The sequence below is a fragment of the Sorex fumeus genome, unplaced genomic scaffold, assembly GCF_029834395.1.
Source record: "Sorex fumeus unplaced genomic scaffold, SorFum_2.1 ptg000034l, whole genome shotgun sequence".
Taxonomy (NCBI): Eukaryota; Metazoa; Chordata; class Mammalia; order Eulipotyphla; family Soricidae; genus Sorex; species Sorex fumeus.
The window spans coordinates 44,579,123-45,732,555 of record NW_026606091.1 but is presented as its reverse complement, the minus strand read 5'-3'; the positions used below and the strand labels follow the sequence as shown (position 1 = coordinate 45,732,555).

Genomic DNA, 1,153,433 nt, shown 5'->3' with positions numbered 1-1,153,433 from the left:
AAACTCAGGTCGGCCAGGCAAACGCCCTATCCACTGTGCTGTCTCTCCAGCCCAGATATTATCATTCTATTTTATGTTATGTTTGTTTTTTGGGGGGGCGTCATACCCAGTAATGTTCAGGGCTTTCTTCTGGATCTACACTCAGCCAACACCTTTGTAAGTGCTCAATGGGCCATAAAAACAAGAAATCAAAAGCAAGAAATTGAGTGCTTTCATTCATATGTGAACTGTGCAAACTAAGCAAACTAAAATAAATCCAAACTAACTTCTTGACTTGGTGAAAACAATAGTAGTTACAGGAGTAAGAGGGAATGGGATTGAGAGAAAGGGGGAGTGGGCTCCTCTGGAGTTGGATGGCCTTGTGTGATGAGTCATGCACACATGTAGAGTCCATTACTGAAATCCTGTAGTTGTTAGCCAATGAAAATATAATACAAATACACATATTTTAATTACATACAAAATGAAGAATATGGTCTAAACGGTAGAGTGCCTAGATTTAGATCTAGTACACTGCTTGTGAGCTTCAAGATCTTGGACAAATTGTATAACTTCCTACATATAGTGGTAAAAGGTAAAGGCTCTCCCGTTGTTCATCGATTTGCTCTTGCGGGCCCAGTAACGTCTCCATTGGAGACTTTGTTGTTACTGTGTTTGGCATATCGAATACTCTCGGTAGCTTGCTGGGCTCTCCGAGAGGGGCGGAGGAATCGAACTCGGGTCGGCCATGTTGGCTGCGTGCAAGGCAAATGCCCTACCGCTGTGCTATTGCTCCAGCGATATTTATAAATATTTATAAATATAAATATATAAAAATATATATATAAATATAAAAATTTATAAATATAAATTTATATTTAATATAATTATTAAATTAATATTTCACATGTAGTGAAATATTAATTTAACTATCTTAATTTCACTATTTTAATAAATATTAATCTTTCATTTGTGTAGTGAAATATTAATCTCCTCAACTCTCTACATAGGGCTAGTGCTGTGATATAAATACAGATTTTTTTCTTCTTGATTGTTCATATGTAAATTTTTGAAGCCCATTTTGGTTTGAGTCGTATCTGCTCACCATCTGTCTTCTTCATGCTTTGTACAGGTTTATGTACTTAATTGAAACACATACAGTTTTCACAAATCTGTGCAACTAGTGTTTATGATGTGATTTGGGTTTGAAAAATGAATGTACTTTGCAAGTTAGCTGTTTTTCACTTGTACTTATACTTTGCAAGTAAGTCCTTTTTAATTTAGGAAGTTATACCGTGCAAGTATATTGAACGGGGAGAAAGGTGAAGTATTTGCCCTCCATTTCACACATAAAGAAACCAAAAGAGGAAGCATGGCTCCACATCTTCCCTTTGTAGAAACAATTTAGTGATTTGGCACTAACCCTCTTAGCTCAAAACTGCCATGTGGCTATGAAAGTTGTTCCTGGAAATATAGCGGAAGGCCTTTATTTTTTGTCAGTGTTCTTAATGATTCTGCAAGGCAGTTAGTACCATGTTATATTTTCCTGCTTAAATCAGCAGACAAAATACCATGTGTTTTTTGTTTTTTTGCAACTGAATATATTAGATACATAATGTGCAATATTTTCCCTAAATATTATTAACCAATCTATTCTCACTGTTTGAAATGTAGCCTCAATCATATGCCAAATACATCCACACAGATCAATCCATTCTTTTTCAAAATAAAAATATTTCCTGTTTATTCTGTTCTTCTGTTACCAATACCACACTTCTCTGGCTATGGTAATATTTAATATGTGTGGATAAATGCTCTCTTTTAACCCAACATTTTATAAACCTCATGGATATTTCTTCCAGATGAATAGTTTTGTCCAGTTCTAAAAATAGCTTCACTGAATTTTAATTCAGGAGATAACTTATATCTTGTATATTAAAGAGTCCCATTTCAAAACATATGTCTCTCTATGTAAGTAGTCTTTATTTCCATAAATAGAATTTAGGAATTTGTTATTTTGCATAATTGTTCAGATTTATTTTTATGCCAGTTCCCAGATGTTTCATACTTTTTATAATTAAGAGTGACATAATATGTGTTGCATATTTTAAATTCTTACATAGAGTAAGTCACGCAGTCAGCCCGGCCGAGCCAGGTTTGATTCCTCCGCCCCTGCACGTAGCCAGCCTGGCCGAGCCGGATTCGATTCCTCTGCCCCTCTTGGAGAGCCCGGCAAGCTACCGAGAGTATCTCGCCTGCACAGCAAAGCCGTATGTATTCGATATGCCAAACATAGTAAAAACAAGTCTCAAAATGGAGACGTTACTGGGCCTGCTTGAGCAAATTGATGAACAACGGGAGGACAGTTGTACAGTTGTACATAGAGTATATTTACTTGTAAATTTTTTTAAACTCTCATCTCCCTGAACCCTCTCATTAGGTCTCATGATTTCCAGTTACTTGTGGGATATAAGTGCTGTCACTTTTGTCTATAAAGATGACAAATGTGGGTCCAGAGCAATAATATAGGAGTTGGAGCATTTGCCTTGAACACAGCCAACCTAGGTTCAAGCCCCAGCACTACATAAGGTCCCTGAGCCTTCCAGGAGTGATCCCTGAGTGCAGACTCCTGAATAAATCTGCCAGGAGTGACCCAAAAAACAAACAGAAGGACAAGTATTTTCTTTTCTAATGTTTGCATCTCTTGTTTTTTGTGTAGTTATAATTAGTATAATGTGGTGGATTAGGTATCCTTTTAGTGGAATCTTTTTGGATGTCAGTGGGAGCGTGAGAAGAATAAATCCTATGGGTTGGGTGGATCCTTGTAGACTCAAGAGGTTCCTAATGATTTTCATCCCTCCTAGACTATAATGGAGTAGACAACTGGCTCACCCTCTGTCCATTCATTTAACAATTTCCTTGCTCAGCCTGATCTTACTAGCCCACATTTAGCCGCAAATGACTTCATCATTTCCCCAATGGGTGATAAGACAAATTTATATCAATAGGAGCCCCTGTTCTCTGAGTCTTGAAGCTCTTCGTGGTATTCATTCCTTCTGTATCTCTGTGGCAAAGACAGCGTCTGCAAAGCTATTTCTGAGTATGTCACCCATTAGAATATAAAAGAGAAGTTGTAATGATTTGCAAGAAAGGAAATATCCAGAGCTCATAAGAATAGAGAAAAACAAGACCTTGTTGTTGGATAAGTGAATCCCTATGAGCTTTCTGGAGAGCAACTTGGCCATGTGCTTCAAGATCTTCATAATGCGTGTATGCTACGTTAATTAAAATTCTTTGGTTACAAATAACAGGAAACAACTTGAGTTGACTGAAACAAAGAAACGGAGCCAAGGAGTTTAATTTAAGAATACAGAAGTACCACAGGCAATTTTAGGCCAGATTTGCAGTTGACCTTAAAAAGTATTAGAACCAGGATATGAAAGGTGTCAAGAGCTCAGTTCTTGAATTTCAGGTTGCTGGCTCTGCACATCTGTTTTTTTAATCTGTACTTGTCTGTTACTCTTGTTTGTTCTTGCTATAAAGCTTGGTTGTCAGAGATGCTGTGCCTGATTTCTGGCACCTGGTTCTCATGCCTCTAAAATCTGTGTTCTTGATTGTGATGTGTGTCTGTCTTTGATCAAGGCATCTGGCTTCCCTATTAGGGCAACTTGGTATTTATTTTGGGGGAGTGGGGGCCACTCACCTGTTGGTGTTCAGAGTTTACTCCTGACTCTGTGCTCAGGGATCATTTCTGGTGGTGCTAGGGTGAGGGGGGGGGGGGGGGAGTCACAGCATATGTGATTCCTGGGATTGAACCCAGGTAGGCCAAGTGCCAGGTAAGATAGCTCTGCTATCTGGTTTCAGAGCCACTCAATGTTCTGTCGTCTTAATTTCTGATTTCAGTGTGTCCTCAGCTTTTACTCAACATTTTCATCTTGTCATACCATCCGTTGACCTTGATTGCAAACTCTTTTCCAGCAATCATGGCAATAAACTGACATTTTATCATAAACATCTATAATGTAAAGATAAGCAATATTTATCTTTTTTAAATTCTATAGCACACTGATTCTCAAATTACTGGCACTCTCTGTAATTAGAGTAAGTGTTGTAGCAGAGATTTTCGTGCTGGTTTTGATTTAAAGTCTATTTAAAAGACCTGTTCAGGCACCAACATCTAATCATCGTTCTGGTTTAGGACTTCCAGTTTTGCCTCAGGCTAGTAAGAAACCAAGCCAGCTGGGTCTCTAATTTCATCTTTGCTGACATAATAATGAAGTGACTCAGCTTAGGATTTTATAAAATAGTGAGTCAATCTCAAGCCATGCAACGAGATAAAATACTTTAGTAGCCATCATGAGGACAGCCTGTGCCCCCAAATCCCCCTTATTCCTCTTAAGCACATCTATGATATGTTTCCATTGTTACCAGTGATGATTATTGGGTTATTAGTTAAACCCTGAGCCTGGAATGGTCTCTGTTAATCTGTTCTTACCTAGATGCCATGTAACATGGGATCTACCTTGTTAGTAACCTTTTGATTTTAAACATAACAAAATGATTTCACAGAACACAGTTTGTAACAGAAAACAGACCAATGTGCAGGAACAAATCAAAGCATATTCTTGAGGGAATCTTGTGCTGTGTCTAGGCGGCTTCATCGATTTTTCCATTACTCTGGTTCTTTTGGGTTTCTTTTTCACTATCTGTAAAATTAAGGTAGAAATGAAGGGATTCTCTCTTTTATAATGATAATTGTCATAAAAATAAAACCAAAGAAGTTCTTAAAGCTTTGGTGGGAGATGGTTTGGAGTCTTCTTTGACTGTAAACCAAAAAAAAAAAAGAAAAGAAAGGAAAAAGAAAGGTATTTTTCAAGTTGACTATTTCCTGAAAGTCTTATCCCCTTTAATCAGAATGCCTTTTTTCTATGGTTACTTTGTACTTACAAATATTTAACAGCCTCTTGGCAGCAGGAAGAAGGGTTAAGAGCTATGTACTTGCAGCCTTTGGGGATAATGCTGTTGATTTTTTTAAAAAAATGAACAGCTTTATCAATTAACATCCAGTGTATTTGTGGTTTTAGTCTTTTGATCATTGCATGGACTATTTTAAAAGTTAATATGAAAAAGGAAGGACATCTCTAAGAAAACAAAATAGAAGTAATAAAAATCTATTTTTATGCAATCTAGAAGCAACTAGATCTAACAATTTGAGTGAAAAAAAATTTTCTCATTCATTCTTGCTTGGTTTCCCAAAGGGCTGTTCATAGTTACCCTTGTTTGTTTACTAACAGGACATTTAAAGGAATAAATCATTCTCCTCTTTTAAAATTGGCTTTGAATAACAAGCTTTCTCTGTTTTTTTGACCAACAAGTGACATTTTATAATGCCCATTATTTTTCTTAGTAGCTAACTTGTCATTTGAGGTCAACAGATATTTTGTACAGAAAATTAATTACTCTGTTCTTTTAACTAGCATTTTCCTCTACAGTCTGATATTTTTAAATTCTTTTCTCTTTCTTTCTTTCTTTCTTTCTTTCTTTCTTTCTTTCTTTCTTTCTTTCTTTCTTTTTGCTTTGGGTGAAGTATTCAGTACACATTCTCTTCTAATCTCATGTGTATGTCAGCTGCTGGTTCTTATCCAAATGTGGAATTCATTTAACTAAGTGAAGCCAGGGCCTTTTTCTATGGGATTTCCCCTGTTACAAGCCCCCCACCCCCAATATACACCCCTCCTCCTATTTCTGGAGACTTCTATTTCTCCTAAATGCCCTGGTCTGGGAAGGATTATCTTGGCAGAGAGTGGGGAGATGGAGAAATAAGAGAGAAGGTAACTCTTTGTTGACAAGCAGAAGTAGAACCTCACTGACTTCAGGGAACGGGGAGTGGGAGACAGGGGAAGCTTGGAGTCTCTCCACTTTTCAGAGATGAAAGTGATCGCCTTCCTTTCCTTAAATGACCTCAGTAAAGCCGATAAGGGTGCTTGCAAATTTGTCATTTGTCTCTTCAGTCCTCTCTTTATACAGTCATGCCTATACTGTTATGACATCTGACAGTAGTAATGTGTGATGGGTACTCTAGAAGGACAGGCCCAAACACTCAAAAAACAGTCATGTAACGTAGCTGTCCTATTTTCAGGACTCCATTACTATTGCACAGGACAAACCTGTGTTAGCCAGCAGAGTCCTCTTTAGATGCATGGCCTGTCTTGTACTGGTTAAACTTCTGCAACATGCCAGGGATCCTCCAGATTGATTCCTGGGTACACTAAAATGTTCGTTTGGCAAGAAAAGTTTCTTCTGACCCATGAAGGGACTTTCCTAATCTATTGATGCCTGACTAGAATAGATCAGATAGTAAACATTTTAACCATTACTTCTAATACCCAATGTTCTTTCTAGTTCTTTATTGAAACCCATTTATTATTTTATTTTATTTAATTTTTTAATTTTTTAAAATTTACTGCTTACTGATATAACTGTAAGGGATTGTAGTAGATGTGAGAAAAACTAGCAAATTAGATGGATAAGATCCCTGATCTGGTAGCATTTTCATTCTAACAGAGCAAATAGTACATATTGAATACAGAGATATAAACCAAATCATTTCAGCATTGACGGACATTCCAAAGACAGCATGTAGCTAATATGATCATTGCCAAAGGAAGGTTTGCTTGGTCAGAAAACGTCTCCCTCCAGGGGAATAGTTTTCTTCTGAGATTGAATGGGAGTTTCTGATCTCTCTTGGACTAAGTTCAAGAGAGATCATGTCTGAGTTGACATGTTCCTTTTGTCACACATATATCCAGAAGCATACCAGAAGAATTTCTAAGACACTTTCATTTTTTACGTGCCATTTTTCAATGGAAGTGACAGAAGTCTGGAAATACGTTTCCCCATATTCTACTTATATCCCACTCAATAATCATCATTAGCTAAAGGAATTTTCATGGATAAACCCAAAAACAAATCAAGAAGGCATCATAAAATTAAATAGTGAAGAATGTGGATAAATTCAAGGGTGAAGACATGGATTCATTAATGCAATGAATCAACTATCAATATACTTTTCTCTTTTAGCTAAAAGATTAAAATTGAAAAAAATTTTTCTTTTTTATATGTCAGTCTATTCCTATATAACTTTTAGAAGTTTTAATATCTTCTTTTGGTCCCTTTCAGGTGGTTCCTATTGTTTGCTCCAAATATCTACCAATGTCTATATATATCTATCATTTGGCTTGATTTTTATCATGTTAATTTGTTGTAAATTTTTTCTGTTGGTCTTCTTTTCAATATATGATGAATGAAAGAGATGGTGATGTACTTGGTAAGTTTTAATTTACAAGGTAAAAGTGCCAGCAGGCAGGTATCAAACTTTTACTCTACATGGTCAACTTGATTCCATCCACATTTAGATGCTTATTTTGTAGATTAGTATCATATTTTTAAAAGGCAATTTAAAATGCATTGTAATGTCTAAGTCAAAACATATAGTATATTATGTATCACAGGTCTTTTTTTCAGTATTTAATTATTAATGTGATTAGTACTCAATATGGTCATATCTCTTACACCACATTTCATCTAGATCTTGTCTATGTATTGGGATTTGAACCAAAGTTTGCAATCAGAAACCTTAGTTCTGGTTTCCAAATTACATGGATTTTCATCTATGAATCTTTATTCTTCTAAGTCTATTTTTTTTCTTTTTGGGGGGTCACACCTGGCGATGCACAGGAGTTACTCCTGGCTCTGCACTCAGGAATTACTTCTGGCGGTGCTCAGGGGACCATATGGGATGCTGAGAACTGAACCCAGCTCAGCTGCATGCAAGGCAAACGCCCTACCTGTTGTGATATCACCCCAGCCCCCAGTCTATTTGTTTTTAAATATATATGTATCATCAAAATATCACCAAAATAATTTAAAGACTAAATGAGCTTTGAGTTGGTATATCAGTATATATACATATATGTACATAAACACATTTAATTTATCTTTGACTAGTGATACTATATAATTACAGAGTTATTGTTTCATACCTCTATCTCTAAAACTCACCACACCCACGACCAAAGTTGCTGCTCTGGTCTTTGTTGGGGGTTATATGCTGATGTCAGCCATCACTCTACATGGCCAGGGGCCGAGGAAAAGAGTCCGTGGCACAGAACAGCAGCTGTTCCATTGGGAAAAAGGATTTCTGTTTTTCCTTCCCATCCCAATTTGTATACCTTGCCTCTTCCTTTTCTACTCTCAGTGCATTGTTCTCTAGTTTCCTGTGCTCCGTTATCTGTCAGCAAGACCCATCTGCTTTCTATCTTCTATAAATTTACTAAATCTGTAGTTTATCAAGGCCCCAGAAGGTGAGACAAGCACATGTGTTTCCTCTTCCATCTTGAACTGGAAGTTCATCTAAATATTTAAGATCCCCTTCAGCAATCCCTTCCTAAATTAAAATGATCAAATATTAAATCCTTCAATTAACATAAGTACTTTGACCTCTACCCACATTGGCCATTTTATACCACTGATAAAACATCATTGTTTAATATTCCCTTTGTAACTTGTAATTTGTAAACAATATTAAAAATTTCTTTTCAAAAGACACACACCGTAAAATCCACTCTTAGTTGTCATTATGTGCTAGCTGTTCCAGGAGCAGAGTAGCCACAGCATTTAGTTTCCACTTAACTTTTAGTATTCTTTCCTTTAAAACTCTTCTACATCTCTTAGAAGTCTTACCCCAAGTAAGACAGATTTAGATATAAGTCAGGATGTTTTTGAAAAATCTTCTGGAAAAAATATCAAGTAGTCCCTCTGCTCCCCAAGTCTCTCCATCTCCCATCCTCCATTCACAAATACTCTCCAAAGAGGATTCCTGGAGATAAACTATTTTCTAACCAATGAGTCTACCCAAGAGACTCTGGACTCAAGTGCCTCAAACAAATTGTCCACACGGCACTGCTGGTCAGCAGCCAGGGGTTGTTCAATAACACAGAACTCCAGTTCATTTGCCCCTGTCTTTGAGGTTTATGATTTAAGGAGGGTGAACAATTCTTTTATCCCTTTCACTTTGATGTAGGGTGGAGCTTCTCCACTTCCTCTGGAGAAACTAAAAGAAAATCTTGCCTGTATAAGACACAGTGTCATTGTAAATGTATTTTTTAAACATGCTCCTATTAGCATGCCCTTTCTGCAGGGAAACTGGGAAACTTATCTGTGGCCGAATTTTTCTTTGACCATAGTATCATAAAACATGCATGATTATAATTCCTGGAATTTAAACAAAATGTTTTGGCTTGTTTTGGAATATGTTAATGTCAATGAACCAGAACATACCGAGAACAGGAAAGCATGTATATTAAACCAGTTAGGGCTTTGGATGCACACTGTAGCACACTGCTGTGTCTCAGTCCTGTGCCCTAAGTCTGTCAACATTTGAGCTTCTCCAACCGAACAATTGAATTTTGATTGAACTTTTTGTTTGTTTTCAATAGCTCTGAGGCAGAAACAGTGATGGGACCCAATAGCTTGAATGATGGGGTCTTATAAACTCATCCTATATAAAGGCATAGGATGAGTTTGTGCCTCTGTGATTACTAGGACACACATGAAAAAAACTTTCTTCTGTAGAGACAGCTAGAGTCCAGGGGGACTATCTCTAATCCTGTACCCCTTTGTCTTGCTTTCATAAGATAAGGCAATTCCTCTTCTCCTTGCTCAGATTCCTCATCTGAAAACTAGAGAATTTCATCTGAGATGAGTAAGTTCCCAAAGGAATATTTAAGCTCTTAGTAGACCAATTTTACCATTGTTTGCTAAAAGATGCGTTTCCTTTCCAGGTAAGAATAGTCAAGGAAACAGAAAGACACTTCATTTTTTTATAGTTTCTCTATCCTGTTGTGTGAGTGTATCTGTAGCTCTGATAGGATATATATTTAATGATCTATTTCTCCAGTGCGGAGCATAAATATGTTACAGCTTATTTTTCCAATTACTAATTTAAACACCAAGCCGTTCTTCTGCTTGAATCCTCTTCTCTATTCTCAGTTAAGGACCCAGTCAAAGGAAACCTACATTTCAGAGACAGGGCTAGAGTGTATCAGTCCATCAATTCTCGTGCTACCGTGGCTTCTGTGAGAGTTTATTATGTTTGTCTGTGATTATAGCAATATATTTGCTAGTCCAACCCATCGCAGTGATTCGGAAGGCTTTGGACTAGTAATGATTTGTGTGGGTCACAGTTTCAGAAATGCTTACTACTCTAGCCTCACGCTGTCACAGAGTCTGCTTTGCAGAACAAATTTTATTCTAATGAGCTGAACTCCAATACCATCCAAATCTTCATTAACTTTGTCATAAATATTTTTGGTGGTGTTATTAATTTTTTCCTTGAGGGAAAGTCACACCTGCTAATGCTTGAACGATACTCACAGCATGGTGCTTGGGAATGGTTTAGCAATGTTCAGGGGGCCCTGTGATATTAGGGATTAAACCTGACCTTCCACATGCAAATCATGTGCTTACCTCATAACTTAGCTCTCTGGTGTTGTTACTTGTTTCTTCTATAAGAATTTGGTCATATCATTACAATTTTTTCTCCTCCTTCTCTTCCACCTTCTTCTCTTCCTCTTCCTCACTCTTGTTTTTGGACCATGCTGGGCTATGCTCAGGGCTTACTCTTAAATCTGTGCTCAGGGATAACTTTTGTATCTGTGTTCACTCTGCCACTTCTCAAGGGAAACGATGTGGCATTGGGAGTTGAACCAGGGTTGGCTACGTGCAAGTCAAGCCCTTTATCCACTATACTATGTAGTTCCCACAATCCATTCTGACAATTCTTCTAAATGAGTATCAGCATACAATGTAGCCTAGGAAATCATTGCCCTGAGCTCCCTTTGCTATGTACTCCTTTAGCAAACTGCTCCATAGCACCTGATTGTTATCATTAAGTCAGCTATTGTCATGTATACTATCCTGATTTTTTAAGCCCCAATTTCACGGAATGTTCTGATGCATGCCAAATTTATTCAAGCTGTAACTCCTAAGAGAGCTGAAAATAATTGGAAATGAATGATGAAATGGGTAGGAGCACAGATTTGGAACCAGGTTATATGGAATCAATCTCTATGCCACCTGGTACAGGTTATTTTAGCTCCCCGTAAACCAGCTTTGAATTGTGAGGATTAAGTTATGGATGTAAACTCAGTGATGGCCACCTCGTAACTCTGTTATTATCTGATTTTGACTCCCTCATCTATACAAGCAGATCAGGATTTTAGCACTCCAGAATTTTCTGCTTGGAACGTGATGGTTTGGGAAGAACTGGATCCTGCTCTTTCTCTTTTCTTTTCCCATCTCTGAGCTTGTCCAACATATGAAGGAATTTGTGCACATTTTTATTCATTCATCTCCAAATATCTGCCTCTTGGTCAAGTCTATCCCCTAAATAGAACTTTCCAGTCAGTGCTGTCAACTGCACACCAGAAGAACTATTTGGGTGAAGGAAATCACCCAAACTGTCTATTTGGGTGAAGGAATCAGCAAAGAGCCTGAACTAAAACTCAGGGGTCTCTGTCAACTGGAACTTTTCCCCTCCAGTTTTTGGGCCATCTCAGTAGTTTTCATGGCTCACTCTTGGCTCTGCGCTCAGGAATCACTCCTGGCAGGGCTCAGGGACCTATATGTGTGACTGGAGATTGAACCTGGTTCAGGCACATACAAGGCAAGGACCCTACCCACTGCACTACTGCTCTGGCTCCTGGATTATGTTTGAAATGGATAAATAGGTTCTAGGTAGGCATGGGACCTTGGCTCCATATCCCCTTACCCCCCTTCCCCCTGCTCCAGCACACAGACACACAGACATGCAGACACATATAGACACAGACACACATACACATTCCCATGAAAAAGCTCTGGGCTGAGAAGGACAGTAATGGGTCTCTCTTCTTGTAGGATGCAAGTCAGCACCCCCTTATGCTCAGATGTAAGCATTGTTAATTATTCAGTGAGGGTCACAGGTGCCGATTGAGAGATTACATTGTTTAGTTACAAGCTTGGAAATTTTCTTACTGAGCAAGTCTCTTTGTGACATTTATGAAATATTGTCAAATTTGCTTTGAGAAGTTTCCCAAGTACAAGCAATAATGTGAAAATCTTGACAGCAGGAAGAGTTATAATATACCAAACTTAAACTGGACACTTCCCCTTTCTCATTTCCAGCACACAGATGCACAGACCTCCAGGAATATTCTTTATCAGATTTTTACTGAATAAAACAAAACAAAACAAAAACTCACTTTCTATTTTAAAATGCTGAGAACCAGATTGCATCCATGATAGAAATCAGGGATGCATGGTCATTTGTTAAAAAAAAAATAGCAGAGTCCCTCTCTGTTTCTTCTCTTTCCTTGCCTTCTCTAGGCATTTGTGACACTTTGAGACCTCTGAAAGCAAGAGAGGTTGCCTGTCTCGCAGGATTAATCATCAGTGGTAACTATCTCGCAGGGAAGAAGACTCAACTAATGGGCTAAATGTGTCTAACAGTGTTGCATAGAGAAAAGGGAGAAACAATATTTTTTATCTTATTCCTTAAGTATGAAGGCAGCTAAGAGTATCTGTTCTTTCTTTTAAAATCCAGCTGCTGCTTGTTAGAAAAGATGAAGTCATGAAATTGCATATAGGTATTAATATGGAAATATTAACATGGAAAATATCATGGTAAGTGAAATAAGTCAGAAAGAGAGGGATAGACATAGAAAGGTTGCACTCATTTGTGGAATATAAAGTAACAGAATGGGAGGCTAACACCCAAGAATAGTAGAGATAAGTACTAAGAGGATTACTCCACACATGCTGGAGGGGAAAGGCAGCTCAGATAGAGAAGGGACCACCAAGTAAAGGGTGCTAGGAGGGCCTGATTGGGACAGGAGATGCAGGCTGAAAGTAGACTATAGACTGAACATGATGGCCACTTATTAACTCTATTGCAAACCACGACACCCAAAAGGAGAGAGAGAGAGCAAAGGGAATGCCCTGCAACACAGGCGGGGTAGGGTGGAGGGGATGGAGTAGGGGTGGTGGGAGGAATTCTGGGACCATTGGTGGTGGAAAATGGGCACTGGTGGAGGGATGGGTACTTGATCATTGTATGACTGAAACGCAAGCACAAAAGTTTGTAAGACTGTATCTCACAGTGATTCACTAATAAAAATTTTTTAAAAATTCAGCTGCTGCTTCAAAATAAAGGCAGACATGATTCTGGGCCACCATAGGATACTGATTTTTTTTAACCAGGATTTAAACTGCATCTGTTAGCATCTTTAATGGAGGTATTCAATATAAAAGGAATTGTATTTCCACTTTTGTTTATCCATCCCTAGGGATTGAACCTCATACATGTGAGGCTTGCGTATGTCCACTGAGTCACATAGCTGGCCCCTGATTCATGATTCCTTAACAAGAGTATTGCATCCATAATATAAACCCAATAATAAGTATTTCCAAATTGAAAATTTAGTTTGAGTTGAAAATAGTCATTTCTGCCTACCATGTAGCACCTTAAATCCATCCACTGACCCCAGTTTTGATTGTTAATAAAAAACAAAGCAAAATAACTAGAGGGAACATTCTAGGGAAGAATGCCATGTACAAGTTAGAAACGGAATTTTTTTGCAAGATAGAAGCAAGTACATTTGGACTGATGGCTCACTAAAGAAGATGGTCTAGAGAATGGATGGGAAAACTCTTCTTCATCCAACAGAAATCTCTGGATTCCTTTATCTCAGAACAGCAGAACTGATGACAATAGTAGTACTTTAAAGTTCCACTCAGCTCCCATCGTCCATTCTGAAACCTATTCTTTCTTAATCCCTACCTCCTGACTTCCTGAAACAACTTCTTTCTCTTTCCAAGGTAGTTGCATCTCCAAACTGACGAAAACATGGACCTACGAGGTCAGAGTCCTTTGCCTCTGAGTAGGACAACTTCTGTAGTCTGAGTCAACTACAGAGTTCCCTGTGAGGTCAAGCTGAGCTACACTTCAGCTGAAACCACCCCTTTGTCCAGCTTCTACACCCAACCCTTCTTCCCTTCCTTGTTCCCTAAAAGTTTCCTCGATGAATCATTGATGCAGCAATTTTTATCTCAGCAATGGCTTCCAGAACAGCTGCATCTAGGACAGGAAACTAGGAGTGGTCTCAGGAAGTGCACACTAATGGGATTGCGAAGTTTAATTGCTGATGTGGAGAACCCTGTTCCTGTGGAAGGTGTAGACTTCACAGTCCTTGGGATACCCTTGCAGTGCAGTTGCCAACGTGTAGTAAGCAGAGAGACAGAGACACAATGTCTGTGCCATCACAGAACTCATTGGTCTTTGAAATTCTTTTCTCGATGTCTTTGTTTCTATGCTTTATGTTTGTTCTCCACTAGAATAGAATACCCACTAGGTCAGAGGCCTTGTTCATCTAGTTCACTTATGTTTCCCTGGCACTTTCAACGGCATCTTTAATTTAGTATCCACTCAGTGACTATTGGTTCAATGAATGAGTAAAAAATTAGTGGATGGACTGGAAATAACAATGACTATGAAGAAGATGGTTTGCTGTATGTGATGGTTAAAATATTTACTAACATGACCTGGGTATGGACTATAGAAAGATAAGGAAGATCATAACACTAGTACTTGGAAGGGCTCTCTTACCAGGTGCTAACAATGCAGTTAGTAGATAAAAGGAAATAGGCTCTTATTAGCCTTTCAAAGGTTTAGCTAACAGGTATTTTCTACCCCCATTGCATCATTCTTTCCTTTGTGTTCTGTTTCCTTCTCACCTCTTAAAGCCCAAACACACACATAGAATCCCATAGCACGATCATCTATATAATGTTTTTAAGTTTCTCCCTTCATAAAGTTTGCTATGATTGCTCTAGATTGTGTTATATACTGCCCCTCTTGGAGAGTCTGGCAAGCCACCGAGAGTATCTCACCCGCACAGCAAAGCCTGGCAAGCTACCCGTGACGTAATCGATATGCCAAACACAGTAACAACAAGTCTACGATGGAGACGTTACTGGGCCCGCTCGAGCAAATCGATCAACAAGATGAACAAGGGAAGACAGTGCTACAGTGCAGTGCTACTGACAATTTAGAATCTGTGTTCTTTTCAATCTTACCAGTTGAAAGGAAATGTAGATACTTTGCCTTTTTTTCACATCTCTTCAGTCTCATCTGTTTACAGTATAATTATCTTAAATCCTTCCTCTGCATACAGTTAGAACGCAGCAGGGATAAAAGTTTTGGCTCCCATTCAACTGAGATTCAGATGTTCCTAAGACCAGTTATGTGGGGTGTGAAAGCCTCAATTGAGCTAGAGAAGGAAGACTGTAGTCAGTCTAGGTCACTTGACCTTTGCTGGTCTGGGTGGGGATGGGATTTTGTCTGTGCTATTTGGCTGGAATAATTATTGCCTCAATGTGTTCTATCTTGCTACAGGGACTTTTTCTGCTCCTCTGGTTAATAAGCAGGCTTTGGTTTTTGGTTAAGGCTGCTGCTGCTGCTTCTTCTTCTTCTTCTTCTTCTTCTTCTTCTTCTTCTTCTTCTTCTTCTTCTTCTTCTTCTTCTTCTTCTTCTTCTTCTTCTTCTTTCTTCTTCTCCTTCTTCTCCTCCTTCTTCTTCTCCTTCTCCTTCTTCTTCCTCCTTCTTCCTCCTCCTCCTCCTCCTCCTCCTCCTCCTCCTTCTTCTTCTTCTTCTTCTTCTTCTTCTTCTTCTTCTTCTTCTTCTTCTTCTTCTTCTTCTTCTTCTTCTTCTTCTTCTTCTCCTTCTCCTTCTCCTTCTTCTTCCTCCTTCTTCCTTCTTCTTCTTCTTCTTCTTCTTCTTCTTCTTCTTCTTCTTCTTCTTCTTCTTCTTCTTCTTCTTCTTCTTCTTCTTCTTCCTCCTCCTCCTTCTCCCCCCTCCTCCTCCTTTTCCTCCTCCTCCTCCTCCTCCTCCTCCTCCTCCTCCTCCTCCTCCTCCTCCTCCTCCTCCTCCTCCTCCTTTTCCTCCTTGTCTATGTCATGGGTATTTCCGGGTTAACAACTTCTTCAGCTCCAAGTCTGTGATATTTGAAGTAAGAGGAAAATCTGGGGAGGGGCTAGAGAGATAGTACAGCAGGTTGGGCACTTGCCTTGCACATGCCCGACTTGAGTTCAATTCTTAACACCCCCATATGAGACCCTCCAGGAGTGCTCCCTGAACACAGAGCCAGGAGGAAGTCCTGAGCACACCTGGGTGTGATCCAAAACAAACAAACAACAACAAAAAAGAAAAATCTAGGGAACTCACCATTATGTCAATCCCTGGGTTAGTCTTCTTCCTAGACCATCTTCCCTTTTCTTTCCACATTTCATTATCATGTGTGATATTTTATATGTATATTCAGGACTTTCAGTTGTGTTTTATGGAAGAAAAAGAGAAAAGCACATCCACTTCATTTTCCTAGAAGCAAAAGTCTGTGTATAGGTTTTTATAACCATTTCCCTCCTGCCTTTTTGGGCCACATCATGCAGGGCCTTGGGAGTTACTCCTGGCTCTGTCCGCAGGAATTTCTTTTGTTGATGCTTTGGGGACCATATGGGATGCTGGGATCAAGTCCCAGTCAGCCGCCCTACCACTGCCCTGCCACTGTATCTCTAGCCCTGAGATCAAGTCTTAATCCAATTTTCTAAGTCTTTCTGTTATTTGGCTAAGAATCCAATCCACATTTTTCTGCTCTGTGGAAGTATTTTATAGAAACCATACCCAGCAGAGCCAGGGCCACCAAAGCTACCCTGGAGCTGCTAAGCGGGTCATACAGTGTGGATGGTTATACTCTGGGCCTTATACAGCCTACACACATGCTCTTCCAGCTCCTATGTTGCATTATTTTACATTAATTTTAAATTATTTTTAATAGGCAACATGCATCATCTAAAGGTTATAAAAATCTGGGGCTGAAATAATAATACAGTGGTAAGACACTTGCCTTGAATGTGTGAGACTCAGCACCCAATATGGGTCCCTGAGTACCACCCGGAGTGATTCCTGAATGCAGAGCCAGGAGCAACCCCTGAGCATTGCTGGGAGTGGCCCCTAAACAAAAACAAATAAAAAAGACTTTATCCAGAGGATAATTGTATAAAAGTTACTACACTCTGAAGGGAAAAAATGAATTTATGCAAAGCAGTCAGAGAACATGCATTCTAATAGGGATTCTAAAACACTAGAGCTGAACAGATGGAGGATAGTTAGTAGAAAAGAAGTAAAACACATTTAATAATTTGCAAAATATCAGACAAATATATATATGAAGGCTGGCAAGCTACCGAGAGTATGTGATATGCCAAACACAGTAACAACACGTTACTGGGCCCGCTCGAGCAAATCGACGATCAACGGGAGGGCCTTTACCTTTACCTTTACCTTTACCTTTACCTTTACCACATAAAAGGTCCACAGTGTTGGTCTCGAGAGAGACAGAGGTTAAGACACTTACCTTGCATGTGACTGACGCTGGTTCTATCCCCACCACTACCAAGAATGATCCCTGAGCACAGAACCAGAAGTAAGCCCTGAGCATGGACTGGTCTGGTCCAAAAGTGAAAAAGACAAAATAAAAATTCACAATGTCTCCAAGAATTAAAAACAAACAAACAGGAAAAAACCTTGCTTATAAAAGGAGATACATTTTTCTCACCAAACTGACAAAAAGATAAAATTGAATGGCATACTAAGTTAACTGGACTCTTAGACTTGGTTATTTTCATGTATTACTCTTGCTTGTGAATATTGTTAGGTTTGGGGATGGTAATTTTATAACATTAAAATTCTTAAGCCATGCATACTGAGTGTAACACAGTATCTTAGATTTTATGATTGCATGTATCCTTAGGAAAAAATGAAAAAGATATGTGCAATGATTTAGCCATAGTATGATTTATGCCAGCTTATATTTATATAATATTAGAACTATGAGTAGCATACATTATGTATATGGTACTTTTCAGAACATTTCTTTTTTATATTGACCCATTAAACTCTTCTCCAAACCTAAGAACTAGCTGTTACCTTTTGATCAATCAGAAAAATTATTAAATAACAGATTAAATATTGTTGAAATTTGAGTTATTACTTGGGTCCATGTCTTTCATTATTCTAGCTGCTGCCCATCTAGATAGCTGTTATGTAGGTTTTACGACAGTTTCTTTTTTTCTCTTTGGGTCACACCCAGCGATGATCAGGGGATACTCCTGGCTCAGGAGTTACTCCTGGCGATGCTCGGGGAACCATATGGGATGCTTGGAATCGAACCTGGGTTGGCCACATGCAAGGCAAATGCCCTTCCCGCTGTGCTATTGCTCCAGCCCTGATAATTTCTTATATGGTCATTAAAATAACATTGAAAATGTAGTTAAAATATTAATATATATCCCAATTTAATTTTAATGGAAAGTTAGTGTTTAGTGAACAATATAAGCTATCTTGGAAAAAGTATAGGCATAAATTTTTAAAGTGAAGAATATATGTACCCTATCAAAGGGTTCTAGCAGGGGAGTGCCGCTACTCAGCTACTCATATACCCTCAACCAAAGACTCATTTGTCTCTATTCCAGGACGGTCATCCTCTTTGACTAAGCGTGAAACTTCGGGAGGGATGCACATGGAGCAGTGAGGGAGGAAGGGGACACCCGCCTAGCCAGCCAGATGAGCTGAATCAGCTCTGGCGATCAGTGGGGTGACAGATGTCACAGCCAGATCGCCCTCACACCTGGGACTCTGCGCCAGGCTGTTTTCACTTGAGGCACCCCAGTCCCAGCAGCCGACCTTCACTACCCAACTGCCACCAAGCTCCAGGCCACTTTCCCAACACATCATAAGATACTTCCTACCAATTTTCCATAATTACCACACCATGTTTCATGGAGTTCAGACAGCAGGCAACAAATTAGAGAAAGAAATATCTATATATGCCTCTTGGAGAGCCCGGCAAGCTACTGAGAGTATCCCGCCCACACAGGTAGAGCCTGGTAAGCTCCCCGTGGTGTATTCATATGCCAAAACTAGTAACTATAACAGGTCTCATTCCCCTGATCTTGAAAAAGCCTCCAATCATGAGAAAGATGCTACTAAGATCTCAGGGCTGGGACAAATAGAGCTATTACTCGTACCTGCTCAAGTAAATCGATGAACAACAGGACAACAGTGATGCGGTGATCAAAGGATTACTGGTATTTCCTTTAGAACTATTGTGTCTTGAAATCATCTTGTTGATTGGACTGTAGATCTAACTAATGATTTTCCTGGTAACAATAATTATCAGACAACTGCCAGAAAAATTCATATTTACTATAATAAGGCAAGGGATCTTTTCAAGAAAAACTGGACTTTCCCTAAAATTCTTGTAAACTGGAGGAACAGATGCTTTCTCCTTCCAAAACTGTCTTGTACTTAACAACTTTAAACTATGTTTTTCTGCAGCTTTGTAAAACTGATATTCTAATTTAAAACTGAGTTTGTTAGCCATAAAGTCCGAGATAAAGATAAATGATATTATTGTTAAAATAAATCTTGCCTACTTCGAAATTGAATTTACATGTAGATCTTTGCTCGTTGGTGTGAATCCTTTGGAGGGTTTCCTCCCTTCTTCAGTAGTTTGAGATCTCATTATCTGCCACTTCTCAGAGTACTTTGGGAAATAACTTAAATCAGAGCCAGACATTTCTCAGATTGCCATAAACAAAGCTACCTGAATGAATAAAGTGGGACAGGGATGATGAACGTTTCCTGAGAAGGTGATCTCTGAATCTGAAGGGATTTAAGTAAAGATTAAATAAATTCATAACACCCAATGAAGTTTCCTATGGCCTTATATATAATACACCCCGGTAATTAAAAAAATAAAACATAAGTGAAGTCCACATTAAATTGCATGTATAGCCCATACTCAAGCAAAGCATGATTTGAAACCAGAAGGAGCATCACACAAACACCATGATGTCAACATTGAAAAAGAGAGAGAGAGAGAGAGAAAGCAAGCATTGTCAGGCCAGCCTCTCTAATTTTGATCACAGCTTTAAATAGTGAAGAGCACACCCAGAAAATGATAGTGTCTATCTGAGTCTGGTGCATTTTTTGGTGGTCAGCATTTCTCTGACATAACCTTCCCATAGTCCAGGAAGTTTCTCTTCTGAGGGGTGAAATTCTAAATATGGTCCATACTTTCTGGAGGCTGTGGTTTGAGAGGAAAGTAATGATGACTCCTTGGGCAATTACAGGTATGATGACAAACTTTATAAGATAAAATACCTCTTTTGAGTCTCTTAGAAGCTTGTAATCAAGAGAATCCCAGTAAAGAAGGCATGTCAAAGTTTAGAACTCATGCCATTATTTTTGTTCACCTTTACTTTGCTTTGTACTCAGATGACATGATCTTTTCATAGGTAAGGCAAACCTCTAGTCACAAACACACATCTTTGTTTATAAGATACATACTTATATATGTATTTGTTATCACTATAAGAATGCAATAGGAAAAACTTTGAGGTTTTCGTTTTGGGGGTCAAGGCACGTCCAGTGGTGCAAGGGGCTAGTGGTACTTAGGGGATCATGAATACCAGGATCAAGCCACACAATGCTAATGATCAAACCCAGGCTTATCACATACAATGCATATGTCCAGCCCTTAAAGGTATATCCCAGCCCAAACTTGATTTTTAGTCAGATTCGCATGCCTGTGAGTCTTTCCTGCCTATGTGACTTCTGACCCTTCAGTATATGTGATGACTCATATACTGAATCACTGAATAAGTGGTGCTGTGGTTTCTATGTGCAATGTCAAAGCTTACAAGTGAAGATGACTGTGCTTCTCAAAACAGACCTATGAAACAAAATGGCACCCAAGAAATATTCCCTATAAGAATTTGAATCCACAAGGGCCAGGACACAGCCTACTGATAAGGAAGTTTAGTTCAAATGCCACAATGACCAGGACATCAAGTTTTTTCCCCTTCCCGAGTTGACACAGAGTGACAGAGAATTTTGTTCAATAGGAAATGTCCATCTCAGTACTGCAAATTAGGAATAAGTAACAGGTGAATTTCTTCCAGCTCTAATAGAAATAGGCAAGGGTACTGAAAGCTATTAAAATAGACCCAATCTGCCCTCTTGTGAGTGAGCACTTAGGTCAGTAACATAAAGACATTAAGTGAAAGTCTGACATGAAAGGCCACGCTAAATAACCAAGATCAAATACCAAAGACAGAAGCAGTTCACTGCTCTGCTGCTAGATCAAGCAGAAGGATAGAACCTATGAAGCTGAAAGAAAAGTACAGCAGGTAGGGCACTTGCCTTTCATGCAGTTTTGATTCTCAGCATCCCTTACGGTCTCCCAAGCCCACCAGGAGTGGTCCCTGAGCTCAGAGCTAAGAGTACTGGTGGGTATGGTCAAACGACAAAACAAAACAAAACAAAACAAAACAAACAAAGAAAAAACCGAGAAAGAAATAGAACCTAAAGCCGGCTTTGGGGAGTAGAATTGGAAATTCTCACCTTTATTAGGAAGTGATAAATATAAGTATGAATCTGGGCATAAAGGTTTGAGCTAAACATTTCAGCATATAGTTGGTGTCTGGAGCCACATAACTGAATGACCTCATAAAGGGAAAATTTTAAATCAAAGAAAGATGTTGCCCAAGGACTGAGTTGTGACTTGTTCTGAAATTAAAAATTGGGAGAAAGGAGGAAAGAAAAGAAGCAACAATGATTAAGAAAGAAATAAGCAGGTTAATTCCTGAGATATTTCAATATTCCAAATAAGACTGCGTGGTCAAATAGTAGAGTTAGTCCTTTCCTTTCCCTTGAGGATTTCATTGATGTGACAGCAAATATGTATGAATTAGAATAAATCTATGTACACACTGAAGCCAATCTGAGTGCACCACTTTGACAAATATTTGGAAAGCGGAAAGTATCTTAATGTTCTTATTTCGCTGGGCACAGGAAATGTAAACTGCAGCCTGCAGTACACATGAGCCAGCTGTCAGGGAAGTGGGAAGTGATTTTACTTGAATAAAGACTCTGCTTTGAGTCAGCAGATAAAGAGAGCAGAGTGATCTGGAGGTTGTCAACCCAGGATGATGAGTGAGAGGCTTGTATATCAGTGAATGAAAAGGCTTTACCAGTTGGAGCCCTACAAAATGCTTTCTCAGTAGACTGGAAGATTCACCTTAGGGGTTCTTGGTGGAGTTGGAGGAAGGTCCTTGAAATAAGTTGAATCTAGATAGGGATATAGAGTAGAACTTGGGGAGAATGGTAGACTGTCCTCAGGAAATAAATGAGATAGATGAGTTTGGCCCAGAGAAATAGTACAGCAGGTAGGATGTGTAGGATGCTTACTGTGTACACGGCTCTTCTGGGTTCTAACCCAGCATCCTATATGGTCCCCAGAGCACCACTAGGAGTAATTCCTAAGTGAAGAACCAGGAATAATCCCTGATAATTGCCAGTTTTGGCCCCAAAAACCAAACAAAAGCAAAAAAGAAAGAAAGGAAGAAATCAAGACAGACGAAAGAAAGAAAGAGAGAAAGAAAGAAAGAGAGAGAGAGAGAGAGAGAGAGAAAGAAAGAAAGAAAGAAAGAAAGAAAGAAAGAGAAAGAAAGGAGGGAGGGAGGGAGGAAAGAAAGAAAGAGAGAGAGAGAGAAAGAAAGAAAGAAAGAAAGAAAGAAAGAAAGAAAGAAAGAAAGAAAGAAAGAAAGCGATGAGTTAAAGACTACTTTTGTCAGGAGGGAAAATATTAAATATAATACCTTGAACAGTCTTTCATCACTTTGGAAATTATAGGAGTTTTAATTTAACCTGTCTATACTCTATCCAGAAACCACATATGTGATTCCCAGAGGTGCTATTCCATTTCAAAAAAGGTCCTATGTAGAAACATTTCAGCATTATTGCAGAGGATCCCACTCCTGCAACTCAAAGGATTGCAAAAAAATTCTTCAGTTTATATAGCGCAGTGGTAAGGCACTTGTCTTGCACCCGGCCGACCCGGGTTCGATTCCTCTGGCCCTCTCAGAGAGCACGGCAAGCTACTGAGAGTATCTTGCCCACACGGCAAAGCCTGGCAAGCTACCCATGATGTATTCGATATGCCAAACACAGTAACAACAAGTCTCACAATGGAGATGTTACTGGGCCCGCTCAAGCAAATCGATGAACAATGGGAGGACAGTGCTACAGTGCTCCAGTATGATGATAGATTACAGATCCACAGACACTGTTAGAAAACAGGAGCATGATAGATAGAAGGTAGATAGATGAAAAAGGAAGAAAAATACTATTAAGAATATAAGACAATGTTAAAATGCATATGTATGTGTGTGTATATATGTGTGTATATATCTATGTGCATCTCTCCCTCTCTATCTATCTTATATTTCGCACTCACCCAACTTTGGGGTCATTCCTGGCAATACTTGGCCAGTGATGACAATCTGATGGTTCAGCATTTGCCCCAGAGGTGCACACTCCTGCTATCACACCCAGTAGTGCTTGGTGGATATGTGGTGTGGTACTGAACTCAAGACTTTGCACACCCTACGATTATGTTCCAGAAATTTAAACCGGATCCTGAGCTCCTGTAATATTTTATATGACAATTCACCTATAAAACAGAAAATATAATTAATGACTATGAAAGCATTGTCAAAATAATTGCCATTATTTTACTGGTAATGCATAGATATTTGCATAATAATATTAATCATCAATGTTTCATTATTTGAATTACCCTATGACCAATACTTAATCTGAATCAGCTCGAGAGCTAAATATAAACATTATAGACCCTCACAGCTTTGAAATGGGTGATTAATTAGGACTTTGGTGTGGGGAGAGAAAAGTGTTCAAAAGATCTGTGGGGCCTCTAATTGAATTGTACGTAAGAATACTTTTTTAGAGTTATAATGATAAATAATATAACTCATAACAATTCTACATTCTTAGGAAATAAAGAGGTTTAAGTAAAATCATACTAACTGTCCATCTTCTAGGAGAGGAGATATTGAATATCTTTCAAAATGAATCAGTTCTGGAAGAAAGTTTCGAGTATTTGTTAGAATTCCAGCAGAAAGTGAAAAAGAACTACAACCAGAAATGGGTAAAATAATTTGTTCTAACTTAGGTTAGAACTGAAAATTAAAGAGGAAGTTTTTACTTGCCTTCTTCTTGGGATTTCTTTTAAAAAATTATTCATATGTATTGCTTTTATTAATAGTAACAATAGCTAAAAATAAATTAACCAAGATAATAGAAGAAGCTTCTGTTTGAAGGCATCAAATACTGATAGTAAATTCTAGCATATATTTAATTTCATGCACTCATAAATATTGATGCTAATATTTATTATTAAGACAAATTTGGTAGTAAATTAAAAGATTAAGTGATACAGCCAAAGAGAGTTTATTCCCAGAATATAAGGATATTTTAACAGTAAATTCAACACATTTTTACATTTTAACAAAGTAAGGAGAAAAAAATCATCTCAATGTTGAAATTTTAACAGTATCTGCTGCTTATAAAAATCTTTAAAACACAGATAGAAGTTTATATTTAACATAATAAAAGTGGTTGAAACACGTGTAACAAAATTAAACTCTTTATATCTTAGATCTTGTTGTTTCCACAAAGCAACAAGAAAAGTACAAACCTGGTAGAAAACTAACAGTACAAAGCAAATAACAGAGTAAATCAATTGTCTCCAAAACCTTGGGAGTCATTGTCTTATTTAAATAAATGTAAGCATTAACTACAAAATTAAAAACTACAGGAAATGATTAAAATGCTAATACTATTGAGATTTTAAAAAGCTGAAATATGTTGATAAAATGAGTAAATTAATTTGCAAATTGTTAATGGCGAGTACATTAAAAAGCATTAATTAAAAGCACCTTTGGTCTGATTTCCTTCTCATAGAAGTCACAAAATTTAGTAAGAGATTAATTATTATCAAATGTATTTTATGATGAAAATGTAAATAAAATCAAATGTTCAACAAAATCATAATATTTAAATAGAAGATAGCCCCACATACAAGACTATTATTCAACCATTTAAAGTCATATTATACATGAATATTTATTGATATGTTACATTTTTATTATAAATCCAGTAAAATAAAGCAAAGCTTAAAAAATAATATAGTGGTAGGAGCTTGTTCTCACTTAAAAATATATCTATATTTTTGCTTACCTAAGTGAAAACATGTTATTTACAAACTTTGTTGATTTTTTTCATTTTCATTATTGTTCATTATATATTATTGTTTTATTAAAAAACAAGCATTGCTTAAAAAAAAAAGCATTGCTTTTACAGTGAAAATTAGGTGTCACTTTAAGGTATAAAAGGTATCTTACATCTTCAATTTCATGTAAGATATATCGAAAGTTTAATATTCTTTTTAGAAAATGAGTACTACATATTACAAATAAAAAAACACAATGAAAAAATGGGCTGTAGATTTCCAAAATAAAATCGCAAATGAGCTAGGAACAAGAAAATTCAACCTCACTGATTAAAAGAGTAAAAAAAAAAAATTTTGTACTATAACTTAATAGACAAAAATATCTAAGAAATAGAGAATTCTTTATGGTGACAAATTTTACTGCTATGAGATCCCTATACAGTGCACAAATGGTAACAATATTTCTAGAGTAATATGACAATTCATAATGTAGCATACCATGTGCCCCCAAATTCCCCTTGTTAAAATTTATATGAAATAGAAATAAACAAATACATAAAAATGATAAAAATGCACAAATCTGGATAATCATTATAGGATTGTAATAATAAAAATTAGACAAGAACTCGTTTTCCAAGGTAAGAGATAAAAGTATGGTATATCTACAAAACATATTATTCAAGTGTTAAGTTGCATTTTTGGAAGAGTATTTAATGACATGGAGCAGATTTCTAACATACCGTGGAGTGAAAAGCATGTTCTTTTCCTTCCCCAAGAACAGGGAATGTAGTTTTTAGTGCTGAGTATGTTACCATGGTATTCTTTACATGCTTGGTATTTGTGTATGTAAAATTTGTTATCTCACTTATATCTCTATACTAGAAAGCAACTGTATTATAAGGGGCTTCCTCTGATTCCTCTCCTTAAATTTATAGAATGAGCCTACAACAAGGAGAACAAAATCCTTATTTAAATAAAGTAAACAATAATGTGTCCACATTCTTGATACCCAGAACCATGGGATAAACACTAAGGATAAGACAGATCTTAACATGACTTGAGAATGAATTCTGAACAAACAAAAATGTAGGCATCCCTTCTATTGGACTTGTGCATACCATCTGTCAGACTTGTACATTAAATTGACAATACTGAAATATCATTTTCTGCAAGTCAGTCAAAGAGTTGGATATTTTTTAATAGCGGAGATTAGTAGGATGAGGAATATGTATAGTATGAGTTTGGAAGCCATACAGAATTACAAATAGTTTCTAAGGAAGCTGCATCCTATGGTGGCTTCAGTCAGCTTCTTTTAATCACAGACTGAACACTGTTGCTCTGTGTATCTGGGCCAGTTGCAGAATCCCTCACTGCCTGCTTCCTCATCTATAAAATAAGGCCCAGGGAGTTGATCAAGTGATAAAGCACATGAGCCTTGCCTGTGCCAGATTCGGAGTTTATCCTAGCACTGCACAAATCCCAGACCACCCCTGAGGTATTTAACCCTAGCGGTACTTGAATGCCCTTAAACAAACCACTGAATCTGGACATTATTAATACTTGTTTCACAGGGATGTTGTATGGTTTATGTGAATGTATTTAGCAGTTTTAGAATATTATCTATGATTTTTTTTTACTCTAATGCAATTTCTACTTTTTAGTTTGCAGTCACTTACATAGTCAATAGAACCAAAAGGTTTCCCTATTACTTACCTACTTGCTTGCTTAATTACTATTTACTTTTTTTACTTTTTGGGTCACACCCAGCGATGCACAGGGGTTACTCCTGGCTCTCCACTCAGGAATTACTCCTGGTGGTGCTCAGGGAACCATGTGGGATGCTGGGAATTGAACCCAGGCTGGCCGCATGCAAGGCAAATGCCCTACCTGCTTTGTTATCACTCCAGTCCTACTATTTACTTTTTTTCTATTCTTCTTTAGGGCCCTTCCCAGATATGCTGGTGTCCAGGGGTCCTGGGGTCACTCCCCATGGTGTTTAGCCCAGAGGCACAGACTTGATAGCCCTCAGGCTGACGTGGCATTGCTTAGCTAGGTAGTTGTTGGAGCCAATAGGGACATTCCCACAGAGTTTAGGGCTACTAGGGCAGTCCCAAAAGTGCTCGGGGGAAGCACCCAGTCCATATCTGACAGTGCCAATGTGGGACACCTATAAGTGTCAGAGATCAAACTCAGTGATGTGAATATTCCAGGCAAGCCTTTCACCCCTTTGAACTAGCTCCCTGACCTAAACCATATTGCAATCTTTTGTTTTTGCCTTGGGAGCTTTGATTACCAGAGCTGAAGATTTTAAAAAACACAACCATACAACACAGGAAAATCAGGAGCCAGAAAATTTTTAGTCAGGGAAGGAAGCAGGAACTGGGGAGCACAGAACATAGACAAGATAATTCAGGCAACTGCCTCAGCCTTTCTTTTATGTGGTGTCACTTTTCTGATTGGCCTGACTTCCATGTCTTTCTTTAGTAATAAAAATCTGTCCACGGAGGAAATCTGAAGCCATCTGTGGAGTTTCCAGAGCTCATGTCACACATCTCTGCGAGCCATTTAAAGTATCATGGAAGGCCCAAGCAGTGGTACAGAGGATAGAGTGCTTGCCTTGCATGTGACCAATCCAGGGATTTCATCCTCAGAAGCCTAAGCCCTGTCCAAATTGATCCCTGAGCAAAGAGCCAGGAATAAGCCCTGAGTTCCACTGGGTGTGCCCTTCTCTCCCTGCCCCCCCCCCAAAAAAAATCAAGAAAAAAAATAAAATAACAAATTGTTATGGTACCAAAAGTTAGAGACTTGCTGATGTCTCTTCTATTTTTCTGCTCTCATGGCCTCATAACTTTTTGCTTTGAACTCGATCCAATTACTCTTCACCTAGTCCTTTGGATGATTTTTAATTTTGGATTTAAGATTATGGCTTTAAAGCACCTATCTTGGTCTTGATCCTAGACTCTGACTTTCCTAAGTGTGAGCAAAACTGTCCTCACACTGCCACCGACCAGAGGATCTGCTCAGGCCTGACAAGGCAGGAAGTTTAGATGGTAAGCAGAGATAGCGTTTGAGTAATGAGTAGCCAGATAGAAGGGGAAGGATGTAAGCAGGAAGCACACAGAAAGTAAAACCAAAGAGGACAACCTTTAGAATAATTTTTATGTTTTCGTCTTGTTTGCCTGGGGAATTACAAATAAGAAGCAGCAGGTTCCCAACATAGACAAGGTTACACGAGGTAGATTTGGAGATTTCAGGTGGGGTCTCCCAACAGACAATGGAAAATCTGCTTTTAAGAATTCAGGCCATTCCTTGTATTGCCCTAACCACCAATTCATTTGAATGAAAGAAAATTGACACAGAGTAGATTGCTATTTTCTTTTCCCTGTTTATTTGATTTTTGGGAAAATTTCTATTTATACTCTATCAGGAATAAATTTACGTCATTCAAGTTGGAAAAAGACAATGTGCATTGGGTGAGATGTCACTAAGAAATCTTCTGTATTTGGAATCTTAGTTTCAGAAGCTTTTTAAAAGAATCGTAAAGGGAGAACAAATCAGGTTAATAGTCATATCAGAAGTTGGTAAGCAAAACATTAATACTGTCAGAGTTTGGGGCCCAGGATGTAACTCATTGGTGGCTTACATGCTTTGTTTGTATGAGGTCCTGGGTTTGATCCCAAGCACCTTCTCCCCCCAAACAGATGGTCAAATTGAACAAAAACATTCACTTTGAAATTATTTGCAGTGCTAAGAGCATTTTGTGAGATTCCTTAATATAACTGTGGTTTAAGAAATAAGCTGTGGTAGTAAAATTAATGGATGACAAATTTGAAATGTGAGACTTCAAAGTCAAATACAGAAGAAAATGATAAAGGATATATGCATATTACTCCATTATTTTGTTTTTGAAATTCTTTTTTCTGCCAGTGTTTATTGTCTATCATTTTACAGCTGAATAACTGAAAAGGTCAGAAAGTCCTGAAGAAAGGAAGAGGTAAGGATTATAGCAAAAAAAAAGAAAAAGGCACCAATAAACTTTTCAGAGACAAGTCAAAATTAATAAAACCATTTCCCCCCTCCCCCCAGAAAAAATTGTAGGAATAAAATGAGCAATGAAATTAGTAAGTTTTCATGATGGAAAAACTTCTAAAGAGAAAGAAAGAAAACAAAGACAAGAAACTAAATTCACGACAAAATCTACCCTTGCTGATCTCTCATTTTATTCCTTTTATTCCTTGTCAATCAAGAGGAACCACAACTCGCTGAATACAAACAAATAAAAAATTTGCCTTCAATCAGTAAAGTCCATAAAAACAACAACACAAACACTCGTCTTTGGGTGGGGAGACAAGGAGTGGTCTTGCTTTTCAATTTTCTATACATGGATTATTTTTTTTTTTTTGCAGAAGATAAGGTACTTTCCTCACAAAGAGGAATCAACTTTTCCGCCAATCTCCAAATCACATTTGATATTGAAACTCAACAGAGCCGCAGTCTTCAACTCGGCTGCCAGCTGATTCAGGGACTGACCAGGATGATGGCCTTTCTGGAACCCTCTGTAATAGAAACCTGCCCCCCCGAGGAAGAATGCAGAAGCATTCTGGGCATGGGACAAAGTTTCTGAGCATTGCCTTGGCAACCGTGGACTTGCAGCAGGTCAGCCTCCCAGATGGCCTTTTGCAGGCTTGGCTTTGTCTCAACCTCCTTGCGACTCCAGGTTCGTGAGGATGCTGGTCCCACCTGGGTCCCTCGGGCTCAGGGGTGCAGCCTCTCAGACACCCACGGCGCCCTCGGCCCGCTGGCACATGCGTTCCAGGATTCGGTGGATGCTGGCGAAGCTGGGTCGGTCCGAGGGCAGCTTGCTCCAGCACAGGCGCATGAGGTTGTAGAGCTCCAGGGGGCAGTTCTCGGGGCAGGAGAGGATGTTGCCGTCTCGCACGTAGAAGATGACCTCCTCGTGTGCCATCCCGTAGTAGGGCTGCAGCCCATAGGAGAAGATCTCCCAGAGGACCACCCCGTAGGCCCACACGTCCGACTCGGTGGTGTAGCGGTTGTAGAAAATGGACTCGGGGGGCATCCAGCGGATGGGGATGGCATCGTTCTCGTTGGCCTTGTAGTAGTCGGCGGAGTAAATGTTCCTGGAGAGGCCAAAGTCGGCGATTTTCACCACCATGTTCTCCCCCACCAGGCAGTTCCTGGTGGCCAGATCCCGGTGCACGAACTTGCGCTCGGACAGGTAGGCCATGCCCGCGGCCACCTGCCTGGCGATGCCCAGCTGCTCGGCACAGGACAGCGGCGGCGGCGCGGGGCTGGAGGGCTGCGTGCCCACCGACAGGTCGCTGTGGCTGAGGGTGCAGGCGCTCTGCTGAGGGTCCATGCTGCGCAGGAACTCGTTGAGGTCCCCGTAGGCCATGTACTCGAAGAGCAGGCACATGGGTTTCCCAACCGCGCACACGCCTGGGAGCAAACGGATCCACAGCCCTGGTTAGGTGGGGTTGTTTCTTTCTCTTTTCAAAATTTATTTTTATTTTTTTTTTAAATTGAATCATCATGAGAGACACTTACAAAACTTTCATGTTTGAGTTTCAGTCGTATAATGATCCAACACCCATCTCTCCACCAGTGCAAGTTCTCCATCACCAATGTCTCCAGTATATCCCCCCCTTTTCCATCCCTTCCCATCTCTATGGCAGACAGTTTCCCCCATACTCTCTCTCCACTTTGGGGCATTATGGTTTGCAATATAGGTACTAAGAGGCTATCACGTTTGGGCCTTTATGTGCTTTCAGCACAGATCTCCCATCCCGAATGATTCCTCTAAACGTCAATGACTTAGTAATCCCTTCTCTGTCACCGCTGCCTTCTCCCCCCAGCAAACGAGACAGGCTTCCAACTATGGGGCAATATTCCTGGCCCTTGTGTCTACTTGTCCTTGGGTGTCAGTTTTATATTATTTTATATTCCACAAATGAATGCAGTCCTTCTATGCCCGTCCTTCTCTTTCTGACTCATTTCACTTAGCATGATACTCTCCAGGACCATCTACTTATAAGCAAATTTCATGACTTTATCTCTCCTAACAGCTGCATAGTTTTCCATTTTGTAGATGTATCAAAGTGTCTTGTTTCTTAGTATTGTTCAGTGACCTGGAGCCCCTGAAAGGAGTGCTCCCCAAATCCGGGGACTAGATCATCACATTATTTTTTCTGTCTCGGAAGGTCTCCTTGCAAGCATTTTAGTCCTTGAGGAGAGATGGTTCTTGTTCAAGCCCCAGTTTTTCCTCCCTGTTTTTGTTGTTTGTTTCGGGGACCATAGTCCTCAGTTCTACTTCTGGCTCTGTGCTCAGGGATCACTCCTGCCAGAGCTGGGGTGAAGGTTCTTGTTTAAATTCTGCACAGCTGAACCTAGTCCTATGCTAAGGTCCTTCCCTCCTTGGGAGGATATTTTCCTTTCCCTTCTACTTTCCAATAAACTTTTCTTTTTTCAAAAAAAAAACCAAAAACCTGGGCTGAAGCGATAGCACAGCCAGTAGGGCATTTCCCTTGCATGCAGCAGAACTGGGTTTGATTCCCAGCATTCCATATGGTCTACCAAGTACCGCCAGGAGTAATTCCTGAGTGCAGAGCCAGGAGTAACCACCATGCATCGCTGGGTGTGACCCAAACAGCAAAAAAAAAAAAAAAAAAAAAAAAAAAAAAAAAAAAAAAAAACCAACAACAACAACAACAAAACCCTGCATAACTGTCCCATGCATACTCAATGAATGTTTGGTGAATGGATTAAAGAATGGGTGTTTGCGCTGAGTGTGTTCAGTATTTCTCTTCCTCTAAAGCAGGAGAAGAAGGAATAAATCATATGGAATTTGGGAAGCAATGCAAGATGATAGGTGATTTACTCAGGATGTTGCAGGGAAACATTTTAAAATCTAGGTTTATGTTTGTTCTAGAATAGGGAATGTCAGAGTCTGAAAGTTGGAGTTGCATGCGCCCTGCCTAGATTCAATTCCTGGTACCACATATGACCCTCAGAGCACTGCCAGGTGTGACCAGCAAACAAAAAAGCAAGCAAACAAAAAGAAATGCTTTTGTTTGTTGGAAGAACATTTTCTATCTTAGGGTCTTGGAACATGTAGGAAGCTGAATAGGGACATCTTGCAATAGCAGGTCTGATGAGCATAATTTCACATCTCATACAATTGAATATTACATCTGGGATGGATATTGTTTTAGGCAAAATGTAGAAGTCTGTTCAAAAGGAACTCAAGAATGTGATTATCTTAACTTTTTTGTTTGGGATACAAGGTTCTTTTATTTCCAATGACTTGAGTAATTCATATATTTGTACTAGAGAGAAAAATTAAATGGCTATACATTTCTCTGAGAGATAAAACTAATTTTGATCATTTCATAAAATGTTGTATTCTAAAATATAGTAGATGGAAAGGAACAGAGACATATCACTAGGACCAACTAAGTAGAAGAGAGAACTTAAGTGAAAAATAAATGACGGCAAAATAATAAAAAATACTTAGGAAGGTCTTTTTTTTTAATGCAATGCATTTCGTATAGCTGCATACCTAAGAGTTTCACAATATTCGGGTTATCAAATTCTGCCATCAGGGCTGCCTCCCTCTGAAAGTCAGCTTGCATGTCTGCAGAGGCTTCTTCTTTGAGCATTTTCACTGCCACCATAGTGAAAGGTTCATAGGGCAGCAACCCAGGAGCCCTGAGAGAGAAATTTGTTTAGAAAGAAATCAAAGAGCAGGAACATTTTTGTATATTCCAAGGTTGCCTACCCACATTCACATACAATCTATCCCCCTTGCCACTTCAATGCAGACTTTCACAGAGTCACAGAATCCAAAAGATGCCAATAGAAGACCATACTTAAAACTCTTGATTCAAGGTAATAAAAACTAATGGGGTTACTGTAAACATAAATTAAGTGTGAAAATGAAATTATTTAGAAATTACGAAGATTCAGGGACTGGAGCAATGGTACAGTAGGTAGGGCATATGCCTTATATGCAACTGACCCAGGCTTGATCTTGGGCATCTTATATGGCCCCTCCAGTACCACCAGGATTGATTCCTGGGTGCAGGGCCATGAGTAACACCTGAGTACCACTGGGTATGCTCCCAACTCCCACCCCAAGAAGAAATTATTAAGATTTAAAAGTGCACAGATACAACAGTTTTCTTATTATCATTCTAAAGTACTCCTTAATTTCTGGCCAGAATTTAAATTTATTGAGAGTAAGGAAGATGTTTATTCATCTTTATATTCCCAGAGACACATAAAATGATGCCTTGGAGATTGTTAATTGCCAGTAAGGATTTGTGTGAGACTTTAATTAATCATATTATCTCCATAACTGTAAGTAGAGGGTACATTGTATCCTACCCAAGCACACCAGACTAAAGTGACAAGTTCACACTCTTGGACCCAGCTATACATCTATTGAACAGTGTTCATGAAAAAAATAGTATTTTATTCCCACTTACATAATGACACTAAATATGCAAGCCTTGGCTCTACTACATATTCCTTTCTTGAGCTCATTGTCATTTGATATTTTGATGTTATTTTCTTTTTCTGTTTTGTAATTCCATGAGCATCTATGTAACATCTACATATATTAGGCTTTGAGGTCCTAAATGGACACAATGTTACTTCAAGTGTTCAATGTAAACTTCAACTGAATTGAAAAGAGCATCAATAGAAAAGAGAAGAAAATTTAAAATTGATTGAAAACTGTGCATGAAATTATGATTTAAAATGTATGAAAAAGATACATAACTTAAACAGTAATTTTTTATAATCTGAACACTGCAAGTAGAATTCTAAATATATTTAGAGTTGATTTAAATTACTTTTTAAAAGCAAATAATATATATTTTCTCTATACTATTTCCCAGCAAAGAGGGGTTTTTATAAATATTAAAAATATAATGCTAATACAAGTAAGGCTAATACTGTGGTGATTTAACTAATCTGATGGCAACTGTAATTCATACATATACATATTAAGGAAATGTTCTAGTGAGTTTAGACATATTTCAAAGGAGACATTTTTTAGACAGGTCTCATTACCTTGCTTGAAAGACTCTTCCAAATGCGCCCTCTCCAATGTCCCTCACATATTCAATGTTATTCCTCGGATACTCCAGGGTGATCAGCTTGGGATTCAGAAGGAGCGGCATCCTCTGGTACATGGGGTTGGGATGAAGTCTGTCTAGCAAGAGCTCGGAAGGAAGTGTAGTGAGGGTTACAGCTGCTGATTCTCTGCAGGTCACACAGGGAATGCCAGTGATGAGTTCAGACTCAGGTGAGCTTGTTGTATTTACAAACTCTAAAGCGTGAGGGTGTTAAGCGTATGAGCTGCTTACGGAGTGGGTTTGTTCCCTGCACCTCATTTGGTTTCTTGAGGACTACGAGGAGCAAGCACCTATCCCCACACCCCAGCACGGATCTTTACCTGTTGTAGCTTTGTCCACTCCCCACACCCCCCCCTTCCCCCTCACTCCCTGCCACCTCCTGAAAAGAATTTTAAAAGAGACATGACATTTAGAAAGAAACAACACAAGTTACAATTACACAACGGCAGACAATTTCAATTTCAGAGCGAGGAATTATTTTTGTTGAGTCTGGGGTCAAATGGCAGGTTTTCTCTGAAATTTTTGTTATTATTCAATCTAACAGTAGTAATAGCCCCAGGGGGGATGTGGGGAACATATATATCCATATTCTTCCAAATTTTTATTTAGATGATCTCTGTTGTGAAAAATTAACCTTTGGACAGGGGCCTGAGCATGTCAGGCACTTGCCTTGCATGCGGCCAACCTGGTTTGATCCCTGGCACCCTATATGGTTCCCAGAGCCCTGCCAGGAATGATCCCTGAGTACAGAGCCAGGAGTAAGTCCTTGAGCATTGATGGGTGTGACCCAAAAACAAACAAAAAGAATTAACTTAGGACAATTAATAAGCTTTACAAAAACTTGTTTGTAAATTATTTCACAAATTTTAAAAAGGTTTTATAATGTTTTTTTACAGACTTTACAAGAATTTACTGGTATCTTAATGAATAATGTTAGAGGTAGTTAATGTTATTTGATCTGGGGACTATACTTGAGGATGCTCAGGTTTTATTCCTGGGTCTGTGCTCAGAGATCTCTCCTGCCATTATTAAAGAGACTATCTACTGGGCCGGGGATTGAACCCAGGGTCAGCTGCATACGAGACAAAGTGCTTTAACTCTGATCTTATTTCTCCAGCCCCAAGGTACTTAATTTTAAAGCACAGTAGTGGATGTCATAAAGCTATTGGCAATATTATGCATATGCCAACTCCTTTTCCAAATTCGAATGCTAAAGTCGGAATCTCACCTTTTCTTATTTTTCCATTGCTTTCGTCTTCGACAGCAATAAAGTGTAGTTATGGTCAGAAGCACAAATATTGCAAAGCTGGACATGATGGAGATGATTACAGTCATGGAGTATGTCGGTGAGACTGAAAAGGAGGAGGTGGAGGAAGAAGGCATATTTGGAATGTCCACTCCTGGCTTTGAGGATGTCATTGGTGGGAATGCTGCAAGTAAACAATAATATTTTTCATTCATTCTTAAACTTTGAAGAACCAATTTTTTTCACTTATGCAATCAGTAAAGTTAATTTTAAGGATGTGTTTTGCCATGGTTTCATATCTATAAATTCCAATTTTAAGAATTTAGTGAGTGCTAGTTGTAATTAAATCTGGCTTCTAAGATTATAGTTTTAAAGATGGATTTCAGAGAAAAAATATTTTTCTAGGACAAATGCAGATCTTGGGATAGTGTCCCTTATACTATATCATGCTGATTATGATCTGACATACAACTATTATGAAAACAATCACAGAAATTATTAAATACAATTTTTATAAAATTATAATGGAAATCAGAATTTCTTTAAAGCTAAGCATTTCTACAAATTGATTGTTGATTTACAAATAGAGTTAAAGTAATATAAAAAGTGACAGTGGAAAGATCAGGAGACAAATGAGAAGTAATTCACTTGAAGATTGAATGCTAGTCAAATTACTATTAAAATGATCAATGTACTATAAAAACAAAGTAAAATCTGTTTACTGCTAGAATCCAAATGCTGCAATATATCATTCTCTTTGCAGAGTGTAATACAGTGTACATTGTATATCTATTAAAATGATTTTAATATATTAACTAAGATTGTATTTTTTATTTGTTTTTTGGGTCACACTTGGCTGTGCTCAGGGCTTACTCATGGCTCTGTGCTCAGGAATCACTCCTGACAGGTTCAGGCAACCACATGGGGTGCTGGGGATTGAATCTGGGTAAGCCATGTGCAAGGCAAGTGCCTTATCCACTGTACTCTCTCTGGTTCCTAATATAGAATTTATTTTTACTCCAGAATATTTCTAACACTTGTGGACAGACAAGTTCTTTTTTTTTCAGGTCATCAAGGTAAATGCATAAACTGTGCAGACTTATTGTTTGAGCACTATGTAATTAACAATGGATTAAATAAAATCCAATAAGTAGCTAAAAACTATGGAAAAATTCAATCAAGGAATAAAATGTAGTCATAGTTACAGATGAGAAATCACTTCCAAATAATGTGTGTGTGATTTGGCCAAAGCTGTGCCGAGTGATAAAATCATAGCATTAGATAAGAAGAATGAAAGTGAGTGAACTAAAATTTAATTCAAGATTTTGGATAAGAAACAAACCTATAAGGAACAAAAAGTAGTAGGTAACAAAATAATAGTCATTTACAAGCAGAAATTAAGTTAGAATACATATACTACAAATGATAGAATTTTAAAAAGTCTTACAAATATAGAAAGTAATCAGTGAAAATTTTAATTTTAGAAAGAAAAGGCACAAATGTACAAAAATAGGAAAGATAAAGTATCTGTGACAATAGAGTCAGAGATCAGTAAAATATCTATAATATGTATACTTGTATAATTGCAATTTTTACAACTTATAGAAAATGATATGAACATATTGAATATGAAATTTGATAATAGGAAAATCTGAATACTGCCATAACTGGGATATTTAAAAGTCATCACAGAATTATGAATATATCCCTTGGATCTTAGGAGAGAGAAAATTTCCACATAGTTCCAGTAAGAGAAAGAAATTCAAATTAGTTAGAAAGTTATTTTAATACTAATAGCACATACTGACAGTGTTAGCACAAAAGAGAAGTGCATACATAGACATTAAAACATAGATTTTAAAGATTTTAAATGAAATATTAGCAACTGACTTCAATATAGTAAGAGAATTCTAATATAAGGAAATGTGTTAAAACAGCACATCACCCAATCAACAGTAAGCTTTTACTTTGGTAGAGGCCTAAAAGCATTTGAAACAGCATATGAACACAGCTTATGAACATCTAGAACTTATGGTCAGTGACTTAAAGCACATTTACTCATTCCCCATCAAATGATCAGATGAAATGATCAACTTATGAAAGGTCATAAAGCTTATTTTCTTCCAAGAAAGAGATTATAAAGTATAAAGAATTTATAGAACTGCTTTATTTTTAGGTTAGAAAATCCATTTTTGGAGTTTATTTATGTGGCCATTCCTGAGCATACCATAGTGCAGGAGATTACTCCGGCTACCTTTTGGCATTGTTGGTGCTTGGGTCTGCAAAGGAATTTCCAGAGCTGCACCCCGCTTCACCCTGCTTAACTCAAGGGATCACGTGGTACAGCAGATGGAACCAGGGTCAGCCACATGCAGGACAAACACTTTAACCCCTGTCATATCTCTCTCATCCCACTCACAAGTTTTTATCAGTGTAAAAAGCAAATACATAGATGCATGTTTGTTTATGTGTGTGTTTTCTGTGGAATCTAGGAATAACTTCCACACAGTAAACCCCCACCTAAATCTTAAATGCTTACATAGATGAAAAAAAAAAAAGACCACAATTACCAAATAAAAGTTCAATGAAAGTAAACTATGGCTACTTCTACAGCAAAGAAATTAAAATTTCTTTATCATTGCTCCAGTTTGGAAGAAATAACTTGACAAATGTCCAAATTAAAGCATTTTCAGAGTTTCCCCTAACTGCCCTTGTTTGTTAATTTCATAGACTCAGTTGGTACCAGTGACTTTTGTTCCCTTGTTAGTTTAGTCGTTGTCTTTTAAGTTGGTAAATCAGACTTGCACTTGGCCAAGAGCAGAGGTGACTGGGAACATGTTACAGGAAATGAATCTGATTGGAGGCTTAGAACATTCAAGTCAGAGGAAGTTAATTTATATTAAAACTAATTTCATTCTGAAGAGCTTTGCATTCTGGGTGGTTAAAGCACCATCTGATACATTAGTGGTGAGGCATCTCCTTTCAAGCAACATTTTAGAACATTTTAGAAAATCTAGGGATTTTCAGATGACCCCTTTAAAAACATTTTATTTGACTCTGCAAATTTCAAAGGGAAATTGGCTGTCTTAAAAACACACCTCTACTTGGAAGGAAGGATCTGTTGTCACAAATGAAGGTCATGAATCAAATCATTAGAGAAATAAGATTGAGCTTCATCGAACATTTTAGATAATGCGAAAATTGGGAGCATAAACTCATATGGTGAGAGTTTCAGTTGGTTTCTTTTACATCCATCTAGAGAATTTAAAAAATTCATAATTTTAGGAAGGAAATCTACTAGTATCATTCCCTAAATACAGTGTCCTTCATAACCCAATTAAGAGCAGTATATTTTGATCTCCACTGTTTTCCACTCTTATTCTACCCTGTATGTAAGAACAGTGAAAAGTCTTTTAGGTGATGTAAATTCTGTTCCTGACATCATGAAGTATAAGTGTAAATACGCATGCATAAATCCAATTACATACACATAAGGTTTCAAGGGCACAAACAAAATTACTTACTTGTTAGGTTTTCTTTTTTATAATCTGAGGGGGAAAGGATAAAAATTTGGTTTAAATGAGCATCCAGATATCTCACGGAATTGGGGTGAGAGAATGCTAAGAAATGCAAGTTCCCTTTCAGCTTTTAAGACACAACTGAAAACATTCTTTGCATTCGAATGTGAAAGGATGGCATCTTTGAAATTAAACCAGCTGTTAGGGCTAATAATGTAGTTCTTTACACAAGGAGTTCACAAGAGCAGCATGCAGCTATCCAGCTTGCTTTTGTGAGGTCAGCATTTTCAAACATGTGGCTTGTTTTTTGCATGCTTAAAAATCTGCTACACTGACTAAGGGGGACTTTTTTTTATGCGCCTTTGACAAAGCTTGATTTTTTTTGAGCTATTTCACTGCACATTTCAGTAGATGTTAGAAGCTCTCTGACAAGATCTTTGGTAAAGTAATCAAGCAGTAGTTAGAAAGTCCTGCTAACTTTGTTTTAGAAAAAATGAAGCAAGTCCTTATGCTAACCTTTGCAATGATTAGGATAGCATTAGGAGTCTATGATTAAGTACTGAAGGAAGGCAGAACTGAAAATAATTAGAAATGCCTAGAAATATTAGGAGATTTATGCTCACATTTTAATTTCTTAAAAACAGCAAGTTTCTCTTAACCTCAAGAGAACTCTATTACCTAAATAAGGCAGTCTGGTACAGGCCAGGGGTTCCCAGTGCATGCTGGGAAGCTTGTTGCATTCTGGCAGGGAGAAGGGATTTATTCCGGATCTGTAGAGTCCTCGGTGGCTTTTATCTTCCATCGCCAGCCATTCTTTTGCACAGAAAAGCTCCTTGACTGCCAAGCAATATTCTCTAAAATGTTTCAGAGGAGAACAAAACTTGATGAATTATAATCATCTTAAATACAAACTTGTGCCAGATCCTGGAGTTGGTATTTTTAAAATATTATTATAGAATATTTTAATTGTAAATAATGTAAGATTTTATAAAGGTAACATGTCATCCTGTGAGATGAAATATTGTGTTATTTTGATTTTTAAAAAAAAATGGTGCTGGGGCCAGAGGGATAATATAATACGTAGGACACTTGCCTTGCATGTGGCAGACCCGAGTTTGATCCTGGCATCACATATGGTCCCCAAGCATCGCCAGGAGTAATTCCTGAGTGCAGAGCCAGGAGTAACCCCTTAGTATGACCCCAAAACCAAAAATAAATAAAAATATAAAAATTAAAAATTGATACTATTGGGGAAAAGAGCTTAGGTTAGGAATCTAACTAATCTGATCTCATTTAGGTTAGTCTCGAAAGGTTAGGAATCCCTAACAAGACTTCTTTCAATAATATCATTGTAATTAACTACACGGTACAGAAACAAGATACAGAGAATAGTACATGGAATGCATTTAAAAATAATATTCCCAAATGCTCACCAGGATTTTCTATTTATTGGTAAATAATACTCAGACACTTTAAACGGTCTTTGTTCTCTCTTTTTTGCTTTACTAATGATGTCTGTGTTGCTTTAGGATGTTGTTTTCTTATTTCATAAAAAAAAACAGGGATGAATGTGACTAAAATGCAAATAATAGAAGGGGTATTGGAATATTATACCTTTGATGACATTTTCTAGAAACTCAGAGTCCTTGTGTTAGAGGGTGGCAGCAGTGATTTCTGTGATAGGAATGGTGTCCCTCTATTTTCAAAAGCTAGTTTTTGCCTTTACAATTGCACATGACAGCTTCCCTCTTTGAGAACTTTCTGTTTGCGGTCAGATGGAATTTCCCACTGTCTTTCTATCACCTCTCTTACCTGAAAATGATCTTACCTGCAAACGGGGGTAGGAGTAGGCATTTCTTCAGGGTTGCAATCTTGGAAGATGTGATGACACAGCAAAGCCTCAGCAGCTGGCCGGCAAAATGGACTCACTGCTTTCAACTCATTCCAGGCAGTGTGAACCAGTAATTCCTGGGCCTCCTCAGGTTCCCCATAGGAGTTGTTGTAGAAAACAAGAGCATCTTTTGCCAGGACGGCATTACACACCTCCCCTCTGTACTGGGCACAGTAGCCTTTGGTATCTCTCTGCGGTTTGCTGAAAGAAGCAATGAACAGATTTCCCAATCATAGGCTATTTCTTTGTGTATGTGTGTGTGTGTGTGGAGGGGAGGGGGGTTGCAGAGGGGTGAGGGGGAGGACCAGGGTGTCAGTTTCTATGCATGAATCACAGAAATAGGAACTTGCGCTTAAAAGCCTTAATGCAAACATTCATTTCCAGCTGCAGTTAAATTACCCTCAGCTACTCCACGACTGTTATGAGCATGAGGGCATGAGGGGATGATCTTAGATGTGAAAAGCTTAAGAAACTATTAAAATCTGAATGGCTCTGGGTAATTTTATTATTGACATTATAAATAGAATTTTTACTGTTCTTATTCAAGCAACTTTATATGATTCTTACAAATAAGCAGAATTTAAAATTTAAATTTAAAATTTAGAATTTAAATTTTTTTTTAAAAAGTTCATCATTGGGCCAGAGCAATAATACAGTTGGTCGGGCATTTGCCTTGCCTGTGGCCAACCCGAGTTCAATCCCCAGCATTTCATGTGGTCCCCCAAGCACCCCCAGGAGTAAATTCCTGAGTGCAGAGCCAGGAGTAACCCCTGAGCATAGCTAGGTGTGACCCAAAAAGCAAAAAAATATAAATAAAAAGTTCATTATGATGATTAACAAATAATTGAGCATAATTGAATCCATAAAAAGATTGTATCTTTACATGCACAGTTTATATGTGCATTATGACAATTAAATAGCTGACTTTTTTAGTACATGCTTATCTTTGTGGTACCTTCAACTCATGTTCTCTTACACCTCTTCCTAGAATTTGATTAAAAAAGAAAACCAAATAAGAAGAAAGTCAAAGGTTGTAGGTCTTTGAAAGGAGCAAAGAGTTTTGTGAGCTCTGCTATTTCTCTCATCAGTGTCTGTGAGAAATTAATCTGGTCATCCCATTATCATAATCTGTTGACGTGATTATTTATACTGAACTCATATTTGGCGGTAAAATATAGAAAAATGTAAATTATAATATGCTAGAACAAAAATAATATGAAAATCTTATCTTCTATAACAGAAAGGCAATAAAAATGAGAAGTATAACTTGTACTCCCTTAATAAAATGAGGAATTTGTAATAACTTTCATACTCAACTGTCCCATGTAGTGAGCACTTCTACGTGGGTTTCAATATGTCCTTCTGTCTTCAATCAGATCTATCTAGTACTGACACAAAAGCTTTACTTGTCTGTTAAAATTTAACTTATCTTTAACTGATAATTTAAAGGAAAAATTAAAGAAAGTAGAATTTGTAGAACATTTAGAAGTTTTTCCCATTTGATATTGAACAAAAATATACTTTAATTCAAAACTACTCTTGGATAATCTTTAAAGCAAATCTATGAATGACATGTAACTGATTTAGGTAAAATGGTGAACTTTTAGGAAACTCAATAATTTAAAATTATGTTTTGTGCTACAGATTTCTTTCACAACAGTCATTTTTGATTTGTTTTTTGAGCAACTCATAGTAGTGCTCAAAGTTTAGCTCTGTGCTCAGTGATAACTCCTGGCTGGTCTCCGGAGGTCATATCAGGTGCTGGGGTCAAACCTGGGTCAGCCACCATCTGCAAGACAATCTCTCTCTCACTTTACTGACTCTCTGTCCCCTCACACTATTTTATTTTTACTAACTTAGCAATATAAATACTATGGCATTACTTGTAGTTCAAAATAATTTGAATTAGGGATTTAAAAAAATTAATTAAAAATTTTTTAATAAAGTTCTTGAGTAAGAAAAAAACAGAAAAACTACATTGAGGAAACCTGGCTTATGATGACACCAAGAAAGGTTGAGAGAAACAAGGATGCTCTAAGGAAGTAACACAGAGTAACCAAAGTTATCACGAACTGATTTACAGAGTCGGTTCCCACCTTAGTGTAATAGCTTGGCCTAAGAAAAGGAGAATGTGTAGAAACAGGTGGAACTCTTCACGTAACTGAAAATAAAACCTGTATCTAGAAAAGGTAAGTATTTCCATAACGTCTCCAAGCTGAAAATTACTCAACAGTTTTTACTGTCATGTGTTAACAATACTTTTTGTTTTTCCCTTAGTGTCTTGAAAATTAAGACACTCATGATTTTTCTTTTAAGTAAACAAACATCAGACATTTTTTAAAAAAACAGCAGAAACTAAGAAAAAACTACTCTAAAGGAAAATGAATGGAAACAGCTTTAGAGCTAAGCTTTTTTAACCATTTAATAATCTCTCTCTAGATTTTTGCTATCGCATTTAATAAAAGTTCCAGAAACATCTTTAGGACAACCTCAGCATGTCTTAATGGTAGTGAGTCTTTGTTCATTTTTTAAGCAGCTACATAAGACAAAATCACAAGAGAAAGGAGGAATAGATTTGAGAAGTTTTTTTGGGTTGTAATTTCGGTTTTACCCCCCACCCATCTTTCTCCCGTGATGAGAGCCTTCCCCATCCACCCAGAATCGTATTTCTCTGTGTGCAGTCCTTGGCACTAAAATGGAGCAACACCAGAAGCAGCTGGTCCTGTTGCTCCTTTGAACAGTGGGGCAGGGGTCACAGAGATCTGTTCACAGAATGGTTACTTTGGAATGATCTTCCAGACTATCTCCAAAAATGCTAGTTAATGTTGCACATGGAGCCAATCCCTCCCTTGCCTCCTGACTATTCAAACAAACCTGGCTGACCTCCCCTTCTGTAAAGTTTTCTCTTTTTAGAAGCAACAATGGATATTTGATCCCTAGTCCTCCTTTGAACTTCTTTCATAAGGCAATTCTTTTTTGGTCAAATAGAATATTCTCACTACAGATTTTCTTTTATTTCTGTTTTAATATGTATGAATGCCATTCAAAGAATATTTTAGAATGTCATCTTGCCATTTCTGTCCTGGAGATCTCCACTCCTTTGAATTCATAATACTTGTTTCCAGGATACATTCAGATGATCAACTGTGGATTCTTTTGGGTTATGACAATCCCATTACCCTTATGGAAAATCAATAGTTTGTTAGGGCAATAATAGGCACCTAAGTCTTAACAAAAATTATCAGGTAAATGAATGTATTGAAGCTACATGAATCTGGACAGCATTGGTGGTAAACTACATTTTTCTATTTTAATTCCATGGAATTAGAATAAACAATCAGGATTCCTATTTGTGTAGCTGTGCTACCTGGATTAATGAGATTTACAAATTAATGAATTTGATTAAAAGATTAATGAAACTTACAAATCTGAGTTCTTGGGTCTGATACCTGAGTTCTGATTAAGGTTTTGTAGCTATAAAGTCTGTGCAATTTTGCTATATTAGGCTCAATATATAAAAATAAAGAAATAGTAATGTTTCTTACTTCATTGAAATAACTAAAATATTTGGACTAGAGAGATAGTGCAGTAAAGCACTGGCCTTGCATGTGTCTGACATGGGTTCAAGCCCTGTCATCCCATATGGTCTCCAATCTTTGCCAAGAGTAATCCCTGAGCGTAGAGCCAGGGATAATCCCTCAGTATTGCTGGGTTTGGCCCCAAAACCACAATAAGATAGCTGAAATATTGCATTGTAGGACTGTCCTCCCATTGTTCATTGATTTGCTCGAGCAGGCCCAGTAACGTCTCTATTGTGAGACTTCTTGTTACTGTTTTTGGCATACATCACAGGTAGCTTGCCAGGCTTTGCTGTGAGGGTGAGATACTCTTGGTAGCTTGCCAGCTCTCTGAGATGGGCAAAGGAATCAAACCTGGGTCGGCCAGGCCAGCCACATGCAAGGAAGCACCCTACCACTGTGCAATCGCTCCAGCCCAGAACTAGCTGCCATTATATCATTATTCTTATTAATAAGAATTTATTTGTGAAGTAATAAAAAGTTACCATACTTCATAATGGTTTTTATGAAGGTCATGTCTTGTCATTAAAACATCTGAAATTTGGTGGGGGGTGATAGATCACACCTAGTTATATTCAGAGTCTACTTCTGGTTCTGTATCCAGGGATCACTCTCGATGGGGTTCAGAGGATAGAGAATGAACCTGGCCTGGCAGTGTGCAATCAAGTGCCTTATCCTTTGGGTTATCTCTTCAGTTTTGAAACATTTGGATGTTTAAGTTGTGAAATATTATAAGGTTACTGTTATCTGCAGGTTAAAGGTATGAGAGTCAGTATAGGTTCTGTTTTCAAGGCTATGAGCTAGTAGTATCTGTCAGTCACTGAAACTCTCCAGTTCAAAGAAACTCTTAGTTTCTTTCTTGTACAATAAGAATAATGATATTATTCATTTCACATTTATAGGCATGTTCTGAGAATGTTCATATTTTTCTGAATTTTGTTTATTTTTATAGAAGTAACGTAAGTATACAAGAGTATAGATGTTTCTAAGTGTAAGGGGTAAATTGTTACCAAACAACCAAAGTTAAAATATGCTAAGGATAAATTTAAATAATGCTTTCAAAGCTCTTAGTACAGAGTTTGAAGCCTAATAGATATTAGTGGGCATTACACAGTTTCATATTTATAATCATCTTATAAGAGTACTAAAGGATTATAATTTGTAAAAGTTTATGAAATATGACAGTACTCAGGAAATAGAAGACAAAAGTGGCACATCAAACACAAGGCACTAATAATATCTTACCTCCATTCTATGAGCAGGAAAGGAATATTTTCCACAGGAAACCAAATTAAGGGAGAAAAGAAATAAAAGTTAGCAAATTTCATCTACTGATTTGTCAGAGAAAATTTTGATAATCTCTAATTATTAATTTCTGAAAAATTATCTGCTTCTCCTAGGAAATAAGGTGCAGTGTTAGCAAGCACATTTGGAGGCTAAGAAAGTATTGAATGTCCCCAGGAACTGAAATCTTTTCAAGCTGAGTTTACCACAGGCATCATCAACCGAGAAAGCGTCATAGCTCTAAATTTCACTCCATTACCCTCCAGAGGATTTTGGATCATGAAAGGAAGATATGGAGATTAAGCAGGAAAATTCTAGAAGGGGGGCAAAGACCAGAGAGTTGTTCCTACACACTGGTCTCATGGCTGGTTGACTTGTGCAGTCTCAAAGAATTCTCATTGAGATAGATCCCAGATTTAGTTTAATGCTCTGATTACCATCTGTCATCAACATGAAATTCTTAACATTAATTTTAACAAGACCATGTACATATTATTTTTCACTAAGACTCACAAATTATGCCCACGTTGTTAAAATCTCTCAGGGCTTTAGAAGGATTTCACAGCTCTCCTGAGGTGAGCATGGGATTTCTAGTTTATGTCCGTAATCTGTTTTCCCCAAAAATGTGTGATTCCTAAGAAGGTGTAATATAAGAGCTCTTCTGAATGACTTCACTTTTTTAGGGAAATCTAAAGGTTCACACTTTTTTACCAGCAAGTTGAGGTTTACCTCTTCCTGTTTCCTAGACCCCATTATGAAACTGAGAGCAAAAATTTTGCTTTACCTAAAACCTATTTGCCTTATTGGAACTTTTCCTAATGTTGTGGTCCAATTCTTTTGAAAGGATTTATGTTCTTGCTATTCTTTTGGCATTTTAAAGGATTCTAAAATAAATTTCTCAAAGAGGTCAATCTTCTTGGAAAACATTGTAAACCTAGAGTTCATTTTTCTAATTATCCCCTTTTATAGTAGCAGGGGTTGGTGACTGAGAGTCCTGAGTCTGACTTTTTATTTTGTCTTCATGGACTTTTATTTCAGTGAACCTGAAGATGGCATTCAAAAAAATCAACCTAAACTTAATTCAGAACTGTGCAATTCTTCATGGTGCAGGTAGAGCCGACAGAGACAAGAACAAGAAATTTCTATAGAGAAAGTGGTATATAATTCTGAGGGATAAAGATAGGTTCTAACAGCAATTGGAAACTTATGGGATCTCAAAAAGGACAAGGCTATGTACACAAAATAAGTCTTGATTTTAAGATATGGAAGAACAATTCCATACCATGAAGATGAATCAATGCCAAAAAGAATCCAACCACAATACTTGAGAGGAGACAATAAGTTTGGGTAAAACTCTATCTCAAATATAAGTAAGCAAAAAAAAAAGTTAATTTATGGGTACTGGTTCACCTCAAAAGTATTCAGTATCAGATGATGCCCTCATTCATTGGACTTCTTTTTGTTTTCTAATAGAAATTTCTTCCATCATCTTTACTTTGTCTCAGATGGGGTTGGGCAAGTAGGGAAGGGAACTGAAAACTCTGGAATTATAAATAAATGCATTTAGCTCAAAACTAGATTTCTCTTAAATTCCTACAGTCATCAGTATTTCTGGTATTGTTAAAATTATCTGAAAAAAAAAATAAGTAAACTTCTGACTTCCTTCTAAGACATACAGTTATTCTAATATAAGAAAGCTGCCTGATGTGAAGAGAATGCTGGCCTCGTGGGCCTAACTGCCCATGAACAGATGTTAGCAATTTAGTGTGGCTACTGGCTGTTACTCATTTATTCTTTTTCCCTTTTATCGGAAACAAAAACAAAACATCTTTAACCAATTTGAAACCAGATAAAGCTACCTTGGAATGCAGGGGCTGGTGTCAGTGTTGTTGATACAAACACTCTCCACCTCTCCTGCCTGAAGCACTGAATGCTTAACTGAGTTCCATGCCCTGGCTACGTGGCCATGTCTCAGAACAGGGGAGAACGGCAGGGGCACAGAAGACTAACTGTGATGATAATATCCGAGGGAGACCATGTGAGACATGGTAGTAACTTCAATCATCTGTATTATGAAATATAATTGAAATTTAATTGTTTTCAGTAATAGTGTGAGATAACAATGTCTTTTTTTTAAATATTTTGGGTCACACCCGACGATGCACAGGGTAACTTCTGGCTCTGCACTCAGGAATTACTCCTGGCGTTGCTCAGGGGACCATATGGGATGCTGGGAATCGAACCCAGGTAGGCTCCCTGCAAGGCAAACGCCCTAGCTGCTGTGCTATTGCTCCAGCCCGAGATAACAGTGTCTTAAAAAATATGGAAAATAAAATTGTGGTTCACTGGGAGAAGGGAAAACTCTAATACTAGCTAGTACATCAGGTTTCTCACCTACAGCCCATTTTTTGTCTATGCTACATGTACTAGTTTGATTTTTAAGTTTAGTGATTAAAACTCCTACCCTGAAATCTGGCCAATAAAGGGGTACTGCAAAGTTAGGACTTTTGTTATAATAGGGAGTGGCGTTGATTAGAATAGATGTGGTCACAGACTTATTTCTGTCCCTTACTTCCGTCCCTCGGGGCTGGAGGGATAACATAGAGGATAGGACATTTGCCTTGCACGTGGCAACAGGTTCGTTACTCTGCCCCTCTGGGACAGCCCCGCAAGCTACTGAGAGTTTTCAGCCCACAGAGCAAAGCCTGGCAAGCTATTCATGACGTATTCGATATGCCAAACACAGTTTAACAACAACTCTCACAATGGAGACGTTACTGGTGCCCGCTGGAGCAAATCGATGAACAGCAGGAGGACAGTGCTACTCCTGTCCCTCGAGATTATATAAGCATAGACAAAGTGTTGGATCTTATTCTATTAAGAGGAACCTATTAAAGGCATTCAGAATAGAAAATATTAACATGTATTTTCCTTGACTAAATCATTGCATCTATTTTGTCATCAGCTTTTTAAAGATACAATTGATATAAAAACATTGTATAAGTGGGTGTGCAATGTGTTGCCTTGCTACACTTATATTTTCAAAACGATTACCACCATTGCTTGCACTATTGCTCCAGCACTAAAATTTGATTTCTTTTTGTTGGTTTTATATGCAAAATTTGTTATTAGCTTGGACAGATTTTGTATGTGCAGTCTTTAGCATTATATCTAAGGACATAAACAACGTTATTTTTTAATTTCTATGTCTAAATATTTTTTTCTTACCTGCTCACTTTCAATATTAGGAAGTGATGTTAGTAAACATCCTATCTTCTTTCTCTTATCATTGGGGAAACCTCAGCCTTTCACCACTGGGTATGATGCAAATTTATCCTATGTTGTAGGATAACACTGGTTTGTCCTTTCCACCTTGCCACAGGGAGCTTAGGTTTATTGGGTTACTGCCATCACAGTGCTCCCATTCCTCTGTGTTTATTTGTTGTAACCTCTTTCTTTGTGCTCTGTTGACTTGTAAGTATTGTTTTTTTTTCTTCTCCTTAAGTCCTCTGCATAGTTAATTCAGAGCAATGTCCTTTTTGTATGGACACAGGAAGACAGTTAATGCTATGCTTTTGTAACTTGGGAGTTAATTGACTCCTAATGATATTCACTCCGGGCATCTGTTCTCTTGACTTAAGCCTCAGTTTCCCTTACTTCCTAGATCCCCCAAAGCAGGGTCCCAACGAGGTACTGGATGGACCCAGGGCAAGCAGTGAGCTACCCTGGCATGGAAATGGGGCTGGCCAAAGTGCCATAGTACTTAACATTAAGTTAAGAGCATGGTCATGGACAAATTCTGTTATGATCCAAAAAGTAATAACTGGTTTCAGACCCTGCTAGCGTTAGGAAAGATTAATCTGGCCTGAGCACTGTAATCTGAGTCTGTGGCAATGCATTCCCAGGAGAACCACCCTACAAGCTCAATGTATCTCTTACTGTGTCCATACAAAATTACAAATGTTAAGAAGTAGAATTAAGATGTTAATTAAGATGTTAATTAAGTTACTGGACTAAGGAGAGGAGAAATACCTCGAGGAGGTATTTCCACCCTTGAGCCTCATCTGCGATCAAGAAGGGTTTTCTTTAATCCACTTTGATCTGACTTTTGTGCCTGGCATTAGACAGAGATCAGAGTTCATTATTTTTTCAGGTAGTTATCCAGTTTTCCCAGCACCACTTGTTGAAGAGGCTTTCCTTGTTCCACTTCACATTTCTTGCTCCTTTGTCAAAGATTAAGTGGTCAAATATTTGGGGGTCTGTGACGGAATATTTGACTCTGTTCCATTTGTCTGTAGGTCTGTTTCTAGCCCAGTACCATGCTGTCTTTATTACTACTGCTTTGTAGTACAGTTTGAAGTTGGGGAGGGTGATGCCACCCATCTTTTTCCCAAGAATTGTTTTAGCTATCCGTGGGGGCTTATTGTTCCATATGAATTTCAGGAGTATTTTGTCTATTTCTTTGAAAAATGTCATGGGTATCCTGATAGGGACTGCATTGAATTTGTATAGTGCTTTGGGCAGTAATGCCATTTTGATAATGTTAATCCTCCCCATCCATGGGCAGGGGATGTGTCTCCATTTCCTAGTGTCCTCTTTTATTTCTTGAAGTAGTGTTTTGTAATTTTCCTTGTATAGGGCCTTTACCTCTTTAGTTAAGCTGATTCCGAGGTACTTGATTTTCTGAGGTACTATTGTGAACAAGATTGTTTTTTTTAATGTCTATTTCTTCTCTTTCATTATTTGTATATAAGAAAGCCATGAACTTTTGGGTGTTGATTTTGTAGCCTGCCACTTTACTAAACCGACCTATTGTTTCTAGGACCTTTTCTATAGAATCTTTAGGGTTTTCTAAGTATAGTATCATATCATCTGCAAATAGTGATAGCTTGACCTCTTCCTTTCTTATCTGTATTCCCTTGATACCTTTCTCTTGCCTAATTGCAATAACCAGAACTTCCAGTATTATATTGAATAGGAGTGGCGAAAGTGGGCAACCTTGTCTCGTGCCCGATCTTAGAGGGAAGGCTTTTAGTTTTTCCCCATTAAGAATGATACTTGCCATGGGTTTGTAGTAGATGGCTTTGACTATATTGAGTAAAGTTCCTTCAATGCCTATTTTGCTGAGAGCTTTCATCATAAGTGGGTGCTGGATCTTGTCAAATGCTTTCTCTGCGTCTATTGATATGATCATATGATTTTATCTTTTCTTTTGTTGATATGATGGATTATGTTGATTGATTTCTGAATGTTAAACCATCCTTGCATCCCTGGGATGAATCCTACTTGGTCATGATGTATGATATTTTTGATGAGTCGTTGTATTCTATTTGCTAATAGTTTGTTGAGGATCTTTGCATCTGTGTTCATCAGGGATATTGGCCTGTAATTCTCTTTCTTTGTGGTATCTCTGTCTGCTTTTGGTATCAGGGTGATATCTGCTTCATAAAAACTGCTCGGAAGTGTTTTTGATATTTCAATTTCGTGGAAAAGCTTAAAGAGGATTGGGAGTAAGTCCTCTTTAAAGATTTAGAAGAATTCCCTAGTGAATCCATTGGGGCCAGGACTTTTGTGCTTGGGGAGACTGTATTGCAAACCATAATGCCCCAAAGTAGAAAGAGATTATGGGGAATCCTATCTGACATGGAGGCAGAGGGAAGATGGGAAAGGGGGGTTATACCGGGGATACTGGTGGTAGGGAATGTGCACTGGTGGAGGGATGGGTGTTTGATCATTGTGTGATTGTAACCCAAACATTAAAGCTTATAACTATCTCATGGTTATTCAATAAAATTTTTTTTAAAAAGAAGGGTTTTCTTATGTTGATTTTGCTAACGGACAGGGTATGGAGGATACCCCAGATTTGTGGAGTTGGGGAGAGAAGAAGCAGGGCTGCAACATGGAGCACAGAGAGATTGATGTCACATGCTGGGGATCAGTTCTGGGTCAACATCATGCAAGGCAAACACTCTACCAACTCTACTATCTCTCTAGCTCCTGAAGTGTATGATTCTCTGAATGAGCTACCGAATTCAGCTTCCTGATATTTTGCTAAGAATTTCTGCATCTCAATTGCATCTTGCAATTATTAGAGAGATTGACCTTTAGTCTTAGAATGTGCTCATTTGGCTTTGGGTAATGCTGACCTTGCAAAATGAGATTTGAAGTGTTTCCTTCTTTCAGTTTTTCAGAAGACTTTGACAAGTAAGGCATACATTCTGTTAATGTTTAATAGATTCAATTCTTGTTCTACTTTGATGGCCTCTGGATCCAGTTATTAAGGGATCATGAATTCTCTTGCAGGTCTCTGCCACAGGGCCAAGAATTCTGGTGACAAAGAAAAAGCGTTTTGCCAAATACCTGGCATCCTGGTGAGCTTAAATTGCAACTTGAATCTTATAGGGTTGTGACTGGGAGGGAAATACAACTTTCCGGTTTATAGGGAAGAGTTCCAGAACTTTGTCTGATTGCTTTTGATGACTAAGAGCAAATGCAAATGAGTCTGAAAGAGTCATATCCCATTTCTCAAACAATGCATAAAGATATGGACATACACATGGAAGAGTTTTGAGAAAATGGGGCATGTTTTTACTTTTTTGTTGTTGTGGCCCTTAAAACACTAGATGCATCATTAAATATAATCCTAAACACTGGACCAGATTTTTCCATTTCCAGTTTTCCTGCTGGGATGAGTAAATAAACAGATGGAGCAAAGACTTCAAAGAGAAGCACGAAGAATGTGACAAAGGGAGCTGAGAGAGAATAGTGATTGCTCAAATGTGGAAAAGGGGCTTTTGGGATATTTTTTTTCGATATTTTGAATAAGAAAGTATTGCCAGAATGACCACTGAAGGCATCATGTCTGAGTCAGATGAGGTGAATCCCTCAGAAGCCAAAACAGAGAAGGGCTAAAAGCAGGAATGGAAATAAAGGTACCATATCCAAACTCTCAGCTATATAGAGATCATGAGAATTTGAAATGATTCTGAATTAATGTGACTACAAAAATCCCCTTTTCACCAGAGTGTCCTAACTTCCCTTTAGAGATGTTCTAATATTGGTTCAGATATTCTAGTTGTGAATTGGGAGTTCATTTCTATTAATTATGGCCAATAAATCTTCATAAAATCTAACAGGTTTAATTGAAAAACAAGAAAGAATGAAGAAGAGGATATGGATGGCTCATGAAGTTCAGAGATCTTATTCCATTGTATTCATGAGATAATTTTATTAGATATGCTAGGGAAACATTTAAGGTAAAGTAGGAATGCTTCAAGATTTCTAGTAAGTCTGTGAAAGAAAGAAAAAGATGATCAAAATGGTCTTTTGGGTTTTTGTTTGTTTTTGTCTTATAATATTATTATTCCTTCTAAGATTGTTGCTTCTTTGGTGCATTTAACTAAATTGCTACAGATTTCAAGCCATCTCTGAGGCGACATGCTGACTCATGTATTGTTGCCATGTTCTTCATGCTTTTTCTTTGGGCTACTATTAACTAATCCTATCCTACTTCTGCTATGTTTTCAACAGAATAAATTAGGATTGGAAACGAATTAAATTAGTCTTAATCTAATTAATTAGGTAGTCTTGATTAAGACTGCTTCTCCATGCATCTTAGGACATTGCATTTCTTTGTACCTATCATGTCTTTAAGTTCCTCATGCCATCAAAAGGTACTATTATTATATTATGGTTATAGTTGCCTCATTGGTGTGTTGCATATGTTAATAGAATTGGAATAGACTCTCATTTAAGTTAGAATAGGGATTAAGAACTGATATTGCTATATACAGAATGGTGGTAATCACACATGTTAGTTACTTCAGTTTTTTAAAAATTACGTCCATGTGAGAAATATGTTTTTGTGGGAGGAAAAATATAAACATTTTATTAGGGTTTCCTTTGGTCATAGTGCTACTGTCCTTCCATTCATCCCTGTACTTAAAATGTGGATAGCCGGAAAGCATAAGAATTTAAAAAATCAGATAGATTCCTTTCTATGTACCAAAACTCTAGACGAAAAAACTCTTGAGAAATTCAGGAAGAAGTCAAAAGAAAAGGGAGTTTTTCTTCTTTTCTGGTAGCCTTGAAATAGAAAATCGTAGAGCAGGCTTTCTCTGACATGGATGGCCACATTAGAATAAAATGGTACCATGACATGATGAATAGACATCTGAACTGACGTAGAGATGTGAATGGTTCTTGAATTTTGTATAATTTTAAAATGATTCACAAATTGCTTTAAGCCTCAGGAGATAAGAAAGAGGCTGTTGGAAATCGATAAACGCTTCTTGGTAGACAGAAATAGTGACTTAACTCTATGCGACTGGAGGTGACTCCAGAGGGGTTTGTAAAAGAAATTGGCTAAGATAAAGAAGTCTGCACTGTTATAGAATTATTGCTGGTGGTGGTGGTGGTTGGATGGTGGGGGGTGGGGGTGGTTGCAGTCAGAGACATTTATTGTGTCTTAACAGGACAGGAGATGAGATTACAATTTCAGCTTCACCAGAGACAGACCAGATGGTGTCAGGAATAATACTGCATGTAATTATATCCTGAAAGTTCTCATCTTATAATTTTGCACCTCTCCCCCCATCCTACAATCCCTTCTCAGAACTCAATTCTTCTACCACACTGTTACATTCAAGCAATTTAAAATCTTATCATTTCTATCCTGTTATATCCCATGAATCATTTGTTTTCCCATTATATGAATTGCTGGAATTGTTGTTCAGACCTTCATTGCTTTATAGACTTTTGAAATAACCTCCCAACTGTTTTCCATGGCTCCTCACCTTTTGACACCAAACTTCTATTCATTTGATAATTGATATATCTGACCTCTATATATCTTTTAGCGGATATATGAATCCTCTAAAGGAGTTAAATGATTTCCTTTTTATTGAAAACTACAACCTATTCTGGGGTTCTCCATAACCAGATCACATTTCTGATCTTTCTTTCTGCTTTCCTTTTCCAGTACCACCATGTTCTAGCCTTACTTTTAGCCTTCTGTTTTCCGAATACACTTCAAAATTTTAATCTCATATTTATGTCTCCTGTTCAAAATGTGCCTCTTTTCCAAGGTTTCCCTTAAACTCTTCCTCTTTGTTTCTCCTATTGTGCTATATCAATGCTTTTGCACAAAAACACCCCATACGCCATGAAATAAGGCAGACAATTCATTGCTTATTATATCATTTATTAATTAATTTCTATCCTTTACCTAATACCAGGCCTTATATACAGTGTATTTAATAAATCATGTCAGAGTACTTTATAAATAACAGAGGCTATATAAATGGTAATAATTTCATTATTGCTTTTTAAATCAGTTTGTATTTATTTTTGGAATTCTTGCCATTCTCTGGAAGAAATTATTTTCCATCAGTGGAAATTCTAGAATAACTTGTGTTTCAAGATACTGTAAAGAAATATTTATGGAGAAAATGCCAAGAAGAGATCCTTAATTTTGGAATCTATTTTATTTTAATTCATCGCTGTGCCTTTCATTCATTGCTCAGGCCTTCCTCTATATTTCTCTGTGGTTTCATTAATCTCCTATTAAAAATAACAACCTCTCCTAGAAAATTTCCTGTTGGGATATATCAAAGAAGTTTCCGCAAAACAACAGGTTCTGGGGAACTAGCCATCGGCATAGGTTCTCCCAGTGCGTGTCCTTAAAAGTGAGGCCAAGCATGTCTCTGCTGACTGTTCAGTGATAGGCACACCATGAATATAACATGCTTGGCATTTCCTGATACAGGGTTGATTTCCATCTCTAGGAATTCCATAAATGTTCTCAGAAGCTACTGGAACATTCACATCTTAAAAATAAACCCTTAACCTTTATAAATCAACACAGATATCCTAGAAATCCATGTGTCAGCTCTTTTCCTTGAGAACACCTTACATGCTGCAGTCACTTATATGAAACAGAGAAAAAGGACCACAAGGGGGGTATATATATTAAAATGCACTTAAGAATAAGAAACAGCCAGATAGAGATTGGCACAAACATGTTTTAAACATCTGCCTTGTTTCCTTAAAGAGTTTTGTAAAGTTTTAACTCAAAAAAGGAAAGTGAGTAGAAGAATGAGAGGGAGGTGGATGAAGAGAAAATTGAAAGAAAAAGAAGGAATGGAAAAGAGAAAACAACGAAGGAGGAAAGAAAGGAGGAAAGGGAGAAGAAAAGAAGAAAAAGAGATAAAATGGCCTCCTTGAACATTTGGGCAGAGCCTTGAGGATTGATTCATTTTTAGACAACAAGTTAAGCAAAATCAATACCTAGGTCAACCTCTGGATTATGCCCATGGAGAAGGAATTAGACTAAGGGACCTGAAATAAGATATCATCACCATTCCCAGCGCAAAACATTATAACAATCAATGCAACTCTTTACTAGAACAACATAAACATCAAAATCCATCTTACCTGCTATACTTATGGTGGCTGCTGCCTTTGCAGTAGTGAATTTTTCTCCATGCTTATTAGTAGCTATACATGTGTATAGTCCTGGCTTGGTGATAAAGAGCTGTAGCCTTGAGTCAATCACTCGGTCTTTTACGCTTTCTTGAATGGACCCAGAAGAAACCTAGTGGAAGAAAGGAGAACAATATAGGACAACAATATAGGATTAGGTCAAGTATTTCCTAATATGCTGTATCAGTAGACCTGAAAGAAAAAAGAATTAAGATTATATATATGTATATATTTTCTATTATAGTTAGTATATCACAAAAAATACAGACTAACATATGCCTCAGAGACCTAGGCCCTATAAAAACAGGACAAGAACGCTATTTGGGTCTCCCTAAAAGGAATCGAAAGAGCTATGCTTAGAATATCACATTTCACTCAAGTGAGAGAAGGAATCCAGAGTTTCAACCCCTCCGTACCATCAAGAATCAGGGACACTGTCTTGTTTGCCAAAGCAGTGAAAATCAGATGGGCTGGACACGTAATGTGATTTAGAGACGACCACTGGACTAGAGCTGTTACTGACTGGATTCCATGGGACATCAAAAGGACATGTGGCCACTCCCTCCGAGATGGTCAGACTTCTTCGTCAAAACCCTGAACAAATGGTTTGAGGCTCGTCGTGTTCCTGGAGTGAGCAGATGTCATTGGGCTACACTAGCACTTGACAGGAACAAATGAAGACATTATTGGTGCTCACTCGAGCAAATCGAAGACCAGCGGGATGACAAGTGATGCAAGTGATATCACAAAAAATAGCCCTAATCATGGGGCTGGAGAGATAGTACAGTGGGTAGGGTGCTTACCTTGAATGTGCCTAATCTAAGTTTGATCCCCATTATTGCATACGGTCGCCTTAGAACCACCAATTGTGATTCCTGAGCCAGAGACAGAATGAAGCCCTGAACACAGCTGGGCGTGGGGGTATAAAATAAATAAAAAACACCCCCACCTTCAAAAAATGGCCCAAATGTTTCCTGCTCTATGTGTAAGATTGTGCCTAGGACTTTGTAGCTCTTCCTTCAAGAATTTAGATAGAATTTATAATGTTTTAGAAAAGCAGAGACATGGAAGATTCTTAAAAACATGACCTTGGCTAAGCCAGAACTATCATACTAGAGGCTGATACACCATAGTTCAGTTTTTCAACTGTACTCTGTTGAAATGAGACATTTTAATATTTTGTCCAGTTAGCTTATTAGTCTTTTTATTTTGTACATATCCTACTACTTTCCATTCATAAGATAAAAACTGACTTTTGTGAGCATCTACTTTAACTGGAAAAAATTCCCAGATCAGATTAAATATTGTGGTATTTCCCCCTGATAAACAGCCTAGGAGAAATTGACAAGGTCAAGAGAAAAATATCTTGAAAAGGCATGTGCTCCATTGGGGATTTAAATTGATTATATCATATTTGCCCAGAAGTGCAAGTTGTTATGAATTTATGTGTTCAAGTTAGATCAGAAGGACTGCATAATTTGAAACACATTTTCGGCTCTCACTGACTTTTAATAGCAAGTAAGAGTGAGAAAAGAAAAAGGCTATAGATCTTCAGTCTCCATGCTTCGTCAACATACTTTATACTGCATGGATACTTTGCTTATAAGTATAATCCCTTTCCAGTTTGCTTAAAAGTATCGGTAGACCAGTTGTCCTCCATTCCAAAGTAGTTCCCTCCTTGAAGAAACAGATTCCTACAATCCTTGGAGACAACTTAGAAATGAGTAATCCCACAAATGCTAATTGGACTCACACCAGTTTCATGTTCACACCTAAGTTACTTCTAAACACCTCCTCAAGGTCACTGAAAACATTCTTGGTAAGAAGAGAAGCAAACTTTAAACTGTACGATCATTCTTTTCTCGGACTTCATCCAGGTGTTGAAATAGTTTATCCAAAAATCCAAGAAGTGAGGAGGCGCATTGCCTGGTTCCAGTGTGGTTCCTTGATGCTTTTCTTTTTTGCTTCTGAAGGCTTTGCTTGATTCAACTTGTGACTCATGCACAGCAGGTCTTGTTAGTCATAGCTTGAATTTGTTTTTCTTTCTTCATGGATCATCCTCAACCAACAGTTTAGTATTTTGGATGATCTAAAATAAAACAACTCTTTGCCCTTCACTGTGATCTTTTTGCTTCTCAGATTTAAAATATTAAAGGATTTCAGGATATTTCAGATTATTACTGTGACCTTTAACCACGGTTTTTATAGGCAAAATTGAATAATTACTTGAGTTGATTATACCTGGTACTATACCATATTTTCTTGGACTGGGGATATGACTCATATGGCAAAGCACAGGCCTTGCATGTGCAAGGTCCAGAGTTCAATCCCTAGCACTCTATGTCTTTTTTTTTGGGTACATGTCCTACTAGTTTCCATCCATAAGATGGAAACTTGCTCTTAAGCACTGCTAGTAGCCCTCACCACAACAAAATGTTATTATGCCCAAGTAACACAGGCATACTAAACTAAGGACAAGCTACTCTCTACTCTGTGGGTTATATTATTTTGGAGATAATGGCCTCAAAAAAAGAAAGGAATAGACTCGCAGTTCTTCAAATGGGCATCATAATTATTATCTAAGATACAGTGTATATCAAAACTTTTGAAAATGGCAAAATAGAATAGACCTATGAAACATGTTACTAATACATCAAGACTGTAATCTTGAGAGACTTAGTCCCAATTGTGGATAACCTAATAATTATAATTCCAATAATGTTTGACCTTAACACAGGAAAACTTCTCAGCATTATTCATGTGTATCATAGAAAAATGAATAATAGATTAAAATTGTTCATATTGCTTTTTATCAATATAATAATATATTTGACCTCTCTCAATATGGTTACTAAAATATTCCACATAAAACTTAATATATGTTATTATTTTAGCTTCTCTAACTAGAAAGACAAGATAACTCAAAAGATTATGTATTTCAAACCAAGACTACTATCTCCTAAAAGCATGCATAAAATATAGTAATTCTCCCTTTAAGAAACTATGACGTAGGTATTTGTTTTATAAAATTTTTCTTAAAATAATTCAACTAACACATTTTATAAACAATGTTTATTGGACAAAAAAAGTATGATTTTCTAAACTTTTAAATGAAAGCCAAAGTTGTGATAGAATTAGTATAACTTTAAGCAAATCCAATGACATTAATATAAGAATATTCTATCTCGGGGGCTGGAGCAATAGCACAGTGGGTAGGGCGTTTGCCTTGTACGCGGCAAACCTGGCTTCGATTCCCAGCATCTCATATGGTCCCCTGAGCACCACCAGGGGTAATTCCTGAGTGCAGAGCTAGGAGTAACCACTCTGCATCGCCAGGTGTGATCCAAAAAGCAAAACAAAACAAAACAAAAAAAAAACGAAGAATATTCTATCTTAACTCTTTCGATGCAAAAGAAATGCCTTTCACTCTGAAGTTCATCTAAGTTTATACATTCTCATAAACAAATGAAACAACCTTTACATAAAAGAAAGCAAAATATTTCTTAATCACTTTGGTACTATTGCTTGTTATTTTTCCATTCTTCCGCTCTGTTTAAGGCTGCAGTTCACTGTCCTGTTCACAGACAAGGAGAAAAGGAAAATACACTCTTTTCAGGGAACTGGTTGTATTTAGCAATAAATTTGTGAAATTAGTCCACTAACTTGTAGTGAGTGAAGAGTCAGAGTTTGAACTGTTTCAGTTTGTGCCAACCAGTTTCCAGCTCTGCATTCATCTCCGCTTTGTCTTTCCAAATGGAGATCAGAGCCTGTCCCTGTTCTCCTCAATAGACTTTTCTGGTTTGCTGCTTACAACATGAAATGCCCGAAATTGCCTTCATTTCCTGTGATTTGCGTCAGCGTGGGCGAACTCATCTTGATTTGGACCTTGGCAGTTTTATCAAGAACAGAACTTGGCTGTAAGAGCTACACTCTCTCTGACCATAAGAACTGGATGCCCACTTCTGTTTTCTTCTTTGAGGAAAGTTTCTGTTGCTTTATTTCATTTCTGTTTTAGAATCTAAGGCAATGGATCCATTTGCCTTCTATTTTTCTGTTTTTGTTCCTTTTTTTTTTGAGACTCACAGCTCGAATAACCGAGTTGGGGTCTCAGTAGGCCTAAATTAACACAAACTATCTGATTTATTACTGTTGAACTGAACATACTTATGTACTTTCCAGTTCTAGCTCACACGAGCATTTTGAAGACACAATTTTTAAAGCATTTATTTTTCCATTTTCTTCATTACTGTTTATACTGAGTAATAAAATTAGTGAAGTCATATCATCAGGCTCTAGTTTTCTTGGGACATATCTTTCCATTACATTGAGAAGCTAAAAAAGTCATAGATTCTACAAAATGGTCACTAAAGATGTTGCCAAATAAGATTCAAATTTTAAATGACTCTTGAAATTTAGAGAGCTCAAGAATGGAGACTACAATTTACTTTATTAGGACATAATAAAATTAAAGAATTGTTGTAATCCTGATGTCATGTAAGAGGTCATTTCCTACAGCCTTTTGATAACTCTGCCATTATAGACTTGGGAATCAGCTTCTGAAAGGTAAATAAACTACCCCCAACTCACATCTGTTGATCAGGGTCATTTGCATCATAATTCTCCTCACTTCCTATGCAGGTCTTACTTTATGAAGTACAATTGTACAAATTTGTACAAATTTGACTTTAATTAATTAATTTACTGTATTTAAGGGGGTTAATGGTAGATAATTAGATAACAATTCTAATAACGAATTATTAAAAATTTGGTTTTGCACAAATATCAAAAAAGAAACAAAACTTTTCTGTGGGACGCGAAGCAATAGTACAGGAGGTGGGGCATTTGCCTTGCATATAGTTAACCCAGGCTCTATCCCCAGTATCCCATATGGTCCCCAGAGCACTGCCAAGAGTAATTCTTGACTGAAAGTCAAAAGTAACTTTAACATTGCCGGGTGTGACCCCAAAAGAAAAAAAAACATAACAAAACAAAACAAAAAACAACCTTCCAGGAAGGGGGAAATAGTGAAAACAAAACTAGTAGTTACAAATGTTTTATGGGACTATTGGATTCAATGTCAATAGTAAGGGAAATGGGAGATTTTAGAAGACTTTCTAAATGTACTTAGCAGAAGATAGGGGTATCTGTCTGTGGACTAGAACTTATGAGACTTCCTGTAGTGAGTTCCTTTGGTGGACATTTATGCTAATATTTAGAGCTTGAGTAAAAATTATTAAATTAAGTAGACCCTCTTCTGTCCCATTACATAGAAATATGATATAGCATACAGATTAAAATTACTGTGGTTTTAGAGATGACTTTATTTAACAAAAATCTAGTAGAGATGCAGTAATTAATAATACAGTAGAGGAAATATGCCTAAGTTTAAAAGAGATTTGCATCTTATCTTCAGTTCTGTGTTTTTAAAATTTATTTATCAGTTCTATATTTTTAATGCAAACATGTCAACTAATTTTGTAAGACTAACATAATATTGTTAACTAAATCTTACAATTAAACCTTATGAAAAATAATAGCCCATTAAAATCATAGACAAATTACATTTTAAAGTAAATGCAATAATCTTAAAAGTAAGTTGAAACACAAAAAGCAATACCTTTAAAGAATGAAAACATGATTCAACATAAAGAGAAGCCTTGTTTTAAAAACTTGGCCACATGGATAGTACAACGGGGTAGGGCACTTGTCTTGCACACAGCCAAGCAAAGATCAATCTGTGGCACCCCAGGTGGTATCCTGAGCCTGCCAGGAGTGATCCATGAACACAGAGCCAGAAGTAAACCTTGAGCTTGCTAAATATGACCCAAAAATCAAAAGAGAAAAAAGAAAAAGGAAAAAGGTAAAAATCTACAGGACCAGGGAGGTGACTTGGTGGTAAATTCATGCCTTGCATGCAGTATGCACAAGGCCCTAGGTTTGATCTTTGGTGCAAAGACTTAGCAAAACGGAGGTGCAATAGAGAACCAATGAATGAAACCAACGTAACTCTATAATTCTATGCTCTATCTTGAATTTCAACAATAGAGGGTCTTCCCCAGATGTGGCCTGATACAGATGGCACTCACAGCAATTCCATTTTCAATCCAGGTGACGGTGGGGACAGGGATGCCTGTGGCTGTACAGCGTAGGGTCACAAAGGAGCCAAAGGTGACGTTGTGGGATTCAGGAGCTCGCAGGATTCTTGCAAAAACTGTTAGGAAAACAGAAAGTAGTAAGTGACTCTTTCTACTGGAGGGGAAGGAAGGAAGGAAGGAAGGAAGGAAGGAAGGAAGGAAGGAAGGAAGGAAGGAAGGAAGGAAGGAAGGAAGGAAGGAAGGAAAGAAGGAAGGGAGGAAGGGAGGGAGGGAGGGAGGGAGGAGGGAGGGAGGAAGGGGAGAAAGAAAAAGAAAAGAAAAGAAAGAAACAGAAAGAAAGAAAGAAAGAAAGAAAGAAAGAAAGAAAGAAAGAAAGAAAGGAGAAAGAAAATCAAGTTATGTTCTCTTATATAAAACCTTTCAAATATTCCCTTTGTCTTAAGTACAACACCCTACACCATGCCCTGACCTTGCAGCCACTAACCACTAAGCCTGTGACCTTCACCACTGCAGGAAAAGCCAAGTTTGTTTTCATCCCTATGGGATGAGAGTTTGACTGTGCTTAAAGCATTAATCCCCTAGTTCTTCAAACATCAAGTTCAGGTGTCTTCGAACTATTTAAATGGCTTTTTCTCAGAGTGGTCCTCCTTAATAAACAAACTTTTATTATCTTCCATATCTTTACAGATCTTACTTGTTGAAATTATCACATTTTTGGCCTACTGTCTGCTTTCCCGAGTAACTATAAATCCTCGGCAACCTAAATATGTGTCTGTACTGTCCAATACCAAGAAGTGGGGACCCTATCCTGTTATTTGCACCTGATCCTCAAATTATGGAGACCAACTTGGTCAGGACAAAGGAGAGAGTGAGGGGCTGGAGTGATTGTACAGCTTTGCATATGGTCAGCCTGGGTTCAATTCCCACCATCCCATATGGTCCCTTGAGCACCACCAGGAGTAATTCCTGAGTGCAGAGCCGGGAGTAACCCCTGAGCATCATCGGGTGTGGCCCAAAAACAAAAACATAAAGAGATCAAACAGAAGAAGAGAATTTGAGTTCCTGATAAACAAGGTTCAAAGGTGAAATGGAAAATAAAAAGTTGCAAATACGTTGGTTGGGATGGAAGCAAGAGTTCTAGACTTGATGACACCTGCTGTCCCTAGTGGAAATTCTACATTTTTCAAGTAGACAAGTTGCATTTTGGCACATTGTAGCACTCTGATGATTCAGAGTGTACAACCTGGCTAATTATACTATCAGATGGAAAATAAAATAATCATTCTAGAATTCTATATCTTAAATTTATTTCATAATATACTGCTTCATTTTATATTTCATAATATACTAATTCATTTTAGAGCCTTTTGATTGGAGGGCAAAGGAAGGTACATAAAGAAGTAGCTTTATGAATATGAGAGTTTGCTGGCAAATGGCTGGCTTTCTCCAAGAGGTCAAATGTACCTGTGGTTGACTATGGTTTCCATTAAGTTTAGTGACTTTAAGAGAAAAAAAGTCAGAAAGCTGACCTCTCCTGAGCACCTATAGTCTTGTCAAAAGATAAACCTGCCCCTTTTATCAAAATTGAAAGATAGTTTCTAGCCAGTCTTACTCCTTCAAGGAAGTCTGCAAATATCTTGTGGGTTTCCACTCAGATTTTTAAAAATTATAATACAGTTGCCATTCTTAGTTTTGTTTATGATTCTTTATAGCACTTAGCATGATGTCATTATAATTACTTTTTAAACATCTTTCCTCCTGGAATATCAGTAACTCAGAGGCAGTTTTTACATGGTATATGTTGGAAACTTCATAAATATTTGTTGAGTGAATGAATGAGTTTTCTCTGCTTGTTGAAATTAGGGAGAGACATATGTATGTCTTGAGTATCCCAGACTCTCTGAGTCATCATTTTTTAGTTACCCTGCAAACAAGGGTTTGGGTTAATTTACAGTAATTATATTACCCAGGTCAGGTTTCTTCTTCCTATAATTTTGGGTGAAAGACAAAGAGTGGGAAGGGCTGGGGTGGGGGAGAGTAAATGAAACAGAAGTTATGTTAGTCCAGATCTTAGATGAAGGAATAGAAAACATTACTTTTAATTCACCTTGTGAGCAATAAGTCACGTATTTTTATACTCGTAATTATTTGTTACTTATTCCATGCATGAGAGGTAAAGAGATGATGAAAGAAACTAAAACATGTTTATCAAACGTTGAAAACAATAGAACCAGTTGCAATTTGGAAAATAGCTCTTAGACTAATCTTCATGGATAATAGCGTATCTGTAATTATAAGCTTAGGCATAATTCAATACTAAATTCCATTTAGCACTAGTCACAAATGGAAAATATGTTCTAGATCTAGAAAATGTATTCTATGTCATCAATTTAAGAATAATGTATTTTCATGTCGAGTATACATTTAACATCCCTATTTTGCCTTTTATTTTCATGAAAGAAAATATAAAAAATGTTTTGTCACATAAACAACCAAGTTATTTAATGGGACACCAAGCTACTTAGCAATTTGGAAAATATTTACAATTATTTTGATGTAAACTTTTAAAAAGGAAAGATGATCTAACTCTGCTTTCTGCATGAAGTATTATCCATAGTCTTTCATTTACTGTGGGCTCTGTCCCCTTACTTTCTTTTGGTCAGGTAAGTTATTGTTCATCTGTAAAACCAGAAATAAACACAGGTGTTATATTTATCTGGTTTTCTGTCAGAGGACCTATTCATGGGTTTGGGGCTTTCATTTATTTGGGGCATAGTTGCAGTACTAAGTGCAGATTGAGAACTTTATATTTGTGATTAGGTTTAAGTAAGTAGTGATTCCAAAACCCTTAGTAACATAACCATGTCAAAACACCCTGACTCTTTCCTCCCTTCTGTTTTTCAAAGCACTTTCAGATACATAATCAACTTATTGTTTGGCATTTTAATGAAGGACCTAATTAGTAATAAAGAGATTTATTTCACATTTAAATTGCACTGGTGATATAATGAAAAGTCTAGCGGGCAGGGAGTCCATATTGAACCAAAATTAATGAGCAGTTTGGCTTAAGATGAATTGGCTTTCTTTTCTTGGTAAGGAAACAGGGCCAGAGGAACACTTGAGTCCCTTATAAATTCTCTCCCTGAGCAATTATGTCAATGCATACAATCAGCTCACATGGATTTTATTTTCTTTTGTTTCCTTTAAAACTTCCTACTTTCCCTTTCTTGAAAGTTACTTCACTCAAACCAGCAATGACCAACAGGAGTGAATTAAAAATAATTAATAAAATTTTTAGATATTAGAAGCAGGTGAAATGATTTATCTAAATTTAGTTATAGCCTCCTGATGTTTAGAAACAGAAAAGTTTCACATAAGTTATTTGAAATACTAAGATAAGGAGGTGCTGTTACAAGTAATGCCAGCCTGAAGTTTTCTGCTAGAGACAAGCAGTATTATATTAGAATGTGTGGATTTTATCCAAAAATATCAAAATGTTGCTAGAAACACACCATATTTCTTGTTAATGAGAATGGAATGTGCTTTGTTTGAGGGAAAACTGTCTTGGTCTAGTAGAATTTTTCCCAAACATATTTGATCTGTAGTCATTTTTTGCTAGGCACATGCCTCTAAATAGGTATTTCTGTGAACAATTAAGATTAACCTAATTTTTATGGATTGGTGTGATTTAGATCTCTGGTATAATTCTCCTTGTACTCATGAAGTAATAACAATTAAAAACAAACCTAAACTGGCACCTTGACATCTTTTGCCTATCTGAAATTTCTAATTTCCCCTACTTTTTCATGCAAGTATAAGTTTCCATTCCAATATGCCTGTGATTTATATTCTCATGTTTATTTGTGTAATTTTATTTTGTATGTATGTTTGAAGTTTGGGTACTATGTAAGGCCAAACTTTGTCTGTTGACCCTATCTTAAAAGAAAATTGTCAATAAATATGTCATATAACTGAATGATTGTTGATCTATTGACACTTCTAAATGCCATGACAATATCCCCCGTATGTTTTTTTGTTACTCCTTCACAAAATAATGACACTTTTCTGGTAAGATCAGTAAAGAAAAACAATGAAGCGGAACCATACATAAATAAAGAGAAAAAATACCTTTAGTATCTTGCTCAGGTTCACTCTCTTCTATTAACAGAAACAAGACAAACCAAATGAACAAACCCAATAAACATACAAACTAAAACAAGCATCATAAAAAGGAAAATTTCAACCGGAAAGCATCAACTGTGCAAGATTAATTCAACTATGTTTCTTATTTTAGTAAGAAACCAACACACTCAAAAGAAACATTCGACTTTTGCAAAGCAGATTATCAAATGACACAAGAAATGTAAATTTTTACTTTTAGTCAGGCAGTATTACATAGAAAATAAATCAGGGCATACAGCAGACCATAGCTCATTCATGCATTTTTATCTTAATTTGACAATCACTCTTTCTTTAAGGACCACAGACTGCCCACTATTCCAATAAATTAAGTCTGCCCTTGTAGCTTGCCTCAGGATGCCCTGTTGTGAAGTCAGTGATGTTGAATCTGGGATCTCAGCTATCATTTCTATGGCAATAGACTCCTGTTGTGGTAAACAGAGGATTAGGGGTTTTCTGTAGAACAGAGCCTACCACCAACAGAGCGTCCTTTGCATCAACATATTCAGTAAGCAGAAAGAAGCAAAGCATTTTCTTTTCAGAAGCTGTCAGTGAAGCAGGCAACCAAGAAAAAAGGAAGAATGTCTAAATTGGACAGAATTAAGAATATAGATCACTGTCACTGTCCTCCCGTTGTTCATCGATTTGCTCGAGCGGGCCCAGTAACGTCTCCATTGGAGACTTTGTTGTCACTGTGTTTGGCATATCGAAGAATATAGATATTTTTCAAAAATTCTAGAAATTAAACAGTGATCAGGTTAATTATTCTAAAATGTCTAATATAACACAGAGATTCTGCCCAGAGTTCCTTTTCTTTCTTGAAGGTTGGTTGGTTTGTGTCAGTTTAGCTTTTTTTTTTTTTTTGCTTAATTTGATAAGCCAACCACTACAAAATTGGTTTATAGTATAAAATAGCAATGTTGTTGTTTATGACCTTTAATGATGAGATGACGTTTGCAAAGTTCATTCCAGCTTATGGATATTTTCACATCCACTGTTCATGATCTTATTTAACCTTTACTATCCCTGTGATTGAACAGAATTTGATGTTTTCAGCCCATTCCAGACAGTGAATCAGAGAATCAGATTTACATCAAGTGTAGAGAAAGAAATGTTCAGGTCTTCTGTTCTAATCTAGCAAAGAAGTGAGAGGTTCTTATTTTTTTATTTTTTTATTTTTTATTATTTTTTTTATTAGTGAAAAACCATGAGGTACAGTTCTTATTTTTAAAAGGAACACCTGGTCCTTTTAAATTAAAGTGAATTTATACCTTGTGATTTAAATTTTACTCTAAATTTTGCCTTTCAGAACTTGTCAGTGGCTCGAGCGGGCCCAGTAACGTCTCCATTGGAGACTTTGTTGTTACTGTGTCTGGCATATCGAATACTCTCGGTAGCTTGCCGGGCTCTCCGAGAGGGGCGGAGGAATCGAACTCGGGTCGGCCATGTGGGCCGCTTGTAAGGCGAACGCCCTACCCGCTGTGCTATTGCTCCAGCCCTGTCAGTGGCACCCTAGTCATTTTTGTTTGATTAATATCCAAGTCAAAGATGACCGAGAATTTTTAAATTGAATGCATTTAAATTGAATTTATTAAAAATGAATTTTGGGGTTGTCTCTTGAACATAATTCTATAAAAAGAAGAAATCATGTCATCTAACATTCCTAACAGTAAAGCATGAGTTATAATGCAAGTTTGTCCATCTACAGTTATTATTTATCTAGATACTTGAAAATTCCATAGATTCTCTGTAACACAAACCTCTATCAAAAGATAGAAATGAAGTTTCATTGTTGGGTCAGATTAGATCTGGAAAAACTGTTTTTGAGACCTTTTGGGTTCTAACTAATATTTTAAGTTTCTTAGCACAATTGTGCTTGTTAGAACTTGAAATACACATAAATGAGTGGCTGAGATCAGTATGGGAGGTTTCTTAAAAATGTTATATATCTATAGCCTCCAAAAATGCTCTACTTCCAAAATTTTGTTTCACGAAAACAGAAAGATTGAGTTTTGAGACTCTTATATTTTTTTCTGTTATGCTTTGTTACGCTTTAGGGTTCTGGAGCAAGTGCAGGTAAATTCTGTGTCTTCTTTCAATTTCACTCCCTGATTTTTTATAAGATTGAATTTTAAAGTGTGTTTTGTGAACAATGCTGATTTTCCTTTGCTATCCCTTACTTTATTGTGATTGTTAAAATTGCTTGTTTTGTTCTAGAATAGGAAGCAGTGCAATGTTTCAAAAGATTACAACAATTTCTTCTACTGTAGATAAAGAAAAGCAACTCAAGAGATGAAAGACTGTCTAGAATTGCTATTTTACTAAAAGGAGGTTTAGAAGTTCTGTCAGAAACTGCATTTTCATATGGGGATGATCAAAATTTTGATGTGCTCATTATACAAATATATCAATACATGCTTATGTATTAATATACACACATTTAGACACATGCACACACAATTGCGGTTATGGTAAATTAGAAAAGATTATGAAGACACCTGAAAGATTATTTAAATCTTGAATACATATATTCAGTGTATGAGATTTTTATTTCAAGTTCAAACTGTTGTTTTAGTTTTCTTGTTTCCTATAGAAATATACTACATATAGCCTTTAACTTCTAAACTTACTTTTTAAAAAAATATTTAACCTCATGGTTTTCATTTTCATTTAATTGCTAAAATATCATTTAAATGCTCTGTTAAAATGTATTTGTCTTATCTTCAAAAGTTGATTTGTAATCTTCTTGGGAGGTAAGAAGGTGAAGTAAGTCACATTCTTTGTTTTTTTTTTTCCCCTTAAGGTTCAGCTCAATTTCTTATGAAAAAAGAAAATGCTTTAAAAATAGCTGAATTAATATTGCATTTTCCCTCTCAGTTTTCTTGGGATTGCTTAGTAGACTGTAAGAATGAAAAATAGGAGACTCCTCTTCTTGGAATTCTTCTAATTAGAATATTTGAGATATAATTAGTCTCAAAGGTACATAGTATAGCTATCATTTTCTTTAATACCATTTTAATATCATTTTCTTTAATTGAATTTGAAAATAACTCAGTACTATCATATCAACCAATCTAAAATCTGAAACCACTCTGAAACTCTGATTTGTAAATGCTTATATATTTTAGGGGTCCTATGTTATCACACGAGATCACTGAGGTTATTGTAAGTACCCAGTATTCATTTTTATATATGCTCTTATTAAAATATATCTACCCTTCAGGCCAGAAAGTTAGCACAGGGGTTAAAGCACTTGCCTTGCATTCAACCCACCCCAATTCAATCCCTGAGCAGCAGGGCCCCTAAACACTGCTGGCTGTGACCCAAACCACTTTCCCTAAAAAAAAAAAAAAAAAAGAAAGAAAAAGAAAAAAAAGATCTGGCGCTGGAGTGGTAGCACAGTGGGTAGGGTGTTTGCCTTGCACATGGCTGACCTGGGTTTGATTCCCAACATCCCGTATGGTCCCCCAAGCACTGCCAGGAGTAATTCCTGAGTGCATGAGCCACAAGTAACCCCTGTGCATCGCCAGGTGTGATAAGATAAGATAAAGATAAAGGCCCTCCCGTTGATTTGCTCGAGCAGGCCCAGTAACGTCTCCATTGGAGACTTTGTTGTTACTGTGTCTGGCATATCGAATACTCTCGGTAGCTTGCCGGGCTCTCCGAGAGGGGCGGAGGAATCGAACTCGGGTCGGCTATGTTGGCCGCTTGTAAGGCGAACGCCCTACCCGCTGTGCTATCGCTCCAGCAAAAAATAAATGAATAAATAAAAATAAAAATGACCTGTCTTCCCAGTTTTGATCACTTATGTGTATGAATGAGTTGATATTAAAAAATAAAATAAGGTTTTTCTGTTCAATTCACTTGATTTGTTCATTGGAGAAGTAAATTTAGGAGAAAATCTCCTGTTTCGTGAGTAGAAGGAAAGACAGAGTTTCCTCGTAGAAATGAACTGAATGCTTTTTATAAAATTATAAGGCTGTGGAGGCTGTCTGGACAGAAAACAACAAAATTATACAGAAAATATAACAGTGGCATCGCTTCCATTCTTTTTTGTGCATGTGTGATGGTGAGGGGAGGTAGGTAAGTAAAGGGGATTTTAGATTAAATTCTCAGTGAGACAGAAAGTTGCTTGCCTTTTTAGGATATCACTGGGACTTTCTTTTAATGGAATTATTATGAAAAAGAAAGAAAAAATAAAGCAAATAGAAGTTGGTGGTGAAGTCAAATATCATCTTGCCAACTCTACCTTGGGCAAGTACTGGAGAAGTTTGATAGTAATCTAATACTGAAAACATGGAAGGAAGAATTTCAGATACATATGAAAGGACTTCTTTTATAAGGGCATTCCAGAAAACTTTCAGGTACTAATCTCTCAATGATTAGGATCAAGTCAGCATAAGTAATAAATAATGGAGTTGTATGTAGTATAAATATTGTAGTTGGGGTTAAGAGAAATTCTGGATTTAGGGTGCCTAATTAGAAATCTTGCTATAGAATTAATTTCTAATAAATTCTTTATTTTTGTAAAATAGAAAATTATTAAGCTGTGTACTCTGTGGATGTATGTTTTATGGGTAAAATAGTAGTTGATAATCATGTTACTTAAAATAGCTTTGGAGTTGATGACTTGTTTCTAGGTGGGTAAAAATATCACCTTTAAAAAGCAATGCTACTGACTTCTCTCAGATAAAAATAAATATATTAATTTTATTACCTATTCGACTAGTTGAATTTTCATGGTAAGGTATACTAAATAGAGTATGACGAAATAGAATTCAAAAGTACATATCCAGGAAAAGTGCATAACAATAGTAGATAACATACAATATTTTTATCTCAAAAGACAAAGCCATGTTAAAGATTAAGATAAGCAGTTCAGTACAAGTGACAGTGGATAGAAACACACAAGACAGAGAAGAGATGTTATTGTTTTTTTGAATAGGGGAAAGAGAATTGACGTTTGGTTTCATAAAAATGAACCACCTGACGTAGGGCGATTGGAAGCTTACTACTTAGAAACAAATGGCATAGGATGGAACGTTCTTGCTTGAAAAAGGGTATTAAGGAGGTAGTCATGATATTGTAGCCAGAATATATGCTATATTTTCACCTGGATAGCACAGTGGAAAGGCATTTGCCTTGCACGCAGCCTACATGGCTGACTTGAGTTCGATTCCTCCGCTCCTGTCGGAGAGCCCGGCAAGCTACTGAGAGTGTCAATATGCCAAACACAGTAACAACAAGTCTCATGATGGAGACATTACTGGGCCCGCTCGAGCAAATCGATGAACAACGGGAGGACTGTGACCGTGATCATTGGTGACTTGAGGTGAATAAAGGGCCATAACTTCTATTTTCAAACTTCTTGTTTAAAATAAGGTGACTGAAATACCACCAAAAATCACTGGAAAGGAAATCATTTCAGAGAGTAAATAGTAACATTTTCTCCAGTAAATCATAATTTCAAAGCACAGTAGGAAAATGAATGTTAAGAAAGAGTGTCATTAGCTTAGTGATTGAGAGATAAATCTGGGAGAAAATTAAGCAATGCAAAAAGAAATTTTAGGATCCTCAAAAATTATCTGAGGGGCAGTAAGGTTATAACCTATATGGTAATGAGTGCATATTAGAGGGAAAAGAAATCAAAACTCATGATTTAAAAGTATGTTCCCAAATCCTCCCTTAGAAGAGAGGAGTCTGATTCCTCTCCGTGGTTAGAGACTGGATGTAGTGACTCACTTCTAGCAAATAGAATGTGCCAGAACAACTGGGTCAGCTTTCAAGTGTAGGTCATAAAAAAGCTTGCCCAGTCTTCATCCTCTGTTAAGTCATCCATTCTAGGGCAAGCAAGACACTGTGTTCTGAGGACACTCAAGAATTTTGTGGAGAGATTCTATAGAGAGAAATGAAGTCTTTTTACAAGACAGCATCAATTCATATTAACGTTTGAGTAAGCTACTTTTAAAAGATTAGGATTATTACCTTAAGAAGACTAGAGAAGATGCTGCTCAAATTTAAACTTTGTTAGAATTTAGTATTGTACATATGTATAAAGGATAAAAGGAAATTTTATACTTTATACATATACAATTTATGGAAATTTTATCAAATATTTAAAATTGAGAATATGTTAAATATTAACATTTCAAAATCAATAGTGTTTTGAGGCTGAAACAAAATGGAGAATAAAACATATCATTAACCCATTATATGGAAAATATTTATAAAAGAAGCAGAGAGAAGAAACAGTTATAAACATAACATATGATCATAGAAATAAGTACAAAGGATAATAGGAATTAGTTGTGATAAAAAAATATAAAGAACTAAAAACATAGACTTTAGAACTATATAATAACCAATCTAACTATATCCTCAAGAAATAGCAGAATGGTTATGAAATAGCAGAGAGGCATAGGAAAAGAACCAAAAGACATGGAAAATAGTGAACAAAAGAAGAACGTGGTAACAACATTGGAATATCAGATAAAACATAATTTATGGTAAAATACATTAATAGAAATAAAGTGAACATTACTCAAAGATAAGCACACAACCCATAAACAGACTACAATAATTAACATGTATACACAACAATCCGATTTTAAACTACGTCAATCCTAAATTGATAATATCAAGGACATATTGTAAGAAAAGTTTCTGATACCATAATGCTTATTTTTTTCTAAACAGAAACCTATTGAGGGTTTACTCTCATTGTTTACCAAGAATGGTTTACTGTGGAAGACAAAGTTAACTTTCAAGAGGTCACATTTTTTCTTCCTACATAACCAGTGGAGAAAAATAATTGTTTTACCCTTGCCCATATGTCTAAATAGCTTCATTTTCTGGCACAGTATGCATTTCTTGAAATAAAGAAGAAAACCAGAAATTTCTTAAGTTCTACAAAGTAATTACTCAATAAAGTAGTAAATGCTCCTCCATTTGAGTTATGTTTGCTTCTAAATTAGCTTTTTAAATATAAGCTGTGACTTTTCCAATACATCACAAGAATTCAATTAGAAACAGCACTAACAATTAAGATGATGTGTGCAAATTTAAGAAAGTGTAACATGTATCTTAAGAAGCAAATATAAAAATTATTACCATGACATAAACAGCCTGTGCTTTTTGCCTTTTAAAAAATATTCTATTTCCTGAAGACTGTTTCTTTTCTTAGTGCCATACATTAAATTGTATATCATTTTTTGGAGGAAATCCCTGAGCATCTAAGAAATCATGATTCTAAGAAAACCATTATTGAATATTTTCAAGAACATCCTCAGAAACTGGGAAATAAAATTGCATTGGGGTCAGAAAGATAGTAGGTAAGGTGGTTACTCTGTACGGGTGAACCCAGGTTTCATCCCTAGCATGCCTTATGATACCCTGAACACATCCAGGAATTATCCCTGAACGCAGAACCAGTAAGAAGCTCTGAGTACAGCCAGGTGTGGCCCCCAAATCAAACGAACCAAACCAAACCAAACAAAAACCCCCAAACAAATTGTATCAATAGGATAATTGTCTTACACTTACTTTTAACAGCCAAATAACAATCCAGTCAGGCAGACCTGGGTTTGAATCTTCACTCTACTTTGAATTTCAGTTTCTTTGAAGCATAAAATGTAAATATCAATTCCTCTCTCATAGAATTATTGGGAAAAAGAAATTAAATACTCGCCTAAAAGCAGATAATATAAAACCACAAATATAGCTAGATATTGGTGACTAATTTTGAAGACAGTTCTTCTAGATTTTTTTCTTTGCAAAGCTATCTATCTATCTTTTCTTCTTTTTTTTTTGTTTTCTGTATTTTTGTTTGGGGGCCACACCCAGCAATGCTCAAATGTCACTTCTGGCTCAGGAATTACTCCTGGTGGTACTCAGGGGATCATCTGGGACACCGGGGATCAAACCCAGATGGATCACGGGCAAGGCAAACACTCTATCCACTGTACTATTGCGCTGGCCCCTGTATAGCTACTTCTATCTCCAAATATCTCCCTGGCTCAGCAATGCTGCCTCTCCAACTTCGAAGAGAGGTTTTAAATATTTATCTTTATTTTATTTTTTAATTTCAACCTCTCTTAGTTAACTGCATCCCAGATTGATCAGTTTGAATACATTTCCACCCCCTTCCCCCATGTGTTAAAATCATGCGTGCACTTGAAACGACTCCTCACTTTAGTTATCTGAGAAGAATCATTCTCATCAAAACAATTTTTTAAATGCTCATCAACGTTAGATTTTTGAATCTGGTTTTTCTAAATAGTCTACCTTTGTCTCGTGGAGCACTCTATTTGAAAATGATTGGCCCTGCGATGCCTGTGAGAAGATAAGAACTGCGAAGGGTCATTTCAATGGTCTTTTCTAGAAAAATGCTGGCTCCAGTGTGGCTGAACAGTAATCATATTAGGTCTCCATAGAACTTTGTTTCCAAACAGATTCCTCTCTGGTTTTCCAATCATTAGAAGAAAACCTGACGATAACAATTTTACCCAAAGTAAATACTGGTTTTTCCTTCCTGACTTGGTAGCTAAAGCAAGGAAACCTGATGCTGGGGTGCTGTCACTGTTTACATTTCTGTCCCCTTTGAAGCAGAGTGATGCCCACAGAGGTTTATCCACTGTGGCGCCCTCTTGGAAGGAAGCGGAATGCAAACTCCTTTCTAAAACATACATGGCCCCTCCCGTCCCTCCCCGCAGCCCTGTTCTCTTCTCTGAGTCTTCAAGGGAGGTTTGCCCGTCCCTTGTACCTAAAGTGGCTTGCACGGGGACATTTCTGTGGTCTTGAAGAATGCAACATTCTCCTAGTTTGTAAATACGGACGGTGAATAGTGATCGTGAACAAGAGTGTTTACTGCATAAATCAGGCAAGGGCCCCGGGAAGTTCATTTGTTTTTAGTTCAACCCTAGATTTTAGAGAAAAACTGCATTTTCCCTCCATAGGAACCACACCCCGTGGCACTCAGGGGCTACGCCTGGCATCATGCTTGGAGAAACATGTGGTGCCCCAAATTGAGCTGGGCCTTCCTCCAATCCTTTGAACTATCTCTCCACCCCATCATGTTTTTATTCTTTTTTTCTTTTTAAAGAAAAGAATTTCATTTTGTGATTGGGAAATAGTACAGAAACCCCGTACCTTGCATATGCCGATCTAGTTTAATCTCCACCATCAGATGATCTTACGTGTAACACCCAATCAGGTATTGACCTGGAGTGGCCCAGAGGTTCCATACGCTGCTGGACTCAAGCAGCAGCTAAATCTTAAGTGACAGCATAACATCCTTATTGTCTAAAGTGGATTAAGTTGGGTAAAGGTCTGTGGATAAAGTTCATCTCATCTTTGAGATGAGATTTTTGGATGCCCAAAAAGGACAAAATCCTCCAAACTATAAAGGTGGTAATAGCCATTAAAAATTATGTCCAGAGAAGGATATCACGGAATATAATTTAATGTTAGTCTGTGAGTTAAATTATAACTCATTCTGATTTTAATAGCACCTCTAGTAATTCCTGCTCCAAACTGTATAGTCTGTCTTTCCTGGTTATGAGTCAGTGCAGGCTCCAACTTACATGATAAACACATCTTACCTCCTCTTTACTTTTTCTTTGCTTTCTTTGATAGGAACTATACCACGAGTTGCCATTCAACAATGGAAGTTCTATTGGCCCTCATGCTCTGAGGTTATTCTTAGCTCTGTCCTTGAGAAACACTCCTGGTGATTCTGGGACCACATGCAGTGCCTGGGATCAAACCCAAGCCTTCTGTATGCAAAAGCGTCAAGCTATCTCTTCAACCCCATTAGCTATCTTCATTAAGATATGTCTCTGACCTGATTACCACAAACTTTTGCCACTTCAAATATATTGAACTTCAATTATTATGATTATTTGCTTATACGTCTTCTTCACTAAAGTTGAAAAAATGGTCTAGAAATGAATTATGTCTACCTCTGTATCCTTAAGAGTTAACCATTCCACAGACTATAGCAGCATTCAATAAATTTAAAGGCATGCCAATATTTATCCTATGAACTGTGGCCAAGTCAGTTTTCTTCTTAACTTTAATGCTTCATCTGGATTTAGGATATACGAAATAGAAATTCTTAAGTCACTATTTCTCAGAGTGGCTCAGAGACTACCTAGTAAGTTTCCTTTGGGAAGTTGTTAGAAGACTAAGAGAGATCTAGCAAATCCAGATCTCTGGAACTATATCGTGAGGCTCTCCTTTTCACAAGATCTGCAGATTCTTTTCATGTGCAGTGATGTTTAAGAGTTCCATTAATCTATGGGTTGGAAGGACAGAATATTGTAGTTAATAAGTTGCTTGCCTTGAATGCAACTGACCCTGATTTTATCTCCTGAGGGTGATCAGGTGTGACTCTTGAACCTCATTGATCATGGCCCAAACATCCCCTCTGCCCTGCAACCCTCCACCTCCTGCTGCCGCCAAATGAGTTCATTAACTCATCAGCTTAGTTTTTATCTCTTCCTATATAGACTTTGAAGTGAATATTACCAATGATATGACCATAAATTAAGCAAAACAACAGCACATTAATGCTGAAAAGGAAACTTCTGGTCAGTCTATTTTTACAGATACTATGACTAAACTTCAAATTGGCTTCTGAGAAACATTCCAGATAGGAAAAATAGCAAGGTAAAAGAAAACAAATTATATAGTTCGCACTAGAGAAAGGAAAAAATGAGTTTCTCAAGAAAGACCAACTTTTCCTTCAGGCACTATAATTTTAAAGTAATTTCACACTTGAGGTTTGCTTTAGATCTGAGTGATGAAACAATCAATAAGTTCAATAATATTTTTGGCAAACAACTTATAACGAGTAACATATGATGTAAGTTCAGGATAGAGTTCCAAGTTGCCAGAGCTTTCATATTATCATACTTTATTTATTATTTTAGTTAGACAGATTGAATCTAAATAAACTTTTTTTCTGATAAAAACTCATCTTCATAGATTTCCTTAGATAAACCTCACAGTGAGGCCAAACCAAATTTACAAGTACCAATAATGCAGGTACAAAGCATTGCTGATAGGGTGTAGATTTATCTTCTTTGGAAACCACATGAGCAGTTGGTAATGTTGACATTCTATTTATGAAATTTGAGAAGCCTCACCAGTAGTATTCTCTGGGGAGAAGTCATCCAGCTTTTTACCAATCCAAACAACTGAAAAATATCAGCCAAGAACCAATATTTACCTAAGAGTCACCATGTTAGACACTGGACAGATGCTACCTTAGTCCATTTAAAGAACTCTGACGCGAGTCATAGTGTTCCCTTTCACAAAAAAAAGGAAATAGACTTGCAAAGGTTAAGTAAACTATCTGCTTCTATCACTGGTAAGAGATAGGGTCAGGATTGACACTCGGTCTTTGTCTGATGCTGAAACATGGGAATGCTCCAGAGTACAGATCTACATATTGTGGAGAAAGGAGAGGTATGAAAATGAGAAGTGGAAGATGTTCTCAGTTAGGAACCAAGACATCTAAATACCTTGTGAAATTCAGCAAAACACTGATTTTGCTGGTCTCATTTCCTTCTCTGCAACATGAGGGGTTGAGTTATTTAATGTTTAAGGACCACTCCAGATTTAAAGTTTCTGATAGGATCAAAAGTCAACATTGTTTCTGATAAAAATTCAGTTTTTCCTATTGGAATTTTTCCCTTCTATCTGAAATATAAATAACATAGTAGACCCATAATTGTCCTTTATGTAAGTGCTTAAATCATAGTTTCTGTTGCTCAAAAGTGATATTATTTGTAGAACTAGTATTAATTAATTAATTAATTAAGAGTTCCATTAATCTATGGGTTGGAAGGACAGTATTGTAGTTAATAAGGTACTTGCCTTGAATGCAGCTGACCCTAATTTTATCTCCTGAGGATGATCATCAGGAGTGACTCTTGAGCCTCACTGGTCATGGCCCAAACTTCCCCTCTGCCCTGCAACCCTCCACCTCCTGCTGCTGCCAAATGAGTTCCATTAACTCATCTGCTTAGCTTTTATCTCTTTCTATATAGACTTTGGGACTCACACATGAAGGAACTGGCAGAGGAACCCAGGTATTCAGGACCTAGGGCTGAGATCTCTGTTCTGGATTGGGCCTGTTCTGTTCGGGACTGGGCCTCCTCCATCCAGATCTCCCATCTTCCAGTAGATAGACAGTTACACCCACCAACTGCCATGTAACCCCATCAATGACCAAGATCCAGAGACTATAAAACCAAACTCCCAGAAGCTACTGTCTAGTTCTCACCACTCTCAGAGAGCCTGGCAGGCTACCGAGAGTATCCTGCCCGCATATATGCCTCACTAGGAACACCTGTAAAGGTGATTAGAAGCTTCCCCCGAAGCCTCCATCCCTCTCGAAGAGCCCCGCAAGCTACCAAGAGTATCCCGCCTACATGAAAGAACCTAGCAAGCTACCCATGGACTACTTGATATGCCAAAAACAGTAACAATGATGATTCTCATTCCCCTGACCCTGAAAGAGCCCCCAATATGCCATCAGGCTACATCAGCACGTGACAGGGATAGATCGAGACGTTATTGGCGCCCACTCCAGCAAATCAATGAACAATGGGGTGATAGTGATAGTGGTAGTATTAATCCTTGAATGATGACTATGTGCCAAGTATTTTTATTAAGAACTATAAATATATCATTTTATTTTGTCCTTTCATAATGTACAGGATAGAAAATACTATTACCCTTATTTTAGAGGCAGAGAAATGAGGCAAAAAAGAAACTAAGCAACTACCTTAAGTTCTACAATTTTTAAGTGAGCAAGCCAGGATTTGAACCAGGAAGATTTTTCTAGTCTCTGGAGCCCAGCAGTTTTTTCAGGAGTCTAGGGTCCTTGTTATTATCTGGTACATTAAATTCCCTCTAAAAATCATGGTATAGTTCATAATTCATAAAACTGAAGATTCTAATTTAAATTTGAAAGTCATATATCTGATTCCTGAAGAAAATAACTAAATGTAATATTATTTGAAAATTCCACAGAATTCTATGATCCTTTTGCAGGATTCAAAATTGTTCCATTTTGAAATTAAGTCCAGTGAAGACATCCCCATCTCTGTCTCACATCGTATCTGGAAAATCATGAGATAACTGTTGAATGAATTAATGCATTCTAGACAAAGAAACATCTTTTTTCACGTATGACTCTACGTTTGAACTTGTGCCTCTCATTTTTATGCCTTAAAATTAAAGTGAAAAGATTCCTTAGCAAGAATATACATATTCCTCTCATGATAATTTTTATTTCAAATAATATAGTTCAACATTATAGTAATAATTCGATGGTCTTAGAGAATTTCAGACCAATCTTTGAAGTACATTTTTCTTCAGATTTTCAATGAGAAAGACCTACCTATTGCTATTTAGTGTTATTTCCTTAATGAAATAATCGTATACCCTTTTCCTTTTAGAGAAGTTTACTGACAGTTCTTCAACTAAAGGACTAGATTACCATTGTGTTTTCTAAAGCACTACAGAAACTTGTAGATAAGAATGCAACATAATATCCCATGGAATAAAAAATCAATGGGGTCAAAGTCTTCTTTTAGAACATGCATTATATTAATCATGCAATTTAAATTTCCCCTTGTTAGCCTCCAGGGCTAGCAAATGTTCATGGGCTCTCATTTATTTTTAAAATACACATTGGATTCATGACAACAAATCAAACCTGTTAGTGGCATCAAACAAGTAGAATTGATGCCGGGAACAGGGACCACTGCAAATTTTATCAAAACTGCAATCACTGACAACACAGCACACATGGGGTTTTAAATACCTCTCTCTGTGACATTTGTCATATTAAGAGCTGCAGCATAAACAAAGGAAAAAGCAAATCAAATGTTGTGTAAACATTCCATGATCACTTCTACTCTGTCCTAGATGCAATAAGGAAATCTGATCACTAGTAAAGAAGGCAACCAGATGTCGACATTTTACAAACGGTGTTGATTTCTTGTAGTTGTTTCTATTGACATTTGCCTCTGGAAGCACCACAAATATGTGATGGAGTACACATAAATTATATCTTTGGGTTTTAAGTTGTTTTCTAACTATCTTAGACACTGCATATGTCTTCAAAAACTCATTACAAGCCTCCAAAGACCTGGGAAGTCTAAGGGTGCATGGTGAGCTTTTCAAACATCAGAGAAATGGACTAACGTTACTCAAGTGCTCTGACAGGCGATGGAGAATTATTTACTGAAACCATGTAAATTTGCCAAATGCCTTTTCTTCTGTCCTCACTCCCTAAAAAAATCCTCTCTGAAGTGGGGAGACAGGATTCTGCTTTTGAGGCCTTGCGGAAATGAAGAGTCATTTAAATACTGGGGAAGCCTACAGTAGGCCTCCTCTATGTAAAAGGATTCTGTTCTTGTTCCCGTATTGCTTCCAGAGCCCTTGTATTAATGCCAAGGCATGTCTTCCACCTAGTGGTTACCTGCTCTTGTTTCTAGTTTGACCATTGCTCAATTTTCCCTTAAAAGCTTAAAACTCCATGACAACAAGATAATCAGAGAGAATGTAATCAAAAAGGAGCTGATAAAGCCCAATATCCGTCTATTTTAATTTGAATCTCAAGTAGTCGCCACTCAATCAGATTCTAAACACAAAATAGAGTTCATTTTAATGTGATATTTACAGTCTATAATAGTCAGTTCCAAATAAGTAATTTCATAATATATTTTAGTCAGGCAATATAAGAGGGAATTTATGAGGACTATGTAAGAATATTAGATATTTTTACATTAAGTGGATCTTGTCTAATGAACAGACATGATGAACTCTTAAGCTATTAAAACAAGAAGTACTGTCTATTAAGCACAAAGTTTAAGAGGAAAGATATCTCTCTGGTCAAGAGCAGGAAAATAAGACCAGAGTTTTATTCAAAGGTCATCCAAAGTTTTCATGAAGTATCTCTCCTCAAAATCTTTAGCCCTACCCTCAAATCATCATACTGTCATAGAGCCCTGCCACTGGGTGTCTTCCTGGCCATTAGACATACTCAGGAGAAAAATGCTTCAGGAAAGATAGGAGGAATAGCGTGGGTCATTATTTGGATGTACACTAGACCTAAAGTAGCACATGAAGAAGATTAAAGAATTATAAGACCACTTCCCTTCCTTAAGATATATTTCCCTCTCTGTGACACTGAAAAGCCTGAATGTAATTTCTGATCTCAGCTTAACAAATGTAATATGCATCAAATATAATTATTTGGGAAGAGAGAGGCTGCATGAAATAAAACCGCTAACAGTGATGCTTCATCTCTGAATGAAGAAGAACATATTTTTAATAATGACCTAAATTGAAAGGAATATTTCAAATAGGCAGGCAGGGAATCAGTATTCATCAATTTATTAATTGTCTTTGTTTTAGTATTGCATATTTCTTCTCATATATTGAGTAAGCAGAGGAAAGTTCAAGTGCAGGAGCTACAAGCCAGGGGAAGACAAATCTTAATTTCAAATATATTAAGATATATAACAAAGGAAACAAAAATTATCCAGTGATGATTATAAGAAACTGATAACTCTGAGACGCAGTCCACAGTTGGTAAAATATTTTTAAAAACAGGCATCTAGGAGTCTACAAAGTAGCACGTGTAATTTTTCTGACACTCATCACAGCTTATCCTGAAGTTCACTCTTTCAGAAGTAGGTATCTGAGACAGAGATCAGCATTTCTAAAGAGCCTTCATGGTTGTTATTGACAACTTTCATGCATTCCAAGTGTCTGTGAACTTTGAGAAGCTAGACCTTGCCAGTTGACATCAGTACACTTATGTAGTTCTCACCTAGCACTGCTTCACTTTCTATGGGTACTTACCTTTATTTTACTTTATGCATCAATGAAATCCTTGCAGGTGAAGAAAATGTTCATTGAGAAATCAGAACCAAATCAAACTTTGTAGCCTCTAAGTTACCATAGGATCCAAACTTTCAGATTTCTTCCAAAAACTAAGAATCACGGGGGATAGAGCAATAGTACAAGTGGGTAGGGTGCTTACCTAGCCCACTGACAACCTACGTTTGATCCCAAGCATCCCATATGGTCCCCTGAGCACTGACAGGAGTAATTTCTAAATGCAGAGCCAGGAGTAAGCCCTGAGCATTGCCAGATGTGGACACAAAACAAACAAAAGTAAAAAAGAATCAAATGGTAGAAAATTCATCAGCAGCTGGATTGAGCTGGCTCTTTCACTTCTACGAGCCTCGGGTTTATTATTTTTATGGATTAAGTCCTTCCTTAAGAAAATAGCATGTTCCAGAAGAGCAGAATGGAGCAAAGAAACTGCAAAAATAATATAGCAAACTAATGAACACAGGGTTGATGCCATCTTATCAAAATAGTGTACTTGGAAGAAATACTTTTCCCAAAGCACAAACACATATACAATTTAATATTCCTAATTATAAAGGTCTTATTCTGAAAATTCAAGAAGTTGATCACTACATAAAGTACATGAAAAGTTACCTTCTATTCTATGTGCATAGATTATTACTTAAAGTTTTGTATATGTTATATTCTAATAAGTAGTATTTAATATGATATTCTTTAATTTCATTTTTATTTATAAATACAGTAACAGTAGTAATGAGTTAATATCGCAAAAGAAATAAAAAGTACTTTACACATAGTAAACACTGTATTAATGGGCCATAGAGGTTGCCTTGCATTTGGCCATGCCTAGTTTGATCCCTAACACCATGTATGGCTCCGTGAGCACTGCCAGGATTGACTCCTGAGCAGAAAGTCAGATATAAGCCCTAAGCACCATCAGTTATAGACTCAAAGCCAAAAAATAAAAAATAACCTCACAATGTAAATGCCTTATAAATTTTAAAAATAAGAATTAAAAACAGCAAATAATAGTGTTATGTCTGCATATATTAATTTATCTGATCACGATAGCAAACTTGAGATCTAGGAAATGGTTTTGTTTCTATTTTAGAGATAAGGAAACTAAGATTCAAAGTCAATCAACAAACTCAAATCAGATACATGATTAATATTTTTAGACTTCTATTTTTTGTTTTTGGGTTACAACCGGTTGTGCTCAAAGCTTATTCCTGGCTCTGCACTCAGGAATGTGCTCAGAGGACCATATCTGATGCCAAGGATTGAACCCAGGTCAGCCATGTGAAAGGCAAGCACTCCCTGTTCTACTATCACTCTGGCCCCTGTTCATCAATGTTTCAAGATTATTGTGAAAAAGTTCATTGAGCTTCCCTTTACTTTCACCCATTGGGGTTCGTATGTTTCTTCTTAACTTTTTATCTAAGTTTTTCCAATTTTGTTAAGTTCCCATTTATTATGCTGTTGAGTTCAGATTGCCATAATTTTTTAAATAGTTACTTATTCAATTTTACATTTCCCACTTCTCTGCACTAAATTCTAAATTTTGTCAAGGTGACTTCATGCTCGACTTAGCGAAATTCTGTCAAGCTGATGTTGTGCTTAACTTCACTACTTCACTCTGTATCTTAAATATGCAATTTATATCATCCATTTATTCCTTTCTAATCATTATATTTTCACTTGAAAAAATTACATTTAGTTTCTTATCGGAATTATTTCTTATTAATGTATTTATCTCTTCTTTTGTTTCTTCTCTTGTGACTTTAATTAAACATGCTCACTTAAAATTCATACCATGCTATTTTATTAACTGAATTTCCTGGAACTTTAATCCCTTTGAAAATTGTGTCAGGTAACTCACTCAAGGCAGATTGTTTCCTATGAATACTATCATTCTTATTATGAATTCACCTCAGTGTTGCTTTATCTATTAAAAATATATATATAATCTGGGTAAGGCATTTTTTTGTTAAATTTTTTTTTAAATTTTCAGTTATACCCAGCAATGCTCAGGGGTCATACCTAGCTCTGTACTCAGAAATCACTCCTGGTGATTTACAGGGTAACCATATAGAATGATAGGGGTTGAATCCAAGTCAGCTGCATGCAAGAAAAGTGCCCTACCCAGTTTACTCTCTCTCTAGCCTCTCTTTCTTTCTTTTTTTATTTGAATGTGGTTAAATTTTGGTTGTAGAACAAATTTTCCAGCTGGTGACTGTACCCACAAAATGGCTTTAGCATCAATATCAAACACCCAGAATAGAGTTCTGTGGGTTGATTATTCATTCATAATGAAACTTGACTTTTTTCTCCCTCATATCTAGAATTGAGGTAAAGACAGAAACAATCTGTTATTTATCAGTACCAGTGAGTGGAATTTTCCCAACTCATCTTTTTATTTTTATTATTCTCTTCCTTATATGAGAATTTCAGTGTTACATGGCACTTATATGGAGAGCAAGACCTTGTCTCCTCTCCCGTAAGGGGTATGAATACCAAGCTTCTAGAATATAGAGATGGGTAGCTCTTTCAGTTCCTCAGAATGAGGCAAAACTAATTCAAGAACTCCCAGCTGTGTTTTTTGTTTCCCACAGTTTGGGGATATTTATATTTTATTATTATGGGCTGGAGCGATAGCACAGCGGATAGGGGGTTTGCCTTGCACTCAATCCATGTGGCCGACCTGAGTTTGATTCCTCTGCCCCTCTCAGAGAGCTGGGCAAGCTACTGAGAGTATCTCGCCCTCACCGCAAAGCCTGGCAAGCTACCCGTGTGTATTTGACATGCCAAACACAGTAACAAGAAGTCTCACGATGGAGACATTACTGGACCCGCTTGAGAAAATCGATGAACAATGGGAGGACAGTGCTACAGTGCTATTATGGTTATACTACTATTCTAGTGTTTCTTGGTGTTTGTGGCACTGTAGTACTGTCCTCCCATTGTTCATCAATTTGCTCGAGAAGGCACCATAACGTCTCTATTGTCAGACTTGTTGTTACGGCTTTTGGCATATTGAATATGCCACAGGGAGCTTGCCAGGCTCTGCTGAGCGGGCGGGATACTCTCAGTAACTTGCTGGGCTCATGAGAGGGGGCAAGGAATCAAACCGGGGTTGGCCACATGCAAGGCAAATGCCCTACTCGCTGTGCTATCGATCTAGCCCGGTGTTTGTAGTAGGACAATTTTCATTATCTTGTCTATCATATTACTGGAGCTGTCAGTGTTTAATACTCACTTTGTGTGTTTGATACATAAATTATCATGATCCATCATGTCTACTATATTCTTTTGGAATATTCTCAAATCCTTTGCCCTATTTTCCTTCCTGGCAAAATGCCAATGCTTGCTTCTTGGCCTTGGATTTCGCTTTCTCCTCTTTCTGAATGTATACCTATTGTAGTGAGCAACTGGGGAGTTTCTGCAACTCTGAAAATTAATATCAGTATATATTCATGACCCCATTTATTACTAAAATCTTAATGTTGTCCAGGAATTCTGGATTCCCTTGTGAGTCACCTCTCCCATTCCCCATAGCTATTTAAAAGTCTGCTCTCTTCTTCTCTCAGTCCAACTTTACAAAAGTATTTCAGATGATAACCTTATCGTTACCTCTTAGAGAAAATAGAGATCATCAGAATAGAGTGTTCTCAAATTTCACTCACCAAACTTACTTATTTAAAATAGAAGACAACTATTTCCTCCTTCCTTGCTATTACGAGAACTAGTTTCCTGATTCCTAAGTAGGGTGATCATTTGATTCATCATCAAAGACTGTGTACTTTTGGAAGTAAGTGTCAGTCTATTAATAATTATTCCAGGAAAACAGGTGTAAACCAGAACTACCCTGGACAACCTGGGACATTGTGGGTCCCCACTGTAGAAAGATTTTCTCCCACTGTAGAAAGATTTTTTCCCCCTTTTCCCATGAATATGTCTCTTTGCCTTCTTAACCAGCAAAGTTCCCTTAGCTATTGTCTCTTGCTGTTATGTTGACATTTTCCTTTTCTCTGGGGTTCTTCTAATTGGTATTTGAACATTTTGAAAACAATTTTTTAGCATTTCAAATTTTAAAAGATAAATATTACAAGAATAACACCTGTATAGCATAAGTGTTATCCGTATTATACTTTTTTCACTTTCGCTCCTTGTCAAATTTGTTGGAAATATGCTTACACTATCTTAATTCAGTTCCTTTTCCTTCATTTACAGAATTCTGACTTCTGTCATCTCTATTTTGACACTGCTCTTAACAATATCATATATAATGATTTTGTTCTTGAGTAGAACAGTGTTGAATATTATTAAACTTCTTGAACACGTCTCTGTAGGCTTAACTTTATTATCCTCTCTGTTCTTCAGTTTTCTGAAGTAGCACAGTTGATGAGAACTTCCTCTCAGACTACCAGTGAGGATTAAATAAGATATTCCACGCCAAGAATTTACAATTTTAAAATGTGAGCCATCTCATTTCTCATTCTTTTAGGAAGATGAATTAAAAGTTTCTAACAGTAATTTTGTATATTGCTATTTGAAGCTTTAAAGACAAGAAGGGATATAATATCTTTTGGTTGCTATTCTAGTGATCCAGCAGCTGGAAGATGGCCGTGTACAAGGAAGCTTTACTTCTGTATTGGAGTGTTGCTTTTATGTTGTTATGACAAATAAGATTTAGTGAATGCATTATACAAATCCATGGCCTGGCATGCTTATCCTCAGCAGAAGCTTGCAATCTCTCTTTTTCTGGCATGCCCTTTTGTGATGAGTTCCCCAGCATCAAATGGCACCATAGAGTTCTTTTTCTAATTTGCTCGAGCTAATTCACAGTTACTTATACAAAATATAACAAATGTTCAGCTCCCAACTGCACATACCTAATTTCATTTTTAGCCCTCCCTATTTCTAAGTTAGCACACATTCACAGGCATTTTGGAGGTTTGTGTAGTTGTCTCTCTGTTCAGTTGGTCCTGCTTTTAAATAGATCATGTCTAAATTATATCTTTTGATAATACCTCAACTATTTCTTTATAGTGAACCTTTTAGAGCTTCAAACACTAAATCAGATTTATTTTAATTTTATTTTATAATATAATAATTATAGTTGGTGCCATTTATTAAATAGCTATTCTGTAGTGTTAAAGATGTGACACGTTTTCAGTATATTGACAGCTTTTTGGGAACTTTAATGAAACAGAAATAGATGTGAGTGTTAGAGTAATTTTATTGTCAGAGTACTTTCACTTATTGTCAGAGTAATTTTAAACTATATGATGACTCTCAATATTAGCAAATTTAATAAAATTTCTAGCACTTATTAATGTTAAAGCAATGAACATCAGCATTTAAATATTAGGTAAAATGAAGATAGTAGTCTTTCTTAGATATGATACAAATTTAAAAAGCAAGGAAAAGACAGATTATAATTGTATTCCAATGATAATAATTTCCTCTAAACCAACACTAAAGCAAGCTATATAAATATCTATGTAAATATGTCCTAAATAATCACTGTTGTATATTGAAATGCGGAGGGCCCCCATTTGCTATTTTGAAAAGTAAAATCTTTATGATATTGTGTACAAATGGATAATATTAAGGATTAGAGAGGTACTATAACACTAATGCTTACACTATCTTAATTCAGTTCCTTTTCCTTCATTTACAGAATTCTGACTTCTGTCATCTCTATTTTGACACTGCTCTTAACAATATCATATATAATGATATTAACTCCTCCTGGGCACTTGCCCTGCATGTGATCAACTTTTTTTTTGATCCCTGGCACCACGTATGGCCCCTAGGAGTGATCCATGAGAACCAGGAATAAGTAAGACCTGAGCACTGCCAGGTAAGGCCCCCAAACAAAAACCAAAGGATAGCCCTAATTCTGTTTCACACCACTTATAGTTTAAGGACACTGAGCTAGGCAGAGATTCAACGTATTTAAAGGCATAATTGGGTGTGGTCGTGTGTTTGTTAATTCTTTGCTGAATAATTTATATCAGCTTGTTGGCATACTGAACAATAGATAGTATTAAAAAGATACTAAATTAATTATAGCAATTATGTTGTAAATGCATGTTTCTTTTCTTTACATCTGTCATTTTAGTTTCACGGCAACTTAATATTTTTTCCAGGAGGAGTTAATAGAAATGTTATAAGCAATTGACGTAATGTCATAATAAAAGTGTTCTATCAATAAAAATATGAGAAATGAGAACATTAAAACTAAGAGGAAGTTCTAGATGGCAAATTAAATAATCTTAAAGGACCTCATAGAAAACTGTATAATTGAGAAGGAAGATATGTTTGAAAGGACAGATTTTGGTCTAACAGATACAATCAAAGTAAACTAAGGAACTCAGAAGTCTTCCTATGTGAAATTATAACTTTTGACAACATATAATAATCTAAAATTTCATCAATTACATGAGATAAAAGGGAATAGATAGATGGTTCTCAAGGTCAACATTTCTTTATAGTTTTCAAAGGGCAAGATACTCTGCTGAGTGCTGTACATACCTTACCTCATTGAGTACTCATAACAAATGTGTCTTAGATGAGGAAATTGAGAGCCCAAGAGCCTAATTTTATAGCTTGTAACAGGAAGAACTGGAAATAGTTTTGTAGTCATTTTACTCACCCAGCACAGGAGTACTGATGTTTTTTATTGTTAAACAAAATTTGATATTAGGGCAAGAAGGATCCAATGGAGCTGGAGCAATAGTACAGCGAGTAGGGTGCTTTCTTTGTAACTGTCCAACCTGGATTTGACCTTGGCACCCGAAATGACCCTTGAGCCCCACCACATGTGTGATCCCTGAGCTCAGAGTGAGAAGTAAGCTCTGAGCACTGCCAGGTGTGGTCCCCCAAAACCGAAACAAAAATAAGAATCCAACAAACTAACGTGAAAAGATACTTAGGCCTTCTGGATCAGGTTTCTTAGTGAAAGCTTTTTCTTTCCACAGCTATTGGGTGAACTTGCTGATTTTAAATAAATATTTAAAAACTGAAAATAATTTTGACAATGTAACAGAACTAAGACTATCCTTGGTTATACATTTTGAGCCAGTGTTTTATTTTTTTCAATATTTTGACAGAATATAATCTGAAAATGGTTTTCCCTTTGTTCAATTTCAGGGGGTAAAGTTTGGACCACACCTGGTGGTGCAGTGACAGGAATTAAACAGTGAGATGCATACAAGTAAGTGTTTTAACTCCTGTCCAAGATCTCTGGCCTCTATTGTTGATATTTGTAAGTCATGTGTTCATGAAGAAAAGAAAACAATGAATATTTTAAAATTTGGGAAGAAAGGCGAATTATCCAAGTCAGACATCAATATAAATGGAGTGCCATTTTTTCATATTACAATAAATTTAGTCAGTTTTTGCCCAATATACCAGTTATGCTGGGTAACCGAAACATTGCATTTATTGTAATATGATAAAATGTCATTTCTGTGTTCAGAGACTTAATCTAATCAGTTGACGGAACTAGAGAATCTGTATCTATGATTTTGCAACTTAAAACACAGCCTTCCCGGAAGAATCTAGTAACATTTAATGCCCCTGTAACAGAAAGATAAAAGTTCCTTACCCTCAACTTCCAGTTTGACCACTTTGGAATATGCTGTACCCAGGCTGTTTTTGGCCACACATCTATAATGTCCTGCATCTTCCTTTTGCACATTATGAATCCTTAAACTCCCAGATTCAAGAACTGCAATTCGAGAATTTTCCTGACAGGGATAGAAACATGACTTTTAAAACATCATGGTTATATCAAGGACATATTTCCTCTACTTCACCAAGTCATTTTGATCACTGTTATTACCAAAAATAGCATTGTAATATTTATTTGGCATGTATTATGTATAACATACAAAACTAAATGAGATAGTATAATATTACCTAAAGTAATTTTTAAAAAGAAACATAACATGTAGTTTATTTTATTTTCTTTCGTCACTGAAGATACAAAATATTTTATTTCCTAAAATTTACGTCGAAGCCTGCATGACTAATAGCATTGGTTTTATCTAACCACATTTAGTGCATATCTTATGTAGTATCATATAAAACATATATTATGTGATATTGCATAAGATATATATTCCCAAAGGGAATATATACTATTTGAAAAAATGTAAAATTCTACAAATAATATAAAATTGATTTTTAAAGTTAAACTATACATTTATCACTGGGCTGGAGCGACAGTACAGTGGGTAGGGCATTTTCCTTGCACATGGCCAACATGGCTGACCTGGGTTCGATTCCTCCGCCCCTCTCAGACAGCCCATCAAGCTACCGAGAGTATCTCTCCTGCAGAAGCAAAACCTGGCAAGCTACTCGTGGCGTATTGGATATGCCAAGTCTCACAAAGAAGACGTAACTGGTGCCCACTTGAGCAAATCGATGAACAATGGGAGGACTGTGCTACCATGCTACATTTTTCACCTTATCTTTTTGAGTGGGGTCTTTAAAAGATACCTTGGTTTATTTAAAGATTCTCTAATTTACTAAAATAATTTTCTAAAACACTAAAATTTAAAGATACTTTAAATTTTATTGAATGACTATAGTTTTATAACATGATATAGACTTAAGATGTGCAGCATTTATATATATATATACTCTACATTATTATCTCTCAATAAAAATTTCATTTTTCATCCTCACAACTTTATCAATCCATCTTTATCCCATCTCTTCCACTAAACACTATTTTGTTCTTATTTTTTCACTATTTTGTTCTTATAGTTATGTTTCTGTTACAGAAAATGCACCAATATTTATAACAAAAAGAATTATATAGGTTATAAGAAAATTTTGATATTGTTTTATTACAAGAAACAAAATTTTAAATTGATGAAATTGATATATCAATTTTATGCTCTAATTTAATACATTCTTTTTAAATGGGCTGGAGCCATAGCAGAGCGGGTAGGGCATTTGCCTTGCACGCGGCCAACCTGCCGACCCAGATTCAATTCTTCTGCCCTTCTCGGAGAGCCTGGCAAGCTACTAAGAGTATTTCGCCCGCATGGCAAAGCCTGGCAAGCTCCCTGTGATGTATTCTATATGCCAAACACAGTAACAAGTGTCACAATGGAGACGTTACTGGGCCCGCTCGAGCAAACCAATGAACAAGGGAGGACAGTGACAGTGACAGTTTTTAAATATGTTATGTCCGTGTGTTTTACAATCACTTACCCTGAGAGTGCTCTCCCCCTTAATCCATGAAACTGAAGGCTTGGGATTGCCCATTGTTGTACATGGTAGAACTGCTTTTAATCCTTCTATTATTTTTACGTTTATGGGAGGACGAGTTATTCTAGGTTCTAAGGAAAATCAAAGTTCAAAATTAAAAAAAAATCTGACTTTACTGAACTTAGAATTTCTAACTTTCTATTTAATTCTAAATACCCAGTTTCAGAATAAATTTAGGCATAGACATAATATGTTTCAAAACGTACCAAGAACATCCACAGTTTTTTAGCAAATATAAAGCAAATTATGTTTATCTCTTTTATTAGTGTCTAAATTGAAAAACAAATTAACAAACTTAATAGGGATTCAGAATTATCATAACCTTTAAAAAAGAAATTGTCGATCAATATAGTTTTGATTTAATAATTCAATGTAATTTCATTTATATTAATAGACACAAAACCATTTGAAAATCATTTTTAAATTTAAGTTCATCAAATAAATATAATTCTGATTGATGACCTACTTTTTCTTTAGTTTCCATCTTTATTACATTTTATGGCTTAAAATTAGGTATATCTTATCCTATAGAAAGGAAATCATCAAGAGGCCAGAGTGATTTGGTTACAGGCAGCCAACCTGTATTTGATCCCTAGTAACCCAGTGATTATCCCAAGCCTGACAAGAGTGATCTCTGAGCACAAAGCCAGGAGTAACCCCTGCTCACCCTTAGGTATGACCCAATCCCCTTTCCCCTCCAAAAAATGTTAACTAGTGAACCAGATGTTACTATATTAGCAATCAGAGAAATTCTAGGAAGCCATTTAGATTACTCTGTAAACTAGACCGCATAATTTACTGTTTCATAAAACACTGTTAAGCCAATTCTTTTAGAACAGAGTATATGAGCTAGTGTTTATTCTTCAATACTAAACTTCAGAGAAGTCCATGTATAGAAAAACCAAGGAGTTCAGGAATCTGGTTCTTTTACTGTGTATCATTGATAAAATAGTGAATATTGAATTTTCTTGGCAAGAATACAAAGATACTAATGCTAAATGATATATGTGCATCTATATTCATTGCAGTGCTATTTACAATAACCTATATCATTCTGGCTTGGGCATATGGGCACTTATAACCCAAGTGCCTGATGACAGATGGTTGGATAAAGAAGTTGTACACACATACACACACACACACGGAAACTATTTAGCTCTAAGAAAAGATGAATGCTTGTCTTTGGCTACGACCTAGATGGAACTAAGTTGATCATGCTGAATCTTCTAAGAGGTCATGCTGAGTAAAATTAGAAGGAAAAAGACAAATGCTAGCTCTTCTAACTCTCAGTGGTATATAAAGATACAAAACAAGGAAACAGTGCCCAGTAAAAATAATTTCTAAGATTTTGGTGAAAAAACTGAGGTTAACAATTTAGGGGCAGGTCTGGATTAGAAAAAAAAATTTTTTATGGACTATTGATGAAGGTTATTTGCACTTTGGGGATGGATGTGTTATGATGGTTTATTGTATTCCTAAAGTATATAAATGTTTGAACTTGTGCAAACTATATTTGAAAATTTTTAATATGCGTTGTATTTCCTAGGGGTAATAGGTCATTTAATATGTAGACTGAAAAAGAATTTAGGGCTTGTGGAGTTACAATACTTGCCACTTGTAACTCCACAACAACAAAGTAGCTAATAGTTTGGTTTCATGGATTTTTTTCCTTTGGGATAAAAACAGAATTGGAGATAGAAGTAAAATGAGTTTATAGTCAAGGGTTTTAATAAATATGAAAAAATGCAATTTTTGTTATATGTGTTAGATGACTTAACCAATTGAGTCAGAGGAGCTACGAGTCAGATTGGCACAAGACCTCAAGAGAGGAAAGGTTTTGCATAGTAATACAAGGTACTGGGCTTTAAAACAGGAAGGAGGAAAAGATTAGCCACAAGTGTTGATAGTGAAGTGGACTTAAACTGGGACAAAATAAACATGTCTATTTTTTTTAAATGTCCACTTGAGAAAAAAATCATCTATTTTAAAAAGTACTCAAGAAAATAAATTTTCAAATAAGGCAAAAGCGTATAGACATGCCTGCAAGGAGGTTAGAATAAGGGAAAAAAGCAGACACAATGAAGTAAAAGGAACGGGCTGGAGCAATAGCACAGTGGGTAGTGCGTTTGCCTTGCACGTGGCAGACCCAGGTTCAATTCTGAGGGTCCCATATGGTCCCCCAAGCACCGCCAGGAGTAACCCCTGTGCATCGCTGGGTGTGACCCAAAAGGCAAAAAATTTTTAAAAAATGGTTATCCTAAAACTGTTTTAAGGGGACCGAGTTTAAAAAAAAAATTAGAGGGAAGTTCCCACGTAAAAGATTTCGCAGTGGATCAAATATGCTCTGTGACAGGCAAGAAACATGTAGAGGATAAGGAACCAAGAAGCTTCACGGATGGTGATGAGCCGTGAGAATAAGGTGTGAAATTAACTGCATCAAGACTGAGTTTTGAACTTGAGCTTGTCTGGCTATTGAACTTGAGCTTGCCTGGCCTATTACGAGAGAAGCTCTGTTCACTGCCTGCTTTAACTTTACGTCAACTTTAAAATCAAGGGATGATTGATCTTCTTTTCCACTCACTCATTTTCACTTGCAGAGCTCCACAACTCTCAACAGCTCCTCCAACACCGTTGTTCGCTATGCAGCAGTAAATGCCGTCATCGCTGTCTTCCACGCTCAGGATGGTGAGGAGCTGCCCATTCTCCCGAATGCTGTACCGGGTATCAAAGAGCCTGGGGGGGGTCACAGAGAAAAAATGGTAGGTGAGGGCCTTTTCTGTGATTTATGATTAAGTGCTCAAACACGACTGGTCAAATAAGGCAATTAAAGGTAAGAGGAAACCCCAATGAGTTTCTAATAACAAATAATTTTACTAGCTCACTGTCACTGTCACTGTCCTCCCCTTGTTCATTGATTTGCTCGAGTGGGCCCAGGAACACTGTGAAACTTGTTACTGTGTTTGGCATATTGAATATGTCACGGGTAGCTTGCCAGGCTTTGCTATGCGGACGAGATACTCTCAGTAGCTTGCCAGGCTCTCCGAGAGGGGCGGAAGAATCAAATTTGAGTTGGTCGTGTTGGCCGCATGCAAGGCAAATGCTCTACCAGCTGTGCTATCACTCCTTAATTCTAATAATCAGAGCTAATAATCATTCTTAATTTTTAAACACCATGCTTAATTTTATTAATTAATTAATTTTGGGCTTTTTGTGTCACAAACAGTGATTACTTCTGGCTCTGCACTCAGGAATTACTCCTGGCAGTGCTTGGGGGACCATGTGGGATGCTGGGAATCGAACCCCAGTCAGCTGTGTGCAAGGCAAACACCTTTCCTGCTGTCCTATCGCTCTAGCCCCTATGCTTAATTTTAATAGTCAGACCATCACTGGGTACTTCATAAATGGTTGTGATATGATGTTTAATGGTAAGATCAAATGTAAAGTAGAGCTCAACAACAACAAAATTAAAAAAAAATAAAAAACAACCAAACTGATCAAAAAATTGGGGAGAGATGAACAGAAACCTACTTAAAGAAGACAAGAAAACTTACCGATGAACAAAAGATATATAGAAAATGCTCTACATTACTTATCATCATAAAATGCAAATCAAACTAACAGTGATACTTGCAACCATCACAAAGAACTAAAACAACCTGTGTGGCATGTATGTGGAGAACAAAGGAACCTCATTCACTGCTGGTGGGAATGTCTACTGGTCCAACCTATTTAGAAAACAATATGGATACTTCTCAAAAACTAGGAATTGAACTTCCAGATAATTCAGCAATTGTACTTCTTGTAATTTACCCCAATGGCCCAAAAGTTCTGTTCAGAAAAGATATCTGCACTCCTCTGTTCATTGCAACATTATTCACAAGAGCCCAGATCTAGAAACAACACTAGTTTCCAAAAACAGATGACTGGATAAAAACATATGGCAAGTATACACAATGAAACACTACTTGGCTATAAAAAAAAATAAAATTTGCTGTTACATGGATGAGACCAGTTGCAGTTACTGGTTTTGGCATATCGAATACACAACAGATAGCTTGCCAGGCTCTTCCGTGCGTGCGGAATACTCTCGGTAGCTTGCCAGTCTTTCCGAGAGGGATAGAGATAGATCTTCGTGAAGATCATGAACGATCGGTTTGAAGCTCTTCATGTTTCCAGAGCAAACAGATGCCGTCAGGCTACACTAGCACACGACAGGGACAAATGGAGACGTTACTGGCGCCCGCTCGAGCAAATCGACGACTAACGGGAAGTTAAGTGATTAAGTTATATGGATGGATCTGGAGGGTATTATGCTGAGTAAAGTTAGGAGAGGGAAATGGTGGAGGGCAGAGTGCTAGAATATTTCCTGTTTGAAGCCCAAATCATAACAGTTAATGGACATGATGCCTAAAATCAAACTAAAACTTTTTAGAAGATTGAATGTAAACTTTACATTATCCAGAAAAGTGTATCATTACTACAATATGTGAGGCTTCTGCCCATAATTCTAAGTAGAAGCTAGATAATGAGTACATATACATAAAGATGAAGTGCAGAAAGGGTTAAATATTTATAGATGTGATGAACAATGAGATGTGTGTTGATCCATTAAAACAACTTTTTGTTTAGTACTTAGCAAATGCCAAGCACAGATAGAGTTCCGCAGGATAAAATAACTTTAAACAAAATGATTTACAGAGGGACTGGAAAGAAAGTACAAGCAGTGAGGCATTTGCTTTGCATGCAGGCAACCCAGGTTCTATCCCTGGATCCCTGGTATCCTGTTAAGGTTCCCTGAGCCCACCAGGTGTGATCCCTGAACTCAGAGCCATGAGTAAGCTCTGAGCACCACCAGGGGTGGCCCCCAAACAAAACAAAACAAAACAAACAAACAAACAAACAAAAGGATAGTTCTCTGACTTTTTTCCATGCCAGAGAAGCGCATGTTCTTTCTTGAACATATATTCCTTTTTTCTCTGTCCTCATGTCTACATAAATTTTGTTCAGTAAAAACCCTTGCTTCACTAAAAAAATGTTTTATAGAGGATAAATTATGTTAAAATGTTTGTTGAGAGGGGGATTAAAGCAAGAGAAGAAAGCCAAGAAGTAATAGTAACTTAAAAGTAGGTTTGACAACCAAATAAAAATTATTTTCCCTTTTTTGGGAGATGATGCATCCAAAACAGTGCTCAGGGAGACCTGAGGCTATTCCTGGCAACTCTTGGCCAACCAGATGCTGGGGTCCTAGGATACAGGGATACTCAGGCTCTGAGTACTATAGACCATCAGGGCCAGCCCAGGAATGCTACAAGACCATTAGTGCCACACATTGAGGTCCTCAAGGGACCATATGGTACAAGGCATGCACCTTAATCCCTATACTGACTCCCCAGCCTTAAAGGAAAATTTGGAGAATCTTCCAAATAGTGCTTAGGACACCTGGGGAGCCCTCCTGGAGATTCTCAGTCATTCAGACTGACATTTCAATGTAGGGACCCAAAGCTGTGTTGATGCTCCAGCCCTGCACATTCTGGGAGTGCTCAGAAATCTTCAGGTGCTATACTTGGCGATGCAGTGCTGGGTTACAAAGCAGGTCTACTTTGTGTGAATCATGCATTTCAACCCCTGTATTATCTCTCTACTTTCTTTAAACGAAGCTTCTTTATGTAAAATTAATACAGTAGACCAAAGTATCTTACACTCTGTGTTGTGACCCCAAATGGGGTCATGTAACTGAATATGATGGTTGTGAAAAAGTTGGCAATGGTAAAAAGATTCTGAATGTACAATGACCAAAATTAAGTTGAGTTCATAAACCATATTCAACTGAGATTTTAACAAAATGTCAGCCACCTGACATTAAAAGTTCAAGAACTTGCCTAGTTATGAAGCAACGTAACTTGAAAACTTGAATTTCTTAATTCTGAAATAAATTTTAGGTTAAATTAGGATAGAATTTCCAGTAATTTCTGAAATGGCCTTTAAACGTACTACCACTCTTTCACTATATATATAAAGTGAAGCTCTCAGCGTTGACAATTAAAAAATCAAAATATCATTCATCTTTGAAAAATGTTGAATATGTTCTCCATCCTACAGTATCGAGTATTTAGCCAATATTTATTTATGTAAAAATAAAGAAGCATATTTTTCTCAAAATGAAAATTTGCTTTTGACTTTACTACATGATAGGTAAAGTATATGTACACATAATAATTATTTTAAAATAAATTTTATTTACAATTATGAGTAAATGTTTAATTTTTATACAAAACAGTAACAAGTCTCATCGTGGAGACGTTACTGGTGCCCACTCGAGCAAATCGGCGAACAACGGGATGACAGTGCTACAGTGTAATTCATATACTGATATACCTGGGACAGCAAGAATATTTCTTGGGCGAAAAGGGGTCACGAGTGGGAAAAGTTTAAGCTGTGGCTTAGACAGAATAATGATCTCCAAAAGATTCATACTCTACTCTCCAGAAATCATAAGTGTGCTGCTACCTTACATGGCAAAAGAGATTTTGCAAATGTCGATGATTTTAAATGGTTTCTCTTGTATTATCTGGATGGATATGATGCAATCATGAGTGTACTTAAATGATGGGAGAGGAAGCTGGTGAGTCAGAGGAGATGTGGCAATGAGGGGAGAGGAAGAAATGCTGAGATGCAGAACTTCGAAAATTAAGGCAGAGACCCAGGAATTCAGGCAGCCTCTAGAAGCTGGAGAAAGAAAGAAATATGATTCTCCCCTGAAGTCTCCAGGAAAAATTCAGTCCTGCCAACACCACAAATCTCTCTTGATTTTTCATCAGAGTGATCTATTTCAGACTTCTGACCCTAATATAATATGTTTATATTGTTTCAAGCCACTAAATATGTGTTAATTTGCTACAGTAGAAGTAGGAAATTCATACAATGTGAAAATAAAAAAATGGAAAGAAAATGTTTCTTAATGTTTAATCTTAATTATACACTAGCTCATGTGCTTGGCATAAGCACTGGTTACTTAATCAAGTCACGTAAAATACTGAGAATGCTCAGTCTCATGTCGTTTTTGTTTTGCTTACATTTTATGTTTCAGCTTTCATGAAAATTACTGATACTGGGCAATTTTAAAGACACAATTTTGGACCACTGAAATGAACGCTTCACCAAGAATACTCTATCCAGCTACAAAACTACAAAATGCTACTTCAGGAAATAAAAAAGGACATGAGAAAATGGAAAGATATCCCCTGCTCATGGATCGGGAGAATTAACATTGTTAAAATGGCAATACTTCCCAAAGCATTGTACAAATTCAATGTGATCCCTATAACGATACCCATGACATTCTTCAAAGAAACAGAGCAAACCTCCTGAAATTCATATGGAATAATAAGCCCCCATGGATAGCTAAAGCAATTCTTGGGAAAAAGAGAATGGGAGGAATCAACCTCCCTAACTTCAAACTCTACTACAAAGCAGTAATAGTTAAAACAGCATGGTACTGGAACAAAGGCAGAGCTTCAGACCAATGGAACAGGGTTGAATATACTGACATCTCTCCTAAACATATGATCATCTAATCTTTGACAAGGGAGCAAGAAATGTGAAGTAGAGCAAGGAAAGCATCTTTAACAAATTGTGCTGGCAAAACTGGATGGCTACATGCAAAAAAAAATGGGCTCAGATCTCTGCCTAACAAACACCATGGACAAAAGTAAGATCAAAATGGATTAAAGACCTCAACATCAGGCCAGAATCCATTAGGTACATTGAAGACAAAGTTGGCAAAACCCTCCATGATATTGAAGCTAATGGTATCTTCAAAGATCCCATGCCACTGGTCAAGAAGTGAAAACAGAGATAGACAAATGGGACTATCTTAAACTAAGAAGTTTCTGCACCTTAAAAGAAAAAGTGACCAAAATACAAAGACAGTCTACAGAATGGGAAAGAATATTCGCCCAATACACATCTGACAAGGGGTTGATATCAAGGATATACAAAAAACTGGTTGAACTCCACAAGAAGAAAATATCCAACCCCATCAAAAAATAGGGTGACAAAATGAACAGAAACTTTCTCAAAGAAGAAATCTGAATGGCAAAAAGGCACATGAGAAAATGCTCTATATCATTAATCATCGATGCAGATCAAAACAATAGAGATATCACCTCACACTACAGAGACTGGCCCACATCCAAAAGAACAAAAGAAACTGGTGTCGGCACGGATGTGGTGAGAAAGGGACCCTCCTTTGCTGCTGGTGGGAATGCTGACTGGTTAAGCCCTTTTGGAAAACAGTATGGACGATTCTCAAAAAATTAGAAATTGAGCTCCCATTTGACCAAGTAATACCACTCCTGGGAATATGTCCCAGAGGGGCAAAAAAGTATAGTCAAAGTGACATCTGCACTTGTTTGTTCATTGCAGCACTCTTTACAATAGCCAGAATCTGGAAAAAACCTGAGTGCCCGAGAACAGATGACTAGTTAAAGAAACTCTGGTACATCTACATAATGGAGTACTATGCAGCTGTTAGAAAAGATAAAGTCATAAAATTTACATACAAGTGGTACTACATGGAAAGTATCATGCTAAGTGAAATGAGTCAGAAAGAGAGGGATAGACATAGAAAGATTGCATTCATCTGGGGAACATAAAGTAACAAAATAGGAGACTAACACCCAAGAATAGTTGAGACAAGTACCAGGTGGTTCACTCCATGTCTTGGAGGTCAGCCGCACATGGTAGCTCAGATAGAGAAGGGAGCACCAAATAAAGGGTATTGGAAGTATCCTCCCAGGATGGGAGATGCATGCTGAAAGTAGAGTATAGACCCAAAATGATTGCCACTCAATGCCTCTTTTGCAAACCACAGCACCCAAAAAGAGAGAGAGAACAAAAGGGAATGCCCTGCCACAGAGGCAGGGTGGGATGGGGCGACGGAGGGTGGGAGGGATACTGGGATCATTGGTGGTGGAGAATGTGCACTGGTGGAGGGATGGGTACTCGATCATTGTATAGCTGAAACCCAGGCACAAAAATTGTAAGTCTACAACTGTACCTCATGGCGTCTCACTAATTAAAAAAAAAAATTATGGATGAAAAGTCCAGACAATGACATACAAAATTTTCAAGATTAATAATTTGTTAGATTATTATTTTATAACAAGAAAAAAAGCTTTTATACTGTGAAGGGTATTATAAAATATCTATAAGCTTAAAATAGGCATTTTTACAACAATTTTATACTTATAGTAAACAGAAATGGCAGTTACAGTGTCCCATTAATGGACACCTTATATTTGGTTTCTCCTATAATTGACAGACTAGTGTGGTGATTTGTTATAATTAACAATTTATTATAATTAATAAAATCACTATTGGTACTTTATTAACTAGAGTCACAGTTGATTGTTGTTTTTCTTAATTTTTTTTGTCTTTTTCTATTTTGTGATCTCAATCAGAACACCACATTTGATATATTTGATATTTCTCCTTGGTATCTTTTTGACTGTGACAACTTTTAGGACATTTTTCTTTTTTTACTTTAAATATTTTGAGGATTACTAGCTAAGTATTTTGCTGGATGCTCCTAACTTGGATTTTTTTTGTATATTTATCATAATTAAATTAGTCTCATGGATTAGAAGAGGATGAATATCATTGTAAAATATCATTTTTTCATGTTATAATGAGGGTTAGAGTTTAGTGAAACTAAAAACATTGTAAAATTGTAATTTTTGTTCATCCAAGTTCATGAACTTCATCTTTGGTTACCAACTCAGCTGACCAATGTCAGCTGTATTATCTGCTAGGAAACCAAGGTGCCATTGGTTACACATTTTTTAGTTTTACTTTTATCAAATAACAATGAAAGGGTAGCAAAATCTTTATATGCCAGGTGGAAGTTTTCTCTCTTTGCAGGCCTGACTTATTACAGAATCAATAGGTTCTTCTGATTTTCTAAAGAAAAAGTCGTCATGGTTACCTGAGGTCAGTCAGACTCAAACAATCTTCTTTGTATTTCTGGGATATTAAAAATTTAGATGATGAGTTATCCTATAAATTCACCCACCAATATTCTAGAAAATGTGTCCCAAGACCTAACATAATTTTTCTTAATTACTATGAAATTTCCTATTGGTCATAATCTAGGGACCATGTCTGCTCCATGTTAATTCAATTAATCACTGTTTCGCTTTGAAAAGTTCTTCAAACTCAAGTCCAGATCTTACATTAATAAAATAAGAAAAGATGCATTTCACATATTCTAGCACTGCCAAAAGCTGTGGGTTCATTTTTGTCAAAGATAAACTGTAAGACAATTATGGGCATTTTTTTTATCAGGTAAAGGCAGAATACTCACTTAATGAGAATTTTATTTCGAGTCCAGGAAATTTCAGGCTGGGGATAGGATTCCACTGCACACATGAAAGTAGCCACTTCTTCAACTAGAGCGTCCACTGTTTCAAGAGGAGTGGTGATGACAGGGGCTGGAAGGAGAGAGGATATCAGATGAGAACATGCTACAGTGTTATTTACTAAACCCTCTGCATGTAGTCGGAGGCCCCCACATACCTGAATGAGAATTATGTTTCCCCAAAGCAGAAATTTGCTGAAAGGAAGGATATGTTTATGCAGATAATTTTGACTCTACTTCCAAATCAGAATTTGAGACTCAAGAGAAGCCTCTTTGGAAAGTAGAACTCATAATTTGTTATTTATACATAGAAGTAGATCTAGATTTTATGAGGTCCAGTTACATAATGTGGGCATCTTTTTCAAACAGTATAAATGTGAATTTTTGTAAGGTTTCTAAATTCGTCAATGCTTAAAGGAAAGGTAGACTGGAAAGAGAAATATTAATAATAGTTGTCTAGAGACAATTTTTTGAAACTTCACATATATCTGTTCTATAAACATATTGCATGAACCCAATGAGGGTTTTAGAAAGGGTTCCTGCAAATGAAACAAAATATTATGAAATAAGTCAAATTTCAAATAGGCAAAGATGTTCTGGATAGACAGTATAGGGGTTAAAGTGTACATCTGTCGTGCAGCAAATCCTGGTTTAATACCCAGGCATCATCTGATCTTTCGAGCACTGTCAGGTGCAGCCTTGGTGGTCCCCAAGCACCACTGAGTATGTGTGAGGCAGGAAGAATGTTAACGTAGTACCCAATGCTGTGGGGCCTGAGAAGCATCACATTCTTTGGGCCTCACATTTAACCACCTGCCTGTTTGGCCAAGAATCTCCCAGATGGGACTCTGACCCCACTAAACACCCCTTTTATGACCCTCCACCCCAAATGGGAAAATATCTTGATAGATGTATCTTCAATGAAGGTGTACAAATTGCAAACAAAGATATAAAAAGATGCTCAATATCATTAGCTATTAAGACAGACAAAAGTCACAATTAGGTACTACTTAAAAACCAACAAATGGCTTTAATCAAAAAGGAACTACAAACAAAAAAATGTGGCAAAGAGAATGGTAGTTCCTCAAAAACTTAAGCAACTATCAGACGATATTCCAGAAATTATTCTTGTAGATATACATCCCCAAAATATTCAAAGCAAAGACTCAAATATTTGTCCATATAGAAGCATTATTGTAGTCACTGTCACTGTCCCTGTCCCTGTCCTCCCATTGTTCATCGATTTGCTCGAGCGGGCCCAGTAACGTCTCCATTTTGAGACTTGTTGTTACTGTGTTTGGCATATTGAATATGTCATGGGTAGCTTGCCAGGCTTTGTTGTGCCGGTGAGATACTCTTAGTAGCTTGCCGAGCTCTCCGAGACGGGAGGAGGAATTGAACCAGGCATGGCCAGGCTGGCTGCGTGCAAGGCAAATGCCCTACCGCTGTGCTATCACTCCAGCCCCAAAGTATTATTATTGAAAGCAAAAAGTAAAAGCAAGCCGTGTTTGCCAACAGATTAATTAATAAACAAAATGTAGGATATCCAAATGATAGATGATTATTTAATAATAACAATAATGGAAGCACTGATAAATGCTATGACACTGATGAGCATTGAAAATATGATTTCTGTGAGTTAAAGCATAGTCACAAAGGACAATTTATTGTGATTGCATTTATATGAGATGTCTAGATACTACATTAGTGATTGCTCAGAACTGGGAAAGAGGAGAGAGGGATTAAGTGCGGATGTACTGAGAGGTACAGGAATTTGTTTAGGGATAATAAAATTCTTTTGAAATTGGTTATAATGATGGATGCACAACTTTTGTTATATGCCTTAAATGAGTAAAATGCCAAGTATGGGATATGCCTCAACAAGCTGAGGTTGGGGAATTGTGTGTATGCGTTTGATAAACTAGACAAGAAAGTTATAATAATACTTAACAATTATTACTTACTTAAAATGTAATTTTTTCTACATTTACTATTACCTGTATCCTTGAGTTTATTTAGATATAATATATCTGTACGGTAGAACTCTGCCCAGAAAAATCTTTGCTGGTGTTTTGAAATTGACAGTGATTGAAATACTTATATTCTCCACTGTCTACTGTCCTCCCGTTGTTCATCGATTTGCTCAAGTGGGCCCTGTAACGTCTCCATTGTGAGACTTATTGTTACCGTGTTTGGCATATCCAATACGTCATGGGTAGCTTTACTCAGTTGGGAGGGTATTAAATATATCAGCAATAGCCATATAAGAGGAAATTAGTTATACATCTCTGGAAATAGTATTCTGATGACTATCAATAAAACAAAATATGCCCATGCTTAGTGTTGAGTAAAACAGCTGGCAACAGAACAGTATAAATAATTTTATTATGATATATTGTATTCAGATACTTTAGGAAAAAATAGAAGAAAATATACCAGCATATTAATAGCATAAATGACTTTCTATTTTGGTAGTATGGTGGTACGGGTCACATTATGGGTAGTATGGGTGACTTTCTATTTTAAATTTGTGTATTTTGTATTTTCAAAATAACCCCAAATTTTCTGGGAGATAATTTTAGAGAGTTGGATCACATGCCCGGTATGCATGAGGTCCTAAATTCAATCCCCAGCACTGCATGGCCTTCCAAGTTCTGCCAGTTGTGGCCCCCTAGCACTATTGTGATACCCCTTATGGCAACCTGCACTGCAGGGACAGAGCAGCATCACCTTACAGGGCCCCAGCACTGGGGCACTGAGGCTCACTCTGGGACCAGGTTTTCCTAAAAGTGATCACCAGACATCTGGTTCCCAGTTCCCTAAGCACCACTGTGAAGTTCCCCCAGATAAATAAACTTTATCCTTGAATTTCTTCTTATTCAATACATAGAGGTAAGATGTAATAAGCATATTATTTTATTATTATTTGCAGCAAAGTGACACAAATTTTGTTGAGATCAATTAAGGTAAAAAACAAACAATTGTTAAAGTAGTTTGTTAAACTTGGGGATGCAGAATTACTTGAGGTGTTACTAAGAAGTTTATAAATACCTTTCCATAATTTTCAGTAGCATAACACATGTGGAGTTTGAATCTGCTTTTTAAAAGTAATTTATATAAAATCAAGAACATGATGCGTGAAGTTCATTTATGTCATTGGCATTTCACATAAGAATAAATATTGTTAATAATAATAATTCCATTGGCAGATGAGGAATTGTAACTAAAAATCGTTCATTGGCTCAGCCTCACAGCTGACATTCAAGATTAAGTTTGATTTCAAGTTCCTATGTTATAACTCTAGACTTCACCATGTCTTTAGTATTGTAATGATTATAGAAATATTAAAGAATGGAGAAGTACATTTAAATGAATATTGATTTCTATAAGCATAAGAGGTCTTAAATGTAGTTCGCCCATATTCCAACGTCACCCAAACAAATTCACTCTCAAATTTTTACTGACATAATCACAGAGTTGTTCTGAACGAGATTTGTTGATACAGCAGACTGTCTCTTATTTACTTTTATCCAGCTTTCATCTCAGCCAGAGCCTGTTTAAACTAGGGCATTATTTCTTCTCAATACAAGAATCACTTGAATAACAAATACATGAAAATGAACACAACAGTTTTTTGAGCCCAAAGAGTAGCAAAACTTGAACAATTGCTGCTTGAAGAAAAGAACATGATATTACCCCAATTTTGTGTTTTATAGGCTCTTGCCCATGGCCATTGACAAACAAACACTTGGTTGAAATAGTTGCTGATTAACATAATAGAATAATTTTATAAACAAAGAAGTTAGGTGTACCACCTCTTTTCTATCCATAAAATCCAAGCTCAGACTCTAAATATATCCATGCCTCTTTAAAACCATGAATATATTCTTGCCTTTGTTGTTGTTTTTTATTTTATCTCCCAAGCAAGCTCATGGGGGCCAGGGGACACTCTCAGCAAAACTCAGGCATCGAAACTGGACAATTCCATCATTATGAGGGCCCAAGGCTGCAATGCTGAAGGGGTCCTGTGTGGAGTAGTTTTTTCAGTATGAGAAAACATGTGTGTTAGAGAAATTTCAAGTCCTCAAAGAAAGAAGGTATTCAGTATTGCTTATCACTTGGCGTAAGTTAAGAACTGGCGTGTTTTTTTCTATTTTTAATGTAATATGATTTAAAAGTTTTATTTATTATTATGTTCTTGTAACTTGTAAATTTCATTGAGAAACACTTATTAATACTAAATCACTAATTGCTAATGAACGCACTCCTAGGTTTTGCATTTAGAAATGGTATTGTGAACATACAAGCAGGAATTCTGGCTGTCTCTTACAATTTCGGAAATCATCTCTCCTGAAGGCAATTCTTTTAGTTAAGACAGAGTTTCATGGGAACCATGTAAAATATTATTTTCATGTTACACAGAAGTTTTGTTACCCCACTGCTGATCATCCTTAGTCCACAGCATTCTGCATTGAGCACTTCTTCGGTTTATGAGGACATGAATAACCACAGTGACTATGTATTTTCCCTCAGACATACAGAAGGACATTGGAAAGTAGGAAAAAGAACTTGATGCTAACAATCTCTTCCTGGTCGTCAAAATCCTTGTTTCACTTTCTTCATTATTTAATAGAGACTTCATGGTATGTTGCTGTATCATTTCAACTTTTTTTTACTAAGGCTCTAGTAAAGCTAGAGGTCTTTCTAGCTGCACCAAACCTGTATAGCAACAATTGTGAACTAACTGAATCACCTGTCATTTATCCTCAGTTTATATAGTATTGTTGGATAAAGAGAAACAATGACACAGATAAGGTTCACCGTAAATGTGCAGTCCCCAGCTCCAGCTGGATTCTGAGCATGGCCCCAGAATCTCTATATTATCTGATCCACTGACTCTAACATCTTCCGATCACGACCACTCTTCTCAGCAACTCTACTCATCCCTCATTTGTGCCTTCCCCAGTGATCTCAAGTTCTATTTCATTGTGAAGTTGCCTCCTTTGCCTTTAAAATTATGATAGAAATCCTGATGTTTCTCCTTTCTTTCTATTCTTGAAGGTCAATGATATTTTGAGCCAAAATGTTAGTATAGGGATATTAGAGATAGTATAGGGGTTCACTTGATCACTTGTCGTCCCATTGTTCATCGATTTGCTCAAGCAGGCACCAGTAACATCTCCATTTGCCGCTGTCATGTGACAGTGTAGCCCAATGGCATATTGGGGGCTCCTTCAGAGTCAGGGGAATGAGACCTGTTATTTTCACTGTTTTTGGCATATCGAATACACCACGGGTATCTTGCCAGGCTCTGCTGTGTGGGCTGGATACTCTCAGTAGCTTGCCGGGCTCTCTGAGAGGGCCAGAAAATACTGCATTGCTCTCTTTCGGGAGCTTTATTTTATAGTCTCTGGATCTTGGCCGTTGATGAGATTGCATGGCGCCGGGGATGGTTTGTGGGTATGGCTGCCAAGCGAACTGTAAAACGGGGGATCTGGGTGGAGGAGGCTTGTAGATCTCAGTCACAGGTCTTACATACCTGGATTCCTCTGCCGGTTCTTTCATGCGAGGCAAGTGAAGATGCTTAATTTGCTTACAACCGACCCTGGTTTGATCCCCTGCACTGAGTATGGTCTCCTGAGTATCTCCAGAAATGATCTTTAGGCACAGAGCCAGGAGTAATCTTGGAGCACTGCCGCGTGTGCTCCCCAAACAAATAAACAAATTAAGTCAGTAATAGTAAAAGCAACTGTTCCCTGAACACCGAGTTACTCTTTCATATGTACGTCAATATAAAACTTTCATCCGGGACTTGGTGCCCTGGATTGACAGCTGTGCCTGTTATGACTCAGTCATATGTCAAATCTGTGACTCTCATGCCTGGATATGTAGAAAAGAAACCTTAGAAAACAAATGTACCCTCTACATATGTGATGTATGCTAATGATAAATCATTGAGACTCAAAATTACTTTTGATATGTTAGTAAATCTGAAAAGTGGGGTTTGTGCAGGAGTTTTTAGTGCAGAAATTCATGATGCTTACTGGAATTCTATAAACTCTTAGAGAATTTATATCTCACCATATACTTAATACTCCCTGATAAAGCAATAAATATTATTAAACATGGTGAAGGCTACTAGTCAATTAGACATTGGTTACTACGCTACATGATTTGCAAAACCTTTCTACATGTGGGTTATAATATTGAGTTCACCAAAGAAAGATGATTCTGGTTAAAATGATTCAGAAAGGGACGGACTTTTCTCTTTGTCTTTGAACACAATGAATCATGATTATACTAAAACTAAAACCATAAACTATTGATTCTACAAGGTGGGTTGTTAATTTCATTGAGGAAATGGTATACTAACAAATGGAAAATAAGATGGAACACTCAAATATTTCAGTTTATTTTTTAAGATATTATACATATTCCTAAATCCATAAAGAACTTAGATAAAGGTATACTGTCTAAAAGTTCATTTTATGATTGTTCTCTGCCAATAATAGAGAAAATAACTATGAAATAGTGTGAAACATTTTTATTACTTTAAAATAAAGTAATTAAAATAATAGTATAACAGTATTAAAATAATAGTATAACATTGCAACTTTTGGATCACCATATTTAATGCAATTTAAACATTTAAAGACTGTGCTTTCATATTTATTTTCAGAACGGGTCCATGTTGCTAATAGATATTTGTTATGATATTTGTTTTAATGTTTTGGCTAATTCTATAAAAATTAATATTTCACAGAAATACCAGGTAAAAATAATATTTTAAATTTTAGATGGTAATTATATCAGTAGGTAAGTTGTAAATAGTTGGATTAATAATATGATGATTTTGTTTAAAAATGAAGTTTATTGACTTTTCGTTGCTTGCATGTCAACATTGAATCTTAACAGAGTGTGTTTAGGAATTAAAATGTGAAATCTGAAAATAATTTCTAAACTACAGATTAGGAGTTGTTTGTACAAAGGGGTTGTTTCTCCTTTTGTGTACCAAATTCTAAGTTGGACCATCAAAATCAATTGTCTTGCTCCTTATTAGACTGAATTTTAATAAATGGTAAATATTTATTCAACTCATTTTTATGTAACAATTATTTAAAATATTATAAATAAGATATAACTTCTTTTATGTTAATATTCATTTGTTGTATGACCGGACATTCATTGTATGATCAGGAAGTATTAAAATAATCGGAAGCCAAAGTCTTTCTGGCTATTATTAGCTGTTTGAAAAGATCCAGAATTTCTTTTATCTGGAGATACCTAATACCTGCTAATTGGCAACTAAACATTTGAATACATTTGAAGATAAAACTCTGCTTACGTAAGCTGGAAAAACAGGCCAAAACACAACTTAAGACTATGAGATCATATTATGAAGGAAACTGATTTTATTAACATATAAATCCTGCCTTGTGGCTCCAGAAATTTTATTAAACCACAAAACCTAAACTATATTTCCTGTCTACATACAGATATTGCCTGCATTTATCTACATAATATAAATGTAGCGAGCTCTTTGATAAAGTGCCATACAAAGAAAATTTTCTGAGTGTCTTATAAAAACTTCTTTTACTCTACTATGTTTAATTTGGGAACTCTTGAAGGATAGTATTCAACCTTATTTCTCATATATTTTTAATTATTTCATTGAAGTCACTTGCAATCACATATTTTCCAGTCTTCCTGATTTGTAATACACTCATCTCAGTTTCATAGTACACTGGCCAGGAACATATCACTGTGGTCATTCTTGCTACTACAACAGGTGTTTGTCAGTTTCTTAAGTTGCTTTCCTTTCCCCTGAGGTGGTGTTATTTCCGGTACATTCCAAAGGCTTTGGAAAAAAACTTTAACAATCTCTTGCCAAGTCAAACCATCTCTCTCTTCTAAAAGTTATTTAAAACTATTGTCTTCAGGTTTTGACTTATGTGGGTTAATTGTGTGTATCTTTCTCTAACTGTGATGTTTTAGGAGCTAAAATCTCTAGCGTTTTGTAAAACTAAATCTGATAATGGAAATGATTTTTTGCTCAGAAGCAAACACTCTTATGTCTAAGAGCAGGGTTGATTTCATTCATTGTAAATCTGATGTGAAAAGGATTTTATCACCCATTAAGACCACCCTGAAGTTTGACGTATACATAAACAAAACAGATCTTGATAACTTGCAGTCTACCTATTAATGTTTTCCTTAGAAGCCAGAGCTCTGCACTTTCCTTATGTCTAAACTTTTTATTGAAAAATTAATAGAAGTAGAAAGGAGACCATCAATCAATTCATTATATGTATAGTTTTTTCTCCCTCTTCATACAATCTACCCCTACTTTTCCAAGTAAAACGAGTCCATTATACTATGAATTGACTGATCAAAGCATGTACACATGCGAACACACACACACACACACACACACACACACACACACACACACACACACCCGCGTATGCGCTGCACACTCTCGCGCACACTTTCATTTACTTTATAACTATGAAAAGGTAACAAGAAGTCAAGATTGCTCAGACTAACCTTTTGGAAGTTTCTCAGTCCCGCTGAAGGCAACCAGAGTAAGAATATGTACCAGTGGAATGTTGACGAACTCTCTCATGATTAATCCAAGCTCAGGCAGGAGAAAGTTCTTTCTGGACAATGCAAGGAAAATTCCCACACAGTTTACATTTTAAAGCATGGTTGGTTACAAAAGGGTCGTCTGCTAATGACTGTTTGTGTCAGCAGCTCCGCAGGCTCTAAGTATAATCAGGAATTCTCAGACTTAACTGGAATGATGGACATGGCCAGCTGGTGAGTATGCACTTAGGCCAGTAATGCAAGTGGAGGACTGGAGGAACAAGGGAAAGAAAATCCCTTTAGAATCCCTTTAAAGACAGTGGCAGAAGGACAATACCAGATGCCTTTTTCAACCATCACTGTACTCCCCTGGGCATAGATTCCCTGATCTAATTCAACTCACCACTTTCCTGCATTCATACCAGAACCCTGAGTGTATCTAACTGTGACTCTTCCCTCGTGTCTTACCCATTGCCATTTCCTACTAATTGTACTGATTCATTATTCCTTGATTTCTTCCCCTCCTTTGATTCTAAATGATCATATGATCCTAACCCCTTTTTCAGACTCTCATCTCCTGTGGATAACAGTCTGTTATAGTGTGTATGTTATCTTCCTTTGTGTCTTTTCATCTTTAAATATTTGTTTTCAGGTAGTGTATCTTTCTCACAAGTCTTCTGTGTATCTCCCTATCCCCATCACGTAAACTTATGTTCAGACCTCTCTAATTTGTTGTCGGAGCCTTTGCTGGACGGGGTCTGCCTTGTAAACCATATCATTTGCAATCTGTGCCTCTCTATTATTATATTGAAATGGTTCTCTGAATAGTTTCCTTGACTTGTTCCTGTTGTTCCACCTTCCTGGAATGTTGTTCCTTCACTCAGTTAAAATCTATCCCAATACTATTACCATCTCCTCCTTGGTGCTATCCCAGACCTCAAATCCCCTTTGAAATTTGCACTAGATGAAAGCCTTCCCTGGCTTTCATCATATAGGGGAACCTCTCTGTCATTGCACCTATCACTTTGTTCAAATGTTTTTTTCTCCTTTGTTGCTATTGGTTCTCTCATCTTGGACTTTATGGGTTTATTATAGGGATTAAGCTATTAAGTGTACTGTTAATCTTTACAAAAAATATCAGAAGTGTAAATATTAAACAATACAGGTAGATTAAATCCAGGTAATGGAACATTAAAATATCTAAAATGATGATTCATAAAAAAATTAATAGCATTAAAACATTTACACTAAGATGGTAAATAAAAATGAAGTAGGTAATTATTTCTAGAAAGGGCCACAAAAGATGTGTTTTTGACTGTTTTCCTGAAATTCTACCAAATTTCCTGAAGCTTTACCAAAACTATATAAATACTTTACCCTTGAGTCATAAATCCACCAAGAAATAAAAATAGTAGAGGAGATATTAGCAACTAAGTTAAAGTTAAAAAGACCATGACTAACTGGCAAAGTACTCATCAGAACTGATAATGCTGAGACCTGAGCTAACATCAAAGAGTAAAAGTCACCCACCTTATATTAAAACTTTCAAAGAGCTCAGAAATTAGTAACTATTAAGTGCCTCTGTAAGTGGTGTAAGGAAAAAACTGAAAACAGAAATTTTACTCTAAAGTATATGCCATTGTACAAACCAGTTCCCTTAGTGTAGCACCGTAGCACTGTCTTCCCATTGTTCATCAATTTGCTCGAGCGGGCACCAGTAACGTCTCCACTGTGAGACTTGTTACTGTTTTTAGTATATCGTATACACCACGTGGAGCTTGCCAGGCTCTGCCGTGCAGGCAGGATACTCTTGGTAGCTTGCTGGGCTCTGCTTTCTGAGAGGGAAAGAGGAATCGAACCCTGGTCGGCCATGTGCAAGGGAACTGCCCTACCTGCTGTGCTATTGCTCAAGTCCTCAATAGAAAATTGAACAATTTTTAGCATTTCCTTTAGAATGTCATATATGAACTAAAAATAAAAGTAGGCGAAGCCTTACAGGAAAACGCATTAGTTCTTTTTAGCTCTTTCTCTATTTTCTTAACAATATGCTTATTTTCTTAGTTTTCTTAATAATATGCTTCTTTTTGTTTCTGGTTTTTTCCTTTTTCTTTTTTTGCTTTAGGTGTTTTCTCTTAACTTCTATGGAAAAAAAGAATTACCTTTTCTCGGATTCCCTCAGATCTCTCCATACACAAGCACCCATCTTCCCCCCATCCCCAACATCCTAATAACAGCAATTTATTATTTCAGGACATGTTTTGTCATTAAAAATAAAGGATCGATGGGACTGGAGTGATAGTACAGAGAGTAGAGCAATTGCCTTGCACACGGCTAGTCTGGGTTCAACCCCTGGCACCTCACAGGCACCTGAACCTGCCAGGAGTGATCCTGAGCACAGGTCCAGGAGTAAGCACTGAGCATCACTGGGTGTTACTGTTAAGCCTGGGATTTTGGGTTCTCAATCGATGAGACAGACAGAAACACTAACTCGATAATACAAAAGCAGTAGAAGTTTTATTCCAGCATACTGGGATCAACTATCTCACCCACAGAGTGGTCTCTTGATAGCAACTCCACTTCAGGCAGCAAAGCAATTTATATAGGGTTTGATTACATAAGCAGTACATGCCTAATTGTTTCAGAAAAGAATCTTACTTAGTTACCAAACAAAGGTGTTTGGCAAGTGTCTAGGGTAACAGAGGCTAGGCAACAATTAAAACAATAATTTCCAGTATCAGTACCAATTTTATGATTACATAGACTTCTCATTCTTTTAGCGTTAACAAAAAGCAACTTCTGGAGCATTGTGAGAATTGATTAATTGAGCCCACTTCCTTAGCCCAGAAACTTTCCCAGGTGGGTTCAGGTTGGCTAGTTACGCATTGTTTTATTGCTGGGAAACTGAATCTGTTTCAGTTCCAGGAACTGAACCTGAGGCCTACCTGATTTTTCTCATTTCTTCCACCTGTCACAGCATCAATTTCGCCCTTACATTACCCCAAAGCCAAAATAAACAAAAATAAGTGATTAGCAATCTACATGTTTTGCAGGGGTAGATAAAAAAGTGAAGTATTTAAAAGTGATTCCACTAAAAAGCAGGAAGCAAAGGAGAGATATGGGAGAACTGTTTTTTTTTTCCCCATATATATTCACTTGGCTAAAACTTATTCTTCAAAATTTGTGGTTATATAATTTTTATATGTAAAGAGACCTTTAAAAGAACTTCATTAAAGTTCACTTAATCACTTAACTTCCCGTTAGTCGTCGATTTGCTCGAGTGGGCGCCAGTAACGTCTCCATTTGTCCCTGTCGTGTGCTAGTGTAGCCCAATGGCATCTGTTCGCTCCGGGAACATGGAGAGCCTCAAACCGATTGTTCATGATCTTCACGAAGAAGTCTGACCATCTGGAAGGTGGGAGGCCACGCGGTCTTTTGACATCCCGTGGAATCCAGTCGGTAACAGCTCTAGTCCAGCGGTCGTCTTTAAATCTCATTACGTGACCAGCCCATCTGATTTTCGACACCTTGGCAAATGAGACAGCGTCCCTGATTCTTGATCGTTGACGGATGTCAGAACTCCGGATTCGTTCTCTCATTTGAGTGAAACGTGATATTCCCAGCATAGCTCTTTCTATTCTTCTTTGGGAGACCTGAATAGCGTTCTCATCTTGTTAAAGTTTACAGTACAAAAACAAATTTAAGGGACTGGAGAGATAGTATAGAGATTAAGGCTCTTGTGTTCCATGTGACCAACCACAGTTTGATCTCCAGCACAGCAGATTGTCCTCTGAGCCCTCTGAGCCCTCTGAGCTAAGATGCCCCCTGAGCACCTCCCGGTATGGCCTAAACCCCTCCTATGCCCCAAGATAAAATGAAAATACAGTTATTTATTTAAAAATTCTCAGGAACCAAGAATAATTCCAGGGCACTAGAACCAATACAGTCCTTTAGAATGTCTTTTATTGATTGACAGACTTTGCAGGAGGAAATAGATGGAACAAGCATCTTCCAGCACTCCTCTATATTCTGTCCAAATTCAGAATAGAGATTAAGTATCTTCTCACTTACCGATGGACTCCATGACCCTACAGCCATCTGCTCTTCTAACTGTACAAGAATTGGATCCATTGAATCTTCTAGTAGACAATGATCTTAGGAAGTGCATAACAATCCAATGAGAACAATGTATGTGCCACAGTGATGTGTGCAAGACAGTATTCCTAATGCTTCTTCAACACCATAACAAAAAATCAGACACATGGGACTAGAGCGATAGCACAGCGGGTAGGGTGTTTGCCTTGCACATCGCTGACCTGGATTCGATTCCCAGCATCCCATATGGTCTCCTGAGCACCGCCAGGGGTGATTTCTAAGTGCAAAGCCAGGAGTGACCCCTGTGCATCACCGGGTATGACCCAAAAAACAAAAAAGAAAAAAACAGATATGTGGTTTCCAAACAAAATAGGAAATTGTAAAATAACGTATGGTAAAAAATTAATTATGTTCTCACCTAAGAAAACTGAGTATCCCTGAGGCAGACAGATAGTACAGTGGGTAAGATGTTTACTTTGCACATGACTGATGTGGTTTCATCCTCTACACTCCAAATGGTCCCCCAAGCCTCCCAGGAGTGATCACTGAGTACAGAGCCAGGAGTAAGCCCTGAGTGCGGCTGGCTGTGGCCCTAAACAAACCAAGAAAAACTCTAGTTTTCCTTCCCCAAGGAACCAATTATTTACTCATTTGTGTTGTTTTTGTTATTTAACCTCCCAGAAATAATTTGTTATGCAAACATACATATGAATAAATCAGTTAATTTTACTTAAGTGACCACATCACTGTCCAAATCCACATTTCCTGTCTAGAAATAATCGCAATTTTAAATTTGTTGGCTATCCCCTCAGATCTTTTCATAGACATTTGCAGACACATATATTTGGGAAGTTTATGATACATTTTTGCAACCACACTGTTATGAGTCTTCTGTTTAAACTGTGCTGTTTCAGGTCCTTAGAGTAGCAAAAACCATGATAGAATTATATAGCCTGGAGATTTTCAGGGGACAGTCATGTGAAGAATAAAGGGGGGGGGGAGTGCAGTAAAGAAGGAAGACCATTCAGCATACAAAATAGGTCTGACACTTGTGAAATAGAAAAATAGAAATATATATGTGTGTACATATAATATATATATATGTCATGATATCATGACTGGGCAGAAGATAGACTGCAGAGTAGCTCCAAGAAAGTTTCAGCCAGGCACACAGGGAGTGAGCAAAGGTTTCCCTTAGAGGAGTCCTGCATAATTAGAAATAGTGGATGTCTCATCCTTTCCACCATGCTCAGGGGTTGGCCCAAGGAGTGTGAGAGTGACTTTGGTGTGAACAGAGGCAGATATCAGTTGTCTACAGCTGCTGATTGTCAGTCAGTATATTATATTCCTTGCTGCAGAATTTCCTAAGGCCGTACTCCATGGCTCCCCAAATCTTTAACCATGTATATTACCCTTTCCTACTGAACAATGTCTTGGAGACTTTTCTGTGTTCATATACTCAATCCTATCTCGATATTCCTCTTGGCTATATTGTCTTCTAAGTCAGGAGTGCATAATGATGGTAGTAGTCCTCTTTGTAAGAGCATGCCCGCATTCCTTCATTTTGATGGAAATTTCCTTCAGTTCTTTCCAATTTAACACTGGTGTTGAAGAGATGAGGTAAGTACGCATTAAGACCATAAATGTCAACAACATTGGGAATATATTATCTTAACTATAATAACTTGTATTAAAAAACAAAACTATGCAAACAGAGCCACCAAGATGCTTCTTTTTGTTCATATACAAATGTTTCTGTCAGAGACATGATGACAGATACAGTAATGAAGGTTGGAAAATTTTAAGTTGTAATAGGTGGGGCCAAATCAATGCTACACCATTCTCAATAGCAGTGTGTGAGAAAATCCATTTCCTAATATTCTCATTAGTAGTTATCTCTGGATTTTTGTATCTAAATAGGATCAAATGGTGTTTTCTGTTAGTTTACATTTCACTAGTATTGTTGATTAAAACTTTAAATATAAGTTTGTATTACTCATTTTTCTCTTGTGGATTTCTTCTTTTGGCTCTTTTTCTGATTAATTTATTAAATTTGTAATACCCTGCCTATAGGTAATTTAACTCATCTGTCATAAGTTTCTAATATACTTGTTAGGTTGAATTTCTCTGCAACTTAGTCTTATTTATGGGTTCAGAGACAGACTTACGGTCACCCTGGTACTTTACTGGACTTGAAGAAAAACAAACTCTTCCTATTAGATCACCACCTCTGAGAAATAAGTGAGCCAGAGCTCATTGTTGGAGTTAAAAATGAACCAGACATTGGGGGAAAGAACTCTGAGAGTACGGTTTAGGCATGGACGTTGCAACAATTCTAAAGTTTTCAGCTGGAGACTGCCAATTAGTTGTGCTCCTTCATTGCAGTTGTTTCTGAGACAAAATGACCCTCCATTCTACAGTTCAAGCAAATACATCCCAGCCAATAGCAAGCTCTTTCAACCAGAATGGAGACTAACATCCAACCAGTTTCTTGGCTTCTCTCTGGATATATGAAGAGTTCATGGGACTTATGTCTAGCCTTTCTTTTAAACAAATTACTGAATCACTAACTGAACTTGTCTTCCCATCTCTGTTATCTCAGAACTGACAGAGACTCCCGGAACATAGTTACAAAACAGCATATTGCACCATTCTTAGTCTCATCTTCAACAAGACTCTGGAATTCAGATGCACAGCAGCTGATTAAATCAGCCCCGTTCCTACTGGAGTGAACACATCATCGAATAAGTTCTGCTGGTCTGCTCCATGCTCTCATACATCTGTGAGATTTGGCAAAGAGCCCCTTCGAATTATCACAAGGGTAATGACCTTACACCATTTCACTGAGCAACAGACAGTGGGTCAGAAAGGCCACATGGATTGACTTTTCCAGAAAACTCTTAAGAATTCAAAAAGATTTTCTGGAATTGCCTTTTACAAAGCTGAAGGACATCTTCCATTAAATATTGAGATAGTGATTAGAAGTGTATAAATTGTGTGAAGCTGCTACTTATAAATGTAAGGAGGGAATATTAAATAATTACAGAAATAGTTAAGTAAATTACATTCTGGAGAAATACATTGTACCATGAAAATATGTGAAAAATAAACTTAGCCTCAACTGAAGACTCAAGAAATGCTTCTTTGAGAAAGCGACATTGAAACTTTGCCCTGAGGTATAAATAAAATTCCAGCAGACAAGGATAGTCTGGGGGTGGGTAGACAAAGGTGGAAATAGTAACCTAGGACGTGAAGGAATGTGATCATGTAAATTTAAAAAGGCCAATGTATTTAGAGTATGGAAAGGCAGGGTAAAAGTCATAGAGGTTGGAGTTGTAGAAATAGCACAGCAGGTAGGATGGTGCCTTGCACAGTGCCAACCCAAGTGTTATCCAGGGCATCCCATATAGTTCCCTGAATTATCCCTGAATTCAGATCCAGGAATAAGTTCTGGGCACCACCAGGTGTGACCCCAAAACCAAAAAATACAAAAAGTTAAAGAGGTTGGTAAGAGAGGCCATTCAAATTTTCTGTGTCTTATAAGAATTTCATTCTAAGGGCTATGAAAACCCACAGGAATGTACATTGCAACAAAAACTTATAAAACATAAATCATTAAAAGGAGGATGTCAAAAAAGAGGAAGTCCTAAAACTAAATTATGAAACACACCAATATCAAACAGTAAATGATAATGAGTCAGAAAAATCAGTTTGGAAAGGAACAACTAGTGAAATAGAAAGAAAATTAAATAGAGTGTCATACAAGTTAAAGGAAGATAAAGCATTTCCAGAAGGGCAGCATGCTTTCCAGAAATATGTTGAATGTTATCAAGAGGCCAAATAAGAAGGAACTAAAAGTAACAGAGAAATAAATTATGGTTTTACCCACTGTTCCCTATAATGGAATCTGGGGAAGGAGATGAGAAACCAGAGTGGTGTACATCACCACCTTCTACAGACAATCAGAAAAATTACAATACTGAATTTTTTAAGAGTTTTTTGCATAAGCTATTGTGCAAAATTACAATACTGAATTCTTTGAAGGTTTTTTGCATAAGCTATTAGTTTTTAAATTAATTTTATTTTCGTCACTGTGATTTACAATACTGTTAATGTTAGGATTTCATGCATATAATATTCCAACCCCATATTCCCCAACAGTGTGCACTTCCCTCCACCACTATCTCAGAGACCTCCTCTGTTATTCCCTTACTATACTTCTCTGTTTTACATTTAAGAAGGATCATTCTGCATCTGTCCCTCTCCTTTTGTCTTTCTTCACTTAGCATGACACCTTTCAAATCTGTTCATATCAAGTGACCAATTGCATGATTTCATCATTTTATCTTTTCTTACAGTAAAGGAGAATTCCATGTTTGATTCTTTAAACTTCACAGTTTGTTCAAAATATTATTAAACATAGCTAAAGGATTTTTAAAAATTAATTAAAAAAAGAAACGATGGGGGGATATAGTGCCGCCAGCAGGTCAATCTGTACCTGTGAAGCGAGTGCATCAGCAGCCTGATGGCACAGTCAGACTTTCAGATACCTCTAAATTACTGCTGTGCTTTTGGCCAGACCCCAAAGACTTGGGGCAAAGTTTACCAAGAAAGTAAACGGCCAAAAGTTAGGTATGTGGGAGACACACCCACAAACCACCTCTGGCCCAGCTATATAATTGGAGGCATGGCTTCTCTGGTTCCTGATTGAACTGCTTAATAGCATGATCCAAGAGATTCAGAAGGGTATCTCAGAACCCGAAGGCTTTTGGCAGAAAGCATTCTGTTCCTGCAGTAGGTTAGTGGCGCTGGACCACTCCAGGTGGGAATAGGTTTCGTGCCTTGGCCTGTTCCCCCTGGTGGCCCGGTGACCGCCATCCTCCAGAATCCACTGGATAGTCAGGTTTGGGCCTGAAGTGATGAGACACACGGGGCCTCACCAGATGGGGGTGGAACTGGCCCTTTCCTCCCCATCCCAATGAGACCCCGAGTCGCCACCTATAAACACCCTCTCTGGCTCCTGATCAAGCTGCTTAACGGCCATGATCCCAGACACTCAGAAACAAATCTCGAAACCCAGCAGCTTTTCGCAGAAATGCATCCGGACCACATACATGGTGGCTGCCACCTCAGAGCTTATTGGAAAACCTGGTATGGCCAGTGGTGATGGGACAACTGCAGTCTCATGGGAAGTGGGGCAGTACTGGCTCGTCCTTCATGCCCTACCGAGGTCATGAGTTGCCCCCCACGAGCAGCTCTCTGGCACGGCCATGGCTCCAGAGACAAAAGGACCTAATCCAGAGCCCAGCGGCTTGCAGCAGAAAAGTGAATAGACCATGTGTTAAACTATGGCGCCATGCCTCCCTGGGAGGGAAAGGGTATTGCTCCCTTCCACCTTTCCCCTCCTCTCCCTGGCAGCAATATAGCCACCACCTCAAAGCTTATTGGAAAGCCAGGTATGAGTCAGCGGTGATGGGGCAACTGCAGTCTCATGGGAAGGGGGGTGGCACCGGCTTGTCCTTCATGCCCTACTGAGGCTACGAGTTGCCCCCCATGAGCATTTCTCCAGCACGGTCATGGCTCCAGAGGCAAAAGGACTTAGTCCAGAGCCCAGCAGCTTGTGGCAGAAAACTGAATGGACCATGCATTAAACTACAGTGCCATGCCTCCCCAGGAGAGAAAGGGTGTTGCTCCCTTCTGCCTCCCCCTCACCCCCAGCAGCAAGATGGCCACCACCTCAAAGCTTATTGGAAAGCCAGGTATGAGTCAGAGGTGACGGGGAAACTGCAGTCTCACGGGAAGGGGAGCGGTACCAGCTTGTCCTTCATGCCCTACCAAGGTCACAAGTTGACCCCCATGAGCGGCTCTCTGGCATGGCCATGGCTCCAGAGGCAAAAGAAGTCCAGAGCCTGGCAGCTTGCAGCAGAAAAGTGAATGGACCATGCATTAAACTACGGTGTCATGCCTTCCCAGGAGGGAAAGGGTGTTGCTCTCTTCTTTCTTCCCCCCCCCCCCCCCGCCCCTGCAGCAAGGTAGCCACCACCTCAGAGTTTATTGGAAAGCCAGGTATGAGCCGGTGGTGATGGGTCAACTGCAGTCTCATAGGAAGGGGGGCGGTACCAGCTCGTCCTTCATGCCCTACCGAGGTCACAATTTGTCCCCCATGAGCGGCTCTCTGGCACAGCCATGGCTCCAGAGGCAAAAGGACTTAATCCAGAGCCCAGCAGTTTGTGGCAGAAAACTGAATGGACCATGCATTAAACTATGGCATCATGCCTCCCCGGGAAGGAAAGAGTGTTGCTCCCTTCCGCCTTTTCCCCCCTGGCAGCAAGGTGGCCGCCACCTCAGAGCTCATTGGAAAGCCAGGTATGAGCCGGCAGTGATGGGGCAACTGCAGTCTCATGGGAAGGGGGGCAGTACCGGCTCATCCTTCATGCCCTACGGAGGTCACGAGTTGCCCCCCACAAGCAACTCTCTGGCACAGTCATAACAAGAGATGCACAGAAACCAATCTCGTAATTATCTGGCTCTTTGCAGAAATCTAAAATCATTATATGATTCTCATAACCAGCTATAGAAAACAAAGTATTTCACAATGACTTTTCAGCAATTCTGATTGTTGGGGGGGATATTCTGAACAATAATGGTGTATCTTTTGTTGATATAAAGAATGTAGTCAATGTAAAGAAGAGTTAAGTAGAAATCATCTGCCTCACAGTCATTGGGAGGGGTGGGAGGTGGGTATATTGGTGTACTTGGTGGTGAAAAATGAATACTGGTGAAGGGAAAGGTGTTTGATCATTGTATGATTGAGACTTAAACCTGGAAGCTTTGTAACTTTTCCCACAGTCATTCAATTGATAAACACAAGAAGAAAAAAAATAAAATTATGAAAAGAAAAAAAAGTAAGGTGGAGTTCATGCCCAACTCAATCAGCTAATCAGTTGCTGAATCAGCAGTACTCTTACATTTAAAAAAGAAAAAGAAAAAGGAACAATGGGGCTGGAGTGAGAGAGAGTACAGTCAGTAGCAATTTGCATTGCATGAGGACAACCCGGGTTCAATCACCAAATCACTGCTTGAAGCAACTCCTGAGCACAGGACCTTGAATAATCCCTGAGCACTGCTGGGTGTGACAACCCCTTCCCCAAATAAAATAAAATAAAATAATCAAGAATGATGTAGATAGACTGAGGATTCAAACAAGGTGCACAAATGAAGATGATATGAAACTATGATTCTCTTAAGAGTCTCTTGGAAGTAAGAGGAAAGTTTAGTAGGATTGCAAGGAAAAGGTTGAATGGAGACAGAATTTATCCTTCATTTGTTTTTAAGATGTGCTGTGAAGTACCCTGTATAGAGAATAAAGTTGAAAACACAAGATAGAAAAAGAAGAACCAATTTAAGATTTTAAGAAAGTTTGGAGCCCTGAGTCCCAACATAGGGTATTATAATAGAAAATGAGGTTAGTGAGCCCTCATCTGACAACTTTTCTATTTCTGTAATGTAAAGGGGGTGGTAGAAGATTTAGAACCATTATTCTGAAGACTAAGAAAACATACTGTTGAAGTTATTTGCTATAAAATTGTACAGATTCTCATTTGTCCTGGTGCATGGCTTTCTCTTCAGTGCTTCTCAGTATCCCCAAATGTCAGTCAGCTGTTGAATGGCAGCGTTTATTTTGAGGCCAGAGGAGGAAAGATATTTGTTAGCAATTTATTGGTTCAAGGAAGCAGCATCCCAGAAGAGAAAATGTGATGGAATGTGAATATGCGAAGTACTTCTATTGAGAACAGAAACTCAGTTAATAGGTGATGAAACTGAAATGACAAAGAAAGAGTGGAAATAGACAAAGGGAGCAAGGATAACAAGGGAAAGGATTCCGCTTTGGTAGTTAAGCCGGTTTTTACCAGGCAAACACAGAAGGCGGTCTTTTGCTAATGTGTAGTTAAGCTTCTTTCTCAGAGCTGAGACCACTTCTAGGGCCATAAATGGTATCATATTTAGGAGACAATGATGTTGTAATAGAGTGCACAGAAAGGAAAGGATAGATTTGAAAACTATGGGAAAGTGCATCAAAAGGATTTGTTCGTGAAATTTAAGATGAATACCAAATTCCCAACTTCAAGTACTAAATTAATATAGAAAATATAGTATTTAGTTATATTCTAGCAGGAATTATCAAAAAGAAATGTGTTTGCTGAAATGGTCATTTTATTCTATATATCTTGGTCTGATGTATGGGCCCCTATAGAAGAGAGATGACCCACACAATGGGATATTTACCTGGGTGTGAGGAAACCACAAGAATTACTGAAGAAACTGTGACCTTCTGACAGTTGCTTCTTGGCATCTATCGTCCATGTGAGGGTCAAAAGGGTAAAAAATCCAGTTACTTGAAGCTAGAGGCAGAAATAACTATTGAGAAATAACTTCCTATGAAGAACTAAGACAATTGGAGAAGGATTATGCCCATTTATGAGGGTGTCTTTAATTCTAGAATTGACCAAACTCAAAGGCAGAGAATCCTTTCTAACCATTCCAACTGGTACAAGAAGGCAAGAGAGTCCATTAATGGAGTTAATGGTAGTTTTAAGGCACAGAGCAGATAACCATGGATCTTACAAATGTAAGAATCTTACACTTCAATTAAATACTTTAAGGTGTTCCATCTTTCCCTGGAGCACAAATAATACACCAGATAGGAGAAATAGGCCACGATCACTTGGATACTTTTTGGATCACTCATTGGGCTTGTCATACTTTCACCATTTTCCTATTTGCTCCGCAGATTTATTTTACTGCTTCTCCATCATACACCCTTGCCTCTTAGAATATATCTTTGATACTCCAATGTTCCAGGAACTTTTTCAGACTATGGGTCTACTTCTTGGCTTTTCCTAACAATGGAACAAAATTATTTTCTGAGATCTCTACCCTGCTGCTCATTTCCCCAAATACAGCATTTCTTCCTGATTTATGCAACCCCCCCCCCCCCCCACTGACAGCATCAAGACATCAATCTGAAAATCTATGGAAAGTTCTAATATAGTTCAAAGATCCCTACATCTGGGGCTGGAGAGATAGTCCACCAGGTAGGGTGCTTGCTTTGCATGCAGCCTACCCGGGTTCAATCCCTGGCCAAATGGTCCCCTGAGCACTACCAGAAGTAATTCCTAAGTGCAGAGCCAGGAATAATTCCTGAGCATCGCCAGTTATGGCCCCAAAACTAAAACCCCCAAACAAAAAAACCTCAAAGAAATATTCTTAAATCTGGCTTAAATGGTACTGAGGAAATTCTCCTATCTCTCCATAGGAGATGCTTATTTTATTTAGCTTTCTTCTAGAAAAATCCATGGATATACTTTTATTCTTGTAGGCTTTCTCTACCTCAGGTCAATCTGCTGCACTGATTGTTCAGACTCTTAATGCAGAGGGATATTTCTTTAATATATATATTATATATATATATATATATATCCATCACACTGGTGGGTATATTGATTAACTTAGGAGTAAAGAAATTTATTAGAAGGTTTTCAGGTAGTCAGCTTATGGAAAGACAGTCAGATAACAAGTAGTATACAGAGGAACAGCCTGGTCAGGGTGACACAGTGCTTTTGGACACTGGGAACTGCCACTGGCACAACTATCATCAGATACTGGATACATCTGAGTCACCGCCATGACTACATCCTATTCTTGGTATCATTGCCACCAAACACTTGATGGCACCACCACTAAGGAGTAAATTCTTTTTTGTTTTTTGGGGTTTATTTTATTCTTTGCTCTTTGGGTCACACCTGGCAATGCGCAGGGGTTACTCCTGGCTCTGCACTCAGGAATTACCCCTGGCAATGTTCGAGGGACCATACGGGATGCTTGGAATTGAACTCGGGTTGGCCGTGTGTGAGGCAAGCACCCTACCTGCTGTGCTATCTATCACTCCAGTCCATAGGGAGTGACTTTTAACCTCCTTTTTGCTCCTACATTTTCTGCATATCTCAACAATAAATATATCTTTTCCAGACAAGTTATGAAAGATTAAGCAATATGTCCAACATCTTGTAAGTCTTAAATGATGGAGGCAGAAATTTAATTCAGGTCTGACTTCTGATTAGTAATTTTCCACCAAACAATTTTATATACATTTTAGAGGTATTCTATTATACCAAGATGTTTCTATGGACAACAAGTCTTAGAAGCAAAGTAGTCATGGTCAGTGGTGATTTTTTTCTTCTCTGGTGAATATATCGAAAAGCAAGGGACATAGCAAATAAGATTACTCAGAGACACAGGAAATGTAATGGGGATAGAAAATTCTATCCCAAGATCACACTGGGTATGTCCTTTGGTGGACAGGTTATTCAGGCTTCTTTGAAAATTGGTGTAAGTAATCTTGGCAAGCTTCCTAGCTTAGATGGTTTACTGGATATGTAGGTGTATCTACTGAGGAGATCAGTCAAAATTCTTGTGGAACACAGTCTTATAAACATGGGAAAATTAGTAAGTGCATGTTTTCTTCTCTCTGGGGCCAAAGTAACCTATCCAGCAGGCAATGCTTGGGTATTTCTGGGAGACCAGAAAATTCATACAGACAATTTCATCCAAGTCATCGTAATCATCTACTTTCTGGATGTCTAGTGAAAGAAAACCCTCAGGACCTACTGCCATCAAACTTAACCTCCCTCTCCATCAAATATTCTAGCTGTCTATGGAGATGTGAGAGCTAATGACTTCCTTCCCTGATAGGATATGAGATGACAGCATGAGGAACTACTGACTTCGGAATTCTAACATTCCACCACTGGAATAGCGTTCTCTATTGCTCTTGTGACTCGGATGACTGTGAATGAGAGACTTGATAATTGGATATTATCTATTTAGCCTACTGTCACAAATGGATTATGGAGTTAGAAAGAAATCTGTATATCTATATACCTTCATATGTTAGTCTTTAAAATGTTGAATAAGTATGCAGATAATGGAGAGGTTTGAGGGTTTGCTTCTCTAAAAGAGGAAACGTTTTCCCCTTCCCGTCCCTTGGAACTTCATTCTTATAACAACTCTGTGCTTATAGTCAGTTCCTATTATCTAATACACTTAATTATCATCTTTCTCAAAGCTACAGATCTAACACTAAAGGAAAGGTACTTGTAGTATCAGAGTTTTATTTATACTTCAGGTTCCTCAGCCAGGACCTTATTTTTGTTTGTGAAGGGAAAATATGGCAAATCACTTTTAGTGAAACTTTCCCCTGAGAAATTGCAGTCTTAAGGTAAACCAAATAAAATTCTGATAAAATGCTTTTAATAAGAACAACTGACTTTAGAATGCAGATGCAAAAACTAAGAAAGCAAAAATAATCAGACAAAATTATCAGGAAAAAGTAACAAGGACTGATTTGCCTATAAAATATTAATATACATTAATGTTGATATATATTGTAAATCTGTAATAATGAATTTGGCATTAAACTATAAATGGAAACTGCATAAATGATAAGAATGACATTTTAAACAATTGAGAAAATATGCCATAAATAAAATATCTATACATTTTAATATGAGTCACATATAGTACTGTAGCACTGTCCTCCCACTATTCATGGATTTGCTGAAGTGGGCACCAGTAACGTCTCCATTGTGAGACTTGTTGTTACTATTTTTAGCATATTGAATATGCCACAGGGAACTTTCCACTTTTACATGTGGGCGTTATACTCTTAGTAGCTTGCCGGATTCTCCAAGAGGGACGAAGAAATCAAACCCATGTTGGCCACAGGCAAGGCAAACGCCCTACTTGCTGATTGATAGCACAGGTTATATAAATTTATATCACAAATCACAAATCACAAATCATCCTGTTAATCGTCGATTGCCTCGAGCAGGCCCCAGTAACATCTCCTTCATCCTAGCCCTGAGATTATATTCAAGGCTCTTTAGGAGAATGAGACCCCTCATTGTTACTGGTATTTGGCATATTGAGTATGCCACAGGGAGTTTGCCAGACTCTACCGTGTGGGCAGGCTACATTCGGTAGCCTGCCGGTTTGTCCAAAGTAGGAATGAGATAATAAGATGGTTGAGATAATGAGATAATAGGATGGTTCCAGGAGCTGGTTTTTATAGTTTCTGAGTCTTGGCCGTTGATGGGATTACACGGCGCCAGGGGGCCAGTTGGTGGGTGTGACCCCTGCCTACTGGAATTTAGAGAATCTGGGTGGAGGATGCTCGGCCCAAATCCAAGTAGGCTTGGAGATCTCGGCCCCGGGACCCGCGTGACTTTGTCCATCTGCCAGTACCTTCATGTGTGCGGAGAGTGGTCTCAGCATGGTGGTGGCTGATCCTGGAGGTCTTTGGCTGCCGGAGCCCTGGTCAGGGTGGGGAGGAAAGCTCAACCCGCTCCCCTCCAAGGGGCCCTGGCGGCGAGGACAGTCAGGCGCCAGGGCAGGAGACTGCGCTGTTCTCTTCCGAGAGCTGGTTTTTGTAGTCTCTGAGTCTTGGCCGTTGATGGGATTACACGATACTCAACTATAAGTTGAGGGCATGATCATGGACAAATGCTGTCATAATCCATATATATATATATACATATATATATATATATATATAGTGGAGTATATAGTGAGATGTCCTCAGTAAGAACCAAACTGTTAAGTTTATCTCTTACTGTGCTCATACAGAATGACATTGCTAGAAATATTAGAAGTAGACTTACTACAACTATTTAAGTACATTACTAGCTGAGGAAAGAATACACCCTTGTTGGGATCCCACCCTTGAGCAGATCTCCTAGTAATCTGGAATAAATATCTTTAGATGAGATTTAATCCTTGAGCTAATCTCCTCGAGGAGCGGTTTTACCTCTCTTTGCTGATTTGTTAATGTTCAACCCATATTTGTCACCACCCTACGTGATTGCTATATAAACTAAGACTGTAAGCTCAAAGGGGGCTTGGGGCTCGAGACTGCAGAGACTGAGGCTCAGGCTGAGGCTCAAGACTGGAATAAACTACAACTGATACTGACCAGCCTGGCCCTCGTTCGTTCCTTCGCCTGTCCATCGCCATCGACCTCCCTGGGGTGGGGGAAACGGCTCGAGACTACCAAATGCAGGCGGTGGGAGAGATAGAGCACCGCCAGATCCTTCAGAAAACACACACACACACACACACACACACATATATATGTCATATATATGACATATAAATATAAATTGTATATTTATATTTTATAAATATTTTGTCATCGTATTGTTATAAAATATATTATTATATTTATATTTTATATTATTCACTAAATTATTTATATTATTTTAAATATTATATGTTATAAATCACGGATCACAGTCCTCCCGTTGTTCATCAATTTGCTCGAGCAGGCCCAGTAATGTCTCCACCATGAGACTTGTTGTTACTGTGTTTGGCATATCGAATACGTCACAGGTAGCTTGCCAGGCTCTGCCGTGCGGGCGAGATACTCTCAGTAGCTTGCCGGGCTCTCCGAGAGGGGCGGAGGAATCGAACTCGGGTCGGCCATGTTGGCCGCTTGTAAGGCAAACGCCTTACCGCTGTGCTATCGCTCCAGCCCCATATTACAAATATATTATTATAATATATCTATAACTTATATATATTTGTGTGTATATATATATATCTTGCTGGAGCAATAACACAGCAGGTAGGACAGTTGCCTTGCACACGACTGACCTGGGTTCGATTCCTCTGTCCCTCTTGGAGAGCCTGGCAAGTTGCTGAGAGTATCCTGTCTACACAGCAGAGCCTGGCAAGGGAGCTTGGTTTTATAGTCTCTGGATCTTGGCCGGTGGGGAGATTACACGGCAGTTGGTGGGTGTAACTCTCTAGCTACTGGAGGATGGGGGATCTGGGTGGAGGAGGCCCAGTCCCGATCCGAGCCTTTTTGGAGATCTCAACCCCAAGTCCCACACGCCTGGGTTCCTCTGCCGGTTCCTTCATGCCTGAGGCTCATCCGAGTGCATATATATATGCATATTTTATCCAGTTGACATGGCTCTCAGTTGACCTATAAAACATGATTTCTCATGTTAAAGTTCCCATAAGGATTAGATAGTGTGAGATGAAGAGCTAATTCTATATAGCTAGATCTTTTCAATGTTTTCAATGTTTCAATGTTTGTTCCCCTATCTGTGCCATTCCTACATGGAAATGGGATGTTATGGAGAGTTGCAGAAGAAATTTGGAGTCACCTTAGTAACTAGAGCGGATAAACTCTAATTTAAAACTTTTTCTCGAAGGCTCTCATGATTGGGAGTCTAAATTTCTACCTATAAAAGAGCATCTTAATATAAATTAACTGTCTAATTCCAGAAGAAAGAATTGATCCTAAACTCCAGAAGAAAGAATTGATCCTAAATTCCTATCACATCAATTTGTCATGCAATAGATTCATTACTTCTGCTGAAACCTGGAAATTCCTTTATGTTTCATTTCAATGACAATACTCATCTACTCAACTTCCCAAGGCATTTAACTAAGTCTACAAGCTCCTATTTACTTAACTCTGTATTTAATCCAAGTTCTGCTGAGGATATACATTCTAAAGGCCTTGATGATTTGTCTCTTTCTCCCTTCCTTACTTTAAGAGCTCATTAATCTATTGCCTGTTTACTATAGCAGCTTGCTAGAGGATCTTCCTGCCAATCATTTCCCCATACTTCTATTAGGATGCTCCTTCTACTATATAAACATGACCATGTCATTCTGCCTGCAATGTCTTATGGCTTCCTACTACTCCTTGGATAAAATCCACATTCTTGGAACGAGAATCCTCTATTCACCTTTTCTTCCTCCTATCTTCCCTTCCTCTCCTTCTTTTTTCCGCAGCATATTTGTAAGGCCTTGAAACCTTCATGCTCTGATCTGTGTGTCTTTCAATATGTTTTCCTTTCTGTTGGAATGCTATTCCTCTGTTTATTTTCAGTAACTGATGGATGCTCCCTTGGTTCTTACTTCCTTGAGAAGTCTCCTTTGATGTCCCAGGTCAGGTAGGATATTTACTCTGCTATCTTCAGATGTCCTATTCTGTACACATTTCTCTTACATCACCACACATTGTTATGATAGAATTCTTGCTACTCATGAGTCTCATGACAAGAGTGTGAGCATATTTAAGACTGCTTTTTGAGTGTCTTTTATGTCTGTGACTCTTATTCCCAGCAGAGTACCTAGTCTGTAACATTTGATGCAGGTATTTCCAGTTTTCAGAAGTTTGCATTAACCCATTTTGCTTTTTATGAAGAACCTGCATTGGGGCATGGTTTCTCTAAGAGAAAGAAATCTTAAGATTTCTGCTTTGTGATAAAAGGCAAAACATGAAAAAGAACATAGAGTTTGTGTTTGTTCTACAGTTGCTGGTGTTCAACATGAGTAGTTGGCAGTATGTTCCTTCTTTCTTGGTAGCTGGTTCATAGAGGCTCGTGGATCATGGAATCTCAAGGTTTATGTTATTTATATATTCGATGGGTTATTTTTTATGAAGGTCAGGTAGGACATTTACTCCTCTCTATTCAGATGTCCAAGGATCCAAGTGCTAGATCCTTGAAGCCTCTGCTTTTGTTAAGGAAGGGACATAATCTACATCAGTGTTTCTCAGCCTTTCTTCTGACTATGCCCACTTCCAGCCTAGTTTCTTTCCTGTACCCAACCTCCATTCCAACAATTATTTCAACATCACGTGGCTCTCTACTTATGCAGTTTTCACTTGTGCCCCCTCCGAGTGGCCTCCAAGTGAAGAACACTGATATGCTATTTACCAAGGTCAATGGGGGAAAATGGCAGGCAGGAATTCTGGGCATAATGTGCATACAGACATGATTGAATTTTATTTGACCTTTCTCTGCCTTTGTTGCTTAGGGTCTCCTGAGGATGATGGTAAGCAAATTTCATTCCTTGGTTGTATTCCTTGCTAATACAGCTAGCAATTGAATACCTTCTGTATCTGCATTCCTCTGCCTCCCTCAATGGCAGAGCATCCTGAAATTATGGAGAGACATGGAGAAGATTGAAAACTATCATTTAATTCTCTTCTAGGATAAAAAATGCATCCCTGTTTCCCACTGCCTTTCTTCTTCACCCTTCTTTATTATAACTACTCGTCCAGACTTCTGCCACATGTTCCTCAGAAATTACAAATATGTTTTTAGGGCACTGTGGAAAAGATATAAAAACACTGGACAAGATCACCTCCAAAGGAAACATCCTGTTCTGTGAGCTTTATTTCACAGTGTAGTCCCAAATATCAACACTGTTTATATATCCTGACCATGGCTTAGAGACATACAATTTAATGCAGTTCAGCAGGTCATTGCTAGGCTCTATGCCAGGTGCTGGAATCCAAAAGAAACATCAACAACTGCTTCCACTAGGACATGTGGCAATGTAAGGAGAGAAGTTCTTGGCAAGGCTTGGAGCACTACAGAAGGATCAGAGCAATCCTGGCCAAGTCTACTCTAGTAGTGATGATATTGTAGATAGCTTCTAGGATGGGCCCTCAGCGTGGAATCCCATTTCCTTGAGCGTGGTATGAAAGAACTGACTCACTTCTAATGAATAGAACAACGGGGTGGTGGCATGTCACTTCTGAGATTAGGTTGTAAAAATCCTGGTGCTTCCATCTCCAGTAGCAGAGGATGGGACTGGATAGTAAGGAGGAAAAGAAGTAATGTCCAGGTTTTTTAAAAATTTTTAACTGATTCACTATGAGGTACACAGTCAAAAACTTGTTCATGATTGGGTTTTAGTCATGTAATGTCCCAATACCTCCCATCCATTCACCAGCATACATTTCCTTCCACCAATGTTCCCAATTTTCTTCCTATCCCCCAGTCAGCCTCTATGGCAATCACTTTCCTTCTCTCTCTCTCTCTCTCTCTCTCTCTCTCCCCCCCTTTGATTACTCCCCTCTCTTTTCTTTCAGACACTGTGTCTTCCAATACAGTTACTGAAAACTCATCATGTATATCCCTTTACCTCCTTTCAGCACTCAGTTCTTGTCAAGTGATCATTTGCAGTTATCATTGTCATAGTAGTCCCTTTTCTGTCCTAATTGCACATTCCACCCACTTCGCTGGGGGCAAGATTCCAACTGTGGACCAGTCCCCCCAGCCCTCATTTCTACTGTCTTTGGGTATTATTCTCATACTATATATTTTTTACAATCCAAAATGAGTGTGATCATTTTGTTTGTCTCTCTCCCTCTGACTCACTTTGCTCAGCATGATACTCTCCATGACTTCATTTTTCTTAATGGCTCCATAGTATGCCAGTGTGTAGATGTACCATCCATGCATCTATTCTCAGGTACGTAGGTTGTTTTCAGATTTTGGCTATAGTAAATAGTGCAATGAGGAGAGCCAAGATGGCAGTGGTATGGATACAAATGGTAGGAGGGGTGGAGGAGTCACAGCTCTTGAAACTCAACTGCTGTGTGCAATGGCACAGAGACTCTCCATAATTTCATGAGAATGAATTGAATTGCTTGAGCGGGCCCAGTAATGTCTCCATTGGAGACTTTGTTGTTACTGTGTTTGGCATATCGAATACGTCACGGGGAGCTTGCCAGGCTCTACCGCGCGGGCGAGATACTCTCGGTAGCTTGCCAGGCTCTCCGAGAGGGGCAGAGGAATCGAACTCGGGTTGGCCATGTTGGCTGCGTGCATGGCAAACACCCTACCGCTGTGCTATCGCTCCAGCCCGAATTGAATTGACAAAAACTGACAAACAAACTTTAAGAAGGCACTTTTCAAGTCCATTCTGGTGCCTGAAACTGCAGTGGTTCTCCAGGTTTCTGCCATGAGCAACTGACTTGGGCAGCTGAGAAGCTCCAGAAACTTGCAGAAGAAAGTCAAGTCCCCACTCTGGGCCTAGAAGCCACACCAAGACTAAAAACCTGCCCATCTCATGGCTCAAGTCGCTGACTCTGGCGCTGTTGTGGGATCCCAAATAGCCACCATGAGCGGTGGATTGACTCAGGAACTCATGGCTGGCTAGGCACCTACTCTGGGCACAGAACCACACCAAGACTAAAACCCGCCACTGCTCTGGGGACTCAGCTGGTGGGTGGCCCCACTTCCATTTCTTCCCCAGACTAGCCCGTACCACATGCAGCATATTATGGAGGAAAACCTCCCTGAGAGCCAACCATGTGGAAATTGAGGCTGGGTGTGTGTGGCCCTTGGTTTAGGCTCTGCTGGACTGGTGACTGAAGCCAGCCCGAAGTGCCAAGACTGCAAATGGTGGCTTCCGTGGCCCTGGTCCTGGTCCCTGCCAGGACTGCTGCTTCTGTCACCATGAAGCACCACCAGCAGGTCAACCTGGACCTGTGGGGTGAGTGCATCAACAGCCTGATGGTGCCTTCAGGCTTTCTGACACCCCAAATTCACCGCTGTGCCTCTGACCAGACTCCAACAACTTAGGATCAAGTTTCCCAAGAAATTAATAATCCCAAAGTTAGATGTGTGGGAGCCACACCCACAATCCACCCACAATCCAGCTCAGCTCATTTATGGGTCTTACTTCAGAAACCCTAAATAAATTTTGAAAGAGATCAAAAGCCACAATTAATCTCAGACCCCTGCAAGACTGAGCAGAAGAAAGTAGATCAAGAGGGGGGTTGGTAGGCTGGTGCCCACCTGAGCAGAGGCCTTGGCAGTTGCTTGCTCCTACAATCCAAAATCTCCACCATGCCCCCACCAGATTCCACTGTCTTGGAATGGACCTCATTGAGATATTAACCTGCTGAAAATTCAGGTATGCAGGTTTTGTGTCTGAAATCTCCAGGTTTTCTTAGTGTTGGGATGAGCTACCTCCCCCATGCCCCCACCTCCCTGTGACCCTAGAAGCCCTGGCAGTCACAACCACATCCCAAAGTCTCCACTGAGTTAAAAAAAAAAAGCTACTCCAGCTATGACTTCTTGAACACCCTGAAAAAGCATGATGGCCTATTGCAGACACACACACAGAGGTGAAACAGAGAGAGAGAGAGAGAGAGAGAGAGAGAACCTGTCATAGAACTAGGCAGGGAGGGGGGTGAAAGGGGGAATGGGAGGGAAACTGGGGGCAATGGTGGTGGAAAATACACCTGATGAAGGAGTGGGTGTTGGAACATTGTATGGCTGAAGCCCAATCATGAATAGCTTTGTAATGGTCTATCTCATGGTGATGCAATTTTAAAAATAGTGCTGCAATGAAGTAGGAGTGTAGATGGTTTTTGTATATTGTGCTTTTGGGTCTCTAGGGCATATCCCCAGGAGCAGTATGACTGGGAGCAATTGAATGCATGGAAGTTCAATTTCTAGATTTAAAAGGAATGTCCATATTGTTTTCTAGAAAAGTTGAATCCATTGACACTCCCACCAGCAGTGAATGACAGTCTCTCTCTCCCAGTTGTTCTTGTTTGTTTGGTATGTCCCGGTTTTTGTGGCATGAGATTATATCTTATTGTTGTTTTGATTTACATCTTCCTGATGATTAGTGATGTATAGCATTATTTCATGTGCCTTTTGGCCACTTGTATTTTTTCTTTGAGGAAGTTTCTGTTCATCTATTCTCCCCATTTTTTTCTTGGGTTGGTTATTCTTTCCTTGTTAAGTTCTAACAATGGCTTATATATTTCTTTAATGTTAACTCTGTATCAGATGGGTATTGGGTAAATATTTTTCCCCATTTTGTAGACTGTCTTTGTATCTGGTCATAGTTTTCTTTGAGGTGCAAAAGCTTCTTAGTTTAATGTAGTCCCATTTGTTTATCTTTGTCTCTACTTGCTTTGTGAGCGGTGTTTCATCCTTGAAGATGCCTCTAACTTCAATATCATGGAGAGTTCTACCTATATTTTCCTTTATATAGCTCCTGGACTCAGGTTGATATCAAGATCTTTAATCCGTTTTTACTTGACTTTTGTGCATGGTGTTAGAAAGAGGACTGAGATCTTTTTTTTTTCCATATAACTGACCAGTTTTCCCAATAGACTTACTGAAGAGACTTTTCTTGTTCCACTTTATATTTTTTTCTCCTTTATTGAAGAGTAACTGATAATATACCTGAGCATCTATCACATGATATTCAAGTCTATTTCATTGATCTGAGGGACTGTCTTTATTCCAATACCATGCTGTTTTAATTACTACCACTTTGTAGTTCAGTTTGAAGTTGGAGAAAATGATGCCTCCCATCTACTTTTTCCCAAGAATTGTTTTAACTACTTGGGGGTGGGGGTGGGGAGGAGAGGTGTGTATTATTCCATATGAATTTCAGGGGTGTTTGATCTATTTCTTTGATAAATGACATGGGTACCCTTAGAGTGAATGCATTTAATAATTTCAGGTTTTTGGTTGTATGGAATTTCTGCATGGACATGATATTTATTGAGATTATTAAGATTGAATTGGGGGTCAGTTTATGAAGGAAATTGATCTTAATAATAATTTCAGCTTGGAAATTATGTTTGAGATGTACAGTCACATTCAAATACGAAATATCTACAAAGCAGGTGAGATTTGGGTCTAGAACCAAGATAAGTTTGGACTTGAGCATAAATTTCACACTTTTCAACTTGTGATGTTTTGTCATTACAAGACAAATATTTCATGGGTGAATATAGATTGAGAAAAAATGAAGGCGCAGGATTGAGTGTTTAGTAATATCAACTTTTAGAGACTCAACTGAGGAAGAAAATCAAATTAATAAGTTAATACAGAAAAAGAGAATAGAAAAAACTTTCCAGAGAACTTGAAACACACCCTACATGGTTTTGTACACATTACTGAGTATTGCTAATTTTATTTTATATAAAAATACATAATTGTGTAATCATTTATTCACATTAGTTGTTTCCAATTTCTAATGATTAAAAGTACAATCTTACTATCTCACTTATAGAGAAATGCAATTATTGACTCAGTACCACTGATTGAATACATTTTCTAAAATCTAATCTTTTTATCATTCTAATCTTTAGAATAAGAATGTAGAGCAGGTCTCTTATAGAAGGGCTTAATGGCCCCTGGGTGAAATACAATAATCTACACACTCTTTCTTCTAAGGAAACTTTATTGTAGCATTTTCAGCAGTTTTTCATGACAAACAATACAAAATAAATTATTTTGGTTGTTCTTTGGAGCAGGGATTGTGGTTCAGGTTGGAAACATCCGAAACACAGTGGTGGAAAGGTGCAATGGTGGTGGGATTGGTGTTCGAACATTAAATGCAACCATATACTTTGTTCTAGTTTATAAAGTAAAAAAAATTTTAAAAACATTTAAAAAAAAGTAACAGGTCAAAAAAAAGTCAAGGACCAGAGAGATAGTACAGTGGAAAAGGCCTTTCCTTGCACCCATCTGACCTGGGTTTAATTTTCAGCACTGCATACCTACAGTGAGCACGACCAGGAGTAATCCCTGAGCACAGAAACAGTAAATCCTGAGCACTGAAAGTTGTGATTCCCCAAAAGAAAGGCAGTATGAGACACCTTGAATGACAACTAAGGTGGCAACATAGAGCATGATGTGAAAACATATTCTGGAGCAAGTGTAAGATTAGAATATCGAGCCATGATTGATGACTGGCTCCTCACATGAACATCAAGAGAAAGGATAGTAAAGATGATGCTTTATATTAATACACTGTGTCCATTAATGGCTATCTCTTCTTGACCTAGTATGATCTATTTCAGATTTATGTTCCTAATAATATAGCTCCCAAATATATAAGGAAAAATTTTCATAATTATTATGATAAATTGGCAACTCTTTAACCATTGTGGAAGATTTTAACTCCCCCTTTTAGAATTGTTTATTCAAGTGGAAATTTGTAGCTTTTCTCTGGTTTCATTGAGGAATAACTGAAAAGCAAATTATAAGATATTTATATGTTTGACTAGGATAACTTGATATATCTATGTTGTGCTTTGAAGTAGTTCCCTGTAGGATATCATTGGTTTGTCCTTTCTGCCTTGCCACAGGGAGTTTACATTTATTGGGTTACTCCCATCACAGTGCTCCCATTCCATTCTGTTTATTTGTAATCTCTTTCTTTGTGCTCTGCTTCCCTAACCAGTCAATTCACCTTTATCTCCTAATCAGGCTCTGTTAACTTGTAAATATTGCTTTTCTCTTCTCCTAAAGTTCTTTGTATTGTTAATTCAGAGCAACAGACACACCATTAATGATATGCTTTTGTAACTTGGGAGTTAATTGACTCCAAATGATATTCACTCCTGGGCATCTGTTCTCTCAACTTAAGCTTCAGTTGCCCTTACTTCTAGATCCCCAAAAGTGGGGTCCAGAAGAGGGACTGGATGAACCCAGGGCAAGCTGTGAACTTCCCTGGCATCAAAATGGGCCAGGCCAAAGTGCCATAATACTTAACTGTAAGTTAAGAGCATGGTCATGGACAAATTCTGTCATGATCTAACTGAATTAGAACCCTGCTAGGGTTAGGAAAGACTAATCTGGCCTGAGCACTATAGTCTGAGATCTACAGTGAGATGTCTGCAGGAGAGCCACCCTACAAGCTTAAGGTATCTCTTACTGTGTCCATACAAAATAACTGATATTAAGAAGTAGAAAAGATGTTTATTAAGATGTTAATTAAGTTATTAGACTAAGGAGAAGAGAAACACCCCTGAGTAGTATTTGCCCTTGAGCACAAGAAGGCCTTTCACATGTTAATGGTGCTACTGGATGGGATGTGGTGGCTACTCCCAAAACGGGGAGTTGGTGAGAGACTAGAGAGAAACCAGGCTGCGAGATGGAGCATGGAGAGACTAGCATGGGGGACAGAGGAGACAGGAATGAGGAGCAGTGTGAGACTAGAATGGGGAGCTTCTGAGACTGGACCAGGCGCTTGGGGAGAAGGGAATAAAAGGCAACTGATCGCCAACAAGACTGGCCCTCCTTCATCCTTCGTCCACCCTTGGCATTGGCTGTCCCAGCTGGGGAAGAGGCCCGAGACAGGCGGGGAGAGAGAGCCGCAGGGTTCCCAAGCTGCCTGGTGATTACATAGTTCCCCAAAGCAAGTTAATCACAATATTATGTAGTTTCCTCTTTTTTTTTTAATGTAAAAGTATTGTGAGTCAATGCACTTGTTTAATCTGCAGACAATTCATGTAGGTAAAGGTTAAAATATTACTTTACAAAACAAAAACAGAAGGCAATGAAATAATAAGCAGTTGGGGATTACAAGCATGAAGATGATCTCAGAAAAAACACGGCAGAAAGGTGTGACTTGTCTTTTATTATTGCAACAGCCTTCAGGGTTAAAAAGGAGTAGATTTCAGTTTAAATATAGTTTATTTTCAAGTAAAAAGTTTTCATTTTGCATGAAAATTGATAATATGAATAGCACAGCTAATATTCAAAGAATACTCTTCACATGTATATAGAATGAGAGAAAAATGTTTGCCCTTTAGTCGTTTCAGCAATGCATCCTGACATATTATTATTATCTGCATTTTATCACTGAATATAGCATTGCAATAAAATAAAAAAGCATTTGCTGTTAAAAAATCAGCTCACCACATAATATAATTGCATCATATCATTCTTCAGTTTAAGCCTAAAATGTCACATATCTTACCTGGTTTAATGCCTAGCCCATGTCAAATATTTAATAAATACATGTGGGATGAATGAACAGGAACCAAAACTCTTAACAACCATGCTTTATAATGTTCTATATACATTATATAACACTAATGTTATTGCTTTATGACGTTAAAATATACAATTACTAAATACAAATCTTTGCCTTAAAGAATTTATCAGCAACTACTTTAAAACAAGCAAAACAAGCAGCATTCAACTATGTTTTTATAGAATAGTGTATATGTATTATGTTTCTACCTTTCTAATTTTTATATAATTTCCACCTTGAGTATTATTGTTCATTGTTATAAAATGTCTTTTGCAAGAACTTGGAATAAAGATAACACACTTGCTCTTAGAGTTAAGCTCTGATACCTATGAACAATGTTCATAGTACATAGTTATAAAACATTCATAACAGAAGAATGATTTGTAATCATTCAAATTGATTACAGTCTGAAAGGATTTGGATATAATCTGTTTAATGTATTTGCATGTCTATTTAAAGAAATTTAGGTGTCTTGGAGGGGGCTATAACCCAGTGGTGCTTAGGGATTACTCCTGGCACTGTGCCCAGGAGACACTCGCGGAGTGCTTAGGGGACTATATGTGATGTTAAGAAATGAACCAACCAGTTTGACTGTGTCCAAAACAAGTTCCTTGACCCCTTTACTCTCTCCCAAGATAAAGAATTTCTTATTAAACAGATATTTATGCTAAATGACAAAAATTATCCTTTATAGTGAACTGACACACAGTTGGCCTAGAATCACCAGGAAGGGCCCCTTCTCCCAAATACATCAGTTTCTTCTTAGCCCCTTGTTCTTGTTTTATAGTCATTAAATCTGTTATAATTTGACTGCCTATGTAGTTTGCCAGTAAGAATGAAATGCATTCATTAGGTAATTGTTCACTTTGTATTATTATATCAGACCTTTCTCCCACATTTAAAACTATCTCCATTCTGTGTCTCTTCTTCTAAGTTTATCAACCTCCAACACTGAGGGTTTTTCTTTCCAAAAAGATCAAATCTTCAAGTGGATGACCTGGAATACACATTGAGTCCCAGATCCAACCTGTCTTTCCTTTGACTATCCATATTCCTATATCTTCTTTCTCTCTTTGTGAAATGTTATTAAATATGCAGCGCTTGAGAAAGTAAAAGAAATACATTAAGAAGGAAAATAGATACAGCGAGTATAAAAATCTATGATTATTCTAATTAATTTTACAGAAATAAAAGTCCATCTGGTAAAGAGCCTGAGTGAAATCATATTTTGAATATTTAGGGGCCAAAACAGACACAGTTTTGTCTTAGCAGTCATGTGCTGAGTGACTAATGCTGGTATTCTTTTACAAGATTGTTTTAGTATAAAACTGTAGTAAATTGTGCTAGTAAGTGTTTCCCCACTACAAGTATGGAAACGAGACTTACTCATAATATTTATTTCTTCTCTAGAGTGTCTTTGCAGACCCGAAACATCTGAACTAACAAAAGGCCTCCAACTTATAATATAACACAGCTGCTCAGAGGGTTGCGTGCATGCATATGTGTGCGCACGATGGAAGGGGATTTTCTTGTATTTATTCATTTATGTGCCCTCTGGAGAAGGGGCAAGTTCAGTCCAACTGGAATTCAAAGTGTCTTTTACTGGACATTTGTTAGATGTAAAGTATTGGTTCATGTCTAAAGTATCTTCCAGGCACTTTGCAGCTGAGAACCGTGAAAGACAAAGCTGTATTGTTTAGGAGCAGTGACGCTAATGGGTCAGGCTTTCACAGTGGACAATCTGTGTTTCTACCAATGCGGAATAGTACATTTATTACAAAGACATAGAAATCATAGAGAAGCACTTATCAAGAGATGTCTTTATAGTTATTGACTATTACAAATTATTTGCCTTCTGGAAATTGCCCTCTAATAGACGCACTCTGCTTTTAACAGAACGTAAACAAAAATAGTGATCAGTTCTATAATCCGGCTCTTTATTTGTTGCATCAGGCCTCCCAAATTGGTTGAATAAGGCATCCGCTCTTAGATAATAGCCACTTACAGGCAATCTCGGAATTCTTATGAAATGTTGAGAATTGTTTTCCTTGTCTTTTCTTTCTTTTTTTTTTGTATTTTATGTTTAATTTTCTTTTTTTTTCTTTTTTTCCCTTTATTTTATTTTATTTTTTTTTAAAGTTGTAGATTTACAATTTTTTGTGCTTGGGTTTCAATTATACAATGATCAGATACCCATCCCTCCACCAGTGCCCATTTTCAACCACCATGGATAATATCCCCCCCACCCCCATCCCCCTATCCCCCCCTGCCTCTGTGGCAGGGCAATCCCCTGTGTTCTCTCTCTCCTTTTGGGTGTTGTGGTCTGCAAAAGAGGCATTGAGTGGCAAACATGTTCAGTCCATAGTCTACTTTCGACATGCATCTCCCCTCCTGGGAGGATCCTCCAAACATCCTTTATTTGGTGCTCCCTTCTCTATCTGAACTGCCCTTTCCTCTAGGATACCCGGCTGGCCTCTAAGTTATGGAGTAATCCTCCTGGTGCTGATCTCAGCTATTCTTGGGTATTAATCTCATACTTTGTTACTTTATATCCCCCAGATGAATGCAATCTTTCTATGTCTATCCCTCTCTTTCTGACTCATTTCGCTTAGCATGTATCTTTTCTTTCATAACTTACTGATGGTGATTATGGGAATACTGTGATGAGAGAGTGTCTATAAGGGAACTCACAGTCTGGCTAGAGATGGGTGGAAACATCAACATTATGATAGAGTATAGTTAAGTGTTGAAGAGGCATGTTTACAGCACTCTTCGGAAACAGGCACTGGTGGTGGTCAGGTATGGTGAGAACAGACTGAACCACTCCCTACAGAACATTTGAGTTGAGTAGCTGTTAACTAAATAGATGTGAGAGCTAGGAGAAAAGGGAAATCATTGGAAATCGTCTATAAGTTGTGTGGGTATGAGAGAAATCTGCTACTTGTTTGCTTGCCTGTTCCATTTTGTGTCTTTCTATGAATGCTAAGAAAAACTCAAGGAGCAAGAATCCACAGAAGAGATGAGATAAAATAGAGAACAAATCCAGTACATAATGCTGTCTGTGGAAAGCTGACTGAGTCTTTAGTTTTCACTAGACTAAAGACGATAGCATTTGCCTTCCAGTTATTAGTGAAATCCACCGAGAAATGAAGAAACAGTGTTCATACAGAAATAAGAAGAGGACACTGTCTCAAACCTAAAAACTGTGTTATCACAGTACATATGAATGCTGTTTAAGAAAGTTAATCAGTTAGCAGGGAAGACGGTGCAATCATTGGAACACATTTCCTTCAAGTGTGTGTTCCTGAGTTTTATTCCCAGCATGGTATGACCCCGTGGGCACCTACCCAGATATATCCCTGGTGGCTCAAAGTGCCACAGGGCCAGAAAGTTATTCTTATTTTAAGATATTATAGAACATTTCTCAGAGTTGAAATCACTTGTCGTAGGAATGGCATCTTTCAAAAATTAAGAAATCCTGAATGACATAAACATGCATTTGATCTTATGGTATAGACTAGAACTTGTGTAGGAAAGGGCAATTAGATCATAAGCAAACCTTCCTCCTGGAAGCCTTTTGCCAGCTGCTGCCTCCAAACCTTGGTGTAGTAGCACTGTACTGTAAAACACTGTCCTCCTGTTGTTATCGATTTGCTCAAGCGGGCCCAGTAACGTCTCCATTGTGAGACTTGTTGTTACTGTGCTTGGCATATCAAATGCGTCACCTGGAACTTGTCAGGCTTTGCCATGTGGGTGGGATACTATCGGTAGCCTGCCGGGCTCTCCAAGAGAGGAGGAGGTATTGAACTTGGCTGCGCGCAGGGCAAACGCTACCAAGAGTATCCTGCCCGCACGGCAGAGCCTGGCAAGCTCCCTGTGGCATATTTCATATGCCAAACACAGTAACAACAAGTCTCACAATAGAGACATGACTGGTGCCCTCTTGAGCAAATTGATGAACAACGGGAGGACGGTGCAACAGTGCAGTGCTACCTTGGTATAGTATCTGTGTGAAAATACTGTTACTTATCTTTTTTGTTGCTAACACCTCAACTCTCTCCCTCCCACTCTTTTTATTTTTTTATTTTAAATTTAAAAAAATATTTTACTAAAGAGCCATGAATTACAAAGTTACTGATATTTGAGTTTTAGGCATATACTAATTTGAAACCAATTCCTCTACTACTGTCAACTTCCCTCCACCAGTGTTCCCAGATTCCCTCCCCATCCTGTCCCTCACTCCACACCCATCAGTCCACTTAATAGGCACGTTACAAAGTTCCAGTAGCTGCCCCTTAGAGCTCATGTTTTCAGTTTTGTTGAATCTGTGTTTGGGATATATGGCTATATCCCTCACTCATATTGCTGGTGTAAATGAAGTCCGGATGCCTGTTAACCCATTGCTTCTCATTCTCTTCCCTGCCCTCCCGCCTTGATTTCTTTCCTTCTCTGTTTGTCTCCTTTCCAAACACTGGGGTCAAGGATGATCTAAGCGTCCCCCTATTACTGCAATCCAGTTCTTCAACCAGTGAGATCATCCTGTGATTGTCTTTCTTATCCTGGTTTTCTTCGCTCAACATGGTATCTTCCAGTTCCAACCATGTTGCAGTGAACTGCATGATTTCATTGTTCCTTGCAGCTGCATAGAATTACATTGTGTATATATATATATGCTACATCTTCCTAATCCATTCTTCTGTCATTGGACACCGTATCTTAGCTATTGTACTGAGTGCAGTAATGAATAATGGTATACATATATCATTTTGAAAGAGTGCTTTAAGTCCTTCTTTCTCCCACTCTTTGCTGTCTTGCTAAGGTGTCCAGGTAGGCAGTGCATTGTATTAAAGCCCAAGGTTTCAGATTTTTACTGCTTGACTCCAAATCCCAAAAGCCCATAACAAGAATCAGCCAATCAGATGCTCTGACCTGACTTTGACTCTATGGGAATTGGTATAAGCATGAGGCACCTGAGAATTCATTCAGCGTCGTGACAGAAGCATAGGTACCAAGAGCTTTTCCTGCCTAATGTTCCTTGTTTTTCACCCATTTTTCAAGCTTGATTCTCTAGATTTGTTAGTTATAAATTTTATAATCTTTTAATAGTTACTCTTCAGCCTAAATTAGGCAGAGCTGGTATTAGTTAGTGACAAGTAATACAACAGAATAGAAAAAACTTTTTTGAAAATCTGTCTTCTAAAGAGGTATATTTACATGGATATAAAAGTTTGAAAATATATTATTATAATCCCTAAGATTTGGGGATGATTTCATTCCCTAGCTGATATCTTATTGTTTGGTGCTCAGTTACTCTGGTTAAGAACAATGAGTTAGTCATTGTTCATGACATTCCTGCTACCATAAATAGGTCTTCTACACTACAACTGTTCTCCTAGCATGGTCCTTATTGAGAGATCTACCTCCTGCATTCTTAGTTGATGCAGTATATCTCTTACCTGATTAAAATCCAAGTTCTAACAGTTTTTATCACCATGACTTATATACTTGGTCCTGTATAAGTTTTACAACTCAATCAGGTTTTAAATGTTGCTTAATTGAGTGGAACAAGAAGTTCAAATTCATTTTTTTAATGTGGGCCAATTTTATCTTTTACAAATTGGGTGTCATAAAAGCTCTAGCAAGACATTCTCATAGCTCAAAGAGAGACATCCCTGATTTATGATTTCTTGATAGCACTTAACATTTTACTTGGACTTAGAGATAACTTGAGAGACATCAATCAAGCAAGCTGTTTTCAAATCTTTCTTCTCAGCTGTTCCTGGTGCCAGATTGTCTAACAAATAGGGGAATAAACAGATGTAGTTTGTGACTGGTGGGAACCATTCTCGGTCATGCAACAGGCCAGCTGGTGAAGAATCCACAACACAGTTCATGGCCTAACTCATAGGTTTCCTTCTCCTCATACACACAAACAGTGTTTAAATGTCATACTTAGAAAAATAGCAAGAGTTTATTCAAGAACTTATTTCAACAGTTGCTTCAAAAGTGATATTTGAAAAATGCTATTTTAACATAATCATGTCATGCAAAGTTCAATTTTCCTTATTGAAAAGATTATGGCACTATGGTGGTAATTGAAAAAATAGAACTTTGGCAAAATAGGGAATATAATTGACAACATAAGAAATATTGCTTATACTAAAGTATATATGTAATTTCTTCACTTGTTTTCTAACACATAAATATCACCACCCAGAAGTTGCAGTTTCAAACATAAGGACAGTGGTGGAAGGTTTTTGGGCACTATGGTGGTGATAAAGGTGCTGTAACTTTGTACATCACAAACATAAAAGTTAAACCAGAGAGATAGCACAGGGGGCTATGTCTACATCATCACATATGGTCACCTGAACATTGTCAGGGGTGACCCCTGAGCACAGCATCAGGATTAGCCCCTGAACACTCAGAGGGGTGAACCAATTCCCGTGCCCAAAAATAAATAAATAAATATATATATATAAATGATTTTTGAAGAAGAAACTAATCTAGTAACCATGGTCTTCATTCACTGTTCACTTTGGCAGTTCCCTTCTTATTTTTTTGGGGGGGGGAAGAACACTAAGTTTGTCATGTAGGGCAAAACTTCCTGTATCTGATCTGGTGATTCTTGGATCTCAAGAATGTCAGGTGGTTGTTAGGGGAGACTGTACATAATGGAGGAGGCTTTGGAAATCTGAAATACTGTGGTCCCAGGCATGCTGTAAACACTGCCATTCATCCCAATACTTACCTTCCATTGCTCAACTGGGAAGAACTTGAGACAGAGGATGATGCTGTCTTTAATTCCACAAGGTGCTTCTGATTGCCATACGTGTGCTGCAGCTACTGCTAATCATTGGCTATTTCCACTAGCACCCAGTCTTCTCTGGGCGGACACTTTCATTACTTGAGACTCAAATTTGGCATTCCTGAGATTCTCCAGCTATCCTCAAATCTCAGTCTCATGGCCAGCATCCAAACTCCCATTCAGGTGTTCTGTTCTTTGACAATAATGCTCTGGCCCCACTGGCGTGGCCTGCAGGTTTCTGACTATACCCTGATCCTACAAGGGCCCGGATTCTAATGGTACCATCAGTTGAAACACAAAGACAGGCATTTGGTATGTGATAAGGTTATTGGAATCTTGTAAGTAAAAAATTATAGCCAAGTGCTCAACAATATATGAATGTATAAATAATATATATAGGGTTTTATATATATATGCATAAAATGAAAAATAAAAACCATATTATATTCATATGTGCAGAGAAAGTATTTGACAAGATCCGCCACCCATTGTTGATAAAAACTCTCAGTTAAGGCCATCTTTCAAGCGTTCAGCATAAGAGAAGGAACACATGGAGGGTGCGGGATCCCGGAGGAAAAAAAAAAGAAAAAACAGGTTCCAAAAAGAGCCGAGATCACCGGCAAGTTCCAGATGGAGTAGGTGCCGCATCCCGCCTCCCCCAGATGGAACCCCGGTGACCAGAAGCCTCTACAAACACAGCTCGAGTATGCGGGAACGAGGACTTTTTCTCAAAACCGCACGGCCGCATAAGCAGCCGCGCGACATCTCTCTATATGCAAAGTGATCAATGAGAAGTAAACCACCCAATCTTTCTCCCTGAAAATCAGAGTTAAGTTTGGAGCACGGCCACAGCCCCAGAAACACAAGGACTTAATGCAGAACCCAGCAGCTTAGAGCAGAAAAGTGAATGGACGATGAGTTAACTAGGCCATCATTTCTGCCCAGAGGGGAAAGGGTGTTGCCCCATTCGCCCTCTCCTCTCTGGAAAGAAAGATGGCGGCCACATGGGAGCCTTGTGGACAGCAGGTATGAGCCGGGAGTGTGGGGGCGACTAAAACCTCATGGGAAGGGGGGCGTTCCGGTCCGTCCTTCACGCCCTACCGAGGTCACCAGTTGCCCCCCACGAGGGCTCTCCAGCACAGCCACGGCCCCAGAAGCACAAGGACTTAATGCAGAACCCAGCAGCTTGGAGCAGAAAAGTGAACGGACTATGCATTGATCCAGGCCATCAAGTCTGCCGGAGGGGAAAGGGTGTTGCCCCATTCGCCCTCTCCTCTCTGGAAAGAAAGATGGCGGCCACATGGGAGCCTTGTGGACAGCAGGTATGAGCCGGGAGTGTGGGGGCGACTAAAACCTCATGGGAAGGGGGGCGTTCCGGTCCGTCCTTCACGCCCTACCGAGGTCACCAGTTGCCCCCCACGAGCGGCTCTCCAGCACAGCCACGGCCCCAGAAGCACAAGGACTTAATGCAGAACCCAGCAGCTTGGAGCAGAAAAGTGAACGGACTATGCATTGATCCAGGCCATCAAGTCTGCCGGAGGGGAAAGGGTGTTGCCCCATTCGCCCTCTCCTCTCTGGAAAGAAAGATGGCGGCCACATGGGAGCCTTGTGGACAGCAGGTATGAGCCGGGAGTGTGGGGGCGACTAAAACCTCATGGGAAGGGGGGCGTTCCGGTCCGTCCTTCACGCCCTACCGAGGTCACCAGTTGCCCCCCACGAGCGGCTCTCCAGCACGGCCACAGCCCCAGAAGCACAAGGGCTTAATGCAGAACCCAGCAGCTTGGAGCAGAAAAGTGAAAGGACTATGCGTTAATCCAGGCAATCATTTCTGCCCAGAGGGGAAAGGGTGTTGCTCCCTTCCGCCCTCCTCCCTCTGGAAAGAAAGATGGCGGCCACATGGGAGCCTTGTGGACAACAGGTATGAGCCGGGGGTGTGGGGGCAACTAAAACCTCATGGGAAGGGGGGCGTTCCGGTCCGTCCTTCACGCCCTACCGAGGTCACCAGTCGCCCCCCGCGAGCGGCTCTCCAGCACGGCCATGGCCCCAGAAGCACAAGGACTTAATGCAGAACCCAGCAGCTTGGAGCAGAAAAGTGAACGGACTATGCGTTGATCCAGCCCATCAAGTCTGCTGGAGGGGAAAGGGTGTTGCCCCATTCGCCCTCTCCTCTCTGGAAAGAAAGATGGCGGCCACATGGGAGCCTTGTGGACAGCAGGTATGAGCCGGGAGTGTGGGGGCGACTAAAACCTCATGGGAAGGGGGGCGTTTCGCTCCACCCTTCACGCCCTACCGAGGCCACCAGTTGCCCCCCGCGAGCGGCTCTCCAGCACGGCCACGACTCCAGAACACAGAAACCAATTTCTTAACTATCTGACTTTCAGTAGAAATACTTCCAGGGTCAATAGGTAAAATAGCAGAAATCCAAAACCAACATTTAATTCTTGAACCCAGCTGTAGAAAGCAAATCACTTCACAATGCTTTTTCAGCATGTCTGATTTGGGGGGGGGGGGGTAAACTCTAAATAATAGTGGTGAATCTTTTATTGAAACAATGAATCTAATCAAAGCAGATAGAGTGTTAACTAGAATTCATCTGCCTCACAGGGACGGGGAGGGGTGGGGGGTGGGGTCTTATTGGGGTTCTTCATGGTAAAAAATAAGTATTGGTAAAGGGAAGTGTGTTTGATATTTGCATGACTGAGACATAAACCTGAAAGCTTTGTAACCTTTCCCACAGTGATTCAATAAATAAATAAAAAAAAACTCTCAGTTAAATGGAGGATTGAAATAAATTTCTGTAACACAGTTAAAACCATTTACAAAGCTCATAACAAACATCACACTCTATGGTGAAAACTGAAAACTTTTCCCTCTAAGATCAGGCAGAAGACAAGATTGCCCACTCTCATCAATACTATTTAATACAGCATTGGAAGACCTTGCCATAGCAATTAGACAAGAAAGATTATTAAAGGTATCCAGATTGGAAAAGAAAAATCCAAACTCTTACTGTATGCGAATGATACAATATTATATGAGATCATCCTAAATCCTCCACCAAAAGAGAGATCCTAGAAACAATAGACTTATACAGTCTATTGTTGTACATTAAAGTAGCAGGCTAAAGAATCGATATGAAGAAATCCATGGTTTTTCTATTTGCAAATAATGAAATAAAAAAGAGAGAAATTAGAAAATAAACAGTACTGTTCACAGTTGTGTTTCAAAAAAGTATCTGGGAATTGGTTTAACTAAAGAGGTGAAAAGTTTATGCAAAGAAAACTATAATATATTGAAATGACTTTGTTTTTTTTGGTTTTGGTTTTTTGGGGTCACACCCACAATGCTTAGGTGCTGCTCCTGGCTCTGCACTCAGGAATTATTCCTCAAAGTGCTCCAGGACCATATGAGATGCCAAGAACCAGACCTGGATTGGCCACATGCAAGGCAAGCATCCTATCTGTTGTACAATTACCCTGGCACTGATTCTGAATTGTTATGTGCATGAAACCCTACTATTAACAGTTCGCAAAATACACAAAATGCCTAAAATAAATTTTTTATAAATTAATTTTTCTGTTTCTAATTAGCGGATTTTAGGAGAATGTTATTGAGAAATATGAATTCACATATACACATACATACTTACACTTGCAAAGGCATAAACATACATACACACAGGGATGAACTGCTACTAACTCTAACGCTAATTCGCTTGGGTCCAGTTGATATGTAGATGCATGACAAAATCACAAGCATTAGGGCTATAAAGATTAGAGTAGTTGATGGTTATGTGTAGTGAGGATGTAATGTAGTCTATTAGGATGACGTATTGAACTAACACATAAATCTTTTTCTTCTTTACCAGGTACATTTATTCCAGGGGGAATGCCTCAGTTTGAATTTCTGTAGATAATAAAAGACCTAAATGGAATAAATTATTACATCACTTGCCTTTGAAACTGTAAAATTACATATTCTAGGGATGACTGCTATTATTGGCACACTGAGGCTGACACTCTTATACACAGATGGTAACTAAATAAATTAATTGAAAATATTTGTCAAGAGCTTCATAAAGGCATTTTATTTTTTCCATGTTTGGGACTCTATCCAATGTTAACATACAAAAAACATTTATTCTCTGTTTTATATCACAGTCCTCCCGTTATTCATCGATTTGCTCAAGCGGGCCCAGTAACGACTCCATTGGAGACCTTTTTTTTGTTACTGTTTTTGGCATATGAATACATCACGGGTAGCTTGCCAGGCTCTGCCGTGCGGGCAAGATACTCTCGGTAGCTTGCCGGGCTCTCCGAGAGGGGCGGAGGAATCGAACTCAGGTCGGCCACGTTGGCTGCGTGCAAAGCAAACGCCCTACCGCTGTGCTATGGCTCCAGCCCCTGTTTTATATAATAGTTCAAAAAAGAAGTAATCTAAAGTATAATTATTACTATCATCTAATAATCTAAAATAACTTAGGTTATTTAAATAATCTAATAATTTAATTATTTAAATTATCAAAAGGTGATTCAAAGGAAATATTTTAAAAGAATGTCTATAGTATATAATGTTGGGCATATATATTTAAATTAAGGTTTTTAGAAATCAAAATATTAGGCATTTTCATTATCAAAAGTTTTCAAAAATAAACATAAAATGTGTTTGTAAAATATGATTGTAGCAGGAGGAAATCCATTAAAATCTTAAAAAAACTACTAATAAAATTATCAAAAATAATTTTAATACTTTTTTCACTCCCCAGATTATTCAATATAATTTGATATTAGCACTGTAGCACTGTCCTCCCATTGTTCATCGATTTGCTCAAGCGGGCCCAGTAACGTCTCCATTGTGAGACTTGTTGTTATGGTGTTTGGCAGGCGAAATACTCTCAGTAGGTTGCCGGGCTCTCTGAGAGGGGTGGAGAAATTGAACTGGGCTCCGCTGGGCAGGCGGCTTGCAAGGCAAATGCCCTACCGCTGTGCTATCATTCCAAACTGATGAACAACGGGAGGACAGTGTTTGTGTTTGTTTGTTCCTAAGATTTTCTTTCCCATTTGATATTACTTTTAACAATATCCATATTCATGCATAATCTTACAAAAAAATTTTATATACAATTTCATATGTATGTCCAATTTTCTAACAATGTTTACGTTCTGACCAGATGAGGTCAGACCCAAACACCTGAAGAACCTTCCATCAGTACTCATCAATACACTGGGTGGCTCTTCACATGCTACCTGTCTGAATGCAAGGTTCCAGCCCAATGGAAAAACAGTAGGACTGTACTACTGTACAAGAAGAGAGGCATCCAGACATTGGCAACTATCGCCCGATCTGCCTATTGTCTGTCATCTACAAGGTGTTCACTTGAGTCATCCTGAATAGGATTGGCAGAACACTAGATAAAGGACAACCATGTGAGCAAGCCGGGTTCCGAAAAGGATTCAGCACTATTGACCATAGCCACACGATAACCAAGCTCATTGAGGTTTCTTGGGAGTTCAAGATGCCGCTCTGTTTAACGTTCATTGATTTAAAGAAGGCCTTTGATTCTCTTGAGACTGAAGCGGTTATCGATGCTCTAACCAAACAGTGCGTTCAAACTCAATACATTAGGATCTTTTGTGAGCTGTATTTGACGGATTAACTACCAGGATCTCACCATTCTACTAGAAAGTGATCATCCATGTCAAGAGAAGGGTTCATCAGAGTGATATCATTTCACCAAAACTCTTCAATGCCACCCTCGAGAACGTCATGCAACAACTGGAATGGAAAGGAATGGGAGTGAAGATAGACGGTCGGCAATTATACCACCTCTGCTTTGCTGATGACATCGTTCTAATAACACCAAACATTAGCCAAGTGGCACAAATCCTGGCTGACTTCAACCATGAGTGTGGAAAGGTCGTAGTACAGCTGAATCTCACCAAGACAATGTTTTTGAGAAACAGTCTCGTTCCTGATGTTCCATTCGCTCTCAATGGAATGACAATCTCCGAATACAACAGTTATGTGTACCTACGACGAGAAGTCAACATGACGAATGACCTGGCACCTGAGTTGCTCAGGAGGAAGAAAATGGCTTGGAACGCATTGAAACATTGAAGAAATAGCTAAGAGAATGAAGAACTTCCAGCTCTGGGCACATCTCTTCAATTCCACTCTTCTTCCTGCATTATCATACGCCTCAGAGACCTGGACCCTACGAAAACAGGATAAGAACACTATTTGAGTCTCCCTTAAAAGGAATCAAAAGAGCTATTCTTGGAGTATCACGCTTCGGTCAAGAAAGAATCTGGAATTCCGACCTCCATCGACAATCAAGAATCAGGCATGCTTTCTCGTTTGTCAAGGCATGGAAAATCAGATGGGTTGGACACATAATGATATTTGGAGACTACTGCTGGACTAGAGCCATTACCAACTGGATTCCACGGGAGGTCAAAAGATTGCATGGCCGTCCACCACGAGATGATCAGACTTCTTTGTCAAGACTCTGAATGATGGGGTTGAGGCTTTTCGTGTTCCTACAACGAGCAGAAGCCATTGGGCTACAGTAGCATGCGACAGGGATGAATGGAGATGTTACTGCCACTCACTTGAGCAAATCAATGAGTAAGGGGACGTCAAGTGATCAAGTGATCAAGTCTTACAACCTCATGAGACTGATTTATGAGAAAAAAAAACTTGCATAGGCCTATCCTGTCAAGAAAGTCAAGATATGTGAAGTATGGCAACAGGTGCCAAAGCAGATGAGATATGTCCCTGAAAAGCAGGTAATACCTTTTTCAGCGACCCAGTAGGGAGTGTCTGGGCACATTTTACAAGCACCAAGTCTTTAGTCTTGAATCTCACTCTCCAAGAAGAATTGTCTTCAACTGCATCCCTAACTGCAGCATTCAGCCTTAATAGGGATTGGGCCTGGGCAAAGTAGAGTTGGAAAGGTGATAGATAAGTATTGCTAAATTTTATGTGATTGGATCATCCTCTTAAGTTGAGACCCTCTATAAAATATGTGTGTATATGGCAATAAAGAACCAGCCACAGCCATGCTGAAACCACTCTCCACACGTCCGAACAAGCCTCATGCATGAAGGAACTGGCAGAGGAACCTAGTCATGTGGATCCCGGAGCTGAGATCTCCAAGCCTGCTTGGATTGGGACTGGGCCTTCTCCACTCAGGTCCCCCATCTTCCAGTAGGTAGGCGTCACACCCACCAGATGCCACTGGTGCCAGGTTGGTCCCATCAACGGCCAAGACGCAAAGACTATAAAACCCAGCTCCCGGAAGCACATGGCCGCATTTGTGGCTGTGAGACATCTTATTATCTCATTTTTCCTTTGGAGAACCCAGCAGGATACCGAAAGTATCCTGTCCGCATGGCAGAGTCTGGAAAACTTCCCCTGTCGTACTCAATATGCCAAATACTAGTAACAATGATGGGTCTCATTCTCATAACCCTGAAAGAGCATTGAATACGACTCTTTTAAAATCTCAGGGCTAGGAAGAGGGAGATGTTACTCGTGCCTGCTCAAGGCAATCTACGAACAACAGGATGATCGTGATCGTGATCGTTCTTTATTAATTTTTTGTTTGTTTCGGGGGCACTACAACCCGTGATGTTCAGGGCTTACTCCAAGCTTTGTATTTAGGGATCACTTGAGGCAGGGCTTAGGGTCAGAGGATCAAACCCAGGTTCATCACATGGAAGGCAAGCCCATAACCTCTGTACTATCACTCCAGTCCTGTGTTGACATTCTTTAAAATAACTAAAAACTTTTTCTTGTGTTCATAAGTTCATGTGTGTCTTGACATGAATATTGATTCATTTTTCTATAGAGCAAATTTTTCTTCTTTCAAGAGGAGCACATAGTAGTAATGATTTCTGAGGATCTGTGTAATCAAAGAGTATCTACTCAAGGACAATACATTGAGCATAGATTTAGCTGGGACTTGGCGCCAGGCTGTTTTCACTGGGGTTACCCCAGAGTGGGGCGGACAAGAGCCCTCCCCACCCCAAGGGACTGGCAGCCGACCTCCACTACCCAACCACCACCATGCTCCAGGCTGCTACACTTTCTACCCATTTTTCATAATTACCACACCATGTTTGATGGAGTTCAGACAGTAGGCAACAAAACATAGGGAGAAAAATATACATATTATATATATATATATATATAGAGAGAGAGAGAGAGAGAGAGAGAGAGAGCACTGTAGCACTGTCCTCCCGTTGTTCATCGATTTGTTCGAGTGGGCCCAGTAACATCTCCATTTTGAGACTTGTTGTTACTATGCTTGGCATATCGAATATGTCACGGGTAGCTTGCCAGGCTTTGCCGTGTGGGCGAGATACTCTCGGTAGCTTGCCGGGCTCCCTGGGAGGGGCGGAAGAATCGAACCTGGCCTGGCCAGGCTGGCCGTGTGCAAGGCAAACATCCTACCACTGTGCTATCGCTCCAGCCCTTGAGCACTACCACGAATAATTTCTAAGTCCAGAGCCAGGAGTAACTCCTGAGCATCACTGGATGTGCCCAAACCCTCTGCAAAAAAAAAAAAAAAAGAAAAGTATCAACATAGTTCCCAGCTCTAGGATGGTTGGGAAGTTTACAAAATGATACATGCAATGTACTGGGTTTGGTGCACTATCATCCTTTGCTAAAGGTGGTCCTTCATGATGGGTCCATTCCAAAGACTATGGCAGGGACTGGAGAGATAGCACAGCAGGTAGGGCACGTGCTTTGCACACAGCCAACCTGGGTTTGATCCCAGAGCCCCTTATGATCCTCTGAGCCCAGAGTTAGGAGTAAGCCCTAAGTACCACAAGGTTGGCCGCCCACCTCACACACACACAAAGACCGTGCCAATTCTGACTTTAAGAACACATCTTCGGCGATCAAGTACATCAAGTAGGGCACTTCCTTATATGTGGCCAGCTGGGTTTTATCTCTGGCATCCTATATGGTCCCCCAACCTCCACTAGAAATAATCCCTGAATGCACAGCTAGGAGTAAGTCCTGAGCACCACCACATGTAGCCCAGGAACCAAATAAATTAATTTTTTAATTAAAAAAATTTAAACAACAAAAATATCCTTGGCAGACATTACACAGTACCCTCCAGTCTTTGGCCTGTTAGTAATGGATCCCACTGTTACCCCATGATTGTGATTTTTAAAAGGAATGAAAATCCCTGAGAATGTGGCTGTCAAATCTAGCGTGGATTAAAGGGGCACCACTAGGATACTAGCCCCCCACGTGGGTCTTACACTCAAAAGCCTCAGTTTCATTTTCAGATCCTTGACCGAGGTGGGGCCTAATCACAATGGCTGGTGTGGAAGGTGGAAGTTAACCTGAGGTCTACTTTTCCTTCCCAGCCTGAGATAGTTCATGGCTCAAGAGACCGGGGCATCAGGGTCGTGCAAGAGCAAACTCCCAGATGGCTGAGCGGCCCCTCCCACAAAACAAAGATGACACCCGATTCTTCTAATATATATTCTAATATATATAATCTATTCTAATATATATATTAGAGAACCCGGCAAGCTACCGAGAGTATCCCTTCCACTGGAGCAGAGCCTGGCAAGCTCCCCGTGGCATATTCGATATGACAAAACCAGTAACTATAACAGGACTCAACACCCTGACCCTGGAAAAGTCTCCAGTCATTGGGAAAGATGAGTAAGGAGAGACTGCTAAATCTCAGGGCTGGGATGAAGAGAAATATTACTGGCGCCCACTTGAGTAAATTGACGAACAATGAGACGACAGTGATGACAGATTTAGCTCTATTGCTCTCTGACATTCAATATTACATGTAAATGTGTATCAAATCTAATTTTTGTGCCACAGTCACATGTTTTGTTTTATTGTGTTTTGTCTAGTTCCTCTTTACAAAATTGTAAAAAGGTAAAGGTAAAGGCCCTCCCGTTGTTCATCAATCTGCTCGAGCGGGCCCAGTAACGTCTCCATTGGAGACTTTGTTGTTACTGTGTTTGGCATATCGAATACGTCACGGGTAGCTTGCCAGGCTTTGCCATGTGGGCGAGATACTCTCGGTAGCTTGCCGGGCTCTCCGAGAGGGGCGGAGGAATCGAACTCGGGTCGGCCATGTTGGCTGCATGCAAGGCAAATGCCCTGCCGCTGTGCTATAGCTCCAGTCCTACAAAATTGTATTGTCATTAAAATACAATGAACTTTGGAGCCACTTCACACTAATTTACCTTTAAGATTCAATTTGCTTTAATTTGAAGGCTAGTGTTTCCTGAACTATAGGAAGTTCTGTGGTCAGCCTTAGAGGCTGTACCAAGACTATCAAGAATCTATTTTCCCTAAGATCACACAAAACTCCAGGAGATGTATGGACTTAGGGCTTTGATCCTGCAGGTGAAATTTTCGATAGTAAACAAACTCAGGAATCATCCACAAAAAGCTATAATGTGTAATTCAGGAGTAATCAAGATCCAGCATTAGCCATGGCAGCCCTCCCAGCCTTGTTTGATATTTTGCATTTTTTTAAATGGAAAAACTCAGATTCTGGATAACTGGATCTAAGCTGAAAAATGCGTGGCAGGTCATGAACTCTGGCTGTGCAAACCAACCAATTTTTGATTTTAGCAAAATCACTTTTTGCTAACTGCCAAGAAGGTAACCGTGCCTTTGCCTTCTCAAGACTGCATCCCTTTGTAGAATAAAATCCCATGTCTGTCTTTAAGTCATACTTCCAGTGCAAGGAAATGGAACTATACCTCAAAAAGTAAGCCAAAATTCTACTTTAAGCTCCATTTCTTATAATTCTTTTCCAGAATCTCCCACTGAAAGACCCCAAGGGTAGTTGTGTGGCTTCTACTTGAATTCAATAGGTAGTCTTTTTGACTCTTATCTGCAATCATCTTCCTCCTTGAAATATTCTCTCTCTCTCTCTCTCTCTCTCTCTCTCTCTCTCTCTCTCTCTCTCTCTCTGTCTGTTTAGGGATTTTTTTTCCACACCTCAGTTATAAGAGCTTCTCATCACTATCATACTTCCACTACTTTCTTATTACTTTCTGTAATAATGGCGCCAGCCCCACTAAAGCTCTGTTCCTCAAGATTCCCTTTGTTGCCAGAACAATCCCTGAACTTACCTAAGTGCTGCAATAGGACACTCCAGTTCTGTGGGACATTCCAGTTCACAACACCAAGTGTCACTCACCATCATCTTACAGTTTGAAGAAACATCAGCACTTTCTGTTTGCATTTATGGGCATCTTTCAGGCATGACTGTGAAAATAAAACCTCAAATAATTTTGGATCAAGGCTAGGCAAGTAGCCAGGATCCAAAGTAACCAAAGCTCCCTATTTCCTCATTTATAAAAGACTATAACAGTTATAGTCACTGTCACTGTCATCCCGTTGTTCGTCAATTTACTTGAGCAGGTGCCAGTAACATCTCAATTTGTCCCAGCCCTGAGATTTTAGTAGCCTCTCCTTACTCATCTTTCCCAAAGATTGGAGGCTCTTTCGGTGTCAGAGGAATAAGACCTGTTGACCTGCTATAGTTATTGGTATTGGTATATTGAATACGCCACGGGGAGCTTGCCAGGCTCTGCCCGTGGGGGTGGGATACTCTTGGTAGCTTGTCAGGCTAATATATATATATTAGTCTCCTGCCCCCACGCCTGGCTATTCCTCGCCGGGGCCCTTGGAGGGGAGCGGGTTGAGCTTTCCTCCCCGCCCTGGCCAGGGCCCCGGCAGCCGAAGACCTCCAGGACCAGCCGCCACCATGCTGAGACCACTCTCCGCACACCTGAAGGTACCGGCGGCAGAGGGACAAAGCCACGTGGGTTCCGGGGCCAAGATCCCCAAGCCTACTCGGATTGGAGTCGAGCATCCTCCACCCAGATCCTCCAAATTCCAGTAGGCGGGGGTCACACCCACCAAATGGCCCCCTGGCACCGTGTAATCGCATCAGCGGCCAAGACTCAGAGACTATAAAAACCAGCTCCCAGAACCACGCGGCTGCATTCGCGACTGCGCAACATCTTATTATGACATCTCATTCCTACTTTGACAAACTGGCAGGCTACCGAATGTAGCCTGCCCACACAGCAGAGTCTGGCAAATTCCCTGGGGTGTACCCACTATGCCAAATACCAGTAACAATGATGGGTCTCATTCTCCTAAAGAGCCTTGAATATAATCTCAGGGCTAGGATGAAGGAGACGTTAGTGGGGCCTGCTTGAGGCAATCGACGAATAACAGGATGATCTGTGATGTGTGATATATATATATATCTACATATATATGTGGATATATATATATATATATATATATATATATATGTGTGTGTGTGTGTGGCTGGAGCGATAGCACAGCGGGTAGGGCGTTCGCCTTACTCGCGGCCAACATGGCCGACCCGAGTTCGATTCCTCCGCCCCTCTCGGAGAGCCCGGCAAGCTACCGAGAGTATTCGATATGCCAGACACAGTAACAACAAAGTCTCCAATGGAGACATTACTGGGCCCGCTCGAGCAAATCGACGATCAATGGGAGGGCCTTTACCTTTTACCTTATATAAATATATAAACACATATATATCCATGTTGTTGCTTACTATCTGAACTCTATCAAACATGGTGTGGCAATTATGTAAAATGGGTAGGAAATGTCCTATGCTGTGTCACGTGGTGGTGGTTGGGTAGTGGAGGTCAGCTGCCAGGGCTGGATCCCCTGGGTTGGGGAGGGCTCCCTCCTGCCCCACCCCCTGGGGCACCTTGAGTGAGAACAGCCTTGCGCTGAGTTCGGTGGCATGGTCATGGTGGCCTCATTTTATACTCCCGTTTGGGAGGAGCAGCTGTGAATTCTGGAGGGTGGTCAATGAGGAGATTATCTGGTGCTGGCAGGCTGTGACTTGTGGGTGTGACCCCGGGGTCACAGGAGACTGGGGTAAGCAGGCAGAGGATCTCTGATCCTGGGTCCTGTTGAGTTCAGAGTTCAAGGTCACAGAGTTCCGCATTGCCTGGGTTCCGTGGGACTTACTCCTGAGTGAGGCTTGGCCAGAGTGTCCAGAAAGTGGCCTGGAGCGAGGCAACGGTTGAGTAGCGGAGGTTGGCTGCTACAGTTATAGTAGCAACAATAATACTTACCTTGTTTGGGTTCTTTAATGAGTGAAATATTTGGATTAAATATTTTGAATTTTTCCTGAAAACCCTGTCATTAAGCAAGTGGTCATTATATAACAAGAAACTGATTAAGTCAGAAATTTGAACCAAATTATTTTCATATAGTATTTAGTGTTTATAAATCAAAGGAAAAAGGGAGAGTGTAAATGATTACATTCTTTCTTGGGACCAATTTTTTAAATACTTTAAAATAGATTTATTCAGCAGCTTTACCTCTAGAAATTTATTCTACGGAAGCAGTTTAGCAGTTGACCCCAATGAGTAAAGAGTTGTGACCTAGGATGTCCATTGCAATATTATTTATAAGAACAAGAAATTGGAAATAACCTAAATTTCATATTATTAGCCAAGCATTGGTCTGGAGCGATAGCACAGTGAGTAGGGCATTTGCCTTGCACGCAGCCAATATGGCCAACCCGAGTTCGATTCCTCTGCCCCTCTTGGAGAGCCTGGCAAGCTACCGAGAATATCTCGCTCGCATGGCAAAGCCTAGCAAGCTACCCATGACGTATTCTATATGCCAAGCATAGTAACAACAAAGTCTCACAATGGAGACATTACTGGGCCCGGTCGAGAAAATCAATGAACAACGGAATGATAGTGACAGTGACAGTAGCCAAGCATTACAAAATAATTTTACAATCTCACACACACACGCACACACACACACACACAGGTTGTTGAGAAAGATAAGATGAAAATTTGTTTATAAGCATTGTTCATTTTACAAACTAGCTATCAGTCCTTGAGGATAGATTAATTTTCTGTTAAGCATTTCATTTCATTTTCATTCATTTCATCATCCTGTTATTCGTCGATTGCTTCGAGCAGGCCCCAGTAACTTCTCTTTCATCCTAGCCCTGAGATTATATTCACGGCTCTTTAGGAGAATGAGACCCATCATTGTTACTGGTATTTGGCATATTTGGTACGCCACTGGGAGTTTGCCAGACTCTGCCCTGTGGGCAGGCTATATTTGATAGCCTGCAAGTTTGTCCAAAGTAGGAATGAGGTAATAAGATGTCATAAAAAAGATATCCTGATAAAATGTCGCGCAGCCGCGAATGCGGTTCTGTTAAGCATGTAGTTATAAAACAAGGCTACACACTAAAATACTCATAGTGATTTTATCTGAAACTACAGATGATTTTGTATATATATTCTGTCTGCTTAACTGTATTTTCCACTAATCTATAAAACTCACATGTAATCAAAACTAGTAACTGCTAGTAATTTCCGTAAGTCATGTTTCCAAGTGTAATGCATCTAGAAATTGGTTCTTCAGGTTAGTGGTGCCATCTGCTGATTGTCATGAGAGCATTCCTTACACAACTACAAAAATGTTTGAAATGTAGGGAAGTGAATGATTATAACAATTAAGCCAATAATTTCTTCTTTATAAAAGAGAAATGTATAAAAATACTTTGTATTTTAAATTAACTTCTACGTCTTTTGCCATTTAAACATTCTAAAATCTGAACATGAGCCCAACCATCATTTAATCCTGTCATTTTACAGAATGGTCTTAGCATCTTCAAGTTAGAGTCATCCCTTCTCAAATGTCTTCCTAACCCCCAGATGATAAAAGATAGCCCTGGTAGCCCCCCAAGAACCAACTGATATGGTTCCTATAAGAAAATTAAAAAAATACCAGCAAGACGTCTCTCATACTCCTGACAGCAATGTTCATTAAATATTTCATGGAAGTGCCAGAAAGATAGCACAGTAGTTGGGATTCTTGTCTTATAGACCAGTTTGATCTTTAGTATGGTCCCCTAAGAATCACTAGATGCAGTCCTGGAGGATCCTAAGCATCACCAAGATGGTCTGAGTATTCTTGGTACTGCAGCACCTGAGTAGCAATGCGTCCATGGGTCCTTGAACCATTAACCCAATTTCCTAAGAATAACTGGAGGGGCCCTGGACCTCCTGAGCACTGCTTGGGAGATTCCACACCCCCCCCAAAAAAACTCCTACATAGAAGAGAGGAAAGGGCCCTGGCAGTGAACATGAGATTGATCTGAAAATCACATCAAGAGAGGAAATTCACCCTAAGTGTAAAACTAGTTAAAAAATAGTACTGATCTCATGGAATGGACAAAGAGTTACCTGGGCAATTCCTATAGAACACTGAGAAGAAGCCAATTAGGGGAGTGAGTAGCAAAGATTAAAGAAATTTTTACAAAAAGCCTTTCTTAGAAAATTCACAGTGAATGAGAAAAAGAAGCAAGAGAGGGGAATTTAAGATTCTAGAAGAGAAATAAATATAACATAGAATACACAATCATTCTCCCACCCCCTACAGGAAAACAAAGGCCATCTGAAAGAATTATACTTTGCTATACTGAGAGAAAGCTCTTTTGAATTGCGAATCTCATAAACTACCCCAAGCAGAGATACAAACAGTCTTTGTTTGTACGAATTATTATCAAAAGAAAACAGAAATGAAAATCAAAACAGTTTATCTGGTGAACTTTTCTCCAAACAGAGCAAAAACAAAGCCAAAAGAAACTGTAGCACAATGTTCCAACTGAATTAAACATTCTCAAACAGACATATAGGAATTTTATGAAAGCACTGTGCTTCAAAAATTCAAAAGTTGAGAAAAAATTAATAACAGGAAGAGATGAAGTAGGATTTTATTAAATTTCTACAAGTGGAGTGAGAGAAGAATATTAAAAATAACAATAATAAAGGCACTTGCTTTGCCTATGGCTTCTTAAGCAATGATCCTGGTTTAATCCCTGACTGCATATGTTACCCTGAGCACCGCCAGGGGTCACTCTTGAACACAGAACTAGAAGTAGCTCCTGAGCACTGCCAAGTGTGCCCCCAATAATAAATAAGCAAAGGCTAAATTATGGGGAACCAAAGGGAGATAAAATATGAGTGAAGAAAATAATAAGTACAATGGATAGATATAGGAAAACAACCAAGAAAATAAAAAAGTAAACAGTGGACCAGAATAAATATTTTAAATTATAACCTAAATAAACTTTTTATAAATAAGAAAGACATATTTATAAGTTGAAAACATCCAGCAATTGTTTGCAAAAATTGACCCACAGAGATTGTTGTGGCATATCCTTGCAAAACTATTATATCTGTATTATAAAGAAAAGGAATTCTCAAGGCTGCCAGGTTTAAACATAATATCAAATAAGCAATGAGGACATGATAATTAGAGTACTATTTATATTCTGTATTCTGGATTTTTATATATATATTCTGCATTTATATTCTGGAGCAATAGCACAGCGTGTAGGGTGTTTGCCTTGCACACGGCCAACCTGGCTAACCCGAGTTCAACTCCTCCGCCCCTCTCAGAGAGCCCGGCAAGCTACCAAGAGTATCTCGCCCACACAGCGAAGCCTGACAAGCTACCTGTGACGTATTCGATATGCCAAACACAGTAACAAGTGTCAGAATGGAGACGTTACTGGGCCCGCTCGAGCAAATCGATGAACAATGGGAGGACAGTGACAGTGACAGTTATTTATTGTATGTGCTGCAATTTATTGCACTTCACAGAGCGTATTTTTCACTAATTGAAGGTTTATGTCAGCTCTTCATGGAACTAATGCTAAGATACCACTTTCTTTTTTTCTATTCTTTTTCACTCTTTTGGAGCAGGGTGGTTTGGGCCACTCCGATGCTCAGTGGCTTCTTCTGGCTCTGAACTCAGGAATTACTGCTAGTGAAGCTCAGGAGACCATATGAGATGCTGGGGATCAAGCCCCTGTCAGCTGCATACAAGTAAAGTGTCCTACTTGCTGTACTATCACTCCAGCCCTGGGACAATACTTTCTTAAATTTTTAATACTTCTAAAATTCATGTATAAATGTAAATCAATGTCAAATCAATAAAAATTTAATTTAAACAGAGGTGGATAACAAGTCATTAAAATACCGTATGTTATAATTTTCCACCAACTGACTATGCCCTCATCTTTCTCCCTATCCTCAAGTTACACTATTCCCAGCAACACAATAATGTTAAAATACTAGATTCATTAATTACCCTGCAATGACCTCTAAGTCTTTAAGAGAAAGGGAGAATCATACATCTCTGACTTTTCAGTTAAAAGCTAGAAACTATTAAGTTGAGTGAGAAAAGCGTGTCAAATGCTGAAAGAGGCCAAAAGTTAGGCCTCTTGTACCCTTAACCAAGCTGTGAACACAAAGAAAAAGTTATTTAAGAAAATTAAAAGTGCTACACTTTTTTAAAAATTCTGGTGTACACTTGGATGATAAGGAGATGCCATATTGCTAGTAATGGAACAAGTTCCAGTGATTTTCATAGATGTTTAAACCATCCACAGAATTCCCTTAAGCTAAGACATAATCCAGAGCAAGACCTTAACTCTGATTCTCTGAAATCTAAGAGACAGGTGAAGACTAATGAAGAAAACTCTGAAATGAGCAGAGGGAGGTTCATGAGAGGAAAAGCTGTCTCTAGAATCTCAAAGTATAAAATAAGTCAGCAAGTGCTGCCAGAAGACGCTGCAGCCAAGTTTTCTAGAAGATCTAGTTAAGTCCTGATGCAAGTGGTTACACTAAATGACAGATTTGCAATGTATTTTTCAAATACGTAATTCTATTATTGCACGCTTACTAGACTAGAGTGTAATATAATTTCCTTATGCACCAGGAAACAAAGCAAAATCCATGGTTCAGTGTTTCAGTGCTAAGGAACTAAACCAGCACCCCTTCGACCCCTGAGGAAAGCAAGGGAAGATAAACATGACAGGCTTTTTAGCAAGTTCAAGGAGAGGATTTAGAGAACCAGAATTTGATAAATCTGAGTCATTTTTCAAGTATCAATGCTTGGTTGCGCAAAATATTTGAGCATTCTGTGTTTATCATCTTTCTTGAAGCACCCTCTAGAGAAAATGCTTCTAACCAAGACACAACTAGAGAAAATATATACAATTGCAGAGCTAAGCAAGAAAGAGAAGATGATAAGTAGGAGACACTCCTACATTACATAGACCAATGTTTTTCATCCAATGTTTTTCATGACCCTCTTCCAACCTTGTTTCTTTTCATTTCTGTGGACCCCTGTCCTACGAGTCTCCATGCTATGACCCCTTACTTACATGATTTTCACCTTGGGAAATCCTGGGCACCCACAGGGGAGGCCATATTACCCCCCAGTTGAAAAACAGTAATGCAAACTACTATGCTATAGACTCTTGCCATGTTATGGATTATATGTCTTTGAAAAATATAAGCAACAAAACTAAAATATGGGAGAAGGAAGAGCCAAGTTTAATGAAAGAGAATAATTTTCTTAACAGGGATTGATTACTGAGCTAATGAAGACCAGGAAAAAAAACCAAACAGAATATTGAACAAACAGTCAAATACAGAATCAAAAGCTATAAGGCATAAAGCATTCCCACTGGAACTTTCTAAATAGGAAAAAATGATTTAAAAGAGAATAGAAAGCAATAATAGAGAATTTGGAAATATGGCTTTATTACCAAAGCTCTGGCTTTGGTAATAGCATAGAGACCAAACTGTTCACAGGAAGTAAGATGATCTCAGAAAGCCAACAAAGAGAAAATTGTGTTATTCACAAGGTTCCAGACTACTTCCGTGGAAACATATGGAGTTCTTTTGAGGGGCAGATGTCCCAGAATACTTTGGGAAATTCAATCAGAGAAGAATTCACCCCAAACAGCCGTGTTACACAGTATAAAGGTGACAGTGTGGATGGCTGTTGGGCTACTAGGGCCAATGGGAGCACAAAATGCAACTCCTTAGGACAAGGTTAAGGCAAAGCAAATTAAAGGAGCATATTGGATTATCCTGATTTTCAACATGCATATATACAAACAACTTATGAAGTTCATTGGCACCAGATCTAATTTGCAAATAAGTTAATTTTGTTATGACGATTTGGAAGAGTTGGGGTGAAGGTAGGAAGAAAATTGCTTCAGTAACATGCAGTTTACTGGTCTGGTCTTCCTAATAGTTTTCAAGATTCTGGTCTTCCTGGTAATTTTTAAGATTTGGCTTTTTACTTGTGAGATGGACTGAATCCTGAGTATTTGCAATATCTGATTCTGACTTTTCAAAGTACCATATCAGATATTTTAGTTGTATTCATAACAAACTGAGACTGCCCTATTTTTTGTTCTGAAACTACACAACCCAGAAATGGAGAAATGAATAAAACTTAGAAATAGTACCAAATTAACTGTGCATAGTTCTCATTAGTGAGTGCTTTTTCCTGGTTATCTGATTATATCAAAAACATTGCATCCAAGGGGAGCCGGTCATTTGAAGGTACCTAGAAATCTTTCACTGGTTCCAACCTCCAACCTTGCAACTATATTTCAGTTGCTTCCATCTTTAACCTCTTTTTATTTAATCTCTGTAGAAATAAAATGTGCCTTATTATATATATGCTAGAGACTTAACTTTCCAGTCATGTTTCAAGGACTTAGAAATTGTATATTTTTAATTGTATAATTGGAAGAATTCATTCTCAGAACTGACAGACTGGTTCTATCAAATTGAACAAATGAAATTCTGAATTGGAACTTCTTGAGATATTGAGACACAGGAAGAAGGGAGGGAGGGAAGGAAGGAAGGAAGGAAGGAAGGAAGGAAGGAAGGAAGGAAGGAAGGAAGGAAGGAAAGAAAGAAGGAAAGAAGCTTGCTCTTCAAATGATGAAAATGGTGGAAATAATTACACTACCATCAAACTGTAATGAATTAAAAAGTCCTTTTAAAATTAAAAGGGTCTTCCATAAGGAGTGAAAGTTTAAGAAATCATATAGAAAATAATTGAATTGAGACTATTAACTAAAACAACAGGATAAATCTGTGACATAGATCTAAAATATATTATAATCAGGGTTAAAATGTCCCCTTCCCTGGGAAGCAAAAGGTTTCTTCCTACTCTTACTCTAACTGTCAACTGAATTTAGGATATAATTCTTATAAAACCAAGCTATGAAAGAATATAGTTCTGGTGCTCACTAGATTGCGGAATTCATATTTACTGGTGATACTTGCTGCTAAGTCAATATCTTGTAAAGCACTTTATTTAGATTATATATAAGTTCAGTGTGCTAAGCAGCTCATCCAGTATATAATTTAAGAGAACATTTTTGCCTAGTACATGGGTAACACATTGTCAGCTTATTTGTGTACTAACAGGGTACCAAAGATATTTCTAACAAAATCAATATAAATAAATTATTGTCCCAATTATCACTATGATTTCTTAGCAGGAGTTCTAAATATACAAATGAAAATATTTTACAAGCTGTGAATGCATGAATCTTAGTGTCTGTTATAACCATCTTTATGGCCCCAATTTAACCTTGATGGAAGGATATATAAATTCACTTGTTTTTGATGTAGCACCTCCACAAAAAAATACAAGGCTCAAACACTCATACACCTGCTAAAATAAGAATCTGGAAATGGAAGACTTGATTTTTTCATTTGAAATATTTCAGAATTCATACTATGAGACACTAGAGGGCGGCAAAGACAGGATTTTAAAATCCCAGTTTAATATAGATATATTTACCCAATACTTACTTGGCGTGTGATAGCACAGCGGGTACGGCATTTTCCTTGCACTCCGCAGACCCTGGTTCAATTCCTCCGTCCCTCTAGGATAGCCCGGCAAGCTACCGAGAGTATTTCGTCCGCTCAGCAAAGCCTGGCAAGCTCCCCGTTATGTATTCGATATGCCCAAAACAGTAACAAGTTGTCTCACAATGGAGATGTTACTGGTGCCCGCTCGAGCAATTTGATGAACAACAGAAGGACAGTGCTACAGTGTGGTGCTATACTTACTCAATACAGAGTAAGTGCTTATTATGTGTAATGCATTTACTTTTTGTTGTAACAAAGTTCTATGTAAATGTTTTCATTAATTATAACGTAAAATAATATTTTAAATTTTATTTTAATCCCTAATGTATCTAGTTTGAATTGAAATCTACACATTTTTGTGTAGTCCAAATTGGGAGTTATAGAATGATAGAATTTCAAAGCTAGTAAAATACTTAATGAATATGTCTATTGATTACTCTCTCTCATGAACAATGCCATTATTATTTTTTGGTTTTTTGTCTGTATAAAAGTGTATATTGGTTTTTTTCTGATCTGCTAATTGCTAAAGTTTAGGAACACATGGAATACCATAAAAAATGAAAACAAATTTTAACCATAGATTTCTTTTATTTGCATTTTTGTGAAATTCCTCCTTGTCAAATATCCATATATATATTTATTTATTACATCTGATCTTAGAATCTATATATTTAGCTTAAATTATACTATTGTATGATACCATGAAATTCATGTCCCATACCAATAAACATTTTCAAAGGTACAAATGAAATAAAATGAGTTAAAAGAAAAAATAATACGTTTTTAAGTTATATTACAGTATAATGAACTGCCTATGCAAACACAGTCTCTACCAAGAGCACATTTATTTCTTTAAATCAGGTCAATTTTATTCCCTATCCTGCTTTCATAAAACGAAAAAGAATACAAATATTCAAGTTAATTTTGAAGTTTACTTCTATTTTGAGCCATTGTGTTACTACGTTAAAGCTAGAATAAGCCACTTAGTAGTCACTGATATCAGCACAAAACATTTTAATGATAAATTAGATTCAAAACATGAGCAGGCAATAGAGAACGTACGTATGTGCATTTACCATAAACTATATCATTGTGTAGTCAAGTAATGAGACTAAAGATAATTACCTTTACCTTAGGCACAAAAAGATTACCTCACCGAAATAAAGCGTGAAGAAAGCCAGGTTCATTGCCCACTTAGTCATTCAGCAAATTATCAAAAACATGTGTCAAGGCACAGTTCATGCGAGATGTCTCAGGCAACGAAGTCAGAGCTTGCCCTCCAGATGTATGTTGTCTAATTGAAGAAGCAAGATTAGTCAGTCACTTGCTGCTGAGTCTTACCAGGTGGAAACCACAAATGTTAAGAGGTTCACAAGAGACTTCCCTGACCAGCTTTCATTCCTCAGAAAGGATTTCACCGAGAGGTTGTGTAAGTCTGATATTAAAGGGTAAGAAAGAGTCAGACAAGAAGAGGAGGAAAAACATTTGGGCAGTGGAAGCAGCATTTAGCAGCCTGACTTCTATCGTGGATGCTTCGTGATTCGGATGGGTGGAACAGGAAGGCCAGAGAAAGAAGTGTGGGGAGATCCTGAAGGTGTCTGTTAATCCCACTGAGAACTCTGAGATTTATCATCCAATATGTTAAATTTATAAAAATAATTCTGCCTGGTATGTGGAGAATACATTAGTATAAAATACAGGAAGGAGTCAAGTTTCATCTGAGATGAATCATAAGTTGTATTTTAAAAGTATTAAGGAGGAGCTGGAGCGATAGCACAGCAGGCAGGGCATTTGCCTTGCATGCGGCCCACCTGGGTTCAATCTCCAGCAACCCATATGGTCCCCCAAGCCCCCAAGCACCACCAGGAATAATTCCTGGGCACAGAGCCAGGAGTAAAGGAGTAATCCCTGAGCATCGCTGGGTGTGGACCAAAAGCAAAAAAAAAAAAAAAGAAAAGTATTAAGGAAATGATTTATTAAAAAAATACAATATATACATAGAAGTGTTTGATACATTTTAGATCATGAATGAAAGGATGATTATTACTTAAAGATATTTTAATACCAATAATTGGACTTTCCTGAGGACATCATTGACCTTTTATTATTCCTTCCAGTACAATTTCAGTTTCCTAATACTATTTATTCTTATTCTAAGCCAATACCAATGACTTGTGCACATTGGAAAAATAAGACACTTAAAATCCCCCATTTACTATAAAAAACGTGAGAATCCTGGTTTTTTGTTGAAGTGTTTACTTCAGTTTCACAGAAAATAGTCTATATTGTTAGGTTTCTTCTACTGCTATTACTGCATCAGTCTATCAACATTCCTTGGCGAATTAATTTTTGTAATCAAGGTATTTGCTGGAATATTTATACACACAACAGATGACAATGGAAATTTGTCATATTTTTGTAATTTAGATTATAAAAGGAGATTGATACACATTAGAAGAACAAACTGTGATCATAGCATATAAAATATTGTTTCCTCAGGCATAATATAGTCATAGGGTCAAAGGGAAAATCAAAAGGGAAATGTTTGATTGTAAGAAAACATCCATGCGGCTTTGTGTTTCTTGAGTAACTTGCTGTTAAGAAACAAGCTGGGGGCAATGGAAATTCTTTTTCTAATTTATTGTCTTTAAGAAACATCCATGGTGGTATGTCAAAACTGCAGAGTCTGGAAATATAATTTTTAAGCATGCCAAAGTATTAAAGGAGCAGATGGTGCTAAAGGATTTTTTTTAATGTGAAAGAAAATCTTATCAAAACAAAAGATTCTAAGTCAAATTTAATCTTGACTATTGGAGCTATTAATGTTTAGTTTGATTATTTCTTTTTTTTTAATGTATTTATTGAATCACCGTGAGAACAGTTACAAAGCTTTCAGGTTTAAGTCTCGGTCATACAATGATCAAACACCCATCCCTTCACCAGTGCGTATTTTCCACCACCAAGAACCCCCAATCTACCCCCCCATGCCACCCTCCCTGTGCTTGTGAGGCAGATGATTTCCACTTAACTCTCTCTCTACTTTGATTATATTCATTATTTAAAGAAAAGATGCACCATTATTATTTGGAATTTTCCCCCAACAATCAAACCTGTTGAAAAGGCATCATGAAATAATTTGTTTTCTATTGCTGGTTATGAAGACCATATGATGTCGTGTGACCATGGTAGTGGCCAAGTGATTTTGGATTTCTGATATTTTACTAATTAAGTCTGGAGGGATTTATGCCAAAAGTCAAATAGTTATGAGATTTGTTTGTGTGCCTCTGGGGCCATGGACGTGCTGGAGAGCCACTCGTGGGGGGCAACTCTTGGCCTCGGTGGGGGGGACATGCCGATTCCACCCCCCATCCCATGATACCATAGTTGCCCCGTCACTGCCGGCTCATACCTGGCTGTCGAATAAGCTCTGAGTCAGTGGCCACCATGCTGTGTGTGTGGGGGGGGGGGGGGAATAGCTTCTGGGTTCTGAATTAGGTCTGTGTGTCTCTGGGGCCATGGCTCTGCCGAAGAGTCACTCGTGGGGGGCAACTCGTGGTCTCGGCAGGGCAAGAAGGCTAGTTTGAATATTTCATATCTCTGACTTTTACTTGGAGCTTCTTAAATATAGACCTTTACATTTTCTATTTTGAATTGCAAGTTATGTTAGAAAATAGAAAAACAAATTTGTTTTGTTTGTTTGTTTTAATGCCTGCCACATTTGGCAGTTCTCAGGACTCACTCCTGGCTCTGCACTCAGGGATCAGTCCTGGCAGGCTTGGGTAACCATACTGGGGTACAGGGGTTTACTGCATGCAAGACAAATACCCTACGTGTTGTACTATCACTCAGACTCAGAAAAAACTAATTTAATAAACAGTATTCTCTTTAGTAATTTTTAAGATTAAAAATAGCTTTCACATAAAATTAGCAAAGCCACATGATATCTTTTGGATTCAAATAGTTTGGGCAAAGTATTGGTATTGTCTAAGTCAAAAATTAAAAAAGTGATGGAGTATTTTGCATTTTATACCTAAACTTATTCAAATATTGTCTATTATTTTACTCATACAAAAATATTTTTAAGAGCTATTTAAATAAATAACAAACCTCTATTATCATAAACGGATGTTATTCTTTCCAGGTCACACAATAAAGGAGGTGATTAAGAAGTCAAAAAATGACTCATGAATTAATGAAAGCGTGTGATTCTGAACTTTACATAGGTTAGTGAAAGCAAGTGATTCTTCTGGGCCAATGAAAAACATCAGAAGTTAATTTATTATGGGGTGGTGGTGAGAGAGATATGGATAGGAGAGGAGGTTAAAACAATGTTAGGATGGTAAGATCATATTACACATACTGAATCTAAAATGTCTGAGAAAAACTGAGTGGTTGACCCAGGTTGCAATGACTTTAAAGTTTGAGAGTATGGAAATGTACGTTGCATGTCCCACCAGTCTCCTTGTTGACAGACTCTCAGAATAATGATAGCTCACTGGTTCCTTTGGTTTGGTCCAGTAGCTCCTGTGGTGCTCGGGGCTCAGCAGGCGAGGTGGCTAAGAGGAGGCGGGGCTCAGATTCAAAGCCAGCCCACCTCGAAACATTCTTTGCAAGTCTACGTGCATGTTAGGTCACTACCTTGCTGTTTTCTGAAACCCCTGCCTCTCACCACCATTCTGGTGTCGCTTTACAACAAGTTGACTCTAGCCTGGCTGGACTTAAAGAAAAAGAGGGTCATCATGAGAGTGGACTTCAATGTCCTTCTCAAGAACAAGATCAACAAACAACCAGAGAATCAAGGCAGCCATGCCAAGCACTGAATTCTGCTTGGATACAAATTTGGGTTGGCCTGATGATGTCCCCAGGTTGCATGGAACTGAAGAACTCAGATCTGTGCTGGGCAAGGATATTTTGTTTTTGAAAGACTGTGTTGGCCCAGAAGAGGAGAAAGTTTGTGCTGACCCTGATGCTGGGCCATGTCATCCTGTTAGAGAACCTCTGCTTCCATGTGGAGGAAGATGGAAAATGAAAAGATGCTTCTAGGAACAAGATTAAAGTCAAGACAGCCAAAGCAGAACCTTCTGAGAGTCACTTTCCAAGCTAGGACTTGTCTATGTCAATAATACTTTTGGTACTGCTCACTGAGCCCACAGTTCTGTTCGTGCTGGGACTCATCTGTCACAGAAGGCTGGAGGTTTTCTGAGGTAGAGATTGCTGAGCTACTTTGCCAAGACCCTGGAGAGCCCAGAGAAACACTTTCTGGCTATCTTGGGCAGAGCTAAAGATGCAGAAAAGATCCAGCTCATCAATAATATGCAGAGCAAAGTCAACGAGATGATTATTGGTGATAGAATGTCGAATAATTTTCGCCTTTCTTAAGGTGCTGAACCACAGAGAGATAGGCACTTCTCTGTTTGATGAAGAGGGAGCCAAGGTTGTCAAAGACCTGATGTCCAATGCTGAGAATAATGTGGTGTAAAGATTACCTTGCCTGTTGACTTTGTCATTGCTGAAAATGCCAAGACTGGACAAGCTGTTGTAGCCTCTGGTCTACCTACTAACTGGATGGCCCAGGACTGTGATTCTGAGAGAAGTAAGAAGTACTCTGAGGCTGTCTCTCAGGCTAAGCAGATCGTGTGGAATGGACCTGTGGGTGTATTTGAGTGGGAAGCTTTTGCCCAAGGAACCAAAGTCCTCTTGGATGAGGTGGTGAAAGCTACTTCCACAGGCTGCATCACCATCATAGGTGGTGGAGACACTGACACTTGCTGTGCCAAATGGAAATCAGAGGATAAAGTCAGCCATGTGAGTACTGGGGATGGAGCCAGTTTAGAGCTCCTGGAAGGTAAAGTCCTTAGTAAAGTGGATGCTCTCAGCAATGTTTAGTATTTTTCCAAGCACAACCCCTGAGTCAACTTAAGTGTTTTCTTCATCTCCACTTGACAATAGCTAAAATCTTTCCATATGTCAAGATTCAGTTAGCACCCAATAGATCAAGCATCAGGAACCCTTAAACAGTTGTACAGTATCTCAGCTTATCTTTTTACTGCACCCTGAATTTGCCTATATTCTGCAAGATCCTATTTGAATTTCTTAGTGACTAAACCACTGTGCATTTTAGAGTTTGTGTATTTATAGTTTATTGCCTGTTTTTTATAGTTTATTGAATACATCACAGGTAGTTTTCCAGGCTTTGCCGTGGGGGCAGGATACTCTTGGTAGCTTTCCGGGCTCTCCCAGAGGAGAGAGGGAATCGAACCTGGGTTGGCCACATGCAAGGCAAACGCCCTACCACCTGTGCTATCACTCCAGTCCAAGGTAGATAGGTATATTTAGAGTTTGTGTATTTATAGTTTATTGCCTGTTTTTTATAGTTTATTGAATACATCACAGGTAGTTTTCCAGGCTTTGCCGTGGTGGCAGGATACTCTTGGTGGCTTGCCAGGCTCTCCCAGAGGAGAGAGGGAATCGAACCTGGGTTTGCCACATGCAAGGCAAACGTCCTACCACCTGTGCTATCACTCCAGTCCAAAGTAGATAGGTATAGAACATAAAATTATGCTCAGTTTATAATACAGGAGGTAGATTCTTGGAGGAATCAAATGGTGATTATGAAACCAAATGGCAATGTTGGAACAATTCCATGGGTATGACAATTCTGGTCAGAATGGTGGGTGGAGAGCTGCAATCGTCTCTGGATCACAGTTTCAAGTTTATTCAGTACGGCCAGAGTTCCCATTACAATACCGATGAAAGCCAGAGAATAACGACAATTCAAAATAACAAATAGTGAAAATTAATACTAACAAACTCTTGCTAAATCTGGAAGAAATTTTCAAAAATTATTGGGCCAATGGATTTCTTTTAAAAATGATTTGTGTTCTGCACATTCTTCACTTCATGAAACAAAGCTGTTCCTGCCGCAGCATAGTCTGGAACTATCAGGAGTTACTCAAGTCTCAACTTCTTTGTTAGTACAACCTATTTTTTGGATTTATGTGGATTAAATTAACTAATGCAGAGTAATTTCTATCAGAATGCTTGGTAAATAGCAGTTCTTAAATAGATCCTTCCCAAATTGGAGGTAAAAAAGCTTGATTATAAAGCTTGATTAGAAACAGAAAATAATGAGCACACAAAATAACAAACGTTGATAATGAATGTTGACAGATAGACTGTTGGAAAAATATGGAATGAATTTTCACTAATCACTAATCTGAATGAAACTCCATTTATAAAACAATTTTTTCTCGTTCTTTATCTTCTGAAACAAAGCTATTTATCATCATCACCATGCTATATAATTTATTACATGCTAAGTACTGTGTGAAGTCTATAACCCATCGAGGTTCTAGGGATCTTCATCCATCATTGGTTGTAGGGACATCTGTAAACTGTAGAAAACATCCACAAAATTCTGAATTTTTCTGGATAGGAAACCACAGCTTCCATAAACTTTGCCACGCATTTTGTACTTTGACACACAAAATAAACTAACAGAACCTTTTCATTTTACTACAGAGATCTAGATAGAGAGTCACCCTACAATGTCATGTTTATCTGCATTGTTCACCCATGGACTCTATTCTTTTAAACACAAACTCTCAAGATAATGGAAGCAATCTGAATTTGAAAGAAAACAATCCTTTGTACACCATTTTGATTTTTTCCCAAATCTGATCTTTTCCCTGTTTTTAAGGTAATTTTGAAATTCTTTGACATTAAGATGTTTCTCATTTTTGCCTTTTCTATTCTTTAAAACACAAGCTCTCAATATAATGGGAGCAATCTGAATTTGAAAGAAAACAACCATTTGTATAAACATTTTGATTTTTTCCCCCAATCTGATCTCTTATTCCCTGTTTTGAAGATAATTTTGAAATTCTTTGACATGATGTTTTTGACAATTCTTTAACAAGATGTTTCGCTTTTTTGCCTTTTCCATATATCATTTTCTTTGAGATCTAAAATCTAAAATTCTAAATCCAAATTTCATATTATAATGCTATTTTATTTATTTGCATACTATTTTAGAATTTGGAAATATCACATCAGGTGTCTCCAAAATTTCAGGAGTTCCTAACATTAAAGTCATTACTTTAAAATGTATTAGAATTTGCTCTTCAAGCCCGTGTTCTCCTTTAAATGCATATCTCACCTGTCTCTTTCCTTTTGTTTTGCTTACCTATTCACACTCTGGAGAAGCCTGTGTTCTGTCTTGAACACAAAGTTTATTACTTTCTCTCCCCTAACATTTTTTCTAAGTAAGTTTTTAAAAAACCTGTTTTGTTTCACCAATAAAATAAAATATCACGACCATCCTGTTATTCATCGATTGCCTCGAGCAGGCCCCAGTAACCTCTCCTTCGTCCTAGCCCTGAGATTTTTAAAAAAGTGCCATATTCAAGGCTCTTTCAGAGTTAGGAGAATGAGACCCATCATTTCAGAGTTAGGAGAATGAGACCCATCATCGTTACTGGTATTTGGCATATTGGGTACATCATGGGGAGTTTGCCAGACTCTGCTGTTTCTCAAATAAAATATATGAGAAGCAATTCCACTTTTAAAATAGGCAGAAGATTTAAATAGGCACTTCTCCAAAAACATCAATGACCAACAAGAATATGAAAAGATTTTCCTCATCACTGATTATCAAGGAAATGCATGTTAAAACCACTATGAGATACCACCTCACAACTGTGATAATGGTGCATATCAAAGGGACTATAGTGTGTAAACTATACTTTTGCAGTTTTGATTTAGTTAAGTTGAACTTATGACCTAACTTAACTGAGAAATGTATTACTTTAGAGTTATTAATAAGCACATGATATCCTGGTAACACAGACCATCTTTTTACTGTAAACACCTTGAACTTCTTGTAACCTCCTCACCCTATTCTGACTGACTTTGTAACCTCTATGTGATAGCCTTGTAACCTACCATTTTCTAACACGTGATAGAAAAGAATGAATCAGAGGGCCAGAGCAACAATAGTACAGTGGGTAGTGCATTTGCCTTGCACGTGACTGACCCAAGTTCCATCCTCAGCATCCCAAATGGTCCACGGAGCAATGCCAGGAGTAGTTCATGAGTGCAGAGCCAGGAGTAACCTCTGAGCATTGCTGGGTGTGAACCCCCCACCCAAGAAATGAATGAATCAGAATGATCAGTTAGCACAGATGCCCTATAAAAATGGTTCTTCAAGTTCCTGAGTTTTGCCTAAGGTTTCAGGTGTTTTGCCTAATCTAGACCCATCAGTGTTACCAACCTACTTATGTCAAATAAAATCTTATTCTCCCACCATAAGACTTTGTCTCAGTGTGCTAGATTAAGTTAACTCTGGTATAATAAGAATGACTGTATATGTTAAAAGAACCCTTTTACACTCAGTGGGAATGTAAGTTAAATTTCCAATACTTTAGAAAATGGGATGAAACTTCCTCAAGTAGCTAAAATGGAATGAGTCACCATATGACCTAGCTATTTCATTTCTGGGTAACTATCGAACAAATACTAAAACAACACCACACAAATGTTTATTGCAGTATTTATTTATAATAGCGAATATATGGAAGCAACCAAAGTGCTTGTAGATCAATGATTAAAGAAGAGGTAGTACAATTATACAATTGCATATTATTCAACTTAAAAAAGATTAAGTATCTTCTGCTTGTTCCTCCATCATCCTAAATGAGGCTTGCCTTCTTCTAATATCACTGGGCCTATTTTGGAATGGGAAACAGATCTCCTCCCTACCAAGTGCGGTTCCAGAAGCTTCCATACCCAACCTACACCATATTAAGGGCTCACACCACAGTTCCTGAAGCACGCATCCACATAAGTGGCCTCACGACATAGCTACGCAACAGATTGCGTACTGCTCATAGTTATTCTTTCTGTTGTTCTATAAGGATGGTTAAAGACGACAGAGCGTAATCTCAGATTAGTTTGGTCCTGCCTACCTCCAGTCCAGGACACTGAGGCAAAAACAGCAGCAGCCACTGGTTTTGGGGAGTCAATTTATTACTCAGGGTCACTATCTAGTACCCAGGTTAGGATTATCCCCACCTGCTTTTAGAAAAGACGGGGGAAGGCTGCTATGCTATACTACACAGCCATGCATTTTTTCATCTCTCCACAACTCACTGTAAGCATACAAAGACATCCTAACTATAGTCACCTAACCACACAAAATCACACAAAAAACAACTCTTATCTGAAAATGGGAGTTTCCACAATGGAAAAGTAATGCAAAATTCTACCATGGTTGGTGATTGAAGATGGGAGCTGGGAATACTTGGCCAGCAAGCTATTAAAAATCTCTGATAAGGAATTTAGAGAGGAATTGTTGAGGATGTTTAAGGAACTCAAAGAAACAACGAAACAGACTGACAATTAAATACAAGAGGACAAGAGAGCAGAGCTGAGGAAACTATAAACAGAAATGACAGAATTGAAAAACTTGATAGGTGAAATAAAAAAAAAACTCACTGGAAGGCCTCAGCAGTCAAGTAACAGCTACTGACAACAGAATCAGTGAGCTCCAAGATTTCATTTCATTTCATTTCATCATCCTGTTATTCGTCGATTGCCTCGAGCAGGCCCCAGTAACGTCTCTTTCATCCTAGCCCTGAGATTATATTCAAGGCTCTTTAGGAGAATGAGACCCATCATTGTTACTGGTATTTGACATATTTGGTACGCCACAGGGAGTTTGCCATACTCTGCCCTGTGGGCAGGCTCATTCAATAGCCTGCAAGTTTGTCCAAAGTAGGGATGAGATAATAAGATGTCCTGATAAGATGTCCCGCAGCTGCGCGGTTCCAGGAGCTGGATTTTATAGTCTGGATAAAATGGATTATAATTATAATTTTATATCTATATTATAAATATAACTTATATTATAAATGGATTATAATTATAATTTTATATGGATTTTATTTTAAACTCAACCCGCTCCCCTCCAAGGGGCCCCGGTGAGGAACAGCCAGGCGCGGGAGCAGGAGACTGCACTGTTCTCGTCCGGGAGCTGGATTTTATAGTCTCTGAGTCTTGGCCGCTGATGGGATTACACGGCGCCAGGGGGCCAGGTGGTGGGTGTGACCCCCGCCTACTGGAATTTGGAGGATCTGGGTGGAGGATGCTCGACTCCAATCCGAGTAGGCTTGGAGATCTCGGTCCCGGAACCCGCGTGGATTTGTTCCTCTGCCAGTACCTTCATATGTGCGGAGAGTGGTCTCAGCATGGTGGTGGCTGGCCCTGGAGGTCTTCGGCTTCCGGAGCCCTGGTCAGGGCGGGGAGGAAAGCTCACCCGCTCCCCTCCAAGGGGCCCCGGTGAGGAACAGCCAGGCACGGGGGCAGGAGACTGCACTGTTCTCGTCCGGGAGCTCCAAGATAAAGTGTAGAAAACCTCCAGATAACAACAGAAGATGGAAGAAAAGTCCTCACAATAAACTAACATCTGAAAAGAGAACTTTGGGATGAATTCAAGAGGAACTACCACATGATGTCTCACTAATAATAAAAAAAATCATTTTGCTCCATGGCCTGGAGGCCAACCACACATGCTAGGGGAAAATGGAGCTCAGATAGAGAAGGGAGCACCAAATAAAGGGTGTTGGGAGGATCCTCCCGGGATGGGAGAAGCATGCTGAAAGTAAACTATAGACCAAACATGATTGCCACTCAATGCTTCTCTTGCAAACCACAGGACCCAAAAGGATAGAGAGAATAAAAGGTAATGCCCTGCCACAGAGGCAGGGTGGGATGGGGGGAAGGGGAGTGGGAGGGCTACTGGGACCCGTGGTAGTGGAAAATGAGCACTGGTGGAGGGATGGGTACTTGGTCATTTTATAACTGAAACCCAAGCACAAAAATTTGTAAGTCTACAGCTGTACCTCATGGTGTTTCACTAATAAAAATTAAAAAATGAATAAATAAAATGCACTGCACTGTAAAAAAAAATTCGAAGATTAAAAAAAAATCATTGGTGTCCCAGCAGCCATGAAATAACGCTATGAAGAAACAACAAAGACTTCATTACTGTGAAGTTCCCAAATCTGAAGAGAACATGCACCCAGATCCAGGAAGCCTGCAGAGTACCAGCTAAAAGAAATTCAAATGAAAATACTACAGCGACACATCCTAGTCAGAATGATGAAAACCACAGATAGAGACAGGATACTAAAAGCAGCAAGATCAAAGAAGGAAATTACATAAAAAGGAATATGAGATTTACTGCAGATTTATCAAATGAAACCCAACGGGCTTGTAGACAGTGCTTCGATATACTGGAAAAACTCAATGAAATGAATGGCTCACCAAGAATACTTTACAAAGCTAGAATGAAAAGGAAAATACCTGTCTATGTCATGGGTACAACATAAAGCAATAATAATATGAATAAGGGGATGTCAGGCAGTACTTTCTAGCCATTGAAAGAAGGGAGTAGAACTTCTATTTTTTTTATAGAAATATATGCCAGATACTTGTTTATAAAAAAAAAAGACGGGACTCAGTTCAAAGTGTTGAAGTGGAAAGGGGTCTTGTCAGAATTCAGGTGTATCTAAAAGGTGATCAACGTGTGAATAACAAACAGTCAACATACAACTAAAAAGTTTAGCTCAAGAAATACCATAAAGATTATGTTCTCTTCATTTTCAACAACTGGGAAGGACTTGGATGGAAGTCAGAATTTCCAGGAAGTGTGGGAGAGAAATGAAGCCCAGCTCTAGTGGTTTAAAGAAATCCATATTCAATATGGGGGTTGTTCTTGGGAGGTTCAAGTATTATAATTTTTTGGCTAAACTAGTGAATTTCCTGTATACTTCCTTGCTTTTGTATTCTCTCAAAATAATCCCAAGAACACACCAGTATCAAGATACTAGCTAAATTTTGGATAGAGTATTTGTCTCCTATAAGCAGCATTAATTTAGGAATATCAACCCAAAATAATTAGGAATTATTAAAACTGCTTACTGTCCGATAAAGGTGAGAGCTATGCATTTGTTATATGTGTTTTACATCTTGCAAATGCACACAAACTAGCTGGAAAATCGCCAAGAGAAGATGAATCTTATATGTAAATATATAAACCAGAGTCTACAGACTTACACTATATTAAACACATTGAATTTTTCTTTTAAGTAAGAAGGAAGAATAAGAAGATCTTTGAAACAATAAAAATTGAAAGTGTCCATTTATTGTTCTAAACTTGACACATTTATTTGTGCAAGGAACATAGTTCCTCTGAGTACTTCATTGGTCCTTTTTAAGCAGGAAATTTATAAAGCTCATGAGACAGTCCATACACTCCTGAAAAATACTTGATCTGGGGGGTTAATAGTTTAATACCCATGGGAGGAGAATGCTGTGATCTGACTATGACCACACAACAGAATGGGTTGGCAAAACAGTAAAATTCTGAGTCAGAAAGAAAAACCACAGAAGTCAGAGGGGACACAAAAGCACAAATTGGAATGCATCTTAAACACAACTGGCATGATGCTGGATAAAGAAAGACCCTTGATTGAGGGTTTGACTAAACTGAGAGCCAGTCTATTATGCACTAAACAAATTGCACAAGTTTCTATTGACTTTTTGAAGAGACCAGTGGAGATGTGGACTCCTCAAAGGAGACTAATTAGATACTCATTGAAATGTTTCTGTAGAATCCTGAGCTGTCTAATTCTCTCTCAATAAAATTAATGTGGGATATAAAGAGATGGAATTACAGGTTCACAAGAAAGTGGTTCAACCAAAGAATTAATGGTCAAAATTTGGGACTGAGCTTTGATGGTAGCTGGAGCTGGAATTACAGGAATTCATCTTGAAGCTAGATAAACAACACATGAGAAAAGGTAATGGTTCTGAAGAAAAGGAGAGTGTCTTGGAATAAATCCTCCTTAGTTACAAAAATTGGGAGTATTACTTTATAGTTTTCAAGGAATTGGTCTATCTAATTTCACTTGTATCACTTGGCATCCCATTAATCTTCCATTTGCTCGAGCAGGTGCCTGTAATGTTTCCATTTGTCCCTGTCGCGTGCTAGTGTAGCCCAGTAGTATCTGCTCGCTCCAGGAACACAGAGCCTCAAATCATTTATTCAGGGTTTTGATGAAGAAGTCTGACCATCTTGTAGGTGGGCAGCCACCCACACGTCCTTTTGACGTCCCCGTGGAATCCAGTTGGTAACAGCTCTAGTCCAGCCGTCATCTCTAAATCGCATTACATGTCTGGCCTGTCTGATTTTTGATACCTTGGCAAATGAGACAGCATCCCTGATTCTTGATCATCAATGGAGGTCAGAACTCGGGATTTTTTCTCTCACTTGAGTGAAGTGTGTTACTCCAGCATAACTCTTTCGTGGGATACCTGAATAGCGTTCTCATCCTGTTTTTGTAGGGCCCAGGTCTCTGAGATGTATGTTACTGCAGGGAGAACGGTGGATCGAAAAGATGTGCCCTGAGCTGGAGGTTCTTCATTCTCTTAACAACTTCTTTGATGCTCTTGAAGGCGTTCCACACCACTCTCTTCCTCCTGCACAGTTCTGGCGCCAAGTCGTTCCTCATGTTGAGTTCTCGACCCAGGTACACATTGCTGCTGCATTCAGAGATGTTCGTTCCATTGAGAGCAAATGGAACGTCAGGGACTAGTTTGTTTTTCATGAACATAGTCTTAGTGAGATTCAGCTGCAGTCCAATCTTTCCACACTCACGGTCGAAGTCAGCCAGCATTTGTGCCGCTTGGCTAATGTTTAGTGTTATTAGAACGATGTCATCAGCGAAGCGGAGATGGTGTAGTTGCCTACCATCTACCTTCACTCCCATTCCTTCCCATTCCATTCATTGCATGATGTTCTCGAGGGTGGCACTGAAGAGTTTCGGTGAAATGGTGTCACCCTTCTGAACCCCTCTCTTAACATTGATGATCACTTCCTTGAAGAATGGTGAGATCCTGGTGGTGAATCTGCTCATGGAGGATCCTGACGTATGGAGTTTGAACACCCTGTTTGGCTAGGGCTTCGATGACTGCTTCAGTCTCAACAGAATCTAAGGCCTTCTTTAAGTCAATGAATATTAGACAGAGTGGTATCTTGAACTCCTGAGAAACCTCAATGAACTTGGTGACCGTGCGGATATGGTCGATCATGCTGAATCCTTTTCAGAACCCCGCTTGCTCGCATGGTTGTCCTTTGTCTAGTGTTCTGCCAATCCTATTCAGGATAACTCAAGTCACTTGTAGATGATGGACAACAGGCAGATTGGGCGACAGTTGCCGAACTGTGGATGTCTCCCTTCTTGTACAACAGAACAGTCTTGTAAGTTTTCCATTGAGACAGAAACTTGCATTCAGCCAGGGAGCATGCGAAGATCCAAAACCAGTGTATCTCAATTACTTCATTGAATTTATGTGATCAAGTTTGTAGTTTTTCTTTACTCTCCTTGTAATATTGGTGGGATTTGAAGTGATATCTTGCTTTTCAATCCTGTCATGAGTGATTTTTATCTTCTCCCCCATAATGTGACTTACTATTATTTTAAACATCAGATAACACTTTGCTTTAATTGCTATTATTTTCTGTTTTTCCAAATCATGTTTTTCTATTTATTGGGTAGTGTTATTCCCTTAATAATGTATACATTGTTTTCTTCTTCCTACTTATTTTGAGTTTTATTTGACCCTCACAAATTTTTTACTATGAGAGCTAGAATCAATTTAATATCTCTTTTTAAATTAAAATATTTTTTTATCTCTTTTTGGTGCTGTGGACTATCTAGTCCTCATGCACGTGAATCATATACTCTAGTTCTAAACTATAACCCTAGTTCACTTTTCTTCTCTTTTAAAGTAAGCATTTAATGTTATACATTTAACTCTTAACTGTTAAGAGTTAGTTCTTTTAGTTGTGTTACATATATTGTGCTATATTTGTAATGTTACGTATATTATACACATGTTGTATTCTCATTTTTACTTGCTTAAAATATTTTCTAGCTTTACCATGAGAATTTTTCTTTGGCACATCACTGTATCACTGTACCACTGTCATCCTGTTGTTTGTTGATTTGCTCAAATGGGCACCAGTAACGTCTTGATTCCTCCCAGCCCTGAGATTTTAGCAGCCTCTTCTTACTCGTCTTTTCCCAATGATTGGAGGCTCTTTCAGGATCAGGGGAATAATATCTGTTGTCATTACTGTTTTTGGCATATCAAATACGCCACGAGGAGTTTGTCAGCCTCTGCCCATGCAGGCGGGATACTCTTGGTAGCTTGCCGGGCTCTCCAAGAGGCATAGGCACATAGGTTATCTAATTTCCAAAAGTTTTTGGATTTGTCAAATAAGTTTTTGTTATTTATTTGTATTACATGTATATTCACATAATAATTCTAATATAATCCCATTATAGACAGCATATACATTGCATGATTTAAATATTTATAAATTGATTAAGGTTTGTTGTATGACTAAGGATGTGATCTATCTTGGTAAATGGTCTATGAATACTTGAAAAGAATGTACATTTTCATTGTTAAATGATGCGTTCTTTATATGGCAATTAATGTTTTTTAATTTTTAGATGTCCTCTGTCAACTTCTTCTGTTTATTATCTACACTAGATATCTGAAACTACTTTGTTGATTTACTTATTTCTTATTTTTTTATCCCTTTTTAATTTGCTTTATGTTGTTTGGCTGGAGTGATAGCACAGCGGTAGGGCGTCTGCCTTGCACGCAGCCAACATGGCCGAGCCGAGTTCGATTCCTCCGCCCCTCTCGAAGAGCCCGGCAAGCTACCAAGAGTATCTCGCCTGCACGGCAGAGCCTGGCAAGCTCCCCGTGACGTATTCGATATGCCAAACACAGTAACAACAAAATCTCCAATGGAGGTGTTACTGGGCCCGCTCGAGCAAATCGATGAACAACGGGAGGGCCTTTACCTTTACCTTTACCTTTTTATGTTGTTTGATGCCTGTTATTAGAAGCATACACATTTAAATTGTTATTCTTCTTAAAAATCACTCCTTCATCATGATTAGTATCCTTTAATATCCCTCTTTTATCTCTTATTGAATTCCTAGTTCTGTAGTTCTCATTGGTATTAATGTAGCCATTGTAGAGTTATTTTAATCAGTGTTTTTATATAACTTCCCTCTTACTTTAGTTTATCTACATATTTATACTTAAAATTGGCTTCTTGTAGCCAGTATAGAGTTAGTTGAGCCTTTTGGAAAATCTAACCCAACAACGTTTGACTTTTTTTTTGTTTTTTGGGTCACACCCAGCAATGCACAGGGGTTACTCCTGGCTCTGCGCTCAGGAATTACCCCTGGCAGTGCTCAGGGGACCATATGGGATGCTGGAAATCGAGCCCGGGTTGGCCGCGTGCAAGGCAAATGCCCTACCTGCTGTGCTATTGCTCCAGCCCCCAACAACGTTTGATTTTAAATACACTCTTATTATATGTTCATCCTATCTAATAAATTAGGTCTGGAGCAATAGCACAGCGGTAGGGCCTTTGCCTTGCACGCAGCCAGCCCGACCGAGCTGGGTTCAATTTCTCTGCCCCTCTTGGAGAGCCTGGCAAGCTACCGAGAGTATCTCGCCTGCTCGGCAAAGCCTGGCAAGCTACCTGTGACGTATTCAATATGCCAAACACAGTAACAACAACTCTCAAAATGGAGACTTTACTGAGCCCGCTCGAGCAAAAATCGATGAACACTGGGAGGACAGTGTGTGTGTGTGTATCTAATAAATTAGCATTAACTGGAAACATAACAAGAGAGGGGGACCATAGGTGTTTAAATTAGAATCTATGAACATCAGTTAATAAACTGCCTTAAATTCTTCCTTCAATTAGAAGAAAGATCTCTATCAGATACCTTACATTGTTTTAACCTTGCCATAGTTATTTGGACAAGGAATTTAGGTCTTCTGAGTATTACATTGGTCCTATAAATCAGGAAATAAAGCTTCTGAGGAGTCTTACAATCATATAGTTTCTTACAATGACTTTATAATAAAATGTAAATCTATCTGTGTGCACATATTGAAAAGCCCTATCACGTACTGTTAAAATCTTTGAGTTTGATCATTGCTAACACGTAAAAAAATACTTAAAGGGAGGAAAGTAGACTATTTTGTTTACCTTGCTGTTTATTCAATTTGTGACATTTCTTTCATTTCTTTTTCTCCAGTATTTTTTTCCATCTTTTAGAAACTTTTCACACTTTCTTTAGAGTAGATATGCTAGCTACTAATTCTGGTTTTCCATCAGTTGACTTTCTTTTTCTTGGGAGGTGGGGTGGGGTGGGGTGGAGGGAATAGGGGGTGTTATCATTACTGAAGGATATTATATTGGCTACTGAATTTGGGGTTGATAATTCCTTTCATTCAGTACTTGCAAGTTGTCACTTCATGTGTGTACTGCACAGAGGTTAGGCTGGGATAATTGTCTAGGTGCCTATATCACTGCTGCTAAGGCAAATTACTCTAAAACTTAGTTTATGACACGACAATTGAAATTTTCTATGCTTCAGGATTCCAGGAATCGTGAAGCTAGGTTTTCTGGCTTAGGAGGCTATAATAATGGTTGATGCTTGGGACTATCATCATCTCAATGTTCAACAGTGGGAGGAGAGTCAGCTTCCAACTCCACTGAGTTTTGACAGATTTAAGAAGTTCTACTTCAAATCTTACTACACAACTGTTGAGAGATCCTTATTGACTGTTGGGCAGATAGATCAGCTCCTTGCCTGGTGGATCTCCATAGGTCATCTCATGTCATGGCAACTGAGATTCCTCAGAACTCTTTTTAAAATGTAAGTCTTTTCTTACCAACACTGTAGCCTTATTTTCTTTGAAGTGAATCTTTGAAGTCATTTCACACTCTGGGGTAAAGAATTATAAAATGACATTAATATCTTGAGTTCAGGATCATTAGGAACCATTTCAGGGACTATCTACTACACTTTTGTATGGCAAATGGACAGTGTGCATGATTTGTAGAATATTATGTCTTCAGACCTTTTCCATATAACATAGAAGAATATAAAATACTGTCACATGTTTGTGTTTTCTTTGTTTCCTAACAGATTCCATCTGGGTTCAATAGAAATTAAGGATGTTGAAAAAATGCAAGGCAGATCTAGAAAGAGCCAAGGATATGAAAAATAAACGTGGGTATGTTTGTTGCATTATTTTACTGCTAGAACAGTTTCCCAGTCTGAATATTGTTAGGCAAATTAAGTATACGAAACATCTGGTTAGAGGAAAACAAGGCACAAATTAACAGCACGAACATAAGTTAGTAGAGTATGTTACTTCATTTGATACCGCTCAAGTTTGCAAACCTTCTAAGTGAGATAAAATCACATTCCATAAGAAATAAATTAAGCTACTGCAAAAATGATTCTTCTAGAGACTCTTGTGAAATAAGAGATAATTTCCTATTTTTTGAGACTCTACATTAGCTTAAGACTGGTACAGGTAAGATCTTTGAAAAAAACTGAATCCTTGGGTATGAGGCTGGCAGGCTGAAGAACAGAGAGTAGATTCTGTTTGGCTAAGTATCAGATATGCTTATAATAGTAAGCAAGGGAGTTTGTTTTCTAGAGGTTCATAATAACATTTTTTAGTTCATAAGATATTCTGCCATGTAATCAGGCTACTTCCGTATCAAAAGGTAGAGTCTTTCTATCCTCCTCAAATCTACTATATTAACTTTGATCACTGGAATACAGAAGAGATGGTGCTTGACTATATCCAGTTACCACTGTAAACAGATCCAGGAATTCTGCTTTCTGCCTCTTGGAATTGTAAGTCATCATATAATAAATTTGGGCTATTAGAGAGAAAAGCCATATGGAGACTCAGGAAAGTTTGTACATGGAAGTAAAAAAAAAATCTGGAATATCCTGGTTGCTTGAACCTGTAGGTGGCTTGAGCCATATCTCTGTCTATTTGCGGTCACATGTAAAACCAAATGGTTGATGCTGGAGAAATAGTACAGAGGTTAAGATGCTTGTCTTATACACAACAGACCATGGTTTGACCCTCCGCACAGCATATGCCCCCCCCCAGGCACTTTCAGGAGTTATTCCTGGATACAGAAGTAGGAGTAAGCCCTGACATTCCCAGATATGGCCCCAATATTGAAAAATAGAAGAGAAAAACCAAATGGGACCTAGTCAATTGGTTTTTTAGTCTGTGGAATCAAGAGAGATAATAGCAAATGACTTTAAAAGTTTTTTTTATTTTTAGTTACTTTGGGCCACACATGACAGTGCTGAGGGCTTATTTTTGGCTGTGTACTCAGGGATCACTCAGGCAGGGCTGGAGGGATCACATCCTTCCAGGAATCTCACATGGTCTGCCACATGGAGGCAAACATCTTAAACCCTGTACTATTCTTCTAGCCCTTGAGTATAGAGTGACTGAAATACAATAGATCATAGAAACCATGTTTTATGTAGTAATTATATGCAATTTAAAAATCACCTTTATGATATATACATATACACACACACACACTGAGAGAGAGATTTCAGGAATATGTGATTGATTATTTAACAAAGAAAATCACTGATATATATTTTGTAATATCTAGATATAATTAAAATGGTATATTGTTTAACCGTATTCTGTAACTTAAAATATAATGAATAAAATAACAACTGCTCTACCCTAATATAAACATTATTAGATATATTTTGTTTCCTTTGATCCTTTTTTCATGTGCATGTATATATTTAATTTAAATTATATTAGCATGTTTCGCACCTTCTCCACTCAATTCAAGTGACAATATTGAGCATTTTTATGACATCAGTGTTTGAAAAAACATAAGGATTGAGGCCAGAGGAATAGTACAGAGGATAAGACACTTACCTTGCATAAAGCTTACTGGAATTCAATCCCTGGCAATGTATATGGTCTCACAAGTATTGGCAGGAGTGATCCTATACCACAGTACCAGGAGGAAGCCCTAAACACATCTGGGTATAGCTACCAAACCGAACAAAACAAAACATAAACATCATTACTGTGTAAGTTTTCTTTGCATTAATTCAATAGCTTCACCTAAATACTCTTATTAATATTAGTGCTATAAGTTCTATTTTTCTACATAAGGTGTACTCATCTCTGATTATCTCCTTAGATAAAATCCCTACCTAAAGAAAAAGATCATTATTATCCTTTTCTTTAAAATTCATTGTATGAGGGTATGGTGCTGCCAGCAGGTCAATCTGTACCTGTGAGGCGAGTGCATCAGCAGCCTGATGGCACCTTCAGACTTCCAGATACCCCAAAATTGCTGCTGTGCCTTTAGCCAGATCCCAAAAACTTGGGGCAAAGTTTACCAAGAAAGTAAATGGCCAAAAGTTAGGTATGTGGGAGACACACCCACAAACCACCTCCGGCTCAGCTATATACTTGGAGGCATGGCCTCTCTGGTTCCTGATCAAACTGCTTAACAGCCATGATCCCAGAGACTCAGAATCCAATCTCAAAACCCAACGACTTTTGGCAGAAATGCGTCCAGTCCCTGCAGTAGGTTACCGGCGCTGGGCCACCCCAGGTGGGAATAGGTTTCATGCCTTGGCCTGTTCCCCCGGCAGCCCAAGAGGCCACTGGACAGTCAGGTTTGGGCCCACAGTGACGAGACACGTGGGGCCTCACAGGATGAGGGTGGAGACAGCTCTTTCCTCCCTGTCCCAACGAGACCTCAAGTCGCTGACCATGAAAGGCCTCTCTGGCTCCTGATCAAGCTGCTTAATGGCCATGATCCCAGAGACTCAGGAACAAATCTCGAAACCCAGTAGCTTTTGGCAGAAATGCGTCGGGACCATGCAATAGGTTACTGTCGCTGGGCCACCCCAGGGAGGAAAGGGTGCTGTCCCTCCACCTGTCCCCCCTTGGTGGCATGGTGGCTGCCATCTGCCAGAGGCCATTGGACAGTCAGGTTTGGGCCCGCAGTGACAAGACACGGGGGGACCTCATGGGATGGGGGAGGAGCTGGCCTTTTCCTCCCCATCTCAACGAAACCCCAAGTTGCCGCCCACGAACAGCCTCTCTGGCTCCTAATCAAGCTGCTTAATGGCCATGATCCCAGAGACCCAGAAACAAATTTTGGAACCCAGTGACTTTTGGCAGAAATGCGTCGGGACCCCGCAGTAGGTTACTGTCACTGGGCCATTCCAGGGGGGAAAGGGTGCTGTCCTTCCACTCTTCTCCCTAAGAGGCTCGGTGGCCACCATCCTCCAGAGGCCATTGGACAGTCAGGTTTGGGCCTTCAGTGGTGATGCAGAGCCTCATGGGATGGGGGTGGAGCTGGCCCTTTCCTCCCCATCCCAACAAGACCAAGAGTCTCCACTCACAAATGACCTTCCAGGCTCCTGATCAAGCTGCTTAATGGCCATGATCCAAGAGACTCAGGAACAAATCTCGGAACCCAGCAGGTTTTGGCAGAAATTCCTCCAGATTTAACTGTTAAAATTTTGAAATTTCAAAATTGCATGGCCTCTACTGCAGCCATGCGACATCATATGTTATTCATAACCAGCAGTAGAAAACAAATTGTCTACTGTTGCCTTTTCAGCAGATCTGAGTGTTTAGGTAAAATCCCAAATAATAATGGTGGGCATGGTGCCAAAATATTGAATATAATCAAAGTAGAGAGAGCGTAATGTGGAAATCATCTACCCCACAGGTAGGTGGAGGGTGTGGGATGGTGGTATACTGGAGTTTTGGGGGGTGGAGAATGGGCACTGTTGAAGGTATGGGTGTTTCATTGTATGACTGAGACTTAAACCTGAAAGCTTTGTAACTGCTCTCATGGTGATTCAATAAATAAAATTATAAAAAAATTTTAAAAAGTAAGGTGGAGTTCAGGCCCAATTCAATCAGCTAATCAGTGGCTGAATAATAGCAGTACTCCTACATTAAAAAAATTAAAAATAATAAAATTTATTGTAGGCTTGCTCTTCGAGCCAGTGTTCTCCCTTGAACATGTATTTCACTTGCTATGTCTCTGTGTCTCTTTGGTGCCTCGGTTTTCCACTCTGGAGAAGCCTATGTTCCCTCTTGAACATGTACATCCTCTCATTCTCTCCCCTCATCTTTATAAATAAGTTTTGATCAATAAAAAATATCTTGCTTCACTGTCACTGTCACTGTCCTCCCTTTGTTCATCAATTTGCTGGAGCGGGCCCAGTAAAGTCTCCACTGTGACAATTGTTACTGTGTTTGGCATATCAAATACATCATGGGTAGCTTGTCAGGCTTTGCCGTGCAGTAGAGATACTCCACGTAGCTTGCCGGGCTCTCTGAGAGGGGCAGAGGAATCGAACTCGGGTCAGCCATTTGGCCGCTTGCAAAACAAACGCCCTACCCAGTGTGCTATAGCACAGTGGTAGGTTCACTAAAAAATTTAATTTAATTGTATTGCCAAAGGCTAATCATGTAAAAATAGCTCAACTTTCATCAGCTTTAGGTTGTCAAATAGATTCCACTTGGAGTACTAACATTGATTAATTGGCGTTTGTGACTTCATGTTCCTTGTTGAGGTCTCCAAAACCACAACCAGGTCCAGCTTCAAAGAACGCTAGGATAAATTAACTCCATTCAACTTAAATGAAGATAAAATTAAAAGATAAATCGCCCATTTTAATAATTTCTTGAACAGAAGGACATAAAAGTCGAATTGTAAGTTGCTTAAAAAGTAATCATGGCACTACACAGGACATTTAGCTAATGCTAAAGTCAGTAGAAAATTTTACCCGTAAAATCTCTTTCTAAAAATCAATATAGATGTGATCCATCAAACCCTACTAGCCAAGTATCATTGGGAGTGACCCCATGCCCTCTGAGCATTGCTTGGGATCACCTCCATCCATACAGAACTGACATAAATGAAAATAAACTAACAACGAGTTCAAGTAAAGGGCAATATTCATTATTCATAATAAAAAATTAATTTGTATCAATAAAACAGAGCACAAGACCTGGATCTCATAAAAACACAAAATTGAGTGTTTACAAGAGTAATCAAAAGAAAAGTTACCAATTTTTAACAGTGGGAAAAAATGAGTGAGCATAACACATATAGAGAAGAAAACAACAACTGGATATGTATACTACTTAAGTCTTTGTGGTAATAAATTTTAAAATCTTTTTAAACTCAAGATGTCTTCTTCAGAAAATGTAGCTTATTACAAGTTCCTTTAAAAAAAGTATCAAAAGTTAAATGAATAGAAGACATTGGAAGAATAATGGACAAAAATAAAATGGTTGGCCAAATGTAACCATTCTTCTCTTAGTAAGATGGAATAAGTATATTCCTCCCTGACCCTCCCACCTCATACAACCATATGTATATGGTGCATGGAACCTCTGTCTGAGAACTCAGGAAAGTTAATAGTAGTAGGATGTTTGAGGACGACAACAAGAACTCAAAATACCACAGAACTAGAAGGGCATTTTCATTTTTACCCCTCCAAGGACCCTCTTGGGTAAATGCAACATACAAATAAATCCCAAGGTAGATTTTGGTGCAAACACAGTTTCAAAGAGGCATTTATTCAATTTCAAAGAACGGGGAAAAAGGTGTTTCTTTTATTTACTTTTTCTTTCTGTTTCTCAAACCTTAGGCAAACTTTGCAGTAGCAGTGAAGGCATAGGCTGTGTGGCAAGGAATGTTTAGTAACTAAAAGACCCTTCCTCTCTCATCAGCAGAGTTGTAAATTCAGGAATGTGGAGCAAAACCTTCCTGTTCTCCAGTCATTGGGCCTGATTTGTAAACACAGTTACAGAGATGCAGAACACAGAGGTAATTAAAGTCTCAACTTTGGGAGTGGAGGATGAAGGAACCCCAATCAGGATAAAATGGAGAGATTGGGGATCAAGCTGGGAATTTCTGAGCTGCACCTGCAAACATCTGATATGAGTAACTAGCAGGGACAATACCATTCGGGATCTTATTCAGAAACTGGCAAAATTCTGACAGTACTGAAAAAATCCAAAACTTTGACTAACATCGCCACAAATGTCTACAGAAAGCTGGTTGGATCTTGTGAGCTGGACTTTCCCAGGTGAACTGTCAGCAGAAACCAAACCAAACCAAAACAAAACAAAATCCCCAAACTCTTTTATGCAATTTTAATAAAACCCAGAATCTCAGCACATGAAAATCAGTCAGTATTGATCCAAAACTACTTGTCATACCCATTTCTGATATCACTTAATCACTTAATCACTTAACTTCCCGTTAGTCGTCGATTTGCTCGAGCGGGCGCCAGTAACGGCTCCATTTGTCCCTGTCGCGTGCTAGTGTAGCCCAATGGCATCTGTTCGCTCCGGGAACATGAAGGGCCTCAAACCAATCGTTCATGATCTTGACGAAGAAGTCTGACCATCTGGAAGGTGGGCGGCCACGCGGTCTTTTGACATCCCGTGGAATCCAGTCGGTAACAGCTCTAGTCCAGCGGTCGTCTTTAAATCTCATTACGTGACCAGCCCATCTGATTTTCGACACCTTGGCAAATGAGACAGCGTCCCTGATTCTTGATCGTCGACGGATTGTCAGAACTCTGGATTCTTTCTCTCATTTGAGTGAAACGTGATATTCCAAGCATAGCTCTTTCTATTCTTCTTTGGGAGACCTGAATAGCGTAACTACAATTGGTCTCATTCATTCATTTCTGATATCACAACGTATAAAGAATTCTAAGACAATGTTTTAAACTTTTATCACAAAGGCTTCAAAGCAGTTGTACAGAATGCTTCAATAGCAATTGTAAATATGCTTGAAACATCCTGACCTTACCACAATGAATAAGAGACACTGGAATATAAATATAAACATTAAAATTGAGAAGAAACCTAAAGATAATTTGATGACAAGGAAATGATTATTTTAAAACTACTCTTGTGGGCCAGAGCAACAGTACAGATGAGAGGGTGTTTGCCTTGCATGCAGCTGACTGCGGTTCAATCCCTGGCATCCTAAATGGTGCCCGGAGCACTACTAAGAGCAATTCCTAAGTACAGAGACTGGAGTAACCCCTGAGCATCTCTGTGTGTGACTCAAAAAGCTGAAAGCAAAGCAAACAAACAAAAACTACCCTTTATATCAGGAAAGAAAGAGTTTTATGGAAAAGTGTATATATGGGAAGGGAAGTGTTATATTTAACATATTTTTAACTCACCTGTACCCTGCAGAACCCCATGATTTGATCAAATTTGTTAGAGGGTGCCTTTTTTACCTAGCCCATTTCTTGGATCCTTCTTTCTAAAGTAAAAAAGATTCCACTTTAAAAAAAAAAGAAAGACAAATTTGTATTTTGACCAAAGAAATGAGGACAGTACAAGAGAACAGACAGTAGTATTGGAAAATATCCTTCTATTAGGTTGCTTCTCAGAATTAGTATTTAGTAGAAGGCACAGTAGTTATTCCTATGTGTCTTTTTTATTGTGGCATAGGGTAGGTTGTCTAAAACTTGGCATCCTGGACATGTTTGATTGACTGTTTCCTTGTACTAAAGACTATCCAGTGCATTATAGGATGCTTAGTTGCATTCCTGACCCTTATACAAGATGACAGTAAAACTGCTCCCCCAGAATATTCCCAAAAATTGCCCAATGTTCCCTGAGGGAATCTGTGTACACAAAACCACCATATCATTTAGAATGCTGCTTTAGAGAGTATGAAACATTGGAGATTTGTGGAGCAGGGTTAATACTAGGGCAGCACTGTTATGAGCATCAGTGTCACTCATATTCAGGCAAGATGTCTCTATGATTCCATTTTCTTTCCATAAATAAAATGAACATTAGTTTGACTCTCAAGCCAATTATAAATATGTAATGTTAGAGTATGTTGGTCATGTTGTTTCACCCCTAGGATATGTGTCAGAATTATCTTGAGTGCTTTACATTTTCCAAAAAATATTACAATGGAATACCCTGTGATTCCACAATACCACTCCTAGACATTTAAAGGACATGAAAACACTGACTCCAAAAGATATTTGTAACTCTCGGTTCATAGCGGCACTATTTGTGCTAGCAAAAACATGGTATCAACCTGAATTTCCATTAGCATTTAATTAAAGAATTTGTTCCATTTACTCAATGGAATACTACTTTGTGACTTAGAACAATGAAATCATACTATCTGGAATAAAATGGGTGGAACTCAAGGAGATTATGTTAAATTGAATAAGTAAAGAAGTGAAAGACAATTACCAGGTGCTTTCATTCATGCGGGTTGGAGCACAGCGCAACCAGTAGGGTGTTTGCCTTGAACGCAGCCAACTCGGGTTCAATTCCTCTGCCCCTCTTGGAGAGTCCAGCAAGCTGCCGAGAGTATCCCGCCCGCACAGCAGAGCCTGGCAAGCTCCTCATGGCGTATTTGCTATGCCAAAAACAGTAACAACAAGTCTCACAATGGAGAAATTACCGGTGCCCACTCGAGCAAATTGATGAACAACAGGATGACAGTGCTTTTTCATTCATGTGGCAATAAATATTTAAAGAAAATTAATTGGAAAAAAAGTCATTCCTAGACTTGGTGAAAAGTTGGTTACGGGACAGAATGGGGGAGACGGGATGGGTAGAGACTGGTGGAGGGATAGCACTGGAATTTTGATGATGGGTTCACTCTGTACACATATACCGAATGTAGCCTGCCCACATGGCAGAGTCTGGCAAACTCCCCGTGGCGTACCCAATATGCCAAATACCAGTAACAATGACGGGTCTCATTCTCCTAAAGAGCCTTGAATATAATCTCAGGGCTAGGATGAAGGAGACGTTACTGGGGCCTGCTCGAGGCAATAGACGAAAAGATAATAAGCTAAACCCTTGAAATTCTATAATATTGTAAACTAGTGAAAATCAGTATAAAGGGTTATGTATCTAAACTAATGGTAGATATCTTAAAATGTCAATTTTAAGGGGCAGAGAAATAGTAAAAAGGTTAAATCACACACCATGTACAGAGCCAACCTTATTTCAATTCCTAGTTCAATTCCCTGTACAACGTGGTCCACCAAGCAACCCTGGGTACTCCTGAAGCCTCTGAGCATCATCCCAAGTGGTCCAGGTACTCCCTGGCACATAGTGCTTGAGCTGCACTACATCCTTGGGCCCTCCCAATGAGTCACTGGCCTAGCTGGAGGAAGGATCTCAGGATGGAGGGGCTTCTAAGCACTGCTTGGGATCCCCCCACCCCCAAAATAGTTCACCACTATTTCTTTTAAAATAAGAAGTTCACTGGAACAGTTGGCAGGTGACATTATTCATTGTGATTATGAAGAAGTACACGAACCACTATATGATAAATTTAGCTTAAAATGTTTGGTAACTATATTTTATTATAATAAAAACATTTTTGCGCCAATAAAAATTGTGATTATTCTGGCACTGGAGTGATAGTCCAGGGCACTTGCTTTGCATACAGCCAATCCAAATTCTATCCTGGGCATTCCTATGCACTGTCAGGAGTAATTCACAAGTGTAGAGCCAGGAGTAACCCCTGAGCATCATCAGGTGTGATCCAGGAAGAAAAATAAAAGATAATTATTCTGAGAAGGATCAGGATGAAAAACATAGAAAGTAAGAACTTAATTAGAACCTCAACAGTTATTAATCACTCCTTGTTAGAACTGGACACTTTCAGAAAGTCCTTGCAGAAACTGGTTTATAACATATTCCTATAGGAACCTCATAAATCTTCTGACTTCTCAGTCATCTTTCCATTGTCATTCAACTCAATATGGTAATTATTCATGCTCTTCACGGTTTGTAGCTCTCTAGCACTGTAGCACTGTCCTCTTGTGGTTAATTGATTTGCTCGAGCTGGTACTAGCAACGTCTCCACTGTGAGACTTCTTGTTATTGTTTTTGGCATATCGAATATGCCACGGGGAGCTTCCAGGCTCTGCTGTGCACCCAGGATACTCTTGGTAGCTTTCTGGGCTCTCTGAGAGGGATGGAGAATCGAACCTGGGTTGGCTGCGTGCAAGGCAAACGCCCTACCCACTGTGCTATTACTCCAGCTCAGTAGCTCTCTACTTTCTTGAAATATGGTAGGATTGTTCTTTCCTCCTTTCTTATATGGGGTTGTATATTTAACTTTGGCCAATGAGATGGAGAATCACTGTGCTTCTTTCCAGGGGAATAATTTAAGATCCAGTAAGCAATTCACAATATTCTCTTTTCTCTGGCACAGCATTCATAACATTTATAAAAGCATGTATTGAAAGCATAGCCCCCATGGTCACAGGTTTATCATTCAGGATCAAGTTCAACTGAATGCCACAGAAATCTCAATATTAAAGCAGCAGAGGGGCCATCTGAGGTGAGTTACAGTGATTCTGCTTCAGAAACTGAAGTCTACAGGAATCCAGACTCCATCCAGTTTTATTAAAGTCTCATTGTGAGAATGTGGCCATCATTTTAATGACCCAGGTTGGCTGCTACATTTCTGCCTCCAATCATGCTTGATGCAGAAGTGTGGAATCAGGGATCAAAGGAAGAGATAAGACAAGAAAGACTGCAATTTCCTTTTAAAGAGGTTTTCTGTAAGCTGTCACACAAGCCCCACACTTAAATTTCATTACTCAGAACCTAGATTCATAGCCATATTCAGCTGCAAAGCTGGGTTATGTGGTACTTATTTCAGGAAACTTTATGCACAATTAAAACTGACCTTTATTGCTATTCAAGAGAAGACCAGATGTGGGAAATAGGTGAATCTCTGCCAGTGAGTGTCTGACTAGAGAAAATAAGTATAATGGTCTAATCCCTAAGGTCCCAATGCTGGGTTACTGGATGGGCACATAAACTATTCAGCTCTGGCAAAGAACTACTTGCATATTTGTGTTAAGACCTAGTGGTAGTTTGTGTTGTTTCTTTAACTTGAGCTTGTCAGGGAAGAGTCTTGTCTTTTCAGAAGATGAATCTGCAATACGCAAGGAGACTAAATCTAGCTGAAGAGAGAGAGAATTAAAGAACTAGATAGTCCTTGATTTCCTTTTCTAAGCTTTTTGAAACCAGTTCCACTCTGGTTCTCTTTCCACTTTAGTTACAAAAGCCAAGAAACCTCATTTTGCCTTTGATTTAAATGAGAAGTTGAATGTCTATTCTTTATAGTCAATCATTCCAAAAACAATGGTCTAACCCACCTTAGGCTTTTGTGGGGAGCAGAGGAGCAAGTATACATAGTAGCTGTCCTAGGGCTTCTCACATAAAGATCCTGACATTAGTTTTAATGGTGTGTTTGAAATTACTGAGTAGCTGGAATTTGTAGAAATGTTCTCTGTTTTCAAAGTCTCAATTCAAATGAGGTCTTGATCCCTCTCCAGGAAGCTTTAACTCTCTCCCTCTTGGCCCCTCTTTTCTATTTTTGCAACTAGTCTGTTTCTTTGCAATTGTTTGAAAATCACGATCGATTGATTGATGGATGTAAGTTTCTAGACCATGTCCACCTGTAATTGTTTACTCCTGTCTCATGCTCAGGGATCACTCCTGGCCAGGCTCCAGGGACCACATGGGATGCTGAGTATTGAAATAAGTGGACTGTATACAGGGCAAGTGCCCTACCTACTACAGTATCTCTTTAGCCCCAACTAATTATGTTCTCTTCTGATAGCTTTTGAACTTCTGGAGAACTGAAATGAGTCTATTCATCTCTCTGACTCTAGTATCTAACATTCTGGCATTTGGTCGGAAGTCAATAACTCTTGTTCCAGAAATAAGGATGTGAAGTGTGATCATCAATAAAGGTAGAAATAATAGGTAAAAGGTAAAAGGTAAAGGTCCTTCCGTTGTTCGTCGATTTGCTCGAGTGGGCCCAGTAACGTCTCCACTGGAGACTTTGTGATTACTGTGTTTGGCATATTGAATACGTCACGGGGAGCTTGCCAGGCTCTGCCGCGCGGGCGAGATACTCTCGGTAGCTTACCGGGCTCTCCGAGAGGGGCAGAGGAATCGAACTCGGGTTGGCCATGTTGGCTGCGTGCAAGGCAAATGTCCTACCGCTGTGCTATAGAATTTATCAAGCATATACTAAGCACTAAAACCTTACCTTATTATAATTAAATTTTCAGACTAACCCTTAACGGGCTATGATTTCATTTTTAAAGATGAGTGCAGGATGTCAAATTGAAACATCTAGCAGACGCAAACTCAAGATTTCATCCTGAACAAAATGACTCAAATATTAGGTATCTAATATTTTGAACAATGCACTGCAATAGCTCTCATAGAAGGCATTTCATTAAGTATAGCTATAATTAAATCATCTGATATTAGAGATGAGGAAACTTAGAGATCACTGAATTCTATCAAGAAATAGTTGAAGTCAAAGGTCAGAAGTGATTCTGTTCTCTGGTTTATAGAATAGCATATTTATACAGGCCTTTGACTCAGACTTTCTAAACCAAGGACCCCACCTCTTAAGCAAAGTGGATATTCCTTTGGACAAACCACAGTCCCTTCTTTCCAGGTGTAACTTGTGTTTGGAAGCCAAGAAAGCAAACCTCTGTGGTTCTCACCTGTTAAAATAGCCCATGAAAACATGCAAAGAACTCTGGGTCCCTCTCATTCTGCAGAGTACAGTGCAAACGTCACTTGCTCCAAGAAGTCGTTTCTGGTCTCTCCAAGGTCAAGTCTGTCTACCACAGTTCTCGATCATGACACTTCGCACTGCCAATGATCTGCGTGAAAACCTGGAGAGTGGGCAGTTAACTTGCTTCTCTGTAAGTTGCATGGGGACAGGATTCTAGTCAGTTTTGTTTTCCCATGTATTCGATAGATCCCAGCACACAAGGAGCACGCGAAAATATTTGTTGAATCATGGAAAGAATGAACTACATTAATGAATCAATGGTGCCAAGTCATCCCAGCAGGGTGCAACCTCTTTATGGTATGATCAGAGGTAGGAGGGCGAGCTTTCAAGAGTGCACGTGCGCGCGCGCACCCACACCCACCCACCCACCCACACACACACACACACACGTCCCTCGTCACCCCACCTCGCCCCCCGTAAAGTCAAATAAACATTTACACTTTGATTTCTACAGCGTTCTAGTTGGTGAGGAGGTCGGGAAGAAGTGGGCTGGGGAGGACCGAAGCAGGGAGGGGAAAGAGACCAGCAAGTGAGCTAGCAGTTAGCAGTTTTCAAAGGATGCTTTCAACTCCCTGGCCAGTCCCTGCGTGCTTTCCCCCTCCAAAGTGTTTCCAATTACTGTGGCACTCTCGGTATCTGGATCCATCTCCAGTGAATTCCTCTGCAGCTCCTGCCAGACATATGGGATCAATCAGGGCTCGGGCGCTGTTCGCTTGCTGCGGGAATGTTGACAGCCTGACAGACGCGGGGCTCTGGTGTCTTGGAATCTCCTAGCCTTTGGCTTGATCCGGGGAGAGCAGGAGAGGGGGGAGGAGAGAGATAGAGGCCGAGATAGAGGAAGGCGTGGAGAGAGGAGGGAGCGAGCGAGCGAGCGGGAAGCTGCAGATCTTGCTCGACTGCCCCCTTCCCTTCCAACGTTTTATAGGCTTCGGGGAGCGAGGGGAGGAGAGAGGGGGGAAAAGGGCCGGCTCGAGAAGGGTCAGAGAGTGAGTCCTCGGGCTGCCCACTGCAGCCGCGGTCCCGGAGCCGGATCAGAGGGTGCGAGCCCGGCCCCCGACGCGCGCCCCTCTCCGCCCGCCGCGCCACCGCGCGCACCGCTGCGCGCCCGGGATCTCCCCCGACGCGCCGGGCGCCCCGGGCCGCTCTGTGTCCGGCGCGATGTGGCCGCGCCTGGCCCTTTGTTGCTGGGCTCTGGCGCTCGTCTCGGGCTGGGCCACCTTCCCTCAGCTGCCCCCGTCGCGCAATTTCACTTTCCGCTTCTTCCCGGAGGCCGCGGCCGGGGCCCCGGGGCGGCTGCTGGCCGCGGCGCCCGAGCCCGGCGAGGACGCGGCGGCCGCCGGGAGCAAAGTGGAGCGGCTGGGCCAGGCGTTCCGGCGCCGCGTGCGGCGCTTGCGGGAGCTCAGCGAGCGCCTGGAGCTGGTGTTCCTGGTGGACGAGTCGTCGAGCGTGGGCCAAGCCAACTTCCGCAGCGAGCTCCGGTTCGTGCGCAAGCTGCTCTCCGACTTCCCCGTGGTGCCCAGCGCCACGCGCGTGGCCATCGTGACCTTCTCGTCCAAGAACAACGTGGTGCCGCGCGTCGACTACATCTCCGCGCGCCGCGCCCACCAGCACAAGTGCGCGCTGCTCGGCCGCGAGATCCCGGGCATCACCTACCGCGGCGGCGGCACCTATACCAAGGGCGCTTTCCAGCAAGCCGCGGTAAGGCACCCACCGCGGGTCCCCACTCCACCCCACACCCTCTATCCCCTGGGTCCTGTCCTCACGCCCCCACTGACTGCCCGGATCTGTCTCGGGGTTCAGGCTTGGGCAGACCCGAGTCTTCCCCAGGCAAACGTCCCTCTCCAGAAATCCGTACCTACTACCCCTCTAGGACTGGGGAGTGCCGGGGGGCTGATGGATTTTGAAGGGTGGGTGAGCTGTCAAGCTCCCTAAGTGGTCCTTGAGGACCCTTTTAAGGATGCTGGCGTACTGCAACGTGTCCAGACTGGAACAGGTGAGATTGTTTTAGGAAGAGGCTCTAAAGATGTGATGTAGAAATGGCCTGGGTATTTCTCCCAATGCTTAATTGTTGCGTGCTTTCCGTATACAGTTCAGCACGGGCCCTTCTGATTTTTTTGATCCGAGTCCCTTATAAGAAATTTTTTTCATGCAGTACCTGCTAGAGAGGCAGGCTGGAGGTGGGGGTAGCAGGAGGTATACCAGGGATTTGGGTGGTGGGACATGTACACTGGAGGGATGGGTGTTGGAGCATTGCACGGCTGAAACTCAATCATGAAAGCTTTGTAACTATCTCATGGTGACACGGTGATTCAAGTAAAGTGGAAGAGAAGGTCTATTTTAGGTGATGGATTGTTGCAAAAGTTAATTTTTTGGATTATGGAGTTATATATATATATATATATGTACATATATATATATTAGGCTAAAGAAAATCCGGAACGTGTAGAAATGTCAGGCACAAGCTGGTGTTTGTGGAATGAATGAAACGAAGTTGGAGGGGAAAGCATTAATCTCACTATTCTTACAAAGCCACTCTGCATGCTATTGAACGTTCACCTAGGGTGCAAACTGCTGTACAGACTTTTAACCAAATTGATGTCTCGCTGTTTTATGGTCTATATTTTCCATTTGTTATATCTTGATTTCATTTGTTGTTTCTTAGCATAGTGCTGTACATTAGCTGCATACCACTGAATGCTAATGCTGTGACTTTTACCAGTGAAATATTGTTGGACATACTGGTTTTATTAACCAAATTACAGTAGACACAAATATTCATGAACTCTTTTATTTACTTCTTTAGGGAGAATTTCTGTAAATTTTCTGCAAAGCTAGGAGCATTTGGAAGTGTGTGTACTGTATTGTTTACTTCATGGGGTTAGAGAAAAAATACAGCCAATAGGGTGCTTGCCTTGTAATGCTGCTATCCTGGAATCAATCAATGGCACCCATATGGTCCTCTGAGCTCTGCCAGGAGTGAACCCTGAGTGTTCAGAGTGTTAGTTACCCTAAGCTATGAGTAAGAGCTGAACTCTTGTGGGTGTGGCCCCCAAACAAAGCATATTGTCTAATTCTATATTTAGGGCTGTATAGTATACCACTGACGGAGTCTCATAGAAGTAAGTTGCCAGAGACTCACCAATAGCATATGCTATTATTTTTCACATTTTGCCAATTTAAGAAAAGAGGTATCATTTTAGTGGTTCATTAAAAAATACAATCAAGGATGAACATTTTCCAATTTGTTTTCTGGGTGTGCTATTTTTTTTTTTTACTGATAATTGCTGAGTCATTATTTTTTCCTCATTTTGCGTTTATGAATGTTACCTCCCTTAATGAATTGTAAAGGTTCTTTCTTTTTTTTTTATAATTTATTTATTTATTGAATCACTGTGGGAAAAGTTACAGAGCTTTCGGGTTTAGGTCTCAGTCATGTAAGTATCAAACACATTTCCCTTTACCAATACTTATTTTTAACCCCGAACCCCAATAGACCCCCACCTCCCACCCCTCCCAATTCTTGTGAGGCAGATGAGTTCTAGTTAATACTCTATCTACTTTGACTAGATAGATTGTTTCGATAGAAGATGCACAATTATTGTTTAGAGTTTACGACCCAGCCCCCACAATTAGACATGCTGAAACAGCGTTGTGAAATGATTTGCTTTCTACAACTTGGTTTAAGAATAAAATGATGTCACGCGGCCGCTATTGCGGCTGCACGGTTTTGAATTTCTGCTATTTTACTTATTGACCCTGGAAGAATTTCTATTAAAAGTTAGATAGTTAAGAGATTGGTTTCTGTGCCCTGGAGTCGTGGCCGTGCCGGAGAGCCGCTCGTGGGGGGCAGCCGGCGACCTCGGTGGGGCGTGGGGGACAGCCCAGAACGCCCCCCTTCCCATGAGGTCCCTGCCGCTCCCTCCGAGCCGGGCTCAAACCTGCTGTCCACAAGGCTCCCGTGCGGCCGCCATCTTTCTTTCCAGAGAGGAGCGGGCGAGGTTCTTTCTTTATAGAGTAAAGCCTGCTAGTCATTATTATATCTTGCAATCATTTCCCCCATTTCTTTTCCCTTTACTTTTGTTTATTAGAGCATTGTTATGCAATTTAAATATTTTTCTTTTTGGGTCACACCCAGCGATGTACAGGGGTTACTCCTGGCTCATGAATTACTTCTGGCAGTGCTCGGGGGACCATATAGGATGCTGGGATTCAAACCCAGTCGGCCGCATGCAAGGCAAACAAACGCCCTACCTGCTGTGCCCCACAATTAAAATTTTTATATACTCACATATATTAGATTTTGTGCTTAACTCTATTTGTTTTTAATTTTATTTCATTTTATTACTTATTTTGGGACTTTCGAGTCACACCTGGCGATGCTCAGGGGTTACTCCTGACTCTGCACTCAGGAATTACTCCTGGTGGTGCTCAGGGGACCATATGGGATGCTGGGAATCGAACCCGGGTTGGCCGCGTGGATGGCAAATGCCCTACCCGCTGTGCTATCGCTCCAGCCCCTATATTTGTTTGTAATTTTAAAAGCAAATCACTCCCCAAATTAGAGGCATGGTTTTCCATTTAACAATTTAAGCATTCTGTGCATATAGTATGACAAAGATCTCTAATTTTCTTTTGGGAGGAGGGGAAAGTTGTAAATAGTCAACCAGCTAGTTGTTCCAGCACCATTTCCTTAATAGCCACCCAGCTCTTTCCATGTAATCGAATGCGCTTTTACTTTTTTTCCCTTTTGCAGTGTCAGGAATTGAACCCATGCTTTTCATGTTCAGAGCATGTGTTCTGTCACTGGGACACAAACCTGGCCTTGAATGCACTTTTATTATGTACTAAATGCTTATAGAATTTTATCTCCTCATGACTTTCTAGTCAACCCTATTAACTATTAATCTTAAGCTTTGCCAAAATGATGTAATTATTATAGTTTTATAATATTATGATATTATCTTAGAAGTCAAATACTTTATAAAAACCAGTTTGTGTGACCACACCTGGCTGTGCTCAGGGATCCTCCTTGCAGGCCTCAGGGGACTATAAATGGTGTCAGGGATTGAGGCCAGGTCAGCAGCATGCAAAGCAAGTGCCCTACCTACAGTATTATTGCTTCAGCCCCATAAAATTCTATTCTTTTTAAATTAGGTCCTTGTATATTTATTACTTCATATGAAATAATCTTAACGTATTCTGAAAGAGAAACATTAAATACATTTTATTGGAGGGATAACAAGAGTTTGTTGTATAAGATAAAACACCAGGGTCTGAGAGAGAGTACAATGGGTAGGGAGTTTGCGTTGCATGCGGCTAACTTGGGTTTGATTCCTGACATCCCGTTTGGTCCCTGAGACCTGCCAGGTGTGATCCCTGAGCCTAGAGCCAGGAGTAAGCCCTGAGCAGCACCATGTGAAGCCCCCCCCCAAAAAAAAATTAATAAAATAATTTAAAACTTCCTGTAAATGGCACCAGTGTTTTGATATGTAGTTCCTTGACATTTTTGCAGTTGTCTGTTGACATATGTTTACACACATGTGTGTATATAATAGCTTTTACCATTAAGGGATGATATCCTAATTCTCTTCTATACATAGATTTTTATTCTATCTTATTTTCATATTTCTCTACATAATAAGAAATATGTCTCTGCATTGGTCTTTTCTTATAACCACATGGCATTGCATTTATTTCCATCATGTAATTATTCCCAAATTTTCAAGTTGTGGCTATACGCAACAACAGAGTTATGATTTTTGCCCATAACTTTAATAATTTTCTCAATGTAAATTCCTAAAGTGGCGAGTATTATTTCGTTGAAGAATATGCTCATTTTTACAGCAAGGCCTTTGATATGTTCTAAGTTCCTTGCCTTTTGTTCCAAGCAGTAATTGCACATAAATTCATGGTTAATACCTAGGATACAGATTGGTATAATTTGAATGACCTGGGTTCGATTCCACTGCCCTTCTCAGAGAACCTGGCAAGCTACCAAGAGTGTCTTGCTCACACGGCAGAGCCTGGCAAGCTCCCCATGGCGTATTCGTATGCCAAAAACAGTAACAACAGGTCTCACAATGGAGACGTTACTGGTGCCCGCTCAAGCAAATCAATGAACAACGGGAAGACAGTACTACAGTGCTACAGTGCTACTCTAATTTTATATACAAAAATGGAGCTTTAACAATAAAAGTGAACAGTTTTTAAAAATTGATGTTGGTCACATATAGTGCGTCTTTTTCAATATCCACTAATATATTTTGGGATTCTCTTTTTGTCATTTGAGCATGGTTCTTATTCGTGTTACTTTGTTTTGCCCTTTCACGTTCATAGTAAACCTGCCTCTGTCAAGTAAGTGGTGAAGATTTTTTTTGTCCCTGTTTCATTTGCCTTTTAATCTTGCTTTGATGACAGCTTATATCAAGTCATCAGTCAATTGAATCCCTGTTTCTTTTCATTTGTGCTTTTAAAAGTTAACTTTCTATGAACATTGTAAGGAATCTGCCTGTAAGTCATGAAATGACTCCATAAAGGTGCTTAGTATGTCATTGCTCCAGGGACCATGATGGTCTGACCCAGCTTTCTTTGGTCTCCACTCTAAGTGCTCTTGAGGTTCTAATGACTGGCTTTTCATCAAGTCAGTGCCCGTTCCATCAGCCAAGAACCCCCCCCCCCCTGGTGTCAAGGAAAAACTTGCCATATGTTTGGTTTGGACAGGTTTCGCCAAGATCCTCTGAATTCTGTTGATCCACAGTAGTTCATGAGTCAAGTACACATTGATTGCCCCGAGAACTACACTGTCATCTGCCTTTTTCCAAATTCTACATCCTGTCTTATACAGTGTAAATGCCAACTCAGTTCCCAGTGCCTTTTATCAGCCTAGGTCCATTTGTGATTCCTCTGTAATAGGTAGAGATTTCTCAGAAGTTTGTAATTGAACTTACCCTGCATTTTATTTTTCTTTTCTTATTTTGCTTGGGTTATAAGAAGGTGCAGGAGAGGGTCATCTGGATTCAGTCCCTAACTAACTCAGAAGCCTACTTTATTGTGACATGTCTTTATTGGAACATATCCAACCCTCTGAAAACATTCTCAGATCTAAATAAAATATGGAATTTAGAGAAAGTTCATAGATGATCAGTGTATAGACATGGCTCTAGCAGAGACTAGACTTTGTTTTTTGTTTAGAGTTCAGTAGGTACGTTTCATAGCAGACTCAATTTGAAAATGTTAATGTGAGTAGTTTGGGTTTTGATATAACACTTATTATACATTTTCTCATGGAAATGATGCAGGTTGTTAGATTCCTAGGGGTATGTGAATGATAAACTTAATAAAACAGTGCCATCTGACCCAGAAGTGAAATTAAAAATCACTATACACACACACACACACACACACTTTTTTGCTTTTGCACAGGGGTTACTTCTGGCTCTGCACTCAGGAATTACTCCTGGTGGTGCTCAGGAGACCATATGGGATGCTGGGAATTGAACCCGGGTCAACCGCATGCAAGGCAATTGCCCTATCTGCTGTACCATCAGTCCAGCCCCCCCCCAATCACTGGATATCTTTGAGGTATTAATTACTTTCCTCAGAAAGCATAAGTCTTTCCAACATTTTCTGTTTGAAGCTGAATTCCTATCAACTAAATGCAGAGATAAACACAGCATATGAATATATGTAACTGTAGCACACTGTTGCACTGTCCTCCCATTGTTCATCAATTTGCTCGAGCGGGCACCAGTAATGTCTCACAACAAATTGTGAGACTTGTGGTTACTGTTTTTGGCATATCGAATACGTCATGGGTAGCTTGCCAGGCTTGCCATGTGGGTGAGATACTCTCAGTAGCTTGCCAGGCTCTCCAAGAGGGTCGGAGGAATCGAACCCAGGTTGGCCACGTGCAAGGCCTACCACTGTGCTATCACTCCAGCGCAGTATATGTAACATAGTTGCATAAATACAAGTACAGGGCTGGAGAGATAGTACTGTAAATAGGGTGCTTGCCTTGCAAGTGCCTGGCCTAGAATAGATCCCTGGCACTCCATATGCCCTTTGAGTACCACCAGGAGTGATTCCCAAGCACAGCTGGGCATGGCCCCAAAACAAAAATAAATTAAATTCTTAACTTCCCTTTATAATTTGTACACACTGCACTCCTATGTAAAACATACAGATACAGAAGTTCCTTTATCATTGTGGTACTTGCCGTTATCTTTAGCACATTGGATTGACTGAAATCAAATCAAAAGAAAAGGATTACCATCCCTCCATGTTTGGATTTGGTATCAGACTTGCACAACTTGCCGGGGATTATATATGCTGATCAATAACGTGTTCTGTTGGAATAGATTAACTGTAGCGTTAAGTCTTTTATTTTTCCTTTTAGATATCACAGCCTAGCAATCATCAAAGTGTACAAACACTAAAGAAGTGAAATATGTAGTAGGATCAAGTTCTTTCAGAGACACGATTGATAGAATGGATCAGAGCCCCTCAGAAGTATCTGACTAAACGAGCATCATTATCTTCCATTAGCTAGATATCTGTTAAACAAACAGATGCTATGAAGTTCCTTTGGAAAAAGAAGTCTGCTTTCTTCATGGTCCTAGAGTTCCAGAAATATGATCTTCTGGTGGGGAATGTGCTGTTTTGCCAAAAAACTGGCTTTAGCTGGCTAGAGTGCTGGGGCTCAAAAGAAAAGCTTGCCTACAGCCGCAGGGAAGGAGCCCAGACATATGACCAGATTCACACACATTCACACCTTTACCTAGAAAGTAATCTGCTCTCTTAGCCTCATGGGAATGAACAGCCACATTTGCTTTCTAAGTTTTATAATAAAATCCAGACATGTTGGGTGCCACTAGATTAAAATCTTCATTTATAATATTAGGACACTCATTTGGTTTCTTATACAGTAAACCTGTAATAATCTTTTCAGTGATGCTTCTGATGATCCAGATGCTGAAGAAAGAAGGAAGGTTTAGTTTTTCCTCTTTAGTAGGGACACTGAGTTGCACTGTGCTGTAGCACTGTCCTCCACTTGTTCATCGATTTGCTCGAGTGGGCACCAGTAACGTCTCCATTGTGTTTGGCATATCGAATACATCACGGGTAGCTTGCCAGGCTTTGCCGTGTGAACAGAATGCTCCCTGTAGCTAGCTGAGCTCTCCCAGAGGGGCGGAGGAATAGAACCCGGGTCGGCCTCGTGTAAGGCAAACGACACTGAGTAGTTGTGGATTATTGTGTAGTACAGTGGATTCAGCTATCCCAGACTTTCAAATAATCATTAATTAAGTTTTTGCAGGAGGAGTTTCCCCCAGGGCAATCATTATCCCTGCTGGGGTGGGAGGGGGCGTGGGGGGGGGGCAATCAGTGCTTTGCCTGGTAGTTATGTGGGTCGCACAACTCAGAGCCTTTCCATGCCAAGCAAGCACTTCAACTGTTTGAACCCATTCTTTAGTCCTTACAATGTAATTTAGATTTTAAAACTTTGCTCATTACTGTAGAAACTAAGTTGGTTTTTGATGCCAAAACAATATATTTATCAATGTATATCTGAAAATCATCTCACTTTTGTGTTCCATTAACTTTTAAATAATTTCATACTACCATGATTTCTCCCAGAACACCTTTCCTAATCTCATAAGTAAGTATAAATGAATAAATGTATCTTCAGGACATAACGTATATCCAGATCTTGTATATTTTCCAGGCAAAACAGCAGTGAAGTTCTTCTTTTGAAAAGAAAAAGCAAATAATTCTCAAGTGACTGGATCTTGAGTTCAAAAATTGGATTTAGATTTGAATTCAGAAATCAATGAAAAATTGAACTTTTGCATGCCTTTCATTTATTAGCCTTGTTTTTCCTTGATTGTTCTTCTGTGTTCTAGCATGGCCCTCTCAGTGACAACGTGAGATTCACAATTCCTCCAGGTTTGCCTTTAGCCTTTGTTTTTTTTTCTTTTTTTTATTAGTGAAACACCATGAAGTACAGTTGTAGATTTACAATTTTTTGTGCTTGGGTTTGATAGCCTTTGTTTTTAACCCAATGAATTAGCCAGGAGTAAATTTAACTGGATGTAATGAAAACTTCTCACATTTTACTGGTTTTAGCATAAGCATAAGAAGCATTTATTTCTTAAATTTTCTTAAGTAGAAAATTTCTGAACCAGCGTGACTGTTCTATGTCTTCCGGGATCAAGAATCTCATTCAGCTGTCCATCAGTTTCAGAATACTTCAGTATGGGACATCTGTTAGAACTCCTACAGCAAGCAACTTGTTCCAGACACCAGAAAGGTGAAAGGGCAAATGAAGGCACATCACTTGTTAAGGAAACGCTGTGGCAATTGACACAATACTTCCAAGTGTGTTTTGCTGGTGAAAACTTGCTTCCATTCCCATTCTTAATTTTCACAGAGCTTTTAAAGAGGCAGGAGAGGATGGATTCTGAGAAGGTAATGAGTGATGATAATTTGACCCAATTCAGAATGGAAGAGTGAGGACTCAACTTACTAAAAAAAGGGGGGAGGGGGGCTCTTAGTCCTTAGCTAGAAATGTTTTGTTTAGTAAAGATCTGTTGGAGTTCCTGACTAATCTCTTTAATCTTTGGCAACAGAAACTTCCTATGGTAAGTTTCTCAGAGGCCAGAAGCTCCCAAACTGCGTTGTTTGGAAGCTTATACAAAGAACAATTATATGAATAGTGGCAGGGGAAACACTGCACAGTAAAGCTAGTATCTTAGTATTAATTGAGTAAATCTAAATTAATAGAAAAATGTGATCCTCTTTGGCTTTTATAGAAAAGCAGCCAGGATAGGAAACCTCTATATTAAAATAATTTACAAGGTGGGAATATTGCTCAAAGGTAGCAAATATGTTTTGTCTGTGTGAGACAAGGTTTGATTCCTGATATCAGAAGAATCATTCATTAAAATTAAAATCCTTTTATTGCATTGTATCTGCCCTTCCCAGAGTCATATGAGGAGTTGATTTCTGGCATAAAATCTGCTTGCAATGCAGTAATCTACTCTAGTTTGGAGAACGACTTTGAGTGAGAAAAATGTCAGATACTTATGTAGGATGCCGTTAGGTTGCTTCCTTTGAAAAGAATGATAGAAAATAAAACGTGGGACATGTTTTTTATCAGTCTCTATGAGAATATCTTTAAAGTACTTACTTTATGCTAACGTGTCTCTCCCAAAAGGTCATTACAGTGGTTGTTATTTTATTTATACAGAGAGTTAAGCAACAAAGATGCTTCTAATTAAGAGCTTATATTTCATTATATTTCACATCTGTAGTAGGTCAATTTGAGCTTAGATTTTAATTATTACATATGTTGAACTAATGGTAGCTACCTTGTTTCAGATGAAATAATGTAATTCAAATTTTTAAAAAAGTGTCTACGCATGACTAATGAGAAACATCTTAATTGAAGTTCTTAGTGCTAATTGCACATCTGAAGCATTTACTGAGAAACATTAATTAATATGTTTAGCCATTTACTCAATAAAATATACTTTGTATTTTTTACTGTTGTAAGTTACTGCTGGAGTGTAAATACATATATATGCATATATATCATGAATTTTATACTTAAAAAAATTCCTGCTGAAAAGCTCCCATTAACCTTGATTCTCTGATTTTTGATGGTGGGGGTGGGGTAGGGCAGAAGGGAGGTTAAGTCTACACCCAGCTGTACTCACAAATTATTTTGGACTGTGCTTAAGGAGTCACGACTGTCTGGGTTTGGGGGACCATATGCAGTGCCAGGAATCAAACCCAGGTAGACCATAGTTCACGGCAAGCAGTTTATCTACTGTACTATTTTCTCTCTGGCCCCGTTGCTTTAGTTCTTTAATGTCTATTGGTACCAACTCAATAAAGAATATACTAATTTATATTTTGCTAGTGCAAAATATAATTTTTAATTGCAAAGATGATGCTCAAGATTTTAACCCTTGAGAACGTTAGAGTCTTTTCTGTAGTATAGCTTTGCTTTAAGAAAGAAAATGATGCTTTGGAACTAATCAGCAAGGAATTGAAGTAAACACTTAATAATTTTTTTCCTGTCCAATGTAAAGTACTGCAGCAGTGAATCCACCAGGATTGGAAAATTGTGCTGGGTTAAGCATGCACCCTAGAGACCCTGTTACTCATTGCTCAGCCATCCCTCTCCTCTCTTGGTGACACGGTGAACCTTGAGAAGCCAAATCACGTAGAAATCAGCATATTTCTATGCCAAGGAGTGTGATTGCATCACTGCTTAGCAAACCACCTGGAGATTTTGACATAGAACAGAGAGTTGAGGTCACTGAGAGTTGAATAATGGGTTTCATCACCTTTCCAGGCTGGCAAACAACATATATGAGAGATGCTGACTTCTGTTTTTTTTTATTCTTACTGGTAATCATTATCAAACAACATTCACAGGTCCCTGAGTACTGAGCCAGAAGTAAACTGGCGGAGCACAGCTGGGTGTAGCCCTCTCCAAAAGCAAAGACAAAAAAAAAAAAACCCAAAAAACAGATAGAACTGACAGGCAGATGACCCCATGCAAATAAAATCAGTCCTGCAAAGAACCCATCTCACAATCAATTCTTCTCTTGCCATCAGGCATTATTGTTACTGTGATTTTTGTTCTGTTCATTAAATCAGCATCCATCTGCTTGATATTGCTGATGGCTCGGAGGGCTCAGGCACAGATAAATGTGGTGTTTGATAACGTGTTTGATTTGACTTACACATTTTGACCTGCACCAATGGAGTCCCCATCTGCAAATAAATCCTTCTCTCCCTCTCACACACACATACACTCTCTCTGTCTCTCTGTCTCTCTCTCTCTCTCTCAAGGGGGGAGGATACCTACCTGTGCTCAGAGTATACTCCTGACTCTTGTTCAGAGATCACCCCTATCAGGGCTCAGGGGTGACCATAGGTGGTGCTTGTGATTGAACCTGGGTTGGCTGCATGAAAGGAAAGTGCTCTACCTGCTACATTATCTCTCCCATCTTTGACTTTTTAAATTTTATTTATTTATTGAATCATCGTGAGACAGTTACAAAGCTTTCGTGATTGAGTTTCAGTCATACAATGATCGAACATCCCTCCCTCCACCAGTTTACATTTCCCACCATCATTGTCCCCAGTATTTTCCCCCTCCATGCCACCCCTACCCCACCTATCCTCCTGCCTCTATGGCAAGCATTTTCCTTCTTACTCTCTCTCTAATTTGGGGCATTAAGGTTTGCAATACAGATACTGAGAGGCCATCGTGTTTGGTCCTTTATCTACTTTCAGCAAACATCTCCCATCCCAAATGATCCCTCCAACCATCATTGACTTAATGGTCCCTTCTCTATCCCAACTGCCTTCTCCCCCAGCACTTGAGACAGGCTTCCAACCATAGAGCAATCCTTGTGGCCTTCCTCTCTACTGTTCTTGGGTTTTAGTCTCATACTATGTTATTTTATATCCCACAAATGAGTGCAGTCATTCTATGTCTCTCTCCTTCTGACTCATTTCACTTAGCGTGATACTCTCTGTGTCCATCCACTTATAAGTTAATTGCATGACTTCATTTTTTCTAACAACTGCATAGTACTCCATTGTGTAGATGTACCAAGGTTTCTTTAACCAGTCATCTATTTTCAAAACTCAGGTTGTTTCCAGGTTCTGGTTATTGTGAACAGTGCTGCAATGAACATACAAGTGCAGATGTCATTTTTATTGTGCTTTTTTTTTTTCTTCCCAGAGGTACATTCTCAGAAGTAGTATTGTTGGGTCATATGGAAGCTCAATTTCTAGTTTTTTGAGGAATGCCCATATTTTTTTCCATAAAGGCTGGGCCAGTTGGCATTCCTACCAACAATGAACGAGAGTCACTTTCTCCCCGCATCCATGCCACCCCTGGCTATTCTTGTTCTTTTTGGTGTGTACCAGTCCCTGTGGTGTAAGATGATATTTCACTGATGTTTTGATTTGAGTCTCTTTGATATTTAGCAATGTAGACCATTTTTTTCAGGAAGTTTCTGTTTAATTCTCATTTTTTTATGGGTTGGAGTTTTTTTTCTTGTAAAATTCTACCAGTGTCTTATATATTCTGGATATTAACTTCTCATCTGATGGGTATTGGGTAACTAATTTTTCCCATTCTATGGGCTGTCTCTATATTTTGGTAACCTTTTATTTTGCAGTGCAGAAGCATCTTAGTTAATGTAGTCCCATCTGTTTTTCTTTTTTCCAATTGCTTGGTCAGTGGTGTTTCATCTTTAAAGATGCCGTTAGCCTCAATGTCTTGAAAGGTTCTGCCTACATTTACATCCATGTACCTTATGAATTCAGGTTTGATATTGAGGTATTTGATTCATTTTGATCTGAGTTTTGTGTCTGGCTTGAGACAGAGGTCTGAGTTCATTTTCTTTGCATGTAACTGTCCAGTTTTCCCAGCACCACTTGTTTAAGAGGTGTCCCTTGCTCCACTTCACAATTCTTGCTCCTTTATGAAAGATTAAGTGATCATATATTTGAAGATCTGTGTCAGGATATTCAACTATATTTCACTGGTTTGCAGGTCTGTTTCTAATCTAATACCATGCTGTTTTAATTACCACTGCTTTATAGTACAGTTGGAACTTGGGGAAAGTGATATCACCTTTCTTTTTCCCAAGAATTGCTTTAGCTATTTGAGTCTCTCCCACCTTTAAATTCTTCTAATTTAATTCCCATACTATAGACTCTACCTTTCCAAATGAATCTAAAATTGATTTTGAAGGAAATTAAGCAGTGCTTGTTTTTTAAGGTACTACTTCTTGCCAAGATTTCTCTTTCTTTTCACAATTTCTTACTTGGCTTTTAATGTTTAATCAAAAACAAATATTTCAGGTGATTATTATTCTAGCTATCAAGAAAGATGCAAAAAGGTGTCATTTATGTGTAAACAATATGAAGACCTGTATTTGAAGTATTTGCATCAGGGTGTTATGTTAAGTCTCTTGTCCAAGATTTGTCACCATGATCCATGACTTAAACTAAAGAAAACAATCTTTTCATATTTTAAAAAGAGCCACCAACAATAGAAGATTGTACATACCCCTGGTATAATTCCCTTGGGAAACAATGGGACCCAGAATAAAATTCAAGCCCTAAAATAATTTTGACAGAGAAGAATCCATGGGCACTTTTAGACCTAGTTTCATAAGTCACTGATAAGGGTTGCTTCCTGGAGAGTGTTAATTCACTGTCTTTCTCTCCTGCCTTCCAAAAAGGCAAAAAAAAATCTCCCAGCACCAAAGAAAACCCTGAAATAGATACAGGCACTATCAATCAGAGTAGGAACTTGAGACCAGGGAGACTAAGACAAAGTCAATGGAAAGAGCACTCAAGGAACAACCTATCTATATTGGGCAAAGCAAAAGGCTTCCCTGTATGAAGGGGAGTCATGAAAAATAACTGGACTTGTGGACCAAGAAAGATAATGCCAGAAATAGAGAATTACTTGGTGGTTCTCGAAATGGGATCTGAGAAAAGATGGAGAGTTCTCCAAAGAGGGCCCACAGTGGTAGTTCATAAACACAGAAAATACTGGTGATTTAGTGTTTCTTTTCACTTTTTCTCTTTCAGAGTTTTCTCTTTCTCACAGAGTTTCAAGCCAAAGACCCAACACCTGAATATAATTGGCCAGGTCCTTTCAGAAATTTTTGAAGAGACATTTATATTAACCTATTTGATATTTTCCCCAAATGTGGGTAAACTAGGATAAATATCAAATTATATAAAGAAGTAGGTGAATATGGTACTTAACTCTTACACAGAAACTGTTATCTAAGGTACAGTGTCTCTCTCTGCTTGGTCACAGAAGCCACATCTTATTTGAGCTTATACCTGCTATTCCAAAATGGTATTCATTGAGGTGTTAGAATTTTTGAAAAGGCATATCTTTGTATTTTTTTTTATTAGTGAAATACCATGAGGTACAGTTGTAGATTTACAAATTTTTGTGCTTGGATCTCGGTCATACCACGATCAAATACCCATCCCTCCACCAGTGCCCATTTTCCACCACCAGGATAATATCCCTCCCCCCATCCCCCCATCCCCCCATCCCCCCCACCACTGTGGCAGGGCATTCCCTTTTGTTCTCTCTCTCCTTTTGGGTGTTGTGATCAGCAAAAGAGGCATTGAGTGGCTAACATGTTCAGTCCAGTCTACTTTCAACCTGCATCTCCCCTCCTGGGGTATTCTAGGGGAAAGGACAATTCAGATAGAAAGGGGAACACCAAGTGGAGGATCTTTGTATTTTTAATGTTAGTAATCAGGAATAATAATGTACTGCTGGGTTAGTTTCCAATTAAACCTAAGAGATAGATATGGCATCTTCTCCAAGAAATAGCCAGTGGATTCTTGTCTTTTTAAATTCTTGATTATAGTCATTTTAGCCAACATGTCCCTCAGCTCATTTTCCCTGGGGATCATGGTCAAGTGTTGAGTAGCTCTCAGACATGCCTGAATCCCTGTCTTCGTATCCCCCTCCTAAAACTGGTCCAGGAGGCAAACCGCACTGCTCTCTACCCATTAACTTTTGGGACAGTCTGCAGGCCTCTGAGGTTCTATTTTGGTTCCTCTCTCCACATCCTGTGAACATGGCCCTTTGACCACACCCATAATGTCATTCTTATGACACCACTGATTCAAGTGGGTCCTTTCCCCCCCCTTTGGTTTGGGGCCATGCCATGTGGTGCTCATCGATGACTCCTGATAGAGCTTGGAGGGGACCATAGGTGGTATCAGGGAATGAACTTGGGTCAACCATGTGCAAGGCAAGTTCCCTATCTGCTTTACCATCTCTCCAGCCCTCTGCTTGGAGCTGGTTACCATCTTGACTCAGGTAGAGTTGTATGGTTATTGGTTAGAGACTCACAATTTTCCCTGGTCTTCCATACTACCTTGTCAGTTATGACAAATATGATTGCTTGTCATCATTCATGCTCCAAATGAAATGTTGGTTTTATGGTAATTGGTTTATTTACTTGACAGAGCCATTAAGTCAGTCATATTAGCAATAATGAGTAATGACTGCCGCTAGATAACAGTCCAAGCAGTTTCCTTAGCTGAACTCATTGATCTTTGTATTAGAAAAACCTCTTCAGTTAGATTATTGTTATTGTTATTCTTGTTTATTGTTCTTGTTGTTGCTGTTGCAATTCCCCAAAGTAGAGATGAAGAAACTGAGGCAGAGAAAATGTAAGTAACTGACCTCCCAACTAGTGCTCAGAGTACCCAGAGTCAACTGAAAAATACTCAGCGTAATGGGCTGCATGGTTTGATGTTGGGATGCTGAAATGTCCAGGACTTGACAGGGATCTCATGCACACAAAATATGTACCCTTGCCTTTCCTCTGTACTATCTGGGCAGAGCACTTAGGAGGTGAAAGAGCACCGATATCTACTCACCAGCTGCAAAAGCATGGAACAAAGCTAACTATAAGGTGGACTTGGGTATGTCAGTGACCATGCTAAAAACCAAGTTCTGAGTAGCCCCAGAACTATAAGGAGAAAATATTTGGAGACTGTCCTTAGAACAAAGACTATCTACCCCTAGTGATAACCCCCAGTGATCACTCTTAACTCACTCCCATCCATCACCCCTGTTTAGTCTAGGGAATTGTTTCCCATGCCTTTATATGTACTTCAATCACATTGACTAACATCACCTATCTTAAGGACCATAGTTTGTTTGTACCAATCATTGCAGAGACCAAACCATGTCGCCAGTGAAAGATTCACCAAGTCTTCTATTTGCAATTATCTTGGTTTTATTTTTTTAATTCTTAGGTTCCTTTAATCTAAGATCTGTATTTAACTGCATGTCCTTCATTAAAATAAAAATGTAATTCAGTAAAATACCTCTCAAAATAATCATAAAAGGTAAAGGTAAAGGTAAAGGCCCTCCCGTTGATCGTCGATTTGCTCGAGCGGGCCCAGTAATGTCTCCATTGGAGACTTTGTTGTTACTGTGTCTGGCATATCGAATACTCTCGGTAGCTTGCCGGGCTCTCCGAGAGGGGCGGAGGAATCGAACTCGGGTCGGCCATGTTGGCCGCGAGTAAGGCGAACGCCCTACCACTGTGCTTTTAAAGTTCTGTTTTAAAAAATATGGGGAGTTGCTCACATGTCTGTTTCCAGGGCTTACTCCTGGCTATGTGCTCAGGGATCACTTTTGGTGGTGTTTAGGGAAGAGATGTTCAATCCCTGAGCCTGGTATTGAACCCAGGTTGGCTGACAAGTGCCTTACCCACTGCACTGCTTCAGGGGCCCTTAAGTTTTTAAGTTTGTAGATGAACTTGGTTTATGCTAAACCTCAGGATGAAGCAGATTTTTTCCAACTAAATTCAATTTAATACAAGCTGGGAGTAATTGAATAATTTTCTTATGCTTCATCATTTTTCTGTGTTTTTTCATGGGCCACACAATTTCAAATATACACAAAATCCACTTCATGACCATTTTAGTAATATTTTATTTTATATTTTAAATTTTATTAAGACCCTGTGATTTACTAAGTTGTTCATAATAGAGTTGTTTCAGGCATATAATTTTCCAACACAGTCCTATCACCATTGTCCCTTTTCCTCCACCAGTATCCACAGGTTCCCTGCCACCCCTCAGTATGCTCCTCTGAAGGAATTAAACAAATTTATTTTATATTTCTTACTCCAAGAAAACTTACAGAAATTCCAGTGGAATTATCATAACATAAATCTATGGAACTCAATTTGTAGTGATTGATTACTATATGATTTTAACCTTTGTAAATAAATGAATTTGAATCATTTAATACAATATAGTATACAGACTATTCTCATTTTATAATTTTTCAATTCTTGAATCTTAAAATATTGCCTTAAATTTTATTTTGTATTTGTATCTTATTATGGTAATCACATCTTTTTTGTCATAAATAAAGCTTTACTCCCCCCACCCCACCTTGACAGACATATAACATTTCATATTACTTGGTCCAAAAAAAAACCTTCAAAGAATGACAAGAATTAAAAAATTAACCTTAAAAGAATCAAGGAACTATCATAAAACAATGAAAGTAAATTTGTGATAATAAATTTTTATGTTTTTAAACTTTCTTAATCTAGTAGAGGACAGCCATATATGCCAACAGTGAGTGCCATATTCATTGCCACATGATGGGAAGTTTATCCTGTCCTTTACAAGAGCTCTTTTAATGCTTTTTGAAAAACTTGTTTCAAGGCAGTGAATTCCCTAAGCTGTTGCCTCTCCATAAAGTTCTGTATAGTGACTTCAAACCTGAATGATAATCTAGCTGGTTGGAGTATTCTAAGTGAGGCGTCTCATTTTGTTGACTTTCTGTACTGTATCCTTCCATATTCTTAAGGCTTGTAGAGTCTCATTTGATAGATCCATTGTATATTTAATGGGCTTTCCCTTGTATATATGTTCCCATTATATAAAAAAATCTTGCTGTGTTCAGTATTCTGTATCTATCTTTGAATTTTATCATTTTGAGTATAATGTCTTGCATTTTTTCGGATTGGGTCATTTTTCACTGGGACACTTCTGGATTTTTGGATCTTGGTGTCTATAATCTTCAGCTCTGGGAAGTTCTTATTAATAATTTCTTTAACTATTGCTTTATTATTACATTTACCTTCCTGTTTTTCAAGGACTCCATTCATTATTGTCACTCCTGAACTATTTTAGTAATATTTTTGATTAATAAAATTTCATATCACTCTCACTTTTTATATCACCTCCCTACTTGTCAATTGTTAGACAATGTTTTCCTCCAAATATTTTAAGCAATGAACTAGATTCTTTCATATTTAAGGAATGTTATCACTGTCCTAAGTGTATAATTAAATTATAAAAATTGTTAAAACCACAAGACCATACTTCATTGAAAGTGATTTTTAAAGTCATGTTCTTTGCCTGAGTCATTTGTATAATCATAAGCTTGTATCCAAGTATCATTTGAAATGGGCTTACTTTTTTCTTTGACTGCCTGATATGAGGCACATGAATAAGTTCTCTAGTATCTTTTACTTTCTTGACTGTCACTTGGTTATATTTTATAGGCACTTAATATGTCAACTAAAATACTTTTATAGATTTATTCACAACAATGATAATAACAGACAAATCTGATTTTATTATCTTCTAATAAATTATGAGTGATGTCATGAATCCATTCATTTTCATTTGGATCCTGATGACTATTTTTTACTCTGCTGATTTTATTTATTCCCAGTACATTTATAGAATGGATGGTGGAATTTGGCATATTAGAATTTTATTTAGTCTTGTGAGTGCTTTTTCTGTTTTTTGAATAATGTGAGTCAAGTCTACTGCTCATCAACTTCTGTGAACACTATTTCCCAATTTGGTGTATGGTCCCTATGGGTTCATATCAAAACGATTTGTGTAATGTTTAGTTACTGGAGCATGTGTGTGGGTGGAATAACCCTATGACCATTAAACTGAGATCAAGTTCTTTTTTGACCCTCTGCTTCTCCTGTGATTTGGCTAGACTAGAATAAATAGTCTAAATGTTACTTGAGCCAACATTTTTTTCTTTCTGAAACTTCAGTCTAAGAAAACTGAATGCCAAAAACAAATGAGATTTGCTAAATATGATTAGAATCTAGATATTATGTGATACTTTTGTTATGGTTTTACTTTTTGTTTCCAGTTAATGGTTTTATCATAAAATTTTGTAACTAAAAATCCCTGCCACAGTACTACTTTAAATAGAGGTTAATAGCAGATTCAGTGAAATAAGCTGAACTATAATATTTATATGAGTTTTTATTTCACAATTTCAAAATGGTATTTACTGTTTCAATTATGTATTTTAACTGTTATAATAAGTATGGATGTATTAATTTAATATGCATGTTGAAAATATAGCTAGTGAAAATTAACTAAATTTAGTAGAATTATTACTTCTCTCACTTATTTTATCATTTAAAATTTTTTGTTGAGGTCACATTGGTTTACAAGAATACAAATAGTGAGGCAGGCATGGAGTGGGGGGATGATGGAGGGAACTGGGGACACTGGTCCTAGGAAATGTACACTGGTGGAGGGATGGGTATATTTCAGTCATACAGGTATACTGTATGACTGAAATCCAATCATGGACATGAACCCTTTGTAAGGGTACATCTCACAGTGATTCAATTAAAAAGTTTCAAAAAAAAGAATACAAATAGTCTTTAATCATTATTAGAATTAGAATTATCAATCCTTGCCATTGTATATCTTGTAATCTAACTTTGTTTTTGTAATCTATCTTTGGATATATACACATATACTGATGCACTAAGTATACTATGATTGAGTTAATGTAATAAAATGTGGTGGAGTCATTGACATAGATTTATATTCTCTGAAAAACTTTATAATTCAAGAATCTTTTAAAGGGAAGATGAACTTTCTTCTAAATTTTGAATAACTGGCAAACGTGGAGGTAGATATATTGGCAAATGAGAAAGAGCTGATAAGAATTTCCAGGTATAGGGCCAGGTAAATGACACAAAGGGCTGGAGTGCATGCTTTTGCATGTAGGAACCTCTCGTTTGATCCCTGGCACCATATGATCCCCTGGTGCCACATAGTCACCAGAGCATCATTCAAAGGGGATCCTGAGCACTACTGGATTATCATCCCCCCATTTTTTTCTGGTATAACAAACACAAGAGTGTGGTCTACATTTTCCAAATAAACTGGCATATTGGGAATATAGTGTAGGAGGCAGATTGGGAAGTGGGCAGTAGACTGCATTGTGATAAGACTGGAAATATTATTTAGGACTGTAGTTAAAAATTTAGGTTTCAAAATGGGACAATCTTTAAGAAGCTTCTGCACCTCAAAAGATATAGTGACCATAATACAAAGACAGTCTACAGAATGGGAAAGGATATTCACCCAATACCCATCGGATAATGGGTTGATATCAAGGATATACAAAGCACTGGTTGAATTCCACAAGAAGAAAACATCCAACCCCATCAGAAAATGGGGTAATGAAATGAACAGAAACTTTCTCAAAGAAGAAATCCAAATGGCTAAAAGGTATATGAGAAAATGCTTTACATCACTAATCATCAGGGAGATGCAGATCAAAACAACAATGAGATATCACCTCACACCACAGAGACTGGCCCACATCCAAAAGAACAGAGGCAACCGGTGTTGGTGTGGATGTGGCGAGAAAGGGACTCTCCTTCACTGCTGGTGGGAATGCCGACTGGTTCAGCCCTTTGGGAAAACAGTATGGACGATTCTCAAAATATTAGAAACCGAGCTCCCATTTGATCCAGCAATACCACTCCTGGGAATATATCCTGGAGAGGAAAAGAAAGTATAGCTGAAATGACATCTGCACTTCTATGTTTATTGTTGCACTGTTCACAATAGCCAAAATCTGGAACAAACCCGAGTGCCCGAGAACAGATGACTGGTTAAAGAAACTTTGGTACATCTATGCAATGGAGTACTATGCAGCTGTTAGAAAAGACAAAGTCATGAAATTTACATACAAGTGGTACTACATGGAAAGTATCATGCTAAGTGAAATGAGTCAGAAAGAGAGGGACAGACATAGAAAGATTTTATTCATCTGGGGAATATAAAGTAGCAAAATAGGAGACGAACATCCAAGAATAGTCGAGATAAGTACCAGGAGGTTCACCCCATGGCTTGAAGGCCAGCCGCACATGCTAGGGGAAAGGGAAGCTCAGACAGAGAAGGGAACACCAAGTAAAGGGTGTTGGGAGGATCCTCCCAGGATGGGAGAAGCATGCTGAAAGTAGACTATAGACAAAACATGATTGGCACTCAATGCCTTTTTTGGTAGCACATGCTTTTCCTTCAGTCCTTGGCACTGCACTGCATAGTCCCCCAACACCACCATGGATAATTCTGGAGGCCCATAAGCACTGCCAGATATGGCCATCATGATTCCTAAGCATCACTGGGGTTCCTTGTGTGGTCTCTGGTACTGCAGGGTCCAAGCAGTGCAGTATCCTCGGGTCCTCGCATCAAACCTTTGAGCCCAGTTGGCCAAGTGCCACTGACAGTGGTCCTGACTTGCCCCGTCTCCAATCAAAAACCTGATTGGATCACTATTTCATAATAACTCTTATGATACATTGGGCATTGAATATAAAATAACAACTTAAGCTAGAGGTGCTTTAAGCAATGCTTGTTTTCTGACAATTCACAGAAGTACCTGAACCAAGGGTGAGACATACGGCTGTGAGGTGGACAGATGGAATGTACAGCTCTGGATGGATACCAAGGGTGACAGACCAGAAAGAAAGCATTGTAGATTGCCTCTGTGTTTCAAACCAATAAAATAGTTGGTTCATGATGCTAGATTTAATGTATCTTGAAAGCAAGAGAATGAGACCCTTATTGGCACCTACTGAGAATATGTGGAGTGTGAGAGGTGTATGGTACACTCAGGTTGAGGTGTCCACTGGGCAACAGGAAGGCCATATTGGGAATCTGAGTCTAATTTGGAAGTATTTAGAACTCATTAATGTGTGAGACTCAGCGTTTTGATTCTTATGACATTCCTCAGGTAAAGAATAGAAGGAGGAAAGAGAAAACTGTAAATGATATAAATGTGACATAGAAATAAAATAATATAAAATAAAATTTGACTCTTCTGGTTAATCATATAACCAGAAGAGTCAAATTTTATTTATCTATATATATACATATATATGTGTGTTTACATATTATGTGCTGCCAATTGGTCATACAAACATGCACACATGAATATGATTGCATACTTACTGTACATTCACGCAATGCACTCTGATATAATAAAATCATTGTTACTTAGTGCCCACTTTATTATCATTATTATTATTTTACCATTTTCCTTGTTCATATGTTCAGGTGGTTTAGTTGCAGTGCACTGGAGGCCATACTTGTGATGTTCTCACCCCCATACAAACTCATTTCTTCAGTTACATTAACATCCTTTCAAATATTTAATAGGCACATGTACTGGGGGCTTCTACACTGAACAAAATAGGTAGCATGTCAGTGATTGCAGAAGACTCACCCTGGGCTTTTGTTTAGGGCAGGGTTCATCCTAAACCTTTATTTCCTTTTTATTTGTTTGCTTGGCTTTGGTGCCATACCCAGCTGTGCTCGGGGCTTACTCTTGACTCTATCTCAGGGATCATTCCTGGCAGTGCTTCAGGTACCATATCAAATGCCAGTGATTGAACCTGGGTCAACCACGTGCAAGGCAAGCACCCTATTTGCTGTGCTGTCTCTCCATCTGCGTGAGTCTTTGTTTTCTAACCCAGTGTGTGATTTATTTTTAACTCTCTTCATCAATTACTAAAGTAGATTACTAGTTTGTTTTAATAACGGTAGTAAAGAGTAGTAAATACTATAGCCATGTAACCCAACTCTCATTTTATCTAACACTTATTTATTCATTATTTATTGTTTGTTAAAAATACTGTGACAGGGTCTGGAGAGATGGTGAAGTGGGTACGGTGCTTGTCTTGCCCCTGGATAACTCCAGTTTGAACCCAGTATTACAAATGGTACATTCAGCACAGCCAGGATTGATCCCTGTGCACAGATCCAGGAGTAAGCCCAACCACAGCTGTTATGACCCCCAAACAAAACAAAACAAAACAAAACCCACCACTAGGACAGATTGTGGCTGCTCATTCATGGACAAGGATAAAACTCTTCTATCTTCTTTGAAAACTATTCTGATATATAAAATAAAGGTAGAATATATGGCACAGAGAAAGCACAAGAACTTGTGATTCAAAATAGAACTGAGTCCTAGAAAGCATTTGTTATGCGTACTTCACAGAAGTTAATAAAACACCGAACTGGAAATGAGAAATAACAGGGTAAACTACAAACTGAAGTGAAAATAAAGTGGGCTGAGCAGCTGTAAGAGAGAGAACCTTGTAAAATAAAGAGCTATTGTTAACAAGGGACACAGAGTGAGATGCCAGGATTAATTCTTAATTAGGAATTGAAGGAAAGAGAACAACACTGCATAGAACCCAAACAGTGATATGGATCGGGGGGTGGGGGGGCGGAATACTGGAAATATTTTCACCAAATTCAGCTGGAAGGGGGATAAGATAAAAATGAAAAGAGAATAGAATTTAGGAAACACAGAAAGTTATGAACCAACAAACTACTTATTGTCCTAGAATTAGTATTCAAAAATATAAAGCAGTGAACTTAAAGTATTCAAATTGAACATATTCACTAAATCAAGTTTGGTAAATATGTTAGAACATGAAGAATGGAGGAAATATTTTTAATTGCTTATGATATCATTTGCACGCAACATTTCCTAACCAGGAAAAAAAAACAATATATGTGGAAATAAGTTGAAACATGTAATTTACTAGCTTGATGCTCCCTGAGAATGACACATATATTCACAACAGGAATTTGTTCATCAAATCTCATTCTTTAAAAGATGATTTATGAGTGTCTATTGTTTTTTATTCATAATCAAGGGAAGCTGCCATGGGTAAGTGCACATGTAATTTAATGAATGGAGCTCAAGGACAAATATTGTCCCCACATAAGATTTATTGTGACCTCTTCTTTTCTTTTAAGATCACTTTTCAAAACAGTTCTCTTATGGCCTTACTAGGGGAGGGGGGTTGCCTTCTTGTGTAATGGTGATGGATCTCAGCTTTTAGAACAGTGTTGCACAATACTGCATTTTTATCATTCTAATGACTATTGCTGGACAAGGGAATCTTGCTTCCCGGCCAGATATTTATACAAGCTAATCAGAAGCTTGATATGATACAGATGCTGATAACCTTTCGCCATAAGAAGTCTATGTTGAGTCTTGCTTTGACAGCAGAGCCCTGGTCTCATTCAGTATTCTAGAACAACAAATTCTATTTCTTAAATGCCATAGGAGGACAGCAGATGATGTAAATTCTTTCAGAACATTAAAATGAACCAAGTGCTGGGCCTCTATCACATTCCCTAAAATGTTACCCCAGATCTTTTTATATCTTAGATCTATGGGATGAAAAATATTTTGATTGAGTCATGTTCTCATTTAAGTACAATGAAGTGAAAGGATTAAAGAAACACAGGAGTAAATAATTTTCAGTAAGTCTGTTACTCTTCTGTCTTTAAAGTGCATTCCAAGCCCAGTTGCTGTTTAATTCTTTGCTTGGACTACTAATCCTGCTGTTCTTACTATTTTAAGCTTAATATTTTGTCTTGCAACAGATGAAATGTTTCCTGTAAATGTTCATCTGTTCACTGAAAGCAGAAAAAGAGCAATAAAATCACTGCTTAAAGATGTGTTTTGTGTGTATTGAGTAGAGCAGCAGGGTATCTCTGCCAGTTCATAACCTGAATATTAAAGGAGTGAAATTGATATGCTGCTAAAGTTAATAGGATGTTATTTGCATTTCGGGGGGGGGAGTAAATCACAAAAATAAACTTTTTGGTACAAAACTGTACAAAATGCATTCTCCACATGCCTGCACAATATTCTCCACATTCCTACTCCTCACTCAAGACCGAGTCACTCAAGTGATTTTTCCTTTATCTACTCCACTCATTCTTTAATTCACTCATTGAATAAATATTTATGAACACATCCTCTCTGTCAAGAACTGTCAAGAATGCATTACTGAAAAAAAAACCTGTTACTTCTTTTGCCCCTCTGTCCTTTCTGTGATAGTTTTCTCTCTCATTTTTTAAACTATTTCTTTCTTATCATTAACTTCCACGGTCTTGCTGAAGACAGAGTAACCCAAACAAAAGTTTAGGGAAGTATCTATGACGGTTGGCTTGTCATTTCAAAGTGGAATGACTCAGAAACATTTGTCACTTAAAGAGAAGGCAGAAAGCCAGGTGTCACATCTTTCTGAGTTATTCTACTTTGAAATCACATGCTAACCTTCATAGATACTGCCTTAAACTATTTGGTTTACTCTGCCTTCAGCAAGGCCACAGAAGTTAATGATAAGAAAGGAACAGAAAAAAAAGACAGGATGTTGTAAGCTCAAGCTAGATATTACTTGTGCTAAGCCTGAAATTGATGATGTCTATATGAAGCCCTGCCTCTTTTTAGTGGAATGGTTTGATTTGGGGAAGTTTATGTCAGGGTTTTAGCAGGAATTATTATTTCTGTTGGGTTTGGTCCTTTATTTTCTATTAAACAACAACAACAACAAAAACCAAAACCAGTGTATCTTAGGGCTAGATTAGTAAGAATGGGATTTTTGGATTAAATGATTTTAATAAAGAATCTGATAAGCTCTAAATGTCAATTGAATTTTTCAAGGTTAAAAAAAGAAATTTTCAAGGTTACCACGAACATTTTGAAAGGGGTAAAATGGGCTATATTTTCCTTCCCAGATGGAAAAAATATATAATAAAGATATAATAGGCAGGGGGGGATGGTGCCGCCAGCAGGTCAATCTGTACCTGTAAGGCGAGTGCATCAGCAGTCTGATGGCGCCTTCAGACTTCCAGATACCCCAAAATTGCTGCTGTGCCTTTGGCCAGATCCCAAAAACTTGGGGCAAAGTTTACCAAGAAAGTAAACGGCCAAAAGTTAGGTATGTGGGAAACACATCCACAAACCACCTCCGGCTCAGCTGTATAATTGGAGGCATGGCCTCTCTGGTTCCTGATCGAACTGCTTAACGGCCATGATCCCAGAGACTCAGAAACAAATCTCGAAAACCAGCGGCTTTTGGCAGAAATGCATCTGGTCCCTGCAGTAGGTTACCGGTGCTGGGCCAACTCAGATGGGAATAGGTTTCGTGCCTTGGCCTGTTCCCCCTGGCACCCCGGTGGCCGCCATCCTCCAGAGGCCACTGGACAGTCAGGTTTGGGCCCGCAGTGACGAGACACACAGGGCCTCACGGGATGGAGGTGGAGCCGGTCCTGTCCTCCCCACCCCAACGAGACCCCAAGTCATTGCCCACAAACGGTCTCTCTGGCTGCTGATCAAGCTGCTTAACAGCCATGTTCTCAGAGACTCAGAAACAAATCCAAAACCCAGTGACTTTTGGCAGAAATGCGTCGAACCCCACAGTAGGTTACTGTTGCCGGACCAGCCCAGGGGGGAAAGGATGTTGTCACTCTGCCTGCTCTCTCTTGGTGGCTTGGTGACCATCATCCTCCAGAGGCCATTGGACAGTTAGATTTGGGCCTACAGTGACGAGACACGCAGGGCCTCATGGGATGGGAGTGGAGCCGGTCCTGTCCTCCCCACCCCAATAAGATCCCAAGTCATTGCCCACGAACGGCCTCTCTGGCTCCTGATCAAGCTGCTTAACGGCCATGATCCCAGAGACTCAGAAACAAATCTCAAAATCCAGTGGCTATTGGCAGAAATGTGTCTGGACCCCACAGTAGGTTACTGTCTCCGGGCCACCCCAGTGGGGAAAGGGTGCTGTCCCTCCGCCTGCTTCCCTTTGGTGGCTTGGTGGGTGCCATCCTCTAGAGGCCACTGGACAGTCAGGCTTGGGCCCGCAGTGACGAAACTTGTTGGGCCTCATGGGATGGGGGTGGAGCCGGATCTGTCCTCTCCACCCCAACGAGACCCCAAGTCATCACTCACAAATGGCCTTTCTGGCTCCTGATCAAGCTGCTTAATGGCCATGATCCCAGAGACTCAGGAATAAACCTTGGAACCCAGTAGGTTTTGGCAGAAATCCCTCCAAATTTAAGTGTTACAATTTTGGAATTTCAAAATCACATGGCCACTACTGCAGCCACGTGACATCATATGTTATTCATAACCAACAATAGAAAACAAATTGTCTACTGTTGCCTTTTCAGCAGATCTGGGTGTTGGGGTAAAATCTCAAATAATAATGGTGGGTCTGGTATCAAAGTATTGAATGTGATCAAAGTAGAGAGAGAGTAATGTGGAAATCATCTGCCCCACAGGTAGGGGGAGGATGTGGGATAGGGATATACAGGGGTTGTTGGGGGTGGAGAATGGGCACTGGTGAATGTATAGGTGTTTCATTGTATGACCGAGACTTAGACCTGAAAGCTTTGTAACTGCTCTCATGGTGATTCAATAAATAAAATTATAAAAAAATTTTTAAAAAAGTAAGGTGGAGTTCATGCACAATTTAATCAGCTAACCAGTGGCTGAATAAATAGCAGTACTCCTACATTAGAAAATAACAAAAAAAGATATATAATAGGCAAATAAGTTTGGTAATGACCAAGAAGGGACATGTAAATCAATAAAGCAGGAGAGATTGTAATTAGGGAAAGAATCACTAAATTATTTTTGGAAATTTTCTGACAAATTTGGACAAAAAATTAGGGTAGTCTCTATCTCACATAGTGACAAAATACTGATTTAATAATTTAAAGTATGAAGCAGTATACAAAAGTACAGGATAAGTACGGATAATGTTTTAATAGGCTTGGATGGGAAACACTACAATATGCAAAACCTAGGCAATTAAGGACAACTCCAAGTTTCTTGGCTCGAGTACTAGGAAGATATATGATAAAGGCTGTGATAAAGGCTGGTACTCTATGAAAGACATTTACTGAATATGTTCTATATACTAGGCACTATTGTGGATTTAGGAATTGAGAAATTGACAAAATAAGATACTTGCTTTCCGGAAAGTTCCATGTTCAAACTAAGTTACTGTTTGAAGTTGTCCTTGTCGCTCACATCCGAATGTCTCTGAACTGTGTTGTATAGAGTTATTCCATTCCTGGTGTTCAGTTGAGTCTTTGCATCTCCCTCTAAGTAAGGCAGGGAAGGTACGGTTCCACAGTATATTTTCTATATGTTTCTAAGGTGGGCAGGAGTGATAGCACAGCGGTAGGGCATTTGCCTTGTACGCAGCCAGCCCGGCAGAGCCGATTCGATTCCTCCACCCCTCTCAGACAGCTTGGCAAGCTACTGAGAATATCTCACCCACACAGCAAAGCCTGGCAAGCTACCTGTGACGTATTTGATAGGCCAAACATAGTAACAACAAGTTTCACAATGGAGACATTACTGGGCCCGCTCGAGCAAAATCAATGAATAATGTGAGGACAGTGACAGTGACAGTTTCTAAGGTGCTATAAGAGTCCATCCAGAAGGCAAACTATGTATGTAAAAGAATGGTTCATGATTTGACTATTAGAAATGTTTAAGTAATCATTTTTCTAATATTAAGTGTGATTTCTATTTTTAAGTTCCAGTCCACCTAATGATAGAAAGCCCCATCTAGTTACTTATTAGCGAACATAAAATAAAAAATTCTCGAGTGCTTCATGTTCAAAAACTGAGTCACAATCTGGATTCTTTCCCTTTGCCTTTCCTCCCTATAGTTGAGTCTAAGCCCTGGGAGTTCTGTAATGTTACAGAAATGGAGGGAATAGTCTACCCTTCACTTCCAATGTGTGTATGATTCTGACCTCTGAAATTGTTTGTCTGTGGTCACGATGGTGATGACTGGTCATCTTGTATGTAGGGTCATTGCTCATTGTTCCTCCTGCTGTCTCTTTCCCCTGATGCTTCTGGGATTTCTTCCTTTCAGTATTGACTAAAAAAGGGACATCTCTCTTTCTGACTTTTTACTTCCACTTTTGCACCCATAACATGGCACCAACCCTCTCCTAAACCTCTCTGGGATATACATTGGTTCTTCTTTGTTCAATATGCACAGAGTTGTTCTCTGCTGTTTCATTTTATTATGACTAAGGAAACTTCCATGGAACATGTCAACATTCAAGTATCCATCTGAAAAGAGGACCCATAAATCACTCTGCCTAATCACCTCTGTGACTGGTTTGCAAGATACAGATCCTCAGAGCAACATCTAAAATGTCTAATTCTTCCTCAATGTTGTATCTTTTTTTCCTCAGAGACTCTTGTCTGGAGTGAGGAAATATCTCATAACCGAGTATTCATCCCTGCCTTCCTGTCATTCAAGAAGGCAGCTTTTTAAACTCCAGGAGACAAGAATTTGACACTGTTGAGACAACCCTTGTATGAGTATTTGGGGAATGTTGCTATTAATATCTCAGTATCGCACATGTTATTCTACTACATAAACCTGCCCTCTGTGCTTGTCTTTGGTTTAGGATCTTTATTACCATTTCGCTTTATTTCACTTGGCTTTTGAGAAGGAGAAGTCGTGAAGTGTTTGAATACCTTTTAATGCTGACTTTCCAGATATTTTCCTGAGTCTATTTAATTTAATTCTCTCTCTCTCCCTCTCTCTCTCTTGCTGCCTCCCATGTGTGTGTGTGAGTGTGTGTGTGTGTGTGTGAGAGAGAGAGAGAGAGAGAGAGAGAGAGAGAGAGAGAGATATTCATACCTACTGATTCTCAGGGGTTATTCCTAGATCTGTAGTCATGACCCCTGGCAGTGCTTGGGAAACCATACAGGATCTTGGTGATTGAGCTGGGGTCAGCAGGATGCAAGGCAAGTGCCTTAAATATTGTATTATTTCTCCAGCCCCGGTTAATTTACCTTAAATTCAGATTTAACAGCTTCATTTTGAGCTTTGAAGCACTGAACTTGATAAGAATTTTTAAATAATAACCAATACCTACTGATTAAATGCTAATGAAGAATACTTTCTCTAGACACAAATCAGAATTTGAGGGAATCTGGAACTTATTACAGATTGTTCGCTAAACTGAATTGAAAATTTTTATTTTTAAAATTATACTGTCTTCTTTTAAAACATTACAAAATGTAAGATATTATTACCAGTCTTTTAGACTACCTTTTGAATGTAGTATTGCCTAATAGTAAATTCCTTATTAGAACTTGGAACAAAATAAGCCCTTTCTCTGTTTTGCCTCCCAATCTACTTCTCATGAAAGACAGCAACAATAAACTTTACTACAAGACAAGATCCATTACAGAATTTTTTGTCCTCTACAGTTGGATATTACAAAATGTCAATGACAATAAATAGATGCCTTTGATTTTCCCCCCCTGGGGCTGGAGAGATAGTACAGCGGGTAGGGCGCATGCCTTGCACATGGCTGACCTGAGTTTGATCCCTGGCATCTCATAGGGTTCCACGTGCACTGCCAGGAGTGATTTCTGAGTGTGGAGTCAGGAATAACCCTAAACATCACTTAAGCTGGGTGTATCTCCTAGGCCACATGACCCCTAGGCCGGGTGTGGCTCAAAAACCCAAAAGAAAAATTTTTCCTTCTATCGATAGACAAGGAATAAATAAAACATAATTTATTTGTCCTAAAGTAATAAATTCAAAATTAAGTGAATAATAAATTGGCATAATAAAATGCTAAATTAAGTGAATCACTTTTCTTTTATGAAGAAAGGATACAACCAAAATCAGTTTGAGCGTGTGATGTTACTGGGTGGTCCATAAAAGATGAAGTACTAAATCAGTTTTATGATTCTGGAGGAACAGTGGAAAAATAAATATAGGAAGAAGGTTGGCTGTTGCAAACTCAAGAAAAGACATATTCTACTCTATTTTCTGATGGATTTGCAAGTTGATATATGAGACAGATTCATTTTTTTAAATCCTGAAAAATCAAAAAATAATAAATGAAAATGTTAATAAAAGTATATTCCATAAACATTTGCTACTCTTCCCCAGCCAGCTTCATGATCGTGTTCCTACTTTTTGAAGTTTATTGTCATTCTGTAAGAAAGATCATCAATCTATGCCTTCTTCCATTTTATTAACCATGTTCCAGTCTTTATACTTGTGAAATGCTAAGGATATTGGCTAATACTGTTTTGCATACAAAGGGAAGCACATGGTTGGCCAACAAAATACAAACTCATATTAACTTGCTCTATCTGTTACAGCAAATTCTTCGTCATTCTAGAGAAAACTCAACCAAAGTTATATTTCTCATTACTGATGGATATTCCAATGGGGGAGATCCTAGACCCATTGCTGCAGCCCTGCGAGAGTTTGGAGTTGAGATCTTCACTATTGGCATATGGCAAGGGAATATTCGAGAACTGAATGACATGGCTTCCACCCCAAAGGAGGAACATTGCTTCCTGCTCCACAGCTTTGAAGAATTTGAGGCTTTAGCTCGCCGGGCATTGCATGAAGGTAATGGATACCTTGTGGCATAATATGATGTCTTTAAGAAGAATTTTTATTTCATTACTGCTTGAGTCTATTGGAGGATAACTCTAAACTCCACAAAATCTGTTTTGAACATGATGCCTTCATGCACATTATGTATCATGAGACATGGAAACATAGATAAAACATTCTGATCTTGCAACATGGTTTTGTTTTATCAACAGCTGTGATATATTTTCACTAAAATATCCATATGCTCCCATCTAGAATGTTGGAATCAGTAGAATGAATTTAGGTGTTGTTTTGAGGCCACACAGAGAGTGGGAAAACTTGACTTAGAGATCATTCACAATTATCTGGAAAGATGAAGTAAACATTCAGAAATATGCATGAAGAATCTCACTAGAATGTTTCCAGAAGTGCACATGAATATATAGGAGTGGTAAATACTTACCGCATACTTCTTGAAACTGACAGTTTGAAGATACATAGAAGCTGAATATATGCCCAAACGGGAAATAAAGAAATTGATTCATTGGGGGAATTTTTTAAGTCACCATTTTATAAGGGTAATTACTTGCTTGATTTAAGTCAGATAAATCAATTTGTCTTGATCGTTAGAGACATCCATGTGAAAAATTTGGTCTAATGGGAATCATGGGAGCATGAGGTGTCAGGCAGTCAGTGGTGTTCAGTGGAAGCAGGTCTTCCCTGCCTCATTCCGAGAGGAGTTTAGAGTAGGCTCTCAGGCTCTAAAAAGTTTAGAATAGAATACAGCCCCCAAATCCCCCAATTGTCATCAACTATTTGAGCAACATTTGGGGAATTATTTAACTTTTGCACCTTAGGTTCTTGTGAATAGACTGGGAAATCAAAACAGTTCTCACTCCACTGGATTGTTGTAAGGATTAAATTTGATTATATAAAGCTCTCAAATCTCTACACTATAGTATTCTTTAGGTAAGTTATATAACATCTAAGAACTCCTTTAAAATGGAGATATTATAATAGGTACTACCTATTTCATCAGAATTAACTAAATATATTTAAATTTTACCAAGTGCAGTACATAGCATAGGGAAAAAGCAGAAGATGGTTCTTCCTTTGTTTCTCCTTTTCTCAGAAAAAGGTGATATACTTAGTAGGAAAATAGAGCGAGTTACTAGATGGGATTATGAAATTATGGGTATTATTAGCTGTATTGCTAAATAACAGTTTCCAATGCTACCATTCCTATATTGTAATATTAAAGCTTTCTTTTCTAATGTGATTTGACCCACCAATGGCCTTCAAGAAAAGGTTTTGATTATCATATCATATCAGGGTTTTAGAAGACATAATTTTTATTACAGTTAACTTATGATGGGGCTGGAACAATAGCACAGCGGTTAGGTCATTTGCCTTGCATGTGGCCAACCTGGTTCGATTCCCATATAGTCACCCGAGCACTGCCAGGAGTAATTCCTGAGTGCAGAGACAGGAGTAACACCTGTGTATCGCTGGGTGTGACCCAAAAAGCAAAAATAAGAAAATTACAATTAACTGATGTCTGGAATTCATACTACTATAATTAGTTTCTAGATTTGGCAATGAGAGAGCCAATCATTATTTGAAAGGATACCACCAGGAGAAAGGAAGCTTTGTTAGGGTGTCTGGTTGTAACTGGTATATTTCTTTTTCTTTAATTCATAGATATATTCCATAACTGAAGTTATTGACAATTTTCTTTCCATGTATTCATAGAAAGAGATATTCTGTAACTGAAGTTATTACCAGTTTTCTTTCCATGTATTCAATTGAAGTGCATAGGTGTCTTGCTGAAACTTATCCATATCAGACATATTACTGGTCCATTTTTATATCTGTTGCCAACATCATGTACCTAGGGCTAGAATTTAGGTAAATAATTTTGGACCTCTTCAAATGGTTAAATAGAATTTTATTCTCTTTTTTGTTCTAAGCCATTCATTCTGAATTAGTTTTATTCAGGTTGTGTCCTATTAAATCTGTGTCCTATTAAGTCATTCTGAAGAATTCTGCAAGAGTAGTTGAATACCCACCATGCCTCACTTCAGGGCATGACACAACTGATCAATATGGTCTCCATTTTCAAAACATACTATCATTTACTTAAAAGGTAAAGATAAACCAGATTCTAGTTCTTTGATTCAACTACGGCAGTACCAAGTCGTTAATGAAATAATTAGAAAAGTGATAGCATTTATTCTCTAGTCAGTCACTCAAAATCAGTCTCCTGAATTCGGCAGTCAGGATTCTAGTTCTATTTTTCCACTTGAGCAAGGATTTTGAGGAATCTGGTTGCTGCTGCCTGACCTCATCCTGACTCAGTGGAATATTGCTGGTGTGGAAGCCAGGAGAGTGACCTATAGAACCGACGGTATTGCTTCCTGCCACATCTGGAGATTCCTTGCTAAAGTGCTTAATTTCTACTTGACCCTGCATGGCCTCAAGAACTAACAAGAGTTCCCAGACTGAAATAGCTTCTTTGGCTGAAACAAATCCCCAGTCTGAGGTAGTGCAAATAACACACTCATATTTGGGTGGGAGTGTGGAGCAGTTGGGGATTAGATGGATATGAGAAGAGGTTTTCTTCAGATTGCTTTTGAATTATCGGAACCAGAGAGAGTCATACTCACTGTTCATTCATTTTTTTTCAATGACCCTCTATCCTATGTAATTGGTAGATCTGCCTTTGGGGAGTTTTATTCAAGAGGATATATCCCACTGCTCCTATTTGTGTGAAGCCGGCCGAGACTGCTGTGACCAGATGGCAAGCTGCAAGTGTGGGACCCACACAGGTCAATTTGAGTGCATCTGTGAAAAGGGGTATTATGGGAAAGGTCTACAATATGAATGTACAGGTGAGTTCTTGGTTGGAATGGTAACTCTGTCAGTTACCTCTTGCTATGTAATAATCCCCACATTTAGTGCTAAAAGTCACAAGGGCTGAGTTGTTTGTGACTCATCTGGGAAGCCCTTTGGGTCTCAACTAATGTCAACTTTTACTTTTGTCTTTAAATGTAATCTGGGTGGGCTGCCCTGCTGATCTTAGTTGCACTCTCTTATGTTTGGGGATCAGTAGACCAGAATCTGGTCTCAGGGAGCTTTGTCTCAAATGCTAAGTCTGGTTTTAGGGGACCTCTCATAGGCTGGCCTTGGCTTGTGAACATGGTGGTGGCAGAACTCCAGAAAGCTTGCAAGGACTGTTGAAAATCAGGTGGAAGACAGGAAGGGGGAAGATTTAGAGTATTTTGTTGTAATCACTCAAGGTCCAAATCTGCCATCTGGCCACATAAGCTTCAGTCTTCCTTCGAGAGATGCCAGTAGGATTCTAGTCCTCAGACCACTGTATCTCATGAAATTGGCACCAAAAATGTAATATTCACTGAATGATCATTGAGTCTATCCCTATTTTAACCAAAAGATAATAGAAAATTCTAAAAATATTATTATTTCTAACATTTAAAATTCTTAACTGTTATGGGGCCGAAGTGATAGTACAGTGGGTAGGGTTTGCCTTGCATGCAGCCGACCTGGGTTCAATCCCCCGCATCCAATAAGGTCCCCCAAGCACCCCCAAGAGTAACTCCTGAGTACAGAGCCAGGAGTAACCCCTGAGCATTGCTGGGTGACCTAAAAAGAAAAAATTCTTAACTGTTATTATTAACTATTATTATTATGTGTTGTGTTTTACCTCCTTTAACTTTTCTTTCAAAAGGGTCTTTGGGGTGGGGGAGCAATAATACAGTAGGCAGGGTTCTTACCTTGCATGTGGTTCACCTGAGTTTGATCCCTGACATCTTCAGAACATGCCAGAAATGATCCCTGAATCAAGAGTAATCCCCAAGTACTGAAGGATACAGTCCCCCCCCCCCCCAAAAAAAAGAAAGAAAGAAAGAAAAATCTTTTTGTCTTCTTTTTATTTTCTTATTTTTGGCTTTTGGACCTCACTGGAGGCACATAGGAGACCCTGTAGTTCCAGGGATCAATCTGGGGCTCCAGCATACAAAATCTGCATTTTGAGTTATCTTTGTAGCCTAGATCTGTATCACCTTATCACTGTCATCCTATTGTTCGTCGATTTACTAGAGCGGGCGCCAGTAAGGTCTCTATTCCTCTCAGCTCTGAGATTTTAGCAGCCTCTTCTTACTCGTCTTTTCTCAATGATTGGAAGCTCTTTCAGGGTCAGGGGAATGAGACCTGTTGTCATTACTGGTTTTGGCATATCTAATACGCCACAGGGAGCTTGCCAGGCTCTGATTGTGCTGGTGGGTTACTCTCGGTAGCTTGCCGGGCTCTCCGAGAGGCATATATTTATATATTTCTCTCTATTATTTGTTGTCTACTGTCTGAACCCCATCAAGTATGGTGTGGCAAGTATGGAAAATGGGTAGAAAGTGTCCTATAATGTGTTGCGTGGCAGCCTGAAGCATGGCGATGGTTGGTTAGAGGAGGTCGGCTGCCACTGCTGGGTCCCTTGGGGCAGGGAGGTCTCTCACTTGCCCCACTCTGGGGCACCCCAAGTGAAAACAACCTGGCGTAGAGTCCGGATATACATATATATCTTTAATATTTTATTAGAAAGACAATAACAGCAACATAAAATTCTTGTGTTCAACTTAGAAAATACCTAATAAGTAGAAGAAATATGTCATACTCATGTGATAATATTTTGTTTCCTTTCATATTTTTCATGTGTCAGGGGTTGGACAACACTCAGCTGTGCTCAGAACTTAACTCATGACCCTGTACTAAGACATCACTCCTGGTGGTGTTTGGGGGACTATATGCAATGCTGGGGATCAAGTTTGGGTTGGCCACATGCAGAGCAAGCCACTTAACCCTTTTATTGTCCCTTTCTTGTCTCTCTGGACCTTGTTTTTATGTTTTGCCTTTAAAAGATGTTCTTTGGGGGTTGGGGATGTGGGTCTGTGGTAGTACACTTGTCTCTGTGCATGAGGCTGTGGGTTTGATTCCCAGCAACAAGGTAGTCCAACAAGTACTGTGGATGGTGAATCCTAAGCGCAAAGCCACAAAGCACAAAGCACAAACCTGAGCACAGCTTTGTGTGATCCCCAAATAAGCAAACATATTCTTTTGTAAATAAAAAAATGAAAATAAAACCTTGTTCTTTTGTCATCAATAGCTCTTCCATGAGTCACTGTTTTGGGGAAAATGTATTCCTATAAAGAGGAACACCCACCAGGAAACGTTCGGAGCGTTGGCTTTCTCTCTACTGTCTCTTGTGGCCCTTCATTGCCAGTTTCTCATGAACCGAGCTTGACTGTGATCCTTGGAACGTAGGTCGGCTACATTAACGGGGATCAATGTCTGTTCGCTCCCTGCCCGCCTTCTCCCTTGCCTTCATCTCACCTCCTCCCCAGTGGGCATGTTCTCTCGAACTCTTCTTTGATTCTTTGCCCCTGTTCTCCCTTCCCCTAATTTTCTCCTCCTTTGCCTGGCCCTTGCCCAGCTGGCAGATGCGTCTTCTCAGGGTCTGACCATCCGTGCTCACCGAGCAGAATACTCCTCTCTTGGCTCTGCTCCCGTTCCACCCAGCAGGATTTCTCATTTAAGCAGAAGGGAGAGGGAGGCGCCAGAGCAACCCCACTGCCTCTGAGTTGGCCGAATGCCTCCCTTTGAATCTTCCCACACTTTCCTCCCCAGCCCAGCTTGGCACTCGCCCCACGGCCTCGCCTTCCCCCCTCCCGGCCCAGCCCACCAAACACAAGCAGAAGCTCTCTTGTCCCCCTGCTCCGTGCTGTTGTCAGCAGCCCTGCTTTCCGTGTGGTCTTCGATTGAACTGGCCCCTGCCAACAAGCCTTGTCTGGGGGCTGCACCACAGCCTCAACCATGCAGGCCCAGGCCCCCATGGCTCCTGGCACTGTAATCTTGCACCCTAGGGGATCCAGTTCAGGGAAGGGTGGGATATATTTTACACACCCACTGCCTCCAGAAACTCAAGTTGCTGTGGCTCTCTCTAGCCACACACTCGAGGCTGAAAGGCACAGTCACCGCAGTGTGAAGCGTCTGAGGTTGACTCAGCCTGGCCCTGGGGCATCAGTCACAGACACAAGAGCAGTTTTGCTGCTGGCTGTAGCTAACATCAATAAGAAAAATATTTTGTGCTTAGTTATATATATTTTTTTCAATTACGAAGTCTCAACTTCATCTGTTTTTCCATGCAAGATTTAAATTAGATATAGTGGCCTTGATATAAGTGGTGATCCAATTATCCCCAGTATTTATATAGATTATGGGAAAGTGCATTTGGACTCTCTCTCTATATATATGTGTGTGTGTGTGTGTGTGTGTGTGTGTGTGTATTGTGTATAGTCACAAGAGGCAGTGTTCATCACTGTTTTCTACAAGGCAGTATGGAAGAGAAAATAAAGCAAGTCTTCATATATTCCCTGTGGTATGAATAGCCCATTACCAGATACTTTTCTTTAGACAGAAATAATTGAAAATCAGGAAGCCATGAGCAAATTTTGGGGGCCTTTTATTAGGCCCAGGATGGCTCAGTGGTCAAGCCCCATGTAAGCACCAACACTGACTCACATACTCCAAGTGTGATCCCCAAGACACCACTGTTTGGAATGCCTTGTATTGCAAGAGAGCGTGTGATCTTCAGTACAGCATAACCAAGTGTGTGCAAGCACCACAGCTAACGTGTTTGACTCCTGATCATCATGACAACAGAAATGAAAAAAGAGAAGGAGGCAGAGTAGAAATTTTTTAAACTTAAAAAAAGCTATTAATTCAACAAATGTTAAAAAGCATCTTCTCTGTGGCAAGTCCTGTGCTAGAGATTCAATGGTGAGCAGACACACATGGTCCTCACCTTCTCTGAATCCGCCAATTAACCACACAAATAAAGGTTTAATCACAAACGGTGTTGTGTCCTTGCAATGAAAAGGCCTGCATTATAAAATACGAGACTCTAGGGAAGACTAAACTGAGATCAGCCATCTAGGCTAAGCTCTGAAAATGTCTAGATTTCTGAGAAATAGCTAGATTTGCCCTCTTACTGCTCCTGGGAACGCTGGACTGAGATCAACCCTTTAAACTAAGCTCTGAAGGGTGACTGAGATGATAGCTATTTTATGCTCCAGAGGCAGATGTCACCTTTTCTTTGAAATAGTTGGAATTCTGAATATTCTTCCTTACTGTAACTAGACAGTTAGCTAGACAGTTACAAACGCCAACTGCCGTGTAACCCCATCAACGGCCAAGATCCCTCTTATTGTCTAGTCCTCGCTCTCAGAGACCCCTGCAGGTTACTGAGAGTATCTTGCCCACATATATGCCTGACTGGGAACACCTGTAAAGGTGATTAGAGGCTGCCCCAAAGCCTCCATCCCTCTAGGAGAGCCCAGCAAGCTACCGAGAGTATCCCGCCTGCACGGCAGAGCCTGGCAAGCTACCCGTAGTGTACTCAGTATGCCAAAAACAGAAACAATGATGGTCCTCATTCCCCTGACCCTGAAAGAGCCCCCAATATGCCATCAGGCTACACTAGCACGTGACAGGGACAAATGGAGAAATTACTGGTGCCCGCTCGAGCAAACTGATGAACAGTGGGGTGATAGTGATAGTGATAGTGGTTGTAGAGATAGATGTCTTTCAAACCAATTTTCTTTGCAGCTGGAAGAACCCTGAGATAGCCTACTCTAAATATCTCATTTATTTATTTAGTTAGTTAGTTTGCTTTTGGGGTGACACCCGGAGATGGACAGGGGTTACTTCTGGCTCATGCACTCAGGAATTACCCCTGGCGGTACTCAGGAGACCATATAGGATGCTAGGAATTGAACCTGAGTCGGCTGTGTGCAAGACAAACGCCCTACCCACTGTGCTATTGCTCCAGCCCCTCTAAATATCTCATTTTGTACAAGGAAATTTTGGTCACAGTGGCATAGTCCAGCAGGACTCAGGAGGAGACCCAGGGTGCATTTTTCTAACTCCTATGTTATTTTCAAGGCATAGCATTTCTTATTTTTCCATTTTAAAAAATAGTTTTACAGGCTTGATGATGGTATAATTATATATACACATATGTATATATGCACTACGTAAATATATTTATATTTCTATGTATACATATATGTACATATATAAAACTATTGATTGCATATGTGTCTCCATAAAATATATATAGCAACTAAAGAGATAGTACCAGGGTAAAGGCACTTGCCTTGCATGTGGTTTACCCCACTTTGATCCCTGGCACCATATATGGTCAGCTGAGTATCTCCAGGAGTTATCTTTGAGTGCAGAGCTAGGAGTAAGCCTGAGCATCATTGGGTGTGGCCCAACACTCCACCACAATCTATAGATACTCACACAAATGTATTTCACTATGTGAAATTTAAATATATAAAAATATATTTAACTATACTGATATTTGAATATATAAACATAAATTTGTATATATGTATTTTAAGTTGTATGCATTTAAGTTAAATGAGAATAAACTTAGAATATACTTAGAGCGCTTAGGTTTGTCTTGGCATATCAGTTCTCAGTGGTATGTAGTCAGAGATACTTGAAGATAAGTCGCATAATTGTTCCTTTTCTAGGCTAGATTAGCAGCCCAAATCTAAGAGACAGTGCAAAGGAAAGGATACGTGATATCTTTGCCTGCAAGTAGGCACATCGATTATACCTACTGAAGGTGAAAAACCATGTTGATGAGTATCCAGTTAAAATCAAGCCCTCATTGAAAATTGAAGAATATAGAGGTGGTTTGTCCTGACTTGGAAAAATTATTTTCCAAGGCTGATTAACTCTTTTTTATTATTACTGTAAGGTATATTTCTTGCTGTTTAATTGGACATAAGGAACTATGTCCAAATATTATATAGGAAATCTGTGACAGAGCTGGAGTTGAATTTAGATCTCCTAATTACAAAATGGAGGGTCTTTCATTTTTATAAAATCATATCAAAGGAGATCTGTTTGACCTTAAAGCTAGTTACTGTGGTCTCTTCCCCTCACTGTTCTGGGTGATTGACGATCTGGGCTGCATGGGTCCTCAAACAATGACAATCTAAACCTTTTCCAAGGCAGTGGTTTTTTATTCAGCATAGCTAACACCACGGTCACAGTCTGCAGCTGCTTCATGGCCAAGACCTACATGCACAAAAAGATGTTAACAATTGTGAATCTTTCCTCTGTCATTAACATTTTAACTTGAATGCAAGCATGAAGATACTCATTAGAAAATACTAACAAGCAAGGCCTTGTCAGAGTTCTAGAAGACATTATGTTTGAACCAGTTTTGAATTTCCCTTGGCTCAATACTTCCTTGAGTTTATTTCAAAATAAGCATATTATGCTTTTTTAGGTGGTAGTTTTACATATGTGAAGATCAGGCAACACATAGATAATCCAAGGGAGAATGATTTTAAAAATTGGATTTACACGCTTTTTAAAAAATGTGTATCTAATTCAGCTGTTGAATACTCTATAGAAGTTGAATTAGTATTAAAAATTTTGCTAGGAAAAGGGCATTTGAAATACAGTTCTGTTACTTATCTCTCCCCCAGTAGTTCAGTCTAATGCAGGCATAGCAATGACCAAAATGAATTTTAAAATCGTACAACCATTCTGCTTGATTTTTCTCTAAAATAGCTATGGAGGGATCAGAGATATATAGTACGGCTGGTATGGCGCTTACTTTGCATGCAGCCAAATAGAGTTCAATCCTCATCACCCCATGTGGTCCCCAGAGTTCTTCCAGGAGTGATCCCTGAGTACAGAGCCAGGAGTATGCCTTGAGCACCATTGGGAATGGATCCAAACTCAACAAAATAGCTATAGAAGATAGCAATTCTTAAAATCAGATGTGGGACTTAAATATCACATGCTCAGGTCTAAAGGGTTGAGAAAATATTCTTCTAGGGTAACTTGTTGAACTTCAGTTAAGGAAATCTTCCTCTAAAACTGTGGAGTCTAAATGAAAAGAAAGTGCTTCTCTCTCTATTGCTAGTATTTTTCATCTTGAATAGACATTTGAATAAGTGATAACAGTACAGAAAGGACGTATAATAGCAATAATAGCTGATAATACAAATAATTAAATAGCACTTACTGTATTTTGACCCTTTTCTAAACATTGAACTCTATTACCTACCTTAATGTTCACAATAACTCCCTGGTATAATATTCCACTTAAAAGACAATGAAAATGAAAAGACTGAGAGGTTAAGTAACTAGTTTGGAGTCGCACAGTAATTAGATCTGAGACATGAGCTCAAGTTATTTGGCTTTAAAATCTACAGCCTAACCAAAGAGATAAACATGTAACAAATAAATACACCATTTAAAATATCTCAGATTCGGAAAAGTATTGGTTTGACTATATATATTATTATAAACGTGTGACCACTTACAACCCACCAAGTGAATTCTAATACAAAGGACGAAAAGAAGAACATTGGTTATATAAAAATCTGCCTAATGTTTTTAATTATGGCTCAATCATGGAATACAGACAGCTCTTTAGTGTAGTATAAACACTTTGTATGATTCAACCTCTCTATACCTTTGGAGTTAAAAGCTGGAACTAGAGTTTCCTACACATTCCACACTATTTCATTCCTCAGACCATTTCTGTTGCTATTTCTGGCTCTCTTTCCTACCACACTCCACTATTTCCTTCATTTATTTATTTATTTATTTATTTGGCTGGAATGATAGCACAGTGGGTAGGGTGTTTGCCTTGCACGCAGTCAACATGGCCAACCTGAGTTCGATTCCTTCACCCCTCTTGAAGAGCCAGGCAAGCTACCCGCACGGCAAAGCCTAGCAAGCTACCCGTGACGTATTTGATATGCCGAACACAGTAACAAGTCTCACAATGTTACTGGGCCTGCTCAAGCAAATCGATGAACAACGGGAGGACAGTGACAGTGATTTATTTATTTATTTTTGCTTTTTGGGTCACACCTGGCAACGCACAGGGGTTACTCCTGGCTCATGCACTCAAGAATTACTCCTGGTGGAGCTTGGAGGACCATATGGGATGCTGAGACTCGAACCCGGGTTGGCCATGAGTAAGGCAAATGCCCTTCCCACTGTGCTATCTCTCCAGCCCCCCACCATTTCCTTTATTGCTACTTAATCAGACTAGTGTCTCTAACAAACAGTGATGTTTATCAGACATCCCTACTGCATGCCTTCAGAATCAATATTCAGTGCACAAGGAAAAGGATGGAAGAGGTCAACCAGAATACTAGAATTTCCAATGGACCAAACACCATTGAAATCTTTGGCACTTGTATGATTGTCTGTCTTGGGGATCACAATGTCCTTACTATCAGGCACATGCTACACAATTTTAATGTATTTAATTTATCTGAGTGCAAAATATTTACATTTGACTAAGCCTTGTCAACAATAAATTAACTACAGTGTATAGTTGATTTACTGAATTAGTCATTTTTAGATGACTAGATCATTGAATCAACTGTGAATTGCCTGTAAACTCTGGTTGTAAATTCAAGCTGTAAATGCAGCTGTTCTGAATTTCCCCGAAAGGGATTTGAGAAGCTTGGAGGAAGGAGACAATAGGCATCTTGAGGACACTGCTCTTTTACAGAGTTTGCCTCCATTTCAATGAGTTTGGAAAGATTAGCAGATTGAAGTCAATAGCTGGTGGGGGCCAAGTCTAAGGGCTAGATACTAGGCCCAAATCCCAGTTGTATTTAATATAAGGTAGATAGACTAGAGAAATCGAAACACTGGAATATTTGTGTGGGAATGCATTATTATGTATGTAAATATATGCAAACAAATCCCAGTCCCTCCCTAGTACACACACACACACACACACACACACACACACACACACACACACACACACTCTTTCCTGTCTAAATATTAAATTGTTTCTTTAGAAAGAGGACAAAAGGCTCCAAAACATTCTTGACTGGGAACCAAAACATTTGGAAATCTTATTCTCTCAGCGGAACTTAGCCATGTCTCCCCAAAAATCTATCCCCAACAGTGCCTATTAATGGATTTGTAAGGTGTAAGGAATGTGTGCAAAGTATTCCTTTTGTTTTTCTGAGAGTTATTGCAATAATATTGACTCTGGTTCCCATCAACTGCAGGAGGAGGGTGAATTCCTGCTATTTAAATGAGCTTCATTTGCTCAGATTTTCACTGAATAAGATAGATCACCACTCCCAATAATGCATTTTTCAAGTCTATCATGATTTTGTAGGAGAGAAACAAAAAGACCAGAAGTATCAAGCATCACCAGCCTTTAATGTAAGTGTATTACGTGTGTTTTTTAAATAATCATAAAATATACCTTGTAGTCTGTGTCCAAATAAGGACTCTGATCAATTCCTACTTGTCACTATAATACCTTTCTTTGGCCCTTTTTCTCCCAGTCTCACTATAAGAGAATCTTTCAAAAAACAATGAAAACGACATGTATGCTAGTAGTATGTATGTGTCCTGAAAAATCATATTTTTAAATTAATCTTTACATAGGTATCTAAATTTTGACCAAAAAGTTTAAAATATGGATTTTCATAATACTGTACTGACATTTAATTAATTAATTAATTAATTTAGTTTTGGGAGCCACACCCTGCATGCTTAGGGTTCGTTCCTAACACTACACTCAGGAATCATTCCTGGTAGGATGTGGGGGGGGCCGCGGGGGACCATATGGGATGCCAGGGATTGAATCTGGATCAAATGTGTACAAGACAAGAGGCCTATCCACTGTATTACCATCTGGCCCATGTACTGACATTTTAAAATAGCTAGGATGTCACCTTTAAATGTTATTTAATGAATTGAAATGCTACAGCAAATTTTATTCCATCTAATGGTATCCATTTGCAAACAAGCACTTTTAATTTTTTTTTTTAATTTTTTTATTTGTGAAACACTATGAGGTACAGTTATAGACTTATAAATTTTTGTGCTTGGGTTTCAGTTATACAATGATCAAGTACCCATCCCTCCACCAGTGCCCATCCTCCACCGCCACGGGTCCCAGCATCCTCCCCACCCCCCATCCCCCGTCCCACCCTGCCTCTGTGGCAGGGCATTCCCCCTTGTTCTCTCTCTCTCCTTTTGGCTCCTGAGGTTTGCAAGAGAGGCATAGAGTGGCAATCATGTTTGGTCTATAGTCTATTTTCTACATGCTTCTCCCATACTGGGAGGGTCCTCCCAACACCCTTTATTTGGTACTGTCTTCTCTATCTGAGCTTCCTTTTCCCCTAGCACATGTGGTTGGCCTCCAAGACAAAGAGCAAAATTCCTGGTACTAATCTCAGCCACTCCTGGGTGTGAGTGTCCGCTTTTGCTGCTTTATGTTCCCCAGATGAATGCAATCTTTCTGTGTCTATCCCGCTCTTTCTGACTCATTTCGCTTAACATGATACTTTCCATGTAGTACCACTTGTATGTAAAATTTATAACTTCATCTTTTCTAACAGCTACATAGTACTCCATTGTGTAAATGTACCAAAGTTTCTTTAACCAGTCATCTGTTCTCGGGCACTCAGGTTTTTTCCAGATTCTGGCTATTGTAAAGAGTGCCGTAATGAACAAACAATTGCAGATGTCACTTCGACTATACCTTTTTGCCTCTCTGGGATATATTCCCAAGAGACAAGCACTTTTTCAATGCCAAAACTTCACATGGCTTCTTTCCTCCTTTATAGCCTACTGAATAATTCTGCACTATGCAATACACTTTATGTCCTAATGCCTTTATAATATCATGGTATTATACTTCTCTGTTAATACATTATAGATACACATTAGAATTGTTAACTTAAAAAATTTTATTAAGGAACTGTGACTTACAAAGTTATTGATAGCTGAGTTTTAGGCCTATAATATTTCAACACCAATCCCACCACCAGTGTCTAATTCTCTCCACCAGTGTTTCCATATTTTCTCCCCACCTCAACCCTTAACCAGTCCCCACCTGACAACTTGATAGGCACATTACAAAATTTCAGTGGTTCCAGCTTAGATCTCAAGTTTTCAGTTTTGTCGGATCTGAGTTTTGGATATATGGCTATACCATTCATTCATATCACCCATATGATATGCCAGTGATGATTTTTAACTTTTCTGCGACTAAATTGATAGGTCATTACAATTGTTTGAATGTATATAAGAACAAAATTCCAGTTCGTCACAACTTTTTTATTATTGCTTTTTGGGCCATACTCTGCTATGTTGAGTGAGGGTTTAATACCCGACTTCGAATTCACGGATCACGCCTGGAAGACTCAGGAAAAGTTATAGGGTACTAAGGATCAAAACTGGATCAGCTACGTGCAAACAAAGCTCCCTACACACTGTACTATCTCTCTGACCTATGGCAATACATCTCTTAATAGGATTGATCATTAATTTACATATGCATGTATTTATATTGTTCACTATTAAGATAGAAGAGCTAAGTCAAGTTATTTTGTGTTATTTTCTATTTGTATAACTGCAAGCATTCTTACAGATGTGTGATGGCACTTGAATTGTATTGAGTTGATGTCACTCAATTCTTTGAGTTCCATGGAGTAACATGCCAAAACTAACATCAGTTATCTATCATCAATAAGTACTATAAGTGATTTGTTAGCTGACAATTCCCTTAGATTCTTTCCCAATCTTTTTATAAAAATTGAAGAGCTGGAAAATGTTTGACTTGCAAAGGGAGTTATTACCCAGTCATCACAAAGATTCCCCAATTATTACAATCATTCACTTTCTGAAATTACTAGGAAGTCCTTTAAAGCAAGTCAGTTAAGTCGGGAGTGTTTTGCTTGTTTGTTTTTTGGCTTTGGGGCTACACTTAATGGTGATCAGGGCCTACTCCTGGCTCTGTACTCAGGGATCACCCCTCAGATGCTTGTGGAGCCATCCTGGGTGCCAGGGATTGAACCTGGGTTGGTTGCATACAAGGCAAACACCAGACCTGCTGTATTATTGCTCCAGTCTAAAAGTCTGCGAAGGGTAACAGACTATCTCTTACTATTGTACTTTTAAAGTGAACTTTTTTTCTGTTTAACAGTATAAACTTTAATAAACCCTAAGTGAGTGAAAAGATTTTGATAAAATTGTTTTACCTTCTATTGTGTATGAACAGAATCATAAAAAATTCTTGGAGCCACATATATGCTGATTTAATTAATGGACAAATATCCATTATATAAAGTAGTTCCCTGTTATGACCAGTTTCACTTTGTACAGTTTTTAGATACTGTCATCAACCCTGGTCTGATAATATTATGTACAATAAAATATCGAGGGGGGGGTTTGGTGGTCGACGCACACATAAAGAGAACATATCCAATAACTCTTATTGTTGAGTATTATCCTAACATTTCAATTTTATTATTTGTTGTAAAATATATTGATACTTACTAAATAAGGTCTTTATCATCCCAATTTTAATGAAATCTCTGTTACTATTTGAAAATGGCAACTCAAGCTAGAAACGAGGTTCAGTGAAATTATGATGTGTCCGATGGAGTAGGCATACTGCTGCTGATGCCAAGATCTATAGGACTCCATCCTTATAGACTCTGTAGTTGTTGATACAGTACAGAGTAATAAATAGTTGTTGATAGTCATGGCATGAATCTTCAGTCTACCAATTAATCATGTTTTATCTGGACATGCCATTTTTTGAACAATTCTTTGTATCTCAAGAGTTTATAAAATAGGACTGATACTCAAGTACTGTTATAAAACTTACTGGCTTTGTATGTGGTAATTATTTGATTAATGTTATTGTGTTCTGCCAGTGGTTATGCTCAAGGGAAGGATTTTGTTTCTCAGGGAACATTTAACAATGTCTGGAAACATTTGTGATTGAAGAAGCTAGAAGAAGCTTCTGGCACCTCAGACTGGAGGCCAGGGATGCTGCAAACCATCCTACAATTTACCAAAGAGCCCTGACACTTTCCAAATGTCAGTAGTACTGCACATGAGAAGTCCTGTTCTGCATATAACTTAATTGTGCTTTATTGCAATATTTTTAAAGTATTTTTTAAAAAATTCTGGAAGAATTAATCTAGTGTTTTTCCACTAGATTTCAGTTATCTCTGGACATGGCTATGGTAGCACCTCGGGCTCCAGCCACCCTGAGCTGCTTTGGTGATCAGACACACCAAGCCCTTTGCATGGGTCCATGCTGATGAACTTTTGTCCCTTTTCCTAGAATGTCCTGTGGTTTCTCTGTTAAAAGTCCTTCAGGCTTCACAACAAATTCACTTCTGTGAAACTTTCCCCTCATTTCATCTTCCATAATTTAACACCCTGGCACAGTTAGCTCTAAATCTATTGGTTCTCTTAAATATCTCCTTTCTTGTAAGGATTTGGGATAGGTTTGTCTTCCCTACTATTCTGAATTCCTTTGGAACAGTGTGACAGTATCTCTCTGTCTCTGTCTGTGTCTGTCTGTCTGTCTGTCTCTCTCTCTCCCCTTTTCCCTCTCTTTCTTTGACCCTGTGCTGGACTATATGGACTAGAAAAGCATTACATTTTGAATGAATGAATGAAGCAAATTACATGTTTAGATACTAGAGCACAGCATATGGAAACACTGTTTGGTTTCCTGCTTTCTGGGAATTTTCCATTCCTTTTTTGGAGAATTGAAGGTGAACAAGTCTGTTGACCCTGAGCAGCACTGGCTTAGAATCAAAGTAAGCCATCTGGAAGGCCAATTCAACAATAGGAAGTAGCTAATCAAACATTTATCTCTTTTATGTTATCTAGTTAGAATATTTCCCAAATTGAATTCTAAAACCATGTGTGTGTGTCCATAAGTAAAGATATTTGCATTTATTTTTTTAAATTAAAAAAAATTATTATCAGTGGACTCCAACACCATACATATTGCAGGAGTACAGTTTTGTATGTCTTGCCTAGATTGATTCATTATTTGGAGGTATTAATTCACATTAAATAGCAAGATGGCATTCAAGGATATTATGGGGTTTTGCCATTTTAACAATCACTTAACAAAACTAAAATTATTACCACATATAGCATAATATTAGTAATTGGGAAAGTTGAAGTAAAACTTTGGATTTCTAAATTTCATTATTACATGACAAGTTATGCAAATAAGTTATTTGCTATAGAAAAATTATGAGAAAAATTAAGCATGCATTATAAAATATTAAAAATAATAAAAATAATAAACCAATGTTATACCATCAATGTCAAATATTTTAAATATTTTAAATAAAATTTCAGATAGTTTTACTATCTGCAATTTTATGCCTAGAAAAATCCAAGGAAATTAATTAAACATCTTTAGAACTAATTGCATATATTTGTGAGGTAGAAAAAAAAAGATATTTCAAAGTCAATAAAACTAAAACCAAAAGTGAAGTGAAAAAATAGTTAATAAAGGTAACAATTTTAGAAATATTTATGGATAAAATGCAAAAGACATTTTTAGGCAAAAAGCATGAGACAATTATGACTCAAAACACTTCAGAATCATCCTTATGTTTAGCTTCAGGTGGAGTGAATCTGTCACATCATGTGTTTGAGGATAAAATGTTATTGTCCAGAAGTGATCACTATTCTCCAAAAGTGCACTTGGTACATACCTTACCATAAAATAAGTTTCATCGTTTTCTTGCATTTTAGGATTTAGTCCTAGCTTTGGAAACTGGCCTTGTCTAGTCATAACAGTTCTAGAAAGAACTTGTCTTTCCATTATCACACCTCCATATTCCAACCATAGTGTGCTCTTGTTTTTAAATTGTGTCCTCTCATGTCTCTCGGTTTGTTTCTGTGAATGGAATGCTCCAGCACCCTGTTCCTCTGCTTCTCCTTACCCTATACTTAGAGTTGGTCTCACCTCTGAAAGCACTTTGACCAGCAGTGACCTCCCCATCCCTGCCTAAGGGGTCTGGATAAACTCCTTTGTGTGTGTTATAGTATTGGTATGATTACAACTGTCTTGTAAAGGCTGGGTTCCATCTTATTTTTCTCTATAGTCTCATTACCTGTTGTTGTATCCTTTTCATTCCTATAAGACAATCATGATATTTTACTTATACTAGTAGTATTGGGTCATAAACATGACCACCCATGCTATTCGATGGAAAATCCAGTTCTCCAGTTACTTACATTATTTGCAGAAGGTCATATAGTCTCATCCTCAGAAATTAAAATTCTCACCCAAGGAAAATTAAAATTCTCATTCAAGCATTTGCTTCATACCCTGTTTTAATAGACAAAATGGTAGAAGGTAGAGTTTAATGTGTTGAAAGTATTATAATTGTCAAAATTAAATACTTACAATTTTATTTATTCACATATTATTCAGAAAGTGATCCAAGAATTTTAACTGGGAAAAATGGAAAGAAAAATGTTACTGAGTGGAATAGGTCAAGGTGCAGAGGACTAAACCCCACATTATCATCATAATGAATTTCAGACAAAATAAGGATCAATCTGAATGAGGGTTTATGGAAATAACAGAAGAAAATCATATGAGTCTGCCCAGTAATGGCGTGCTAACTACTTATCAAATAACTTTCAGGTATTTTGGAAGACATGATAGAATTTTCCAGAAGGTAGATCATTATGACATAAATTTATAATTTATATAGATTAAGTCAGAAAGTGTGGCATGAACTAAAATCTTGGTTAATCCAATTAGAAGCAACTGGGTTTGAATGAAAAAGTAGAATAATGTACATCACATATAAAAATGTATAACTTTTTTAAAAATGTTTGCTTTGAGTTGTTGAAGAGACAGTATTTCAACTGGGTTAGATGGATAGTTTAAAATGGCAAAAAGCAGGCCTGTGATAGTCTTGGAGGTAGTTGTGTGGAGGCAAAATATATGAACAATCTGTGGGATTCAGAGCAGAAAAATAAGAAGCAGGAACTATAGTACTATAGAAAGTAGAATTGCAGGCTACTGAGATAGCTTATGGCTAATGGGCAATGGTGAGTTATTGAAGATTTTTGAGCAGCACAGTGCATGGTCAAAGCCATGTTATACTAATATTAATTTGGATTCTGTGGATAGAAATCAGTGGATATAAGTGACTATTAAGAAGACATGTATATATAAAGGTCAAAGGCACCATTGAATCATAAAGTAATAAGGTCCTAAAGTTGTGTAGCTAGGGGGAGAGAGAGAGAGAGAGAGAGAGAGAGAGAGAGAGAGAGAGGGAGAGAGAGAGAGAGAAAGAAAGAAAGAAAGAAGGGGAAGGGGGGAAGGAAAGGGAGAGGGAGAGGGAGAAGGAGAAGGAGAGAGACAGACTACAGTAGGTAGGGCACTTCCCTAGCGCACAGCCAACCTAATGACCTAGTAAAGGTAATATTATTTATCTAAGAGGAAATGATTTCAATGGGTAAAAATTATTAGAGACATGATATTTATGGGAAATTGTGCATAATAGTAAAAATAAATGGACTATTACTACATATAAAACATCTAAAACAATATTTAAAGAGTGTTTTATCTTATGGTTAACTTTAATTTCTTCTTTATATGATCTGGCTTCCTTTTTCATAATGAATCACCATGAGATATAGTTACAGACTTACAAACTTTTTGATTACATTTCAGTCATACAATGATCAAGTACCCATCCCTCCACCAGTGCCCATTCTCCACCACCAATGTTCCCAGTATCCCTCTCACCACCCCCACCCCTTTCCACCCCCTGCCTCTGTGACAGGCACATCCTCTCTTACTCTTTCTCTCCTTTTGGGTGTTATGGTTGGCAATACAGGTACTAAGCGGCCATCATGTTTGGTCCATAGTCTACTTTCAACATGCATCTCCTATCCTGAGAGAACTCTCCAACCATCATTTACTTATTGGTCCCTTCTTGTTCACAGCTACCTTTTCCCCTATCACATGAGACCAGTTTCCAAGCTGTGCAGCAATTCTTCTGGCCCTTATCTCTACTATCCTTCGGTGTTAGTCTCCTATTATGCTACTTTATATTCCACAAATGAGTGCAGTTGTTCTATGCCTCCCTCTCTTTCTGACTCATTTCACTTAGCATGATACTTTCCATATTCCATTCACTTATATGCAAATTTTATGATTTCATCTTTTCTATCAGCTGCATAGTATTCCATTGTGTAGATGTACCAAAGTTTCTTTAACCAGTCATCTGTTCTTGAGCACTTGGGATTTTTCTAGATTCTGGCTATTGTGAACAGTGCTGCAATAAACATACAAGGGCAGATGTCATTTCTACTGCACATGTTTTGCATCTCTGGGATATACTCCCAGAAGTGGTATTGCTGAGTCAGATGGGAGCTCAATTTTTGGTTTTTTGAGGAATGTCTATATTGTTTTCCAAAAAGACTGGACCAGTCAGCATTCCTACTGGCAGTGAAAGAGAGTCCCTTTCTCCCCCACATCCACACCAACTCTGGTTGCTTTTGTTTTTTTGGATGTGAGCCAGTCTCTGTGGTGTGAGATGATATCTCATTGTTGTTTTGATCTGCATCTCCCTGATGATTAGTGATGAGGAGCTTTTTTTCATGTGCCTTTTGGCCATTCAAATTTCTTCTTTGAGAAAGTTTCTGTTCATTTCATCACCCCATTTTCTGACGACATTGGGTGTTTTTTTTGTAGAGTTCATCCAGTGCCTTGTATGTCCTTGATATTAACCCCTTATCAGAAGGATATTGGGTGAATATCCTTTCCCATTCTGAATATCATTTCCCATCCTTTCCCAGACTATCTTTGTATTCTGGTCACTGGTTTTTCTTTTTTTTTTTTTGAGGTGCAGAAGCTTCTTAGTTTAAGATAGTCCCATTTGTTTATCTCTGTTTCCACTTGCTTTGTCAGTGGTGTTTCATCTTTGGAGATACATTTAGCTTCAATGTTTTTACAAAATTTTCTTCAATGTACCACACAGCGGGTAGGGCGTTCGCCTTACAAGCGGCCAACATGGCCGACCAGAGTTCGATTCCTCCGCCCCTCTCGGAGAGCCTGGCAAGCTACCGAGAGTATTCAATATGCCAGACACAGTAACAACAAAGTCTCCAATGGAGACGTTACTGGGCCCGCTCGAGCAAATCGACGATCAACGGGAGGGCCTTTACCTTTTACCTTTTATCAAAGATTATATGATCATACATTTGAGGGTGTGTGTAGGGATATTCAACACTATTTCATTGATCTGCAGATCTGTCTTTGTTCCAATATCATGTTATTACCCCTTGTAGTTCAGTCTGAAGTTGAGGAATGAGATGTCATAATAAGATGTTGCGTGGCTGCAAAAGTGGCCACGCGGTTCCGGGAGCTGGATTTTATAGTCTCTGAGTCTTGGCCGTTGATGGGATTACACGGCGCCAGGGGGCCAGGTGGTGGGTGTGACCCCCGCCTACTGGAATTTGGAGGATCTGGGTGGAGGATGCTCCACTCCAATCCGAGTAGGCTTGGAGATCTTGGCCCCGGAACCCACGTGGCTTTGTCCCTCTGCTGGTACCTTCAGGTGTGCAGAGAGTGGTCTCAGCATGGTGGTGGCAGGTCCTGGAGGTCTTCGGCTGCCGGGGCCCTGGCCAGAGCGGGGAGGAAAGCTCAACCCACTCCCCTCCAAGGGGCCCCGGCAAGGAATAGCCAGGTGCGGGGGCAGGAGACTGCGCTCTTCTCCTCCGAGAGCTGGTTTTTATAGTCTCAGAGTCTTGGCCATTCAACATTGAGTTGTTTAATTTCCAGGTTTTGATTTTATTTTCCATTTCTATGTGCGATTAACTTCTAACTTCAGTGTATCACGCTCTTAAAAGATAGTTCATACAATTCCTATCTTTCTGAGTCTATTGAGGTATGTTTTGTTGCCCAGCACATGGTCTTTCTTGGAAAATATGCCATGTGCACTGAAAAAGAATGTTTATTCTGTTTGGGGGGAATGAAAAGCCCTGTATACATCTATTAGCTCTCTCTCTTCTGTTTCTTCCTTCAAAACCAGTACTTCCTTGATGAGATTTAGTCTTACTAATCTATCAAGCGATGATAGGGTGAGGGCAGTGTTGAAGTCACGGCTACTATTGTGTTGCTACCAATGTCCTCCTTGAAGTCTATAGCAGTTGTTTTAAGTATTTTGTTGGCCCCTCATTGGCTGTGTATATGTTTAAGGAGTGTTATTTCTTCCTGATGTACATATCCCTTGATTATTAAAAAAAAGGCTGTCACTGTACCTTCTAATTCTTTTCTTCCTGAAATCAATATTGTCAGATACTAGTAGGGCCACCCTGGTTTTTTTTAGGGAGTTGTTTGCTTGAAGGAATGTTTTCCATCCTTTGATTTTGAGTCTGTGTTTGCTATGACTATTCATATGTGTTTCTTGTAGGCAGAAGAATGTTGGGTTTAGTTTTTTATTCCATTTTGCCACTCTATATCTCTTGATTGGTGCATTTAGACAATTGACATTGAGTGAGATTATTGCCGTGGGGTTTGGTACCGTCTTCCTGTAGAAGTTTGTTGTGCTTTCAGGGATTTGTCTTGTCATAGAGTAGCCCCTTTCATTCTTTTAAAGTTGGTTTTGAGTCTATGAAGTTCCTTAGCTGTTATTTATCCATGAAATAATGTATCATTCCTTTGAGTTTGAGTGAGAGTTTAACTGGAAGAAGTGTTCTTGGTGAGGTTTTCATTTAATTGAGTCTTTTCTCTATATCTCACCATTTTCTTTGGGCTCAGATGTTTCCTCTGGTAAGTTTGCTGTAAATCTAAGGGGTGCTACATTGCCAAAGATTTCTTTCTTTGACCTTGCTGCTTGCAGTATTGTGTGGTATTTGTCATTCTGATTATTATATGTTTTGAAGTCTTTTTATTACCATCTTTTAGATGGTACCCTTCAGGCTTCTTGGAACTGGATGCCTGCATTCTCTAGATATGGGAACTTAACAGGAATGATATCTTTAACTGTTGCTACTTCAGTGGGGTTGCCTCCCTGTCCTTCTGTTTGTAGCTTTCTTAGTTCTGCTCTCATTTCTTCCTGTATTTTGTTGGCTGTCCATTCCACTGTTTCTTTCATGTCCTCCTTTAATTTACTGAATGCGTATTCCACCATTTCATTGAACATCCTCAACAGTTCATATCTGAATTCTTTATTGGAAAGATTGTATTTTGTGGGTATTTCCAGTTGAGGCTTCAGGGCTCTTTTCTTTATCCACTCCTCATGGTAGAGATCTGCGCTGTTTCTTCATGTTGCTGTATAGTATGGAGGTGGGTCCCTCTAGTTCATTCTCAGTGACCCCCTTGTACTGCAAGGAAGAATTCTAGGTGGGCTCGGTCGATGGTGGTCTACTTTTCCCCCTTTAAGAGTACTACCTCTTTGGTGCTTCTCTATGCCTTATGTGAGGTCACTAGTGCAGCTTCAGGGGATATTTTTTTTACGTTAGACTTGTTAGATTCTTGTTAAACTTTTCAGATTCTAAAACTAACCATTATTTTGGTGAGTTTTGGGAGTATTTTGATTTGAATAGGCTAGTGGTTTAAGACCATCCTAAAAAACTCTAGAAGCCTCTCTTAAAAGTTCTTTCCCACAAAATTACAATTTTAAAACTTAGGATAATCTTATGTTTCTCACCTAGACAGTACACCCCTTAGGACAATTCAGAATACTGTTGTCAATGAAATGAACTGTGCCTAAGTATCATATACTGAGCCAGGTTGTTTTTATTTATGAGTATATGCGTATGTGTGTGAATACATATTAATTATTGATACAAGCGAATTACTTTGTTGGCATATTCTCTTTGGATACAGTCCTTTTGAGGGTTCTTGTTTTTTATTTAATTTTATTTTGGGCGAATGTGTCCTGATCTGTCAGTAGCCTCCTGTTTGGACATGTGCTCATCTGCTCATCAAAATATCCTGCAGTGACAGTGCCATTTGCATCACAGAGGGCTCAAATTCACAATTTTGTCCAACTAGTTTGTACTCTGGCCAAATGAACTAACCCATCTCAGGAGTGTTTGGCAGGCTGCAAATTCCTTTTACCCAGATTCAGTTGTGCAGAATGCAGGCAGTTAAATTCTCCTTATCTAATTCATTAATGAAAAAAGTATCTTGGCTGTCTAATAAATAGGAAATTCCTATATGCATGCCTCAGGGCTTGTCTGGTGTTTTTGAAAAAAAATACTGACTCAGTGTGGGAAAAATTGGTTCTTTTCTTGAGCAGTTTGTTCCCTAAGATAGTTATCTCAATTAGGGCAACATGCTCAAAATCTTCGCACAATTTTTTTTGCTTGTTATCATTGTCCAACAATGACAAAAGTTTATTTCAATTTCTGTTCAGATGCATTTATTGTTTTTTTCTAAATGTGCATGTTTTATTTATATATTTTACAAAGTCGCTCATGATAATTTATTACGTTTAATATTGCAACACCAATTCCACTATCCCCCCGCGCCTGGCTGTTCCTCACCGGGACCCGTTGGAGGGGAGCGGGTTGAGCTTTCCTCCCCACCCCGACCAGGGCTCCGGCAGCCGAAGACCTTCAGGACCAGCCACCACCATGCTGAGACCACTCTCCGCACACCTGATGGTACTGGCAGAGGGACAAATCCACGCGGGTTCCGAGGCCGAGACCTCCAAGCCTACTCGGATTGGAGTCGAGCATCTTCCACCCAGATCCTCCAAATTCCAGTAGGCGGGGGTCACACCCACCACCTGGCCCCCTGGCGCCGTGAAATCCCATCAACAGCCAAAACTCAGAGACTATAAAATCCAGCTCCCGGATGAGAACAGTGCAGTCTGCCCCCGCGCCTGGCTGTTCCTCACCGGGACCCGTTGGAGGGGAGCGGGTTGAGCTTTCCTCCCCACCCCGACCAGGGCTCCGGCAGCCGAAGACCTCCAGGACCAGCCACCACCATGCTGAGACCACTCTCCGCACACCTGAAGGTACTGGCAGAGGGACAAAGCCACGCGGGTTCCGGGGCCGAGATCTTCCAGCCTACTCAGATTGGAGTCGAGCACCCTCCACCCAGATCCTCCAAATTCCAGTAGGCGGGGGTCACACCCACCACCTGGCCCCCTGGCGCCGTGTAATCCCATCAACGGCCAAGACTCAGAGACTATAAAATCCAGCTCCCGGAACCGGACATCTTATCAGGACATCTTTTATGACATCTTATTATCTCATTCCTACTTTGGACAAACTTGCAGGCTATCGAATGTAGCCTGCCCACTGGGCAGAGTCTGGCAAACTCCCCGTGGCGTACCAAATATGCCAAATACCAGTAACAATGATGGGTCTCATTCTCCTAAAGAGCCTTGAATGTAATCTCAGGGCTAGGATGAAAGAGACGTTACTGAGGCCTGCTCAAGGCAATCGACGAATAACAGGAAGATGAAATGAAAATGAAAAAATGAAAAATTCCACTATCATTGCACCTTTCCACCACCTTTATTTCCAGTTTTCCCAACCACCCCTCAACCCTGCCCCATAGCAGGCCTTGGATAATTTATTTTATATTGCTAGTTATAAATAATTCTCTAAAAATGATCAAAATATGTTTCCCTAGAAGAAAGTGTGGGAAGGTTGTTCTATCTCACCATGGTACCATTAACTTCTTAAATAAGAGATTACTAACATGTTGTTATAGGTTACGTCTTGTGTGTTTATATTTTGATAACTGGTTGCTTTCTACTTTACATGCCATCCAATATGGTGTGCTACTCTTGGTTTATCAGTGATGTAGCATTTGATGTAGAGCTACAGGAATTCCAAAATTTTAAATGGGATGATACAGCGGGAGTTAAATTTTTAACTGTATGGTGACTTTGGATGCCACATGCGACTCAGCTTGGCATGGGGTCTAGAAACATCTCTACAACTTGTTTATCTCTTTTGAGATTTATTTTTGAGTCTGGTTCATAGCTGGTTAATGAGCTTACTTGGCGCCAGAGGTAGTTCATGGGTGTCACTGTTGAGGCTTCCAGGAGCACGAGGAGATGGAGGAAGGTGGCCTATCCCTGACTCCTTAAAAGCCTGGAGATTTCAGTCACAAAACATGCATACCCAAGTTTTTCAACAGATTAACTTCTGGATGAGGCTTGTCCTGAGCAGTGGGGTCTGGTCATAAGTATGGTGACGATTGTGGAGTGTAGAAGTTTTTGGCTACTGGGACTCTGCCTGTGTAGGTGCTAGGCTCACCTGCCCACCTTCAGGATGTCCTCAATGACTCAGCCTGGTATAGGGTAACTCCTTGGAAGTCTGTAGATTTCAGTCACCAAAGCCACATATCTGAATTTTTCAGTATGTGACTCATCCCAAGCAATGGTTTTGGGCCATGAACATGGCAGCAATTGTCTTCACACAACAATTTAAAGGAACATATTCCTTAGTAAGATCACATCCAGAAAACTGAAAAGCATGACACTATAAAAGAGTCTTGTTCTGGGCTTAGCTTCATTGGGTATACCTTCCTAAACAGGGTGGAAATGAGGGGGGTTGAGTTGCTTTAAACTCTTAGGTAGCACTCTGATCAACATGAATTGGAATTGGAGTTGTGTAAAGCACAATTGAAAGCAGCACATGCAATGAATGATCTTTAAAAGAATTAATTGAGGGAGGACTCTAGTCTTACTTGTGGCCAACCCCAGGTTCGATCCCAGCATTCCATAGGACTCTCTACTCCCCCCCACCCCACACACACCCACACTGAATACTGCCAGAAGTGGTAGTACAGAACCAGGAGTAAGCCCTGTGCATACCCAGTGTGGCCCCAAAACAAAGGAATTTATTAACTTTAGAAGATTAATTATGAAAAAAAGAAACAAAAACCACTTAATATCTATTGAGATTTTCATAAGAATTAATTTTATGCTCTCTCTGCTCTGGAGAAGCCCTTGTTTTCTCTTTAGAATGTATTTTAATCTATCCTGTCCTTTCCTCTTTTTACCTCTCCAATAAACTTGTTATACTTTAGAAAAAAAAAAGAATTGGGACAGGAGTGATAGTATAGCAGGTACATTTACCTTGCATGCAGCTGACCGGGTTCAATTCCAGGCACCATTTGGTCCCTCGAGCAGTCCCAGGACTCATTCCTGAGTGCAGAGCCAAGACTAACTCCTGACCACTGCCAGGTATGGCTTCCCAAAACACAACAAGATAAAAAGAATTTGTAAAGTATAACTTGTTGTTAATATATGTCATTAATGTGAACTAAAATCATCATCTAAGGAAAAGAAACATAGTGGTTAAAATAGATTGGGGGGAATGGAGACCTCTTTGTTTTTATAAATTCTAAACTGGTTGATGTTTTAATTTACTTCTGTCAAAAAATTATACTGTCAACTGAGGAAAACTCTAATGTTAGCACAACATGATAACTTCAAGAATCGCACTTCCAGTAATAGTAGCTGATCACTGCCAAAATGTTTCTGAAAAGAGTAAGTACTTATTTTAACAACAACAAGAAGAGCAACTAAGAGATAATATTTGGTACATCTTCAGGAAGGAAGCATCACTTTTTTAAAAGAAATATATATGCTCTAGCCTTTCACCCAAACTTATAAAATTTGTTCAAACCACAGTTTTAGTTCATCTTTCAACTTTTCCTTAGTTTTATATAGGGAATTTTCCCCCTTAGGAGTCAAACAAATTGATTACACCTCTCCCACTAGAATTGTGCAATGCCTTGAAATAGTTTTCCTAAAGTCTGTTTTCCATTATCATTATGAGTTTCACAATACATTTCCAAATGTACTTTGAGATATTTTTATCCCAAACACTGCTCTCCAGTGTTGTAAACTCTTGATTACTCAAAAGGTTTTGGAAAGTAAAATTGTAAGACTGGTACCTTTTTATGTAATATTATTTTTTAAAAACAAATTATAAAATCTATAAAATTACAAAATATAGACAGAAGCTGACCCTAGTATGAAAGATTTGTCTCTTCAGTATAATTTGATTCTTAAAATCATAAAATATTAGTATCAGAAGGTCATAGCTAGTATTAATTGTAATTTTGTTATTTGTGGAAAAGAGAAGAAAGTCACTTGCCAGGCACCTTGTGACTAGTTAGTGGAAAAGCTATTGTACCTCAGTGGTCTTAACCCTAAATCCTATTGTCTTTTCATTATTTCTGACTCTAGTCTTTGCTTCAACTAACCTACCCCCAACTTTACCTTACAACAGAACTTTGGGGGATGATTGTTGACTGAGTCAGATCATTGAAAGACTCTTACAAGAGCTTGCTACCCACTGAGAAAGAGACAAAAGAGGGCAGTTGTTGCAAATAATGACCATGCTAGATGTCCCAGGCTGGGGCAAGGACCACGTGCACGAAAATTAAGGAAGTGAAATCTAACTGAGGAGTTCGAGAAGCTTTGAGAAAGAGAGGTCTGGAGGAATACTAAAGGCTCACTCAGAGCAAAAGAAAACATACACAAAAGTGGAAGTTAAATGGAAGATAGGAAGAGGGAAGAAAGGGAAACCATTTACAGAGCATCTACCTGGCACGACAAACCTATTGAAGAAGTACAATAATCTCTTATGTTGTTGAGAAAATTGAGTGGGCACATAGTTGGAACGTCCCACATGTCTTTGTACATCAATTATTTTTAACCTGTGTGTCTGACTTGTATGTTTCTATCTACCTACAGAGTTAAATTATCCTATTATTTCTATGATAATGAACCCATTTGTTGTGTTCTATGATCTTAGTTCTTGCTCTTTGGTTTTTAATTCTCTCTTCTTGTTTCTCTTACTTGCCTATGTTTTTCTATCTGCTTTTGTCCCTTCCACTGACTTAGAGGTTATACAGTCTTTTTGTATATTTGTGTGTGGGGGGGTGGGGAGGGTCACACCATTCAGTGGCTACTCCCAGCTTGGTGCTTGAGGGTCACTCCTTGTGGTGTTCAGAGGACCATATGGTGCCTGGCTGAAATTCAGGCCTCCTGTATGCAGAGCAGTCCATTGAGCTCTCTGTCTCTTTCTGGCACCGGTTATATGCAATTTTTAATGCTCAAGCTTGAACCTATGTGTTTTCTTTAGTTTTATCACACTGATATACATATGAAAAAATGAGAAATTTTGCTTCTTAATTTTTTTATTTGTCTTCAGATTTTATATTTTAAACCTTTATATTGTGCAAAGATTAACGTTTTCTTCCTTAGACTATATACATATATATGTGTGTGTGTGTGTGTGTGTGTGTGAGTGTGTGTGTGTGTGTGTGTGTGTGTAGGGCTGGAGCGATATCACAGCGGGTAAGGCATTTGCCTTGCACATGGCTGACATAGCCGACCCCTCTTGGAGAGCCCAGCAAGCTACTGAGAGTATCTCGTCCACACAGCAAAGCCTGGCAAGCTACCTGTGATGTATTCAATATGCCAAACACAGTAACAGAAAGTCTCACAATTTGTTGTGTGATGTTACTGGTACCCACTGGAGCAAATTGATCAACAACGGGAGGACAGTGCTACAGTGCTATATATATATATAATATATATGTATATATATTGTACTCTATATGTGTCATATATATACATTATATATGTATACATATATGTATATATGATGCAAAAATACTTATATATGTATGTATTTATGTGTGTATATATATATATATATATATATAATACTGTTGTCAGTGGTCCCTAGAATACCCTCTGGTCTACACTGATAACAGTGAGCAGTGGAAGAAGAAGGCTAGTCATCTGATATATATTTCTTTATATGAAAGACTTTATTTGATATTTGATTCACAATCATTTTAACAAGACATTAAGCAATATACTATATATTCTACTAGTATATTATTGTCAGGCAGTTTAGTGAATACCCTTTTCCCTATACCCAAGTTCTTTGATTTCTCAGTCACTGAAATAAGTCATATTTTCAGAAACCTTACATACATTCTAGAATGTTTTATCTTACTGCATATTTATCAATAACTTGCCCATTTATAGAATTTTGAGTTTCATAATATTTTTTCATATGTCTGTATCTTTTTCCCCCTGGCATTTGTTTTTATGTGGGAGAAATGAAGTATAAATTTGAGTTTCACATTTATAAGTATCTTCTTTTTCTTTTCTACTTTTCTTTGCATACTTTATTTTATCTTGGATATAAATCACTGTTTATTAATTTTGCCCAGAACCCAATGAATTGTTTCTTTCTTTTCTTCTTTTGGCCTAAAATTTAAAGTAAGGAGCATATTACTATTCTACATTAATGATTATTTTCCTAGATCTATCAAATATTTTTTCTGAAATTTACTTTTTACTGTCTCCAATCTTAGTTTTCTTGTTACAATTTATATAATTTTTTTCATGTTTATATTAATACTTTTCTCCTACAGCTGTTGAGCCCTATTTAATGGAGATCATGTTGTCTTTCTTCTTGAAGATCTGTACAAATATTTACAGAATTTTTCATAGAAATAAATATTTAGTATGAATAAGTCAATAATAATTCCATATTTGACCAGAATGATATATTAAAATGTTCCCTTATATGCTAAAATTTATTTTATGTCACATCCATAACTGTTTTGAAGCTTTTTCTCTTTAAATAGTTGAAATCTATCCAGATCATAAATTTTCTACTATATGTTATGGGAAAATAAAGTCTTTTGTTTTAAAATATTACAAAAATTGTATATGCATGCTTATCTTAATAATTTTATTAGGAATTTTGTCTAGCAATGATTATAAACATTTTAGTATATTATCCAAAAGATAGCACAAATAATATCTAAATATTTGCTTCAAAAATTACAGTTCAAACTTTGTCTCAGTTTTGTTGTAAATCTAAAACTGCTCTAAAGAAATAAAGCTTGTTTTTAAAAAATAGATAATGGGAGCCAGAGTGATAGTACAGTGGGTAAGGCATTTGTCTTTCATGTGGCTGACCTCAGTTTGATGCCCTGTATCAAACTTAACGTTCATTGATTTAAACTTAACGTTCATTGATTTAAAGAAGGCCTTTGATTCTGTTGAGATGGAAGCGGTCATTGAAGCCCTAGCCAATCAGGGCATTCAAGCCCAATACATCAGGATCCTCCGTGAGCTGTATTGCGGGTTCACTACCAGGATCTCACCATTCTACAAAGAGGTGATCGTTGATGTCAAGAGAGGGGTGCGGCAGGGTGATACCATTTCACCAAAACTCTTCAGTGCCACCCTCGAGAACATCATGCGACGACTGGAATGGGAAGGAATGGGAGTGAAGATAGATGGTCGGCAACTACACCACCTCCGCTTTGCTGATGACATTGTTTTAATAACACCAAACATCAGCCAAGCGGCACAAATGCTGGCCGACTTTGACCGTGAGTGTGGAAAGGTAGGACTACAGCTGAATCTTACGAAGACAATGTTTATGAGAAACAGCCTTGTTCCTGACGCCCCATTCGCTCTCAATGGAACGACCATCTCCGAATGCAACAGCTATGTGTACCTAGGTCGAGAGGTCAACATGACAAATGACCTGGCACCCGAGCTGCGCAGGAGGAAGAGAGCGGCTTGGAACGCCTTCAAGAACGTCGAAGAAATAGCTAAGAGGACGAAGAACCTCCGGCTCCGGGCACATCTCTTTGATTCCACTGTTCTTCCTGCATTAACATATGCCTCAGAGACCTGGGCCCTACGCAAACAAGATGAGAACGCCATTCAGGTCTCCCAAAGAAGAATAGAAAGAGCTATGCTTGGAATATCACGTTTCACTCAAATGAGAGAACGAATCCGGAGTTCTGACATCCGTCGACGATCAAGGATCAGGGACGCTGTCTCATTTGCCAAGGTGTCGAAAATCAGATGGGCTGGTCACGTAATGAGATTTAAAGACGACCGTTGGACTAGAGCTGTTATTGATTGGATTCCACGGGATGTCAAGAGACCGCGTGGCCGCCCACCTACCAGATGGTCAGACTTCTTTGTCAAGGTCATGAACGATCGGTTTGAGGCCCTCCATGTTCCCGGAGCGAAGAGATGCCATTGGGCTACACTAGCACGCGACAGGGACAAATGGAGACGTTACTGGCGCCCGCTCGAGCAAATCGACGACTAACGGGAAGTTAAGTGATTAAGTGATCCCATATGGTCCCCCAAGCAATGCCACAAGTAATTCCTGAGTGAAGATCCAGGAATAACAGCTTAGCATCACTGTGTAAGACCGAAAAAGCAGAGAGAGAGAGAGAGAGAGAGAAAGAGAGAGAGAGAAAGAGAGAGAGAGAAAGAGAGAGAGAGAGAGAGAAAGAGAGGAAGCCAGTATGTTTCCTTAAAAAAAAAAAAGTAAACAAACAAGTCCAAAGGTTATCTACCCAGAAATAGGCCTTACATAAATAACAACAGGAAAAGGAAGAGTGTGTTAGCATTTAAAAATATTTGACTTGCTAATTAAGAATAAGATAAATGTAATTTGGGATGTTTAATCAGCAAAAATGCAATAAAAAATACTAAGTACCAAACAAAGATTTTAAAAAAACTTCTAACTCTCCCTATCAGTATATCTTTAGTCATCAAAACTCTCTAAGATTTTTCTCATTTACATGATAAACTTTTAGAATAGGCATGAAGATATGAATAAACACTAGGAAGAGCATAAAGAGAGTGTCCATCAGCCTGTGCTCCCTGAAGATGTTTCAAGCTAGAAGGCTGTCCCTTAGACCAAGGCTCCAGGAGAAGCAAGTAGGCCTCTTCAAAAAAAAAAGAAAAATTAGTGGCTGAGAGTATAGCAGGTAAGGCATTTGCCCATCAACCCATATAGTCCCTCAAGCCTGCCAGGAGTGATTCCTGAGCACAGAGCTATGAGTAAACCTTATGCACTGCTGGGAGTGACCCATAAACAAAACAAAACAAAAAAAGTTTTTTAGACACTGTGATTTGCAAAGCTGTCAATAACAGGGTTTCAGGCATATAGTGTCCCAACATCAGTCTCACCACCAGTGTCAACTTCCTTTTCTCAATGTTCCCAAGTTCCCTCCCCCACATGGCCCACCTTCTCTCACAGAATGACTTCTGGGATATTTCCAGCTGCAGCCTGTGAAGTTCTCTAAAAGAGGTAGCCTGTCAGCACCCTCTGTGTTAGTTGTAGTCCTGTGAGACCCAGAAACACTGGCCACTAGAGCCAGGCAATGATGTCTTCCAGATGGAAGCAGGAAAAAAAAATAGGGCATCAATCTTGAAAAAGCAGATCACAGGGGCTGGAGCAATAGCACAGTAGGTAGGGCGTTTGCCTTGCAAGCAGCCGACCTGGGTTTGATTCCCAGCATCCTATATGGTCCCCTGAGTACCGCAAGGAGTATTCCTGAGTGGAGAGCCAGGAGTAATCCCAGTGCATCACGCTAGGTATGACACCCCCCGCCCCCCTCAACAAAAAGGAAAGAAAAAAAAAGATTGTAACAATGTGTGTAAGAGTTCCCTACTCCAATGTGTGTAAGAGTTCCCTTCTGAGAGATCTTGGAGTATGGAATCTGGAGCCTAGCGGCAGAAGAATATGATGGTGCCTGTATGCTATAGCGAGGCTGAGGTGGAGGTGTAAAGATGGCACCTGCAGGAAGGAGAAGATAAAGTCCTTGAAGGGGAAAAAAAGTAGAATTTCAAAAAGGAAAGGAAGGAGGAAGGGAGGGAGGGAAGGAAGGAGCAAGGAAGGGAGGAAGGAAGGGAGGAAGGAAAGAAGGAAGGAAGGAGGGAAGGAAGGAAGGAAGGAAGGAAGGAAGGAAGGAAGGAAGGAAGGAAGGAAGGAAGGAAGTTGACCAGGCACAGAGGAAGTGCCTGGAGCTAGAACCCTCCTGTTTGCCCTACCATGTTCCTGCAGCTCCTAGAAGTGTATATAATAAATAAGATGCCTGTTCATCAGTCGTACAAGCAAAGCGTCTATTCCATTTTAAGCAGTGGTTTTTCACCCCAGGTGTCTGTCTGCTGAAATTTCCTGGCAGTCCCTGGAAGAGGTATTGTTGCTTCACATACAGTAGACTTGGATCATGGGGTCGCAATACTGGTAATTTATAATTACCATGGAGTAATACTACTAATACTGTCATTAAGTATTTTTACATATAAAAATGGTTTTTATTCCTACCTTGAATGTTGATGAAATATTCCTCCTACTTTCACTGGTCCATGGGTGTAACAAAGTTAACAACCATTGTTTAGTCCGCCTGATCAGGAACATGGGACAGGTGAGTTGGAGCACTCTACCCCGAGTGCCATTTGTCAGCTCTTGAGAGTTTTTTATGTTTCATAAATGACAGCCTTGTTGGCTTGCAAAGCTAGATGTTTCAGGGACTCTCTAGGGTTCAAGGTCTTAAATATTGGGATCCCTGATTCTGAGGCTTTTTAATGCTTTTGCTCCTCAGGAAGAAGCTCTGAGTTTTGAGTGTCTTCCCAGTTGTGTGTCAAGGCATTAGCCAAGCTTCATGGCAAAATTGTGCTCCAGCCTCTCCTGTCTTCTTATTTTTTCTCCTAAGTTCAATTATTCCCCCCTCACCACAGTTATAAAGTCTTTCATGGTTGGGTTTCAACCATACCATATTCCTGCCTTCTTAGGAGTGGCTGTGTTGTGCTGGAGTGATAGCACAGCGGGTAGGGTGTTTGCCTTGTAAACGGTCAACCAGGGTGTGATTCCCAGCATCCCATATGGTCCCCCAAGCACTTCCAGGAGTAATTCCTGAGTGCATGAGCCAGGAGTAACATCTGTGCATAGCTGGGTTTGACCCAAAAAGAAAAAAAAAGAGGTGACTGTGTTCTTCCTTCCCTGAGGTATAGACTCTGCTGCGCCCCATAGGTTTCTTTCAGAGGAAATGGTTCCCTGTGTAGCTACAGACTTGGTGTGTTCCTAGAATACATGAAGTTCCATGTCTTTTTATCTTCCTCTCATCACCTTGTTTTGTTTCAAAGCCAGCCACGGGTTCTCTATCTGAAGCCCTTTACTTTCCATCATGCTGTGCGGGTGCGTTGGTAGAAGCGTTGTTTCAAGGGTCAAGTGTTGTTTCAAAGAACTGCAGCTACTATGCTTTGCCCAGACTGTGCTGGGTCTGCGCTGCTGAGAACCAGGAGAGAAGGAGTTCCATGCGGGAATGTGAGGAACTATGGTTTATCACCTAGTTCATCCAGGTTTTTGTTCATTTGGTTTTGGGCCACACCTGGCAGTGCTCAGGGCTTACTCCTGGCTCTCTGCCCAGGGCTTACTCCTAGCATTTTCTATGGGAGGACTTTAGATACCAGAGATCGAACCCACGTCAGTCATGTTCAGGACAAGTGCTGCTGAGCTATTTCTTCAGCCCCCAGTCATTAATTTTTTTAAATTAGAGCCATATCACAGTGGTAGGGTGTTTGCCTTGCATGTGGCCGACTCGGCTGACCCAGGTTCGATTCCTCTGCCCCTCTTGGAGAGCCTATCAAGCTACCCAGAGTATCTCATCCTCACGCCAAAGCCTGGCTAGCTACGAGTGATATATTTGATATGCCAAACACAGTAACAATAAGTCTCACAATGGAGACATTACTGGGCCCCGCTCCAACAAATCCATGAACAATGGGAGGACAGTGCTACAGTGCTACAATGTGTTGAGTATAGGTGATTTCTGTCAGTCCTTAAATTTCTGTTGCCATTTTGAGTTTTCCTGCAAATGTGCACATCTCACTGCAATGTTTTCATAGTCACTAATTGTGGAATGTAAGAGGCCACTTCATAATGCGAAAAGGACATCACAAACTCCCCCACTCTAAAAAACAAAAAACATAAAAACTGTGTGAGCAGGAGAGGTAATATAGAATTAAGACACTTTTCTTGCATGCAACAGACTCTGGTTCATTCCCAGGCACTGCCACAAGTGACCCCTTAGCATTGAGCTGTCACTGACCCCAAGTATAACCAGGTGTGACCCAACCTCCCTCCCAGCCACCATCACCACAACCAAAATAAAATTTGAAAACCTTGGTTAATGTCCTTTCTTGAGTTACATTCCTATTTCCCTGGAGAAGCCATTGTTTGGATTTTGCCCCAACTTAGTTTCCAAGGTATTCTTACTTGTTCCATGGCAGACCTCATGAAAGAATTTCCCTGGCTTATTCTCTGTCTGCCGACAGCTTGTCCCCCAGGAACATTCAAACCTGAAGGTTCACCAGGAGGAATCAGCACTTGTCTTCCGTGTCCGGATGAAAATCACACCTCTCCCCCTGGAAGCACATCCTTGGAGGACTGTGTTTGCAAAGAGGGCTACCGGGCATCGGGCCAGACCTGTGAAGGTAGGAAACAAGGGAGTTAATCTCTTTGAGAGAAATGGTACTAGTGCTCTATCCAGTTCGCTTTGAGTATACTTCAATATTCCTTTATCTACGACTGTGGGGTGGAATTATTTGCTTTAATTATATTGTATTAGTTATTAATACACTCCTAGAGTGCTCCAAAGAAAGGGGATATGAGGCTCAAGGAAACAACACATAACTAAAAAACCAGAAAGATATAGTACTTAGAAAAAAATCTAAAATGAATGTAAGAAGAAAAGGTTACTTAAATTTAATAAGGAACTTTCAAAACAAATGAGGTTGTTTGGGGTGTTGATTGATAATTAAATTAATCTAAAACTATTTTAAAATAAAATAACTTGATATTATTTACTAAAAAATTTTAAGTTTGGGGATTGGAAAGATAGGTGCTTGCCTTGCTTGTAATTTATTCCTGGCACCCCACTTGGTCTCCTAAACTCACTAGGCGTGATCTCTGGATGCAGAGCCAGGAGTAAGCGTTGTGCATAGCTGGATATGGGCCAAAATTCAAAATATAAATAAATAAAGTACTTGATTTGCCTGTAATGGGTACAAGAAACCTTAAGTCGGAGATTTATAGTAAACATGCTTTGCTGGCCTTGTCTGTATTTTGTGCCAACTTAATTATGAAGGAAAATAACTTATTACATATGAAGGTCATGAGGCAAAAAAATGATATCTTAACATAAACACAAAGTTAAAATTTTTCTAAATAAAAAAATAGGTCTAATCCTAAATTTTAATTGGAAGGGAATATGTAATAGGAGTCTTGGGCTGGAGCGATAGCACAGCGGGTAGGGCGTTCGCCTTACACGCGGCCAACATGGCCGACCTGAGTTCGATTCCTCTGCCCCTCTCGGAGAGCCCGGCAAGCTACCGAGAGTATTCGATATGCCAGACACAGTAACAACAAAGTCTCCAATGGAGACGTTACTGGGCCCGCTCGAGCAAATCGACGATCAACGGGAGGGCCTTTATGTAATAGGAGTCTTATCTAAGGGCTCTTCTTCCTGATCCACACTTAGAAATTCAACTGCAGTAAATGGAAATCCTCTGGGTAATGTAGGTGTATGTATAAATTGTCCTCTTAAACATCAACAGCAGAAAAGGGCAGATGCTTATAGACACAGGCTGACTTTGCCTTTTCATTTTATTTCTGTAAATTTTAGTTGTCCACTGCCCTGCTCTGAGACCTCCTGAAAATGGTTACTTTATCCAAAACATTTGCAACAACCACTTCAACGCAGCCTGTGGGGTCCGGTGTCACCCTGGGTTTGACCTTGTGGGAAGCAGCATCCTCCTGTGTCAGCCAAATGGTTTGTGGTCCAGTTCGGAAAGCTCCTGCAAAGGTATGCAAACTGCCAATTCGCACTGATTATCTTGCTTGATTTTCTTGATTCTAATGGGTCAGTTAAGTTCTTTCTTTTTTTTAATTTCATAAACCACAGACCACAGACGGAGAAAAAAATTTAAGAAATTTAAGGTCAGAACTGCTAAGTGAAGTTGACCACATCAGGGTAAACTATGCCCTGTATGTTCTTTCTGGGAACCAGTAAAAGAAGGGCCTGCCTGGGAAGTGAAAGGACAGGTTACCCCTAACCTCAGACTTCAAGCGGCCAAGATAGGAAGCCTGGGAAAGTTTTGGAATGGTCAAAGCGGGTGTGGGGAGTGGGGCTTTGATGCCAGCTGTGATTGCAGGACTTCTGAAACACTTCTATATCCTGTGGAAGGCGCAGTTAGCCAGTTTGTAAACCTTGACTCCTTACTTGGAATAGAAAGCTTGCCTCAGAAAGTGTCATCCAGTAAAGCAAGATAGAAATGACGGCAGTACCTCCAACATTAGAAACAGGAACATCAACCAAAATGGTACCACAGTTCACCTTCTCTCTTGCTATTTTGGGACTTACTCTCCTTCTGACAACTGTTGCACAGGCAAAAATGGATTGACCAAGGTTTCACAGTAAGCTTAGATGAGAAAGCTCTCCAACAGAAGGTAAAAGTGGAATAAGACCAAAACATGAGAATGCCTTCCCATGAAGATAAGGAATCGAGTATATCTGTACCCCTTAGAGATTAAATACATAGCCCCCAGCTAAGTAGGAATTTTAAATAAACAGCAGACATCTTGGGGGCCACACCCTACCATGCTTAGGATTTCCTCTTGGCTCTGTGCACACCACTGTATGTGATGCCAAAGATTGAATGTGGGTTGGCTTCATGAAAGTCAGGTGTCTTTACTGTTATCTCTCCAATCCACCAAATAATACTTATGGGGTAGGGGGACACATCTAATCCGGCAGTGATCAAGGATTACTCTTGGTTCTTCACTCAGGGGCAGGCTCTGGGCTGGGGTATCATATGGTATTCTGGGGATCGAAGCTAAGTCAGCCACAGGCAAGGCAAGTGCCTTATGATCATCAGCTGTATAGTATAAATTGTGCCATGCAAGATTTAGGTCCTACATATACCAAAACTTACTTGCTGATTTTCTTAAATTCAAATGTAACTGGATTTTCTGATTTTTTTAACTAAGTCTGGTAAACTTAGCTGCCCCAACATCCTTTAGTCATCTTCTGACGATATTCTTTCTTGAAGATTTGGAAGCTCTTAGACTTCAGCACTTCAGTTGGCTCCTACTCCCCAAAGGGGAAATTCACCCAATTCACAATTCCAGACCAAATGCAAGCCTCGGGATATATCCAGTGTTCTTGTTTTATCAACCATCAATTCTGAACACGGATGTGACTCTGCCTTAATTGAGTCTCCACCCATATTCTTATGTCTATCTACAAAAAAAAAGGCAAGAAAAAGGAAGAGAATCAGCAAGACCTGGAAAATAGGAAGGAAAGTGAAGTCCCTGAGATTGAAAGACAATTATGTTGCATCAGTGAGATCAGGATTCCAAGAAATAGGAGAACTCTTAGAGCAAAAAGATTTCTTATGGAAATGAAAGAATGCTTACACCATAGATTGACACAGTTAAATGCCCAATTAAAAAAATTGAAAATCAACTTGGGAAATTCTTCTGAGATAGGGAAAAATTTCAAAGATAAAAATGTTATGAACTATAGTCGAAGTGATATCTGCACTTGTTTGTTCATTGCAGCACTCTTTACAATAGCCAGAACCTGGAAGAAACCTGAATGCCCAAGAACAGATGACTGGTTAAAGAAACTTTGGTACATCTACACAATGGAGTACTATGTAGCTGTTAGAAAAGATGAAGTCATGAAATTTATATACAAGTGGTACAACATGGAAAGTATCATGCTAAGTGAAATGAGTCAGAAAGAGAGGGATAGACATAGAAAGATTGCATTCATCTGGGGGACATAAAGTAACAAAATAGGGGATTAATACCCAAGAATAGCCGAGATTAGTACCTGGAGGTTTACCGGGAATTTTGCTCCATTGCTTGGAGGCCAGCCACATATGCTAGGGGAAAAGACAGCTCAGATAGAGAAGGGAGCACCAAATAAAGGGTGTTGGGAGGATCCTCCCAGAATGGGAGAAGCATGCTGAAAGTAGACTACAGACCAAACATGAATGCCACTCAATGCCTCTCTTGCAAACCACAACGCCCAAAAGGAGAGAGAGAACAAGGGAATGCCCTGCCACAGAGGCAGGGTGGGATGGGAGGGATGAGGGGTGGAAGGGATACTGGGATCTGTGCTGGTGGAAAATGGGCATTGGTGGAGGGATGGGTATTTGATCATTGTATAATTGAAACCCAAGCACAAAAAATTGTAAATCTACAACTGTACCTCATGGTGTTTCACTAAAAATAAAAAATAAATAAAAAAACATAAAAAATGTTATGAACTATAAAGGGACATGAGAACTGTCACAGGAAATAGACTCTTTCCATGATAGGAATTCAGAGAGCATGGAGTGAGGAGAAGCCTGATTAGAAGATCAAAGAATATCTACAAGTTGAATCTTAAAAACATACACAATGAAAATCTTTGATATTCAGTTTAAAATCACCTTCTGAGTGCCAGAAATAAATATTAACAACAGATTCATGTCTGGAACCAATCTCAATGAAATGGAAAAATAGAAAATTATGTCTGTTTTATACATAAAAATAAATCTACAAAGGAAAGAGAATCAGACTAGTCTTGAGTCCCTTATTGGTCATTCCAAATATTACAATTTTTTTTGGTCATTCCAAATAGTAGAATATAAAAGTATTTTTACAGAATCCTGGGAAAGAAGATATATTAGACTCTAGATTTCTAAGCTCAGATAGGCTGCTTTTGATGTGGGAAGATATTTTCAGACAGAAAGTCTCAAATGGTAAAAATAACCACACCCCATTACTGAAAACAAATTAGTCATAGAAAACTTTTCCTCTGAGATACATTGCCATAAAGGCAGTGTAAACTCTGTATTTTCTATCAAATTCTTCATTGCAGAGGTTGGAAAACATTTCCTTTTACCTTTCTACTTACTGACCTTCCTGAATAGTGAGGCGTGCAGGAAGACAATCTCTTTAGATTTATTCCAATCCCCTTCTTTCGTCCCTCCATAATTCATAGCCAAGGCCTCTCATCCTACACTGGAACCATAGTAAATTGCCACAGCCAGAGGAAACCCTCCTTTGCAAGTTGTTTCCACAGCCCTGACTGGTCTTCACCCTGGCTTTGCTCTTTGTCCTTAAATATAAACCCTCTGCCGTCACCAACCTCATCCTGGATGGGATGATCTTTAAATTCTCTGTGCACATCTATAGACCTTTATTCTTCCCTGTTAAATCCTGAGTCAAGGTCAATCAGGAAAGCCATTTCCCATCCATGGTCTGAAATTAAAGGTATACTATAGGAATCACACCTTTCGCCATCTTCGAAGAAAGATCCAAAAGATTGGTGCATCAGAGGAATCATGACCAACTTAGTCTGAGAAACGACATTTGTACAGATACTGGAGTGGGACCATAAAGGAGAAAGACATGGGAATATATAAGACTTGACTCTGTTTAGCCAAACTCCATGATCCTAAAACCAAGAACCTGGCATCCTACCTGAGCCACTTTAGTTCTTTAGGGTCAACAGTTGGAATTTGGAATAAAGCAAATACAAGCTAGAATACACTGGTCATTTCTGCATCTGTCCAGTAGAGTATGACTTTAATGGTCATTGCTTCACTTCCAACCTGACCACAAAAAAACAGCCCAAGTTCTTTTTATAACCAGCCTTAACCTATCTCATAATAATGAAATTCTGACCTTGTGTTTCCCAGATTAACCAATATAATTACATGTCATCAGTACACTTACTTATATTAACGACCTTACTGGTATCTGTCACCTCTGTAGGACTTATTATGATCGCAGAATTTATTCCTTTTTTCTCTCAATCCTTGGTTCTATGCCTCTGGTGATTGAAAATTTGAACTCAACAAATACACATATTGATAAATACATTTCATGAATAGCTGCATTGATGATGAGTTCATTATGAACATACAGTGTGTCTTTTTTTTCTCTACCTCTGGCTATTTGCCTATGATGAATGACTAAAACTTGACTTTTACAAATACTTGTATTGATAAATACATTAATGAATAGATACATTGATGGTCTGTCTCACATCACGTTGTGCATTCACAGTTTTATAAAACATGCTTTTTCTTTGACATTATTTGAATTTATATTTGATTATAAAAATAGTTATTGATTTATAACTTTAATCAGAGCAAGAGAGATGCTGTAAAGCTGTATATGTTCCTCAGATCCATCAAAAAGTAATTTGTTAATGTGTAAAGCTAACCTAACCACAAAAACTGAATTGTCAATGTACCAGTTGTACTGATTGATATTTAACTGATATTTAATTGATATTTAACTGTCAATGCACCAGTTGTACTGATTGATATTTAATTGATATTTAATTATTTTATTGATATCAAATAATTATGAGTCAGATCCTTCCTCTGACTCATAATTATTTGAAATATTTAATTTATTATTCTATAAAATGTGTGTCATTAATTCTAAAATTTCCCCATCCACTTAAACATCTCTAAAATTGAGATGCTCCTTAAAATCTGTGGCACTAAATCAGTATGTTTGTTACTGGTTTTTTTTTTATAATGATGTGCCTTACAATAGGACTATCTCAGACTCAGTGATATACAACAGATATGAAGGATTCACTTTTGTTTCAGATTATTTCATTAATGTTTATAATTTTGACTAACATTTGGTAGATTTGAGTTTCATCTTTCCTGTGCACTCTCCTTAAAGCTCTTAGGCTCATTTAAAATTTTATCTTAGATGTCCTTTCTAAGTTCCTTTGTTTTCTTTGTGATTTTTCCATGATAGTTAGCTAGACTAGAACATCAACATCATGGTAAATTATATCCTGTGATAGTATGCTTCTTCAGAAAGAGTTACAAACAATAAGAGTCCTTGATTTCACATCAGATTTATTTTCTCTCTAGTACAGATACTGATGTCGATTAGCAATTGACAGGAAGTGTGTGTGGGGGGGAGGGGAGGAGGAGAGGGAGGAGGAGGAGAGACCTAATTTATTTTTTAAATGAAGACCAGAGCAGATTCTCACATTTTCTGATAGTAGACTGATTCTTAAAACACAATGAATTGTTGTTTTATTTAAAAGACTAATTATTTAAGGATTGCTATTAATTTAAATCAAGAAGCACTTGTAGGATCTTTTTTCAGTTAAAATAAAAATATTTTGAAGTTGCAACTAGTAAACACATATGTTTCTATAAAAAACATAATTATTGGTTGTTCTTGATTGAAAAGGAATATAAAATATTTAAGGATTCAGTAGGAATTACTGCATATGCTTTGTTTTCCCAGAGAAACAATGAATGTTTATTAAAACTAACATTTGAGAAGCAGTATAATTTGCAACTCTATGAGACACCAGTTCAACTTTACTGACAGTACTCTGGAGAGATGTTGCAAATTCTTTTATTTTTGTCTCAAGTTGGAAAGCTGAAGTGATTTCAGTAGTTTGTTGAAATTGAAAATTTGTTTCATAAGGTTTTCCAGATTTTATGCAATTTGATTATAGGAACTTATATTATTCCCCTTGGGATCCTTCTTGGCACTTGGCATTATAGTAGACATAAGGAATATACTAATAGTCAACATGTAGATGTCAAAATATTTTATGCACTTGATGGATATATTCAATAAAATTAAAATGTACATTTTTTACTCATTTGTTATTAGCAGTTGGTAGTACAAATTGTACTGGGGATTGAGAAATTTAGGCTTAAAATTGTACCTTTGGGGCTGGAGCGATAGCACAGCGGGCAGGGTATTTGCCTTGCACGCGGCCGACCTGGGTTCTATTCCCAGCATCCCATATGATCCCCTGAGCACTTCCAGGAGTAATTCCTGAGCGCAAAGCCAGGAGTAACCCCTGAGCATCGCCAGGTGTGACCCAAAAAGAAAATAAATAAATAAATAAATAAATAAATAAATAAAATTGTACCTTTAATCTAATTCTTTAATTTTTTCCTAAGATATACTTAATCCTAAACATATATATATATACCCATAAATATATTTGTGCTCTGCCAACTAATATAATCTAGATACCTTTAGAATCGATATCATCAATGATTTCACTTGAATATGTGCCAAGTATTTTGCCCCAGCTTTTTTTTATGCTAAAGTTAAGCTTAGCAAATAATAGTGTTTGATTTGAAAATTAACAAATATAGGAAGCACTGTAGCACTGTCCTCCCACTGTTCATCAATTTGCTCGAGCGGGCCCAGTAACATCTCCATTGTGAGACTTGTTTTTACTGTGTTTGGCATATCGAATATGTCATGGGTAGCTTGCCAGGCTATGCTATGTGGGCGAAATACTCTCGGTAGCTTGCCGGACTCTCCAAAAGGGGCTGAGGAATTGAACCCAGCTCGGCTGGGCTGACAGCTTCCAAGGCAAACGCCCAATATAGGAAAAAATAAAGAAAAATATATCTTTTTTTCAAGTGTTTGCTATTTTTTTCATTTAGTCACCATGATTTGTAAAACTGGTCTTGTGTATGTTTTTGTGTTTCTTTTTTTGTTTTTGGATCACACCCGGGATGCTCAGGGGTTACTCCTGGCTCTGCACTCAGGAATTGCTCTGGCCCCAATTTACAGAACTGTTAACACTATAATTTTAAACACATCTTAACTGAGTCTAAGTAAAATTATTGAGTCCAAACTCTATAGAGGACTAGAGTGATAGTACAGAGGATAGAGTGTTTACCTTGCACATGGCCAGCCCAGGTTCAATCCCCAGCATCCCATATGATCCCCCAAGCACCGCCAAGAGTAATTCCCAAGTGCCGAGCCAGGAGTAACCACTGGGTACTGCCGGGTATGATCCAAAAAGTAAAAAAAAAAAAAAAAGAAAAAGCTCTATAGATATTGCTTTGGTATCTGTGGCCATTAGTGCTACAGACATGTCCTCTGAACTTTATCTTTTGGAGGATTTGATTTTATTTTCTGTACAATTCTTGATTTATACATGTGATCTATTTAAAATAAGTATGTATTCATCCTTTGGTATAGTCAATAGGATTTCGTTTTATTTCTTATTCATATCTCTTTATGGCAGGAATGTGTATCATATATTATTTAACAAAAGGGGTGCATTAACTTGAATTGGTTGCAACCACTCACATCTCTCTTCTCTGACCCTTTTCCTTCTTACTTTTCCTTCTTGCTTCCCCAACACTTTGACTTTTCCCTTTCCCACTATATTCTTTCCACTTCTTCCTTTTCTTCTATTCACCTCTTCCTCTCTTTCATCTACCGTTTCCTTCTCTTCTTGCTTTACCTGTCCCCTTTCCTTTCTGTTTTACTCATTTCCCTTCTCCTTATTGGAAATCTTAATTGAAGCAAGTCTATACTACAACTGGAATAAAATAAGTGTAGAGAGTATAGAAATTCTTTACAGGCAGTTTTCTCTAAAAGTTATCAAACTAGTAAGGTACAGAAATAATTGGAATTAAAACACCTGAGGGAGTGACCCAGGAATATAGGAAGTTGTTCGAAAATAGTATATTTGGGTTGTTAATGTTGTGCTATAGTAGATAATGTAATGGAAGAGAAGCTGAATGGCCTGATTATTAAAGAAGAGAAAGCAAAGATTATCACAGGAGGTAAAAGAGAGCCAAGGAGGAGAAGAAAGGGATTCTGTATGATAACATATATAACAAAATTATTGTTGTGTATGCTTTTGGTGAGAGAGAGAAAAAAGAAAATAAGACTAATAAAATCTCCAAAAGATTAAAAGGGTTCTAGTTATCATCAGACAGTTAAAAAAGGATGGTGGATATTCAAAGGAGCTAGAGATTTGGGGGGAAAGAGGGAAATATGATATAAGAAGGCAGTAATGAGCAGAAAAGATATTTTGTCTGCAGACCCTATATATGAGACAGAAAGAATTTGGTTAGCTTAAGAAAGTAAAGGGAGGGACAGATAATGTTAACATTAATGTAATTTTTTTTATTTTAAAAAAGTGGAGTTTTAAAAAGCAATTTAGGATGTAAGAGGATTTACTGACAATTCATTGGGTGTTTTAGATTCAGATCAGAACTGTTGGGGGTTGACCCTGACAGATGAGGATAATTTTGGAGTCTGGGAGTCAGTACTAAGAGATTGTCATAAACAATGTACAGCACGATAGAATTAATTGAGTCAGACTCTAAGACAAATTATTGGATTTGGGTGGGCTGGAGAGTGAGGGACTTTTGCCAGCAAAACTCAGAGCACAGATGTTGTTTGGAAACCTGCAGAGGCAACAGCCATTGACTGTCTTGTAGTTTCTTTGATGTGGTGTTGAATCTGGAGAGTCAGGAGTGGCAGGACCGGGAAAATGAAGGATTCTTGGACACCAGTGTTACTTCCATTGCTGTGGTGTGGAGAATGGATGAAAGCACTGTGGCGTCTCCAGAACCCAGGATTTAGACAAAACCGTTCAGGCTTTTTGCTCATGGTTTCCAAGATGTAGAGAAAGAAGCAGGTTCCCATTGTACAAGCTCACTCCTCCAACCTCATGAATATTATTCCCAGTTAAATGCTTCACCGTTGAGGAGAATTGCAGACCAAACATATCCCCTCAGGTGAACAAGGGGATGCATCATTCCCTGGAGAAGGAAATGGATGCTGGGCAAAGGGAATTAGGGATTGTTTATAGTCCTTATTATCAAAGACTCAATGCCAATGTCATGTCATTAGGATTTGTTTTTCTTTCATCTAAAAGAAAGAGTTTGGTAATCCAGAACTAGGGCAAGATTGTTAGCTCATTTGTCAACAGAGACCCAAGCTTTCATCATCATCATTATTATTATTACTTCTATTATTAAATACTACTACTGCTGCTGCTGCTGCCACTACTACTTTGCCATTAATGACTGATATTTATCATAGCTTAGCCTGTGCTTATATTTTAATATACAAGGATGCTATTCCTCATGTCCATAGTTCAGGATAAGGAAGGAGGAGGAGAAAGCAAAAAGAGTTCTCTTTCACTTGATACAGTCCCAATAACAAAACTTTTCCAGATGTCCCAGACAACTGCGGCTCAAATCTCATAGGGTCTCCTTCATTGTAATTGCAGGCAGGAAATCTTCTAGCTGGGCATATTAGATTCTCAGTAAAACTGTAGAGAATTAAGTGGATGATTAGAAATCTCTACCATGGCAATAAAAATCAAACAAATTTGAAAAAAGCTAATACATAAGTCAAAATTACCATGATGAATTAAGAAAGCAGATATTTAAGATTTCAGAGGTTGGGGAACTTTGCAAAGTCTGTGATATACCTATACATTAAAAGGCATAATAAATGCCCAAGAAGTCTGAAAACCGAACTGATCATAAACTTAAAATCTCTGTTTTTTTGTTGGTATGCAGCCTGAAAAATAACAACAGAAGCTATCTTAGATCTGTAGAGATCTCCCCTTCTCAACCATCAGAAATACAATCACCGTCCTCATTTAAGTCTGACTCCTTAGACAAATTAAGTTTGCACCTATTTGCAAGGGAGTTGAATGCGGTGATAATGCTTGGGCAATGCATTTGGTCAAATACATTTAAGTAAACATTTTTTAATTGTCCTAACTCAAAGAATTACAGTATATTTACTATCTACCATTTCAAGAATATAGTGTCTATTACTCAGTAAGTAGAGCAATTATTAAATTTAAAATAATTGCTTTTTTCTCTAATAAAAGTTTGTTTTTATTTTATACAGTAAAAACTTGCCCCCATCTCCGCCAACCCAAACATGGCCACTTCAGCTGTTCTACGAGGGAAATGTCCTACAAGACAACATGTTTAGCTACTTGTGATGAAGGGTACAGATTAGATGGCACTGCTAAACTTACCTGTCAAGGAAATGGCCAATGGGATGGTCTGGAACCCCGGTGTGTGGGTAAGTTCCTGAAAGGCATGGCACCTTTTGTGATTCATTTCTCTTGCTCTTTGTTTCTCCTGTTTTCTATGAAAACCTACAACTAAATATTGACTTATGATGAAGATAAGTACATTCCTCGTTATATACTTATAATGAACATAAGTATATGCTTGCAAGTAATACAGGTACATATACAAATATGTTGTTTTATTCCTTTCCACTAATTAAAAAAAAGACTTCCACATAAAAACTTAATTTCCCCAAGTCATTAAACTTTATAGTTTCAAATGATAATTTTTTAAAACTTGTTTCATTTGGGGTGGGCTTCTCTTTTTATTTTTCAAAAGTAAATTCTGAGTATTTCACTTTCAAAAAATCTAATTTAGCTTTACATGATTAATAAAAAAACAAAATTATCTCAAAGTAAATCTTAAGATTACAATTAAAATTCCATTTTATTAGGATATCTTCTATTATGTATAAATTATAGCATCTTACTACTGACAAAGGAACTGAATGAATTCAAGTTTTTTTTCAGTTTCCTGATTTGTGTAACATTGTAGACACATACTATAGAATTGATCCCTGAGTGAGAACACAGCGGGTAGGGCTTTTGCCTTGCACGCAGCCAACCTGGATTTGATTCCTCTGTCCCTCTCGGAGAGCCCAGCAAACTACTGAGAGTATCCCATCCACACGGCAGAGCCTGGCAAGCTCCCCCTTGGCGTATTCAATATGCCAAAAACAGTAACAAGTCTCACAATGGAGATGTTACTGGTGCCCACTCAAGCAAATCGATGAACAATGGGAGGACAGTGCTACAGTGCCACAGTAGACACAAAATACTGTAATGCTACAGTATTACAAAATGGTAATAATAAGTATGATAAGGAGATAATGATAAATTACTGTTTAGTGAATCCAGCTCTGTCAGAAACCATATCCCTAGAACCAGTATAATTATTTATTAAATTACCAACTTCTAAAAATTAAAAGAATTTTAGATATAGGATAAATTGAGGGAGGCCATGACCAAAGATAGAAAAATTAGATATTACAAATATATCGCTTTCTTCCAAACTAACTTATAGGCTTATTGTAGCATAATACATTTTTGGATTCATGACTCAAAAAAGAGAAGATGATTGATCATCAGAAAGTATATTGAAATTCCTGGAAAGATTCACAAATATTCATAAAGCGGGCACTCATTATGCAGACTAAGAAAATGAATATAATCATTCTAAGAGATTAAACTCTCCTGAACAAAAGTTAAAATATTCTGTTCAGGACTGTAGAGACAGTACAGGAGTTAAGGTACTTGCCTGGTTTAATTCCTTACACCACAAATGACCCCCTGTTTACTACCAAGAGTGATCCCTGGGCACAAAACCAGAAATAAACGCTGAGCATTGCTGGATATGGTCCCTAACCCCCCTCCAAAATTTTTTTTAAGAAACATGTCATCAGCAAGGCGATATTATGGGGACTAACAGACAAGAACCACACAAATTTTGCATTTCTTTGTAGTCACAAACTGTAAGCAATCATGAATAGACTGATTTGGAAAAAACAGAGCGAAGAAAGTTGGCTTCTTCAAGATATTTCACAGAATTAAATGAAGTGATTTGATGGTTCTGTTGCCATGGAAAGGATGCTTAAACAATGGGATAATGAATTTCAATGAATCTCTCTAGCTGGGACATTGTGTCCTTGGGCTAGAATTTGTGTCTGAATGGCAGTGTTTACTCCAGAAAATAATCTCTTTTTCTGGTTACATGATGCATCAACTTTTCTTGTAAAGGACCCAATTTTCATTGAAAAGTGGCATATCTTTAAAAGGCTTATGAAATGCTTTACTAAATTTTCTTTTAAATTATTGTGTACTTTTCTGAAATGATTCAAGGTGTCTCCAAATTTTGGTTGACTGTTTGGGATGTAGCTCAGAGTAGCAATGCATGTGTGAGAAACAAGGTTCTATCTCCAGAACTGCAAAAATAATACAAAGAAAAAAATTTTTTGCATTTCTTTTACTAGTGAATCACCATGTGGTACAGTTACATATTCACAAACTTTCGCACTTGTGCTTCAGTCATACAATGATTGAGTACCCTTCCCTCCACCAGTGCCCATTCTCCACCACCAATGATCCCAGTGTCCCTCCCACCACCCTCACCCCGCCCCCCACCCACCCTGCCTCTGTGGCAGGGCATTCCTTTTTGTTCTCTCTTTCCATTTGGGTGTTGTAGTTTGTAATAGAGGCATTGGGTGGCCATTGTCTTCAATCTATAGTCTATATTCGACATGCATCTTCCAACCTGAACAGGTCCTCCAAACACCCTTTCCTTGGTGTTCCCTTCTCTATCTGAGCTGCCTTTTCCCCTAGCATTTGAGGCCAGCTTCCAAGCCATGGAGTAAACCTCCTGGTCCTTGTCTCTACCATTCTTGGGTAAGAGTCTCCCATTCTGTTACTTTATATTCCACAGATGAGTGCAGTCTTTCTATATCTGTCCCTCTCTTTCTGACTCATTTCACTTAACATGATACTTTCCATGTTGATCCACTTATATGCAAATTTCATGACTTCATCTTTTCTAACACCTGCATAATATTCCATTGTGTAGATATACCAGAGTTTTTTAATCAGTCATATGTTCTTGGACACACGGATTTTTTCCAGATTTTGGCTATTGTAAACAGTGCAGCAATGAACATACAAGTGCAGATGTCATTTTTACTATACTGTTTTACCTCTCCAGGATATATTCCCAGAAGTGATTTCGTTGGGTCAAATGGGAGCTCAATTTCTAGTTTTTTGAGAATAGTCCTTACTATTTTCCAAAAGGGCTGAACCAGTCTACATTCCCACCATCAGTGAAGGAGAGTACCTTTCTCCCCACATACACACCAACTATGGTTGCTTTTATTCTTTTGGATGTGGGCCAGTCTTTGTGGTATGAAATGATCTCTCATTGTTGTTTTGATCTGCATCTCCCTGATGACTAGAGATGTAAGAAAAAGAAACTCTCCCAAACAGTTTCTATGAAGCTCAGATCTCCCTAATACCAAAAGCAAACAAAGACACCACACAAAAAAAGAAAACTACAGGCTAATATTCCTGATTAACACAGATGCTAATGTTCTCAACAAAAAATATTAGCAAATAGAATTCAACAACTCATCAAAAAGATCATACCCCACGACCAAGTGGGATTCATCCCGTGGTTGCAAGGATGGTTTAAAATTCTAAATCAATCAACATGATTCACCATATCAACAAAAGAAAAGATAAAAAAATAATATCAATAGATGCAGAGTAAGCATTTGACAAGACTCAGCGCCCGTATATGATGAAAACTCTTGCCAAAATGGGTATTGAAGGAACTTTCTTCAGTATAGTCAAAACCATCTATCACAAGCCTATGGCAAGTATCATCCTTAATGGGGAAAAAACTAAGAGCCTTCCCTCTAAGATCAGGGATGAGAAAAGGATTCCCACTCTCACCACTTTTGTTAAATATAGTACTGGAAGTACTTGCAATAGCAATTAGGCAAGAAAACGATATTAAGGACATTCAGGTAGGAAAGGAAGAAATCAAGTTCTGACTCTTGCAGATGAAATGATACTATATTTTGAGAATCCTAAAGTCTCTACTAAGAAACTTCTAGAAACAATTGATTTGTAAATTAGGCTATAAAATCAATGCCCAAAAATCCATGGTTTTCTTATACACAAATAATGGGGGAGAAGAAAGTGGCATGAAAAAAGCAATCCTGTTCACAATCATGCCTCTGAAAATCAAGTACCTTGGAATCAGCTTAACTAAGGAGGTAAAGGACCTGTGCGAAGAAGACTATAAAATGCTACTTCACGAAATGAAAGAGGACACAAGGAAATAGGAAGATATTCCCTGTTTATGGATTGGGAGAATTAACCTTAACAAAATGGCAATACTCCCCAAAGCATTGTACAGATTCAATGCGATCCTTATAAGGATACCCATGACATTCTTCAAAGAAATGAAAGAAATACTCCTGAATTTCATACAGAACAATAAGCCTCGACGAATAGCTAAAGCAATCCTTGGGAAAAAGAAGATGGGAGACATCACCTTCCCCAACCTCAAACTCTACTACAAAGTGGTAATAATTAAAACAACATGGTACTGGAACAAAGGCAGAACTACAGACCAATGGAATAGGGTTGAATATTCTGACACACACACTCTCAAATGTATGATCATCTAATCTTTGATAAAGGAGAAAGAAATGTGAAGTGGAGCAAGGAAAGTGTCTTTAGCAAATGGTGCTGGGAAATCTGGACAGCTACATGCAAAAAATGGGCGCAGATCTCTACCTAACACCATGTACAAAAATCAGATCAAAATGGATTAAAGACCTCAGACCAGAGTCCATAAAATACATTGAAGACGAGGTTGGCAAAACCCTCCACGACATAGAAGCTAAAGGTGTCTTCAAAGATGACCCGCCACTGGCCAAGCAAGTAGAAACAGAGATAAACAAATGAAGCTATCTTAAACTAAGAAGCTTCTGCACCCCAAAAGAAATAGTAACCAAAATACAAAGACAGTCTGCATCCTTTTCTCATCCCTGATCTTAGAGTGAAGGCTCTTAGTTTTTCCCCATTAAGGATGATGCTTGCCATAGGCTTGTGGTAGGTGGCTTTGACTATATTGAAGAAAGCTCCTTCAATACCCATTTTGGCAAGAGTTTTCATCATAAACGGGAAAAGATATTTACCCAATACCCATCGTATAAGAGGTTGATATCAAGGATATACAAGGCACTGGTTGAGCTCTACAAAAAGAAGACATCCAACCTCATCAGAAAATGGGTGATGAAATGAACAGAAACTTTCTCAAAGAAGATATCCAAATAGCACAGAAAGAAAAAATTTTAGTGGAATTTAATCAAAAGCAATTGTATACTTATTGACAGTTTTATTGGCATACAATTAACTGTAGCCCCATATACTGACAACAGACATAATTACATGTAAGAATTGGAAATATATTGACCAATATTCAGGTGCAAAATAAATAATAAAAAATTTAGAGGAATATGAGGAAAAACTTCTTCTCACCATCATAAGATAGATTATGAACCTAAAATCATTAGCATAGTACATTAATGGTATAAGGATACACAGAACAATCAAATTGCAAATGTGGCTAGAACAAAACAGTTTATAGAAGAATATAGTGTCCACTAAAGAAGATTTCAGAAATCAATGAGAAAAACTTTAATTTTTTATTCTCACTAAATTATTGCAGAGATCAGGCATGGTGGCTGCTGGGACATAGCCGGAAGGGAGTGGAATCTCCCTCTGGTCTAAAAAGAGCCCAAAGATGACCGCAGAGAAATTAATCTCACCTGTAAGGGTGAGAGAGCAAGATGAGGCTCTTAGAGGAGTTTTCATAGTTCGATAAGTCCTTTTTACTATGGTTTGACCTTGTGGGTTGTAGAGTAGATGATACATCAATGTCTCAATGAGCACAAAATTGTAAAAATCTTTCTGAGGTATAAGCTGGGCCATTTTTAACCTCAAAGGTTTTCCCCACACTACAAATGAAGACAGATCGTGTGCTGTAATAACCATAGTGTTTTCTTTATAGTGGGTATGAGTAACAGTTGAATAAGTATCAATGGATAAATGGATACTTTGATATTCTCAGGACTCCTCATAGTGTGTGGCATCCATTTGATGGAGATCTTTTGGTACCAGGCCTCGTGGGTTAGTTACCTGAGAGAATGAGATAGGAGAATTAATTTAGCAATCTGGGCAAGTCAGGATGTTGTGTTTTGAATCTGACTGTGTAATATTAAATGCGTAGAAGAGGGGTTTCAAACTGATGCCATGGATTATGTGATTGCTGAGCTTGGAACAGAATATATCAGCTTTGGTATGCTTAGACATTGCCTTCAGTTATTTCTCTGGGCAAGTTAGACTGTGATCTGATATGGGTAATAAAGATGAGCTGCGTATGTGCTTGCAAGACATACTGTAGCAAAGTTAGTAAAATAGAAACATTAAGGTCTGTTGTTGGGACATTTAATCCTGCTTTATAACATAGAATAAGGAATTTTACAGCGTATTCGAAGTCAGAACTAATGTTTAAAGGTTCATGAGAAAAAGGTTTGTAGTACTGTTAAAAAAAATCAGATCTAGATGTTAAGAGGAGCCTGAGGATATAAATTTAACAGATTTCCATACATTTTTTGTCCTTCTAAAGGAGGGCAGCATTATGCGTTTTTTCTGAGGCACCAGTAAACACTTTGCAAGTCTGGATTTGCATAGGAAATTGTTTCTTCTATAATTGAACAAATAGTCTCTGGTAATGTAAATAATGGATCTGAAGGTATGTCACATCTCATTTTCCCAGGAAAACTAGCAATAGCAATTTGGAGGGTGGGAATGAGTAGGATGGCCTTTTCCATAATGTTCGCTGCCTCTAGGAGATACATAACTCAGGAGTCCTGATTAGATCTAGTGAGATAATGCCTATAAGATAAATTTAACTGGATTTAACATTATGGGATAAAGTACACTTTAGGCTTGCTGAAATATACTCATTCTAAGCATTCATTAGAACTCATTAGTTTCCTGATAAGGGCAGTGAATAATCTATGATGGATAGTAGAAAATATTAATTGGCGTCAGGAAGTCTACTCTATGTAATAATCTCCCCTGAAATTTGACCCCTGTCAATTTTAATTCTTTGAAATGAGCTGTTTTGGTAAATGTGGGCTGTTTAATTCAACTTCCCTTTTTACAACCTTAATAAATTTTTTATTTCCTCATTTCAAATACCACTTGAGGGTTGGAGCCAATTTATCGCACTCATTAATTTGGGGGCATCATTACATTTTTTTACTTCAATGTCTACTGATAGACATTGAGAGTATAGTTTTGATTTTAATTTGTGCACCCAAGATGTCAGGGGGTGCATGTTTTGAATCTTTTTTAGGTACAACTATGAGACTTTATCAATAATATGGATAGTAACAGGCAAAACAGTAATAGTGGGCCTTTTCAGGGGGGAACCATTAATAGAATACCATCCGTGTAATGATAAATAAGCACATAAGGGTAGGCTTCATGGAGACAGTGAAGAGCTTCATGCACACAATATTAGCATATAGTGGGGCTGTCAGTATTCCTATCTAGGTCAACACTCTCCACCAATGACAGTGAGATGTGCATTATTTAGTTACAGGCACAATGAAGATGAAACATTCTCTATTCTTCGGGTGTAAGATTATGTTTTAAATATAAACTCTTCACAATGGCTGAATAAATAGCAATACTCCTACAAAAAATATACATATAGACTCTTCAGTTCTAGTATTTTAATTCCCCAGGGCTGTGAAATCATTGTGGGTAGAGAGTGCTGAATGGTTTGAAGACTGTGTTTAAGGTTCTAAGACCATGTAGCATACACCTACCTTCCCAATTTCTTCTTTATGTTGAATTCTGGAGTATTCTAATGGCTGCAGCTAGTTTCTATGTACCCTGCCCAAAGTTGTTCAGATCCCAAATTTATCAGTTCTGCTCCACCCACACAGAATTATCTTGAGTTCAGTGGAATGGGAGGGGTTTCTACAAGAGCAGTTGCTCCCAAAAAGGATGCCCACTTGTACTCCCTGTTGCATTAGTAAGTCTCACTCCCTATAAGCTGTTAGGAATGTCCAGTCTATATGGGGATCAAATGGCATGCTGCCTAACCTTGTCATTTACACTTTAGAGTTTTCATAGTATTTTGCCAGTCCCCTTCTCCTATTAATGAAGAGGCTGACTAATTTTCCCACAGAGGGGACCAGTCTTGCCATCAAGTGAATATAAAGATACTACATTACATATTACAATGCCTCTTGCCTCGCATTCCATTGAACTTCATTTCATTTATCCGGTGTCTGAGTGGGTTTGGAGTCATTAGTAGATGACACCCAGTAAATATTTTTAAAGAACATGTAAACTCAAATCTTCCTTCTCTTTTATTATTCCTTGCCCCATACATACGCTAAAGCATATAAAGCATCAGTGCCATTTTTTTCCCTCTTTGAATGGAAGAGTCTAGGTGGTAACCATGACTTAATTTTTCCTGGATAATCTGAATCAATCAATCTTGGAATGACAGTCATTGCCCTCACCACCAGCTTAAATGGGGTCTTCCAAAAATGAGCCCAGCTAGACACTTTGGAAGGGAGACTATTGTCATAGTGCCAATCACATATATTTTACCAATTTGGTTCTCCCTCTGCTTCTAAATCTAATCCTGTTCTTCCTCTAGTGGTGGCCTATAGTGATCCAATTTCTGCTACTGCACTGCCCAGTTCCTCCCGTTTTGTTTCCAGGTGTGAGGAGGGTTGCTCTGCCACCTGATTCCTGAGTGGTCAAGTGGTCATGTCAGGTCACTAACTGAAAGGGCTCAAAACATAAAACTGTTCGGACTGTAACCTTTGACTGTTCCAGGGTCCCTCACAAAGAATCAAACAGACACAAAAGAATTGTCCAGGAACAAAAGAATAAAAGCAACCAGTGTTGGTGTGGATGTGGCGAGAAAGGGACCCTTCTTCACTGCTGGTGGGAATGCCGATTGGTTCAGCCCTTTTGGAAAACAGTATGGACGATTCTCAAAAAAATTAGAAATTGAGCTCCCATTTGACCCAGCAATACCACTCCTGGGAATATATCTCAGAGAGGCAAAAAAGTATAGTCGAAGTGACATCTGCACTTGTTTGTTCATTGCAGCACTGTTTACAATAGCTAGAATCTGGAAAAAATCCTGAGTGCCCGAGAACAGATGACTGGTTAAAGAAACTTTGGTATATCTACACAATGGAGTGCTATGTAGCTGTTAGAAAAGATGAAGTCATAAAATTTACATACAAGTGGTACTCAATGGAAAGTATCATGCTGAGTGAAATGAGTCAGAAAGAGAGGGACAGACATAGAAATATTGCATTCATTTGGGGAACATAAAGTAAGAAAATAGGAGACTAACACCCAAGAATAGCTGAGATAAGTACCAGGAGGTTCACTACATGGCTTGGAAGCCAGTCACACATGCTAGGGGAAAAGGCAGCACAGATAGAGAAGGGAGAACCAAATAAAGGGTGTTGGGAGGATCCTCCCAGGATGGGAGATGCATGCTGAAAGTAGACTATAGACAGAACATGATTGCCACTCAATGCCTCTTTTGCAAACCACAGTATCCAAAAGGAGAGAGAGAATAAAAGGGAATGCCCTGCCATAGAGGCGGAGTGGGATGGAGGGATGGGGGGTGGGAGGGATACTGGTATCATTGGTGGTGAAGAATGGGCACTGGTGGAGGGATGGGTACTAGATCATTGTATAACTGAACAAAATTACCAAAATTTGTAAGTCTACAACTGTACCTCATGGTGTTTCACTAATAAAAAAAAAGAAAAAAGAATTATCCAGAAAGCAAGCAAACCTCCACAGCTCCCAGTAAGGGGCAGTTTTGTCTTCTTTATGTTGTTTAGTATCACCTTTCTTCTGTCTCCCATCACAAGGCCCTTATAGCTGTTGCCAAAGAAAGATAAACTACCAGCAAGTACCTTTAACATGTATAACATTGAAACCATTATAATTTCCTATTCTATCTAGCAGGATGTTGACTGTCTTGCTGCATGTTTGCAGTCCTCATTGATTAAATTAATCTAAAATTGATTTATCCCGAAGACTTTCCTGACCTGGATTTTTATTAGGGCAGATATTTCCCAGAACTGAGATCATGTACATGCTTAGCTGTGGTGCTTACACATTTAGCTTTGGTGCTCACTGGGGTTACACATCAGGTTGCATGCAGTGCTTACACACTTAGTTTGAATGCTGGCTTTGAGTCACCCCTCTTAACTGTGGTGCTTATGGGTGTCCCGATAGTGCTCACTGGGGTTCGCTACAGTGTTTATAACCAGCTTGCCATGGTGATCCTTCATCTTTTCTGCTTGGTATGGTGTTTGCTGGTGGATGCACCACTTTTTGTTGTAGTGCTTGCATACACCCAATTATATTGTGGCCGGAAACAACTTACAATGGTGGGATTATGTTGGCCATGAACTGTAGAACTGTCAGTGCTATTATTAATATATGTGGCAGCACTGGGGATTGAACTTGTGACCGTACACATATGCAAGGTAGGTGCTTTAAGGCTCTGAACTATCCCCTTGGTTCCCTATGTTTATGATTACTGTTTATCATTTAACTCAGAATTTTGCGGGGAGGGGGGGTACTTTTGTTCATATAAAAGAACTCCTTTCAACATTTCTCATAGTTTGGGTGTGGTGGTAGTAAATCCCATTAACTTTTATCTGGGAAAGCTTTTAATTCCCCAGATCTGAATGATAATTTTGCAGGGTATAAAATTATTGTAATATTACTGATTTGATCGCTTTACCTTTTAAAATTGTGAAAATGTTAGTGATGGAGGTAAGGTTACTTTTATACAAAAAAGCATGAACATTAACATTATTATAACCATTTTACCTCAACTAAAATAAATAACACAAATAAGTGAAATTCATATTAATTTTCTTTATTAAATAAATTAAAATGTGAATGTTATTTCACTTTTTTCTACAATGAGGTTTTATGAAGAGAAATTTGAAGATATTCTGTTTAGCAGAATATAAAATACATTTATTAACATTTACATAAAAAATACATTTTCGCAAACTCATACTGATGGGTTGGAGCCATAGCACAGTGGGTAGGGTGTTTGCCTTGCACACAGCCGACCCGGGTTCGATTCTTCTGCCCCTCTCAGAGAGCCTGGCAAACTACCGAGTATATCTCGCCCACACGGCAAAGCCCGGCAAGCTACCCTTGACATATTCGATATGCCAAAAACAGTAACAACAAGTCTCATGATTTGTTGTGAGACGTTACTGGTGCCTGCTCAAGCAAATTGATGAACAATGGGAGGACAGTGCAGTGCAGTGCATACTAATAACTGATATAAAAAGTCCGTATTAAACTTACGCCTTCTTATAAAACAATAACTTTATTAAATCTGAAAAAGAACATTATTCTTTGTATTTAATATCATTAAGTGTTGCTCTTGAACTATTTTTAGACTTTAAGGATTTAAACATTATCATTTTTAGACCCATCCCAAAGAGAATAAGTCTGCTTAAATGGTAAGCATTAAAGTCATAAAGAACACCATAGTAACTAAAAAGCTTTCATATATAATAGAATAGTTAAAAATAACATTCAAAAGATCAATAAAAAATATTTTATTTTTTATTTTTTAATTTTTTGAAAAATATTTTAAATGATATTAAACAATATATAAACCCTATGTTGCATAAACTACAAAATTACTGAAATAATTCTAAGTTCTCTTAGGCATATGTGTATATATGGAGAAATATATGTATATATACATACATATGTGTGTATATATATGAAGAAAAGAGCCTTTGTGGAGGGGAGGTGGTTGGAGGAGATAGAGCAGCAGGGAGAGGAGCAAGAAGAGAGGAAGCGAAGCTCAAGAAATGGTACAGAGGTAGAGCACTTGCATGAGACTGACCCAGGTTCTATCCCTGGCCTTCCATATAGTATCCCAAGATCTTCCAGGGGTGACTCCTTACCACAGAGCCAGTAGTAAGCTCTGAACACAACTGGGTGTCGCTCCAAAACCAGAAGAAAGCAAACACAATGGAAAAGAAAATAAAAAGAGAAAAGAGGAAAGAAGTAATTAGAAATGACTGTGGTTAATATATCCAAATGAAAGTTAATGAATCTCAGTGCATAAAATAAAAAGAAACACTTGAAGAAAAAAAATAGTAGAGTATATAAAAATTCAAAGCATTTTAATTCAAAATTCCATCACGGTCACAGTCCATCACGGTCATCCCATTGTTCATCGATTTCCTCGAGCGGGCCCAGTAACGTCTCCATCATGAGACTTGTTGTTACTGTGTTTGGCATATCGAGTACGTGAGGGGGAGCTTGCCAGGCTCTGCTGTGCGGGCGAGATACTCTCGGTAGCTTGCCGGGCTCTCCGAGAGGGGCGGAGGAATCGAACTCGGGTGGGCCACGTTGGCTGCTTGTAAGGCAAACTCCCTACCGCTGTGCCATCACTCCAGCCCCAAATTCCATAAACAATAAAAAATGAGACTGTGATAGGGAATAAAATCTTCCATGAAAATGACATCCATTATAACTGATAATGATTGTTATTAATTATTTTAATTAAGATCTTTCCCTGAAGGACTTTCAGCTCACATAGTTATTATCTTTGAACCACAAATTTGGTTGACTTTCCTCTTGATCAAGGCAGAACTTTGGGAAGATGTGTAGCACAAAAAATGTATATACTGTGCAAAAATAAATAAACCAACCAATATCTCAGGAAAAAATCCTCTTTTTTCTGTCAATAATTTGGGGGAGGTGGCATGACAGTTGGTATGTTTCAGAGTCCACAAGTTCTCCCTTTTACCTTTTGGAAACCTTGATAAAGTTTTATGATGGCAAAATAACTGTAGTGCCTCAACACGTGTTAAATGGGAATAACAGCACTACTTACTGTATAGGATAAGTGTGTCAATACTTGGTAATCACTTAGAACTCTTGCCTATTACACAGTGGGTATTAAATAAGCATTAACAGATACTCCATCAAAAAAAGTAGACTAAAGATACTCTTCTTGCTTCTAGCAGAGTCATTGCTACAACAGGTAATGTACTTATTGGTCCATGTGTACATTTATCCTCACATGTGCACACATATGCATACCCTGCCCTGAGTCTTAGCCTTGGTCTTTCATTCTGTCTGCTTTCTGCCTAATTCATCTGCTATTCTTCCAAGCTGAAGACAATACTGATGATCAAGGCCCTCATAGTTATCAAGTGATTTCAGAGAATATGTAATGTTTTTTCATAATGTGCTCACTTAAAGATGGCATCAAAAATGTATAAGATAAAGACTGAGTGACTGGAGAGATAATTTAAGTGGTAGAGCACATGCCTAGTGTCTTTGAGACCCTAAGTTTCTTCCCCTGTATATCATGACCCAATGAGCAGTGGCTGGGTGTGACCCAGTTGGCCCTAAGTAATGCTGGGTCAGAGCAGTTCCAAAATTGTTTTTAAAAAGATAACTCTTGAATACATGGCTTAGCTCATAAAAGTTAGAACTCAGTTTACTATTTCGCTTTTCAAAAATCACAGTTATATACTTCAAACTGAATAAGGGTGCGCCAAGCAAATGAAAAGTCACAGCTGGCTTTGATTTATTATCAGGAATCTTCCCAGATAACTGGTAAAATAATATAAGGAGCTAAAGAGCAAAAGTTGCCTATTGCTTAAATTTCATCATACATTCTGTGTTGTTTACAGATATTTAGCAATTTAAGTCAATTCCAAGGAAACACGTTTGCTTTTTTTCTTGAGACAAGAGAGACTGTTATTTGTAATTTATGGAAGATGAGTAACATGCTGTCATTTTTCTACAACAGAACGCCGTTGCTCCACCTTTCAGAAGCCAAAGGGTGTCATTCTATCTCCTCCCAATTGTGGCAAGCAGCCAGCCAGACTTGGAACTGTTTGTCAGTTAAGTTGCCGCCAAGGATTCATTTTATCTGGTGTCAGAGAAGAAGTGAGATGTACCACCACTGGGAAATGGAGTGCCAGAGTTCAAACAGCTGTTTGTAAAGGTATGACCCCCTCCAGGTTCTAAACCAAATTCTTAGAGAATGCCAAGATCAGTACAGTGCCCTCCTGCAGCTGTGCTTCACATCCATACATGCTCAAGAGATAGCTATTGTACCAGTATACACTCTCAGGATTATTGTTTTAAAACCCAGTTGCCTCATGCTAGGCAATAACAGAAGAAATAGAAATAGAAGGATAATATTAGAGTGGAAAACAGATAAGTTTTTCATTTGGAGATAAGAATCTTCTAGGATTTCTTGACCCCATCAAACAGCTGACACTAAATCCATTGAGAGCGATGGTCTTCAAGCACCAGTCTACAGACCAAGGCTGGTCCACAGATATAGAAATTTTGGAAACCACTGGTCTACCACATTGATTAGAACTGCCAACTGTAGGCTGATATGTAGGACAGGTGCCCAACTTCAGGTGTAAAAAGATTGAAGAATTCTGAGATCAAGACATTATCAGCCCTTTGAAACCTGCCTGCCATTCGTAAGCAAACATTGCCACCTTGCTTGCAGCAGGAATATTCTCTTATGAAAAAGGAAGTCATTGACAGTAAGATAGATTCTTTAAGAAAAAATATCCCCAAGAAAAGCAAAAGAATGAAATGTGTTCAAAACAGTATCAGTAATTTGAAGAGCCAAACTAAGAGTTCCCTCAGAATGGAGAACCAATTAACAAAGGACTTGAATATCCCACAGATACATGGAAGCATAGAAAGATGGAAGTTAAGAGATACAGTGATAAAGGAAGATGTTCCAGTGTCCATTTACTAAGGGGTTTGCATCAGGAAAGAGTGGAGATGAGTTTTCATTCCAGTAGAAACTTTCTCTGAGTTGCAGTTAGACATGAAAACTTATACCAGATATAGTCCCTGAGTATTTGGATAAGCATACCTTCACTGCCCCTAATAAAATTTCTGGATTTCAAAGTTAATGAGAAATATTAGATAACTTTCCAGAAATAAAAGAGAAATTGCACATAGGAAGCAAGAATCAGACTTACATCTTATTTCTCTTGCAACTCCAAGCACCTAATGGAAATGTGGCAGTGTCTAAAGAACACGGAAAAATTATAGATATAAACTTTAAATTTGAAATCCAGTTGTTAATTCTAAAGTGTAAATAAGAAATCAAATGACTTTGCAGATTTTTAGAGTCAGTGTAATTAATGTATCTCAGTGGTGAAATGTTGGCCAGGGCTCTTTGGAAAACAGAATGTGGAAATTGAATACAAACTTAAGAAACTGGATAATAGAAGACAGATAAAATCAGTTCAGATAGAATGAATCATTTGCAAGTTATTGATGATTTAATTTAATATTAAGGGAAGTAATTTGTTCATTACATTATGTTTAATTTTACAATAATGGGTATAAATATGTTTATTACAACATCTAATTCAGTATACTGCCAAGTTTCACACTGAAAAATATTGTTGACTTTAATTTGTTGTCAGTTTTGACAGTACATTTTAACACTGAATTAATTCTATTTGACAGTGTTATTATAAAGTGTAGTTCCTTCCTTTCATAGTCACCATTAATAACTATGGCCATACCACCCTGAATGCGCCCGATATTTATTTAATTCAAAAAATATTTATCAATTTTCTGCATGTCATACTCTATACAGCATACCAAGATTGACAATACCCTGTCTTTATTGGACTTAAATTGCATTTGGTGAGAAAATTCAGAATGATGTGTTGAGTTATTGTTTGTTGAGTTTATTGTTTTGTAGAGTTTATTGTTTTGGTTTTTGTGTTATTATTCATTGAGCTTATTGGTTTTTTTTCCCTTTGGAACAGAACTCTCCCAAATAATACTCGGGAGTCCAGAGAGTTATACTTTGCCAAATGAGTCTTGGCAACAGCAGTGCCAAGGTACCTCCTGGGCTCCACCAGGAGGTATGGTGGTGGGCAGAGACATGAAGTGCCAGAGATCAAATGGGGTCCCACACATATAAAGCGTGTGCCCTGACTCCTGTGCTATTTCTTGGTCCTGGTGTGTTGAGTTTCATTGTTAAGAAGGAGAAAGGGCTGTGAGTACTTCTGTAATGACACCTAAAATGGACTGGGTAGGTTGAAAGAGTTCTCTTCCTAAGGACGTTGCATCTAAGCAGAGAATTAAAAAGCAGAGAATTAAAAAGCAGTTGCATCTAAGCAGAGAATTAAAAAGCAGAGAATTAAAAAGAAAAGGGAGGAAGAAGGCTGTGACTTTGGCAACTAAAGGAGCATGGGCAAAGACCAAAAGACCATGGCACTTTCCTGTGACAAAGTGGACTTTGCATGTGAAGTGTTTTAGAAAAAAACTGTAAGAAATGAAACTAAGAATGCAGATACGGTTCTAGGGAACCATGCAGAGATGAAATATCCTGAAGGCAACTTTACATCTTCCAAATCAAAGTTGGGATGTAAAAAGGAATCAACCCCCACCCCCACCCCACCCCATGTTCTCTCTTGAACATGGACTTCCTCTCTTGCTCTCCCCTCACATCTTTCTGAATAAATTTAAGTCAGTAACTACTATCTTGCTTCACTAAAAAAAAAAAGAAAGAAATCATTCCAGAATAATATATATATATTTGCTTCTTTCTTAAAGAGTTGAAATTACATATCAACCCATTAATTGATATATATGTTCTGAGGTAGATGTGGAAGCTCCTCAAATCAAATGTCCTAAGGACATAGAGGCAAAGACTCAGGAACAGCAAGATTCTGCTAATGTCACCTGGCAAATCCCAACGGCCAAAGACAACTCTGGGGAAAAGGTAAGGTTTGTGCAAATATTTGCCTCTTTTTTCAAATATAATCTTAATATGTATAGATGGGTGAAAATTTGCTAATCTTCTCATTGTAATACTTAACATATACTCCTTTTATAAATGGTTCATCTGGTAAAATATTTGGAAATATCAGATAAAAGTCTCTAACATGAAAATATGGACTTGTAATACTGTGTTCACTAGCATTATTTGACTAAGAATTCTTTTCTGTTATGAAATTATGAAAATTCTAAGAAATTAGAGTCAATCTTAATTCCTATTCATGAAATAGGAATATTTTGAAATGTGAACCTCAAAATGCTGACCAATCTGAGAGGTTAATATTGTTTCTTTTTCAGGATTTCTAAAATTAACATTATTGAGAGTGTAGTACTTTGAGATTGATGGTAGCTCGTAATAATTAGATGATAATAGTGAATTAATTTAGGAGCTGACCTTAAATACTATTTTATATTCATACCTGCACATATAACATTATTGACATTAATAATGCACATATAATATGTAAGTTGTACCACCCATGAAATATGGGGCTGGGACAGGGATCAATACCAAAGATACATAACTATTCTAATCATTGTTTGAAATATGTTTTACAATCAAAGTGACTTTTAAGAAATATAGAGTCACCATATACCTTACATATCAAGAACACTTTTATTTATAGTGAAGTTAGTATCTACTGACTATCTTCATCCACTGACCTCACCTTCCTAGTTACTTCTGGAAAACCCCTGTTGTTTTGTTTTGTATTCTTTCTCCTTTCTTCCTTCTTTTCTTCATTCATTCATTCTTCCATCCCTCCCTCCCTCCCCCCACCTCATTCTCCAGATATGAGAAATCACTAGTATTTGTCTTTATATAACTAAAGACAGAGTACTTTTTTCAGCTTTTTTATTTTGGGGGCCATACTCAGATAGTACAGCAAGTAAGGCACTTGCCTTGCATGTGACTGACCTGGGTTTGGTCCCCAGCAACCATATATAGTCCCACAAATCCTGCCAGGAGTGATCCCTGAACACAGAACCAGGAGTAAGCCCTGAGTACAACTAGGTGGAAGAAGGAAAAGGAGAAGAAGGAGGTGAAGGAGAAGCAGGAGGAGGAGGAAGAAGCAGGAACATATTTCAGAATCTAATGAGTTTTCATGTTAAATGTAGCACCTGTATGTTGAAATCGTTTTTTAAAATACGGGGATATTCTGCTTCAGCCTAGATTGCTGAGATCCTGTGCGTTGTAATTATGGTTTACTCACAGAGCTAACTGTAGCAGCTGGCTGGTTAAGAGAATCTATTTCTATGTATTGTTGGGAGGGTATTATGTCTAGATTAGAAGCATAACAAAGGAGAGCTGTGTGGCTTCTGAGCACCACCTTGAGACAAATATGCTTTCCCATGCTTACAGTTTGTGAGAATGCTTCCAACTATAATAACTGTTTTCATTTTCACTCTAGGCACTATTTGGTCAGGACATATCCCAAAGTCAGCCTTGGCTTCACCCCATCACCAGGCTGAAAGGGAAGGAGTCATGTCCTTTACTTCTCTTTCCCCAACAGTATAATCTGACTACTATTTTCAAATGTATATTTAAAGTCAGGTTGAGAACTAGGGAAAAATGCTACAAACTTGTCAAAGTTTAGAATGTTTATTATGTAACATATTCACATATATTTATTTTTTACCACATTGTAATTTTTAATCAAATGCTGGAATGGGAATTATTACTATGCTTCTGAGAAAGATATTTTGTATGAAATAGCAATAAAACATTAAAGACTTTGAGGTTAATCCTTCTGTTCATGAACATTTATTATGAAGACATACTGAACATATATTTTAATTCTCTGCACAAGAGTGTTTGTTCTAGTGCTACATGCAATAATAAAACTTGACCCTTTCAAATATCCTTCAACAGTTTTCTCTTAAATAAAATTTATACAAATATATTCTACAGAACATCATGGAGACATGAGTCATCCTAAGTTCTAAGGTCTGTGTAATAGCATAAGAATGTTATGATACATTACATACTTTTTAAAAATAACATTCCATATGTATTCCAACAGGGTAAGTAATGTACTTAGACTATAACCTGTAAAGAAATACCCCATAAGAGTGCTCCTTCTTACTTTTCTGACACTCTGTGTAGAAAAATGTCATCTTTCATACCATTTCACTAAGAAAAAGCAAAAAAGAGCAAATATACTATTGATTTTCACCTTCAAAATATTTTCTTATCTTTAAAAGGTGTCACTCCATGTTCACCCGGCTTTTACCCCACCTTACCTTTTCCCAATTGGAGATGTTGCGATTACATACACAGCAACTGACCAGTCCAACAACCAAGCCAGCTGCACTTTCCATGTCAGGGTTATTGGTAAGTCTTGAATTTTTGTGGGTTGGTTTATGCAGATAAATTGTCTCAAAGAACTTGCATCTTTATCTTTAACTCCCTGAAAGTCTCTCAGGTCACTCCCTCTTTGAAAAAAATAATGTGTCTGTTTGTGGGGAGATGGGGGGCACACCTGGCAGTGTTCAGGGCTTACTCTTGGCTCTGCACTAAGGCATCACTCCTGGTGAAACTGGGGGATGAAATGGGGTGCCTAGGATTGAAATTGGGTCAGTCACATGCAAGGCAAGCGACCTACCCACTATACTCTTTCTCTATCCCCTGGAGTAAACTAGACTTTTAATCTGAAATATCAAAGATTGAGCCAAGGAGATAGTAGTAAGTCTGTCAGGTTAACTCCCATTTATACACACAGTCACTCAGTCCTACTTCAGTGCCCTTCATCCATACTTATTTTTTTTTAAATTAATATCATCTGTGATCTACTTCCTAGTTCTTGGCGCTCTTTAATCAGGCCACATTACATAAGCTGCACTCGCTTGATCAAAACCACCTCCTAACCCAGCTTTTCTGACACCAATCTTTTCTGATCCACCTCGCACCCCGCACCACCCTCCACATACACACAGACACACAACATTTTTCTCATATGTCTTTATCTGTCTCCAAAGACATCCCTTCCTGAGACCAATTCAATGTGGATCATCCCCAGAGCCCCAGTTAATTTAATATCTTCTCTTTCTTTCCCTGTAGTTTTCTTGACAATGGTAAATCTTACAAATCCCAGATATCTACAACTCGTATCTCTTTTCTGAAATTCAAACTAAGATAGTAAATTGCCTGTTGGACTTTCTTACGTGGATGTCTCATAGGCATTTCAGCTCATTCAAACCTAATCTATTTTTCAGCTCCATCAGTGGCACAAGCAACCATCTAGATACCAAGAAAGAATCTGAAAGTTGCCCTTGTTTTCTGGTGTTCATTTACCAATATTCAGTATACTGTTTAGTTTTCACAAGTCTCAACCACTTAATCACGATCACGATCACGACCATCCTGTTATTCGTCGATTGTCTCGAGCAGGCCCCAGTAACGTCTCCTTTGTCTTAGCCCTGAGATTTTTTAAAAAGTGCCATATTCAAGGCTCTTTCAGAGTTAGGAGAATGAGACCCATCATTGTTACTGGTATTTGGCATATTGGGTATGCCACGGGGAGTTTGCCAGACTCTGCCATGTGGGCAGGCTACAATCGGTAGCCTGCCGGTTTGTCCAAAGTAGGCAACCACTTAATATTTTTGAAATTGCTCTCAGTTTCTCTATTCTCATTGCCACATTCTAGATTGATCTGTATTCTAGGACAGGGAAGAAGCTGGTTTACCGCATTATCTCCCAATTGGTTTTTGTGCTTTCGGGTGCTTCAGTGAATATTTGGTAGCTGCCATATGTCCTCCAATAAGATGAAGAACTAGGATGTAGAGTCAGCTGTGGTAGATAAGACCTAGAGAATCTAAACTCAGTCTTCTTGAGTTCTTATCCAGCATTCCCACTTAAAGCCAATATGATGAATCACAGCTCTATGCCTCAGTTTCTTCATCCCAAATAGAATTAATAAGTGTGTTATAGGGCAGGGCTGGAGTGATAGCACAGCGGTAAGGCGTTTGCCATACAAGGGACCAACATGGCCGACCCAAGTTCGATTCCTCCGCCCCTCTCGGAGAGCCTGGCAAGCTACCCGTGACGTATTCGATATGCCAAACATAGTAACAACAAGTATCATGATGGAGACGTTACTGGGCCCACTCGAGCAAATCGATGAATAACGGGAGGACCGTGACCGTTATTGGGCTAACGTGAGGTTTTTTATTAATGAGTCAAGAATCTTAAACTCTAGAAACTAGTGCCTACTGCATATCAAAATCTGTATAAAACATATTGATATCTTATAATGTTTATTTCATATATATTAATATGTTCACTTTAAAATTTAATGCATTAAACTTATTTTATAGAATGTAGATAGCTTCTTTATATAACAAATGGATATCAGACATGATACCTACCCTGTCAGTTACCAGTTTTAGTAAAAGTAGATTTATAAAAAAAAGAGTTGAGTGAAAAATCAGTCTGGTCTACAAAATTGAATTTATCAAGTGGAGAGAGGGGATGGCTGAATGGGAGAGGAAGAGTTGATTAGAAAGGACATGAGGACAGTGAAGGAGCACCTTGGACACTTTGATGGTGGTAGAGGAGGTGTGGTAGCTTTGTATACCCAAAACATGGATATTCACACAATTGCAGCCATGTTACCTAGACCATGAAATGAAAATATATATGGGAAGACTCAAATGGTAAGATACATGTCTTGCATGTTCAAGGCCTCAAGGATAATTCCATATGTCCTGCCCCCAGCACCACCAGGTATTGCCCCTACTTTTAAAATCAGTTTAATTCATTTTATAGTGCTTGTAGTTTTTAGTTGTTGTGGTTGTTGTTACTTTTTTCAGTGTTGTCTTAATCATGAGTTTTACCAGTTGCATGAAAAATTCTGATTTAGAGTTGTTGAGTACTGTGATTTAAAATTTAATCAGAATTTTCCAAGTTTTAATTTTCCACAGTAGGGTCAGCATGTGAAATATAAAATATGTATTTAAGTGTCTAGCTTGACACTGGCTATTCAAGTTATGATGGAAAAAGAAGGAGGAGTAAGGGGAAAAAAAAGAAAGCAATGGAGGGGCACAGAGAGACAGAGACAAAGATGTAATATTCCAAATTCTGATTTTTCATCTTTTCTCAGCTATCTTACTGTTGATATCCTACAAGATATCAAGATAGGCAGGAATGTTTATGCTAAGAATCCCCCATACAGATGCCTGAGCCCATTTTTAAGTGTTAGCTAAGTTTTGAACATTTTAGTAACATCCATTTGCAATTGCTTTTGGACAATAGCAAATCATGTCAGTCTGATTGGTTCAACTGCGAATTAACTTGAATCATTGCTCTCAAAGTGCTCTAAGCGTTCTTTCATTCAGCAACATTCAACAACATGAGCCCATGCTGTGGGCTAGATGCTGTGCAATGCAGGGAAGACTCATCTAAACACAAAGGAGACTCCAGCAGTGGTTGGCAGGGTTAACGGTCTAGGAAAGGGGTAAACCAAAGGTGCTACTCGCGTAAAATGGCATGCAGAACAAAAACTGAACAAACTTAGCTTAAGCTAGAAATCTGTATATTCTCACAACAGCACTTTCCATTTCAGAGCATTTGCTTTCCTAGCATATGTCATAGGTAGAAATATTCTGATGCTGATGCCTGTGATTATAATTTGTCATAGAAGGACTCCCAAGCAGTGCTCAGGGGAATCAGTGTCTGCTCCTAGAAATACTTGGCCTGGCTGCTCAAGTCACTTGGTTTGGTGCTTGTGCCCAGTGTGCTTGGAGGATGGTTGTGGGGCCGTGGGGTCGTGGAGTAGGGAGATATGATGCTGAAGATTAAAACTGAGGCCTCCACATGTGAAGCACAGGCTCCAGCCCTCTGAGTTATTTTCCTAACCCCTAGGACTATACTTAACTCGGTGACCTCAGATAAGTCTCCTAAGTTTGTCTAGTCTGAGATTCTTCACCTACAAAATTCAAAAAGAAAATCTCTGTCCAGTCTTTCTGAAAACTTGAAGGCATGTTTTCATGTACACATAAATATTTCAAGCGTGTAAAGTCAGTAAGTGCAACGAAATGCCCTCCCACACAACTTTGTCATTCTAAATCTGCCAACAGCAGCCTACCACCATTCCCCACCCCCTTCAGGCCACCATACGCAATATCACCACCTCACTGACATTTTGCATTTTCTATCACAGAGCTCAGCTCTCTGCCAGTTTCCCCTTCCAGTTAACTATCCGTCAGCCCTGTCTTGCCCCTGCAGGTGAGAGGGGGATCCTTAGAGCAACTCGTTTGGTTATTTCCCTTGTTTCGCTGATCTGGGAAGAATCTCTTCAATCCAGCACATAAACTTGGGGTTGGAAGTCACAGATTAATTGCCCACCCTCTCTAGAGCTGCCTTTCACGCCACTGAGTTTAGGAACCTGGTGTTCCTTCCTTAACAAGTCAACCGGTAGGACCGTTTTTATAAAGAATTAAAAATAAATAAATACAACAGCTTTTTCTTTTGATGTTAAGACCAGGGACAAACGTTTCTCCTCATCAAAGAGGTCCCAGAGGCCAGCAGCGTGGTGACTCATCAGATCAACACTTCCCGATAGCACAAATAGAATTGAGGGCTCCCTCACAGGCCCCCCTCATCACATGGGAGCATTCTTGGTGACATCTTTCTGTGGTTTCATGTTCTGTAGATGCAGAACCCCCTGCCATTGACTGGTGCAGATCCCCACCTCCCATCCAGGTGTCTGAGAAGTTGCACGCTGTGACCTGGGATGAGCCTCAGTTTTCCGACAACTCAGGTGAGGCCTCATGATTTTAGTGTCTCCTGGGAAACTGAATTCTTTCTTACTGCTAAACAGCTCTCCAAAAGTATGGAAGATGGAACGCAAACTGTATCTGTCAGCGTAGGATAAATCACTATACAAGGCAAGATGCTTTCATGCTAGGATAATTGCATATCATTTAACACCACTAATCTGAGCTCTCCTTAGGGTTTCTATCCATTCAATATTCAGGGGATGCTGACTAAATCTAGCTTGGTAAGTGGCAGTGCTTGAAAAGGTACTAGTACATTTATCACATCTCTAAGTTTTCATTGTCCTAAAAGGATAAACTGTGATTTTTAGTGGTACTTCTAGTGTAACTCTAAGTATTCATACTCATTAAAAATGTTTGAGAAAAAAATTAGAAAAGTTTATAGGAAAGTGGAAAAGGGAAGGGGGTGCAGAAAATACAATCAAAGTTTACAGGTATTACTAAATTTCAGCTAACAACAATTTAAAAAGTACATTAAATACACTTCTAAATTTGGCCTACCAAAAAAAAGATTATGTATTTAATAAGAATGCGTTGATTTAACTTAATGAGGTTTTTGAATCTGTTATTTCTGTCATATAGTTTCAGTAGGTATCTCTGTAGTGTAGTACAGTTTCTGTTCTGCATGTATAAATAGTACATCTTTTACTCTTCAACAACCAGTGATCAAATCAAGATTAAAGGAATTCCTAGCTGTTTTTAATTCTTAGAAGATCAGAATTAAAATCCTGTAAGGTGTGTACAGACCAATAACTCCACATTGGATTCCTCTGTTCCTTTCCAGGGGCTGTATTAGTCATCACCAAAAGCCATTCACCGGGAGACCTGTTCCCACACGGGGACACTGTGGTGCAATATACGGCCACGGACCCATCAGGCAATAACAGAACATGTGACATCCACATTGTCATAAAAGGTATCCTTTTTACAAGCTCTCCAATCAAGTGGACATTTGTTACACTTAACTGTCGTTTTACTTTGCTTTATAAAGAGACTGTGCACACATACTTGCCAATTTTATTATTAAAATTTGTCTTCTGAAGTGACAATATTGTCCTCAGTTCCTCTCCAGTGTTTCTATTACTATGAAGGGAACCAAGGGCTTGGGTACAAGGAGGGACATATTATGGAGAGAGTCACAGGACCCCAGACTTACACACACACACACACACACACACACACACACACACACACACACACAAACACCATAGCTACCAGCCCAGGAATCAGCATCACACTGAAACAGCATTCCTCTGAAACAGGGCAGAATTCCACATGGTGCCCTGAGCCCTGTGCCCTACCCCTGTGCCCTGAGACAGGGGAATAGTAGATGATGGTTGAAGTTAGGAGACTGAGATCTTTTATTTAAATTTCCAATTATTATTACTTCAGGATAAATAGAAATTTTAGGAGGTTTACATTTTAGTAATGTTTCCTCTAAAATTTCAAAGTGTTATGTTTATGACCACCATTTGAAAGCATAAGGAGAGATATTCTGAAAATGTATGTGCTACATAATTTTAATATTTGTTAAAAGAATACCAAAAGTAACCAACTCCAAATCAGAGATACTTTTAGCTTTTTCACAAAGTGCACTTGATCTCAAATTAGCACAAGTGTAGGCTTTCAGCTTTTCCTACTTAGGAAACATTTCTGTAATTCCCACACTAAAAATTTGTCTGTCTTTGTTTGTGGGCCCCATCTGGCAGTGCTCAGGAGCTCTTCCTGGTTCTGTGCTAAAGGGTGCCCCCTGATGGTGCTCAGGAGACCATGGTGCAAGGGTACACACTAGGGTTGGAGGGATGTCAGATAAGCATGTTAACCCCATCTGCTATTTCTTTGGTCTCCACGCTAAAAATTTATGGTGAGTTTCTCTTGGGATTGTGGTGAGTTTTTCTTGGGATTCCTCCTTTTCAAAAGTCAGAGTAGATTCCTGGAATTTAATGTTTCTTTTATCACTCAATATGAGTAATATTTTTCTTTTACATAGGCTCTCCCTGTGAAGTTCCATTTACACCTGTAAATGGGGATTTTGTATGTACCAAAGATAGCATTGGAGTTAACTGTACACTAAGATGCTTGGAGGGCTATGATTTCACAGAAGGGTCTACTGAGAAGTATTACTGTGCTTATGAAGATGATATCTGGAAACCACCATATTCCATTGAGTGGCCAGACTGTGCTAGTAAGTTTTCAGTGTTTTTCAAAATGTATTCCTATTTGCACGTTGTATATCAATTTCTAAGCATTCTGCCTTGTTATGGGGATTAGGATTAGTGAAAGAAAATGGTTATTTGAATTTGAAATGTTTCATACATAAAATAAATATGTACAGTATCATGTTGAGTGAAATGAGTCAGAAAGAGAGGGACAGACATAGAATTTGTGGAATATAAAAAATAATAGTATGACCCTAATTTCAAGGCCAAGAGGACTGGTCAGTGGTTGGAAATTTGCCACAACTGTTTGTGGGGTGCAGAGCAGTTAGGGTAAAGAAGGAACCACTATACCAGTATGACAATGATAGTTGGAAATGATCACTCTGGACAATAACTGAATTTTGAAAGTAGGTAAAAGAGATATACATGATGACCTTTCAGTATCTGTATTGCAAACCATAATTTCCAAAAGGAAAGAGGGAGAAAGAGAGAGAGATGCAGCAGCACAAATGCTCTGCCACTAAGCTTTATTCTTACAACACTCACCAAACATTTCTTAACTATTTTATTTTTATAACAACCCTAAAGTAATGTTAAGGGTTTAAAAGTAAGTTACAGTTATTTCAAAAAATATCAAATCATTGTCTTGAAAATTCTAATCATCTGAAGCTATTTTTATTTTTTCAACATTTTCCAGTAAAACGTTTTGCAAATAATGGATTCAAGTCCTTTGAGATGTTATATAAAGCCACTCGTTGTGATGACACGGATATGTTAAAAAAGTTTTCTGAAGCCTTTGAGACCACCCTGGGGAAAATGGTATGTCAGTAATATTCCTTTATTGTTGTTTTTTTTAATTTTTAGGATGATATTGAACTTTTCATTTCCACTTGGGGTCACCAGCAACTGAAATTTCTTATCCTATGATTTCCATCTTCCTTGTGATTTAAACTTTTTCCTAATATTTAGATTTACTCATATGCTTGAATGAAATTATTAAGTGAAAGAATAAGTAAATGAATCAAGTTATAGGTAAATATATTTAAAGTATCTGTCATAAATTCAGAGAAGTTGAGGGTATGCATGACTTGGGACTGTCCTCGTTACTATTTAAAGTTTTGCAACAATGCCATGATAGCCTCTTTCTTTTATGATTAGAAAATTGAATCTGTAATTTTCTTTTTCATAAGTTTTGTTTAAAAATTATAAGGTTTCAAAGCAGTGTATTTAATAGTAATTGAGCATCTTAAAGGCAGAAAATGTGTTATGTGCAGACTTGCAATCCTCTCTTTGCAGTGGGTAGGTGAAATTGGAGATATATTCTAAAGGTACCTTTAGTCTTAGTACTAGTACTGCTACTAGTAGTAATTTGTTGTAGAAAGTGACAGAAAGAGGGGAGTTGAGGAAGTGCATATACAAAGACACAGACCTAAGCATGAATATACAGAGTTGGAAGTGTGTGAAAGAAGGTTCTTTTCTAAATATTGTGTCATCAATGAAAAAATAAGAATTATCTTTTGAGGAAAAGGATGAAGGAGCTATTGGGGGTTAAAAAGAGAGAAGATGGGATCAAATATTTTTCTAAGAGAGAACAGTGGAATAAACTAAAGAAATACAGGATTGTCAATGAACAGGGTTTGTTTTCTCTTCATCTATACTTGACCTGGTGAGTGCAAGTGTGAAGAAAGCAACGTGATTAACAAGTTCAACATACTGAGGAGGATGTCTGCAAGGGAATGATTCATGGTGATGGATCTTGGAAACTCGGGCTATTTTTGAAGTGACTCTTTAAAAAATCACAACAAAAAATCCCAAAACAAACCAGAAACCAAACTGAGAGTTCACAAACTGATAGAGCCAATGGATCATAGCTTCTAATGATGTCAAAGAATTGTCAAGAGTCCTGGGAAAGCGTGACATCACTGATGAGGATGTGTCTGAGAGTCTGCCCATCAGAGTTACAAATAAAACTGGAAGACAGGAGAGGAAAGGGAACTGGGAAGCCAAAGGATGGAAGGATTGACTGGGTAGACATAGATGACAAGAGTTATATTACATATGGAGATGACGACCACAGGAGGGGCAGTATTTGATGTAGTCAGTAGCATGAGCAAAATTGTGAGATTTTAAGGATATGGTTAGGAAACATGATCTGATAACAGTAATGAGTGTGGACGACACTTCTTCTCCCCTGCACACCATGAAAGAAAACAGGAAAGTCTGGTTTCTCTGGGAACAAAAATGAGGCAAAATGAAAGGAGGATAAAAATAATAAGAGATTGGGCTGGAGCAATATTACAGCAGGCTGGGCACTTGCTTTGCAAGCCGCCAGCCCAAGGTTCAATCTCTGGCATCCCTTCTGATCCCCCAAGCACCACCAGGAGTAAACCCTGAGCATCACTAGATGTGGTCCCAAATCCAAATATTAATAATAATATTTATGGTTTGTTTATTACTGACTGTGAGCTCAAGAGGGTCAATCAGGAGGAAGGTTGATGGAGTAAGAGAAAAAAGATGTGAAGAATCAGATGGATGAAACTTCAGAGACCAAAGATACCTGAGGAATCCTGAATTCTTGGTCAGTGATCAGTGATACCCTGAGGGAGAAGAGGCCTGAGAATAACTCTGTCCAGAGGTTGTTAGAAGTTGCAGGGGAAGGATGGAGATGGTTAGGAGTAATTTCAGAAACATGCCAAGCTTCTCCTGGGTGAAGGAACAATTCAAAGTTCTGGGGAGCAACAGGCATTTTCAGAGCACACTTCTGTGATTCACTTTTTATTTTCTTGATCTTTCATTTGTAGGTACCATCATTTTGTAGTGAGGCTGATGACATTGACTGCAGGCTGGAGACCCTGACCAAAAAATTTTGCCTTGAATATAATTATGACTATGAAAATGGCTTTGCAATTGGTAATTATATAAAGTGTTGATAGTTCATAAGACTGATCTGCAAAATAAAAACTAGCCTCAGGAGAGTGCAGCAAACTAGAAAAGTGAATTTTTATTTATTCCTCAAATATTTAGGGTAACTGGATGATTTGGTGATGTACTTAATGATCTTTATGGAAATATTAATTTAGGATGTTAAATTATTCCAAAACATTAGGCAAAATTTTATGATAAAAACAAAAAGCTCAGCCATTATGATTGTAAAATTCAATTCATTTCCTGTTATCTTAGAAAAAAAATTGTGATAGCTGTAAAGTACAAATAACAATTTTTATGTGTTATTCAATTTAAATTGTGAACAGTTGCATGGATAAAAGATTCAGAATTCTCACCAGAGTATATTGACTCTATTCAAGTAGCATACCAATGAATTTTTGATATTTTCTGTATATGAACTGAACATTTTTACTATGAGTATTCCTACATACGATTTGTCCTTTTTTCCTATATGATTTGTCCTTTTTTGATTAGTGTATGAGCAAATCAAAACAACGGGAGGACAGTGTTACAGTATTTAATCATTCAACTTACTGCCTTAATATTTCTAGGAGAACCCAATGGATTTTCCTAACTCTTTTCATTAGTAAAATTATACTTCTAGTAATTATGCTTCTCATTTTCAATTTCAATCTTAAGTAACTGTTCAGAACTTCTAGAATAATATCATGAAATAGTGTATAATTAAGCACTTACTTCCAAAATCTCACTTTAGCACCTCTTACTTTGTAATCTTGAGGAAGTTCTCAAACTAATCTGTGCCTCAGTTTTCTTACCTATAAAATGACTATACAGAGTATAGAACTCATAGGTTCACTGTAAGGATTAAATATATTACAAGTAAAGTCCTTCAGAGGTTATCTGAGTCTATGAATAAACATGGCAGCTGACAAACATTTTGTTTCTTACACTAATAATGTTTTTAAAAAATAATTTAGCATTAGATAATGTTGTGTTCCTTTTTTTTTGAAAAATTTAAAACTATATTTTGTGAATTTACTTATTGCAAAAAATGTTAATGCTGAAAAAAAGAATGAAATCAAGATAATTCATAATCCCCCAAATGATTTGGTTATGTATATGCTACATATTATATACATGTAGCCATGTATGCATAACTTTTTGTAAACATTAATATTTTGTTAACATTATGTTGAGGATGCTTTACTTGTACAATTTTTATGGCCATGTAATATTTCATCAATCAATTTGTTATGTTATACAAAAAAGTGCCTATTGATAAACCTTGAGCTCTTTTCCATTTCAACTAGCATCTACAACTTCTCAGTGAACTCAAAAAAATTAAGCGAAAACCAGCTTACTCTAGTGGACAAGCCTATATAAACAGAATTGGATGTTTAAGTAACAAGCATAGCTAAACATAACCAAGAGAGTGCCCTGACAGTATTAATATCATTTAACTTAATGGTATCCCTCAGCCTTAGTTATTCCTCAGAATTCTGAGGTAAGAATATTGATCTGAATTTGTAAATGGAGAAACTTAGCTCAGAGAGATGAAAGTAACTGGACTTAGGCTAAATACACTGAGTAGCCCCAGTCCAAGTCCCTACAACTGATCGCAGTGCCATGGGAAAGCTGAAGAATTGCTACTTCCAAGGGGCTGGAGCGATAGCACAGCAGGTAGGGCGTTTGCCTTGCATGCAGCCAACCTGGGTTTGAATCCCAGCATTCCATATGGTCCCCTGAGCACCGCCAGGAATAATTTCTGAGTATAGAGCCCAGGAGTAACCCCGGTGCATCGCTGGATTGACCCCAAAAGCAAAAAAAATAAAAAAGTTGCTTACTCCGCTACTACCATCTTTAAAATAGGATGTCAATATCCTAAATAGTCCTTAATCCTTACAAAAGAAAACCTGCTTCTGTGAATTAATTTTATATGGTGGGTATAAAGATAATGAAGCAACCCCCGATAGGTAATAAATTAGAATTCTGCCTGCACCCACTCTCCACTCAACCTCTAAAACTAAATTAACTATTAGGTCAAAGGTAGACTAATTTAACTGACTATATAGCACCATAAATTCTTTCTTCTTTTCTTTTCTTTTCTTTTCTTCTTTTTTTTTTTGCTTTTGGGGTCACACCAAGAAATGCACAGGGGTTACTTTTAGCTTTGCACTCAGGAATTATTCCTAGTGGTGCTGGGGGACCATATGGGATGCTGGGAATTAAACCCAGGTTGGCCCAGTGCAAGGCTAATGCCCTACCCACTGTGCTATCACTCCAGCACCAACTTACTTTCTTATTTCCATGTAATTAATTGGTAATCTAAAATTAAGAAAAAGTTCATGTACAATAGAAAATTTTAGATGGGAACCCTCTGTGCGGTACAAAATGGGCAATTTGGTCGGGGGGAGTGGAAATACATGTTTAAAGTTTAGGGGAAAATAAATGGTTAAACCTTTAGGAACCTAAAGACTAAAGGTGCAAATATTGAAGCATTTGTTTCTCTCCCTGAACTGTCCAGGACCAGCGGGTTGGGGTGCATCTAACAAAGTGGATTACTCTTATGATGATTTCCTGGATGCACCAGAAACCCCCACAGGGGAGGGAAAAGCCAGAGCTTCACGGATGCAAAGAAGCACCTCAGTATCTGACCACAAAATTAAGTTAGTTTTTAACATTACAGGTAAGGAAAATAGTATTTGCAAAAGCACTGTGTGAAATTTTTGGTTGAAAAATCTGTTCTGCAGTTCTTCTATTTGTAACCTTTATCAGAAAAGCCCTTGGAACTAAAAGTTAGAGAAAGGATCATTATCTAGGGCTTTAAAAAAAAAAAAGAAAGAAATTGTATCCTAGAAGTATTTTATGATTCAACAGTAGCACTCTGTTGTACTCAACTTGGCCTGATGAGTTCAGGCAATTTTTAAAAAAGCAAAAATTACAAAGACTGGGGCTGGAGAGATAGCACAGTGGGTAGGGCGTTTCCCTTGCACACAGCGACCCGAGTTTAATTCCCAGCATCCCATATGGTCCCCTGAGCACTGCCAGGAAGTAATTCCTGAGTGCAGAGCCAGGAATAACCCCTGAGCATTGCCAGGTATGACCCAAAAAACAAACAAAAAAAATTACAAGGACTTTACTACATTCTAATAATGAACTCTGGAAGAAAGGTAATGTGGAGGGCCAGAGAGGTAGTACACTAGAGGGGTGAAGGTGCTTGCCTCATATGCAGCTGATCTGAGTTCAATCCCTGCCACCAGATATGGTGCCCTGAGCACTATCAACAGTGGACCTAAGCAGAGTGAGGAGTCACCTTTGAACACTGCCAGATATCACCCCCTTAACAAATAAAAACTGTTGTAGAATAAGCATAAAAGAACATGACTATGACAGGGTTTTTTTTCTGGGCCAGAGAAGTAGTGAGTAGAGCACTTGTCTTGTATGTGGACAACCCGGGCTTGATCCCTGGCACCTCACATGAACCCCTGTGCCCGCCAGGAGGGTCTTGAGTGAACCAGGAGTAAGTCCTGAACACTGGTTGGGTGTGCCCTTCCCCAAAAAAGAAAAAAATTAACTCCTTATATTTGTTGCTCAGTAAGTAGAAGCTGAATTTTAGTTTAATCCCCCTCACAGACTTTTAATATAACATCTCTTTTTTTTTCAATCAAAAGTAATCCCCAAATAATTTCATGAAATACTGGGAGTGTGTGTGTTATGTTTTATTTTGTTGGTTCTTTATCTCAGCTAGTGTGCCATTACCTGATGAAAGAAATGATACCGTTGAATTGGAAAATCAGCGACGACTCATTAAGACATTGGAAACTATCACAAATCGACTGAAAAGAACCCTTAATAACGAACCCATGAATTCCATCCAGCTTGCATCTGAAACACTGGTTGCTGATAGCAATTCCATAGAAACAGGAAAGGCTTATCTCTTCTGCAGGCCAGGCTCTATGCTGAGAGGGCGCATGTGTGGTAAGATTTTTCCTTGTTATCCAAAATATTTGGTGCATGTTGGGTCAAATGAGATGAGTAGAGCAGTTTTGACAGTCTAAAGGTATATTGTGATGAAACACAATTTTACTATTGCTATGTGGTTCATACTATTTTGTCCCAAGTGTCTAACCACTTTGATCGGACAAATAAACTATTTCAGGTGATGAACTCAGCTTTTAGTTTTATTATAGATCTTTGAACTTCATAACTTTCAGCAGCTGTTGCGATAATATTAGCATATACCTTTTGATTATTTCTCTTTACAGTCATAGTACCATGTGTAAAGTCTGTTTAGCAACTCTGTCTGGTTCCATTAATTTTAAGCAGATTTTTATCAGGAAGAAAACCAAAAGCACAGAGACTCAGAACTTACTTAGACTTACCCAGTACGTTGTGGTGTTGAGATTTCCGCTCAGGCAGCCAACACCAAATGCACATGGCATGAAATAACTACAGTATACAGTTAAGTAATATATATAATACCTTGTTCACCCATCATGTCTATCATAAGTTCTAACACTTTTATCACCCCCAGAGACCTTCCTATCCCCATTAAGCAGTCACTCTACACTATTCTTCTGCCATTCTTTAATTTTATCTTTCGGGGTTGTTGTTGTTGTTATTGTTGTTTGGGACCACACCTGGTGATACTCAGGGGTTACTCCAGGCTCTATACTCAGATATCACTTCTGGCGGGACTTGGGGTACCATTTGGAGTGCCAGGGGTTGAATCCTGTTGGCCACATGCAAAGCAAGGGCTTTACTCACTGTAGTACCTCTCCAGACCCTGTCCCCCTCACGGTCACAGTCACAGCCCTCCCGTTATTCATCGATTTGCTCACGTGGGCCCAGTAACATCTCCATCGTGAGACTTGTTGTTACTGTGTTTGGCATATTGAATACATGATGGGTAGCTTGCCAGGCTTTGCCATGCGGGTGAGATACTCTTGGTAGCTTGCCAGGCTCTCTGAGAGGGGCAGAGGAATCGAACCTGGCTCGGCCAGGCTGGCTGCGCTCAAGGCAAACACCCTACTGCTGTGCTATCGCTCCAGCCCCTGTCCCCTATTTTTTTTAATTGAATTTCTGTGAGATACAGTTACAAGGCTTTCATGATTGGGTTTCAGTCATACAATGATCGAATACCTATTCCTCCACCCACATACATGTCCCCAGTATCCCCCCAGTATGTCCCCAGTATCTCCTTCCCATGCCAGTACCATATGTCTCCCACCCCAGCACTGCTGGATGTGGCTTTGTTTTAAAAAATGATGAAATGGTCATTCTGATGTTACTCTTGCCTCCTCCTTGTCTTGTGGCTGCAAATCAGAAATGACCTTGACCAGCATCTCACATTTCTCACTGTGATATTTAGGTTAGTTGTGCCAATGTCTCCTTAGACAGTAGCTGTCATCAGTCTGTCCCTTGCACACAGTTATGCTGGTCCCCAGGAATAACAAGGTTGAAAACCACTGTTCTAAGACAATGATCCTAAGCCTGCTCTCTGCAGACTATTGCACGGGGTCCATGCACAGGCATAAAAGAATCAAAAACCACTAAAGTAGGCACTTGTGAAATGCACAGTGACTGAGTCCCAGAACTAATGCATACAGTCCTTTGGGATCAGAGCCTTGGAATCTGCATTTTAGTAAGTACCTAAGTGAGGTACACATACTTTAACCCTTGTAGAAGAACTTGGCACTTTCAGCTTTCTTCTCTATAGGGATACTGCCTTTGATAGCAGCCCTTCCAGAGGGTTTACTGTTCTTCAGTTTCAGGATTTCTGAGCTACTTTCAGCCCACCAGATAGCCAATCAGCTCTTGATGGAGATAAGTCCTGTTGCTTTGAGCCCTTGCATGCAAGGACTTGGCTTCAGCAACAAGTCCTGCAAGCAAAAACAAGATCTCCCTAGCTGAGCTGCTTGAGGCTCAACATCTTGGTCTGGTCTTGTTTCTGGAAACGATGTTGTAATGGTTATTTATGTTGGAAAGTTTCTTAAGGAAAAGCACTCAGAGGAACAGCTAAGGAAATGCTTTGAAATCTCACAGCTTCACATTAACCCATGTGACCACTGTTTTGTCCTCTTCTTCCAATGGCCTTTCTAGGCTAGCTATGTGTTTCCTGCAGTGATCTCGTGGATCCCAGGATAAGTCCCACATCAAAGCCCCTGTCCTCTTAGTCCTATGCCTGCTCAGTAATCATTTATAGTCCCCCAAGAGAAAAGAAAATTAATCAATATAGGTTTCTAGGAATGGATTTCTGGAGTAAACCTTATGAGTAAATCTCTGGCAATACAATTTATTTTTTTATTTTTTATTTTTTTATTTTTATTAGTGAGACATCATGAGGTACAGTTGCAGACTTACACATTTTTGTGCTTGGGTTTCAATTACACAATGATCAAATACCCATCCCTCCACCAGTGCCCATTTCCCACCACCACGGATCCCAGTATCCCTCCCACCCCCCATCCCCCTCATCCCACCCTGCCTCTGTGGCAGGACATTCCCCTCTGTTCTCTCTCTCCTTTTGGGTGTTGTGGTTTGCAAAAGAGGCATCGAGTGGCAATCATGTTTGGTCTATAGTCTACTTTCAGCATGGCAATACAATTTAACTCAGAAAAAAATGTGATACCAAGTCCTGCTTTATTTTTGCCCATGCCTAAGGGAGAAAAAGGAACCTGAGCTTGGAATATTACTTCCATGTACTATATTGTTTTTCTTTTCTTCCCTTCTTCAGTCAATTGTCCTTTGGGAACCTATTATTCCGTGGAGTATTCTGTTTGTGAAAGCTGCTATATGGGATACTATCAAGATGAAGAAGGACAACTTGAGTGCAAAGCCTGTCCACCAGGGACTCACACGGAATACCTCCATTCTAGAAGCATCTCGGAGTGCAAAGGTCAGGGCTTGGGCATATTTTAAATAAAAGTCAGACTTTTGTTTCCACTGACAAAATCTAAATGGCAAATGCAAGGAAATACGAGTTTCTATTTTTTTGCGGGGAAGTGGGGGAGGGTTGAGCCATACCTGGTGATGCTCAGGAGTTAGTTCTGGCTCTTCACTCAAGAATTACTCCTGGTGATGCTTGAGGGACCATACAGTATGCTGGGAATCAAACTTGGGTCAGCCATACTCTCGCTTCGGCCCCGACATTGCTATTCCTGATGAATATTTCCCATGAAAGCCTTTCTTTCATATGAAAGTTATAGTAAGACACACTGGAAAAGAAGGAATTCCAAAGATGTCCCTTCTTACTGTTGTTGCAAATATAGACGTGAGTGCTTCATGATCAAAATGTGCTTGACAGCCATGCTAAATGAGGGGATGTGAACTAAAAATGTTAGCACTGACAGTGAGATTTCTCAGGAAATCAAGGGTAGAAGGAAAGGACAGCACCCTGGGAATGGGCTGTTCTAGCCCAGTCAGGTTCTACTACACACCTCTGACTATGACTGTTCCAGAATTGCTTAGAATTTCTGTGGGCCTGATGCTAATGCTGCTTTTTCACTTTCCACCCCTCTTCTGTCTAACCACATGGGGTCTGTAGGTAGGGGTGGGCCAGAAGTCCAGCTCTTACTTCGAGCAAGAGAGGAACAGCTGTAGCCAAATTTGGGTCTTACTTGTCACTCAAGAGAACACGTTTCTCAGTGTTCAGCCTGTTCTTCTGAGAGTTCCTTTCTGAGGTGCAAGTTTCCAAGTTCATTGAAAGCCACTTACTGACACTTTTGATGCAGCCCGTGCTGTGTGAGGTAATAGACGTAACTGGACAGGAGTCTGAAAGGGTACACAGAGGACCCTTGAGAGTGACTTCCAATATGTATGCTTGCAGTTCTTGATGTCACACATTCTGTCCTAACCAAATTCAAATGAGAGAAACCCTGGCAAACACCACGATGGTCTTGGCCAGCATAGTATCGTTGTTGTTAACCACGTTCCATTTTCCTTTTTAGCTTGGTGTAAACAAGGCACTTACTCTTCCACGGGGTTTGAGACTTGTGAATCCTGTCCACTGAACACTTACCAGCCAACAACTGGCTCCACGACCTGCCTCGCCTGTCCACAAAATAGTTCAACTGTGAAAAGAGGAGCGGTGGACATTTCTGCTTGTGGAGGTTAACAAAGCCTTTAAATGTTGCTTGTTCTCTCTGCAATGAAGGAATAGAGAATTATTGCAAAATCATTTGATTCTGTTTGGAAAAAATGTATAGAACTCTCTAGAAAGAGAGTTTCCTCTAACTCAGTCAGTCAATACTTAAATATCAACACCCACAACATAAATGCTCTGGTAGGACTAAGAAGTATGAGGCTTCATCTCAGACAGCAATTAACATGTTGTTTCCTGAGGTGGAAATGCATCTAAACTAGGAACATACTTTCTTCATTTATCGAATTAGATTATACCTAATGTTCCCTGAATTTATACAAACACATTCTGTTTTATGACATTTCCTTCCCTGCAATTTGAAAATTCCCTACAATTTGAATTCCCTACCATTTGAAGATTTTTGTGAGTGATTATCCACTGTTGTTGTATATTGAATCAGCATCACAGTAGAATTGTTAATGAACCACTTTTTAAAAAACTACTGAAACCCAATATCTACCTCCCAGACACTCCTATTAACCTGTGTGAACATTTGTTGCGTTTTTGATTTTTGTTGGTCTGTTTTTCTGGTTGTTTTGGCGTGTGTGTGTGTGTGTGTGTGTGTGTGTGTGTGTGTGTGCGCGCGCGCATGCGCGTGCGCTTGCAGACTCCCCTTATTAATTCTAAAGTAACAAGAAAAAAGTTAAGAATCACTATTTTTGCTCCTCAGATATCAGCATGGAGGGCTTGTTAAAACAGAAATTTCTGCGCCACCCCCCCCCCACCCCCAGAGTATTTAAAGTTCAGTAGGTCTGGTGTGGTGCTTGATAATTTGCATTTTTAGCTATTTCTTGGGCTGGAGCAATAGCACAGCTGGTAGGGCATTTGCCATGCATGCGGCTGACCCAGGTTCAATTCCTCCACCCCTCTTGGAGAGCCCGGCAAGCTACCAAGAGTATCCCGCCTGCACGGCAGAGGCTGGAAAGCTCCCCGTGATGTATTTGATATGCCAAAAACAGTAACAAGTCTCACAATGGAGACGTTGCTGGTGCCTGCTCGAGCAAATCGATGAACAAATCGAGGACAGTGCTACAGGACAGTGCTACAATTCTACAGCTACTTCTTAAGTGAGACTGAGAACCACAAGTGAACACCCTGGGTTAAGGAGCAATAACAAGAATTGGGTTTGAATTTTCAAATCTTTCTGACTCACATGCCCACCAGGTAGTTTTCTATCACTGTCAAAACTGAAAAACATAAACCAAAACAAAGGACCAAAACTTAGAATAACAGTGAAATTAGGGCTGACAGTCAGAGCGCCACAGGAAACTCCAAAACCCTGTAAGTACTTTGCAAAGCTAGCAGAATTGGATTGAAAATGTAAAGTAATGGCCCTGTTTCTGCTACCTCACTGGAAACATAGCAATCAGACATGGCAGAAAGATGACGATTAAATGGGTATTATGATCCATTTTCAATGCTCTTAACTAGAATCCTCTCCACTGTCTGTGTCTAAAGCAATCTAAACATTTAAAAAATGTTTCTCTTATGAAATGATGTTTTCATAATATATACCTGTTGGTTTCCATACAGAAAAATATTATTCCATGTGGAATAATGGTTTATAATATTTACCTGTTGGTTTCCCATCACACACAGACCACACAAAGTGGTTACACACACAAACCACTTTTACCCCAATCTGTATCCTTGTGGAGACTGAGCGCTCTAGAAAAATTGCCATTTGGGATATTTTTGGATATTGTGGGAGGGAATATGCAGTATTGCTTCATAGGAGATGTACTCCTCCAAGTTAAGTGCCAGAAAATGGAAAAGCTTTCATGAACTATATATCATCACCGTAGATGTAAGCCCATCAAACCAGAAGAATGAGGAGACTAGTGTTCACCAGTCTAATATTTTATTGAATTTGTGAGAAAAAGAGGGCCAGGGCAATAATACAGTGGGTACCTGCTTTGCATGTAGCCCACCTGGATTTGACCCCCAGCATCCCATATGGTCCCCCTGAGCATCACCAGGAGTAATTTCTGAGTGCAGAAATTACTGAATAATTCCTGATCATCACCAGGTGTGACCCAAAAAAAAAAATTAAAAAGAAAAAAGAATTTAACTAGGCCTTAATTGAAGCAGCTATATCTGTTGTATAATACCAGCTTTGGACTATTTTGTTTGATTAAAAGTCAAACATGGCTTCAAATTATGGTTAAAATCAATTTACTAAAGGCTTCCATTTTATCAGTATACAGACTAATTTTGGAAGGAAGTCTACAGCAAAAAAAAAAAAAGTCTGGCTTCCTCTCCCCCTCCCTCTAACCACAAAAGCAGCTAGCATTTTTTTAGTGAAACAAGTTCATAGTTGACAATTTTCTCCTTTAGCTTTCCAAATGAGCCTTAAGGTTTGTTGAACACCAAAATATGGCACGTAAGCAATTCTAATTCCCAGAAACTTCCTAAACTTTTGGTAATTGCCTCATCTCACTTTTAATATTCATATCATGAGTTTAACCACATTCTCTATGTCAGAAGTGAGACTTGAGAATAACAAACTCAGTACTTAACCCCTGTGGTACTAAACACCATTTCGCTTTAAATGTGTGTAAATCTAAAATAATTCTTTTTTTCTTATTTTTAATCATCTTTTTCTTAATTTGCTTTCATTTCTTTTATTTCTGTAGTGATTTTTTTATGAGCATGTGCATTTTTTCATTTTTGGTCTAAATCACACTTTAAAAAAATTTTGTATACCAAACTTAAAACATGCCTCAACATATTGAAAATATGAAATATGAAAATATGAAACATATTATATTTAAAAATGCAGGACCAGAGGGATAGGACAGGGCAAGTGCTTTCCTTGCATACAACTAACCCTGGTTCAGTGTCTAACACCACACCGCAGGTGTGGCCCCCCAAAAAATATTTAAGCATATTACCACTTTATCATTTCTTATGATGCTAAATATCCTTGACCATGTGATTATTACAAATCACAGACCTAGATTTTTTTTTTGATGATGGATAGTGGTAATTTTTTTTCCCTTCAATTTTTATTAGTGAAACACCGTGAGGTACAGTTGTAGACTTACAAATTTTTGTGCTTGGGTTCCAGACCTAGATTTTTTAACTTAATAATTTTTATCTGATGATTAAGTCCCACCAATGACTTTTTTAAATGAGGGTGTTATTTACATATGATTTATGAAAATATTTAATATTTACATATTACATAGGAGAAGGAAAGATTATTTTGGGGACAGAATGAGAAAATTCCTTGCCATGACCCTCCAGCATAAGTTAAGAGAAGACTCAGAATGAGACTTCGGCCTCTTGACTCTGTCTTTAAAAAAGTCATTTAAAGGCAGGATTTGTTTAGCTCCAGGGATGCATGCATTGTCCCCAACACAACCGGGGAGAAGACACTGGGATTACATTTTCCCCCTGAGTATTTCTATTTTTAGTTCTACTTTAATGCCCCTTGGCAAACTTAGATTAATTTCCTCTCTCTTACCAATAGAAGAAACAGAAGAGGTGAAAAGTATTTTATCTCTGTGTTTTTCTTTTTTGTTTCTATTTTCCTTCTTTCTTTTTCTTCTTTTTCTTCTATTTTTTTCTCTCAGGAGGCAGTGGGATCTGGCAGTGCTTCTGCCTAATTCCGGACTCTGCACTCAGGGATCACTCCTTGCAGGGCTCAGGGGACCATATGGACTGCCAGGTATCAAAACCCAGGCCCATTATAGACGAGGCAAGCTCCCTACTTGCTGTACTATTACTCTGGTCTCACATTTTAACTCTTTTTGAGATTCTCTCCTTAGTTGTTGACAGAGTCTAAAGTTTAGCTATCACTAGGCATTGTCTATCTCCTTGCTTTATTTCTTTATATTTAACATATATGCAATCACGGTCATGGTCCTCCCATTGTTCATCGATTTGCTCGAGCGGGCCCAGTAACGTCTCCATCATGAGACTTGTTGTTACTGTGTTTGGCATGTCGAGTACATCATGGGTAGCTCGCCAGCTCTGCCGTGCGGGTGAGATACTCTCGGTAGCTTGTTGGTATAGTGGCTAGCATATATGCAATATTACCCATTATTTGTCTTTTCCCAACTTATTTCACTTAACATGGCAGTACCTAGTTCCATTCGAAATGTAAATGCACTTACCTGTTGATTTCAAATCTTTTAATTATTTTTGCAGTGAAAATATACGTTGTTGAAATTAGTTGCATTTGTCTTTTCAAATTAGCATTTTGTATTCTTGGGACAGATGCCAAGGAATTTCTGAATCACTTGGTAGTTCTATTTTCAACTTTGTAAGGAGTCTCCGGATTGTTTTCCATTGCGATTTAAACTAATTTACAGCCCCACCAACAGTGAGTGGTATTTCTTTTTCACCCCATCCTTGCCAGCACTGGTTGTTTATCGTCTTTTTGATACAGGGTATTCTCACTGATATGAGGTAATAATTCATGTGGTTTTTACTTGCCTTTCCCTGGTAGTCATTGATGATAAATATCATCTTACATGCCTTTTGGCCATCTGATATTTTCTTTGGACAAGATTAGCACTTTTCCTCATTTTATGATGGGGTTGTTTGCTTTTGTTGTTGTTGTTGACCTTTGTGAGTACTTTATATATCTTGGATATTAGCCCTTTGTCAGATGGATGGTGTACAAATATTTTCTCCTATTCAGTAGGGTGTTGGTAGATTTTAATCATTGTTTCGTTTGCATTTAAATTTGATGTATTCCCATTTACTTATTTTCCCTTTCATTTTTCTTAGCAGTAGGGTTAAATTATTGTGGACATTCCTAAAATTAATACCATGAGGATTTTGACCTATGTTTTCCTAATGTATTTTATGATTTGGGTTTAACAACATGTCTTTAATCCATTATGAATTACCATTTGGGCATAGAGTGAGATATTAATCCAATTTTTTTTTGCACGTGGCTAAACATTTTTCCAAAAATTATTTATTAATGAAGTTCTCCTCCTTCCACTTCATTCTCTGTTCCTTTGTCATAACTTAACCATTCATATGTCTAAAGATTTACTTCTGGTCTCTTGGTTCTTGGCTCTGAAACCAGACTCTGGCCAAAATTCAAACTGAAAATTCCTCTTTTCCCTTTTATCTTACTTCTTTGGAGATGGGAAAGCATAAATGACCCATACCAGCAGGGCTCAAGGTCTATTCCTATCTCTTTACTTGGTGGTCACTCCCAGCTGTGCCCAGGAGACCTTATAATGCAGGGATTAAACCCAGGGCTCTTGTGTACAAACCCTCTACTCCAGGATTTTGGGCTATCTCCCTGGCACAATTCCTTTCTATTTTATTAGTAATAGCCTACCAGGAACTGCACATGTACTTGAGTGTGTAAGTCTGTATTGTGTACTAGATAGTGCCACTATCTTATGTGTTAATAAAGTAAAGTAAAGTAAAGGCCCTCCTGTTGATCATCGATTTGCTCGAGCGGGCCCAGTAACGTCTCCATTGGAGACTTTGTTGTTACTGTGTCTGGCATATCGAATACGTCATGGGGAGCTTGCCAGGCTCTGCCGTGCGGACGAGATACTGTCGGTAGCTTGCCGGGCTCTCCGAGAGGGGCGGAGGAATCGAACTCGGGTCGGCCATGTTGGCTGCGTGCAAGGCAAACGCCCTACCACTGTGCTATCGCTCCTATGTTAATACATTTATTAAATATTCATATATATTTATAGTAGATATTTATATATCTTGAAGTGAATGTACTTAAGCAATAATGTACCTAATGTTGATCTACATTTCTGAAAACTGGGTATATGACTCCTCTTGTATTTATGGTACTAACTTACCCTTTGGAATGTAATGTAATTTTCATATGAACATTTACCTTACACCTTCTATTTCAAGAAAAGGCAAAGTATAGTTATCACAAGGTGTTCATTATTTTGAGAAGCCACTGTCTTAATGATTATTTAATCCTAAAATTACATTGTAGCACTGTAGCACTGTCTTCCGGTTGTTCATCGATTTGCTCAAGTGGGTACCAGTAACGTCTCCATCTTGACACTTGTTGTTACTGTTTTTGTCATACCTAATATGCGACAGGGAGCTTGCCAGGCTTTGCCGTGCAGGCGGGATACTCTCGGTAGCTTACCGGGCTCTCTGAGAGGGATGGAGGAATTGAACCCAGGTCGGCAGCGTGCAAGGCAAATGTCCTATCCACTGTGCTATCTCTTTAGCCAAGATTACATTTGTGCTTATATGTTTATACAAAAATCAGTAAAATTTTTACACTTTTTGTTTCAGGCTTAGTTATTTTTAGACTAATAGAGATGAAAGATTATGTTAAGCACACTTAACTCATTTTATCAAGGGAGTTTTAGGTTTTCTTTGGTTTTGGTTTTCACTAGTACTAATGCATTACATTTTACAGTAGAATTTATTGTTTTAGTTTTTCATACCATAAATATTGTCTCAAATAGAATTGTTATACCTTTAACCAGTGGAAAATTAATGCTTTCAGTTTTAACTACTTATTTGGAAAGTACTTTTTCCCAAGAAGGCAATTATTTTTTAAAGCCTGAGTTTCAAAAAATCCATTTTAGAGCCTGGCAGATAGTTCAAGTGGTAGAGCACATGCCTATGCCCAGCCATGAGAGGCCTGAATTTCCATCCACCATCCAATGTCCTGTCACCCAACACTGCTGAGCGTGACCTTCCTTCATCATCACAAGCATAACTAGAGATAGGGGGAGAGGAAATTCATTTTAAATTCAGAACCCTGCATAGGATTTCAAATTGACTTGTTTTTGGTAAAACAAATATATTTGTAGAGTTTTTCTTTGGGAGGAAGTGAGGGAGGGGGTGGCATGAGAGAATACCCATCAGTGCTTAGGGCTTTCTCCTGACTTTGTGCTCAGGGGTAATTTCTGCTGGTTCTTAGGAATCATATATAATGTCGGCTATTGAACCAGGGTTGTTTGTATGATGTATGGCAAAACCTTTCTTCTTGGGTTTTTTGTTTTTGATGTTGTTTTTTTGTTTTTAGACTTGATGGTACTCTTGTCTTATTCCTGGCTTTGTCTCCTGGGATCACCCCAGAGATGTCCAGAAATGTGTTGTTATGTTTATTTTCAAACCAGAATAATGAAATGAATTCCTGATACTGCTAATTAATTCTGTCATTTTAATTTTCTTTCTTTTTGGGGGGCTGGAGCAATAGCACAGCGGCAGGGCGCTTGCCTTGCACGCAGCCAACTATGGCCGACCCGAGTTCGATTCCTCCGCCCCTCTCAGAGAGCCCCGCAAGCTACCGAGAGCATCTCACCCGCACGGCAGAGCCTGGCAAGCTCCCCATGACGTATTCGATATGCCAGACACAGTAACATCAAAGTCTCCAATGGAGATGTTACTGGGCCCGCTCCAGCAAATCGATGATCAACGGGAGGGCCTTTACCTTTACCTTTACCTTTTTTTTTAATTAGTGAAACACCATGAGGTACAGTTGTAGACTTACAGATTTTTGTGCTTGGATTTCAGTTATACAATGATCAAATACCCATCCCTCCACCAGTGCTCATTTTCCACCACCAAGGTCCCAGTATCCCTCCCACCCCCCATCCCCCCATCCCACCCTGCCACAACACCCAAAAGGAGAGAGAGAACAAAAGGGAATGCCCTGTCATTTTATTTTTTTTATCAAGAGTTCAAACCCAAAGAATGATAGTCTGCTTCAAACTGCTCTTTCAAAGTCTACATACAAGTCATAGTAATTAATTAGTTTTTTGAGGGTTATGACAGTTTTAGGGCTTACCTTAGTGAATTCACATAGAGAAAGAACACCGTCTGCTGGAACTAATAGGTGGGCTACAATCTAAAACCCAGATCCAAAGATTTAGCCATGTGCAGTCTACCCCACTGCCCCCCTGCCAAGTGCAACCAAAATTTGGTGAAGAAAATGCAGACTCATGTTATGTTTGAGGCTGTTTACTTATTTATTTCATTTTCTGGTAAATATTCTCAAGAGAATTCCAGATTTGGTTAAATGGCAATATTAAACTGGATGTTTTTTACTAAAAGCACCTCTAACACAAAATAGCATTAAAGAGTTTAAAATTAAAAGTAGTACATCACTAAGTGAGTAATAGGGAAAATCTCTGGCAGTCATAAAGAAAAGTAACTTTATCAAAATGCAAATTTAAATGACAAATTTTATTTTCACCTTTAAGTGCAAAAAATCTAAATAATTTTCTATTGACACAGTTATAAGAACAGTTTCACACACTACTGGGAGAACTGCAAATTCATAGTTTAAAAATGCTTCGGCATTGTGAGTGACTTTAAAATGATCTTATCTGGGCCCAGACTTATAGCCTCCCCGGTCAGGTGCTTGCCTTACACATGGCCTATCTGAGCTCTATCTCCATTATCCATGTAGTTCCCCGAGCACCACCAGAAGTGATTCCTGAGTGCAGAGTCAAGAGTAATCCGTGAGCATCACTGGGCCAAAAACCAAATGTGTGTGTGTTGTGTGTGTGTGTGTGTGTGTCATTAGATTTGATTTTTCATCTACTCATATTGATCTGTTGTCACATGGAACTGAAACTTTTTATGCAAAGGTTTATGTAGAAAATTTCCTGTCAGCATTATTTGTAACTAACAATTAGGGATAAGAAAAATGGCCAATAATGAAAGACATGTTAGACAATTATAGTCTGTAAGTGATATGTAAGATTTTTCTTTTATTAAAAGGTGTTATTTGGGGTAAGCAGAGTAATAGTATAGTGGATAGTGCACTTACCTTTCATGTGGTCTACCTAGGTTCAATTCTCGGTACCCCATATAGTTGAACCTGTCAGGAGTGATTTTGAGTACAGAGCCAGGAGTCGACCCTGAGCATTGTCCAAACACAAAAACACAGAACAACAACAAAAGCACCTGTTACTGGGACTGGACAGAGAGAGTACAGCATTTGCTATTCATGTGGCTTTGAGGCCAGGGCCCCTGGATCAAACCCCCAGCACCACATGAGGTTCCTCAACTACCACCAGGGGTCGCTCCTGATCACAAAGCTAGGAATAGCTCTTGAACACCAATGGATGTGGATCCAACTTCCCTCTCCCCACTGAGCAAAAAAAGAAAGGTTATTTAACATTTTGAAAAAAGGTTTTGAAGGTGCTTATAATACAGTGTCAGGTGAAAAGATTAGAATACAATGCTATAGGGTCCATTCCAATTAATTAATGTGTTCATTGTCAATTGTTGCTGAAGACAAGAAGGAGCCAGGGAACGAGTACAGAAGTTAGGGCTTGATTCCTCACTTCACATGATCTTGTGAGTGAACTGGTCATGACCCAAGAGGTCCCTAAACACAGTTAAGGCGGCCTTGATTGTCTCTGGCACTGCCCTGACCCTAGCAGCACTACATCCTTGGGCCCTAGCATTGAACTGTCACCTTTGGCCAAGAGCCTGTGGGAATGGCCCCCAAGACCCTGAGTACCACTTTTGACCTCCCTCCCTACAAAAAGAAAAAGACAGGAAGGAAACAACAAAGCATTGATGTAGGTGTATGGCTGTCAAATATTTGCAAGAGAATGTTTCAGTCGTTCAGGTGACAACGCAAGATTGGCACATATTTTTTTTTTAAGTGTAGGTTAGTTGCTTCACACTCACCAGTGACTTGTTTTGACTTTTGCAGTGCCTTGTCCAGTAGGAGAATTCTCTCGTTCTGGATTAATGCCTTGTTATCCGTGCCCTCATGACTATTACCAACCCGATTCTGGGAAATCCTTCTGCTTATCTTGTCCCTTTTATGGAACCACCACCTTCACTGGAGCCACATCCATCACAGATTGCTCAAGTAAGATGATGCCCTTCCTATCTTCCCTTGTCTCTGTGCATTCATCAACTCTGAATGTTGTTCTTGAAGGCAATTTAGATCTAGGCTTGCCTGGTTATCCTTTTAAGATTTTTATTATGACAACAACAACTCAGAGATTCTAATTTTGGAAACAGTGACAACTTTGAAACTTCTTTATAGGGCTCTCTGATTTAATGCCATTGTATTATCAATACTGTCAATTTCTGTGCTCCTTTTTTTTCAGTATTGCTAAAACAAAATATATGTGAGTTGGCTTTCTTAATGAATAAGAATCTTGACCATGGTATTTATATAGTCTACTCATTGGCAGTCTGGACAATTCACTGATTTTTTTTCTAATGTCTTCCTATTAATCTTCATAGGTTTTAGTTCAACTTTCTCAGCAGCAGAGGAGAGTATAGTGACTTATTCTTCTGACCACATAAAAAATAAATATGAAATCAGCAATCAGGCAAGTCCGTTTCCTATGTGTAAATTATGCTCTAGTGGAATGTTGGAAAACAGTTGGTCATTCTACACATCCATACAGAAAAACTATCAGAGTTGAAACTAAATGATCAACATTCTTGAATTTTATAAATGAATAACAGTTTTTATTTGGAAATCAATAAGAACTTTCGAAAAGCATAGCATTAGAAGATCTGAGTACCAAAATTGGGATTCCTCTGCCGCCACCCTGCCCCCACCCACAGGATATCTCACACATAGAATGTTTAAATCTGAGAAACCTTGTGATATATTGATAATTAGCACTTACCCCAAGACTAATCCATTCTTTGAGTAAGGGCATTTGGACTAGCCAAAGACTTTTACTGATTGGCAGGAAAAAATCACTCAACTTTTATGAAAATAAAAATTAAAATTTTTATGTCTCTCCATCTCTCATTTAATGAATTTACTAAAATCTATATGATTATTATAATTTGTTTAGGGTTTTTATTTTCTATTATATTAAGACACTTTAATTTCCAGAGTTGTTCATAATAAGTTTCAAGCATAAAATGTTCCAACACCAATTTTTATGATAAAAAAAGCCATTTCTTAGAATAACATGATAAAACTCACATAAGAAACATAAATCATAAACATAAGTAAATTAGTTGTTTTCTTTAAAAAACAATATAAGTAAATTAGTTGTTTTCTTTAAAATTTTTTAAATTTTTTTTAAAAATTTGAGTAGGACCAATTATTTTGGTAGATTCAACCTTTACTCTGAATTTACTATATACAATGTCTTGATAAATTCTTTAGTTTTTTTTTAACTCCTGAATTATTTTGGGGAGAAAATGGAGGTCATATTTCTCATTTCAACTTCTTATAGACTCATGCAACATAACGTCTTGTCCAGATTTTATAAGTCATATTTGGAAAGGAGCCTAGTGGAAACAAAAATTTATAGGGACTTCTGGGGCAGTGCCTGTCAACTCAACACATATTATAATCTCTGTCCAACTTTTAAAAATAAGGAACCACAGATCCCACTCCCAGAGATGTCTGTTTAGCTTGTTCAGATTGGAGCATTATTTAACATCCAGTAGAACCACGTTTAGAAACGCTGCTGGGTTTACCAGAGCATCACTCAAGAACAAATTAGTTGTGCCCATTTCTAACTGGTGCCAACATAAAACAGACAGTAGCCCAGCTAGTTTGTGTGATGGAAATCATCCCTAACCAACTGTCTGTTATAAACCTCATCATTCCTTAGTCAAGATTGTTTTAAAATGAGTTGAGTGTTTGGCCTCTGATAGATATCTTTTCTGCCACTGGTAGGTTTTTCATGAGTGTTTCTTGAATCCCTGCCACAATAGTGGAACATGTCAACAACTTGGGCGTGGTTATTCTTGTCTCTGTCCCCGTGGATATACAGGTAACATAAAGGAATGCAGATTTTAATGTTTTCTGTATAAAATATTTGCGTGTTTATTTAGTGCGTGAAATATTTATTTAGGCACTGTGATTTACAGTGTTATTAATGATAGAGTCTCAGGCATGCAGTGCTCCAACTCCATACCCATCACCAGTGCCAGTGTTCCCTACCAATATCTCAAGTTCCCCTTCCACCCACCCTGCTCCCATTAAGTATAATAGTTTAGGTCACATGTCATACTTATATACTTATATACTCATATATATAAGTATATATACATATGTATATATACATATATACATTATATATATTTATATACATATTATATATTTATATACACATGTACATGTATATGTGTTACATAAAATAAAATACATCTTATGAAGGACAGTTTTCTTTGCACAATTTTGAGGAGAAAAGAAGAATCTTCTCTTATGACATAGAAAGTCATGTCATAGCTCGTAATTTAGGTTGGAATGTGATCCCAGATGATATGTACAAGGTTTCATTCTAACACAAACTAAATGCATGACATTCAACATAGAGCAGATTGTCCAGTATAAACATTTTTAAACAAATTCTAGTGTTTCGTTTGCTTCACACCAATGGAGTTCTTGTGAATAACTATGATTTGTTGCTTTGTTTCTCTGTTTCTGGAAGCTGTGCTTAGGAAAATAATGTGACTTTGGACTTGATTATGTAAGAATTATGTTTTCTTGTAGTTTGGTTCACATGCCAGCTCAGACCAGAAATGCAATTTTTGAGGAAAAAGGGTTTTATCTTAAAATTGGAATTTATTAAAAAAATGATTATCGTTCATTGTTCTAGAAATGTAGTTTTTGCATTTGAACTGGTTTTTATGATTATTATTTTGTACTTGTTTATATTTTAGGCTTAAAGTGTGAAATAGACATTAATGAATGTAGTTCATTGCCATGTCTCAACAATGGAATCTGTAAAGACCAAGTTGGAGAATTCATTTGTGAATGCCCATCTGGTTACACAGGTGAGGGAAAAGCTTCTTATTTTCACATTAGGATCCTTGGAGTCATTAAAATTTCATTATTCAGAACCACAACGTCGCTTTAGTCCATTTAGACTAGCTATTACCAAAAAAAAGAGAAGCGCTATCAAGTACTAGTAGGGATAAAAGAAAAAGTATCACCCTTGTGCACTATTAAGTGTACAATGATGTGACCGGTACAAAAATAAACAGTATGGGAGTTTATCAAAAATTAGAACAATTGCATGATCCAGAAGTACCACTTCAGGATATTTATCTGAAGGAAATCACTCTCTTATAAAGGTATCTGTACCACCTTGTTTATTGTAGCCAAAAAGTGGAATTAAAAAAGCTAAATTCCAAAATTGAGAGTAGATATTGATATTGACCAGAAATTGGGGAGAGTGGAAAAACGCAGAGATGTTAGTCAAAGGGTACAAATTTCACTTGTAAGGTAAATAAGTGGCCAAGTTCTGGAGATATATAGCATAATAACTATTGTTAACAATTTTTCGTTGTATACCAGAAAGTGACTAAAGAGTAAGTCTTAAATAGTCACATACACACTAAGAAAAATGGCAGCTATATATAGTGATTAATTTGTTAATAACCTCATATGGAGCGGTAGGAGTGATATCATAGCAATAGCACAGCGGTAGGGCATTTGCCTTGCACGCGGCCGGCCCGGCTGAGCCTGGTTGGATTCCTCCACTCCTCTTGGAGAGCCAGGCAAGCTACCGAGAGTATCTCGCCCCCACAGCAAAGCCTGGCAAGCTCCCTGTGACGTATTCGATATGCCAAACACAGTAACAACAAGTCTTACTATGGAGACGTTACTGGGCCCGCTCGAGCAAATTAATGAACAACGGGAGGACAGACCCTATTGTTAATTTCTGTGTTTACTTACATTATTATGGTATTTAATATGTAATCCAATCTGACATGATTTTTTATAAATAGTAATAGCTTTATCACTTAATTGTAGGAATTAATTATAATCTAAATTATCTAGCACTATATCTAAATTATAAGTTATTATAGCAAAAATATAAATATATATTAGAACATACAATATATACTTTTGTAGACTTTAATGTTCAGTAAATTTCTTAAACATTTTAAAGCAATCACATTTTAATAACTTTATCATCCCCACAAAATTATTAGGTAAATATCATAACTTACAGTAGTAATTATTTGAACCATATTATATATGTCTCTTTGGAATCCAGTTCAGTAATCATAGTCCTGATAACATGGGAAGATACACTGAATTTATACAGAAAAAACACTTCTTATCTGGAAATTTAAATCAAAAGCCTCTAAAAATAGGGAGAATGTTTCACACAATCAAAATAGCCTGTAAAAATTCCTTGAATCAGTCATCAGGCAAGTAGAGAGGTGTATTTTTTTGCAATTCATGAATTGAAAATACAAGAATTTTAATTCTGCTGAGGAAAAAGATTGTGTTCACTAGAAAGTGAGTAGTTTGAACATTGGGGGCAGGTCCCATATGTCTTGAAACAAACCACACTGACTTACATTCTGAGTGGCTGATTTCAGGTTTGATGGGTGCTGGGACCAGCTGAGACCATGTGGGTTGATCTTCATACTCATCTCCCCTCCCAGGCATATCCAACATGGGGATCTACAGGAAATTACCTGCCTTTCTTTTGTTCCCTCCCACTCCCTTTACCATGTTCATGCCATTGCATCTCTGTATAACACAGGAAATGGTACAACTCCACCCTATATTTCTTTATCTAAAATTCTGTCCCTCAGGTCAGTGATACCCAGGGTTAAATCCTAGAGAAATGTCAAACCAGATGGTTGATGCAGGATGAAAAAAAAGACCCAAATTTCTAAATTTAGAAAATATGTATTTATTAGACATTAAACTTATTGTGTGTTTCGCTGGGTATAATTTATAATTAGGATTTACTGTGAACAGCAAGAAATGCTCATTCACAGGTGTATGAAACTATAGACTATATATAAGCTATGATGTCTATAAAATTTTATATTTTGGTTTGTTTTGAGGCCACACCCAATGGTGTCAGAGGTTATTCCTGACTCTGCACTCAGGAATTACTGCTGGTAGTTCTTGGGAGACAATCTGGGGTACCAGCAATTGAACCTGGGTCAACCAGGTTCAAGGCAAACGCGCTACCCACCGTACTATTACCTCAGCCCCTAAAATCTGACTTTCATTAGTGAATAGTGAATTTTGTGCATTTTTATATTGCTGAGGTGCATAAATTATAAGCCATGTTACAGAACTCCATGAGCTTCTAAATTTCTACAATCTTCAAAGAGCATATATCTACCTATATATCAATATATATATGCTTAAATAAAGAAATTTGCAGCACTATACCAATTTTAGTGTCTATTCTTGATAAAATCACAGACATCTCTGGGTCCTCATTTCTACTTTTGTTGAAACAAAGGATTTCAATTACATCATTTGTTCTCAAATTATGTTCAGACAAAACATAAGTCATCTACACAGAAATTTGACCATGTTTTTTCAATCTTCAGAACAAAAGAAGTTTTTTTTCTTTTCAGTCATTTACCCCATAATTTTCTTCAAGCCTTTAAACAGTTCCCTCTTAAATTTTAAAGGATCTAAATGTAACAAATGGGTAAGTTAATAGCAAGTGAATAATTTAAGAACATTTTAAAAACAAGGTCACTCTTTTCTTCACTGAAAACATGAGCCTATATATTCATGGTTGTCAGTTTTCATTGCTGGCTGAAAATGTCAAATTCTATGCAAGAGAATTTTTGCAGCTCTTAGAATGGAAAAAAACATTTCATTTCAACATTTCTGGCAAAGAAGAAAACTTCTCACAAACGTGTTAGCCACAGTTTCCAACTGCTCTACTCTTGGCCCTAAACAATTTGTTTGCAAACTATTAGTCTTCAAATGCTTTGGGGTTTTCTCCGGCTCAGAGTCTTTGATTCTTGGCAGGTCGAGTTTGTGAAGAAAATATAAACGAATGCAGTTCCAGTCCTTGTTTAAATAAAGGTATCTGTATTGATGGCATAGGTGGTTATGGCTGTACTTGTGCCAAAGGATACACAGGTAAGAGGATTCCATTCTTCCTAAAAAATTTTAATCACCTGGAGCTGAAGAGATAGGGTTCTTATCTCTTATCCAGATAGTGGATAGGGTTCTTGTCTTGCATGCAGCCAAACTGGGTTCAATTCCTGGTTCCCCTTATGGTACCCCAAGCCCCGTCAGGAGTGATCCCTGAGCACAGAGCCAGGAGTAAGCCCTTAGCACTTCTGGGTATGTGCCCAAAAGAAACAAACAAAAAAAAAAAATGAAGAGCCTGTAAGCAGCAGGCATTATTACACTTACTAACCCTAAGTTATCAGGTGTTGTAACTGTGCATGATTACATAGGGGGCTTCCATTTTTTCCAATTCCTGTTTTATAAAAAAATTTTCCATTTCCTCCAATTTTGAGGAATTTCATACAGAAATATTTGGATGTTGGACATCAGGTCTGAAATTTAGTTTAAAAAAAAAACAGGATAGGAACAGAGTATGGGGAGCGAGAAAAGACAAATAAATAAATAAATAAATAATATGCCTAAGAGAAAGAGAGGGGGGGGTGTCCCAAAAAAAGGGGAATTACAGTGAGGGATAAAGGCAGGTCGAAGAAACTGGCAATTTTTTAACTAAATTTACAAATTTTATTTTTTTTAACATGAACTCGGTTTCAGAAAGGTTTTTTTAAGGCATAAAATTTATTTTTAAAAAGCTGATTACATAAGAATATATAAAGTCACAAATACATTGAGAGAGTCTTAAAGAATGAGCCTCAAGCTAGGTCGCTTGGCCAGTGACTGTGCATCCCCCTTTCAATCCTCTAGAAGTAACTTCCTCTAGGAGGTCATAACTTCCTCCACAGTTACCCTGTGCAATGGCATATTCAGGCACTCTCCCACACTCATTCGTAGGCCTGCACTGTGAAACGGAAGTCAATGAATGCGAGCCAAACCCATGTTTTCATAATGCCATCTGTGAAGACCACGTTGGGGGATTCTTGTGCAAATGCCCACCTGGATTTTTGGGTACCCTGTGTGAAAAAGACCTGGATGAGTGTCTCAGTCAACCATGTAAAAATGGAGCTACCTGTGAAGACGGTGCCAATGGCTTCAGGTAAAAGACTGGTTCTTTTACTTTTATTTACTCAACTTTTTAGTCTGTTGTCTCTGTGGAACGTTACTTTGTGAGTTAACTCATCCTAAATGCTGGTAGGCCCAGTAGAACAGACCACCTGCTGTCCTGGTGTGTTCAATTATTACTTATTTCCGTTCCATCAACTATTTAAGATAACATATATTTGAAATGCTGCAAAAATAGGTTATAAATTAGTTCTGTCACTGTAGTAGTATAGTCACACACTGGAAGTTTCTCTCTTCATAAGAAGTGCTGGAAAACATATTAAAAATTCACATGCCAAAAAAATTCATATGCCAATCTAAAGGCATCTGTATCTATGGAAATTCAGTTTTTATAGTAATCAGGTAAGAATATTATCTTTCCCATTTTACAGATGAGTTAACTGTGGCTAGAAGTGGTTAACTGATTTGCTTAAGTCCATTCGCTAAGTGTGTAGTCTGGAGTTTTAAAATAGACATCCATGGGCCAGAGCAAGAATACAGCAGGTAGGGCATTTGCCTTACATGCAGTTGACCTGGATTGAATCCCTAGCACCCATAGGGTCCCCCGAGTCCATCAGGCTGCTGAGTGTAATCCCTAAAATTGAAACACTAAATAATAAAATAAAATTGACATCTGATACATTTGAAGTTTCCCAATGATCCTGATGTACATCCAGATTTGGGAACCACTGCTCCATATTTGAAAAGACATAAAAGGTTAATGGAAATAGAAGTCCACAGAAGCAAATAAAGAATCACTTGTCAAAGCTCATATTTTAAAGGTGTATTTTTCACTATTTTAGCTGAAATTTTCACATATGCAAAAATAAAAATGAATTTTGCCATCATATTTATTTTGCCAGAGCCTGGAACCGCGCGGCCCCGTTTGCGGCTGCGCGACATTTTATTATGACATCTCATTCCTACTTTGACAAACTGGCAGGCTCCCGAATATAACCTGCCCACACGCAGAGTCTGGCAAAATCCCCGTGGCGTACCCAATATGCCAAATACCAGTAACAATGATGGGTCTCATTCTCCTAAAGAGCCTTGAATATAATCTCAGGGCTAGGATGAAGGAGACGTTACTGGGGCCTGCTCGAGGCAATCGACGAATAACAGGATGATCTGTGATCTGTGATTTATTTTGCCATGTTATTTTGCCATGTCTCGGAGAGCCCAGCAAGCTACCGAGAGTATTCGATATGCCAGACACAGTAACAACAAAGTCTCCAATGGAGACGTTACTGGGCCCGCTCGAGCAAATCGACGATCAATGGGAGGGCCTTTACCTTTACCTTTTTGCCATGTTAGTCTATATTCTATGTCCGTGATTTTCAAACCTTCAGTTTTAGTTGGGCTGGAGCGATAGTGCAGTGGGTAGGGCATTTGCCTTGTACACTGCCGGCCCAACCCGGGTTTGATTCCTCCGTCCCTCTTAGAGAGTCCGGCAAGCTATCGAGAGTATCCTGCCTGCACGGCAGAGCCTGGCACGCTCCCCGTGGCATATTCAATATGCCAAAAACAGTAACAACAAGTCTCACAATGGAGACGTAACTGGTGCCTGCTTGAGCAGATCGATGTGAACAATGGGAGGACAGTGCTACAATGCTAGTTTTAGTTTAGTATCTTGGATTTTTAAAAAAAATCTAAATAAAGTTTATTTATAGGTAAATAAAATAACAATTAAGCTTCTGTGGTTGAAAATAGTAGAATTTGTAGCAGAGAAAGACTTTGTCTGCTGGAATCAGCTCTTAATCCTCCAGTAAAGCACACTGCAAAACAACATGCCCCTGTTACCACTGATCCTTCAGCCCTGTCCTGTTGCTTCCCCTCCTGGGAGCTGTGCTATCTAAAATATAGAAACCTGACAGTCTTACATGCAGAATCTCTGGAAATTTTGTTGTACTCAATATGCTGCATCACTTGATCTTTATTCAGAAGAAATAGGAGGAGTCGGAGATAGTTTGGCGGAGGGCACTTGCCTTACAGGTGACCAACCTGTGGTTCAATCCCCAGCAGCACATAGTGTTCCCAGGACTCATAGAAGAGCACAGAGCCATAAGTAAGCCCTGAACACTGTCAAATGTAGCCCACAAGTCAGAAAAAGAAAAAAAATTAAGAATTAGGGACATGGCATGAAATTGAATTCAAACACCCACTCCACTGTTTAGTAACAAATGGACTTAAGCAAATTACTTAACCATTCCTAGCCACAGTTAACTCATCTGTAAAATGGGAATAATAATAATAATCCTACCTGATAGTTTTAAAAATTGAATTTCCATAGATAAAGATGCCTTTAGAATGGCATGTGAATATTTTATTATTTCTTTTGTTTTAACTGAATCACCATGAGATACAGTTACAAGCTTTCATGTTTGAGTTTCAATCATACAATGATCAAACACCCATCCCTCCACCAGTGTACATTCTTCACAACCAATGTCCCAAATATGCCCCCGTTTCCAACCCTACTCCTGCCCCCATGACAAAAAATTTACCCCATACTCTCTCTCTACTTTGGGGGATTATGGTTTGCAATACAATACTGAGAGGCTGTCATGTTTGGTCTTTTATCTACTTTCAGCACACATCTCCCATCCTGAACGATTCCTCCAATCATCATTGTCTTACTGATCCCTTCTCTATTCCAGCTGCCTTCTCCCCCAGATCATGGGACAGGCTTCCAACTATGGAGCAATATTCCTGGCTCTTGTTTTTACTGTCCTTGGGTGTCAGTATCACATTATGTTATTTTGGCATATGAATTTTTAATGTGTTCTCCAGCACTACTTATGAGAGAAACTTCCAGCGTGTGACTATACTATAGTGACAGACCTATTTTCTAACCTATTTTTGCAACATTTCAAATACATGTTATATTTAATAGATAGAATGGAAAAAATAATAATAAAAACACTGTTTTGTTGGAGTCTTTTTTAATGACATGACATGAGGGGCTCCCAAGCATACTTAGGAAGCTCAGGGACTATTTCTAGAACGCCCAGCCTGTGAGGTTGGACAATTTAGTGCTGGGGCTCATCAGTGTGATTCTATTTGAGCTCAGCAATGCTGGGGCCACCCAGACTACCTCTGCAGTATTCAGAGCCCTCAGGGCTAGCTGCACCCAGCAGTGCTTGGGGATTACCTATGCTACACCAAGTAGTGTGCAGTGACTTGGTGCCAGAGATCAAATTCAGTGTACCCCACACACAGAGTAGTCACCTACTCCTAACATCTGAGCTATTTCCCTGGCCCTTAAAACACCAGGTTTAAAGCAGGAGGTGGTGTTGGGTTTCTTATGGTTTTGTTTTTTGATGTTGTTGTTTTGAAGTAAAATACTTTTATTTGGGGGGCTTATTCAAAGGAGAATATGGGTTTCTCCAGAGAGAAAAAAACTAAAGGCAAAAGTATCTTTCACCATTTTAATTTTCAGAGACCTGAAATAGGTTTGTGTATATGTGGGTGAGATGGCTATTGCTCTTCTGAACTGTTCTAATTGTAATATATTGTTTCCTTTCCAAAGGTGCCAATGTGTACCAGGTTTCACGGGGCCACGCTGTGGATCAAACATCAATGAATGTCAGTCTAACCCATGCAGAAATCAGGCCACCTGTGTGGATGAAATAAACTCATACAGTTGTAAATGTCACCCAGGATTTTCGGGCAGCAGGTGTGAAATAGGTATCTACGATCTCAGTGTTATTAATAATAATTTGAACATTGTGATGCAGTAGCAATATTGGTTTTCACCTGCACCAAGCATTGCCTATGTATAAAAAAATCTCTTCTAATAATGTCATACTTAATCTGTACAGACATCCAGTAAACTAGGTATGTTATTCTTATCTCTATTGGCATATATGAGGAAATTGAAGCTTAGAAATATAAATGGGAAATGGGGAATATTGAATTTCATAGTACTCTTTATAATCTGTTTGGAAAGAGATTTTGATAAACCCTCTGAAAGAAGATCAGGATTCATTTACTTGTTTGAGTATGATAGCTAATCTGCTTTCTCAAAGCACAGGAGTCCTTTATATGTAGGACTTCTGTTTGATAGAGTGGAGTGTGCAGGTCTGGGACAGAGCTGAATTGCTTATGAAATAAAGAAGAGTTGGGGTCTAGAAAGAACATGGTCTCTTGTTCCACAGTTGCCCCTCCTTTCCTGAAAATGGATTAATGTATTCTGTTGTCATTCCCATCAGCACACAGACCTGGCTTGGTGTCTCTTTTCTGTAATAACTTTCCAATTCCACTTCTCCTTCCAACTGTTCCTTGTTTTTTTCTGCTTCTTTTCAAGAATGTTTCCTGTCTTCAAAACATACGTATCTTTTGTTTAAAAGAATGATTATTTCATAAATACATATGACATCATAAATACATAATGCAAAGATTGTCCTCTTTGCTAACCTGTGCCTTTTTGTCAATAGTACAATAGTGCACACCTGCTGCTGACACTCGGACAATGAAAAGTGTTCCACAATTTGCATACTTTTCTTACTCATTGCAGAACAATCGAATAATTTTAACCTGATCTTTGAAGTTTCTGGCATCTATGGTTATGTCATGCTGGATGGAGTACTTCCATCTCTTCATGCTGTAACCTGCACATTCTGGATGAACTCCTCTGACACTATCAACTATGGAACCCCAATCTCCTATGCCCTTGAGAATGGCAGTGGCAGCGACAACACCTTCCTCCTGACTGATTACAATGGGTAAGCCAAAATGCTAGGCAAGCTGTACTTCTGATCTTATCCTTGTGCAGACTTACAACATTGGGATAACTTGTAGGGTAGTCCAGAGACCCAGTATGAAGCAGAGTGACCATAATCACATAGACAATTTGTGTAGGTTCTTAAAATAAGCAAAATGTTAGCAATATACCTTATATATGTTTTATTTTGTTTTTTTTCTGTACCAAGTACTCTCTTGGTGTCTTACTGAATGTGAAAATTTATCAAGTACTTCATTTGATCTTCAGTATGACCTGTCTGAGGAATTAGCACCCATTTTACATAAAATAATAATCTGTTTAAAATTTTTAATTATTTTAAATAAATTTAAAATTTTAACAATAGAACTAAGTTCTATCCCCAGCACTCTATATGGTGTCCTGAGCCCAGAGTATGCCCTGAACACAACTGAGCATAGCCCAAAAACCGAAAGTAAAAGGGAAAAAAGTCCTTAAGTTTCAAGAAAAATGGAGTCTGTGTCCGAATCTCATACTAAGAGTGATAGAGCTGTTCTAAACTTTGTTCTAAAATTCATCTCAAATCTGTTAACTTTCTTTTACATATCAGAGTCTCTCAGGGTTAAGGATTTCAGTGACATTATCGACACATAAAAGGAGACACATGCATCTTTAATAAAGGCCCTCCCGTTGTTCATCGATTTGCTCGAGCGGGCCCAGTAACGTCTCCATTGGAGACTTTGTTGTTACTGTGTGTGGCATATCGAATACGTCACGGGGAGCTTGCCAGGCTCTGCCGTGCGGGCGAGATACTCTCGGTATCTTGCCTGGCTCTCCGAGAGGGGCGGAGGAATCGAACTCGGGTCGGCCGTGTTGGCTATGTGCAAGGCAAACGCCCTATCACTGTGCTATCACTCTAGCCCAGCATCTTTAATGAACTAGTCTAAAAATTCAGGTGTGCGGACGACATCTCTCTAATTCTTTTGGATCAGTTAGTTCTGTTCAGAGGGCCCCCATCCCTCTTCACTGTCAGGAATGTTAACTTCAAGGTTTCTTTGCCTTCTCTTGGATTATTAAAATCCACAGACTAAAGGGCCACAAACTTGGGCAGGACTTCCATAACTGGCCATCTGTTCTTATCCTGCTTTTTACCACCTCACCCTCTGTGGTTCCTTCAGAACCTCTGCTCTGTGCCACATGTGGAATCTGCCGTGATACAGCTGAGAGTTTTTACTCTCTGCTTCTTCACCTTCTGTTGATTCTGTGAAGCGTCACGTGGCTTCTTCCTCTCCAGTCTTTCAAAATTTGTAACCTGTTGCCTCAGTAAGCAAGTCACAGAACTTAGAGACCCAATAGGTTTATCCATGCAACTCAATCTGCTCTTTCCTCAGCCCACAGGACTCTCATTATTTTGTTGGAAATTTCTTGGTCACATCTTCTTATTCATATGGACTTGAACTTTCAGAAATAACATCAAAGAAACTTGAAAATTAAAAATAAAAAACTTCCCTGAGATAAAAAAAGAGATAGAAAGAAAAAGTATTGTTTGCATAAATACAGGAAAGAACTTGAGAACATGCAGAGGGACAGCAATATTGTAAAAGATTATTTTTTATAAACATCTTTGACTGGGGACTGAGAAAATGCTGGAAGAAGTTTCCAATGAATTCTTATCTTCCTTCTCAATTTCCCAATATATTTTTATTTCTCCCCATCTTTACTTACTTTACTTCCAACTTGGCTATTATTTTTGGTTATCACTTTCCCCAAGTGACATGGTTTGGGGGAAATCTTTCATGATAGGCCCCCTTTGTTTTGTTCCAGTTGTTCTTTTCTTTAGATAAATGTACTTTTCTTTAGGGTTGCTTAAGCCACCAAGACACAGACTTTTCTCTGAAACCTTTGAAGTTTGTTTCTAGTCTTGTGAAACATAGATGAAGGAAAACAGTTTGACATTTGCACAACTCTCATTCCTTCCATTCTTGGCTCATTCACTCTAAAGAACTAGTGAATTGTCTCAAATTGGGCCAACCACCTTCAGTTCATGCTAAGACATTTTTCTATGCTTTGGTGCTCAAGAAATACAAATGTTTACTGATCTGCAATACAATGTCATAATTCAAATCTCTTTATATAAAGTATGGCCAAATAGGAAGAAATGAGTTTTCAAAGAACTTTATACACATAGAGAAAGAAAAGGAACAGAAGAAAAATAGTAATGTGCCCCACCAAAGGGATTACAACATTTGACTAATGACTGTCTCCCCTGAAATCTTTCCACAGCTGGGTTCTTTATGTGAATGGCAAGGAAAAGATAACAAACTGTCCCTCTGTGAATGATGGAAGCTGGCATCATATTGCAGTTACATGGACAAGTGTTGGCGGAGCCTGGAGAGTTTATATAGATGGGAAGTTTTCTGACGGTGGCGTGGGGCTCTCTGTTGGTTCACCCATTCCTGGTATGTGTTCGCAAAAGAAGTGTAATTCTGCTGAACCCTAGAGGCAAGGATGCTTAGATGAACATCAGAATTGCTAATATTGGGCCTGCTTTTTTTACTTTAAACAAAAATCAGCAGCCACCTCTCCTGTCTGCAGCATTCTTAGTATCTGATTCTGTAAACTATGTGGTTGTTTGTGTAAAAAGTGCCATTGGGATCTGTATTAATATGACTAGAACATGCTGCATGGACATTGGAGGTTACTGTCTTCCAGGGAGGAGTTTAATGACTGGGGCACAGGGAATCCCAAGGGGTCTAGGGGACCTCACTGGTGATTCTTAGCCAACCAGAGCAATTATTCAACATAAGGACTTGAGGATGCAGTGATGATTGGGACCTGTGGTGCAGAGAATACCCAGGATAATCCAGGGGTGCTAGGAGCCTCCAGGGCCGTACCTATTAGTACTCTGGAACCTCCAGAACTATACCTGGCAATGCTTAAGGGACCATATGGTTCTGGGAATCAAACCCAGATCAGGCCCATGACCCTAATCACTATACTATCTCATGACCCCTGTTCAATTTATTTTTAAGTTTTGTTTTGGGATCTGTATTACAACCTGGAATACTGTTCATAATGATCCATCTTGATGTCCCTTTTCATAAAGAACTCACATTCTCCTCCATTGTCCTAATAGATAGAAAATGGTTTATTTTTTGACTTATTGAGGTTCATAGTTTACAACAATATAGAAGTCATTATTTTATAGTTGTAGAGCTACTACACCAATCCCTTCAACTGTGTCAAACTTCTTCCTGCATATACTTTGAAAACAGAGAGTTTGGATTTGAAGGAATGTGAAAGTATTAGGTGATCAGAATTCTCAACATTGTTCATGGTAACAACAACAACAAAAAGTTGGTCTATCTAGGTCCTTCGATTAAAAAATGTTATAGGAAGAATGGTAAATAAACATTAAACTCACTTCAACCTGAAGTAGTATTGTCAGGTAAAGTGTGTGGGTGGAGTTTCCTTTCTGGGTTTAATTTAGAGTATTCTTATTTTCAACTATCTCTTCTCTAGATGATAAAATTGCAGGTGACATTTATTATTTTTGTTCTTTTTATACATTCGTACAATGAATGCATATTTTATTGATAGAAAAGCATCTATATTTTTTTAAAAAATTAAACTCTGGCAGAAGAATAAAAAAAAGTAAGTGAAAATAATAGGAAAATGAAGCAGGGAAACTGAAACAGTAGCTACCAAGGTGATAATTGGCTGGTCACAGCACTAAGGATAAATTGCAATTCATCAGGATTGCACAGATGCATTACAGGTCTGACTGAATGACTGGCTTGAGTTTGGGTCATCACATTTATTGATGAACCTGTGAGTTGACACAGGAATCCCAAGGAAAGGACAGTTACTATATATGGGGTTAGAGTCAAAAACATCCTGTATTTGGTTTTCAGCAATTTGGCTTCTTTGTTGAAATTCTATTCAAGCACTGTTTGAAGCTAAAAAGCAGAGTTTGATTCCGCCTTATTTCAGTTGACAATTTCTTTTTTAGAGATAAGATTAGCAAAGATTCAGTCTGGTGGACACTCTTCTAGTGAGCTTGCAGGTGTTCAAATTGATATAATCTTTCTAGGACATATTAATATTTAGCACAGCTGGTAGGACATTTGCCTTGCATGTGGCCGCCTGAGGTTTGATTCTTCCATCCCTCTCGGAGAGCCCGGCAAGCTACCAAGAATATCCTGCCCGCACGTCAGAGCCTGGCAAGCTCCCCATGGCATATTTGATATGCCAAAAACAGTAACAACTAGTCTCACAAGGTAGATGTTACTAGTGCCTGCTCGAGCAAATCGATGAGCAATGGAATGACAATGCTACAGTGGTAATTTGTTAATTTTATAAGGAGATCGATACGTTGAGGCATAGAGATAGTATAGGAGGTGAGGCATGCTTGCAGCCTTGCATGCAGCTATGGTAGCTATGATTCTGATTCGAATTACTGACATCTCATATGGTCCCCTGAGCACTGCCAGGGGTCACTCCTGAGCACAAAGACAGAAATAGTCCCAGAGTGCACCAGGTGTTGCACCAGGTCCAAACTTCTTCCCCACGAAAAGGAAGATAAACAGGTTGGAAATCCTAACAGAGAGATTGCATTGGTATGTGAGTGACATCAGATAGGGAACTGAAGGAAGATTAGGAAAAAACTCAGAGTTAGATTTGTGGGTACTCCAGTCTTTAAGAGGTGGGCAGAGAAGATATATTCAAGCAGAACAGAAGTAGCAGGAGAAACAGGAGAGGATGCTCTCCTAGAAACCAAGTGAGTTCATCACGCTCCTGACAGGAAACAGGTGGAACTTTTAAGGAGGGTAATGAAAAGGGTTGAATGAAGGGGCTCTTTTAAAAGATAGGATAATGAGAACCAAAATATGATACCGAAACACTCTATGGCTAGCAACAATGGAAGGTCATTAGGAATAAGCCTGAAGTGACAAGGAGTAGGATTTTTTGGTAGAACTTGGAAGCCTATGGGGCGGAGAGAACTCACCCAATAGGAGCAATGATTTTCAGAAGAGGAAAGCAGCCACCTTCAATATGAAGCCAGGAGAATGGGTTCAAGAAACTAAGCCTCTTTCTCATCTCACTTTCTTACCTTAATGGCCCTTCCATTAGCCAGACACAGAAACCCCAGGGTCAAGGAAATCAGGTCATTCCAAAAATGTTGGCCAACGGGGTACAGAGTACAGATGAAAGGAGAATATTTCAGGAAGGGCACAGACTCTCAGAACACCCAGGAAAGAGATTCGTCAGATAAAGTGGTCAATAGAAACCAATATCACAGAGAAGTTACCAGAGGTAAATATTGAACAGATTCTGTTGGCTTTGTCAATTAACTGGTCACTGGAAGCTTGAGATAATTCTTGGAGCTGGTGATAAAAACATAAGAGTTGTAGGCTCAAAAAAAATGAACAAAAGGGACTGGAGTGATAGTACAGTGGATAGGACACTTGCCTTGCACATGGCCAACCCAGGTTCAATCCCCACCATCACAGAGTGCCACAGGGAGTAATTCCTGTGTGCAGAGCTAGGAATAACCCCTGAGTACCACCAGGTGCCCCACCCTCCCAAAAAAGAAAAAGAAACTCCATTGCTGGAGCCAGAGCAATAGTATAGTAGGTAGGGAGCTTGCCTTGCTTGTGGCCAATGCAGGTTCCATCCCCAGTATCTCATACGGTCCCCTGAGCCTCCCAGAAGTGATTCCTGAGTGCAGAGCCAGGAGTAACCCCTGAGCATTGCTGGGTGTGGATGCTCACAAAAGAACAAAAGAGAGATGGAAGGAAGGAAGGAAGGAAGGAAGGAAGGAAGGAAGGAAGGAAGGAAGGAAGGAAGGAAGGAAGGGAGGGAGGGAGGGAGGGAGGGAAAGAGGGAGGAAGGGAGGGATGGACGGAGGGAGGGAGGAAGGGAGGGAGGGAGGGAGGGAGGGAGAGAGGGAGGGAGGGAGGGAAACAGTTGCTGATAGTCTTCCAGGACGGGTAATATCTTAAGAGACAAGATATGCCTCTTCTCAAAATGTTATATTTATCTTCATATATATGTAGCATTTATATTTAAATGTTTATAGATCCATATTCTAAATTCTCTATTTTTCAGGTTAAGGAACAAATATAACCTCTTGATAACTTTATTTCAAACCATAATGTTGTCCCAAAGTTGGGAGGGGCAGAGAGAGAGACAGAGAGACAGAGAAAGAGAGAGACAGAGAGAGAAGTGACTGCCATAGAGACAGGCTCGGGGGAAGGAAAATTGGGGACATTGGTAGTGGGAAATTAACATTGGTGAGGAAGACATATTGGAACACAATTTGACTGAAACCCAACCATAATCAGCTCTGTAACTCTGTATTTCACAGTGATTCCATTTAATATATATATGTGTGTGTATATATATATATAACCAAAGCAAATTAAACACTATTTTAAAAGAAAAAATAAACAAATCCAAATCCTCTATTTTTCAGATTTCTCTATAAAACTTTGAAGTCGTCCTTATTGATAAAACATGTGATGATGTGGATAATTTATCTTTTCAGTAATTTTTAAAGATGCATTTTGTATTTCCTCTGCTTTCATTCAATTAAGATTTTAAGAATAATGGGCGGTCAAGTTAGTTTTCTTTGTTGTCTCTCTCCTCTCTTTAGGTGGTGGTGCATTAGTTATTGGTCAAGAACAAGACAAAAAGGGAGAAGGATTCAATCCAGCAGAGTCTTTTGTGGGCTCCATCAGCCAGCTCAACCTCTGGGACTATGTCCTGTCTCCACAGCAGGTCAATTGCATTTTCAGTGTATGACAGTAATGAGATGCAAAGGTACAAACCTAGTAACAATGTGAATAGCCTAATGATGCCATATCTTACTGTAGCCTCTGAATTTTTTGGGTTTGCCACCTGTATCATTTGATTACTGTGGGCATAGACTAAGCCAGACAGACAGAAGTTATCAATTGTAACTTTTAATGTTTCAATAGTAGCTTTCAAAGTTCAGTAGTGACTTTCAATCTCTTGATGATGCTTTTGAATTTTATCAGAAACTACCAGATTACATAAACACACCACTTAAGAGCTGGGGGAAAAAATCCCAGAGAATGATACTTCAGATTTCTCTGACTAAAGATACACAAATATATAACTGATACAAGACTGTAGACAAATTATTACGGATAAATTGGTGGTTAAGCCAGTCTGCTATCTTGTAGTCTGGGTTCTACTCTATCTTTGTTTTCATTATCTACGAAAAAAAGTAGAACTGCATAATGTTTGGGCAAGATTGAACAAATAGTTGTTGAATTGTTTGACACGTAGTCAGAGACTGATAAATATTTGCCTTTGTAATAATAATATATGATATAATTGTGGCAGAACATATCTGTTTTCTCCATCAGAAATAGGTGAATAATAGAGGGAGCACATACCATACCTTAGCACACTGTAACATTTTAGACTAGAAAGTCTAAAATCTATGCATCAAGTTTCTGACAATGAAATACTGGTTAAAGGGAATGGTAGAAGTGGAAGAAAAAAAAAGAGAGCTTTCTGATTCCTATAAAACCTGATTCTCTCAGCCTCCATTTTCCACCACCTCTTAACTAACTCAGTGATTTTTTTTCAACTTAAGATATAATAACTGTTTCCTGACAAAGTAAGGTGTATCTAAAGATTTTTTTTTAAACTTGCAGGTGAAATCGTTGGCTACCTCATGCCCGGAAGAACTCAGTAAAGGAAATGTGTTGGCCTGGCCTGACTTTCTGTCAGGAGTTGTGGGGAAAGTGAAGATTGAGCCCAAGAGCATATTCTGTTCTGGTTAGAATTTCCATCTTCCATAGACTCTCCCTTCTCTTACTGTCCTAGGAATTTCTTATGAAAGGAGACAATTTGAAATTCTCTATTAGTCAAAGAGTGTATACCTGTCAGTTTATTGTTTATGAATAATTTATTATTACTTGATCCAAATATTTTGTTTTGAGGTGCTAAGGATGAAACCCAGGGCCTCACATATCCAAGGCATGTCCTATGTCCCCACCTCCAAGATATTTTTTTTAATATTTAAAGATATTTTTATATGCACTGTAGCACTGTCCTCCCATTGTTCATGGATTTGCTCAAGAGAGCACCAGTAATGTCCCCACCATGAGACTTGTTGTTACTGGGATATCAAATACGCCATGCGGAGCTTGCCAGGCTCTGCCATGTGGCAAGATACTCTCAGTAGCTTGCCAGGCTCTCCAAGAGGGATGGAGGAACTAGATTGTAAAAACGAAAAATTAGTCTTTATGAGTTTTTGGTAAAACACTAAAAATTTTTTTGAAACACTAACTCTTAATTGCTCGAGCAGGCCCAGTAACGTCTCCATTGGAGACTTTGTTGTTACTGTGTCTGGCATATCGAATACTCTCGGTAGCTTGCGGGCTCTCCGAGAGGGGCAGAGGAATCGAACTCGGGTCGGCCATGTTGGCTGTGTGCAAGGCAAACGCCCTACCCGCTGTGCTATCGCTCCAGCCCTTTAACTCTTAATACCTGGTACTTAAATTACAATGTACTAAACAAAGACGAAGTTTACAATTCTTTTTCTATTTTCCTAAATACTTGTAACCAGTTTTTAATGTTTTAGTAAGTATTTCCAAAGGTCACAAGATAATCATAATTTTTCTGTTGCTTTAAGCAACCTATTTGTATTGTCACTTATTTTGACATACTACAGTATAAAGAGGACAGTCTGTATAGCAACACTGTATTATTTAATCACCAAGAGCAAACATTTATCAAAAACATGTAGGTTCCTAACTGACCTAGAAAAATTTCCAAAGCCAGTTCTTAGTGTTAGGAGGAAAACACACTGGACTATGAGCTCATTTAATTCCCAGATTCTATAATATGATTTGTACATGCAATTCTTTATTATTACTCCCAAGTCCTACCCATATCCCAGTATCCTCTTCTTAAAGACAGGATATTCTGTATAATGGGTAAAAATTAACTGTGGAGGAAATTTAGAGTAAAGTAAAATAAGATTTGTAAGCTGAGAGGAGGGACATGATTAATTGTTCAAATGCCCATCAATGCCGCAGCTTCCTATTTCAGATGGGGTTGTCTCACTCTCTGTACTTTCTACTAGTCCTCAAAGGGCAGTTCGGACAGGGAGTAAAGCAATGGGTGTTACAATCTGCATCTGTATATTCCTACCCTGAAAGGTCAGAAAATCAGTACCAAATGTGTTTTCAGAAAATGTATTTTCTACCTCATAAAAAATGCATTTAAACAAATTTCAGATGATTTTCTAGAGTCCATTTTTTAAAAAATTTTTATTAGCGAGACACCATTAGGTACAGTTGTAGACTTACAAATTTTGTGCTTGGGTTCAATTATACAATGATCAAACACCCATCCCTCCACCCGTGCCCATTTTCCACCACCATAGATCCCAATATTCCTCCCATCCCACCCTGCCTCTGTGGCAGGGCATTCCCCTTTGTTCTCTCTCTCCATTTGGGTGTTGTGGTTTGCAAAAGAGGCATCGAGTGGCAATCATGTTTGGTCTATAGTCTACTTTCAGCATGTTTCTCCCATCCTGGGAGGATCCTCCCAACACCCTTTATTTGGTGCTCCCTTCTCTATCTGAGCTGCCTTTTCCCCTAGCACGTGTGGCTGGCTCCAAGCCATGGAGCAAAATTCATGGTACTAATCTCGTCCATTCTTGGGTGTTAGTCTCCTATTTTGTTTTTTAATACCTTTTTTATTTTAGGCACTGTGATATGCAGTATTGTAAATGGCACAGTTTCATGCATAAAATGTTCCAGCACCACTCCCTCCACCAGAACGTCTGCTTCCCTCCATCCTGGTCCCAGTGTTCCCTCAATCCTACCACCCTTCCAACTCTCCGCCCCCCCCCCCCCCATGATGGTAAACTTCCTTCTGTACACCAGTTCTCTGGTTCTATGGCTCTGAGTATTTATTTTCTTACTATGCTTATTTCCCACATACAAGAGAGATTATTCTGTATCTGTCCCTTTCCTTCTGACTTCACTCATCATTATTCTCCCCAGATTCTTCCACATAGCAGCCAATGTCATGATTTCACATTTTTTATAGTTTAGCAGTATTCCACTGTGTATATGTGCCAGTTTCTTTATCCAGTCATTTGTTTTTGGACATTTGCATTGTTTCCAGATTTTTGCTATTGTGAATAGTGCAGCAATGAACATAGACTCAGATATCTTTTTTGTTATTTATTTGTTTGTTTATTTTGCCTTTTGGGTCACACCTGGCAATGCACAGAAGTTACTCCTGGCTCTGCACTCAGGAATTATCCCTAGTGGTGATTGGGGGACCATACGAGATTCTGGGAATTGAACCCAGGTTGGCAAGGCAAATGTCCTACCTGCTGTGTTATCACTCCAGCCCTCAGATGACTTTCTAGAATAGAGTTTTTGGTCCCTTACGGTAAATGCCAACAATCAGAATTGCTGGGTCATATGGAAACTCACTTCTTAGTATTTTAAAAAATACCTATATCCTTTTTCATAAAGGTTAGACCAGTTGACATTCCCACTAGCAGTGAATTTTTACCCATCTCCATAGCAACAATGGTTGTTTTTGTTCTGTGTGATGTATATCAGTTTAGCTGGTATGATGTAATATTTCATTGTTGCTTTGACTTACATTTCCCTGATAATAAGTGATATAGAGCATTTTTATATACTTATATAACATCTGGATGTCTTCTTTGAGTAAGCTTCTGTCATCTCTTTCCCCATTTTTTGATAGGAATGATTGTTTTATTCTTCTTAAATTACAAAAGGACTTTCTGTATCTTCACTCTTAACTTCCATCAGATGATGAATAGTAGGTAAATATTTTCTTCAGTCTGTGGCGTATATTTTTTTCTGGTCATTAGAATCTATTTTCTTTAGTGGTGCAGAGGCTTCTTGTTTCTCTTGGCTTCAGTTTGCTTGGCCAGTGGCACCAAATTACTGAAAATACCTCTAGATTCAGTGTCATGAAGTCTTCTGCCTATGTTTCCTCAACTTAGGAATTCAAATCTGATATCGAGATCTTTAATCCATTTTTACTGACTTTTGTCTGTGTTAGAAGAAAAGGATTTGAGGGTTTTTTCTATTGTTGGTATATGTGACTGACCAGTTTTCCCATCACCATTTGTTGAAGAAGCTTTCCTTCTCCTTTCACACTCTACTTCTTTGTTGAATATTGAATATCCACATACCTGAGGCTCAGTCTCTGGGCTTTTAGCTGTATGAGAGTATTTCAACACCAAAATATTTTTATTATTATTGTTTTGTAGTATAATTGTGGAAAAAATAAGACTCCCATCTTTTTTCTTGTGATTTCTTTGCTATTCAAGAGGTTTTATTACTCCATATGAATTTCAAAAGCATGTAGTCAATGTCTTTAAAAAACTGTAATGGATATTTTTATAAGGACTGAACTGAATCTATATAGTACTTTGAGTAGGATTTGCATTTTAACAATATTAATCCTTCCAGTCCATGAACAGGAAATGTGTTTCCATTTTCTTATGTCCTCTTTTATTTCTGTTGGTAGTGATTAATGGCTTTCTTTGTGCATCTTTCACTGCTTTTGTTAAGATTACTAAATACTCGATTACTTTTTTAGGTACAATTGTGAATAAATTTTTTTGTTGGTGGTGGTATTGTTCCTTGCCTTTATTTTGGTTTGGTTTGAGATTTTGCCACACCGGTGGTCCTCAAGGCTTAATCCTAGCGTTGCACTCAGGGATCACTTCTGGTGTGGCTCAGGGGACCATTAGTGGTGCCATGGATTGAATTCTGGCCAGGTGTATGCAAGTCAAGTAACCCACCCACTCTACCATCTCTCTAGCCTGAAGATTTTTTGTTTGTTTGTTTTTCATCTCTCTCTACTTTGTGGCTTGCTCATCCATATAATCTTTATTGTTGGACTCAGTTTGTTAATAATTTGTTGAGGATCTTTGCATCTGTGTTCATCAAGGATATAGGTCTATAGTTTTGGGCTTTTGCTTTGTGCTATTTCTGTTCACTTTTGGTATCAGAATAATTTTTGCCTCTTGGAAACTGGGAAATTTTCCGTTTCTTGAACTTTTGAGAGATCCTGCAAAGAATTGGAAGTAGGTCTTTAACTCTTTGGAAGAACTCACATTTGGACCTGTTTATTTTTTATTTGGGGGAGACTTTTGATTACTGTTTTAATTTTCTTGATAGTAATTGCCCAGTTCAGGTGCTCTGTTTCCTCTGATTCAGCCTTGAAAGCTTATAATATTCCAATTACTTATCAATTTCATCAATGTTCTCCAATTACATAGCATAAAGATTTTCATAGTAATTTCTGGATGAGAGGCTGGAGCAATAGTATAGCGGGTAGGCATTTGCCTTGCATGCAGCTGTCCTGGGTTCAATTTCCAGCGTCCCATATGATCCCCAAGCACTGCCAGGAGTAATTATTGAGTGCAAATCCAGGAATAACTCCTGTGCATGGTCAGGTGTGACAACCCCCTCCCCAATAAAAAAATCCTAGATGAGTCTTTGAATTTCTGTTGTATCAATTGTGATATCTCCCCTTTAACTTCTAATTTGGGTTAGTTTCTTCTTTCTGAGTCTCTCTAGTATGCTATCAATTTTGTTGATTGTTTCCAAATATAGCTCTTTGTTTCATTGACCTTTTAAATATCTTTTAGTTTCCATTTCATTGAGTTCTGTTCTATACTTTATTATTTCCTTCCTTCTGCCTTTGTTGGTCTTTTTCTTGCTGATTCAATTGTGCTGTTCAGCTATTTATCTGGGCCCTTTCTTATTTTTTAATTAATACTTGCATTGCTCTGAACTTCCCTCTTAACACTACTTTTGTTATATCCCAAATGCTCTGATAACTCATGTCTTCATTCTCATTTGTTTCCAGAAATCTTTTGATTTTCTCTAGGATTTCTTTTTGGATCACTGGTTATTTGGTAAAAAAAGTTGTTTAATTTCTTTGTGTTTAAGATTTTTCCCATCTCTGTTTATAATTAATTCCCATTTTCAAAGCACCCTGGTCTTAGAGATGATAAGAAATTAAATGAATTTCATTAATTTTATTTATTTATGTATTTAATAATTGATACAATTTGTATCTTCTTGATTTTATGGATATGTTTTGTGACCCGTCATGTGGTCTTTGCTGGAGATTGTCCCATAAGTCTGGAAAATAAATTGTACTCAACTGTTGAGGGGTGAGGGGCCCTCAGTATGTTTTCCACACCCGTGTCTTCTATTTCTTCTTTCAACATAGTTTTTCCTTGAATTTCACTATTCAGCATTGATAGAGGAGTGTTAACCTCTTTTACTACGATTATGTTACTGTCACTGTTTTCATTCACTCCTACTAGAATTTGTTTTAAATATTTTGATGTAAATCATTAAGATCATGTATATTTAGGAGTGTGAGTGCATGATGCAATGATACCTTAATCATTAAAAAATGTCAGTCTTTGTGCTTTGTAGTCTTTTTGTTTGAAGTCTATAGTATCTGGTGTAGGTATAGCCACCTCAGCATTTTTAAGAAAATTGTTTGCCTATAAGATATTTTCTAGTCTTCGATTTTGGTCTGTGCTTCTTTTAGTATTCAGATATACCTCTTGCAGGCAGCAGAAAATTGGGTTCAGTTTTCTTATTTGTCATGCGCCTGTATGTCTCTTGATCGATAAATTTAGGCCATTGAGGTTGAATGAGATTATTCAGATGAGGAATTTATTGACATTATTTTGTAGAATATATATATATATATTTGTGAGATTTGTTTTATCTTTTAAAATAGCTTCTTTAGTGTTTCTTTAAAATTTTGTTTTGAAGCTATGAAGTTCCTAAGCTGTTGCTTTTCCATGAAGCTTTGTATCATCCTTCAAGTCTGAATGATAATCTAACTAGATAGAGTATTCTTGGTGAGGTATTCATTTAATTGAAGTTTTTTGGTTTGTTTGTTTTTTTTGTTTATACAATATTCCACTACTCTTTCCTGTCTTGCAGAGTCTCATTTAATAGATCTTCTGTGAATCTTAAGGGATTTCCTTCATCTGTGAGTTCCTTCTTCCATATTGCTATTTTCAGTGTTCTGTTTCTGTCTTTGGTTTTTGTCATTCTGATTTCATGGTATCCTTGAAATTTTCCTATTTAGTCTCTTATAGCTTGGGCCCTTTTGACCTCTTAAATATGGGTTCATGACACCTCAGCTTTGAAAAAAATCTCATCTATTACTTCTTTGACTAATGGTTCTTCTTTGAAATTGCCTTCCTGTTCTTCAGGGACTCTGATGAACTGTTCCTCTTGAACTCATGTCATCTCATTATTCTCTAGTCTGCCACTTAATTCTTTTCAGATTTTTTTTGGTTTCTAGAGGTTACCCACACCCCATCTTAGAACTTGCTCATTTTTTCTCATTGCTGATACTCTGCTGTTGAGGCATTCCTTTGAATCTTTCATTTAACCTACTTTCTTCTTCAATTCTATCACTTTTGTTTGTAGTTTTCTTAATTCTTTTCTCTTACTTTTTACTGCTTTATTGATTACCTAAACCCTAAGCATCTTCATATTAGTGTTCCTAAAGTCATTCTCTGAAAGATAATAGAGTTGATTCATGCTAGTAGATCTTTGCTATTATTTTCACCCATTAAGCTTTGTGATCTTTTATTCTACTTTTCTATTGTGTCTGCTGTGCTCTGGGATAAATCTTTGTAGTCCCCGCAGTAACCCACCATGAGAATGCTCTGAGTGACTTATTACCAAAGATCAGTGAGGGATTGTAAAGATTTTGTGTCTGATATATGAGACTGGAAGAATAGAAGTTCACATAGCTCAGAATTCTAGCAGTGGAGATTGAAGTTAGGGTTTCACCCACTCCTCTGTGGATCCCTATTGAATGGGAGGAATTAGAGAAGATGGTGCAAATCAGGTGGTAAGTGTTGTTCAAGTGGGGAAGAATCTAGAATCAGTCTTCAGGATGGGGTTCCAGAGTATGTTCCATACTCCTGGCTCTCTATGGTTTTTGATTACATAAGAATTTTATTTATATTCCTGAAATACAACCTTCTTTTTCTAACAACTATTCAGCTGACTTCCACTCAAAGAGTAAGTTATTTGTTGACGCAAATTGTTTATCTTAAGTGGTTTTTCTGCTCCTTAATCTGTTAGCTTGTTTAATGATGACAGGGGGATCTCAAATGCTGGTTCAATATAGTATGTAAAACCCTTGACCCAGTAATCTTGTCATGATGTTGCTGACCAACTGTGTACTATGTCCTTTGCCCTCAGACTGCCCGCCTCTAGAAGGATCAGTCCCTCATCTGCGAACTGCATCAGCAGACTTAAAACCAGGCTCCAAAATCAATCTGTCCTGTGATCCAGGCTTCCAGCTGGTCGGGAACCCTGTGCGATCCTGTCTGAATCAAGGACAGTGGACACAACCACTTCCCCACTGTGAACGTGCGTTGCTTTTGTTAAACGCGTTTGATCTATCATGAAAACTATTGGAATAATAAGAACACTTTTCAGGGGCATCAGATAAAAACTCGACACCTCATAGCAAATATTCTTTGAATGTTTTCTTTGTATAATGGACTGTGCGGGGCACCAGAAGGGGATAGAAGATGAAAATTCAAGAGGAGCAACCCCTAGGTGGTCGAAAAACAAACTGAGAGTATAGAACCCATAGAAGGATTGCTGATTGGATGATAGAAAAATATTGCTTTGGGGGGGTGTGAGGGTTGAGCCATACCTGGGGTGCTTAAGGTTTACTTCTGGCTGTGCTCAAGAATCACTTCTGGCAGTGCTGGGGATCAAACCAGAGTCAGATACAGGCAAGACAAGTGCCTTACCTCTGTAATATCTCTTCAGCCTTGAATGAGATCTCTTGAGTGAGACACATTCATTCTTTAAATCAAAAATTTTTAAAGTACCCGCAATGTGCTAAAGCACTGAACTGCATTCTAGAGACACAGATATAAAGAAAAGTCTTTCTTCTTGTAGAATTTATATTGTAGGAGGAGAGACTAAAAATGTCTCTCCAATAAAAAAAAGTATTAGCTATTTACAATAAATAAGACCAGCAAGACCAGAGGTATAGTAATAATGAAAATAATAAAAATAAAGCAGGGTTGTGTTGTGTGGAGCAAGGTAGGGTGATTAGACAAGTTTCTCCATAGCATTTCTCCCCACCATATTCTTGTCTGTCTATCTAATTACCACTGCATAGTAAGTTCACCAGGTAAAGAATTTTATCTCTTTGATTCATGACTGCATTTTCAGTACCTAGACCAGGGTCTAGTGGGTTTACAATCTGCAGGAATATTTTTTAAGAGTGAATTGCTTGCTGACTGTGAGTCTGACAATACACTAGAGGCTAAGGACATAGATAAGGCTGCAGCCTAGTTCCCACTATGGAGTACTCTCAATCTCACATGTGCATGCAATGAAGAAGTCATGCTAAAAATCCCTACTAGCTGGATACAAATAAAATGTCCTTTGACCGTTTGCTCCTAATGGAAATGTGCTCTTGGCCCTGTTACAGGCATTAGCTGTGGGGTGCCACCCCCTTTGGAGAATGGCTTCTATTCAGCAGAGGATTTCCATGCGGGTAGCACAGTGACCTACCAGTGTAACAATGGCTACTATTTGCTGGGTGATTCAAGGATGTTCTGTACGGATAATGGGAGCTGGAATGGCATTTCACCATCCTGCCTTGGTGAGATAGATCTTGGCAATTATTCATGACTTTATTGTTGCTTCACTGCAGACTTCAAATTCTTGAAGCAGTTTTGTGACATCTTTTAGTTAACCACTTGTCACTTAGTTAACATCCAAAATGCTCTGGGCAAGCCAAAGCAGCTCTTCAGACATGCCAAATTTGTTGGCGATTTTTTACCAGGTTCATTATTAATAGCGATTTCTTCTTTTGAAAAAATAATAATTGTTTTTCTGCTTATTCACCTGTAAACTAGGGAAATAATAAACCTGCATCTCTTAAAATTGACTTTCACCATTATGTTTACATTTTGTAAAAACAGGAAAACGTTCTGATATACAATGGTTTGAAAGCAAAAATCAGTGTTGGATGCATAAGAATAGTAAAATGACTTTATGATTTATAACTTGTCTTCATTTTTAGACGTTGATGAATGTGCAGTGGGATCAGATTGTAATGAGCATGCCTCCTGCCTAAATACGAATGGATCATACATTTGCTCTTGTATACCACCTTACACAGGAGATGGGAAAAAGTGTGCAGGTGTGTATAATTTGGAAGTCTACCTACATTTTTATTTGACTATATATTTAAAGTATTTTATATTAAATGAGACACTAGGGCCAGAGAGAGAGTACAGGGCTAAGGTGCTTGCTTAGCATGCAGCTGACTCGGTTGTGATCCTTGGTACCATGTATTATTCCCTGAGCATCACCAGGAGTGATCCCGAGCTTAGAGCCAAGAGTAAGCCCTGGACGCTACCAGGTATGGCCCCCAAACCAAAACCAGTAAAAATAGTAATGCACAGAGACAGGGTGAGATGGGGGGATGGGGGTAGGAGGGATACTGGGATCCGTAGTGGTGGGAAGTGGGCACTGGTGGAGGGATGGTATTTGATCATTGTATAATTGAAACCCAAGCACAAAAATGTGTAAGTCTGCAACTGTACCTCATGATGTCTCACTATTAAAAAAAAATTTTAATAAAAAAATAGTAATGCAGTGAGACACTATATTCAACTTCAGAGGGCAAATAGAGAAAAGAAATCATCTTACACAGATTCTTCATAAGATGTACTTCATAAGATGTGGCAAGAAACAGTGCTTTAAATTAACTTTGTTTCTTCTTCCTCCTGGGGATGAAATGAATCAAACTATGCCATCTAAATGTTGAAGAAATGTTTCCATAGTATAAGAATATAAGATGTAGAAATCTAGTCAGTGCACTGTGATGCCTCAAAAAGCTTTATGTCAATATGATAGTCTCAACCCCACAGAATTTTATCTTTGGAATAAAGTGACATCTTGCCTTACCATTTGTTTGTATTTTCTCATAATTTTGATAATATTAACCCACCTTTCACTCATCTTCTAAATAAATCTTTCAAATTTAAGTTCAAATTTCATATAAATGTAGTAATTTATTTTCAATGTGAGATATGTAACCTAAACAATGTGTTAGCAATTATATTAGCAGAGATGTGGGAGTGAGAAAATTTGGGAGTATGGTATAAGGGATAAATTTGTGAAGATCTTAGGACATAGTTTTAATATATACATACCATTATAATCTAGCTTAATGTATATATCCTTAGATGTATACATACACATAAAATATTTTGAACTACCTTTTAAAAAATAAAATAAAATTTTAAAAAATTTTAAAATACAGTATACACACATAAATGGAATTAACCAAACAAGTTGAAAAATACCTACAAATATTTTTGATTTTAAAATTGTACAATATGGATGAGGAAATAGACAATTTTTACAATGAAAAAAATGGAATTTTTATCTATAATCCCACCACCCAGAAATACCTGCTTCATACACTTAGGGATATATTTCTTCAACATGTTATTATGAGCTTTCTATGTTCTTGTGAATCTGTGTATAAATGTATATTTAAACATATTAAGCAGTTCTTTTGTGATTTTTTCCATATCATATCATAAATGTTTTTCTTTTTTTTATTAGTGAAACACCATGAGGTACAGTTATAGACTTACAAATTTTTGTGCTTGGGTTTCAGTTATACAATGATCAAGTACCCATCCCTCCACCAGCGCCCATCCTCCACCACCACGGGTCCCAGCATCCCTCCCACCCCCCCATCCTCCCCCCGTCCCACCCTGCCTCTGTGGCAGGGCATTCCCCGTTGTTCTCTCTCTCTTCTTTTGGGTCCTGTGTTTTGCAAGAGAGGCATTGAGTGGCAGTCATGTTTGGTCTATAGTCTACTTTCAGCATGCTTCTACCACCCTGGGAGGATCCTCACAACACCCTTTATTTGGTGCTCTCTTCTCTATCTGAGCTTCCTTTTCTCATAAATGTTTTTAGTCTTCACTAGTTTTGATAACGGGATTTTAATTCCTGCTTTATAATTCATTTTAGGAGTTTTCCACCATTAACTTTTCTTTGTATTTCCACATTAGATCATATCTACTTAGAATATAAATCTTTTTATTTAAATTCTGTTTTTCACAAAATCAAAGTCTTATATTGAGGTTACTTCTTGAGAGGATAACATTTAAAGTCCTTGACTTATCTGTCAAAATGATCTTCAGAAAGAGTGAATCGTAGAATCCTCCCCCTCTTGAGAATTCGAGTATTATGTTTACTCCTATATTTCAACTCACACTCACACTCCAAATCTCTTTTATCTATTTCTCAGCATAGACATGAGGACTCACCCCCAGAGTGTGAATTAAAAGTGATTTGTGTTCCTCTATCTGTTTGGAAATGAAAGTTTAATTCCTCCATATGTACTTCAGTAGTGCTTTTCTCTCTCCTTGCTTTTCTCTCAACTTACTCTTTTTATTTTTTTTTTATTAGTGAAACACCATGAGGTACAGTTGTAGACTTACAAACTTTCGTGCTTGAGTTTCAGTTATACAATGATCAAGTACCCACCCCTCTACTAGTGCCCATTCTTCAACACCAATGATTCCAGTAGCCCTCCCACCTCCCAGCCCATCCCCCTCACCCCACCCCGCCTCTGTGGCAGGGCATTCCCTCTTGCTCACTCTTTCCTTTAGGGTGTTGTAGTGTGCAACAGAGGTAATGAGTGGCCATCGTGTTCGGTCTATAGTCTACTTTCAGCACGCATCTCGCATCCCGAGAGAGTCCTCCAAACATCCTTACTTGATGTTCCCTTCTCTATCTGAGCTGCCTTTTCCCCCAGCATATGCTGCCGGCTTTCAAGCCATAGAGCATACCTCTGTGCCTCTCTTTCTGGCTCATTTCACTTAGCATGATACTTTCCATGTAGAACCACTTGTATGTAAATTTCTTGACTTCAACTTTTCTAACAGCTACATAGTACTCCACTCTGTAGATGGACCAAAGTTTCTTTAACCAGTCATCTGTTCTCAGGCACTCGATTTTTTTCCAAATTTTAGCTATTGTGAACAGTGCAGCACTGAACATTGAAATTTAGATGTCATTTTGACTGTACTTTTTTGCCTCTCCGAGATATATTCCCAGGAGTGGTATTGCTGGGTCAAATGGGAGCTCAATTTCTAATTTTTGGAGAATCATCCATACTGTTTTCCAAAAGGACTGTACCAGTTGGCATTCCCACCAGCAGTGAAGGAGGGTCCTTTTCTCGCCACATATGCGCCAACACCAGTTGCTTTTGTTCTTTTGGATGTGGGCAAGTCTCTGTGGTGTGAAATGATATCTCATTGTTGTTTTGATCTGCATCTCCCTGATGATTAGTGATGTAGAGCATTTTCTCATGTGCCTTTTTGCCATTCAGATTTCTTTTTTGAGAAATTTTCTGTTCATTTCATCACCCCATTATTTGTTGGGGTTGGATGTTTTCTTCTTGTGGAGTTCAACCAGTGCTTTGTATATCCTTGATATCAACCCCTTTTCGGATGGGTATTGGGCAAATATCCTTTCCCATTCTGTACACTGTCATTGTATTTTGATCACTGTTTCTTTTGAGGTGCAGTCAATTCTTAGTTTAAGATAGTCCCATTTGTCTATCTCTGTTTTTACTTGCTTGTCCAGTGGCATGTCATCTTTGAAGATACCATTGGCTTCAATGTTGTGGAGGATTTTGCCAACCTTGTCTTCAATGTACCTTATGGATTCTGGTCTGATGTTGAGGTCTTTATTCTTTTTTTTTTTTGGCTTTTTGGGTCACACCTGGCGATGCACAGGGGTTATTCCTCGTTCTGCACTCAGGAATTACCCCCTGGTGGTGCTCAGGGGACCATATGGGATGCTGGGAATCGAACCTGGGTTGGCCGTGTGCAAGGCAAATGCCCTACCCACTGTGCTATTGCTCCAGCCTCTGATGTTGAGGTCTTTAATCCATTTTTATCTTAGTTTTGTACGCGGTGTTAGGCAGAGATCTGAGCCCACTTTTTTGCATGTAGCTGTCCAGTTTTGCCAGCACAATTTGTTAAAGAGGCTTTCCTTGCCCCATTTCACATTTCTTGCTCCCTTATCAAAGATAAGATGATCATATGTTTGGGGGGAGATGTCAGTGTATTCAACCCTGCTCCATTGGTCTGCAGCTCTGCCTTTGTTCCGTACCATGGTGTTTTAATTATTACTGCTTTGTAGTAGAGTTTGAAGTTAGAGAGGTCGATTCCTCCCATTGCTTTAGCTATTCATGGGGGATTATTTTTCCACATGAATTTCAGGAGTGTTTACTCCATTTCTTTGAAGAGTGTCTTGGGTATCGTTATAGGGATCACGTTGAATTTGTACAATGCTTTGGGGACTATTGCCATTTTGACAATGTTAATTCTCCCAAACCATGAGCAGGGGATATCATTCCATTTTCTTGTGTCCTCTTTTATTTCTTGAAGTAGCGTTTTGTAGTTTTGTAGCTGGATAGAGTATTCTTGGTGAAGTGTTCATTTCAGTGAGTTTTTTCACTATATCCCACCATCGCTTTCGGACTTAGAGGGTTTCCTCTGATAGGTCTGCTGTGAATCTAAGAAGTGCTCTGTTGTGTGTGATTTCCTTCTTTGACCTTGCTGCTTGCAGTATTTTGTCTCTATCCATGGCATCCATCATTCTAACTATGATATGTCTTGGAGAGTTTTTGTTAGGGTCTCTTTTAGCTGGCACCCTTTGGGCTCCTTGAATCTGGATGCCTGCATTGTCCAGCTCTGGTATTTTTTCAGCAATGATTTGTTTAACCGTGTCTTTTTCATTGGTACTGTTTCCCTGACCTGCTGGTACTCCAATGATTCTAATGTTTCTCTTGGAATCATCCCCTAGGACTCTGATTCGCTCTAGGGCTTTTTTAAGGTCTCTTGCCATTGTTTGTTGTTGCCTGTAGGCTTCCTGCAGCTCATCTTCCAGCTCACTGTTTCTGTCTTCAGCTGTAGCCATTCTACTGCTGAGGGCACAGACTGAGTTTTTTATTTCATCTACCGAATCTTTTATTCATGACATTTCTGTGTGTAGCTTTCCAATTTCTGCTCTCATTTATTCCTGTATTTTTTCAATTGTTTCTTTCGTGTCCTCCTTGAACTTACTGGATATCTGTCTCACTGTTTCATTGAGTTCATTGAACATCTTCATTACTTCATATCCGAATTCTTTATCAGAGAGCTCCCTTAGGTGAGTAACACCTACTGAGGCTTCTGGACTCTTTTCATCATCCTCCCCTCATGGTGGGGATTTGCATTGTTTCTTCATGTTGGTATAGAGGTACGGAGGCTGAGATGTTACACGAGATTACTGGGTATGAGTAAACTACCTGTGGCTCATAATTAGGCCATTCCCACTTCTGCAGAGGCCACGACCACTTGGAAGAGGCCATGCCCCTATGGGTACCTGGTGTGTGGGGGCATACAAGTTGGGGGAGGAGAAAGCTGAGCGCCATGTTGGGGATGAACAGTAAGAGGCTCAGGGGTGGAGGGTGGCCCAGGGTTCTAGAGGACACCTGGGGCACGTGTGTGGGGAAATCGGAGTCCCAGGTTCGAATAATGACTGACCTGGGGGAGGAGAAAACCGGGCGCCATGTTGGGGACGAATAGGAAGAGGCTCAGGGCTCAACTTACTCTTAAAAAGTGAGTGTGGGGGGCTGAAGTGATAGCACAGCGGGTAGGGCATTTGCCTTGCCCGCAGCCGACCTGGGTTTGATTCCCAGCATTCCTCATGGTTCCCCCAAGCACTGCCAGGCCGAGAGCATAAGCCAGGACTAACTCCTGAGCACCACCAGGTGTGACCCAAAAAGAAAAAAAAGAAAAAAAAAGTGAATGTGAGGTTAAAGAAAATGAGCCAGTCTGAGCCCTTCTAATCCATGCCCTGACACCAATACAATAATGAACAGTTCCCTTTGAGGCCAGGAAAAAAAATGCATATTTTTATTCTCATTTCTTTTTCAAAATGTTGTTATTTACATATCTATAAAATACGTCTTCTGGTCTAATGCCCCATGTATCCCTGGCCTTTGTATATTTCCCCTTCAAAAGGTTTTTCCTTCCTCAGGATCTAACTGGTCCTTTATCTATAGTGGATTTTGTTTGCTGTGAGACCTTACATGGTTGCATGGACTCCACATATTGTCCCATAAAAACTGTTTCTCTGGAAGAGACCTGAGTGCCCAAGAACAGATGACTGGTTAAAGAAACTTTGGTACATCTACACAATGGAGTACTATGTAGCTCTTAGAAAAGATGAAGTCATGAAATTTACATACAAGTGGTACTACATGGAAAGTATCATGCTAAGCGAAATGAGTCAGAAAGAGAGGGATAGACATAGAAAGATTGCATTCATCTGGGGGATATAAAATAACAAAATATGAGATTAATACCCAAGAATAGCTGAGATCAACACCAGGAGGATTACTCCATAACTTAGAGGCCAGCCAGGCATTCTAGGGGAAAGGGCAGCTCAGATAGAGAAGGAAGCACCAAATAAAGGGTGTTTGGAGGATCCTCCCAGGAGGGGAGATGCATGTCGAAAGTAGACTATGGACTGAACATGTTCGCCACTCAATGCCTCTTTTGCAGACCACAACACCCAAAAGGAGAGAGAGAACACAAGGGATTGCCCTGCCACAGAGGCAGGGTGAGAGGGGAGGGATGGGGATGGGAGGGATATTATCCATGGTGGTGGAAAATGGGCACTGGTGGAGGGATGGGTATCTGATCATTGTATAATTGAAACCCAAGCACAAAAAATTGTAAATCTACAACTGTACCTCATGGTGTTTCACTAATAAAAATTTTTTTAAAAAAACTGTTTCTCTTTTTCAAGAGCCTGTCAAATGTAAGGCTCCAGGAAATCCTGACAATGGAAAACGGGACTCTTCTGAAGAGGCTTACATGGTTGGTGCCAGCATCACCTTTTCATGTGAGGAAGGATACCAGTTGACAGGAGTATCCACAGTCACCTGTTTGGAGTCTGGAGAATGGAACCATCTTGTCCCTTATTGTAAAGGTACACGTAGTATTTCCCACATCACCACTGTTGGCACGCCAGAAGTGCGGGGTGTACACGGTGTTGATCAATGTCCTTTCTATTTAAAACCCAACTAGAGGTTCACGTTTAAACATGATATTAAAAAAAAAACCTGGAATTGCCTTTGAGTTATTAAATTTTTGCACAATGAAGTTAAGAACTGCTGGGGCAAATGAAATAATACAGAGGGTAAGACACTTACTTGCCTTGCACATGGCTGACCTGAATTCAAACATGGTTTCCCGAGTATCATTAGGAGTGAGTCCCTAAGTATAGTGTCAGGAGTAAGCCCAGAGCATTCCCAAGTGTGCACCATCTCTCTCCGCAGCAAGAAACGAAATGCTTTTAAATGGCCTGGAGAGAGTGGGTGGGTGCCTGCCTTACCTGAGGCTGACCTGGCTTCATTCTGATGTCAGTGGGTGCCATGGGTGATTTATGTCATTAGAGTTCGGAGTGAACTACCCCTCAAGGACAGGGAACAGAGAGGATAATGCAAATGACATAGCAAGGTGGGCTGGATGTAGTGGGCCAAAACAACAACAAAATTATATGTGTACTCTGTAGGTAATAGAAAATTACTAAGTAATACTTAAGGTAAAGGTAAAGGCTCTCCCGTTGATCGTCGATTTGCTCGAGCAGGCCCAGTAACGTCTCCATTGGAGACTTTGTTGTTACTCTGTTTGGCATATCGAATACTCTCGGTAGCTTGCCGGGCTCTCCTAGAGGGGCGGAGGAATCGAACTCGGGTTGGCCATGTTGGCCGCTTGTAAAGCGAACGCCCTACCGCTGTGCTATCTCTCCTTACTTGCTAAAATGAAAGTATAAGAACTAAATTCAGCAAGTTCTTATACTTTCATTTTAGCAAGTAAGCATTACTCAGCAATTTTCTATTACCTACAGAGTACACATATATTTTTGTTGTTGTTGTTTTGGCCCACTACATCCAGCCCACCTCCCTGACAGTTACATTCCAGAGATCTAATCTTATTCCGGGGATGTAATCTTTGACAAAAGCATCTGGTTTTTCTGCTTTTCTTATTCCTGGAAGAGGCCTAAGTTACTCAGAGCCTGTCCACTGTCATGGCAGTTCTCCCGCTAAGTGGGCCCTAACAATGTGAAGTAGAGAGGAGAAAGATGGTCACTTTCTCCCCATCCACCTCTGCCAACCAGGACCCAGGGTTCCCGGGTTCTTGTCTCACCTCACAGAAAAGAATTGCAGGAGGAGACATGTTGTGAAGTAAAACAGATTTTATTTGAAGGTTTTTGAAGGGAAGGAGGGAGAAAAAGTAAGAGAGAGAGTGGAGAGTAACATGCTCAAGAGAGAACCCAGGCTTCTCCAAGGGCGGAGAGAGCCCCTAGCTCTAGACTCATCCCAGCACTAGACATGAAAGCATGAAAGTACACATCTTAAGAAGAGAGATGCGGGCAACCTTTGTGCTGGGCAACATGAGCTCGGGCAGCATTTGCATGCCCTCCCTTTTTTTTCATGGTGGCCTCCATAGGATTTCTCCAAGTGGGGCTTCTACCTAGGTCAAAGTCTGTTGCTAAGGTTACCAGAGGAGTTGGGAGTGGTGATGATCTTCTTTGAAATTCCTTTCCTGGTCTTTTGTTTCTGCAAGAGCTTCTCTATGGCTTTAGATAGGTGAGGATCTTATTAGGCTTTAGTTCCTGTTTTTCTTGTATTAGGCAAGGTCAGTTTTTGCCATTGCACTGGGAGGGGGCCTTCCCTATCTTGCCTATATTAATTCCAAGGCACTGTATACAGTCCCCCTGAGCCCAGTGGGGGTGATCCTTTAGTACAGGCATGTATGGACCGAAACCAAAATGAATGAATGAATAAACAAATAAATAATGAAATGCATCACTTCTGTTCTCCTTTAAGCTGTTTCCTGTGGTATGCCAACTATACCAGAAAATGGTGGCATTGATGGATCTGAATTTACCTATGGCAGCAAAGTAACCTACAGGTAAGGGTCTAAAGTTAAAACTATAGCAGGGGCTAGAGAGATTGAACAGAAGGTGAGGCCCTTGCCTTGCATGCAGTCAACCTGGATTTAAATTTTTGGCACCACATATGGCCTCCAGACCGCTCCCCACCAGGAGTGATCCCTGAGCACAGAGCCAGGAGTAAACCCTAAGCACAGCCAGATAAGACCTAAAACCTAAAAATAAATTAAAAATAAAATTAGACTAGAACTATTTATTGATTATATCAACATTGACATAAAATAATATTGACTAAAAGGGAAGAAACACTCTGGAAGAGTTTTTAATTAATAGGGAATTCAGTGGTTTACCATATAGATATAGAGTGAGGGAATCAAATTTGGGAATCAAATTTAGGAATCTCATGGTAATCATATCTGGAATCCTTAAATCCCCAGAGCAGGAATCTCTGGTTACTCCCAGCACCTCTTTGCTATGCCCTTGAATGAAAGCCTTCGAGAAAGGTCTGCCAGGTAATGAGCTTCCTTGCTCAGCAGCTGAAATTTGGGCTCTGTGTCTCAGACAGTTTGACTAGACTAGCCTGCTCTAGTTTTCTATTTGCACTGACTAAGCCAGGACACAAACTGGAAGTAAATCCATTCCTTAATCCTTCTCCTCAATATTAGGAATGTCCCTTGTGATGAAAATGGATTGTATTCATTCTTTAAAAAAAGGTTTATTTCAAAGCATTATTTCGGTAGGGAAAAAGAGAATTCTTCCAACTCGAAAACATTTGGGCACGGGTAAAATCATGTGAAATAAGACATTATACTCTGTCCCTTTTCTCCATCTCGTTTAGGTGCAACAAAGGACATACTCTGAATGGTGATAAAGAATCATCTTGTCTTGCTAGCGGTTCTTGGAGTCATTCTCCTCCTAAGTGTGTGGTAGTGACGTGTTCCAATCCGGAAAGCATCGAGAATGGGAAATACCTTTTGAATGGGCTTGCCTACCTTTCCACTGCTTCATATTCCTGTGACAGTGGGTACAGGTAAAGTTCATAGATGCTAGCCAAGCTTCCTACCTCAGCCTATTATGCATTTTCTCTTTAGTTGTCACTTGCATGTGACTCACTGATTCAATACTTTTCATTTGCATGTGACTCACTGACTCTGTACTTTTCATTTGCATGTGACTAGCTAACTTCACAGAACCATGTCCTCAGGCCTAGTTTACAATAAATGCCCAGGGAGATATTCCTCTGCCTTTGAGGCTAGGTGCTCCTCTTTAATTACTATAAGTAGACATTTAACTTGAAGTCTAAAGTGTATCTGTGAAGCTTAACAGGGTCCTCCCATTGTTCATCGATTTGCTCCAGCGGGCCCAGTAACATCTCCATCATGAGACTTGTTGTTACTGTGTTTGGCATATCGAGTACATCACGGGGAGCTTGCCAGGCTCTGCCGTGCAGGCGAGATACTCTCGGTAGCTTGCCAGGCTCTCCGAGAGGGGCGGAGGACTCGAACTCGGGTCGTCCATGTTGGCTGCGTGCAAGGCAAACGCCCTACCACTGTGCTATTGAAATGTCTTCATGATGGATGGGGGAGAGGGGGAAGCAAATTGTGCATCTTCTATTTAACATTGCACTGGATGCTCTGCTACCTATGTTAAGGGAAAATCTGGTTCTTAATACTGTAAGAGGTTAATGCGATCAGTGCTAGGTGTGTTTGTGTCTATGTGCTTGTACTGTGAATAGAAGAGTCAAGCTGTAATCAGAAACTTGCCCTCCGGGATCTGAAATGAAATAGATCCATTGGACAGAAAGTGGAGTCATATTGCCAAACCAGTGGCAAGTAAAGGCCATGCCAAAGATATGGAAGGTTTGTAAAATCAAAGGAAGCCTGAAGTCAAAGAGATGAGCTACAGGGTTCCTGCACTTATAGCAAGGGACCTTTTAACCTGCAACTTTGACTTCCTGTCTCCCTACCCAGCCCTATAAATCTGCAGTTCACAAAACTCAGAGTGCCCTATACCACCTACCAATAAGCACTTGTAGCACTGTAGCACTGTCCTCCCATTGTTCATCAATTTTCTCGAGCGGGCCCAGTAACCTCTCCATTGTGAGACTTGCTACTGTGTTTGGCATATCGAATATGTCACAGGGAGCTTCCCAAGCTTTGCCATGCAGGCGAGATACTCTAAGTAGCTTGCCAGGCTCTCCAAGAGGGGCGGAGGAATTGAACCCAGGTCGGCCGGGCTAGCCGCGTGTAAGGCAAACGCCCTACCGCTGTGCTATCACTCCAGCCCAAGTGTTTAACTTTGCACCAGGTTGTTGTGACACTGGTTTTACTGGTGCATTTTTTCCCCCAGTTATCTGCAATTTGCTCTGATTTCCCTTGCTCTTATTCCTTGGAGAAGTTAAGAAAAGTTTTATAAAGAAAAGTTTTATGTTTTGAAAGCCTTCTGATTTCTCCTGGCCTTCCTGTTTAATATCCATAGTTATAAAAAAGTAACCAGTGAAAGAAATGACTTTTTTCTGTAGCTTACAGGGCCCCTCCGTCCTAGAGTGCTCAGCCACGGGCAGCTGGGACAGAGCGCCACCTACCTGTCATCTGGTCTTCTGCGGCGAGCCGCCTGCCATCAAAGATGCGGTCCTCAGCGGGAGTAACTTCACTTTCGGGAACAAGGTCACTTACATTTGCAAAGAAGGGTGAGTAACCCCGCAAGGGCCTTGGGCACGGTTGCGACCTACGGGTGGATGCTGCCCAGCTGCAGACCCAGGCTTCTCTGAACAATAAAATAGATCTCCAGGTAGCTCCAGCCAAAGCGATCTGTGTACCTTCGTTTACTGAATCAGGTTGTCTGCTGCTGGGGAAACGGTGTTTTCCTAGAATTAGAGAAATTCATCAAATTAGGTTTAAATAGAAGATATTTGGCAATGTGGTAGAAATTATCTTTATACTTGTTGTTTTGTTTGGGGGCCACACCTGACTGCTCAGGGCTTACCCCTGGCTCTGTGCTCAGGGATCTTTGCTGCTGGTGGTTGGGAGAACATACCAGGGTGCCAGGGATCAAACTGGAGACAGCAACACGCAAGGCAAATTCTGCCATCCCTGTACTATCTCTCTGGCCCTGTATCTTCATACTTAAATTTGATTTTGATTAAGCAGGCATTGATGTGTTTCTCTCCAGCAAACCCTAAAGCAAGTCCTTAAATCGTAATGTAAAGCAGATATATCTGCAAGAAAAGCAGTTTAGATTTTTATAATTGTATATCTCTCGTTCACCCAGAGATAGCATTTGGAAAAAAAATCAAGAAGCAGATTGCAGAGGTCAAATAAAATTTGAAAAACCAGGAAGCAGGTCTCTGCCACAGTCAGTCTCCTTTGACTTTTACCCACGCACCGTGAGACATGGAGTTCATTTCCCCCTATACTTCTTCAGTAAATGTGTTCTTGTGCTTCCACACTCCAGATTTTTCTGTAGTTGCTTTTCACATGGTTTACAGCAGCAATAACAGATGAGTTGCCATTTTCTAAATGTGTATGCAGGCTTTCTCATTCACTGGTTAGTCTTGAAAAAATTGTATAACCTCTCTGTGCTTCAATTACCCTCCTTCATAAAATGAATTTATGAAGGGTTTGTGATTTCTTTAAAAGTTGTTAGAGGGGCTGGAGCGATAGCACAGTGGGTAGGGCGTTTGCCTTGCACGCAGCCAAGATGGCCGATACAGGTTCGATTCCCAGCATCCCATATGGTCCCCTGAGCACCGCCAGGAGTGATTCCTGAGTGCATGAGCCAGGAGTAACCCCTGAGCATCGCCGGGTGTGACCCAAAAAGCAAAAAAAAAAAAAAAAAAAAAAAGTTGTTAGAACTAACTTACATTTATTCAAAAGACTAGCCAGGAAAAAAAATACTCAATAAACCTAACAAACTTTGCCACTATTAGTTATGATGATGATTGGAACACAGGTGAGAGAATGCAGTTTCCAAACCATCTTGAAGTTGAACTTCATTTCACCTGGTTAGGGGTTGGAGAGAGAGTGCAGAGGTTAAGACATTAGCTTTGCATCCAGACAAACCTGGTTGGAATACCTGACCGCACACATGGTCTCCTGAGCGCAGAGGCAGCAATTGTGCCCAAGCACCAGACATTCTCTCCTCCGTCCCACAAACAAACAGACATACATAAAAACCGGAAAACAGTTTTACCTGTTTAGGAGAAGAACACACTAATTCAGAGCAGCCGCCAGGTGGCGACAACATTTCCTTGCAAAAGCTTTTTGAGAGTCAAAAACCATCTGAGTAGCTGTGGGAAGTCCATTCTTAAGACTTTCTTAAATGAAAAAAGAAATTCAGGCGGGGGGGGGGGGTGGGGGATAGGAGGGATACTGGGATCCGTGGTGGTGGGAAGTGGGCTCTGGTGGCGGGATGGGTATTTGATCATTACATAATTGAGACCCAAGCACAAAATTTGTAAGTCTACAACTGTACCTCATGGTGTCTCACTAATAAAAAATTTTTTAAAAAAAATTCAGACTTAAAAGAGAGCTTCAGATTTAAAAAAAAGTTTTAGATTTCTGTCATTGCAGAAATTACCTGGTCCTGTGAATGGACTCATTTGAAAACGGGTTCCTAGTGAACTGCATGCAATAGATAGGACTTTTTAAGATTTTTCATTTAAATATTTGTGAAATCTTTTCTCAAATATAAATGTTCCAAATAATGACTAGGTATTAACAACTTTGGTGGTTTTTCTCCCCCTTGTTCCTGATTTCAAAAGCAACAGAGTGGGACCAGGAAGGTAGCACACAGGGATGGAGCACATGCATTGCATATGAGCTCGACCCCTGGCACCACTGGATGGCGTCTTGCTGGTCCTGTGCACTTTGACCCCAAGCAGCACCAACTGAACACCCGAACATCTGTCTACCAGGCAGCCTGACACCAGTAGTTCCTGTATAGGGGCAGAAGGGAGAGGGGGAGATTCCCAAGTTCCCAAGCTAAGCTGTGGGAGGCCCCACTCCAAATGATTTTTAAACAAATGATGTATATCACCACATTGAACCAGAAAATTTAAAAAAAAAAATTCATTATCAAATGTAGCACTGCACTGCACTGTCCTCCCGTTTTTCATCGATTTTCTTGAGCAGACCCAGTAACGTCTCTGTTGTGAGACTTCTTGGCATATCAGATATGTCACGGGTAGCTTGCCAGACTTTGCCATGAGGGCAGGATACTCTCGATAGCTTTGCCAGGCTCTCCGAAACGGGCGGAGGAATCAAACCCGGGTCGGCCGGGCCAGCCGCATGCAAGGCAAACACCCTACCACTGTGCTAATTTCTTTATTCAAGCCAACTTGAATAAAGACAAAAAAAGAAAAAGAAACACCTACTTTGTAAGTAATTCATCTTTTCACAACACACAGTTTCAAATATATTACTTCCTCAGCTATACTTTTCTTCAGACATTCTGTAAAATTATGCAAGAATGAACTAGGAAAATGTAAATAAAGTCATGATAATAGATAAAGCAGTAATGAAATTATAGGGTATTTATATATAAGATGATGTGTTATATATGTACTTCTATTATAATAATAACTTCATAAAAAGTTAGTTGACTTTTCTTCTTGTGTTATGACAATTTGTATTAAAACAGATGTCCAAATAAAAAAAAAGAACTTATAACCATGACTTTATAATAACTTTTTTGGGGGGGGGATTCTGTTTGGGTCACCTGGTGATGCTCAGGGGTTACTCCTGGCTCTGCACTCAGGAGTTAATCCTGGTGGTGCTCTGGGGACCATATGGGATGCCAGGGATCAAACTTGGATTGGCTTCATGCAAAGCAGACACCCTACTGGCTATCCTATTGCTCCAGCCCATAGAGTAAATTTTTATTATGTTTTATTTTTTATTTTAAAACAAAAGGTATTATTACCCCCATTTTATCCGTGGAAACTGCTGGGAGTTCAAACCCAGGCCATTTGTATACTGCTTGAAAATCCTTTTCCACCCAAAAAAGTGAAAGAAAGATCACAAGGTAGGGTAAAGAAAATTAGAACACAGCTCTAGTATTCTGCAGGCTAAAGCACAATATGTCATAGAGAATTAGATCAGAGGCTGAAAGTAATTGCTGATTTCCTGAATAAAGGTTAAGGAGGGGCCAATTCCTGTACTGTCAGTGACCTAGTCCAATTCCAGTACTGTCAATGACCTAGTCCTGCTCCCCAGAATGATACTAAAATGGAAAGGCAAGGTCACTGCTCCTCCAGGCCAATTTTTACAAAGCTCTGATTGCTCTCAGAGAGGGGTAGGGCAGGGAGAGGGTGCCAGTTGCTAAATCTGCCCTGATAGCTCAAAGACGATCAAAGAAACTGCACACATGGTGATGGCGAAATGTTAAAATTTTACCGTTTCTTTCCAGCACTGTTGTCTTTACTTATGTTGGTTTTTTGTTTGTTTGGGGGCCACACCCAGCTGTGCTAAGGGCTTACTCCTGGCTCTGCACTTAGGAATCATCCTGGCAGGCTCAGGAGTTACCATATGCGATGGGTCAGCCTCATGTAAGGCAGGCACCTTACTTGTTGTACTATCTCTCTAGCCCCTACCTGTGCTTTTAATATAAAAGAGCACACTATACATTATAACTTGACATGTTTCTTCTTAAATCATATGCTTACAGCATAAAAGAAAAATTCTGTATCCACCTAAAGGCCCTCCCGTTGTTCATCGATTTGCTCGAGCGGGCCCAGTAACGTCTCCATTGGAGATTTTGTTGTTACTGTGTCTGGCATATCGAATACGTCACGGGTAGCTTGCCAGGCTCTGCCGTGCGGGCAAGATACTCTCGGTAGCTTGCCGGGCTCTCCGGCAAGAGGGGCGGAGGAATCGAACTCGGGTAGGCCATGTTGACTGCGTGCAAGGCAAACGCCCTACCGCTGTGCTATCGCTCAGTTAGTATCCACCTAATGTGAAATTTATATACTTAACAGAGAAAAGTCTACTAAAAGAACTTATTATCCAGGGGATCAGGAATATGTCAAGACTCCCATCTATTTTATAGATTTTATACCCTTCAAAGGATTTTCCCATAATTTTTCTCATGTGCTTGTTTCTACAAAGATAGACATTTGGCAGAAGAAATTTTATTCCCTTTTATGGTAACAGTATTTTGCTCTCTTATTATTTAAAAGTGATTTTAGGCCCATGATTTATAATACAGTTAATGGTGGAGTTTTATATATATATAATGTTCCCACATCATACCCATCAGTGTGTCCCACCCCCTCAGCCTCCCCCCCCACCCTGTCCCCCTCAATGTAAAGAAGTTCTGTGGACCAGTTCTCAATCTCCATTGTCTTTCACCATTTGTCATTCCCTCGCATTGGGCTCCTTTATCTTACAGAGCACTCCAAGTCAGGCCAGATTCACAAGGAGATGTATTTTTTCCCCCAAATTCACCCACCTACAACATGTTTCTGTCAAAGACTCTTAGAATCTCAGTGTAACCATGCTTCCATAATGCAGGAAATAGTACAGTGTAGGTGGGCTTAGATTTCAGGTCATTGTTATCTAAAGTTATAATATTTTAATGTTAGTGGGAAACAGTCATGAATCAAATAAGTACAAAGTATATATAGCCACAAATCACTGATCTGCATATGCTTTCTAAGAAGAAAAGATCAATAACTATTAGGAGGTCGCTTTATTTTTTTCTGAAAATGGAGCGTTGGGTGAGAAGAGCCATCTCCATACCCTCTACATAAACCTGGTTCACTTTAGTGGGTAAGTAGAGAAAGCTTCTGTTCTTACCTTTCTTTCTGACCAGCGTGTAACCGAGTAACATCTGAAACATACAGGCAAGAAAAAAAATAAATAGGTTCCTTTTTAATTCCCTTTGTATCCACTGCCAATATCAAGTGCATTGTGAGGTTTATGCCATGGCTACTGTGGATTTTCTCGTCTTTTGTGCCACACCCAGCAGTGCTCGGCAGCGACTCTTAGCTCTCTGCTCTGGCTTCGCGGCTGGTGGTGCTGGAGAGTTCAGGTGGTGTTGGGAATCGAACCTGGGTCTCTTGCCTGCAAAACATGTGCTCGGCCCATTAAGCAATCTCTCCAACCCAGCATCACTAGAGATCTTTTTCATAAGCACTGTAGCACTGTAGCACCGTCCTCCAATTGTTCATCGATTTGCTCGAGCGGGCCCAGTAACGTCTCCATTATGAGACTTGTTGTTACTGTGTTTGGCATATCACAGATCACAGATCATCCTGTTATTCGTCGATTGCCTCGAGCAGGCCCCAGTAACGTCTCCTTCATCCTAGCCCTGAGATTATATTCAAGGCTCTTTAGGAGAATGAGACCCATCATTGTTACTGGTATTTGGCATATTGGGTTACGACACAGGGAGTTTGCCAGACTCTGCCGTGTGGGCAGGTTACATTCGGTAGCCTGCCAGTTTGTCAAAGTAGGAATGAGATGTCATAATAAGATGTCGCGCAGCCGCGAATGTGGCCACGCGGTTCCGGGATCTGGTTTTTATAGTCTCTGAGTCTTGGCCGCTGATGGGATTACACGGTGCCAGGGGGCCAGTTGGTGGGTGTGACCCCCGCCTACTGGAATTTGGAGGATCTGGGTGGAGATCCTCCACCCAGATCCTCCACCTTGGCATATCAAATATGTCAAAATATCCATTATCATCACTATTACTTTTAAAGGGCATTCTTATTCCTCTCCCATTCTTCCCAAAGTAACAAGTGTCGTTGTTTAACTTGTTTGGTTGGTTTTGGCATGGAGGCCACGCCCGACTGTGCTCAGGGCTTACTCCTGGTTATGTGCTCAGGAGCCGCATCTGGCAGACTCAGGAGACTGCACACGGTGGCAGGGATCAAATCAGGGTTTGGCTTTGGCTACATTCAAAACAAGTGTCTCCTACCTCTGTGCCATCGCCCCAGTCCCAACAAGTGTACATTTTTATCTTTATCATATGCATATTACCCAGAAACAAGGCATCTTTGTGTGCTTGAATTTTTGTGTACATGGTTTTACACTCCTAGTATCTTTTTCTTTTTTTTTTTTTTTTTTTGCTTTTTGGGTCACACCCAGCGATGCTCAGGGGTTATTTCTGGCTCTGCACTCAGGAATTACTCCTGGTGGTGCTTGGGGGACCATATGGGATGCCGGGGACTGAACCCAGGTCGGCTGCGTGCAAGGCAAACGCTCTACCCGCTATGCTATCACTCCAGCCCCGTACACTCCTAGTATCTTTTTGAAGCTTGAGTTCCACTTACTGTTTTTGGCATTTGGCTCTGTAAGTCACAAAGATGTATATGTAAGTCAGCTAAATTTATTTTAACTGCTATGTAGTATTTACATGTAAGAATGAACCATCTAGGGCCAGGGTGATCGTTTAAGTGGTTGAATGCATGATTTGCTGTGGGAGGCGAATCTCTGGAACCCTTCGGCGCTCTGAATACGACCACGAGCAAATTCCTAAGTAGAGCAAACCAGGAGTAGCCCTGAACACTGCCCGGTGTGGCCAAAATAAATAAATAAATAAACAAACAAACAAAACCTGGGAGAAGAAAAAGGCTGCTCTATCTCTAAGGGATTTGTTTCCCTACTTGTAAATGGTTAGTTTATTTCTACTTTATTGTTGATATAATAGTGATGAAGTTACTATCTGGGCACAAATTTTGGGGTATAAATAAGCAAAATTATCATTGATTCTAACACTAAGAATTGGAACAAACACTTTTTAACTTTTTCACTTTTCTAGAGACTACTTGGTAGTTATCATTCATTTCTTTTTGTTTTTGTTGGTGTGTGTTATCTATAAGAAATTATTCCTACTCTGAGAGGATTCAGTTTCTCTACCTACTTCCAGAGAAATTCACAGATCTTGGGAAGAATTAGCTTCTATCATTCCACCTATATTCAATGTCATATCATTATCCATATTTTATTTCCCCCTTACAAGTAAGCTACAAGTTAGTAATTTTTAGTAGAGTCAGTATTAAGATTACTCATTTTTTTTATTTCTTTATCATCATTGCCTCTGTATCCAATCCCTTCTTTTGGAATTTGATGTTGTTATTTCCTGAAGAAAATCCTTTACGTATTTCACAAGGATCTATTAGTTATACAATCTTTGTCTCTGAATGATGGTATTTTATACTTACCCTTGAAGTATTTTAGCTAGTCATTAAATCTACATTAATATATATTTCATAAATATTTTGAAAATATTATATCACTGCTTTGTGACTTCTAATTCTATGAATTTGATTGAGAGCAATTTAATGCTTCTTGACCAGTAACCATATTACTCTTCTGGTACATTTGGCAATGTCTAGAGACATTTCTGATATCATAATTGGGGGGAGGTACTAGCAACGAGAAGATAGATTTCAGAGAAATTCCTTGCAATACACAGGAAAAGTACCCATGACATAGAACCATCTGGTCCAAAATGCTAATAATTCCGAGAAACTCAAATTGAATCGTGATTCCTTATCAATAATATCTGTCCCATATACTTTATTTTTTCATGGCATTTCCTTCAGATATGACTGAAGATACACTTATCATAATCTGGGCTGAAGCAATAGCACAGTGGGTAGGGCATTTGCCTTGCATGCAGCCAACCCGGGTTCGATTCCTCTGTCCCTCTTGGAGAGCCTGGCAGGCTACCATGAGTATCCCACCCCCACGGCAGAACCTGGCAAGCTTCCCATGGCGTATTTCATTTTATTTTTATAATTTTATTTATTGAATCATCGTGAGAGCAGTTACAAAGCTTTCGTATTTAAGACTCTGTCATACAATGAAACAACCATACCTTCACAGTGCCCATTCTCCACCACCAAAAACCCCAGTATATCCCCATCCCACGCCCTCCCACTACCTGTGGGGCAGATGATTTCCACATTACTCTCTCTCTACTTTGATTACATTCAGTATTTTGACACCAGACCCAACATTATTATTTGGTATTTTACCCCAAGACTAAGATGTGCTGAAAAGGCAACAGTAGACAATTTGTTTTCTATTGCTGGTTATGAATAATATATGATGTCATGTGGCTGCAGTAGTGGCCACGTGATTTTGAAATTCTGAAATTTTAACACTTAAATGTGGAGGGATTTCTGCCAAAACCTGCTGGGTTCCGAGATTTTTTCCTGGGATCATGGCCCCGTGGCATATTTGATATGCCAAAAACAGTAACAAGTCTCACAATGGAGACATTACTGGTGCCCACTTGAGCAAATCGATGAACAACAGGACAGTGCTACAGTGTTACATACCTATCATGATTCATCTTGCTCATGACTCATTGTACTTGCATCTAAAATTAATATTTTTTATTGAACCACCATGAGATACAGTTACAAACTTTCATGTTTGAGTTTCAATCATACAATGATCAAACACCCATCCCTCTAGCAGTGCACATTCTCCACCACCAATGTCACCACCAATGTCTCTCCCCGCCCCATCTCCAACCCTCCCCCTGCCTCCATGGCAGAAAATTTCCCCCATACTCTCTCTCTACTTTTTGATATTATGGTCTGCAATACAGATACAATAAACACTGTCCTCCCATTTTTCTTCGATTCGCTCGAGCGGGCCCAGTAACGTCTCCATTTTTTTTTGAGATTTGTTGTTACTATGTTTGGCATATTGTATACATCATGGGTAGCTTGCCAGGCTCTGCCATGTGGGCAAGATACTCTTGGTAGCTTGCTGGGCTCTTCAAGAGGGGCGGAGGAATCAAACCTGGCTCGGCCAGGCTGGCTGCATGCAAGGCAAACGCCCTACCACAGTGCTATCACTCCAGCCCACAGATACAATATAGAGAGGTTATCATCTTTGGTCCTTTATCTACTTTCAACACATCTCTCATCCCGAATGATTCCTGCAGCCATCATTGACTTAGTGATCCCTTCTTTTTTTCTAGCTGCCTTCTCCCTAACTCGTAAGACAGGCTTCCAACTATGGGGAAATATTCCTCTCCATTTTGTCTACTGTCCTTGGGTGTCCGTCTCATAATGTGTTATTTTATATTCCATGAGTGTAGTCCTTCTATGTCTGTACCTATTTCTGATTCATTTCACTTAGCATGATACTCTCTGTATCCATCCACTTACAGGCAAATTTCATGACTTCGTCTTTCCTAACAGCTGTATAGTATTCCATTGTATAAATGTACCAAAGTTTCTTTAACCACTCAGGCACTCAGGTTGTTTTCAGATTTTGGCTATTGTGAACAGTGCTGCAATGAACATATAGGTGCAGATGTCATTTCTACTGTGCTTTTTCTTGCATCCTCAGGATATATTCCCAGAAGTAGTATTGTGGGGTCAGGTCATATGGAAGCTCAATTTCTAGGGTTTGAAGGAATGTCCATATGTTGATCCCCAGCATCCCATATGGTCCTCCAAACACCACCAGAAGTAGTTCTTGAGTACAGAACCAGCAATAATCTCTGAGCATGGCCAGATAAAGAAATAGTAATAAACAGAAAACAGTATTGTTGAGTCTCTTTTGTCCTTAATCACTTTAACATGCTTATTAACATAGTTTATTTTAAAATATTGTAGAAATAAAACCAGGACCTCATTCACACAAGCAGGCGCTCAGCCACATCTCAACTATTTTAAATTTTGATTATTTTTTCTGCCTCTCAAGTGGTGCTTAGGAGTCCAGAAATCCTCATTAGGGATTCTCAGCCAACCAGGACCCAAAGATGCGATGCTAGTCATGCTTTTTTGGGCCCTGCTATGTCAAGACAACTGGGCAACCTGAACACATTTCAGTGAGTTTATCCTAAAATGTATTATTCTGTGGTTTTATTATAATATTCCATTAGCCATTTTCCCCTTGGAATTGTGGGATAAAATAATACTTTATAATATATATGACCTAACTTTAACATTGTCCCTTGAATATTTCATTTGCATTACTCTTGTAATACAAAATGTTATACAGAATAAAATTAAATTTCAGTATTTTAGATTTGTAGCATTTCCAATTTCTTCTGATTTAGTAGCCAAAGGAAAAATAGGAAACATCTCATCATCTGTACAAAGTATGAAGAAAAGGGAAAGGAAAACAGCCAGCAGTGCTCAGGGATTACGAGTGACCCTGTGTTCAGAAAACATTCCTGGCAAAACTCAGGGGACCAGATGCTATACTAGCAATCAAACTGGAGTTGGCCTGAAGGCAAGAACCTTACCCCCATCTCTCCACCCACAACATGATAATCTGTAAATGATTCTCTAAAACAAACAAATTAATATGTTCAGAAATCTTACCATAATTTCAGATCTCTAACATAGTGAAAGGGTGCAGCAGTTTGGTAAGACCATTTCTATCAGGGAGAGAATAACAATTTTCTTATTATGTCATACAGAAATTCATTCTTTAGTATCTTAAGAAACTAACTGGGTGGCTAGAGAGATAGTACAGTACTTAGGGCACTTGCCTTGCACGTGATTGAGTTCTGGAACCCCAAATGGTCCCCCAAGCCCACCTGGAGTGAGCACAGACAAGAGTAAGCGCTGAGTATCCTTCTGTGTGTGGCCCAAGAACCAAGAATAAAAGTGGAGCCAGAGTGTGCAATCTCCTGGCGGCTAGTGAAAGCCCCAACAGCTCTCCCTCTCGCCGCCCACTTTCGGTGGACTCAGGCTGCTTCCCCCACTCGGGACGGCCAATGCCATGGGCAGACGAAGAAGGAAATGAGGGCCAGGCTGTTAGATGATCAGTTGCCGTTCATTCCATTCTCTCCATGTGCCTGTTGCAGTCTCACTAAGCCCTTCATTCTAGTCTCACACTGCCCCTCATTCCCATCTCTTCCTGTCTCTTCTGCTCATCTCCATCTTGCTGCCCTGCTCTCTCCCTTATCTCTCCCTAGTCTCTCACCATCTCGCCAGCATTGGGGGTCAACACCACACCCCATCTGGTAGCACAATCAACATATCAAAAGCTCTTCTTGACCACCGATCAGGCTCAAGGGCAGAAATACCACCTAGGGGTGTTTCTTCTCTCCTTAGTCCAACAACTTAATTCACTTGATCACTTGACTTCCCGTTAATCGTCGATTTGCTTGAGCGGGCACCAGTAACGTCTCCATTTGTCCCTGCCGCGTGCTAGTGTAGCCCAATGGCGTCTGTTCGCTCTAGGAACATGAAGAGCCTCAAACCGATCGTTCATGATCTTGATGTTAATTAACAACTTAATTAACATCTTAATTCTACTTCTTAATATTAATTATTTAGTATGGACACAGTAAGAGATACAATGAGCTTGTAAGGATGGCTCTCCTGGGGACATTTCACTATAGACTCAGACTACAGTGCTCAGGTCTGATTAGTCTTTTCTAATGCTAGCAGGGTCCAAATCTAGATGTTACTTTTTGGATCATAGCAGAATTTGTCGATGACCATGCTCTTAACTTATATTTAAGTACTATGGCACTTTGGCCAGGCCCATTTCAATGCCAGGGAAGCTCACAGCTTGCCCTGGGTTCATCCAGTTCCTCGTTGGAACCCTGCTTTTGGGGTGCTAAGAAGTAAGAGCAACTGAGGCTCAAGTCGAGAGAACAGATGCCCAGGGGTGAATATCATTCAATTAACTCCCAAATTACAAAAGCATACCATTAACTGTCTTCCTGGCTATATACAAAAAGAACATTGCACCGAATTAACTATGCAAAGGACTTAAAGAGAAGAGAAAAGCAATATTTACAAGTTAACAGAGTACAAAGAAAGAGGTTACAAATAAACACGGAGGAATGGGAGCACTGTGATGGGAGTAACCCAATAAACCTAAACTCCCTATGGCAAGGCAGAAAGGACAAACCAATGTTATCTTACACCAGGGCAATAGTGCAGTGGGCAGGGCACTTGCCTTGTACACATCTGACCCAGATTTGATCCCTGGAACCCCAATTGGTCTCCCAAGCAATGTCAGAAGTAATTTCTAAGTGCAGAGTCAGGAGTGACCCCTGAGCATCACTGGGTGTGGCCAAAAAACAAACAAAAGAAACACATATTAGAATTTTTTTTCAGAAAACCTTCATTCCCCATCTTCATTGAGTTCACCTCCTGAAGTCACGCCATATAAACGTCTCTGCTCCTCTGAAATGCCTGCAATTCAAGTTCCATTGTGTTAGTGCCATGATTCCCTTCCAGTTGAACTATTAGAGTAAATTGGGATGGCTCGGTAAGGAAACTTAGTCCATGATCAAAAATTTAATCTACCACTTTGGAGAGAATGCCAGATATGAGGAATTGGAGGTGAAGATATAGGGAGACAGATGTTTTAGCCATCGCAAGCACATATCTGTGCTTTTCTTTTCAGAAATGAACTCCAAATTCTTTCACATTTGCAACTACACGACCAGATTATCCACTTAGGCATGTTTTTCTTAATCATTTATGTAGAAGACCTTCTGTTTTATCATGATTGACTCTTACCTTCCAAAGCTATGAACAATGAGCTACATAGGAAAACACTCCCCATCCTATGGTTATCAGTTGCTTAAAAAATGTACACACGTATGGCTATGCATGCAGTTTTGTGGTATCCACAGAATATGAAATGCACAACTAGACTTTTTTATTAATCAATACTATTAGGTCATCTAGGTAATGAATCACAATAACTTCCTGTTTTAGTAGAGTTTCTCTGCTAAACACTCATGAGTCCTTGTCAAAGGAACAGTCCCAGAAACCATCTCCAGCTACTCCCAGTTACTCTGAACTTGCCCTACCTTCACCCATCACTGTTACAACCTGTCCCAAATACACAGATCCTTGTGAATACTTCTTCCTTTTCCAGGTGTTCATATCTTCATACTGACTAGGCATTCCCAGGGTGTCCTTGCTATATTAAGCTTTCTTTGTGTGGGGGGGGGGGACGGGGGGTCACACCCAGCATTGCACAGGGGTTACTCCTGGCTCATACACTCAGGAATTACTCCTGGTGGTGCTCAGGGGACCATATGGGATGCTGGGAATCAAACCCAGGTCGACACATGCAAGGCAAACACCCTGCTATGCTCTCACTCAAGTCCCAACTCTGTTAAGCTTTCCCTTATTTGCTTATGTTAATGTTCTACCAGGTATGATTCCTTTTCTTCTTCTCATACTTCATCTCAGAAACCATTTCATCTCAGAAGCTTTCCTCCCCTTCCACCTTTGTAGGTAAAATCTGTCATTTCTCTTTTCATCAACCGCTGTAGGCAAGAAGGAGCTCACAAGAGGCTGGGAGAGGGATGAACATGAACGTGCAGGGAGAGGGGTAGATATGGGCGTGTAAATAATAAATTCACTGGCATTGAAGTTTGCAGTAAGGAAATTGCTGCAATAGGTTGTGTGACCCTTAGGAGATGTTTATCGAATTACTAGATACTGACAAAGTCATAAAGAAAAATCAGTATTTGAGGTCAGAAAAAGGGAACATGTGGGTTCTAAGAAATCAAGGGTAGAAGTATCAAAGGTGCATTTTTTAAATTCAGATACTTAAAAAATTATGTATTTTACAGCAAAGTTACATTGCAAGAGTTTTGTTGTGATTTTCCATTAGGAGGAAGTAGTTGGTTGGAGATTTTCCAGAAGATCAGTGATTATAGGCCTAATAAAGGGCTGCCAGAATTATGAAATACAATGCATGTGTCCTGAGGAGACTTCAAGAAATAAGGAAGATTCTGGAGACAGATGCTTTCGCCTTTGGAGGCATGCATCTGGTCCCATGAAATAAAGAAGGTTCTTTATGGATGTCACAATAGACCCTAATAAATCAGGAATGGCTCAGGTGATGTCTGTGAACTTCAACTAGTGAAATATCTATGGACCCATGAAAGTAATAATGCATGCTTCAAAGTGTGGGGAAAGACGTAAATTGGGCTATAAAACATCAGGAGCCTCTATAAATGGAACTTTCACCCCAGAGCACGACCTACAGTAAAACAGTAGAATCTAGGTACTCAGGCCAGGAATAAAGGACATTTTAATAATGGATGCAATTTATTCCGCATGTTATTATTTTATGTTGACCTTGATATTCCAAGATAGATGCCGTCTGAAAATGTGTGTAGATCACAGCCTTATGCAAAGAGTGCAGTTCATCTGAAGCTATAAATGGTAACAGATCCTAACTGGAGACTGTGGTCAGCCTTGGGAGTATCTGTGAATATTCATTTTGAGACCAACTTCCATCCGTAAGGTGATATATGATAATAAAAAGGTAAAGGTAAAGGCCCTCCCGCTGATCATCGATTTGCTCGAGCGGGCGCAGTAACGTCTCCATTGGAGACTTTGTTGTTACTGTGTCTGGCATATCGAATACATCACGGGGAGCTTGCCAGGCTCTGCCATGCGGGATATAATAGGTAGGGTGAATACATCTCTTTCCTTGATCTTCCTTTTTTCAGTATGATTCATAAATCTTTTCAACTAGGATAAAGGAACTCTAATTTCTTGATAAGCACTGGCATGTCATAAAGGGAGTTAAAAGAAATATTTGCTAGTTAATGATTTAATCGTTTTGATGCAAGCTGGAGAAATGGTTTATGGGTTAAGATACTTATTTTGCATCTCATTGACCCCAGTTCAGACCCCCAGCATCACACTGCCAAGGGTCATTTCTGATCACAGAACCAGAAATAGTCCCTGAGCCTAGTTCACTACATATGGGCCCCAAATAAGGATATATATATATTTTTTTTTTGGGGGGGGGGCTAGAGCGATAGCACAGCAGTAAGGTGTTTGCCTTGGCGCACAGCCGACCCGGCCAAGCCGGGTTCGATTCCTCCGCCCCTCTCGGAGAGCCCGGCAAGCTACTGAGAGTATCTCGCCCACATGGCAAAGCCTGGCAAGCTACCCGTGACATATTAAATATGCAAAACACAGTAACAAATCTCACAATGGAGATGTTACTGGGCCCGCTCGATGTAAATCAATGAACAATTGGAGGACCATGATCGTGATATCACGATATATATAATGTAAAAAGGTAAGGTAAGGTAAAGGCCCTCCCGTTGATCGTCGATTTGCTCGAGCGGGCCCAGTAACGTCTCCATTGGAGACTTTGTTGTTACTGTGTCTGGCATATCCAATACTCTCGGTAGCTTGCCGGGCTCTCCGAGAGGGGCGGAGGAATCGAACTCGGGTTGGCCATGTTGGCCACTTGTAAGGCGAACGCCCTACCCGCTGTGCTATCGCTCCAGCCCATATATAATGTGAAGATAACATATAAATATTTACTTATTTTTACTTATTTTACTTAAAACATATGTATATTTTAAGAATACTCTTTGTTGAGTCAAAGATAATAAATAATCAAATAATTTGCACTAGTGGCACTGCCCAAAAGTTTCCACAGTACACCTACAATTATCATCTTATCATACATCATTTCAAAGAGGAAGAAGAAAAGGCATAAGTGTTGGGATCCATTATACCAATCAGATCCTAACTCAGATTCTCACAGTTGTGTGACTCTAGGCCTGTCTCAATTATCAGATACTCACCTGTGAAATGAAGAAATAAATGTCTCACCAGGATTAAATTAGGTGCCAAATTATTTAGTTCCCTTACCTTTTATTGGTGTCAGATGATGGACTGATCAGATGCTGAATGTTCTTTTAAAACTCTGTCATCCTTACCTTCAGTTAGGCTGAATGAAAGAAAGATGACTCAAGAGTAATTATTATAATGTTGCATATCCTAGTAATTTTCTCTTCTTTGTGGAGAGAGCACTTGAGAATATTGTAAGGATTTTGCAAGTCACGAGTTTGTCATATGTGGGCTAACAGCTTGTTCATAAATAAAAACAAAGAGAATTATTAAACAGATTGTATTTATATTGGTTGAACAGTAGAGTCACATGGAGAATATAGCTAACCACATGGTTAAGGTATAAGAAACATTAGACACTGAAATTATAAAGACAGCATTAAAGTTCACTGATTTGTAAGTGTATAATGACTTATACAACAGCTACAAATGGTTCCTCAGACTTGTTTCAAAAACTTGTATTAAAATCAGCCAACTGAAATCGTCTAAAAGCAGTTAAGATCTGATTTTGAAACAAGTCAAGTGGGAGCATAACTTGTCATCTAAATAAATGTGTAGCCATTTTAAAAGTTCCTTAAATAACAAAAATCTTAAATTCTGTTCCTTTTTGAACAAATACTAGTATTAACACAAAAACATATGTCTTCCTTTCAAGCAATAAGGTAGATATTTAAGTAGTAAATACATTTTAAGGCATAAAATTAAAGTCACTGCTCAAAAGATCATACAAATAAAAATAAGCAGATGCAAATACCTTCATCCGTATGCTGCCCTAAGTTCTTTTTCCTTTCCCCTCAATCTCATAGCTATACCCTCGCTGGTCCTGATACCATTGAATGCTTGGCTAATGGCAAGTGGAGTGGAAGTAGCCAGCAGTGTCTGGCTGTCTCCTGTGATGAACCCCCTAACGTGGACCACGCCTCTCCAGAGACTGCCCATCGCTTATTTGGAGACATCGCATTCTACTACTGCTCGGATGGCTACAGCCTGGCAGACAATTCTAGGCTCTTCTGCAATTCTCAGGGCAAGTGGGTTCCTCCAGAAGGTCAGACCATGCCTCGTTGTATAGCTCATTTTTGTGAAAACCCTCCATCTGTGTCCTACAGCATCTTGGAATCTGTGAACAAAGCAAAATTTGCAATAGGCTCAGTTGTGAGTTTCAAATGCATGGATGGTTTCATACTGAACACTTCAGCAAAGATTGAATGCATGAGAGGTGGAGAGTGGAACCCTTCCCCCATGTCCATCCAGTGCATCCCCGTGCGGTGTGGAGAGCCACCCAGCATCCTGAATGGCCATGCAAGTGGGTCAAACTACAGTTTCGGAGCTACGGTGGCTTATAGCTGCAACAAAGGCTTCTATATCAAAGGGGAGAAGAAACTCACCTGCGCAGCTACAGGACAGTGGAGTAGCCCCATCCCTACGTGCCACCCTGTATCTTGCAATGAACCACCTAAGGTTGAGAATGGCTTCCTGGAGGTAAGAGTCTAGTGAACAAGTGGGCCATGGCTTTCATCACTGATCAAGCTAGCGCTTTGTGGCTAGCCCAGGATTGAGAAGCAGGAACAGTGAACAGATTAATGGTTGAAAACAGAAGCAGCTCAATCTATCAGTTGGAGGAAATTCAGTCGACGTTGATTGTCCTTTTCACATATAGCGTTTGACATTCAAACTAGCATGCAGACACTTGAGCACTTTGTAGCAATATCTCAGCCCTAACTATGAAGTTTGAATAAACCAATTCTCATTAAATAATATTTCATTTTAGAAAAGAAATTATTCCAAGACAGATATAGAATATATTTTATAGAAAGCAAGGTCTAAATGAAACCTAGAGAAATCTGTGATCATCTCTTCTTTTTTGACAGAAATAGGGTAGCTCATCATTATGTTGCATTGTGTATTTTGGCATTTTCCTTTTAGTCCCCTAGGGGCAATGTCAACAGGATGGACAAAGATTAAGTCAGACCCACACGTGTCCTGATGTCACAGTAATGAGTGTTTTCTCACCAAGCCATGAAGAAAACAGGAATGAAAGTCTATTATCCCATATCAAGGACTATTTGAAATAGACTTTTTAAAAACCTGTATACACATAGTGCCTCTTTTCCTTTATTATCAAAAGCAACATCAACATGATAGCAATAGATTTTTTAGTAGATTTGCTAGCTAATATTTCATTGGAAAATGGTGTAGTAAATATAAGGAGACTTTTAATTTAACAAATATTTTTGGAGCTCTGCTAGGTGTCAGGTAGGTGTTGGCAGTTTTAGCATTTGACAGTGCATATTAGGTCTGTTATTTAACAATCTGCATTTGGTCTATGATGGCATGGTGCTTATATGTATATTGGTTCCCCAAGCAATTAATTAGTAAATGAAGCAAATAATGGTATTCAGAATCTGAGAAATGTGCTATAGCATGGGAGCTAAATACCACCATTACCACTAACAGAAAAGCATCATAATCTTTTTTTACAGATTTCATAGCTAATTAACCTTTTGTAGTACCTAAGATGACCTGTTATTACAGCATGCACATAATGCCGACCTCCTGAATATTTAATATTTGTTTCAAAGATAAAATTCTGCTTTTATTTCCCATATTTTTATGTTACGACAATATTTGAAGTCTGTTGAAAGTGAATGTTGCAAGCTGAAAAATATTTTACTTGCTTTTTAAATTATCAACATTAACATGTGAGTCTGCCTTTTGTATGATTAAAATAACAAACAGTTGTTTCAGTCAGCAAGTCTTTTTTTGAACTTAATAAATAGTCTTTTCTGAACTTAAAATAGTAATTTAAAATTTTTGGTATTTCTCCATCAGTTATCAACTTAGAGACTTGATCCTTTACTTACAGGCAAAGCACTGTGGAAAATGTTTCTGCAACAGGAAAGACCTAATTTGACCTCCTGCTGTCCTCTTTTATTTGTTTGCTATTTAATGCATTTTGTTAACTCTATCATTTGCTATGCAAATTGTGCTTACCTGCTTTCTCCCTCTTGTGCAGCATACCACAGGCAAGATCTTTGAGAGTGAAGCCAGATACCGGTGTAACCCAGGATATAAACCAGTCGGAAGTCTCATGTTTGTCTGCCAAGCCAATCGCCACTGGCACAGTGAATCCCCCCTGTCCTGTGTCCCCCTCAACTGTGGAAAACCTCCCCCGTTCCAGAATGGCTATGTGAAAGGAGAAAATTTTGAAGTGGGCTCCAAGGTTCAGTTTTTCTGTAATGAGGGCTATGAGCTTCTTGGTGATCATTCTTGGACATGCCAGAAATCTGGCAAGTGGAATAAGAAGCCAAACCAAAGGTGTGTGCCTGCCAAGTGCGCAGAGCCACCCCTTCTGGAAAACCAACTCATCTTGAAGGAGTTGACAACTGAGGTGGGCGTGGTGATGTTTTCCTGTAAAGAAGGGCACGTCCTACAGGGACCTTCAGTTCTCAAATGTCTACCATCTCTACAATGGAATGACTCCTTTCCTGTTTGTAAAATGGTTCTTTGCCCTCAACCTCCCCTGATATCTTTCGGCGTCCCTGCTCCTTCTTCTCTTCATTTCGGAAGTACAGTCAAGTATACTTGTGTGGATGGATTTTTCCTAAAGGGAGAAACCACCACCTTCTGCCAAGCTGATGGTACCTGGAGCTCTCCCCTACCAGAATGTGTTCCAGTAGAGTGCCCCCAACCTGAAGAAATCCTCAATGGCATCATTGATGTGCAAGGACTCGCCTATCTTAGCACAGCTCTTTATACCTGTAAACCAGGATTTGAGTTGGTAGGAAATACTACCATCCTTTGTGGAGAAAATGGTCACTGGCTTGGAGGAAAACCCATATGTAAGCCCATCGAATGCCCAAAACCCAAGGAGATTTTGAATGGAAAATTCTCCTATACTAACCTATACTATGGACAAACCATTACATATTCCTGTGATCGAGGGTTTAGGCTTGAAGGTCACAAAGCCTTGACCTGTTTAGAGACAGGTGACTGGGATATGGATGTCCCATCTTGCAGTGCCATCCACTGTAATCCCCCACAACCTATTGAAAATGGTTTTGTGGAAGGTGCAGATTACAGCTATGGAGCCATGATCATCTATAGCTGTATTCCTGGGTTCCAGGTGGCTGGTCACGCCATGCAGACCTGTGAAGAATCAGGATGGTCAAGCTCTATCCCAATATGTGTTCCCATTGACTGTGGTCTCCCTCCTCACATAGATTTTGGGGACTGTACTAAAGTCAAAGATGGTCAAGGATATTTTGACCAAGAAGAAGACATGATGGAAGTTCCATATCTAGCTACTCGCCCTTCTCACCATGTGGGAGCAGTAGCTAAAACCTGGGAAAATAGTAAGGGATCTTCAAATATACATGCCACAAACTTTCTCTATGGTACCATGGTTTTATATACCTGTCATCCAGGGTATGAACTTTTGGGGAACCCATTACTGATCTGCCAAGAAGATGGCATTTGGAATGGCACTGCACCGTCTTGCATTTCAATTGAGTGTGACATGCCCACTGCTCCAGAAAATGGGTTTTTACACTTTACAGAGACTACCATGGGCAGTGCTGTAAAATATAGCTGCAAACCTGGCCACAGTCTGGTAGGCTCTGACATAAGACTTTGTCTACAAAACAAAGAGTGGAGTAATACTTCTCCATCGTGTGAAGCCATTTCATGTGAGAAACCAAATTCAATTATGAATGGCTCTATCAGAGGAAGCAATTACACGTATCAGAGTGTGTTGTATTACGAGTGTGATCCTGGTTATGTATTGAATGGCACCAAGAAGAGAATATGCCAAGAAAACAAAAATTGGGATGGGGAGGAGCCATTTTGCCTTCCAGTGGATTGTGGCTCACCCCCAGTATCAGCCAACGGTCAGGTGAGAGGAGATGAGTACACATTCCAAAATAAAGTTGAGTACACTTGCACTTCAGGATTCTTGCTTGAGGGAGCCACGAGTCGTATTTGCCTTGAGGATGGAAGTTGGAGTGGAACCACTCCCATCTGTGTGCCTATCAAATGTGCCGTCCCACCACAGATAGAAAACGGGGTGATGAATGGTCTGGACTATAGCTTTGGTAAGGAAGTGGTGTTCCAGTGCCACGAAGGCTACATGTTGTATGGTGCCTCAAAGCTCACCTGTCAGTCAGATGGCAGCTGGGATGCAGAGCCTCCTCTCTGTAAGCCACTCAACTGTAGACCTCCAGAAGACCTTCCCCAGGGCTTCCCTAATGGGTTTTCTTTTGTTCATGGAGGGCGTATCCAGTATCAGTGCTTTTCTGGCTATAAGCTCCATGGAAATCCTTCAAGACAGTGTCTCTCCAATGGTTCCTGGAGTGGCAGCTCACCATCTTGCTTGCCTTGTCAGTGTTCCACACCAGTCATTCAAAATGGAGTTGTGAATGGGACAGACTTTGCTTGTGGAAAGGCTACCCAGATTCGTTGTTTCAAAGGTTTTAAGCTCGTGGGACTTTCTGAAATCATCTGTGAAGCCAGTGGCCAGTGGAGTTCTGGCTTTCCACGCTGTGAACATCCCACTTGTGGTTCCCCCCCAGTTATATCAAATGCATTAATCAGTGAGAGTGGCTCTTTGGAAGAAGATGGTGTCACTTACAACTGCAGATCTGGGTACATCAGACATGGACCTTCGGATCTGTTTTGTACAGAGAAAGGGTCCTGGAGCCAGCCTTATCCAGCCTGTGAGCCTCTCTCCTGTGGACCCCCACCATCTGTGGCCAATGCCGTGGCAACTGGAGAGGCACACACCTATGAAAGTAAAGTGAAACTCAGGTAAGTCCATGGCTCCTAGAATCTCCACAGAGTTCAAGTGGAGGATTGTCAGCGGAAAAGTGATTAGTCAACATTTTAGCTAATTAGGTAGAAAACTCCATTTCTAATAGTTATCTAAAATACTGAAGCTTTGATACTTTCCTTTATTCTATTCATGAATTTGTAGAAATACTTGGCTTTCAAAATTAATTTCTTTATTTTCAATTACAGTTCCTAATTTACAATTACGATTCTGTTGAGTTTCATGAAACAAGAGCTGCGTGTTAGCTTTAATGTCTCCTAAATCACAAGATTTTTAAAAAGTATATCATCATGTAAATTTATGATACCACTTTATATTTACGTATTATATATTTCTATTCATACTAGAAATTGTTGGATTAAAAAGGCAAAAGCTAAAGGATTTTGCTAGGAAAGCACATACTTTTATTAATATGAAAGGGAGATATTCTGGACCCAGAGAGAATGGACCTTGGATAAACTGGTTCCCTTGCTTGCAGCCAACGCAGGTTTGATCCTTAGCATCTATTTTGGTCATCCTAGAACAGCCAGGAATAAAGTATAAACGCAGAGCCAGGAATAAACCCTGAGCACAATTGGATGTGGCCAAAAAAAAGATGAGTTTGGAATGAATTCAGAAATTAAATTTTTATTAAAATGCCTGTAATGTCCAAAGATCTACATCAATTTAAATTTTATTCACATATTGAAGTAATTATGGATTATTCCTCACATATTATCTTCTTAGATTGTATCACTAATTCAACAACTGTTCTTAGGAAGTTTGCTGTGGACATTTAAGTCATTTTTTTTCTTGACTTTGGTAGGAAGTAGACCCAAGGGAGAATCATCAATGATAGGAATACTAAAGAACAGTGGATCGGGGGCTGGGGAGATAGTGCAGTGGGCAGGACACTTGTCTTGCATGAAGCCAAGCTGGGTTTAATTCCCAGACCCACATATGGGTCCCTGAGCTCCTCCAACAGTGATCCCTGAACATGGAGTCAGGAGTAAGTCCTGAGCACCTCTGGGTGTGGCCCCCCAAAATGCATCGTGCTCTGAAAGTAAAAGCAAAAGATATTTCTTACTATTAAAATGCAATTTAAATTTTCTGTTAAAATATTTATGTGTTGTCGAAACATCTTGAGAAGTCATCACATCACCTTCCCTATGTGTCAGTCCTTGTTCATTACATTATCTTTTAGCCCTTCATTTAAGTAGCAAATAAACCAGTTTCCCACATTTACTTGACCTACCATCCCCTTTCTGAAAAAAGAAAAGTATCATTTCGCAAACTCCTGGAAAAATGCCTTCTCTAAGAGTGCTCTTAATTGCACCTGGGGCTACTCTTGCTTCCCGACTCCCCATCATTCCAGCACCCACCCCTCACCTACCGAGAAGAGAACATCTCAGTTTGGGAAATACTGAGATAAACAAATCATTACACTTTTAAAAACTTCTGATTCTATCCTATAATATCGTGTAATAAATGCTAGCTAATTAAATGCTTTAATTAAAAAAGCAATGTGTTCTAGTGGTATAGCTTGGACTCCAGAGCCATATTTTCTAGGTAGTAATATCCATTCTGTCTCTTCTTGGGAAAGTTATTTCATCTGTAGTAGCATTTCATTTTCTACAAATATGGGATCAGAGGTAATCATAAAATATGGTCAGTAGAGTTGGCATGAGGACTAAAGGAATTGAATAATTGTAGAGCACACTTAGAGCAGTGTTTAGAATTTAGTAAGTGCTCTATGAACATTGACTGGACCAATAAATACAGATTTTAAAAATCATAGTTTTGGGGACTGGAGCAATAGCACAGCATGTAGGGCATTTGCCTTGCACGTGGCTGACCCAGGTTCAAATTCCAGCATTCCGTATGGTTCCCTGAGCACCACCAGGAGTAGTTACTGAGTGCAGAGCCAGGAGTTACCCCTGTGTATTTTCTGGTGTGACCTAAAACAAAAAAAAAAACCGTAGTTTTAAAGTTGGGTTGATTTTGAACACCCATTTCAGGATAATATCGCGTAATCAGGATTAAAATAAATACCTCATATAAAGAACCTAGAAAAGTGCTTGACACAAAATAGATATCCAATAACTATTGATTATGTTGAGACCAGAAGGATAGGTCAGTGGGATGGAGCACATGCTTTGTCTGCAGGAGCACCAGGTGTGATCCTTGGCACAGCATGGTCTCCTGAGCATCCCTAGTTCTATAGCATGAATAACCCCCAAGTACCTCCAGGATGACCCTCACAAACAACATATCAATAAATTTTACTTTGTATAGAATTTCTTGAGCTATCACTTTTTTTAGTATAAATGAATTCAACAGTCCCAGAAGTTAGCTCAAAAGATTAGAGCACATGTCTGGCCCAAATTTGGTTCCCAACATTGCAGTGCTCCACTAAGTGCGACCCCCAAGCACTATCAAGGTGATCTCATGGCTCTCGGTGTCTTGACTGTCCAAGTGTTGGACCACTGGACCCGAAAACAGTGGAAACTATTACCAGGAGTGGCTCCATGAACCTTAAGCACTGCTGGAGATGTTTGAACACCCCAAACACCTAAATGGTTGTTCAAAATCAGCCCATCTTTTTTCTATTTTATTGAATCACCATGAGACAGTTACAAACTTTTATGTTTGAATTACAGTCATACAATGATCAAACACCCATTCCTCCACCAGTGCACATTCTCCATCACTAGTCTCTCCATTACAGCCCCTTTCCGTCCCTCCCCCTGCCTCCATGGCAGACAATTTCTCCCCCACACACACTCTCTATCTCTCTGCTTTTGAGCATGATGAATCAACCCAACTTTAAAACTATGATTCTTAAATTTGTCTTCATTGGTCCAGCCAATGTTCAGAGCCATATTTTCAGTGCATGATGAACCCAAATGAACTCATTAATGATATTGTGCACAGAGAAGGTGAATAACAGCAACAGCATTTGAAGTAACTTTGTCTTAGCTAATCCTTAATATGAATCCATAAGGATTGGTCTAGTTATCATTGCTACATTGGCCTTTTTTCATGGCAGTTCATCTGCCTGAGGTTTGAATCAGTTTTGATAGATCACGTTTCATGCCTCTTAAGCCTTAAGTTCTTAAATAGAAGAATAGAGCCTTCACCAGTTATATTCTCTTATTATCTCTCACTTTTGCTTTTGCAGATGTCTCGAAGGCTTTAGGATGGACACAGATATAGATACATTTACCTGCCAGAAAGATGGTCAATGGTTCCCTGAGACCATCTCCTGCAGTCCAATAAAATGTCCTCTCCCTACAAACATAACGCATCTGCTTGTTCTTGGGGATGATTTCAGTGTGAATAAGCAAGTGTCTGTGTTATGTGCAGAAGGGTATACCTATGAAGGAGCTAACATGTCAACATGTCAGGTAAGAGTCACTGCCTTAATTAAAAAGTGTTAAGTGTGACACATAGGTGAGAAGTGCCAGTGTTAGATAAAATGTTTAATGATCTAAAGCAAGCTGTTCATGAAAAATTAACCATAAGTTGCACGGTCTATATATAAAAGTTTAAAAGAATTTGTACATGTAGAAGTGAGCTCAGATGATAACAATCGTCATTTTTAGTTTTGGTAGAATGACCAGTTTGCAGAAAAACTGAAAAGTAGATCAGAGCCTGCTTTTACTTGTGGAAATTTTATTTAGTTAGCATGAAATTACAAAGTTATTCATGATTGGGTTTCAGGCATACAATGTTTCAACACCAGACCCTTCAACAGTGTCTACGTCTCTCCACCCCCTTTAAGCCCCACCCACCAATTTCCCTCTAGAAGATCCCTCCCAACAGTCTGCCTCTAGAAGATGCTTTTTTTCTCTTTTTGGGTCATACACGGCGATGCACAGGGGTTACTCCTGGCTCTGCACTCAGGAATTACTCCTGGTGGTGCTCAGGGGACCATATGGGATGCTGGGAATCAAACCAGGGTTGGCTGTGTGCAAGGCACACACCCTACCCACTGTGTTGTCGCTCCAGACCCGTGAAGATGCATCTTTTAAAATAAGTTTCTGCATTATGGTTTACTGTAATCTTACTGACAGGGTTTCACACAGAGCACTTTACAACCCTTCAGCACCAGCGCCCTCTCCTCAACTCTTCCTTCCACCATACATGTTGCCCCCTTCTTGTCCAATTCCCCAATTCCATGCCTCCATGCCCCATGTGCCATGCTCCTACTGAAGACCATTTCTTGTGTTCTTTTGAATGAATGTTTTTCTGTCCTGGAAATAGATACCCAAAAGTGGAATTTCTCGGTTTTAGGGGAGCTCAATTCTGGTCTTACTGAGAGCCCTCCATACTGTTTTCTGTAAGAGTTAAACTAGAGAGCATTCCCACTAGCAGTAGATGAGAGTTTCTTTTCACCACATCCCCACCAACAGAAGATTATTCCCATTATTTTTCATATGTACCATTTCCACTGGTGATATTATATTGTCATCTTGATTTGGACTTCCCGAATAATAAGTGATGATGAGCTGGGGCTGGAGAGATAGGACAGCGGGTAGGGTGCTTGCCTTGCATGCGGTCAAACTGGGTTCAATTCCTGGCACCCCATATGGCCCCCCAAATACCACCAGAAGTAATTACTGAGTGCAGAGTCAGGAGTAAGTCCTGAGCATTGCCGAGTGTGCCCACCAACAACACTAAAAACATAATTGATGATGAGCATTTTATCAAGTGCCTGATGGCTATCCATTGGTCTTCCTCAGAGAAGAATCTGTTCATTTATTCTCCCCATTTTTGATGGTATGTTCAGATTCTTTTGTTGTTGTTTATCGTTGTGAGTACTTTATATATAGTACTCCTAGATATAAACCTTTAGTCTGATGTGTTTAATGCAAATATTTTTCCCATTCAGCTATATTTAGTTTTAGCTCATGTTTCTTTTGCCATAAACTTTTCAGAAACTTTTCAGTTTGATGTAGTCCCACCTGTTTAGTTTTGATTCTGTAGGCAATGTATCTTTGAGACTTCTTTGATGTGTAGATGTTGGAACATTCTGTCTATATTTTCCTCAGTTTTCTTTATAGATTCAAGTCTGATCTCAAGGTCTTTGATACACTTTGTGTTGACTTTTGCGTCAGGTGTGAGATCAGCTGCGTCAGCTTTGATTTTTTGCATGGCTATCTAATTCTCCCAGCACCATTTGTTGAGAAGGCTGTCATTATTCCATTTTGTGTTCTCAGATCCTTTGTCAAAAATTAGCTGTCCATATATATCCACGGATATACTCTTCTGACTTATTGGTAAAAATGTCTTTCTTTGTTCCATTTCTTTTTTTTTAATTTTTATTAGTGAGACACCATGAGGTACAGTTGTTGTTCCATTTCTTAAGGTCGTCTATTTTCTTAAGTGTTTTTGAAGTTTTTGTAATATAGGTCTCTCACCTCTTTTGTTGTACTCCTAGGTACTTGATGGTTTTGGACACTATTTTAAATGGGATAGACTCTTACCCCTCTGGTTCATTATTTGTACATAAGAATGTAGCCAATTTTTGTGTAGACTTTGTAGCAGGCCATTTTTTTTGTTTATTGTTTCTAAGAGCTTTTGTGATTCTTTTGGATCTGCTGTATATGTCATCATATCATCTGCAAATAGAGATCATTTGACTTCCTCTTTTCCAATTTGGAGTCCTTTGATTTCCTTTTCTTGGCTGATTGCAAATATTGAATAAGAGTGGGGACAGTGGACATCCTTGCCTTGTGCCTGATCTCAGCAGAAATGCTTTCAATTTTTACCATTAAGATTATTGACTATGGGCTTTTTATAGATAGCTGTTAATCTCTTGAGGAAGATTCCTTCCACCCCTATTTCGTTGAGGGTTTTTATCATGAATGGGCATTGGATCTTATCAAAAGCTTTCTCTGCATCAATTGATATGATCATATGATTTTTATCTTTTCCTTTACTGATGTGGTGTATTATGTTAATTGATTTGTGTATATTGAACCATACTTACATCCCTGCGGTGAATCCCACTTGATCATTGTATATGATTTTTTTTGATGTGCTATTGGATTAAAATTGCTAAAATTTTTAAGGATTTTTGCATGATGTTCATCAAGGAGATTGGTCTAAGATTTTCTTTTTTTCTTTTATTGTAGCTCTGTCAGCTTATCAGTGTAATGTTAGCTTTGTAGAAGTGTTAAGAAGGAGTATTTTGGAAAAGCTTAAGGATCAGTGGAAGGAAGTCTTCTCTGAAGCTTAATAAAAGTCCCCCATACACTCATCTGGGCCAGGACTTGTATTCATAGGGAAATTTTTCATTAGTTTCAATTTCCTTGCTTGTGATTGGCTGTTTAGGCTGTCAACTTCCTCCTCATTCAGATTTTGGGAGACTACATGTTTCTAAGAACCTGTCCATTTGTTCTTGATTTTCCAGCTTAACAGAGTAGAGTTGTTCACTGTAAATTCTCATGATGTCTTGGATTTCTGGAGGTGCTATTGTAATTTCTCTTCTTTCATTTCTAATCCAATTTATTTGAATACTTTTTTCCTCACTAGTCTGGTCAACTATTTGTCTATCTGATTTATTCTTTTGAAGAACCAGCTCCTGGTTTCATTGATTCTTTGTATTGCTGTCTTTGTTTTGGGTTTTTTTTTTTTTTTCGCTTTTTGGGACACACCTGGCAATGCACAGGGGTTACTCCTGGCTCTGCACTCAGAAATTACTCCTGTTGGCAGTGCTCAGGGGACCATATAGGATGCTGGGAATCAAACCCGGGTTGGCTGCATGCAAGGCAAACGTACTACCTGCTGTGCTATTGCTCCAGCCCCATCTGCTCTGGTTTTTATTAATAGTTTTCTTTTACTAGTTTTTGGATTCATTTTTTATTGTTTTTTTTGGATATTTAAGATGTGCATTTAGGTCATTTATTTTGTATTTTTTTTTTCTTTTCTTATGTGAGCCTATATTACTATGAGTTTTCTCCTACTACTTTTGCTGTATCCTATAGATTTTGGTAACTTGTTCCTTCATTGTCATAAGTCTCAGGAAACTTTTTATTTCTTTCTTAATTTCCTCTTTAATCCAGTTGTTATTTAGCAGCATGTTGTTCAGTCTCCTTGTGTTATAGTTTCATCACATCTTTTTTTAATGGTAAAATTCTATCTCCAATGCATTGTGGTTTGATAGGATTCCTGGTTTGATTAACACGTTTGTGAATTTATGTAAGTTAGAGTACATCCCTAGATGTGATCTATCCTGGAAAAGGTTCTGTATACACTAGAGAAAAATGTGTATTTGGCTCTATGAGGATGGAAGGCCCTGTATAAATACATTAGTGCCAGCTCTTCTAGTTCCTCATTTAGGATCTTGTGTCTTGTGTCTTTACTAATATTCTGTCTAGTGGATTTATCCAGTGATAACACTGATGTGTTGAAATCTCCCACTGCTAGATACAATTTCTATTTCTGGCAGTAGAAGAATGGTTAATTACGATTATTATATATGTGTACATATACAATCACACTGTTTCACATGTAGAGGGTTCAATCTAAAATCCTCAACTCATTCTTTATTTCCTAAAAGAAAACAGAAAAATATAACAATGAAATAGTAATTTCCAAAAAAAATTCATGTATTACATCTTTACCAAATAGAAGAATGAAACATATTAGCAGTAACTGTGGTGGTAGGACAATAAAATAAAAATATGTGTGTGGTATCTTGGAGGAGGGTTTGGCAGGAGTACCATTGGTACTCCTGGCTCTGTGCTCAGGGGATCATATGTGGTGCCAGAGACTGGTGCTATCACTCTGTCCCCATATTTGGTATTTTTTAAAAATATATGTCCTACTACAAATCAGATTGATATAACAATCTTAAAGTATGTGTGGTAAAATGGGAAAAAAGGAAGTCATCTTTTAAAAATTTAGGTAGGTAATATGCCTAAATGTAACTGTTCTTCATCAATATTAAAAGCATGGAATCATATGAGCTGTAAGAGTATATTGCGATGTCACTGTCACTGTCCTCCCAGTGTCCATCGAGTTGCTCTAGCGGACCCAGTAATGTATCCATTGTGTGACTTGTTATTACTGTGTTTGGCATATCAAATATGTCACAGGTAGTTTGCCAGGCTTTTGCCGTGCGGGCGAGATATTCTCAGTAGCTTGCTGGGATCTCTGAGAGGGGCAGAGGAATCAAACCTGGGTTGGCTGGGTTGGCCGCGTGCAGGGCGAACGCCCTACCTGCTGTGCTATCGCTCCAGATTTCTATACGATCTTAGAATCAACCACACAGTTAGGTTTGTATCATAGTGAAACCTACTTCTTGGTGTTCTTATTTTTCAAGGGATCCTATTATAAAGAAAGTGTTTGATTTTTGTGCTTAAAACCATGTCTAAAATTATTTCATGATAACTATTAATTCTGTATAAAAATGTGGGTGTTTTCAAGGCCACAGATAATAGCTAGCAGAAAAAAGACCAAACTTTGTCTTTTTGACTATCTACACAGTCAAATACAAAAACTTCTTTATTAACTCCTCATCATAATTTGTGATTTATTATTTAGCTTGATGGAACATGGGAACCCCCATTCTCTGACCAATCCTGCATTCCAGTTTCTTGTGAGAAACCTGAAAGTCCAGAGCATGGGTCTGTGGTTGGCAGTAAATACAGCTTTGAAAGCGTAATTTCTTATCAGTGTAAACCTGGCTATGAGTTAGAGGTAAGTGAACATTGTTTAACTGTAATTAATTAGTCTCTTCAGTACTCTTGGAAACCTTTTCACAGTACAAATCTTTCCATTGATTTTAGGCCATAAAAGGATTTGTTCCAAATTCTTTTGTACTTTGTTACCTTACTAAAGTTTTCCAAGAAATGTTTAAGAGAACATCATCTTCAAAGGCAAAATATCTCTCCTAAAAGGCTCCCCCAAAATCAAAGCTGTTGGAAAGGAAGAGAAAGTTAGTATGCCACCCACATGATACTGTTTCTTTCTTTTTTAAAAAAAAAATTTGGGCCACACTCGGGAATGCCCAGGGCTTACTCCTGATTCATTGCCAGAGATCACTCCTATTGGGTGCAGTGGACCATATGATGTGCCACGGATCAAACTGGATTGGTTTATATGCAAGGCAAGCACCACTATACTATCATTCTGCCCCTTCCCAACAGGATACTGTTTGTTAGCTCACCATTTAAACCTGTATTTTAGCTTCCTGTTCTATACCCATCCTACCAGAATCCAGTCCACTTGTCACTGTGAAAGATGAGCATAGGAATTTAGGAATGCAAAGACAGGATTTCTCCAAGTAATGAGCTCAAAGACCCTGAAGGTTCTTGATATCTCAGGATCTTAGAGAAGAGATTTGGCTTGAAAAAAAATCCTCAGAGTAGTTCTAGATCCAAAATTGGGTTCTCAAAAGCACTTCTGGTTTATAATATTAAAACCCAACAGCAGAGCCAGGGAGATAGCTCAAAGAATTGAGTGTGTGTTTGCATGGGAGGCTCAGTCTGATCCCCAACACCACATGGTCCCTTCAAGCATCTTCAGGAGCAAGCCCTAAGCATCAAAACATAGTGGCCCTTGAGCATTGCTTGATGTGGCCCCTAAGCCAAAAACCCAAAAACAAACAAACAGAAAAAAACCCAGAACGAAAACCACCATCAGCACCTTGCTTGGTCTCCCTGTTATTTTAGAGGGGAAACTGAGGTTACTTTTACTAAAAGGATATTCATATCATCATATTTTAAATGTAAGAGGCTTTCTGAACATTGTATTGTGGTCATGCTATTCTATTGTAGGCATTGCAGTAGTATTCCATAAGAGGGGATGGGGTGTTTTAAAATTTTTTTTTAATTTCGTGATTGACAAAATTATTGATAGTTGAGTTTTGGGCATATAAGGTTCTAACACCATTCCCACCACCAGTACCAGCTTCCCTCCACCAGAATTTCCATGGTCTCTTCTACCCCCAGCCTACCACCTTGACAAGCACATTATAAAGCTTGGTGGTTGTAGTTTGGATCTTGTGTTTGACAAGGTTTTTTTGTTGTTTTTGTTGTTGTTTAAGTACAAATGCCTGTTCTCATCCAAGATAAATTAATTCTGTATCTCTATAATTTGGGTCTAGGGCAGCAGAATTTTTTTAGTTATCCAGGTTTACATACTTCACTCCTCCAAATATTTAAAATATTAGATGGTTCGGTAAGTTAATCTTGAATGGATAAATTACACTGTTGAAAAATTCAATCCTCATATCCATAAGATATCTTGGCATGTTTCAGTGTTCATGGGTGTCAAAGAAAAAACTTACTCACGGGCTTAGCAAGCTTAAGAATTGAGTTTGATCCCTGGCACTGCCTGGCTCCCTAACCCCATCTCTGCTGGGTACAGCCCTGGGCCTACAACCATACCCAGTCACATCGAACAAGCTCTGCCAAGAGTTACCCAGATCCCTGACCCTAAACATTGGTAGATAAGAGCTCTGTCATGGCACTGTCCTCCCATTGTTCATCAATTTGCTCGAGCAGGCCCGGTAACATTGTGAGACTTTCACTGTGTTTGGCATATCGAATACATTATGGGTAGCTTGCCAGGCTTTGCCATGCGGACAAGATACTCTCGGTAGCTTGCCGGGCTCTTCAAGAGGGGCAGAGAAATCAAACTCGGGTCTGCCATGTTGACTGCGTGCAAGGCACCCTACCTGCTGTGCTATCGCTCCAGCCTATTTAAGGTAATAATAATAATAGTCCTCACATTCTTGGCTGTATTTCTCAGATATTGAAAAGTAAGTTTAATTCAAAACACTTTTAAAAGGCTCAGCAATACCTTTTTTCACACTTGAAACTTTCTTCAATCTTTGCTTGTTGATGATAGTTCTTTATCATTAAAAAAGAAAGTCAGTACCTTAAATACACTAGACGACCATAGTGTGGATTTGAGGTAATTTTTTTGGAGGGGACCTTCCAAGCAATGTTGAAAAGACCCACGCCTTCCTAATTATGCTCAACCAACTGACCAGATGGTTCAGTGCTCAGGCTGAGGATGTGAGTGCTCAGAACCAGTGTGGTGGTGGTAGGGAGCACGAGAGCCACTTCCACTGATACTCAGGAGAAGTTACGGTGCTAAGAATTAAACACGGGGGTCTCACAAATGAATGGTATGTGCTCCAGTCCTTTGAGCAATTTCCCTAGCCCCAGAGTGTGGACTTTGAGATAATTTGGCAAAAGCATTTTAAAACCTGACAAGTAATTTTTAGCATTTGAAAACTTGGGAAGGAAGTTTAGACTTACCTCCTATACTCTATGTATTTAATGAATTTATTTAGCATTACAATAGTAAAAGATTCAAGTTCAGACATAAGATTGCTTTGCATTGCCATATCTTTTTATATTAGAGTTACGATTTTTGTCAATAACCACTCTTCATTGATTCACAGGGAAACAGGGAACGTATCTGTCAGGGGAATGGAAAATGGAGTGGAGAGGTAGCAACTTGCAACAGTAAGTCAAATGATACTTAGCAGTTCTGAAGATGGCAGTTATTTTGGGTTAAAATAACAGTGTGGCCACATTTACTATCTAAATGAGTTTTGTAATTAAAATTTTTTTAAAAACTTCATATAATATATGATAACAGAGATATCAGAAGGGGACCAAACCAATAAAAGAATCCAAAATTGAAGTCTAGGTTAATGATCAAATTGGAATAGAACACAAGATTATTGACACTGGGGTGACACATATTTTGTGTAAAAGATAGTTAGTTGTTCAGTTTATTTGCATTTAAAATTTGAGAGATAATGGGGCCAGAGAGATAGCTCAGTGGTGGAGCACTTGCTTTGTACATGTGGGGCCCTTGTTGCCATGCCTGGAACCTTTGCCCAAGATTCTTCAAAGGCTGATCCCACTTTCTTCGAAACATATTCCTGTTAGTAACTTTTCTTACTGGTGCAAAGTCATTCCTTCTTGCCACACTAAACTACCCCTCCATTTATGGACTCTGCAAAACCCTAAAGACCAGATATCCAAATATCCCCCTGAGCTCTTTACAACTCTGAAATGATTTCATTTCACACTTGAAGAAAACTTCAATAATTTGATCCAGATCCTACTGCTTGTAAAAAGAGATGTGAGATGGAATAATTACTTGGAATTATTTGTGAGGAGATTTCAGGGGTTTTAGTGGGGAATTAATTTTTTGGTTTTGGGTTTTGTTTTGTTTTGTTTTGCTTTATAGGCCAAACCCAGTGATGTTCAGGGGTTACTCCTGGGTCTGCACTCAGGAATTACTCCTGGCAGTGTTCAGGGGACCATATGGGCTGCCGGGGATCAAACCCTGGTTAGCAAGGCAAGTGCCTTACCTACTCTACTATCCCTCTGACCCAGAGATAGAGTTATTAAAAGGTGAAATGTAATAAGAAATCAAGTAGATCAGGAACTTGGGACATATACAGATATACACATAGACACAGATATCCACACATACACAAAATACACACACATATACACACCAAGACTCAAATTTTAAATATTAAAGTATTTTTCATGTATATAAGACAAAATGAAGACACTTTAAAGAGTATTTAAATTAGCTCTATCCCTTTAGCTTTTACTAGTGCAATCAACCAGAGGACAGAGTATAAGGGAATCATTTTTCCAAAACCCCTTGTAAACTTGAATTTTATATTCTTCTTTGGAGCAAAATGAGCTCTTTACTGTTTACATGCTTTTGTTTTGAGTTGCCAATAGTCTTTATTTTTCTCCTCTATTCCTCATTCAGTTTTGGCAATCAGACAGAAAGCTTCAGGATACTTTTTTTCTTGCATCTGTTTGTATCGGTGATGGAAAGCTTGGCAGTAGACAGTAACTGCTCCAGATCTGTCAAATAGATGCACTTAAAACTAATTTTTAATATAAATGTGTCCTATTCAATCAGTGTTACACACTTAAAGTTTTATTTGATATTTATCTGATATTCACATTTTACTGAACATCATTGTGCCTGGTCTAGTCTGCCCCTGTAAGAAATGGATTTGATAATGTCTGGAAATTCTTGGCCATGGTAGCAACTTAAATGAGAATTCCATAGTGTATCCCCTTACTCATTCATACCTCTTCACCTATCGTCAGTAAAATGTGAGAAATGTTTAAAGATAGGTAAAAGCAATAGATCATCACGGCCACCTTTAATTGCCTACATGTTTTCATCCAGAACTATGCATTCCTAATTTTTTTTCTCCTTTAATGCATACCATGGTCACTCAAACCTGTACAGTTTATACGTGCCTTGAGTACCTGTCACAGTTGCAGCAGAAGGAAAGATGAACGGGACAATTAATACGAGGCTTCTGTTTGTCTTTTAGAGGCCAGATGTGAAGTTCTACTTGAATTTCCGAATGGGAAAGCTGACGTTGAAAACACTACCTCTGGACCCATTGTGGCATATTCTTGCAACAGAGGTTACAGCCTTGAAGGGGTGCCAGAGGCATACTGCACTGAAAATGGAACTTGGAGCCACCCAGTTCCTCTCTGCAAACGTGTGTGTTGACTTTATGAGAGGTTTTAATCAGGGTACAGTTTCATGGTTCCTTTCCCAAATGTCTGAAACACAGGAAATTCTGCTCAGTGAGATTGGCCCAGGAAAAGTAATCCATGTGTAGCCAAACCAAATACTGTCAGATATAGTGAAATGCAATTTATGTGCTCTAAAATCACCCTTCTGAGAATCAGTATGCATCAGATTCCAACGCACTGAAAGGAAATATAGTTTAATGAAAATACTTTGATATAAATGTACAATGAATTTGATTGTGAATGGGTGAAGAAAGATAAAACTATATTTAACGTGCAATGTATAGTGAGCACATATAAATGGAGTGAGTAAAGACAATTCATTCTGACTGCTGGAGTGAAAATACAAGCTATGGCATAAATGGAGCAGGCTCAGGTTAAAGTTTGCAGTATAGGTTTCTGCATCTTTAGGATGTAGCTGATGCCTGCCTCCTCGCAAAGACTTCCTTTCTGCTTCTTGAAATTTATTTTTAAGCTGAAACTGCTTGAAATACATGCCAGTATGGATGTTTCAGATTCAGTAAAAATCCTTATGTTGTCATCATTTCCTGTTGTCTTCAAATCTATTTAAAAATTCATTTTTATCAATAAGACTTGCAAACAACTTAAGTTCTTATATCCTGTGTATAGTAGCATGAGTATAAAGCCATATTCAACTCATTTACAAATGTCTGATGGCTCTCATTCATCCTGCTAAGAACATTCAGTGAAAATAACATTGTTATGCATTTCCTCTGTCTTCTTAATATTCTTCATATTTTAGATGACATTTGATACACTCCTTGATTTCAAGGATGCTTTTTATTTCCCTACTGCTAATCAAAAACAATATAAAGGACCAGGACGTAACTCAGTGGTAGATAATGTACTTCCTTGAAAAAGAAGTCCTGAGTTCAATCCTTGGCACCCCAAATAATAAAATCAAAACAAATGCAAAAATCTAAAATAATGGAATGGGCCCTAATTTCAGACAGTTGCTTAATATTCCAGAGGTTTAGCATCCAATGTTAGGGGTTGGATTCCTTGTTTTATTTTGTTTTAATCTTATTTTATCTTTACAAAGAATTTAATACAAATGCAATAAAAGTGTATGTTCAATGTTTGCGAACACACCTCCTATCATGACTACTGAGAACCCAGCTCCTAAAAAGCTCAGACTCTGTCTTCAGATAAATAAATTTTTAAGAGAGAGACAATATTAGTAAATAGTTTCTTTCCTCTTTAACAGCAAATCCATGCCCCGTTCCTTTTGTGATCCCTGAGAATGCACTGCTTTCAGAAAAGGAGTTTTATGTGGATCAGAACGTGTCTATCAAGTGCAGGGAAGGCTTCCTGCTCCGGGGCCAAGGCATCATTACCTGCAACCCTGATGAAACATGGACTCAGACAAGTGCCAAATGTGAAAGTAAGTTAACAGGTGAACTCCAGCTCACTCCTTCCTGCAGACAGTTTTCTCTTGGAAGGTATTTTCAATTAAATAACTTAATTTTGTTTTCTATTTACAATTTCTGCTTCATTGTGGTTATGAGCTTGGGTTGGTAATTTAAATAAACATTTGTAAGACCAGAAATAATAGATAGTAAAAGGGTTAAGGTGCTTGTCTAGAAGGCACCCGACCTGGCTTCAGTACCTGCCACCACAGTGGCCTCCCAAACATCGCTGGGCACTAGGTTTGGCCTTGAAGGCCTGTGAGTACTACTGGTGCAGCCCTGGAGGCTCCCAGCACTGCCATGGAGGCCTGGTTATACCCAGTCCACAGGGCCCAAGCAGCACTGCATCCATTGGCCTTCAAACTGAACCACCAGCCTCACTACCTGAATATCTCCAGGACTGCCCCCAAGGCCTCCCTGAGCATTGCCTGGTAGATCCCCCTAAAATGAGAGTAAAATTTCTGTCTCAATTAGAAAACATTGAATTTCAAACAGAATAAAAGAGAAAGAAAGTCTTTTGGAACTAGACTAAACCTACCTGACCAGGTTTCACTGATTAGATTTTTAAATGGACTCTTTGTAGAAAAAAGCAAGCTATTGAATGTAAAATACATATTTTTTCTTCACATCCTCATAGTCCCTAAATTGTTTTTTTAAAGGCTAGGACTGCTCTGCACTAAAAAAAAAATTACCCCCTCTCTTACCTCCAGCCCACCATCATTTTTCAACTGGTGCAGTCTGGACCACCTCTCGGTGGTCTTGTTTACACAGATTGCTGGACAGGATTCCAGCCGAGTTTTAATTCAGAGCTCTTGGCTGAGGCTTTTGGGATGAATTTGCATTTCTAGCAAGTCCCCAGGTATTGTTAATGGTAATACTATAGGTCCAGAAACCATAGATGTTGGAGCTCTGGGATGGCACCAGACTGATACAGGGCACAGAGTCGGGCAGCCTTCTCTTGCTACCCTGAGCTGACCTCTCTTAATGCACCTTCCAACACTTAAAGCATTTCCTCTAGCTCCTCGGAGTTCAGGCTACTCCTGACACAGAACAACACTTCACAAATATTCATCCAGTCTAACCAGATGCAAAACACTGAACTACCTAGCATAAGAATATATTCTGCAAAATACTTGCACTTCAATTACTGTAAGAAATGCATTAGAGGGCACAGTGTGGTTCCTGGCATCAGAAACTTGAGCTTGAATTCCAGCCTCAAAACTTCTGAACTCTAAACTTGGGCTTGTAAGTAACTTCTTTGAACTGCAGAGCTCTTGTTTGTTCATTAGTACCAACAGAATCTACATCAGGGAGTTGTTTTGAAGAATAAAGAAATTGGTATGAACAAAGGATGCTTAGAGGACTCACTCAGGATGGGAGGTTCATGCTGAAAGTAGACTATAGACCGAACATGATGGCCACTTATTACCTGTATTTCAAACCTTAACACCCAAAAGGAGAAAGAGTAAAAGGAAATGTACCTGCCACAGAGGCAGGGGTTGAGGGGCGAGGGTGGGGACGGGAGGTGGTAGGAGGGATACTGGGAACATTGGTGGAGAATGGGTACTGGTGGAGGCATGGGTACTCAACTATTGTATGACTGAAACATAATCATGAAAGTGTGTAAGTCTGTAATTGTATCTCATGGTGTTTCATTAAAAAAATGTTTTTTAAAAAAGATATTGGTATGTATTAGCAATTAGCAATTAGTTGAGCATCCTCCACCCAGATCCTCCAAATTCCAGTAGGCGGGGGTCACACCCACCACCTGGCCTCCTGGCGCCGTGTAATCCCATCAGCGGCCAAGACTCAGAGACTATAAAATCCAGCTCCCGGACATCTTATCAGGACATCTTTTTATGACATCTTATTATCTCATTCCTACTTTGGACAAACTTGCAGGGCAGAGTCTAGCAAACTCCCCGTGGCGTACCAAATATGCCAAATACCAGTAACAATGATGGGTCTCATTCTCCTAAAGAGCCTTGAATATAATCTCAGGGCTAGGATGAAAGAGACGTTACTGGGGCCTGCTCGAGGCAATCGACGAATAACAGGATGATGAATGAATGAATGTATTAGCAATGCTCTCTTAGTAGAAAAAAAAAAATTCACTGATAGCCCAAGTCCTTGAATTTTCAACTGACAACCTATCTCAGAAAGTCAGTACTGTAATTTTTAAAAAAAAAACTGGGATTTGAAGGGCTGGAAAGTGAATTCCATCCCCAGCACCGCATATGGTTTCCCAGGCCCCACCAGGAGTCATTCCTAAACACAGAGCCAGGAGAAGCCCCCAATACAGCCGGGTGTGGGCCCAAAACCAAAAAATAAATTAAAACTTGGATTTGCTGCCCAAGCCTTATGAAATGTACCCCTAGTGAAACAGGAGGAAGACAAAATGTATATGCTGTGGCCCACTTCTTAAGTAGAAAGCCTCCATCCTGCACCAGAGCCAGCTGAGAAATGGATTCTGCCCACATATCTTCACATTAGTCTTGGCTCACAGAAACTCACCACTCAGGGCACTGGGCAGAAGCAAGAGTAGGGAGAGACATGCATCTATTACCAGTGTTGCCGCCGCGCATGCTTAATTGTTCCTCAATATTCTCCAGAGGATCGGGGTTGCCTTGGAGAAAAAGGAGACAGTTTCCCTTTATTGTTTTTACCCTCAATCCTTCTTCCGCTTTTTCTATGAGACAGGAAGTCTTTGGCTTAGAACAAAATACCCTTCCTGAGGGACCTGAGCAGTCAATTGCCTTATTCTTTTTCATTCATTCTGTTATTTAGCCCTATGAATCAATGATTAAAATGTTGTGTGCATGAGAATCACCTGGGTGGAATATGTGAGATGCAGACTCCTAAGCTAGAAGTATCAGAAATTTGCATTTTAAATAAGAACGTCACAGGATTCTACAGACAAAAAAGAAAACTTAAAAAGATACACTGAGTATTCCTTCTGACCACACATTTTTGTTTTTGTTTTTGTCTTTGGGCCACATCTGGCAACGGTCAAGGGTCCACACTCAGGAATTGCTCCTGGTGGTGCTTGAGGAACCATATAGTTCAGGGATCGGACTCAGGTCAATCACATGCAAGGCAAGCAAGCACCTTACCTGCTGTACTGCAGCTCCAGCCCCTACAAACTTTTAATAGAAGGATGCCCATAAAGTAACCTTTTATACGTCACCTCACAAAAAAAGTTAAATTTATCCAAACTGAATGCAGATTGGAATTCTGACTGCAATCCAATCCTTGTCTTCTGAACCATCTCCACAATATTCTAAGTATCTCAGGGTGTCTCACAAAATTCTCCAAGCAAAATGGATTTTAAATCTCTTTGTTTAAGTACACAGTACATGTCGCTTTTAAAAGAGAGAAGTATTACTCAAGTTCACAGCTTCAAAGGAGAGTCATCCTAACTCTTGAAAGGAGGGAAACTAGGGAACTGGAGAAACAGTACAGAGGGTAGGGAACTTTCCTTGCAAGTGGCAAGCCTGAATTCCATTCCTGGCACCCCATAAATTCCCCCTACCTCTGCTAGAAGTTATCTTGACTGCAGAGCTAGGAGTGATCCCTGAGCACCACTGGGTATGCCCCCAAAACCAAAACCAAACAAACAAAAAGAAAGGAGGGAAACTAATGCCAAACTTTGAGTGTCCTCAATCTCCACAAGGTATAGAGGTAGGGCTAGAAACAGTATTCATTCATTTCTTCCTTTTTCCAAACATGTACCCAGAGCCCATTGCTTGCCAAGCATGGTTCTGGGCACGATTAAAACAATCTTGAGAGAATATAATTAACAATCATAACTCTCAACTAAGAGTCTCCACATATTACCCATGCTTCTCTTATTTGGCTCATATCCTGCATCCAAAGTCTCTGAAGCCACCTCTTAGAAAAGATACCGGAGCTCATCCTTGGACTTTCTGCTTGACTTATGCACTTAAAAATAGCTCAGCCTTGGAATTGGAGAGATTGCTGAACAGGCAGTGAGTCACCTTTGCACACAGGAGACCTGGGTTCAGTCCCGGGCACCACTTGATCCTCTGAGGACCGAGCCCAGTGTAGCCCCTGAGCACTGCTAGATGTCATTCAAAAGCAAACAGAATAAATAATCAAAATAAAATAGCTCAGCATCAACACATGAATCAGAAAACAGAACCTTTGCTCTTGTACATCTGTTTTTGGTATTGGTAGAATATTATATTTCTTTTTTCTCCTTTTTTGGGGGGGGGGGGTCACACCTGGTGATGCACAGGAGTTACCTCTGGCTTTTCACTCAGGAATTACTCCTGGTGGTGCTCAGGGGACTATATGGGATGCTGGAAATCGAACTCGGGTCGGTCATGTGCAAGGCAAATGCCCTACCTGCTGTGCTCTCGCTCCAGCCCAGAATATTATAGTTTAAGACCAGTATCTTTTAGCTATGATTTAAGGGGAAAGATTACTTATTATGTTTTGTTTGTTCTTTTGTTTGGGCTGGAGCGATAGCACAGCGGTAGGGCGTTTGCCTTGCACGCAGCCAACATGGCCGACCCGAATTCGATTCCTCCGCCCCTCTCGGAGAGCCCGGCAAGCTACCGAGAGTATCTCGCCCGCACGGCAGAGCCTGGCAAGCTCCCCGTGACGTATTCCATATGCCAAACACAGTAACAACAAAGTCTCCAATGGAGATGTTACTGGGCCCGCTCGAGCTCAAGTTCTTTTGTTTATTCCACCTTAGGGATAAGACTATTCTCCTCGGATCGACATAGACTTAATTATTGTTTTGCTTTCCTGTAGAAATCTCATGTGGCCCACCTGCCCACATTGAACATGCTCTTGCTCGAGGCATTCATTACCAGTATGGGGACATGATCACCTACTCATGCTACAGTGGATACATGTTGGAAGGTTCGCTAAGGAGTGTTTGCCTAGAAAATGGAACCTGGACAACCCCTCCTACTTGCAGAGGTAAGGAAATATGGGAAATAAATTATTATTTTCCTGTTGCTAAGGGAAATGTGTATGGAAGGTTGATATGGCCAACAGGTAATATGCATTTTATTTTCATTCTCCTTGACTTTAAATCTTTCCTTAACATGTAATGTCCATGTGATTTTAAAATCAATGTGCAGTTCTCTTTATTGAGTCTGAGTTTCAAAAGCTGGAATCAGACTGAGTCAATGATGCTCCCACTGGTGAGCTGTTTTTCCGAATCTTAGGAGACTTCTCTCTGACTGCTAGGGGGAAGCCTGTCATGCGTAGGCCGGGGGCCACTTCCTGGACACCTGGGTGTTAATGATTTGAGATCATCTCTATGCTTGAGATTATTTGTGCCTAAGAATATGTATACTTGAGCACAATGTCTAATGAGGTCTTTGTGGAGGTGAGGCAGAACCACTGGGCTCAGGGTATGAACCTGTAAAGGTATAGAATTATATTGAATAGGAAGACTCAAATGGAACTTTGGGAAATACTAACGTTTTCTGGTCAGCAGAGAACGTCTGGATATGACAGGAAATAACCATCAAGGTGAGGAAAAAACAGGAGAAAGGGGTGTTTTACAACCTAAAGGAGAAATGACTGAGTATGGCTCCTGCTGTCGAAAATTTGGGAAAATGGAAGCTGACATGCTTCTGGGTCATTTCATCACACAATGAATTGAACATCAAACAGCTTTGTCATAAAAGAGAGAATAACAGCAAAAAGCCCAAGCATTCAAAATACCTCATGAAAAATGACCTTTTTATCTCTGTAGATCCAGCGCAATACTGAGCAAAGAATTTGATTTTTTTTTTGTGATAAAAGGAAAAATAACAAAACAGGGGGGAAATGAGGAAATTTAAGAGGACATCATGAAATATTAGTAACAAAACTGGAAAGATAGAGTACATGAATATGCCAGGAATATATAGGGATTAAGGTTGTTGCCTTTCATATAGCTGGTCCTGGTTCGATCCCTGCACCACATGGTCCTCTGAGTATCATCAGGAGTATAATGATACCTGAACCCTCCCAGGTATGTCCTCAAATCCCACTCCCCCCAAAATTGTTTCTGGTGGAGCTATTCACATTGAAGTTACCAGATCCAGCTGAGTTATCTCCATTGGGTCAGACTGTTAAGAGATCAGAAAAATCAGTGTGTGTTCAGAACAGAAAACTATGGTTTGAAGAATGAGGAGGGGGCCAAGAAATGATGTGAGCAAACACAAACCCTTCTTTCTAGAACTTGAGGGACTGGGAGCAAAGAGACGGTATTATTAGGGTCTGTTACAGACTAGATGATGACCTAGTTGAATTATGCTAGCTTAGTCAGGGTTGCTTGAAGAGGAATCTAAAGGTAATTTTGTTTTAAGCTGACATATTACTAGAAAACAAATGCCATAACCAAGGATGTCTTCGAGAATTTAAAAGCATCTCAGTCTCTCTCCATTAGCGTCCTGCCTCTAAAGTCACTTAGTGCTCAAGTAAATACTTTAAATATTTTTACTATGCATTTAAAATCCATCCTTCAGTGGTTCCATTCCAAATTCTTCCAGATTGTTGTTCCACAGTCCTCCACATCCAAAGCACTTCTCCAACTCCATTGGATAAGGAGACTGCTAAGAGGACAGGATGAACATGTAGGCTAAGGAAGTCTAAGTAATGTAGTCCTTGAGTAAGGGACTAGGGTTATAGCTCAATGGTAGAGCACTTACCTACCCCTGTAGGAATTCTGGGTTGGACCAGTATTTAGTAATGTATAATAATCCCTGGGTGGTGGCTGAGAAGTGAGGGAATTCAAAGCACAGCTGATTTGACTCATCCCAGCCTACTCAAGATATAGAAGTCCCAACTAGAAGTTACTTTAAAAGGTGTTGCAAAGGTTTACCATAGCACACTGCCACAGCCCCTCCATGTGAAAATAATGAAGTTTCTTTGAAAGGAAACCAGAAGATGTCATCAGACTTAGCACAAGTTAGGAGGTCTTCATGTGAAACAAAATTAACCTGCTAACCCCAGGGACTCATCTCCAGGCCAGTTGGGATTAATAGCCCTGAGGATGACCCACTGTTTTTATACAGGGACTGCCCCTTCATACAGCTCTTATTTCCTACCACTATTTCTGAAAGGAGGCCCACAACCCTAGAGGCCATGAATGGTTTCTTGACTTTACTTGGGGGTTTCTAAGATGCAGGGCATGAAGGAAAGCTACCATACCTTACAAATTCATCTAAGAATCAGATTTCCAACAAAACACTTTCCAAGACTTTTCAATACCTCTATCAGACACTGTGATGAGCCCAGGAAAGAGGGAAAGAGAAGCAAGAAGATTACAATCTATCACAGAAGAGAGATTCTTTTAAGTTGTAGCACTGTCCTCCCGTTGTTCATCAATTTGCACGAGCAGGCACCAATAATGTCTCCATTGTGAGACTTGTTGTTACTGTTTTTGGCATATCGAATATGCCACAGGAAGCTTGTCAGGCTCTGCCATGAGGGCAGGATACTCTCGGTAGCTTGCTGGGCACTCTGAGAGGGATGGAGGAATCGAACCTGGGTCGACTGAGTGCAAGGCAAACACCCTACCCACTGTGCTATCGCTCCAGCTCTTTTTTGAAGTTTAAAAAAAAAAAGACTTAACTGCACAGGTGATTGTTGACACACTTAACAGAGGTCTGTTAAGTTTCAGAGGACAGGGGATTATAGAAGGCGGTCATGGTCAGATTGCTCAAGAATCAGAAGATAAGGCAGGGAAATTTTGTTCCACAGAGGACACACACATTTGGACTGGATCTTGAAGAATGAGAAGGAAGTTTAGCATGAAAATAGCAAGGGTAAAGGGAGGAATTTGTTCTCCACAACAATTTGAAGGCAAGAAAAAGCACTGTCTGTTGGGAAACTATGACTATTTAGGGGTGATGCTTCTTCCCAGAAATAGAAAGAATGCAATGATAATAGACTTAAACTCCACACTCCACCATATAACTACTTTTCATCTTAAGGTTCAGATTTGTTCCCGAGTCGAGGAAATATTGAAATGTCAATGAGCAACCATATTTTCTGATGATCAGTCTTCCACAGTTGCCCTATTTTATGACCCATATTGTTGCTTTTCCAGCTGTCTGCCGCTTCCCGTGCCAAAATGGAGGTATCTGCCAACGCCCAAATGCCTGTTCCTGTCCCGAGGGCTGGATGGGGCGCCTTTGTGAAGAACGTGAGTCTCATCTTCCCTCTTGTCTGCCTTGTCTGCAAAGCCAACTCTGAGTCCTGGCAACCTGCCTGAAAGCTGGTGATTCAGGGGACTGGTGGCAGGAATTTATTTGCTTTAATCCTTTGTCACAGACCAGACAGAGCACATAGGGTCACTTGGAATATGCCAATCTGTGGAAGGTTCAACACATTAGAGACCTTGGAAAAGATAGTTACAAGAATCCAGCCAAGGTCATCTGCGCATTCCTCTTGAAACAAATCCCCAGTACTCTTTTCCAGAAGAAACTTGTAATAGAAGATTTTCTAGCCATTCTTTTTTGATCTCAATCCAGTGGTGTCCTGTGCCACTCACTGCCTCAGTTGGTATCAGTCTGGGTATTGTATAACACTGGACTTTGCAGCCTGTCGTTCACTCTTCATAAAGAACAGCAGCCAGAAACAAACACACACAAAGAGAATAGCTCTTTACAACTGAAAAAAATGGGGAAAATTGGCACTCATAGCCACACAACACTAGGTAAAATTTAATATAGATAAATCTTGATCCCCTTAAAAATATACTTGAATTTGAATTTATGAGAAAAAATGTAGATTTGTTATTTTGTAAATACATTTGTTTAAATATCTATCTGTGCCTATATGCATATTTTGATATATATATATGGATGGATAAAATCTGTGTGGATAAAATGATTTCAGAGTTTATTGTGTGTGCTGTATATTAAGCCATTCAGAGTCATTAAGCAACGGCCATTGTTTTATATATATATGTATATATATATGTGTGTGTGTGTGTAGCTCTGTAGCACTGTCCTCCCATTGTTCATCGATTTGCTCAAGCGGGCCCAGTAATATCTCCATTTTGAGACTTGTTGTTACTGTGTTTGTCATATTGAATACGTCACGGGTAGCTTGCCAGGCTTTGCTGTGTGGGCGAGTTACTCTCGGTAGCTTGCCATGCTCTCCTAGAGGGGAGGAGAAATCAAACCCGGCTCGGTCAGGCAGGTCATATGCAAAGCAAACACCCTACCGCTGTGCTATATATATCAGATTTTTATAGAAGTCAAGTATTTCATAAGACATTATCAGCTGAAGAGATAAAACAGGGAATAAGGTGCTTGCCTTGAATTAGCCCTGATCCCAGTTTGATCCTTGGCACTGCATTTGGTCCCCCAGCACCATGAAGAACGATCCCCAACTGAAACCCAGTCATGAACAACTTTGTAACTGTATATCTCACTGTGATTCCATTTTTAAAAGTTAAAAAAAAAAGGAATGATCCATAAACTCTGCTGGGTATTACCCATGCACACAGAGTCAGGAGTAAAGCCCTGAGTCCCACTAGGTGTGCCCTCCAGAAATTAAAAGACCAGAGAGATTCTATAGCTGTTAAGGCACTTGCTTTGCATGCAGCGAACCCAGGTTCTATCCTTGGCACCACATATGGTCCACTGAGCACCACTAGGAGTGATCACTGAGCACAGAAACATGAGCAAGGCCTGAACACTATCCAATATGATCTAATTATTCCTTCCCCCGCAAAAAAGAGATTTTTTAAAAAAATTAAATGTAATTATTTAAATTAATCTATAAGAAAATCAAGGAACATAAAGAAACACACTATTAATAACTTGTCAGAGCAAGTCGTTACACTGAGTTAAATAAAAAAAGGAAAGAAACATTATATTTCTTCCCCAATTCAAGTGTTGATGTACCCTGCAAAGGGTCTGCATTAGTGGGCTTGCTTGTTGCTTCATCAGACAGGGCTCCTTAAGTTTTTGTGTACACGCACACCATCTGGAAATGTTCAAATGAAGATCTAAGTTCAGTATATCTGGTTGGAAGCTGAGTTTCTGCCTTTCTAGCCAAATCCTAGACAATTCCTGTGCTCTTGGTCTGAGAATCATCCTTTGGGTAGCAAGGCAATAGACACTTTCATTCTGATTAATCAGAATGTACCTCCTGAGGGAGTTTAGTAATAAAGGAATAGTTTTCATGGAGGGTCAAGGGGAACTCTAATTCAGTCATTATCAGTCCTCTGCTCTCAAGAAATAAAGGGTGAGTTGTTCTGTCACCCCTAAATTGTTACAGGAGAGCCCATCTGACTCCAGCTTACATTGGATTCAAGGCAAGAGAAGAGCCCCAAGGCAGCCAAACCATCTTAAAGCAATTTATATCATTTGTAATGGGTATTTAAAGTGACCTGAGGGGAGAACACTCTATTTGTTTTATGAGGAGAAAACAAGGCACTTAGCTTTGATTAGCATAACCTCATGGAAAGAGTTCATCTGGCATTAGATGCATTACCTCTGGCTAAGGGTCCAGGCTCACCACTTAGCCGATTCTGTTTTCCCAACGATGCTGATTCATAAAGAGAAAGCATAAGGGAGGATTACCTCATGGGTCTTTGCTCCTTGGGCAAATGTTTTTTGCACATGTCACCACGAGAGTGTGTATTTTGACAAATCCTTTTTTCAAATCTCCTTTGCAGCAATATGTATTCTCCCGTGTCTGAATGGTGGTCGCTGTGTGGCCCCTTATCAGTGTGAATGCACAGCTGGCTGGACGGGGACCCGCTGTCATACAGGTAAGTCTCCTCTTAGCTTTGTTTCCTTGGTAACACAGGCAGGAAACCCTAGAGCACAGCAAGGGTCATCACTCAGACACTGAGGTGACAAGAAACACAAGGTGCCAGAGCCTTTCAAGCCCTCTTCAAGGCAGATCTTGCATGGCGACCTAGACATGAAGCTGTGGGACTATCTCAAGGCACCTCAGGGTGCTGAGCCTGCTCTGTTTTACAGAACGTTGATAAAAACATCATACAGGGGCTCAGAGTATTATTTCCTTTCCTTTCTGTGCAGCGAAATAACTAAATGTATTAAACTATTTGGTGGTGGCAATGCAGGAAGCTTCTAAATAAATAATATTGGTGTTAAAGAGCAAAAAAATCATTAGCTTCTTATGAGTGACAAAAACTGCTATTGATTGGTGACAAGCTGGATCCATCAGCCATACTTGGCCAATCTCGGGTATAGCTTTTTCCTACTATGGTTTCATATACAAATACTTGATATTAGGATCTCATCACCTGCACAAGATGATACACTTCTTGAGGGCAGGAATGTTTCTTAGTGATCCATCTATCTCCAGTTCCTAGCAATGTGCCTGTATATGACAGGTTTTTCAGTAAGTATTCAATAAATCAATCAGTTGAAGAGGGCAGGTTTTTACTTCTGAAAAATTTTCTTTTAGTCACCGTGATTAACAGTACTATCAATGATAGTGTTTCTTGCAACATTTTAACACCCCCACTCCCACCAGAGTGTTTCCCTCCACCATTGTCTCACATGTCCTCCTCTCCGCCCCCACCCACCATCAAATCCTCCCCTTGTCTCACCCTGCTTTCCTTCATGGTAAACTCAGTTCTATAGACTAGTCCTCAGATTCTGTTGCTTTAGGCTATTTGTTATTCTCTTTCTAATATTCTAATTTATGTTTTTTTTAAGCCAAATTTAATTTTGTTTTGAGCCGCACCCACACCCAGTGCTCAAAGGCTGTTTCTGGCTCTGTGCTCAGGGTTGCTCCTGGTGGTGCTCAGTGACAGTAAATAAACTAACCAAAATAGCCATTCAGGGAGCTAGTCCATTGAACTTAGAATCAGTGGAAGAGCAAGAGAGTCACAGAGAGTTCATTCTACCAAAACAGCATGGAAGTCTAGCATTGGCTGAAGTCAGAGGAGAAATATTGGTGTGTGGTTGGTAATGGAGGTATAAAAATGGCAGAACCAGATTAGGAAATATATTCTATGCCAATGTCAAGATGCTCGGTGGCAGCATTTGCGGCCGCACGACATCCTATGATGACATCTTATTATCTCATTCCTACTTTGGACAAACTGGCAGGCTACCGAATGTAGCCTGCCCACACGGCAGAGTCTGGCAAACTCCCTGTGTTTTACCCAATATGCCAAATACCAGTAACAATGATGGGTCTCATTTGCCTAAAGAGCCTTGAATATAATCTCAGGGCTAGGATGAAGGAGACGTTACTGGGGCCTGCTCGAGGCAATCGACGATTAACAGGATGATTTGTGATTTGTGATTTGATTTGTCAAGATGCTGTGGCATGTTTTTAGTAACAGAATCCCTGAAGGGTTTTAAATGAAAACATTACCTGATCAGATTTTCTTTCAGAAAAAAATTTATTTGGGGGCTGAAGAGATGGTACAGGAATTGAGAGACTTGCCTTGCATGCAACCAACCTTGTAATTCAATCCCTGGCACCATAAAAGTCCCCCAGGCACTGCAAGTCATGATTCCTGAGCTCTACCAGGTACATTCCCCAACCCCACAAAAATAAAAGTTGATTTGGGCAACAGTATGGAAAGTGGTATAAAGCAGTACTAACAGTAAAAACAGTAGTTAAAAAGCAATCTTAAAGGCTATATTTGAGAGAAATTAAGGAGGTAAGTAGGTGCCACTTGGTAATAGATTTAATATTGATCTCACATGTGTCAAGACTGAAGTTTCCAATCTGGACCCCTGAGTAGATAGTTGTTCCACTGGGAGAGAGAACCTGGGAGACACAGATTAAAAGCTAAAGATACAAATTTAAGTGTGGATATAGTGAAATACACAGAAACAGATCTGGTCAGTATCGGATGAAAATTTAGGTTCCAGAAGATACATTTGGATTAAAGATATATGTAAGGCATCATTGGAAAAAAGTCCTAAGGGAAAATTCAAAACTGTGCAAAAGTTACAAGGCATGAGAAGTGGCCTAGAATCCAGGGTGCCCACATTTAGGGAAGAGGGAGGTTGTTAAACTTTTAGATAGTGAAGTGGAAATGATTAAGTTGCTAGGGCAGTCAGGCACCCCAGGTCATCATGCTCCTGAAAGGGAGTCTTTCTTTTTTTTGCATATTAGCAAACAGAATCCAAAAAATGCTAGTTTTAGATTATTGCATTGGTTCTTCTGCTATGTCTAATCCTGTTCTGTTTCATATTTCCTCTTTATTATATTGCAAATATGTGCATTCTCTATGCTACTCATACACAACTCACATTCTTGTCCTTTCTCTTCCCACCTAGTTCTTAGCAAGTGCCTGGTACTTACATTCATCAAATATTTTCCCCATATTTGATGAATGAGTGACTACAGAAACATTGTTTATCTCGACAAGAGAGTTCCTTTCATTTATGAAAGCCAGTCTTTCCAAGGTATAATGAGACTGAAATAATATTTGTTTCCAGCTTTCCCCAAACAGACATTCTATTTTATTTCTATGTGAATTTCTCTTTCTTTGACATGTTAAAATTTGTTGTTGTTGGGTGTTGTTGTCAGTTTGTAGCATATTCAGTTTTCTTAAATGTATTTATGTACATGAATTTGGTTATGACAGTGTGGATTTAAGAGAAAGATACTAATACATTATATCTTTCAGTGTTACTCAGGTTTCATCTGTGATTAATTTTTAATTATATTACAGGTCTGTAATTCCAATGAAAGCTGGTTAAAACCATGCAATGTGTTTCCTGGCAAACATGAAAGGTCTTGAAATTACCTGTTATTTCAGATGGTCCATGTACTTGATTCATTTTCCTAAAAGTTGATATCTGATGTAATAACTCCATCAGAAGTCAGAACTAATTCCAAGAGACTTACAATGTAATTGAGAAGATGAAAAGTTTATGGTTCAGAATAGTATATGTCAAATTGATTGTATTAGTGGTAAGATGAAAGTCAAGAAAACTCCATAGACTTGAAGTTACCAGCAAAAATTTCAATATGTAAGTGGAACTTCAATATGAAAATAGTTATGTTGTTTGGACCGGAGAAATAGTACAATATTTAAGGCATTTGCTTTGAATGTGAGCAATGAAGAATTTATTCCTGACACTACATATGGTTCCCCTAAGCACTACCAGAACTGATCCCTGAGCACAAGCCAGTAGTAAGCCTTGAGCACTGTCAAGTCTGAAGGAGGGAGGGAGGAAGGGAGGGAGGGAGGGAGGGAGGGAGGGAGGGAGGGAGGGAGGGAGGGAGGGAGGGAGAGAGGGAGGGAGGAAGGAAGAAAGGAAGGAAGGAAGGAAGGAAGGAAGGAAGGAAGGAAGGAAGGAAGATTATTTGGTTAGAAAAGAAGGAGATGTTGCCATATAGTCACATGAAGCCAAATGCAAAGTGGTAGAAATGCATAATTGATCTATGGTGATCAGAGCAGAAAGAGGAAACTAATCTTATCCCACTTGTCTTCTTGGACATCTCCCCAATGTGTCAGTACTAATTAATTAATATGTAAATTCTAATTAAGTTAATGCATGATTTTTTTTTATCCCAGCTGTGTGCCAGTCTCCCTGCTTAAACGGTGGGAAATGTGTGAGACCAAACCGATGCCATTGTCTCCCAGCGTGGACAGGGCACGACTGTTCCAGGTAAGACACCAAGAACCTCATGTTTATAACAGAGAGTTATAAAGTCCAAATTATTTCAAGAGCCAGATGGCATCTTTAGTTTTAGAACAAGCATTTCTTAAATCCAGAAATATCCATTCTGAAGATATAGTCTTTGCATCTGAACTAAAGCCAACACACAAAAAATATTCGTGTGTTGACAAAACAGTGACATCTCGAAAGTAATTCATGGTGGAGGGGACAAGGGAAACTAGGAGATAGCTCAGCAGGTGTGGTACATTGTGCCCAACGCACATTTGATCCCCAATACACATGATCCCCAAGCATCGCTGAGTGCATCTCTGAAAGCCCCCAAACACCACCAGCATGGCCCGTGCAATCCCCAGAACTACAGAGCTCAAGCAACACCATATCTTCAGGTTCTAGCATTAATCCACCAGCAAGGTTAGCCAAGAGTCACCGGTAGCAGACCCCTGACCTTCTGAGCACCACTTGAGAGACCAAAAACAGAAAACAAAACAAAATAAGTCGTCTCTGCTCACCTTGGCAGCACATATACGAAAACTGAGATAATACATAGATTAAGTATGGCCCCTGTACAATTATGACACACACATTTGTGAAGCATTGCTTATTTTCCTACCTAAAGAGGTATTCAACATAATTCAAAATAATTACCAAATTAATTGCCTTCTTGCATAGAAGATTGAATCCTTTGTATACAAAGATATAAAATAAATAAACTCAATATGTTGTATTGATGTCCACTTGCATTCCTTCGTGCAATGAAAAAGCAAAAATTGATAATCTTTATTTTATTTCACATTTTAGTATATTTTCCTCACTTGCAACAAAAAATTTATGTAAAAATAAGTTGTCAATTCCACTAGGTAATAGGAAATAAAAAAAAAGAGTATCATGAAAAATAATTCAGGGGATTTTTTTGAGATGTAATTGATAAATATTATGTTCATTTTGGCATATGACATAATTGATATTTATAGATGGTGAAGTGATCATAGTAGGTCTAACATGTAATTGTATATATTTGAAATTTTTCTTGTGAGAAGGGCTAGAGCAATAGCACAGTGGTAGGGCTTTTGCCTTGCAGCCGGCTCAGCCGAGCCGGGTTCAATTCCTCCGCCCCTCTCGGAGAGCCCATTAAGCTACTGAGAGTATCTCACCCGCACAGCAAAGCCTGGCAAGCTTCTCATGACTATTCGATATGCGAAACACAGTAACAAGTCTCACAATGGAGACGTTACTGGGCCCACTCGAGCAAATTGATGACCAATGGGAGGACAGTGCTACAGTGCTACATGAGGAAGTGGGCAAAATGGGGAATTAACGAAGCATGCAGATTTTCAATAAATCATGGTGTGAGCCCTAATGGTGGGCTCATGGCAATTATCCCGGGCATAGCTCAGAAACTTACAGTGTATTTTAACATTTTTCCAAGAAGAGATTTGTTCTTAAATTGCAGGTCAGGCTGTACTGATATTTTGGCTCCCAGCAATTAACTGTAATTACCATACTGTGTTTTACAGCCTCATGACTCAGTAATGTCATTACAGAAAATGAGTGCCTTTTGACCCCTGTGCCCATTTTACACACTTAACAATTCATACCTCTGGACAACACTAATCTGTTCTCTATACCTATGAGTTTCATTTTGTGTTTTCCTATCTATCTGGTTTGGATTCCACATATAAGTAAGGTCTTGCAATATTTGTCTCTCTTTCATACTCATTTCATTATATGCCTTCATATCTACCTTCAGTATAATGCCTTTCATATCTACCTATCCCAGGGTAAATTCTGCTTATGACTAAGAAATATACTCCCTTGTATAAATAATACCACAGGTTTTAAGATATATTCATCTATCAATGGACACGTAGGTTGTCCTTATAACTTGGTTATTGTAAGTTAATATTGCACTGGAGGCTAAAGAGAGAGTACAGGAAGCAAGACACTTGCCTTTCAGATAACTGCACTGACCATAACCCTAGTTTGAATCCTTGGCACCTCACGTGGTCTCTTGAGCACTGCCAGAAGTCATTCCGGAGCACAGAGCCAGGAATAACCTCTGAGTATCATCAGGTATGACCCAAAAGCCCAATATATCAATAAATGTTACCATGAACATGGGGATCTATCTATCTTTCCAAAATAGTATTACTTTATTTGGATAAATATCAAGATATAGAATTTAGGGATCATGTGATAGTTCTCTTTTAACTTGGGGGGTTGGCTTTTAAGTCATACCCAGTTGGGGCCAGAGGAGCTACTCCAGGATGTGTGCTTGGGGGATGGCTCCCAATGGTGTCAGGGGATCACGTGGTGCCAGAGATCAAACCTGAGCCCCCTGCATACAAAACACATGCTCAGCGCATTAAACTATCTCTCTATCCTCTTCTAGAAACTTCTGTACTGTTCTTCACATACCAATTTACATTCCCACCAATAGTACTCAAAGGCCCCCTTTCCTCCAAACTCTTGGCAGCACTTACTATCTCTTACCTTTTGACAGCAACTGTCTAACAGGTACAAAATGATACCTGTATAATTGTGGTTTCTCTTCGAGTTTTCTTTTTTTTAATTTTTATTAGTGAGACATCCTGAGGTACAGTTGCAGACTTACACATTTTTGTGCTTGGGTTTCAATTATACAGTGATCAAATACCCATCCCTCCACCAGTGCCCATTTCCCACCACCACGGATCCCAGTATCCCTCCCATCCCCCCCATCCCACCCCGCCTCTGTGACAGGGCATTCCCTTTTGTTCTCTCTCTCTTATTGGGTGTTGTGGTTTGCAAAAGAGGCAATGGGTGACAGTCATGTTTGGTCTATAGTCTACTTTCAGCATGCTTCTCCTCTTTAAGTTTTCTGGTTATTTGTGATACTGAGCATCTTTTCATGTACATGTTGGCCATGCCTCTTGTTGGGGGAAAAATCCACTTAGATCCTCTGCCCCTAGCACAGTGGGTAGGATGTTTGCCTTTCACCCGGCCGACACAGCTAACCCAAGTTCAATTCCTTCGCTCCTCTCAGAGAGCTCGGGAAGCTACCGAGAGTATCTCGCCCACATGGCAAAGCCTGGCAAGCTACCCATGATGTATTTGATATGCCAAACACAGTAACAAGTCTCATAATGTTTCTGGGCCCACTTGAGCAAATCAATGAACAACAGGAAGACATTGACAGTGACAGTGACTTTTAGTATGTAGAATTAACATTACATAGAAATCTATTAGGGCTAGAGGGTAGCACAGCTGGTAGGGTGTTTGCCTTGCATGCGTCCAACCCAGGTTCAATTCCTCCATCCCTCTCGAAGAGCCCGGCAAGTGACTGAAAGTATCCCACCCGCACAGAAGAGCTTGGCAAGCTACCCATGGAGTATTCAATAGGCCAAAAATAGTAACAACAAGTTTCACAATGGAGACATTACTGGTGCCCACCCGAGCAAATTGATGAAAAATGGGAGGACAGTACTACAGTGCTACTTTTAGTGTGTTAGTTTATTTGGTTTGGGGCTATTATGTTGTTTGAGTTGTTTATATATTTTGAATATTGGTTCCCTATGAGAAACATGATTTGAAAATATTTTCTCCCATTGAGTAGATAACCTAAGGTTTCATTGCTTTCTCTTGCTGTGCAAAAGCTTTTTAGTTTGATAAAGTCTGACGTGTTAATTTTTATTTTTTATTTATTTTCCCCTTCCCAATTTTTATTTTTGTTTCTCTTATTTTTAGTGTTGAATCCAAAAACTCATTGTCAAAATTGATTTCAAAGAATATACCTCCTGACTTTTCTTCTAGAATTTCTGTGGTTTCAGTTTTATGGTTTTAGATCTGTAATCCTTTTTGAGCTGGTTGTGTGTGTGTGTGTGTGTGTGTGTTTGTGTGTGTGTGTGATGCAAAAGGATAGTTTGGTTTTATTCTTTAACACATGGCTGTCCAATTTTTCCAATATTACTAGCACAGCGGGTAGGGCGTTTGCCTTGCACACAGCCAACATGGCCGACCCGAGTTCAATTCCTCCGCCCCTCTCAGAGAGCCCGGCAAGCTACCGAGAGTATTCGATATGCCAGACACAGTAACAACAAAGTCTCCAATGGAGACGTTACTGGGCCCGCTCGAGCAAATCGATGATCAACGGGAGGGCCTTTACCTTTTACTTATTTAAAAGACTATTATTTTTCTCATTGTATAGTTTTGTCTTTTAATTGTAAATTAATTCTCTCTACATGGAAGTCCCTTCTCAGCAATGAAGAAGTGTCCCTTTTCCCTGCATCTTCACCAGTACTGGTTGTTCTTGTTCTTTTTGATGTGTACCACTCTCTGAAGCATAAAATGATATCTCATTTGTTTGATTTGCATCTCCCTGATAGTTAGCTATGTAGAACATTTTTCATGTGCTTTTTGACCATTTGTATTTCTTCTTTGAGGTAGTTTCTGTTCATTTTTTGATGGGGTTGAATTATTTTTCTTGTAAACTTCTACGAGCACCTTATATGTCTTGGATATTAATCCCTTATCTGATGGATATTGGGTAAATAATTTTTCCCATTCCATGGGTTGTCTCTGTATATTGGTTGCTATTTCTTTTAAGGTGCTGAAGTTTTTCAGTTTAACGTAGTCCCACTTGTTTATCTTTTATTCCACTTTCTTGGTCAGTGGTGTTTCATATTTTAAAAAAAAAATTTAATTGAATCACAGTGAGATACACTGTTACAAAGTTGTCAATGATTGGGTTTCCCTAACACAGTATTCCATCATCCATCCCTCCACCAGTGTACATTTCTCACTACCAATATCTCCAGTTCCCTCCCGCCTCCACCCCCACACACACTTGTCTCTATGTCTAGCATCCCCCTTTCTCCCTCTCTCTCTCCACCATTGTACATTTTTCATCACCAATACCTGCCATATCCCATACACCCATACCCCACCCACCTCACCTCTATGGAAGGCACTTTTCCTCTCTCTCTCTCTCTCTCTCTCTCTCTCTTTCTCTCTCTCTCTTTCTCTCTCTCTCTCTCTCCCCACACACACACACTTTTGGGCCTATGGTTTGTAGTACAGATACTAAAAGGTTATCAGGTATATCTCTTTACCTACTTTCAAAACTCAGTTCCTGTCCAAAATGGATAAAAACTAGAAATTGAGCTTCCGTACGACCAAGCAATACCACTTTTGGAAATAAACTCTAGGGGTACAAAGACACACAACATAAATGTCATCTGCACTTCTATGTTTATTGCAACACTATTCACAATAGCCAGGATCTGGAAACAACTGGAATGTCCAAGAACAGACAACTGTACAAAGAAACTATGGTATCTACATGACGGACTAATAGGCAGCTGTTAGGGAAAATGAAGTCATGAAATTTGCTTATAAATGAATGGACTTAAAAAGATTCTTGCTGAGTTAAATGAGTCAGAAGGAGAGGGACAGACATAGAATGATTGCACTCATTTGTAAGATTATAAAAAAAAATAGTATGAGACAAATACCCAATGATGGTAGAAACTAGGGCCAGTAGGATTGGTCCAGAATTGGAAGTCTGCCTCAAGTGCTGGAAAGGAAGGCAGTTGGGGTAGAGAAGGGACCACTATGACAATAATAGTTGGAAATGATTACTCTAGTTAATAGCTATGTCCTTAAAGTAGGTTAAGGACCAGACATGATAAGCTCTCATTACCTGTAGTGCAAACTGTAATGCTCAAATCAAGGGAGAGAGAGAAATAGGAAGAAGAAAAGTGCCTGACATGGGCGGGAAGGGGGGGTGGGTAGAAGGGATAGTGGTATTGGTGGTGGGAATGTACGCTGGAGGAGGTGTGGATGATGGAATATTGTATGACTGAAACCCTTTTATGAACAGCTTTGTAAATGTGTCTCATGGTGATTCAATTATAAAAACATTTTAATTAAATTTTAAAACATAATTCAATAACATTTTAAGAGAGACCAAATGCACATAACTTTTATTATAGTTATACTTGTTCTGTATAATATTGATTGTTAGTCTCATATGGTTGTTATGGTTGTTAGTCTCAAAGTATGGTTGTTAGTCTCATAAGTTATACTTTGTTTTAGGTTTTTCTGTATAGGATAAATATTGTCTTGTAGTCTTTAGTTCTAGGTACAGTTTCAGGCATCCACTGATGGTCTTGGAATGTATTCTCGACAGATAAAACAGGATTACTATATAAGCATGAGTTTATTTCTGGGAATCTTATTATGTTCCATCAATCTATGCCTGATTTTGTGCTGACACCATACTATTTTGGTAATGATATCTTTGTAACATTGTGTGAAATCAGCATATTGCCTCCAGTTGTGCTCTGTCACAATTTCAACTTTTTAGGGGCTGGGGAGATAGTACAGTGGGTAAGATGTTTGTCTTACATGAAGCAAACCCAGATTCAATCCTTGGCATTCCATATGGAGCCTTGAGCACTGCCAGGAGTAATTCCTGATTTTTGAGTTAGGAATAACCCCTGAGAATCACTGGGTATGGCCCAAAAACAAACCAAAAGCTTTTTAATGTTAAAAGTATCAGTATATATCAGGCATATAGAAAATACCATTAATGAAATCATTATTTGTTATTTCAGTATTTCAATATTAAAGCATTGCCTCACAAATATTGCATTGATGAATATTGTGAGTTCCCTTTCAAGAAATTTAATATGAATCATAGTGTCACTTAAATTTGTATTAAATTTATTTAGTTCTGTCTTATATAGATCATTAAATTGCATTTCCATATTCATGGTTTAAAGTGGGAAATTAAGCTAACTGAAAACAACTCTTTTTTTTTATTCTCTTTTATTCATTTCGGAGAGTCAAAGTCAACTTACAAGACTATTTAAATGCAAACTCAATTTACAAAAAAAATATGTCTGTGCCAATGAATTTCTTATATCATCCTAAGTATATTCCAGTTCTGCAGAGAGGAAGGAAACAAAGTGAACCCAAACATATTTGTATTGTTCAGGAATATTCAGGAACCTCCAAAGCAAAGGTGATAGTTTTACTTGAGAGCCAAGTTGAAATAATTTAAGAATATTAGAGTTGAGCTGGAATGTGCTTCTGAGGGAAAAAGAGAAAAGGTAAGAGGGAACAGAAAAGATAAAAGGAATAAGAGTGACAGTGACTCCAAACAGAAAAAGAAGCACCTATGACATTCTTGTAATTTTAGATTTTCTGTTTCAACTCCTTCATCTGACAGATTAGCAAAAGAAAGCACAGAGTTTGTGTGGTTTTACAATACCCAAATAGTCCCACAGATCTTTCTTGATCAGAGGAATGGTTGTCATTACTTGTGTGAAAATTTTGTTCATCAATAAAACAAAATGGAGACCTTTTTTATGAAGAGATTTGATAAGGAATTATTTAAAACTTGACAAACTGAGAGGTACATCCTACATTCAAAGGAAGGTCAACTTCAACTCAGTTCAGCCTACTCACTGTGGGAAGGAACTCCCCTTTACTGTCTTCAGTTTTTTATAGAAGATTCATATTAATTGGGACATCCTTATAACTCTAACTTAAGCAAAGAAAGGAGCTTGTCACAATGCAAGGACTTCACATGTTCTTGGGGAAGCTGAGCATCAGGACCAGATTGAGAACTTGAAAACTACACGAAACTCCACCTTCCATATACCTCCTCTCTAGTCCCTGCACCTTCCTCTTTCCTGTGAAGTATTTTTCTCTTGAAAAATTCTTTTCAGTTCACCTGGAAAGACAAGTTGCTTATAGCTACCACATAATACATTGTATATACCACAGTATTCAGAGAAGTGGCATGTTGACCCAGTTTTAAAATCCAGTAAAGTAACTAATCCGTGTTGATTCAAAGGTCCATCATAGATTAGTCAGCTGGTTGGCTTTTGCTATACTAACATTAATCATCATTTTGTCAAATACTTCACCTTTAGAGGAAGCTGGAAAATTCCCAGAAGAAATAAAGGAGAAGTATAGTTGCAATGTTTGCAAACAATTTTTCACTTCTTTCTCATCTCATCAATGATATTCAGTGCCTTTAAAAGGTAGTACCACTTATACGGGCACAAAATTGCTGCTCAATAAATGTTTATTGGCAAATGAAGCCATTTCCCGACATTGTGACATCCATTAAATCACTCAACCTGTAACCTTTCTCCCGAGCAGTAAGACCTACCAGCTCTTATTTCCAGAGAGGTCAGTCATTAAGAGATTGTTTTTCTTCTTATCTCTACATGCATATTCAGAAAAGTGATCCTCACCAAATGCCATTCAAAGAAAAGCCATTGACTATTAATGCTCTGCAAGACATTCAGCTGCAGAAAGTACAAACCACTCATTTAACAGATAAAAGCTTCGACATCATCATCATCACCACCACCAGGAAACCAGTGACAGCGCCTAAACCGAAATCTGCTTATTGTCAGATATTTTCATCACTGAGCACCCTTTCCTCACACCCCTATCTTCTCTCAAGGGAGGGTCCCTATCCATAGCAGCGTCACAGATAATCTCCAGGTGTCTGAGACTTCAGCTCTGTTTTAATCAGTTCCTGCAAAACTGTTCTTTTCAGTTGAATGTCTTCCTTTCTTGTTTCAGGAAAAGGAGGACTGGTGTTTGACCAGTTCACAACCCATCAGCTCTCTTAAAAGGAAGATCAGCTGTTCCTGGTAATCCTGGGCATCCTGGAACTTACACAGAAAAAATCCAACACGGTGCTGGGTCTTGTTTCATTTAGTAAACTTGTTCTTTTGGAAGTCCTTTTATATTTTGTGTTATATTTTGTTATTCCTTGTGACATACTTTCTTACTTGTTTCCATTTTTAAGTATGCCTGTATTTTCTATATAAAATATATTAAATAGATGCTGCTCCATTCTCATGAAATGTACATACTCTGCTGTCTGTTGGGGAAATTCCCAGTACACATATTTTTTATTCCATTAAAATGATTTTTCAATTAAAGTCTATTTTACTACTAAATAATATTTTTCTGGATAGTACCATTTTGTGAGGCGGCCAGAACACTGGAGATTTTTCATCTGGGCTGCTGGCACAATAGAGGATCGAATGGGATGTACCAAGAAATTATTATAAAGGAAACCCTTTCATTCTAGTTTCATCTTCTTTACAATATATATAACACGACATGTATCTTTTCACTTAATTGGAAACTCACTATTGGACCTACTACCCTCCACACAGCATGCTGTTTGGTGCCGAGGATAGTTTCCTTCATCCTCTTTCAACACTTGGAAAGTCATAGGGATCATTTAAATGGATCAGGATTGAGGCGAAACATAATAATGATATGGTTCTTTCTCACAAAATCAAACGTTTTCTCTTCTTAGTCTCAGCTGGAATAAGAACTGCAAGAACAGGAGATAAACAGTCTGTTGCTAGGTCAAAATCCCACAACTCACACCGTGGGGGAAAGGAGACAGAAATAGGAAGGGAAGGGGAAGGAAAGGGCAATGGGAAAAGTCTTCACCAAACTGTGCTGCTGAACCCACCTGCAAGAAAAGAAATGATGCTGCCCACATCAGAACTTTCTCACTGCTTCTCCCAACTCCATCTGCACCTTCCACCAGGATAAAGACCTCTCCGGATTTCTGGAACCAAAATATAAATACTAGATTCTGTTTCAAATAGGAAAATCCCAGTCAGTACATCTTCGATCTCGGGGGGCGACGGGGTCGGGGGGTACTTCTTCCATAAACATTATGAAGTATGTATAAACACAAAAAGACAGCAGCAGTCTATCTCTCCTGCCACCCGTGTTCCGTAGTATCAGGCTGGTTCCCCCACTCCAGGGAGGTTGATGGTGATGGGCAGGTGAAGGAAGAAAACAAGGGCCAGGCTGGTTGGTCTTAGTTGCACTTTATTCCAGTCCTCTCTCCATTCACTCTGTCTTCCTCTGCTTCTTTCTCCCCCATGCTACTTCATTCTCCTCCTCAATCCCCATTCATCCTCCTTCTGTCTCTGGAATCTGGATCTGTATCCCCCAGCCCACTCTTACTGCCTAGTTAAATCTCCACCCCCCCACCCCCGCCCCATGAGGGGTTGGGGCTTACACATAGGTGTGGTCACAATCAATAGGGGTAAAGTTCTTTCCCTCAAGGAAAGCCACTCCTAGGACAGATTCTCATTTAGCAGGTCGACCCATCCTAGAATGGAATCCCATGGGTGTGTTTCTCCTCTCCTTGTCCAACAAACATATAAGCATTCATAATATTAATCATTTTGTATGGACACAGTAAGAAATACATTAAGCTTATAGGATTGCTCTCCTCGGGCCATCTCGATCTCAGTTTACAGTGCTCAGGCCAGATAGTCTTTCCTATTACTAGCAGGGTCCTAGTCTCATCATTACTTTTGGATCATGGCAGCATTTGTCTATGATCAAACTCGTATAGTTAAGAATCGTGGCACTTTGGCCTGGCCCATTTTGATGCCAGGGTAGCTCACAGCTTGCCCTGGGTCCATTCAGTCCCTCTTCAGGACCCTGCTTTTGGGGTGCTAGGAACTAAGGGCAACTGAGGCGTTAGTAGAGAAAGCAGATGCCCGGGAGTGAATAATATTCAAAGCCAATTAAATCCTAGGTTACAAAAGTGTAATATTAACTGTCTTCCTGTATCTATACAAAAAAAGGACATGGCTTTAAAGTAAACTATTCATAAGACATAAGAAGAGGAGAAAGACAATATTAACTTACAATACAAGTTCAGTGTCCTAGAAGGATCTGACCTCACAAATTAACAGAGTTTGATTAGGGGGAAAGGCTGATTTACTGGTTGGGGAAGAGAGCATAGAGAAGGGGTTACAGATAAAGGAATGGGAGTGATTCAGGAGAACTGTGAAGGGTGTAACCTGATAAACCGAAGTTTCTTGTGGCAAGGGAGAAAGGACAAATTGATTGTTATCCTACAAAGTGCATGATAATACTGAAGAAATACAGGAATAAGGAAAACAATTTTGACTGTCCTGCACTTTTTTTTCAGCTTCTTCTTTCTCTCACTACTCTTGCTCTTGATCAATCTCGACTACTTCACAATAAGCGGGAACATTTTCTTATATCCTATCAGCTCCCAAACTGTATTAGTCTTTGTCATTATTTCTAAAACTATCAAATAAAGCTTGAAATCTTGGAAATAGGAAGGTGGCCCTAGAAAAATTTAAGCTTTGGATTGTGTCAAGGAAATATTTTAAGACATTTAAAAATCATGTTCAGTCTGACAGTGGCCCTCCTAGGTAGAATTTGCATTGGGTTACATTGAGTAGGTTATATTCTATGATTTCTTTTAATTGAAAGAGTTTTTGTATTTTATTATTTTATTTTATCTATTATTTTTATTAGTGAGACATCATGAAGTACAGTTTTAGACTTACAAATTTTTGTGCTGGGGTTTCAACTATACAATGATCAAATACCCATCCCTCCACCAGTGCCCATTTCCCACCACCACGGATCCCAGTATCCCTCCCACCCCCCATCCCCCCCCCTTCCCACCCTGCCTCTGTAGCAGGGCATTTCCTTTTGTTCTCTCTCTCTTATTGGGTGTTGTGGTTTGCAAAAGAGGCAGTGGGTGACAATCATGTTTGGTCTATGATTTTTATCTATTTCAAAGTAACTCAAATCAGCTGTGTTACGCTGATAGATTAGGGAAGTGAAACTCCTATAAGATTTACAAGTGATGTGAATGTCTATATACATAGAAATGTGCGTCATAGAGTAATAATTCTAAAGATAGTCAAAGTATATTATTTTTTGTTTGTTTGGGGGCCACACCCAACTGTGCTCAGGGCTTACTCCTAGCTCTGCACTCAGAGATCACTCCTGGCGGTCCTGTGGGACCTTCTGGGGTTCCAGGGATCAAACCCAGCTCAACCCCATGAAAGGCAAGTGCTTTACCCATGAATCATACTGTTTTTTAAAACTTGTACTCAGCATATTCATTGTAAATTTTTTTCATTAAAAAAGTTTAAACAAGGGTGCTTGTTCAGTAGACAAAACTTACCTATTTCAATCTACCTCTATCAAATGCTTCCCTTTAAAATCAGAAACCAAGCAAGATGATCTCCCTATTAATCTTTAACATTATTCTGTGATCATCATTATGCTTCTATCAAAAGAATATATTGAGAAAACAGGTATATTAAAAAATGAGAAAACAAAACATCATTTTTTATTCTGGCAGAAGATATGATGATGTACTTTATAAGATGAAAATCCAAAGGCCTGAAAATCCTTTGTAAGAAGCATCCAGTCAGTAAGTTGAATAGTTAAAGAATGCATATATAAAAATAAAGACCTTTCCTATATATCATTTATAAATGGAAAATATAGTGGAAAAGAGATTGTTTGCAATATATGTATGTGTATTACATAAACAAGAAATGAATATAGTCTCAAGAAAGTTATTAGAGAATTATATTCATAAAATTTATAATGCTTGAGGGCCAGAAAGCTAGTACAGTGGGTAGGGTGCTCACCTTTCACATAGCCAGTCTGGAATAGATGCTCTACATCCCATTGGTTCTCCAAGTTCGCCAGGAGTGACCTGACCCCTGAAAACAGAGCCAGAAGTAAGCCCTAAGCACAGATGAATGTGTTCCTAAATCAATAACAAAGAAATTATTAATGATCAGATAGTGAGAACCAAGCTGCTTCTTAGATAAGAAGAAAAGGATGTTGTTTTTGGAGTAGTTGGAGGATAGGGTGGGCACACCTTACATTGCTCAGGACTTATTTGTAACTCTGCTCTGCACCACTCCTGGCTGTGCTCAAGGAACTATATGCAGTGCCAGGATTCAAACTAATGTTGGTTGCTTATAAAGCAAGTGTCTTAACTCCAGTTTCCAACCCTGAAAAACCATTCCTTAAAGATGATGATTTTCACATATAAAGTCCTAGGTATAACTTATTTCTGATCGCACATTGCTGTATTGGATTTTGGGGAGCCTAGCTAAATTATTTATCCTAGTGTTCATTAAGAAAAATGATGGGAAGTATGATGCTGCCAGCAGGTCAATGTGTATCTGTGAGGCAAGGGCATCAGCAGCCTGATGGCACCTTCAGACTTTCAGATACCCCAAAATTGCTGCTGTGCCTTTGGCCAGACCCCAAAAACTTGGGGCAAAGTTTACCAAGAAGGTAAAAGGCCAAAAGTTAGGTATGTGGGAGACACACCCACAAACCACCTCCAGCTCAGCTATATAATTGACATATGGCCTCTTTGGTTCCTGATTGAACTGCTTAATGGCCATGACCCCAGAGACTCAGAAACAAATCTTGAAACACAATGACTTTTGGGAGAAATGCATCCAGTCCCTACAGTAGGTTACCGGTGCTGGGCCACTCCAGGTGGGAATAGGTTTCGTGCCTTGGCCTGTTCCCCCTGGCGGCCTGGTGGCCACTGGACGGTCAGGTTTGGGCCCGCAGCAATGAGACATGTGGGGCCTCTCAGGAAAGGGGTGGAGCCGGCCCTTTCCTTCCCATCCCAACGAGACCCCAAATCACTGCCAACAAATAACCTCTCTAGCTCCTGATCAAGCCATTTAATGGCCATGATCCTAGAGACTCAGAAACAAATCGCGGAACCCAGTGGCTTTTAGTAGAAATGCGTCCAGTCCCTACAGTAGGATACTGGCGCTGGGCCACCCCAAATGGAAATAGGTTTCATTCCTTGACCTGTTTCCCCCTTGTAACCCAGTGGCCGCCATCCTCCAGAGGCCACTGGATAGTCAAGTTTGGGCCTGCAGTGATGAGACATGCAGGGCCTCATGGGATGGGAGTGGAGCCGGCCCTTTCCACCCTATCCCAACAAGACCCTGAGGCATCACCCACAAACGGCCTCTCTGGCTCCTGATCAAGCTGCTTAATGGCCATGATCCCAGAGACTTAGAAACAAATCTTGATACCCAGTGGCTTTAAGCAGAAATGCGTCCAGACCCCGCAATAGGTTACTGTCACCAGGCCATCCCAGGGGGGAAAGGGTGCAGTCCCTCCACCTGCTCCCCCTTGGCGGCTCGGTGGCTGCCATCCACCAGAGGCCCTTGGACAGTCAGGTTTGGGCCCACAGTGACGAAACACGCAGGGCCTCACGGGATGGGAGTGGAACCAGCCCTTTCCTCCCCATCCCGACGAGACCCCAAGTCGCCACCCACTAATGACCTCTCTGGCTCCTGATCAAGCTACTTAAAGGCCATGATCCCAGGGACTCAGAAACAAATCTCGAAATACAGCAGCTTTTGGCAGAAATGTGTGCTTACCACACAGTAGGTTACTGTCGCCGGGCCACCCCAGGGGGTGAAGGGTGCTGTCCCTCTGCCTACTCCCCCTTGGCAGCTCGGTGACTGCCATCTGCCAGAGGCCACTGGACAGTCAGATTTGGGCCCTCAGTGACGAGACATGCAGGGCCTCATGGGATGGGGGTGAGCTGGCCCTTTCCTCTCCGTTCCAACAAGACCCCGAGTTGCCACCCAACGGCCTCTCTGGCTCCTGATCAAGCTGCTAAATGGTCAAGATCCCAAAGACTCAGGAAAAAATCTCGGAACCCAGCAGGTTTTGGCAGAAATCCCTCCAGATTTAATTGTTAAAATTTCAGAATTTCAAAATCGCACAGCTACTGCTGCAGCCGCACGACATCATATGTTATTCATAACTAGCAATAGAAAACAAATTGTCTACTGTTGCCTTTTTTGGCAGATCCGAGTGTTGGGGTAAAATCCCAAATAATAATGGTGGGTCAGGTGTCAAAATATTGAATGTAATCAAAATAGAGTAATGTGGAAATCATCTGCCCCACAGGGGAAGGGTGTCAGATGGGGGTATACTGGGGTTTTTGGTGGTGGAGAATGGGCACCGGTGAAGGTACAGGTGTTTCATTGTATGACCAAGACCTAAACCCAAAAGGCTTGTAACTGCTCTCACAATGATTCAATAAATAAAATTACAAAAAAAATGAAAAAAAAAGTAAGGTGGAGTTCATGCCCAATTCAATCAGCCTAATCAGTGGCTGAATAAATAGTAGTACTCCTACATTTAAAAAAAAAACTTCCAGTGTCTTAGAGAGTTAAATATCAATATTAAATCATAAAAAATACGGGGGTATGGTGCCACCAGCAGGTCAATCTGTACCTGTGAGGCGAGTGCATCAGCAGCCTCATGGCGCCTGCAGACTTCCAGATACCCCAAAATTGCTGCTGTGCCTTTGGCCAGACCCCAAAAACTTGGAGCAAAGTTTACCAAGAAAGTAAACGGCCAAAAGTTAGGTATGTGGGAAGCACACCCACAAACCACCTCCGGCTCAGCTATATAATTGGAGGCATGGCCTCTCTGGTTCCTGATTGAACTACTTAATGGACATGATCCCAGAGACTCAGAAACGAATCTCAGAACCCAGTGGCTTTAGGTAGAAATGCGTCTGGTCTCTGCAGTAGGCTACTGGTGCTGGGCCAACCCAGGTGGGAATAGGTTTCGTGCCTTGGCCTATTCCCCCTGGCGGCCCAGTGGCCGCCATCCATCTGAGGCCACTGGATAGTCACATTTGGGCCCCCAGTGACGAGATACACAGGGCCTCACAGGATGAGGGTGGAGCCGGGCTTGTCCTCCCCACCCCAACGAGACCCCAAGTCATCGCTCACGAATGGCCTCTCTGGCTCCTGATCAAGCTGCTTAACGGCCTTGATCCCAGAGACTCAGAAACAAATCTCCAAACCCAGTGGCGTTTGGCAGAAATGCATCTGGACTCCACAGTACGTTACTGTCGCCGGGCCACCCCAGGGAGGAAAGGGTGTTGTCCCTCCGCCTGCTCCCTCTTGGCAACTTGGTGGCTGTCATCCTCCAGAGGCCATTGGACAGTCAGGTTTGGGCCTGCAGTGACGAAACTTGTTGGGTCTCACGGGATGGGGGGGGAGGGGGAGCCGGGCCTGTCCTCCCCACCCTAATGAGACCCCAAGTCATCGCCCACAAACGGCCTCTCTGGCTCCTCATCAAGCTGCTCAATGGTCTTGATCCCAGAGACTCAAACAAATCTCGAAACCCAGTGGCTTTTGTCAGAAATGTGTCCGGACCCCGCAGTAAGTTACTGTCGCCGGGCCACCCCAGGGGGGAATGGGTGCTGTCCCTCCGCCTGCTCCCTCTTGGCGACTTGGTGGCTGTCATCCTCCAGAGGCCATTGGACAGTCAGGCTTGGGCCCGCAGTGACGAAACTTGTTGGGTCTCACGGGATGGGGGGGGGGAGGTGGAGCCGGACCTGTCTTCCCCACCCCAATGAGACCCCAAGTCATCGCCCACGAATGGCCTCTTTGGCTCCTCATCAAACTGCTCAACGGCCATGATCCCAGAGACTCAGGAGCAGATCTCTAAACCCAGTGGCTTTTGGCAGAAATCCCTCCAGATTTAAGAGTTAAAATTTCAGAATTTCAAAACCACATGGCCCTACTGCAGCCACACGACATCATATGTTATTCATAACCAGCAATAGAACACAAATTGTCTATTGTTGCCTTTTCAGCAGATCTGAGTGTTGGGGTAAAATCCCAAATAATAATGGTGGGTCTGGTGTCGAAATAGTGAATGTGATCAAAGTAGAGAGAGAGTAAAGTGGAAATCATCTGCCCCACAGGCAGGGGGAGGGTGTGGGATGGGGGTATACTGGGGTTGTTGGGGGTGGAGAATGGGCACTGGTGAAGGTACGGGTGTTTCATTGTATGACTGAGACTTAGACCCAAAAGCTTTGTAACTGCTCTCACGGTGATTCAATAAATAAAATTATAAAAAATGGGGGAAAAAAAGTAAGGTGGAGTTCATGCACAATTCAATTAGCTAATCAGTGGCTGAATAAATAGCAATACTCCTACAAAAAAAATCATAAAAAAATGTACTTTAGAATTAATTTTTTAGGAACTTGAAGAGTTGGTGCTGGAGAGATAGCACAGTGGTCAAGGTCTTTGCCTTGAGTTGCAGCTGACCGTGCTTCAATCCCCAGCACTTCATATGGGTTCCCTGAGCACAGAGCCAACAGTAAACCCTGAGCACTGATGGATGTGCTCCACCCGAAAGCTAATATAGTGCAAGTTTTAAACATAATAAAGTCATCATAGCATTATTGTCACTTTTGAAAATGTGGACATGGATGAAATATCCGATGTTAGGAACTCTACATTAAGCTACCTAGGACTGACTCACGTGTCACAGAGACTTCGAATATATGCAATAATAATAGGGCTGGACTGATAGCACAGCAGGTTAGGGCATTTGCCTTGCATGCGGCTGACATGGCCAACCTGAGTTCGATTCCTCCTCCCCTCTCAGAGAGCCCAGCATGCTACTGAGAGTATCTCGCCTGCACGGCAGAGCCTGGCAAGCTCCCCGTGACGTATTCGATATGCCAAACACAATAACAAGTGTCACAATGGAGACGTTACTGGGCCCGCTCAAGCAAATCGATGAATAACAGGAGAACAATGACAGTGACAATATGGGGAAATGTATGTTGTATACATGGGGAAAACAACAGGACAAAAGATTTATAATATACAAGTGATTAAAATTATCAAATGATGTACAATAAAAAATGCCCATGCTCTCAATAAGTATCACAACTTGAACCTCAGATAAGACTAGTTCCAATGTCTGTGCTTTTTGAAGTCAAATGCTATGTTTTATAATACATGAATTTTGATGGGGCCTGGTGTGATAGTAATTAGGGCACTTGCCTTGCACATGACCAACCCAGATTCAATCCCTGGCATCTCATATGGTCCCTGGAATACCTCCAGGAGTAATTCTTAAGTGCAAAGGCCACAAGTAACCTCTGAGCATCACCAAGAGTGGCTCCAAACCAAAATGTGTGCATAGGATACTATATAATACTATATAATAAATAATACATAATAATATATCCTAAATATAGTATGGGCTGGAGTGATAGCACAGCAAGTAGGGCATTTGCCTTGTACGCAGCCAACATGGCCAACCCGAGTTTGATTCCTCTGCCTCTCTCGGAGAGTCTGGCAAGCTACCGAGAGTATCTCGCCCGCACGGCAAAGCCTTGCAAGCTACCCGTGATGTATTCAATATGCCAAATACAGTAACAAGTCTGACAATGTTACTGGGCCCACTCGAGCAGATCGATGAACAGTGGGAGGACAGTGACAGTGACAGTGATATATAGTATAGGATATTATATATATATAATATATAATACAAGAATTTTGAAAAGTTTCCTATTGAGTAAAGTTATTCTTGCATTTTGTCACAAAAAAATTATCAAATACTAAAAGTCATATGAACAAGTTTTGGGTTGATAATAGTGTTTGTCTTAATAATATGCATTTGGATACTATATGAAATTATTTTCTTAAATATCTATAAAAATGTGAATGAGTGCAACCTTACTTCAAAGCAGTTGACAATAGAAGTCTTAAAACTGTGCTTGCAAGGAAAAAAATGTACATGTATATCTTTTGCTTTAGTAATTCCTTGCCTGGGAAGTAATCTCATAAAAATATAGATCCAATCCAGGGGCATATATAATTTTGCACAGAGATAATTATCACAGTATTTTTAAGATTATTAAAAGTCAGCAACAAATTATATAACTAAAATTCTGGAATTGATTATGTAATTCATGGTCTGTTTATAAGATTAGATATTATGATGCCATTAAATATTGCATTTAAAGTGTTTTATTAACATGAGAAATCATAATGGCATATTGTTCAGTAGTAAACAGAACATAAAATGTGTTTATAGAGTACTCTCAATTGCCTAGCCAAAGCCTATGCAAAATGCATAGAAATGATTTGCCAATCTCAATTAATTGTGGATTTCCTCAGACATAAGTTTTATTCTCCTTTTTTTAATTTATTTTCACTTTGTTTATTTGGTATTCTAAATTTACCTTTATATTCTTATAAATAACTGAAATACTTAAAAGTCCATTGGAGGAAAAAAACACTCTAATGTGACTGTCATCCTTTCTTCCTACCCTAATTTAATCTGGTCTATGCATCGTGATGTACATGTTTAAAATCTTGCTTCCATATAGTTTTGTTTAAATACTAGCTTGAAACTAGTTCATATCAAGGGTATTATTAGTCTAAAATAAAAATAGTTACTAAGAAATCAGTAAATTCTGAGCAACTAGTGTACACATGAGTAAAATGCTTGCTAGAGATCAAATTATGGCATGCAACAAATTCATGCTTGAAACTATTTTTATAATTTATCTTGTGCTCTGTGCTCCACTTCAGATGAACATAAGAGACAGAAATTTACAATATCCCAAATTTATAGCCCAGTTACATCAGATTTATAGTTTCATGCTTCTTTTAACAGCAAATAGAGCAGCAACATTCCTTTTTTGATGAGATTAAACCTACTTATGATTCGCTCCAAATTCTGACCTTCAGGCACTAACAGCACCACCTCATCTTCCCTTGTCCCCTAATTTATAAGACAGCCATTTGGGCCAACCTGGACCCATAGTGTAGGTTGGGATGGAACCTGAAAGAAATGGACTGTTTGGGAAATTAAAAAACAACAATAAACACGGTAAATCTATTGTAAGGGTCACCTATCTGCGGCTGGTACTGCAACTCCATCTTCCTCTGGCAGGAAAAGTCACTTAAAGATCCCTAGTGGAATATGACTAGGCTATTAAGTTTTGTGGAAGAAACCATGCAACTTTATAAATGCACACATTCATCTGCGCTGTTTGGGTGCTGTAAGTTCTGCATGAGGACTGTGGATCACACCCGCACCTAACAGAAGCTGTCTCCTAGTGCATTCGCTCCACCCTCATAAGTCCCAACCTGTCTAATTACATGCCTGGTCCTCGCCCTTCTGAATCATTAAGATTCCTCCTTTCATGATGTCCACTCGATTTTTTTTTACTTTCCCAGCAGAGTGCTCAAGCTACTTTAAGCTTCTGTAAATTAAATGTATCCAGCAACAGTAATAAAGCGTTCAAACTGACAAACTAGAAAAACCTGAAGGAATGAATTAAGGTGAAAACCACAAAAAAGCCCCAACCCCTACGTGCATTTCTTAGTTATACAACATTCTTCAAAAGAATCTAGATCCTTTATTGAGAAATCTATGAAATATATAAAAGGTAAATGTTTCCAAACTTTTGGGGTACACCTTACAACCTGCATTCTACTTTGTAATTTAAATGTTGTTTTCTCTAACATTGTCTCATAAAGTGTGAGAATTAAAAGCTATGTGGATGCCTAACGTTTAGCAATGACTGACTAAGTGCTGACGCCTTTCCCTGAGCTCAGCCCTTCTGACCCACCTCAGACAGTTCTGCATCTCTCCCTCTGTACACGTAAAAAATCTGAGGGCCAGAGAAGCAAATGCCTACAAGACCTAGAAATTGCTGCCAACGCCTCAATTCCAAGGCTAGTGTTCAGAGTAGTCACAGCAAGTTTTCTGGAAAATGAGCTTAGCTAGAATATGACAGACATGTTCAACAATCCAAAGTAAGCCTTAAAACTATGATAGTTTATTATTACAGCCCGCTTATGATGTTTGCAAAAGAAAATGTTCCTAATCACAAAGCTGTCTTGATTTATGTAAGGGTTCCACCAAATAACTCCAGGCTATGTTTAAAGAACAGCCCCGAATGTTCCATAAGTCATAAATGCAACATAGAGAAGGCCTCTGGATGAAGGACCTTCAGTTCTCTGACTATGTATGTTGTCATGTTGAGAGCTTTGAGCATTTCCTTTGCCTGTGTCACTTTCATGACTGTGACTCCCAGTTCTCAGCACAGTTCCATCTGCCATTTGTAATCAAGTTTTAAGATGCTGTTGACTTTATTTTAAACTACCATCGTCCCTAAACTCTCATGGAACACGGGGAAAGAAAGCTCTGCCTTTTCTCACTCCAGAATTCTTTTCTAGCCAGCAATGCCAGTGATCAAAACAGCAGACTGACATAGGTATCCAACTACAGAAGATCTCTACTCTGTAGGTGTGTGTCTTGATGTGATGCATCAAGACTGAAAAAGAAGAACAATAGATTATCTAGATAACAGATATTGTGTCTTACATACACATACCCACATACAAACACTAACCTGTGTATCTCTATCAAAAAATTTTATGATCTAAACCACTGCCAAAATTGCTGCACTTGAACCTAGAGTAGACTCCAAAAAATCAGAAATGAAGCACAGAAACCTGTACCCATGTTTTTATGAGAAAACCCTTATGCATTTCTAGATATTTAATTGTCTCCCAACTAAAGGAAAAGACAGAGAAGATACCAAACTCTGGTTCACTCCTCACTGCACAGGCTGCCAAGATGATCAAACTTTTTTTTTCTTTTTTTATTAGTGAAAAACCATGAGGTACAGTTATAGGCTTACAAATTTTGTGCTTGGGTTTCAGTCATACAATGATCAAGTGCCCATCCCTCCACCAGTGCCCGTCATCCATCCCCATGGGTCCCAGCATCCCACCCCCTATCCCCCCCCCCCGTCCCACCCTGCCTCTGTGGCAGGGCATTCCCCCTTGTTCTCTCTCTCTTCTTTTGGGTACTGTGTTTTGCAAGAGAGGCTTTGAGTGGCAATCATGATCAAACTTTAATAACCCCCAACTAATGGGAAAAGGAAACAGTGGGACATCACTCACACTCATTATTTTCCTGATTTTATGTATGTCATGGTACTAGTATTTTGCCAGTGCTAAAGTAAACATAAAGAAAAGTAGAACTACCTCAGTCACAGTCTCAGTTATTTCCTTACTAATCCAAGATGCAGGACCAATCTGTGCCATCTGCTCTAGCTGAACTCTTGGATTTCTGATCTGCCATACAAACAAACATTTTCTAAAACACACAAAAAAACTATCCTAATGTAAAAGTAACTGGACCCAAGATATTCCTGCTCCAGATTACATTTACGTAATGTACTTTAGGTTATAATAAAAGTCATATAATTTGAACATCTAGGACCAAGATGGCCGGGAATGAAATATACACATAGCAATGCCATAGATTCCTATTATTGTTCCTTCCCTCCCCGCATAGTTAAATATTTATAAACTTCCCTCTCCTCCATAGTTCCGGACAATCCTACCTGTGTTTTCTCCTAATTTGTTCTTCTGATAAAGCATATTTTATTAACTTAGCTTTTTATTTTTTAATTTATTTCTTATTTTAATGAATCACCTACATACTGGAAGATGGGGGATCTGGATGGAGGAGGCCCAGTCCCAATCCAAGCAGGCTTGGAGATCTACGCCCTGGGTCCCGCACACCTGGGTTCCTCTGCCGATTCCTTCATGCATGAGGCTCGTCCGAACGTGTAGAGAGTGGTCTTAAGCATGGCTGTGGTTGGAACTGGAGGTCTTCAGCTGCCAGGGCTCTGCTCGGGGTGGGGAAGGAAACTCAACCCACCCTCTTCCAAGGGGCCCTGGTGAGGACAGACAGGCACGGAGGCAGGAGACTCTGCCCTTGTATTCTTACTTAATAACAAATGCTTTAACAGAAAATTTGCCTATGTCACATAGGCAAGTGTGGTGTTAGGAACTATTTGGGTGGTTTTACTTTGCTTGTTTATTTTTGGTTTTGAGATCACACCTGGTGATGCTCAGGTGCTACTCCTGGTTCTGCAGTCAGGAATCACTCCTGGCAGTGCTTGGGGGGACCATATGGGATGCCAGGGATCGAACCTGGCATGGTCGTGTACAAGACAAACACCTCCCCACTGTACTATCGCTCTGGCCCCTGTGTTAGGAACTAACAAATTAGTACACTGGTTTTTCAGAGTTAGACAGAAAAAGAACTATCGTGGCACCAGCCCGTGCAAGTACTTGATCTCCCTAAGCCTCAGTTTCCTAACACTGTGTATTGGGAATAACAACAACTTCCCAGGGCCGTGAGAAAGATGCACTCAGCTGAGTAGAGCACAAGACAGCAGATGGTCACTGGCAAGGACACCTGCCAGAGAGAGCACTCCTGGGCAAGCTGGGCATACTGCAGTCGACTTTGAACTCTATCATACCAAATATAAACTGCGAATTGAACCACTTCCGAGTGAGAAAGAGTTCTCCAACTTACCAATTAAGAAATACTCCATACTATACTCACAAAGGAGGAGGAAGTGGGTGGTGGGGAAGAAAGTTGTGGGGGGCGGTGGGGAAGAGGAGAAGGAGGGGGAAAAAGGAAGAGGAGAAGGAGGAACAAGTTTAGGCACCCACAGCTCAAGAGGATGGCTGCCCCACCTTTGGAATGCCTATGGCAGGGTGAGGTGGGGGGGGGGGTTGGTAGGTGACAAACTGAGGGAAGGTCCTATGCAGGAAGACAGACTGTAGCAGTGGAGGGTGGAGGGCTCTGAGACCTGTCAGAGTGGTGGGCAGGACTGGGCTTCTTCCAAATCAAAGCCCCCTTACCAGTACAAAATTTCCAGTTCTTTCCACTCCTTCACTAATGGGTGTGCTCAAGATACTCTGAGCCTAGGTACTTCCTATCCCTAGCTTAAACCACGCAGGAAACCCACACCCTGTTTTGTTCATGCTCTTAGGGGCTGTGGGGCTTCTCGCAGATGAGCCAGGCTGTCCCTGGCGCCGTGTAATCCCATCAACGGCCAAGACCCAGAGACTATAAAACCCAGCTCCCGGACATCTTATTATCTAGTTCTTACTCTGGAGAACCTGGCAGGGCACCAAAAGTATCCTGCCCACATGGCAGAGTCTGGAAAACTCCCCATGGCATATTCGGTATGCCAAAAACCAGTAACAATGATGGGTCTCATTCTCCTGACCCTGAAAGAGCCTCGAATGTGGTACTTTTTTAAATCTCAGGACTAGGACAAAGGAGACGTTACTGGGGCCTGCTCGAGGCAATCGATGAACAAAAGGATGACAGTGATACAGTGATGAATCACCGTGAGATACAGTTACAGGCTTACAAACTTTCGTGATTACATTTCAGTCATACAATGTTCAAGAACGCATCTTTCCACCAGTGCCTGTTCTCCACCACTAATGTTCCCAGTATCCCTCCTACCACCCCCACCACTCCCCACCTCCTGCCTCTGTGGCAGGCACATTCCCTCTTACTCTCTCTGTCCTTTCGGGTGTTATGGTTTGCAATATAGGTATCAAGCGGCCAACATGTTTGGTCTTTAGTCTGCTTTCAGCACACTACTATCTCGAGCAATCCCTCCAACCATCATTTACTTAGTGCTCCTTTCTCCATCCCATAACTTAGGTTTTTAAATATATATTGGTAACCTGACTCCTTTTCCATTCCTATAGAGTAGATTTCCATCATCTTTCCTCCTGACTGATAGTTGTCCCTTCACCCTTGTTCTGATATTAGCCATTTTCCCTCCTCCCTCCATGCCTCCATGAAGACAGAGATAAATAACATCAAATTTTTGTTGATTTTTTTCACCTAGTATGGCTCAATAAATGTTAAGGTGGGTATGAAAAATTATGGATTAAATCACTTATGGGTACCTCTGAGAATAGAGTATCATAAAAATATTTTTATCCTGCCTCAGAGAAACCCTGATGACCAGCCTGCCTTTGGCATTCCAGCAGCTTCTTCAGCCCTTCCAATTATCAGGTAAGCATCCCAATGAAAAAGGTCTCCTGAAAAATCAGCCTTTAGCCGAGAAGGGATGCAAGAATCCTGGGATCCGTGGTGGTGGGAAATGGGCACTGGTGGAGGGATGGGTATTTGATCATTGTATAATTGATACCCAAGCACAAAAATTTGTAAGTCTACAACTGTACCTCATGGTGTCTCACTAATAAAAATTTTAAAATCAATAAATAAATAAACCCAATTAACAGAGACCTGAAATCAACCACATTTCAAAAATCCATCAAACTAACTTCATCATCCACTGTGGTACTGCTGAGACTTCTGTTCCTTCAACTACAGACTGAAGAATCTAATATTCCTGTGGAATTCGAAAATCCTAAGGTACCCCTCACTGTCTGTAAGGGCTGAATCACTAAGAGTACTTTTACAGAAGTGGACTATGAAAATTAACCTCAGAGACAAACTGACACAATGGGAAAACTATAAAAATACACCAAGCCCAAGGAATGAAGATAATAGATCAAAGGGTCTACCAACACCAACAACATTATAACCTTGCAGAAAAAGACTTTCAGGACACCATGATATTGAAATTTAATGAGTAAAAAGAAGCAACAGTTTCAGTATAAGAAAGTCTATGAGAGCAGAAATGAGAAAACTACAATCAAAAGTGACAGAACTGTAGAGGGTAGTAGGAGAAATTTTTTAAAACTTAATTGAAGCCCAGTGGGTAGGGCATTTGCCTTGCACACAGCCAACATGGCCAACCCGAGTTTGATTCTTCCACCCCTCTTGGAGATCCTGGCAAGCTACCGAGAGTATCTCCCCGCACAGCAAATCCTGGTAAGCTCCCCGTGATGTATTCAATATGCCAAACACAGTAACAATTGTCACAGTGGAGACGTTACTGGGCCCGCTCGAGCAAATTCATGAACAACGGGAGAACCGTGGCCGTGGCCGTAGCCGAATTGAAGCCCATGATAGCAGAAAGACAACCTGAGGAAAATACCACCAAACTCCAAGGTGGTATTCAGGGAACCCCTAGAAACCAAGAAAAGATGGGAAAAGATCTGGAAAGAAAATGAGCAGCACAGCAGAGAACAATGAGATGAAATAAAGAAGAAGAATAAAAGAATCATTGAAGATTCCAAGGAACAAAAAGAATTCAGGGGCTACAGTGATAGTCCAGTGGGTAGGGCACTTGCATGCAGCTGACCCAGATTTAATCCTTGGCATCCCTTATGGCCCCCCAAACTTGCCAGGATTGATTCCTGAGTGCAGAGCTAGGAGTAACCCCTAAGTACCACTGGGTGTGATCCAAAAACCAAAAAAAGAAAATTCAGTGAAAAACTAATCGTCCAAGAAATCATAGATAAGGTTTTCCCAGAGTTGAGAAGGACATAGACCTAGTCCAAGCCACAAGGGCTCCAATTTAAAAAAAATCCAAGAAACACTGTAATCAAAGTAACAAAAGTCAAAGACAGACACAGAATATTGCAAGCAGCAAGATCAAAAAAGGAATTCACATATAAAAGGAGATCCCATAAGATTCACAGGTTTATCAAATAGACAATTGGTCAGAAGACAATGGAAGGGAAAGGCAGGCGTTAGGGGGAAGCTGAATGAAATGAATGACTGAGCAAGAATACTTCATCCAGCTAGATTATCATTCATATCTGAAGGAATGATGCAAAATTTCATGGACAGGCAACCGTTTTGGAACTTCACGCCATGTAACTATTTTTAGCTAACATATGTGTGTATACAGATAAGTGAGATATATAATTTTACTTCAGAGGGAAACAGCCAAGTTTTTCAAAGACTGAAGACATCTTAAAAAAATTAAAATGGGACCAGAGAGATAGTGCAGCAGGTAATGCTCTTGTTTTGCACATGGCTGATTAGGGTTGAATCCTTATGGTCCCTGGAATCCATCAAGAGGGATCCCCGTGGGGACCAGAGAGATAGTACAGGGGTAGGGCATTTGTCTTGCACGCGGCCTATGGGGTGTGATTCCCAGCATCCCACATGGTCCCCCAAGCACCACCAGGAGTAATTCCTGAGCGCAGAGCCAGGAGTAACCCCTGTGCATCGCCGGGTGTGACCCAAAAAGTGGAAGGAAGGAAGGAAGGAAGGAAGGAAGGAAGGAAGGAAGGAAGGAAGGAAGGAAGGAAGGAAAAAGGGGACAAAGTGATCTCTGAGGGAAGAATCAGAAGAATCACACCCATCCCGACCTTCTTAGCAAAACAGTTCTGAACCTGCAGCTTGGTTTTTATCATTTATGGATGTTTGTTTTTCAATGGACTTTGCCACTTTAAGCTTATAAATTGTGTCCTATATGGGCTGGAGCGATAGCGCAGCGGGTTGGGCATTTGCCTTGCAAGTGGCCAACGTGGCCGACCCGAGTTTGATTGTTTCACCCGTCTCAGAGAGCCTGGCAAGCTACCGAGAGTATCTCGCCTGCGCGGCAAATCCTGGCAAGCTACCCGTGATGTATTCGATATGCCAAACACAGTTACAGTTGTCACAATGGAGACGTTACTGGGCTCGCTTGAGCAAACTGATGAACAACGGGAGGACAGTGACAGTGACAGTGGTATGTGATCTATAAAATCCTCATAAAGGTTTTGTATCTTTGCAAATACGTCAGACTATAATTGAGAGAGAAAACTGTCTCTGTTTCACACATAAGAAGGAAAAGTTCAGGATAAGAAAGATTTCACAAATGGTTGCGCACATGTCTAACATGCAATACACCTGGTACCACATTCCCCTCTCCCCCAACACCACTGGATTCGACCCCTATAAAATTACTTATAATTGTTCATTTCATTAGTTGGGATAATGGTACTTTGATGCTGTATTTAAAGCCTGTTACATTAAATAGTCATACTGGATCATTTGCTACTGAAATTATGTGGATGCCTTAATTCATTTTAAATGCTGTAGGGGAAAAATGTGGGAAGAGAGGTAAATGTTGCTAAAGCAAGAGCAGAAGAATGTGGGTAATGACTGAACCTTAAAGATGGGTTGTTTAAATATGAGATTAATACCCAAGAGTGGCTGAGATCAGCACCAGGAGGATTACTCCATAGCTTAGTGGCCAGTCGGGCATTCTAGAAGAAAGGGCAGCTCAGATAGAGAAGGGAACACCAAATAAAGGGTGTTTGGAGGATCCTCCCAGGAGGGGAGATGCATGTTGAAAATAGACTATGGACTGAACATGTTTGCCACTCAATGCTTCTTTTGCAGACCACAACACCCAAAAGGAGAGAGAGAACACAGGGGATTGCCCTGCCACAGAGGCAGGGGGGGATGGGGGGATGGGGGTGTGGGGGATATTATCCATGGTGGTGGAAAATGGGCACTGGTGGAGGGATGGGTATCTGATCATTGTATAATCAAACCCAAGCACAAAAAAATTGTAAATCTACAACTGTACCTCATGGTGTTTCACTAATAAAAAAAGAAAAAAAAATTTAGAACAACAACAACAAAAAAAAGATGGGTTGTTGAAGCCACGATATTCAGCAGTTAGCAGAATACTCAACATTTTATTATAATTTCTGAAATAGTAATGTATCTGAAAATGGCATGGCATGCTATAATTGATAGTTTCTTGGTATCTCTTTCATCATAGTATCTTAAATTCAGTAAGAAGCAATTGAAATTAAAATTTCAATATTTGACATATAGAATTTTATATACATCTGTGAATTACTGGTTGAAGACATGAGAGATGTTTTTTCTCTCGAAAATAAAAATTCTGAGTGAGGGTCAGAGAGATAATACGTGGGTAGAGATAATACTTTTCTTGCACATGGCTGAACCAGATTAGATCCCAGCATCCTCTATAGTTCCCCCAAATACCACCAAGAATAATTCTTAACTGCAGAACCAGGAGTAACCCCAGAGCATCACCAGGTGTGGTCCCAAAGCAAACAAGCAAACAAGCAAACACAAAAGCTATTAAGTCTCTATATTCTCTAAACCCTGTTTCTAAGCTTCGAGATAAAAGTATAAATCTTGAAACACCACACTTTGGTTTGAGAAAGGCTATTTCCTAAGTGTGTGTGTGTGTGTGTGTGTGTGTGTGTTTGTGTGTGTGTGTGCTCCCATCATTATGGAATGCCTCTCTAAACCTTGACATTCCCCATCCATCCCCAGTGGTTTTCCTAGTAGTTGAATGGAGACTATAGGGAAAAGAAGTTGGGCAAATATAACCTCTTTCCCCCTTAAAGTGCTTCTTTAAAAAAAAAAAAGTCGTTTCCTTTATGCCCTTCAACTGTTTTTGCAGCCAGTATCAGCCTTGTCATCAGGTGTCCTGGTGATTCATGTCCAAATGTACCTGAGGGCTGGAATACTTTGTAGCATATCTGGACTACTCTCTACACTCTGATTTTGTCTTCTTCTGGCTGATACGATCTTTGTTCCTTTTTTTCTCCTGGTGTCCTGCCCCTTAGCTACACATTCTTTTTCTTTTTCCCAGGAAATGTAACTTTCCCCAAACAGACTTTGCAGTTATGATTACAGTTGTCTTTTTTGACAGCACAACTTTCTGCTACATTTGGTGTAACCAGAAAGGGAAAGGCTCTTTCACATCTCACATCTCACATCACATCTCACAACGGTCTGAAGATGAACAGATTAACTTCAATACTGGCCAACTATCATCTTCTTTGATATCTTCCTTGATTACTATGAAACTATACAAAGTATCGCTTATAATCCAGGGTATACTGAATTTATAGGGGGAGCAGTGTAGTTGGAAAAATACATCTGGAATACTGGGATATAAATTCACTCAAGATCAAGAAAGAATTGATTTTTCACGTCAAAGAATGGAGGGTGTGAGACAAGGTTAAGTGTATTCCCCCAAGCTGTGCCCATTCTCCCTGCAGTCAACCGGGTGATGGGTTTCTCATCTTTGAAAGGTCTTCTTCTTTGGGGGATTCGTTCATCTAGATTCATTCATTATCCATTCTCTACAGGAAATTTATGACACAGACTTTGAGATGTGTCATAAATTTATCTTCTATCAAACATCTCGATATCAAAAACATACTACAATGCACACACACACACACACACATACTACAGTCCAGATAAGATTCAATAACTTCGTCTTTCAAAAAGGTTATAAAAGCTAAACAGATTTAGTGATAATAGAGAGGGCACAGGAGCCAGAGAGATTGTACAGGGGATAAGATGCCTGTTTGAAACAGGCTTATCCTGTTTCAATCTCCAACACTGCAGATGGTCACGTGAGCACCGTCAGGAGTTATCCATAAACCCAGAGCCAGGGTACGCCCTGAGCATTGCCTAGTGTGACCCAAAATCAGAGAGAGAAAGAGAGAAAGTGAGAGAGATAATGAAAGAGTGATGATGATGCCTCCACCAAATATATCAGACTCCTTTATTTTCTTTTTTAAAAAATGTGTAAGTCCTCCCTGCCCATACCTTTATGATGTTCTGTCATAGGTATTTCTAACAGTGGACAAAGACCCCATTTAAACCTTTTCCCATATGGCTCTTCTCCATTCTCTTTTTAACATATTACCTCCCCCAAGTCCCACCTCCCTGTCCTCATTGGCAGACACCACCCCTCTCAGAAATTGGCCAGTCCAAAAACTGTTCATGTGCATTGTTACTTATCACAGTCTCCAGCTCAGCATGTTTTTTCCTCCATCTTTAAACCTTCTGGATAAAGCAGAAGGACAAGAGAGAGGCGGGGGGCAGGCTGGGAAGGGAAGGGGGGTGATGGTTGATAGTAGAGAAACTGGGAACACTGATGCTGGGAAATGTACACTGGTGGGGGTGGGTGTTAGGACAGGGTATGAATGAAACCTAATCATGAACAACTTTGTATGGCTCTATCTCACAATTATTCCATTTAAAAAATCTATTAAAAATAAATAAATAAATAAAGCAGAAGAAATATCTTTAAGTAGGAAGAGGTCATCTTTCCATTTCTTTTGTGGCCCCTGACTAGGAATTAAAACATAATTTCTTTTCCTTTGGTGTCCCCTGACTACAGCATGAGTTAACTCCCCATAAAGAGCACCAGCTCATAGAAGAGATATTAAATACAGTCTTATTCTATCAAGCTACCATAAAGAAGGAGTTTTGCCTGTCTGTTGGTGTTAAGCAACAAAGCTTTCTCTGAAGAAGTGCCAGGCTTCCTGTCTCTGTCTTTGGAAGCACATAAAATCTGCGCGTGACCACAGTCCCTATATATTGCAGATGTCTGTCCTGGTGGATAGCAACTGATTTTGCATAAACTTATATGCATCCTTCCATAATGTGTGCTCGGCTAATTCTAGTGGTCCCAAAACTATCTTATAGTTTTCCCAAGTATGTAACCTCTGCCATTCTTCTCTGTATCTTTCATTATTTCAAATCAGTCATGTCTGGAATTTACCTTGTAAAGTTCCATCCAAAATTTTCTGCCATTTTCCATTGACCCCCCAGTAGCCATGCTCCTGAAGTTGGCCTGTGTTTGTAACTCTAGTTTTTAATTGTTCCACTAAACATGGAACCTTTTTCTCACATACCCGTGTTACCACACTCTGTCTGGCTGGTCACTCTAACACTTTACTCCCCAAATCCTTTTGTCCTAATTCCAATTACTCCAAATCGACTTCCATACCCTCCTCAATTAGGCCGCTTAGTAAAATCATGTTTTATTTTGAAACCTTCAAAATAGTTTCAGACTTTTTTAATGTGGTACCATAATATTATAGTCCTGTATATATTGACTTTGTTCCTTGGTTTATCATCTCTGGGAGAGAGGAGGAGGAGGGTGGGGAGAGAATAAGACAACTGAAGTAGAGATAGAGGAAGAATAATACAAAGATTTGATCAAGCACCAAAGTGTTTTCAAATGACAAAGCTGCCTATTCTGCTACCAATACCAATTCAGCCAAGTTTCTCATAAGGTGTTTCTATCCCATCATTGTTCATATTAGCTGAGCTAGGAGTTGCAGTGTGTATGCCTTTTCTATAAGCGCTGCAGATGCAGCACATTGTGGTAGAATTCTTGAATTATCATGACCTATGTCCCATGAGAGTCATTCAAAAGAATGACAGTGTAAGAAGTGTAGGGAGTTGCAAGTTAATGAACTTTATTCCTGGTCATCTAACCACGTCTAGAAGAAATTAATCACAGACACTAAATTTTCCCTCTTCTGTGCTGTGCTGTCAGACACTAATTTTGTTAGTAATATTGCATACACCAATACATGGTTTGAGACACAGGGATAGAGGGAGGGAGGGAGGGAGAGAGAGAGGGAGGGAGGGAGGGAGGGAGGGAGGGAGGGAGGGAGGGAGGGAGGGAAGGAGGGAGGGAGAGAGGGAAGGAGGGAGGAAGGGAGGGAGGGAAGGAAAGAAGGGGGGGAAGAAGGAGGGAAAGAAGGGAGGGAAAGAAGGGGAAGGAGGGAAGGAAGGCAGGCAGGAGGGCAGGAAGGAAGGAAGGAAGGAAGGAAGGGACTTATTAATAAAAAGAGCCATTTTCTCTAAATAACCCTGCACTTCAGTTGCTGCTTATTCTGTTCAGAAATCACATTACCCAAATCCAGAACATTTGGCCAAGCAGACAAAGGCAAAATTTCATTTTAATAAACATAAGGTTTCTAAGTTCTGTTTAACATCTATGTGTCTTAAGCATGTCATTCGACTGTCCATACTATAGGAACTCAGAGACTGTTCAGTATTAGATGAATTGCAATAACAATTTCATGGGTTTGTGGAGCACTTCATAACTTTCAAAGCCAGTTTCCACATATAATCCCATTTGATCCTCTTAATAACTCGGTGAGGTAGATGGGCCAAGCCTCCCTTAGCCCCATTTCACAGATCAGCAGTTCTCAAACTTGTTTAGGTTTAGAGCAATCAGAGGTCATCGTGCCTTCTGAGGAGCAATATGAAACACTGATATTTCAAATTACACAGCAGCTAATTGTGCCTTCTGGGGCAGGCAGTGTCCAGCTCTAGATAAGGCTGATATGATGTCTTCTGAGGACAACTGATGGAATCAGAGATTGGTGGTAGAGGAAGCCTAGAATAGAAAAGGGGACAGTGAGGACTTGGGAGGCAAGAGCAGAGATTTTTCCACACCAAGTGTTTTGAAGGTTTATTGGGGATCAAAAGCAACGAGCAAGATTAGGAGCATAATTGGGTGCTGCAGAAGGCTCAGATTTAACAGGCTTGAAAATGCAGAGAAAAGGGTAAGAGAACAGAATGAACCATGAAAGACACTGGAGTCAGTGTGGTCCTGCTGATTTGGAGACGGTCAAGTAGGGATGGGCATTGATTTTAAAAACAACAAAACAACAAAATCAGCAGGTTTTCGGGGTCAAAAACTTAAAAATTATGGAAGAAAACTGAAATTTTCTTCAAGTTGCTGGCTGCCTCTGAAATTGAAGCTAAGAACTATTTGCTTTTATATTTTAGTCTATTCTATTTTATTGATCACACTCCACAGTGCTCAGGGGATATTCCTGCTCAGGGGACCATGTGCAGTGCCGGGATGGAGCTAGAATGCTCACAAGACAGACACCTTATCCACTGTACTTTCTCTCTGGATCCAGATTTTGTATTTTAATTAAATAATTAATATTCAATGTAGATATGTTGCAAGAATACAAATCACTGGCAGTTAAAATAGAAATGTTTAAATATGCCCAATTAGATACAACCTCAAAAGATAATATTGAAAACATCTCAAAAGCTGACATTTAATAAATTCGCTTAAGATGTACAGTCTCATCTCTTCCCACAAAAATAAGTTGAACTCTGAAAGTTGTAGAGCAAAATGATACAGCAGGGGAGAAGAATTTATAATATTTTATTTGTTGGAATGTACAATCTTTATCCTTTATGCATTTTGATTGTCATATTTTATGAAAGCGTTTTTATTATTCCAAAAATTTAGTATAAAAACCAAAATAATTTTGATTAAGGTAAAAAAAAAATGAAGAGTTTACAGAATTAGGCCACAAAATAAAAGCATTTTTTTCAAACAAATTTAAAAATAACAGATGGCTTGATCAACAGATATGACTAAAATTTTTATTCTGGGGGCTGGAAAGATAGTACAACAGTTAAGGTACTTACCATACACACAGTTGAATGGAGTTCAATCCCCAGTACCTCATATGATCCCTTGAGCCTCTGGTACCTGAGCACAGAGCCAGGAGTAAACCCTGAGCATCACTGGATGTGGTCCAAAAACAAAAGCAAAAAATATTCATTTTGGAGGGACTGGAAAGATAGTACAGTGGATAGGGTTTTTTTCCTAACATACAGCTGACCTGGGTTCAATCCCCGGCATCCCATATGGTCCTAAGTCTCACTAGGAATGATCCCTGAGCACAGAATCAAGCCACTGTGCACTTCTAAATCCTCCCTCCTCACAAAAAATAAATAAATAAATAAGTCTTTAGATAATAAAATGGAAACTATGGAATAATTGGATATAAAAATAAAAACATTTAAGCATATTAGAAATCAAGGAGATTCAAATTAAAACTATCATAATATACCATATTTTCTGGTAAAAAAAAAGTTAGAATCTTCCACACCAGGAATGACACTGATGATGGAGGCTGGGAGAGAAGAGGTGGCTTTACACAACAAAATCATTTGAAATTTCTACATCCCAGGTGGGAAGGATGACTCAAAAGTCTAGAGCAGATGCTTTGCATGTGGAAGGCCTGGCTTTGATTCCCATTACGGGCATCGTCCCCCAAGTATTGGCCAGGGTGCCACTGAGTTCCACCAGTGCACTCCCTTCACTATATTTTTTTAAAAAAAGGGATACTAAAATTGTAATATACCTAGGAAATTACCCTAAGGAAATGAAGAGTTTCCACATTTCCACATTAAGAATACACTGATCATAGTGTTTCAGGAGAATAAAGTTATAGTAAACATAAGAAAAAAGTTAATCAAAACATGATGCACCCAAGTGATTGAAAGGTATGCAACAATGAAAAGTCATGGGATCTGAGTGCATAAGAAAATGAAAATGCCCCTGGCATAGTATTAATAGGGAAAGCAGAATACATAATTATATAGTAATTTAAGAGCTATTCAATGAAACTAAATTACATGTATACCCTAATGCATTATTGTGTGTTTAATATCAAAATATAAACAGCGGTAATAATATATTCTTAGAGATGCTGTCCCGGTTTTCAGCATTTTGAAAGGTTTTATAATTTTAGTCTCTAAAATTTGTTGAGAATTTTTTTCATTCCAACATCTTATTTATCCATCCAGGTACACAGAAAAAGACTATTTTCTGCAGTTGTGGAATTCAGTATTTTAGCAAGTTTATTAAATCTAGTTGTGTTGACAAGTGCAAAAAAATTGTATATTAAAGTCTCCAACTGTGATACAGATTTATATGTTTCTACCCATGTCTGGGTCATGTTTTAATTTATCTGCTTTGAAGTTTTACTGTTACAGTCTTTGTCTTTGAGAAACATGTTTCAATTATGAGTAATCAACAATACATAATTAAATGTAGATTTTACAAGAGGCCTTGGAGGCCATTACACTGTAAGCCTCCTGTGGAAACAAGAAAGAGATACCAAAAGAGTAAGGCCTCCAGAATTCCCTGTTCTAAAGAAGGGAGAAGATATTTTGGTAGGATTTTAGTTTATTCTTTCCCTTTGGTGAGCTCCCCTACTGATCTCATGTGCCTCAGTTTACTCCTGATTGCACCAGAGTCTGTCTCTATTTTCACAGTGTATACTTACTGACTAAAGGATTCATTATTTTAACGGGCTTAACAGGTAACATCACTCTGATACTATGTCTTTCTACCAGGCACAGGGATTTCCCAGCCTCTTTTTCTTTCAAATTTTAAAGATCTGCTTGTTATTCTTTAATAATTCATGAATTAAGCAACGTTGAACCTAGCGTTTAAAAGAAGCTCCAAAGAAATGTAGAAAATGAAAGCCTTTCTATGAGCAGAAAGGAGTAGAAGTAAGGAAGACACACCGGCTAGAAGTATGCTGCTTATTGCAAAGCTATTTTCTTTCATGGGACAGCAGGTGTTACTTTTCTTTAGGGAACAGTAGACAGATGACCTAATTAGTGCTGATCAGTCAATTCCAGACAGACTGGTTTAAGATTTTTCATTTCTGGGAGACATGAATCATAATGGCGCGTCAGTTCTGTGATGTGGGGTTAGCATGAATGACTCCATTTTAGCTCTGTGTCTTCCAGCATGTTCTGTGACTGTAGGAAAATCCAAGGACTTTTAGGATAAGAATTCAGTAAGACGTGTGTGGTAATGATGTATTAGGATCCTCCTCACTAGACTATAGATTCAATGTAGCTCTCAGCAATACAGTCCAAACAACCCACAAGAGCCAGAGGTTTACCCCATGCTTCAGAAATTGCCTGTGATGAAAATAAGTGACATAATTCGAAATAAATTACTTTTGAGAACACTTTGTTTTGGCACAGTTTTTGATGAGTGCAATTTCATTGTCTTTCTTGAAGTCACTTTATTTTTTTTAGATACAGAGAATTTTTAATTGGTAATAACAAAAATATATAGGGGTCCTTGTCAGTTTACCCTTATATTTTGCTTTTACTGGGCTAATGAACACAACCTAAAACACTGATGAAACTTTCACTCTTCTAGGAGACAGTGATTTCCTCAGTCTTTAGACATATTAATATAGCCAGTTATATAAATCCGAATAAAAAGCTATTTTCCCACAAGTATGATATGACAATCCCCATCTCTTGGAAAGGTGAATGTGAACTAAGTTAATCATCTTTATTTATGTATTTGTCACACCTGGCAATGTTCAGGGATCACTACTGGATCTGCACTCAAGAATTACTCCTAACAGTGCTTGGGGGAAGATATGGGATCTTGGGTATTAAACCCGGGTCAGCCATGTGCAAAGCAAACTCCATACCTGCTGTACCTCCTGCCGTTAATCATATCTTTAGAAGGGACAACAGTGATTGTGTTTGCTGACTTGGAATTATTATTAAAACCCATAAATCTGATCTTACTAATTTAAATACAAGCTTATTTAAATCAGGGTTGTCCAGTAAATTTATCAGCCACTCATGATCTGAATTCTGGTGAATGAGATAAATTTAAATATAGTAAACATAAAAACATCAAGAGACATTCATTTTGTTATAAATAAGGCAGTGCCAACCAATATTCATTAGTAGTATTTTGAGGTAAGCCATCTACTCTGCCCTTTCAACTCCTCTTAACTCCAGCGAAGATCATTTTTGTCTCAGGGGTGTACTTTCTGGGATTCTCCAAGTACTCCATCAACCTGTCTTCTCCCAGGTGTTGCCTTGGCTCTTGCTGGCATCAGTGTAAGAGAACCAGAGGCCTGACCCATCTTTTGCCCAAACAGACTGTGGAGGCTCAGCCGGTCTTGGGTTGAAGAGTGAGACAGCTGTGTTTTTCTTCTCTTTTGCCTTGGTCTCTTGCCTTTTATTTTTCTTCACACTAAATATAGGTTTTATTTATCCACTATTGTGACTCCGGCTCCTAACCTGTTCTAATAACAAAGCTTCTCTCATGTCCCTGAGATTAGCTATTATTGGTCCAGGAATTTAACTGGTGTGACTTGTGACTTCCAAGAAGCCAAGAAATTAACAGGTTATAAATTCCCATTTCAATGTTGATTCCAAGCAGATATGTTTATTATTTTCTTATGATAGAAGTAGGTTTAAGGTGATTTTGTGTTTGAACTTAAGTTTAAGGCTCATTGTAATTTTGAGTTTCTTTTTTGACAGTGATTTGGAGATTTTTTTTGTTATTTTGGTTTTCATTTATTTAAATTTGGCTCATAACACTGTATATGGTTTAGGAATATAGTTTCACACTTCCTCAAATGTATGTTACCATACCAAGCCCACAACTCAAGTACCAGTATATCTCCAACCAGTCCATTGAACCTTTACTCTCCTTTGAGCCCTTTCCTTCCTCCTTCCCTAGGTAGTAATCTCAGTTCTGTGGTTAGAATTCAAATAAAGGTTTTTTTTTTAGTTGCTTTGCATGTCCCCATCCTTTGTTTCTTTATGTCTCACACAGGTTTGAAATCATTTGGCATTTGTCTTTCACCTTTTGATAACACTTAAAAGAAGACCCTGCAAGGCAAATACCCTACCCACTGTGCTACTTCTAAATGACACAGTTGCCCACTTTATATCTATTTATGAGCAGTTGTTACATTTTTTATTAGTATCACAAGGCTTATTTTCAGCTGCTACTTGCAGAAATGGCCATTTAACCAGTTGTTCAATTATTGTAGCACCTAATGGTGAGGTAGGCAGACAGGTGGTTCTGGGCAGGCATTCGGCAAAAACTTTCAAGAAGCCTAAAGCCAAAATATGTTCTGAAAAGTTTCTGCCATGGTCCCCTAAAGGATGCTAAGCCAAACCTCAAGATCAGATCTCCCGAGGAGAGTATTTAGTTAAGAACAAGGGCCGTGATAAGACTAGGAATAATGGGGCTGGAGTGATAGTACTGTGGGTAGAGCATTTGCCTTGCACATGGCCGACCCGGGTTCGATTCCCAGCATCCCATATGGTCCCCCCAGCACCACCAGAAGTAACTCCTGAGTGCAGAGTAATCCCTGTGCATTGCCAAGTGTGGCCTAAAAAGAAAAAAAAATTCTAGGAATAACTTTTTTTCCCAAAAAAAACCTGTATTATGAAAGCATCATGATTTATAAAGTTATGCATAGTTGGTTTTTTTTTCTTTTTGGGTCACACCCAGCGATGCACAGGGGTTACTTCTGGCTCTGCACTCAGGAATTACTCCTGGCGGTGCTCAGAGGTCCATATGAGATACTGGGAATCAAACTCAGGTCAGCCACATGCAAGGCAAATGCCCTACCCACTGTGCTATCACTCCAGCCCCGCATAGTTGGATTTTAGACATATGGTGTTCTAGTGTCAACTTTCCTCTTCCAGTGCTTTCAGGTTCTTTCTCCTACCCCACCCGCCCCCAGCCTGCCGTCTCAAAAAGATTCTTTTCGTGTTTGCTTATTTAAGTTTTGATCTCATGCTTTCAGTGTTGTCAACTATGTGATTTGGATATTAGCTCTATCATTCTTTAACATCACTGATGTACACTGACCCCTGCCCCCTGTTGCTCCTCATCTGTCTCTTCTCCCCTCATCCTCTATCGACTGTTTTTCCTTCTCCTCCCTTTACAAAGAGTAATCTAAGAACCTTCCTTTAAGCCATTGCATTCCCTCATAAAGTTATTCTAAATACCACATAGAAGTGATATCATCTGGTGTTTATACTTTTTCTTCTGGCTTAATTCATTAGCTTAATATCTTCCAGTTTCATCCATGTTGCAGCAAATCACAAGATTTTATCATTCCTTATTGCTGTATAGTATTCTATCACACACACACACACACACACACACACACCCCTTCTTGACCCACTGATCTGTTGTTGGACATCTAGGTGGTTCAAAATCTCAGCTATTGTGCCGAGTGCTACAATGAACAGCAATGGGCTTTTGGTGACACAGAATGTCTCACCCAAGGGTAGGTTGAAAATGGTCTGAAAAGAAAGATTTGAAAGAAGACCTGTGAAGTCCATTTTTGTTGTCCCCATATCCCAACTGTGGGTGTATAATTCCTTCCTTTAATTGGGTATGCTCCATTTTGAGCCACCTATGTCCCAACCTGGGTACATAATTCCTTTCTTTTAAAGAGTTCACTTTCTCCCTCTCCTTCTCTCTCTCTCTCTCTCTCTCTCTCTCTCTCTCTCTCTCTCTCTCTCTCTCTCTCTCTCTCTCTCTCCTCTCACATTTCCTACATAAAACTGTTACTTCACAATCTGTCTTCCCTGGAAATTCTTTTTTACAGTTTAAAGGAAGGCAAGGCAAGAACCTGAATCCAAGTAGAGATTGGGAGGTCTTCTTTTCTCCAGCCCTGATCTCCCAATGATACCCTACAGGTATCATTCTGGCAAACTATCCAGGAAAAAAGTAAAGTACCCCATCAAAACCTCCAAGAATAAGAAAAGTAACTAAAAATCTGCAAAGCTGTTTTTCTCAATGTCTCTATTGAGCTCATGTAAAATACCACCCAGTAATCTTAGACAGAATACAAACTCGATTGTGCCAGAGAAATAGTGCAGGGGGTAGCACTCTTGCCTTAGACATAACTCGCCCCAGTTTGATTCCTGGCACCCCCCAAGCATTGTCAGGAGTGATCCCTGAGTGCAGAGCCAGAAGTAACCCTGGAGCATTGCCCAGTTGTGGCCAAAAAAAAAAAAAAATACAAACTCAAACGTCAGTACCACACTCTGCTGGCAACAGTGGCTTGCCCCCAACCCTACTTCCATGGCCTACTTCATTGAGATGGACCCAACCCTGGATCTCCTCCCAAATTTAGCAATTTAAAGGGTTAATAGCTGCAGAACACCCAGCTAAAGAGATGAACAGCTGTGGATGATCTAAGTAATCTGTATCCAAGTCATTATGGGTGGTAAATAATTTGAAATCATATGTTTGCGTCATTATGTTACTGAGGGTTTGATATACTAAGACAGAAAAAAAAAGCCAATTGTTTAAAAGCAATTGTAAACCAGTGAAACTTGAGCAATCAACCGAATAATCCGGAGGGCTAGTTAAAACTTACTCCTGTGAGCTCCACCCTCAGAGACTCTGATTCAGGAGGTTGGGGTGGGGCCTGAGAATATGCATTTCTCATGATTCCCAGATGATGCTCATCTTGATACTCCTGGCCCACTGTTACACTGACAGTTCCTGATAGAAAACTACCCCTAATAATATCTCTACTCAAACTTCAACACACCTAGGAATGTACGTACGGGGAATCTTCCAGAATAGATACTTAGGAGACCAAGGTGGAACTTGAAGTCCAGCCTTTTTCTCAAGTGCCCTCATGATGTTAATATGACCTTGATTTGGAAGGTTCTGATTCCAAAACTGTTATCCTTTCTGTACACAATTTCCCTCTAATGCTCTCTCTTTCATTTACTCTTTTTTTAATGTGTGTGTATTTTTCTTCACGTTGTCTCCTTCTTCCCTTTGCCTCTCTTTTTTCCTCTTACTGATTTTCCTCCTTTCCCTTCCCTTCTCTCTTTATTTTCCCTACTGTTTTTCTTGTCCGTTATTTGAGTTTTAAGTTCCGTATTCCACTCTCAGAATTCCTCCTCAGGATAAGTTTTTTAAAAAGAAGGGGGGAAAAAAAAACTCACAACCCTGACTTCCCAAGATGAGACTCCACCCGAACAGCTTTGGAATGTCTTAGTTCCAACAATGAGGTCAGAATGAGTCTAGGAAAATACGAGTGAGTGCATGTTAGGAAAACAAAGAAGGCAAGTTCAGTACAAAGGGAACGTCTAATTGCTCATTTCTACCAAATACTTATCTAAGTAACTTTTTTCCAAGACTTGGAATTTGTCTCTCTGAAAAGCATTAAAAAAAAAAAAAAAAGAATGTCCATTTTCATGAACTTGGCCATGTTCAAGATTTTCAGAATACTGCATACCAGTTGGGACTAAACAGATTTTTTTTGCATGTGTGTGTGTTGTTGGTATGAGCCACAGATTGTTCTCTCTCTACCCTTGGGCGAGGCAAGTTTCTTAGCACAGACTTCTGCGGACAAATCTATAAACCTGAGTGCTGCAGGGCAGAGGTACTGGCCCAGCCTTGCTCAACTTCCTGGAAAATCAGGGCTAAGCAGGACAGTGTTGTTTAGTCACTATCTGCATCTGAGAATTAATTCCATGCTATTTTCTTCTCAAACACAATCAAGTTCAAGAAGATCTAATTGTATAAAGAAAAGAAAAGTAGGATGAAGTTTTTTCCTTGGTATAGAGAAAAAAGGAAGTCCGTCTGAATTCCATTTTTCAGTGCTAAATGATTTTCTGTTGTAGGTGACTTAGGTGACATGAAGAAAGTAGAGGTGACAACAAAAGTCTGCCCCTTTTCTCTTTTCCCACCTTGGAAGTGTGTGAGTAAGCCAAGACTGACAAAGATTGTCATGTGCACCTGCACAGTACAGATCTTACATCTCAGCAGCTCCAAGGGGCAGTCATCAAACTGCATCTGAGTCCCACTTGATCTTAACAGCATGGGAAATGTTTCCTGGTGCCTGAATTCTCAGGGAACTGTAGGAATTCAGGCTGAAACAAGGAACTCAAGCTCTTGGCAGGAAGAGGAAATCAGTCCTAATTTCTACCCAAGTTCTTTACAGATCCATTGCATGTTCAACAGCCAGTACAGGCTTCTTTAGAGGGAAGAGGGCCTGTAGTACACATTTCAGAGTGAGACACAGGTGAATCGTCAAGATGGAAAATGCACCCCATAATATAACAGAGAAAACACATATCAGGCCATGTGAGTCATCTCCCCAGAATGGGGAAATGCTCCCTGCTTGCCTTTGCAAAGTTAACTTCCTAGTTTTTGAAATCTATTTATATTAGAGTATCATGCAGGAAAATATTTTTATTTGTTCTTAATTTTTTTTCTTTTCAAAGTCCCTTTTTGGTTTTTGCTTTTTGGGTCTCACCTGGCGATGCACAGGGGTTACTCCTCGCTCTGCACTCAGAAACTACCCCTGGCAGTGCTCAGGGGACCATATGGGATGCTGGGAATCGAACCCAGGTTGGCCGCGTGCAAGGCAAACGCCCTACCCGCTGCGCTATTGCTCCAGCCCTCCTGCAAAGGCAGATACGCTGCGGCAGCTCCGTCCTCCAAACTCCTGGCTGACTCACTTTTGTATTACGTTATTATTAGGAACTGTAGCACAGCAGATAGGGCGTTTGCCTTGCTCGCAGCTGACCCGGGTTCAATTCCTCTGGCCCTCTTGGAGAGCCCGGCAAGCTACCGAGAGTATCCCGCCTGCACAGCAGAGCCTGGCAAGCTCCTCATGGCGTATTTGATATGCCAAAAACAGTAACAACAAGTCTCACAATGGAGATGTTACTGGTGCCCGCTCAAGCAAATCGATGAGCAATGGGAGGACAGTGTTACAGTGCTACATTATTATCATTTTTATTAGTATTAAAAATAGAACTCATGCTATTATTATTAAAAATAGAACCAGCCACCACCATGCTGAGACCACTCTCCACACGCATGAAGGTACCAGCAGAGGAACACAGGCATGTGGGTCCCAGGGCTGAGATCTCCAAGCCTGCTCGGATCGGGGCTGAGCATCCTCCACCCAGATCCTTCATATTCCAGTAGGCAGGGGTCACACCCACCAACTGGCCCCCTGGCGCCGTGTAATCCCATCAATGGCCAAGACCCAGAGACTATAAAACCCAGATCCCAGAAGCTTATTATCTCATTCCTACTTTGGACAACCTGGCAGGCTACCGAATGTAACCTGCCCACACGGCAGAGTCTGGCAAACTCCCCGTGGCGTACCCAATATGCCAAATACCAGTAACAACGATGGGTCTCATTCTCCTAACCCTAAAAGAGCCTTGAATATGGCACTTTTTAAAAAAAATCTCAGGGCTAGGATGAAGGAGACGTTACTGGGGCCTGCTCGATGCAATCGACAAACAACAGGATGGTCGTGATCGTGATCGTGATCAAGGAAGGTCCCACTTCTTTTCTTCTTGATGGTAAAATTTCCATAATTAGTTATCTGAAGAAAATGTGGTGAAATGACTTGCAATGAAGATTCTAGGAATAAATCTATTTGACTATGTTGGTATGCCCAACATGGGGTGCCCTTAGAGATTTGTGTACCACTGGCTTACAGCCTATGCTGTAAGAGTTTCCTTTTCAGAGTTCTATCATCTTAGAAAGGAGTGCGTCAAAGTATAATTCACTAAGAGGTAAGAAAGTCCTTCTGAAATACATGCTTGGAAAGCCAGAATGGAATGCATGTCTTTGCAGACTTGTGTTAGGAACTGTATACTCTTGAGTAGACATTCTATCTGGTCATTTCTCAGCATATCCCTCGAGGTAAGCTTCTCCCCATTTTATATATGAGGTAATAGAAGCTTAGACAGCAAAAATTTGCTCAGATCTCACAAAAGAAGCTCTCAGATTTGAAACCAGATTATTTGCCCCTCTTATAATACAAAATGTTAAAAATAACATTAGCACACATGTTAAGGTAATATCACTTGAAATCATTGAACAACCGATAAATAAATGTGATGGGAGAGATACTACTTAAACTTTCTTATTTCATTTATTAATTAAATATTTTTTTCTTAACTTGAAAAAAAATAACATTCGTCTGGTTCAAAGCTCATTTTCCATCTTTTTTGATGCACATTAAGTTGGAGGTTTTGGAATCAAATTTAAATAATTTGGTAAGTGCCATTTGGAAGCTGGGTATTTCAGGGTATTTGGGAATATTTTGAGCCTATGTATCTTGGAGGCCAGAAATTAAATTTCCTAATCCTATTGTTAGATATTGCATACCTTATGAGAAAAAAAATGGTAACTCTGAAGGCAATGTTACATCATAGCTCTTGGAATTTGACCCAAATTGATAAATTTATCTATAAAGCACATAAATATTAGAAATTCCAACTTAATCCAATTAAAAATATAAGAAATGTACTGTCTATGACTTGATCACTTGACTTCCCGTTAATCATTGATTTGCTCGAGTGGGCGCCAGTAACGTCTCCACTCGTCCCTGTTGCATGCTAGTGTAGCCCAATGGCGTCTGTTCGTTGTAGAAACATGAAGAGCCTCAAACCGATCTTTCAGGGTCTTGACAAAGAAATCTGACCATCTTGTAGGTGGGCGGCCACGCGGTCTTTTGATGTCCCGTGGAATCCAGTCGGTAACGGCTCTAGTCCAGCGGTCATCTCCAAATCTCATTACGTGTCCAGCCCATCTGATTTTCCACGCCTTGGCAAACGAGACAGTGTCCCTGATTCTTGATCGTTGATGGAGGTCGGGACTCCGGATTCTTTCTCTCATTTGAGTGAAACGTGATACTCCAAGCATAGCTCTTTCGATTCCTCCTTGGGAGACCCCAATAGCGTTCTCATCCTGTTTTCCTAGGGCCCAGGTCTCTGAGGAGTATGTTAATGGACACTGGAGTACTGTCTACAGAAATAAAAATTCTAGACTTTTACTGGCAGAGCCTGGCAAGCTCCCCGTGATGTATTCGATATGCCAGACACAGTAACAACAAAGTCTCCAATGGAGACGTTACTGGACCCGCTCAAGCAAATCGATGATCAACGGGAGGGCCTTTACCTTTTACCTTTACCTTTACTGAGTTTATGATACTTTTTAGTGTGATGGATCAAGAAAACTTTTTTTAAAACCCTTATTTTTTTCACCTGTCTCCTCAGTGTTTTTTAGTATATTAATCTTTCAACAAATAATGGGTTCTCATGTGTTTTATAGTAACTGCCAGTCATCATTCTTACTATTTATTCCAGACTGGGAAAGAGGAAATTTTAATAACTCACAGGTGCTAGGAATTGCTTTGTTTTCCTTTTTTGCTCTCCCCATCAACCATTTGCTTGATGATGTGATTTCTGGTAAGATTAAAATTATGAGTTTAATCCTGAATTTAAAATTAGTTAATCCCATACAAAACTGCATAACTGTTATGAAATGGAGGCAGATACATTTACCAATAGAAATATCAGTGTATTTATCATGGAAGTTGTAGCAGCGGAATGAGAGGCAATTGTTAATATCTACTATGAAAGCTAAATTGGTCTGTGACTACACAGAAATATCATACTTCATAGTTCATCTCACATCTTGCAAATAGAAGGCAGGTAATTTGCTAAGATACATGATGACTGAAAAAATGAAAATATGATTTTTATTGCTTTGGTTTTACTGTAGAATTCTGATTTTTCTCACTTTTGTGACTTTGCTCTAAAGATTTGAGAAGCAAATATATTTTAATTTTTTCTGACATTAAAATTCTGAAAAAAATGTTAAGGTATTATTATCAGGGGTTGACAAATTATTCATTCTGACAGCTCTAACTACATAAGAATGGTTGCTATGGAGTCAGAGAGATAGTACAGAGGTTATGGTGCTTGTCTTACAACGTATCAATCATAGTTTGATCCCTGGCACTACATATGATCCTCTGAGCACTGCTGGGTATAAACCGAAAACCCCAAACAATTAAAAAAAAAATACATATAGTATATAGATAGGGGTTGGAGAGATGCATATCAGGTATGACCCCCAAACCAATAATTTTACAATTTTTAAAGAGAATGGTTGTTTTTAAATATTATCACTTAATCACTTAATCACTTAACTTCCCGTTAGTCGTGGATTTGCTCGAGCGGGCGCCAGTAACGTCTCCATTTGTCCCTGTCGCGTGCTAGTGTAGCCCAATGGCATCTGTTCGCTCCGGGAACATGAAGGGCCTCAAACCGATCATTCATGATCTTGACGAAGAAGTCTGACCATCTGGTAGGTGGGCGGCCACGCGGTCTTTTGACATCCCGTGGAATCCAGTCGGTAACAGCTCTAGTCCAGCGGTCGTCTTTAAATCTCATTACGTGACCAGCCCGTCTGATTTTCGACACCTTGGCAAATGAGACAGCGTCCCTGATTCTTGATCATCGACGGATGTCAGAACTCCGGATTCTTTCTCTCATTTGAGTGAAACGTGATATTCCAAGCATAGCTCTTTCTATTCTTCTTTGGGAGACCTGAATATTATAAAAAACAAAAATATGCAACAAATAAAATATGTGAACTGCAAGACTTAAAATATCATCTATTCCTTTACAGAAAAGTTTGATGACTTCTAATCCAGTACTCTCAAAAGAAAAGGCTATTCTATGGCTTATAAACAAAGATTTACAGAAATTTAGTGATATAGGATAAGTTCTTTCTCTCAGCTGAAAAATAATCCCTCTCTGGGGACTGAGCAGTCATACAATGAATAGGATGCTTGCCTTGCATGAAGTCAACCCAAGTTCAATCCTCAGCACCCCATATGGTCCCCCAAGAACTGCCAGGAATGATCCCTTAGTGTAGAATCAGGAGTAAGCCCTGAGTTCCACTGAATGTGGCCCCAAAATGAAAAAAATAAACAAATAAAATAAAACCCTCTCAATTCCTAATGAAATTATCTCTCATCTATTTACTAATACTTTGCTTTCTTCTCATGTGCTGGTTGTAGAGGTAGAGAAAAGAGACAGGTGTGTAGAAATAAGTGATAGAAAATCATATCTGGGTCCTTGATGCCGGAAGTCACGCCCTCAACCCACCCCTGGCGCCATCCTGCCGCACACAGCAGTGGAGAGTTCCAGCGACCACCACACTACGGGAAAATTCTCCAGGCCCCATACCGAGCTGACGTCATCGGGACGCCCCAGATGGAAGAGGTGCAGCCTCCCCGCCTTCTCCTGATGGAGTTCCAGTGACCATGAGCTTATAAAAGCATGGCTCAGGTATTTGGTGTCAGGACTATTTCTCTGAAGCACAGCCATGCAACCTTTCCTCATATGCAAAGTGAGCGAAGGAAATAAATGATCTAGCGTCTGTTCCTGGAAGGCAGGCTTGAATGGTGGTGGGAATATCCGAGCAAAATATAATGCCCAAAACTAGAGAGAGTATCTGAGCAATTGTCTGCCATAGAGGCAGAGTAAGGACTGGGATGGAAGTGGAGGGGATAATGGGGACAATGGTGGTGGAAAGTTTGCTGGTGGAGGGATAGGTGATCAATCATTGTGTGACTGAATATCAAACATGAAAACTTTGTAACTGTATCTAACGGTAATTCAATAAAAAAAGAAAGAAAGAAAATCATATCTGGACAGACTCATTGAGTCTGTTTGCAAAACCTTCAGCTGACTTATTCTTGGCTGGCCACACATTGACTACATAGTCATGTTATAAAAGTTAAGTCAAATCCCAACTTAGCAAAGTTCTAAGATTTAGGTTCTAGGTTCATATTTAATGATGTCATAGAGAATTAAGAGAAGTTACCCTCATATTCTACCCAGAACCCTACAGTTAATAGGACACAGTTACTGTGTGCAAATCCAGGCAACACGAGATATCCGTCAGCTATTTCTAGGTGCCAGACATGGTGACGATTATTAAAAGCATGGCAAGTATTTATTTGGTTTCTATACATATTTTTAAAGACACTATCTTAATATATTTGGTCAACTTTAAATATTTCCCATCCAGTACTTCTTTATTGCTTCATTAACAAGGTTTTTTTTAATTTGTTCATTTTTAGTTCTTACTCTTCATGTTTCTTGGATGAGGAAAGAGACAACTTCATGCTTTTATTCAGGCTTTTATTTCTCCCTGGTTTTTATTTTTGTTCTGTTGCTAATGGATTCAGACAAGCTTCTAGCATGACTCTTACTGTATCTGATCCCACTTACACCACCTTAACTGTACCTGGAAGTTTTTCTGAAAAGTCAACATATTTCTCTTATCCTAGAAAAAAGAACAGAAACCCCAGATAAGCCCTTGAGTTAGAGTAGAAAGAATGACCAGTAGAATTGCTGATTTCTTAGGTGGCTATGTTATAAGCCCACTTTCTAGCTATTGCTTAATATTTCTGCCATAGCAGATCTAAATACATACATAGGGAAGGAATCATACCTATAAGGAAATTACCTCTGATAGAGGCTCAAGCCCTATCTCCTTTGGGAACATTTGAACCCAGATATTCTCATGCCTATGCTCATTATAGGAGTGCAGGAGGAGAGAGGAAGAAGACAAATTAGGGCCTGGATCTTCCATCCACTAGCGCCCTCATTTACATTCTGACACTTCTTTAAATGAGATTGGTAGGAAGATCTTGCCATGTACTGGGATACAAGAACTTTTTCAAATAGCACATATTTTCAAATCCTTTCAGTTTTTTTCTTAAAATTTCACAAAATAGTCCAGGGTCTCACTCATTCCCTGAGAATCGCTCTCATGCCTTCTGAGAGCCCATGATCTCCTTCCTGTATTTATCCAATTACCACCTATCACAGAGATGAACCTTGTCACCCAGATTGCAATTATTATCCAGTTCTCCCTACCTCCCTCCCTCTCTCCCTTTCTCCTTTCCTCTTTTCCTCCCTCCCTCCCTTTTACCATCATCTTTCCTCCCTTCCTCCCTCCATCCTTCCTTCCCTTCCTCCCTCCATGCTTCCTTCCCTCCCTCCCTCCCTCCCTCTCTCCCTCCATTCTTCCTTCCCTCCCTCCATCTCTTCCTTCCTTCCTTCCTTCCTTCCTTCCTTCCTTCCTTCCTTTCTTCTTTTCCCTTCCTTTTTCTTTATTAGCAATGAGTAGTAACATCCTATGTATTGTACTTTTTGATCTTACCATAAACTTTCCTCTCTTAAAATATAATATAATATGATATAATATAAACTCCATAAAGGTAAGGAATCGTATATGTGTGGGTGTGGAGGTAGCTGAATGTCAGATGCATGTCCAGTATCTACCATAGAGTAAGACTCAATTGGTATATGTTGAATCAGTGCCTATGAAATGGGGGTATTTCCTGCAGAGAACTTAGTCAAATTTATGATCCCAATAAACAATTTATACCATAACTACTTGAAAGGTGGCTTATAAGAGTGGAATCTTCTTATAACTTCAGAAGCAAGTGAGAAATAGTGGCTTGGAATGACTCTCCAAAGAGTTCATTTCATTTGCTGGGCCAGAGAGAGTAAAGGAGGTAAGGCACTTGCCTTGCATGTGGTTATGTTGGCCAAGAATATCCTCAGCCCCATACATGGTTAAGAACAGCCAGGAATCACTCTTGGGCACCATCAAGTGAGGTCCACAAACCCCCCCCCCACAAAATTCATTTGCCCCATTCTAGGGGAATATTGGTAAAAGGAAGAAAGCATATCTTGTCTGCATTATCGGTTTTCTTTGCTTGAAACTAAACACTGTAGCACTGTCCTCCTAGATTTGTTCATAGATTTGCTCGATTGGGCAGGGCACCAATAATGTCTCCATTGCGAGACTTGTTGTCATTGTTTTTGACATATCAAATATGCCACGGGGAGCTTTCCGGGCTCTGCCATGCAGACAGGATACTCTCGGTAGCTTGCCGGGCTCTTCGAGAGGGAGGAGGAATCAAACCCAGGTTGGCAAGGCAAATGTCCTATCCGCTGTGCTCTCGTCCCTATGCAACAAGAATGTCAAAACTCCCTTAGTATAGAGTTGATAAGACATTGCATGGAATGAACCCCATCCATAATTCCAGTTATAGGTCCTGCTTGATTGACTCCTATTAGTGATTTTATGCTCCATATGATGCCTTTTGGGCCAGAGAAATGGATACTTAATTTCCATTATTATGGAGAGCTGGGGATAATTTCATGTGGTGGCACTATAGCACTGTCCTCCCATTGTTCATCGATCTGCTCGAGCGGGCACCAGTAACGTCTCACAACAAATTGTGAGACTTGTTGTTACTGTTTTTGGCATATCGAATATGTCACGGTAGCTTGCCAGGCTTTGCCATGGGGTTCGTGTGGTAGTTGAGGAAATAAACTCTGGAGTCAAGCTTACTAGGTTAGTAATCCCAACTACAACACTCATCAATTGATTGAGCATAAGAAAGTTAATAAACTTCTGTTTTTTTTTTCTGTAAAAAATATTTTATGTAACGTATAAAGAGTAATAATAGCTATTTATTTTATGAAATCAATATGAGATACAAGGCTTTCATGTTAGATTTTCAATCATACAATGATCAGACACCCGTCCATCCACCAGTGCACATTTTCCACCACCAATGTCCCCAGTATACCCCCTTCTTCACCCCTCCCCCTGCCTCCATGGCAGACAATTTCCCCCATATTCTCTCTATACTCTTCGACAAGTAATAATAGCTATTAATGTGTGTTTATATCTTTGTTTTTGAGGCTCAAATCGAGGAGCCAGTAAAAGAATACAATGGGTAAGGTGCTTACCTTGCATGTGGCTGACCTGAGTTTGGTCCCTTTGCATAGCCAGGGGTGACCCCTGAGTACAGAGCCAAGTGTAAGTCAGAAGCACAGCTGGGTGTGACCTCCAAACAAACAAAAAGTTCAACTCCAGATGTTAACTCTCCATCCCTCATCTCTCACTGACCATTCTTAGTTTCTCCCCAGAGTAACATTACCAATTATCATTTCAATCCATCTGGTAGATGTCTTAACTTTTTTGTGGGCTTTTCATTATTTACCAGTGCTTACAAATATACACGGGCTTGAAGATATTTGGGTAAATTAGTGTCTCCTGAGCAGCAGGGGGGCCCCTGGTTGAGGTTTATAAAAAAGAAATTGTCTTGCTCTCTGCGAAGTGTTATATCTCAGTGACCATGCGTGTTTCCTCATCTATCTTCCCGTCTCAGAATGAACTGAAGGCACTTTTGAGCACTGCTGGAAACAAACTTGTGGTGGTCAAATTTTCCACAAGATGGTGTGGTCCGTGCAAGGACATTCAACCCCTGTTTAATGTGAGTATCACCAGTATCAATTCTCATAGCACTGTAGCACTGTCATCCCATTGTTCATTGATTTGCTCGAGCAGGCATCAGTAACGTCTCCATTGTGAGACTTGTTGTTACTGTTTTTGGCATATTGAATACACCACGGTGAACTTGACAGGCTCTGCCATGTGGGTGGGATACTCTTAGTGGCTTGCTAGGCTCTCTGAGAGGGACGGAGGAATTGAACCTGGGTCGGCCGCATGCAAGGCAAATGCCCTACCGGCTGTGCTATCGCTCCAGCCCCATAATTTTCTCATAATTCTCATAATTTAATTTTAATTGTTTGTTTGCTTTTTGGGTCACACCCGGTGATGCACAAGGGTAACTCTTGGCTCATGCACTCAGAAATTACTCCTGGCGCTGCTCAGGGGACCATATGGGATGCTGAGAATCGAACCCAGGTCAGCGTCGTGCAAGACAAACTCCCTACCTGCTGTACTATTGCTCCAGCCCCAATTTTCATAATTTTAAAAGGTGTAAGAAGTTCCCAAATAAGCTTCCCGGGTAAATGTGAGAAGTTTGGCTCCTATCATAGTTTTTTAAGCACACTGACTAACCTGAAGATGACATAGTGGGATCTGATTAAATAACTGGCAAAGACTGAGAAAGATTAATACTGCTTGCCTAGATAATTCTGCCACAGAATAAAAATGACCATAATTGCACACATGAATGAATAATGACATGTTACTGAAGCTTCACAGAATAAAAATGACCATAATTGTACACATGAATGAATAATGACATCTTCCTGAAGCTTCACAGTTTGACGATTCTAAATATTGTAATAGATTACAGACAAACAAGATGCTTGTAGGTGTTTTTTGTTTGTTTGGGAGTTTTTTGCTTTGGGACCAAACCCAGCAGTGCTCAAGAATTATTCTTGGCTCTGTACTGAATAATTACTTTTGGTGGTGCTCTGGGGGCCATATGGGATGTCGGGGATTGAACCCTGGTCAGTCATGTGTGAGGCAAAAGCCCTGCCAGCTGTACTATTGCTCAGACCTCCCAAGATGCTTGTTTTTTAAGATCCATAGTGTGGGTCTGGAGAGATGGTACAGGAGGTGAACGCTTATTTTGCATGTGGCCTATCTGGGTTCAATCCCTGGAATCCCATAGGATCCTCCAAGCCTTACTAGGAGTAATCGCTAAGCACCACTAGGTATGGCCCCAAAATAGATAGAACAAACAAAACATTAAAAATACCATGGGAAACAATAAACTGTCCCCAAATCCTTCAACCCTATTACCAGAAAAAAATCATGTCTCACCTGTTGCTCTTTTTCTTTGGTCTACCTGTCAAATAGACTTTAATGAAATAAATTCTGAAAATCTCTCAAGGACAACCTGGTCTTGGGAACTTTAACATAGGTTAAACCATTCTCATCTCTTTAGCCTCCAACTTGAAAAGTACAAGTACAAGTTGCCTCAGAATTCTTGGGTGACACCATTTCCCCCGAGGCATAAAGTTACTATCAATCAGAATCAGCATCATTTTCTTTTCCCATAGGGCTCATCCCCCGTTGCTACTGAGAGACCTAGGACAACTCCCAGGTGGTACAGGCCTAAAATTTGGTGCTTGAGTTGGTGGTGCATTTGGGGCACCAGGGCCATCCTTCGTGAGATGTCAGGGAACAAATTCAGGGCCTTACAAAAGCTAGGCATGCTCTCCACTGCTTCAGCTATCTCCCTGATCCCAGAACTTTTTTAATTGGGGTAATGCTGTTTCATAATATGTAAGTTTCAGGTGTAAAATATTTCTCATAACCCAAAGCCTAGTTTCCATACATCACCATAAAGGTAAAGGTAAAGGTAAAGGCCCTCCCGTTGATCGTCGATTTGCTCGAGCGGGCCCAGTAACGTCTCCATTGGAGACTTTGTTGTTACTGTGTCTGGCATATCCAATACTCTCGGTAGCTTGCCGGGCTCTCCGAGAGGGGCGGAGGAATTGAACTCGGGTCGGCCATGTTGGCCACGTGTAAGGCGAACGCCCTACCCGCTGTGCTATCGCTCTAGCCCACATCACCATAAACTGACCCTTTTATCCAGTTTACCCACTACACACCCACTCCTCTACTAGTAACTACCATTTTGTTTTTGGTGTCTAAGAGATTTTTTTCACATATTTGTTTTGCTTGCCTCCCCAAAATGAGTGAAATTGTGTTCTTTTTTTTTTTCAATTACACTTAGCACAGCATCTTATAGACCCGTCTGTGTTGTTGTAAAGAGCAGAATTTCTTCAACATATTTTACTTTTGTTCCCCCACATCTGGTGGTGCTGAGGGCTTACTTTTGGCTCTGTGCTTTTGGGATCACTCCTGGCTGTGCTTGGGACAACATATAGGGTGCCAGGGATTGAACCCAGAATGGCCACGGGTAAGGTGAATGCCCTACTCTGGCCCCAGAATATCATTTCTTTTTGGGTTTCAATTCATTTATTTTTTTAAGTGAGTCACCATGAGCACAGTTACAAAGCTGTTCATGACTGGGTTTCAGTAGTACAATATTCCAACACTCATCCCTCCACCAGTGTACATACAGTTCTCACCACACCAGTGTTTCCCTGCTGCCACCCTCCTCTCCCAGCCTGTCTCTGTGGCAGGCACTCTCTCTTTCTCTCTCCTCTCTCTCTTCTTTTTCTCTTCTCTCTCCTCTCTCTCTTCTCTCTCATTCTCTCCTCTCTCTTCTCTCTCCTTTCTCTCTCTTCTCTCTCTCCTTTCTTCGCTCTCACTCTCTTCTCTCTCTCTCTCTTCTTTTGGGGTTTGCAATACAGATACTGAGAGGTTAGTGTTTGTTCCTTTACCTATTTTCAGCACACAGTTCTTATCTAGAATAACAGTTTTCAACTATCTTAGTCATAGTGGTCCCTTCTCTATCCCACTTGCCTCCTTCCCCAGCACTTGAGACAGGCTCCCAATCTTGGACCGATCCTTCTTGCCCGAGTTTTTAATGTCCTTGGGTATTAGTCTAATATAATGGGGTTTTTTTTTATTTATTTATTGAATCACCGTGGGAAAGGTTACAAAGCTTTCAGGTTTAGGTCTCAGTCATGCAAATATCAAACACATTTCCCTTTACCAATACTTTTTTTTTTACCATGAAGAACCCCAATAAAACCCCACCCCCCACCCCTCCCAGTCCCTGTGGGGCAGATGAATTCTAGTTAACACTCTATCTGCTTTGATTAGATTCATTGTTTCAATAAAAGATTCACCACTATTATTTAGAGTTTACCCCTCCCCCAAATCAGACATGCTGAAAAAGCATTGTGAAGTGATTTGCTTTCTACAGCTGGGTTCAAGAATTAAATGTTGGTTTTGGATTTCTGCTATTTTACTTATTGACCCTGGAGGTATTTCTACTGAAAGTCAAATAGTTAAGAAATTGGTTTCTGTGCACTGGAGACGTGGCCGTGCTGGAGAGCCGCTAGTGGGGGGCAACTGGTGGCCTCAGTAGGGTGTGAAGGGTGGACCGAAACGCCCCCCTTCCCATGAGATTTTAGTCGCCCCCAGTACCCCGGCTCATACCTGCTGTCCACAAGGCTCCCATGCGGCCGCCATCTTTCTTTCCAGAGAGGAGAAGGCGACTGGGGCAACACCCTTTCCCCTCTGGACAGACCTGATGGCCTGGATTAACGCATAGTCCATTCACTTTTCTGCTCCAAGCTGCCGGGTTCTGCATTAAGTCCTTGTGCTTCTGGGGCCATGGCCGTGCTGGAGAGCCGCTCGCGGGGGGCAACTGGTGACCTCGGTAGGGCATGAAGGACGGACCGGAACGCCCCCCTTCCCATGAGGTTTTAGTCGCCCCCACATCCCTGGCTCATACCTGCTGTCCACAAGGCTCCCATGTGGCCGCCATCTTTCTTTCCAGAGGGAGGAGGGCGGAAGGGACCAACACCCTTTCCCCTCCGGGCAGACATGATGGCCTGGATTAACGCATAGTCCTTTCACTTTTCTGCTCCAAGCTGCTGGGTTCTGCATTAAGTCCTTGTGCTTCTGGGGCTGTGGCCGTGCTGGAGAGCCGCTCGTGGGGGGCAACTGGTGACCTCGGTAGGGCGTGAAGGACGGACTGGAACGCCCCCCTTCCCATGAGGTTTTAGTCGCCCCCACTCCCCGGCTCATACCTGCTGTCCACAAGGCTCCCATATGGCCGCCATCTTTCTTTCCAGAGAGGAGAAGGCGACTGGGGCAACACCCTTTCCCCTCCGGACAGACATGATGACCTGGATCAACGCATAGTCCGTTCACTTTTCTGCTCCAAGCTGTCGGGTTCTGCATTAAGTCCTTGTGTTTCTGGGGCTGTGGCCGTGCTGGAGAGCCACTCGCGGGGTGGCAACCGGTGACCTCGGTAGGACGTGAAGGACGGACCGGAACGCCCCCCCTTCCCATGAGGTTTTAGTCGCCCCCACTCCCAATGGGGTTTTTTTAACCTTACAAATGAGTGCAATTATTATGTCTGCCCCTCTCCTTCTGACTCATTTTACTCAGCATGATACTCTCCATGTTCATCCATTCATAACAAATTTCATAACTTTATTTTTCCTTACAGCTGCATAGTATTTTGTTATGTAGACATACCATAGGCTGGAGCGATAGCACAGCGGATAGGGCGTTTGCCTTGTAAGCGGCCAACGTGGCTGACCCGAGTTCGATTCCTCCGCCCCCTCGGAGAGCCCGGCAAGCTACCGAGAGTATCTCGCCTGCACAGCAGAGCCTGGCAAGCTACCCGGGACGTATTCGATATGCCAAACACAGTAACAATTGTCACAATGGAGACATTACTGGGCCCGCTCAAGCAAATTGATGAACAACGGGAGGACAGTGACAGATATACCATAGTTCCTTTAACCAGTCATCTGTTCTTGGGCAGTCAGGTTGTTTCCAGATTCTGTTTTTTGTGAATAGAGCTGCAATGAACATACAAGTGCAGATGGCATTTATGCTGTGCGTTTTGGGGTTCCTGGGATATATCCCCAGAGGTTGTATTGCTGGGTCATATGGAAGCTCAGTTTCCAGTTTTTTGAGGAATGCCCATATTATTTTCCAAAAAAGGCTGGACTAGTCAGCATTCCCACCAACAAGGAGAGTTCCTTTCTCCCCACATCCATGCCAGCACTGGTTGCTCTTGTTCTTTTTAATGTGTGCCATTCTCTATGGTGTGAGATATCTCATTGTTATTTTGATTTGCATCTCTCTGATGCTTAGCAATTTTTATGAGTGTTTTGGCCATTTGGATTTCTTTGAGAAATTTTCTATTCATTTCTTCTCCCCATTTTTTGATGGAGTTGGATGTTTTCTCTTGTGAAGTTCTACCAGTGTCTTATATATCTTGGACATTAACCCCTTATCATATAGATATTGGTAAACAATTTTTCCCAATCTGTGGGCTGTCTTTGTGTCTTAGTCACGATTTCTTTTGAGATACAGTAGATAATATCCTCATATTTAGTTGCAGAGTAGTTTTATTTTATTTTGTATCCATGTCTTCTCTATGCACTCCTCTATCAATGGGAACGTCTCCAATATTTGGTTGTAGTTAATAATGCTGAAAAATTTGAGGGTAATTTTATCTCTTTAAATTAGTATTTTAATGGGACCCAGAGAGGTAATACAGCAGACAAGGCACTAGCCTTGCCTGTAATTAACCAAATCTGAGCCCCAGCACCACATATGGTCCCCTGAGCACCAACAATTCCTGAACATCGCCAGGTGTTACTCAAAAACAAAGAAACCAAAAAATGAGCAAACAAATTATTGTTTTAATATTATTCAAGTACCAGCAGCGAGCTAATTGAGCTACCTGGCATTTTAACTCTTTCCCTTTTTTTTTTTTGAAGATTTCCCATACTGTTTTCTGTAATGGTTGTTCCACCAACATGTGGTTTCCTTTTTGCCATAAGCAACACTTGTTGCTTCCTGTCTTTTTTGATTACAGCCCCTCAGACAGTTGTAAGATGACATCTTATTGTGGTTTTCCTTTGCATTCCCCAAGTAATAATAGTGTTGACCATCTTTTTATACGCTCATTGACTATTTGTCTTTATGTCTTTATGCCCTTATGTCTTCTTTAAAGCAGGGTTTATTTCGATTTTTCTGCCCATATTTTAATCACGTAGTCTTATTATCTTTTTTTAATTTTAAAAAATACTCAAACTCCCAAAACCTCTGTGCCTATCATCCAAGAAGTTTTGCCCAAATGCTCTATTATAATGGGCCACTGAAGAAAGAACTTTCACATTTCATAAACAAACAACCAGGAAAAATCCCTACATCAAAACCCTGCACATATCTACTAAGTAGCCCACACCATCCTTCTTCCTGCCTTTCCATAGGAACATACCCATCAATAGCTCCATTTCTTATTATCTCCACTCCAAATGCTGGAGCTCTTCCATCAGCATCCCTTTATTTTAAAGAGAAAACTGGAAGTACTTGAGATATGATCACTGTCACTGTCACTGTCACTGTCCTCCCATTGTTCATCGATTTTGCTCGAGCGGGCCCAGTAATGTCTCCATTGGAGACTTTGTTGTTACTGTGTTTGGCATATCGAATACGTCACGGGGAGCTTGCCAGGCTCTGCCGTGCGGGCGAGATACTCTAGGTAGCTTGCCAGGCTCTCCGAGAGGGGTGGAGGAATCGAACTCGGGTCGGCCATGTTGGCTGCGTGCAAGGCAAACGCCCTACCGCTGTGCTATTGCTCCAGCCCTGAGATATGATCACTTCACATAATCACTTAACTTCCCGTTAGTCGTCGATTTGCTCAAGCAGGTGCCAGTAACGTCTCCATTTGTCCCTGTCACGTGCTAATGTAGCCCAATGGCATCTGTTCACTCTGGGAACATAAAGATCCTCAAACCGATCGTTCATGATCTTGATGAAGAAGTCTGACCATCTGGTAGGTGGGCGGCCACGCGGTCTTCTGACATCCCATGGGATCCAGTCGGTAACAGCTCTAGTCCAGCGGTCATCTTTAAATCTCATTACGTGACCAGCCCATCTGATTTTTGACACCTTGGCAAATGAGACAGCGTCCCTGATTCTTGATCTTCGAAGGATGTTGGAACTCCGGATTCTTTCTCTCATTTGAGTGAAATGTGATATTCCAAGCATAGCTCTTTCAATTTCTCTTTGGGAGACCCGAATAGCATTCTCATCCTGTTTACGTAGGGCCCAGGTCTCTGAGGCATATGTTAATGCAGGAAGAACAGTGGAATCGAAGAGATGTGCCCGGAGCCAGAGGTTCTTCGTCCTCTTAGCTATTTCTTCAACGTTCTTGAAGGCGTTTCAAGCCGCTCTCTTCTTCCTGCGCAGCTCGGGTGCCAGGTCATTTGTCATGTTGACTTCTCGACCTAGGTACACATAGCTGTTGCATTCGGAGATGGTCGTTCCGTTGAGAGCGAATGGGGCATCAGGAACGAGGCTGTTTCTCATAAATGTTGTCTTCGTAAGATTCAGCTGTATTCCTACCTTTCCACACTCACGGTCAAAGTCGACCAGCATTTGTGCCGCTTGGCTGATGTTTGGTGTTATTAAAGCAATGTCATCAGCAAAGTGGAGGTGGTGTAGTTGCCGACCATCTATCTTCACTCCCATTCCTTCCCATTCCAGTCGTCGCATGATGTTCTCGAGGGTGGCACTGAAGAGTTTCGGTGAAATGGTATCACCCTGCCGAACCCCTCTCTTGACATCAATGATTACTTCTTTGTAGAATGGTGAGATCCTGGTAGTGAATCCGCAATACAGCTCACAGAGGATCTTGATGTACTGGGCTTGAATGCCCTGATTGGCTAGGGCTTCGATGACCGCATCCATCTCAACAGAATCAAAGGCCTTCTTTAAATTTAAATCAATGAACGTTAAACAGAGCGGCATCTTGAACTCCCAAGAAACCTCAATGAGCTTGGTTATCGTGTGGATATGGTCGATGGTGCTGAATCCTTTGCGGAACCCGGCTTGCTCGCATGGTTGTCCTTCATCTAGTGTTCTGCCAATCCTATTTAGGATGACTCGAGTGAACAACTTGTAGATGACAGACAATAGGCAGATCGGGTGATAGTTGCCAATGTCATGGATGTCTCCCTTCTTGAGCAGTAGTACGGTCCTGCTGGTTTTCCATTGGGACGGAACCTTGCATTCAGACAGGTAGCGAGTGAAGAGCCGAGCCAGTGTATTGATGAGTACTGACGGCAGGTTCTTCAGGTGTTCAGGTCTGACCTTGTCTGGGCCGGGTGCTGTTCGTTTCTTTACCGACACTACCTCCACTACCCAGCCACCGCCACACTCCAGGACGCTTTCCGGACCTGTGTGGCAGCTCCGTCTGAAACTCACGCATGACTGGAGACCCACAGAACAAGATAAGCGGAACTCTCTGAGACCTTGGACTCCAGGGATAGAGATTCTCTGCTTGCTCCCACCAACCACAGGTGACAAAGGGATTCTAATCAGGAGCCCCACCCTACCCTGCCCTGTCTGGTCCTACCAACCACTAGAGACCCAGGGATCGGATTGCACACAGAAGACCCACCCTACCCCTACCAGGACCAGATAAATACCCCACTGGCAGACCTCCACTACCGACACTACCTCCACTACCCAGCCGCCACCACGCTCCAGGAGGCTTTCCAGACCCACGTGGCAGCTCCAGCCGAGACTCACGCATGACTGGAGACCCACAGAACAAGATAAGCTGAACTCTCTGAGACCTTGGACTCCAAGATTCTCTGCTTGCTCCCACCAACCACACGTGACAAAGGGATTCAAAGGCCGCACGACACATCGTAAGACACTAAATACCCATCTTCTGGAATTGCCGTACCATATTTGATAGGGTTCAAATATGGTAACACCTACGAGGGCGATTAGAGGTCGCCCCAAAAGCCTATATCCCTCTCGGAAAGACTGGCAAACTACCGAGAGTATTCCGCCCACACGGAAGAGCCTGGCAAGCTATCCGTTGTGTATTCGATATGCCAAAACCAGTAATTACAACTGGTCTCATTCACCTGACCCTGAAGGCTTCACCGACATGGCAGCACTGAGAAGGATGAGAAAGGAGAGGCCGATAAAATCTCAAGGCCGAACTAGGCTGCCACAACGAAGGAAGACAAAAATGATCATCTGTACTTTCAATGCACATACGCTAGCATCAGATGCATCCATCGAGGACCTGATGGTACAAGCATGAATGATCAAGTACGACATCATTGGTCTGACCGAGACAAGAAGGCACGAATCTTACCATGCCGTTTTCGACACTGGAGAAGAATTTTTCCTCGGAACATGCAATGAAAGAGGTGTCGGAGGCGTCAGTGTCCTTGTCAACACAAACTTGGCCATGAGTATTGATTCATTCAAATGCCTAACAACCCAAATCGGACATTTACATTTGAATAGATGTGGCTCACTGCCTGCAGTTTCTATCTTCATTGTCTACGCACCAGCATCTCATTATGATGAAAGAGAAATTGAGAAGTTCTACATGGAGCTGGAGAAGTTCTATAAAGAAGACCACACCTTCTACAAGATCATTGTGGGTGGTTTTAATGCCAAGACTGAGAAGATCAGCTGAAGAACATCACATTGGGACCCATGGCCTAGAATGGAACGAACAGGGTGAGAGACTGTCTGAGTTCATCATGTCGACCAAGACCATCCATGATAACTCACAGTTCCAGAAGGCAGAACCTAAACGTTGGACATGGGAGTCTCCCGGTGGACGATTCCACAACGAAATAGACCACATCATATTCAATCTATGATTTTGCCTGACTGATGTCGCTGTTGTCCCAAAATTCCGAATGGGATCGGACCACCGTCTCCTTCATGCAAAATTCTACTTCACAGAGCAGGGAGAAAGGGCTGCAAAGTTTAAAAAGAGAACTCCCAGAACGACCACTAACTGGGAGCTCTTTGGCACTATTGCGGCAACATGGGAAGATGCTATTGTTGACAACATTGACGAGGAATACGATCGACTGGTTCAGCACCTCCATGAATGTGCGAGGAACGCCAAGAGAGAGAGAGAGCCACAAAAAATCGCCTATCTTCGAAAACTCTTGAGCTAATTCGCCAGCGTGGTTTGGCGCATGCCTCAGGCAACCGCAAGCTAACGTCCGAGCTCGCAAAGCAGTGGAGAGATGCGATCAAGGAAGAACTCAAAGAGAGAAGAGCAGAAGTACTGGTAGATGCGGCAGAAGCTGGGAAAAGTATTCGTAATGCCCGCCTGTCCTTCGCCAACTACAAGACCAAGATGACTGCCCTCCGACGTCCTGATGGATCCATCACATCCTCCAGAACGGCAATGGAGAAGATTATCCATGACTTCTACTCAAATCTCTTCGATAGCCATGTCCACTTGCCGACATACCAAATTCCACAGGATGGATATGTCGTTCCAAACGTTCTCCCTTCCAAAATCCGACACGCCATTTCGTCAGTAAAGAAACGATGAGATATCATAAAGCTATCAAATCAATTCAGGGCTGGAGAATTAGCACAGCAGTAGGGTGTTTGCCTTGCACGCAGCCAACTCAACCGACTGGGGTTCAATTCCTCCACCCCTCTCAGAGAGCCCAGCAAGCTACCAAGAGTATCTCGCCCACACAGCAAAGCCTGGCAAGCTACCCGTCAGGTTTTCGATATGCCAAACACAGTAACAACAAGTCTCACAATGGTGACATTACTGGGCCTGTTCAAACAAATTGGTGAACAATGGGAGGACAGTGACAGTGACAGATTCGGTGTCCTTGAAGCATGAACATAGGACCAGAGGTATTGTAAAAGGATGAAGGCACTTGCTTTGTGTGTGGCCAGCCCCAGTTTAATCTCCACTTTGCTTAGTTCCCTGGGCAGCACCAGTACTGACCCAGAGCACCTCTGGGTGTGGTCAAAAAAAAAAGTAAGAACACACCCATCTTAAAAATCCAGGAGCTGTGGAGCTGGAGAGATAGTACAGCAGGGAAGGCACTTGCATTGCCAGCGACCAACCCAGGTTCACTCTCATTGACAGGGTCCCTTGATAACCACCAAGGAATAATTCCTGAGTACAGAACCAGGAGTAAACCCTGAGCACCATGGGGTGTGGCCACTCCCAGCCCCCTCAAAATCCAGGAGCTGATATCTACAGCTACCAAAGATGCTTCCAGAACAGAGTTGTTTCTTCCCTCTTCCACCTTACATTTTTCCTGCAAATGCTTCCCACTGGGATAGCCTAACTAGAAGCTAGCTGGTAATAGAATCTGGGTTTTTCAGTTTGTTTTTGTTTGTTTCGTTGGTGTTGGGTTTTTTTTTTTTCTTAGCTATACCTCAAGATGCACAGAGCTTACTCCTCCAAGCTCTGTGCTCAGGGATCATCCCTGGTGGGCTTGGGACTAGGTAGTGTGCCAAGAATTAAACCCAGTTGGCTGTGTGCAAGGCAAGCTCCTTACCTGCTGTACTGTTGCTCCAGCCCCAAGCAATGGAATCTGTAAAGTATCTATACAGTAAAGCCCAGAATAAATAAGGACAGAAAACAATGATATTAGCACATATAAGCGTACATCATTTCAGCCACAGCAAGGATTTTACCACCACCAGAACACGGTCACCCCCAAAAAGCCTAACAATAGGAGACGGTTAAGGGTTAGGAAATTTGTTCCAAGATCTTTCTTTTGAAGACCTCTGAAGACAGACTCCCCATCTGGGGCAAAAAAAAGAGCTAGTAGCTCTCCCTCCTACCGAATGTAACCTACACACACGGCAGAGTCTGGCAAACTCCCCGTGGCGTACCCAATATGCCAAACACCAGTAACGATGATGGGTCTCATTCTCCTAACCCTGAAAGAGCCTTGAATGTGGCACTTTTTAAAAAAATCTCAGGGCTAGGATGAAGGAGACGTTACTGGGTCCTGCTCGAGGCAATCGACGAACAACAGGATGGTCCTGATCGTGATCGTGAGCTCTTCCTCCACCCCATGGGGTAAGTCTAGACTCATGACATTTAATCATTCCTTTTTGTCATTTTCAAATTAGGAATTCTCATTTTCCATTTGGCTTTAGACTTAGGTATGCAGTGATATTTACTTGACCTCAGTATCCTTTGACTTTTTGACTTTACTGTGACAAGTTTCAGGCAAATGTTAAAGGCCAGAAGGATGCTTAGCTCTTTAAACATTTATGTTCATTTCTTGGTTTTGCCTAATCATGCTTTCAGTGTGTGTTTTAATGTTAACATTAAACAACTAAGAGATTTTTTTTTCTTTTACTTTGAAGGCAATGGTTCTGCAGTACCAGAATGTACTGTTTGCTACTGTAGACGTGGATGATTCCTGGGTGAGATCTTAACTTCTTCATGTAATATAAAATATGTTATTAAGGGTCCGGGGTGATAGTACAGCAGGTAGGGCATTTGCCTTGCATGCAGCTGACCTGGTCATTCCTTATGGCCCCCCCATTCCCCTTTAGGAGTAATTCAAGAGTTCAGAGTAAGGAGTAACCCCTGAGCATCGCTGAGTGCGATCATAAAAGAAAAAAAATATATATATATATATATCTCATTGAGAGCACTGAATGATTATATAAACAATTTTAAATTATGACTGCTTCTGGTAAACCCCCCTCAGAGATGATTTTGTATATTTTGTACTAAAAAAAAAAATCAAACAAAATAAGTGGTTCTCTTGCTTGTCTCTCTTCCCTATTATATTCTGGTATATTTCACCGATCACTTTCAACATTTTTTTACCACTTGCTCTGGATTCAGCTACCAAATCTGGTTGCACTCAGTTGGTTTAGGCAGATAATTCCAGATGTTGTGTTCAAGGTAAATGATTTTCACACTGTGATAAATTAATCAATTTATAGAACCTAATTCAATACATGATAGACATTTTAATATACCTTATTTTTTGTTATGCGTGTATATGCTGTTTGTGTTCTTAAACATCACCCAAAAAAATCCTGAAAATCCTTTTTTTTGTCCCTTGCTCCCCCCAAAAAACCTCCCCCCAAATAACCATCCTCAGGTTCTCAATCAAAATGTGACTTATTAATAGAGGTAATGTGTCTATAAAATTATTTCCTTTAACATTTGTTCACTAATTAGAGGAAGAGTAGCAAAAACAAGTGGCCTGTTGGCATGTCGGATTGAAGTCGAGCATTAAAACAGCTAAAGGTCTATTATTCTTTTCTTCTGTCCTTTCAATAGTTTTGTAAACTATTAATAGGTCACCTCTGTAAACTTAAGTGTTTTCAGCTTAGAGTAGATTAATAATGCAGATTGCACATCCTTTTCTCCTGGGAAGGAGCATAACATGACACTCGCCATAACCATGCCACCAGACCCCAGGCCAGGCTGTTTTACTTGTGCCTCCTTGGAGTGGGGCGGATGAGACCCCGCCCCGCCCCATGGGACCCAGCTTCGACAGCCAAACCTCTCAAAGAACCCAGCCACTGCCATGCCCACTGCCTCTCTCCACACTCTTGGCTGAGAATCACCCATGAGTGAATCTATTTCTGGACTGCCTGGTCACATTCACAGCCACACGATACATCAAACCACACACCTTACCCATATTCCAATATTACTGCACCACATTTGATAGGTTTCAAGGTAGGAGACAACCAATCTTAGAGGGAAATATACTTTTTTTTACAGGTATATAAGCACACAAGTCTCAACCTTTAACAACATGTTAGTGATCTCTTATAGAAGGGCTTAATGGTCCCTGGGTGAAATACAACAACCTCCATACTGTTTCCTCTAAGGATACTTTTTTTGTAGCATTTTCAGCGGTTTTTCATAACAAACAATACAAAATGTATTATTTTGGTTCTGCTTTGGTACAGAGATTGAGTTTGGGGATGGAAAACACATCTGAAATATGGTGGTGGGAGGGTATAATGCTGGTGGGATTGGTGTTTGAATATTAAATATAATGAAATACCATGAACTAATTTATAAAATTTTAAAAAAACTTAAAACAATGTTTAAAAGAAAAAAAGGAAAAAATAATAAAATTGTTATCTGATTCAGCATAAAATATCACCTCATTGACTAATGAATAAACATATGACATACATGTAAAAGAATAGATCAATAACACTAAATAGAGTATGAAATGAGATTACAAATGAATTACATATGATATAGTGCCCAGAACATAATACAGATTTCATTTCCTTCAAACTTTATATGTGTGGCAGCTTTCTTTTTGTGTGTGATATTCGGAATCAAAATGAGGACCACACGCATACAGGGCAAGTGTTCTGCTTCTAGGTGACACCCAGCCCTCTTTTGTTAGGGAGACGAGGACAGACCTAGTGGTGCTCAAGGTTTTCTTCTGACTTTACACACACAGGAATCACTATTGACAAGTTTGCAGGATCCTATGGGGTGTCAGAGATAGAACCTAGGTAGGTCACGTGGAGAGCAAGCCCTTTATCCATTGTAAATATCTCTCCAGTCACCCCAGTCCTTTTAAAATTCCTTTTAAGATGAATAATATACTGTTAATTCAGATAATACACAGTCAGAATAATCATATCTTTGTCTTTTTCATATTCACACAGTTGTGTAACAATCACTACATTCAACTTCAGAACTTTTCATCACTCCAGAAAGATGTGTTTCTGGGGTTATAGCAGTCACACTAGCTCTCCCAATACCCACTCCGGCCCCTAGGCAACTACAAATATTCCCTGTCTTATATTTGCCTATCTTGAATATTCCATATAAATGGAATTTAGTTTCCCAGGCTGACACTCAAAGGCTGGAGCTCATGCTTTGCATGGAGAAGCACAACTTCCGCCCCTAGTACTCCATTGTCCCCAAAACATCATCAAGACTAATAATTATTACAGGTATATAAGCATACAAGTCTCAATCTTTACCTGGATTTCTGCAGGAAGAACAGTCCCTGAGTACTCCTAGGTGTGGCCCAATACAGCCTTTATGACTAACTTCTTTAGTTAAAGTTTAGCTTAAATTTTCAAGACTCAACCATGTTACAGCATGTATTAATGCTTCACTCTTTTTTATTGCCAAATAACATTCCATTGTCCAAACATGCCACCCGTTATTCATTCATTCACCTATATGTGAGTATTTGGATTATTTGTAGCTTTGGCTATTATGAATAATACTGACATAAGCATATGTATTTGTTTTTATTCCTCCTGGGTTCATTATGTAGGAATAGAATTGTTGGGTTCATCTTGTAGCTCACTGTTAAACTTTTTGGGGATCTGAAGAAACTATTTTCCAAAGCTGAAATACCATTTAATATTTCTACCAGCAGTTTGTGAGCGTTCAGATTTCCCCACAACTTCACCAATACATGTTCTTCTCTATTACAGCTATTAGTCTCTGAGAGTGAAATAATATGCCCAGTGCCCTAATAATAATTTCCTATTTAGTTGATATTGCTGTAGTAGAGAAAATTATAATTCTCTGTGTTAGTGGGTGGCAGGGAAGAGATTTGGTGCTGTTAAACGATAGTATATTAGAAGGTAAAGTCACTTGTGCTAACCATATGGCTGGCTATTTTTGTTTTGCCTACTAAATGCAATAAAAACTGATTAAAATAATTGTAATTCTTTACATATTTTCTCATCTTTTGACTCCAAGGCTTTCACAAAGATGGATAGTGAAAAAGAGTAGCACTGGGAATGGGAGCAGTAGCACAGCAGGTAAGGCGTTTGCCTTGCACGTGGTCGACCCGGTTCAATTCCCAGCATCCCATATGGTCCCCTGAGCATCGCCAGGAGTAATTCCTGAGTGCATAGCCAGGAGTAACCCCTGAGCATCACTGAGTGTGACCCAAAAAGCACTGTAGCACTGTCCTCCCATTGTTCATCAATTTGCTCGAGCAGGTCCAGTAAAGTCTCCATTGTGAGACTTATTGTTACTGTTTGGCATATCAAATACGTCACAGGTAGCTTGCCAGGCTTTGCCGTGGGGGAGAGATACTCTTGGTAGCTTTCCGGGCTCTCCGAGAGGGGCGGAGGAATCAAACCCGGCTCAGTCAGGTCGGCCGCGTGCAAGGCAAATGCCCTACCACTGTGCTATAGCTCCAGTCCATTATTTTTAATTATTATTTTTATTATTGTATTAATATTTTAATAATTGTCTATTTATAATTAATTATAATAGATATGTTTATTTGTGTATATGTTTGTTGTAATAATATATTATTATAATAATTAAGTTTATTAATATTATATTGTTAGTATTTTTATTGTTTTATTATTTTTTATTATTTTTATTATAAATAATAACACAAAAGAAGAGTAGGACTTAAAAGACTCATGTAGTTTTTAATAGTTACAAAACTATTAAAATTGCTAGACTATGTTATTATTCCATGTCTCACTGGAAATTTTGATGGGGGGGTATGTTTTGGGTCACACCATCAGTGCTCAAGACTTACTCCTGGATCTGCAGTAAGGAATAGGTTTGTGGGACCATCGGGGTGCCAAAAATTGAATCCAAGTTGGCAGTGTGCAAGGCAAATAACCTGGGAGCAGCAGCTGTACTATTTTCCTGGCCCCTTCACTAAGAATTTCAAAGGAACCTTTTGTGAAAAGCACCCTTGGATATGTTCATGGCTCTGCATTCAGGAATTATGCCAGGGGGACCATATAGAATGTGAGGGATCAAACCAAGTCCGCTGCTGCATGCAAGGCAAATGCCCTACCCACTGCACTATCAGTCCAGGCCCCTCTTTCTTATTTTCTGCAATAACTTTACTCCCTATTGGATTATACCAGGAACCCTTCTGTCATCTTTTACAAGCTCTTTGAAGCATTGATTATTTATAAAGGACGATAGGCCACCATTTGCAAAAACACAAGAATTCTACACTAAGTGAGATAAGATATGCTGGAAAAGACGAGAAGGTGTGTATCACTTACTTCTGGAATCTACGTCAAAACTGTTGGGCCAGAGCAATAGATCAAAGGGCTAAAGTCCATGATTTGATTGCTTGGGGCCTGGATTCCATCCCTGGCATCACACATTCCTCTGACACAAAGCTAAGAGTAGACCCTGAGCTCCACTGAGTGTGGACCCTTCCCACCAACACACACAACCACAGAAAATAAAAAGTTGATATTTTTTTTAAAAAGTAGAGAGTAAGATGGTGGTCACCAGGGACATAATGCTGATGATATTTAAGGGTATGCCCTTGTAATAGATAGTAAATATGCCACACAAACTATAATAGACAAGAATGCTATACTATAATGATAATGACGTAGTATGGTACCCATTACTTTAGTATGTCATATTACCATGTAGAAACATATCAAATAAATATATTGTATACCTGAAATTTATGACCTGTGACATCAATTTGATGAATGCCCGCACGGCAAAGCCTGGCAAGCTCCCCGTGACGTATTCTATATGCCAAACACAGTAACAAGTGTCACAATGGAGACGTTACTGGGCCCGCTCCAGCAAATCGATGAACAACGGGAGGACCGTGACCGTGACCGTGACCAAGATCTTTAAGAGACAGCATTGCTCGTTTCAACTTTAGCATCTATTCTATTTCAGCCTCCATCTCTCACTTTCTCTGAGCTCTGGGATAAGAAAATTTAGTCTTCCTGGGAACAGTCATTTTCTGGAATATTCTTGGAGGCTTTGAGAACAAAAATCTCTTAGAAAAGTTCTCGAAAGGAGAAGCTATGAAGTGTCCGCTGTCTCTGGACCATCAGGCATGGTTCCTGAGACTACCATGTATGGCACAGAAAGAAGAACCAAAATTGTAACTCCATGCTATTTTTTTTCTCTCCTTAGGAGTTAGCTGAAACTCTTCAGATCAAAGTAATACCTACTTTTCAGATGTTCAAGTGTAATCAGAAGGTATGTTTTGAGTTATTGGGAAAATTCAATTCAACTATTGACCCAACAAGTGGGGGTGGAGCCAGGGGAGGGGGAGGCACTGCCATATTTTGAAAGTAGCCAGATAGCACAGCAGTAGGGTGTTTGCCTTGCACGCAGCCAACATAGCCAACCCGAGTTCGATTCCTCCGCCCCTCTCGGAGAGCCCGGCAAGCTACCGAGAGTATCTCGCCCGCACGGCAGAGCCTGGCAAGCTCCCCGTGACGTATTCGATATGCCAAACACAGTAACAACAAAGTCTCCAATGGAGACGTTACTGGGCCCACTCGAGCAAATTGATGATCAACGGGAGGGCCTTTACTTACTTACTTTACTTAAAAACTACTACATTTTTAATACCTAAGTGATTTAATTCTTTGTTTTCTAAACTTTACCTATGGGAAAGAGGTTTGAAAATGTATGAATAAGGGGGCTGGAGCAGTAGTACAGTGGGTAAGGCATTTGTCTTCCATGTAGCCAACCTGGATTCAACTCTGGCATCCTGTATGATCCACTGAGCACTGCTGAGTATACAGAGCCAGGAGTAGCCCCTGAGCATGACTGGTTGTGACCCAAAAAACTGAAACAGGAAAAATAAAATGTATGGGTGATAGCAATCTATCATTCAGATTATCTGAGGTGTCTAGATTCATCATAGTTACCCTATTCAATTATGGGGGATATAAGGGGGATATTAAAAGAAGAGTACTATCCCCTCAAAATTTGTTGAAGTTCTCGCACATATATACAAGTTGTACGAACACTTGAGTGTTAGTGTTCATCAAAAGTGATTACAAGGAAATAGAGCTTAGTAACCAACCTTGCAAATTCTGGTTCAAGTTTCCTTGTTTCAAATACTAGTTCTGCCACTTCTTAGCTGTTTACTATCTCCCTAGCATTTATTGTGAGAATTGAACAACTTAGCATAACTAAAGATTTTTGGAACTATCCTGACAGAAACAATGTGCTCAATATGTTATTTTGAAAATGTTAATAGGATAAAATGTCTCAGACATGATGTGAGGTGCAACTAGTAATGCCTCTGTGGCTGGGATCATTCAGAATTGTACATACTTTGTGAAAGGTGATTTTGCAACACACTTAAGAGTAATACTTACCACATCTAGACAAACTTTACTACCAAAATTCCTGAAGGAAAACCTAGCTATGTATCTACTAACTGAAGCATTATTTAAAATAAAATATGAATGCACTGTAAATGTCTTTTTTAGGAGAATGGACAAGTGGTCCGTGATATAACTAATTCTGTGAAATAGCATGCATTGTTAAAGTGTCATATATATTAAATAAATTCATGCTAAATTTTGTAAACATGATATTAGTATGCCAAACACAGTAACAGGTATCACAATGGAGACGCTACTGGGCCCGCTTGTCAAGTCGATGAACAACAGGAGGACAGTGACAGTGATATTAGTAACCTAAAGAATGCAATCATTTGATATGCTAGCTATAGCATTTATCTTCAGCATTCATCTTCAGGAGAGGTGGCTCAAAAGGCTAAATGCAGGGGCCAGAGTGCTAGTACAGAGGGTAGGGTGTTTGCCTTGCATGCAGCTGACCCAGGTTCGATTCCCAGCATCCCATATGGTCCCCTGAGCACTGCCAGGGGTAATTCCTGAGTGCAGAGCCAGGAGTAACCTCTGAGCATCGTCGGGTGTGACCCAAAAAGCAAAAATAAATAAATAAATAAAATGTTAAGTGCATGCTTTGCAGATGGGAGGCCCAGGTCCATTCCCCTAGCGCTAAATGGGAATGACCCTGAGCATTGCCAGGTGTACCCCAAATCCCCACCCTGACAAAGAACTTATTTGTATGGGATATAATTGATGTGATATATTTAAATTGTTTTTTAATAGCACTATTCCAAGGACCAGAGGGAAAGTAGAAAGTGTAGGATGCTTGCATTGTACACAGCCAACCCAGCTTTGATCCCCAGAACTCCATATGGTACCCCAAGCCCTTCCAAGAGTGATCCTTGAGCACAGAGTAAGGAATTAGCCCTGAGAACTTCTGGATATGACCCCAAACCTAAAACTAATGATAATAACACTCTACCCTTTCATGTTTAAAAATATATATTGAAGGTATTTGGAACCAGAGAGATAGAGAAGTTGGGGTGCTTGCTTTGCATGAGGCTGATCTGGGTTCAATCCCAGCTCACATATGGCCTCTGCCAGAAATAGTTTCTGAGTGCAAAGCCAAAAGTAAGCTCTGAGCATCGCTAGGTGTGGCCCCCAAACAAAATAAAATTGAAACTACATGACAAATCTTCAACATCCCACTTTTATTTATGTTATCTTTTATTTCATCATTATTTTCTTCTTTCATCTCAGAAATGAATGAACCTAATAATCATTTCTCAATCCTTATATTCTTTGCTTTAATAATCAATTTCATTCCATCTATCCCACTATGATAGCATCATTCCTTACTGCTTCAGTCTTCTCTCAGCCAGTATCCTCTTTCAAACCTAAAATTGTTTGCACATTTGCTTTGCTACTATTGTTTCTTTCCTGGCAGTTCTCTGGTTTTCTTTCTTAAGGAGCCATGCCCTTTGGCCTTCGTACTCTAAGTCCTTCCTTATTGCTCTATCCCCACGCCCAAATGAGTTTTAATGCACTCTTTCCCCACCAGGAATGAAACTTTGACTCCACTCAGGCCAATTCACTGTTCCCAAAGAGCTAATTCCAAGATTGCTTAAAACGCTAGATAAAAGCCCTCTCTTGATATTGGTGGATTTGAGTGTAGAAAATGTGAGGCTGAAAGTGCTACAGTTAGCTTCCCACATAGGGATCCAGGTAATGGAGATACCATCCACAGGAAAACAGAATCAAGCCAAGAGTTAGTAGTGAGATTGCTTGAACCCTGAATCTATTCATCCCTGATGAACTACAAAACCAGAGAGAATCTTCAGGAATGAGAGTTTCAAGTGGCTCTTTCTGTCACTGGTAACCAAAAAAGATTTTAATGATTTTGTCTCATTCTCTCAGATTCCTACTCTCAGATACAGTCTTATTTGAACTGAATACTGGATTGAGAAAAATAACACGAGACATCTATTATACCTTCAATGATGCCCTAAGAAAACAAGCTAGTAATAAATAGATATGAAATCTCAGAAGAGAAATAATATCTATTTTGAAATAAACAAATATAAATTTTAGAACTGGAAAAAATATATAAAATTTTTCTCTAGGCTGGAGTCGATAGTACTGTCGGTGGGGTGCTTGTCTTGCATACTGACAAGCAAACTGACCCAAATTCAATCCTAAGCATCCCTTGTGGTCCCTAGTCTCCAAGTACTGCCAGATTACATTCATTCCTGAATACAGGAGTAACCCTTGAGCATCACCAGGTGTGGCTCAAAAACCAAAAAACAACTGCTAAAGCATCTAGAAAAAATCCACTATTCATTATGCCTCTTAAAATATAAACTGTACAGGGGCTGAAGTGATAGCACAGCGGGGAGGGCGTTTGCCTTGCACGCGTCCGACCCGGGTTCGATTCCCAGCATCCCATATGGTCCCCCAAGCACTGCCAGGAGTAATTCCTGAGTGCATGAGTCAGGAGTAACCCCTGTGCATCGCTGGGTGTGACACAAAAAACAAAAAAAATAAAAATTTAAATATATATATATAAACTGTACAAACAGCTTTGGGGCTGGAGCGATAGCACAGCAGTAGCCAACACGGCTGACCCAAGTTCTATTCCTCTGCCCCTCTCAGAGAGCCCGGCAAGCTACCGAGAGTATCTCGCCCGCGGCAGAGCCTGGCAAGCTCCCCGTGACGTATTCGATATGCCAGACACAGTAACAACAAAGTCTCCAATGGAGATGTTACTGGGCCCGCTCGAGCAAATCGATGATCAACGGGAGGGCCTTTTACTTTACAAAGAGCTTTATTGTAATTCCTCATGAAGCAGGGATGTGAAAGTAGTTGCTTCTCTTAAAACTATGAGCGCCTCATTTGTCTGAGATCAGGAGACAGAGAACCCTTTGGGTTTCACCTTCCAGTTGCTTCCAAGAACCTCAGAATTACCTTCTACTCAAATGCAATAGCCTCCCTTTATTTGAGTTTTTCTGACATTCCTTAACTGTCATCATCACACTGCATTATCCTTTTATGATTTAGTTATTTTATCTTAGCCTTGATTTTAATTTATTTCAGGATTGGATTTTTTTTGGGGGGGACGGCGTCAAAGGGTGCCCATGCCTGGTGGGCTGGTGATGATGCTCAGGGGTTATTCCTGGCTCTGCACTCAGAAATTACTCTTGGCAGTACTCGGGAACTATATGGAATGCCAGGGATTGAACCCAGGAGAGTCACATGAAAGGAAGTGCCCAACCCACTGTACTATCTCTCCAGCCCCAATTTTAGTTTCTGTCAAATAATTTCAAAATGTATTAGCTATCAACAAGGCAACATTCAAAAAAACGAAAATAAAAGTAGCTCTATAATAATGACACGGGACCATAGTGAATACGGGACATTCTCTAGTACTGAAGTTTTCAGGCTGAGGTTGGAGGAACATCCAGTGGGATGTCATGTTAGAAACAACTGATAATTTCAAATTTTAGGGCTAAGAAATGCCAAAGTCAATTCCAGCTAATAAGTAAGGTGGGCTAGTTGCTTCCTGCAGTATTCTTACATGTTTTCCTCTAGAGGATAGCACCTCTATTTGGAAAAGTGGTCTTTCAAGGGATGTTCAGAAGGCCCGGGGGCCACTCCCTGTGATTCTTGGCCACTGGGTCAAAGGTTCGATGCCAAGGCCAGAGGATCTTGTGTTGTTGGGGTCCTGCAACGCTAGGATTACACAGTTCACAGAGCTCAAAGGTGTCTGGGGCCATACTCAGCAGTGCTGTGGGCCCGCAGGCTATACCCAGTGATGCTTGAGGAATCGTGATTCAGGGGAACCAAATGGAGATCAGTGCATGCAGACATGTCTCAGAGCTGCTGAACTAGCTCTTCACCCCAGTTTATATTGTGCTTTTGTTTTAAAGGGGGTATTTCTTAGACTGAAAAGCTAATCTAATGCAGGGCTTTAGCACTTGCCTTGCAGGGATACGAAAGCAGTTTAATCCCCAGCACTGCACATGATCCTCTGAGCACTGCCAAGAGTTACCCCTGAGCATAGAAGCAGGAGTAAACCCTGAGCACCACTAGGTGTGGCCCAACTACCCCCTCCCCAAATAAGATGCATTTGTTTTAGGATAGATTATTTCAAATTTCTGCCAGAAATCCTAACCAACTAATTTTCTCATCTTTAGGGGGTATAATGGATCATCTCTATATCCAGTTCCCCCAAGATTTTTTTTCCAGCAATGACAGTATTGTGATTCAGGACAGCTACTACATAACACACACACACACACACACACACACACACACACACACACACACTAAGGAAAGATACCTAACTCTTAAAAATCAAAAGTCAACCTTTTTATTTTGTTAAGTAATCTTACTAAGAGATGATATAATAACTTACTTAATAACGTAAGTATTTTTAAGACAAGTACACCATAGATACAAGTTTATAAATTGCTGATGTGTAGAAACCAGGGAGAATGTCCAAAGGATTGGACTGATTTCCTGGCATGCATGGGGGTCCTGGGTTTGATCCCCCAGCAGTGTATGGTCTCCCAAGCACCATGGATTTAGCCCTGGTGACTTCCAGCAACTCTAGGGAGGCCCTCTAAATATACTTAAATTTTGATCCTAATAGTCCATTCCTATTTTCCTTTTCCAATTTTACGCGGGCATCAATATAGTTAGCTAAACAATTCCATTCCAACCCTTGTATCCAACCAAGAGTTAATGAGAAAACACATGGAGTTCATGGGTGTGGTTTCTGGGAAAGCAGTATAAAGACGAAATAGGTACTCTCCATTTCTTTGTTCTTCTTCCCTTCCTTCTTCTTAAAGGATGGAAGCCTGATACAATTCCTGAGATTCCTAAAGTCAATTTAAAGTATTTGGACAAGGGCTCTACCTTAGGAATGTTGTAGAAAAGAATCATTTATCTAAAAGAATAGTACTGTCATTCTAGTCTCTTCTCCAACTTGGAACTTTCATTCATAGGTCTTAAAATATACTTCTTTTTTGTCTGAGCCACTGTTTGGGAAACGTCATAGTCTAAATAATAGCGCTAAAACTGTCTAAGTCCTGATTCTTTGTATGAATTCATAATACCGTAAAAATTGTTTTAAAGAAGTGGAGCAAACACTCCTGAAATTTATATGAACAATAAGCCCCCACGAATAGCTAAAGCAATTCTTGGGAAAAAGAAAATGGGAGGAATCAACCTCCCTAACTTCAAACTCTACTACAAGGCAGTAATAATTAAAACAGCATGGAACTGGAACAAAGGCAGAACTGCAGACCAATGGAACAGGGTTGAATACACTGACATCTCCCCTCAATCATATGCTCATCTAATCTTCGATAAGGAGGCAAGAAAAGTGCAGTGGAGCAGGGAAAGCCTCTTTAACAAATTATGCTGGCAAAACTGGACGGCTGCATGCAAAAAAATGGACTCAGATCTCTGCCTAACCCCATGTACAAACGTAAGATCTAAGTGGATTAAAGACCTCAACATCAGACCGGAATCTATAAGGTACATTGAGGAAAAAGTTGGCAAAACCCTACATGACATAGAAGCTAATGGTGTCTTCAAAGATGTCTCACCGCTGGCCAAGCAAGTGAAAACAGGGATAGACAAATGGGACTATCTTAAACTAAAAAGCTTCTGCACCTCAAAAGAAACAGTGACCAAAATACAAAGACAGTCTACAGAATGGGAAAGGATATTCGCCAGCTACACATCTGATAAGGGGTTAATTTCAAGGATATACAAAGTACTGGTTGAACTCCACAAAAAGAAAACATTCAACCCCATCAAAAAATGGGGAGATGAAATGAACAGAAACTTTCACAAAGAAGAAATCCGAATGGCTAAAAGGCACATGAGAAAATGTTTCACATCATTAATCATCAGGGAGATGCAGATCAAAACCACAATGAGATATCACTTCACACCACAGAGACTGGCCCATATCCACAAGAACAAAAGCAACCGGTGCTGGCACGGATGTGGTGAGAAAGGGACATTCCTTCACTGTTGGTGGGAATGCTGACTGGTTCAGCCCTTTTGGAAAACAGTATGGATGATTCTCAAAAAATTAGAAATTGAGCTCCCATTTGATCCAGCAATACCACTCCTGGGACTATATCCCAGAGAGGCAAAAAAGTATAGTTGAAGTGACATCTGCAGTTGTCTATTTATTGCAACACTCTTTACAATAGCCAGAACCTGGAAAAAAACCTGAGTGCCCGTGAACAGATGACTGGTTAAAGAAACTTTGGTACATTTACACAACGGAGTACTATGTAGCTGTTAGAAAAGACGAAGTCACGAAATTTACATACAAGTGGTACTACATGGAAAGTATTATGTTAAGCGAAATGACTCAGAAAGAAAGGGATAGACATAGAAAGATTGCATTCATCTGGGGAACATAAAGTAACAAAATAGGAAACTAACACCCAAGAATGGCCGAGATTAGTACCAGGAATTTTACTGCATGACTTGGAGGCCAACCACACATACTAGGGGAAAAGGGAGCTCAGATAAAGAGGGGAACACCAAATAAAGGAGTTGGGAGGATCCTCCCAGGATGGGAGAAGCATGCTGAAAGTAGACTATAGACCAAACATGATTGCCACTCAATGTTTCTTTTGCAAACCACAACACCCAAAAGGAGAGAGAGAACAGAGGGGAATGCCCTTCCACAGAGACAGGGTGGGATGGGGGATGAGGGGTGGGAGGGATACTGGGATCCGTGGTGGTGGGAAATGAGCACTGGTGGAGGGATGGGTGTTTGATCATTGTATAATTGAAACCCAAGCACAAAAATGTGTAAGTCTGCAACTGTACCTCATGATGTCTCACTATCAAAAAAATTTTTAATAAAAAAAATTGCTTTAAAGATGTGATCAGGGGTTTGCCTTGTATTTGGCCCGAAGGTTCAATCCCTGGCATCCCATATGATCCCAAGTCCTACCAGGAGTATTACTAGGTGTAGCCCAAGAACAAAACAACAACAAAAGATGTGATCGAAGTAAATATTTTGAGAAAGGGGATGATACACAGCTATTTATGTGAGCTTAATTTAATCAAAATTATTATTTTTTTAAAGGAAGCAAAAAAAGATTTGATTCTAGAGACAAATGATACAGTAGAGCTGCTGCCTTGAAGATGGAGGAGGGACTATGAGTCAAGCAATGTAACTCAAGAGGCAGTAGGAGTTGGGAGTAGGAGAAAGAAAGGAAATAAGTGCTCCTTGAAATAGTCTCAAAGTATTTCTATTGATACCTTGAATTTAATCCATATTCTAGACTTTTGTCCATAAGAATTGCAAGAAAATCAATTTGTTATTTCAAGTTACAAGTTTATAGTAATTTAGTTCAACAGCAATAAGAAACTGTATAGGGTTTTTAATATTAATAAGTAAACCTATCTTAAATAAAACAGCATAATATAGGATAGTGAAGAAAGTAAGAATAAATTAATTTTTTTAATTCCTTCGAGGAGGAAGATTTTATTAAACAACGTAGCTGATCCTAATGACTGGTAGCTAGTATTTAGTATTAAATAAACATTAGGTAAAGGTAAAGGTAAAGGCCCTCCCGTTGATCGTCGATTTGCTTGAGCGGGCCCAGTAACGTCTCCATTGGTGACTTTGTTGTTACTGTGTCTGGCATATCGAATACGTCACGGGGAGCTTGCCAGGCTTTGTTGTGCAGGCGAGATACTCTCGGTAGCTTGCCGGGCTCTCCGAGAGGGGCGGAGGAATCGAACTCGGGTCGGCCATGTTGGCCGCTTGTAAGGCGAACGCCCTACCCGCTGTGCTGTCGCTCCAGCCCTGCTATCGCTCCAGCCCAAATAAACATTAATAAACTAAAATAGATTGTATCTCTTTATTGTATTTTCCAAGGAAAATGGGGGTTTGAAAAAGGAAAGCAATCAGCATTTACTCATTCTTGACAAACATGACCTTGTATCATATTTTTCTGTTGAGCTATATTTTTCCATTATAATTGGGCTGGAGAGATAGCACAGCGAGTAGGGCGTTTGCCTTGCATGCGGCTGACATGGCCAACGTGGGTCCGATTCCTCTACCTCTCTCAAGAGCCTGGCAAGCTACCGAGAGTATCTCGCCCGCACAGCAAAGCGTGGCAAGCTACTCGTGACATATTCAATATGCCAAAAACAGTAGCAACAAGTCTCACAATTTGTTGTGAGATGTTGCTGGTGCCTGCTCGAGCAAATTGTTGAACAACGGGAGGACAGTGCTACAGTGCTAATTATGTATATATAATTGATATTAAACAAAAAAAATGAAAATACCTTAAGGAAATCATGTGATTGTATCAAATTATTTAATTTATCACTTAAAAAATAATGTTTCCCAGAGAAAGTGCCAATGACCTTGACTGGTTCTCTAACCAGTATATGCATTGTATTCAATTTTAGTAGTTTATAAGTTTGCTTGTAGAGCCTCTTCAATTCCAATACGGAATTACAAACTCTCTCCAGAAAAATATACATGTGCACATAGCTGATATTATATATATATGATTAAGATATGAATGAATTGGGCCTCTGAAGTCCATCAGTAGATCCCTGAGACTCTGCAGCTATAGCTGTAGGCTACAGTTGGTCTATATCTACGATGGACTGGGGGAAAATAGAATAACAAAGATTTAATATGTCTTAGCCAGCTGCTTGAGTAAGAGCCATCTAAGAAAAGTTGGCTTCATCTTTCACTTTTTGATAATAAAGAACTGCTTTCCAAAGCACTTAAACCCATTGGTAAGATGACAATATATGGGTACATTAGATGCTAATAGATAAATTATGCATAAATGAATAATTCAAAAGAATTGAGCCCAAGTAATAAACAAGAGGAAGCTCTTGTCTTTATGCTTTGGGGATCCAACTGAGGTTATAAAATCATTTCCAGCAAGTACCCTCCTTAAAGTGGGTGCAGAGAATAAAGGAATCCCAAAGTAAAGAAAGAAGTTAGGACTGGAAACAGGGGTCAGAAATATGCTGTTCTCAAGGACTAGAAGGCAATAGCTGAGACTGTTGAAAGGGAAGATGATGGTTCTCCCTGGAGACACCTCCCCAATTAACTTAAATTTGCTATGTGAGTTCACTAAGAAAAAAAAAAGTTTCTCCCATTCTCACAAGAATATCTGCAAGTAGTTTTTGCCCTATGAAAAGTCAGACTGATTGCCTTTCATTAGTAGGTAAAGTTGGAATGTGCTTTATCTTCCTTGAGACTCAGTTTCCTTCTCAATGAAATGGAGACTCTACAATGTGTCAGGAATATTTGTAATAATGCACACGCACATGCTCTCTCTCTCTCTCTCTCTCTCTCTCTCTCTCTCTCTCTCTGTGTGTATGTGTGTGTCTCTCTCATAAGCACTGAACATGGTACAGTGTACAGTGAAAAATGTAACTCTTATAAAGCCCCAGGGTCTATCTTTTCACCTGTCTCCCTAAAAAAATTATAAATAAGTAGAAAGAAAAATAAAATCCTGAAAAGACCTCCAAAGTTCTATGAATAACTAGCATTTAAAAGTTACCCAACCAATGATTATTAACAGTCATACTAGTCACGGGTGTCTCAGGGGCTGTGGAGGACACAAATCCCTAAAAGGAATTAAAGGAATTAGATATCAATCCTATAAGCAGCTGCACTGTTTGTTGAAATTAACCAACTCTAAGAGACAGGAAGTAAGAGAGGTGAAGGGAAAGTCAGGGAAGCAGGACAACCATTTCTATGTACCAAACTTTGCCACCATTATTCAAGATGCTGCTCTTGACTTTGGCTTTAGGAACTGACCGATAATAATTATATACATATGCATACTGCTTCTTTTCAGGACAGGAATTAGGGTGGGGTAAGTGAGGCCCAGTGTTGTAAGTACCCGATAAGATCTTTTCTCTATTTGATTTTTTGATATTTTGTTTGTCCAGGATTTTTTGCATTAAGTTTAAAATTTTAAAAATATTTATTAAAATATTTTCTTGAGTACTTATTTTTAAGTACTCCCTAAAATTTTTTTAAATTTTTTTATTTTATAAAATAGTTCACAATATTTGATTACATTTAATATTCAAACACCAATCCCACCTCCATTTCATCTTCCCAACACCATTATTTTGGATGTTTCCATCCTGAACTCCAATCCCTGCCCCAAAGCAGAAACGAAATAATATAATATTTCCATCTAAGGTTGGTGGCCTCCTACTTTGAATCCCATTAAATGTGGTGCGGTACTCTTGGAGAATGGGTAGGGTGTGTCCTGTGAAGCATTCTTGGCCTCGAGATCCAGGAAAAGGTTCACTCATGGGTGAGGCTCGGCCAGAGCGTGTGGAGAGTGGCCTTGAGTGTGGCAGCGGTTAAGTTCTGGAGGTTTTCGGCTGCTGGGGCTGAGTCCCTTGGGATGAGGAAGGGTCTCATTCACCCCCCTCTGGTGTGCCCCAAGTGAAACAGCCTGGTACAGGGTCCGGCGGCATGGTTATAGCGAGTGTCATGTTGCTCCCTTCCAGGAGAGAAGGAATGTGATCTGGATAGTGGCCAATGACGAAGTTATCTAGCACCAACCAGGGGTGACTTATGGGCATAACTGCTGAGTTGCCAGAGACAGGGGTATATGGGCAGAGGATCACCATTCCCAGTCCTGTTGAACCCAGAGTTCTCAGTCACAAAGTCCCACATACCTGGGTTTTCTAGGAGTTCACTTGTGTGTGAGGCTCAGCCCAAGTGTGTGGAGCAGCCATGAGCAGGGCAGTGGTTGAGTTATGGAGATTTGGGGCTGCTGGGGCTGGGACCCTTAGGGTAGGGAAGGGTCTTTCAAACCCTAAAAGATTCTTCAAGCCCCATCCCTATTCTCTGATTTTTCAAGTCATTGAAATACAAGACTATTTCCTTTCGTGATCTGTCAGAAGGCTTTACAAGACTGAACAGCTTGCTAGAGTGATAGTAAAGCATGTAGGGTGCTTGTCTTGCACACGGCAGATCCCCAAGTTCAATCCTCAAGTCCCTCTATGGTCCCCCAAGCCTTCTAAGAGTGATCCCTGAACTCAGAGCTAGGAATAAGCCCTGACCACTGCCAGGTGTGGCCCAAAACAAACAAAACAACAACCACAAAAAGATTGAACAGCAGGTTATACTTGTCAGATTACAGGGAAAATTCACCTCACTCCTACGAACTCCTCTTACAACCAAGTAGTACCAGAGAGATTAGTAGGAGGAAAAAGCCAAATAACATACATGAAAAATTTACATGGCCTTAAACACTAAGAAGACCAGAGAAGATGGGGGTTTCATATGACAAGGAAGGAATGACTTTTCAGATGACAAAATTTCACCTCTTGAAAGTTGCCCAGCAGTAGATAGGGCCCTCAGATCAAAAAGGTTATTTATGGAGCTATCCCTAAACCAGGTAATCCACATTCTTCAGGTAATGATAACAAATCCTTCCTACTCCTTACACCTCCCTGGGGGCTCACAGTGCCAAAACTGACTTTAGCTCCACATTCCAAGGGGACATCTATTAAAACAGGCAGCCTTTGGATAGCTTCGTAAAAGTCTATCTGTACACTTTGGGAAAGACCAATGCTACACACTCTTAGATGAATTATATCAAAGAATATAGAGCCATAGCAGCAGAAAAAAATAATACATATATATATAAAGTTTATAAGGGTTCAGTCCAGATTTCTGATGTGCAAGCACACATAGGTGTGTTTGCTCTCTTCAGCTGTGGTTTTCAGGGATGTGTGTCAGATGGCACTGTCTTGGGATATCCTTTTGATTTCCAGGGTCTGGGTTCCTTTCTGGGGGAATGGATCTTGCTAGGCAACCATTGCTATGCAACCAGCTATGACTAGGGAAACTCAGGAGCCTGACAATAAAACCAGGTGAACATTATTCATATTGATTTTTATGCAATGTAACTTGACAGGCCAGAGTGGCCTGATCCCTTGCTTCAGCAGTATGTTTAGATGTATATCAAAGTCACCAGTTACTAACGCACAGAACACTCAGAGGGCCACATTTCCCAGGGGAAAGGATTGATGACACTTCTCTTGGAAACATGCAAGGAATAAGCAACCACAATAACTGCTTTAACTCTTTTCTCACAGAGTCATGTAGAAAATTAAAACACCTTTTTTTCCTTTAAAAATTTTTTTATAATTTTTAGGCACCATGGTTACTGTAAACCATGGTAAACAAGTTTTTCATATATAAGTAAATAATATTTTCATGTATAAAACATTCAAGCACCACATCCTCCACCAGAACTGCCCACCCCAATGCCCCTCTGTAGTAAGCTTCCTTCTGAAGGCCAGGTGTCGGTTTCTGATGCCTTTTGGGGACTTGTTATTACCCTGCCGTCTTTTTTTTGTGTGTTTTGCACATGAAAGAGACCCTTTTTTGTCTATCCCTTCCGACTAACTTTACTCAGAATTATACTCTTCAGGTCCATCCACATGGGAGATAATGCATGACTTCATCTTTTCATAAAGCCAGATAGTATTCCATTGTATATATGTACCCTGATTTCGTAACCAAGTCATCTGTTCTTATCCACTCAGGTTATTTGCAGCTTTGGGCTATTGTAAATAGTGCCTCAGTGAACATAAGAGCACCAATATTTCCTTGAAATCAAGTTTTGGGGCTTCTGGGGGTAGAGGACAAGAAGTAGAATTGATGGTTTACATGAAAGCCCAGTTCCTAGTTTTTTGAGAGATGTTTATATTTTCAGACACCTCTTTTATTGTAACTAATAGTGCTAAGTGGAGAAGCTAGCTTGGAGTCATATCAATAGACTCCCTATGATTTCCTTATAGTATAGACCTTGAACTGACCTGCCTACTAAAAAATCTGGCAATGCAGAAGAGAATTTACTCAAGCAAGTAAAGGAGATATTGCTATTTTTCAATAATTATAAGACCCCCAAGATAAGAACAGAAGAGGATTAACCTTCCAGACTGATAGATAGAAGAAAAATTTAAGATCTATGTCAAATGTGCTTTCCCCCAATTTTTGTAAGTAAAGTTTTATTGCTGGAACACAACTCAGTCCATTTGGTTATGCATTTCTGTGACTGCTTTTGCATTGCAATAGCTGACTTGAGTTATTTCAATAGATCATATGGCTGCAAAGCTTACGGTGTTATCAGGTCCTTTACAAACAAGTTTGTCAACCCCTGTCACTGTCACTGTCCTCCCATTGTTCATCGATTTGCTCGAGTGGGCCCAGTAACAACTCCACTGTGATACTTGTTGTTACTGTGTTTGGCATATCGAATACATCACAAGTAGCTTGCCAGGCTTTTGTAGCTTGCCAGGCTTTTGCTTTGCGGGAGAGATATTCTTGGTAGCTTTCCGAGCTCTCGAGAGGGGTGGGGGAATCGAACCCACGTCAGTCATGTTGGCTGTGTGCAAGGCAAACACCCTACCACTGTGCTATCTGTCCCATACTAGAAGAAAAGCACTTTATATATTATTTATGCCACTAATCCTCAAAGAGATATGTATGCAGTTTCTAAATCTACTACAAGAAAATAAAGGACTTCACGCCCAACCGAGGCCATGAGTTGCCCCCCACGAGCTGCTCTCCAGCACGGCCATGGCACCAGAGGCACATGGAACTAATCCAGAGCCCAGCAGCTTGCAGCAGAAAAGTGAATGGACTATGCATTAAACTCCGGCGCCATGCCCCCACCCCCCGGAGGGAAAGGGTGTCTGTCTCTTTCGCCTTCTCGCCTCCTCCCCACCCCCCCACCCCGGCAGCATGGTGGCCACCATCTCAGAGCTTATTGGAAAGCCAGGTATAAGCCAACAGTGATGGGGCAACTGCAGCCTCATGGAAAGGGGAGTGGAACCGAATCGTCCTTCACACCCAACTAAGGCCATGAGTTGCCACCCCCATGAGCGGCTCTCCGGCATGGCCATGGCACCAGATGCACAGAAACCAACCTAGTAATTATCCAGCTCTTGGCAGAAATCCCTCCAGACTTAATTAATAAAGTATCAGAAATCCAAAATCACATGGCTGCTATCAAGGCCACAAGACATCATATGGTTTTCATAACCAGCAATAGAAAACAAATTATTTCACAATACCTTTGCAGCATTTCTGATTGTTGGGAGGAAATTCCAAACAATAATGGTGCATATTTTGTCGAAATAATGAACATATTTAAAGTAGAGAGAGAGTTAAGTAGAAATTATCTGCCTCACAGGCATCGGGAGGGGTGGGAGGGGGTGTATATTTGGATTCTTGGTAGTGAAAAATTATTAGTGGTGAGAGGAGGGGTGTTTCATCATTGTATGACCAAGACTTAAACCTGAAAGCTTTGTAACTTTTCTCATGGTGATTCAATAAATAAATTTAAAAAAGAAAAGAAAAGAAAAGAAAACTATTGTTTTACTGAAATATCACTATTGGAATAAGTTAAATGGTCAGTATAGATTAGACCAAAAAAAGTTGCTTTTATACCTTCTTTTGTTGAATTTCAGTATATAAAAATCAAGTTCTTTGAAAACTATTTTTTAAATTTATTTTTATTTTTTGTAAAGGTAAAGGCCCTCCCGTTGATCGTCGATTTGCTCGAGCGGGCCCAGTAACGTCTCCATTGGAGACTTTGTTGTTACTGTGTTTGGCATATCGAATACTCTCGGTAGCTTGCCGGGCTCTCTGAGAGGGGCGGAGGAATCGAACTCGGGTCGGCCATGTTGGCCGCTTGTAAGGCGAACGCCCTACCCGCTGTGCTATTGCTCCAGCCCCCCCCAAAAAATTTTATTTTTTATTTAATCACCAAGAATTACAGCGTTATGAAGTTTTTCATGATTGCGTGTCAGGTGTATAATATCCCAAAACCCATTCCTTTCACCCCTCTTTACTTCTCTCCACCAATGTCCCAGTTTCCTTCTGCAGGCCCCCGCCAAACCCCCTTCTGCCTCTATGGAGAGTACTTTGAAAAAACTGTATTTGGGGTTGGGGGTGGACACCAAGCAATGCTCATTGGTTACTCGAGGCTCTGCACTCAGGAACTACTCCTAGCAGTACTCAGGAAATCATATGGGATGCCGGGAATCAGCTTTGTTCAAGGCAAGCACCCTACCCACCTACTATCTCTCCAATCTCATGACTAGTTCTAATAGAACTTTTCTGTTTGATTTCAATTCTCACAACCTTAACCACACTGTTTACATGACAAAACCTGCCCTAAGTGTTGTGAAAGTTAAAAGGAAGTGTGCAAACTTCTATAATATGAAACTGTTGTTTTTGTGGAAGTCATGAACATGGGTGGGTAAGAGAAAGAAGCCAAGTAGGATCAAAGATTAATTAACATTGTCCATCTCTCTACAAGACTGAGGTACTTTTAAAGATTCCCTTGTTAGATATATTCTTGCCATAAAACTTATTCCCGGGGCTGGAGGATAGTACAGCAAGTAGAATATTTGCTTTACAGGCAATTCAATTCCTGGCACCCTATATGGTCCCCCAAAACTCTGCAAGGAGTGATCCCTGAGCAGAGCCAGGAGGAAGCCCTGAGTACTACCAGATATGGCCCAAACCAACAATAACAACAACAACAAGTATGAGACTAACACTCAAGGACAGTAGGGACAAGGACCAGGAGCAGTGCTCCACGGTTGGAAGCCGGCCTCAGGAGCTCGGGGAGAAGGCAGTTGGGATAGAGAAGGGACCGCTAAGTCATCACTAAGTCAGTGATGGTTAGAGGGATCACTCAGAATGGAGATGTGTGCTGAAAGTAGACAAAGGACCAAAGGTGATGGCTTCTCAGTATCTGTATTGCAAACCATAATGCCCCAAAGTAAAGAAAGTAAGAAGGGAACTCTGCCATAGAGGCAGGGGTGAGATAGAGTTGGGGAGAGTGGGAGGGATATTGGGGACATTGTTGGTAGAAAATGTACACTGGTAGATGGATGGATGTTGAATCATTGTATGATTGAAACTCAATCATGAAAGATTTGTAACTGTATCTCATGGTGATTCAATTTTATTTAAAAAAGACTTAATCCCTTAGTAAATTCTTCTTTTTTTGTCTCTAATTACTATTTGTATTTGAAATTTTTTCTGTCACATATGAGATTAGCAGGGCTGACCTTTTAAAAATATATATTTATTTTTTTATGATTTTTTAACTGAATAGATGTAAAATAGAACCTTACAAAGCTATTCATGATTAGGTTTCAGTCATACAGTGTTTCAACACCCATCCCTCCACCAGGGTACATTTCCCCCCACAAATGCCCCCAACTTCCCTCCCATTACCCCTCACCCTTAGTAAACCCTTCTTAAAGAATATTGCTTCACATTTGACAAGATCCAGCACCCGTTTATGATGAAAACCCTTGCCAAAATGGGTATAGAGGGGACTTTCCTCAATATAGTTAAAGCAATCTACCACAACCCTACAGCAAGTATCATCCTTAATGGGGAAAAACTGAGAGCCTTCCCTCTAAGATCAGGGACAAGACAGGGATGCCCATTATCTCCACTGCTGTTCAATATAGGACTGGAAGTACTTGCAATAGCGGTTAGGCAAGAAAAAGATATTAAGGGCATTCAGGTAGGAAAGGAAGAAATCAAGCTCTCACTATTCGCAGATGATATGATACTACACTTAGAGAACCCTATAACCTCTACCAAGAAAGTCCTAGAAACAATAGACTTGTATAGTAAAGTTGCAGGCTATAAAATCAATACCCAAAAGTCCATAGCTTTCCTATACACAAACAGTGAGAGAGAAGAAAGTGACATGAAAAAAAATCCCATTCACAATTGTACCCCAGAAAATCAAGTACCTAGGAATCAACTTAACTAACGAAGTAAAGGATCTGTACAAAGAAAACTACAAAATGCTACTTCAAGAAATAAAAGAGGACACAAGGAAATGGAAAGATATCCCCTGCTCATGGATCGGGAGAATTAACATTGTCAAAATGGCAATATTTCCTAAAGCATTGTACAAATTCAATACTATCCCTATAATGATACCCATGACATTCTTCAAAGAAATGGAGCAAACACTCCTGAAATTCATATGGAACAATAAGCCCCCACTAATAGCTAAAGCAATTCTTGGGAAAAAGAAAATGGGAGGAATCAACCTCCCTAACTTCAAACTCTACTACAAAGCAGTAATAATTAAAACAGCATGGTACTGAAACAAAGGCAGAGTTGCAGACCTATGGAATAGGGTTGAATATACTGACATCTCCCCTCAAACATATGATCATCTAATCTTTGATAAAGGTGCAAGAAATATGAAGTGGGGTAAGGGAAGCCTCTTTAACAAATGGTTCTGGCAAAAATGGATGGCTACATGCAAAAAACTGGGCTCAGACCTCTGCCTAACACCATGTACAAAAGTATGATCAAAATGGATTAGAGACCTCAACATCAGACCAGAATCCATAAGGTACATTGAAGACAAAGTTCGCAAAACCCTCCATGACATTGAAGCTAATGGTATTTTCAAAGATGTCACACCACTGGCCGAACAAGTGAAAACAGAGATAGATAAATGGTACTATCTTAAACTAAGAAGCTTCTGCACCTCAAAAGAAACAGTGACCAAAATACAAAGACAGTCTATAGAATGGGAAAGGATATTCACCGAATACACATCCGGTATTTGTATATACTTTGTACATACTTTGATATCAAGTATATACAAAGTGCTGGTTGAACTCCACAAGAAGAAAACATCCAACCCCATCAAAAAGTGGGGTGACGAAATGAACAAAAACTTTTTCAAAAAAGAATTCCGAATGGCAAAAAGGCACATGAGAAAATGCTCTACATCATTACTCATCAGGGAGATGCAGATCACAACCACAATGAGATATCATCTCACACCACAGAGACTGGCCCACATCCAAATGAACAAAATCAACCAGTGCTGGCACAGATGTGGCAAGAAAGGGACCCTCCTTCACTGCTGGTGGGAATGCTGACTGGTTCAGCCCTTTTGGAAAACAGTATGGATGATTCTCCAAAAATTAGAAATTGAGCTCCCATTTGACCCAGCAATACCACTCCTGGCAATATATCCCTGAGAGGCAAAAAAGTATAGTCGAAGTGACATCTGCAGTTGTCTGTTCATTGCAGCACTGTTTACAATAGCCAGAATCTGGAAAAAACCTGAGTTCCCAAGAACAGATGACTGGTTAAAGAAACTTTGGTACATCTACACAATGGAGTACTATGTCGTTGTTAGAAAAGATGAAGTCATGAAATTTATATACAAGTGGTACTCCATGGAAAGTATCATGCTAAGTGAAATGAGTCAGAAAGAGAGGAATAGACATAGAAAGATTGTATTCATCTGGGGAACATAAAGTAACAAAATAAAAGACTAACACCCAAGAATAGCCATAAGTACAAGGAGGTTTACTCTATGGCTTGGAGACCAGCCACACATGCTAGGGGAAAAGGCAGCTCAGATAGAGAAGGAAGCACCAAATAAAGGGTGTTGGGAGGATCCTCCCAGGATGGGAGAAGCATGCTGAAAGTAGACTATAGACCAAACATGATTGCCACTCAATGCCTCTTTTGCAAACCACAACACCCAAAAGGAGAGAGAGAACAAAAGGGAATGCCCTGCCACAGAGGCAGGGTGGAATGGGGGGGATGGGAGGTGGGAGGGATACTGGGATCCGTGGTGGTGAAAACTGGGCACTGGTAGAGGGATGGGTGTTTGATCATTGTATAATTAAAACCCAAGCCCAAAAATTTGTAAGTCTACAACTGTACCTCATGATTTGTCACTAATAAAAAATTTTTTTAAAAAAGAATATTGCTTCAAATTATAAAATTGTTTTGGGGAGCCATCCCTCCCCTCCCATATGTCCATTGTGGTTGGTGGTATGAGAGTTTTTATTTCTGTTATTATTGCAGTTTTCTTATTAAATCTTGCTGTTGTGATTGAAGTTGTTTTTAACTCAGGTCCCTTCAGCCACATGAAGGCACCGGCAGTTTGTACTTGGGACCCACTTGACTGACACAACCTGGAAGCTGGTCCCTGGCACCCAGATGTTTGAGGAGTCATGATTCCTAGGCAGAAATGATATGTTGCACAAGAAAAGGAGAAGTTAGTCTCATTCTCCACTTGGAGGTCCAGTTCCTCGTCCTCCCTTGCAGAAAAGAATTTCAGGAAAAGATGAAGATTAGGGCAAATAAAACATTTTTCAAAAATTTAATAAAGGGGAATATTAGTTCTATTGAGGACACAGACTTCTTCAGAGAGGGACAGAGTGAGTCCTTAAAAGAGATTAAGCATCCAGAATAGGATCGTCGAAACTCTAGAGTGTTTTGGGCTGCTTTGGGTAGTTGATTAAAGGGTTTCTTCCTCAGTTATTGCAAAGAGTTTTGAAGGACTTTGGGTCTGGTGATTTTTCCATTCTCTCAGTAATTTGTTTATTTGGGGGGCCACACCTGAAAGTCCTGTGTGGTGCTAAGGAACAGGCTTGTGCAAGGTATACACCTTAATCCCTGTATATCTCTCCAGTCCCTGTATAAGAATATTTTAACTATAGCATTTCTTTTTTTCTTGGCTTGAGTCATCATCTGGAGCAATAGCACAGTGGTAGGACGTTTGCCTTGCGTGCAGCTGGCCTGGCTGAGCCGGGTTCAATTCCTCTGCCCCTCTCGGAGAGCCCAGCAAGCTACCGAGAGTATCTCACCCACATGGCAAAGCCTGGCAAGCTACCCATGGCGTATTCAATGTGCCAAACACAGTAACAACAAGTCTTACAATGGAGACATTACTGGGCCTGCTCGAGCAAATCAATGAACAATGGGAGGACAGGGACAGTGACAGTGACAGAGTCACCATCATGGTGATTGGGGGATAAGGTCCTAGATAAGCAGGCATAGCAGATACACTAGAGTTAGCACCATAAAGATGATTTTTAAAATGTCTTCATGGGACTGGAGTGATAGTACAGTCGGTGGGGCATTTGCCTTGCACATGACCAACCCGGGTTCGATTCCCAGCATCCCATCTGGTCCCCTGAGCACCGCCAGGAGTAATTCCTGAGTGCAAAGCCAGGAGTAAATCCTGTGCATTGCTGGGTGTGACCCAAAACGCCAAAAACACTCATAATAGAGGTCATTGTGAGCCCAGAGAGTTCAAGAACTAGGCATCAGTGGTTATGGGAAGTTTCTCATCTCTTTTCATAATAGGAAATTCTCATCCTTTCTGTGGCATGTTCTGTTCTCCTCAGCAGCTACTTGTACCTGTAGTTGAAGAAATTGCTCTCTAGCGGTACAGGATAGAGATTCAGGAGGAATCTAGAACAGAAGCCACAGGAGAACAACTGCCTACAAAGGGCCACTGTAGTGACAGTGACACCCACCTTTCCTGTCCTGTGGGAAAAGACACACAAGGGGAGGATACCTGAGTTTCTTCTCACACCCTGCATTTCACCTGAGAACTGGTTAGAAAAAAAGGATGAAATTCTTGTAAGAACAAATTGAACTGTCTAGGAAAATTCTGCTGCTGTCCCCATAGTTTAAAGGAGAGGGAGAGGGGGAGAGAGAGAGAGAGAAAGAGAATTGGAGAGAGAGAGAAAGAGTTGGAGAGAGATCTCAGAGGACTGTGTGCATATTCTGCCTGTATGAAGCCAGGATTCAGTCCCCAACACCACTTGGGGTCCCCAAGCATTGAACTGAGAGTAGCCTCTGAACACTACTGGGTGTTGCCCCATCTCAAAAGCAAGCAAGCAAACAAAAGAAAATGGAAACATGCCTATCTGTGGGTAAGGATCTGCTTGAATATACTACGTCATTGTCAGTAAGATATTTGGTCTTTTGGAGTTCAATTTCCACAACTATAAAATTTTAGAAAAATGAATAAATTTCTGTAATCTCTTCTTCCACTTTTAGTTGGATAATAAAGATGAATATACATATTTTAAAAAAACAAAATTTTTTTAATGAGTTGGAAAAGCATGCTCCGCTCTCTAGCCTAATGAAGCATGCTCCTTAAAATATCTTTGGGTCTCTGGGATCTTTAGAGCCCAGCAACAGCTCTGTACTCTTTTCCCTTGGCTCAGCTTTGGATATTTCACCATTTCTGCTGAGTCTGGTTAACCAGTTGTCCATGCTCTATCTATTTTCTTGCTCAGGTTCTTGTCTTGGTACCTGTTCTGGCTTCGGGGAATATGAGACTCTCTTCTTGCCTAACACTACCATCCAACTAGCGCCTGAATCTTAGGAAAAAGAGACTGTTATGGGTCCTTTTAGACGCCTTGTTTCCGTGGCAGGCACTACCAAGAAAACTACATTTAGTGGAAAGGGCTACAAAAGCAACCTGGATAAATCATGAAATTCTGCACCCACACTTAGGTAAGCCTGTTAGCAAGACTCAAAAGAGCAATTTGCTGTTATAGAAGTGGACCCAAGAATGAGCCAGTAAGTGAAATCAAGACAAAGTCCCAAGTATGGGATTTATTTTTATGGAAGAATGTAAACCATAGTGCCCATAGGAAACACCCATATAGAATGCTGCTGTTGGGAACTATTAATGGTGGGGATGCTTTCTTCTCTGTTATACACTGTACATTGAAATGTGTTCTAGACTTTCTCAACATCTGCCCCAATGGCCGTTACCATCTCCCTTCCCATTTTATCGAATCACTGTGAGTTACAAAACTGATTTTCAGTCATACAATGTTCAGCATCCAATCCTTCACCAAAGAGAGAGCAAGCGAGAGAGAGAGAGACAGAGAAGAAAAATTCCTGCCTGCCATAGAGGCTGGGGGTGGGGGTGATGGGAGGGAAACTGGGGACATTGTGGTGGAAAATGTACATTGGTGAAGGGTTGGGTGTTGGAACCTTGCATGACTGAAATCCAATCATGAACAACTTTGTAACTGTGTATCTCACGGTGACTCAATTTTAAAATAATAATAAGATAAACCACTGTGAAATACATCCTGACTTAGAGATAGGAGCATATGAAAATCAAATATGCTTTCTTTGAAATGATTAGTTATACTATATCACGCCTCAGCCAAAATTAGGGCAGGGAAATAAAAAGTCTTTTGACCTCAAGAAATCATGTGTATGAATTAACAAGTCCTCTCTAACAATTTGTAGAAATAAACTAAGATGGGACTAGAGTGATAGTACAGCAGGTAAGGTTCTTGCCTTGCATACAATCAACCTGATAAAGCACCTCATGCAGTTTCCTGAGCACCACAGAAATGATCCCTGAGCACAGAGTCGGAAATAAGCCAGGCATGGCCCAAAACAAAGCAACAACAACAAAATGCACTGAGATGTTTTAGTGACTAGGATTCCTCATTTCCAATAACGTTATATTTTACATCTTAGATTAATATTATTAAAAAGTATAGAAATCTGGCAGAATTATTAGCATCAAAATTTTTGGAAAAATTCAAATGAGAAAAACCTGAATTTATATTTTATATTTTTAATATACATGTATAAAGTTTCTTTAATTAAATTTCTGTATTGAGATTCTGTGGTTTACAATGCTATTAATAATAGCATGTACATGGGGCTGGAGCGATAGCACAGCGGTAGACATTTGCCTTGCACGCAGCCAACATGGCCGACCTGAGTTCGATTCCTCCGCCCCTCTCGGAGAGCCCGGCAAGTTACCGAGAGTATCCCGCCCGCACGGCAGAGCCTGGCAAGCTCCCCATGACGTATTCGATATGCCAGTAACAACAAAGTCTCCAATGGAGACGTTATTGGGCCCGCTCGAGCAAATCGATGATCAACGGGAGGACCTTTACATGTACATAATTCCAACACCACACCCATCACTAGTATACCTCCTCCGTGTCCAAGAACCCCAAGACTCCTCTCTCCAAAGCCCCCCAAACTCAATTGTATGGATCAATTTTCCATTTGTGTTGCTTTTGTACCTTTGTTGCTAGCTTGCTGTGTATCCATTAAGTCCCACCTATAGTAGAGATCATTCTGTATCTATCCCTCTCCTCTGACTGACTTCACTTAGCATGACATCCTCTTGTTCAATCCATGTTGCTGCAAATTTCATGTTTTTTTCTATCTTAGAGCTATGTATTATTCCATTGTGTGTGCCTATATATAAGTATATATCTATATATATGGACTGGAGTGATAGCACAGCGGGTAAGGAGTTTGCCTTTCACACGGCTTACCCAGGTTTGATTCCTCCGCCCCTCTTGGAGAGCCCAGCAAGCTACCGAGAGTATCTCGCCTGCACAGCAAAGCCTGGCGAGCTACCCATGATGTATTCGTTATGCCAAACACAGTAGCAACAAGTCTCATAATTTGTTGTGAGACGTTACTGGTGCCCGCTAGAACAAATCGCTGAACAACGGGAGGACAGTGGTACAGTGCTATATATATAAATATACACAAACACACATAACATCAACTTCTTTATCCATTTGTCTGAATTGGGCCTTTGGGTTCTTTCTATATCTTGGCCATTGTACTAAGTGTGGTGAAGAGCATGGGTGTGCATATATCCCTTTGAATTAATGTTATTGTGTTTGGAGATGGGCTGGAGGGATAGCACAGCAGGTAGGGCATTTGCCTTGCATGAGGCTGACATGGCCAACCTGAGTTTGATTCCTCCACCCCTTTCGGAGAGCTCAGCAAGCTACCGAGAGTATCTCACCTGCATGCAAAAGCCTGGCAAGCCACCCATGACATATTCGATATGCCAAACACAGTAACAAGTCTCACAATGTTACTGGGCCCGCTCGAGCAAATCGATGAACAACGGGAGGACAGTGACAATGACAGTGACAGTGTTTGGAGATAAATGCCAAGAAAATTAGTGTTGCTGGATCGTATGGTAGTTCTATTTCTATTTTTCTGCTAGATCTCCAAGCACCTTCTCTAAAGGCCGAACCAGATGACATTCCCATTAACAGTGGATGCAGGTTCCTTTCTCACCACACACACACACACACCCACCAACACTGGCTGTTTTGACTTTTGGCTACATGCCATTCTCACAGGAGGAGATTATATCTCACTGTTGTTTCAATTTGCATTTCCCTATTCCTGAATTTAATATGTTTCATGTGTGTCTAAATTCTGTGTCTCTTGAAGACAATTGAAATAAGTAGAGGATAATTTTATAAGCAAGAGAAAAATTAAGACGCAACATTCTGGCAATATTTGGGCCAATAAACATTTTACTTTTGTATATTTGTGAACAGATATATAAACTCTGTGGTGCTGATGCTAAAACACTGGAAGCGAAGATTCGAGAACTAATGTGAGCTGATCTACAGGACAAAATACATTTGCAACATTTTAAAAGACATGTGTTTGTATATTTTATTTGTACATTTTATTTCCACAGCTACTATTATCTTCTAAGGGTCTCTCTATCCTCATGCTTTACAGGTTGCAACTTCAGTCTCACTGCACAATTGCCCAAAGTTCTTGCAACATCAGCAATTGGATCATTTCCATTTTTTAACGTGGTCTTTCCACTTTGTTGAGAACAAACCTTAAGTAATGCTTTTATTACCAGACTATAACGAAGCACAAGGTATACCGAAGATGGAAGTCTGTCCAGTGATCTGGAAACAAATAGTGTCTTATGTGTCCTGTGTCTCCAAATATGGAGGCGTTTTCCCAACTGAGCCATGGCTTGTGGTACAAGATGCTTCTCCAATGTGTCACCTCATGTTCGCGCCGTCATTTTTTTCTCCCCCACGACCGCTCTAAAAATTTTCTCTAAGTTAAAAAGTAACCCAGAAAATCAATACCAGAAATTCCTTTTTCTATTTATAATTTTCTAAGTAAAATAGCTCAGATATTTAAAGCCCAGAGAAGATGACTTCTATTAACTGTCCCCGCCTTGGGACTGCCCTCAGGTAAATTCTGAACACCTTATGTCATGGAGGAGATCCAATTTCCTCTAGTCATTACTGACTGAGATCTTGACAAAACATAGGATCCATGTGCCTTGTTAGAATTCTTTGGAATATACAGTAGAGTAAGCCAAGTATTAATCATAGAACAATTTTTTTTGTGCCAAGTCTGTCCAAAGCCCTGGTTAGACACACCTCAAATAGACTTAATTCATAGAATCTAGAGGCAGATTTTGTGTGAGGTATGAATTAGGAAGAAGTGAGATATGAGGAACCTGGGTTATTTCTGAGAACTTTTTAAAAATTTTATTTAGTTTTTTTATTGAATCACCGTGAGATACAATTAGAAACTTTCATGATTAAGTTTCAGTCATACAATGACTGAGCACCCATCCCTCCACCAGTGCGTTTTTCACCACCAATGTTCCCAGTATCCCTCCCGCCTCCCCAACCCCATCCCACCCCCTGCCTCTGTGGCAAGTATGTTCCTTCTTACTCTCTCACTGCTTTTGAGTATTATGGTTTACAGTACACATACTTGCAATACATTTTGGTTCTTAGTCAACTTTCAGCAAACATATCCCATCCTAAGCGATCCCTCCAACCCTTATTTACTTAGTGTTCCTTCTCCATCCCAGCTGCCTTTTCCCCCAGCATGTGAGGCCAGCCTTCAAACCATGGAGGGATCCTCCTGGCCCTTTTCTAAAATGACCTTAGGTGTTAGTCTATTTCTGAGAATTTCTGTTGTCCATTTTTCTCCTTCATTCTATCCCAATTATCCTTTTATTACTATAGACGAAAGTATTCCATGGCCCTGCCCTTGTGCTGTAAAAATTGCTATTCAATTAATTGTAACAATTGAATGAATTTTTCATTATGTTGATGACAGGACACTAAGGAATGAGGGAAATTTTCATGAAAATTGTAGGTCTTGGGCAGGAGAGATAATACAGTCATTAGGGCACTTGCCTTACATGCAGCCGAACCAGGTTCAATCCCCAGCATTCTATATGAACCCCTGAGCCTGCCAGGAGCACAGAGTCAGGAATAAACCTTGAGCACTGGTGGGTATTACCCCCAAAAAAGAAAGAAAAAATTGAAGTTCTCAAGTTCAAACTGACTTGTACTTGAAGATTACAAGAGCATTTTGATTCCAAGTTGTATTACTTGAGTAAATTAAAAGTTTAGGAATTGTTCTTGATGCATTACTTCTTTCTGGTCCAGATGGCCATGGTCCACCTCCCACAGCCAGCACAGTGGGTGCATGAGACTTCCAGGGCAAAAGGAAGCTATACACATGCTATGTTCAAGGAGTCTGTCTGCCTTGAGGCAAAAATCAAGTATGGCATTTTCTCTTTCCCTTAAGACTAACCTGGCCACACCAGTAAGGATGGGAGCCTCTGGCTTTCAAAGATTTGGACTGACATGGATTAAGCACAGCAGAAAGACTAAGATTTGTTTCTCCCTCCACGGAAACAAGAGCCCACAGGGACCTGAATCTGTCACTTCTCTCCCCTTCCCAAGCTTGCCATTCTATGGAGTTCTAATGATAATGCAGTGAGTCTCCAGCAAAGGCTGGATCAAATGAGATTTCCATGCCAGGGACAGTAATCTGGAGCTCTCACACTGAAGGCCCAGGTTGCTGGAAGGGCAGAGAATGTTGGCAAAATATTAGGAAGCAAACTGAGGTCCCTGGGTCACCTTAGCATCCACCACCATGCTGAGACCACTCTCCGCACACCTGAAGGTACCGGCAGAGGGACAAAGCCACGTGGGTTCCAGGGCCGAGATCTCCAAGCCTACTCGGATTGGAGTCGAGCATCCTTCACCCAGATCCTCCAAATTCCAGTAGGCGGGGGTCACACCCACCAACTGGCCCCCTGGCACCGTGTAATCCCATCAGCGGCCAAGACTCAGAGACTATAAAAACCAGCTCCCGGAACCGCACGGCCGCATTTGCGGCCGCGAGACATCTTATTATGACATCTCATTCCTACTTTGACAAACTGGTGGGCTACTGAATGTAGCCTGCCCACATGGCAGAGTCTGGCAAACTCCCCGTGGCATACCCAATATGCCAAATACCAGTAACAATGATGGGTCTCATTCTCCTAAAGAGCCTTGAATATAATCTCAGGGCTAGGATGAAGGAGACGTTACTGGGGCCTGCTTGAGGCAATCGACGATTAACAGGATGATCTGTGATCTGTGATCTGATCCTAATGAAGGCAGCTCCCAGGTCCAGAGCAGAGGCCACTAAGGCAAAGATGGCCAGAAAGTCATCATGTAGCTGGTGACAGCCAATGGTGCATGAGCCTGTCCATGGTGCAGGTTTGACCAATGCAAAGCTGGAACCACCTGACAGCCAAAGCCAAGTCACATAGTCAATGGAGTTCCACCGAGCATTCATAGTTTTCTAGGGAAAGGGAACCATTAGGGATAAGGAGCAGGGTGGAAAAGAGAGGCCAAGCCCCATGTCAGGACTTCTTCATTCTCTGGATGTGTTGGGGCAGATCTTGGGTGTTCTTCCTTGTTTCCAGTCAGGCTTCCCTACAAACACACTCAAGTCTAAGAAATTCCTCTGCAAACCAAAGCTTGCAACTCACTTTCAGCAGCCAAAGTCTCAACAGGATTTCTCTTCCCAAGAAAAGGTGGGTTCATGCTTCTGCAAGACTCTATTACAATAGAAAAGAAAGCAACACTTCATATTTGCCCTGTGGTATCATGCTGAGTAGTACATTTTCACCCTATGCAATATTTTTCAAGTGTTGAAAGTAATTTTCAGATAATACTTGACCCGATAATGACTCACAGAAGTCAATTTAAATGTCCAGGAAATGACTTAGTGTTTTTAGTATTTGCCTGGCCAGAGTGAAGTCAAGAGTGAAAACTCCAGTGCTATTGGCAAGCACAGAAGTGTTCCTGAGAATCCCAATATCTGATCCCCAGCGAGGGAATAAAAATTCAGTTTAGTGGGTCAGATTTTCTTTAAATATACTGGAAAGATTGTACAAGGGTTAAGGTGCTTGCTTTGCATGAGGTTGACCCTACTTTGGTACCTGGCACCACATGATCCCCTGACCACTGTGGAGAAGAGACTCCTGAGTCACCCTCAGGTGTGACCCAAATCCCCCACCAAAAAAATAACACGTACACATGGGTGTGTATCAAAGTACTTTGACTGTAGTAATGGCATTATTTCATGAAACTCATTTAGTCATTTGCTTATTTATACTGGGTCTGTTATGTAAAAGGTGTCTCACTGCGGGTTCAGGTGAACAAAGAAAAAAGCTTTTGCCATCGGATTCCATTTTTATCAAGGATGACCCAGTAAAGAGGTTCACAAAGAGAGGTTCTGGAACCAGGAATTTCTGTATGTCCTGGGAACTTTTTAAAATGCACATTCATCACGCATCTCCCATCCTGGGAGGATCCTCCCAGCATGCTTTATTTGGTCCTCCCTTCTCTATCTGAGCTGCCTTTTCCCCTAGCGTGTGCAGCTGGCCTCCAAGCCATGGTGTGAACCTCCTGGTACTTATCTCTGCTATTCTTGGGTGTTAGTCTCCTATTTTGTTACTTCATGTTCCCCAGATGAATGCAATCTTTCTATGTCTGTCCCTCTCTTTCTGACTCATTTCGCTTAGCTTGATACTTTTGAAAACCATAGCACCCAAAAGGAGAGAGAGAACAAAGGGGAATGACCTGCCACAGAGGCAGAGTGGGATGGGGGGGGGGCGGGGGGGGAGGGATACTGGGATCAGTAGTGGTGGATAATGGGCACTAGTGGAGGGATGAGTATTTGATCATTGTATAACTGAAACCCAAGCACAAAAATTTATAAATCTACAACTGTACCTCATGATGTTTCACTAATAAAAATCGTAAAAAAAAATGCACATTCATGAAACACCCATATCTTCTCTCTAGACACCCTGGAGTGGTGGGGTGTCATGGGAAGAATCCAGATCATTCTGATGCACATTCATACTCACACTTGAATATCTCTAATCAAGCATGCCCCAGGTAAAGGTAAAGGTAAAGGCCCTCCCGTTGATCGTCGATTTGCTCGAGCGGGCCCAGTAACGTCTCCATTGGAGACTTTGTTGTTACTGTGTCTGGCATATCGAATACTCTCGGTAGCTTGCCAGGCTCTCCGAGAGGGGCGGAGGAATCGAACTCGGGTCGGCCATGTTGGCCGCTTGTAAGGCAAACGCCCTACCCGCTGTGCTATCGCTCCAGCCCAAGCATGCCCCAGACTGACTGCAAATATCAAGAAAGCGAAGAGTGGTGATAAAAATTAAATGGTAACCCTTCTGATAAACCCTGAGGCTCACAGATTCCACACATTATATCATGATACTGTGAAATATGGTTCTCATTTTACAGATGAAGTTCAGAGAGATAACGTACCTGCCCACGGTCACACAGAAAGTAGACAGTTATGCCCAAAATTTGAACCCAGGCTAAGGAAAAGGAACCAGATATGAAAAGATTTTTCCCTAAGCTCAGCCCATTTATGGTGTCATACTTGGCCTATGAACCTGTTGCAGAGAAATTCCTTTAGCTGACACATTTCTCACCCCAGGAATGTTTCTTAAAACCCGTATGTGACATTTAAAAGTCGGATGTGTTTGGTGGTACACACTGATTTTAAACTCCTGTACATTCATTAAAAATCACTCATTGGTGAGAGGGCTCACCTGATGAGGTTCAGGGGGTTCTCCTAGCTGGGTGCTTGGGGATCAATCCTCATGGTGCTCAGAAGATCCTGTGGTGCCACGGAGCAAGCCCACATGCCCAGCATGTTAAGCAACAGCTCTGAAAGAGTACCAGGTAATACTGCAACCTCTGACCTGAATTTTCCAAGCTAAAATCATGCATATTGAACCATGGCATGTACAGACGTAGATCTGACATTTGTAGATGAATATATGTATGTTGCAGCAGATTTGTATCACTATATCTAATAGCAGTGTGGATTGTTCTGCAAAAAGGAGGATTTCATCAACACATCCCTCTTCCTCTCCCCTCCCATCTGTCATTCCCTCTTTTCCTGCCTCCCCTCCTCTCCTCCTCTCATCCCTTCTCTTCCCTCTTCTCCTCTTCCCTCCTCTTTGCTCTCCCTTATCCTCCTGTCTTCTTCCCTACATTCCCCCTTTACTCCTCTTCTTCTCCCTCCTCTCCTCTCCCCTCGGCTCCCTTTTCCTCTCCCCTCCTCTTCTCTCTCCTCCTCACCTCTTCTCTTTCGTCCTGCCCTCTCCTCCTCACAGCTTCTCTCCTGTTCTCTCCTCCCACTTCCTCTCCCCTTATCTCCTCTCCTCTTTTAGCCATCACCTCTCCTCCACTTCTTTCCCCTTTCCTCATCATCGCCCTCCCCTCTTCTCTCCTCTCCTCCTCTCCCTTCCTCTTTCTCCTCTCCACTCTTCTCCTCCCCTCCTCTCTCCTGCCCTCTCCTCCTCTTTTGAACAAGATAAACTATTAAAAAAAGTATTTAAAAAAAGATTGCACCAAGTTAAGATTTTCTTCGTGAATGATCAGTATTTGTGTACTTTCTTAAAATAGATTAAAATTTAGGGGACATCCTATATGATCCCTGAACACCACCAGGAGTGACCCCTGAGTGCAGAGCCAAGAGTAACCCCGAAGCACTACTGGGTGTGGCCAATATGTGAGTGTGTGCATATATTTAAGAAACCACAAAAATAAAATCAAGAGTTTTAACTTAAAAGAGAAAAGCATTAATTAACAATCTTTCGATATGCCAGACACAGTAACAACAAAGTCTCCAATGGAGACGTTACTGGGCCCGCTCGAGCAAATCGATGATCAATGGGAGGGCCTCACTATCCTCAAGAAGTACAGTCTAAGTCCCCCTGTTGATGTCTGTTCAAAATCAAAACTTCCAAATACATCTGGACATAGAGTTAGCTTTCTTCAAGGATTTGTGGTTCAGACAGCTTTCTGTAGTTAAATTGGTGAAGTTGACACTACAGTTACATTAGTGATGCTGATTCTGCAGTTAAGATAGTGAGTCTCCTTGGAGCCAGGTGGTAGGAAAGGGGGTTTCTGACGTGAATTATCCCACTTGGAACCTGTGTTTTCTTTATTTTTTGTTATTAATACAGTCTTCCCTCTGCCAAACCCTGAGCCATCCTTTCCCCCTGGGCTGCCTGGGAAATTTCAGGAAAAGGAACACACAGGGCAGATGACACAGGAACAGCGACTGTGGGAGGAGACGGATCCTTCCCATGGTCAAGAGGTTACAAAGGCCACCACCAGGCCACAGAGCCTTGTGGCCTCCAAGAGGCGAAGCCCAGAGTGACATGGGAGAAGAGCTGTAGCTTCAGAGGAGGGTTCGTGACATCACCAGTGAGGGGGTTTCCCAGCACTATCTCAGAACCGGCCAGTTGTACTGTAGCAGCCCTGGGGAATTCAATGTCGTCAAAAGGGCAGTGGTACAGCAGCTGCTGCTCAGAGCAGTTGAGGTCAGGGCTGTAGCACTGCCATGCTGCTGAACTCATCTGAAGTGTCTGCTGAGCATCTGAGAGGGGTTCCTGACCACAGAGTGGCTGCCAATGGCATTGGCGCAATTCACATTTCCAGAGGGTGAGAGGCCATGGCAAAGTGTGGGATCACTCCAGGCCCAGGAAGACAGGGAGCTTTTTTTTTATGTGAACACCTGCAAACCACGGACATGGGGCCATAGATACTGTTTTCCCCCCTATCCAGAACACCTCTAATTCATTTTATTAATTAGACACCAGAAGAGAGAGTTGAGAGTCAGAACAATAAGTAAATAAAACAATTATGCCCACATATTGGAATGGTAAAAAAGGTAAAAAGGTAAAGGCCCTCCCATTGATCGTCGATTTGCTCGAGCGGGCCCAGTAACGTCTCCATTGGAGACTTTGTTGTTACTGTGTCTGGCATATCGAATACTCTCGGTAGCTTGCCGGGCTCTCCGAGAGGGGCGGAGGAATCGAACCTGGGTCGGCCATGTTGGCTGCTTGTAAGGCGAATGCCCTACCGCTGTGCTATCGCTCCAGCCCTTTGGAATGGTGAGCTGGTGAAATGGTACAGGAGATAAAGCGCTTGCTTTGCTTGTGACTGATCCCATTTCAACCCCTGGCACTACCTACAGTCTCCTGAGCACCACCAAAAGTTAGCCCTGAGCATAGCTGAGTGTGGCCTCATCCTTCCCCCCACCCAAAAATAGATTGTAATGAAATTTATGTGACTGTGCTCTCTCTCTCTCCCTCCCTCCCTCCCTCCCACACTCCCTCCCTTCTTTCCCCCCCTCTGTGTCTCTCTCTACCTCTCTGTCTCTATCTCTCTCTTCCTCCTTCCTTAGGCAATATTTTCTGACCTTGACCAACTGCAGTTAGCACCATGAGCAGTGAATCTGAGTCAGGAATATTTAGTACTGCTTTCTCCACTCTCTCCAATCATCACAAATTGTCACTGGAAACTGGGAAGGGAAGAGACACAGGTGAAATTTGGCTCAAACAAAACTTGAGTCTCGGTATTCATGCAAAGAGGAAGCCAGCCAGGAGAGCAGCTGCCTGCCATCCTTCTAGGTCTTACATTTTTTGAAGCCAAGAAAGCAGGAAGATGCCAATCCCACCCCACCAAGTTTGTGCGTGCAGAGGTGGTATGGACTCATGCCCTGCCATAGCTCACATGTTTCACTACGACGTTGAATCTCCACTAAGATTTGTTTGTTTTGTTTATCTTGGTTTGGGGCCACATCTAGCAATGCTCATGTGTTACTCCAAGGTCAGTGCTCAGGACTTATCTCTTGATCGACCCAGACAGGAAGCACTCCCTCCTGCAAATGTCTCTGCAGCCGCATGGGCTCATCCAGGAAGGCCACCCTGCTTTTGTGTGTGTGGTAGACTTTTAACAACCCTAAGGTCTGCTTAGGGTTGTCAGATAATACTCAGATGCCTACTTGAATTTGAATTTCATTTAAACAACAATTTTTTTCATTTATTTTTATTGAATCACTGTGAGATACAGTTACAAAGCTTTCAAGATTGAGTTTCAGTCATACAATGATCAAACACCCATCCCTCCTCCAGTGCTCATCTTCCACCACCAATCTCCCCAGTATCCCTCCCATTACCCCCCACCCCGATTCCTTATCTCTATGGCAGACAATTCCCTCTTTCTCTCTCTACTGGGCTGGAGTGATAGCACAGCGGGTAGGGCGTTTGCCTTGCACGCAGCCAACATGGTCAACCTGAGTTCGATTCCTCCGCCTCTCTCGGAGAGCCCAGCAAGCTACCGAGAGTATCTCGCCCACACGGCAGAGCCTGGCAAGCTACCCATGACGTATTCGATATGCCAAACACAGTAACAAGTGTCACAATGGAAACATTACTGGGCCTGCTCGAGCAAATCAATGAACAACGGGAGGACAGTGACCATGACAGTGACTCTCTCTACCTTTAGGCATTATGGTTTGCAATACAGATACTGAAAGGCCATCATGTTTGGTCCTTTATCTACTTTCAGCACACATCTCCCATCCTGAGCAATCCCTCCAACCATCACTGAGTTAGTGATCCCTTCTCTATCCCAGGTGCCTTTTCCTCCAGCTCATGAGGCAGGCTTCTAACTATGGAGCAATCTTCCTGGCCCTGATCAAAACTATCCTTGCGTATTAGTCTTATATTATAACCAACAATGTTTTTAAGTATAAGAATATGCCATCCAACTTTTAACTGGGTTTCCTATATTTTTAGTTTGCTTCATCTTGTCACCCTATACATCTCCATCCAGACAGATTCCTAAGGAAAAATGCTGTAACTCTCCATCCTTGCATGCAATTCCAAGACTACCTTTTGGAAGGACCAAATACAGGAAGCAAAGGATTCCAATTCAGATAAGGAAAACATTTCTTCTTCTACCTAGAAAGGCAGAATTAGAAGGGAAGGAAGTAATGTATCCTATTACTTATCTAATCTATAAGCTGACCCTTTAATGAGGGAGCACAGGTAACTAGTTTTTCCTCCAGCTTGTCTTTTTTTTTTAATTAGTGAAACACCATTAGGTACAGTTGTAGACTTACAAACTTTCATGCTTGGGTTTCAGCTATACAATGATCGAATACCCATCCCTCTACCAGTGCCCATTCTTCACCACTAATGATCCTAGTAGCCCTCTCACCCCCCACCTCATCCCCCTCATCCCACCCCACCTCTGTGGCAGGGAATTCCCTTTTGCTCACTCTTTCCTTTAGGGTGTTGTAGTTTGCAATAGAGGTATAGAGTGGCCATCATGTTCGGTCTATAGTCTACTTTCAGCACAGAGCTCGCATCTCGAGCGAGTCCTCCAAACATCCTTTACTTGGTGTTCCCTTCTCTATCTGAGATGCCTTTTCCCCCAGCATGTGCTGCCGGCTTCTAAGCCATGGAACAGACCTCCTGGTACTTATCTCAACTATTCTTGGGTGTTTGACTCCCATTCTGTTACTTTATATTCCCCAGATGAGTGCAGTCTTTCTATGTCTGTCCGTCTCTTTCTGGCTCATTTCATTAGTATGATACTTTCCATGTAGTAACACTTGTATGTAAATTTCATGATTTCATCTTTTCTAACAGCTACATAGTATTCCATTGTGTAGATTTACCAAAGTCTCTTTAACCAGTCATCTGTTCTCGGTCACTTGGGTTTTTTCCAAATTTTGGCTATTGTGAACAGTGCATCAATGAACACAGAAGTGCAGATGTCATTTCGACTGTACTTTTTTGCCTCTCCGGGATATATTCCCAGACGTGGTATGGCTGGGTCAAATGGGAGCTCAATTTCTAACTTTTTTGAGAATTGTCTATACTGTTTTCCAAAATGGCTGAACCCGTCGGTATTCCAACCAGCAGTAAAGAAGGGTCCCTTTCTTGCCACATCCATGCCAACACTGGTTGATTTTGTTCTTTTGGATGTGGGCCAGTCTCTGTGGTGTGAGATGATATCTCATTGTTGTTTTGATCTGCATCTCCCTGATGATTAGTGCTGTAGAGCATTTTCTCATGTGCCTTTTTTGCCATTCAGACTTTTTCTTTGAGAAAGTTTCTGTTTATATCCCCCCAAAAAAGAATACATGTTCTTTTCCAGTGCACATGGAACATTTTCCAGAATAGACCATGTTCTGGGCCACCAAGCATACCTCAACGGAATCAGGAAGATAGACATTGTATCAACTATCTTTTTAGACCAAGATGCACTGAAGATAGAAGTTAATCATGTACAGATGCAGAAAACCAAATAAAACACCTGGAAATTAAACAACTCAATGTTGAACAATGAGTGGATCAGGAAAGAAATCAAGAAATCAAAAGATACCTGGAAACAAATGAGAATGAAGACACAGGCTACCAGAACCTATGGGACGCAGCTAAAGCTGTGTTAAGGGGAAAATTTATAGCTCTGCAAGGATTTCTCAGGAAGGAAGAAAGGGCCCACATAAACAACTTGACTTCACAGCTCAAGATCTTAGAAAAGGACCAACAAAAGAACCCAAACCAGGCATAAGGAAAGAGATCATAAAACTTAGAACAGAAATCAACAACATGGAAACCCGAAAAACAATCCGAAAGATCAATGAAACCAAGAGCTGGTTCTTCGATAAAATAAACAAGATAGATAAACCACTAGCAAGACTCACAAAGAGGGGCTGGAGTTATAGCACAGCGGGTAGGGCATTTGCCTTGCACGTGGCCGACCCAGGTTCAATTCCCAGCATCCCATATGGTCCCCTGAGCACGGCCAGGAGTAATTCCTGAGTGTATGAACCAGGAGTAACCCCTGTGCATCTCTGGGTGTGACTCAAAAAGAAAAAAAAGACTCACAAAGAGAGAGAGAACCCTAATAAACTGAATCAGAAATGAGAAGGGGGATCACTGTATCATTGTATCACTGTCATCCTGTTGTTCATCAATTTCCTTGAGCAGGCACCAGTAACGTCTCCTTCATCCTAGCCCTGGGATTTTAGAAAGTGCCACATTCGAGGCTCTTTCAGGGTCAGGAGAATGAGACCCATCACTGTTATTGGTTTTTGGCATATTGAATACACCACAGGGAGTTTTCCAGACTCTGCCATGTGGGCAGTATACTTTTGGTAGCCTGCCAGGTTCTCCAGAGTAAGAACTAGATAATAAGATGTCCCACCAACTATCCCCGGCACCGTGTAATCCCATCAATGGCCAAGACCCAGAGACTATAAAACCCAGCTCCCGGAGAAGGGGGATATCACAGAAGAAACCAAAGAAATTCAAAAGATCACCAGAGACTACTTTGCAAGTTTGTATGCCACAAAACAAGAGAACCTAGAAGAAATGGATAAATTCCTGGATTCCTATAATCTCCCAAGACTGAAGCAAGAAGATCTAGAATACCCAATTAGTCCTATTAATAGCAAGGAAATTGAAACTGTAATAAAAGTCTTCCTAAAAACAAAAGCCCGGGTCCAGATGGATTCACTAGTGAATTTTTCCAAACATTTGAAGAGGACCTATTGCCAGTTCTTCTCAAGCTTTTCCAGGAAATTGAAGAAACAGAAGCTCTCCCAAACAGTTTCTATGAAGCCCATATCTCTCTAATACCAAAAGGAAACAAAGACATGACAAGAAAAGGAAACTACAGGCCGATATCCCTGACGAACATGGATGTGAAGATTCTCAACAAAAAACTAGCTAGTAGAATTCAACAACTCATCAAAAAGATCATACACCATGACCAAGTGGGATTCATTCTGGGGATGCAAGGATAGTTTAACAATCAATCAACATAATCCATCATATCAGCAAAAGAAAAGATAAAAACCATATGATCATATCAATAGATGCAGAGAAAGCATTTGACAAGATCCAGCACCCGTTTATGAGAAAAACCCTTGGCAAAATGTGTATAGAAGGGACTTTCCTCCAGCTTGTCTTAAAGACATACAATAATAAGTCACACTGTGTAGTCTCTATATACTTCACAAGTCTGTAATCTGCTCCCACACAGATCACATTATGAGGATGAGAACTTAGTATACTGAGTCTAAGCCAGGCAGAATAACCAGCAGCAGCTAGGAATGGATTTACACCATGTTGGAACCAGTTCTGTTTCTCTTCATCAAGTTGGCAATTAAACACTCTGTTTTGCTTTAAAGTTTAGCTGTCAGGATAGTGTCGTCATGGAATCACAGGCTCTAAAGACAGATAGACCTAGGTCTACATAGTGACTCAGCTCTTGCTGGACCAGAAACGTCTCTCAGCTGAGTTTTCTAATCTGTCAACCAGGTTCAAATGCTACTTCCCAAAGGTCAGTAATAGGATTACAACAAATCTAACTAGCTTCAGGTTCTAGTGGATGGCAAGAAAGAATCGCTAACCACCAGGTATCATCAGTGTTACAACTCTTCATTTCTTCCAAAGCCCTTAACCAACATGGAAGACAAAGTAAATATCTGACTCCCTAATGGAACCAGCACTCACACACAGTGATCTTAGCTTATATGCATTGCTGGTTTCTCTGTTCTTAACAATTTTCATAGTCTGGTTGATTAAGCTCTATGTAAATAAAGGTTAGTGAGACTGTTATGTTAAGGTGTGTTAATGAGGCATTTTGAGAGGGATCAATCAGATCATGAATGTTAATAGAGTATGTTGAGAGACCCAGTAAAGCGCGTTTTCTTCCATTCAGTATGCCTAATTATCTGGCCCCTCCCTTCTACTCTATGTCCCTTCCACCCTTACACAGTATTACACAATAAAAGAATGTAGTGCTTGACATAGTACCTGTTCAAGTGTTCGAGCAATTGTTCAAGATTAAAATGATTATTTTTTCATTACTGCCATTTCAACCAGCTCATAATATCTTTGTCTCTATGAAGTGCTTTATAGTTTTACAAAGCTCATAAGTTATTGCACAAGTTATCATTTGATAAATTATTAACTTCTTCAGGTTTCGGAACTGAATAGATGAGGTACAGTTTATTTGTAATCCATTTTTACTTTCCCTTTATGTCAGGATATTCTTTAGACTTTAACTTGTAAGTACAAAACCATCAAAGTAATTCCTCCATGTGTAGCTAGCACATAATTCACACCACCTGTCAGAGAGAAAGAGTTAAAGTATTTTTTAATACCAGTGAAATGGAATTGGTCATCAGCTTGTGGACCTGCCATGATTTCAATCATGCAAAAAGGTGTAAATTCCACAGTCTATCTGAACTATTATATTTTTAAAGAGCTATGCTTGTATCTCCAAGTAGCCTTTAGAAAAATGTGCAAACCAGAGTATTTAACCTTTGAGCTTCTAAAAAACCAAAGGGTTTTTAATGCTCCATAATTAATGGATTTTCATAAAGCTAACAATATTTAACCAGAGTAAGGTCAGGTGGGACCAACAATCATTCCTTGTAGTATAGAAAGACTCTATTATACATCATTGAAAGACACAAAGTTTGGACCCACAAGAAATATGAAAAATAAAGACTCGCCTCTCCCTTAAAATAGCAAAGACCAATTTGGGTTAAAACTGTTCTTTCCCCATTTCCCTCTAGATCCTTCTATTGTAGTGTTCTTTGGTATCTTCATTCCTTGGGACCAGCACGTCTCTACATCCTGGCCTACAGGTTGGTGGCTATAACCAAAATGGTAGACCAGTAGTTTTCAATCTGTAGAGCAGTACCGGTCTATGAACCTGTGGTAGACAACTGTTCTATTGGATACATGCTCTGGTCACAGTTACCAGTGTTGTGAACACACCACAGTCAGAGTGATGGCTGTTCTTCTCATTTCACTGCCTAAAAGTTCAGAATGAATTGCAGTCAACACAACACACAGGTGTCATTCTACAGTCCTAGTCCTCAATCATTTGATATTTAATTGAATTGCAGGTATCATCAAAATTCTACGTCTGTATTAAAATGCTGTGACTTGGGGGCCAGAGAGATAACACAGAGAGAGATAGTAAGGTGATTTCTTTGTATGCAGCTGACCCATGTTCAATCCCTGTCATTCCTTATGATGTCCCAAAGCATGTTAGGAGTGATTCCTGAGTGCAGAACCAGGAGAAACCCCTGAGCACTGCCAGGTGTGGCCCAAAATCCAATATATATATTTAAGTTTTCCAATGCTTTTATTTAAATATCAAAGTCTCTTGTTGATATCAAATCACTCCTCTAACCCCAATTCTTTTAACCCTGTGTCTTTCGATAACCTTCTTCACCTCCAATGTAATTTTCACCTATACAGTAAGAAAGTTGAAACTGCAAGCTAACTCAGTTCCCTTTCCAACCTTTGTCCTTATACTCTCATCCCTCTGCTTTATCTTTCTATTGAGTCATTGCCCCCAATGTTAATTGTAAGAACTGTGATCATTTTTTTCTCATAATTTTTGCATTCATTTCTAGGTCAGTCTAAATGTACACTCCAGGGACTCACTCAAGAAGGATCAAAAATTGAGGTTTCACTCTTCCTAACAAAAAAGTCCACTGACATCTTAGTCTACTTTCAGCATGCATCTCCCATCCCGAGTGAGCCCTCCAAGCATTATTCACTTATTTCTTTTTAACTTTTTTGATTTGAGGACCACACCCAGCGATGCTCAAGAGTTACTCCTGGCTCTGCACTCAGGAATTACTTCTGGCGAAACTCAGAAGGGACCATATTATCAATAATAAAATCTTTAAAGAAAACAAAAGAGAAGGACCATATGGAATGCCGGTATCAAACCTGGGTTAGCCTTGTGCAAGGAAAGTGCGCTACCCACTATACTACCTCTCCAGCCCCTAAAGTCTTGACACTTTTTCTTAAGTTCTCCGAAGGGAAAAGGAAGAAAACCTCCTGAGACCAGTTCAGACTTACAGATCAGGAAGAGAAAGGGAGGAATGAAATGGAAAAAGATAAGGGTGCTAGGAGAAGGCACCAGTTTATACAAGGTGGGGACAGGTGACAGAGGAAGTGTTCTCCTCTAGATTTCACCTCTGCGCTGCCTCCTCCCTTCCCACCCCCTCCATGGTTGAGTGTTTGGATTCACACAGAAAGCTCTCTTCCAGTTTCCTGCCCTGCCCTTAGGACAGTTGGAAGAGAGAGCCTTAGACATCAGATGTTGGGGGTTACCCTACAGGTATTACTGATAGGTGCTGTAATGCCTTCCTGTGTGCCCCTGAACCAAGTAGCACACCCACTTCACCCACCCTCTTCACTAATTGTTCTGCTGGCTGATAAAGTCTCCCCTCTGTAGTTCCTGAGACTTACCCTTGGCTTATGGGTCCCAAACCTTCAAAGACAACCTATAGTCAACTTGTTACTCATTGGGAGCACCAAAAGGCCCCCAAGTTTCCAAAACTGAAGGGACTTGGGCTTCCAAAAGCAGAGTTGACCTCCCAGGGCTTGTTATCGTCTTCCAGGGCTCTGTCCCTTTCTCTCCTGCTTTGTTTCTTCCCTTACACACTTTTAGGCAAGATTGCCTCTCAGTAAATGGTATCAACCCAAGACTGGTTCTCTCAGGCTCTGCTTTGAGGAGCTTGACTCCTATATGCTTTATCATACTTGAGCTAAGAAGCTGAGTACTTTATGCATCACCAAAAAAAAGAAAAAAATGCTGACAATACGTGTTTGCTTTAGTCATAAGACACATCCTAATGTTAGTGAAAATGTCTGCATCTTGAATGAATTTCTATGCTCATTATATATGAGCTTACTATATTTATGCACATATATTATGAACTATATTATGGACGTATCTTATGGACATATATTATGGACTATATTATGTACATATCTCTATATCTATATATCTATATATCTCTATACCATATTGATTTGTAGGCAAATAAACTTTATTTTCCCACTGAGCTTCTTAGCCTCTCTCTCTCTCTCTCTCTCTCTCTCTTTTGCTTTGTGGTTCACACCTGGAGATGCACAGGGGTTACTCCTGGCTCTGTAGTCAGGAATCACTCCTGGCGGTGCTCAGGGGACCATTAGGGATGCTGGGAATTGAATCCGGGTTGACTGCGTGAAAGGCAAACGTCCTACCCACTGTGCTATTGCTCCAGCCCCTCTCTTTTTTTTTTTTTTTTTTTTTTTTGCTTTTTGGGTCACACCCAGCAATGCTCAGGGGTTACTCCTGGCTCTGCACTTAGGAATTACTCCTGACGGTGCTTGGGGAACCATATGGAATGCTGGGAATCGAACCCAGGTCAGCCACGTGCAAAGCAAACTCCCTACCCACTGTACTATCACTCCAGCCCCGCTCCTTAGCCTCTTACACCAGGAGAGGACACAACAAGAACCATGTGACCAGAAGAGATCCCTGACCAACCAACATAGTGCTATAAGCCCAGACTTCCAGTCTATTTGGGAGAAATTCTTCTGTACCCATGGGCCCTGAACATATAGCTCCCTGGTAGTTATCAACGGAAGGTTTTAGACCAGGAGGGTGTGAGCAACAGCAAACACTCCCACACCAACAGTCCTCATAATTCAAAATCCCAAAGGCACTGCTGCCAGACTCGGGTGTGACAATGTGGCACACTGTTCCGGTGACTGCATGCTCTGCTCCCAGCCAGTGAGAGGCTTAATAGGTACCTGTCAATCTCAGGCGAGTGAAGTTGTGAAATGAGCTCAGCAAACTCAAGAACCATGGCAGATCTTAGAACGCTGTGAGAATGAAACACCTTAGAATGTACAAACAAAGTGCCTGGCTTTTTCTACAAAAGCCATGTGCATTCCTCATTCGGGGAGTGGGGTGGGGTGGGGTTGCTTATGTGTCGCAGCCTAAGATGTGTTAATTCCTTTCTTTGTGGGTGTCCTGGCCACCCAATAACAAATCCTCATTGTTTCCCAATATTCTCCCCTCTGGTCACCTCCTTAGAAGAAGCACGGCCCTCAGATCAATGCAATCTTTCATTCTTCATAGTGAGGGAAGCAACCAGGAGCCAGGAGAAATTTGAGCATTTTCAGTTGTGCAACCTGGAATCCCTCTTCCCCATGAGAAAAACAGCATCATGGAGGCCTGGCGTTTCTCTCTGCTTGTTCCCTGCCATTTCCCTGCGGCCCAGGACAGGGCATGCGCTTAGCTGAACAAGCTGAATGAGAACATGAGTGACTGAGTGAGATCTTTACTAGACTTCATCATTGGGAGACAAGTGAATTCACACCAGGGAGTCTATGACTCACAGCCGTGTCCAAAATTAAAAAAGACTTCTGTCTTCTTCGTCTCCCCTCTCCTCTGACAGCCTTTAAACTTTCCCAGTTTTATGGGGCATTGTTAATGAAAATAAATTTAATAAGGGAACGCCATGTAATTAATTACATTTAGCTTCCATCATAATTACTTATTGATCCCAGGCTGCTCGTGGAGCACCTGGCAAGAGAGAAAGAAAAACAGTAGCAGGTGTTTGGACTGAGCTCATGCTTGCTAACCAATTAAAGGAGGAGTTTTTTTTGCTCCCTGAAAATGCTAAGTAGTCTTCGTTTGGCTCAAAAATTGGAAGGGGGAGCCCACAGAGTTCTCAGCCAACTCTGTCTTTCTCACTTGGAGACAGGAAGACATTCTACCGTGAAGGTGCATTTGCCTGTCAACTCCTCTTACAAGTGGATTCTACCATTCAAATCTTCACATTCTGGTGAGACCAGGTTTTATGCGGTGAATAGAACAGTGTTCCATAATCTTTGGCCCCATTCCGACTTTGCTTTCAGCCTTCCACCCTCATCTGATCATTTGGCCCCCTCGTCTTGTGGTATGTGGTCCCCACCTGTATGTGACTTTCATCTGTGATCTGTTTGGAATATCCCGGAGGCCCACAGGGGGCCAGATGGGTCATGGTGGAGAAATACTGGGTAAGAGCATCTACTGGGGTCAGCCTGTAAGTTTAAGCTCCAGCTCTGCCACTTGCTTTGTGACTCTGAGCATGTCACTTCATCTTTCTGTGTTCCATTTCAAAATCTGTCCAAGGCAGGTAATGAGAGTATATGCATCACTAGGTTATGACTGCACACAGTAAGTGCTATATAAATGTAGCTTAAATAGAAATTTGAAATATGCTTTACTTTTCATTATATTTCTATTCCCAGTAAATTTTTATTAGTAATTGATGATATATTGGTATGCTCATTTAGTCATATGCTAGCAGTTAGGATAAACAAGTTTATATCAGAGTGGTGGTGCTCCCTGCCAAGTAAATATCTAAAATGTAATTTCTAAAGGTTTGGATGCGTTCAATAGATTGTTAGGTTGGTTTGTTCGTTGTTTTGTTTCTAGTTTGGGGGCCACATCTGTCAGTGCTCAGGGATTACTTTTCACTCTGTGCTCAAGGATCGCTCCTGGCAGGGTTCAGGGAATCATATGTGATGTCTTGATTGAAGTAGAGTTGGGCCCTTTGCAAGGCAAGCGCCTTACTCACTGTACTATCTCTCAGCCGCACTGGACTCTTTTGATGGAGCTGTAGGCTAAGTTCTCAATAGCATGCAAGACAAAGCACTCTGGCTATCTTAAGCAAAGCCATTTCTGGGGCGACAAAATGAATCAACCCTGAGAGAAGCCAGAAATAGGATATTTCCAGGGATCTCAGGAGCAAGGGCCCATGAAGATTTTCCCTTCTTGCATCACTCCTCTAGAGAGCTGAATACTTTTGTTTGATTGGCCTGAGGTCATACATCTTTCCCTGGAGCTAGTGATAGAGAGCAGGTGGGTGGCTGATCCAGAGTGATTACTGGGAATGAAAGAGAGTTAACCAAGGAAAAAACATGGCAATGTTCCCAAAGTAGAGTGTACTGCTCCGCAGGCCAAAGCAGCAGCTGCCCACTTCATGAAGAAAAAAGAACAGTGTTTGCAGAAAGACAGTTTATTTGTAGTTTGGTTTTCCAGGAATTTAAATTTCTTCCTCTCCTCAGAGGATGCTCCCCAAGAAACTGGCTCATCTTCGGAGTATTAGTGCAAAAAAGAAAAAGAGCAAGAATCTGGCAACAATCATAAAATGTGCTTTCCCAGGCCTAAGGCACCATATCTCTAGTTGTGTGTGTTGAATTAATTTCAATACTAATCTTAGCCTTGAAGTTTTATGATGGCAATAATTTCTAGTTCCATCAAAACACTTCATGCTAAACTCTCTGCTGAATTCGATAAAGTAAGCTTACAAAAGTACCTAACAGATTCACAAACCTTTTCTTTTACAGTGGTGTGGTGTTTATCTGTAAATATCAGAACATCCCACTTGAAACTGCATACGAAAATAAATTGGGGTGCACAGATCTATATCCAGGAATGGGATTGGCAATGGAAGACTCGGTTCAATGGTTCTAGTTCCACTTGTCTGTAATTCTGTGATGACTTCTGCTATTTTTTTCCTTTCAGGTTTTTCATCTTGGACTGGAAGCAGAATGGCAACAGGGTCATCTGGCCTCCCAGTGACCCAGAACAGTATCTGGTGGAAGACGAGATCACTTTTGAATGCAGGTCTCTGGAATAAGGTAACTTATCTCTGGGTCCTCCAGTCAGTTTCACTCTCCTCTCCTTGGCTCTGACTGGGCCAGCGATTCCCAGTGCTGACAACCTTATAGCCTTAAGGCATTGCTAACTGGCTTAGATCTGGGTTCTTTTTTTAATTTTCAATAAAGAGGTAAGTTTTTATTTCTTGAGGTTCTAAATTCTGTTTCTTTTACATTACATAATCCCTCTATAGAATATAGGAGACTTAGCTTCTGCCATGGTCAAACAGGAATTTTCGTCATTAGTGTCCGCACACCAGTCACATCCTGATAGTCGAGAATGGCAGCATGATTGCATGTCATTTCTATCAGAACCTAAGACTAACATGCAGGTATATTGATCTCACGTGCCAATGACTCAAGCACCTTTGACTATGGTCTAGGTTGTGGAACTGACCAATACGGAGAATTCTATGCTCATGCCCAGCTCCCCAACTCACAGTCCCTTGAGAATAATAATGAGAAAGAAAAGGGACATCTGGGCTGGAGCAACAGTACTGTGGGTAGGGCGTTTGCCTTGCCCTTGGCTGACTCTGGTTCAATCTCTGGCATATGGCCACCCTGAACACCACTGAGTTTGGCCCCAGAGAAGGAAGGAAGGAAGGAAGGAAGGAAGGAAGGAAGGAAGGAAGGAAGGAAGGAGAAGGAAGGAAGGAAGGAAGGAAGGAAGGAAGGAAGGAAGGAGAAGGAAGGAAGGAAGGAAGGAAGGAAGGAAGGAAGGAAGGAAGGGAGGGAGGGAGGGAGGGAGAAAGAAAGAGGGAGGGAGGGAGGGAGGCAGGGAGGGAGGGAGGGAGGGAGAGAAGGGAGGGAGGGAGGAAGGAAGGAAGGAAGGGAGGGAGAAAGAAAGAGGGAGGGATGGAGGGAGGGAGAGGAGGGAGGGAGGAAGGAAGGAAGGAAGGAAGGAAGGAAGGAAGGAAGGAAGGAAGGAAGGAAGGAAGGAGAAGGAAGGAAGGAAGGAAGGAAGGAAGGAAGGAAGGAAGGAAGGAAGGAAGGAAGGGAGGGAGGGAGGGAGAAAGAAAGAGGGAGGGAGGGAGGGAGGGAGGGAGGGAGGGAGAGAAGGGAGGGAGGGAGGAAGGAAGGAAGGAAGGAAGGAAGGAAGGAAGGAAGGAAGGAAGGAGAAGGAAGGAAGGAAGGAAGGAAGGAAGGAAGGAAGGAAGGAAGGAGAAGGAAGGAAGGAAGGAAGGGAGGGAGGGAGGGAGAAAGAAAGAGGGAGGGAGGGAGGGATGCAGGGAGGGAGGGAGGGAGGGAGGGAGGGAGAGAAGGGAGGGAGGGAGGAAGGAAGGAAGGAAGGAAGGGATGGAGAAAGAAAGAGGGAGGGATGGAGGGAGGGAGAGGAGGGAGGGAGGAAGGAAGGAAGGAAGGAAGGAAGGAAGGAAGGAAGGAAGGGAGGGAGGGAGGGAGGGAGAAAGAAAGAGGGAGGGAGAAAGAAAGAGGGAGGGAGGAAGGAAGGAAGGAAGGAAGGAAGGAAGGAAGGAAGGAAGGAAGGAAGGGAGGGAGAAAGAAAGAGGGAAGGAGGGAGGGGAGGGAGGGAGGGAGGGAGGGAGGGAGAAAGAAAGAGGGAGGGAGGGAGGGAGGAGAAGGAAGGAAGGAAGGAAGGAAGGAAGGAAGGAAGGGAGGGAGGGAGGGAGGGAGGGAGAAAGAAAGAGGGAGGGAGGGAGGGAGGGAGGAAGGGAGGGAGGGAGGGAGGAAGGAAGGAAGGAAGGAAGGAAGGAAGGAAGGGAGGGAGGGAGAAAGAAAGAGGGAGGGAGGGAGGGAGGGAGAGAAGGGAGGGAGGGAGGGAGGGAGGAAGGAAGGAAGGAAGGAAGGAAGGAAGGAAGGAAGGAAGGAAGGAAGGGAGGGAGAAAGAAAGAGGGAGGGAGGGAGGGAGGGAGAGAAGGGAGGGAGGGAGGGAGGAAGGAAGGAAGGAAGGAAGGAAGGAAGGAAGGAAGGAAGGGAGGGAGGGAGAAAGAAAGAGGGAGGGAGGGAGGGAGGGAGAGAAGGGAGGGAGGGAGGGAGGGAGGGAGGAAGGAAGGAAGGAAGGAAGGAAGGAAGGAAGGAAGGAAGGAAGGAAGGAGGGAGGGAGGGAGGGAGGGAGGGAGGGAGGAAGAAAGAGGGAGGGAGGGAGGGAGGGAGGGAGGGAGGAAGGAAGGAAGGAAGGAAGGAAGGAAGGAAGGAAGGAGAAGGAAGGAAGGAAGGAAGGAAGGAAGGAAGGAAGGAAGGAAGGAAGGAAGGAAGGAAGGGAGGGAGGGAGAAAGAAAGAGGGAGGGAGGGAGGGAGGGAGAGAAGGGAGGGAGGGAGGGAGGGAGGAAGGAAGGAAGGAAGGAAGGAAGGAAGGAAGGAAGGAAGGAAGGGAGAAAGAAAGAGGGAAGGATGGAGGGAGAGGAGGGAGGGAGGGAGGGAGGAAGGAAGGAAGGAAGGAAGGAAGGAGAAGGAAGGAAGGAAGGAAGGAAGGAAGGAAGGAAGGAAGGAAGGAAGGAAGGAAGGAAGGGAGGGAGGGAGAAAGAAAGAGGGAGGGAGGGAGGGAGGGAGAGAAGGGAGGGAGGGAGGGAGGGAGGAAGGAAGGAAGGAAGGAAGGAAGGAAGGAAGGAAGGAAGGAAGGAAGGAAGGGAGAAAGAAAGAGGGAAGGATGGAGGGAGAGGAGGGAGGGAGGGAGGGAGGAAGGAAGGAAGGAAGGAAGGAAGGAAGGAAGGAAGGAAGGAAGGAAGGAAGGAAATGGAAATCTGCAAAGAAGAGAGTATGCTTTTGTCTTTTATCTCCCCTCGTATCTGAACTTCGTTCCTCCCCCACTCTCAAGTGCGAAAAGTCTGAGACTTTAATAGGAGACAGAGGTGACTTCGGAGACACCAGCAGCTTCTGTCCTCCCTCACAGGCAGAACTGGCCATGGCACAAAGACTCCACTCACGCTTAACTGGTTCAGGTTCTTTTTAAGAATCCAAAAGAAAGAGCCAGGAAAATCCATTTGAGTGGCAGACACAGCAGTGGCAATAGCGATGGCAAACCAAGCGTTTGCTAAAACACTGCCAGCTCCAGCAAGTGAGTATATTGGAGACCAACTTCATTAGAATTTCCTATTTGCTTAAGCTTTTTATATGGTTTTTAAGAACAAATATGTCCCCAGTGTTTCCTAGGACATACCTATACTAAAATATTACATGTTGCTTATTTAAAATTCAATTTTCACTTGGAGTCCTATGTTGTATCTGACAACCTTTATCCAGTAGCAATGAGTTTCCAGTGGACACAGTAACCAGGGGCGGTGGCAGGAGGGTTCTGCCTGGAGGTGTTTGTGGCTTGTGTTTTGTGGTGCTCCGTTCTGCAACTTCTCTCACTGCTCAGCTTCTAAGCCACATTCTGCATCATTCACAGAAACTCTATGAGAATAAATCATGCCATGTATAGATCTGGTTGCTTTCACTCTGAATACCAATGATACCAACCTCAGTATCTTCAATCAGTCTGAATCAGTTCTTATCATTGACATGATCAGCAGCAAACATAAAAAGGAAGGGAGTTTTGGGGGTTTTTTAACCATTTTTATTGTAGTACTAGAATTTGCAGGTTAATCATACTTCTCAAAAATCATTCTAACACTACACCCATCACACCTCCACCAGTATCCCAAGGACCCCTTCCAGCACCAAGTTCAGTTCTATAGGCAAAAACAAAAGTTGGGACCAGAGAGATAGCACAACTGGTTCAGCACATGCTTTGTATGTGGGGGGCCCACATCCATTTCTGGCACTATATGATCACACAAACATAGAGATGGGAGAAGCCCCTGAGCACTGCCAGATGACCAAACCTACAGAGAGAGAGGGGATGAGAGAGAGAGAGAGGAGAGAGAAAGATAAAAATTCTGGGTGAAATAAAATGACTACCACAGGGCCAGAGAGATAGTATCAGGAAGGGCATTTGCCTTGCACACGGCCAACCCAGGTTTGATCTCCAGCATCTATACGGCCCCTGAGCCCACCAGAAGTGATCGCTAAAAGCCAAGTCAGAAGTAAGCCCTGAGCAATGCTGGGTGTGGCCCAAAAAAAAAAAAGACTACCTCTGTGTTTTAATGGTTTAAAAGCCTGTGCATATTTGAACTTGTACAACATGTATTTGGCTTTCAGAGCTGTGCCCACAACTCTGGCTGTGAGGGAGCAAAGCTGGAAGAGGCTGGAGAGGATGGGTCTGCCTTATTGGCACCATTTAGAACCTCGGCAAACAACCTGTCTTTATGCATTATCACACTGTGTTATTACTTGAAATCAGGAAGCATGATACCTTTTGTTCTTTCTTAAGATTACTTTACTTATTCAGTCTCCTGTGTTTCTCCTACATGTTTTTGAAGGAATAAGGCCATTAAAATATTTTTTAGGCATTGCCTTGAATCTGTACTTCGTTCTGAGTGATGTGGGTATTCTCACAATATTAATTATCCTAACACATGAATATAACGTCTTTTTATTCATATATGTTTGCGTTTCTTTCATCAATATCTTAGAGCTTTTAGTATACAGGCCTATATTTGCATGACTTAATTGTCCCTAAGGATTCTTTTGCCACAATTGTAAATGGAACTGTTTTCTAATTTCTCTTCCTGATGAATTATTATTAGTGCACATACAGCAGATTTTAATCTATAGACCTTGTATCTGGAAAGTTTATTGAATTTATTAATTCTAAGAGTTTATTAGTGACATCTTTAGAACATTTCATATACATCAGTTACAAATGGTGATGGTTTTGCTACTTCTTTTACTCTTTGGATACCTTCTATTTTTTTTTCTTTTCTTTCCTCTTTGATTTTATTTTGGGGCCACACCCAGCAGTACTCAGGGCCTGGCTTCTGGCTTTGCGCTCAGGGATCATTCCTGGTGGGCTCAGGGAAAAGGGGTGCCAAGGATTAATTCTGAATCAGCCATGTGCAAGGTAAATGCTTTACCTGTACTATCCAGCCCTCTAGTTCTTTTCTAACTAATCTGACTGTAACTTCTAACGCTATGTTGAATAACATTTGAGAGAGTGAGCATCAAGGTCAAGACTGTGATCTCCAAGATCATGAGATATTCATGATCTTGGGGAAGATTTCATATTTTCATTATTGAGTCTCCTGTAAGCTATGAGCTTATCCTATATCTCCTATATTACTATATTAAGTTAGGTTCCCTCTATAACAACTTTGTTAAACTTTACTCATAAATAGCGTTTTGATCTCATCTAGTATTTTTTCTAAATCTAACAAGATAGTTAAATAATTTTTATTCTTTCTCTTATTTGTTAATAACATTGGTTGATTTGTATATGTTAAAAATTCTGGCTTGTGACACTTTGACAGTACCCAGAAAGTTGTCAAACTATGATTCACTTCAGATGTTCTCATTGGACCTTTTAGTTAATACTTCACAGTCAAATGATTTCTCAATAGTTCTAGGATTAGACATGATGGGCAGCCATGCATTTCAATTGATCGCTTACTTCTTTTAAGATCTTCTGACAGTTCCGCGAAATAAAAGTCTTTTATAGGATCATCTCCTTCCCTTAAAGGTCTTTTATTCATAAGAATAAGTGTACCTTGTTGAATTACTAATCGTACATCATTAAATGATTTGGTATACCAACACCCATGTAGGTAGGGAGCAAACATTCAAAAATATATATATTCCTCGTTAACTGGTGGTTATCCAAAAGCACATTGTCCTCCCCACAAGAATCAAGGTGGGGCTGGAGCGATAGCCCACTGGGTAGGGTGTTTGCCTTGCACGCGGCGGACCTGGGTTTGATTCCCAGCATCCCATATGGTCCCCTGAGCACCACCAGGAGTAGTTTTTGAGTTCAGAGCCAGGAGTAATCCCTGTGCATCATCAGGTGTGACCCAAAAAGCAAAAAAAAAAAAGAAAAAAGATAAGAATCAAAGTAACTTTGGTTCTGGTTAATAGCATTCGGTGTAGTTATCCCACCCATATGCACTCGCGCCTTTTGGAGAGACACACTTCTTCCAGAGTACTGTTACAGGTACTCCACTCACCTATGTACTTGTTTTTGTTTCCTCTCTACCTTTTAATTTTATTGTAGTTTAATTGACAAGGTTATAGTAGTGCTGATTTTTATGGTTTTGATGTACAAAATTACTGCACCTTCATCAACACCCAGGTCCCCAAGGTATCCACTATTGTCATATGTAACTTCTAGCTTGCCTTTTCCTCTCTCCCTCTCCCACTACTTGGGAAACTTAGTTTTGTAATTCAAGGAAGACCAAGTGTCTGTCATCACTCCATACTGTCTGTTCACTTGTTGTATTACTTTATATACCGCAGGTGAGTGAGGTCATCTGGCATTTGCCCTTCACACTCTGACTCACTTCACTTACCATGATGCTCTTCCATTCCATCCAAGTCGCAGTGATCTGCAAGATTTCATCTTTTCTCATAGCTAGGGCGTTCGCCTTACAAGCGGCCAACATGGCCGCCCCGAGTTCGATTCCTCCGCCCCTCTCGGAGAGCCCGGCAAGCTACCGAGAGTATTCGATATGCCAGACACAGTAACAACAAAGTCTCCAATGGAGACGTTACTGGGCCCGCTCGAGCAAGTAGGCCTTCAGTGCATCAATATCTTCCACAGCTTCCTTATCAATTCATCTGCCACTGGACATTTGGGTTGTTTCCATATTCTGGCCAATATACTTAGTGCTGCAATGAACATAGGTGTGTCTATATCTTTTTCAAATTAATGCTTTTTCAAAATTTTTTCAAATTAATATAATAAAATATAATATATAATTTCAAATTAATAAATTCATTTCAAATTAATATATAAAATATAATAAAATTTTTTCAAATTAATGCGGGCTGGAGTGATAGCACAGCGGTAGGGCGTTTGCCTTGTACGCAGCCAACATGGCCAACCCGAGTTCGATTCCTCCGCCCCTCTCGGAGAGCCCGGCAAGCTACCGAGAGTATTCGATATGCCAGACACAGTAACAACAAAGTCTCCAATGGAGACGTTACTGGGCCCGCTCGAGCAAATCGACGATCAACGGGAGGGCCTTTACCTTTTCGATTCCTCCGCCCCTCTCGGAGAGCCCGGCAAGCTACCGAGAGTATCTCGCCCGCACTGCAGAGCCTGGCAAGCTCCCCGTGACGTATTCGATATGCCAGACACAGTAACAACAAAGTCTCCAATGGAGACGTTACTGGGCCCACTCGAGCAAATCGATGAACAGCGAGAGGGCCTTTACTTACCATTACAATGCTTTTGTATTTTAATGATAGATGTGAAGAAGTGGGGTCACCAGGTCATATGAGAGCTCTATTCTGTTTTTTGTTTTCCATCTCCATGCTATTTTCCATAGAGGCTGAATCAAATGACATTTGATGGTTTGGAAGGGTTTTCTTCTATATTTTTATAACTTTAATATTGTTTTGGGGGTATGGTGCCACCTGTATTTGTGGGGCGAGTGCATCAGCAGCCTGATGGTGCCTTCAGACTTCCAGATCCCCAAAAATTGCTGCTGTCCCTTTGGCCAGGCCCCAACAACTTGGGGCCAAGTTTACCAAGAATTTAAATGGCCAAAAGTTAGGCATGTGGGAGACACACCCACAAACCACCTCCGGCTCAGCTATACAAGCTCATTTATTGGCCTTATTTCAGGGACCAAAAAAAAAAAACCTCCATCCCTCTCGAAGAGCTTGGCAAGCTACCGAGAGTATCCCACCCTCACAGCAGAGCCTAGCAAGCTACCCGTGGAGTATTTGATATGCCAAAAGCAGTAACAATGATGTGTCTCATTCCCCTGACCCTGAAAGAGCCTCTAATACAACACCGTTTGGAAGGATGAGGAAGGAGAGGCTGCTAAAATCTCAGGGCTAAGACAAATGCAGATGCTACTGGTGCGTGCCTGCTCAAGCAAATCGATGAACAACTGGATGACAGTGACACACATATACCACCATTTGTTAGTCAAAAAGTGGTATATGTGATTCATCCATTGATGAATCTGTGGGTCATTTCTATATTTTATTTTTATATATTTTTTATTTGAATCACCATGAGATAGAGTTACAACTCTGTTTATGGTCAGGTTTCAGTCATACAGTGTTCCAACACCTATCTCTCTCTCTCTCTCTCTCTCACTCTCTCTCTCTCTCTTCCTCCCTCTCTTCCTCCCTCCCTCCTTCCCTCCCTCCCTCCCTCCCTCCCTCGCTTCCTCCCTCTTTTGGGCACTATGGTCTGCAATACAGATACTGAGAGGTTATCATCATGTGTGTTCCTTTACCTACTTTCAGCACACAGTTCTTATCCAGAGTGACCATTTCCAACTCTCTTTGTCATAGTGGTCCCTTCTCTATCCCAACTGCTTTCTCCCCTAGCACTTGAGGCAGGCTTCCAATCACGGACTAGTCCTCCTGGCCCTTGTTTCCATTGTCTTTGGGTATTAATCTCATATTATGCTTTTTTATATCCCACAAATGAGTGTAATCATTCTATGTCTATTCCTTTTCTTCTGACTCATTTCACTCAGCATGGTATTCTCCATGCCCATCTATTTATAAGCGAATTTCATAAATTTATTTTTCCTAACAGCTGCATAGTATTTCATTGTGTAGATATATCATAGTTTCTTTAGCCAATAACCTGTTCTTGGGTACTCAGGTTGTTTCCAGATTCTGGCTATTGTGAATAGTGCTCCAAAGAACATAGACATGCAGGTGGCATTTCGGCTGTGTGTTTTTGGGTCCCCGGGGTATATTCCCAGAAGTAGTATTGCTGGGTCATATGGAAGCTCAGTGTCTATCTTTTTTGAGAAATGCCCATATTGTTTTCCAAAAATGCTGGACTAGTAGGCATTCCCACCAACAATGAAGAAAAATCTTTCTCTCCACATCCACACCAGCACTGGTTGCTCTTGTTCTTATTGATGTTAAAGAACAATGCTGCTATAAACTAATCCAAGTGCAAGTGTTTGTGTACATATGTTATCAGCTTTGTTATTAGATCACATAGTAACCCTAACTCTAGCATGTTGAGGAACTGCTGAACTGTATTTCACAGGAGCTACCCCATTCTCATTCCTAGCAGCAGTGTATAAACATTCTCATTTCTACTCTCCCTTATTAAGAGTTATCAATTCTTCCTATTTTCTATTTCTTATCACTACTATCTTACTGAGTATAAATTGATATCTCATGTGGTTTTGATTTTTATTTCCCTGATGATTTAATGTGTTGAAAATATTTTATGGCTTTATTAATCATTTCTATATCACCTTTGATGAGCTATCTATTCAAATTCTTTGCTCATTTTTTATGACTTGGCGCATTTTTTTCTAGAAAATTTACAACGATTTTCTTCTACTCTGTTTTTTCATGTTCTTGATGGTATCCTTTGAAGCACAGAAATTAATTTTTCAAGAAATCTAAATTATCTACTTTTATTTTATTTTATTTTTATCTCCTTGGTGTTATGTATATGAAATTATTAATCCAAAGGTCACCACAATTGACAGCTATGTTTCCTTCTAAGAATTTCCTAGTTTCAACTCTTATATTTGGGACCTGATCCATCTTGAGTTAATTTTTTTTAAATAGTGTGAACTGGAATGCAACCTCATTGTTTTATATGTCCACATATACATATGTGCACATATGTACACATCCAATTGTTTCAACACCATTTGTTGAATATCCTATCCTTTCTTTATCCATTTTCAAGGCTTTAAGACCATTGTTTCACATTAACTAAACATTAATTCATTTCTGGACATTTTATTCTGTCTCACTTATCTATCTGTGTTATGATAGTACCATGCCATTTCTAACACTAAGGCTTTATAGTCAGTTTTAAAATTTAAGAATGTGAGTCCTACTGCTTTTATTTATTTTTGCCAACATTGTTTCAGCTTTCTTAAGATTTTAGGATCATCCAAAACAACAATGAGATATCATTTCACACCACAGAGACTGGCCCACATCCAAAAGAACAAAAGCAACCAGTGCTGGCGCGGATGTGGCGAGAAAGGGACCCTCCTTCACTGCTGGTGGGAATGTTGACTGGTTCAGCCCTTCTGGAAAACAGTATGGACGATTCTCAAAAACTTAGAAATTGAGCTCCCATTTGACCCAGCAATTCCACTCCTGGGAATATACCCCGGAGAGGCAAAAAAGTATAGTCAAAGCAACATCTGCAGTTGTCTGTTCATTGCAGCACTGTTTACAATAGCTAGAATCTGGAAAAAAACTGAGTGCCCAAGAACAGATGACTGGTTAAAGAAGCTTTGGTACATCTACACAATGGAATACTATGTAGCTCTCAGAAAAGATGAAGTCATGAAATTTACATACAAGTGGTACTACATGGAAAGTATCATGCTAAGTGAAATGAGTCAGAAAGAGAGGGATAGACATAGAAAGATTGCATTCATCTGGGTAACATAAAGTAACAAAATAGGAGACTAACACCCAAGAATAGCCGAGATAAGTACCAGGCAGATTACCCCATGGCTTTGAGGACCATCGTACACGCTAGGGGGAAAGGCAGCTCAGACAGAGAAGGGAGCACCAAATAAAGGGTGTTGGGAGGTTCCTCTCAGGATGGGAAATGCGTGATGAGAGTAGACTATAGTCTGAGCAAGACTGCCACTCAATACCTCTTTCGCAAACCACAGCACTCAAAAGGAGAGAGATAACAAAAGGGAATGCCCTGCCACAGTGGTAGGGTGGGATGGGGGATGGGGGGAAGGGGGGTGGGAGGGATACTGGTACGGTGGTGGTGGAGAATGGGCACTGGTGGAGGGATGGGTATTCGATCATTGTATAACTAAAACCTGAGCACAAAAATTTGTAAGTCTACAATTGTACCTCATGGTGTTTCACTAATAAAAATTGAAGAAAAAAAAAAGATTTTAGGATCATCTTGTTAACTTCTGAAACAAAAAAAAGGCACCCAAAATTTTGATACGGACTTACTGAATCAGCAAATCTATATGGAAAGGATCTTAATAATTTTGCCTTCCATGCTATGAAAATGCGAACTTTTTTCTTTTACTCTTTCATTTCCTTCAGTGAAGTTTTCCAGGGTGTTTTTTTAATACAAGTCTTATACTTCTTTGATTAAATTTATTTATAAATGGGAGTGGAGAGATGACTCAGAGACCCTATTTTCGTGCAGAAGGCCTGGCTTTGATTCCCGCCCTACCAATGGTCCCCGAGCACCCCCAGGAACAGTCACCAGAGTGGGCTGGGACAAGCCTCAAGGCACCACAGGTGGGGCACCTCCCCCAACACAAAAACAAATGTATATCCAAGTAATTTTGGGGTCATACCTGGCAGTGCTCAGGGTTCACTCCTGGCTCTGTGGCTCAGGAATTACTCCTGACAGTACTCAGGGGAACGAATACGGTGCCTGGGATTCCGAACAAGGTCAGCCACATGCAAGGCCGTCACCATTGCCCCTGTACCTTCTCTCCAGCCTATACTGTCTCTTTCCCTCAGTCCTTCTTCTGGTCCCTGTTAAGGGTTAGTGTGGTTAGTCACCCAAATAGATTATGCATATTTCATATCTTATAGCCTCTCTGAAGATGGAAATACTATGAAAAGAAAATCTACCTTTGCATGTTCTATCTCCTCCAACTTACATAGTCTGAACTAGAGCAGCTTTCCTTAAATGCTTTCCAGTCGGGACCCCTTTGCACCTGAGAAATTTTTACACTACCCCAGGTACATAGGTATATAAAACAGGTATACAGATAAAACGTGTACAGGAAATAAATCGTAAAGGAATTTATTTTAAAACAGAAATATTTTAAGTTACACAAATCCATATGAAATCACAGCCCACGGTTTCAGATGCCAGGAATTCGAACCCTGCCTAAGTGTTCTTATTGATTCCATTTTTGTTGTACTGTAAGTGTATTTTAATGTCATAAAGATGACTTTTCTGTCCAGTAAGAATTGTTCACAGACTTCATTTTTACTATTTAAGTCATCTTTGTTGGGAATATAGTTTATACTCATAATAAAATATATCCGTTTTAGTGCATTATTTCATGAATTGTGAATCATATAAATCTATATAACCACCAAAATCTTTTCTCTATAATTCTTCGAAGTCCCTATTACTATAAGGAAAACAGTTTAACTGTTCTAGAAATTTCTAGAAATGAATTCAGACAGTGTGTAGTCTTTTTTTTTTTATCTTTTTGGGTCATACCTGAAAGGTTACTCCTGACTCTGCACTCAAAAATTACTCCTGGTGGTGCTCAGGGGACCATATGGGATGCTGGGAACCAAACTTGGGTTGGCTGCATGCAAAGCAAATGATCTACACGCTGTGCTATCACTCCAGCTCCAATGCGTAGTCTTTTGTACCTTAATTCTTCCACTCAGCCTAGTGTCTTTAATATTCATCCATATTTTTGTGTATAATCAGTTTGTTAATTTTTGGTTTTGAGAAGTATGCCATTGCATTTTTTTTTATTTATTTATTGAATCACTGTGGGAAAAGTTACAGAGCTTTCGGGTTTAGGTCTCAGTCATGTAAATATCAAACACATTTCCCTTTACCAATACTTATTTTTAACCCTGAACCCCAATAGACCCCCACCTCCCCCCACCCCTCCCAATTCTTGTGAGGCAGATGAGTTCTAGTTAATACTCTATCTACTTTGACTAGATAGATTGTTTCGATAGAAGATGCACCATTATTGTTTAGAGTTTACGACCCACCCCCCACAATCAGACATGCTGAAACAGCGTTGTGAAATGATTTGCTTTCTACAACTTGGTTTAAGAATAAAATGATGTCGCGCGGCCGCGCGGTTTTGAATTTCTGCTATTTTACTTATTGACCCTGGAAGAATTTCTATTAAAAGTTAGCTAGTTAAGAGATTGGTTTCTGTGCCCTGGAGTCGTGGCCATGCCAGAGAGCCGCTCGTGGGGGACAGCTGGCGACCTCGGTGGGGCATGGGGGACGGCCCACAAAGCCCCCCTTCCCATGAGGTCCCCGCCGCTCCCCCGAGCCCGGCTCAAACCTGCTTTCCACAAGGCTCCCGTGCGGCCGCCATCTTTCTTTCCAGAGAGGAGCGGGGCATTTTATTTTTTATCTTGGTGAAAAAAGGTTCACTCACTTTTATTCTTGGCAATTGTGACGGTATTTTGTGTTAGATGATATTTTGTGTTAGATGGTACTTTGAGATGTATGAATAAAGTTGCTATGGCCATTTCATATGTAAATATTTGTATAGATATGGATTTTCATTCCCTTTGAGTAAATTTCTAAGATGGAATTTCTGAGCCATATGGTAATTATATTTTTTACTTTATTTTAAAAAATGTTTTCCAAACTTTTTCCAAAGGTTGGAGAGATAATAGTGGAATTAAGGTGCTTGCTAAAAAATGTTTTCCAAAGGCTGGAGAGATAGTACTGGAATTAAGGTATAGTCGATCTTGACCTGCTGGTTCTACCCCCTAACCCCCTTAGCACCAGGAATGACCCTGAGCATAAAGCCAGGAATAGCCCCTGAGTAAAGCCCCGGCATGGTCTCAAAACACTCCCCCCGCAAAAAAATAAAATAAAATAAAAACACATTGTTTTCCAAAGTTATTGAACAGTTTGTGGTCTTATGAGCAATGTGCAAGAATTATTTCCAGTGAATCTACAATCTTGCCAATATTTGGTGATATCAGTCATCTTAATCTACCAATTTAGTGGTAGATTTCAAATTGGCACATTGTGGTTGTAATTTTAATTTCCCTGGTGACGTATCTATTCACGAGTTCACTCATCATTCACATATCTCATTTTGAGAAGTGTGTTCAAATCTATTGCCATGCTTTTACCACTTTTCTTATTATTCAGTTGTAAGGGTTCTTTATATATTCAGGGTATAAGTCCTTTCTAAGTATATATGCTTAGGGTATCTTTTCCTAATCATAATGACTTGTCTCTCATTTTCAAAGTTTTCCAAAGAGTTGACTTTCTTGAAATCATCACATTTATCATCTTTTTCTTATATAGTCAAAGATTTCTGTACCCTGCAGAGAAATATTTGCCTAGGGCTAGAGGGATAGTGTAGCAGAGAGAGTACTTGCATAGCACTCACTCAGCAGACCTGGGTTCAATCCTCTGCACCTCATGTGGTCCCCTGACTCTGCCAGGTATGATCTGGTGGAGCCAAACGTAAGCCCTGAGCGCTGCCAAGTGTGGCCCACAACAAATGAAACGTTCGCCTACTCCATGTTTGCAAAGATGACATCTTCTATGCACCGAATATTATGTTTTGAGCAATTTTGTTATTTGGAATGTGGTGAGCGTCAAGATTCTTTCTTTCCTTTTTGTACAGAGCTATCCATGAGATGCTTTAAGGATGGGGGGGTGGATTATAGAAGCAGCAATGTGAAGTTTCTGTCATGTACCTTATGCAGACCCCAACTTCCCTGAGGCTTGAACTTCTGACTTTAGTTAAGGCCAAAGGAAGCATCAGAGAAGAACAATTGTGTACCTTGGTGGATTCAGATGATTCCTGCAGGTGCACAGGGAAAGGAGTTGAGACAGCAGGGAGAGAGCAGATTGCCACAAATTATGGTCTGTTAAGTGCAGAGATGTGAGAGTTAGGTTATCCACAGGGGTTATTATACTGTGTGATAGTTACGTTACCATCATTACATTAAGGGCTGGGGAGATAACTCAAAGGGCAGAGAGAAATATCTTACCTCTGGAGTAAAATCCCTGGCATCATAAGGCTCCCCAACCACTTCTAGACAAAACCCTGGAGACTCCAAGTACCATTGTCCTGAATAGCATTGCATTGCCAGTCCAAGCAGGGAAACATCTGGCCCAGTTGAAAAATCTCATCAGCTATTTTTTGGGGTGTAAGTAAGTACCCCCTAAAATACCATTAAAATGTAATAGAGGGGTTAAAGTAATACTACAGTGGTACTTGCATGTGGCTGACAAGGGTTCAATCTCCCGCACCCCGTATGGTCCCCCAAACCCAGCCAGGCATGTCTCTTGAGCACAGACATGAGTAAGCCCTGAGCACTTACGGGTGTAGCCCCAAAGCAAAACGAGAAAGGTGGTATCTACTTATACGCATACTGGTTTTTTAAAACTAAACAATTAACAGCTCAGTCCACTCTTAGGGTGTTTCCATTAGCATCTGAAAATTCCCAAAGAGGGATTGATATTCCACAAGGAGTTTCTGCCAACTATTCAAATAGCCTTATAGCATGATTTCAAAAATTAGCATAAGGAATGTTACATCCTTTTCACTGGTGAAATGAGGCATGTTTACGCAAACTGAAGCACTTCCTCCCTTTCAGGAGCGGAGTGTGAGAACCAGAGCATGTTTGGGGTGACTAAACAGCCTCTTCTCACGTCCATTTCCTCTCTGTACATTGGGGAGACTCTCTCTTCACGATGCACCCTTCCAGCTCTGGGCCTGGCAATTAGTGGTTGTCCTACAAATCTCTCCCCTTTCCCCTGGCCACTGTCTTTAGCATAGTGATTTGAGCTCCCATTTTTGTATCACTTGCCCTGCTTGTCTCACCTGTGTCTTCATCTTAACTCTCATTCTAAATAGAATATTCAGGCCTAACTAGTGCTAGCCAGCACGGAAAGAGCTCAGGACAGTTACTCAAATTTTAGTGTATCTCGTCTACCTAGCATGCTTCTTTTAATGCAGGTGGGTGGCGCTGGAGATAGTACAGCCAGTAGGGCATTTGCCTTGCATGCAGCTGACCCGTGTGATCCTCATTTTCCAAGCCTGCCAGGAGTAATCCCTGAGCACAGAGTCAGGAGTAAAGTCTCAGCAGAGCTGACCCTCAAAAAAAAAAAAAAGCTATGCATTAATCCACGCCACCATGTCTGCCCGGAGGGGAAAGGGTGTTGGTCCTTTCCACCTTCTTCCCTCTGGAAAGAAAGATGGCAGCCGCTTGGGAGCTTTGTGGAAAGCCAGGTATGAGCCAGTGGTAATGGGGCGACTAAAACCTCTTGGGAAGGGGGGTGTTCCCGGCTCGTCCTTCACGCCCTACCGAGGCCACCAGTTGCCCCCCACAAGCGGCTCTCCAGCACAGCCATGGCTCCAGAGCACAGAAACCAATCTTTTAATTATCTGACTCTCAGCAGAAATACTTCCAGGGTTAATAAGTAAAATAGCAGAAATCCAAAACATCATTTAATTCTTGAACCCAGCTGTAGAAAGCAAATCATTTCACAATGCTTTTTCAGCATGTCTGATTTGGGGGTGTAAAGTCTAAATAATAATGGTGCATCTTTCATCGAAACAATAAATCTAGTCAAAGTAGATAGAATGTTAACTAGAATTCATCTACCTCACAGGCATTGGGAGGGGTGGGGGGTGGGGGTTTATTGGGGTTCTTCGTGGTGAAAAATAAGTATTGGTAACGGAAAATGTGTTTGATATTCGCATGACCAAGACCTAAACCTGAACGCTTTGTAACTTTTCCCACAGGGATTCAATAAAAAAAAAAATGTAATGTGGAGTTCATGCCCAATTCAATCAGCTTAATCAATGGCTGAATAAAAAGCAGTACTCCTACATTAAAAAAATTTTTAAAAAAATTTAAAAAACAGGCAGAAGTGAGGGTAGGTAGCTTGAAGATCTAGTGTGGGAGCCCTGGGTCAGAATGGTCCCTGAGCACCTCAAGGAATGCAGCCCCACCACACACACACACACACACACACACACACACACACACACACGGCTTTGAAAAGCAGATTGCGGGAATAAACCTCAAAAGACAGATTCCGTATGCCCATATGTGCTTGAGAAATCAACCGTGACATCAAGGCCCAACCCCCATAAACGTGGTGATCCAGCAGGTCTGTGTTTGCAAAGTTTGATTCAGACGCCCTAAAATTAATATTTTTTCCCTTAAAATTCAGCCCCACACAAACACAATAGACCTGGCTTTTGATTCCCCGGAGGGCCTTGGCCTGAGCTGACCTGGAGGCCTGAAGCCAGCTCACCCCAGCACACTGCATACAGGAGAGTCTCACTATTGCCTGCCCAGGGCATATTTCTCCTTTCCCCAGCTCTCCACTGCAATCTCCTCACCCTTCTGGAAAGTTCTGATTGGCTGAGGCCCCACCCAACTCCCACTCAACTCACACAAATGCAGGTCAGTCTTGGGGACTTTTGACTCAGCAGGGAAGTGCACTGTGCCTTCTCAAGGTCACTCACCTGATAGGAACTGAATCCAGAAGCTGCCTGGGTTAGCTCAAGAACTGAATGATGATGGAGAGAGACAGAGAGTTTCTGGTGATGGGAATTTCTTCAGCTTAAATCTACCTGGGCTGGAGTTTCTTACAAGAGAAATTCTGACACAGAACAGTGCCATCCCCCAGAAAGGTCTTTATGCCACCCTCTCTCCTCAGGTCATCCTTCTCTCTCAGCATCAGTGAATACTCACCCCTGGGGTGCCCCCAAACAATGTGCCAGCTTCTCCTTTTCCTCACAAACTGTCACCTCCTTTCCACAAGGTGGAAGTCCCAGGGAACTCTGTGCCCTTGTAGGTGGGAAGCATTGTTCTTTTCGTTTTTTAGCATTGCCTGGTGATGTGCCCTAGCTACTCCCAGCTCTGTATTCTAGGAGTCACTCCTGGTGGTATTCAGGAAACCAGTTGATGCCAGGAATTGAATCCAGGGCCTCCTGAATTCAAAGCATAAGCTCCAACCCATTGCGTGAGCTATCTCTCCAGCCCTCTTGTTCTTAGAGTGAAATCTGGGCCCTTACTTTCACCCCTGGGTGGGGAGGGGAATGGAATCTCTTTTCTATAGAGCTCACTGTTCTTATCTCTTGAGTCCCCTTAAGGATTTGATGCCAGCTTTGCAATCTTCACCTCGGTCATCACTCCAGAAACATTTCACCTGTCCCTTTAATCGTCTACATCGCAGTTTGAACGATACTCACAGCCATGCATGGTTTTAAGCACTTTACCTATATTTTTGTTATATATACTTAGATATACATGTATGTGTGTATGCATATATAAGTTGCTCACTCAACTTTTATAGGACCATAAGGTATTATTACCTCCATTTTATAGAAGAGGAAACAGAAGCACAGAAAAGCAATTGAGACCTGTCTGGAGTGACCCATCTTCGAAGTGGCAAGGTAAAGATGTGGGCAAGGCAGACTAATTGCAGCGTCTGGGTTCTTAGCTCTCGAACTCTCCTCCCAGAACCCTGTGCTCTGTACTTGCAGAACCCCCGGAACCTCTGTCCATTCGTCCTGTGGAGGTGAGAGATTCCAACTGAGTCACCGGAAGCTCTAGATGCCCTTTCTACAGCTCCGTTCTTAATGGTCTTCTAGCCTGCCAATGTAACAAACAGAAGTTGGGCTGAAATATAGTATATTTTCGCGAAAAATAGTATATATTCTGTTCCTAGCTGCCCAAAAGATCTCTCAGCTCGTGTAACCCATACTCCTGACTATGGGGAAAGTGTCCCCTTCAGCCAGGTCTAGCCTCCCAGCACCTGAATGTGTCCTCTCGTTGCCATGGATGTGACTGGGCGTGAAGGATCCTGGATCAGTTTACCCTCCCAGCCAATCACATCGAGGTGTAACTAGATCAAAGCTGTGAGGCTCTGAAAATTCATTCATGCTTGCTGCTCCTCTTCTTTTTTCATCCCCTTCTCCCTCCCTCCCTCCCTCTCTCCCTCCCTCCCTTCCTTCCTTGCTTCCTTCCTTCCTTCCTTCCTCTGGCTCTCATCCCTCTTGCTTCTCCGCCTTCCATGCCAGCTGCTGCCAAGCTCTTCCGGCTTCTCTGTGCCACCGCGCGTCCCTTCCACACGCCCCCCCCCACCCCCCTGGGCTGCCGGAACTACCCTGCCGCGGGCATCCCCGGATACGCTTCAATGTGCCACTTCTCTGTTCTGTGACTGGTAGAAAAAGCAAGCAAAAGCGTGCCTCGGTGCCGTCATGCATAGAAGGTGGGCACGCTCAGCCTGGGCATCCTCGCCCCATGACACCAAGCAAGCCTAATAAGTACTCACAACCACGACTATCATTAGACCTGTTTATTGAGCGCTTGCTCGGTGCCACCGCGGGGACCACTAGTCCTTTCATCGTGAACCACCCCCTCCTTTTCCTGCCAGGGAAACTGACGCAAGAGACGGCTGAGGACCTGCTCCGAGCCCCCGGGGTCACCACCGGCTCCGTGCGTGTCCCTTGCTGCCCAGCGACACGCCGCGCCCTAGCCCGGCCGGCTGCAGCGGCCCCTGGCTACAATGTAACCGTAATTGCTGCGTCATGCAGCAGCCCGGAGCTACCGGCGGGCGGGCGGGCGGGCGAAGGCCGGGAGGAGGCAAAGGCAGGCAAAGGAGAAAAAGAACCATTTGCACAAAAAAAAAAAAAGCAACTTTGCAAAGGAAGGAGAGGCGGGGGCGGCCACGCGCCGCGACTTCCTGGTCACCGTTACTCAGCACTTTGCGGGGTGCGCAGGGCTGGGGAGCCGGGCGTGGCCGGCCTCTCCTCTCCCAGGAGTCCAGCCCTGCCCAGGCCAGGCGGCCCCTTCCCGAAGAGCTCGGGCACGCGGGATCGAGAGCCGGGCGGGGCCTCCCCTCCCAGCTGCCCGGGCGGCGGAGCAGGGCCCCGGCCGCGCGCGCACCCCCGGAGCACCCTCGGGAGCGGGGCGCGGGGAGGGGGGAGGCGGAGGGGCGGGAGGGCGCGGGCGGGGCTCCCGGGGGCGCCCCCCGCGGCGCGGCTGCCCGGAGGCGGGGCCAGGCCGGCGCTTTGGCGGGCGCGGGAGGCCCGAGCGGGCGCGCCCCCGCCTCACGCACGCCGCGCGCGCCCGTCCGCCCCGCCCCGAGCCCGCGGCTTATAAGGCGGCGCGCGGCGCGGGACGCGGCGTCTGCCACCGAGGTCGCTGCGCCGTGCGGGTCCCGCTCTGCCCAGTGCTCCTTCCCCAGGGTCGCCGGCCCCGACTCCACGCCGCCGAGATGGTGAAGCAGATCGACAGCAAGGTGGGCGCGCGCCCGGGGGCGCCACGCGCGGCCTCCCAGCTGCGGCCAGGCCTTCCCCCCCCCCCCCGCCGCCCCCGACTCGGCATCGCCAGGGCCGGCGGGCACCGCCGCGGGAAGCCCCGAAACCTGGGCCTGGACGCGCGCGGGGCCCCCTAGCCGGGCGGGATCGGGGGGTCTCCCGCGCTCCCCTCGCGCGCTGCGCGCCCGGGGCTGCACCCCGCGCCCTGCGCCTCCTTGCACCCGCGCCGGCCGGCCTCGCTGCCCCGTTTGGGTGGCCGGGCTGGAAATCTGCCCCGAGGACCCCCTGTCGGTCTGTGTCCGGAGGAGGGTCAAGGCCTGGACAGCAGGAGCCCAGGGGGAGAAAGCATCTGGGGTCGCCGGCCCAGCCACTAGGTCCAGCCGCGTGCAGCTCCCCCACCCCCCACCCCAGGGTACCCCAGAGGGGCCCCGCGGCCGCCTCCACCCATCCCCACCCGGCCCGGGGAGGCGGCGCGTGCAGGGTCCGCGCTCCAGGGGGCGGGTCCCGGCCCGAGCCCCCCGGCCCGGCGGCGCGCGCCCGGGTGCCCAGGTGGCCGCGAGGAAGTGAGGTCCGGGCCGCGCCCTCGGGACTGCCCCTGCGTCGCAGGGCGTTTCCGGCGGCGTTGGCTTTGGCATGACTCAGTCCCCAGTCGGGCCCCGGGGCCGCCTCTGCCCTGCCCATCTGTGATCCACCCGCGGTCCCTAGGAGCGGCCGCGCCCTAGGGACCCGCTGTGTGCCCGGCACCCTTGGGCGTCAACCCAGATGCGCGGACCCTACCCTTTGGGAAGTGCCGGAGCCCAGAGGCTTGCCCAGGCGGACCCCGGTGGGTCACGTGCCCCGCCCTGGGAAAACTCAGAACTTCACCCAGGACGCGATGATACATTGGAGCCACCCAGAGAAACGTTTGCTCAGTGCAGCCGGGGAAGGGAGGGGGATGCCTGTTGCCGCCGAAGATCTGATGCTGCCGCCGTTTCTGCGCCCCTCGCCCTCCCCTCCACCCCCCTCCCCCAGGAAAGCAGGACAAAGGCACTTCTGCGTGGTGGACTCTCATCTGGGGGTTACTTTTCTCAGCAGAACACTTACATGGTCGTGGGTAGGAAATTTGGGAGGAGAGAATCTGCATCCTAGAAGCAGCCACAAGTAGTAGGTAGAGGTGATGTCTCCTGGTTTTTCTTCCTTTTTTTTGGAGTGGGGGAGAAGCGAGGGAGCGGGTCCAGTTTAGCCTGAGACTGGGAACCGTTTTTGGAATCATTGACTCAGTTAGTATCTGAATGCGGCGAAGGGCACTTTTCCCTGCTTCAGCGAATGTTTTTGTTTAATAACGTTTTGTCCCAAGCGGTCAGCTGTTCCCGCAGGTCAGAGGGCAGTGATGGGGTTCAAAGGGTAGCCACACTGGAGACGCCTGGGGTGAGCTCTTGATCCACTACCCTTTTCTCCCTGGACTTTTTTTTCCCAGAATTTGAGCTAGATAATTAGCTAAGGAAACCTGGCACCTTCTGATTTGAGTGTCTCCTGTCATTGTGGACTCCGCCTGCCCACACTGCTTGCACACACACGTTGTTTGGATCATCGCTGTCTGTGTTTTGATCTGTTTTCTCCAACCAGGATTTCTTTTCCTTTTGCTTTTTAATTCATGTTTACAAAAAATTCGCAACTCTCATTTGCTGCCAAGAGAGATTTCTTTTTTGTTTGGTTTTGCTTTTTAAGTCACACCCAGAGATGCTCAGGGGTTACTCCTGGCTCTACACTCAGGAATTACTCCTGGTCTGTCTGGGGGACCATACGGGATGCTGGGGATTGAACCTGGGTCAGCTGTGTGTAAGGCCAATGCCTTCCCCTCTGGACTATGGCTCTGACCCAAGAGAGGTTTTTTAAATCCTGAATTTGGCTCCATCTTCCCTCCACAGCCTACTGTTGACAGGTGGTGTGGGAGGGGGGGTTGTCCAGGGTCTCCAGCTTCAGTCTTAACAATCCAACAGGTGAGAGGTGAGGCCTATTAGAGGAGTAAAAGGACTTTGGGATCTTTGTCCTGCTCTGGAGTTTGTGCAGTATAAGCAGAAAGTTGACCGGACCCTGCACACCCCTCAGCGCTTTGCAGCTTTAGTTCTTAGCTGTGGCATCTCCTTTCTCCGTCCTCCCTCTGGGAGACGCCTGAGAGATGGGCAGGACATTGGTTACTCAGAAAAGGCCCCACGAGGGCCTAGAGATGGTTCATTGGCGGGAATTGAGTGTCTGCCTCTGGAGGAGGTCCCAGCCTCACAGTGCTTGACACCATGAGCCTTTGAGGTGGTCCAGCATCTGCAACCCTGTCCTGCAGGGTCGCTATTGGGTACACATGGGTCATGAGCGGTACCTCTACATTTATTGACTTGGGTATTCTTGTTCGAAGTAACAGCTTTTTATTTCTGCATGAGATATTATTTAGCAGTATATTAGTATTGCAGGTATTATGTAGCAGTATTTTGCAGTCTGCAAAATATTTCTCCTGCTTTCTCCAGTCCACAGGTGTGGAAAGACTGCCAATCGTGGTTTGGAGCCACGGGTTTGATAACAGACTGTAAATGCAACTAGAAAGAAATCAACACATGGCACTTTTGTTTTGCTTTTGAAAGAACAGCAGCTGCCTTTATTGAACTGTCTTCCACACGCCGGCACTTTGGGAAATACTTTCCAGGCCACTCATTCTTTAAAGGAAAAGAGATAATACACACTGGTCTTATTTACCCAAATACATTGTTTTGTTTTCAGAACACAGGTCCATGATAAGGACCTGTATCAATCCTTGTTAGTTGCTGATGGCTAGTACAGCTGGTCGGGCCATTGACCTGAACTCTATCCCTGCATCCCATATGGTCCCCTGGGCACTGCCTGGAGTAATTCCTGAGCATCTTCAAGGTGTGGCTCAACCCAAAAAAAAGAGAGATCATCTTAATTCAAACCTGTGTCTTAAAGGCAAATCGAAGCATAAGGAGAGAAGAATTTGTCATGAGGTCTACACATACCTGGCCCTGTTGCCCACCTCTTTTAAGAATTTCAGGTAGTTTTGCTTGATTGCGGTTCTGGGTTGTTTCTGGAAACCCTTGAGTGTTTGAAACGCATTCCATGTTGAAAGGAGTTGAACATGTTCAGTGGATACAGTAAAGCAGAGGCTGCCATTCCTTCTTCCACCCCCTCACCCTTACCTGGGTCCTGCAATAAAGGGTGGCTGGACTGATCTAAAAGATCGCTTTAGGGCCCAAGAGAGATAGTACCGGGGGATAAGCCTGCTATGTGGCCAGCCCTGAGCACCAGGGGGTATGGTCTTTAAACCCAAAACAAACCATCACATTAGGAAGGGATTTGAATGAAACCACTGGGCGAAATGAATGATGGTTTACAAAGGTAATTTTTATATTTGTTACACTTAATTTTTTCCTCTGCCCCCCCTACACACACACACACACACACACACACACACCCCTCCCCAAACCCAAAGGTGGAGTAGGAGTTTATCTACGCCTCTGAAAGATTAGCAATTATAGCACCCCGGTAAGGGATACCATTCCCCAATTGGTTCCCCCAAAAGAGATAAAGTAGGCATTAGAAATCTAAAGTTAGTTGGCGTATTTCATAGAAATTCACTTTGGATTTTTTTTTTCCCCCGATGATGTTATGTTTTCCTTTGCCAGATCTGATAGGGCTTTTTCACTTTCAAGGGTTAGTTTTTTTTTTTTTTTAAACCAGTATGACTAGCGTTTTTCCTTAGAGAAAATCTAGTCTTCAGATAGAAATATTTGTGTTTTGATTTCTCTTGTTGCCCTGGTTTTAGTCAGCACTGACTGATTGTGTTTAAAAACAAGTTCTTTGGCGACTGGAACTTTAGTTCCTAGGGTTACTGTATCAAGGCCACTGGTAAATTATTCAGGCTTCAGAATATGGTGGCAGTGAATTTCTTGGTCATTTCTGCTCATGGAGTATTTTAGACATGTATTCATTATGCAAATACTGTCTTAAGAAAAGTCATAATCATGAGATGAGGAGATGGTGTTTTGAGTCAAAGGGCAGAAATCAAAATTAAATTAACTGCAGTTCTGTAACCATTGAAAATTCAAAGTTACTAATACTGAGAGTAAGAGTTTGGGTAGGTTGCCAATCTACCTTTTTGTCGATCTATATTCATTTAGTGACTGTCTACCAAGTTACTTGGATTTGAAGTGGAGGCATTTTTTTTTGCAGGTTTTTTTTTACTATTATTATTTTAAATTTATTTATTTTTTATTAGTAAAACACCATGAGGTACAGTTGTAGACTTACAAATTTTTGTGCTTGGGTTTCAGTCATACAGTGATTGAGTACCCATCCCTCCACCAGTGCCCATTCTCCCTCACCACTGATCCCCGTGTCCCTCCTCACCCCTCCTCTGTGGCAGGGCATTCCCTTTTGTTCTGAAGTGGAGACATTTTTAACACACCCTTCTTTAGATTTTTCTTTCATTTGCTTCATTTGGATATAGTTTGATCAGATAACAAGAAGTGAACAATAATACACTCTGTGCTTTATACTTCATCTTATCAAATAATAGTTACAACACTATAAGATTCCTTAGACACCTTGTTTCATTTTTTGTTTTGTTTTTTTTAGTTTGAAACCATTGGGGGAAATAAGTGATGGTTTACAAAGGTAATTTTCATGCTTGTTACACTTAATTCTTCCTCTGCCCCCCTACACTTGCAAGGGGAGGTCCCCCTAAAAGCAGGGCTTCCCAGTCATACTGTGTTTTTAATCAAGATTTAATGGGACTTTTCAGAAATGCAGCTATGGGCGCCGGAGAGAGAGTACAGCGGGTAAGGCGCTCGCCTTGCAAATGGCCAACTTGGGTTGCATCCCTGGCATCCGATGTGGTTCTCTGAGCATCGATGGGCGTGGCCCAGAAACAAAAGAAAAATGGAAATGCAGCCACGGAACATGCTTTTTCTTTTTTTCTCTCTAGGTTGCTTTCCAGGAAGCCTTGAACAGTGCAGGAGATAAGCTCGTAGTAGTTGACTTCTCGGCCACGTGGTGTGGACCTTGCAAAATGATCAAGCCTTTCTATCATGTGAGTGTTCCATGACTTGTGCCTTGTAAGAGATTTGTATTGGGGGGCCATGGTCACAAGGAGAGAACAATGGAAGAGTGTAGGAATCCCTTCCTTAGGAGAATCTTTTGTTTAAAAATAATAGCCCTCTCATGGTGTTTCACTAAGAAAAAAAGAAAAAAAAACAAAGAAAATAAAATTCATCTGTGATTTTACATTTATCAGTTAAAAAAAATAAAAATAATAGCCCTAAATAGAATTATTTTAATTTAGTTTGACATAAAGATAACTTTTAGAATAAATGGATTTGGGTATCTTAAATGGTTTTTTCCCTTCCAGTTGAAACACAGGTTCTCTGAAATTCAGGTGTCAAAATTGACATGCCAGATGATTTTTATACTAAAAGAAATCTGACTTGGGACAAATCCGCTTACCCAAACCCTTACCTGAATATTTGAAACTTCAGTTAGCCTTTGGGCTTACTAGGTGTCCACTTAGAAACTTGTGTATGTTGTCTGCTATGATCCAGTTCTAAATATGTGTGGATTCTTCTTTTGACGTTTTCCAGAGCCTCTCTGAAAAGTATTCCAACGTGGTGTTCCTGGAAGTAGATGTGGATGATTGCCAGGTACGTGGCCGGAAACGTAGACCCCTACTGGTCTGTTGGCATTGCCTTCTTTGAATTGCACCTGTCTTTATAAAAATGCCAAGTAACGCTAGAACTCTAGCCCTCACCAAGTGTTCTGTTTCAGAAGAATGTGGTCACTTTGAGAGACCTCTCAGATGGCAGGAGTTACATAATTAAATCTGAAAACCATACAGTTAGTTAGGGCTTCGATACCTTACTCGTTCTCGCTCTTTGTAAAAATCAACCAAATCTTCCCTACACTGAGATTTTCCATAAGCAGAAATTTAGTTTGACAATGAGAACTCAATCCAGAGAGCCCCGATGGTATTACCACACAGGGGAGGCCAGTCTATATGGGGGTGGTAAGGAGGGTCCTAAACTGTGTCCACAGAGTCTGGGGGTCATATCTGGATTAGCTATAGGAGCCTAATGGGGTGCTGTTCCAGCCCTGAGGTTCTGGGGCCCACAAACACACCTGGAAATGCAGGGATTGAACTCAGGGCCTAGCAAATACCGAGGGAGGTACTTTAGTCCTTGCCTACCCCCATGGGCCATTTTTAAGTCTTTGTGAACAAAGATGGGTCTAGAAAGTATTTACAAGTAGGCTTATGAATCCTGGTTGATTTTCATCTTGTTGATTTTCATTAATGAATTAGTTAATTCCTTTTTTTTTCTTGTAAGAGTTTTTATGGCCTCAAACGCAGGTGACATCGGTTGAACAAGACCATATATGTTATTACAAGGGTACAAGCTTATGTTTTCTTGTTTGTTTCTTTTTCTATTTTGTTTTGTTTTTGGGTCACACCATCGCACAGGGGTTACTCCTCGCTCATGCATTCAGGAATTCCTCCTGGCGGTGCTCGGTGGACCATATGGGATGAAAACCCAAATACTGTATAGAAGAAATAGCCAAGGTTCCTGATGAGTTCCGAGGGAGGAATTTGGAAAGTCCTGGGAGGGGCTTCATGCCACAAGTGCTTGTTGAACCTTGGGTGAGCACCAGGCACCATTGTACTTCTGTCTCTGTACGACTGTCCCCATTGGTTTTTTTGTTTATCAGGAAGCTATACCCAGGGCTTATTCCTGACTCTGCACCCAGGGATCACTCCCAGTGGTGCATATGGAGACCCTATGTGGTATTGGGGATCAAACCTAGCTCAGCTGATTTCAAGGCGGGTGCCCCACCCTGTACTATCTCCCTAAGCCCACCATCTCCATTTTGTGGGTGAGTGAGCTCGGAGGGGTGGGGGGGGGGAAGGGTCAGGATCGGTGAGGTTAGCAAGTGGCAGAGCCGGGATTTGATGGGAGGTGGTCTGCTCCGAGGTGCTGGCTCTGAGCACAGCTTCTTCAGAGCGGGCTCTGTCCTCCAGGCTGTTCTAGAAGGAGCCCATACTTGCTTCTCTCTTCCTGAACACCTGCTCATTCATTTTCTGAGCAGACACAGGGGCCTACCAGAGCTGTAGAGGGTCGGGAAAAAGGTATTTGCAACTTGCTAAACCCGGGAGGCTCTACGAAAACCAAATTGCTTGGTGTTTTTTTGGTTTGCTTTTAGACCACACCCACAGTGCTTACCTCCTGGCTCTGCTGGGTGAAGGAGTGGGGGGTCACTTCTGGAGGTACTCAGGAGCCCATAGGTGGTTCCAGAGATCAAATTGCTGAGATAGGCTGCATGCAAGGCCAGCACCTTAACCTACTGTACTTTGTCCCTTCTTTTTTTTTTTTTTTTTTTTTTTTTTTTGCTTTGCTTTTTGGGTCACACCCCATGATGCTCTGGGGTTACTCCTGTCTCTGTGCTCAGGAATTACTCCTGCGGTGCTGGGTGGTGGGGGGGGACCATATGGGATGCTGGGATTAAACCTGGGTGGGCCGAGTGCAGGGCAAGCACCCTGCCTGCTATACTATCACTCCGGCCCCGCCCCTCTGTCTTTAGACCCCTTCCTCCTCTCCATAAGTCTTTGCTGTGACTCCTGCCTTCTCTTCTGGGCAAGTCTCGACCTTTCCTCGCTAGCTGGCACCTAGTCACAAGCCTTGCAAGGCCTCCAGTAACGCACCATGTGCCCCAGGTCTGTTTCCCATCCTCTGGCCCCTTTGGCCCCGTGCTTTGTGGCAGGGGTTGGAGTTAGGTCCTGGACTAAAGTGCTGACATAAGTTTCCCAGCTATGTTCCTGATGTGCCCGGCCGGCTGGGTGGTTTTCCTTTCTGTGCCTCAGTTTGGTTCTCTGTAAAGCGCAGGCTTGAGCAGCAGCATTAGAAAACAGTCAGTTGGGTGACATGGTGCCTGTGAGATGCTCCACATACCATGTCGTGTCTGGCCCAAGTTAAGTACCCACTGAATCTTGGTCAGTACTGATGACTCCAGTATGTTTCTTGCGGTGACAGACCCTATCTTAATTCTGTGTCATCTTTCGCAGACATAACCTGTTACATAACAGATGTAGAATGAATTAAATTTTTTTTAAGGTAGATAGAAACCGCTGGTGAAAGAAGCACCAGTGTTTTTTGGTTTGGGAGGTGGGGGGTGGGGATTGGGGCCACACCCTGCTGTACTTAGGAGGTAACTACTAGCAGTGCTCAGGGCACCCTGTGGGGTGCTGGGCATTGGACCAGGCTTAGTCACATGCAAGGCAAGCACCTTCCCCCCACTGCGCGAACTCCCCGGCCTCCCTGTCTTAGTCTTAATTGTATATGGCCACAGTAGGCAGGTGAAAAGCGAAGGCCGGTGACTAACCTTTTTATTGGAAAGTAGTGATGTGTCCTGATACTGCAGTAAACCTCCCGTATGCATTATGTCATGGAATCCTCACTGGAACAATGAGAAGAGTTTTTACGGGTGCCCCCGTGCAACAGATCACGGGGCTGGGGTGTGTGGCCGAACCTGTAGGTTTGCCTCTGCTCTGTACTGCCCTTAGGGAGAAGTTCTTCCCCCCTCAATCTGGAGCCCCTGGGAAGCACCAAGCAGAGTAGTCGGAATTGGGTGTGCTAGCGTCTGAGTCCATATACCCTCATCCTCACGGTCACCCTCATCCTCACTCACACCCACACCCACACCCTCACCCGGTCACAGGATAGTTCAGCAGGGACTGGAGAGATACTACAGCATGCAGGGTGCTGGTGCTTGTCTTGTAATCCCCATATGATCCCCCAAGTCTTAACCAAAAATGACCCCTGAGCACCATCAGGTGTGGTCCTCCCCTGTTCCCCCCCCACACACACACACACACACACACACCACCCCCCACTTTCCAAAAAAAAAAAAAAAGCTGTAAAATCTGGGGTTAGAGCAAAAATCCAGCAGGCGAGGCATTTGCCTTGGAAGCAGCCGATCCAGATTCAATCATCCGACAGCTCATATGGTCCCCCAGAGCCCTCCAGGGGTGATTCCTGAGTGCAGAGTGTGGAATGAACCCTGAACATTAGCTGGATGTGGCCCCCAACAAGCGGGAAAACAGTTGAGCAGAATCTGTGGAAGGTTCTGTTGGCTTTATTCAATGAGCGGTGAGTGGAGTGGGATCACTCCGGCAGAGAGGGTGAGATAGAACTGTTGCCGGATGAATCACCTTCCTGTAGGCGGGAGCACCCGTAACCTTATTAGCTGCTGATGCCAGATTAAAAAAACAAAATGCCATTTCTGGAAAGGACCAAAATCGCAGTTAGATTAGCAATTAAGTCTTGGCTTGCCAGGCTGGAGAGATAGTACAGGGGTTAAAGCACTTGCCTTGCTTGCTGCTGACCCTGAGTTTGAGCTTGAGCTCAGTATGTGGTCCCTGAGCACAACCAGGTGTGGCACAAAAAAAAAAAAAGCCAGAAATATTTGGGTTGGTTTGGTCTGTTTGAACTCAGCATATGTGATTCCATCTGGAGGCGTGTTGTCCCCTTTTTTTGGCTCTTTTCTGGGTCACACCCAGCGATCCACAGGGGTTACTCCTGGTTCTGCACTCAGGAGTTACCCCTGGCGGTGCTCAGGGGACCATATGGGATGCTGGGAATCGAACCCAGGTTGGCTGCGTGCAAGGCAAACACCCTACCTGCAGTGCTATTGCTCCAGCCCCTGTCTTTTTCTTAATACCCTGGAGGTTTCCAGTGACCTCACGAATTAGGGGCATTTGTTTTGCCTCTGTGTTCTGAAGATTTGATGACCCACAATACTGGGTATATTATTTCTTTTCAGGACCTTTAAGGACTTAATGCCATGTAAGAATGAATTATCTTAGCAACATGTTGCAGAATCTCAAAATTGGACTAATTCCAGACCACCTGGTCCCCTCAGACAAATAGCAGCCATATGTCTGCTCTTAGTCACCTGGCTGTCTATATGTAACTCCAAACAAAAAGCAAATCACTTCAAACCATGTATCTCATTCCCCACGGGAACTTCCAGTTACGTGCGTGTATCGCACCGGCCAGTTGCTTTGGAAATGTTATAAGGGAAAATATGCCTTCATTTCCACTCTCGAAGAAGACAGAGGGGACAAAGATGATATCAGACTTGTTTCTGAGTATTCAATCATATCATTACACATTCTGATTAAAGGCTGAAGTTAGCCGATGATCGTACATCCACAACTCTGGGGTTGGCATGCACCATAGTTCAGTGAAAGGGTCACTTAACACTTGGGTAGGAAGAAATGATGCATTAAGTGTAACAGGCATTGCATGGACAGAAAATGTGGTACCAAAGAACATAACTCTGTTTAGAGGAAAGTATGAGAGTCAGAGACTGACCTTTGATGGCAGATCCTGCTTCTGCCTCTCCACTTGTCTCGTTATTTTAAGAAAATTAAAAAATGGAAACTGATTTCAGTCTCATGACGGCAGTCTTTTTAGAGTGCCATGGTTTCCATTTTGATAAAAACTGAATTACTAGTGGCATTGACACATTTCCATTTTTTTTAAGTTATTTTGATATATGGAGGATTAAGCTTAGAAGTTCATGAAATTAATTTGACTGCATATGGTTAAGCGTATTATTACAATGGGAGGTTTTCAGCAAAACAGACAACAGGTCAGTGGTTGCTAGGGGTGAGGGTGGGGGAGAGCCTTGGGGAAAGGCAGAGATGCAGCTGGCGGGAGTTGCAGGGAGGAGAGAGCGAGACATTTCCTGTCCTGCCGTACTGTCCTGATGGACCTGAACATCTATCAAAACTACTGCACATTAACCAGAGAGATAGTACAGCGGGTAGGGCACCTGCCTTGCACGTGTCTAACCTTGAGTTCGATCCCCGGCACCCCATATGGTCCCCCGAACCCTCCAGGAGTGATTCCTGAGTGTAGAGCCAGGAGTGATCCCTGAGCACTACCAGGGATGGCCCAGAAACAAACAAAAAAGAACTAGCACGCCACCTTCTCCACACCGCCCTCTAAACCTCAGTGTATTTTATCTGTAAATAATTAACTTCACCCGCTTCGCTTGCAACTAAGGGAAATGATGAAGAAACTTGATAAGTAATTTTTTTTTGTGTGGGGGGGGCAGGTCAGTGATGACAAGGATCAACCCGAGGGCCTTGCACATGCCAGTTATATATGCTCTGCCACATCACAGAGGAGTGGGTCCAGGGGATTGGTATATGGCTCAAAAAAAGGTCTGATTTGGGAGCCACGTCTTGGTGGTACTCCAGGCTTACTCCCTCCTGGCTCTGCGCTCAGAGATCACTCCTGGTGGTCCCCGGGGACCATATGGGATGCCAGGGATTGAACCCAGGTTGGCCGCATGCAGGACAAACGCCCTACCCACTGTACCATCTTCTCTGGCTCCTCTGAATAGTTCTTAAACCTCAAGTATAACCACTTAAAATCTTGCTCCCTCTCAGCATTATGATTTGAGAAATAGATGAGAATTTTCTGAACTTTCAGGGAAGACGCTGGAAAGTTTTCAAAATGAAAACATGAAGCTGAAGATAGAGTACAGTGAGTAAGGTGCTTGCTTTGACCTGGCAGTACATGGTTCCTTAACCTCACTCCCTAACACACCAGCACTGCCTTGTGTGGTCCTCATTAACAGTGAAAATAGGAATAACAATTTCACAATAGTTAATTTCTCCTAGCAGTTCTCCTTCCAGGGGTGGGGAATGAATCCGTCTACAGAACTGTTTTTATGTGAAGATTAATCTGTTAGGCACCATGAAAACCTTTCGCACATTGACCAGTAGATTAAAAAGATCATCCATAAAGTGGCTGCTCTGAAACTGGGAAAATATACATTTTGTAAGAAAAAGGAATGTGTTATAGTGCATCTAGCATGGGTTTCATGGAAGACTATTTATTTAGAATGTCAATGAATGTTCACAGCATTTATATTGGCTGGCTTCCCTCTTCTAGTTTTTTACTTTTTACATCAAATGGATAAACTTTTATGTAAATTAAAAGTGGACATTGACTTTCCTAACAGAATAGTTGCGTTAGGTTTTTGCCCTTGGGTTGTGTCTTTGATCCCCCCAGAAGTGGATCACTCTTGGCAGTGCTCGGGCCATATGGGGTGCTGGGGATTGAACCCTGGCCGACCGTATGCAAAACATATGCTCTACCCATTGCACTAACAGAAAAAGAGAGCTTGTGCTCCATGTAGAAATCATTTCACAATTAAAAGTACTTATCAAAGAGCATTAGCCAGTTTTAGGGTACTATAAATTATGGGAGTGAATAGGAATGCAGCCCCCTGGTGAAGAATGAAGTTCCCCCAGAACTTGACAGTGGGTGGGTCATCACTCCATTGATTAGAGTTCCATAGTTTCTGCTGGGAAAGCATTGAGTAAAATTTTTTCTCGGGTTCTCTTTTCAGCTAATCCTGAATACACTTAACAGGTGTATTTGTGTTTTCTTTATACAACTTGATTTGTGGCGTTCGGTGGGTGAGGGGTGGGGGGTATTCCAGATGGTAGGGGTGGGACCCTCCTGGCAATTCTCTGCCTAGTTGGCTGCTGGTGGCTCAGTGCTTAAGTTCGCTGTTGCTAGGGTTTGCCGAAACCACCCGAGCAGTGCTTGGAGGGACCGTGTGGTGCTGGGCGAGTGTCTGTGCCCCTGTACCATCACCCCAGCCCCTTTCTGTGATGCTTAAAATAGCTAAGGTATAAGTGGATGAGAGGGCTCAGTGGCTCACGAGTAGCTGATGCTAACAGCATTTTGTTTGGGGCCCTTCAAAGAGGAGCGTATGTATTAGTAAGAACTGCCTTGTTTGTGATTGACCCAGGTTTGGTCACTGCATCTTGTATGATCCCCAGCCATTGCCGGCAGTGATCCCTGAATGCAGAGCAAGGAGTTAAGCCCTGAGCACTCAGTGGGTGTGGGGACCTTCTCCGCCCACAAAAAAAATTTAACAAATTTGGTTTTTATGCTGCTTCCAAAATATCCGAAAACTAATCTGGCTTGGGGTCACATCTGTTACCGCACTCAATACTCACACTTTCGTTTTTGTTCCCTTTTAGGATGTTGCTTCAGAGTGTGAAGTCAAATGCATGCCAACCTTCCAGTTTTTCAAAAAGGGACAAAAGGTACGTACTTATGACCTTAGTTAGGGAAAAATGTGAGGGGGCAGAAATAGTACAGCCGGTTGGGTGCTTGACTTGCATGCGGCCCACCTGGATTTGGTGCCTGGGGTCTCCTGAGCCTGCCAGGAGTGATCCCTGACCACTGCCTGGACCACCAACACCCCCCCCCCACCACCAAAAAAAAAGAAAAAATAGAACAAATGAGAAATACATCCCCATTTCCTACCTGAAAAGGTACGTAGAGGTCATTCTTCACCGATTCAAGTACAGGGTATGACAGCTAATAATGGAGGGCTGCTCTTTTGTTAGACCTCCTCATCCTGTGATTGTGGCTTCCTTTTTTGATCAGGAAATACGTGTCTTTAACACTTGAATGCCAGGGCTGCAGTTTGTTGATTAAAACAACACACAACTGTGAGCCACTGGTGGTATACACAGCTATCGCTGTACTAGAGACAGATTTATCAGGGCCAGGGAGATAATGCAGAGGGTAAGGTACTCGCCCACCTTCCATGTTGCTGCACTGGTTCCATATTTGGCACCATATATGGATGGTCCTCCTAGCATGGCTAGGCATGGTCCAGACTACACTAACCCTCCCACCTCCCCAATACGAATAAGTATTATTGACTTCTGGAAGGTCAAAAACATCCAGGGGTATTTTTGGTTGGGGGGCGGCCAGATTGATGCTGCTTAGAGCACCATACGGGGTACCAGGGATTGAAATGAAGGTGGGCAGTATCTTACCCCATCCTGTATATGCATATGCACGGAAATAGGAATGAGCGCTCTATCTAATGTCAGTTCAATGTTCTCTTCACAGGTGGGTGAGTTTTCTGGAGCGAATAAGGATAAACTTGAAGCCACCATTAATGAATTCATCTGATCATGTTTTCTGATAACATAACTCCACAGCTGTAATTTTTTTTTTTTACAAAAAATGAGATCGAATATGAAGACTATATAACCCAACTACCATTGATTGTAACAATAAATATTAATTGTACCCTTTTTAAAACTGTCTGGTGTCTGACTGGCTTTTATTTTGGAGGGCCAATCCCAACAGTGCCGGGGCGTCATGCAGAACACCAGGAATTTGAACTTAGGACTGTTTGCTTGAACGACAGGTGCTTTAAGTCCTGAGCTAGAATCCTGGGGTGGGGTGTGGGGAAGGGGGGGGGCGCACACTGTGGAAAGGCTTTTCAAATAGAGGCTAGGGGCTGGAGCGATAATACACTGGGTAGGGTGTTTGCCTTTCACAGTTGTCCAGCATCCCTGAAGCACCGCCAGGAGTAATTCCTGAGTGCAGAGCCAGGTAACCCCTGTGCATGGCTGGGTGTGACCCAAAAGCAAAAACAGAGCAAAACAAGAAACAAATAGAACCTAGTGACCAAGTCTTGATGGAGCAATGCAGATAATTTTTAAAAATCTTTCATTTTTTTAAAATGACAGAATATGATCTGATCTAGAAAGCAAGATGTCAGGATATCAGCATGACCCAAATCAACATCCAATATCAAGGACTGTTTAACCCCAGTTAGTGGTTCCTAGCCCAGCCAAGGAGTACAGGGGCCAGAGAGATAGTACAGTGGGTAGGGAAATTACCTTGCACACAGCTGACCCAGGTTCGATCCTGGGCATCTCATATGGTCCCCTGAGCACCACCGGAAGTAATTCCTCAGTGCAGAGCCAGAAGTAACACCCCTGAGCATCGCTGGTGTGACCCAAAAAAGCTAAAACAAAAAAGAACCAATCAAGGAGTACAGTGACCCTAGGGATTATAGCTCAGCCCATCCTGGGTTTGGTGCTGAGCAGTGCAAAAAGTACAATGAGCTAACAGTATCTGAGTCCTGTTGTATTACGTATTCTTACAGGGGAGATTAGGCTGGAGCCATAGCACAGCAGTAGGGCGTTTGCCTTGCGCACAGCCAGCCCGGCCAAGCCAGGTTCGATTCCTCCGCCCCTCTCGGAGAGCCCGGCAAGCTACCAAGAGTATCTCGCCTACACGGCAAAGCCTGGCAAGCTACCCATGACATATTCAATATGCCAAACAGTAACAACAAGTCTCAAAATGGAGATGTTACTGGGCCCACTCGAGCAAATCGATGAACTGGGGAGATTATACAGGAGCTAAAGGACTTGGTTTGCTCATAGCTGAGCCTGGTTGATTGATCCCTGGAGCTGCGTTTATGACTCCCCCAAGCACTGCCAGGAGTGATTCCTGAGCACCACCAAGTGTGGCCCAAAAACCACCAAAAACATTTCTGGTTTCCTCAAATACAACAGTGGACCAGATCAATAATACGACGGATAGGGCTTTTGCCTTGCACACAACTGACCCAGGTTTGACCCCTTGGTATCCTAGCTGGTTGATCCCTTAAGTCCACCAGAGTACAGAACCAGAAATAAAGTCTAAGCACTGCTAGGTGTGGCCCAAAACACAAAAACAATAGTATGTTAAACTGGTTTTCTGTGCAAAGTGTTCCCAGTCTAACTTTCTCAAAATACATTGTATTGGGGCCAGAGAAATAGCACAGTGCGGGGTAGGTCACTTTCCTTGTACGTGGCTGACCTGGGTCCAATAACTGGCTCCCCATATAGTCCCACAAGTCCCCCCAGGAGTGATCACTGAGTGCAACGCCAGGAGTAAGCCCCGTACACCACCAGGTGTGACCCCAAAGCGCTCCCACCCCACCCCCCAAAAAACCTATTGTTTGTGTTCTGTACAGAGCAGTGCACAGGGGCCATATGCCATGCAGGGTCTACAGCTGTGTGCAAGGGTGATTTTGTGCTAACTTTAGTCCCTGTGCGCTCTCTCTCTCTCTCTCTCTCTCTCTCTCTCTCTCTCTCTCTCTCTCTCTCTCTCTCTCTCTCTCTCTCTCCCTGTATTATCGTAAAGAAAAGGGGGTGGTGGGAATGCTAGAATCATGAGAAAAAAAGTTTATTGAATTGATGCTGTAAGTCTCCATTGTCTACTTACCGGGAAGTAGTAGGCCCAAGCAGTTCAAACCTGTGTTGTTGTCCATGGCACAACTGTCATCTGCCACCGTAAGGTGGGTAATGTGAGCCCCATTTCCCAACAAACAGCAAGCAGCTGTAGTTTAGGTATTTGCCGCCCCCCCACCCCACCCCCAACACTCTAGTCAGTAGAGAAGCTGAGATTGATTCATTTGTTGCCTCTTTGGTGTAATGGCATTAATACTGTTCAAGGAAAGGTCTTTGACTCGGTTCTCTTTCCTTACCAGTAACAGACTTGTCCCCAAAGTGGATTATTAACCTAGAAATAGTAAATCCTTTCACTTGTTACCAAACTCATATAATGACAAATTGTGAACGCAGGATTCATAACTCCATAGTATACAGAAAAGCTGGGATCATGCAGTGAAAGAAATAGAGTTCCAGGGGCTGGAACAATAGCACAGCGGGTAGTGTGTTTGCCTTGCACACGGCCAACCTGGGTTCGATTCCCAGCATCCCATATGGTCCCCCAAGCACTGCAAGGAGTAACTTCTGAGTGCATGAGCCAGGAGTAACCCCTCTGCATCACAGCGTATGACCCAAAAATAAAAAGAATTCCATCATGATTATAGTGAATTGACCATACGTGTAGTGTGTGTATGTAGCACTGTCCTCCCATTGTTCATCGATTTACTAGAGTGGGCCCAGTAACGTCTCCATCATGAGACTTTTTGTTACTGTGTTTGGCATATCGAATACATCACGGGTAGCTTGCCAGGCTTTGCCGTGCGGACGAGATACTCTCGGTAGCTTGCCAGGCTCTCCAAGAGGGGCGGAGGAATCGAACCTGGCTTGGCCAGGCTGGCTGCGCACAAGGCAAAGTCCTTATGCTGTGTTATCACTCCAGCCCAGTGTGTGTATAAATATATATAAATATATATGTGTGTGTGAATGTATATATATACATATATATCATATTATCTAATCATAAATTCTTAAAGGTAATTTATAGACTAAACACATTACTCAAGAGTTGTTCATGGTCCAGTAGAGAAAAATATCAAATCAACTGGATATATAACTTGATCATGCTGTTAAGGGCTCTGAAAAGAAAAGAGCATTCTCTCTAGGAATTCAAGAAATCCTTTACAAAGCTGGTGCTTCTGGTGAGAACACCGAAGATAAAAAGGACAGATAAATGTCAAGGACAGGGATGAAAAGAGCCCCTGGCACATTGTTGGTGGGACTATAAATCAGTGCAAAGTCTGGAAATGGTTTAAATGGTATGGAGACGCTTATTTAAAAAAAATTTTTTTTAAGTACCTGGGTGGGTAGGTGGGGGGGGGTGGGGGGAGAGAGATAGTACAACAGGTAGGGCACTTGCCTTACATTTGGCCAATCCAGATTTGATCCCTAGCACCCCATAAGGTCCCCCAAGCCTGCCAAGAGTGATCCTGAACACAGAGCCAGGAGTAAGCTCTGAGCATCACTGGGTGTGGCCCACAAACAAACCAAAAATGCTATATAGTCCCTAGGTATTTATCTGAAAGACTTTGAAAACAACCATTCGAAACAAAACCAAAAGGCCAGAGTGATAGTATAGTGAGTAGGGCATTTGCTTGCATGCAGCCGACCTGGGCTTGATCCCCGGCATCCCATATGGTCCCTCAAGCATCACTGTCATTGTCACTGTCACTGTCCTCCCGTTGTTCATCGATTTGCTCGAGCGGGTCCAGTAACCTCTCCATCAGGAGACTTCTTGTTACTGTGTTTGGCATATCGAATACATCACGGGGAACTTGCCAGGCTCTGCCGTGCGGGCGAGATACGCCAGGAGTAATTCCTGAGTGCAGAGCCAGGAGTAACCCCTGAGCATTGCTGGGTGAGATCCCCACCCCACCAAAAAAAAGCAAAAAAAAAAAAAAGTTCCCTGCTGTCAGCAGCAGCATTACTCACAATAGGCAAAACTCGGGATCAACCTAATGCCCGCCCATAGATGCCCAAAGTAGCTCTGGTGTTGCAGCATTCTGCTGTTAGAACAGTGGGGCCCACCCAGAAGATCACGCGGTAGCTAAGAGTGCCAGCCCAGCGAGCACAGATCCCCTCTTCAAACTCCAATGCCAAGCACACCCACCAGAGCAATGCCGACACTCTGCTGTTAGGGATTCCCAGCAAGAAAGGACCCAGAGACAGCTCCAGGACTTGTGAATCAAGGGACAGCGTGAGGCCGCACACCTGAGCCCTGTGCTGCTGTGGGCATGGAGGCAATTCTGCCCTGACCACCTCTGCTTCTAGGACCCACGGTGAAATGGAGGCTGGACCAAGAATCTGGCGGAGCTCAGTGGCAGAGCACCTGCCTTGCAAGCCTGAGGTTGCCAGTGGACGCCTGGTACCTCCACCTTCACACGCCAAGGGGTGACCCCGGCAGCACTGCAGTTGGGGATCTCTGGAAGCACAACAAATTGTGGGGTGGTCTTTGGCACATTCCTTCCCCGAGTGCACAACCCCTGGCCATTGCAACGACAATGACTACAACCAAAGGGAAGGGAAAGGGGGATGGTCCATTTTAAAAGATAAAACGAGGCAATTTGGTTTCGTCAGCTGGAATAGAGAATCACTAAGACAATGATGGTTGGAGGGATCGCTAGGGATGGGAGATGTGTGCTGAAAGTAGATAAGGAACCAAACATGATGGCCTCTCGGTATCTGTATTGCAAACCATAATGCCCAGAAGTAGAACGTATGGGGGAAGTTGTCTGCCATAGAGGCAGGGGGAGGGTTAGAAAGTGGCGGGGGGCGGGGTGTATACTGGGGACGTTGATGGTGGGGAATGTGCACTGGTGGAGGGATAGGTGTGTGATCATTGTTTGACTGAAACTGAAACATGAAAGCTTTGTACCTGTATCTCTCGGTGATTCAATAAAACAAAACAAAACAAAAAACTAGGCAATTTGGGACAAGTGAGCTGGAATTTACAAAGATTATGCTAAGTGAGGTGAGTCCAGAGGTGGGAGATAGTTACCGGATGGTTTCACTCTCAGGAGGAAAATAACCAAAGCAAACTGGCCAAACAGAGCTACTTCCTAGACTGAAACTTGGTTACTGGAGGAACAATGGGATAGAAGGAGGTTCAGGTAGAGAGGTCTTTTGGGGGGTGAAATGGGTGGTTGGGGGCAGTGAGCCCTAGACATACATAAGGTTTAAACATTTTAAAAACTGATATGGGGCCATTCAGCCAAAGAGAAGGACAACATGGAGGGCGGGATCCACAGATCCCGAAGGAAAAAAAAAAAAAACAGGTTCCAAAAAGAGCCGAGATCATCGGGAAGCCCCAGATGGGGTAGGTACCGCATCCCGCCTCCCCCAGATGGAACCCCGGTGACCAGAAGCCTCTACAACCACAGCTTGAGTATGCGGGAACTAGGACTTTTCCTCAAAACCGCGCGGCCGCTCATGCGGGGTGTATACTGGGGATGTCGCGCGGCTCATGCGGCCGCGCGACACCTCTCTATATACAAAGTGATCCATGGGAAGTAAACTACCCAATGTTTCTCTCTGAAAATCATAGTTAAGTTTGGAGCACGGCCACAGCCCCAGAAACACAAGGACTTAATGCAGAACCCAGCAGCTTGGAGCAGAAAAGTGAACGGGCTATGCGTTAATCCAGGCCATCAGGTCTGCCCCCGGAGGGGAAAGGGTATTGGTCCCTTCCACCCTCCTCCCTCTGGAAAGAAAGATGGCGGCCACATGGGAGCCTTGTGGACAGCAGGTATGAGCTGGGGGTGTGGGGGCAACTAAAACCTCATGGGAAGGGGGGCGTTCCGGTCCGTCCTTCACGCCCTACCGAGGTCACCAGTTGCCCCCCACGAACGGCTCTCCAGCACGGCCATGGCCCCAGAAGCACAAGGACTTAATGCAGAACCCGACAGCTTGGAGCAGAAAACTGAACGGACTATGCGTTAATCCAGGCCATCAAGTTTGTCTGGAGGGGAAAGGGTGTTGCCCCAGTCGCCTTCTCCTCTCTGGAAAGAAAGATGGCGGCCGCATGGGAGCCTTGTGGACAGCAGGTATGAGCCGGGGGAGTGGGGGCGACTAAAACCTCATGGGAAGGGGGGCGTTTCGGTCCGCCCTTCACACCCTACCGAGGTCACCAGTTGCCCCCCATGAGAGGCTCTCCAGCACGGCCACAGCCCCAGAAGCACAAGGACTTAATGCAGAACCCAGCAGCTTGGAGCAGAAAAGTGAAAGGACTATGCGTTAATCCAGGCCATCATGTCTGCCCGGAGGGGAAAGGGTGTTGGTCCCTTCCGCCCTCCTCCCTCTGGAAAGAAAGATGGCGGCCACATGGGAGCCTTGTGGACAGCAGGTATGAGCCGGGGGTGTGGGGGCGACTAAAACCTCATGGGAAGGGGGGCGTTTCGGTCCGTCCTTCACGCCCTACCGAGGTCACCAGTTGCCCCCCGCGAGCGACTCTCCAGCACGGCCACGGCCCCAGAAGCACAAGGACTTAATGCAGAACCCGACAGCTTGGAGCAGAAAACTGAACGGACTATGCGTTAATCCAGGCCATCAGGTCTGTCCGGAGGGGAAAGGGTGTTGCCCCAGTCGCCTTCTCCTCTCTGGAAAGAAAGATGGCAACCGCATGGGAGCCTTGTGGACAGCAGGTATGAGCCGGGGGAGTGGGGGCGACTAAAACCTCATGGGAAGGGGGGCGTTTCGGTCCGCCCTTCACGCCCTACCGAGGTCACCAGTTGCCCCCCGTGAGCGGCTCTCCAGCACGGCCACGACGCCAGAGCACAGAAACCAATTTCTTAACTATCTGACTTTCAGTAGAAATACTTCCAGGGTCAATAAGTAAAATAGCAGAAATCCAAAACCAACATTTAATTCTTGAACCCAGCTGTAGAAAGCAAATCACTTCACAATGCTTTTTCAGCATGTCTGATTTGGGGGCGGGGGTAAACTCTAAATAATAGTGGTGAATCTTTTATTGAAACAATGAATCTAATCAAAGCAGATAGAGTGTTAACTAGAATTCATCTGCCCCACAGGGACTGGGAGGGGTGGGGGGTGGGGTTTTATTGAGGTTCTTCATGGTAAAAAATAAGTTTTGGTAAAGGGAAATGTGCTTGATATTTGCATGACTGAGACCTAAACCTGAAAGCTTTGTAACCTTTCCCATGGTGATTCAATAAATAGATAAATAAATTAAATAAATAAATAAATAAATAAATAAATAAAACTGATATGGGGGCTGGAGAGATAGCACAGCAGGTAGGGCATTTGCCTTGCACGCAGCCAACCCGGGTTCGATCCCCAGCATCCCCTGAGCATATGGTCCCCTGAGCACCACCAGGAGTAATTCCTGAGTGCAGAGCCAGGAATAACCACTGTGCATTGCCGGGTGTGACCCCAAAAAAGCAAAAAATAAAAATAAAAAATAAAAAATACTGGCCACACTGGGCTTACTCCTAAGGTTAAAAAAAATACTGATATGGATAGTCATATTCTATTGATTTTGTATTGTAAATATATCCCCAACTAATGGCTGTCTTTATATCTACTTTATATCTATGTCAGGGGGCTAGAGTGATAGTGTAGTGGGTAGGGCGTTTGCCTTATACCCAGTCAACCTGGGTTCAATCCCCACCATCCTATATATCCCCCAAATACCTCTTCCCCACCCTCACAAAAAAAAAAAGCCCAAAATAAAGTAATTGTCACTGTCACTGTCCTCCCGTTGTTCATTGATTTGCTCGAGCGGGCCCAGTAACGTATCCATTTTTACTGTGTTTCGCATATCGAATACATCACGGGTAGCTTGCCAGGCTTTGCCATGAGGGCGAGATACTCTCGGTAGCTTGCCAGGCTCTCTGAGAGAGGCAGAGGAACTGCAAATTAAAATAAAAATAGAATTACATCTACTAATGTCTATTGTGAGTAAACAGACATTGCTTTTACTTTTTTTTTTTTTCTGACTTACTGGGTCATACTTAGTGATGTTCAGGAGTTACTCCTGGCTCTGCACTCAGGAATTACTCCTGCTGATGCTTAGGGGATCATATGGGATGCTGGAGATTGAGCTTGGGTCAGCTGTGTGCAAGGCAAATGCTCTACCCTCTGTACTATTGCTATGGCCCCAATAGACATTCTTAATTTTAATATAATTGAAACCTTGAAAGTAGAAGGTCCTTAGGACCTTCATTAGAAGGTCCTAATGATATTGAGAAATTATTTTCTGATAGCTATCATGCATGCAACAAATCCTAGCTAGGCTTAACGTTTTTCTTTTCATGCAGCTAGAAATCATCAACAAAGCCCAAAACTTTAATCACATGAACAGAAGGCAGAGGGGGGAAAAAAATAAGAAATAAAAAATGAACAACCAGCTTCCGAAAACAGGAACAACAGTTTAAAAGAAAACAACCGTTCTTTTAAAAGAAACAACACTTCTTTCTTTTCTTCATTGCCTAGAATTATTAGTTTGTTAGATTTCAAATTCAAATTCGATTTCCGGTGACATTTCTCAAAATGACATGCAACTAATTTCCAGAATACACGTGTCCTGGAGCCATCATTTGTAACCATGCAGAGGGTCACGCACATGAGAACCGGACAAAATCGCCCTCTATGTGGGAAGGCAGACTGGGGGCTATTGCTTGCAGCTGAGCCCGGCTCCCACCCCTGCCCGCTGCACCCTCTCCTCCGCCCCAACCACTCCAACCTTGGACTGAGCCTCTGAGAACCTGGGCCATCTCCTTGGGCGTCTCCATGAGCCCCTGTGCTCAGGGAGCAGCGTGGAGAGCAGAGAAGGAAAAGTGTGGGCAGAGGGACTCCACGGGCATCAAGGAGCCCAGGAAAGGCTACTTAAATGGGTCAGGCCCTTGATTCCTGATGGGCCCATGTCCAACGCCACATGTGGACCCTGTTTGCAGGCTAGTTCTCTCTCTCTCTCTCTCTCTCTCTCTCTCTCTCTCTCTCTCTCTCTCTCTTCTCAATAATACGCATTATAAACCTAAAAAGATACTAGTAGTATCTATATCATCTGTCAATTCAGATAGGTCATTTCAATTCAGTAAATGTCACTCTAATATCCAGCAAAATCCAAACTAAACCAGCACAGTACTTCTTTGGGGATTAATACTTAGATTGTGATTGTTATAAATTCAGACTTGCCCCAATTCCTTACTATTTTTTTTAAAGAAGAATGTCAGAATAGTCAGACAATAAACAGAAATAAAGTATGCTATGGTGTGGGCACTCCATTTCCAGAAACAGATAGCACGATGGTTTGAGAGCTATTTCCCACCAGTCAGGGGGGCTTCCTCCTTCACAGAGGCAGCAGCACAGAGCAGGGGTTCTCACCGTTTCCCCATAACGGCCCCTTCTTCCCAGTTTCTTTCCTTCTTGTGCTTCCACCTTTATACCTTGGACTGTCCCTTTCCACCATGTAGCACCACTGACCATTATTACCCTTTACCACATTTACCATCCATTTACCACCTCGGAACATCAGTGGAGCCCACGACAAAGCCAGAGCATAGAGCACTCAAGTTTCCCTCTCCTCTCCTCCTCTTCTCTCTCCCCCACTCCTTCCCTCCCCTCTCTCCTCACCCTCCCTCTCTTTTCCCTCCCTCTCTCTCTTCTCCCTCCCTCCCTTCCTTCTTCCCTTCCTCCTCTCTTCCCCCCTCTCTCTCCCTCCCTCCTTCCCTCCCTCGCTCTCTCTCTCCACATTCCCTCCACATGCACTCTGGACTCTCCCCCTGATCAGTAGGGCCAGACACAGGGCCAGTACAGGCTGGCCACTCAGGTCCAGGCAAGGCTCAGATGCCCAAGAGAGCTCAGGTACAGGCAGGGTTCAGACTGCAGGGGGTGACAAGGTACCGGGCACAGGACTCTCACCCACTCATGTGGCTGTGACTGTAGAGCAGGAAAACCAGGACTAGGAACCACTGGGGTAGAGCTGGGAGTCCCAGCAATGGGACAGAACACAGGGATCTTGCCTGCGTGGGCAGCTATGGCCGGACACAGAGGAAAGCATGCATGGACAGAGAGCAGTGCAGGGACAGAACCCGGCCATCATTCCCAGGAGGCAAGTAGACAGCGTGGGACAGGACAGGGGAGTCATTCACGGGACCGGGTAGCGTCAGGGACAGGACTGGTCATTGTTCACCCATAAAGGAGAGGCCTGAGCATCTGGGGAGGGACCTGGAACCATCTACCTTTTCTGTACAGTAACTCACTTTCAGTCTTCCGACTTTTGCATGCAAATCTTTCATACAGGGGCTGGAGAGATAGTACAGCGGGTAGGCTGTTTGCCTTGCACACAGCTGACCTGGGTTCGATCCTCGGCATCCCATACAGTCCCCAATCACAGCCAGGAGTAATTCCTGAGTGCAGAGCCAGGAGTAACTCCTGAGCATTACTGGGTGTGACCCTCCCCCCAAAAAAAGAATCTTTCATACAATTCTCAAGAACCCACCAGTGCATGAAAATCCACTTTCACACTAACAGCAGTCCAGGGTGTGTGCCCTCAAACACCCCCTCCCCTTAAATGAATGAAAAAGTTTTCTAGGTTACTCTTAGAAAGCTGGAATTTGAGAAATGATTCATATTTTACAGGACTTCTTCATTACCTATAGGTATTCATAGAGAAAGGTTGGCATCAAGCATTCAGCATGCTAGGAGGAATGCTACCTGCTTCATGAATGTTTAAGAGAGCCACTTAGACACTGGGGGAAGAAGGCGTGAGACCCTGAAATACCGCCCACCCCGGGACCCAAGAAATAAGTGCCTAGAGTCACTCAGAGGCCTAGTCAGAATGAGCCTGGGTAAATCAGCAAGGAAAGAAAGCTGCCAGACAGAGACAGTCCTGGAGGTAAGGCCCTTGCCTTGCATGTAGCAAAACCCAGGTTAGATCCTGCACCACATACAGCCCCTCTCTCCAGCACCACTAATGGTTATTCTCGAGTAAAGAGTCAGAAATAGCCCTTGAACATTGCCGGGTGTGCTTCTCCCGCAAGCCCTGTTCGCCCCCTGCCCCCCACCACACACACACACACACACACACACACACACACACAAGAATTGGATCTGCTCCCTATAGGAATCAAAAAGATAATGCAGCAGCAGGGAAGGTGCTTGCCTTGCATGCGGCCAGCCCAGGATTCATCCCCTTCCCGGGTTTCCACGCATATGGTCCCCCCAGAACCACCAGAAGTGATTTCTGAGTGCAGAGCTAGGAGGAAGGGTGAGCATCGCAGGGTGTGGCCCCAAAACAAAACAAAACAAAACCCTAAAGAGGGTTTGACCTTGCATGTGTTGGAGTCTGACTCCTGCAGAGCTGCAGTGTATGCCGGAGGCCTTGCTGCTTTAGAGTACAGAGAGGATTGAGCACAAGAAGAGATAGACAAAAGAGTAAGTAACTTATCAACAGTCCTCAGCGGGCATGGGGTTTGTTCTTGCATTGCCAAGTATCATTTAACTGTAATGATACTCTTTTCCCAGCTTCTTTGTTTTGATTCTCAGTTCCTGAGGACTTGTACATAGAAAAGAACAGAGGAGTGTTTGTTGCAGTTCAGTTGTTCAGTTGCACAGTCACTGAAGAACAGTCTGCACTATTACAGAATCCTCATTATCCTTAAATATGTATATGAATATAAAGGATCTGGGTCTGGGTGGGGGATCTGGGTGGCATCCTCCACCCAGATCCTCCAAATTCCAGTAGGCGGGGGTCACACCCACCACCTGGCCCCCTGGCGCCATGTAATCCCATCAGCGGCCAAGACTCAGAGACTATAAAATCCAGCTTCCGGAACTGCGCGGCCGCGCGACATCTTATCAGGACATCTTTTTATGACATCTTATTATCTCATTCCTACTTTGGACAAACTTGCAGGCTATCGAATGTAGCCTGCCCACAGGGCAGAGTCTGGCAAACTCCCGTGGCGTACCCAATATGCCAAATACCAGTAACAGTGATGGGTCTCATTCTCCTAAAGAGCCTTGAATATAATCTCAGAGCTAGGTTGAAAGAGATGTTACTGGGGCCTGCTCGAGGCAATCGACGAATAACAGGATGATGAATGAATGAATGATGATGAATATAAAGGCCTGGCTGTAATATGTGTAACACTAGAATACTACATTGGCAAGTTGGTGGACAATTAAACTACAGGACAGTTCTTTTGTTCCTTTTAAAATAAAAATATCTGGTCAGGGGCCAGAGAGATAATGCAAGGGTCAAGGAGGGGAGGGTAAAGCGCTTACCTTGCATGCAGCTGACTTTAATTCAACCCCCCAGCTTCACATATGCCCTCCTCACACCCCATCACCACACAGGGAAGAGTGATCCAAGGAGGAGGAGGAGGAGGAGGAGAAGGAGGAAGACGAGGAGGGAAGAAGAAGAAGAAGAAGAAGAAGAAGAAGAAGAAGAAGAAGAAGAAGAAGGAGAAGGAGAAGGAGAAGGAGAAGGAGAAGGAGAAGGAGAAGGAGAAGGAGAAGGAGAAGGAGAAGGAGAAGGAGAAGGAGAAGGAGAAGGAGAAGGAGAAGGAGGAGAAGAAGGAGAAGAAGGAGAAGAAGGAGAAGAAGGAGAAGAAGAAGAAGAAGAAGAAGAAGAAGAAGAAGAAGAGGAAGAGGAAGAGGAAGAGGAAGAAGAAGAAGAGGAAGAAGAAGAGGAAGAAGAGGAGGAGGAGGAGATCTTATTATTTTGCTTAAAGTTTCTATTAAGATTCCATTCATTTTAAAAATAAGGTATGATAAATTCTTTTTTATGAAAATTGTTTATAAAAATGAACATTTTTTTCTCAACTCTACATCTTGAACTTTGAGTCATATTAAAACCCTGCAAATTCATATTCTTTTCTTTTTTTTCATATTCTTTTCTTAATGATCTTTTTGCTTCTAATTAAAAGAATGACACAGAAGAGGGAACCATTCACGTCAAAAGCATACTTCAGAACTATCAATGTAATCCTGGACTTCACCTTGCTTGCCAGATAAAGAAAATTATATACACAAAACCAGCAAATGGATCAAAAAGGACAAGACCTCTTTCATGCACTTGGACAATGATACTTGGAAAGTGACTCTAATACTCTGGACAATGCTGAAGATCCCTTGGGCCTTCTGGATTCTTCTCTGGCTGGTTGAGTAATCAGCATCTAATGGGTTCGCAGAAGGTGAAAACCACTTCTAATGGCATGTCCACAAGTAAAACTAAAAGCTTTATGCAGGTCCCATGCTTGGTCAAGGAGGAAGGGGATTAAGTCCTAAAACAAGGAATGACGTGAGGGAGCTCTGCCTGCCCAGGAGAGGGAAGGGAGGCTTCGGGTGAGAAGAAGGGGGAGACTTCATCTTTACCCTGAAAGGGAAGATGAGTTTCAAGGGAAAAGAGGACGTGTTTCTGGTTAGCTGACGCCTGAACAAGGTGATTGGATAGATGAGGGCTGTCATGTAAGCCTTGTATGTGGCAACTCCAGGTTCCGTTCCCAGCACCAACTGGTCACTGGGAGCAATCCTAGCCATGGAGTAGCCCCTGAACACTGTTGGACATGACCCCCCACCCCAACCAAAAACACAAAAGCCAGAACCAAAACAAAACACCTACATATGAATAATCCCCAGCCCAAACTACACTGTACTAGATCAAGGGTGTGATGTAGAGGGGTATCCTGCCCACAGGACTTATCATGTGGACTGGCCCTGGGGCATGATGGGACACACATGTATGCCTCGTGTCAGCTGCCAAAGGCCCATCTGCCTGTATTGCATGGCCCAATGATGTGAGAAATAGCCAAAAGGCCTTTGGGGAGAGAAAAAAAAAAAAGGTTTCCCATCCCTGTCCTAGGCAGTCAAAGGACCTTCAGTCAGGGTAGGGCGAAGAGTTCTAGAAAAGACAAGAGCTTCCTCTTGGCTTCCAAGGTCTTTACTGTCCTCAGATCAAAATGATCAGCATGCCAGAGCAGTTGGTCCTCTGAGCATCTGGGGGTGGTGTATTTTGAGCCCCTTCGGTAGCATAGAGTGGCCTTTACATTACAATAATAATAATGATTTTTTCGCTTGGTAAGCAGTAGAAAATGATTACATTTTATTGACTACCAAGTTAAAGTGTTTCCATCAAGTTAGAGTCTCTAAATGGAGTGTATTAAGCATGTCGTGTTAAGCTGATGTTTTAACAACGGGGAGATTATTGACTCTCGAGGTACTGTCCCTCTCGGAGACAGTAATTGCGACCCAGTTGCTGACCTGATCCTAGAAGACTGTTAAGAACTCCCCTGCTGTATCTTTTCTCTGTGACCCACCAAGTCCAGGTCTCCTCTTTCAGGCTTAAGTTGCATCCAGAGTCACTTTACACCTGCCCTAATGAACCCAGAGTGTGTGTGTGTGGGAGGGGGGGTGGGAATTGTGGGAGGCAGAATCACGATGAAAATACAGTGTGAATTCCCACTGTGTGTCACAAAGATGTAAGACTAGGGCTTGCTGCCCCTCTCAATCTTATCCCCTTGGGGGCGCAAAGGGGCCTTGCTAAGCCAAGTGCAGAGCTGAGGGTTCAATAATTCAAACTGCTACATGTATAGGTACCACAGTGATCCTGAGTCCATGCATCGTTACTGTAATGATCCTGAGTAATCAAATGATAGGCAATTGAGTTAATTGGAGGAAAACGAACTCTGAAATAAAAGGACTCGAACAGTCCCTGTGTTGATTCACCACGCAAAACCTTAAGCAATATAGTTTTTCTTGAATGAAATTTACTTTAGGAGGACATGAGGAGAGAGAAAGAGAGGAAACAGGTTTCTCCAGAGTGGAAAAACTCATATGCAAAGAGACATAGAGACAAACAAGTTAAAAAAAAAAAACATAGAAAGATACATATACAAGGTACAAGATGGGCTTGAGGGAGCAAGCCCTGAAGTAATCATTTTTTCCCCAAGATTTTATTTTACTAATGCACCATGAATTACAAATTTATTCATAAAGGTAAAAGGTAAAGGCCCTCCTGTTGTTCATCGATTTGCTGGAGCGGGCCCAGTAACGTCTCCATTGGAGACTTTGTTGTTACTGTGTTTGGCATATCGAATACGTCACGGGGAGCTTGCCAGGCTCTGCCGTGCGGGCGAGATACTCTCGGTAGCTTGCCAGACTCTCTGAGAGGGGCGGAGGAATCGAACTTGGGTTGGCCATGTTGGCTGCGTGCAAGGAAAACGCCCTACCGCTGTGCTATCGCTCCAGCCCAAATTTATTCATAGTTGGTTTTAAACAATGTTCCATCCTACCACCAGTGTCAACTTTCCTCCACCAGTGTTCCCAGATTCCCTCTCCTGCCTCCTCCCCTTAGCACAGAGGGTAGGACGTTTGCCTTGCTCGGGGACGACCCAGGTTCAATTCCTCCGTCCCTCTTGGAGAGCCCAGCAAGCTACTGAGAATATCCCGCCTGCAAGGCAGAGCCTAGCAAGCTCCCCGTGGCATATTCGATATGCCAAAAACAGTAACAACCAGTCTCATAACGGAGGCGTTACTGGTGCCCACTCAAGCAAATCGATGAGCAACGGGAAGACAGTGCTAACCCCCTCCCCCCACCACAGCCTACCATCTTGACAGGCACCTTTTAAATTTGGTTATTCAAGTTTGGGTCTCCTGATTTCATGGTTGTTGACTCTGTGGTGTTATGAAATGAGAGAACTAAATATGCAAACCACAGTCGACAATTTAATCATTTTAAAAGCAATTTGCCATAACATCAAGCAGAACACCTAATCTCCTATTTCCATTCAACTCTGGTTTCAATTCCAGGCGTAATAGATTATGGGGTAGTGGGACAAATAAGAGCTTTGATAGTGAAAAGAACTGAGTGCAAATTCTTTACCGTCAATGATTGGCTGGGGGGTTTGGGGGAGTAACCCAATCTCTATGAGCTCCTAAACTGGAGATAAATAAAAGACCCAGGAGGCTTCAGACTGGACAGCATACTGAAAATGTTCATTATTAGTGTTGGGCTGGAGCGATAGCACAGCGGTAGGGCGTTTGCCTTGCACGCAGCCAACATGGTCGACTCGAGTTCGATTCCTCCGCCCATCTCGAAGAGCCCGCAAGCTACCGAGAGCATCTCGCCTGCACGGCAAAGCCTTGGCAAGCTCCCTGTGACATATTTGATATGCCAAACACAGTAACAATTGACGTTACTGGGCCTGCTCGAGCAAATTGATGAACAACAAGAGGACAGTGATTAGTGTTGGGGCTGGAGTGAGAGCATAGTGGGTAGGACGTTTGCCTTGCACGCGGCCGACCTGGGTTTGATTCCTCCCCCTCCTCTCGGAGAGGACAGCAAGCTACGGAGAATATCCCGCCTGCATGGCAAAGCCTGGCAAGCTCTCCGTTACATATTTGATATGCCAAAAACAGAAACAAGTCTCACAATGGAGACATTACTGGTGCCCGCTTGAGCAAATCAATGAACAACGGGAGGACAGTGCTCCAGTGCTATTAGGGTTGGCTCTTAACAAGGGGGCTACCTGGAGTAACTCGGGTTAAGGTAAAGATGCTCAGACAGGTAGGAGAAAAGGCAGCCAGGAAAGAGCCTTGGCTGGACTGCCCTGGAGTTACTGAATGGGAGGCAGCCCTGGCTAGTGGGCAAAGAACTGGCATTATCACCAATTCACTCGGATGTTCAGCCTTTATTTTGGTTCACCTCTTTTCCATCTCTTGTTTTGTCAGTAGACTTAATGGACTCCGCTTTGCTCTGTCTGAAGACAGACCAGCTAGCTCTCTCTCCCTCCTGTCTGGGCAAACCTATTCAGTAGGACCCAATCCAACCCAGCCTAGTTCTCACTAACCATTGGTAAGTGGCTTATCAGGGCGTGTCATGAGTCTAGGTGGCATTATGCATGCCCAAGGATTCCCTCTAAAAGAAGGTAAGAAGGTGTGGGGTGCTTGGGCAGTCTAGCCTGGGATCTTTTAGCTCGTTGAAGCACCGCTTAGTTGCGTGGCAATGACTCCAAGTGCCCACTAGGGGGCAGTAAGATTTAATTTAAGTTTTTTTTTTTTTAAGGGGTGAGTGAATGACATAGGTTATAATTACTGGAATAATACTTAAATAATTATAGATAGCATTTATTGCATAATTTCTAAGGGCCAGGAACTCCCCTAAGCACCCTATGTATTAATTCATTTTACTGTATTCTCTCCACCTAGTTCTTACCATAAATTGTAATTATGTAATTATTAGTTTAACCATTTAAAAAAAAAATTTCTGGACTGGAAGCCCCATGAAGATAACGTCTGTCTATACTGATTAGTAAGTCTGGAACATTGTAGCTGCTGAATGAGTACTTGCTGAATGAGTGTATACTGAATGAATGGAAATGGAAAGTGTGGCTGCTATTACAGATCACTGTGCTTTACTAGTAAAATCGCTTCGAATTTGTAAGGTGTATTTTTAAGTTGTTTAAAATGAATCATTGAATGGTTACTCTATAACAAAAACATTTTGTGGGTGGGCAGTCAGGGAGATTGCTGAAAGGTCAGAAGCACATGCCTTGCTTGTGGGAATCCCAGGGCTGACAGCTCTTCCCATCAGGCACTGTCAGGCCTAATCCCCAGAAAAAATAGAAAGGATGTTCTGTAGCTCCTTGGCACTCTCTGCCCTCCTGAGCAAGGAGACAGCTCAGTTGGCCCCCAGCTCTGCTGCAGATCCCCCTTCCCCTCCCAAAACCTGTTTTGGGTTTTGATTGTTCTTGCAGTTTTGTAGAAAGATTAGAACGGTCAAAACTCAAATCAGTGGCCGAGGGATACAGCTCAATGGACAAACACTTGCATATGTGAGACCCTGGGTTCAATCCCCAGCACCAGAGCACAACACTGGGTTACAGAGTCTAGGGTTAGAGAGTTATAGTAAAGGGCCGGCAGAGAGCCAGTAGAGGGGGCAGGGCAGGGCAGGACAGGGCAAGTGTCGCTCACCTCGCTTATGGCTGACCCAGATTCCGTTCCCACTTACCTACGGTCCCTCCAGCACTGCCCGGAGAGATCTCTGATCACAGCCAGGCATATGCCATGAGTGCCAAGGGGTGTGGCCCAAGCAGAAGAGAGTAAGAAGGTAGAGTCGCAGACTTTAGGGCAAAGGCTGCTTCTGAACAACAGCCAGATCCCAAAGTCGGGACTTGTGCAAGAGAAAAGCATTTGATATGCCTGAGCTCTCCTACCCCACCTCCTTAATTTGCTCTCTGAATCAGGACCTGCCTATATTGATAGGTTTTGGCAACAACACTCTACCCTGGGACTCTGGACAACTGCCTCTTTGCACTGTGAATGTGTAACCAATAAAGCTACAAGCAGGAGGCAGTATAGGCTGCCGAGCCCCCTGAGCGAGACCTCTCTTTATGCAGACCTGTGTCTAAGCAATCTTCTCATCTCTGCGTTTCAGTGAACGTGGTTTTGGTCAAGGATCCAGCAGTGTGTCTGTGTGTCTGTCTGTCTGTCTCTGTCTCTTTCTCTCTCTCTCTCTTTCTGTCTCTCTCTCCCTCTCTCCCTCCCGCCTTCTCTCTGTTTTTGTGCCACACTCTGTGATCCAGTGATGCTCAGGGCTTTCTCGTGGCTCTACACTTGGAGATCACTCCTGGTTTGGGATGCTGGGAATCGAACCCGGGTCAGCTGTGTGCAAGGCAAGCACTCTACCGTGATACTATCTCTCCAGCCTCATCTTAGTCTATTTCTGCCTGTGACCCCTCTCTGGCCTGGTTCCCTTTCTGTGGCAGCCCTTCCGGTCAGTACTGCTGGTTGACTTCATATTCTTCTGCCATGGACCCCGCCATCCCCTTTTATGCAGTTTTCACCTGTGGTCCCCTTTGGATATTCTAAGGGGCCCACAGGAATCCATATGATGCCAGTTGAGAAGCACTGGGAACTCTCATGCAAGTACTGTGTGACTTCCTTCTCTGCCCTGTTCTTAGTATTTGTTTCCTTTAAGAGGTGTTATTATTAGTTCCATTTCACCCCTATAAACACAGAGAGGTTTCAAAACTAGTTAAGTATCAGAGCAGGATTCAAATCAGGTACTTTGGCTGCAAACTCTAGACACAAAATCACCACACTGTCTCTAAAACAGACTTGGTGAAGTCACTGTATAGATCATACTCCTGATACACCACAGCAAAAACAAAAACAGATTCAGAACTTTTGTGCATTTTCCACAATGGATTTTTCATCTACTTCATAAATATCAGTGCTGGGAAATGAAAGGGAAAGAAATCAGGAACTCAAAAATCTTGTTTCTCACAAGAATTTTACTTTGTCATTACATGATTAATAGTATCTAATCTTCTTCCCCTTCCCTAAAGTACCAAACACATGAAGGACCATGAAAAAGCCACCCAAAGATATGTCAGACTCTGCACTGGCAACAGAAAAGTTAAAGCATTTTCAACCAAGGAAGTTTCACAGGAAAACAACGGACCTTAGCCCTATGACTCAGCAATTCAGAGTAATCAAAAGGCTGAAAACAAGGACACAAAAGCCTGGATGCAAAGATTCACAGAACCAAACTTCACAACAGTGCTATTCATTGTGGTCAAAATACCTATCAGCAGGTGAATGGATAAACCTAAACTAAGGTGATCGGTATTTTTTTTTTTACTTTTTTGAGTCATACCCAGCAATGCTCAGAGATCACACCCAGCAATGCACTCAGGAATCACTCCCGGTGGTGTTCAGGGGACCATATGGTGTGCCAAGGATCAAACCTGGCTTGGTTGCGTGCAAAGCAAACACCCTGTCCTCTGTACTATCACTCCAGCCCAAGGTGATCTATTTAGACAATGGGCTACTGCCCTGCCAAGAAGGAATGAAGCAAGGAATGAAGATGTCCCAGTAGAGGTGAACCTTGAAAATATCCCTGGTGACTGTGAAAACCCAGATATAAAAGGTTACGTCTTGAATGGTTCCATTTATATGAAGCACTGCATCGTAGCACTGTCCTCCCGTTGTTCATCAATTTGCTCAAGCGGGCACCAGTAACATCTCCATTGTGAGACGTGTTAGTGTTTTTGGCATATTGAACATGCCACAGTAGCTTGCCAGGCTCTGCCGTGCGGGCGGGATACCCTCTGGTAGTTTGCCGGGCTCTCCGAGAGGGGTGGAGGAATCGAACCCAGGTCGGCCGCATGCATTTATATGAAATGACAGGAAATAGATTTGGCAAGAAGTGGGAACAGAGGGAAATTAGTCATAGCTGTATTTACTCTTCAAAATAATGAGGGGCTTGGGGTATATTTGGGGTGATGTATTTTAAAAATCAGGTAGAGATATGGACTAAACAGTACTGTGAATACAAAGTAATTCTAAATTGTTTACTTTTAAATGGTTTTTTAAAAATGGATTATATTGACGTCGCTGTGCCCCCACCGGTGTGAAAGGAAAGGAGAGAGACAGTCACTTTCTCCTGATGTGCCTCTGCCACCCCAGGGCCGGTTGGGAAGGTTAGTATCAATACAGTCTGTGATGAGCCCCTATGAAGCATGGGCCCGCAAGCCCCACCAGATGGCCGTCAAGCCACACCTGACATCTGTCTGTCTTCTCTTCATGGAAGTTGATCCCCGCCACCCAATTTCTCAGGGAGCTATGGACTCAGATTGAGACAAGAAATTGCTCTTTTCAAGAAAGGAAACTGTTATACCCGGGTTCTGGGTTTCCCGTTCACAGAGAGACCAGTCCTAGACGTGAGAATGCAAAAGCAAAGGAACCTTAATTGCTAGGGTCCAAGCCTCATCCAACACAGTGGAGTCTTGACCAGGACTGTGACCCAAGTCCCAGGGCACATTATATGGCATATTGTTACATAAGCAATGTTGGCAGTTTTCCCAAGAATTGTGATGAAGCGGTCACTAGTCTGGAGCTAATTGGTCATGCCCACCTGCTGTGCCCAGAGATATCCTACTTATCACAGGACTGGCTAGAGGCGTCTAGGGGATTTCCAGCTTGGGTCAAGGGCAGTCTCAGGGAGTTTTTTGTGGGGGAAACTTAAGCCTACTGCTTGTTTTGCTGAAGTGCAGCCTGTCGTGGAACAGATGGGGCTCTTTCTTGACTTCACAATAGTCAGTCCTAGGCCTTATCCAGGGTTTCCAGGTACCCGGTCCTATCTGGCAGAAAAGAATTTCAGGAGTAGAGAAGCAATGAAGCAAAAACAGATTTTATTTGGAGGGGGGCTACACTAGCACGCGGCAGGGACAAATGGAGACGTTACTGGTGCCCGCTCGAGCAAATCGCCGACTAACGGGAAGTTAAGTGATTAAGTGATTGATTTATTTGGAGGATTTAGGAAGGGGAAGGAGGAAGAGAAAGTGGGAGAGAAATGTACTCAAGAGAAAACATGGGCTTCTCCAGAGGGGAGGAAGCTCAACATACATCTCACGAGGGAAGATGTGAGCACCTCATGTACGCGGGTGCCATAGGTGCTCAGCCACGTGGGCACGAGCAGCACCTGGGCTTGGGCAGCATACGCACGCCCTTCCTTTGTTCAAGGTACTCTTACAGGGTTCCTCCAATGCTCCCCCATGGTGGGTCTTTCTAGCTCCACAAGAGTCTGTTGCTAAGGTGGTTGCCAAGAGGGTTGAGCAGGAGTGATTGATGGCTTTCTTTGAAATTCCTTTCCTGGCCTTTTGTTCCTGCTGAAGCTTCTCTTGGAAGGGGGTTCAGCCTTCTCTGGGTCCATTACGGCTGCAGGTGAGGCTCTAATCAGGCCTTAGTTCCTGTGCTCACAAGCTGGGTCCTGATGGTCTTAGGGTTTTATGATATCCTAGGATTTCCACTGCCATAGGGGCCCTTCCCTGTCTAACTGCTTCTATCAATATGGGGGCCCAGAATGATAGTAGGGTACTTACCATGCATGCACCAACCTGGATTTGACTCCTGGCACCACATATGGTATACCTCAAACCCCACCAGGAGTGATCCCTAAGTGCAGAGCCAGGGTAAAGTTCTGAAAACCACAGGGTGCAACCCCCAAAACAGAACAAAACAAAACAAAACAGAAAGATAGATCATATGTAAATCTAATCTCAGGAGGTTCTGCTACCCCATTTTGACCACCTTTATCTTTCATGCTTCTCTCCTTTCCCTCCTTATACAAGGGGTTGTTCCTCTTTACGTTTTCCTTATCATTATGATTTCAACTTTGTCTCCCCCCTTCGACCTGCCCCTTATATACTGGTCATCCCAGGCTTGATATCTTTGAAGCTGTCTCCGAAAGTGAATTCTGTATTCAATCCTAAGACTTCAGAGACCATATATCTGAATGGTACATATGGCTCGACTTTTAACAACATGATTGTAATCTTTTATAGAAAGGCTTAATAGCCCCTCAGTGAGATACAACAATCTTGACACACTTTCATCTAAGGAAACTTTTTAGATCATTTTCAGCAGTTTAGTCATAACAAACAATACAAAATAAATTATTTCAGTTCTGCTTTGGGGCAGGAATTAGGGTTCAGGGTGGAAACATCTGAAATATGGTGGTGGGAATGTGTAATGGTGGTGGAACTGGTGTTCAAATATTAAGTATCACTAATTATTGTGATCTACTTTATAAAAATAAAATAAAATTTTAAAAAATCAGGAGGGACAAAAAAGACTTCAGATACCACACATTAGCTGGAGACTTCCATTCTTCCATTCTGAGGTCCGTGTGGGCATTTTCTGCTTGACCACCCTCTCCCAGGAGAGTGCGTACACTACCCAACCTAAGCCAGGGTGAGTTGAATGGTGGAAGAAACAGACAAAAAAAGAGACAAAAGGAGATCAAAAAGTCACAAAATAGCCCATTTCCCCCAGTCTCTGGTGATCCAGGGGTCACTCCTATAAGCCACCTCCTGCAGGCTCCAGATAATCCCATCATCGGCCACCCTCCAAATCATACAACTGCTTCTCCCAGAAGGGAGCATAAAATGAGGCCCCCATAACTATGCCACCGGACTCCATGCCAGGCTGTTTCACCCGGGGAACCTCAGAAGGGGGTGGGTGAGAGCTCTCCCTGCCCCAAGGGACCCAGCTCCGGCACCGGATCTCCACAACCCAACCACCGCCATGTCACTCCCCACCCACTTGGGCCGAGCCTTACATATAAGTGAACATATTTCTGAACCACATGACATCATAAGACACTTCCTATCCATAATTACCACGCCATATTTGATGGGGTTCGGACAGTAGGCAACAAATCATAGAGGGAAAAATATATATATACATGCATATATACATATTTTCAGACATATATACCAAAGCTCACATCACCCAAACTTTAAGAACATGTTGGTGATATTCTATAGAATGTCTTAATGGGTCCTGCCAAAACAGAACAATCTTCACACTGATTCCTATATAGACACTTTTGTGTAAGCATGTTCAGCAGTTCTTCATAATAGACAATACAAAATATATCATTTCCGTTGTGTTTTGGGACAGGGATTGGGGTTTGGGATGGAAACATCCCGAATTTGGTGGTGGGAAGGTGTAGTGGTGGTTGGATTGGTGTTTGAACACTAAATGTAATCAAATATTGTGAACTAACTTATAAAATAAAAAAAAAAATAGCCCAGAAGTTTAAGGAGTCTTGGAGAAGCTCCACCACCCAGACCATTCATCTTATATTAACAGGTAGGTTCTAGAACAAAGTGAGCAACTAGAACTTAAATTCTGAGATGGGACGGGGTGGAGAATGTAGAAGGACACAGAGAATTCTCTCTTCCATCAAACTTGGTTCTCAAGCTCCCACAAGCTAATGGGGTAACCAAAAGGGGAAGTGGAAGAGCTACTTTGGACCATCTCTCGGTCTGTATCTGCCTGGCTGTGTAATGGTCATGAAAACTAGCCTAATAATGAACTGTGAAGAACACGAATGACAAGTGTGCACCAGCTCAGAGCGGGTGATGCTTTTACAAGCCAAGGATTGCCCAAGATTGCCAGCCAGTGACCCGCCAGAAGCTAGGTCAGAGGCATGGAGGGGTTCTCTCATGGATCCCAGAAGACGCCGAGCCTAGCTAATGCTTTGATCTTGGACTTGAAAGCCTTTAGATCCATGAGACAATATATGTCTGTTGTTGAAGACAACCCATTTGTGGTTCACTGTTATGGCAACCTTAGCAAGTGGATATATTACTGAGTAAAATTGACACATGCTCCTCCTCTCGTCCCCTTTTTTTTTCAGGACAAAATTCCATCTCAATGAACCTTCTAAACACAGCCTAGGGGCTAGAGCAATAGCACAGCGGGTAGGGCATTTGCCTTGCACGCGGCCGACCCGGGTTCGATTCCCAGCATCCCATATGGTCCCCCAAGCACCACCAGGAGTAATTCCTGAGTGCATGAGCCAGGAATAACCCCTGTGCATTGCCAGGTATGACCCAAAAAGTAAAAATAAAATAAATAAACACAGCCTAAATCCAACCTCTCCTCTGCATCCCAAACCTCTGGAAGTGCTTTAGCGAACTGGGTAATCTATGAGTTCCAAGATAGATGGAAATACTGGACTGTAGACAGATGGAGCAAAAAGAAACACAGTAGATGTAGGGTGGAGGGTGTGGGTGGGGGGTATAAGATTTCCAGAGGAGCAGGGATGTTGGAGCTGGCAGTACCTCTTGAGGGCCTGCAAGCTATGGGTAAAATAACCCCCATCTCACTGCCTGACTGGAGACTGATGAAGCCAGACAGCTGGGCATCAAAGGCACAAAAGGTGAGCTAGATGGCTGGAGAGACAATACAGCAGGTCAAGTATTGACAATACAGCCAATCCAAGCTCAACTCCAGTCGCATATGGTTCCTACAGCACCTCCAGGAGTGATCTATCCTTAAGCACAGAGCCAAGAGTAAGTTCAAAATACTGCCAGATGCGGTCCCAAAACAAAACCGGTGTGCCAGAGACCAAGGTTTCTCTGGATCCTGTCCCCAAGACTCACTTCAGACCCGGCTGTTCTCCAGGGATGTGAGTGGGAGGCACTGAATTGAGATCTTGGTTCAAGGATACCACAGGTCAGAGCTACAGCAGTGTTTAGGTTTGGGGCAGCCAAACCCAGAGGTGTTTGTTGGGGAGGAGGGTTCTTCCCGCCTCTGTACTCAGAAGCCACTCCTGGGGGGGAGGGGGGTGCTCAAAGGACCACATGGTGCCGGGGATCCTGTGTGCAACGCCTGTGCTTAGCCCGCGGGTCTCTCCTTCCTCCCCCGCCTGACACCAGCTTTGTGAGACTGAACACTGCGTTCCCACCTGCAGCCACCAAGCAAACAAACCAGGCAGGTTTGCAGCCAGTATTCTGTCTGGTTCCAGTCCCAGCCCCGGAGGAGGTGTGTACTGGATGCGCATTTGGCATTCCAGGCTGGGCAGGTGGCCGAGAAAGTTGGGCATTCTGCGGTTGCTGCTCTGGGAACTGGACACAAAAGCAGAGCGGGACGGGCAGACCCAGTCCAGCTGCCAGAGGGACCAGCAGGTCTTCCCCCACCCCGCCACGCCTCCCCCCTCCTCCTCCTGCCTGTCCCCCATCACCCATCAATCTCCTTTGCCACCACTCCTGGCTCCCTCCCCACTGCTCCCCTGCTGGGTCCCCCAATTTCCTGCCTCAGGCCTCCCCTTCTCCTCTCACCCCACTCTTCTCTCTTTCCCCTATACGCCCCCTCCCCCAGCACTGCTCTTGCCCATCTTTCTCCTGGAGCCCCCATTTTCCTCCTTCCCCTTACCTGTCGGTCCCCCACCTGGGCCGCAGCCTGGCCTTTCCTTGTTCCTTCCTGACCTCCCCTCCTGCCCCACCCCTCTGTGTTTGCTTTGCTCCCGGATCCGACCAGATGAAGGGTTCGCCCTGCCCTTGTCCTGCCCTGCCCAACTTCTGGCTGCTGGGGTCCCGCTTCATGGCAGAAGGCCCCGGGACCCCAGCCCTGGGGAACGGCCCCCGGCTCAGTATCCCACTCCTGAGAGCCCAGTACGAAGGGCAGCGGCGGCAGCAGCGGGCACAGGTGCACATGGTGGTTCTCCCGACAGGTAGGGCGGGGCTGGGGGAGCAGGTGGGACTGGGGTGGGTGCACCAGGTCTTGGGTGGGCAGGGCAGGGGCTTTACAGGGGGAGCTGAGTGCTGCGGGAGGTCCCCCGGAACCAGAGTTCAGCTGTTGGCTGACAGGTTCGGATCTTGCTGGACTGGTCAGCCTGGTGAGTGCAACCCCCCGCCGGGCATTGGAGGGGGGCCATGGCCTGAGTCTCACCTGCACACCAGAGGAACTCGCTCCACTCCACAGTGGGGAGACGTGGTGTTCCTCACTGCCTGTGCCACTGGCTAGACGGGCCAAGGCCCTGCGTCACAGCCCTGGGCACAGTCCTCACCCCTTTGGGTCCCACAGTCCCCAAAGGAAACTGGTGGCAGAATCCACCCTGCAGAAGCCGAACTGCTCCTGCATGCTGCTGCCTCTTCCCATCCCTTCTTCTTCTCGCCTCCCTACTCTCTTGTGTTGTTGTTGTTTTGGATTTTGCACCTGACTGTGCCCAGGGTTCACTCCTGGCAGGTCCTTGGGGGACCATATACAGCGCAAGGGACCAAACCCAGATCAGGTGCTTGCAAGGCCAATACCTTCCAGCCCTACTCTCTGTGGGCCCACTCCTAAATGTGTTACTCTGTATGGGGTCGGGTAAGTTGTTTTGTTTTTGTTTTTGCTTTTTGGGTCATACCCAGTAATGCTCAGTCAGAGGTTACTCCTGGCTCTGCACTCAGGAATTACTCCTGGCAGTGCTTGGGGGACCATATGGGATGCTGAGAATTGAACCTGGGTCGACCGTGTGCAAGGCAAAAAGCCTTACCCGCTGTGCTATTGCTCCAGCCCCCTGGGATAGGGTGACATTTTACAACGTTATTTTAAAAGAAATGTATGGAAGGGCTGGAGGGAAGAAACAGTGGGTAGGGCACATGCAGCCGACCCAGTTTGAACCCTGGCATCCCATATGGTCCCCTGAGAACCACCAGGAGTGATCCCCGAGCATGGAACCAGGATTAACCCCTGAGCAACGCCGGGTATGGCCCAACCCCTTCCGCCAAATAAAATAGATATTTTGAGTATCAGTAAATATTAGGTTTGCATAGCTATTTCATATGCCTCTAGAGCCAGGATTGCCTAAAACTATAGCAAAAAAAGAGGTTTTGGGTGGGAAATGTTTGAGACGCCCTGCTCTGAGAGAGGAAGGAAGAGGGGTCCCCCGAGAGAGCCAGGGACCTCTGGGTGCTGAAGCTTTGCTGGTTCCTGCACAGTCCAGCAGCCTCACCCCATGCTGGGTTACAGGGACTTACAGGGACTGCCCTATCTGGAACAGCAAGTATGCGGCCTTTTAGTGACAAAAGTGACCCCTCTGGGTAGGAGGTGCCCATCTCCTAGAACTCGAATGCTGTCACGGGTGACCATCATTCCAGTCCCCTTCCCTCCTCCCACTACATCCGTCTCCTCCCCAGTGTTCATCCGGCCAGTCACTTGCAGTTCGTCACTTAAACCCCCAACCAAGGGAAGCCCCAATGCTAAACACTAAATCCAGAAACCTTGCAGCACAAACCTATGTGGGGAGCTTGTCCAAAGCCACCCCAAACTCAGCATGGCCCCCTCCCCCTGAATCCCCGTGCAAGCACTTTCCTCTCTTAGCTCTGTCCTTCTCCGAGACCAGGGGAAGGACAGGACGGAAGGGAGACCCTGGAGTTAGCATTCCCAGCATCCTCTAGGAGGAAAAGGCTGTCAGTCAGCCTGAACAGGACTAGAAGGCATGCCTTTGGGCTGCTGCAGCTTCCGGAACACCAGAATGTCCTAGATCGGTAACAGCTGAGGACCCTTGTTGCATGAGATCAGGGAGGACGCTACTTGGAAATTTTTAGAACTTGGATCTCATTTTGCAGACATGGAGTAAGCTACCTCCAGGCCCATTCTTTTATGAGTCCTTCCCAAGGGGGAAAAAAATCCTACCCTTCCAAATGTCACCAGCATCTTTTAGTGACTCCTGGCTCTGTGCACTGGGGTCTCTTCCTCTCCTGCACACAAAGTATGTGACCCAGCCTCCAGCCTAGTGTTTTAAGACACATATATCAACCTAGGAGCCTATCCCAATGGGCACTCCATCTCCTGGGGTCTCTGTTCTACTGGGTAGAGAAGATCAGGATATTCTAATCTCCCTTGGCTTCACGGCATTGATATCTATTGCTTTTCTCTTAACATGTGTAAGAAGAATTACTTGTAGTCAGACACATGTAACACCGACATTACCATCTTTGGAAGCATGTGGTTCCGTGCTGGGAACTGTTATGGCCCACACAGTGGTAAAATTGTGTCCCTGAGGAACCCGTGAGATAGTACAGTAGGGAACGTACTTGCCTTGCATGTGGCTGACCTGGGTTTGATCCCCAGCACCCCATCTGGTTCCCTGAACCCCGCCAGGAATGATCCCTAAGTACAGAGCCAGGAGTAAGCCATGATCACTGCGGGGTCTAGCTCCAAAGCAAAACAAACAATAGAGGGGCTGGAGTGATGGTACAGCGGGTAGGGCCTTTGCCTCGCACGCAACCAATGCAGGTTCAATCCCTGGCACCCCATACGATCCCCTGAGCCTACCAGGAGTGATCCCTGAATTCAGCACCAAGAGCCAGTCCTGAGCCAGTCCTAAAACAAACAAAAACCCTGAAATAAAACAAAACAAAAACGAAACAAACACAAACCAGGAATAAAAGGATGTCTGTGAGGGAGAAGAGAGATGCGGGCCCACACATCTGATGTCTGAAGTCAGCTCAGAGAAGAGCAGTTGCTGCAAATGGGCCCCCAAAGCAGTGTCTGCAAGACCCAGCCAGGCTGAATGGGTCCTCCAAAGAAGTGGCTCAGAAAAATCCTGCTTCCACCCAGGGGACACCCTTGATTGTCATTTAGGAACCCAGAGCATCTCCCCCATCTTCTTCCCTGGGCCACAGCCTGGGCAGGCAGGTGTGCCCCCTCGGGCCCTGCCATTCTCAGCTGAAATCCTGCTTCCGTGGATCCTCGTTGGGTTTGTGACTCAACTCTCACCCATGGCATTGGTTCCCTGCAGAGGTTCAAAAATAGATCCATTTGTGGGATGTTTCTCTACTCCACCAGGGTACTTCCTTGAAGATGTGGCTTTCACATTCACTCTTTCCCAGGACTTACATAATACATAGAGCCTGGAACAGTGAGTGTTCAACCTTTTGGTGACAAAAGTGACCCTCGGTGCGGGAGGGGGCCTGGAGTGATACAGCACAGCAGGCGGATAGGACATTTGCCTTGCACACGGCCAACCCGGGTTTGATTCCCAGCATCCCATATGGTCCCCTGCGCACTGTCAGGAGTAATTCCTGAGTGCAGAGCCAGGAGTAACCTCTGTTCATCGCCAGGTGTGACCCAAAAAAGGCAAAAAAAAAAAGGTGACCCTCTGGGCAGGAGATGCCCATCTCCTAGGACTCAGGCTGCTGTCCCTAGTGACCATCATTCCAGCCTGGCATGTAATAAGTGCTCAATACGTGTGTGTGTGTGTGTGTGTGTGTGTGTGTGTGTGTGTGTGTGTGTGTGATGGGAGGAGAGGGAAAGAGAGAGAGAGGTATTAGCAATCAGGCAGCTGTGCAGATATGGGTCTGTGACCATGCTTCTGTAGCTGGGACTGTGTGTTCCACGTATACACCCATGCAGTGTCCTGGGGACCCAGCCTCCTTGACATGTGGGGACACAGCTCTCCTGCTGCATTAAAGCTGAGGGACCCTCAGTAAGGGCAGTTCACACCCCCCTTCCAGTGGTGACCCAGCTGTGCCTTGTGTTTGCAGGGAGCCGTGCGCCTGCTCCGGGTGAGTCCATGGTCAGCGCTGTCTGGATCAACAAGGAGAGAAGGCTCTCTCTGCCCCCCGAGGAGGGGCACCCCGAGGCCGACAGAGCCTGCCCCCAGATGCCTGGTTCCCCCTGGCGCACACACCTAGAGATGCATCGTTTCGCACAAGCCTTCCTCCAAGAAGCCAACCATGAAGCACAACACCAGGACCCGCTCACGGGGTCTGAGCCCAGGCCGCCTCAGCACGGAGCCCCGAGGCGTGAACACCCTCGGGTGACAGAGCAGGGGACAAAGACCCACGAGGCGGCCCAGAGCACCTGCCAGGTGGACGGGCCCCCAGCCGAGGCTGAGGGAAGCGGCCTCCACCTGGGCCTGCAGTGTCTGCCTTCCCTAAGGACTGCACCCAGGTCTGGAAAACCTGCTCACTACCCCTTCCCCCAGCGGAAAGCACCCCGGATCTCCCAGGCAGCGCGGAACCTGGGCTTATACGGCCCTGTATGAGGCTTTCCAGCCACCAGTCAGGCGCCAGCCCGAGCCCTTCCCAGCTTCATCAGATATGGAGATTGCGCCCTCCAGGGACCTTTATCTTGACCCAGGAACAGTTGGCTTTTTTTTTGGGGGGGGGAGTGGTCACACCCGACACTGCTCAGGGGTTACTTCTGGCTCTGCACTCAGGAATCACTCCTGGCAGTGCTGGGAGACCATATGGGATGCCGGACGTCGAACCCGGGTTCGGCTGCGTGCCAGACAAATGCTTTCCCTGCTGTACTATCGCTCCAGCCCACTGGAATCATGGAACGATAGGAAATGAACTTCACAGTGGACACAGGGGACATGCCCCTCACACAGGGAGTAGCTGCCCAGCCAGAATGAACATGCTCTCTCACCAGGGCATCGTCCTCCTTGCAGAACAAGCCATCTCTTCTGGAACCAAGTCTTGGGGTGTTCCGGAGACCGCCTAGAGAACTGAGTGATATGAAGGGTTCATGCTGAGGGAAGGCCCCGCGCTGCCCAGGGGTCCATGCTGTGGGGAAGCCTGGCGGCCACATCTCCCTTTTTTTTTTTTTGGCTTTTTTGGGTCACACTCGGCAATTACTCCTGGCGGTGACCATATGGGATGCTGGGAATCGAACCTGGGTTGGCCACACGCAAGGCAAACACCCTCCTCACTGTGCTATTGCTCCAGTCCAAGAATGGCCTTTCTTTCCCCTGGGTTCTCTGCCTGAAGGCCCATTGAGTTCACAGTCTCTGCGTTCACCTGAGCCAACACCGTATTTCAGCCTACAGTCCCCCTGGGACACAGAGTCTCACCGCCTACCCTACTGTTTTAGGCCTAATTTAGGGGGTCCTGAGGATAGGAAGGTCCTCTGTCACTTCCCAGTGGTATTGCCTGGATTTTTCCCTCTTTACCGCATACCCTCCCTGCTATGCTCCCGCTTGGGAGTGTGTGTGCTCCACAAACCGTTCTTTCAGCCAAATTCCTGTCACTCAGTTCCTTCCCAGGAGCAAACATAAATGCACTAGTCCAGCAAAGAGGTTCCTGGGAGGGTGGGAAAGAAAACAGGTCTTTCCTGGTTAATCTTTAACTTGGGTGAGATCTTTAAACACACCTGCCTCTTACTTCTCTCGACAGCGTCACCCCCATCCCCCTGCCCTCCACGTCCAGGGCCATTAAGCAGGTACATCATTATTACCCATCAAAACCCTGCACACATCTGCTCGTTGGACCATCCAGAGAGGCACTCTAATCTGGAGAGTCATTGGGGCTCATTCTGTGACTAATGAACAAATTAATTCTTAAAGTTTAATAAAAAAAAAATCAAATGTGAAAAAATATGTTGTCCTCTGCTGTCGTTTCAAAGAGCAGTTCCATAAAGATCTCTTTTTATAACATTTTGAATTTTACCCTTTTCTTTTTTAGCAGGGTTGGGTCATACATATCCTTGGGTACTCGGGGTTTACTTCTGACTCTCTGCTCAGTGATCACCCCTGGCAGTGAATGGGGGACCATTTGTAGTGCCACGGATTCAAACTACGGGCTGCAGCATGGAAGTGCCTTGCCCCCTGAACTCACTCTCCAACACCAGGAAGTGCATTTTGTGGTTTTGTGCCAGTTTGCTGGCTTTAGTGATTCATTTCCCACCTTTACGTGAAACCATCTGGCAGTTGCCTCTCACTTCCTGACCTGCCTCACTTAGCATAACCACTTCAACTTCCATCCATTTTGTTCCCAAAGGGCATGATTTTATCTTTTTTAATAACAGAGTTGTTTCATTGAGTATATGGACCACAGCATCTTTAACCACTTTCATGGCCGTGGGCATTTCGGTGCCATGTTTCAGCTATTGTGAGTTACAGGTCTGGGTTCCAGCCAACCCTCTAAGATGTCTTGATCTGGACCAAGTTACTTAGTTTTGCTTTCATCATGTGTACAATGAGGAGGATAATCCTCACTTATGAAAGGACTAGAAATAATGTGTGTAAAAGTTCCTGGAACTCTTGACTAGAGATAATTAGGACTATTATTTTGTTTAGGGGGGAGGGGCAGACAATTGGCAGTGCTCAGGGCTTATTACTGGCTCTATGATCATAGATCATTCCTGGCAGTGCTGGGGGGGCGGGGAAGTGGGTGAGATTTAAACAAGGGTAAGCTTCATGCAAGGCCTTACCAGCTGTACTATTTCTTCAGTACAATTATGACTATTTTTAAAATTATTAATTTCTTTTTATTTGGGGGCCACACCTGGCTATGCTCGGGGTTTATTTCTGGCTCCACTGTCCACTCTCAGAGGTCACTTCTGGGGAGGGGGTCTCAAGGGATGATTATTTGGGGTCCCAGGAATCGAACCTGGGTCAGTAGCAAGCAAGCAAAGCATAACATGTGCTGTTTTATCTTGAGGGTCCCATAACAATTATTAAAAGTTCGTCTCTGGGATCAAAGAGATAGTACGTTGGGTAGGGTGTTTGCCTTGCACATTGCCAACCCAGGTTCTATCCCTGGCATACCTGAGCACTACCAGGAGAAATTTCTGAGTGCAGAGTCAGGAGTAAGACCTGAGCACCACCGGGTCAACGGTCAAACCACCCCTGAATGCTCCCAATCTCATTTGAACACTGCCAAGTATGGCCCCAAAACAAAAATAAAAGTTCATCACTTCTTGGGGCTGGAGAACTGGGTCCAGAGACAGGCTTACCTGTGTCCAGAGGCCCTGGGTTCAATTTCTGGAAATAATTGGATTTGCAGTTGACCCAGTTCAGACTGTTTGTTCTATGGAGAATGAGCTGAAGGTCCACTTAAAGGTCAAGTGTCAGGGGTAAACAAAGCTCAGCACGGGTTGTACGGGACAGAGCTGTCAGGTAAGCATGGAGAAGAGCATTTAGCAGATGTTTTGGAGACACAGCCAATAGCATTCGGGGATGGATGAAAATCCAGTTTGAAGATGCTCGTGAGAGATGGCAAGAGACAGAAGGAGAAAGGCAAGAGCTGGGAAGGGCCTTTCCTAAGTGCACTGGGTGTCTATGGGGAGGGCCAGCCTCTGCAGGGGAGAGCCAACAAATAGGGGAATTTCCCAACTGACTTTGGAGAAAAATCTACAAGGGGGGTTTCCAGAGCGGCCTTAGGAGAGGTGAGGGGTGTATAGGGAGAATAGAACACTCAGAAAAAGGGCACTGAGGAGACAGATGGACAAGGGACTGGAGGGGGCTGGGGGAGGGCTGGGGAGGACTAGAAGGGAGGCTGGAGGGGAGCTGGGGGGGGCTGAAATGGGGTTGGAGGGGGTCTGTGGAGACACAAACCTCAGGTAAGAGAGTGCAAGGAGTGGCAGGGTCACTCCCTGACAGGCCCCGGAAGTCCACATTCTTCACACCAGTTTCTCTGTCTCATGCATGGGGTTGAGGTAGGCAGGCAGACAGGAAGGGCCCCCAATGGCAAGTAGTACCACCCGGCCCTAAGACCGTCAGGACCCACCTTGTGAGCTCAGGAACTAAGGCCGATAAGACTTTCACCTGGTGCCAATAGACCCAGAGAAGGCTGGACCCCCGTCTTCACTCCCCAACTCCAAGAGAAGGTCCAGCAGGAACAACAGCCAGGAAAGGAATATCCAAGAAGACCATCAACCACTCCCAACTCTACCCCCCTTGACAGTCACCCTAGCAATGGACTCTCACTTAGGTAGAGGTTTGGGGAAAACCCTATAAAAGTCACCTCGAACAAAGGAAGGGCGTACATATGCTGCCCGAGTCCATGTGCTGCTTAAGCCCGTGTGGTCGAGCACATGTGGTAGCCGAGTGTATGTGTCACCCACATCTCCCCTCTTGAGATGTGTAACTGGGGCTCTCTCTGTCTTTGGAGAAGCCTGCGTTCTCTCTTGAGCACGTTACTCCCACCTTTCTTTCCCTCCTTCCCCCTCCTCAAAACCTCCAAATAAATTCTGTTTTTTACTTCATTCCTTGTCTCCTCCTGAAATTCCTTTCTGTGAGATAGGATGAGGTCCCAGAAGGCCTGGGAAAGGCCTAGGAGTGACTTTTATTTCCAGCAAAAAGCAATTCCTCACTACAGCCTGAGCCCAGGGCCCCCTGAGAAATAGGTTGGTGGAGATTAACTCCAGTGCCTGGGACCAAGAGTCTGTCGGGTGTGGCTTAGTGGCTACCTGGTGGGGCGGGTGGGGATCTGACCCGGGCTGTGCAGGGGTTCGTTGCAGATTTTATCCATCCTAGCCTTTCCAGCCAGTCTGGGCGTGGAAGAGGTGGATCAGGAGAAAGTGACCATCTCTCTTCTCTTCACATGAACCACCCATGGGAGCCCACTTCACGGATAAGAAGGGGCGAGAGTCCATGGGGGAAGGGAGGCCAGGAAACTTTTCCCCAAGGGCAGAGAAAAAGGTACTCGTTTGACCCACTGACCACTCCTTGTCAGGCTGACCTCGGGATGCCTTTGCCCCCAAAAGCCAGACCCTTGGATCACTCCTAGAGAGGACTGAGAGTTCCCTGGGGTAAGCTTAGGGGGGTAGGCCGGGGCATTTAAACCCTCCTGTCCCCTTCCTGCAGGTTGGAGCAATAGCACAGTGGATAGGGCGTTTGCTTTGCACATGGCCCACCGGACCAACCCAGGTTCAATTTCTTCACCTCTCTTGGAGAGCCTGGTAAGCTACCGAGAGTATCCCACCCACACGGCAAAGCCTGGCAAGCTACCCATGATGTATTCGATATACCAAACACAGTAACAAGTGTCACAATGGAGACGTTACTGGGCCCACTCGAGCAAACCAACGAACAATGGGAGGACAGTGACAGTGACAGTGACAGTCCCTTTCCAGCAAGCCAGGTCCTGCCGAGAGCTGGAGGCCAGAGCCTCTAGTTCCCAATTACACACATTACTCTCCAACCTGGGGCTGGCACCCCAGTAGGGCAAAGGGCTCGCAGTCCCCAGGGCTGTCACACCACAGGGCTCACTTGTCCTGGGCTGGCATTAACCGTCTCAAACTGCGAAACCTGCACCAGGACTCTGGGTCAACCAACCCCCCTGCCCCACAGTGAGGACCTTCAGCCTGCGGGGCTGCCGTGGGATTTGCTTAAGGTTTCTGGGTCCAGAGCCCCAGGCCCTGCGCATGCAAGTCTCAGCCCTGCCAGGGGGTGTCATGATCTTGAACTCTCAGAACTGCAGTTTCCTTTTGTAAAATGAGGCGCTAATTTTAAGAGATGTGGGGTGGAATTGAAGCACAGATCCTCCCTCCCTCCCCCCAACACACACACACACACACACACACACACCTGTCTTCTTGGGCAGGTGTCGCTCAAGGCAGTCCCTCTTGAGTAAAGCAATCTCATTCCACTTTGTAATAACTGAAACTATCTGAACCCACGAGTTCATCTCAATTCAATTCAATTCAATTCAATTCAATTCAATACACGCCAGTGTCTCCGTAAGGAAAACAGGGAGGGATGAGGATGGGTTGGCTTGTGCACAGTCTCCTCGTCCTCCTCCTCTTCCTCCTTTCCTTCCTCCTCTTCCTCCTCCTCTTCTTCTTCCTCTTCTTCCTTCTCCTCAACCCCCTTTGCCCCCCTGCAGTTGTTTTGGCTTTTTGGAGTGGGGAACACAGATATTCTATTTTTTTGGGGGGGGGATCATACCCAGCAAAGCTCAGGGTTTACTCCTGGATCTGCACTCAGTAATCACTCCTGGTGGTGCTCGGGGGACCATATGGGATGCTGGGAATCGAACCCGGGTTGGCCGTGTGCAAGGCAAACGCCCTACCCGCTGTGCAATTGCTCCAGCCCCTGCACAGATGTTCTTTTATGAAACTGACTGCACTGTAGGTTTTGATCTCCTCCCCCCTTGGCTGTTTACATCCACCTAGGTCGAGATTTGAAACTTTGGTGGCAACTGGTGGTGCCCCCAGCCTCACCCTGCCACCAGACTGCTGCAGAACTCAGGGGCTTGTCCCAAGCAGCCAGCATACCCCAGCAGAGGGCGTCCTTGTGAGAAGCGTCATTCCTGCTCCAGCTACCAGTCCCATCTTCTATTAACAAATTCCACCTCTCAGGGGCCAGAGTAATAGTACAGAGAGTAGGGCACATGGGGCTGACCTGGGTTTGATCCCCGGCATCCCGTATGGTACCCCAAACCCACCAGGGGCAATTCCTGAGTGCAGAGCCAGGAGTAAACCCTGAGCATGCAGGGTGTGGCCCCAAAGTCACCTCTCACCCCCCCAAAAATGAACAAGAAACCAAATTCTACCTCTCTTTGCAGATCTAGCCTGCAGATCTAGCTGGGTCCTCCCAGCCCTACTAGGAGTGATCCCTGAGGACAAATTTAGAAATAAGCCCTGAGTGCTACTGCTAGATGTGGCCCCAAAACCCAAAACCAGCCAATCAAAAAAAACCAAAAAAAACAGACACAAAAAAGTCTGACTTTATTCAAAGGCAAAACTTCCTCTGCAGCTCTGGGCAGCAAGCAGGGGCTGGTGGAGCTGGGGTGGAGTACTTCCCTCCCACCCGAAACTTGCTGCTCCCCATTCCTTAGGGGGTATCTGTCCTTGTGCTTGGGAGTGCGTGAGAGCTGGGAGCAAGGGCTTGACCTGATTCAGCCTCTGAAGAGCCAACAGGGAAGGAAGTCAATTAAATAAATGTTCTTGGCTGGTGTTTAGAGACACCCCTGTGGCTGGATCCCCACGGACTGGAAGGATGCTTCTGGGTTCCTGATACCTCAGGTAGTGTACACAAGCAACCCTTCAGCCTTGTGTGCAGACCGAAGAGAAACCTCACCCCCTCTCTCTGAACCCAGTTGCCGGGAAACCATACCCAGCTCTGCGCACTCATTCTGACAGGGGAGGCTGCACCAGCTGTCTCTCTTCTACGGCCGGATCTGCAGCTGCAACCCCGGCGGGACCCTGTTTGCTCTCAGCTGTGCCACATACTTGAATATTTGCATCCTCATCTCCAGAGGCGGGGGAGTGGGGAAAAGAAGTGGCTTGAAACCCTCTTTGCATCCTCTTTCCTTCAGTTTGAGAAGAGGCCAGCAGCCCCTAAGCCCCTCCAACCTGCAGAGGGCTCTCTTCAACAGCTTCCTCCCAATCCCCACTAGGGGTGAGCAGGGGTGTGGTATTAGCAATTTTGCATACATCAGAAGCAGAACATCCCCCCTGCTCCAGTCATTGCATGCACGAGGCCCTGGGTTCGAACCTGGCACTGAAATAAAAACTTATGTCTAGAGCAGAGCGATAGCACAGCGGGTAGGGCGTTTGCCTTGCACACGGCCGACCCAGGTTCGATTCCCAGCATCCCATATGGTCCCCCGAGCACCGCCAGGAGTAATTCCTGAGTGCAGAGCCAGGAGTAACCCCTGTGCATCACCGGGTGTGACCCAAAAAGGAAAAAAAAAAGTTATGTCTAGGCCTAGAGAGTTAGGACAGTGGGCTGGGAGCTTGCCTTGCAGGCGGCCAACCCAGCCTTAATTCCTGGCACCCCATCGGGTCCCCCGAGCACTGCCAAGAGTGATCCCTGATTGCAGAGCCAGGAGTGACCTCTGAGCAAGAAAACGTTACTTAAAAAGTTTGACATCGAATAGGGATCGAGACAGGAAGGCAGTAGAGGGCAGTGCGCCATCACCTTTTAGCCCGCGCACCAGCCCTTGCCTAGCATCTGAGTAGTTCAGGAGATTTCCACTTTTCTACTTCTACTCCAGTGGGTGTCACCTGTGGTTGAAGACCTGCTCCAGGCTGGTTCGATCCTTGGCACCACGTGCTCCTTCCCTTCACAGTCCTACCAGGCGTGGTTCCCGTGGTCCTTGGCACACATCCTCAGACTCTCAGGCCCCAGTCCTGATCCACCAGTCTGCTTGGCTGAGAATTTCTGGACTGACATCTGGCCGCTAAGCCTGGGGGTGGGGGGTGGGTGCGGGGGGGGGGGGGGGCTCTAGCCTGCCTGCTCCTATGATAATTACTCTGGGACCCAGCAATTTCAGGCCTAGGTTCATACCCCCAGAGTGCTGAAAGTAGGGACTCACTCAAGTCCCCGCGCACAGGTCTTCACGCCTGTTCTCACAACTTGCCCCACAAAGGAAGGCGCACATATGGGCAGGCACGGGTGCCAGGGCCTTGGGAAGACCCAGTGGGCACTTGAGACCATTTGGAGGGCGGACCACAGGCCTCTGGGTTCTGGGAGGCAGCTGGGAAGACTCAGCACTTTAGGGTGTGGGGTGTTGGCTCTCAGTGACGGTGGGGGTTTGTAACAAACACAGTGGCCCTCCCACCCACCTCCCCATACCTTGGAGGCGGCCAAGGACACAGCCAACTCCAGCTGGCTAGGGGCTGCCATCTTCCTCCTGGCCTTGTCTGGAAGAGCGCAGAGCAGCCCCAGGACTGAGCCTGGCGGCTTGTTTGGAGCGAGTCCGAGAGGAGGAGAGTTGGGAAGGAAAGAGCACGGCTTGGGTTCAACCTAACTGGCCTTGCATCTTTCCAAAAAGAGCGCGGGCCCTTTAAGACCCACGGGTAGCCGCATGCTACTCCTTGCTGCCACCCGCTGGCAACACCTTCCCATTGCCTTGAAGGGCCCGTTTCACCGCCACGTGGGACCGTACAAACCGTGGTTTTCCCTGAAATGGTGTAGAAGCACCTACACGTGGATCTCAGTGGCCTCCTGTCTTGTGTGAAGAGCGGGAAAAGGTCTTCTTGACCCCGAAGGAAAACGCTTGCGGAGGCGGCCTTTGTCTTGGGGACCACTGGCACCTAGTGGCCACCTCTTACCCAAGCAGGCAAATAGTAGAACATTGGGGGTCAAAGGGAACCTTTGGAGGCCAGCCACACGTGCTAGGGGAGAGGGGAGCTCAGATAGAGAAGGGAGCACCAAATAAGGGGTGTTGGGAGGATCCTCCCAGGATGGGAGAAGCATGCTGAAAGGAGACTATAGACCAAACATGATTGCCACTCAATGCCTCTTTTGCAAACCACAACACCCAATAGGAGAGAGAGAACAAAAGGGAATGCCCTGCCACAGAGACAGGGTGGGCTTGGGGGGATGGGGGGTGGGAGGGATACTGGGATCCGTGGTGGTGGGAAATGGGCACTGCTGGAGGGATGGGTATTTGATCATTGTATAATTGAAACCCAAGCACAAAAATTTGTAAGTCTACAACTGTACCTCATGATGTCTCACTAATAAAAATTAAATAATAATTTTTAAAAAAGCATGAACCGAATTTCTCTGTGAAGCTCCTCAGCAATTCCTTGGGAAATTTCTTCCTACAAGTCTCCTTACAGTGGGAGCCATGGAGGCAGTTTGACAGGCTGGGATGGATCTGATAGAAGCTAGGCACGGTGGTCACCACCATCAGGAGTGACCCTTGAGTACCACCGAGTGTGACCCCAAAATAGACCAAAAAATTCTCCCTGCACGTGTCTAGATCCTTTTTGACCCTCCACTGAGAACTTCTGGGATCGGGCAGTTACGATGCCACTTTCACTACTCTCATTTTAAAAGATCTAGTAAGTGTATTTGAAATTTATAACACTGCCATAAAGGCAAAACACCGTCACCCACCAGTCTGAAGTTCCTCTTCCCACCCAGAACCATTATTCGGTACAAACACCCCTTGCGATGCTGTTTTGCTGCAGCACTTCAAATTTTCTTCATAATCACCTGACAGTGGACACTCTCACTTGCTTTCATCAATTTCTCACCTAACCGGTTTACTCTGTTGTATTTCGTGTTAACTCACGCTTTCTCCCCAACACTGCCCCCTTTTTCTCCCTTTTAATTGAATCACTGTGAGATACACAGTTACAAAGCTGTTCTTGATGGGGTGTCAGTCATACAGTGTTCCAACATCCAGCCCTTAACCAGTGTACGTTTCCCACCACCAATGTGGTGGTATCCACAGTATCCCTCCTGCCCCCCCAACCTGTCTCGACCTCTATGACAGGCACTTTCTGTCTCTCCTCTTGGGCATTATGGTTTGCAAGAGGCCATCATGTCTGGTCCTTCACCCACTTTGAGCACGCATCTCCCATCCAGAGCGATCCCTCCAACCATCATTGCCATTGTGGTTTCTTCTCTATCCCAACTGCCCTCTCCCCCAGCAGCTGAGGCAGGCTTCCAGCCATGGACCAATCCTCCTGGCCGTTGTATCTACTGCCCTTGGGTACTAGTCTCATACTACTTTTTTTTAATATCCCACAAATGAGTGCAGTCATTCTATGTCTGTCCCTCTCCTTCTGATTCATCAGCAGGATGATTTCCATGTCAATCCACGTTTAATGGCTCACTTTCCCTTGTCTCCCTTGCTTGCCCAACATCTCTTGGGCCCTGCACAGTCTCCTTACCTCTTCCAGAGGCACTGGATCATTCCAGTGGGTCCTGTTGACTGCTGGGCCCCTGGCCATGCAGAGCTTACCTCAGGTGTCCCTGGGGCCACGAATGCTTTCCCAGTGCCAGATGTGCAGACAGCAGCTGCTGCCACTCAGGCCCAGGAGTCGAGGGCACCGCCCACCCCCATTTGGCCATTTAGTCCTCCTCCACCCCCCCCCCCCGAAAGCAGCCACCATAAAAACACCACACACGGGTTTTAATGAGAAAATAACTGTATACTTGCATTGACTGCCTCACAACCACTATAAAACAGAAGCAGGAGAATAACATTGAAGTGGTTAACATACACAGGAGGGCCGGATACAGCGTATAATTGTCAAACACAGTCTGCTGTTTCCCCCTTCCCTCCTTCCCCCCCTCCAAAAAAAAAATAATAGGGGAAAAAAAAAAGAAGCATTTGGGTAAAAGAGCAACAACGAAATCAAAATTGGCAGCTCACTCACTGAAGGCTTAAAATTCAGGAAATTGGTTGTCACTAGAACTGGATATAGTCACCATCTCTAAACACTTAAGCTATTTTTTTTAAATACATAGTTTAATTACATCCATTCTTTAGTTGGAAAAAAAAATGATTTGTCTTCAGAGACAAGCGTCAACACTGCTCAAGTGTCCCTTGTCACACTTGATCTGTATGTGTGAGTGTGTGTGTGTGCGTGTGTGTATCTATGTGGACGCGGATCTATATACTGCTCGAATGGAATCATAGTCGAGGGCGGGCAGCATGCACAGGCGTGAAGAGGCGAGGAGAACGCAGGGCTCAGCCCAGCCGGACGCAGCCCCGTCTCCTGCCACTGACAGACCCTGTTTCCATAATTTCTGGATGAGAAAGCCAAGGCATGTCAGTCGTGAGACAGCTAGGGAGCAGAGAGCACGGCTATCGGCACGGCGGGCTGGATGAAGCATGGGAAAGCCTTCTAACAGCTACAGGAGCTAAGCGTTGGTTATAGTGAGAAACAAGCGTGCGTGCTATTGGGGGGAGCTGGGGTGAAGCCTCTTCCTCACCGTGGATTTGGATTCGGAGGCGCCGGTGGGCTGGCCTGCGGTGTCTTGTCTCTTCAGGATGTGAAGGGGCTTTGTGTGGGACCCCAGGGCCTGAGCATAGGGCTTGGTACGAAAGCAGGGGGCCCCAAGTTTCTCAGTGGATAAAAAACTCGAGAGCTCAGAGCAAACCTGGCTCTTCCCAGGGAACGGAAATGGGTAACTGGTGATGGTGATCCTGATGGGAGCGGAGTGAGGAGACAGCCATCCCTGGAGGGGGCTGGAGAGGGGAACCAGGTGAGAGATGGGGGGCCCCCCACAGCTAAGCCACACTGTGATGGAGTGTGGAAAGGTCCCAGAGAGTCAGCTACGCACGGAGCTCCACGTGGAGCCCAGCACCCCAGGCCGGGTCTCCTTGCGATGGTGTTTCTGGGGTGACCATCTGTCCTCCCATGCTGACAGGGGGCCCTGCCAGGCTGCTCCTGGATGGGGGGGGGGGGTGTCCAAGGGGTAGGGGCTGGCTGAGCTGCAAATCCAGCGGCCAATTCTCTTCTCAAAGGCAGGCTCAACGCGGATCATGTGGTCTTCAAAACAAAACCCCCAAACTTCCGGGCCAGTCCTGAGGATTGTCTTCTGCTGGTCGGCTGGTGAAAGATGAGGGTCATCTCCTCCATGGGATTGTCTCTGCCAGACCCATAGTCAGGCTAGAAAACTCAGTGCACACTTTCCACTGGTGTGCATCCATTCAGTGCAGACAACTGCTGGGCTGGCTCATCCGCCTGGCTGCCCGTCGCTGTGTCCAGGGGAGCACGAAGCTACCCCCCATCTCCTTCCCCACGTGCCCGAGGACATGGTATCTCATGGGCACAGATACCCGGGCATCCGGGGGTTCCCTTTTCACCTGTGAAGACAGCTCACCTGACACATATCACCTTTTCCAGAGAACACTGTCTCCAAGCCAGCTTCGCTCACTGGAAATGAATCCTTACCGCTGGGTCTTACTTGCTTTGTGGCTAGCTCGTTCTGTTCAATATTCATTGGATTACTCAGAAAACAAAGCAGAGCAAAACAAAACAAAAAATACACCTGAATCGTACAGAGGTGGTGCCAACTGCCCGTCTGTAGAATTTGGCTCCAAATGGCAGGTTCCCTTGGCGCTTTGAAAGGATCCTTGTAAGTTATCAGACTTCTGTGTTTACTCTGTGCCCCCCTTGTATCTGAGGATCAACTTTTCCTTAAAGTCCACACTAGTCTAATCGAAGAGAAGATAATGTGCAAAGAGATCTACATACAAATCTTGTGAACTCGCTACTTGTCAGAATAACATATTAAAGCTTATGATGTAACAAAATAAACACAAAAATGCGTGTTAGTGAGGGTTGACTTGATTATTGCTTCTCTTTAAAAAGTTTTAGGGAGAAAAAAAAAGGCTGATCAGTTTTTATTCACGGCCAAAATTGAAAATTCCTCTCATCCAGAAATTGAGGGCATTCGATTATTGAATACCCTGATCATATTATATTGCTTTAAAGGACAGTGAGAATACAGCTGGTATCTGCTATAGTATGTATACGTAGCATGAATACAAAGCGTGAGAATAAATATGATACTCTCCCAAATGTCACATTATAAAAACTGCTCAAAACTTTGCCATTGTGACTCATGCAAATACCATGTTTGGTCAGTTTAATATTACAAATACTGCATCAGCTCCGTGCCTCTATATCCCTTTTCATAAAAAAAAAAAAGAAATTCTCACTCCTGATGCGGGCAGGCAGCCCTGGAGGCAGTGAACGTACACACTTCTCCCACGATCATTCTGGAATTATCCTCACACGCGTGTCTTTATACAGAAACACACAAAGCATACACACTTTACACAAACACACAAAGTTCTATACACACACACACGCACGCACACAAGCATCCCATCTTTAGGATTTGTAGCTGATTCGAAGCCTGCACTTAGATTTCTAGTCTTCTCTACATCATCCTGAAAAATACTGGTTGTTCAGCAAAAAATAGTCTCTCTCTTCCTCCCTTATTTTTCCCCAATCTTTCTCCTTCCCGTCTTCTCTACCTTCACGACCCTTCCTAATGTTTCGTTTCAGATTGATCCAAAATAGTCTCTCCTTCTTCCTGTTACCCCTAAGGTCCACTTGATAATATAAAATATAATTATAAACACCTCCTCATTTCTTGTCATCTACCTCTCAAAGGCAGAATTCGCCCTTTTTTCTCAATTATTGCCGCTCTAAAAATACCCCTACCATCTTGAACCAAGCCGTTCAATGTATACAGATTTAAAACGTGTACAGGTTCCCCTATCCCATCATAAAAATAGTTGTTGCTCACTAAATATAGTTTTCTTATGAAGTTATAACGCAAGTCGTGAAAATGTGTTCTCATCAACTGCAGACCAGTCAATGTTGTAAGCAGCTGAGATACTAAAGCTAAAACGATTCATTTGGTTTGGCTTTCTCCCCCCTTCCTCAACCTCCTAATGTAGAACTGATTGTGTTTGCAACGTGAAGAAATATGGTCTTAAAAATATGGATCTTATATACTACAACCTTAACTGCCCCCAATTAAAAACAATTCAATGCAAGAGAAATGGAATCATGACGGCCTCTTCTGGGCAAATACAGAGAGAAACGCTGTTCATTTGATGGCTGCTGGAGCACTTGGGGTCAGCCCAACTCCACCATTGGGAGGTCAGGTGGGAACTAATGGTGGGAACTGGTGCTGCATTTTTCCCACCAGCTGGGGCTCTACTGCTCTCTAAATAGCCCCAACCCCATTGCTTCTCCTCACCCAGGGAGGCTAATCTCCATTCTGCCCCATGGCAAGGATGTTGATCTGCTTGTAACGTCTTTGTCCTTTTTTGGACAGGTTGTGGATGGATCCAAACCCAAGAGATTCTTTTAGTTCCCCCAAATTTCTTTCTCTTTTGACGCTTGGGAGCTGAAGTTTGATGGATGGACTTCTTTATCAGTCTGATTTTGTTTCATCTTTGTATACTGCAGCTTCTGGTCTACATAAGGATTGCTGAGTTTGTTTGCACTTTAATAAATATTCCATTAAAATGCTCTGATGAGTTGATTTCTTGGTTTCTTGGTAACCCAAGCACCAAAGAAGCTTCCTGGGTGGAAAGAAGTTTGTTATTCATTGTCCTCTTCCTCCTGGTTGGCGTAGATCCCTGCTTCCCAGCGCAGAGCCAGGGCACTCTTTCTTCGATTAACTCGTGTGGCCTCTAGGACCTGGGGAGAGAGAGGAAGAAAAATTATGCAGGATCCATGGATGCTCATCTCTGTGTCTTTCTCTCTTTCCCTCTCTCATGGGCATCGGATATTAGAGGGGAGAGAAGTCAAATGTCTGGGAACGCTGGGAGGGAAGAGATACAAGAAAACAGAGACAGGAAGTTCTGGACTTGCCTTGTTCTCAGTGTCAAAGTTCATTTGTTCTCTGACCCACAGTTTTCAATATAGAGAGTTAAGTTTTCTGAAACATTCTGTAAATTCCTATAAGCTAGACTTGAGTCTCTTCAAGTTTTTAGATAGCAAGGCAAATCTTGTATTCTAATTTGCTATACGATTATGCTAGTCATTTTAAAGTTAATTTTGGTTCAAGACCCACATTTGGCAGGGACTGAACCCAGGTCAGCCGAGTGCAAGGCAAGTGCCTTACCTGCTGTACAGAACAACACAGAACATTTTATAAGGAGCTCATCAAAGTTCAAATGGTTATCTGCCTTGCAGATCAGCTGCAAACAGAAAGGTATACGCAAAACTTAAAAATAAACTGAGGATTCCGAAAAAAGAAGTGGCTCCCACAACTTGCAGATGTTGTGTTTTACTTCTAAGACCTGGATTACGTCTCAATCCTCTTGAGCAAAGGTATTTTACCCACGTGCCATTTCATCTCTTTGGCCATCCGATAGATGTTTAGTGAATCCCTACCAAGCATCAGGCATGATACTTCATGCTGAGAAACGTGGGGCTGGAGCCTGTCACAAAAAGTGTAGTGGGCAGAGAAAACATGTACGTAACTATGGAAACACTTGGCACAATGAGGGTTTGGACAGCTGCTTGCTGCGGCTCAGGTTAGTCCTCTATGCCAGTAGTGAGCTCTCTTTCCTGTCATCTCTAAGATCACTTAATGGGATTCTAAAGCCTCCAGTAATGGCACAGACAAACAATTAAGAATGACGATGATCAAATCAGCCAGCCACCTGGCCATAGGGTCATCTCCGGGATCCAGGACTGAGTCAGGGCTAAAACTCTCCAACAACTATTTGGTCCTTTGAAGATTCTAAAACCAAGCCCCGAGGATGATGCTTTAGTGACCACCTGTCCTAAAATTGTGTGTGTGTGTGTGTGTGTGTGTGTGTGTGTGCGTGCGTGCATGTGCACTTAAAAATCCGAAACTCTTTGTTAACTTTTATTACTGCAGATTAGCTTTATTTTAGGAATAAAGTGGAAAAAAAATTCTTTATTTTCTGGGCCTAAAGTAGCACTTGCTTTGGGGTCAGAGAGACAGCACAGGGGGTAAAAGTGTTTGCCTTGCACAGAGTTCAATCCCTGGCATCACATAGGGTTCTGTAGAGCCTGGGCAGGAGTGATCCCTTAGCAGAGCCAGGAGTAAACACTGAGCATTTCACAGGGTGGACCCCAAAGAAAAACAGACACAGGGTAGCAGGCAAACCATCACACATACCCTGAACTGCTTCCTGTTTTAGCCCTTGGTGCTAGTACGACTCCCACTTCATATAGGCATGCAGGAATGCAGGGGAGTTTCCATAACCTCACCAAGGCTTCACAATTCAAAGTGAAGCTCTGGAACTATGGATGCGGAGCTTTGGCTCTAGGCTGTCCTGCTACTGCATGGCTGGGAGGACTGAGTGGGGAGAAGCATGATGCTGTCTCCTTAGAAACAGAGCGAAAGCACCCTCACACACAGACCTGGCTTCCTGTTAGAGTCCTTTCACAAGTTAATTCTCATTTATGACCTGTAGGAGGACATCAACTCTCTTTCAACACCGCTATCATTTTCTCTCCCCACTACTTAACAAATTCCAATGTACAGCTAAAATCTGAGTAGCCATCGACAATTTTATTTGGAGGGGAAATGAATGATACACATTAAATGTATGTTAATATTTTATGCCATTTCCTCTTCTATACCCTATTTACATGAGTGTTTTAGCCCCCAGCTCTTTTGCATCTGAAGATAAAACTGGGCCCAGTTTTAATTTCTTAGATCTATTTAACCAGATTTCCATTATTCTTAACTATGTCCACTTAAAAGAGATATGGGCTTAGGGTGTAATTCTCAAACTGCCACCCCCTAAATGAAAGCCACAATTTAGACACTGACAAAGTGACATGTAATGATATTCTCAATATGCATTTGAGACCTTATGGAAGAAAATGACCAACCACCAGCAGCCCATATCTAATCACTGACTATAAATTTTTTGTAAAAGGTTTGAGATTTAAAATACTTTCGGCTATATGTTAGCACAACCCACTTGAAGAGTAATCTGCACATGTGGTGAATGAGGAGATGTAAAAATTCCATAGCCAGGACTTCTTGTCCAGAGAGGAAAGATCATTCATTGAGGTATTGTTTGTAGTGGGACCAAAAGGGAAGTGGAAACCAACGGAGAACAAAGAGTCCCGAGGACTGGAGTGAATGCTTTGCAGGCGCAGGTTTGGTTCCCAGCACTGTATGGTCCTTCAGGCACCACTGGGAGTCACCCTGAATTGGGAGTAGCCCCTGAGCACTGCTAGATGTGTACCCCCACTTAAAAAAATAACTAAATTTCTATCATTAGGAGATTGAATGCATACAGAGATACCAATTCAGGGGGAGTATTATACAGCAGTCAATAGAGTCCTAACTAATTACAGCAGTCAGAGACACACTGAAATGCAGCCAAATGCTGTTGAAAGTAGAACAGGGGTGGGGAAAATTCTTTTTTGCAAAGGGCGATTTGGATATTTATAACACGATTCACAGGCCATGTAATATGGGCAGATGGGCCATAGGCAATGAGAGGCACACATGTCCCATCATGTACCACATGATCCTGGGGTCCCGCAGGGCCCAGTGGGCAGCATATTCCCCACCCCTGGAGCAGAGGACACTACTTTGTGTGAGATCATTCAAAATCATGCAAAGCCAAAACATTACTTACATATACAAACATGTGGTCCAGAAACATGCTCGGAAATGAAGAATACCAAACTCAAGAATAGTCGCCTCAGAAAAGAGAAATATGGGAACTGGGAGAGGAACAAGAGGGCTTGAGTTGTATCTGCAATATCAATTTCTTTTTTAAATAGTAAGCACATCTTATAAAAGGATGTGCACCCAAAAGCTGGCTAGCAAGAGGTGGTGTCATTATGTATATGATGTCACACTACTGGGGCATTTGAATGCCACGTCCACAGCACCAGGGACTTGGGTTTTGATGATGGCCAAGTTATCTGAACCTAGGAAGTGACAGATGTGACGTTGGCTCTCAATTAACCCAAGAATGAATGAATGAATGATCCTCGCCACAATTCTGTATATTTGAAATACTAAACAAAGTAAAAAGAAAAAAGAAAAAGGACACCATCACAATAAAAATTAAAAGTACTGTGCTTTCTTGGGGCTGTAGCATTTGCCTAGCACGTGGCTGACCCAGGTTTGATTCCTAGCATCCCATATGGTTCCCTGAGCACCACCAGGAGTGATTCCTGATTGCAAAGACAGGAGGTAAACCCTGGCATTGCTGGGTATGACCCAAAATGCAATAAGTAAATAAATAAAAAATACTGTGCTTTCTCATAGCAAGAGAGAAAAAATGGAAAATAGAGGGAGAAGTAAAAAAATTTCTTTTAAATGTTGCTTTTTAAAATAAATAAATAAATAAATAAATGGGAATGGTAAGAGAGAAGACTGTGGTGAATTCAATGCTTAAAAAACTTCCCAAACAAAAGACCCTGGCCAAGGAAGTCTGGGTGCTGCCTCTGGGAACACTTTTGCCTAAAGCTGTGGAAGGACATCCTCGAGTTGTACTGAGGGAAAGCAAGGATGGTCAGAATTCACAGCTCAGTTCTCTGAGTCCTAGGTGTTCGAGCCAGCCCAGGGTATATTAGTTATCAGTGACATTAGAAATGAAAAAAAAAATCCACATTGCCATCCCTTGCGCCCTCTTGCTTCCAGTTCCGTGAGCTGGTCACCCCGCCACCAGGCACAGCCAAGCTCAGCCGTGAGCCCCAGACACCAACATTCACAAACCGTCTCCCAGTTCAGAAAAAGGCAGGAAGAAGAAAACGGGGAGATGAGCTTCTTCCCTGCCCTTCTCAGGAACAACATCCCTGATGCCCGTGCTCCTTTGGGGCAAAGCGCACCAGCATGCAGCGGGCCACTCATGCAGGAAGACCAAGACAAACAAGTTGAAAAGTACCTCGGAAGTCACCTTGCAAGACAGTAACTTAGAGGTGTACTGGTGGAGGGGAGAAAAGACCAGGGTTAGTACACAGCAGAGACACGCTCACACCACACCCGCTGGCCACCACGCCCCCTGCGGGGGGGGGGGGGCACCTGGGAATACGGGAGGGAACGCCCAGACACCAGAGCATACGCACCCCAAGACTTGCTGCCTTTCTGACACTCGCGTATTAGAAAGTCCGTATCTCTGGGACTAAGGAAATGCCTTTGTATCGTTTCACAAACACAGTAGATAAAGTCACACTCGATGAAGTCAAGATTGGTCGCTTCCATTTCCAGGCTTTGACTTCACAAGAGTCTTTTCCCCTTGTGGCAACTGACTCCAACCCCTGCCTCCCAGCTCCTACCCCTCAAATGCTCCCCACGAAAGGTCCTTGAGGACAGTTTCACATTTACTAGGATTTATCACATCTGCGACTGGCCAGCTGCTATTTTCCTATAGGGAAGAGAACCCCCCCCCGCCTCTATCCCCATCCCCAGATAGTCTCAGGGCCTGGTATAGCATGGAAAGAGGGGCAGGGGCACAGACTGGAGTTGGTCCGAATGGCAAGGATGCTGGGTGGAACGAGGGAAGCTAAGGAGAGACACTGACTAGGGACAGCCTACCCACCCCCCCGCCCCAAGCCCCTAAACCCCAGCCTCCTTCCTTACTATCTTGGGGGCCTGCGTGGGTGGAGTTCCTGAATAGGGATGATTGTATAGAAACTGTAGATGATTCCCTCTGGAAATCCTTCTTAGGTGACCCCTTCAAGAATCTGAGCAGTGGAGCTGGAGCGATAGTACAGTGGGTAGGGAGTTTGCCTTGCATGTGGCTGACCCGGGTTCGATTCCCAGCATCCCATATGGTCCCCCGAGCACCTCCAGGACTAATTCCTGAGTGCAAAGCCAGGAGTAACCCCTGAGCATCGCTGGGTGTGACCCAAAAAGCAAAACAAACAAACAACAACAACAAAAATCTGAGCAGTTTCTCTACCTTCCCTCCACTTTTTTTTAACTAAAGCCTTTTCCAAAAATAAATAAATAAATGTCAAATGACCTTTTCAGTTCTTGTAGGAGACCCAAGATCCCTGCAAGAAAATCTTGGGAAAACAAAGGCCTGGCTCAGAGACCTGTGAGAGAAGGTCCCGGATAGGCGGTACCTCAGGCCTGCAGACAGGACCTGTGTTGATAGTGCTCAGAACAGAGGCGACCTTCATGAGTTGGGGGAAACCGGTAACCACGAATGGGTCAGGTGGGATCAAAGGTCCATCTCTGATCCCTGGCGGTTTTTTCTGTGTCGCATGTGTCAACTGCAGTTCTACAAGGGGCAGGATGATGCCCAGAAGGTAAGCTTCCCTTCCATAGCTTCCCTGGGTGTCAGAGAGAATCCAGGAAGAGCCACGAAGCTGATGGGGGCTGAGATTCTGGTAGAAGCACCACTGGAGACAGTGCCACCTCCCTCTCCCACTCGGTGGGGAACCAGCCCTGATGCCCAAAGGGTGCCCTGGCCCAGAAAGAAGTGCAGGTTGTGAGCACTGAAGAGACCACTGCAATGAAGGTGGGGTGGGGGCCAGAAAGACCTCAACCAAGAGAATGGATGAGACTGTCCCAGTCCTACACAGGCAGGAGCTCTGGAAGGATACTCAGTTGCTGGAGAGAAGGAGAGGAGGGAGAGAAGGACAAGAAAGAGAGAGAGACAGAGAAGAGAAGGAGAGAGAGGAAGGGAGAGAGACAGAAAGACAGAGAAACACAAAAAGCACACAGGAAAACATCTCCAAACTAGGTCTCGTGCCCTGAGGCTGGCGCTGAATGCCCAAATGCCAATGCCTGGGTTTGGAACTTTCCAGCAGAGAAAGGAAAAGCAAACCCAACAGGTTCGAGAGCATCATTAACTCAAGAACCCATCTCCTCTGGAGTTCTGGTCAGGTTGAGGGAAACAAGTGGCTAGAAACCCCACCCCCCGTCCCAACAGTCTGAAATATCTGCCTCAGCAGGGCGCCCAAAGCCCTTCGGGGAACCTGAAGGATTTCTCCTCTGAGTAAACTGCAGCACTGGGCCATTTCCGGGCCAGAGAACATTTCCAGATAATGGAATCCCACAGGATAGGCATAGAGGAGCTCCTGTTTCGAGAGAGCAGAGTGTGCACAGAAGCCCAGGCCAAGGAGCTCGGTGGGGCTGTCGCTCAGTGTCCCCACGCCATTTCAGACCCTCGCCCAGGCCCCACATGGGCTAGCAGACAGACGGTCGGGAAGAGCAACCCTCCTGGGTCAGACAGGTGCTGTAGTGCGGCCAGGAGTAAGCGGGGCCTGGCTGAAGCTTTGTGCCAGCAACACTCATGGTTGGCTAGGCCACAGGGCACCACGAAGCTAGCCCAGGAGAGGAGAGATCACTGCGACTAGGATGGCCACTGAGGATGACTTTTTAAGAAGCTTCCCCAGCCCCAGTTCCTGGTACTTCTTCATCAACTGCCAAAGAAGGCAGGGAGCCCTTCAGATCAGTAACAGAGAAACTCTGGGTAGCTACTCCAAGATTTCAGGATTTTGGGGCGGAGGGGGACAGCTCAGGATCACACTACAGATCTTCTCAGGACCCCCCAAACCCAGCAGGGATTATTCCATGAGTGTGAGGACTGACAGGAACAGGATTTTTACCCAGCGGGAGCCTCGATGGGGGGAGATCACCGCAGCTCTGGGAACAGGGAGCTGGTTTGAGGGAAGGATCTGTTATTTTTGGTTGGAGGGCAGAAGTTACTCAGGGAAACGGCAGCATCCTGTGACTTTTTTTTTTTTTTTGCTCTTCGGCAGGTCACGCTTATTCTTATCACTGCATCTAACATAACACTGTACCCAATGACCCGCTTTTAAGTCCGCCCTCTCCTTGGGAAGCACGGCGAAAAGAATTCTGGTTCAGTTCAGAAAGAGCTGGTTACTCCTGCAGGCAAACACAGAGTTGGTCCTGATGATGGGCGTGGGAAGTGACTTTGGGGAAGGAGTATTGGCAGCTGTAAGGCCTGAGGTGACACTGGCCCCCAGGGGCCACGTGAGGCTGTCTGAGGAGCCACATTCTGCCCTGAGAACAGGGGGCAATAAGGAAGCCACAGAGAAGTTCAGCCTCCAGGGGCCGGGAAGCCAGTTAGAGAACTCCAGTTTCAAGCAACTCCGTCTGTTTCCCAGGATGATTCTTTTGGTCAAAGAGACAATGAAAGAGAAACAATGAAGGGATCAGAGATGAACTTGGGGGAAACAAGTGAAGGCCTGCTCATTCCTCCAACTTAAATCCATCCAGGTTGAGAAGCAAATACAATAGAAAATGAGTCCTTGAATCAAAGGGGACAAGAGAGCGGGTAACCAGTGGCTCGGAGGATAGATTTATTTGTTTTAGAAGGGGTATGCTCTGTCTTTTCCCGGCATAGACCTCCAACAAGAGGATATTGTAGACCAGAGAGCTCTTACTCAGTTCCTAAGAATTTTCTCTTGACAACAGACGTGGTTCTCTAGAAACAGCACAAGCGATGTGAAACCCCTGAATCCAAGATCTAGGAAAATCAACAGCCTGAATGTTTCTTCTTTATCTAAAATGTTGATTTCGAAATGTTTTTTCTCAAGATGTTGAGAAAAAACAGAGATGAGGCAGACACTTCATTTCATAAGTGAAGGCCAATTCATAGATAAAAATGCCGATTTTCCAAGGATCCACTTAAGTGCAGGGGGAAAAATCAAGGCCGGCTGTATTTGCTCAGGGGTCTCCTGAGTGTTGTAGCTGACGTGAAACAGGCTTCTAGCCTCGACTGATAAACTGGCTGGTAGGAGAACTCTGTGCTTCTGAATTGACTTCTTCTTCTAACATTTGCGCTGGAGATCAACAGGGATGCACGTGAGTTATGAATAGTCCATTAAGAAAACACGCTCAAGAAGCTGGGGTGGGGGGTTACAGATTGTTTCCAGTTGCTAGAACTCCAGGGGTCCGTTCAGCTCACTTTCACGGGCCCTGTTGCTGTGTGACACCACAGGAGACGAGAAACAAGCTGTACATTCCCCAGGATCACTGGCACCAGCCAGTACTTGAAGGCAAGCTCCCTGTTTGAGGTGAGACCATGAGGAAGGGCTGGTCAAGTGACTTTCATGATTAGAAAATGTCCTCTGGGCTCAGGAAAAACATCCTGCAGCAGAAGCGTCAGTAGTAGCTGGCTGATCTATCTCCATGCCCAGAACGCACCAGCCCCCTGGAGGGAGTCAGACGGTACGCCCGGCAGTGCCGGGGCAACCCAAAGGGAGAGGCTGGCAGATGCCAAGAGAATGTTTTCATGAGATATTTAAAAAAGCCACATTCAGGATCTTGTTTCGCTTCCAGAACCCTTTAACTGAGTCACGGGGGGAAGGGGATATGAAAAATGACTGGAAAACTATATGGAATTTCTCCTGTTTCAGGTGACTAAATAACTGATCATCCACACCGGGACATGTTTGAGAGGGGCAAAGGAGGCCAATGCAATGGACACAAAGCAGGACTGCCCCCCCCCCCCCGGGGGAGTACCCACATCCAACTCGAGGTAGCGGTGATCTCAGAAGACCTGGAGGGGAGGAGAGGAGAGGGTCACCTCAATTCATACTAAGAGACTAAGGCCAGCTGTCTCCCCGGAGGCTGGGGACTGAACCACAGCTTGGAAGTCTCTCCCTGGTAACACAGAGCAGAAGGGTTCTCCTTCCTGGGTCACGGCGAAGGTCACGTGCAAAATTCCCTGCATGGAGGGGAGCAGGGAGGCGGTGCGGCCCCCAACTGCCATTTTATAGGGCTTGGAATGAGCCAAGACCTCACACACAGATTGGCAACGGCTCCAAACACTCAAGTCTTTTGAGAACAATGCAATACTGATGATGACTGCCCAGGAGACTCCGCCAGCATCTTCATCACTCTCAAGAGAAAACAAAATCTCTGCAGAGCAGTGGAGGTTAGCAGTGGGAGAGCAATCCGTCCTGTGGCTCGTGGGGGAGGATTTCACAGTGTGTGCGTACCCCGCTTCCCCACAGTGTAGAACAGTGTTTTTTGCATTGGGAAGCGACACAATCTGCTCTGGCCTGATGCATGGCCTTGAGACACAAGGCTGACACCCACACCCAACTGTGCACACATTTGCAACTTGGATTGGGAATACCTCCCCATGCTGGCCACATAACCACAGACAGACACATCTGGAGCCCTGGGCGCTCGCCTTAGATAGAGGGGGGAAAGAGGAAAGGAGGAAAAACTTACACTACTATCATCCATTCTCTCGCGCCTTTTAGATTTGTGTGTCTCATAGTCTTCCATGAGGGTCTGCATCAGATTCTTGGGCCGCTGGGATCCGGCAGCCTCTTCGGGCCCTAAGTCAGGCTGCAAGCTGGGAACTTCAGGTGTGGGGGATGGAGGAGGTTTGACTTTCTCTATTTTCCCTGAAACAACAGGAAGAGAACACCCTTTCTAAGCTCGTCTTCGCGTGGCTGCTTTCAGAAAGAGAAAATTGGGAAAAAAAAATCCTTTAAAGGAAAATCAAGGAATCTCTGGCAGAGCACAGATACCAGAAAGATTTAAGTCATTTCTCTCAGGAGTCCAAGCATGGAATGATGACGTCACAAACCAGTCCAACAAAGACCTCAGGGAAACCAGTACTGAAATATCAACTCAAAGAGGCCTCTCAGGCATGTCACACAGACAGACACAAAGACAGACAGACAGACAGATAGCCACTGGTTCTGGTGGTTGTGGGGACACATTCTATCTCCCAGTACAAAACTGTCCGGCGCGATGGTGCCTTGGCACCTCGGAGGCCCAGAGGGTGGCAGTGCAGAAAGTCGGGGTGCTCGATCTGACAATCTCCTCACCAGGCAGCACTGGGGACTGCCCTGCCCGGACTCTTGTCCCTGTACAGCAGATGAGGTCAAACTCCAAATAAGAATGAGCCCTTTCAGGGCCTCTTGTCCTCATCATCCAGCTTCCCTTGTTAGCTTACCTGCTGGAGTCCTAAATACGTTTTGGGTTTGAGGCCCAAGAAGCTAAAGGAGCGAATACTCACAAAGGGAGTGGTGTAGGAAGGCATTTGGAAATATCTCCTAGGAATTTTCTGGGGAAAGTTCTGGGCATCAGTAATGTCAAGTGGTGACTCCAGGAGCTTTCATGAAAATCATCTGCATCCCTTCTGCTGGGGAAACCTCTGGCCCTGATTCCTGTCCATGCAAAGAGGGGGTTTTACTTTTAATAATAATAATATATAGATAATATATATATGTATATATATGTTTGCCGCACAGCCCCAAACACAACCCTGAGAAGCCCTTTTTTTGTCATGGTCATGCTTTTTTCAGCTATAACCTTTGTGGGACACACAGCTAAGGGTCTGTGAACAAGGAATGTGAAGAAAACACGCAAAATAAATGGGGCCATTCAAGTTCACAAGCTTGAAAATGGCCAGAGGAAGTCACAGACTCATGTGACTCCTTTTGGTTCTCAGCTGAAGGCAACTCTTACTCCCCAGGCTTTGAACTGGCAGCTGCCTGATGGAGCAGGAGTTGGAAAACCCCGGAGATAAAACTTAGGTCTGAATTTCCGTTTTCCTATTAACTAGCTATGTGGTGATTACAGAGCACCATTTACCGCTCCCACTATAATCTTGGGCTGCGCAGTGAAGTTCTCCAAGATTCAACTTCCTTAGCAATAAGGCAAGGATTTTGGAAGAGACTGTCTTGGAGATAGCTCCCTTCCAACTCAAACACTTTGCTCTCCCACTAAATACATTTGGAAGGAGATCAGTTCTTACTGATAATCCAAAAGATCCTATGGCCATCGAGCCCAGTGACTGAAGTCATTTGGAACACACAAAAGATGGTCTGTTTGCAAAACTATTACCTAAGAAACTTGGTGAAACTCACTGCTTTGACTTAAATTACCCAGATCATTAAAAGGAAAGTATTTTGATACTGACTAGAGGTAATTTACTATAGTCATTTTGTTCACTAGAAATGGGTTGTTAATTATTGATAGAGAATGCTAATGAAGATGCATATAGACCTATTAACTATACACTTGCCAAGATTCCTCCACAGTTGCTTTAACTATTCATTTTTCTTATTTTTCTTCTACATTGAAATATTTTAAAGCAATCTCAGGCATTATCACTCCCGAATACTTAGAAGAGGCCTATTGATACGTGGACTGATTCTTTAAAAATGCCTTGGGAAACAATATAATGGTGAACAATAACAATATAATAGAATGATGAACCTGACGAGTTAGAACCAGCTTGTTCGGGGTTGAACCCACTATTTGGCAGTCAACTTCCCCTGGGCAAATTATTTTCTATTTTAGTTTATACTGAATAGGTAAAATGACAGCAATATCACAGGTCGTATGAAGGCTGAGTTAATATTTATAAAGTTAATATTTCGAAGAGTACATTCAATGAATCTAGCTACTAGGTCCTTGAAATCTCAAAAACCGAATGAAAATCAGCAATTTCATGGGAAGCTCGTATAAAACACTTGTAAAATGTTTTACAAATCATTGCCAGGTTGATTACTTTTCCAGCTGACTTCTTAAGTATCTAAAGCCTCTCCATCACTCCTCCAGCTTGAACATCCTAGTCACTTTGTCCTTCCCACACAACAGTACAGACTCCCTGCCTCAGAGTCCTTTGACTACCCTTCTGGAAAAGCCTTTCCCTCAAGTTCACTGGCATAGGGTCACTTAAGGTTTCCTCCTCAGTGAAGCTGTCAAGCCCACCATTCCTACCATGCATGAATCCCTCTATTCGTATCGACATCAACTCCATTTTATCAAGATTACCTCAGACAAGTCACCCCTGCGTCTCAGCACCAACTGTGGTAACTGGTAAAAAAAAAAAGTTCATAGTTGTTGAGTGAACTGGTGAGTTTACTCTGAAATATGCACGCAGCAACCACTTCTTCAATGTGTGAGTATGGGGCCGAATTCCCCAGACAGAATCCTGTGGAAAAGGTTTAAATGTCTTCACTGAAGCCCAGGAGATAAACGATCTTGGTGGAGAGACTCGCATACTCAGTGATTCTGTGGTAATAGTGGCTCTTTGATATGGCACCTCACTGACTGGACTTGTGTCATCTGATCCTCACACCACCCCGGGGTGCAGCTATGGGGGAGGGCATGCCCCACCCTCACCCCCACTCCACTGTGTGCCCTGTAGGCCACACAGGCTCTGATGCTAGCGACTGTCTGAATTCCATTAGCTGGTGACAATGACCGGAATCCAAACCCAGTGTTGATTATGGCTGAATGACATGAGATGTGTGCTGAGAAGGAAATTTAGAAAGGGCCAACGGGTGACTACTGAACATGAAAGACACAGCTCGCTCATGCATGACATTTCAGCAGCAATACAAATCCCTTCCTGGGAGCACGTTTTGCCAGTCACAGGCGCTAGGGGTCGCTTGATCATCAGGAAAGAAAGGCTGGCTTAGCTGCTCTGGAGCCGCTGTGGCTTTCCAAGGTGGCTGAAAGATGACACACATCAGAACTTCAGCATAAATTGTCACAGTTCTCCAGAACAAGTGTGCCCCATCTCTGGACTTCTGGGCATGAGTTGGCTTGATATCAGGGGAGGTCAGCTTGGTTGGTTTCTCTGTGTCCTGTGAACCTCCCTCCATCCTGCCCCCATAACATGGTCCCAACCACGCTCAGGAATTCTGTGAGCCCCACAAAGAACCACTCGGACTGTCAAACCATGAGACCAGCTCCACACCCAGGATCTTCCTTAGCAGGACCCAGCTCTCAGCGAACAGGCCTCCCAATTAGGATGGCTGGAAAAATCTTCCCACCAATTCTCTTACACACCTTCACTCGTGAACACACACCATTGTTTGGGTCTTAGCAGTGGTTCTGGGAAGTTGATTAGGCTCCTGCCTGTGGCCCTTGAAGTTCCCTGGCCCTGAGGACATACCCTGTTTGACTTCCCAGACAAGGGACGCTTATCTCTGGGGTTCACATACACTGCATCCAGCACTTCTCCAGGACCCCATTTTTCAATTCCACTTGCCCCATCAAAACTTTCTATGTTGGGGGGAGAGGGGCTGGAGCGATAGCACAGCGGGCAGGGCGTTTGCCCTGCATGCAGCAGACCCAGTTCGATTCCCAGCATCCCATAAGGTCCCCTGAGCACCACCAGGGCCAGGCGTAATTCCTGAGTGCAGAGCCAGGAGTAACCCTTGTGCATCACTGGGTGTGACCCAAAAAGGAAAAACAAAACAAAACAAAACAAAAAAAACCTTTCCATGTTGATTCACCTGGAAAAGAACTGACATGATTGGACGACGGCTAGGAGTGGCGCCTCTTTTCAATAATGCTTAAATCCGCAGGCCACTTTCTCACCAGAACCAAACACCCAGACACTCATACCAAACAGTCCTCTCGAGTATTTCAGTCTCTGTCTCTGGGACCCAACAGGAACATGGAGCTGTCAGGCAAACCTGGTCTGGCCTTGGCCAAAGGCAGATACCTGATAGCCACAGGGGGAGCTCAACCAACATAACAAACCGTGACCAGAATTCTGAGTGAAGGCTAGAAGATTTTCTTTTGTTGTTTGTTTACTTTGTATACTAATTTTAAAGGTCTTCCATAGCTAGCGGGCAAGGACTGGAACACGGAGTGTATTACTAAGATTGTGTCCTTGAGCTTTGTAATGGAGTAGTCCCTGTTGCAAACTGTCAAAAAGAATCAGTGTTCAAATACATTTGAGAAACAGAGATAAAAAAAAGTTTTTCTTAAAAAAAAAAAAAAATATATATATATATGAAAGGGCTGGAGCGATAGCACAGCAGTAGGGCGTTTGCCTTGCACATAGCCAACAAGGCCGACCCAAGTTCGATTCCTCCGCCCCTCTCGGAGAGCCCGGCAAGCTACCGAGAGTATCTCGCCCGCACGGCAGAGCCTGGCAAGCTCCCCGTGATGTATTCGATATGCCAAACACAGTAAAAACAAAGTCTCCAATGGAGACGTTACTGGGCCCGCTCGAGCAAATCGACGAACAACGGGAGGGCCTTTACCTTTACCTTTATATAAGAAAGAAAAGGGGGCTGGAGCAATAGCACAGCCAGTAGGGCGTTTGCCTTGCACGTGGCCAACCCGGGTTCAATTCCCAGCATCCCATATGGTCCCCTGAGCACTGCCAGGGGTAATTCCTGAGCGCAGAGCCAGGAGTAACCCCTGTGCATGCCGGGTGTGACCCAAAAAGAAAAAAAAAAGTGGGAGGGCACAGGGTAGAGCGTTACCACAGCAGACAAGGCACTTGTCTTGCATGCATCCGACCTTATTTTGTTCCCTGGCACCCTATATGGTCCCTTGAGCACCACCAAGAGTGATTCCTGAGTACAGAACCAGGAGTAAACCCTGAGAATCGCTGTTGTGATTCTTCCCCCCTCCCCGACCCCCGCCATCCCCAAAGAGATAAATCTCTGGGTCCAGTGAGATAGTACAGGGCCAGGGCTACCCAGGGTTCCTGGGGTCTTCGGGGGCCACATCTGGAGAAACATGGGGGTCTCCAGGGCCACCCCTGGCAAGGACAGGGAAAGAGACCGTGAGCTGAGGAATGCAGGCAGCCTCCAGAAATGGAGCAACCAGAAATGGACTCTCCTCTACATCCTCCATAAAGAATGCAGCCCTGTCGATCCTGATTTTAACCAGGAAAACACAATCACAACCTACTAGCACTGCCAGAACCAAATATGATGGACTGGGCGCTGGAGAGATAGGACAGCGGGTACGGAGCTTGCTCTGCACGTGGCCGGCTGGGCTGAGATCCCTGGCATCTCCTATGGTTCACCAGGCATTGCTAGGAATGATACTTGGGCACGGGGCCGGGAGTATGCCCCAAGTACCTCTAGGTGGCCCCAAAACCGAAACCAAAAACTCAACACAGAAATGAATCTCCTCACAGTTCTGGAGACTGGAGATCTGATGAGGGTGCCAGCCTGGTGGGCAGTTTAGCGAGGAGCTTCTTGGCTTACAGAGCACCTGTGCTGTGTATACATAGAGCGTTCTCTGTCTGTGTCTGTCTGTCTCTCTCTCTTTTTTTTCTCTCTCTCTCTCTCTTCTTACAAGTGCCCTGATTCCACCAGAGGGCCTCTTGATAACCTCATCTAACTTCAAAGACCCCCCCACCTTCCCCCACCATCACACTGGGGACACATGAATTTCAAGGGGGCACAATTCAATTCACAATTGCAACACCACAAACTTCTGGCCCTTGGAACTGCAAGATATTAAGTTTGTATTGTTGTCCCAACACCTCTCAGAAACCAGTAGCGATATAAACCAAGCATTACCTCCCACACACATGTGCACGGGGAACAATGATGCAGGTGATGGTGAAGATTATGAATCACTTACTATTAAAGGATCATTCCTTTTGTGTGGTGCTGGGATGGAACCCACAGCCTCCGTGCACACGCAAGGCAGGTACCCAACTGTGGATCATCACTTTTACTTTCGTCTTTATTTCTCATTTGTTTCTACAATAAGGATTAATTCTAAAATATTAAACAAGCCTGAAGTGTTTTCGTTGGGTTTTGGGGGATGGTGGTGAAGGGGGGCATTCCTGGTGGTACTTGGAGATTACTCCTGGCTCTGTGCTCAAGGATCACTCCTGATGGTATGGTCCTGGGATTCAACTGGGGCCAACCATATGCAAAGCAAAACAAGTGTCTTGATCCCTGAAATATCATTCCAGCCCTCCAGAAAAATTTTAAGGTAGACTAGCCTTGGCAAAAAAAGCAGATAAGCCTGCTTGCTTTCCACTCCACGGACCAGGCAAAGAACAAATCTTAGCAGCTCACGGGCTGCAGCCCCCACCCAGGGGAGCAGGGACACTTCCTCAAGGTCTCAGACATGCAATGCTGTGTTCCTGAGTCTTGTAAGTCCCACAACTGTCACAGGCTGAGCCATTACAAAGCAGAGGCAGGAACAGAGAATTTCCCCTGGCATGTAAAATGGCAGAACTTCACTATGGAGTGTGAAAAATGTGGTTCCATATGACAAGGGGAGGAGAAAACAAGAAAACATGGATCTAGGTTTTCTGTTTATTTATCACAAATAGTTCAGATCACCTTCTGTGCCAGAAAAGGGGAAGCTATGCCCAGGATACACTTCCGGATTTCCCAAGCTAGCTGGATTTCCCTTCGGCATCTGATGGGCAGAAGAGACTGGCAGCGGGAGGTGGAGAAGACCTGCCATTCCCCGTACCCCAGGGCACTTGGGTAAAGCTGGCACACTTGAGGCAGCTGGCACTGAACCCGAGAGAGCCCAGAGCATCTTCCTGCTGGCACCGGACAGACTCCTAAAAAGGTCAGAGCATGGATTCCCAAGGTTACGAGAGTATTTTGGTCAGACTGAGTGGTTTGGGATGCTCATTCTATCCCAGAGACAGTGGCTGTGAGGCCTCGCATCAAAGATCCTTTCTTTCTACATGTCTCAAAAGAAAAGAAAAAGGCACTGCCCACCCGGAGTGAAAACCCAAAGCCAAGCACACAAGAACGCCCACCGGATGGCATGCCTGGGCACAGGCTCCCTCAATGGCCTCCTTTCTTCCCAGAGTGGCATCGGCAGTGGGGTGAGGCAACAGCCAAGAGACGCCCGGGTCACCAGAGAGAAGTGCGCTCAGGCATAAGGCTTCAACTGCCCCGGTCGAGGGACTCTCCTGTTGGGCCTGGCAGACTTGTGCATGGTCTGCCAGTCCCACCGCCAGTCCCTGGCCTTTCGTGCCCCGCTTTGAAGACGCCAGGGGTGGGAGAAGATGACGACAGAAATGTTTGAACTACCAGTCAAGCTCGGAAATGAGAATTACCCCTGCCTGGCAGAACAAATATGAGAAGCCTTCAAGTGTTATTACTTCAAGGTAAGTCCAGGGTGTTGGGTGAGTTACTGATATTAGGTCATTTCCTCAGAACGGAAATGAAGATGATCTCTAGGAGAAAAGGGTTTATCCTGGGAAAGCATCATCTGAGACGATTCCACCACCCGCACTGCCCTCCACCCCCTGCCCTCCACAAAGGAAAAACAAATGAACAATCAGGAGGAATGGAGGGATGAAAATACGGTAAATGTTTTTTTTTAAGAAACATTTTTTATGTAATACTTGTATTGTCACCCAATAACCCAATACATCTTATTTTATTTTATTTCTGGCTTTTTGGATTACACCTGGTGATGCTGGCTCTACACTCAGGAATTACCCCTGGCAGTGCTTTGGGACCCTAGGGGATGCCAGAGATCAAACCTGGGCCAACCGAGTGCAGGGAAATGCCCTCCCCACTTACCATTGTTCCAGCCCCACCCCAATACATCTTACATTCTGAAATCACAGCTCATTATTTAACTAATCCGTCTTCGCAGATGTTGTAAGAGGAACTCTCATTCTATGGAACAAGTAGGAAAAGTTTCCCAAATAGGAACAGAAAGCAATTTATCATGACTGTTCTCCCATTTCTTTCAGGATGACAGCAAATCCTGAAAAGAAACACGTAAATAATTCTTCTAAGGTTTTGTCGGCCTTTTCTTAAAGCCCAACAGTCAGGAATTTTGCTCAGTGGTAGAGCATGCGCCTGGCTGTGTGTGGATCTGGGTTTGATCCACTTTTATTGGAATTTTTTTTCTTTCTGGGTACACCCGGTGATGCTCGGGGATTAGTCCTGGCTCTGCACTCGGGAATTACTCCTGGTGGTGCCTAGGCGTCATGGGGTGCCAGGAATTAAAACCAGGTTGTGCAAGGCCAAAAAGCCTTACCCACTACGCTATTACTCTGGCCCGGGAATTTTTTACAGGCACTGTCTTATTATCTTATTGATGAAATTGGGACTATTTTTATTCCCATCTTATTAGGAAGGAAACTGAGATATATAAAGAATGACATTGGTCACAAAACTAACAGGCTGAAGAATTGATTTGAACTTTAGAAACCGGAGAAGTGATGGTCAAATACGGAAGCAGAGAATTTTCCTTGTCAGCTTTTTAAATGTCAGATATTAATTTGTATTTGAGCAATGAGCTATAATTAGACTGACTAGACCTGTGATGTCAAACATATGCATATATTTTTGGCAAACTTTTCAAATTTTCCTTCAAGGTCATGAGGAATAAAATACCTTTACATCAGGACAGAGAGATAGGACAAGGGGTAAGGCACTTGCTTTGTAAGTAGCAGATCCTGGTCTGAATTCCTGGCGTCGTATATTATCTCATGAGCACCACCAGGAGTAATCCCTGAGCCAGGAGTAAGCCTTGACAACCACTGAGTGCTCAAATCAAAACAAAAGACTTAACCGCCCCCCCCCCAAAAAAAAAAAAAAACGCAAACAAAACAAACCTTGACATGAAAGTTCGTTCCGTGGTGTACCAATGGTCTCATAAGGACACTTCCTCCACCAGCTGCTTTGGTCCGCCACCTTGTAAGCAGCAGCTTATTCAGAAAGATCAAATAGATCTGAAATGCCAATCTCTCGAGGGAAGTACAGCAAGTCACCATGGCAAGGCAGAACACAGGCATATCCTGCCCTCAACGCCAGAAGTCAAAGCGGATTTCCTGTTCCCAGGCCTGGCTTTGATTAGATCGCATTTCTTAACAGGCAGTGAGTGGGGAATCTTGAGAGAAGTGGGTTCTTTGATTCATCTTCTCTTCATTAGCTCCAGTTTTTGTCCTGCATGTGGTCTTTTTTTTTTATTTTTATTTTTTATTAGTGAAACACCATGAGGTACAGTTGTAGACTTACAAAGTTTAGTGCTTGGGTTTCAGTTATACAATGATTGAGTAACCCATCCCTCCACCAGTGCCCATTCTCCACCACCACTGATCCCAGTATCCCTCCCACCCCCCATCCCCCCATCCCACCCTGCCTCTGTGGCAGGGCACTCCCTTTTGTTGTCTCTCTCCTTTTGGGTGCTGTGGTTTACAAGAGGCATTGAGTGGCAATCATGTTTGGTCTATAGTCTACTTTCAGCATGCTTCTCCCATCCTGGGCGGATCCTCCCAACACCCTTTATTTGGTGCTCCCTTCTCTATCTGAGCTGCCTTTTCCCCTAGAGTGTGTGGCTGGCCTCCAAGCCATGGAATAAACCAGGTATTTATCTCAGCTATCCTTGGGTGTCAGTCTCCTCTTTTGTTACTTTATGTTCCCCAGATGAACTGCATGTGGTGTTTTGAAAGCCACGCTGCTCACTAGGTGCAAGGAGCAGCTCTGCAGGGGTCAAGGGTAGGCATCCAGGTCATTCTATGTGGGTCTCTGCAAGGCACAAATATGGCATAAGACACCTGCCTAGAGCAGAAGGCCTAGTGACCAAATTCTTTCTGGGAATCAACTTTTAGAAAGGATTCAGAGCAATCGGGCTAGACGGCTGAGATGGATTATATGATGTGAGAACCTCTGCCATCTGCCACATCTTTGGGCAGTGGCAGAAATATGGCCTGCTGTCAGCTGGAACACTGGAGCAAAGCTCTTAAATCACTAGGGGACCATTGGGGTAAGTAAGATAACATTGTCTTGTGGCCTCTGGGAGCAAACGTAGGCACCCAGTCGCTTCCAGCAAAGGATTTCAAAGAAACAGCAGTTCCCAACAGCAGAAGCACAAAGGTGCCAAGAAGATGCTGGGGCCTGGTGTGAGACAGGGAGTGTAGTGGGAGCTCGATCCCAGCTAACTGTTAGTATCAGGTCACTGTACCTAAAGGGCAGACGGCCACGAAGGATGTAGAAAGACTGGAGTCAAAGGGAGACTGGGTTTGAGCTTGGGTTCACTATTTCCTAGCTGACTGTGGGGCAAGTTACTTACTCTCTTAGAACTACAATATTGAGCCTTTGAATAAGTCTACAAACTCTTATGCACAAACCCCACCCCATCCCCCGAAAGCCTAAAATCCAAAACCTCAAAACAAAGCTTCTTCATAGCTTACTTGGCAGCAAAATCTAATATAAATGTTCACAAAGCTCTTATACTTTTTTAATTTATTTTTTTATTTTATTGGTGAAACACCATGAGGTACAGTTGTAGATCCACAAATTTTTGTGCTTGGGTCTCGACTATACAGTGATCAAACACCCATCCCTCCACCAGTGCCCATTTCCACCACCATGGATAATATCCCTCCCACCCCCATCCCTCCTATCCCACCCTGCCTCTGTGGCAGGGCAATCCCTTGTGTTCTCTCTCTCCTTTTGGGTGTTGTGGTCTGCAAAAGAGGCATTGAGTGGCAAACATGTTCAGTCCATAATCTACTTTCAACATGCTCTCCCCTCCTGGGAGGATCCTCCAGACACCCTTTATTTGGTGCTCCCCTCTCTATCCGAGCTGTCCTTTCCCATAGAACACCCAGCTGGCCTCTAAGCTATGGAGTAATCCTCCTGGTGCTGATCTCAGCTATTCTTGGGTATTAATCTCATATTTTGTTATTTTATATCCCCCAGATGAATGCAATCTTTCTATGTCTATCCCTCTCTTTCTGACTCATTTCGCTTAGCATGATACTTTCCATGTTGTACCACTTGTATGTAAATTTCATGACTTCATCTTTTCTAACAAAAGCTCTTATACTTTAACCCATTTAATGCTAACCCTTCCTCGGCTTTAGAGTATAATTGGTAATAGGCACTAATCTCAGACCCCACTGGGTGCAATGATTAATAGGATGTTCAGCAAAGCATGTCAAAGCTTTTCTAAAAATGTACATTTTAGGGCCTTTCTAAAATCAGAAAAATTCTGAGTGTATCTGGCCTCAGGGTTTGGATAACTTGTATTTATATCTTAGAAGGCTGTTGGGAAGGTGTGTCTAACTAGCTGAGTCATACACACATTTTGGAGTTGGTAAATTGTGACTGCCATGACTAGAGGTGTGTCATTGGGGAATGTTTGGAAAAGACTGTAGGAAACAACAGTCAACTTCAATACCGTCACACAGCCAGCTATGTTCCTGCAAAGTGCATAACCAGGTGTGCCTTGTAGGCAAAGGGGGCACTATATAGTCCAAAGGAAGCCCCTTTCTTACCCTGGTCTTGGAGGAAACCCTCCCATCAGCTGAAGTCTCAAGACTCCTACTGAAAGCAAGATAAGCATCTCAAATTGAAGGCTGGCCTCACTTAGTTCTAATGTAGTTGGAATATGCTATACCAAGCTTTGCTACTGGAACATTATGCTGGCATAAATATTTTCCCTACCTAAAACTTTTTTTGGTGATATTTAAAAGTATTGTGGGGGAAAAAAAATCCTGTCAATAATCTTTATGATAATGTAAGATCTTGTCCCTGTGCCATCTTTATCCAAACCAGAAACAGTAGTCAAACAAACTTATTCTAAGATGTAAAACTACCACGTTCTTCAACACATTCAAAGACATACAGACACTCCAGGTTTAGAGGACCCGGCAACTCCTTCTCTTTTACCACTGTCCTTAATGGACCATCTCAGAAGGCAAATTACGGAACATGAAGGATTAAATCAACATCTGGGATGTTTTATAAAAGGAAGAAAGGGTAAACCATTTTTAAAGGAAACTAAATTCATCATCACCTAACTAGCTGGGTTTCTCTGTCATGTTTAGAAGTGAAAGCAGGATATCTAATAATAGACACAGGCACTAAAATGAGAACTCTCTCCACTGACACTTGTGATAGGAAAAGACATCTGAGGAGTTCTAAATTATAACTTTAGTAAAATGTTTGCGCTTCCCTCCCACATGTTTTATGACAGTGTGTGGGCCACACTGTCAAATCAGGCTGGTGCATCCGCTGAGGCACTTCCTCAGGAAGGCCAGCAATACGTGTCTGTGCTGGGAGGCTGGCCTTTCCCCCTCCCACAGGCCACCACCAGGATGGCGGCCTGCTCTCGAATGTGCTCCCTCACTGGAAGAGCTCCTTGGTCAAGCTGATAGAATGGACTCATCACAGCGGGAAGACTTTGAGTCCATCAATTCACGGGCAAAGGCAGGACAGCTAGTCCGGAAACGTGTGGAAACAATTATCCCTTGGAAAACTCTTACAGGGTCTCCCACTGACCCGCAGAATACAGACTGGATTCCAAGACCTTTAACGTGACTTAGGGACCTCCTCCTTGTCTGGCTCCAAATCAACTTGATTTGGTTTGGAATCTCTTCCTTTCAGTGGCCCTGACCTGAGATACCCGATGTTTCTATTCCTTTCGGGTTTCCACAGGTGCTCTTACTTCTCCTGGGAATAGTTACCCCCGCCCTCTGAGCAGAACTTCTATTCCTGGAGTTCTGAGCTGAGTCGCTCAGGTCACAGCAAAGACTTTCCTCATGCTCCCAGTGTGGAGGTTTTCCTTGCTGTGGGCTCCTACCGGTCTCTCTGCTTCTCTGTCAGGAAATCGCCCCCTTTGATAGTTCTCAATTCAGCTGTATAGTTTCCTAAGGACAGGAGCAATTCCCGACTTGTGCCCCTCCCTCTGAAGAAATGCCAAGCAAATCTTATTGAAGTGGACCTGCGTCTTAAAAAAATTCCAATAGGAATCAACAAGAGGGGCTGGAGTGATAGTACAGCAGGTAGGGCACTTGCCTTGCACTTGGCCAAGGTGGGTTCAATCTCTGGCATCCTATATGGCCCCCTGGGCCCAAGAGTTATTCCTAGTGGAGCGCCAGAAGTAATCCCTGAGCACTGCCAGGTGTGGTCCTCAAACAAACAAACACAAACAAACAAAAAGTATCAACAAGAGGGCCAGAAAGATAGTATAGTGGGTACGGTGCTTGCCTTTGACCTAGGTTTGATCTCCAGTACTCCATAAGGTACCTGAACAATACCAGAAGTGATCCCTGAGTATAGAACTTTGGAGTAAGCCCTGAGCACTAAGGGGTATGAACACCCCTCCAAAAGATGAAAAATTTCAGAAACTTTTTCTAATAAATGGTCTTTGAAAACAATGCAATCCCTTTCACCCAAAACTCTATCATCCGCCTCCATTTTTAAATTGCAGGGAAATCATGTACTGTTTCAACACCCAGAAAGTGGAAGAAGTCTGGATAACTTTCAACGGCAGGAATGGATTTCTCTCTCCTTATTGCACCCTCACTCTCAGTGGACTTTCTCTGCCTTCAGGCTTTATGATTCCAGCATGACTTCAACCAGAGGGGAAGTTGGTTATGTATTTCATCACCAAACATCCATCTGAGTCATGGAGTGAACCAGCTGAGTCTCCTCTCTTGCAATGAACTGGGAAGGGGCAGGAGGGCTGCCGTCACATCTCTATCCTCAAACCACAGCCGGGATCCAGGCCACTCTGACCCCGGTCATGAATTGTCCTGTCTGGTCGCTCAGAACCATGTGTCAGCCTCCTCCTCACCACTCTGGGAAGCTGGTTGACTGAGCAATACTCCAAACATTTCCAGACATGGAAAGAAGACAAACTGCTTTGTGCATTTGGTTTTATTTCATTCATATTGTGAATTCTGGGAAGCCCTGTCACTTCAGAATGTTCTAGATATAAACAAGATGGAATAAGGTCTCCATACATCATCGTAAGTGTGTGCAATGTGATAGACAACCAGACTAAGGCCGTAAGCAAAGTTGTACTGAAGTCTTAAAAGGAGTAGAATTTGGTCCTGCGGGATGAGCTCTGGGAGAGGAAGTGATTGGTATTCACGTACAGGAAGTGCAGGGGATATGAGACCTGGGCTGCTGTGTTAGGGGTGGGTGGTAAGGGACAAACATCAGAACCCTGGTTCACAGAGAAGTCTGACACACCCCACCTGGACAGGCAACTAGGGGGAAGGCTTTCTTTTTCTTTTTTTCCTTTTGGCTTTTTGCCTCACACCCAGTGACGCTCAGGGGTTACTCCTGGCTCTACACTCAGGAGTAATTTCACCCTGATTTTACTCTGATATCACAGGATTTATTTCCTGCGGTGCTCAGGGGACCATATGGAATGCTAGGGATCGAACTCAAGTCAGCCGTGTGCCAGGCAAACCCCCCACCCATCATACTATCGTTCCGGCCCAGGGAGACAGTGTTGAAATGCTCTCATATTAAAGAACTATTCATATGTGAGAAATGGTGGTGAGGGTACAATATGGTCCAATTAAGAAGTAGAGTCAATAAAGGAAAACAAAACAATTTTCATTGGGCTATGCACCATAGAGAAAATTCTAGAATGAAGTGATACCCAGAGAGGGCTCTGTAGGTAGAGGCAACAATTGCTGTTCGAACCGTAACACCTGCGTTCCAGGACACCTGTAAAAGCTTCCTTCCTAAGACTGGTGCCACAGATGCAGGCCCGAAAGACTTAGTCACCTGTGAAACAGGTTCCCCAGATTGAACAGAATTTCAGGCTTTTGTTTGTTTGTTTAGGATACCACACAACATGCCCAACTGCATCTCTGTGCCAAGGTAAGTATTTAAAGTAAATGTTTACTTTAAATGGGGCAAAGCCACAACGTCACTGTTAAACATGGAAAAACAAAACAACCTTGAAAATCTTCCTTGCTTCAAATACTCAGCTGGTCATTGCTCCGTGACCTGAAGGAATTAAAACCCTATCAAGAAAGACACTGTGCTCTTCCTCTTCCTCCTCCCTTCCCTTTCCTTCCTGAACAATTTAGTCCAAAAGTCACTGGGTGCGGTTGTACAAGATGGTGACTGTAAGAGGGGTGTGGGCACAGGACAGCAGTCAAGGGGCCCAGAGCACCCCAGAGCAGGGAGGGAGGGGTAGTTCAGTGACCTAGCACAGGTCTCTGGAGCCTACATTGGTAAGGATAGTGTTGAAGTAATCAGAAAGCAACATGTGAACCCAGGTTGGTGAGGAACAACCTGGTTGAAGGTAGGTTCCACAGGTGAGAGGGCGGAGCAAACCAATCTATTGAGGATATACCTGTTGTTAATAAAGTCACAGGACCAGGGATGTGACTCAGTGGTAGAGCACTTGTCTTGCATATGCGAGGCTCCAGTTCAATCCCCACGCACCACAAAACACACCAGAGTGTGTGTGTGTGTGTGTGTGTGTGTGTGTGTTCTAAATAAGGAAAAGGAGAAAATAAATTCTGTGGTATCAGAGTGAAAGAAGGGTGAAATCATGATTTTTAACACAGGTAGGTCTATTAGATAGACAGACAGTGTGTGTGTGTGTGTGTGTGTGTGTGTGTGTGTGTGTGTGTGTGTATTTCTAATCCTGTCCATTGGCAGTGCCCAAGAATCCAAGAGTGATGAGCAAAACAACTATCCAGATCTCGGTTTCTAAATATCGTTTTCTTTTCTTGTCTTGGGGTGCTAGCAGTGCTCAGGGAATACTCCTGGCTCTGCACTCAGGAATTACTCCTGGCAGTGATCAGGGGACCCCATGGGATGCTGGGGATTGAACCCAGGTCAGCTGCATGCAAGACAAATGCCCTAGCCACTGTGCTATCTCTCCAGCCCCTCTCGTTACCTTTTTCTACTGCAACTCATGCTCTTTGTAGTCAAGGTTGATTCCAGAGTTAGAGAAAACAATGAGAGTGTGTCTGCCCATGGAGCCAGAAAGCAAGGAGGTATCAAAGAACAATGGAGACATCAAAAGGACACCAAAGCTAACTTCAAAGGGGTCCTATGAGCTCTGGGTGAATAAACTAAGGGTAAGAACAGTAACAGCGGGGCCAAGAAATAGTACAGTAGTTAGGGCATATGCCGGGCACATGCCCAACCCTGGCTTGATTCCTCATTGTCTCCTGAGCATCACCAGATGTGGTCTTGGAGGCCCCCAACACCGCCAAGTAGCCCAAGTATGCGCCCCCCCTCACCCCCCCAGAGCACAGCGGGATCTGGGCAGCTTGATAACCTCAGCCTCTGCACTGAGTCGGCACCTGTCACTGGTGTCCTACACCAGTCCCAAGACTAAGAGAGTGTCTGGGGGAGAAAACTCAAAGGGCTGGAGTGCATGCTGCATGCTTTGCACACAGGAACTCCCGGCTGATCCCTGGCACCACTGAGCACTGCCATACTCCCCCCAGACACAAAGCTAGCAGTGAGTAGCACGTGAGCAAAACCTGCTGAGAAATCAAAACTGGGAAATCAAAAACAAAACCTCACACCTCACAGAAATGGAATTCTAACCCACGAAATATAGACCTCTATGAGACTATATTGACTTAAATAATGGAGAGATGAGACATTTAATAAGCAGATACTACTCAAGTACTGCTTCATGAACTATTAATGAGAATAGAAAAAGTAATATTACCCACACTGGATTCAGAAATCCCTTCAACTAAGTAAAGAAAATCAGTATCATGTGACATTAACATCTGTCCCCCTACTTGGACAAATGGACACCAATGGCTACAACAGTGAGAACACAGCATCCCTTCTTTGGGGTTCCTATAAAGATGCACACACTCTCTGTAATCACAAACAGTCATGGGGGAAGTGGGACCATAGTTCTGAAGGGCTCTTCTCCAGGGAAGGAATGTGTAAAGCGCTCATGGTTATTACAGCCAAACGAAAAATAGAAACGACATGTCACACCATAACCCATGATGACAGTCACAGTAATTACGACTGTAATTAACGTCAGCCATTTATACAACAATGCGCAAGAAAGGGGAGGGGATTAGAGACTGGACACAAGGACATCAGCCTCCCCACAGGGAAACTGGACAAGACTAGATGACAACACGCCTGATTCTTAGGCAACTGCTTTGCGGTGACTTAAAAGAAGACGATCCCGGTGACACACAAGATGGACAAAAATCACATTCTCTCCATCAATCTAACCCCATCAAGGAAGGGACCCAGCACTCGGCAGAGATTAGTGGAGCGTCACTCCGAGATGGGACCCGACTGAACAACAGATGCGGAGGGCCAAGTGACTGACCCCCACACAATCCCCACTTGGAACCACTCTCTTGGCACCACAAGGAGCACCCTCCATGGACAAAAATCACATTCTCTCCATCAATCTAACACCATCAAGGAAGGGACCCAGCACTCAGCATAGATTAGTGGAATATCACTCACTCCTTGATGGGACCCAACTGAACAACGGATGCGGAGAGCCAAGTGATTGACCCCCGCACAATCCCCACGTGGAACCACTCTCTTGGCACCCCAGAGAGCACCCTCCGAGCCCAGAGGTGATCCTTCCAGGTGGAAGAGAACCATTCTCTCGCCGATGTCAAGACAAAAACGGGAGGCAGAGAAAGGAGCTCTAGGCACGAGCAAACACCACGCAGGCTCTGATTCTTCCTGTCCCCAATGATCCCTGTTGCCATCATCATGCCAGCGTCTCCCAGCTCCAGAGAGAGCAGATGCCCCCTGACACGTGTCCACTGGACCCGCGCAGAGCCTGAGTGTGGGTGTCCTCACTTACCTGGGGCTGTTTTGTAGCACGAGGTCCGGGAGGGCAGAGAGAGGGCGTTCTTCGCCCTGCTGCTGTTCTGGGTGCTCTGCAGGACTTGCCTCTGCTTCTTGAGCTCCTCCTCCCTTTCCTGAGCCGCGCGGATCTCTTCTTCGATCATGGACAAAGTCCGCTGCTTCCTCGACCTCAGCTTGAAGGGCCCGACCATCACATCGGACTCCTGAGTGGCCAGGAGCGAGGCGGTGCTCCGGAGCTCGGCGGCCTCCGAGTACTTGCTGAAATAGCCCCCCTCGGGCCGGGTCTCCTCCATATCGATGGGGCCACTGGGCTGGATGCTGGGCAGAGGCTGGGACAGTCGCCTTTCCCGGACAGGCGCCCTGTCCTCGGCCGGCTTGATCTTTGGTAGGACATCCCTTTTCTCCTGGACGGGAGATGACACCTGAGGGGGCTGGAACACGCCCTGCGGCTTCCCTGAGCTGGCGGCCCCCGTTTCCTCCCGGCTGACTTCCTGTGGCTGTGCTCCACCCCGGTGGGTCTGGACCCCGGCTCGGTCAGCTTGCTCGGCGATGGCCTGCTGGATGGCACTCTGCACCAGGAGCCCGGCCTGATACTCCAAGGGGTCATCCACGGATGGGGAGTCTCCCAGTGTGGACGAGGGGGAGTAGAAGCCATGATCGCTGAAGGACTTGGAGACGCCGTCCCCTCGGCCCTCGGAGGGGTTGTCGGTCTGGGGAGTCTGGGGCAGAGAGAAATCGGCCAGGGAGTTCTCCTGCAGGGCGCTGGCGGTCTCGTTGGAGGCCCCGCTGTCGCTGATGTTGTCCATGCTGAAATCATTGGACAGGGTCTCCAGGACCGTGGTGTCTTGGGACCTCACCGACAACTCCTCCAAACCGGAGTCCAGCTCCTCTTGGGTCAAAGAGACATTGACCGACTTGGAGAACTGATCCAGAAGGGCCGGGTCCTCGTCCTTGACCACGGTGAGGACCGCCCGGGCGCTCGTAAACTCTCCGTCCTCGGCCCAGGATTTGGATACGGGTTTGGGGGGCTCATTGGAGGACGCCTCCCTCCCTGGCAGAGCAGGGCTGCCCTGGCCTCCTCCCGCCGGCTTGCTCTCTGGGCCACAGCTGGCTTTCTGCCCCTTGGCCGCCGATGTGACACTGTCATCCGGAGGCCCCCCCAGGGAAGCCGGTCTCGAGATGGTCAGCGGCTTGTCGGAGTTGATGGACCCCAGAGGCCGGTAGAAGGGCTTGATGGAGAAGAGCCTGGGTGTACTCTGGCCCTTGGCCACGGCTGGCCGGGAACTCTCCATCTGCTGGAACTGCTTGCGGGCGGCCGAGAAGTCAATCTGCTCTGTGACAATGTCCTTGGTGTTCTCGGCCACGCCGGCGCGTGGGGAAGAGGGAGCGGGGGCTGCAGGCTGCTGCTGCTGCTGCTGCTGTTGTAACTGCTGCTGCTGCAGCTGCTGCTGCTGTAACTGCTGCTGCAACAGCAGCTGCTCCTGCTGCGCCCGCTTCTCCTTGCGCTCCTTGTACTTCTTGTGCGACTCCAGGTGCTCCTCATCCAGCTGCTCCTCCAGGGTCTTCTCCTGGGGTGGGTTCCACCACTTGGCAGCGATGCCGGGGTTCTTCTTCATGGCCTGGCTCCGGATGAGCTCGCGCCTCTCCTTCTCCAGCTCCAGCATCTCTTCCGACGGCCGCACCTTCCGCACGCAGTACTGGTCTTTGCTGCCTTCGTCGTCCTCGAAGAGCTTGGAGGGCTTCTTGTCCTCGTGGAAGGCGCGCAGCTCGAACTTGGCCTCCTTCTTCAGCGTGGTGAGCGTGAACTCCCCGTCGCGGGAGGAGCACCTGGAGCTGGTGGAGGAGCTGGGGCTCACGGGGGGCTGCAGGCTGTCCCCCAGCAGATCCCGGGGGTGCCCGGGGGAGTGGCCGTTCTCTCTTCCCCCCTCTGCCATGGTGTCAGAGTTGCTTTGACAGAGCTCGATGTGGGGCGGGACGGGTCGGCCGGTGGCTCTCTTGGTGGGTTCCGGGGGCGTGGCTGAGGGAGGGGTAGGGCTGAGGCTGTCCCCCAGGATGCTGGCTCCGGGCTCCGGGGAGGATGTGCCGTTGTACGTTCCGTCCAGGACAGAATCACAGCAGTTGGCCTCCAGCACCTCGTCTAGATAGCGAATCTCTCTGGCCACGTCGTTATCCAGAGACTCATGGTGATCAGCAAGGAGGCCATTGTGGGGGGGTGAGTAGAAGGGGGCGGCGTGGTCCAAGGGATGTGGGCTAGAGGCGATTCCAGGAACACTCTTACATTCTGCCACCGAGACCTCAATTTCCATGTTTTTGTGATCGGGGGGAAGAGAGCTGGTAGCAGGCTCCAGGAGGTGGGCACTACAGTTCTCTCTCTCGTTCTTTAGCCAGAGATCATCCTCGGAAAGTTGGGGGGGCTTCTAGAATAAAAGGAAAACAAAATCAGGGTTAGGTACCACATCCTCCTGCCATACGCAAGTCGAGAACCTGCCAACACATAATTGACTGGAATGAAAACGAAAGCGACAATGATGAACTCTTGTGAATGCAAATTTCGCTTTTTAAAAAATCCTTCACATAGACATGGTGTACGAACTTCTCTTTTCAATTAGGCACCATGATTTACAAACTGCTTAATAAAGGGTCAGAGATAGTACAGGAGGTAGGGTGGTCGCTTTTGCCAGCAGATGAACCGGGTTCAATCGCTGACACCCCACATGCCCCCCCCCCCCAACAGTCCTGTGTGCCCCGCCAAGAGTGACCTCTGAGCTCAAGGCCAGGCACAGGCCCTGAGCACCACCAGGCATGGTCCCCAAACAAATACAAACAAATGGTGTGGATACTAAGGTTTCAAACATACAATGTTCAAACTCTACACCCACCCCCAGTGCTAGTGCCCTCCACCAATGTCTCACTTTCTTGTCTTTCACACCTTCCTGATTGCCTTGGCCCCACCCCTCCCCCCTCCTTCCATCCCTCCGTCTCCCCCTCCCTCCCTCCCTCCCTCCCTCCCTCTCTCTCATTATACTGCAAACATTTCTTGATTTTATAAGTTTTATTTTGTTTAACAGGGTATATCCAGGGCAATTCCAATAAATGCTATTGGATTTTTAAAATCCAATACTTTTACATTTGAAATTACATTAAGCTCAAATCATCTTAAGTCACATGTTTGCCACTCAATGCCTCTGTTGCAGACCACAACACCCAAAGGAGAGAGAGAACACAGGGGATTGCCCTGCCACAGAGGCAGTGGGGGGATGAGGGGATGGGGGTGGGAAGGATATTATCCATGGTGGTGGAAAATGGGCACTGGTGGAGGGATGGGTATCTGATCATTGTATAATCGAAACCCAAGCACAAAAAATTGTAAATCTACAACTGTACCTCATGGCGTTTCACTAATAAAAAAAAAATAGTAACAAAAAAAACATTAAAAAAAATCATCTTAAGTCATTGCTCAAATACCTTCTAAACTGGAAAGGATTATATAGCAACTGTACCAGTCTTCCATTATATTTCAGAAATGTAAGAAGACTGTGTCCTCAGTGGCCAAAAAAAAAAAAAAAAAAAGGGCAGGACCACTTACATGAAAAAATACTGAAAATATTATGATTCTCTGCCAGATATAATGTAATTATTCTGGAGACAGGACATTTCTGGAGAGAAATTTTCCCAAAGTGAATACTGGTCAACAATAGATCCCTTCAATGGCTTTTAAAAGCCACAGTGTTTTCTACTATGGCTGTGATTGACCATGTGCATCGCAAACAACATGACCAAAGATACAAACTGCCATGTCTCTGCTTCCAATTTTGATTTAAAAAAGAAAAAAATCTTGCTTCTCTGTGGAATTCGGGTGACTTTGAAAGGTTAGTGGTTAATGGTACCTCTCCTCTGGTTCCTAAAATGTTTTATATCATTACCCTCATTTTGTGATTAAATAAGAAAACCACATCTTGGGGCTTGAACCATAGTACAGTGTGGGGTAGGGTGTTTTCTCTGCACTCAGGTTCAATTCCCAGCATCCCATATGGTTCCCTGAGCACCACCAGCAATAATTTCTGAGTGCAGAGCCAGGAGTAACCCCTGTGCATCACCAGGTGTGACCCCAAAAGAAAAAAAAACAAAAAACACATATTTAATGATTTTTTAAATTAATCCTATTTTTCATCAGCCATCAATTCCATGTGATTCTGTTACATGACATTCTATAAGATTCTGATGGTGATTGCCTCAAGCCCCACCCCCAAATTCCAAATGTCTTGCTCGTTTCAGATAATGTGGCAGTGAATTTTGAGTTTGATTTGAGCTCCCCAAGGATTGTACAAACTCCCTGGTCCGTCAGCTTTGTTTCCATCTTAAGTCTATCCAGTGTGTGCCCAGCATTACCGACAGAGCACGCAAAGCAAAGATGCAATTTGGTATGATGATCATTTACATAAGTTTTAAGCTATTTTCAAAGCTCTGATGATTCTGGGGGGATTCATTTTGAGGAAAATGGACAAAAATGGCTTTGCTCATAAATGGAATTTATTCCTACATCCTGTCAGAGCACAGAACAACCCTCACAGTTACCCATGAACTAAAAGTTTGTCCATGAAGTGGGGGCTTCCTTCCCTCTTCTTTTTCCACATCCCCCTTCAGACTTAATAAATAATGAGTAACAATAATGCCTATTCCTTTAATTCCCTCTCGTCATGGCCATGCCTCACGTGAGGCAGGATAACCCCTGTGGTATTTCCGTGACCCTGACCTTCCAGTCTTGATCTAGTCTTTGTCAAAGTCCAGTAGTTAATACCATTCAGATTTACCATTGCTAGCAACGAGGGTTAATTTCAATTTTACTATATTATCATTAATTTGTGGTTCTCTAATCCTTATAACAAAACATGTCAAAGAGATCTATTTGCCTCAAAACACAAACTAAACTTTCTTTTAGTCAAATGTCAGCAACTTCTATGTCACTAGGCACTAGAGAAAATTTAAATATTTGAATCATATTTGCTACCATTCAACTTTGCGTAAACCCAGGTCACAACCCACTCACACCAGAGAAAGCTATTGCTGGAATCAACAGAGCAGCAGAAAGAGATGCATAGTACAGCTAAGGTGAGCACTGGACTGCCCGGGATACTTCCCCCCTCCCCCCTCCTCCACTACCCACCAGTTTCTTTTGGCCAATTATTTACTGTGATAAGGGCTGGAGCGATAGCACAGCGATAGGGCGTTTGTCTTGTACACGGCCAACAAAAAAGAGGAATCGAAGAGTTCGATTCCTCCGCCCCTCTCGGAGAGCCCGGCAAGCTACCAAGAGTATCTCGCCCGCACGGCAGAGCCTGGCAAGCTCCCCGTGACGTATTCGATATGCCAGACACAGTAACAACAAAGTCTCCAATGGAGACGTTACTGGGCCCACTCGAGCAAATCGATGAACAACGGGAGGACAGTGACAGTGATAATTCTTTATAAGAATAAGTAGAGATTTTCTTTTTCCCCCACATTGGCTTTTGGGGGATGGCAAGTGTCTGTGTGTGTCTGTGTGTGTGTGTGTGTGTGTGTGTGTGTGTGTGTGTGTGTGTGTGTTGGGGGCAGGTAGACAGGCATGAAAAAACAGGAGGAAGTTTCTGGATCTAAACAATGGTTACAAATTAAGGCACTGGCTGGAGAGAGATTTCAGTGGCTAAGGCATTTGCCAACCAGGGTTCAATCTCCAGAGTACCACATATGGTCCCTCAGCACTTCCAGAAGTAATCCTTGAATGCAGACCCAGGAAGGAGTAAGCCCAGGGCCCTCCCAGGTTTAAAACAAACAAGCAAAATAATAAAAAATACATAAATACATAAAAATAAAGCATCACAGCACGACTAGAACTTAAAACCTTGCTCTGGGATCAAAGAGGGAACTGTAACATGAAAGGCTGCTTAAAGACCTGTCCTAAATTCTACAGTTCATTAATCCATTCATTAGACATGTAGGAAGCTTATTCACTAAAGCCACAGTAAGATTAGCAGCAGCAATACGTTTTAGGAGATGCCTTCTCTCCTGAACAAAAGTCGGATTACCCATACTGTCGAGGAAGTCAGTGTCTTTGGGAGTTCTCTCAGTCCGCTGAGGCTGCTAATGGAGAGGGAGGCGGATATCTCCACAGCGTGTCCCAAGAGCACCTTGTGGCTCCTGCTACCAGCCTCTCTCTTTCTTCCAAATGGATTTCAGGGTCTGAATTTGGATGAGCAGATGCCTTCCAGTTTGAATGGTTGTTCTGGACTTAAAAATTATACCAATTCTTTCCAACACATACTTTCTGTACTAGCAGCATCTGCTCTAATTCAAATTTTTTTTTAAAAAAATAGCATTTCACAGCATCTTTGCAGTGCAACCGCCCCCTAACAGCCCCCCCCCCCCAAAAAAACCCAACAACTACCTTTAGTTTTGATGAAGAGATGGTGAATTTTGGCTGCAGCTTCTGCGATAGGTGAAACTGAGCGATTAAAATGCTAATTACTGGTAAAGAGTCAAAACTTGGGATTCTGGTGTTATTAGAGATAACCCTTTTCTAACACTTTTTTTCTTTTAAAGACTTAGACACCAGAATATAAACAGGAAAGAGACACTCCTTCCTATTAATTACATGGGAATATTCCCCTCTACTTTCCATAAATTCAGCAGCTTTTTCCTGACACTTAAATCTATTTACTTCAGGGAGCAGCTGAGAGACACACAGCTCTGCATTACTGATTTACAACCATGGACCACAAATCCTAAGCTTTTGAAAAGGTAAGCAATGATGATGACACCAGGGTCCATCTTGGAGCTCCATTCTCAGCAGGAAGAATCAATTCATCTTTATGCAGGAGGGCCTGTGGATCAAATCACGCAGCAACCGGACCAGGTTCATGGAAATGGGCTAGAGATCCCTAGTCCAGATCTCAGAAGTCTGCGTTTACTATCATTAAATGATGTCCTGTTTAAACTAATAAATATTTATCGCTCGCTTTGAAGACCAGTTTTCTCCAAATTGCAGATAAAGTGAACTTGATTTCCAGGTTCAGATAAAATGCACTTTTGTTAAATGAACCGGAAAGTTCTTTCTGAAATAAGCTATATCTCAATGCAAAGTTCTTTCTAAAATAAACTACATCTCAATGCAGACGGGGAGAAACAAATTTGACTCTTAAACCAGGAAGACAAGAAAGAGCCATCAACAATGCCGGGGGTCGTTGAACTGTCCCAGCTAACCCTCCAGGGGGAGCTCTAATATATGGCACAGAATATGGGTAGGCCAATAGGTCTATCAGAAGAACATCTGGATAGTATGTATGTCTACCAATCACATTAAATACTTCAACAGGGGGCTGGAGACAGCAGGGAGAGCACTTGCCTTGCAGGAGGCCAACCGGGGTTTGATTCCTGGCATCCAATATGCAATATGGTTTCCCAAGTATCACCAAGATTCCGGAGTGCTGGGCCAAGAGTAAACCCTGAGCGCTGCCAAGTATGACCCCCCCAAATGAAAACAAAACAAAATAAAATTCACACACACACACACACACACACACCAACAACAACAACAACCAAAAAACTTCCACCAGGGCCGGCGAGATAGTACTGCAATAAGTCACTTGTTTAACACACAGTTCAATACCGGACACCACATAAGGCCCCCTGAGCACTACCACAATAACCCACGAACACCCCAAAAACCCAAATAAAATACTACAACAGAGATGATATAATACAGTTCTGTGTGTCTGGGATCAACTTAAGTTGCATTCCAAGGGGGCAGACAGTCATTGTCTAGCTCTACAAACTCTTGACTGGTCACCCAGGATCAAATTAGAAATCCCTTGGCTCTGTAGGGGGCTTCCTTCCTCCTGCCACTTGGCTCTCTTTTAATTCCCACAGCCTCCCCGAGGTTTTGCTAATTGGCTTCATTAAGGTAAGAAATGGGTTTTCCTCCGTGAAATTTCAGGCTTGTTCATTAGAATAGTGAATGCGAAAAAATCAGTGGAACTGGATGTGCTGACCTGTGTGGAGGTGAGCTATTCCCCACCCTTTCACCAACAGGACAGAGTAAGAGTGCCTACTGGCACAGGCCCACCCTTAAGGGTGGTGCTTGGAGAATGAGAACGAGGTAGAACTGAGATCTGCAGAGTGACCAGCCCAGTTCCCTGAGGCCTTAGGAAGTGGAGCACCTGTCCCAGCCTTTGATTCAGAGGGCTGCAGAGGCTCAACACCTGCTCCTGGAAAACAGGACCCATCCAGCCTTCACAAACCGCCACATCTGTCTTTATAACAGGTGGGGTCAAAACATCTAAAGCCTCAGAGAACTGAGACTTCTAAGTTTACACATAATGGCTTATACCCAGTTTGTTAAATCTTTTTAAAATAAATGCCCATGTGAGTATCAGAATTTGGTCTTAGATCTGCTCTATTTATGACCTGGTAGCCATGCTGTGTCTAAAGCATCCATTATTTATCTTAAAGTGTGTAAAATAATACAGCTGCAAGCGAATTCATATGGGTTGAACTTACAGCCTAGGGACTCATGTCCTGCAGATGTTCTGCCAGCCCCTATTCAGGGCAGCAATGGAACTGCCCGAGCAGCCACCTCCTTTATAAGCAGGGCTCAGCATAGCAGCTCTCAAATCTCTACATTTTGTGGAGGGTAGGGTTGGGGGCAGGGTGGGCTACACCCAATACACTATTGGGCATAGCCCAATACAATATTGGGGCTACACCCAATATGTTCAGGGCTTACTTCTAGCCCTGGACTCCTGGACTAGCTCTACAGCCCAAACTGCATCATTCTTAAGCAATTTTACACTAAGTATACAGGACCCACATACGTTTCTCGCTAGGAACAAATGAGCTCTCTCTGCCAATGGAACAGGCGGTGATAGTGAAGGTTTTTGATTTTGAGAAGGAAAAAAATCAGTATGTGATGAAAGAAAAAAGGGCTCGCGACAAAGCAATCCCAAGTCTTCTGCATTTTTCCCCACCATCAGATCCTTAAATGGCAATTTGAGAGAGAGAGGGAGGGAGGGAGGGAGGGAGGGAGAGAGAGAGAGAGAGAGAGAGAGAGAGAGAGAGAGAGAGAGAGAGAGAGAGAATCACTGCCAGAGCACAGAGTAATTCTTAAAACGGTTGCCAACTGCTACTCAGTCTCAGGGCTGAAAGTTCTCTTCAAGGATCTTCTTAGATGCAAACTCTGACACTTCCACTACTCAGTCACTGTCAGACTCTGTGGGAAATCAGCTGCCCGGGCCAGAGCCCCAAAGCATTTTTACAGAGTTGGACCACAGAGCAATAGTACAGCAGGTGGGTCATTCGCCTTGCACACAGTGACATAGGTTTAATCCCCAACATTCCATATGGTCCCCAGAGCACCGACAGGAGTAACTCCTGAGTGCAGAGCCAGGAGCTATCCCTGAGCATCACCTGGTGTGCCCAAAAAGAAAAAAAGAAAAAAAAATAGGACCACACACACACACACACACACACACACACACACACGCACAAACACACGCACACAAGGTTCTCCAAGACCCTGAGTGTTTGCAGGGCTCCGGGCATGCAGCAGGGGCCCTTCCAACAGAATGAACTGAACTGTGGGAGACCCACTTTTTCCAGCGGGCCCCAGAAGGACCCTACAGAAGTGCTCCCTGCTCTAAGGATAAACACTGTCACTTCCATTCACTGTCCCTGCCCACTGGGCTCCCTGATTTGCTACCACCCTCACCCACGTGCCAGCCTCTTGGCCACTACGACTGCCACGGCCTTCACCGTGCGACCCACATCCCTCCCACATCCGGCACAGGGTCCCTCTCCGTCAGCCAGCACACTTGCCACTAAAGCTGAGATATTTAAATTAGAAACCCTGTCCCCCGGGTAATAGGTGACCTGATCCTTTAATCCAGTTATTTTTTTGTTAAGTGCCATGCAAAGGACAGACTCACTTTGGGCTGAGGAACAGATACTTGGCCATGAACTTAAACTTCCTCATAGCTGGGAGAGCCCAGAGCAGCTCAGGGGTGGAGGGTGGGGGTGGGGAGTTCCCCTCCTTCCCACCCTCTCTTTCTTGTGGTTGGGGGGAGGGCGGGGAGGAGCACTCTGACCCTTGTCCTGGCCAAGAACCGGCTTTGGGCTGTAAGGCTGCCCCCAGGACAGACTGAGGGACGCTGCCTCTGCAGGATGGCAAATGGATGGACGAGTCAAACCTGGGGAAGCTTAATACACACCTCTCCGACCCCCCCCCCCACACACACACACACCTCTTAGTCCACACATCGCCAGCCTGGGAGGTCTGGTCAGGAGGCCTGGAGGAGTCAGACTCCCAATCCCAGTGAACCTGAGGAGTGTGAGAAGAGGAACGTGGCTGAGAAAGAGGTCACCGTGCATTCCCCAGAGGACACGTTGTCCCTGAGATCTGCAGAGTGACCAGCCAGGTTCCCTGGGGCCATGGGAGGTGGGGCACCATGAAAACAGGAGCCCAGAGCAGAGCAAAGGAGGGGGCGACCCCGACAGCTCGGGCAAACCCGGCCCGTGCAAGTGGGACAGGACCACACGGCAGGGAATGCGGGCAGGAGCTCCGGAGTTCCTCGGCGGCTGGCCCGTCCCCTCCCTCCTCTTGCCGATGACAGCTCAGGGACAGGCCCAGCCAGGGTCACTGCGCGGGGGTCCATTCGCCCAGCCCTCAGAGGGAGGGCAGAGGGAGCAAGAGCAGGAAAGGCTGCACAAGGGTTGCTTCCTCGGGCCAGGAAGTCGTGGGACGCTGCCCCTGTGATAACCTGAGTCCGCCTAGGCTGCTTCTCTCTCCTTTCCCCCACAAAGCTGCCCGCAGAGCCAGAGAGAGGCTTGTGCTGGTCTCCGGCAGAGGCTTAAGCCACTCCCCCAGGAGACCAGAGAGACAGCAAGATCCCAGGCACAGAGAGGCGGGAGACTCACAGGGGGTGCTCTACGGGAGGCCTGGAGTAGACAGTGAGCATGGGGCTGATGCTAACAACACACCCTCCCCTCCCCCACCCTTCCTGCTGGGAGGTATTCCAGCCAAGGGGCCTGAGAACGTTCCTTAGTAACACAGACCCAGCCTTCCTTTCTGAGAGCCGCCGGGGTTCCTGACCAACACAGCGACCCCTCGGGTACAGGCCCGAAGACAGAGGCCCCCCGGCACCAGGAAGAAGGCTCATCTATGTCTCAGCCCTCGCTCCTGGTGGAGCAAAGTGGCCCATCTATCACGAAACAGAGTCTCCCCAATGCCAACAGCGTCCCCTGGGCCCCGCGAAAACAGTCGCCAGCTCACAGGACAGGCTGCATGCACATCTAGAAAATGTCAAGGTGTCCTCTGACAAACACAACTTCACAACGTGGGCTTGCCGGGGATGCGCGTGAAGCTGGTCTGTGTGGGGCGTGGCGGCAGGAAGGGAAGGAGGAAGCTGCGCCCGCCTTCTCCTCCGCCCTGCCTGGTGAAAGGCTGGTTTCTTTCCATCCCCTCGGAGTTGCGCTCCCGGCAGGCGGGATTGAGCAGAGCCAGGAGGTTTCAGGTCGATCCCCTTAATGAGAGATGTTTCTCTCCAGCATTTTCTCAAGCATTTGCCTTGCACGTGGTGGCCGACTCGGGTTCGATTCCCGGCACCCCATATGATGCCCCGAGCAGGGATTAATTCCTGAGTGCGGAGCCAGGAGTAACCCTTGAGCATTGCCGGGTGTTACCCAAAAAAATCAAACAAACAAACAAACAAACAAAAAACCAAAGTGGAATCTTAGAGAACGCCCACCACCCAGGAGGTCCTGCCCTTGCGGGGCTTGCCCCCATTGGCTGAAGAGGGTGGCTGCAGAGGCCACTGAAGCGCCTGTGGACGGAACCCCCCAGGGGGGGAACTTCTGCTGAAAGCAAACCTAGCTCGCCTCCGTTAGAGTCTCACGGTGCCTGCCCCTCTTGGCTTTAAAATAGATCTTGGGCTCACGCCTGGCCAACCAGAAGTGGCAGGGCTGTCGGTAAAGTGAGCACCGCTGTGGGCCTGAAGGAAATCCACTCTGTTTGGGGCCCAGAGCCAGGGGAAGAGGAAACGGTGCCAGATGCTTGGGAGATTAACCCTCTGTGCACAGACAGCGGCGACGTTCTCCCTCCATCCCCTGGGGACGCCAAGGGACAGAACACTGGGTCCCTCGGACGCCCCGAGTCCGTCTGTAAGAGCGTTGACTGAGTAAGGCTGAGTAGACTGCATCCCTCATCCCCAAGGTGAGCCGCAGGATGCCCTCTCTCACCAGAGCCCCTGGTCCCCGGGGTTCGCTCCCCTGGGAAGGGACAGCCCCCACCCCAGCCCCCTCTCTAGGCCAGCTCCAAGGCACACACACACACACACACACTCTCTCTCTGGGGGCAACTTGTGCGTCTGGGCACTCAGCCGGTGACTTCCTCTCTGCCCTTTCCTGTGCAAAGCTGCGAGTTTGACAGGATCTGCCAAGAGCCAGGCAAGGCTCCAGCTGCCCGCTCTTCCTCTAGAGGGATCCCCGGCTCAGCACCGCGTCCCTCCTCCCCTCCGGCCTCCCAAAGGAACCCCTTCCTCTCCGCCGAGCCGGCAAAGGCCAGCGAGGGAGGTCAGCGGCCCTGGCTTACCCTGCCCCGCGTGCGTGCTCCTCACCCAGCCCGTCAGAATTGCCTCCTTCCAGACAGATTCCAGCGCACTGGCTCAGGCGGGACAAATTCCTCCCGGGCCTCCTGACTGAAGGGTGTGATGTCACAGCCGGCCCTCCCTCGGCTCCCTAAAAGGCCATTCACACAAAGAAGGACTTTAACCCCCTTCAAAGAGGCCTGGCCCCTCCCTGGGCGCCGGAGTTGGAGCTACCCAACAGGAAGGGGCGGCTCCGGAGGACCTCTGCGCCCCCCCCCCACCCCTGCCCTACAGAGAGGGTAAGGGGGGAGCTGGGGGTCCCCTAGGAACTGGAAGTCAGAGGTGGACCGTGGGCAAGCCTGGAAAGAATCCCAAGTGATGCTGAGGGAGTGAAAAAGCCCCGAAAGAGCCTGAAGTCAGCTCCAATTAAGACTTTTCAAGAAGGAGTGTGTGTGTCTGTGTGTGTGTGTGTGTGTGTGTGTGTGTGTGTGTGTTTACTGCAGAAAATTTGGGACGTGGGTGGGCCTGAGTCCTGACTACAGAGCCAGGAGTGACCCTAGAGCATCACATCACGTGGGTATGACCCAAAAAAGCAAAAAAAAAAAAAAAAGAAAGAAAGAAAGAAAATTTGAAAAGTTTGATAGAAAACTTGAAAAAGCAGAAGTTACTCATCCTCCACTCATAGGAAGTTTATTTATTCATTCCTCTTAGTCTCCTTCTTGGAAATATTCATTTATTCTCATTGGGAGCAGACACCTTGTTTTGCGGCCCACACCTTGAGGTGCCATGGGGCTACTTAGTCTGGCCTCAGTGCTCAGGAATCACTGAAACAGTGTCTGCAGTGCTGGGATTAAACATCCTGCATGCACAACGGCCTCTTCAACTACTTCTCCCATCCCTTGTTTTTTGTTTGTTTGTTTTAGTTTGTATTATCTGACTAGCACTTTTCTTTTGTTTGGGGGTCACACCCAATTGTGCTTAGGGTTTACTTCTGGCAGGGATTATTCAGGGCTCACTCCTAGTGCTCCTTAGTGGACCATACGCGGTGCCCAGGATCGAACCCAGGTTGACTGCTTTGCTCGCTCTCCGGCCCTTCACTAGCACCCTTCCTCGTCTCTCCTGGTCTCTATTTCACTTGGTTACATTCCATGACGTCCCACCCTCAAGTAGAACAGAATGAGGAGCTAGGGATGAATTCACTCTAATTTTAAGCAATCTGGCGGGTAGGGCTCCGCTTTCTCCAAGTTTATCCAGAATCCGCGCGACATCTTATTATGACATCTCATCCCTACTTTGGACAAACTGGCAGGCTACCGAATGTAGCCTGCCCACACGGCAGAGTCCGGCAAACTCCCCATGACGCACCCAATATGCCAAATACCAGTAACAATGATGGGTCTCATTCTCCTAAAGAGCCTTGAATATAATCTCAGGGCTAGGATGAAGGAGACGTTACTGGGGCCTGCTCGAGGCAATCGATGAATAACAGGATGATTTGTGATTTGATTTGATTTGATCCAGAATCTGGCCACACAAATGCAGCTCCACCTGTTCTAAATGGATGAAATGTCCCCAACAAGTCCCACACCCCTTTCTCACAGGGTCACCCCAGCCCGGCGGGCACCACAAACAAGGCTAGTGGAGAGTACTGATGTAAGACTGGTGGCCCCAAAAGACTCCCAACACTGCCTCATGCCAACTTTGGGTTAGCTGAGAAAAGTGTGTGTGTCGGGGGGAGGGGTTAGCCAACTTAAAAGTCAGTTGCCTGCAAGGCAAGCGCCCTACCCACTGTGCTATCTCTCCAGACCTATATGCCTGGTGAATCTGAAAGCTGGGAGTAGGTATGGTTAAAAGAAATGAAAGTCGAGTTGCTTAGAAAATTAGAATTCCAGTTCCATTCAGGACCATGAAGGCACATTTTCTTCAGAAAGATTCTGGAAAAGAAGAGAGGGTCCGGAGGGATAGTACAGCGGGTAGGGCGTTTGCCTTGCATGTGGCTGACCTGGGTTCAATCCCTGGCATTGGGTTCAATCCCTTGCATGTGGCTGGGTTCAATCCCTTGCATGTGGCTGACCTGGGTTCAAGCACTGCCAGGAGTACTTCTGAGTGCAGAGCCAGGAGTAACCCCTGAGTATCGCTGGGTGTGACCCAAAAAGCCAAAAAAGAAAAAAAGAGAAGGGAAGAGGAAGAGGAAGATAAATGCCACAGAGGGTTCCTGAGGACCGGTGGTTGGGGTCCGTCTGAGCAATGTACCCCGGTGGCTGAAGCAGCACTGGAATGTCTGGGTTACAATGAAGAACTCTGGAGCCACCCCAAACAGGTCAAAGAAGAGATAATCAGAGCAGGGGAAACCCAGAAGGCTCTTTTGAAAAGGAGACTGAAAGGGTATTAGACTTAATAACAGTTTACAACATCCAAAAGGCCCACCCCTCTCTCCCTCTCCCTCCCTCCCTCCCCTCTCTCCTTCTCCCTCTCTCTCTCTCTCTCTCTCTCTCTCTCTCTCTCTCTCTCTCTCTCTCTCTCTCTCTCCCTTCCTCCCTCCCTAGCTCTCTCTCTCTCTGCACTACTGACTGGGGATCAAACCCAGGGCCTCGCACGTACAAGACAAGTGCTCTACTGTGAAGCCACATCACTGACCCCTGAGGGACCTATTTAATAAGCAGAAACTGACTTGAAAACATCTGGGAGTTTCTCAGTGATGGACACAGGGATATTAAGTCCCCAGGGAGCATTCTGAAAATTCTGAATTCATGCTGCCCTTTGGAATAATTGGAATGTGTTGCTGCGCAGTCAAAGGCATCTCAAGATGCTACTTCACCGTCTAGAGTAAAATGAGGCGGGGGGGGGGGGGGGGGGGGCCGCACCGTGCGGACAGCATTGCTTTGCTGAAGCCCGACCAGCCAGGGCAGAGCCTTCTGGGAAGAGGCGCCTTCAAACAAAGAGGCAAGAGTGGCCCCTGGGCTGGTTACTTCAGCATCACCCCGACTGCTCTGTGTCCTGGAGGACAGTGGTAAAACAATGGCTTTAAGACCCAGGGACGTGCCCCCTCTCAAGGGGCAGAGCACGGACTCTCCATGGACAAGTGCCTGGGTTTAATTCCTGGCACCATATGATCCCCTGAGCACTGTCAAAGCGCCCCCTCAAAGAAAAAGTAGAAACAAAGAAAGTGATCCATCTTTCCTGTTCATAAAAAGAAAAACTTTGAGGCTAGATTGATAGCACAGCGGGTAGGGCGTTTGCCTTGCACGCGGCCAACCCAGGTTTGATTCCCAGCATCCCATAAGATCCCCTGAACTCTGCCAGGAGTAAGTCCTGAGTGCAGAGCCAGGAGTAACCCCTGAGCATCGCTGGGTGTGACCCAAAAAGAAAAAAAAAAGAAAGAAAGAAAGAAAGAAAGGTAACTCTAAGTGCTCTTCAAGTACTACTGTGTAGGCCAGGGAGAGGCTCTAGGGTCTGGTAGGGAGGAGTTGTACACGTTCACACACACCTGTGTGGTCACACGCTCTGCGCGCACAGATGCACACTCATGCAGCCGGACCCGGCCTGCACATGTATCCCTCCGCCCATGTGGAAGGCATTTCCCCCCACCCCCTCCAGCCTACAAAGATGGGGTGATGTTGAGAAAACCATCCCATGCCATAGTCATAGTTAGGACCTCCAGAAAAGTGGAATTTCCACTCAGCTGTCGAGGGAGAAGTGAACAGCCAGGTGAATCTCAGAACAGAAGCATCCCCGCTGCTTTGTGGCCAGTCAGGTCTCAGGACAGGAAGCAGCAGAGTGGAATTCAACGGCACAGGGTCCGTCCACTGTGTGTCCCTCTCCCTCCATGCCCCTCCCCCTGCTGCCTCTCAGTGCAGTCCCAGCACAGGAACTTCTTTCTGGGAGGGCTGGGAAGCGAAGGGGAACTGGTGAGGACCCTGAGGCAGAGGGTCCTCAGGTAATGGGGGCTCCTGTGGCACTAGGAATATCATCCAGAATCACCGGTGGCATCTCCCACAGGACGGGCCTGCCTGACACACACACATGCCTGATCCTCATTCCTCGCGTCCAGGGAAGTAGATATCGCCTCCATATGAAGGCAAGCCAGCCCTCCCCACGTCATGCAGTGGGTCAGGAGTGGGTTCTGGCAGTCATCCACGATCCTTTCCCCCAGCACTCTGGAATTGAAGCACTCTGGAGAACTCTGAGTCTGGTGGTGTGGGAAGAGAGAGAGAGAGAGAGCAAGACAGCAGAGGGGGGTGGATAGCACAGCCGGAACGGTGCTGGCCTTATATGCAGCCAATCCAGTTTCAATACCAGCACCCCATAAAGTCCCCTGAGCACCCCCAGGAGTGATCCCTGAGCACTGCCAGGAGTGATCCCTGAGCACCGCCAGGAGCAAGCCCTGAGCACTGTCAGGTGTAGCCCCCAAACAATCAGCAGCAACAAAATGCACAGCACAGAGATAACAGCTGAGGGCTTCCCCTAGGCACACCGCTGCTGGGTGAGATTCCATGGGAACTCAGCTTTGTCTGTGACAGGCCTCTTGATGGAACCCCAGCTCTTTAGTGCAAGGAGCTTGAGCTGCTCGGTGTAACCCTTTCTGTACCTTAAGGTGGGAGACACCTTCCCAGATGGAGTCACTGACATGACTTGGGAGCAAGCAGGCAATGTACAGAAGCCAGTTTCAAAATGGCAGACCCAGCGCCAGAGAGGCAGCAAAGGAGGCAAGGCATATACTTGGGCAGTCTGCTGCAGCAATGGACCTGGTTCAAATCCCGCAACAAATCCTGCAAATCCTGCACCACATCCCACATCACCACCCAGCACCGCCATGAGTCACTCCTGATCACAGCACTGATGCTGAGCACTGCTGGGTGTAGCAGTGTTTTGCCCCAATCCGGGGAAGGGGAGGAGGGGAACTTTCCTGTGGCTGAACAGACAGTACAGGGTTAAGGTGCTAGCCTTACAGACCGTGACACCCCTCCCCTCCCAGTACATACCAGGTGTGCCCCCCCCTTACAAAACCAAAATGGTAGACATAATCTGTAGTCCATATTTGCAAATTGGGGAGCTAGAGGCCAGGGGTGAAGGGATGTGTGTCAACTCACCAAGCTAAGGAGAAGACAGAAAAACTGGAGGCCTGAGGTGCTCTAAACTCTTCCAAGGCACCAACTCCAGGCTCACAGCAAAGGAAGCTGCCTGGCCCGTGCAGAAGCTCTTTCCGAATGCTCCTGGCCACCCTCTCCCCACCTCTCCTCCCCACCCAGTCCTCCTTCCACCCCTCCTCCAAACCCTAGGCCTCTCGGTGAGGAGCCCCAGGTCCCTGAAAACAATTGACACCTCAGGGATGAAGGACATGGGAATATTTACCATCTAAGTAGGAGTTTATTTACCCAAAGAAATTCCTAACTGGAAGGAAGTGTGGGAACACGCAGACAGAACCGAGTCTTAATTCAGTGAGGAAAGACTGCTGAGACAGGAACAGGAAACTCAGGACCCCGAAGGCCCCCCCATCCCCCCACCCCTCACAGCTACAAAGCAGGGGAGTTAAGAAGGACACTTGCGCATATATGAGTTTGCACATGTATGAGTTCGGGGAAACAATGGATTTTTCTACCCAATGTATTGGGTCCCTTGTTCTTTGTAAAATGGGTACAAGATGCTAGGGAGCTTACAGGAAACACAAGTGCTCAAGATGGGGCTTGTCCTACAGAAAGAGACTCAATAAAAGGTGGTGAAAATCAGGCCAGAGCAATAGTACAGCGGTTAAAGTGCTTGCCTTGCATGCGGCTGACCTGGGTTCAATCCCTCGCCCTGCATATGGCTCCCCAAGCCCACCAGCAGTGATTTCTGAGTGCAGAGCAAGCAGTAACCCCTAAGCATCACTGGGTGTGGCCCCCAACCAAAAACAAAAACAAGAGGTGGCTAAAATAGAAAAAAACTGAGAAAATATTTGCAGTGCCTATGATATAGACCTTTATGGTTAACAAAAAAAACCCTGTGAATATATAATCTCGCATATATCTAATTTCCATGTAATCCTTTTATATACAAAGACTATCCTAGAAAGATACATGACAAATTGTTGATGATAGAATTTTCTCTGGAATAGGGAGGCGGTATTAGACACCTAAGCTAGTCACCCTCACTATATACTTCTCTGCATTTAAAAAAAATTTCAACCATGCAAATATATTAATTTGTGAAAAAGAGTCAAATACATAAAAATATTGATAAGTATGTAAGAGCTGAAAGAAAACATGGGGTCCAGGCTGGGAGGTTAGGTGTCTAGTTTAACTGTTGTCTAAACACCAACGATATCAGGTATATTTATATTACTTGAACGAATGACATCAATATATTGATCACTTGACATCCCGTTACTCATTGATTTGCTCGAGCGGGTGCCAGTAACATCTCCACTCCTCCCTGTCACGTGCTAGTGTAGCCCAATGGCGTCTGCTCATTCTAGGAACACAAAGAGCCTCAAATCAATCGTTCAGGATCTTGACGAAGAAGTCTGACCATCTCGTAGGTGGGCGGCGATGCGATCTTTTGACGGCCCATGGAATCTAGTTGGTAATGGCTCTAGTCCAGCGGTCGTCTCCAAATCTCATTATGTGTCCAGTCCATCTGATTTTCGACACCTTGGCAAACAAGACAGCATCCTTGATTCTTGATCGTCAACAGAGGTCGGAACTCTGGATTCTTTCTCTCACTTGAGTGAAGCATGATACTCCAAGAATAGCTCTTCCGATTCCTCTTTGGGAGACCCGAATAGCATTCTCATCCTGTTTTCATGGGCCCAGGTCTCTGAGGCGTAATGTTAATGCAGGAAGAACAGTGGAATCAAAGAGATATGCCAGGAGCTAGAGATTCTTTGTCCTCTTAGCTATTTCTTTGATGCTCTTGAAGACATTCCAAGCCACTCTCTTCCTCCTGCACAACTCAGGTGCCAGATCATTTGTCATGTTGACTTCTCGACCTAGGTACACATAACTGTTGCATTCGGAGATGTTTCTTCATTGAGAGCGAATGGAACGTCAGGAAAGAGACCGTTTCTCATAAACATTATCTTCATGAGATTCAATTGTAGTCCTACCTTTCCACGCTCACAGTCGAAGTTGGCCAGCATTTGTGCTGCTTGGCTAATGTTTGGTGTTATTAGAACGATGTCATCAGGGAAGCAGAGGTGGTATAGCTGCCAACCGTCTATCTTCATTCCCATTCCTTCCCATTCCAGTCGTCGCATGATGTTCTCAAGGGTGGCACTGAAGAGTATCAGTGAAATGGTATCACCCTGCCGAATCCCTCTCTTGACATGGATGATCACTTCCATGTAGAATGGTGAGATCCTGGTAGTGAATCTGTACTACAGCTCATGGAGGATCCTGATGTATTGAGTTTGAATGTCCTGTTTGGCTAGGGCTTCAATGACTGCTTCAGTCTCAAAAGAATCAAAGGCCTTCTATAAATCAATGAATGTTAGACAGAGCGGCATCTTGAACTCCCGAGAAACCTCAATGATCTTGGTTTTTGTATATATGGTCGATCGTGCTGAATCCTTTTCGGAACCCGGCTTGCTTGCATGGTTGTCTTTCATCTAGTGTTCTGCTAATCCTATTCAGGATGACTCAAGCAAACAGCTTGTAGACGACAGACAACAGGCAGATCGGGCGATAGTTGCCAATGTTGTGGATGTCTCCCTTCTTGTACAGTAGTACAGTCCTGCTGGTTTTCAACTGGGACAGAACCTTGCATTCAGACAGGTAGTGTGTGAAGAGCCATGCCAGTGTATTGATGATTACTGACAGCAGGTTCTTCAGGTGTTCGGGTGTGACCTTGTCTGGGCCAGGTGCTGTTTGCTTCTTTATGGCATGTCGGATTTCGGAAGGGAGAATGTTAGGAACGACATATCCATCCTGTGGAATTTGGTATGTGGGCAGGTGGATGTGGCTATCAAAGAGATCCAAGTAGAAATCATGGATAATCTTCTCCATTGCCCTTCTGGAAGACGTGATAGATCCATCAGGATGTTGGAGGGCAGTCATCTTGGTCTTGTAGTTGGCGAAGGACAGGTGGGCATTGTGAATGCTTTCCCCGGCTTCTGCCACATCTGCCAGCACTGCTGCTCTTCTCTCTTTGAGGTCTTCCATTATAGCGTCTCTGCACTGCTTTGAGAGCTCAGAAGTTCACTTGCGGTTGCCTGAGGCTTGCGCCACGCCACGTTGGCGAATGAGCTCAAGAGTTTTCGAAGGCATCTTTTTGTGGCTATCTCTCTCTTGGTGTTCCTCGCACAATCATGGAGGTGCTGAACCAGTCGATCATATCCTTCGTCAATGTTGTCAACGATGGCATCTTCTCATGTTGCTGCAATAGTGCCAAAGAGCTCCCAGTTGGTGGTCGTTCTGGGAGTTCTCTTCTTAAACTTTGCAGCCCTTTCTCCCTGCTCCATGAAGTAGAATTTTGCACGAAGGAGACGGTGGTCCGATCCTGTTTGGAATTTTTGGACAACAGTGACATCGGTCAGGCAAGACCATCGATTGAATATGATGTGGTCAATTTCATTGTGGAACCGTCCACTGGGAGACTCCCATGTCCAACGTTTAGATTCGGCCTTCTGGAACTGTGAGTTACCATGGATGGTCTTCGTCGACATGATGAACTCAGATAGTCTCTCACCCTCTTTGTTCCATTCTAGACTATGGGTCCCGATGTGGAGTTCTTCAGCTGCTCTTCTCTTGGCATTAAAATCACCGACAATGATCTTGTAGAAGGTATGGTCTTCTTTATAGAACTTCTCCAGCTCCATGTAGAACTTCTCAATTTCTCCACCATAATTGGATGTTGGTGCGTAGACAAGGAAGATAGAAACTGCCGGAAGTGAGCCACATCTATTCAAGTGTGATTGTCTGATTCAATATATCAATATATTAACCATGGTTAATCCCGGAGAATATAAGAAACTCAACACTGAAGTAAGAATAAAAAGATAAAAATGAAATGTGCATTTTTTTAATCTCATAAAGTTCTGTACTATGAGTAACTTATTTTTGTAATTAGAAAAGTAGTATTTGAGTATTTGAAAGTATTCATCAATAAATAAGTCATGAGTTTTAGGGTTTTGTTTTGTTTTGTTCAGGGACCACACTCAGCAGTTCTCAGGGCTCACTCCTGGATCTACACTCAATGATCACTCCTGGTGGTGTTCAGGAACCATAGGGGTGCCTGGGATTGAGCCCAGGTGAGCCATATGCAAAGAAAGCACTTCCTGTCATGCCAGCCCCACATTTCAATTTTTAAATGCACACATACTCTTGCCCGCACAGCAGAGCCTGGCAAGCTACCTGTGGTGTATTCAATATTCCAAAAACAGTAACAACAAATCTCACAATTTGTTGTGAGACATTACTGGTGCCCGCTCAAGCAAATCGATGAACAACAGGAGGACAGTGCTACAGTGCTACTCTTTTTTTTTTTTTTAAAGTTCATAGTCTATAAATTTGGTAGGTAGCTCCAGTACCTCTTAATTCTGTTTTCTGTCTATACAATATGAGTTGGGACCTTCAGCTATGACAATCAAGTGTAGGGTGAAGCGTGAGGCCTACAAGTACAAGAGGTAAGATACTTGTCTTGTAAACAGGTGACCCAGCTTGAATCCCTAGCATGATATATGGTCCCCCAAGAACTGCTTAGGGTCACTCCTGAGCACAAAACCAGAATTGTCCCTGAGCATAATGAAAGGCATAGCTTTCTTCTGAAGAAGCTACACTTTTTTTTTTTTTGCTAAAATAGATGAATATTTCAGGCTCAGATTCTTACTTCACTGTATGACTTACCCCACTTGCTCCACTGTATAATCTTCCTTTCCCATCACTAATAAGTAACTAATTACCTATTGTACGTAAGACATTTTCCTTCCAGAGGGCTGCCTATTCCCAGCAAAATTATGAAATACTCTGTGAGTAACTAAATTTCTCCTTGGGAGTCAAATGTCATAGAAATTCAAGAACTATGTCATAGGCAGGATATGCCATGGAATGACTCCATTGAAAAGTTTCCAACGGCCTGATTAGATGAGAACACAATTGGAGGCTGACTTCTCCCATAGTAGTGCCCCCACCTTCTTTACTCAATTTGAATGTGCAGATAAGTCCAGTTAGCAACCTCTTCATCCTCTTAAAGAAGACAAAGGTGGACACAGAAACCACAAACAGGGACTCGGTAAATTTAAATTATTTTTTTCCAGCTTGTTCTAGCAAAATATTCCCAAGCTATGGGTAGTTTTTTATTATTATTATTATTATTATTATTATTAATTATTATTTTCTCTTTGGGTTACATCGGTGATGCTCAGGGTTACTCCTGGCTTTGCACTGAGGAATTACTCCTGGGGGTGCTCGGGGGACCGTATGGGATGCCGGGGATCAAACCTGTGTCGGCCGCGTGCAAGGCAAATGCCTTATCTGCTTCATGTAACTCCATCCCCTCCCAACTTTTAAAAAAATATTTGGGGGGGTCACACCCGGTGATGCTCAGGATTACTCCTGGCTCTGCATTCAGGAACTACTCCTGGTGGTGCCTGGAGGACTATATGGGATGCTGGGGATTGAACCGTGACCAGCAGCATGTTAGCAAACACCCTACCTATTGTACTATCACTCCGTCCCCCTTTGGGTAGTTTGAAAAGTCTATTTTGGTCTTGCCTCATGTAACCCTTCATAAGCAAGGGTACTGCCTCTTCTGCTGATGTAAAGTGAATGCTGAGACGCTTGGGGGGCAGACAATAACAGCACTGAGGTGGTACAGACCTCAGCACCCAGGGATCAGTCTCCCATGAGAATCCCTTCCCTTCCGACACCCCATTCCCAGTCCTCAGGCCAGGCCTTGTTGACTTCAAGGGACTACATCTGAACTTTTTCATCGGCTCACCCACAGAGTTCTGTCCAGCTCAAGGCCAGAAGTATGACACAGAAACTTTTCGTAGATAGTACTGGCAATTCTGGAGAAGAAATCTTAACACTCAGGAGGTACATTTTCCAATGACACAGCTCATGGGCTTGTGAGAGCGCTCAAAGGCCGGGAATGAATGCATTGCATGCAGGAAGCTCAGATCTGATCCCTGACACCACATGGTCCCCTAAGCACTGTCAGGTATGACCTCAAAACAAAACCATGATTAAATACGCAATGAATCTGAAAGACCTCTTTTTGGCCTTTTTTTTTTTTTGCTTTGCTTTTGGGTCACACCCAGCAATGCTCAAGGGTTACTCCTGGCTCTGCACTCAGGAATTACCCCTGGCAGTGCTCGGGGGACCATGTGGGATGCTAGGAATTGAACCCGGGTTGGCCACGTGCAAGGCAAACGCCCTACCGGCTGTGCTATCGCTCCAGCCCCTGAACCTGAAAGACTTGATAACAAGCATCTACCAACCACATACCAATAGGGAAAAGATTGAATCTTCCTGGAAAAGATTAGCCCTCCAGGCACACAACAGGCCTCGTCATCAGTGTTAGTATGGACTGCTGCTGTGTGATCCACGCAAGGCCCCATGATTATCTGAAAGCAGAATACCATGTTTGAGGTCCAACTTCAAACAGAACTCTGAGCCAGCTCACTCTGGCATACACCGGCACGAAGAGAGAAAGCCCAGGAAAGCCCCATCGGTCAGTCTGAGAGTTCTCAACAGGGCTAAGTGGACATGTACCGGGGAGCTGATCTGATGAAGGGTGGGATGTCGGGGGTAGTGTGGTGGGCAGTCACGTAGGAGAGACGACAACTGTCTCTTCCTTTTACCTTGAGAAGCAAATTCATGCCATGGGCGACGCAAAGTAAGAGTTTTCTTGCGTGTTTGTGGTCGACACCCGGTGCAGCTTGCCCCTGACATGGAGCCTCTGAGCCTGCGTCGGATTCTGCCCCCATGCCAGGCCTTAGCCAGTTCCAGAAGGAGCCCACGGAACCACCCTTTCCTGCCTCCAGCGTAGCTGCCCCTCACTGTGCCCCAGGTCAGCCACGCTTCGAGCACATTCTGGGAAAAGTTCGGGCAGTCGGGCTCTGGGGGCAGCTGAGGGCCAGTCACCTGCTTCCGTTCACTGCTTTTGTAGCTTTGAATGCCAGGAAGGAACCTTTGCAGGAGAAGGAAAGCGTGGAATTTCTCCATCCACCAAGGGGATACGTGATAAGCATAAGCCAGCAGTAAGATGGGGTGCAGGCAGACTGGGGGCGGGGCAGGGTGTAGAGAAATGCTCTCCTTCCTTTTGCTAATGTCAACGGAGCTGACCTCTGCCTCGGGTTTCATTTATGAAGAATCTCACTGACGGCCCCTGGGACTCCTAAAGGGAGCACTGGGGTGGACCCTAGAAACAGGATAAAGCCTGAAAACCAACAACAAGAAAGGGGGTCGTCTTCACTGACACGGACTCTGCTCCATCCTGTTTACCCTCCAGAGGTCCCCTTTGATCTAGTGGCTGGCCATTTGGCTGCAGTGGGGTTTTTAGACTCATATTTTATTCTCTATTTATTTATGTGTGGTGCAGTGGTCCAGGAGGAAGAACAGGAGCCTGAAGAAAAGACCAAACATGAATCCCCTGGCACCAATACGGGAGATGCTCCCCCCAACTGAGTCTCAGGGGCCTCATCCGTGAACTGGGCATGGCAAGCCAGGAGTTAGCTAGAAAATGACCCCTCTCTGGGACAGACATAGAAAGATTGCTCTGTGGAATGTATGATTCATCTGTGGAATATAAAGTAAAAGAATGGGAGACTACCACCCAAGAATAGGAGAGGTAAGTACCAGGAGGTTTGCTCCATGGCTTGGAAGCCGGCCTCACATGCTGGGGGAAAAGGCAGCTCAGATAGAAAAAGGACCATCAGGTAAAGGGTGTTTGGAGGGCCCGCTCGGGACGGGAGATGTGTGCTGAAAGTAGACCATAGACTGAACATGAGAATCATTCAATACTTGTGTTGCAGACCACATTGCAGACCACAACACTCTAAAGGAGAGAGAGAGTAAAAAAGTGATTCACATTAAAAAATAAAAATATTTAAAAATATATTTAAAAAAAAAAGAGAAAATGTCCCCTCTCAAATAAATATCTTCTTCTTGGAAACCTCAACCTAGGACCTTATTTGGAGAGAGGAGCTTTACTGAGAGAATTGATAAAGATGAGGTCATACTGGATGTGGGTGAGGGACACTAAATCCAACAGCTGGTGTCCTGGTAAGAAGATGAGGACATTGGGGCCGGAGAGATAGTACAGTGGGCAGGGCACTTGCTCTGGACGTGGCTGCCACAGGTCCAATTCCTGAAATCCCACATGGTTTCCCATCCCCCCCTCCCCAAGCACCACCAGGAGTAATTAATTCCTGAATGCAGAGCCACAAGTAACCTCTAAGCACTGCAGTGTGAGCCCCCCAGAGCCCCCCCAAAAGATGAAGACACTCATATATCCACAAAGATGGGAGCCTCCGTGCCCAGACAGTCGGGGACACAACAAATGCCATTGCCTTAAGCCACTAAATTTGGGGGCATTTGTTACAGCAGCCACGGAACATGAACAGCCTCTGCTCCACACCTCCTAAGGCTGTGAGGAAGGTTATCTGAGAGAGCATAACCTTCACCCAATTCCGGTGGCGAGGGGAGTAACAGGGTTTCCCCAGGCTGGTCAGAAGCGGGTCCCAAGTGGGTAGCCCCATGGCAACTTGTGTTTTCAAACTTCTGAACACCCTACTACTTCACATGCTTGGAGTTCCCTCTAAACGCTCTAGGTGGTGACCTTCTCTTCAGCTGAGTAACTGGAATTTTCTAGATAATGCCCCGCCACTCCCAGGAATGTCGGTTTGTCCTGTGCACCGTTTGGGACCACAATAGCAAGGATCCGCACAGCCAGTGTGTTCCGGACACGGAGCCCCCCCCCCCCCCCCTCCTCCAAACAAGCAGCTCAGAGGTGGGAGAGTCAAGAAAAGGAAATAACAGGGGCTGGGAGGTGTCCCGTGCTGCAGGAATACACCTGCATCAGGCACCCCAGCTGTGGCAGGCCAGGAGACTGCTGGACGAGGAAGATACGTCATCGTCGGATTCTACAAAAGGCAACAGCTCCTCATCCACGTCTGCCTTCAGTTTTCCTAAGCACAACCTACGGCAAAATGAAAATATATCCCCTAAAGTCATGTTCCCTGAGATGGGTGAATTCATGGTGGAACTAGAACTGGTTTAAGCTCCAGCATCTCAGCACTGCAAGCCATCTGGTCCTGAGGGGCTGGGAGAGGGGGAGGGGCAAGGGTAAGGGGGCCCAGCCCACCTCTTCACTGTCCCGGCAGTCCTTGAATGTATTTATGTTGGTTGATGTTTTCCTTCCAGTAAGCTGGTCCAATCTCTTCTCTTGGTGAAACACAGTCTTTAAAATCACTTCTTCGATTTCACTCTCTCCAATAGCACAGCGGGTAGGGCATTCGCCTTACAAGCGGCCAACATGGCCGACCCGAGTTCGATTCCTCCGCCCCTCTCGGAGAGCCCGGCAAGCTACCGAGAGTATTCGATATGCCAGACACAGTAACAACAAAGTCTCCAATGGAGACGTTACTGGGCCCGCTCGAGCAAATCGACGATCAACGGGAGGGCCTTTACCTTTTTACCTTAATTCGTGTTTAACAAATTTTCACAGTCGGCCAATTCGGCTCAGTGATGACAAAACAGTAAGCCAAGAGAATGTGAGATGGGTTTTTTTTTTCCATATTGTGTTGGGGTTACATCAAAGCAGGGGTCCTGTGCCCCACCCAGCCTTGCAGGCACGTCCTTGGGCTGGGATTGTGAGATGTTTCAAGTTCAGAGCCCAAAGTGATTGCTACTTCCAGCTTGCCTTCCTCTCTGCAAGCCTGGGCCACTTTGTCCGTGATACTCAGTAAACCGAAACACACAACAACCACCTCTGGGCGCAGAGGAAAAGGAAATCAGCAATGAGGTCCAGAAAGACACCCAGTCTGTGATCAGCTGGTTTGTTCCTGTCTTCTTTCCCCCAACACAGGCGTATCTTTATGTACTCGGAATTCAACAGGGCAGTAACCAGAACCCTGAGACGCATGACCTGTGTCCCCCACTTACGCCCTCAACATACATCACCTGGACAACTGATTGACAGTGCAGGGGGCCACATCCGGTGGTGCTCAGAGGCTACACCTGGCATGTGGTCTGAGGATCTCCTGGCAGGGTCATGTAGTGCCAGAGATCAAACGGAGTTTCCCACAAGCAAAGCACAGGACTCCAGCCCACTGGGCTCCCTCTCCAGATTTATTTGGGTTTTGGATCACGCTCGGCTGTGCTCGGGGCTTACTCCCGGCTCTGTGCTCAGCTCTGTGCTTGGGGATCACTCCTGGTCTTCTTTCTAGCCCCACCCCACTTAAAAAAAAATAAGTAAGTAAGAAAGAAAGAAAGAAAGAAAGAAAGAAAGAAAGAAAGAAAGAAAGAAAGAAAGACTCCTCAGTCTAGAATTAAAGACCCAACATTCTTTGTAATCCTCCTCTAGGTTCCTAAGCCTGCCACCCCAGCTGCCCTTCCCACTCTCAGATCTCATCAGTTTCCCAACAAGGCCTAGATCTGCTCCCCCTGGAAGGTTCTGGATATAGCCTGACAGAACCTAGGCTCAGCTGGTCACTGCCTACAGGCCCTGAAGTCCCTGGAGAAAGGGCGGCTCTCCCACACCTTTATAGGTTTGTGGAGAAAGAGGTGGCTGAAATGATCCACTGCTCAGTTTAGACTGGGGGGGCATTAGCTCTGAGGAGGGGGGGCTCCTTAGGCTTCTCTGACGTAGCTTCTGTGTTCCCAGAGGGTTTTATTACCTCAGCCTGAAACATGACCTCTCACCTTCAAGGTTTCTCAAGTTTTAACAACAGGCCACCCCACTGATGAAATACTAGCTGGGGTACTGCAAACCCTAAAGGGTACTGAGAAGCTTCAGGGTTTAAAGACTGTGAAAAATAAATGCTACGTTGAAGTTGTCTCTGAGCGTGACAAAGTCTGCCAATGCTTGAGAGAGAGAGAGAGAGAGAGAGAGAGAGAGAGAGACAGACAGACAGACAGACAGACAGAGAGACAGAGAGACAGAAAGACAGAGACAGAGACAGAGAAGGAAAGAGAAAGAGGGAGGGAGGGAGGGAGGGAGGGAGGGAGGGAGGGAGGGAGGGAGGGAGGGAAAGAAAAGAGAAAAAGAAAAACTATAGGTTGGTGGCATGAATTACAGCCACCTTGTTGTGTAACCATCACTACTTCCAAAATATTTTTATCACTTCAAACTGTACCTGTTAGCAATAAAGGGTAAAAATTTTGAAACATTTCATGCGAATAATGAATTAAGAAACACCTTCTAGGTAGATAAATTATATCTTCATAGCAAACAAGCATAGGAATAAAACAAACTGGAAAAAATAAAATAATTATTCACAATACCAGGAGCTGGAGAGATAGCACAGCGGTAGGACCACAGCGGTAGGGCCTTTGCCTTGCATGCAGCCAGCCCGGCAGAGCCAGGTTCGATTCCTCCGCCCCTCTCAGAGAGCCTGGCAAGCTACGGAAAGTATCTCGCCCGCACGGCTTAAGCCTGGCAAGCCACCCGTGACGTATTCGATATGCCAAACACAGTAACAACAAGTCTCAAAATGGAGACGTTACTGGGCCCGCTAAAGCAAATCGATGAACAACGGGAGGACAGTGGAGCAGGGTCACAAAATAATTGTCTTACTTTACTTCTCCTAAAGAGCCTTGAATATAATCTCAGGGCTAGGATGAAAGAGACGTTACTGGGGCCTGGTCGAGGCAATCAACGAATAACTTTCCCCTCCACATTTTTGCAACTAGTTTTAATAGCTCCCTTTTGCTCTCATAAGCATACTAGAAAATTGAAGGCACACTGACAAATTCAGTGAAATGGGTTAATTTGGTGGAATTGGTGCTTTCTTGAAGTTGTAATACAAATTAGCAGTTTGTCAGCATGGGGGTATCTGAAAATTAAGCAAAGACCCAAATTCCTTAGTTACGATTTACTTAGTTCAAGCACACACAATTACAGGTTTGCCTTAGCTGCATTCTGCCAAACTTCACGATACTACTGATATTGAAGTGATCATAAAAATAAGAGCATTCTGGGGCTGGAGGGACAGAACAATGGATAGGGCATTTGCTGTGCACGCGGGCCAACCCGGGTTTGATTCCTAGTACCCCAAGCACCGCCAGGAGTAATTAATTCCTGAGCACAGAGGCAGAAGTAACCCCTGAGCATCGCTTGGTGTGACCCCCCCAAAAATAAATAAGAGCATTCTGCTTTTTTTTTTTTAAATTTTTATTTTATTTTATTTTTTTTTAATTTTTGGGTCACACCCGGCGATGCTCAGGGGTTACTCCTGGCTCATGCACTCAGGAATCACTCCTGGCGGTGCTCGAGGGACCATATGGGATGCTGGGAATCGAACCTGTGTTGGCCATGTTGTCTGCGTGCAAGGCAAACGCCCTACCCGCTGTGCTATCGCTCCAGCCCCGAGCATTCTGCTTTTTTTGGGGGGGAAGAGGAGCTGTTAGACTACACCCAAAAGTTCTCAGGGCTTATTCCTGGCAGGACCCAGGGGGAGCAGAGAGGGTGCCAGGGATTGAACCCAGGCCAGCCATGGGCAAGCAACCATCTGGCTGCTGTACTATTGCTCTGGCCCCACATTCTACTTCTTGGTGTGCTTTTTTTTTTGCGGGGGGGGGGGGGCGCACATCAGTAGTACTCGGGATACTCCAGGTTCAGTGCTCAGCTCATCAGTTGCTCCCAGTAGTGCTCAGAGGACCATATGATTCAGAGGATGGAACCAGGACCTCCTGCTTGCAATGGATGAGCCATCTCTCTGCCCCTAGTTCCAGTTTTTGTAAATAATACCAAAAAAAAAAAAAGAGAAAGAAACTTAAGGATAATATTTGGACCGATTCTTAAGGAATTAAAATGGTGACTTGTTTGGAAAGGAACCGAATTCCACCCCAATTCCACCCCATCCCTCCTCAAGTGATCTAAGATTTCTACAGTGACTTCAAAAAAACAAACCAAATAATTAGAATACTTTTGCACCTTTGTCACCCACAGCCTAGGGAGAGATTAGGCCTTTGCATAAGAATACAGTGCAGAGAGATAAAGTCAATCAGTGGTTCAGAACCCAGAGATAATCCCCTCCTTGAAAAGTCACTCGCAGTCCCACCTTCCGGTAGGGTTAATTGATGACTTCTCTTCCATTAGGAACTCCAGCACATCAAAGCCTTGTCTGGGAACAGAGCTAAAGAGGCTGGAAGAGGGGAGGCCCTTTAACCCTCAGAGCTAATTACTGGAATTGAGCATTTTCTAACGGAGATAGCAGCTTTCAGTTTAATAAACAATCTGTCTGGAGAACTGAATAGCAGTCCAATTTCTGGACCGCTGATGGATGTTTCAACACATAGACACGCAAGGCAACACAAGCCTTTGTCCTCAGAGCCTCTCAAATCCACTCCTTGACTGGATTCTGCCCCTCCCTACCCTCCTATTTTGAAGCACCTGGAAGTCACAATACTACTGATATTGAAGTGATCATAAAAATAGAGCATTCTGCTTTTCTTGGGGGGAGGGGGGGAGCTGTTAGGCTACATCCAAAACTTCTCAGGGCTTATTGCTGGCAGGACCCAGGGGGAGCATCTAGGGTGCCCCTAGAAATCACAGAGTAGCCTGGGAACACAGCACTGAGCATACATTACCTGTTCACTCCTCAGGAACATACTACTGAACCATGCCTTCTCTTTTCCCTACCTAAAGGAAGCTTGCGGCCCCATCTGAACCCCTCCTCCACTGGCAAAAATGCCCAGGGGAGCCAGAGCAACGAGTACAGTGGATAGGGGACTTGCCTTGCAAGTGGATGACCCAGGTTCAATCCCTGCCGTCCCATATGGTTCCCTGAGCACCACCAGGAGTAATTCCTGAGTGCTGAGCAAGGTATGAGGTATGGTGTGTCCCTCCCCTTCCCCAAATAACAACAACAAAAACTTGCCCAGGGGAGCCTTGAGGGAGTTAGAAGCGTGGTCCTTGCCCTTTAACTCAGTACCTCACTTCAGGTTCCCAGAAGTTTCCTATTGCAACCTCTTGACCAGCTCCCTGGACCTCGGGTCTCCTTTGCAGTCAACTCTCTGATATTAGTCACAGATTCTCACCATCTGAGGACTGGAGAGGTGATCCCGCTGAGAGCCAGTGTGGACCCAGCTGGGTCTCCACCTCCGAAAAAATGAACCCTCTAGACCCATGATGGTTCTGGACTTCTGGAAAAACCAAACAGAGAGGAAAAACAGAAAAAGCAAGAAAGAAAACCATCATGCTTGCCAAATAAGAGCTCTCATCAGTGTAAGAATGTGCAGTTATGACCACTTGATTGTTTCTAAACACACTATAGTTGGTGACAATAATTTATGTATTTATATTATGCAAAACAAAAGCAGGGAGTCTGACACCAACCAAAAGAATCTGAAGAGGGCGGCTGGAGATCTCAAGGGCGCTCAGAGGGCAGAGAGCAAGTTTTGCATGCATGCAGGAGCCCAGGTTAAATTCTCAACTCACGATCCCCTGAGCACCACAAAGAGTGACCCCTGAACTCAGAGCCAAGAGTTGCCAGCACACTGCCAGGTGTGACCCTCCCCAAACCAAGACAAATAAATAGAACAGATATTAATGTGTAGTCCACAAGTGGAGGTTAGAAATTAACTCAGTTGTTTCTTTATGGCATATCCACAGCCAGAGTCCCTAAAATAACCATCACTCAAACTCTAGAATAGCACAAAACTCTAGGAAAAGAAATGCCTTTTATCAGGTACACTCAGGCTTAACTCAGTTCCCAAGGAGGCTCTTCTAAGCAACAAAAACTTTCAGCAGCAATAATACAAATATTTAGATGCTGGGATGGAATCACTGGCATTGACTAGTCCTATTGAAAAGAGCTGCCAGGCCTGGAAAGATCCCTGGTCTTTGCTATTATAGTTAACCCCTGAGCCCAAGCGTTTTACTGAGAGTTAGTCTCAAAAGAAATCACAGGAAACATGTATTTTTGTTCCTCTGATTGGTCAGTTTGGGGGCCACACCCAGCGGCGTTCAGGGGCTGCTCCAGGTTGCCCGTGGTGTGCTCCAGGGACTCTGTGATGCCAGGGACCAAACCCAAGGCTCAGGCATGCAAAGTATGCACTCCAGCCCTTTGGGCCATCTCCCTGGTCCCAGGATACCTGCATTTTAAACTTCTGACTAACTGAAAGCAAAACTCTTCATGAAAACACCCACAGACCCTGCCTGAATTCACATTCTAGACAGGATTCTTTTTTTTTTTTTTTTTTGCTTTTTGGGTCACACTGGCAATGCTCAGGGGTTACTCCTGGCTCATGCACTCAGGAATTACTCCTGGCGGTGCTCAGGGGGCCATATGGAATGCCGGGAATTGAACGCCCTACTTGCTGTGCTATCGTTCCAGCCCCAACATCTTCTATTTATTATCTTGCTCTTTGGGTCACACCTGGTGATGCTCAGGGGTTACTCCTGGCTCTGCACTCAGGACTAACCCTGGCGGTGCTCAGGGGACCATATGGGATGCTGGGAATCGAACCCGGGTTGGTCGCGTGCAAGGCAAACGCCCTCCCCACTGTGCTATTGCTCCAGCCCCACTAGACAGGATTCTAGCTTGGCAACGTCTGCCACCTTTATTCTTCGAACCTACAACATAGAGTGGTGCTGTACAAGGTCATCGCTGCTTATAATTTAGGAGATAACAATGTTAAACTGACCAGGTCTATCACTCTAACAACTAGCACACCAGTTACTTTAGCAATTTTGTAGCACTAGAAAGAGAGAATCAACATACTGATGTCAACAGTCACCTTGGAAGATAACTTCAACCTGTCATTATTATGTTTCCCAGATAAACCAGAAGCATAATTCTAGGTTCCAAACATTCTAACCAGGTGCCAAAGTGAGCCGTGAATTCAGGCTTGAGGCCCATTACCAAGCTGAAAAATCAGCTCTAGAAATTGGGTTTCATTCCACACCTGCGGGCTTTGGCAACTCGCTATCTTGATTCTGCCTTTTTGGAATTCCTAAGCACAGTTCATTCTGCTCATCCCAAATACTCAGGCCTTAGGAGTTTCCAGGCCATTGGAGCTGATATACCCAGGCCTTCCAGTGGCTATAAAAACCATCCTTTAGAACTTGATAAGCAGAAGCCCCTTGAGGTAATGCTGCTTATTTTGCAAGTCACTGGAACACAAGCAGATTAATCATTAACTGTTTTTACCATGAGTGTTTACTAGTGACACAGAGGTTCAAGACTTAAGAACTGCACTTAAGGTTGCTGTAAGGGAAGATTTGTGCTCTGCAGGGATCTTAAAAACCTGGGCCAAATCTTGATTTACTTTCAACAAAATTCTCAATTTGTTTGGGATTTAAACGCGTGAAACCCAAACAAAAGTCTGAACAGAATCTATTGAGACTGATTAAATGCAAAGCAGGGTAGCTTGTTTTTTCTGTTTTTGTTTTTTAATTCTTCCCTCCCTCCTCACACACGCCAAGAAATCCAGGAGTCAGAGCAGATAACAGATAGTATAGCAGATTGTCCTGCATGTGGCCAGCCAGCCCCAGTTTGATCCTTGGCACCCCATATGGTCCCCAACCCCTGCCAGAAGTGATCCCTGAATGCAAAGCCAGTAGTCATTATTTATTTATTTATTTGTCTTTGCTTTTTTGGGTCACACCTGGTGATGCTCAGGGGTTACTTCTGGCTCTGCACTCAGGAATTACTCCTGGCGGTGCTCGAGGGACCATATGGGAAGCCAGGGATCGAACCCAGGTCAGCCGCATGCAAGGCAAACACCCTACCCACTGCGCTATCGCTCCAACTCCTATTTATTATTTTTTAAGAGCAGAACTCCTGTAAGTTCCCCATGCTGCATGGAGATTGGAGCAGACTTGTGTCTAAGTGATGGGCAGTAGCTGGTGAAGCGGTGAAGGGGCTGTTAACTGGTACAACTTATCTCCAGATACAGAATCTTGAGAAGTCGTGCAAGATAACGGGTATGACATCCCTTATGATAGCCAGGGATCATGACACAAGGCCGGAAAGGAGAGGGGAGCAAGAAGCTCCATTCATGGGGCCCCAGAGGGAAATTGAGCAAGTCATAAAACAAAACCATGAAGTCTGTTTCTCTCCAGCCCAGAAACAGGGGTCCAGAGCGCTTGAGTTCCAGGAATCTTGGTTTCACAGTGCCTCTGCTACCAGTGGATCAAGTCTCAAATACCAATAAACCTGTTTGGGCAGCTTATATATGCCACATGGTTTCATAAAGAACACCTCCCTCTGGAGATAAAAATGTAAGAAAAAAAAGGGAAAAAACTCAGCCAGAGGGGAAAAAACACCAAGATTTCAGCAGTAGCAACATTCTGGGCTCTGAATTCTTACATAGCATTCCCCTGAAGAATCAAGCTAATCAAAAGCTGAATCTTTGGAATTTCCTCCCTCTCCCCCTCAAAAAAAAAAAAAAACCCTTCATAGACTAGTTTTACTAGATGTGGTCTAAAAACCCGGAATCTTCAAAGACAGGTGAGATGCTCTCTCGTAAACGTATCACCAAGTCTGCGAGAAATGTGAGTTGATCGCCGGCCTTGTGTCTCCCCTGTGGCAACTCAGGCAAGGATGATGCAGTGGCTGAGAGCTGAGATCCAGGCCTGGCCAGATCTCCGATCACTCCCCTTGCCAGGCAGTACCAACTAACTGTGTTAAGAGGCGAAACAGGGAGAGCCAGACAGGGAGCTGCCCTCTGAAAATTTACTGTAATGGAGAACCGAGACCCTTCTAAGTGCAAATAAATGAAAAGTGGCATCAGACATGAAGTACTCGAAAAGAACAGCACCAAGTGTTTGTCAACCTCTCACTGGGGAATCTGAGCCAGCTGGGAGGTCAGGGGAGGCTTTTGGGGGAAGTGACAACTGAGCTTGTCCACTGAAAGATGAGGAGTTAACTAAGCCACACAGGGACCAGAGGCCCATTCCAGCTGGGGTGAAGGCCATTCTCGGGTGGGAGACAGAAAAGCTGGCAAGAAATGCACTCACAGGGGCGGGGGAAATAGTACAGGTTGCATACAGTCCACCCCGGTCCTATTGCCAGCACCACATATGTTACCCTGAGCATCACCAGGGGTGATCCTGAGCACACAGCCTGGAGTAAGACCTGAGGACTAACACAGGTGTAGTCCCCAAACCCAGACTTCTCCCCTCCCTCCTCACATACACAAAGAAATGCAGTTACAGGAGTCAGAACGGATTACAGACAGTACAGTGGGCTGCCCTGCATGAGGCCAACCAGCCCTAGTTTGAGCCCAAGCACCCCGTATCATCCCCCCGATCCTTGCCGGAAGTGATCCCTGAGTGCAAAGCTAGTAGTAAGCCCTGAGCAACACTGGATGTGTACCCACTGCCACTCCCCACCCACCCCCTATCCCCCCATTGCCACACACACAAAACACTTAAAGGAAATGGTGGTTGGCTTTGGTGGCTCATGAAAGGTTAACTATATGGGCCCGAGAGACAGCTCAAAGGGCTGAGCAGGTGCTGTTTCAGCATACCGATACGCAGGGAGTCCCAGAGCAGCAGGGTCTCAGAGCATCAGTAGGAGAGCAACTCCGGACGCAGAGCCAGGAGTAACCCCAAGCACTGCCAGTTGTGGCCTGAAAACCCAACAGAACAAGAAAAGAAAGGTAGCAAAAATACCCCATCCAGCCCCCAAAGCACACGACTTTAGCATCAAGTTTATTTTGAGCCGCAGGTATTGGAGAGGCACATAAATAAAGTGCTCTGCTACTCCCGATTTGCCTAAAAACATGGTAGAAATTTGTAGATATGGGGCTGGAGCGATGGTACAGCAGACAGGGCATTTGTCTTGCACACGGCCGACCTGGGTTCGATTCCCAGCATCCCATATGTTCCCCTGAGCACTGTCAGGAGTTAATTCCTGAGTGCAGGAGCCAGGAGTAACCCCTGTGCAATGCCGGTGTGACCCAAAAAGGAAAAAAAGAAAAAAGAAATTTGTAGATGTGCTCCCTCCACTTCTACCAAAATAGAGGGAAATTAAACACTGTAGATAGTGCTACATCCTTGCCGGTACAGAGAAGGCAAGTGGGGGAAATCTGTATCACCGTTTCTAGGACTAGTTTCCTCAGAGATTTCCTGTCCCACAATTTGCCATCCTGCAATAAAAGATTTTTTTTTTGTCTTGTCCTGTCTCCCCACATCCCTGTTCTTTGCTGATATACTACAGAAGGTCAAGTTCTAACCACTCCCTTGAGTGACTCATCACTTAGCACACCTTCTTCTACTTGCTTTTCTCTTGTTACTCTGTCCTTGTCAGTCTGATTTGCAAGAACCTAGATAGAACCTGAAATAGAAGAAAAAGATCTGTTTGGAGCATTAATCGAGGGGTGCCGTGAGGGGGACTTCTGTGGGATGAAGAGGCTTGTAGAAAGCAAAACTCTGCCACCTTCAAAGCGTTGTCTTGGGGCTGGAGAGATAGTACAGTGAGTAGGGCGTTGGTTCTGCACCTGGTGACCTGGGTTCAATCCCCAGCACCCTATATGGTCCCCGGAGCATCACCAGGACTAACTCTCAGTGCCAAGCCAGGAGTAACCCTTGAGCATTGCTGGGTGTGGCCCCAAACAAAACCAAAACAAAACTGAATCAAAGTTTTGATTTAACTAACCTCTTTAGCAAAAGGTTAATTTGAGGGGCCGGGTTGATGGCCGTATAAAAGTCACCTTTGAAGGAGTTGTTTCCATGTAAACATCGTCCTTAAGGGTTTCTTTCTCCCAGGGGAGAAGAAGGGGTGGAGGAGGCTTAAAGTAAATCTGCAGACCTTTGTTAGTTAGATCCTTTTCTATATCTTTTTGTAACCACCCGCACTGACCTTCCCTTTCTTTCTTCTAAAGCCCCGGGGTTAGCTCTGGGTGTCTGAACCCACAAGGAGAGCTCCTCGGCTTAGTTGGTGGTGCCACGGATAAAGGCAGTATACACATCATTAACTAATTTTCTCTTTGCCCTTTCTCTTATCAATCTACTTCCTTTGATTATTTGTCCAGAATCTGAAGGACCCAGAGAAGTACAGGATTTCTTCCATGACCCAACAAGCTTGTGGTAGAAGAGGCAGATGTCTCAGAAGGTGGATGGGGGTAGCCACGCTGGATCTCATATCTAGGGTCACTGCAATGAGAATGCGGGGGGTGGAGGGGACTGACACCTTTGGGACCCTCTACTTGTCTTCCTACTAGTAGATTTATAAGTGAAAGATGGGAGATTAGCTCTCAGCAAATGTTAAGTGCCATGAAAAGGGAAGGGCCTCTATTTCTGGACACATCCTCTGCTTAACCAGTCGTGGTTTCTGTTAGTGGATGGTTCACTTAACCCCAACAAGGCCAGGAGACAGAGCAGGGAGAGGAATCCTGGTTAGGCCTATTCTGTCTGGGACCCTCGAGGTGGCTATTAAGGATTTTAATTCTGTAACTTCTGCCCCGCAACTCCTGGGAAAACAAATGGTGAATTTGAAGTCTGGCATGAAATATCTTATTTCTTTCTGAATAAATAAGATTGACTGATTTGGGGCTGGAGCGATAGCACAGCGGGTAGGGCCTTTGCCTTGCACGCAGCCAACATGGCCGACCCGGGTTCGATTCCCAGCATCCCATATGGTCCCCTGAGCACCGCCAGGAGTGATTCCTGAGTGCATGAGCCAGGAGTAACCCCTGAGCATCGCCGGGTGTGACCCAAAAAGCAAAAAAAAAAAAAAAAAAAAAAAAAAAAGAGAGATTGATTGATTTTGGCTGTTCTTTCTTCAACTCTTTCTAAATCCAGCTTTGTAAATAAAACAAAAACATCATTCTAAGAACCCTGAATATAAAATTTGATTGTTTGCTCCATAAACTTGATTCTCTCTGTTTTAATATTTTTCTTATTTTGTTTTTGGGGAACACACCCAGCAATGCTCAGGGTTTACTCCTGGTTCTGTGCTTAGGGATCACCTCTGGTAGTGCTTGGGGCGATCATATGAGGTGCCAGGATAGAAACAGAATAGGCTTAAAGCAAAAAATTGCCTAAATGGGCTGGAGCGATTGCACATCGGATAGGGCGTTTGCCTTGCACGTGGAAGACCCGGGTTCAATTCCCAGCATCCCATATGGTCCCCTGAGTACCACCAGGAGTAATTCCTGAGTGCAGAGCCATGAGTAACAACTGTGCAATGCCGGGTGTGACCCAAAAAGCAAAAAAAAAAAAAAAACTGCCCAAAATCCCCATATTCTTGCCCTGCCCTAAGGCTTAACATATAATAATGTAGCACTGTAGCACTGTCCTCCCACTGTTCATCGATTTTTCTCGAGCGGGCACCAGTAACGTCTTCATTGTGAGACTTGTTACTGTTTTTGGCATACTGAATACATCAAGGGGAGCTTGCCAGGCTTCACCATGCAGGCGAGATACTCTCGGTAGCTTGCCAGGCTCTGCAAGAGGGGTGGAGGAATCGAACCCAGGTCAGCCGTGTGCAAGGAAAATGCCCTACCCACTATGCTATCGCTCTGCCATATAATAACGTACCCCTATATTAATTTCTGAATGTGTGGCACCTTTCTAGCTGCCCAGGAAAGGGTCTTCTAAACTATGTAGAAGTGAGCCCATTAGGTTAGCCTTTACTAATAGGGTGTGCGGTGTAGGATAACATTGGTATGCCCTTCCTCCCTGGCTGCAGGGAGCTTAGGTGTATTGGGTTATTCCAACCACAGTGCTCCCATTCCTCTGTGTTTATTTGCAACCTCTTTCTTTGTGTTCTGTTAGCTTGTAAATAGTAGGATAACAGTGCGGGACTTCAGACATTGTTGGATGAGCCTGAGAAGCCAAAAGTGCGACTGGAAGCCAATTACACAGAGACGGTAAGGAAGTGTGTGGGGTTCAGCCTCAAAACTGGCCTGGTTCCAGGTCCTGCCACTTGCTTCCTGGAAGACATGCTGCTGGACATTAGTCTCCGTTTCTTTATACGGACGTGAGATGGAAATATGGTCCATAGTCCACCACACAGAGGGTGCCCAGGTCACAGGCTTCGTCAGGACGCAAGGGGAGGGTGTGGTGGAGAGAAAAATCTGGAGAAGACACCCACAGATCATATGGGCCCACAGGCAGCCTAGTGGACAGGTTCAGACACCACATCGAAGGGGCCAGAGTGATAGTCCAGCAGGCAGAGTGCTTGCCTTGCATGTAGCCAAGCCGGGTTCGATCCCCAGCATCTATCCCAGATGGCGCGCCTGAGTCCAGCAGGCACAATCCCCGAGTGTAGAGCCAGAAGTAAGCCCTGAGCACAGCTGGTTGTGGCCCAAAAATAAACGAAGAAACAACATCGATAATGAAAGGGAGCTGCGAAGGAAATACTCCACACGGGGGTTTGCTGGGTTAACTTCAGCTGTAACTCCTTTAAGCTCGTTTCAGAAGCAAAGAGCAGCTGCATGGATTTCAGGGGTGCCACTGAGTCAGCTGTGCGAGCCCTCTGAGGGGCCAGCGGTAGGGCACGTGGGGACACAACAGCTGTCTCAGGGTTTCCAGTGGGGGAGGTGCCACACCATTCACAGCCACATTCATCGGCCTGGTGGGGGCCCGTCCCTGAGGAACACTGACCCCTTTGCCTATCCTTGATTCTTTCAAGAAGAGTCAGAGAATGACAAGGAGAGCAGGGGGCGCTCTCTGCAGATGCTCTGGATTCAGCGAGAGACGGGGACTAAGCTTTTGGATCTTTCTCCTTAGTCCTGAGGAGCTAAGAAAGTACCAGAGCCGAAACAGCGAGGCAAAATGCCCATATGTGGGCCTTCACTCTTCCTGCTTCGTTCTTTAGATTTTTCTGACTGAAAATTCTCAAGAACAGCAGCCTGCCGTCCTCAAACACTTCAGCTCTGAGGAGACATGCTGCACAATCTCTGTTCAGACTTCCCCTCTTCAAGATTTCGGGAAAAGTCTGAGGAAACATCATGTTGTCACCAGGAGGTGTGACTTGGCTTCTGGGAATATCCTCCAGGCACTGACATCCCCACCAGCCTCCCTTGGCTCAAGCTGTCCAGGGTTGCAACCTCAGAGTTAAATCCTCCCACCACACTCTGCAAGACACTGGGAACGTCCTTTCCTCTCCTCACAGAGGGACTGGGCCAGCCTCACATGTCCTTGTCACATGACCCACATGAGGACACTGCAGGGATTCTTTTTTTTTTTTGCCTTTTTTTTTTTTTTAATTTTTATTAGTGAAACACCATGAGGTACAGTTGTAGACTTACGAAGCTTCCTATTTGGGACACTGTCAAAACACTGTCCTCCCGTTGTTCATCGATTTGCTTGAGCAGGCCCAGTTACGTCTCCATTTTGAGACTTGATGTTACTGTGTTTGGCATATTGAATATGTCACGGGTAGCTTGCCAGGCTTTGCTGTGCGGGCGAGATACTCTCGGTAGCTTGCCAGGCTCTCCGAGAGGGGCGAAGGAATCGAACCCGGCTCAGTCGGGCTGGCTGTGCGCAAGGCAACTGCCCTACCGCTATGCTATCGCTCTGCCCCATTTGGGACACAGTGAAAGTAAAATTAAGTCACTCACTTCCAAAGGAACTTTACTGCTCCACTCCATCCCCTCCCCCACCCCAGCCAGTATACACAGAAGTCTTTGAGGAGATAACTCAGTATCTGCTTTTATGGGTCATACCCAGCGATGTGCTCAGGGGTTAGTCCTGGCTCTGCACTCAGGAATATACTCCTGGCAGTGCTTGGGGGACCGTATGGGATGTCAGGGACTGAACCCGGATTGGCTGTGTGCAAGGCAAATGCCCGACTCGCTGTACTATCTCGGGCCCCGGGATCTGAATTTAAATCAGAGCCCGTATTTGGGAGTTAGGAAGTGTTGGGCCACACCCAGAAGGACTCAGGACTAACTAGTGGCTCTGTGCTCAGGCATTACTCCTGCAGGGCTCAAGAGGATCCTACTTGGTGCCAGGGATGGAACCGTAGTAGGCCGGATGTAAGGCTTACCCACTGTATTATCTTTCTGGTCCCTGAGCACATTTTTCAATTAAATGATTCTACAGAATCATACAATAATTCTCTCCGTTTCTCTTGGGACTGAAGGGAGGCCAGGTCCAGGGAGAAACACTAAAACAGGAAGACAATTTGTTCAGCTTCCTGTGAATGGAGGAGGGAAGAGCAGGGCATGGGGGAGGGGGGCTGGAGGGGGGCTGGAGGGGAGTATGTGACAGCAGCACGTACTCCTCCTTCTCTCTGAGCTCTAAACTTCCCTTCCAAAGCTCAGCTGATGTGAAGGTCAAATGCCTGAGCCTGGGTAAGCCAGATGTATGAAGGCCTGAGCGCGTGTGCTGAAGGGACTCTGCTATCCAGTTATCAGTACTTTGCTTGATAAAGTGCTTACATTAAGTGGAAAATGGTGTGTGTGTGTGTGTGTGTGTGTGTGTGTGTGTGTGTGTGTGTATACACGTACTGAATGATTCTCTTCTTCCCACCCCTTCCCCCTCCACTCTTTCCCTCCAGCTCTCAGCTTTCAGGGCTAAATTATATGCCCCAGATGCCACAGTCTTAGAAAAAAGGAATGGGGACGGTAAAAGGAGCATACAACAGCTTTTGTTCTGACTCACAAGCAATGGAATTAAAAGCCCTACTCCATCAGACAGGGACCCAACCACTGTGATTATTACCTGCCAAATTAGACAACTTTGAGGACAAATGTGACTTAACTGGGTAACTGTGCTATTCTACCATTTTTAATTTTTCATATTTTTGTTCTTCTCAGGACTCCTGAACTGATTTCAAGTAAAACAAAATGGGATTTTATAATAGGCTTGGCTAAAATTTCACTCCCTTGGGGCAAACCTATTCATTAAAAGTCAATGAGGTAGTGGCGCCCATCTGCTTGGAAAAGCCTAGGTTGTCTGGACGAAGGGAAGGAAGACGAGATTCAAATCCATCCTGGAGAAATGTATGAACCCCAAACTGCTAATACTTCATAAAACCCCTTCCAAATAATCCTCAAGATATTCAGGAAAAATATTCCTCCTTCAAACATCCCTGGAAACTCGAGCAACTTATTTTTCTGATAGTAATTTCATAGTTTAGGAAAAGCCCTTTTCCTTTATCCTGAACACCAGATGTCGGGAGAAGGAAGAAATCCCAGAACAAAGCATATGGCAGAAAAAGCAGGAGGCCTATGAGAGCCTCAGGCTGCGGGCAACTCTGGCTCTGAAATGGTTTTATTACAGTGGGCATGAATTCAGCAGGAAAAACACCATTTTATTTCTAAAGCTCTCTTTTCGACATCTTCCGGACCTTTGGACTTAGCTAAGCAATTTCAAGAATGACTAAAATCTCCCTACAGGGACATTTTTGATGAGTTTTTAGTAGTGATGTTCTGTATGGATGGTTTTAAACACAGTCTCTGTCTTGCAAGAGGATTTTATGATTTTTATTTCCCCTCTTCTTTGTGTGTGAGTGTGTGTTGGGGGGGGTGGGTGTTGGGGGCAGTCACACCCAACAATGCTTGGGTTATTCCTGGTTCTGCACTCAGGAATCACTCCTGGCAGTGCTCAGGGGACTATGAGGAATGTCAAACCAGGGTCAGCTGCATGCAAGTGTCTTACCCACTACACTATCTCTCGGTCCCCTCTTTCTTCTTTAAAGGAAGCTCTAATACTTAAATATAAAAAAATGGGACTTACTTGAAAGCAGGATGTCAAGCGAAAAGTCCAGGTCATACCCATACCCTTAAGTATCCATTCTATTACCAGAGCCAGGATGGAGGGAATGTTGATCTATTTTTTTTATAAAGGTAAAAGGTAAAGGCCCTCCCGTTGATCGTCGATTTGCTCGAGCGGGCCCAGTAACGTCTCCATTGGAGACTTTGTTGTTACTGTGTTTGGCATATCGAATACTCTCGGTAGCTTGCCGGGCTCTATTTTTTTATAAGTATATTTTTTCTTTTCTTTTTTATTTTTTTTTACTTTTTGGGTCATACCCAGCAATGCTCAGGGATTACTCCTGGCTCTGCACTCAGAAGTTACTCCTGGCAGTGCTCAGGGGACCATATGGGATGCCGGGGATCGAACCTGGGTTGGCCACGTGCAAGGAAAATGCCCTACCCACTATGCTATCGGTCTGGTGCCATGTTGATCTATTTTTGTTGTCTGCTTGTTTGGGGGCCACACCCAGTGATGCTCAGGTCTTACTTCTGACTAGACCTCATAGTAGCAGGAAGACTGTTACATTATATGCTCCTTGATGAGTACATATGCTTTTGACTCATGTTTGGCTCCTCAGCACCTGACATCTTAATAAATGACTGATGGTAGGTGAAGGAAGTACACACACAACACCTACAAGTCCCTATTAAGACTGTCACTGTCCTCCCGTTGTTCATCGATTTGCTTGAGTGGGCCCAGTAACGTTGTCTCCATTGTGAGACTTGTTATTACTGTGTCTGGCATATCGAATACGTCACGGGGAGCTTGCCAGGCTCTGCCGTGAGGGCGAGATACTCTCGGTAGCTTGCTCCGAGAGGGGCGGAGGACTCGAACTTGGGTCGGCCATGTCGGCCGCGTGCAAGGCAAACGCCCTACCTGCAGCGCTATCACTCCAGCCCCCTATTAAGACTAGCCAGAGGATAGCCCAGGGGTCTGCAGTGGGTTATTAACCAGATTCAATTCATATCAGCCTTCAGCAAGCAGTGCCAGAGACCCTCAGATCTGAAACTGGCATTACTGCTGCGGCTGTTTTCGGACTGGCAAGAGCAAATCAATGCAGGCAAATCAAGGAGAAAGATGTCAGCTTCTACACACAGAAGCAGGAGGAAAGTGTCCAGCCCTGCAGACTTGAATTGGAAATCAGGTAGCAGCAGGTGTCTGCAGATGTTCTAGGCTCGCTGGTTCAACGGCTTGGCTGAAAATGCAGAGAAGTGCTTATAACATGCCCAGCCCTGGCTGGCCAAAGAACAAGAGGCTTGCCTGTCCTACTGCATGAGCTCAATTCTCCTTCTTTTAAGACTCACTTTTCAACAGTCATCACGTTGCCATTGTGATGGCTAAAAGGGGATTCTACAGAGAATAAAAGCAAAAGTCTGGATGCCAGGAAAGAGCACAAAATAGGGAGGAGGTGAGGGAAGGGAAGAGTTACAATATTGTATTTTCATGCTAAAAAAGACCTTTTCTCCCCTCTCCCATTTGTTTTGTGCAGCTCCTCAAGAACAAAAAGGCCATTCTCATGCTGGACAGCAAGCCACATGTGCTCTGCTTTCAGAGCTCAGGGTCCTTGAGAAACCCCAGAGTTAAAGGAAACTCAGTAGGAAGCCTGAGAGGGGGGTGAGGGGGACTGGAGGGAGGGTTTCTCTGCTTCTAAGGCATTCCATCCACCCAAACACAAGCTGCTCAAGTTAAAAGCAGGCCACTCCCCCCAGGAAGTTCCCTCAGAACTTCTGGCTAGAGAGACTGGCAGAGTCAGACCACAGTGTCCTATTGGTCTGCAGCATTTAATAATTAAATCATTTTCCATTCTGTATCTTGGGATCAGGATGACCCACTTAGGCAGTGTACCCCTTGATGTAGTGTACAGGGAGGTCTCCATGCAGATTTTCTGGTCGCCCCTTGCTCCTTGGCAAAGGTCCTAGAGAAAGATGGAGCACTGCTGATAGTTGGCATGAGAAGGGAAACGTCCAACAGCCATAATACTGAAGCTTCCGGTCCATTAGTTCAAGAAAAGAGTCATGTGGATTTCACTTCTGCCACTTCAGAAGCTAAATACTGGCTTCACAACTTCAGGCACAAACACTAACATCCAAATGGCCTACGATGACAGAGAGAGCTCTTGATGAGTCTTCAAAGTCAGTATTATTTTTATAGAAAATGGACATAGTTTCAAAGAGGTTATTTGTTTCAGGGTGATTTATTTCAAAAGTTTCAACTATAGCATTAGAATTCACTTAATCACTTAATCACTTAACTTCCCGTTAGTCGGCGATTTGCTCGAGCGGACGCCAGTAACGTCTGCATTTGTCCCTGTCGCGTGCTAGTGTAGCCCAATGGCATCGGTTCGCTCCAGGAACATGAAGGGCCTCAAACCGATCGTTCATGATCTTGACGAAGAAGTCTGACCATCTGGTAGGTGGGTGGACACGCGGTCTTTTGACATCCCGTGGAATCCAGTCAGTAACAGCTCATTACGTAACGTAATGAGATTTAAAGACGACCGCTGGACTAGAGCTGTTACTGAGCTGCATTAGAATTCAATTATCAAATATCTATGTATAGCGATATACATATATTAAATATTTATGTATAGAGCTATACATATATATGTATAGTTTATTTGTTGATTTGTTTTGGGTCACATCTGGCAGTGCTTAGGGTTTACTCCTGACTCTGCACTCAGGGGGACCATATGTGATGGGCTGGTGGGCTCAGGATGAACCTAGTTCATGTGCAAGGCAAGTCCCCTATCCCTTGTACTATCTCTCTGGTCCCTAGACATATTTTTAGAGCATTTATCCACACTTTTTTTTTTTCCGGGGAGAGGGGGATTAGTGGAATTCTAAATCTGTGACAATAAATTTTATCTGAAGAACTTGTACAACCTTAAATCATTTTTTTTCTCTTTTTTTGGGTCACACCGGCGATGCACAGGGTTTACTCCTGGCTCTGCACTCAGAAATTACTCCTGCAAGTGCTCGAGGGACCATATGGGATGCTGGGAATCGAACCTGGGTTGGCCGCGTGCAAAGCTCCAGCCCCACAATCCTAAATAATTTAACACAGTCAGGGAACATTCTGCTCTAATATTGATATGGTGTTTGCTGATGACACATCTTTCTTTCCTCCACCCTTTAATACAGTGACCAATGTTCACTCCACAGGACAGTGGGAATACAGAAATGTGACCGGAGAAGAAAAACTTTAGATCATAGGTTACATCTTACAAGATTAGGTCCTCACTCTGGTTAATTTGAATTTGGAAGTGCCAAGTCTTTTCTATGTGTGTGCTGGTAATTAAACCAGAAAATAAGTCATCTTTTCATGCATCCAATTACCTCTGATTGACTCTCTCATGAGGACCCATTTCTGTGACCACACATTTTGACAGCAGATGCGAAGATGAAACTTACACATCCAGACTTTAGCTGGCCTGAGAGGACTCCAAGGGAAACATCAAACAATGCAGCAGGTGCATCAGTACTGGACATTCTCACCTCTGGCTCTACTGACACTTTGGTTTTTGAAGCCACACACAGCTGTGCTCAGAGCTTACTCTTGGCAGTGCTTGGGGGAGCATATGGAGTGCCAGGGATTGAACCCAGGTCAGCCACATGCAAGGCAAGAGCCCTACCCGCTGTACTATTACTCTGGCTCCACTGATGACATTTTAGTGTAGAAAGACTATTGAGGCAATGCAGAATATTTGCAGCTTCCCTGGCCCTTACCAAAGAGACCCCACCCCAGTAACACCCATTCGTTATGATAATCAGGAACGTCTGCCAATACAGCCAACCGCCTCATTGGAAACAAAACAGTCACAACTAGAGAACTGCCAAGAAAGACACAAATAAGATACCACGAGGATAATTAAGGGTGATTCTTAAGCCAGAGAGACACAGTAAGCTTCTCAGTGCATACACCGTCTGAACTGAGTCCAACAAGGTAAGGATGAGAATGCCGGAGAGGAATTCCAGGTCTGCTTCTGGGAGCACAGCTAGTGAGAAAACAGGAGTACGACCTTGCCAGGTGGAGCTCCGTCCTGCAATAAGCTGAGGATATTGATGGATCAAATGAAAAGGTTGGGGGCGGAGCGATAGTACAGTGGGGAGGGCATTTGCCCTGCATGCAGCCAACCCGGGTTTGATCCCTGGCATCCCATATGGTCCCCAGCACTGCTACGAGTGATTCCTGAGTGCAGAACCAGGAAGAACCCCCGAGCATCACTGGGTGTGACCCAGAAAGAAAAAGAAAAAAGAAAAAAAGGAAAAAGCAGCAAGAAAGGAAGAGGGTCCTGAAGAGGTGGGCAGATGCCATGTTTTGGAATCTGCCTTATTACTCTGGAGACAGCGACTCGTTCATGGGATTAGCTCACTTCTCCAAGATCCCTAATAAACAGCGTTCCCATTCCAGAGATCACTCCTGCTCCGTCAACAGTGCTAATCACAACTGGATTTTCTGTGCATTGCCAAAACTCTGCACCCGCTTCACTGGCTGGCAGAAGAGCAATTTTCTCCTATCCTATCAGCCTAACCTGGCAGAGTCCCATTGTCACTCTATTTCCACTACATGCATCCAAAAAAAAAAAAACCACTACATCTTATAGCTGAATATATATACCATGTATATGTACCATAGCTTCTTTATCCGGTCACGTGCTCTTAGACATTTGGGTTGTTCCCATATGTTGGCTACTGAGAACAGTGTTACAAGGGACACTGGGTCACAGCTGTTTTTCTGAATAGAGCTTTTGGTCCCCTGAGAGAGATGCCTAACTAACAGTGGGATTGCAGGGTCACATGGAAGCTCATGAAATTTTCTTGAGAAGTGTCCATCATGCAATTTGCCACTATGTGGATAGAACTGGAGGGAATCATGCTGAGTGAAGTGAGCCAGAGGAAGAGACAGTTACAGAATACTTTCCCTCCCACGTACGATATAAAGCAGCATTGCAAGGAAACAACAAAGGGCCAATGGCAACAGAACCTGAGATCCGGCTCATAGGACTGAGCAGGGAGAGATGGGTGGAGGGTTGAGGGAAAAAGTGAGTTGTAGGGGGCTGTTGTAGTAGGCTGAGACAATGGTGGATGCTCCAGTGCAGGGCTAGTGTTTGAATGAAACCCTATCATGAACAGCATTGTAAATCACAGTGATGATGAAAAAAAAAGAGAGAAAGAAGGAGAGGAAGGAATGGGGGTGGGGGGATTCCAAAAACAAACCCATAAAACTACAACTCACCCACAATAAATGATGTCAGCTCATTCCCCAGCCCCTCAATCAACCCTGAAAATGCTTACTTATTTGGAAGTTCGGCCTGGAATAGATGTTTATAAAAAGACTTAAAACAAAACAAAACAAAATGGAGAAGTCACTAAAAGGCCTGCATGTCGCTACTATAAAACACACACTTACCCTTGATTCCCCTTTCTTTCTTTTACTTTTTGGGTCACACCCGGCATGCACTGTGGTCACTCCTGGCTCTACATTCAGGCATTACTCCTGGCGGTGCTCGGGGGACCATATGGGATGCTGGGAATCGAACCCGGGTCGGCCGCGTGCAAGGCAAACAACCTACACTACACACTGTGCTATCACTCCAGCTCCTTGATTCCCCTTTCACACTAACCTGCCTTCACCTCCTTCTTGTCCTCTAAGCCCCTGTCCTCTAAGCCCCTTTAAAATATATATCTGTGTGTATGTGTGTGTGTGTGTGTGTGTGTAGATAAAAATATATATATATATATATATTTGCTTTTTGGGTCACACCCGGCGATGCTCAGGGGTTACTCCTGGCTCATGCACTCAGAAATTACTGCTGGCGGTGCTCTGGGGACCATATGGGATGCTGGGAATCGAACCCAGGTTTGGCCATGTTGGCTGCGTGCAAGGCAAACGCCCTACCCGCTGTGCTATCGCTCCAGCCCCTTAAAAAAATATTTTTAAAAATATTTTTTCTTGGTTAGTGAAACACCATGAGGTACAGTTGTAGACTTACAACTCCCCCCCCCCCCCCTTTTTTTTAACCTGGAAAGGGGACAGGGGGAGGGTCACACATCCATAAACCTTTACAGTATTAGATTTCTTATCAGCAAATGGTTGACTTGTAACTAATTTTATTTTCTATTTGGGGCTGCACCTCATGGTGCTCAGGCCTTCTTTTTGGCTCTCTACTGAGGGATCATTCCCAGAGCGGCTCAGGGGACCATATGGGGTGCTGGGACATGCAAGGCAAGTGCCCTAAGCCCTGTTCTTTCTCTCCAGTCCTGAAAACCAATTTTTAATATATCTACATAATCAGGGTCGCATAAAAACTTTTTGTGTGTGTGAAGTAAGACAGCTTTTATTGAATACAACTTACCTAGAAATGTTGTGGGAAGAGGGAGGGAAGGAGGGAGAGAGAGAGAGAGAGAGAGAGAGAGAGAGAGAGAGAGAGAGAGAGAGAGAGAGAGAAAAGGGGGGGAGTCTATGTTTAAGGAAAAACATGGCTTCTCCAGAGTGGAAAAAGTGAAAAAATTCCTAGGTAATAAAGGAGCTGTGAATGGGAAAAATTGAAGCTCCTTTTTTTTCCCCCCTTTTGGGTCACACCTGGCAATGCGCAGGGGTTACTCCTGGCTTTGACTCAGGAATCACTCCTGGTAGTGCTCAGGGGACCATATGGGATGCTGGGACTCGAACATGGGTCAGCCGCATGCAAGACCAACGCCCCACCCACTGTACTGTCGTTCCAGCCCCAAAGTTGAAGCTCCTCGGGTGATCACATGATCCAGTTAATCCAACACTGCCAAGCACTCTCCTCTCCTCCAAGCCCTCAAAGTGGGGCCATGCGAGGTAAGAGACTCAAGTAGAGTCTTCATTCTGAGACTGCAAGGCGGTGTGAGAAGTGGCGGTGAAAAGGACAGATATTTGCAACAGTTGACTTGCCATCACAAACAAAACAAGGGACCAGAAACAGAACGAGTGACAGGAAAACACAGCTCAGTGAGACCATAGGGTCAGTGAAGATGTCTCTGAAATCCAGGAAGCAAATGTGCCCTTCAGTACACTGAGGCACTGCAAATCTGCTTCGAATCTGTCTGCAGTATGCACTCCTTGCTTGCTGCAGAATTTTATATCCTTTAGATCCACGTACAACTAACCTTACATTATAAAACCAGAGGGCAAAAAATCAAAGTCCACTTGTTCTAGTAGTGAAAGAAGCTTACTAAGCCTATTGGTTAGAGTACTGATCATACGCCTCTTTGATTTGTCAATACCGTGCAATATATTATGCCATTTTAATGTAACTGCACTATGAAGAAGCTAACAATTAACTGCAACTTCACCATTTATAAGTCACCAAAAAGTAATCTCGGCAATCAGACTGCGCTTCCAACATCTCACTCATGTCTTTTACACAGAAAGTGTCAGACACTGCTTTGTTATTTGTCAGAAAACAGCCTGACATCTTCTTTGGGAAAAAACTGTAAGCGGAATACTCAAATATGACAATAAAAATTTCAAACAAAATGTATTTCTTGGATAGTTTATTTTTTGTCTCTTGACTATGATAATGCAGTCTCAACTGCATGCATTTATCCAAGTAGAAGTGTGTAGCAAGATCTTAAAACTGTTGACTATTGGGGGCTGGAACGATAGCACAATGGGTAGGGTGTTTGCCTTGCATGTAGCCGACCCGGGTTCGATTCCCAGCATCCCATATGGTCCCCTGAGCACCGCCAGGAGTAATTCCTGAGTGCATGAGCCAGAAGTAACCCCTGTGCAACACCGAGTGTGACCCAAAAAAAAAAAAAAAAAACCAACTCCTCTGATTATACATTTTATCTATATATATATATACACAAATATATATATGTATATATACACACACACATGCACACACACACACACACACAACTATCTGGGCTTAGAAGAACAAAGCAACAAGGACCAAATGTATCACTTTATAAAAGATCCCAACCAACTCTGAAAGAGTTCTGAAAATGTAGTCACCTAACGAGTTAAAAGGATCTTTCTGAACAGTTTGTACTGAAGGCAGACAATACTGGATTTCTATGATCTTGAAAAAGCTCTAAAAGATAGTACAGCTGGTGAGGTGTTTGCCTTCACAGGGCTGATGGGTTCAATCCCAGACACCACAGAGTTCCCAAAGTCCCACCAGGAGTGATCTCTTAGCACAGAGCCAGGAATATGCCCCGTGCACCACACTGGGTGTGGCCCAAAAACAAAAAGGAAAGAAAAAGAAAAAGCTCAAGCAGTTCCAAGTTTCCTTTCTCTATTTCCCGGTCACAGCAGGGATACGGGCTCTTTATTTCCCCCTCCTCACTGCCTCATTTTGTACACAAAGACAAAGAAAAAACAAAAACTGCCTCCAAGTCCCCACGGAGCCTGGACTGGCTGGCCAGAAGTGAATCTGCAAATGAGGTCATAAGAAACACTAAGAAGAATGTATTTTAGCTTTATCCATGCCCGCCTACCTTGCGATGCATTCAAGATCAGTGGCAAGCAATGACCAATTTTAAAGCATGCCATGTCTATTGTACTTGTCTTTCACAGCTTGTGAACTAATGCCTAGTTTCCCAGCAAGTCATCTGAAATCGTTGCTAACTGCTTTAGAAATAATTATAGCATTCAATCACCAGGTAGGTATCACAGAGAACATTTCTACTTAGGCTTTGCCTTCCTAAGAACAATGTTATGTAAAAGGAAAATTACAAGGTAAAGAGGAAGAGTTCATATCAGAACCGAAACTTGAAGCAGAACCGCCTCCTGACAACCTGAGAGCTATTCTGCCTCGGACTTGCTTACAACAAATTTGGAGGCTGGAGCAATAGTGCAGCAGGTAGGCGCTTGCCTTCCATGAGGCTGATCTAGGTGTGGTCCCCAGCACCCCGTATGGTTCCCTAACCCGCCAGGAGTAAGACCTGAGCACCACTGGGCCTGGCCCCCAAGCAAAAAACAAACAAGAAGAAGCAAAGCTAGCCCCAGAAGCACGCTCACTCGAGCTGTTTAGAACTATCAGAGTGAAAACATCAAGGAGGTACTTCTTCCTTCCTGGGCAATTCCAACGTCTTACGAGTTCATAAAACTCATTTCCCAAGAGAATAATGAGAAAGGCGGCTTAGGGAGTTAGAAGCCCTAACCGGGTACCGTCCCTGGATGCATTGAAGGTAAGTAACTCTGGAGACCTACCGTGAAGAGAGAGAAGAGCATCCAGGTGGCGATCATGACCTAACGCTCTCTGTTTCCCTGGGATCTTGAGAACCAGCCGCCCCAAATGCTTCCTTCGTAAGGTGTCCCCTTCCTCGGGTGGACATCAAGGAAGGACACAGCCACTGCCAGGTCACAGCATTGCAGGTGAAGCGGGACTAAGCCGCATCCTGTGTGCACGCGTACCTGGTGGCCGCTGCCCCGGGAAGCACGCAGGCTGCAACGTGAACCGGCCCAACTTCTCCGATTCAAAGGTACAGCTTGGAACCATGTTAGAGCCTTCAAGGGCAAATGAAACTGGAGTCGAGTGTATTTATTTTTGCACAGCTACAAATGATCAGATTACCTTTTATCAGATTGATTATGATTCAACAAATGTTAGCTGCGAGTTGAATTAAAATGCAATGGGCACAACAAGCTTTGCGGGGGTGGGGGTGTTACACCAGGGAGGGGGGGGGTCAGTGGATTTTTTTTTTTCTAAAAAGTCTCTACAACTTATTTTATAATCCCAACCCGGAAAGTGACCTTCAGGGGCATTTTTGCTCTTTAGATGCTGGCTCTCACAGTGAGCAGAGTCACCGGACACTGTGTTTACAGTAAAGACAAGTAACTCTATTGGCTCAAACAAAGAAGCCTTTACAAAGAGAGGAAGAAAACCTGTTTAGCAAAGAGGGAGGCGCAAAAAAGGTCCCGGGCATTTCACGAAAAGCGAGATGAAGAGAAATGAAGGCACAGACGCTCCTGTTAGCAGAACAAGAACATAATTCTCAGCTCCGAATTCCACGTCAAAATCCTACCTTCACTGAGAATGGCATTAAGAATTTTTTTTTTAATGTGATCCTGATTGAAGAGATTTGAGGGAAAGCCATGGGAAATTATGTTCTTGGTGTCAGAAGGACGACTGGCCTCTTCTCAGGTAGCAGAGGTGTGACCTCCCTAACTGGTCAACGCAATCACCAGTATTTTGCTCCATGCCAGGCTTTGTGGTATTTCGGCCGTTTTCTTGGTTTGGGGCCACACCTGCTGGTGCTGGGTTGGGAAGTGTCACTTCCAGCAGTGCTTGGAGAACCACCAGGAAGTTGTACTTGGGAGATCATGCAGTAGGACTGAACCCCTGCATTCTCCACTCTGGCTCCTGCTTGAAATGCATGAGCTCTGGCCTTTTGAGCTATTCCTCTAACTACACTATTCGTTTTTTTTTGGGGGGGGGGTGAGGGGGAAGCACACCCAGCTGTGCTCAGGGCTTAAACCCGGCTCTGTGCTCAGGAATCACTCCTGATGGGCTTGGGGACCATATAAGGTGCTGGGGATTGAACCTAGGTCAGCTGTATGCAAGGCAAGCACCTTACCCACTGTACTATCGCTCCTGTCCCAATGCCCTATTCTTTATGAGACATTTTATATCAGCTATATCTGATTTGGACTTCACCCCCAACAAGCGCAATGAATGGAAGCAGTACTTTGAAAGTCAAACGTGCATGGCAATATGAAATCTACTTTCTCTTTCTCCCCAGCTGCTTACATCAGCCAAGCCCAGGCTCTTGCTCCCTGAGACTCTCCACTCCAGTGCAGCTGCCTTTTGGTTTCGCCCACACCCACTGCCTCAAAGCCTTGACCTTGTGGCTCCCTCCTCCACCCCCATCCCTACCCTCATCCTAGCCCAGCTCTACACAAGAGAACTTCCTACGATAATAGAAACATTTTCAGGTTCGAGCAATAGCACAGTGGGTAGGGCGTTTGCCTTGCATGCAGCCGACCCGGGTTCAATTTCCAGTATCCCATAGGGTCCCCTGAGCACTGCCAGGAGTAATTCCTGAGTGCAAAGCCAGGATTAACCCATGTGCATCGCCAGGTGTGACCCAAAAAGTCAATAATAATAATAATAATAATAATAATAATGATAGCATAGCGGCAGGGCGTTCGCCTTACAAGCGGCCAACATGGCCAACCCGAGTTCGATTCCTCCGCCCCTCTCAGAGAGCCCGGCAAGCTACCGAGAGTATTCGATATGCCAGACACAGTAACAACAAAGTCTCCAATGGAGACGTTACTGGGCCCGCTCGAGCAAATCGACGATCAACGGGAGGGCCTTTAATAATAAAACATTCTCTATGCCCTCCAATGTGGAAGCCACACTATGCTGGCTCTTTTTTTTTTCCTTCTTTTTTTTCGGGGGTCACACCCAGTCATGCACAAGGGTTACTCCTGGCTCATACACTCAGGAATTACTCCTGGTGGTGCTTGGGGGACCATATAGGATGCTGGGAATCGAACCCGGGTCGGTCTTGTGCAAGGCAAAAACACCCTACCCGCTGTGCTATCACTCCAGCCCCCAATGCTGGCTCTTAACTACCAGAAATGTGGCTGAACTGAGTCACTGATTTTTAAAGTTTACTTCACCGATTTAAAGAGTGATGTGTGGCCAATGGCTACACACACGAGACAGAGTCACTTCAGCTTCATCATCAGCTTCTTCTGGCCAGTTAAAGGCTTGCCTCCTCAGAGAAGACCACCCTGATTACAGCTTCCTCATCAGACCTCGCTTTTCTCTTCCTAGCACTTACCACCACTTGAAATGATTTTGCGTGTGTCTGCTCTGCACCGCTGGCAACCTGCTTCTGAAATGTCAACTCCCTGAAGGATAGCTGGCCAACAGTAAGAAATGCCATCTTAGGTCAGGAAATGGTAAGTCATTCTCTGCAGCTTTTCAAAGTGCTGTCTGGTTCTGTAAGAGGATCTAGTCATGCCTGTTCACTTTTGGATCGAAACCAGTATCTATTCCTTTAGAGCTACTGTACGCTTGGTGCTCTCCCAAACAGTACTTCCTTTCTAACAACAAACATCTGAAACTTTTCATACTCATCCATGGAGCCACATACAAATGTTTTTCCTGTCTTGGATTTTAATTGTTTTTATGTTCATGTACAAAAATTCAGAGTTTATGGGGCCCGGAGCAATAGTACAGTGAGTAGGGCGCTTCCCTTGCATGCCAATGACCTGAATTCAATCCCCAGCATCCCATAAGGTCCCCCATGCACCACGAGGAGTAATTCCTAAGTACAGAGCCAGAAGTAACCCTCGAGCATCACCAGGTATGACCCAAAAAGCAAAAACAAACAAACAAACAAAAAACCAGCAAAAATTACATAGTTTAAAAAAGTAAATGCGGCCAAAAATAGTATGATGGACAGGGTGCCTGCCTTGAATGTGGGTGACACGGGTTCAGTCCTCAGCACCCCATATGGTTCCATGAGACCACCAGCAGTGATCCCTGAGTACAGAGTCAAGAACAAGCTCTGAGCATTGCGAGGTAAGGCCCCAAACTAAACCCTCCATCCCATCAAATAAGTAAATAGGGATAAGTAGCTAAAGGTGCTTGCTTTGCAGGCGGCTGACCCGGTTTTGAGCCCTGACACCCCATATGGTACCCTGAGCACCTCCAGGAGTAGTTACTGAGTGCAGGCAGAGCCAGGAGTAATCCCTGAGCATCACCAGGGATTGGTGGGATACAAAGCAAATGCCTTAATCCCTAGACTATTTCTCTTGCCCCTCAGTAGTCTAAAGGTCACCGCCTCGTCCCATTCTTAACTTTTAACTCTTTTAAGTTAGTAAAAGTAAATGTTGAAGTTATAAATCCTCATAAAGTACTTACAGTTAGGTCCTATTTTGCTACATTAGCCATCATTTAAAAAATTAATGATCAGATTAAACTGTCCATTGATTTCTCTGCAGTTTCTCGATATCACTTGCTCATGAATTTGGGCAAATCACATTCAACAGTGACATTATTCAGATTCATGCAAATTCATGCAGATTTTGCAAAAATTTTTTAGGGGTCCCTCCTGGCAATGCTGGGGAGCTACTCCCAGCTCCCTGCTCAGGGGTTGCTCTGGGTAGTACTGGGTGGAGGGAGGGGGAGGGCTTGGGGGAGAGAAGTTGTGATGGGGAGACCACGCAGTAGGAGTGAGTCCTGGAATTTTGTATACAAAAGCAAGTACTCAGTCCCTGGAACATTCGCTCTCTCCAGCCCTAGGATCACATAAATTTTATGCACCCCAGGCCTAATATGTATATCATGATTACATTTTCTAGTCTAATTTTGTTTTTCTTTTGATGTTAATTGTCTCATTCCCCACAATTGCCTCGTTTCCTATGGACATATTACCAAATCTTTCCACAATTCCAGAGATGTGAAAAAAAACCTCCCATCAGCATTTTCCAAAGAGCTGAATTCTATGGGAACCCTCTCAATTCCACTTTGTTCCAAAGTCCTTTGTCTTCATGTTCCAGAAATGCCCAGCTGATTGCTAGAATTCGCTCTGCACTCTTTCAGTCCGGTATCCTAGACGCCCTCTGCTTTTATCTAACGCTTACTCTGCTGAGGCATATTGCTCCAATTCTCTTTTTCCCCCCCTTTTTCCTCATATTCTCTTATGAGAAAAATAACTTTCACAAAGTTACTATTTTATTTTCATTTTTGCTTTTTCATTTTTTTGAGCCACACCCAGCAGTGCTCAAGACTTACTACTGGCTCTGTGTTCAGGGATCACTTCTGGCGGGGCTCAGGGGACCATATAGGATGCCAAGGATTGAACCCAGGTGGCCACATGCAAGGCAAGCACCTTACCTGCTGTACTATGGCTCTGGACCCTAAATGACTACTTGAAAATTATGTGGCCACATAATTGAAAGGACATGCAAAGTTCTGAGCATTTTACAGAACCCCGCAAATGTCTCATCTCCATCCTCTCACCCCACTTCCCTTTAATTCTTCCTCCATATAGACATTTTAACTTTTTTTAGATGATTTGCGGGGGAATTATTTCAGCAATTTTTCTAGTTGTTGGCACTATTGACCTCCCAGAATGGAAAATAAAGCTACCATGATTCAGCCAGTATGCCCTCACCAAACAAGTGTATTCTTCCCATGTTCTAGTTTTTTATGGATCAGAATAATTGTGATTACATAACACAACTCTCAGCATGTGGATCACTGTGAAGATTTTTCCCTGCCTGCACATATTACGGTTTTCTTTAAAGTTCATAACCATGCATCTCTCCTTTTTACGTGGTATTTTAGATACCTTCGTTAGTTTCAGTCCCATATTTCGATCCTATCTCCAAATCTCTTCTCGTGACATTCAGTTACATCAAATATTCTATCAATTGTACCTTGGGTCTTCAGAGCGTCTGGGTCCTCAGATGCACAATGGAGTACGGTTCTGTTTCACGCCGCACTTTCCCACTCAGAGTACCTACAAATCTCCTCTCTCCTCTCCTGTTGGATCTCCATTCCTGTAGCATGTGGAGTTTTCTTTCCTGTCTCCCCACCTCATTTCAGTGGGCCACCTCCTTCATTTGCTGCTCGAGAGCTCACTGGTCTAAAGTGGTCGTTATTCTGCCCTCACCTGAAGAGTTTCCCTGGCTATAAATTTCTGACTTTAAAATAATTTCCCAGGGCTGGAGCAATAGCACAGTGCTAAGGCATTTGCCTTGCATGAGACTGACCTGGGTTCGATTCCCAGCATCCCATATGGTCCCCTGAGCACCACCAGGGGTAATTCCTGAGTGCGGAGCCAGGAGTAACTCCTGTGAATCACCAGGTAGACCCAAAAAGCAAATCAATCAATCAATCAATAAATAAATAAATAATTTCCCAGGGGCTAGAGGGATAGTACAATGGGAAGGGCACTTGCCTTACACAGGGGATAATTCAGGTTCGAATCCTAGCATACCCCAACACCTTGCCAGGAATGATTCCTGAGTGTAAAAAAAAAAAAAAAGGACTACCCCTTGAGAATTGCTGGGTGTGGCTCCAAAACCAAAAAAAAATTAAAAAAAAAAAAAGTAAGGAACAAAAAAATCATTTCCTAGAAATCAGAGAGATAGTACAGCAACTAGGGAACCTGCCTGACCAAGATTTCTACTCCAGCACCACATATGGTCCCCCCAAACCCCACCAGGAGTGATCCCTGAACACAGAGCCAGGAATTAAGTCATGAGCACCACTGGGTGTAGCTCAAAATAAAAAATATTTGTTGTTGAAATTTTGTTGTATGTGTGTGTGTGCGTGTATATATACGTATATACACACATATACATATATACATATATGTGTGTATACTATGCAGTACTACTCAGCTATAAGAAAATATGAAATTTTGTTACAGCTTGGATAGAACTGGAGGGTATCAGGCTAAGTGCAGTGAGTCAGAAGTAAAGGACATACCAGATGATCTGGCTCAGACATAAAGAAGCAAAGAAAGGCCATGCTCAATGCAAACAAACCATGAGATGATCAATAAAACTGGGAAGGAGGAGAAAGATGGATGGGATCGTGGAGGGATCCTGAAACACTGGTACTGGAATTGGAATAGGAACTCTGCCCCTGGAAAATCCCCTCAAAGAGCACTGTAAACGGAAACCTCCATTGGAAAAAAAAAAAAAAAGATTTTCCTCCAGACTGTCCAAGGCAGTAGTACGCTACTGCCTTCTGGCTGCTGGTATCACTATTAAAAGTGAAAAGCCATCTTGAGGGCTGGGGATGAGGCTCATGTTCGAGGCCCTGAGTTTGATCCTTGGCCCCAAGCTCATACCTACCCTGATGCCTAACATCCCTGGATGTGGCCTTGACTTGAAACCAAAACATTTTGATCCTTTTTTCCCTCCCCCTTTAGGTTGGAGAGAAAAAGACCTTCCAAGTAGTGATCAGGGGGACCAGAAGTCAACCCTAGTAACAGCAGCCCAGCTCGCGGGCTTAACTGGTCAGTGCTTAGGTGGTGATATGGAACTCAAAGAGCCATGGCAGCTGAGCACTGCTTGAGGGCCACCCAGGAGTGCTAAAGGTCCATGCAGTGCAGAGGACCAAACTCAGAGCCTCACCCCTGCAAACCAAGGGCGCTACCACCAAGCTCCTCACTGAGCAGCATCCCACTGTCCCCCCTCCCTGATATTTTGATTCTTGAGCTTTGAGTGTAACCTATTTTTCTCCCTTTGGAAGCTAAAAGGATCTTCTTGCTACCAATAAATTTTTCCAACAAAATTTTGTTGCACAGAAAGCAGACACATCAGTAGCAAAAAAAAACAAAAAACAAACAAACAAAAAAAAAACAAACAAAAAAAAACCTTTGCAGAACCTGAAAAAACCCAGGATTCGAAACTGTCGTGAAGAAGGCTGCATGCCAGTGGATTCATATAAAAGACAGAGAAAGACTCTGGAATGTTCTTGACCCCCCTTAAACAGACCAGTCCTCCTGATTTTATCCATGTACCTCTTTCAGCTTGGCGCCGAAAATCTGTGCTCCTATCCTCTCCTCTCCCACTAACCTCATGCAGACGACCTTTAAAAGCTCCCCAAGAGAAATAAACCAGCACAGAGGGCCTAAAATGGCACTTATCAGAGGGGCCTCTGAGGAGCCAAATTCAGAGCTGGAGTAGAGAGCGAGCTGCCAGGGGCTTGGGGACAGAGGGGCAATGAAGACTGTTAAACGGTTAAAGGCTTTGAGAAGATGAAAAGTTCTAGAGAAGAATGGCTGTGTCAGGTGAATATGATAACCACCACAGCACATAAACACCAGTGAGAAGGATGACTGTGAGGGATGTGCACGCCTGTGCAACACACACAGTACAACACACTTTAAAATGGACAAGCTGGTCCATCATATGCTACATATATTTTACCACTCCAAGACAACAATCTTTCTTCTTTCATGAGGTTTTCTTGGTGGAGGCAAACATAGGCGCATGTGCTTATTACTTTTGATTCATGCCCCCCGCCTTCACCTTAAATCTATTCCTCTGGGGGACTGCAGTGATAGTATAGCAAGTAGGGTGTCCGCCTTGAAGGAGGCAGACCCAGGTTTAAACTCCCCTGAGCCTGCCAGAAGTGATCCCTGAGTGCAAAGCCAGGAGTGAACTCTGAGCACTGCTGGGTGTGCCCCCACTCCCCCTGTCAAAAACAAACAAACAAACAAACAAAACCAGAAAAACACAGAAAACCCAAATCTGTTCTTATTTGTGGATAAAGGCAGTACCCAGGAGTGCTGTTCAGGGGTGATTCCTGGTCCTCAGGGATCTCCTGGCAGTACTTGGGTGACCAGACACAGTGCAGGGAATCTAGCTTGTTGTACTCTCTCTCCAGCTCTTAAATTTATTCCTGAGACAAGATCAGTAGGTTCTAAACGTAACAAGCAGTAAACATTCTTAAAAGTCAGACACGAAATCACGTCCTGTTTCTGTTCCAATCTCTTGGGGATTTCAGCACTACCTTTCACAGCATCCGTTTTCCCCACATCTACTGCCATAGAGTGGATGAGTGACACAAGCCTGGGCTATACCAACAAAGGTCCACAACACCATGTCTCTTTGGCTCCACAGGGTAAGAAGGCTGAGGTCAGGGGTGAAGATGCTGTAACTATCAAATGAGTTACAGAAGGAGAAATGGGGCTCTGGAGAAGAAGGACGGCTAGGGTGGGGCTGCGGTGTGAGCATCTGGACAAGACCTCGGATCTAACAGATCGAAAGGGCTGTCCTGGAAAGAGGTCTGAACCGCCACGGAGGGAGCTCAGGAATCAGAGAATTGGGGGGGCGGAAGAGATAGTACAGCCAGGTAAGGCACTTTCCTTGCACACGGTCGACCCAGGTTCTATACCCAGCATCCCATCTGGTCATCTGAGCACTGCCAGGAGTGATTCCTGAGTGTAACCCCTGAGTATTGCCAGGTGCGGTCCTGTTCAAAAAAAAAAGAAATCAGAGAAACTCATGAAAGATTCTAGTAAGTTTTCTATTCCTTGGGCAATGACCAGACACAGGGACTGCCACTGGACGAGGCCCAAGTTGCTAGTGCAAAGACCGCTTGGGCAGGAGAAGCTGCGGCCTAGACCAGCTGACCTTGACCAGCTGTCTGAGTCCTGGGATTGTCTGTGAAAAGGCTCATGTCCATAGAACACCAACCCAAAGAGAAAACAAAACACAGTGGCCTGCCAAGCCAAAGCGTCGATGTGGGGTGCTCTATTTTAAGAATGTGATCCACTAAGAAAAAAGTAGGTTCCTAAAAATAAGTGAAGTGTAATAACAGGCAGCACAGAAGCCACAATTCTAGCCCCACCCTAACTTTCCAAAATTTCTCTTTTTAGCAATGAGAATTACACAATGTGAATAAATGTCAATGAAATTTTCTAGTGTGAAATTTTCTAGATTTTTTTTTCTCCCTAAGAAAATAATCTGGGGGGTGGGGGGGAATAAAAGAAAAACTTGGGGCTTTACCCCTTCATGTCAAAAAAAAAAAATCTTCAACCTGAACTGACCTGACTGATTTTTCAAAACATCTGTCCTGTACCGTCCTCCCAGTGTTCATCGATTTGCTCGAGCGGGCCCAGTAACGTCTCCATTGTGAGACTTGTTGTTACTGTGTTTGGCACATCGAATGCGTCCCGGGGAGCTTGCCAGGCTTTGCCATGCAGGTGAGATACTCTCGGGTAGTTGGCCGGGCTCTCCGAGAGGGGCGGAGGAACTGAACCCGGCTCGGCCGGGCTGGCTGAACACAAGCCAAACGCCCTCCCGCTGTGCTATCCACTCCAGCTCATGTATTTTCTAAATGGCTCTGGAAAATGAGTACCAAAAGAATAACCTTCTTTCCTTTAATACAATGTGCATATTCTTTTTTATGGTTGTTGGGTGTGTGTGTGTGTGTGTGTGTGTGTGTGTGTGTGTGTGTGTTACTGCGGATCCAATCCAGGGCCTCATACATGCAACGCAAGCTTTCGCTGAGCTACATACACACTCAACCTCTGAAAATGTCCAGATTCTTCTCCAAAAAGCAGAGTGAAGCAGCACCCATTTTTTGCTTGTTACAGCTTCCACTTCATCGGGTTAAAAGTGGTGCTGGAGGCTGCTGTGTGTCCAGGGCTGCCCCATATAGACTAGCTGGTGAATCTATACATAAGTACACAAAACTGAATGATGAGAGAGTAACAGCGCCTTTCTGTTTGGTTTTGTGCTACACTGGCATTACTAAGGGCTCTGCACTCAGGGATCACACCTCACTCCTAGTGGTACTTAAGGGGACATATAGTGATGCCAGGGATTGAACCCAGACTGGCTGCTTGCAAGGCAAACACCTTTTCAGCTGTACTACTGCTCCAGATCTTGGCTCCTAAATTATTATTATTATTTTTTTAGACGGAGACACCTCCCACATACTCCTCAACTCCACCCCCAATCCTCACCCCCAAATCAGACTAGTTTCTCCCAGCAAGCAGGGGAGATCCAATGTTGATTATCCTCTAGAGAGGACAGTGCTGTTCTGATCGATCCACAGTCACTCCCCACCCCCACCCTCAATTTTTTCCATGCTATTCCTGGTGGAAAACCCCTGGAGACTGAAGATTCCCTCCCATCACAGCTAGAAGACAAAAATAACCCACACGTCCTTGCTCCTTGCTCTACTTCCACAAAGGATATTGGCTTCCTCTCAGGAAATGTCCGAGACCAGGAGATTCAAGGCACTGCCTCACATATAACAATTGGGAAACAATATATCTTCACAGGCTAATACCGAGTGAGCAATAGGGTAATGAAATACCAGCTTTAGAAGAAAAATATCTGTATTCAGCCAAGATAGAGTGACTGTACAGGTTTCCTAAACTAAGGCTGTTCCTAGCAGCTGCTAATGTTGGAAACTTCCCTGGGCCACAACAGCTAATTGTCTGCTGGATGGATTCACAGAGCAAGGCCCCCAGGCATATCCAGAGGCTGGTTCTTTCCTAGATTACGAAGGGCAGCTGTTAATTTTTACAAGAACAAATGTGTCCTTGGTCACACTTTTTGAGTCGATAGTAGTACAAGAATGCAAGGGAGATGTCATTTTCATTTGAACCAAAGTTGTCTAAATCCCTACAGAGGATTTTTATTGGAAATGACCCTTGGTGTAAGAGAATGAAGTTAAAATAACATATAACATTTATAAGAAACACTAAGAAGATCTGAAAATATGTCTTTAAAATTGATGTTTGGGGAAAAGGCTCTTTTCCCCAGTCTGCTTTGAGGATCATTTCTGAACCACACAACAGCAAAAAATAAAAATAGTCACAGGTACTAAAATAAACAATCCATAGAAAAATATAGATAGATGGTGGGGGGAGGGGTAACTGGAGACACAGAGCAGCAGGTAGGATGCTTGACTTGCTTGCAGCCCACCCAGATTCAATCCCTGGTATTCCTTTCTGGTCCCCCATGAACTACCAGGAGTAATTCTTGAGTGCAAAGCAAGAGTAACATCATTGGGTGTGACACAAGCAAAAACAAACAAACAAAATATATAGAAAGGTCTAACTTTAGAAAAATTCACCGTAAGAAGATACAGACTAGGAAAAGAAGCGTTCACGTATACTCTAAGGCATGAACCTGCTAATGTGCCAGGCCCATGCTATTAGAATCTTTTAGTTGTTGACCTTGTTGTTGTTTTGTTTGTTTGAGGGCCACACTCCACAATGCTCGGGGATAACTCCTGGCTCTGCACTCAGGAATTACTCCTAGCGGTGCCCGGGGGACCATATGGGATGCTGGGGACAGACCCAAGTAGGCCTCATGCAAAGCAAGCGCCTGAACCACTGTACTATCTCTCCAGTCTCTCATCATGGATTTTTAAAGGTAAAGGTAAAGGTAAAGGCCCTCCCGTTGATCGTCGATTTGCTCGAGCGGGCCCAGTAACGTCTCCATTGGAGACTTTGTTGTTACTGTGTCTGGCATATCGAATACTCTCAGTAGCTTGCCGGGCTCTCCGAGAGGGATTTTTAAAACTAAAACTTAATTTTTCTTTTCTTTATTTTTTTTAATTTTATTAGTGAGACATCATGAGGTACAGTTGTAGACTTATAAATTTCTGTGCTTGGGTTTCAATTATACAATGATCAAATACCCATCCCTCCACCAGTGCCCATTTCCCACCACCACGGATCCCAGTATCCCTCCCACCCCCCATCCCCCCCATCCCCATCCCACCCTGCCTCTATGGCTGGGCATTCCCTTTTGTAAAACTTAATTTTTCAACTTGAAGTTTTACTATTATTAACTTGGCTGTTCTCAAAAGCATTTTAGTAATACATTTCAGAAGTCCATGCCAACTTCTCAATATTTCCATTGCAGGATTTTATTAGATGAAATAATCAGGGATGCTCACCAAAAAAATACAAGAACAGAATGCCCACTGCTTTAGCACTAAGAGAGTTAAGCAGACTCATTAGAAATCATTCAAATCATCCAACACGAGCCATTATCTGAATAAATTGTAACGGGCTATTTTGTAGCTAATAATGACCCTGTGTTGAGAAACAGACTACTTGGAAGGAAAACCACTAGTCTGTCCTCACGCGTATCCTTGTGGAAAAAAAGGATGGAGGGACTTTTCCAGAGTAACGGACATAGGATGTAAACTGTGGAGGGAGGGGACTGAGGATGTAGCTTAGCAGAAAAAGCATTTCCCGTGCATGTGTGAGGCCCTGCCTAGGTTCAATCCCCAATACTGCAAATTTTTGAAAGAAAAGCAAGGAAAAAAGTGAATGTATTTCTTGGTGGGCTTCTGGTTTGGAGGTAAGAAAACTGGGAAATGTTGACAACTGCTGATGAACACAGAAATTCTTTTCATCTTACAGCTTGATTGTGAATTTAAAATTATTTAAAGGAAAAGGTAAAAAGCACCTGAAGTTTTGTTCCACGGGAATCTAATGCTCACCAGAGGAAAAACATTAGGATGCAAAAATATATTAAATTGGGAAGTTAAATGTGTGTGTGCATGTGTGTATACGTATACGTGTGTGTATGTGTGTGTGCGTAATGTCTGAGTAATGAGATTCTGTTCGAATTATTTTTTTGTTTAATTTCATGCTTTCTAGTTTTGGGGTTTTTAGTGTTTGTTGATATGTTTATTTATTTATTTTTATGTCACACCTGGTGGTGTTCAGGACTTACCCCTGGCTGTCTCAGGGATCACAGCTTAAGTCCATCATCTAAACCCTTGCTTCTTAGACTGGTGATCTGAATACCCATGTGGAGTGCCAGGGATCAAGCCAAGAACCTTACCCATTGTACTGCTCTCCAGCCCTTATTTGTAGTTTTTATAGTAATATTTTGATAATTGGGAAAGCAAAATTTCAGAGGAAATTTATTATTATTATTTATTTATTTTGCTTTTTAAGTCATACCCAGGAATGCTCAGGGGTTACTTCTGGTTCTGGCACTCAGGAAATACTCCTGGTGGTGCTCAGGGGATCATATGGGATGCCGGGGACTGAACCCGGGTCGGCCACATGTAAGGGAAACGCCCTACCCGCTGTATTGTCGCTCTGGACCCCAAGAAATATTTTTATGAGTCAGCTAAATATCTGTTTCAGACTTCAAAGGCTTCTGTACACTAGTTTAATACTTGCCAGAAGTATGCGAAGATACAACTTATCTAAGCCTTGGGACCAGAGAGATAGTACTGGGGGGAGGTCGCTTGCCTTGCACCTAGCTGACTGGAGCCCCTGTGTGATATCTTCGCATCACACACCAGGAGTGATCTCTGAGTACAGAGCCAGAAATAAGCTCTGAGCACCACCAGGTGTGACCCAAAAAAATAACAACAACAACAAAAAATGACATCTAAACCTTTGATATATTAAACCCTGTTTGCAGCAACAACACCACACGTACATTAGTTGAGGTTACTTGCTGTTAAAAGCTCAGCAGAGTAACCTCAAGACTGCATAGAAAAAATGCATAAAAAAACTAGCACTCCCAATCTCCAATATTCTCAAGACTGTCAAACTGACAGTACCAATAACTCTGCCCACATTAAAGAACCAATTCATCTCTGATAATAATGACTTTTACCTATCTGAAGTCCTAAAAATTTGAACACATATGTATTAGTGCATGACTTTTTTTCTAAACAACTACAGTGAGTTGTATACTTAATGTCCCATTACGCCTAAGAATACTTAAGTTTGTATTTCCTAAAAACAAGACCATTGTCCTAATCACAGTACTAACCATGCAATTAATACTGATACCAAGCAGCTTAAGTCCATCATCTAAACCCTTGCTTCTTAGACTGTTGGTCACAACTCCATATGGAAGCTAAAAAAAAAATTTTTTTAATGGCTTTGTGATTCATCATCAGTACATAGCTAATTCCTATCCCTATTATATATACTAAAAGCCGCAGGGCTGAGTAAAAATTTTCAGGCAAAAAGTGTTCACAAGTGTACAGTTTAAAGTGCCATATTCTAAAACAACAGAATCCATTTCAAATGTCAACAGTTGGCTGGGAATAGAGCTGGTAATGGAGTATCCCTGGAACCACAAAAGCAAACAGAAACCCAAAATTCAACAGCTGTGCCAGTGATGTTCCAACAACAAAATGATGCCGGTGGAAATCAGTTCTCTTGTCTTTGTGGTCTCCATCAATCTGGGGCAATATACTATTTTTTTTTTGGTCTTTTATGACCCTGACACTTGGAAAGATTACAAAACAGATAGTTGGTCTTGTGTGTGTTCCTCAATTTGGGATCGTCAGACATTTCCTCATGCTTAGACCCAAGTTATGCATTTCTACAGACCCATCACAGCACTTGGGCTGTTTTCCAAAGGGTGTTCAGCGTCCAGTTATGCAATTACTAGCAATGCTAATTCTGAAGATTTGATTCGGTGGTTTCTACCAGGTTCTTCCACTGTGCGACTGTTTTGTTCCCTTTGCAATTAATCTTTATTGTGTGGAAGGAGACATGAAGCTGTACTGGACAATATAAATATTAAAACTTGGTAGTAAAGGATTGAGGAAATAGCACAATGTCCTGAGATCTGTTTTCATGTGGGAGAACAAGATTTGATCCCTGGCACTATACAGTGCCTCCCTCCCCACCCCACCACCTGCCCCCCCCCCAAAAAAAAAACTGTATTAAGCAGCAATCAATTTAGCTTCCAGGAAAAAAAAAAACTAACACATCTTCAAAATATATTGGCAGTAACATTGAAAATATACATTTTTTTCAGAACCTGCACAAGGGAAAAAAACTGTAAAGAATTTCCCATTGTATAAACACTAGCTTGTCACAACTACTCGTATTTATATAAGTAACAGAAATGATGACATTTGGATGTACCAGCCGTAACCCTAGGGAAACAGTGATGAATAAACGTGACATGCCCTCTAGTTATATGCTTGGGGTTGACATCTAGAATACATTTCTAACTTATTTGAACTTTCCTGTTTGTTCTTGAAGCAAAAACCCTCCAACTGATCAAACAGCAAGTTCGTTCACCTGGTGCCAGTTTGTGGATCACATGCAAAGAGGATCCATGTGACACACAATTAATACTCTCGTCAGTCAAAGCAGTTCTCGGTCCAGATCATGAGGCTTCCTTCAAGTGTTCCAGCTGAGAGCTTCCAGGAACTCTCCTGGGATAACAACCTGTAGTCCTTTGTATTTTCCCCCCAGAATGTTTTGTGTTTGTCGGAAAACAAGACCAGCAGTGACGCACACTTGAGCAGACCGACAATGTCATTAAGATGTACTCGCTGAGGAAGGCTTCCGGCTGGGTGTACAATACTCACTGCGTGCTTTCGAATGTATGATGAGCTTACTACCACGGCAAAGCAGAATCTACTGCAATTTTCCCTGCTTATACCTGCCATCGCTGTGTAGAACCCTTTCCTAAGGCAGTTGGGATTGCTGCTGTGTGATCATGAGATTAGGTGTGCTAAGGGAAGGGAAGGCTGCAAAAAATCTCATGCCCTCAGATTTCTACTTCCAAGTAACAAATTCTCTTTAGGTAATCAAAATGCAGTTAACATGCATGGTGTCAACTAAGGAAGGGGAGAAGAACACCAGTTGGATGAGTCAGAGAAGAGTCATTTTGGGGATGTCAATTCAAGGTAGACCTGGGGTAGAAGTTCAGGAGAAAGAAGTGATTTGAATAGCCCAGGAAGGGAGAGCAGGGAAACAGGAAAAGGAGTCAAAAACTCAGAGTGAACGTAGTCTAAGAATTAACTATTCTACAAGGTTGGTCATCCATGAGAACATTTGAAGGGCAAGAATTACATAAGAGAAACGCAGCAGACAACGTGGGCCAGTAACAACACTATCGATACTGCAGAACTGTGTTTTCAACCTCCTCACACCTGCAGACCAACACCTGTTCTCCATGCTGGTGGCTGGACAGGGTTTCTCAATGTTTATATACCTACAGACCGCGCCTACAGACCAGTGGTTGAGGAACACCGTAGAAGAACCTCTGGATCTTATCAGACTCATCCTAAATGAGAAACTGTATGAGAAAATGGGAATAAGCTTCAAGGGAGATTACATACATATGGCTCAACACTTACATATTAAATTGGGAGATGTGGAAGAAATTATGAGCACAAGAGAAATGATTGAAGAAAACTATTCAGAGATACGAGCACCAACAAAACGAAACATTCTAATGTTTTCTGTCCAAGGAAGTGGTCTTGTACAAGTTGCCCCTCCATTAGAGTTTGTTAATACCAAAAGGAACTTTTTCCTGTATCAAACATAGGAAAATTCATACAAGTGTATCTTTGAAGGTAAAAGATATTTTAAAAAAGGAAGCCTGGGGCTGGAGCGATAGCACAGTGGGTAGGGTGTTTGCCTTGCATGCGGCCGACCTGGATTCAATTCCGAGCATCCCATATGGTCCCCCGAGCACTGCCAGGAGTAATTCCTGAGTGCAGGAGCCTGAAGTAACCCCTGTGCATCGCCGACTGTGACCCAAAAACGAATAAAATAAAATAACATAAAATAAATAAAAAGGAAACCCGTGTTAGTTTAGATCTTTGAAAATGACCAAAAATTCTTCCACTCCTGAATAAGTTCATCTGCTGAATCAACTCCTGAAATGAATTGATTCTTCTCTTTTCCTACACCCAAAGGTGACAGTGTCCTAAGTCTAAATCTCCTGATTTCTGATCTCTATCCTTTGCTTTGAACCTTTTATTCTAGCCCCAGACACTGGAGGACACAGTACAAATCATTTTGCCCCCTCCTTCAGTTCTCTTTTTCCTTTGTCCCAAAAAGACACCAGAAGAAAATTCTGCCACTCTCAAGATTTTGGAAAACATCCCAGCTTAGCAGGAGGTTTAAGTACTCTGATAGATCAGGGACCCCTGCCCTGTCTCTTCCACCTCTCTGCTTGTCCACTTGCCAGAGGAGCTGACCAGCCCAAGTGATGGTGGTTGGGAAGCTTGGCTTTGGGAATATTTTGTGAAGCTATTCCAGTTTTCCTGGTCTGGATGAGGCACTCCACCATCTGTCACCCCCAAAGAGGAACACTATGTTGCGATGAGCCCTGCATCAGTGCCCGCAGCCTGGTCCATGGCTGGGTACTTCAACCTGTGTCCCTTACATGCCACCCTGGCTAATGTGTTACGGGTTACAAGTAGGAAGAATTCACTTAGTAAATTCCTGGAGCAAAAGGTAAATGCCAGATCTTGATAGCCAGCTACAGAGCCCTGTCCCCCACAGAGCGGAAAAAGACCAAGGAGGAAGGATGGGAAGAAAGCCGGGAGGAATTCAATAAAGGTCAGGGAAGAATAAGCCGGCCTTCCTCGTCCTGCTGCCACAGTTCTCCACAGTTCAACGAACTTGAAGCACTTCCAAATTCCTCCAGTAGAGGAACCATTTTACTAAACAATAAAATATAGGAAAACCTAACAATAAAACAAAAAATGAAACACTGCGGGGCTGGAATGATAGCACAGCAGGTAGGGCGTTTGCCTTGCACGTGGCCCGACCCGGGTTCGATTCCCAGCATCCCATATGGTCTCCCGAGCACCGCCAGGGGTAATTCCTGAGAACCAGGAGTAACCCCTGTGCACTGCTGGGTGTGACCCAAAAAGCAAAAAGAAAGAAAGAAAGAAAGAAAGAAAGAAAGAAAGAAAGAAAGAAAGAAAGAAAGAAAGAAAAACTGTTTTCATCTTTCTGTCTTAGACACAGCCCACAGCCTCCTTCTTCATCTTTTTTAGTTTTAAGGCCACACCAGGGGGAGGGGGTAGTGAGAGTCCATTGGGGAGGGCATTTGCCTTGCACACAGCCGATCCGAGTTCAATCCCCGGCATCCCATATGGTCCCCTGAGCACACCCATGAGTAATTCCTGAGTGCAGAGCCAGGAGTAACCCCTGAGCATCATCGATGTGACTGACTCAAAAAGCCAGGAAAAAAAAAAAACAGGCCGGAGTGATAGTACAGCAGGGAGAGCGTTTGCCCTGCACATGGCCAACCTGGGTTCAATCCCCCAACATTCCATATTGTCCCCCAAGCACCGCCAGGAGTTCCTTAGTGCAGAGCCAGGAGTAACTTCTAAGCATCACTGGGTGTGACTCCAAAAGGAAAAAAAAAAAAGGGGGCCACATCCAGTGGTGCTCAGGATATACTCTTAGCTCTGTGCTCAGGGAATCACTCCTAGCAAACTGACAGATCGTGGGGGACCATAAGGAGTGCTGGGGATGAAACTGGGAATGGTGTTGGGGTTGTCTATGTTCAAGACAAGCGCCTTAACCCTTATACTAGCTCTCTGGACCCTGGTTTCTTAGTGGGACACCTCTGCCCGGTACTGGCCCCTTTATGACTGTTCAAATGTCCAAACCGCCTGAGGGGCGTGGAATTTGTTCTTTCCATTTCTATACTTTTTCTATTCTTTGCCTTTATCTAGATTGCAAGATTAATAAGATGACTAGTAATAATACCATGGAGACAGACGAGACAGACAAAACAGATACACATCTGCAGCCCTAAGGAAGCAAGATGAATCTTGAAACTGTCGGCAGGGAGATGCACAAGAAGTTGTAGTTTTGTGAGTTTTGCATCAACGTCGGCTTCCTTTTTCTGAATCATTCAAAAGACAACAAACAAGAAGTGCTGAGCTTTTCACTTTCAGGGGAGCAAAGTGGATGGAGTCCTCTGGAGAATATTTAGGATGTGTTCATCTTTTCTCCTCCACGTCTTTCTCCCCAAGCTCACCTCTGTCCATGGTCCCTGTGCTTCTTAAATGAAACAGAGTGAAGATTCTATGTTTAGGGACCAAAGCAATAGTTCAGCAGGTAGAGCACCTGCCTTGTATGTGGCTGAAACAAGTTTGATCTCTGGCACCCCATCTGACCACCTGAGCCTTCCAGGACTGCAAAGCTAGGAGACAGTCCTGAGCACCACTAGGTGTGGCCCTCAACAGAAAAAAAAAAAATTAGGGTGGGGGTGGGAGGAAGGATACTAAGAACACGGGTGGTGGAGAATGGGCGCTGGTGGAGGGGTGGGTATTCAAAACATTGTTTGACTGAAATGCAATCATGAAAGCTTGTAAATCTGGAACTATCTCACGGCGATTCATTAAAATAAAAAATAAATAAATAGATAAATTTTTAAAAAGAAAAAATTAAAACTTTTTGACAACAGGTATAACCGTGTCAAACCTGGATGCCGTGTTGTATTTGTTCAGAAAAAGATCTTCAGGAGGAAAAACTGAAAAATACAATCAAATTAAAAACATGAACAATGGTTCACCTTTCACTGGCTCCCGAAAGTACATTTTCTGCATTCCCTACAAATGTATAATGGCAATAAAATCACTTAACCACATTCTTTACTTAGAATGATCTTATAAATCCTCTGTGTTTATTCTCAAAGTCTTCAAAGTCCTATAAAGTCTAAGAACCCGAACTTTAGTTAGTAATTAACACCATGATGGCCAAAAAACATGAATCCCCAAAATGGGTTCCTAACACCTCTAACATGACTTAAATCTAGGGGAAATGACACAGATATGGTTTTAACCCAAATGTTAAATCCAACAAGAAACTGACAGTGCTAAAAATCCTGAAAATTTATAGAAGTGTAGCACATCAAGTCAGGCCAACTCATGCTATAGAGAAAACATTCTAATGCAAAAAGAACTGATTTTCAGTGCAGGATGATGAGTACAATGAAGGATTGCAGAGGCTCCACATCCACCCACGTTTAGCAGTAACTGGTTGGAAACCCTGGAAGTCCACTGAGCCGTGGCCCGTGGAAGCTGTCAGAAAAGAAAGAGCAGGTCCTGGGAGGCCTGGGAGTGGGGTGCTGAGAGAAGCCAGGGCTTCCGGCCTGGGAGAAGATGCCAAGTCCGGCTCATCTTCCTTGTTCCTTGGAGAAGATTAAGTAGCAGGGCTGGAGAGATAGCACAGTGGAGAAGCCGCTTTTCCTTGCATGCAGCCAATCCTGGGTCCATCCCCAGAACCACATCTGGTTTCCGAAGTCCCTCCAGGAGTGATCCCTGAGTGCAGAGTCAGGCCAAGAGTAAGCCCTGAGCACTGCTTGATGTGTCCACCAAACAAAAACAAACAGCAACTTGGTCACTGTCACTGTCTTCCCGTTGTTCACTGATTTGCTCAAGTGGGCCCAGTAATATTGTGAGACTTGTTACTGTGTTTGGCATATCGAATACATCACGGGTAGCTTACCAGGCTTTGCCGTGCGGGCAAGATACTTTGCCATGTGAGCTCTCCAAAAGGGGTGGAGGAATTGAAGGTGGAGGAATTGAACTCAGGTCGGCCGACCTGCTGTGCTATCGCTCCAGCTTGCTATTCATTAAAAATATTTAAACTTTTTTTAGGGTCTAGAGCAATAGTACAGTAGGTAGGGCTTGCATGCAGCCAACCCAGACTTTGATGCTAGGTATCACATATATCCCCTGAGCATCACCAAGAATGATCCCTGAGCACAGAGCCAGGAGCAGCCTCCAAGCACCTCCAGGTATCCCCCCAAAACATACTGAAATGCACCTGTAACATGATTAGAGGATATTCCTCTTCTGTTCCTGGGACAAACGAATGTTTTGGAATCATTTTAAGATGTCTACTCAACTAAGAATACCTATAATTTCCAACATGCAGTTACCCATCAATTTATTTGATACTAAATGGTCATAGGGGAAACTTAATTTTATTAAAACGTTTGCATGTGCAGGCACTTGGGATTTGCTGCTATGCTCAAACCTTAAAAACAAGAGCAACCAGGGCCCCATCCTGCAGTTCACAAAACCACACCACTGGGAGTGCAGTATTCTGATTGAGTCATCCTGGACACTCAGAGGCACTTGCCTCCTGCAACCTAGTTCCTAAGAGATAGTATCTTTTTTTTTTGGTTCTGTTTTTGGGTCACACCTGGCAGTTCTTAAGAGCAACTACTGTCTCAGTGCTCAAGGGTCACTCCTAACTGCTTGGGAAACCGTGCAGTTCTGGGGTTCAGACCTGAGCCTTCTGAATGCAAAGCCTATGTTTCAGTCTACTGAAATCTTGCTTTCCAACTCCAAGTAGGTGGATTATTCTATAACTTCAGAAAGCAAAACATCTTACAATTAAGTCAAGCTAACACTTAAAAATAAAAAAAATAAAAAAAAAACATCATTCATGATATCTTCAGCCTTGAGAGAAACACCTTTCAGCCCTGAGAGAAATAAATTTGATTTGTTTACTTCAAATATATCTTTTTATTTACACATACATTTTGCTTTTATACAATTAAAGTTGTCTTGCTTCTTTCATACTAAAAAAAAAAAAAATACCAACCTCCTTCCTGTAAGATAACTCCTTAGGCAGGCATTTCTATACTCTAACAACCAAGGGCTAATTATTTCTAGAAACATACTCATAAGTGACACCACCAAGGGTGGAGCTGCTCCCTCAGAAGAGAACATTCCAGGGATCAGAGAGGTAGCTCAGTGGGTGGAGCACATGCTTTGCAGACTGGGAGGAGGCCTGGGTTCCATCTCCAGCATGGCATAATCCCCCGAACAATGGCATAATCCCCCAAAGCAGTGGGTCAAGAGAAACCCTAAATAACCAGAGTAACACCCCACCACCACCATCAAAATTCAAATAAGGGAAATAAATTCTCAAATTCGGTTTTCACTTTCAATGACAAGTGGAAAAAAAATAGATTTAAGGCATTATCACATACTTCCCCTACCCCAGTAAATTGAGCAACTTCAACAAAAAAGAAATGATATGTCTGTGTTTGCTTCTGTATTGCCAGGGAGTGACGCACAAAACAGGAGCTACATTCCTGGCCTTCACAGAAATTCCTTATCAGGATTAGAAGAGCAATACTAGAATAACATGAAGATATAAAAAAGAACCTCCAGGGGCCTGGAGCAATAGCACAGTGGGTAGTGTAGGGTGTTTGCCTTGCATGCGGCCAACCCAGATTCCTAGCATCTCATATGGTCCCCCGAGCACCGCCAGGAGTAATGCCTGAGTGCAGAGCCAGGAGTAACCCCTGTGCATTCCTGGTGTGACCCAAAAAGAAAAAGAAAAAAAAAAAAACTCCACAAGCTAAAACCTCCTAGCAGAGATCCTAGGCCTACAAATCAAAGTACAATCCTTGAACTGGCCATTGGGGCGAAGTTTTCATGAATACTAAAAAACCACAAATACAATACAATACATATGGCTAAGAAAGCTGAGACCTTGATATTTTCTCTCTCAGAATATTAGTTTACAGCTTAGAAAAAGCCAGGGTGGAGGAGGAAATTCCTCTGTTCACACCCACCTCCCTCAAATGCCTTGAAAGAAAGAAAGAAAGAAAGAAAGAAAGAAAGAAAGAAAGAAAGAAAGAAAGAAAGAAAGAAAGAAAAGGACTGTATACAATGCATGGGGGAAAAAAATCTATTGTTGGGGTGAAGGAGACTCAGATGCTTTTTTTCTCCTGGCTAATAATGGATTCGATTGCCCAGCCCCCCAAGTCAATGAACCCCTGGGCAGGAAATGCCAATCAGACAAACAGGAATAGAGTAAGTAATTCACCAACCAGATGGTGAGTCTTAGACCTTAGGGCACCCTTTAACAGAGTAACACTTCATTCAGCAAAACAATTTATTTTGCTTTGTCTTTTTAAAAATAATGATAGTACCACCAATACTGGTTTTTTTTTCTGCTTATTTGGGGGGGAAGAAGAGGCACAACCAGCAATGCTCAGAGGTTACTCCTGGCTCTACACAGGAATTACTCTGGGCAGTGCTTAGGGATGTTACGAATTGGATTGGACGTGGGTTGGCTGCATGCATAAAGCGATCCAGCCCCTCAGTACTTTATTTTATACTTGCAGAGCTGTGAAACACATTCACGAAGAGTGCCAGGGCCCTAGTACTGCCCTCCCCCCAACCCCCATATCTTCATCCCAAGGTTCCTTCTCTTCTTTCCAGTTTCACTTTGTTTTTTTTATTAAAAAAAAATTATTTTTTTATTGGATCACTGAGATAGACCCTTACAAGCTGTTCGTGATTAGGTTTCAGTCATACAGAGTTTCACTTTGTAACTTACACTTAACTTTTTAACTTAAAAAAAATCTTAATTACTAGATATATGAAAGTTCAGCAGTTAAACATCTGTCTTACAATCCCCCACATTGTGGGGGGGGGGGGAGAGAAAGGAAAAGGAAAATGAAAGTATTTCTTTCTTTTTTTTTTAATTGAATCAAGGTGAGATACAGTTATAAAATTTTCATGTTTGAGTTTCAGTCATACAATGATCAAACACCCATCCCTCTGCTGGCAATTTGGCAATTTCCTCCAAACTCTCTCTCTCTCTCTCTCTCTCTCTCTCTCTCTCTCTCTCCCCCTTCCCTTCCTCCCTCCCTCCCTCTCCCTCCCCTTTGCGATATAGATACTGAGAGGCTATCATGTTTGGTCCTTTCATGTTTGGTCTGGTTTCAGCACACATCTCCCATCCCAAAAGATTCCTCCAACCATCATTGACTTAGTGATCCTTTCTCTATTCTAGCTGCCTTCTCCCCCAGCTCATGAGACAGGCTTCCAACAATGGGGCAATATTCCTGGCCCTTGTGTCTACTGTCCTTGGGTGTCAGTCTCATATTATGTTGTTTTATATTCCACAAGTGAGTGCAGTCAGAAAAATGAAAGTATTTCAATACTGGAGATTAACATCAACTAAGAGGATCTGGAGAGATTAATACAGAAGAAGCTAAGGCACAGCTATAGCCAGTGGAGGTTCAATCCCCAGCATCCCAGGCGGTGCCCTGAGCACTGCCAGGAGTGATTCCTGAGCATGGAGCCAGGAGTGAGCCCAGAGCACCCGTGGGTGTGACCTCAAACAAAAATTATCTGAACATGAAATCGTAATAGAGAGAATAGCCAGGATAGCTCTTCCCACACAGCAAGATGGCAAGATCATCAGACCCACGGCTCCGTAAGGTCTTTGAGTCTCTCCCCTATTCTAGCTCTTCACAGCTTCAGCCCCGCCCTCTCCACACCCCCTCTTCCCCACACCTTCAGACTTGGCCTCCTGAGACGAGTCCCATGCAAACCTGCAAACCTGCAAACCTGCCCAGAGCTCACTGGAAAAAGCAAATTTCATTCTGAGTCAGATGAAGCTGATCAACTAACCGTCGTTACACTCCTTCCTCAATCTAGAACTTCCTCACGATAAGAAAGTCACTACATCTTATTTTTAACAGCATCTTCACTTTCACTATGGTTGATCTGATTTTTTTTTAGAGTGTGAAAACAAGTTTTCTCTTGATAGCATGTTTCTGAAATTGATTCCTATACTTACTTAAACTACGATAGCCTTAAAGAGGACTACAGGGACTAGAAAGATAGTGCATTAGATAGGGCACTTGCCTTGCATAGGGCTGACCTGGGTTCAATCCCCAGCTTCCCAGATCCCTCCAACCCCCCAAGCCTGCCAGGAGTGATTGCTAAGCTCAGAACTAGGAGTAAGTCCTGAGCACTGCCCAGTGTGGCCCAAACCCCTTATGGGAGCAAGTGAAGTGGTATACACAGTCAAAATGATAAAACAGAATAGGAACCCTAAATACTAGCCAAGTGTGGCAAATACAGTTGCTTCTGTTAACAGTCATCTTAAGAAGGCACACACATACACAGACACAGACAGACAGACAGACAGACAGACACACACACACACACACACACACCCCTTAATGTCCACTGGCTAACATCCAGCAGGTAGCATGTTACTTCCAACAGATTTTAATATTAAATGCTAATTATATGCCAGGAGTCTGTTAAACTTTGTTTCCTCATTTCTCCTGCCCAACCTCTTCCAGGAAATTCATACTGTTTCCTCTTTAACAATGAGAAACCAAATCTCGAAAAATTTTATAATTCACCCAGAGTGCCAGGGACAGTATTAAGTGATAAAGTCAGGGCTTGAGTTTGGAATCCAGGCTTTCTCTCTCTGAGCCAAAGAGATAGTACAATAGGTAAGACTCTTGCCTCACATTGTGACCAACCAGGTTCAATCCCTGTGGGTAAGTGCAACATAGCTACATCAAGGCAAGCATCCTACCTGTTGTACCTATCTCTCCAGCCTCTTTGAATTAAAAAAAAATATAAATATACACATGCATATATACATACGCATATATGAGAGTAATATATATGTGTGTGTATAATATATATATAATATATATAATATATATATATATATATTACTCTCTCTGACCCTGATACTTTGGAAATCACCATTCAGGTTCTTCAGAAACACTCCTTAACTGTGTCTCATACTATACCCCTTTTGCAGCGCAATTTCTTAAGCTATTTTTCCCTGGATCTGTGCTTTGGTGCTTTGCTGGATATAAGGAACTCACGATAAGCAGGGACTGGGGACTACTTTTGATCTCCTGAGACCCTCCCAGATACATCAAGTCTCTCAAAACGGGTGAGACAAAAGGTGGAAGCCACACAATGTCCTTGGAAAAATGAACAGATCAACAAAAGATGAAACACTCTGGAAGGGCAGCAGGGGACCGATGCTCTGAAAAGCCATGCACCTGGAGGTGTGGTGCTGAGTGACAGAACCGCCACAAAAGGACAAGCACTCTGACTCTGCTTCTCTGAGGGCCGGGAGGAAGTCAAACTAACACAGACAGGACATAGAACCATGGTTGCCAGAGCTTATGGGAGCGGGGGAGGGAGAGATGGGGAGCTTCGCGGTGGGTCCAACGCTGAGAGACAGGAATGTTCTACGAATGGCTGGTAGTGATGCCACCACAACCACGAGGATGCGCCAAATGCTGCTAAACTGGACGTCTGCCATGTGTATGGTGCCGGACCCGGGGCCTGGTCCATGCAGGCAGGACAATGTGAGCCTGAACATCACCCCTGACCTTAACCTGGACATTCTCAACCCGTTATGACGGTTGTAACCTTAGCAATCAAAATGAAAAACAAACAAGGGTGAGAACGGACTATCAGCGTGTCCGGCTCGGAAACTCCTAGACACGCCGGGCGGGGCTGGCAATGACAAGTCACACTGCTGTCCTGGCAGAGAAGTCCACGAAAGGGAAGCGCCTTCCCCAGCCGCCACCGCTATTTCCACGGCCCTGGGGTTCACGGGTCACCCTCAGAATGTGCCTTTTCTGACAGCGGGGCCGACAGGCGGAAACAGCAAACACTCCAAGGCCGTTTCTCTGGGACCCTGACAGGCACCTCTCTTCCTGTTTCCAAGTTGCAGAACACCCACGTAGGTGCTCTCCACGCCACGGGGCAACACCCAGCTCCCATCAGATAGATGCCCTTATCACAGAGCCGGAGCCCCAGCTCACCATGGCCACGATCAAGGCAGGAGGAAGAGGGTTTCCATTTTGGAAAGGTGACAAGCCGGAGTCCATTTGCAAAGGAAACAATATTGAGAAATGTGCCACTTTTCCTTCCATGACAGAGAGGTGATAAAGGCGTCAGCCTAGGGCCAGAGAGCTGCCGAGAGAGAAAACCGCTCAGCCCTGTGGCCTTCCAGGAAGGCATCACCAGCCCCCTGGCCTGATATATATATTTCAATGGTACAAACATGACCAGAAACAGCCAAAAGCATCACAGATATGTGACTGTAAGTCACAGCTAAGGTCAGTGTGTACAGAGGCATCTTAATGCCTCTACCTACAACCCACAACCAAGCACCTTCTAAAACCTTCTTGTAGGATACAGTCATAAGGGCTGCTAGAAGAAATTGAGGTTAAACAGGCAGCCATACCAGGCTAAAAACTTGGAGACAAAATTCCTTTTTGTAAGATTTTTTTTGTTTATTTGTTTTTGTTTTGTGCCAGACCCACCCAGCAGTGTTCAGGGCTTACTCTTGGCTCTATGTTCGGGGATCTCTTCTGTCAAGGGAGAACAAACAGGGTGCCCAGAATTGAACCTCCATCAGCCCCAGGTTGATCTGCACTATCTGTCTTCTGTAAGCTTAAAATGCTGGGGGAAGGGGAGGAGGGGGAATGTGGAGAGAGAGATAGTACAGTGCATGGGGCGTTTGCCTTGCACGCAGCCGACACGGGTTCAATTCCCGGCCTCCCATATGGTCCCCCAAGCACTGCCAGGATTACATCCTGAGTGCAAAGCCAGGAGTAACCCCTGAGCACACTGGGTGTGACCCAAAAAGCAAATAAATAAATAAATAAATAAATAAACAAAATTAAATGCTGGGGGACTTTTGTAATTTTTTTTTATAAAGTTGTTCATGATTGGATTTCAATCATACAGTATTCCAACACCCATCCCTCCACCAGTGTACATTTACCAGTACCAGTGTCCCCAGGTTCCCTCCCATCACCGTCTACCCTCTATCCCCTGTCTGCCTCTATGGCAGGTGCTTTTCTTCTCTCTCTCTCTCTCTCTCTCTCTCTCTCTCTCTCTCTCCCCCCCCTCTTTTGGGTATTGTGGTTTGCAATATTGATACTGAAAGGTTACCTAGAATATCCTTTACCTACTTTTAACCCTCAGTTCTTGTCCAGCATGACCATTCCCAGCTATTATTGTCATAGCAGTCTCTTCTCTGTTTGGTTTCAGCCACACCCAGCAGTGCTTAGGGCTTACTCCCAGAGCAGTGCTCAGGGATGCCTTCTGGGGGTTCCAAAAAAGTAAAAACACATAAGTAAAAGAGATGTATGGCTTAGTGATACAGTGCAGGCCTTGAATGTGTGAAGTCCTGGGTTTGATCGCCAGTACTGGAAAAGAAAAAAGGAAATTGATCTTTTTTCAACGTTCAGGTGTCCTGAAAGAAGCCTGATGACAATGGGCTCAAGGATTCATTCCCGTAACAGTCTTCTGTCTTCCTGTTTGTAAAAACTGTCCTTCACTCAGGTTCAAACCTCACAGCACCCAGCAATTGGGTACCCAGCACCTGTCCAAGCATTTGCAGCTAACAACTGTGCCAGGGCTCAGATAGCATGTTTGGAGGCCAACTGCTTAGAGATGGATGGGTAATTTGTGGCAGAAAGAGGTTAGTGGCTCTTACAAGGGCGCACGTTAGCTGGCTCCTGGGGACCCCTGTGGAGTTCACAAGACATGAAAGTACGCCATTAGGCTATGGGCAAAGAGAGCAAGGGGTCCCCCAGGGGACAAAGATCTTGCTGCAAGAAGACACACAGATAGACATTGCCTTTCAAAGGAAAGGACTAAACATCCAGGGTCCATATTTGATACTAGTACTGCAGGGATTGCACAGCTGCAGGGTCTGAGCTTTCTGATGGCCTTCAGAAGCCCATGCAGGGACCAGAGCGCTAGTTCCATGGGCTGCACTGCACATTTTGCATGCAAGAGGCTTGGGATAGATCTATGACACAGCATGGTCCCCCAATCACCATTGGGAGACACCCACTGAGCACCAGCCAATAGGTGTCCCTGAGCACTGGTGGGTGTGGCCCAGAAACCAAACTCAGGCACCCTAGCAAGGATTTCAACAATGAAAAGTGTAGGTGATGGCTTTCCATGCAGATCCCAGGTTTTCTTCCTCCCATTTTTTATGATGTCAAGATATTAACAGACCAAATTGTTTCAATAGATGGGCCTAGACTGATGATAGCTTGCCTCCTGATTTTTCCACTTTGGATTTGCTGCCAAAGTGACATGCATTCTGTCAGAACCAAGCTTCAAATCTCAGTCTTATCACGGACGGGCAATGGCAGTGAGGGGCAGAGATCACTAGCCATGCCATCACGGGATGATAAGTGATCCCAGGTTCTCTGGATACTGCTTGGTATTCTCACATTCCATTATGTTGACAAAAACAAACAAACAAACAGAAAAAGCCCAGCCCATCTTATGTCTCTTGCTTCCTGTGAAGAGGATGAAAGCAATTACTCTTTTTTTTTTTTTTTTAGCTTTTTGGGTCACACCCATCAAGGCTCAGAGGTTGCTCCTGGCTCTGCACTCAGGAATTACTCCTGTCAGTGCTGGGGGGACCATATGGGATGCTGGGAATCGAACTCGGGTCGGCCATGTGCAAAGCTAACACCCTACTCACTGTGCTCCAGCCCAACTCATGATATTTTCTACTGAAAATGGATTTATCGGGTCATAAATCATTGTCATGGAACATCTGTACTTATTTCCCAGTTAATTTCTTGGAAACTATGATACCAGGAATCAATTATAGGCTCTCAAATCTCCACAGGAACTGCCCTCAAGTCTTCACTTCCACTTACACCTCACAAATGTTCCTCTTTGATTTTTCAAGGCTCTAGTGGTAGATCTTTTAGTCTGCTGGAAAAACCCAGGCTCTGAAAAGTAGCTCAGCAGCACAGCACTTGCCATGTGTGAACCTCTGGATTCGAGCTCTGGTACCGCACAATAAAACATCAAAAAAGCCACACAAGATCTCCAGTCCTGGAAAGATCCATCCCACTCTTCTTTGGCAACTTTTCCCTCTAAATCCCACTCCTACAGTGGAGGTGTGTCCCTCAGTCCCCATCCTTTCTACTAAGACCCTGTCTTCACTTGCAAGGGATAATTAAGCTATGGAAAGACAGTGCACAAAAGTTGAGGTTTTCTTTCCCTTGGAATGTCTTGGCTGTACATCCAGTTTTCCCCCAACCTTGTCTAGAACAATCTGTTTTGCTCAGAGTCATCTTCGAAAGGTACTGAAAAATCATTATAATACTAACAACAAAAGCAAGTAAGATAGATGACACAATAAACAGAACTGAGCAGGAACAACTACAAAATTGTGGAGCTGAGGAAAACCATTCAATTGGGGTAAAACAAGGAAACCATCCTGAAGGAGAGTTTCACCCCTGGAGAGGTAAAGGGACTCTTTATCGAATATAATTTCACTTCAAAATTCCTCCAGCTCCCCATATACACTGGGAGTGCTGTTTTCACTCTTCAGTCATGATCCAGTCATTGATTTTTTTAGCTCATAAGAAGGCACTGGGAGGGGTGGGGGTGGGGTTTTATTGGGGTTCTTCGGGGTAAAAAATAAGTATTGGTAAAGGGAAAGGTGTTTGATATTTGCATGACTGAGACCTAAACCCGAAAGCTTTGTAACTTTTCCCACAGTGATCCAATAAATAAATTATTTAAAAAAATCATATTTGCCAAGCACATTGCAGTCTGTACTATCTCATTTTACACACAGATATTAAGGGGGCTGGTGCGATAGCACAGTGGCCAAGGCACTTGCTCATACACAGCCAACCCAGGTTCAATCCCTGGCACCACATATAGTCCTACCTAGAACGATCCCTGAGTGTAGAACTCAGAATAAACCCTTAGTTTCTCTGGGGGTGGTCCCCAAAGCAAATAAAATACATTTTAAAAAAAATATGCTCACTAAAAGATATGTCTCTGTTTGGAGCTACTGAACCGGTATCTCCAGGCTACGAATTCTAGACAAGGACAGGCAGTTTCTCCACATCAGCTTCCTGGGCACTGCTGGTAGAATCACTTGCTGTTGTGAGTGCGCTATCCTGTGTGTACTGTAGGATGTTTATAGATTCTAGGTACACCCACCCCTCTGATCAGTCTGCTGAAGAAAGCAGAGTCGCAGTCGGGCGTGGTGTGACTGCAAGCCCCTGGCAGATCACCTCCAAGTGTCTCAGCATCCTCAGCAGAAAAATGATGGTGAGTACGAAGATTAAGAAGTAAAGGCTGGCGCATAGGCGACTGCTTGTGCCCACGTGGCCGAGCACATGTGGTACCTGAGCCCATGTGTCATCCTCCTCTCCCTCTGTGAGATGTGTACTAGGGCTCTCACCGCCTTTGGAGAAGCCTGTGTTCTCCTGGGCATGTAACTCTCTCTCCCTTTTCTCTCCTTCCTTCCCCTCCTCAAAACCTCCGAATAAAATCTGTTAAAAAAATTTTTTTTTAAAAAAGAAGTAAAGGCCAGAGAGATAGAACAGGGGGTAAAGTGCCTGCTTGCCTTGCATGCGGTTAACCCAGGTTCAATCCTCAGTACCTTGTGATTATGGTCTGCCAAGCTCCACCAAGAGTAAGCTCTGAGTACCACTGGGCGTGGCCCCCAAACAAACATACAGAAAAGAAAAGGAAGATTAATGAAGAGCTAAAACCAGCAGCTTGATATTTGGCACTCAAAAAATGTTAATTCCTTTCCCCTTCCCTCTTAGCTCCACCCAGCAGCAGGAGTAGTGCCGCCCCCATCCCCCCACCCCAAGATCAAGGTACTCCTGAGGGATACAGGGAATTCTTTAGGAAACTCTATTCCATTCAAAACTGTGATTGCAGGGGGTGGGCTTTCTTCCTCTTCCCTTCCTCTGTCTTGCACTCTTGTGTCCAGTTATACCATAATATCTGGCATCCTTTGGAGGGTGTTGAGTAGTTTATAATGAGGCCTATGATGGAAAGAATACTTAAAAACAATGCAGACATTGTGATTTCATGCAAAAGCAATGTCTCCCACTCTAGAGACCGGTCCCTGGGCTGCATTTACACAGACTTGAACTTTTCTTTAAAGTAAAATCGATCCCAAATAGGAATTATCATCAGTGTTTGGGATATGACCTAAGTTCCCAACACAGTTTTATTCATTTTCCTCCCAAATGAATGGATTCTGCACCTCTGTAATTGTGTCAGAGGAGAATTCAGGCTACTCTTTGCAAGATTAAAATGCCCTAAAATGTCCTAAAACACTGATTTGCCAGGCTAAATATAGCCTGGGAATCACACTGCCCATGGCACAGGAATCTTGATTTTATTTAATACACATAGAGAGCTTTGCTCTTAGGGTTGTGAAATACTTGGTTATTATTAATTTTTTTTCTTCAGTATTAACTAAGACATGTTCCTTCGCTAAAATCATTCCCCTAGTCTCTAAAGAAGAGGAAAACAGGAGCTGGGGAGGAGACTCAGAGGGAAAGCTCATGCTTTGCAAGCATTAGGCCCTGGTTTTTATCCCTGGTAAAACACAAAACACACAACATATACACACATATACTCTTTCTCTAAACAATTACAGGGCCAAATTACAAAACTTATGTGAGGTATTTCTCTAGCAAGTCCATTTCTACATTGTCGGCATTACTCTGCCCTTGCAGTTCATCATGAAGCCAAGCAGGACAGGATCGGGGGCGGGGATGCAGGGGACAGTGGCTGGAACAGTCGTTAACACAGGAAAGCATGCTTTGGATCCCCTCAGCTTACACACACACACACACACACACACACACACACACACACACACCCCTCACCTCACCAGGAACTCCACTGCTGACTCTGGGAGTTGACACTGGAGGCCACTGAGAAAAGGAGAGGCCCTCCCTGTCCCTCTGTCTCGCCTGCCTCAGGTTTGCAGGGATGGTCACTGCTAGAAGACGCCTGTGCCTTTGCCACAGACACTGGGAAGTGTCTGAGGGTGGGTGCACGCAGCATGGCTGCCTATGGAGCTGCCTCTTCACAGAACCGAGAGCAATTCACAGAGGTGGGAGCTAGGGGGTGGGGAGAGGTGCTATTCCATGCACATGCCCCTCCCCCAGCAAAAAACCAGAAATCCTTTAAATCCTGTTAAAATTCCTCTCCACCTCTCCCTTTACCAGTCCAGGAACTTAAGGTCTGTAAGGATGAAGCTGAAGAGAGAGAGCACAGGAAAGAAGGCACTTTGCGTTCACAAAGATGCCCATAGCCATGCAGCTGGCTGGAAACCCTGAACAGACTCAGGATTGGCTCCTGGGCACGTGGAGGTGTAGATTCACCTTCCTCACCCCCAAAACAGAACTATACTGAGACCTGTGTTCTTTCCCTGTGAGGGAAAGGCTTCAACCCCAGTTTCTCCTCAGTCCGCACAGGAATGACCCAACTCAAGGTCCCTTCACGAAAAGCATGAGCAAGGACATAAAGGACATCCTTTGGCGGCTCACAGAGAGGTAAGAATCCTGGATTTGCATTTTCTATCTTTATACGCTGATTTCATTTCTCAGCATCTGCACAGCCGAATAGAAGTTTCGGGCGGCACAGGGCAACAAGCTCCAACAGAATCCAGCAGGATGTAGCAGAGAGATCATGCAAACCTAAATCATGAAGTGCTGGGGATCAAATCAGAGCTGGCTGGTGCAAGGGGCCTTAACGTCTGTGCTATCTCTCTGGCCCACAGGACTGCAGCACTGTTTAAAATAGCCAAGATCTGAAAACAACCCAAATGCCCAACAATCAGATCAGTGGATGAAGAAACTGTGGTTTATATACATGATGGAATACTGCTAGGCTGGCTGTAAGAAGAGCTCAGTGAAATCCTACCTTTTGCTACAACTTGAATAAAACTGGGAGTGGGGGTGTCATGCTAAGTAAAACAGGTCAGAGAGGGCCAGAAAGATGGTACAATGGGTATGCTGCTTGCCTGCCTTGCACACCACTGAGTGGGATTCGATCCCTGGCACCTGGTATGGTCCTCTGTACTGGGTCAGGAACGATCTCTGAGCCCAGAACCGGGGTTCGATTACACAGATAATTTAATCTGCAATTGGGCATGATGTTCAGACAGTACAAAGAAAATAATATTTTTCTAGCAAAGCCTACTGAAATTACTGAACCCGAGAATTTATTAGTTGATTGCTTCAAATTTCCCAAAGCTGGTCGAGGGCCCCTGATTAATAATTCACGTCAGGGTGATGCTGATATTTCCCAAGATCAGAAGACAGTCTTTTTCAGATGCCAATTCAAGAATGAGCATCAATTCCACCAGTGTTGGTAAGTATATAAAATTAAGGAATGGAATGAGATATTTTTCAGGAAAAGTATTTTAGTCCACACCCAGCTGTACTTAAGGCTGGGGGGGAGGGGTCCATACGAGGTGCTAGGGATTGAACTCACAAGGCAAGCACCCTACCCTACTCTCTCTCCAGTCCAGTTTTCAGAAGTTTAATACTCTGATTTCAATAATTTATAATACCTCCACAAATCTCCATCCAGATGACATCTCTCCCCACCCCCCCCCAACCTTTTGCTGCCAAAACTTGGGACAATTTCATCTTTATTTGAAAGATTTTTCATTGCCCTAAAAAAGTATAGAAACTTGTAATGACAACTAGGATGGAAATCTAGGACATGAAACTTTTAAGAACCTGCCAAATATGTAAGGCCAGTAGCTCAACAATAATTAAGAAAATAAGCAGAAAATCCAGGCGGCTCATCATTTTAAAAAGTACTATTTAAGGGCCGCAGTGATAGTTAAGGCACCTGCCTTGCATGCAGCTGGCCCTAGTTCAAATCCCCTGAACGGTAATATGGTTCTTGGAGCACCGTTAGGGGTCACTCCTGAGCACAAAGCTGAAAAGAGCGAACATTCCTGCCACTACCCCATAATAGTTACTCTATTAATTCTAGACTAAAATATCGAGAGCTTTAGAAATAATACAAATAGTATTTGTATACTTTACCAGATAACTCAGTTTGACACCCTGTTTTCCCTTAGCAGCTGAGATCCTGAGGCCACGGGGTCAGAATGAAGCACTTAGGAAAGTGAAATGAATTCTGACAACACCACCCTGAGCTCTGCGGGCGGAGGCCGTGCCAACCGTCATGCCAGAACTATGAGATAATGGGTATTTCAAAATGCTGGTCCCATCACAGAGCTCAGCAGCCACCCGCCTCACACTCAGACCCTGGCATGAAGTTGAAATGAAGTTAGCCGCCAGAGAAACAGCTCGACTCTCAGTGGCACCGCCTGCCAGGTGTCTAAAGATCCCAAGCAATGTCCCTCTTCTTCTACCCAGCTTATGGGTCATTTTATTGGTGGTGGCCCCGATGAGTCCATTCCAAGGAGAGGATACCTTTAAGGAACAAGCCTAAGTCAAAAATGGCCACCAGAAGATACTTTTTTTTTTCCTTTTCTTTTCTTTTTTTTTTTTTTTCTTTTTTTGGTCACACCCAGTCATGCTCAGGGATTACTCCTGGCTCTGCACTAGGAATCACTCCTTTGGCCACACCCTGTCGATACACTGTACTATGGCTCTGACCCATTCAGATGCTGACTGACGGCTGTTTAGTACAGGATTTCTTCAACCTTTTCTATCCACAACCTCTTTTTTTTGCCCAAGAGAGTTTAATGTTTTACACGACCCTGGGTGACAGATATATATAAAATTGGATACACATCAAACTTTCATTGGCTTAGGGCTGGAGCAATAGCACAGCGGGTAGGGTGTTTGCCTTGCATACAGCCGACCTGGGTTCGATTCCCAGCATCCTATGTGGTCCCCCGCGCACCGCCAGGAGTGATTCCTGAGTGCAGAGCCAGGAGTAACCCCTGAGCGTTGCCGGGTGTGACCCAAAAAGCAAAAAAGAAGAAAAACCTTTTATTGGCTTGAGTAAAACATAATGAAATTTACTTTATAATTTTTTTTGGTTTGTTTTGGGGCCACACGTGGCGGTGCTCGGGATGCTATGCAGTGTCAGGGATTGAACTCTGTTTGGCTACGTGCAAGCACCCTACCCACTGTACTATCTCTCTGGTCCTTACAATGCATTAAAAAAAAAAATTTACTCCCCCATATGAGTTAGTTGCCATCCATTTAAGAAGCTGGAGTTTAGAATGACTGTGTGCTGGGGGATTCCTACAATGGGGCACGGAATTTTGTGGTGCCAGGGGACAAGGCAAGGGGCCTGCACCCCTGTACGATTCTCCCACCCCAAGTCTTAACTCTTAAAGGTCCGTATTGTTAAAAGGCACAGAGCAGACTCCATACTAAGCACACCTCACCTCTAGACATAGCACGAAGGCATTTTATTGATCAGATTGCCAGGCCAGGAGAAAGGCAGTCTTAATCTGGTTCTGTTTCCAGGAAGAAGAGTGGGATGCTTTGAGAACTTTCTTTAATTAGCCAAAGTCAAGGAAACACGAGTTCCTGAGGATGCTGATGGTGAGCTTATTAGATACACACGGAGCCCAAGAACCAGGTTTCCTACCAACTGGTCCCAGACTGGAGGATGCACTTAAAGATGTTTTTAAAGGCAAATACATTTGGGGGAGGGGGGCGGGGGAGATGAAAACGAGATCGTTTGCCCAAACTGTGGGTCCGGCACTTAAAAGGACTCCAGAGATTCGGCAGTGGGTCCACTCAGAGCCAACCGGGCTACCCCACGCGGAAACTGGCTGTATTGGGTCCGGAGAGATAATCCACGGTCTCCCTAAACCAGTCGCCTGACGCCCCCTCCCCTTTTTTTTGGCCAATAGGGGAGGAATCCCCAAGGCGAGGAGCGCCAGCTGGACCTCGAGTTCCCCCAGGGCCAGCAGCTCCGCCGCCCGCCCGGTGGGCCCCCCAAAGTCTTGCCCGGCCTCCCCCACGCTCCCCGACTTCGATGCACTCCTCACGTCCTAGTCTGGGCGTCTCTGCAATTAATTGCTCGGGGTCACCCACCAGACCCCTCCTGGTGCCCATTCTTGCGGCTCCGCCGGATTTCCTCACATTTCAGCTCCTTGCTCCCCCCACCAGCCTCGCCGGGGCGGTTCGATTCCCCCGGGGGTCCCCCCGACAAAGGCCAGGAGAGAATCTGCAGGGGGTTGAGTGCGGGATAAAACAGCAACAGTTGCAAACACCTGCCCCGAACCGCTGGGGGCGGGGGTGGGGGTGGGGGAGGTCCAGGCTCCGGCCGGACTTGCAGGCTCAGCTCCGGCGTGCGGCCCTGCGGAAACGGCTGCTCCCTCCTTCCCCGGTCAGGGAGGTCAGCAATGCCCCCCAGCCCCCAACTCAGTTCTGGGGGGGGGGTCTGAGGTCCTCGCCCCCACCCCGACCTCTGCCTCCCGGCAAAAGCATGCAACTTCCAGAACGCTCTCACGCGCTGCAGTCTCGGGAGTGAAGACCCCGCGTCTTGCGGGCGGGCTCGGTCCAGGGCGACGCAGGGTCCGGAGCAGCGGCCACGCTCCGTGACCACTGTCCTTCCCGTCTGCTCTAAGGTTCTTTTGTTTTGGTTTTTTTTTTAAACACACAGAAGTGAAAGAGTATTGCAAAAAGCAATCAACGGCTTGACCGTCCCCCGCGGGTCTTAAGAATGCAAAGCCACCTGGCCAAAGCCTTTTCCAAACGGGTCCCAGTCGCAAAGGCCAAAAAAACCCCAAAAAAACCTGAAAACCAAGCAAAAAACCTTCCTCCACAAGGCAAAGACCTAAAAAAGCCCGGTCAAGTCCCAAAAGCATCGGAGCACCGCCCTGATGTCCCTTTCTTCCCGGGCCACCCTGTCCCCCACGCCGCGCGACATCCCGGCGGGCACCCCCGGAGCGGAGTGTCCCACGGCGGCCTTGGCACCCACCTCTGCGCGTCGGGTCGGGTCCCGGGGGCGGGGGGCGTCGTCCTCCCGCTCGGCTCCGGTGCTCACCGCCGCTCCCCTGCTCCCGCGAGCGTCCCAGGGACTCCAAGAAAAGCGCGCAGGAGCCCCGGGCTGGGGCGAGCGCATCTGCCCGGAGCCTCGGCCACTGGACGCGCGGGAGGACGGACAGCGCCGCCCGCCGGCTCCCGGGTCCGCCCCTTCCCCGCCCCTCGCCCCGGGGGCCGGGCGCTGCGGTTCGCCCCTGGGCTCGCACGTCCCCTCCCCTTCCACCACCCACGCCTCCCCGTGGCTTTGAGGAAACCGACGCCACGGACGGAGAAACCGAGAAACGAATGAATGAATGAATGAATGAATGAATGAATGAGTCCGAGAGACGCATGGGCGGCCCGAAGGATGCGCGTGTGGTTTCCTAACGGGACGAGGGGGCGTGTGTCCCGGGGTACCGGTGGGCGTGCCAGTGTGTGCGCACGTGCATTTGTGCAGGTGAACACATAGGTGCGGATGAACCCAGGTGGAATTATTATTATTATTATTATTATTATTATTATTATTATTATTTTGTGGGTGCATGAGCTGCAGAACTCGGAAGCTGCGTGGCAGGCAGAAGCCCCCATCCCTGACCCAGCCCCTAAACCCGTCCCCGGGAGAGGGAGATGAGGGAAGCGCTTGGCAGGTGCGTCTTTGTGATAACGATGGGGGACGCGGGGGTCCCTCCGCGTGCTGGGGGGCTCTCCCTGACTTGCTCGGAAGTTGAGATGCTTCCAGCTCAGCTCATGGGCTCGTCCTCCCCGGTATGGCCCCTGGTGGCCAAGCGCGGGTTAACAAAGTCAGCGGCAGGGAAGAAGGCAGCTGATACACCGCGTGGGGCTCCACTGGGCACGTGGCCAGCCCCCCACCCCCACCCCTATCCCAGCGGTCTGAAATTTCAGTCTGCATCCCCTCCCCACCCATGAATATTTAAACCATGTTAATCACCCTTGCAAAACGGTTGCTCTAGCAAGCCCGACCTATGAAAACTAGAAGAACTATTAAGAACCTGTAAGAACCAAGAAACCTGCAAGAATTGCTCAAGGGGGTTTAAAATAAGTTGAGCAGTTCTTAGAGGGAACAGAGAACCTAAAAGCAGATTTCCTCAACGCAACTTTCTTTTCGGCATGATCAGGTTTCTTCATTTTCCCAGCCCTTCTCCAGCTCTGCAAAGTCAGAGCCCCTGATTCTACTTGAAAAGATGTTTTGTTTTGTTTTGTTTTTTTCTCAACCGCTGGCCAAGGTCCTGGGGTCCTCCTGTGAGTCAATTGTACTTGCCAGATGCAGCCAGGAGAGACAACCACCACGGGTGTGGTTCTTCCCTATCCCACAGGGGTTTCCGCCCTCTCCTCCGGAGAAGTGATAGGCATGGACCCCTGTCCAGCGCACCTACCCTCCCTCCAAGCTGCATTCCTTGCCCTGACTGACCTTTATTCACATGGGAAACACCCGCTAGAAGCCTGAGATTCCTGTCAGTAGCCTTCTTTTTCTTGGCACTAAAGGAACTTCACCACTTTTTTTTTTAAATGTAGGAGTACTGCTATTTATTCAGCCACTGATTAGCTGATTGAATTGTGCATGAACTCCACACCATCTTTTTTTGTATTTGTCTCATTTATACTATTGAATTTCTGCACAATTTATTGACCGAGGGCCAAAAAGGTTGCTCAAAGGGCTGGAGCACCCAGGCTCTGCATGCAGGAGACCCAGGCCCAGGTTCCAGCCCGGCACTGTATGGCTGTCGCATCTAATAACACCAGGAGTAGCCCTTGAGAACTTCTGGGTGTGGCCCAGAGGGGATAAAAAAGAACAAACCCTCCAAGCCCCCAAAAATCAGACCCACAGAATTTAGTGCCAGTAGCCAGAGATGCATGATTCAAGAGCTAGAGCCTCTATCAGCTTAAAACAACAACAACAACTTATTCTCATGTTTCCCCTGGTCCCTTCCTTCTTTTGGTTTCTTATGTTACTGACTTAAGGAATTTAATATTTGGGTGCCCTACATCATGACTGCATCATGACCTATTTTTTCTTTAACATTTTATTATTGTGAAAAACGTTGAAATGCACATTGTTTGGAATCCTTTCCAAGGAAGGATTCTAGAATTATAGCATTAAAAATAAGGTGTTGAAAATGGCATTATGACAGAGGTCTTTTTCTTTTTTTAATTGAACCACTGTGAGATATTTACAAGCTTTCATGTTTGGATGCAATCACACAATGATCAAACACCCATCCCTCCACCAGTGCACATTCCCTACTACCAATCTTCCCAGTAGACACCCCCTTCCCCATCCTCCCCCCTGCCCCCATGGCAGACAATATTCCCCATACTCTCTCTCTACTTTTGGACATTATGGTTTGCAATACAGACACTGAGAGGTCATCACGAGCGGAGGGGAGAAGGCAACTGGAATAGAGAAGGGATCTATACCTTCTGTAGCATCTCTCCAGCCCCAACCTTAATTTCAATTACCGTCTTTGATCACGATCACACGATCATCCTGTTGTTCGTCGATTGCCTCGAGCAGGCACCTGTAAGGGCTCCTTCGTCCTAGCCTTAAGATTTAAAAAAGTGCCATATTCAAGGCAGTCCCAGGTTTAGGAAAATGAGACCCATCATTGTTAATGGTATTTGGCATATTGGGTACACCACGGGGAGTTTGCCAGACTCTGCCGTGTGGGCAGGCTACATTCGGTACGGTAACCTGCCAGGTTGTCCAAAGTAAGAATGAGATTATAAGATGTCATGCAGCCGCAAATGCAGCCGTGCCGTTCTGGGAGCTGGATTTTATAGTCTCTGGGTCTTGGACGTTGATGGGATTACACGGTGCTGGGGGTCAGTTGGTGGGTGTGATCCCTGCCTACCGTCTATTATATAATAGTGAAAAGATTAATTTAGGGAAAACACACATCTGATGGGTAATGTACACTTTTTCCTTCTGTCTTTAATGTAGTAAAGAAGTGAGCATGACGAAACATGTCTAAACTTCATTCTAGAGTCACCCACATCCCAGCTCCAAGTGGACAATTCTTTTCTCTTTCTCTCTCTTTTTTGTTTTTGTTATATTTGTTTTGGGGGCACACCTGGCAGTGTCAGGGTTTACTCCTGACTCTGTGCTCAGGAAGCATACCTGGTTGTGCTCAGGGGATCAAACCCAAGTCAGTCATGTGTCAGGCAAATGCCCTACCTGCTGCTGTACTGACTCTCCCTCTTGCAACTCTCTTCTTAATGGGAACCAAAAAAATTATAGTATCAAAGGGTTGGTACACACCAGGTTCTCAAAAATATTTGTTTCAATTTCTGTAATGAAATGAATACAAGGGTATAAATATATGTGTAAAAGGTAAAAGTAAAGGCCCTCCCGTTGGTCATCGATTTGCTCGAGCGGGCCCAGTAACGTCTCCATTGGAGACTTTGTTGTTACTGTGTTTGGCATATCAAATACGTCACGGGTAGCTTGCCAGGCTCTGCCGTACGGGCGAGATACTCTCGGTAGCTTGCCGGGCTCTCCGAGAGGGGCGGAGGAATCGAACTCGGGTCAGCCATGTTGGCTGCGTGCAAGGCAAACGCCCTACCGCTGTGCTATCGCTCCAGCCCACAAATATATGTGTGTGAAAATAAAATCTTTAACATGTACTGATTTTTTTTTCTCCCTAAAGATGACTTCTCTATCAAGTATGATTCCATAACCCATCTGGAAGTTTTGGCTATGCCCTTTTGATCAGAGTGCCCTACCCATTGTACTATCTCTCTGGCCCCAAGAAGTTCTGCTTTGTCCTCTAGCAAGAGATGAGGAAAGTACAACAGCTGCATACAGTCCTCAGGTGGGAAGTATATCCCACAGGAGTAACCCCCAAACACCGAGCTGGATGTAGTCCCCCCAAAATGCTGGTGTGACCCCAAAAGAAATAATTCATAGAAATTATTCAAAACATTCAAAACAAGAAGTAACTGTCACACTAATCCATAAGCAACCCATAAAACTAATCCCATCACAGCAAATAAACCACTTAAGGGAAACATTTATAAAAACATGGGTAGTGGGATGAACACTAGATAAACCCACCTCTTTGCCACAGGAATCTAAGTCATTTTTGTTTAATTATTACAGGAAAGACTTCTCTTTGTAGTCAGTAGGGCCTGGGATAGGCAACCTACTAGCTCAAGGATTCACACAGAACACTTGCGTATTTTCTAATTCCAGTCTTGAGTTTTGTTTGTTTATTTTTGGTTTAGGGCCACACCCAGGTTTTCAGCGTTACTCCTGGATCTGTACTCAGGAATTACTCCAGGTGATGCTCTGGGGGATCATATGGGATGCCAGGGATGAACCTGAGTTAAGTTGGTGATATGCAAGGCAAGTGCCCTATCCCTTGTCCTTCTCTCTGGACCTTCCAGTCATGATTAACCCTTCTCCATCTGGCTGTTTGTATGTCTATGAATTTCCCACTTCAGAAATTTCTACACTGGATCTTACTTGATCTTCAATTATGTGACCTCAGATTCTTCTTTATTGGCCAAAAGATCCTATCTAGATAATGTGGCTTTTTCATACATGAGCTGGTTCACCCAGAGACTGCTTTGACCATCAACTTTCTGGCTGTACAGCATATCAGACTCCTGTGTCAGTCTATAGACTGTCTTGACTCACACTGTGACTTAGCAAAGTAAAAACACCCCTATAAATTTAAAAAAACATCTGTAGGGCCTAGAGTGATAGTACAGCAGGTAGGGCCCTTGCCCTGAAGGCAGTCAACCCGGGTTCAATTCCCAGCATCCCATTATACCTGCCTCCCTCCTACCCCCATGCCCCCATCACGCCCTGCCAGGAATGATCCCTGGGTGCACAGCCAGGTTAGTCCTAAGCACTGCTGGGTGTGGCCCCAAAACCAAAACCAAAACCAAAACATCTCTAAGCATAGGCCTGGATGCTGAGTGATAAGTAGCTCTTAAGATTTTGCAAATCAGGAATTCCCAAGAGGGCCCACAGGAGAGCAAGTGTAAAATGGATAACCAAGACAAAAAGCAAAAGCAATAACATTCTGAAATCTGGGAGACTTCGGAGGCCCAGGATTCTGGACTTATTTCAGTTTTCCACCTGGCTCTGGAAAAAGCCTGGCTTGGGAACAATAATCATGGAGGAGAGTGAGCAGAGACCCAGCAGAGAGTCCCGTGAGCACACTTGGCTCGGGCCGTGTTGACTCCTGTTCTTGGCCTACTTCGTGGTGCCTGCCTTTCCCTCGTTTCCTCTCCCGGGTCTCTGGCTTCCGTGCCTGAAGAAGTGCCTTTCCTGCCTACTCCACATATATTTCCTCTCCCTGCATCCTCATACTTGGCCTCGCCTTTGCCAGAGTCTCTAACATAAGGAAATGGTGACCTGACCACATTCACCCTGGTCACTTGAGATCCTTTTCACAGAATACCTTTAAAAACACTCAATGGAAAAAAAAAAAAAAAGAACCACTCCATGGAAACATTCCAAAGCAACATTTGCCCCATTCAATTGTTTTCATTTTGTTCCACACTATCTATAGCTGTGGACCTTCTCTATACTGTTATTCGTCGATTGCCTCGAGCAGGCCCCAGTAACGTCTCTTTCATCCTAGCCCTGAGATTATATTCAAGGCTCTTTAGGAGAATGAGACCCATCATTGTTACTGGTATTTGGCATATTTGGTAGGCCACGGGGAGTTTGCCAGACTCTGCCCTGTGGGCAGGCTACATTCGATAGCCTGCAAGTTTGTCCAAAGTAGGAATGAGACAATAAGATGTCTATTTATGACATCTCTATACTGACAAAATGAAAATCAGGGACTGAACTGGGGTCTGTCACATGCAAAGCAAGTGACTTAAGCCCTATTCTGGGTCTCCAGCCCAATGGCACTATTCCACTAATTCAAAGAGAGAAGTAGATACTACTCCAAAGTGAAATCTTCCCAGGAACCACCTGGAAAGCCCTGTATTGGAAGGGTAGGGAAGGGAGAAAGAACAGAGAAAAGCAGGGTGGCTGCCGAGGACTCACTCTGAAGGTCCCAGTCCTTATTTTCACAGGCCTCTAAGCAGAAGTGCTAATGGCAAGAGCGCACAGTGCATTTGGTAAGCAACAACAAAGTACTATGAGGGCCAAGGTCTTTGTTCCTGAGCTGAGAATTTTATCTCATTTAACAACTGAAGCATTTAAAAAATGTAGTAAACACTCCAGAGTTCATGCCCTAATGGAGACAGTGTAAAAGAAGGTACTCTGGGAGCAGGGCATTGAAAAGATAAAATATGCCGAATAGACTTGGAATGTACACAGCCTGTTCGCAGACCAGCTGCTGAGTACAGAGCCACAGATGAGGAGGAAGTCCTCATGGACTATTCCCCTCCCTCCTAGGAGACCAGCAAATTCAAATCTCTTTAATGATATGTGGTTTGGGGGGTTGTTTTTTGGGATGTTGGGTCACACTCAGAGATTCTTGGGGAACTGTGCAGTTGGGATTGAACTGGAATGGGTCACAAGCAAGGCAAACAGTTTAATCCTTGTCGTCTGTCTCCAGTCCAATAAATACCACCCCCACCCCCACCCCTCACTGGTCCTTTTCAGATTTAAACTAGATGGAGAACTGTTTTTAGATATTGGTTCTTAGGGCTTATTCCTGGCTCTGTGTTCAGGGATCACTCTCAGTGGTGCTCGGGGAACCATATGCAACGCCAAAAATTAGATTGGGTTGGCCATGTGCAAGGCCAGTGCTTTGCCTGTTGTATTATCTCTTCAGCCCCTATTTTCAGCATTGAAAGAATAAGATTGAGTCATGGAAATCACGCAAGTGATAAGTAAACACATGTCTGGTAGGTAGGAGGTCCTGAGTTTGATCGCCCTAACAATAAGCCCCTAACAGAGCTAGATACAGCCCTGCCCCTCCCACCCTCAGCTATGCTGGGGATAGCCCCTATAAAAGTCGATTGTTTTTAGGGACCGGAGAGATAGTTCAGTGGGTAGGGGGCTTGTCTTATACTCCACCAATCAGGGTTAACTAATCATTGGCATCCCAAACCTGTCAGGAGTGATTCCTGCACGCAGAGCCATGAGTAAGCTCTGAGCACCACCGGATGTGGCCTCAAAACAAACAAACAAAAAAGTAAATTGTTTTCTAAAAAGAAACTGGAACATTTCCCCAGTAATTCCCAAGTGTTTCCTTCAGAACTCTTGTTTGTTTGGGGGGGAGGGGAGGTCACACCCAGCAGTGCTCAGGAGCTAATCCCAGCTCAGTGCTTGAGGATCCCGCCTAACAGTGCTTGAGGACTATGAGGTTCCAAGGCTTGATCTCAGGCCTCCTGCAAATAGAGCATACAACCCACCCCCCTGAGGAGCCAGTAATAACTGGGGGTGGGTGTCAAGACTAAATTTCACATGTTGCATGTTCAGGATTGTTATTATTGCCAAAGCAATCTTCACAGTCGTCACTGATGTACTCATTACCCATTTTAATACTGAGAACCAGCCAATGCTTCCCTTCCACAAAAGCAAGCATATTAAATTATTTATCCTAGCATTAATGTCAGCTCACTAAAGATAATGGGGCTTTCCTCTCCAGGCATTTTAAGTTGAGTATGTTAATTACAGATCTAAATAACCCCTCAGTTTATAAAGTGTTAAAACCACTTAAATACGGAGAATGTCAATCTCTGCCTCCACAAGCCTCTGTTGAAATGGGACTATGGCCAAGGCAAAATTACGCTGGAAACCACAATAACCTGTAATAAAGTCAACTAAAGCACACATACTCATATGATCTTTGAAGATGCTCCAACATCTTCGATAAATACCTTTGTCTTCTCGCCTTCCTCTCTTGCTCTTCTCCTCTCCTTTCTATCTTTATCCCTGCTCCCTCTTCACCCACTCCCCATGGCCTCTCTCTCTCTCTCTCTCTCTCTCTCTCTCTCTTTCTCTCTCTCTCTCTCTCTCTCTCTCTCACCTTTCTTCTCTCCTTCCCTCTTTTGCTTTCCTTTTACAGACCACTGACCTGTCGATTTTCAGAGCCGACACGGCACGCGCCAATGCCTTAGGAAGCCAGACAGATAGCATAAATGAGTAAAGCCATGACTCAGGCACAGAGGAGCCCCACTGCTAAGTAATTTATAGGCTGGCTGAGGTAAGACAGGCCAGCACTGAGACAGAACTGGGTGTTTACATAGATGGTTGCAGTTCCTGCTCCTGCTTCTTATCAGGCATTTTGTATCCTTGCTTGGCATGGGTGGAGGCACCGAAACCTGTTGGAGACCAGAATTAGAGCTAAGAGGAAAATTACATGTCATCCAGGTTGCTTGACTTATTCTTAAGTATGACAAAGTATTGGTGGAAGACAGGATCTCTGGAGGGATGAAGGCCTGGGTTCAAATCCTGTCCTGTTTCTTATAAGCTGAGTGAACTTGGGGAATCACTCCATCCTTTCGCTTTCTTATCTATTAAAGGCAGATCTTGGGGAAATCTATCATACACAATTACTGTGAGCATAATGGGATCACTCAGGCAAAGCTCAAAGAGATGGAATGTGATGTTAGTTGCAATTAATGAAGTGAATGAGTCCTTCATGGGTGAAGAGTCTTTCACAGAACCACTAGCAAGAATGGGACCAAATCAAAACTCCAACCCAAGGCTGGCACCTGCCAGTTCTTTGCATCAACATGTTTTCCTTGGTATTTTGTATTATTTATGGAGAAAACAATAACTGACAGACAGATAGTACAGCAAGCAGGGGGCTGGTTTAGCATGCAGCCAACCCAGGTTCGATCCCCAGCACCCCACATGGTCCCTCGAGCAGAACCAGGAGTGGTCCCTGAGTACAGAAACAGGAGTAAGCCATGAACACTGCTGGGTGTGGTCCCCAAACAAACAAAAAATGGAAAATTGGAACAACAGTGCTATAGGAAAACCTGGCTAATTTGGTTTGTAAAGCTGGGATCAGCTCTACGGACTTTCCCCTCAGGTAATGGGGTCCAGGAACCCAGAGTGGCCTGGGCAGAATGGGTATGTCCACATTCTCTCACAACATCCTGGAAACTGTTTGATTTCCATCATTTTGTCCCACTCTCGGTATTCTGGAATATTCTACAGACAGAGGAGGCTGTGCTGTGATATGAATGTCGAGAGGAGGTCAAGGCTCTGTTCTGACACCAAGGTGCTGTGGTCCGGCCACTTGGCAGGATGTCCACTGTGCCCAGAGGGCTGGGTGCTGCCCTTATCCCAGTGACCCCACTATGCTGAGAGAAGCAGAGTTCAGGGTGCTGCTCCCCTTTTCTTGTGGCCTTAGTATTCCTCCGGCTTTGGTTTTGCCTGGTTAGGATCACCCTATTTGTCCTGAGTCCTTGGCTCTAACCCCTGCTCTCTCCTGCCCTGCTCTTTACTTAGGAAGTCTTCTGCTAGGCCATGGCCTTTCCAACTCTCCCCCTTCAAAGGCCTCTTCCTGTTTGCCCCCAAAGATGCTCTTCCCCATGGCGCCCCCACACTCTTCTTCCTCCCTATTCTGTGGTCCAATCATCCGTGGCAAGCCTCTATTAAAAAAAAAATTTTTTTTCATTTACTCATCCTGTAACATAATGTCTGTTACAGACCTTCAGAAGTTAAGATTCATAGTTTATATGTGTGTAATTGTCACCAGCCTACCAACAAAGTTCCAGTGTCTTCCCACCTCCAAAAAGACTCCTTTCATTTACCGCTTCCTTCCCCCTCTGAGGACCATTGTTTTCAGAGTCTAGGAGTTAGTTTGGTTGTTTCTTTCTATTTAGTCTGCTTTAGTTATTCATGCTTCACCTATGAATGAACTCCTCTGATTATAGTCCTTTACTTATCTTACTGAGCATAATTACTTCCAATTCTATCTGTTGCACCAGTCACAATTCTATCTTTTTAATGCAGAGTAGTACTTCACTGAGGTGTGCATAGCCACTGCTTCACCATGTGCAGTGCTGGGGATCAGCCCAGTGCCTTCCACATACTAGGCGAGTACTCTACCACTGAGCTATATCCCTACCCCAACCATAACTTTTTCCTGTTGATAGGCAATTAGGTTGATTCCAAGTTTTGGTTGCTCTGAACATAGGGGTACCATTAGCCTTTCTACTTAGTGTTTTCATGGCTTTGGATAAATACCTCAAACTGCATTGCCGGATCATGTGGAATTTTAGGTGGAGATGCTCTATGGTGTGTCCACTAGAATCCAACCTTCACCTCCTCGCCCACTACCCTCTCACACACGTTATTTCTAACACAATATCATTATCATTACTCCATAAATTAGACATATCATTATCGGGGGTAATTCTTAAAAAAGGAAAGGCAGCAGGGAAAGGGGTGGTGACTTATGGCAGCCGGGAGTGGGAACAATTTTACAGAGTCAAGAAGCGACTCTTCACTAAGGTGACATTTGAGCAGAGACTAGAAAAATAAGGGAACCACGGGATACTGCTGGGTGGAAAAAGCATTTTGGTGAGAGAACAGCAGAATTAACTCAGAGAAGGACTCTGGGAGCAGCCAGGAAGCCCCCGTAGCTGAGGAGAAATGAAGGGGCACAGTGGAGAGAGGAGCACGAAAAGGAAGCCAGACCATCTGGGCCTCATAGCCACGGTCAGTGTCATTTTTTTTCTTGACTAGGCCAAGAAGTCACTCACTTATTTTTAAAAAATTAATACCTTTATCAGGTTTAGTGTTTTTTTTTTTTTAATTTTTGATGGGGGCACACCTGGCAGTGCTGAGGTAAAGTAGGGACAGTCCTGGTGCAATGCTTAGAAATTACTCCTGGCAGTGCTCCAGGGAACCATGCAGTGCTGGGAATCAAACCCAGGATTCCTGTATGCAAAGCTAGCACTAGTCCCTTGATCATCTCCTTGGCTCCTGAGTTAGGTTACTGAGAGTGTGTGTGTGCGTGTGTGCGTGTGTGCGTGCGTGCGTGCGTGTGTGTGTGTGTGTGTGTGTGTGTGTGTATGTTTAGCTTTTTTGTTTTGTTTTAAATTTTGGGACCATACCTGGTAGTACTCGGAGGTTACTTCCAATTCTGTGCTCAGGTCTCTCCCAGCAGTGCTCAGGGAACAATGTGGTGCTGGGGATCAAATCCGGGTCCCCTACACTCAAGGCACGTCATCAGTCTATTTTTTTTTAAAGGAGGCATCCATTTATTCTTCCCAACCTTGAGAATGTTCAGTCTTTCCCTATTAGTCATGGTGGTAACTATGCATCATTTTAGCTGTCTGATTCTTTTTTCCATTTTTTTAATGAATCATGGTGAGATATGGTTACAGATCACAGACTTACAAACTTACGTGATTACATTTCAGTTAAACAATGGTGATCAGCCTGTTGAGCTATTTCTCCAGCCACTGGGCTGCCAGCTCCTGGGATCAGTCTGTAGAAGGAGGCATGGTAGAGGAGAGGTGCGGAAAGTCCAGAAAACTCCTCCAAGGTTTTGGTAATATTGCAGGCAAGAGCAGACAGAGGCTGAAATCAGAACAGCCACAGTGCAGTGGAGACAGCAGTGATGTCAGACTGCAGACTTCTGAATTGGAGGGAGGGGGCAGCAGGTGCCTGGCACCAAGCACTGCAGTAGAAGGTACTGCAGACCTATTCACCCCAGATATATTTAGCAGATGCCTGTCCACTTCCTTCTTATTCTTATTACACTGAAATGTTTTATTTGACAACTCCAAACTCCTTAGTTGACCAGGTTTCCAGAAAGATTTAATTTTAAAACCAAAGGACCACCTTATCAAAATGGCCTTCTAAAGTGCATGAGGTGGGTGGGGGAGATAGAAAAGTGGATAAGATGCTTGCCTTGAACACAGCCAACCCAAGTTTGATCCCTGGCCCCCCATATGGTGTCTTGAGTGCCACCATGAGTGATCCCTGAACATAGAACTGTTTTAGTAAGCTCTGAGCACCACCAGGTGTGACCCAAAAACTAAAGAAAAAAAAACCAAAAAACAAATAAAGTACGTTGGGTAGGGGCTGGAGAGATTATACAAGGGCTAAAGTATGATAGACCCAGGTTAGATTCGTGGTATCACCTGGCTCCCCTAGGCATCACTGGGTGCAGCCACCCTAGCTCAGGTCTTTGGGACCTCCTGAACAGTCTGCAACCCCTCATCTCAGCCAAGAAAAGAAGTATCACCATATCACTGTCATCCCGTTGTTCATCGATTTACTTGAGCGGGCACTAGTAATGTCTCCATTCGTCCGAGCCCTGAGATTTTAGCAGCCTCTCCTTACTCGTCTTTCCCAATGCTGCCATATTGGAGGCTCTTTCAGGGTCAGGGGAATGAGATCTGTTATCGTTACTGTTTTTGGCATATCGACTACTCCACAGGTAGCTTGCCAGGCTCTGCTGTGAGGGCAAGATACTCCCGGTAGCTTGCCGGGCTCTCTGAGAGGTATATATATCAGACAGTAGGCAACAAATCATAGAGGGAAATATATATAAGAAAGGAAGTACATTAACTTAAGTGTTTCTGTCAGTTTTCTTATTGTTTGATTTCTGGCTCCCCCCCTCACCAACCCCAGCTGAGGGTATGGAACATGCAGAACTGGAGACTGAGCCCATCCTCTCCCATTTATACTGCAACCCTTTACCATCTCCCAGGCTCTGGGTAAAGTATTTCTTCAATCATTAGGTGAAAAAAATTTAAATTGGTTTATTGTAGCTTTCTAAAAAATTATTAATGCCAAACTAAGTTGGTCAGATACTTTGTTGGATGCCTCCAGCCCCATAAAAAAAAGTAGTTTTAATGGTATTCAAGAAAAAAAATGCTATTTTAAAACACTAAATTAACAAATGCTTTTGTGATTTTGTAATCAAAACACTAAACAAATAAGATTTTTTTTCATAAGATGTTTTTTGAGAAGAGTTCAGAATTTCACTGAAAGGATCACACTGAAGCTGTATTGGTGAATTCATGGAATTCAGTTAGCCTTCCCCTCTTCTCTCCTACTGTCTGAGTCTTCTCTCATCAATTCTTTGATTACAAATGATTCTTTCCACCAAAGAAGGTAGCATGAGAGTGGCTGACTCTCTGTGAGGCAAGGATCATTTAATGGCCTCTCTTTGCTGTGGATCTGAATACATTGGAAAGAGTGGTGGATAGGCTCACTGGTTCAGCATTTCCCTTGAAACAGAAGAATATGCCTGGACTCAGGCAGAAAAAAAAAACTGGCAAAGTGGGCGGGAAAGCAGTTTCCGGGGGCCGAGTCTCAACCCTACACCTATTCCAGGGAGGAACTTCTATTACAGGTGGATGAAGTAGTAAAGTAAAGTAAAAGTAAAGGCCCTCCCGTTGGTCATCGATTTGCTCGAGCGGACCCAGTAACGTCTCCATTGGAGATTTTGTTGTTACTGTGTTTGGCATATTGAACACATCATGGGGAGCTTGCCAGGCTCTGCCGTGCGGGCAAGATACTCTCGGTAGCTTGCTGGGCTCTCCGAGAGAGGCGGAGGAATCGAACTCCGGTTGGCCCTGTTGGCTGCGTGCAAGGTAAACGCCCTACCGCTGTGCTATCGCTCTAGCCCTAACTCCCAGCAAAAGAAGTAGGCTCTCCAGGTGGTTCAAAAATTGTGTTGTAGGTCACCTGACTCCTAGCTGTCTCACCAGGCATGATAAGTGACTTGGGCGAAGCAGAATGAGGGAGATGGCCTCAAGAAAAGTGCTTTCAACTTCATGCTAACCTGCCTCAGTCAGGGTTAGCATGCCCGGGAAGGTGAGGACTGGTAAAGTGTGCCATGAGCACCTGTGTAGATTGGAAACCAGCATCCTACCAGCCCCACAAGGCAGCGGTTAAGCTGTATCTAAAGTCTATTTGTGGGAAGTGTTTCCCTCTACCTAAGTTCTTGGAAAGCCATAGACTCAGCAAGGAATTACTCTGAAGAATAAGGAAAGACAATCTCAGCCTCGGCCCAGGCTTTCCAGGGACATTTAAGGAGGAAGCAACAAGGGAAGCAAACTATTTTTTATTTAGAGAAATTTAAAGACGGGTGTGAAGAGGGACAGAGAGACAGAGAGATAGAGAGAGACAAAGAGAGAGAGACAGAAAGAGAGAGATAGAGAGAAAGACAGAGAAAAACAGAAAGAGGTGTAAGAGAGAATACAGGCTTCTCCAGAGGGCAAAGAGTCTAGAGTACCCATTTAAGGTCGAGACGCAGACAAATCACCAAGATCGAGAATGTGCTGTAAAGTAAAAGAAAGACATTACACATCTCAGGTTGAGATGTGGGTGAATGTCCAAGATAGAAAATGCACCTCACATGCCTTTACAAGTCGGTTTTACAGGGGAACTTTCCCAAACAACCCCCACCTGGAGCTCTGTACGGAGTCTCAGGCTTTCTTTATATGGTCTTTTTTTTTTTCATATTCTTATCACAAACCTTCAGATTCTCTGGGAGCTTTTTCTTTTTTGGGTTATACCTCAGTTTCTGCATCTGGGTTGTGCCTCGTTTTCTTCACCTCCAAGAAGTTCAGTATCTGCATCTCAAAGGGAAGTCATCTTTTATGTCTCTGGGCTGCGTCAGAGTTGGTGACTAGGCAGCTTCCAGTTCCCAGGCCCCTCTCTATCTGCCTGCAACACTTCCATAGCTACTAAGCCTTGTTGTTTCCTAGTCTTCAACATGGGGGCAGTCATAAGGTACCAATATCAAGGGCTCCTAATAAGCACTTAGTGACTTAAAGGTCAATAAAGATCATTGCAACTAACTTTTTGATTCTGTATAGGTCTTAGTAATTTGTTATTAATAATCTGTGTCAGTCTACTGCTTTGTCATATCTCTGTGGCCAGTCAATCGTCCATCATCTTAACTCTTTCCTCTAAGAGGGCCACAGTGAAGCAGGCAGGCTATCAGACACTCCTGGCAATGAGTTTCTCAGGAATGAGCACTAAAAACATTGTTTTATTGCTAGCCCACATGTAGCTCTCAAAGGCATGAAGGGCACACCCTTTGGAGATGCAGAAACTGAGTCATTTGGAAATGCAGAAACTGAGACACCTTCCACATAAGGGTGGAACCCCCTCAGAAAAAAAGACTCTTCAGAGAAACAGAAGACTGATAAGCACATGAGAGGACCACCAAAAACTCAAAAATCTTCCTTGATGACAATGTCTTAGTTGTGCATCTGCATAAAAAGCTCCAAGTGGAGACAGTTGGGAAAAAGTTCCCCTCTGGGGTCACTGCATCTCAACCTGAGATGTGTTCTACTGGTGCTCTCTCCCCTCTGGAGAAGACTGTGTTCTCTTTGAACCTGTTAACTTTCTCCTCATATTCACTAAGTAAAACTATTTACTGGGGTTGAAGAAATAGTACAGTGGGTAGAGTACTTATTTTGAATATGGACAATCAGAGTCCTATCCCTGCCATCACATAAGGCCCCACAAGTACTACGCCTGAGCATAGAGCTAGGAGGTGTTCCTTCCCCCTCAAAAAAAATATTTAAACCTCTTACTTCATTATTTTTCTCTTCCTGAAATTCTTTTCTATGAGGGTAGACAACGAACCTGGTTAGAGACAGGGGATGATTTTACTTTTTCTGCAAAAAAAGAAAATAAAGTTTGAGCCTCCAGGTTTCTGAGAACTTGGTGGTAGAGACTAAGTCCCTTGCCATGCAGATCAAGTGGATCTCCTGTACAGCGTGAGGGCTGCCCTATGCGTCTGGAAGATGCTGGTGCCATTTTGTGTAGTAGTTTATGGTAGATTTTATCAATCCCAACCCTCCCAAGAACCTTCTTCAAAGAGATAAAGATGGATTGAGCAAGAGGGTGAAAGTGTGATTTTCCTCTCTCTTCCATGACCTCCCTTGGTCCTCATATCTTCTACCAACATCACTTGAGAATCCAAGGAGACCTACATCATTTGGATAGCTACCCAGCTCCAACTCACGTACACCAATGGTTATTTTACTATCATTCAATTTTAATTTAAAAAAAAAGTGGGAGAACGAATTTCTTCATGCCTTGTGCAGATAGAACAAATGAGAATAGCTATCTCACGGTGTCTTGTGAATGCTAAATGAAATGATACAGGTAAGGTAAAGCCTATGTCTTAGTGAATGTTTTGGAAAGAGAAAAGGAGTGAGCAGAGGGAAAGTATGGGAGAAAGGAGGGAAGGAATGGAGAAAGGAAGTAAGGGAGGGAGGTAAGAAAGGAGTGAGGGAAGGAGGAAAGGAGGAAGGAAAGGAGGCAGGGAGGGAGGGAGGGAGGGAGGGAGGGAGGGAGGGAGGGAGGGAGGAAAGGAGGCAGGGAGGAAGGGAGGGAGGGAGGAAGGAAGGAAGGAAGGAAGGAAGGAAGGAAGGAAGGAAGGAAGGAGGGAAGGAGGGAGGGAAAGAGGGAAAAGGGAGCGAGGGAGGGAGGGAGGAAGGGAGGAAGGAAGGAAGGAAGGAAGGAAGGAAGGAAGGAAGGAAGGAAGGAAGGAAGGAAGACGGGAAACAAAGACCAGTAAGAGGAGAAAAAACAGAAAGGGTAGGTCCTTTTCTATTACTAGGTAAGGACATTTGAGAAAATTCCCATACTGTCAAATACTATTAAAAGGCTTAGAAATAGGATGCATACTTTATTTGAAAAATCAAGAAGAGTCTTTGCCTCTTTTGCAAAGCCATCCATCTCCTAAGAGGGATTTTCCTGTGTCATTCGTGCTAAACAGAATATATGAACTTGGAAATATTTTTCATATTTGGGATTTTTTCATATTTTCTTTGGAAGAATCAACATATTTAAAACACACTAATAATAGAATAAGTGGATGAATGTTTATCTCTTACTTAACATAAACAAGCCTTTATTTCCAAATTTTCCAAAGAATTCATTGATATTTATTTGAAGAGTCACCCTCAGAATTTAAGCCGTTTTACATACAGCGTGTTGGGTCAGAAAGATAAGGCTAAGCACATATAAAGCATGTTTTGCCCCCTGCACTGCATTGGTTCCCTAGCACCAAGGTATAAGGGAGTGCCCCCCACCAAAAAATAACCACATCATCAACAAAAGTAAATATGACATAGGCTAAAGCAATAGTACAGTGGGTAGGGTTGCACTCAGATGACCTGGGTTCAGTCCCTGGCATCCCATATGGTCTTCTGGGCACTGCCAGGAGTAATTCCTGAGTGCAGAGCTGGAAGTAACACCTGAAATATCACTGGGTATGGCCCCAAAACCAAAAAATAAACATTGTGTACCATGCACAAGAACGTGTGACAGCATTCAATAACTTGCTTTTCTTTACCAGAAAGTTAACAAATGCGATATATCATACAAATGCAGATATTTTAGGAAAGAATAAGAGGAAAATATCCCAAATCCAGGTCAGGGAGTAGAGCAGTTTCCCACAAAAGACCTGATGACAACTGGATGTTAAATTTTTTCAATATAGTTGGGAAATGTACACTGGTGGAGAGATGGGTGTTGGAACATTACGTAAGTAAGTAAGTAAGTAAAGGCCCTCCCGTTGTTCATCGATTTGCTCGAGCGGGCCCAGTAATGTCTCCATTGGAGACTTTGTTGTTACTGTGTCTGGCATATCGAATACGTCACGGGGAGCTTGCCAGGCTCTGCCGTGCGGGCGAGATACTCTCGGTAGCTTGCCGGGCTCTCCGAGAGGGGCAGAGGAATCGAACTCAGGTCGGCCATGTTGGCTGCGTGCAAGGCAAATGCCCTACCACTGTGCTATCGCTCCAGCCCTATGAGCAGCTTTGTAAAGATCTATCTCACAGTGATTCAATAATAAAATCTTTAAAAAATTTTTTTAAATTAAAATAAAAAATACATTTCTCAATATACTAGTAAAAGTCTATATATCAGGGTAGATTCAGCTTCTTTTATTTACAGGAGACAGTTCTGCTTTATCATATTCATGAATCACTGCAGGAGAATGATAACGAAAAAGGTAATCAGCATGTTGATAGGATAAAGATCCAAGGGCCAGTCTGAAAAGCAACCAATTCTCTGAGATGAAAATCTAATCTCAGCCCACCAGGTAATCTCCAGCTTTGTATTTGAAGAACAAATACAAACAGATGTTACTGGGCCTGATCGAGCACATCGACGATCAACGGGAGGGCCTTTACCTTTACCTTAAATACAAACAGAATGAATTAAAACTCCTTTAAGGACCAGGACCTGTGAGACCCACCTCAGATACCTGCCTAGCAGCACACCATCATTTTATTCTTCTTGGCATTATTCTCCCTGGCAAAGCTGTATGAGATAGACATTAGAGAAAGGTCTGTACTATATTAGATCTATACTGTGAAACTGCTTGGCTATGTGGCCTTGAATAAGTCACCTAGTGTCTCTGTATAAAAAGCAATATATATTGCTTTTTGGGTTACACCTGGCAATGCACAGAAATTACTCCTGGCTCATGCAATCAGGAATTACTCCTGGAGGTGCTCGGGGGACCATATGGGATGCTGGGAATCGAACCTAGGTCGGACGCGTGCAAGGCAAATGCCCTACCCGCTGCGCTATTGCTCCAGCCCCCTAAAAAGTAATATTTTGAGCTGGGAAGTGGGGGGTGCTGTGGAGAACAAGTGGTTTGAACCACATTTGGAGGTTCTCAGGAGCTATTCCTGGCTCTGTGCTTGGGGATTTTTCTTGCCAGTGCTCTGGGGACCATATGGGATTCTAGGATCAAAAAGGCTTTGGAAGCATGCAAGACAAGAGCCTTAACCCCTGTACAGTCTCTTTGGCCTGTTCTTCCTCAGCAAACAGGATATACTCATAATTTGTGGTAAGAATGAAATGACATAAATGACATAATATCCTAAGCTAGGACAATACTGGACACATCAAAGTTTCTATAAAAATTATGTATTAGTCTCATTTTAAAATTTCTAGTAAAATTACGAAGTTTACTAGAAAATGTATCATGTTAAGAATCAAAAAGCCTATGAGCATCTGAAGAGGATGACACCTTGTCCAATACTCTTCTTACCCTCTAGTCCAGATCCCTTCCTGAGAGGAGGTGGGACGAGAAAGGTTGGTACCCTTTTCCTGAAAGAAGGAAGACAGCAGTAGGAATGTCTGAGCCAGGCTTGTGTGTGACCCCCAGTCTTCAGAACAACATCAACAAGGAAGGGACGGGGAGAGAGTGGAGAATGAACTTAATATAATGCTGCACTAGAGTAAACGCAATATCTCCGTGGGATATACTTCCGAGGTTGAAGCAACCACCTCACATGTGACATCAGAATTGCCCAACCAATAGGCATGTGTCATCCATTAGTGCTCTGTAGTTCGTTCCTTAGGCCGTTGTAACAATTCTCTAGTCTAAGGAATTCAAAAGGAATTAAAGACGTGGATGTATACCTGAAACCATAGATAACACTGAAGAAAAACATAGCAAAGTATTTCATGATACTGGCTTTAGTATTATCTTCAAAGATTTAACTTTATCAGCTAGGAAAATAAAATAAGCAAAACTCAACAGAATTATGTCAAACAAAAAGTTTCTGAAGAGCAAAATAAATTGTCATTGGGACAACAATAATCATCCTATTGAAAGGAAGAAAATATTCACATTTTATGTATCTGGCAAAGGATTATACCCAGGATATATCTAAGTCATATAAAGATTGCAAATATCTATAACAGAAACAACTCATCAAAAAATGGGGAGATGAATTCAGTAGATATTTCACCAAGGGAAGAATACAGATATCCAATAGAAACATGAAAATATGCTCATTATTGCTTACTGTTAGTATTTCATTGTTATAATTTGCATTTTCCTGTCTCATGAGAATGACCTCCATGAAAAAGTTCAGAAGTGCTGGGGAGGTGGTGTGCAGAAAAACCAACTTTTGTACACTCTTGGTTGGAATGTAAATTGATCAGTTCCTGTACAAAACAGTATTGAGAGTTCTCAAAATAGTCAAATTAGATCTTCCATATGATTCAGTGATTCTGCTCCTAGCTATATACCTGAAGAATACAAAAACACTGACTTGACAGATAGATGCACAAAAACCACACCGATGTTCACTGCAGTTCTACTTGCAATAGCCAAGATCTCAAAACAACCCAAGTGCCTACCAACAGATGAATGGGATGAAGAAACTGGTAGTATATAATCACAGAAGTGGATACTAGTCAGCTACTCAAAAAGATGAGATCTTGTCTTTTGCTGCAATATGGATGGAATTGGAGCAAAGCATGCTAAATTAAATAAGTCAGAAGGAGAAAAATAAATACCAGATGAATTCTCTTATATATGGTAGGTAAACAAATAAAGCAAGGGAATGGAAAATGTCCAATGTAAACAAGTCCTTAGACTCTAACCACAAAACTGAAGTTACTAAAAGCAGAGTTGGGGTATGGGGGGGTATGGACTGAAAAGTGGCATGGGCCCAATGGACAGTGACGTAGGTATATTGACCATATATGTATATATATGTATACATATATATAGCCATAGGTATACTGTAATAACGCCATATCCTTAAAACACACAAACATTGCAAACTTGCAAACCAATTTCATCTCAATTAAAAAAAAGTTACTAGAAAAAATGCCAAGGTCCCAGTCATTATGTGCCAGCTCAGTATTTGAACTGAGAGATAGTACAGCAGGTAAGGTGCTTGCCTTGAGTGTGATGACTTGAGTTTAATTCCCTGTATCTCACATAGTCCCCTGAGTACTGCCAGGAGTGATTCTTGAGTGTAGAGCCAGGAGTAACACTTGAGCATTGCTGGGTGTGACCCCCCAAAAAATCAAATAAGATTTTGGTGCTGGAGCAATAGTACAGTGAGTAGGGCATTTGCCAAACTGGGTTCGATCTCTGACATCCCATACGGTTTCCTGAGCATTGCCTGGAGTAATTCCTAAGTGCAGAGTTAGGAGCAATTCCTGAACACTGCTGGATGTGACCCCCAAAACAAAACAAACAAACAAGAAAGAGAGAGAGAGCCATATAGTTTCATTCATACGTGAAATATGATACTTAAGTATTATACTTATATATAATGAATTGGCAAAACCCAAAACTAGCTCCTAGACTTGGTGGAAAAGGTAGTGCTTATCAGAAGGAAAGGTAGATGGGTGAGAGGAATGGGCAAAGGGGTGTTTTGAAAGTAGGATAAAGAGGGAGTCAAAGGGAATGTGCCTGCCACAGAGACAGTGATGTGTGTATGTAGGGAATATTGGGAACATTGGTGGTGGAGAATGGGCTCTGGTGGAGGGATGGGGACTTGACCATTGTATGACTGAAACGCAATCATGAAAGTGTGTAAGTCTGTAATTGTATGTCACGGTGTTTCATTAAAAAATTAAAAAGAAAAAAGAAAGTAGGATAATTATAGTAGGGACAGTGATAATGATAGCACTGTAGCACTGTCCTCCCATTGTTCGTCGATTTGCTTGAGCGGGCACCAGTAACGTCTCACAACAGATTGTGAGACTTGTTGTTACTGTTTTTGGCATATCAAATACGTCACAGGTAGCTTGCCAGGCTTTGCCATGTGGGTGAGATACTCTCAGTAGCTTGCGAGGCTCTCCAAGAGGGGTGGAGGAATCGAATCTGGGTCAGCCGCGTGCAAGGCAAACGCCCTATCCACTGTGCTATCGCTCCAGCCCAACAGTGATAATGATAATGAGGAATTAAGCTATACCCTTGAAATTCCATTATAGTGTAAACTGACAATAAGCCAGCAAAAAGGGGCTAAGATTTTAAAATAAACTAAAAAATGAAGACTAGGAATATCATATGATAATTCCAGCTATCCCACTTTTGGGTATCTATGAGGACTATAAAATGCTAACTTAAAGTCGTATCTACACCACCTTGTTCATCGCAGCATTATTCACAATACACTAGTTCAACCTAAGTGTCCACTGAGATAGATGGATGGACAAATAAGTTGTGGTCTATATACAATGGAATATCACTCAACTATTTTAAAAAGATGAAACTCTGGGGCCAGAGATATATACAGTTGGTAGGACATGCACCTTGTATGAAGCTAACCTGGGTTTGATCCCAGCATCCCTCATGGTCCCCCGAGCCTTCTAGGAGTGATCCTTGAGAGCAGAGCCAGGAGTAATCCCTAAGCACTGCCAGGCGTGAGCTCCAAAACAAAATAAAAAAATGAAAATAATAAAAAATAAAATAAAACCAAAACCCTGCCATTTGCAACAACACGGGTAGACCTAGAGGATATTACGATAAGTGAAACGCGTTAGAGAAGAAGCATTAACGCTGTGTTATTTCACTTCTACGTGGCACATAAATAAACAAAATGAATGAATGAAGTGAATAAAACAAACCACCATTTAGGGCTGGGGAGGTGACTCAACTGTGGCTCACACGTGGCTCTCATTCGCACCACAGAGCAGGCACAGGCTCAATCCATGGCACACCTGGCACCTTGCCCCAGCAGCACCCCTGGGTGTGGCCCCTCACAACGATAAACAAAACAGAACCCCAGGCTAGAGGAACAAAATAATGACTGTGAGAAGAGGAAAGGAGAAAGGAATTGGATGCAAGGGCCGACTCTGGGGCCCGGGGAGAGTACTGCAGTTTGCGTGGATGCCTAGTGAGCAGCCAGCACAGTCTCCCAACACCACCTGGTGCAGCCTTCAAAGTCTCCAGAACCTGGGTACTCCCAGCACTGCAGGAACCAGACAGCACCACATTCTTGTGCCCTTGCACTGAACCACTGAGCCATGTGGCTGGTTGGGAATTGCTAAGAGGGTCCTGGGGACCTGAGCACAGCTTGGGACACTCCTTGCCACAAAAAAAAAAGGGGGAGATGGGGTGGAAAATGTATGCTGAGGTATGGAAACTAGATGTTTGGTGACAAACATAATTTAGATATCTCTTGATTTATAACACTAACTGTTATAAATCTATGCTATAGTACGAGGGTATAACCGATGCCATGAGAGGCTGCAGCTAACATTAAGTCTCAGCTAGGCCTCGGTTTCCGTTTCCCCAAAGCAGGACTTGCAGTTTCTGGTAAACTCCCTGTTGAGTCATTTGCCAAGATAAGGATTTGTGCAGTTGGGTCTGGCCAGTCATGAAGGGTCACTGTACCCTCCTTAGAAACTGTTACTAACCATTGCCTAATTGCTGACCACCATTGTAATTGGGCCAATACTAAAAATAACCCCAGTATCTAGACTGTTCTTCACTCTGAACCCTAGATAAACTGCTTATGATTTGGAGTCTGGGTCCTTGTCAAGACTCCACCGCATTGGATGAGACTTGGACCCTAGCTCGAGCTAGCGCTGGCTCAGGCTAATAATAAAGTTCCTTTGCTTTTGCATTTTCTGTGTGTGGACTCGGTCTCTCCGCAATTGGGGATCTAAAACTTGGGCACGACAATAGAAAGATGACAGACATTGATTTACTAGGCCACATAATGCTCTAGTCCCACATTATTGAAAAGGGATGGAGGGACCAGAGAGAGGAGAGAGAGCTAGGCACTTGCATGCATGCTGCCATCCCAGGCTCAATCTCTGGTACCCGTGTGGTCCCCTGAGCATGACCAGGAGTGATCCTTGAGCAGAGTCAGTAGGAAGCCCTGAGCATAGCTGGGTGTGGCCTCAAACCCAAAGAAATAAAATATAGGGAAAAGGAATGCACTTGATAACTTAGTATATTCCCTTAAGTATGCTTGAGTGCTTATTTGATGAAGCCTATGAAGTCACCTTCATCAATTTCTGTGCCATATGACACCTGAGTTTTAGAGGCATGGCCAGGGCTGGGAATGTCGCTCCTGTATTAGAGCACATGTCCCGGTCTTATATGTGCAGGACCCTGGGTTGGATTCTGAGCACCGCACCCTGCCCCTTGCCAAGATAATATTAAGGGCAAGGGCTTTGTCTTTATTAATAGGAAGGACTAGTAAGGACTATTAATAATAAGGACCACAAAGGGTCCTGAGAATAATGTGCTTTTCAGAAATAACTTGTGTGACCCTTCCCAACCCTGCAGGACACAAATGACAGCTTGTTTCTAAATCAGCTGGAGAGCTCAACCCCTTCCTGAGTGGGAATCAGATGAGTCGCCTCCCAGGACTAATCTGTGATTTCGAAAACCAGTGATTTCTGCCGCAGGGTTCTGCGTTTTAACATGCTTGATTTAGTTCTGGGTGAAGTCGCAGACTCTGGTGCTGACAAAGGATCCCTGGGCACTACTGGTCGGGAGGAAGACAGGCTTATATGCACTGAGCTCTGACCTGCCCACATGGGGACAGGGCATTATTTCCAGAGCATATTCAAGGCAAGTTGCTCCCACCATTGGAACGCTAGAAATGTGCATCAGAGGAAGTACAGGAAATGTTTGTGAATATGTCAGAACTTTGGCTGGGACTCTCCAGGCCAGTGTCATCTATTTTAGGAATGACCACTGAGAGAGTGGGGGAATTTTTACCAATAATTTGGGTAGATGTGCAAGAATATTTCATCAGCTTTTTTTTTTTTTGAAATTGGGATGAGGAAGCTCCTGCAGAAAATGAAATCAGGTCAACACCAGTAGCCCAGCTAAAATGAAAATCCTAAAAATAGCCTTCAGAATAATCATAACCTGCCCAGATGAAGGAAAAGATATTTTTAAATTGAGATAGTGTTGAGCTTACATGACAAGTCTGAGTTTTAGGAGTATATGTTCTTGCCTCTTCGAAGAATATGTTAATGGGGCTGGAGAGATAGTACAGTGGGTAGGGTGTTTGCTTTGCATGCGGCTGATCAGGGTTCATTCCCCAGCATCCCATATGGTCCCCTGAACCCACCAGGAGTGATCCCTGAGCTCATAGACAGGAGTAAATCCTGAGCACTGCCGCTGATGCTGGGTGTGGCCCCAAAACGAACAAGCAGAAAAATAGGGTAAGTTATTATATTACCCCCATCATCTTAGTGCCAGTGTCCTTCCAGCACAGTCCATCGACTGTGCCTCCCCCAACCCCCGCTTCCCATTTCCCTGTTAAATACACCCCACGTCCACATCTGGAACCTTAGCTCTTCAGTAAGTTTGTTACTGTCAGTTTTGTTTAGTCTCATGCTTTGCTTCTATCCTGTAGAGAAGGGAAAGGATTTCCAACTCAAGACAAACAAAAGGCGGGCAGTTTCCTATAGTTTGACTCTGCAAAGAAATCAATGCATACAAAGGAGACAGAGTGGGAAGTTTTTGTATGTAGGGGGAAATAGGTGTATTGGGAAACAGGTAATCATTACATGTAATATTATTGCTAGGTTTTTGGTCTACTGTATACACTTAGCAAAATACATCTGTTTTACGTTTAATAGGATATATCGCTGTCCCTAGAAGTAATAAAGCCATAGGAGAATAAAATAAAGAAGTCAACAGAAAACCCAAATTCACAAGTAATTGCAAACCATGAAAATCAAATACATTAAGTGGTTTCCTTCTTCTCCTTTGTCACTGACCACTATTGCCAAGAGCTACCTGGTGTAGGAAATTACAATATAGGACCCCTGTTAAATTTGAATTTTAGGTAATAATCAGTAAACAATATCTGAATATAAATATGTCTTGTGCAATATTGGGGTCATATTAGTCCCAAAGAATACTTTGTTTTTTACTTAAAATTAAAATATAACCCAGCATTTATTTCATCTGGAAAGTCTATTCCTCCCTTATCCTTGTAACTCCCCTGTTTCAGCTAACAGTAAAATGAAACTGCACTCATTCATAGTAATGAAGTTAAAAATAAATAGGTTAAACACTACTTTTCTACCTGAGTTCTGTCAAAGCTGTTGGTGACTTTGCCCCTGTATTTTTCTTCCCTGAGAACTTGAACCCTATGGGGTTAGGAGAACTAAAACAAACAGGCGAGAGTCGTAGTTTGGAGGGTTTAGCAAAGTCTCTCTGGGAGAAGCTGCCTTGAATATTCTCTTGGCTCTGACTGGGCCACTACAGAACCTGAAGAATTCTGCACTGAGAAGGACCCCAGCCCCCTGCCGGCCAGTACTGGTCAGTGGAGTCTGTGCGGTAGAGCTCTTGTCCACCTCCCACTGCCTTGCTCTTCATTATCATATTGAAAAGCGGTTTCTCTGCCATGTTCTGTACATGCAATATATGTTCATTGTATGTCCTACACTGTGAGTGTTCAGCGGTCTCCCTCATGATTAACTCCAAAGCAGTTTTTCAGTTTACTGAAAACACACACACACACACACACACACACACACACACACACACACACACACGCACGTGTATATTCTATACTAGAATATATATAAGTTGTTATGTCTCCCTCTCTGCTGGGCATAAAGTCAGACCCTCTACTTTCTCTCTTTGTTTTTGTTTATAGTTTTGGTTTTGGGGTCACACCCAGCTGTGCTCTGGGTTTACTCCCGGCTCTGTGCTCAGGATTTATTCCTGGCATGCAAGGCAAGCACCTTGTCTCCTATATTATCGTACTTGCCTCACTTTTTCTGCTGGTGGACAGCCTTTCGTGATAGCACAGTGGGTAGGGCGTTCGCCTTACAAGCGGCCAACATGGCCAACCCGAGTTCGATTCCTTCGCCCCTCTCGGAGAGCCCGGCAAGCTACCGAGAGTATTCGATATGCCAGACACAGTAACAACAAACTCTCCAATGGAGACGTTACTGGGCCCGCTCGAGCAAATCTCGAGCATGCCAATAAAGCCCCTCTTTTTTATTCAGTTGTTCTTGTGGTTTTTCAGTGGATAGTTCCGATGCTTGTCTTGAGATATTTGATCATTTATTTACTTTTAACTTCACCCCACCCACAGTGATCCCCTCCATCAAGTGAGACTAACAAACTATATATTATTTTTTTGTGTCTTGGCATCATACCCAGTGGTACTCAAGGGCTACTCTTGACCCTATACTAAGGGATCATTCCTGGAGGTTCTCAAAGGACCATATGTGGTGCCCAGGATCAAAAATGGGGGGAAACTGCATGCAAGGAATGATGAACTCTCACCAGCTCCAAGAATAAATTTTTTTTTCTTTTTGGGTCACACCTGGCAGTGCTCAGGGGCTACTACTGGCTGTGCACATAGGAATTACTGCTGGCAGTGCTCGAGTTACCTTATGGAATGCCGGGGATTGAACATGGGTCGGCCACATGCAAGGCAAATGCTCTACTCACTGTACTATCGCTCTGCCCTCCCCCCAAGAATAACTTTTATTTTATCTTATTTTTATATTATTTGTTTATTTATTTTTAAATTTTATTGAATCATCATGAGAAAGTTACAAGCTTTCATGTTTGGGTTACAATCACACAATGATCAAACACCCGTCCCTCCACCAGTGCACATTCCCCACCACCAATCTCCCCAGATTACCCCTTCCCACCCTCCCCCCGCCTCCATAGCAAACAATATTTCCCATGCTCTCTCTCTTCTTTTGGGCATTATGGTTTGCAATACAGACACAAAGAGGTCATCATGTTTGGTCCATTATCTACTTTCAGCACACATCTCCCATCCCGACTGATTCCTCCAGCCATCATTTCCTTAGTGATCCCTTCTCTTCCATCTGTCTTCTCCCCTCCACTCATGAGGCAGGCTTCCAGCTATGGGACAATCCTCCTGGCCCTTGTATTTACTATCTTTGGGCGTCAGCCTCATATTATGTTATTCTAAACTCCACAAATGAGTGTAGTCCTTCTATGTCTGTCCCTCTCTTTCTGACTCATTTCATTTAGCATGATACTCTCCATGTCTATCCATTTATAAGCAAATTTCATGACTTCATCTCTCCTAACAGCTGCATAGTATTCCATTGTGTAGATGTACCAAAGTTTCTTTAACCAGTCATCTGTTTCAGGGCACTTGGGTTGTTTCCAGATTTTGGCTATTGTGAACAGTGCTGCAATGAACATATAGGTACGGATGTCATAGTGAAACACCATGAGGTACAGTTGTAGACTTACAGATTTTTGTGTTTGGGTTTCAATTATACAATGATCAAGTGCCCATTTTCCACCACCATTGGTCCCAGTATTCCTCCCACCCCTCCAGCCCCCCCTCCCACCCTGCCTCTGTGGCAGGGCATTCCCTTTTGTTCTCTCTCTCCTTTTGGGTGCTGTGGTTTGCAAAACAGGCATTGAGTGGCAATCATGTTCAGTCTATAGTCTACTTTCAGCATGCTTCTCCCAAAAAGTCCCATGATTCTTAAAGAAGAGAAATATGAAAATTTAGACAGTCCTGATCTCTCTGCTACCCTTCCCAACCCCTTCTGATGATCTGAAATAGTTTCAAGGGTTTAAAAAAAACCCTACAGTAAAATATTTCCTTTGGCAAGGAAGCAAATTTAGAGCGATTTTTATGTAGGAACACAATGTGGAAAGGACTTTTGGTCCCAAAGGTGTCTTTTTGTCCCTAGAGCCTGCTCAGAACAATCCTCAGTGGCGTCATCCTAGACACAAAGGGCAGCAGCTCAGCACAGCGGCCAACAAAAGGCTCCTCAGCCAATGGCACTTTCAAAGAAAGCTGTAACCTGTGACCCTGTGACCCTGTTCACCACCCAGAGAGGCTCAGCACTCTTCCCCTTTTGTCATGGCTAACATCTGCCCTAGCAGGAGAACCATCTCTCCCAGAGATAAGTTCCACACTCAGAGAAGCCGTTTTTCTCCTTTTCTGACCACATGGCTTTCACTTGGCCTCGATTAGAAAATGTGCCTTTTCTTTCTTTCCTCCCTTTTTTTTTTATTGAATCATTGTGAGATGCAGTTACAAAGCTTTCGTGTTTGAGTTTCAGTCATACAATGATTGAACACTCATCCCTCCATGCGGATGTGACTTTTTCAAGTGGTTTTATACCAGAATTTCCAATTCTCCAAAAATAAAATTGTTTAAGCCCAAGCACAAAGGGACAATTATGATAAATGTGTTTTAAAGATCTTCTTTTGTTTATTAATTCTATTTATTTATTTACTTATTGGCCTTTTGGGTCACACCTGGCGATGCACAGGGGTTTACTCCTGGTTCTGCACTCAGGAATTACTCCTGGCGGTGCTCAGGGGACCATATGGGATGTTGGGAATCAAACCCGGGTCGGCTGCGTGCAAGGCAAATGCCCTACCCACTATGCTATTGCTCCAGCCCCAAATGGTAAATGGTTTTTGTTGTTTGTTTTTTGGGGGAGGGATTTCTTTAATATTTTTTTATTTATATATTTTTAAATTGAAACACAGTGATATACACATTTACAAAGTTGTTTATGATTGGATTTCAGTCATATACTATTCCAACACCCGTTCCTTCACCAGTGTACTTTTCCTACCACCAGTGGTCCCAGTTTCCCTCCTGTAACAACCCCCAACTTCCAACTCCCCAACCATGTTCTATGGCCTGCCACTATGGCAGGCACTTTCCTTCTCTCTCTCTCTCTCCCTTTCATTTTGGGTCTTATTGTTCCTCAAAAAATCAAGTACCTCAGAATAATCTTAACTAAAGAGGTAAAGGACCTATAAAAAGAAAACTACAAAACACTACTCCAAGAAATAAAAGAGGACACAAGGAAATGGAGACGCATCCCCTGCTCATGGATTGGGAGAATTAATATTGTAAAAATGGTGCACGATGTTGAATGAATGAAACAAGCAGGCCATTAGGCTGGTGGGATGGCTCTAAGGCTCAGGCCAACCCAGAACTAAGCCAGTATATGCCTCAAGGTTGCCAGGTCAAAGTGCCAAGGACTGTCACTCTCAGTCAACGAGGCCTTAAGCAACTGACCAGAGGTTCCCAAACTCCTGTGGTCTACGGCATCTCTTCAGAAAAATGGACCAAAACAAACCATTCAGAGCTTCTGCACACCTAAGGGAGGTGGTATCACTCACTTTGGGAAACATTTTGTCTAGACAATCAAATAATTTCCTTTCCTTGCCTGTTTCCACTTTATAAAAGCCTCTCCCCTCTGAATGGATTTTTGCTCAAACACATAATTTTAACATGTTACCATTCTCTCTCTCTCTCTCTCTCTCTCTCTCTTTTGGTGGGGGGCGGAGGGGAAACGACACAATCACATTGTTCAGAGGCTACTCCTGGCTCCTTCCTCTGGGGGTGCTCCTAGCTTGCTCAGATCTTCTGAATATAAATTTTGAAAGGTCAAGTTTGGAAGAGGTTTGTTTAAACAATGATGCAGACAAGGGCTGGAGCAATAGCACAGTGGGTAGGGCGTTTGCCTTGCACGCAGCTCACTCGGGTTCAATTCCCAGCATTCCATACGGTCCCCCGAGCACCGCCAGGAGTAATTCCTGAGTGCAAAGCCAAGAGTAACCCCTGAGCATTGCTGGTTGTGACCCAAAAAGCAAAATAAATAAATAAATAAATGCTTTGATAATTTCTTTAAAAACAAAACAAAACAATGATACAGACCATACTCAAGGGCAGACAAGTTTTAGAAAACACTGATCCATACTTTTTCTTTATAAATCAATGTAAGCAGCAAAGCAGAATAAGATTTGAGAGCCTTCCTGAACCATGACTTTTCCTTTCTTCTGCTGAGTGGTGACAGAGACTGAAACAGATTAGAGTTTCTCTCTTTTTTTGGTGGTGAGGTGGCACATACCTGGCCATGCTAAGGATCTATTACGGGTTCTGAGTCAGGATCCCTGGAGGTCCTGGGGATTCAAACTGGGGTCTGCCATGTGCTCTTGGAATTGGGCCTGCTTCACCCCAGTTTCTGCCTCTGTCTTTTCATATATGTGATTGTCTACCCCATGTGTGTTTCCTTTCTCACAGTCTCTCATAAAGACACGCGTCATTGGTTTTAGAGTCTACAGATTAATATACAAATTAATTAGGATTAATTAGGGTCTAGAGATTAATTAGGATTAATCAGGATGAATTTCGTCTTGAAATTCTTAACTGAATTACACCAACAAAGACTCTTTTTCTAAATAAGGTCATATTCATAGGTATTAGGGCTGACAACATGAATGTATGTTTTTTGGGGGAAGAAAAGGGTACATAATTCAACCTAATAAATTGAGTGATTTAATATTCTTGAGTATGGGCTGGAGCGATAGCACAGCGGTAGGGCGTTTGCCTTGCACGCAGCCAACATGGCCGACCCGAGTTCGATTCCTCCGCCCCTCTCGGAGAGTCTGGCAAGCTACCGAGAGCATCTCACCCGCAAGGCAGAGCCTGGCAAGCTCCCCGTGAAGTATTCGATATGCCAGACACAGTAACAACAAAGTCTCCAATGGAGACGTTACTGGGCCCGCTCGAGCAAATCGAAGATCAACGGGAGGGCCTTTACTTTTACTTTACTTTATGCTCTACTTATATCAGTCTATTCTTTTGAGTTTTTATTTTTGGTTTGTGGGGCGCACCTAGTTGTTCTCTGGGCTTACTCATGGTTTTGTGCTCAGGGATCACTCTTCGCTGTGCTGGGAGATCACATGTGGTCCTGGGATTGAATCCCCCTTGTTCATGTACAAGAGCTTTACCCACTGTTGTATCTCTTTGCCCCCAGAGTTGGTTTATTTTATTTTATTTCTTTTGCTTTTGGGGTCACACCCAGTGATACTCAGGGGTTACTCCTGGCTCTGAACTCAGGAATTACTCCTGGAGGTGCTTGGGGGACCATATGGGATGCCAAGGACTGAACTCTTGTTGGCTGTGTGCAATGCAAATGCCCTACCAGCTGTACTATCACTCTAGCCCCCAGAGTTGGATTTTTTTTAGTATAATCTTAGTTCAGTGTTCCTCAGAATGCCAGAAGTTTGTTTATGAATGAATTCACTTTTATGAGTCATATACATTTTTAGCTGCATAACTGTCATTTCAAAATATGGTGCTACATGGACATCTACCACATGTAGACACAGTAGGCAAATTTATATTCAGACAATGACAACACTACAAAGTTGCAGACAACATGACAAAGTTGCACCTTTTCCAGAAAGAAAATTTCTAAAAACTAATATAGAGACTTCTATAGCCAAAAAATAGTATAGAGGAAACCAAACAATTGTGGGGATTTCTGATATTCCCTTTGGGAACTGCCAATGAATCAGGGTCTTTTGGTTTGTTTATTTGTTTGGGGGGTGGTTTAGGACTACACCCTCCTAATGTTTTGGGCTTACGCCTGGCTCTGCACTTAAGGGCTCTTCTGGCAGTACTCAAATAACTATAAGTGGTGGTGGGATTGAACCCAGATTGGCTGCATGAACAAATTAATGGATGTTGTTCCATTGGGAAATCAAAAGCAGAAGATCTAAAGAGGAATATTTCCTAATCTATAGATTTTACAAATTCTTTAGTACAAGGAAATTCTGAGTGAAAATTCTCACTACAAGTTCTTTTTTTAATTTTTTTTTTGAGCTTTTAGGGTCACACCTGGCAATGCACAGGGCTTACTCCTGGCTTTGCACTCAGGAATTACATCTAGTGGTGCTCAGGGGACCATATGGGATGCTGGGAATCGAACCCGGGTTGGCTGCGTGCAAGGCAAACGCCCTACCTGCTGTGCTATTGCTCCAGCCCCCTACTTTAGTGAGGATGACAGTAAGAAAGGAACTTAACATTTGTAGTGATTGACTGACACATTTAAATATTTCTATGCTGTTTAACTTTTTAATCTCTTTGTTCTTTTGTTTTGGAGGCCAACCCTGAGGATGCTCTGGGACCAGATAGTGTTGGGATAGGACGTGGGTCTTCCACATGTAAAGCATGTACTTTAGTACTTTTAATTATCTCCCTGGCCCAAATCCGATTTTCATTAAAAACAAAAAATCTCCAGTATTCATTAAAGAGAAGGAGGACAAAGAACAATACCTAAGCTGGATAGGTCCAAAATAAAAACAAATAAAAATCAAAGGCCAGAGACACTAAAGCAGGTAGAGCACTTGCCTTCCAAGCAGCTGTCCTGGGTTGGATCCCTGTCCTCCACATGGTTCCCTGAGTTCTGCTAAAAGTGATCTCTGAGCATAGAGTGGGCTAAGACCTGAACACTGCTGTTGTGATCCCAAAATCAAAACCAAAAAGAAACAAATCAAAATAAAAGCCCCCTCAATTGAGATTTTGGTACTAAGTAGCAACCTTATGAAGTGGGACTTAGGCAAGACTTTCTTTGATGAAACACTACACTAAGTCATTTGATTTTATAAAGAAACCCCCCATCTTTCTGATCATTTAAATATCTGTCTGCACATCAACATCTCAAAAGTTGGTTCTTATAATAAAGGTAGATTCCAAAATAGAAAATCTTAATTTTTCAAGTCTATTCGTATCTATAGCTCTCTATCTAATACAACAGTAACTCAAACTTGGCAATAATGAGTAAAACACCAATATATTACTATAACTGATAGCATTATCTTGCACATTTGCTAGACATAGTGGCATGTAAATTAATATTTAATCTTGGATATTCATTATTAGATGAGTTGACATCTCGGTAGGGCATTTGCCTTGCACCTGGCCAGGCCGGCTGACCCGGGTTCTATTCCTCCGCCCCTCTTGCCCACACGGCAAATCCTGGCGAACTACCTGTGACGTATTCGATCTGCCAAACACAGTAACGACAAGCCTCACAATGGAGACGTTACTGGGCCCGCTCGAGCAAATCGATGAACAACGGGAGGACAGTGCAGTGACCTTTTTTTTTTTTTTTTGCTTTTTGGGTCACACCCAGTGATGCTCAGGGGTTACTCCTGGCTCATGCACTCAGGAATCACTCCTGGCGGTGCTCAGGGGACCATATGGGATGCCGGGAATCGAACCTGTGTCGGCCATGTTGGCTGCGTGCAAGGAAAACACCTACCCGCTGTGCTATTGCTCCAGCCCCTAGATGAGTTGACTTTTTTTGAGGGGAGGGGAAGTTTGGGTCATACTGGGCAGTGCTGTGGCCTACTCCTAACTCTGAGCTCGGGGTCACTACCTGAAACCATGTGGTACCTTGTAGTATTTTGTTTGCTTTCTATGATACTTTAAAACAGATATATAACCCAAATTCAGTATTCATATTACAAAGGAAAGCTTGGATAAATTGATTGTGGATATTCTCTTGTACAACCTCTACTAATAAATTCAGACTTGAGTACTTTCTAGTTTTACTGCTATGGAGAAGAATATTAATTTTGCTTTTCAAAGGAAAATTCATGTGGCATATATTTAAATTCTAATCATTCAAACAAAAATGTTCAAAAGCCCTTCCACCCCCAGCCTTTGTTAACTGAAATATAAACAGAATTCGAAGAAAGGAGGACAGCTCCTTTCTGCCTAATCCAATAAAACGGGAAGTGGTTGAACTGCTACAGATACCATACTCTAGGCAATGATTATAAACGCAAGCAATTAATTTGAACAGTGATAATTAACTTAATTATCAAATGACTCATTTTGGTAAAACCTTTGGCTATTAGCATTCCAGCTGGAGTGGGCCATGTGCTCCCTTCCCACTGACATCAGTGGAAATCTTGAGTCAAGTTCAAAGCTCATTCTGCCTCTCTGACCTTTCTCCACAATGAACACTGGGGCCGAGTTTCTCAACTTGGAATTTTCAGATCTACTTTGCTGCCTTTGCAGGGTGGCTACTTGAAGGCACACTCTGGAGAGATATTCACCAGAAACTCTACCAGACACTCCTGAGAAATCACAGGCTTGGATTCTCAGTTTCAGGGGGCTCCCTAATCCGTTCTGCTTGGTTTCTAAGGATTTGGTGCCATTTGAGAAGCTGGCAGGGTGGAGGGCAATACTCACGCTCATATGGCCCCTAGAAGCCTGCCGTTGAACGCTTTTCTCTAGCAATGCACAGCAAGAAGGGAACGAGAGAGAGAGACTCCCTTACCTTGATGGTCATGTCTGCGCCGTAGGTCTCTGTGGCATCAGAGGCCGCCTCACTGCCCTTCACCAGCACACTCTCCCACCCGACTCCTGAAAAACAAGGGTGCCAGCTGAGCCAAGTGCAATCAGCAGGATGGACAGAGGGACTGGCACTCTGCAGCACCCCCGACCCCACCCTGCCAGTCCATGCAGCCTACGAAGGAAATTCATGAAGAGCCACAGCGACTTACCTGACTGGCAGCAACCACTGGCGTGGCCATTTTTCACCTAACTTTCAACCCCCTTTGTTCTCCCCTGATTCTGTTGTTGTTGTTTTTGTTTTGGGACCACACCTGGAGATGCTCAGGGCTTGCTGCTGGCTCTGTGCTCAGGAATCATTCCTGGAAGTCTCCAGGGGCCATATGGGGTGCTGGGGACGGAACCTGCCTTAGCAGCATGAAAGGCGAATGCCCACTCATGGTGCTCTCGCTTCAGTCCCTCTCCCCTGATGTTCAGATTTGGAATCTGTGGTCTACATCCGGTATCATAGAGTTCTATTCCCAGCCCAGAGTAGAGGTCAGGATAACTCTAAAATCCAGGCCTCCTACTGAAGTCTTATTTAGGGCTTGAAATGAGTCCCAGAACACAGAACCTCACATCTGAATCTAATGAAGCATCCGATAGAAACGATTCTCCATCATTCACGATCCTAAGCTTCACAAACCTACTGTCACTAACATTGATTGATTGATTGTTTTGTTTGTTTGTTTGTTTATGGGCTACACCTAGCAGTGCTCAGAGGCCATTCCTGGCTCTGTGCTCTTGAGTGATCCCTGGCATTCTTTTTTTTTTTTTTTCTTTTTGGGTCACACCCAGCAATGCTCAGGATTTACTCCTGGCTCGGCACTCAGGAATTACTCCTGGTGATGCTTAGGGGAACATATGGGATGCCAGGGATCGAACCCAGGTCGGTTGTGTGCAAGGCAAATGCCTTACCCGCTGCACTATTACTCCGGCCCCAATCCCTGGCATTCTTAGGGGACCATATGTGATGCCGAGGATTGGCCACATGCAAGGCAATTTGTCTATCCTCTGTAATCTCTTCAGCCCCACCGCCAGTATATTTTTATTTATTTTAATTTTTTGAGGATTATTTTTGCCACACTCAGAGGTACTTAGGCCTTACTTCTGGCTGTGCTCACTCCTGGTGGGGTGCAGCGAATTATATGTGGTACCAGGGATCACACCTGTATGGGTCACTTACAAGGCAAATGTCCTGCAGCTGTACTGTTGCTAGAGCCCCAAAGTATATTTTTAATAACTGGCTTATTGCAAATAAAGTCATCTCCTTAAAAGCTAAAAAAGAATACTATAGGTGATAAGGGTCTATCTTAACAGATACAAATGTTGTAACTGGTAAACTGCTATTTATATATGATTCTCATAACCGAATGAGTTAAAAGATTATTTTCTTATATAAGCTTAACTAATCTGCACAGTATTTGTTAATATCATTTATTTGCTTAAATTATTTTCCCTAAAAATAATTCAAGAATAATTTTTATCCAAGATCTTTATAAAGTTACCTAAATCCCAACTGTCTAGCATTATATTCAATTAGGACTAACACTCTCTTTCTGTTTGCCACTTACTAAACATTTGGGGTATGCATACATGTTATTTCTGCTGTAACTTCTCAAGCTGCCATTATAGAATGAAACAACCACATGTCAACAAATGGGCATGGCTGGACTCCAAGAAAACTTTATTTACACAACCAGGCACCATGCCAGACTTAGCCTATGAAGCATGATTGATGTTGCTCTGAATCAAGAAACCAGAGCCATGAGGAGGAAAGATTGCAATAATAAAGCGTTCTTGTTAAGGATCAACTGAATAAACCAGATGGTGAAACAATAACAACTGTTTGCAATTACATGACATTTAAAGCTAAGCTAAAATAAGATTAATTAAATTTTAATGTAATAACACTGATCGTATTGCCTATTTTCTAACTTGGATCTTTGAATGCTTTATATTTATTATAAGATACACTTTAAAATTTTACAGGATATAAACACAGTGGATTGCGCACGATCAATACTTTATTGCAAGGTACAAATAGTTATAATAGTTGTAGGAATTGGGTCAGTTTGGTGACTTGCCCTACAATTTCTTCTCAATAAACTGCTACAAGAGGGGTTGGAGCGATAGTACAGCGGGTAGGGTGTTTGATTGGCATGCGGCCGACCGGGTTCAACTCCCACCATCTCATATGATCCCCTGAGCACAGTCAGAAGTAATTCCTGAGTGCAAAATAACCCCTGTGCATCGCTGGTGTGACCCAAAAAGCAAATAAATAAATAAGTAAATAAATAATAAAAATATACTGCTACAGGAAGGTTGTCACTTTGTCATAACTGGGGTGGGGGTGGGGAGGTAGAGCGGAGCTCTGGAGTCACATCTGGCACTGCTCAGGAGTTATTGAGACTGTGTGATCAGAGGTCACCCCTGGGGGTACTCTGTGGACCAACTGGGGTGCTGGGGAATGCACTGTGTTTGACTGCGTGTATCTGAGGCAGGTATTTTCATCTCTCCAACCCTTAACTTCGTCCTAAAGGTACATCATTGGTCTAGAGAGATAGTACAGTGGGTGAGTTGCATGCCTTACCTGAGGCTGACCTGGGTTTGACCCCTGGTACCACATAAAGTCCCGGCAGCACCACCAGGAGTGATCCCTGATCACAGAGCCAGGAACCAGACATGAGCACTGCAGGGTGTGGCCCACAAACAAACAGATGAGGAAGCTGCTAAATTTCACCTTAAATAGATACTCTACACTCATGTTCATGCCTTGTGTATAGCAGGCCCTGGTTTCATCCAAGGCCCCAAGTATAGTCCCCTGAGCAATGCCACAAATAGCTCTTGAGTATCCCTGAGTGTGTGTCCCCTTAACCTCCCTCCACTACTACCCAGTCCACACACACACACACACACACACACACACACACACACACACACACGATATTATTCCCTAGGTCAGATTTATATCTGGGACACAAATAATCAATTTACTCGAGCAGGCACCAGTAACATCTCCATTGTGAGACTTGTTACTGTGTTTGGCATATTGAGTACATCACGGGCAGCTTGCCAGGCTTTGCCGTGCGGGCAAGATAATCTCAGTAGCTTGCCAGGCTCTCCAAGAGGGGCAGAGGAATTGAACCCGGGTTGGCCGGGCCGGCTGCATGCAAAGCAAACGCCCTACTGCTGAATAGAGAAAAATAAAGTTTTAATCCAGGTTTCTCATCACAATCACAAATCACAAATCATCCTGTTATTCGTCGATTGCCTCGAGCAGGCCCCAGTAACGTCTCCTTCATCCTAGCCCTGAGATTATATTCAAGGCTCTTTAGGAGAATGAGACCCATCATTGTTACTGGTATTTGGCATATTGGGTACACCACGGGGAGTTTGCCAGACTCTGCCGTGTGGGCAGGCTACATTCGGTAACCTGCCAGGTTTCTCATAACAGTATCAAATTAGAAGGAAAATAATCAAGCCACATTCTCACAAAGAGTCAAGTATGCTCATTTGGGGAGGTGACCAAAACTGCAATAATTACATGTGATTATTTAAGGTCATGATATTAAATCTCTATACATGGACAGAATAATGAATCAACTGGTATGAAATAAAGAATGAATTTGGCTAACATAGCCTATGGGAGAATTTTCATACAGTCACAATGATGCAAAGATAACAGAGACAGCTTTTGAAGGAAGAAAATTACCTACTATTTCACAAAATAGCTCCCCCATGGAATGACTTTGCTTGATCACAGTAGAAGAACGGGGGAAGGCCTGGGTCCCTCTTCTTTCCCCATATCCTTGCATGGATGACTTGGGAGCGAACCGAGGCCAGAGAACCCTCTTCCACTGAGTTGCCTTATGGTCCTTCCTCCTGAGTCTTAGAAACCTCACTCGGCTCTTGGAGGAGTTAGCATGAGGGTAGTCATTAAAACCGAGCGGAACTTTGAACAATGATTCGCCTTCAAACATTAGCCTTTGGGAAACCCCGCCCAAGGATAAGCTGATGGGGCCTGTTTCCTTTGGTCCGGCAGCCCCTCCCTAGGGCTTGGAGGGGTAGTGCAGGATGCAACCCCACCCCAGTCCACCCCACTCCATGTGGTGGCTCATCCTCGCCCCAACCCCACCTCTCTCTCTCTTCCCTCGGACAGAGGTAAAAGCCATGCATCAGAGGCCTAAAAGCAATGGTGGCACATTTCCTGTTGGTGGGTCCTCTTTGAGAAGCTGATTGGGGAAAAGAAACAGCAGGCTCCTTGTTTTTGGTTTGTTTTTGTTTTAGTGTATCAGCTATACTTAGGGTACTCAGGGGTCACTCCTGGTTCTGCGCTCAGAAATTTCTCCTGGCAGTGCCTGGGAGACCATATGGGATGCCAGGGATAGTACCCGAGTCTGCTGTGTTCAAGAGAGCACCCTATCTGCGGTACTATCTCTCTCCAGTCACCACAAGGCCCTTTTTGGATCAATTATTTCTCTCCAACTCAACTGGAATTTGAAGTTAAGGATCCCCCGCCCTACCTCTACCTCCTTGAGTACCTGGGTACCTCCGCGTGGTGGATATCCAGGGAGCTTAAGGATGCATTAAGAGAAACTTAAACGTCTTGCCAAGTGTATCTCTGCATCTCCTCCGCGCTTCCGCTCAGAAGTCTGTTGGCCTCAGGCTTCCTGAGCCCTGCAACGTGGCCCCAGTGACAGAACGAGGGCAGCAGCATGGACTGAGGCTGCACCAGGGTCAAAACTCTCTCTCATTCATCACATTCAATCTTCACATGATCCAGGTGCATGCAGTAGGTACGAGAGCATCCCCACTTTATAGAAGAAAATGTAATAGAGGAGGCTGGAGAGAAAGAACAGCCGGTCAGGCGCTTGCCTTGTGCATGGATGACCTGGGGTCAATTCCTGGATATATACGCACATTTTTGCAAGTATTTATGTAGCACTGTCCTCCCGTTGTTCATCGATTTTGCTCGAGCGGGCACCAGTACCGTCTCCATTGTGAGACTTGTTGTTACTGGTTTTGCCATATCGAATACGCCACGGGGAGCTTGCCAGGCTCTGCCGTGCGGGCGGGATATTCTCCGTAGCTTGCGGGGCTCTCTGAGAGAGATGGAGGAATTGAACCCAGGTTGGCTGCGTGCAAGGCAAACGCCCTACCCGCTGTGCTATGGCTTCAGCCCTCCAATATTACAAATATTTATGTAGCACTGCAGCACTGTCCTCCTGTTGTTCATCGATTTGCTTGAGCGGGCACCAGTAATGTCTCACAACAAATTGTGAGACTTGTTGTTACTGTTTTTGGCACATCGAATATGTCATGGGGAGTTTGCCAGGCTTTGCCGTGCAGGCGAGATACTCTTGGTAGCTTGCTGGGCTCTCCGAGAGGGGCGGAGGAATTGAACTCCAGTTGGCCGCGTGCAAGGCAAACGCCTTACCCTCTGTGCTATCGCTCCAGTCCAAATATTTATGTATCTGTAATATTTATTTATTTATTTATACGGTCCCTTGGGGCCATGCCAGGAGTGGTAGGAGGTAGAGGTAGGGTGTGGGACCCTTAATTTCCAGTTGAGTTGGAGAGAAATAATTTATTGATCCAAAAAGGGCCTTGTGGTGGCTGGAGAGATGGTATAGCAGATGGGGTGCTGCCTTGTACACGGCAGACTCGGGTTCGATTCCTGGCATCTCATATTGTCCCCCAAGCACTACCAGGAGAAATTCCTGAACACAGAGCCAGAAATAACCCCCCGAGGACCCTAAGGATAGCTGATGTGCCTCCCCTAAAACAAAAACAAGCCCCTCATTATAGAAGAAAAAGACAAGGCTTAGAAATGTAAGATAGGGAGCTGAGAGATAGAACAGCAGGTCAGGAGCTTGCCTAGCACATGGATGCCCTGGGGCCAACTCCTGATGCTACACACACACACACACACACACACACACACACACACACATATATGTATGTATGTATGTATGTATGTATGTATTTGTAACATATATTTGGAGCATGCCAAGAGTGATCCCTGAGTCCAAAGCCAGGAGTAAGCCCTGAGCACTGACCAGCATGGCCCCAAAGCAAAAAAATTTAAAATATTTTAAAAAAAAGTAAAATTAAAGCCAGCAGCATGGCTCAGGTGTAGAGCACATGCCTAGCTCGAGTAAAGCCTGAGTTTGGTTCTATAGCTCTTCACACCCCCCTTCAAGCTTGTGGCACTGCTGGATGTGGGCCTTGAGAGCCCAGTCATCACTGGTCCTGCTAATACCTGCCAGGAGAAGCTCCTATAAGAAACTTTAAAACATGTTTTTTTTTTTTTCAACATGTGGTGATAGTTCCAAGGGCTGCAGTGTACTTGATATGGGAAGAGCTATAGCACATGCTTTGTCCCAGATTCTATCCTGGCACCCCTTGACCTCCTGCGTACTGTGCTGAGGGGTAGCCCCTGAGCACCACCAGGTGTGGTCCAAACATCAAGTCAATCAAGCATTCTGTTCTATGATCTCTATCTTGTCCTAATGACTAGTGTTCGCCAGCTTGAGCGCACACTGGGAGTAGCCCCAGAGCACCGTTGGGTGTAGTTCAAACACCAAAATAAAAAAATAAAAGGAAAACAATGGAACAAGTAAGGATGGGGCCTATATTTATCCCAAGTGCTGTGACCTCAGAAGCTATTTGCCTCATCGGCATACCTCACCGCCACCCAGAGATGGGGAAACAGGAAGTCTGAGAACACGGTGAATGAAAGCAGGGCTGAAGGGTGGGGTGCGGCTCAGTGGGAGGACAGTGCCTGAGTGGAGGAGGCCCTGGGCTCAAGCAGGCTTCCCGAGCACTGCCGGGAGTGGCCCCCAAACAAATAAAAACATTCAAGGTTTTTGGAGGGATAGTACGATGGGTAAGGTGCTTGCATGTGGCCAACCCAGGTTCTATCCCTGGCATCAGGTACGGCTCTCTGCCCTGCCAGGAGTGTTTCCTGAGTTTAGAGCAGGGAATGAACACTGAGCACCAGTGAGTGTGGCCCCTCCAAAAAATTCAAAATGGAAAATTGTGAGTTTTTTGGGTTTTTTTTTTTGCTGGCTTTGGGGCCATATCTAGGGGCACTCAGGGACTTTCCTTTGGTCAGGAGTGATCCCTGGTAGTAGTAGTACTCACGGGGCCACACACAGAGTCAGGGATTTGAACTGGGGTCAGCTGAATGCAAGGCAAATGCCTTACTTCTTGTACTATCTTTATTGGCCCCAGAAAACATTTATTAAGGGCTTACTCTCTGTGCAGTGAAGTTCAGAGAAGTTCCCCTTCACCCAGGAAGAGTTCCAAGGTCAGACCCTGGAAGACCCTGGAATAATCTAGTTCCATAGAAGATGATCAGAGCTGCACAACTTGTTTTGGGGGGGGAGGGTCACACCCAGCTATGCACAGGGGTTACTCCTGGCTCATGCACTCAGGAATTACTCCTGGTGGTGCTCAGAGGAACCACATGGGATGCTAGGAATTCAACCCAGGTCGGCCACATGCAAGGCAAATGCTTTACCCACTGTGCTATTGCTCCAGCCCCAGAGCTGTACAACAGCTGAAAGATAGAAGAGGATTAAGACTATGGAAGCACTTGGATCTCTGAACTCAGTTTTAGACACCCCCAAGAAAACCCAGGACAAAGAGTGGGTAATCTGGGAGACCACCAGGCAGAGGAGAAGAGGGAGAAATTCACAACACTCTGGACTGGAAAATAGTTTGCCTGATTCTTCCTGTAAGTGAGGACTAAGGAGTCATCATCATCATCATCATCATCATCATCATCATCATCACAGTTCACATTTCTTTCTAAAATATTGAAATAAAAATGGGGTTTGGTATTTGGGCCACACTCAGCTGTTCTCAAGGTTTACACCTGACTCTGCACTCAGGCATGACTCTTGGCAGTGCTGGGGGACCCAATGGGGTGCTGAGAATTGAACCTAGAATAGAACTGTGTTCAAAGCAAGCCCCTGACCTACTATACCATTTTGCCAGTCTCCGATGATCATTTCTTGAGTACTTAGTTTGTGCTCTTTGTTGTACTTTATTTACCATATACTATCTCATTAGTCTCAAAAAAAAAAAAAACCCAAATCAAGTAGGTGCTATTTTTATTCTCACTTTTCTAGAGAGCCAAAGAAAGGCTTGGAGAAGTGACTAATTTGCCTGGGAACAAAGAACAAGTCAGAAGGGGATCTGGAGCTTGAACAAGGCTCTCTAACTCGGGTGCTCCTGCTGGAGTTGTAACTCATCACCTCTGCTGACATCGTGCCCCTGGTTCGAAGGGCAAGAAGGAACCCTCCCCTGGAGGATGAGAAGATACACATGCCCATGCACAGCATCACAGGCAAGCAGTACCCGCCTGCTTGTGTGCACGTGCAGACCTGCAGATGCAGAGAGACACAACCCCGCCTCTTCTGAGTGTCAGGACACAGACATACGCACATCCAGACATGAAGCTGCCAGGGTGTCTGGGCTACTGCCGTGTGCTGAGAAGGATTATAGCTTCTTGGATTTCCTTCCAAAGAGAAAAGAGGGTTGGAGAGATGGCACTAAGGGCTGAGCATAGGCTCTGTATGCTGGAGGACCAGCTTCCACCGAGGGTACCATAGGGCACAAGCCCCTGTGCCTCACCGAGTGTGACCCACAAAACACCCACCCCCCGTAACACCTAAAAAGAAAAGAGCCTTTCTCTGTCACAGTATCTGAGTGGATGGAAAGAAACGGGTGGTTTCATCTCAGACTTTTCTCCAAGGTGCATTTTAAGCATCCTTCTGTGTAGGAAGAGGAAGCTGATTCCAATTAAAGGATATGAGAGCATAACAGGACCATAATACAGTGTTTGAGATGAGTTTTATAAGACCATGGAGGCCTAAGCCAATTTTGAAAATGGTTTGTTTGGGATGCTTCGAACCAGTCTTCAGAAATTAAAGCCTTTTTAGGCAACCATATTATTTACAGCAAACTCATGGGCCTGTTTACAAACAGTCCCCCTATACTTCGAGGTTAGGAAAGCAACAACTTAAAATCTGGTTTGCTTCCTAAATATTCTACAGCTATTGCCATTTTGTGGGCCTTCTCCCCAGACCCAATAAAGCATTCTGTAGTGTGGTTGCTATAGCATCCTAATGGCTACTTTCACCAGTCTGATTTTAATAGGCTGGAAAGAGATTAGTTCTTTATCTCCTAAACAATGTGGACTATTAAAGAAAATCCCAAGCCACCCTCTTGGGTCCAGATTCCATGCAGAGAAGAGGCAAATGCTCTACCCATTGTGCTATTGCTCCAAGTCATGAAAGGGCAATTGAAGAAGTCATGAAAAGGCAATTGGTAACAAGTTTAGCTGAGTCCAATCCCAGCATCAGCCATGCCACTGGTGTGCTGTGACTTTCTCTGCAATGGTCCAGTGGGCTGAAAGCACAGGGGAGATCCAGACCTTGGATGACTTGAGGCAGGGCCTGGTTATTCCTTTTCCATTAGCTCTCTCTCCTCCATTCCCAATACCAAGGTACCAGTTCAGTCTCCCAGGTGAGGTTCTCTATTCAAGATCTGTCTTCCATATTGTTCCCATTGTTATTTTGTTTTGGTTTGGTTTTGGACCATCCCTAGCAACATTCAGGGCTTCACTCCTGGCTCTGCACTCAGGGGTCACTCCTGGTGGGGTTCAGAGGACCCTATGTAGTGCCGGGAATCCAATCTGGGTCAGCCGGATGCAAGACAAATGTCCTACCTGCTGTACTATTGCTCTGGCTCCAACCATTGTTTTTGTTTGTTTTTTTGTGTGTTTTTTTGGGGGTTCACAACCAGCAATGCTCAGGAGTTACTCCTGGCTCTGCACTCAGGAATTACTCCTGGAAGTGCTTGGGGGACCATATGGGATGCTGGGGATTAAACCCAGGTCCTCCACGTGCAAGGCAAACGCTGCTGCACTATTGCTCCAGCCCATTGGTAATTTTAAGAAACAAAACTGTGATCATATCACTCTCCACTCAGCCCTGTTCCCTCTCTTCCTGCCAATTGCCAGCCACTGTGCCTGGGCTGGGAAGAATGAAGCCCTTCCCTTGATAGGCAGCCAACATATAAAGATTCTGACTTGGACAAGGGCAACTGGTCAGGGCTTCCCCTCCTAACCGTGGGGCTGGGGTTACGGAGGGAGGTTGGAGGTGAAGGGGCTGTGAAAATATAGAATGAGCCAAGAATGCTTACCTAACCAGTCGGAAAACACATTTGAATCAAACAGAAGTGTACAGGAGACAAAGTCTTTTTTAAACTATGAAATAAAGGAGAAAGAACCCTCTGGGGTCAGGAAGATGGCTTAAAAGCACTGTGGCCCGTGTGTTGCTTGTGAAAGGGCCGAGTTCCATCCCAGTACTACGTGGTCCCCTGAGCATGATTCTGAGCAAGCATCTCACCCAGAGCGGCCTCTGAGCACCATTGAATGGAACTCATCCAAAATGGAAAAGGCCCTCTGGGAAGCCCAGAAAGATTCCTCAGGCAATTACCAGTTGACACAGTCTATAAATGGTGACCCTTCTAGCTTCTAAACAGGTTTTGTTTAGTCTGCAGGGCACTATTGTTTTCAATGACTTTGTTGCCAATATTTACAATTCAAGAGAATTTACATGAACATCCAAACATCTGCTTTCTATGGAAAAAAAAAGTTTTGGGTGATAAAGAGAAGGGGGGAGTGAGGGGAGGGAGGGAGGGAGGGAGGGAGAGAGAGAGAGAGAGAAAGAGAGAGAGAGAGAATGCAATGGTTAAGAATTTTTGTTGTTGTTGTTTTGTTTTTTTAAATGTAGGAGTACTGCTATTTATTCAATGGTTAAGAAATTTGCTTTGCAACCCATCAATTTGGCAATTTCAGTTTCAATTCCCAGGACCACATTGGATCTCTCAGGAATTGTTACGGGTCACTTCTAACACAGAACCAGGAATAGGCTCTGAGCACAACTGGGTGGGACTTAATGCTGCCCTCCTGCAAACACACACACACACACACACACACACACACACACACACACACACACACATTGTTTGGCTTCTCCATAGCTCTACTTGGCAATAACTGCCAAGAGCTTAGTAACCGTTACTACCTTTCCGCATAACATTTGTTTCTGCTTTGTCCTTTCTTCATATTCTGCTGTTGGACAGAATGTAACTCACTAATGGAACACTCTTGTCGCCAATGGTGACAGAGTTCACAATTTCAACCTACTTTAAATCTTTCAGTGTTCTTCTTGAAAAGGGCCAGAAAAGCTGTGAATAAAGCCCACTTAGAATTCCTTAATTTTTCCTGTTTTAATTTCTTCTTTTTTGTGGGGGGCGGGGGGGGGTGAGGGAGGCACACCTGGCCCTCCCTGCTCAGTGGTTACTCCTGGCTCTGAATCATTCCTAGCAGGCGCTGGGATCATATGGGATGCTGGGGATTGAACCCAGGTCAGCCAATTGCAAGTCAAGCACCCTAGCTACTGTATTATTGCTTTGGCTCCATTTTTTGAGGGGGGAGGGGAATACCTGGGGAGATAGAGAGTAGAAGGAGGGGAGGAGTCAGGTTTTTTTTTTGTTTTTTTGTTTTTTTTTTTTTGCTTAGCTGTGGTGATGCCAGGGGCTGAGGCATTCAAGATAGGTGCTCTATGGCCGAGCGACATCCCCAGGTCCTTTCGTTCTCTTGGAAGACATTTACACTGTCAGCTGGAAAAAAAGAAAAAAAAAACTTGTCCAAAGCTGGCTAGTAACTCACTGTGGAGACTGGCAGGAAAATTCCCTGCACGAGCAAGTAGGTGACTCTCCACACTAAGCTTAAGTTCTCTGTAAAAGGGGGGGACAGCTCAGACCTGCAACTGGATTCCAGACCCCCCCAATAACACAGAGTGCGAGAGCGTGCTTCACATGGAGCTGTCAGCTTCCCTGGTGGAAAACTTATGTTTATACTACACTGAAAGTCTATTAAGGGTGCAACAGCATTGGGTCTAAAAGAAACAATGTTAGGTTAATCTTAATTAAAAGTTCTTGACTGCTGAGAAATGCAATCATCTGAGTTGTTGGGAAAACAGTGTCGGAAGATTTGTTCAATATAGGTGGCTACAAAGCTTTCATTTGTGAAAAAGCAAAATATTTGAAACTCAGAGAAGCAGAGCCCAATAAAATGAGGAGGAATGGGACAGAAAATTCATAGAGTTGCCTGTGGGTCAATTAACACACAGGACTCCTCAGCTAACGGAATAGAGGAATTACTCAAAAGCTGGGCAGAAATAGTACAGCGGTGGGAAAGACAGTGCAGGTTAGGGCAGACTTGCGTGCAGTCAACGCTACTTCACTCTCCAGCACTGCTGAGAGTGCTCCCTGAGCACAGAGTGAGGAGTAGACCCTCATCCCCACTGTGACCCCCAAACAACAGCAAAACAAACCAGAAGTGGGTTGTGATGACCACTGTCTTTTCCCCCTCTGTGATACCACAGTAGCTTCACTTATTTAGTGAGTTTTTTAAATCTTGGTTTTGGGGCCACACCCCATAGTGCTCAGGGATTACTCCATACTCAGTGCTCAGGGATTGCTCAGGGGACCATGTGAGGGTGCCAGGGATTGAATCTGAGCCTCCTGCATGTGCTCAGCCTATTGAACTTTCCCCCAAGGTTCAGTACCTTTACTTTTAAATAAATCATTTTGAAAAACAGAGCCATCATACAAATTGTGGTTAAGAAATGTTAATAAAAGAGAGTGTCTATCTCTTTCTAAATAAAAAAAAAACCTCCAAAGCTTTTCTTCATGTGGCTGATATCATGATAAGCACTTTTGACTTGCTCAGCTAAGATTTTTTCCCCCCACAATAATGATGATTTGGTCCCATCCTCCTCTCCTCCCAATCCTCCTCCTATCTCTCTATTCAATTCTGATACTTATTGTACTTTGGGGAGGGGGTGTTTGGGGAGCAGTGCTGAGCGGCCAGCTATAGCCAGCTCTGCGCTTGGAGGGTCCCTCCTAGTGGTACTTGGGGGGATCAGACAGGGGTTGGCTGCATGCAAGGCAAGCGTTTTCTCATACTATCTCTCTGTCCCTGTTTAAAGGGTCTGAATGTGAGCCATTACGGAACTACATGTGCTGAAGTCAGATGGAGAAAACATAGCAATCCTGTCTTCCTCCTCTGTACTTTTTGGTGGGGGGAGTGGAGTGGGGGCATGGTTGGACCACACCAGGCTATGCCCAGGGCTTACTTCCGGCTCTGTGCTCAGGGATCACTCCTAACAGGGCTCAGGGGACCATAGGTGGTGATGGGGATAAAACCTGGATTTAACTGTGTCTAAGGCAAGAAAGCACCTTACCCACTGTACTATCTCTCTGGTCCCAACAAATCCTTTTTTTTTTCCCTTTTTCTTTTTTGGTCATACCTGGCAATGCTCAGGGGTTACTTCTGGCTCTACACTCAAGAATTACTAATGGCAGAGCTCAGGGGACCATTTGGAATGCCAACCAAATGTGAGGCAAAGGCCCTACTCACTGTACGATGGCCCTGGTCCCAGCAATTCATTTTTATATTGCTTTATGATTGATGCCGAACTTAGTGTGGACACCCGATTGGCATAGCGCACTACAGCCCAGAACTCCTGGACTCAAGCGATCCTCCGGCCTCAGCCTCCCGAGTAGCTGGGACTACAGGCGCTCACCACCACAGCGGTAGGGCGTTTGCCTTGCGCGCAGCCAGCCCGGCTGAGCCGGGTTCGATTCTTCTGTCCCTCTCGGAGAGCCTGGCAAGATACCGAGAGTATTCAATATGCCAAACACAGTAACAAGAAGTCTCACAATGGAGACGTTACTGGGCCCGCTCGAGCAAATCGATGAACAACGGGAGGACAGGCTATACTTTATGATAGTGGTTTTTTTTTTTTCAATCCTTGAGAGCTTGTGTATTACAAACCAATATGTCTATATTTCTCAAGCATAAAAGTCCACTTGGCGGTTAGACCTGACCCATTACAGAAGTCTGGAAGCTAAAACACAACTGTCTGATAAGATTATCAAAGTGTATCTGTAACTTTGCATAAAATCTTTGCTGGATACAGCAGCAGATGTTTAAACTGCCCACAATTCAAGATGACACGGGATTACTCTGTTGATTTGATGTGTGATGACCACAAAAATTGTTAAGGTGATGAGCTCTCTTATTCCCTCCCTCTCCTCGGCTGCTGAAGAATCTGGTTTTGGCTGGCTCCACTTCTCTCCCACCCTTGTCCTTAAAGGAGAGATCAGTGTCAGTCAAGTTGTTAGGCACTGAGAGTTCTCAGCTGGAGAAATGAGTAGAAAGAGAAAAGCTAGGCCTGGAGAGAGAGTACAGCGGGTAAAGAGCTTGCCTTGTGTGCAGCTGACACAGGTTTGATCCCCAGCATCCCATAGGTTGCCCCTGAGCCCTACCAGGAGTGATTCAAGAGCACAGAGTCAGGAGTAACTCCTAAGCACAGCTGTGTGTGACCTCAAGACAAAAAGTAAATAGAGAGATAAATTGGGGACTGGAGAGATAGTATAGCAGGCAGAGCATCTGCGTAGCACGTGGTTGACCTGAGTTCAAACAACACATATCATATGGTCCCCAGAGCACTGTCAGGAGAAATTACTGAGTGCACAGTCAGGAGTAATCTCTGGGTGTGGCCCCAAAACCAACCAATCAAACAAACAAACAAACAAAAACAGACAATAACTATCAAACAAAAAACCAATCCCCTTTCCCCAATCCCACCCCCCACCAAAAAAAAAAAAGCTTGGGAGGAAGGAGGGAGTAGGAAAGAGAAGGACAAAAATTAAGCTGATTAGGTGTGTGTGTGTCTGTGTGTGTATGTGTATGTATGTATGTGTGTGTGTGTGTGTGTGTGAGAGAGAGAGAGAGAGAGAGAGAGACAGAGAGAGAGACAGAGAGAGACAGAGAAACAGAGACACAAAGAAGAGCGATTAAGAACCAGTTGTTTGAGAGGAGGAATTAAGGAATCATAGCGACAGCCATTGCTTCATACTCATCTTTGGTTCCCTTTTATGATCTTAATAGCACCCCAATGTCCCTAAGGGTATCTGCCTCCATCCCTAACCCTAGAGATTTACACAGTTATTTTCATTACTCCTTGGAAAGAGCGGAACAGAGTCCCAAAGTGAGTTGAGAACGGATGTCTGACAAATGCAAGGGTAAGAGGGCTCAACACTCTGAAAGAGGAGACTTTCTTTCCCTTGTTCCCTGTTAAGACAGAAACCTAGGAGGACTGGTAGCCTCCGTGTGGGACAAGCTTTCCACCGAATGAAGTTGTCAGGGAGAGAAGCAAAGCTGTGAAACGGAGTCCAAGGCAGAAGAGTGACTCCTGGACTTCGCAATTTTGTGAGAGAAGAAGACTCTTGTTTCGAACACTACTTTGAATTAGATTTCTTTGAATTAGATATCATATGGATATCTTATGATATCCATAGATAAAAAAATAGAAAAAATAGAACTTGGGGGTGACGTGGATCATATGATATCACGTTGCATATCAGATGTCATATGCAACGTGAGCAGCACTGACTAGAACAGACTCCAAGAAAGCAAGGGAACAGAGAACACCAGCTCCAGTGAGACTCTTCAAGGCTCCAACAGAAAGGTTAGAACTTCATTGAAGAGATTTTGGAAGCTGGACAGTGCAGGGGACACTTCACTGAGACCAGTCTTCGCCAAGTGTGGTCTCAGAATTTAGTAGAGGCGACAGGGCCTGGAAATACCATGAGGGAAGAGATGCTAGATACTAAAGAATGAAGAGATACTGGAAATTATTTAGTATTATTCTCTACTTAACTCCTGAACTTCTTTAAACATCTCAAGAAGTAGTTCACCCTAGTTCTAGCTGCAACTTCTGGGATAAAAACTTACTTACTGCCAGGGCTGGGGAGAAGACGCAAAAGAGTGGAGTCCATACTTTGGCTGCTGGACACCTGGTTTTGATTCCTGGAACCACAGAATTCCAGAGCACTGGTGGGAGTAATCCTTGAGCACAGAGCTGGGAGTAGCCATCGAAAAACACTTTGAACCCAAACATAAATGAATAAACAAATAAATAAATAAATAAAAATAGAACTTGGGGGGTGACGTGGATCATACCAGGTGGTGCTTAGGGACTATTTCTGGCTCTGTATTCAGGAGTGACACCTGGTGGTGTTCAGGGGACCATATGTGGTGATGGGGATACAAACCAGGGTCACGGTTGACTCAGATCTCAGTAAAATAGAACTTACTCCCATAGAGAAGCATTTATTATGGGTCGAAAATATGTTCTTCCAAAGGATGTGTTGAAGTTCGATAGCCCTGTGCCGGCTGAGAATGTGACCTTATTTGTGAAACAAGGTTCGTGTAGATGTCACCCAGTAAGGATGAGGTCATTTGGGTGAGTTGTATTCAGTAGACTGGCATCCATACCAGAAGAGAGACAGATGAGCCCTAAAGCCATGTGAAATGGAGGAGAGTCCCATTGTGCTGCATTTCCCTGTAAGGCAGGTAAAACCTGCCCCTTCACCACCACTGAAAATGGGAATGACCCAGAAGGATCCTCCCTAGAGTCTTCGAAGAGAGGACAACCCTGATCATACCTAGATGTGAGCACTCCAGAAGCACGAGAGAGTGACTTTCCACTCAGAAAAACAACAGGACCACTGTGAACCACCCATGGTGCAAGTCTTGATTATGGGAGAACTAAGGAAGGACACACAGTCTGTTTCAGAGTCCGTGAGTCTCATGCCTGCAAGTGCTTCTTGACAGGGAGCTTCTTGACATGGAACTCTGTAGCCACTGGCCCTAGTTCGGCTTTCTGGAGTCAGATACAGGAGATTTTCTTTCTTTCTTTTTTTTTTTTCTGCTTTTTTGGGTCACACCTGGCGAGGCTCAGGGGTTAGTCCTGGCTCTGCATTCAGGAATTACTCCTGGTGGTGCTCTGGGAACTCTTTGGGATGGCGGGGATCGAACCCGGGTCAGCTGCGTGGAAGGCAAACGCCCTACCCTATTGCTCTGGCCCCCTCAGAAGATTTTCAAATCACGTTATGTCAAAGGTTGATGAGAAAAAAAAATCAATTCTGGTCTCTGCTGAAGAAAATGATATTGGTAGAGGACCTGGTTTCCATCATACCTTGACTCAGTTGCCATTCCCAAGAACCGAGGCACGAGGCGTTGCCATCCATGCCTGCTTCTTCCTCTCTAATATAGCCTTCGAGTACTGCAGATGCTGGTTAAGCATCTTGAAAAGTAAGTCACCCGAATTCTACCTGCACACTTCTGGAATAAAAAATTCCTAAGTGTGACAACTTCTCCTTCATGCACCTGCCCCTTGGAGTCTCTCCCGACCTGGCCAAGGGGAGCTGTTTCTTCAGTGGTTCCCAGAGCTACATGCCTCCAGGACTGTAGGCATTTCTGCCTTCTTGGTGGAGATGTATGCTGAAGAGGCTTCGGGGTGGACGGAAACAGAGAATTTGTGTCTGCTCCTGCTCCCTCTGAAAATTTTCCTCAAAGTGACCTTTTTTCATTTGGGCCAACTTCTAAGACACGGACATGTCCAAAACCAAGGTGAAAAGCTGCAAGGAGAGGCCATGAAACCACAAAGCATAGAAGAGAAGGTTTTCAAAGGGCCTCAAAAATATCCTGGCTTTTTACTCAATGAAGCGATTTTCCCCCCCTCTTGGAGTCAGCCTCATCCCAAGGCTCGCTGCTTCCAGACGCCCCTGCACCCCAAGAGTGAGAACCAGAGTAAGGAAGGAATTTCCCCCCGGGGAGCCTGGGCCATAACTTAGAGGAAATCCCCAGGAGCCAAAGATAAAGTCTTAACATTAGTGAAAACAAAATTAGTCAGCATGCAGGGGAAATTTGGAAAATGGAGAGAAAGCCTCAACATTATCCACTTTATTTTTCTCCCCACATTCCACCTCCTGAGTAAAAAATATGTCTGGGACTACAGGGTTCTGGGCACATGCTGATCTCGCTCTGAAGGGAAAGTGGGGCCATCTGACAGATGTGCCCGTTTCTGGCACAGTCAGGATGCTGATTGACAGCCCCACCTCCGGCTGACCTGTGGCTTCCTTCTGATGCCTCTGGGGGAAAAAAGTGAGGCTGCCTTTGTTCTAGTTAGTCAGAGCGCTTCACTTTTGCTCTGATGGAGAGTTACAGTTTTGAGCCCGTTTAAAAGTAGCTCTTGCAGCCTGGCCTCTTCCCCCCACCCCGGGGCCACTGTGCAGCGCGCTCCCCAGTAGACGCATGGGCACGCGCAGGGCCACCCACACTGGGGAGGTGGCCGCTGGCACACGGAGTCCTAACCCAACTCTTTGTCAACCCTAAGGCAGCAGCAATGCATGAAACAGCAGTGCACACATTTGTTTTCCCCTAAATTCTTTCCCTCCTGGTATACAGAAGAACTTAGGGAGTGGGGATGGAGGGAATCCTACTTTTGCCTTCCATGGGGTTTTGGAGAACCCAAACTTTGGATCTGAAGCGTCTCTTTAGCATTTAGTTTAGATTCAGCTAAATTTAGGGGGTCTTTGGAGATGGAACTTGACTGGATCGACGTGCCCACGGAGCCAGAGGCGCTGGAGGCAGCTGCCACCGTTTAAAACATTAAGGGGGGATGGAAAGGAGGCACTGTTGGGGTGGATGTCCACACAGTTGGTTGGGACCAAGGCAATGTCCCCTCTCCCGTGCTGTCCCACAGGAGAAAGCACTACTGTGAAAAGTTTCTCGCTAGAATAAGGTGTGGAAGTAACGCAGGAGCAGTGGCAAAGAAATCCTATTCTAGAGACGCAAGTTTTGGCTCTCCGTTTTGGTTAGGGCTCTCAATTCTGGGGGTAAGTCTTCAAAGAACTTGGAACTGGGGAATGGGGGTGCTCTTACATGGCCGTGGGAAAATGGAACAGGAGGTATTGGCCATTTGGGCCACAGGAAGAGAAGTTTTGAGTAGCACTGAGGGCAACCAGAGAGGAAAAGTAAGAAAAGGACTATAGTCCTCTGCTGTGGGAGATCAGTTGGATGGTTTCAGCCACCAGGCTTTCCCGCCATTGAGAGTTATTTGACATTTGGATAAAGGGACCCGAGGTTTGGGACTAGTACCTGGCCCTTAGCACATCACTGAACTCTTTTGCTTCCTTTCTTTTTCCTATTTTGACATGTTATATCTATATTTAAATTTTTTGATATGTCATATCTATATTTTAAAATTTTGATATATCGATAATATTTTTGTTTCAAAAATCTTATAGAGGGCTAGATAGAAAGTCCAGAGGTTAAGGTACTTGCTTTGCATGAGATCAACCCAGGTTTGAGTTCCGGGCACCACATATGGTACCAGAGTATCTCCAGGGGTCACCCCTGGGCACAGAGCCAGGAATAGCTGCTAAGCATAATTAGGTATGGCCCTCAAACCAAAACCAAAAAGAAAAGGAAAAATTAAAGAAAAAGCCTTGTAGAAATAATGAATGGTGGCAAATGCCCTGATATAACAGCGATATACAATTGGTTAGATTTTATATGACGAAGATAGTTGGAAATGATCACTCTGGATAAGAACTATGTACTGAAAGTAGATAAAGGAACAAACATGATAACCTCTCAGTATCTGTATTGCAAACCATAATGCCCAAAAGGAGAGGGAGAGAGAGAGAGACAGAAGGAAAGTACCTGCCATAGAGACAGGCTGGGGGTGGGATGGGGGGTGGGGATTGGTGGTGGGAAATGTACACTGGTGGAGGGATGGATGTTGGAACACTGTAGAACTAAAACTGAACCATGAACAGCTTTGTAAGTGTGTATCTTACAGTGATTCAATTAAAAAAATCCAATGGAGTTTAAACACACAATGAAATAAGAACAGACTAATTCATCCTAAAGAGAATGTGTATACCTTGGTATTAGTAAATGAAAAGACATATAACAATGGTTTCTATATAAATCACCTTTCAAATTTATAAGAGCAAGTACAAATGATAGAGGCAGCTTTTTCAGGTATGGGCACACTAAGAGTTTGCAGGTTGGTACTAAAAAGTAGTTCAGCCTCTAGTGTTGTAATCTAGTACACATGTAAGGAAAGTGTGGCAGAAGCTACCCTTCCTCTGTAGAATAAAACTTATCAGGTCTGAGCCAGAGACACAGTAGACTGGGTAAGGCACTTGCCTTTCACTGCCTTATAGTCTTATAGTGCCTCACCAGAAGTGATCTCTGAACACAGATGGCTATGTCCCAAAAACCCAAACAAAAATACACCCATACCTATTGGTCCAGGCAAGCTGCTCTCCTGTATATAGTCCTGCATTTCACTAGCTCAGTCACAGAAATCCTATGTCCCTTGATAGTATTTCATTTTCTTGTTTAGGAACCTGCTGATGCAACACTTCACTGTCACTGTCCTCCTGTTGTTCATCGATTTGCTTGAGTGGGTCCAGTAACATTGTGAGACTTGTTACTGTAGTTGGCATATCGAATACATCACGGGTAGCTTGCCAAGCTTTGCCGTGCAGGCGAGATACTCTCGGTAGCTTGTCGGGCTCTCCGAGAGGGCGGAGGACTCGAACTCGGGTCAGCCATGTTGGCTGCGTGCAAGGCAAACGCCCTACCGCTGGGCTATTTCTCCAGGAAAACTTTTTCCAGAGTAAGTGTTGCATCAACAATAAAGCACAAATCTGGGCAGAGACGCCTGAAAAAAGTTTTCCTGGTTCTTTAAAAAAGACAGAGATGAGGAAACATCCCTTTCTGTTTCCACTGAGCACTTTCATATCTGTGAGGGTCTATGATGCCCGGACTATGGCAACCACTAACCATCTCAGAATGGCAGAACAGGAGAACAAAAGCAAGCTGGGCCCTGAAGGATGTCACCATGTTGGGAAATTTAGCAAATACAGAGCAGTGTTATTTTACGAGCTCTTTTTTGTGATTTGTGATTACATTTATTTGTACTTGTGATTATATCACTTCTATATTATTTTAAGCCAAATGAGATACAGTTTCCTATTACATGTATAAAAAGTGCTCCAGGGGCTGGAGCAATAGCACAGCGGGCAGGGCGTTTGCCTTGCACGCGGCCGACCTGGGTTCGATTCCCAGCATCCCATATGGTCCCATGAGCACCACCAGGAGTGATTCCTGAATGCAGAGCCAGGAGTAACCACTGAGCATCACCGGGTGTGACCCAAAAAAAGCAAAAAAAAAAAAAAAGTGCTCCAGAAAAAAATGTCTTGTATCCTTTGATTTAATAACTTAGTTTGAGTAATATATATCAAAGTTATGTCTAAAAGTTTGCACATTTGAGGCTGGAGCAACAGTACAGCGGGTAGAGTGTTTGCCTTGCATGTGGTGATAATCCCAGGTTTGATCCCCAGCATCCCATATGGTCCCCTGAACACTGCCAGGAGTAATTCCTGAGTGCAGAGCCAGGAGTAAGCCCTGAGCATTGCTGGGTGTGGCCCCACCAAAAAACTAACAATATTTTTTAAGAAAGATTGCACAATTAAACTGCAGAAACACATATATATGAAAATTACTTTATGAAAAATGAAACTCGGGATCCAAAAGTTTAAGTATGCAACCACCAAAACACCAGTACGAACCCAGTTCCTACCAAAGATCACAGAAAATTCAACTTCATAGCAATAGCTTATCACTGAATGTTCATTATGTTCTGTTTCTGCAAGTTATTACTTAAGTTGAAATATTTATTCTAAAGTTTTTGTAAAAGGAGACTGTTTAAGGTCCCAAACACAGACTTTTGCACAAAATAAATGGCAGAGAAATGTCAATTAAGGGAGAGTGATATATGCTTTGGGAAATGCTTCTAGAACACGTCATTCCCTGTCAGTGACTTGGAGCTTTTAGCGTTGAAGTAATTACCTGTTACAATAACCAAATGCGTGAGAGATCTTTTCAAACACTGTCAAACACAAAGACTTCAAAGAAGAGTTAGGACAGGAGTCTAGAGAGCTGAGCTATGAAGACTAAGGGAAAACAGTGCAGTAAAACGTCAACATCTCTTACACAACGAATTTCCGAAAATATGTCATAAGCACAGCCTGGGGCTTGCTTTAATTGGCACAAACACAAGGGAAATAGGAAATCTAAGTCAGAGAGGCTGTTGAACTGCAAAAACTGTCTGCAGCGACCTGAACATCAGAGAAAATGTTGAGCAAGAAAAACCGGACATAAAGGAAACCTATCAAATTCACATCGGATAGAAAGGTTGTGGGAATATTTTTATACTAGGCAGTTCAAGCCCTTTATTTTTGGAATTCCTCTTTCAAAAGTCACCAAGCGCAACTGAATTCTGTTGTTCATCATATGACAGTTAAATTAAGATGGATCAGAAAGTCCTGGCCAAGAAAATGACTGTAATATTGCTACGTGCTTAAAATGATTCAAAGAAAATACAAACTAATTCAAGAAAATATACCTAATTACATATTATCAAAATCACTTTCCCTCCCTTAGCTTTCCCGCCCCCCACCCCTAAGCTTTCACTGAGCTTTCTGTTATTTAATTGCTCAAATGTTGACTCAAGGAACATATTGCTTCAAGCCTTTATTAAATATTAGCTTTCTTTCTTTTTTTAAAAAATTACAGCTTAAGGTTAATTGTTTTCAGGCACAGGTTTTTAAGGGGGACAAATTTACTTTGAATTTGATGAAGTAGTACCAGTAGAAGACAGTTTAATGAGGGGAAAGCGATGTCAGGTTATGTGAATAATGTGAGAAGGAACAAAAGAAAACAGTTTTAAGACAATTAATTATTTTCTATGTGAGGAAAAAAAGGAGCCTAAACACATCTGATCTTGTTATGGATAGCACAAGCTTAGTGCAGGAAGTCTACTGATATGCCTCAAAAAATTAACGTAGGGAGGCCTTGCATGAGGCTGACCCAGGTTCAATCCCTGTGATCCATAAGGTTGATCCTTGAATGCAGAGCCAGGAGTAAGCCCTGAGACATTTGTGACACTCAAACAAACCAAACAAAAATAAATGCATTTAAACTAATACGGAAAATTCGCCAGATTATTGAAGTAAAAGGCTAATGAAGAATACTGTATGTAACATCGTATCTTTTGTGTAAAAAAAGGAAAGGAATGAGAATATTTTTGAATTTGATTATATTTTCACAGAGGAAACTCACATTGATAAAAATATCAACTGACAGTGATTACCGTCTGGCCACAGCAGAGGGAAGGAGAGGGTCATACATTTAAAATAAATCTCAATGTGCAATTTTAAATAACATTTTGATTTTTAGATCATATGAATACATTTATGTAGTCAAAAAGCAATTGACTGAAATAAGAAACAAACTCAGAAATGTCTGTTCCATGTGTTAGTCTGTGGTGATAAACTTGAAATCTCCTAAACCTTACTGTCTTTCCTAGTTTGCAAGCTGTTGTAGAAGCTGTTTCCTACACAGGTTACTTGGCGGGCACTGAATTCAGGCTCAGGAATAAGATTCCCCAAATTGCAACAGTCAGTCCCTACTCCCAGCCACTTGACTAAGTGTCTAGTCTCACTCACTCCTATTCTCCTCCCGGGCGTCTATGAAGCTAAAAGGACCTGACTGCAAATATGGGTCACAGAGCAGAGCAGCCTCATCCAGGCAGCTGTTGAAGTTCATTTTCACCAGACCTGGCCATCACTCTCTAGGACTCCTGGCTCCGGGTCTCACATCACTGAACAACCTCAGGCAGGCGCTGAGCGGCGGTTGACTCTTTCCTATTTACTAATCAAACCCAGCCAAGCCAAAGTACATCAAACCAACCAGACCCAAACAAACCAAACCACACCAAACCACATCACACCAAACCAAAGAGAGCACATTTCCCTCTCCAGTTGTTTTCCTTGTCTGAGATGTCAGCGGCCATTGTTAAAGCTTTTTTTTTGTATTCCAGATTTGTGAACCGGCTCAGAGGTATTTCACTGATTACAGACATCTTGTTTCTTTGCTGGCTTTTAGCTCACACCTGGTGGAGTTCAGGAGCTGTTCCCTGGTGGGTGCTTGGGGGTTGCTCATGGAGTTGCAGGGGTACCAGGCAGTGCTGGGGTTCAAACCTGGATCTTCTGCGTGCAGAACATGTGCTCTAGTTCACTGAGCTAGCACTCTGGCTCTGATGAAAGAGTTGGAGGAACGGGCTATAGCAGCCCAGCCAGACCTTGGCCTCGGGTCCTGTTTCCCTAACCAGTTCCTGCCATTCACACTCGATGCCCTCCCTCCTGCTCTCCCTCCTTCTCATCTCTCAACCCTGCAGGGTCAGTTCTTGTTCAGTGGTGACTCATCACATCCATTTGTCACTCCCACCCCTGCATCCTGCACCGGTACACACTCACTAAACACTTGCTGGTTGACTAGTTTCCAAGCACTTTGACTACTTTCGATTCCAAGTGGCTTTGAAAGCCGAGAGTAAGTCTGTGCGACTAGGCAGAGGAGCCAGGAACCTGTGTGTGAGTTGCGCCATGACACTGGGATCCCATGCCAGTTTGTCCCCACACCCCGCCCCGTCTCATATGCTTATTAAGGACTTACAGGTGACAGGTGCTTGCTGTTGATTGAAGTCTTTATTTCTTATAGCAACCTATGAGGCAGGTTGCCATGCACTCTAACTTTTTGGCTTGTTTTATCATTATTTTGGGGGGCCACACCCTGCGGCTTCTTCTTGTCTCTGTATGGGGTGCTGGAGATTGAGCTGGGGTTGGCTGCATGCAAGGCAAGTGCCATACCCGCTCTGTTATGACCTCATGCGTTCACAGAGATGGGAATGGAGGCACCAGTTTTGTGGCTTCCTGCACTCAAGCCAGGCTGCACCTTCCTTGTGGACTCAGAACAGGAGCCCTGAGGGAGAGAGACAGGCAGAGAGCACCTGCTTCAGCCAGCTACCTATTCAGTCAGAGAAATGGCACCTGTATCTGTGGTGATACAGATAAACAGCTGAGGCGGGCTGGGTGGGGGTTATTTGCAATGATTGTTTCATTTCTTTAAAGAGCTTCGTAAAGGGACCGGAGAGATAGAATAGCAGGTAGGGCACTTGTCTTGCACACAGCCCCACCGGGTCCAATCCCTGGCACCTGAGCCCTGAACACAGAGCCAGGAGTAAGCCCTGAGTACAGCTGGGTTATGACCCAACACTCCACATCCCCAAATAAATAAAAGTAAAAATAAAAAGCACCGCAAGCTTAAAATGACCACGGTACCTGAGGGAAAATGTCATGGCATCAGTGGATGCTACAAAGGGAGAGAAGAAGAGTCTCCACTCAAGTGACAGAGGGTGCAATCCAAGGTCATAGGCCAGACAGAGCCTCCATGAGGCTGACCTCAGGATGGCAGAAGCTTTGGCTAAGAAAGCCATGGTGGGTATCCAGGGAGAATTCTTCTGGTGCCCCAGCAGGCATGGCAACGGGCTAAAGAGCAGAGTTTCATTCTCAGAGCTGAGACTGTAGCCACAAGGGTGCATCCCAAGTGATGACAGGGTCAGATGCCACCATAAGGCCCTACCCTAAGCTCACTGGGCACAAGCACGGTATTCCCCACATAATGGAAGCTCTGCTAGGGAAGAAGGGCTCTGATTTCTGGACTAAAGCACCGGGTTTCCGAAAGCCCTTCGAGACCCGCAGGACTTCCCCCAAGGTGCGTGCAGGGACCAGGCTGGGGCGGCTTCCAGACCATGCGCTCTGAGGTCTGGGACTCTCTCTGCTGACCTCCCATTATTTCTCACTGCTGCTGACCCAGTGGGACTAACCCTGAGTTCTGCACCTGTCTCTTTGCACCTACCCGCCCAGCGTGAGGGTGCGAACTCCTCACCTATAAACTCTCGTTTCCTGGAAGATGCTCTCTGCCAGGTGAGGTGGCGTCAGGAGCGAAACCCTTCAGAGTCCGTGCTATCTCTTCCTACACTGGGCAGAGGTAAGCCCTCAGACAGGGCCCGGGGATGGACAACTATCGAGGCTGGGCTTTTTCCAGAACCAAAGACCCAGCAAAGCTGTTTCCCTATCTTTGCTTTCCCCGGGTCCTGAAAACAGAGACCTGAGAGCTGATGGTCAGCCTGTCCCTGCTGCATGGACAGGGCTGGCCTGAGACAGCAGCATCAGGGGCTGCAGAGGCCAGTGGCTGGGACAGCCCTGTTCGTCACATGTGCAACTCAGTGACACCCGCCCTTCCTGTGGCCAGTTCAGTGAGTCACACACGGCCCACTCTTTCCCGACCAATTCCACTGGCCCTGACCACCTGCAACCCGGCACTCGTGACTAATCCAAGGACAGAATGACTCAGGCTGAAATGGGTCCCACTGGGGCCTTGAGAACCACCAGGAAACATGTCATCCGTGTGCTCCTTGCTCAGCCGACAACGTGACAGCACAGAAAACCCCCAAAGCTGAGACTAGGGGCTGGGTGGGTGTCGTAGCAGCTGTTCAAGGCTGTGGATGTACCACCAGGTGGGGGAAGTCACTATAGTGCTATGGAGAGAAAGTGACGTTCTGAGCCCAGACCATCAAGAGACTCAGTGGCAGTATGGGGAGAGGATACATGGGCTGGTGGACAGCTGGGTGGCAGCATGACAAAAATCAAGGTGATGAGAAGGATGAAACAGGTTCCTTCAACCTGGACTGAAGGACCAGGTTTCCTAAAGCCCCTGCATGGCATTGGGCTGGAGCGATAGCACAGCGTGTAGAGCGTTTGCTCTGCACGCGGTCGACCTGGGTTCAATTCTTCCATCCCTCTCGGAGAGCCTGGCAAGCTTCCGAGAGTATCCCGCCTGCATGGCAGAGCGTGGCCAGCTCCCCATGGCGTATTCGATATGCCAAGAACAGTAACAAACAAGTCTCACAATGGAAATGTGACTGGTACCCGCTCAAGAAAATAGATGAACAATGGGAGGACACTGCTACAGTTCTACCTTGGAGCAGCGCAGGAGAGCAGGGCCCGCAACAGCTGAGGATCCAGTGCAGGAGCTCCCCAGTGCTCGTGGGAGCAGCAGCCAGAGCTTGGCTCCCAGGCAGATTCTCCACCCACCCCATAAACGCCAGATGAGACCATCTGCGGGTGTGGCCCAGCTGCTGAACCAGAGCTCCCGGTCACGCTGCTGCAGGAGGCTGTTGACAAGTGCCGTACAACGTCTCAGCTGGGTCTGTGGCTCCGGCATGCCGTGTTCTTGGGTTCTGCGTTGATCCCAGAGAAGAACAGTGTCCGCTGAAGCCGGCCTTGGGGATTGTGGTATTCCCCCGAGTTTACGTTCATTTGGCTTCAGCCAGCAAATATCTGCGTGGCGTTGGGCAAGTTACTCAACCACATCGAGCTTCAGACTCTTTGTTTGCAAAACAGACAGAAGAGTAGTAGCCACATCACGGTTTATTTGAGAATGGAATGACATCATGTGAGTAAAGTACTTAGTTTAGGTGCCAGAGAGATAGTACTGGAGTTAAGGCACTTGCCTCCCATGTGGCTGACCCTGGCTCCATCCCCAGCACCACCAGGACTGATCCCTGAGTCAGGACTAAGTCTTGAGTACTGCCAAGTTTGGCCCAATAACCCCTACCCCCAAAGTACTTAGTTTAGTACCCAGTACATAGGGTGAGCACTTAATGAATGTGAAATGTTTTTGCTAGTTAGCTGATGCAGGGGAGAAAATTATTCACTATTTTGCTGATTACAGGGCAGAGCCTGAACCCAATGAATTCATTAGATTCTCTTCTAAAAACACTTGATCCTACAGACTATATTTATTTATTTTTCTGTCTGGCAATTCCTGCTCTACTCAAGGACAACCCCCCAGAACTGAGTCAACGCCCTTTTGCAGGCATCTTTCTTCCAAGTCCTCACATCACCTGGCCAGGAACTCTGATTCTGTCTCTTCCTAAACACATCCTCTTAGGAAGCTTGTTCACCTTTCCATGCCTCGGATTTCCCATCTGTAAAATGGGATGAGTAACTATAATGACCTATGCGATTATTGCCTTGGAGGAGTGAATGAGGGCAAATTGTATCCAGTGCCTGGATACAGCAGAAGCTCAGTATCTGTTAGCTGTCTCTGGGTCATTCTATCTCCTGTCACTCTGGAAGAGGGAATGAGGAGTAAAAATATACAGGGCAGGCCAAGTTCAAGGTGAGTTCTGTGAGGAATTATCTTGTTCATAGAACTCAAGGGGGTACGATAAGCTCAGTTACAATAAACTTTAGACTTGTTCCAATAAAAAATGATTGCAACAGGGGCTGGAGACAATATAGCTTCTGGCCAAGGTTTGATCTCATATGATTCCCCCAAGCACCACCAGCAGTGATTCCTGAGTTAAGAGCCAAGAGCATTGCCAAGTCTGCCTGCCCCCCCATCCCAAACAAACAAACAAACAAACAAAAACAATATAAATTATTGCAATCACGTTTGCAAGCTAAAACTTTGACTAGAATCTAAATTTCAATGAAATTTTCAAACTTGAGGGCTGGGGACCCATTGGTGCTCAGAGCTCACTCCTGACACTGTACTCAGGGTTCGCTCCTGGAGGCTCTCAGGGGGCTGTACGTGGTCCCAGGGATTAACCTGGATCAATTGTGGGCAGGACCAGCACCCTATTCACTGTCCTATCACTCTGACCCGCTGCAATAAAATTTTATCTATAAGCACCAATAGAGTGAACATATTCCTGGACACATCATAAGACACTTCCTACCCATTTTCCATAATTACCACACCATATTTGATGGGGTTCAGACAATAGACAACAAATCATAGAGGGAAATATTTTAATATAATAAAGTATATTTTTATTATATTATATTTTATTTATATATAAATATATAAATATTTATATATAGGGCTGGAGCGATAGCATAGCGGGAGGGCATTTGCCTTGCGTGCAGCCAGCCTGGCCGAGCCGGGTTCGATTCCTCTGCCCCTCTCGGAGAGCCCGGCAAGCTACCAAGAGTATCTCACCCGCGTGGCAAAGCCTGGCAAGCTCCCCGTGACGTGTTCGATATGCCAAACACAGTAACAACAAGTCTCGTGATGGAGACGTTACTGGATCTGCTCGAGTAAAATCAATGAACAACGAGAGGACAGTGACAGATATAGAAAGAGCCGGCAAGCTACCAAGAGTATCCTGCTCACACGGCAGAGCCTGGCAAGCTCCCCATAGTGTATTCAATATCCCCAAAACAGTAAAAATAACGGGTCTCATTCCCCTGACCCTTAAAGAGCCTCCACTACGGCAGTGTTGGGAAAGACGAATAAGGAGATGCTGCTAAATCTCAGGGCTCGGACGAATGGAGACGTTACTGGTGCCCGCTCGAGTAAATTGATGAACAATGGGATGACAATGATACAGTGATACAGTGATAAGCACAGGCAGATGGTCCGTGCTGTAGATTCTAACTGGATTTTAGAAAATATTGCATTCAGTTATTATTGTTTTTATCACTAAGGTATGGGGTAAGGGACATGATTGCTTCATCCGCCCTCTCCTCCTGGTTCAGCCTTGAAGATCCGACTCTGCGGAACTGTGGCAGCATATAGCTATTCCTTGGTGGTGACTCAGTGTCACTGAGTATCCTCCAGCGCGTGCCCTCTCCAGGTTCCCGCCTGCGGCCTAGGGCTGAGCCATTCTGCTCAAAATACGTTCCTTTTTAAACTCCAATTCTGAAGGGGAATCTTACCACAAATATCACTGGTGTCCATCTGCAGCTTTCAGAGCGAAAGCAAGGTAGAGAAGAGTATTTGGGACTGGGGAGACAGTGCAATGGGATGGGATGCATGCCTTGCATTCTTCAGGCCCCGAGTTTGATCCCCTCTGCTGCATTTCCCCATTGCCAACACTACTGGGTATGCCTCTGGTCACTCCTAAGCACTACCAATATTGACGCTATATTGCTGGGAGATCCCCCTAAACTCCCCAGCACCTCCAGAGTCCTATAAGAAAGAAGCGTATTTATATACACAGACACATATATATGTTTGGTTTGGGGGATAAGTTCTGAAATCTCCAAAAGTGTATATGTATGTGCATGTGTATGTGTGTTCATAATCCATCTGAAAACAGGTCACAGTCACGGTCACGGTCCTCCCCTTGTTCATCGATTTGCTCGAGTGGGCCCAGTAACGTCTCCATCAGGAGACTTGTTACTGTGTTTGGCATATCGAATACATCATGGGTAGTTTGCCAGGCTCTGCCGTGCGGGCGAGATACTCTCAGTAGCTTGCTGGGCTCTCCGAGAGGGGCTGAGGAATCGAACTCGGGTTGGCCATGTTGGCCACTTGTAAGACAAATGCCCTACCACTGTGCTATTTCTCCAGCCCACCTTTTTCTTTTCCAGAACATTTGCTTGGTGATGAGTTCTACCTGGATCATCTGTGCTTGCTGCTCTGAATACTGTCCTCATATTTCGGGGATACCCCATAGCTGTGGAGCTTTATGCTAGGCTTCCCCTCATTAGATAGTCATTTGGTTAGCAGCACACCCCATCTTTGATGGGCAATTCTGAAATGGCTAAATGTGTTTGCCTAACACTGGCCCCTAGGTGCCTATGACAAAGGCAGCTGTAATTAAAAAAAAAAACCTAACTAAATAAAAGGTTTGTGTGTGGGGGTAGGGGGGTGTTCATATTTTCATACTTCTTTCTTTTTTTTGCTTTTTGGGTCATACCTGGCGATGCTCAGGGATTACTCCTGGCTTTGCACTCAGGAATTACTCCTGGTGGTGCTCAGAGGACCACATGGGATGCTGGGAATCGAACCTGGGTCAGCCGCGTGCAAGGCAAATGCCCTACCCGCTGTACTATCATTCCAGCCCCCATATTTTCATACCTCTAGAGAGTACTTTGCAAGTCATGGTAGAAGCTCTCTCCTCCTTATGACTATACCATTAAAGTAGAAACTCTTAAGGAAATGAGAGTTGGATGTTTTGGTGACAAAGGAAACCAAGATACTCTTTGCTGATTCAAAATCAGATCAGAACTGGGCTTCCCTTCTTGGGGTCTTTGTCCTTTGGGGCATGCAGACTCTGGGTGTTTGCCAGGCACATCCAAGCCCCGGGGCAATGGTAGGATTTGGGAGCAAACAGGACCACAGCCTGGGGTCACACGAGCGCCACCTCATGAGGCCTGGAGCAGCAGACTGGACACATGCCCGCCTGCACTGAACACCCCTGAGTGTCCTTCAGAGCACAGAACCCCAACTGTCCTTGGCACTCACGCTGGCAGGCTGGGCTTCGACAAGAGCCATTAGCCAAATCCTTCAGGAATCGGCTTCTCTATACTTTGGGGTGGGGTGGGGGTGAGTGGTGGGGTGGTGGTAGGTTCCTAAGCAGAGCCCTGGAGCCACTTCTGATGATTCTCCACCAACCAGTGTTAAGGCCTGAAGAGGGCCCCACTGAACCACCCAGGATACTCTGGTGATGCTTGGGGGGCTTCCAGCACTACCCCTGGTGATGCTTAGGAAACCCAGAGGTGCCAGGGATTGAACCTGGGTTGGGTGCATGGTGATGAATTCTGCCCCGACCATCTGCGTTTGTCTCTCTGACCCTATCCTCACCCCCCAGAGGGACACCCCATAGTTATGAGGCCAAGAAAGAACCTCGCATGTGCCATGACAGACTGTACTTTAGCAAAATGAGCAGTAGTCCTAAGTTTCTGTTTCCCCCCCAAAGAATTCCCTGAGATTATCCTTGGCCAAAGCTGGAAATCCCCTAGATGCCTCCAGCCAGTCCTAAGATAAGTAGGATATCTCTGGGCACAGCAGGTGGGCACAACCAAGTAGCTCACAGACTTGTGACTGCTTCGTTGTAATTCTTGTGAAAACTACCAACGTTGCTGATGTAACCATATGTCATAAAATGTTCCCTGGGACTTGGGTCCGGGTCTTGGTCAAGACTCCACTGTATTGGATGAGGCTTGGACCCTAGCTCGAGCTAGCAATAAAGGTTCCTTTGCTTTTGCATTCTCACACGTGGAACTTATCTCTGCAAACGGGAAACCCGGAACCCGGCTATAACATAGTGTGCAGCTTCAGGGTCCTCAGCCCTGCACCATCTCTGCAGCCCGGCAGTTGGCTCTCTGGTGCCATAAGAGTTGTGCTCCCGCCATGGATGCTTACTGCACCCCCTCCTCACAGCCTGCTCTCACCTCTCATGCTTCTTCTCTCCGCCCCCCTCTGATGGACTCTAGACATCAGGAGGACAGAACAGCATCAGTCTTGCCCCTCATAGCGCAGGCATACAGCAGAGCGTGGGTCAGGCTCGGTGAATGATTAAATCTGAAATGCATCTCTAAGAAGTTGCTGCCCAGGCCAGGGCTGGGTAAATGCCACTGGAAGCGGCATTAGATCACACAGTCCCATGAGACTGCGGAGGTCAGAGCTGCAGTCAGGGATAAGGTGCCTGCCTGGCACATGCTGGCCCAGACCTCTGCCCCTACCACCCACGGATATTGGTTAGATCCTAGCTAGAGCAAACTTTCATTTTTCTACCATGAAAAGCAGGCCTGCTGTTGCCGATGGATGCTGCCATTCAGCATCATTTGGAGGAAGCTTTATTTATTTTTAATTTTTTAAAATTTTAATGAATCACCGTGAGATACAGTTACAGACTTACAAACTTTCATGATTGCATTTCAGTCAAACAATGTTTGAATGTCCATCCCTCCACCTGTGCCCATTCTCCACCACCATTACCTCTCACCCCACCCCCACCCCTTCCCACCCCCTGCCTCCATGGCAGGCACATTCCCTCTTACTCTCTCTCTCCTTTTGGGTGTTATGGTTTGCAATACAGGTACTAAGCAGCCATTATGTTTAGTCCATAGTCTACTTTCAGCATGCATCTACCTTCCCAAGCAATCCCTCCAACCATCATTTACTTAGTGGAGGAAGCTTTAGAATCCAAGCAAAGCTCTGACTGTTGGGCAAACACCGCTCCATGAACACAATGGTTCCTTCCAACCACCCAGGAGTGGCCACTGGGAGCAGAATCAGACAAATGGGCACACTGATGCTCAGAGCTCAGCCGCTGTGAAGGCAGGGCCGGGACACCCCCTGAGAGGTGGGTCCAGGGTGGCCCCTGAACCCAAACTCTCTCCTGGCTCTGCTCTGTGAAGCTGCCACAGGGGACAGCCACTTGGAACTCCTCAGTTCACAGGGAACTGCTGTCCTGACTCGGGTCAGCTTCTTTCATCCTTTAAAGAGTCTATACTTCACCAAACCCAGCATGTTGGGGTGAGGATGCTATGCCCCGGCTCTTGAGAGCTCAAGGGTAGTGCTCCTCCAAGTGTGTGGCTGTGCAAGTGCTCCCCCACAAGCCCCCACTAGTCTGAAACAAGCCATGTGGTCTTTTTTCCTCCCCCTCCCCTTCCCTCCCCTCCCCTCCCCTCCCCTCCCCTCCCCTCCCCTCCCCTCCCCTCCCTTCTCTTTCCCTCCCCTTCCCTTTCCTTCCTTTTCTCTGCCCCTTCCCTTCCCTTCCCTTCCCTTCCCTTCCCTTCCCTTCCCTTCCCTTCCCTTCCCTTCCCTTCCCTTCCCTTTATCTTTTCGTTCATATGCAGAATTTCTCAGGGCTTACTCCTGGCTCTGCTTAGGGGATCGTATGGGGTGCCCAGGATTACACCTGGGTCACTGCATGCAAGGCAAGCACCCTACCCACTATCTACCTACCTATCACTCCGACCCACCCTATTGTTCCTTTTCTTTTTGTTGTTGTTGTTGTTCGTTCGGGGGCAACACCTGGTTGTGCTCGGGGATCCCTTCTGGTAGTCCTTGGGAGACCATCTGGTAGTCCTTGGGAGACTGAACCCAGGTCAACCACATGCAAAGCAAGTACTCTACTTCCTGCCTTTTGTTTTCAAATTTATTTTTTCTAACAGTTTATTTTCATCATACTTTACTCAAGTCTTGTTCTGGGATTACACGGGAAGTTGAGAGAGAAGATCAAATCCAAGTCTTCCTCCCCAAGGGTCAGAGCAGCCTGTGGTCAGGAGCCCCAGGGCCGGGAGCGCATGCCTGCAGACAGAGACCCTGACAAGATGCAGGAAACATCTGTGTGGGAGTTTCCTGTTCCCCTGCTTTCCACTGGGAGCAGGTAGGGAGAAACTGCTCTGAGGATCAAGGTGTGGATGGGGTATAGGGTCGATGCTACTTTGGAGCATGGGGTCTTTTGCTAAAATCGAAATTCATAACGAATGCTCCAAGACAACTGAGAGCTGGTCTTCCAGGGGAGTGAAACGGGACAGAGGTGGAGAGAAGTGGACATGCGGGTGGAGGGTGTGGTGTGCAGGAATGTTTCATGTATAAAACCTTACATGAACAGTTTTGTTTACAAAGATGTCTTTAACAGTGCCTGAAATAAAACGTTTGAAAGTGTATTAAAGCAATGCCACAGGCTTCTCAGAGGAGGGCACAGGCGCTTTCTTCAGAGACTAGAAGGGAGAGGCAGCAGGATGGGCCCAGGGAGGAAAGGAAAACGGGGAGGGAGGAGATCCGTGGGAGAGCAGAAGGGGCGGGGTATGCATGGAAACCTGGGCCTGGGACCCCCATCCCAGCCCAAACTCTGGTCTCCAACCCTGCCTCCCTTGTCACACAGACTAAGGTCCAAGGAGGCCAGACTTTCTCCCCTGAGCAGGCACTTTTACTTAAAAAAGAAAAAAAAAATCCCAAGCAAGGGCTGAGAGCAAATGAATGCATTGAATGCCAACTTGGTCAACCGCCCTGGGCAGAGTCCAGTATCACTTGTCTTAGAGAAAACAAAGTGCTATTTCTCACACGCGTCTGTAAACCACTGTTTATACTCCCTGCTTACAGGGACGGGACTCAAGCAGCTGCTGTGAAGGAGCAAGACACCGACCGGGAGGCGAGGGGTCAGTGGGAGGCTGTTTGAGGCGGGAGGCCTGCTCGTCCTGGGGCCAGCTGTCCCCGGCAGCACCACCAGAGCCTTAGCCAGCCTGGACGCTTCTGCTGAATCCTATTGCGTGGCTCTTTTCTTGTCTTTCAGGCTGCAGTCAAACAGCGCATCTTCATGGAGCCTTCCTAGGAGGGCTCCGTGTGTGTGTGTGTGTGTGTGTGTGTGTGTGTGTACATGTGTGTGGGATGTACAAGCACACATCCCTGTAGGATGTGTTGTGCATTTGCACATGTGTTCATGTCGTGGGGGTGTGCAGGGGGAAATGATAAGATCAGGGCAAAGCTCTCCCGACTTGCAACCCTGTAGTCGCTATTCCTGCAGACCTTCGTGGTCTTTGTTTTCTCTTAGCCACAATTGCACAAATGTCCCTGGGGGACAAGCTCCCCCATCTTTGTATTTGGGCCTCAGGTCAGGCTCTGAAAATCTGGAATGCTGGCCTCATCTGGTCTGCCACTGGAGGAAATCCTGAGACTTGGCCTCTGAAGACAGGAGGCCGGACACAGCCTTTCCCTCAGGCGCTCCTGAAAGGAGCAGCTGCCCCAGGGGCCTGGAAAGTGCAGCTGCAAGCTGCGGAGCTGCCCCCCTCATATCCTGGCACTGACTTCACAAAAAGGCCCTAAGACCCCACTGGGCGCTGGGTCTGAGTGGGAAACTCGCACAAATTTTGTCCTTTCCCGCCTGGTCCAGGTGGGCTGGAAGATGGGATGAGTCTGGGGGGATCAGCCTACAAACAGGAAATGGAGAGAGTGCTGCTTCCTTGAAACTGAGAAGGAGAATCCAAACAGCTCTGGGCACTGAAATCTCCTGAAGTTCCAGGGTCTGTTTCCACAGGGTGGAAGTCAAGGAGATTTCTCCCAGGAAGTCCCAGCCACTTGCTGGGGGTGATCTGTTACCCAACAAAGAGTCACCACGCAGTACCCTGTCCTGCAAACATGGGTCCAGTGAGTGATGCACTAGTTGATTTTACTCTCTCTTGATTATACACGGGGAAACTGAGAACCAGAAAACTCGGTCACTGAGGTCTCACAACTCATAAGCAACAAGAGTTGGTAACCTGACGCAGGTGGTCTGGCTTAAAGACTCCACAAGAAGTTTCCTAGACATTTAACACTTTACTACTTCTTCCTATTCTGCCATATCTTGATTCTGGTCCCTCCTTTCTTTTGCATAGCCTTTGCATAGAACTCTGTCTTTTGCAAACTTTTCTAGTTTGCCTAGAAGCCTCACTGACCTCCAGCCTCTCAGGCGGCACCCTCCTCATCCACTAAGACATTGGCCCAAATTAATCTTTCTTTGAGACAGTAACTTCCTCCCAGCCTAGACATCTGCAGTGCCTTTGCTCTGCAGAGCATCTAACTTAGGTCAACTTAGACTTCAAGCTCTGGAAACCTCTGGTCTCAATAGAAAAATCAAACAGAAGGCAGTGTCTTCACTGGGCTCCTACAAAGTGCACACGGATTCCTGGTCTTCATAGACATTTCCTCCTACCTGGGTTCACCTGCATTTTGTCAGGTATCCTTGTCCTTCCAGCCCTTCACAAATCCCAGGTCCTTTCCAAATTCTTCCTTGGCTAACTGAAAAGTGCTCAGAATAACGAATACTTATGTGCATCTCACTACAGGTTTCTCCTGCTGTCTGAAAGTAGTGTTCTTCTGAAAACTTTCCTAAGTGGCATAAAGTAAAAAAGCAATTAATACTAATTAACGTGGGAACATTTCTAGAATTCCTAGACCTCAAAAGTAGCTTATTAAAGGATTCCAAATGGCTGGGAAAACGATTTAAAATTGTAGACTGCATCCTATATATGTGGGAGCCCCAGATTCCGCCCCAGGCATGAAATGGTTCCCCAAATATCACTAGGAGTGAACCCCAAGCACCAATGGGAATGTCCCCAAACAAAAAAAAACAAATAAAAGTATTTAGAAAGCATGCTAAATAACATATAAAATCTAAAACAATGCAGTAAATACAGGAATAATATGATACATACACGACTTGTACCAGGCAGTTCCCTGGGAAAAGGATGGTTAGGGCATCTCTCTACTCAGGGTACATCAGCTTCTAGAACAACTGCTGCAAAGTCAGTACTGACTGATATTCTCAGTCAATTTTGTCTCAAAAGTGAAAAGCAACTTCATATTTCTTTTGGTTAGTGAAGACAGGTACTAATGTGGTTGTTTTTATAAAAGAAAAATGAAAACTTTTGAAAAGCAGGGGGCACCCCTATTTCCTTTTAACTTCTCTTATGGAAGGGGCATAGTATCTTTGTAGCCGGGTACTCAATGAAGCATATAGTTTTCATGGTGCTACAATTTACATGAAACTTACCATTTAAAGTGTGTAAGTGTAAATGGAATACTATGCAGTTGCAAGGAACGATGAAATCATGCAATTTGCTGCAACCTGACTGGAACTGGAAGAAATCATGTTAAGCGAAGTAAGCCAGAAGAAGAAAGACATATACAGGATGATCTCACTTATCTGTGGTATAGAGAACACTGAATGAGGAAATGTACTATAGTAAAAGGTGGATGCCTAGACCACTCTTTACCCCAGCGTTTAGACAGAAGGGGAAGACAACAGGAAGTAATGGGTGAACAGGCACCAGGGCTTTGGTGAGATGGGCGAATGCTATAACCAAATATCCAAAACACAGACTTAACAAAACTGAAGACATGACATCTAAGCTGCAACCTTTGGTAATGTGCCTGTCAAGCTGACAGGCAGAGATGGGTTGGGAGCTGGGGTGAGGAGGGAGTATGGGAACACTGATTGAGGGAGGTTGACACTGGTGGTGGGATTGGTATTGAAATGTTACATGCCTAAAACTCAACAATCATTATTTTTGTAGATCACAATACTTTAATAATAATAAAAAATAATAAAGCATGTGAGTGTACACTTCACCTACATTAGATGCTTTTAATGTTGTATCACCACCCATAGTACCCATTTTTGAATATGTTTCAACATCTCAAACTAAAATCCTGTACCATTAAACAACAGTTCACCTTCCCCTCCCCGTCCTGCCTCCACACACTGCCCCCCCCACCTTGTAACTTCTACTTTACTCTCTGCTTCTGCGAATCTGAATAGCCTAAGTGTTTCATGTAAGTGTAATCACACAATGTTTATGTTTTTGAGCTACACCAAATGAGGTTCAGGACTTACTCCTGGTTCTGCACTCGAGGATCACTCCTGGTGGGCTCAGAGGACTATATGGAGTGTCAGGACTGAATTCTGGATGGCTGCACGCAAGGCAACCACCCTACCCACTCTACTGTCTTTCTTACCCCTGGAATAACAATATTTGTCTTTCTCTTTTTTGGCTCACCTTTTTGCAGGGGGTGGATAGGAGTTAGTTTTGGGCCATACCTGGCTGTACTCAGGGCTTCCTCCTAGCAGTACTCGATGGACCATATGCAGTGGCAGGGACTGAATCCACGTCAGCTGTATGCAATGCAAGAGTCCCACCCACTCTAACTATCTCCAAAGCAACTCTGTTTGGCTTATTTCATTTGGCAAAAATTTCACTTTTCAAGATTGATTTATGTTAAGGTTTATGTTAGGATTTCTTTCCTTATTAAGGTTAAATAATATCTCATTGTATGTATTCTCATTTAACTGTATGGATAAAAGGTAAAGGTAAAGGCCCTCCCATTGATCGTCGATTTACTCGAGCGGGCCCAGTAACGTCTCCATTGGAGACTTTGTTGTTACTGTGTTTGGCATATCGAATACTCTCGGTAGCTTGCCGGGCTCTCCGAGAGGGGCGGAGGAATCGAACTCGGGTCGGCCATGTTGGCCGCTTGTAAGGCGAACGCCCTACCCGCTGTGCTATCGCTCCAGCCCCAACTGTATGGATATCCATTTCATTTTATGGATATGCACATGGTTTTTCTGTGGATGGACACTTGGGCTATTTCCACATTTTTGCCACTGGAAGTGATGCTATGAATAATGTATTAAAAGTCTCTATTCAACTTTCTGCCTTCAGTTCTTTTATGCTAAAGAAATCACTTAAAATTTTATTCTCAAAGGCCAGAGAGATAGTATAGAAGCCAAGGAGCTTGTCTTGCAAGTGACTGGCCCTGGTTCCATTGCTGTTCCCCTGAGCACCACCAGCAATGATTCCTGGACATAGAGCCAGGAGTAAATCCTGGCCTAAAAGAGGTACCTTCTCCTCTCCTCTTACCCTCACCCCCACTGAAAAAATTTATCTTCAAAACAAATCTTTGGTAGCGGTTGTTAGTTCCACTTTGTAGATGAGGAAATGAGAGTTCAGGACAGTTTATCCAAGGCTACAGGTCGGAGATCAAATATTGTTTTCCTGAGGATTATGATTTTCACTCACCAACATATTTCATGTTTTTGTTTTTGAAGTAACACCCAGTGATGCTCAGGGTTTACTCATGGCCCAACACTCACTCCTGGCAGTGCTTGGGGACCATATGGGAGGCTGGGAATCGAACCCTGATTGGCTATGTGTAACGGAAACATTCTGTCCACTATACTATCACTCTAGCCCCTACCAACATATTTTTTGAACACATAAATAACTAATTTAGTAAGAATTCCATAATTTAAGGTTCTATTCTGGATGTCTCTTAATTTAGATGTTCTTAAGACAATGACAAGAAATAGGATAAAAGATACCCTGCGTTCAATAAAGAGGGGCTAGGAGACAGATTTTCTTCTGGGATGCCCCTGATTCTAAGCTCTTGATGAATTACTTAAGTTCTGAACATATACATGCCATGAATCTACAACACCCTGGAGAAATAAATATCTGGGTCCTCAGTTATTTGCCAGAGTAGAATTTTTTAAATTCAGAGTTCAAGAATAGAATAGTGGGACCATATACTTCTAAAAGTCTCATGTTCTCCCTCTGAGCTTGTCAGATGCTTGAAACAATATACTTCTAGAAGCTTAGTTGTTCTTGGGTCCACTGGCCCCTGGTTCTGAGCCATTTCAGGTATAATTATATCTCAAATTGATGAGGGCATGAAAGTTTCAGTGATAGAAGACCTTGTCACTGTGACCAGGACTGGGGAATTGGGATTTAATAACTAAAGCCAAGAATGTCCCAGATAAACCAGAAGAAGATGCCCAAACTAAAAATCACTCTAAAAGAGAAAAAAATTCTCATCATATATTCATAAAAATTTCCCCTTTCTTTCTTGATCATGTTGATGGTAAAGTCCACTGGTATTGATACCTTAGCAGGATTGTTACAATAGCTCTCTATTGTTCTTCTGCATCACTTTCTGTCTATTCTAGCATGTAGAGTATTCTGTCCGTTTTTTCATGTATACCTCCCTTTAAGGGGGCTGGAGCAATAGCAGAGCTGGTAGGGTGTTTGCCTTGCATATGGCCTACCCGGGTTCGATTCCTCCACCCCTTTCGGAGAGCCCGGCAAGCTACCAGGAGTATCCTGCCTGCACAACAAAACCTGGCAATCTCCCTGTGATGTATTCAATATGCCAAAAAAAGTTACAACGAGTCTTACAATGGAGATGTTACTGGTGTCCGATTGAGCAAATCAATGAACAATGGGAGGAGAGTGACAGTGACAATGATCTTCTTCCCTATATTGTCAAACAGGCTTCAACCTCTCCCAGCAGGTCAAATTCAAATTGTACTCTTGGATTCCTAGGAATCCCATTTTGAGACCTGGGTGGTACTGAGGGAGTACCCTTGACCTTTTTCTTCTTGCTCTTGTATCTTCTCACTGAAACTCCAAGGTCTGTGCAACCCATGGTGATCATCCAGACCCAGGCTGCACTACAAAGCTCCATCCACCTAAACCTACCGCAATGCAAGCTCCCCAACTGCTCTTAGTTCCTAAATTTGGCTCAACCATGGGCCACAGGCTCAGGAAAGAGATATCGGTAAGTCTTGGTAATGAACTTGGGGCATTCAGGCTAGGATTTCTGAGTTCGGACTCCTGAAGCTGAGGCTAGAGCAAGGAAAGGTGCAGGTTCTGAAATGACATGTTCCTTTGGCCCAAAGATTACTTGCTTTATTGAAAAGGGTATTGCCAAAGTGATGATCTGTTAAAGGCCAGAGCCCTGGGAAAGGCCCCACTTGCTTGAGTCCACTTAATGGTCCTTAAGCCCATAGGAAAGCAGACGACCCATCTAACCATGCAGTCAAACCTAACTCCAACCAATTCATGTCCCCCTGGTAAAGTGCGTCCAGTGTGGCAAGATATTTGCTTTTTCAGTTGTTGTTTGTTTTGGTTTTGTTTGGGGGCCATATTCAGTGGTACCCAGGTGCTACTCATAACTCAGAGATTGGGGTCCCAGTGATGCTTAGAGGACCACGAGATGCTGGCACTCAAGTCCATGCTTTTCACTTGCAAAGCAAATATTTGTAAAGCCTTTGGACTATCTCCCTGGCACTATTTTACTTTTCTTAAAGTTAAGATTGTGGAATCTGTTGATTTTAAATTCAAGTTCAAATCAAACCAAACAAAATAATTCCTGTGTAAGTTAAATATAGCAAAAGGCTAAATACAATAGATTTATGAGGCTACCTGGGAGCCTTCAGTTGGCAACTTTCTCCACCAAGAGCACCCTATTCTCTCATATTTTGGCCTCAAACCACGTTTTTGTCCTTGATACCTTAAGGTTTCTTATGTTTTTATCACATCACCAGATAGCCCTTGTATATCCAAATTCAGGTCCTTTGAGCAATGAGCTCCTGCTGGCAGGAATTCCTCCCCTAGGTCTAATGCTTGCTTACTGATAAGCACATTAATTCTTCAAGAGTGACTATAAATTCAACTCCTCAAGACATCTTCTCCGTAACTCCTGATATCCAGAATATAAATTATATTGCAGTAAATATCCTAACACTAAAATTTTAAATAAGCGACAAAGATACTGACCCTCATCTTTGAAATGAGGTGACAGTTCCATCAATCTCAAAGTACTACTTCTTGTGAAAGTCAAATAAAATAATATACTAAGATATTTAGTACAATTCAAGGTACTTAATCGATGCTCAGTAAATTCTAGTAGAATAGGAAAATAGGAAACTAGATGTGGTTGTCTGATTATCGCTTTAACTAGAGGCTAGCAAAATAATTTGTGTAAGATACCAGATTATATTTTAGGTGTCATAGGCTATATGGTTTACAACTATTCAGAAAACATCCCTAGATAATAAATAGGTATGAGGGTTTTTCAATAAAACTTTATTTACAAAAACAGACAGCTAGATTTACTCAAAGGTGACAGTTCTGGGTCTTCATATTATTCTTAGGGCTTCATGTCTGGCTCTCAAAACTGTTATTATCATTCTTACTAATATGTTATAATATGTTAATCCTGCCCTTATATATCAGGCAGTATCTAAAATATTTTATAAAATATTTAACACTAGGGGGCCGAAGTGACAGGTCAGCAAATAGGTCATTTGCCTTGCAAGCAGCCAATCCAGGTTCAATCCCTGGCACCCCATATGGTCTCCCAAGCACCACCAGGAGTAATTCCTGCGTGCAGAGCCAGGAGTAACCCCTGAGTGTCTCTGGGTGTGACCCAAATAGCAAAAAACAAAAACAAAACTAAACAAACAAACAAAAAAAAGCACTAGTCACCTTATTTTCTTATTTTTGTGGTTTAGGGCACACCTTGTGATGTTCGGGAACTACACCTTGAGATGTTTGGGAAGCACAGTGCTCAGGGGTTGTTCTTGGCAGTGAGTGGGGAGTCATGCAGTCCTAACCCAGGATTCCTGTATGAAAAGCATACTCTCCAGGCATTGAAGTATCTCCCCCGGCCTCCCATCAGTCATGAAACAGGAAGACACTGATGCCAGAAGAAGAGACAGATGGGCAAAGTACTAGAAGTCAGAATCACATGCAGCAGATTTTGGGATTTGGCAGCACCTGTATGATCTTGGGTATCTCTAGCTGGTTAGTAGAAAAATGGGTTTAACAGGATTCTTTTCTTTTATTATTTCTCTTTATGGGCTGGAGCGATAGCACAGCGGGTAGGGCATCTGCCTTGCACGCAGCCAACATGGCCGACCCGAGTTCGATTCCTCCGCCCCTCTTGGAAAGCCCGGCAAGCTACCGAGAGTATCTCGCCCGCACGGCAGAGCCTGGCAAGCTGCCCCGTGATGTATTCGATATGCCAAACACAGTAACAACAAAGTCTCCAATGGAGACGTTACTGGGCCCGCTCGAGCAAATCGATGATCAATGGGAGGGCCTTTACTTACTTACTTACTTTACGGAGCATCCATAGAAGTTGGGGACCAGAATCCAGAATGCTGGAGTCCCAAGAGAGAGCACCCTTGCGCAAATCTCCTAGAAGAATCTCCCTGGGAGGAAGTGCTTTACATCTGTTCATATTTATGTTCAACCAAATCCATGTTTCTGTTTATCTTCAACCAAACCCATCTAATGCCTGTCCCCTGACTCTCAGTCCTGTCTGATTTCGATAGAAATATTGCCGGCCATCAGTCTGTGACCCATTCTTTTACACATCAGTCTTGGGGAATATATACTGGTCCTGAACACAGCAGGACAGTGACAAAGACAACAGTAATAGAAGACATCAACAGCAAAGAATAAATGAAACTTAATTGAATGGGACGGGGTTGACTACTCCGGCCAACCCTGACCACTCATGAAAGCTTTATTGAGTAAACGTTTCTTGCACTGCTGGAACACTGCTGCCATATCATGGGGAACTGTGACACATTAATAAAGAGAAAAGCCCCTGTTGGGGGTGGATATGGGGTGACAAAGCACGCTGCAGCCTGTATGCTGAAGAGAGCATTGGCCTAAGCTTTTCATGATCCAAACTGGACACTACAGAGAATTAGGGTGAGAAAGACACGTACAAACTCAGATGTCTGATCCACTGGTCAGAGGAACCTCTCCAGGTAGCGACTGGTTAATCTTTTGTATTTAAGCCACACTCATCTACCTTAGAGAAAAGAGAAACTGACTTTACTCTTTTCATTTTGGTAGATGATCAGAGTCACCCCACCAGGAAACCCTCATCCTGTGTACAATTGCTAGACTATTTTATTTTCTTTTTGGGGGTCACACCTGGCGATGCACAGGGGTTACTCCTGGCTTTGCACTGAGGAATTACTCCTGGCGGTGCTCAGGGGACCATATGGGATGCTGGGAACTGAACTTGGGTTGATCGTGTGCAAGGCAAACGCCCTACCTGCTGTACTATCGCTCCAGCCTTACTTTGCTAGACTTAACTGGAAAAAATCAAGTAATAAATGACTTGGCCTCTGGCAAAATCCCTGACTTTTGCTTCCTGACTCTGAGGAATTAAAATCCATAGTACCTATACTTAAAATGGACTCTTCCAAACTAACATACGTACAGCAAGTTTCATAAAGGTCTGATGTGATTTGTAATATAAATTTCTAGTGATTTGTGTTCCAAAGAACTTACCTAATGCCTGAACTTACACATGCCCAAGCACATCTGATATGCATATTGCATACTACACAACTCTCAGAGTACCATTCATATAATAATTTATATGAAAGGAGGCCTCTAGGACAATGCAGTGTACAATCCAAGCAACTAGAAATGGCAGCCTTCTGGGAAACTCCAGTCTCATCATCCACCAGCTAGAACTGATATACTCCAGTGTAGGATGACATTACTTTGTCCTTTCTCCCTTGCCACAGGAGTTTAGGTTTATTAGGTTACACCCATCACAGTGCTCCCGAGTCATTCCCATTCCTTCAGAGTCACTCCCATTCCTTCGTTTATCTGTAACCGCTTCTCTATGCTCTCTTCCCCAACCAGTTAATCAGCTTTTCCCCCTAATCAAACTGTTAATTTGTAAGGTCAGATCCTTCTAGGACACTGAACTTGCATTGTAAATTAATACTGCCTTTCTCCTCTCCTTATGTCTTATGAATAGTTTACTTTAATGCAATGTCCTTTTTGTATAGATACAGAAAGACAGTTAATATTATGCTTTTGTAACTTAGGATTTAATTGGCTTTGAATATTATTCACTCCTGGGCATCTGCTTCTCGACTTAAGCCTCAGTTGCCCTTAGTTCCTAACACCCCAGAAGCAGGGTCCCGACGAGGGACTGAATGGACTGAGGGCAAGCAGTGAGCTACCCTGGCATCGAAATGGGCCGGGCCAAAGTGCCACAAGTTAAGAGCTTGATCATAGACAAATGCTGTCATGATCCAATCTTATTATGACATCTTATTATCTCATTCCTACTTTGGACAAACTGGCAGGTTACCGAATGTAGCCTGCCCACAGGGCAGAGTCTGGCAAACTCCCCTTGGCGTACCCAATATGCCAAATACCAGTAACAATGATGGGTCTCATTCTCCTAAAGAGCCTTGAATATAATCTCAGGGCTAGGATGAAGGAGACGTTACTGGGGCCTGCTCGAGGCAATCGACGAATAACAGGATGATTTGTGATTTGTGATCCAAAAGTAACGACGAGACTAGGACCCTGCTAGGGTAGGGATGACTATCTGTCCTGTGCACTGTTGTCTGAGATTCAGATGGCCCTAGGAGAGCAATTCTATAGGTTTAAGGTATTTGTTACTGTATCCATACAAAATGATTTATATTATGTGTGCTTATATGTTTGTTGGACAAGGAGAGCAGAAACACATCCAGAGGATTCCGCTCTAGGGTGGGTCGATCTGATAATGAGAATCTGTCCTAGAAGCAGCTCTCCCCAGGGAAAGAATTTTACCCCTATTGATTGTGACCACACCTATGTGTAATTGTTACCCCAACCCCTCATGCTTTGGGATTTAACTGTACTGTAAGAGTGGGCTGGGAGATCGGAATCGAGACTCCAGGAAAAAGGAGAAAGGATATCAGTATCCAGATTCCAGAGTCAGAAGGAGGATAAAGGGGGATCGAGAAGGAGAATGGAGAAGCAGGGGGGAGGAAGAAGCAGGAGGAGAGTCAGAGGAGAATGGAGATGACAATGGAATAAACTGCAACTGTCACCAACCAGACTGACCCTCGTTTCCTTCCGTTGCCTGCTCATTGCCATCGACCTCCCCGGGGTGGGGGAAGCGGCGTGAGACTACTGAACGCAGGCAGTGGGAGAGACAGACTGCTGCTGCTCTTCTGCTGTCTTTTTTGAGTTTACACACTCAGCAGTCTCATCTTAAAACAACTGGCCATCCTGAGCCCTTAGCCCTTAGGCACAGGAAACTATCCAAGTTCTGCTGTTCAACTTGCTGGGAACCTGTAATAGAAGTTCACTCTCCCCTTAGACTTAACAAGACTCATGACCCCCTTCCTTTCTGACACAGGGAGAAAATTCCTTTTTCCAGCAAAAACTCAAGTCCATCTGTCCCTCAGTGTCTTGGAAGTCTAGGGGTGACATTTACTTTTGATATAGTTTCTATCCATATCCTGGAAGTCTGTGTTTCTGATGAGGTCAACTAATTGAGAGAGAAAAGATGTGGTTTCTGAACCAGGCCCAGAACTAGAAAATGAGTTTTTCATTGTGTGGAAACAGAGACTTGGCCACGGATCAGGAGAGCCGCAGATCTGAGCAGAGAGGAGGGCAGATGTGAAGGGAACTGAGGTTGGTGAGGAGTGGAATAGACAAAAACACCTCGGCTGACTGACCGTTACTCTGAATTTGAGGAGAGAAGGGCTTGTTCTGGATGTGTAGAAAGCACAACAGGTGACACGGGCGTGAAAGTGCCTGGTGAAAGGAAGATGCACACTCTTTAACTGAAAAAGTAAGTAAGTAAAGGCCCTCCCGTTGATCATCGATTTGCTCGAGCAGGCCCAGTAACATCTCCATTGGAGACTTTGTTGTTACTGTGTCTGGCATATCGAATACTCTTGGTAGCTTGCCGGGCTCTCCAAGAGGGGCGGAGGAATCGAACTCGGGTCAGCCATGTTGGCTGCGTGCAAGGCAGACGCCCTACCCGCTGTGCTATCACTCCAGCCCTACTGAAAAAGATTAATCTAAATTAGGAATTTTCAGGAACTGAGGTTTGGTGGAAAGAAGAGATAGGGAGAAGGTATTACATTTCAGAAAACTTAGAATTTCTGAGAAGCGGATTTGAATTTGATTCAGGAGGAAAGAATAAAATAGCAACTTCCAGAAATTCTTCATTCTTATGAAGGCAGGAGTGCCTTGGTGATGGTCTGATGGATCTTTCTATGATCACAATGTAGAATTTCCTTATCTAACTGAGGACTCAGGAAATTATCTAAAAATTCCTTACTTCTCCTTCCAACATATTGAGAGGAGAATTTTCTTCTAGTAGATAAAAAAAAAGACCTGAAACCCAACTACCCTCTCAAATTAATGTCATTTTGTCCAAGGCTTTCCATAACTTACTCTTTATCTTTTGCTACAAATTTATTGCATAATAAGATTATTATTTGTGGTGATGAGGAATGAATGTTAGAGAACATTACCAGTCTCTGACCCCAGGAACTCAGAAGCCTGAGGAAAGATCAGAGATTAGAGGGGAAAGGAGGAAAATATTAAATTTGAATATACAGAGCTTTTTCCTAATAAGTATGAAGCTAGCAGAACTATTCAATTGTTGAATACAAAGTTTTTTTTTGTTTTACATGTTACTATCAGTTAACATATGACACCATAACACTTCCAAAACATCACACTGTTCATTCCACGTGAGTATTAAGAGTAGAAATATCTGAAACAAAAAAAAAAAAAACAAACACTGTCCTACCGTTGCTCATCGATTTGCTTGAGCGGGCCCAGTAACGTTTCCGTTTTGAAACTTGTTGTTACTGTGTTTGGCATATTGAATATATCATGGGTAGCTTGCCAGGCTTTGCCGCAGAAATATCTATATACTAGAAATTGTTGTAGGGCTATTCTTTTGGGTTGTAAACATACCAGTTTTGTGATATAACTATCATGATATAACTCACATGTGTTCAAAAGAAGAATTACCAGATATGATATTAGCATTTAATAGGCTGTTCACAAATTCAAACACTTTTTATATTTTTGTTTGTTTATTGTTTGGGGTTCATACTCAGCGGTGCTCAGAGGTTACTCCTTGCTCTGCACTCAGGAATCATTCCTGGCAGTGCTGGGTGGACCATATGGGATGCTGAAGATTGAACCCGATTGGCTGAATGCAAGGCAAATACCCTACCTGCTGTACTATCACTCTGCCCCCCCCCCCGCCAAATTTCAAACACATTTTTATAATCAAATTTAACCCCACAGTGAAAAACTTCATTCTTCAAAGGAGTTCAGAAGACAAATCTCTAGTTTTGGTTTTGCTATTATCTGGCTATGGGTAGATTTAATCTCTTCTTTAGACTCATTTGAGTCCACAGTGAGTAGATGATAATAAATTAGGAGCAACACACTCTAATACCAACGGGTCCTAGGAAGGTGGTATTAAACAAGACAAGGTGGTCAAGAGTACGAGAGTATGGTGGGGTACTCATGGTGATTGGGAGAGCATGCTCCTCAAGCAGGAAGTCACCACCAGTTCCAGGCAACTGTCTGACCACTGCACTCATGTTTTTACGGTGAGAACTCTCTGATGTTAAAGATAGCCTTCTCCCATGAGAAGTTAAAATAATGTTAAAATATTATGAAGTCAAGACTAAAATTGTAGACCAGATCTAACCTGTGGCTTATTTTGTTCTTTTGGGGTCACACCAGACAGTGTTCAGGGCTTACTCCAGGCTTTGTATTCAGAGATCACTCTTGGTGGGGCTTAGGGTACCATATATGGTGCCAGGGATTGAACCCAATTGATAGCATATAAGGCAAGCACTCTACCCACTGTATTATCTCTCTGACTATGGCTAGGCACTTTGTAACTTAAGAATCTATGAAATTTGGTGGTCACAACTTCTACTGACTAAATCTTTGTTTTTCTATGTTGTCCAAAAAGTTGCTTGTTTGATTTGAAAGAAAGTAGGCAAGGAATTGGGCTTCTATGGAACTATATGTTCTCTTGGGAGGTACAGAAGGTGATAGGAGCACTCACACACTGCCAGAGGGCACTCTTCTTCTATTGCGGTGATATCAACCAAGGGACAAATCAGCAAATCTGGCTATTACAGGCGGGAGTATCACTCTCAGGCTTTGGAGCAAATTTGTAATTCTTCTTGAGTGAGGAAGGGAAACTTGTCAAACAGAGCAACAGGATTCCAAAAGGATGGATCAGAGAATATGGGTGATCTCACCCTCCACTGCTGCTCTGGGCAGGAAGTGGTGCAGAGACGCATCCCTTTCTCCAGAGAGAGGTGTTATTATAGAGCATTTGCTGTAGATGGTGGTGGGACAAATTAGCATCTGGTGTATTTTGTCTTTTTTTTTTTTGCTTTTTGGGTCACACCTGGTGACCCTCAGGGGTTACTTCCGACTCTGCACTCAGGAATTACTCCTGGCAGTGCTCGGGGGACCATATGGGATGCTGGGGATCAAACCCAAGTTGACCGCATGTAAGGCAAACACCCCACTCGCTGTGCTATCACTCTGGCCCTATTTTGTCATCTTTATTTTTACATAGATGGCTCCATTGTCCAGATTTTCTTTCCATCCAGTCTTGGCTGCATCCCCACCACACTTTCAAGGCACAGAGATTTCTCTGGGGGGAACAGAGTAAAGAGAGCTGCTGCAGGGCTGGAGTGATAGCACAGAGGTAAGGCACTTGCCTTGCATGAGGCTGACCCCACTAGGTTCCCAGCTCTGCATGGTCTACCAAGAGCCAGGAGTAGCCCCTGCGCATGGTCAGGTGTGTTTCACCTCTCCAATAACTACCCTCAAAAAGAGGAAAGTAAAGAGAGCTGAATTCAATACTTGTCTCTCTTTCTGCAATGTTTTGTTCTGCTATCTTAGACAGGGTACTAACTCTCTTCATCATTCAGTTTCCTCAAGAATTAAAAAAACAAAGACTAACTGCAATGCTTTCCTCATGGGGCTTGATACAAGATTACAGGAAATCCTTCACACCCGCAGAGATGTCTAGTTCCCACTCTGGGAATACTTAACTTCCAAAGTTTAGAACTAAACTTTCAAAGATCTTATTTTCTTATCTAAATACCTCCTCATAAGTTAGGGTTCACCTGGGACTCTTTTGTTCTCCATGACGGAAAAAGATCCCTAGAATAGAAAAGATTAATGGAACAGCCCATACTCAATATATCATTGATCTGAAAAATGGTAATTTCATATGGCTCAATATAATGCAAAAACAGTGACAAAGGAGAGAAAAGCAGCTTCATTTTTTAAATATAAAACACACAGACAGAATTTAATCTTTACAATCAGGAAATGTAAGACTTCTGGTAGGGAAACAGGCATTTTCCTATCATTTTAAACTAGTATTTGCCATGTATTTCTAGTTTACAGAAGTATTTCGCATATGGATTATTTCTGTGACGTCTACAGTCACATTGGGTCAGATGCAAACACATGGCTTTTCATACTCTATAGATGTGGCACCCTTGGTAAGCCCTTGAGTTGCAGAATACTTCAAGTGCTACCAGGGATCTGGCATACATGTCTGTGCATTTAAGAGTATTTTAGTTAACAAAAAAGAACGACGTAAGTCCTGCTACTTGATTTATAAGGTAGATCAGACAAAATGTAGCTCTACAAACCCTCAGACAAAATACTGAGAAACCAAGGAACTGCCAGTTTGGCATCCTTAGCACTTGGGCAAAAATAAAATATACTTGTACCTTCTAAACTTTCTATTGGTTGAAACTTTATCTTGTTTTGTTTTGAGGCCACACCCAGCTGTGCTCAGGGATAACTCCTGGCTCTGCTTAGGGATCACTCCTGGCAGGCTCAGAGGACCATATGGGGTGCTGGGGATCAAACCCAAGTAGGAGTAGGCTGCATGCAAGGAAAGAGCCCTACCTTCTGTAATTATTGCTCCTGCTCCTGGTTGAAACTTTTAATCATCTTAATAAACTCTTAAAACTTAATAACAGTTTTAGCAGTCTACAAGGGACAATTCAGGCTTCAATCTTCAAAGTTATCTTCTATGCATAAAGACAAAGCAAAAAATATCGACCATTGTACATAGATTAAGAGTTCTTCTCAGTGGGGCTGGGGAGATAGTACAGTGGGTAGGGCAGTTGTCTTGCATGTGAACAACTCAGGTTCAATCCTCAGCATTCCATACAGTCCCTGAGCACTACCAGGCGTGAGTCCTGAGTGCAGAGTCAGGAGTAAGCCCTGAGCAACACCCTGTGTGCCCCCCGCCCTCCCCCCCAAAAAAAAGAAAGAAAAGAGAAGTAGAGAGAAAAGAGAGAAAGAATTCTTCACAGAAGGTAGAGAAGGTAGGCATTTGCCTTGCTTGCAGTCAACCCAGGTTCAATCGCCAGCACTGCATATGGTCCCCAAGCTTCACTAGGAGTGATCCCTGAGCACAGAGTCAGCAGTAAGCCCTGAGCACTGGTAGGTGCATACCCAAACACGCCCCCCAAACAATTCTTCAACTGAGCTCATTTACACTCAAAGGAAAAAACTTTCTGTGATCGTTCTGCAGGAGCTATTACAATTGCCCCTTGTTCTTTTTTCATGCAATCACTTTCTAATGAATTGTTTGTGCCCCCCAAACAGTGCTCAGCAGGCTTTGGTGAGGGCTAGGTGGTGCTAGGTGATCTCCAGGACTACACCTAGTAGTGGTGGAGGAGGAATATATAGGACCAGAGACTGAACTGGGGGGCATCACATGCAGAGCATATGATCTTGACCCATCTGTGAGCTCACGGCTCCCATAACTTTCCACTGTTTTCACTCACTGCCTCCTATGTACTAGATCCTACCTGAGGGGTCAACAACCAACAAACAATCAACAAACGACAAGCCACAACAATCAACAAAGTACAAGCCCAATGGGCAACTTTGGCTAGTTGGCTGCCCGAGAAATAGTCTGGTGGAATATAACCACACAGGTGCATTTATGTGGTATGTATAGCTGGCTTTGGTCAGACCGAGTTGTGATAGAAATCAACTGGCCCCAAAGTCAAAGAAATTTACCATGTGGACATTTGCAAAAAAAAGCATTTGCTGACTAAAAGACAGCAGTACAGAAGAGAACCAAGTCAGCCCCAAGGGACTTCAGTCTTACCACACTGAATAAACTTTTACTATTCACCAGAAGGGGCAGACCGAGTTTGACCCATGATGGGATCAATGCTTCTGTGGACGCTTGCAAGGAATAAGAAAAAGGATGACAGGCAAGGGTCACAGATATGCACGGGGGTTTAGAGGGAGAGAGAGAAAACGCTGGGAGATTGAATGTGTTAGTGTGGAAACCATCTAGAACAGAGGGAGGCCATAGGATGTTCACCAAGGAGTATCCAAAGCCACAAATAGGCCAAAAAAACGACACAGATCAGAATCACCTGGAAACATGTTTTTAAAATGCCAGTCATTGTGCCCCACCCAGGAAGCTGAGTACTAGTTCCCGGGGTGTGAAGGAGCTTCCAGATTGCCAACCGGAATCTCCAGGTGATTCTGAAGCACGGGCCAGTTTGACAGGTGCCAAAGTAGCCTTTAGTCCAAGTGAGCATTCGAAGGCGCTCCCCTCCCGTTATCAGGCAGAGGAGAAGGGGAAAGAACCAGGGCACAGACACACCGGAAGTAGATGCAGTGAAAAGGCAGTTTATTGTCTATTAATACTGTACAGAGGAACAGAGAGGAGTTACAAGGACAGCGTCGGCTGTCGCTGGCAGTGTTAATTCTGTCGTCGGTGTTTGTTTTGTTTTTCATCCAAAGGAAACAGAACAGTCAAGGTACACTTCAGGTTACAAAGTACAGCAGCTAGCCCAGCAAGTCTAATTCAGAGTAAGCACAACAGGCTCCCACCCCACCTCCCCCCTGCAACTGACCACAAAATGGATATTTACAGAGCTGCCACTCATCCCAAGTGGGCTGCTGAAGCTGAACAGTCCATTGACAACCTACATTCACGGGAAAAGCTGCATCAGACACAACATTTTCTAGAACCCCTGTGTGTCATGTTGACGCCCCTCAGATAGGGACTGGAGAGGGGGGTGCAATGCTCCAGTGCCCCAGAAAGGAGAACATCCTTTCCACTTTCAGAATAGCGTATTGAGGAGTTGGAGCTGCACTGTAGATTAATTCAGACCAGGCAATGGGGCGGACGGGGGTGGGGGGGGGCATCTTTGCACATCAAGTCTTGTGGTTCCCCAACCACGTGGCTGGCTGGCTCCCGCTCATCGCCTGGAGCCTGGGCTTAGTAATGAGCTAGTACACAAACTGCCCCTGAGCACCATCATACGCTTGCATAGTTCTTGCCTTTCGGACTTGTCTCCCTGGCACTCAAGTCTGTAGCAGGGTCTGAGTTGGGCCTGTGAAGGAACCATCTGTAGGGGCACCAGAGCGGTTCATTGTCACGAAAATAAAGAAACTGTCGATATCCTTGCCTGGTAGGGAATCGGAACATGGTTTTAGAAGGAAAAAAGGGCCCCAATCCTGAGTAAGGATTCTCTGCCTGGGAGCAGTGAGCAGACCTGGAGGCTTGACCCTTTCAGCGGGCGAGGCAGAGGGATGGGCACGGAGTGCATTCGGGATAGTGACTCAGATTCGAGATGGGAGGGAAACTAATCCAAGGCCATAAAGATCCAGAATCTTCTTTTGAGTGGAAGAGACCATTCTTTCCAGTCTCTAACTTAACTCTGAAAATCTGGGGTGGTGCCACTGATACTTACAAGGCAAATAAAACCTGGGAAATTTCATATTGTTGGTGTGAAATGATACCCTAGTGCATCCAACTCATCATTTCATAGATATCACTCAAATGCACCAGAGTGAGTCAGCCCTTAACCTCACGTATAGCAGTGACTCCTGAAATAGGTGGAAGAGTTGGACTTGGATCATTTCCAGGCTTGACTTAATTTTAAGTTATCTACTTCAAAAGGTAATTAAATATTATTAAAGATGAAGCTCACGAAGCATCAAGCCATATGCAGGGTTTATCTAACAACAGGTACTGAAAACTTAATGTCACCATATTAGTCTGTTTGTAAACAATGGCAGTGCAAGACTAGTCACTCACAGGGCCTATATTCCTACACCCCTGTCCCTCCCAAGGTCTGGGCTAATGTTATAGAATCCTCCAGAAAGTTACCTTTATGGAATAAAGAAATAATGTAGCTCATCCGGGCATTTTTTTTTTCAAACTCAAACTTCATGGTGCATATACATTACATTATAAAAATAGACAAACGTAAAATATTCCATTTCTCAAGACTCTCCTCACACCCATCCACGCCAGGCTATTCTTCTTAATGGATTGGGTACACCCCTCAGTTATGGCTCAATCTCACCACTGGAGTTCATGTCTCTTGCTCACTCAAGCCATGCCAATTGTGCTTAAAAATATTCTCCCAGAGCGTCACTTCGCTCAATAATGGGCAGGACTGTAGGAAGTCATCGGCCCACCCTGGAATGTCAAAGCGGTATTGCTGGTTCAGATGAGAACACACAAATATGTCGGGTTGGTGGAAGGGCAGAGGCCACGCGTAGGTTCTACCACCTTTATGCCCCCACCTGCTAGGCTCTGTCTGCCTCAAGGCTCCTGTGATGAAACGCACAGCCCAGGGCTAGGAAGGGGCAGGGAAGAGAATGTTGTGCTAATACAGCTTTAGAATATAACCTGCGGTTTTTCCCCCCCAATAAAGGACAAAAAAATAGAACATAAACAGTGATGCTAAGGCAAACTTTCAAATGGCACATCAGAACTTTTTTTTTTTGTCATTCATTTTGTTTAACATCACAAGGCAGATACATTCTGTAAACATAGATACCATACAGTACATTAACCATAAGAAAGTAAAAGAAAGCCACCCTGTAATTCTTTTCTTTCTGTACTTCCGTTCTTTCACTCCAAAAGGACTGCCTGAAGTCTAGGGAGAAATTTATGGTTCATGAGATGAGACATTTCTTTTGATTAAAAATGCAGTGATTTGAAAAATATAGCCCACGGCACTACTAAGAGGCCAATATGGAGAGAAGATGACCATTCACACCTCAACCTGTAGAAACTTAGAAAATAGTCATAAAATATAAAAAAGTCATTAGTTCCAGGAAACATTTTGTTCTCCTGCTAGTAAAAGAGAGCAGTGAAAAATTGTGGGGTTTTGTTTGTTTCTTTTCTTTCTTTCTTTTTTTTTTTTTACAAAAGTTAAGGCTGTCCAGATCTTTGACGCAGAAAGTCTGTGGTCCCCAAAATTACACATTACATTTTCATGTTAAAAGCAAGTTTTTGTGCTACAGTTCTGACTGTCTTAGATTAGACTGAAGTAGAGAGGGAGGTGAAGGTTTACTTAAGACAGAAAAATTAAGTGGGGTTTGTGGGGGGGGGGGGGGCAGTGATAGTGACCTAAGGATTCCCCAGTACAATTGCCCTTTGAAATTTTTAGATTGTAATCTTTATTCTATACTTCCCACATTCTTAGAGTAATTGTTTGGTATTTTGTTAAATGGCAAGATTATTATATTTGCTAAAGCAATGAAATACATATAACTACATTGTGCTCCCTAGAAGAATGACTTTCTCTTTCCTTAGAACATTCAGGAAAGTTCTCCTGATAAAACCAGGAGAGGGCTGCATGAGGAAATAGAACTGACAGCAGGAATCAAAGATCCTATCTTGCTCATGACCTGGAGATGTTTTGAGGCATACTCCTTAACTCCATGTACCTACTGGTTGGACTATCCAATTGGAAAAAAAGTTATTTTTTGGATTATATTCTAATTGGTGGAGTTCTGCAGACCTTGATTAGTAAATTGAGCTTCTAAAATATTGCGTATTTACAAGTTTTCTGAAACTTAGATCTTCAACACATTGAGTGTGTATGGTTTCAATTATGAGTGCACATGATGCAGAAGTACAACACAAAAATGCTTGCCTTGGAAGGGTCTTCCTTGTAAACAAATCCATTTAATGCAGGAGATAAATATTCCTACAAGGAATATGTCCTTTCTTAAGATCTAGCGAGAGAGATGACCATGGTTTTAGATTTTAAGTGAAAACAAGAAGTTCCTGGTACATATTTTATCTATGTTCATTTGTGTTTATATTGATAGGATTAATTTATGCTTTTTAAAAAGAACTGTTACAATGGATTAGTTCTGCTTCTATCACTACACTCTCTTATTTATGTGTTGCTTCCCATTGGTTCACTAGTATTAAATAAATGGGCGTTATCAAGAGTGTCCTATGACTCTTGAAAGAAAATTGTGCAAGAAATAAAAAGAAATAAGCTGTTTTCACATTTGGTCTTAATGTTTTGCTCCAGGCAAGATAATTTATCTCTAGGAAACTATATATGCATATATTTTTCCCCTTTTATGGAAATGACCCTCTCCAAAATGAAATATCCTACTTGCATATAAGAAATAAACATTTACCCTAGAAAGTAAAGTAGAATAGGTGGGAATATGAAGCAAATCAAAGGAACTCTAGAAACTGAGTTTCCCGAGAGACTGAATAATTTTATGTTCATCAGGAAGTTTAAGGAAACAATGTCTTAGATTTAGTGAGAAGGGAAATACTTTGCCTCTTGTTATCTCTATCCCCAATATTAACTGACATAACTGGACACTGTCAAATCACTTTTGGGGGTAGCTGACTTTTGCTTATGTAGGGAAATAATATAATTTTATGTAAAAGAGGGACATGCTGAAAGAATTTCTCTTAGTTTTTTTTTAGTGCATATTAAAAAGGGGGGAAGAGAAAAAAATCAAGAATATATAAGTCATCAAGATTTTCCACTTCCATTATATATGTCATTATCCTATGCTGTACATCTTAGAATTATATACAGTGTGTGTCAATTATATCTCAATAAAATTGGGGGAAGAAATTTTTCAGAATATACAACAGTTAAACTTTAATTTTTTTAACCATTAAAGGATCTCTAATGAAATGCCATTGAAACTCTATATATAAACAAAGGAAACAACTTCCTTTGCCTTTTTCCCTTTAAAAGGGAACCAATGAGATGATTTTAAAGCAAATCCAACCATGAACTTAAAAGGACTGTAATTTTGCAGCTTCATTACTGATTCACTAGTCTTTTTATGAAATATAATACCCTGTATTTCTGACGGGAAAGCTACCATGCATAAATACATAGTAAAGTTTTTTAGAGAGCATGCCAATAATCAGCAGGGAAGGTTAAAAACTCCATATTTTCATTATAAAGTGAAGTTACTTATTGCTGTAAGTGGGACTATAGGTGTTACCCCATAAAAGAACTGAGTGTGAATACCCCATTATACTAGGAAAATAATACAAACTGCACAGATGTATATATTCCATATTCAAAAATACCTTCATTAACTGAGGCCACAAGTCACTTTAATAATGGCAACACAACTTACTTTAAAACTGTCAATTGATGTTTTAATAGTAAATGTATACATAGCAGGGCCTAACTCCAATCATTTGCTAATTGCTACAATGATAAATGAGCAAGTGAAAGTGCATATTATCACTAGTTTTAGATCTTAGGAGTACTGTTGTAGAGAAAGGAATGCAACATGTTATTTTTGAGGGACAAATTCACTGATGGAAGAGGTGGAATCATTTCAGGAAATTATCTGTCCTGAGAGACTAATTCTGTTCTAAGGTCTGTCATTCCATTCAATAACTTTGCTTTTAAAAAATTCAGGTCTAGTTTTTATTTCTGACTTGAACAAAAAAAATAAAGTATGGAATTTTTTGATTGCTTTTCCCCTAAATTACTAAAAGAGTAGATTGTCCAAACTATGAAAACTTTTTCCCTTCTAGTTAAATAGTTTATCTGCCACGCCACTTTCTTTTTGATGTTTTTTGTGATGATTAAATGAGCATTTACTGAAAATCATGAAACTGAAAATATTAAGAGTTATAGACAGCAGAATCAGCTGTTATTTCTAGGTAACAGAGCAATTTTATTCAACTGCAGCTGCTTTGGTGAAATGTGAGGCTTAGAGATAATTCCCTCAGCGATTCAAACCAAGTCAGAAATGGGATCATCTTAGAAAATTGAAGTTCACTCCTTTACTTTTTCTCTTTGTTGTTTATATGTTGGTGATAAAACGACACATTCTGTACTCATTAAAATATAATTATTTGAGAAAAAATTTGAAAAAACAAAAAGATTGCTTTTCTTCTTTTAACCGCAATGACTGTAATTTCAAAAAAAAAATTTTTTTTTTCATAATCAGATTCAGCACTGAGAAAACTGGTATTGAGTTGGTTCTGTGCCAAAATGTTCTCAGGGCTATCTTAAGTTCATGTACTTTGTGTTTTTCTTTCATCACTTACTACAAATGCTAGAATAGTTGTGTGTGATAGGTCTTGCTGTATGATATTTTGTTGTTCTTTTTGTCTTATTTTGGTTTGGGGACACATCCGGCGGTGCTCAGGGGTTACTCCTGGCACTGTACTCAGGAATAACTCCTAGCAGTGCTCGGAGAGCCATATGGGATGCTGAGGATGGAACTCAGCTGAGCCATGTTCAAGGTAAATACCCTACCTGTACTGTCACTCTGGTTCCTGATTTTTAAAATTTTTTTTTTGTGGGACATAAATAATTTGATGAATCCTTTGCCACATGCTCTGAACTTTTAGGTAAAAACAGAAATCTCAGATATTAGAGAAATCATTAAAATGGTACATCTCTATTTCACTGTTTTTCTATTCAAAAAGGCTTCTTTTTGGTTTTATTATTTATGTTGTTTTGGGCAGAATACTATGAATTTTTTTAATGATTTATTTATTATGTCCTTCCTAGTAAAAATTATTCCTTGATGTTTTAGATCTCTCAAAGTTTAAGGAACATGGCTAGGTGTCCCTCAGTATCTACTAAATTAAAACATTGAGAATACTAGTCTTGGATTTGTATTTTTATATAGCAAGGAATCTGGGTTTGATCATACCTGCAAGGCAAATGCTGTATCACTGAGCCATATCCCCAATCCTAAAAAAATCTTTCTGATCATTAAAATACTTTTTTTTAATTTAAAGTTTAATTCAAGGGGTAGCTAAACCTACATGATGACATTACTGGAAAAGTTTTATTTCTCAGGGGGACAGAAAGAAAAGAGTCCAGATGTAAGGCTCTATAATCAACCAGGCAGGCTAGATGAACAGTTAATTCAGTTACAGCACCATCTGTATGAAGGGGGTATCACAGCAACCACCGCCAGTCAGAGCGCTGAGAAATGGGGTCACTGCAGAGATACTCCTCAAAATTATCACTTCGTTGAAAATAGATTAACATGATCAAAAAAATGTCCGTGACCAAGAAACTATAAAATTTTACATTTTTGAGATAATCGAAGCAAAGGCTTATGAATTTGCCTAAGTTTGGAGGCGGCTACTGATGCCTAAAATAATGCTTGTTTCATGTCCATAGAAAATGCAAAATGGTGCTTCTTATATAAAGAATCCATCAGGTGAGCCGTAGAAAGAGAGAACTGCTGACAGGCAGGTTATGGGATCAGTCCCTAATTTCAGCTGTGATAAGAACTGGGTTCTTTTCTTTCACATCAAGTTCATTTCCATTTTAACAGAAGATAAGCCAGAGATGCACAATACTGTAATCTGGAAGATTATGTAAGGCAGAAAAAAGCATCACCCTAGATTAGACAGACTATGTAGGTCCACTTTTGGCTACACGAGAACCAGCTGGAGCCAACAGCATTTTTGCCACACAAAATATGAAAGCAAAGATCCACAGCAAAGGAGGCAAGTGAGAACTCAGCGACGTGGTGGTGTGTGACTACATTCTAAGAACACACTACAACATAAAAGCCCTGGCGCCAAATGAGTTCAATTCCAGTTAGGTGGATTAAGGCTACTATATAACTGGCTGATATGAAGGGTCCATTCCAAGTGAACAGTAAGGAACTGATTCGCTCTTGAAGACAGAAGGGAAGGTTAGAGGAAGAGCAAGTTCTTGGATAGAATGAAGCACACACATGCACGCTGTCTTTTGGGTGAGGAAACTGGAGAAAAATGAAAGGTTAAAAAAAAAAAAAGAAATCAAAGCAATCCAACTGCAAGGCAAGGCAGGTGTTTGCTTCCAGTTCACAGTATTGCAGTTAGTGGTACAGTGAGGTCTACGGAAGTGGCGGAGCACACAGAGGCTGCCCAGAAGAAAAGGGAAGAAAGAGTGGTCACATGACAACACAGCATTGACAGCGCTTTTTCTTTTGGGTACCTGGGGCGGGCTCTGTGGCCAGGCTCTCTTCCTTCCCTTCTGGGGATGAGGGCTCTGTCGTGTCTGACACCGGCCTTCCAGATACCAGCTCAGCTGCGTTCCCATCGATGGTGGACACATCCGTCACTGTCTTCTCCCTCAGTGACTTCTCGTCATCTTCATCAATGAGGACCAATTCTGCCTTGATGGTTTCGTCATAGCCTAGCACCTTTTTAGTCTCCTCTTCATCCTCAATATTTTGGTAGCCCATGAAAATCATGGTGACTGGCTGATCCAAGTTTCCCTCTGGCCCTCCAGTGCTGGGGGCTTGGGCCTGCTGCCCTGGGTTCCCCGAAGAATGATCTTTCCTAGACTTATGTACCATTTCTAATTTGGCTTCTTTGCAGAGCATGTGTTCCTTAGGGTGGCCGAGGCTTCCATCTGCAATCACAGTCCTTTCTAACACATGCCCTTCTTTGAAACTTGATTGTCCAGCCTTCTGAATAAGCTCTTCTACATCCTTTGTGCTTAATTTGTGCACTCCGTTTTCTACTATGGTGCCTCCTGAACGCACCTCATACACTACTTTGGTACCATCGTCACAGACTTTGACTCCTCTCTGATGGACCCCCTCTGGGCCAATGGTGGATGCAGAGAGAATCTTGGTCTCTCCAGTTTGTTTGTCTTTCTCCACATTAATTTCCATGGCGTATATAGCTTGAATGAAAACAAGAGAAAGGAAGTGCATGTTACAACAAAAAAAGCCAGTGAATGGTTAATTGCCAAACAGACAAAAAAAGGTTCTGTGCCCTTTCTAGTCTAACTGCAAAGCATCTGGAGTGTTAGGGTGGGTGCATTTGTGGACAGAGGTGGTTATATATGTGTTTTAGCACAGCAGCCTGATGCACAGGGAAGACAGAGGCACAGTGACCATATCTCGGTGGCACTCAGACTTCCGAGGATGATTTGCTAAAATAAGGTCACAGAGAATTGGTTAGACCTAGTGTAACAAACTAAGAGAAGACAAAAACATGCAGATTTGTCTTGATTACAAGCTTACCGTGGGCTCATAGACAATTGAAAAACCCTTGGTTAAGATATAGCCCCCCTTGCAGCACTATTTACAATAGCTAGAATCTGGAAAATATCCGAGTGCCCGAGAATAGACGACTGGTTAGAAAAACTTGGTATATCTACACAATGGAATACTATGCAGCTGTTAGAAAAAGCAAAGTCATGAAATTTGCATATAAGTGCATCAACATGGAGAGAATCATGTTAAGTAAAATGAGTCAGAAACAGAGGGACAGACACAAAAGGACTGCACTCATTTGTGGAATATAAAATAACATAATAGGAGACTAACACCAAGGACAGTTAAAATAAGGGTCAGGAGGACTGCCCCACGGCTTGATAGCCGAACTCATATGCCGGGGGAAAAGGTAGCTGGGATGGAGAGAGGAGCATTAAGTAAATGATGGTTGGAAGGACTGCTCAGGATAGTAGATGCATGTTGAATGTAGACTATGGACCAAACATGATGGCTGCTTGTTACCTGTATTGCAAACCGTAACATCCAGAAGGACAGAGAGAGTAAGAGGGAAAGAGGGATTATGCCTGTCACAGAGGCAGGAAGGAAGTGGGGGAAGTGGGAAGGCTTGCGGGTGGGGAGAGGGATACTGGGAACATTAGGGGTGGAGAATGGGCACTGGTGGAGGGATGGGTACTTGACCATTGTGGGACTGAAATGCAATCATGAAAGTCTGTAAGTCTGTAAAGATATCTCATGATGATTCATCAAAATAAAAATAACAAAAATAAAAGTAGCACTATAGCACTGTCCTCCTGTTGTTCATTGATTTGCTTGAGTGGGCACCAGTAACGTCTCCATTGTGAGACTTGTTGTTACTGTTTTTGGCATATCGAATATGCCACGGGGAGCTTGCCAGGCTCTGCCATGCAGATGGGATACTCTTGGTAGCTTGCCAGGCTCTCCGAGAGGAACGGAGGAAGTAAAAATAAATATATAAATAAATAAATATAATCTAAAAAAAAATGTAGTTCCTTTATAAGATCCAAAATTTTAATTCTTTTTTTAAAACCCAACAGACTCTTCTACACTTCATTGTTCATTTTCCTGCACTGTTAGTGGAGAATGTGCAAAGGTTTTTGTAGGTGGCAAGTGGTTAACCTCCCTTAAACTATAAATAGGGCATTTACATTCACTCCATAAATATGAAAATGGTCTGCTTCTATGACTTTTGAGTGCTCGACAGTCAGCTAGGTTTCTAAAACAAAATATGGAACAAGGTAGAAGTCAACCAGCAATACTGGCAGCTGAGGAGGATGATCACAAGGCTCACTCTTCTTCTAAGTGCTCATGCTGAGTCCTTGGGATTCTGCCCCAAACTAGTTTTCCCCTCTGCTATTACCTTGAAGTTCCACCACCACCAGTCAGTTCAAGTAGACTCATCTTCCTTAGCTTACGGCAAGAACTTCCTACCTTGTCTTTCTGCTCTGGTCTCACCCTCTTCAGTTCATCCCAAATCCTGCTGTCAGGCTCATGTTCCTTAGAACCAGATCTTTCCTGGGCTATAGACTTATGTGACACTCCATCCTTTCTAGTGTGCCACTTCAGGGAGAGGCCCCACCTTCGAGATGGGAGATATCTGCGCCTTAGACCAAAGGACCAACTGTCCTCCAACAGCTTTTCTCTGGATAATTCACATTACAGATAACCCAGCAGTTGCAAAGCAATATATATTTTGTTCTCTCAAAAATCCAGTATAGACTTCCTGTTAGATAATACTAGGACTACCTCAGTCTTTCAGGAGAGAAGACTCAGAAGCACGTGATTTCTCCTTTCTTCCAAATTATCCAGTGCCATAATCTTGCTGAGAGTGAGGAATTTCATTTTAGATCTATACCCACACATCTTCTCACCATTATCAGTCATCGCTGCCTTAGACTGGGACCTTTCCTGCTCTCTTTATAATGACCTGGTTCCTATTTTTACCTGTCACTGCTCTCTTCTCACAGCCAGAGGGACAAAGGTAGCTTGAAGCTTGTTTTTGTATGACTAGAGGAACAAGACTGGTTTCTGCTTTCAAAGAAAAAGAGGAAAGATATAAAGGAGGGAGGAAGGAAGGGAGATGCAGAAAGGGAGGGAGAGAGTAAGGAAGGGAATGAAAGAATGAAAGGAAGAAAGGAAGGAAAAATGGGAGGGAGAAAGAATAAAGGGAAAGAGCAAGAAAGGTAGGAAGGAAGGAAGGAAGGAAGGAAGGAAGGAAGGAAGGAAGGAAGGAAGAGAAAGAAGGAAGGGAAGGAAGGAAGGGAGGAAGGAGGAAGGAGAGAAGAAAAGAAAAAGAAAGAGAGAAAGAGAAAGAAAGAAGGAAGGAAAGAAAGGAAGGGAAGAAGGGAGGAAGAGAGGAAGGGAGGAAGAGAGGAAGGAAGAGAGGAAGGAAGGAAGGAAGGAAGGAAGGAAGGAAGGAAGAGAAAGAAGAAAGGGAAGGAAGGGAGGAAGGAGGAAGGAGAGAAGAAAAGAAAGAGAAAGAGAGAAAGAGAAAGAAAGAAGGAAGGAAAGAAAGGAAGGGAAGAAGGGAGGAAGAGAGGAAGGAAGGAAGGAAGGAAGGAAGGAAGGAAGGAAGGAAGGAAGGAAGGAAGGAAGAGAAAGAGGGAAGGGAAGGAAGGAAGGGAGGAAGGAGGAGGGAGAGAAGAAAAGAAAAAGAAAGAGAGAAAGAGAAAGAAAGAAGGAAGGAAAGAAAGGAAGGGAAGAAGGGAGGAAGAGAGGAAGGGAGGAAGAGAGGAAGGAAGGAAGGAAGGAAGGAAGGAAGGAAGGAAGGAAGGAAGGAGATAGGGGAGGGAAGGAGAGGAGGGGAGGGAAGAGAGAAGAAAGGGAAAGAACATATGATAGATACCATAAAGTTTAAAATATTTACGATTTGGCAATGTAAGAAAAAAAATGTCTGACCCCAGCTAGTCTACGGTCCACCCTAACAGACTCTCCTCCTTTAGTTTACTTTGTATAGGAAGAAACTTGACTGAAAATTTTAAACCTTTCTTCTTAAGTGTGATTATTGGTGGGAATGTTCATTTTATCAGCTGTACAAAGTTTTCAGATTCTTGAAGTCTAGATTTTTGGCTTGACTTTCTTTTATAATGATCCCTCTCTGCCAAATTCTACCTTAGATGGTAGATGTATATAATGTACTGTCAATGGAAGAGCTCCTATAGTACTCTTCTACAGTGCTCTCCTATGTATAGAAGAGCCTTCTGTATAGAAGGCACTTTCTCTATACAAACTGTGAAACAAATGCTAATTAAAAACTCTAATTTGGTTGTCTGTTTTGTTTTGTTTGGCACGCCCAGTGGTGCAAGACTTACTCCTGGCCCTACACTCAGGAATCACTTCTGGCAGGCTGGGGACACCAGGATAGAACCTAGGTCTGGCTGAGCATGAAGTCAAATGCCCTACCCTCTGTACGATCATTCTGGTCCTCAATTTGGTTGTTTTGACCTAGTCACAGCTACTTTGCTAATATAACACCAATGAAAAGGTGCATATATAGTGATTGATGTTTGAACTGGTTAAAGCAAGACAACAATGATAATATTACAGTTGTTGGCATAATAATATACAATCTATTTATGGTTAACACTTAACTAAAAGATTAGAAAGCAAATCCATGCTTGATTTCAATCACATCCATTTGAAAGTTTCACTTGCTCAGTACAAAGATCTGGTTTTAGACCCATGGAGGGAAATCAACACTGTCCATAGATACATCGGCTCATACAATGTCAGATCAAGAGAAATATTTGTGTTAGTTATTTTCTATTTTCCCACAAGATGTACCATTAGAGAACTAGAGTAAAGGTAAGGTAAGGTAAAGGCCCTCCCGTTGATCGTCGATTTGCTCGAGCGGGCCCAGTAACGTCTCCATTGGAGACTTGGTTGTTACTGTGTCTGGCATATCGAATACTCTCGGTAGCTTGCCGGGCTCTCCTAGAGTAGGCATTTAAATTTTTGCAGACTCACAAATATTAAACTTTTGTTAGAAAGCACCATTTTTTAGTTAAGAATGTTATGTTCTATCACTATTAACAAACTCATAGGAAATATGTATAAATTAGGAAAGCAAAGAGAATTCTCAACTTTAAGTACAATATTTGGTTATCTTCCAAACACTCAGTGATTATGTGCACAGGCAACATACTCACCTAAGATAAGAATGTAGTATGAAACAAAATCTCTATTTTTATATCTTTTTAGATGATAAGTTATGAAAACCATCTTTTTTATTTTTATTTTTTGCTATACCTGGTTGTACCAGTAGCTACTCTTGTTCACTGCTTCAGGTGGTACTTGGGGGGACCATGCAGCGTCAGAGATTGAACATGGACCTTCCCCATGCAAAACATGCACATTAGCCCTTTCAGCCATCCCTTAGCCCCAAACACAAGAATTCTTGAGAGCTATTTCTTATCCTCTATTGCCAGTAAGGATTCTGTCGTTGTGGATTCCATTTCCCCTTCTCTACCACTTTATTCTAAACCCCCCAAATAATTCTGTCATTATTCCTAAAAACAAAGACCAAAAAGAAAGTAGGAACAATGGGGCTCTAGAATGGGTACAAGAGATAAAGCACTTGCCTTGCATGCAATTAACCCTTGTTGAATCCCAGACATACCCCAAAGAACATCAGGACTAACTCCTGAGCAGAGCCAGGAATAGATCTTGAACACCACTGGTGATGGACCCAATGTTCCCCCAAACAAACAAGGTACTCTGGGGAGGGGTGTGGTATTAAAATTATGTGCATTGGAAACCATCATTAATAGTGTTATACATTACAGAGACTTAATAAAAAGGGCTAAAAATATTTTTTAAATGACAGTGGGGGGAAGGGATAATGAATAATTCTTTGCTAGGAGGAGTAACTGGATCCTTCAGTCAAGAATTGGGAAAGGAGGGGCTGGAGAGATAGCACAGCGGGTAGGGCATTTGCCTTGCACACGGCCGGCCGACCCGGGTTTGATTCCCAGCATCACATATGGTCCCCTGAGCACTGCCAGGAGTAACTCCTGAGTGCAGAGCCAGGAGTAACCACTGTGCATCACCAGGTGTGACCCAAAAAGCAATAAATAAATAAATAAATAAAAAAGAATTGGGAAAGGAGTTAGGTGAAAGAGAGAGTAAATTCTGTGGACAGGAAAAAAAAAACATTGTGTGTTGCGGAATGATGCTACAGAGGAGAGCTACGTGGACAAAAGGAGAGGGAATATGAGACGTGCTTCTGGGTGGAGACAGGAATTAGATTTCATTTAACACCCTGGGATGGGAAGTGGGGGGGGGAGCAGATAAAGAACAGAATTCGCTTTTTTATGTGTTTTTTTTTCTTTTGTTTCTGATTGTTTTGTTTTTGAGCCAAGCCTGGCAGTGCTCAGGGCTTACTCCTGGCTCTGTGCTCAGGGATCACTCCTGGAGGCTTGGGGGACCATATGGGGTACCATACCTCTAACCTGGATTGGCCAGGTACAAAGCATTTTTTTTTTTGCTCTAACTGCTATGCTTTCGCTCCAGCCCTGTTCTCTGATTTTGAATGACTTCATACCTGATTAAAGTGACTTGACTTTGGGACTAACACACAAATGCCATGCTTCTGTTAGAATATTAACTTTAGCTTTTACATGCCATATACTGTTCCTTCAGTATTTCTCGGATATGAGGGCAGAGAGCACTTTAAAATTAAATAAACATGGTTATGTTGTACCATAAATACAGTATCAATAGGCATTTCTTCCCATCCAAAAAACAAGGTTTATAAAGAACCCAATTTTTAGCAGTTTTTTTTCAGGGTTTGGTCTCACATTCCTGGAACTACGTTCCTTCTCTTTTCCAGAAAGGGGTACTCAGATAAACACTTGGAGAAGCTCTGGCTTAGTATAAAGGCAGTATTTAGACTTCACGGGCACACAGACAAAAAGGCAATTAGACTTTCAAAAAGCCACAGGGAAGGTGTAAATGTTAATCATCTTTAATTTTGCTTTTGTCTTTTTCAGTCTGAAAAGTGTTGAGAAGAATATTACTACAAAGTACTAGAAGCATGGATGAGTAGAGAAGATTGAAAATGATTGAGCTGGGGATAAAAATGTTCTCAGTGCTTTGGAATCTGGATCCCGATTTCCATATCAATGCGTTTGTCTCAAGAATCTTGTACAACAGGAAAAGTGCTGGAGGCAGATACGCAAAGCTCTGATTTTCAGAAATGAGGAGGGAATTCTATAAACTATATAGAAATAGCTTAATTTCATGGACAGATAATTTTTCGAGTTACCTTTCAAAGTGTGGAGACACCAATAGGCAGTTTATTGTGGGATGGGGGGGATGGGGGTGGGAGGGATACTGGGATCCATGGTGGTGGAAAATGGGCACTGGTGGAGGGATGGGTATTTGATCATTATATAATCGAAACCCAAGCACAAAAAATTGTAAATCTACAACTGTACCTCATGGTGTTTCACTAATTAAAAAAAAGGGAAAAAAATAATAGGCAGTTTAAAATAATATATCTCCTTTTGTAACATCCTTTTGGAAACCTGCAAAATTTTAGGGTCATTTTGAAATAAATGTTATAAATCAGTATTAAGTACTTATTCCCCTTACCAAAAAGTCCAGAAATACTTTTTTGATATTTTTTTCTCCATTGTGAAAAATGGGGAAATTGGGGCCCCAAAATGGTAATATTAAAATTATTATTATTAACTTATTCTCTTTGTTATGCTAGAGGTTTATCTAGCAGAAGCTATACATACTCATCTCATTTTATTTTATGTTCAAGATCTCCAGCCAGGCCAATGCCAGAGATAACGTCTATCTGGATCATGATAAAATCCTTATATTCCTGAGGACAAGAAGTCTGAGCCTTGATCAAAAGAGGCCACTTTGTCTAAAGAAATGAACAGCAATATTTTAGAGCAATGAGTAAAGAGAATGGAAATAAAATTGAGTCACACGCACACACACACAAAAGAAGTCTGAGCTTTGGGTATTAGGGCAATTGCAGGAGCTTGTTGCCTGTTTGGTTATCATTCTCCCCTCCCCCCCCCCCCCCCAATTTTTTTTTGGTAGTTTTGTTTTGTTTTTTTTTAGCTCTGAAGTGCTACTAAATTTAGAAGAACAGTAAGATTACAAAATATCAAATTATGTGCTATGAAAACCATGGCATCTGGAGATAGCTTTCTACATGCAAAAAGTGCTAAACCCTTTTCCCCAACGTAACCTGACCCAGAATTACAATTTCTACACACAAGCAAAGAGGAGCTGCTACATTTGAAACAGAAGGCTTGCCAGAGCTCTTATTCACTGGCCTGCCCTTCCCCGCACTCTGCAGTGACTCCACATGACCCCGCTTACAAGGGCCAATGCAACAACAAGAAGAAATTTAATAGTCACCTAAAATCTATGAAATGCAGAACGGGGTATAGCTCATCCTTCATTTTGTCTTTTGAGATCAAGAAACAGAATTTTGTAGGGTCTTCAGTGTGAGCAGGTGAAGAAGTATAGACACAAGTGGGGGAAACAGATGGTGTGTCTCAGCCCAAATGACTCTGGAGCAGTCCCTTTACTGGAGAAGGAAGGAAAGGCTGAGCCTGGGGACATGTCAAATGACTTGGAAACATTCCATAAGAAACCGAAGCTAAGGGCCAGGGAGAGGGCTCAGGAACTGGGGCATTCACTTTGCCTAAAGGGCCCTAGATTCAGCCTGGCACCATGTGATCCAGAAATCTCTAGAAGTGACCCCACCCCCATGCCCTTCCAGCACCGAAGGCTAGTAAAATGAGCTACATGGTTTGCAGCACCAGGCTCTGAAGTGTAGAGTGATGAGCTGACCCCAGGGTTCATACCTGAGCACTGCACTTGAACGATTCAAGAGAAAGTGGGAAAAGTTAAGAGAAATGGTGGGAGGGACCTCGAAGCAACTGTTTCATCTCAGCACCCATTAAAGAGACTTGGGCTGTGAACCTTAGGGGTATGGAGGGTTGGGATTTAGAAAAGATGGGAAATGACATTCCTTTTCAAATGATTCTGTAGAAATCAAAATGTAAGATTTGTTCTGAGTGTCTTCAGGAAGCTCGACTGGGCCCAGTAACGTCTCCATTGGAGACTTTGTTGTTACTGTGCTTGGCATATCGAATACGTCATGGGGAGCTTGCCAGGCTTTGCCATGAGGGCAAGATACTCTCGGTAGCTTGCCGGGCTCTCCGAGAGGGGCGGAGGAATCGAACTCGGGTCGGCCATGTGGGCTGCGTGCAAGGCAAATGCCCTACCGCTGTGCTATCGCTCCAGTCCACAAATATATGTGTGTGAAAATAAAATCTTTAACATGTACTGTTTTTTTTTTCTCCCTAAAGATGACTTCTCTATCAAGTATGACTCCATAACCCATCTGGAAGTTTTGGCTATGCCCTTTTGATCATCAGAGTGCCCTACCCATTGTACTATCTCTCTGGCCCCAAGAAGTTCTGTTTTGTCCTCTAGCAAGAGATGAGGAAAGTACAACAGCTGGATACAGTCGTCAGGAAGCAGAATTAAGGAGAAGTGGGAGGCAGACAAATGATAGCTCTGTCAAAGAGAGAATTCATTAACAGTCAACATCAACTATTGACAGAATGGACCACCGAGCTTCAGTCACAGAAGTATGTGAGCACTGTTCAAGAACAACTGGCTAAGTTCTATGTGTTACAAATATGATTTACACATTTGAAATCAGGAATTGGATTTGATGTTTCCTAATTCTGAAAAGAAATGATTCAAAATAAGTTCCCATATATATAGAATTCTAAATTTCCCAAACTCCAAGCCAAAATATTTCAAAATACTGATTCATGACAAGTAATATACATTTCAAAATGCTCCTAAGATTTTTCAAATTTCCAAAAGGATGTTTCAAAAAGCAACAGATTATACAGAGGAGAGTTCTAGTGACCACTGTCATTAGTTGACATGCCATCAATGCTCTATGTAGTTACTTTTTAACCATGATTGATAGTTATTGAATCTATTTTGTGTTTTTCCTTTGGGACCACATCCAGTGGTGCTGCTGGGTTACTCTTGAGTTATTCTCAGGAGTTACTCTCAGCAGAGTTCTGGAGACCAGATTGTACTGGAGACCAAAGTCTGAACTCGCACATGCAAAGCAGGCACTCTAGTCATTTGACTATCTCTCTGCCTATTGATAATGAATCTGCAAATCTGCTGCCTGGACAGAGGAGTTCATCATATCAAAATAGATCCCATGACTCTGCTTATATTTATACTTCCAGAGTTAATGCATTTATACAAATAAGTTCTCAATGAATAAAGAAAAGTACAAGTCAAACTGTTTTTTTCAATCTGTTTCTTTAAAAAAAGGTTTTGATCATGTGATACTTTTAAAAATGTAATTGCTGTTTAGAGAATTGTTTCTTTCAGTATCTCCATACACAAATGCTAATTGTAATTGTTTTACACATAACATTTTAATCATGATAACATTACTACTCTTGAACTCAATACTGTGATTAATAACTGCTAACAGCCTTTTTTGATCTTTTCAATATTAGTTCTCCTATCTACTGTGTCTTCTCCTAAAGGATCTGATCCATTATGCTGCCCAAAGGATTGTACTGCAGGTCCTGGTAAGTGCAAGAATTTTAGACAGGGCCTGGAAAACTGTTTATCCATAACTCCTGTACAATATCAACATCCCCACGTCTAATAACAAGGGAGAGGGATGTGACTTTTGAATAGTTTCTATACAAATTGACCAGAGAGTCGCATTCTCTGTCAATGATTTCTTGGTTGCACAGCTTTAGGCTTCAGGTTTTGCTTCATCTACACTACAACAAGCCCAGGAATACATGGTCCTGGCCTGGGTTTCACCAGACAACACTGATGGTGCATGCAACCCTCGGAAGCCATAAATCTGCATGTAAAAGTATTTAAGATGTCAACAGAGACCAGTTCCTATTCAAACTCAGCCAGCGCACAGGATGACTGTGTCACTCTTTGTCATTTTGCTTTACATTATACAAAAGGAGAGAATAAAGGTAAAAAGGTAAAGGCCCTCCCATTGATCGTCGATTTGCTCGAGCGGGCCCAGTAACGTCTCCATTGGAGACTTTGTTGTTACTGTGCTTGGCATATCGAATACGTCACGGGGAGCTTGCCAGGCTCTGCCGTGCAGGCGAGATATTCTCGGTAGCTTGCCGGGCTCTCCGAGAGGGGCAGAGGAATCGAACTCGGGTCGGCCATGTTGGCCGCTTATAAGGCGAACGCCCTACCACTGTGCTATCGCTCCAGGAGAGAATATTTACTTCATAAAATATTCAGTTTTTTTTTATCTACTCCAAAATGCCTCTGGCTTCAAAGTCCATAATTGATTATGTCACTAATTTTACCTTTTATTATTATTTTTGGCTTCTGGTAGCGTTCAGGGGCTCATCCTGGCTCTGTGCTTAGAATTGCTCCTGACAGAACTCTGGGAGAGCCTGTGGTGCCAGGGATGCAATTCAGACCTTTTTCAAGCAAAACATGCATAGCCCTTAAGCTGTTTCTCTGGCCTGTGATTTATTTGAAACATAAATTTACCTAGGAATGTAATGCATGATGTGTTCTTTTTGTTGTTGTTGTTGTTGTTTTGTTTCGTGACCACAATGGTAGGACTCAGAGCTTACTCCCGGCTCTGTGCTCAGGGATCACTCCAGAGATGATCAGAGGATTATAGGCAGTGCTGGAGGTCAAACCAGAGTCAGTCACGTGCCAGGCAAGCACCTTAATGCCTATACAATATCTTCAGTCCCTGACTCATTTTGAATTAACCTACACTGACACTATGTAACCTTGGACAAGTCATATATTCTTTTTAATTTGACCCCTGACCCTCAGTGCATTTCTGTGTAAGGCAAAAAAGATTGATATGGAAATTCAATGTTCACACTCTCTCATTGCTGATTTCTGACTCACGCTCAGAGCAAAGCACAGTTCTCTGCGTTCCTCATAGTCATAAATATATTATCTTCTAACATTCACAACTCTGAGGAATGCTAGCAACAAATATGCTTTTCAAATTACTAACCCCCACACCACCCCCACCCTAGTATATAGTACACAAAACATAGGATAAGTCCATGTACAAACACGCTTTAGAAATGGGACTATTCCGTAACCTACAAACACCCCCAACCTTAAAGGAGTCCAGCCACACATGCACAATTCCTTTGAAAACAGTTTCAGCCCACTTCCCCCCAGAACTTATTTGACTTCATATTCTTCCAATATGAAAAATAAGCCACAAGGCAGAGCATAGATTAACTTGGAGAACAAGAGCATGTACAAAGACCAGAAACACAATAGCCAGACTCCTCTGAAGGGAAAGCATGTCAAAACCAACTCGCCTGCTATTTGGTCCTCAGTAACTCCGTGGGCTCCAGTGCTTTCCTGCTGTCTGGTCTCCAGAATTGCCACATTTGGGATGGAGCTGCCCTTGGGCTTTTGCTCTAGGAGGTATCTAAGAATTCCTCATTAATTAAGCTCAGGGGAATGCAGGCACTGGCATCCAACCATATAGCTCCCTGGGACTTACCAGCTGCTCTGCTGGTCCCGTCCTGCCCAGGTGCCGGTTCTGCTGTTCGTGAACAGAGGATTGGCAGGTTGGGGAGCTGGGAGGAAATGCAATTTACTGCATCTGGTAGCAGAGAACAGGGAATACAATTAGGCACAGTGTTGGCGGCCCACTGCGTTCGTGCCGAGACAGCAGCTCGCTGGCCTACATAGTGGACGGCGGAGGCAGCCACAGCATGAGAGGATCAGAGTAAACAAAGAAAAGCATTTGCCCTGTGACTGGGATTCGGCAGACAAGCTGAGGTAGGAAGGAATCCTGGCCAGAGAGTTCAAACCCCACACCTGCTCTGCGTGTGACTCTGGTCACACGCACACAGAAAGCTCTCAAGCCTCAGAGTACAAAGAGTTCAGAGGGGAAAACTAATAGCAGACGGGGGAAACCATTATCAAACTGGTGGGATTGATGGACCAAATATGGGACATCAGAATAGGAATGTGCATGAAACAGAGAGGGAAAGTGGATGAGAGCACATTCCCTGAACCGGAAATACTGCTTTCTGTGCTAGATTCATTCAGAAGACTAATTTTACAGGCATTTAAGCAGGCAAACAGAAAAACTTCCAAACTTGACCCGACAATTCCAATACTTAGTGTTTCAGTCAGAAAACTGTGATATTGCAAACAGTAAACTAACTCTCCCTGGGCTTAGGTGCAGAGAATATGGCTCAGTCACATGGGGAGAACTGCCCTGCCAATAAAAAAGACTGACCTCGAGGCTGGAGTGATAGCACAGCGGGTAGGGCGTTCGAGAGTATCTCGCCCGCATGGCAAAGCCTGGCAAGCTACCCGTGACATATTTGATATGCCAAACACAGTAACAACAAGTCTCACGATTTGTTGTGAGATGTTACTGGTGCCCACTCAATGGTGCAAATCAATGAACAACAGGAGGACAGTGATAGTGACAGTGACCTCAGGGAGGTGACACCCAGGAGGTAAAAAAAGAAAAGCAAGCAGGATGTTAATGCAGCACAGGACAGGAGGAAGCCTCTGTGGGGAGACAAGAAGAACCTATTTATCCTCCAGAGGCAAGTGGAAAAGGAGAGAAAGATTCTAGAAAATTGGGCCAGATAAGCGCTATGATTAGCTTCCTCTGTCACATACAACCAAGTCACAAAATTCTGGAATGCACACTTCCAGAATGTAGTCAGTCCTCTTACTCACACCTCCTTTAATCTCAAACTCATCTGTACCCTGGTGACAAAGCCTTAGTTCTGCCAGGCTTTCCTTTAAAAAAAAGTTTCTACTCTAGGGGACTGTGAACAGATACCAGATTAGCACTGGTTCAATTCTACACTGTCGAGACCACTTGTAAACTCATGTTTGTCTACAGAGCAACCTAGTTATGTACTAATAATGAACCTTTTTTAGAGCAAGGAGCCCCATCTGTAGTGGTTGGGGGGCAGAGTCTCTCTCAGGGAATGGATTTTCCATTTCACTCATCAGAGAGTAAAAACAGAAAATCAGGAGTACACAGGCAGATCTTAGGTTGGAGTGGGACTCAGTTACTATTTCTCTCTGTGGCCAGTGACAGAGGGAGTCAAAGACTCTTTATTCTAAGGAAGGAAACTGGATATCCCAGATGATGAAAGCTGGGAGTTGACTCAGAAACAGCCTTCAGGTGACGATGGACTAGATTTGAACTTGGGGCTCTGAATGTGTCCATATGTCAGAATGATATGTCTATTCTCTACTTCAAATTGCCCTGCCTTTGTTCTTGAACTTAGGTTGCAGACCTTAGTTTCACTGTGGGGAGTATTGGAATAGACTTGGGATCCAAACCTGTACAAAGTTGGGACAAAAAGAGAACAAATGATTCAAGTAAGAAGATCCTGAAGGAGTAGGAGTAGACTGCTAATAGTGACCCTGTGGGAAGCATGGTGCAACCAGAGAGGTCTAGAGGGAGAGAATAAAGGGAGAGAGAATATTTCAGAGAAGATCTGCCGAATTTCTGACTTTCATTGAATACTTCTAACAACATGCAGAATAGGATTTCGGTAATTTGGATTTTCTGCATCCAAATGAAAGTTCAAGCCATGTGTCTAGTACACTCTACGCTAACTAATGACAGAATTCCTTGGACATGTCCGCCTACTGAATGTTTCTGCAGATAAGAAGCAAAAGTCACTTGCAGACAGGGATTCTGAAAGAGCACCCAGAAGAGTCTGTGATGCCTAGTGCTTGGCCTCAGGCCCCCTCACCCACTGCCTGGGGTGAGCAAGGAATAGACTTGCCTTGCCTCTTCATTAGCTCCAAGTGTGAGGACTACAATTCTTGGAGAGCCAAGACAACAAAGCTTCTGCTAAGAGATTAAAAGTGTGCCATGAAAAGGACAGGGCAGCCCCTTCAATGTCATTAACTACTCACCCCGAAGACTATACAGCCAGGAGGTATCTGACAGACAAACACAAAGGGCTTCCAGTACTCTATGGGAAGAATCTCTCCAAGTGACAGTCAGTAAACGTCCCCTTCCTGCCAATCAGGTGGCTGAGCACCATTCTGCTCTCTGCTGGAGTAGCAGAGCACAGCATACGCAGGATGAGTGCTGCGTACATTAGTATAGCAGTGCCGAATTATTCACATTAGCTGTGAGGAACACTGATGGCCAAAGCTAGAGCAACGAAACTGATGGAAACTCTTTGGGAAACATCAGTTCTGGGTAACTGAAGATTGAGATTTCCCAACAGTTGGTATCAGAGTACTAATGTGGGGGAATTCCCAGACACCACTGTCCACAATAGGGTAGGAACTAAAGTAGATGAGTTTCTGACTGTGAGGAATGACATAGGTCCAAGACAGATATTTCCCTTCACAGTCCTGGTCAAGAATTTCACACCAGTTTCTCATGGGTAAAGGATAGAGTTAGCACTAGAGAAATTTTACAAGTAGTTTATAGCTTCACATGTGACACTTCTACTGAAGAAGAAAAAGGATCCATTTAATTGATGAAGATTCTATTAACAAGGATAGAAAGAGAGGAGGAAGTGAGCAGAGTCATATGTCTATACACAGGAAATTCTACCAAGAGTAAATTAATTGCTCTTTCCAGGACAAACAAGTAATCAAAGCCACTGGCACTAGAAACTCAGGCCTTTCTTTCCTCTGACAGTGCAGGATAACTGAAATAGGATTGTTATACGTGTACACAGCACCAACATCTCCTCATCAAGCCCCGTTAGTGGATTATCTGCAATATCTTGGATAGTTGTGGAACTTATGTTGGCTGGTAATTAGTGTGTTTCAGAAGTTGGGTATATTTCTTTTCTCTTTTTTAATTTTTTTTATTTTGGGGCCATACCTGGTGGTACTCAGGACTTACACCTAGCTCTGTGCAAAGGGATCACTCCTCAAAGCTTTCAGGGGGCTACATGTGGTACTAGGTACCAAACCTTAAGCAGCTACATGCAAGGCAAGAGTTTTAATCACTGTCCTATCTCTCCTGCCTGAGAGTATTTTAAATGACTTTATTGTTCTATGTAGTTTTTATTAGTTCTTAGTAACAAGGGCTTGATTCCAAAAGGGTGCTGGCAACTTTGATATCAATAAAAGGGGTCTTTGAAATCAGAGAATAAGAAAGTCAGTTATTCCAAGGTTCTCAACTGGCTGTGCCTCCATTTTCAGCCCTAGACCACAGCATGGCTTATACACTGACCACATTTTAGGAGGATGTGTTCTTTCCTTCTGATTTCATCCCTTATTAATACATGTGGTATGACAGACACCCCCATCTGTACCCCCTACAAACTTCCTGTGACTTAGTTATAACCAGAATGATAGAAAGCTATAATCCAGGCTGAGGTAAAACAATGGAACTGTGTCTTGGGTCGTGTCTTTGGATCCCTAAGAGCATCTTTTTAATACCTGAGCTCCAAAGGTGGAGGACCGGGTTACGAGAGTAACATTTTCTGCAGGCTCTTATTTTAGTCGTCATCATGTTTCTTTCAGTTTTTGTTTTCTGGAGAGGTCACAACCCATGGTGCTTGGGGAATGGGGTGGCTACTCCCAGCTCTGTGCTCTGGGACCATTCCAGGCAATGCCAGATGAACCAGAAGGTGCTGGGGGATCAAACTGGGTTCAGCCTCATGCAAGGTAAGTACCTTAACTCCTGTACTTTTCTCTGGCCTCGTGATATTATGTTTTACTATCTCTGAGTGGTTTGGTAAACAGATAAACTAGTGGGAAGTGACACAGAGGGGATGAAAAATTCAGGGTGAAAGTTAAAGAGGTGGTGACCACAGTTTTTAACCTGCTTTATTTTATGCATGTTAGCAAATCATTGGGGGCTGGAGCGACAGCACAGCGGTAGGGCATTTGCCTTGCACACAGCCAACATGGCCGACTCAAGTTCGATTCCTCCACCCCTCTCGGAGAGCCCGGCAAGCTACCGAGAGTATTCGATATGCCAGACACAGTAACAACAAAGTCTCCAATGGAGACGTTACTGGGCCCGCTCGAGCAAATCGATGAACAATGGGAGGACAGTGACAGTGACAGTGACAGCAAATCATTAGACCACTAGGGCAGATAAGGGCTGGAGTGATATCACAGTGATAGGGTGTTTGCCTTGCAAGCTGCCGGCCCGGCCGAGCCTGGTTCAATTCCTTCGCCCCTCTCGGAGAGTCTGGCAAGCTACCGAGAGTATCTCGCCCGCACGACAAAGCCTGGCAAGCCACCTGTGATGTATTCGATACGCCAAACACAGTAACAATAAGTCTCACAATGGAGATGTTACTGGGCCCGCTCGAGCAAATCGATGAAAAACGGGAGGAGAATGTTCCAGTGCTCCAGCAAATCATAGACTAAATGTGCCTCTGTGTTCTACTCAGCCTTCCCAGCACCATGACACACAGGTCCCATCCCTTCCCTAATTATATAGATATTTCTGATTTAAGAAGAAAGAGAGAAAAGAAGAAAAAATCTGAAAGGTCAATAGGCACCTGCCAGTATGCAGGGGAATCTGTGGGCTGACCCAACTCCCACGCCAATCTGGCATTTACAGCATTGTTGCTGATTACATGACAGCTTCAGTCTTCCCAAGTGCCAAGGAAGCCCACTATCCTCCCAATAAGCCACACCCAACACTCCAACATAGGCAAAGAATTCTCTGCATCCATCCTAAAGTATCTGTGATTTTTGATGCAAGAGCCCTGATTTGGCCGCATCTTAGAAAAAGCTCAAGAACTATTATAGGCTCTCCTCCTAGAGTCCCTGCTGGCTTGGCCCTCAGTTGTTGCTTCCCAAATACACAGGACCATGAGTGTAATCCAGGATCTTCCCAAAGATACTTCTACTAGATACTAGGAACCAAAATTCAAACCTCCTGTCTTTTACTAGCTGGGAACACACACACACACACACACACACACACACACACACACACACACTACACAGATATCCATACACATATACCCCTCTATACACATAGATACACACATATCTCTAGAGGCTCCCCTCAACATCAGAATTATTCTTAGATGCAAATATCTTTGCTAGTCAAGAAAAATACATTACTCATCTATTTTGATACTTTCCCCATATTTTCTCAAATGAGATTGGACATACAACGATACCAACTCTGATTTTGTCTCCTACTTGTCTTCTCAGCTTACAGATTGACCTCATGTTAAGAACCAGATGAGTATAAGGTAAATGATCCTATTGATAAGACCCAGCATTTCAAAGCAGTTCAGCTCAGGAACTGTGGAAATCATGTGGCTTTCATGAGAGTGTAGCCCCAGTTTGGGAAGTACAAGGCAAGAAAGAAGCGCAAAACCCCAAATTCAAGCTCACAGACCTAGGATTGGGGAACAGGGAGCAGAGTTGAGGCAGGGGAGAAGAGGCCGACCTGTAACTGCCAGCCTGAGGCAGGGAGCCAGGCCCTGCTTTTGCCCTTCTCCCGCCCCAACTATTCCCCACAGGCAGACATTCTTCTGAACCCTGTTTCCCTGGAACGCTGGAGAAACACAAGTTTTCTGATTTGAAGAAACACCAGAGGCCTCAGAAGTTTTGCAGACTCCAGGTGATGATCTCCTGCTGGGTGCTGTGGCCTGAGGGTCAAACCACCAGCATGAATGGGCTCCTCTGTGCCAGGGAGCAGTTCCGATGGAGCACTCTTTGCTGCGTATCTTTCCAGAAAGGCCCAGGCAGTGAACCACTGGGAACAAATGGAAAGACTCCTTCATATAAGACTAGAGGCAGATGAGGTGCTCAGCCAGAGTCCCTGAAGAGGCAGAGAGGACTAGGGATGCGAACTTTCTTGATGTCCTGTGAACAGGACAACCCTTCTTTCTGACGATCTCACAAGTCAACACAAAACTTCTCATGGAAAACCTGGATCAGTGAAACCCACTAGGCTGACCAAGATGAAAACACTCATTTTTCAGAAGGACAAAGAGTGCTCACACTTACCTCCATCCGTAGTGGAGAAGCTCTGTGGAAACAAAAGCAGTGCAGAATGTTACTATACATGCAGGGAGAAAAATCCCTTACTATTCCCTGATTCCTAGCCTGGGCCCAGAATCTGACTGTAACTGGCAGACCAATGATCTAGCTCTTCCGAGAAATTTGAGATACCAAAATTTTAGGGAAGGGTCTACTATTTATTCCTTCTTTATACTGAATTTTTTGTTATAGCGCAAAATTTAGATCCCCATTAGCCAAAAAAATACCCTAGATGATGTTGGAGAATTGGTATCTGAAACTTCCATCTTAAACTTGGTTGGATGGCTTTGCTATCGCTGATGTGCTCTGGAGGAAATGGGAATTATAAAACAGAGGGTCAGTCCTAAGGCTCAGAGCCAGAAGACTGCAAATTCTCTTCCCTTTGCTTATGAAAGTAGTACCATCCACTTTCATAAACAGGAAAAAATGTATGCAATTATGCCATTTGTACTTAAAATGCACAGTCTTTGGTTTTGACTTTGGCCTTTTAGGAAAGAAAACACTGAAAAAAAAAAAACCAAAATCAAATTAAAGCTGCAGGGGGCAGAGTGACAGCACAGCGTTTAAGGTCCTTGCCTTGCATGTGGTTGACCTGGGTTCGATCCCCAGCATCCCATATGGTCCCCAGAGCTTGCCAGGAGTGATTCCTGAGTGCAGAGCTATGAGTAACTCCTGAGCATTGCCAGGTGTGGCTCAAAAATGAAACAAAACAAAAACAAAAACAAAAAACCCAAACAAATTAAAGCTGCAAGGAGCATGTTTAATCAGCTTAGCCAGAATGAGTGTGAGAATTCTTGAGAATTCTCTCTTTAGTCTGGGAGAGGGTTGGGGCACATGGCAGGTGGGGATGGTAAGCCAATGGGGATATTGGAATGATTGACTCCTCTCTACACAGAGCAGAAGAGGAGGCCACACACTGGAAGACAGACCCCACTCAGTTCCAGAGAGGGCAAGGGGCCTACCCCTCTGTTCTCCTTTTTTTACAAGCTGAAACTTGGAAGTCTCATCAATCCCAACTGGCTTTCTCTCCACTTGGCACATTCTACTAGGGCTTCCTTCCTCAGGGATATAGCTCAGGGAAATGACACTTGTTTTCGTCACCTTCTGAAAGTCCTTGAAGGATTTTTCCGTCTCCTTTAGTTTCTCTAGGATGATTTGCTCTTTGGCAGATATCTGGGACTCTTCACTTTCTAGTGCTTGTATTTCCTGCTCCAGCCTGGAAAACACACAAAGAGAGGACAGATCACTTTATTGTCCTCTTGGGCAGGAGAGCAACCACTCCCTGTTGGGTGACTTCCTGGCAGTCTCTTGTTTTACATGATGCTGAGCTACTAGGGTAAGGTTCTACCTGACAAGGTGCCCTCCTGTGTTTTGTTTTGCCACTTAACAGATAATTCACCAATGGAAAACAACCTAGAGCTATCTACACTAGCTCACAATCACCACTTGATAATGTGCTTCAGGGGTCCCACCTTTAAGTATACTGATGTGCACCGTGTGTGTGTGTGTGTGTGTGTGTGTGTGTGTGTGCGCGCGTGTGTGTGTGTGTGTGTGTGTGTGTGAGAGAGAGAGAGAGAGAGAGAGAGAGAGAGAGAGTAGGACTTTTCATACCCAGAAGTGTTCAGGGACTACTCATGGCTCTGTGCTCAGGAATCACCCCTAGCTATTCTTGCGGGGGGGGGGGGGACCATACATGATGCCCAAGAGAACTAGTTGGCAGCATGCAAGGCAAGCAACTTAACCTATGTCCTATCTCTCCAACCCTACAAATTCTTAATTGGGAGGCAGAATATTTTCATACTGAAAGGAACATAAAATCTGAAGAAAAAAGAGCTTCACTTCTTAGCTAATTCAGAGTAGCTACTTTCTTATCAAGTTGGCTAAAGGTAAGTGAGAGTCGGTCTTGTTCAAATAATATATTTGTTAAGAAACAGCCAGTGAATAAAATTTTTTTAGAAAATAAAGAAAAGTAAGTGGACAGTTCCTTTGGCTACCTGCTGTCATTTCCCTTTGTGGACTGGTCTCTCTAGTACTCCAGAGAGGGAATGATGACACAATAGCCCCAACTCTTCTGGAACTTTCTTGAGTTTTCATAGATACCCTAGAGATTTTGTTTTTCTTTTCTTTTTTTAAATTATTGAATCACTGTGAGGTACAATTACAAAGCTTTCATGGTTGAGTTTCAGCCATACAATGTTCAAACGCCCATCCCTCCACCCAGTATACATTTTCCACCACCAATGTTCCAAGTATCCCTCCCGCCACCCCACCCCACCCCACTCCCTGTCTCTGTGGCAGACAGTTTTCTTCTTTCTCTCTCTCTACTTTTGGACATTGTGGTTTACAATACAGATGCTGAGCGGCCACCTACAGATTTTCTGAAAGGAAAGTTGTAGCATTGCCAGGAGACTCTAATATTACAGATTATGATGTTGGGGAAGACTTAGCAGCTGCATTCTTTCAAGGAAATGATAGAAACAATTCTTAATTTCCACTGAGAACTAAAGCTGTGTCTAGAATTGAACTAATAATTCACATGAATTATTTTGTTTCATCTACAATGAGCCTTGAGTAAGGAACTCCATTTACAGATGGGGTCATTGAGATTTGCCAGTTAAGAAACTAGTTTACAGTCGCAAAACTTTGAAGTAAGGATTTGAGGTAGAAAGTCTAAACTCAGTCCTGTCCCTAATTGTTGTGCAAACTCTGAAGGAAAAAGAGCTTTACTTTGTAGCTAAATCAGAATAACTGCCTTTTCATCAAGTTGGCCAAAGGTAAGTGAGGATCAATCTTGTACAAAGGAATATATTAATCCAACACAAAGATTTGACAGCATTTCATACATTTCCTGCATTGTTAAACAGTGAGGATGGTGGGGGTGGTTCACTAGGGTGGCCTGATTTTGTAGCAATGTCTCTGGGTGGCAGGAGAGGGGAGGTTATGAAAGATAGATATTCCCCTGTCCAAAAGAATCCAGACTACTACTTGAATTATTTGCTCTGAATTGATTTGCAGATTCAATTTATCTTTGGGTGTCCTTCCCCTCTATCCCACTGGAAACTGTGTCCCAGAGTCTGTGTCTGACAATATTAGTCCTCTCCCTTTCTACCTTTGCTTCTATCTCTTCATATGCCTTTGGAAATGCAAATACCAAGCCTATGAAGCAAAAGCCTACCAACGTTAACCAAGTCTGTTAGATCATAGATTTCAACACTAGTTATATTGAGTGATAGGGAAATCAACATGTAGACATGAGTTTATTTAGTAATATACCATGCCCTTCAAGACGTCTTATCTGTTTCATTATTGTACTTAATTAATTTTTCATTTTTGATATTTAGTCAGTAAAAATGACATCTGGATGTATGATATTTTGCTGCAATTATTCTGGGGTGCAAAGATAAGTCCCACATGTAACTGCACTCCATCCAAATGAACGGCTTCAAATATATCCACCATTTCACACAGTAAAACTGGAAGCTCTACAATGAAGTCAAAGGCCCTAATGTCTCTAGCCTCCCAGCATCTAAGTTGCCTCCACATTTATTTTCTGATTTAGACAAACAAAACTCCTCTTTATTGATCATGCTTTCCCCTCCAAAAACCCATCTTAATACCCTAAGCATTCTTAAAGTCTTAACTCAGATCCTACCAATGAGATTTTTGATAGATTCACCATCAAGAAATAATACTGACTTTTAAAATTATTTATTAGAACATATTTTGTTTTTATCAGATATTATGTTTGTATTACAGCACTAGTTCTCAAGGTGATTTTTTGCTCTCCAGCTCAAGGAATTTTTGGCAAGGTTTAAAATCTCAATTTCTGAGATAGTTCAGCTCTTCATAACTCAAAGAGAGGGCAGTTGGTAGGTACTGGCAACTACTGGGTAGAGACCAGGGATACTATGGCACATCCTACAGTACACCAGATAGTCCCCACATAAATAAGTACCAGGCTTCAAACAACAATCACACTGAGATATAGTAACTCCAAACACTGTTATAGTGTGTGTGTATACAATTTCCCCTTCAAAATTCATTATGAAAGGGTGAAAATACTTGATAATATATGTTGAGTGAATGAAATCAAAATCTGAAAAAGAACAGACCAAGTAACCAAAGGACCAACTGACCAAGTAAATAGAATCTGGAGGAAAGGGGATCACGTAATACAGATACAAAAACAGGGAGATTTAAAACTCTTTTGATGTCACAAATGTTCAGCAAAGTTCTGTGTTCATCTGTGCTCATCATGGGAGCAATCCAGGAAAGGGAGATGAACAGAGACCTAGGGCAACATGTCTGGGGCAGTCACAACGTTATAAAAGTAATGGATGTAAGGGTTAAAGGAACTCTGGTCTAGAGAGTTTCTGTGCATTTGGATGCTAACACTAGACATAAGGGTTCTGCGTAAATTTCAACTTGAATCTCCAAGGACAGAGCACCTAGGCAGATATTTAGAATGTGGGCAGATTATACTCTTCTCAAACATAGCTCCCTGTTTTCTCTTCTCTTCTGTTACAAGAGTATATAAGTCCTTGACCAGTGATGTTGTTCTTAGCCATGGGAGTTTCTTTGGCTTCATGGTGGGTGGAGTGAACTTTCCTGCCCCTTGACCTTGGGCTCAACCAGCTATTCCATGAACAAAGGTGTGTGATAAGTCAGCTTGATGGGAACTGTCCTCTGTGAGTACCATCAAAGAGCTTCTTTGGACCCCTGTTCTCCCTTTAGTCTATGCTCTAGAAAGAACACGAAGATTAGAATCCAAACCAGAATCAGAAACTATGTCCAGTGGGATCTGCATCTTTAACTAGATGCCAATCAAGAGAACCCAGACTAGAGCAGAGAACACCTGAGCCAGACTAAATGACTTTTTGTTCATTTATTTTAAATTTTTTTTGATTTTGGCCTACACCCCGTTGTATGCAGGGATCACTCCTGACAGGTTCGAGAGACTATATGGAAATGCTGGGGAGTGAACACTGGTCAGTTGCAGGCAAGGCAAACACAATACCAAATCTTTGGTCCAAGTAGCTTTTGGTTTAAAGCAGTGTGTTTGAGAGTATTTCATCATATATCACTATTATGGCAGGAGCTAAATGATAGAATTCAAATATTTATAATTATAGGAATATTATATATATTATATATCACAAATATCTCAATTATATATATTTATATACATAAACCTTTTTCACTAGTAGCTGGTGTTAGATGACTGGAAAGACTGTAAGTTACTCATGTCATGCTTTCCCCAATCCTCAGAGAAATCTGGAAGGAAATAAGGTACTTATTTTTGAGGATACGGACTGAGAAAAATAGGAGAATATCAGTGCCAATTGTCCTGTGTCAATGGAATACAGGGTTATTCTACTTTTGTCCCTTACTATTTTCAGAATTTTCAAAATTGCATAAATTCGTTACCTAACCAAAACAACACAACGATCTGAAGAGAAAGCTCAGTGGGCTGGGGTGACCCCTGTACCACATGGTCCCCAAGCAACCTTGGAATCAACCACCAAATAGCAAGCTGGGAGTAACTGCTAAGAAATGCCAGCTGGGAACCTAAAGAATATGAAAAGTAATTTTCTTCCAGAAAAATGCCTCCCAAAGAGGCAGGCTGGCAGGGGGGGGAGGGGATATGAAGTGGGGTGGGGTGGCTGAGTGAGTGGATGGTGGGAAGGAGAGATACTGGGAAACTGGTGGTGGGGAATGTACACTGGTGGAGGGATGGGTATTAGAACACTCTATAAAAACCCCATATAAATGAAACCTCTGTAACTGTGTAGCTCATGGTGATTCAGAAAAAAAACAACAACCAAGTAATTTTCTTTTTAAACACTGCCTCTGGCCTAGTGCTGAGCAGATCAAAGTTTCACAGGTTGTGTGTGGTATAAGAGACCAGCTGGGCCTCAGCCTCACACACAGCAAGGAAGAGGGTTTGTGGGTGCACTCTAACGTCTATTTGCGTTTAATTCAACTAGCATTTGCTGAGCTGGGTGCTACCGGAGACTCTAAGATAAATACGATTCTATTAAAAATAGTTGAGTTAAACGAGAAGGAAAGGGACAAATACCAGATGACTTCACTCATCTATGGCAGAGAAGCAAAGTTAGGGAATAGGCAGTGTTGGATGATGAAAAGTAACTGTGCATCTCATGGTGATTCACGGGTCTTTAACTATTGAACTGGTGACCCAGTAGTGGTGGGAGGGGGTTGGGAGGGTTGGGGCTGGAGAAACAGACTAGAAATGACACACGGACAGTGGTAGAGGATCCTGAGCACTTTGGTGAGGGGAAAGAGCAGTAACTGTGCCCATTAAAACTATAAACATGGGCTGGAGTGATAGCATAGTGGGTAGGGCATTTGCCTTGTATGCAGCCAACCCGGATGTGATCCCAGGCATCCCTTATGGTCCCCTGAGCACCGCCTGGAGTAATTCCTGAATGCAAAGCCAGGAGTAACCCCTGAGCATCACTGGGTATGACCCAAAAAGCAAAAATAAATAAATAAATAAATATTAAAAAATCCTATAAACATTGACAGCACTATAACTACAACAAAATAGGTTTGCAAAAAAAATGACTGACTGGGGCTGGAGTGATAGCACAGAGGGTAGGGCGTTTGCCTTGCACGCAGCCAACATGACCGACACAGGTTCGATTCCCAGCACCCCATAAGGTCCCCTGAGCACCGCCAGGAGCAATTCCTGAGTGCATGAGCCAGGAGTAACCCCTGAGCATCGCCGGGTGTGACCCAAAAAGAAAAAAAAATGGCTGACTGGCCCCCAAGCAATAGAACAGGAGGTGAGGTACTCGTCTTGCTTGTGGCCCACAGGTCTGATTCCCAGCACTGTATGTGCTTCCCTGAGCCCCACCAGGAGGGATGCCCGAGAGCAGAACCAGGATTAATCCCTGAGGATCTCTGGATATGGCCCAGCCTCCCTCCACCAAATAAATAGAATAAAAATTAAAAAATGGTTGACTTAGGGGAGGGGGGGAGGAGGGAGAGACAGGGAGGGAGGGAGGGAAAAACAGAGAGAGAGGCGAGGGAGTGACAGAGAGAGGGAGGGAGGGAGGGAAGGAGGGAGGGAGGGAGAAACAGAGAGAAAGGGAGGGAGAGACAGAGAGAGGGAGGGAGGGAGGGAGGGAGGGAGGGAGAAACAGAGAGGGAGGGAGGGAGGGAGGGAGGGAGGGAGGGAGGGAGGGAGGGCGGGAGGGAGAAACAGAGAGAGAGGGAGGGAGAGACAGAGAGAGGGAGGGAGGGAGAGAGAGGAGAGTGGGGAGAAACAAGTTACCTTGCATCTAATAGAGCTGGGTAAGAATCCCCAGCCCCCCCCCACCCCCACCCCTGCTGTCTCCATCACTGCCAGGGGCCACTCCTAGGCACAGAGCTAACCCAGCCCCACCTCACTCCCTTTTAAAAAATGCTTGACTTAAAAAAAAACAACAGGCAAATTCTAAGTAACTCAGTTCTTGTGAAGCATCCCCAGTGGTTAAAGATCCCCTGTGACCCGATGGTTGCTAGCTAGCCCCATGATCCCCACCATCTGCCCCAGTCCTCTAGGTTTCAGGATTCTCTGCTATATAGTTCAGGTGCTAAAGATTTGGGTCAAGATACTGTGTAACTGAGAAGGAATGGAGAGAGAGGGAGAGGAGAAGCAACAAAACTATACTTCTGAGATAACAACTGTGTTTCATGCCAAAGAAAATGAATGTCGGAAGCTAGGAGTTTATGTGGGTTTACCAAAAAAGTCAGATCCAAAAAGCAGACTTCTCGACAAACATCCAGTTCCTGGGGTATAGGATGGCCCAGGCCACTACATTTCTGTTGAAAAATTATCTCCTGGCTGAGAAACACACCAAGGAAACAGTGTTACAGGGTTAATAAGAGTCATCCAAGCAGGGCCAAAAATACCACTGCTGTGTGGTTTCATGACTGAAATCTAAGGCAGTCTTCTCTGAAGGAACCAAATAGATATTGCAGCGCTAAAAATAATGAACGGAGTGAAGGAAATAAAGGAAGTGTAATTTATACACAAGGTTAATTGAGGCTCTTTTGGCTGAGACAGGTACACCTAACAGCCCTTGGCTTGCTCCGTTTCTTCCGAGCAAAAAGCAGACTGTAAAAGAAGGTGACACAGTACAGCTGTGTAGATTTAATTTACTGAGGATGAGGCCAAATGGTCTTATAAAAATCTAACTAACCCCAAAAGACCTTCCCAGAGAAAAGCACAAAAGATCTTGACTGTAAGAAATACACTGGTCATTCTTTTATTTCCAAACCCATTGACAGGGCCAGGAAAATACCTCAAATGGCAGAACACATGCCTTGTATGTGTGAAACCCTGAGTTTGACCTTCAGTATCAGAGTTTGCGACCCTAGCATCCTCTAGCATTACACTCCACAGACTGGATTTGAGCACTGAACCTCCAGACCCACATCACTGGGCTGACTGTCATTGGAAGTGACCCCCAGGCCTCCCACATACCCTTTTTTTTAATTAAAATTTTTTTAATAGTGAGACATCATGAGGCACAGTTGCAGACTTACACATTTTTGTGCTTGGGTTTCAATTATACAATGATCAAACACCCATCCCTCCACCAGTGCCCATTTCCCACCACCACAGATCCCGGTATCCCTCCCACCCCCCATACCCCCCATCCCACCCTGTCTCTGTGGCAGGGCATTCCCCTCTGTTCTCTCTCTCCTTTTGGGTGTTGTGGTTTGCAAATGAGACATTGAGTGGCAATTGTATTTGGTCTATAGTCTATTTTCAGCATGCTTCTCTCATCCTGGGAGGATCCTCCCAACACCTTTATTTGGTGTTCTCCTCTTTATCTGAGCTCCCTTTTCCCCTAGTATGTGTGGTTGGCCTCCAGGTCATGGAGTAAAATTCCTGGTACTAATCTCGGCCATTCTTGGGTGTTAGCTTCCTATTCTGTTACTTTATGTTCCCCAGATGAGTACAATCTTTCTATATCTATCCCTTTCTTTCTGAGTCATTTCGCTTAACATGATACTTTCCATGGAATACCACTTGTATGTAAATTTCATGACTTCGTCTTTTCTAACAGCTACATAGTACTCCATTGTGTAAATGTACCAAAGTTTCTTTAACCAGTCATCTGTTCTTGGGCACTCAGGTTTTTTTCCAGATTCTGGACCACATAGCCTTTTTTACTCTCTCTCTCTCTCTCTCTCTCTCTCTCTCTCTCTCTCTCTCTCTCTCTCAAGCTAAGTTGCGGAGACAGAGTTAAGTCAGCCACAGTGTTTGATCCTCAGAGCTCTCAGTCAAGCAAAGAGGATGGTTGAGTCACGTAAAGTATAACACAACCCCAGAGAGTGCTAATAAATGATGGGGGTGATACGTTGAGAACAGGCAGTTCTGCCTGTAATGGGGACGAAGAGTCTCTAGGCCTCCTGCCCAGCATCTGTGATTCCTTTCTTCCACTAATATAAAAATGGTAGGGAGAAACTTCTGGGAAAACACCTCAAAAGGAGAACTGATATAATCAGCATATGTTCCTTGCCCTCTGCTCTTTCCATTCTTCCTGTCTGGCACAGGGATCCAGTGTGAGAGAAAGGTATTCATTTTCCATGGCTAACAATGACCACCAGCTTAGTGGCTTACATCAGTGTAAACTGACTGCCTTCTGCTCCTATGAGTCAGATGTGTGACATAGGGTGGTGTCACTAGGCCCAGAGGAAGGGATTGGCAGAGATGTGTTCCTGGCTGGTGATTCTAGGGGAGAATCCATGTCCTGGTCCCTGTCTGCTCCCTGAGGTCATCAGGTTCTAGCCTCCTGGTTACCTCCCCACCCCCCATCCCTGCAGTGAGCAGTGCTGTCCCTGACATTCTTGCAGCGACAGCTCCCTCCAACTCTCTTCTGCCTCTCCTCCACTTTGAAGGATCCTTATGATGACATTAAGCCCTACTTCTGCAACTGTGGGTCACACCTTCAATAGGGTTACAAACAAATCTTAAATTTGTTTTAAAAGTAAATTTCCTGATGGGGTACCCCCAGTAAAGATTTGACTGTTATACCTATTTTATATACCTGTATACCTTGAGTTGCATAAAAATGACTCTAGTAAAAAGTAATTTGCAAGTGGAAAAAATTTAAGAAGGCCTAGTTGACACTAGGCCAGAAAAATAGAACAAGGAACTGAGTGTCTGCATTGCACAAGTCTTACCCTGGTTTGAGCCCCATCATCACATAATTATTAATTGGAGCTCACTTGAGCACAGAGTCAGGAGTAAGCCCTGAGCACCACAGGATGTGACATATACCACCCTCTTCCCCACCAAAGTCCTTCCTTGCAGCTGGGAGGTAGCATGGGGTTATGCTGCTTCTTTGTACATATTGACCCAGATTTGATATCTGGTACCACATGGACTACCATGAGTCACTAGGTAAAGCCTTGGAAGTCCCCAGAACATTGCTAGTAAGACCTCAGCAAGGCCTTGGTGTACTTTGAGCAATTCTGGGGTCTGTCCGCTGGTATCCGGTCCCATAAGCCCCAAGCAAGATAGCACCCAGGGCCCTAACATTGTATTCCCTGCCCAATTGGCCAAGTATCACCAGGAGTGGCCCTCAGTTTCCATGAGTACTGTTTGGGAGGTTTCCAAAACCAAAAGAAGCCCCACAATTGACCAATCCAGATCATTCGGGAAAACAATATCCTTATTTAAAAATTAGCTCTTTGGGGTAAGATAACAAGCTCAATGCACTGAGTATGTTTCGCAAAAGGGAGGCCTCAGCTGCATCCCCTGTGCCACCTGGTCTCCTGAGCATCACGAGGAGAAACCCCCAAGCACAGAGTTAGGGAGAAGCCCCTGAGTACCGCCCGATATGTCCCCCGCCCCATTAATAATTAAATATACGCTGTTCAGAAATATTAATTCCATATCTAATTTTAATTCCCCATTCCCTGTATCCTGGCATAATCACAGGTCCTGGGGGTTAGTGTGGGGATGTTTGGGGGGAGTCATTACCATTCCTCCCACAAGGGACTGGTGCTAGAGGTTGAATCTTGTGTCCGTGGGACAGGACTATGTTCAGGATGGCTGAGCTGAGGGGCAGAAAGAGAAGAGGCCACCTGGGCCCTAGATGGCATCATGAGAGACCGACCAGCTCTAGACTATGGGCTCTAGATTTCTTATAAATTGAAGCCTTGTTGTGATCACAACTGAAGACAACTTCAGCTGATTGTAAGAACGATGTGACTCAGCAAGTGATGTGTTCACTAGGCCTGAAGGATGCATTCAGCAGGTGGGAAAAAGAAGAAACTGTGGCAGACAGAGGGAAATGCACAGGCCAAGATGCAGACTATCACATGTTCCTGCCATCACTTGAGGACCTATGGCCCTGCAGAGCCTTTTCAGCCACTACAGGCATTACCCTCTGGCTAACAGAGCTCAACTCGATGCCTCAGAGCGGCCTTCAAGACTGACCCCTCAGCCCCGAAGTTCTCTGGTGCTCTCCTTCTGCTAAGCTTTGTCAGCTGTGGAAATATCTGTCATTCAAGGCATGAGGATACCTGTCCTCCTTCCTCTGCAGCTGGAGAAGACAAAACCCAAATTAGGAGAGCATAAGAAAGGCTGAGAGGGAGTTAAAGTCTGATCCTCTAGCTAGAACATCCCGTGATCCTCTGCTCCAACTTTGTCTTCTTACTCCCAGGAGACAATACGTTTTTCCTTTGTGTGAGGCCATCTCTCAGAGATGAATACTAACTGGGTTTATAAAACTCTTACTGTTAGCAAAAGAGCTGCACCTTTAAATTCCGACGTACTCATTTTCCTTTCTCCATCAGGGATGACAATAATAAGGATAATTCTAGTAATTTTAATATTATCTTTGTCATGCACCCATTGCTTACATGCAACAATAATAATGATTATAAGGTTTATGATAATTTACCTTGTGTTAAGTATGGCTCTAAGTGTTTCAAATGCATTCTGATACTTGATCTTCATACTATTCAGTGAGGTACGAATTGTGTAACACCCATGACACAGAAAGGCCACTGACTTGCCCCAGGTCAAAAAAGATAATGTGAGACTCTGGTGATCTCTCTGGAGACTCAATATTCTTCCACTGCTTTCAATAACCTCTGGGTGACACTTCCTTTCTCTTCTCCTTTCCTCAACAATATGGTGCAATAGAATATCTATTTTTGTGCTCACAGACTCACAGAAGGTCAGGCTGGGAGTGCAAGGCTTTTCTTTTCTTTTCTTTTCTTTCTTTTTTTCTTTTTTGCAACACCTAGCTCTGTGCACAGGGATGACTCCTTGGGGTTCAGGGACCCTATGTGGTACTGGTGCTAGAAATTCCCCTAGAATATAATGAGATAATAACCAACTAGTCAAAGCTGCTGAATTCTGACCTGTTCTTTTTCTGAACTGCAGTTTCACAGATGTACAGTCAAATGGGATACTTGTCAGATCAAACCACCAAACAGAAGAATATCTGCTGCTCAGAGGACAGGCAAGAAGCCCCCATATTTGTGTATCTAGAAAGGAAAAATGTAAGAGGCTGCTAGCTGTTCAGCATTCTCCATGGCAATGGTTGAATTCCTAAAGTTTAACTACTCCTAGTTAATATCATGGGCTGGAGCAATAGCACAGCGGGTAGGGAGTTTGCCTTGCACACAGACAACAGGGCCGACCCGAGTTCGATTCCTCCGCCCCTCTCGGAGAGCCCGGCAAGCTACCGAGAGTATCTCGCCTGCATAGCAAAACCTGGCAAGCTACCCATGACGTATTTGATTTGCCAAACACAGTAACAAGTCTCACAATGTTACTGGGCCCGCTTGAGCAAATCGATGAACAACGGGAGGACAGTGACGGTGACAGTTAATATCATACAACTAAAGTCCACATTTCTTAGCATCCTTTGTAGCCATGCAGAACATATCCAAGTAAAAGAGATGTAGTGAAGTTGTTGTGGGGAAACTTCTAGAACTTTCTTCAGCCCTTTTATCCTCAGTTTTTTTTTATCATTATCCAGCTATATGAAATACACATGTGTGGAAGTAGGGCTCTATCTTCCACCTTGGACTCTGAGGACAAGGAGGAGAAAGGAAGATACTGGAAGAAGTCCAGTATCTTAGGAACTTACAGAGACCAGCCACCAGACAGCTCTTGATTCTTAACTGCCAGTCTGTGTATTTTCACTAGAGGGGAAAACATAAACAATCATGTAAACCAGCGGTTTGTAACCACTGGCCCACAAACCAGTGCTGGTCCCCCATGTGTAAAAAGGTTGTATAGACAGCTTAAGCATTGATACAAATCACAGTCATTGTGGATCTCTGTTGCTGGCATCAACCTGTAATCCTAATTAATGTCAGTCATAGTTCTGAAATGTGAATGAATGAATGGTCTTGGAAGCACTGAAGATGTGCAGCCTCAGCTAATCATAGCCCAGAGCCTCCTTAATGGCTTAGTAACAAAAGAAAATGAGCGACTGCAAGGTTTGGAATTCATTACTGCTGACCAAGCCTCGTAAATGGAGCTCAGCTAAAGCTCTGCTTCACCTCCACCTCAAATCCCTGCCCCATCCAAGGTCACGGCAGGGAAGTTCCTCTTTATCATACAGTGATAATCACCCGTGTCTTAGCATCCATGGTGTGCTGTGACTGGAATGTTTGTGTCAGGCTCACTGCCAGCTCACGTCAGGAAGGGCCCAGATTAAGCTGTCTATACACTTTAAATACCTTCTAGACCTGCTGAGCAATGAGCTAATCGCTCCACAGATAAGATTTAACAACACTGAGCTCACCCCCGGCACCAACACTATTTCAATAACACAGTGGGGGAAGCTGCTCACTTTGCATGCCTAGGACCATCCCTCAACCCCCTCTCATCCCCGCCCTCATCCTTTCCTTTTGGGAACAAATCTAGCTCCGCCACTGAGGAAAAAATCTCTCTGGAGGTCCTTGCTGTTTGGTGAAACAATTATTTAGAGGGTCCCACAGTCCTGGCTAGGAATTTTACTTGTCTCTTTCCTAGCAGTCTGTGTCTTCAGAGAAGAGTCATCAGAGGTGACTCATTGCCACAGTAGGATTCTGAAGTCTGTCCCATTAGTTCCTGCTGCCCAGCCCCCTCTGTCTGTCAGGGCTGATTACCAGACCGCTCCCTCCATTCGCAGCTCCTCCAGTGGCTCTCTTAACTTTCTCACCGGGTCTATAGGGTCTATATTCTCGGTGCCTCAGGAAGAATATTGGTTGTTTCCGTGCACATGGCCATTATGAGATCCATGTTCCATGTTTCAGGAAGATAGTGACTTTGTTTCTATGACAGTCCCCAAATATTTTTCATCTGTGAGTCAATTTGCAAGGAAACAGCTTTCTTTTATTTAGATGGGTCTATCTGAAATCACTGTGGATCAGTGGGTAGTTTACTGTGAAAAATGTTAATGGCCCTTAAATAAACAGAGGATTTCCACTTCTCCTTATGAAAGAACAGGACCTTCCTTGTCTGAGGTGTCAGTGGAAACTCCAGCCCATTTCTTTTCTTTCTTTCTTTTTTTTTTTTAACATCACTGAAACACAGATATGGCAGAGAAGAGGAGTCCCTGTAAGAATTTCTAAAGCACAAATCATATTCATTTCCTTGACAAACAGTTCCTAGAGGCTCTCCATCTTCTCCTTACTGGATCTGATCAAACTTCTTTGACTCTAAGTTGGCCGCCCTCTAGGCTCTGCTTGTACCGCTTCCCAGCCTTCCAACTGCCACTTGTTACAGCCCAAACTGCTCTGGAACTGTAAATAAACCAGGGAAGCTCCCCACTTCAATTCTCATCAATTGAAAACACATCATAATTTAAGTGTGAAGTGAATGTTGTTTCTAATGTTTTCTTTAAGTTGCCTCAACTTGGACCAGGGCAATAGTACAGTGGGTAAGGTACTTGCCTTGTATACTGCTGAACCAGGTTCAATCCCCAGCACCCGATATGGTCCCCTGAGCCCCACCAGGACTGATTCCTGAGCAAGTCTGGTTGTAGCTCCAAATCAAAAACCAAAGTTTCCTCAACCTGATGTTGTTAATCCTTCCCCAAACACTACAGCATGCTTAGCTCTCATAAGTATTTTGTATACCCACACTGAATATTAGGGTATCAAATATTAGGGTGTTAACCACACGCTCTAACTAAACTTACCTGTACCACCTCTCTTCCTAGTATAGGCTTAATGGAGAAAGAATTATATTTTTTCATTTATTAATGTACTTTATAGTCTTCCCTGAATATATTGTTCTACAAACAAAAAGCATCATTTTAAAGGCATTTATTGGAGACTGGTTGGCTTCTTGGAAATGCTAATAGTAAATATCATTCTAAAATCTTGACTTTGACTGCTATATGGAGGGATGTGGAGAGTATTATGTTGAATGAAGTTACCAGAAGGAAAGAAACCAACACAGAAAGATCTTTGTTATATACGGGATATAAAAATAATTGAATAAAGAATACCTATAAATAAAGAAACTGGTACATTAAAAAAAAAGAATACCCAACGGCAATGACAACAAAGGGCATGGAAACAAAGAGTATGAGAACTGGGGATGGAGCACAGCGGGTAGAGTGTTTGTCTTGCATGTGGCCAACCCAGGTTCAATTCCCAGCATCCCATATGGTCCCCCAAGCACTGCCAGGAGTAATTCCTGAGTGCAGAGCCAGGAGTAACCCCTGAGCATCGCTGGGTGTGACCCAAAAAGAAGAAGAAGAAAACCAAGAGTATGAGAACTGGTATTCAGTAGGAAACATGCCACTCAGGCAACCATATGCACCATGAGTGAATACCATACACAATGGCAAAGTGTTAAGTTTAGCTTGCCATTTTTTTGTTTTGTTTTTCTTTTTTTAAATTTTTTTTTATTTTTAGTGAAATACCATGAGGTACAGTTGTAGATTTACAATTTTTTGTGCTTGGGTTTCGATTATACAATGATCAAATACCCATCCCTCCACCAGTGCCCATTTTCCACCACCATGGATAATATCCCTCCCACCCCCATCCCTCCCATCTCACCCTGCCTCTGTGGCAAGGCAATCCCTTGTGTTCTCTCTCTCCTTTTGGGTGTTGTGGTCTGCAAAAGAGGCATTGAGTGGCAAACATGTTCAGTCCATAGTCTACTTTCAACATGCATCTCCCCTCCTGGGAGGATCCTCCAAACACCCTTTATTTGGTGCTCCCTTCTCTATCTGAGCTGCCCTTTCCCCTAGAATGCCAGGCTGGCCTCTATAGCTTGCCATTTTTATCCCCCCCCGCCCACCACACAAACACACTTTGCTTAAACATTGTGGTTTACAAAGTTGTTCATGATGATTTGTTACAGGCATTTAATATTCCAACACAAATCCCACCACCACTATCATCTTCCTCCCAACACTGTTTCCAATTTTCCCCAGCCCTGCCCAAGTCTTCCCAAGCCCTGCTCAAGCAGGCCCACAGTAACTGATTTTTATACTGCTTGTTACGAATAAATTGCTAACGGAATGATAAAAAAATTTTCCTTCGAAGAAAATTAGTGAAAGCTGTTGTATCTCAACATGGAGACATTGTCTGAGGGATTACTAAGATGTTGTTACACGTTAAGACTTCTGTGTCACAAGTGTGTGTGGGACTGAGGGTAGGTAAGATAGAGAAGAGACAGCAATGACAATAAGAGCTGAGAATGATCACGCTTGACAAAATCAGAGGCTTAAAAGTAGGGGTATGGAATATTCTGGATAACCTTTCAGTATCAATATTGCAAACCACAATGCCTCAAAATAGAGAGAGATGGAGAGAGAGAGAGAGAGAGAGAGAGAGAGAGAGAGAGAGAGAGAAGAGAGGAGAGATGCCTGCCAAAGAGGCAGGCAAGGGGTAGGGGGTGGGGGGGATGGGAAGGAATCTGGGGATACTGGTGGAGGGATGCATGTTGGAATACTGTAGCGCTGTAATACTGAATACTGCAATTCAATCATGAATGGCTTTGTAATGCCCTACAATTATAATAATAATAAAGATTTCTGTGTCGATGTTTTTGTTAGTGGAGATTGGGTTGGCTTCTACTTTACATCACATCCAGTAGTAAGTGTGCTGCTGCTGCTACTGCTGCTACTACTACTACTACTACTACTACTACTACTACTACTATTAAACTGTCAGTGTGACAGAGTTTGGAGATGTTGTGTGCTCCAGGAAATCCAGAATTCTCAACTGGGCAGTGTAGCTGGAGTTATATTTTTTGGGGGGGAGTTAAATTTTTGACTGACTTGTAGCACAGCGGTAGGGCGTTCGCCTTACAAGAGGCCAACATGGCCAACCCGAGTTCGATTCCTCCACCCCTCTCGGAGAGCCCGGCAAGCTACCGAGAGTATCTTGCCCACACAGCAGAGCCTGGCAAGCTCCCCGTGACGTATTCGATATGCCAAATTCAGTAACAACAAAGTCTCCAATGGAGACATTACTGGGTCCGCTCGAGCAAATCGACGATCAATGGGAGGGCCTTTACCTTTTTACCTTGTGATTTTAGGGGGTGGGAGTGACTGAAGGGGGCTTCCAAAAGTACAGGAAGGTGGGGGTGGTAGCTCGTGCCGACTCCCAGAGGCCTGAAGTTTTCAGTCACAGGTAAACTCCCATGTACCTGAGTTTTCGGTAGGTTAATTTTTCTGTGAGACTCAGTCCTGTGTCGATGGAGTCTGGCTGGAGGCATGGACAACTTTGGAGTGTGGGAGCGAGTGGCTGCTAGGGTTTTATTTGGGTAGGTGCTGGCCTGTCCCCTCTGAGAGTGCCCTGGAGGTCACATCTTGGAACCGGTGTCTGAGAAATTTTTGCACTTAATTGATCTATTTTGAGATTCAATTATGAGTCTCTGGAACAAGTCTGGTGGATGAGCTTACATGATGACAGAGGTGGTTTATCGGTTTAGCTTGTCTTTAAAGAAACTCCTTCTACTCTTTTTTGCAAAACTGGTTTCAAGGTTATGAATTCCCTAAGCTGTTGCCTATCCATGAAGCTCAAATTGCTCCTTCAAATCTAAGTGATAATCTAGTTGGATAGAGTATTCTTGATGAAATGTTCATGTTGTTGGTCTTCTTGTTGTTGTTGTTATGGTTGTTTTACTATATCCTGTCATTCCTTCTGACTCATAGAGTTTCATTTTGGTTCTGCTATAAATCTCCCAGGTTTTCCTTTTAATGTAACCTCCTTTTTGATCTTGCTGTTTTCAGTATTCTTCCTGTCTTTAGCTTTTGTCATTCTGATTATAATGCATCTTAGAGTTTTCTATGTGGGTCTATTTCCTTTCTTTTGGTGGGGGCAGGGAGCTGGTTGTTTGTTAGATTTGTTTTTATTCCTGACTCTACACTCAGGGATCACTCCTGACAGTGTATAATGGACCATATGAAATGCCAGAAACTGAACTTGGGTCTGCCCTGAGCAAGGCAAGCGCCCTACCCACTGTATTATTTTCGGGGGATTTTGATAATTCTTACCGCATTCCTCATGTGTTCTCTGGTGTACTGTCAACCCCATTTTTTCTTCCCCATATATATGGGGAGATTATATATATATGTGTGTGTATATATATGTATATATATATGTATATATAATAGCTCTTTTTTTCTGTCCCTTCTGGTTGTAGTTTTCTCATTTACGTTCTCACACTTTCTTGCACTTTGCTGACTGTCTATGCTATTGTTTGGCAGAGCTCATTAAACATCCTCAAGAAGGCATCAATCACATCACGCTGTTTTCAACACTGGAGAAGAACTGTTCCTCGGAACATGCAATAAAAGAGGTGTCAGGGGCATCGGTGTCCTTGTCAACACAAACTTAGCCATGAGCATTGATTCATTCGAATGCTTAACAACCTGAATTGGACATTTACACTTGAATAGATGTGGCTCACTGCCAGCAGTTTCTACCTTCATTGTCTACGCACCAACATCCAATTATGATGAAGGAGAAACTGAGAAGTTCTACGTGGAGCTGGATAATTTCTATAAAGAAGACCACACCTTCTACAAGATCATTGTTGGTGATTTTAATGCCAAGATAGGACTGAGAAGATCAGTAGAACTCCACATTGGGACCCATGGCCTAGAATGGAACGGACACGGTGAGAGAATGTCTGAGTTCATCATGTTGACCAAGACCATCTATGGTAACTCACAGTTCGAGAAGGCCAAATCTAAATGTTGGACATGGGACTCTCCCGGTGGATGATTCCACAACGAAACTGACCACATCATATTCAATCGATGGTTTTGCCTGATCAATGTCGCTGTTGTCCCAAAATTCCAAACTGGATTGGACCACCGTCTCCTTTGTGTAAATTCTACTTCACCAAGTGGGGAGAAAGGACTGTGAAGTTTAAGAAGAGAATTCCCAGAATGACCACCAACTGAGAGCTCTTTGGCACTATTGCTGCAATATGGGAAGATGCCGTCATTGACATCATTGACGAGGAATATGATCGATTGGTTCAGCACCTCCATGATTGTGTGGGGAACACCAAGAGAGAGATAGCCACAAAAAAAAAATGCCTATCTTCGAAAACTCTTGAGCTTATTTGCCAACGTGGTTTGGTGCATTCCTCAGGCAACCACAAGCAAATGTCCAAGCTCACAAAGCAGTGCAGAGATGCGATAAAGGAAGACCTCAAAGAGAGAAGAGCAGAAGTGCTGGTAAATGCAGCAGAAGCCAGGAAAAGCATGCACAATGCCCGCCTGTCCTTTGCCAACTAAAGACTAAGATGACTGCCCTCTGATGTCCTGATGGATCTATCACATCTTCCAGAAGGGCAATGGAGAAGATTATCCATGACTTCTACTCAGATCTCTTTGATAGCCATGTCCACCTGCCCACATACCAAATTCCACAGGATGGATATGTCGTTCCCAACATTCTCCCTTATGAAATCTGACACACCATTTCGTTGGTAAAGAAACAAACAGCACCTGGCCCAGACAAGGTCAGACCTGAACACCTGAGGAACCTGCCATCAGTACTCATCAATACGCTGGCTCGGCTCTTCATATGCTACCTGTCTGAATGCAAGATTCCGTCCCAATGGAAAACCAGCAGGACTGTACTGCTGTACAAGAAGGGAGACATCCATGACATTGGCAACTATCTTCCGATCTGCCTATTGTCTGTCATCTACAAGCTGTTCACTTGAGTCATCCTGAATAGGATTGGCAGAACACTAGATGAAGGACAACCATGTGAGCAAGTGGGGTTCTGAAAAGGATTCAGCACCATCGACCATATCCACACGATAACCAAGCTCATTGAGGTTTCTCGGGAGTTCAAGATGCCACTCTGTCTAATGTTCATTGATTTAAAGAAGGCCTTTGATTCTGTTGAGATGGAAGCGGTCATTGAAGCCCTAGCCAATCAGGGCATTCAAACTCAGTACATCAGGATCCTCCGTGAGCTGTATTACGGATATACTACCAGGATCTTACCATTCTACAAAGAATTGATCATCGATGTCAAGAGACAGGGTGATACCATTTCACTAAAACTCTTCAGTGCCACCCTTGAGAACGTCATGCGACAACTGGAATGGGAAGGAATGGGAGTGAAGATAGATGGTCGGCAACTACACCACCTCCACTTTGCTGATGACATCGTTCTAATAACACCAAGCATTAGCCAATTGGCACAAATGCTGGCCGTCTTCGACCATAGTGTGGAAAGGTCGGACTACAGCTGAATCTCACGAAGACAATGTTTATGAGAAACAGACTCGTTCCTGACATTCCATTCACTCTCAATGGAATGACCATCTCTGAACGTAACAGTTATGTGTACCTAGGTCGAGAAGTCAACATGACGAATGACCTGGCACCTGAGTTGCGCAGGAGGAAGAGAGTGGCTTGGAACGCCTTCAAGAGCGTCAAAGAAATAGCTAAGAGGATGAAGAACCTCCAGCTCTGGGCACATGTCTTTGATTCCACTGCTCTTCCTGCATTAACATACGCCTCAAAGACCTGGGCCCTAGGAAAACATGATGAGAATGCTATTCGGGTCTCCCAAAGAGGAATCGAAAAAGCTATGCTTGGAGTATCACGTTTCACTCAAATGAGAGAAAGAATCCGGAGTTCTGACCTCCATAGATGGTCAAGAATTAGGGACGCTGTCTCATCTGCCAAGGTGTCGAAAATCAGATGGGCTGGACACGTAATGAGATTTAGAGAAGACCGCTGAACTAGAGCCATTACCAACTGGATTCCAAGGGACATCAAAAGGCCGCGTGGCCCCCCCACCTACAAGATGGTCAGACTTCTTCATCAAGACCCTGAACAATTGATTTGAGGCTTTTTGTGTTCCTAGAACAAACAGACGCCACTGGGCTACACTAGCATGCGACAGGGACAAATGGAGACGTTACTGGTGCCCGCTCGAGCAAATCGATGATTAAGGGGAAGTCAAGTGTTCAAGTGATCATTAAACATCCTCAATAAAGTGTCACTAAAGTGTCTCTGAGGGTTTGAGGAGTTGTACTGGTAGAGACTTCCATGTTATTATTTTCACTCATTGAACTTGGTGGGGTTCTACAGGTTTTCGGCATTATGTTTATTGTGTTCCCTCTGTGCTGAGGATGACTCTTTGTAGTTAGCCCCTACTGGAGTCTTGGGGGGACTGGGCTGGGTATTTCTCTTTTCTTTCCTGCCCATCCTCACCCAGTGACAGAGGTATAAATGTGAACAGTTGTGAGGTGTGAGGAGCAGAGTTGCCGCGCAGCTGCATGGCTATGGTTCAAGATACGTGCAGGTGGGTCTGCTGACATGGCCGAGGTCAGGCATGAGGCTTCCGGAACCCAGCTGCCAGGGAGAGGGATCCAGTTCCAATTCCAAAAAGGCTCTGGGGATGCTTGCCCGGAGGATAACCTCAGCGGGAGGATCAAGAAGAGGATTTGAGATGTGGAGGTGGGCCTGCTAAGATGGCCGAGGGTGGGCATGGAGCTTTCTTTTCTTCTGGTGGAGGAAGTTTGAGCCACATTTCAGGGTGTTCAGGGATTACTCTTGGCACATACTCAGGGGTCACACCTGGTGGTGCTTGGAGGACTCCAGACAGTGCCAGGATCAAACCCTGGTCTGCCACTTGGAAGGCATGTGCATTACTAGCTGTTCTATCTATCTGGTCCTGTCATGGACATATTTTTTGTTTGTTTATTTTATTTTGCCACACCTGGAGATGCTCAAGGGTTTACCCCTGGCTATGCAATCAGGAATTACGCTCGTTCGTCATGATTCAAGAGGAACACCAGTTCAAGAGGAATGCGAATCACCAAAATCCCCAAAGTTCCCTGCTTGGGGGATCATATGGGATGCTGAGGATCAAGCCCGGGATGAACATGTGGAAAGCAAATGCCATATGTGTTGTACTATTGCTCCAGCCCTACACGGACAAATTTCTATCTCCATTTTTATCCCACTGTATCTTAATCAGCTGCTTATGAATTTGAGCTCTTTTCCCCAAATTCCTGTTTATAACTCTCTTAAGAATAATTATGATATAGTCTTTATATTTCTTTGAATATGGCATACAGTTGGTGGGTGACACCCACCACCTGGCCCCCTGGCGCCGTGTAATCCCATCAGTGGCCAAGACTCAGAGACTATAAAAACCAGCTCCCGGAACCGCGCGGCCGCGACATCTTATTATAACATCTTATTATCTCATTCCTATTTTGGACAAACTGGCAGGTTATCGAATGTAGCCTGCCCACAGGGCAGAGTCTGGCAAACTCCCCTTGGCGTACCCAATATGCCAAATACCAGTAACAATGATGGGTCTCATTCTCCTAAAGAGCCTTGAATATAATCTCAGGGCAAGGATGAAGGAGACGTTACTGGGGCCTGCTCGAGGCAATCGACGAATAACAGGATGATTTGTGATTTGTGATTTGTGATGGCATACAGATTCTAACAAGGAACCTGGCTCAGTGGAAGTTCTTAAGAAACATTCCTTGAGTCAATGAATATTTAGTGAAAGTAGAAATTGTTGATCAAATAGAAATGCCTCCAAACAGACTCAATCCCTTTACTCAAAAATGATTCTTGGGCCAGAGCAATAGTACCATGGGTAGAGCACTTACCTTGCACACGGCTGACCAGGGTTTGATTTCCTGGCATCCCATATGGTCTCCCGAGCACTGCCAAGAGTAATTCTTGAGTGCAGAGTCAGGAGTAACAGCTAAGCATCGTTGTGATACCCTGCCCTCCAAAAAAGATTCTTAAAAATAAAATGAGGGGTCAAATAGCATTTGCCTTACACATGGCCTACCCCTATTTGATCAATTCCCAGCACCTCATATTGTTTCCCAAGCAATGCAGGGAGCGATCCGTGAGCACAGAGCCAGGAGTAAGCCCTGAGACTATGAATAGGGACTGTGAATGAGATCCTAAAAAAACAATTAAAGATTTTATTAGCAAATGCCAGGAGAGATAGTAGAGGACGTAAAGAATTTGCCTTACATGTGGCCAACCCTGACTCAATCCCTAGCACCACACGTGTTTCCCCAAGCACCTTCCAGGAGTAACCTCTAAGTACTACTGGGTATGACCAAGCTCCCTGCCCACAACACATACAAAATATTTTAAAAAAACATAGCAAAAGCAAATGATTGACATTTGTCTCACTTATTTTCTCTAAGATATGACTGGTATCCTAGACTTTTTTTCGCTTTGCCAAATACCTCCACTACATCACTTCACCTGATCCCAGAGGTGAGGTCTGAAGTATACATGTTAACATGCTACTCTTATAACTCTGGGATTCACCAAAGTCCAACCAGGGATGGAGGTCACAAAGACATGCTGGAAGTGGGCCTAAATGGTGGACAGTCATCACTGACTTAATTTCCCCTGTGATCCCGCTGAGCTCACCTTTCACACAGAGAGGCTACGGGGTTTCATATCTGAATGGGAAAATTGCTGATGTGGCGCATTCCTCGCTTCCAAATCCCCGTTTGTGCATTGTTCGTGCTCAAACCCGCTCTGCCACAGGCTTCCTGCTGAGCTAGGGCTTCCCACTAAGTTTCCCTCCACACACTCACAGTCCCAGCTAGGACTTTTCTAAATGGCCCCACATGGAGAGGATCCCTTTTTTGCCTGTTTTCCGCTTTAGTGGTCAAAGTAACCAAAACTAAAGTAGGGAGACTGAAGGTACTTTTGAGATACCCGAATAAAAATCTTAATGAGTCATCCGTAGGGGCAAAAAGAATATTCTGAAAGTTGGAGATCCAATCCACAACAATCAAACTTAAAAACGTGCTTGTTGGGGCTGGGGCTGGAGCGATAGCACAGCGGATAGGGTGTTTGCCTTGCACGCGGCTGACCCAGGTTGGATTCTCAGCATCCCATACGGTCCCCCAAGCACTGCCAGGAGTAATTCCTGAGTGCAGAGCCAGGAGTAACCCCTGTGCATCGCCAGGTGTCACCCTGAAAGCAAAAAAAAAAAAGTGCCTGTTAAGAGGCAGGCTGGGAGGGAATCTGGGGACACTGGTGGAGGGAAGTTGACACTGTTGGTGGGGTTCACGATCACGATCACGATCATCCTGTTGTTTGTCGATTGCCTCGAGCAGGCACCAGTAACGTCTCCTTCGTCCTAGCCCTGAGGTTCTAAAAGGTGCCACATTCAAGGCTCTTTCAGGGTTAGGAGAATGAAACCCATCATTGGGTTGGTGGGGTTGTTGCTGGAAAATTCTATGCCTAAAACTCAACTATGAATAACTTTATAAATGACAGTGTCTTAATAAAAACATTAAAATTAGGCCTGAGAGACAGTACTGAGATAGTACAGCAGGCAAGGCAATCCCCAGCACTCCAGAAGTAATCCCTAAGTGCAGAGCCATAATTAAGCCTATCAGGTGTGGCCTTGCACCCCCACCCCAAAATAGCTAATATCTGTCAAGCATGGGCTGACCACATAACATGCTAAATGTCTCTGTGAATTCTGCAGAGAAACCACCTGCACAGCCTACATTTGATAAATCACAGACTTGCATTTGATCAAGGTTCAGTAACTTGGGGCTGACCTGCAGTGTGTGACAGGGCTGGGATTCAATTAAGGTTCATTGGTAACGTTGAGCCCAGGATTGTAGTTAATAAATTTATTTTGCAGGCACCATGATTTACAATATTGTTTATGACAGAGATTCATGCATGCAATATTTTAATACCACATCCTCCACTAGAGTGCTAACTTCCCTTCATCACTGTGTCAGTGCCTGACCTCAGCTCCCCCCGCTTCCATCTCAATTCTCACTGCATCCCCCTGCCAAGGAAAGCTCAGTTCTGTAGGCCTGTCCTCAGGTTCTGCTGGATTTGGGGTCCAGGATAGTCACTACTCCTTGTGCTGCCTTCCTGTAGCAAAGGAAATGAATCCTCGCTCCACTGTGTTCAGCATTTCCTTCTTTCAGTGTAGAATTTTCCTTCCCCACATCTTGATGGCTCAGAGCAGCTCTGATGGAGCTGTTTGCTGACACCAGTCTCAATCTCAACCGGGCCTCTCTAGAGACAGGGCATGGTTTTGAAATCCCTGGTCAGAGAGTGGTAAGAACCTGGTGAACTCCTCTGGACTCTACAATGGCCACATGGGTCTTGTGTATACAGTGCTCGATCACTGGGGAAGTGACTCTGGAAATGGATGTTCCTTCCTGCAGCCACAGGGAGGGTGTGCATGAGGCCTCAGGATTGTCCTCCCATGAGCTCACACAGCACTCAGGCCTTGGAGCCCTAGAGCAGGAACGGCTCTCTCTGTCTCTCTCTCTCTCTCTCTCTCTCTCTCTCTCTCTCTGGAAGATACAGGTGATGGTTAACTTGAGTTGGAAGCAGAATCTCAGAAGGAGGCTGACCTCGAAAGTTTTGGCAAGAACTGCAAGTTTTGATCCGCCTGCACATAAAAAAAACCCCTCCTCTTAGGTTTGGGTGTCTTTGCTAACCATGTTTTCCGTGTTTGACATTACCAGGTGACAGTTCCTCCTTGGCGGAGAAGTTTGTCATCCCATTGGGATCCTTCCAGAGTTATTCTAAGAGTTCCTGCTCAGATCCAATCAAGCCAATCAGGAAGCACCTCCACATGGGCTGTGCCCGATGACTGTTTCCCGGCTTGTCCACTTCCTGCTATTGTTCTTTAGCCTGTTCTCAGAGGCACAGCTCCTGAGCCCTGCCCCTTCCTCTCAGGAGCCGAGGCTGTAATCATGCCTTGCTTGGGCTGAAACTCAGAGATCAGGCACCTGATCAGGAGGAAAAGGCCCGAAATGAAAATAGGAGTGAGGCTTGATCTAGGTGGTTAGAGCAAAACACACAGTGTTGGGGACTCTCTGCCTCTGGAAAAAGAGTTTGGTGCTTCTATGACTTATCAAACAGGTGACCTAGGAGGAAGATATAGAAACAATTTAAAAAGATAGTTCAGTGGCGCTCAAATGTAGGCATGCAAAGAGGAGAACTCAACTAATTCTGCTTAGGGAGTGGAGACGCTTGGAACATTTTGGTAGAGCATCAGGGGAGGCAAGTATCAAGGCAGAGGGGGTTGAGAAGGCTTCATGAGCCAAGCATGAAAGCATGGACAAAGGAACTCCAAGGAAAAAATGTGCAGCGAATGTATGAATTGGGGAGTGAGAGAATAGAACCATCCTGGGTGTGACAAGGAGGGGCTGGGTCCAGGGTGGATCTTACTGTGGCTTTTGAATGCCACATTTAGTTTAACTGTGACTCTAAAGGCAATAAGAAACCATACATACTGTTTGTCCGTGTGGTTATATATTTTTTTAAAGGTAGAGATGAGAACAGACCACACTGGCAGCTGTGGGAGAAGAGATAGGATGTGTTGAAGAGGTTACTGATGAAGAAGGAGTGGTTGGGCGAGAGATGGTGAGTCTGTGCCTTTCATGGACTATAATGGGAAACCAAAGAGGGCTTCACTTACTAATTTTTATGTTTGACTATCATTGAGGACTTCTAAGTTAACCATTCTGCACCTAAGGCAACCAGCGTGACCTCCACAGGCTGGGCTCAAGAAAAAGAATAATAAGAGCAATATAAAACTGTAGAGCAATGAGCAAAAAGTGCATTGAGATAGCCTAGTGACTAGCTTACATGAGGTTACCTAGACTCTCAGCCTATCCTTCTTGCCTACCTCTTTCTCCTCCCTCCCCAATTCCCACTGCCTAATACTCACCAACAGTCCAAGAAATTCCTTTTCTTGAGGAAAGGAAGGAGATACAGCTGAAACCAAGCATCCTTTATCCCTCTGATGGCCTATAACAAAGTGTTGGCTGGATGAATTTGAACCTTGAAAACCCTATTTTAAAACTTTCTCAAATCTATGGATTCTCTACAGGAAACACCAGTCCTGAGTTGAATGAACTACATCATTGCCCTCCAATGTCTGCAGCAGGAAAGGGCTGGAGTCACAGTCTAACAGACCAGTATAGAGTCTGGGAAAATGGAGAGGCTGAATCAATGCCATAAATCGTGTCCTCCTCAAGAGTCTGGTGTGGGCTGATTTCTTTGGGGTATACTCTGCGAGTTTCTGTGGCATCTCCCTGTCACGGTTCCATGCTACACATATGAGAGACCTTTTGTCTTTCAACATCTGGCAGGGGCGAAGAGATAGTACAGAGTTTAAGGTGTCTGTCTTGCAAGTGGCCAAGTCCAGTTCTATCTCCAGCACTGCTTATGGTCCTTGAAGTATCGCTAGAGACAAGTCCTGAGCAGAAAGTCAAGAACAGCCTGAGAATGGCTGGGTGTGGCCCAACTGCCCTCCCCCAAATGTCAGAAAGGTGGTTCAAGTGACAGAGTGCTTTGAACTACTGAGGAAGAGCAAGACCCTCTGGATCTGGCTCCAACATGCATCCTGGTGGCCTGAGATGGAGCAGGTAAAGAATGAACTGATGCTGAGCCCACTTGGTCTGAATTCTGGGAAACTTAGAGTGAGACAGCTGAGAAAGTCAATATCCCACAGGAGAGAGAACGCAAACAGAGAGAGTTGTATATGTTTATTATGAGGTTTTGAAAAGAGAGAGGGGGAGGGAGGGAGGGAGGGAGGGAGGGAGGGAGGGAGGGAGGGAGGGAGGAAGGGAGTGGGGAGAGAAAGCAAGAGAGAAACTAAAAATAATTTAAAAATATTCTTTGGGGACAGTGATAGCATAGTGGGTAGGACACTTGCCTTGCACACAGCCAACCTGGGTTCAACCCCAAGTACCCCATATGGTCCCCTGAGCCTACCAGGAGAGATGTCCTGAGCACAACCATAAAATTCTCTGAACTTTATCCCTATGCACTTATTAACTCTGACTTTAGTTTTATAATAGCCAGTATATTACAAAGCTGGATGAGAGTGATGTCTATATTTGAGCTTTCAAATCCAGAAGGAAAATGGAATTTTCTTTATACCAAGAGTCTGCCAATAAGAATTTCCAGATACACAAAAGATTCACATGTAGGGATCAAAGCCAGCGTGACAGAGCATTACTTCAGCTGAATTATAGATGTCCTTAGACATAACACAAAAGTGGCTCTCAGGAGTCCCCAAGGAGAACCCTGCTCTCTGAAACGTGTCCAGAGACTTGGGCTTGTAATGTGTGCAGAGACATGCTCTCTGTCCAAGAGATGATCTGATTGGCAATTTGAAATGGAAACTCCTGGACACAGAAATAGTACATTGTGTTCCGATATAATAAGTTTTGGAAATTACTGGCCTCTGGTGGTTTGACTTGTGTAGAACTGGTTCTGAGCATTCCCTCTTCAGCTGGAGTTTCACCCTGCAGTTTCCCAGCTACTGCATATTACTTCTGGGTGCCAGAGGAACCTGCATTCACCAGCATCCAACCGCAATGGAGAGCTCAGAGCAGACCAGATACGCTGTTGAGATAGAACAGGCACTTCCATATGGGAGGGCTCACACCCAGGCCATTAACATATTTTGAGTGAATGGGTGAAGGATCACAAACCTCTAGGCACATATGAGGGTCCTTAGATTCCCACAAGATGAAAATAGTAATGACTACTCCAATAATAATGATACAAAGAAGTTGTCATGCAGTCTTTGGCAGAGTCCTTTTACAGACATTAGGGACAGTTCTACTCCTGTGGCAGAGGAAAAGAAACTGAGTACAAAGAAAACAAGAGAAATCAGGACCTCAAACCATGGCACTGTGATCTCTGCTAAGCTTATTATTGCAAACAAGCCACAACCAGGAGTTTGGGTCTCCCAGCATTTACTGATTGAAGTTCTGATTCAATCATTTTTTTAAATCCCAATTTCCTCATCTTTAAATATTTAGTACCTGGAAGAGTTATTTCAAAGTTAAGTAAATGGGTTAGTATTGAAATAGACTGCCTACCTTGGAATAAGCACATTTAATGTCTCCTTTCTTCAAATATATTTCCTGTTGAATATTTATATGTACTTCCTTTTTAGACAAACCATCATATTCAACAGAATAAATTCAACTTTTTTTTTGGAGCCACACCCAGCAGTGCTCATGACTTACTCCTGGCTTTGTGCTCAGGGATCACTCCTGGCAAAACTCAAGGGACACATGGAGTATCAGGGATGGAACCCATTGAGTCCCATGCAAGGCAAGCATCCTATCCACTTTACTATCTCTGAAGCCCCACAAATTCAACTTCTTAATCATATGGTTTGTGGTGTAGAAGTTTCAAGAACGGCAACAGATTTTTAGGGTGAAACAATTTTGTGGACAATATGAATAAGTCCTTTTATATTGAGCAATAAAAGTAAAATAAAAGATTGGTTAGCATTCATTAAAAGAATGGTATGTTAAGATAGGTGTTAGGGTGTATGTTTTTAAAAAGACAAGACGATAATTGAAACCCAAGCACAAAAATTTGTAAGTCTACAACTGTACCTCATGGTGTCTCACTAATAAAAATTAAAAAAATAAAACAGAATAAAATTAAAAAAGACAAGACAATGTAACACAGGTTCTCAGTCTGGGAGAAGTTTACATGCACAAGGAGGGCCCTCTAGTGGCAGGGAAAGTCATTTCACTGAGGTAGTTTTGAGAGCCAAAGGTAAGAGGCTGGAAATTGCTGCCTTCAGTGGAGTTGGTATGTATGGTCATTTGGAAACAGAAAGCTCAAGACACATTAAAATGCCCAGAGTTCTGAAAACGTCATTTCCTTGCTTTGCAAGGAACACTCTGTCCGAGTGTTGTGTGCAGGCATTGCTCACGGAGCTAGGAAAAACGGTGAGTCTCCCGTGTCATACTTGGGGCAACAGGGAGAGAAGCCCTTAGAAGACAAAACGAGTAACTGCGGGGGCTGGAACCCACCCAATGCGTGTACGTACGTATACCAAAGAGGTGAAGACTCACAAAAATGAGGGTAAGCAACTTGATGCATGCAATAATGAGCCTCAGTGCTGAGACTCAGATGAAGGTCAATGAAGATCAATGAAGCCTAAAGAACTTATGACTTTCACTGCATCTGTAATAAGCATGTGCTCAGTTATCTGGAATGCTGGGGGTGAAGTATCTCCAATACTATTGTAGAATTCTGCTTAGGCCAAGACACTGTTGAATTGAGAAAAAGAAAAAGACTCAGGTAAGCAGACCTAGAACTGGTTTCAAAGTGGAAATCTATTACCTCACAGTGGTTCCTCTCCCCAGGAACTCTAGAGAAACTAAGGGGCCTTTGTCTGATGTTTCTCTGGCCCTGGAGTGACGATCTTGAGACTATTGGGTGATCTGCTTTATTGACCTTCTGGTGTCTTGGTCCATTGTTTATGGAAATATTGCTGGCCTCAATCCTGCCAAATTCAACCTAAACAGGTCACCTGCCCTGTTGGTTCCCGGTCTACCCTTGACTTCCCGGATACCTCTGTGGCTAACTGTAACACTGAAATAGCATTCTCATTTCACCGCTGGGTTTATAACAACTTCCCTGCTTGGAGACTTCCAATCATATTCTACGGTCTAGGGGATAAATTTTAAGATGCTCAGCTTAGAATTCAAAGTATTCTATTGATCTGGTTCCAGGCTTTTCTGCAGATTTTCTCCTATAGTTGGGTCTGTGATTATCCTGCTTTCAAATAGCTGCTAGGTCCTTTGCAGAAAGACTACCTCGTGGCCAGACCCACCACACTTTGGCCACTGCTCCTGAGAAAGAGAAAAACCTCCTGGCCCCCCTGGATGCAAATTCCCCTCCCTTCCCTTACCTCCCCAGGAAGAGGCAACATAGCAGAAATAGTGACAACCTCCAGATGGAGCAAGGCCACTTTTTGCTGTTTACAGCAGGTGGCTGGGCTGTGAAGAGCCAAATGAGCTTGGTCAGTAGAGAACGTCCATGACCACCAGCTGCCACTGCCAGTTAAACATCGTTCCAACATTCCTGTGGTCAGTTTTCTCATGATTGCCTCATCTAGTAATTCAAGTACTGCTGCAGCACTGGGATCCAGATGAGCTTAAAAGGAACCAAGCCTCACTAACGTCTAGAAGGATGCCCCTTTCCAAGTTTGGCTGAATGTAATGATGTCCCTGTGCATTAAATCCACTTCAATGACAGTCATTCAAGTCATGCCACAAGCTAGTCTTCATCATCCATTTACTATGAGCTGAAACTTGACTTTCCAGCTTATAGCTGGGGCGGCTTAAAATGAACTTATTGCATAGTGTCTTTTCTTTATTAGGGAAACACATCCACAAGTGTTCAGGTCTTACTCCTCACTCTGCACTCAGGGATCACTACTCCTGGTGGTGCTTTGTGCAGTACCAGGCATCAAAGCAAGGCAAGCACCCACGTGTAAGGCAACCACCTACCTGTTGTACCATGCCTCGGGCCCAAACTTAGTATCTTTTTGAAATAGAACTATTACTGCTTTGAAAGATTGATGGGTCAAACAGTAATAATTACGCACGGTGCCTTTGGTGAGCACTTCTGATTGGGGGAGAACTGAACAATTCTAAGTTTTCTACAATTTGAGTCTTTTAAATGAATGATTAACATTTCAAGTTTCAATACTTTTTTTTTTAGAGAAGAAAGAATTGATGTGTTCAAATTGACGAGGCCATAACATACTCTCTAAAATCAAAATTACTTTCTTGGTGCTAAGTCGGCCGCGCGACATCTTATTATGACATCTTATTATCTCATTCCTACTTTGGACAAACTGGCAGGCTACCGAATGTAGCGTGCCCACAGGGCAGAGTCTGGCAAACTCCCTGTGGCGTACCAAATATGCCAAATACCAGTAACAATGATGGGTCTCATTCTCCTAAAGAGCCTTGAATATAATCTCAGGGCTAGGATGAAGGAGACATTACTGGGGCCTGCTCGAGGCAATCGACAAATAACAGGATGATTTGTGTGATTTGTGATTTGTGCTAAGAAATACTTTTTGGAAGGGGACATTCAAATACTGTAGAACGGCATTCATAAACAGCAGAACAAAAGCCCAGAAGCTTCAGGAGGTATCTGAATACCAAAGCTTATGGGACTTCAAAGAGTTGTCTCCAGGTATAGTTGAGTGGATTATGGGTTGTGAGGGTAGTGATTTTGTCATTTCATATCTGATCTCTCATTTAGATTGGTCTCCATCATGATCATTTGACATATGCTTACTGAATGAATAAACAAATCTTAAGAAGATTCATCTCAACCGAATTCCACTGGAGTAAAAGCCCAAGTAACTCCTTCCTCTGAATTTCTACAGTGTATTTTGTTAACAGAGCTGACAACATTTGGTGCCTATTAGCTCATATTTCATAATTTCCAAGACTACTAGATCCCCAAGGGCAGAGAAACTTTGGCCTCTTTTTCTATAGCTCCAACACTCTCCCCTCTGCTAAGTACGATGCTTCAGTGAATATTTAATAATCTTGATTCACACCCACATTATATCAATGACTCAGCAATTCCCTGCAAGCACGGCATGTTCAGAGCAATACTTATCCATACTTCTAGGTAAATGAGAACCAAGTTGAGAAAACTGTTTCCTTTAGTTCATGTCATGATTGCATGTCAGTCAAAGTAATGGAGACAAAGTCCCCACCTTTCAGTTGGAAATGTTTATGACCAACTGTAGGATGGAGTGATAGCACAGCGGTAGGGCATTTGCCTTGCACGCAGCCAGCCTGGCTGAGCCAGGTTCGATTCCTCCGCCCCTCTCAGAGAGCCCGGCAAGCTACCGAGAGTATTCAGTATGCCAAACACAGTAACAAGAAGTCTCACAATGGAGACGTTACTGGGCCTGCTCGAGCAAATCGATGAACAACGGGAGGACAGACAGTGTTTGTAGGTGTGTTGCTACTGCCATTCATTTCTTCTTCCTGCCCATAAATACAAAGGAAGACCCTTTATGCTAAGATCTGGGAATATAAAAATGAATGCTACACTCTCCTTGTCTGCAGTGAGCTGAGATTGGTGGAGGACAGAGAGAAAAAAACGAGTTTCATCTGTACTGTCTGACACTAAGTTCTGGGATAAAAGTGCCCAAGGGGCAGATCATTCCATTGGCAAAGATTTAGGAAAAGTGGTATATTAATTGGGGCCTGAGGGACCAGTGGGAGGAAGCCAAGTCCACAGGGCAAAACTTTGTTCTGGCAGAAGGGTCAGCATGTACAAAAAACAGGACACAAAAGGCAGCTTGGTACCTCCAGGGAAGTGCAGGGAGCTAATGGGGAGGCAAGCCATTTGAGGAGAAGGTAATTATGGGAGATAAGGCCAGGGAAGTAAGCAGAAGTCATACCACAAATGACTCTTTAAGGATATGAAGGCATTTGGGCTTTATCCTATAGTCCCAGGGGACGTGGGTAAAGACTTTCGATCTGAAAAGTGACATAATCAGATGTAAATTTGGAAAGATAGTGGTGGTGGTTCAGCAGTCGGAGTTCCCAATGTGGGTGATAACTCCACTCTGGGGAGCATGGAATGGTCCGAGAGGGGCAGGAGCAGCCTTGGATGCAAGTGAGGAGGGGAGGGTGATACTTTTTTCTGTAAACAGGGCGGTAGGTCAAGTAAGTTGTTTCAGCACCTCTGGGAGTGAAGGACACAAAGCTGAAGGGAAGCAAACTGGGCAAGAGGCCGTGGCGACAACTCACAGGAAGAACAACGAGGACCCGGAAGTGTGGGAATGGAAAGGAAAGGATGGATTCTAGAAATATGTGATTAAATTACCAGAGAGATGTGGTGCTAAGAAGGGGAGAAGGCCCAAGAATGAGACACTAGTTTCAGACCTGGCAATCTGATATCACTGTCACTGTCACTGTCCTCCCATTGTTCATCAATTTGCTCGAGCGGGCCCAGTAACGTGTCCATTTTTTAATTTGATATCAGTTATTCTTATTTTTATATATATTTTCAGTAACGTTAAGAATCAAGAACAGTGAGACCAGAGAGATAGCAGGTCTTGACTTGCATAGGCAGACCTGAGTTTGATCCCCTGAGCACCACCAGGAGAGATTCCTAGGTACAGAGTCAGGAGTAAGGTCTGAATACTGCCTGATATAGCCCCCAACCCCCTCCAAAACAAACAAACAAACAAACAAAAATAATAACAAAAGAGAAAACAGATTAGAAAAAATAACAAGTCCAATTTCTGACACATTCAGTTTTGGGGTTTGGAGGAACATCCAAATGAATATGGTCAAGGAAGCGACTGACACTATTTTGAGCACTTTGCGTTAACTAATTTCATCCTCACTTTAGTGCCATGTCCCTGAGATATGAGGATGTCCCCTGGGACTCTTCACCTATCAAGGAAGACCCGCTTCCTCCTGACTCCATCAGTACTGGCTGGACTGTCAGTGCTGGCCAGAGGCAAAGTCAGTCCGTTGGAAGCATTTCCTCTCTCATCTTAAAAACAAACAAACAAAAAATAGTGTCCCTTTGGAAGTAAAGTCCTACCTGAAGGCAGAGAGCAGAACAAGCCGGCCATCAAATGTATCTTTTCTAGTTTTTTGGTGGGTTGGAGCGATAGCACAGCAGTAGGGTGTTCGCCTTACAAGCGGCCAACATGGCCGACCCGAGTTCGATTCCTCCGCCCCTCTCGGAGAGCCCGGCAAGCTACCGAGAGTATTCGATATGCCAGACACAGTAACAACAAAGTCTCCAATGGAGACGTTACTGGGCCCGCTCGAGCAAATCGACGATCAACAGGAGGGCCTTTACCTTACCTTACCTTTGTTTGCTTAATCATTGAGAGCCAGTGAGTGAATAAACAGCTGATGTTTACTTCTGCTTTTTCAAACTATATAATCTCTCTGGACCTCCTCTTGTAGTCTGACAAAGATTATTTAGATGTCTTCAGGGAAAACAACTTATTCCTCCGATATTAACTAATTTTCTCAAGAGCACAACCTCCTTGTCTTAGATTCCTGTCCTTCACTTAGGAGACCAGTTTCAGCAGTGGATCACCCTGTATAAAAGGCCTAAGAATACCCCAAACCACCATCCCTCACCCCCACACCGTGTTTATCAAATAACGGCTCTCAACAAACTATATAATCCGGGAGCAAACAAAACAAACACTGTCCTCCCATTGTTCATCAATTTGCTCGAGCAGGCCCAGTAACGTCTCCATTGTGAGACTTCTTGTTACTGTGTTTGGCATACTGAATACTCTCGGTAGCTTGCCGGGCTCTCTGAGAGGGGCAGAGGAATCGAACCTGGCTCAGCCAGGCTGGCTGCGTGCAAGGCAAATGCCCTACTGCTGTGCTATCACTCCATGCGGGAGCATTCATTAGAAATCCATGATTCTTTGCCGGAGTTTAAAGCTGCTTATACAGCTATAGAGCAATCTTCCTGTCCAGTATATCTACTATCCTTAGGAATCAGCCTCATGTGATATTGTTTTATACTCCACAAATGAGTGCAGTCCTTCTATGTCTGTCCCTCTCTTTCTGACTCATTTCACTTAACATGATACTTTCCATGTCTATCCATTTATAAGCAAATTTCATAATTTCATCTCTCCTAAGAGCTGCATAGTATTCCATTGTGTAGATGTACCAACGTTTCTTTAACCAGTCATCTGTTCTAGGGCACTTGGGTTGTTTCCATATTTTGGCTACTGTGAACAGTGCTGCAATGAACATCTAGGTACAGATGTCATTTCTACTGTGTTCTTTTTGCATCCTCAGGATATATTCCCAGAAGTGGTATTGAGAGCAAAGGGGAGAAGGCAGCTGGAATAGGGAAGGGATCACTAAGAAAATGATGGTTTGAGGAACCGGTCAGGATGGGAGATTTGTGATGAAAGTAGATAAAGGACCAAAAATGATAACCTCTCAGTGACTGTATTGCAAACCATAATGCCCGAAAGTAGAGAAAGAGTATGGGGAATATTGTCTGCCATAGAGGCAGGAGGAGGGTGGGAAAGGGGGACTTGGGAGGGTATACCGGGGATATTGGTGGTGGGGAATGTGCACTGGTGGAGGGATGGGTGTTTGATCATTGTGTGATTGTAACCCAAACACGAAAGCTTGTAACTTTCTCATGATGATTCAATAAAAATTAAAAAAAAAAAAAGAAAAGAAGAAGAAAGAGAGGAAAAAAATAAAGCTGCCTATACATTCACTCCAAGCAAAGAATGATAGTTTTTAAAAGCATTTGGGACCCACTCACAAGGTCCTATGGAGAGTCCTGCTGTCTGTCCTGACCTCAGGGTCCTCATCTTTAAGATGAGAAGTATCAGAGGGCCTCAGTCTAGAGACTCTCTGACGTTTTTCCAGATTTATAGGGAATGATGGGTGCAAAAAAAAAAGAAAGAAAGAAAGAAAAAAGATGGTAAGACAACATATAGGCATTTAGGCAAAAGTAAATGTGTTCTTGGGCCTACATTCCTCTCTCTGCCATTGGGTTTGCTGTAGTGCCCATCCGCATGGGCAAGGATGAGGGTCCAATTCCAACCATTACTTACCCATTTCAGCACTAGGTTCTTGAAACTCACAACTCCCCCCCTGAGTGCAGTAACACCTGAATCAATTCAGTCAATGAGATGAGTCCACAGATGACCGCTTCCCTTTCCATGGCAGCTGTCTGCCCCACCCCCATTCTCTCCCCCTCTGTGGTCAGCGCATGTTCAAGTGGAAGATGAAAAAGACCAACACCAAGGGCAGGAAAATGAATATCATGTTGATCTCAAACGGCTATTCAATGTTTGCACATACCTCACTGACAATTTCTGACCCAGACCACATTTATTTTTGTCCAATTTCTTGTCCCAGGCTGGTAATAAGCAGTTTCCCAACCAGAAGCAGTCCCTGACTCTTACTTGGAAAGGCTCTGATTTTTTTGAACTTCCCCCCGAACAAAGCAATTTCCCTATGGACTGGAAAGGGCGTCATCACTCAGAGAACTTATGCAATTTTTCAAAATAAGCAACTATCTTAGCATGATGGTACTCTGAAAAAAAAACAAAACACCTGCTGGGAGAAATTCTGTCTCTCACCTTATTCAACCTCATCCACCCACAGTTGGTCTGAACTTCTCTCAAGTCTGTCGATCACGCTCACACTGTCCTCATTTTCCTGCCCTTGGTGTTGGTCTTTTTCATCTTCCACTTGAACATGCGCTGACCACAGAGGGGGAGAGAATGGGGGTGGGGCAGACAGCTGCCATGGAAAGGGAAGCGGTGTTCCAGCCTCACAAGGCAGCCATCGTTCCACTTTTCACACTGAGCCCTAACCTCTCTGCCCTCTCCTGCCTGGGACCTCGCAGCGGTAGGACCGGTGCTTCTGAGACCCCTCTGCCTAGCTGCAGCTGATTGCTGAATTGGGAGGGCTCAGCTTAGGGCTCCTTGGCTGTTTTTGAAAAGTGGAGAGGCGTTTGGTAGGTCCAAGCTATGTAGGGTCATTTACATATTGTACACAGTCAGTAATAAACCGTATGGGAAACCAAGTCCTTGACAGCACAAAGCACATGCATATATTAATCTAATCAACTCAAGAGCTCATCTTATCACTACTGTCTTCTGTTTTCAGAAGAGGAAACTGAAGAAGAGGGAAGCAAAGGAATTTGCCTAAGATGACATGGAAAGCTGAGGTAGACCCTGGACCAGAGCCAGCCCCATGAGTGCTTGAGTGCTGTGCTGATGCTCAGCCATGGGGGAAAGGGGACCTGGCATAAGTTTTGGTTTTGAGCCTTATGAACTCTATGAATGACATGAGTGGATGCCAATCAACTGAATTTAAAATTATGACTGAGAAGTCTTGCAAACATAGGGGGATGATTCTTAGGCATCAAGGATACATAGAGTGTTGAATTATGCCCCCCCCCCCCCCCCACACACCTTGCCCCAATATATGACCATATCTTATCCCTGGACCTGTGAATGTGACCTAATTTGGAAAAAGTAACCTTTGAAAGATGAAATTTAAAGATTTAGAGATGAAGAGCATACTGGATTCCCTGTGTGGGTTCTACACTTCACAGAAGAGTGTTGTCAGGAGAGAGAGGGGAGAGAGTCCAGGGAGAGAAAAAAGGTTGTTTAATGAGAGACGTGCTGGAGTGAGCAGAAACAGGAAGAGACAAGAAGAACCATCTCCTAGAGCTGCACGTCAACTTTTCCACTTGCAATCCTCCTTTGACCCAAGAAATTTTTATGAGAATCCAAGTATGTTAAATTAATAAAATAAAGAGCAACATGCCACAGTATGAAAAGGAACATTCAAATAAAAAGATAAAGGAACATTCAAATAGAAAGATAAAGGCGAGGCTTCAAACATTTAAATAAAAAGATAAGGGATAGGCTTCAAATGTCCACCAATCACGACTTTGAAGCTGACTGTGATTTCCAGATTTGGCCACCAAAGTTTCTCCCATCTCCTGGGCTCTTCTGAACTGTGACCCTGCCATTCCCAACCACAGCTGAAGTCAAACGTTCCTTTGAGAATCAGAGTTGACTTCAGTCGATATCGCAAGCTCAACTGCACCTGCTAAGATGCCGCGGTGGCACTGCTACAAGACTTCCAGGGTGCAAACACTGAAGCCACGAAGCCTCCTGGGGCCACAGGCTGCTGCTCTCCAGATGCCCCCTCCTGGTGTGCTCTCTCTCCCAACACAGATGCCATGGAACTGTGAGCGAAATTCATGGCACGTTTGGCCACATAGAAGTTCCCTGGACATTAGCCTCAGTCCTTGACGACCTCAGTTCCACCCCAGATTCAGCCATGAAGAAGTCTCTGGGCAATCTGGAGCCCAACACCCCTTCGAGGCTCCCCTGGCCACTGTGTCTTCCAGGCTGAGCCATCCCCCCACCTTCCCCCATCCACCCACCACACACACCCTGGAGCAGAGACAAGCCATCCCTGTTGTCCTCTGCTCAAATTCCTGATTCTAAATGTGCAAGCATAATAAATGTCATTATTCGTTTCTAAATGTTCCTGCACATATGCTCCAAGTGTCCCCAAAATAGATTCTCAAGTATGGAACGAGAGTGAGGAAACAGGCAAATCCTTCCTCATGAAGGTTCATCAGTCACTTGGGGCTGAACTGCAATGTGTGGCAGGGCTGGGATCCAACCCAGGGTCAGTGGTAATGCTGAGCCCAGGATTTTATTTTACTTATTTATGTTGCAGGCACTGTGATTTACAATATTCTTGATGACAGTTTCATGCAAGCAACATTTTAACACCACATCCTCCACTAGAGTGCTGACTTAACTCCAGCACCGTGTCAATGTCCCCACCTCAGCCCCCTGCAACCCTCACTCCATCCTGCTGCTGAGGGAAGCTCAGTTCTGTAGACCAGTTCTCAGGCTTCTAACCTAACTCACCCATTACTATGAGCCCCTTCCCAATCCCCATCAGTATACAGAAATAGGACACTGTTATGTTATGGTAGGAGAGTGTGATGTCACAAGTTGCTATTAGGTAGGAGAAATATGAGAAGTCTTTCTTCTATTTTTCCTTTAAAATTTTTTGGGACACTCTATTTTAATGATTGAGGTTCTGTGATTTATAATACTACTAATAATTATTTCTCATGCACATAATCCCAACACCACACCCATCACCAATGTACCCACCTCCCTCCCTCAAGGACCCCAACTGTCCCTTCCTTTCAACACCTTCCTCCACCACCAGTTCAATTGTGTGAATTGTGTGGATCAGTTTTCCTACTGTATTGCCTTTGGTCCGGTGATGCTACCATTATGTGTCCCTTTAAGTCCCACAGATGTGCGGGATCATTCTGTACCTAGGTCTTTCCTTTTGGTGAGAGAAGTCTCTCTTCTAAAACAACTTGCATGAGTTTTCTAAAGCACTGAAATCTTGAGCCAGGGATCTAATATATGAGTAAATGCACTTGCCTTAAACACCACCAACCTCAGTTTGATCTCCAGCATCATACACGGTCCCGCAAGTACTGCCAGGAGTGATTCCACAGCACAGAGCCAGGAGTAATCCCCAAGCACCATCAGATGTGACCTCCCCTTCACAAACTGAGAATTGTAACCTAATGATGCGGATGTTTTATAATATTTATTTTTAAATTTATTTTTATTATAGCTTAGGTAATATTATTATAATAGTGTTTAAGTATTGATATAAGAAGTTATTGCCCCCCACCATCACGAAAATGTCAATGAGCCTCCATCACTGTTTCTACCTCAGAATAGGAGAGGGTTTATGCAACTTGTCTACCATTTCTTGCCTTGAAGGGCTCCAGGCTTAGTCCTCAAAGAAGAAGAAACTGGAAAGGTCAGGAAAGGCAGAACTTGAAGAGCTCAATTCTGAAGAACTCTTATGTAGATGACAGGGCATACAAAGGGGGATTGTGCCCCGGTTCCAGATTGATTCAGTTCTAGGTCTTAGTGATGGAGTGCAAATCAGTTTGTCTCCCTAAACATGTCTCTCTCTATCAAAGCCTGCCCGGTCCTCCTAGACAGCGGACTACAGTCAACAGACTCAACCACAACACCTCCATGTGGTAAGATCATAGATCACCATTTCTGAAAAGAATACAGGAATACCAGATATTTGAAGGGACTGGTGTTGAAACATTATATGACTGAAACCCAATCATGCACAACTTTGTAACTGTGTATCTCATTGTGATTCAATTTAAAAAGTTTTAAAAATAATTTTCAGGGGCTGGATAAGTAAAAAAGGGAAGAAGGAGGAGGCGGAGGAGGTGAGGAGAGGAGGAGGAGGAGGAGGAGGAGGAGGAGAAGAAGAAGAAGAAGAAGAAGAAGAAGAAGAAGAAGAAGAAGAAGAAGAAGAAGAAGAAGAAAAGGAAGAGGAAGAGGAAGAGGAAGAAGAAGAAGAACAACAACAACAACAAGAAGCACAGTTACACAATGATAAGAAATGTAAAGGAAAACATTCATAGGATACTCAGTATTTCTATTTTGTCAAATATATAAAGGGGTTAGCAGTGGTGAGATGAAAGTGGTGGTGGTGGGCAGATGAATGCTATTTTCAAAGTTTTTGTAGAATGGTGACTTGAAACATGGCACTATAAGCTAGAAAGCTTGGAATCATCGTTTTACATTTTTAAAAAATAAAAGCTGATTGCACAATTCTCTCAATGATATCAAGTGTTCAAGAGCTAGATAGCACCCAACCAAATGGGGCCCTTAGGTAGTCTCTGTCTGAGAGAGAGAGAGAGAGAGAGAGAGAGAGAGAGAGAGAGAGAGAGAGAGAGAGAAAGTGTTTATGATAGAGACAGACTGAATGGGGGTGGGTGGCAGGAGGGATAATGGGGAAACTAGTGGTAGGAAATGTGCACTGGCGGAGGAATGGGTGTTGGAACATTGTAAGACTGAAATCCGACCGTGAACAGCTTTGTAATTGTGCATATCATGGTGATTCAATTAAAAAGTTTCTCTCACTTAAGTTTCTTAGTTCTGAACACTTTGAACCCAATTTACCTGATGATAAGAAGGCGGTTCTAATAAAGTCGACAACATCAAGGTAAGGCAAGATGCTTGGGAACTGGCAGAAAGTTTCCCCAATAGCCACCAAGCAACTCACATGAGATGTCTGCAGGCTTGAGTTTCCTCCTTTACCTGTCTTAGCTTCCTCAACTGACCACAACCCGTCCTGATTCCAGAGGCTGAGAAGAAAGACTTTTCTTTGGGTTCTCAAAAGGATAGGGTAAGAGCCAGAAAAAGAGTGGAAATTTCAGGAAACAACATATGTCCCAAGAAAAATCCTTTATAATACTGAGATTTGTTCCAGCAGGGACTTGTCCCCTACTTTGGAGGATGGAAGGGCATGAATTCCCTGCTACTCAGTCTTTGCAGAGAGACTATTGATTTCCTCTCACTCTGTCCATTGTAAATCCAAATGTCAGATGGGAATTGATCCAGATAAGGCCTTAGCTCTTACTAGTCTCTCAATCTATGAGCTGTCATAAAATCATTGCTTTTGGCTCAGTGCTTGAGAAGCTCTATGGCTCCCCCTGCAAACTTTCCTTCCTTTCTCTCTCTTTTCCTGCCTTCCTTCCTTCCTTTTATTTTTGAGAGAGGGACAACACCATATGGTGGTCAGTATCTACACCAGGGTCTGTACTTAGGAATCACTCCTGACACTGCTTGGAGAACCAGCAATGCTATAGGAATAAATCCCCAGATTCTTGCCCGCAAAGCTCCAGCCCTGAGCTATCATCCCTGCCTGAAGCCTTTTATTTTCAAGCAACGGAAACCATTCAAATCATTCTGCAATAAGTATTGTTCACATTATCTGCATAAATCTTTTTGGGATTTGGCTGTATTCTTAGGCTACTTGATGGGACGATTTTCATCTCTATACCAATACCTGTTAGTCTTAGCTGTAGAGCAGCGGTTCTCATTTGCTGTGATTCTGCCCCCAAGAGACATTTAGCAGTGCTTGGAGATATTTTTGATTGTCAGTCTGGGGGGTGAGGGTAATGCTACTGGAAGGTATATTTAAATGATTTAAATATATTTTAAATTTATTTAAAATGGGTATATTTAATTGATTCTGTTCAGCATCGTAGAATACACAGGCCAGCTCGCAGTAACAACTTGTTAATCGGCCCCGAATGTCAATAGTGATGCTATTGTGAATCCCTGCTCTTAAAGGATGAAAGAAAGAGCAGTAACAGTTGAGCTACCCTTACTGACAGCTCACATGAATACACATGATACTGACATGTTTCAACAACTGACCTATTTCAACACGTTTCAACACCATGGGCATGGTGGTGCACCAAAACATTTACATGAATTTCCCTGTTCTTTTGAATACAGAACTAGAGTTCAAAGCAAGTTGATCAGACTCTAATCAAACAGAATTTAGTACATGTTTCTTTTTTTTTTCTTTTTGGGTCACACCTGGCAATGCACAGGCGTTACTCCTAGCTCTACACTCAGGAATTACTCCTGGCAGTGCTCAGGGAACCATATGGGATGCTGGGAATCAAACCCAGGTCGGCCGCGTGCAAGGCAAACACCCTATGCTATGCTATCGCTCCAGCCCCTAGTACATGTTTCTGACCAAAGTACTATACTGGGTGCCCTTGACTTAACCACATCCTCCTTTCCCCAGAGACATCGGCTGTGTACAGCAAAGAAAACATACTCAGAAATGCAGTGCTTTGGGAAGAAGCAATGGCACCAAGATGGAAAACAGTCTTGTCCTTCTTCTAACCAGCTGAAGGGGGAGGTCTTTCCACTTACAGTGGGTTCAAGCCCTGCTCCTCCAGGATTCAGCTCCCACTGCTGTTCTGAGGAGGCCTTGGCAGGTACCCCCACAGGAGCGCCTCACTTGTCCAACCACGTGCCATGAGATGAACCCGAGTCTGATTTCACTGAGAATCATGGGTCTCAAAACATTCTAACAATTCACTCTGGGCGAAATTTTCGCAAGTGAGCTTTGGAGTTAGAGATGAGGTCTCATACTCTCAAATAATAGCAGGGTCATTGGGGACAGCGAGTTACTTTTTCTCCTGATTTAATGTAAGGGTGAAAAAGGCAGCAGCAGCAGCATCACTGCTTTATTCCTGGCTTTTCACTCAGGAATTACTCCTGGCGGTGCTCAGGGGACTTCTTTTTAAGAGGAGGAAATGAAAAAAAAAATCAACAAACTGAATGGAGGCCCAAAAAGCTCATGCCAGTACCCCTGACAGAGTAAGAGACCAATAAATAAACCTCCAATAACACAGAGGTATCATCTACGTGTAGTTTTAGTACCTACTATCTATGTAGCATATATAGCGTAGCATGAAGTACCATATAGTACAGTATTAAGGACAGCGTATCGGATCTTCAAGAAGAACGGGAATGAAAACTGCAGTGGGTTGCAGAATATGACTGTGTGAGACGGGGCTGCAGGCTGGGAGTGGCACAGACATGGCATACCAATGTGGGGTGCTCCGCATGCCGCTGCTTCAAAAGAACAGTGCCTCAGGGAGTTAAAAATAGCATGCAGGAAGAACACAGTGAATCCTAAGCAAGTGTCCTTTGTGATTCCAGGGAACATTTCTGTGGTTGCTTTTTCCAGAACAGTTATTTGTGGGTGGTTGTCATCATCTCGGCTGCCAAAATCCTATAATATAACACATACATGCTCACACATGATGTCTCCAGTCTTCTGCTTTGAGCCGTTTGAGAATGTGGAAAATTAAGTCGATTCTGGTATCCACCAGAGACCCGGAGAGGCATTCCAAGTATCTTATGGCTGAAGCAGGAATGAGGCAGGCCACTTGCATCTTCAAGTTACTTTTGAGAGAGCTGAACTGCTCTGAATTAGTAACTGGGGCTTTGGTATTTTATTCAATAAGAATTTCCACAGTGGGTAGGGCGTTTGCTTTGCATGTGGCCGACCTGGGTTCGATTCCTCTGTCCCTCTTGGAGAGCCCTGCAAGCTACCGAGAGTATCCCAACCACATGGTAGAGCCTGGAAAGCCCTCCGTGGTGTATTTGATATGCCAAAAACGGTTAACAATGGAGATGTTACTGGTGTCTGCTCGAGCAAATTGATGAGTAATGGGAGGACAGTGCTACAGTGCTACTGTTCTAAGAATGCGATGTGACGTACTTTAGAGCTGACAGCTATTGTCAGGATGGAGTCACTGCTCCTCAGACGGCTTTCATTTCTTGTGAGCTTAACCTCTTTCTCCAATTCTGGTCTCTCTTCAAAACCACTGCCTTTCACAACATGGTATTTCTTTGCAAGGTACATTTGTTCAGAAATGAGGTCCCTAGCCAACTTCCCATGGGAGAGGATCCATATCAGAGCTGTAAGATCCCAAAAGACTGCTCTGCCAGAATGCAGTTCCCACCACTGATCTGAGGAGGCCTTTGCAGGAAGAAGCGGGAACTGAAACCAGAGACGGTTAACCACTTGCTCAAAGTCACACAGCAAATTATAAGCAGAGCTAGAATTGACACCCTGGCTCCAGGACTCTCTGTTCCATTCTCATTTAAAACTTCGTAAGTTTGTATTTCGTCCTGGAGCCATTTAAAGCCCTTGTATAAGAGATTACAAGCATGTATATTAAACCCAAACAAATGTCTACTGCTTTTGGTCCATCAGTGGGCTAGGGTATGAGTCTATAATCCTATATCCAATGTGGTCTCGTACTCCAGGACGTTCTGTGCAGTTCTCTTCTGGGAGTTTTGCTTCACAGTCTCCTAATCTTGCTGGTGATGAGATTATATGGTGCTGGAGTCAGTTTGTGGGTGTGACTACCAAGCTACTGGAAAACTGGAGAGCTGGGGGGAAGGAGGCCTAGTCTTTTCCTAGTGAGCTTGGAGATCTCAGTCACAGGTCACGCATGCCTGGGTTTTTCTGCAGGTTCCCCTGTAGGTGAGAATGGCTTTGAACATGGCTGTGAGGTTGTGAAGGGTTTCGGCTCCCGGGGTTCTGTTGGGGCTGGGAGGGAGACTCAACTTGCCCCCCCCCCCCCCATCAGCCAGGAATTTTAGGAAAATGATACCATTTTCTGACCTTGGGGAAATTAATCAGATTTACTGACCTATATCAAACATCGTTTCTAACTAGGAAAAAAAAGAGAGTTTGGCTTCACTTTTGAGCTTTATGCCAAAAGACAGCTCTATTTTCATCTGTGGAGCCCCCAAAATCAGGTTCACACTTTTCTGAGTCAAAGAACTAAGACAGTCAAAAGGGGCCAGAGTAGTAGTACAGTGAGTAGGGCGTTTGTCTGGCATGCAGCCAACCAGGGTTTGGTTCCTGGCATCCCATATGGTTCCCCAAGCACCATCAGGAGTAATTACTGAGTGCAGAGCCAGGAGTAACCCCTGGGCATCTCCGGGTGTGAACCAAAAAGAAAGAAAAAAAATAATAAGAAGAAACAGTTTGAAGTTAAAGGTTAAGACTGTATTTTTTTATACCTTTGTTTGAAATTTATTTTCCTATAATTACTATTTATTTTTCATGTCCCACTAGGTTGTTTTTATGAATTTATTTTGTTGTTTGTTTGGATTTATTTTAGGTTTTAGAACAGATTTATATCAACAATGCTTTTATTTTTCCATTTACTTGAACTAAATTTATTTATAATAATCCTTGAACTGAACTTATTTACCATGAAACTATATTGAATGTGCTTTTTCCAAAAACACAACAAAACAAGTGCAAATTCCAGAACTCCTCACCTAGATGACCAAGTCCAGATTTCCTGGAATGAGACCGCAGGTATCCATAAAAAGCTTTCTAGGTGTTGCTAATGTTCAACATTTAAAACTAGTCTTCCTTCTTCCTTCCCTTCCCTTTCCCTTTCTCTTTTCACTTTCTTTTTCTTTCCTTTCTTCCTCTTTATCACTCTCCCTCTTTCCTTTCCTCTTTCCCTCTCTCCTTACTCCTTTCCTCCCTCTCTCCTTCTTTTCCTGTGCCAACAAATCTAAATACTGCCTGTAATGTTTTTGGAGGAGTGACCACATTATTAATTCCAAACCATCATCAATTTACAAATAATATTCTGGGAGAAAACGGTGTGCTTTCAGAGACTTTGTATAAGATGATAAACATTAAAAACAAATAATCAAGATCCAGGGAGATAGCTCAAAGGGCTCCTGTGCATGCTTTACTTGAAAAAGGGTTAGGGTTCAATTCCTAGAACATTTAGGAGTTACTCCTGAGCATTGCCTGGAATAACCCCTTTATCCATAAGAGACTTACAACTAGAAAGATCATTATATTATGTCCTTTCTTCTTATATCTAAGAAATACATGTAAGTGTAATTGCAAACTCTTATGCTTTGAATTCATCATATTTTGAATGGTCCAGATAAAGGAATAAGATATGATCTAAGTCTTACTACATACTTTTAAAGTTCTGAATTATTGCTATTAGCCCTAAATGAAATTTCTAAATAAAGAGATCCAGATTTCCCTAAATATTTATTTGGAGAATTCTCCCTGTTCTTTCATTACTAATTGCTCCTGAGGGTTCTCCAAACTACTCTGGGCTCTCCAACAGGGACTGAAATCCCATCAAAAGCACAGTAATGTTCATAAACTTAACATTTTGAAAACAGCTCATATAACTTTATTTAGGAGAATCTAATTGCTGAGGAAAGAGACCAGACAATCCATTAAAATATAAAAATGTTCTGCGTTAGACAAACAAATTTCTCTAGAATTCCTTAATTCAGTGGTTTTGATACATCATATCTACAGACAATTTCTGAAATTTCTGAAATTCCTAGTATATAACCATCAGATTCTGAGTGTGATCTTAAGAACACTCACATTTTCTCTGAATTCCTTTCTTCTGGATTCTTGAGTCATTGCAATTCTTCTTTCTCATCTGTTTCTCTGCACTTTCCCTAACACTAATCAGTTTTCCCTAGTGCTTTCAGTTTTCAACTGAAGAATTAAACTTATGGAAGATGACATCATTAGCACCCTTTCACCCTTTCTTGTTATCTTGTGTCCCTTGTCGTGTAATTATGAACCACCCCCAACCCCTTCCCCACACAAGGGTTGAGTGTCCAGCTCCTCACTATGCATTTGAGATTGGTTTGCTTTGGCTACCAGCTCACAGGTTGTTCTGGGCCCTATCACTTGTTCCTGCTCTGTATCTCAGGAACTGGCATAGAAAGAAAGTTCTGTGGTTAGCAACTGTACAGGGAAATAAATGCGGCCTAGGTCTAGCTAAAATAACCAAGCTCAGCCCAAATGAGCAGTGTCAGTGTAGCCAATCCACACAGACTTTGAAGAGTGGAGGATGTATAGAAGTAGAGGATGCTGATGTTTACAGTGGGCTTTTAGAGCTGTTTAAATGGAAGACAGCTGAACTAAATGATTACAGGAAAGGGCTTACATAACCTTTGAGGAGAAAAGTTTCTTCCCTACCCCCCACTTGCCACTAAGGCTTTAAAGATGGTGGGGGAGAAATCTAGTAGAGAAGATGTGTAAGATGAGAAGCAGAAGCTATCTTCAACAGGAGAAATAAACTCCCCACTAGAAGATCCTGAGGAAGAAATCAAGCCATCGTTAGAGTTACACCTCCAGAAATGTAAAGCCCGTAAGTAACCCCTGGGCACCCCTGGATGTGTACCAAAAAGAGAAACAAAAAGAAGAAACAGTCTGAAGTTAAGGATTAAGGCTGTATATCTTTATACTTTTGTTTGAAATTTATTTTCCTATAAACACCATTTACTTCTTACCTAGTTTATTCCCCAGGAAACGGCCAATGCTCATTTGGCCAAATGCCCAGCAAACCATAAATTTAAGTCGTCTTCTCCTCCTTTTCCTTTTCTTTTAAAAAATATTTTATTTATTATTTTTGAATCACCGTTAAATACAGTTACAAAGTTGTTCACGATTGGGTTTCAGTCATACAACATTCCAACACCTGTCCTGCTACCAGTATACAATTCTCACCACCAATGTCCCCAGTTTCCCTCTCACCAACCCTCACGACTCAGCATGCCTCTGTTGCAGGCACTATTCTCTTTTTCTCTATCCTTCTCCTCCTTCTCTTCCTTCTTCAAGAGTTCAAACCCAGGGCCTCACACATGCAGAAGGAAATGTCTCCTGCATCCATGCCTAAGCACCCGCCACCATCCTTTTAGGCCATCATCGTGATTTCTTTCCCTCTGGCTTTGGTATCACGCTCTTAAGTGCATTCCAAGAGATCATCTGCATATACTTGAGCAATCAGCTCTTTGTTGGTTAACTCAAAAGAAAGAAATTTTATTTTATGATTTTGTATGGTCATGCCCATCTGAACCAAAACCTAACTCTTTAGTCTGATGGTCAATTTAGTGAAAACTGAGTCTTGACTCTTCCCCACATGAAATATTCCTCTTCCTAGAGTCCTAGAGGTACTTTTCCTCCTAAATTCAATTCCGGTATTCATCAGATTAAAATATTCTCCCCATGTCAATTTGTACAGTGACATACACATGATATATAGTATACACTGACACATACTATACATATTATTGCCTATGTTATGTAAAATATATTGACACACATAAATTATATATGAATTGGAAATAGTCTATATCCTTTGCATCCTAAGAAAAATGTGTGGTATATGTGTGTATCAAATAGGTGTTTATTTTTCACACATATATTTTTGTATATCTATATATATATCACCCCCCCAACACACACACACACATCTACTTCTTCTTAGCCAGCTTCCTTTATAAGCAAAAGTTTAGTCCGAGCATCTCTGAGAACTCTCTAAGAGACATGAGAGTGCCAGCAAAGTAAGGCTAGAGGCTGTGGGGCTGACAGTTGGTCTCTTTCTTATGGGGCAACATTTCTAGAGTGCTCGAAGCATCTTTATAGTCTTCATTCACTCTTGTGTGTGAATAGCTGATACCAAGTTAGCTTTCTTTGTATTCTAAAAGAGGCCTTAGTCTCAACAGGAATGGATGAAGCTCCCCAGAGTAAGGTTTCAGGAAGAGTTTGGTGGACTGTTATGGTGAGGGTGTTGGGGTGGGGGTGGGGGAACTTGGGTCGAAGGTATTGTGCACTCTCATTCCATCTGATACCTCAGGCTAGGTATCCCCAGTCCTGGCATCCAGTTCACAGTGGGAAATAGAAGGGCTTGTTCTTGTTTAAGCTCAGCTAGTCACTAACCTTAGGAGGGTCATTTACCTTCCTGACTGGAAAGTTAAGAACTTGATGGAGAACCATAAAGCAGGCAAGTCACTCTCTTTTGTGCTGTGAGAGCAGGTAATACAAAGTTGATTTTGGGAGCTAACCACAGGTCACTTAAAAGGATCCTATTCATTCAACTTTTCACTGCGATTAATTTCAATTTGGAAGGTTCTGACTGTGATTTTCCATTCCAACTTGGACATATTGAGAAATTCGGAAAACGGAACCACTGTAGCAGCAAACAACCTGATTCAAAGGTGAAAAAGACAATGACGGAATTCCAAGAGGAGCATTTAATGAAGGGACAAACTGCTTACAGCAGTTCATTGGTCTATGAAGTCATCATTGTGCTGTATTACAGCCCAATACAAACATTAGAACTCAGAGTAACAGTTCTAGGCTATTTGGAAAGTTTACCTGATATCAAAGTTCTCTATATAACAAACCTAAAACTCTGCAAGAGGGTGACAGAGTACCCCCCTAGAGGAGGGTACTGTTAGTGCATGAAATTACAACAGGCAGATGCTAGGCTGGAAACCACCTACCTCTGAATGTTATCTTCAAGTTGTTTGACTCTGAACTCATCCTCCTCAGACTGCCGCCTTCTGGCTTCCTCCTCTTCCGCAGTTCCAGAGGGTACGCCCTGTAGGAGCCATTTTTCCCGAAGCAGTTTGGACTGTAGGAATGAGCAGACATGATATCATTCAACACCCTCCTTCCACCCACAGCACCCTCCAGCACTCCCACCCTGCTTGAGCACCACATATCAAAAGTGATCACTGACTCCAATCACTGCCTTCACCTCTTCACAAGCTGTGCCCCCCATTTCCCTCCTAACCACCCCCAGAGAACCACCAGGGGGATTATTTTTCTCCCAACATTTAACAAAACTTGAGCATGTACTGGGAAACAGAGCAAATTACATGATGAATGCCCATGTAACCTCACCTAGAATTAGCAATTTAAAAACACTGTCACATTTTCCCCCATCGTTTTCCCCACTAACGCATTTAAAAATAAATAATATTAGGACATTCCACCCATAAATATTTTAGTATTAATCTTTTGAAATCAAGGACTTTTTTTCCTGTGCAAAAAAATAAGGAAAAGCAGGGAGGAAATAAGGACATTTTCCCTATCATGAAGCTACAGTTGCACTATAACGTTTTCTAAAAATACATAGTATATGGTACATCTTAAGAGAAAAATTAATCTATGTCCTGTCTCTTCTTAAAGCCTCTTTCAGGATTCCCTAAGCTAGACTGGAGCCAAAGCTCAATGAGCCACAGCAGCAGCTTTGCATGTAGAAGGTCCAGGTTTGATCCTCATGGTTCCTCTAACCTTCACCAGAAGCAACCAGAAGCATGTCCAAAAGCAACTTCCAGAAGCAACCCCCAGAAGCAACCCCCAAGCACTGACCTGGGAGTAGTCCCTGAGCACCACTGGGAATGCACTCCACTGATGATCTCCTCTTTTTATAAACACACACACACACACACACCACACACACACACACACAACCCCCTCCACAAAGTAATAGAAAAGAAATAGAAAGTTTCCAAATAGTATCAAAATCAGGCATCACACCTATGTGCCTGCCATTATGTCTGATGGAGTGAAATGAAAATTTTTTTTCCCTTTATTTTATTTTATATTTTTTTACAGTTGTAAATTTACAATTTTTTGTGCTTTGGTTTCAATTATACAATGATCAGATACCCATCCCTCCACCAGTGCCCATTTTCCACCACCATGGATAATATCCCTCCCACCCCCATCCCCCATCCCCCCCTGTCTCTGTGGCAGGGCAATCCCCTGTGTTCTCTCTCTCCTTTTGGGTGTTGTGGTCTGCAAAAGAGGCATTGAGTGGCAAACATGTTCAGTCCATAGTCTACTTTCGACATGCATCTCCCCTCCTGGGAGGATCCTCCAAACACCCTTTATTTGGTGCTCCCTTCTCTATCTGAACTGCCCTTTCCTCTAGGATACCCGGCTGGCCTCTAAGTTATGGAGTAATCCTCCTGGTGCTGATCTCAGCTATTCTTGGGTATTAATCTCATACTTTGTTACTTTATATCCCCCAGATGAATGCAATCTTTCTATGTCTATCCCTCTCTTTCTGACTCAGTGAAATGAAAAATTTTAATGTGTAAGTCACTAAAAGTTGGAAAAGTGGGAAGGGCTCTAGAAACAGTTCGAAAGAAAAACTGTGTTTAAAATTCACTAAGGATATGTAAGTTACTTGTAACTGCTGGCCAGGGAAATGTAAAAGCACATTTCTGAATGGAAAGCGAAGTAAAGTAGACCTTGAAGCGGATTATTGATGTGGGCTTTTGTTATGTGGCTAAGGTGCTCACAGGGTTCTACAGAGGCTGGACCCAGAAGTGAGTCAGCATTCTGGTGGGCGGATGGGATGTGAAAGGAATGTGAGAATGCACTACCACCCCATCAGCCAGAAGCAGGGCTGCTGACCAGGTCCTCCCAATAGCCACAGAATAATTAATGACCATAGAGCCAGTGCTGAGTTCGCTTGGCTCCCGGACATCACCTCTACCAGAACCGTCTTTAATCTCCTTTGACACAGTGAGCACAGTGGAAGGGAAGGAAACTCATCAAAGACAGAGATCCAAGTCATGCATGGCATGGGACCTATTCAGGATGATTTATAAACATGACAGAGTGAGGTATATCTCAAACACTGTGGGCACAAAATTCTCTAAACACCGTATAACTCTTACAGATACATAATTTCATAGACTCATTTGTATGTGCCACTAAGGACTAGTTATTATGAACCTATGGAAGGGTTACTGAAAGTTACGATATTTAGCAATAGTGATTTAAAATTCACTAAAGATACGTAAATTACTTGTAACCTCTGGCAAACGAAATGTGAAAAATAATGTTTAATCAAATCAGTACTTGTGACACAAGACAGTGATGGAGGGTCCCGGGCACTTCAGTGGTGGTGGGTGCAGTAATTTTCTACATCAACATTATAAAAATTAACATAATTATAACTATGTTACCTAATCTATACTAAAAAGTAATTTAAACAACTTGATGAACACACTCACGGTACAATTTGTTTATAGCCTTTGTTCTCTCCTACTAGGAAAATTGTGTTCTACTATTATCCCAAATTTATGTTGAGTTTTGAGACCTAAGTCCCAAAACCTCAGAATGGGACTGACTATATTTGGAAATGGGTTATGTAAAGAGATGGGTAAGGTTAAATGTGGTCATTGGGATGAACTCTACATCCATATTACCAGTGTGGTCTTTAGGCAAGGGGAAGGGTTGTTTGGGTCACATTCAACAGAGCTCAGGTCTTACTCCTGGCTCAGTGTGCAGGGATCACTTTTGGAGGTACTCAAGGGACAATATGAAGTGCCAGAGATCAAACTTGGGTCAGGCACATGCAAGGCAGGTGACTTCCCCACTGTATTATCTCTCCAGCCCACTGATCTCTTCTTTATATTAAAAAAAAAAGAGATGGGGGTGGGAGAGATCATCTAGCTACTTGGTTTCTATAACCGCACCCTATATTGTCGCCAAGCCTCCAAATCACTAGATAGGCCAGAGACAGTAAGGCACTTGCCTTGTACGTGGCCAACTCCAGTTTGATTCCCAGAAACATAGGTGGTCTCCTGATCACCACCAGGAGTGATCCCTGAGCAGAGTCAGTAGGCGCTGAGCACAGCCTGGTGTGGTCCAAACGCTATCTCCTCCTCCTCCCACCCCAGGCTCCCCACCTAAATAAGATCAGGACACAGAAAAACAGAAAGAAGTCCATGCAAAGGTCCATGAGGAAGACAGTTAACTCCCTACATGTCAAGGACAGGTCTCAGGAGAAAGCAGCCCTGCTGACCCCTTGCTCTGAGAATCAGTGCCTCGATAATTGAGGGGAAGTTGGCATTGTTGAAGTTTTCCCTTTAGGAAGCACTTGCTATGGCAGCTCTAACCAACTACCACCTCCAAAGCTTCATCATACGGGTGTTCTTTCCACTGAAAGTGGGAAAATCCATTGTTCTTCCTAAAGCTGACTCTTAACAGAAGGAAAAAAAATCACAACCACTCAAGCACCCGAAAAGTCCACTGAGAGATCATATTTATCTGCCATGAAGGCAGTGTTGAAGGCTGATTTCTAGTAACAATCTACCATTTACCTGCTGTGAGACCATGGGCAGGTCACTTAGGTTCACTGAGCCTCAGTTTCTCCATCTGTAAAATTGAATAGTAGTGCCCCTCTGAACGGATTGTTAGGGGAATTAAGTGAGTTCTTATTCTAAAGGTGCTGGCTCGACACTCAGAAATAAAATGGCATTTACTACTGATGCTCACCTGGCTTCTGCCGCCTATCTTCCTTTCACTTGAAAATAGGTAAAACATCATCGAGTTGTATCTTCCCCCACCTGCTGGGACAAGTGGCTCTACTGCTATGCCATATGGCGAAGAACAGATCTAGAGCTGTTTCTCAATCATTTTCCACCATGACCCTCTTTCAACTTGCTTTGTCCACCCTGTCCAATGACTGGTCTTTTAGTCTGATGCTTTGGCTTCCTTGGGAATATCCTGGGGTCCCACAGGGTGGGCCATTTGACCCCCACTTAAGAAATGTAACTCAGGGGCTGGAAGGATAGCACAATGGGTAGGGCATTTGCCTTGCATGCAGCCAACCTGGGTTCGATTCCCAGCATCCCATATGGTCCCCCAAGCACTGCCAGGAGTAATTCCTGAGTGCAGAGCCAGGAGTAAACCCTGTGCATCACCAGGTGTGACCCAAAAAGCAAAATAATAATAATAATAATAATAATAATAATAAAATAAAATAGAAAGAGAGAAAGAAACATAACTCAAGAGCACTCTTGCTATTTCTTCAAATTAGGTTTTTGTTTTGTTTGTTTGTTTGTTTGTTTTTTATCTATGTTGTCCCTCCAGTCTATCAGCCAAAGGCAGCAACTGCCTTACTTAACATCTGCATCTTATTGTTGCTTCCAGCTTGGCCAGGGAATGAATGAGAGAATTGAAAATTTAAAATTCTCCATTTTCTTTTATTCTTACTACCCGTGAAGGGGATGTTACAGCTTTAGGGCGCTTCCTCTGTTAAAATATTTGAAATTGGACCAGAGAAATATTACAGCAGATAGGGTGTTTGCCTTGCATGTTGGCTGACCTGGGTTCGATTGCTGGCATCCCTGAGCACTGTGGGGAGTGAGTCCTGAGCACAGAAGCAGGAGTAACCACTGAGCATTGCAGGGTGTGACCTACCCCCACCCAATACACACACACACATACACACACATTCAAAATAAATTTGAAATCACACTAGTTAGTCCACAGAAGGTAAAACATGATTAGGGTCTCAGGAGACAGATATGCCAGTAACCGCAGTCTTGTTTCATGGGCCTTTCTGGAAAGGGAGCTATGAAGAGTTCTGGCTTTCTCTGCCTCCGTGGGGAAGTGCTGTATGCAGTGCTTCTTCACTCTGAGGAAGTGGCTGCTCTTGGGAATGTTTTCTCCATTCTTCTTTACACGGTTACTCCCACCACTAATACAAGATCTAACCTCACTCCAGGCCTAGTTAGCCTCAGCTATCAACTACTTAATCTTGGACGAAAGCAGCCTGGTAACCTTGAGTGACAGAGGCACATGTGTCCCCTAACTCTGTTCTCTGGATATGGCAATGTTACCAATAAATAAATAAATAAATAAATAAATAAATCCCCACATCAGGACCGAGAAAGACAGGAATAGAGGTCTAAGAGAATAAGGCAGAAGGTCAGTGGGTCTGGTGGCAGGAAAGTCTGTTTCTTTCTTTTTATTATTATTATTATTATTATTATTATTTATTGAATCACCGTGAGATGCAGTACAAGATTTCATGTTTGAGTTTCAGTCAATACAGTGATCAAACACCCATCCCTCCACCAGTGCACATTCCCCAGCACCAATCTCCCCAGTATACCCCCCCTTTCCCACCCTCTTTCTGCCTCCATAGCAGATAATTCCCTACATACCCTCTCTCTACTTTTGGGTATTATGGTTTACAATACAGATACTGAGAGGTTATCACATTTGTTTTTTTTTTAATCCAGGGAGATCTGTTTTACAGAGGTATTTTGATATAGACAGCAACAATAACAAAATAAGAAAACACAGTTGGTTTTTCACCTGTTCCCAACGTAAGATCGTCAAGGGAAACCACCAATTCAAATATATTTACCTCTGAAGCTTTTGTTAAACTGCTTTAGATCCCTTGAGTTGCTCCTAAGGAAAAACTGCATTTATGCCTCAGAATATAACTCACTTACACACACTAATCATATACATCCGTCAAAGCTCCAGCTTCCTGACACGGTCTGGCTTTTAATGGCTGCCTGGGGGTTTGGAAATTGAATAACAGGCAGAGTTTGAAGAAGTAACTGAAAATAAAAAGTTTTCTCTCTATATATGCCCCCCCTCTCCCCCCCCCCAAACACATACATCAAGACGAAGTATCACATTTATGGGTGCTAAAAGCTGTTCAAACTTAACCTTGGCCAGGTGGATTCAATGAGAAGAGTCCAGATATGGAAAAAGTAGTTGGAGAGCAGGGCAGGGAGCTGCAGAGGGGACTCTGGTTCTGGCTCTGCAGGTCTGCTCAGCTTTAAAAGACAAAATTCAGACACAGAACCTCAACCTTCAGCATGCACAAGGATCCCTGGAGGCGCTTACCCAGACACAGAAGCCTGCTGTGGCCCCCCAAACCAGGCCTACAGATGAGACTGAGTTTCAGCAAGCCCCAAGCAACGGCATCAGTGACACTGATTTGAGTGATACAAGGAGGACTACCACTGTCACACCTTTGGAGAATTCATGCGCTTCTCCCTTGCTGCCTGAACACTGACCACCTCACCCTGCTTTTCCTCTTCCACCCTCAGCTCAGGACAGTGAGTTGTGGAGGGTTTGGGGCCTGGGACAAGGGAAGTGTATGAGGGAACCCTTCCCCACACCCCAGCTGCCCCTGAGACAGGTGCAGGAGGAGAGGTTATGTAACTAGGGTTAAGAAGCTTAGCCATGAGCACACATTGAGTCAGACCTGGCTCTGAAACTGGTGGTCAAACAGTGCCTTCGGCTAGCCTGTCTCTACCTAAGTTCACCCCAGAGTACGTTTACCCCCTTTACTCTGACTTACAAACTCGGTGGCACCACTGTCCTACTCCCTAACATGGAATAACTCTTTTCCAGCGTTTCCTCTATTGATGCTTCTTCTGTCCACCCCCCACTCATGCCCGAGTTTCTCGTAGTACCAATTGTAGCTTTAATTGGTCCAGACTGACATAGCAAAGCTATAGTACATTTTTTTTTTGCTTCTTGGATCACACCCGGCGATGCACAGGGGTTACTCCTGGCTCATGCACTCAGGAATTACTCCTGGCGGTGCTCAGGGATCATATGGGATGCTGGGAATCAAACCCGGGTCAGCCGTGTGACAAATATCTATTAAGTGAATGGGGGGGGGAGAAATGTATATATGGTATATATTTTTAACAAATGTTAAAGCTTATACTTTTAAAAAAGACTTTAGAAATCATTTAATCAAAAGCTTTTTTTGAAACCCCAGCTTTACTGACAAATAAAATCGCATATTCTGAAGGTATACAATGCTCTTAATCAATTATTTATTTTTATATTCTGACTTGGGGTGACAACCAGCCATGCTCAGGGTTTACTCCTGACTCTGCTTACTCCTGGTAAACTTGGGGACCATCTGGGGTGCTAGGGATTGAAGCAGGGTTGGCTGTGTGTGAAGTAAGTTCCCTATCCACTGTCCTACCTCTCTGGCTCCTAATGAATTTGTTTCTAATCTAACAAGAAGGTAGCGGAAATGAAACATCTTCATTTGGTTTTGTATTTTTGCTTTTGTTTGTGGGCCACACCCAGTGATACTCTGGGGTTACTCCTGGCTCTGTACTCAAGAATTACTCCTGGCAGTGCTCACAGGACCACATGGGATGCCGGGCATCAGGCCCAGGTCAGCTGTGTGCAAAGCAAATGCCCTACCCATGGTACTATCACTCTAGTCCCAATTAAGTATTTTTAAAAACTATGCAGGTGAACAATGAGCAGTGTCTGGGGTGCGTGTGTAGGTGAGTGAGGGTGGAAAGTAGGATTAGCAATTCTCTAAATTTTTTTTCTGATTGTTTACAATTTTTATAAAGTCACAAGAAATATTTTTACTTTCATAGTTCTAGCTTTGGTGTAATATATAATTAGGTTTTCTCACCTTGAGTTTATATAAGTATTTTACCAGTGATTTATTCTTATGCTTTTATAAATTTTATTTTTTTCTCTAAATCTTTTGTTCACTTATGAGTCATGGCTGTGTTAGTACAGGATGGTTGGAATCTGGCCAAATGGAATTTTCTAGCAGAAAATGGATTAAACTCAGAATGAAACAATAGCCAGGTCTCTGTTCTTATTCACTGCAGTTACCTTTCCAAGCTCCTTATTTTTTCTCTAAAACACTCTCCTCCCTTCCCACTTACTCCCCAAAAGATCCTTGTTTGGCAAGGGGGTTTGATTATATGCTTCAGTCCACCCAGAAGCAAAACCAAGACTTCTGGTCAAGTTTTAGCTCCTACTCAAGTTCTCGGACAGGCAAGAGCAGTGGGGAAAAGACGAAATGTAATGTTCCTTTCCACTAAGTACCTGACTGTTTAACATTTTAAATTTAAAACATTTTATATATACTAAAGTCTAAAGTAACGACTGAAGATTCACAAGAGTGAGAAATGCTCTCATATCTTTGTAGCAAGGCTCCTCGTTCCTTTGGGGGTAGTCAGCATACGACCTTGGCAGGTGACAATAAATATTCTGCAGGGTTACAATTTCTTTTTTTGTTCCCATTAAGTCCCTGAAAGGCTGTGGTTTTTAAAGTATAATGATAATTTTCATGGTTTGGTTTAAAAGAAAACTCTAGACAGTGCTCCCTGCTTATGAATAAATAATTCAAAGGCAGCTTATGTATTGAAGATTTGGTATTAGCAATTTGATTCTGACAATGCTGACTACTGCACAAACCTTTATAAATGTGGCAATCCCAAATGTGAAAATCCCATGTGGCCACGAATATTACATGCCTACTCTGTGCTGGGACCTTGGAGATGCCAATAAAATAGACAAATCTCAGGCAATTCAACGAAGAGGTGAAAAGAAATATTAAATTCCATGTGCTCTGGCATAAAAGACAACAGTTGATTTATTTTTTAACTCATTATCACAAGTCACATAATAAAAACAATAAAAATAAATAATTATTCCCAAGGATGAAAAGCCAAGATAATTTTTCAAAAGAAGAATGGTGATGACTCTTACCTTATGAAATATAATACATTTAAAAGCTAGGAGTATTAAATATGGATGATATTGGCATAACAATGACAGATTAGTGGAATAAACAGAATCCACAAATGTTGAACTTGAATGTGAGAAATATGTATGTGATAAAGAAAACACTTAAATTAGTGAATAAAAGGACGAATTAATCAACAAGTCATGTTGGAGACAACTCTGGCATGAACAGCATAGAAAAATAATTTCTACACAGATTCAAATTCAGTTTGCATAAGGAGAATGAGATGTATCACAAATCAGGGAATAAAAGAATATTGGGTGTGGTTTTCCCTTCTGTGTTTATTATATATTCCTCATATATATTTTTTGTTTTGTTTCGTTTTGTGGCCACACCTGATGGTGTTGGGGTTTACTCCTGGCTCAGTGCTCAAGGGTCATTTCTGGTGAGGCTTGGTGATGTTATCAGTGCAGGACTTGGACCCAGGCTGACCACATACAAAGCAATGGCCACATGTGTAAACCAATCACCCTACCTGCTGTACTATCACTCCCTACCCAATATGTTTTCTCCCTCTTTATTTCTATGCACTTCTAAATTTCACTTTCAAAATGATATTAAATCTTTTTATAATTCACCAAAAATAACACAGCTATCAAATTTTGTCATTTGTTCCATATATTTCTTGAAAATATTTATATCACACATATTAGATTATTAGTTAGAGCTAAGATTCTGGTAAAAGGTATCTGGGTTTAATTTAGGTAGAACTTCAAGCCAGTTAAAGGTTTTCTAATCAGTGGAGTATATGTTAGTCCTTCACGCAGTACAGAGTTTGCTTATTAATACAATATATGTGTATATAGTATACAACTATATGTATGCACCAATTCTATATGTGTATATATAGATATTGTTGGTTATGTAATATATTGATGATATGTACATATATCATTATGGGCTGGAGCGATAGCACAGCGGGTAGGGCGTCTGCCTTACACGCAGCCAACATGGCCAACCCGAGTTCGATTCCTCCGCCCCTCTTGGAGAGCCCGGCAAGCTACCGAGAGTATTCGATATGCCAGACACAGTAACAACAAAGTCTCCAATGGAGACGTTACTGGGCCCGCTCGAGCAAATCGATGATCAACGGGAGGGCCTTTACTTTACTTTTTACATATATCATTGATAAGCAGATAATATACGTATATATGATTAAACATATAGTTGATAGGTGGTTGATTACATGTACAGTTTTCTTTTTCATGTATCAACTATAAATTCACATTACTCACAGTAATGGGCTGGAGTGATAGCACAGTGGGTAGGGCGTTCGCTTTGCACATGGCCAACCGGGTTCAATTCCTCCGCCTCACTTGGAATGCCCAGCAAGCTACTGAGAGTACCTCACCCGCATGGCAAAGCCTGGCAAGCTACCCGTGACGTAGTCGATATGCCAAAAACAGTAACAACAAGTCTCACAATTTGTTGTGAGACATTACTGGTGCCCGCTCAAGCAAATCGATGAACAACAGAAGGATAATGTTACAATGCTACAGTGCTGCTCACAATAATAAAATATTGTAATTAGCAAGTATGTTAATCAAACATGCAAGTATCAAAACTACTCTATTTATTTGATTTGACAGCAGATCAGCAAATCTGTCTAAATAATTTATACCTGATTATATGAAACTGTGTGACTTTAGATTGTTTAATAATAAGAATTTTATCTAAATACAAAAGCTAATTCCAATGCTTTTTCATTTAACTTTGCAATGAGAAATCCTCCCTGCCAAAGGACATCTGGGATTTTATAAATATATAATTATACAATTAGTGATATTTCCTGATAGCTTCTACTCCAAGGAATTACCAACAGTTATATGGAGCATGTCTTTACACAGACTAGATTTTTTTGAGTTTGTGAAAATATACTTAGAGTGAAGAGAAAATATACTTAGATGGAACTAGCATCTGTCTGGACAAATTATTCCAAAGAAAGCATTTCTTTGGGAAAAAACAGGTCATGTTAAAACCATGGTTAAGCAGCATACAGTCCTGGGGCTCCATCCTGGTCCCCCCTATCTAGTTCTTTGGCAGACTAGTTAAATTCACAGGTTTATTTCCATAACTATTTGGCAGGGAAGGTCAGATCTTCTTTGTGGTCATTATTCAGTCAGATCTGGGCAGTGCCAAACACAAATGCATAAAAATCACTGGGGGTAGATAAGAAGTCTGGACAAGGCTCTCTGCAACCAGGAAGAAGCTGCTGGGTCTCTACCAACAGGCTCACCTCAATGAATTTACTATGATCCAGGAGTAAGGCTGCCAAGCCCAGCATTGAATGATCCCAGGGAAGATGACTCACACTAGTTAAGTTCAGTCGACAGTTAACTGATTAAAAGAGGGGCAGATTCTTTTTTGACACCTGAAGAGATTCTCTCTGTCAGCATCTTGAATAACTCAATTTGTTTGGAGGATAGACTCAAAACCAAAAGGCAGAACTGAGAGGAAATTTCACCTGAGTCACAAGCTGACTCCCTCATTCAACTACAGACCCATCTCACCTAGGCAGAGCTAGAGCCTCGCTCCAAGGTGCTATGTGTGTGATAAGCTGATAAATCCGATCTCTGAATGTTACTTTCTCATTGTTGGAAACTAGCAATCCACCATATCCTGCCCACACAAGTCTTCCTTAGAAAGGGATAACATGACAATGTCTTTGGCGTCTAATTATAATATGACATTCACTTCTAGACCTCGATCCCCCAGATAATAATCAGCCATTCTCCTTCATCAACTGCGTGAGAATTTCGCCAGAATAACCATAAAGTAGTATCTGAGTCCCTTGTTTCCAAAGTCTTGAAGGAATTTCATTGCTTCTCTAAGCAATACTAAGTCATTTTACTATTGTTTCTAATGATAGCGGAGTTGGATAGATGGATGGGTGCATGGATGGATGGATGGATAGATAACAGGTGAAAACAGATAAATCATATACAAAATGTTGGAAACTTGTCCTGAATATAAGCAGTAAATAAGTCCTTGGTATCATTTTTGTTACCCACAATAATAAGGATCATGACCAAAAAAGACTGATTTTTCTGGCATCTTTATTCTCTTTAAGTGTGTGTGTGTGTGTGTGTGTGTGTGTGTGTGTGTGTGTGTGTGTGTGTGGTGGGGGGGGGGGGAAACACATATCCTAGGCCACATCTAATGGTCCACGGGGGCTATTCCTGGCTTGTGCTCAGGAGTGAATCCTGGTAGAATCAGATGTGTGGTGGAGATTCAAACCCAGGTGGGCCACATGCAAAACAAATACCTTATCTCCCGTGCCATCTCTGTAGCCTTTTCTCTGCCTTGGGATTCGGGAATGCAAAAGAAAAGAGCCACGTTAAGCTTGGGCTTATTGAACTTTTAGTATATTTTGGCCTCTTACAAGGAGCAAATTAACTGTACTCTAAGTTAAAGAGCAAGATCTGTCCAAACTGACCTTGAACAATGTACTCAGTTCTAGATAGTGTTATTCAGCTCCCCCTTCTCTGAGGGAAGAAGCTACTAACTTTAGCCCTTAATCCTCCCTCAGAGTGCGAGGAAAGAGCAGCAGCATATGGAAAATGGTGCATGCTCCCACAAAGAAAGGTCCATAAATGGATTTACGTGATGAGCAGAGAGAAGGGACCACATTCTGCATGTCATGCGGCTGCTTTCCTTCCTAGCACACAGTGCTCTGGTTCAGGGGAATGACAGACTGATACATATGTTAACCAGATTTAGGTCATGCTGCTATTTGAGATATGCAGCGAGGCTGCTGCTGATTTCACATTTTGAAGATTCACTGAGCATAATCCCATCTTCCAAAGAAGAAACAAGGAACCCTGCCACCACCGAGGTTCACCTGGTTTTTCAAATTCCAAATAACCCCACCCTTGTATCACCCTGAAAGTCAGCCCTGCCTTCCCCAGCAGGCTTCGAAGCAGCACACCTCCATATGTGCGATGTCACAGCCACCTAAGGTGAGCAGGACGTGCTCCCCCAAATACCCAGGAGCAGTGGACGGCCAGCGGCAGCTCCTCGCTGCTCACTGAAATGGGAACACATTATCCCTGAGCCTGCAGAGAGCAGCGTTCTGCAACCAGTGGAGTCCCAGTGACAGTGACAGAGCTTTCTACGGGGCTGTGATCAATTACGATGCTTAAGCACATTATGTTTTAAAGAAAATAAACATCTTTCCCCCAAGCATGCTCTCTTGCTTGCTTTCAAAATTGCTAAAGTACAAAGAACACAGATGAATAACCTAAAGTATACAGGCTAGGCTTTTTATTTTTAAACTGCTTCTTATCTCCCTTGCTCCAGATGAAGAAAGAACATGTTCAAATTTTACACTGAAAAAAAGAGCATGTTGCTAAGTATATCTCTAAGGGCCTCTGGACACACACACACATACACACACAAACACATATGCACACACAAATACACACACATACACACAGAGCACCAAATCACTAGCGATACAGATCTGAAACATGGCCTCACCCACCATGTGAAAATTCTCATCCAATTTCTATAAATAACCATCACAATTCACAGGCACACATCGCCACCAAACCGGTCCACATGTACGGTACAATCTTATCATGCCTGCAGGAATTGGAATGCTGTCATGACGCCCTGGATTGGAGAAAAGCCCGAGAAAAGCCAAGAGATGGTTTTTTCCTGATTGAATGAAAAAGGGGCTAGTTCACTCTGCGGAGCGCCTTCACGCCAGGGCAGACTCTGCCCAGCTCTCTGGAGTGTGATCTGCATGTCTAATAATGGGAGAGGTTCGGGGGATCCGCCACTTACCTTGGAATGCTGCAGCAGAAGAATCTGCCCGTCGAGCTCGTGTCGCTTGCCTTCTATTTCAGTCTGCCTCTTTCTTTTTTCCTTGGAAATAAAAAAGAGAGAAGCTGTAAGAGTGGGTGGGTGTGGGCTCCAGGAATTTGAAGGCAGGGAGCAGCAGCCGCTGCTGCCGCTGCAGACATCTGTAGGGACACTTCCCGAGAAGCTGGGCACACACGCAGTGTCACCTGCCTTTCTGTGTCTGTGCGTGTTGCAAGCAGCAGCATTCTCCTAGCATGTCTGCTGTGGGCTGTGTGTGTGGGAGAAATCCTCCTCACTCAGCCAAGCTGCAACACTTTCATCCAGAAGGAAAGGCAGTTTCTACTCTCTCTCTCTCTCTCTCTCTCTCTCTCTCTCTCTCCCCTTCTCTCCCCCCTCTCTCCCTCTCTCCTTCTCTCCCTCTCTCTGTCCCTCTCTCTGTCGCCCTCCCACCCCATGCCACAGTCATGATCTGTGTAGTGTTAATTTTGGAGACAAAGAATAAGAATGCCTCATCAAAAAGACAGATAATCACCAATTGTAAATAAAGAATGAAATAATGAGAAATTCCAGAGCTACGTCTCTTGACCAAAAACATAAATATAAAAAAATCCAACATTGTTCCAAATGTCATAGGACAAATCAGCCATCTGACAGACCACAGGATGCATACCAGGTTGATGATCTTTGCCTTGGAGGTAGCATTTTCTGTAGATGGGGCTTGCTAAATTTGCAGTTAACATTGACTTGGTCTGCCTAGATCAAACCCCCAACTCCTGTCATTTGCTACCTGTATGACCTCTGGCAAGTTCTTTCAGCACTCTGCATCTAAATCATTTCTCATAGAAAGCACTGTCATCCCATTGTTCATTGATTTGCTTGAGCGGGCACCAGTAACGTCTCCATTGTGAGACTTGTTGTTACTGGTTTTGGCATGCATAATCGAATACGCCATGGGTAGCTTGTCAGGCTTGCCAGGCTCTCTCTCATATAAAGAGGACCTAATAATATTATCAACCTCTAGAGCATAGATTGAATGGGTCAATACATATAAAGAGCCTAGAACCAGTCTGGCACACAGTAAATGCACAATAAATGTTTTCTTTATTATATTTGCTGCTATATGTTAACTTCTAGGTATTTCCCTGTATTTATAACCTTCCACTGGAGTATACATTTTTCCTTACTTTCCAAATGTAGAAAATAAATGTCATATGAATGTGACTGAAGAACAGAAGACCAAGCTTTATGAAAGTTCACTGGTTGGATGTTTTCTTTCCAAAGTGCACAGGGGTGGTTTACAAGACATTTACCACACTGGATTAGTTTTCTCTTTTCACACATGCAGGGAGAAACTTGTCAGACAAGACATAATGGCATTTTTCAACGCAACACCCAAATTCTGAAGACGACAGTAATTTAGAAGTCTGGCTGCTATGCTCTGTGTCAACAAAAGCTCTTAAATACTTGTGAGGGCAGAGACTTGGATCAGTGTTACTCAAGTCAACATAATAATTTGTGTTACCACCAAGGTTTTCTGTGTAATGTACAAACTTTTAAAACACCACAGCTAATAACCCCAAGCCACTGGGACATAATAACCAAATTAGGGACATGATCTTCCTGCCAAAGTGAGGTTTGCAAATGTTTTAAAAACTATTTTAAAACAAAGAACACCAATCATATTATAATTGATTGAATGATTGTGATTTATAATTGATATTGTTAAATACAAGAGTATGTATATATAGATATATAAAGTATATATCAGTGGATGGGAAAAGTGAGGCATGGAGAGGGAAGTCCACAGACCTAGAATATCCAGGGTACCAAAGGAAACATAAGAATCTCCAGAACTAGCTCACTATGTAGAGATATTCTAGAATTTCTAAAGAGGATGTTATTTAATCTTTATTGTTCATTATCACTACCAAGATATACAAGAGTCCGACATTTAAATCCAGAACTAGATAACGTATGTCAAGAATACATGGATATAAGGTACCATGACTCAATGCTTCCAGAAACATTAACTGATTACCAAATGCTTGCCAAATGTTTGTCTTTCTCTAAATGCTTGTGGTGAAAACTGATGCTTAATGTAGTAGAATTAAGAAGTCGTACTTTTGGGAGATGATGAGGTCATGAAAGAGGAACCCTAATGAGTGAATTTAGGGTCTGAATCAAAGAACCCAGAAGGCTCCCTCACCCTTATGATGATGTCAGCTCTCTATGAACCAGAAAACAGATCTCCCCAGGAACCAAATCCACCAGTACCTTGATCTTGAACTTCCAGAATGAACAACCTCCAGAATACAGTGAAACATTTTCTAGAGTTTGTAGGTTTATGATCTCTTATCACAGTAGCTCAAATAGATTGAAACTACGTTCTAATTATACACATAAGCATTGGAAAACCTTTCCTAGGCTTTACTACTCTGAGTTTTTATTCAGATAGAAATTTTTCACTTTGGAAAAAAGAGAAAGGAATTCCTCACTTGAAGGCTGTTTATCATCATAATGATCAACAACGTCCCTCCCCCCCAATTTTTTTAAACATTCTAGGTTTGTGGGACATACAGCTTGTTATAACTATTCAATGTGTTTATTTTAGTTCAAAATAACCTTAGAACATGTATATGTACATATAATTAAGAGTGTAATAAAAATATTTTTAAAGAGTGTTTGTATTCTTGTGAACTTTCATTTACAAACACACGTATTGGCAGGTTTAGCACATGATCAGAATCTGTTTACCTGTGGATTAAAAGATCCTTGGGAGAGTTTTCATTTAACTTGGGTATGGTAAGGAGGAAGAACTAACTAGTAGTTCCTAGCTTAGGAATGCAATCAGAATGGAAAGAAAAAGACAAGTACAAGAACCAGAATTGCTGCGGCCCAACAACAAGAGGCTCTACCAGGTAAGGGGAGATGGTATCTTATCTAGAGAGACACACAGGCTAGAGGATGCTTGGGAAGGAAGGGGCAAGGCCAGGAAAGCAACTCCCCTTTGGGATATTTTCTTATTTCCTCCAAAGAATATCATAACTGAGTTAAAACTTGAAACCAAAAAGCGGCCTACCTATGTAGCCAGGCATCAGCAATGGGATGTTGACATCTGTGTTCTAATGAAGTCCCCGTGCTTGACCCATCACCAAGGAAACTTTGCCCATTTCTATTTATTTCAAGACCCCTTTAGTCTTGAAATGGCCATAAATATCCCCTACCACCATGATGGAGCTCGGCCCTGAGGTCTTTCCCAGCTAGACAAGAGGTAAGAGGAGCGATTGGTCTCTGTACAGAACTAGCTAAGTGTCGATGCACAGTAAGCTCGAGTAGGTCACCATGTCATTCCTCACGCTTGCTTGCTTGCTTGCTTTGGCTGCTGTGGTCTAAGCTGTGTTCTTTACTGGCACAGCCTGCTGCTTCCCAGCCTTCTCTCACAAGGAAGAGCCAGGGATTCTTAGTTCCTCTTATCACTGCATACATTTAACTTCTGTGATTGCCTTTTATCCTTGCCAGCAACTATTCAGCCTATGTGCTTCTAACTCTCAGAGCTTTACTTTCAATCTGGATCTCTTCTCTCCACTCCAGTCCTCCCATATCTACTGTTCATACCTAGTCCCTGATACTCAGTCCTCACCGCCATCATCTCAGCAATACATCACATCTGTCCTTCTTCTGTATCATTTCTTATCCTAGTTAATGGAAAGCTCAGCTACCCTAGACATTTTGCTTTCTTGAAAAATTATATTCTATAAATTCATCTTGTCATTTACACATCTTCTGCTTCCCCAAATAGCCTTTTAGCACGGCTCTAAGACCCTCCCTTTTTTCTACAGAGCTGTATATGCACTCTGTTCTATATTAGTGTCACAGCACTCCATAGCACTTGATTGTTTTGTTTTGTTTTGTTTTTGTTTTTGTCCTGCATGGTCAGCCACATGCAGGACAAGTGTCTTACCCACTGTACTGTTGCTCCAGCCCCAAGAATCTTTTATTCTTTACATCAAAGGAATCTCACCATGCACTTCCTGTGTTTCACTTTAATTTCCTCTTTCTGGTGCAGTTTAATGTTTTTGTGTTTTCAAGGGATCTCCCATTGTCCTTGGGGGACCAGGGTCCGTTCCCAGCCCTAAAACCCAACAGTACTCAGGGCTTACTCCTTCCTCTGTTGTCAGAAATTAATCCTGATAGGCTCGAGGGACCATATGGGATGCCAGGGAATCAAATTAAGGTTGGTCACATGCAAGGCAAGTACCCACTGTACTATCTCTCTGGCCCCCCAACTTAATTGTTAATACCCCATTTCAATCTGCATTACTACAGCAGTTTCACCATATCCTCTCTGTCTTTGAGTCTTGGTTTCTCCAACTCACTCTTTGCATTACTGCCAGGTTAGTATTCTAAAATAGAAATCCGACTACCTCCATCTCTTGCCTAAAATTCCAGAATGTTGGGACCAGAAAGAGCTCAATGGGCAAAGTGCATGCTCTGCCTGGGTTTGATCCCTGGCACTGCACCATCTCCTGAGCACCTCTAAGAGTAACTCCTAAAACATTGCTGGGAGTAACTCTTAAGTACCACTAAATTTGACTCCAAAACAAAAATAAATCCAAAGTTTTTTCCCCAGAATTCTCCTTTCTGCACACAGTGCAAACAGCAAGCACCTTGGTGTGGTCAATATGACCCCTCTGTATCCCAAAGCTTCATGTCAAGTTCCCTAAGCCACACGCTCCAACATTAACAAACAATTTGGATTCCTGAACTGCCAGGCCAGGCTGGTTAATGCTTTCCTGATTTTGTTCTCACTACTTCCTTTAACAATAATGACTTTCCTTCACTATTTTTCCTGATCAAAACAATAATAAAAGTATTCATATTAGACAACATAGCCTAAATATCAACAAAGCTAGTATGACTATCTACCTGGTCTTTCTTTCAGAAAATCCACATTAAAATGGCTTTCATAGAATGCCAGTTATGGTTATAACTGGATCAAATCTGCCTGTAACACAGGTTATGCCAATCTAACTACATAGTAGTAATTAATTTAAGGGGGGAGGCTAAGCTACCCACAGAGAATCAGTAAGAGACATTTCTAGTGATAGACACATGAATATTAAGAGAGGAAAGCTCTTTCCACTAAGATTGGATGAAGTACATCTGAGTGGCAATTTTTCCAGTGCACACAGAAAGAATTCATCTGTACTGATAGAAGCAGAGCTAAAAGCTCAAAAAAGGACACTTGGGTCATTGGCTGAAGGTCTAAATCTAGTTGTATGGGGCTGGAGCGATAGCACAATGGGTATGATGTTGGCCTTGCATGCAGCCGACCTGGGTTCGATTCCCAGCATCCCATATGGTTCCCCGAGCACCACCAGGAGTAAGTCTTGAGTGCAGAGCTGGGGTAACCCCTGTGCATTGCCGTGTATGACCAAAAAAGAAAAAAAAATCTTATGCATAGATCCAGCACTTTCCATGTGCTTTCTAAGTTATATGCACTAATAAGTCTATTTTACTTACTCTAGTTTGGGTGGTATTTTTGTGCTTTGCAACTCAGAGTACACAAAAACACAGAAGACTTTCAGTTCCATCCTAAGAGAATGAATCTCTCCTTTCTTTCTGTCCTCCTTTCCCAGGCTTTATGTGTTGAGCACCTTACCACTTTATACTCGTGACGGTATACATATCTCTCCTCTATCAAACTATGATTTTGAGGAAAAGGATCCTGGCCAGCACATTTAAGCTAGAGTAGTTCATGGTGCTCACACGTAACCGATGTTTGCTGAGTGTCTCTAAATCTGATGCCTGTTCTCCTCTGATTGCATTTCCTTTTATCCATATTTTCATTCAAATGCATGAAGAAACTGTCATCATTATTTCAACATCAGTACAATATATTCTTGAAAACACATTAGTTCTTAGTCCGTAGAGACAGAAGTGTGTTTGTATGGTAAACAGTTTATGTGGACTAGAACACTATTTCCACACATACAAGAATTGAAGAAGTCCTAATTCTGGAAAAGAATCATGGAAAGCTCCTTCTGAGTCAAGGGATAAGGGAAATTCCAGGGACAGTATATTCACTGACAGTAGCAAACCATTTGGAGGAATGCATCTCAAGAGACATCCTGGAATGAGGTGATCTCAATCCATTGAGAAGATTTCCATAGTCTACCACTATTTGAAAGACTAGTAAGTAGCTGGCATTCTCTTTCTAGAAATGATATATTTTTGCCAGCAAGTGTTTTCCAGAAAGTACAGCAACATTATAAAGCTATAAGGCCTTAGCATAGTAAAAAACATCATACAGGAGGCAGCATAATTCTGTTATCAGGTGATTAGTAAATGTGTTGGGAAGATACAAATTAAACACAGGCAAGGAAGCTATCTCCACCTTTGCAAAGCCTCATTCAGACACTTCTCTACTGTTTCTGGGCTTTGGGAAATGCAAGGTAACACTGGGGCAGGGATCTCAAAGAGAAGGCAAGAAGCTGAGCAGTAAGAAGCAAAGGTACAATGTTGGCTTTCCTCCTTGAAGCCTCACTGTCACTTGTCCTGGTACCTATAGGCCAGGGTGAAGCAATGGGAAGGAAACAGACCCTCTCAAAAAATCGTTACCTTCAAGATATTCCATAATCCAGATAGGCCAGGTTTTCATTTAATCCCCATCACCCTTGGTGGCAGATGCCTTGAATAATCTCCATTTTATGAATGAGAAAAGTTTTAGGCAGGGGGAATAAACATATCCAAAGTTATCACCCAGGAAGTAGCCAAACAGGGACCAAAGTCCAGGTGGTCTGACTTCACCATTGCTTTCTCAGGAACAGAGTTCTGCTTTGCTAACATTTGTTGGACTCTGAGGGACTGCCATGGAAGAAACATATTTCTGTGCCATTTTTCATGTGCATATACCAAAATCCTTTCCAGAACAAATGAAATGCAGAAATGCAAAACATTCTGATGTCAAATTCTCCACCCACCCAAACAGAAGGCAGCTGACAAAATCGAAGAGCATTGCCCAATTCCAAACAGAAGTCGCTCCAGGTTGGATTGGAACCTTCCGCAATGCCTGCTGGATTAGCAGCTACATTACTTCCACGCAGGCATCAAATTTCCAGGGGGACTGAGTGATCTCATACAAGACAAACAAAGGCCCCCCCCTTCCCAACACACACACATACACACGCACACACAAAGTCCTCTCCCATTTGGAATCTTCATTTGAAGGACTGCTTTCTGCAAAGAAGACAGCAGCTGAGGAAGCTCTCAATTTACCATGTTGGACTTGGAAGTGGAAAAAAAATATCAACTTGGGACATCTAGAAATCACAGTTGTTGTCCATAAAATTAGCTGATGGGAAGAGTCAGGCCTGGAGGCAGGCACTGGGCGGACAGCCCGGCCCCAGAAAGATGTGTGAGGTGTGTAGGGCGCTCCTCTGAGGGAGGCAGAAGAGGTCACTGCATCGACTGAACCGCTTTCCCTGGCTCTTTTCAGGTCTCAGTCACAGCCCATGGGACAGTAGGAAATGAACTGGGGTGCAAATGAACATAGTTGTGGTTAGCAGAGACAGGAAACAAAAGAGCATGCCCCCAAAATGGAAAGAGAACATCATGTGCTGCATTCTGATAATCCCACAGAGGAATGCAATTTCCAAGAAATTAGCATAATTCCAAAAAGAGACATCTCTACCTTTCTGATGTTGGCTGATTAGGTTTTTCTGTTTCTCTAGATTCTGGGGGCTGGTGAGTTTATATCTATCTCTATCAAAAAGGTGAAAAGACAGAAATACAAATAATCCCTATATATAGCCTTTTAAGATATAAACTAATAAATATGCATGGCAAGAAAATTCAAACAATACACAAATAAGTAAAATAAACAACTGAATTTCTCTCCACCTCATGTTCATGAGCTTCATTGTTTTAGGTTTTGTATATATGTATCCTACCAGGGCAAAAATATATGGCTATACAAATATACCAACTTACTATACATAAGTGCTGGAGCGATAGCACAGCGGGTAGGGCGTTCGCCTTACAAGCGCCCAACATGGCTGACCCGAGTTCGATTCCTCCGCCCCTCTCGGAGAGCCCGGCAAGCTACCGAGAGTACTCGATATGCCAGACACAGTAACAACAAAGTCTCCAATGGAGACGTTACTGGGCCCGCTCGAGCAAATCGATGATCAACGGGAGGGCCTTTACCTTTACCTTTACCTTTACTATACATAAGATGCTCAGGGCTCACTCCTGGCTCTGCATTCAGGAACCACTCTTAGAAGGGTGATATGTTCCAGTCTCAGGGGAACATAAGTGGTGCCAGGGATTAATCCTAGTTCAGCCACATGCAGGACAAGTGTCTTACCCACTGTACTGTTGCTCCAGCCCCAAGAATCTTTTATCCTTTACATCAAAGGAATCTCACCATGCACTTTCTGTGTTTCACTTTACTTTCCTCTTTCTGGTGCAGTTTAAAGTTTTTGTGTTTTCAAGGGACCTCCCATTGTCCTTGGGGGACTAGGGTTCGTTCCCAGCAATCCTCAGCTCAGCTGTGTGGACTGGTGCTCAAATGCCAGGGCCTGGTGGTGTGATGCTGTTGGGGTCACATGGTGCTAGAGGGCATTCCATTATATGCTCTCATGCTTGGGAGGTCATCTGGTGCAGGGGATCAGACTCCAGGCCTCAGTACATTATGTCCGAGCTTCAGCAATCTGAGCTATCTTTCTAGCTCTTTGGGGATCTATTTTAGAAATGTTGTTTTTCTTTTCTATCAGTACATGAATTCTTTGTAATTGTATTATGTGTAACTGCTGCATGGTGGTTTACAGATGTATTTCACCAGCCTGCTGCCAAGAGATTGTTCAGATGGCTTTATTTGTCATTGTAAACAGGGTTGTAATATTATCTTACTCTCAATGCCTTTTAGATGTACTTTTCTAACTATATTCATAGGGTAAATTTTTAACAGTAGAGCTGATAAGTAGAAGAATTTGATATTTGAAACTTTAATAGGACCAAATTGTCCTCTAAAAAGCATTTTCTCTGTTTTAAGTCACATTGAGTAGCACAACTCAAACAACTCATCAGATATCTGACAGTTTTCCCCTATTAGCTATATTCTAAGTGGCCTGGGGGAATTTGAAGGGAAAAAATTGGGGAGGTGTAAGGGCAGGGCCACACCTGGCAATGCTCAGGGGTTACTCCTGGCTCTGCACTCAGGAATCCACTCCTGCATGGGTGGTCAAATGGGATTCTGAGAATCAAACCCATGTTAGCCGCATGCAAGGCAAATGCCCTACCCTCTGTGCTATTGCTCTGCCCCCCGAAGGAAAGAAATTATCTGCCACTTTAGTAATAACTGCAAGTTTGTACTCAAAACATATTCAGGTGTTCTGTCCTTATCACAGACCATAACTCTTTTTTACAAGTAGATATATTTACTACTCAAAAAATTATGAATAGCATCTGCTTTTTCCCCATAAGTTTTATATGAGGAGAAATCAAATTTCTATCTCTCTTTTGTACTGTTAACATGAGAATCATTGGGTGGCCAACTGGTGCCCACTGTTTTCTCATGAACGGGATTTTTTTGTTTGCTTTGGCGTGACACACTGGTGCTCGGGGCTTACTCAGAGGCAGAAATGGGGGATGGGGAAATGGGGGTGGGAGGGATACTGGGATCCATGGTGGTGGGAAATTGGCACTGGTGGAGGGATGGGTATTTGATCATTGTATAACTGAAATCCAAACACAATATTTGTAAGTCTACAACCGTAGCTCATGGTGTCTCACTAATAAAAATTTAATAAATAAATAAAGAAAGAAAGAAAGAATAGAGGTAAGGTACTCTCTGTCCCTGGTATGACCATGAAAAAGCCTACAGAGGTCAGAAATCTTTTCTATAGAAATGTATTTTGGATGAGGTGACTAAGCATGTCAGACTAAGCCTGCTGCTCTATAGAAACCATGCTCAGTCCTGTCAGCACCATGCATTTGGCTGAGCTCTATTCTAGTCCTGGATAACCAGGTGAAAGGTTTCATGAGTCAGTGAAGCCCTACTAAAGTCCTACCTCTAGAGGTGTCCCAGTAGATGTACTGAGTCCTTTCATTTCAGGGTGTAAGAAAAGAATTTCATTTCTATACAAACCCACAATGTATCGAGTTTTGGGGAGTTGACTTCTCTTGGTCCCCTGGCTCCTTGCCACTGATATATGATTTGGGAGCTAGCAGGGAAACTTCATCTATGGGGACAGTTACATTTATGCCCATTCTAGCCTTTATCTTTTTTTTTCTTTACCTTGGTCGTAATGTTGAACTCTAAAAGAACACTGTCCTCTTTATACAAGCGTTAATTTTTTTAAACAAGGGGTAGAGAGCAATCTTTTTTACTTTTTTAAAAAATTGAATGACTGTGAGATAGACCCTTACAAAGCTATTCACGATTAGGTTTCAGTTACACATTTCCCAGCACCAGTGTCCCCAATTTCCCTCCTATGACTCCCATCCCACACCCAGCCTGCTTCTATGGCAGGTACTTATCTCTGTCTCTGTCTCTGTCTCTATCTCTGTCTGCCTCTCTGTCTCTGTCTGTCTGTCTCTCTCCGCATTCCCTTTTGGGCATCGTTGTTGTTTGCAATAGATACTGAAAGGCTGTCATATATATCCCTGCTAAGTGAAATGAATCAGAAGGAGGGGGACAGACACAGAATGACTGCATTCATTTGTGGTATATATAAAACATATAGTAGAAGACGAATATCCAAGGCCAGGGAAAATAAGAGCTAGGAGAACTAGTCAACTGTTGGAATATACCACAAGTGTATGTGGGGTGGAGGGTAGGTAAGATAGAGAAGGGACCACATGACAACACTTGTTGGAAATAATCATGCCGGGCGAGAATTGAGTGTTAAAAGTAGGAAAGCAATCTTTTCATGGCCAGCCCTGCTGCAGCAGCTCTGAAATTCCTCTGGATTCTTCCCCTCTGCTATAAGTGTCCAGGACAACTTCCTTGCCTGGCTCTGCTGTTCTGACTGCTTTGCTTCAGAGCAGGCATAAAAGAGCTCGCTCATTTGGTGACTCAAATGGCAGGAGCAATAGAGATTTTCTTTCCATGCCAATATGGAAGACTCTGCCATGTGGCAAGCTGCTTTCTTTCATTAGGCTCCACAACAATTGGCCAGCTCGCCCCAATTTTCTGCCTGTCTTTCCGTGGAGCTGGACTTGACTTGTCTTCCCCATTCAAGTGAGCAAGAATTTTCTGCTAATGACTTCCCATTTAGACTTGAGGTCCTGTTCACTTTAGACTGTTGGTGGAAATTCCTTGTAAAGTGTAGCTTTTCTCTAGGAATGTGAAAAGGAACTCAAGTCAGCCACACATGCTAGGGGGAAAGGCAGCTCAGATAGAGAAGGGAGCACCAAATAAAGGGTGTTGGGAGGATCCTCCCAGGATGGGAGAAGCATGCTTAAAGTGGACTATAGACCGAACATGATTGCCAATCACTGCCTCTTTTGCAAATCACAACACCCAAAAGGAGAGAGAGAACAAAGGGGAATGCCCTGCCACAGAGGCAGGGTGAGATGGAGGGGATGGGGCAGGGGAAGGATACTGGGATCTGTGGTGGTGGGAAATGGGCACTGGTGGAGGGATGGGTATTTGATCATTGTATAATTGAAACCCAAGCACAAAAATTTGTAAGTCTACAACTGTACCTCATGGTGTTTAACTAATAAAAATTTTTTAAAAAATGGAACATGGGGGCTGGAGTGATAGCACAGCGGGTAGGGCGTTTGCCTTGCACGAAGACAACATGGCCAACCTGGGTTCGATTCCCAGCATCCCATATGGTCCCCCAAGCACCGCCAGGAGTAATTCCTGTGTCCATGAGCCAGGAGTAACCCCTGAGCATTGCCGGGTGTGACACAAAAAGCAAAAAAAAAAAAAAAAAAAAAAAAAGGAAATCAATGTTTTTTTCTTTCGCCACGTTTCTTGAATTCTTCCTGCTCCAAGAGGAGGAGCTGATGCTGTGGCAGATGCAATAGGGGACCCCACAGAGGTCCCTTGCCCATGGAGGGGTAGGTCCCTGCCCAAGCACAAAATCTCCCTGTTTGGCTTTCTGCATTTTCCTCCCCCAGTCATACAACAGTGAGTGATTGAGTGGTCTCCTACATGGATCTCCTGTCCTTCTAAATCAGACGTTGGTCTGGCTTCTGCCAGATGAGGAAAGAAACCTTCCTTCCCAGGTCCCGATAACCAGAGCTCTGCCATTAGAGAGATAAAAAGGAGTGAACAGGCAGGCAGGGACCTAAGTCTGACACAGAAAAAAAAGGGGGGGGGGGAAATAATTGATGTTGCTTTGCCTTCATTCTCCATGTAAGTCTCATTTTAGAGAACCCTCCCATGTTCAGAATGCAGCTTGGGGAAAATCAAGATTTCTGACCATTAATAGCACCTTAGTGGAGTCCTATCCTCAACTACTTCTAACATCTGGCTTCTGGTTTCATCCAGTTCATACCACACATGGAACCTACCTCCACACCTTGACCTTCACTCTCCAGAGAGTGCAACTAAGATGACCATTAAGATCACCTGCACAGCATTAAAATGGACTAAGCTCAGGCTCCACCTTCAGAGACTCCAATCTTATTGGCCTGAGCACTAGAGGCTGTAAATGCTCCCAGGTTGTTGAATGCCAGCCAAGGTGAAAAGTCATTGGTGGCGTGTGACCACCTCATGGTCTGTGCTAATAAGGCAGCTCCCCCTGCTTTAACTGGCTTGAACTCTTTCATCACTAGCTTAAAGTAAACTATTTGGTTAAATTTTGTTGGAAGACTCAGTACTGGGTCCAACACTTCTCTATTTATTGTCATAAAGTCCTGTCGTGTGTGTGTGTGTGTGTGTGTATGTGTGTGTGTGTGTGTGTGTGTGTGTGTGTGTTCCTCAAAGGCTGGGCTTCATACACAGCTGAACAGAATTTTTGACATTAGGGCTTGTAGAGTTTTTATTGACCACAAGGCTCTGAAGACAACCGGATATGTAGGGGTAACAGCAGTGGTTGGGCTGGAGTGATAGCACAGCGGTAGGGCGTTTGCCTTGCACGCAGCCAATATGGCCCACCTAAGTTCAATTCCTCCGCCCCTCTCGGAGAGCCCGGCAAGCTACCGAGAGTATCTCGCCCACACAGCAAAGCCTGGCAAGCTACCCATGACGTATTTGATATGCCAAACACAGTAACAACAAAGTCTCACGATGGAGGCATTACTGGGCCCACTCGAGCAAAATCGATGAACAACGGGAGGACAGTGAACAGCAGTGGTGGGGAGGTGGCCTAGGTCACTCCTGATGATGTGATGATGCTCAGCTTGAAGGTGCAGCCTGATGTGTCAGTTCTCAGGGCCACACCTGTGGTGCCAGGAATCAAACCTAAACCATCCCCAAGGCCCTGCCACCTCTTCACTGCACTGTTCCCAGCTGATGTCTGATCTCTCATCTCACCCCACCCCCAGGGCGATGTCTTCTCTTTGGATTCATTTAGATACTAGGGGTGGGTTTCTTTCTTTTTTTTATTTTTATTATTTTGGAGGGCCATACCTGGCATTGCTCATGGGTCACTCCTGGCTTGACATTCAGTAATTACTCGTGGTGGTGTTTGGGTGAATTTATGGGATGCCAGAGATTGAACCCATGTCAGGTGCGTGAAAGGCAAGTGCCTTACCCACTGTGCTATTTCTCCAGTACCAGATGCTAGTTTCTTAAACTGTGGGTCACAATCCCACATGGAAGTTATGGAATTAAATGAAGAGAAGGGCTTGCAAAAATGTAACAGTGAAAAGTTTCTGAATATACAACAACATTTATTCAACATCAAACGTATAATGATTCTGAGGTGTTTGTGTCAGTGCTTGCCTGGGTTGTATTTCTCAGGTAAAAAGGGGTCACGGGTGAAGAACATTGAAGAAGTCCTAGTTTAAATCAGTGGTCTTCATCCACTGGTCCATGGGTGGATGTTGATCCATATGCATCTAAATGTTGAAAATTCCTGGTCTACCCCCTAGGTTCTAAAGGCCAGTCTATGAACTCTCTGAAGGACAGAGATCTGTGTGCATGTTTCACAATCACAATCACAACCATCCTGTTATTCGTCAATTGCCTCGAGCAGGCCCCAGTAACGTCTCTTTGTCCTAGCCCTGAGATTTTTTTTAAAAGTGCCATATTCAAGGCTCTTTCAGAGTTAGGAGAATGAGACCCTTCATTGTTACTGGTATTTGGCATATTGGGTATGCCACGGGGAGTTTGCCAGACTCTGCCGTGTGGGCGGGTTACAGTCGGTAGCCTGCCAGTTTGTCCAAAATAGGATGTGCATTGTCCATTGGTGTGCATGTTTAGAAAGATTAAAGAACATTGGTTTAGATGACTAATTTCTACCCCAGGACTCTGGTGATAAGCCAGGTCAGACAAGATATAAGAGAGGAATTTGGAAACTAAAATTCAGAAAGACAGTAAAAGGTAAAGGTAAAGGTAAAGGCCCTCCCGTTGATCGTCGATTTGCTCGAGCGGGCCCGGTAACGTCTCCATTGGAGACTTTGTTGTTACTGTGTCTGGCATATCGAATACTCTCGGTAGCTTGCCGGGCTCTCCGAGAGGGGCGGAGGAATCGAACTCGGGTCGGCCATGTTGGGCGCTTGTAAGGCGAACGCCCTACCCGCTGAGCTATCTTCTACACAGTCTCTACCAGTACAAATATAAGGAAGGAGTAGCACATGTGGCCTGAGCAGGTGCTGAAGCAGCATTGAAATGAAGGCAACAGCTTCTGTGCATACATCCCAGCCTTATGGAATTTCCTCTTTTGTCTCACTTAGTAGCAAGTGTCAACTAAGACGAGAGGGAATCAGTCCAAGTGAGGACCTATGAGACCTGAGAGTTGTCAGCTCCTGTGGTGGACCTGTAGTTGGTAAGAAAGAAAATCGCCCCCTCCTCTCTTTAATTCTAGAACTTTCCATGACTGTCATCAGCATTTATTAATCAGGCAAGTTCCTGATTGGATGAAGACTGAAGAACCCATGTGGATATCTAATAAAGATCTAATTTATGAAAGCATAAAAAAATAGTGCAAGAATCTCAAACTTGGCAGATGGCAGGCTTCTCCCCACCCCATAATTACATGTTTCTACTTCTCATTTGCTTCTTTTTTTGGACACATGAAAGTAAACAACTTTCCATGTGAGATATGCTCTTAGAAACAAAGCTATATTAAGTGGCACCAAATAGTAATTTATTGAGCTATTTTAATCAAAAGGACTCCATATGAAAGTCAAATGCTTGATGCCTTATGTGGCTCATTTTGAAATAAATGCCTATCCCTCTAAAGAATTTTTTGGTAAAATTTGGTCACACCATGCCACTGCTCAAGGACTACTTCTGTCTCTGTTCTCAGGGGTCACTTCTGTAGCTATTTGGGGAACTACAGAACCCAGAGATAGAACCCAGATTAGCTGTATTCAAGGCAAGGCCTAATCATCTATCCTGTCTTTCTGTGCCTTTCTACCCCTCAAAAAAATAATAATTAGAACAAAAGATACTTGGTCTTGTATGTGCTAGACATGGATTGATCTATGGCTACATAGACCAACACCACATAGTCCCCAGAGCACTCCTGGGAGTGACCCCAGAGCCTTGAATAACCCCTGAGCACTGCTGGGTATGACTCCACACCATCAAATTACTCATTATTGCCAATCATAGGAGGGAATGCATGCCCTGTACTTGATCTTCATAAGATCTCTACCCTCAAGCATGTCATTCATGAAAATGTCATTAAGATAACTAGGTATTGGGTACTGCACTGCTTGGGGATAAAGGACTTTGTAAAACTCTGAAGGATCTCTCTCCTTCTCTCTCTCCCCCCGCCTCAACACACATAGAATACATACACATACACACACAGAACACACATACACCCCATGGTTTAGAACTTCTAGGGTCTAGGGTAAGCAGTGGCCCACTTGCCCCTGAAAGGACCACGGATAAATATTCCAATCTCCAGTTTTTGTTGCCAGTGATCAGCTCTGTGCCCACAGCATAAAAGCAGCCACAGACAGTCCAGGAATGTGCTGTGTTCCATTTGGCCTACATACATGGAGCCCAGCTACACAGCTGAGAAAAGCAAGCAGTAGCCCTCAATCCATTTCTGATGACTCAAGCCTTGGGAGGCTGCAGGTCACCAGTGAATTGCACCACAGGTGGGTGGGGTGGGCCCACACAGCTGGGTCTTTGTAGAAAGAAACCAGAGGTGGGGGTTGAGGGAACATTCAGTTTCCCATATCCTTAGGGACAATGGCAGACTTCCTGCTCATTGGGGTCGCTGTCCTAACACATAGCCACTCACTGGGCACTTCACTGAACCCTCATCTGAGCATCTAAAAAAAAAAAGAAGAAAGAAAGAAAAGGGAACCCAAATCTGCTTTGAACCTGCGCAGGGCTTGCCAGAACCTTCGCCAGCAGGCATGGCTTGAGCTTGTTCCTGAATTCCCTCAGTGCATTCCACTCAGCACATTCATTCAGGCACATTTACATTCCGTGCTCAGCTGAACAAATTTCTATGCCAACGAGGGAGAAAGAAAAGCAGGTGAATGAGGAGAGTAGATTTTATTTCTTCGAGTCAATCTAAGCAATAACTGTATGAATGTGTGAGCATGAGGCTTAGAGACACAAGGAATAGAAACAGTAGCTTCTGCATCAGAAGGTCCCACTGAAGGTCGTCTACTGCCCCAAGAGCGGGTGTTCACAGGTTATCCTCATTGCCTTGGTTGCTGATATAAACACCTGGCAACTGGGGAGCTTAGAACTACAGACACAGTCTTGTGTCATTCTGGACACAATTTGGAGGCAGAGACTCCACACCCAGGAGATGGCAGGGTCATCCTCCTTGGAAAGTTCATGGTGTCAGTTCACTGTTGCCTCTTTGGAGGCTCTGGTGCCTGGCAGCATTCCCTGACTTGGGGCCACAGGGTCCAATCACTATGTATGAGGTTCTGATGCTCCTTCTGGCAGTCTCCCTGGTGCGTTTCTTTTGAGACACTTGCCAGTTGGTTTCAGATCCACTTGGTTAATCCAGGATGACTTCTCATCTCCAGATAATGAACATAATTATAACTATGAAGGCATTCCTGACCAGTGAGGTCACATGCACAGGTGCCAATGTCAAGGACTTGACCGGCACATTTTTTATGGGGGCGGTGTACTTGTGTTCTCTCACACACAGGTGTTACTGACATTGCCACTTCCCGAGTTGGCTGCCTTTCTGGTGGAACTGAATACCATGAGCCTAGTTAAATAAGCAACTACAGAGAACCTGTGGAAAATAGACATTGGCCAAATTATGGAATGCTATCCTGGCCAATATTTTAGAGGGGTTATACATCTGGAACAGAAAAGCAATACCTGATGTGAAAGCCCAAGAGACAGTACAGTAGGTAGGGCATTCACCTTGCGTGTGGCTGACCCGGGTTTAATCCCCAGCATCCCATATAGTCTTCTGAGCACTGCCAGGAGTGATTCCTGAGTGCAGAGTTGGGAGTACCCCCTGAAAATCAGCAGGCTTAACCCCGACCCAAATAAAAAAGCTCTATCTAATGCACAGAACAAACAGACGCCATTGGGCTATACTAGCACGCCACAGGGACAAATGGAGACGTTACTGGCGTCCGCTCGAGCAAATCGCCAATTAACGGGAAGTCAAGTGATCAAGTGATCTAATGCATACTGCTTTGTTAGACCAGTGATGTAGCTACTAAGAAAGCAAAGGAAAAATGTCCAATCATCTACTCCTTAATTGTTGGGGAGCAAAAGGGGGGCTAAGGGAGGAAATTCCCATTGGGTGTCTTAGGACCTGGAACTATCAGATGTTTGTTTAGTTTCATTACTTGGGCCACACCCATTTGTGTTCAGGGTTTACTCCTGCTCTGCACTCAGGGATCATACCAGGGATGATCCCAAGGGTGCTGGGGATTGAACTTGGGCCAGCTGTGCACAAGGCAAGTGCCCTTCCTGTTATACTATCACTCTGGCTCATATTCGACAATTTAAGTCTCACATCACTAAGAAAAGGGTGAAAAGGGCTGCGATCCAACTTTTCAGAGGAAGAAAGTAGGGCTCATATGGGTGGTTTCACAGGCCATCCATTGGTGAGGCGAGGGGGAGGGGATGGTACTTGCATTTAGCTCTACGATGTCCACTGAGTCTTCCCAGAAGCCAAGGCTTCAGGGATATAGGTAGCTGGGCCATGAGTGTTTCTTTTCCTTCTGAAAACCTGTGTTCTACATCACAAAGCTTGGTGAGGGCCTGCCAACTCCTTGTCGGAAGGGTTGAGCAAAAACCGTCAGAGACTTTTCCGTAATGATGAACTCTGGCCCTAAAGTGGCTACCCAAGGTGGAGAGGGGTGGCAGGGTGTGAAGTGAGGGGTAGGTGGGTGTCTTTCAAATGATCTGGATAGCAACAGTGATGCTAATCTTCTCCTACTCCAATGCCCTCTAGAGGTAAGCCCTACTATCACACACTGGGTGCTCTGAGTTTCTCTTCCAGCCTAAGCCCAAGATCATGTATCTCCTACCCTGGATTTGACTAATACTAACTATCTCCTTATATTGCTGGCAGGACCTTAGAAAGACCAGCGTAGACAGTGGGTCCCCTGTTGGACCTGGGCTACCACTGCTCCCTCCTGCCTCCTTCTCATTCTTAAGATATCAGCTCAGAAGTCATCGCCCTGACCCATAAAATGCAAAATTCTCCTTTCATTCTCCCAGGAATCACCCTACTCCTACCCAGCCTCTTCAGCCCATCTATGTCAAACTCACATCTTTCCCCAAGTGTTTGTCATAGTCTGAGATCATCAAGTTTAATCCCCTGATTATTATGAGTCTCCTCCCTTTAGGATAAAATTTCCTGAGTTTGCAAGCTCCCAATTGTGCTATACTCTATCCTGAATGCTGAGAATGGAGCCCAGTGACTGGCAGACACTCCATAAATAAAAGAGTGCATAAATGAATATTACCCACACGCAATGAGTTTGTTTCCAGCATGGACACCAAATCCAGCCCGAGTCTTAGCTGGAGGCTAAGCCCCTACTGTCCCAGCACACAGAGTTTTCGCATCATCGTGGAAATTACTTAGATGTGGGTTTTCTACCTCTCCCTGGAACTACACAGTAAGACTCACCCAGAAAAGACAGAGCACATTTCCTCTGCTCGCTGGGGGCCTCAAGCAATTATACTGAGAAGCAGTATGAAATCAACACAGTCTAACCCATAAGCCCTAAACATCCCTGAATCTAGTTAATAGAGTGATTTTAGCAAATTAAGCACTTTTTATGGCTGCCACAAAGCCATCTGGGGAGGTGCCGGCTCTCCTAAATTATGCGATGTCTCTCCCCCAGCCTTATGAGACAGTCATCAGTTAAGCGACCATCAAGATATTCTCTCCCAACTAACACAACACAGGTTAAAAAACGAAGCAAAAATCTGTGGCCAGCAGCTCCTCGGCTTACCTTTTTTGATCAGTGCTCCCTGGATCTATGTTTCCTTCTGAGAAAACAATGAAAAACCAGAGAAGGCCTCAAACACATGAAAAGAAACAGACAACTGTAAAAAGCCTCCCTAGAGAAAAGCAGTTCAGGTATCAGCTGATCATTCCAAATTTTCTGGTTTTTTTTTTTTTTGCCTTTGGACCACACCCAGCGGCATTCACAACTTACTCTTGGTTCTCACTAGGGATCACTCCTGCAGTGCGCAGGGGACCATATGCAGTGCCAAGGGTGAAACTGGGATCCGCTATGTACAAGGCAAGCACCTTAACCCCTCTCCTATCTCTCAGGTCTCTGATCATTCTGAATTCTACCTTCCATCTTCCTCATTGGCTGTCATGGAGCTCTCCTGCCAGCACAGGTACATTACACACACACACACACACACACACCCCACAACCCTCAACACAGGGTTTCGCAGGCTAAGATGAGAAGAGACCAGACAGCAACAGCAACCATGGACCATGGGAGTTGGGTGGATACTCCTCTCGCTGTCATTCATGGTAGCCGAGGTGAAGCTGGAACTCCCCACTGCGCAAGTCCAGGTGCAGGCAGGCACAGCAGCGGGGAGGGTGGTGGGTGGGAGGGGGGTGTGCAGGGATGTGCAAGATGGGTCTCCAAGGCTTTGCACATGCGCAACCATGCACACTGCACATGTTCATAAACAAAGGTACGTGAGGGTGGCATTTACTTTTCAAATATACTTGGAGTAAGTATAGATTTATAAAAATGTAACCAAGACAGTGCAGAAAGTCTCCATATAAGCTTTACCCACTCGGAAAAATGCTACCTTCTTGCATAACCATGGTGTATTTGTCACTGGACCAAATTGTAAAACTGATACAGTGCTGTAACTCAACTACAGACTTCGGATCAGACTCTTCTTTAATGTCCTTCCTCCATTCTAGTTTCTCTGCATGCCCCTAAAATATGGCCCCTGGACCAAAGAGACACTGTGATCTCTCAGCTTCGCCTCTACTTTTTCTTAGTAAGATTACTTGGCTTCTCAAAGGTCTAGCTTGCTAACACATAAAATGGAGCCCATTGCAGAACTTACCTCAGATAACTTGTGAAAATTAAGTCATTTGGGGAAAGTACTTTATTAAAGGCTGGAACCCTCATAACTCAGTAAACATAAGCTTCTGCAACCTGCCTGCTCTTAGCAATAAGAGAAACAAGTAAACTCCATGTTGAGAGTCACTAATAAATAAACGGCCAGAAGCCATTGGAGGAACAGATCCAAAACCGATATCAAATCTAAAATATTTAGTTTTTACGTATGAATTGGTCTTGTGGTTGGGATCAGGCGCTGCAGATTTGTATCTTGGCTTCTTCTTGGCTCTGTTTAAGGGTTGAATTCTAGAAAGGTGACAACTGTGCCGTGGTGACAGAAAAAAGGCCACTAGTAGGTGGCCAGCTGGCACTGTCCTGAATCCTAAAAATGCTTGGAGCTCAGGGTGAACAGCTGCAATGGGGCCAGTTCTAAGAAGTACAGTCAGCTTTTGAATCACTTTGTTCTAGAAGTCAAAACAGTCAACTCAACATGTCACACTGTAGTACCATAGACCCAATCAGAGGAAAAGACACAGCATTTACTGTGTCCTGTAATTTATGCACATCGCCATTGTATCTTTTTCTATAAAATATTTTAGTGCATACCATATCTGTGCTATGTAAGAATAATTAACATAATATACATGTGCCCCTAAACTAATGTGTTCATTATAGTCTATGCACAACATGGGCATTTAAAATGGATAATAAAAGTAAAAGTAAAGGCCTTCCCGTTGATCATCGATTTGCTCGAGCGGGCCCAGTAACGTCTCCATTGGAGACTTTGTTGTTACTGTGTCTGGCATATCGAATACATCACGGGGAGCTTGCCAGGCTCTGCCATGTGGGCGAGATACTCTCGGTAGCTTGCCAGGCTCTCCGAGAGGGGCGGAGGAATCGAACTCGGGTCGGCCGTGTTGGCTGCGTGCAAGGCAAATGCCCTACTGCTGTGCTATCACTCCAGCCCTTGTTCGATATGACAAAATGGATAATATATAAATGAAATAAACCATATGCTATATCAGCTCAAAATTGAAGGGCGCAGCTAATGGGAGTCTACCTAAATCTTTAATTCAAAGAATATTTATGGTTGAGCCTGGAACAGTAGTGTAGAGGCTTAGAGCTGCTCCCTTGCAAATGTACAATCACAAGTTCGAATCCTGGGTGTCCCACCTGCTCCCAGTGCAATCCTGGCAACTCTGTCTTATGCAACTCTGGGCACCCTGGGCACTGCAAACAAATTTTAGCTATATCACAACCAGTTAAATGTAAGCATCACAAAAAGGGGTGTGACTTCCATCAAGTTCCAAAATTAGAAGAGACGTGTATGTGTCAGTGCCAGAGCCAAATGGTACAGCCTCTGGTAAAAACACAAATGAGGCAGAACCCTCCAGAGAACTCTCCAACTATAGCTTACATACCTGAACTACAAGTGTGAGCCCCCGGGAACACCTGTACAAGCACCACCAGTGAAAGGAATGCCAAGCAAGCACTACCAGATGATGCATGGCCCCCCGAGGTCACTACAGCACAAAAGGAATGAATACCACAATCAGGTTTGTGTGTGTGTGTGTGTGTATGTGTGTGGGTGTGTTCCCCAGGATAACTGCAATAGCAAATACAAAGGGAAGGGGAGAGAATTCAAATACATAGTCTTGGTTAGTTTTTCACTTGTCAGACCACGCTCCTATCAAATATGTCTTTATACATCATAATGGAGCTAATTTATTTTTTAAAAAACTCCTTCTTAGAAGAAAAGTATTAGCTCTGCTTCCTTAGTATTAGCTTTTATTTCTTAGTTGCCATGCAAAAACCTTCTTAAGATACATACAATCTTGAAGTGTCTGTTCACTGTTCAATTTAAATAGATAATGTGTTCTGTGGACACACACTATCTATAGTTATAAAGTGTAGAATCCAAAATATGGTGCTAGGTAGAGCCTTTGCCTTAAAAATGTGAGGCCATGAATTTGATCCCTGGCACCACAAAAACAAAACACCTGGCTGAATTCATCTTTGTTAACTCCAGGCCCATCCTGGTGCCTGCCACACGCTCAGGACAAGGTTAGAATCCATTTAAAGGTGACCCAGAGAAACAGTAGAGCTGGTAGGGTGCTTGCCTTCCTTGATGTTGACCCAGGTTCAATTCTACACCTGAAAGTCCCTCCGAGTCCTGCCATGCATGATTTTTTTCTTATTTTTAAGTTTTAAAACTTTTTTATTGAATCACCATGAGATAGATCATTACAAAGTTGTTCATGATTGAGTTTCAGTCATATAATAATAGTAACACTCATCCTTCAACTGGTGTACATTTTCCACCACCAATGATCCCAGTTTCCCTCTCACCATCCCTCAACATTCTGTCCCTCCCCTCCAACCCCACCCCTTCACCCAGCCTGCCTCTATGGCAGGCACTATTCTTTCTCTCTTTCTATCTTTTTCTGTATTATGGTTTGTGGTACAGGTACTAGGAGGTCATTGTGTTTGCTCAGAAAGTTCAGTGTTTAGGAGTTTTGCTCCATGGCTTGGAGGCCAGCCACACATTCTAAGGGAAATGGGAGCTCAGACAGAGAAAGGAGCACCAAATAAAGGGTGTTGGGAGGATCCTCCCAGGATGGGAGAAGCATGCTGAAAGTAGACTATAGACCAAACATGATTGCCACTCGATGCCTCTTTTGCAAACCACATCACCCAAAAGGAGAGAGAGAACAAAAGGGAATGCCCTGCCACAGAGGCAGGGTGGGATGGGGGGTGGGGGGTGGGAGGGATACTGGTATCCGTGGTGGTGGGAAATGGGCACTGGTGGAGAGATGGGTATTTGATCATTGTATAATTGAAACCCAAGCACAAAATTTGTAAGTTTACAACTGTACCTCATGGTGTCTCACTAATAAAAATTAAAAAAAAAAAAGAAATTTCAGTGTTTTTATTAGAAAGGTACAGCTGGAGTAGCTTTTTAAATTATAAATTTAAATTTAAATTGGGTGGCAGGCAGCTTTGGGGTATGGGATCTATGGCTGGGGATTCCAGAGTGCTGCAGGGGTGGGGGATGGGGGGTAGGGGGTGGGGAAGGGGTAGCCCATCCTGACTCAGAGAGAAACCTGGAGAGTCAGGAGTGATTTCTGAGTGCAGATCCTGAAGAAAGTCCTGAGTACCACCCGGTGTGGTCCCAAAACAAACAAAAATTTTTTTCAAGAAAGGTAAGTTTACCTTTCAAGGAAGGTGCCGGCTGCGTCACAGCTCAAGGAAACTGGCACTCGACAGTGAAAGGAAGCCAAAGCCTGGAGCAGTATATTCCCAATGACCCCAACATCAGAATTAGCCTGGCACATTCCTGGGCTCCCACAAGCCTCTCTCAGGATGGAGCTCAGAACTAAACATTTTGAAGCAACGTTTATATTTGAGAATGTTAAAACTATAACAGGTAATCTGTGACTGGGGAAGTGATGCTTTGGGGTAAAGAAAATCTGGGGCTTACAAAAGCTCTACTGAGGAATTCTCTGGATCCCAAATTGGTATTTTGTGAATGACTTCTAAGACGTCTTTTTTTTTTTAAATTGGGTTTGTTGTTGTTGTTTGTTTTTCTGAACCATGGAAATAAATTTGAAATTATATTCCTAAATACATTTGTCTTCACCTTAAAACACCATTCCTTGTGAGAGTGGCAATCGGTTCGGTGAGAAAGGAAATGAATGTAGCCATAGAAACTGAACAGAAAAGCCCTAGTAACAGACAACAAGTGACCCAATGGAATCCCAGCACTGTGTTATAGACTGATGCAGACAACTCCTGTGTTCCTTACAACCACATCTGTGTAACAGCAGCCTGGTTAAGAGCATACCACGATGGGTAGTGGAAGCAAGACTGAGAACTAAGTAACTTGGCCATCTTCATACATTTGTGCTGGAGAAGGTCATCAAAAAGACACGGTCACTGATTGATCAACCCATTGGGTGGAAGGCTTCTTACCTCCCCTTTCGTCCCTATCCTGGGAATGTCCTTTTTGCCCCACAGGAATTGCTTTAAGGATGCAGCCTTGAGATAGAGAGTTACAGAAACCACTGAAATGTATGCACGTACACTGAATCCTCTTTAAAGCATCAAGACATGCTCTTAAATTACTAGCGGGTGGGTTCACAAATCTATTTGTCATGAGGTTGCCCAAAACAAGCATCATAGATTCTCTTGGATACTCAATCTGCCTCCTCCCAATCTACCAATTGGGGGAGCCAGCCTCTTTCTCTAGTCCCCCCTTATCTTCAGTAAGAAGACATTCACATTTTACCCAAGAGACTCCTGAGTCTATGAACCAATAACTGCAAGTGCCCGAGCTGGGCAACCTGGACTGCAAGACTTGTCAAACCGCAAAGTCGGCATAGTTCTGCTACCTTTGCTATAGCTAAAATTGCTTCACATACAAACACTTTTCATTTGCACCCTCCCCCCGCCCCTGAGAATCAGGGTCTTATTTCTCAATGCTTTGAATCCTTGACACCTGTTCTATCTTGCCAATGGATGAGACTTTTCCTCATCTTTCTGTGAGTGAAGGTGAGACACCAGAACTGGAAGGAAGCAGATTCCATCAGTATTCCCCCACCCAAAGTCAATATTTATACTCTGGATGACTGGTTGGCTTCCAGTTCATGACTTTAGAAATCCTAAGACTCTATTACTCAAAAAATAATTGTTTGCTTTTTAAAAAATTTAACAGACAGCTCAAGTCACCCAAGACAAGAATGTCTTAGATTATTTTTTCTCTGCCTGTATTTTCTTTCTTTCTTTCTTTCTTTCTTTCTTTCTTTCTTTCTTTCTTTCTTTCTTTCTTTTTTGGAGGGAAGCACACCCAGCAATGTTCAGGGTTTAACCTTGGCTCTGCACTCAGGAATCACTCCAGTGGGGCTTGTGGAACCATATGCCAGAGATCAAACCTGGCACAGCTGCAAGAACACTACCCACTCTCCTCTTTCTCCAGGCCCTCTACCAGATATTTTAAAAGTTTAATTTAGCAATCAAAAAGAAAAAAGATAGTTGGCTCATCAGAGACAGAATGATTATCTTAAATATTGCAAAACTCAATACTGTCGAATAATTGTCAATAAATTCAGGCCATATCAATTACAAATAACTAAAAGGGACTACATAATTTTATGATTCTTTATCCTCTTTCTTTAACTACAACAGTCACTAGTTTAGTGCTAGACCAGCAACGACTGAATTGTTGAGTCCTCAGATAACTCTTAGAAGATTCTAAAACTCATCCCCAAGGAACTGGCTCTGGTAGGAATGCTTTATTATGATTTATTATGATTTTTAACGGTGTTTCAATGTGTTTCACCTATATGACTTGTCATACATCACCCCAAACATTCAGGAAACTTCATAACTTCTGTGCTAGGTATTATGTGGGAGGGCCTAAAGATTTAAAAAGTTTGTTCTCTGGCATAGAGCATAGAGCTCATACCTGTCAGTGCCATAAAATAAGGCAAAGTTCAACCTCAGAGAGACACATTGCTCTGGGCAAGAGGAGAGCAAGCACAAACCCTTAATTAGAGCTGAAGAAAACACATGCTCTACCCATGAGTGTCTGTGTGTACATGTGCCTGAGAACCCATGGTGTATGTGTGTGTGCATATGTGTATGTGTATTTGTGTGTGTGTCAGGGTGGCCAGTTATCCAGTTGAAAGAAAAGACTACACCAGAAACTTCTATAAACATCTCACCTCCAATAGAAGGACTCTGAATTCCAACAGTAGGTTTTATCTCACAGCACTGGATTAGAAAGATTCACAATTCTTAACTCCTGAGGCTATTGTTACACAGAACTTTGGGGGCAGTAATCTTCCGTCTCCATCAGCCTTCATATGTCTCTGGCCTAAGGCAAGACATTTTCAAGATCAATCTTCTAATCACAATAAAATAGAACTTCTATATGCCTTGTGTCTGAAGACTTAATTTACTCTCCCTTCCATTATTAGAGTCACATATCACTCTTATTCTTTCAACGGGACCAGAAAACATGAGTTCATACACTCAATGCCACAACATTTAACTTTTCTTAAGAAAATACAAGGTGAAATTTCTGTGTGGACTTATTTTCTTTATGAAGATAATTTCCATTTTGCAAAATAATGGCAAAAGCCAAACAAGAATCTCTGATTAATAGTACATTTCCCACAACAGAGGGAACTAGCACATGTCTATTATTTCTAGATTACAAAGTACGCCTGAAATGAGGTGAAGAGGTGCAGCAAACATATTATCTAACTAGAAAATCATATGCACTCACGTGGACAGACCACTAAATTGCTGACACTTGATGAGCAAAACAGAGGCAGATAATACAAAACTGTGACGATTCAAGAAATTTTATGCATGGATTAATCTTGAGGTCTATAGACAGCTACTCCATGCCTGGCATATGAACTCAAAGACTGTCACATTTAGAAAACTAGAATGAGGGTGATGTATCTCCTTATTAACAAAGAGACAGCTTGGTAGACTGCCAAGACAAAAGACATGAAAAAAGAAGTACATACACCTGGATGCCAAGAAGGCAAAAATTCTAGTTTAGCGGGTTCTAGAAAGGCAATTCAATTTAAATCCCCCAAAGTCTCTGAACTTGATTCTAGCAATCTATAGAATGTCAGTGATACTACTGAATTGTTAAGACAGAAATGCAAATTAAAGGAAATGACAAGTGCAAAAGTCCTCAGGTAGGTATTTAATGAAGGGCAGTAAATCATAAAATACACACATAGGTAGGTTTTTAATAAAGGGCAGTATATCTCTTGCCCTTTAAGAATTAGTTACCCAGCTATTTCTTACAGAAAACAAAAACAAAACTTAGTGTGTGTGTGTGTGTGTGTGTGCGCGCGCGCGCCATGCCACACCTTACAATTCTCAGGGCTTACTTCTGGCTCTGTGCTAAGGGATCACTCCTAGCAGGGCTTGGAGGACCATATGGATTACAGGTGATAACGCCCTGGTCAAACCATGGCAAGCACCCGAACTGCTATACTCTCTCTGACCATAATTCTTAGAATGTTTGTGTTTCTCAATAAGTATCTTTAAAGGCAGAGATGTTTTTCTCTTTTTGCTTTTACATTTAATTTTCACACACAGTGCATGATATAATGCTGAAACAAACAGCTATGGTGGCTTTCATTGGTCAGTGTGAGTCCAGTCTTCAGGGATGAATCTTCACAACCCTCTTTCCCTTTGTTAGTGAACGCGTTCAAGGTAAAGTTTGTTGGTAGAAGATGGAACCTGACTAAATACAACATCATGGAATTCAGTAACTCGTAATTCTTAAAAGCTCTACAGACATCTCTGATGCTCCTCCAGGAATGAGAATTGCTTTTGTAGACACACTCACTCCTTTGATCATAGCCCATGTTGGTCAAACTACTCCTTTCCCCTCTGGCAATTTCAATTATCTGCATACATGCTCCTTTAGAGAAGGTTTGTTCCTGGAGAACAGTTAGTCTTTCTAGTAAACTAATTATGATCCCTGGACTAATTAGAATTTATGACAATTTAATTCTGGCTAAACCCTTAATAACTTATTTAGTAAGTTATTCTTGTACTTCTCAGTCCTATGCAAAAAAATATTATTTTATGGGATTGTTCATCACTCATCAAACAAAAGAGCAGCATTTGCATTTTTAAAGATTTAAGTCACATTGGTTTATGAGGTTACCTAAATTTTTGGTTATTAAACTGTAAATCATCATCCTATATATTATGTGGTTTTCATATCTAAAACTTGTACTGTTATCTCAGTTCATAATCCAACAGGAGTACTTTACAGTAAGAGACCTATGCTTTGTGAATTACTGCCCAGAAACACAACTGTGATGTGTTGACACACTTGTGCTTATGATGTGAAAAACCACATCATGGTCTCAGCAACAATCATCCCAGTAATAAGATCAGACACTATTTGATAAGTCAGTTATTCATTCCTCACCCTATAAGCTTTCTCACAAATACTCTTCTCTGCCTTTTTCTTCATCCCTCTTTTCTTTTAATACTGGTCCAATTAGTTCAGAGAAATGCACCTTCTTAGCGAGGCAAAAAAAAAAAAACAATGCACCTTCTTTGTGAGTCAAAAGATGTCCGGAAATGCAAAAATAAGTAGAATATAAAATGTAATTTTCAGTGTAATTACACATAATAAAGCACTCATGTTACTATCTTTAACTAATGAATCTAAAGGCAGATACAAGAATACTTTTGAGGGGGCTGGAGCAATAGCACAGCAGGTAGGGCGTTTGTCTTGCACACGGCCAACCCGGGTTCGATTCCCAGCATCCCATATGGTCCCCTGAGCACTGCCAGGAGTGATTCCTGAGTGCAAAGCCAGGAGTAACCCCTGAGCATCGCTGGGTATGACCCAAAAAGAAAAAAAAAAGAATACCTTTGAGAATTTCCATTACTTATTTGATCTGCTCCCTCTAGCAAGCAAGATTGGACTATATGTGTCTGTATTCATGTACCAGCATTCATAATGTTTTATTTTAAATATGCCTTTAAAAATACAACTTGAGGGTTCTCTTTTATTTCATTGCTACTTGCATAGCTTGTTCCCCCCATCCATCCTCCTACTTACCTCCCTCCCCCTGCCAGTTAGTTGAAAAGTTTGTGTCAACCTGGTTATACTGTGTGTTGAACTATTGACTGGATTGACCTGGGAAGATAACCATTTTTACATATAAATAACTCAGGCAAAGAAGAAATCCGAATGGCTAAAAGGCACATTAGAAAATGCTCTACATCACTATTCATCAGGGAGATGCAGATCAAAATAACAATGAGATATCATCTCACACCACAGAGACTGGACCACATCCAAAAGAAAAAAAGCAACTGGTGCTAGCGCAGATGTGGTGAGAAAGGGACTCTCCTCCACTGCTGGTGGGAATGCCGACTGGTTCAGCCCTTTTGGAAAACAGTATGGACTATTCTCAAAAAATTAGAAATTGAGATCCCATTTGACCCAGCAATACCACTCCTGGGAATATATCCCAGAGAGGCAAAAATGTATAGTCGAAGTGACATCTGCACTTGTTTGTTCATTGCAGCACTCTTTACAATAGCAGGAATCTGGAAAAAACCTGAGTGCCTCAGAAGAGATGACTGGTTAAAGAAACTTTGGTACATTTACACAATGGAGTACTATGCAGCGGTTAGAAAAGAGGAAGTCATGAAATTTACATACAAGTGGTACTACATGGAAAGTATCGTGTTAAGTGAAATGAGTCAGAAAGAACGGGATAGACACAGAAAGATTACATTCATCTGGGGAACATAAAGTCACAAAATGGGAGACTAAAATAAAGGGGAAAAAAAAAATGGGAGACTAACACCCAAGAATAGCCAGATAAGTACCAGGAGGTTCACTCCATAGTTTGGAGGTCAGCCGCATATGCTAGGGGAAAAGGCCGCTCAGATAGAGAAGGAAGCACCAAGTAAAGGGTGTTGGGAGGATCCTCCCAGGATGGGAGAAGCATGCTGAAAGTAGACTATAGACCGAACATGATTGACACTCCATGCCTCTTTTGCAAATCACAGCACCCAAAAGGAGAGAGAGAACAAAAGCGGTGGGGTTGGGGGGCGGAGGGATACTAGGAGCATTGGAGGTGGAGAATGGGCACTGGTGGAGGGATGCTTACTCAATCATTGTATAACTGAAACCCAAGCACAAAAATATGTAAGTCTACAACTGTATCTCATGGTGTTTCACTAATAAAAATTAAGAAAAATAAACTCAGGCATACACCATCTCAGTCACAACCCCTCTGTAGTTGGTCAACTCCTACAGCATATCAAAACCTTTTCTTTCTTGATAAAGGTATCAAAGGGCCAGAAAGATAGTACAAGTAAGGTTTTGAACTTGCATGTGACCAACCCTGATTCAAACCCAGGTACCACATATGGTCCTGTGAGCACAGCCAAAAGTGATTACTGGGCACAGAGCCAGGAAAAAGCCTGGCTCACAATCAGGGTGGCCCCCCAAACAAAAAAAAATAGAATGGAGGAAAGGTACTATTAACACATCAATAAAAAAGTATGCCTGATTATACTGCATAGTTCAATTATATAAAAGACATAAGTGCTCAATTTCTTTACAGGTGATAGTTGAGTCAGTATTTCTAGACCTGGACTATGGATCAAATATGTATACATACCTATTTCTGTTTTCTGGGGTGGGGTATTGGGCCATACTAGCAGTGCTCATGGGTCACTCCTGGCAACACTTGGAAGGCCATGCAGTGCTGAAATCAAACCTGTCCCCAACCCCCAACATACAAACCATGCATTCAGCTCTTGGGACTATCTCTCTGGCCCATATACCCCTATTTCCGAATGACCTAGCTGCTCCATTTAGGGGCAAAAGACACCACTCAGAATTCAAAAGACTAAAGTGATGTTTGTGTTAAAGAAGTCTGAGAACAGAGACCAAATGGACTCCTCCGTAGGAAGTCCTAGAGCCTCACAGACAGCAAGAGCCAATCACACCATCCAGGCATCACAAAGGATATTTGGCTGATACAAATGTCAAAGCAGAGCTAACTGTCTCAGGTATTCAAACTCCAGCTGAAGGTTTGGAAAGAGAATCTGACAATGTCAGCAGTCACCGTGACAGAGACAGTGATGACCAGACATCAGCAAAAGCAGCACAAACAGAACTGTGACTAGACCCAGAAATCGGACACAGGGTGAAATGTGTATTTCAAAATTCTGCTCTCTCCCCTACTCCTACCCCTACCCAAGAGTTCAGCAGAAAGGACAAAGAAGTGAAGGAAGAGAGAAAGTAGTCCAGAAATCCCCAGACTAAGAGAAATAGCTGGTATTGTTTTTATCAAGAGATGCCCACATCACTTGTATTAATACTTAGCCTTCCTCAGCTTAGGACTTAAAACCTCTATGACACAAGCACTAAAAACTATGATTTGAAATAACTAGCAAAGTATAGAGGCCTTTTGTGCATGTTCTCTCTCACTCTATCTCTTTCTCTTTCACTTTCTCTCTCCCCCTCCCCGCCAGCGTTCCCCCCCCCCACCCTGTTTCTCATGGTCATCATCCTGGTGATGCTCTGGGACCATATGCAGTACCAGGGAGTCTGCTAACCCCCATATGTAACAGTTGGAAGTACGCAAGACAAGTGACTTAACTGCTGTACTTAATCCCTGGATCATCTCTCTGGTCCCGCTTCTTTTCTCTCCACTTCTTTCTTTTTGTTAAGACCCTGATACAAAAACACTCATTTTTATGTTGCATTAGAAACTCCCCAAAATCCACTCACACAGCCCATACTGTAAGGAAATGAGCTCAGATCATTACCTCACAGATCATTTTGGAGCATCTTTTGTATTTCTTACGGAGACAGGGCAACCTGTTCTCCATAAAGCTGCTGGTCTGTTGTCAAGAAGCCTGTGAGAGAGTTTTTGGGTGCCTTTAGCCATTGGTACCACTCTGTAGCTCCTTCAGCACCATGGTATCACCCTTTAGAAGTAGGCAGTTCTTCTTCCTCAGTATCAGCCTTCAAATAACTGAAAATTGGCTCTGTGACCTTCAGAGTAAAAAGGTAATGCCCAAGATTCTACACTAATTAACAGAGGACCCAGGACTGGGACGCAAGCGTTCTGGTTTAAACTCAGGGTTGTGTCCAGACCCTCCATAGGAACCCAATGAATTATAGAAATCAATATAAAACAACAGTTCCATACCATATGAGATCAGGATTTGTGTATATTTTTAGATGTATAATCTGCAGACCCGGATATACTAGATATACTTGAGAATGCTATCCCTTGTCAAAGATGTGCACCTCTTCTCTAGAAGCTATCTGACAGACAGAAGATTGACCTTTGGGGACCACTTTGGAATATGACCTTGGCCTCTGGCCCTACTTGATTCTAAGGGAATCTCAGTCATGAGACTTGGTCTGTATACTGAGAAACTGTGGAATAGCCATATTTGATTATGGCTCATATACCAGAAAAGCAGAAGCCAGGACAAGAAAGAGCGGGATATGATGGGGCTTGGGGTGGGAGAGGAAAGATATAGGAATGATTGAAGCAGATGAATAGAGAGATAAAATGCAGAGAAAATAGCATTCAAGTAACATTCTGCCTCCCAGTTTTAAAGCGACTGGTAGACCCAGTTACATTTTTGTTTCTGATTCTGCTAGACAACCCTATACCCATTATTCCTTAGCTAAATATGGTCTCTATTTCTTAGAACCCCAGGCTTCTAACTAATACTTTTCTCATGTAACATGCAGTGATGAGTCTGGTATTATTTTACCCTTCAAACTTGATTAGCTGCATGGGCAGAGGATGAATAAGAGAAGGGCAACCAGGTCTAGCAGGAAAAACATTAACTTATGAAAAGCTCTTTCTTCACAGAAAAAAATGCCTTTAGTTCCAAAGTGCCTATCATAAACAATGGAATCCAAGGCACTTTATTTTTTGACACAATATCATTTTACAAAAAGTACTTAAGCGCATGAGCTCCCCCTTGGATTGAATATGTGTGTGCGGGAAGGCAGGCGGGGGGAGATGATGACAATAAAACAGGGTGGAGGTTTTGAGCATTACAATCAATTCATTGGGGTCTACATCTTTCTGAGCATCATTTAGGTTAGATATTTTAAGTCCATGATGGCTTTCACCCCATTACCATCACCTAGCATGATACTTAACCTAGCACTAGCACAGGTTAAGTACTTAACATTTGTTGAATGACTGCATGAATGTTTTGAGGGCAATCTCTGAAAGACTCACGGATGAGGTAGATCCTGGGTGCTCTATGACAACACGTCTATGGTAGATAAAGGAATCAATTCATTCCCTCCACTACAATGGATATTCATTCATGAACCCATTCAAGGAATATAAATCAGTATGAACTCTGCGCTGGGTCTCACCTGGCAGTTCACTGCATTGATCAGAGGTAGAAGAGAAATTCATGCCCACTGCAGGAATAGGATGGACACCTTAAAATGGATTTGAATCAAGGAAACGAAAGTAGAGCAACACCTTCTTTGGCTAAAGTTGGGATGCTGTGTTACAGCTAAGAGTTCCTGGAATAACAGTAGAGCTGAAAGCCCAGTCAGGACAAAGTTAGGGCAGCAAACAGAAGAAAATGAGTTCCAGCCTGCTACAATCATTGACATGTCCAGGCAGCTTCCAGGGCTGCCCCCAGTTGACTATTTCAGTAATGAAAACCAGAACTACAATATAGCCACTGTTTGTACAAACTGTTGCTGAAAAAGGAAAGACCAGATACTCTTTCTCTAGTCACTCCAGGGGATGTTCTAAAGATGACATCTGAAGGAGACTTGAAGAAACTCTGTATACCTCACGCACAGGACAGCTACCAAAGTCTAAATTCAAAGGACAAAGGAGAAGCTAGCATCACCAGCATCTTGGGTGATTTTCTCCCAGTGAATACGAAATGCTGGAATTAGACAGGATCTGCTTATGAGGTCCCAGGAAACGCTAAGATCAGTTGCCCTTTAGTGATTTCACCTCTGTTACACAAGGGCCTTGAGCCAACCATATTCAGAAGAGCGGTTGAAAGTGAACTCTAAACTCTCACAACAAACAAACACACTAGACTGTGGCAACAGCATCCCATCTTGAGAACACCACAGGCAGATACACAGGAGATTTTCTACCTCAGTTCTACATGGTAGTGAGATGTGGTGGGGGGAGAAACATGGAGGGGGGGCAGCATGGGGCTGAGGGGGGGTCCAAGGACAATGGTGGGGGGAAACTGATAGACTGGTTGGGTGTGTGGTGTTGGAATGTTGTAGCATGAAACTTTACCCTATGTCAGTAGTGTAACATTGTAAAACACAAGGACTAAAAAAAAAAAAAAAAAAGGTAGATTGACAGAAAACCAAAACTAACTCAGCCTTGGTGAAAATCATGGTGGTTATCAGAGGAGGAAAGGGTGAGTGGGAGGAACAGGTAGGAAAGAATTTCTGGTACACTTTGGAACTTTGGAACTTTGGCCCTGGAACTTCAACTGTGAGGAGTCATATACCTATGGAGGTACTAAACTATACCCCTGAAATTCTGTGGAACTAGGAACCAGTGATAAATCAAGATAAAATAAGAAAAGAGAAATTACTAAAAAGTAAATCCATTAGGGGTTTCACTTTGATTAACTCAAAAATATTAATTGTACATGTAATATAGGAAATTAATTTTGATGTTCAAAAAGCCATAGCACAAGTCAGAGCGGACAGCGTTTGCCTTGCATGAGGCCAATCCGGGTTTGATTCCCAGAATTCCATATGTTTCCCCGTGCACTACCAGGGGATTTCTTATGAGATTCCGGAGTGCAGAGCCATGAGTGACCCCTGAGCATTGAAGGGTGTGACACCCCTCCCAAAACAAAAAAATAACAAATTAATTTTAACTAAGTAATTAAAAGATGGTATTTAAAAACATAAATTTTTTTAAAAAGTCAATACAGGATAGGCCAAAACTTTTTTTCACTATTGTCTCTAAAACTGCTTGTCCCTGAGGCCCTGCAATTCACTTTATGGTACCACACACACACACACACACACACACACACACACACACGTAATAAATGAATAAAATTCCTAGCCCCTTCTTATAGTAATTACATAGGTATATGAATGTAAAGGTAAAGGTAAAGGCCCTCCCGTTGATCGTCGATTTGCTCGAGCGGGCCCAGTAACGTCTCCATTGGAGACTTTGTTGTTACTGTGTCTGGCATATCGAATACTCTCGGTAGCTTGCCGGGCTCTCCGAGAGGGGCGGAGGAATCGAACTCGGGTCGGCCATGTTGGCCGCTTGTAAGGCGAACGCCCTACCGCTGTGCTATGTATATAGTTTTTTTTTTTCATTTTTTTTTTCACTGTCATCACATCTAGTTTATACTAAAACTACTTTGGATCCACTTTACTACAACAAACTTTCATTCTGTGAACTGATCATATGTAACCATTTTTCTATTCAATTGCGTTCAAATTCTTATTAAAAACAGTGCTAAAATAAACTTCCATTTTTCTTTATGCACATGACCTCACTTCAATTTTAGTGGTTTTAAAAAGCTTCCTTTTGGATGTTTGGTGGTCTAAAATGACAAGCAAACAAGGACAGTTTATTCCAACTCAAAGTGGCTGCTCTCCATATAAATGAAATGATGGAGAAAACACACACACAGTTCTCACTTAACATATATAGTGCACACATATGATTCAGTCTTTGTGTGTGTGTGTGTGTGTGTGTGTGTGTGTGTGTGTGTGGTGTGTGTGTGCGTGCGCACGCACGTGTATGTCGAAACGACTGGGAGTCTGGCAGAGTTCCATGATAGTCACAGAAGTTACCTGTGGGTTGTGTTACTATTGCATCCTGCTCATTTAAGGAGATCAGCTCTGTCTGTGATATGGTAAAAGATATTGGGGGAGATACAAGATCAGATAGACCGGATCAAAATCTCATTTCCTAACCGAGTGCCTTGAAAAGAACTTTGCTCTTTCCAGGCCTCCCTCCCCCATCAACAGTTAATGATACATTATGGAAACTTGGCAAGTGCCTCTGGAACCAATTTTGGACTTTCAACTTCATTGTTTTTTTCCTCATTTCTTATGGAGAAAATATAAAAGTGAAAACCTTTTGAAAATTTCCTTTAAGATAAAATTTTAAAAACATTATATCTTGAAGAAAGTTAGTTATGACTGAATCATTTAGAATTTAGCTGTATTGGATTTAAGATTATAATTCAATGTGGATTTGCTATCACTTATGTCACTCAAATAATTTTTCTCTGCAGGAGTTTTCACCTTAAAAAGAATTAGTCAAATTACAAAATAGCATGATAAGTATCTATCAGATCATCTCTTCTAAAGTAAAACATCTTTGCTAAATTTGCAACTCTACAAGAATCTTTCCAAACACAGTAACGACAAAGTCTCCAATGGAGACGTTACTGGGCCTGCTCAAGCAAATTGATGAACAACGGGAGGACAGTGACAGTGACAGTGACAGTGACAAGAATCTTTCTAGTGGATGCTTTCTTAACTCCTAGTGTTTTCCTCCGATTGGTCACAAAATAAATGTATAACCTAAATGATCTTTTTAAATTGTGTTTTTGTTTTAGGGCTACACTGACTGTGCTCAAACCTTACTCCTGGCTCAGGAATCATTCCTGGCAGGTCTCAAGAAACCATATAGGGTGCTGAGAATCAAACCCGAGCTAGCATGCGCAAGCGAAGCAAACACCCTACCCACTATACTATGTTTCCAGCACTAAATGATAATTTTGATGATGACTGAATGATTTAAATTGGAACTGAAAATTTGGACTTCTCTGAGCACCAGGGAAGGGGAAAACTATGCCACAGAGGACACAGATGATCACATTCAAATAAGCAATAGGAGGAAAATTGGACTAAAAATGATAATACGTATTGAGATAAGAAACATTTTATGCTTGAATGATGTCCTAGATTGTGCATACCTAAGCTCCATTTTGAAGGACTGATGAAGTAAAGTATTAAAGACATACTTGTCTTAGCATTATAACAATGACTCAGTTGAAAATATAGAACATGACAGCCATTTCCAGCAGTCTCTCTGGAAGTTCTATGTCAATTGCAACCTCTCTTTATTCAAAAATTAAAAAAAAATTTAATGTAATGGTCAGTGGCTGTAGTGATAGCATAGTGGTAGGGCGTTTGCCTTGCACGCGGCTGACCAGACCTACCTGGATTCAATTCCTCTGCCCCTCTCAGAGAGCCTGACAAGCTACCGAGAGCACCTTGCCCACACGGCAAAGCCTGGCAAGCTACCTGTGACGTATTCAATATGCCAAACACAGTAACGACAAGTCTCAAAATGGAGATGTTACTGGGCCCGCTCGAGCAAATCGATGAACAACGGGAGGACAGTGACAGTGACAGTGACAGTAAGGGCCAGAATGATAGTGCAATGGGTAGGGTGCTTGTCTTGCACAAAGCTGATCCAGCTTCCATATTTGTCATCCCATAAGATCCCCTGAGCACCTCCAGGAATGAGTCCAGAGTGCAGAGCTGGTAGTAAACCCTGAGCCTCCAGGAGTGGCCCATAAAACCCAAAGCAAGTACAACTCTAGCTTCCGTATTATTATCCTCATAACTTTGAAGATGCTGAGTTGAACGTCATTAAATTCACTATTTAAACCATGCATCAAATTAAAATTTTGAATCAGTTATGCCTTTTCTCTAACCACATGTAATAAGTAGTCATTAACTTCTTCATTAATATCTTGTTTGACTCCCCTACAAGCGCCATATATGCTGGGCAGAACGCGTGCTAAGAAATGCTTCCACTAGGGGGCGCGACATCCTTTGATGTGCTGAGACAATTAGGACGATAGCTAAACGTAACGCAGTTAACAAAGCATTTCTATGAATGAAGTTACAGATGAGCACGTGGGAAATCCATTGAATGATTTCCTTACCTTGCCACACATTAGACAAGACTCGCTGTCTTAAATTCAATGCTGCAGGTCCCTAGAACTCCCGATGAGTGGCAAGTTCTGCAAGAATGAACTTATATTTCAACAACTACTTTTCCACTAAGCAATCAAAGTCCATGAAATTGAGGGAGGGGTCGAAAACATTTGGAACAGACAAAAGGGCCCTGTTTCCAAGAATGAATGAATTGCAGCTGGTTTACAGCTGTGCTACCTTCCTTGATGCAAGTCAAATCAGAAAACAGGATGAAAGTTTCAATGGTCACTACTACAGTGAATTCTGAACATCCCAATGGGCCTTAACGTGACTGACCATTTGCTTTTGGGGTTCCATTTTTAAACCAATATATACCTGCAGCTTACCAAGATTACATCATCTACCTTTATGGCGCTGTTTGTTTTCTGCTTTTATTTTTTGAACTTAAAAAGAACCTGAAGAACAGTTATAATTGTCTTTTTTGGAGCCACACCCAGTAGTGCTCAGAGCTTACTCAGGGATCACTCCTGGCAGGCTTGGGGGCAATATGGGGTGCTGGGGATAGAACCCAGGTTATTGCATGCAAGGCAAACACCCTACCAGATGTAGGTAGGGTGTTTGCCTTGCTTCAGATGTACTATTGCTCCAGCCTGAATGATAAATTGCCTATAGAGTTTTGAGGGGAATATTTTTGTGGATTAAATTTGATACCTTTTTGACTGACAGTCATGTACATTTCTCTGGTCTGATAACTCTCAGCAAATCAGTCTGGCTTAGATGCCAAGCCAATACTAAAGACAGCAGGACACTGGGGATCTGCATGGGCTACTCCTAGCTCAAAACTAGTCTTAGATGAAACCCAAGTCCAGAAACTGCGGAAGCTACCAGGAAGCAATAAATAAAGCTGACAAATGGAATGTTTCACATTTAAAGTTCCAAAAGCAGTATGTCTCAACTATGCGATAGCACAGCGGTAGGGCGTTTGCCTTGCATGCAGCCAACATGGCCAACCCGAGTTCGATTCCTCCGCCCCTCTTGGAGAGCCCGGCAAGTTACCGAGAGTATCTCGCCCACACGGCAGAGCCTGGCAAGCTACCCGTGATGTATTCGATATGCCAAACACAGTAACAACAAAGTCTCCAATGGAGACGTTACTGGGCCCGCTCGAGCAAATCGATGATCAACGGGAGGGCCTTTACCTTTACCTTATAGACTTATATGATTAGCGTTCATTAATTAGGAGTCTGGGGGGTATAATTTATTCTATAATTTTATTCCTATAATTTTTTGTTCATAAGATTCATCCCCTAAATGAATAAATCGCATCAAGTCTCGTCGAATAAGCTGAGAATAGACTATCCTACAGGTTGTTTGTTTTTTAAAAAATGATTACTATTCAGAAAGTACTGTTAATCACCATATTATAGTAAACCTGTAGCTGTTAAGTTCAGTTTTAGATTCAGTGATTTATTCAGAAATAGTTTCAAGAATATATGCTCTTAGACCGCACAAAGTTCAGGAAGTGGGTCTGGCAATATTTCTACTCTTCAGTTTGCGTCCAGATCAAGAATTCTCTGCCGTTATGGAAAAAGTCTTGCTTCCCCCTTGTTTCATCTTTCCCAATCTCCGTCATCAACTGGTCTTCGGGTCACTTCCTGATATCCACTAATGACTTAATTCCCTGGCTCACTACTGTCCCTAGTGAGTCCCACCACCATCCTGTGTGAACTCAGTGTTTGTGTACATGACTCATCTCATCTCTGGTCTGAGAGTTTCCTGACAATCTTATCTTGATGTCCTTGCTCTCTTCCTCCTCCTCTTTCTCAATCCTCTCTACCCACGGCAAAATATGGCCTCATTACCAAGTGTGAAATGTTGATTTACGGAGATCCAGATTCCAACCATGGCTTCTCCTTTCCTCTCACTGACTTGTCCTCACCACTTTTTTTTTTTATTAGTGAAACACCATGAGGTACAGTTATAGACTTACAAATTTCTGTGCTTGGGTTTTGGTTATACAATGATCAAGTACCCATCCCTCCACTAGCGCCCATCCTCCACCACCACGGGTCCCAGCATCCCTCCCATCCCCCATCCCCCCCATCCCACTCTGCCTCTGTGGCAGGGCATTCCCTTTTGTTCTCTCTCTCCCTTTGGGTTCTGTGGTTTGCAAGAGAAGCATTGAGTGACAATCATGTTTGGTCTATAGTCTACTTTCAGCATGCTTCTCCCACTTTTAATCTAGAATGTTTTCTAGTCTTCTCATCTCCAACTTTTTCTCTCGCAATTCTATATTCCTATATTCCCTTTCATATCTATTCTGCTAACACCATGCAGACAATTATTTAATCATTCCCAACCATTTTCTTGCTATATCTCAACCTTGTGGCCAACTTATTCTCTGGCAATCCCTAATCAGGATCCTGTGTCCATTCTCAGTTTTCAAGACTAAATGCCCATGTAGACTGCTGCACTCTGCTGGAGAAAATCATAATTCTGTACAGAAAAATGTCACTACAAATGTATGGTGTTCAACTCTAGCTGGGTTCTCAACCCTGTGCAGGAATTATGTGTTCTTTCCGACTCTTAGCTTCTGTAGAAGATATTTGTTTCCGAGCCCAAGTCCATACTCAGTAAAGGTAAAAACTCAAGGTATTTTTTTTCTGTCCGAACACAAAAGGCTCATCACTAGTGCTTTGGATTCTATTAATACTGTGACCTCTCTGAGACTCCATGCCATCAATTACTCTTGTGCTCTTCTGCAGCTTTTAGCTCATTCTCTATTTTCAACTAGATCTTTTGCCTAAGAATATAGGATTGTTCTCTTTTTATAAAATATTATATAAGCCTTCTGCCCTCTTAAAGTCTCACTGCTCTTCTTCTTTCTCAACCATACCACCTATCAAAAAGGGTTCATTCAATATCCTCACACCCTCTCAGCTTAACCCCACAACATACCACTTTATTTAACCAGCTTTCCTCTCCATCAGTGGTTCTGGTGACTTTCCAATTGGTATGTTCAACAGGCATTTTGCAGAATTTGTGTAACTGCCCATCAACTACAGCCAACATGTCTGTGTGTCACTCTATTCTTGAATATTTCTTTCATCCTCCAACTCCAGCACCCTTCTTCTGCTTACCAGGATTTCCCTCCTCCATCTTTGGTCATTCTCAGGAACCGAATTTCCAATTTCATATCAGTTTCCTGAGTTCACACCTGTATGCTTATATCTGCCAAATATCTCAGATATTCCAAAGGTACCATGATCTCAACATGTCCAAGGAGTTCATCACCTTCTCCCACAAATACGTTACAATTCCTATCTGTCCCTCCCTCAGGAATATTCTCTCATTTACATATGCTAAACACCTGGCTATTGTCTTTATTTTCCTATACACCTCACACCTTATTTTAACATTCCAAGGTCTGTCCATTTGATCTCATATCCTACCTTCTTCACGTACTCAACAGGCATTCTTTTTTTTTTCCCCTTTATTTTATTTTATTTTTTTTTTACAGTTGTAGATTTACAAATTTTTTGTGCTTTGGTTTCAATTATACAATGATCAGATACCCATCCCTCCACCAGTGCCCATTTTCCACCACCATGGATAATATCTCTCCCACCCCCATCCCCCCATCCTCCTGTCTCTGTGGCAGGGCAATCCCCTGTGTTCTCTCTCTCCTTTTGGGTGTTGTGGTCTGCAAAAGAGGCATTGAGTGGCAAACATGTTCAGTCCATAGTCTACTTTCGACATGCATCTCCCCTCCTGGGAGGATCCTCCAAACATCCTTTATTTGGTGCTCCCTTCTCTATCTGAACTGCCCTTTCCTCTAGGATACCCGGCTGGCCTCTAAGTTATGGAGTAATCCTCCTGGTGCTGATCTCAGCTATTCTTGGGTATTAATCTCATACTTTGTTACTTTATATCCCCCAGATGAATGCAATCTTTCTATGTCTATCCCTCTCTTTCTGACTCATTTCGCTTAGCATGATACTTTCCATATTGTACCACTTGTATGTAAATTTCATGACTTCATCTTTTCTAACAGCTACATAGTACTCCATTGTGTAGATGTACCAAAGTTTCTTTAACCAGTCATCTGTTCGTGGGCATTCAGGTTTCTTCCAGTTTCTGGCTATTGTAAAGAGTGCTCAATAGGCATTCTTACTTTAAGCTATCACTACTTTGTCACTATTTTAGAAAATCCACCTCAGAGTGGTCTTCCCATCAACCCCTTCTCTCTTCCAACTCCAATTACTTCACACACTATAGTGGAATAATATTTCAAAAATAAATACCCAATTAGATCACGCTTGAGAGCTTCCCATTACCCACAAGATAAAATCTAAAACCCCTTACCTAGCAAAAAACATTGTCTTCTCACACACTATCATAATTTCTCATAATTCCTAGACCATATACTCCTGTATAGTTACAGTCAAATGCTGTGTAGTAACATAGTTTAATGGTTGATAAATAAGCACTGATGTCAAATATAAATGTTTCCAAACTATAGTTCTACCTCTTATGACCATGGGTACCTTGTGACCAAGGGGTCTATTCTGGAAGCACTACCTTGCTTGAGAATACTTTGTTTCTCTCTTTGAGAACTGTCTTTAAATTGTCTGGAATCCCTTGCACACTATCAGCCATCCATACTTAATCCTCACATGACTAAGAATATGAATCAACTCTTCAATGACAAGAAGTTCACGTCTATTCAGATAGAGAAGGGAGCACCAAATAAAGGATGTTTGGAGGATCCTCCCAGGAGGGGAGATGCATGTCGAAAGTAGACTATGGACTGAACATGTTTGCCACTCAATGCCTCTTTTGCAGACCACAACACCCAAAAGGAGAGAGAGAACACAGGGGATTGCCCTGCCACAGAGACGGGGGGATGGGGGGATGGGGGTGGGAGGGATATTATCCATGGTGGTGGAAAATGGGCACTGGTGGAGGGATGGGTATCTGATCATTGTATAATTGAAACCAAAGCACAAAAAATTGTAAATATACAACTTTAAAAAAAATAAAATAAAATAAAGGGAAAAAAAAAAAGAAAAAAAAAAAAAAGAAGTTCACGTCTTCCCAAGGCCAAATATTGTGTCTTTGCGTCCAGCCATTACAAAATTCTACAGACAAGGCCCAGGAATCACAGTCAGACTCATAGGGAGTTTTGAGGGCTTTCCTTTGATATTTCTAAGATCTGAAAACTCCTTCATTGGCTTGTGTACCTCAAGTACCCATTTAAGTGCAGGAGTATTTTCACCACCATACACATACAGGTGAGAAAAGAGAGAAGTGCAATGGAACTGAGTAGATTTTAGGTGATGGTACAACTGTGAACTATGCCCATTCATTCTGTCTCCACTGGAATGGGGAACCTTCTATGTCCTCACTGAGGGCACTCCAAGCTACTACAGGATCTCAGAGTGGGAGTGCCAGGAGATGGGCCAGTCAACCCAGTCATGATATTTACATAATCCCAAAATTCCAAAAGTAGGGTGAAAGTCAGCTGCAGAGTCAGGAGTGGGGATGATATGGTCAGTCCAGGAGCAGATGGGGAACAAGTGAGGTAACATGAGAATCATCATGAAGCAAGTTATGGTGACTGAGACTGATTTTTACCAGTTGTGATTCAGGGTGTGATGTATTACACTGCTTTGTAGGCCTGATATAGGAAATTAGGGCTCAAGGTTATTCCCAGATATTGATGAGACATAGGAAGTCTAGGATAGTCTGGAATTTCTCCCACAGCCCTGAATCACTCGAATCAGCCTCATAGGCTACACTACAGATAGAGACTAGTCATTCATATCTCAGCTTCAGGGCAAACTCGGTGGGCCTCCATAACCAGGGCCTATAACAAGCCCTTTCTTTATATCATGTCTCATCAGTATCTCCTTATGGAGGCAGAAAATGGGAAAAAATACTTCACAGTTTGATGCCTCCAAAAGTGGCAGTTTCAGCAAGGAGCCAAACATTTACTAGTCAAAATTAAAAAACGCAACTAGAGGCTGGGGTTATGAATTGCTGGCAACTGGGGCTGAAATCCGACCATTTATCCATAGATATAATTTACATATCTCGTTGGCTTCTGAATTCAATGAACTCCAATTCATTACGGCAAGCTGAGAGATGGGCAATCCTTTAATGCTGTGTATAATTCTGAGCTCTTGACAGATCAAGCCCTGGCAGCTTCGTGGTGGAATTTCTTTCACTTCCTGTGGGGATACTCTGGGGGAAATCTAGGTCATTGATAGTATACCGGCTTGATTTAGAGAAATGACCAATTTCTAACTTGGTTTTATCTGATCTGTTCTAGAAAATGTTTTCAGCTGCTATGGGCAGTCCTGTTAAATTGTGCAGACCTGCAATCATTTTTAAAATCACTCAACCATCAAAGATTTGATTTGATCTGCCTAGTTTGTGCTGACCTCACTTCATTTCACGAGGCCAGGGCCTCAGAGTCCCAGTCTACCACTGAGGCTTTCCAGCTGTCTCTCAGGTTGCATTTTCCCAAGCACTTCCAGCTCTCTCCCCTCATGCCAACTGAAAGAACAGGTCCCGCCTACCAATATCGAGGATGAGGAGATAGAAACATGGGAGGATCTTATGACAAGGTCATGCTGGATTAGAATTGGAATGACCATCTGCTGGAGTCCCAGGGTGGGGGAAAAGCCACCTGGTGAGGCCATGAGAAGAATCCAACATATCCCTTCACCCCATCCTATGTTCACTATGAACACAAGGTCATAACAAAATAGACGTGGATTTTGCCACGATTGCAATGAACGGCCTTCCAGCTGTGCTGGGGAAGGCAGCAGCTGTTGTTCGTCAGCACCTCCTCACTTTCTCTGCCCTCTGCCTGTCCCAGGTCTTGCATTGGAACATGTCAGTATTCAGCGACAAGACTGCCCAATGTCTGACCCAGTGAAGACACAGCTGAGACTGTGTCCAAAGCTAGGAGCTCCTTCCACCCTCCCCAAGATCTTTAGTCTTGGTTGTTGTTAATACCTAAAACATGTCATAAATAACCCTGGTACCCAAATCCAGAGCTGGGAACTCAGGAAGGATGGCTGGGATTCCATGGGGTCCTTTCTCCATGGCCCTGGCTAATCCACTGCCTGCATTCCTGCTGCTCTTACACTGATGTTCCCCATTTATCCACTATACTCAACTCTTCTGGATCAGCCTCTAGATGGCCAGTAATCGTCTCCCTGTTAGCACTCCCTGGCCTCGTAGACGACACCCCAACTGATCACCAGTTCTGTCACTGCAATCAAAAGTATTGTTTTGGGGGTAGAGCGATAGTACAGTGGGGAGGGTATTTGCCTTGCATGAACCCGACCCGGGTTTGATCCCCGGCATCCCATATCGTTCCCCAATTACTCCTCGTCCACCAGGAGTAATTCCTGAGTGTAGAGCCAGAAGTAGCCCCTAAGCATTGCTGGATGTGACCCAAAAAGCAAAACAAAACAAAACAAAACAAAAAACCAACTGTTGTTCCCTTGACCAGCAGATGGCAGCTATATATTCAAACCCAGTGCTTAGGACCGAGCCAGTGACACCACGCCCCTCCCCAGTTCCCAGATGGCCTCTAGTCAGTAAAAAGTATTGTGATTCATCCATAATACTTCACACCTAGCTTCTTCCAGATAGACCACTGCTTGTCTCTTGCTCTCAGAAACTGCCACATTGGGCCATGGAGATGGCTCAAAGAGTGCACACTTTGCAGTAGAGACCTTGAGTTTGAGCCCTTGCAAGGAAAAGTCATGAACACTGCTACATATATCCCTAGTGCACCCCAAGTGCTATAAGATCTGGCCCTGATGACTCCTGGCTATCACTGGCGTATCTCTGGTGGCTGAGTAGCACCTCATCATCAGGCCTAAGTACTGAACAATCTGACTGCACAGCCAGAACAAAAATTGCCAGGAGTGGTCCACAAGCTCCCCAAGTATGCTTGGGAGGGTCACTCCACAAAAAGAAAAAACAATACAAGCAGGCAACACCAGCAGATAATCATCACTCTTCATAGAATTTCTTATATGTAAAATTTTATGACAGCTTTTAAACACAGGCACTTTCTATCATGCATTGTAAATATGATTTAATTTATAAAAGGAGATGTAGCACTGTAGCACTATCATCCTGTTAAAAATTCATCAATTATAAAAATAAACAAGACCTAATACTCTTAATTCTATCACCTATTTACTGCTGGTTACCCACCTCAGGTCTTCATTTCCTCCTTATCCCACTTTTACATACCACAATAACTATTATCACACTTTCCTTGACCATGTTGTCTGGTTTTAAATTTGTGACCCAAGTCAAATGGGGGGCCTTGGTAGTATGTAGGCATCAAACTGAGTCTCCCAAAACCTATTACTCTTGAACTGTCACAGTGGATTACAGAAAAATTTTATCTCTTCAAACTTTCAACACTTCTTCCCCATTTCTCACTACTGGCACATGACCTTGCCTTCCATGTTACTGAGGAATAGTAGCAATTGGAAGGGTCAACCTTTCTGTACCATCACAAGTTCCTCAACTTCAGGTCCCAAGGCTCTGTAGTTCTACTCTATAAGGGGAGCCCTCCATCTGTGTTCTGAATGACATCCTCACTCCCAACTCAGTATCTTTTTTGTAACTATCTCCTCTGATTCATGCTGCATAAGTGTTTCCAAGTCTCTGATAATTTTTAGTAAATCTCAAATTTACTTGAATCTCTAAAAGCTGCTGCCTTTGAGCCCCCCTCTGAGGGGCCCCAGTGAAGACAGCCTGGCATGCAAGCAGAAGATTCTTCATATGTACTAATATATTTGTACTTGTGTTCTTGTGTTTCTGTACATATAAACTCTGGTCTATCTGCAAATTATTTCAATGCTGCCCTCCTCACCAGATTTCACTCTCCATGAGGGTAGCATCTTAATGCACCCACAAATGTATCTACACACATGGAAATATTTTTTTAAAAAAACACTTGTTGATTAAATCATATAAGCTTGGGCTTACTTGTTCATTGATATACTTGACTTCAAAGTTTCAAGTAGTTCACATGAACTGAGTTAAATTACTGAACTACTCCACTTTAGTGAGATTGTTATTTTTGCAAATTAATCAAAGGAACTAATGATTACATATTTCTCCTTGTTAACTTCTGGGTTTTTGTTTTATTTGGGGGCCACACCCAGCTGTGCTCAGGGCTTTCTCTTGGCTCTACACTCCAGGATCATTCCTGGAGGAGCTCAATGGACCATATGAGGTGCTGAGGATTGAACTCAGGTTGGAGGCATGCAAGTCAAGTGCCTTACTTGCTGTATTATCTCTCTGGCTCTGTTCCTCCTTGGCATTATTGAATAATGTCAAAGAGATTCTACATCATCCTCCACCTGGTGAACATGTATATTTTTTTCTGGAAGATAAAGGGAAAATCCATGGCATCATGGAAATTAAATAGAGATAGATGAATAGGAAATTGTGGAGAAACTGCATAAATATGCATCTGGTTTAAGGGCCAGGTAATATCTGTCACTAAACCCAAGGCAGATCTTCCCTATGGAACTGAAGCCTAGTGGCAAGGTGACTCCTGCCACCTGAGGTCATTAGGTATACTTTAAGTAAGTACATTTGATCTGAAGCAACTTTGGAGCGAGATTCTGCATATAGATGATACCCATGATGGTTGGGGAAGTTTTTCAACAAATGTATCCTAATTCAAGTATCATGGAGACGTACAGATGTTAGGAGTCACCTGGTCCATTTTATCAATTACACAAACTACTCCTTCTATCAATTATCAAATACCTGTTTAGTTTCTTTCTCTTGAGACAAAGTTACTCATCATCCAAGGAAATCATACATTTCAAACTGAGCCAAAGAAATGTTAAAGTACTTTCCCTTGTGTTCACAGCTCCTTGAAATTGGTATCCACTGATATGGGTTTTGATGAGACTTTCCTGGTATTACATTTGTGCTTCTAGAACCCAATTAGATGTCTATAAATACAGCATGTGCCTTCAAATCCTGTCATTTACCAGGTAAGCAATAAAAATGGAATTGGTAGTATGTGGTCAGCTGCTGGTAAACTTGGTCATTCCAATTCTGGTCACTTAAATCTAAGAAAGCCACATTACTCCACTGCAGAGGCTAAAATGTTATTAACTCATCTTTATGACTTTTTTTTGGGGGGAGAAGGGTGAACTAGGGCAATCAATCATATGACTCAGTCTGCATGCTCCCAGTTTCCTGTTTCCTCCAGGAAGACCCCATACCTGGTATACCCATCCTTCCCTAAGAACAACAGAGCATTCGGAGTTCTTCATGCCCTCAGTGAACAGTTCCCTTATCCTAGGAGCCTCCCAAACTGTCCCAATTTCTTCTTCCATGAAGCAGAAACAACTCTTAAGCCATTGCTTCTAGGTTTTTTTTTTTTTTTGGTTACTCACAGCCAAATGCACTCCTAACTAACAATTATGTAGCCAATTAAGCTTATATTTATGAAACACTTAAAACAGCATGAGAAAATATTCATGAACATGTTAAATAAAAATGCTCAAAGTAACATTTACATGGAGTATAATTACAACTACATAAAATCCATGCAAAGAAAATCCCCCAAATTTGTTTGGTGTTGAGATTAGGGGTATTAACGTTCTTTCAAATGTTAAAATATTTGTATGTAAGGGCCCAATGCCAACACTTTCTAATTTAATTTCAGGGTTTTGTACATCTCATATACTTAAGATAAAAATATCATTTAAATAAAATAACCTCTGTCCTGGAAAATATAATGGAAAAAATCAGGATATTATGATTTGGGTAAAAAAAAACCACAGAGCTAAACTTTGCCAGTCCTCTTTTCTCTACCATATGATTGTCAGCTAACTTGGAAAATGTGTACTGGAAATAATGAAGGAACGGCAGGAAAAGACAAATTAAGTGCAGCTATAAAAGAATCAAATGAAACTGCTTGATCTCATTACTATTGCGCAAGTAATGATGATGGCTGAAAATTGAAGCAAAAACAACCAAGTTCTGTGATTTCAGTATGAGAAAGACAGAAAACTATTGGGCACATAAATACAATTCTGAAGGAAGATGGTATTGAAATGCAGATTCATTCAAATCAAGATTGATATTATAGCTTGGAGCTAATTAACTGAACTCCAATTGTGTATAAACTGAATTTTTAAATATAATGAAAGGACATTAATGATACTGTTTTGGACCTGCTGTGGTACCATGCTGACTATATTCTCTCCCTGATGCCATGCTCTGTTTCGTGACAGAAACCCTAGAAGGCTATAATGTATTTTGTCTGATGATGAGGTGACAGAGACATCACTATATCCAGGCAGGTGAATATTTCTGAAAAATTCAGGGTAAAGTAGGACACTTGACTGTATCCATAGTCCCTTGGAGAAACATTCCAAGTGTTTTGGTAGCAGCAATGCCACAATTCCGACATCTAGTTGAGCAGTCATAGCTTGTGGACGATGTCCAGAAAAAAAGGTGGCTAGCAAAGCCGTTATGTGATTTTCTTTCAACTCTGTGGGCTTGGTCCGGGACACAGTCAAGGGGATTCCAAGCTCCAAGAAGTATATTTATAGAATTTTTCTTCATTTAGGTATCTATTTATCTCATTTCCATCTTTCCCCCCCTCATTTTCCATCTTAATTCCAAGAAACGCATAGCCATCAAATGAAGACACTAAGAATTCCAATCCACGGGCCCCACTTCCTCTGCCTACTGTATCTTCTCAAGGAGGGGAATATGGTGGGAGGAATAACTCCTCCATTAGGCCGATACTAACTCACATTCACACTTTGTGCACCTCTCCTGTGCAACTTGTAGAGACATGCCGTTTCCCTCAGCACCTGCATCAGAACAGGGTGGGGTGAGCTGTCAGTCCTGTGAAGTCCTCTCTGCTCTTTGCATAGTCAAAGCATCCCCAAGATAGTCCTCTTTCTGATTTAGCTCCAAATGATTCTGTGGGCTCCTGAGCTTGGACAGCCTTGACCTGTCCCAGAAATAAGGCTCAACAAATCAGCAAGGAGAGAAGGAGAGAACGATTTTCATCAGCAGGGCATTTGGTCTAGGCCACAGCCATTTGATTCCAGCTCTGCCCTGACCTCCTCTGGCCCCTTTCTGATAACCAGATTCCCAATGAGTCTTGTGACTCTGTCACCCACCCCACTCCAAGGGCCTGGAGTCCTGATCAGGCGCAGGCCTGTGGCAGAGATCCTGCTGGAGGTTGCTGCTTAAGCTTTTTCTTTTCTTTTTATTTAATATAAAGGGAGTTTTTGTTCTTATCGCTGATTAATGTTATTGTATTGGCAATCAATATGTACTACCCTATTCCGTTCAAGTCTTCAACCCCATCTCAGCTCTGGGATTGAAGAAATCATGAAGCTTCCATAGTTCTGAGCGTGTATTTCTAGTTATTGTTGTTATTAGCTGCAGTGCTCAGGGGCCACACCTGGCAGTGCTCTAGGCTTATGGGAGGTGACGAATCCATTCCTATTACTATTTTTTGTTGCACCAACTCTAGATTTTGACTGTGAATTTTCTTCTGGTCATTATGCCTGGCTGATTTCTAGGTTGTCCCTTCCACTATCTTGGAGATTTTGTTCCAGAAGTTTCTATCTCTTTTATCCCTGATTAATGCTATACATTTTAAATTATTTATTTATTTATTAGGCTGGAGCGATAGCACAGCGGTAGGGCATTTGCCTAACAAGTGGCCAACATGGCCGACCCGAGTTCGATTCCTCTGCCCCTCCTGGAGAGCCCGGCAAGCTACCGAGAGTATCTCGCCCACACGGCAGAGCCTGGCAAGCTCCCCGTGACATATTCGATATGCCAAACACAGTAACAACAAGTCTCATGATGGAGACGTGACTGGGCCCGCTCGAGGAAATCGATGAACAACGGGAGGACCGTTATTATTATTACCGTATTTATTATTTATTTATTTATTGTTGTTCAGATCAGCATTTCTCAATCAGGGCAATATGGTATTTGTAGAAACCCACCCCTGCTCTGCCAGAACATTCCAAGAAGCCACACGTGAAAATTGCATAAATGGGGGACCATGATACAAGGCTCAGGACTAGTCAGTAAGACACCAGGGCCACAGGAAGAAAACAAAGTCAGAAGGAAACCATGGGAATTAAAAGGTTGATAAACACTGGTTTATATAACATGCCTATGGTAGTATAGATCATTCATGATTTTGATGCCAAAAGATACTATATCTTGGGCTGGAACAATAGTACAGCAAATAAGGTAGCTCCCTTGCATAAGGCTAACAGAGATTCAATCCCTGGCACTTCAGATGGCCTCCTGAACCCCACCAGAAGTGATTCCCTGAGCACAGAGCCAGGAGTAGGACCTGAGCACTATAAGTATGATCCAGTCCCTCCTCCCCGCAAAACAGTTATTGTACCTTCATCACCAAAGTGTCCCAAACCCTCCAATACTGTCCTTATTTAACTTCTAGTACACCTCTCCCTCCCCTTTCTCCCCCCACTACTTGGTAACCAGAGGTCGAGAGTTTGTCATTATTTAATACTGCCAATTCTCTTATTCTGTGTCTCAACAGAATAAGTGAGATTATATACAGCAATACAACAAATAAGTGAGATTATCACCTGGCAATTATTTCCCCTCTGACTTATTTTACTTAGTATGACGTAGTTCCATTGCACCATATTCACCAAACTTATTTTCGTTTCGGGGACTACACTCATAGGTGCTCAAGAGCTGCTTCTTGGTGCTCATGGTGCTTGAGGGACATGCAGCACCAGGGATCAAACGCAGGCTCCTATATATAAAACATGTGCTCTGGCCCATTAAGCTATCTCCCGAGCCCCTGATTTCATCTTTCCTTAGAAACTACATAATATTCCAGTATATGTATGTATATATGTGTATATATCACAACCTTATTATATATTAAACAATTTTTAGGCATTTAAGTTGTTTCAGGGCTGGAGAGAGGGCTTGCCTCATATACAGCTAACCTTGGTTTGATTCCTGGCACCCCACATGGTCTCCTGAGCACAGAGCCAGGAATAAGTCCTGAGCACTGACAGGTGTGTGCCCTCCACCAAGAAAAAAAATCCTATAGTATTTAAGTTGGGCTGGAGTGATAGCACAACAGGTAGGGCGTTTGCCTTATATGCAGTTGACCTGGGTTCGATTCCACCTCCCCTCTTGGAGAGCCCGGTAAGCTACTGAGAGTATCGCACCCACACGGCAAAGCCAGGCAGGCTACCTTGGATGTATTTGATATGCCAAAAACAGTAACAACAAGTCTCACAATTTCTTGTGAGACGTTACTGGTGCCTGCTCGAGCAACTTGATGAACAAGGGGAGGACAGTGCTACAGTGCTACAGTATTTAAGTTATTTCCTGGGATATTCCTGGGATGTTCTAGGAGCACTTTGGCACTATACTTTTAGGTCTTGTCCAAACTGGCATTTTTGGACAAGTCCTAAAGTAGGGTATGTTCCCTCAGATTTTAGCCCATCTTCTTGCTTTAGTAGCCTGCCCACCACAACCATGAGCACACACCACCATTCTGCTGTCATACTCAGCCGAAGCTACTTTAAAGTTTTGCTATAAATAACCCGAGTCCTCAGGGTTCACTCTTCATCTCCTATTCATCACCAAAGACACAGACCAGTTGTTTATATGAAGACTTAGTGTTCCAAAATGTCATTCTTCCCTCCAAGGCAGTAAGAATCTGCTAAAGAATGCCATCTCAATGGGATAGAGAAGAGACCATTATGACAAAGATAGTTGAAAATGATCACTCTCCGGAGAGTGGTGGGTTGAGTTTCCCTCCCTGCCCCAAGTCAAGTAGAACCCCAGCAGCCAAAGACCTCCAGAACCCAGCCACAGCCATGATCAAGCCACTCTCCACAGACTTAGACGAGCCTCACCCATGAGGGTACCTGCAGAAAAATCTAGGTATGCAGGACCTGTGATTGAGATCTCCAAGCTCGCTAAGAGCAGGACTGGGCTTCCTCCCCCCAGCTTCCTAGTTTTCCAGTAGCTTGGCAGTCACACCCACAACTGCCCCCAGTGCCATATAATCTCATCAATGTCCAAGAAGAGAGTGGCTTATGCCTTACCGATGATGACTCTGCTGTATAATCATATTCTGAATTTCAGAATTCGCGGAGCACATGGCCACATTTGCAGCTGCATGACCTCTCATACTTTAGCCCACAGATATACCAAAAGTAGCATACACTTGATTGGGTTTAACATACATGCTTGTAATCTCCTATACAAGGGCTTACATGGCTCCAGGATAAAATACAACAATCGCCACACACTTTCTTCTTTTGGTGGTGGGAAGGTGAACAGTGGTGGGATTGGTATTTGAATATTAAATGAAATGAACTATTGTGAACAACTTTATAAAAATAAATAAAATATATAAAAAAAGAAAATGATCACTCTGGATAGGAACTGTGTCCTGAAAGTAGGTAAAGGAACAAACATGATAACCTCTCAGTATCTGTGTTGCAGATCACAGTTCCCAGGAGGAGGGGAGAGAAAGAGAAAGAGAGAGAGAGAGAGAGAGAGAGAGAGAATAGAGAAGAGAGAGAGATGGGGGGGAGTGCCTGCCATAGAGCCATAGAGGTAGGCTGGGGGAGGAGGGGTGGCGGGAGGGAAACTGAGGTCACTGATAGTGGGAAATCGACACTGGTGGAGGGATCAGTGTTGGATCATTGTATGACTAAAACCTGAGCATGAACAGCTTTGAAACTGTATCTCACGGTGACACAATTATAAAAACTTAAAATCAATTAATTTTTTAAAAAAATTAAAAAAATAAAGAATGCCATCTCCACTGACAAAAAAATGGAAATAGTATTCAATGGACCATTTCTCATAGTGCTTAAGAAAAAAAATATTGGGACTGGAGAACACAGCTTGTATGAGGGAGACCTGGTTTTGATCCTTAGCATTTCACTCTCCTTGCACATGGCCAACCTGGGTTCAATCACCAGAACCCCTTATGGTCCCCTGAGCCCTGCCATGACTGACCCCTCAGTGTAGAGCCAGGAGTTAACTCCAAGCACCACCATGTGCAGCTCCCAAACCAAAACAAATAAAGAGGTCTGTAGACATCAACAACAAAAATCTCCCAGGTTTAAAAAGTGCATTTAGAGAAAACAAGCTAAGATTTAGGTGATAGAGCTTCAATTCAAGTACTTATTCTGCATAGGTGGCCACTGCAGCTACCAACTGTAGCTACCTATAGTACTATGTAAAGGTTCCCGAGACAAAATCTGAGATAAGCAGGAAGTAATTTCAGGATCAATCAGTGATACTTAGGACCAACGTGTGGGCTTCACGTGAGTCATTCATTTGTCAAACATGGAGTGACTACTCATATGGACTCAAGCCAGATATGAGTTCAAACCAGGACTCAGTTACTGGGTCCATGCTAGTTTGTAAACTCTGAGTTAGCATAGTTAGTGTTCACACATAGAAACAGGCATTTGTGCAAAGCACATAACCATCATGACATTTGTGCAAAGCACATAACCATACTGTACAGTACACATTAAATACCCAATAGACAGCAATTTCCAAATGTAAATGCCCTGAAATAAGTTCCTCTGATACAAAGGTTTGTTTACGTTGATACTCATCCTCTTTTCAAATCAATAAGCCTCACTCCAGTGTGTAGGAGGTGCTGGGTAACAATTTGATGATAAATACAGCTTTTCTGCCCCGCAATCTCTTCCCCAACAGCACACTTTGCACTCTGCAATGGGAACTCTGAGCCACTCCAGACTGAATTCTCAGTTCTCCCTAAAAATAAGCTCTTAGACTGACTCACCCCTTTATTCCCATGCTCCTTCAAAAGTTGAACAGGATGTCACAAGGTCCAGAAATAGCCTCCACATTCCAACTCTTAACTTGGCTTCCATTATTGGTTCTAAGGTATTTAGCAAAAGTTGCTTAAGATGCTTCTTCTGGGTTTCAATATAAAAGTAATAATTTAAACAATTATAAATACTAATGGTGACACCAGTGTAGAAGGTATGTAGTCTTCAGAAAAGTATCAGCTCTAGCAGAAATGGAGCCCTGGTCAGACTCTCGGGGACCTGGACAAGCCCATGACTCCACTCTGCTATGAGATAACCTTGGACCTTCAGTGGCTCCTACTTTGGGGACCAAATTGCAGCCACCCTGCCTGGCCTGACTCCTCCTGTCCTTCAACCCCATTCCTCCATAGGCTCCACTCATACCAACCTCCTTCTCCTTTCCTGATGCTGCTCTGTTCCAGCACTGGTACTTTTGCCCTTCCTGCAACTCTGACATAAATCCCGGAACAAGGGATCACCTTGACCACGCGCCCCATGACTAGGCTACTTAGTGCTCTCTTGAGTGGAGAGGTTTATCATTGGTACCCTTGACTTTGTCATGAGCAGAAGTGACAGACATTTTCCTGTTGCAATTGTAATTATCAGAAAACTTGAAATACCATTAAAGGAATCAAAAAATTGAAATGAGAATTTGCATTCCAGTTGCCACTGGATTTTAGTTAGTACAATAATAAAGACATGATTGTTACTTATTGTAACCTTCTAACATTTGACTGACTGTATTTCAGGGTTACTGACTGGTTTTTTAAATCTTGTGTTCTTTATATTATGCCTTTAAGTATCATGTGGAGTACATCAGAGAGGATCCAAGAAATCAACAGGTTAATGTTTTGTTTAACATGAAAAAAATCCTTAACAAATTGTGCTTAACACTATGAAAAAAAGGTTTCAAAATTATAGTCAAGATGGTCTGGCGAAGGCTACAATTGTTAAACGATGAAAATGACATCCTTTTGATTTTCTGGAACCTTCTAATCAAGTGGTTCAGAAATAATATTAAGTATCACTCTTGAACCCTCTTCTGCCATTATTCCCACCAAAGCAACCAGAGCACCTCTCCAAGCATATGGCAGCTCATAGGATTGAGAAAAAGACATTTTTCTTTGAGACTCCTTTCTGGCAACTAACAAACACACAAGCTACAGTTAGCCTTAAGAATAGTGCCCACAAGGAGCAGTCACCACTTCAAGGAGAGGGTTTGCAATGAGTCTGTCTGAAATGAATTCTTGGAGAGATAGTAAGTAACCAGGCATCTACCTGTCCACTATCTCTAGTCTACCATAGTTTCCTTACCCCAGACCCTAAGTGTAGTTTCAAGACATGGTCTGGATGACTACTACCCATCACAAGAGATGGAAACCACTTGTCATGCCAGGCTGGAGCCATTATACTTTTTGAGGAAATACCCTTATGCTTTGATTAGCAATTCTGGAAAATAAAGCCTCCAAAACTTGAAGGAATAAATTCCTCATGCTGAAAGCATGGAAAATACATTTGGTGAGGTAATCTTTATGCCATACTATGTCAGTGGTTCTCAACATAGGTTATATCTCAGGGAATATCCAGGCCTTTTAACCAGTTAAAAATTTTTTTTAAAAATAAAGCCTTTAAAACCTGGTTCATCTCCCCACAGCAGAGAAAGATCTGATCCAAAATGCCAACTTTCCCATTCTCCATGCAGCTGCTCAGGACAATCCAAACAGGGACCCTGTATATGGTCAGGAAGGAGGGCAGATGAGAGTCAGCAGGAGTGACCCCAATCCATACCAATTCTCTCTTCAGCATGACCACAGGGCCAGCCCTAGTATTAAAAAATGCCTTCTAAGCCTCATTTCACAATTATGACTCTGCTATCTCCCAACCCCAATGGCAAAACTTGAGCAATTAGAAAATATTTACTAAGGAACCAAAGTCCCTTTGGAAACTGCCCAAGACAAATCTAGGGATGGGGGTGGTATGGATGGGGGAGGGTTGGAGCAAAAAAGAAGGGGGCAGAAAGGGATAGCCTTAATGACTGAGAGAGGACCAAGTGGCTCTATAGTGGGCCATCGGCAGCTGTCATCTGACTGTCATTACACTCCCATGTCAAGGTGTTGTCCCCAGAGGTGGCAGGAAGTACTAAAGGGCTAATGAATGACAGAGCAAGTCAGGCAGAAGTCACTCCTCACTCGCTCCCTGCTCTAATCTGGGAATGTGCTCCTTATATGTGTTGGGGCTCCCATGCAAACACTTCACACAGAGGATCCCTCACCCAGGGATAAGGGGATGAGCACTCAGGCAATTCCCAGGAATGAAGAAAAATGACCTGGAGAATCACCAGTGTCAACCCTATGCCATCCAGACTCTGCCAAGTGACAGGGAAAACAGTTTAAATATAATAACTTATTTTCAGAAGAGTCAAACCTTTATCTCTAACAGATGAGATTTTCCTGGCTTTCAAAAGAAAACAGCACAAGTTGGCTTGAATAGCAAGGCTGTCACAATAAAAAATTCTACAGTGGGCAAAATTCGCGTGCAGGCTCTTTAGTAAATATAAACCTCTCACCGAGGTAGAACAGAAAACAGAGAAGGGGTATCTGGGGTGTATTATTGATTCGGACTGCCAGCAAGCTGCAAGCGACAGTTCTTCTCTAGCTGAGATGAGAGTGTTTTTTTGCCAGTCCTAATGGCAAAGACAACCACAGAACGCATGCCATCCATTAGTAGAGCTGGCTGGAGCGATAGCACATCGGGTAGGGCGTCTGCCTTGCATGCAGCCAACATGGCCGACCCGAGTTCGATTCCTCCACCCCTCTCGGAGAGCCCGGCAAGCTACCGAGAGTATTCGATATGCCAGACACAGTAACAACAAAGTCTCCAATGGAGACGTTACTGGGCCCGATCGAGCAAATCGATGATCAATGGGAGGGCCTTTACTTTACTTTTTTTAAATAAAGAAGCAGGTAATAAATATTTTGGCCTTTGAGGGCCTTATGGTATCTGTAGGAATGACTCTACTTGCTGCTATAGAACCAAGTTAGTAACACACCCACACGAAAGAGAACGGATATGGCTGGGATCTGATCACATGGACAAGAACTGAGTGTTAAAAGTAGGTAAAGGGATATACCTGATAACCTTTCAGTATCTGTACTGTAAACCACAATGCCCAGAAGAGTAGGGAAGGAGAGAAGAGAGAGAGAGAGAGAGAGAGAGAGAGAGAGAGAGAGAGAGAGAGAGAGAGAGAGAAAGGAGAAAGAGAAAAGCGCCTATAGTAGGCTGGGGAATGGGGGTGATGATGGGAGAGAACCTGAAGACACCGGTGCTGGGAAATGTACACTGGTAGAGGGATGGATGCCGGAACACTGTATGACTGAAATCTAATCATGAACAGCTTTGTAAGGGTCTATCTCATCGTGATTCAATAAAAAAAAAAAAACTTTAAAAATACAAGGGAAAAAAAAAACATTGTGCACATCAAGTGTTAACTTTGTACGGTTTTTACATCTTGAAATATTCTTCATAATATTTTGCCAATTACTTCAAAATGTAATAACTATCTACTAGTCACATGTCAAGAAAACCAGCTAGCTGCAAGCCAGCTGTTTGTTTGGGGTGGGGGCTCTTATTGTGGGGGATGGTACACCCAGCTGTGCTCAGGACTCATTCTTGACTCTGTGCTCAGGGATCACTCCTGGAGGGACTCAGGGGACCACATGGGGTGCCAGAGATCAAACCCAAGTGCACCACCACATGAAAGGCAAGCACCCAACCCACTGTGATCTCCCCCCAGCTCAAGCCAGCTCTGGTTCATTGGCTGTGGTTTGCTGGTCTACATAGAAAATAAGAATTTCCAGTTCATTCTTTATTCTGAAGCTCTTTTCCCCCCATCTTGTCTCAATGTGATTCTGAGGTCACACTGATCGATGAGAAAACAAGATAGAGAAATGAACCACCATGGCATTCTTCACCAAAATATCCAGGCTGGGTGGGACCAATCAGACTGTGAGCAGCGTGACTCATCGTTCCCACTGCACTACAAGATACAGACTTTGCTGAGGACCAGCATTCCAGTGGTATTTTTAAGTACATCCAGTGTGAACAATCTCTTTGTTTAGTCTTTGAAGCTTTATATTATTCAATGTTTGGGCCAAGGAAGGGGGATGGGGAAGGCTGAAATTTCTGAAATCCAATTGTCCTCCTCCCTCAAACACCCATTAGGTCATTTCTAAATCTCCAAACAGGTTGCATATAGAGGGTCAAAAAATGTCTCTAAAAAGACACTTCAATATAGAAGTCGTAGAGATAGTCCAGGGGTTAAGGTGATTGCTTTACACATAGCTGACTCTGTTCGATCTCTGATTCTGTATATATTATCCCAGAGCACCACCAGGAGTGGTCCCTGGGCACAGAGTTAGGAGTAAGGTCTTAGAAACCCCAAAGCAAAAATAAAATCCTAAAAAGGAAAAACTCACATTAATAGATTGAGGAGGTAGCCTTTCCTTCCAACACAGGCCTAACTGCCCTACAATGTGCTACCTTTTAAACCCAGTGAGTAATTTTATACTCACAATGGAAGAAGTCCAAACACGGGCCTAGAAAAAGTGGGATTTGAACTCAGTTGTGAACAGAGCATGCATGGGAATGACAGGAGCATGCACATGAAATACAGAACTAAATCGAAAAATCAGAGCACGCAATTTTTGTTGCACTGTTCCTATGGCCTTGTAATAAGTGGCATTCCAAATTTTTAGTTGCTAAATGTCACACCCTAAGTGGATACATGAGGAGAAGACAGCCTGGAGCAGAAAGTATTTTTGGTGGGGGTGAGGGTGGGGAGCAAGAATGAGTTCTGATCAATGCCTCTTTTGAAAACCACAGCACCCAAAAGGAGAGAGAGAGAGAGAGAACAAAAGGGAATCCCTGCCACAGAGGTGGGGTGGGATGGGGGGGTGGGGAACGGAGGGATACTGGGATCACTGGCGGTGGAGAATGGGCACTGGTGGAGGGATGGGTGCTCGATCATTGTATAACTGAAACCCAAGCACAAAAATTTGTAAGCCTACAACTGTACTTCATGGTGTTTCACTAATAAAAATTAAAAGGAAAAAGAATGAGTTCTGAATATGGGTATCGTCATTATGAAACAGTTACCCACCAACAACCAGGGAACCTCGCTTCCTGCTCTGCTGCACACCCCCACTCCTGATTCTCGGATTCCTTTAAGTCGTGGAGAAAGTAGGACCAAGCAGGACAGCTAAAACTCCTGTGTTTGAGAGAATTTATTGACTTGTTCAGCTATTTTGAAGTAAAAATTGCTTTCTCTAGAAAATAAGAGGGAGAGTCTCCAAACTGCATAGCAGCAGAGGAGCTGCACAGTCCCACCCCCGCTCGCCCTCTGCTCTTGAGGCCTGATGTCACACCCACAACCCACCTCCGGGTGCCATCTTGGTGTACCAACAGCCAGGGCCCAGAAACTCCCAATTGAATCCCAAAATGGATTAGCTCCCTACAGAGATGACTCCAAAGAACCCAATCATTTACAATCTTAGAATTTCAGAAGTGAGTGGCCGCATTAGTGGCCATGCTACCTCTCAGGATATGCAAAATGAGCAATGGAAAATACATGATCTAGCATCTGCCTCTGAAAGGCAGGCTTGAATGGTGGTGGGAAAATCTGAGCAAAATATAATGCCCCAAAGTAGAGAGAGAGCATCTGAGAAATTGTCTACCACAGAGGCAGAGTGAGGACTGGAATGGGGGCATGTGGAGATAATGGGGACATCGGTGGTTGAAAGTTTGCACTGGTGTAAGGATGGGTGTTTGATCATTGTACGGCTGAATCTCAAAAATGAAAGCTTTGTAACTATCTCACAGTGGTTCAATTAAAAAAGACCTACCCAAAAAAAAGGAAGAGGAAGAGGGGCAGAGAAAAAGAGAGCGAGTGAGAGAGAGATGTTTAAGAACCCATATTTGAGACAGAGCACTTAAAAATTGCCTCCAGTGGAGAATTCAGGGGTTGACAAACTCTCCTGTATCCTGATTATATTACTGAGCACACAAATCTACATCTGAAAATTCAGAGAAGTGCACATCAGAATCACTTTCTGTGCCCTCTGGCTCTCTTTCTAAGAATGCCTACATGTTTCCTTCACTCAGAGCTCAGATGTTCACCAAGCGTGCATGGTTAAGGCCCATCCTGACTCTGCTCTGCAATTATAATTTTCTTATAGGTTCCCCTTCTCAACAAGCCCTTGGTTTTATCATGAATGAGCTTCTGGCAGGCACTACTCATGTCCCTAACACCTCACCTACTTCAAGATATAACACCTACCCCTCACCCCCTCACATCACTGGATTTACAATTAAATCAAATACACTGTGAAAAGAAGGGAAAAACTAGTAGCTAAGAGTAGGGGCTGAGGGGGACTGGAATGAGAAATAAATCCAGCCCACACTGTGTAAAAATCTCCTTCTGTTTGGTTTGGCCCACACAGTGTTTAAATCGTGAACATTGAAACATCAACAGACTTCCTTCAAAAGCTGACTTCCAGGCACTCTTGAAGAAAACAGAGGTCCTGGATGTGTCTGCCCACAAATCACCCCTCAGAGCGGGCTAAGTGAACCTGCCCCCTGATGAGCCCACCCTTGGTCAGTCAGGGGCACCTTGGTGCCAAGAGATCAGCCACCATATCCCCTAGGCACCTGGACACATCTGGGTTAGTGATGCCTAATGTAAGGTATGTCATAAGATGTCTGGCACACGGGGAGCTCACAGAAAAAGGGTTAACCCCCCCCCTAGGAAGCAATAGGAGGAAGTTATTATCTTCTCTGTTTCCTGAGCACTGGGGTACTCAGTCTCCACAGTGTACACAGTGTACACAGTGTAGGGAGCTGTTGTGCTTCTGCTAAGACATTATGCCTCTAACTTCAATCTGAGGATCCAGGATTAGAAGGGAGGAAGTGCTAAAGGGGGCAGGGTGATGGTACAGTGGGGAGGGCACTTGCCTTGAACGTGGCCAATTTGAGGTCAATCCCCAGCATCCCATATGGTTACCCAAGCCTATCAGGAGTGATCCCTGAGCACAGAGCCAGCAGTAAGCTCTGAGCACTGTTGAGTGTCCCCCCCGCCCCCCAAAAAAAACCCAGCACCACCCCAAGAAAAAAAAGAGGAAGTGCTGGAATCCTGCAGAGGTGTTTGCCCTGACAAGACAGAGACGAGAGTGGGAAGGGAAGACGGGGAGGGTAACTGAAAGTAAAATGACTTTCATCTTTTCCTCTGCTCCAGGTTCTTAAAGCCAGTACCTGCTCTTGGCTCTCCCCCATCAGATCCAGTCCAGATGAGCTATGTATCATGTGTCCACCCCTGCAAATAAGGATCGGGTTGACCAGGCTACTAGAAGCTTATTTTGAGGAGATGGAAGGATGAGCCCGCATCTTCTCTGGCCAGCCTCCAGGGTCTGCTCTGCCTTCGGACCCTTCCCATCAGCCCGGCAAGCTACCGAGAGTATCTCGCCCGCACGGCAGAGCCTGGCAAGCTCCCCGTGACGTACTCGATATGCCAGACACAGTAACAACAAAGTCTCCAATGGAGACGTTACTGGGCCTGCTCGAGCAAATCAGATTTAACGATTGTTGTTAAATATCCATTGCGCTGCACTATGAGTTCTATTTGATGCATAGCACAGAATTTTGGACACAAGGGCTTAGGCTTCACAGCTCCTGTACAAAGCTGCCTTCCTGCCTTCTGGAAAAGGAAAATGGGGTGCATAGATGCTGGACTCCCCACTATCTTAGTGTGCCTTTGTTTGCCTGGTAAGGCAGAGATTCCTTTCACAGTCACCCCAGTTAGCTTCAGCTTTTCATAATTGTTTTATTTAGTCAGAGCTCACCCCATTACCCTCCAACTTTACAGAGGTATGACTGACAAGTGTAAATTATATAAATTTCGATATACAATGATATTTATATGTATACACAGTATGATGTGATCACAATAAAGTTAATTTATGTATCTGTAACTTCTCATTTCCTTATTATTTCATCATTATTACTTTTTTCTTTTATAAGCCACATCTAGCAAATCTCTGAGTTTTCCTGGCTCTGTACTCAGAGATCACTCCTGGCAGTGCTCAGGGAGCCATAAACAGTGCTGGGAATCAAACCAGGACTGGTTGTGTGCAAGCTATAAGCCCTGTACTATCTCTCCAATCCTGCAATTTTTTTCATGTGTGATAATATATGAGTTCTATTTTCAGAAATTTCAAGTGCATTACATGTTTTATTAACTATAAATGTACATGCTATACATTTGGTCTTTAAACTTAGCTTATATCTTTTTTCTGTTTGTCTTGGGGGCGACCCTTAGCAATGCTCAGGGCTACCACACAACCGGCTCTATGGGCCTACCATCACATATGTGATGCCTCACCAACTGAAATGTATTAAGCAACATATGTTGTCAAGCGTAACATTTTCTTTATCTGTTCTAAGCCTGTCATAGATACTTGAGTTGTTTCTATATTTGGGGCTACTATGAATAATCCTAAAATAAACACTGAATGTACAGATACCGCCAAGACAGCGATTTTATTTCCTTTGGAAACAAACCCAGAAATTGAATTGAGAGATAATACAGTGGTTCTCTTACTTATTTATTGTCACCACGAATTACAAAATCTCTAGAGGAACAGATATGATTTTTCCCCTAATTTTTTTAAATCCTACGTATCCCACAGTCCCACCAGGACAGAAAAATTTTCTAATAATTTTCCACCTTATAAGAGAAGGAAAGAGAAATCAGCCCAAGCTGACAAGTGAGGTCAAAGAATCTCACTGTTTAAGACCAACCAGGAGCTTGGGGAAAGCCACAGGCTCTCCTAGACCCATCCTCTATTATATCATGTAAAGGACACAGACCATCACAGCTGCTCAAGACTCCCATGTGGTTTATTGACCTCAAAGTTTTGTTATCACCAAACTCAGAAAGAAGACTCCTGCCTACCACCAAAGGGGTTAAGCTTTCAAGCATCTGTTTTTCTGTTAAGAAAAACATTTTTTGAAACCCTCAACGTTTTAAGTTTCAGCCCTGAATTTAAAAATAAAGTGACTACACACATGACTGGTTACAATTTAGAGGAAGAGGAAGGGAGGATGGGAATTTCCCACCCACCTAGAAAAGTAAGTAAACCAGTATAACTCAGCAAAAAAAGAAAGAAAAAAAAGTACGGTACGGTTTTACCCTTAAAGCCATGAAGTCATGTGGCTTGTGCAGAAGCCAGAGTCTTGAAGCCAGTGGGACTGCAGAATGTCAAAAGCCTGGAAGCCCACAGCGCAATGGAATAGTCTACCTGTAGGGAAAATGACAGGCCCAAGGCCCACTCATCTCTGGCTTGGGCTTTTATCTTGAGCTGGACCAAAATGCTTTTCTTCCTCTTCCTGAGGAGGGGAAGTTCCCTGATCCTTTCTTCTAACTAAACTCATGATGCAACAGAGGCACTGGGTTCCCAAGCTTAATTGTCCTACTTCCGTCTTTTCTGAGAAAGAAAAAAATTACCGAGCAACCGACTGAAAAACTACCTAACTACCTTCTTTAAGAAAACAAAGAAGCCGGCCCCCAATTGCACCTGAGGTACTAGTGTCCCCTAACATCATTCCAGTATCCCCCACCCAGGAAAGTGGGTAGAATTATGACCCGTTTTCAGTGAGACTGTTACAGAGGAATTGATACCAGAGACACAGACTAAGCCCAAGTATTTTTAATAGGTGTTCAAACACGATGCAAATAAGCTCCAGACTTGCCTCTGCCGGTCTATCTCCCTCGCTATGTATTTAACAGATCTCCTTTCAAACGTCTTAATTCGACAGGACTAATGAAAAAGACTGACATAATGATTCACTGAGGGCACATGTAGCTCCAACATGCACCACCACACACCTCAGTTTCTTCCAGTATTTCCTGTTAAAATAGGCCCCAGCTGTGCAGGATTCACCCAAACGCACCACACCCATTTGTGAATTTTCCTCTACAAAGCGTCCCTGCTGTGCGGTGATTTCCCCCAAAGTCCCTCCATGTTTTCCTTAGGCCCCATCCTGTCCAGGGCAGCCTCTGCGCATTGTGCCGGGGCAAAGGTCTGAATGAGGCCAAATGCATGCAGAAATAAAGACTTGACTCCAGTAATGAATATTACGAGTGAGAAAGAGGGAAGTCTGCAGAAGAGTTTGTGAAAATAAATGGCTCTTTGGTATGCCAGTGGACAGGCCAAGCTTACACTTACATACACATAGACTGGCTAGAGGACAGTTAGCCATCATTAGGAAATGAAGCTCAGTTACCCTTTATCCCTGGTACCGTGTTGTCCACATGAGAAGCAGCAGCTTTTAAAATCAGGCCTGAGGGCTGGAGGGGTTGCCATAGGCTTTATTGATATATCTGCCCCCCTAGACTTCTCCATCTGTAGCAGTATACTTGGCCTCACATAAAGTAAAAGTAAAGTAAAGGCCCTCCCGTTGATCATCGATTTGCTTGAGCGGGCCCAATAACGTCTCCATTGGAGATGTTTGTTGTTACTGTGTCTGGCATATCGAATACTCTCGGTAGCTTGCCGGGCTCTCCGAGAGGGGCGGAGGAATCGAACTCGGGCCGGCCATGTTGGCTGCGTGCAAGGCAAACGCCCTACCCGCTGTGCTATCGCTCCAGCCCACATATCTCTCTCAAAGGGCTCTCTCATTGTTCATCTTGGATATGTTCTATTGCCTAATTTCCTTCCTCCCCAAAATATCCCCAAACACCTCCCGAGGGAATTCTGCAGCCCATAGTTTTAGCCAATAAAGCCAAAACATAACTTTTAGGCAGGTTCCTTCTAGAGACCAACTGATGATAATGTCATCTGAATAGGTTAAATTCCTCTTGATCAGCCACTGGACGTGGGAGGCACACATTGATGTTACTTTCCCACTGATCTATATTTCAGGTTCTTTTACTGATTAAAACTGAATTTGATCCAACATTTTCTTTCACCTCTTCTAATGCAAACCTCCCAAACTCTTGGCCATCTCAGATGCCGCATATAGCATTTATTAAAACTTTATTATTATTATTCTCCTACCACTTCCCTTGGGCTTCTCAAAGTATATTTTCCCCAAAATGCCCCCTGATAACTAGTTTAAAAATGCAAATTCTCAGCATTCTGAATCAAACACTCAGGGCTGAGGGCTAGAAATCTGTTTCAAGCAGCTCTCCAAGTGATTCTAACGCACTTTGAAAATAACTCGATATGCATTCTTCAGCCGCCAATCCAGCACGGCTGTGGGTCCACAGGTGTAGAGAGATTGGAAACCACTGGTTACTGCTTATATGAGAACTCCTGGTCTGTGGACCCGTATGCAGGACAAGTGTCATTCCACAGAAAACTCTATTTTCCACCTTATCTGGCAAGGAATCTAGTTGCTACTGTAATTGGAAGCCCAGGGACCTTCTTGATCTTCTTACATCTTCTACTATGATTAAAACAAACTCATCTCAACCTGACATGTGATTAGCTCAGAGCTGCACATCTTGAGAACATATTCTTAAGGGTTGTTCTACAATAACAGGAATTTCTCATGTAAAAGGTACTGATTGACTTTTAAATTGTTCTGTTAATGTGAAGCAAGCAATCAGCTCGCTTAATGTCAAAAGACTTGGAACTATGCACTGTTTTTCCAATGATGCAAACATTTGGAAGCCAAATGCATAAGGCCCTGGAGAAAATGCATCCTGGTTTTGAAACATTATAAAAGATCTGGGTGGAAGGGTGGTGGGGGTGTGCTGGTAGTACTTCACTGTACTCTTATGAAATCCAAATAAGTGAATGCATAAGGAAAGTACATTATACGGTTCAAAGCTTTACTACATCTGGAGGTTACAAAAGGTCAGCCTGTTGACCAAAGGGATTTTTGTGGTATCCATAACATTTTTTAAAGTCTTTAAACTAGTTAATACTATTCCTTTTTTAAATAGAGATTTAAAAAAACCAGATTTCTGGCTTTTCTTTAAAATGAGTTGATGTGACAAAGTAAGACTCACATACTCACATGGTATAAATTTAACTGTATCTTAACTGAGAAGTACCATCTGTTGTCCAGGTCCTGACAATTTCCCCATGAGTCTGTCTTGTTCATTTATGTTACATGCTAACCCTTGGAGTCTTTTAAGTTTGCAACTCCTGTCCACTATAAACACTCCTTTTTTAAATTTATTGTTGCTGTTATGATCCTTATGCTCTGGAAACTCAATAGTTACTAAATTCATCTGAAATACCCCGTTTGGCAAAAAATTTTGAGTTAAACAGAAATTACCTTTGGCTTTTTTTGATGTTCATGTTCTGTTTAAAGTAAATGAATTATGATTTGTTGATTCACTTACTATAATTAGGAAAGTTTCGTGGAGTGCTTACTGTAATCTGGCTCTGAGCATTTCCCATGAGATCTTTCAAATAACCTTTACAACAACTCTGAGATCCATGTTTCTATCTTACAGATGAGGCTACCAAGAAATGGTGAGGTCCTACAGATACTAATGGGAAAAGCCAGATGCAATCCTCATTTTTCAGAGAGCAAAACCCAGGCTCCTAATTCACCACACTGTGTGAGGTACAGACAGTTCTGTGGAAAGTCTCTGAGTATCAGTGACCATTAGCTGTCTCAGTCAATGTCACAACACTTTACAACCAACTCTTATTGCCAAGTCGACCAGAATCCTCACGAGGAATCAATGATGAAATCTGGGTAGTATAAAGGACCAACAGCAACAATCCCCAAAGTGTTGGACAGTCCCCACAGAAATATACAAGAGTGTCGTCTGAGCTCTGGCTTTCATCCATACATTGACCAATCAGAACACATCATCCCCTTACTTAGTTTTTTCGAATGACAACAGATCTAAGGACATTTACCATAGCTGCTGCTCTTTGCTGCAAGAGGCTGACACCTGAAGTGCTCAAAGATACAAAGCAGTGGAGAGGTTACCCTTGTTTGTGTATAGCCTTCCTTGGCAGACCCAAACCACAACAACCCTAAATGGGGCGAAAGTACCACCTATCTGCTGGCGGCCCTGCAAACTCCACTATGGAGAACTCTTTCACTGTAGCAGTGTTCTAAGCCAAGTCTTTTCAAAAAATATTTATTTGCCCTACCACCCCCTTCTCAAAGTTAAAAAAAAAATTACTCAAGGTAGAAGGAAAATCCACCTTCTTTAAGCAAGCAAACAAAAATTCCTCCCAATTGCATCGAAGGCTATTATTACTCCCCTGGATCATTCCAGTGTCTCTTATAGGGCAGTATCGTCTTCTCCACTTGGGGAAAAAATTATTCTAAGCAAACTTTTTTTAGGTCTTAACTTGGAATTTTAATAGCAGGGTATCATTTGTGTCTCTGAAGTAAAAGAAGATAACAAATGAATGGTCAGGTCTTCCATCTTCCATTCTCTGGCCCTTAGTCAACTTTCTCGTCACCTCTCAAGACTCACAGAGTATGTACAGGGATGAGCCATACAAGAATCACAGTGCTCATTACTACAGGGCTTGGGCCTCTCGGCACTTGGGGAATCCCTGACCTGGGACGCTGGGCTTGGTGGCATCACATATAAATCACAGCAGGGACTTATGCCCAGGCTAAGCACGTCAAACCAAGTGACCTGGATCAAAAGAAGACAGATTAGTTTCTTTAGTCCTCAGTTCAAAAACTCCACCCCTGGTACTCAAGGCCTTATCTCTCTGGGGAATGAAAAAACACTGGCAGAATGAATCCACAGAAAGGTGGAAAGTGTTTCTCTGCATGTCTAGGGCAGAGTCAGTCTGACTGCCATTAACAGGAGATCAGGTGGCAGCCAAACACACTTTGAGTGAGGACATCAAGAAAAAGAGGAGTTCATGGGGCCAGAGAAATTGCACAGCAGGGAAGGTATTTGCCTTACCTGCAGCAACCCCAAGGTTTGATCCCCGGCATTCCATATGATCCTCCAAGTCTACCGTAAGTAACTGCTAAGCACAGAGCCTGGAGTAACCCCTGAGCATTACTAGGGTGTGCATCCTCCAAAAAAAATAATAAACAGAGGATTCCAAAGTGAGACTCTAAATGGTATACTCCAGAGTATTAGATATACCTCTAGCTGCCACCCCTTTCCTTCTTATCCTCGAAACATAGCACAGATGGATCTCAGGGGCAGTTCCAGGTCATGATTGAACACCCTTCCAAGGCCCTACATACTGCCAACACAAGGAACCACAGTTTGAGAAGTTGGAGCTGATACACCTCTTCCATACTTCTCTGTAAGCTTGGATACCTCAGTATACCCAACTGTAAGTAAAGTATGGATAATGAGGCCTGCCTCACACGCCTCCAAATTAAGATGGCATGCATGGGTTTTCATACATTATAAAGTGCTGTACAAATGCAATGATTTTTATCATTCCGCAAGAAGGTTCTTATTAACTAACAAAATTCCCCCAAACCAAGTATGGTCTGGATTGGCATTTCACATTAAAAAACATTGCACACATTTTTACTGGCCCCTGGTCCTGGTCTAAGGGCTTTTAATCACGGTTCTAAGAGCCTTTGCTCAAAATGACCTCTGTAACACTTATTTTCACATGTTCCCAAGGAACACTATCCTACTCTTAGATGTGCAGACATAACAATATCTTCTCCTAAAGTGGGCGTTCAGGGAGACAGAGCAGCTTCTCCCTCAAGGAGCTGTTACTCGTTTGGTTAGAGTTTACACTGGGTGTTTCCACTCAGTGAAACACAGCTTGGAAGAGTCTCAAAAGGATGTGGGCATCTAGGTTTGTATCAACATTTCCCAGAGCTGCTTCTCTCTTGCCAATTCACACCAAGGTTGGTGGAATCATCTGCTTAGTACACTCATGGGATAAAGCAGGAGACGCTGGCACCATCTTGGAAGACATGTCTGGGACGATGGTCAAGAGTGGGGGTCCAATGTCTGCCAGCATGATCTCAAATCCTGACTCTAGCACTACCCACTAGCACTGGGATCCTTGTCTAAAATATATGGCTATGACTGTAGCTCTACTTCGTGTACTTACTGCTCAGAATCAGTGACGAAATGCTAGTAAACATTTACCTCAGTCTCAGTAGTAAGTCTGTGCCTTTAGCTACTAACTTCATCATGCTTTCAGCTCTCCCTATTCCAGACTAACTGTTCAGACAGCTCAGCTAGCAATAAAAGATAAATGTCTTCTGCTAATGTCAAAGGTTACTGTGTTATTTTATATTTTTAAATTTTATAGTTTTAAAATTTTATATTGTATTTCATCCATTCTATAAGACGTGCTCATATGCTCCACAGACCCTTGAGGTTGGTTTAAATGCCCCATTTTGTGTTTGCTTACTTAGGAACTCCTAACACTATAAGGTAATGGTTTATAAATGCTCTCCTCTTTTCTCTCTTAGATTATTAACACCTGAAAGTTTCTTGTTGTTGTTGTTGTTTTCTAAATAAAGAACTCCAGGTGTCAGAGCGATAGCACAGCAGGTGAGCATTTGGTATGCACTCAGCCAACCCAGGTTTGATCCCTGGCATCCCATATGGTCCCCTGAGCTCGCCAGGAGTAATTGCTGAGCACAGAGCTAGGAATAACTCAGAAACCTAACAATAATAATAATAATAATAATAAAATTTTTAAAAAAGAATTCCTCTTAATGCCCACCTGAATAATCTTCCATAAATTTCTATCAAATGAATGACAATATGAGTTCATTCTGCGACTGAGGCATTTTGTATCTACTTCTGCTTTGGATGTTCAACCTGGGAGACGAATGTGGAACTTAGAAGCAGAAACTCTATGTATTCAAAGTCTTGGCAATAGGATGAGATTCATCTTTTCTCACTGATTAGTCTCTGGACTTTACTAGAAGATTCAATTAAAATGCTGCCACCTCTGAGTGAGTATTTAACTCCCTGGAAGGGAAAAACTACCTTCTTCTCTTCCAAGATCCTGTGACAAATACGACATGATCACACAACATCTGTCCTTTTTAGAACTTAGTGTGCAAAGGGTAAAATCTCTTGCTGATGGCTGAAGCCTGGGGATACAGACTTTTGGTGCTGCCAGGAGCTTCTGCAGGAAGCACTCATCAAGTACCTGCTGAATGGACAAACGCACAGTCCTCAAGGGACCCCTCTATGCCCTTGTAACCAGCAGCAGCAGCAGCAGCAGCAGCAGAGAACTGGGCAGAGTGAACGGGAAGAAAATGGGCTGCTCAGACTCACTCTGCTTCAGGGATGCCACTTGTCTACCCTACAGGAGGAGGTAGCAGTGTAGACAATAATTGGGGGCTTTGCCTCAAGACCATCTGCAGGCCCCCACATGCCAGTGGCATCAGCTACATAATGCCTCAACCTTACAACCCAAACACGAAGACATTGTATAGATAAGCAACTGAGGCCAATGTTAGACTAAGTGCTTACTGGAAACTTCCCCCCTCCCCCATCTGTTCGGCCTCTTTGAGAGAAGGGAAACCCAAGTTGACAAGAAAGGGTCTATTCTTTTCCTCTTACATGTCCAGAGAGATTTGGGGAGTGTCAAACTGTAGGGAGTGAGCTGGTGAGCTCCTCAGGTCTTGTGAGAATTCTAGGAAGGTGACAGAGAATGGCAGAGCTTACGGGATTTGGAAGGCATGCTCTAGGCTAGTGTGGCATAAAGTATCCACTCATGTGATCATAGCCACCAGTCCCAATCATCCACCAATTCCTAATTCTCCCTAATACATTTTCCTTCTCTCTGTGATTCTATTTCTGTGTCTCTGGTTGGTGACGGGAAATGTACACTGGTGGAGGGATGGGGGTTGGGACACTGTATGACTGAAACCTAATCATGAATGCTTTGTAAGGGTCTATTTTACAGTGATTCAATAAAATAATTTTTAAGCAAAAAACGAAAACCAAACACAAAACAAAAAATAACCCTATCCTGGTAAATAATGATATATATATATCACTGATGCTGTGATATATATATATGTATATATATATATATCACTGATGCTGGCACATGCACGAGAATCAACACCTTCCCAGCTACACTGGACAAACTCAATTCTACTTAAACAAATATGAGAAGCTGGGGTTCTTTCTTCCCATACAACTCAAGGGAATTCCAAAAGACCGGCTAAATCTTTCTTGAAAATTCATTTGGCCTTTGCCGGGATTACTCAACCCCACTTGGACAGGAGTAGCCCCCGTGTTAACTGCTACTGGCTCTCCTTGTTCAGAAAGCAAGTCCTTTCATGGGGCTCAGCTGTCGCTCAGGCATGCAGTAAAGCTGGTCATACAAAGGCAGAAAATGTGACAACTGTTGAAAGCTGCAGCAGCAGCAGCCTCTGAGAGCCGGAGAACATTTTCTGGAGCAGTCACTTCATGAACAGTTAAAGCAGCCTATTATTCAGTTTATATAAAACACCCACCAGCTCCATGGCACCAATGACTGAATATCTCCATTCTTATCCTAACACTCCGGCCACACTCTCTGCCACTATTTTAAGAAGCCATAAACAACTTCATTAGCCATCGAGAAATACACATCCATGCCCAAGGAGAAAGGAAAAGGGGGAGGAGAACCAGCAGCCCTCCTGAGTTCTGGGGACCAATTTCCAACACTGTAGCCATAACATTCTAACACTGCCAACAAATGTCTCTCTCACTCCAGTGGTGCAGTTCCATTTACGATTTGGAGAGTTTGATAAAGAGAGTCTCATAGCCACAGAACCCACATCAAATACTTCTTTTCAAGAAAGGGGCTGCTTGAATTTCCCAATGAATCTGTCCAAAGACTTTTGAAAACACTTTAATATAGTCTGTGTCCAGAACACTACACAGTATTTCTCCGATATATTTATGTGTTTCCAAGGAACTCCTGGACTCTCCCCCCCCAGGCCAAAAAGAAAGAAAAAAAAGAAAGCCTGAAGATTCTTTGATGCCAATATGTAAACAGACCTTCTCTTTTCATTGTTTTTATTTCATACAGTAGAGGTAATCATTCCTTCATCTGCAAAGGAAATATATAATCCAGCTGTGGTGGCTCCAGTAAAATTACCACATCTGTGGATCATCGGCAACCCTGTGGCAAGCTTGCTCAAATCCAGGCGTCTCCGTGAGTTATGTTTCAGACCCAAGATGCAAGGGCACACTTTTAAGAGTGTACAGAAACTTTGCCAAAACCGTTCGCCCCTTTGTATGTTGAACATAGGTTTTGCTAATCCACAGGCACAAAAAGGGCACTCTTGGAAGATTTCCCCAGCACCCAGAAGTCGTAAATTCCCAGATCTCCCTGGGGGAGGGGAGGGCAGCTTATGCCAGTGCCCTTGTCAATACCAAATAGATGGGGATGGGGTGGGGGGGAGAACGGGGTGCGGGCGGGGTGGGGGGTGGAAAGCGCGCTCTGGTTTCGTGGGAGGTTCTACCGCCTGGCTGGCAGTGGAACTGACCGCTGGTTTTGCACTTAGCAGACAACGGTTTCCGCCAAGGGGATGGCAGCCCCGGTCCTCGGGTGGATGAAGTTCCTAAGGTCAGGCTTTGCGTCTATGTGGTCTTCCCCCAACGCCCAGTAGTCGCACCCATTATTTCATTTCCAAGTCAGTCTTCTACCTACCTTCCAATCCCCAAGTGCGCCCTGGGGTGGGGGTTTTTCTCTACTGCGGTCGGAAAGGAAAAAAGAAAAAAAGAAAGAAAGAAAAGCAGAAGCGGCTTGACCCAAACCTCCAGACTTTCATCTCTGAAGCCCATGCCCTGTGGCTACCGTGCTGGAATGCGGTCGCCCCCGGATCACTCCAGAGACTCCCCTCACCCCTTAGCCACCCCCTCCCCACCCACCCCGAACCCCCCAACCATCCTCACTCCCATCCCAGACAATAGAGCAGCAAGAAAATAAGATGAAATGAAATGCAAGTGGACTTACGGCTATGGCTTGCAGCCTCTCCTTGTGCAACTCCGCCTCTGCCATCCTGGAGAAGGGCACCCGGGGCGGGGAGGAGAGGAGAGGAGAAAGAAAAACAAAACACACGCTGTAGTCACCCAGGGAGATGGACGGGCACCTCGGGGAGGGGGGGGGCGCTGGCTGGAACCCCGCGGGTGCGCCGGGGGTCTGCGCGTCCTGCCCTGCCTGCCCGCACGCTCGGCTCAGCCCCTGGACCCCGGCCCGGCCGCCCGGCTGCGCCCCGGCGCCGCCGCCAACTGCATCTCCGGGTCGGGAACGTGGGCAGCGGCCGGGAGGGAGCGCTCGCCCCGCGCTCGTTTTTTGCGCCCTGACGTCCTGGCGCCTCGCTCCGCCCCCGAGGCGTGGGGGCCGACCCCGGGACGGCCGCAGGAGGAGGCTGGCAGTGGACAGTGCGGGGGGCCGCGCGCGCGTGGACGGGCACCTCTAAGGCGCCGGGCTGACGCGCGCCGGCTGGACACGTGCTCGCTGGGACTCCAGCACTGGGCAAGGGGACGCCTCCACTGGGCAGATGCCAGCTCAGGGGCCCCTGGTAGGAAAATGACCCGCTCCCCTCCCCTGCCCTGCCCTCCCCTCCCCTCCCATCCCTCCAGCACGTGCCATTCCCTGCAGGTTGTTGCTACCCGGGGTGCCAATGCTTGGGCACCAGCGTGGGGCATTTGCAACGGGGAAGGGCTGCCTCACCCACAGGCCTTAGATGGCCCAGCTGGTCTTCAAACCTCTAGTGGGCCCAGGACAGGGTGTAACTCAGAGCAGGTCTCTGAGTTACCTGAGTTGGTCTCAGGTGCCAATGCTTGGGCACCAAGGTGGGGCATTTGCAACGGGGAAGGGCTGCCTCACCCACAGGCCTTAGATGGCCCAGCTGGTCTTCAAACCTCTAGTGGGCCCAGGACAGGGTGTAACTCAGAGCAGGTCTCTGAGTTACCTGAGTTGGTCTCTGTGAGACCAAAGGGGCTCAAAAGACAGAGACTTTGTAGTCCTGGGTCCTTGGGCAGACTGGGCTTGATAATTAATTGCAAAGCCTTGGGCGACTCAGCTTCCCACTCTGAGCCTCAGTTTCCTCATCTGAAAAAAAAAATGGAGGATCACAGACTTGACTCTCATAAAGTTGCTGTCAGTGGTGAATGAGAGAGGTCAAGTGCCTACACAGGGGCTTTCTTTGTTCTTATCTGTTCTTATGGTTTGCTTGTGTCATTCTGGCCTGAAACCCTGATTCTTCATTTCTGTACACAGAATGTGAGAGGGGAGCAGAGTCTGCTCACTGAAATATTTCACTTGCTCTTCACCCAACAGGAGGCTGTGTAAAGTATGTTTTTGTGGCTGGACTAGATATGAGAGCTACATAAGACCCATTCCAAAAAGACGTGAATGCTGCAAACAAAATACTTCCGCCCCCCCCCCCCACTCCAAGAAAGGCCCGCTAGAATACCACAATATTTACAAGTAAACTTTCATACGCTAAACAAAACGTGCGCATTAGAAAACAACGTGACCTCTGTAGTCTTTGATGAGTCTATAACTGCAAAACATATGCTGGGTTTTTTCTTTTTCTATTTTTAGTGTAGTCATGTTAAATTTCTCCAAGTCATCCTTTTTCCTGGGCAAATTCTTTCGATTCAATTATGTTGCCTTTTCAGCTTTCGGAGGTCTTACCTGTGACTTGAAGAGCAATTACTACACTGCCTAGAGGCTGAAGCAGTCACCCAAACAGTTTTATTGATGGATTGTTTTCCTTTTTTTCATAACTGGTGTGGGTGGAGCAGTCTGTGTCATAAATCTACGCCAATGTCAGCTTCAATATCATCCTCCAGTATAGCCAGAAATTCTACTTTCCTGTGAAAAACCATGACTTGTTTCAAACACATCATTTTCTCTTCACTTCCAGCACTGGTGGAAGTCTACCCAAGTAGGACAAGTCCTCTGAAAGGTATTTGCTCACAAATTAACAAAGCTGTTAGCGCTTTGGCAGAGTGGCTGTGTATCCTTCCAATGGGAGTAGACAGTAACAAGATGAACAAAGTGAGGATAGAGAGGGTGAGACTCCACCCAAACTGGAGAGCTGGGTTCAACTCAGCCTCTTCAGAGATTATGTTTTTAATCACTCAGCACTAGGTAGGTCCAGTTTATGGAGGTAAGAGAGGCGAGGTAATAAACAAATGAGAAGGAAAACATATCAATTGTTGAGGATGTGGGATTGTGTGGACATCTAAAAATAAAAAATAAATATATATGCAAAATTGATGAAAAGAATAAGCCAAGAGACAAAATTTCAAATTCCAGTGACAAAGCAAATGAGCCAAAAAATTGTAATGTACAGCATGGGGGGAGGGGGCAGCTATAATCAGTAGTATGGTATTGGAAATGTTAAAGTTGATGAAGGATAGTAAATAAGCATACTGTGACGATGTTTTCAGAATGCATACAAATGTCAAACTATTATGGTCTATATCTGAAACTGAAATAATGTTGTTGGTGTCAATTATACTTGAACTTTATAAAATGAGGGAAAATTATTATTATTATTATTATTATTATTAAAGAAAGATAGAAATAGGGGACAAGAGATAGTATAGTGCTTAAGGCAACTCCCTGGCTTACAACATCCTCCAGTTGGTCTTGGTACAACATATTTCACTGCTGGGAGTAGTCTCTAAGCACCTGCCAGTGTGACCCCAACACCAAACAAAAAATAAAATAGTCCTTCCAATCCCTACCAGCTATATAGAGATATTTAAAAGGAAGAGTAGGACTTAACAATATAAATGGAATTATAACCTATGCTTGAAAGTAAGCAAAATGGCAAATTACACATATTTTAAATTTTTAAAATTTCACATCTTACCAGAGTAAATTTTTAAAAGGAAAATTAAGGGGGTAGGGGGTGGGGGGTGTTGAAAGCTGTGGTAGGAGCCTAAACAGTATTTGGAAATGACTAATTTAAAAGCTCTGAATCTTGGAACAAAAGAATCGGTACTGGGGACACACACTGGGTGTTTATCTACTTTGAGGTTATAGCTAAAGAAAGGAGAACAACTAAAAGAGAGTAGGAAGAGGAGAAAGTTTGCCAAAGGAATCTTAGAAAGTCTCATCTAAGAAGCAGAAGGGAAAATGAAATGGAACATTGTATGCCGAAAGTCACAACCAGAGGAAAGGGGGTTTCAGAGCCTTCCTCGAGGTCAAGAAGGCAGAGACCAAGGAGAAGCCATTGGCTGGGCAGTCAGGAAGCCGCAGTGACTTTGAAGCGTGTGAGTGGAGAGGGTGAGCCTGGAAGCAATTAGGGAAGCTGAAAATGAGTGTGTGGTGGGAAAGAAGCATTCATGAATACAAATCACTCCCTTTCGGATATTTGTATGTGAAAGATGAAGGTGAAGGGAAAGGGAAGTAGGTTAGAAGAAAAGTGAGTTGTCGGGTTGTTAGGTGAGATGAGACAGAAAGTTTCATGGCCGAAGGAAATTGGGTATGAGGCAATGAGAGCAGGGACAGAATCAAGGAAAATATAAACATTAGGCAAATCCCTGATTAGACTGGTGGATATCCAGATTAGCAGTGGCAGCAAGTTTAGCCTTGTTTAGTACTCAATGTATATATATAAAAGATGGACTTGAGAGATAATATAGTGGGTAGGGTACAGCCAACCAGCACCTCATATGGTCTCCTTGAGCACCAGAAAGAGTAATCCCTGAGCACAGGAGTAAGTCCTGCGCACCGGTGGATGGAGAGAGAGAGAGAGAGAGAGAGAGAGAGAGAGAGAGAGAGAGAGAGAGAGAGAGAGAGAGAAGGATAGAGGGAAGGAAGGAAGGAAGGAAGGAAGGAAGGAAGGAAGGAAGGAAGGAAGGAAGGAAGGGAGGGAGGGAAAAAACATGATTAGACAGAAGGATTAAATAGGTTAAATTTTTTTTCTTTAGTTGAAAAATAGAGACGTTGAATGATTTATATCAAATTGTCCAGTTTTGTCAATTAGTAGAAAGGTTCACTGGCTGAAACCAATGAAATGGAAGTAAGAGAAACTCTTCAAAAGATAATCTATAAGAAATGGGAAAAATTAAAGCATGGTTCCCAACCAAAGGTACGTGTCATTATCTCCTCGGGGGATATTTCTTTAAATACATGTACAGAATTTCATTTCTATGAATCAGATAGGTGTTAGGAATGAGTTTAGAACCATTAAAAATTTGAGAGTTCTATGAATAGGCAAAGGACTCATGACCAGTTATGCATTCCACTATGGTTTTTAACTGCTTGAGGCCCATGATATACTCTGGTTGTGCTTTTAGTGCTAAGCATTATTAGAGGAGGTATGGCAAAGTCAAAGGAGAGCAGAAATTTAGAATATTTGTCCATGACTCAACTGACTCAAAGTCTTTGGATTCCCAGCTCAATTTCCAAACCCCTAACCACCTTTCAGAAAAAATAACATGTTAGTGTGAGGCAGAGAAATCTCCCAACACAGAATCCAAATAATGTTACACCCTTCCTTCCCGAGAGCCCTGGAACTATGATATGGAGTGATGCTATCAGGGCTCAGAGAGCCACATTCACCTGCCAAGGATTGTGAAGACACTGCACAAGGGAATTCTTCCAGGGAGGGACTTCACTGTCCACTACCTAAGTCTCCCTCCCCAGCCTTCCAGCTGTAATATAAGTACCTTAATATGTCTTCGATTGGTGCCTTCCCTTCTCCTGTCAAGTAAAATCAGTTTCTGTTGTGTGTGACCTTATAGAAGACAGGACTAAAACACAAAAGGGGAACAATTTATCCTCTTTCTTCATATCTTCCCTCAAATCTCTGAATTCAAGCACTTTAAAAATCACTGATTCTATTAACAAACACTGACATTTATAGCCCCAAACAAGCCATTTATTTTATTGAGAAGTTTTCTATACCAGGGAATAAATGATAGCATGGTATTACAAATTATTAGTCTAACATTAATGTTGGTGCCATTTTGCCCTTCACACATTTAAAATCTATTAAGACATATCACAATGGGTCATAGAGTATTTAATAAATAACTACTTCTCCCTAACCTTCTGCTTACTGCTCCACCATCCCAGGTAAGACATGCTTTCAGCTGATACCACCAGGCCTATTCCTGAGTGGGAGGCAGAACCCCGCCCTACCAGGTGGGTCCCAGCAGCTTTCATACCTGACCTGTGCCATATTAATGGCCGACCTCACAGCTTCTTCCTGACATTCTGCTTACTACTCCATCATCTCAGTTATTGTTCCTGTCATTCTGTGAGGATGCACAGAGAAGAGAACAATCTCCAGCTTGATCCTTCAGCATCTTCCAGGGGATGATTAACGCCAAAGCTTCACCAACCCCCCCCCCCCCAGCACAGCAAGAACACTAGAAACCAACGGAGAAAACATATTGTTTTTGCTCATGAAACCCATCAAGTTCAAAGAACAAAAACAAATGTCACCAAAGACTTGAAAAATGCCAATAAACCCTCAGACAGTATCTTTAATGACATTCTGATGAGGATGTTCAGTGAGTTCAAAGAAACAATAGCACAGATAGTTATCAAGGCATAAGAAAGTATGAGAGTTGAAATAAAAAGACTACTACAATCAGAAATGACAGAAATGAAGAACATGGTGGGTGTTAAAAATAAAGTCTAAAGGACGGAGTGATAGCACAGTGAGAAGGGCGTCTGCTTTGCATGCAGCCAACTCAGGTTTGATCCCCAGCATCCCATATAGTCCACTGGTGCACCAACAGGACTAATTCCTGACTGCATAGACAGGAGTAACCTCCAAGCATTTCAGGTGTGACGAAAAAAGTAAAAAATAAAAAATAAATAAAGTCAATAGAGGGACCGAAGCAATGGTACAGCAGGTAGGGTGCTTGTCTTGCACACAGCTGAACCCAGTTTTAATCTCTGGTATCCCATATGGTCCCCAAGCACTGCCAGGAGTGATTTCCTAAGTGCAGAACCACAAGTAACCCCTGAGAGCATCGCCAGGTGTCTGTGACCCCAGAGCCAAAAGGAAAAAAAGTCAATAGAAGTACTGAATGGCAGAATAGCAGAAACTGAGCAGAAGATTGAGGAGCTCCAAGATGAGGAGGAAACTGCTAGGAAACAGCAGAAGGTCAGAATAGTCTGAAAAGAAATGAACAGCATACCAAAGAATTATGGGATGAGTTCAAGAGGAACAATGAAAGCATCCTCAGAGACCACGTAGAATAGGAAGGCAAAAGTGATGAAGAAATCATCTATAAGAACTTCCCAGAGTTGAGCATTATAGCATCAAGATCCAAAGGGTCCCGATGAAAATTACCCAAAAAGGAAAACTCCAAGACACGTTTTACTCAAAATGACAAAGTCCAACTCTAGAGACAGAATATTGAAAACAGCAAAATCCAAAAGGGAACTTACATACAAAGGAAGGCACATAAGATATGCAGCAGATCTATCAAATGAGACTTTACAAGTCAGAAGAGTAAGGACGGGTGACAGTACAAAAAGGCAATGAAATGAACCAAGAATACCCTCTCCAGCAGGTTATCATTCATATTTGAAGAAACTATACAGAGTTTCTTGAAGAAGCAACAGCTTACAAAATTCATAGCCTTGAACCCAGTTTTGCAAGAAATGTTAAAAGAGCTTCTTTAAAGGACAGGAGAAATGTCCCATCATGTGGCATTGAGTATGACACTAATGGTGCATATGTTGTCCTCTACTTGATTAAGAAAGTTAAAAACAATAAAAAGCAATTATCATAAAAAGGGACTTTTATTGGTTTATTTTATAATTCTACTTGCCATTCCTTGAAGTCCTATAGGACCTAAGTAATAGGCAATGAATTTGTTATATGCCTGCTAAGGGGGATGGATGGGGGTGGGAGGGGATATTGGAAGTAAGGGGACACTGGTGGTTAGATTGGTATTGAGGCATTTTTATGCCTGAAACAACTCAATTATGAACAACTTTGTAAATTTAAAGAAGAGGAGGAGAAGGAGGAGGAGGAAGAGGAGGTGGAGGAGGGAGAAGAGGTGGAGGAGGAAGAAGATGAGGAAGGAAGAGGAGGAAGAAGAGGAGGAGGAGAAAAGGGAGGAGGAGGAAGAGGAGGAGGAAGAGGAGGAGAAAGGAACTAATTCTCGGTGCCAGAAAGGCTGTGCGGCAGGTAGGGCTCTTGCCTTGCATGCGGCTGACCAGGGTTTGATCCCTGACACCCCATAAAGTCCCCTGAGTTCACCAGGGATGATTCCTGAGTGCTGAACTAGGAATAACCACAAACACCACTGGGTATGGTAGATTCAAGTGAAAACAAAGAACAAAACAACTAGTTCTCACTAGGGTATTAAATTGAGTTGCATAAGCACAATCTGTATGGGTTCAATGGGGTTTTCTAATGAATGCTTAACTGCGAAAAATTATACGAATAAGACATAATGCTAGATTTGAAAAACAGACATTCTGTTAATTAAAATTTGGGGATATATTTTACAGAATGAGTCCTGTGGGAGCCACAGGGATCATAGGCTACCCCTGTGGAGAAAACAGGAGCTCTGTAAACTTACTCTCTAAGGCCCACTGAGTAAGAGAAAGCTAAAATCTTACTGATAAAAGTATGGACTTTCATAGTAATATGAAGCTTTCCTTCAACCAAAGTAATTTTAAAAGGAATTCCAGGGTCCTCCAAAATGTCTCTATTTTTATTAGCTGTCTTTTGCTTCAGATCTTTCGGAATATGTGGTCATTCAAAACATATGATGGCTGCACAGAATCAAAAAGAGAAAAACAGCGTTTGGGGCCCCTTCGGTTCCCATGGTTGTGACCGATTTGGGAAAGTTGAAGGATTTCAAGTATGTGCTGTTTTTCTCATGGAATTCAAAAGAGAGATTCATATAGAGATTCCCTGTGGTGTAAGTAGACAAGAAAGACGTTGGGAAAAATAGAGCAGCAGTGTGGGAAATAAACTGAACTGGATGCTACTTAACGTGTATGCTGACTAAGGTTTCTATGTAACAGATTGAAATCAAGCTACTGGAAGTCCATCTAGAAATGAACATTGTTTTCTGAGTTTGATTGCATTCTTTTCTCTTGGTTAGTTACAACAATGTCAGTGATTGACTATGAGCTGCTAGAAGAGACTAAGTGATATAAGGAAGTGTTCAGGAAATAGAATAGAATGATTGGCAATCACTCTAGATGTACCTTGTTCTGATCTTCTGATATTCATAATAGTCTTGTTACTGTTAGGAGTTTTGAGAAACAGAATGAAGAAGGGGGAGGAAGGAATGTCAAAGAGGAGGCACAGATCCTAAAGACAACTCCCAGACTTACCAACTACATTACTTTAGCCTCTTTCAGTCCATGTCTGGGGTGGGGGTAATAACTTTAACCTCATAAGAATAGTGTGAAAAATAAAGAAAACTTATAAAGTGCTGGAGAGTGCTCATAGTCGATGCTCCAGAAAAGATAGATACTCATTAGGGCTGGAGCGATAGCACAGCGGGTAGGGTGCTCGCCTTACAAGCGGCCAACATGGCCGACCCGAGTTCGATTCCTCCGCCCCTCTCGGAGAGCCCGGCAAGCTACCGAGAGTATTCGATATGCCAGACACAGTAACAACAAAGTCTCCAATGGAGACGTTACTGGGCCCGCTCGAGCAAATCGACGATCAACGGGAGGGCCTTTACCTTTACCTTACCTTTACTCAACTCAGCTATGATTTCACTAAAAACTTGCAAAACAAATCAATGGGCAATATGATTTTATCCACCCTTTTATTTAATACTCCTCATATTAATAGCTACTTATTTTTTATGTCCTGAAAGGAAGGATTCTGCTCTGTTATGTGTTTTCTTAAAAATGTACTTACAAGATTTTCCTTTAAAGTTCACAGACACCTAGAGTCACCTTTTGGAGTAACTCAATTTAATAATAATAAATAAGAAATTAGGGAAAATTCTTTTTTTTTTTTTTTGCTTTTTTGGGTCATACCCAGGGAAGCTCAGGGGTTACTCCTGGCTCTGCCCTCAGGAATTACTCCTGGCGGTGCTCAGGGGACCATATGGGATGCTGGGAATCGACTCAGGTTGGCCATGTGCAAGGAAAATGTCCAACCCACTGTGCTATGGCTCCAGCCCCAATTAGAGGAAATTCTTAAGAAAATATGCTTTAGATTGAGGAAAAGGTGAAAATAAAAGCTTCATTTTGGAGTGCTTAGGTTGCCAACAGGGTAAAGAGACCCCTTGGTGGATTCTTGGTTTGGGTATAAGTTAGCTACAAAGTAGAAAAGTCTTGGAAAAACCAGGTTCTGCCCTGTCTGGTTATCTGATGCCTGCCAACATAATTGGGTCATTGGGTTCTCAGAGGGCTTAGGGGCCAATATAGTTTGCCTTAGTACAATGACCATGATTTACACTGTCAGCTTGAAATGCTTTTCTGTATTGTGGCCACCGACACTTTCATTGTTCACAGTGATTCAGTAATCCCACACACATTCTACAAGTCAGCACTGCTGACAAGAGAGAGCCTGAGTGTTGTGTTGTGTTGTGTTGTGTTGTGTTATGTTGGTGGAGTCTAGACCTATTGCTTATTTGCCAACCTCATGGTTGGCAAATGAATGAACTTGGGAAAGCCTACTTTGGGATCTTATCATCTATGAATTCTTATGCCCTTCTGACACCCTTTGTCAATCCAGTACGCCCATTCCTTTCTTACCCTCCCTAGAATGCAACTTGGCAAAATGGATCCAACTTATATACAAACCTACCAAGTCTGTCTTAGGAGAGGTAACTTCCAGACAGACTCAAAAGCTACTCCTGATGAACATGTGACCATCCCTGCTGGGCAAATGGCCTTCCACCAAAGTGGCTCAGCCAAAAGTGGGATGAGCACACCTTCTGATCACAGGTCCTAATTCTAACCATGTCAGCTCCTGTGGGACCTCAGACAAGTCACTCACCTGCTCACAGCTGAGGTTTTCATTTGTCAGTTAAGTTCCCCCACAAGATTCTTGTAAGGATTATAAAGCACTCATGAAATGAGAAAGTACTTTAGAATTGTAAAATCCCTATGAGTGTGAAGGACTACAGTGAAAGGGCTTCCTCCAAAGTTAAGTTTGGGAAAGCTGGTCTATAGGGAAATAATTGTGGGCCTGCACACACCTCATAGCAGCCAAAGGCTTGGCCCACCATAGGATAAAACCGCTAATACAAAAGCCAGCACAGGATTCCAAGTTTCAGAGGCATTCCTAAGACAATCACAGCAATAAACAAAATGACCAATACCACCCAGTGCTCTCAAGACTTGGTGTTCCTCAGTCGCATAAGCATTTGTTGTTGTTGTTGTTTTGTCTCTTCTGAAGAAAATAGGAGTCCCAAATTCTATTTGACATATTTCATTAACTTACAGAGCAGAGGATGAGACAAGAGAAGCTGAGAGCAGTGTGGAAAGAAGGAAATAGAAAAACTTGGATCTTTTATGCCCACTGTGTGTGTGTCAAACCTATATTTGAAGCCTGTGTTTACAATCATGTGTTCTTTCTGTACTCATTCAGAGCTCAATTTATCCCACTAGAGGGGAAACAGACGGGGCGGTGGGCGTGGATAAAGACTTGACACAGAGGCGGCTGCTTGGCTGGGTGCCAGGAGTACGAGGGCGCCTCACCCATAGGAGGCAGCCACTCCGGGGGCTCCGAGCGCTGACTCTGCTGACTTGACAAAGGAACGTGTTTTCCCTGTGGAGTCTGCACCCTGCACGTCTGAGGAAGGTGTGAACAGGAGCAAGATTTGGGAGCTGATGTCTTTAGGAAAGCAGTTCCCTGACTCCCACGAGTTCCCCAGTCTGGTCCAGCCCTTCAGGCAGTGGAGCTCAGCCACTCTCCAGCACCCTCCAGTGACTGTGCTGTGTGTGTGTCCTTGGAGAGAAGCAGTTGTCCAGGTGGGAGGGTCACTTCTGCCAGGGTGAGGCTGGCTTTCTACTGTAGCCTCCCTCCAATGGTTCTGACTCCCGGGACAGCTTTTCTGGGGGAAGGGAGAAGGAGGTGCTGCATTCTGTGATCCAGGCTGGCTTTGGTGAGGAGCGCAAGTAAGTGAATGGAAGATGCTGAGGCCTCTGCCTACGGAGGGACCAAAGGACTCCTGAAAGGTCTTCATGGTCTTCCTCTCTCTACTGTCTTTTCTCCTCCAATTTCTTAGCTTTCATGCATAACCCAATCGAGCTCTGGTTCACCAGCTTTCTGCAAGTAGGCAAGTCCTACAGTAACTGGGCAAGTTAATCCTGTACCCAGAGTTGCCTGCCAGGATTAAAGTTCGCCCTGTGGGCCAGGAAGTCTGTTTCCATCTGGAACTCTGTCCCCTACACGGTGTGGAACTTCCCTTTGTTGAGTTGGAGGGAGACTCTGCCATCTGGGCAGTTGCTCCATTGTCTCAGATTCAGCAAAGTCACCACAGCATCTGGCCAGAGCCCCACCCAGTTTTCAGCCTCTTCTGCCCCTTCCCTCCCCAGAGAACTTGACACCTTCTTCATCTGTTTGTCCCACTCCAAATTTGGTGCTTTCTCATACCGGGAGCTATGTCTGGAATGCAGCCTCCCCCTCCCTTTCCTAACGTCCTAACTGTCTTTTATGAACTCCACAGAGTTCTAGAAATCCCATCCCCTCTTGGATGCCTGGTGGTCCCTATGGGATAAAAAGAGTGGTCATCCCTCCAAATTCCTAACACAGTGTATGCTGGCTTGGCTTGTCACCTTGGTTTTGTTTGTTTTGTTTTGTTTTTATTTGCTGGTTTGGTGACCACACTGGGGAATGCACAGTGCAACCCTCAGTGCCCTCAGTGCTTGGAGGTTGCTCTTGGCTGTGCTGAGGGGACCATGTCATGCTGGGGATCAAACCCAGGCCTCCTGGATGCCAAGCTTGAGCTCCAGTTCATTGAGTTATCTCTCCATCACTCTTCGTTAACTCTAAAAATGATAAAGTTGGAACCTTCCAGGAGATCTCAGACTAATACATGCCCTACGAGCCATGATGATATTATTAGCATGTAATGAAACTATTTAAATAGGAAGGAAGCAGGGACTGGATAAACCTAATCTTAAATCCCAGTCCTACCACTTAATGACCTTGAGAAATTTGAGTTACTCCAACTTCAAAGTTGGGAAAGATAATAATTTCTATTTCATAAAATCATTCTGACGGTCGACTGAGGTCAGGGACCCAAGGCTCCTGGCATAGTGTAGGTGGTCAATTTATACTTTTATCCTAGGTGCATGACCTGTGTGCTCATTACTATCTGCTAACACAACATGCTGCCACATAGATGAGCCTACGTTCTAGTAAAAGCTACTCAGTGAGTGTTCAGCCCAGCCTCCGCTGCTATGGATAAGAGGATCTGGCTGGGAGGTGGGCCAAACTTGGCCACTCTGATTGTGGGCTGTGGGCTTGAGTGTGCCCAGTGCCCTCCCTTTTCCTGTCTCTGAACCTCACAGTACTTTATTTATTCAGTTCTTGCATTGGTGACTGGGTATGCCTGAATTGTGGTCCTAAGAATGTACGCAGTGCTTCACGATACCCCCTTCCCATGCCCCACCTATGCTCTGTCTGCTCCCTACTTCTCAGCCTGGGACCACAATAGCACTTACTCCAAGATAGAAGTACCCACCACCCCATAGGTTGTCCTAGGTTGACTCCCTACCATCCCTCCCCCCCCCCCACACACAGACAGAAACAGCAATACCTGACCTCCCATATTAAATAAATTTGTTCTCCAAGAAAAAAAAACATGTTTGTATGCATCCCCACCCCACAGTTTATCTGTTGAAACTGAATCTCCATTGCTGTGGTATTGTTTAGACTCAAGGCTTCAGGGAGGTGTCCAAGTCAAGTGAAACTCCAATGGTTTCACTCAGAAGCCTCTTAAAAAACAAAAACAAAGAACTTACTTTTCTCTGTGTCCACTAGGGGAGGAAATAAGAGGGGGGGACTGCAGACCACAGAAAGGGTCATCCTCATAACTGAGTATGCTGACACCGTGATCTCTGAATGCCCAGTTTTCAGAACTTGAGAAATCCAGGTCTGCCTTTAAAACACCCAACCCTGTGGTCATTTATTACAGCAGTCCGGGCTGGCCAGGTGCACCCCAAATGAGCCTTAGACTAAAGCAGCACTTACTCAGGAATGCTTTGATTCTGGCTTCTTACCTCTGCAATTTGAAATACAAGGTCTTTTGATGCGCGGCACATCTTTTTGCAACATTACGGCCTTGCCAAATTCTGCAGTTATCACAAGAGACTGAAGGAGACAAAAGTACACAGTGCTCTACTGTGTGATTTATGCGAGCGTCTAGAACAGGGACTCGGAGCTTTGGGGGGTGGGCAGATTACAGAGCCCTTCTGGGAATGTAGTAAGAACGAGGGACCATTTCTCAGATCAAAATGCATGCAGGGAATTCTGTCATGCAGGGAAATTTCTGGACTTCCAGGAAGTTCCTGAGCTCTTTCATGGACCCTGTCAGAAGACCCACATGCCCCTGGTTAAAATCGTCCCAGGAAGCAGAGATAGTACAGAGATTACGGTGTATACCTGGCATGTGCCCAGCCTGGGTTCAACTCCTGGGACCACCACATGGTCCCCCAAATATCACCATATGCAGCCCTGGAGGGTCCCAACTCCGCCTGGGTGGCCTGGATATCCCTGGCACTGCCGGGCCCTGAGCAACATCATATCCTTGGGCCCTTGTGTGAACCTAGAATGTGGGTGGGAAGCCAAGATAAAATAAAATAAAATTTCTCTGGAACCCTTAGTATCAGAAAAACTGAGAAGAAACAGTGTGGATTTATCTCCAGGAGTCAGGAAGTCACCATGCAGGATTAATACAATAATTCTGAAGTCTGGATAACTCCTCCACATCCTATCGTTCCCTCCACTCACCACCCCTTCATCCCATTCTAGTCATCAGCTGCCCACTCTGCCTGTTTCCCATTCTGAGTGTGACCTTTCCTTGGGCTGCTGATAAAGTCAAGGCTCCAGCACCAATAACCCCTTCCCTGGGTTTGCGCTACCTCTGTTGTCCTTGTCCCAAACCAAAGCTTCCTTTGACCTAATGCCTCTTCAGTCTTTTACCCTTGTAGAATGCTCCTCATTCATTGCCCCGAGAAGGATCTGTCTTGTAACTGTATCGGGTAGGTAGCCTTTTTCATTACATTTTTTTCCCTACCAAAATAAACTTAGAAAAGCTTTGTATTCTGGGTGGCAACAAAAAAGGGTATAGGAATCCCACCCTTGGACAGAAGAAGACAACCTGTGCATATCATGCTTGAAGATCATTCAGTTCTACTTCATTGGGCAACACTATGAATTAGGCTTCAATATTCAACATCCAGTTTTACAAGACCAGACACTTTCTCTTTACTACCAAGCCTGGGTGAAGTCATTTTCCTTCCAGACAGCAACTTCCAGAGAGAAAAAGTTTGCTCTCAAACCATGGGACAGCCCATCTGTCCAGCTTCCAAGAAAAACAGATCATTGTTGAGTGAAGACGATGTTAGATTGGTTGAACCGGAAAGAAATGGAAGAGGCTTTCCTCTAACAAGAGGGAAATGTCTGTCCAAGTGGTGACCTAAAGATCCAAGTGACAATTGAGTGTCAGCTTTCAAACCCCAGCACTCTGGAAATGTGGTAAACAATGACCTTTCAAAGGCAACTTCTGAGCAGTACTAAGAAGTTTCACACCTGCTCTCAGAGAAAGGGACATTCTAAATTTACTAACCCTGTTATTTAAAAACAGTTGTAACAGTCTTAGCCTATTGAAAAAACGTTTATTTGGTAAGAATTAGCCAACTGGTTGGAATTTTTTGTGCAGAAATACACTTTTGCCATTATACTTTAAAAGAGGATAAGCTTGTCTTTTCCTGAGTTAACATAAAGTAGACAAAAATTGATTTGTTAAAACCTTCAAGTTCCCAAAAGTGGTTCTAAATTAAACAAAGATTTGAAGGAAGTGTAACTTGAATTTCAGTGTGTTTGCTTATTTTTTATTTAACAAATACAAAATGCTTTCTTTATTCCAGTCCCTTCTTTGCAAACATTAATTAACAACTATAATCATTCTCATTTTACAGGTGAGGAAACTGAGGCAGAGCTTCCAGCCGTGGTGCTACTAAGTGACCGATGTAATCATATCCATTAATGATTTTGCTGTTGGAGGTGTGTGTCTGTGTGACTATTTAAACGTTGGAATGATTTAACTACTTTGTATGAAACAGGTATTTGTAAGAGGTAAATGTAATTCCTTTGGAAGTATTTGGGATACCTTTGCCTGTCAGGAGACGACATCAGAAAATAGCAGTAAAAATGGCAGTCACCTAAGCTCACTTCTTCCTTTTTCCTTTGTTCTTTTTTCCTCTTCCCTTCCTCTCACACTTGGATTAGGCACATACTTCCCTTTAGGCCTTGTGCACATGCTGAGGATCAGGAGAAAACAAGACCAAAGAGGCTGCCCTTATGACTTACTTTTCCAGGAAGTGAGAGAGACAATGAACATAGACAAACCTACACTATAACCTCATAAAATTTCTCTCCTTTTTTTTGGCGGGGGGGGGTGCTTTTTTGGGGTCAAACCTGGCAATGCTCAGGGGTTTACTCCTGGCTCTGCACTCAGGAATTATTCCTGGCAGTGCTCAGGGAACCATATGGGATGCCGGGGAATCATGTGCACATGAAAGGGAGACCAAATGGAGAATCAAGTAACATTTATGAGAGAAACTGGTGGAATAGTGGAATATAATGGTAGTCAGAATAGTGATTCCCCAAAGAAGTCCTTGACCTGATCCTTGGAACCCTGGAAATATGTTGTCTTACTTGTAGATAAACCAACTTTGGAGAACGGGACTGGGTGAGCACTGATGGAACTGGTGCATGGATAGATCCAGGAAGCTTGCACTCTAGACATCTGGAGGTGAGGAGCTGCAGGGGATGAGAATCTAAAGAAGAAACTTTGGTACATCTACACAATGGAGTACTATGCAGCTGTTAGAAAAGATTAAGTCTTTATATTATATAATTTATATGCAAGTGGTACTACGTGGAAAGTATCATGCAAAGTGAAATGAGTCAGAAAGAGAGGAACAGACATAGAAAAATTGCATTCATCTGGGGAATATAAAGTAACAAAATAGCAGGCTAACTCACAAGAATAGCTGAGATAAATACCAGGAGGTTCACTCCATGGTTTGTAGGCCAGCCGCACATGCTAGGGAAAAAGGCAGCTCAGATAGAGAAGGGAGTTTCAAATAAAGCATGTTGGGAGGATCCTCCCAGGATGAGAGATGCATGCTGAAAGTAGACTATAGACTGAACATGATTGCACTCAATGCCTCTTTTGCAAACCACAGCACCCAAAAAAAGAGAGAAAACAAAAGGGAATGCTCTGCCACAGAGGTGTGGCGGGATGGGGGGGATGGGGAATGGAAGGGATACTGGGAGCATTGGAGGTGGAGAATGGGCACTGGTGGAGAGATGGGTACTCAATCACTGTATAACTGAAACCCAAGCACAAAAATTTGTTAAGTCTACAACTGTACCTCATGGTGTTTCACTAATAAATTTTTTTTAAATAAATAAAACAAATAATTGAGTTACAACAAAAGAGATACTGTACCTCATGGTGTTTCACTAATAAAAAAATTTTAAAAATGAATCTAAAGTAACATAAGGCCAGGGTATGAGGACCATGGGGTTCTAGCTCCAGCTCCAGTGCTTTCAAGATGGAGTCTAAACTTGGGTGAGTTTCTTCAGGTCTCTAAGATCAGCTTCCTCAATTAGGAAATGAAATTAAATAGTACCTAACCCATTAGAATATTTTGAAAGCAAATAAGAGATTAATTCATGCCGACCCCTTGGCACAGATCCTAGCAGGAACTAAGTACTCTCATAAAGGTTATACTTGTACAGTATTCTTATAAAAGGAGTCAAGTGCAGTAGACAATGGTAGGGCCTCAATTTTGTCCTGAATTGAGAGTAATATCTACCTTAGCCCCGGCTGGAGCGATAGCACAGCGGGTAGGGCGTTTGCCTTGCACGCAGCCAACATGGCCGACCCGAGTTCGATTCCTCCGCCCCTCTCGGAGAGCCCGGCAAGCTACCGAGTATTCAATATGCCAGACACAGTAACAACAAAGTCTCCAATGGAGACGTTACTGGGCCCGCTCGAGCAAATCGATGATCAATTTTGATCGATGATGCCTTTACTTACTTTACTTTACCTTAGAGTGTACAAGTGAGTTCTGCATTGGCTATTACAAGTCTGGTGATGAAAATAATACATAATTCAGTATGCCTTCTGAAAAAAATTTAATGTTAACTCTAAATTTTTAGGAATCATAAAATGCAAAATGAAAACCTTTCATAGGTTTACCATGTTGAAGAGTAAGAGCCTTTATAATCAGATATATCAGTGAAGCACAATTTCTGTCTAATCAACATGCAACAGTAGATGGTGTAACATTAAATAAATCCATGATAAGTGAGACTGCTCTCAGTTTTGCCATCAGGGTAACTTCATGTTTCTATGAGTCCCGTGTTCTACACTCAGGCAGCAAGACCCCTTCTCACAACCTAAGCTCTGAAGAAATTATAATGAGCATACAAGAAGATGCAGATGTAATCTTTGAGAATTAATATCTAATGCCAAGTTGCTAGCTCTGATTTTAGCCTTCCCTCACCCTGGCCCAGTTTAACTGTAGGCTTCTGGATTTTTATACCTGAACCAAACTGAAAACAAGACATTATAGCATCTGGAAATGCCAAATGGTGGTCTTTGGAAAACACTCAAATTATGTGTGCCCCCAAACAGAGGCGACAATACTATTCCCATATGGCAGGCTCATTGACTCAGCAGTTTAAACACCAAATGGCCCTTTTATGGGCAAAAGTATGACCCTGAGCTCCACAATCTAAAGAGTTAAGTGCTAAGTGTGTGGCATTTCCTTCAATTATTTCTGAAAGGACCACTGGGACAATAATGAATGTTCATTTGACATATCTTATCAGAGGAGTTGGAGAGAGTCTGCCTGCTTCTCCTCCCAGGATTTGGCTGAGCTAGTGAGAGTCTGGGCAACTTTCAAGCTGAGTGCAGCCCCAGGAGTGTGACAGGACTGGGCATAACCAGGAACCATATGGCCTCTGTCACTATGGGGCTCTGTGTTGACACCAACCTTCCCACCAAGCTATCTGCTGGACGTACTTAAATGTTTAGGGACTTCTCTCTAAAACCTCACCATTCATACTGGGATTGATGGGCAACGATATTGGCATCTGAGTTGAAGTGAGGATTCCTGAACTTGCTCAAAAAATCTATCTGCATTTTTCACAAGATTCCCAGTGAGCATGTACACATCTGAGTTTGATCTTGTGTACTGTTGGGTCTCAGTTATGACAACATCTTAGATGTGAGATTAAAATAGTACCTCTCACTCATGTAAGACCAACTGTATCTGAGTGTTTTCAAATTCCTCGGGTGGTTTGTTCTGTGTGTGTGTTTAGCAAGATAGCTTTCACTGAAACTTATTTAGAAAGATGTGAGGGGAGATAAAGACAGAAGTTCATGTTTGAAAGAGAACACAGGCTTACCTTAAATGGAAGTAAGCAAGCAAAGAGACATCAAGACAAGCAAGTGAGATACATATTCAAGGAGAACATGGACAAGAAGCAAGCAGACGTTTCTTAACCATTTGTATTAACCATCACAGTCATTTGAGAAGGTATTATTATTATTTCCTTCTTTTCAGAGTTTAAGGGGGGAAAAGTCTAAGCTCATATAGCAGGGATGTAGCATAACCAGAATTTGAACTTTTATCGTTTCTACAAATCACAGAGCCTGTTCTAGGTTGATTTTATCAGTATTTCTGGGTCCTGGGTGGGAACAAGGGATTTAACATTTTTTTAAACTTTAACATTTTTATTTTATTATTATATTTGGTGGGTTTGGAGCGATAGCACAGCAGGTAGGGCATTTGCCTTGCATGCGGCCGACCTGGGTTCAATTCCTCCATCCCTCTTGGAGAGCCCGGCAAGCTACCGAGAGTATCCCACCCACACAGCAGAGCCTGGCAAGTTCCCCGTGGCGTATTCAATATGCCAAAAACAGTAACAAGTCTCACAGTGGAGACGTTACTGGTGCCCGCTTGAGCAAATCAATGAATAAGGGGATTGACAGTGCTACCGTGCTATTATATTTGGGGGGCATACCCAGCAGTGCTCAGGGCTTACTCACTTTGTGTTCAAGGATCACTCCTAGCATACTTGAGAACTACATGGGGAGCCAGGTATTAAATGGGTGTCAGATGTTTCCAAGGCAGCATTTATAAGCACTTGTCTGTCTCTAGTATCTCTCCAGCCCTCTCCCCAAGTCTTGATGGGATTATTGTTTTGCTGTTGAGTTTGTCAGTGCTTTATAAACCATGAATACCAGCCCTTTATCTGATGTACGGTTAATTAACATATGTATTTGCATAACCTTTATCTGATGGTATGCAAATATTTTCTCCCCTTCAGTAGGGTAGCTTTTAACCTAAATTTCTTTTGCCATGCAAAATACTTTGTGATTTGATGTAGTCCCATTTTTGTTTTTGTTTTCTTTACCAATGGATTCAAATCATTGACAATTGCTCATATCCTGGAGATTACTGCCTAACTTTTCCTTATTGTGTTTTATGCATTCTTGTGGATCTTGAAGCCCTCAATCCGCTTTGAATTAAATTTTGTGTATGGTATATTGTACAGGTTATGGGGCCATACATGAGGTTCAGTTATGGGGCCAAAGTGATAGTACCGCAGGTAGGGCATTTGTCTTGCACACGACCAACCCATGTTCAATCCCTGTCACAATATATGGTCCCCTGAACCCTGCCAAAAGTGATCCATGAGCACAGAGCCAGAAGTAACCCCTGAGCTCACCTGGGTGTGGTCCCAAACAAAATAAAAATGATAAGGATCCAGTTTCATTGCTTTGCACATGGCTATCCAGTTACCCCCAAACCATTTATTAAAACAGTATATCCTTGCTCTTCTACCAAGAAGTTCATAAATTTACTATCTGTATATATATCTAAGGTTTTTTAATCAAGCTGTGAGATTAGGTTAATTTGAGCTCTTTTCTGTTTCCTGATGTAAGTCTGTATTGCTATGAACTTAGTATTGCTTTTCTGTCCCGCACAGCAGAGCCTGGCAAGCTCCCCGTGGCGTATTCAATACGCCAAAAACATTAACGACAAGTCTCACAATGGAGACTTTACTGGTGTCTGCTTGAGCAAATCAATGAACAATAGGAGGACAGTGCTACAGTGCTGTGCTGTATCCCATTGATTGTGATAGTTTGTGTATTCATTCTTGTTTGTTTCAAGGAATGTTGTGGGTAGGGGTGGTTGGGCAACACCAGCAGTTTTGGGGTCTGACTTCTGGTTCTGTGCTCAGAGAGCACTCCTAGCACCGGTACTTGGAAAACTTTATGTGGTACTGGGGATTGAATTAATGTCATCTGCATGCAAAGCAAGTATCTTAAGCTTGTAATATCTCTCTGGCCCATATTTTTATCTCTTCTTTTATTTTTCTTTGACCCAGTTACTTATTTATCACTATGTTGTCCAACTGTCAAGTGTTGGACAATCCAACTTTCTTTTTACGGTTAATGTCTACCACCATAACTGTGTTATGATGGTAGAAATTGACAGTGTTAATAAAGATACTTGGTGTGATTTCTATTTGAAATTAATAAGTGTCTATAAGGATACTTGATAGGATTTCTATTTGTGTGAATATTTTTGCATTCAAACTGGGCCTCAGAACATGGTCTATCTTTCATAGCACTGGAGAAGAATCTGTATCCAGTTTGCTTTGTGGGGAGATTGTCCTGTACATGTCTGTTAACCTTAGTTCTTCCAATTCCTCATTTAGCCTCTTATTTTCTTAATGATATTGTTAGGTTAATCTGTCCAATGATAAGAGTAAGCTGTTCTTCACGCCCTACCGAGGTCACGAGTTGCCCCCCACGAGCGGCTCTCCGGCACAGCAATGGCTCCAGAGTCAAAAGGACTTAATCCAGAGCCCGGCAGCTTGCGACAGAAAAGTGAATGGACTATGCGTTAAACTATGGCACCATGCCTCCCCAGGAGGGAAAGGGTGTCGCTCCCCTCTGCCTTTCCCACCCCCTCCCCCCCAGCACCAAGGTGGCTGCTGCTTCAGAGCTTATTGGAAAGCCAGGTATGAGCCAGTGGTGACGGGGCAATTGCAGTCTCATGGGAAGGGGGGGGCAGTACCGGCTCATCCTTCACACCCTACCGAGGTCACAAGTTGCCCCCCACGAGCAACTCTCCAGCACAGCCATAACACCAGATGCACAGAAACCAATCTCATAATTATTTGGCTCTTGGCAGAAATCCCTCCAGAATTAGCTAGTAAAATATCAGAAACCCAAACCCAAAATTGCGTGGTCACAATAGCAACCACGTGACATCATATGGTTCTCATAACCAGGTATAGAAAACAAATTATTTCACAATGCCTTTTCAGCAGTTCTGATTGTTGGTGTGAAATTCTAAACAATACTGGTGCATCTTTTGTCGAAATAATGAATGTAATCAAAGTAGAGAGAGAGTTAAGTAGAAATCATCTGCCTCACAGGCGTTGGGTGGGGTGGGAGGGGGTATATTTGGGTTCTTGGTGGTGAAAAATAAGTACTGGTGAAGGGAAAGGTGTTTGATCATTGTATGACTGAGACTTAATCTTCAAAGCTTTTTAACTTTTCCCACAGTGATTCAATAAATAAATATAACAAAAAAAAAGAAAAGAAAAGAGAAAGCTGTTAAAGTTTTCCACTACTATTGTATTGCCACTGATACATCTCCTCAGTTCAATTAACAGTTGCTTTATAAAATTTGCTGGGCTGGAGTGATAGCACAGTGGTAGGGCGTTTGCCTTGCATGCAGCCAGCCAGGCCAAGCCGGGTTTGATTCCTATGCCCCTCTCGGAGAGCCTGGCAAGCTATCGAGAGTATTCAATATGCCAAACACAGTAACAAGAAGTCTCACAATGGAGACGTGAATGGCCCACTGGAGCAAATCAATGAACAACAGGAGGACAGTGTTTTTTTCATATATCCACATAAGAGTTAATAAGTCCTCTTGATCTATTGATCCCATAACCCGTATGCAATGCCCATCTTTATCTCTTATTACTTTCTTTACCTTGAGTGGTATTTAGATGATAAAAGTAAGCCCGGAGCTCTCCCTTTCCTGTGCCCTGCTCATGCGCCCCCCTCTGGCGGCCCTGGACCCCCTGTGGGGCAACCAGAGGACACTTTGGGGAACACCTGCCTGAGTGCCACGGATTTCCCATCCACCGCTCCGGCCCCTCCCTTCCAGGTTCCTGAGTGGGAGTGTCCCTGGGACCGGCTGGGGGCATGGCCTCTATGTGGGGGGCGTGGCCTCCCCAAGACTGGGTGTGGCCTTCTCCTAGGCGGGCATGGCCACAGTTATATTTCCCATTCACAGCACTCTGGACTTTCATCCCAGCCTTTATCACCTAATTCCGAGGAAAAATTTCTGGCCACCTCAAGTACAACACAACAATATTCCACCGGCCTACTCCAATTCTAACAAAAGACCAGTACGCAAGAAGTTGTACAAGCCCAATATTAAAGAGCACCTCTTTCAAAGCTTCACTCGATGCCCGTTATAAGCCAAAGAATAATGCCTGAGAGGAAGGTCAGGCTCTAGAAAGGGAGAAAGGTGACAACCATCGACCGACCTTATCCAGAATCATTCCCGATGATAAAAGGGAACAGTGATAGTGAATTCCAGGGTTCTACATCCAGACAACCAAAACAACATAAAGAAACAGCGCAAATCTCCACTACAAGGAGAGAAGAAAAGAGTCCCGAATCCCCAACCGGGGATATCCACAAATATGCTCTCTCCGATAAAGAATTCCGAGTTGAAATGCAGAAGATGTTCAAGGAACTACTCAAAGAATCAATGGAGGAGAAATCCAGAAAACTAAAGGAAGAAATGAAAGAAACAGTAGAATAGATAGTAGAGAAAATACAGGAAGAAATGAGGGCAGAAATAAAAAAAAAAAGCTACAAAAAGAAGTGTCACAAATAAAGGATTCAGTAGACAAAATTAAAAACTCAGTAGGTGCCCTCAGCAGTAGGATGAATACAGCTGAAGCAGGATCAGTGAGCTTGAAGATGAGCAACAGAAATTGCATAGGGAACAACAAACATGGGAAAAGACCTCAAAATAGCTCTAAGGAGAATCAGAGACCTAGAGGATGGCGCCAAGAGAAACAACATTAGAATCATCGGAGTTCCAGAAGGACAGGGAGGCAACCCCAATGAAAAAGCCACAGTCAAAGAAATCACTGCTAAAAGTTCCCAGAGTTAAAGAATGCAGACATCCAGATTCAAGGAGCCAGAGGGGTGCCAACTAAAAGAGACCCTAATAAAAACACTCCAAGGCATATCATAGTCAGAATGATGGATGCTGTGGACAGAGACACAATACTGCAAGCAGCAAGGTCAAAGAAGGAAATCACATAGGAGCACCCCTTAGATTTACAGCAGACCTATCAGAAGAAACCCTCCAAGCCCTAAGACAATGGTGCAATATAGTGAAAAAACTCAATGAACTGAACGCCTCACCAAGAATACTTTATCCAGCTAAACTCTCACTCAAACTCAATGGAACTATACACCATTTTGTAGATAAACAACAGCTCAGGAACTTCATAGACTCAAAACCAAATCTAAAAGGATTAAAAGGGTTCCTGTAAGATAAGAAGGAAAACACTTAGAAACAAAATCAACCCCTACATAAAGATGGCACAAAACTCCATGACAATAACCTCTCTCAGTGTCAATGGTCTAGCACCAATCAAGAAATACAGAGTAGCAAAAAGGATCCAGAAACTGAAACCAACATTCTGCTGTCTAGAAGAAACTCATCTGAACAATCAGAGCAAACACAGACTCAAAGCTAAAGGATGGAAAACAATCCTGCAAACAAACAGCTCTCTCAAGAACGCTGGAGTGCCCAAACTAATATCGGACAACATAAATTTCAGGTTGAAAAAGATTAGAAGGGATAGTGAGGGCCATTTTCTATTTATCAAGGGATACGTACAATAGGAAGAAATCACACTCTTAAATGTATACGCATCTAATGAGGGACCAGTTAAATACTTAAACCAACTGCTAACAGATTTTTTTTATTAGTGAAACACCATGAGGTACAGTTGTAGACTTATAAATTTTTGTGCTTGGGTTTCAGTTATACAATGATCAAGTACCCATCCCTCCATCAGTGCCCATTCTCCACCCCCACCAATCCCAGTATCCATCTCACCCGCCATTCCTCCATCCCACCCTGCCTCTGTGGCAGGGCACTCCCTTTTGTTCTCTCTCTCCTTTTGGGTGCTGTGGTTTGCAAAAGAGGCATTGGGTGGCAATCATGTTCGGTCTATAGTCTACTTTCAGCATGCATCTCCCGTCCTGGGCCAATCTTCCCAAGACCCTTTATTTTGTGCTCTTTTCTCTATCTGAGCTGCCTTTGCCCCTAGAGTGTGTGGCTGGTCTCCAAGCCATGGAGTGAACCTCCTGGTATTTATCACAGCTATTCTTGGGTGTTAGTCTCCTATTTTGTTAATGTTCCCCAGATGAATGCAATCTTTCTATGTCTATCCCTCTCTTTCTGGCTCATTTCACTTAGCATGATACTTTCCAGGTAGTACCACTTGTATGTAAATTTCATGACTTCATCTTTTCTAACAGCTACATAGTACTCCATTGTGTAGATGTACCAAAGTTTCTTTAACCAGTCATCTGTTCTCAGGCACTCAGGTTTTTTTCCATATTCTAGCTATTGTAAACAGTGCTGCAACAAACAAACAAGTGCAGATGTCACTTCGACTATACTTTTTTGCCTCTCTGGGGTATATTCCCAGGAGTGGTATTGCTGGGCCAAATGGGAGCTCAATTTCTAGTTTTTTGAGAATCATCCATACTGTTTTCCAAAAGGGTTAAACCAGTCGGCATTCCCACCAGCAGTGAAGGAGGGTCCCTTTCTCGCCACATCCACGCCAATACACAGGTTACTTTTGTTTTTTTGATTGTGGGCCAGTCTCTGTGGTGTGAAATGATATCTCATTGTTATTTTGATGTGCATCTCCCTGATGATTAACGATGTAGAGCATTTTCTCATGTGCCTTTTAACCATTCGGATTTCTTCTTTGAGAAAGTTTCTGTTCATTTCATCGCCCCATTTTTTGATGGGGTTGGATGTTTTCTTCTTGTGGAGTTCAACCAGTACCTTGTATATCCTTGATATCAAACTCTTGTCGGATGTGTATTCGGCAAATATCCTTTCCCATTCTGTAGACTGTCTTTCTATTTTGGTCACTGTTCCTTTTGAGGTGCTGAAGTTTCTTAGTTAAAGATAGTCCCATTTATCTATCTCTGTTTTCACTTGCTTGGCCAGTGTGTGACATCTTTGAAGATACCATTAGCTTCAATATCATGGAGGGTTTTGCCAACTTTTTCTTCACCTTATGGATTCCGAACTGATGTTGAGGTCTTTAATCCATTTTGATCTTACTTTTGTACATGGTGTTAGGCAGAGATCTGAGCCAAGTTTTTTCCATGTAGCCATCCAGTTTTGCAAGCACAATTTGTTAAAAAGGCTTTTCTAACTCCACTTCACATTTCTTGCTTCTTTATCAAAGATTAGATGATCATATGTTTCAGGGGGAGATGTCAGTATATTCAACCCTGTTCCACAGGTCTGCAGCTCTGCCTTTGTTCCAGTACCATGCTGTTTTAATTATTACTGCTTTGTAGTAGAGTGTGAAGTTAGGAAGGTTGATTCCTCCCATTTTATTTTCACCAAGAATTGCTTTAGCCAGATGGACTATGTGTTAAACTGCGCCACCAAGCCTGCCCGGAGGGGAAAGGGTGTTGTCCCGCTCGCCCACTCCTCACTGGAAAGAAAGATGGCAGCCGCACGGGAGCCTTGTGGACAGCAGGTTTGAGCCGGGGGCGGGGGGCAGCGGGGGCCTCATGGGAAGGGGGGCGTTCTGGGCCGTCCTTCACGCCCGACCGAGGTCACCAGCTGCCCCCCACGAGCGGCTCTCCGGCACGGCCACGACTCCAGAGCACAGAAACCAATCTCTTAACTATCTACCTTTTAATAGAAATACTTCCAGGGTTAATAAGTGAAACAGCAGAAATCCAAAACTGGCCGCGCAACATCATTTTATTCTTAAACCAAGCTGTAGAAAGCAAATCATTTCACAACGCTGTTTCAGCATATCTGATTGGGGGGGGTGGTATTGTAAACTCTAAACAATAATTGTGTATCTTCTATCGAAACAATGTATCTAGTCAAAGTAGATAGAGTATTAACTAGAACTCATCTGCCTCACAGGAATTGGGAGGGGTGGGAGGTGGGGTTCTATTGGGGTTCACGGTTAAAAAGAAGTATTGGTAAAGGGAAATGTGTTTGATACTTACATGACTGAGACCTAAACCCGAAAGCTCTGTAACTTTTCCCACAGTGATTCAATAAAGAAATAAAATATTTAAAAAAAGAAAAAAAGAAGCTTATAAAAATTTCTTCCTCGGGATGTTGTGGTACCAGTGCATTAGGATTATGTCTGTAGTACACTACTTATTTCACTGTACTAGTCAGTTTTAGGCTATCCTGACAATTGTCTCTTAACTATTTAAATAAATAATAAAGAGCACTTAATGCCAAAAAAAAAAAAAAGAATTGCTTTAGCTATTCATGGGGACTTATTGTTCCATATAAATTTCAGGAGTGTTTGCTCCATTTTTTTGAAGAATGTCATGGGTATCCTAATAGGGATCGCATTGAATTTGTAGAATGCTTTGGGAAGTATTGCAATTTTGACAATGTTAATTCTCCCGATCCATGAACAGGGGATATTTTTCCATTTCCTCGCATCCTCTTTTATTTCCTGAAGCAGCGTTTTGTAGTTTTCTGTGTACAGGTCCTTTATTTCCTCAATTAAGCTAATTCCTAGGTAGCTGATTTTCTGGCGTACAATTGTGAACGGGATTGTTTTATTCATGGCATTTTCTTCTCTCTCAGTATTTGCATATAGGAAAGCAATGGACTTTTGATTTTATAGCCTGCAATTTTACTATACAAATCTATCGTTTCTAGGAGCTTCTTGGTAGAAGTTTTAGGGTTCTCTAAGTATAGTATCATATCATCTGCGAATAGTGAGAGCTTGATTTCTTCCTTTCCTACTTGGATGCCCTTAATATCTTTTTCTTGCCTAAGCGCTATTGCAAGTACTTCCAGTCCTATATTGAACAGTAGTGGAGAGAGTGGGTATCCTTGTCTTGTCCCTGATCTTAGGGGGAAGGCTCTCAGTTTTTCTCCATTGAGGATGATGCTTGCTGTAGGCTTGTGGTAGATGGCTTTAACTATACTGAGAAAAGTCCCCTCTATCCCCAATTTGGCAAGGGTTTTCATCATAAACGGGTGCTGGATCTTGTTAAATACTTTCTCTGCATCTATTGATATGATCATATGATTTTTATCTTTTCTTTTGTTGACATGATGGATTATGTTGATTGATTTCCGAATGTTAAACCATCCTTGCATCCCTGGGATGAATCCCACTTAGTCATGGTGTATGACCTTTTTGATGAGTTATTGAATTCTATTTGCTAGTATTTTGTTCAGCATCTTTGCATCCATGTTCATCAGGGATATCGGCCTGTAGTTTTCTTTTTTGTGGTGTCTTTGTTTCCTTTTGGTATTAGAGAGATATAGGCTTCATAGAAACTGTTTGGGAGAGTTTCTGTTTTTTTCAATTTCCTGGAAAAGCTTGAGAAGAACTGGCAATAGGTCCTCCTTAAATGTTTGGAAAAATTCGCTAGTGAATCCTTCTGAACCTGGGCTTTTGTTTTTGGGAAGACTTTTGATTACAGTTTCAATTTCCTTGATGTTAATAGGTCTATCCAGGTACTCTATATCTTTGGCAGATTATAGGAATCCAGGAATGTATCCATTTCTTTTAGGTTCTCTTGTTTCGTGGCATACAGACTTTCAAAGTAGTCTCTGATGATCTTTTGAATTTCATTGGTTTCTGTTGTGATATCTCCATTCTTATTTCTGTCATCTACAAGTTGTTCACTCGAGTCATCCTGAATAGGATTGGCAGAACACTAGATGAAGGACAACCATGCGAGCAAGCAGGGTTCCGCAAAGGATTCGGCACCATCCACCATATCCACACGATAACCAAGCTCATTGAGGTTTCTCGGGAGTTCAAGATGCCGCTCTGTTTAACATTCATTGATTTAAAGAAGGCCTTTGATTCTGTAGAGACGGAAGCGGTCATTGAAGCCCTAGCCAATGAGGGCATTCAAGCCCAATACATCAGGATCCTCCGTGAGCTGTATTGCGGATTTACTACCAGGATCTCACCATTCTACAAAGAAGTGATCGTTGATGTCAAGAGAGGGGTGCGGCAGGGTGATACCATTTCACCAAAACTCTTCAGTGCCACCCTCGAGAACATCATGCGACGACTGGAATGGGAAGGAATGGGAGTGAAGATAGATGGTCGGCAACTACACCACCTCCGCTTTGCTGATGACATTGTTTTAATAACACCAAACATCAGCCAAGTGGCACAAATGCTGGCCGACTTTGACCGTGAGTGTGGAAAGGTAGGACTACAGCTGAATCTTACGAAGACAATGTTTATGAGAAACAGCCTTGTTCCTGACGCCCCATTCGCTCTCAATGGAAGGACCATCTCCGAATGCAACAGCTATGTCTACCTAGGTCGAGAGGTCAACATGACAAATGACCTGGCACCCGAGCTGCGCAGGAGGAAGAGAGCAGCTTGGAACGCCTTCAAGAACGTCGAAGAAATAGCTAAGAGGACGAAGAACCTCCGGCTCCGGGCACATCTCTTTGATTCCACTGTTCTTCCTGCATTAACATATGCCTCAGAGACCTGGGCCCTACGCAAACAAGATGAGAACGCCATTCAGGTCTCCCAAAGAAGAATAGAAAGAGCTATGCTTGGAATATCACGTTTCACTCAAATGAGAGAAAGAATCCGGAGTTCTGACATCTGTCGACGATCAAGAATCAGGGACGCTGTCTCATTTGCCAAGGTGTCGAAAATCACAGATGGGCTGGTCACGTAATGAGATTTAAAGACGACCGTTGGACTAGAGCTGTTACTGATTGGATTCCACGGGATGTCAAGAGACCGCGTGGCCGCCCACCTACCAGATGGTCAGACTTCTTCCTGAAGATCATGAACGATCGGTTTGAGGCCCTTCATGTTCCCGGAGCGAACAGATGCCATTGGGCTACACTAGCACGCGACAGGGATAAATGGAGACGTTACTGGCGCCCGCTCGAGCAAATCGACGACTAACGGGAAGTTAAGTGATTTAAGTGAAGTGATTTCTGATTCAGTTTATTTGGGTTCTCGCTCTCTGTTTTTTTGTAAGTGTTGCTAGTGGTTTATCTAGTTTATTTTCTCAAAGAACCAACTCTTGGTTTCATTGATCTTTCGCATTGTTTCTTTTGTTTCCATGATGTTGATTTCTGCTCTAAGTTTTATGATCTCTTTCCTTCTGCCTGATTTGGGCTCCTTCTGTTGATCCTTTTCTAAGATCTTGAGCTGTGAAGTCAAGTTGTTTATGTCCATCCTTTCTTCTGTCCTGAGATATGCTTGCAGAGCTTTAAATTTTTCCCTTAATACAGCTTTAGCTGCATCCCATAAGTTCTGGTGGCTCGTGTCTTCATTCTCATTAATTCCAGGTACCTTTTGATTTCGTCCTTGACTTCCTTCCTGACCCACTCATTGTTCAGCATTGAGTAGTTTAGTTTCCAGGTGTTTGATTTGGTTCTCCGTGTCTGTGTGTGATTCACTTCTATTCTCAGTGCATCGTGGTCTTAAAAGATTGTTGATACTATTTCTATCTTCCTGATTCTATTGAGGTATGTTTTGTGGCCTAGCACGTGGTCTATTTTGGAAAATGTTCCATGCGCACTGGAGAAGAATGTGTATTCTTTCTTTTTGGGGTGTAAAGCCCTGTATACGTCTATAAGTCCTTTCTCTTCTATTTCTTCTTTCAAAGCCAATGTTTCCTTGCTGAGTTTTGTTCTTGTTGATCTGTCCAGAGGTGATAAGGTTATGTTGAAGTCTCCAGCTACTATTGTGTTGCTAGCAATTATCACCTCTGGATAGGTCAACAAAAACAAAACTCAACAAGGAAACATTGGCTTTAAAGGAAGAAATAGAAGAAAGAGGGCTAATAGACCTATACAGGTCTTTACACCCCAAAAAGAAAGAATACACATTCTTCTCCAGTGCACATGGAACATTCTCCAAAATAGACCATGTGCTAGGCCACAAAACATACCTCAATAGAATTAGTAAGATAGAAGTAGTATCAACAATCCGTTCAGACCACGATTCACTGAAGATAGAAGCAAACCACACAAAGACATCAAGAAACAAATCAAACACCTGGAAATTAAACAACTCAAATGTTGGACAATGAGTGGGTCAGGAAGGAAGTCAAAGACGAAATCAAAAGATACCTGGAAACAAATGAGAATGAAGACACAAGTTACCAGACCTATGGGACACAGATAAAGCCATCTAAGAGGAAAATTTATAGCATTGCAAGCATTCCTAAGGAAAGAAGAGAGGGCCTACATAGATAACCTAATCACACAGCTCAAAATCTTAGAAAAATACCAACAAAAGGAACCCAAAATTGGCCGAAGGAAAGAAATAATAAAACTTAGAGCAGAATTAACGACATGAAAATCCAAAAAACAATCAGAAAGGTCCATGAAACCAAGAGATGGTTCTTTGAGGAAATAAATAAGATTGATAAACCACTAGCAAGACTCACAAAGAAAGAGAGAGAACCCTAATAAACAAAATCAGAAATGAAAAAGAGGACATCACAACAGAAACCAATGAAATTCAAAAGATCGTCAGAGACTATGCTCAAAGTATGCCACGAAACAAGAGAACCTAGAAGGAATGAATAATTCCTGGATTCCTATAATCTCCCAAGATTTAACCAAGAAGACTTGGGATACCTGAATACCTGGGTCTCCATTTATATCAAGGAAATTGAAGTGGTAATAAAAAGTCTTCCCAAAAACAAAAGCCCAGGCCCAGACGGAGTCACTATTGATTTCTTCCAAACATTTAAAGAAGACCTTTTGTCAGTTATCCTCAAGCTTTTCCAGGAAACTGAAAAAACAGGAACTCTCCCAAACAGCTTCTATGAGGCACATATCTCCCTAATACCAAAAGCAAACAAAGATACCACCAACAGAGAAAACTATAGGCCAATATCCTTGATGAACACTGATGCGAAGATCCTCAACAAAATATTAGCAAATAGAATCCAACAACTCATCAAAAAAATCATACATCACGACCAAGTGGGATTCATCCTGGGGATGCAAGGATGGTTTAACATTCGGATATCAATCAACATAATCCATAATATCAACAAAAGTAAAGACAAAACCCATATGATCTTATCAATAGATGTAGAGAAAGCATTTGACAAGATACAGCACCCGTTTATGATGAAAACTCTCACCAAAATAGGTTTTGAAGAAACTTTCCTCAAGATTGTCAAAGCCATCTACGACAAACCCATGGCAAGCATTATCCTCAATGGGGAAAAACTAAGGGCCTTTTCTCTAAGATCAGGAACAAGACAAGGATGCCCACTATCACCACTTCTGTTTAATACAGCACTGGAAGTACTTGCAATAGCGATTAGGCAAGAAAAAGACCTTAAAGGCATCCAGATAGTAAAGGAAGAAATCAAGCCCTCACTATTTGCAGATGATATGATACTACATCTCGAGAACCCCAAATCCTCTACCAAGAAACTCCTAAAAACAATAGACTTGTACAGTAAAGTTGCAGGATATAAAATTAATGCACCAAAATCCATAGCCTTCCTATATGCAAATAATGAGAGAGAGGAAAGTGACATGAAAAAAAAATCCTGTTCACAATCATGCCCCAGAAAATCAAATACCTTGGAATCGGTCTAACTAAAGAGGAAAAGGACCTATATAATGAAAACTACAAAACGCTATTCCATGAAATAAAAGAGGACACAAGAAAATGGAAACATATCCCCTGCTCATGGATAGGAAGAATTAACATTGTCAAAATGGCAACACTCCCCAAAGCATTATATAGATTCAATGCGATCCCTATAAGGATACCCATGAAATTCTTCAAAGAAATAGATCAAGCACTCCTGAAATTTATATGGAACAACAAATGCCCACGAATATCTAAAGCAATTCTTGGGAAAAAGATGAGGGGAGGCATTACCTTCCCCAATCTCAAACTCTACTACAAAGCTGTAATAATTAAAACAGCATGGTACTGGAACAAAGAAAGGTCTGTAGACCAGTGGAACAGGTTGGAATATCTGTACACACAACCCCAAATGTATGAACATCTACTCTTTGATAAAGGAGCAAGAAATGTGAAGTGGAGCAAGGAAAGCCTCTTTAACAAATGGTGCTGGCATAACTAGACAATCACATGCAAAAAAATGGACTCAGACCTCTACCTAACACCATGCACAAAAGTCAGATCAAAATGGATTAAAGATCTCAACATCAGGCCAAAATCCATAAAATACATTGAAGACTAGGTTGGCAAAACCCTCCACAATATTGAGGCTAAAGGTATCTTCAAAGACGACACTCCACTGACCAACCAAGTGGAAAAAGAGATAAACAAATGGGACTATATTAAATTAAGAAGCTTCTGCACCTCAAAAGATATAGTGACCAGAATACGAAGACAATACACAAAATGGGAAAGAATATTCACCCAATACCTATCTGATTAAGGGGTTGATATCAAAGATATAAAAAGCACTGGTTGAACTCAACAAGAAGAAAACATCCAACCCCATAAAAAAATGGGGTAATGAAATGAACAGAAACTTTCTCCAAGAAGAAATCCGAATGTCTAAAAGGCACATGAGAAAATGCTCTACATCACTAATCATCAGGGAGATGCAGATCAAAACAACAATGAGGTATCACCTCACACCACAGAGACTGGCCCACATCCAAAAGAACAGGGACAATTGGTGTTGGTGCAGATGTGATGATAAAGAGACTCTTCTTCACTGCTGGTGGGAATGCCGACTGGTCCAGCCCTTTTGGAAAACAGTATAGACAATTCTCAAAAAATTAGAGACTGAGCTCCCATTTGATCCATCAATACCACTCCTTGGAATATATCCTGGAAAGGCAAAAAAAGTATAGCTGAATTGACATCTGCACTTCTATGTTCATTGCTGCACTGTTCACAATAGCCAAAATCTGGGAAAAAAAAACCTGAGTGCCCGAGAACAGATGACTGGTTAAAGAAACTCTGGTACATCTATACAATGGAGTACGATGCAGCTGTTAGAAAAGATGAAGTCATGAAATTTACATACAAATGGTACTACATGGAAAGTATCATGCTAAGTGAAATGAGTCAGAAAGAGAGGGACAGACACAGAAAGATTCATTCATCTGGGGAATATAAAGTAACAAAATAGAAGACTAACATCCTAGAATAGTCCAGATAAGTTACAGGAGGTTTACTCCATGGCTTGAAGGCCAGCCACACATGCTATGGGAAAGGCATCTCAGATAGAGAAGGGAACACCAAGTAAAGGGTGCTGGGAGGATCCTCCCAGGAGGGGAGATGCATGCTGAAAGTAGACTATAGACCGAACGTGTTTGACACTCAATGCCTCTTTTGCAAACCTTAGCAACCAAAAGGAAAGAGAGAGAGAACAAAAGGGAATGACTTGCCACAGAGGCAGGAGGGATGGAGGTATGGGAGGGGTGGGAGGGTTACTGGGATCATTGGTGGTGGAGAATGGGTACTGTTGGAGGGATGGGTACTCGATCATTGTATGACTGAAACCCAAGTACAAAACCTTGTAAGGTCAACAACTGTACCACACGGTGTTTCACTAATAAAATTTTTTTTAAAATAGATGATAAAAGTATGCCTATCCCTGTTCTTTTTAGCCTACTATCAGTCTCTATGACATTTTCCAACCTTTCATTCTGAGCCTGTATTTATTGTGAAAGATCAATAAGGGTAGATTTTGTTTCCTGTACCATCCAGTCACTTTATGCCTTGGGAAACTGTATGGGGTGCTGGGATCAAGCTCATGTTGGTTGCTTGCAAGGCAAGACCCTACCCGCTGTACTGTCTCTCTGGCCCCAACCATTTTTTTCAAAATTGTAGATCATTCAGTATTCCTTAAAGAGAGATATGATTTAGATGCAATAAATGCCCTTCAGCTGTTGTTTTTCTAAGAATGTTTTTCAAGTATTTTTTAAAATCTAAGTATAGTTCTTTTTGGTCAAGGGGTTCTTGGTTTTAAGTTCTTTTCACTCAATATATTCAGTCCATCATTCCATTTCACTCTTGCTTGTGGAGTTTTGTGTGAGAAATCTGAGGTGAATTTTATGTTATACTTGAGTTGAGGCTTTGATTCCCTCTTACTACTTAAAGTTGTCTGTTACTCTTCTTGGTTCTTGCCAGACACAACAATATGTCTGAGTGTTGTTCTTCGTGAATTTATTTTGTTGGGCATTTGGGGAACATCCTTGATCAGTGCACAAGTCTCCTACTTAAATTAGGAAAGTTTTCAGCTATTACCTCTTGGATCAGCCATTCTCTTTTTTTCCTTTTCATCTCTTCTGAAATTCCTGTGATTTGGAGGTATTTCTCTTGCTACTTGTCCATATTATCTTAAATTTTCTACATTAAAAAAATATCTTCTCCATCAAAAAATGGGGAGAAGAAATGAACAGAAGTTTCCTCAAAAAAGAAATACAAATGGCCAAAAGGCACATGAAAAAATGCTCCACAATTGGGGGCTGGAGCGATAGCACAGCAGGTAGGGAGTTTTCCTTGAATGTGGCCAACCTGGTTTCGAGTCCCAGCATCCCTTATGGTCCCCTAAGCACCGCCAGGAGTAATTCCTGAGAGCAGAGCCAGGAGTAACCCCTGTGCATAGCCGGGTGTGACCCAAAAAGCGAAAAAAAAAAATGCTCCACATCCCTAGTCATCAGGGAGATGCAAATCGAAACAATGAGATATCATCTCACACCACAGAGACTGGAAGATATTCAAAAGAACAAAAGCAACCAGTGCTGCATGGATGTGGGGTAAAAGGGATGCCTTTTCACTGTTGGTGGGAATTCCGACTGGTCCATCCTTTCTGGAAAGGCTGGAAAGTAAAAATTGAGCTTCCATATGACTCTGCAATACCACTTCTGGGACTATATCCCGAGGATGCAAAAAAGCACAGTAGAAATGACATCTGTACCTATATGTTCATTGCAGCACTGTTCACAATAGCCAAAATCTGGAAACCACCCAAGTGCTCTAGAACAGATGACTGGCTAAAGAAACTTTGGTACATCTACACAGTGGAATACTATGCAGCTGTTGGGAGAGATGAAGTAATGAAATTTGCTTATAAATGGATGGACATGGAGAGTATCATGCTAAGTGAAATGAGTCAGAGAGAGAGGGACAGACATAGAAGGACTGTACTAATTTGTGGAGTATAGAATGACATAACATGAGGCTGACACCCAAGGATAGTAAATACAAGGGCCAAGAGGGTTGCTTCATAGCTGGAAGCCTGCCTCATGAGCAGAGGGGAGAAGGCGGAAGAAATACAGAACGGATCAGAAAAGATAAAAACGGGTAAGAAAAGGATGGCTGGAGGAACTGGTCGGGATGGGAGATGTGTGTTGAAAATAGATAATGAGAACTTCTCAGTGTCTGCATAGCAAACCATAATGCCCAAAAGTAGAGAGAGAACATGGGGAATATTGTCTGCCATGGAGGCAGGGGGAGGATGGGAAGGGGGGATTATACCAGGGAGACTGGTGGTGGAGAATGTGCACTGGTGGAGAGATGGGTGTTTAATCATTGTGTGATTATAACTCAAACATGAAGGCTTGTAATTATCTCAAGGTGATTCAATAAAGTTTTTTTAAAAAAGTCTTCTCTAGTAACCTCATTACTGATGATATCATGTGCCTTTCCCTTAAGGTCAGTGATTTGAATTTTGCCTTCTGATCTGCTGCTGAGTTCTTTTGTGTTCCTTAGCTCCTTTACTTATGTTTGATAATGAGCTCTTTAATTTTTTTCTTCACGTTTACTCAGTCTCTTCAATATTTTTAATTAAAAAATTTCCAATGTTTTCCTGAGCTCAATGAACACAAAGAGAGTTGTTTTTTGAAGTCATCCTCAAGCAGTGTTAAATTTATGATGTGTTTGAGGACTTTCCTGGCCCAAAGCATTGATGTAACTGAATTCCTTCATTTTTTTTATTATTCCTGGTGCTCATCATATCTAAGGGTGGATCTTCAAGTTCAGTGATCTGATGAATCCATTTACAAATCAGACTAGTCTCTGTCACTGTCACTGTCCTCCCGTTGTTCATCAATTTGCTCGAGCAGGCTCAGTAACGTCTCCATTGTGACACTTGTTACTGTATTTGGCATATCGAATATGTCACAGGTAGCTTGCCAGGCTTTGGCGTGCGGGTGAGATACTCTCGATAGCTTGCCGGGCTACTGAGAGGGGCGGAGGAGAGGAATCGAACCTGGGTCAGCCCAGTAGGCCTTGTGCAAGTCAAACGCCCTACCCGCTGTGCTATCGCTTCAGCCCATCAGACTAGTATCTATGACTAATGATTTTTGGCAGCTATAGATTTCTTGTATTTTTTAATGCTTTTAGATTAAACTGGTTTCTGTGTTCCTAGATAACAACGGGGGATTTGTGACATCAGCATAGCTGCCATTGCACCAACATTTAGTTGACTCTAGCTTTAGGCCAGTCTCTAGTATCTAGCACTTGGTATGGTGTGAAAGTTCAACTGACTTGGGTAGGGGCTCAATATTGCAGTCACATGAACCCAATGTCTGCTGTTCAGGAAGCTGGGGTTCCACACGTTAAAATGATGTTCTAAGTAAATAAATCATTTCTATCCTCAAGTATAATCTGTTTAAGAAAACACATGTTTCATACTTCCAAAGGTCAACTTTAATCCAGGACTTTAGAAACTGGCAACCCTCAACTCTGGGGATCACAGAGAATTTTATCAGCATTTACTTTGGATATTCTATATGTAAATTATTTATATATTTAATATCCATAATTTATATGACACAGCTATGAATCCTGGATGCCTCATTCTGTCCTCTAATAGTTCATCAGACCTTCTAACCACAGATAGCTCCAGTTTTCATATGATTCCTGGCTTAGTGGGTCCCAATAATTATTCTTCACCCTTATACAAATCCATTCATATATCAATTCTTCCATCCTTCCAGCCACCCACTCTTTCATCCACCTATCTCTACCCATTCATCCATCTACTATTCCATCCATCAATCTATTCAACACCTTTATTGCACCAGCTTTGGAGCTGTAGAGCTGAGTAAGGAACAGTGCTCAATGAGCAGCAAAACAGTCACATATCTTTACAGAGCAACTAATAAAGTATGGTGACAGGGATAAGTATAAATTGCAAGAGTAGAAAACAGAAGGAAGCAAATTCCCAGGACAGGATGGGGTAGAAAGAGCCCAGGAAGGTTTTTCTGGAAAGAGGAATCATAACAAATTCAAGGGGTATAACAGGTCCTCGATAGGGAGCAGAATGGAACACGGGGAAAGAAGAAGTTGTGTAAAAACAAGAAGGTTTGAAAGAGCACAATGTGTCTAGAGCACCCAAAGCTGTCCAGTTTGGGAATCACTTAATCACTTAACTTCCCGTTAGTCGTCGATTTGCTCGAGCGGGCGCCAGTAACGTCTCCATTTGTCCCTGTCGCGTGCTAGTGTAGCCCAATGGCATCTGTTCGCTCCGGGAACATGAAGGGCCTCAAACCGATCGTTCATGATCTTGACGAAGTCTGACCCTCTGGTAGGTGGGCGGCCACGTGGTCTTTAGACATCCCGTGGAATCCAGTCGGTAACAGCTCTAGTCCAGCGGTCGTCTTTAAATCTCATTACGTGACCAGCCCATCTGATTTTCGACACCTTGGCATATGAGACAGCGTCCCTGATTCTTGATCGTCGACGGATTGTCAGAACTCCGGATTCGTTCTCTCATTTGAGTGAAACGTGATATTCCAAGCATAGCTCTTTCTATTCTTCTTTGGGAGACCTGAATGGCGTTCTCATCTTGTTTGCGTAGGGCCCAGGTCTCTGAGGCATATGTTAATGCAGGAAGAACAGTGGAATCAAAGAGATGTGCCCAGAGCCGGAGGTTCTTCGTCCTCTTAGCTATTTCTTCGACGTTCTTGAAGGCGTTCCAAGCTGCTCTCTTCCTCCTGCGCAGCTCGGGTGCCAGGTCATTTGTCATGTTGACTTCTCGACCTAGGTACACATAGCTGTTGCATTCGGAGATGGTCGTTCCAGTTTGGGAAAAGGATGTGCAAATGCAGGGATATGGAGGATTCTACCGCAAAGGTACTGCAGGGGCCAGGTCATTGTCATCATTGCCTCTCACAACAAGATGTGTGTACTGGGGAGCCACTGAAGTGAGAAATTATCTTGGGAAGGTGTCACTGAAGAGAGAGATCATCTTGGGAAGGTCACTGTGCATACTGTAGTGAGAACACTGTATGAAGACTAGATTCAGTAAGACTATTTTTAAATTCTAGAAAAAAATATAAGCTCCTGAATTGAGAATAATGACTCTGATGTAATAGTGAGTTAAAACAGTCCCAAAATCTATACCCAAAATTTTAATTCCAAATATCTGTAAACAAGAGCTTGCTTGCAAATAAAGTTTTTGCACATAAAATTAAAGGTATTGAGATGAGACCATTCTGGATTTAGGTTAGGCCCTAACCTCAAAGACTAGTATCTCTTTATGGGAGGCATGGGGAAAGAGTGATTTGAAGGCCACACCCCATTGGATGTTCAGGGGATCTCTGTCTCTATGCTTGGGGGTTAATATATGCCCCGCCCTCCTGCCTGCCCCATCCCATTTGTGTAATTTGTTGTGTCAAGATTTTAAAATGAATTCAGCAAATAACACCATATATTTACCTTGTGCCAGGTACTATGCAAATGCTTCACAAGTATTGAGTATTCTGATAATTGCATAATTTCATGACATTTCTGTTACTACTATTACTATTTCCATGTTTCATATGAGAACACTGAAATGGGGGTGATCAATAATTTATCCAAAGAAACCAACCCAGTAGGTGGTAGAGCAGGGTGTCCGGCAGTCAAGTGTGTAGTCTCCGCCCCCTGTTCTAGTGTGAGAAAGACAGAAATGGGGCGGATCTGAGTTGGTGAAATCCTACAACCTGGCAATAAACTAATCATATGGAAGGCGGGCAGAAGTTGAGCTTTCCAGACTTCAGGTAGATGTAGTGTTCTCTGAGTTGATATCAGTTTCTGTCATACCACACCTGGGATGCACTAACCTGTTCAATTCTCTAGTCCCACTCTTTAATCCTACTCTCAAGAAGCCTTCCCTAACTCCCCCAAATATATCACATTGAACTGGCTGACTGTGATATCACTGACCTGTTTTCTCTCTTGGCTTTGACTGTGGACTCTTACTCTACCAGCTTTTCTCTGGAACTCAAACTTTTCCTATTATTGGAATTCTAATGTGTATTCCGTTTTTTTCTCTTAACTGTTCTATACTTTTCCTTTCCCAGACCCCAAACCTCTACAGAATTAGAATGGCAGGGGGAGAACCTGTACAAAAATCATGTCTGCCAAGGCAAAAGGTGACTACCTCTATGCTGTTTTCCTATTTACCTTTTTAAAACTTCCCATTCACTCAGCTCAAGGTGGGTGACTTTCTACCCTTGTGTAATAACTTTTATTTTATTTTTATTTTCTGGTTCAAAGTGAGAGAATTACATAAGCTTGGGTTGCAATGATAAAGCATCGAGTCTGCTGTGTTATAGCCATATATGTGTATACATTGCTATTTCAAGAAAATGCCAGTTCCTACCAGTCCCTCTGCAGATCTGTGAAGGCAAGTCTGCCAGTCAATTGATTAATTTAAAGCATGCATCAGCGCCATCCCACACATCTAGCATTAAAGGCTTTTATTATGTTCTGAGATGGAATTTTATTGGAAAGGTCCAGGCTATTTAGTAGACAAACATATCTTGAATTAAGAATTGATGCTTAAACCATCAATTAGACAACTAGTATCATTAGACAAGTCAGATGCCAAACTGGCCAAAGTTCATTGTCAAAAGAAGAACCATTTGGAGACATAATTATATAGAGAGATAAGAGCGAAAACTTCTCAGGGAATTGAAATGCTTTTGGAGACTCCTTGAGAAGGACATATTAATATGAGAGAATGACCATTTTTTGGTTTGTTTTTCAGCCACAACCGAGTTGTCCTCGGGGCTTACTTATGGCTCTGTGCTCAGGGATTACTCCTGAAGGACTCGGGAACCAAATGTGATGATGGAGAATGAATGGGTTGGCTGGTTACAAAGCAAGCACCCTAACCTCTGTACTATCTTTCTGGCCCTAGAATACCATTTTTACACTCTTACTTCTGTTCTCAGATATATTCCAGAAAGTGATTCTGTCATCATGCCTGATATATTAACCTGCTCTTCAACATTTAGATTGCTTTCAGAAAAAGCAACAATCTTATTTAGAAAGAGAATTTTCAAGTATTCTAGTCTTTGCCAGAAACTTAAAATACCACCCTTTCCTATTACTTTATATGTAACTTATCTTAAGATATATCTAAGGTATTTATTTAATTCATTTTTCCTAGGTATTCACATTAAACCTATGTTAACTACAGTTGATTTTACTCTTTATTGTATGACTTTGACCATAATAAATAATTATTTACTGAATAATACCTGAAGAGTGGATTTGAATGAACACAAACCATATTCTTCATTCAAATAACAATCAAATAGTTTGAATAGTTGGAACTCAAACTCCTTCATTGCATGTATTGGGTTAATGTACTCTGACATATAATCACAAATATTCAGAGATAATTTGGATTTTACTTTAAAGTCACTATCACTGTCCTCCCGTTGTTCATCAATTTGCTCGAGCGGGCCCAGTAACGTCTCCATTGTGAGACTTTGTTGTTACTGTGTTTGGCATATCAAATACATCATGGGTAGCTTGCCAGGCTTTGCCATGCAGGCGAGATACTCTCAGTAGCTTGCCGGGCTTTCTGAGAGGGGTGGAGGAATCGAACTCGGGTATGCCGAGTAGGCCACGTTCAAGGCAAATGCCCTACCCACTGTGCTATCACTCCAGCCCACACTTTAAAGTAAGAATACAAAATTTAAAAAGAGAGAACTATAATAGTTTTAAAACTATTAAAGTGAGCATTAGAAAGGAAAATTCAGTGCATTTGCTTTAGAAGGAGCAGAAAAGTAGACTTTTCTTTTACAGTTAAATTAGCAATATTTATAAGCACTATGTAGCATTTAAAATGCAGACATAATACAAGCTACTGGATTCAGAAAAGCCAGTGGAAAAAAAATGTCTCTTTCTGTATGTCTTCTTTGTAACTCTTCCCTACTAGACTTTGGGGGAATATTTGGAGAAATGGAAGCCTGAAGAAGTTCACAGAACAAAGTTTTTGAGAGCTGAGTTCAATCCTGATCTCTACTTAATGAGGGTTTTTTCTGGAACAAGCAACTTAAACATCCCGAACTCAGTGTTCTAATTTGCATTTGAATAATAGCAACATCATGCATATTTCATAAAATGCTGGTTATAATGGCAATGCTCTCACAAAAAAAGTAGCAGTTTTTAGGCGGTAATATGATACTATAATAAATATGAAACATTTCTGGCCTCTGTCTCAGTTTCTGTTCAGTCTCTCCCTACTTTCTCTTTGCTCCTTCCTTGGGACCACTGTCTAACCACTGGCATGATTTTGGTGAGCAAGTTCTCTTAACCTAAATTCCACAAAGCAAAGAGGAAATTGTTTCTTATGTGTTTAATTACAAAGCACCGTGGCTTAGAGTAAAAATAGCCCGGCTGAAAAAACTACAGAATTTATAATCCCCTTCACATGACAGTCTGTGAAAGGAAAAACTATAAGGGATAGAAGTCAATCAGTGATTGATAGGCGCTGAGGGTGGAGAGAGGGGGTTTCTGACAAAGGAAGCCATGGGAACACTTAGTGATAATGGAAATGTTGATTTCAGAGGTGATTATATACCTGTATGCATTTGTCAGCGCTCATTGTACTGACTTGAAAAGAGTGAATTTTACTCTATGTAAATTATACCACCATAAACCTAACTTTAGAAAAGATTACCATGGACCTTCGAGACTTCCTTTAGTAAAAATCTACGACTAATGCAAGAAATTAGCAGTGCTCCTGGGAATATTCTTATACTAAATGAACTATATTACAAAGACAAACACGGATAATTCCCCTGAGAGAGAAGAGGCTCTCTGGGAATCCAGAGGCGAGAGAAACATGCATTGAGAGACACCAACATGAGAGAAGCTGCACTGAAACTGGGTCTAAAAGTTGCTATTAATTACTGAGAGTTTTATTTTTCTATTCACTATAAGCAATTACCTAGATTCTAGTATTTGTATTGTGATAATGGCTTGCAACATTTATTACAGATTTGATTCTTTTTCTATTCTAAGTTCATGAATTTTGATGACTTCACCAGAGAAGAAATGATTCAAATTATCTCTTTCAAGAAGACATTATAGGGGCCAGGTTTATAGATCAGTGGTCAGGGGCGGATACAAAGGGACCCTGAATTCCATTCCTCGAACCACACAGCCTTGAAGCAATGCGAGATATATCCCTGAATGCCTTTGAGCACCAGTGGGGTTGGGCACCACCACTGTTGGGTCCAAACATTGAACTACCTGGTCCATTTGGCGGAGTACTGTCTAGAGTAGCCCCTGGGTCCCTGAGTACTGTTTGGTGGCTCCCTTAGCCCCCCAAAGAGAGAGAAATAAAACACAGTTGTAATGCTATGTTTTCTAAGTGGTAATACTTAGTAAATTGGTTTTTACATATCTGCTTTTAAAAAATTCTTCTGAGGGTCAGAGAGATGCTCAAGTACTCCATGTGGGGTCCTGAGTTTGACTCCTGGATGAGGGAGTAATGAAGGGGAGGGCAGATACTATTTAGGATCATGTTGTTTGGAAGGTTTCCCTCTAGATTATATTAAAAGCTTTAATAGTGGGGTCAGAGAGATGGGACAGTGAATAGGGGTCTTGCCTTGTATGCAGCTATCCAGGTTTGATCCTGAGTACCACATATGGCCCCCCCAAGCCTGCTAGGAGTGATGGCTGAGCACAGATTCAGGAGTAAGCATCGGGCACCATAGATATGGTGCAAACCCCATCCCCGTCACCGCAAAAAAGGTTTTATAATTTTAAGGTAAGAGTTTGCATTGTATTTAAATGAGATGTCATTGGAAAGGAAATAACACCGTATGGTTTATATTCTTATTTATTTTTTAGTTGTAGGGGGGAACATCCAGTGGTGCTCAGGGGCTGCCCCTGGTTCTGTGCTCAGGAGTGACCTCTGGCAGTGCTCAGGGGACCATATGTGATACTCTGAGGGGTGGAATTGGGATTGGCCTGATGCAAGGCTAGCACCTTAAACTTCACTCTCCAGCCCCTAACTTAAGTTTTAAAGCTGCTCCTAACTGCTGTGTGTGTGTCACCATGGGGACAGATGAGTAAGCATGGCATGGAATGCCCATTTAGAAGGCGAATGAATTTGTGTAACTTACAGGTGATGATCACTTAGACTTGGGGAGTAGAGACAGTGTCACTAAGTGGTCACTGCCCTTAGCAGATGTACCAGCCAGATCTGCCTAAACAGAGGCTGGGGCATGATAGGAAGAAGGGTCTAGAATGATGCTCAGAATTGAAGTCTGAGAGACGGATGAATGGTGATGCCGTTTCTTAAGATGACACAATGAGTTAAATGTTTCTGTAACTTCTCAAAACCCTATGTGGAAACAGTGATCCTCATTGTGATTATATTTGGAAATGAAGCCCTCGGGTGGTAATTAGGTTTTGAGGGTGGATCCTTCAGGATGGAATTAGCGTTTGTCTGAGAACAGACAATAGGCTCTCTCTCTCTCTCTCTCTCTCTCTCTCTCTCTCTCTCTCTCTCTCTCTCTCTCTTCTCTGCAAATGCATACCCAGTAAAAACCATCTAATCATCTTCAAACCAGAAAGAAACCAAGACATACCAGGACCCTGATCTTGAACTCCCAGGCCTCCACAGTCATGACAAGAAAACCTCTATTGTTAATTCACAGACTGTGATAGTATCTGTGATAATTTGTCATAACAGCGCAATCTAACTGAGATGAATAAGAAAGTAATCACTGACAATCAAAGCGTAAGATGAAAAATGTCTAAGTTAGCTACATATTACCAGACCTATAGTTAACAATACTATACTTTATACTTAACTCATAGTTAAATATGATGCTATATACTTAATTCATAGTTAACACAACCTTGTTGTTAAGAGGATAGATCTCATCTTAAATATTCTTACCACAGGTGATAAAGAAGAGTGTGCATGATGATCAGTGAATTTGATCATTTCCAAAATTACCTCCAGTTCTCAACTTCTGGATTCTGCATTAAGATTTATGGCAGACACAACACTGAACTTAGTAGAAGATCTAGACTTTAGTCTTAATCTGTCCTTAACTAAGGTAGTCTTAGAGAAGTAACCTATCTGGTCTTAATTTTGTAATTTTACATTCCAAGCTGTTTGCATAATTTAAAAAGTACTCTTTCAGTTTTATTTCTCATGTCATGTTTTTTTTATACATGATACTTCAGCATGAGATTTTTTTTTAAGATCAAGGGAAGATATTTAATATATAGTATGTGACAATACCATGTCCATAGGATAACATTGGCTTGTCCTTTCTCCCTGACTGCAGGGAGCTTCAGTTTATTGGGTTATACCATTCACAGTGCTCTGGAAGCACTCCCATTTCTTTGGTATTCATCTTTAACTCCTATGTGCTCTGCTTTCTTTACCTGTTAAAACTCATTTCCTCTAAGTAGTAACTGGGACTTGTAAAGTCAAATTCCTCAGAAATCTCTGATTTTGTATTTGTAAGTAAAATATTGCTTTTCTCCTTCCCTTATGTTCTTTTGCATAGTTTACTCCAGAGCAATGTCCTTTCTGTATAGACACAGAAGACAGTTAATGCTATGCTTTTGTAAATTGGGAGTTAATTGGCTCTGAATAATATTCACTCCTGGGCATCTGCTTTCTCGACTTAAGCCTCAGTTGTGCTTAGTTCCTAGCACCCCAAAAGCAGGATCCCAACAAGGGACTGGATGGACCCAGGGCAAGCTATGGGCTACCCTGGCATCGATATGAGCCAGGCCAACCACCACAATGCTTAAATATAAGTTAAGAGCGTGGTCATGGAAAAATTCTGTCCCTGCTAGAGTTAGGAAGGGCTCATCTGCCCTGAGCACTGGGATCTATAGCAAGATGTCCCCAGGAGAGTGACCCTACAAGCTTAATGTGTCTCTTACTGTGTCCATACAAAACGACTAATATTAAGAAGTAGAATTAAGATGAATTAAGTAGAATTAAGTTTAAATGGTTGTTGGACTAAGGAAAGGAGAAACACGCCCCTAGATGGTATTTCGCCCTTGAGCAAATCTCCTACTACAGGTGATCTTTGTCTTAGAAAAGCTTTCTTTGGAAGGAAGGGCTTTCATATGTTGATTGTGCTTCCTCATCTGGATGTAGTTGCTCCCCCAATCTGAGTGGTTGGGCGCTAGGCCAAGGCCATGAGATGGAGCATGAAGAAACTAGCTTGGGGGACAGGAGGAGACCAGAATAAAGGGCAGTGTGAGACTGGATTGGGGTGCTTAGTGAGACTGGAACAGGTATGTGGGGAGATCAGAATAAATGGCCACTGATCACCAACCCGGCTGGCAGCCCTGTTTCCTCCTTCATAAATTAAAAAATTAGTGAATCACAGTGAGATGCATAGTTGCAAAGTTGTTCATGATTGTTCATCAAGGAGTCACAGATATATATCTTGACTCTGGTTTTTTCTCTTGATAATTGTTTGTTTTGTTTTTGAGTCATACCTCTTGGGGTGCGCAGGGCATACTTCTGTCTCTGTGCTAAGGGGTTGCTCTGGGGTTACTCAGAGGACCAGATGTGGTACCAGGGGGTCAAACTAGGGTCAGCCATGAGCAAGGCAGTTGCCTTAACCCCTGGACTCTGGCCCTCTGGTATTTTCTTCTGAAAGCTCTGATGCGGTATTGATTCACCAGTCATCCTGCGGGAAAGGAAGCTTTGTCCAGTGTTGAGCCAGAGAATGAAGGAACTTCATCCACAGTCAGAAAACAAACCATTCTTGGGCCTGTTGCTTCCATCCTTGATTCAGCCTCAGTGCAACTCTGCTCTTGGCTACTTTTTCTGTCTTCCTGCTGCTGTTTAGGTTGGGAACCTCATCTTTCTCAGTTGGACTAATTCAACCAGCCCATAGTTGATCTCTTGCCTCTGACCTGGCACTATCTCCAGTTTATCTGTGACACACCAGGGCAATCTTTTTTAAGTTATGTTCTTCCTGTCCTCTCTTTGCTTCAGACTCCTTACTAGTCTCCTTCACTGGGAAAATACCTCAAATCCTGAGCACCCCATTCAAGATTTGCTGTTTCTTGTTCCACCTTCATCTGCAGCCATGTTCCACCTTCATCTGTGGCCATGTTCATTCTCACACACCAGTGCTCCTCCTGAATATTAGCAATGTCCTAAATGGTGGTGGTACCCCTCCACCTCCAGAGTTTTGTGCCTAAAATGTCTCCCCTGGGGCCCTTTTTCCTCTTCTCATGAAAGCCGAATATCATTTCTCTTCTTGTTCTCCAAGTGGACATCAGTATCAAGGGCGCTCCTGAGAAATCTAGAATTGTGGGCCCTGCTCCACACCTCAGTCAAAAATGTCACTCCCACAAGTTCCCTAGTGATTCCTAAACATATGATAGTTTGAGAAGCCCAGGCTAGCTCATTCCTGGTCACTTAAGGTTGACATGGCATCATTCCAGAAGTCTCCTCTCACTCTTCATTTGTTCATCCCTGTCTACACTCAGAGCCTTTCTCTGGCTACCCTATTTTCCCTCCATATTCGTTGCTATTCTATACTTTAATTATCAGCATCACTGAGGGATGCGTACTACTATATCCCAGTACCTAGTGCAGGGTCTAGAAATACTGATGCTGAAAAGAAATTGAGGGGCTACCTGGGTGATACTGGGTCTATCTGTGTATGTCTGAAGGTTCAGTGCTCTGGACTAAGGGGCTCCAACCATGGCTACATGCTGAAATTTTAAGGGCTCAACATCGGGACCCTTAAGTATGCATGTTATTTGCTCCAACATATTTGAATCATCTCCCAGCCCCCCCAAAAAAAATTTTTAATGAATAAGTGAATTGATAATCTGGATCAGACATAAATGTGTGAGTGGAAAGTTTTGGTAGGTGATATTTTTGCTATTTACTCTTTTCCCCCAGATATTTATCCTTTCTGTTTCTTACTATACACTCAAGTTAAACTAGTGATGAAGAAAGAACTAGGTACCCTTGGAAATACCACTCATTCACCCGCCCTTCTCCCCCAGGCCAATAGCTGCGGGAGTTTGAACAAGTAAGTCTTCGAGCTTCTCTGCTCGACTGTGGGTTCAGTTTAGGTGAAAAATGGTTCAGGTGACACTTTTGATGGTTTAGGTGTCACTTCTGAATGTCTAGATTCCCGAAAAATCCTAGTTTCATCTTCCTCTATGGGATGGAGTTCCCAAAGTGACTCAACCCCCTCATTCGGGTGCCTTGGCTAACTGTTGCTCAAACCGCTCCACAATTTCAACCACAGAGAAGCAAATAACTCCAAGAAGAGCTGAGGCTCAAGAACTCAGGAGAAACCAGTCCCCACCAAGCCTGCTTGTACATGTGACTCTCAGGAGTGAAATAGAAGGGAATGTTAGCCAAATCACAGCATGGCTGAGTCCCCTCCAGGGACTGGCTGCATTGATGGCAAAGAAAAAGCAAACAAAAGAAACATTCTTCCTACTTGTGAGTGAAACAAAGACCCTACTGAGAAAACTGAAGTGAGCGGTAGAGCTGTAAAATCAACAAAACTGGGGGCTGTCTGTGGAGGAGGCATCTGGTTTCAATGTAAACATCCTCAAAATGTTTCAAGACTGAATGTGCATTTGAATAATTTATTATGAAACCTTTTTTCTTAACCATGGGTTTTTAGGGCAGATACAGAATTTAAGATATCCTTGAATATGCCCAATTCAACTGTAGCCCCTACTCTGAAGACATTTTCTGAGTGAGATACCAACATTTTTTTAAAAATTGAAAGCAAATGACACAGAATTTTCTGTGTAAATCTACCATTGCCTGGCTGGATCCAAGTGTATTTTGAAAGACTCACATGAGTATAAAACATTAAGTTGATTGTATATTTTGCTAAGGAAGCTAAAAATGGAGAGTGAAGGTGCAATCTCTTTTTACCAGCTCTGGTTTCTATCAGGAATTTTTTCTTTGGGAATGAATCTTGTCTGGAACTGTGCTTGCCACTGCTGATCATAAATATAATAACGGTTTTAAAGGTGTTCTACAAAAGAGGTTGGAAATTGGTGAGATGTTGTGTTGGGGCCATAATACATCTTTCAAAAGAATGTTTTAAATGGATAACCCACATGCTTTAAATATCTGCATGGCAACAGCGGGCTGGAACTGGGTAGAATCCATCTGTGAATCATCTTTAGAAATGGAACAAATTCCAGGTCCCTCAGTATACACACACACACACACACACACACACACACACACACATGCATTCATGCCTGCCTGCACATACATTCACACTCTCACATACTTAATCTTCAGGTATCTTCCATGATACTGCATAATTTTTTAAATATGGTAGCAGAGCTTTGTCTTTCATTTCTGTCTTCATTTTCTATTCCTTCTTCAGCGCTTTACATCATACCGCTTTGGCAGAATTATATTACATTATTAATTTTTTTATATTTCTTCTCTTTTCATTAATGAGGAGCTAAACAGGCCAGTATCTGGTGTCTTGCTGTCAGCAGTCAGCGATGCAGTAGAACTTTCCCTGGTATTTCTTATTCCTCTGTCTCCCTTTCTTTCTGTCCTTAAATACAGTTCTCTAGGGATTTACCTTCAATTTTGATTTCTGGCTTGCTTTGTATAAATCATGAAGTTGAGCAGGATGGGCCATGGTGAACCCCAGTTCTGTGCTTGTGCAGACTTCACTATGTAACATTCATTCATGGGATCAACAGAGCAGTGAGTGCCAATCATGTCTACCAGCCTGGAGCAGTGTAGGCTCTGGATGCCAAAGCACAGCAGAGAGGAATCCCAGGGATTCAACACAGATGCCTTTGATATATAGTCAAAGCCCTTGAACATCCAAAGAAGGAAAAAGGTTGACTTAGAGTTCCTTGAAAGCAGAGAACCAGGACCTCTGCATTTCTACATCCTAACCTACTGCCCAGCGTTCATACCAGAGGACTGTGCTAAAAAAGATGTCAAATTCAGACACTGGAGATGACAGTTCAATTCTAGACCACACCAAAAACTGATTCTAAAACTTTCTGTAAGACTACTTAATATTTTATTTATTTACTTTTTAAATGATTCCTCCGCCCCTCTCGGAGAGCCCGGCAAGCTACCGAGAGTATTCGATATGCCAGACACAGTAACAACAAAGTCTCCAATGGAGACGTTACTGGGCTCGCTCGAGCAAATCGACGATCAACGGGAGGGCCTTTACTTTTACCTTTTACTTTTTAAATGACTCACCATTGGATACAGTTACAGACTCACAAACTTTCATGATTACGTTTCAGTCATACAATGAGTAAACAGCCATTCCTCCACCAGTGTCCATTTCCCACCACCAATGCCCCTCGCCACCCCTACCCCACCTAACCTCCTGCCACTATGGCGGGCATTTTACTTCTTACTCTTTCTCTACTTTGGGGCATTATGGTTTGCAATACAGATACCGAGAGGCCATCATGCTTGGTCTTTTGTCTACTTTTAACATACATCTCCCATCCTGAGTGAGCCCTCCAACTATCATTTACTTAGTGGTCCCTTCTCTATCCTAGCTGCCCTTTTCCCCAGCACGTGAGACTGACTTCCAAGCTGTGGAGCAATCCTCCTGGCCCTTATCTCTACTATCCTTAGGTGTTAGTCTCCTATTATATTGCTTTATATTCCACAAATGAGTACAGTCTTTCTATGTCTGTCCCTCTCTTTCCGACTCATTTCACATAGCATGATACTCTCCATGTCCATCCACTTATATGCAAATTTCATGATTTCATCTTTTCTAACATATGCATAGTATTCCATTATGTAGATATAATAGTGAGCTGGAGTGATAGCACAGCAGGTAGGGTATTTGCCATGCACGCAGCCGACCCAGGTTCGATTCCTCTGCCTCTCTTGGAGAGTCCAGCAAGCTACCGAGAGTATCTCGCCTGCACGGCAAAGCCTGGCAAGCTACCCATGCCATATTTGATGTGCCAGACACAGTAATAACAAGTCTCACAATAGAGACGTTACTGGGCCCACTTGAGCAAATCAATGAACAATGGGAGGACAGTGCTTCAGTGCTACCAGTTACTTTAACCAGTCATGTTTTCTCAGGCACTCAGGTTTTTTCCAGATTCTGGTTATTATAAATATCAGATCACAGATCATCCTGTTATTCGTCGATTGCCTCGAGCAGGCCCCAGTAACGTCTCCTTCATCCTAGCCCTGAGATTATATTCAAGGCTCTTTAGGAGAATGAGACCCATCATTGTTACTGGTATTTGGCATATTGGGGACGCCACGGGGAGTTTGCCAGACTCTGCCGTGTGGGCAGGCTACATTCGGTAGCCTGCCAGTTTGTCAAAGTAGGAATGAGGTGTCATAATAATAGGACCAGCCACCACCATGCTGAGACCACTCTCCGCACACCTGAAGGTACTGGCAGAGGGACAAAGCCACGTGGGTTCCGGGGCCAAGATCTCCAAGCCTACTCAGATTGGAGTCGAGCATCCTCCACCCAGATCCTCCAAATTCCAGTAGGCGGGGGTCACACCCACCAACTGGCCCCCTGGCGCCGTGTAATCCCATCAGCGGCCAAGACTCTGAGACTATAAAAACCAGCTCCCGGAGGAGAAGAGCGCAGTCTCCTGTCCCCGTGCCTGGCTATTCCTCGCCGGGGCCCTTGGAGGGGAGCGGGTTGAGCTTATAAATTATAAATAAAGCAGCAATAAACATACAAGTGCAGATGTTATTTCTACTATACTTTATTGCATCTCTGGGATATATTTCCAGAAGTGGTATTGCTGAGTCAAATGGGAGCTCAGTTTCTAGTTTTTTTGAGAAACATCCATATTGTTTTCCAAAAAGCCTGGACCAGTCTACTTACTATTTTAATTTTTACAGTGAACATATATTTTGTGAGATTTTAAGTTCTTAAGACCCTCATTTCCCAGAAAATAGTTTCTGACTTTTATTTGCAATCAGTGAGAAACACATTTGTACTTATTGGAGCAATTCACACATAGCTGACCTGAAAATCATACAGTTTCTAATTTCTCAGGTAAAGAAACCAGCCTCAGGGGAAAAAAAAAGACTTGTCCCAGAGCAGGCTAACTGAACAAGAAGTAGATACCCTGCCACCTAGCTCAGCAATTGTTTTCCAACAGAAGGGATGGTCCAACCCCAGGCAAGTGTTCTGAATCACATTTTTTAAAAGCTGTGAAGATTGAACCCAAGGGTCCCTGCATGTGAAGCACATGCTCCATCCCTGGCTCTCCCTCCAGGAAAGTGTTCTAACATGGCAGCATGATCAACATCAATAGTTAAGTAAAACTCTGAAGATCTCTTCCTACATACTGTGAAAAGCTTGAGTTCCTCTGAAAAGTATCCTATCTGTCTCATTTTTAATTTTTATGTTTTTGACCTTGCTCTCTCCTCCCTGGCTGTAGGGTCATCCCAAATGATTTGTTCATTCTGGGAGGGCTCAGTATTGATGTCAGGTGCTGTTTGACGAGAATGCCTGAGTGCCTCGAGGACTCGACTTCACCCGCCCATTGCGAGCAGAGCGCGTGCTGTCCGGAGTGGAGGACGTGCTGTTGCAGCCACTCCTCGACAGCGAAGCCCTCTGCCCTGGGGCCTTTACTCATTTTCACTCAAATGAAAGAAAGAATCCGGAGTTCTGACATCCGTTGAAGATCAAGAATCAGGGTCGCTGTCTCATTTGCCAAGGTGTCGAAAATCAGATGGGCTGGTCACGTAATGAGATTTAAAGACGACCGCTGAACTAGAGCTGTTAGCGACTGGATTCCACGGGATGTCAAAAGACCGCGTGGCCGCCCACCTACCAGATGGTCAGACTTCTTCGTCAAGATCATGAAAGATCGGTTTGAGGCCCTTCATGTTCCCGGAGCGAACAGATGCCATTGGGCTACACTAGCACGCGACAGGGACAAATGGAGACGTTACTGGCGCCCGCTCGAGCAAATCGATGACTAACGGGAAATTAAGTGATTAAGTGATGTTTTTGACCTTACACAGAGATGTTCAGGGTCTACTACTTACCCAGTTCTGTGCTCAGAAGTCACCCCTAACAATATTCAGGGTACCATATGTCCAGGGATTGACATCAAATCTCCTGCATTCAAAACTTATGCTCCAAATCCGTTAAACTACCTCTCCACCTGTAAGCTGTCTTCTCTGTACAGAGGATAAGGGGCACCCAAGGGGCATAGAGATGGAAACCCAAGGGCTGCTCCTATTACATCAAGTTTAAGGAGATGATCTAGTTCTCTTGAAGATATGATAGCAGAATACATCCCACTCTAATATCAAATCATGATTCCCAAATTCAAAGGACCCATGTATAATTGTCAATCACATAGCAGCAAAAAACACCATTTAACTTAGGAAACTTCATCTTTCGATTTCTAATACAATGGCATGAACCTCACATTCACTTGATCATGATAAAAGGTAAAGGTAAAGGCCCTCCCGTTGATCGTCAATTTGCTCGAGCGGGCCCAGTAACGTCTCCTTTGGAGACTTTGTTGTTACTGTGTTTGGCATATCAAATACTCTCGGTAGCTTGCCGGGCTCTCCGAGAGGCGCGGAGGAATCGAACTCGGGTTGGCCATGTTGGCCACTTGTAAGGCGAACGCCCTGCCGCTGTGCTATCGCTCCAGCCCCTGGTAAAATTATCTTGTAGATTCCCTGACCATAGTTTTTCTTATAGAACCTAGTTACTCATAGACTTTAGTACTCAAATAGGAGTAGAGTACCTGGGTATTTGAGTCTCTGGAGCAAAAGGACAACCCCGTTTAACAATCCAAATGGAAAGAGTACATAGCCACATTCGCCATGGCCCACATACTCTCTTCCTCCTTCATCTACTTTGCCACTCAATCACAAACCTACTTTATTCCAAGTGATTACTCAAATAAGTACCCTAGAATCAAGTAAGCGTATAAGAAGGATAACATTCCAGAACAATAAAAATAAGTTTGAGCTGGTAAATATTTTTGTGAAACCGATTTCAATAACAAATTTGAGCTGTTATTTTGTGATCTTAATATAGAGTTATTGTATTTTAGTAGCAGTAGGGGCCTTACATCTTATTCTAATATTTGTTGAGTCCCAACTGTCACAGGTAGCTTTTAGTGGCATCATGCTTGAGTATGCTTTATTCTCAGAAATCCTTTGTGACAAGCAAGTGACTGACAATAAGAACTCTTTGTTTGCTCCTTCTTATGATTCTGTATGGTTGTGTATGATTTTATATAAAATTTTGCATGAATCCCAAGACATCATGATACAGAAAACGTTGTTGTGATCACTTAGAAATGGTATAAAATATAGGGTCAAAAGAAGTTGTAGATTGAAATCTATCCATTTAGGAAGGTCATGTTGGGGCCAAAGAGATAATACTATGAGTTGGGTGCTTGCCTTATACACAGCTGACCTGGGTTAGATCGCTGGCACTACATATAGCCCCAGAGCCCTGCCAGAAGTGATCCCTGAGCACAGAGTCAAGAGTAAGTAAGCCCTGAGCACTGCCGGGTATGACCCAAGCATCCCTTCCTTCCCTCCCCACCCCTCCCCCGCTTTTCCCAAAGAACTCAATGCTAATGAAAGGTATCAAACCAGAGATTTTTAACTGAGAAGCAGTGTGGAGGTCTGACATCTGTCATTTACAAGATGAAGGCAAGAAATGAAGCTGGTGAGTTTATCAGCTGGTGACCTTTTCCTCAAAATAGATTATATAATTAGTGCAGATGACATAAATAACTATAAAGCCTTGGATTTTATTAATCATAGTATTACTAATTACTATGGTGCATTCATATTAGTATTCTAGACCCTCCAACAGTATGGTGGTGGCATATTTTTCTTGTATAATCTCACCCCTCTTATATGTGCTCCAGTTCAATGACACAAATCTCTGTTCTCTGTGCTGTGCTCTTGCTCCTTCTGTCTCCTCCAATACCCACTGAAACTCCCCTTTCTCACCCATCACGAATCACGAATCACGACCATCCTGTTATTCGTCGATTGTCTCGAGCAGGCCCCAGTAACGTCTCCTTCATCCTAGCCCTGAGATTTTTAAGAAGGTGCTATATTCAAGGCTCTTTAGGAGAATGAGACCCATCATTGTTACTGGTATTTGGCATATTGGGTATGCCACGGGGAGTTTGCCAGACTCTGCCGTGTGGGCAGGTTACATTCGGTAGCCTGCCAGTTTGTCCAAAGTAGGAATGAGATAATAAGATGTCATAATAAGAAGTTGCACGGCCACGAATGCGGCTGCGCGGTTCCGGGAGCTGGTTTTTATAGTCTCTGAGTCTTGGCCGCTGATGGGATTATTCTCACCCATGTCTGTTGAAATAGTCCTGAAGCCAGACTCCCTGGGTTTGAATTCTAAACTGCTGCAAACTTATTGTGTGAACTGATTTCTTAACCTCTCTGTGCCTTGGTTTCATCATCTGAGACGATCACAGCACTATTTCACAAGGCTGCTGTAACGATTCAGTAAGACATTAGCACTAGAGCACTTATAATAGTGCCTAAACCGTGTACCTCCACCATCCTACCTTTAAACTCCAGGGACATGTGGTGCTTCTAATGGCTATCACACTAGTCTCCGTCAGCGCAAGGACACTTTTATATGGTTCTAATAATTATTAGTTAGCAATAATGATTTCTTCCAATTTGACCTAAGCAGATCATTCAATTAAATGATTAAATATTAACATACATGCTGTAGAGCATCGATTTTGCAACTTGTATTTTGCTCTTTTCTTCCATTTCCTTGGGAGCTAATTTTGTTCTGTGCTTATTAACTAACTTATCAGGGAGGGTATGGAGGAGACATTCTGTGCCTTCTAAAATAGAATTATCTGGCTCACTTTTCCAAGTGACTCCTATTTCCCTCCCGTTCTATTGGCATTCCCAAACATTATCAGAGAGGGCTCACAAGCCCATAAGTTCGAGGCAGATAGGACATCCTGGGACTAAGCGCAGAGCGGAGTTTTTGCTGTCATCTGTTCCTTGCTGGCTGACACCCTAAGTGGTTGTCATTCCCTGGTGCAGAAGGAAAATACCGTAAAAGGCAAGACTCAAGCAAGCCATTAAGCAGTCTAAAGTGTTCCTTGGGGCTGTGAACCCTCTTGGGAAAGCGCAGCACACCCCTGGCAAAGATTACAGCACACTTCATGGCAAACTTGTGCACTAACAAAGCACACATTGTTAGCGCTGAGCGCTGAGCTCTGAAGGCTAGTAAAAACATAGCCTACCTTGCTAACAGCGTGAGGGGAGTTGGCTTTCCCTGGACATTGGGATGGAGTCATAACACAAATAAACTGTATTCTGGGATCTGAATTTATGAAGCCCAGAGCCAAGCTGCGTGGTCACAAATGGGGCAACCCAGACTATTGTGTAAATCAAGTGCAAAAGCCAGGGAATTCTGGCAGCTGGGTCTCTGCAAGCTCGTGGGCGCGGAAAGAAGCCTTTGAAACGTTTCCCAGCAGTTTTTGCTGTCTGCCCCTTTCCTTCCAGACATGTTTATTGTTCACCAAACGGATGATTTTTGTCCATTATTCACTGTTGCTAAAACTCTGCCAACCAAATAACATTTTGATGACCTGGAGTAGGACTTAACAGGACAGGAAAGCGTATGAACAGCCAAGTCTATTCCATCTTGGATGGTGGGGAAGGAAAGGAGTGGGGAGTGGGCTCTCTAGAGCCAAGAGAGATGAGGAAAGGAGAAAAGTAAAACTGCATTTACTCCAGGCAACAAGTCACAACAGGAAGCGGGAACTTTGAACAATTAGCCCCCATGTTATTATTACTTCTTCTCCCTCACCCTAACCCTAATGTTCCATATTTTTTACATGGAACCCACACCTGTATCTTGTAACAGCCCAGGTGGAAATTATTTGGATCAGCCATTCTCTCATTTATGAAGGTAGTTCCTGAGAGCTAATTCAGGAGTGCTACAAATGAGAAAAGAGCATGAAAAAAAGAACACGGAATAATCTGTCAGAAAAGTGGTTTTGTGCACAGACTGAGAAGGGTCTCTGACTGATTAGTTAGTTGAGGTGATGACACACTTCCTCGAAGTCCTAAATGGGGTTGACAGGGGAAGGTGCCTTAGTCTTAGACTTTTCTGGAAAAGGGGTATAAAAGCAGGAGACATTCTTTATAATCTCTAGCAGTAAAGTTGCTACAGCTTGTAAAGTCTTGATGTTACTGCGTGAACATCTAGGGACTTAGAAAATTCCTGGAAATCCAGTGAACACAGAGGAAAAATGATTAGGGGACATGCAGCCTTGTTTGAGTATCTCAAAACCATTGTTTCTTGGTTTTCTTGAATGAGGTGTTTTTCATAATATATATTTTTAGAAACATTCAATAAACGTTTATGTAAGACATAACAAAGGCTATACACTTAAGAACATCTGAAATGGTAAACAACTTTAAATAAACTTTAAAATCCAATCACAGCTATAGTTTATAAGACTCAGAAGAAATTTATTTACATTTCCTTCTTGGCTAGTGCTGAAAATAAGAAACAACTGAATGTCCACTAACGGTCTGGGGATTATTAAACCAGTTCGTGTAAGGCAATGGTCAGAGCAGCTCATAATGATTAGGCTAGAAAAATCTCTTTTCCTGCATGTGCTTCAATTGCAGGACATAAATTTAGCCATAGAGTGCTGTGCAAGTAGCATTTTTTTAAAGAAACTCTATTTTATTTATTTATTTATTTATTTATTTATTTGCTTTTTTGGGTCACACCCGGCGATGCACAGGGGTTACTCCTGGCTCTGCACTCAGGAGTTACTCCTGGCAGTGCTCAGGGGACCATATGGGATGCTGGGAATCGAACCTGGGTCCGCCACGTGCAAGGCAAACGCCCTACCTGCTGTGCTATCGCTCCAGCCCGGCAAGTAGCATTATGGAAATAAAAATTCAGCTGAGTCCTAGCTTCTAAAGTGCTATTCCTCTCTATCTTAAAAAACAGTATCACCACTTTTGTTAACTTCCTTGACAGCTTTTTTCTGTTGCTCCCCTTCTCTATCGGCTGATTTCTCTTTCTCCTCTTCTCTATCGGCTCCTTTCTCTTCTTCTCCATCACAAGCATCTTTCTTTCCTCCATTATTGGATACTTTATCTTCTTCTTTGTCCTGAACACTGAAAACCGCTTTATTATAGCCTTCCCGGTTCCGAGCAATTTCAATTGCAAAAAAATTGTATTCTGGGGGCAAATATAGCATTTTCATCAGTGTAGCTCTGTGAACAATCCAGTCATAGCAATGTACCACAGTTGAAATCTTCTACAAGCCCATCAAATTTCAAGCAAAGTGGCCTCCACTTCTCTTTAGCTGATTCTGACTTGAGCTCTTCTGGATCCAATAAATCTATCCTGAGCTTCTCAAAATTTTCCCAAAACTCAGAATAGATTTGGTCATCCACTTTGGTGAGTTTCAGGAACTGTGGGTCAACCAATGAAACCAGTTTGTAGTAGACTTCAGCATGCTGCATTGCTCTCATAGCCCAAGCCATTTCAGTATCTGGATCGTTGTTATTAGAATTGGCTGGGACAGAAACAGCCTTTGCCACAGACACCGACTCCCCAGAAACCGACTCCTCATTCGCGTCCATGTTTAGCCCCCCAAAAGCATGGCCTCGCTACCACAGATATCTTAATAATCACTGTCACTGTCCTCCCATTGTTCATCTATTTCGTCTCCATTGTGAGACTTGTTGTTACTGTGTTTGGCATATGGAATACGTCACGGGTAGCTTGCCAGGCTTTGCTGTGCAGGCAAGATAGTCTTTGTAGCTTGCTGGGCTCTCCGAGAAGGGCAGAGGAATCGAACTCGGGTCGGCCATGTTGGCTGCTTGCAAGGCAAATGCCCTACCCGCTGTGCTATCGCTCCAGCTCATCTTAATAATATATTCTTAATTTTGAAAAGGCACCATTATTTACAATACTGATAATGGCAGGGTTTCATGAGAACAATTCAAGTATAAAAAGAGATGACTGGATAAAGAAACTGGTATGTATACACAACGGAACTCTACTTGGCCATAAGAAGAGATCAAATCATTGCAATTAGAGTATCATGCTGAGTGAAATTAGCCAGAAGGAGAGAGACAGTTATTGAATGATCTCTCTCACGTGGAGGATAGAAAGAAACACAGTAAGGTAATAACAAATGTCCAAAGGCAACAGAATTGAGCTTAATATGGGGGATGGAAAAGGGGGACAAAGTACTGGGGGCCAGCTGGGATAAAGGAAAGATACTGGAACAATTATGGAGGAAAGGTCAGGCAATATGATTCACAATTCTGTTAATGGTAGGGTTTCATGCATAAAAATTGAGAGAAAATATTTGCCCACCACTCATCTGACAAAGGGTTGATATCCAAGATATATAAAATTGTAATATTGGGAGACCTCCAAGCCTACTCGAATTGGAGTCGAGCATCTTCCACCCAGATCCTCCAAATTCCAGTAGGCGGGGGTCACACCCACCACCTGGCCCCCTGGCGCCATGTAATCCCATCAGCGGCCAAGACTCAGAGACTATAAAATCCAGATCCCGGACGAGAACAGTGGAGTCTTCTGCCCCCACGCCTGGGTGTTCCTTCCTGGAGCCCCTTGGAGGGGAGCGGGTTGAGCTTTCCTCCCCGCCCCGACCAGGGCTCCGGCAGCCGAAGACCTCCAGGACCAGCCACCACCATGCTGAGACCACTCTCCGCACACATGAAGGTACTGGCAGAGGGACAAAGCCACGCGGGTTCTGGGGCCGAGACCCCCAAGCCTACTCAAATTGGAGTCGAGCATCTTCCACCCAGATCCTCCAAATTCCAGTAGGCGGGGGTCACACCCACCACCTGGCCCCCTGGCGCCGTGTAATCCCATCAGCGGCCAAGACTCAGAGACTATAAAATCCAGATCCCGGAACCGGGCGGCCGCATTTGCGGCCGCGCGACATCTTATCAGAACTTTTTTTTATGACATCTTATTGTCTCATTACTACTTTGGACAAACTTGCAGGCTATCGAATGTAGCCTGCCCACAGGGCAGAGTCTGGCAAACTCCCCGTGGCGTACCAAATATGCCAAATACCAGTAACAATGATGGGTCTCATTCTCCTAAAGAGCCTTGAATATAATCTCAGGGCTAGGATGAAAGAGACGTTACTGGGGCCTGCTCGAGGCAATCGACGAATAACAGGATGATGAAATGAAAATGAAAATATTGGGAAAGAAGAAAAAAATTATCCACATTAAAAAGTGGGAAGAGGAGGTGAATAGAAACTTCCTAAAAGAAGATCTATAGATGGTCAATTGGTATATAAAAAAATATTCTGCAGAGACACAGAAATAGTATAGAAGGTAGGGTTCTTGCCTTGTATATGCCTATTCAAATTTGATTTCCGGCACCCCATATAGTCTCCTGAGCCTAGCCAGGAATGATCTCTGAAAACAGAACCAGGAGTAAACCCTGAGAACTGCCAGGTGTATCCCCCGCAACAACAACAAAAAAAAATCAAACACACACAATGCTCTGCATCACTTATCATCAGGGAAATGCAAATTAAAACAATGAGATATCACCTTTCACCAGTGAGACTGACTCACATCACTGAGAACAATAACAACCTATGTTGATGTGGACGTAGGAGGGGAAAGAACCCAGCCCCACATAGAGAGCTCTTCTGTCAGAAATTTCTTTGTGGATCCACTGAAGTCTTGAATTTATAGAACAACTCCTAGGATGCTGTTGAATATTCCACATGCTTCAAGGGAAAGGGAAAAAAAGTTTCTGCCTCCCCCATGCCCACTCCTGTTGGTTTGGGAGAGTTGTTGAGGTTGAATGGATAAAGAAAGAAGGAAGAATAAATGGGAAACCTCTTGTGGCTTCCCGATGGAAGGATAGAGAGATCCTCAGTTTTCTGGCTGAAATAGTTCAAGGGTTTGATAGATAAAAGATATCAGGAGAGATGCAAAGGTCTTTCCCAACTCCTTCCAACTCTGCTTTTCCTGAAGTGGGAATACTGGGTCTCCTGATGGGGCTATCTCAGTAAGCTCATTACTAGGTTCTTGGCAAAAAAGCTGTTTAAAAACCGTCCTTTTCAGAGCTGGGGGAAGTATTTGTTTGTATTTCTGAGTTTTTCTGGGCATTTTAGGGGAAAGTGGGAGAAGTGCAAGACGCTGCCCTCCAGATGCCATTTCTCTGCTGTGCACATGTGCTTTTTGATCTTCTCTATTCAAATATGACAAGTAGAAATGAGAACAAAAATAGAAACTAAGCAAACCATGAAAAGGGCCAATATATATTTATGTGGTTTGGGAAAAAGAAATCTATAATCCTGTGTGTACATTACAAATGCCCTGTAAATCTGCGACTAACAAACTTAAAATGGAAATGATCATCCTGTGTGTGGAAACATAGGATACACATGAATTAGTATACCGAGTACATACTATAAACAAGGTGGGAGAAAGCTAGTTTTGTCATTTGTTGGCATGCACTCCATTCTTTTAGGACTGATGTGACAAGCACTGTGCTAGGTGTTGAAAGCTGAGATTAAAATCCAGGCAAGACATAATCCCTGTTTTCAAAGTGCATGCGGAAGTGTTTTAATTTCTGCACATGAAATAACTATTAAGCAAAGTAAAAAGTGTTAATTACCTTTAGAGAGCTCTTCCAACCACTTCAGCAGCTTTCTTCTCACTTGGAGTGAAAACAAACTCCTCTACTGAGCTAATTCTATGGAAAGATAAGGCACTTGTAACAAATCGTGCCAGAACTGGTTATCAGAGTCTGCATCTTACTTTACTGTCTACAAAACAATCAACTCAAGATGGATCTTAGAATGAAAGCTAAATTCTAGAATAAAACCCTTTAGTGACTTTGTAGTATACAAACATTTTACCAGGGAGGCCTCCTCAGCTATGCTTGGGAGACCCGGGCCACTTCTGGCCATAATCTCAGCCCAGTGTTACAGGTCTCATTGCACTCTGACCTGGAAGTGTTTGAGAACCACCAAGGCCATACTTAGTGGTGCTAGGGGGAGAAGGGGTATGCATTGCCTGGGTCTTAGGCATACAAGGTGTGCACTCCACCCTTCCGAATTATCTCCCCAGCCCTGACATGCATTTCTTACACAGGGCACAAAAAAGGCTTAATGGTAAAAGAAAAAATGATGTCAGATTTTATCACAATTAAAAATCTATACAGAGCAGGCTGGGGATGAGGGATAGCAGAAGGGAAACTGGGATCATAGGTGGTGGGAAATGTACTCTGTGGATGGATGGGTGTATCACTGAAACAGCTCATAAACAACGTTGTAACTGTGGATCTCATGGTGATTCAGTCCAAACAAACACTGTCCTCCCGTTGTTCATTGATTTGCTCGAGTGGGCCCAGTAACATCTCCATTTTGAGACTTGTTGTTACTGTGTTTTGCATATTGAAGCCTGGGTAGCTTGCCAGGCTTTGCCGTGCAGGCGAGATACTCTTGGTAGCTTGCTGGGGTGATTCAGTAAAAAATACATTTAAAAAAAGGAAAAGGGGGGGAATATCTCTATACATCAAATATGTACCATTAGGTAAATAAATATACTATGAAGATGTTAATTTTTTAGCCATGCACATTGAAACTTACATGTTTCAAAGCAATTTTACTTCATTAATATGCAAGCTACTACAGATTTTAAGTAGATCTGTAAAGAATTCATTTTAGACTATATATTCAAAACTCTCACTAGCAACAATGAAAATATAAACAAACCATTTTTATTTTTATTAATTTTTATGTCTTAATTTTCTTCTTTGTAAAAATGTAACAACACTTTACAAGAGTGTAAATGTTTCTGTATCACTGTCACTGTCCTCCCGTTGTTCATCCATTTGCTTGAGCGGGCCCAGTAACGTCTCCATTGGAGACTTTGTTGTTACTGTGTCTGGCATATCGAATACGTCACGGGGAGCTTGCCAAGCCCTGCCGTGCGGGCGAGATACTCTCGGTAGCTTGCCGGGCTCCCCGAGAGGGGTGGAGGAATCGAATTCGGGTCGGCCATGTTGGCTGTGTGCAAGGCAAACGCCCTACCGCTGTGCTATCACTCCAGCCCAATGTTTCTGTATAGGGACACAATGTTACTGAATCAAACTCACCACTACAGTGTCAATATCCTACCACTGTCCACAGAATACTTACACCAGCTGCCCCCAACTCCCATGTGGTAACTTCACTTCAGCAAACATAATCTTAAAAAGATGGCATGAGGGTGGGGGGTGTGGGGAATGGAGGGGAAGGAACATGAACAGACACATCACAGAATAAGTTCATAAATATGTGTGTTCAATATCAGTAATCAACAGATTAATGCAAATTAAGCCCACAATTTGGAGCATTTGGCTAAAATGATTCAATAAAAGCCTACCAACCCATGTGGCAATATCAAATATCCCCGAGCATGTGGTACAACTGGAATTCTTATACTTCTCTGGGGAGAATGTAAAATGGAGCGATAGCACAGCAGGTAGGGCGTTCGCCTTACAAGCGGCCAACATGGCCGACCCGAGTTGGATTCCTCCGCCCCTCTCGGAGAGCCCGGCAAGCTACCGAGAGTATTCGATATGCCAGACACAGTAACAACAAAGTCTCCAATGGAGACGTTACTGGGCCCGCTCGAGCAAATCGATGATCAACGGGAGGGCCTTTACCTTTACCTTTACCAGTTTGGAAAACTGCTTATGTCATTTCATATAAAGTCCCAATTCTGTATTAGTACCTGAAGATAAATGAAAATATTGATCCACAAGAGCTTCTTCAAGAATATATGTGGATGTTTTGGAAAAGATCTGAGTGTTAAAATTAGGTAAACGAATATTCTTGACCACCTGTCAGTATCAATATTGCAAACCAAAATACCCAAAAGGAGAGAAAGAGAGAGAGAGAGAGAGAGAGAGAGAGAGAGAGAGAGAAATGGAGACTGAGAGAGACAGAGAGAGAAGAAAAGTGCCGGCCATAAAGCAGGCTGGGGGAAAGGGGGTGAGGGAGTGATAGAGGAAACTTGGGGACACTGGTGCTGGGAAATGTGCCCTGGTGGAGGGATGGGTGTTGGAATACTGTATGACTGAAATCTAATCATGAACAGCTTTGTAAGGGTCTATCTCACAGTGATTCAATTAAAAATATATATGTGAATGAACTCATAAAAAGAAATGCAGAACAGATCTGTGGTTGCTAGAGGTCTGAGGTGGAAGATGGGGAACATGCATGCGGGTCCCGGGGCTGAGATCTCCAAGCCTGCTCGGATCAGGACTGAGCATCCTCCACCCAGATCCTCCAAATTCCAGTAGGCAGGGGTCACACCCACTAACTGGCCCCCTGGCGCCATGTAATCCCATCCGCGGCCAAGACTCAGAGACTATAAAACCCAGCTCCCAGAAGAGAACAATGCAGAGTCTCCTGCCCCTGCGCCTGGCTGTCCTCGCCGGGGCCCCTTGGAGGGGAGCGGGTTGAGTTTCCCTCCCCACCCCGTCCAGAGCTCTGGCAGCCAAAGACCTCCAGAACCAGCCACCACCATGCTGAGACCACTCTCCACACGCATGAAGGTACTGGCAGAGGAACAAAGGCATGTGGGTCCCGGGGCTGAGATCTCCAAGCCTGCTTGGATCGGGGCTGAGCATCCTCCACCCAGATCCTCCAAATTCCAGTAGGCAGGGGTCATATCCACCAACTGGCCCCCTGGCGCTGTGTAATCCCATCAGCGGCCAAGACTCAGAGACTATAAAACCCAGCTCCCGGAACCGCACGGCCGCATTCGCGGACGCGCGACATCTTATTATGACATCTCATTCCTACTTTGAACAAACTGGCAGGCTACCGAATGTAGCCTGCCCACACGGCAGAGTCTGGCAAACTCCCCGTGGCATACCCAATATGCCAAATACCAGTAACAATGATGGGTCTCATTCTCCTAACTCTGAAAGAGCACTGAATATGGCACTTTTTAAAAAATCTCAGGGCTAGAACGAAGGAGACGTTACTGGGGCCTGCTCGAGGCAATCGACGAATAACAGGATGATCATGATCATGATGTGGATGAACTCATAAAAAAATGCAGAACAGATCTGTGGTTGCTAGAGGTCTGAGGTGGAAGATGGGGAAAATGTATGAAGGAGCTTAAAAGGTACAAAGTATATTCATGACACCTTTATTCAAAACAGACAAAACCAAGAAACATGCCCATCAATGGGCCAGAGGATAAGCTGAGTGTGATATAAAGTTAAATACTCTCCACAGTAGACTACTGATACCAGCAATATGAATGATCTGCCAAACCATGAGATGAAGTGGAAGAAAACAATCAGGGGTATATACTGCATAACTCTATTTTATTAACTTCAAGAGAGTGATGAGAATTGGAATACTGGTTACTTCTGGATGGAGGGGCCATGGGGGGGGGGTTAGAATTTACTGGGAAATGTCACAAGGGAACTATCTGAAACAATGAATATATTCTACATCTGATGTGGTTGTTCCAGGGCATATATAAATGCTGAAATCCTTCTAAACAGATATTGAGATCTTTCTACTTCATTGTATATAAATTGCTCCTCAATTAAAAATTTTACCTTTATAAGAGGTTGAGTTTTATATGACCTAGCTGAGTAACTTCACTAATTGCAACCACCTTCACCAGCTCCTCACTATCTCCACCCACTCAGGCAGGGCTTTTTGCTATTTCTGAAATGTGCAAGCATCCTCTTGCTCAAGACACGCTTTGCTGTTGCCTCTGTCTGGGAAGTTCATTCCCTGGAGTCATGGGCTTCTTTCTCCAGGTCCTTTAGGTCTCTGCACCAATGCAAATGCCAAAAACACCCCTGAGCAGAGGAACTGTACTTAACAATCCTGTTTAAAATCACAATGGTCACCACCACCCACATCCCTCTCTCTAATCTCCTTTCCATACTTTTTTTGTAACAGCATGACATAAAATCTGATGCCTACATATTTATACATATATACATACATATGTATGTGTATATATATATATATATATATATATATATATATATATATATGTGGTGGTGGCTGGTCCTGGAGATCTTTGGCTGCCGGAGCCCTGGTCGGGGCGGGGAGGAAAGCTCAACTCGCTCCCCTCCAAGGGGCCCTGGGAAGGAACACCAGGCGCGGGGGCAGAAGACTGGCAAACTCCCCGTGGCGTACCAAATATGCCAAATACCAGTAAAAATGATGGGTCTCATTCTCCTAAAGAGCCTTGAATATAATCTCAGAGCTAGAATGAAAGAGACGTTACTGGGGCCTGTTCGAGGCAATCGATGAATAACAGGATGATGAAATGAAAATGAAATATATGTATATGGGCTGAAGCAATAGCACAGGAGATAGGGTGTTTGCCTTGCATGCGGCCAACCTGGGTTCGATTCCTCTGCCCCTCTTGGAGAGCCCGTCAAGCTATGAAGAATATCTCGAACACACAGCAAAGCCTGGCAAGCTAGCCGTGACGTATTCAATACGCCAAAAACAGTAACAAGTCTCACAAATTGTTACTGGTGCCCACTCGAGTGAATCGATGAACAATGGGAGGACATTGCTATACTGCTATATATACATATATATATATACACACATGTAATTATACATTTGGTTATTGTCTCTTTCTTTATTGGGGCTGGAGCAATAGCACAGCGGGTAGGGCATTCGCCTTACAAGCGGCCAACATGGCCGACCCGAGTTCGATTCCTCCGCCCCTCTCGGAGAGCCCGGCAAGCTACCGAGAGTATTCGATATGCCAGACACAGTAACAACAAAGTCTCCAATGGAGACGTTACTGGGCCCGCTTGAGCAAATCGATGATCAACGGGAGGGCCTTTACCTTTTTACCTTTATTGTCTCTTTCTTAATAGCAAGAATATTGCTTTGGTCACTGATGTTTAGAAGGAAAGGAAAGGAGAAGAGGGGAGGAGGAGAAAGGAAGGGAAAGGAAAAGGTAGAAAGATAAAAGGGAAGGAAAAGGGATAATGGGAATCATATTTTAAAAAATAGCCCCGTGGACTGATATACTTATTACTCCTGCCTTCCTTTCCCCTTTGTTGTTGTGATTACCTGGGTTGGCACATTTGATGTGGTGCTTACCAGAAGTCACACACTTTTGTTATATGCCTGGGATCCCAGGGCAGAGTAGTTGGGGTCAAACTCAGCATGTGGGGGAGTGCTATGAATCAGACTTGCAGCCTCCAGACCCCAAGTCAAGCATTTCACCACTGAGCTACATCCTTAGGCCCCAGTAGGGTTTTTTTTTTTCATTAGACTTCTGTTTCTAATTGTTGGGCAAAATACTTGACTTTTAAAACACAAACAAAATGACTAGCAGATGTGTTCTATGAAAAGTAAACAACCAAATTCAAAGAATTCTACAATATTTTCCAAAAGTCTCTGTGTCCAGCTTTGACAATCCATGGAAGAGGAAGATAATGCACAGCTAGTCTTTGTGCTCAGGGTAGGAAGCTCCAAGGGTAACAAGTCTCTTGGGGTGGCCACATTCTTAGGGTGCTGCAGATGGGCAGGCATGAAGTTTCTGAGCTTCTATCATTTGAGTCCCAGAATCACAACTTTCAGGGCTAGAGACCTCAGAGTTACTACTAAAAATAAAATCCTTTACTTACTACTAAAATAAAATTCCAAACTTTCAGTACAGTGCCACAGAACTGGACTGGGAGTCTACTCTGTATTTCAAAATCAATTTTTATACTGATTAGTGATTCGATCATACACTCTGGGACAGATGAGCCTACCACCCACCCAAACAGAGCCCCAGCAGCTGAAAACCTCCAGAACCTAATCACTGTCATGCTTATTGGCTCCACAGACTCAGGACAAGCCTGAACCATGAATGAATTTTTTGAAAAACTCAAATATGTGGTTTTGTGACCAAAATCTCCGGGCTCTCAGAGTCAGAAATGGGCGATCTCTCATCCCCCTGTTCTTCCAGGAACCTGGTAGTCATGCCCAAGAACTACCTCATTATTTTAGGTGTATTAGATAAATTTGGTATTTATATATATTGCAAAATTATCAGAAAAAATGTCTAACATCGGGGCTGGAGAGATAGCACAGCAGGTAGGGTGTTTGCTTTGCACGTGGCCAACCCAGGTTCAATCCCCAGCATCCCATATGGTCCCCTGAGCACCTCCAAGAGTAACTCCTGAGTGCAGAGCCAGGAGTTAACCCCTGTGCATCGCCAGGTGTGACCCAAAAAACAAAACAAAAAAAAAACCTGTATATCAACCACCATATACAGTTACAAAAACATTTTTTCTTGTGACTAGAATTTTCAAGATCTGCTCTTGTAATAAACTTCAAATATGCAATATGATATTGTTACCTATAGTCACCACGTTGTAATTAATCCCTAGAACTTATTCTATAACTGGAAATGAATACCTTATGACCCCTCTTCACCATTCCACCCAAGTTCAACTTTTAGTGTGAAATATTCAGCCACAACACCTACAGTTTTTTAAGTATAGGCTTATGACAAGTGACTTCAGTTTCTTTATACAACTGATGGCATTCTCTTGAACATAAGGCTCTGCTGCTTTTTCTCCATCCCATTTGGAGCACTGGTATAGTAAAGTAAAGGCCCTCCCGTTGATCATCGATTTGCTTGACCGGGCCCAGTAACGTCTCCATTGGAGACTTTGTTGTTACTGTGTCTGGCATATCGAACACGTCACGGGGAGCTTGCCAGGCTCTGCTGTGCGGGCCAGATACTCTTGGTATCTTGCCAGGCTCTCCGAGAGGGGCGGAGGAATCGAACTCGGGTCGGCCGTGTTGACTGCGTGCAAGGCAAATGCCCTACCGCTGTGCTATCACTCTCACTGGTATAATAAATGAAAGTAAAAACATCACTTCTTTAAAGATATTCCAGTGCTCAGATTGGAATGCTAAGTACTAACTTCTGAAAATGTAGGTATCAACTCCATATGGGGTCACAAAAAAGTCTTCAAATAAGTTTATAACTCATTATTATAACTACCAAGAAAATGTTTGATTTGTATACCTACTTTATATGCCCTATGGTTATGTAAAAATTTCTCAGGTGAAGGGGTTACAAGTAGAAAAAGTTAAAGAATTTTTAAGTCGACATTTCAACTACTGGAATTGAATATACTATAAAATATTAATATAATATAAAATATTTATATTATAAAATATTTATATAATATTTTATTATAAATATTTATAATACAAAATATTTATATAATAAAATGAATTTATGTCAGTTAAGTCTGATTCTTTGTTAATAAATATGTTTAAAGTGAATTTTTGTTTTGTTCATAGCTCTATTGTAAGCAAAATGAACCTGATTAAGACAAAAATACGAGTTATCTATGTAGCATCTAAAAATTGAGATAATAATTCTATCCTGTCCTCATTCACACATTAGTGAAAGAACTAAAGTAATATATGGGAAAGGTTTATGTGTAGATAAATTGTGTAGATTTGAGCTTATTATTATAATATTGGTCTTCTCAGGAATAATTTTGAACTTTTGGGCACTTGGAATCTAAAGTATCTTAGTGTTCCTACTTCTCACTGTTCTTATGGAGAGAAGAGCGATGCTGAAGAGAAAAAATTAGATGTCTGAATAAGAGAAGTCATAACCCACATCCCAGTTAGTGGACTGTGTGACTGCAGGAAACTTCGACTCCGGATGGGTTTATCTGAGGAGGGAGTCTCAGCTCTCAAAAGATAAAATGTAGAATACCTTTTATTTTCCTAGTAAATGTCCTCTAGGACATCAAATCCCTTTTTCTGCTGGATAATTGTCTCCCTTTAAGATTAGGACCCCCAACTGTATCCAGGAATCCTGGCTTTCTATGTTGAATAATTTTGAATGTCCTTTTGCAATTCAGTGCTAGCCTGTAGACATGTAATGGATGCTGTAGATTGACCTTTACCCTGAGACCTTCCTATATTTACTGCTTAGTTCAATTAACTTGTTTTGAGTTTCTCTATTTCCCCAAAAATATTCTCCAAAAATATTCTGTGAATAAGGAGTTTTATTCTTATCCTGTCTGCTTTTATTTCTGTCATTCTTCAAAACTGATTCATCAATCAGTAAGTCATTGGTGGTGGCTAGTGGTTCTCCAAACTATAGGTCCTCAGTAGTAAGATATGAGGTCAACTGTAAGAAAACGGGAAGGAATGACCCATGTGATACTTAAATTCTCTGCATTCTTTTTTCCCCCCTGCTTTTATATACTTATTTATTTTTGTCTTTTGAATCACACCCGGTGATGATCTGGGGTTATTCCTGGCTCTGCACTCAAGAATTATTCCTGACAATGCACAAGGGGTTGCAGGAGGGGTAGCAGTGGACCATATAGAATGCTGGGGATTGAAACTGGATTGGCCACATGCAAGGCAAAGACCTTACCCACTGTACTATTACTCCAGCCCTAATCCTCTGCACTTTCATCTTTAGAGTGAGGGTAGTGGTCAAGAGATATTACAGTGGGCAGTGTACTGCCTTGCAAGAGGCCAACTCAAGTTCAACCTCTGGCACCCAAAAGGATGCCCCGAGGTCCCTCAGAAGTGATCTCTGAGTACAAAGTCAGGAGTAAGTCCTGAATACCACCGGGTATGGTATTCAGAACAAAACAAAAGAAAAAATGGGGACAGTCATTCTACATCCAGAGTATAGCAGAAAAACAAGATTCTATCAAGACATGCATGGCAAATACAGTAGATTGCATAAAGCTGATGCCCTGCAAATGAATATTAATTTTTCTTAATACAAGTAGCAGAAACATTTTCAGTTTTGTGATCAACTATGGAATGATTGTCTCTTGCCAGCCACAAAATTCAAGCAATTATGACTTTCATGTTGAAGAACTAAGCAATACTATGCAAGGCAAACCAGTGTTCAACAACTTGGCCTCAGACTCTTGTGGTTCTGTTTTGAAAGAACACAGGTGGAATAAAACCTAAAACCTAGATAAAGACTGTCTATTTTAAGATTAGCGTTAGCAATATCAGATTAATATCAAAGGTTAATTTTGTTGTTTGAAAACACAAGCTTTGGATCCCTGTGTGTTACACATTAGATATTGGTTACATGATAGATGATCTAAATACACTAGTTATAATGTGCATTATCCACTAATTACTCTTCTCGCATTATCAGTTGCTTTTACTATATAGTCAGAAAATGTGCCTAGGTAAAATTACTAAGGCCCCAATTCTAGCCCTGGGCCTGTTTTTCTTCATTCATTCTTGCATCTGGCTTCATGTTGTGGCAGGATTTGGGCAGGACTTCATTTTAGTTTACCCAGCCTGACGCTGTTGTTGATAACATTTTATTTATCTCTGTCTCTTGTTTGATACACACTAGGCTTTCAGGGACATTTTTTTTATGTAATCTAGCCACCTCACACTTGGCTAAATGGGCACAAAGTCAAAGAGTTCATTAAAAGCTTTAAAGGGGACAGTCCTGGCTATGCGGTCATAGGACAAATGGTCACTTCTTTCCAGTTAAGATCATCACTCGGGCTACCCAGAATATTGGTTCTATACATTGGTCATTCCAACCATACTTTTCTTTTTGTTTTGGTTTTGGGCCACATCTGGGGATGTTCAGGAATTAATCCTAGCTCTGCACTCAGGAATTACTCCTGGCAGTGTTCAAGGGAACATACGGGATGCCAGGGATTGAACCTGGGTTGGCCTCGTTCAAGGCAAGTACCTATCACTCCGTCCCCTATCCAGCCACATTTTTCTTTATGTCTTTGCCATCACATCTCTGAAAGTAATCCAGATAGGAGAGTTCCCAGGAACATGATGATGTCTTCTCATCCAGAAGACCAATCTCCAACCTTTTTATAATTTCTCCTCAAATTCATGGGCTGGAGTGATAGCACAGCGGGTAGGGCGCTCGCCTTACAAGCGGCCAACATGGCCGACCCGAGTTCGATTCCTCCGCCCCTCTCGGAGAGCCCGGCAAGCTACCGAGAGTATTCGATATGCCAGACACAGTAACAACAAAGTCTCCAATGGAGACGTTACTGGGCCCGCTCGAGCAAATCGACGATCAACGGGAGGGCCTTTACCTTTACCTTTACCTCCTCAAATTTAGTATCAGAAGGAATGTGTCTTGACAGACCTTCCCAATATTTTAACTGCACTCTAGTGAAGAACTAAATGCTTTCTCCAGATTTCATAAAATGACAGTAAATGTTTTCAGTTATGAAGTGAAAGGATCTATTTGTCACTGCCTTCTACTGAAATTAAAGAAAGGGTAACTCATTTTGCTTGGACTACTGTTTGAGTGTGATAGCTGATATAATAATCTTATAAATACTGATCCTACTGTTTAAATATGGCTTGCAATAAATTATCAACTTATTTTATTAAATTTAAATTATCGATTAACCTCATGTTCAGTCACTGCAAGGAAAATGAGATTGCTTCCGAAGTGTATATACACATTTACAAACAGATGTGTTTACAATATGTGTATTATACATATATATGTTTGTAACCATGAGTCAATTACATTTTTGTTTGCACATAACTGAATCTCTGGGAATTCTTTTGAATATAGCAATATACAAGCAAGTTGAAAATAGGAAATTGTAATACAGCTTATGCCTATGAGTAAGTCTGATCCCGGATGCTGGGATGTTAGTGATTTTCCAGCTTCCATGATTCAGTGTTAATTTGGCCCAAAGCTCACAAACAAATAACTTGCTTGCAGTAGGAAATGACCTCAGCAACTAAAGATAACTACCGTGGGAGAAATGCTTACATGGCTTTCTTTTTCACATTTGACCCAATTCTTTAACATCTTAACATCTTAACAGAAGACCAGAGAAACTGACTGTATTCTGAAGCCTGTTGCATATAAACAGAAGGCAAACCTAAGTTATGGTATTATAAGAGAGGGAAAGAATGAACTTTTGTTCTGCTTCTCTTCCTGCCATCAACATGATGACAGATGCATAAAGTCCGACTTGCCATTGATGCTTGGAACTACACTATTAAATATCCCAAGGAAAATCTTAAAAGTAAAAATGAACATCCATACTATATTCCCATGTCCCTTAAGCATATAAGGATCTTTATATAAAAAATAGAGCAGAATGAAAATAATAAAGGCTTTATTTTTGTACTAGGGATCAAACCCAGGATCTCACACATGTGAAGCACGTGTCCTTCTGCTGAATCACATCTTCCATCCCAGAGAATAAACTTCTTAATCATGAGACAGGAATTTCACTCAAAAAATAATTACTTGATTCTCTAACTTGCTGTGTAATTACAGGAATTTTATTGAGCCATTTTATACTCAAAACACCAGCTTTAAAAATAGAAATGACTGAACTCAGACCTCTCACTCCCTGTGGAATATGATTCATGCAGGGATTCTGTCCCATGAAGCTGCCCTGAAGACAGACTTAACCAAGTGCTGGAAACCTCTAAAACGTGTCCTCTAATAATCCTCAGATAGCATAATCTATAAGAGTGTGTGTGTGAGAGAGAGAGAAAGAGAGAGAGAGAGAGAGAGAAGAGAGAGAGAGAGAGAGAGAGGACGCACACATGTGCGTGCGCGTGCACACAGATACACACACACACAGAATACCCTTCTCTACAGCACTAGGAGATAATAAAGGATACTGGGCAAAAGCACAATTTAAGTTTGAGTTACTAGGGAGCATTTTCAGCATAACCACACAAAGGAGCATGTAGAAAAGGCCAATGGAACAAGTATCAAGGGCAATATCCAAGTTGTAGAGGTAACTTGCCATAGGATCTCACAAGAGAAGAGTACAGAAAGCTGGAAAGACCACATTCTTTCAACTATGCTTGGGGAACAAGGTTAAGTTCTCATTGCCCTGGTATCGATGAACACAGTATTTGAGAAGGGAAGTTGTTATAATCTTTGAAATACATCCTGGCCCACAACTCCTACTAGGAAAACTATTTTGTTTCCACCACTGATTAATGGAATATGTTTATCTAGATAGAAGTGAAGACATTTTATCTATTTTTACAAGGATCAAAAGGGTTGCATTGAGGCTGGAGTACAGCAGGTAAGGCTTTTTTTTTTAATTTCTACCCGATTAAACCTCTACCTATGTCACTGACCCCTTCTCCCACTCCAGTCTTCATTCTTTTTGGGCGAATTATCATTCTCAATACAATCCAAATCTACTGTTTATTTTCTTCATGGACATTTTGACTTGCACATGGACAACCTGGGTTCAATCCCAAGCAATCCCCCCTCCTCCCATATAGTCACCCAAACCCCAGGACAGACCCCCAAGCACATAGGTAGGAGTAAGCACTGAACATCATTGGCTATGGCCCAAAAACAAAATCAAAACCAAAAAGTGGTTGCAATGGATTCATTCACTGCAGTAAGGTCTTAGGACTGATATTCAGTTGAAGGACGTTTTCCCCACCTGCTGCACATGGTGCTTTCAGGGAAGTGTTTTTTGTTGTTGTTGTTGTTGTTGTTGTTTTTCTACTTTAAGAAATAATTTAAGACCTTGAGAATACCAATGCATTGTGAACTTCAGAGAAACAAGCTTCACTTCCCACCGTGTGAGGCAATTAGTTGGTTTAGTCATAAAAATCCATTGCTCAAGATGTCAGTGGCTAAAAAGTGTAAAATTAAAATGTCATAAGAACTATTTCAAAAGAACCTCCTACCACTTTATTATCCTAAAGAACTTATCTCTTGATTACAATTGAAATTCCCAGATAGACTGTCCAAATAGAGTTGTCTGTAATGAAGAAAATATTCAACTATCTATACTATCTGCGTGGTAGACATTAGACATATGTGGTGATTAAGTGCTTGAAATGCAAGTACTTAATGCGAGCAGTGTATTGAGGAATTAAAATTTTATATTATTTTAAAATTTAATATATACCTATGCTAACGGTTACCTACTTGCACAATTTACTCTTAGAGCAAATACTCAATTTATAATTTATTCTTTTTATTAGTTGTGAAGTGCCAGTTATGATACATTATTGGGAAGTATAATTTAGACAGATTCCCCAGGATGTAACTGAAAGGGAAAATGCCAAAGTTTCTTAAAACATTTAAAAGCACTATCTAGAAAACAGATAATTGAGGTGAAGGGACATCTTCTGGAAATAGTAGTAAAATGGACTTTAAACTCTTCCAAGAGAAAGAGAAACTAACCATAACTATGGTTTCTCTGTTGGTCTTATATTATGTCAAAGTTAAATCATCCTGAATCTGTTTCAGTTTTTCTTTAATGAAATTACTCAAACATGACTTGTACCATGGTACACTAACCACTGAATATATATTTGGGTACTCAAAACTATCCACAAGTATCCTAAAAGATATCACTCTGGTGCAAATGAAATTCTGATTCTAAGTATCTGACAACTTCCCATCTCCTTTAACATAACAAACAAAAACTCTTTCCTCCAGTCCATTGTACAACCACTATTTTGATCAGCCATTAAAGGAAAAAAAAGAATCAAAACCAAGTTCCAGATTGATCTCCTAAATGATTGTTCTGTCATAAAATTAAGGGTAAATTTATATATAGTCATGTCCCTCTCTGGGAAATAAAAGACATAGAATTTTAAACTATCAACTTTGAAGGAACTCAACTTGGTTCAATGCCATTCCACAAATGAGTAAATGACCTTAGACACTCATTGAAAGCAAAACATGGATGAGGAATGAGGAATAAAAGGCACACTGAGTAAGTTTCTTCTTTGTCCCATGCTAGTATTTCTACTCATTTCCGTCTGTGTTCTCATCCTGCTTGTCTATCAACCAAACACAGTACTGCGTTTGGTTTGATAGCCAAGCAGGATGAGGACTTTACGAACCAAAATAAAGAAATAAATAATAAAAACATTTAAGGGGCTGGAGAGATAATACAGGGGGTGAGACGCATGCATTGCAAGCAGTTCACCCAGGTAACAGGATAGTGAAGATAAAAGTACTTGAAGATAAAAGTACTTGAAAATATTTGAAAAATGTGTAATTTCACACAGAAAAAAGAAGAAACATGCCATAAAAGTTGGTACACTCATGACACCTTTTTAGTTCCATAACGTATTGGCAGTAGAGAAATATATTAGAAAAAAGTCCAAAATTAGACTCAATTTCCTCTGCAATTACTCTAAAGTAGTTAAGCATTGATAATGTGCGTCCACATATATTTGGATACATATATACTTTGGGTGTGGTTAATTAACATCTATAATACCTCGAAAGAAACTAATATTCTAAGAGCCTTAGTTAGCACTTAATGGTCCCTAATTGAAAAGCAGAGGCAAGCAATTCAAAATAGCTATTGAGGGATGGAGCAATAGCACAGTGGGTAGGGCGTTTGCCTTGCATGCAGCCGACCCGGGTTCGATTCCCAGCATCCCATATGGTCCCCCGAGCAACGCCAGGAGTGATTTCTGAGTGCAAAGCTAGGAGTAACCCCTGAACATCACCGGGTGTGACCCAAAAAGAAAAAAAAAGAATAGCTATTGAAATCTACACCAGATGGTTTGTTAATTTTCAAGGGGAATTCAACACTTTTTTTCATTAGTAATGAGCAGTATTCGAGATAGCTTTTGGTTAGAAACACTATCTCCATACCTGCATAAATAAGGTTTATAAAATAATAAAAATAGGTCCCTCACCTTTGAAAATGATTGTGTCCCCACTCATTTCCATGAAATATTGAATGGAACAGAAGATATACACTGAAAGGTTAATAAGTCTGTTTAAAGATAGAGTGATTTCTAAAATTTCTTAAACCACAAAGTTTTAGTTCTCAGTTGGCAAAAATATGGCACTGTTAAAAAAAATTGCAGAGGAATTTTCCACTTTATCAAATGTTGAATAGTGTAATTTCTTGACCAGTTGTTGACTTATTTGTACTTCTAGCAATGCAGTCCCAAGCAACATTTAGAATAGGTCAACACATGCAATCACTTTTTGAACACCAGAAGACAGAAGAAACCAGTCACTGCAAACATCTAGAAATGGCTCATCACCTCACAAATGTAACTGGCCTATTATAATGCTTATGTTTTGGCTAAAGTCCAACTTCTGGCCAAGTTCCATGGTAGAGGACTTATGGGTTTGGGATTTTATTTGCACTTTGATTGTGAAGATCTGTCATTTACTACCTTATGCAAGAGTCTACCTCATGGATTCCTGCTATGAATTAATGTTTGAAACTCATGTCTCTATTCCTTTTGTGCAGGCTGCTTCCTTTGATTATAATCTCCTCTCCTCCATTACTTTCCCCTTTTTCAGTAAGTCTTCCTACTTATTCTTTAATAATAATTTGAAAAGGTCTCCTCTGCAAGGTGATTTCTAACTTTGCAGGGTATTTATTTACCACAATTATCACATTTTTTTATTCAAGTGATAATTATTGGATGTGTACTCTATGCAATAATTATTGAGATATACTCTATAGGTATTTGGCAATGAATGAGCCAGGCACAGCTTTTATTAATCTTTTATTAATCTAGGGGAAGAAAAATCTTAATATAACTTAAGACCAAATCGTATCATTCTCACCCACAAACTTCCTGATTCAAGTAAGTGTTTGCTTAGAAAACAAAGAGTTCCTTGGGGCAGAAATGTATTTCTAGGCCGCCTAATTGCAAAGATAGGTTTACAGATCTACCCAAAATGCCAAATTCTAGACTAGGGATTCTTTTTGCATTCTGGGAAAATCTGCCTTCCTTGTGTTTTTGGCAGAATATCCCAAATGCATGTGCTTTTAATTAATCCCCAGTTTAAATTGAGGTCTATCATCCTGCCCTGACAGCAGAATTACTTTCAGACTTCTCTGCTAAAAGGCTGACAAGGTAGATTTGATCGCATTTATCTATTTGATCAAAATCTGCCCATGGAAGAGATCCAGTCTTCAATACGCCTTTGGCTGCACTAGTCTCTTTAGTTTCATGATCCACTAGGTTGTGTTACCAAAGAACTAAGCGGTGGTTTAAAGTGTTTGGAAAGTGTTCATCCATTCTAAGTGAGGTTCAGTGGGCTGGCCCAAGCCAACCAGAATGCACCAAGAGCGTAGGGGCAGGCACACACTTGAGATGCCTAATGTCTGGTTACCTACCCACCTAAGATAAAGAACTAAAAAAAAAAGCAGCATAAAATGTGTTACAGGAAAATAATATTTTAAAAGTAACCTCACAGAAACCAAATTAAAAAAATACCCAGAATTTGAAAAATAGTAGCAGCTAAGAGAAACTAAAATAAACCCTTTAGACCTTTCTTAGTTCAACATGTTAAAATATCCCAAGACCTTTCTCAGCACATATATTATTCAAAGGTCAAAATATTCCCTGTGCAAATACCTAAAATATCCTCAGGATATTTCAGCAAAATGCCACACTAAATTATTTCTCCAGTCCAGTGCTAGGCTTAGATTCCAGAGTGAGGAAGGGGGAGAAATCTGACATGGGAACCACCATATGCAGCTAGATCTCAGAGACTGTGTGTGTGTGGGGGGGGGGGGGGCGGGAAATGGGATATTCACTGGCCTGAACTTGAAAAATATTATTGAATCATTTTCTTACATATTCCTGAATCAAAATTAATCCTTTCAAAGATTAATTTTAATTGAAAACTTTGACTCCTTCAACTTCAAAGATTCAGGGTAGAGCTGGCTTATACACAACTAATTTTATGTCTCAGTTTCAATCCTCAGAAAACATTTTTTCCCTCAGCTTCGTTCACCGCTTCATTCTGTAGGCTGTGATCATTTTCAATCTGTGTGTGGTAGCTGGAGGGTCGTGCCAACTCCAACTTCAAATGTTCTCAACTTTGTCTTTCATTAACCACGAGCTATAAGACAAGAAAAATTACCAGCTCCCCGTGTGTCTATTTTCACATCTGTACAATGGAGATGTCAATCCAGTGTTTAAATATATAGAGGTTTTTGATGAGGTTTTCAATGCTATTGTCATAACACGATTTCTTATGAACAGTGAGAAATATCCATTTTCCTGATAAATTTTTTGAAGAGATATTCTAAACTAAGACATCTCTAAGGGCTTAACTCTCTCTCACCCAGAATATACTTGCTTCTCCAGCATGATCATTCCCAGCTATTATTATCATAGCAATCTCTGATCATGCTAGACAAGAGCTGAGGGTTAAAAGTAAGTAAGGAATATTCTGGATAACCTTTCAGTATTAATAATGCAAACCACAGTACTGAGAGAGAGAGAGAGAGAGAGAGAGAGAGAGAGAGAGAGAAGAAAAGCACCTGCCAAAGAAGCAGGTGAGGGGGCAGGGGTGATGGGAGGGAACCTGGGAACACGGAACACTGGTGCTGGGAAATGTACATTGGTAGAAGGATAGGTGTTGGAATACAGCATGGCTGAATGGCTGAAATCCAATCATGAACAACTTTGTAAGGGTACATCTCATAGTGACTCAATAAAGGAGTTAAAGATAAATAAAGTCAAAAAAAGATACCCAGGTCTTGTTAGCATAATTACATCTGTTAACATAAAAATCCCATGATATACACTACCGTGAGTATATTCAAAAATGGTCTTTTTACTGTCAATGATTAATCAGTGAGGGAAGCAGAGAGTTAAGATTATATTCTTCATGAGAATTTTTCTGTGATTATAGAAATGCCATCAAATACAGGACCTAATCACCACATGTGGCTATCAAACACTCCAAACATTGGAGTATTACTGAGGAACTTAACTGATAATTTTATTTATTTTACTTCATTTAAATATATGAGTCTAATGGCTACCATTACACAATTCTATGTGAATATAGCCACACAAAAATAACACCTTGGCCTAAAACCGTTTACTATTTTTATTGTTTTACTATTTTTATTGTTTTATAATGTATATTGTAATATACATTGATTGTAGAAATTGGTCTTCTCCAAATAGTGTGTACATATATATGAAATATAATATGTGTCTATGGATATACATATATTAAGATTCTTAGCTATAAACAATGGGGGGAGAAATTAATATAAAGAGTAGAAAGGAATTATGTTAAACGATATTAAGTCATTTGTATTATCCCTGGGAAGCCAGAAAATCAGAGTAGGATGCTCCCTGGCCTGTAACAAAGGCACAGCCACAGGGCAGAGCTGGCCAGGGGAGACACCACCATCTCTCTGTTGGTCTTAGTAAAGCTAGCTGCCTTGTTGATGCCACAGATGTGGGGCGTTGGGTATTACCGCATGATCCCCTGCTTTGACTACTTCAGAAAACTCCACCTGCTGCCAACATGCCAAATCAGATTCTGTGTGGTAACTGATGTTTCTGATTCCAAATCTTGGGGAGCAACTGACTGGGCAACTGAGTGGCGAGACGGAGCTCAGGTCACATGTTGATGCTTGAGCTGCAAGAAAGGTTGTCATAGCAAGAATCTGGCTTCTATCGAGAGGCGTATACTTACAGGCCTTATTATCTAAAAAATCTCTTTAAATAAAAGCAAATGTCCAGTATACTTGCCTTCTAGGGAAAAGAGTTTATGAACACATCTCAAACCTTCCTCAGTAATGGGAAGAAGAAAAAACCAAACAAAACTTGAAGACCAGGCGAGGAATGCTGGTCACTGAGATTAGATTAATTGCCAGCATGAGACACTAACAGCTAACAGAAAACTGGGGGAGGACGTGGGAAGTTAGCAAAGGATTTTGAGAGAAACAATAAAGTTTTTAGAGTAGAATAGGTCTACTTCTATGTCATCCTTTCATAAAATTAACTTTTTTTATTGAACTGGCATTGATTTCTAAGGCAACATGGAACGAGAGTGCATTCCTGACATGTGAAGGCTCCAGGTTCAATTTCTAGCACTGTGTTATCCCCCAGGCATCATTGGGGTGGCCCAGGGAAACTCAAACACTGCAGCACTGAGCATCACAGGGCCTAGAATCACCAGGAGTGGTCTGGAGACCCTTGACACTGCTTGGGAGAACCAAAATGAAAACACCAAAATTCTGAAACTATTATATGTTTCAGTACAGTGTTAGCACATCACACCACCATTATAGTGCCAATATCTCCCTACAGGGTTCACTATACCCACTTCACCCTTTCGGCTCACTCTACGCCCACCTAGATAATCTCAGCTCTGTGTTCAGTCTAAGGCTCCCCCCCCCCACACACACACTGCCTTGGATTATTATCCTCTGGTTTGCTTTCCTTAAAAATGCATATAAATCATTCAGTATTTCTTTCTCCTTCTGCATATATCAACAACCTTTTAAATGTCTGTATAGTAGTCCCTGGCACAGATGCATCGTACATTACTTAACCATCTTCCTACTGATAATCAACTAGGATTTTTTTTTTAATTTTTATTAGTGAGACACCATTTTTGATATATTTTTCTTTAAAGTTTGTTACAATGAGCATCCCGGTACAAACACTGCTATGTACCAGTACAGTCATATCTTTATATAAAATTCCTAGTAAAAGAATTGCTCTTTTAGGCGAAACACATCTAACATGTTGACTGATAATTACAAGTCATTCTCAAAGGTAATAACAATTTATTTTTTCATTCAGGTCTAGGACAAGGACAAAATTATTAAGTCATTCTGTCTTAGGCACAACATTTACAGGTTCACGAAAACTCTGTTATCATGATTAAAAAATTTTTGAAGTAGTATTTTTTTTTAAAAAATCAAATTAAAAACTAAATGTGATTTTAAAGAGTAAAAGTTTTATATAAAGTCAGGATTGGTATTCCCAAATTTTCTTCATTGCTTCAGGTCTGAAACACTACTACTTGGCATGTTTTACCATCTCTAAAAATGTTATTAGTTCTCTTGCTCTTTACTATTCCAATATATCACTTTTATTTCATTTCTTTGTTGTTTAGACTAAGCACCTTACATATATTGAGCACTTTTATTTTTTCTATAACTTTTCCTATCCTCATTGATTCCTTACTTTTTTATCTTGAACTTCATATGTCATTGACTTATAATAATTAACTGCATTTAGAGAAACATATACCTTTGCAATCATATATTTGCATTTTTCTAGTTTAAATTTTTCTCTTCAATATTTAAATTTTTTCCATTGCTTTAAATGTTTATAGCACTGTCCTCCTGTTGTTCATTGATTTGCTCGAGTGGGCACAAGTAACATCTCCATTGTGAGACTTGTTACTGTTTTTGGCATATCGAACATGCCAAAGACCAGGGTCAGCCTGGGTCGGCTGCGTGCAAGACAAGTGCCTTGCCACTGTGCTATCGTTCTGTCGGGCTGGAGTGAGAGCACAGCGGATAGGGCGTTTGCCTTGTATGCGGCCAACCCAGTCGACCTGAGTTAGATTCCTCTGCCCCTCTCGGAGAGCCTGGCAAGCTATAAAGAGTATCTCTCCCGCCTGGCAAAGCCTGGCAAGCTAGGAATGATGTATTCCATATGCCAAACATAGTAACAAGTTTCACAATGTTATTGGGCCCTCTCGAGCAAATCGATGAACAACAAGGAGGACAGTGCTACACTGCTACAGTGCTAAATGTTTATATAATTAAAAATTTCAGTCTCATTTTCTTAAATTGAATCACCATGAGATACAGATAGAAAGCTTTCATGTTTGAGTTTTGGTCATGCAATGATCAAACACCCATCCCTTCACCAGTGCACATTTTCTACCCATCAAAGTCCTCAATATCCTCCTCCATCTCCACCCTCCCCCTGCCTGTGTGGTAGACAATTTCCACAATGCCCCCTCTCTGCTTTGATTACATTCAATATTTTGACACCAGTCCCACCTTTATTGTTTGTAATTTTCCCACCACCACTCAAATCTGCTGAAAAGGCAATGCTAGACGATTTATTTTGTATTGCTTGTTATGAATAGACTAAGATGTTGCCTCTGATGACGATCATGATCATCCTGTTGTTCGCCGATTGCCTCAAGCAGGCACCAGTAATGTCTCCTTTGTTCTAGCCCTGAGATTTTAAAAAGTGCCATATTCAAGGCTCTTTCAGGGTTAGGAGAATGAGACCCATCATTGTTACTGGTATTTGGCATATTGGGTACGCCACAGGGAGTTTGCCAGATTCTGCCGTGCAGGCAGGTCACATTCGGTAGCCTGCCAGGTTGTCCAAAGTAAGAACGAGATAATAAGATGTCCAGCGTTTGCAAATGCGGCCATGCGCTTCCGGGAACTGGGTTTTATAGTCTCTGGGTCTTGGCCATTGATGGAATTACCTGGCCACTGGGGGAAGTTGGTGGGTGTGACCCCTCCCTACTGGAAGATGGAGGATCTGGGTGGAGGATGCTCAGCCCTGATCCGAGCAGGCTTGGAGATCTCAGCCCACATGCATGAAGGAACCAGCAGAGGAACACAGGCATGTGGGTCCCAGGGCTGAGATGTCACTCCTGAAATTCTAAAATTTTAATTATTAGATTCTGGAGAGATCTCTGCATCAAACTGCTGGGTTCCAAGATTCTTCTGTGTGTCTCTGGATCATGGCCTTTAAGGGGCTTAAGTAGTAGCCGGAAGCAGTTGGTGCTGGCTCCTCCCCCATCCTGTGAGGCCTGGCATTTGCTGTTACTGTTCCCGAGTGCCTGAGCTTTTCACTGGTTTCTGGAGGATGGCGGCCACCAGGATTTCTAGGGGACAGGCGGAGGAACAGCACCAATTTCTGTCTCGAGTAGGCCGGTGAAATCGACCTATTGCAAAGTCCAGAGGCATCTCTACAGCGAGCTGCTGATTCCGAGATTCTTTTGTGTGTCCAATCTCATTCCTTGAATCTCTTGGTGTCTATCTACATAAAGATTATTTTGTTGTGATTGAAAATCAAGTCAGTATCCTGGAAAGCATTCACAAACTTGTGTGTAGCATAATCTACATTTGTTATATGCAAAATGGACTAAAAATATGGCTACTTTATAAAACTTTGAAAGAATTAAATAAGTAATATGAATAGTGCCAAATACATAGTAAGCGTTCAATAAATTCTAGTTATTACTAACTATATACTATTGTACATATACATATATACAGACACACTATATATACATATATATACATATATATACATATATTCACACAAATATGGTCCAGAATACCTTATTCTGTTCCATTTTTCAGCTTTGAAAATCACATGGTTTTAATTATCATAGATTTATATAGTGCCTTTTGATCTGGGTAAGCAGGCTCTCATCTCATTTATCTTGGTTTTTCAAATTATTCTTGGCTGTCCTCATTTATTTATACACACAAATGAATTTGAAAAGTTATTTGTCAAGTACCACAAAATCTCATTGGGATTTTAACTAAAAGTGCATTAAATTTATACATTACTTTAGGGAAGCATGACATCTTTACAATATGAGTTAGCCTGCCCAGGAACACAGAATGTCTATTTAGTTGAGTCTTCTATGACTTTTCTTTTGAGATTTATGGTTTTCTTAATATAAATATTTCACATTCTTATTTTACTAGGTATGTCTACTTTTTAATGCTATTTCTTTAAATTTTATTCATTGTATCACTATCTACTGGCAATTACATTATATGTATCATGGCTTACATTTGTATTTTTATTTTGTGTTCAGCCTTCTCTGTGAGTCATTTTATTCATCATTTAGTGATTGTCCAAGTGGTTACTCAAAATGAATATCTAAGCATGTCACTCATCCACCTAAAATTCTCCAATACCTATCAGGACAAATATTCTGATTTCTGACAAAAATAATGTTGTTCATATGAAACAAGTGTATATTTTGAGCACCTCACAGTTACTGTGGAGGACAAGAATACATCAATAAAAAGAAAAATGCCATTAAAAATCAATATTTCAGAAGTATTTGTGCTATGCTTCATCTCACATGCATGGATCTATTCCAAACTCTTCTGACTTCTTTCAAGTGGTGTTTGTTCAGCTATATAAATCAGTTATAATTCTCCTAAAACTTACTATTTGTTGGATTACTCTTTCCTTTATTAAATTTTTTGTTCATTATTCTGGAAAGTTGTTTTTAGAGTTTCATGACTCATGGTACGTACAGTCTCCACCTGGGAGATTTCTCTGATCTTCCACTTAGAATTTGGAGATCTCTCTTCCATGTCCCCATGTTCCACTAACCTCTGCATCAAATTTCTCACTTAAATATCATTGCTACTTTATGGGTTCATGAGTTCCCTAAGGGTAGGAGTGGGGTCTTGATCATCTTTTTGCTTCCTTCTGAAATGGTATCTAGGTGGAATTTAATAAACTCTTATCAAAGGCATAAGTATGTTCAGTTGATTGCTCTACCCCCCACCAAGGCGTCAGACACAACAGCTACATGGGTTAGCTCTGGACAGTGCTTCTGAAGTCACAATTAAACCTAAAGGAATTCGGAGGAGGAGATTGCCAAGATTGGGTAGAGGACATGATTTCCTGAACATCTAAAGAGTTTGAAGTTTCTATCAGATTTTTATACCCCACTCCTCCTCTCCTCCATAAAAGGGTTCTTGAATCAACAATGAAACGTTCCACCAAACCTAAAGAAGAAATTTGAACAAGACGCTAGTAGCATTGTACAAGAAAAAACCTCCAACCCTATCAAGAAAATGGGGAGAAGAAATGAACAGACACTTCCTCAAAAGAGAAATACAAATGGCCAAAAGGCACAAGAAAAAATTCTCAACATCCCTAATCATCAGAGAGATGCAAATCTAAACAATGATGAGATATCATCTCACACCACAGAGACTGGCAAACATGAAAGAACAAGAACAACCAGTGCTGGAATGGATGTGGAGAGAAAGGGACTTTCTTTCATTATTGGTGGGAATGCTGACTGTCTAGCCTCTTTGGAAAACAATATGGATATTCCTTAAAAAACTAGAAATTGAACTTCCATATGATCCCATACTAACACTTCTGGGAATATATCCTGAGGGTGCAAAAAAGCACAGTAGAAATGACATATTCACCTGTATGTTCAGTGCAGCACTGTTTACAATAACCAGAATCTGAAAACAACCCGAGTGCCCAAGAACAGATGATTGGTTAAAAAAAAAAACCTTGGTACATCTACACAATGGAATACTATGCACTGTTAGGAAAGATGAAGTCATGAAATCTTCATGGTCATGGGGAGTATCATGCTAAGTGAAATGAGTCAGAGAGGAACAGACATAGAATCACTGCTTTCATTTGTGGAATATAAAATATTATAACATTAGACTAACACCCAAGGACAGTAGAGACAGGGCCAGGAAGATTGTTCCACGGTTGGAAACCTACCTTATGTGCTAGGGGTGAAGGCAGCTGGGATAGAGAAGGGATCACTAACTCACTGACGGTTGGAGGGATTTCTCAGAGATGTGTGCTGAAAATAGATAAAGGACGAAACATGATGGCCTCTCATTATCTGTATTGCAAACCATAATTCCCATAAGTAGAGAGAGAGTATGGGAGAAACTGTCTGCCATAGTGGCAGATGGAGGGGTAGGACCTGGGGTGAGTGGGGTAGGGATACTGGGGACATTTGTGGTGAAAAATGTACACTGGTGGAGGGATGGGTGTTTGATCATTGTATTATTGAAACTCAAACATGAAAGCTTTGTAAGTGTAGCTCACGATGATTCAATAAAAAGTAACTAAAAAGGAAGAAATTTGATATGAGTGATATAATTAAAATGGTAGAGCATATGCTATTGGCCCTGAATTCAATTCTTGGCAAAATATGGTCCCACTAGATGTGGCCTTGATGGTCGCCAAGTACTACTTGTGTGGTCCAACAAAAACCATTTTAAAATAAAATAAATAATAAATAATTAATTTTAATTAATAAATCACATTTGTTTTTTAAACTTATGCACTAGACATTTCATGCCTGGTTCAACACCAGCACCACGTGGTCTCCCAAGCACCATTGGTTGCTGAAGGTCCCACTGAGTACTGCTGGGATGACCCAAGTGGTCCCCAGAATCACAGGACTATGGTATCCTCGTATCCTCACACTGAACTGCTAGCCCAACTGGCCTAGAATCACTGCAAGTGGCACACAGATGCCCTGAGCTCTTCTTGGTAGGTGGTGAGTAGAGGATTACATTAAAATTTTAAAAAAAAAAGAGTTTCATGACCTAGTCTAAGATCAATGAGTCGTTGAATGGACTGTGTTTTGCAGGAATGAATTCCTAGGATTGGGAACCAAAAAATGTATGTGAAAGAACCATAGTTCCTACTCTTAAAAAAAAATCGTAGTTCCTACTCTTACCATGCTGCCTGCTTCTTTTGGATTGGTGTGATCTGTATGGGTCTCTGTTAGTTGGGGTTTTCAGCAGGAATGAGGCCAAACAAGCTTTTCTGATCACCAAAGTTCTCATCAGGACAGAAATATCTGTGTTCCATGAACAGCCTAAATAATTGAAGCATTACATTAGGGAAAATGTCCATCACACCAGTTTCACTCCAGAGAGACAGTTTAGCATAACAATCGAATGGTCGGACCCACGTTGAAAGGGAGGAGCATCAGGGCCCTTGCAAGTGGGAAATGAGTACACAGGGGATGTGATTCTGCGCATGAGAAACCATCATTAACAGTATTGTAAATCACTGAATTTTAATTTTTAAAATATTAATATGTGTGGCCCCAGGATCCACACCAACTATTTCCACATCTTTATCCTGTTGCTTTTTAGCTCTGTCCTTAACCTTGGAAATTAATTCAAGTTGAAATTAAGTGGCCCACACAAAGTTCATCTTTGATGGAGACTGAAAATCATTCCAAGGAGTCCAGATATTGATTAAAGTTTGCAAGCTACTTGGTACAGTATGCATGGTGTTTAAAGGCTTAGGAGACAAGCCATCTGGAATCGACTCTCAGCTTCACCCTGCAGTAGTTTAAAGAAAGTTATCTAACCTCCATAAGTCTCAGTTTCTTATTTATAAGATAGGGTTGCTAGTACTTTCTACCACCTAGAGTTATTGTGAGGATGAAATGAGTTTAATGCATACTAAGCAGTTGAGTCTGTGCCTGGCACGGAGTGACCATGAACTGTATGGTAGAAGTAGTGGTAGTAGAGGGTGTGGAGCGCTTCAAGGAACAATTGCGGAGCAACTGGGGTTGAAGATGGAGCTTGGTCCGACAGGTTGAGAGGTAGGTAGCCCCTCCCCATAGCTTCCCCTTTTGATTTTCAGCAGCGATCCCTCTTCTGACCCTTCCTCTTTCCCCTCTGGCAGCCAGCCACAGCTTCCAGTCACCTCCATGGCGCCAGACAATTGAGCAAACAAGACCCCAAAAAAGAAGGAATGAAAAACTGCAACATCCTAAGGCCTTTTTGCAAGCATGGGCTGAATACTCCCATGAAAAGTTGGTTCCCTGTTTTCCGCGAAAAGCCTGTTCCCTGTTTCTTGAGGTATATAAACCAGACCCTGCTTGCAATAGATCGTCTTCTCCCTGCAGAGACTCCTGGAGCATATGCATGTCTTGTCTTTTCATATGGCTCCACATGCTCACTCTCTCAAAGGACTACCCTCTTCCCGACTGAGGTGCGCCATGGGTGGAGTGAGGTGGGTTCCTATGGTGGGTGGGCTCCCAAGCCGGTCCCATGACCCCAGTGTGTCAGAGCGACAGAAGAGGAGGAAGAGTATCCCAGTTGCATACTGTACTTGATATAGCTTTTATGGACCAATAAAATATATAGATTTTTCCATTTGAGGGACAAAGTTCCATGTGGAGAACATAAAATTTCTGTACTGTACTGAGTACTGAATATTCTGTGCTGATAAAGGCCTCTGAGACCCAGACCTAGTGAAAATTGTCCCGGTGGAGACCCATCACAAGCAGTAGTGCAGAGTTGGAGGATGAGACTAGCGAGAAAGGACATTCACTTATGAATAAAGGCAAGTTCCAAAAGAACATCAAACCAAAGGTATACTTTGAGGCCTACTGAGCAATATCTCAGCAGGTGGCTGCGTATCTAGCTCTGGAGAGGACAGGATTTCTTTCTGGAACTAAGGAACATCATTCTATAGGAAAAATACCCTCCACAAGTATGTCATTCCTGTGGAAAAGGAGAAAGGTGACACCAGTCTCTGCTCAGGGAACATCTGGGAATAGCATTTCTCTTTAGGGACAAGTAGAAAGCTTCCTCCCATTCACCAACTCTTCCTCATCCAGATACAATTGATGTTTCTTATATTTGTTTCCAGGGATATTAAATACATACTGAAGAAAATAGATGCATGTATTCATGTCATCCTCTTTTTCACAAAAAGTAACTGTTTTTAGTTTACAGTACAGTTTAAAGATCACTGCCATCAGTATAAAAAGGATTTCCTCTTATTATATCCAAACGGTCTGCTGTACTAATGAATCATAATTTGCTTAATAGTCCTCTAATTAATAGTCATTAAAGTCATTTCCTATCTTATAAATAACCTTACAAAAATCATTATATAAATAGTTCTTCAGCATGAGTGAAATTTTTGTAAGATGTGATTCCTAAATGGATGAAACACTGCATCAAACAGAGGGCTAATGATTTTGGATTTCAGTCTCTAATAGGAAGTCACTGAAAATTACTGACCAAAGAATACATATAAAAATAGTATGTTACAAGGGCCAGGAATATTGACCCATAGTTGGAAGCCTGTCTCATGAGTTGAGAGAGAAAGCAGCTGGAATAGGGAAGGAATTACTAAGACAATGATGGTTGGAGGACTCATTCAGGATGGGAGATGTGAGCTGAAGGTGGACAAAGGATCAAACGTGGTAACCTCTCAGTATCTGTATTGCAAACCATAATGCCCAAAATAGAGAGAGAGAGAGAGAGTATGGGGGAAATTGCCTGCCATAGAGGCAGGGGGAGGGTTGAAAAGAAGGGGTATTGGGGGACATTGATGGCGGAGAATGTGCACTGGTGAAGGGTTGGGTGTTTGGTCATTGTATGATTGAAACTCAAATATGAAAGCTTGTAACTGTATCTTATGGTGTTTCAGTTAAAAAAAATAGTGTTTTAAGAAACTGCCTTCATATATTGTATATGATAGATAATGGAAGATGAAGAGACTAAGGATTATGCCAAGTTCATTTTTAAAAGACTGGAACATCCAATAACTTGGAGATAAGGGAGGATTTTCTTACCCTTAAAATACTTTCTCCCCCATATCCAATACCTAGGTTTTCACCTAGATCTCAACCAGACAATGGAGAAAGAACAGAAAAGGAGATCATTTTCTGTTTGAAAATTTTTTTAAGGAAACAGAAAGATTAGAGATATCTTTGAATAATAGCATTAACAGTAGTTGAAAATTCTAGAGGTAGAACTGGCTTAATTGTGACTTAAAATAATTGGGGCTGGAGCAATAGCACAGTGGTAGGGCACTCGCCTTGCACGTGGCTGACCTGGCAGACCCGAGTTCAATTCCTCCGCCCCTCTCAGAGAGCCAGGCAAGCTACCAAGAGTATCTCACTCGCATGACAAAGCCTGGCAAGCTACCCGTGGCGTATTCAATATGCCAAACACAGTAACGTGAGCCTGCAGACTTGAGCATCTGCAGGCTAAGTCTCACAATGGAGACGTTACTGGACCCGCTCGAGCAAATCGATGAACAACGGGAGGACAATGCTGCAGTGCTAAAATAACTGGCATCCAAGCTGAGAAAAATCCTGATCACCAAATTACCTGAGGAAAAAGAGTTAATTAATAATCTCGGGAAACTATAAGGTGGAAAGCAACCTACGGGGTGGATTTTTCATTTCCTTCTTTGTAGTTGGAATGTTTTGACAATGGGTTAAAATGAAAGTGTTTTCAATAGACAGTGATCACTATGGGGTCCTCAGAACATGTCACCTTGAATTTGAACCATGACCTCCACTATTCCCCTGCCACTCGACGATGGTGGTTCGAAGGAAGATCAAGGTCCTCCACTCCTGCTGCAGTATGAGCTCAGCCTGCAGATGCTCAGCCCCTGTAATGTAAGACAGATGCCAAACGAGCTCAGCTTACTGATTAGCTGGGAACCCCGTTAAGAAAAGCATACTTTGGCTACAATCCTGTAATTCAACCATCCAGTTAGCCTTTTAAAGGAATAAAATATAATAGAGCGATAGGATGAAAGCAGTGTGTGAGTGGTGATGACAGGTAATCCTCTGAGAGGATAGAGAATCTTGGCCCAGTGAAAAATACAGCCCACTTACTTTCTCCTCTACTACTTGGGTAGGAGGCTCTAAAACATTTTTGTGTGGGGTAGGGGGATCTGTGTGTGTGTGTGTATGTGTGTGTGTGTGTGTGCTGGTGCTCTACTAAAACTCCACTAGGGTAGGACTTAACCGTCTTTGTTTATCACCATGCGTAGAAAATTCTAAGCACATGTAGATGCTCCTCAGAAAACATTTGTTGAAATAATGAGTGAATGAATAAATAAATTTATTGTATATGTGTGGGAGAACAGCACAGAGTCTCCTGCACCCGTGCCTGTCTGTCCTTGCCGGGGCCCCTTGGAGTGGGGCGGGTTGAGTTTCCCTCCCTGCCCCGAGCAGAGCTCCGGCAGTCAAATACCTCTGGAACCAGCCACAACCATGATGAGACCACTCTCCACATGCATGAAGGTACCGGCAGAGGAACAAAGGCATGCAGGTCCCGGGGCTGAGATCTCCAAGCCTGCTCGGATCGGGGCTGAGCATCCTCCACCCAGATCCTCCATCTTCCAGTAGGCAGGGGTCACACCCACCAACTGCCCCCCGCCCCCGGCGCCATGTAATCCCATCAACAGCCAAGACCCAGAGCCTATAAAACCCAGTTTCTGGAAGCGCGTGGCCGCATTTGCAGCCGTGTGACATCTTATTATCTCATTCTTACTTTGGACAACCTGGCAGGCTATCGAATGTGACCTGCCTGCACGGCAGAATCTGGCAAACTCCCCGTGGCGTACCCAATATGCCAAATACCAGTAACAATGATCGGTCTCATTCTCCTAACCCTGAAAGAGTCTTGAATATGGCACTTTTTAAAATCTCAGGGCTACTTTTGGAAAACAGTATGGACGATTCTCAAAAAATTAGAAATTGAGCTTTCATTTGACCCAGCAATACCACTCCTGGGAATATATCCCAGAGAGGCAAAAATGTATAGTTGAAGTGATATTTGCACTTGTTTGTTCATTGCAGCACTCTTTACAAGAGCCAGAATCTGGAAAAAACCTGAGTGCTCAAGAACAGATGAATGGTCAAAGAAACTTTGGTACATATACACAATGGAGTACTATGCAGCTGTTAGAAAAGATGAAGTCATGAAATTTACATACAAGTGGTACTACCTGGAAAGTATCATGCTAAGCGAAATGAGTCAGAAAGAGAGGGATAGACATAGAAAGATTGCATTCATCTGGGGGATATAAAGTAACAAAATAGGAGATTAATACCCAAGAATAGCCGAAATCAGTACCAGGAGGATTACTCCATAGCTTAGAGGCCAGCCGGGCATTCTAGGGGAAAGGGCAGCTCAGATAGAGAAGGGAGCACCAAATAGAGGGTGTTTGGAGGATCCTCCCAGGAGGGGAGATGCATGTTGAAAGTAGACTATGGACTGAACATGATTGCCACTCAATGCCTCTTTTGCAGACCACAACACCCAAAAGGAGAGAGAGAACAAAAGGAAATGTCCTGCCACAGAGGCAGGGTGGGTTGGGGGGGATGGGGGGGTGGGAGGGATACTGGGATCCATGGTGGTGGAAAATGGGCAGTGGTGGAGGAATGGGTATTTGATCATTGTATAATCGAAACCCAAGCACAAAAATTTGTAAATCTACAACTGTACTCATGGTGTTTCACTAATAAAAAAAGGGGGGGGGGGGAACCAGCATGTCATTGAAAGGACCGACCTGGGTTAAAGGACCAGAACTATAATTAAAATAAATAAATATGAGGACAAGTTAAAAAAATCTCAGGGCTAGGACAAAGGAGATGTTACTGGTGCCTGCTCGAGGCAATCGACAAAGAATAGGATGATCGTGATTGTGATTGTGATTGTGTATGTGTGCCTTACCTGCATAATGCATGTATTAAACATCAACAAATAGCATCTAAAGTAGACACCAATTTAGCATTTTTTTGCTTATAAAATAACAATTCACTTTGTAATTTCTTTCAAAGGGTCTTTATATGTACATTTTGTTAGCCCTTTCTCTCTGCCAACCCCTCAAACTTTAGGTTCTTGTGAGTCCCATCTTTGACTTCTCTTTTTTTCAAATAAGTCTCACCTAGATCTTCAAATCTTACCATATACATCTTGTCATACTCTCTCTCTCTAGGCTGAACTTCCATCCAGATGTTGAATTAGCATCTCAATATCTATTCTCACAAGTTGCAGAGATGCCTCAGAATCAGTGTTGCCAAGGGACAGGGGCAATAGTACAGTGGGTAGGGCGATTTCTTTGCATTCTGCTAGCTCAGGTTCAATCCCTGACACACCATATGGTCCCCTAAGACCTCCAGGACTGATTCCTGAGCACAAGCCAGGAGCAAGTCTCGAGCACCACCAGGCGTGATCTCCCAAAAAGAGAGTAAGTTTAACCAATTGAACTATCACCTGCCCCTTTCAAATCTGTTCCTTCTTATTTATCCTGGGCTGGAGCAATAGCACAGCGGGTAGGGCGTTCGCCTTACAAGCGGCCAACCAGGCCGACCCGAGTTCGATTCCTCTGTCCCTCTCGGAGAGCCTGGCAAACTACCGAGAGTATCTCGCCCACACTGCAAAGCCTGGCAAGCTACCCATGACATATTTGATATGCCAAACACAGTAATAACAAGGCTTAGAATGGAGACACTACTGGGCCCACTTGAGCAAATCGATGACCAACAGGAGGACAGTGCTACAGTGCTTACTTATCTTGAATTTTCTTGAAAGAACTAAAGAACTAAAATGAAATGAGCATTACTTTTAGTAGCTATCATGCCTATAATGCTATCCCTCCCCAGAAGGTACTGGAAAGATCCAAGGGGGAAATAGTAACCTTGGGTGCAATCAGCGGGAACTTTCTGTATTTCACTTAAAGATGGAGATTTCCAGAGAAGCACTGCGTGTTTATTCTAAAAAGAAGGTTGGGAAGATAAATATCTTTGGGAACCTTTTGGTGTAAACAGTGACTCTCTATTCAAAGTATTTTCTAATCAAAAGCCTCCCAACTGGGGCTATAGCACAGCAGGTAGGGCATTTGCCTTGCACACGGCTGACCCAAGTTTGATTCCCAACACCCCATATCCTACCCCGAGCACTGCCAGGAGTAATTCCTGAGTGCAGAGCCAGGAGTAACCCCTGAGCATTTCTGGGTGTGACCCAAAAAAGCAAAAAAAAAAAAAAAGCCTCCCAACTAATGTTCTACAAGTCATGACCAGTAATTTTTTTTTTTTAGATTTTATTTTTTTTTTTTTATAATTTATTTATTTATTGAATCACTGTGGGAAAAGTTACAGAGCTTTCGGGTTTAGGTCTCAGTCATGTAGATACCGAACACATTTCCCTTTACCAATACTCATTTTTAACCCCGAACCCCAAAAGACCCCCACCTCCCACCCCTCCCAATTCTTGTGAGGCAGATGAGTTCTAGTTAATACTCTATCTACTTTGACTAGATAGATTATTTCGATAGAAGATGCACAATTATTGTTTAGAGTTTACGACCCACCCCCCCCCCCCAGTCAGACATGCTGAAACAGCGTTGTGAAATGATTTGCTTTCTACAACTTGGTTTAAGAATAAAATGATGTCGCGCGGCCGCAATAGTGACCGCGCGGTTTTGGATTTCTGCTATTTTACTTATTGACCCTGGAAGAATTTCTATTAAAAGTTAGCTAGTTAAGAGATTGGTTTCTGTGCCCTGGAGTCGTGGCCGTGCCGGAGAGCCGCTCGTGGGGGGCAGCTGGCGACCTCGGTGGGGCGTGGGGGACGGCCCACAAAGCCCCCCTTCCCATGAGGTCCCCGCCGCTCCCCCGAGCCCGGCTCAAACCTGCTTTCCACAAGGCTCCCGTGCGGCCGCCATCTTTCTTTCCAGAGAGGAGCGGGCGAGCTGGTCAACGCCCTTCCCCCTCCGGGCAGGCTTGGTGGCGCGGATCAACACAAGTCCATTTGCTCTTCTGCTCCAAGCGGCTGGTTCTCTGTGCTAAGTCCTTGTGCCTCCGGGGCCGTGGCCGTGCCGGAGAGCCGCTCGTGATGACCAGTAATTTTGATCATAGATACATATGATCAATCAAAATATCAATCCTCCCAGTCCTTGGGGCATCTGAAGAGTTGAGTACTACAGCCAGATGCCTGCGGCTTGACCGTTCTCATCTATACGTCTCTGTCACTGTCACTGTCCTCCCGTTGTTCATCGATTTGCTCGAGCGGGCCCAGTAACATCTCCATTGGAGACTTTGTTGTTACTGTGTTTGGCATATCGAATACATCATGGGTAGCTTGCCAGGCCACATTATTAGGGGGATTCAGAAGCATTGATCTAGGCTTCAGTCCTCAAAACCTTATTCTCACACATTTTATCAACATGATACCTAACATTCATATTGGTGCCCTCATCCAAAGCAAGACTCTAAATGTCAAGTGAATCATCAGATAATTCTCAAATTCCTTATTGCTTAGGGAAATCAATTTTGTTTTGAAATATGAGTCTAGAATTTGAAGGAAATCATTAACTGTGTCTTAGTTCATTGATATTTCTCTGACAGGGGCAGACAGATAGGGCTTAAGGAGCTTGCCTTGAACACCAGTGCCAAACCTGATTCAATCACTGGCAGCACTATATCGTTCCCTGGCACTGCCAGGAGTGATCCCCAGAGGACAGATCCAAGAGTAAGCACTGACTGCCACTGGAGTGACCCAAAAATCAAAAATAAAGAAGAGTAGCCAGGTTTATATGACAAAAATACAGTAGACTGGACAGCTTATAATCAAGAGAAATATTGTTTTTCAGTCAGAAACTTCAGTGTCTGTTTACAGAAGGCTATCTTTTCCTTGTACCCTGACATGCTAAAAAGGTAAATGAGGTCTGGAGGGTCTCTTCTATAAAAACACTAATCCCATTCATGAGCTTTTTATATTTGAAGTGTTTTTATATTTGGTCATCCCAAATAACCCTTCTTCCAAATACCATCATCATTGGGGTTAGGTTTTAACCTACAAATTTGGGGGAGCTGAATCATTTAGACAGATCACAATTTCTATTTCTCTCTTAAGGTAAATGTATCAGATCCGTATCAGAACTTTTTCCCTTCTGTGTCACTCCCACCCCCCAGCCCAACCAGTCTCATGCCATGGTCCTCCATTAACATGATTTTCACCTGTGATCCCTCTTTTTGATTGTTTTCAGGTACACCCAGCAGTGTTCAGGGATTACTCCTAGCCCCACACTTAGGATCACTTCTGGCAGGGCTTGGTGGACTATATGGGATGACAGAGATTGAATGGGTTGAGTCACATGCAAAGGCTAATTGTTCTACCAACTGTACTCCTGCTCTGGTCTCCCTCAGAATATTCTGGAGGTTTCCATATGATTCCTAGTTGAGAAATGCTGTTTTAAATGATACAAATCTACTTGAGAAACTAGAAGCAGTTTCCAAGTTCTGTGTTCTGTGGTCTCGGCATTACACTATACCGAGCACAGGAGTTTCCTTTGAAGAAACTTTCTTAAAAGTGAACACATAGTGATTGTCTATTAACCTAAACACAAACTAAGTGTGTTTGGTTTACATCTTTTCATGCTAACAGAGCTTTATTATCTTTGCTCCTCCATATCTAATTCCCAGACCGAATCAGTGATGAATTAAGTAATTTTCAAGTGGTTTATTTTTATAAAATGAATTCCAGAGTTTGGCCTCGAATTTGGAGAATGAATGCTTTTATTGTACCTCTTGTTGATATCTTTTTCCCTTGCCAAAGCAGTGTATTTCTGCCTCCATGTCAATTCTACAGGTGTGAAAATTCACTTTAAAATAGTTCATTTACATCGAAGAACATAAGTATGTATAAAATAAATAAATACAAAACTTGAGTCAGTAAGAAGAAAACAAAGTCTACACACTTGATGCCAACCAAGGTAAAATAGAAAGTTTAGGCTTAGCAGGTAAGGAAGATACAGACCTGAGCAGAGCATTTCTGGACTCTGAAAATTCAGGGCTCAGAAGTACTTTCAGAAGTTATACTAAGAAGTATTCAGGATCAGCTGCATCTAAATCCAGCCAGTGAACTTTTCAATGACTTAATATAAACTCAGTTAAATCAACTCAGTTAAAAGCAATACAAATAAGGATGTCACCAAGAAGGTAAAATTAGATCACATTTTTGTGTATAATCTAACTTAAATATGTAAAAATAAGGTACCAATGTTTAGATAAGACTAACTTTCAGAATCTACAGTAAAATATATGTAAGTCAGTGGCGTTAGAAAGAATATTTGTATGGCCTCTGTCATCAACTTTTACTTCTAAGGGAAGTGGGTCTCCCAAACTATGTTCAGAGGATATACCTCCCAGAAATACCTGGCCTATTGGTACTTGTCCCACCAGTGCTGAGGACAACCAGGAAAACCCTAACCAGTACTCAGATGACCATGCGGTACTGGGATTGAATTTGGAGCCGCCTCATGCCAAATCTGCATTCTAACCCTTTGAGCTATCTTAAAGGTCCTCCTTTACTTTCTTACTCTTTCATTCACTTACCCCAAATTCTCTTCTTTGTTATCTCTGGTGCCACCTACCCCACCCCCAGTAGTGCACCCGGGTTTATTTCTGTTAGATGGCATAGAAATTCAAATTGCACTAGAGTCAGTAAATTGAGACCTCAGACATAGAAATATGTGCCTGTCCATTGAGGGCTGGGGCTGCTCAGCTTGTAAGCTCTCCCCAGCGATTGTCTTTTTAGGACAGGTTCCTGTGGAGTGTGGGAGTCTAGCCAGAGATCACATACAGCCACAAAAGCCTATTCCCATCATTTTATCATTATTTCTGCTTTTCAAAGAGACCTTTCAGGTGTCTAGTACTATCTTTATCTGATGATTCACCTGCCTTTTGAGCCTGCATTTTAAGTTTCATCTCTAACTATTTCTGCTGCTTCTTGAGATGGTGACTTGCACACAACTTGTTTTCTATCCTATGTATTCCTGGCACAAAAGAAGACAATACTGTTGCTATAATCTCCGTCTCTCCCTAGCTACTAAGTTCTTGGCATTTACATCTGTCTCACTGACCTAACTCCTTTCTTCAGACCAGACAGACAAGACGTGAGAGGCCTTAACTCCATTCCTGAGCTAGATTCAGAATAAAAAAGGATGCCTGGCAGGGCAGGGTCCTTCAAATGTGAGAAGCAGCCCAGGAATCCAAAAGCCTCAAGATTTTGTCTACATGAATGCTCCCTACTCTAGTCATCAGCTTCTCTCACTAAGCCACTAAGCTTTCTAGAGCCTTACTGGCTAAAGTCTTGTCTTAGCCAAACACATTCTCTCTCTCTCTCTCTCTCTCTCTCTCTCTCTCTCTCTCTCTCTCTCTCTCTCTCTCTCTCTCTCTCCAGAACCCAGGCTCTTAATACTAGCCACCACACTGATTCTCATCTGATTTTGGTGGGGTTGGGGGACATATTCATTTGTGCTCACAGATGTAGTTGGATCTACACTATTGGATCTACACTCAGAGATCACTCCTGGCAGGCTTAGGGAACCATAAAAGTTGCTACGGTTCAAACCTGGGTTGATCATGTGGAAGGGAACCACCTTCTGTCTGGTTTTATCAACAACCCAAACTGAAGATAAGTTTGCTCTGTAAATTTGAAAATTAGATATTAGACAACCATTTGCCTATCAGAAGCTAGTTCTTGGTCAATAGCCCTGCCATTCTGACCCGCCCTTCCTTATCTGTTTTCTCTTCACAAGCATAGCTAGGATGCCACATGTGTTCACATCAGCCAACTGATTTTCTCAACATACGTGGGGATATCTCTTACATTCTCCACCTTCAGCAGACAATGGATTACACCCAGCTTTGTTTTTCAGAGGGAAATCAGCTTTTGTTGGGACCGTGTGTAGTATTGCTTTCATCTTCCTGGCTACCACTATAAATATGATCCTTTCCCTTTGAACTGATCAAAGCCTTCACCCTTTATCTGGCTTTGTTCTTGGAAGGAAAAAGGGTCTTCCCAGGTTCTGTCACCAAATATCTTAGCAGTTTAGTAAGAAAAAAAAATAATAATGCTTGTTTATATTTGAACTTGATATCAACAACAAATAATTTTTAGTATAAGTATATCCCACATGGTATTTGGGACCATACTTTATGGAAAACTTTAAGTATTGATCTAAAATTCAAATGTTATTCAAACCTTTATTTTTCTGCAATTTTTACACAATTCTCCCTCCTAGGATTACATCATGGAAGCTTTCAAACTTATTTAAGACCTGAATGACATAAGAATTGCTCACACAGGAAAATGTTCAGACAGTTTAGTGATTCCCCAGCTGCAGATGATAAAATATTCTTGCCATTATAGTCAACCTGGCAGAAAATCTGAATCCCCATGACATCTAGGAAATCACATGGACACTACAGATGTGGTAATAAATAGAGAAAACTACATCTGTGTGGTAAAGTAGCTTAAAGTTGGTTTTCTGGATAGCACAGCGGTAGGGCATTTGCCTTGCACGCAGCCAACATGGCCGACCCGAGTTCGAATCCTTCACCCCTCTCGGAGAGCCCGGCAAGCTACCAAGAGTATCTTGCCCACACGGCAGAGCCTGGCAAGCTCCCCGTGACGTATTCGATATGCCAAACACAGTAACAACAAGTCTCATGATGGAGACATTACTGGGCCCGCTCGAGTAAATTGATGAACAATGGGAGGACAGTGATACAGTGATACAATGATTCATCTAAAGAGCATTGGCATTGCAAAAAAAGTGACAAGAGTATCAGAGAAAGAAGTGCAATCACCCAGGAGTTGACATTCTAGTGGATTTATCAGTATGCACATCTGCTCAGAAGGGATATAAGTGGGCAGTGCACCCTATTACTCATATGTCCAAAAAAAGAGAAAACAGAAGTGAGATTAGCACCCCCCCCCCACCAACACTACCACCAAAAACCAAATCTTCAAATTCAGTAAAAGAAGTTTTCTGAACTCTAAGGTCAAGCTTCTATAAAATGTGAATGAGTACTGAACAGCTAGACTTTCACTGAGGATTTCAGTACTAGAGATGTTGAATTCTGTCTGTTGTGATAGCATCTGGAAAGTCTGTCTGAAAGAGATAAATCTCTAACCAAATTAGAATGGAAATATGGGCATAGATTGATGGATACAATTTCTTGGGGGGAAAAAATAAGACACAGACAAAATAGACAGCTGCTGGGCTTGGTTATACTTAGGGAAGGGTCCAGAAAGGACAATTTTCCCTATACTTAGGGAAGGGTCTGGCTTGGAACAGAAGGCTCAGGTGTGAAAGTGAAGTTAGTATGGATCTGCACATAACAAGAGATAGCTATAGTTGTCTGGGCTGACTGCTCAGCCCTCTCAGACCCACTTAGCCTTTATGTCCCAGCACCAAACTTCTCCCTGGATAGAAAGAAGGAAATAAGGAGGTGATATTATATCACTTGTGTTCTAAGCTTATTCTGACTCTCCTATGACTTACTGGACTACCCCAAATTCAAACACCTTTCTGACTAAGCCACCTCTGCATATTTACAAATGCTCTAACTCTTTTGGGAGGATGGTGCTCCCAAGCAGTGCTCATGGGGTTCACAGGTCATTCCCAGAAACTTTTTCCAATAAGTTGAAACAATACTAGGGCCCAGCACTGATACTTCTGGACTCAGTTGTACTAAGAGCCACCAGAACCACTTCAACAGGGCTTGGGATCTATGCAGTACTAGTGATCAAACTTGGGTTCCTGTGCATGCAAAGCTTGCTTTGCGGTCTCCTCTGGCCTAATCCTTGGGATCTTAGCTGAAAAGCAGGCTCATGTCACAGGGCTGATGCAAATATTATAATCCACATAAATAAAGTATTCTAACATATTATCTGGAAGGAATCCAACAAATGCCAGTTGTTTTTTTAAGATAATATACATCTATAGAAACAATATAAAGAACCCATTGGCCTTAGATTCTGTCATAGATTTTGGTGGTTCCCTGTGAAACAGGTGCCAAGATAGAAGTTCATCTGCAGAAAATTTATTGGGGTGGAGTGTCCAGAGGGGAGGGGCAAGTGGGAGAGGACCTCAACTGTCTTTCAGTCATAACACAAGCAGTCAATCCCATAAAATCTATAGTACTAGGGTAGCCCCTTTGAAATGAACTGCCTCAAGGCAAGGGGGTGGTACCCCCTATCCTCCCACACTCACTAGTCTGGAAGTCAGCCATCTTCTGGTAAGAGCAATTTCTAGAGAGAAACCCAGCAGAAAGCTTGCAGCCACCAACACTCCCAGCAGAGGATAAAGGAAGGTAAGTCTGAGCCTGGATACATTCACTCAAAGTGCTTTAGTGAACACCCCAGCATTCACTAAAGGTGCTCAATAAATGCTCCCAATTACTCCTGTTAATTAATTGTCATTGTCCGCCCAAGGACAAGAGATAAGGGCCAGGAAGATTGCTCCATGGTTGGTAAGCTGCCTCATGAGCTGGGGGAGAAGACAACTGCAATAGAGAAGGAATCGCTAAGTCAATGATGGTTGGAGGATGTAAGATGTGTCCTGAAAGCAGACAAAGGACCAAACATGATAGCCTCTCATATCTGTATAGCAAACCATAATGTCCAAAAGTAGAGAGAGTATGGGTGAAATTTTTGGCATAGAGGCAGGGGGTGGGATGGGACTGGTGGGATGGATACTGGGGACATTGGTGGTGGAAAATGTGCACTGGTGGAGGGATAGGTGTTTGGTCATTTATGACCAAAACTCAAACATGAAAGTTTTGTAACTGTATCTCACAGTGATTCAAAAATATTTAATTCTCATTGTTAACGGGTGTTCAACCGAGCTTCTGCCCTAGTAGGGACAAGAATATCCATTTGGGTGGCTGGAAACCAATGTGTAAAGTTTCAAGCAAAGGGGAACCAGAATGAAATTGATATTAGCTCACTGTTGGATCAGATTATTGGTGGGTTATCTTAAAATAGGGGATAAATTAAAATAAGATTACCCAAAAGGCTGTCAAAGCAGCCCAGACCTGAAGTGGTGAGAGCTCCTGGTCCATGGCAATAGTTGTATGAATTTAACAGATCAGAGATTGCCCAGAGAGAGAGGATGGGTGAGAATCGTAGCAAACTAGATGTGGTCAATCAAGAAGAAATAAGAGCATGATATCCTCTCAGTGGAACCCAAGCAGTGCAGAAGTTGGCCGTTGGTGGTAAGTGGGAAGCCATACCATTTTGTGGGGAAATAAAACTAATTTGGTTTTTTGACATAAAATATCCTCGAGGCAAGTGAAGCCATGGTATTGAATAAACAGACTGGTAATTTGCTTCACTAATGAGACTTTTTCTAAATTAATGAATTTGGGAACAGCTTTAGGCTTATAGAAAGCTTGAGCACAAAGTACAGACAGTTCCCATATATTCCTTCACTCACATCGCTCCCTTCCCAGATTCCACTATCACTGACATCTTGCATTAGTGTGGAACATTTGTTATAATTAATGAGTCAAGGTTATGAATGATTAAATCATCTCTTTAGCTTACATTAGGATTCACTCTTTGTGTTTTACATTCTATGGCTTTCTACAAATGTATAATATCAGATGTCTACATTTATAGTATCACCCAAAGTTTCAATGTCCTAAAAACTCCGCTCTGCTTCATCTACCTCTTCATCCTTCTTCCCCATGAAACTGTGAGAACCACTCATCTTTTTACTGTCTCCACAGTTCTGCCTTTTATAATTTGTCATACAGTTGGAATATGGCTTTCACATTGGCTTGCTAATGAGATTTTTGAGCCATATTTTTATTTGTTTGGGAATTCATTTTACTTTTTAAAAGGATAATAAAAGTGGGCTGGAGTGACAGTACAGCAGGTAGGGCGTTTGCCTTGCACACAGCTGACCCGGGTTCGATTCCTGGCATCCCATATGATCCCCCAAGCACCGTCAGGAGTAATTCCTGAGTGCATGAGCCAGGAGTAACCCCTGTGCATCGCCAGGTGTGATCCAAAAAGAAAAAAAAAGATAATAAAAGCTTTACTTTAATGTTTTATCCCCATGAGAATCTCTCTTCTGTAGGAAGCTTGCCACGGGGTGGGGGTGGGGTGGGGAATGGGACAGGGAGGGTACAAGAATGGTGGAGGGAAGTGGTTACTGTGGAGGAGGAGGGGGTGTGGAATTGTGGCGGAGAGTTATGTAGAAAACCTATCAGAAAAAAAAAGAAAAAAGAAAACCTATCAGGAACATTAATGTGAACAGCTATGTCCAAAACTTATTTTTGAAGTGCTGTCCCGAAGGCAGGCTGGTGGATGGGAGGAAAACTAGAGACACTGGTGGAGGGATCAAGGTTGGAACATTGTATATCTGAAACCCAATCATGAAAAACTTTGCAACTCATAGTAACTAAATAAAATTAAAATATATTATTCCCTTTTATTAAAGGAATTTGTTTTAAAACGAATTTTATATCACTATCACGGTCACTGTCACTGTCCTCCTGTTGTTCATCGGTTTGCTTGAGCGGGCCCAGTAAAATTGTGAGACTTGTTACTGTGTTCGGCATATCGAATACCTCACGGGTAGCTTGCCAGGCTTTGCCATGCAGGCGAGATACTCTCCGTAGCTTGCTGGGCTCTCTGAGAGGGGCAGAGGATTCGAAGGTGGAGGTATCGAACTCTGGTCGGCCAGGGTGACTGCGTGGAAGGCAAATGCCCTGCCCGTTGTGCTATCGCTCCAGCCCATATATGAGAAATTACTGGAAGCCAAACAAGTGACAACTATGAAATATATCATTTGGACAAATACATTTAGATTTTAATAGTAAAACTGTGATCCAAATGCAATATAAAAAGAAGCTCAACACCTGTTCATAGCAACACTTTAGGAAATACTGACTTAGCGATTTCCCACACACACCCCACACCCCACCATCATCATGGTTCCCTCCACCGCCCCCTTTTCAACTCTATCCCTTTGATCTGCAGCTTAGAGGGTGGGGGAAAAAGACCAAAGGGAAACAGACAAGCTGCCTCCAAGTGTTTGAAGAGCTGCCAAATAGAAGGAAGAGAACATCCAATAAAGGCTCATGATATGCCAGGAACTGTGCTGGGTGGTTCAAATAGATTATTTGGTCCAAACCCCACAAAAGCCTCCGACAATTGAGATCTAATCTTCACTTAAGAGATTGGGAATTCAAGGTCCCCGAGGCAGTCTAAACTGTTCCCTAGTGAAGTGATGAAGCAGGTTCAATCTCTAGCCCAGTATCTCTATCCACTTGTTTGAAACACTTAGACTATCATGGAGAAACACATTTCTTCTTTGTTGCTTTAGAATAGAGAAATAGGACTAAATGTTGCATACACATACTTCAGTTTAACAAAAGAAATTTCCTAGTAATAGAAACAAGCTGCCTTGGGAAATGGTGACCATCTCCCTCCTCTTTTTGTGTAAGGAGGTTTAGACTGATGACCACCTAGTGGGAAAGCTACAGAAGGTATGTCTCACTAGATGGAGGCTGGTGGGAGAGCACTGTCTCTGCAGCAAACATTCTGTAACTCCAGGCCTCTGTGACTCCTTGTATAATACAGAAACCCCCACCCCACCAAAAGAAGGTGCTGACTTGTTTCCATGTCACCACGGCATTAAATACTACTTTGGGATACCCTAATCTTTCTGCAAACTATATTCTTTCTGTAGTCTATATTAGGGAGTCACATGAAAGACATACAGCATCTAAACAACTGTTTCCAGATGGACCTTAATGGCTGAGTTACTTGAAAAAACATCTCCCTGGAAGGCTGACAAGCTTCTGGAGACCAGGAAAACTTCTGCCATTCGTCTATCAGTACCACCTTGGACAGAGATAAAAGTCTCAGTATACAGAAGTACATTGAGACATGAATGAGGCATCAGTTCTATGTTTAGCAAAAGGCTCTTAAATTAATCTTCTCTTTTTTTTTTTAGTAGATGGTAAAACTGACTCTGGGATAATACAGGAATAATGTTTCAACGAATCCTTTAGCGTCTTCATTTAACTACCTTCTTTTTCTTTTTTTTCTTTTGGCTTTTTGGTCACACCCAGCAGTGCTCAGGTGTTACTACTGGCTCTGCATTCAGAAATTACTCCTGGCAGTGCTTAGGAAACCATATGGGATGCTGGAGATTGAACCTGGGTGGACTGCATGCAAGGCAGAAGTCCAAATCTCTGTACTATCTTTCTGGCTCCTACCTTTTAAGCAATGAAGCTGAGATTTGGGCAATGCAAAGGCAGAGAATATAACATTTTATTTACTGAATGAACAAGTTCACAGTTTCAGCTCCCAGTTCAGAAGACAGAACAAAGTTCTTTAGAGCTGATTCTCATATGTAACTTGTTCATACCACATACACTTCCCTTACCACATATATACACGTATACTCAAGCATGCATACACATAGGACCAGCACCTCTCACCCCCACCCCAGGCAGCTCAGTAAGTCACCATTCATTTTTTTGAAGTTTTCATTAAAAATATAAACATAAAGACAAGAAAGTCCAATGGATTATTTCCCCTTTTCTAGAAGAACTGCATGATCCTAGTCATCATACAACCTAATGCCCTCCTACTAAGGACCCTACAAAATCCAACAGAAATATTCGGATTTCTCTATGGTTTCACCTGATGGGGAGAAAGGGAAGCTAAAAACTGTCTCCTCTATGCCCTTTGCGCCACAGTTTTCATAAAACAACTTTCAGTGTGGCATAGGTAAAACTATCCTCTCCCTAACATGTCCCTGGACCCAGAGCGTTGCAGTTGCAGGATCAAGTACCACAATAAGCAAGGTATTCAAGGTCCAGGTATCTAGCTCAGTGGCAGATTAATTGCCTTGCATATGTAAGGCCAAAAGTTTAATCCTTGGCACCACAAAGATTAATAAAGAAAAATAAACAGGGGAACCAAGAGCAATTTTAGAATTTTCATAATGCCTCAATTCATGCACAAAACACCCAATGTTCCATCAGAAAAGGTTTGTAAAAATAAATTCTTTGAAAATAAAGACTTTGATTCACTTTATCCATCATACACCTATAATGACATCAAAATATAACAAAAGAAACGATGTGTGAGAGTTCTATCTTATTATTTGATCTATGGTGACTCTTCAGAAGCCCTCTCCCCTACACGATTCACAAGGGATTCCAGTGTGAGGAAAGCAGGAAGCAGGCAGAACCTCGGGGTGATTTTATTTTTGGATTCTTGCCACCAGTATAAATGAGTAAGTGTAGATGTTCAAAGACTTTCTAAGAATGCTCATCTGTAAAAAGGCTTGCCTGGATTGATTTCAGAAAGCAAACCTAAATTCCATTCCAAGAATTGTATAGCTGTGCAAGTTCTTCCGCTTCTAAATAAAAATCCTGGGGAATCTAATAATAAACCCTTGATGGTACACATGTCTTTAGAGTGTTTATATTTAGCAAACATTTTCTACGGCAGAATTATTTCTTGCCAAGAATATCACATTCCCAGAGATTTTTTTTCATTTGATGCTTGATGTTTGTTTTATTGTTCCCCCAAATAATCATTACACAAAATTTAGGGTTTACGATGAAGGAATGAATTCAATATTCTGCTTTTAGTCTTTCTCCAGATTTACTGAAGGGACTTTATCTAGAGCCTACTGTCTGTAGTAACTTAGGAAGACTAAAAGAATACCGTAGCATGTGATTGGCTTGTTTAGAATTAGATAAAGAGGAAGAAAGTGTCAAATATAAGTAGAAAATGTCTTTCGAAGGTCTGAGCATCTAGACAACACAAATTACAAAAAGATCAACAATACTTTCCGGGAAGGTATACAGTAGTAACTCCCACAATGATTCTTAAAAGGGGAATAAAAGGAGGGAAATAAATTGGTCCTTTTGTTTACTAGGAAAATGACCAAAGCAAGCAAGAGACACAAAGTGGTAGGATGGATTATAACAATGAACATTTGAACAGTTGGGGCAAAAAGAGGCTAAGAATAAAAGGATGGAAAGCAATATTTCAATCTAACAATTCACTTCGAAAGGTCAGGGCGGCCAGCCATACTTACAGCAGATAACGAAGAATTCAAGTTTAAAAAAAGCTATAAAAGACACGGATGGTCATTTCTTAATGATCAATGGATATATGCATCAGGAAGAATTCACAAACATTTATGCGACTAAAAGAGAGCAGCCATCAAAATATTTTAAAATAACTGTTAACAGACCTGAAGGAAGATATTGAGAGCAACACAACAGTGGTTGGAGACTTCAGTACTGCAGAGATCAACTCTACAAAAATTCAAAAATGAAAGAAGAGATGGAAGGCTTGGGCCCAGCAGATATATATGAGTATGTGGCCCTTCATCCTCCAAACTGTGAATGCACATTCCTCTCTGGTACGTATGGGGGTAGGCCACGTGATGGGTTCATAAAATATAGCTCAAGAAAATTCAAAAAATAAACAAATAAAAGAATATATACCTATATAAAATAAGAGAATAAAAGTTGTATCAACTAATCAACTATCTTCTCAATCCATGATGCATTGAAAATGAAAGTTAATCACAAACAGAAATGGGAAAAACAAACACTTGCAAATTATTCACTAGTGAACAACCAGTGGGTCAAAGAGGAAAACATGGAGGAAGTCAAAGACTCTTGGAACAAATCGGAATAAAGACAAAAGTTACTAAACATATGGGACACAGCAAAAGAGGTGTTAAGAAGAAAGTTCATAGCAATGCAAGTGTTCATGAGAAAGAAAGGAAGAGTCCACATATATAACCTAACGATAACTTAAATAGCTAGACAGAAGCCAATAGAAGAAACCTAAAGCAAGCAGAAGCAAGGAAATGATAAAACTTAAGGCAGAAATTAATAAAATGGAAACTAAAAGCACAGTTCAAATGATCAACAAAACCAAGAGCTGATTCTTAGAAAAATTGAGCAAGATTGACAACTCATTAGCAAGACTCACCAAGAGAGAGAGAAAATTTTAGTAAACTGAATTAGAAATCCGTTGTATCATAAATACAACAAATAACACAGAAATTCAAAGGAACATCGAGGATTACTTTGAAAATAATCCACAAAACAGGATAACCTAGACTAAATGGATTTTTGGACTCCTATAACCGCCCAATATGCAGTATTTCAAATAAATAGTAGAAGAGGATCAATAATTGACTGAAAATCAAGAAAGAGCAGGAAAAAAAGCTGGGGATAATTATGAAAGCAAGGCATCTGAAGCATCCAAAACCAAAGGTTTGTAGGAACATTTTTAGAAAAAGTGACTATACAAAAATTGAAAGTGATATTTGGAAATGTATCAAGGTCCTCTGTGCATTTAAAGGAAGATTACCCACAATCACAAGAGGACATACACAGAGCCTGGTACTTCAGCACTTACTCACTTTCCAGAGTCTTCTGAGTCTCACAAATAATCAGAAGTTTAAGTTCTATATATTATCACCTTTGTTTTTCAGTTATGACACTTGGCAAAGGTGCTACTGCTGGTGAGTACCATTTTATTGATGCTCACACCGCATTCTCACACATTTTACTATCTGGACTCTCAGCAGGAAAGACTGAGAACTAAGCAAAGAGAAACAGTTTAAAATAAGTCCTTCTGGAGACCTGCCTAGGAAAGACAGAGAGACAGGCCGTTGATGAGATCCTGGATGAAGTGAATGATAGCTCGAGAGGAGCTAGGTCTCTCTGGTTATGTGTTGGTTTCATGACAGAGGGGCAGTCGCTGGAAAGCTGGCCCTGGCGGAGCTGGGCTTGGAGACTCTGAGGGTGTGGAGGGAGAACCAAAGAGTAGGGGTATGAGATGATGAGAAAGGCAGCCCTGAGACAATAAGCAGCCTGATCTACTAGACTCCATTTGCTTTATGCATCTAACTTTTTTGACCCCTGAAACACGGCCACACTGCAAATGATTGCACTGCAGACAGTGCGAAACCTCCCAGTTTTTCTTTTGATCGATATTTTATTTTGGGTTGATTAAGTAAACAAATGATTCTAAATGATTTATAATTTTCATAAAATTTAGAGGAGGGTTTGTTTTGATAAGAACAAAGGTAAGACTTTGAAAACACTATATGTGAGGGAATTTTTCTAAAAATGTTACCACTATAAATAACATTTTAAGGTATTTTAGTATATAAAAGAGTTATCAGAAGAATTTACTGTCTAAAACATTCTGGGTATGCAATGAAATTGTTTAAATTAATGGAAATACTCTGTGATCTACCTTATATATTGAAAACCTAGATAAAAAGAAAAGTTTCTCTTTAGTCATGACATAAACACAACCCAAATTGAAACATGTCCTGGCAAAACTAACCTGAAAAATATTTTTCATGGTATACAGCGGTAGGGCATTTGCCTTGCACGCAGCCAACATGGCCGACCCGAGTTCGATTCCTCTGCCCCTCTCAGAGAGCCCGGCAAGCTACCGAGAGTATCTCGCCCGCACGGCAGAGCCTGGCAAGCCACCCGTGATGCATTCGATATGCCAAACACAGTAACACCAAAATCTCCAATGGAGATAGATGTTACTGGGCCCGCTCGAGCAAATCAATGAACAACGGGAGGGCCTTTACTTTTACTTTACTTATACATTGCTGAGTAAATTTTTGTTTTGTATTTTTGGGGAGCAATATCCAGTGGTATTCAGGAATCACTGCTGGCAGTGCTCAAGGGCCATTATAGGATGCTGGGGACCAAACCCAGGTTAGTTAAGTGCCGTGCCCACTGTATATCTTTGGCCCTACATTGAATAATTTTTACTGCAAATACTGACCTGAAAGTCTCCAATGGAGACGTTACTGGGCCTGCTCGAGCAAATCGATATCAACGGGAGGGCCTTTACCTTTACCTTTACTGACCTGAATAACCAAAACACAGTGAAACGAAACTAAAAGTTATAAATGTAAATACATTTGAACTTCTAAATCCTACCAAGTGAAAAATGTTCTTAGAATGGAACTTAAAAGTTCCAAGGATTGCCCCAAATTTTAAAGTACAGCCATGAAATACTGTAGATTGCTTTTTGTATCTAAATATTATTTGGGGGCACTCCTGGTAGTATTAAGGGGAGCCATGCGGTGCTCAGGATAGAACCCAGGTCCAAAGCATATACTCTTCCACTTGAGCCACATTCCCGCCCAGAATTTTTGCACCCCGATCTTCTGTTACCTGATAAAATGTAATACTTAACCAAAAACCTTCTTTTTTTAAAAATGTAGGAGTACTGCTATTTATTCGGTCATTGATTAAGCTGATAGAATTGGGCATGTACTCCACATTATTTTTTTTAATTGAATCGCCATGAGACACAATTACAAAGTTTTCATATTCAAGATTCTGCCCTACAAGGATCGAACACTCATCCTTCCACTAGTGAACACTTTCCACCACCAGTGTCCCCAGTATATTCCCCACCCCATCCCAGTCCTCACCCTGCCTCTATGGCAGACAATTTCCCCAATACTCTTTCTCTACTTTTGGGCATTGTGTTTTGCTCGAATTTTCCCACCGCCATTCAAGTCTACCTGCCATGGGCAGTTGCTAGATCATTTATTGTCCCTTGCTCATTTTGAATATCATGGATGCCTTGGCTGTGTGCTTCTGGAATCCTAGATTGTAAATAGTTGGGTTCCAGAGACATTTTTGTAGGGTACTAATCCATTTTGGGATTCTACTGGGCGTCTCTGGACCAGGGCTGTTGGTGCAATAAGATGGCGCCTGGAGGCACATTATGGGGGTGACAGCCAGGCTGACGATCAGGCGTGAAGCCTGAGGACAGTCCGGAGCCTTGGTTTCCATGCAGCTTGGATATTTAGTCGAGGAACCCGCATACCTTGCTCTTGTTTGTGAAAGCTCGTGTTCACCGGGATTTCATCTGGAGTAGGCAGGGAGACTACACCTGCTCCATCTGGAGTGCCCTGGTGAAATTGGCCTGATATGGAGCCAGGAGAGATCTTTGGCGCTGTGCTGTGTCTCTGGTTTTTATCTCTTTCAAGGTTTATTTATGAGTCTCTAAAGCAAGGCCAGAAATAGAGTTTACAGGGTGGTGCTAGAGTAGGTTCGTGAGGATGACTGCAGTGCTTCCATGTGTATTGGGAAGTTAGGGGAGGTAGCCCACTCCAACTCCATGAAAGTCTGGAGATTTCAGTCACAAAACCCACATACCCGAATTTTCAGCAGATTATATCTTGGTGAGGTCCATCCTGAGACATAAGAGTCAGGCCAGGGGTGTGGTGGCGATTTTGGATTGTGGAAGCAAGCGGCTGCTCGGGGCTCTGCTTGGGCAGGCACAGGGCGACCTGTCCCTCTTTAATTTACCCCGGTCTGTTCAGCCATGCGTGGGTCCGAGATTAACTGCGACTTTTGATCTCTTTCCAGCTTTATCTATATGGGTCTCTGAAATAAGGCCAATATATGAGCTTGTTTAGCTTAGTCAGAGGTGGTTTATGGACATGGCTCCCACATATCCAACTTTTGACCATTTAAGTTTTTTGTAAACTTGGCCCCAAGTTGTTGGGGTCCAGCCAAAGGAACAGTGGCAATTTTGGGGCATCAGGAAGCTTGAAGGCACCACAGGCTGCTGATGCACTCACCCCACAGGTACAGGTTGACCTGTAGGCAGCTCCATACCCCACAAAATCTTTTTAAGTAGATTTTGCATCTATAAAAGGTTGTATTTTAATCTGAATATCCATGTCTATCATATGTGATAATTAGTACCTTTACAATTCCAGTCATGTTACTGATCTAATACGTTCTTGTCAGTCATTCTCTTGCTTCATTTTCATGTTTTGATTTCCAATATAAAGAATCATTTTATTTCACATTAAATTGTAAAGACTGAAAACATAATTTGGGGGTATAAAGAACAAAAAGAAAATAGAGAAATAGTTTTCCCAGGAGGCTGCCAAAGATGGCAGAGGTAGGTCTTTGAAGAATACTGTTGGGATTTTGATAGGAATAGCACTAAATCTACATAATGTTCTGGGTACTATCGCCATTTTGATAATGTATATTTTTCCAATCCATGAATATAGGATATTCTTCCATTTCCTCAAGTCCGCTTATATTTATTTTAATAATGACTTATATTTTTCCACATAGAAGCTTTTCACATCTTCTTTTGTTAAATTGATTCCCAGGTACATGATTTTTTGGTGGTGTTTTGTTTGTTGGTTTGTTTTGGTTTTGATTTGGGGGTCACACCTGATAGTGTTCAGAGCTCTGAGCTCAACAATCACTCATGAAAAAGTTTTGAGGACCATATGGGATGCTGAGAATCAAACCCAGGTTGGCCACATGCAAGGCTAGTGCCCTACCTATGTACTATGGCTCAGGTCCCAGGTACATAAATTTTTTGACACAGTGTGTTGGGGGAGGTGGGGGAATATCTCTGGTGATGCCCAGGTATAACTCCTGGCACTATGCTAAGGGATTACTTCTGCAGTGTTTAGGGAAACAAATGCAGTGCAGGGAATTGAACCAATTCAGTTGCATGCAAGGCAATTGTCATGATTCCTATATTATCTCTCTAACCCCTGGACACTATTTTAAATGGGGTTGTTGTCTTTATTTCTTTACTTTCCAGTTTTTTTATATAAAAAAGACATATATATAAAAGACAACTGTTAATTATATGTTCATTTTGTAGTCTGTTGCTTTATTGTATTGTTTCTAACATTTTTGTGGTGACTTTAGGGTCTTTCATGCATATTATCATGCCATTTACAAATAATGAAAATTTAATTTTTCTTTTCCAGTTGGAAAGACTTTGATTTCTTTTTCTTGTCTAATTTCTTTGGCTAGGATTTCCAATATTATGTTGAATAGTACTGGACAAACTGGGCGTCCTTGCCTTGTACCTGACCTAAGATGAGAAGTGTGCAGGGTTGATGTGATTGCCAATAATTAGGATGTTGTCGGTGAGTTTGTTATATATGGTCATTATTACATTGAGGTAGGCGCCTCTATTTCTATTTTATTGCAAGTTTTTTTTTATGAACGGGTGTTTAATCTTGTCAAAAGTTTTCTCTGACTATTGACAGTATGATTTTTATCTTTCTTACACTTTGTTGAGGATCTTTGCAGCTATGTTTACCAAGGATATTGTCCTGCCAGTCTTTTATTGTGGTATTTCTCTGTTTGGGATATTATGGTAAAAATGTTGGCATCACAGAAGCTGCTGGAAAGGATTGCTGATTCTTCAATATTCTGAAAGAGTTTAAATAGTATAGGCAGTAATTCTTTGAAGATTTGTTAAAACTAACGATTGAACTCATCTTGACCTGAAGACCTTCTTTTGACCTTCTCTTATGGGGAATTTTTCATTATTGTTTCAATTTCCTTATTTGTAATTGGTCTATTCAGGTTTCCTCTGGATTCACTTTTGAGAGATTATATGACTAAAAATTCATCCATTTCTTCTAGATTCTCCAATTTAGTGGCAAAAAAAAATTGTTCATAGTGAAAACTTCTTGTGGTCTTCTGTATTTTTAGGTGCCATTCGTAATTTCTATCCTTTCATCTCTGATACAATTAACTAGGTTTTCTTTTATTTATTCCTTCTGAGTATAGCTAGCTAAGGGGGCTGTCAGTCTTATTTAGTCTTTTGAAAAATCAGCTCCTGATTTCATCAACCCTTTGTATTGTTCTCTACATTTCTATTCTGGTTTTTGTTTGGAGGTTGGTTTTGTTTGTTTGTTGGCTTGGGGTAACAGCTGGCTCCTCAGGAATTACTGTTGGCAGTGCTCAGGGGACCAGATGCAGTGCTAGGATTCAAACCACAGTTGCAGCTACAGTCACATGCTGGTCAAATACCTTAACCTTTGTATTATTTCTCTAGCCTCTTCTTTCTTGATTACTGTATCACTGATTTCTGTTCTTATTCTTATTATTCCCTTCCTTCTACTTGCTTATTCTAATTATTCCCTTCCCCCTATTAGTTTCTCAACCTGTGAAATTAATTTATTTATGTGATTCCCCTTCTTCCCCGTTGCTTGATGAAAACTTGTACTGCTCTGAAGTTCCTATGACAACTGTTTTTGCTTTATCTAAAGATTCTGATGATTCATGTCTTCCTTCTCATTTGTCTTCAGGAATCATTTTTTAATTTCTTCTCTGATTTTCTCCTTTTTTTAAAGTTTTTGGATCACACCCGGGGATGCATAGTGGTTACTCCTGGCTCTGCACTCAGGAATTACTCCTGGAAGTGCTCAGGGGACCATAGGGGATGCTAGAAATCAAACCCGGTTGGCCGCATGCAAGGCAAATGCCCTACTCGCTGTTATCGCTCCAGCCCCCTGATTTCCTCTTTGCAAAATGGTTGTTCTACAGTATTCTATTTTAGCTTCCAACTGTTTGAGGTTTTCCTGAAATTTCTTTAAAGGAGAAATTCTAAGGGTCCAGAGAAGTAGCTCAGCAGTAGTGAAACACCATGAGGCCCTGAGTTCAATCCCTAACACCACAAAAAACTAATGAAAAGAATTTTACTTGAATTATCTCAATATTTTAAAAACCTAATAATACTGACAGATACATTGAACAAATATACCCAAAACCTGCAAACAAAAAATAAATGTATGACTGATAAAATTATAGAATATTGAGATAAAGGTAAAACATGCCATCTTTATGAGCTGGAAGACTCAGTAATGCCAATATGTCAAAATAAGTTTCTCCCCTGAAGCTGCCACTTTATGAGGAATAACACTAGGCTATGTTAGGAAAAAGGTTTATTACAATGTGAAAGATTTTTTCCAATACCTGAGTGTTATGGTAAGCAGAAAAAGCATTGAAGGAAACACTAGATTTATTTTCTCTGTTTCCAAAATACTGAGTTAAAATGAAAGGATGGTGAGAGAAAAGGTCAACTCAGATACAAGCGTTTTCTAGTGACTAGCAACACCTGCAAAGAGCACCAGAGTCCTTATACATATGGAACCACTGATTTTTTTAGGTTAATAGTTTTAATTATATTATAAAACTTCACATTTTAGGCTTTATGGAGAAGTCCAGAACCATTGATCTTTAAGTCTTTTAAAGTAAGGGTAGGATGATTATGATTAGTAATGGTACGCAGAACATTCCCCAATTTTAGCAAGAAACTAGAATGGAATCTTTTTAAGTAACATTCCTTCTATTGCCTAAAATCCATGAGACTACATTTTAAATAAATTAATTTATGGAAGAAAGAAATTCAAAGGAGATAGGGAAGAATTTTTCCACTCTACTACAATCAGATACTGATCTACTCTTATTTTCAGTCACTATTACAGTTTTTTTACCTGACAAATCATGGTTAGTGACAGAATACATACAACACTCTATGTATGTGTGTATGTCATAAAATATAAAATTCAGTTATACAACAATTATGCATCTCAAAGATCTAAGTGCTTTTAAGGAGAACATGTATATATTTTACATTGTGGTTATGTTTTAACTTCCTCTAATTTTATGCCAACAGAAAGTTTTTCTACCATCCTTTTCATGTTCTCCTCACCCCAACCCCCTCCCCACTACCTTCTGCTTTATTCAAGATTTTCCAGCGTTCTCTTTCCAACAAAAATAGCACTTAAAAACTATTATGACATCATATTGGACAAATGGACAATGGACATATTGGACAAAGTATTATGACATCATATTGTCCTACTTTGGACAAATTGGCAGTCTACCGAATGTAGCCTGCCCACACAGCAGAGTCTGGCAAACTCCCTGTGGCGTACCCAATATGCCAAATACCAGTAACAATGATGGGTCTCATTCTCCTAAAGAGCCTTGAATATAATCTCAGGGCTAGGATGAAGGAGACGATTAACAGGATGGTCGTGATTCGGTCGTGATGTGGTTTTTATTTTTATTTTTTATTATTTTTTAAAATTTTTATTAGTGAAACACCATGAGGTACAGTTGTAGACTTACAAAATTTTGTGCTTGGGTTTCAGTTATACAATGATCAAGTACCCATCCCTTCACCAATGCCCATTTTCCACCACCACGGGTCCCAAGACCTTTTAAAAATATATATTCTAATGATAGGAAGCATAATCACAACTTTGCAAACATTCCCAAAGAGAGTGCTTATAGTTTACATTCTTGTGATATATTTGACATATTTATGTATTTTGTTATTTAGAATATTTCATCATACATATGTATATCACTGTCACTGTCCTCCCATTGTTCATCGATTTTCTTTTTTTTTTTATTTATTTATTTTTTTTTTCTTTTTTGTTAGTGAAACACCATGAGGTACAGTTGTAGATTTACAAATTTTTGTGCTTGGATCTCGGTCATACCACGATCAAATACCCATCCCTCCACTAGTGCCCATTTTCCACCACCAGGATAATATCCCTCCCCCCCCATCATCGATTTTCTTGAGCAGGCCCAGTAACGTCTCCATTTTTAAAGACTTTATTGTTACTTTGTTTGACATATCAAATACATCATGGGTAGCTTGCCAGGCTTTGCCGTGCAGATGAGGTACTCTTGGTAGCTTGCTGGGCTCTCCGAGAGGGGCAGAGGAATCGAACTCGAGTTGGCCATGTTGGCTGCGTGCAAGGCAAACGCTCTACCCGTATATATACATAACAAATTGTGAAGATTGGATATGCTACCTGATGATGTATTATTAAGCTATAATAATAAAAAAAACTATCTCAAAATTATAAGGAGTTTTAAAACCAAGCAGATTTTTTTAGGCTGAGATACATCAATTTACAGCATAGATCAGATGAGTCTTTGGAGAAATAACAGAGAAGAACATATGCCAAGACCTTTTTATACAATAATCCAGAAAAGGAAAAAAGGAAAAAGAAAAAACATGTACTCTTCTATCTTCATAAAAATAAAATATAATTGATTCCTTTAATCTACTTATTCCTTTAATTTATTTTAATATCTTTGCCAAATACTACCAATTTCCAAAAACCTGTTTCTAGACTGAGCACTGAGCCAAGTATGTTGCAAGAGAGTGAGAGGGTGGAAGAGGGAGGAAGGAAGAAAAGAAAGAAGGAAGGACAAAGAGAGGAAGTTAAGGGAGGAAGGGAGGAAAGGATGAAGGGAGGAAGGGAGGGAGGGAGGAAGGAAGGAAGGAAGGAAGGAAGGAAGGAAGGAAGGAAGGAAGGAAGGAAGGAAGGAAGGAAAGAGGGAGGGAGGGAGGGAGGGATGAAGGGAGTGAGGGAGGGAGGGAGGGAGGGAGGGAGGGAGGGAGGGAGGGAGGGAGGGAGGGAGGGAAGGAAGACTACTACCTATTTTTGATCCTATTTTTGATATGGAGTTTATTGAATAGAGTTCTCATATGGAAGAACTTTATTATCATAACATTCCTGATCTCCATCTACCTCTCACTCTTACCTAGGAATTACTCATTTGGCAGTATTTAATAATTTAGAATTATTTGATGAACATAACCCTGTGTATGTATTCCTCTCAGAAGTGTACGAGATCCTTGGGAGCATGTGATTGTCAGTTACTCCAAAGATGTATTCCCAGGAATGGTCCTGGGAAGCCTCAGACTTTAAGAGTGAGTTCAGGGACTGGATTGATAGTACAGTGGTAGGGCATTTGCCTTGCATGCGGCCGACCTGGGTTCGATTCCCCGGCATCCCATATGGTCCCCCAAGCACCACCAGTAGTAATTCCTGAGCGCAGAGCCATAAGTAACCTCTAAGAATCTCTGGGTGTGACTCAAATAGCAATGATTAATTAATTAATTAATTAAGACTGAGTTCATCCCCATGCCAGAATTTAGTTTCTCACATGAGGCTCAAGCTAAGCTATGAATTCATCTTAGTCTTTACCAGCCCAGCGGTAGGGCGTTCGCCTTACAAGCGGCCAACATGGCCAACCCGAGTTCGATTCCTCCGCCCCTCTCGGAGAGCCCGGCAAGCTACCGAGAGTATTCGATATGCCAGACACAGTAACAACAAAGTCTCCAATGGAGACGTTACTGGGCCCGCTCAAGCAAATCGACAATCAACGGGAGGGCCTTTACCTTACCTTAGTAATAAAGGTGATATTTTTATTGTTAATGTACTGATTTGTCTTTTGCCTCATTTCTTAATTTGCTCTGAATTCAGGTGAATAACAGGGCTACTATTTACTATATTCTCTAAAAGACACATATCATGACCTCAGCAAAGCCTTGAGAAAGACATTTTGGTTCATTTTACAGATGCAAAATTGAAGATAGAGGATTAAGAAATTCAGTCAACTGCAAATTCACTCAAACTTATCCATATTAACTCTCTGAAACAAATGTGATTCAAGATTTAACATTGTTCCAAGGAGGTGGCATTAGTCCCCCTGCTGACTGCTGGTGGGGAAACGTGAAAGAACTATGGGGTCTTTCAGAGATGAAGAAAGCAAGTTAAGTCTCAAACTCACATAACCAATTACTACCAAAGGATATACTTGGCATCATGATGGCATCAGTGGAATTTGCCTTTTCTTTGAGACTTTCAACTTTTTTATTATCTTCCCTGCAATGCCTTCTTTCTTCACAGTCCGATGAATTGGACTATTGTGCACTATTTTGGAAGTAAGCACGTATTCGTCTTTTTCTTCAATCCATAAATATTCATAGGCATCTAATTTGGAGATGGGGGAGGTGGGGTCTAAAATTCATCCTTTGCCTTTTTCCTGGGTTCTCATAGCTGGGGGCAGTCCACGGCGTGCTCTTTGTTTCCTGACTTGTGGCTCCATAACTCTTGTTTCTGCCGTGACATACAGAGTTTACAAAGCTAATCATGGCCGGGTTTCAGTCATACAGTCTTCCAAAACTCATCCTTCGAGCAGTGAATTTTCCCCATCACCAATGTCCCCAGTTTCCTTCCCTCCCTCCTTCCCTCTCTCTTCCCTCTCTCTCTCTCTCTCTCTCTCTCTCTCTCTCTCTCTCTCTCTCTCTCTCTCTCTCTCCTATCACTCCCCCCTTTGGAGCATTATGGTTTGCAATACAGGTACTAAGAGGTTATCAAGTTTGTTCCTTTACATCTTCTCAGCACACAGTTCTTCTCCTTCCTCCCTATGTTTCTGTGTCTCATTTTCCTCCTGCCTTGTTCTTTTAAGAAAAGTCAACACTGCAGCTGGAGCCCACCCCTAAGTCCAGGGTGATCCTACACTGAGGCCCTCCTGTTGATCGTTGATTTGCTTGAGCGGGCCCAGTAACGTCTCCATTGGAGACTTTGTTGTTACTGTGTCTGGCATATCGAATACTCTCGGTAGCTTGCCGGGCTCTCCGAGAGGGGCGGAGGAATCGAACTCGGGTCGGCCATGTTGGCCGCTTGTAAGGCGAACGCCCTACCCGCTGTGCTATCGCTCCACCCGCTGGGCCCGCTCGAGCAAATCGACGATCAACGGGAGGGCCTTTACCTTTATCCTACACTGAGATCCTTAATTAAATCTAAAAAAATATTCGTTTAGGGGCTGGAGAGATAGCACAGTGGGTAGGGTGTTTGCCTTGCACGTGGCCGACCCGGGTTTGATTCCCAGCATCCCATTCTGAGCACTGCCAGGAGTAACTCCTGAGTGCAGAGCCAGAAGTAACCCCTGTGCATCACCAGGTATGACCCAATAAGCAAAAAAATATATATATTCTTTTTAAAAAGAAGTCATATTTACAGGTTCTGTAAAGTAGAATGAAAGTATTTTTTTATTTTTTTTATTTTTTTTGAGAGTTCAGAAGCATATTTAATGCATATACACCTTCACCAAACAATGGGATATCTAGGAATTTACCAAAATATTTATATACATAGTATATATGTGTGTAATCATATTTATATGTATGTATATATTCTCATACATGAAGTGTCATAAATGCACTGTAATGTTTAAATAGCACTGTAGCACCGTCATCCCATTGTTCATCAATTTGCTTGGGCAGGCCCAGTAACGTCTCCATTGTGAGACTTGTTACTGTTTTTGGCATATCGAATATGCCACGGATAGCTTTCTAGGCTCTGCTGTGCGGGCAGGATACTCTTGTAGCTTGCAGAGCTCTCCAAGAGGGATGGAGGAATCGAACTTGGGTCAGCTGCATGCAAGGCAAATGCCCTACTCGCTGTACTATGACTTCAGTCCATTATTTAAACAAAAATATTAAATATTTAGTATTTTTTTATTTTAATGTAAAAGTATTGCTATTTATTCAGCCATTGATTAGGCTGATTGAATTGGGCATGAACTCTATCTACATTTTTTTCTTTTTTATAAATTTATTTATTGAATCACTGTGAGAGCAGCTACAAAGCTTTCAGGTTTAAGTCTCAATCATACAATGATGAAACTCCCTTCCCTTCACCAGTGCCCATTTTCCACTACCAAAAGACCCAGTATATCCCTCATCCCACACCCTCCCCTTACCTGTGGGGCAGATGATTTCCACATCCCTCTCTCTCTACTTTGATTACATTCAATATTTCGACCCCAGACCCACCATTATTATTTGGAATTTTCCCCAACACTTAGATCTGCCGAAAAGGCAACGTTAGACAAATTGTTTTCTATTGCTGGTTATGAATAATATATGATGTCGTGAGGCCACAGTAGTGGCTGCGTGATTTTGAAATTCCGAAGTTTTAACAATTAAATCTGGAGGGATTTCTGCCAACACCTGCTGGGTTCCGAGATTTGTTTCTGAGTCTCTGGGATCATGGCCGTTCAGCCACTTGATCAGGAGCCAGAGAGGCCGTTCATGGGCGATGACTTGGGGTCTTGTTGGGCAGGGGGGAAAGGGCTGGCTCCACCCCCATCCCATGAGGACCCGCGTGTCTTGTCACTGCGGGCCCAAACCTGACTCTCCAATGACCTCTGGAGGATGGCAGCCACTGAGCCGCCAAGAGGGAACAGGCAGAGGAACAGCACCCCCTGGGGTGGCCTGGCGCCCGTAACCTACTGCAGGGACCAGACACATTTCTGTCAACAGCCTCTTGTGTTCCAAGATTTGTTTCTGAGTCTCTGGGATCATGTCCATTAAGCAGTTTGATCAGGAACCAGAGAGGCCTTGCCTCCAATTATATTGCTGAGCTGGAGGTGGTTTGTGGATGTGTCTCCCATATACCTAATTTTTGGCTGTTTACTTTCTTGGTAAACTTGGTCCCAAGTTGTTGGGGTCTGGCCAAAGGCACAGCAGCAATTTTGGAGTAGCTAGAAGTATGAAGGCACCATCAGCCTGCTGATGCATTTGCCTCACTAGTACAGATTGACCTGCTGGCGTAAAGTATTTTTGGAAAATAACTAATCAACCTATTAGTTGAAGGAAGTTAAAAAATAAACCTAAGAGGCCTTACAAGATGGAAGGATGTTTCACCAGCAATACTACTTCTACATTGAGTGCAAAATGCACAAATGTATTTGGTCAGAATTCCTGAGGAAGTAGACTAAGAAAAAATGTTTTATGGAACAAAAGGTATTACAAACAAATAAAACATTAAGTTCCCTAAAAACTACTCACATGGGGGAGCAGCCTTGAGTGACGCAAATAGGTTGGCTACGTTATCTCAGAAGTCTGCATAAGTAAGCCTAAGGTTCATTCATTCATTCATTCATTCATTCCTCTGTCTCTCCCTCCCTCTTTCTTTATCTTTATTTCTCTTTAAAAAGTTTTATTTATAAAAAAAATACATTGGACTAGAGTATTCTTAAGTCCTTTTCTCCTCAAGAACTTCCATGTTTCTTTACATTCAAAGGTCAAGATATGCTTAAACAAACGATTATAATGAAAATCATTTTCTGGTGAAACACAACTATTTATCTAGTGAATTTCATGCAAAGCAATAATTTTCCTGGAACAAGCAAAGCTACAAAATCCTGAAATATCAAATTAGCACATATTCAGAGAAATTAATTCATTCATATCTTTTGGATAGCTAATACGCTGGTCATCAGAGTTAACAAATTATACTTGGAGCTGTATTAAATTGCCAATCTTCTCATTAGGATACAGGCAAAGGATATATGATAATCCCCTAAATTGATTAGTCCAAGAGCATAAATTTGGATCAAATTACTATGTTATTATTAATCCTCTTAAATTTATGATTCGGGGAAAGTAGTGTGAACCATTATGATGATGCTTAACCAGAGTCTGATAGGAAAGCAATACCTCAGGTCAGCACTCACTGTGGGTTGGTAATAGATGGTATTTGGTGCTTCTGTTCCATCAGGAACTGAGATTCTCCTGAAGTATTTTCAACAGTACTTCACTGCAGATTAAACTTAATCAGAAAAATTTCAGATTTATTATAGTGTTCTTAGAGACTCCCCTAAAATAATAAGAATTTAGAGTACAATACTTGGAATGAGACATATCACTGGTATGCCGCTGGCATTTTTGAAATCTATATAAAAAGTCTGGAGCGACAGCACAGCAGGTAGGGTGTTTGCCTTGCATGTGGCCGACCAGGGTTTGATTCCTCCATCCCTCTAGGAGAGGCCGGCAAGCTACTGAGAGTATCCTGCCCACACGGCAGAGCCTGGCAAGCTCCCTGTGGCATATTTGATATGCCAAAAACAGTAACAACAAGTCTCACAATGGACACGTTACTGGTGCCTGCTTAAGCATATGGATGAACAACGGGAGGACCATGCTACAGTGCATATTAAAAGTCTAAACCAGTTCTGCAATTCAAATACCAGCCTCCATTTCCAGACTTCTCTTCTGCTGTTCACTTTCTTCTCTTGTCTCACACTTTAGTTTCTCTGAAACTAAACCTGCCATTCCCAGGAAAAACAAAACAAAAAGCCAAGGCCCACCCTCCGCCTTTTGTCATGCTAATTCTTCACTCTGACTTTCTATTGTATAATAACTAAGCATATGCTATTTTAATCCTGTTGACATATAAGCAATCTGCAAGTAGAACCATTATATTATAACCATTGCACCACTATGTCATATTTGCCATGTCTACTAAATGCAAACTTTCAACAATATTTGAATTGCATTGTTAGTGTGGATGACGTATATTATATTTAAAAGATTAATCTGTTTAAATGGCATTATATCCCTGATGTACAATAAATACTAATTAAATGGGCCTATTGAATAGAATTCTGCTGGGAATTAGTGAAAACTCTTCTATCTAATAGGATGTTACAAAGCTGTTAAATAGATAAAATTTAGGAAATCTTTTGACATCATGTTTTATCATTCAACAAACATTTTCTGCACTCCTATTTCATTGGAGCTAATGTGACACACAGCTAATGTATGTCAACCACTTCATAATCCACTGGAGGAAAACAGATAAAAATGACAAATAGAAAGGAATGTTTCTGTTAGTTTTCTCAAAAGATACTGGACAACAGTAATTTAAAAAGGTATGCTAACCATTACACCTACCATTACACCAAACACATTTGTTGTTAGTGGATTGAAATATAATTAACATCACTAACCTGCACATTAAAAAGAAAGCTTCCCCTTTTTCTATGGTTATCTTTTCTTATGTTTTCATCATTTGCTAAAACTGGAATTCTTAAACTAGGATCTAGGGAGGGAAAATTACATGTTTAATTTTATTCATCTCTAACTGAATTTTAGCATGCATTTTTCTCAATGAAAAATATAGTCACTAAACCATAGTAGGACTAGCAATATATATGCCTTTGTTACCAGTAGAAATCACATATATTTTCAAGCTAAATTAGAGTTATTACAGATATGTTGATATATCTGTTACACTGATCATATCTTTGAAATTGTTTGATCTGCTGTTAGCCTTAGTAATCAACATGAATTAAAATTACTTGTCTTTCTATATTACACATTTTGTTTCTGTAATTACATACCTATATTTCAATATGAAGTTTTAAATTTTATAATTCTATGTACTTTATAGGATTATAGGAATCTTTTAAGAAATCCATGGACTTCACCAAACTGCCAAAAGATCTTTGGTGGTACAAAAAAATTAAGGACTCTTTTTTTTTTTAATTTTTTGGCTTTTTGGGTCACCCCTGGTGATGCCCAAGGGTTACTCCTGGCTCTACACTCAGGAATTACTCCTGGCAGTGCTCGGGGGAACCATATGGGATGTCAGAGATCAAGCCTGGGTGGGCCACGTGCAAGGCAAACGCCCTACCCTCTGTGCTATCACTCCAGCTCCAAAGGACTCTTTCTTTTAAAGACTCTAGATTTATGCCCTCATAGTAGTTATTATTAACAAACTTTTTTTAATCTTTCTTTGAGGTAATGTCCAAATTCAGGGCTGAGTTTTGGGATTCTCTGCACAAATGCCATTTGCCTGCTATGTAACAAACTTTCCAGACACATGAAGGGAGTAGGTGAGAGAGTCCACGTGTGTGGGTATTCCTGCCTGACTGATCTTCTCTGATCACTCAGAGGGGAAAGCAAACCATCTGCTTGTAAGACTGAGCCTGAATGAGCCTGAATGAGCATGTGCCTGGACTTCATTAATTGAGAATTGAGTTTAAACATAATTTACACCATTTAAATCAAAACTAAACTATCCACATCCCAGCAGGAAGAAACTGACTCAGTAAATCCAGGTGGAATCCAAAGAATCTGGGAATCTTGGTGAACCATAATGCAAATATTTCATCCATGAAAATTAGTACGTTACCATAGTATACAATAATTAAAAACAAAGCAACATTTAGCACATAATGAAAAATGCTCTTCTTACATGAACCGAAAAAGAATTATAAAAGACAAAATTATAATTCCATTTTACAGCTGAATAATTCAAAATGATCAAGGTGACTTCCAAATCACAGATAGTAAAGGAAGCATCCTGTCAAACATAGCAGAGCATATCTATATTATAAGACATCCATATCCAGTTATATGATTTTTTTAGGGGGTGGAGGCTTGGGCCTCTCTGTGTTCAAGGCTTACTTCTGGTTATGTGCTAAGGGTCAGTCCTGGAGGTGTTCAGGGACAATACACAGTGATGGGGATCAAACCTGGATCAGTCACATGTAAAGTTGACCTTATAGCTTTACTATCTCTCCAGCCCCCAATAATAATATTTCTTATAATAGCATCTTCTTACCTAAGACAAATAAAATAGTCTTAACAAAGTAACCAAAGAAGTTCTTTTTCTCTTGGGGTAAAGAACATTTTTTTTTAAAACATGGGTCCAATTTGTTACAAAGAACATCTCATCTATTAATAGACAAAATTAAGCCAAATGACCTTTGATCTCCAGCATTCTATTCTTGGGGTTTCTCTTTCTCCCAATAGAGTAGGGAAAAATCCAAATATAATTACCTTACATAGTACTCAAGAGGCACCAAAAGCCAGGAAGTTCATTTACTTCTCTCATATCATAAACGACAGAGTTTCCAAAGGCAAAATTTGGTGACAGGGCCCCCAGATCAAAGTAGACTCCTTTACCCAGAGGGAAATAATAATTTACTTCCACCTATTGCCATGAAACAGAGAATGTCATCTAATCCATTATGGACTGAGACTCAAGCTCTTCACATAATATTAATACCCTACTATTCCCATTCCCAGTCTCTTAGCGTAATATCTTTGCTCTTCTCACTTCCAGAACAGCTGTTTTTAAGAATAACTCTCCTTTCGTCTGGGCCAGTTATACAATAAAATCATCTCCATACAAGTTTGTCTCTCAAATGGAAGCCCCGCACAGCATAGCTCAGCAATATATAATCGGCAGTATCTGAGGAAGCACCAGTAAGAAGCTAATATAGTTCCAGACACATCAAGTATTGGTTTCAGTAACAAAGTTTCAGAAACCAGAGGTCTTTTCGGTATATGAGTATTTCCAAGTAAGGAATAAGATATACCTACACAGATCTAAGTTGAGATGTGATTGTGCCTTCACCACATTGCATTTCTGAGAATTCTCACTTCATAAAGCTTCACACAACAAATCTTACAGTTAGATAAAAAATGTTTCAGAGAGACCATATTATTACTCACTGGAAAGAGAGCAGATTCCAAGTCACCGATGATCCAGCATCCAATATATTTATAAGCCAAAGCATCACTGTAGCACCGTAGCACTGTCCTCCAGCTGTTCATCGATTTGCTCGAGCGGGCACCAGTAACATCTCCATTGTGAGACTTGTTGTTACTGTTTTTGGCATATTGGATACACCACAGGGAGCTTTCCAGGCTCTGCCATGCAGGCGGGATACTCTTGGTAGCTTGCCTGGCTCACCAAGAGGGGCGGAAGAATCGAACCTGGCTTGGCTGCATGCAAGGCAAATGCCCTACTGCTGTGCTATCACTCCAGCCCAAGCCAAAGCATCAGCAGTATAAATATAACTCGGGGGGGAGGGGTTAAGTCACGATAACATTTGGGCCAACAATGATTTCTTCTTCCCAGAACTTAAATTTCCTCTATCTGTATCTTTTCTCTGCTGGACACTAGCAAGGGCTACAGATTATCTCTCTTAGATAAGTATGTGCCCCCAAGAAATGGCATCTATTTGAAAATCTTAATGATTATAAATGAAAGCCAGTGTTATCAGCTCCTAGTACCAAGTGCTCTGCTTCTTTAGATTGAGTGGAAAGTTTGGTGAAAGATGAGAGGAGACTGAAGCAGAGATAATATTTTCCTTCCATTATGAAATAAAACGTGTTTCACGTTTTATTTCATAGATTTAAGGTAGGATTAAGCATAAAAAGTGGACATATGTTGGTTGAGAAGCAACGAAGCATAAGAGGGCTAATGAAAATAATCAAAATCTTTTAAGTATTTAGAATCTATTAACTATCCTTGCTTCATCTAATAAAGATGATGCATGCAGTTGTTCAGTTGTCCACTTTTAGAGAAGGGCACTACAAGGAAATTAATATGATACCCTCCTGTGCATTTTCTGTGGGAATGTACAGGGTCTCTTATAAAAATTTCTCATAATCCTTGGTACTAAGGGAAAACTGTCTTAATTACTTTTTTGTTGTTTAGACATTCTGAATCATAAAATCAATTCATTTTGTCTTGGTTCTAGTAATTGGCTAAATTGGAGTCAAATTTGCAGCCCACCATAAGAAACTGAACAGAACAATATGACACCCCTCTGCTGGATACTAATCTTGCTTGGTTTTGTTTTGTTTTTATTTCTTTTTTGGCCACCAACTGGTGGTCCTGGACTACTCCTGGCACAGGTGGGGAAGGAGAGGTTGGGGCACCCATGCTGTAGTGCCTGGGATAAAACCAGGGCTCTCCCCAGCCCTTTTGCTCATATTTGACCTATTGCTTCTAAAACTAATTTCCCTTTTGTCTTAATTTCATTCCTCTCGGAGAGCCCGGCAAGCTACCGAGAGTATTCGATATGCCAGACACAGTAACAACAAAGTCTCCAATGGAGATGTTACCGGGCCCGCTCGAGCAAATCGACGATCAACGGGAGAGCTTTTACCTTTTACCTTTACCTTAATTTCATTACCCATTACCTTTTATACGATTATATAATTAAAGTAAATAATAACTGTTGAAATGCATAATCTCAAAGTCTTTTTAAGATAAAATCAAAGCTTGTATCACTTTGTATCATACAGCTAAAATAGAGTAGAAAGGAGGCATCCTAAACCCAACTGACTGGCAATATTACTTCAATATTATGGTGAGACAGGGGGTCTGAGGAAGCTGAGACAAAATGAGATGAATAACATAGGGCGCTGCCAGGTACTATTAATGATCCAGATTTTTCATTTTCTCCTCAAGACTGTTGTCATAGCTGACTGTTCCTTGACCATATGGACTGCTACATCCTCAATCAAACAGGACCCTTTCATTTACACCTGGGTGAACTGGTTGGCCTCCTAACCATCCTCTATATCCTCTATTGCCCCCTACAGTCTATCCTTTGCACAGCAGCCAAAGTCATCTCGAACACAAACGAGATCATGTCTTTCTCCACTTAAAATCTTCCAGGTATGTCCTTTTGTCATTAGAACTAGACACAAATTTCTGAGGACTCAGAGGCATATCACTTCAGACGTTAAAATGCACAATCCCTCACCTGTGTAAGCTCCTAGATATGTAAAAAGAAAATTAGAAATATGTTTACATGGGTATAGGTATGGGGGTTCGGGTTAAATTTGCCAAATAAAGATCCTTTTGCATCAAAAGTATCTCCAAATGTCTATAAGGTCCAGGCCTCATAATACCTGGACCCTGAGTCCTAGAAGACACCACAGCGCCGGAGATTTCTTCGGACCCCATACTGAGCCAATTTCACCAAGACACCCCAGATGGAGCAGGTGCGCTCTCCCCACATACTCCAGATGGAATCCTGGTGACCAAGAGCTTCCATAAGCAATGCCCAGGTATACGGGTGCCAGGACTAAGTCTCCAGGCTACATGGCAGCAGAGGACTCAGACTAACCCTCCCCAGATCCCCCCGTCTGCTCATTGGCTTGGTTGTTATACCCACAATTTGCCTCTGGGCGTTATCTTACCACACCAACAGCCCTGGCCCAGAGACTCCCAATTGAATCCCCAAATGGATTAGTGCCATACAGAGATATCTCTGGAACCCAACCATTTACAATCTAGAATCCCAGAAGCACGCGGTCACTTTTGCGGCCATGCGAGCTCTCATGATATTCAAATGAGCAATGGAAAGTACATTATCTAGCGTCTGCCCCGGCAAGTAGTGGGGAAAATGGTGATGGGAAAAATCGAGCAAAACATAATGCCCAAAAGTAGAGAGAGAGTATTGGAGAAATTGCCTGCCGTAGAGGCAGGGTGAAGACTGGGATGGGGGGTGGGGGGGATATTGGGGATATTGGTGATGGAAAATGTGCACTGGTGGAGGGATGGGTGTTCCATCATTGTATGGCTGAATCTCAAACATGAAAGCTTTGCAACTCTATCTCATGGTGAGTCAATAAAATAAAATTAAAAATAATAATAATAATACCTGGGCCCAACTCTGAGTAACCTAGGAGAGCCATTGACCCAATATCTGTCTCCTGCTTTGCCCTTAGTTCCCCTACACTTCCCCTCAGCAGTGCTCCCCACTTCCCTTGACAGTGCTGTCCACCTTCCATCTCACCAGCTGTTCTCCTCAGTCTTCCTTCTGGGAACTTGTCCCCTCCCAAACTGAGGCCACCCAGATCCCTTTTCACCTCACCCCTCAGATAGTCTAATTCCTTTATGTATGCCAAGCTTCTAGAAAATACTGTGATTTACACCCAATAGGAGAGAGAGAACAAAAGGGAATGCCCTGCCACAGAGGCAGGGGGGGATGGGGGGAATGGGGGGTGCGAGGGATACTGGGATCCGTGGTGGTGGGAAATGGGCACTGGTGGAGGGGTAGGTATTTCATCATGTGTAGTTGAAACCCAAGCACAAAAATTTGTAAGACTACAACTGTACCTCATGATGTCTCACTAATAAAAATTTTTTTAAAAAAGAAAATACTGTGATTGTTTCTAAAGAATATTTAAGTAAAGATATATTGATGTTTATATCTGAAAAAATGCAAACCAAAGATTCAAACATATCTTTCCACTTGTGTTCATAACTAGACACAAATAACTTTTGTGTCTAGTTAAGACACAAGTAACCTTCATAATGACCAAATGGTCTAAACAACCTAGATGTCTACCAATAAATGAGTACAGAAATGAAACATTGGTTTATCCCTATAATGAAATATTATTCAGTCTTGAAAAGCTATGGAATTCTGGTACATGCTACAGCATAAATGAATCTTAGAAATATTATACTAAATTAAATAACTGGATCACAAAAGAAGAAAAAATAATTATCTTGCTTATATTAGATACCTAGGATAGGTAATTTCCTAAAGACAAGAAAATAGTATAAGACTAGAAGATTAAAAATGAACAACTGTTATATAATGAGTATTACACTTCTTTTTAGTATGATGAAAAGTTCTGGAAAGGTTAGTGGTGATTGCCCAACATTGTGATTGGATTGCAACTTAGTTTTTCACTTAAAAGTAGTTAAAATGGTAAGATTTATAGTATGGCTATCTTACAACAGGGCTGAAGCGATAGCACAGCAGGTAAGGTGTTTGCCTTGCACGCGGCCGACATGGCCGACCCGAGTTCGATTCCTCCACCCTTCTTGGAGAGTCTGGCAAGCTATCGAGAGTATCTCGCCTACACAGCAAAGCCCGGCAAGCTCCCCGTGACGTATTTAATATGACGAACACAGTAACAAGTCTCACAATGGAGACGTTACTGGGCCCGCTCGAAAAAATTGATGAACAACGGGAGAACAGTGCTACAGACAGTGCTACAGTGCTATCTTACAACAAGTATTTGTGCATTGGTCCTCAATCTCTTGTAAGACTGAGTATCAAAATCTCTATTCCTTGTGAATAGTTTAAAACTATCTTTTCTCAAAGTTTAATAATTAAGACTTGAATTTTGACCTCACTTAGATAACTTGAACTAATAATAACTTGAATGAGTCTTCAGAAATAGTCTAATTTGAGCAGCGGGTAACAAGGAATAAATTCTCAGGTATCCTTTCGTGATACCACTTCATTGATCCCTTGACATCCCATTACTTATCAATTTGCTCGAACATGCACCAGTAACTTCTCCATTCATCCCTGTCATGTGCTAGTGTAGCCCAATGGTGTCTGCTCACTCCAGGAACACAGAGAGCCTCAAACTGATCATTCAGGGTCTTGATGAAGAAGTCTGATCATCTCATAGGTGGGTGGCTATGTGATCTTTTGACGTCCATGGAATCCAGTCAGTAACGGATCTAGTCCAGCAATTGGCTCCAAATCTCATTATGTGTCCAGCCCATCTGATTTTCGGCACCTTGGCAAATGAGACAGCGTCCCTGATTCTCGATCGTTGGTGGAGGTTGAAACTCAGGATTCCTTCTCTCGCTTGAGTGAAGTGTGATCATTCAAGCATAGTTCTTTCAATTCCTCTTTGGGAGACCCGAATTGCATTCTCATCCTGTTTTCATAGGGCCCAGGTCTCTGAGGCCTATGTTAATGCAGGAAGAACAGTGGAATTGAAGAGATGTACCCAGAGCTGGGTTCTGAAAAGGATACAGCACAATCGACCATATCCACACAATAACCAAGCTCATTGAGGTTTCTCAGGAGTTCAAGATGCCGCTCTGTCTAACGTTCATAGATTTAAAGAAGGCCTTTGATTCTGTTGAGACTGAAGTGGTCATCGAAGCCCTAGCCAAACAGGGAATTCAACCTCAATACATCAGGATACTCCATGAACTATATTACGGATTCACTACCAGGATCTCACCATTCTACAAGGAAGTGATCATCCATGTCAAGAGTAGGGTTCGGCAGGGTGATGCCACTTCACTGAAACTCTTCGGTGTCACCCTCAAGAACGTCATGCGACAACTGGAATGGGATGGAATGGGAGTGAACTATACCACCTCCACTTTGCTAATAACATCGTTCTAATAACACCAAATATTAGCCAAGCGGCACAAATGCTTGCTGACTTTGACCGTGAGTGTGGAAAGGTCAAACTACAGCTGAATCTCACAAAGACAATGTTTATGAGAAATGGTCTCGTTCCTGACGTTCCATTCACTCTCAGTGGAACGAACATCTCCAAATGCAACAGTTACGTGTACCTAGGTCGAGAAGTCAACATGACGAATGACCTGGCACCTGATTTGTGCAGGAGGAAGAGAGCGGCTTGGAACACCTTCAAGAGAGTCAAAGAAATAGCTAAGAGGATGAAGAAACTCTGGCTCTGGGCAAATTCTTAATACCAAGGAAAAAGTATTTATATATAAATATTTTATATTTATATATTTTATGGGCTGGAGTGATAGCACAGCAGGTAGGGCATTTGCCTTGCACACAGCCAACTGGGGTTCAATTCCTCCGCCCCTCTCAGAGAGCCTGGAAAGCTACCAAGAGTATCTCACCCACATGGCAGAGCCTGGCAAGCTACCCGTGACGTATTCAATATGACAAAAACAGTAACATCAAATCTCACAATTTGTTGTGAGATGTTACTGGTGCCTGTTCAAGCAAATCAATGAGCAATGGGATGACTGCTATAGTGCTCAGAAGTTAAGGCTATAAGGCAGGAGTCCACAAAAATTCCACAACCATTATATATTTTATATATTTATGTATTTACTGTAAATGTGTGTGACATTTTAGGATGCCTAAAAAGTGGAGCTTTTGACTCACAGATAGACCCACACATATGACCCCTAACCTTTATTTTTCCAAGCTGACAAACCTTCTCATGTTGCACTAAGGTACACTAACACTCTGGAGTTGAAACTTAACAGTTAGGCATATTATGAACCTAGTGCCGCTGGAGACAACATATTAAAAGCTCTTAACGTCTATGCTTTAATTCACTCGAATGTAATTAAGTTTGGAGAGTCATCATTTTATTAAGCAATCACAATTCTATAGCTATAAACTTGTTATGTATAGTTTAACTCTCAAATATGTATAATCTTTATAATAGTTAGCTCCCATAATAATGAAAGGGCTTGTAGGATAATTCCTATCCCACATGAATGAAGGTACAACTTTATGACGTTGGTTGCTCTTCTCTGGCTTTCAACAGATACTGAAGTTTGTTGATCTTATTCAGAAAATTGAATACAGGTTTTTTGGTACCAACAGCTTATATTCATAAAAATACCATAGAATAGACCAATAACTATGTCTATGTCACGGTCCTCCCGTTGTTCCTCGATTTGCTCGAGTGGGCCCAGTAACGTCTCTATCATGAGACTTCTTGTTACTGTATTTGGCATATCGAATACGTCACGGGTAGCTTGCCAGGCTCTGCCATGCGGGCGAGATACTCTCGGTAGCTTGCCAGGCTCTCCGAGAGGGGCGGAGGAATCGAACTCGGGTTGGCCATGTTGGCTGCATGCAAGGCAAACGCCCTACCCGCTGTGCTATATATTACCTATTTGCGTACACCTGAGACCTCAAATAATTCATTAGTTGTTTCTAAATTACAAAGCTAATCAGGGGGCTGGAGCGATAGCATAGAGGGTAGGGCATTTGCCTTGCAAGTGGCCGATCCAGGTTTGATTCCCAGCATCCCATTTGGTCCCCTGAGCACCACCACGAGTAATTGCTGAGTGCAGAGCCAGGAGTAACCCCTGTGCATAGCCAGGTGTGACCCAAAAAGCAAAAAAATAAAAAAAATTTAAAAAATTACAAGATTAATCAAAATGTTTTATATTTTAAGTAAGTTATGACCACAGAAAGTTATTTACCTCGTAAATACTTTTTTCACAGATTTATATCTTGCCAATTTTTCAAAAATAAATTTAGGAGTCAGAGAAATAATAGCAGACTGGGTGCTTGCCTTGCATGTGGCTGGCATGGATTCAATCCCTGACAACCTGTACGCTCACCCAAACCCAGCCAGGAGCTATCCTGACCACAAAACCAGGAGTATAGGCACATGAGAGAGCATGAGTTTCAAGAGGAAGTGAGAACCGAATTGCTGATGTCATGAATTTGAAGTGCTATACACTTCCTTCTAGGAATGTAAGAAGATGGGAGAGCTCCGGAGAAAAGGAGAACTTCTAAAATGTTTCCAGACCAACTTCTTTAGTTTTTCACCAAACGACTCACAGAGTTTTGGTTCCATACCTAGCTTCTATAAGTACAGGCTGCAACCCATATGGAGTCTTGTTAACTTTTCAAATATTATGATCTAAGGGCTGAAGCAATTAGCACAGTGGGTAGGATGTTTGCCTTGCATGCAGCCAACCCGGGGTTTGATTCCCAGCATTCAATATGGTCCCCCAAGCACCCTGAGGAGTGATTCCTGAGTGCAGAGCTAGGTGGAACTCCTGAGCATCGCTAGGTGTGACCCAACAAGAAAAAAAATTATGATCTATTATAGTAAATGTTTGGTTTTCGTACCTATTTTATATACCTACATCCTTAAGTGTCTCATAGAAATCTCTGGGGTGATGGGGGTCATCAGTGGACAAGCCTAAGAAACCCTGGTGTACCAGACCTTAACGCCTTTCAAAAATTAAAACATTTTGATATGATTTCAACAAAATGGGTAAAATTAACAAAGCATCTTAAAACATCATACAGTGTCCCATAAATCTTCGTGTGTGTTTATTTACTCTATTTTGATGTTTTGCTCTGTTTATTTCTTGTTATTTGCTTTGCTTTGCTAGTGATTCCTGCGTCATGCTTTCAACTGAAACACGGAGTTTCTGATTCCTCAAGGGGGCAGACAATCCCAAGATAGTGGTGCATGCATGGTCTGGATGTAGCATTAGTCATAGATACATTAGTGCAAATAAAAACATCTGAAAACTGTCAACTACTCAAACTAGTACTTTAAAAAAATTAAGGCAACTTTATTAGAGGCAACTCTTACATGTCTTTAATACTGGAAATAGCTAAGTCATTTCTTGTTTTAGAAAGGAGCTTGAGGGGCCTTGCATGTGGCCGACGTGGGTTCAATCCCCAGCAACCTGTATGCTGCCCTGAGTACCGCCAAGAGAGGTTCCTGAGTACAGAGGTTCCTGAGTACAGAGGTTCCTGAGTACAGAGGTTCCTGAGTACAGGAATAAACCCTGAGCACAGTCGGAGTGATCCCCACCCCACCCTAAAATGTGTGTGTTGGGGGGGGGATACTTTAAAACTACTTTCTTTTCAAAGTCTAAGAACTAAGACTTAAATTTTGACCTCATTTAGCATTTATTCTTGAATGCTTAAGATTCATTTAGCTTTCTGTCACCTTACTATGTGCTCTAAACAATATTCTATCAGACCTTCCCCCTAGCAAAATACTTAGCATACTACATTATAGTTATGTAGCCAATTATGCTTTGTGTTGGAACCACAGACAGGGTGGGCTGGACAATCCTGGTGGTGCTTGCGGACTATGTGGTACCAGGGTTCAAATCCTGGATTTCTATAACAAAATATGTGCTCTGCTCCTTTGAACTATCTCCGAGGCCCCAATTATGTTTTTTCTCACTAGACTGTGGCCTCTGTGAAGGTATAGTCTATATTATTCATATTTACCTCACCAATACCTACTATAGTGTCAAGTGCACAGTGGGACTTAATATGAGCTGAAATAATAAATAAATGAATATAATGAACAAGGAAATAGAGACGCTGAAAGATGTATCTGTGTGAAGAGACGGGCAGTATACACAAGAGGTGCAGGAAGTGGCCTTGGTGGGGATCCCAGGTGAACCCTCTATCAATATTATCTGCGAAAGCCTGAAACTTCAAAACATAACATAAGTTAGGGTCAGAGCATAGTACAGTAGGGTAAGGCACTTATCTTGCCCATGGCTGACCCCATATGGTCCACAAACCTATCAGAAGTGATCCCTGAGCACAGACCCAGAAGTAATGCCTGAGCACAGCCAGGTGTGGCCACCCCCTTGCCTTAAAAAAGAAAAAAAAAACTTAACATGAGGACAAGTTTGAATGTAAGAGAAGTAGGGGGAAAAAAGGAAAGTAACAATTATCAGAGTAGATTACTCCCCTTTCCTGTCATTAGTAGGTGCTAAGAGTCAAGGAAGTGATAAATAAGCACGAAATATCTGTCTATCCCTCCCCAAAATACACACACATACACATACACACACACACACACACACACACACACAGAGTCAGTTGTACACATAATACATTGAGCAAGCAGTCAATACAAGACATTTTATTCTAAGAACACATTCTATGAGCTAAAATATTTCAGTCTAAAGTCACTATTTGTGGGGGTCTGGTGCCGCCAGCAGGTCAATCTGTACCTGTGAGGCGAGTGCATCAGCAGCCTGATGGCGCCTTCAGACTTCCAGATACCCCAAAATTGCTGCTGTGACTTTGGCCAGACCCCAAAAACTTGGGGCAAAGTTTACCAAGAAAGTAAATGGCCAAAAGTTAGGTATGTGGGAGACACACCCACAAACCACCTCTGGCTCAGCTATATAATTGGAGGCAAGGCCTCTCTGCTTCCTAATCGAACCGTTTAATGGCCATGATCCCAGAGATTCAGAAACAGATCTCGAAACCCAGCAGCTTTTGGCAGAAATGTGTCCGGACCCTGCAGTAGGTTACTGTCGCCAGGCCACCCCAGAGGGGAAAGGGTGTTGTCCCTCCACCTGATCCCCCTTGGCGGCTCAGTGGCCATCATCCTCCAGAGGCCACTGGACAGTCAGGTCTGGGCCCGCAGTGACGAGACATTTTGGGCTTCACAGGATTGGTGTGGAGCCGGGCCTGTCCTCCCCACCCCAACGAGACCCCAAATCATTGCCCATGAATGACCTCTCTGGCTCCTGATCAAGCTGCTTGCCGGCCTTGATCCCAGAGACTCAGAAACAAATCTCGAAACCCAGCGGCTTTTGGCAGAAATGTGTCTGGACCACGCAATATGTTACTGTCCCCGGGCCACCCCAGGGGGGAAAGGGTGCTGTCCCTTCACCTGCTTCTCCCTTGGCGGCTCAGTGGCCATCATCCTCCAGAGGCCATTGAACAGTCAGGCTTGGGCCTGCAGTGACGAAACTTGTTGGGTCTCATGGGACGGGGGTGGAGCCGGGCCTGTCCTCCCCTCTCCAACGAGACCCCATGTCATCACCCACGAATGGCCTCTTTGGCTCCTGATCAAGCTGCTTAATGGCCATGATTCCAGAGACTCAGGAGCAAATCTCGAAACCCAGTGGCTTTTGGCAGAAATCCCTCCAGATTTAAGTGTTAAAATTTTGGAATTTCAAAATCACATGACCCTACTGCAGCCACGTGACATCATATGTTATTCATAACCAGCAATAGAACACAAATAATTGTCTACTTTTCAGCAGATCTGAGTGTTGTGGTAAAATCTTAAATAATAATGGTGGGTCTGGTGTCGAAATGTTGAATGTGATCAAAGTAGAGAGAAAGTAATGTGGAAATCATTTGCCCCACAGGTAGGGGAAGGCTGTGGGATGGGGGTATACTGGGGTTTTTGGTGGTGGAGAATGGGCACTGGTGAAGGTACGTGTGTTTCATTGTATGACCAAGACTTAGACCCAAAAGCTTTGTAACTGCTCTCATGGTGATTCAATAAATAAAATTATAAAATATCGGGGAAAAAAAAGTAAGGTGGAGTTCATGCATAATTCAATCAGCTTATCAGTGGATGAGTAAGTAGCACTACTCCTACATAAAAATAAATAAATAAAAATAAAGTCACTATTTGTTCTAAATGTGCCTCTATCCCTACCAGCACTTATTCTTAGGTCAATTGCAGGTTTGAACAGAATTACCTCTAACTGAAAATAAATAATAAATGTGAAGCTGTCAAAATGCATAATCCCATCTGACTAATTATTTTTAAATAAAATATTTACAAAATAAGGTAAGTAGAAGTATATAATGCAAAAGAATATTATAAGGAAAATGATACAAGAAATATATGGAGAGAATAGGGTGCTTGTTTGGCATATGATGATCTAGGCTTGGTCCCTGGCCCCCATATGGTCCTCTGAGACATGCCAGGAGTGATCTCTGAGGGCAGATCCAGAACTAAGCCCTAAACACTACCAGGTGTAAGGAAGGGAGAAAGGATGGGATGGAGGGAGGAAGCATGCAAGGGAGGGAGGAAGGGATTTTTAAATAAAATATCTGTACAGTCAAAGAAATTGAAGGAAGCATGAATTGTCTCTTAAAGATAAGTATGAATTTAAGCTGGCACAGAGTCATAAAATAAATTGAAGATAACAACTAAACCTGCACAGAAATGAAAGCTATTTTAAGCTAAGTAAGAACTAAGTAAATACTGCCAAGAAGAGACACAGGGAAGGTAACAGGAACAGATACCAGGGTTTGAGGGCACATTTAGTTGGTTTAGAGGTGTGGTCTATGGATATATCTAAGCCACAGAGCCAATCCTGTAAAGCAGGAGACCCAAACTATAATAACCAAACTTAACGAAGTTCCCGTCAATGAGGCAGGCTGGGGGGTGGGAGGTAACTGGAAACATTGATGGAGGGAGGTTGACACTGGTGGTAGAATTGGTGTTGGAATATTGTCTGCCGGGGACTCCTATGAATAACTCTGTAAATCACAATCCCTTCATAAAAACTTTTTCTGTAGCACTGTCCTGTAGAACTGTCCTCCCACTGTTCATCAATTTGCTCAAGCAGACATCAGTAATGTCTCACAACAAATTGTGAGACTTGTTGCTCTTTTTGGCATATCAAATATGTCACGGGTAGCTTGCCAGGCTTTGCCGTGCAAGCAAGATACTCTTGGTAGCTTGCCAGGCTCTCCGAGAGGGACCAAGGAATGAAACCTGGGTCGGCCACAGTCATGGTCACGGTCACGGTCCTCCTGTTGTTCATCGATTTGCTCAAGCGGTCCCAGTAACATCTCCATTGTGAGACTTGTTGTTACTGTGTTTGGCATATTGAATACGACACTGGTAGCTTGCCAGGCTCTGCCGTGCGGGCGAGATACTCTCGGTAGCTTGCCAGGCTCTCCAAGAGGGGCGGAGGAATCGAACTCGGGTAGGCCATATTGGCTGTGTGCAAGGCAAACGCCTTATTGCTGTGCTATTGCTCCACGTGCAAGGCAAATGCCCTACCTGCTGTGCTATTCTAGCTAAAAAAATTTTTAATCAGATTCAATTGTTTTGCCTAGGCCAATATTTTTTCAGTCAGAACCCATATGACCCCCAAGGGCTTCCATAATATTTCAAGGGAATCATGGGGGGAATTAGGGCACAACAATCAGGGCTACTTACTGAGGTGGGGGGTGTGGGGACACAAGATGGAAATAAGGCTGACTAGGGAACCACAGTCAGGAAAAGAATGATAAATACTGCCTAGAGGCTAGACTTAAAAATAAAACAAAATGCATGGGAAAATCGGGTAAGTTAAAGCAATTCTAAAGATTTATAGGGGATGGTGATTAATAAGTGTAACTGTAGTAGACAGCAGAACAAATACATTTTTAATTGAAAGCCACAAGGCTAAAAGTAAAAGAAAACATGAAACCTCCGATTAGAAGGACATACTATTTTCTAGGAAACTGACACAATGTCTTCCAGTGAGAAATATCACAGAAAATGTACTAAACTTTCATGTTTAAAAATAATTCTATCAGCACCAAGAAAAACACAAAATTGTAAGAGTGGGAAGGGGAAGGGAGAGAAGGAGGGGATAATCAGGCTATGTATCAGGCTTTTCAAGAGCAACTGTCAATTCCAGAATACAACGGAACAAGGTTTCATAGTATGATCACGACCATCCTGTTATTCGTCAATTGCCTCGAGCAGGCCCCAGTAACGTCTCCTTCGTCCTAGCCCTGAGATTTTTTAAAAATTGCCATATTCGAACAATAAGCCCCCACGAATAGCTAAAGCAATTCTTGGGAAAAAGAAAATGGGAGGAATCAACCTCCCGAACTTCAAATTGTACTACAAAGCAGTAATAATTAAAACAGCATGGTACTGGAACAAAGGCAGAACTGCAGACCAATGGAACAGGGTTGAATACACTGACATCTCTCCTCAATCATATGCTCATCTAATCTTTGATAAAGGTGCAAGTAATGTGAAGTGGAGTAAGGAAAGCCTCTTTAATAAATTGTGTTGGCATCACTGGACGGCTACATGCAAAAAAATAGGCTCAGAACTCTGCCTAACACCATGTACAAAAGTAAGATCAAAATGGATTAAAGACCTCAACATCAGACCAGAAACCATAAGGTACATTGAAGATAAAGTTGGCAAAACCCTCCATGACATTGAAGCTAATGGTATCTTCAAAGATGCCACGCCACTGGCCGAGCAAGTGAAAACAGAGATAGATAAATGGGACTATCTTAAACTAAGAAGCTTCTGCACCTCCAAAGAAACAGTGACCAAAATACAAAGACAGTCTACAGAATGGGAAAGGATATTCACCGAATACACATCTGACAAGGGGTTGATATCCAGGATATACAAAATACTGGTTAAACTCCACAAGAAGAAAACATCCAACCCCATCCAAAAATGGGGCAATGAAATGAACAGAAACTTTCTCAAAGAAGAAATCCGAATGGCAAAAAAGCACATGAGAAAATGCTCTACATCATTAATCATCAGGGAGATGCAGATCAAAACCACAATGAGATACCATCTCACACCTCAGAGACTGGCCCAAATTCAAAAGAACAAAAGCAACCGATGCTGGCGTGGATGTGGCGAGAAAGGGACACTCCTTCACTGTTGGTGGGAATGTCCACTGGTTCAGCCCTTCTGGAAAACAGTATGGACGATTCTCAAAAAATTAGAAATTGAGCTCCCATTTGACCCAGCAATACCACTCCTGGGAATATATCCCAGAGAGGCAAAAATGTATAGTCGAAGTGACATCTGCACTTGTTTGTTCATTGCAGCCCTCTTTACAATAGCCAGAAACTGGAAGAAACCTGAATGCCCAAGAACAGATGACTGGTTAAAGAAACTTTGGTACATCTACACAATGGAGTACTATGTAGCTCTTAGAAAAGATGAAGTCATGAAATTTACATACAAGTGGTACAATATGGAAAGTATCATGCTAAGCGAAATGAGTCAGAAAGAGAGGGATAGACATAGAAAGATTGCATTCATCTGGGGGATATAAAGTAACAAAGTATGAGATTAATACCCAAGAATAGCTGAGATCAGCACCAGGAGGATTACTCCATAACTTAGAGGCCAGCCGGGTATCCTAGAGGAAAGGGCTATTCAGATAGAGAAGGGAGCACCAAATAAAGGATGTTTGGAGGATCCTCCCAGGAGGGGAGATGCATGTCGAAAGTAGACTATGGACTGAACATGTTTGCCACTCAATGCCTCTTTTGCAGACCACAACACCCAAAAGGAGAGAGAGAACACAGGGGATTGCCCTGCCACAGAGACGGGGGGATGGGGGGATGGGGGTGGGAGGGATATTATCCATGGTGGTGGAAAATGGGCACTGGTGGAGGGATGGGTATCTGATCATTGTATAATTGAAACCAAAGCACAAAAAATTGTAAATCTACAACTTTAAAAAAAATAAAATAAAATAAAGGGGAAAAAAAAAATTGCCATATTCAAGGCTCTTTCAGAGTTAGGAGAATGAGACCCAGCATTGTTACTGATATTTGGCATATTGAGTACACCATGGGGAGTTTGCCAGACTCTGCCGTGTGAGCAGGTTACATTCGGTAGCCTGCCAATTTGTCCAAAGTAGGAATGAGATAATAAGATGTCATAATAAGATGTCGCGCGGCCACAAATGTGGCCGCGTGCTTCCGGGAGCTGGGTTTTATAGTCTCTGGGTCTTGGCCGTTGATGGGATTACACGGCGCCAGGGGGCCAGTTGGTGGGTGTGACCCCTGCCTACTGGAATTTGGAGGATCTGGGTGGAGGATGCTCAGCCCCAATCCGAGCAGGCTTGGAGATCTCAATCCCGGGACCCGCATGCCTTTGTTCCTCTGATGGTACCTTCATGTGTGTGGAGAGTGGTCTCAGCATGGTGGTGGCTGATTCTGGAGGTCTTTGGCTGCCAGAGCCCTGGTCGGGGCAGGGAGGGAAACTCAACCCGCTCCCTCCAAGGGGCCCCGGTAAGGACAGCCAGGCACGGGTGCAGGAGACTCTGCGCTGTTCTCTTCTGGGAGCTGGGTTTTATAGTCTCTGGGTCTTGGCCATTGATGGGATTACATGGCGCCGGGGGCCAGTTGGTGGGTGTGACCCCTGCCTACTGGAATTTGGAGGATCTGGGTGGTGGATGCTCATAGTATGAGGAGGACATAATTCTATACCTTTACACACAGGATACTGTTCACTCATAGGAGCAACATAACAATATTTTGAATGTTCTTGGGGTCTTTTGAAAATAAAGCTTCCAACTCCACACAAATCAAGACAAAATGTCTGGGAAAGAGAATTTCATAGATGGAAGGACTGGTGGTGATAATGACTCGAGAATAACTTTGGCTCAAGAATAACTAACACAAAGCCCGTAAATTGTGTTCCTGCCTTAGGATGTTCCTGCCTCTGCTGAGTCTGTATGACTCACCTCCTCACTCTTTTCCAGTCTCCTTTCATACTTACTACCTCAGAAACCTGTTTCCTGTTACTCTATCAAAAAATAACCCTCCCCTTCCTCTCAGGATGGGAAATGCGTGATGAGAGTAGACTAAAGACCAAACAAGATTGCCACTCAATGTCTCTTTTGCAAAACACAGCACTAAAAATGAGAAAGATAACAAAAGGGAATGCCCTGCCACAGAGGCAGGGTGGGATGTGGGGGTGGGGGTGGGGGGTGGGAGGGATACTGGGACTCGTGGTGGTGGAAAATGGGCACTGGTGGTGGGATGGGTACTCGATCATTGTATAACTGAAACCCAAGCACAAAACTTTGTAAGTCTACAACTGTACCTCATGGTGTTTCACTAATAAAAATTTAAGAAGGAAAAAAAATAACCCTCCCTGTAGACTACCACCCAAAGTCTTCTGATAGGCTTTATTTTTATTCTTAGCATTTAGCAGTTCCTAATATTAATATCAGACTGGACACAGCCCTGCAGATATGCATCATATATCCTCTATGAGATGAAAATTCCATGAATAGGGGATATTTTCAGTTTTTTAGGGAAATATTTTCTCATAGTTAGAATAGTTTGTTGTTTAGGTTGAGGTGCTTTCCTCGCAGGCAATCAACTCCGATTCAATCTCTGGTACCACATATGGTCCCAGAGTACCACCAAGAATTCTGCCTGAATACAGAGCCATCAAAAAGTCCTGGGGGGTGGGAGGTAACTGGAAACATTGATGGAGAGAGGTTGACGCTGGTGGTAGAATTGGTGTGGCCTTGCATTGCAAGGTGTGGCCAAACACCCCCTAAAAATAACTCTACTTTATCATTATGTACAATTAATGAGATATTAATGAATTATTTTACATTTTGCCTTTGTAAAAGTTGTATCTTCTGGACTTAAGGTAACTGCTCATATTTATGGCTTCCTCCTACTGTCAGAAAAACTGACCAGCAGCCCAAATGGGCCTCAGTAAGGGGATTTATCTGTGAGGAAAAAAGCACAGACTGTGACCACTCACAGACTGATTACATAAAGTTCAACTAGTCAGATATAAATATATCATGTGGGCAGTGCTTGTCAAATACTGTTGGGGAAACTGTTACAAATGTTACTGGTGCTGATATAAAGTATACAACATTTCTGAGGCACTTTGTCAGTATCTAATAAAATGTGTAATATTAATTCATCCAGCAATCCCATTTCTGGAAAATAATATTTTCAAGATGTACAGGATATTTGTAGTAGTACTGCTTATAATAGGAAGAGGAAAATGTAGCTAAATCAAGGTCCTCATCAAAGATGACTGATGAACCATAACAAAAACAAACACTGTCCTCCCGTTGTTCATCGATTTGCTCGAGCAGGCCCAGTAACGTCTCCATTGTGAGACTTCTTGTTACTGTGTTTGGCATATTGAATACTCTCAGTAGCTTGCCAGGCTCTCCGAGAGGGGTGGAGGAATCGAATCCAGTTCGGCCAGGCTGGCTGTGCGCAAGGCAAACACCCTACCGCTGTGCTATCACTTCAGCCCGATGAACCATATCCCCCCCAAAATATATGTATATATACATATGTATATTATGTATAAATATAAAATAATTTACCATGTTTTAACTGAAAGTAGCATGCTAGAGCATAACATATAGGGTACTATTTTACTTGTGCAGAAGAAAGTATTTAGACCTATGTACAAACAAGCTCTAGAGTTTGTACGGAACACTATTTGAAAAGGATACTTCCAACCTGATCATGGAATGACCTCTAAGAAACTGAGACTTGGGTAAAACAATAAGAAAATAGGAAGTTTACTTTATAAACTTCTATCACATCTGGATTATGTTAAATTTGTATATTAACTTCATCATGAGAATTAAGATACTTAATACTTACTTGATGCCTACAATGTACTGAACATATGAAATGGTACATTTTGAGTACTGGTGCTTCACCCCATGCATAGACTCAGCACCAAAATGTTTTATTGTGTTTTTTTTCAATTTTTATTAGTGAAACACCATGAGGTATAGTTGTAGACTTACAAATTTTTGTGCTTGGGTTTCAGTTATACAATGATCGAGTACCCATCCCTCCACCAGTGCCCATTCTCCACCACCACTAATCCCAGTATCCCTCCCACCTCCCCATCCCCCCATCCCACCCTGCCTCTGTGGCAGGGCACTCCCTTTTGTTCTCTCTCTCCTGTGGTTCTCTCTCTCCTGTGGTTCTGTGGTTTGCAAAAGAGGCATTGAGTGGCAAGCACCAAAATGTTTTAAGATTACACTTCACCAGACACATGAAGACTATACTGTAAAGCAGTTGAAGACAGTATCAATGATGTTTGACCAATGTTTATCACCAGTATCTACCATAATTCTTAGTACACAGAAAAAAATGCAATAAATTTTTTCTGAAAATATGGACAAATAATAAAATGTATTCTAAGAATCAAAAATCAAGAGTCAGGGAGACAGCTCAAAGGACTAGAATAGATGGCTTGCTTATACAAGGCCCAAGTTCAATCCTCTATACACATAATCCTCCAAGCATTGCCAGGTATAGCTATGGTGGCCTCCAAAATCTATAAGCCAAAGTATCTGAACCCCTTCTTCCAGACCACTTATCACCAGGAGTGGTCTAAGACAGTCCACACCTGGAGGAGAGTGTCTCAAAACAGAAAGTCATCTGAGTCAATATCTCTACCACATCTGTCCCTACATGAACCAAAATGTTCCCATTTGCAAACTAAAATTTTGGGAACTGGAGATAGTACAGTAAATAAGTCACTTATCATGCACATAACTAACCGAGATTCTATCGCTGGCACCCCATATGGTTGCTTAAGCCTGTGAGACATGAAGTCTGAGAACAGGATCAGGAGTAAGCCCAGGGAATCAGTAAGTACAACCCCCCAAAAAAACAAAGGAAAAAAGAAAGAGGGAGGGAGGGAGGGAGGGAAGGGAAGGAGGGAAGGGAGGGAGGGAGGGAGGGAAGGAGGGAGGGAGGGAGGGAGGAGGAAGGGGAGGGGAGGGGAGGGGAGGGAGGGAAGGGAGGGAGAGAGGGACGGAAAGACAGAGAGAAAGAAAGACAGAAAGGAAGGAGGGAAGGGAGGGAGGGAGGGAGGGAGGGAGGGAGGGAGGGAGGGAGGGAGGGAGGGAGGGAGGAGAGAGAAAGAAAGAAAGAAAGAAAGAAAGAAAGAAAGAAAGAAAGAAAGAAAGAAAGAAAGAAAGAAAGAGAGAGAAAGAAAACCAAACTTTAGCTTCATTGCTCTGTAATCTCTGGAAGCTTTAGAACTGTGAAGCTAAATTCATGTAAAAATCAAGTATTTGACAGGTCATAGGGAATGTCAAGTCCTATCAGATTCATTGTGAAGCCATTACCAGCATTTTGAGAGGCACAATGTTTGCACAGTTGGCAACCTATATATATTGTCTCAAATTAGTAGCCATGTGTATTGATTATTTTTCCCACAAGCATATCTCATACCAATCCAATAAGGAGGGCAGCCAAGAATCTGCCACTGCCTGATACTTAATGCATCCACAAGAATGATGGCATTATAAAGAGTGTGATGCCACTTTCCCTTCTGATTTCTAATAGTATAGTGTGATAAGGACTATCAATAGTAAAGTAAGTTTTCTATGATCTATAGTATTCTGTGCCTTGAAGGTGGCAGGGAATCCAAATCTATGATGAGAAAGTCTCATGGTCACTCCCAGTAATACTGGTGCCACAAGGCAGACAGTTCAATGCTAGGGCTTGGCAATGCAATGCTGCTCAAGACCAGTAATGCTAAGGACATCAAAGCCAACCCATAGTTGCACAGAGCCACCAGAGTATACCCAGTGGTGCTTGGGAGTCATCAGAGTTATACCCTGTGGTGCTCAGAATATCCAAGGTACAGGGGGCCATGCAGACCAAACTAGGGTTACCATACATGCAAGGCAAGTGCCCTTGGTCTCTAAGCTAACTCCCCTACCCCTCTCTATACTCTGACCACATTCAATAAGAAAAAGTGTAAAATTTAATTAGTTTGGACCTTCTTTGCTTGCTATCTTGATTTTTTATCTTAAAGAAAAGATGCCCCAATTTTGCTAAAACCAATAATGCTCATGAATAAACTGTTGTGTGATAGATATATTTTAAGCATCTTCTGAAAGATCATAGTTTTTTTCTAATTTTTTATTTTTAGGATTTATAAACACAAATAATTATCATCAACCCTCACACACAATCCTCATGGCTCCCATGGCCTCACTTTGAACCACCTTATCCTCACTCCGGAGGTAAGTCCAACATTCCAGCTCTCCCCACTTTCTTCCCCCTACTCTTCACCTGGCCCACTTCTACTCATCTTTTACTCACCTCATGCTTCATATCAAAATGACAGAGATGTTTCCCTGGTCCCCTGATCTAACCCCCTAGTTCTTTTTTTTTATGTAGGAGTTCTGCTATTTATTCAGACACTGATTAAGCTGCCTGAAAAACCCCCTAGCTTCTTTAACCGTGGCTTCCAGCTCCAGAGAGGGTCTTCTAACTGCAAGAGGTGTGCTGCTACTGGCATGCAGGAGGACAGGATTCAATCCTCGGCTCCACATCATCCCCAAGCACCCCCATAAGTGATCCTTAAACATCAAGCCTGGAGTAGCCTCTGTGTACCACTAAACATGACCAGAAACAAAATCAGTTTGGCAACAATAAAAGATTTCTGGATATGCGATGGCAAAAATTAATTCAAAATCAGTGAATTCAAGATGCTTCTGGAAGCACTCTCCAGAGTTGCATTTCTCAAAAGAAAAGATGTCACACATGGAAAAAGTTGAAGAAACCCAGATCTAAACTATTTCCCCTCCCTGTCTTTTTTGTCTTTGTTCTTTGTCTTTGTGGCACTTAATGCACTTTATATTTATATATTCACTGTGTAAACTGTTTGAATATCTATCCTTTCATTAAACTACGAACTCCAGATGATGAGAAAAAACATGACTGTTCGTTGGCCAGTATTATTATCAATAAACATGCGCTGGCTAAATTCTAAAAAAGACATTTTTTTCTATCTTTGTCATAAACATTGTTGTAAGCACTGTAAGGAGAACTGAGTCCCTAACTTATTGATATTCATGATAGTTTGTCACTAGTGTGAGATTTGGGTAAGGTATAGATTGAGAATGGGATTTGGTGTGTGGGAAATTTCATATGACATATTATAGGAGAGAAAAAAGTGATATTTTAATAGAGGAGGAGAGGTTGGTTTTTTGTTTGTTTGTTTTGTTTTTTCTTTTTGGGTCACACCCGGCGATGCACAAGGGTTACTCCTGGTTCATGCACTCAGGAATTACTCCTGGCGGTGCTTGGGGGACCATATGGGATGCTGGGAATCAAACCCGGGTCAGCCGCCTGCAAGGCAAATGCCCTACCCGCTATGCTATTGCTCCAGCCCTGAGGAGAGGTTTCTTTTTTTTAAGCTACTCATATTCAGAAAGCAAAGAAAGCAAGGCAGAGAACACATAAAACAGAAATTCAAGCAGCTAAAGGGAAGGTAGCAAAATTCTGGAAAGTGAAACAGGAATAGGAAGACCTGGGTCCAGTTATTTGGGGAGAAAGAAACTGAGGGAGGCAGCAGTTTGGATCCTGTGGAGAGTGAGCAAGAATGCTGTTCACAAGAACTGCCAGGTGGGATAGAAGTAGATTTAAAATAAACCCGTAGCTGAAGGATGGGGAAGACGTGGGAGGAAGGTCTAGGGAAGTAATATACAGATACTATATGTTCTTCCACAATTAATGAGCAACTAAGTTCTAAGTCTGGAAAAAATAAATTATACATTAGAGTATTATGAAAAGCTGTAAGATAAAATATGGGTCTCATTCTCCTAAAGAGCCCTGAATATAATCTCAGGGCTAGGATGAAAGAGACGTTACTGGGGCCTGCTCGAGGCAATCGACGAATAACAGGATGATGAAATGAAATGAAAATGAAATAAGATAAAATATCCCAACAATCAGGGTGTGCTTGAGCCCTCTACAGTGGAATGACTAGCTCACAACTGATGTTGCAAAAATGACAGTTTCCATGTCTAAGAAATGGGTAATGAAGAATGAGTTGCAGTCTACACTGCCTTGTGTCTGGCCTATGTACCCAAAAGGCCTATGCTGTCTTTTGTGGTTGATTCTTCATATCTAAAGGGTATCTGGAAAACAGTTCCTCTTAGTTGGGGTGTAGTGCTTCTTTACAAATTGAGAGTGGGGCAAAATTCTCTGTCAATTTGAGACCCAATAAAATATTAATGGAGGATGCCAAAGCTCACAGTAATAATAATAGATAATAGGTATTATTTATTGATACTTACTGAACTCAGGTTGTACGACTTGCTTTGAAATTTTTATGTTTGCTCGCTGAAGCAGAAATTATATAATTTGAAATAAAGCCTGGAAGCTAAGGAAAAACAACCTCATATATTTTAAATGTGTAAATGATCATAAAACTCCACGAAACATATTTTTGTCATTATTCATTTTTATTCAGATAGGAAAAATGAGGCCCAGCGAGATGGATGCCATTCAGCAAGAGGTTAAGGACTCAAATCCAGATTACTGACTGCAGAGCCTTAATCACGGCACAGTTCCTTCAATTTGCATGTACTTTACAATTAATAAAGCCCTTTAGGAGAGGCGAAGAGACAGAAATATTATCTGATCTCCCTACACTTAGGACATTTTATCTCCATTGTACAAACTGGGCTGCTGAGACTCAGAGATATTTTATGGGTGTCTGGAAAAGCAGTAACACTAGTACCAGCCGCCAAGCAAGGGGCTGAAATCTACAACTCTCATCCCTCCCCCTCTCCTCCTCCCCCGCCCCCCCCCAAAAAAAATGCAGCACCATCTTTCACTTCTGCTTTAGCAGGCTTGCTGGGGACGATTAAGTTGCATGCACACGATCAGATATGCAGGGGAGGATTAAAGCTGCATCTAGGGTTTATTGAGTTTGGCATGAAGGTCCGTGGTACCTGAAAACTGGACTCTCTCTCCAGGCTGAAATATGATTTCATCCAGCCTCAATGTCAGTGAGGAACCGTGGGAAAAGAAGCTGACCGAGTAAGCAGGGACTGATAAACTGGCTCCAGAACTGACCCTTTCTTGGTGCCTGCCACCTTTCAGACGGGCCCTGCAGCACAGTCAGCAGTGACCAAAGAGCAAGGCAGGGACACAGAGACAGAGGAAAGAAAAACCCTCCGTTGAACCCCCACTGGGGCCTGTATTCTGTTAACTCCCCTCTTGCTTCATGCCCTCTCTTCCCAGCTCCTCCGGGGCTGTGCCCACAGTGTCAAACGCTGTCATTCAACCCCGGGCTGCTTCTCCTACATTCGTCTCATGTCTTAATTACCCCAGGTACAAATCCATTATTTGGGGGGACTCTGGTAGCCAGGACACTGCAGCTCGGGCTCACATTCCCCGGTAACTCATCATCCTTCCATTACACGCTTCACACCCAACCACATTTGCTTCCGATCCGCAGTCACCCTCCTCCCCTTCATTTAATTTTTTTTTTTTCCTAACTGCAGTCCAATAACGCTGACACGGTGAGGGATCGGAAGTCACGGCTATTGCAGCCAACTCCCGAGAAGCCCAAGCGAGCGTGCGGCAGGGATGGGCAAGTGGAAAATGTGTCTTTCCTCCCATGCAACATTTTCCTCTGAGCCGCCCCCAGCCGGCTCTTCTGGCCCAGGGAGGGGAAGATACCCGGGGTGGGTACCAGTAGATCCAAACCGCGCATCCCGCCGCGTCCAGCCCCTGCGCTCCCGCCACCGCGGCTGCGGCGAGGGGGACGAGCCCGGGGCGGACGCCGCGGACTGAAATGAAACACCCATCCCGGACAGGGACCGGGGGAGCGGGCCCCGGATGCGGCGGCTGGCTGCCTCGGTCGCCATGGCAACGCGCCGAGCGGGGATGCAGGCGGAGCGCGGCGCGCGCGGCGCGGGGATACTCACTCCATCGCCGGGGCTCGGGGCGGCGGGGCGCCGCTGCTCAGCTGGGCTCGCCGGCGCTGCTCGCCCGGGGCCGGGGGCCGCACACGCGCCGGAGCCGGGAGCGAGTCTCGCCCTCCGCGTCCGCACCCACTCCTCCCCTTGAGGGTTGGCAGGGACAGCTCAGGCTCTCTCCGCTCCCAGCCTGCGAGTAAAACGGGAAGCAATTGGATAATGTGGTGCGCGGGGCGCTCGGCAAGCCACTCCACTTGGAGTGTTTCGGGGAGGGCGCGCGCGCCGGCAGCTGCGCGCCACGCAGCGTGGACAGCACCAGCGCTGAGTGCCCCGGGCGCCCACGGCGCCAGGTGCGCCCACAGCTCCCCGGGGACCAGCGGTGCAGCACGGAGACCGGGGGGTGTGGGTGTGGGGGAAGCGGGGAGGACAGGAGGGGCTGGAGAAGGGGCGGGGGCAGGTGCAGACGGGTGGGTGAAGCTGAAAGCACAGGAAACCACTGAGTCATCGGCAAGGTTGCAGCGCTGGCGACTAGCAAGTTGCAGGAGAAAAGGCGCGTCCGGTCTCCTTGGGCTAGCAAGGACTGGCCCCCACCGAGCTGGCACAGGCTGGTAAGCGCCGTGGCGCGGCCCAGCGGGCAGCCGGCACCAGGCTGAGTTTCCCAAGGAGAACTCCAGCTGCGTTGCGGCTTTAGTTACTGCGGTGTTTCGTCACTTTGGCGGGCCCCACGCCCTTCTTACCTCATCGGATTCTGCGTATTCCCCGCCTGCCAAGAAAACATCAGCTAACCTTTCTGGCCTTCTTTGGAAACAATGGGGACGATGAATATCATTTGCCAACTGCCACACCCAGAGTCAGCAGTCTCTCGGGACAGAGGTTCCCCGCCCTGGATCCCCGTGAGAATTCCCTGCTCCTGAGGGTTTCCAGAAGAGGAAACGCACCCGTCCAGGTGTCCTGCGCCTGCTGTGCTGACCGCTCGTGCCTGGGTCGGGCTTCAGGTGTTGGTTGCATCTCACTGCCCCATCGTCCCTCTGCTAGGGATGCGGGAGCAAACCCTGCCCTGGGAGAGCTCACTGAGTAAAAAGACAAAACAGAGAGAGAAACGTCATCCTAGGGTGAAAAGGTTGCTACTGAATTACTGAAATACTGTGACATCTTAAATTTTAATTTTGTGACTGCAATTCTGTGAAGATGCTTAAAACCACTGACTTGTATATTCTGGATAATTTTATGGCATGTAAATTAGCTTAATAAAGCAGGATTTGGGGCCGGGGACACACCTGCCAGAAATCGAATGAGGCTTGTGCTCCTGCTCACTGAGCTACTCCATGATCTGATAAAGCTTGCTTTAAAAACATACTCTACTCTCAAATAAAAGGGAGTGAGTGTTCTAAGGTAGGCCCTAGCTGGCGGGGATTTCACCAAAGACCTCCCTTGAGACAGTGAAGGGAGTGTGGAGGGGGAGAGCACAGGGTGGGCAAACCAGAGGGTTAAAGTCATTCTCATAAAATAACATAATATGAAACTAAGACCCAAGGACAGTAGAGAAAAGGGCCAGGAAGATTGCTCCATGGTTGGCAGCTTGCCTCATGAACTGGGGAGAAGGCAGCTGGGATAGAGAAGGGAACACTAAATCAATGATGGTTGGAGGGATCGTTCTGGATGGGAGATGTGTGCTGAAAGAAGATAAAGGACCAAACGTGATAGCCTCTCAGTATCTGTATTGCAAACGATAATGCCCAAAAGTAGAGAGTATGGGGGAAGTTGTCTACCATATAGAGGGGAGGGGGGGCGATGGGATGTGGGGGGGGGCGATGGGATGTGGGGGGGAATACTGACTGGGGACATTGGTGGTGGAAAATGTGCACTGGTGGAGGGATGGGTGTTCGATCATTGTATGAATGAAACTCAAACATGAAAGCTTTGTAATTATCTCACAGTGATTCAATAAACTAATTTTTAAAAATTAAAAACTGAAAGTCATTCTCAGACCTCTCTGGTTTCATGGCTCAGGGCAAGGCAGGGCACTGTAAATCCCAGGGGAAGACAGGGGACCAGTGCAGAATGTTCTCAGCAGACTGTTCTCCCATGCTGGGAGATGGGAACGTAGTCAAACCCAGTGAAGATTCACACAGCTTTTTTTGTGGAGGAAGATGTGAATCTTCCCTGGGCTTCCATTCAGAGAGTCTGGTGTGAATGTGGTTACTCAGGACACTTTCACTTACATCCCTAAGGCTAGAATTCAGCAACTGGCCATATTTCATTTCTGAAAACGCTGAGCAAAGCAGCTTTCAATTCTGCATCACCGTGTGCCTAGTTAAAACAGGAGTGCTACGTCCCGTGAAAGAAGAGGGAAATGGGGGCCAGGGAGATATTTCAAAGGGACAAAGCCCTGGATTCAGTCCCCTGGCACTACTTTGTCCCTGAGCACTGTCAAGAGTGATCCCTAAGCACCAAGCTGTGAGTAGTCCTTTTCCTGAGCATCTGCACTCAGGAATTGCTGACTCTACACTCGGGAATTATTCCTGGTGGTGCTTAGGGGGACCATACAGGACGCTGGGGATCAAACCTGGGTGAGCCGCATTCAAGGTAAGCACTCTACCCTCTGTACTATCACTCCAGCCCATTTCTGTCATTTCCAATGGTAGAAGTGTTTTCATTTCAACTCTCACACTTTCTTGTGTTTTGTTGACTACCTGTGCTATCATTTCTTTGACCTCATTGAACATCCTCATCATAGTATCACTAAAGACACTTCCTAAGAATTTACTGATGTTTTTGTCTTCAGTGATAACTGTTTTTGCTCATTGAGCTTGGCGGGTTTCTATGTATCTTCTGCATTGATTTGATTTTTAAGTCTTTGGGGTTGAGCATAGCCAGGTGTGGCCCAAAGACTGGAAGAATGTTAGCAAACATAAATAGTTTCTTTCTTTAGCTCAATATGGGAAAAAGGCGTGTCCCTCTTTCATTGTCCTTAATGACATAAGCATATTATATATCTATATATACATCCTACATATGTATTTATGTGTATATAGACATAATACTTTATGTGTATATTTTATACATATATACATAATTATGTACATAAATAATCTCAGATATATGTATATATATATGATTATGCTCAAATCATAGAAGTGGCATCTGACTCATGAATCATTCTGGGAGATAAACTTTTGGCCATGGAAGGAATTCTGGGGGATACCTAGTCTGACAGCCAACATAAACTTCTACAACTGATCTGGGATCATCCTCCTTGTTGAAACACACTTATTGTTTTCTTTCAGCTCAGAAGACTGAAAAGCCCTATTTGTTTGTTGTTTTTAGAATTCTCTCACCCCCCCCCCACAAAATGACGTATGTGTTCAGAACAGCCCATGATTATGTGTGTACAGATGTAGCAAGAACATTTATTTCACCACTGCCAAGTCTGACCCACAATGGAAGACAAACAATGACCTCTTAGAGATAACCCAGTGTGACACCACAGATTCATCAGGGGACTTTGCCAAGTAAATACAACCTCATAACCACACACTAGAGATAATCAGTCCAATGTCACCCACTCTATACATTGGTCAAACTGAAACCCAAAAGCCTTATTGATGCTTAATTGATGTAATCCTTCAATTACATGATTCAGTATAATTAGTGAATTACTATAGTTCTCCTATATCCAATAAGTCTGGTATTTCATTACTTGGTAAACTTTCAAAAGGCAAGTTTATGCATCTTATTATTAAATATTTTCATTTCATGATACCAGCACTAAATTTCAATATTAAAAGAACACTTCCTAAGGTAAATAAAGGATCTTCTGGATTCTATTCAGAAAAAGCTCACTGGAAAGGTGAAGAGCTCTTTTCCTTTCTGAGAGTTGAAAAGTTGGATCTAATCTTGAGGGAGAAGGTTCTGCTCTAGAAAAACAAATGTTAGTAGAACATTTTACATATTCAGATGCAATCAAGCACTGAGAGTATAGGCCTATGAGAAAGAAGGTTTATTTTTTCAATTTTGTTCATTAATATATCTCCTAGAACAGTTCCCTAGCACATAGTAGGAACTTTATATTTTTGGAATAAATTTTTTTCAATTACTCTTGAACAAGACCCCCAAGAAATTGTACTTTCAAGGATCAATTTTTTATCAGATCAAAGAATTTACAGATGATGGTTCAGATCAAAGGCTTGATATAATTGATGACTCTTTCTCTAAGTATATATTTGATGTCATCATGACAATTTTAAATTGCTTATTCATGTTATATTTGCTATCTAATAGATCACAAACCACATACATAATAAGTGGTAAATTGTATATATTTGTTTTTCTCATTCTTGGGTGTTGAAACTTTATGAAGGGAAGAAGGCAATATTTAAAGCATACAATCTACTGTAGATTTCTATGTTCTACCTATGACATTAATTATCAATTCAAGTGCATGACGTGTTCAGTGGCCAAGAACCGAGGCCTCCCCAGTAGAGGAACAAGGAGATGGAGGACTCATGGATAGATGATTAAAATTACTTGTTTATTTCCAGAGCTGAATAGCCTTTATACAATATCTGAGGGGGGTTGAGGTATTGGACTGCACAGAGCTGTGACTGATCGTTTACAGACGTAAATAAAGTGTTTCAATGGAGGCAATTCTCTTGGGGGCACTAATTCAAGAAGATGCTCTGTCTCCCAGGAATACCTATATTACTTTTCTCTTTTCCTTGCTACTAATACACATTAAACAATTAAGTTTATTTCTTATTAATACGGGCAGTTATTTGGATAAACATCTGTAGCACTGTTGCACTGTCCTCCCAATGTTCATAGATTTGCTCGAGCGGGCCCAGTAACGTCTTCATTGTGAGACTTGTTGTTACTGTGTTTTGCACATTGAATACGTCATGGGTAGCTTGCCAGGCTTTGCCATGCAGGCGAGATACTCTTGGTAGCTTGCCAGGCTCTCCAAGAGGGGCGGAGGAATCAAACCCGGGGTGGCCAAGTCGGCTGTATACAAGTTGGCTGCGTGCAAAGCAAACGCCCACATAGTAGGAGATATCAATTTCAAAAATTAGTTCTCAGGACTCTAAGGGCAAGCAAGGCTTTTACCATTAAGTTCCAACTAAGTCCTCAGGCTGATTTAGCTCTTCCTTCCCCATAGGGGTCCTTTTTCTTAAATCATCACAGCTTGCGTCAAGATCTTGCTTTTGTGCTTTCCAGACTGTCCCATTTTGATGCCGGGATAGCTTTGCTGCTGGCTTCGGGTCTATCTAAGTCCCATGATGGGACCCCTCTTGTGGTTATTAGGAACTATGGCAACAAAAGCCTGAGTCAAGTAATTATGACAGATGCCCAGGAGCAGATATGTTAAAGTCAGTTAACTCTCAAATATTAGCTCCATGGCTTGGAGGCCAGCCACACATGCTAGGGTTAAAGGGAGCTCAGATAGAGAAGGGACCACCAAATAAAGGGTGTTTGGAGGATCCTCCCAGGATGGGAGAAGCATGCTGAAAGTAGACTATAGACCAAACATGATTGCCACTCAATACCTCTTTTGCAAACCACAACACCCAAAGGAGAGAGAGAACAAAAGGGAATGCCCTGCAACAGAGGCAGGGTGGGATGGAGTGGGGGGATGGGGGGTAGGAGGGATACTGGGATCAGTGGTGGTGGATAATGGGCACTGGTGGAGGGAAGGGTACTCGATCATTGTATAACTGAAACCTAGGCACAAAAATTTGTAAGTCTACAACTGTACCTCATAGTATTTCACTAATAAAAATTTTTTAAAAAAAGAAACTTAAAAAAATATTTAGGATCATAGTATTAATGGCCTTTCTATGTTTAAGGAAAGTACACTGTTCTATAGTAAAATATGAAAAGGTTATAAGGGAAATAGTAAAGCAAGTAATTCACTACAAAAACAAAATCCAGAGTCACCATGAAGGTTTAACTTCATAAGTAATCAAGCCTGATGTAGGGAATTTAGTAGTTAACAAGGACAGGTGAAGCACAAAGAAAGGGTCAAAGGAAAACTCAGGGGATTATGGGTGCTTGTAAGAGCACTGTAAGTTTCTCTGAAGTGGAGGAAAGGGGGCAATTCACTGATGGAGCCTAAAACACTTAGGCTTAATATCCAACAATTAATAATCAAAATATCAACCTTAAAATATGCTTAGAGCCAAGGGTTATGTTTAATGCTTTTCAGGGTCCATAGGGTCCTTGTAGGTAGGGGAAAGTTTCCAGTGAAAACTGTTTCTAGTGAAAGTCTAACAGTTAGTGATCCTGCCAAGGTTTTGACCTTGGGAGAGAAAATTCAAACTGTAGTGAAAGGCAGCACCCAGGAGTTAAAGAAAAGATGTCAGGTTTTCTGGTTGAAAATTAAACTATAATCATGAATAAGAAAGGTGTCTATCCCAGAGAATCTCAAGGTTTAGTAGAGAAAAAATAAAGAATCGATGCATTCGCGGCCACACAACCTCTTATAGTCTAGCCCACTGATGTACCTAAAGCAGCACACATGTGTTTGATTTTAACATGCTTGTATTCTCTTATATGCATTCTCCGCCCCTCTCGGAGAGTCTGGCAAGCTACCAAGAGTATCCTGCTGGCATGGCAGAGCCTGGCAAGCTACCCGTGGCGTATTTGATATGTCAAAAACAGTAACAATAACAGGTCTCATTCCCCTGACCCTGAAAGAGCGTCCAATACATTGGGAAGGATGAGTAAGGAGAGACTGCTAAAATCTCAGGGCTGGGATGAATGGAGACGTTACTGGAGCCCGCTCGAGTAAATCAATGAACAATCGGATGTGATAAAGATGATATAGAATAAAGTGATAAAGAATAATCATACCAGACCTGCATCATATTAAGGGTCCACACCACAGCTCCTTCCTGACCTCCTGCTTGCTGCTTTACATTCCCTGTTGAGACTTGCCTCCAGGTAACATCACTGGACCTTCCTTACTGTGGAATGAAAGATGAAACCCCTCCCAGCCAGGTCCTGGCAGCCTCCACACCCTACCTGTGCCATATAAAAGGACCATACCAGAGCTCCTTCCTTCTGCTTGCTACTCTGCTATCCCAGATGAGACTTGCCTCCAGGTGATGTCTCTGTACCAACACTACAGGGGAGTATAGAGCCCCCTTTTGGCTATCCCAGCAGCCTCCACACTCAATCTGTGCCATATTAAGGGCCCATGACACAGGTCCTTCCTGACCACTGCCATCCCAGGTGAGGTGCCTCCAGCTGTCATTACTGGCCTACCCTGGAATGGGAGGTAGAGGCCCTCCCGTCTGCTAGGTCCCAGCAGCCTCCACTACCTGTGCCATATTAAGTGCCCACACCACAGCTCCTTAAGTATATAGCCACTTAGTCGGCCACACAACAGATCTACTCAGTTAATTACAGGCTGCTCACAGTTACGCTCCTAGGCGTAGATAAGAAAAGAGCTACCTCCAGCCTAATCCCTTACTTATTCCAGTGTAAATAGTGCTGCAATATACACAGAAGTGCAAATGTCTTTTCAGAATAGAATTTTTAGGCCCTTGGAGCACATGCCATGAAACGGAAATGCTGAATAATAGAGAAGCTCAATTTCTAGTACTTTGAGAAGTGTCCATATTGTTTTCCAAAAAAACAAAGGGGGACCAAGTTGATATCTGTATCAGCAGTGAACTAAATTCCCTTTCTCCCCACATCCACACCAAAACTGGTTGTTTTTGTTCTTCATGACGTGCGCCTATCTCTCTGCTGTACAGCAATATCTCATTACTGTTTTGATTTGAATTTCTCTGATAATCAGTAATGCGGAGTAGTTTTTCGTGTGCCTTTTGGGCATTTGTTTGCATTCTTTGTAAAGATTTATGTTCATCTATTCCCTCATATTTTATGGGGTTGGCTATTTATTTCTTGTTAAGTTCTACCATTGCTTTATGTGTCTTGGATATTATACCTTGTCAGAAGAGTGATGGGCAAATACTTTCTCCCAGTCCATGAGATGTATTTTTTATCTGTTCTTCATTTCTTTTGCAGGGTAGAAGCTTCTCCACTTGATGGAGTCCCTTCTGGTTAACTCTGCTTAACTAAACTTACTTGACCAATGGTATTAAATTATTGGCTCTTGCAGCACTGTTCACATTGAAGGTATCTATGTAGCACTATTCACAAAAGCCAAAACAACTCAAATATCAAAGAACAGATAACTGGAAAAAGAAACAGTGGTACATATGCACAACTGAATACTACTTGTTTATGAAAAGAGATGAAATCATGCAATTTGTTATTACCTGGATGGATCTGTACAGTATCATGATGAGTAAGAATTGGTAAGAAGAAACACAAATACTGAATGATCTCTTTCATATGTGGGACATAAACAAACAAAGTATGGGAATAATAAATGACGAAGGACAACAAAAACTGAAAACTTGTCTTCAGTAGGAAGTCTACCAGAGCAGAGGAATTGGGTGGATGGAGGAAGACATTGCTGGAGTGAGGGAAGTAAACGCTCTGGTGAAGAGTGGGGTGCTGAAATGTTCAATGCATGAATTCCTACCACTAACAATATTGTAAATAATTGTTTCTAAAATAAAATTTAGGGGCCAGAGAGATAGTACAGCGAGAGGGGCTCTTGCCTTGCACGTTGCTGACCTTGGTTCATTCCCTTGTACCAACCATGGTCCTCTAAGCCCACCAAAAGAGATCCCTGAGCTCAAACCCTAGAGCAAGTCCTGAGCACTGCTGGATGTGGCAAGTATATACATAAAATTCTATTTAGATGTCTGCCACCATGTCAACTCACTCACTGTCTCTGCTCCACCAAACCCCAACTAAATCTCCCAGGAGATGCACACCACGCAACTAAACCTTATGAACTTGCCAGCGACTGCTGTCAAAAATCCCAGATTTCTCATGGGAGGCAGATGGACTCAATATCCAACAAATTAAGGCTCCTGCAGCAGTACCCATCAGCATCCATCCCCACCACTACAGCTACACCAAGGGCCCAACTCCACCACCTTACAAATGCTCTCTATAGAACCAGCAATCTCCGAATACTTTCAGGTACTGACACCCAGGCTGAGAACTCTGGTGCTATTTTCAGAGTTGGGATGGGTAGCCTCTCCCCTACTCCTGCCCCCCCCATACTTACAGCAGTCCCTGAAGCCCCATCCACCACCCACATCTGTAGCCTTATCGACTTTGGCCCAGACCATTGATCTGGAAGTGTCTTGAAGGTGGGACCACATATATGGCCATATGACACCTCCTGACACAACAAATAGCTTAATAAATTCTTAAACAAGGACTTACCAACCCTTCAATAAGATATATAAAGTGTTCACATAAATTTATTTTCTAGATCTATTGATATTAATATTGCAACCTTGTTACGTAATCAACTTTAATCTAAAAGTTGTATCAGCACTTGCCACTTTTCCTACATTAAATAAAAAATTAAAATAAATTCAATTTCACAAAAAATAAAATTGAGGGAGTTATACAAAATGCAGTTGTAATATTTCATGATGAACAAAGATAATTTCATTCATATTCATAATCCATCTTCTATCACATTTCAAATAGCATAGGTTTTCTCCCATCTGTGATAATGAGGTAACATTTTTTAATATGGAGGAAGATATTTTTTAATATGATATTTTTTAATATGAAGGTTAGGTACTATCCCTTACACTCAATCCTCTACTACTGCTTCCAGTCATAGTGGCAAATTTCTTGTGAATGATGGTTTTCAGGATAGAAGATTGCTTTACTGGTACTGTTAAACAAAAAAACTATGACGGCAGTGAGAATTGGTATGAAAGTGAAAGAGTCATGAAATATGCCATGAATCAGAATATGGGGATAAGAGAAAGGCGTCAAGCGTAAGGCTATTAAGACCAACTATACCAAGATCACAAGGCTACTTCTCCCAGAAGGGAGCATAACATGAGGCCCCCATAGCCATGCCACTGGTCTCCATGACAGGCTGTTTCACATGGGGCGCCCCAGAAGGGGTGGGTTAGAGTCCTCCCCCACCCCAAAGGACCCAGCTCTGGCAGCCAAAAGCCTCCACAACCAAACTGCGGCCATGCTCAAGGTCACTCCCCACGTGCTCAGTCTGAGCCTCACACACGAGTAAACATATTCCTGGACCACATCATAAGATACTCCCTACCCATTCTCCATAATTACCGCACCATATTTGATGGGGTTCAGATAGTAGGCAACATATCATAGAGGAAATATATATATGCATATGTACTACGGATATATATATACCAAACCTCACATCACCCAAACTTTAAGAACATGTTAGTGATATCCTATAGAGTGTCTTAATGGCTCCTGCCAAAACAGAACAATCCTCACGCTGTTTCCTATATGAACATTTTTTAAAAATTTTTTATTTATTGAATCACTGTGAGAACAGTCACAAAGCCTTTCAGTTTAAGTCTCGGTCGGTCACACAATGATCAAAACCCATCCCTTCACCAGTGCACATTTTCCACCACCAAGAGCCCCTGTACACCCTCCTCCTGCCACTCCCCCTGCCTATGTGGCAGATTTCTACTTTACTCTCTCTCTACATTTTTTTTAATTTTTTTTCTTTTTTTATTAGTGAAAAACCATGAGGTACAGTTATAGGCTTACAAATTTTGTGCTTGGGTTTCAGTTATACAATGATCAAGTGCCCATCCCTCCACCAGTGCCCGTCATCCATCACCACGGGTCCCAGCATCCCCCCCCCCCCACTCCCCATACCCCTCCTCCGTCCCATCCTGCCTCTGTGGCAGGGTATTCCCCCTTGTTCTCTCTCTCTTCTTTTGGGTACTGTGTTTTGCCAGAGAGGCTTTGAGTGGCAATCATGTTTGGTCTATCGACTGCTTTTAGCATGCTTCTCCCACCCTGGGAGGGCCCTCACAACACCCTTCATTTGGTGCTCTCTTCTCTATCTGAGCTTCCTTTTCACCTAGAGCCTGTGGCTGGCCTTCCATTCATGGACTCTCTCTCTACATTGATCATATTCAATATTACAACAAAAGACCCACCATTATTATTTGGAACTTTCCCCAACAATCAGACCTGCCAAAAGGCATCATCAGATCATTTGTTTTCTATTGCTGATTATGAAGAGCATAAGATGTTGCGCGGCACTATTGCAGCCACATTATTTTGGATTTCTGATATTCTAGTAATAAGTCTGGAGGGATTACTGCCAAAAGCTGCTGGGTTCTGAGATTGGTTTTTGTGCCTCTGGGATCATGGTCATTCCGGAGCCGGAAGAGGCTTTCGTGGGTGGCAACTCGGGGCCTTGTCAGGGCAGGGAGCAGGGCCGTTCCATCCCCCATCCCATGAGGCCCTGCGTGCCTCGTCACTGCCGTCTCATACCTGGCTGTCCATTAGGCTCTGAAAGGTAGCAGCCACCATGTCGCCGCCGCCAGAGGTAAAAGGCAGAGGGACAAACACCCTTTCCCTCCTAGGGTGGCATGGTACCATAGTTTAATGCACAGTCCAGATGCATTTCAGTTGGGCATATATTTTGCTCAAATTTTCCCACCACCATTCAAGCCTGCCTTCCAGGGACAGACACTAGATAATTTACTTTCCATTGTTCACTTTGCATATGAAAAGAATAATCCTGGTCCCCACATACTGGATCCATGCTTGTAGAAGCTCATGGTCGCCGGGATTCCATCTGGAGAAGGTGGGGAGACAGCACCTGTCCCATCTTGGACCTCCTGGCGACATCGGCTTGATACAGGACCTGGAGAATTCTCCAGGTGTTGTGGAACCCGCTGGCCAGGTTTATTCACTGCTGTGTGCAGCAAGATGGCGCTGGGGGTGAGTTGAGGATGTGACTTCCGGGGTCAGGGGCTGACTGGGAGCCGGGATGGAACTGCCTGGTCCAGCGCCCCTCTGCAGTTCAGAAGAATAGTCCTGGCGCGCACATACTGGAGCCATGCTTGTAGAAGCTCATGGTCACTGGGATTCCATCTGGAGAAGGTGGGGAGACAGCACCTTCCCCATCTGGGACCTCCCTATGTACACTTTTTTTTTGTAAGCATGTTCAGCAGTTCTTCATAACAGACAATACGAAATATATTATATTGTGTTTTGGGACAGGGTTTGGGGCTTGGGACGGAAACATCCCCAGTTTGGTGGTGGGAAGGTGTAATGGTGGTGGGATTGGTGTTTAAATATTAAATGTAATCAAATATTGTGAATTAAGTTATAAAAATTTTAAAAAAAAAGACCAACTATACCAAAGCATTGAGTTTACATGTGCCTCCATGAAAGTACTGTTATCAAAGGAAGTGAGTGATGACCAATAAAATGCTGTAATTTTGTTTATATTATGTTAATCTAGAGACTGGGTAAGTTACTTCTAACAAGTATTCACTTGATTTCAGATATCAAACTTTCTATCATCACTAGAAAGCTCAGTAAATTAGGCTTGATCTTCTTTAAACTACCAGTTGCCACTTATCTCATCTCCCATTAAACTTCTATTCCCAGGTAAAATTTTCAAATGTCTTTTTTTTTTTTTTGCTTTTTGGGTCACACCCGGCCATGCACAGGGGTTACTCCTGGCTTGTGCACTCAGGAATTACTCCTGGCGGTGCTCAGGGGACCATATGGGTTGCTGGGAATCAAACCCGGGTTGGCTGCATGCAAGGCAACTGCCCTACCCGCTGTGCTATCGCTCCAACCCCTCAAATGTCTTTTTTGAACCAAGTAAACTCAACTTTTTCCTCACATTACCTTAGTCAGTTACTCCCATTCATTGGCACTCCCAGAATTCTTCTCCAGGTCAGGTATTATCCTCTTATCACTGACTTAAATTCTCATGTGAACGCCTTTATATGTAAACACTTTATCACAGTTGTCTTGACTTCCCAACCCCAATAACTTCAAATTTTTTCACTCAAGATAACTACACTCATCATATTACACATTGTAATGCCAAAGATGAGCATGACCTATTTTAAAAGAAAAAAAATTAAATTACAAAAAGCTGAGCTCTTCCCTTTATCCTTTTTTCTTCTTTGGTCCTAAAAACTTGCTGCAACATGAAAAGAGAGAACATCTGAAAAGATCTGATTCGGTCTCATCTCCAGTTTTCCTTGCTGTCTCTTAGCAGTCTCTGAGGGCACAGATTTGGGAAAGAGCAGCTGGCGGAAGGCGTATGGCAAGTGCAAGTTTTCTTTATCCAGAACTCTCAGATTGTTTAAGGGGAAAATAGAATTCCTCCATGGTCTCTTTCCATTAGAATGCTTCCACTCCTATCTCCAAAATCAATCCAATGAGGCTGATACAAATGCAGATCTGGACAATAAGGCTAAGTTGGAAAAAGGCTCAAATCATGTCAGGTTAAGGTTGGGTATAGCCTTCAACAAGTGAATGTCCTAGTTAAACATTTTGAAATAAAATATTTTCCTATTAGAGCCCTCTGCATTCCTTTTATGCACTCTGCGCCAACTTCTCTGAACATATTTCCACTAATCCAAGATATCAGCCAAGCATATTTTGAGGTGAGTTTTATATACCAGGCCAATATATCTTTTGCAATATCTGATTTTTTAAACATTTTTAACTAAATTAAAAGTTTGTTGTGCAATGAATCTAGTCAAAGTAGATAGAGTGTTAACTAGAACTCATCTGCCTCACAGAAATTGGGAGGGGTGGGAGGTGGGGTTCTATTGGGGTTCGCGGTTAAAAATAAGTATTGGTAAAGGGAAATGTGTTTGATATTTACAAGACTGAGACCTAAACCTGAAAGCTCTGTAACTTTTCCCACAGTGATTCAATAAAGAAATAAATTATTTTAAAAAAAATAACGGACAAGAAAAAAAAAAGTTTGTTGTGCATTTAATATGAATGTTTTTCTATGCTCATGAACTTAGGAAATAAAGCAATTTTGTATTAGAGGTTTGCAAGTAACTTTTTGGATACATTTTAAGGGGGAGGAGTCCTGCAAATTCATTTTTTAAATTTTAGTATTATTGAGGTAACATGGCTTACAATAGTGTTAAAGTTAATGTTCTTAGTGGACTGTTACTACACCTCCACCACTGCCACAAGTCCCAAAAACTTTGCACCACTGCCCCACCCTCTACCACATTCCTAACTGGGAACCTCAGTTCTCTTATTAGAGTTCTAGAGTTTGTTTTTAATTTTTTGTAGGAGTACTGCTATTTATTCAGTCACTAATTAGCTGATTGAATTGGGCATGAACTCCACCTTAATTAATTTTTTTAATTTTATTTATTTATTTTCTTTTTATATTTATTTATTGAATCACTGTGGGAAAAGTTACTAAGCTTTCAGATTTAAGTCTCAGTCATACAATGATCAAACACCTTTCCCTTCACCAGAACTCATTTTTCACCACCAAGAACCCCAGTATACCCCCCTCCCACCCCTCCAAATACCTGTGAGGCAGATGATTTCTACTTAACTCTTCTCTACATTGATTACATTCATTATTTTGACAAAAGATGCACCATTATTGTTTAGAATTTCCCCCCAAATAATCAGAATTGCTGAAAAGGCATTGTGAAATATTTTGTTTTCTATAGCTGGTTATGAGAATCATGTAATGTCACACGGCCACGATTTTGGATTTCTGCAAAGAGCCAGATGATTACGAGATTGGTTTCTGTGTGTCTGGTGTTATGGCTATTCCGGAGAGCCGCTCGTGGGGGGTAACTCGTGACCTTGGTAGGGCATGAAGAATATGCTGGTACCGCCCCCCCTTCCCATGAGACTGCAGTTGCCCCTTCACCACCAGTTCATACCTGGCTTTCCAATAAGCTCTGAGGTGGCAGCCACCTTGCTGCCAGGGGGGGAAAGGCGGAAGGGAGCAGCACCCTTTCCCTCCCGGGGAGGCATGGCACGGTAGTTTAATGCATGGTCCATTCACTTTTCTGCCACAAGCTTCCAGGCTCTGGATTAAATCCTTTTGCCTCTGGAGCCATAGCTGTTCCAGAGAGCCACTTGTGGGGGGCAACTGGTGACCTCAGTAGGGCATGAAGGACGAGACAGTACCGCTCCCCCTTCCCATGAGACTGCAGTTGCCCCGTCACCGCCGGCTCATACCTAGCTTTCCAATAAGCTCTGAGCCAGAGGCCACCTTGTATGCAGTCCAGATGCATTTCTGCCAAAAGCTGCTGGGTTTCAAGATTTGTTTCTGAGTCTCCGGTATCATGGCCATTAATCATCTTGATAAGGAGCCAAAGAGGCCGTTTGTAGGTGGTGACTCGGGATGGGGAGAAAGAGTCAGCTCCACCCCCATGTTGTGAGGCCCCGTGTGTCTCGTCACTGCAGGCCCAAACCTGACTATCCAGTGGCCTCTGGAGGATGGTGGTCACCAGGCCGCCAGGGAGAACAGGCCAAGTCACAAAGCCTATTCCCACCTGGAGTGGCCCAGCTCCAGTAACCTACTGCAGGAACAGGACGCATTTCTGCCAAAAGCCTTTGGGTTCCGAGATTCGCTTCTGAGTCTCGGGGATCATGGCCATTAAGCAGTTCGATCAGGAAGCAGAGAGGCCATGCCTCCAATTATATAGCTGAGCCAGAGGTGGTTTGTGGGTGTGTCTCCCACATACCTAACTTTTGGCCATTTACTTTCTTGGTAAACTTTGCCCCAAGTGTTTGGGGTCTGACCAAAGGCACAGCAGCAATTTTGGGGTATCTGAAAGCCTGACATTGCCATCAGGTTGCTGATGCACTCATCTTAGAGGTACAGACTGACCTGCTGGTGGCACCATACCCCCTTAGAGTTTGTTTTTTATTGGCAATCATCTATTTCTCTTTTTCTGTTGTTTTTAATATGCCGCAAATGAATGAGCTCACCGAAGTTTTTGTTCCTCTTCCTCTGACTTATTTCATTTAACATGAGATGCAGACATCATCTAGTCTATCTACATTGCAGCAAACGTCATGATTTCATTTTTTTCTTATCACTGAATAGTGTTCTATTGTATGTATATTCACTCCACAGCCTTATTATCCACTCACCTGCTTCAGTCCTATGTTTTACTTGGCTGTTTTTTGGGTACTTTTTTATTAGTTTTTGTTTTTGAATCACACCCAGATGTGTTCAAGGATTACTCCTGGCTCTGTACTCAGAGATCACTCCTAGTGGGCTTAAGGATCATATTGGTGCTGGAGAGTAAAATTGTGTCAACCATGCTCGAGCGGGCCCAGTAACGTCTCCATTGGAGACTTTGTTGTTACTGTGTCTGGCATATCCAATACTCTCGGTAGCTTGCCGGGCTCTCCGAGAGGGGCGGAGGAATCGAACTCGGGTCGGCCATGTTGACTGCGTGCAAGGCAGACACCCTACCCGCTGTGCTATCGCTCCAGCCCTATACAAGGTAAATGCCCTACCCACTGCATTATAGCACCAGGCCTTACAGGCATGAATGGTGAGAAGTCTTACCAGGAGTCTATACAATACTTGAAGTTTGTAACATCTACTCAGTTCCAGTCAAGAATCACCGTGAAATATAGGTCTAATATGCCCCTATTTTCTTAATTTTCCCAAGGAAAAAAATTATCTTTTTTGAGGGGGCAGAGTTATAGGACATTAAGTAAGGTGTTTGTCTTTGTGCCATATATTTTCCAATTTCCTTATGAAAATCAAAGGACCTTTACCCGAACATGCAGTATGGATAGCAGGTCAGGAATCAAAAAGCAAGTTCAGACTGCCAGGTTTAAGCAGAGTTGAAGGGAGGACACAAGTTCTGAGATCATTTAAATCAAAACCAACAATCTTGAGGTGGTGCGAGGTAATAAGAGCAAAAAACCCAAGGGGAAAAATATGCAATCTCCAGTGACTTGGTCAGAGTATTAGGAAGTGAAATTTGCTTGCTAAATAATCAAGTGAGTTTCACAGATTCTCTGGCAACCATTTCACAGGATATAAACACAGAAGGAACTCTCAGGGATGGATTGTGTTGCCATTATTAAAGATAAGTATAAAGAAAAAGCCCTTCTGAAAACTTGAGCAGTTTTGACTTTAACATACCCACAACCAATTCTACCTTGACAGACTCCTGGAGCTCTTATGGCAGAGGTTATTTGTTTGTGGCCAATAGTCATTTGGGAGTACTTTGTTTAATTTGGGGGCATTAGTATTAATAACTGCTCATTTCTCCAATTGCTAAAGTGCCTCTAATAAAGCATTGCTTTATTTTGCTTTATTTTTATTATAAATAAAATCACAACCAATCCTAAAGATATATCCGCTCTTGAAAGAGTTGCTAATTCTTGAACCTCTAGGAAGCTGAGTACAATGAGTTAAGGCAACAAAATATATTTAACAAAGTATTTTAAAGCTATAATTGATAAGAATAAAGTATACCATGATCAATTTTAATAAATAAAACATTATCAAACAATATCATGTTGGGATTGCCATTAGGATTGAATGTCACTCAGGTCAAAAGGAAATGGTAATGGAGATGAGAGATAGGTTGCCTAAAGAAAGATTAAACATACAACATAAATAATGGGAGTCAGGTTTCTCAGTGTAATGAATAATGTAAGTGGAAAACCAAAATAAAACTTGTGATACTGAACTGATGCAAGTATTAGTGTTAAGTAATATTTTGTGGTAGATAGAAATAAGCTTCTTCTATAGCATGCATTTTGTAATATATATACAAACTCATATTCTAAAACTCTAAAAGTAATATTTTGTGGTAGATAGAAACAAGCTATTTCTATGTAAATATGCATTATGTAATATACACAAACTTATATTCCAAAACTAATATTTTGTGGTAGATCAAAACAAACTATTTCTATATAATATGCATTCTGCAATATATACACAAACTTTTATTCTAAAACTCTAACCATAAATAAAGGTTCTGGGAAGAATGCCACACCAATAAAAATCAGGACACCTTGTCCCCATTCCTTGATTTCTAAATACCACTCCACAATAAAAAGAACCAAAGAAATGCATATTCTAGAAATGGAACTGGAAAAATAGCCTATATCTATCGATATCAGAAAACAAAGTTTTACAAGAATGATGAAACATATCAAAAGGATATAAAACCTACTTGAACTAATTCTCAGGGACCACAAGCCACACCAGCTAAACTCAGGAAACATATGTGGTGCTCAGAGGACCATATGTCCTTCCTCGGGATGGAACCAGGGTTGCACTATGCAGGGCAAGCATCTTACCAGCTGTATTAGCTCTATTATAACACAGTGAATAAAATATAAATCCATCCATCAATACTTATGGAAGGGAGGTAAAAAGAGAGAAAGAAAGTCAAATGACAAATGAACTTTATAGCAAAGAAGCCAGGCTATTTCCACCTTAACCAAGGGATCAAAGTGAACATCATCAGTACAGACTTCTACCCCTTATGAGATGCTGATGAGCCAAACAAACATCAGTTGTGTCCCCCAAATACGGTCCCTGCATATGGTCCCTTGTCCCCACCACTGCTACGTGTGGCACCTCACCACTCCTGGTTGTGCCCCTACCCAAAACAAAAAACAAAAAAAGCCATGCCATTTTCGTGCTCTTCCTGCCAAAAATGTATGACCTATATAGTCATGAGGAATCACTGAGCAAATTCAAACTGAGAATATTCTACAAGATAACTTACCTAAACTCCTCAAGGAGCCAAGGTCAGAAATGAGGAACTACTGGGCTGAAGGAGATGAAAGAGACATGACACAACCAAGGGAGCTCGTGATTCTGAACTGGGCCCGTGGCCTATATAGGATTTGAATAGGAGAAATAAATGTGATCTGCAGATTGTATGGTAATAATACATCAAGGTTAATTTCCCAATTTTTATAGCTGTATTGTGATTTTATGGAAGAATGGTTTTGTTTATAGGAAATACATGTATATTAGACAGAGTAATAGAACATCGCATTGTCAAACTGCTTTCAATGACTGAGGAAATAAAAGGTCTGCAGTGTTTTCAAGTCTACTGTGAGTTTGTGATTACTTCATCTGTGTAAAGAATAAGATTGTGTGAAAAAAAAAAGAATAAGATTGTATATGAAATATATAAAGTTTGCCTTCCTGATAAACTGTGGCAATTCCCTTGTTAAAGAACTAACCTACATCCATTATCTTGCATTGTATATTTAAAGTGTTATACCAGTATAAATAATCACAGCATTTTTTATTGCATGCTATTTTTATCTTACCAACGCTTTCCCCAAAACAGAAAACCTGAAGCAAAAGAAAGCAAAACTAGTTAGTATCATCCACAAGTAACATTTTGTGTCTTTATATGAAGAAATTATCTTTTAAACTTAAATTTAGTTGAACACCTTATTTGTAATTATACATCTTAAAGTAATGTTTTTAACTAGTTAAACCAATGAAATAATTTAGGAAATTAAAATTCATGAATAAGCTTTTCATCAAAATAGATTCCTCAGAGTCTCCAGAATAATTTATTGATTTCTTCTAACAAAGACCAAGAAAAGGGTGTCTTTTACATCTCCTGAAAAAGTAACATTGAAGTTGAGAAGACAAATAAACCAAGTCATTCTTGGAACTCAATCTCTGATTTTCATACTTTGAATAAGATGCTAATTAGGTGGCAGGCACCAAAAAGACTGACCAGGACGTCCACCCTTAGGTAACCAAAGGGTCAATCAAAGGAAGCAATCTTTTTCCTTTGTTGTTCTCTAAAACAACTCAAGGTGTTCACATAAAACAGGCTGTCTCTGTATTATGTCTCTCAGTAGGGAATCATTGTCAGACTAAACTCCCATTTAGTCTGAATCTGTACCATTTCCTTATTTAAATATTCACTGATGGTCAAAAGCGTAAATTAATGAAAATACAGATTTTAAATGAAGTTTCCAAAAAATGCATTTCCACAGTTAAGGGTACAGGAAGTCTTGATTGACCTTCATTTTCCATATCAAGACTCTACCTTACCACCCAAAACCTCACCTTGCTCTCCAAAGCTAGAAATCTGAACACCCTGCTGTCGTTCTTCTGGAAGGCATACCTTTGCTGCCTACTGTTAAAAAAAACAATTAGTTCCAGTTTTCCTGGGACTGTCTGTTTTCAGCAATGAATGTTTTTCTCCCAGGAAACCCCTGAGACCCAGGCACAGTGGAACAGTTAGCCACCTTGGTCTTTTATGTATAGTTCTGTGACATGAAATGTATTCACAACTATTGCCAAGATCCATCTCCAATACCTTTTCATCATCCCCAACTGAAACACATATTCTTTCAAAGAGTAACTCCAGATTGTTCCCCTCCTCCACCAACCCCTTGGTAGTCACCATTTTACTTTCTATCTCAATGAATTTGATTCCTCTAAGTAAAATGGAGTTACATATATTTGTCTTTTTATGCTTTTGGAAATTTCTAAAATTAGTTTTCCAACTATAAGAGCTCAGATAACCAGCTATTAACTGAGCACTAGTAAAGAAGGATACAGTCAGTACAGAAATTTGTTTGGTCTTCTATTTACTTACCTTTTAAAACTACCCCTGCATCAAAATTTGGGCAGGCTCCAGAACTTTCTATGGTCACTCTAAAAAATAGCCAGTCCCTTTTGATAGCAAGCAGTCTCCATTCCAATGTCAGAGCCGGTTTGCTTTCATATCAGAAACGTTACCATCTTCTCACTGATTTGGGGGTTATTTTATATGCTGGTCTCTACTAAGCCTCCCCATAACAAATGCACGTATCAAAGAAGGAAGAAACATGATAAGTCACATAAATAATTAGAAAATCTTAAAAGACATTGAATGAAAAGTTTTGGCAGAAATGCTATGAAGCCCACTGACCTTAACCTAGGCTCTGCTTTCAACATACCTGAAAGTTAGAATTCCATTGTAGTTTTATACACTATACTATTCTACTTTTTTAATAAAAATATAGATTCACTGATAACAAGTAAAAGATCAAAGACATAAAAGTTGAAAGTCTGAGTTTATTGTAGCGGACCATCCAAGGTTGGGGATAAGGATAGTGAGACAATGGTGGATACACTGCAAGAAGGTGTGGTACTGGAATGCTGTGTGCATAAAAGGGTGTTGTGAACAGTATTGTAAATAACAATACCACAAATAAAATTTAAAATAAAGGAAAATATATTATTTTTTAAAAATTTTTATTAGTGAAACACCATGAGGTACAGTTATAGATTTACAAATTTTTGTGCTTGGGTTTCAGTTACACAATGATCGAATACCCATCCTCCACCAGTGCCCATTCTCCACCACCAATGAGCCCAGTATCCCTCCCACCCACCTCCGCACCCCCATTTCACCCTGCCTCTGTGGCAGGGCATTCCCTTTTGTTCTCTCTCTCCTTTTGGGTGCTGTGGTTTGCAAAAGAGGCATTGATTGAATGGCAATCATGTTCAGTCTATAGTCTACTTTCAGCATGCATCTCCCATCCGGGGAGGATCCTCCAAACACCCAATGAAGAAAAATTTAAGTAAAATTTAAGAATTTTCCATGATTAATTTCATCCCTAATGCCCCAAAGTTAGAAAAAAGAACGACCCATCTTCTATCTCTTCTTCTCAAAAAATATTAGAGCATAATATTACATAAGGGTTAAAATGTTGAGTACCAAGATTATGGCTCAGCCTCCTAATGCATGACTTGCCGGAGTTCAAACCCTAAGACCACTAAAAAAAATAAAGTAAAATAAATAAATAAATAAAAATTTTATCTTGAGGGCTGGAGAGATAGCACAGCGGGTAGGGCATCTGCCTTGCATGCGGCCGACCCAGGCCGACCCAGGTTCGACCCAGGTTCCCAGCATCCCATATGGTCCCCTGAGCACCAACAGGAGTAACTCCTGAGTGTAGAGTCCTGTGCATCGCCGGGTGTGACACAAAAAGAAAAAAATAAAATTTTTCTTGAAAATATTGCAATATATCATTTTTAGAAATATTACAAATATTACAAGTATATAAATGGATAAATGGATGTTTGATTACATACTATATTAAATCATTTTATTTTATATCCATTATCTTGTATCTTACTATTTCTTCAATAGTAGATCATAGACTTTCCCCTCTAAATCTTTATAATTCCAAACTCTGGCTCATTTCCCCAAAAAGAGAGAACAACAGCAGTAGTTACTAAGATGTGATTTAGCAACATAGATATAGAGAAGACATTGTCTGGATGTCAAGAGCTAGCATTATTTGTCTAGCTGTTGGAGGCTGCTGACTTTCATTCATAAAGCATAGGTGACTCTGTTCCTGAATGAAAGGGAAAAAAGGAAATGAATGAATACTCCTTGCATGGAGCAGATAAATGATCAAATTAGTAGCCAGCTGGTTTAATTTTCAGCTTTCAGACATTCCTCATCTAATAAGCATGGACTTACTCCACTTCTGGTAAAAAAAAATAAGGAGTATATTATATTTTATGATTATATATCTGAAATAAATGAAGGAAAAATAATAAATCTATTCCTTACCTTTCTTTGGCATGATTTAAATGTAATCTATTTTGCTAAGGTCACACAGTTTCTAAACGGTTCTTTGTAGCCCAGACCTTCAGTGCCTAAATTGTGAAGGATATGATTCCAATGTATACCAATTCATTTAAGAATCATATCTAGGGCTCTCTCAAGTTCAGATATTTGACATCTTGTCTTTTCAAAGAGCTAATTCATATTCTGAGGCCTCCAGACTTCTAGTATGCCTTCTTTCCCCTTCCCTTCTCCATCCACTCTCCCCAAGTAGGTTATAAATAGTAGAGGAACCTTTAAAGGATATTTTTTTTAATGAACCTTGATTCTGACCCAGAATTCTTTATTCTTCAGATAGACTCTAAATAATACCTGGATGTCCAGAAGAACAGGCAGCAGAGGCTGCTGGTTTGATTAAAAATCTAAGAACTGTCATTGCCAGTCTATGTTCAAAGACAGAAAATATTAGTTCTGAGCCTGCTGGGACCTTGCCAGGCATCAAAGATAAAATACCTTCCATCTAGGAGAGGTCACAGCGCTATGCAGACTCCTTCGTGGACTCTTAGCAGAGGAATGCCACTAGAGGCCAAGAGAACAAGGACCAGAGAGGACAGCACTTTATTTCTTGCATATTATAGCTCTCAACCCCAACAGCAAAGTCTGTTCTTGCATAACTCAAGGTCAACATGAATGAATTAGTTTAGTACTTCTTGGTAAACAAAAACAATCTCAAATTTCTGAGATCACTGTCGTCCGCCCCACCACCCCCCATCAAGGAGACATAACTGGCATTTTAATTACTTTTGGAAATATCCACAAGGAAAACAGGTGGGAACCAGTGCAACAGATTTACAACATATTCTTATAATTAATACTAACCATAACCAGCTAGGAAACCCCAGAGTTATGTGGAACCTGAGTCAGTCTCCCAAACTACAAAGAGAAATTATGAAACAGAATGGTAAG

The 1,153,433-nt window shown here is 42.1% G+C and overlaps 6 protein-coding genes, 1 non-coding gene and 3 pseudogenes across 15 annotated transcripts; 6 read left to right on the top strand and 4 right to left on the bottom strand.

Moving 5' to 3' along the window:
* Positions 1–29,501: 29,501 nt before the first annotated feature.
* MUSK (muscle associated receptor tyrosine kinase) lies at positions 29,502–110,894 on the bottom strand. 5 transcript variants are annotated; one of them, XM_056117300.1, is made up of 15 exons: positions 110,816–110,894; positions 102,215–102,341; positions 94,433–94,584; positions 91,795–91,922; positions 90,176–90,317; positions 66,610–66,639; positions 62,473–62,597; positions 56,339–56,498; positions 45,866–45,872; positions 40,980–41,243; positions 39,830–40,005; positions 35,616–35,817; positions 34,323–34,514; positions 32,806–32,954; positions 29,502–30,686 (listed from the first exon to the last, which is right to left on the bottom strand). In XM_056117300.1, exons 1-15 carry the CDS (start codon positions 110,892–110,894, stop codon positions 30,001–30,003), a joined length of 2,619 nt encoding a protein of 872 aa, XP_055973275.1. In that variant the 3' UTR covers positions 29,502–30,000. The 5 variants fall into 5 exon arrangements, with proteins under 5 accessions (XP_055973275.1, XP_055973276.1, XP_055973278.1 ...); XM_056117301.1 differs by lacking the exon at positions 66,610–66,639 and adding an exon at positions 39,158–39,181; XM_056117303.1 differs by lacking the exon at positions 40,980–41,243.
* A 59,809-nt stretch (positions 110,895–170,703) lies between these two features.
* On the top strand, positions 170,704–172,105 carry LOC130026350 (phosphoglycerate kinase 1-like; annotated as a pseudogene).
* Positions 172,106–199,013: 26,908 nt separating this feature from the next.
* On the top strand, positions 199,014–425,707 carry SVEP1 (sushi, von Willebrand factor type A, EGF and pentraxin domain containing 1). The gene is made up of 48 exons (XM_056117162.1): positions 199,014–199,553; positions 230,725–230,980; positions 233,662–233,838; positions 267,010–267,168; positions 268,359–268,538; positions 278,423–278,602; positions 292,090–292,287; positions 294,944–295,062; positions 297,321–297,450; positions 301,769–301,876; positions 302,677–302,808; positions 303,883–304,077; positions 304,749–304,870; positions 306,853–306,961; positions 309,483–309,644; positions 310,703–310,936; positions 313,695–313,856; positions 314,908–315,069; positions 324,742–324,903; positions 325,287–325,375; positions 326,695–326,791; positions 327,684–327,797; positions 330,769–330,882; positions 331,765–331,966; positions 335,501–335,658; positions 336,488–336,695; positions 338,954–339,129; positions 343,329–343,453; positions 344,362–344,485; positions 351,976–352,146; positions 353,231–353,404; positions 353,828–353,947; positions 360,640–360,822; positions 362,726–362,810; positions 363,629–363,820; positions 365,312–365,479; positions 382,162–382,834; positions 384,369–387,157; positions 390,340–390,565; positions 395,712–395,867; positions 398,584–398,647; positions 400,510–400,683; positions 401,946–402,122; positions 406,930–407,100; positions 410,231–410,326; positions 412,814–412,909; positions 416,660–416,753; positions 425,349–425,707. Exons 1-48 carry the CDS (start codon positions 199,014–199,016, stop codon positions 425,368–425,370), a joined length of 10,725 nt encoding a protein of 3,574 aa, XP_055973137.1. The 3' UTR covers positions 425,371–425,707.
* LOC130026712 (U6 spliceosomal RNA) lies at positions 417,267–417,371 on the top strand. The gene has a single exon (XR_008792910.1). It is a non-coding gene; the product is annotated as a U6 spliceosomal RNA (small nuclear RNA).
* Positions 425,708–467,617: 41,910 nt separating the features above from the next.
* On the top strand, positions 467,618–511,050 carry LOC130026348 (thioredoxin domain-containing protein 8-like). Its single transcript, XM_056117121.1, has 4 exons — positions 467,618–467,755; positions 480,040–480,099; positions 485,570–485,635; positions 510,988–511,050. Exons 1-4 carry the CDS (start codon positions 467,618–467,620, stop codon positions 511,048–511,050), a joined length of 327 nt encoding a protein of 108 aa, XP_055973096.1.
* Positions 511,051–531,378: 20,328 nt separating this feature from the next.
* Positions 531,379–531,540, bottom strand: LOC130026738 (uncharacterized; annotated as a pseudogene).
* A 19,412-nt stretch (positions 531,541–550,952) lies between these two features.
* Positions 550,953–565,287, top strand: TXN (thioredoxin). Its single transcript, XM_056117238.1, has 5 exons — positions 550,953–551,085; positions 556,074–556,178; positions 556,726–556,785; positions 564,204–564,269; positions 565,090–565,287. The coding sequence occupies exons 1-5, from the start codon at positions 551,062–551,064 to the stop codon at positions 565,150–565,152; spliced, it is 318 nt and encodes a 105-aa protein (XP_055973213.1). The 5' UTR covers positions 550,953–551,061; the 3' UTR covers positions 565,153–565,287.
* A 25,757-nt stretch (positions 565,288–591,044) lies between these two features.
* On the top strand, positions 591,045–595,542 carry CUNH9orf152 (chromosome unknown C9orf152 homolog). The gene is made up of 2 exons (XM_056117120.1): positions 591,045–591,237; positions 595,040–595,542. The coding sequence occupies exons 1-2, from the start codon at positions 591,045–591,047 to the stop codon at positions 595,540–595,542; spliced, it is 696 nt and encodes a 231-aa protein (XP_055973095.1).
* Positions 595,543–606,083: 10,541 nt separating this feature from the next.
* Positions 606,084–1,130,309, bottom strand: PALM2AKAP2 (PALM2 and AKAP2 fusion). 5 transcript variants are annotated; one of them, XM_056117281.1, is made up of 13 exons: positions 1,130,020–1,130,304; positions 980,061–980,106; positions 906,061–906,141; positions 892,421–892,551; positions 842,945–843,059; positions 841,811–841,832; positions 835,365–835,466; positions 822,760–823,455; positions 762,633–762,718; positions 637,687–640,108; positions 619,615–619,793; positions 614,342–614,380; positions 606,084–610,142 (listed from the first exon to the last, which is right to left on the bottom strand). In XM_056117281.1, the coding sequence occupies exons 1-13, from the start codon at positions 1,130,022–1,130,024 to the stop codon at positions 610,044–610,046; spliced, it is 4,023 nt and encodes a 1,340-aa protein (XP_055973256.1). In that variant the 5' UTR covers positions 1,130,025–1,130,304; the 3' UTR covers positions 606,084–610,043. The 5 variants fall into 5 exon arrangements, with proteins under 5 accessions (XP_055973256.1, XP_055973257.1, XP_055973258.1 ...); XM_056117282.1 differs by lacking the exon at positions 614,342–614,380 and having other exon boundaries at positions 1,130,020–1,130,305; XM_056117283.1 differs by lacking the exon at positions 835,365–835,466 and having other exon boundaries at positions 1,130,020–1,130,290.
* LOC130026459 (protein PBDC1-like) lies at positions 1,037,748–1,038,460 on the bottom strand (annotated as a pseudogene).
* Positions 1,130,310–1,153,433: the final 23,124 nt, after the last annotated feature.

Excerpts from the sequence above, each read along its gene's own strand:
- TXN (XM_056117238.1), top strand. The coding sequence starts at position 551,062 with ATGGTGAAGCAGATCGACAGCAAG. Across the intron at positions 551,086-556,073 it reads TGAAGCAGATCGACAGCAAG|GTTGCTTTCCAGGAAGCCTT; the intron begins GTGGGCGCGCGC and ends TTTTCTCTCTAG. Across the intron at positions 556,179-556,725 it reads TGATCAAGCCTTTCTATCAT|AGCCTCTCTGAAAAGTATTC; the intron begins GTGAGTGTTCCA and ends GACGTTTTCCAG.
- CUNH9orf152 (XM_056117120.1), top strand. The coding sequence starts at position 591,045 with ATGAAGGGTTCGCCCTGCCCTTGTCCTGCCCTGCCCAACTTCTGGCTG. Across the intron at positions 591,238-595,039 it reads CATGGTGGTTCTCCCGACAG|GGAGCCGTGCGCCTGCTCCG; the intron begins GTAGGGCGGGGC and ends TTGTGTTTGCAG.
- MUSK (XM_056117300.1), bottom strand. The coding sequence starts at position 110,894 with ATGAGAGAGTTCGTCAACATTCCACTGGTACATATTCTTACTCTGGTT. Across the intron at positions 91,923-94,432 it reads AGCTCTGCAAGTGAAAATGA|AACCTAGAATAACTCGTCCT; the intron begins GTGAGTGGAAAA and ends GATTTTCCTTAG. Across the intron at positions 30,687-32,805 it reads GAATATTGTGAAACTCTTAG|GCGTGTGCGCGGTTGGGAAA; the intron begins GTATGCAGCTAT and ends GTTTGCTCCCAG.
- SVEP1 (XM_056117162.1), top strand. The coding sequence starts at position 199,014 with ATGTGGCCGCGCCTGGCCCTTTGTTGCTGGGCTCTGGCGCTCGTCTCG. Across the intron at positions 387,158-390,339 it reads GAAAGTAAAGTGAAACTCAG|ATGTCTCGAAGGCTTTAGGA; the intron begins GTAAGTCCATGG and ends TTGCTTTTGCAG. Across the intron at positions 410,327-412,813 it reads GGGGCGCCTTTGTGAAGAAC|CAATATGTATTCTCCCGTGT; the intron begins GTGAGTCTCATC and ends TCTCCTTTGCAG.
- LOC130026348 (XM_056117121.1), top strand. The coding sequence starts at position 467,618 with ATGCGTGTTTCCTCATCTATCTTCCCGTCTCAGAATGAACTGAAGGCA. Across the intron at positions 467,756-480,039 it reads ACATTCAACCCCTGTTTAAT|GCAATGGTTCTGCAGTACCA; the intron begins GTGAGTATCACC and ends TTTACTTTGAAG. Across the intron at positions 485,636-510,987 it reads TGTTCAAGTGTAATCAGAAG|ATATATAAACTCTGTGGTGC; the intron begins GTATGTTTTGAG and ends ATTTGTGAACAG.
- PALM2AKAP2 (XM_056117281.1), bottom strand. Across the intron at positions 841,833-842,944 it reads CCTTCAAGGACTTTCAGAAG|AGCTTCTCCACTACGGATGG; the intron begins GTGACGAAAACA and ends TTGTTTCCACAG. Across the intron at positions 610,143-614,341 it reads CTTGCAAGGTGACTTCCGAG|GTCCTAGAGGCCACACGAGT; the intron begins GTACTTTTCAAC and ends CTCTCTCCCCAG.